Source organism: Halictus rubicundus, chromosome 10 (assembly GCF_050948215.1).
Source record: "Halictus rubicundus isolate RS-2024b chromosome 10, iyHalRubi1_principal, whole genome shotgun sequence".
Classification (NCBI taxonomy): Eukaryota; Metazoa; Arthropoda; class Insecta; order Hymenoptera; family Halictidae; genus Halictus; species Halictus rubicundus.
The window spans coordinates 5,557,424-6,688,001 of NC_135158.1; the positions used below are offsets into that span (position 1 = coordinate 5,557,424).

Below are 1,130,578 nucleotides of genomic sequence, written 5' to 3' on the forward strand. Positions count from 1 at the left end.
ACCGGTGCCCATGTCCCTGGGCACAATGAACACCGGCGGTGTTCCATGAGTGTTTCGCGATCGACAACAAAGCCGCGCAACATTCTCGCGTTAAGATTGATTTGTGAGCGGCCCGGGCCCGGGATCCTATTCAAGTATCAAGCATATTGTGACGGATATCGCCCGGAGAAAATTGCTCAATTCAGAGCGGCGAGCTACTACCGGCCGCGATGCTCCTTGCGCTGCCCGCGAGCGAGCGACAGGGCTGTAGCTACTGTGCGGGAAGCCCCCGTTGCGGGAAAGTGGGATAACAGGCCGGAGAAATTGTTAATTCGTACTTTTCAATCTTTCGCGATATTTGCACCGGGTAGCCACAGAGATTGCCCTCTAAGGGCTTTGGTATGGTCGCGTGGAAGTCGGGAGCTGCGAAGCCACGCCCCTTCGGGACTTTCTGAACAAAAGGATCGAGGTAAATATACCTTTTTTGAAGACATACACCTTTAAACGGTGGTGGCTGCAAGAAACATCCCTGTGGGGCTCTAATATGGCTACATGGAAGTCGGGAGCTGCGAAGCCACGCCCCCTCGGAAGGTTTTAAACAAAAGGACCGAGGTAAATATACCTTTTTTGAAGACATATAGCTTTAAGGGGGCCGGCAGGCATTTGGCCTTGACTGTCACGCTATGTTATCCTGTGCCTTTTTTCTAGACATTTTACGTCTTAAATAAGTAAGTAACCAATTAAAAATGCATACCACCGTGTTTGTACATGTCTTCGCTATGTCTGTATAGAGCCCTTTTTTCGATACGAACACTAAATCTCGCGAAATTAAGAGAATCTCTCAGCGGCAGCCATCTTGTGACGTCATACTTGCTTCAGAATTCGAATTTCTGCCGAATATTGTTAATTACTCCCCGATGAGGTAGAAATTCGAAATTTGGGCTCTATACAGACATAAATTGGACTTTTAGGAAACACAAGTGACCACTTTTAAACTGCTCATTGCAATATTGAAGCGATAGTTTGAAAAGGTTTTGACCCATGCATAAGCATATGGATTTCAAACCCTGCCGGCCCCCTTAAGAGGTGGTGGTTGTACGAAATAGCTACAGAGATCGCCCTACGGGGCTCTAATAAGGTTTTAAACAAAGGGGTAGAGATATTATTTTCTCAGCATATTGATTTAGAGGGGAAGCGAGCTTTCTCGCCGCGGTTTTGATCGCGTGGTTCGGAGACCCAGGTTCTAGGGATAGAGCCATGGTCGAATCCCGGGTAACCCGGTAGCGGGTCCTTATTAAAATCAGGAACCGTCGTGCACGGACGGCGCACAGTGTACATCTCACTTTCCCACACGAGCCGTGGCTCGTGGTTTCGTTGAAACAAGATCCGGAGCGTAAATCACGGGTCGATCGTCTCCCTCTCGAGCGAGATCGCTTTCCCGTATGCTCGAAACACGAGGAGGATTACGATTCCGATCGGGCGAGGAGGACGGAGAAGAAGAGGAAGGAGAAGAGGGTATAGCGATCGGCTCGGCGACGAGGACGCGGATAGCCCGTCGTCGTCGTCGTCGTCGTCGTTTCGTCCTGTTGTACCGGGGAAAAGGAGAGCTTGTCGTTCGACTGACGCGATAAGGAGTCGTGGGGGGACGAGGAGGATATAATGACCAGAACGAAATCGTATTAGGGCACGCAGGGAACGTTCCACTCGGGTTTTTATCGAGCCGGATACACCTCGTTTTCTGTCTGTCGTCCGTACCAACACAACGCCCGAGGCGAGGCTCGTTCACGTCCCGGAAAATTAGGTGGGACCATGAGTTTTTGGTCGGGCCCACCCTGCGCGCCGGGTACACTGATTTACCGACACCTCCGTCGGTCCTTGAGGAAAAGAGACAGAGAGGACCCTCAACCCTCGGGGACAGGTTGTTACACACCAGGGAAAGCGTTTTACGAGCAGAACCCTAACAAAGACCTTCGGATTAGAGGTTTCTCGAATCTGTACGACACCACCGCGCGGTTTTCATCTTGTATGTTTTAGGGCCCAGGCTCGACTTTATGGGGGAAAGTGCTGCGACGTTTTGTTGAAAATGGGGAACAGCTTGCTGGGTGGTACGAGATGATTTATGGAATTCTGTCCGATATTTTGAATATATTATTTCGTTTTTCATGGTTCTTTGATAGTAACCGATGCTTTTGGAAGAATTTATCGAACTGTGCTAGGTCAGCAAGTGGTATAGCAATCGGGGGAGCACACGACTCCGATAGCACAGTGGGAGGAAGATCCAGAAAATCGACGAGGGGATTGGAACTGCAGGAAATCTGAAAGCAACAGCTCCAATCAATGAAAGCTCGTCGCGGCGAGGCGAACATCTCTATAACTGCAAACCGGAAACCGTGTTAGGATGGCAAGTGCTGTAGCAACAGAGCGACGATTCCCGCAGCAGACGAGGGGTGAGGAGGATGATCGACGAAATCGGCGAGGCGATTAGAATTACAGGCTTAATCCCCAAGCGATCTGCGAGAGGCCTGTCGCCGAATACGGTAGGAGGTGAATAAGACGGGTACACACATTCGTCACTCAGCAAGCGTCCGGGGCTGCATAGTGCTCTCTCTATGGTACTCTCTCTCTGGTACGGGCTCCGGCACCGGCGGCCCCCCCCTCCCCGATCCTCTCGATTCCCCCCCGAAGAGCTCGTCGACCCCCTCCCGACACCGCATCGAGCACGGAAGCCCAAATAAGGGGAAATGTACGGCGAATTAAGGCCCCCCTCCGCCACGTTCTGCCGAGAGCTAGAGGCGCCGGCCTCAGCAGCGGTCACGGGGCGCCCCGGCAGAAATTGATCTTCCCGATAGGAGGAAATTAGGGCCGGGAATTGGACGTAATTAATCGCGTCGATATTACAATGGGCATCGTTAACCTGTTAACCGGGATGGGGAGACCAGCCATGGAAACGTCGATCTTGACCCGTGCTCTTCGAACGATTCTCCGCTGATCCTCCTTCCAACCCTTTCGAAAATCATTTTGTTTTCGTAGCAATATTCTTTCTTCGAGATATTAGAGTAGCTGCAATTTCGAACAGTATAAACACACTTTTATATTGCTTTCAATCTGCTAAACGCAATAAGAAAGGAAATCAATTTCTACTTCACTTTATTGCAATTGAGGTAACGAATTTTTATCTTGCATAAAGATCCGCAGTCAAGTTGTTCAGAATTTTGACTCATGATACTTTTATAGTCACACATTTGTTGAGTTGATGCGATGTAGAATGTATATTAGGTTGTCCTACAAGATTCTTCCGCGATGTGCACGTTTATGTTAGACAACGCTTACTTAATCACGATTATTAAAGAAAGAAAGAGATTGGTACATGGCTACTGTTTCTTGGACAATTTTCCATGAAATTACTTTTACGAACCAAAGTAAATTGGTCACTTTTCGCTCTCATTGTCGACAGGGCTAGTGTTACTCTTAATTCCAGTCTCTTTCAAACTTGTCTACAAAAATCCGAGTTTGCATAAACGTTCCTCAATTTAGGTACCATTACAGAGTAATACCGTTCCCGTTTTAGCGTGTGAATATGGTTTGCAGAGGTATGATGCTTGTCACTTTTACGAGGCGATGAAAATTAGCCACTTTTCAGCGAACTTTTCAGTCTCCTTGAAACTCGTCTGCAAAAATCCGAGTTTGCACTAGCGTTCACAGTTCAGGTACCATTACCGGATAACACCATCATGATTACGGCGTGTGAATATGGTTGATAGAGGCAGGATCAGGTTGAGAACCGCATCGAGCGTGGCGAGGCACGCGACAAGGCAGAGCGCGTGTCCCACGCGCGCTCGCTTCGAGGAGCTCTCCTCAAATCAAATCACGTAACTCGCCACGATGTATATCTCTCCTCTCTCGCGGTGAAATCGTCGAATCGTTGAATCACGGAGCGGGAACGGCGGACGGTGTGTCTCGTGTCGAGTGCGATTGGCGAGCCGCAAAAATCCGCCATTAAAATCCGCGACGGAGGAGCTCCTCCCATCGGAGAGCACTCGAGGAGAGACCGGGCGGTTTCGCGAGATCGCCGACGATCCTCGGACGATCACACCCGGGCGTGGGCGCACCTTTTTCCCGCCTCGATCTCGCACCGAAGATTTTTCGATAATCGACGGACGCCGGACGACGCCCTTTGTTCCCTTGCAAAATTTCTATTCCTCTCCAATTTCCTTCACACCGCAAATCGTCCCTTCAAATGGTCCTACGAACGATCTTCCTGCGACTTTTTCCGAAATTTACTAGTTTTGCCTCGTTCGTGAGCTCATTTCAGCGATATACCTAACACTTTCTAGTACTTAGAAATATTTCATAATGTTCTATGCTATTCAGAAATGTTTTACACTATTTACAATATTTTATAACGTTCAGAAGCATTTCATAACATCTCAGTGTATTTAGAAACACTTGACAATATTTTAGAATATTTAGAAACATTTCACAAAATTTTGGAGTGTTCAGAGACCATTTACTTATTCGTTCAAAATTTATTTAAAGCACGCATTACTTTCTTTAAAGCTATACACAAAATTACGATAATTCAATTAGTACATAATAGAAATAATTTCGTCTTGATAAAAATACTTACAAATTCGAATGACTTGGGCAATTCCAAAAGTTCCATTGCAAGAATGGCACCGTTCGAATTAAAAGAGGCCTTTGAATCGCGATTGAGGTGCGACGATCATGGAGGTGGGCCTTAATTCGATGCTTAAACAAGATGGTTCTGCCTCGTGAGGAGCTATAATTGGAACTACCCGATGGCGGATTCTAGTTTTATGGTGTGTAAGAATTTTGTATCCGGGAGAAGGAAGTCGGTGATTTTTCAGACACGTTGAATGGCGGCTTGTAACGGACCAGAAACCCGGAGGAAATATTCTACGACGTGTCTGGGACGTAACGCGAGAGTCCTCTTACCATTTCGACACTCGAATGATATCATCGTCCACAGAAGCAGCGTCGCTCGTTCGTTCGCGACGCGGTAAGTGGCCACGAACGGTACATCGCGAATTGCAAATCACCCGATGTGCCGGGACGATCGAAAGTGACTGAAAAGTATGTCTATCGAAATACAAAACCGGCCATCCAGTACACGAGGCACCATTTAACCTTACCTTTATCCTACAGAAAAACCATTGAAGGAGATCTGCAATTTTTAGAATCGGTATCTCATTAATTTTCCCATCACAGAGTAGAAAACTCTTTGTCATAGGTATAACTCTTTGAGGGATCTGTAATCGAAGTATATTCTCAAATTACACAAAAATAGGACAGCTTTGGGAATTATTACAGAACAAGGAAATGATGTAGGGCCATTTGCAATATATAGCGATTTCTCTATATATGTCGCCAAGACTTGGATGATACACGTCGCGAAATTATCCCCACTACCGCGGGTTATACTCCGCGAGGGGCCGCGAAGCTCGCAGTTCACTGTATTTTAATAGCAATTTCAGTCACGCTGCAATAATCTCGTGAAAGCGTTTACTGTTCAGTGGATAACAAATCTAGACACAATTCGAAGAAAGTGGCCGTTTCGCGACATTGCCATACCGTCGTTTCATTAACCACAGAAACGAATCAATTTGAAAGAAGCTGTATTCTAAAATGGTGGCTAGTGTCCGGTATAGCGACACGAGCGATCCAGGGAAGCACGCCTATTAGAGACAATTATCCTGAATCTGACAAGCAACATTCCGCAAAAAACATAAAAACAAAGTATCCTAGAAACGTTGAAACAACCTTGTCCCGAGTAAAAACAAATTAAGAGCATCATCGAACTGTTCTCCAGTGCCGCGCAACATAATAAATTCCGCGGGACCGAGCGAGTGCATAAAGATCTGAAGATTCCAGGGGATTCGCATCGGCAAATAAGATTTGCGTCGCAGAAGAATCGTAACCAGCACTGAATGGTCAGGCTCGCGATACCAACACCGAGAGGCGACTACACGCCGCGCGAATACCTACACGCATATACCCGATTGCTCATTGGCCGCGGCGAAAAAGAAAACCAATAAAGCGGTGAATTTGCATACGCGGTTAGTAATTATTACGAACAGGGTATCCGGCTCGCGAGCGTCGCACGACAAAACAACGCTTCCTGATCGAGCCGTGCGCGCGCTCGCTCGCGCGGGGCACGGTGGGAAAAATCGGATCGACGGCAGAGGCCGATTGTCTGCCTTGATCCAGGTTGTAAAGTAGCCACGGCGGGGCGACCGTGTAGAGACCTAATAGCGTAGGAACACCGAGAGATAGCGCGTAGGTACCTATACCCGCGACGCATGCAGTCCCCCCGGGTAGAACAAGGAGAAAGGTACGCGGATAAATTGCCTATGCCGTTTACAGCCGTGGAGCCGGGGCTTGAGAACAGCCTAATTACCGCGTTTACGCACCGCGAGTATAGTAACGTGCCCGGCGAGTATCGCTCGATCGGCCGCGGACAAATTGCCCGCGCACGCCTGACGATTTCATTCCCGCGGACGATTCCGCACTCGTTCCGGACCGTTCGCAACATCCACAACATCGAAAACAGAAATTCGGTCCTCCTCTGCTTCGTTCACGTGTGCTGTCACAATCTACAGGAGCTGGCACTCGATCGGGCTATTCTTCTAAACACTTGACGATAGCAAGATTCAAAAATTGGAAAGTGCGTAAATAGGTTTTTTTAGGTACTTAAACAATATCGCGGACTTGTGACAGAACCTTCGAGAAGGTGAAAGAATTTCATTCTTACGTTGACTTCTATAAATTAGAATATAGCTGAGCAGCTGCAATCAAGACATTAGTCTCGAGTTATTATGGTGAACCGATCAGCCATTGTGAACAAATTAGCCTAGAATCAGATCTCGTAGTATTTGCAATATGTAGAGAACGTAGTCTCTGTTGTGTTAGCCAGAGATCTAAAATTAGAATAGCGTCTACCAGGACCTAGACACTATGTAGAAACCGCGGTCATGCTATCTAGAAACCTAGAATTAAATTAGAGTAAAGTTTGTAGGTTATTTAAAGTTCGTCACGTTGCCTGCGGGCCTACGACTGGAATAGAATATTATGTACCAACAGCGTGAGTATCGCTCATATTAATTCTTCGCAATATGTAAGAACCTAGCATTAGTCTAGAATAGAGAATAGTAGAATCTAGGGTGTGTAGAGTCTGTATTATATTATCTGGGAACCTAGTCTTAAATTGGAGTAGGAACTATCAGGTCGCAGACTCTGTGGACTCTCCGTCACGTTATCTGAGAACCTGGAATCAAAGTGGAACAGATTTCATCAAAATCTAGAACTTATCTGAGTACCTAAAATTAAACTGCAGTAGGATCTACCGGGTGTTAAAGAACGGCCTTCATTGCATATTATCTAGGAATCTGGTATGTATCCCGGTAGAAAATTTGAGATCCTGAAATCGAAGTAGATCTCGTCAAATTTTAGAGCCTATCCGAGTACCTAAAATTAAACTACAGTTGGATCTACCAGGCCCTGAACAACGGCCTTCGTCACATATTATCTAGGAATCTAGTATGTATCCCGGTAGAAAATCTGAGATCATGAAATCAAAGTAAATTTCATAAAAATCTAGAGGCTATCCGAGTACCTAAACTTAAACTACAGTAGGATCAACCGGGTCTTCAACAACGGCCTTCATCACATACTATCTAGGAATCTGGTATGTATCCTGGTAGAAAATCTGAGATTCTGAAATCGAAGTAGATCTCGTCAAATTTTAGAGCCTATCCGAGTACCTAAAATTAAACTACAGTTGGATCTACCAGGCTCTGAACAACGGCCTTCGTCACACATTATCTAGGAATCTAGTATATATCCCGGTAGAAAATCTGAGATCATGAAATCAAAGTAGATTTCATAAAAATCTAGAGGCTATCCGAGTACCTAAAATTAAACTGCAGTAGGATCAACCGGGTCTTCAACAACGACCTTCATTACATATTATCTAGGAATCTGGTATGTATCCCGGTAGAAAATTTGAAATCCTGAAATCGAAGTAGATTTCATCAAATTTTAGAGCCTATCCGAGTACCTAACATTAAACTACAGTAGGATCTACCGGGTGTTAAACAACGGCCTTCGTCACATATTATCTAGGAATCTAGTATGTATCCGGGTAGAAAAAAATCTAGCAGAGTATGCAGAGGAAACGTTCACCGCTCGCTAGATAGGATCCAGTCATTTTCCTCGATGATTTATGAAATCCCAGCCCAAAGATACAAAGTGCTCGACGACTGAAGAAGGCGTAGCACTTAGCGCACGCTTCTAACGACGTTTTAACGTTCCATGAATCTTGCGAACGGCGAAGCAATTGCTCGTTTAATAAATACATCGTAATTATGATTCTGTTCGGAGAGAAGTGCAGTATCCACGTGATCTCTCGACCGTTCGAGACAAACCTCGCGAGGGAGAGAGAGAGAGAGAGATAGAGCTTTTCTACGGTGGACAGGAATCGGGCGTTTGCCATAACGCGGACAGCACATTCGATTTTCCTTTCAGCCGGCCGTTTTTACTGGAACGACTTTCGTAACAGTGCGAATATTTATAAGCCGGGTCCGTGCGGTGTCGTTAATCGCTTCCTGATAAGTAAACCGAAACGTTCCGGGGGCCGGGCAGTACGTTAAAACGTAATTTACGGCGTTACGTCGCGACGGTGACGATCGTTCGCCGCTAATTACGCGTCGCCGGCCATATTAATTCACGATCCAACGGTCCGCGTCTCGATTAATGAACCGCTACCGCCTCGCGTGATTGTTGCGTGCGCAAAAGCCCAGATCGAAAATATTTTATCGCCTGCCACGGTCGTCGGCGAGCATGATTTTTTCGCGACATGATACGACCACTAAAATCATACCCTTTTCACTGGGAACGTTTCTAAATATTATAACGGGGAACTTAACACACTCCACGCCTCGTAACATCACCTATGACACCTATCAAATCGAAAATCGAGTTCTCGACGCACTCCGCGTTAAAGATCTCGAAATCGGACGACACCACGACGATCCAGGAATCCACTACGGAATTTCATTCGGGCTCGAAATGATTTCGAAAGGCATCGTCGTAAACGTCGCGGCATCCACGGCACTACCGTTCGACACTCCCAGTTTCTAATCTCGTCTAATCTCCGAAGATCTACCTGCACGCACGCAGGCAGGCAGGCAGGCACGCACGCACGCACGCACGCACGCACGCACGCAGGTACGCTCGAACCAGCTCGCTTACCCGCGTCGTTCATCCTGCCGCGCGTGATTTAAGAGGAAACGCTGAATCGATCGGGCCGAGACGAATCGATCCGCCTCGCGTACCATTAACTGTTTCTTCCGAGCGATCGGGAAGCCGGGATTGGTCATCGATGACTTTTATCGGTGATCAAGCCAACGTTTTTCCGCCGTTTTTGCCGGCGCGACCGCGTGACCGAGAAATCATCCGAGCCCTGCTTTGGGGACGTGTGACGCCTCCAATGATTTCGCACAGAGATTTATGCAAGGGTATATCCTTTTTTTCTATGAACTCTGAATTTTTACACCCGAATGTTCAATTTCACTGGGAAAGTTGTCCTCGGTTTTGACATTAAAAATTAATGCGACCTATCATTATTTTCTAGTGTCGAAACCTTCTTTCGTTCATCATTTTGGGAAGTTGAAAATAAATCTCTATCTATATATGTACATAAATATGTACAGTCCGTACCTTGATGAAATTTTCAGAAATATTTTCCGGCCAATCGAAATTCTTTCAACAATTCTCTCCACGTCATGCGGAGAACTAATTGTTCTAAAAACAATCCGAGTCCAATATCGAGAAAGTTCTGGTCGTTTTAAGAGTGTCCGAATATTAATCCGAGTGACTGTATTCGTTGGGAAAGCTCGTTAATCATTCGGAAAACGCACGGAGCGGAAAAGTAGGGTAACCTTGCCGGAAATCGCGACGTATTTAATTCGAGAAACAAACGTCACGCGAGGATCACCAGGATCGTCAATGGCTGCCAATTACAGGAAAGGCGGTGTCCGTTGAATAACAACGTTGCAGGGCCAGCGTCGTAAAGCGGTCTCCTATCGGCCGCAAAATCCCCGCGAGAGCCAACGCCATAATTTCTTGCCACGGAGCCTGAATTAATCGTGTGGATCGTTTTAAATCAATCGTCGGTGGACGTGCCTTATAATTCGTGGCCAGATGTGGTCGGGCATAGGCGCAGGTAAATAGGATGCAGCTGCGTAACCATAAACGACGAGGTGGAGCACCGTACCTGTCCCTCTCTGGATCATACTGCGAGAGGAAAAACGATCTCTCCTCTTTTTTTTTTCCCCTCGGGTGTCGCGTCTGGTATGCGATTGACACGTTCCGAGCCCGTGGAATTGCTTGTTCCATGTGTCACAACGTTGTTTCAGCAGTCATTACAGTCTACGTATCACCGATTCATTGTTGCTTCAGTAAACTAACTGTGCGGCTAAAATTTGCAACAGCTCCTGTCGATTTTGTTTGGAGGAATTCTGGCCGGTGTTGGAAAATGAGTTTATGAAAATAATGCGGGTACCTTGTTTCGTAAAAAGGAGCTGACGTGTTGGAGAAAATTAATTCCATTTGTAGAACAATCTCAAGTGATTCTTTTAAAAAGAAAGACTCGGATGGTACTTTGTTCTTAGCCATCAGAAAATTTGGACACTTGATGATTTTACTGAGAACAATGATTTAGGAATATTCAGATTGTGGTTTATCAATTTTCTAAAATATATCCTCAAAAGTAGCTGAACGTCAGAATTTTTAGTAATACTCCAATCACTTTTATTTTACATTTCAATGTAGTTCAAGGTTCCTTTTCTTATTGCGCTAAACGAAACATCCTCGAATTAATATGATATCAATAAGTATCAATAGTCAAGTGGATAGGTAAACGACACTTCTGAAATAAAACTGGGTCAAACCAGACCCACAGACCACCGCCCAGCAATTAAATAAACGAGTAAAAGGGTTGAATAAGCTTCCTCATTCCTGTACGCACTGATTGCAGCAGCGAACGCTTGATTATTTCTCGCTGAATTTAATCGCTACGGAGAGAATCGAAACTATGCAATTTTTCACAGACAATGTTTTTATTTCGGATTGGTAGGCGCGTAATTAGGCGCAACAGTTTCCGCAAAGTAAAATGCAACGACCGACACCGATCCGGTATTCGGAACCGTTTGGTTTTCAGGGAAGAGGTTGCGTAAATGATACCGTCGTGGGTGGTATTAGTCTATCATCGACTAAATGACCCGGTGCGAAAGCGCCGGTTACCCTTATTGTCATCCCACCACGAAAATTATACCCCCACGTGCGCGATTCGCCACACTCTCGGCCGTTTTGTCGTTAATTATTATCGATTGCGATACGTCCGGTCATTAAGCGGATCCGGGGCGCAACTGCGAAATAATAGATCGCGCCGCGAATGATCGCGATTTCACGATGAAATTCCCGGCGAGACACGCCTCGAACTATACTGAACTTATTAGTCGTTTGTCTAAAATTTCACGCATCAACCAAGGAAAACACAGGAACATTACAGCACAAATTATGTGCACAGTTTAACAGAATTTTATACAATTTCGCTCTACTTTTCAAGCACTGTGACCATTAAAGACGAGAGGAAGATCAACTATAGTTTCCTTAGATTTGTCTAAACTTAGACAAACTTGTACTTAGACTGCGGATTTTGTGCAGTTATGACGAATACAGGCTGATGAAAATTAAAAGAGATTAAAACAATTTTGGCATGTCTATATATCGTCTCCACCTTATTAAGATTGTTGAAAAAGAAAAGGAACGTCTACGTGGTTAAAGTTTCTTGCAATTGATGCCAACAATTTTTATTTTGCATAAAAACTCATGTACTCTTTCCCGTTGCTAAACGAATCTTTCGAGTGTTCGAAGAATGTTGCTCTTACGTTTGTTACGACTGTAAGAATAAAAATAATCGATCGCAGCCGAGAAGCTTGGGGTTCCCGCGTTAGGGTAAAATAAAACTAGCCGACCGGTAGATGGATCTTTCGGTTCCCCATGGTTCCCGATCGACTACGTAATCGGTCGAGGGTGCCGCGTGGCAAAAATCCCCGTACAACCGCGAGATCGTGTACTTCCGTGGATAGAAATCATCGGCGAACGGATGATTCGCTGATCCCACGATGCCCGATTGCCCGCGCCAGAACAATGGCCGCGGATAATGCGGAATAGAGTACGTTACGAGCGCTCGTACACGCCGATAGCCGATTGTAATAACGTTATGCGTTCCGGGTTTACCACCGAAAAAGTCCGGGGTGCGCGCACGCGAATCCTGGGATTGCTCTATCGGTCATCGCTGGAGATCAGGCTTGGCCTTCGAACACGTTTCTTAACCGCTAATAAGCCTCGTAAAGATCTCCCCGCGAATTCTATACTCTCGAATGTATCGCGGACTCGAGCGATACTCTTCTTTTAACGTGTTATCCATCGGCGATTATTTCCTAATTCCTGAAAGTCCACCGTTCCAGGCTGAGGATTCTTAAATAGCAATTTCAATCGTGACCACACACCTCGAGCGACGAAATCGAATAGTTTTGCTTAGAATTGTCATGTAAAATATTATTAATCTCCCTTCCGGTACATCACAACAGGCTTCCGAATTATTCTGGGAAGCTCATGAAAAGTCAAAAGATTCGTCGAGTTCGATCTACACTTTTATTTTTCCAACCGGAAAGCACCGTAAAAAATTGAAAGTTTCCTTTTCACTTTTGGCGTAACAAAGAAGGCTGAAAGAGAAGAAACAAAGGGGAGAGCGTCGACTAGAGGGGGGGGGGGGGGAGTCGGTGTCTATTCCCCGTGTAATTGGCGGATTAACGAGCAAGCTCCCGGTGTAATGTTTCGCTTGGTTTCGTTCCACTTAATCAGGGAGGCATTCGAGAGGGGAAAACCGAGGCGCCGTCGATTCGAGTATCTTGATCGTCCGCGTTAAGTATCCCATCATCGATTCACGCGTGGCGTATCACCAGCTACCGAGAGAGCATCATTGAATAACCCCGTCGAACGATCCCCGTCGGAAAGCGAACACAGAAGAGACCAACTCGGTGAATGTTTTCGGAAACGTTCGGGGACTTGTTCGGCCTATCTCTCTCTCTCTTTATTCGGTATTCAAAGCTTCCTGTATAGTGTGCAGAGTTGAGAGAATGGTCAGAGGAAGATTTCCCCCTTATCTGCTCGATCGTTGATACTAGTTTGCAGGCAATTTTCAGAAGATAAGCTTACTTGCTGTCTAGTTCATAAATTTTATAGAGGCTGTAGTTTCATCATTTTTGAACGAGCTGTCTGAACGTTAAAGTAATCTTCCAGTACTTCGTCATGTTTCTAATGTTATTAGGTTACATCAGGAATATATGTGTTGTAATGTAATCGTTCTAGTGTGTTGATGCAACTGTCCGAAGTGATCCTGTACTGTATCATAATGTTTCCAACGTTATTAGGTTGCACAGCGAGTATACTTGTCGTTTAGTTGTAAAAGCGTATCAGAGAAGAACGAGAACACAGAGTCATACCGTTCCAACACAATTAAAATTGCCAAGAGGAAAAATGAATTTCCAAATGCTTCGCTTGACGAAGACAATGTTTATTTCACCAAAGGACCCACAGGCTAGCGATGGCACGAATGAAGAGTGTCATTGATAGACAACAGAAGTCCTCCAAGAACACCAGAAGCGAATTAAACGGTATTAGAGCCAGCAGAATCGCCTCGGACCCCAGGACGCAGGGTCCATTTCCGCAACAAGGTCCCAATAACCAATCAGCCCGGCATTCCTGAGGCGATCTCCTCCGGTGTCTGCATAGTAGGCGATCCTCGCCTCGAGAGAGAAAGAGAGAGAGGGAGAGAGAGAATACTGTTGTTGTGTGTCCGACGTTGCCGCGTCGTAGAGTCGCGCTTCACCGAAAAACCAGGTGTCTTCCGTGGCCTGTAACTCGTTCTCCACCCACCCGGGGTCCTCCTCTCCGGGGCGAGAGGTGGGCAACGGTCCCGGCAGGAACCTGTTCCGGACCGTTTGAGAGTCTCTGCCCTGCCTTGTCCCGTCGTCCATCCACCTTCGTCCCCTCTCGTCCTCTCGATGACTCCCTTTCCCTCTGCCACCGCCCCCGCCCCCTTTTCAACTCGGTCTCCCCCGTTGCCCCTCTTCGTCATCCTTTCCTCCCTCGATATTTCTTTCTTCTTCTTTCCTCGTCTCGTCTTCTTTCTTTCTCTCTCTCTCTCTCTCCCTCTCTCTCTCCGGCTTGTGCTCTTTCGTGGATCCAGGTTCTCCGGGCGGCGTAATATCCACGCACATCATCGTCACGCGAGGATAGAGAGAGAAAGAGAACGCTGCACGCGCGCAGGGGGACGACACGTTCTTGCCGAAGAGGATAAGCTCTAAGGAAGGATGTGTGTTGCGGGGGATGAGGGATGCACAGGGGGGAAATACTGTGTCAAATATTTTACGGGCGGCTGGCTTGCGAACTGGAGAAAATCGTGATATCGCGGAACTTTTTCCGAGATTCACGGACTTTCTGTTTCAAATGAATAGATCGCTGGAAGGTGCATGTATCGTACAGATTTTAGCAATTTCTCTGCAGAAAAATCTTAAACGGTAGACTAACGGTATGCGATAAGTGTAATAACAGTTGCGTAAGAAATCATGAGGGAAGGGTTCAACAAACACCCTGCATGCAGGAACGAAGGTTCCTAAGGTTCTCCCGAAATATTCAGCAGGTCCGACTACAGTAGCTTGGCTCTAAAAAAATGAACAGTACAATAAAATATTAACAGTACATATAACGGTACAGTAAAATGGCAATTTTCAATGCTCCTTAGACCAGGCGTCAATGAAAGAAGAAACGGGAAAATAAGCGAGCAAATGGGAAAGAAGGTCGAAAAGGGAACAATCGTAGTGCAGAGGGAGGAGGAGAGGATGATCGTGGATGGGACAAGGAGAGGAGAGGAGAGTCAGGAAGCGAGGTGGCAGTGGAGGGGAGGGCAGGCGCTCTGGCAATCAGGGCGAATGGGGTACGGCACACGCCACACGCCATCATAATGGAATAATGAGGCAAAGACGATAGCAATCGCGGGGCAGAGGCTCCTTTTCCGCGCGACACGTCCGTGTCTTGGCGCGACGCGACGATGCGCCTGGCCTGCTCTCGAGAGCGAGCACGCTCGCTCGCTCGCTCGCTCAGCTCCGTGCTCGTGCCCTCGCTCGCTTTGGAACGTCGTGGACGAATTGAGCGAATCAGAGCCACATCCGATGAGGTCACTTCGGCTCGGCTGCAGGACCGCGTTCTGAAGAACTCTCGTGTGCCTTGTCCTGTTTCTCTTTCTCTCTCCTTTTCTTCTCTCTCGTCTCGCTCTGTCTTCCTCCGACGCTCCGTTAGACCAGTCTTCCGAGGGCTTCCTTCTGCTTTTCGTTCTTTTTTTTTTTCTTCATCTCCACGGACGCCCCAGCAAGATGGCCCACCGAGTACAGTTCGGAGAGTTAGGGGAAACTTGCCGATGTCGTGCCACTTAACCCTCTGGATTATCCACCTTTCCGGAAGACGATCATTAGAATGCTCGGATATTGTGCTGCTAGACGGTTAATAGAAGCGACAGTCTTCATGGAAAAAATGTTCCCTATCAAATAATGTGACAGTGTTCTTATATCCTTTTCATGTTCTCCATGTTCCAACCAAGTTACGTACTTGCGTCGGATCATTTTTATAACCGTATAATTGATAAGGTTCATATGACTTTCCTCCGCTTCGTTCGCCAATTTTTTAAACCATACTTTTTTCCCAGGTACTTCTTGTGGGTACGTGTATTTTCTTCGAGCTAAAGTATTTACTGAAAATTGTATGAACTGCAAGGTCTATAAGTAAAGCAGGAAGTGGTTTACTGATGGACAAGCCTATACCAGCTGCACTACTTATCAATAAGATAGATCACGAAATTGTGGAAATACATTATTAAAAAAGATTGAGTTATAGAAAGAAGGAATGAACGAAGTTAGACCAAAATTGGCGGATTTCCCGTAAATTATTCGCTCGCGGATGGCCAGAGGCGATAGTATCGGGAAATCGTGTCCGTAGGCTGCAAGTTCGTGGGCAAAAGTAAAAAGGTGGCGGAGAGGATCGTCTCGGGCTGCCGGTCCCCGCGATGAAGAGATCCCTAATGACGGTGATAACGACCGGCCGAACGATAACAAGCGCCGCGAGGCCTGCGGGAGGCTGGACCCGATGGAGGTGGAAGAAGCCGCTCCGAAGGAAGAGAGGACGAAGAGAGGAGAGGTAACGACAGAAGAAGTAAAGAAGCCGTGGCACGTGATCCCCGAGACCGGCAGAGTCAACTCGCTCAAGTAGCCGGGCCCTGCCCTTTAACCCAACCGACAATTTCGAATTATGTCTCTCCGAGAGAACGGATATACTCCCGTCAGGGACGACTCCGGACCATGATTCTTCTCGCGCTCGCGAGAACAGACGGTGACTCCGCGAGACATAAATTCTCGAAACGTGAATGAAAGCCACGGGGCCATGCAGACAGAGAGAGAGAGAGAAAGAGAGAGAGAGAGAGAGAGAGAGAGAGAGGGGGAATACTTCGGATGACTGGCAGTCAAATTCCGCGCACCGAGATTCGCTTCGGCTATGAAACTATTTATTAACCCCACTCGGACAGTAAACCTTGCTATAGTCTGTTTTTCGGAAGCTCAGACAGCGAGGTGGTCGGTCAGCCTGCTGGTGCGTCTCTAATATTGTTTTAGAAATTGTTTTAGAAAAATAGCCAAAATGGTACCCTGAAGGTTGTCTACCTTCTCCATACGTTTTAGAAAAATAACCAAAAATGGTACAAAAGACATCCTAAAATGATCATTTGGAGGTAGCCGGTCTCTGTACACCATCTACAATCGAACAAAAAAGGAATTTGCTGGAGTCTATAGTTCATTGAATATCTGCAGCGTCATCTAAGAACCTAAACATAGACTACTATAGATCCTCATAGCACCTAGAACTTATAAACTCTATCTCCTACTATCCAGGAATCTAGAACTTGACTAGAATAGATTCTTCCAGGTCCTTGGGTACATCTCCACGACGCCTATGAAAAATTGATTCCCCTAAGTCAGAAAGCGTACAAAGAGTCTGTGACATCGTGCGGAGGCCTCGAATTAAATTATTATACAATCGATCCTCTTAGAACCTGGAGCCTATAAAGTCCCTGTTGCATTACTTTACGATAAATTACAGAACCTAGACCACATAGAGTCCCCATGAAATAGAGATACTTCTAGGACCTCAACCAGATCCTAGGATCTGAATCCTCTGCAACGACTCCTACGTTCCATACTCAGGGAACAAACCTAGACCCATTAGTATACAGACATTGAACTCCAACAGAGCAGAAGAGTTCGAAACGATTTTCTGCCGGCTCCCTGAACCACTATGGATCATCCGAAGGAACGAGGCCTGCTCCATCGGGAGTAGAGGATCCTTCGCAACATCCTCTACGTTCACTACTCTGCGAGGGCCAAACCTAGACCCCAGCCCAGACCAGAGTAGTATACAGACGTTAAACCCGTTTCAAGAGCGCAGAATTCCAAAGGATCTTCAGCTCCCTGATCCATCGGGGATCATGCGAGGGACTGACGCCTCTGCCAGCAGGGGCAGAGTATACCTGGTGGAGGTTGGCTCGTGCCAACGTAGATTCTCCTCGACGGAGAATCCCTGGAGTCCGGCGATATGCGCAGTTGTTCTTCCCTGAGGAAGACAAATGATCCACTCGGACGCGAGACAGTTAGCGTATCCGCGGGGAGGCTCGAGCGCATCCACGGCTCGAAGAGGAAGACGAAGAAGAGGGAGAGGAGAACGAGGAGAAGGATGAAGAGGACGAAGAGGAAGGCGAAAAGGATGCTGGCCTCCGTCTGTTGTCCATGGGGCTCGCTAGAAACGAGCAAAGCGAGCGAGGCAAGCGAACGCCTTCGGGCAGGCGGACTCGCTCGCTTGATCCCGTGCCATTACGATATTAATGTAATGCCGCTAAAAAGGTGTGTTTGCTCGGTTAGGAGGAGGGAGAGGCGAAGCCGAGCCGAGCCGAAGATCGAGCCCACGTAGGATAGTCTCGCCAGATATGGCGTGTGCCTGCGCCACGCCGCGTCGCCGCGCCGGCCACCATCGCGCCGTCGCCGTCATCGTCATCGTCCTGTTTCTGACCGGCTTCCTCTCCTGCCGATTTAAGGAGAACCGATCCGGACCGGTCCGAGGCCCGACCAACAGAAAAAACCATTTTCGAGCCCCGTCCCCCGTACCCCGTACCCCGGTTAAACCCGTTTTTTCGAAGACAGACCGCGTCGAAAATCGACCGGCTACGAAACGAATGTCTACGATTCTCGAGACTTACGAGCTACCCGTTCGACAAATGAACTAAATCCGCAAATTGAACGGTAGGCGAAACAATATGCCTGAAAAATAGTCCCCACGTTTGTCATTCAACGGCGCCAAATTCAATTGTTAACGCTGCGCCATATCGGCCGTGTCAGATACGATCTTATACAATTCTTTTATCAAATGTGATAATTAATGAAGTAGGATCTACGAGGTGTGAGAAGATTACAAGGGTATTATCTCAAGGCTCACGATAAACTTTGTCTTTCGTGTTTTTGGTTTCGTTGAGTACGTTGCTTCGAACTTTGTGTGACTTTTATGGGCATTGGTGTGACACTAAACGTGGCGGATTATTTCGGCGATTTTATAACCATGTTAAGATTTGACTTGAAAAATAACCTACATGTTAAGATTTGCATTTTTGCCAGGACATTCGACTCCAACCGAAGCTGGACCACCGCTGTTTGCACAAATCGTGTGAAACTGAGAGTTTAGGGCACGTCTTCGCGGAACGGCACAGCACGTCTATGGTTCGCACCGTGAACACCGCCGCCAGTCTTTTGTTCCGCAGAAAATTGTGCAAACGCCCCGGGGTACACCGGTTAATGGGGAACACGTACCGGCCCGGAAAGGGGAAAGGTTCTCCTCCGCGAGTAATCGAAGACCGAGAAATTATAGTGTCGGGTATCGCTCGTTGCTCGCCACTCGTGGAAATCATTATCGTTAAATTTATGATTCTTTAAACGGTCGATCAGGTGAGAATGCCCGTCGCGACGACCCGGTGTCGGTTTCCCCTATCGCGACGGCGGCGGCGCCCGGCGTCGGTTCCCGCGATTTCTGCACGTTTTGCCCCCCATTCTGCTCCCATCAGGCCCCTGGGCCCCTTCTATGGGCCCCGTATTCACTCCGCTTTCTTTCGGTCACGATCGGCCACGAACTATCTTCATTCGTGCGAATCAAATCGGTGGCTGAGAAAACTGAAACCCTTCTCTGACCCTTCTCTGTCCGAAAGAACAATCACGAGACAACAAATTCTAAACTGTCACATAAATAAATTTAATTTTAGGAAGGCTTGTTTCGCATTTATTTCTAACAATTATTCCAAGTCTATTGTAAGAGTATTGTATTGTATATTTTCTCTTTTAATGACTTTAAAAGGACTTAAATCCTTCTAATGATTTTTGAATATTTGATATTTGGTATTTTTCACTACCTTTCGGAGCAAGTCCTTGGAAGGTGGGACAGCTCTCGATTTTATCAGCTTTTGTGACTGGTTCGCCGCGACGTCCAACGTCCCCGGAGCATCCAGGATGTCCACAGAACGTCCAGGGTGAGTTCGCAACCCTTTCTAGCTAGAGGGTATCCGCGTCGGCATGCTCGTTTTGACGTAATTGCGCGAAACTGGACTGACCTGTTCCGCGATGCCTCTATGCCCGCTGGAAGACGTCTCCGCGCCGGCTCGCGCTTATCTTTCGAGCATCGTACGCGATTCTGCGCCGTGTAATGATAAAATTGTCGCGCCGCGGACCTAGCCGAGCGGACGGTTTGAGATCCGGGCACAGGAGACATTGTAGATCGGTGAAAAGGAAAAGCGAACGACGCTGTACCACGTTGACGGTCCACGCATCTTCTCCGGGCGAAATTGCCTCGTAACCGTCCAGCGGATACCGGGTGTCGCGGATTTAGTGGAGACAATTAAGGAATCCGTTGTCAGGTTTATGGGCCTCATCGAGACCAAGACGATGCTCCTGCTGGCTTCGTTCTCTCGGACCGTCCGGGAATCCTGGATCGGGATGAGCATGACAACTTCCTTGCGAGCTACCGATGTCCGATGGCTGCGGGACATTTTCCTTTTGGAGAGCTGTCTTCTTTGCTCTTCTTCAGATGATCGACTTCTTCTTCTTCAAATTATAGGACTCTTCTCCTTCTTCTTCAGGGCGTGCAGTTCTTGTTATTCCTCGCATGCTTCTTCGTCTTTCTTTAGGATGTGAAGTTCTTCTCCTCCTTCCGAGGGTGAGCTTCTTCATTCTTCAAGCTCGAAAACTTCCCGTTATTCTTCAGAGTGTAATTACATGTTTTTTGTCTTCTCAAAGTTCTCCTTCTCCTTCAGAGATTCTTCTACTTTTCTTCTCGGGTCCCTTCTCAATCTCAACTTGTCGTTATGCTTCAAAGTGCAAGGGCTCTCTTCTTTCTTCGTGGTCTAAATTCTTCCAGGATCAAAACGTCTTTCTTTTACTGTATGATCTACACCTTCGTGATGTAAGATGTCTTATTTTCCTCCGGAATCTAAAACGCCTTCATGCCCGGACTCTAGAATCCTCGGCCCTCCACACGAGATGAACTCCATCAAGATTCCATCTTTTTCCTCGAGGTCTAAGCATCTTCAGGGTAGAAAGTTCTCCCAGCAGGATCCGAGTTTCGTCTTCATCGGAATCGGAGTTTACAGTTTTTTGGGGGCAATCCTTGCGCTTCGGGTTCCGTGGTCCCTCTCTTCAGGGTCCGAATGGTAGAACGGGAAGTCGGAAGCCCCCTCCGAGTGGTTTATTGGGGCCGCGTGTAAGAACTTGACTACCAACTGCAGCGACTGTCGCGTTTCGTGCGAGTGCCGCGCTTGTTCTTGTCCGAGCGGCCCGCTTTTTGCGGTTTCTCCTCCCTTCGTCGGGGACTATCGGCTCTCGCCTCTCTTCGAACCGTAACACGCGTGACGCGCTTCTGGCACGCGTCGAAACCCTCCACTTAACGAACCACTCTCGTGCCCCTGATATTATATCCCCGGGAACTCGATCTTTATCCCTGCCCGTAAACATTGGGTCACTCGCGACCGAGACGGTAGCCCTTCGATCGCTATCCTGCTCCTATACTTTACTCCGCCACAAGGGAGATCCCCGACTACAATTAGTCGGTGTTTTATGCAGATCACTGGTCTCAAAAAAGATATTCTCTGACGAGCTTGCCTTCTGTTTTGGGGACCAAGTTTGTCAAATGTTTGAATAATCCTTTCGAAAGTTCACGTTTCTTACAATAGGTCTTTGTTCCAGGATTATCGCAAGACTATAAAGCCAAAATCACACTTGCAGACCAAAGGAGAGATACAGCGATGACCATAGTAGAGGTTTACTCCGCTCGAATCGCTTCAGAGTCGCAAACTGTGATCACCAGAAATGGAATGAGCAACTGTTGTGACCGTTGATTCACCTCGAGCCTTTTTCTCCAAAAAACCAGCTATAGATCCGAGATAGCGCCAAGATACACATAGAACTGAATCACAGAGAGACCTAATTGGGCTTCCAGGATTTTGTTCCCCCTTCTAAAATCGGATATCTGACATGGTCAGCTTCAGAATCGACCGAAATAGCTTCTCTTCAGCTCGATAAAATGAATAAGACTCTGTTTCGAAGAACGAGCTGTGGGAAACGTCCAAATAAAAGACAAACTTATTGATTGGAACTGAGTGATCCGCCAGCTCCGACCTGCTCTTCATAGGTAGATCCCGATACAGCATGGCGGACTTCATGATCGGCCGAGCGTTTTAAGCGACGTCTCAAAGGAGTCCGCCCGAAACGAAGATCCTCCGTAGGTGCAAAGGTGGATCAAGATCAACGGAAACCAGTAGCAAGACGCTCCAGACGCGGGGGCAGCGTGTTTACGGTAAAAGTCATCCAACCCATGAGAGTATCGACCTCAACCTTCCGGCGTTGGGCCGGTCCCGGTGGGCGCTCGAAATTCAAGGTCGCGGCCATACAAACCAGCGACAAAGAGAAACAGAGAGAACGGACGGCCACAAAAATCTCAGGACTTCCGGTGCACCGAGGAGATCCTCCTGGAATGGCACCGAGTGACCCAAGTGTCCCCAAGAAGAACGAGGGGCCAGAAGAAAAGGGGCAAACTTGAAGTTACCGGAGCCGAGCCGTGAATCCGCGTCGAAACACGAAGAGAGGAGCAGACGTAGCCGAAGCGGCAGACGAAGCAGACGAAGCAGACGAAGAAGAAGAAGAAGAAGAAGAAGAGGAAGGAGAATCAAGTCTCGAAAGAGAGGGGGTCCATGAAACGAAAGAGAGACGCGCTCTCTCTGGCGTGGGGTTGCGCCCACGCCGATGACGTCACCCGGCGAACGTTGGCAGTGTTACCGGCGATGAACGCGTTGGTGTTTCGAGCGTGTTGGAGCGAGTAGGACAACCAGCGCCTGAGGAAGAGGGGTCTGGCGGGGTACCCGGCGCGTGGAGGAAGGGAATCATCGTGGAAGGAACGAGCGGGGAGGCATCTGGTCGAAGAAGGAAGAAACGGTGCTCTCGGACAAGAGAGAGAGAGAGAGAGAGAAAGATAGAGATACAAAAGAGAGAAAGAGATGAGAGGAGCACACGCGAGGAGACGCGCGAGCGGAGGAGAAGGAGCCCGAAGAGGACCGCAAGCGGCGTGGTGTCGCGGCAGAGGAGGGGCTGCGTGGCAAAGGCGGGGGAAAGGAATGAATGGAAATCGCGAGAGACACGCGGGAGAGACGGATGAACCGGGCACGGGGGGCACACGGTGAGACAACGGGCTCGGCGGGGTTCTGCGGGGATTCTGCAGGGATCACCTCTGCGAGAGCATTACCGAGGGTCCAGGAGGACCAGCAGAGATCGTACCTTGAGCGGGCGATGTCGACGACACGTGACGGGACCTCGCGAGACTCCATCGCCACCGTAGTCGTCTCTGCTACCACCCGCGGCACCAGGAGTCGCTTCCAAAGCGCGGGAAACGCTTGCGCCGGTTGTCGGTGCGTCTTCAAGCCGGCCTGTGGCCTTCGAGTCTTAGCGTCGTCTCGAAGAACGCTCCAGAGTCGTTCTTCGGTCCTGGAAAGAACTCTAGAGTCTGTTCGTGGCCCTGAAGAGCTCCCCAAAGTCTTATCGCCGGCTCGAAGAACTTCTAGGAGTCAGCTAACCACCACAGAGTCATCGTTCTAGACCCGAAGAGCATCCCGAAATTGTCTCGTGGCCCTGAAGAGTGACCCCGGGGTAGACTGGTGGCCCGAAAGTTGGCTCGTGGCCCAGGAGAGCGCTCCCAGGGGCGCGGAGCGGTGCAGAGCGTCTTGGAGCGGCGGCAACAACGGCCGGAAGATCCTCCGCGTGGAAAAGGGGGAGTGGAACCGGAGCGGAGGCCGTTTCGCCTCGATCCAGACCGGAAAACGCCCGGGGAGGGAGCGAGACGGCGAGAGGACGGGGCCCGACTGTTGGACACGGAGGGAGAAAACCGACTCGCTCTAAGCGGCCGGTACGGCGGCGGAGGAGAGGAAGAAGAGTAGGAGGAGGCGGTTGCGGAGAAGGAGGAGGAGGAGGAGGAGGAGGAGGAGGAGGACGAAGAGCGAGAAAGAGCAGGATCTTCCAGTGATACGATACCGGGCAGCACGCGCGCCGGCACGTCGGCTTTATCGCGCGCCAACTCGAAACCAACTTCTTCGTACGCCTCCGACCGAACCGCGCGATTTCGAACCCCGCTGACCGGCACCGTCGGCTCTGCTCGCGAGCCACGCGACGTCCTCGTCGTTCTTTCAACGTGCCTTCTCACAGTGTCGCGATACCTCGATATTTCGATAATTAATCGTCGTGTACAGCTTACGCGAGTAAGTACATCGTCGCGAGGATACATATTTCGGCGACAGATTTCACCGGGACTTTCTTCTGCTTCTCGGAGACGATAAAAAGAGAGGTAGAGAGAGAGAGAGAGAGAGAGAGATCCGCTGGTGCCGCGGCTTTCTACGACCGGTGTCCTTTGTCGAACTCTCGGACGTCAACGGAAACGTACAAACCGCCTGCTCCGAAGTGGAAACGTGTTCCGCGAGTGTCTTCTATCGGGAACCGGGTTCTCCGTTCACCGGTGTTGAAAACGTTCTCGTCGGTTGGTTCCTCTTCTGGCCCGGCGACGAGAGAAGAAAGAGGACGCGCGACGGTGAGGGACCCGCGTCCTCGGCGACGTCGTGACATGTGCGATAGCCCGTTGACTCTGTACTCTCTGCGTTGGTCCTCGTGCTCGGCGTTGTCGTACCCGACGAGCCGAAGAGGCCAGGCCCGGTCGCCGGTGTTGGCCGCCGGCCTTCAAGAGCAACGCGCCATCCGAAGGAGGAGCACGTGGACCCGTGGCACCGCGACGAGGGCCGGCGCCGCGACAGGTTGAAAAGATGCTGGCACTGGCGATGCGCCGCGAACACACGACCGGCCGCAGCAATTACGAGCCCGCGAACCCGCTCGCGGGTTTCGATCACCTGCAGCACAACACCGGCAACCCGTTCGCGGTACTGCCGACCGGCTCGTCGGAGGGCCGGCTCCGCGAAGCCGGCCCGGAGCCCGACGGCGAGCTACAGGAGTTCGTAGACATCGCCCAGGTGCAACAGCTGCTGCAGCAACAGCAGCAACAGCAGCAGCAACAACAGCAGCAACAGCAGCAGCAGCATCATCACCACCATCAGCACCCGCAACAGGTGGCGGCCGCGGCTGCCGCGTCCTGCATCTGGGGCGCGGTCTACCCGCCGCCGCCACCCACCCTGGGATACCATCACCATCATCACCATCATCACCATCACCCTCCGCCGCCACCTTCAGGTAACACTCTTTCCCAGATAGCGTTGATCTAACTGCGCTCTTTGGCGCCGGTTTCCAGAGCTGTCAAAACTGATTCTTAAAGTCGTACGAACCATCTAACCCAGGTTTAACCCTCTCTTGGAATACTCTGAAGACACCCTCGATCTAACTGTGCTATCTCACCCAGGACGGTTCCCAGAATTGTCCAAGCCAATTGCTACCATCGTAGCTGTGCCATTATCTCTCCTTTTTCCACGCGCGGGAATTCTTTCAAACACCCTCTCAACTCCGAATGAAGAACTGAGAGTAGTGTTAAATTCCTAGGGATTGAAATCTCCTGTGGTGGTTACGAAACTAACTCGGACCTAACCCTCTCTTCAACTACCCCCGATAGGTTCTTTAGCCTCGGACGGTTCTCAGAGTTGTTCAAGCCCCGATTGCTACCATCGCAGCAACGTTGAAACACCTTTTCCTCTTTCTAGAGGAAATCCTCCAAAGATCTCCTCAGCCCCTAAAGAACAACCAAGGACATCGTCGCATTCCTAACCATTAAAGTCCCCACAGTGATCGGCAGACGTATTTTCAACTACCCTCAAGCCACCTTTGAGCTAACGTCGTTCTCGGTGTGACGCTTCGCGGAGCTGACCAAGCCGATCCGTACCACCAGATCGGATCGACAGCGAACAACAGATCCCCCAGTGATTTGTCGACGTTTCTCTCGGAACCGATATTCCCCGCACGCTTATCGCGAGGTGTCTTTGGCCGCAGAGGATGTATGCCGCTGTCCCAACGCGATTTTTCACCGTCGATCGGCTACGCGGGCTCGCGCCGCGGCTACCGGTATTGGCGCCGATCTAAACACTCGCCGATAATCGATCTTTACGAGCGTCGGCACGTCGAAACCTGTATTTCAAGACCGGCTATTAAGTTTCTTGTCACCGGGCGAACCGCCGCGCACCGACGCCGTATCGCCGGCCGTGTCAACCGCGAAACCTCGAATCTCGCCGGGCCCGATAGCTCGCGGAAACGATACGGTTCGAGTTTGCTCCACGGCGAACGGAGACTGTCGACTACTACCTGTTGATCCTCGTGCAACGTTCCACCTAGTCGGACTCCGCTCGAAATTCGACGGGGAGCTCGGATGATCGAGGGTGCCGAGGGATTTGACACTCTGGGAACCGTCAGCGAGGTCCACGAGCACAGCACGAGATTGTTGGTTGGTGGGAAGCTGATGTTCATCGACATCCTGGCTCATTATTGCATCGCCCATTGCAGTTGATCTGTCTTGTTGTTGCAGTGTAGATCTCTGAATGGTAAAGTTTGAATTGACACAGAGATGAGCAAAGTGATGACATCTTTGTTTGATACGATCAATGGCTGACAAGATTTTATACAATTTTTATGAAGATTTCGTACGAGGGATCCGTTGTGATTGCAAATTGATGTTGCTTGCCCACCAACCCTGTAAAATTAAGTTTCTGTCACACACACGCACACAGTGCCTTGTGATCAAACTGTGGATGTTTTTACGATTTCTAACATTCAGACACAAACTACGACTTTTGGACAGAATTATGCAAGACAACGACAAGAACAAAATGCTTACGTGGACATGTGCCCTATTTTCTTGGATAATTAAATTACGTGCCTCTTGATCATTGTCGTTATAAATCTGTTCCGATTCGGACATGATTGTGGATCGATTAAAACAGCGAGAAGAACGTGAAAGTTAGAACGGCCACGGTTTGATCGCAGAGCATGGACAAAGCGATCTCGGGAAAATCATTCACAGGTTCGCAATCGGTGGGAGGATGATCGATTCGGGGCGGATCGATCGTAATTTTCACGCGATCGCTACGTCTGCCGAGAACTCGGTTCATTGTCACTATCAACGACTTTCCTGCTGTCCCCCCTGCCCGGAGCCCAATAATCGCTTGCATGCTCTTCCGTTCGCTTCGCTTATCAACACGAAACGCTCCGCTTCTCGCGCGATTCTCGCCGGTTTTGTACGTATACGGTGCACTCGATCGGAAGGACGCGATCGATCGCGAAAAGAACGACGGCCGACGCGAGAACGTTCAACATCCGGCGAAAGATCGACGCGATCTTGCCGTCGGATCGAGGCGGACGCTGGCGGACGACAGGCGGCTGGCGACAGATAGATAATATTATATTGATCATTGATAATCGATAATGGGTAATAGGTAATCGATAATCAGTACAACGTATTAGGTAAAACGTAACAGATTATGGATTGGAAATAATACATAATAGATGACAGCTGATATGTAATTGGAAATAAAACGTAACAGATTATTGATTGGAAATAATACGTAATAGATGACAGCTGATAATACTCTAGACTGCATAATAGCTGGGCTGAAAATTTTTATACAACATACAAAATTTTCTGCACAGATTGCAAGCATTCATTCTTTCCTTAACAGTTTGAAAAAGTTGGAAATAGTAATGTTTTAAATTGCACTTACTTATTTTTGCCTCAAAATCTGCAGTCTAATAATAATAGCCAGACAATGGATTTTATGCATTTATGACAAAAATGTGTGGACCAAATACAAGACAGTAAAAATATTTACAGAATTAATAAAAACATTATTGTGTTATTTCCAACTCGTTGAACAATTATTATTTCCCACTCAAACAATTTTTATTTGACATAAAAATTAGCAGAATACTATTAGGTAATAGTGCATAAAATAACGAAACGTTTAGCAAATACCTGTCGCCCGTCTCAGCCGTTCAGAAAATCAGACAATTTATCTGATAATTACTACGAAGGAACTTAAACATTCCTGAAACGAAGGAATTGTCGAACAAAGACGAACATGTCATAGAACAACACCGACAGTATTTCTCTTGATCCAACGCAAATATTTCTGCAAACAGCTAATCGAACTCGCGGCTCATGTGTTTTGTAAATTAACGCAACGGTTTGCAGTTGCTCGAGTTTGTTGACTCAACAAGCACACGTCTCTTCCCATCGATTCTCGGAGTGGTTCCAAACTTTTGGCCGGACAAAGTGCACACTGCATCTTATTATTAACATGTTAATGTAAAAATATTTATACAAGTTTCTATATTAAATACTGCACACTGTAAAAGATAATATGCACTGTGGGAAACACTGTGGGTTTCGAAAGAACTTATTTCGATTGCTATTGAAGCGGGCTCCTAGATCACCGTTGACAGACCGGCAAACCCACAGCGATAGCATTAACGATAACGTTAACCGGTGATTAATCGCGTGATTAACCCTTCCGCCACGAGGCGCCATTGTCCACCAGGTGCGAATGTACGTGTTCTAATTCGATAGTGGTCGCGGACCGTGGGCTTTGTCGTTGTTGTTCTGGAAAAACGATCGGCCGGAGCGCGATCCAACGATCGATACCTTCGATGATCGATCGTTAACAACCGGTCGCGCTGTAACCGTGTGCAACGGGGCTGCTTTGTCCGTGTCTTCACCCTGGCTAACAAATTGTCAACAAATTTTCTTTTCCTCTTCTTTGAGGCACTAAGTAAAATTTGGAATCGGTTAAATTCCAGAGTTTCCCTAAAGTTTTGACAATAATTAAAATCTATAAGAAATTGTATTGTTCCTTACATAGAATAAATGGGAATCCGAATCTGTTGGGACTTTGATAGATAAATATAAATATTGAAGCATCAAGAATGAGATAGGAGGAAAAATATTGAAATATTTTGGGGGAATAGATTTTGAGACGGGTGGGTTCCAGAGAGAAATTAGGAGAGACCGGTAGGCAGTTAGGCTCGCAGACTATGGTTCCCTCGCGTCTCGTGGTCTGGTGTGGCGCGAGTACGCGTGCACGCGCCGGGGGTCGATGCGAAAGATAAGAGAAAAGAGGTCAGGCAACGCGGTCTTCGATCTTCCGACGCGCCGTAATGTCATTAAGGATCCCGACCGTGACGATTAATGAAAGAGGCTCGATCGTCAGTGGCGTAAAAAGCCGGCGGAACGAGCCGACGAGTTGTCGAGCCAGAAACTGTGTGAGACAATGCGATAAACCGTGAAGAAACCCTGAAAAACATTCATCTGAAAATCTTTGAAATCCTTCTCACGAAGTCACTCGTACACGCAATATGTGTTAAACAATTTAGCGAAAAGATTTATTCTCACCGCGAACCATATCCCTCGAGACGCGCAGAAGCTCTATGTATAATTTAACAATAAAATTTTTCATTATTTTTCCGTGAAACTTTTACTGAAATATTCGTAATACTTTTCGGAATAGTAGGAACCCAAACATGACATAATTCGGAGTACGTGTACGTGTGCTATTGACGATTTAGTGGAACCTCCGCTATCCGAACTCCATTGTCAAAGTACGCATGTGCTTCGCATTTAAACAGTTCAATTTAAAGCTATCACGTAGAACATGATCCACTGTACACGCGAATAAAGATTTAATCTACCACCGTAAGCTGACAACTGTTCCCTTATCTAAATATTCCACGATCAGTTCGGATAATCGAGGCTCCACTGTTCCGTGGATTAAACGAGTAAACGCGATCCGAATTGTGTCGTGCTTGGTATCATTTTAATCAGAAAAGCGTCAGAAATGTGTCAGTGAAAGTGTCATGAAAAAATAATTAAAAACAAGAAAATTTTAGTTCAATAAACAGTGCTCCTGTACACGAAGTAAACGACGTTTGGTCCCGAAGTTTTCACATATATCGAAGCGTTACTGTAATCAGGTAGGCGGGGAATAGGTTAACGGTAAACTTTGCACGAATCACGAGACGGAGGGAATAACACCTACTGTTTCTCGAAATAGTCGATCGGATAAAAGCCTCTCGGGGTACGGAGTGCTCGTAGTGGAGGATATTAGGGATTCCGACAGTTTTCGGGGGACGGTTCCTGACGTTCAGGTGTAAATTATGTATTCTCGACTGCGCGGACCCCCTCCCCCCTCCCGTAAACACGAACGCTCGACGCCGTTGGCCCGAATTCGTACGGGAAGAAAGATTGGAAGACGGACCGGGATCCCCCTCCGAGTGGAAACCATTAGAAGAGCGGAGGATCGTTGTTGTCGGACCACGCCTAACCTATCCATCCTATATAAATGGAATTATTCGCCCCTACATCAAGAATACGACGAGAACGGGGCTGGGGGAATCTTTATACGGAATTAATCTTGTCCCCGACCTGGCCCCGGCTCACTCGAATTCTGTCCTAAACACCACGAACACGGACTGATGCGAACAGTTACCATAATCGGTCGAGGAATCGTGATCTGGCACTATTTTTAATATCATTCAAGTCCGAATAAGACGATTTCATATTGAAAAAAGATGATGTGCAAGAAAGGGTACAAATGGCACCTTGCTGTTCATTTCAAAACAATTATAGTCTTGAAAATAATCCCCACCATTTGCTACACACAATATTTTACAGCTGAACTGATTTTCGCTGACACGTTGATCGACAATTTTTTCCATTTTCTGCTCGCAGTAAAAAAATGAATAAAATCGATTGACTCGCAATCTCGGTGATCATATATTATCGTGATCGCATCGCTCCGAGTTCCCAGCTAATCCGGAATCAGAAAAATCGGCAATCTTCTCTTCAGGCGAGCATAAAATCGGTAAAAGCTCGCGGTGGGACGTTGATCGACGCAGCGCCGATCGAAAAATCCGATCGTCGCCGGATCGTTAAACCGTGATCTCACGGGGCACTGTGAATGGCCGTTGGAATTCCGTCGTCGAGTATCTCGGCGAGTTCGCAGGTAGCCGATAGGCTAGAGGAATTTTTCTCCCCGGCTGGTTCGCCGGAGGTAGAACGGGGTTGCAGAGAGAGAGAAAGAGAGAGAGAGAGAGAGGGGGGGGCAGGGAGAGCTTTCATAGATCATTGTTTAAAGTGTCGTGGCTTTGTATGGTAACGCGGAGTAAATCGTATGTACACTCCTGACATTTCGTTATTATTGTACGAGCCGTAAGACAGGAAATCGTACATCATGCACGAACCTACGGTGGGCGGGTAAAAGGGAACGAGTCACCTTCTTCTCTCGGGCGTTCGGCTCATTGGCGTTCCCCGCGATGCTAAGTGTTTATACGCCCTCCGTCTTTCCTCTTTCTGCTGTCTGGAAACTGTGGAATCGACCCTCTTTCCGCCCGGATCGAGGTACTCGTTAAGAAAAAACCCTCGTTGATCTTCGCTGACACCTTCCCCGACCTCCTGATCCCCTGCGAAAATCTCAAAAATAAATGTTCCGGTCGATCGTCGAGGAAATCGATTTTTATTTGTGGCGTGGTAATCAATTTCACCGGAAGTCTACGACACTTCGACAAGACCGGAAAGTGATTGCTAAACATAGAACTTTATGCAGTTACACAGCGTATAATAGGATTTTTTGCTCCTCTGAAATATAATAGAATCTTTAACGAAGGGAAAGTAATTTGTTAGGATCGCAATTTTGTAAAATTAGTCTACAAAAATCCACGTTGATAAAATTGGCTTCGTTCAATGTTCCTTTCGATGTTCCTCTTAATATTTATACTATTTTAAATCCTATTTCTGACATATAAATGCATAAAATCCACAGTCCATTTATTATTGAACCCAACAAAAAGAAGATTGAACAAGTAAATTTTCAGACGCTGCATACTCGATTTCACTTTCTCGACCAAACTAGCTTCTGTCCGTAATTAAGCGAAATCTTCAGCGATAAGGACAGATCGTTTGCAAGGTCCAGCTGGATCATTCGATGGAAACGATCCAACCAGACGCTGCCGTGGCGCCTCCCACGGTTGATTTCCCTCGGCTAGCAAATCGCAAGGCGACTCTTGACCAAATGACAACCGTCTAGCACTCTGCATTCCGTTTCGCGAATTGTGTCGCCTAACCGCGTGTCTTGGCTCGTTCCTTTCGCTGGAAGCGTGCTCTCGTAGTCGTCCGGCTCTAAGTAATTAGTTTCTCTTCATCCTCGAATCTGTTTCTTCTCTCGCCGATCCTCCAGAACTTTTTCAAAGGGCTGAAAAACTCTTTCCTTTCGCAAAGAGTGCAACGCCCGCGAGACGCGTTAATCCTGGGAAAAGAGTCTTTCAATTACGCTGGTCCGAGGCAGCGTCCCGTAGCTGCAACGCCATGTTTTCGCGCGGAATCGTAAACCGTGATGGCGTCTGGCCATTTCCAAATTTCCATAGAGATTGGCTCGCGCGCGCGATTGTCCCGACGAATCGCTGCGAGATTGCCCCCGCGAACAAACATGACGGAGGGACGCTTGCATCTCGTCTTGTACCGTTGGAGGGTTATCCACCCGCGGCCGGGTCTAGCTTGACCCAGGCTTTGAGACCGCGGCTCGATTCAAAATGATTTCATAATCTTCCATAGTCGTCGAAGGAAGGTTGCACAGTCGTGTTTCGCTTTGACCACAATTTTCTCGAGCGGCCGATTCACGGGCCGGGTTCGCGCGCGATTTTTGGCGGGCGATCGCTCGGGCCGATCGTTGCCAAATTTCCCGGGACCGTGGGATCTTAGGCGAACGGTTACATAAGCCGTCTGCGCGATTTCCATTCGCGACACCTACGTGCTCCTCGACGCGCCGCGAAAAACCAAGCAGTGAGTCACGAGAGCCGGCGGATTCGATTCCAGACGATATTCTCTTCCGCGCGAAAGATCCGCGAATCACGGACCATTAAACTCGCGGATTAAATATATTTTTAGCACGGGCACTTTCCGGTCCGATTGCGAATCGGTTTCTCGCAGTCTGACTCGAACGATCCATTTTTTTTTTTTTTTCGTACAAAGAAAGGGTTGGTCGTTTTGCCCGGATCTGGTCGGCTCGGCGAGACTGTTCGAAAAATCCATCGACTCGTATTGCAGGAAATATTTGTTGCGTCATACTCGATCATTAACATATTATCGGTTATAATTTTCTTCGTGTGAGATTAACGACGCTGTTACTCACGCCATAATTATTCTATATTTGCGTGTATCTGCTCATTATTCTTATAAACGTCTCATTATTCTCTTATTTCTTTGTCTCGTTCAATTATAGTTTCAGTAACGAGTGCGCAGTAAAAACGTTTTATTATTATTATTAAGCATTAACTCGGGCGGCGATGTTCCTGCATTTTACAGCGTACGAAAGGTCCGAAGGAAAAATATCGAAGCCACTGAACTGATTTCGTTCTTTTGTATTTGCTAGTTCGAGCTGCCCCGACTGCCAACCTGTGGTTAGAGAAACATAAATTCGCGTAATTATAGCCGGCAGTGTTAGAAAACTACTACCGAGTGGTCTTTACAAACAATTCATTGTCCACCGTGCAACCGTAGAAAACAGCCTTTCGTAAAAATTAAAGATCGGAACGTTTCAATCGTCTGATATCGGACGACTTGACAAACGTTTCAATTAAGATCTCCAATATCATCTTTTCATTTCGTGCATCCTGTTCCTTAACAAATATTTCCATTTTTAGCACGTTAATAACAATTGCCCTGAGAACACCCCACGAAATCGAACCAATTTGACCATTCGAATGAAAACTGCAAAGGTAAAGCTCTTACCACTGGACTGTGGGAGTTTAAATAATAATAACAATAATTTATAACAATAAATTCTCGATTTCAGTCAGCAAAAATATTTCTCAAAAAACCTAGCGTTGCTTGCAGTGCTCTGTAAAAATACGAACACACTGGTAGGACTCTTGAAGTCCTGATTTTAGTCGGCAAAAATATTTCTAAATATTCTAGTATTATTTTTAGAGGTTTTCAAAAGTTTTGGCACGCTTGTATCACACTTATGTTCAAGATGAAGGGGTCGGAGGGTGCAAATTAGCTCGAGTTACCCAACGAACAGCATGTTATTTTGAATGGGAAGGATGTTTAGGGATTGTGCGATCATTTCTGCACTGGGGAATCCGTTCGAACTGCCACGCGAACCAGTATCCGCTCAATCGGTTGTTTATCTCATGCACCAGCGTCATCGGCGACGACCACGAGGATTAATCGCGATCCTGATAGGTTATCACGATCCCCGTTGGACCCGTCTACCCACGTTCGAGAATTCTAACGACGTTCCGTAAATTCGCGCTGGTCCAGAATCCGATCGGATCGATACTTAATGAGCACCTTGCTCAGTATCCAACTGTGATTACGCTCCGGAGTCGTAAGTAGTCTACGGCGTGTCAGCTGGAGACAGTTTATAGTCGACATTTCTTTATTATGTGACCATTATTACCGCCATTCGTTGCATGTCTTTCGAATCGTTGCGTTGTGCTGCGATCTCTCAACGCGGACAACGATGAGATAGTGTGACACCCTCGTTATCAACCCGCTTTGCCTAATCTCATTATTATCGTTTCCAGCGAGATTTATTGAGAATGTCGCTAATTTCCAGACTGCGATTTTTTCTGCAAAAATTATTTAGATTGATCGCGGGAAATGTATTTCTCACTTCCAGTCGTGTCCTCCGTTGGTTGTAATCGCTGTAAAACATTGCCAAGGTTGCACAATATTTTCCAAGCACAGAATTATCAGACGCAATAATCGACGATCGACGGTAATATCGGCCAGAACCACCCACGCTTATCGAAACAGGAAAACGAACGGTTAGGGGTTGCAATAAAGAGTTAATATTCGTCCCGTCGTCTCGCGAATCAACAGTGGAACAACGATTCATTTCGAGAGCGATGTTTATATCGGAATCGGGGCGCAAGCCCGAAAGCTCGTTCGATCATTCAGTGGAAAATACTCGACAATTCTCCTCGGTCCACGTGGCATTCGGAGATGAATCGGGTTCTGGTATTTACTACAATAGAATACAGATAGTTGTTCGTACTTGGTGCTCCCACGCAGGTCCACGTAGTCCGTGATAGATAAATAAATAAATTCAGAAAATTGTAGTTCTCATTCGTGAACCGCTAGAAAGTCGATTTGTATTGTTGTTTGGGAAAATCGATGCACAGCATCACGCCGTTCCTCACTGAAAGACTCGGTTTGGAGCACTTGCTAACAGTAAAGTGTTCACAGTTTCGGAAATTTCATTCATGATTACCCAAGAAGAGATGACTCTTCATGACCGATTTGTACCGTTTTCGTCTAAATGCGTTCATGAAGTGACTATTTGCTAAGACGTTCACAAATTCGGGAAATGCGAATGTTTATATTCGAGTTATTGAATCACCAAACGGGGCGCAAGTCCAAAAGCTGATCGGACCATTTTGTGGAAAATGCTCGAAGTTTTCCCGTGGCAGTGGATGAATCATTTTCCGGTATTAACTACAATAGCAACGTCAATGCTCCCCGATGGAACCAGTGAGACTGAGAGAGAGAGAGAGAGAAGTTGTAAACACAGTGAAGCTCGTCATACTTGGCGCTGACCGTCGGCCGGCCCCGTTTGCCAAAATGATTCGACGTCGTCATCGATGATGCCCGATACGCCGTATCGTCGACGACGAGCGTCACTGGACCGCTGAATCAGCCCTCAGGAATAACGATCGGATTGGATTCCGATGGATGCCGCGGATTTTGGAACTCTCCGCGACTAGAAATAATACCCTGACGAACAACGTCGGATTCCGTTGCTATGACGCAACGGAGTCGCATCCTTGGAAATTCCAACGGTTTCGGAATCGTGTTCTTTTACGGCGATGCAACGTTCCCGCTCGGCGGCCATTTTTGGTCCTACGAACGGTAATAATCATAACAACGTGACGGAAATGATACTGGTCGAACTCCCATTAAACTATTCCCAGTATTCAGTTTATTCTGCTTCGAGTCAATGTGTTTTTTTTTTTCAAGTGACACTGGACTTGTATTTTTAATTTCAAATATTTGTTTCGCTGCTTGCCTTAGGTGTTAAAGTTAATATCGAAATTAATATTTGTTAAAAATACTTTTTACTTTTTTTTACTGTGCCTATATTAATTATTAAGAAAAAGATATTTAATGTATTAATTGATTTCAATGGAAAAAATTTAATGTCTCTCTTTGAATATTCATTACGCTTTAAAAATAAGTATAATTAATATAGTAATTGGTAGCCCGACGGTAAAAGGGTCCCTTAACCTAAGTAAAAATAGATAATGTGTACTGTAGGAAGATCACGATTGCGATCGTCGGATTGGCGTAAGTGATGGATCGCGGGTGGGCCGAGATCCTTGGGACAGGGGAGAAAAAAATCATTCAATTACCGCAACGGTACAGCGTGACGTTTTTTTCCCTTCTGTCTTTTCGTCGAATCGCCAGTCGACGAAACAAAGACCGGAAGATGGTCGCGATCGTAAACCCGATTCGTTATCCTTTCGCTTGGCCAGGACATCGGCAGGATTCCCCTTTCCCTCCCCCGCTCTCGGTTAAACTCGAGTTCGACGTCCGATCGCAGTTTTCTTTGCGTCGGATCGTTCGATGATCGTATGACGCCTCGATCCACCCACGAAAATAATAATCTTCGCGGACTACCTTAATACAATGAAACAACCCCTAAAAATTGCTGGTCTGAAGATGATTCAAACCACTCACGAAAATGGTAATTTGTTTGCTGTGGATTTTAATACAAAATACAAATTTTGTGTATTAATTGCACGATATTTGGGAGCTTCGTAGACCCTTATTTCTCTTCATTATAATTTTATAGAGATATTTTTATGATCGTACGCAAAACGTGAAAAACGGCACTACTCTTTGGTGTTTTAATTAATCCGTTGCCCAGCTAAAGAAGAAAATAGATCGTCGGCGTTCTGATACACGTTCAGAGCGTCGCGACGCCCGTCGTCCCCTATTTTCACAGTGAAAACGGAGCCGCTTACGCGTGCGAGCTAACGACCCGTGGGTATTCGAGCAGAGTCGCGTTATTCCCAGTTTCATCGCAGGTAAAACCAATTTCCACGAACGGCAACTCCCGTTTCAACCGTCCTCGTCGTCGTCGTCGCTCCTCTTTAACCGTTCCGTCGCACAGAATGCCGTCGGAGGAGCGTTAATTAAGACGAAACGTTTGATCGGGCCATTCGAGATCTCTGCTGGATCAGATAAAAGTCCTACAACCCAGGAAAACCGACTATTCGACGCTCGGGTTGACGTTCGTTAGAGACTCGTCCTAGTATTTCACCAATTATTCATTTCATACCAAAATAATTTGAAACTCTTTTGACATCTTTTATACGAGTCTGATTTTGAAAAAGTCACTCTATCATTTAATTGGTCATTTCATATAAAACCTCTTTTGAACGACTTTGATTTTCTCGGAAGTCATTCTGTCATTTAATTGTTTCTAACATTTTGTCATATCGCTGGCAATTTTTCGACTAGCATGGTTCACAAAAATATCACAAGGGTTCACAGAAAGATCACAAACTTAATTACCAATCTAATATACAATATGTATGCATACTCGAACTGATAGTAAAATTCTAACAGCAACGCTTCGGATAATTCATAATTAGTAAACGCCGTAAACAACTCTGTATCACATCCCTTTTCCAAGACACAAAGCAGTCCAGTCTACAATCGGACGCACATTTTTCTGCACATTCTGCTCATTTTTTCCGCCAGATTTTTGCCAAGCTCTGAATTTTGTTCGCAACTGGAAAATACACTTCGCGGGCTCCAGATGGCAAGCTTCGAGCTACTTAAAGTATAAAATGAGACTCGAGAAAAATCCAGGGACCACCGAGCAAGCGAATGGGACCAAGATCCTCGCTCGCATGATCGTCCCCTCGCATTTACCTCGAGCCGGCGCGCGAAAATCCTCGCCGGTCCGGCAGCGTGTCGTCGGTCAATGACACGGACGCGGCCCCGACGCTCGCGAATCCGTGAACCTTTCGCGCCGAATGGATCCCCCCGAACCCATGTAAATCGTCGATCGAGGCTGCTCGATCATTTCGAAGCCCCCGGTAGCACTGGCTCCTCGCGGGTGGACGCTCACGGGATCGAGAGCGGCCGACATTTTTATGTAAAACAGACGGGATGGCCGATGATCCTGCGACCGTACTCGCGATTCCGAATGCATCTCGCCTAAACGAACAGAGGAGGAATCACTCGTTCCTCCGGAGCGTTGTTGTTTTCCTTCGTCGTTCGTTCGTCGGAAACGTCAAATTCGATGTTGAAGATGGAGAAAGTTTCAAATCTCGATTGTCTTTTACTATCCCTTGGAAGTCGTGATTTTTAAACATTAATTTTTGGATTATAGAAATTAATCGTAGGATTTTATTTATTTGCGACTACCCACTGCTCGAAATAAAATATAGCAAATATTACAAGACCAGAATAACGATTGAAAAACGAAGGGATTAATCATTTTTAAGAAGCGTACGAGAATGAATAATGTTCGGATACGATCATTTCGCTAAAAGAACCAATGCAATCCTCAAATGACATGCGGAGCGTGATTGTTTGTGGGTCGGAACGCGTTAATTGCCGAGCGTATTGATCGTCGCCGGTGATCCACGCGGAAACGCTTCGGCCCCCTCCTCTCCGTGGATCTCTCGCGTGCAGATTACGCCGAAAGTGATCGATGGGCTGCATCCGAACGCAGTCGGACACGGTCTATTTCTGCGACGCTATCGATTTCGTCCCTTTTTCCCTTTTCCCCGGCGTGGGCACGTCTCGCCTGTGCACTTGGACGTCAACGACGATGTGTGCGACGCGTTTCTCTCTTATCGGTCAATGCTGACGTAGAACCGTAGCTCGCGCCTCTATAAACCATGCATAGACGATAACGTCGGACCTATGTATATCGCTTGCGCGATTATTTTCGCTCGGCGTACACGTTGGTTCTGCGGAGCAACCTTCTCTCCCTTAAAGGCTTTGCCCGCGATCGAATTCCTGACGGAACTTTCCGACGGTCTCAGAAAAGTACGGTAATGCCTCGACGTATGTGACAGAGACGTGCACGATATTTGTGAGCAATTGATCCCTGACCATTTTATTTCAGTCGCTTCAACGTAATTCAATTATATTACCATAGGTAGCTCTGCTAGCCTGAAAGAAGAATACTGCAATTGTTATGTGAAATTGTGGCATTATAAATGTCGATTCTTCCTGCAAAAGAAGAATTGTAAGGAGCATTTCCTCTTTGGAGAATTTTAACACTGGGTTTACGGAGCAGTAACAGTGACTATTTTGCAGTGCTTTATAAAAATAACAATGACGTGCTACCCAAAGGAATAAATTTGCTAAATAATTTCTCGTGTACGCATCCTTAGAATCTCAATAATTTAAAAATATTAGAACCCATCATTTTGACGGGTCATTCAATTCTTCTACAATTTTCTAATTTGATGTCAGAATTTGGAATCAGTCAAATAAGTATTCGTGCAAAAGTTAATGCCTCGCTAGGACCAAAAATTGTTCGGTTCGTTCTTCGCGTGTATCGTCAAGAAACTGTCTGCGAGGCTTCAGAAATATTTTCGGGAAGATAAATCGATCTCTCGACCCCTGCTCCGAATAATTAAGAAGCAGATGAAAGTGTTCGAGCAACGTCGGAGAATTTCGGACGAAAGACAGTTTAAAAAGAAGCGACGTCGTGTAACCGAGCAACGAGGCTTAACTCGACGCGTGTAACGCTCTCGCATGGCGAAGAATCAATAGGAATCGTTTGAAAATAGTTCATTGATTGACGTATGCAGCTGAATGTTACTCGGTGCCGACGAACCACGGGCGAAACGCAACTCGGAGACGCTCGTGTTGTCTTCTGACGTAAAGATAGAGCTTATTAGAGATGCCTCTTCGACATAGGTGCGCTCGTTTCTTTAATTAGAATTTCTTGGAGAACCGAGTACGACGCTCATCAGAGCCATTTCTAATGAATACTTAACGTAAAACAATCAATGAAACAATGATTGATGAAAAAGTTTCGAAGATCCTTCGTTCGGAAAATAGTAGACAACGTCATCTTAGAGGAGGTATCGTACGAAAATGATGGAAGCAATATTTTTCGTGTATGCGAAAATTCCGATACTCCAGTACGTTGTTGAGAGGGGGTCCAACGATGAGTACTGGTTGATTCGATTATGGTGGGGGAGAGAAGAAGAGAATCCAAGATTTCCGTCCTAACGTTTAGACAATTAATCCAATTGACCTGTCGCTTGGACCTAACCCAGACCTGTTGCTACCACACATAGCAACCAGCAGCAACCTTTTCCTGTATCAATACTACTGGAAGAAGACGTACCATTCAGCTTCGAAATGGAAAATATGGTTGATGCTCGTTCCAAAGTTTACTGAAAGATATTAGTATTTCTTTGAAATGACTAGAAGAGTGTATGCACTAGAAACGACTCAGCAGAGGATTGGCTTTACAGGACGATCCTGAAAGCCAAAAATTCAATGTACAATCAGGGACGAGTACTGTAAATAATTCTGCAGAAGATTAAGATGATAGGAACCCGAGAAGATCGCCAGAGAAATCGGCAGAACGCTCGAAAGGGGATTCTCGGCGATGGAAACGCGTGTCTAGCGTCTTCCCCGAGTCCCGATTCGATTTTTCTCGGGCGCGGATCTATTCGTGGCGGAAAGAGGCCGCAATGTCGAGGTGAGCTCGTAAACGACACGTTTCCCTGTTTTATTTCATTGCCATTCGCCGGGGAGAGACGCGGGCCACGCTCTCCGCGTGAACCTGTCTGCGGAACAGGGAACGAGAGAACACGAAGAAGCCGAGGAGGAGATAGAAAGAGAAAGAGGGAGAGAGAGAGAGAAAGACAAGCACTTGGACGATGGAGCGAGAGAGAGGTCGATAGGACACGGGTCAGAAATAGTCCCGGGACGATTGTGTGTGCCGTTGGATCGTCAGTCGAATTCCACCGACGGTACAAGCCTCGTCGATTGATGCTGTGCCTTCGGGAACGCGAGCCCGAGCGGCTATTTAAACGCGGATACGCCGATTTTCGTTTCGCGGTGATATCGTCCGACATCCACGGACGTCCACCATTCGCTGACACATGGGGTGAACCGCGGGGATCGGATCTACGAGCGATCGAGCAGGATTGATCCGCAGGTAACGGTGATCGCCGCGGATTTCATGTCCCGGCGATGCTCGACTCGTGTTTTCGGGTGATTGAAATCCTCGCTGGACGGTTTTCATGATTATGGTTGTAGCTTGATCCGTTCCCAGAATGATGCACTTTTTCACGTATTTTTGTACCTACTTCGTTAATAAATAACGCTTCCCTTATCTAATGTAAACAGCCAATAATCTGACGCGGTCAGTAAAATATTGGAAACATTATTTTCTGATATTAGAAATATTCGGAATGTGGTTAAAATCCTTAATGGATCGATGGGTTGGTTGATTTCTACGATCCATTCAAATTCTGAGACATCTATTTCGGTTTACGTATTTTTAAACCTACTTCGTTAATAAATAACGCTTCCCTTATCTAATGTAAACAGCCAATAATCTGACGCGGTCAGTAAAATATTGGAAACAGTATTTTCTGATATTAGAAATATTCGGAATGTGGTTAAAATCCTTAATGGATCGATGGGTTGGTTGATTTCTACGATCCATTCAAATTCTGAGACATCTGTTTCGGTTTACGTATTTTTGAACCTACTTCTTTAATAAATAACGCTTCCCTTACTGACTGCAATATAAATTTAATTTTTATTTTTATTTTAAGTGGTTAATAGAATATTGGAATGTAGGTGGTATTTTTGTAACGCTGGGTCTTAAGGGTTGTTCCCACCCCTTTAGAATAGATGACGGCAGCTAAAACTTACCATAAACATTTTTACGAAAACAAGACCGAGGTTAAAATTCACTGAACCCGACGATCGACACTTAAATACTTCACGAACCAACTTCTCGTTTAATGAGCCCCTCGGAATAAAGATTCACTCGATTTCTGTTTTTAAACACTGCAATATGTTTGCTCTTCCCTTCTGTTTACGTTGGAACACGTATTTCCGTAAACTCTGAGACTATAAACGAGACTCGATTGATCGATTTAAAGTATGCACGTAATTTATACAGTATAAATAGGTGCAGTGTTATACTAGGATCTTTCATGCAACTATTTTAGAAAACCGTACGAGGGTTCACACTGAACATAGCTTGTTCCATTGAACATAGCCGACAATAGTCTAGAATGATTTGTAAGTATTCAGTAAAATGATATTGGACGAAGTTAAAGCAACATCATCACGAACAAAATTAATGTTTGAAGATAGAAGCAGGATTGTGTCGCAATTGTTCCAACCCCTCAAAAATATTCAGGCTTGTTTTTAACACTAGGTTTACGGAGCACTAAAAGGAGCTGTTTTACATTACTTTATAAAAATAGCACGAACATACCTATCCAAATTTTTAGCCACTTTTCTACATTATTTACCCAAAGGAAATACGTTCGCAATCTCAATAATCGTAAATTAAAATATTGGAACCCGTCATTTCGACGCAGAGTTATATCAATATTTGTTGAACAAAATGTTAGATGAGGAAAGAAGGTGAGAACATCTGATCCGGGGCAAAAGCCTAAGAAACCAGCTCCGAATCTGTTTGCGACAGGTATTTCGCCCATGCACCCCAGTTCGTGTCCACCGGAACGTCACCCTCCGTTCTCCACGCGACCCAACTATTTTCACCGGCTTTATTTTTAACCTCTATTTTACATAAAGTATTTCCAAGCTGCGTGTATGCCGGCCGATCGTATTTTTAGTGGGTTCACACGCCGGTGCACGATCGCGTCTCTTTTTTTCCCGCGCGGCGTCGTTGACGTTATCGTCGACGATTTATAAATACTCGTTGTACATCCGCGTCGCCGTCGGCCCGCGATCTTTTCGCAGAGTCCGATCGTTTATTAATAAACGAAGAGATCGGCTATCGGAGAGCGTGAGAGCAAAATAAAAACCTGGGAAAACTGGGGAGAAAAGCCTGAAGCACGTAGGCGCCTTGTGCACGTGCTCGTTTTTTCCCGAACCCGGGAAACTCTTGACGCGAGTGTGCCGCAGGCCGTCATAATTTTAGAAATGGAACGTAAATACCGGCACGACGCTTGAAACTCGAACGTCAACATTACATCCTCGCCTCCCAGAACCTAAAAATCATCGATCCAGGGTCCCCGGGATCGACAGATCCCGCACAGAGATGCGAAGACGCGGAAGCAATTATCGGCCGATCTTCGTTGGTCTCGAATCTAGACGAAACGCTTTGCGACGTTTTGGTTTTAGCTTTAGGTGACCCATAGGTAATAACATAACCCCCGGATGCCAGGGGTGCGAGGAATCGAGACACAAGGGCGACTTTCTCGAAGCAACCGCTTCTGGAAAGTCAAGGTTTAATGATTGACGCGTGGGCTCCTTTTAATTGCACGTTTCCTAGAAAGAGGATACGCCGTTATTATTTTTGCGGAAAGGTTATCTGCTATCTTTGGAGCTTCGCAAGTATCTTTATCTGGACGTCCAATTTCGAGGGGCAATTTTTAGAGGAGCGCTGCATCCCCTACCGATGGCCTCTCGGAGCTGAGAAAAATGCGTGTTTCTTATTTTTGGCCGTTTCGTGAAGAAAAAAAGTTTTGTTCAACTGTAATTTTGTTCACTTGAACGAATGATCTAAATTAAGGTACGTTTAGAGTCGTTTTCGGTTCAATATTAATTTGTAAAGTGCATCAAAGCTTCGTTTATACTTTTAGTGAGAAATAAATAGGCTGAGCTCCTATTAGGGTTGAACGAGCAAATAGAATGATTTAGAATACTCTTTCTTGGAATTCATGTGTAGTTGCAGTAAGAAAGAAACGGGATGAGACAGTTACCAGGGGCGAATAAACAGAAAAAATCGTGTCCTCGATAGAATAATGTGCTCAAACGACATCCGCTGACTTTGATGCATTCCTGGTAGATTGTAATTCCTGCAGAAATATTTGACACATATTTCCCACTCCTATTAGAGGAACGAACACACGAGTTTTGGGGGAGTGAGGTAAAAATTCAATTTTTATTGAACATTTTCGAAACCACTAAACCCAGGAAGATAATATAAACAGCAAGCTCGCGTGTTTTTGAATCAACCACAGAAATTAAGAAAGTAGGTACTCACTTATTTCATTGCAAAAGTAATTAGAAGTTCTCGTAGTAAATGGGCTGTGGGGGCCCGACAGTAAAATTTCTCGCTCGTCCAGGAAAACGGTCCAGCATCCTAGCAGTTTCCTTGGCAGCTGCTCGACTGTTGGGAGCGCAAGAAAAATGAAACGAGGAGAAAAGACGGTAACGAGCGCGTCTCGCGGTTTGTCTCGTCTCGTACCCTCGACGGGGCCCGCTCATTGTAACGAGATTACGCATTAAACGGCCGAGAAACGAGGAAGTGCCAGGTAAATTACGGCCCTCCGCTCGATAGTAAATTCACCTATACGCCTCCGCGACGCTGGATTTACAGGCTCCTCGAGTATCGTCGTTTTAAGAACGCGACCCGGCCGTCCGGTAACGCTAATATCGCTCGTAAATACAATGTCGAACGGATCCGCTGAAGTCCCCGACAGGATCGCGCCTTTGCACTTTGACAGTTACGTCGGGTCCGTTGGCTTTTCCTCTGCTAGGTCATTCGTCCATTTCTCGCTTCCTTCCCGGCTTCGCCTTTCCCTTCTCTTCCCCCTTTCTTTATACTCGCCCCGTCTTCCTATTCGTTCTTTCTTTCCCTTCGTCCGTGAATATTTATTCGTACAATTAATTACGAGTACAATCAAACGACTGTTTTTGTCACAGTCTCCGCAATATGGTTCTAATAGCAAATGTTAGATAGGCTGAATTAGACGCAACGCCTGACGCTCGATCTCTAAACAATATGTCGCCCAGCCCCCTAAACCGCGTAAAACCTACATAATACGAAGAGGAACCGCAGACTCTTGTTCAGTAAATGTATTTGATTAAGTAAAATATTGTATGCAGTCTTCTTATTCGTTCTTTCTTTCTCTTCGTCCTTGAATATTTATTCGTACAATTAATTACGAGTACAATCAAACGACTGTTTTTGTCACAGTCTCCGCAATATGGTTCAAATAGCAAATGTTAGATAGGCTGAATTAGACGCTACGCCTGACGCTCGATCTCTAAACAATATGGCGCCCAGCATTAAGACACCCCTAAACCGCGTAAAACCTACATAATACGAAGAGGAACCGCAGACTCTTGTTCAGTAAATGTATTTGATTAAGTAAAATATTGTATGCAGTCTTCTTATTCGTTCTTTCTTTCTCTTCGTCCTTGAATATTTATTCGTACAATTAATTACGAGTACAATCAAACGACTGTTTTTGTCACAGTCTCCGCAATATAGTTGAAATAGCAAATGTTAGATAGGCTGAATTAGACGCTACGCCTGACGCTCGATCTCTAAACAATATGGCGCCCAGCATTAAGACACCCCTAAACCGCGTAAAACCTACATAATACGAAGAGGAACCGCAGACTCTTGTTCAGTAAATGTATTTGATTAAGTAAAATATTGTATGCAGTCTTCTTATTCGTTCTTTCTTTCTCTTCGTCCTTGAATACTCATTTGTACAATTAATTACGAGTACAATCAAACGACTGTTTTTGTCACAGTCTCCGCAATATGGTTCAAATAGCAAATGTTAGATAGGCTGAATTAGACGCTACGCCTGACGCTCGATCTCTAAACAATATGGCGCCCAGCATTAAGACACCCCTAAACCGCGTAAAACCTACATAATACGAAGAGGAACCGCAGACTCTTGTTCAGTAAATGTATTTGATTAAGTAAAATATTGTATGCAGTCTTCTTATTCGTTCTTTCTTTCTCTTCGTCCTTGAATACTCATTTGTACAATTAATTACGAGTACAATCAAACGACTGTTTTTGTCACAGTCTCCGCAATATGGTTCAAATAGCAAATGTTAGATAGGCTGAATTAGACGCTACGCCTGACGCTCGATCTCTAAACAATATGGCGCCCAGCATTAAGACACCCCTAAACCGCGTAAAACCTACATAATACGAAGAGGAACCGCAGACTCTTGTTCAGTAAATGTATTTGATTAAGTAAAATATTGTATGCAGTCTTCTTATTTGTTCTTTCTTTCTCTTCGTCCTTGAATACTCATTTGTACAAATAATTACGAGTACAATAAAACGACTGTTTTTGTCACAGTCTCCGCAATATGGTTCAAATAGCAAATGTTAGATAGGCTGAATTAGACGCTACGCCTGACGCTCGATCTCTAAACAATATGGCGCCCAGCATTAAGACACCCCTAAACCGCGTAAAACCTACATAATACGAAGAGGAACCGCAGACTCTTGTTCAGTAAATGTATTTGATTAAGTAAAATATTGTATGCAGTCTTCTTATTTGTTCTTTCTTTCTCTTCGTCCTTGAATACTCATTTGTACAAATAATTACGAGTACAATAAAACGACTGTTTTTGTCACAGTCTCCGCAATATGGTTCTAATAGCAAATGTTAGATAGGCTGAATTAGACGCTACGCCTGACGCTCGATCTCTAAACAATATGGCGCCCAGCATTAAGACACCCCTAAACCGCGTAAAACCTACATAATACGAAGAGGAACCGCAGACTCTTGTTCAGTAAATGTATTTGATTAAGTAAAATATTGTATGCAGTCTTCTTATTTGTTCTTTCTTTCTCTTCGTCCTTGAATACTCATTTGTACAAATAATTACGAGTACAATAAAACGACTGTTTTTGTCACAGTCTCCGCAATATGGTTCAAATAGCAAATGTTAGATAGGCTGAATTAGACGCTACGCCTGACGCTCGATCTCTAAACAATATGGCGCCCAGCATTAAGACACCCCTAAACCGCGTAAAACCTACATAATACGAAGAGGAACCGCAGACTCTTGTTCAGTAAATGTATTTGATTAAGTAAAATATTGTATGCAGTCTTCTTATTTGTTCTTTCTTTCTCTTCGTCCTTGAATACTCATTTGTACAAATAATTACGAGTACAATAAAACGACTGTTTTTGTCACAGTCTCCGCAATATGGTTCTAATAGCAAATGTTAGATAGGCTGAATTAGACGCTACGCCTGACGCTCGATCTCTAAACAATATGGCGCCCACCATTAAGACACCCCTAAACCGCGTAAAACCTACATAATACGAAGAGGAACCGCAGACTCTTGTTCAGTAAATGTATTTGATTAAGTAAAATATTGTATGCAGTCTTCTTATTCGTTCTTTCTTTCTCTTCGTCCTTGAATACTCATTTGTACAAATAATTATGAGTACAATAAAGCGACTGTTTTTGTCACAGTCTCCGCAATATGGTTCTAATAGCAAATGTTAGATAGGCTGAATTAGACGCTACGCCTGACGCTTGATCTCTAAACAATATGTCGCCCAGCCCCCTAAAACGCGTAAAACCCACATGATATGAAAAGGAATCGCAGACTTTTGTTCAGCAAATGTATTTGATTACGTGAAATATTGTATGCAGTCTTCTTATTCGTTCTTTCTTTCTCTTCGTCCGTGAATATTAATTTGTACAATTAAGTACGACTACAATCAAACGACTGTTTTTGTTACAGTCTCCACAATATACTTCAAATAGTAAATGTTAGACTGAAGACAGGCTGAATTATAGACGCAACGCCTGACGCTCGAACTCTAAACAATATGGCGCCCAGCCTCAAGACACCCCTAAACCGCGTAATCCCACATAAAACGAAGAGTAACCGCAGACTCTTCTTCGGCAAATGTATTTGATTAAGTAAAATACTGTATGCAGTCTTCGGTCAATCCGAGATCAAAATGGCGCCCGGCCGTAGAGCCTGAACCAAGATCCGCGTGTGTCCGAGAAGAGCCTCTCTCTTTCTTCGAAATTCCGTGGTAATTCCGCCCGGTTGACGATCGCTCTCTCACGATTCCAAGATCCACGGTGGAATCCCTCGCAGTCGTTGCTCGTTGCCGACTCGCGGCCGCGTTGACCCATTTCCTGTAAATAGACGCGCTCGTTCGCGCGTCTCGTCGCGGGATCCGCGCGGCGGATCGCGAGGAAAGGAAAAGAAGAAGAAGAGGTAGAAGATGACGAAGACGCCGCGCGCCGGTGTTCTCGCCTCCGTTCGACGCGTTCCGGTTGGTTTTTGCTGTGTTCGGGCCTCTGGGTAGCGTTCGCGAGCTCTGCCCACGTAATTCCCTTAATGGGCCGGCCCGATTAAGACGAAAATCTCTCATCTTCTTGGCCCGCTCTCCTCTCTCTCTCTCTCGTTGCGTAGAGCGTTGCGAACGAGACGCTGATGGATAACGGAGGCAGCCGGGCCGCGGGCAACGATTTTACGAGGGCCCTTGAATCGCCTGCGTTCTGTTTGATCGTCTAAAGAGGTCTCTTTCTCTATCCCTCTTCTTCTTCGACTTCTTCTTGTTCGTCTTCTTCTGTTCGGCGATTACGACCTTGCAACCGGCGTTACGTCATCGCGATCATCGAGGAAACCGGTGGACGATGATCGGCTTTTGCCGCGATGCGGTCTCGTCTCTCGACAAAAGCAGCCCCGCTATTCATTATTCTTCCCCCGTGAGACGATTAATCTTACGTTCGATGGATTGTTCTTCGATTTCTTCGTTTTCGATCGGGTCGGACGATCGGACGATCGGTTCTCGTGGCTTTAAATAGTATGCGAGCATTATGTGCGACGCCGAGGCTCGCGAAGAGGAAACGGGCAATCAATACGCGATAACGTCGCTATAAGGAGAGAGGGACGCGTGATTGTCGGGAACCGACCGCCGGGAATCCTCCGGAGCCGACCGGAAACGATCGTTAATCGAGGAGACCTGTCGCGCGAAAACGTGCGAAAGAATAGAGTCGCCGGTTCGTGAGTCATTCGCGAGACCCGACGACAGGAGCGCACTCGAGGGGGTATGTATTCTTATTTTCGAGATTTGATTTGTAAGAATTTCTTCAGGAAAAACTATTGAACTTTTCGCGTTGGGATTTTGCAAACGTATTTATTGGTGTTTGAAGCACACGTGTGATTTTTTTCAAGTAAAAGTAACCAAAATTACATGAGTTATATATTTTTTTGTAGAGTATGTTTTAAGAAACACGAGTCGACGAAATCTCAAGTCATTTAAAACTTGTGCAGTGATAGATGACGATTAACCCCGCTCTGTTAGACTCCAGAATGTTTAGCTAACTCGAGAGAAACATTTCCAAATCTGTCGTAGACCCCAGGCACAGTGCCCAAAGTGCACAACAAGCAAAACAAGCCGCAAGGATCGATGGATCGATCGCGAAACCGATTAATGCGCCCCTGAAACGGCGAGCAACGCTGAAAGGCTGTTCTGGTGTGCGTGAATCACGCACTCGGGGCTGCCACGAAAACATGCTCGTCCCTAATTGCGTCCGGATGTGGGTTACAGGCATGCTACGACTTCTTGTTCACCGTTCTCGCGATTACGCCCGGTGGTGCATTGAGTAATCAATACGAGCGCCTCGAATCACGATAGACCGAAGAAGCGAGAACGAAAGAGAGAAAAAGAGAGAAAGAGAGGAGGAAAGAGAAAGGAAGATGGAGGAGAGGGAGGAACGAGTGGGAACCTCGTTAACGCCAGGATCAAACGTCCTTTCTCTAATTCACCGAGCATCCTTCGAACGGTCGTGACCCTCGGCTCGAAACGGGGAACGACTTCATCGGGGATAATCGATTTTCCCGAGGCGTTGCCCTTGACAAGCCGCGTTTTCCACGATCTACGCGGTTTCTTTGCCTCTGTAACGATACTAAATGATCGATCTCCTGGGAACTCTTCATCTCACGGTCGATTCATAACGCGCGGCAGTTGTCGTGATCGTTCGAAAAGTCCGCTTTCCACGTTTCCCGCGAGAACCGGACATCGTTAACCTGGTGATCGAGGAATCGGTATCCGCTGTTTGCTAACCGTCTTTTTGCTTCTTGATTCAACCGTTTTTATAAGTCTATTTTTGTCGTGTTGCGTTGACATAACGGGAAAACGTTTATATTAGTTAGCACGTCGAGCGTCCAGTGAATATTGTCATTTTCGCAACGAGTACCATTTGCGATACGAGACGAATGTCGGTGAGAAGTAGTGACGGTTCTGAGTGACAATTCTTGTATGTGATGGTTTCTCTATGCGTCAATTTTTCTGTGTGCTAATTCTTCTGTGTGACAATTTTTCTGTGTGACGATTTCTCTATGCATCAATTTTTCTGTTTGACAATTCTTCTGTGTGACGATTTCTCTATTTGACAATTTTTCTGTGTGACAATTTTTCTATGCGTCAATTTTTCTGTGTGACAATTCTTCTGTGTGACGATTTCTCTATTTGACAATTTTTCTGTGTGACAATTTTTCTATGCGTCAATTTTTCTGTGTGACAATTCTTCTGTGTGACAATTTCTCTGTGTGACAATTCTGGTATATGACAATATTTCTGTGTGACAATTCTGGTATATGACAATTTTTCTGTGTGACAATTCTGGTATATGACAATCTTTCTGTGTGACAATTCTTGTACGTGACAATTCCTCTACGCGTCAATTTTTCTGTATGGCAATTCTTCTATGTGACGATCTCTCTATGTGGCAATTCTTCTCTGTGACAATTCATTTACGTGAAAATTTTTCCGTGTGTCAATTCTTCTGTGTGACAATTTTTCTGTCTGACAATTCTGGTATGTGACAATCTTTCTGTATGACAATTCTTCTGTGTGACAATTCCTCTATGCGTCAATTTTTCTGTGTGACAATTCTTCTATGTGACAATTTCTCTATATGACAATACTTCTCTGTGACAATTCGTTTACGTGAAAATTTTTCTGTGTGTCAATTCCCACTGACCACAACTCTGCTTCGTGGTCTGCACAGTCGGCTGCTCGTGGTGTCGATTATTTTATGCCCGGTTTATTCTATTGTGGTTGCGTATGAGTAATTTGCTATCGCTGGGAAGATGAACGAACTGCTACAAGGCAGGAGCGTGTATCTCGATGATTATGGCGACATACGTTAAAAAAAAGGAACGTAAGAAGTACAAGAAGCACGTAAACTCGACGCAAGGGTTAACGTTTAATAGACAAGAAGCCCATTGGATAGGAAATCTGAATACTCGTTACGCAAAAAGGTAAATAACGGAATAAAAAGTGGAGGACTGGAATTTGTTTGTATAAGGTTTCGTCTTCCACGCTCGGCAAACGTGTCTCTTCGTAGCTGCTCACGTTTCTACTTCTCTAAGTCCGAGCACGTTGCGTAACAGCGAAGTTTTCGAAGTCGGTCTTCTTCAGCGCGAGAAGCTTATACAGGGTGTCGCGTAATCACAACGAACAATTAATAATTCTACATAAGAATACTCGACGGGAGTTAAAAATATATTATAAATTTTTCGATTGATTTCCTTCTCGGAAGCAGCTGGTTCGGGGAAGTAGAAAGGGTCAGCAAGTGTCAGACAAGCGATCTATTCAGTGACACAGTTGATTGGTTCAGTATCGAGAGATCTAGTCGTAAGTTTGCATCGGTGAGAAAACAACGAGTTTCCTTTAGGATCAATAATTCTTCTTGTCTAGCAGTCTTCTATTTATTTCCATAATTATATAATTCAAAATTTAATCAGTTTCGTCGAGAATCACTGGAGGGTATACCTATACAAAATCCACCGCGACAGTTTTTGTCCGCTGCGTCGAGCTCAGCTGTTCGAGCACAGCGTCGGCGTCGGAGCCGAGGTAAACGCCCGAATTCGTAAATACCGCGACACCTTGCCGTTGCGTAAGGCTACACAGTTTTCTGTCGATATAAGACAACGATGTTTTTTCCGCGACAACAAAATCTCTATCCCCTCCTCTTCTTTTGAAGTTGTCTGCTCGACACCGCTGCGTGCCAGAACGAGAGGGTATGTCATATTCCAACGAAAGATATCGCTGCACTGCCGACCATTTTATGATCTGCTCATACGCAATACGTCGAAAACTGTATTACGTATTCGTCGCAGGAGCCATCGTTCCCACCCTTCCCAATTCAATATCTGTTACCTAATTTCTTGTTAGCTCCCTAGCTACTCATCTCCTAATTATTCCTATACCTGACACACGGAACAAACTTTATGCTTCTAATCATCACCTGGAACTTGAGTGAAACGTCTCCCAAACCCCTCAAACATGAACTTCGTTTCAACTTGGCTATCTAATCAACAATCCTCCCACAAAATGCTGACACAAAAGATCAATTCCATGGTCCCAAACATCACCAACAAAACGTTTCTCGAAATGTTCAGCGTCCAACCAAAGCCGTGCAGTCTGCCAGCATCCCCGACGTCCATTTTCCCGCGTCGGACACGTTTCGCTCGGACCATTCTCGACGTGTTCTTGCGGGTTCGATCAGCGAGACCTCTGACCAGGTGCCAAAAAATGTTCTACATCGGTTGACTGACTCATCGTGCACGGTGGTGGCCGTGTGCTCTCCTTCCCTCTCTCTCTCTCTCTCTCCCTCCCTCCCTGTCTCTCGCGGGGAAAGATCGAGGCGGACGCACGCGTACCGCTAGTCATCCCGGGTATTTGGGGATGCTGGGTGGCTCAGGTGGTTGCGTGGCGGCTCAAAATAGAGAGGGTCGCCCGCGCAAAATCGCTCGGAGTCGCACCGCGAATAGTCCGCGCCCACCGGCTTCTCGAGAGCCGTCGGTAATTTTAGAAAACGTTTTGTTTTCGTGCCAGAAGCGCAACAGAGAGAGAGAGAGAGAGAGAGAGAGAGAGAGAGAGAGAGAGAGAGAAGTAGCAAAAGAGGAAGAGAAAGAGAGAGACAGAGCGAGAGCAAAGACGAGCAAGCGAACACAGAAGGCGTAGTTGCGTGAGTCGCGAGCCGCACGCACACGCGCCGCGTGCCTAACTCTTCCTCGCGGGATTACGTCGCGCGCGTTCCTCGAGATCGATGCACGCGCGACACCCACGCTCCCGCGGCACAGACAACTTCGCTCTCTGACAACAGAGGAGATTCGGATGCACCTCCGGCCGATCTCCGACGACCAGACTCTCTCTCTCTCTCTCTCTCTCTCTCTCTCTCTATAGTTTGTTGCTGTTGCCAGTGAAGTTCTTGGTCGACGAGACCTGGCCTCGCCGCGCGCCGCAAACTCGCCCGGTATCGTACCGATCGCCCGTGCTTTTCAAAATCTTCAGGACTAACACCTTAGCTACCGTCGATGTACACCACCCGATTAATCTTGTGATCCCCTATGCTTCTCTTTGGAATTGCGATGGGACGGCTGATTTTTCAGAGTCCGATTTTAGAGACAGGAGATGCGAGACACATACTGCTTAAAGAATTATAGTTTGTTGCTGTTGTCGGTGAAGTTCTCGGTCGACGAGACTCAGTCTCCTAGATGCGCTGTTTGTTCGTGCTTTTGTCGAACTTCGCCTTTACCACCATTGTTGTGGACGTTCGTAATTTAGTTACCACTGAAATAGACATACCTCCGCTACCACTGAAGTGTTCTGATTAACCTCGTGACCCCACGTGCATCTCTTTGCGAACTAGATACTCTGTTGGAGTCTGCTTTCAATGGAAAGAGGCGTGAGATACTGCCCGAAGGACTATAGTCTGCTGGCATTGTCAGCGAAGTTCTTGGTCGTCGAGACTTTGCGACTAGTTGGAAGTTCACCCGGTATAGTTCTGTTCGTCGTCTTCGAGGCTGACAACATCGCTACCGACGGAGCGAACGACCTGAATAACCTTGTGACCTATTAAGCTTCTCCGTCGTGTTTGTAAATATGAGTAGCAGAGCTAAGCGTTATGTTAGTGTCTGCTTTTAGAAGATAGGGACGCGACCGACAGTGATAGTTGCTGTAGATGTCGACCCTATTACAATCACTGCTAATTGATAACTACACAGTGGGTTTTCGTGCATTCATGTAAAATACGAATTTGGGAAATGTAATGCAATCTAGAGTTTAATAAAATTGTAATTGACCATTTTGCTGGGATTTTTGTTGAGATTTATGATTTTATGAACAATTCGAGATTAAACTGATTATAGATAGTCTGTCAAAACAAACTCATGGTATCCCAGCGGTCAGGATACCTGTCCAGGCTGACACCATCACTCTAACAGGCGCAAGATATGGATAACCAGGGTGGGGTGAACAACTATTGTGACCATCATGTATCTCGAGAGTCTTTTTTTCAGGAAACAGGTTATAGTGACTCGTGTGACACGATTAATTGGTTCCGCGTTATCGTGAACGGTCTCGTTCCAGGCTCTATTTTAGGACCGAGATCCATGTAAAATTGAACGGTTGGTTCCAAAAACTTCTATCGAAATAGAATTCTCGGAACGGTTTATCAAAAGTTCACGAAAAATACAGTACAAACAACACGTCGCTGAAATTTCAAAAAAAGACTTTCTAAATTTGTCCAATATCGAATGAGCAGCATTCGATGAACAACATTGAATGAACCGAATATTAGTTGCACACGACTTGAAAACAATTAGTATATCGCGGCAGTAACGTCAACGCAGTGAAAGGAATAGATTGACTCGTTATTCACGCGATACGGTGAAAAAGATTGAGCGTAACACACGATCGAGTTTCCGAATTTGGACCGGCTCCCGGATCGAACATGTATCCGTTATTACTGGCATTAATTAACTAGGTATTAAGAGTCAGCTGTAGCCTAGCCGGGTATCTTGAGAGTGAGAAACCTTTGCAGAGTTATTGATATTATTAATTAACTGCGAACATATAGATCCGATCTAGGAGCTGGTGAAAAGTCTACTTTCTCTACTTATAAAACGAATTCGAATATTCGAGAAATTCGATAATTTTTCTAGCGTAGCAATGACATAAGGTAACAAAACATACATGAGAATCATTCTTGAACCATCTTATTTTTCTCATGACCGACAGTGTACATGACTCACTCACTCATCGCATAATCGTGTCGATTAAGCCACAGTTCTCCTGAGTCAGTGCATAATTATTACTGGAATCAACAGATTCGACGAAATGTCAGATTATTTACCACAATTTCTGGTACGATGTGTACTATGATTATTAATACTCATCCGTCCCGCATTTTTCCAACTCAACTCGTTTCCCTTGGAAAAATTGACACAGAGTAAGCACTGATACGATGGACATAAAATACATAATTCAATCAGCAAATGGTCCCTTTGAGATAATAATAAAATAATAAATGATCATCCAAAATAATCCAAATAATATTCCAACGTGCAAAATATACCAAGTCAAATATAATTCAGTCATTTCGATGGCTACGTACTGTGTTAAAGAATTCGCGTTATACCAATTCGTGAAATAGAACAGAGAGGACTCTTTAATCGGGACAAGATTACTATCGCAAATTGCCGCGTATCGTATTAAAAAACCGCGAAAGATCGGAAGTAACGTAGTCCCGCGATTTCCCGAAAGCAGGAAGAATCGCAAGGAAGTAAGGAAGCAGGGAAGGAAGGAACCGCGACCACGATGGATCCTCGAGATCCGCGGCATCGTATTTTCAGCGTCGTTATTTTTTCTTCCCCGCAGCATGAATCGTCGCGTTTATCTCTGTTAGTCGGCGAGGAGAGAAGCCTCGGCATAGTCCATCGCGAGTGAACGCACGTCGCCCGATAAACGCTCTTCCGTCTTATCAAATCGCTTCCGTTTACGCGTCCCCGCGGACGTGCTGGTAAAAGGCTCGGGGGATTAAAGAGAGAAATTACCGAGTGGGGCCCCCCTGCGTTCGACGTGTTGGCCGAAAGGGGGGGGGGGCACCGAGCAGAAATACGAAAAAAGAAAATCTCAGACCCACGTGATACACAGTCGGGGGTAGAGGAGGCGAGGGGGTCTTGGTGGAAAGGGGACGAGGAAAAGGAGGACGAAAGGGGGCTGGCGACAAGAGCCGTGGCAGGGTATGAAGTTGAAACGGCGGAGTGATAGCCAAATCGAGAAACACGGGCGCAGCTCGTTTTACACCGATCGGCTGCCTCCTACGGTGTGTCTTTAGTGCCGCGAATTGACAGCGGTAAATCCGACGACGGCCTTTTTTAGTCACCGCGTTTTGTCCGCGGCTCCGACACCGGCTCGGGATCGCCATTCCGAGCGAGCGGAAAGAATCGACGGTGAGACAAAAGAGAGGATCCCGACAGTTCGCCTTCTCCTTCGTCGCGTTCGAACCCTTCCCGAGCAAGCATGATCGCGTACGTGTTTCAAAAGTGACTCTCCTTATAGTTCATTCGACACGTATTCGCATCTTCCGTTACGGTACATGCACGTTTTATTGAAATTATTACATATTTAAAATACGGCGAGATGATGTTGAGCGACGCCGAGCAGACGAAGGATCGAGCACTCTGAGCCGAGCGTCCGGGAGGAAAGCTCCACCGAAGGATACTCGATGGAAAGAGGGAAAACAGGAGGCGAGAGGCGAGTGTCACCGTATCAGGATACGTAGGACGACAAGGAAAGAGAGAGAGAGAGAGCTAGAGAGAGAAGTGGAGAGAAAAAGTAAAGGAGACTGAGAACGGTCGCGTGGCCGTGCGTGGCCCCAAATAGGGCATCAGGTGGTTGCGCGACGCCCGCGAGAGAAAAAGATCGTTCGCGCGTGCGCAGAGGCGCGTGTGCCGCTCGTAACCGGGCGCGCACGCACGCATGCACAAGCGCGGCATACGTTAGAGCGGCACGCGCGCGTTCATACAGGTGGTACTTGACGCGACGCGAGGCGAGGCGAGGCGAGGCGAGGCAAAGCGAGGCAATGCGACGGTCCGGTGGTCTGCACAGGAAATTGCTCCTTTGCCGAGTATACGCGGCCCGGAACGGAATGGGAACCGAGCGGAGACCGCGAGAACTAATTATTCCCGCCCCGCATGATCGAGACGCTCCCGCACAGCGATCGGAAACTGTCGACTCGACCCCGGAACGAGATCTCACCTGTTGCTTCCGCTTTGAGAGTCGATGCGACCTCAGTTTGGGATAGGACGATCATTAACGAGATAGACGACCTTCCTGGAAGTCACTGTCGACTACTTTACTTTACGACTAGTTTCCAACAAAATTCACACACTTTGCTGCAGACTGTTTACGAAATCAAATATTTCAACAAATCATTGTGGTAATCTCAATCTGGGATGTCCGAAGGAACCATATGAATTTTTCCAGATTTTTTAAATAACAATTACTCACTAAAAACCGCGGCAGACACGGAAGATCCATATTTACAGTTTGAGGTTACTGTGAAAATGTTGCAGGGGTTTGAATTGTTTCTCTGGTATTCGATGCTTTGACTGCCGTAAACTTGGCCTGGATCTTGATGTTTGATATATCTTGTTTAGCACTAATCAGACAAGGGTGGGTTCACCTCTCCGTATGATGTAGAGTGGCCTTGAAGAATCGGTGCTGCTAGATCGTCTCATATTCTCGGGAATTGTCAGTAGATAGACTAGGATTAATCAGACTGTGACATAGTTGAGGGTTAAATGAAACACATTGGCCTGAGAGTCAATGCTGTCTTGTAGGATATTAGCTGGCTGCTTGATCATTAACTATCATTCCTTAAGGAACCACTTAAAATCAGTAGTATTGCCCTCGACGCAGGTTTTGATCAGACAGGGCGCTCCCTATTAATGAGTTGATTCTTAAACGAAGTACATTGAATTGAGACCTACGTAGATGAACAAATGACGCACTGGTATACCATACAAAATGGTAGCTTATAGAAGACTAGCTCTGTCATTCTTTAACCCTTGTGTCAATAACCGGGTTCCCACTTTCAATATTTGTGTTGACAAACAGCAAAATGATTTGTACGTTTTTAGATAATCACAGATTAATTTATTATATGAAGCACAGAAAGTGCAACATGATTAAATATCATGGAAAATTTTGGCAATTGACAAAAGGGTTAAGGAACCGCCTCAAAATAAATAGTATTACCTCTCGACGTATGTAAACGTTGTTCTGATAGGACTCTGACTTTAAACCTGGTCTACAAATGAACATCTACAAAAGCTTCTTAAACAAAGCAGTTAAACAAAATGGTATATCACGTATGATCGTTAAACATAATTCTTGAAAATCTGATGACTATGACTCTATACGCTGCCCTTGTGGAAAAGTATCTTGTCCGGGGTCGTCCTAGAAGGAGAAATAGAAAGTCAGTAGTATCGGCGCGCCACTGGTCCGACCAAAAATCGAATCTTCCATTCCCGCAACAGATTACGCAATAAGCATCGTAACCCGGGCTTGGATACTAACAGAGGCTAACATTAGCAGTGTACTGTATGGAGTAGCATTCCTGGGATCCTCACGAGCGACTAACAGCTTCCATCCCCCGGCGAGTGAGCGGTTTTCGATCGATAAGCGTTGCGCGCGAAGGTACACACAGAGAGTCGGAAAGAGAAAGAAAGAGAGAGAGAGAGAGAGAGAGAGAGAGAGAGAGAGAGGGAGGGAGCCGGTAGCGGCGAGTTCCCGAGCGTTACCACGACGCCTGTCACGTCGAAAGCGACGCGAGGCGTCCATACGCCGGCGCCGAGAGAGCGTCAGCAAGCCGCGAGCTTACGTATCGCGGGGAGGGTGCGGAGAAACCGCCGCATTCAGTGGATTACAGGCCGGAGAACGCGGCGGAAGACGATCCGGAGGGAAAGTTTCCTGTCGCTCGCCGGTACGGAGCGGTAGGGAAACAAAGGAATGCCACCTGACGGACTACGAGGATGGAGAGACTATAAACAATGAGGTCTAATTTAAACGAGAGGCGGCATCGATCGTCCTCTTGCGTCACATTCTGCTCATTCTGAATCCAGCTGTTCCGCGAGGAATCGTATTGAATAAACCACCGGGTGAAACGGCGTTAATGCGCGCGCGATAAGGTTCGACGGAAGTCAGGAAAAGTTTGAAAGTCACGGGAGCCTTTGAAAACGGATGGAGACGGAAGGGAGAGATCGCGATTCAAAACTCGCCTCGCGCCTCGCCGCGAGGGAGAACTCGCTCGCACGCGCGCGCCGGTTCCTACGTCACGCGCGTCTACGTCACTGGAGAACCGAGCGGCGTCGGAGTAGGGGGTCGCACGGCGACTGTTGGTGGGAGCGAGGGAGGGGGGTCAGGGGAAGGCAGGAGCGCGCTGAGGCACGAGCCTGTGGTGGGGGGAACGGTGAGATGCCAGCTAGCAGCGGCTCGCAGCCGCTTTGGAGGGCGGTGGGTTGCGGGGTGGGGGCAGACGGCGCGTGTGTACGTCGACACGGACGCGGCCGGCTATATACGCGTCACGAACACAGCGGCGCGTTGATAGGGGACCGCAGAGCGGGGATTGGCTGGCGGTCGGCTCGCCGCTTCCAAATATGGGACAGTCTCCGCGGTCCATTCATAAAACTACGGGGCGCGCCGCCGCTCGGCTCAGTTCGTGCGCGACCCCCACGCATCGCGCGTCCTCCGACGAGATTCCGGACTCGCGCGATCCGCTTCCTCTCGGCCACGCACACCCAGCCGCGCGCGAAGAGGTGTACACATACCTCTGCCTACGTGCACACACGTCGGCCTCTCCGCGGGTAAACCTGAACGAACCAGAGAGAAAGAGAGAGACAGAGATAAATAACGACTGAGAGAGATACATATATATATAGAGAGAGAGAGAAAGAGGGAGAAGACGAAGGAGAGAAGAGAAAAGGACGGAGGACAACGGAACGACAAATAGGCGCGCGGTCGCGCGCGCGCGCCTTCACCTACGTGACGACACAGGCGCGCGAGATCGTCGACGCGCACAGGACTCGCTCGAAGAAGCGATCGCAGAGAGACCTCGGACACACGCCGGTCGAACCTCTTTTGCGAGGTTCTTGCTCGGAGAACGCGGTGAACATCGCTTCGAAGAGGACTCGCCGCGCGAGTACCGTCACATCCCCCTCGTGCCGGCTAGATCCTCTCACGTTCCTCCCTTGCACGATCGTCATCGTTGAGACGAACCGGATCGAGACGATCGGTCACGACCCTCGGTGAGATTGGATTTTTTTCTGTCGCGCGCACATACTCGACCGGTGGCGGTGGTGGTGGTGGTAGTGGTGGTTTGTGGTTGGTGGTGGTTGTACGGTGTATTTACCCGGCGGAGATCGCCGGAATGCGCTCGCGCGCGACGTCTCACGTCAGAGGGAGATACAGATAGAAAGAGAGAGAGAGAGAGAGAAAGAGAAAGAGAGGGAAAGAAGGAGGACAGAGAGGAGAGCGATCGAGGTACACGGTTTTTGCCGCCCGGCGTCCGCTCCCTCGTGTCTGCCTCGCCGAAGGAGAGACTCGCGGCGCGTGCCGCGCGACGGATAAAAAAGGGGGAGAGCGCGTGCTACGTTCGCTTGACTACTAACCCAGTGACTCGAACTAGAAGGGAAGAAGGGACCTACTGTGAGGAGAGAAGGACTGAGTAATTGATTACGAGACCGTGCGTTCTCTTGTTCACGTGTTTCCCGCGAGTTTTGTGCGATCGTCGTGACGATCGGGACTAACACCGCTTCTGTACCTCCGCCGAGAGAAAGAGAGTGTGAGAAAGTTTTGAACGGGCGTTAGAGGGAGAGAGTGTGAGAGAGAGAGAGAGAGTGAGAGAAAGAGAGAGTAAGAACGATACCGTGTATTAACAGTACCTGAGGGCGACGCCGAAAGGAAGACAACATTTTAACCATAATAATAGCGTTGAACGATACGACCGCAGGCGAGGACACGCAGTGCGGTGCCGAGGAGGTTTCCGCCGGCGGACAGACAGGCGATCAGCTACAGAGGATGACGATGGACGGGATGGAAGTGGTGGGCTCGCAGCCCCACGCGGCCACCAGCCCGTTTTTGCTCTCCTCGCCACCCCTCGGGCATCATCACCACCATCATCATCATCCCACGTTCAACCTGCAAACGGTGCAGCTCAGTTTCGACGCGTGTCTACCGTACAACACGGCGACCTCATCGACGAACTCGATCGTATGCGGCGTCGGGGGTGGTGGCGGCACCTCGACGCCGGCACCGACCACCTGCCCGACCTCCACCGGTTGCAACAAACCGGTGCCGACCCTGTCGTTGGCGACCTGCGTGCCGTTGCACGCGCAACACCATAACAACGTGGACACCGTGGACCATCATGTCCGCCATCATCATCAACAGCACCATCAGAGGCTCGAAGACCACCAGCAGCACCGGCACATCGACGCTTCGTCGCCGTCCAGCGATACCGGCGACGCGAAACATCGTCTGCAGGCCGGCAACGAGGAGAAGGACTGTTCGAAAGACTGCCGGGACGACCTGCAGGAGCCTGTCGAGAAGGATAAGCCAGGTGACCTTAACACGCCGGTTACCACCAGCAGCGATTTACCGTCCTTCTTCGGCCCCTCCGTGCTCGTCGAGCCACCTCCTATTTCAGGTACCTAAAATCTCTGCAGTCCTTTACAAACAACAACAACAACAACAAACAAACAAACAAAAAGACAAAACTCTCTCATCGACGATTAACTTCTTTTCACGATGCCCAACCCCCCGAACCCCCGAACCCCCGAACCCTGTCCACGCGTTCTCGAAGCGCGAACGTCATCCGCGCGCCACGCGCGTGGTATCCGAGGTTCTACGGAATATCATGTGTCTCTTTGTAGAAGTTCGCTGCGTTAACGGGGAACGCCAGTGTTCGCGCGTTTCGGGTTTCCAACGACGGTGCACCGTTGCGCGCGCGGCAAATAAACGATCGGGCAACGCGCGACCGTCGTCGCTGCCGCCTCGAACCGAGGCGACCTTGCACTTGCACCCTGCGTTTCACGAACGCGGCCGTGTTGTCCCGCCCCGACTTTCCCTTTCCGCATATCCGCCAACTCTTGCCGTTGCTGCTACCCTCGTGGCGGCGCGTCGCACCCCTCCGAAAACCCGGATTTCCCGCTGTCGATTTCACCGAGGGCCTCGGGGAAATCGGCAGTGAGCGAGGCATGGCCCTGCCGCAAAGGTAGAGCACGAGGCGCCAGTGTACATACGGTACACAGTCTCGGGCGGCCGCGTTTGCCTGCGTGACGTATGTCGCGTCCGCTCCGCGAAAACGGCTAATATCGAACCCGCCCGGCTCTGTCGCGGATCAATACTCGGCGACCCCGACATTCAGAAACCCTCCTCCTCCTCCTCCTCCTCCTCCTCCTCCTCCTCCCAGCCTCCCTTCCTCCCAGCATCGCCTCCGCACCCGCCTCTAACCCCGCCACCGCCTCCCACCGCCCCTTGCCGTTTCATTCATGCTCCCGGTGTGCCCCCACCCTCTCTGCCTCCAGAGCAACACAACCACCCTCACCGCCAAGCCGGTAGCCGTCGTATCGTCCGCGAGTTTCAAGAGTGTTCTGCTTTATCATCGACGCGTCATCGACTTTGACTCTCGCGTCCTCTTCCCTTCCCCAGGTTTCCATCCGGCTGGATCTGTCCGGCGTCCCTTAAAATGTGTCCAACTCTTCTGATGCAGTTAGCCTCTCCTCGGAGAGACGTCTCGACGAACGAGAGACGCAGATGATGCTTCCTCCGTGATTCATTTTTGCGCGAGACGGTTCGATGTTGGTTTCTGTAGGATTTTAGGAAGCGGAGCGTACCGGTCACAGCCGTGACTCCAACCCCCGACCTCGAGATTCGTAACTGATTAGGTCTGACTTTGCCTAATCTCCGTATGTGTTTGGTCCGGTAGAGAAGGGGTCCCGATCCCGTAGTTCTGTAGCACAGCTGATCGCCACTAGAACGTTTCTCAGTTTCTCCGGTGTCTGAGAGCAGCCCGACTTTGTTCTCGGTAGGCAGCGAGAGACGATTGCGTACTCTGGTAGGAAGGAAGTAACGGAACGACAGGATGCAGACGACAGATAGTAGCCGGCCGGTACGCTCCCGGCTCGCAGATAAAGCCACCCCCGTATCGCACGGTCCTTCCTGTCGATTCTCGCTTAGCTCTTTCTCTTTGAACCGCTGCTCGCGTGCACGCCCCGAAACCTTCTCTCGGGACCATCTGTGTGTGTGCGCGCACGTGTGTGTCCGTGTTTGTCACCTGTTGTCTTGCACACCCTCCAGCACCCTCTAACCCAGCGAGTCGATTGCGAGACTGATCGTGGATTCGATGAATCGTTTTCAGGCAGCCTGGCGGGCGAGGACCTGTCGCTGGAGGAGGCGACCGCGGAGGACGATGAGACGGCGAACTCGGCTGGCAGGGACCACCGGCATCACCATCATCAGGACTCGCAGGACACCGGGACGCCTGGAGCACCGCCCTCCACCAGCCCTCCTCGTCATCATCAAACGCAAGAGGACGCGGACCGGTGCAACGTTCTTCAAGGCGGCGTGATCCTGTACTCTTCCCCGCACTCGACCTCCTCGGTGTCCTCGGCGCCTGCGACCAGCGTCAACATCTGCAACGTGCCCACGCTGACCTACCGAGGCGTTTTCACCACCACCTGCACGCAGTCGTCTACCTTGAACACGCTGCAGAGCCAACAACAACAACCCCAACAGCAGCAACAACCCCAGCAGACCAGCCAGGAGCTCTGGGGTCCGTTGCCCTCGCCGACCCTAACCTTGACGGGTCAGCCGTTCCTCCACCCCACCCTACACTCGGCCCCGTACGGCGGCGAGACCGTCGAACTTCTCCAGGTCGAGTCGAAGCCACCCCCGCCGCCAGGTTACCACGACACGCCGACAACCACCCCGGCCGGCTGGCTGACGGCGCACGAGGAAGCCTACGACCCCAACCTCCTGTCCCACCATCATCCCCATCACCACCACCAGGAGACCCAGCTGAAACAGGAGCCGATCGGCACGAGCGGCTACGGTCCCGCCGTGCAGCAGCAACAGCAGCTCCAACAACCCCAACCCAGTCAACAGCAGCAACAGCAACAACAACAACCACCGTTGTCCGCCGGGAACGCCAGCGTTCAATTAGCGGAGATCAATCCGAGCACCTCGAAGGGCCACGAGATCCTCACGCAGGTGTACCAACAGAGCGCTCTGCCGCTCAGGCTGGTTCCCGTCAAGCCCAGGAAGTACCCTAATCGGCCGAGCAAGACGCCGGTGCACGAACGACCGTACGCGTGTCCCGTCGACCGATGCGATCGCAGGTTCTCCCGCAGCGACGAGCTCACCAGACACATACGCATCCACACCGGGCAGAAACCGTTCCAGTGTCGCATCTGCATGCGCTCGTTCTCCAGGAGCGATCATCTGACCACCCACGTCAGGACCCACACCGGCGAGAAGCCGTTCTGCTGTGATCAATGCGGCCGCAAGTTCGCGAGGAGCGACGAGAAGAAACGCCACGCGAAGGTGCACCTGAAGCAGAGGCTGAAGAGAGAGGCCACCCACGCGTCCGCGAGGAACCACCCTCAGAGCCATGCCTCGCCACCCTGCAACCAGTAGTGGACCGCACGAGAACAACGAGGGTTCCTCGTTATCGTTTTTCTGTTGGGCTGTGCAGCAGTGCCATGGAGCACCTGGCCGAGACCAGTGTGGCTTCGATAGGAAAATATACGGTGCTAAACACCTGGGACTAAGGCGGAACTAAGAAAGCCTCTCTTGACTCGTCCCGCTCTCGGTTCGGTGCTAGACACCTTGGACTAAGCCAGGTCGATCATGTTCGTGCGAAAGCTTCTCTCGACTCGACCAGCTCTGGGTTGAGTCTGCGTCGACAACTTCGACCATGACAGGTCGACGACGTTCCTCAGGGTGACACTCTTGGGGGATACAGTAGGTACTCGATCGTTGCACGAAAACCGAAGGTTTTGCGATTTTTCAACGAGGCGTCGATCACATCTAACTCACCCCGGAATCGAAGTCGTGATCTTCAATGCAAAATTTTCTACCTGACTTGCAAGAAACTAGAGTGAAACAGAAATTTATTTTTATGTTCTTCCAACGCTTTTACTGTTCTAAACTGCATCTCGTTTCTGTCGTGAACGCATAAAATCTGCATAGAACAATATTCGAAAATTACCATCTCCATTAACCCATTACGTACCATGATCCGTATTTAAGATCATGCGCGTGGATTGCACCAAGCAGCGGCACAAAAACAACTAAATACATTCCAAGTGCCTGGCATATCCCCAAACGGAGATATTTTTTCAAATTCATCGTAACTAACCCGCGGATTTGTATGCATTCACGATAGAAATGAACTCTTTCAAAAAATCCGAAAAGAAAAGAAACGTAGCTCTCGTATCTTGCAAGAATCGATGCACAGAGTTTTTAGTGTGTATACAAATTTTTGGCATAAATCGTTTTAACAACCTGGAGCAAAAATGAAAAAATTTCATACTTAATGGGTTCTACATTCCCTACCTTTTTGCGAACAAAATCCAACGATGGAGGCTCGCGTAAATGGAGGAGCATTTGATCGGGAGCGCAACGAACGAGAATCTACTGTACTCTGATCGGTCGCTACGACCTGTCGTCTTCAGCTTGCTAGTCTGTTCACCTGTCTGTCCAACCCGTCTGTCTGTTTGTCTGTCTTGCCTGTCCGTCTCTGATCGACAAGCATTCCCCCCGACCTTGGGAATCGTGCACACCCGAGGCGCAGCTTCTCTCCTCGCCGGGCGACGAGCAAACGACGGAGACCTTTAGACGGAACACACAGACTACCGTCAACGACTGATCCGTCGCCGATCGTCGTCGGCTCGCCAGCGAGGACCGGCTTCTTTTTTCATCCCCTCACCTTTCGCGTCTCCGAAAGAACGATCACGCCCGGCACGGACTCGAGACTCAGTCCCGTTGAACTAGCGCGTAAGATAGCGTCCTGGAGCAGCAAGTTGTACATAAAGAGAGAGAGAGCTTCATTCCGCACGCGTTTTCGTCGCGCGATCCGCTCGATCGTCTCTCGCGCAGCCTCGAGTATCCAGGGAACATGAGAGCCGGGGAACGTGCCGCCGTTATATCCGATCACTCGATAAACGTTTTGCGTCCCTTTCCTGCTGGAAGCTCGCCGGAGCTGGATGTGCTCTTGCGAGGACCGATTGAGACTCTTTCTGTTGAGGCTACTCGCGCGAGCAGAAATAAATGTCTATATAGCTCTTGTACCTTTGCAATTAGTGCAGGCAATTTTTATTTCGCATACAAATCCGTAGTTCGTTAACGAGTCACCGTCGATTAGTCACTAGTAAACGTATAGAGTAGATTACATGAACGAGTATTTGGCTGATTTGCTAAATCGAGTGTCTCCGCAAAATTAAAAGCAGAGAAAATCGATAAAATAGATGGTCAATCGATTTGGCCTGTGAACTGCTCAAATGGATTCACGGTAAATATTTGTTGTGTTTCTATGTGAAAAGCTGTTTAGCACATGGTGAACTGTCTTTTCGAATCGTGTCTGTATCTGAAACAGGAAAGAGTCTTCCATCGCTCGCTGATAAGAGCAGAACGAAAGAAATTCACACGCGATCCGTTCCAGCAAATTCCGTCGTCGTTCCAGCTCGTCGATTCGCCAGCATAATCTGTCCTTTGACATCGCGAGTCAGCGCGCATCAAGCGAAACAAACGCCGACGCAAATAATAAAATTTGATACTTTCATCATCGGGAACAGAAAAATCATGCTAGATGCAATAAATTCGTTTTATAGGCCAACAATCTGCATGTCGGTCTTTGATCGTTAAAGATTTTACGAGACTAAGCTTAAAAGGCAGCATGTTCCATTACTATCGCGATATCTGACTTTAATTATGTTTCATCTTATCCCACTTTAAAGTTTAGTCCCGCGAAATCCTTAACGATCGCGGACCAACATGCAGATTATCGACCCATAAACCGATTTATGATCGGCAACCACCGCCGCGAAAGGCTAAACAGGTGCAGACGGCGCAAAATCGCGGAACAATAGTACTCCGGAGCTTTTTCGTTCTATTTTCTAACTGTATTTTTTCCGCGATGGGGTAACACGGTTGCAATTTATCTCGGATCCTGCAAATTTCTTCCGCGAGGTTCGTGTCCACAGTGCGGTTAAATTCGCATCAATTCGGGACGAAATTTCATTTTCAACAATTGTCGTCTTGCCGTTACAATTTTAGCGCCAACGGATAGCCGAGATCGTTCCGATTAAAACGAGTCCAAACACGATACAGATCAGACTATTTTTGCCTTAATTAATTATTAACTATGACGCAGATTTCTCCGTATTAAATCGGTACGATTGGTCCGATTTACCTCGTGTTTGGGCTCATTTTAATCGGAAAGATCTCAGCTATCCATTGGTGCTGCAATTATCAAGGTCAGACGACAATACTTGAAAATGAAATTGTCTTTATTCCATGTTCACTGTTTCGTGGCATTGCATACTGGTGCCGATTTAACCGTGCAGATTTCAATGTAAACGTAACCGTGCACTACCGTAAAATCGCCGGGGATCGTTGTTGCAGTGTTTCGCGGAGAAATCGGCTGCGGGACGGAAATTCCTAGGTTTTGTCGAGTGAACGCTGTTTTTGAGTCGTTTCCTCGACCACGAGGACGGGATCGGTGTCGATTCTCGAGCTGGCCGAGCGTTTTTCGAGACGGAGAAGGAGCGCGCGAGAGACGACGCGGCTAAGAGAAAGGCGGGAAAAGACGGCGGAGGAACGAGAGAATGAGAGAATAAGAGAGAGAGAGAATGCTCGGTTACGGGCAAGCCGTTGGGGATCGTTATTTACGGGGCGGTCGCGTTTTATGCCCTTGTTTGCGATCGAGGAACGATCGAGATGCAGATGCGAGAATCGCGCGTAGATACGCGCACGAAATATTCCGGTGTCACGAGATACTGGCGACCAGCCACTCGGCCGAACGACGTCGAATCGATACCGCCCGCAGCTTCCGGGAATCAGGGAAGGAATTCGTCGAATTAGATAGAGAGGGAGAGACAGAGAGAGAGAGAGAGAGAGAGAGAGTCTCGATCGCCATGCAAACGACCGCGTAAAAGAAACAGGAAAGAAAGACGCGCGAGACCGAGCGATCCAGGGATCTCTCTCGAGATCCCTCGAAACCACGGTCTACTGTGCTGCTCGGGTAACTGTCGCCTTCGTGTCTTTTCACCTGCGGATCACCTGGAAACAAAGTCTGAAACAAGGGCTCCAAAAGTACGAGTTCCTTGTACAGATTGTGTGTACATACAGTAAACGTATAACAAATTCGTAGATAGGGAAACGTGTTGGAAACAAAGTCTGAAACAGATCAGAGAGGAGTGTAATATACAGGATCATCCAAATTGTGTGCGCAACAAGCGTACAATAAATTGCTAGGAGATCATGCGAGTGTAGAACCTCCATTGTTCGGAAAAATTTTGTTATGGCTCGTTAATGTTTTAGCTATGTTGCCTCGAAGAGGTCTTGTTGATATTTTGTTTTCATATTTTAGCCGTGTTACGAACGAAAAGAGTTGTCTGTTCTATTTTCTTTTTCAGAGAAATAACTGTCTGTTTCGCTTAGAAAACTGTCGGGTGAAATGGACCGCATTTTTTCAGTTGTTGACAAGCGACAGTTACCGGTGCATCGGTAGTGTGATTTCTAGTACACCGAGAGTTCGTCCGTCCTCTCGTCGAGCCGCGAACGATCCGACAAGTCCGCGCATTCTTGCCGATCAGGGAGTCTATATGTGTATGTATATGTATGTATATCCAAAAGTATTTTCTATATATTTTTATAAGCGCTCCGAGAGAATTGATTCGCTGACGGACGATCCTCGATCGATCGTGCGCTTTCAGGAGACTTTACTTCGACGTGGGAAAGCGAGAGAGAAAGATTTAGACGATAGTAGAGGAGAGAGATAGAGAGAAAGTGAGAGAGAGAATTTAATAGATAGGATAGAGAGAATTTTTAAAGTTGGAAGGAAAGAAAGAATTTAATAGATAGAAGAACAGAGAGAATTCCAACCCCCGTACGATCCTCAGAAATGGTTGATAAGCATAATGGTTAATAGGCATAAAAGCGTTTACGAATGAATGGAAACCTCGAGTAAGGGTCCACGTTGCATGTATTATACAAACAACGTGGACCTTTGTCTGAGGTGCATAAGAAATGTGAACGTGTTAATTTTTGCACCCTGAGGATCGTACGAGAGGAGGGAATTTAAGAGATAGCAGTAAGGAGAGAACGAAAGAGAGAAAGGGCGAGACGCACGGCCTGATCTCGTCGCGAGAATCGATCCATATGCATACACGCATGCACGCGCGTCCGCACTCTACATTTTTGCGTCCTTGAACCTCGTGTCTTTCAATCATACAATCGAACAATCGCTTCGTATCGCGCTCTACCTCTTCGAACGCCACGTCCACGTGTCTCGTTCCTAGTTCGAACACCATTTTTTCGTGCTCCGGACACGCTAAAATCTCGGATCCTCTAATTCCCCCCGCGCATTGTCTTTCGTAACCCTCGGTCCATCCTTGCTCTTCGTCATTTCACGATCCTTCGACAACGGTCGAATCAACTTCAACATCCGTCGAGTCTTCTCGGCTGTCGAGAACTCTTCCCCCTTCCCCGGAGAGATAAAGAGTGGGAGAAAATGAAGAAGATGAAGAAGATGACGATGACGGAGATGATGAAGAAGGGTGCTCTCTTTCACCGCCAAGCAAAACCCCACGAGTGAATCTTAATTAGACGATCATCGTTGTTGAACGGGAGTTTTCCTCTGTAAATATGTATATATATATATATTCACACGTGTTATACATATGTACACATAGGTTACGCGTTCTAATCGAACGGGGCAGAGACAGAGAAAAAAATAAGAACGAGGGAGACAGAACCTGTTGAGAAATCGTTCAGCTTCCTCCGTTTGATCTTGCCCGCCCATACTTTTTCCCCTTAGCCAACACTCCCCTGCCCTCCCCCCCCCACCCCATAAACCAACAACAACCCCCTTTTGAACCCAGCAACTACCCCATTTTTCGCCATCGTTTTACGTGTAATATAAAGATATGAGTTTAGCGACGATTAATATTATGTATATGTTGCTCTATTTATTAACAAGAAAAATCTCTATATATATTATATATATATGTATTGACGACAGATCTATATATATATATATTATTGTTAAAGTTAAAGGATTATTTTTATTATAATTATTCTATTATAATTCTATTAATAACGATTATGGTTATCGGCGCGCTCAGACAGCTCTGAACGCGCGTTTCGCGCCATATTGTCCGCTATTGTTCTAGATAGGTCGGAAAAATACTTGTAGAGCAAAGGAGCGTGTAACGAGCACGCACACACATGCATACATACACACACTGACACACGTCTCTTCGAGGTTTAGTTAGAAGAAACACGGAGAGAGAGAGAGAGAGAGGGAGAAAGAGAATTCGAGAAAGAGATATGTATAAGAGAGAAAAAGAGAGAGAAAAAGAGATTACGTGTACATAAAACGTATCCGTGTGAATGTGCTGAGAAGAGTATGAGAGAGAAAGAGAGAGAGAGAAATTATAGTGAGAAAATGATTAAGAGAACAGTACAGAGACGACACTTTTTTTTACGAACGATATTACGCTATAGTTGGATAAATTATGTGTAACTATTATGCCATACACGGTGCTCCGAGTGCTACGGCACACCGGGAAAAAACAATCTCTCGACTACCTGTATATTTTGTGTTGTAATCATCGTTGCCGTTTAATCTGGCCCGGTTCCCCACGACGATTATTAACAAAAATACAAAGTTAACATTGAACGGACTCGCGTTATTAATTCCGTCCCGAAGCCCCCTTTGCAGCATCACGAATGCAAAAAGACAAAAGAGCGGAAACTGTTTTCTTTGGAAATAAGGTAGGTGGGATTGTTTCATTCTTTTTTGTTGAAAAATTCAACGCCATGGAAATGCTTATGTACACGGGTGGGTGGTCGAATCAATACAGCTGCGTGTGTACATTTAGAATGTTTCATTTTGAAACAATCGAGTTTTGGGTGAAAATATGATTACGCCGAATTCTTCCTTTTTTTTTTTTATTGAAACGTCGATGCTTGTAAAATTGCAAATTGATATTTCGCAACGCTGCAGGCAATTTTACCGTGGATAGAGTAATTTGATCGTTCACTTATTTTAGAAAATTGGAAAAAGTCATAAATAAACTATTTAGGCCTCCGGGAATAGGACAATGTAGATTATCTCATATTCTATAAGAAAACAAGACCTTTTATCATTTAAATGCATATTTTCCTGAAACATTGTTAATTCTCCCAACGCATCAGTCTAACACAAACACAATATCATTTTTCTCAATCACTATACACCCAAGTAATTCCATCAACGATTCCGATCAAATATTTCCCCCAGCCATAACAATCTGCTGATACAGTTATCGAATATCATCGAACACACACAAACACAATAAAATAATTGCAAGGTTCACCGAATGGCGCAATAGCTTGGACAAAAGCTAGCCTGAGTTTCTAGCAATTATTGGTATGATCACAGCCAATGGTCCGCCGCGAGGCTCGAAAATAACGCGAAAATTCCATATTATTAAACGCGCGATCATGCTGTTATCAATTAACGTGTTCCCCGGTCCACCGGGTAAGAGACTCGTAATTACATTCTCGCGGTAGGACGAACGAAATCGAAGAAGATCGCGAGAGATCGATGGAGATCGAGGTAGCACGAACGAAACCGTCGCGTCGGTTTTTACGACCGTCATCGATCGCGATTTTTTCCCCCCGGTGCCGATCCACCGTCAGGCGCATTCATCGGCCGCGGACATCTTTATCGATCATCGACAATTACCGAACAGGGGCCCGGCGATCGAGGACGTCGATAGATCGAGAGCCGCGTCCTACGCGACCGAACTATTGTTCGTCCGGTGGTGTTCGTTTAAAAGCCAACCGGGAAGATTAATGAGGACCGGTCCCCGTTGCAGGAGAGTCGCGACGCGACGCGTCGGTCTGAATGCGACGGTGCCGGGGCATTGCGTTCTCCCATACGAGCACACCTTTCCTATATTGCAACCTTTCACCGTAAACACGCGGCTAACTTGGCGCCTAAACGCGTGTCTGCGTGCGCGCTTATCGCTTATCGATTTTTGCCGCGACGCACGGCGGCCAATTTTTCTAAAAAAAGTCCGACGAAACTCAACGCGACTACAAAGAGTCGTATCTTTTACCAAAGATCTCTCTTTAAACTAAACAGTTTTAGCACGTCCACTCTTTAAATTGTGCAAGCCCATTTTTGTCACGAATGCATAAAATTCTCAATTCATTCATACTTGTTTTAAAAAGTAGAAAATTTTGCGACTACAAATAATCGTGTCTCTTACCAAAGATCTCTCTTTAAACTAATCAATTTTAGCACGTCCACTCTTTAAATTGTACGAGCCCATTTTTGTCACGAATGCATAAAATTCCCAATCCATTCATACTTGTTTTAAAAAGTAGAAAATTTTGCGACTACAAAGAATCGAGTCTCTTACCAAAGATCTCTCTTTGAACTAAACAGTTTTAGTACGTCCACTGCTTTAAATTGTACAAGCCCATTTTTGTCACGAATGCATAAAATTCTCAATCCATTCATACTTGTTTTAAAAAGTAGAAAATTTTGCGACTACAAAGAGTCGTGTCTCTTACCAAAGATCTCTCTTTAAACTAATCAATTTTAGCACGTCCACTCTTTAAATTGTACGAGCCCATTTTTGTCACGAATGCATAAAATTCTCAATTCATTCATACTTGTTTTAAAAAGTAGAAAAGTTTGCGACTACAAAGAATCGTGTCTCTTACCAAAGATCTCTCTTTAAACTAAACAGTTTTAGCACGTCCACTCTTTAAATTGTACGAGCCCATTTTTGTCACGAATGCATAAAATTCTCAATTCATTCATACTTGTCTTAAAAAGTAGAAAAGTTTGCGACTACAAATAATCGTGTCTTTTACAAAAAATCTGTCTTTAAACTAAACAGTTTTAGCACGTCCACTCTTTAAATTGTGCAAGCCCATTTTTGTCACTGATGCATAAAATTCTCAATTCATTTATACTTGTTTTAAAAAGTAGAAAAGTTTGCGACTACAAATAATCGTGTCTTTTACAAAAAATCTGTCTTTAAACTAAACAGTTTTAGCACGTCCACTCTTTAAATTGTACGAGCCCATTTTTGTCACGAATGCATAAAATTCTCAATCCATTCATACTTGTTTTAAAAAGTAGAAAATTTTGCGACTACAAAGAATCGAGTCTCTTACCAAAGATCTCTCTTTGAACTAAACAGTTTTAGTACGTCCACTGCTTTAAATTGTACAAGCCCATTTTTGTCACGAATGCATAAAATTCTCAATCCATTCATACTTGTTTTAAAAAGTAGAAAATTTTGCGACTACAAAGAGTCGTGTCTCTTACCAAAGATCTCTCTTTAAACTAATCAATTTTAGCACGTCCACTCTTTAAATTGTACGAGCCCATTTTTGTCACGAATGCATAAAATTCTCAATTCATTCATACTTGTTTTAAAAAGTAGAAAAGTTTGCGACTACAAAGAATCGTGTCTCTTACCAAAGATCTCTCTTTAAACTAAACAGTTTTAGCACGTCCACTCTTTAAATTGTACGAGCCCATTTTTGTCACGAATGCATAAAATTCTCAATTCATTCATACTTGTCTTAAAAAGTAGAAAAGTTTGCGACTACAAATAATCGTGTCTTTTACAAAAAATCTGTCTTTAAACTAAACAGTTTTAGCACGTCCACTCTTTAAATTGTGCAAGCCCATTTTTGTCACTGATGCATAAAATTCTCAATTCATTTATACTTGTTTTAAAAAGTAGAAAAGTTTGCGACTACAAATAATCGTGTCTTTTACAAAAAATCTGTCTTTAAACTAAACAGTTTTAGCACGTCCACTCTTTAAATTGTACGAGCCCATTTTTGTCACGAATGCATAAAATTCTCAATCCATTCATACTTGTTTTAAAAAGTAGAAAATTTTGCGACTACAAAGAATCGTGTCTTTTACAAAAAATCTCTCTTTAAACTAAACAGTTTTAGCACGTCCACTGCTTTAAATTGTACGAGCCCATTTTTGTCACGAATGCATAAAATTCTCAATCCATTCATACTTGTTTTAAAAAAGTAGAAAATTTTGCGACTACAAAGAGTCGTGTCTCTTACAAAAAATCTCTCTTTAAACTAAACAGTTTTAGCACGTCCACTGCTTTAAATTGTACAAGCCCATTTTTGTCACGAATGCATAAAATTCTCAATCCATTCATACTTGTTTTAAAAAGTAGAAAATTTTGCGACTACACAGAATCGTATCTTTTACCAAAGATCTCTCTTTAAACTAAACAGTTTTAGCACGTCCACTGCTTTAAATTGTACGAGCCCATTTTTGTCACGAATGCATAAAATTCTCAATCCATTCATACTTGTTTTAAAAAGTAGAAAATTTTGCGACTACAAAGAATCGTGTCTCTTACCAAAGATCTCTCTTTAAACTAAACAGTTTTAGCACGTCCACTCTTTAAATTGTACGAGCCCATTTTTGTCACGAATGCATAAAATTCCCAATCCATTCATACTTGTTTTAAAAAGTAGAAAATTTTGCGACTACAAAGAATCGAGTCTCTTACCAAAGATATCTCTTTGAACTAAACAGTTTTAGTACGTCCACTGCTTTAAATTGTACAAGCCCATTTTTGTCACGAATGCATAAAATTCTCAATCCATTCATACTTGTTTTAAAAAGTAGAAAATTTTGCGACTACACAGAATCGTATCTTTTACCAAAGATCTCTCTTTAAACTAAACAGTTTTAGCACGTCCACTGCTTTAAATTGTACGAGCCCATTTTTGTCACGAATGCATAAAATTCCCAATCCATTCATACTTGTTTTAAAAAGTAGAAAATTTTGCTGTTTAATTGAATTGAAAATTGAAGATAGGTACCCGGATATTGACATAAGGGCCGAGACCGAAGTGCTCCTTACAAGTGGCCCATAGTCTGCGGCCTCGATCACGACAATGTTCAGTCACCCTTCGTGCCACACACCATTGTCACCCTGGAATCACCCCAGCAGCCATCAGCTCCCATAAAACCAGACCTCCGAGGATAAAAGCCAAGTTGATTAGCATTTAGGATCCTCTATTACCGGATAGCGACCCCATACAGCACACCATCCCCCTCGACGAATAAAAACGAACCACGAAACCCTGATCAAAGCGAGAAGTCTTCGATTCGAGCACCCCCCGAGCCATTATGGTCTCGCGAAGCTCTCAGCTGTACCGGAAGCGTTCTCGCATTAACGCAAAAATTTGGATGCTTCTCCGAGAAACGGAAGACGCGGAAAGTGTTGAACAACCAAAGTGTGTGATATTTATTGTTATTAAGTAAACTCGGAGATTTTCGCGTGTCCGTAACAGCGAGCATAGCGAGCGTGCCGATCGTTTCCATCCTCAACGCCCTAATCTCCGATTGATCCACCGATCTCGATTCCCCCGGTTCAAAAACACTGTTCCGGGTCGGAGGAGGTGGAACTCGTCGTTTTCCCGAGACGGCGTCGTCGAAAGTGAAATTAATCGTGCCACGTAACGAGAAAGTAAAACGGAACTCCTCGGTAACGGTGTTGGGGCTGCCGGGAGGCGAGCGGACCGAACGGACGAGCGTTTCACGAAACTGAGGAGGCGGCAAGAGGCTGCGAGGATCGTTGTTCCGATCGATCGATCGAAGAGAGACCGAAAGAGAGAGCAACGCAGAAGAGATAGAGGACTCTCCAAAAAAGGTGAGATCCGAGTATGATTCAGAACCGTGAGGAAACGTCGTCCGAGGATCTACCGGTGGCGCGAGAGAGATCGGTATCCGTAATCGGCCAATTAACGCGAAACGATAAATCGGCTGCCTTTGGAGTGGGGGGAAAGAGAAAGAGGGGAATACAGGGGGACAATAGGGAATAAAAGGGGGGCAAAGGGGGATAAATGTCATCGATTCCACTGCTAGATGCGTGCTGGTACTTTATATTATTAACGGCAGATGATAAAATCGGTTCCCTACGAAATGGCGGAAAGAAGAGTGACAAAAGGGAGCAATTGGTGGCTATCGCCTCATCGATTCCAGTACATATGTACTCGGCGGTACATATTATTCACAGAAAACGATAAATCGGCTCCCAACGAAGTCGGGGGAAGAAGAAATAGGGGGTGTAGGGATAGAAGGGCCGAAAGGGATAAAAGGGGGGTCACGTCACCGATTCCGCTACTACATGTGTACCGACAATTTAAACTATCAACAGAAAAAGACAAATTCCCTGCGACATATTGGAACGAATAAAGAGTGGTACATAGGGGGGCAAGAGGGGGTAAGAGCGGGGCAATCGGTAGCACCGTCCCCACGCTCTGATATACGCTAATCCGGCACACGGTATAATAGAGATCGGCTTCCGTGATCGGCCAATCAACGGAAAACGATAAATCGGTTCCACGCGAAGTGGGGGGAAGAAAGAAAGAAAGAGGGAGCGATTGGTAGCGACGTTCTGACGCTCTCCGAGCCGGTCCACGTCATCGATTCTAAACCGATTCTTGGACCGATGCCTAAATCGGTTCGCCGCGAAATAGCGGGGCGAAAGAGAGAGGGGCCATTGGCGGCGGTGCCCCAACGCTCCGGTGTACGCTAATCCGGTACGAAATATTTACGTATAACAGAGATCGGCTCCCGTAATCGGCCAATAAACGGAAAACGATAAATCGGTTCCCCGCGAAATGGTGGGAGAACGGAGGGGGATGGGGGTAAAAGGGGGACAATTGGTGGCGGCGTCCCGACGCTCTCGGAGCCGGTCCACGTCATCGATTCCATCGCGGTCGAACGAACAGTTTTGGCCGGCTGACTGGGCTGGCCGGCTCTCGGCTCTCTCGCGTGCGGAGAACGTGCAATGGCCAGCCGCTGCGCATAGGTGTATGCACACCTATATAGGAGAGACAGTGCAAGAAGTGGGCAGGAGTGAGGCTGTGAGAGCACGTCTATAAATAGGACCAAGATCGAGATGAGGCCTCCTCTGCACTTCGTGATACCTTCTCTCCTTCTCCCGTCTCTCCTCGCAGCCTCGCTCCCTCTCTCACTCTCTCACTCTCTCTCTCTCTCTCTCTCTCTCTCTCTCTCTCTCTCTCGCTCCCACCGCAACGTTGCTCTTCTTCCTCGCGGTCTTTTTCTTGCCCTTCGCTCGTCCTCCTCTTGCCACGCTTCACCCCATCGTCCCTCTTCGCTCTCTTTCTTTTTATCATCGCCTCTCCGTTACTCTCGCATAAGTTCTCTCCCCGCGCTCTTTGTTTTCTCTCTTTCCCTCGGCTCTGTCTCTTTCCGCTTCGACAGGCACATATCCGCTTCTCTCTCGTGCTTCGTCGGATCCGTCTCTCTTTCTCTTGTACAGCGATCCTTCTCTTTCTCGATCCTCCGCTCGCCACGCTTCACCCCATCGTCCCTTCTGCATCCTTCTCTCTCCTCTCTTTACACCTTCGTCGCTCTCGTACGCCTTCTCTCTTTCTACCGCAACAGCCCGCTCTCTCCCTCTCCCTCTTCACTCGTTCGATCCGTCTCTCTCTCGACTGTACATTGATCCTTCTCTTTCGACCCTCCTCTTGCCACGCTTCACCCCATCATCCCTTCTGCATTCTTCTCTCTGTTCTCCTTACATCGTTGCTCTTGTACACGTTATCTCTCTTCATTTTCTCTATCTCCGTTCCCACAACAGGCACAGCACTCTTTCTTTCTCTATTGATCTTCATCTCGCCACGCTTAACCCCAGACATCCCTCTTACATCCATCGCTATCTTCTTCTTTTTACATCTCCGTTGCTCTTGGACACCTTCTCGTCTATCTCGGTCCCTCCAAGTCACGCAACTCTTTCTGCTTGTGTCTCCGCTGATCCTCATCTCGCCAAGCTTTACCATATCGTCTCTTCTGCATCGTTCTCCCTCCTTTTCTCTTCGCATCCTCGTTCTTCTCGAACGCGCTCTCTGTCTCTCGTCTCTTCTTCTTCTCTCGCTGTTGTCCTACCTGTCTCCGTTCCTCCAGGAGACTCGGTCTATCCTTTATCTTTCTCCATTCTCCCCGTCTCTCTGCCCTGTTCTTTCTCGTTCTCTCTCGAGGATTCTCTGCCTCTCGTTCGTATCGAGCGTCTGCGTCGCGCGCCGCGACATCGGCCTCTCTCCGTCTCCGTTCTCTCTCCTCTCTCTCTTTCTCTCTCTCTCTCTCTCTCTCTCTCTCTCTCTCTCTCTCTCGCCCGCTCTCCTCTCCCCCCGGTTCCCCGCTCCGGCCCAGCTTTCGGAACAAAACCTCCCACTCTAACGATCGACGACGACGCGCTCCTCGACACGACACATAAGGATCGCGCGCGTATAACGCTGGCGCGCGCCTCCGGCCGAGCAAAAAGAACCCCGTGAAATATCGCTCTCCTCTCTCGGAGAGCAGGCGGGCCCGACCCAGGCCCGACTCGGGCCCGACCCGGCCCCGGGGCCCGATGAAAAATGCGTGTCGGGTCGCGCGACCCACTACTCGCTCGCCACGGAAACGTTCGATAAGTCAGTTAGCCCGACGTGGGTGTCGCTGAAATTTGATTCCCCGCCAAGAACGCGACGCGACTTCCGGCGATGCGCGCGCAACCGACGCTAGGCGGCCGGTCCTTCCGGCTTCCGGGATCGATGGATCACTGTTGGCCGAACCGTGTGGAGCGTTTGCTCCACTAGGATATTCGGCTTGACACTCTTCGACGTCGGAACACGAGAACTTTATGACAATAACAGGATCGAATTTATCGAAAATCTGAAGATTTTAGAGGATTTTGGTGGTAACGTGTGTTTACTCGAATGAACAAGTATACTAAAATATAATTTATTTCCTTTTGCACCACATTTTGCAAGGTGGAAGTTGAGCTTGTTCAAAGCTTCCACGTTGGGGTACTCTGCTTTTCACTTGGAGTTTACTAAATACTAAATACTAAATACTAAATACTAAATACTAAATGGTACTCAAACGGTACCATCGCGATTCCGAATCCTGTGCTCTAACTGCCGAAGGGTTAGGTCTGGGTTACCTCGATTCATTTCAACTTCAGCCTCAAGCGGCACCATCGTAATTCCAAAACCACAGCTTACACTCCTGCAACAGTTCACCACCCTGTGGGAGCAAAATCCCCAGATTCGGGGATTTTGCAGCCAGTCGTAAAATTCCCAGCTCCGGAGGATTCAAAGTTTAGCCACCCCGGTCCGGGTTGTCAAGGCGCGCGGTTCCCAAGAGGGTTTCTAATTGTTTATCAACATGCTGTTCCCGGTATCGGCATCGATCAGCGCGCCACCCCGTATCGGCTCCTCCCAGAGCCGGCTCTGGCCCGGAGCGGGTACGGGACTCGGCGACGACGACGTTTCTCTCTCTCTCTCTCTCTCCCTTTCCCTCTCTCTCTTTCTCTCGCGTCCCTCGCGTCTGAAAACTTTCAGAATGATCCCCGCATGGCGTGCACGCGTGTGTGTCCCACGGACACCTACGTGTACAGTGTCTATGGAGTCTCGAGCCACGAGCGAAGCAGCAACAGGTTTAATCGCGTCGGGGTGTGGCTGGCTGGCTGGCTGGCTTGGTTGCCTGGTTGCTTGGCTTGCTCTGCTTGCTCTGCTTGCTCGCTCTGCTCGCTTGGCTCATTCGGCGGCTGTTCTCCGGTTGATGCTGGTTTTATAAGATCGATGCGACACACCGGGTATCGGTGCGCGGCGCGAATGAAAACGGAATGCTCGTTTTGCAGGCTCGCCGTCGTCGTCGATGCGCCGCTCGTCCGGTGTCCGGACGAGAACCTGAACACACCCGGGCTGGAAATTAGACGGGGGAAAAATCGGACCGACGAAGAAAAAGGCCAGGTACGGAGAAAAAGGAGAACGATGATAGGACGAGCGGTAGCTTTCTCGTTGATCGCGTTTTATCGCCGGGAATCCGAGATTTCCCGCCGAGCCATTCTCCGATTGCCTTCCTGCCTCCCAGCCTCACGGTTTTACGCGACACGCTTTAACCCCTCGCTCCCTTTTTCACCGGGAAAGGGCACGTTCGATTGTACGTTCCGTTGAGAATCCTAATTTCACTTTGTCTTCGTTTGCCAGGCTTTCTTGAAGCGGTGCTGTGTGCTTGAATCGGAGGTCGTCGGCGCCGAGGCGGTTGCTCTACCATCTGAGAAACTACCCTCTTTTGTATTACTATCCCTTTTGCGAGCTGGAAGTTGAACTTATTCGAAGTCTCCACGTTGGGGGTACTCTGCTTTTCACTTGGAGTTTCATTCTAGTAAACTTGAAACGAATCGGCCGCAGCTGCAAACACGTGTTTCGAGAGTTATGACAAACGGTATCATGGTAGTAAGGAAGGTGGTAGCTAGTAATTACTAGTGAATTGTATGCGTTTATGACAAATATGGATAGCTCAAACGCAATACCCTCGAAACGCTACAAAAATGTAAAGGACTGTTGTATTGTTTTCGATCCAATAGTAATTGATTATTTTCCATAACAATCCACAGTCCAAAGATGAAAGTTGAACGTTCGAACGGAATTTTTCATTTCGAGTTTCACTCTAAGTTGGTACCCAGTTATTTTTCTGCAGCCTTATTATAGTTCACGTACCCGTAGGTAGATAATTATACTGTAAAAAGATGAAACCACCACTATATCCCAGCATTACGTTCACTATGCTGAACGCAAGCCTCCAGCAGAGGTTAACCACCCTCAACCATCAACTCCCGCAAAGTGGAAATTCTAGATGACTAGACAAACAGTATCGATCTATCAATATTTGTGCTCTCTTCCAGATCAATTGAACGTTGACGGATGCGCTCTATTTGTTCGAACGCGTTAACTGAATAGCTTCCTCGATCTCCCGCTGTGTGGATTGCATTTTCTGCAGCAAAGTGGGTTCCTCTTCCTCGAGAATCATTTCCTGGCTGCTTCTTAAACCATGAAAGAATTTCCTGTAAGAGTAGCAGTGAGTATCTGCTTTTGTTTGCTTTTTAGTATTACCGTTACTGTTTTTATTATTAGTGCCGTTTATTTCCAAATCTTATTAGGATCAGTCAGAATATTACAAAAATTACTGTTATGATTAGACTGTGGATCGTTATGCGAAATAAAAATTGTCTGTATCGATTGCAAACAATAGAAACTAAATAGAAGGTTATTACTTCCCTTAGCAATTTTAGTGGACGAAAAATAATATATTGACATCTTTAAATTTTGTTAATCTTCCTACAATTTGGAATATCACCTACTCAATCTTTCCTGCAAATGCAAGGTCGTATAGTCACGACAAACTTTGTCCTTTCTATTCTTCTGTATTATTACAGTGTATATTTTATTTTTTTCTTATATTTTATTATTGCGTGGCGTATGGGCACTGGTGTTTCGCTCGACTTATTAATAACACTAACAATCGTTCACTCTATAAATAAAATATAACAGAAAATGAAGGTAAAAGGTGAACCAAATTAGCCCAATAATCCCAATAAATAATTTTCCAAATTGTCCTGCCACCTTTACAAACAAAAGAATCTTCTCTCAAAAAATAAAGTCACCGGAAAAGACAATTATATTACTTTTCCTGGTGTGACGCAAACCGGAAACCCCTGTAGGGGGTGATTCCAAAAACTAACCCCTATAGAGGGTGACTCTAAAAATCGAAAAAAAACGATCGACAATATTCCTCTGATTTCCGAGTTTGATTCGATATTTATTTCGGACATCGATTGCGTATAAAAGAGTCCGAAAGGTTAGGGGATGATAAAGTACGAACAAGTTTCCCTATGGTCGTGGAAAGACTATCTTAGGATCGCGCGAGCCAGAAACGGTTGAAACGCGAGCCCGTCGTCCACCGGTCGAGGATATAAAAAGCACAAGTGGCAACCCCCTATTTGCGCTGCAACGTTCACCCTCGCCGGGGCGTCATCCCCTTTCGCTACCCCCGAGCTCGCGATCGCTCGCGCTCTCCTCTTACCTTTGACTTACGCTTTTTGCTGGTCTTACGTTATCCACGGGAGGATCGATGCAGAGAGCGGCATACATATAACGAGCCGGCGAGGTCTCGAATTTCGCGTCTTCGGTAGCGCTATGACGCAATTCGGTAAGCCGCGCGCGGGGCTGAAGTGTCCCCAACCAGCCACCGCTTGAATGACAGGAATTGGGAGGGACGCGTTGCTTGCTGAGAGACCCGGCGTCATCGCCGAACAACGATCCGCAGACCTTGATAGTGGTCCTCGAAACTAAACCGAAACTACCCCTAACGCACCTGCTACCCTGTCACCTCGGACCGGTAGCCAACCCGTTGCCTTAAAAAAAATTGAAAATTGCTCATACTACCTTCGCATATGTACAATACTTTGGCGAGAGGATTTTATAAATTTTGAATTGCTGAAAAAGTTACAGGCCCGAAAGTGTCAACTCGAGAGGGCTAACTTTAACCCTGGTTAGCGATATCTGCTCCTTTCAATTAATATGGACTTTCCAAAATGATTCGAAAATCGTACGCTGTATTGCAGACATTAATTCTGCTTAAATCAACACTTTTGATTAACATTTTTTACTTTCTTTGTTCCAGTCTTCTTCCTCACCCTGACGAAGTCGCACGTTTGAAAATGAAACAGAATTCTGAGCGATGAAAAGGGTAGAAATTTTCCAGAAAATTTCCACGATTTCAAAGTCGCGTGTGCTCCTGATTCAACAAGAACGTCTCCCGATCGACGCACCGTGAACCGGGCACAGTTGAACAACCGCGATTATTGATTAGAACCTTTGCCAGTTCTTCTAAGCTCGAGCAAGAGAACAATTTCAGTGGAACGAGCAACCCCGTGCTCCGTCCATCTTAGTGGCGGAAGTAGTGGCGACTGAACTTCAATTTTCGAAAGTTCTCAACACGAAAACGCGAGAACTTTGATCTCAGGCGCGTCACAACCCCCTGGGAAATCTATTGCGAACTGAGCTAGTCGGCACGAACCTGACGAAGCCTGTACACCGTCCAGCGGAAGCTGAAAACGTACGTCTCCATATCCGCCCACGGTGTGCCACAAAAATGCATGTAGACGTCTGCGGCTACGAGGCGATGGTAATTAGCGCGTGGCGTCGAGCTTCAAGACTTCTCATACAATGTATTCTCAAATTCTTTTAATGTTCCTAACATTCTGAATCTCGCCAATACATCAGCCGCGCTGACCACCGAACAACAAAGACCTCGGGACTAAGTCGGAAGCTGAAGAGATTCTAGGAGAAGTTCTGCATGGTAGAACATCTTGCACTTCCGCTCCGCCCCAAAGCCGTCCAAACTTCGTCCATCCCCTAAGTCAGGCTTGTTTTGCCGCAGGCTACCGAGGGAAGATCGACAGCGAGAAGGGGTCTTCGAACGATCCTCTTTGTCATCGGATGGAACTACGCAACCCCGGCGTGGAAAACAACCGCGGACGCGCGTCGTTCGAGAGGAATCCTTGGCTCGGGTCGGGTCGGGTCGGGTGCACGGCCATCGGTACCCGACCGGCAAAGTCCTCGCTGGGGGTTAGGGTCACGTCGAGCCCACGTAAAAGCAAGGTAGACCGTGGTAGCTGGCGTATATGCGGTGACCGATGGAGGGGGCGGATGGACCGGAACGTTGGAGGGAGAGGAGGGGTTCATTGAGGAACGGCACGTGCGTCTGGGTAGCAGAGGGGCTGAGGGGAGAGGGTACGGTCACCGCAGGGGGTGGAGGGACAGAGACAGAAGGCGAGAGAGAGAGGGGGGAAAGAGTGAGAGGGAAAACAGCTAGGGAGGAAAGGGTGGGAGAAGAGGGTTGCTCGCGGGGCGAAGGGGACGGACGGGGTTGCCAAGCGACCGTCAGCCGACGGGTTGCCCCTGGCGACTGTTGCGTCACTGCAGCGCCGTATGACGTCACGCGACGCCACTGCCCTTGACCGCTCGAGTCCGGGGAGAGCGTCCCGACGACCCTCTTCGCCGCGCCGGCATCGACTGCAACCCCCTCGCACCCCGTCGCCCCTCGAACCTCTGACGCCGGCGTAATCTCCAGCCAGTAGGGGCACTCGGGTTATCCGTGGAACCGTGCAAACACCTGCACAAACCGTGCACGATACGTACTACGAGACCAACAACGCCGTTCCCGGCACCACCACCGTCACCGAACGCTGTTGGTGGAGGTGCCATTGCCAACCCCCTCGCACCCTCCTGTCCGCACCCCCTCGTCGCCAAGGGGATGCTAAACGCGGGTACCAGAATAGAGCCGGCTCGTTGCAGATTATTTCTGGAATTAAACGCTGATCGGTCCCGCGGTGTATTTTTAACTGGACTAGCGAGCCGTGGCTGACGCGGGAAACGAGGATCTGCTGATAACGGGAGCTGGTACTGTGAGGAATGATAAGGGAGCGGATGGGTATGTTGGAGCCTGCTACGTGACCACATCGACGATTTTTAGATGGTGATCGATCATGCTGGGATCGCCCCGTTTTTTATTCTACCACCAGTTACTGATCATCCGGCATATTCAAATAGATTTATCGAGTGATTTCCCTCTAATTCACCTCTGCAGACTGAATCAATTTTTATTTAAAATTTTTAAAGCTGCCTCTCGACACCTGTGGTAGAAATAGCGTATATACATTCACTGTACATTTACATACGTTTACTTTAATAACTTACTATACATTTACTGCTACGCCAAATGTGGTCAAATTATTAAAATCAACAGCATCGAACGTTACAAAGAAAATTCGCGATGAAGTCATTCAAGCACAAATCATTACAAATTGAATTATAAATGAATTGGATCTCTTTAGTAGGCTTTACTATTGAACTGGGAAGATGAAAAGAAAAATACAGTTTCGCGTCCTGTCCCTTCCCATCCCACGGCGCGATACATGCTAGTTCTTTCCCCACAAATAAGCTGTAATGTTCATTGTAATAAACTGCGTCGAGTTTACAGAAATCGAGCGAACGGCCGGACGATCCGTTTCGCATAATGCGAAATGCATGTACAGCGCCATAAATTCACGCAAACATTCGCAGCCTGGTAATCGGGTCGAAAATGACCGGCTGTCTACGCGAGCCGGCGCTAATTGTCTCGGCCGAAGCCGATAAAACACAAGCACGGCGTAGAGATCCGTCCCGTTTCGCATATTTATTTTTTTTTTTATCTGTTTGTTCGTCGGCACGTCGGTGTGGCATTAGTATTGTTTATCGAGTCCGTCGAGCTAGACTCGATGGAGCAACACCTGCCACGCGAGCATACACCCGGCCGGGAATACAGGTTGTCGTGAAAAATCGGCAATTTATCGTGCTCGGCTCCCGGTGCCCGGTTATTTATGCGCGGTACACGCGAAGTATTTAAACGCGCGGGCCCAGGGAACAATCAAAGTTTCCCGAGAGCAAGGATACCGGGCCCCGGTGCCGTTATGGCCCGTTTCACCGGCCTCCGGGCCGATAAATCGTTTCGGAAAAATCGGCGGCGGGTTAATACCGGGCGCTTTACATTTCATTAAAATATTTTATGCCGCCGTAACGCTCCCGTTCGAACGGGAACGCGGTTCGTGGGCGCCCGCGCGCTCTCGAACGAGAGATCGCGTGCGCGCGACGTTACCGGTCCCGTGTCCCGCGCGTACCCGCCCCGACTACTCGCTCAATCCGAGGCGACGAAAAAGAAATAGTTGCTACCAACTACTTTCTACCGGTCCGCGCATCCCGGCCGCGAAAATGGAACGTTTCTCTGCCTCCGCTCGCAACCGAACGGCGAACGTTTCCTCAAGCGCCTGCGAGGAACGCGCGTTTTTCGTTTCGAGAAATGCGACCGCTGTGCCCTGCTTCCGGTTGCTGACTCGTTTAGGCGAGGTAACGTGTTCCGAACGTTGGTCTATCCTTGTATAGCCGTTCCCGGCGAGATAACAATTTTTCGGTTTCTTTGCTGGCAACACCAGGTTTTTAAGTGGGGATTTAAGTACGTTCTGCTAAATGAAATTTTTGTTCAACTTTCGCAAAAAATGGATGGAAACGAATTGCTACAGTTTTAGCATTCCTCGAGGACCCTGGGAGAAGTACTCGCGAAGAGAATCTCGAATCGGGAGTATCTCTAGCTGCGGAGGCAATAAAACTACCCCATGGGTCATCTCGCCCGGGCTATCTCGGTTAGAATGGCACTAGATGCCATTTCTTTTTCTTTTCTCGTGCAAAAATTCATCATTACTTTCTGATTTTGTTCTGGTAAGGCAATTTCGCGTTCTTCAGTCGCATTTTAAAGAAATATATCTCACATCGTGCACAGAAGAAAATCAAAAGTACAGTCTCAAGAGATCTGAAAAGGGGGGTTGAAGAAAGGACCATTTGCAACCCTCGTACGTTCCTCGGCTAGAATATCACCTGGTTCCTGTGTTAGACACTGCAGAATCCGTATAATATTGAGATTTCATGGATTTAATTCAAGCGTGAGATGACAAATAAACAATAGTAGGTCCAGTCGGAGAGTAAAAGCGGAAAAGTGTAGAAGTTGCGAGGGCATATTTTGTGCGACTATTTTCGCTAGAGGGTTAAAGGCCACGATGAAAAAGTACGATCCTGGATCCGTGAGTACACACCCTTTCTATTTTGCGGACGTTCGCTACGTGTTCGGCTTACTTCTCCACGTCCGTGTGCATTCGAATGCGGCTGTGTACGCGTGTGTGGGCGTATCGGTGTGTGCACCGAACCAACCCAGCTGACGTCCGTTCATTCACTTCGCTCATCCATTCATAAAATGCAGTAGCGCGAGGCGCGTGCGCACGTGACCCAGCTACTTTCTGCGTTCATTCGCAATTTTATGCTTTACCGATAGCCGAAACGGTCGCCTCCTAGGCGAGCCCAGATCGAACGGCGAATTTCACCATTTCTTCTGCGGCCCTCGAAGCTTCGCGAAATCTGCCAAAAATATTGCGAAACTACCGAGCACACTTTCACTGTTATCCGGTGGTGGTGAATACTGAATTATTTAAATGGGTGTAGCGAGCATCTTGCTTTACGCGGTAGCAGCTTTTCACATTCATTTTGAATGCTCCGTACGCTCTGGAGAAATAGTAAAAACAGCATGTGAGGCCATCTGTAGTTCAACCTTCAAGCTGGGAAACGAGCTGCTATGACACCCCTGGCAAAATGTATTAAATTAAATAACAGCGGATCTTTATGCAAATAATAAATTTTTTGAATTTAGTAAATTTGTAATGTCTATATTATTTTATGAATTAATGTATCACCAAGTAGAACGTTTCTTTTATACATTGTCTCGCGAGCACAATTATTTACATATTGGTGGACGTTTCAACTAATTGTACAGGATGTATCGAAAATCATGGTGCGACCGGCCGCGTGGTGATTCGGCAAGCACAAATGTGTCGAAAAGAAAGAGTAACATTCTCTTGTTTTAGGCTTCGTTTTTGAGACAATTGATTTGAAAAATCGGACGAGTTCACGTGCCCTAGTAGTTGCGCGAAGTAGAATCGGTAGGCCATGATCAGACGCGCCAGCCGATTCCTCTTGAATAGCACGCGTGATCGCGAAATCTTCGACTTCGACTTTCTCAAAAACGAAGCGTCAGACACAGAAATGTTATTCTTTTTTATCCACTTATTTTTACATTGAGAAACATCAGCCTGCGGCTTGTACCATAATTTCGGATACATCCTGCATACTTTGACAAATTAATCGAAAAATTTTATCGCTGTAGTTTTCTAACATCACTACAACAGGAAATAATGTTTAAAAAAGCAAAATTAGAAGTGCATTACTTAATTGTTATTAGGAAATAAAATCTGGTTTCACTTCGGATGCAATCGGTTATCATTTCTACACTTCGTGTATGTTATCCTAATTACTATTAAATCGCAATGTGTCTATTGCAAAGTGCATTCTTCCAGCTTTAATTTGAGCCCTCAAAAATTAAAATATCCCAACGAGCAGTATTTAAATATTATTTTTTATTCGAGTGGAAATGATTCTTGCCGCTTTTCCCATAAGACGCCATGTAAATTGCGGCACGTATTATTTGCTTCGTATAAACGTCCGTACAGCGCCATTTCGTGCAGCGGCAAAACGCTCAAACTGTTAGCCAAATGTTACCGACTGTTGGTTGCAAGTCGATAACTAGATGTCGCTCATGGTAAAATCCCGGAAGTATTGACATGCGCCATCTAGCGATAAACGTTAGAACTAATATTTGGCTATTAGTTTCAGCATTTTGCCGCTGCACAAAATGGCGCTGTACGCACCCCTGGGCTGAGCTTCATGATTTTACCACAAGTGGCGCTACTGTCGCCATTTATTACTCTGTCGGTAACGTTTGGCTAACAGTTTGAGCGTTTTGCCGCTGCATGAAATGGCGCTGTACGGACCCCTAAATCGAACTTTTTGACTCCGCCAACAGTGGCGCCACTGTCGCCAAAAATTACCCTCTGTCGGTAACGTTTGGCTAACAGTTTGAGCGTTTTGCCGCTGCATGAAATGGCGCTGTACGGACGTTTATACGAAACAAATAATACGTGCCGCAATTTACACGAAGCCTTATGCAGTTTGCGGCAAAGATTTTCTGTGCCTATATTTAAATAGTGACATTTTATGTTATCACAGCAATATTCATGAAATTAATGGATATAGGTATGCATTATAATATATGCAGTTCAAATATCAATGTTAAATGAATTTCTTGAGAGTAAGGAATGAACAAAATAGCTTAAGGATAATAACGAATTTATTATTGTTGAATGTTTTTATAATTCTGTCCTGGTAGTAATTAACTTCTGTATTGTTCAGTATATTCTATCCAAACCTTCCACTTCTTTCTTCTTATCTACGTCTCCATTTATGGTAATAGAGTTTATTCTCAGCATTGTTCGGTGTTCCCTCATAACTGAAAAATAAGTGTTATGTAAGCTATTTATGAAGTGACACTTTAACTACGTTTATTATTAATAGTGTCTTACAATTAATCCTGCGAAATTGCTTCCGCTTTTTCATCCTAAAACGAGTGATTGTGTGGGATAAAGTTTTCTGTACAACAGTTGCATCAACTGACACCAGCTCCCTGTTTACAATTGGCCTTCCAATAAGGGTAAAATCCGTGCTGCCAACAAGTAACACTTTCTCTAATTTTATTTTCTCTCCCGGCTGAGGAGGCCAGTGACCTCTAATGATTATGACATCGCTTTCTGTTACTTTGTACTGTGTCCCTCCTACATGCACGACTGCGAACAAACGGCCGGTTGTGTTGGTAGATATCTGTTTGTTAATCTCATTTATCACATCTGTAAACAAAAAGGATATTACAAATGTGCTAATGAAACAAATGTAAGCTGTAATTAATATGTGCATATAAATAACAACCAGAAGCTGCTTGTTCCGTTTCTTTGTCATGTTCAATGACTTCTTCTTGATAGCTTGGTTGCTTGTGAAACCAGGGCAGCTTATAAATTGTTTTGTATCCAGCTACTTCGAGATCCCATAATTTCAGAGCTGTAATAAAGAACTTAATGAAGTTTACATTTTACACTGTCATCCAAAAACAGTGGCAGAACTGTATAATTAAACATTCCTCTGTTATTACACTATTGTGGAATGTCAAAAAAAGCACATATGTAGTATTTACAGTACTACGAATCCAAAAGCAAGGTTATATAACCTCGATACTCGCGTGAACAAAAAAAGATAATTGTTTCTTATTTTTACAAGACAGTTCGGCTAACCTGGATAATACTGTTTATAGACTGAAATTGGTTTAATCCTCCTGAGGCAAGTATTCGTGGCAAAATTAAATAGTCTCGTGAAACCAGCCAGAGTCGCCATGATTTACACACATAGATTACTTCAAAAACACGACAATTACGAATGACATTAAAACCTCTTGAAGTCATAAATAGGGTGATAGATAAATTTTATGAAATAGAAGAAAATGATTATTAAACGCAAAAGAAGCTGTTTTTATTACAAAAAATTACATTACAAATAAATTAGACAATTCAGCGGGAAATTTTTAAATGATAACTTCCGACGAGATCGTGCTTAAAAGTAAATGGAATAAAATTATAAAATTGCCATTGGGGTAAGCAAAATATTTATTGACGGTGTACAGGTTTCGTTTTAATGTTACTTAATATTAAGAATAATGTGTCACTGTAACATATAAAATATGATATGGAAACGGAAGACTCATGGTACTGTCGTACACTTTGCTGGTAGTTCCGGTTCAAATCAGTATGTCACAGAGGCGAAACTCCTTTTAGAATCTAAGAAATTAGATTTTCAAACTTGCACGCGCATGTGTAGTAAATGTACAAAGTTGCGAGGGAAGATCCTATCTTTTCATAATTTGATTCGCTGACATTTTTATTTCAACTAATAGCAAAACTATATGTGCCCAAAGGACAATCAGACTCCTCCTTCCCCTGTGTAGTCCCGCTAGTCATCTTTCTAACAACTGTCAGTATTTCCCTTGTGTCATGACGTGGTACTCGGAAGGAATGCGACAGGAATTCGCAGACAAACCGTCTGATTGGTCAGACGTACACACTGAGTCACACGCATTCTTGCTATTCGCTGAGAAGACTACCACTACCACACTTCAAGTGTATCGCAACGCGTGACGATGGACCACATTATAAGATGCGGACAGTACATTCAAGCTAATTCTACTTACGGACGCATGCGCATTGAGAGTTGCATCAGTTTTCGAAACAGGCTGGAGTTTCGTGTCTGTACAAACGTCGTGTGACGAAGAGATGTCGTACGTGTTCACGAACAGTTACTTGTTATGTTTAGTCGTTGTGTTGTGAAAGAATCGATGATCGTTGAGTTGTCGTGAATCCTTCCTGGTGTTCTCAGTATTCCGGCTGCTTTGAATTATGCAGTTTTATAAGGAGAAGCTCCTGTCGCCCGGACAACTGAAACGCCTGAGCGAACACAAATACAGCTGCACCACCAACAGTCTCTTGGATGGGGTCCTCCAACCCTGGTGGAACTGGCTAGTCAGCAAGGTTCCACTTTGGCTTGCGCCCAATTTAATCACGATCCTGGGACTCATCGTCAACATCGTAACCACTTTGATTCTTGTTTATTACAGCCCTGATGCGAGAACCGAGGTACCATTTACATAACCTATTTTCCGCGTTACACTTCGCTTCCTACTTTCGACAGTGCTGCAAACCGCTAAGTTATTTAGCAGTATTAATATATCCACAATGGAATTATTCCGCGAAACTCTCTGTTGTAATTACGCACGTGATAAACAAAATTAACAGGCGAATATATATCGCCTGTATAGAGGCACTAATGTTTAGACACAGACATTGTTTTAATTAGACTCGCGTATTTATAAAGTTGTGTAGGTAGAAGCGTGACATTATGTTGATATTTTAGGCACCTAGGTGGGCATGTTTCCTGTGCGCGCTCGGCCTGTTCATTTACCAAAGTTTGGATGCTATAGATGGTAAACAAGCTAGAAGAACAGGAACTTCGTCACCCTTGGGCGAACTGTTCGACCATGGATGTGATTCCATATCGACTGGTATGTGCACTACATATTAGTTTATCTGATTTCCTATAATGGAACTTGTTCTTAAGAAAAATCATATTATAATTCTGAATACTCAAAATATACTGAATATGTCTGATAATATTTTACATTTGTAGCCATTGTTAAATAGTCTTTGATTTTATCCTGAGCAAAATATGTATGCGTATTAGTCTTAACTGTAGTTAACATTACCTAATAAAAACATGCTACTTTTATTCTTTTAGTGTTTGTTGCTCTATCAGCATGTATAGCAGTACAATTAGGATATTATCCAACATGGATGTTTTTCCAGTGCTTTTGTGCTATGACACTTTTTTATTGTGCTCACTGGCAGACTTACGTTTCCGGTAATAATTTGTTTACATACATCCGAATTTTTAGCAATATATGTATATTACTTTTAACCACGAATGTCTTTAAACAGGGTCACTAAAGTTCGGCAAGATAGATGTCACAGAAGCGCAGTTTACAATTATAACTATTCACCTCATTTCTGCATTCTTTGGACCTAAAGTGTGGATGATGGAGGTTGTATCTTCTCTTTTTAAAAGTGGCTTGTTATTTCTAAATAAATTATGTACAACTATAAAATGTTTTATGGCAACTAATAAGTGCTACGATTGTTATGCAAAGTTGAGCTAGTTTATAGTGGGAAATTGATTAAGCTGTGTACCAATCAGTTGCCATGAAAGATTAGTTTTCTTTTCAGTTCTTAAAGCAAGTTTAAGCTTTGTATGACATTCATGTAACAATGGAACATACAATTTTTTTAAGGCAAAATAGTGACAATTACAGTAAATTTTTCGAAGATTACAAACACAAATTATAGAGCACAATATATTACTCTCATTACTTGAACATCAATAACTGGCTATCATAACATTAAGCTCATTACATTCGTTTTATTTGAACCTTCATAGAATTTTTCATATGTTTCTTTTGTTATAGTAGACATTCGCTTATTCATATTGTTATTTAATTCGATTAGTGAACGAATGGTTTTATTATAGCAAGGAGTACTATAATAGTCGTAAGCAACTAGTAATTTTGCAATGGAATCAGAGAATAAAACTAACACTGTGCAGATCAGTTGGGATACGCGAATCATTTTTATTTGACATTCTCTATCTCAAGACTCATGAGGCTTACCAAAAATATTTAAATACTTTTCCCTGCATGAGTCTAATGAGGTTATTTCTTACAGATACCATACATAGATGGTTTTATGTTTAAGTATTTAATAGGAGTTATGACAGTGATTTGTGCACTGTACAATTTATATTCCATCTTTTCGGTGATTTTCACCGGAGGAGTGGGCAAGAATGGTTCAACTGTGGCTGTAAGTTAGTCAAACTAGTCTTTTGTTTTTTTTTTTGGAAATATGGAAATGGGAGCAGCATGGCATGAGGAGCGACGCTGAAATTACTTTTTTTGCTATGAGACTTATTACCTTAACATGCATTTTATTTCCAAATTTAATACTCATTTACCCCCCTTCATCCATTTCTTTCTTACCTTTCCTACATTTCATCGTTTCTAGAAAAACAAATACATATACTTGCATCCACATTTACAACTGTCAAATGTTGAGGATCATATAACAATAGTAAGACATATTTGTTAAAGGTGATACTGGAATGTGTTCTTACAATATACAATTATATACATAAATTCATAATAACAATATTTGTGTTGTTTCGATATAGTATGCTTTTGAAACAATTTCCACAGAAAAAAATTTAAAACCTTTCAGACAATGAGTTAGCTTAAAAATTAAATTTTTTCAGAAGACCTACACTACTCTTCATAATCATGATCCATTTATTTAATACATAACTATTAACTTTGACTGTAAGCTCAACTATTTTCATAGGAAATGAGGGCAGAGAAACAAATAAACCCCATGCCTTATGACCACTTTAAATAAATTTGTAGTTTCCTCATGCCTCGTAATTTATTTTTATATTATTTTTGTGCGAATAAATGAACCACGCATGGAACTAGCCCCACTGGAGATATACCGAGTAATCATCGAAGAAAAAAAAAACAAGATAGAATGTAATGTACCAAAATATAGGATAATATATAGGATAAAATTTATTGACCTAAGTAATTGATTAATTTTTCTTTAATTTTCATAACAAGCGAGATTTTGTGCATTTGTTTAGATACCAGGGCTCGGTGTAGGCACAGTGAGTAACTACGTAGCAGTGATATTTTATGCTGGCTACATTCATGTATTCCTTGAATTCTGTAAAGTGTTTGAGTCTGGTGGGATTGGAAAAAACGGTTCCACAATTGCAGTAAGTTCCACAAATAAAACGTGACCGATTGCATACACACAGATTTTTTATATATTTTGCCACTAGTATAGCAATGACGTCTTTCTTCTTTCATTCTGCTTGCCTATCTAGTCTCTTGGGTTATATTACTGTTCATGTTCAGAATAGTTTTATGCATTATATATGTATATATACATATATATGTATATACAGGGTGTCCCACTAACTTTGTTACAAGGCGATATCTCTGCTATTTTTTATGCTATGGGAAATGTCAAAAGGACAAATTATTTGGTTTGAAGGAACACATATTTTGGTGGGAATCATTTTTTTCTCGCGATTTCAAGGTCATCGAGATTTTATTATGATAAGTTCTTGTGTACAAATTTCACTGTTGTGGCTATTTCATTATTCACATCAAATCTTAAAAACATCAAGTCACAAAAATCGAATACAAAGCAAAGACATTAGAGGAAAATTGCTTTAGGAAATGAATGATGATAGGAAAGGAAGAATGATTCCCACTGTAATACGTATTTACCTTGAAGCAAATAATTTGTCCTTTTGACATTTCGTGTAGCAAAAAAAAATAGTGGAGATATCGTCTTGCAACAGAGTTAGTGGGTCACCCTGTATATATGTATGTATACTAAACTATTATTATAATGACTATATTACTGTATGGTGTGCCAGGCTATAAAGAAGTGTCGTCACTGATGGTCCACTATCGACCAATGAGAGTACTATTTCTTCTGTGCACATTTATCGCCTACTCTACTTGTGCGCTTGGAACTGTTCCTTCTGAGTATTTGACGTCCAGTACATGTCTTTGGTTTAAGTAAATAATTTTGTTGATACTATCAATATCGGATTACGGGAAGCTACTTTTCATTTTAATGCACAATAAGAATCCTAAGGTGGAACTGATGCCGAACTCTTCTATTAATCCATAGCAAAATGATATAGGGGCTTACTTTCATATTAATAGGATGTATATAAAAGTTACTGTAATATAAAAAAAAACTGTTAACATCACGATAGACCTAATCGAGAGCTTATGTAATTTGGTATACGTTGATGCAGACAAAGTCGAGCAACGTATTTGGAAAGTTTGAAATTGTTTCAAGAGCGAGAAGTTTTTTCACCGACGTTGTGATATTGTTGCATCAGTGTTAGACATTTAATTAATACATCGACTAATGAAAAGGTCTTTCGTGTCCTTGCACAGTTGCCATACACTGGCACAGAGGTCAAGGTGTTTCCATTATGGGCTGCTGTGGGCATCGCTATATTACTTGCACAGAGCAGCATATCCGTCATTCTAGCCGGTGGTGTCGGAAAAAATGGCTCCACCGTAGCAGTAAGTCGGTTTAGAAGTCCATAGGATCATTGTGTAGTGCACTTTGCGTCTTATGTCGATTTAGGCCCACTGTAGTAAATCATTAAATATGAAAAGAAATTACTACAAAGTCAGATTGATGGCACATACTTCGAATTAGAATGACTTTTTTTATAAACGGACCAAACGACTTAAGTTTTTCTGCTGAGCTAAACGGATTAGTTTACTAGATCCATCTCATCTAGCTTGGTAGAATAATTGAAGTAGTTTGGTCCATTTGTAAAATAGTTATTCTGATTTAAAGTGTGTGCCATCAATTATGAGACTGACTGTATTTCTATCAAGACCCCAGTTCTAAAATGCACATTAACATACTCTCTTATTAATATTGCAATGTAGTTACACTGCCCCAAGCATCAAGTACCAAATTTGCAAACCTAAATTGAATATGGACCACCAGTTTATATTGTATGAGGCATATTACATATTGCGTGGGTCTAAATTTTGCAAGAGCATCACACAGAACTGTTTATTGTATCTTTGTGTCCACTTTGGTTAACACCTTCTCCTGTGTATCTGTGAACTTCCATTGGAACATCAAACATGTCGTCCTTCATCTTGAATTCCTGTCCACAGTCTGCACATTTTTATGTACCTTAATACTGTTTGTAGGTTTAAGAAGTTGCATAAGTTACTATAACCGCATGAACGTAATTGACTGTAGATCTGACATAATCTTAGTTGCTACATACCGCTATTAATCTTAATTTACAGTTTTATATATATATATATACATATATTCTTTTCGCTGTGCTTTGAATTTCTGTATTGATATATCGAGCATACTATTTTTCTTATAATGCTTTTTGATATTAAATATAATCCTCTTGCTATTAGCAACTTCTTTCATTTGGAAGTAGAATCTAGTAATCTGATAGTTGCAGTATGCCTTGTTTATAGTTCAGCTTTTTCCAATTTTTTCTTAAAATTTTCGAATTTTATACACCATATATACTGTATAAATACAATATTTAACGTTGTGCTAATTCGTTTGAATACATATAAGTTACAAACAATTACTTTCCATGTTAAACAGTCATTAGATAGAGAGTTCAGCTAATGTTTTTTATCAAGTGTTACAAAGTTACATAAGCATTGAATGTTGAATAATATTGTCTATTTGTGAAAGTGTGTATAGTCATAATAATTAGTTTTCAAGTACACTTCACCCAACCGTTTTCTCTGTACGAAACACGTCCAACCGATTTATTCTTTATAATGTTTACTCGGTTTCAGGGAACATCAGTTTTATCTCCAATTATTCCATTTAGTTTTGTGGTAGTACCAGCTTTTATAATTTATAGAAAAAGTGCTGAGCACGTATATGAAAGTCATCCTGCATTATACATACTTGCATTTGGAATGGTTGCAGCTAAAGTTACCAATCGATTAGTGGTAGGTATAATTGTGACCTCTCTTTCTATCTTTCTTATTTATTTATTTATTTTTTTATTTGTTTTTACCGAGAATCGCACATTTCGACATTTGTCTGATCTCTCTGTTATTCATCATTGCAGGTTGCACATATGACTAAAAATGAAATGCAATATTTAGACAGTTCGCTGATTGGACCAGCCATGCTGTTCTTGAATCAGTATTTCAATTTCTTTATCAAAGAATATTATGTTCTTTGGTTGTGCTTTGTAAGTCTCTTTTATTATATATCTATATTATATTTAGATGTTTCTCATCGCGATCTTTTGAATTACTACTATGTACGTTCACATACTTCCTGTTTATGCACGTTTCTAGATTTGGGTTACTCTGGATTTACTCCGGTATAGTTCTCAAATTTGCCTTGAGATCTGCGATCATATGAAGATCAAACTGTTTAGGATACCATTAGGAGATCATCGAACGAGCCAGGTTTCTAGCGCAGCTGAAAAAAATGGTACTAACAGGTCCCAACGTAACAGATTGCAAAAGAAACATCACTAGGATTTACTTGTGATAATGAATGTGCTGTATAATTCATTTTATGTATAAAAAGAACAGAGAGTCGAGATATATGAGAACCTTAGCGGTTCGATGAGTTCTTTGATATTACGACTGTGTATAAAAAGAAAAAGAACAGAAGGAAGTTTTGAATAGTACAGTTCATTTATTATCACATTAATTTATAATCACGCCGTATTTGAATGAATATAAATAAACAAAGTCTCATCAAGATGTTGGTTAAGTAGTAACTCGCTATTTGCCGTTGATCTGCCGTCATCAACGGGTAAAATATCATGAACCTAATGATCAGGACTATAATTAGATGAAATAAAAGTGTAGAGTACATGGAATGATACATTTGAAAAAGAAAAAAAAAGATAATACATTGATTGTTCACTGAGAATAAGGAAATGAAAAGACATGACATAAATTTTAAGTAGCTTTATATCTCGTTAATAGGAGTTATAACAATTTTATGGTAATTCAATTGAATTGGATGTAAATTGTTTACTTAATCTGCATGTGTTAACAATTCATATGAACGAAAAGGAAATTTGCGGTACAATGAAATTATAATGAAAACTTGATTGAAATTTCCTTCGTTACCTTTGTAACATAAAGAACAAATTTTTTGGAGTAAAAAATTACACGTTTTATTGCAAAATATCGGGAGCCTGACGTTTCTGTAACTATCTTTTTGTTACTATATTACGATTATGATCTCATAAAAGAGTTCATTCGCATTCACGAGGAACGCAATCTTTTTTTTTTAAACCTACAATTCTTAATAACAACTGACATGTATATAGATTTATAATGCAGGTATTCCACTATTTACATAGTCAATTATAGCAGAATCCATTTATAGTGTAAGAAAAAAGCTACCAAAGATAGTCGCTTTGAACTAAAGGGATCCGTGTGTAAAATGTCTATGTTTTTGTTTTCTTTTTTTTTACGAATTTTCTTTAATGTCAGAACTGTATGAAACTGAAGGAATGTTACATGTTAACACAGATCATGTTTTCGGAACAACAATTCTGTTTGTTTGATTCTTTGAAATATTGTAAACGAACTATGTATATTTCATACATATGTATTGAACATGGAAATTGTTCAGAATTTTTTATAATCTTAAGGGAACTTAAGTTATGATCTTGACACTTATTTAAGGTTGTAACATAGAAATCAATTTTTTATGGTGGATATTTACTGTTTATGCGAAATACAAGATTTTATTTAAACATTAATGAATACGGTGATAGTATACGTTATATATTAAGCAATATATTATTGAGATAATGTAGTATATTAATAAAAAAAAAAAAATGAGCAGCCCGAAGATTTTGAGAAACGATATCAATCATGATAGAACAAAAATTATTTCGTATTGTTTTACAATTTACAATCATCAAACTTTCAATACATTGCATTGTAAGAAATATACATTTATATAATTCGTGAAGAAATTTTTTGTGAGTTATGGCAATTTGAATCGCGAATGCTATGATGAAAATCATGTAGCATATTCGTAAAATTGATCGATGACGGAACGGAGAAGAAATAACATTTAGTCGATAGAATAGAATTATAATATATTCTTTCGTGCTAGAGAAATTTTTTATAAAGCCGTTAAGATTATCAGGACGACAATACACCTAAGAGGCTTTCCTGCAGTCTGGCCGGAAAATAAATGTGTATATAATATGCTAATGTACCGTACTTTGGTTTCTGTTCGCAAACTGTAATATACTGTTTCGATAAACGGTTTTTCTATCACGTGCTATCTTTCATTTACACGTTTTCATTAGAAAAGCTTAATTATGACGATAAAAGAAAACTTCGAAACTTCTTCCCCAGTATCCCTTCTTTAGATTTAATCCACTATAATCCTTTCAAGATGGTTTGCAAAGGTGATTCTCTAAAATGAACTGAATCTTGCATTATAATGTGATCATGTAGGCATTTCGAACTGTAATTCGCATGCTGCATTATTCTCTGTCATTTTGCACGTAGCCAAGTCCTTATGGAATTCACGTATCCCCATGTTGTTATAAATTTAATAATCCAACAAAACCATAAAAACAATCAATTAGAAAAATCAATGCGTGATACTTGAATTTCTAATTACATAACAGCATTGCTACTAGTTTTTTGCATGATACATTAAACCATATTAAACGTAGCATGTTCACAGATACTTTACATGTACTTAACTATGTTTTTGCTATTGCGGAAGGAACATACATCTATTAAAATTAAAATCTGCACCTGTATATATATTTTTCTATGTACTGGTTTTAATTACAAATCAAGCTTTGCGAAATGAATAATGACTTTTTAGTATTTATAATTGAAGAGATGAACGGTACTGAGGTTTGAGACAAATAGAAACCAACGTATCTTGACATATATGTGCAATTTGTATGGTAAGCAGACGAATGAAGAGCTGTTCAAACTATTTTCATAATTTTGGTATTATATAATTGTAATTATATCCTCTTTAATGTTTCACTTACAAATCTTTTTCTTATGTCTAAGATGTTACTGATAAGACATGAAACTGTGATTTTCTTGCTTGATCTTGCGCTACTAACTGTTATGCGAGTGTAAGTTAACGAGTTGATATAGAAAGTGCCTACCTTTGCTCTTGTACACAGACACCACCAGATATGTAACTCCGCAAGCAAGGAGATAATGGCATGTAAAGATTCAGTTCGCACGTATCTCTGCCTATAGCTTTGGACCTAATACCTAAGCGAGCGCGTTCAGGACGTTGCACCAAAGAGTCCCCCAATAGTATTGTTCAGATGTGATCCTTCAGAAAACTGCTGAACTCGGTCGTTGATTGATATGAGCCAATAATTGGCTGTAGAATACAAAGGGTTCGGCGTCCATGACATTTTTTCCAACAAGAAGGATCGATTGAGAAGTTTTTTATTTCAATTCTAACATAGAAACAATTTAGCGTAAGAGCGTAAAAGTAGAAAAACAACAAAGGGAGAGTTTCATATTTTTTTGGGTTTGAGTGGCGGCCGATCCCTGATAAAAATTATTGTTGTAATTAGTGGTCTGTTACAAAAATGGGTATATCTGTCTAATATAGTATAACATATTTACCTTACGTATGTGCGAATAACACTTTAATGCCTGATGAGAGTATAACGCAGTGGAAACTTCTGAGAAATGGTAGTTTTATGTGCCTTTGTGTAACTGATTTGGTGTTCGATGTACTCTCACAACAGAGCAAAGGTCTTCTATCACTTTTCTTTTACACACTCAGTACGAAAGCCACTCGAAAGAACTTTTTTTGTATAATTGTTGCGCTGTTAATAAAACTGATATTTATTAACAAGGTATTCGCACATGCCCAACACTTTTGTTCTTATTCGTTGGTATGCATGAATAGTTTTGTTCACAGTTCGCATGACGGTGGAACAAGAGCCTCTGTTAGACGGTGAATATCATCACGGATCTGACACTACCCTCAACCTATGACAGTTGCAAAAGTACTCATCGGAGTAGAGATGATTTATTAAAACATGTAGGGCGGTACAAACATCTCTACCTTAACATTAACACTATCATACATAGAGTAACGCATAGAGGAATAACAAGTGGCAAGTTCTGTTGTAACGTGTTCCTTGATAGGCGTTCAAGATTTTTAATGTACGAAGGGGGTAAGAGATGTGAAGAGATAAACGAACAGACTAATTTGGTTTACGTTATAGATGGTTGGGAGTTTTATATGTATTTATAAACAGTGATAGACAGGAGACTGTCTTAACAGTTCAAAGGTTTTAACATGAGCAGGCTGATAATGTGCTTGTTCGGAGAGTAATGTAATATTAACTGTGAAGTACAATTTTATTACCAGTGACTGAGTATGGAGTAGTTCTTGTACAGCCATAAGTATTCGCGATATAAGACTTTGTTACTGTTAATATAATTTTACAAAAGAAGTAGAAGGAAGTAGCGTAAATCACTGTTCAAATCTTGCACAGAAGTGCCTCTGTACGTGTGCAAGATGACACAATAAACGATCAAGTATTCTTTTCCATTTAATCAGAAATATGTTCCCCGTAGTCGAACAAAACTTTTAGCATAATAAAAGCTAGTATCGATTCTGTCAGTTATTATTAAGGAATTGCTCCCATTTAAATGGGCGGTGTTACGGTACTAAATTGAAATGAATATCCACTCTGAGAAGTGTATGCTTAAAATAACGAAAGTGAAACGAAGGTGATAATTTTGTATTGATACTTATTGCGTAAGACTTGTAACGGTGTGGTGATAATATTTAATTCGAATGCATATATTTATCTACGAACAATTTGTATTCATCTAATTAGTAAGATAACGAATTTTAATCCGAGTCGTTGCTCGAGGAGATCGCATTATTCTTAATTCGCATTCTTTTCTTCGATCGTTCTTATACGCCTAATCGCGATTAGGGGATAGAAACGGATAATAAAAGAAGGAATATGTAAAAAGTTCATACAAAGAATATTATAGATTCTAATAGTTGTAATAGCTCACGATGTAAATTATGTAAAATAAAATTTCGAATGAAATTTGAATCGCTGTTTATATTGTTCTTTTAATTTACACCGTGTTGATTGCATATATGTATGTGTTTCTGTTCGGGCGATCAGAACAATCCGAGGCTTGTTCGGACCGCTTTCACACGTTCGAAAGTGGAACGAATTCGAATAACGATTAAAAAGTTTTGCACCCCTTTGCGGGGGTGAACTAGGTCAGCGGTAATCACTATTTCCCAGGAATTCTCGGTCACACATAATATTTCACTACGCCTCAATGAAAATCCTTGTTTATGACTCTTATATTTTATTTGACTAGACTCGGTGCTTGTATTTTATTTGCAATTAGTTGAATATTTTTAGAAACTGTTCACCATCGTAGTAATTAAAGGATTCCATTAGATCGCGGATTTTATGCATTTATGACGAAAACGAGCAGATGAAATTTAAACGATCAAAAAAAATTGAGAATATTCATATGTAATTTTTAATATATACGAATTATTAACAAGAGAAATGAATTAGCGCCTGTTTCTGGAAATAGGAATTATTAAAAAAAGAAATAAATTTTTATTTGGTTCCTGTTTCTAGGAATGTGTGGAGAAAATTTTTATTTTGCATAAATATCCGCAGTCTAGAACGCTTTCTCATGCAACAGCATTTACAAATTCATGTATTATGTACATAAGTTTGTGCGACGTTTTTTAATGCCTATGTATATATTAGAAACATAATTTACAAAATTGTGATAGCTGTTGTAAAATATATTTTTATGAACTGCTTTATGTGTGTGTGTACAAACTTCTGTATGCATTTGTACATATTGACTGCAAGTCTGTATATTAAATATGAATAATGAGGATTAAAATATAAATTGTATTTTAAGTTCGTTGGGTCTCGAACTTGTAAGTCTCTTCCAGTTTACGGGCTGACAAGTGTGCGCAATAAACGAAGAGAAGTAAGGGTTGTTTGGTGTTGTAATGGCAAGGTACGTGATCAAAGCCGGGAGATTTGTTCCTCCCACCCCCCCTACATAACTTGGGTGGCTCATTTTTGCCGAGTCTGAGGACCTCGAGGATTCGTGACCGAGCCACGTTTTCGCCTCTTACCCTTGTTCGACCTGGGCTACCCTTTGATATACTTGGATGTCCTCGATATCGCACCCCCAGGGCCGTAGCTCCTCCACCTTGCCCTTGATACCCTTGCTACTGAATTCAATGAAATTTTCACTCGATTCACGCCGCCACCTTCTGTGACCCTAAATTATTTACTCACAGAACACTTCCATTATCGTCTCGACCTAAAGAACCAGTTAACAATAGACTGCACACTCTCTTCTGTAAACCTACATTTTTACTGTCAATTTTCCAAAAAGCAAGACATTATTTTTACTAATCTTGTTTGATTTTAAGATTGTTTTTCGATCAGAAATTAACTTGTTCTTAAATCTTGTTTCGCCTTAGGATTGTTTCCGAGTGAAAAATAAAGTAAAAAATTTTGAGTTGTCAAAAATTGGGAGCGGATTTAATAAGGTCTGTTTGTGTTTATACTGGCAATTGGCAGTCTGCCAAGTATGTAGCACACGAGTATGTAGCACACATTGTCCTGTACACATGCGCAGACACGCCGGGTATGTCAACGAGGGTAGAACACTACCAATTGTGAACAGTTCGGTCACGACAGTGGCAAAGCACTTTTCGCCAATGTATGAAGCTCTAGTAATCGTCGAATTATTGCAATTGTTCTATTTAAGGATAGATGTCCTTGCAGCGGCATCCAATCACCATCGAGGCCTTAGTCGTGCAAATATAGGATTGTCAAGGGCTCCTCTGTGGTTCTAAGAGACTGTCAATGTTCCTCAGGATGTAGAGAATCCACGGGGAACAGAAGAATATTTTGAAATGTCCTGCGATACATAAATATACGGAGGAAAGCGTGAGACGTAATATCAGAGGTCTCCGGAGTGTGTTTCAGGTCCTGGAGAATGTAAAGAGCGTTGGAAATTCTTAAAGGATTCTTATGGACGTAGAGGATCCTGAGGAAACTCTAGGAATGTTATGAGATTTTCTAGAATAAATAAGTTTTCCAGAAAATACGCGAGACGGGAAATTAAAGGACCTCGGGGATGTGTTTAGAGTCATGGAAGAATTTAAAGACTAGGAAATGTCCAAAGGATTCTTCTGGGTGTAGAGAATCCTCGAGGAATATAAGTATATATGAAATATCCTAGAGTACATGAACATTTCGAAAAAGGGGAACTTTATAAGCCTAGAGGAGGTTCTCAAGAAAATTCTCAAAGGACTCTGACCATTCAGGATAACTTCCTTAGATCCTTCTTCAAAGGACTCAAAAGGTCCCAAGAATCCTCGATGAATCTTTCAAAATTTTCACAGGACCAAAAAGATTTTTCGAAGGACTCGAGAAGTCCTAAAAGTTTTTGAACAGTCTTCTAAAAGGTTCACAGGGACAGGAAAATGTTTAAAAAATTTTAGAACTCTTCGAGGAAGTAAAAGGTTTTTAAAATTGCTTGAGGATCGTTAGGTTATTTGAACGTCCTAGATCATCGGGACGATCCAAGGATTCCAGGGATATTAAAGCTCCCTGGAGACTTCGAAAACTCTCAAGCACTATCTATGGGCTCTTAGGAGCATAGAATTGCCTAGGCTCTTGAAAGACCTTCGATAGCCACCAAGGGATATCAAGGATCTGAAGGATCTCAAGGCTTCTCTATGGACCTCGGCAGATTTTTGTGGACAAAGATAGAATATCGGGGCAGCAATTTTAGAATTCTCAAGGTGCTTCGGAGAACCATTTAAGGACCTCAATTGCTGTTATTACTCAATATGGCGAATTCAATTCTGTTGAAAATTACTGCGAACAAAGTCACTCCAAATTGTAATTAAAAGTCGAAAAAGATATAGGATTTGTGTGTTGCTTGAGGGAAACGGTAGAATAACGGGCATGGAGGATAACAAAATAATCATACGCAATCATGCACAATCGGGTAAATTGAAGTCCTTAGAAAACCATTGACGTTGAAATCACTCCAAATTGTAATCTTTAATGCAGCAAGCAGCGACCACTTAAAAAAATAACTCAGGGTAACATAATAAAAAATACTATCAAACAGTCTTTTAAACTGAAGATCTCACTCCAAATTGTAGCTGTATATCAAGTAGATGAATAAAAATGAAAAAATATAAAATGTGTAGAATATTCGAGGGAGGCTTGGTGAAACACATCTGATGGCAAAATGAAAATAATGTAAAATAATGATAAAATAATAACACCCGGAAGCCTAGGGTCTGGGTTAGGTGTCTGGGTTATTGCCACCCCGTCGTCCCCGGCCGAGTAGCGTCAGCGGAATCGAATCGATAAAATCGAACATCGTTCTAGGAAGCCCTGAATGAAGGGCTCCCGAATCCATTGTCGGAGTACCTACGTCCCTGCGTTCCACCACCAACGGTCCCGAACATCCAGCTAAGCCTGACAACGTTATTGATCCAGCTGGTAGCAGCGGCACGTCTATGCAAGGAGGCCATCCATTCCCGTGGATGGTCTATGAGCTTCCTTGCCGAGTGTGCCAGTGAAGGTGTGAAGGTGCTAACATCCAATTCGGAGCCAGTAAAATACTCCGTCCCATCGTTCACACCATACAGAACCACCATAATCCTCCTGGCCGGAGTCACCATGCAACGCAGTTCGCACTCGCGTGATCAAAGAATTTCGATCGACCACGATAAAAGCAATAGACACGCTCACGTGCGTTTCTACGCCTCCAACTTTGAACTATGCGATTCCACTATCAATTAGGCTCCGTACATGCGGGCACTGGCACGATAAAACCGGGCTTAGGCTGTTGTACTATCTTACTCGAGGACTGTCTTTTTACTCATTCTATTTCTTCAACTTGCAGACAATATTTGTAATTGGTTTTTGTTAGAAAGAAATTGTTCTGTTCTTGTCAGTTCAATTTTTTGAGATTCATAATTTGTAATTGTAGATTGGCCTGTGGATTTGTATACGTCCCTTGGCATGTCCATGTTGTTTGCAAAATTTTTCATTTTATTCCGAGTTTTATAGGATAAACTATGAAAATGGGAATTTGCATGATCTACTCGTGGTATCCATGGATTGTGGGAGTGGAGTAGACAGCCTTCGTGGAAAATAAATCATCTTGACATAAAATAATTATCAGGGTACCTCGAGTCCCTATTATTTTTTCTTTTTCTTTTTTCAATAGCATCCTGCACACGACAAGCTGTAATTAGTTTTTCGAAAAAGAGGATCAAAATACATGTTCATGGTAGCTGTCTATCCGACTACATTTTTTGCAGATTATGGATTTTTATGCAAAATAAAAACGTTCGACAGAAATTCCACGACGCAAGGATTCAATAAAAATCGATTTCCTTTAAATTCCTGAAATGTTTCTGTCGTTCGTATTTCATCTAGACATTTTTGCCGTAAATGCATAAAGTGAACAGTCTATTCTATTTTACAAAATCATGCATCAAATCAGATCATCTGTTTCATTCTTTTTCGATAAAATTGCTTCTGGTAAAAATAAAATGAAAATATCATTAATTTTCATTCACGTACACGTTTTCTTGCATTTTCACTGCAAAAGTAGAGACTCCAAGAGCCTCTGTCCTTTTGATGCAAGTCTGCGATTAAAGTACGCAACAAAGCAAACTTTGGGTGTGGATGTGTAAAGAGAGGGTGGATCCAGCGATCGACAAGGGTTGTCATAACAATAGAAGAGTAGCACCTAGCCTACCACTATCCAGAGTGGCTTCTTGTCAAATTGCTCCCTGTCGTAGATCGCTTTTCAACATTTTCGGAAAATGTTGGAAGCTATCCTCCCTCCCGAGCGAGTCTCGTGAGGTTTACTGTAATGATTTTTATTAGTGGGTTTCATTTCTTTGTTCGATTCCTTTGGGTCTGTGCAATAATTTTTATTATTGTTTTACTCCTTCGATCAATTACAAGTGTGCAGTAAGAATAAACAAATGAATTCTTTTTAAATTATTATTTCCAAGTTATTATTATTTTTCTAGTACATTTGAATTATATTTTAGTATAAAAGATGAAATATTAAGTCTAAAGCTTTCGAGTCTAGAATTTTGAGTCTCAAATTTTGAGCGTAAAATATTACATTTGCGGCACACGTAAAGTTTTCAAATACCACGACACGTGTATGTAAGGAAACTGTTACAAAGAAAAATTTAAAGTTTTCAAATACCACGAAACGTGTATGTAAGGAAACTGTTACTAAGAAAAATGTTCAAAAATCTCCAATCCAGTTAAAGATTTCCTTCAGCAAATCGTTCCAGCAGCAATAGCAACCTCGAATCACCTCGACTAATATACCTGATTAAACAATTTCTCTCGGATTCGTAATTTCGATAAATAACTCCGAAACACAGACTCATTCGTAACGCTATAAATACATTTCCAGTGGGCGCAGAGTTCATTTCCATAAAACTAAGTATAAACAGGGCGCTTTGCATAAAGACCTACTTACGGCAATGTTTATTATTTCCCTTAATGAAAACAGCAGCAATCTGTTCCCCGGTGGTACGTCATCAGAAGAAGATCGAATAATTACCGAGCGCCGTTAAATACGGTCAACAATTCGATTCCCGAACTATTACCGATACACGTACACAAGCGCACACACGCGTACGCGGAGTTGCGGTGACAAAGACCTCTCGGCGAATTGACGTGCGCGTGCACACGTATCTATGCACCGAATAACTGCATTATACGTGGCTGATAAGCCTCGGCGACAGCCTGCGTACGGTTGTGTGCGTGTTTTCCAGGGTTTCTGTGCATGCATAGTCGAAGTCGCGAGGAACAGTGGCGCAATTAACTTGCCAGCTGCTGGCAGGCTAAAAAAAACGTAATTTCATCTGCCTCCCGCAATGTAACCGATAATCACGAAAACCTGTGTGTGTTCTATTCTTGCGACAGCCTTGCTCCGGGATACAATGAATCGCCGCGCACCGGGGGGATAGAAATCACGTTCGATTCAGTACCTGTGTGTTTTCCGGAGCTCGTCAACGGCACACCTTTAATTGAACGTATTTTGAACTTCGTTGAACTTCGTCTCGGTTCAGGAATAATGATAGAAATACTTAGAAAAGATTTCACGTGTTGGAAGGTCCGTGGATTCTTTTAATTTCGTTTAATATTGATTTTTATTTTTAAAAAAAGGTATATGTTCAACTGCTCGATTTTATTCCGAGGTCTTAAGTTTAACGAACCTTTTAATTTGATTCTGTTTTGCTTGTTTTATTTAATCCTGATCTCGTTAAAAAAGAGTCGGTCGAACTGCTCCTTTTGTCTCGAGGTTTCTATTTGATGGGAAGTTGATTATAAAAGTATTGCAGACGAACGTCATTTATGTTGGTAAAATGTGAGTATTGTTAAAAATAATTATTGAGGATTTCTACGTTATACGAAACGCTGGCCATCGCATCTAAGCAGTTAACGAGGCTTTTAATATTTTATTAGAAACGCGCTCGTCCGATTCAATTTAATTTTATTTTGTGATCTCATTTGAAGCGGGAGGTGATTATAAAGAGCTGAATTGATTATGATGGTAAAATGGTGATAATAATGAGAATAATTAATGATTGAATGTATGGGAGACTGTTGGACTCTTCGATTCGATTCATGTCTCTTGGTTTTATTTAACTTTGAGTTTAAACGTTCCTCTAAACGGTCCTCAGTGTCATGCTCCAAGCAAATTAATCGCCGCTTAAGGCAAACTAATTTACAAGTCCTTTAATTTTCCGTGGTGCGCTGCAGTTCAAGGGAATGCGCGTTCCACAGGCGTTTTCCTTGAACTGAATAGTTAACGCTGCATTTTCAGGACATGTGAGGATGTGTTTGAAAGATAAACTTTTTGATGCGTCCTAAACACTCAGGGATTAAAAAAATATGCGAATTGTTTTATTGTGGAAAAAGAAAGGTAAACGATATAATTCATTGCATATAAATTAGTATTCGTACGGATTAAAAATTCTACGCAGGACTATAAAATACATAAAATTCCATCGGGATTTAAAAGAAAAATTCCTACACACAAATCCCCTATTCTTTTATCCATTTTAATAAACTTTTCTACAATTCATATAAATTTTTTTAGTACATTTTGTTTTTCATGTTTGAAACGGTTCGTCCAATAAAATAAAACCATCAGTCACTACGATCGTTATTGTAAATCCTCGCTCCAGCTTTTTATTTTCAATTGTAATTCCTATAGGTTTCCAATAATACTTCATGGTGCGTTTCAATCCTCGTATCATATTTCACATTTTATTATTTATGTGAAGAGCACTTTCGCTCAATAAAAGAAATAAATCTATTAGCAACTATACTCTGTGCTAGTTCGTCTACAAATTAAAAATACACAAAGTGCAATCAAAGGGACAAACTACAATCCTTACGCACAAAGTCTCCACTCTTTTTCCATTTTCAGTTCCGCTGCAATTCTTAAAAATTTTCAGCAGAAAAATAAAACTCTCAACTCGTTGTTAATTCAATGAAAAATTTAAACTAATTACGAACAATAATTCCTACGCACAAATTCTCCATTCTCTTTTCTCATTTCCAGTTTTCATTTATAAATTCTTCAAATTCCCAGCACCGTGCACCACAACGTAACTTCAACATTAAATTTTCCATTCTATTATTCCCGTGGAAAGCGATTCGCGTCGTAGAATAAACGGAGGAACGAAAAGGTATAAAACCAGTAACGACTGAACTGTTCGACAGAACCAGCAGGCCTAGGTCAATTAAGAAATTAGAAGCTACTACGTACAACATCTGAGCCAAAGTCAACTAAAGTCTTTGTAAAATCATTGTTATCGAAGTTGCTCCACATTTAAGGTATAATATTAAAAATTGAAAAATGCATATTAGTAAAAGTTAAGAGAAGCGTTAGAGTAATGAATATAATCGGATGAAAATAGTTACGAATTAGAAAATCTAAAATCTACATAACATTTGGAGAAATTCTTAAAATAGATCTCGAGAATAATTAATACTAGGTTTACGGAGCACTAAAAGCGACTATTTTGCATTACTTCATAAAAATAACAAGAACGTGCTACCCACATTTTTAGCAATATTTTTAAAATGATATATACCCAAAGAAATAAATTTGCTAAATAATTTCTCATATATGCATCCTTAGAATCTTAATAATATTAAATTAAAAATATTCGAACCCGTCATTTTGACAGACCCCGTAAATCTAGTGTTAAACAAAAATAATGCTACCCGAACGAATCGAAATCCTCAAAGCAGCACTGCTACTAAAATTCTCCAAATATGAACCGTACAGGAAAAAGAATACAAATTAGAAAATGCGTAATCTACGTAACATTTACTCGCGGATAACAACGCAAAAATGGTGGTGCCCAATCTGAACGAGTCGAAATCCTCGAGGCACCCCTGCTACTAAAATTCTCCAAATTGGAAATCGTACAGGAAACAAATTACAAGTTAGAAAATGCATAAATTAGGTAACATTTAAAGCCAATTTTCCTCGAGGATCACAACGCAAAAATGGTGGTGCCCAATCTGAACGAGTCGAAATCCTCGAGGCACCACTGCTACTAAAATTCTCCAAATTGGAAATGGTACAGGAAACAAATTACAAGTTAGAAAATGTATAATTTTGGTAACATTTAAAGCAATTTTTCCTCGCGGATAACAACGCAAAAATGGTGGTGCCCAATCTGAACGAGTCGAAATCCTCGAGGCACCCTTGCTACTAAAATTCTCCAAATTGGAAATCGTACAGGAAACAAATTACAAGTTAGAAAATGGATAAATTGGATAACATTTAAAGCCAATTTTCCTCGAGGATAACAACGCAAAAATGGTGGTGCCCAATCTGAACGAGTCGAAATCCTCGAGGCACCACTGCTACTAAAATTCTCCAAATTGGAAATCGTACAGGAAACAAATTACAAGTTAGAAAATGCATAAATTGGGTAACATTTAAAGCCAATTTTCCTCGAGGATAAGAAAGCAAAAATGGTGGTGCCCAATTTGAAGTCCCCAAAGGATGGGTGATAGAAAAATTGCAAATAAAAAAATATATATATAAAATTATCAGCGACTGACCTGTTCGAAAGAAGCACCGGGCCTAGATCCGGGCTCGCTATCAGTCGAGGGCAACCGATGTCCCTTTTACAACGCAAGTGCCGCCCCTGTCGTCGCACGCCTGCCTAGTAGCTGTTCAGCGAACGATCGCCAGTGTGGTATCGCCAGTTGGTCGGTGCGGACCCGGGCTCGTGGATTTCCCATGACGGCGAAGTGGCGATTCTCCACTGACACGGCCTCCAACCACCTCTAACCGCACGTAAGTCCTATGCCTAGCCATCAAAACGTCTTAATCTGTCGAAAAGGGAACCCTAATCCCCATTTTACCCCACCGAGAGGGAGAACATTACCGCTCGAAGACACCGATGACGTTGTACAGTTTCAATTGCCGACGTACGCGTTTTCCTCGCTCGTTTCCGCGCAGCGTGTGAAATCCCTGGCTCCACGTCGTGCACGAACCTTCCTGGGAACACAAGAATTCATTTTGTCAATAAAATTCGATTATTCGGGCACGATTGGCTGCTAGCATATCGGGCAACGAAAAGATCCTGCGCTCAGGATTGACGTTTTTGGAGCATGACTGGCGAAAAGAATGTTCTTTTTTTTTGTGGTTTGAGCAGTTCGTTCGAGGATTTCAATTCTGAGTTAGATGGTGGTTGATTCTATGCTCACTTTTGCCATTTTTCTATTGAAGTTCTCGAACAGGATTTTCTTGGGTGGTTGGAGAAGTTTCTTTGAAAAGAATCGAAGGCGTTGGTGGATTGAAAGGATTGGAAAAGTGTGGGCAGCGGTTGCGTGTAAGTTTGCAATTTTTAACGGTCCTGACATTTTTCTTCTCAAACAAAATCTTTTTTTTTTAAATAATCCCGAAAAGAATTATTGGATTATTCAAGTAAGCTTGTTAGGTCGTGATCCAAAATTGTCATTGTTGTTAAATCACTTTTCGGAAAATGAGCTGTGAATCACAATGATTCGGAATTATCATTGCTGTGAAATAAATCTTGAAGAAATTTTCATTTGTAAATCGTAAATGTTAGATCTTCATTAAACAGCCACTGATTAGTAATTGTCGCTTACAAACTATAAACAGTTACTCAGAAAATAAAGAGCAAGTGTATATAATATCTATTGCGTACATTGCGTATCTAAAAATGATAACATGGTTGAAGGTAACGTTCACGGTCGTTTGTTTATCAAAAATGAAGTCGTGGGTGGTGTGAAGCTGTTTAAAAGACTGAGGGAGAACACCGTGGGCAGAGAATGTCAATTTTGCAATTCTTTAGGGACACGACATTTCCCTTTTAAGGATTCCCGAGGATAATGCTTTTTTTTAAAGAGGGTTTTTGACGATGGTCGAAGTTGTACGTGGTTTGAGGGCGTCCGAAGGATGAATGGTGGGGTATATACAAAATATATATATATGTATTGTGTCGTGAGCAGAGCTTGCGTTCCGTTTTGCAATTCTTTGAGGTATTAGCGGAGTATGGATTCTTCGGCTAGTGTACAGCTCCAAGGACTTTGGTTTTAGGATGTGGTTTGGGCGGCAGGATTCGGAATACTGACGGTTCCAAGACTGGCCACTCCTTTGGAGTGGGGAATTTCGTTTGACATTGGATCTGATAGGGCATGGTGAACCATGTTTGCCCGTGGATTTTCTTCAGGTGCCTTTACTAGGGTGTCCTTTCTTATTTCCTGCGACTTTTGAGCTGCTTGCAATTTATTTGGGTTGTACCCTCAAAAACTGTTACTTTTTATTCATGATTTTTGTTGATATCGGGATTTTTTGGGTATTGATCAGCCGATTTTCATTTGGGTTGTACTAAATTTTTGCTAGAGTTACCTGGGAATTTTTTCAATTTTTTGCATATAAAATATGAAACTTAGAATGTTAGAAAGAAAATGTGGCCTGAAACAAAAAGATCATATCTTGTGAAAGAATAAAAATCAAATTAAAGTTATAAATCGTACTTAGCTACATAAAAATATTAAAATTAGAATGTCAGAAAGAAATGGAATCTTAAAAATGAAACCTGGTAAAAAATGTAATCAAACTGTGTGAAAGAATATTCCCTACAAATTGTTAGTAAAAAGGGATGTAAGTTGCCTGTACAATTTTTATAATATCGTATTTTCAAGTCTCTTTTAAAGCGGAGATTGCTCCCTCGATTTTATTTATCGATTTACTTTCCACGTAAAATGTAGAAACACAGTTGAATTCTGAAGAGCTGTGTTTCTCAGAAAATAATTTAATTTTCGTAGTGACGTTTGAATGACTAGTTACTATAACAGCTTTTTGAGACGCACGTTGCTTTTTTTCAATGGGATGACGGTCCGTAGAAGGGGAATCGGCTAACTGTTGAGTAGAGTAACGCAATTATCGGCGATCAATGAAATCTCCTTCGCTGGTAGACGAATTGTAGGACGCCGTTGAGTGTTGGGCTCGTTTCATCATTCATTGTACCGGATGAACATTGCAAAAAGTCAGTCTCGGCAAAATAAGATCACCAAAAAATCCTTTCATACTTCCCCGAGAAAATAAACAGCTTGAAACGACCATTCTTTTAACCTAGCGCTACTTATTAATACATCTTTTCTGTATTAATATCACGATCGAGTTAAAAACAGCATAAAGTGCGAACATTAATGTTCTTCCTTTATGGCATTTTTATCGAACCACATAATCATAAGAATGTAAACCTTTATCGCCCACGTACGGATCAAAATGTTCGTGACCGAATGAATATAGAACTGGAGGAATAATAAAAGACGAATAAAGGGCAGGACAGATAGAAAAAACCGATAAAAGGAGGGCACAAAATTGATTAGAAAATAATGACGCAAATTAAATACTGGAACAAGCGTCGCGTGCAAGGGCGAGGTTCAGCTAGTTAGCTCTGGGAAACGTAACCCAGATAGAATTCGGTTAGCATAATTGCATAAGGAACGGCACTAAACGACGACAAAAGCGCCGAGACAATAGAGAAATCAAGAGATATCGCGATCTTAACGGAAACACGATATGCATCAAAGAAATTATACATTAAAACAATATCGTTCATGCTGCGACCTTGTTTCATGCATTTTTACATTATACCACTATTTTTTAGTTTCACTAAAAATAACATTAACTACTCGCTATTTACATTGAAATCATTGTGCTTATATCTTAAGTCAATGGACTATTTTTACATACTTGCTGCGCAGCTAACAAAATATTAATGGCGACAACAATTCACCTAATTACATTTTCATACGCTCCAACAAAATTTCTTCTCTGATTTTTAATGGAATGCAAATTTTTATGATCGTCTTTCCCGTTCTGAAACCAGTTAGCAAAGCGGTGCACTTTTTCGTTATTCTGCCAACACTATTGTGTCAAGGCTGCCGACTAAGGTCTCCGGGAGCAATTTAGGGCAAAGTCGTCATAGAGCACAGCGGTTACACTTGAAATCAGTGTCCTTCGGTATCGTGTTTGTGCGTTTTATCGTTTGTCGGGCCGGAAACGGTGCGTACGAGGCCTGTGTTTCCTCGTGTTGTCTCGCTCACGGGAAAGCAAGCTGGCGTTTTTCGACAACGGGGAAAACGGGATCGCACGAGGGGCTTTATTCGGTTAGGGGAAAATCGGGGGAAAAGGGGGAAAAGGTGTTCGAAGAGCAGAGAGCCAGAGAGAGAGAGAGAGAGAGAGAGAGAGAGAGAGAGAGAGAGATCTCCGCGCAAACGCACACGGGCCTTTCCGGGGCGCGCGTACCTCCCGCGGCCTCATCGATTACGAATTTTCGTTTCGAGGATCCCCTTTCTCGTTCTTCGGCTCCTACGCGAATTGATTATTCGATACCAACATTATTCTCCTGTTTCCTGCTCGAATTTATCTATAGAATGTTTATATTTTGTGTGCGGTTCGAATTAATTCTTTACGGGTGGAATTGGTGACTTGGAGTCTGGAGGGACGAAGCTAATTTTGTTAGATTGCTTTTGGTACATTTTTTGGACGATATTGTACAAGAATTCATACATTTTCAGCTGAAACTTTTCGATCGATCTTCCGATAAAACCTATGACTAAAATACACATCTTTTAGAAGAGCTGAAGCGCTGCTGATTAATTTTGGAATGCGAGGAGTAAAGATAAAACTGTCAACTTTCCTAAAGTCGGTTAATTCGATTAGACAGTTACTTAAATATTTCATTGGTTGCGAGCGCAATTTGTGGATGAAATATATTTAGAATGTATTTTACTGTAGCCTGAACTAAAATTAATACTTAGGGGATGGGGATGAAGCTAAAGATTAAATATCTGAAACGGTATCAATTAATCTCGGAAAGTAGCTAGGATTCACCGTTACATTTTGCAATCTGAAGTCGCTAAACTGGATTAAACAGTTACTAGCGTTAGATAGGAATTATTTACAGTTAATAACTAACGCTTCGGCGTTAGCGTTAGCGTGGAATGGATAGATAAAGTATATTTCGTACAGTTTAGATTGAAATTAATACTTAAGAAAGTGGGATTAAGTTAATTTCTGTGGAGGCGTCATTTAGTCGTGATAATTGAGGGCTTAGTGTCTTATTTTGCAATTTAAAGGCTGTTGATTGGATTAGACGGTTGTTCCTTCAGCTTTTTAGAGTAAAGTTGATATTTTTCGGGTGAAATTGCAAAATTAACTTTTGGAAAATTGAGGGAAATGCATTGTGGTGGTGATTTCAGAACATTGAATTATTTACGTATTGAAATTTAAGTAACAATAAGGACTGCCCAATTATATATTAAACTGGCGTTAGCACAGTATAATGAGAAAAGTTTTAAATCGCAATATAAAGTACTTAACGTAGAAATAATTTGTAGAACTTGGCTAATGTCGTTACCGTGTCTGACTATAACAGTCTGAATCTACTTGCCCGATATCCTCCACTTGAAATATCTTTCCCTTCGAATCTTGAATGGAAAATATTATTCAAATCAACGTGAAAAGTTGCGAATGAAGTGGTAGTCAATTTGAAAGAGCTGCACCATTTTATTTTTGTAGAAAGTAAATTTTAAAAATGGCGTGTACGATGCTGAAGTAGGAACGGAATTTTGTATGCGTTCCGTTCGAAACATGCTGTGCCAGGTCAGACTATGATTTGCAATGAAAGGTTGCACGATGAAGTTGAATCAGCTTAAATTCTGCGCGCTGCTCAACCCTTTTCGCGATTCCAGATAACTCGATATAGGTTACGAGCCCCGCGGAATCAATCAGATCCGTGCTTCAAATCGCTTTACACGCCATTAGACCCACTAGTTCATTAACATTCCCGTGAACCAATCAAACTTCGCAAATTGTTTTCCGAAAAGATGTAATGGTACATGTCCTTGACACAGATTGCGAACGAAATTCATTTATTTATACGTCCACCCCTTCACGTACAAATTAAATTGAAATTCGAAGTGATTCGTGTGAGTTTGATCAAGATTTCCTGTACGAATTTCAAACAGATATGTGTTGCTGTTAATACTAAATAGTATTTCACGTCAATGCGTACAATCGTATAATAAACATTTCCCTTTGCAAGGGGGGGATAATTTTTTAAAGAGAATCGTTTTCATCAAAACGTTCTCGGAATTTTAACTAGATTGGGGTTTTCATAAATATGTTTACGATCAAAAAGAAGAAACAGCAAGCAACAGCTTTTTTTATTTGCAGTAATTACTCACAAACGAAAGGTCTTTTTTGAGTCGGGAATTTCTCGTTAATACAAAAATCCGTGTAGATTGACATTTACGCCCACCAGAAAATAAATATGTATTCGTAGCCGTTCGTTAACTTTTCTCTGGCAAACGAATCGATACCAAAAACGATTCGTGCGCCCACGCGAGCAGAATCACATTAGAAAAACACGCAAACACAATATTGGACAACGGTAACACTGTGTTCTCCCGTCGCCGAAACGAGTCGATAAACGAATCAACGACACGACGGTGTAGCTGGACGCACGATCAGGAGCACGTGACGCGAGGAATGATAACAAATTAATTGAACCGATCTAATTATAGCGAAGTTCGTGTTTCACGTTATCGATTTCCGTGATTCCAGATGTGGAAGACCAAACGGAGAATGCTACAGCCATGATTCGATCAGGAGGCGATCCTGACAGAAGGCCGTTGTCGGCGCGGATGATTCCTACACACTGTACAAAACGGTGACAGAGCTGTAAATCACAGCCATGGATACGCAGAAGAAGTATCTGTGCCCCCGCTTGGTCGATTATCTCGCCATTGTGGGGGCCAGATTGCCGTCAGTCTCTCGCCAGCCTGTGCAGGTACAATTTTCCAGTAATTTCAGAAAATCAAGAAACAATTAAAACATTGCTCCCACCCTGCAACTAAGTCTCTGGGACTCCGAAGAAATTTTCGGTACATAAAGAAATAATTGAAAGTATGAATTCTTCTGAACTTCTTTTGGACACTTAAACGATGCCGAGTAATTTTATAAACTTATCAAATGCAGAGACATATATTTTCTTTTAAGTAAAATCTAATATCTAATGTTATTACAATTACTAAGAAAAGATCCACAATCACACACAAATGTTGTCTATTCTATTCGAAAACGTTCTGCCGTCTTGCAATATCTCTATTCCGGTTTAGGATTTGTCTTTGCAAATAATACTATTGTTCGAGTAAAAAGAAAAATGCAAAAACATTGTGGTCAATTGGCATTTAATATAGAACGTCTGAGCAATTGATAAGCGATAACGAGTTGGACAAATGTTTAGAGATCGATTATGTATTAAAGGCTCCAGAATTGTTGCGAAGATATCCAGTGGAAGATCACAAAGATTTTCCACTGCCTCTGGACATGGTTTACTTCTGTCAACCGGAGGGTTGCACCAGCGTGGGCCCTAAACGCACAGCCTTACGAGAGGCCACTACCTTCACCTTCACCCTGACGGACAAAGATTCCGGTACAGAACTCTATTTCATCGTTAAAAACACTGGCCCAAGAAAGATGTACTTCTTTCGTCAATTTTTCCATCTAATGTCACATAGACTTTCGCACCGTTCGGTCCTCGTACTGTACAGGGTGTGCCAAAAATGTTGGACTTCCTTGAAAGAGGAAGACAACATTTTTGGGACATCCTGCATACGTCGTCTAATCGACAATCCTTAATAAAATGGAGATTAAAATGATTTAAAACAAAATTGTAGGAAAAACACGGTACGGGATCTGCGTGAATTTCTATCGGCCGATAGAAAGGACAGGAGGGGCAGGTGGGGGTGGAGTGTCCGTCAGAAGAGATAAATACAATACTACGTTCAGGAGAGAGAGCTGGAGGAAGAGCATGGAAAAGAGCACGGATTCTGCCTTTTCTAGGTGACATATAACACATCATTCATTGCTACTAACTTTATAATTCGATTGAACAACTTCGATTCAACTCTGTCAATTCATATTTTCAAAAGTATACGTTTTCCTCGCGACAGTATTTTTTCAAACTTTTGTTACGAACGAGGACGTGACGTGATATTATGTCCGATAGGCTGCGATTATGAGACTGTTATCTCTAGCTATTGTTTATAGCGACTATAGGAGCAGTGCGGTAGGTCCTAGCGACTCAGAGAAAGAATGTCCAAGCAGCAGAAGGGACTCTGACACTTCCCATATACCGAGTGCACCGAGATTAGGCATCACTGCGCCGAGTGGAGACAGCGAGAGTGGTGGTAGTCATTCTCCGTCGCCATGTGCATCGCGCAGACGACAGGTACCCACCCCCTCAATCGCAAATTAACTTCGTGTGTCTCGGAGAACCATTATGTTATCAAAGTCTTTCCTCTCGACACCTTAAAAAATATTTTTGGACCCTATTGCAATTTTATTTCATCTTTGTCTCGCTCTTCAATCCGATCTCTCTGTTCATCCCCCTTAAAAAATGATTTTAGACTCTCTTGCATTTTATTTCATGTTTATTAAACTATTTGAGGTACAAGTTTGATCACGCAATTGGTATAAAGTAAATTTATTGTCCATTCTATTAATAAATGCAGCCGGAAGAATTTCCAAAGTATACCTAACCGTGTCGTCAGACAGAAAGTGGTTGAATTCTAGTTCGGAACAACAAAGTACAAAGTTTCTCGCCGAGTTCTTCCTTGAAGAATGCTTTTACAGTTGCATTCCATTTGATTTCCATAAAGGATCGTGAAGTACCAATTTATGGTACGAATTAATAAAGCATAACTGTTCGTTCCAAAATTAGTAAGAAGTGGAAATACCGTCGACTTTATTAATAAATGGGGTGGCCAGAGTTTCCAAAGTGTTCTTTAAGTGTGTCAACGCGAGACACAAAGGAAGGGTCGCATTCGTTTGGAACTATATGTAGCCAAAGAAATGGAGTGAATCGATACGATGTCATTTCAGAGGATACGAAACCACTCCCTGACGTCACTCTGCATCATCTCTCATCACCCTTTCTTCTCGATGTTCCGGGAATGTCTTTTTATTCTGAAAAAGATCATCGACGCCTGCAACGAGAGCTCCTCTCCGCAAAAAGTCGGAGCTTCGCGGCAGACAAACAGGTATTTTAATTAATTTTTAATTATATTACGCGTCTCTTTCAAATATCAGAGGCTGAATCCTTCGCAAAACATCCCTCTGCTTTGTTAACAGCCGTACTCTCTGCGCATTCACTTATTAATTATACGCTTTAATTCGAGACTGACTGCGGGCAATCCTTTTGGAGCAAATTTCACCTACAAAGCTTTATATCAATGTACTGGGTGTGTTTAAAGTGTGCATCTCCGGCAGCAGTTGATCTTTAATTAATTCACTAATCCGCAAGCTGTTCTTCCGAGCTGAATTCGAGGGAGATGATGTTAATCTTTGGGGGATTATTTATAGTCTACAGGGGCGCTGCAATTTTTGCCTAAGGACTGTTTTTAAATTATACACGCCTAACATCTCTAAATCCTCGATTACACAGGATGATTATTCTCTGCAACAAAATTCAATGCAGAAAAGATTGATCGTTGGAGATCCATTATATGATCTGTAATGTTTCACTTTTACACAAAGACCGTCTTTAAATTCTTCGCCTTGAACTAATCAGGTCTCCAATTACTTCGTTGGAATTCCGTTAGCTTAAGAATTCCCTTTCCAATAAAATACGGGAGCGCCTGCGTTAATCTCGATCAAATCAAATTTGATCCGGACGAGTACTCTCTGTTTTACATACAGGGTGTTTCAGAAGTGTGCTCCATTTAATTGTTGGATACTTTTGAAACGTTCTTCTCGAATTGTTAATGGAATAACGTTGTGTATTTGGAAAACAGAGACACAGTATGGAGCGCGCTGACAGGACAAATGCTCGAAGGAACGCCCTCGATCGTTCTCCACGACGTCCGAGAGATCGAGACTTGGATCCTTCGTCTTCTCAGCAGCCCGGTACCCGTGCCAACGAAGACACGGGTCGAGGTCGAGATCGTGTCGCAAAGTATACAGCCGCCACTCTGTTTTGCCCTCCCAGACCATACTAGATTCTCTCTCGTTGATTTCCCTCTGCATCTACCCCTGGAACTTCTCGGCGTTGACATTTGTCTGAAGGTCCTCACGCTGATTCTTCTCGAGCACAAGGTGAGCGTTGCGTAACCCGAGAACTTTGAACGATATGGACAGGGAAAATGTGATATCAGCCGCTGTTAATAGCGCAACCGTTAACGGATTAATTTACCCGTGCGGGACGAAGCGGACCTAACCCAGACCTTTGATTTAACGCGGAGTTACTTTTTAATTTGTTATGAAACCGTGCAGTTGGAAAAGTCTCTCAGAGTCGCGAAACACAAAAAAGGGGGAGAAAGTTTTTTAGAATCATAAATCCTTCGTTGTTTTAAATGATTTTTTGAAAAATTTTGAGATTGTGAGGTTGGGAATGGAAGATTTGTTTTGTTGTGCTGTTGTATGTGTATGCGGACACAATGTTGACTTGTTTGATATACTGCAGTGTCAAACATTCAGAAATACATTGTAAAATTATGAATATTGATGTACTGAAATCTGGTCTAGTATACATCCCCTTAATTCACTGTTCCCCGAATAGAATAGAGTACGAACCGGCGGCCATTTTGGTTCCGCTACAACCTGTACGAAAAACACCGAATTGTTGGTATTTTGTTTCAGATCGTGCTGCAGTCCCGCGACTACAATGCCCTCTCGATGTCCGTAATGGCGTTCGTTACAATGATTTATCCTCTGGAGTACATGTTCCCCGCGATACCGTTGTTACCCACATGCATGAGCTGCGCGGAACAATTGTTGCTTGCACCTACACCATTTGTTATCGGAATACCCGCTACTTTTCTATTGTACAAAACCAACTTTAAAATGCCCGATGACATTTGGCTAGTGGACCTAGACAGCAATAAGATTACTGCGCCGACTGGTCTGGGCGATCAATTGCCACCGTTGCCCGAACCAGAAGGCAGCATACTAAAGAACCACCTGAAGCAGGTAAATAACAATCATGATCGCCACTAACATCGCAGACCTGGGCACATGTATCATTCATTATCAAACAAAATATCGAACAAAACATCAATCCTCTTCGAGATCTCACTTCAAGGGCATCTCTCTTGGTTTGACAAAAGTTCCCATGATACGGTTCAAGCTGTTATGAAATCATATCGTTCTCTTTTTTTATGCAAATCAATGCATCTTTGTATTCTGCTCCAAAGTGTTTTAGCTACCTCGATGGTAATCATTTTAACTAAGGAAAGTTCAACGAATCTTGTGATTATAAAAGATACGTTGCAACGATGAACTATATAGATTGTTCCGACGAGAATGAGCCCAGGTCTGTCGCGAAACATCCCCCCACCAATCACTCGCTAATCACATCGTCTCGAGACGAGGTCTCTAATTAATTCGTTGCTCCTCCGTTCGGTTCCGCAGGCGATGCAACTGATGGACCAAGCCGGCTCTGGTGTAAATATTTCAATTACACGTTATCTTCTGCATGTAGCGTATAGCTGAGATCCTTGTGTTGTAGCTAGCGGCATGGAAGAGTCTGCCTATACAGTAGTTGACATTTAGACGTTCTATTCTGTTTGCGTTTATTTTCATTATAACATTTAGAATCGAGTGCGGTGCTGTCACGCTGTAGAGGTAGTGAATCCCGGAGGTCGTTATTGCACTCGAGCGTAATCGGTTCAGACAGAAGAGATTCAACTTTGGGATTCGAAGATAGTGGGGAACGTAGCCGCTTAGATCTAGTAGACGTAGACTTTTGCTTCAGTATATCCCGACACGGATCTCTGAGAAGGTCTATCGAGCGTTCGATCCTTCGATCATGAAACGATCATATTTCAGGCGATGGCTAGCATGACTCCGCAATCAATGTCGCAGGACACCACGCCGAGGACCTCTCTTCAGGCTCCTAGCAGGAGGGAGAGTATGACTTCTCACCTCTCTACCTTGAGGTAAGCCAAATAACTCTTCGTTAAGCTGATTATGTTGATTCGCTCTTATGATTCGACTGCGGATCCAGATGCAAAATGAAAATTTATTAGACGAAAGTGCATTTTCTCTCTTAACCATTTCAATGAGTTGAGAACAGTGTAACGATGCTAGACTATTAACTTGACAAATAAATAAATTGACTAACAAACACTGTGTTGCCACTGTCGTTTCCCAGCGTTTCGTCGAAGCACAGACCAAGCATCGATCACCACGGCTACTCTCAAGGCAGCCCATTGAGTTCCCCAGGAACAGCGACGTCCGGTGGCCGTCGATCATCGATCTCGCAGCAGTCGGCAGGATCGTCGTCCCCACAGAAGCCCATGTCTCAAAGCGGCATGGGGTCGTTCAACTCGTTCATTTATGGCAACGACGTGGACTCGGTAGACGTGGCAACGAGGGTGGCCATGGTGCGGTTCTTCAACTCTCAGAATTTGTTGGCGAACTTCACCGAGCACACCAGGACCCTGAGGCTCTATCCAAGACCAGTGGTCGCCTTCCAAATCAACTCGTTCCTGAGATCGAGACCCAGAGCCAGTAATTTCTTGAATAAATTTGCAAGGACCCAGGCGGTCGAGTTCTTGGCAGAATGGTCCCTGACGCCCAGCAACGTGGCGTTCCTCAGGGTACAAACAGGAGTGTTCGACCCGATCCAGATAGGCGACAAGCCTAAATGGTACGCCTCGACCTTGGAACCGATTAGTTTCCCTGTCTGGGACTCGGGTAGTTCTTTGGCGAATGCTTTGAAGGCGATGAGGGAGCATGAGAGTCAGCCGACTGACGAGAGCGGATCGGATTCTGAGGGTGCTGAGAGCACCAGCTCCTCGTACTCGTCTTTGAGCGATTTCGTCTCGGAGATGGTGTCCTCGGACTTGTCACCGAGTAAGTAACGTTAGATTGATCGTATATTAAGGGAAGTCCAGGTGTCAATAGAACCTGGATTGCGTTAACTAATTCTGTCCAAATAAGATCTAAGATAAGAACATCGTGTCTACGTCAATATTGGATCAGTTCTAACCTTGCGGGTCACTTTTGCAGGCTACAACTGCTCGCAAGCAGCTCAGCCTCAGCCCATGTCCTTGTCAGTCGACCCGAAGAACGTCTACAATCCTCCAAGCTCGTTACAGTATCCCGGTGTAGAGGAGGAGTCCACGGTCAGACCAGAAAGCCCACCGAGCACCTCTTCCAGTCACAGCGACCTCAGCAGTCCCAGTTTCAACAGAGACTCGGAGTTCGAGATGAACCCGAAAGCTCAAGAAGGTTCGCAGTCGGCCAATGTAAGTCTGAATGCGTTCCTCGATGGCCTACCTCATTGTGTCTTTACTAAATCAATATTTTTTATTAATACACACACGTTTGTGGAGACCGGTAGACACTCGATTATTGATAAGGACATTCAGACATTCAAATCGAGCTGATTCAAACAGAACGGCAGACGTCGTTGACATCAATGTAACCGTCAAACTAAATACCTAAAAAACAACACTTGAACTTTTCGTATTTGAAAATATAAATTCACTGAGATACACAATTTTCGTACAATAGAACAGCTAAACAAAATAGTTATTTGTTGCACAGTTTATGGGGAATCTTGAGCCCTCCATCTTTCTGAATCTGCCCGTGCAGCATCCTCGATAAAGCAAGGACCCTTTCAGACGAAATACAGTCCCAAAAAGTGCACCGTAATCTCAACCATCCGACCCAAAATTTCATCTTCTACTTAATCAACCACCAGCTCCGTCAACGAGTTCCATGACTTCCATTCCAGCCAGTAGATAGCATAAACAGTGTAATACCGATATCTCGTCTGAAAGTACCACGGTGTCGTCGCGAGACCAACACGGAAAGCTCGTTACCTAATTCTGCTATGTTTCCCAGTATCGATTAAAGCGATAAGAGGATTTCGAGCCGATCAACTACGACAAACGACACGGAAATATCATAGACACATACAAAGAGACAGACACACACGCTCTCAATCATCTCTCTCTCTCTCTCTCTCTCTCTCTGGCTACCTGATCATTGACTAGACTACTTGATCATAGGATAAAGAGGAGGGTGGTAGCTTTGAGTCAGACTCTGCATCAACAATAACACCACGCACAATCCTGAGCGCACAAAGTTCGGTAGGACAGTTCGGGGTAGGCATGGCCTCGTTAACTACTCCGACGGCCAGCGACGCTGAACGTCCTGCCGCTCCCCAAAGGACCTCGCGTGTCAGTAGATTTGTCGTTCCTGTGAGTCATCCGCCATGCCAGTCTCTCACTATCTCGGTGTACCACTGTCGGTATTGCCTTCTCTACTTTGTGTCACTTGAAACGTGCATGCTGCGCAGGACTCGGCATAATCACACAATATTTTTTAAACCATTCATTCCCCCCACCCTCGAAATCGTCAAGCCCTTTGTCACTTTGACCCTTCGGATCCTCGTGTCAATATCAAAAATTGTCTACCACGTTCAATGACATTGTGGGAATTTTATTGTACGTGATTTTGTTCGGTTGGAATTGTAATTGTACTGTAATCGATTATCTTATCACCCCCCCCCCCCCCCAAAATCGTGTCGTCTTACAATTCAATCCCCGAAAACATACAATTCAACCTTGTCTCTTACAAATGATGCGAACAATTTTTATTTTGTACAAAAATGTGCTGTCTACTTGTTATTTGGTTTAATATCTATTATTTTTCACAAAGTAATGCATGTTCATTTATTTGTGTACATATATTGTGCCCAGTCCTGCAAAACACCTGAATCCAGCATGAGACCATTCAGCGAATTTTTAACATTGTTCACCACAAGTGCCTTTCTCATTTTCATCTGAGCGTTATTGTACATTGATTGATCACATTCTTGGCCATCGACGTTCGATTATTTGCAACGAGGTTCCGCCTTGCTCCTCATCGATCATTTTCCGTTCTGTGCAGAGGTTCGATCTTTATAGCTTTTTCCTTTGTTTCTTTCGGTTGGTTTGTCGGTCGATTAACTCTCTTTTGGAAATCCCTAATGCATGATCTGTGTCTCTCGCATCGTGAAGCCTCCCGGACACGTCTCACGCTGGCAAACTTGAAGGAGATTTCTGCGCAACGCAACGGCACCTTTACTTAATTATTGAAGTGCACTGTTGTTGCTTCCGGAGGCTCGGAATTTCTGCATGACCATTTCTTTTCTTTTCGAACGATCTGCTATAGTTCCACTATGTTTCATATGTTTGTGAACTGTGATTGTTCCGCGGTTGATTCTGTTGCCCCGCAATACTGATTATTAATTCACGTCGACACGTTGGTCTATGAAAACGCGAGTCGCATAGAACAGTGTTTGGCTTCTTCGTGGGTATTGATGCATTAACGATGAAAAATCATTCATAGGATGATTCACATGCGAGAAGATTCGATTGAATTCGTGCTGCATGGTTAATGAATTAATACAACAATCTCATCACAATTACGCGAACTGCGACAAGAAGATGCGAAAGATTAATGGTCAGTAGTATCGACTGTATATGAAACACAGAAGTATTGTTTTGTTTTCGTCTGAACACACGGACACTCGAGTTCTGTACAAGTTGGTTACAAGTAAAAGTAATTTAGAGACTTGTGTACGACCCCTTGTAACATTAGCGTCCACAACTTGTAAATACTTTCTAGAGTTACGTAGGTAAGGTGTATGAACGACTTTCTTTGAATTTGAACTGTAAGTTTTCACTTGCGTCGGAATTAGTCGCTCACCCGAGAGGAAAGAGGAGGATGAATATGGCGTAGACGTGGGAAAATTCTCGGAAACTTCACCAAAAAATCACTTTAAACACTTTACAATATGTGCTTAAATTTTATATGATTCAATTAAAACTGATAAAGACTCTATTAAGACTTTTATATCATGAAAAATAAAATGTTTGACCTGGTAATAAAGTTAAAATGTTAAAATTTATTAGAGATAGACCTAAGACTCTTCAAGTGCACATACAATGTAAAAATTATTGCAGCTTCCCATTGTCTACGCTGTACAAACGGAGTACAGGCACGTCCAAACATTGTTTTCACTTTTAAGAGCAGTTTTCATACCATATGAGCCAAAGCTATAAAAAAGAATGGATAAGGAATGGCGCCTCTATAAGCACCATTATCTCAATTTGAGACTATTGAGAGGCGTGGCCAAAGTTCCAGAACATCTTTTGAAGGCGTGGTCTAAACTTATGGGCGTGGTCTAAGTCCGCTGGAGGTGTGGCTTGAGGCTTCTAAAGCGGCGCAAGATCTCCGAGGCCGTGGTCTAAACCTTCCCCCACGACCTGGATTCTCTAGAGGTGTGGTCTAATCCTTCTGGTGTGTCTAGGTCCTTTAGAGGCGTGGTCTAAACCTTCTAGCGTGACCTAGGTCCACCAGAGGCGTGACCTGAGCCTTTGCGTGCGACATAGGTCCTCTGGAGGCGTGGTCTGAACCTTCTAACGTGTCCTAGGTCCATTAAAGGCGTGATCAGAGCCTTTGGGGCGTGACATAGGGCGTCCTCTAGAGGCGTAGTCGAATCCTTCTGGGCGTGGTCTGGGGATCAAAGTGTGGCCTGAAGCTCTGCACCTCTTGATAGCCTATGTTATGGTGCCAAAGGGCGTTTCCTGAGCCTGTTAGGTGTGATCTGGGTGGTTTGGGCGTGGTCCGAGCACTCGAGATGGCGTGGCTCGCTGCTCTTAAGGACAGATTGGACGCGCCTGCTCCAGAAACACGTTCCGACTGCCCTGAAACTTGACTCTTCTGTATTCGAAGATTCAACCTTCGGGGGCGGTTCTCCAGCGGCACCCGAGCGTTGGGAACGTTTTAGGGAGGGCCGGGAGCTTTAGCACGACGGGGCCTCTTTTGCCCCGGCAGATGAGCAGCAGTAGCAACGACAACTCCGAGTCGTCGACAGTCTCACGACAGCTTTCCGTGGGATCCGGTAGTCGGAAGCAGTCCACGGAGAGCGTGCAGAGACCGAACAGTTCCAACGTGACCGGTAACGGTGTTCTGCGACAGGGATCCCAAGGATCGCTGTTCGAGCAGATCGCGAGCCAGGCGAAGGACCTGGTCCGAGAGACGACTAGGCAAAGTAGTCAGGACGGTCTTCTCGCTCAGATGGATAAGGTAGATTGTTATTAGACCGTGGTGATATCGTTGAATGATCGTCTAGAGTTAGTCCTGTGTTTCGTTAACCCTCTACCCTCTTGTAGAAATGATTTTTAACAGCGACTCCCATACTGCTCACAGTTCGGAGGACTCGATACTCCATTGCTTTTGATCTCTGCGAATCCAGACAGTCGAATACATACTCGGCTTGGTACCAATCAAATTTCGATCTTCAAATTTGGTTGCACGTGTCAATCATTGGTCTCCTCCCACTGATTTTGTTACTCTGCATTCCATTCTGTTTCCCATATGAAAGTCGAAAGGTGTCGACGACATATGTGCGACTAGTAAAAATTCATTATCTTCGAGTTCTGTTTTGTTCTGGTCTATTGTCTTGCTCATGCGAATTTGGTAATGATCATACTGCTCGCAGTTCTGGGGTCTCGACGATTAGTACGCGCATACGGGGTGGTTGATTAGCAACAAATTTCGCCGAGAAAACTGTGCAATGCTCCTCTAGATATTTGTGTGTGTGTGTTTCTTTGGTTTTTCGTTAAGTGCATTGACAAAAGGAATTTCTTTATATTGTAGCTGAAACACCAGGCGAAGGAGAAGATCAACGAGGCTGGGGAAGACAGTTTGTTCGCGCCGTTAGAGCAGGTATGCGATGTTACGCCAATTTAGAAAGTGCTAAAGAGGTTTTCTTTAATTATTTGTTCATGTTACTGCGAGCGGGTTTTTCTGAATTGAAACTCGTCTGTGCTAAAAGTTTCAGTTTAATGATTTTAATCCGCGATTTTGAAATAGCTCACGCAGCAGACGAAGAAAGCAATGGGAGAGGCCACGAAGTCGGTGCAGGAGGCTTCGAAGACAGCTTTGGAAGCTAGCAAGAACGCAGCAGGTGTTAGCAAAAATACTTTCGACGATTTGACGTACGTTGGCAAGAGTACTTTCGGAGACTTGACGAAGAGCGCGAAGGAAGTTGCCGCGAAGAAGGGTTTGCTCAAGGTATGTGACGATTTAGAACCTGAAGAGCTTTAACGTTTTGTTACATAGAAGTTGAAGAAAGTAATATCTAGATTGCGGGCATTCTTACATTCTTCCGATACTTGTATGTTTTGTAGTGGGTGATTAAATTGTTAGCACCACTCAACGATTTTATATAGAAACCAGATTTTAGTATACCTGAAAATTGGAAGGAGGTTCGAGCAACTTTATCTCGTGAACTGAGGGTTAATCAATTTTTAGGCTTAGGCTTAGATTGTGTAGAAGTTTCTGAAATCGATTAATTGTGGAATTTGAACAGGGTTTAGGGGAATCGCAGCAATCGCCGCCGCCGTCCCCAGGCATGATGCAACGAAGAGATTCGAGCAACACGCAATTGGTCCCAGATAATCGCGGTGGCCGGAGAGAAATCGGACGTGATTTTTTCAGCAATATTAGTAGCGATTTAAATGGCATCGCTGCGCAAACGAGCAGCATGTTTAGTGATCTATTCGGTAATTTTCATATAATATTAGTGGCCGTGCTCCTTTATACAGTGTTCACTGTTGAGGCTTTCGGGTATATGTACTCGTTTAGTTGTGCTCGTCGGAGATGAAATGGTTCCAATTCGATTTTCAGGCAGTAAAAATAGTTCTAACCGAAACGCCGGTCCCCAGTCTCCGTCGCAGAAGGGCGACAAGAAGACGCCTTTACTGGGACCTTTCCCGAAAAGTAAGACTCCCTTTCAACATTTCTTGAGACCGTAGTTCCATCAGTCAGATTATAATGAAAGACTTTGTTTCTTTTCTATAATTCTTTTCTTGTGAGTAAAAAACCCCTTTTTCTCTCTCTTTCTCTGTTTCGTCGAGAGAAAAATAAAAGTTTATAAAATTCTCTGCGAATAGAGAATTGTCACAGGTTATTCTAAGTCTGTAGCGATCGTCGAAAGACTCCGTAAAACAAAAATTGATAGTCGACGAATGAACGCATCCTTAGTATTAATTCCTGATTGGACGTACGAGGTCAGAGACATCATTGTGTATTACTGGGGACAGGTAAAACGGGATTAGCCGAGCGTTCGTCGCTGATCAAGCATTCGACGAACAAGCCTAGCGCCGAGGACATTCAGAGGCAGCAAAACGCGGAGCGGTCTAGTACAAATAGCGACAATCAAGCCTTCCTCACCGATGTATGCTACATTTTCTTGCTAACTGTTCAAACACACTTGGAGCTTTACGTTCCAACTACATCTACCATTTTTATCAGGTGGTGAACCAGGTGTTAACGGGCGAAGGTGTCGGTTGGCTGAAGCTGAACAGGTTGAAGAAGCTGATGGAGGATGAGAGCTACAGAGATCTGGTGGTCAGCAAGTTGAACAAGGGTCTCACTAGGAAGATCAGTCCTGACGATCACATCGACGACGTGGTGAGCCCGTCGTTTATTAAACAAATTACCACCCTTTAAAAGATTTCGCCCGTGGGATTGACTAGGGTGAATCAAGCGAAATTAACGGTACGATTTCGTGTTTGTTTTAACAGTGCGTCTCGAAGTCAGTTTATAAGGGAATGCTAAAGTGCCTTCAAGCAGTGGCTCACGGTCTTGGACACACTTATAATAATTTCGGACTCGGTGGAATGGCTTCGGTCTTCCAGCTAATGGAGATCGCGCACACACATTACTGGAGCAAGGATCTCTCAGAGGGTGGTTTCGACAGTTCCCTAATGTCACAAGTAAGTTCATCCCATAAATCATTCTATTTTCTTTTCTATGTATTACTGCATAGAAGCACGAGACAATAAAACCATTTTTTCATTGCAATTGAACCCATGCATAGAGAAGTTGAACAAAATCGAGCTCAGTAATTCGATTGCGTAGATGGTAAACGATATTCTCAATCTTCCTTTCCAGGCATCTAGTCCATTTGGTAGCAGGGAGAACCTGAAGTCACCGCAATCACCTAGTCAGCCGGAAGCCACCGAGGAACGAAAGAAATCAGGTTTGCAGTCAGCTCATAATTAATGGAATCGATAGATCAGCCATAGGCCAGCTATTATTTAAAAGAATTGAAGAAATACATTTCTACTTGAATTCCAATTCTTGCCATTCAGGCAGACAATTTTTATTCCGCAAAAGATTCATTAATTTATTATGATTTTAGACGCGCCTCAAGTGCACCTGGAAATGCCGCACTGCCACACCTCCCCCGCATCGGAAGGTAGCCAGTCAACGACGGACATGTTCCTGGACATGTTCACGAAGAAGGGAAAGTTCCTGAGCAGGTTGACATCGTTCGAATCCGAGGTAAACCCGTGCTACCTTCGCTAAGCACCCGCTATCACAACCAGTGTCACACGTGTCTCACTTTGTTAATCACGGTGTTGGTTCGATCAGCGTCAGGCTTCGATTACCGAAATGGGAATTAGCGGAGTCCCGAGAAATTTATTTAAAAATATGTACCATCCCACTGCGGGGCAAGGGGAACGATAGAATGTCGCGTTTCGCGCGTAGAGATTCTCGAAAGAAATGTTGCCGCGACATCTCACGCAAAAGAAGTCGAAACAGAGGAACTGTGTGCTACATAGCGGCGTCATGTGTTTTTAGAGTGGGCGGGGAGGTGGAACAGGAAGCAGCGAAGCTTTGTCCACAGACGGAGGTAGCATTATCACTAATCCTGCTTTTCGGCAAGCTCACCAAGCTTCTTTCCGAAGCACTGTCTCTGATAGCGAAGTCGAGCAAGGCAATGTAATTGATCAACTGACTCCGTTCTACTACTTTTTTTCCTTTTTACACTAGAATACCGCCTAGCTGTTAGAACTACTTAGAGTTGACCCCGATCAACACCCACGAGACCTTGCGAGGGAACCTCGTTCACTAGAAACAGTATTTTTCCGCGATAAACTTGCGGGCTTCTGGAGAAACATAAATTTTCTATCCTCTGACTCGTCAGGGTGCAAACAAGCCCCTTAACACTGGAACCACCGAGCCCTAAACGGGACTAATGTATATTCCTTTGTAACAATAACGAGATTGAATTTCTTCAGATTTCTAAAGTATGCTAAACAGTTTCTACAACCTCACGAATTGTTCTAGCGTTAAATTAAAGCATTCTTCTTTCAACCCTAGCACTATGAATCGGTGTGTTTGTGTGAAATTTGAGATGGTGAATAAAATTCGGTATCAGATAGTCCCAGGTCTGCGAAGTTTGCAAGAGAAAATGACGTTTTACAGTTCGCGAGGTTCCCCCGTCGGTTCCAGTAGCTATTAGATCACCTTAGACTAGCGACGATTTTGAGGATACCTGAAGAACTGCTCTTCGAGGTTCAAAGAGTATTAAGATTATAAGAAGAACGATAACAGAGTATGAAGAGGAAGGATCGAGAACGAACATCTGGCTAGACCAGTACATACAAGCATGTTCTGCCACCGATCACCGAACGTTTGCGCACGCGAGATCAAAGCTTACGTAACACTAGCGACCACACTTGATGTCTCTTCCCTTGACGAAGCGAGTGTTAAGCTAATTGGTTCTTGAAGGTCGACGTATTTACACCGAATTCGCAGCTGGCACTGTATGGCATGTAATTAATTCTATAAAATTGATCTTGATGGGTCAGTTGGTATGGCATTCGCTACAAGATAGGGTAAGACACATTAAAATCCAGTCACTCGTTTAGATTTTTAGTCTCCAGCCAACCCGAGGCTCCCTTGAAACCAAATCAGAATAAGCATCGTGATGAAATTAATTAAGTTTGCAAGAAAATTGCTTTGATCATACATATATAGAGGAAATCGATCGGGCTTGTTAGACATTTAGTTTTAATCGCTAGAAGGGGACGAATCAGAATTATGGGTATTCGCCATGGGAAGAGATAGGGAGTTGGGAGATTGTTTTCCTTTTTTATGGGACACTATCGTTTCAGTTCCCGCGACAGGCGAAGCAACGAACTGCAAGCGTTTGGTCGAGCAAATCGTCATTGAGCACTGGTTTCCGGTATCATGGCGGAAGTTTGGTACCGACCACCAATGCACCGAGTCCCGAAGCTGCTAGAACGTACTTGTTCGAAGGTATGCTTGTCCAAGCAATAAATAATTCATTCTAGAAGCTCGGGAAACGTGTCGAAGTTAAAGATTAACACGATCGAAATAAATATTTCTTTATCGTTCCCATAAATAATCAGTTATAATTAGACTGCGGATTTTACTTTTGCGCAACGATCCGCAGTCCAGTTATACTTAATCGCGGATCTAACGAATGTTTCGTAGGACTGCTGGGAAAGGAGAGATCGACACTTTGGGACCAGATGCAATTTTGGGAGGATGCATTCCTGGATGCAGTCTCCCAAGAGAGGGACATGATTGGCATGGATCAAGGTCCAGGTGAAATGATGGAAAGGTAGTTACTATTATTGATTAATGATCGTGTTAAAAATTATTGAAACTCGTCATTCCAATCTGAAATCGATGCTTCAGGTATAAAAGTTTAAGCGAAAGCGAGAAGAAACGACTGGAGCACGACGAAGATAGACTGCTGTGCACTTTGCTGCACAATCTGACTGCAATACTGGTGATGTTGAACGTCGAGAAGAACGAACTCAAACGGAAAGTTAGAAGATTGCTCGGGAAAAGCCACATCGGTCTGATCTACAGTCAGGAGCTCAATCAGCTCCTCGATCAGATACATAATCTGGTAAGCGATCGAGTTCTCTATTTATCAACAGCATTTTTCAAACTGGAGATAAACATCTCCGTTACTTTTTGCTTGGTGAAACATCTATTCAATTTTTCCCAGCTTCAATCATTGGTCCAGTTAAGACATCCCTTGGAGTCCATTTGTAATTTCCTAATAGATATCATACTTTGCGGATGTTATGTTCTTTTCATTTATATTAATTGCGTCTCTATACTTTCGTCCCCTGAAGAGATTGTCAAGTGCTGAACAAGTTGGAATTGTCTTGACTGTATTTCCTATGAGTTTAGACCCAAATATTTTTGCCATTTCTGACATGATTGTGCTGATTGTTTCAGTATGGAAACGACATAGATCTGAAGCCCTTAACATCACGACAGATGCACCGACAGTCGTTCACAGTGCACGCTGGTGTCGATGCAGATGGTGATCTTCGTTTCCTCGAGGTCCGTCACGACGGTCTTGTATTAAGGTCCGTCAACGGTGTGATCGTCGAACGATGGTGGTACGAGCGTCTCGTCAATATGACGTACAGTCCGAAGAACAAAGTATTGTGCCTTTGGCGGCGAAACGGCGGGCAAACGCAGTTGCATAAGTATTACACTAAAAAGGTACTTCGAGCAATTCGCCGAATTCAAACAATATCATCGTACCCCCTAATTCCAATCCTTAAATTCATCCATCAATTTTTCATAATGTATTTTAACATTTTTTTAATGCGTTTACTCTATTTAACTCTGTTCAACTCTTTCGAGCCCTGATTTAAAAACATCAAGATGCACCATAAATTGCTTGATCGATTAAGGATTGACGACTATCGTACATTCTCTAAACACAGAAAAACTCAGTGCCCAACCGTAACAACAAATAATCCAGAATATTTCAGTCTGACAATGATTTAACGCTCGTTGGCGCAACCAATCGCGAATTTCCAGTGTAAGGAGCTCTACTACTGCATAAAAGATGCAATGGAGAAGGCAGCAGCCCGAGGACGAGGTGCGAATTCCGGTGTCGAGCTAGGTGGCGAATTCCCGGTTCAAGATATGCGCACCGGCGAGGGCGGGCTTCTTCAGGTTTGCATGGAGGGCGTGGGTCTCCTCTTCGCGAATAGCAAGGTATGACTCGCACCTAAAAGTCCCCCCCGCCCCACCCTAAAAAACCCCTTTTCTCCGGCCCTCAAAATATTGATCAACGATGCAATCAGAATGAGAACTTGCAGAACCTTAACGATACCGCAGACGTTCCCGTTGCATCTTCTCTTTTCTCGATTCTGTCGAACTTCGTTCAAGCTGCTCGTGTATAACGTTGGGAACGCATCCAGTGAACAACCCCCTTTCTGCCCCCAACCACCCCTGTGTTCGAGTATCAACCCCCAACGTTTACCTCTTGATCGAACTTGCGCTGACAACCCCGCCTCTGTTTTGATCATACGATGTGTATCTACCTTTATTTTTTCGAACGGCGATGCGACCATCTTTAACCGATTCAGGATACAGTATAACCGATGCATTTATTTCAGCGATCGAACACGATTCTGTAGCGGACGTTCGCTCGGTTGGCGATTTTTTGGGGGTTCTTGTTGCCGGGGACCGTTCGCCACGGCCCGATCGTCGTTTAATTGTTTAAACAGTGAAATTCGGGCAGAATATCTGTGATGTATAATCACAACACAGGCCACGAATTTTTAGAATTGTGATTTCACTTTGAAAATTCGACACGGAAAAGTCTGCTTTATCTGCTTGAACATTTAAAACAGGACACGGACCGTTTTTATTGTCCATTTATAAAATGAATTTATATAAAAATCTAGAAGGTACAATTATGATTGAATCTTGAATTTCTAGATCTGCATTTCAATTGATAGTTGTCAGGTCAAGGTGATTTGTCTCTTAACCATCTATTGTATTGAAAACTGGACCATATTGTATCTATATTTCACAAAATCTGCAGTTGATAATTATAACAGTCAGATTTTACTCTTGAACATGCGAATTTTGTTCAAAAAAGTTTGAAGAATCCATATTATATTTTTATTTCAGAATATCTGAAGTCAGTAATTTTAATATTCAGATTTGATTCTCGGGCGATCCAATGGTTTTTAATTAAGAAGCTATGAAAGATCGAGCCGTGGCGAACAATTAATGGAGTACATCCGCCGCTCTGCCCAACTAGCCCCCTTGAACCGCTCATATACTTTCGACTATTGAATATCTACTCTCTCTCTCTCTCTCACTCTCTCTCTCTCTCTCTCTCTCTCTCTCTCTATTATATCTCTCTATACCTATATCTTTCTCTCTGTGTTCTATTTTTCTTTCTCGTTATTGCATTGATGCAAGGACCACTCAATATTATCTCCCATTCGCTAGCCACCACGATCTGCTTAATTTGTCTCTATCTCTCTGTATACGTATCTTTTATTATCAGTCTACTCTTCTTGTGTATTGAGTTTTTGCGAGGTGTTACGATGACGACAGGATGATCGACGAGATCACGCGCGATTTAAGCCAGCCCGCCGTGTCTCGGGACCTCGAGGTTTTCGACGGGGCCCGAATGATTTCAGGCCCGTCCCACAATACACGTTCACACACACGGAGAACCGGGGGAGGAACGATCGGCAGCCATTGAGAAACGACAAACCAAAAACTTACATTTACCTTATTAAAACGCACTGTTTTGTACCCAGCAGACACATATTTTTCGTTGGAACCGCTCCGTTGGGCGGGATCGGGGGGAGGGGCTATGGGCGTGTCTGGCTCCACCCACTGCTCTAGGGAGCCTCTAAAACCGCATGCAAATGAAACTTGTTGAATCTATTAATTTCGAAAGTCTTTAAAAGACTAGCTCGTCGAGTCCTAAATGATCCAAAAATTATTTGCTATTCGATATGTTAAATTAGATGATTTTTAGGACGGTTTTAGGACTTTCCTTAATTTTTACAAAAAGTCCGAAATTTGATAAAGTTAACGCTTCAAAGTTCTAGAGTTGATACTGGCGAAAGATTGAAGAGAAGTATTGAATTAATCACGAATTTGGGAGCGATAGCATTGATGGAACATCTCGAGACGCCTCGGCCCCGACCACTTGGCCCCGGCTCCTCCCACAAGGCCCCAGTTCGCTCGGCAAACCCAGAAACACGTCTCACACTCGAAAACATGATTCATATAGGACGAGAGGCCCCCGACACGCTGGTTTTATATTTCTATCTACCTGACTGGATTTTATACATATATATATCTATATATATACATGAACACATACTCGTCTCTAAGCATTTCGCATAGTTGAACTATGTGGTAATTGTATTCTCGCGTGCTTACACGAGGAACAACCGTTACATACATACATACATGAAGCAGATTATGTATATATGTACCTTTCTAATCCGCATATATACATATATATATATATGTATATCATACGTAATATCATACGTATATGTATATATATCATCGGTCATTTCGTTGGGTAACATTTTGTTGAAGCGTTAATCAGTGTTTTTCTTGCATGGAGCTCGATGTGCAGCTGCAGTCTATTTTATTATCTGTATATTATATTCACTCCACATAAGTACTCGACCATTATTATAATACGACTCATACATAGAGGTGACAAAGGAACTTAGGGAGAACAGACTTGAGTGATAATATTATCTCTTCTATCTATATATGCATATATATATATATATATATATATATATATATATATATATATATATATATATATATATATATATATATATTTAACTCCTATATATATATAACCTTTCTAACTCTCACACTCTCACTCTTTCTCTCTCTACTATATATATATACCCATATATATATATATATATATACTCTATCTATTATAATTTGTATATTGAATGTTGGATGCCATTCTACTTTTATCTCTACGAGTCTGAAACCGACATCTTCTTCTTCTTCCTCCTCTGTTTTTGTTCCCTTCGTTGATTTCTTGTTTGTCGTGGTCATACACGCGAGGAAAGTCTATTCGTTCTCGCGGTTTGATGGAACAACAAAAAGAGACAAAAGTATGTGATTGAACGATAAAAAAATATGAAGAGTGTGCGGTGATCATCGGTGTATAAGTATATATCTGTTCGATAGACTTTTCTCAGCTTGGGGAACTTTTGAGATGGTCCTTGAACAATGAAATCTTTGCTACACCTTTTTAATTGGCCATGACCGATAGGTAATCTAGCTGTGTGATCATCCATCGTACTCGAGACGCCCCCGGCCTACCAATCACTGACTAACTCTATTTTTATTCATTCATTCTCACCCGGATCTCCAATCCAGTTGGCGGAGATTTAATTTTCTGTTTTTCTGTTTTCTGTTTTCTTGTCCTGTCCGTCGGCATTGCCCCCTTGTGGCCGGGCAAACAGGATTTCGAGGTACTAATCAAATTCAATCATTGTTTGTTATATTATGAACTCAGTATATTAATTAATATAATCAATGTTGGCCGTGTTCCGGAAATGCTTCTTTATTTCACCATTACTTTTAGCCGTAATTATATTAAACCACGTGCGTGCGCATGTACCGGGTGGCGCGTTCGGAACGCATAATCGCGAACAAATGAAGGACATTCGTGCGGGTTCGACGACGACTGGAAAAAAGAAAAACAAAAAAGAACGAAAAATCGAACTATAGTGTTCCTTTGTATGGATCGCCCGTGTCGATTAGACCGTAGAAAGACGCGCGCGGACTCCGTTCAAAAACATACTGCTCTCGAAACTGTTCATTTCCCTTCGACTTGATTGTTCGATTCTCCTATCATGCATCACGTCTCGGAATCTTTTTTCTCGAGAAACACACGTTCAACCCGACCGAATCCTGCCGAGATGCGTTTCAAATCGCCCACCCAGTGTACACGTACCATATATATATCTACTATATACTACACTCTTAACAGTGCATTTAAATTGAACTGATCTGCTCTGTCTACCTTACTGTTTTCCTACCATCGATCGGTGTTAGTTGTGACACGTATATATATATAAAACGAAAAGAACGGGGTAAACAAAACAAACGGAAAGGGGAGTGACCGTGGACATTTTATATATATACACGCGCACCTGTATGTTCCCTATATATGACATATATAACACATCGTCGAAGCTGACTCAGGTATTATTATTACCAGCGATCAATATAATACGCGGAACAGTGTCTGCTGCATTCTTTACGTCGAACGGCCCCGAAAGATATATACTGTCCTCTTTAGATCAGAGTATATTTGTTAAGTAGTGTTTAGTGCAACTTGTAGAGCAATGTTTCGGTGCACTCAATGCAACTCTATATACATATCTATATATATACATATTGTATATATATACATATCTATATATATAATACATCCTTCTACCATAGCCACTGTCATCGAGAACACTGTCTATTCGACCCGTACACACCGTACTCGTTCCTTAATCGCGGGTTTCTATCAACGGAGTCTCTAGATCGCTACGATCTATTTATCGATCACCGATGTCTCTCTCCGATGGTACTGGAGGCGGCGAGAAGCAAAATCGATCAACCGAATTATCGTTGAAAGGTCGCAAAGGCGCGTTGTATCTGAAAGGCGCTTCTCGAATCGCGCGTATCGCTAATTGAAACGGAATTAATTGTCAGACCGAATTAAACGCGTATCTATAAAGTTGACCCGCGACGACGCGATTTGTTGCGGGTCGCGTTTGCCGACCTCTTCGCACAATTGATTACTATGTTAAAACGAAAGTTACCGCTCGTTAAATAACAACGACCGATTCGATACATGAAGCATTTCATTGAGAAAACCTCCTGAAAGTAGAAAATACAAACTGTGCTTTAGAACCTCCTCATTATCGCGTTCGAAACACTCAAATTAAATTCTTAATAATAAATAATTGACGAATTTGGAGAAAAGAGTGAAAGCTAACGATTCTCTCAGTTGGGATTAGTCGAAAGTGTGGAATAAAGTATTTTCATAGAGTCTTTGGTTTTCGAGAAAAGAATTTTCGATGTCTCGAGGTGGAGGAACTTGGGAGTAATGGCTGCCGCCCGGTCGCCATTTTCTACGCCCACACACAGATGGCTGATATTCAAATTTAATTTTCTCGGGAGGGGAATATCGTAAGAAAGCAGTGTTTTAGCAGTTTTGTTCGTAGAGTGTTCCTCTTGCAATAGATTTTGGAAACGCCTTTCGTATCCGTCCTCCAGGAACCATAACAAGCTCGGAAGAGACTCGTGGCCACGACGAGATGAAATTGATCGCCGGAAAGACTCTAATCATTTGTTCGACGCGCAAAACCGGGTGACGTAAACCAACAACGGGTATTCACGCAGACTATCGATTGGCAATCGGTATTCCGTGCAAAGAAAATTTCATCGGAGCTTGTATATGTCCGTAAAACTCTTCTCGCCGAGAACGACGATAGAGATGAATGTTTCTGTACAACGAGTCAAGGAGTCGATCGTGGTCCCCTAATTGTTGCCATCGGACGATGCCTTTAAATAAATGAAAATTGATTTCCTAGTCTTTGTTGGTTTACTGAATTTATTAAAAATGAAGAGGAGACGTTTAATAGAAAAGAAATGAAGATTTGTTGTAGATCGATTCGAATCAATAAAATAGGGGATATGATCGACTCAGTGGCTCTCTGTACGTATCCAAAGGGAATTTGAATGCACTGCATGAACGAGTAGATCTCGATATATATGTATAATAGAAGAAAGTCGCCCGCTTTTGCAAACCCATTTACAAGACCGCCCTTCACAGTGCCAGTTATGTAGTAGAGCAATGGTTTCGTGCTATATAGTGATGTCTGACTTTATGAATGGAACTACTATCAGAACGTGGACACCGACTCGAGAGAGGGCCGACAAAACCCTTTTCTACACTTTTCTATAGCAGTGCTTTTCGAAACGCTCGTCGAAACTCCAATCTGAAACTTTCAACCATTTTGAACAACATCTTTTCAAATCTTGAACAAATTACGATTAAATATTCGTTTCGTAAACACGCCATTGACAATATGGCTTCCGCGTCTGACTATTGCTGGCCGTTTCTACTTGAACGTATAAAATCAATTTTCTTATGAAGTGTAGAACACAAGGAGCTATTCTAAATTTTCTATTGACTCTCGCATAAAAATCAATGAACATAAAATATAGAAAAATTGAACTCCTCCGATGTACAAGAGGATGTAACAAGAGACAAGGTAACCGAAGTAAGAGCGTTAGAATGAGATGCAACTTAGATTTCGCTAATTAATTTCACTTATATAGAAGCAAATGGATTAAGGATTGAATCAGTGGTGATAAAATGTAATGTAAATATTTGTTCGCGGAGTAACGAGCATGGCGTTTCGAAAAACGCTGTTCTATAGCATGACACCGCTGCACACGATGTTTCGAGTTTGTGTTTACTTCCGGAGCGATCACGCGGGAGCACAAAAGGCTCGGCTATCATTTGAGAGCCTTTGGATCACTTTTTGCGCATCTAAGATGGCGGACGGGGAGCCGAAGTTTCCAGCCGAAGTTGTTTGTTTAATTGTAATATATATATATACATATATATATTTTTTTTTGTTGAATTCGATTCGTTGGTCCCTGGTCCGTTGACGGGACGAACTAGAGTTGCACATATGTTATTTTATAGCAGATTCGTTGACCGACGCTGAGCAATCGATGACATTTCACATTTCGATGAGTTTAGGCCATCTCCAGAGTTGCCTGCCTGCCGCTAATTAACTTTATTAATTCGCTGCGATTTGTTGACTGGCCGCCGCCTGCGATGTGTTATACTCTCGCTTCCGAACCGTAAATGACAGCCGTCGTTTTATTCTCCAGAACTTTGTAATTCGCTTTTTCGTTAATGACCGGCACGTGTACGTAACACACATGTACATCTATATACATATATGTATTATTATATGTGTATATATGTATATGTATAATATAGTTATTGTGACGATGACACATGCATATGCGTGTTAAACAGTCTCTCTCTGCCCAGTATTTGCAACAGGAGGAGAGAAAAACGTAGAGCGACGCGATTAACCAGCCAGCCCAGACGCATCTGTCTTGCGACCGCTTGTTGCTGCTTTAATCAGTGCTGCGACTCGATGGATGACTTGAGTTTTTGATCGCCGGTGATAACGCACTGCATGCCGGACAACAGCTATATGCATTTTTCTCAAACGCTTAACGCGCCCGTTCACCGCCGTGCATGACTCGTCGGCGGTGCATTCGCGTGCACGTGGACCGGAAATGCGTCGCAGAAATTTAGCTAAAATTAGTTAACGCTTCCCTGAAATGTATTGTAGTCTATTCTAGTCGAGAACGTCGAGTATGACTTCGTTGCTTTGCATGGTACCTTTCCAAGTCTGGCAATTGCGATTTAGTCAATGGATTAAATCGAAAATGTCAAAAGAATTGAATATAATTTTTGTCTTACACAAATTATTAAAAGAATTAAAGGAAACGAATCTCTCACTGAAGATTCGTCGAAAGTGTGGAATACAATATATTAGTAGAGCCTTTCGTTTTCGAGAAAAGCATCTTTGAAGTCTCGAGGTGGACGAATTCGAGAGCAATGGCTGCCGCCCAGCCGCCATTTTCTGCGCGCGCTGAGGCAGCATATATTTGACACAAAGATCTTAACTTTGTACAAATATCCACAGTCTAATGGTTTCATTGCTCCATAAGATGCTAATTGTATTTCAGTCTGTATTGAATTTATAAATACATTTTATGAGAGTGTTAGCCTATTTATCGAGATTTGGAAGATTTGAAATTGATATCAATGAAAATTTTGATTTTTGTGAATCTAGAATTCTTGTTAAATTTGTATTTTATCAGTTCTATTTTAAAGTGTTCTACATTATGTTTTCTGAAATTATAAAACGAAAGATCTTTTCTTAAAGAAGGATCTTTGTTTAAAAGCGATTTCTGATTTCCGTGTACGTGAACATTGCCACCAGCTTCGTATGGTTTTTAACATTTTTCCTTCGGGAAATTGCTTAACAAGTCTCCTGGTGCTTTCTTCGAGCATTTTATCTAATTAACATGATCTTTGAATACCAACAATAAAATGATGTAACTAACATTAATTCAGAATAATGTCTCTTAATTTTCCAATACTTTTAGAACGTACACGATAGCAAAATCGAAACAACAGACGTGACTAATTTCTGTAATTAATATTGCCGGAGATAATGGGCAATTAAGTTCAAGAATTCTTATCCGAAGGACCAAATACATAAACGAAGAAAGGGGGAGTAAAAATTCTCCGATTAAACGGTTAATAACAAACGAATGAACTGCGATAAATATTGCACCAGAAAACCCATTAATCAATTTCCAGTTGGGAAATCAGAATCGGTAAATCATCGAACACTACTGCCACGTGTCCACTTGAAAGTTTCACTGCAACAATAAAAAGAACATGAACTTTCCTCTAAACAGAATCACAAAATTTGGATAAAGACTCTTTTTGTGGACACGTAGCATTACCTGTAGAACCTACAGCGTGCTTCCACAAGAGCAGTACACCAAAGAACACTAACGATAGCTATGTGTGTATAGCTTTTTTCAATGTTAATGATCGTGCCAGAAGGAACTGAGACTGAAAAACTGCCGACTAGAAAAATACCAATGTTCATTGAATAATTAGAACGATAGGTGACAATGAACTTCGGTATAGCTGAAAAAGAAATCTCTCTACATCTCTCTAGATCTCTTTTCTTTTTTTTTCTTTTTTTAATTAAATTGACCGTGACTATTGCAATAGTGTTTAAGGGAGAACAGAGGGATTTCTTCGAAGGATTTTTGCTTTTGAGTCAGGTGCACTGTGACGCGTATTAACCGATACGATAGTAAGTGAGATCTCGGAGGTTCAGAGCTTGATCCCACCGTCGATCGGTATTATAGCAATTTAGAATTTCGAGTCTGTACACGCCTGTTTTTTTCGATGATGTTGTTAACGAGGCATCGCACACACGTGTCTCACACTTTTCTCCGGGGCATAAACGGCCAATCTAGCGAACAATCTCACGAAGTGTGCATGTACGAGTAGATCACCGAGACCGCTTCATTGCCGAGCCACACTAATGCCTAACGATCGTGTTATTTGCAGTTTTTTGTAAGATTCGATCATATCCGCAAGTGCTTTGCTCAGAAGGATGGGATCTTTGTATTGGAAGAATTCAGTGAGTAATCCGACCTCTCTCCTCATTCTCACAAACGTACGCTATTGCTCAAATATATTTTCTTTACGATCCAAATATTGCAACATGCGCACTCTATCGCACAAAATTATTTTCTTTGCAACCGGTACAGGCTATCGATAATCACATAATTTGTGCGTGATAGCGTACATATGTTCGCGTTATCGTTAATTGGGCAGATTGTCAGTGAAAAATATTTTGCTGTGATCCTAAATATAGATTGTGGGTGGTAATAATATTTGTGCGGTAGCGTATGTTTAATTACTGTTAACTGCAACCATGATTTTATTTCTCTGACGAGAAACTTGCTGATCTAATTTTCTTACGTTCCAGATCCTAAAACTAGACAAGTAATTCAACGTAAATATAAGTCTCAAATGGTAGGTACACTTCGATCTGTCAGAGCCTAATGTTTCTTGATCTATCCGTAATATAAATTCTTCTTTTTGTTGTTTCTTTTGAACGTTACTTTTCACCGGATAGTTCATTAAAATTTCTGTTGACTAAACTTTTCTGTTGATTATAATGATCGAATACTGTGTAACAGGCCAACGAATTGTGCCTCTGCATGCACAGGGTATTCTCCATTAACTATGCGCTATCTGAACTCTCGCCTGAGGTTCAGGTCGAAGACCCTCAAGCCGAGACCGACAATGCATGAAGCTTTAATTATGATTTTGTTCTGTTTAACATTCGACCGTAAGTTTTGTTCTTCGTTCATTTATTACTCCTCTCTATCTTCCCACGAACATCGTCACCTACACGCTAATAGAAAAATAAAATCAGAGAAAACAATCCAACAATACCGGTTAAGATAGTTGAAAAATCTCCGATATTCGTTTCATAAAAATACAATTTTCCTCACTCATACTATCAAACCCTAAAGAAAAAATTCTTCTACGTTGCTAATAAGTTTCAACTCTTTCTTTTTTTTTTATTTCGACTTACGTTAATAACATACTATTCGACAATTTACCCTAAGAAATAAGTTTAACCTTCTCAATCCAATCGTTTGATAAGATGTAATTACAGTAGAATTTGAACAATTCTTTTTGAACAAATTATTTCGCACACGACTAATCGCAATCTGTATATTACAGGCAGATCAAATCTGCTACTCGGTACTCTGTGTGTTCTCTTACTTGGCTGCTGGGTTGGAGCAACGGAAGAATCCTAACCAGCAATCGCAACCCCAACTGCAACAGCAAATTCAACAGCTTCAACAGCAACAACAACAACAGCAACAGAAACATCAACAACAACAACAACAACAGCAACATCACCAGCAACACCATCAACCACAGCAACATCATCAACAACAGCAACATCCTCAACAACAGCAACATCCTCAACAACAGCAACATCAACAACAACACCAACAGCATCAATCACAGCAACGCCAGCATCCACAACAGAGACCACAGCAACAACACCCGCAACAACCTCAACAACGTCCCCAGTACTATCAACAACGTCAACAACCCCAACCACAACAGTATCAGCAACGTCAGCAACCCCAAGCTCAGCAGCATCAGCATCAACAGCATCAACATCAACAGCAGCCGAACTCAGGTAGCAACGTCGCTTCGAATCATCCGAAACAGAAAACACCGCACTTCGACTCATACTCAAAACAACACTGACACAAAGGCCGACACTCGCTCCCATTTGTGCATAATTACAATAAGTGTGCCCCCTACGCTTGCCTACCCTGGGTGTAAGTATCATTACTAAACTGTATGTCCCGTGATTCAACTGGAGCTCCGAATTGTCCGTTTAGTTTCACGTGTGATTAGTCTATTCATCGTAAAAACGGATGCTTAGAAATTCGTAACGGTTTTGGTGAACGCTCAGGCGTTTAGTTCATTTTTTGAAAATTAATTCTCGTGTTTGGACATTGCGTGGTCGTTCCCCGAGATCTCGTTCACTCCTCTCACTGATTAACTCCGCCTCTGTTTCTTGGATCCTCCCACAAATAGTCCTTGTCTCCGCCCACATTCTCTATCTCCTCCCAGAAATACTCCACCTACATTTTTTAGATCCTCCTGCAAATGCTGTATTGGTTCGTTTACTGTATGCAGACTCTTCTGTTATAACTTTTTCCATTGATTCTCCCTGGTTCGTGCCACCAATGCTTCTTATCCCCGCCCATAATGTTCAAATTCTCCCATAAATACTCTGACTCAACTCATCTACTTTAAACCCTTCTACAAATATTTTAGATCTCTATCCACATTCGTTACACCCTCCTTCCGTTTTTCTTTCATCTCTCCTGTCAATATCTTGTGACTCCACCCATATTTCTTAGATCCTCCCACTAACGTTTAACTCCGCCCATCAATGTGTTTCTGCTCCTCCCACTAGTGTTACTTACATTGTGCTACAAGCTTCGAATTTTCTAGGGGAATTGGTTAGTTAGTTTCGAATTTTTGAGTCTATGGACAACCAACGTTTGAGCGTTCGTAAAGAACCATAACAACGGACACGAACCGTAGCTTCAGAGTGAAAGCGAGGTCTTCTATCTCGCGGAACTCAGAATCGCTCGTGAAAAACTATGCCCAGTATCATCCTCACGCTATCCTAGAGAGTCAGCTCTAAGTCTCTTCTATGTATGGAAAGGAACTGTTCGACCTCTACGCGAGAAAGCATCGAATGAAAGCGGGCTGAGATTCGTGAAAACGGGACCTGTGGCGAGCATAGAGATCGAAATAGAGGGTGACCCGTGATCTATAGGGCGTCACGGGATTTTCCGACCGAACCGTGAGACGAGAAACAGTCGAATCAGTCATTTAACCTATGAATTTCAAAATGAGAGTCAACAACATTACAAAACTTGAAGAAATGTTAAACAATGAGGATTATTTCCAGGCTTTGGTCAGAACTTCCTTGCCTCCAGCATATTTAACCTTTGTTTTTTCGTGTTTCCTTCCCCAGTAGATTTATTGTCTGGTCTAAAATCTCGGAACACCCTATAGAATCGTAAAACCGATAGGAAATGATACTTCCATGAAAATTGATGAACCAGAAACGTGTGATATAATAGTTTCTCTCAGAGTCCACTGCTCGAAGACTTTCGAACACGATTGTCTCGAGCGCAAAGCCTCCGACGAAGAAACATTGTACCACCGTTTAGGCTAATTGATCGTCAAGGAATCGTCTCAAATCGGTTTCGTGAACGAGTCACGCGCCACTCTAAAGAAATTCGGCAAAATTCGGCGAGATTGGCGGAGAAACCTGCACAGCGAAACGCGAACCAAAAAACGGAACCAGAAAAATTGGCGGAATCGATTCGACACAGTCGCGGTAATTATTTGCAAAGCGGGAGTCGTTACGTGTGCAAAAAAAAACGTGAAAAAAAAGACGCGAAACGATCGCGATCGAAGATCGGAGACGAAGCAAGAATCAATGAAAAACAGACGAGAAGCCGACGAACGGTTCAAGACGATGATAAATAAAAAATACTTGCAGACGCTAGCAGCGGCTATTGTATATTTAGAAAAAGAAACGGATTTCGAGTGGTATATATAGAGATGAAAAAATAAAAAAAGTAAATAAATAACCGAACCGCGTACAGAGAGCTCTAGGCGTTTTAAATATTCTGAAAAGCCGGATTCGTCCGCGCACGTTCTCTAGAGATGTTTACTTCTTTGATAATGTCAGTCGTGTGCACGTGTAGAAACGATGTTGTGACCATTATCCAGTTCTACAGAAAATTATACTTCCCCGAGAACTTGCTTTCTTCGAGAGGATCCCCGTGTTCCCACATCCCATGATCTAAAAACCCCACTGGGATAAAAAATAAAGAGGAAAAACGACGAGAGGAACGTAAGAATGAGGCAGAATGGGAAAAAACGGTTTGATCGAATCTCGGGAAGAAGCGAGAGGCCGTAGGATCGAGTCTATTTCGTCTGGAAGTGTTTTCTATGAGTAGCACGTAAAGCAATTCTGAGATACAATAATAAAGTTAATTATCATAATCGGAGGAACAATTTTGTATAAAATACATCGAAACAGACTGTAACTGTGATCGTCTAATTTGATGGAGATGAAAATGCTATTTAATTTCGTATACGGCCGCATGAAATAGCTGGTGTATATTGAATAGGATCGATGCAATAGATACCTCTCTCTCTCTATCTCTTTCTCTCTCTCTCTCTCTCTCTCTCTCTCTCTCTCTCTCTCTCTATCTATCTATCGCTCTGTCTGTCTGTCGGTTTCATTTTTCGTGGTTACTGTCGCCGGGAATTGATGATCTGAAGTGAACGCGCGGAGAAATTGATCTACGATGATCCAAATCAAAATTTTACATTCCATCGTTTGATTGAATTATTTTCTAGTCAATGAAAAGTCGAAGGTCCTAACGATGCATTCCACCGAGATTGTTGGTTTCGATTGAAAATTCCTTGTTTTTTTTTGTTTTCTTATACTCGATCAGTTTAATCGTTGTATTAATTGAGAGCTGATGTCACGTTTTTATACGTATCGAGAGATAAGAGTAAAGAATCGGTCGTGCCGAGTGACGAGGCCATCGCGAGCCTATATTTTAGTATGGACACTGTAAAAGTCGATGTATATTTGTAATTGTGCGGTATAAGAGCGTCGATTTTCGTTTTTCCCGCCGGGCAGTGGACCGCAGTTTCTCCGACAAGGCGGGAAATTTGAAAACTACACAGAAGGCTTTGGAACCTCCATTACCATCGTTCTCTTGACACTTTCGAATATCATATCTGTCATCTCATCTATCAAAAGTTGGAGACCAATGTTTACTAAACGTACATTATTTAATTTTAATGGTTGCTTGACTGTTTAATTTTTTACTAGTGACTTTATGTTTAAGCAGCGATCGTAGACTATAGTGGTAAAGATGGACTCAAACTTGTGATAGTCGACGCTAATTATTTTGTACACGCTACTGCTCAGAAATGTCGGGACAGTATAAACAATTTTATAAATTCGTTCCCTTTTTATCATTTAAACTCTAGTATTTATTATTGTGCATTGTCGACCAAAAGTTTATAATCTCGCTCTGACTCAAACAAATTAGAAATATTTCAGAAAATTGCACACCACTTTTCTGTCACTTTCTAAGCCTACAGAAAAGTTCACAATTTATTCAGTTTGGAGAAACTGTTTGGTAATCGATTAAATGTTCAGATTGAAGGAAATACGTCACAAAATGATGATTAAAATGAACAAGCGATTTACTCTTTTGGTGAACAGTGCGTTTGTCCGATTTTCCGAACAGCAGCGTACTCGACAAACATTTTCTACAAGTGTTATAGTTCCCCTTCGAAGAGCTCGGGGCTTCTTCTATAATAGTTTTTGTCTGTGATCACGAATTTCCTAGATGTAAAGAATTAGACTTCTAATTACGCTTAAGTTCGACCCTCGCACGTGTACGATAGGAGACGACGAGGCTTCACAATCGAATCGCATGTACTTACGTAGATCCCGAGCGATCCAAAGAAATCTGCAAAGTGTCCTCCTCCTACACTGCAACAACAACAACAACAACAGAAATAATGAAAAATAAATCATCACATATCTCGTCCGTCAGAGAAATCACAGCAATATTCTTTTTCTTAGCCTCTACCGCTCGTTCGAATCGGTTACCAAGATGGCGGACTCGGAAGACCGCTTCCGGAGATCCTGAAGATCATTGTAACACACCTCAAAATAATTCTGAACACTTCTATACGATTCTAGTACAATTTTATAGATTTTCAAAGACGCTATTTAAAAAAAATTCTTCAAATTTTCAGAACGTTCATATAATTAAATCTTCAGACTATTAACACATACAAAAATAAGTTTTAAATAATTATTTAACAGAAATGTCCCCTATAAAATATTGATTAAACTTCCCAAATCTCCTGAAGCGTGATCTTCACGTCCGCGATCAAGCAAACGATTTTGTTAACAAGAAAAATGAGGAAAGAGATTTCGAGTGAAAGATTGGACAAGTTTTTCGTTAGCATTCGGTTGATGGATTATTTTGCGAATTGGTTCCACGAAGACAGAGATATCGTTTGTAATATATTCGGTCCGCGATTCGAATCGAGAGATGGTTAGAAGAACGACTTCTAAGGGGACGTAGGATTAATTAATCGTCGACGTAGGAAACGTTATCGACTTGTTTCTAAACGAAGTAGAAAAGAAAAGAGAAGTGAGTAAACGGCAGCTGTTTTAACGAAAATCAAAGGAAAAGTCGATTCCGTCTCGATTTGGAAGTTCCACCGATATACCTCTGACTTCTGAGACTCTCTCAATGCCTACCGCCCACTAATTAGCAGTTCCTGTTTAGCGCTTGGACAATGTTTTAGCGAATCATTGTCGTTTCGTCGAGACGAACCTGTCTCGGACTACTGTTAGAGTTCCACTGGATTAGGCTCGATACATTCAAGTGTATAGTACTCAGCAATGTAGGCGCCTTATATCCAATAAATACTTGTAGATTTGACTGATGATGTTCACATGTACCCTACTTATCCTACTTATCCAAATTCCTTAAAATAATCTTATTTGTTAATTTTATTTGCTTAAGTAATGATTTACACGATTTTGAACCAAAGGCTTATCTTCTATCCTTTCGTCTGCTGACTAGATTTCTAAAGCCATCAAAAGAATTGAATGTTGTTGTTATATAATTTTCCACTTACTAAAATTCATTAGTCTAGTGTCTTCCAGCAGTCTACTGATTACATTAAAATTGTTTTTGAATGTAACAGGTATATTTGAAACTGTTCCAATGTCTTGGATTAATAAGAAACATTTTGTTTTTGTTAATACGGTGTTGTTTTTCGTTAAGATTACTAATTTCATCCACAACGTGAGATCTGAAATTACACGCGAGCCCGTCAACGACATATTATGCACGGGACAATTGATTTCGCAATCGCGGACGAGGTCCTCATTAAGCTTCGTTGATTGATGAACCGCATCCGTGCTTTGTTTGTAACGGAAGCAAACTGACAGCAACGTGCAACCTTCCACTTTATCGAGATTTTTATTAATAAATACATACAGTTGCAGTTTTTTTTTAAATCATTAAAATTGCAATAAAGTTAAATTATATAAGACAGTAATAAAGCTCAATAATTGTGTGACATTTCAATTTACAAGTGTTGTTTTAGGGTTGATGTTTTTGTTTTTGCAGTTTATTATGTTGTAAGCGAAGAGTTTCTTTTTGCGAACAGTTGTCAATACGTGTAAAAATCTATGACTCCTGCAGACGAAAACAATGTAATTCGTATGCATCAAGGGCTTCTCAATTAGCGTCCTACATCGAGTGGTGCATCGTGCACCGCGGTGCAGTTGCAGTTCCTCGACGAAGCGCATCGAGAGCGTACTATTGAACGTCTTTGAGCGAGAACGTAAGACAAATTTACCTTCAACCATCCTAATTAAATGTTATCGATCACTAGTTTACCATGAAATTATTTTAGCTATCATCATATTCTCACGATCATATTTCAGCCATTCTTAATATTTCATTTCTCCTGAATATAAAAATTCGTAAACAGTCCCCAGACATCCTGGAATACATGAACAAAGTTACAAATGAAAATAGTTCTGCAGTTTGCTTAGAAAAAACATTCCTTTTCCTATCAGATCATCCAGTTTGCAAGTCAAGATCTCGGTAATTATAGAAACAGCAAACGGCAGAACAGAGCCTAGATCGGAATAGATCGCAGACAGGATGTCGGGGATCTCGCAAACAACATTAATTGTCGAGGACGTGTCAGACTGAAGGCTAGGTATGGGTTTACCGCGACGGTGTCGGATTTCCGGTCAGACCAGTCCAATGAATTTTTCGCTGATCCCGAGTTTTTACCTATCAATTTCTAGACTTATAAGCGCGACCTTAATACCGCGATCTCGTCGAACAGTTTCGATTTGGACGTGACACCGTCAGGATGGACCGTTGGACAGGTAAAGTGGCGGTGGTTACTGGCGCCAGCTCCGGGATCGGTGCTGCTATTGTCAAACAGCTCGTGCGGAATGGTGAGCACTTCCGTTTTCCAATAATAAATTAGTATATCACCCCTTCGACGCAAACAAAAAATAATTTCATATTCCAGCTTGTCACGTCGATGTTACTTATGCATATAACTTCAATTTTTTTAAATTTGGAACGTAACCATTGTATATTGAAATTTTTCGAAGGAATGATGGTAGCTGGGCTAGCAAGAAGGGTCGACAAGATGAAGGAGCTTGCAGAAAGCCTCGAAGACGGGCCTGGAAATTTTCATCCCGTCGAATGCGACGTTTCCAAAGAGGAAAGCGTCGTTTCCGCTTTTGCGTGGGTGCAGGAGAATTTAGGGCCCGTGAACGTGTTGGTGAACAACGCAGGGATTACGAAAGAGTCCTCGTTGATAGGTAAACCCTGACCTATCATGTTCATTGGAACAATTTGAAAAATTTCTTTGACAAATTTTTCCTGTTGCAGACGGGAATCTGGAGGACTGGCGCGAAGTTTTCGAGGTAAACGTGCTCGGCTTGTGCGTTTGCACGCGAGAAGCTGTTCGAATGATGCGTCAAGATGGCGAGGAGGGCGTCGTGATCAACGTGAACAGCCTCGCTGCCGAACGAGTCCCTTTTATTCCCGGATTTTCCGTTTATCCAGCCTCGAAGAGGTCCATCGCTGCTCTGGCTCAGACTCTGCGACATGAGCTCACTGGAACCCGAATACGAGTCACGGTACTGTCTCAATTTTCCGTCCTAATATTTTATTACTACCTTCTGGACTTTAGTAACTTAATAGAATGCAGATTTTGCGCATTCAGATTAACTACAATTTGAGACAAGTAGGAAGACTAAGAAAGTTCAAGATTATTATCAAAGCTACGGGACCACAGTGTAGTTTGTTGTTAATATATTGAGAATATTTCTTTCGCAGGGTATAAGTCCAGGACTTGTCGCCACAGAGCTGATGATATCCTACAGCACGTACTCCGAAGAAGCTTTAGCGTCGTTTCCTACGTTAGATCCGGATGATGTAGCTGCGGCAGCGGTTTACATTCTGTCATGTGGTCCAAACGTTGTCGTAAGTACTGGGAGAAATTCTTTATTCATAGACAATCCTTGTTATATCTTGCTAACATGGATGCTACTCTGGTGATTGTTAATTTTGTAAAAGCCTGAACGAATTTACGATGACATTTTCAGGTACAGGACATCGTACTGCGTCCTCTCGGCGAATCCTGGTAGTGAACTAGTGGTTCCACTATTACTACAGCGTTTCTCTCTATCATTTAATACTCTAGCTGTCGTAATTTTCTTTGGTAATTGTTTGTTACAGAGTTAGGTTCGCCACACGCGTTACATCTCCAATGTTTTATTCAGTGTAGCGTACATTTTTGGGAATCGGTGAGAAATTAATACGTGTCTGAGATAGTCACTATAATTTTTAATTTGCTGCCTTCATTATCAAGCTATCTCCAGGTAGAAGAACATTAACTTTTCAATGTGGGAATTTTTTGGCTTTCTTCTAGTTGACATTTTTGCTTTCGTGCATCTACATGCGGTCTCTCGAGACTAGTTTGTTTAATTATACATACAATAAGATTATTGTTGTTATTATAATATTTAAATATTATTGATAATCGTTTTGTAAAATTGTAATCAACTGCAACAGTGAAAGTCCACTGTAGCTGAATTGTTTCAATAAAGGTTTCTGTAATCTACAATAAATTGTGTTCATTGCAGGAGAAAATCCAGAGGCAACGCATAATCTTTTACGACTTCGAAAATAGCATTTCTTAATTTTAGAATAGCTGTCCTAATTTGTGCACACTGTTGTAAATAGGTGAAGGTAAATCAGCGGAGCGAAGTTCGCTTCTTATCGTTGTTTCTGGCTGGTTTCACCTACACGGTAATTAACACTATCTTCCCCGAGATGCTACGTGTGATGTAACCTATCGCATGATTTTGCTCTGACGAAAATAAACCGTATCTCGGTTGTAAAATTCGCGAAACGCAATGGAGATATTCGATTTGGCAGAGAAGAAGAAAGCCTTGGCGCCACCGGAACTACGTTACAAGAATCCTCATCAGGAAGTTATGAAAGTGAGCTGCACTATAATTGTTACATTCAATAGTGCACATCGAAAATAAACTATGCGAGCCTAAAATTTTGTTTATACCATTTATTGTAAGAAAATTGAATAAATATTGCCCTACAAGCTTATGAAACATCACTGCCGATAATGTAGTAGGAAAAATTAAAAGAGTGTTACAGTATGCACCTGTGAAAATTAATAGACTGCATTTTATGCAACTCACCACTGTCACAGATGAATTTTAGCAAAGCGGAATCGAATAAAAAATAATTTTCAGTAGCAGCAACTTTTGCGATTCAAAAACAGATATAAATCGGATAAAACTCTATTGAACTTTATATTTTAATGTTCTTATAACACTTCTAAAATCCATAAACCCATATATGTATATATATATGCAGTCCAGTTATCAATTATCATACAGCCTTAAGTAATATAACAAAAGCTGCATAAGAAGAAGAATATTAATTATTGGGTAGGCTAAAAAATATTAGAATGAGAATACCACTTCAAAAACTTCAAAAAATTAACTATTATGCAGCTGAGAGTACTATGGATGGATCGCAAGCCGCTCACAAAAAGCGAAGAAATACGAGATGCAAGAGGCTTGTACAAGCAAGCTCAGAAGCTCATCCAAACCGAGGATGATCATCCAAACTTGATTAAAATGATTAAAAGAGGACTGTTTTTACAGCCGAGGTTCCACGGTTTTTACGGTCTGGACGGCGAGATATATCGTCGTCAAGGTATTAAAACATTATAAAAGTATTATAAATGATTAATACGCTTATGGTACCGCGACTCTATCAGAAAATATGCATCGTGATTCTTTCGAAACGATGGGAACGTATAATGATGATTGCGTTAGTGAGTCTGACAATAGTTCTTTGGAGCTACAGGTGGTTGTACCGTTTAAGGGAAATTAACGAAAGCAATACAAAGTTTCGAAAACGCGAGGCAAGCGACAAAGTTCGATATGAAGATGGCAGACAAAAAGACGAAGAATATGTACAATGACCAATTGATCGATTGCTATACCGAACGAGGAAACTGGCATTACGATCATAAGAGACTTACGATGGCTTTGGGTGACTATGAACAAGTTTTTCAGTTGAAAACGTCAACAGTGGACACGATCGATGTACAGGTGAATCCTTATGATTTTTATTCGGCAAAAATTCACAACTAATACGTTGCCAACATTATTTGCTTATATCCAATTGTTAGAGTACGATAAAATCAATCTCAGCCAAACGAAGTCCATTTCAACAATAGCAAAACGCTGAGCGCAGGAGAACGAATATAATCTTCAGTATAATTTCGTAAAATAAAATTGATACAATTAATCAACAGGATAAACTGCTAATGGTTCTGCGTACGCTGAAGAAGTATGAATTGTTTCAACGTTACTGGAACAAGTTTGCACACAGGGCTGAGGGCGACCGATTGTCCCACCTTTTAACCCTGTATGCCGATTACAAGATCTATTTCAAGGACATGGGGATGGCTAGACGCATGCTGTTGAAAGCCCTCGAGTTAAACAAGGCCAACGCTCATGCTCAGGAGTCATTGCAAGTTTGTATCACCTGCAGCAAAGAAGAGATTACATTTTTATACAATTGATTCATGTATAGGTTGTGTACAGAGCTGGTCACGCACTCGTAGGATTCACAGTGCTATGGTGCATGCACGGTTGCTATGACAAAGGGTTGATCACCACAGACAAGGCACTAGATACCAATCCGTTGAACCCTGGTTTCACTATGTTAAAAGCAATCGTTCTACGACTATCTGGCCGACTGGACGAGGCAACTGCTTGGTTGCAGAGCGTTAGCCGACATTTTTCGAGGCTGTTAGACCCGTCTGGCGATGTTCAGCAATCGGTTCTGGGGAAGCTTTCGATACGCGACACACGGAACGAGATGATCCAGCAGTGGTATTTGATACAGTAAGGACGATAACTAAAGATTTCTTAATGTGGTTGATGCGAACAATCTTATTTTATTCTTTTTAGCATCAGTATTCCCCCTCTGGACTAGCCGTAGCTCTCAGAGGTAGCACTAGCTTTCAAAACTAGTACTAGCCTTCAGAGGTAGCACTCATATTGAGCACTAACCCTCAGAAATAGTAATTTCAGGAGTAGTCTTCAGGACTAGCTTTCAGAGGTAGCCCTAGCTCTCAAAAGTAGCCATTAGAACTGGAACTAACTCTCAGAAGTAGCACTCAGAGTTGGCCCTTATAGTCAACCCCTACAGTTAGCTTTTGTGAAATGATGACGAAGTCCGTAAGCCCTAAAACATACATTGACCATTACATCTATTCCTACACATAGTCTACGATCAAAATTTGAGCTCGCTACGTTATCGACAGTGATACCGATCGCAATACCGATTATCCCCGCTAGTATACCAACTATATTAACCTAATCCGACTTTAAACTAGGTTAAAGTCTAATTAAATTGAAAAATATTATCGCAACATCGTTATCACGATAAATGAATTGTATTATAATATTTAGGGATATATGAGTCAGAAATGGACTGCGGATTTTTCCTTATAATGAAAGATCTCAACATCGATTGCTAGAAATGGGGCTAAACGGAAAGCGATTCCTTTGTTTAATAATTTTCAGAAATCAACAATAACACGGTACATAATAACAATTTTACTATCCCATATCTTTATCTATTCACATTTGCCAGAAATACTCAAAACCCGCAGTCCATTTGCGAAATAAAAATTTAGTTTATGGCGGGAATACAACCTACACCTTGGACTCCCTTTACACGGTAGAAACCGTGTCCAAAACATATAAAAACGTATTAAAAACCATATGATAATAAATAGAACATATTGAAACCCATGTAACAATTACTGAAACAGATTATAAGAACCGTATAAAAAATTGTCGTGTAAAAGGAGACGCAGGGGTACTTTCCATTCGATTTTTCCACAAACCTGAATGTTGTCTACCGATGAATCCTTCGCAGATACGAGAAGGCGATGCAGTACATGTTGCAAGACAAACTGGAGACTGCAGCACACGTAATTTACAAGAGTAAATTAACGAATTTCGCCCCAGAATCGCACGTGCTCCTCGGCGACTGCTTCCTAAGACGCGGGGAGTTTGATCTGGCGTTGGAGTCATATTTGAAGTATCGGAAGATGGCGCGAGAATTGCAATCGCCCGATTCTACGAAAGATATCGAAGTATTGCAACGGATAATCGATATACTGAACGAGTACGCGGACAATGCGATAAAAGGAGGCCGTTCAAAAGACGCGGTCAATCTAGCCGATCGAGTAATTCAAATGCTGAACGAAGATGAATTAGGGTTGAATAATTTAAGGGTGCAACGGGGAGATGCACTTTTGAACAAGACTCGCGGCATTGTGCAAATGAATCAGTCTTCGAAAAAGGAAGATCCAAAATGTTGCGAAACTGCTGCCGAGGGTCTTGTTTTTCTTCGAGATCCCAACGATACGGGGTTGTATCGATCTTTTTATGGGGATCGACCTATCGAAGAGACGATAGATCGATTCACACCGAAAAAGAAACTCCCGCGATCTTTGAAAATTCTAATGCAATATTCCTAATCGTTTCTATCATACGTATTTTCCAAAAATTGAATTTGAATGCAAGATGTGTTTTTTAAATTGAAATGATTATTGCAGATCAGTTCATGTAATTGAAGACGAATTAATTGTTCTTGTTTCTTTGATATACAATATCTTCTCCCTCTTTTTTTAAATTAATTAACGTTAAAGTGTTAACGATTTCTGCGTGGTGGCTGTAATATCACGCCGAATGTGAAAAACTTTACACGTAAACGTCTGATGCAATATGCGTAAAGTGTTACGCCGTTTAGATAGGTATATCACGTTTTATCGTTAATTATAATGAGCTGTAAATACACCCGCGTATCTTAAATTGTATTTATACATATATTTTTTCATGGAAGCGAGGTAAATGTGGACGTTGAACATCCTTTTCATCTAGATTAAAGATGATGAAGAATTGAATGCAAATTTCAGTAAAACTGTTCCCTAAAGATGTACTCTGCTAATAAATTTGCAATGTCGGAACTTTAATAAAAAAAATTAAAAGAAACCACTTGTACATTTAACAATTGTTACTAAACATTTTCTAGTAAATCATAGATGTTCAGAAACGATTAAAAACCGTCAATAGGTAATGTCTTAAAAAGAAATGAAAATCGAGTAAAAATTTAATTTGAAAAAATCAATGGTGTCGCGTAGTGCACCATCTACTAATGACTATAAAATTCATTATTGTTCTCCAAAATGGAACTACAGATTTTTTATATCTGTACAGATTGGCCAATGAATATCTCCATTCTCTACATTATAGAGTACAATAGCCTACAAGAAAAGTATCAAGGTACTTGCATAGAGTATTGATTAATTCAAAAGCTATTTCAAGTCCAGCATCGTATCCACATAAAATTGATTATCCTAAATTACATTTCGCCAATCTCTTTCCTCATACAAGAAAAAAGTCACCCAACGATTGAAAAATACGATTATCAACGATCAATTTCTTCAGCAAGATGCGTTCACGCGTGTGATTTATACCCTCGTAAATAAAATAGTATCGTTTTGGGGGTATCGTGATGGGGCGGATGTATACGAGCAGGTCGGTGAAATCTTATTCTTGAAGATTGGCCCCTGACCTCGGTAATCTTGGACCACAACTTCACTTTGGTATAAAACGGGCCGGCGGACCACCGAAAAATGCAGATCGACTTCGCATTGTTTGCACCGTTCATTCGCTGTTTTCAAGAGAAAGCAAAACACTTCCAACAACCATGGAACAGAAATTCTGGTCTGAAAAGATAGCCCTGATCACCGGCGCCAGCTCCGGTATCGGCAGAGCCCTGGTAGAGAGCCTGATCAGCAAGGGCATGAAGGTCGTGGGCATTGCCCCCTCCGTCGACAAGATGAAGGTACCATTCAGCTTTCTTGACACCTTGCTCTCTTCGTCGTAGCTTCTCGTTAAACACTCCCTTTCTTTTTCAAAGCTCCTCGCTGACGAGCTGAAGAACAAGCCAGGCAAGTTCTACCCTCTTCAATGCGACCTCACCAACCAGGGCGACATCCAGCGCGTTTTGGAGTGGATTGAGAAGAACCTGGGAGCTCTCGACATCCTGATAAACAACGCCGCTATCAACATGAAGTTCACAATGCAGAACAGCGACATGGAGGACTGGAAGAAGATCCTGGACGTGAACCTCCTGGGACTCACGTGCATGACCAAGGAAGTCCTGAAGATGATGCGCAAGAAGGGTGAGTATTCTAATGGCTAGATCACCTTAGAAGGGACATTGGGGCATCCCAGAATCAGAAAATTGTGGAACATACATTCTTAAAAATGGAAAAGACTACATTATATATTTTTTTATGTCAAAATACTTAAAACTGCAAAAGCTAATTGTGATTAAAAGAAGTAGCCTTTAAAAAGTCTCTACAACACTTATACTTAAAGACAATACAATTAAAAATCGATGCTTCGAAAATGAAAAACCCCCGTAACAAAAATTGACCAGCCAAAAAAATTGCAGAATAGAGCTATCCTCAAAGTTTTATGATCTTCTAAGTTTCTGGATAGAGGATTTTTCCCAGTGAAGCATTACTGAGCATTATGTTTCCAGGAATTGACAATGGTATGATCATGAACATCAACGACGTCTACTCATGGAGGATGCCCATGTTCTCTGAGCTGCCATGGTCCCCAGCCTACATTGCCAGCAAAATCGCGATGACCACGATGACTGAATGCCTCCGCGCTGAATTAGCAAAACTCAAATCCAACGTGAAAGTCATGGTGAGTTTCCCAGCTCGTTGTAATCTCTATATTCCTACCTATAGATCCTGACGAGTAAAGGATATGTCTCTCTTGTCGCAGTGCATCTCCTCCGGCTTAGTGGAGAGCAGCATGACAGCCCAATTCCTGAAGGAGAACCCACAGATGGCCTTGAAACCTAAGGACGTCGCCGACTGCATCCTCTTCGCGATGCAGACCCCAGAAAACGTGCTCATCAGAGACATGGTCATCACACCCGTGCGTGAAATGATGTAGACTCGAAGAACGGACTCCTTTATCTTGCCCGGTTACCGTAAAACGTTATGTCACTCGACACTTTGTATATTTGCAAATAAACAACTTGCACGATACTTGCTTGAAATATTGCAAAATTCAACCTTAATTCTTGTTACAATAATATAACCATCAGAGTGCAGATCTTTATGCATTTACGGTGCACAAAAGTTTGTGAATGGTTAAACAAACATTTTCCGCGTTCCAATTTTTAGAAATATAACTTTTGAACATTGGAATTTGCATAAAGATCTGTAATCTAATAATGATGCTGGTAAAGCGTAGTCACGATTTCATTGACTATTTAGGAGTGAGAAAACCAGAATGGAGTCTTTCAAATAATTAGATTCAAGTTCCGAAAAGATTAATGAACTTGAATCTAACGATTTGCAAAACCCTGTCGCGCAAGACAGTCGTGGTTCCAGTAGAACAAAGACATTTTATTCACATGTACATATTGAAACAGTAATCGAAGCTTTTATAAAATGTATTTAAAAACAGCACCAAACGAAAACTTGAATTAATATCAACGATATAAGGTACAAGAACTAATCTTATGAAACTCTTACTTTATCAATTAGTTATGTATCCAAGACCAGTAGAAGCATATTCTTCTCTTGATTCAATGGATCATCCAAACGGACTTACTGATAACAGAAGATTAATAGCGTTATACTTCTTTGTCTTGATATCATGTTACTCACCTACTGATATGGATGCTCCAGAATTCCTATTATACATTCAAATCCGCATTTTTCGAAAACAAAATTGTTTTTCTAATACATTATATTTTGATAGAAAAAAATATGAATAATATTCAGATTGAAAAGCATGAATCTTCGATAGAACTATTTCTTAATAATTAATGGATCACAGTAATCTATATATTTTCTTCGATTAAACCAAACTGAAACATGTTGGAAATAAAAACTAAAAGAAACAAGAGATCTATAGTGGATTCTATAGAAAGAAAATATGACTATACCCCTCTAGAATCCTGCGTCAAGCACACAAAACGAAAATGAACTAAATACCAATGGTACAATTAAAAAAAATATAGAAGTACTTTAGAATAATACACATTAGTTGAGGAAAGGAGTTCAGGATATCCAAGAACATGTGAATGGCAACAAAGCATATCGTTTATTGTGTCTTCCCGATTAGATATCAACGACCAGGAGCTCTGTAAAATCTCTATCGCCGAGGAACAAAGAAAAAAGAACGTAAATACCAAGATGTAACAATTAATTCTCTATTTGGTGGTGGGTGGAAAAAAAAAAATGGTGGATACTATCTTGGAAAGGTTAATACTACCAGAGAGAAAAAGAGTGGTTTTCGGGGGTGAGGCAGGGGGACAGACATTCAATCTGCCAACAAATTCGAGCATGTTTCTTTCTGGGGGGGGGGGTATGAAACGGTGTTTCAAAGCTGAACGTAAAGGATATGAACGATTAGATCAAACACACTTAAATATTCATTCGAACAAACAGTGTTGTACAACTGTTGTTATTTAAGTTAGTTTCTGATGGTAGACGAATTGTACTGGTGACAAAATCAAATAGAGTGGGACTTTTAGTGGGCGGTATAAAAATACTGTTCGTTTAGAAGAGATGCATGCAGAAAAATATTATATGCTGTGTACGTGTATGTATATATATATATCGAAGGGACGTCAGATATTAAACATGATCAAATACCTTACAGCGAGTGATCACATCCGTTTTTCGATCCGTGAAAAATGATATCCGACTATATCCTGTATGTATTGATCCCGCTAAGTGCAAGTCCAAATCCCGTATCCGACCTAGGCGAGAAATCCGTGAGAACCTATTTGAAGCATGAGCGAGAGGCTCATGCTCGATCAGAGATCGACACACCGTTAATCCAAATCCGTTTACAGATCCTGAGTATGAATCCTGAGAGCGGTATCCGGTCAAAAGATCCAAGCGATCCATTTTATAACACACGATCCGGCGACTATATCCAGAGCCAATATATATATACATATATATTTTTTATACATCCGCACATCCAAAGAATCCATCATGAACTCTAATTAATTCCGTCAGCATCCTAATCCAACCGTTTTTTTTTCCGAATCCTGTCTTTCGTTTTATAGAGATTTTTTGTCCCGGGAGATCCTCTACAACTAGGGGAGAGCCGCTCCTTGTTAATAGATGAAGGATATTCCGTTTATATTTTTTACATACTGTTTTTTTTTTTAGTTTATCCGAACGAATAATCCGAACGTTATCCTCTTGCGCGTTATAGTTTCCCGGACGATGATAGTTCGTTATCGAGACAGGACACACGATCGATCAATAATGCAATCCAAGATCGAGATATATATATATATATAGCCGAGAGAAGAACGGTTTGGAGACGAGGCTGTGACTCCCGAAGTGGAACGAAGGCTGTGAGCCAGGGCTAGTTTACAGAAATCGCGACAGTTTTCCTTATGTGGGGGACACCCCATGGACGCTCTCCGCCGTTTCTCCTTTGGATCCTGAGGAATGCTAAACCGCAGAACTTCCTATTACACAGCGAACCCTCGTTGCACGAGTCAACGAGAAATGAAGAAGACTTGCTGAAGGAGTGGTTCGTCCTCCTCTCGCGTGTTGGAACCAGTCTTTTTATTATTCTCGTGTCTCGCATTCTCGCCGATTTATACAGATGAATGAATGGGTGTGGTTAACCGGGATTCCTTCGGAAGAAGATTAAAGTTATTGTCTCCGGAACGACAAAACCGTACGATTGTGATACTCCCGTTTACGAAAACAGCGGAGGCCGGAGCCGCTCGACGAAAAATAAAATATTTGCGCAAGGTTGACATATACTCCCATTACCAGTTCCGGACGGTCTTGGAAAAAACGTAAGAGAAAAAAGTTACGAAAATCACTGTCCCAAAGAGCTGTTCGTTACCGGGTGTCTCGTGTCACGGTTTCGATCATTCTCTCCCGTGTTTAGTTCGTCAACGTTAAAAACACTGCTCTATTGTAAACCACGATCTGGAGAATATTATATACGGTCGCTTTAGTTTGCCCGGCAATGCGAAAAAGGAAACTACACGGAACGATAGCGTTTCGAATCCTTGTAAATGGATTTGCCAACGTTTTCTGATGAAAATCCAGCTAATTTGAGAATCCTTGAATGAAATGGATCCCTTCTTTCATTATCTGATATTCCTCTCCTGATCCTGAACTTCCTCTTGAAAGTATCCTTACTCTGTCTCATTATTTTCATTCCCATTTTTTTTTATACGTCTTAATCCTTTTTTATAATATATGCTCCATACAAAATCCATCCAAAACGCATTCCATCTCATCCCACCGTCAAGCGAATGTGTATTATATCCATCCAAGAAGCAAGATCGTGTCGATTTCAGTTTTTCATTCATTGTGTTTATAATCCAATCCAATATACAAAAGAAGAAAAAATACATTAGTCCCTTATACAATATGCATTAATGTTATATATAAAATTTTACCATTGCAAATGCAACACCGGTGACTCACGGGCGAACGAGTGAATGCGATAACGGTTGAGCAATTGTTTTTGCAAAGCGGGACAATTTGCGGGTGTTCAACGCGAACATTTTTTTCTTTTAATTGGAGTTGCAAACGCGGACGAAAGTCACGGTATTTATTTGCAATAATAATAATCTACACGAAATCATTGTTTTCCTTCACCATTTCGAATGTATCGTAAGGAATTTCAGAATGCATATTTTTCTGGCGTCAGACGTACCGGATAAAAAATTATTCTGATCTCGAAAAGGAAAACGTCAACCGAGAAATGTGTGTGGTGGAAAAAGTATCATGATCGATACGAAAGTAATCGTTTGACGGTAAAAACACATTTCTCTAGATGGGTCGTGTATAACTTAAAATTTACTATAATATGGATATCTCACAGGATCTATCCATACGATTGTAACAGATATGTTATTTGTATATTCGTAACAATAATAGATTCAGTTATTATGTTTCTCTCTCTCTCTCTCGTTTAGAAGTAGTACATAGTTTCTTCATTAAACCAGAAGAGTGGCCCGATTTGATCGTCGTTAAAGAACTTGAATACACGGAAAAACGTATTTTTAATCTGTTACCGAATCGAGTAAACAAGAAGAATACGTAACAAGAGATACCTGTGAGAATTTTCTTTTTTCGAAAAATAAACTGGTTGTATGATTATCGATTGTTTAGCAAAAAATAAATCTTTCACCTACATTTATCAAACATTATGCCTTATATGTACCATCGTTTGATGGATATCGATGTATTACATTCTCTAGGTATTATATTTTCAGCACATGGAGCATGTTGTATTGTCATCATTTGTATAGTCAAAACGGAAACTAACTTTCGTGATAATTTGAACGACGATGAGCCGTGTAAACAACCTTGATGTATTTGTCTGTACACACGAGTTATCTGGTAAAATTAATGCTTCTCTTAAGAAGATGTACCTTTTTTCAATGGGTTCAACAAATCTTTTCTTAAAGTCGAATCTATTTTCATTGTACTGTATTATATTCTTGTCTGCAGATCATGTATCACATATTAAAAATATGTACTTATTTCGTCATATCATTGTTTCCTTTTTTTTTTACTTGTACAGAATAATTTTGAGCAATCAATAATAAAAGAAAAAACAATATGTTAGTTTCGTAAATTTTCATGTTAAGCATTTTTTTAGTATTAGAAGCCTGAATGAATTTTAGATGTTAAGTATGCATAAAACTGTGCTGTCCTCTCAACACTGCAACTGTGAATAAATAAATGTAAAACGACAATCAAACGCTGTATTCACATCGAGTTAAGTTTTCTCGTACATTTACCAATTGTGATGTTGTGCAGTGCAATGAGAATGATCGCATATTAATCCATTAAATGAGAACATTCGCTCTGAACGTATATATAATATTGGTAATTATACAACAAAAGGTACTTATCTATGTGAATACCGATTAAACGACTGATTATATTAGTCACTGCGTTTTAGGTTCTCATTCGTAATACTTCAAAATTGTTACACATTTCAAATGTACTTGTGGTGTCAAAATAAATTGTAAAATACACAAAGGAATGTATTTTCTTTTTTTAGACGTAAAAGTAACTCTAATCAATGTACCATCAACAATATTATGCAATTAATACGAGCACGATTCCTCTTTATTTCAGCAACGAGAATAATGACATTGTAACGTTATGCTAGTGTCCACTGTTAGAAAAGTCCAATCACGATTTCCGGTTTATTCCAGTAATTAATAACCTTCAGATACGTCTTTGTAAAATAGTCAGTTGATAAATAAAATAATGAAACAAAAAGAAATGACGAAATCATTAAGAAATAGTTTTGGTATATATATATATATGTATATATATAAAACGAACCGTGCTCTAACTATACATTACATACAATGCAATTACTAAATTCAAACAACGTGTAGAGTAATAATTTCATAATTTGTACAAAGTCGATTTGGATTGGAAGGTGTCTTTAAGTGAAATTCAAATCAGTAATAATGAAACATGGTAAAGCAAATATCGATAAGCCTTTTACTTATATTACCATGTGAAACATATACGTACACACTAGTCGTATGAACGAGATCTGGAGCGAGATCTTGATCGCGTGTAATTACGCCGTAATGGTGAATACGTGGGTGAACCACGACGCCGTGGGCTGTAGCTTCGCGAGTGACTTCGTCCTCTCTCTCTGTCTTCACTGCGCCCCCTGTCACCACTGCTATGATCTTCTTTCACTCGAATATAGGCTACTTCACCCTGCAAACAGAAAAGAATCTCGTAGTACAGATACCAACAGTTTCCTATAAATTAATCATTCAATATGTAGCTTACTTCGTGCGACCTAAATCTGGAATCATCCAACTTCTTCACAGCATATTTCATGTCTTCATACCGTAAGAACTCAACAACCCCAGTACCATCTTTATAAACATCCGCGAAACATACATCACCAGCTTCGCGCATGTGATCCTTTAAATCTTGCCAGCTACCAGACGGTGGTAGTCCAGTAACAAGCACTCTATACTGAGATCTTCTTGCAGGAGGTCCACGACCTCTAGAATTACTCATTTCACCACGACCACCCCTTCCAGTGTCACCAGCTCCACGACCACCTCGGAAATTATTACTAGGTCCACCTCCCCTTGGAAATTCAACCCTTAATCTATAACCATCATAATCGTATCCATCTCTTACATGCACTGCCTCTTCGGCATCTCTGTAAACAAGATATCATATGTACTGCATGTTCCATTTTGTACAGGATGCTCCAAATTGTAATGATCAAGCGAAGCCAATAAATTCTGTACGTCTAGATAAGAAAATAAGTATAATGACAGCTTGCATAGACAACTACATGTAAATATTGCTTATCTATCTCCACATATTGTTGCAATAACTACAAATATGTTACTGCTTCATATCCAATATTTTTATAATAACTTCTTAAGAAAACATGAAATCACTTATGATTACATAACATTTTTTTCTTCTTTCAATCTATGGAATATACCGACCAAGTTTGACCATTACAACCTGAGACACCATGTACATTTTCAATAAATATTTATCCAAAATATCAATATCCTTCTGTGGTTAATCTTAATAAACCGCAATTAATTTCAAAGATCAGTAAATACAATTTGAATTCCTGAAGACTACGCAAATGTAAATAATAAGACTATTCTCGCTGAAAAAATAGAAAGATAAGATAGACGGATAATTAAAATATCCGATAATAGTGCATGATATGTACGGAAAATAGGTATATTTTGGAGAATCGTAAATTTGTTGTGCGTACCTTGGATCATCGAATTCGACGAACGCAAACGGCGGTCCTCTACGATTTTTTAAATCAACAAAGATAACTTTACCGAACTTGTAGAAAAGGTCCTGGATGTCTTTGGTTCTTATATCGGGCGGCAAATTGCCCACGTAAATTCTACATTCGTTCCTACCGCCGTGAGACATGTTCACAGCTCTGGTTACCGTTCAACGTTTGCCAGACCCGTATAAAAACACTTTAAAACAATATTTAATCGGCCCGAATAATCTCACACTACCTCTATTGATGAAACAAACAAGATGGAGGTACCGGTCGAAGTGAAGCGTGATCACGAAAGGCACAGAAATCAAGAACGCTAAACGAATGTGAACGAACCTATCAGACATTTTTGTGCGGTCGACGACCAATTATGTTCCGTGCCGTGCATCGCCATTCCTTCCCTCGCCAATCAGCGATTTATGTTTGAAAGCCATCGTTTTTCCTTATTATTCAATTTATGCATTTAATTCTCCTCGACGACACGATGAATTTATTAAAACGCGTATGACCTCAAATAAAAAAGCACAAATTTCATTCTGCACACCATCCCATCTGTTTCATAACATTTATTGTAAACGTAAAAATTTCCGATCGTTACATCCATTTCAAATGAAAATCGCATTACCTGAAATTATACTTTTATGTAAAATAGTCTGACATATTGTAAAAATGATAATTGTCATGTAATTATATCCATTAATTTTGAGCATTGTTATATGTATTTTTTATTGAATATTTATATTGAACCTGTTATTTTATTTTGAGAATTTGCTCGTGTTGGATTGTCTATGTAAAAATATAATTGATAAAATAAAAGAATACACAATGCGTAAATTAATAAGTTGTAGGTGGCACTCCTCGGAGCCTGTCACACCTGTTAAATCTTGTTTACATCACTTATTTTAACCTCGAAATGTACAAATACAATAAGTGGTTATATTATTTATTGCTTCCTTCTTGAAATGGTATTGTTTTATTTTAAATGCAGTAACAATGATGCCGATCATATTACGATCATTCACTGCCTTTCGTCGTTTTGTATTTTCAAGTAATCGGTAGTTATACGAGAGTAGTTTTAAACAATGCACAAACACATTTAACAAAATTTGTAAATAAATAGAAATGGCATTTTCATTTCGCGTTGGCACCAAATGGTGTCATGATTTTCCAAAGCTGGCCAGGGAATCAGGTTTTTATTTTAACATGCACAAGTCCAGGATACGAGTAGACTGGAACCGTATAAGTATGTTTACACTGTTTACATGAGCACAGTATATACCTAATTGTTATATATGTTTGATACGATTATGATTCCAGGCAACATAGACATAGATCGCATCATAAGAGACAGAGATTTCTATGTGATTGATGACAATATAAACAGTGTAATAGATTATTCTTTAGAAAGCGAATACGACATTAAGATTTTGGATCCCAGTTTTGTAAAACTCTTCCGCCTTGCACAATTGGCTGTTGAATATTTATTGTACTGCAAAGAGTACTTAGATCATAGCGTAGTAATATTAAAAGACGAACTAAAGTCAAAGATAGAAGAGAATGTTAAACTAAAGAAAGAAATTGAAACTCTAGAGGAAATGGTAAAGCACCTGAAAGAGAAGGCAAAGGATAGGAGTAAGTTAATAGAAACTAAAATTGGAGATAGTAGTGGTGAAATTTTCAAGGTAATAATGTTATTTTGTACACTGTCATGCTGTAATTTATATATATATAATGAACTCCATTTTTCTTTCTAGTGTCCACACTGCTCGAAAACATTTATATCTTCAATGTTTTTGAGTGGTCACATTTTAAGAAGACATGCGTACATGTCTGATTTATGTATGACTCCCTCTCCTGTACATGAACATTATCGTAGCGAAACAGAAAAACTGCATAACGAAATAAAAAACTTAAAGGAAAGACTAAATGAGACAGAGAGAGTGATACGGAACGAATCTGAAAAGGTTCCTGAGAAACAAAGAGTTAAAGATTCTGATAGAAGACTGTCTGAAAGTGAAGTTGAAAATATTAAACATAATAATAAACCTGAGGAAAATCAAGGGTATAAAGAATACCAAGAGGAAATAAGAAGTTTGAAAACCATGCTCTTTGATGAGATACATGTAAGTATAAGATAAGAAAAAAATGTAATACTATATATCATTTAAATAAAAAAATGTTCCTTAACAGAGCTTAAGACAGAAAGAGAAGATACTTTCTGAGAAGACGTCAGAAACGAATGTATATACACTTATGAATCAGCAGGAAAAAGAATTTCAGAAGTTAAGGAATCAGTTGTTTGAAAGAGTAAGTAAATGCTGCTTTGTAAGGTTCATTCAAGCTAACTGCTTGTATTGCATTTTTACAGTTAACTCCAGATATAGAAAATGTGCAAGCGAAACTACAGGTACAGGAAAATTTTTGGAAGTCAAAGATTGAACAACTAGAAAATCAACATCATAGTGATGTTGAGAGACTCACGATGGAGCTAAAACAAACACAGAGAGCAGCTGAGGACATGAGAACCGAATACGAGTCTAAAGTGAACGATTTGGAGCGTCAAACTGCGAATCAATCGAATATATTAACCGAACAAAATAAACGAATACACTCCTTGTCGAATGAACTAAGCATTTCGCAATTAAATGAGAAAAACAGATATTGTGAAAAGCAATCGGGCGGACATGATCGATCTACGGTACTAAATCAGTACAAAATAAATGTAAAAGAGTCAGAGAAACGAGATTTTAAACAGAACGATCATGTAGATGCGAAAACGGAGCAAATAATTGTAGAGGACTTCGATGATACATCGAGTCCACAATTGCAAAAGAAGCTGTTTCCAGTGAAATCACAAAATAAATTTATAAAAACCGTTCACACGGTAAAATCTGGAAACAAAGATGTTCCGTATGAAGACAAAACAAATATTAAACAAAAGGATAAAAGTATAGTAAAGCACAAAAAATTGAATGATAAGAAGATCGTGGAAAAAGATTTAAAAGGTTCTACTACAAGTGATGGGTCGGAGTCTGAAGACTCTGAATCAGAAAAGAGGATTATTAATGAAGTAAAGCACACAAACCATGAGAAAAATGATCAGTTTATTATAAAAAGCGAGTTGAATGAATCTACAACGAAAAAATTGGAAGATATCTTCGACAGAAATATATATAATAGATTTTTATCTAGCACAAAAAATAGCATACATTCAGAAACTTCAAAGAAAGATGTAAGTTCTGAAACGGATTCAGAGTCGGTTACTTCTGAGTCAAGTTCTCAATCCGTATCGGAAAGTGTTACTGTGGTTAACGATAATACTCCAGTAAATAGTCGTAGATCAAGTCCGCCAACTCATTCGAAAGCTAAAAAGACAATACAACATAATGTATCACGTAAAAGATTGCGAGCAAATTTATTAGATGCGTTTGAACAGAAATTGAAAGATATGGGAATAGATCCGGAATGGCAGGGTATACCGAAGGCTACGTTTAAACAGAAAATGGATATCCTGAAGCATCATCAAAAGATTTCTATGAAAGTAATGGAAACGTTTTTTAATACTAGATTTACGGAGCACTAAAACTGACTATTTTACATTACTTTACAAAAATAAATTAAATATAAATTAAAAACATTAGAACGCGTCCCATAAACCTAGTGTTAAAAAAATAGTAAATCTTAAGCGGAAGAAAACTTATAATCTGTCATATTAACTGTTTCAGAGGATACCAAAATATCATGAGACGAAATCGAAAATAATTCAGAAGGTTCGAAAGGAAATCTCTAAAGATAGAAAAGGAGCAGAACAATCTAAACATTCGAAAAAAGAGATTCCATATAAATTCGAACGCAATGATAAATCAACGCCAATGAAAACATTTAGAGATAGGAAAAATTCGGGTAACTAATACGTTTTGTGAATTAATTTTTTGGGTACTTAAAAGAGTAAATGATTATTTTTTCAGGAGTTTCTGTTTCTATTTTGCAAGCGCCGGATCGAAAATTATATTCTTCTGCAGAAAGTGACGACTCGATTAGAAATGAAAATGAAAATGAACTATTGTCTGTAAGACCTGCAAAGATCTCGAGTTACAAAAATATGGATAGTCCACTAGAAGTATTTTCAAGTTTAACCAAATCGGCAGACAATACACCGCAACCACAAGATTCTTTGAGCAAAATGAAATCTCTCTTTGAGTCTGCACAACATCAAAGCAGAGATAGCAAAACTACGCTAGATGTTAAATCCATTCGGAATGAAGATATTGATAATTCGAATATACAGTTAGAGTCTCAAAATATTTCAATATCTCCAAAACAGAGTAAAAGCGTTTTAAAATCTGCAAATGGATCATCGAACAGTTTAATTAAGAAGAAAGTGAATTTCGATCTGGAAGATGAAGTAGACTCAGAAAGTTCATTTCATAACGATAATAAAGAAGATCAATCACATAAGAGAAGCTGGGACATCTTAAGGTATAAACGATCTACTTTCAACATTTTTTAAAAACACTTAAAATTGGTATATAATTTTTTATTTATATAGTGCTTTTGATGAACAAAATCACTTATCAGAAAAAGAAGGCTTTAAAAACACAAGTAACATAGTACTGAAAACGTCCCAAAGTGATAAAATCGCAGAAATATCAAGAAAACTCGAAGAAAAGGTAACTTACAAAACGTATTTAATCTTTTATAATATTAAACAAAGATATTTATTTTCAGTTAAGTATGGTGAGACAAAGGCCTGTCGGATCAGTCGAAACAATATTTTCTTCGAAATATATACAAGATAAACAAAGTCAAAACAATGATACTCCACAAATGAGTTCTACAAGTATAAGTTCACTTTTAGAAAGTTCGCTTAAAGGATCAACATTTAATTCTAAATTAACTGATTCGGTACCACGACCGGCTCCGCGTAATTCAAAGGATAAAACAGCAGAAGCTTTGTATGTGGAGTCAATATCAGAAATTTCAGATTTGGATGTTGAAATTAGTGACATCTTAAAATTAGAATAGGCGACAGTAAAACGTACTTCAAGAAGAAGAGTTTATAAAGTGAAAAATCACTACGAAATAGTGCCTTAATATTAACAATTACAATATTGTTGATTAATTTTTTTATCTTCTCTAGTCTATGCTACCAAAGAGACAATCATTGTGTCAATGATTATTATATTTATTCTAACAATACACTTTTGTACAGGAAATAAATAAAACAATAGATTAAAATAGTATGTGTTAGTAAATTGTGTCACATCCTACCGTATCGGTCGGAATTAATATAGTGGAACCAATATCATAGACGAGATGTAAGAGTACGCCAGTCACCTTATTATACTGTTTCGTGTCGCACGATATGAAATACCGAGTAATCTGAATTAGAAATGTTAATGAGAATCGAGTATCTTGTATACTCTTCGAATAATCATGCATAAAAATTACTTTGACATGCTTTAAGACATGCTCAAGACATGCTTTAAAAGTTACTCTGTATCTCGAGTACTATTAGTCATTTTTACTAAAAGATTAGGTGGTAAGATAACCAAGAGGGGGTATTCGACAAGCACCATTGGTAAGAGGAATTCTTATAATCGTTAAACAAGCAGAGACAATAAATTTGTCAGTGTACATTTATTCATGGTTCAAAAGTTATTCTGTACCTTGAGTTCTGTCATCTATCTTTACTAAAAAATTGGGAGACAAGATGGTCAAGGGAGTGCGTGTCGACATCATTGGCGAAAGGAATTGTTATAAACATTTATATTATAACAGGAGGTAAGGTTTATACAAACGGCGAGATGATAAGGCGGTAAATCAAGCGAGCCAAGGACGACGGGCAGCGGATTTGATATTTCGGAATTTGGGAAACGATGGCCTCGCGACAAGTATGACAACAGACGTAAACAAAAGGTTTACGTCTGCGTTCGTTCACCCGAGGTCGGCCTCGAGCTGGACCAGCTGAGCTATTGTCAACGCCTGGACACGATCACACCGAGGCAGTTCTTATATGGATGCCATAAACTTTTTGTTTGGTAATCCACATAAGAACTGTGGTGGCCCGAAATGATTTTTGCGTTACCGGAGTTACCTGTACGATAAATTAATGCGTGCGAATATTCATGGCTTAAAAGTTATTTTATATCTCGGTTTCTTTAATTTATTTTTACTAAATAATTAGATGGCCAAGGGAGTGCTTATCGACATCATTGGCGAAAGGAATTGTTATAAACATTAAACAGCCAGAAATAATAACATCAGTGAATTGTGTTCGATAAATTAATACGTGCGAATATTCATGATTCAAAAGTTATTCTATATCTCGGTTTCTATAATTCATTTTTATTAAATAATTAGTTAGCAAGATGGTCAAGGGATTGCTGGTTGATACCATTACCAAAAGAAATTGTTATAAACATTAAACAGTCAGAAATAATAAATTTTACAGTGAATTGCGTACGATAAATTACTGCGTGCGAATATTCGAGAATTAAAAGTTACTCTGTATTTCGAGTTCTATCATTTATTTTTACTAAATAATTAAATGGCAAGATGGTCAAGGGAGTGCTTATCGACATCATTGGCGAAAGAAATTGTTATAAACATTAAACAGCCAGAAATAACAAATTTATCAGTGAAATGTGATCGATAAATTAATACGTGCGAATATTCACGGTTCAAAAGTTACTCTGTATCTCGAGTTCTATTAGGTATTTTTACTAAAAAATTAGATGGCAAGATGGTCAAGGGATTGCTTGTTGATACCATTACCAAAAGAAATGGTTATAAACATTAAACAGCCAGAAATAATAAATTTATCAGTGAAATGTGTTCGATAAATTAATACGTGCGAATATTCACGGTTCAAAAGTTACTCTGTATCTCGAGTTCTATTCGGTATTTTTACTAAAAAATTAGATAGCAAGATGGTCAAGGGATTGCTTGTTGATACCATTACCAAAAGAAATTGTTATAAACGTTAAACAGCCAGAAATAATAAATTTATCAGTGAAATGTATTCGATAAATTAATACGTGAGAATATTCATGGTTCAAAAGTTACTCTGTATCTCGAGTTCTATTAGGTATTTTTACTAAAAAATTAGATGGCAAGATGGTTAAGGGATTGCTTGTTGATACCATTACCAAAAGAAATGGTTATAAACATTAAACAGCCAGAAATAATAAATTTATCAGTGAAATGTGTTCGATAAATTAATACGTGCGAATATTCACGGTTCAAAAGTTACTCTGTATCTCGAGATCTATTAGGTATTTTTACTAAAAAATTAGATGGCAAGATGGTCAAGGGATTGCTTGTTGATACCATTACCAAAAGAAATTGTTATAAACATTAAGCAGCCAGAAATAACAAATTTATCAATAATTACTATCGCGGCGATCGAAGTCTGGCGAAGTTAGTTTGGGGTGGGGGAGTTGCGCACCGCGCACCGCGCACCCCACCACGGCGTCCGCGCTCAGTCAGTCAGTTGTGGTGCGCACTCAGGACGGAACGGGAGGGCTCCGGGACCAGAAGGACGAAGGACCTTGGAGTTGACCAGAGGTTCTCCAGAGCTGCCCTGGCCCACCCTGGCCTACCCTCACCTACCTTCGAGTGGACCAGGGATCCTCCAGAGCTGCAGTGGACATCAATGGTCAACCCTGGTCCACCTTAAGGTTCGCGGTCGGACAGCGGTTCCTGGAAGCCGTCTCCGCTAACCTTGGTCAACTTTCAACAGCTGGTAAGTGACAATACAAATATACATTTTCTATTTTGGTATATGTGTTTATTCAACGAAAGCCGTCAATTACACTGTCCAACACCAAAAAAATTTTGCAATACCTTTTGGGTGATTCTTATACACTTTGTCATCCTAAAACCGAATCTGAAAGTAGAATTGCTCCATCACGCAACGTTTTCGAAAAATTTTGGTTTTTGTAAAAATGCCCGATTTTGATACGAAACGACGTGTTACGCAAAAACTAAACACGCGAGAAAGTTCAAATTTGAGTCAAGAGATAGAGGGGACTCTCCTCTACATATTCATATAGTCAATTATATTTTTATGTACTTCCTAATAGTTGTAAATGGTTGTTAAAGTTTGAAAATGTGCCGACGCGGGTACTTTGTACGCTCTATTTTTGTATTTATGTGAAAAATCCTTTATCTAGCAGGAATTTACTATACAGGAATGCATTCTACAGACATTTCTGGTAAAGAAACCATTCACGAAAAGTATTTGGTTCCCTTAATGTACGAGAAGGATCAGAAAATGTTAATTGACAGCGTGTGTGCGACGCGTTCGCGCCAGACGGCCATTGCAGCCTTTTCGCGACTCGCCAGGGCCGTCGCTATGCGTAGTCGACGTTGGTACCACTCAAGTATGTCTTTGCTTACTATGCTTAATTAAATACATTTTTTTTTTGTCTTTTTGGGTGCCAATCATTACAAAAGATTATAAAAATGCGAGTTATATTCACATTTCATTGTGGAAATGCTTAAATGTGAATATAAGTCGTATTTTTATAATCTTTTGTAATGATTGGCACCCAAAAAGACAAAAAAAAATGTATTTAATTAAGCATAGTAAGCAAAGACATACTTGAGTGGTACCAACGTCGACTACGCATAGCGACGGCCCTGGCGAGTCGCGAAAAGGCTGCAATGGCCGTCTGGCGCGAACGCGTCGCGCACACGCTGTCAATTAACATTTTCTGATCCTTCTCGTACATTAAGGGAACCAAATACTTTTCGTGAATGGTTTCTTTACCAGAAATGTCTGTAGAATGCATTCCTGTATAGTAAATTCCTGCTAGATAAAGGATTTTTCACATAAATACAAAAATAGAGCGTACAAAGTACCCGCGTCGGCACATTTTCAAACTTTAACAACCATTTACAACTATTAGGAAGTACATAAAAATATAATTGACTATATGAATATGTAGAGGAGAGTCCCCTCTATCTCTTGACTCAAATTTGAACTTTCTCGCGTGTTTAGTTTTTGCGTAACACGTCGTTTCGTATCAAAATCATTCATTTTTATAAAAACCAATATTTTTCGAAAACGTTGCGTGATGAAGCAATTCTACTTTCAGATTCGGTTTTAGGTTGACAAAGTGTATAAGAATCACCCAACAGGTATTGCAAAACTCGAAAAAAGTTTAATTTTGTTGGACAGTGTTATTATTTCTGTATTTTTAATCGAATTTGCTTCGGAATTTTTCACAAGTTTCTTTTCTTGAAATTACATTATATTATAAAATTATATATATATATATTATATATATAAAATTAGTACTCTGAAATTTTATTATATTATATTATATTTTTGACATAAAATTGGTATTTTGAAATTATATTATATTATATTATATTTTTGACATAAAATTTGTACTCTGAAATATTATATGTTTAACATAAAATTGGTATTCCTCCGAATGGAGGTCCCTCAGGGGGCTCACTCACGGGCCGGGCCGTGGGTGAGTACGGGTATTAGCGAACCCTGGCGACCCTAGCTTATATGTTGTTGCGTCCCAATTTCGTTTGATTTATTTTCGATTGGAATTGTACATCTTTCCAATTGAAATTTATTTCTGAACTTTCAAAAGTTCTTATTCTAAAATTTATATATCTGATTTAAAATTGGTATTCCTCCAAACGGAGGTCCCTCAGAGGCTCACTCACGGGCCGGGCCGTGGGTGAGTACGGGTATTAGCGAACCCTGGCGACCCTAGCTTATATGTTGTTGCGTCCCAATTTCGTTTGATTTATTTTCGATTGGAATTGTTCATCTTTCCAATTGAAATTTATTTCTGACCTTTCAAAAGTTCTTATTCTAAAATTTATATATCTGATTTAAAATTGGTATTCCTCCAAACGGAGGTCCCTCAGAGGCTCACTCACGGGCCGGGCCGTGGGTGAGTACGGGTATTAGCGAACCCTGGCGACCCTAGCTTATATGTTGTTGCGTCCCAATTTCGTTTGATTTATTTTCGATTGGAATTGTTCATCTTTCCAATTGAAATTTATTTCTGACCTTTCAAAAGTTCTTATTCTAAAATTTATATATCTGATTTAAAATTGGTATTCCTCCAAACGGAGGGCCGTCAGAGGCTCACTCACGGGCCGGGCCGTGGGTGAGTACGGGTATTAGCGAACCCGGGACGACCCTAGCTTTTATGTTGTTGCATCCCAATTTTGTTTGATTTATTTTCGATTGGAATTGTTCATCTTTCCAATTGAAATTTATTTCTGAACTTTCAAAAGTTCTTATTCTAAAATTTATATGTCTGGTTTTAAATTGGTATTCCTCCGAACGGAGGTCCCTCAGGGACTCACTGCTGTGGGTGAGTACGGGTATTGGCGAACCCGGGGCGCCCCGAAGCGCCACCTCAGTAGATGGAAGTTCTGACTTCATCTACTCTTAGTTTCTTGTCGGGTAGGCCGTACTTGTGTACGGGGTTTGTTTGGCTCTCGTGAGCCTGTTAGATTTGCACTCTTGTGCATGTTAGGTAGGCCGTACTCGTGTACGGGGTTAGCTTCGCTCTCGTGAGCTGGTGTTAGGTTTGGCTCTCGTGAGCTGGTAGATTTGCACTCGTGTGCATGTTAGGTAGGCCGTACTCGTGTACGGGGTTAGTTTGGCTCTCGTGAGCTGGTAGATTTGCACTCGTGTGCATGTTAGGCAGGCCGTACTCGTGTACGGGGTTAGTTTGGCTCTCGTGAGCTGGTAGATTTGCACTCGTGTGCATGTTAGGTAGGCCGTACTCGTGTACGGGGTTAGTTTGGCTCTCGTGAGCTGGTAGATTTACACTCTTGTGCATATTAGGTAGGCCGTACTCGTGTACGGGGTCATCATTTCTTCATCGAATACTTCGGTGTTCCTTCATTTTGTGTCTAATTATTATTAGTCTGTTTTAGTTGAATTACAACAGTTCAGCATGTTCATCGTCGAACGAAAAAAAGGAATTGTATGAAGACTCCTCGTTATTAATAAGTTAGTATTAGTTGTCGAGCAATTATTGTGTTCGATTTATTTTGTTAGTTTCGCTTGTTGATTTGGGTCACAGCCTTCTGCTGTGACCAGTTGGTAGCGTCACTCTCGAACCAGAGGCCACTACTCTGGTTCGCTTCTTTCATTTCTCTTTCTCGTAAATCTGAGCCTTCTGCTCCATTTTTATTTTCTCTGGAATTGTTCAGAGACTTGTCAGATTTAGTTTTTTTTTGGCTCACAATAATTGCTCGATTCGATTGCGTGCGTTAGTTATTAAGCTTGTTTATCAGTATTGTATAAATGTCGAGTAATTATTGCCGTAACTTCAGTTTGCTCGGTTCGATTTTTGATTCCGACACAGCCTTATGCTGTGTCGGACCTTGCTTGTATGTACCAGACCGGTTGGTACCGGTGCTCGGCGTAGATCCATTGAGAGGGATGGTTGAGAGACCTGTTCACTCGTGTAAAATCCTCTCTGCTGTAAGGCCACCCGAGTCGCCTCAACGCTAGTCGTTGCCTGGCGACAGGTGGGTGGGGGAAATGGGTATCGTTTGAACGCTTCTCTCGGCCATCGCTCTTCGTGAGGACACGTCGGGTATCGATGCTGGCTGGAGTTGGTTCTGCAAGCATTGTACGCGTCGCGTCACCCTCGATCCAGAGCCTTCTGCTCTGGTTCGGTTTTGTTTCTCTCTTTGAAAGAATCAGAGCCTTCTGCCTGATTCATTTTTAATCTCCCGTGAATCGGAGACTTCTTCTCCGACTCACACATTTTTTATCCGCAATAATTACTCGACATACGTTGCGAAATTTAGTTTGTAAAACTCGAAAGCGCCGTTGTAAGAAAGGGAGTCAGAAGGAAGCGTATTGAATTCCTTCTGGCTTCCTTTCGGGTCTCTCGTGCAGCAACCTCCTCGTGGTGAGACCCGGGCAATCGATAATATTCTCTATTTGTTAGATCTTCTATTATCTTGCAAATAAAGAATAATATCGAGCTAATGGCTGCTCATTTATAATTTGCGATAACATTGTGAAATAAAATTTAAGACGTACTGATAATAAAAACTTGTGTATTTAATTGAATTGTGTGTCTGAATTTATTTTAAACCTGCATGGGGTGGGCCAAGGGTCCTTCCTGCTTTCCTTCGCGCTTTCCTTGTTTACCTTTGGCCCACCTACGCCTTCTTGGCACCTCCTATTAATTATTAATCGAAACACACACTTCTTGTTTCGGAATACTTTTTCATTCAATAAACATCGTACATTTTTTCTGGATTTCTAATTGAAATTTATTTCTGAACTTTTTAAAAGTTCTGTTTCTTAAAATTGCTATGACCCTGACCTTTATGTCGTTGCGTCCCCATTTCGTTTGATTTATTTCCTATTGGAATTGTTCATGTTTCCAATTGAAATTTATTTCTGAACTTTCAAAAGTTCTTATTCTAAAATTTGTATGTCTGGTTTTAAATTGGTATTCCTCCGAACGGAGGTCCCTCAGAGGCTCACTCACGGGCCGGGCCGTGGGTGAGTACGGGTATTAGCGAACCCGGGACGACCCTAGCTTTTATGTTGTTGCATCCCAATTTTGTTTGATTTATTTTCGATTGGAATTGTTCATCTTTCCAATTGAAATTTATTTCTGAACTTTCAAAAGTTCTTATTCTAAAATTTATATGTCTGGTTTTAAATTGGTATTCCTCCGAACGGAGGTCCCTCAGGGACTCACTGCTGTGGGTGAGTACGGGTATTGGCGAACCCGGGGCGCCCCGAAGCGCCACCTCAGTAGATGGAAGTTCTGACTTCATCTACTCTTAGTTTCTTGTCGGGTAGGCCGTACTTGTGTACGGGGTTTGTTTGGCTCTCGTGAGCCTGTTAGATTTGCACTCTTGTGCATGTTAGGTAGGCCGTACTCGTGTACGGGGTTAGCTTCGCTCTCGTGAGCTGGTGTTAGGTTTGGCTCTCGTGAGCTGGTAGATTTGCACTCGTGTGCATGTTAGGTAGGCCGTACTCGTGTACGGGGTTAGTTTGGCTCTTGTGAGCTGGTAGATTTGCACTCTTGTGCATATTAGGTAGGCCGTACTCGTGTACGGGGTCATCATTTCTTCATCGAATACTTCGGTATTCCTTCATTTTGTGTCTAATTATTATTAGTCTGTTTTAGTTGAATTACAACAGTTCAGCATGTTCATCGTCGAACGAAAAAAAGGAATCGTATGAAGACTCCTCGTTATTAATAAGTTAGTATTAGTTGTCGAGCAATTATTGTGTTCGATTTATTTTGTTAGTTTCGCTTGTTGATTTGGGTCACAGCCTTCTGCTGTGACCAGTTGGTAGCGTCACTCTCGAACCAGAGTCTACTACTCTGGTTCGCTTCTTTCATTTTTCTTTCTCGTAAATCTGAGCCTTCTGCTCCATTTTTATTTTCTCTGGAATTGTTCAGAGACTTGTCAGATTTAGTTTTTTTTGGCTCACAATAATTGCTCGATTCGATTGCGTGCGTTAGTTATTAAGCTTGTTTATCAGTATTGTATACATGTCGAGTAATTATTGCCGTAACTTCAGTTTGCTCGGTTCGATTTTTGATTCCGACACAGCCTTATGCTGTGTCGGACCTTGCTTGTATGTACCAGACCGGTTGGTGCCGGTGCTCGGCGTAGATCCATTGAGAGGGATGGTTGAGAGACCTGTTCACTCGTGTAAAATCCTCTCTGCTGTAAGGCCACCCGAGTCGCCTCAACGCTAGTCGTTGCCTGGCGACAGGTGGGTGGGGGAAAAGGGTATCGTTTGAACGCTTCTCTCGGCCATCGCTCTTCGTGATGACACGTCGGGTATCGGTGCTGGCTGGAGTTGGTTCTGCAAGCATTGTACGCGTCGCGTCACCCTCGATCCAGAGCCTTCTGCTCTGGTTCGGTTTTGTTTCTCTCTTCGAAAGAATCAGAGCCTTCTGCCTGATTCGTTTTTCACCCACCGTGGATCGGAGACTTCTTCTCCGACTCACACATTTTTTATCCGCAATAATTACTCGACATACGTTGCGAAATTTAGTTTGTAAAACTCGAAAGCGTCGTTGTAAGAAAGGGAGTCAGAAGGAAGCGTATTGAATTCCTTCTGGCTTCCTTTCGGGTCTCTTGTGCAGCAACCTCCTCGTGGTGAGACCCGGGCAATCGGTAATATTCTCTATTTGTTAGATCTTCTATTATCTTACAAATAGAGAATAATATCGAGCTAATAGCTGCTCATGTATAATTTGCGATAACATTGTGAAATAAAATTTAAGACGTACTAATAATAAAAACTTGTGTATTTAATTGAATTGTGTGTCTGAATTTATTTTAAACTTGCATGGGGTGGGCCAAGGGTCCTTCTGCTTTCCTTCGCGCTTTCCTTGTTTACCCTTGACCCAAATTCGCCTTCTTGGCCGCTCCTTTTAATTATTAATCGGAACACATACTTCTTGTTTCGGAATACTTTTTCATTCAATAAACATCGGACATTTTTTCTGGATTTCTAATTGAAACTTGCTTCTGAACTTTTTAAAAGTTCCGTTTCTTAAAATTGCTATGACCCTAGCCTTTATGTCGTTGCGTCCCAATTTCGATTGATTTATTTTCGATTGGAATTGTTCATCTTTCCAATTGAAATTTATTTCTAAACTTTCAAAAGTTCTTATTCTAACATTTATATATCTGATTTAAAATTGGTATTCCTCCAAACGGAGGTCCCTCAGAGGCTCACTCACGGGCCGGGCCGTGGGTGAGTACGGGTATTTGCGACCCCCGGCGACCCTAGCTTGTTGTTTCTTGCGTCCTAATTTCGCTATATTTATTTTTGATTGGGATTCTTCAACTTTCCAATTGAAATTTATTTCTGAACTTTTAAAAGTTCTTATTCCAAAATTTATATATCTGGTTTTAAATTGGTATTCCTCCGAATGGAGGTCACTCAGGGACTCACTCACGGGCCGGGCCGTGGGTGAGTACGGGTATTTGCGACCCCCGGCGACCCTAGCTTGTTGTTTCTTGCGTCCTAATTTCGCTATATTTATTTTTGATTGGGATTCTTCAACTTTCCAATTGAAATTTATTTCTGAACTTTTAAAAGTTCTTATTCCAAAATTTATATATCTGGTTTTAAATTGGTATTCCTCCGAACGGAGGTCCCTCAGGGACTCACTGCTGTGGGTGAGTACGGGTATTGGCGAACCCGGGGCGCCCCGAAGCGCCACCTCAGTAGATGGAAGTTCTGACTTCATCTACTCTTAGTTTCTTGTCGGGTAGGCCGTACTTGTGTACGGGGTTTGTTTGGCTCTCGTGAGCCTGTTAGATTTGCACTCTTGTGCATGTTAGGTAGGCCGTACTCGTGTACGGGGTTAGCTTCGCTCTCGTGAGCTGGTGTTAGGTTTGGCTCTCGTGAGCTGGTAGATTTGCACTCGTGTGCATGTTAGGTAGGCCGTACTCGTGTACGGGGTTAGTTTGGCTCTCGTGAGCTGGTAGATTTGCACTCTTGTGCATATTAGGTAGGCCGTACTCGTTTACGGGGTTAGCTTGGCTCTCGTGAGCTGGTGTTAGGTTGGCTCTCGTGAGCTGGTTAGATTCGCACTCTCGTGCATGTAGGTAGGCCGTACTCGTGTACGGGGTTAGCTTGGCTCTCGTGAGCTGGTGTTAGGTTGGCTCTCGTGAGCTGGTTAGATTCGCACTCTTGTGCGTGTTAGGTAGGCCGTACTCGTGTACGGGGTTTAGTGTTGTATTTCGTCGTTTCTTCATATCAACGTTTCGTCTTCTTTTCATAATTTCCTTCTATTTTTGTACCTCTACGGAATTATGACTAATTATGATTTGTCTGCTTCAGCTGGAGTACGACAGGTCATCATCTTTGTCATCGACGGATGACAACACATCGACCAAAGACGTCAACAACATCGTGTCTAATTATTGTTAGTTTGTTTCAGCTGAAATCCAACAGCTGAGTATCTTGGTCGTCGAACGAAGAGACTACATCAAACAACGCATCGACGAAGACATCGTAATAATTGTAAGCTAGAATTAGTTTAATGCTTAAGATCGTCGTTGTAAATATGTCGAGTAACTATTGCCCTAACTTCACTTTGTTCGACTCGATTGTTAACTCCGACACAACAGAAGGCTGTGTCGGACCTTGCTTGCAAGTTTTGAACCGGTCCAGTTGCGATATTCGGCGTGGATGCACAGAGAATGATGGTCAGGGAGCAGTACTCGCCAGGTAGAGCCCTTCCTTCGTAAAATGTCTGCCTAAGTCATGTCAACGCTGGCGTGACTCGCGACGGGAGCAGGGGTTTCATTCCCCGTAAGTCTTGCCGTCGCCTTGTTGCGTCAGCGTTGCTCGTGGCGGGTAGTTGGGGAAGGTAGTTCTACCGTACGGTGGAGGCGTCCCTGACCGTCGTTCTCTGTGAGGAAGCGTCGGGTACCGTACTGGTCGGCAGATAGCTTGCAAGCATTGTACGCGTCGCGTCACCCTCGAACCAGAGCCTTCTGCTCTGGTTCTGTTTTGATTCTCTCTTTGGAAGAATCAGAGCCTTCTGCCTGATTCGTTTTTCATCTCCCGTGAATCGGAGACTTCTTCTCCGACTCACACCTTTTTCTCCGCAATAATTACTCGACATACCCTGCGAAATTTAGTTTTTAAAACTCGAAAGCGTCGTTGTAAGAAAGGGAGTCAGAAGGAAGCGTATTGAATTCCTTCTGGCTTCCTTTCGGGTCTCTCGTGCAGCAACCTCCTCGTGGTGAGACCCGGGCAATCGATAATATTCTCTATTTGTTAGATCTTCTATTATCTTGCAAATAGAGAATAATATCGAGCTAATGGCTGCTCATTTGTAATTTGCGATAACATTGTGAAATAAAATTTAAGACGTATTGATAATAAAAACTTGTGTATTTAATTGAATTGTGTGTCTGAATTTATTTTAAACCTGCATGGGGTGGGCCAAGGTTCCTTCCTGCTTTCCTTCGCGCTTTCCTTGTTTACCCTTGGCCCACCTACGCCTTCTTGGCACCTCCTTTTAATTATTCATCGAAACACACACTTCTTGTTTCGGAATACTTTTTCATTCAATAAACATCGTACATTTTTTCTGGATTTCTAATTGAAATTTGCTTCTGAACTTTTTAAAAGTTCCGTTTCTTAAAATTGCTATGACCCTAGCCTTTATGTCGTTGCGTCCCAATTTCGTTTGATTTATTTTCGATTGGAATTGTTCATCTTTCCGATTGAAATTTATTTCTGAACTTTCAAAAGTTCTTATTCTAAAATTTATATATCTGGTTTAAAATCGGTATTCCTCCGAACGGAGGTCCCTCAGGGACTCACTGCTGTGGGTGAGTACGGGTATTGGCGAACCCGGGGCGCCCCGAATCGCCACCTCAGTAGATTGAAGTTCTTACTTCATCTACTCTTAGTTTCTTATCGGTTAGGCCGTACTTGTGTACGGGGTTGATTTGGCTCTCGTGAGCCGTTAGATTTGCACTCTTGTGCATGTTAGGTAGGCCGTACTCGTTTACGGGGTTAGTTTGGCTCTCGTGAGCCTGTTAGATTTGCACTCTTGTGCATATTAGGTAGGCCGTACTCGTGTACGGGGTTAGCTTGGCTCTCGTGAGCCGGTTAGATTTGCACTCTTGTGCATGTTAGGTAGGCCGTACTCGTGTACGGGGTCATCGTTTTGTTTTTATTTCATCGTCTTCTTATACTTCGTTGTTCCTCCATTGTTTTGTGTCTAATCATTACTAATCTGTTTCAGATTGAGTACAACAGTTGCAGAAATTTATCATCGAACGAAGACAACGCATCGTACGAAGACTCGTTTCTTCTTCGATTACTTCTGTGTTCCTCCATTTTGTGTCTAATTATTATTAGTCTGTTTCAGTTAAATCACAACAGTTCAGCATGATCATCGTCGAACGAAGACAACGAATAGTAAGAAGACTTCACAGTATTTATAAGTTCGTATTAGTTCTCGAGCAATTATTGTGTTAGATTCACTTTGTTAGTTTCGCTTGTTGATTTGGGTCACAGCCATCTGCTGTGACCAGTTGGTAGCGTCACCCTCGAACCAGAGGCTACTACTCTGGTTCGCTTCTTTCATTTTTCTTTTTCGTAAATCTGAGCCTTCTGCTCCATTTTTATTTTCTCTGGAATTGTTCAGAGACTTGTCAGATTTAGTTTTTATTTGGCTCACAATAATTGCTCGATTCGATTGCGTGCGTTAGTTATTAAGCTTGTTTATCAGTATTGTATAAATGTCGAGTAATTATTGCCGTAACTTCACTTTGCTCGGTTCGATTTTTGATTCCGACACAGCCTTATGCTGTGTCGGACCTTGCTTGTATGTACCAGACCGGTTGGTACCGGTGCTCGGCGTAGATCCATTGAGAGGGATGTTCGAGAGACCTGTTCACTCGTGTAAAATCCTCCCTGCCGTAAGTCCACCCGAGTCGCCTCAACGCTAGTCGTTGCTTGGCGACAGGTGGGTGGGGGAAACTTAGGGTATCGTTTGAACGCTTCTCTCGTCCATCGCTCTTCGTGAGGACACGTCGGGTATCGATGCTGGCTGGAGTTGGTTCTGCAAGCATTGTACGCGTCGCGTCACCCTCGATCCAGAGCCTTCTGCTCTGGTTCGGTTTTGTTTCTCTCTTTGAAAGAATCAGAGCCTTCTGCCTGATTCGTTTTTAATCTCCCGTGAATCGGAGACTTCTTCTCCGACTCACTCCATTTGCTCCGCAATAATTACTCGACATACTCTGCGAAATTTAGTTTCTAAGACTCGAAACCGTCGTTGTAAGAAAGGGAGTCAGAAGGAAGCGTATTGAATTCCTTCTGGCTTCCTTTCGGGTCTCTTGTGCAGCAACCTCCTCGTGGTGAGACCCGGGCAATCGGTATTATTCTCTATTTGTAAGAACTTCTAGTAATCTTACAAATAGGGAATAATATCGAGCTAATAGCTGCTTATTTATAACTTTGCGATAACATTTTAAAATAAAATTTAAGACGTACTAATAATAAAAACTTGTGTATTTAATTGAATTGTGTCTGAATTTACTTTAGGCTACCTCGGGATGAGCCGAAGGTCCTTCAATGCACTCCTTGTTTACTCTTGGCCCATCTTCACCTTCGAGGCAGCTCTCTTTCAATTATTAATCAAAACACGCTGTTTTTGTTTCTGAATACCTTTCTATTCAATGAAAAAGGGTTAGCTTGTCCCTGTTGAGCAAGTGTTAGGTTAGTGTTAGGTTTGCTGTCCTCGGCGGGTTAGATTTACACCTGTTTTCACCCGTGTGCGTGAACGGTCGTGTATTGGGTTCAGAGTCGTATCTTCATCATTTATCATAGGTATATGGGCTAAAGTTCTCGTCGATCTAGTTACAAGATTTATCGTTCGTCAGCGTAGAGGGCGTAAGAAATCTAGTTGTTGTTAACGCTGTCGGTATTTCAGATCGTGAGACACGAAACCCCATATGGTGATTGGTCTACTCCCATACCTCGTCTGTGGTTCGAGAACGTTTTTCTTATAGATGACGCTATAGGTCTTCATCCGCGGGAATTATGGTTCTCACAAATCACATACAATTCCTATGTGTTGTCAAATAAATACCATTTCACAACTCTGAGTAGTTCACTTCTTCCATATAAAATAAAAGCAGTGTCCAAGATGTAGGCTAACATATACAACTGGAAATAATCGTTTCAATGTAAGCAACTAATTTTGCTTTTGTACTTACGTACAATGAGATGTTTTCGAAAGGACGATACCAGAGTTGTCAGGAAACATTTAACTTTGCTGATGATTTTAAGAAGAGAAAAGGGCGTGTCATCAAATCACGAGTCGCACAATGTTTCACGGACATAATGCAAAGATGTACTATTACCGTGGATAACCCGAAGTTTCTTCTTTTAAGAAATAGGTTGTAATACTTATGTCACAATGGATTTTTGAGACCTGACACCGCGAACTTTTGATTATCGTCCATTGACCGAACCACTGTGCGCAACCGCCGAATCGCGTCGCCTGGTGTCAGGGCGGTGAACTATGGGACGAGCACGCGAGACGCCATATTGAGCGAATGTTGATTGAATGCGGTTTAGGTGTTTACGCGGTTCCAAGTAAAACCCGTGGAAAACCGTATCGATTGCCGTGTGGCCCGGTTCGAGTGCTCGCGAACGATCTACTTGGTGTACCAGTTGCACCACGCGGTGATAGAATGAGCGGCAGCGACGGTGAGGACGGTCAATGCAATAGGACGAGAGAAAGCAACGTAGTAGCGATGGGTGACGTTCTCGCCAAGAAACACGCAGACGATGCACCTCGCGACACCCGCACCGCTGCAGACAACGAGGAAACGCGACAGGAGGTAGACCTGGTCGACGATTACGAGAGCGACGCTGTCAGGTCGCCTGTCGTCGCGGACTTGGTCCCTGACGCGGTACGTTCACCATCACCCAATGTAATTGCACCCCCTCCGAGTGCCATCGATCATAAACCATCGATATTACTTTCGCGGAAGAACGATAGGTTTAGTATACATTAATATTCCACACTCGTGAGTCCTCTTCTTCCATCTATCTTAACCTGTTCGCACCGGGGACGACGAGTTAACTCGTCATCGGGAAATGCACCTCCATCACGCATGACGAATTAACTCGTCGCCGAACCTCGGACATCACGCGTACGTAGTTCCGAGTCAATGTTTCACTCGTTTTTTCATTGTCATTGTGTCAATACAATGTTTTTCACTCTTTTTTTTTACGGTAAAGATCATAAACCACAATGGATAAGACGGATTTGTGAAAGATCCTTATTTTTTCTCTAATTTCAAAGTAGCATTACGTATTGTACCATTGAATAGAATTTGAATTTGTGTGTACAGTAATAATATAGAATAGTACCGTTAGGTTGTAATTTGTTTTCGCTCTTCTATATTTTTTACTTTGTTTGCTCGTCCGTTGGAGAGTCTGTTTTTGTATTTTTTGTAGTTGTAATTATACCAGACACGCGTTGTTACATGTTGTATTTGTTACGATAGTGGTAAATTCACTCCTTTGCTCCCTCGTTAACAAGTTAACGAACAAAGACAATTCAAGCTGATGTAAATGGAAATTCAATTTATGAACACTTTTATAAAACATTTGGATCAATCATTTTACATCAGTTTCGAATAGAACATTCTGTTCTGCTTCTCCAGAGTTGATTATTATCAATTGTTCTGCTTTCAGAATGTAGCAATAGACATGAACACCGTGAATGCTTTCATAAAAGGTGCAAGGGATCCTGGGTATGCGCAAAGGGATACATATAAAGTAAGAAGGTAACTATCCCCATTTTCGAACGATTCAGATTGAATGAAAAAATAGAGAATTTTAACACGATTCATTTTTATTGCAGAGATCTGTGTAGGGAGGAATTGCAGAAGTTCATGAAGTTCCAGAACCTGTGGACAGAATTGCAACAGTATATGCGTGCCTCTTTCAATGTTGCTCTGGAAGCCTCCCACAATCTGGGAAGCTTGCAGTCGCCACAGAATGCACTTTCTATGGACAATATGCATGAGATTGTTTTACAGTAAGTACGAGGAATGATTTTCTGCCCACGATACGAATTCAGTAGATTTAAATGTGATTCATCTTTTTCAGATTGTGCAATTGGGACTCCGAACAGTTATCCATGAGGCTAGTGAGTCAGGCGCGAGAATTTGTTGTAGAAGTAAAAGTTCGATTGATAGCTATTCTACGTGATCATAGTGTAAATAATTTAGCAGAAACTTTTCTTACAGGTAGCTTGAACAGCTTTTATCTTATGATTACAACATTTTTCTTAGCCACTGTATGTAACTGACCTTACACATATGTGTTATATGTGCAGGTCTCTTAGATGATTATGATGCATTGATATCGACAGCATCACAAATTTCTGAATTAGTAAAACCTTTGAAGGGTTATTTGTGCAAGTTCACGTGGGACTGTTTCATTAAAAAGTTATATCAGATCTATGTATACGATGACCCGATGTTACAAAATAATTTGTCTCCTTTTATCGGAGAGGTAAATATATGAAAACATCATAGTAAAGTAATCAAACAATACCGACAGGAATAAATGTTTTCTTCGTTTCTGTAGTTACGGAAACTATTGCCTTTGAAAGACTCAAAGTATCAAGGTCTTGTACATCGGTATTTAGCGTTTGACGATAAAATGACGAAAATTAGGGATCTGTGGCCGGACACTGAACCATGGATGGACAAATACAAGTAAGCAATTTTAGAGATTATTTTCTGTTCGATGCGAGCAGAAGCGGTCGGTAGCTTTAGAGCAGGTGAATGAATGTATGATCAGAGTTTCATAAACAGCACACATTTCAGTGCAGAACAAGCAGTTCGAATGACCAGCCTTAGGCAAATATGGAATACTTGGGAATTGTTTTCGGTGACTAGGAAATTTATGGAGCAACGTATGTCGAACAAGTCGTTCGATAGCGGAAAGTACGTTGTGATATAATACGAAACAAAATTCTTCCAAGTTTTTAGATTAGTGCTACAGTGTTGTATTTTTGTTACAGCGAATTGCCAGAAGCTGATGGTCAATTGCCGACGCTTGAGTCGCAGGAGAAAGTTACCATCACTGAAATGGATAGTAGGCCAATAAGTCCAACTTCGGACTTCAGTCTGGATTCGCTGAATATGCCCTCGTCTGCCGAAATGGTTCAAATTTTGTTAGAAGATTTGAACAAAGACCAACTTTATAAAGTGGCAGAGACGGCAGACGCTGTGGCTACGGCTATTTATGCGAATGGGTAAGAAAATTCAATTAGTATTTGCAGCTGAAGCGTTAAAACATAATATAATCTTATGCTTTCTAATAAACTGTCCACTAATTTTAAACAACTTCTATTACATGTAAATTCGCTTTGCAGGACTCACAGCGAAGGAGGGTGCTTAGAAAGCAACGCGAAAGAGGGGAAATGTTGCGAGTTTCACACGTGTACAGGATCTCCAATGTCGCCTAACGTGAGAAGAATTTACATCCCATTAACATTACTTGATTTCCCAAATTAACTAACCAAATTAACTATTAATCCACAGGTGAATAAATACGACACCGAAAGTATAGGACTACCAATAGAAAATCCATTTTCACAACTCATTAATGGTTTTTTAGGTAAAGTATCGTTGGGGACGCGGTAATTAAATGATTGTCCGTTGAATCGCGTTGGTCATTGCTTCGAATTACATTTTTAGAAGACACAGCGAATTGTTCGGCGACACAGGTGAAGAAAAAAGCGGATCCAATGGAGTCGAAAGAGGCGAAGATCGACGGGATCGAAGTGAAAAGTACACGGGAGGATACGGATCTGAGAACCGAACCGCAGCCTTGTTCGTGCGTGTATCAGCACGTTAGGGAAATAACGGAGCGGAAGAAAGAAGTATTAGAGAATCCTCCGTGTCCGTGTTTATTGAACTCGAAACGGAAATGGGACACCTGCCCCTGCCTAACGAAATGTAATTATGAAAAACACCAACGGAAATTTTGTCGTTACCATGATTATAAACGTTGATAATATCGTTAGCTGTACCTGAAACGGCTGCGGCGAACAACCATCCGAAGCCTGTATCTCCTACGACCGTGAAGACGAACCCAGAGCCAAGTAAACCGGCTGTTAAATCTGGTTCTACGCAATCCGCTCAAACGCAGACCAGACACTCTACCACGCAGACGCCGAACACCGCTCACAATCATCCAACACATCAGGGTAGGTGTAAGTGGTGAATCGTTCCATTCGACTTCAATCAGTTCATTCGATTAAATAACTTGAAGAGGGCACTAAACTAATGAAAACTAATTTTTTCCATTTTACCCCGTATCTATCATCCCGGTCGAGATATAGGGTTCAAAGTTTGCACAACATTACATACCTTATCCGGCTGTACCCTTTCATGTAAATAATGACGTAATTACATAATTTATAGAATTGTAATGTCATACTTGGAAACGTTTTACAAATTGAAACGTCCCTACCGGAGTTCAAAAAATTTTGTTCACGACTCGAATCTCTATGGATTTGTAGATTAAAGTCCCTGTTGTACAATAACCTCGTAAAACTTGATGTATGATTTTTTACAAACAGGTACAACTCATCCTCCACACACGCACGGACCTCTTCCGGACCTGGTTAAAAACGCGGCTCCCCCTCACAGATCTCACACACACAACGCTCATTCGTCGCACGCGTGTCACAAACAGGCCAACGTCGAGCACATCAAAAGAGTGTCGTGTAATGACTGTTAGTACACCGCACGACAATTCTATTTATACCCGATTTCATAATTGTAACTTATTGTATTTTATATTTCGCTTTCAGTGAGTTCCGGGGACGGCGATTGTTCTGATTCCGGAAGCAGTCAGGAGGACTCCTGTTCGACCAGTAGTTCAGCACAAAGAGACTCGAGTAGGCATTGTGACTGTTGCTACTGCGAAGTGTTCGGACACGGAGTTGTAAGTACAAACCATTAAGGGGGCTGCCTCATGTATACGCTGAAAAATTAATCGATTTTTACGAATTTTTCCAAAGCCATGGTATGTCCTACGTTAAAAATTTTTTTGCAATTCATTTACCTACTGTTTGGTCATACAGAACAATTTTTTTATTACTTGTTTCTTGGTTCTATCTAGCCCACAATAAATACATGTTTAAAAATCGTATCTTACTGCTGCCGATGATTCCAAATTTCAGGGTGGACTAAAATGAAAAAATCAAGATGATTTTTGACAATCATTATGGTTATCGTTATCGTCTTCACTAAAAGAAATAATTTATCTGGAAAATTGATTAATAAATTTTAACAATTCGATTTATTGCGAATCATGATTTTATTTTCAATAATTTCTTGTAGCCTTCTGTAGCGCCGGTTAGTAGGAATTACAATGAAATGAGAGAAAGGTTAAGGCAGTTGTTGACCAAGAAGAAGGCCAAAAAATGTAAAGCTACGTGTAGCCCTTCAAAGAGTTCCTCGGAGTCGTCGACGAACACGAATCCGGAAACGAAGACAGTGGCCAACACGGCGCCTAGGTCTAATACTCCAGTCTCCGCTACCCTAACAGTCCAACAGGATCAGAGGGACCAGAGGGACTTGGAGGAGTTGTTGGAGTTTATCGAAGGGAATCAGAATGGGAAAAAGGATAATAATAAGAAAGCGGAGAAGAAGGCCAGGCAGAAGCAGCGGAAGGTTTGTTGATATAAATTCGAAACATTTCTGCAAAAGGTGTGCGTTCTGTGCCATAATTTGAATATAATTTATTTTGTACAACAGGTGGAAGAAAAATTAAAAAGAGATAGGCATGAGGCGGAGAGGCAGAAACTGATAGAATTACAGAAAAAGACGCCGGAAGTGACGATCACAGTCGTAGATCCGCAGAAACCCGTTCCTCAAAGATTATTACCTCAGTGTAATCTGCCCGAAGTATCTATTTTACCCACGTCACCGCCAGTAGTGTTGCCGACTGTAAAGCAATTAAGTAATAAAAAGAAAGACAAGCAAGAAGTTTGTAGCAATAGTAGCAACACTAGTAGCAGTAGCTGTAGCAGCAGTAGTAGTAGTAGTACCATTAGTATAAATAGCAAAACGAAGGCTGCACCTGTGAATATAAACGCGAAGAACAAAAGTATTAATTCGAATAAAACGGAGAAGACGATGGCCGCTGGCCAAACGAATAAGTCGACCGGAAAACCTGACAAAGCCGAGATTGTTAATAAGAATAACAAGGTGTTGACAAGTACCAACGGTACGAACGCGAAAAGTAACACAAGCGGTACGGAGAAATTGCTGGCGGTGGACCTGAACGAGAAAAAATTGACGAAGAAAGAGAGGAAGAAGCAGAAGAAAGAATTGAAGAAACTGGAGGAAGCGAAGGCGAAGGAAATAAAGAAACCGGTTCAGGTTGAGAACCAGCCCCAGATGGTCACCATAAAGAGGGTGATGGAGTCGAACAGCGCGGAACCAACGGTCACGATCACGCTGAAGGGTCAAACGCCGGCCGAGGACAAGGTGTTGTTCACGCTGGTGAATGGACAGACCAAGGAGGTCTCCCTTCCCAAGTTGGAGAACGAGCAGAACCAGAACATCAGCGGGAAGAAGAAGAAAACCAAAGCAAATAACAACAACAACAACAACAACAATACTAACAGTAATAACAACAACTCGTTGCAACAGGGAAATAAGGCTCAACAGACAAACAATTCAAAACAACATTCGCAAAATAAAATGTGTGATAACAAGAACGTCAAACAAGGGAACAGCGACAAGACTAAAGGAAAAGATGAGAAGAAGGTGCAACAGCAGAATATAACCGAGACGAAGAAGTCGAAGAAAGATAAGAAGAATACTGAGAACAAAGAGAATGTTTTACAGCAGAACACGGTAAACAAAAATAAGAATCAGCAGCAAAACGTGTCCAGCAAGAAACAGAATAAAATAAACACTCCGCCGCAAACCCCTGTTTCCCAGAAGTCGTCTCCGAATCTCAACAATGAAAACAATAAGAAGACAAAGGGTCAGGAACAGGACAAAAGCAATCAGTTCAATTCCAACAAGAGCAATAAAAACGCGAGTGCTAACGCGACGTGTAAACAAACGAAAAATGATAATCAGAAGATACAGTGTAAGATACCCTCGCAGCCGACTGTGAAGCAGCGCTCCGAAATTCAACCTGCTGCTACGGAACGAGTTAACTCGCCTTTGAGCAGCCAGTTCAAGGACATCAGTGCGAACTCGAAGATCAACATCGAAAACTTGAAGCTACCGCCTGGCATTACAATAACGAAGGTCGATGCCCCTGCCAAGCCATTACCAATCAGGTCAGCCCCGCTGCCCAAGCCGGTGAACCCTCCCAAGCAAACCACTATAATCGCGGCCCCAATGAGCAGCGTCCAATCCAGTTATTCGAGCCCTCAGGCGGGAGGCAACGTGATTGTGGTGGACACTGGGAAACTGAAGCAAGACCTTCTTCCCAAGTCCACGGAAAAAGGTGAGTACTATATAGGGAGTAGGTCATTATGTCTGTTTTTATTTTTATTTTAGTTTCAACCAGTTTTTCACACACCAAATAATTTAGTAGCAATTTAGGTGGCACACTTAGCTGAATCACCCTGTATAACTTTCCTTTGTGATTCATATAGATGTGCCTAAGGAGATGCAACAAAATTTGAGCACAACCGGGAAGAAGAAGAAAAAAAAGAACAAAAACACAGCTAACTCTGCTAACAGCAACAATCAGACAGCAACGCAGAACAACGACCCCTTTGTGAACGAGGATACCGACGAACCTGCCAGAATACTGCACAACCCTAACACGAACATGGTAACAATAAGGAATCCTGCGTTTGGTCCGATGAAGGTTCCACCGACCCAACAGGCAGCTATCATAAAAGTTTCCGAAAATGGCATGGTGACCATTAGGAGTCCAGCGTTGCAACAAGCGATCAACGCGGGGCTCACGTCCCCTCCGAAGCCTGATTACATAGTTAAAGGTGACCTGTCCACGAGGACCTCGGCCGACGGTCCGAACCTGAAACATACTAACGGTATTATCCCGTCGAGTCTTGCCGAACTGAGAAGTAGACTGACCCCAGACTGCACGACTCTCAGCGATCTGGCTAACATTCAGATCAGCAAGGTGACCAACGGTCAGCCGATACCGGAAAACGGTATCAATCTGAAGGGAACCAGCGTGACCCTGACGAAGGTGAGGACAGAGACGAGCATAAAGGCTGTACAGAGCGCGAAAACGGCGGTCCGGGAAGCGATAAACGCTTCGATAGTGGCGTCGAGTAACGGGAAGAGCAAGAAAAAGAAAAAACGCGGAACCGGCACGAGACAGTGCGGCGATGACTGGAACCTCGTTGGTGAGAAACAACAATAATCAAAGTTTAACATGTAAATTTGCTTCTTTCATTTTTTGTTTTCCTTAACAGACACGCACAGACACACATAAACATTTGCGGGTCATTTCGCGTTAAATCAATGTCAGAGATGTTGTTCAAAATGAGGTACGAGATGGTGCAATGGATATTAGGGTGAGTTTAAGTCATTGTTTCGATGACTTCGAATTCGTCCCTAATATTAATTACGCTGGATCGTTATGTCATTTGGAATCGAATCTCTGTCACGATTTGACGTGGAATGATTCAAACGCACACCAACACACCCGGGCAGCATTCCTCGCCCCCGGCACTAGAGTTAGTTGAATTGACTTGATTGTTGCTGACACACAGAATCCATAAATTTACAACACAGCCAGTATTGAGTCTCCGGACACACGAGCGTGTAGGCTGGATCGTACTGACGACGGTTTTTCTTTCGTTTCGTTTCGTCAGGAGTGGACAGACGAGGTCCGCGTTAGGACGAGACTAGGTCAAAAGATTTATTCAAATACCAGATGATACACAGTCGGGATCTCCTCGAATTGGCCGCCACGAATTTCTCAGGGGATCGGTCTGGAAGAAACTCTGGCCAGTGAGCACTATCTTTTCTTTATTTTCTTTTCGGTGTTCGCGCGTGCCAACGACTTGTTTTGTTGGATGATCCAGGTGACCTCTCTGTCGAATGCAATCCGAATGTCGAATTTTCATGCTGCAGTTGATACTACTATGATTTTATGTTTGGCAGAGTATTTATAAGTTTAAAACTTTGTGATGGATCATTGTGTTCCATTTAGTAGTGCTGGCGTTACCTACTCAATCTTTGGCAATTCATTTATAGTTGCTCCATTAAGAACTACATGAAGACTGGTGTGTATATAGGAAGTGCCTTCAAAAATATATTTTTAATAATTGTTAAACGAACCGTTCAGTGGTTCTGAAAATCATCAACCGTGTAGTTGTAAAAAGTCTCTCTTAATCATTTTTTTCATGGTCAAGTACATGATCCTGATCGATCCCTTTCTGCCAGGGGTGGCAATTCCTCCTAGAAAGCCAACGATGGTCGTAAGCACGCGGAACTCTCGACGGGAGCATGACAGTTAGAGATCTCTGATTCTAGATCTGTTTAGACCTCGATCGACCGACTCGATTCTGCACATCTGCTGTCACATACACAGTCGACTGCGGAAAGAGAAAGGACAGATAAAGAAAAGATACGTCGGTCACTCGAGAAAGAGCGAGAGAGAGTCACGTTTAGCCCAAGTTCGTTGACCATGACAGTCAACTTGTCTGCCACTTGATCATTTGATCGTGATACCAGAACTGACCAAAAAAGTATAGGCGAATGATGAGATCGAATATTTTTTTAATCGACTGGATGACGTGTTTTAATAAAAAGAGATTTTTATTATTTTTCCCAAACGTTTCTAATCTCTTTTTCCCTGTCGGTCACTCAAAATGATAGACAGACCAAATCTCAAGTGTCATCTCTCTCTTTATCTCTTCATTCTCTCCTCTTCTCTATTTCTTTCTCATACACGCATACACTTGATCTTCTACTTTTCTCTTTTTCATAGGACGTTCTTCGCTACCCAAGATTCATTAGGCTTCTTTGGTTCTCTACAGGGTGATCCACCTCAGACAAGCCATTTGAATGACTCTCACAATTTTGGAGACTGAAAGAACAGGATCTTCAACCCTTCATGCCTTGTACATTGATCATTCAGAGACTGTAAAATCTTGACTGTCCACTTTCTTTAAACCGAGGGCCAAAAAATAACTACATAAAGAATCCTCGGATGATAAATCACCAAATTCTGCTTTATTCTTTACATCAACAAATTATGTTTTAACTCGTGGGTTAAACGATGGTAACAAAAGAGATGATTACACTATACTATTCAGGATGATTTGAAGATCAACTCAAGATCACTTCTTCCTGTCTTAAAAATTATGGGAGTCTGGCTTGTGGGTGTAACTCACCCCACATAGCTTCTTTTCAATTTGTACGACCCCATACTCGAGCAGTAGCAGGCTGAACCAAAGAGAGAAATAAGAAAACAATGATACTCCAGGACTATATGCACAGCAAACTTTAATTCTGTCCCCTGTTTCCCCCCAAAACCTCTATCTCCACGAGGAGCCATCAACCTCTAGTATTTAGAGCGTGTCTTTTACAGAGAGCGTATTCACGCCCAAAGATATAGACCTCGAGGACGGGGAGATGGACGACGCTGAACGGGAGCTGGAGGCGTTCAAGAGGTTTTGCCTGCAATCGGTGCCGCCCCCGCGCAAGGAGAAGGTCAACCTGAACATCAAGGACATCGTGCTGAAGAAGAAGTCGTCGTCGTCCGCGGCGGCTGCCGCCGTCATCGCCGCCAATTGATTTCCCAACGATACCGACTCTAGACGCCCTCAACTTCGGTTGGTTGGCTCGACGTAGAATCAATGGGAGCTTTCCGTTGCTAAGGGTGCGACTGAGCTTAAAATCCCCTAAGCAGCATGCTTTTTTCACGGGCAGACAATAATGCATGATTCTGAATGGAATTTTGTCTGACGATTTTATTTTTGAGCGTCAGTAAAGCACCACCCTGAGCGACTCCCTTGACTCCACGTGGCGGCGAATAGGCTAATTCAGGGGGTCCCCTGCGCGAGGACTCCCGTGGCTAACGGGCAATTTCTGATTGCCACAGTGACAAACGCTACCGCCAATGACGTAGACGCGGGAACAGGTGGATCGCGAGATGTTTAATGTCTGTTATTATAGGTAGCCAAAATTTGTATCTAGGTAGAAGCTTCACACGGATGGAGGGTTGCTTAACAATTTGGCAGCTAGAGTCGTTTGAAAGTCTATAGTTGATTGCAGTGGACGCGTTTTAGTTTCCTCAATTCGTAGCCGCAATGTTCGAACTTGCATGGTAGGGCAATACTTTTTATGTTCACTCCTGTTGTAATAGTAGAAGCCTGAAGTACTCAGCTATGGACTTTCAAAGATTGAGCGATGATCAAGAAACCGCTGTCAAAGTGTTAACTATGCGTTGTTTCTTCCATTCGAGCAACACCTTGTTGTGCGAGTGAACTTTCCGAGTAAGGATGTAGAATAATTGATAAGGTTGCCACGACTGCCAAAATTGCTATGCCATTTTCTAAGCGAGACCCCTATTACTATTATCGAATAACATCAGATTTATTGATCCACCTGCAGAGAGTTATTGGCGTAGGTGAATCGTTGTCGCTCGGCGAGGTCCAGGAATCCGTTATGCTAGTAGCCTGAATCCTCGGACTAGAACGCACGCGTTTCCCGCGAGTTTTCCAAGAATGTAAAGCGGGAAGGAACGCGATAAGCGTGATAGTGCTCGGAGTTTCTGGACGATAAGAGAGTTCTGTTGTTCTTGCATCGAGCCAACCGCCGCCCAAACGATAAGTGTAATACTGCCACGGCCGATGCGAGTGAACACGCGACCGACTGGGAATGCGTTTCCGGTTTTCGACGATTTTTCGCGGTGGCCCCTATATGCGAATTACGGTCGTTTGCTAAACGGGAGAAAGATAAACGAGAAAGAATGCGGAAAATCAGTGCAGTACGCAGCCGCTGCGGTACGGCGTTTCGCAAGGTCGTCGACGAGGGGGGACGAATGTCGTTATTTGTCGTCGTGTCGTTGTCGTGTCGGCGCCTAGTCGACTTCATATTTTTAATATAGTAGACGAGCGTGTAACAATTATAGCAATTCTTCCTTTGCGGAGAGATGAATTAAAAACCGAGACACCTTGGGTACAATGTACGAGGGTGGGTGACGCGTTTGTTCATGAGATACAGACGAGCCATAGGTATATATATAGATATATATATTATATTATAAATAAAAACAAAAGCAGAAAAAGTGTATGTATGTATATGTATATCTATAAATATAGTAGGAACGAATTCTCCTGTCGATAGGCTGGTTTTGGTTAATCGGCCTTCGATCCGAACGCGGATCAAGGAAGATCGTAGAATCGTGACGTCGCGTCACGCTGCGACGTTTCCTTGGATTATTCCGCGATGAACTTAATGAAGGATGTATCGGTAACGAGCGAACACACTGTCGGTGATGTATCGACGCCGCTGTGATCGTAGAATCACGATCCTCGATCGATTTCTGTCCGATACACAACACCACTGACACACCTACACGGAGACACTTTCTCTCTTTTTTTTCAATAAAAGCAAATATGCATTTTTACCGAACTTCCTATTGTACTTCCTTCCGTGAACTATCTTCCTCTATATCAATGCTTTTAATTGTTAACTGATACAATTTTTAAAAATTCTGGACCACGACAAAGTCCGGGGTTTCCGAATGAGCGAAAGAAATGCATTATACTGTTTATGTAGATTTAGATCTTTATTTAGAGTTTTAGATCTCTTTCTTTAGAAGGGGTAACTTATTGGTTCACAATTGATATTGCTATTTTTATTGGAAAATTTTTGGAAGAAATCTATTAAGTAATTCTACGCAAAAATTCTGAATTTAAACATTTTTTTTTTATTTTAATTGTGAACTTTAAGTGTGAATATGATTATGCATATTTTTATAGATATTATATAATTGTAATTGTGATTGTATTTTTAGTAGGGAAAGTACAAAATTCGTAAAATTGGTATCATAAAAGGGAACGAGATGGACAAAGAGATTGCATTCGGATTCGTATGATTTGTATGCACCAGGGAGCAACTCGATCTGACATATTCCCGATGACCAGGCGCCAGATCGGCGCTGTGATTTCTCATGCTGGTGTCGTTGCAGTGTGCATCAAGCGATGCATGAATTATTCCAGAGGGACATGCAGCACCTTCTGCTGTTCTATCGAATCGAGGCGAGAGAACGCGATGCGTTTAGCTTCCGGTTTCCCGGAAAATGCTCTTCTTAGTGCAGTTGCATAATTCCTAAAGAGGTTGATATTGAAATTTTATACTGGGGGTCAATCTTCACAGAAAAATTCATGCGCGTGTTCAATATCAATGAAATGTGTTATACAAATTCTTTTAGGACATCGTATAACTTATAGAAACGGTTATTTATAATATATAACAATGACGGGTGTTTCAGTTCACCATAGTCACCGCTAGATGGCCCCACTAGTCCACTATAAAAATTTCGACGCGCCTGAGGGATGTTTAAAAATTTCTCTGCATAGCAAAATGAACTCCAAACATTATTTAATTGCATATAATATTTTTTTTAATGCTATTTACCGTTCATATTTTTAGATAACATCCACAGACGTGAAAGGTATTAAATTAGTTGATATTTTTGCCATGAATGCATAAAGTTCGTAGTCTACCAATTGTTTGTATTACTTATAGACGAACTGAAGATTTTTATGCAAAATTCATTATCGTCATGACCGTCTAAAGTTCGCGGTCTGTTTGTAGAGGATCGATATAAAATAATTTACATAATGTTTACAGTTGCTGTTTAAACGCGGATGTTATTAAAAAGAAATGAAGAAGTCCCTGGGTCGAGACAATGCGTTGTTATTGCGATGCGCAAACCCTCGCAGGCGTGAATTCGAAATGACCCGAGTTACCTGGCAACAGGTGGATTTAAACCGATGCACCCGGCTGCGCATTGCGATGCGCTATTGCGGAAGAACAATTAACGAGTTCATTTAACCTGGATGCGTTGTTCCGCGGCTCTATTAACCGACTCTTCAGGAATCCCCGTTTCCCGAGGTATCCGAACGAAAAGCCGCACGTGTTTCATCCTCCTTTTTTTCTTCCCGGCATTCCTCCGGTTCTTCAGGTGAGTCGCAAGACCGGCGGAATGGTTTTGCGGCCATCGGCAATCCATCCATCGCGGTTTTACCGTAATTGTTGCTATGCCGGTGATACATGAACCGAGAGCCTGAAAAAATCTCTGCGACAAATCGCACGCACCGAAAAATCAATTTATTCCAAGAAATTATAGAGACAAATATGAAAGTTGAATTCCAATTGTCTCAGCGAAGATGTCATGGAATTCCCTAGAAAGATTGAATTTCACGTACCAGCTGTAACTTTGTTGGGAAAATGTATTAACAATGAATCAGGAAGTTGGTAGTTCAGAAAATTAAAAATTGACTAACCACCTGTAACGTTGGCTACAGAAGCTGAATTCTGATCGAATGTATTACCAACCACGGAAGCGCGGAATTCCCTAGAAAATGTTAATTTGAAGCACCAGCCACAAAGGCCGCATTCTAGCGCGATCAAATCTATTAGCAACCACCAACACGACCGTCTATAAAATCTGCTAGAAAATGTTGATTCGAAGCGTCAGCTGTAACTTTGTAGAAAATCGCTTTAATTGACCGGGCACGTTGATAACTACGAAGTAAGTTACAAGATTACAGCGGAATGCGTGCGAAAGAGCATCCCCTAAGGAAAAAGCTCAGCGTCCACGCAAGTTAAGTGCACCGGTTCCCCGTAACACGGCAGAGTAAAATGGTTTCTAAGGGCGATTATTAGCAATTATAGGCGAACTTTGAAAAATTTGTCCGAAGCGGCCTAACGATTCATCGTCCGTCCGTTCGGGCCGGCATTCCTGCAGTTTTTCCCCGAGGATCGTGAGCACGACGAAACGTCGGTTTCGCGAGCATCGGCAATCTGTCTGCTGGTAATTTTGCGAACGATCACAGATGTACGAGCGGCGCCGTATAGCCGGGAAACGATCGGCTAGGGGAAAAAAGGCCAAAGGGAAAATCTCGGGTGGCGAGGCCGCGAGAGCTACTTTGCTGCCCGAGACATAGTTCTTGCAAACGAAATGCTGCGAATGCTCGGAACGCTCCACGTGGAATCACGGCGAATGTTATTACCGGGAACCGCCATATTTTTGCGACGACACGCGGTCTTAGTCAAAACAGATTTCGTGGGAACACGGGCTAGGGAATTCCTCGGAAGAAACCTAGACGCCTCCGTTTTTCGCCTCCGAATTACAGTCGTTCAGTTGTACGATTTATATGCGACAGAGTTTGAATTGTTCAGACAATCTAGGACAATGTTCGTTTTGATTAAAAAAGATTTTGTGGGAATACTCGCTAGCCAGGGAACTCTTCCGAAGGAACCAGACGCCTCCGTTTTCCTTGAACGTCATCGGACCATTCCGTTGGTACTGACGGTGGAGATTGTTGTTGCTTTGCAGGTTCCAACATTTTTATGTATAAGTTTCGCTGCGCAGTTATTTTACTACGCGTAGAGTGTCAGACTGGACCAACACGTTTTCTTTCCTCAACCGGTCCCCCCCAGCCACCCGGGATTTATTCGATCTCGAAGCTCATGCATTTTGATTCCCGGGTTTCCAGCGACTTTTTACTTCCGCGCTGGTTTCACCGGATTCCTGGAAACTTTATCTAGGATAACGAGTGAGAATCGAAGTCGTTGCATCAATCGTCGCGACAGTCGGTCCCGGTTCGTCCACCATTTTACGCGAACCTCTGACTTTTCAATGTTTCACGATACCGCTGCCTCTGTAACCATGTAATAAAACAGTTACCTGCTCCTACGGTTGAAATACGGTTTCCAGAGAAAATCGAAGCAACCGATCTTTCGGCAAGTCGCAAATAATTAAAAAATCGATCTCAGTTTTCCGTTCGGCGCACGCGTCGAGCGGCGACCATAGACGTCCCATTAGCGGCAAAAATATGAGAAAATAGAAGAAAGTGGAAGGGAACAGAAGGCACGAGCGAAGACGAGGGAGGGGGACGACTTAGACAACACGTGTGGCGTCGCGATCCTCTTCAAGGGTTCGCCGGAACAGAAGAAAAACCGTCGTCCCGACAATATCGACTCGCACGGAATTCGAGTGGCCCCTCTGCTCTTCCGATCGAGGGATATCGTTCGCGACGGATAAACGGTTTTCGAATTCCTCCGGTGAAGTGGTTGCCTCTCGTCTAGCAGCTTCCTCGAGTGCCGATGGCGCATACTTCAGGGTGCCGACAGTCGCGCGAACTTTCCTCCTCGTGGATATAAATGAGCCGGCGTTCCGGAACGCTGGAGTGCCGCTCCTCTTTCTTTTTTCTTTTCATCTTTTTCCGGTGTAAATCGAGAGGAAGCTCCCTCGCTTCGAGACAAGAGACGCGCCGGCGTCCGTGATCCAGAAATCTTGTCCTTGAAATCGTTCTTCTTGCGCTCTGACAACGTTCTTGTCCCTTCTTCTTTGCATCTGGACGAGTAAAGTATGAACAGGTTTGGCGAACGAGTTGGAATTCATTCTATTTCTGAAGATGGTTTTTCCCAAACGATGTTCTCATTTTTGTTCAATAAGATAAAATTGTTTCATTAACATCGTATTCCACTCTGCTATTGTCAAGTCGCGCCTTAAATCTGATTTAAAAAAAAAAACGGAAGAAATTATTCATCATCTTACCGAAGAAGATTCTCAAAATTCTCTAAAACCGGAAGTTCCAACTGCTCCATTTTGTCAGGCCCCATAACGGCTATAGTAAAACGTGTCCTGAAGATACCAGCAGCCCCGGTTAGCCTACTCGAGAACAGGTTACGAATGATTGAGCGATGAAACCTCGCGCACTCGATAACCTTACTTATCTATCTCGGGCTGGCTTCCTTTCTGTTTGGAAACGTGATCATTTTCTAGGAATGGAAAAAGCTGAAAGCACATTCGATTTCGTCGGTTACGGTATCTGAGCCGGTCCGGGTTCCGCGTTCCTGGTCGTTAGCGACGTCTCCGAAGGAATCGGTGGGATCGTTAGCCGACTTTTCATCATAGCGTTCTCCAAAGCTCGCGCCGGCTGTTGCGGTCTCTCATTAAGGACGTTTGTCAGTCACCTCTCGTCTCCCCGTCGCCCATCCCCCCGTCATTTTCCGAAGACTATTCTTGCGCCCTCATTATGTTTCCGCCGTTGGTAGCCGGGCTAAAAGGAGCAGAACGCTCCTCTGGCCAGAGCACCGACTTACGGCCGGGAACAACGACCCTTCGCGAGCCGTTTGTTTGTTCTCGGAGACCACCGGTGACGGTGGATAACGAGAACAAAAGAGAAGCTGCCCAGATAGATATTAATTAGTCCTGTGCTCCCAGGCTTAAAAGTCCCCCCCCCCCCCCCTCTCTCTCTGGTAACGCTTAGGCTTTCATGTTTACTTTGTCTTAGATCAGCTGGAAGAAGAGGGGATGCTCCTCCGTTTTCGTGTGATTTTTTAGTAGGAATTTATCTTTGACGAAACGTGTCCCCCGTGGACGGTCCGCAAGTTGATTGTTTAGAGAGCAAAGGTAGAGGGTCCTTTGAGTTAGGCTCTCGATTAAAGGCGCAAAAGGGCTTTCATAGTCGGCGCGCCGTGCCCTCCATCCTCCTTCGATCTCCTTCCCGAGGGCTGAAGAAAGGAAACGGAGTTAATGTCGCGAGGCTGCACGGTAGACGGTTTGTCTGTGCAAGACCTTGTCCCGTCTGCCCTTCAGGTTTGAATTTAGACGGTCATGGATTCCGGGAAAGGGCCTGTTCCTCGTCCGACTCCATGAAATCACCGTTTCTTCTTCTTCTCCCCCAGCCGGGCCTCTGTTCTAGACTTTTTACCGCCGGCCGAAATAGCTGGAACTTATTAATCGAAAATTGCTTGCAGCATACTGCGCATCTGCGGCACTGCGGCGGCTGGCTCTTACAATTGGAAACACCATGTCATCGAAAATAGAACTATTACAGTCTGAGTGTAGCTGTTAAATAAGAAGCATTAGAAATTAGTGCATCGCTGACGATTCCGTTATCAGGAGAATATATTTGAAGTTAATAGGGGTGTGAAATTCGTGTGCACTACTTAACGAGCAATCACTGGGGCAATTGTAATTTTTTTATTGGGAATTTAGAAGGGTTAACAATCCAAGATAGTTGATTTCACAATGGAATCATAAATATTGAAGAATAAATTGTAGATTATGAAAAATCAATTTTTTAAAAGAGGGATGATAGAAAGAAAAATAGCAGGGCAATCGGGGAGGATTCCACCCTCTGCCAGAGAGCTTAAATATAACCTAACAGCATAGAGAAATTTTTGTTCACTGGGCGAGGATGGCGTGTAGGTTCCAAGCTGGCGTGAATCTTAATTAGCAACGCCGTCGTGTGATAATTGAGCCGCGGTTAATTTCCTTTCGCTGCGGAAGACGGAAATAGTTCAGTCACTGGTTTCTGAGGCTTTGAACAAAATCGAGAGGCGGAATTCTAAACAGTCTGACAATATTTTAATTTTTATTTCCCTTCTAAACGCTTAAGTGTACCATTAGAGCTTTAACAACCCTTGTAGAAATTCTATGGCTGCATCAGCATGGAAACGATTCAATAAATTTATGTATGTATTCGAATGCACACTAAAATTCTTTTTCTTCGAACTTTGATGATAATTATTTAATATATCTCATGTGCACGTTTGAAGATTTAATACTAGAATTATCTCAAATCAAACCGATTGGTTCCAGGCTTCTTACTTGATAATTACTTGATAATTAGTATATATAGAAATAGCTGCTTTCACGGCAGAATAATTTCATAAATTCATTCGTTTGAGTGTCTACTAAAATCTGAATAAATGCAGTTTCCTTGCTTTCCATGTGCCGGTTCGATCAAAATCTTAAGTGTCTTAATTGCTGCATTATTCGTACCTGTATAACGGTTAAAAACAAACTTTGACCATTTCGCAGGTCCTAGTCGGAGCCGAATCTGTTCCGTACTTGTGCGAACCCGAAAAATGCTGGCCTGGCTCGACCGATTCCGGCCCAGAAATCGGTTAGGCTCCTTTGAGGAAGCGATTCTAGGTCTGAAAAATCTCGCAATCGCCGTGCATGCTTCCCATCTTCCTTTTCATAGGATCGTTTCGAAATCGCGCACATAAAATTTGCCATAAAAACGCGGAAAACGAGATTCGACAGGAAGCAGTATGTTTTCCTAGGACAATTACCCTCCAAAATGAAAAATCGTATAGCGTCGTCGGGGCTGGCACGATGGAAGACGTTCGTGGCATTAAACGCGATCCGGGGAAGCATAGTTTATGGTGGCGCCGCCGTCATTTGGACAAACTCGGGGGTAACGAGAGCGACAATAAAGAGTTATACGGCCTCATTTGTTATTAATTCTACGGCTGGGTCTGTATCGCAAAAAACGAGCCAGCCGACAGCTTAGCGATTCGCAGCGCCGCGCCGGGAATAATTAGGAGAACGCCGGAGAGTTAGGTCTTCGCCGAACATTAATTACGAGCATTAGGTACCATTTGGTTTATGGAGGAAAGCTTGGGAGGAGGAGACGGGAGAGAGAATTTTTGTTCCTGCAACGAAAAACTCCTAAAAATCATATTAGGTGCATTTGCATACAAACAGGACATCATCCTCAATCTTCGATGTTCCCCTAAATAATGCAATCACTATTTTGCAATATAAAAATATTTGAATACTTCCTGAAGATTGACAAACTCACCCGCAAATTTTGAAATCGATATCTCTATCAATCTTCTACCAAAAAATTCTCAACTATCACATCGGGTGCATTTGCATACAAACAGGACATCATCCTCAATCTTCGATGTTCCCCTAAATAATGCAATCACTATTTTGCAAAGTAAAAATATTTGAATACTTCCTGAAGGTTGACTAACCCACCCGCAAATTTTGAAATCGATATCTCTATCAGTCTTCTACCAAAAAATTCTCAACTATCACATCGGGTGCATTTGCATACAAACAGGACATCATCCTCAATCTTCGATGTTCCCCTAAATAATGCAATCACTATTTTGCAATATAAAAATATTTGAATACTTCCTGAAGATTGACAAACTCACCCGTAAATTTTGAAATCGATATCTCTATCAGTCTTCTACCAAAAAATTCTCAACTATCACATCGGGTGCATTTGCATACAAACAGGACATCATCCTCAATCTTCGATGTTCCCCTAAATAATGCAATCATTATTTTGCAAAGTAAAAAATTTGAATACTTCCTGAAGGTTGACAAACTCACCCGCAAATTTTGAAATCGATATCTCTATCAATCTTCTACCAAAAAATTCTCAAATATCACATCGGATGCATTTGCATACAAACAGGACATCATCCTCAATCTCCGATGTTCCCCTAAATAATGCAATCACTATTTTGCAATATAAAAATATTTGAATACTTCCTGAAGATTGACAAACTCACCCGCAAATTTTGAAATCGATATCACTGTCAGTCTTCTTTCAAAAAATTCCCAAAAATCATCCCCTATTTTTCGGCGTTCCCCTGAATCCTAGCGTGAAGGATCGCACTCGAGGCATCAAAAGGAGCCCCAACACCTGCTATCGACGTTCCCATAATCGCAGCAAGGTCTCGCTGCACCGAATCTCGGATGAAAGTCAGGTAAAAGCGTCGCGTCTCGACTCGAGTCGTTCGACCGTCAATCCCTTTTTATCCTCGAGCTGCATCGCTGCATCGAGGCCGGGTGCAGGCGGGCGCAGATGCATGTCGCTTTACGAGCGGCCGCTTTTTTTGCCGTCTGTGTTTGCGTTTGTCGTGTAAACGACGCGAGTGCCGTGTCCGATGGCACGCGGGTGGCATGAGTCCTCGGGGCGGTGCGAATAATGCGATGTCAACCAGCTATCGTGAATCTGCTCGCCTTGGGATCACCAAAAGCCTTGGGAACACGAGGAAAAATTATGACGTCTGTCAACCGGCGCAGTATTAACTACCCTTAGAAACGGCGCTGCACTTCTATTATTACTTCTCTCTTATTGGCAATGTTAGCAAACATCTTGGCCTTGTCCTTGTTTGTAAGTGATTCTAAATCTTATGGTAAATAACTACAAAATGTAGATTTAGATCTCGTTAAATTTAGATTTAGATCTCCATACCCCCTCACTAGTTAATATAGTACACCGACTCCTATATTAATTCGTCTTCGTAGCTACCGTAATCAGAGCTATTCTTTTCTTAACAATTTTCTGTATGAAGCGAAGATTTTGAATGGAAGATCTTACTTTGAAAAATTTTGAAGAAATATGTTGCTTTTCGCTACAATTTTTCAAATTCAACGAACATCAGAATGCAAAGATTAATTTCCTAGACGAACAGTTAATTCCATTTTAATTCGAAACGCCTATACTGCTGTGCACCCTCCGCCAATTTCCGCATTCTACATCTGCTGCGATGAAGAGAAGAAGCGGGACACGATCATTGCAAGGTCCAAAGTCATCAACCAAGGTCACGAGACTCCTCCCCTCCGTAGAAGCGTCATTTTCAACCAAATGGGAGAAGGAAGCAAGAAGTTGCCATTTTGCGCGTGATTCGTCGCGCGACTCAGGAAACGGCGTTCACCGAAAGCATAAACGGCTGTTAGGCGATCTAAAGGTGAACAGCCCGCCGCAAAGTCCACTCGCGATCCAGTAAAGGAAATTCGAAGTGCAATGGAAAGAAGGGGAAGGACGTGGTCTCGCGTGTCCATAACTATATTCCGGTCTCCTTAAACTATTCTACACTCTGTCCGGCAGCGATCGAGCAGTTAGATCAATCACCGGGACGCCGGGGAAAAAATCCTCAAGATCGAGGAGTCCTCGGAAGATCGTTCTCCGGCATTTTTTGCCGGAGGATCGCACATCGGCAGCGATCGCGAAGCTTCTTCTCCATTCAAGCGCGTTTCTTTCGGTTTCGTCCGGGAGACCGATGACGAGTGACTGATTATTGAATGGTAACGTGTACGATGGAAACTGTAAATGGACGTCGAGCAACCGGGAAACCTTGAATTCCATTTGTACGTATCTTCCCGTGCGCCTTGTTCGATCACGCAGGAAGAGGTTCGCTCACGATTTTTTAATGGATCACGGATCTATCGTTTTTATCGCGCCGGGACGGCTGCGACAGATGCTAATAGGATTCTACGGGAAGATGTCGGCATCCACGATACTGCTATCTGCTTATACGGCGACCGCCAACATCCGCAAACGAGGCGACTAAAAAATTTCATGCTGTTTTTAGGAAATTGCTCTCTCAGTTCGCCTAAAAAGGCCAGGTGTACCACCACAAGAAACCAGTGGACTTTTGTGTGTATTTTTGTATACGGCGTCAGTGCAGTTGTTTGGAAACATCTGTTTGTTATTTTTAAAAATGGATACGGTACGAATTGCGGATTTTAACGGAAAATAAAAATTTTTCTTTCGTGACTTCAGTCAGAATTTTCTACATTCTTCTCGGAAATAACAATTCCAACAGATGTGATTGCACGAGATTGATTCGACATAAGAATTCTAACTGAAACGATTACGATTAAAATATATTTCCTTAAATCCGTTTAACACTTTGACCAAACTAGAAACCTCAAAAATTCCGTAAAATCAAAGCAAGTTATTTAATGAAATAAAAATTGAAAGGAATTAAACGTATGATATTGAGTAGTCCAACAGCTTTCTTGCATTTTGTACAATGAATATATTAACGTAAAAATTCATTTTAAAACCAGGATAAATAACTCCGTCACCCATACATGGGTGACATGGCAGTCGACGTGTTAATGTATTTTCAGTTTTCTACGTGACCTACTTGTTTTTGTCATAAATGCATCGAACCCGCTACAAATGTGTTGCCGTTTTCTCGTCGCAGGGACAGCGAAGCAAACAAAGAGGAAAATGGAAGAGATTCGCGGTCCCTGGTCGATGGTTCGCGTGGTTCGGCGGACTACCGACAAGCTTATGTTGCCATAACGTTTGTTAGGGGTTCGCGGGCGTTTTGTTGGTCGGAGAAAGCGTAACGGCGTGGCCAGACGATGACACACGCGCGCTCGCCACCGAGTTCCATCGCGTCCACCGCATTTAGAGCTCGTTTCGTCTATTTCAGATGCCGAAACGTTACGAGAGGAAAACTCGGACATTCGGCAGCTCTGGTTCGCGGAGCGTTGCCTGGGACCGAGACTATAAATTCCATGGTTCACTGCCCCCTTCCGCCATCTTTGGATTCCATGAACTCCCCTGCGGGGTGACTGATGTATTATCGTCCGGTGGTTATGTGGACTATTATCGTCATACCGTTGCCGCTGTCCCGCGATCGGCTCTCCACTATACCCGACGCGACTATTAACTATCCTACCTCCGTGGCGGAATTGTTCACGGTGCTTTTACAGTCGGGACAACTCCGCGAGGCTCTGCTCGATACCTTCGATCCGTTGAGAAAGAACAGAAGAAATTCAACAATGCTTTTACACTTGTATCTATGTTATAATTTATAAAACTGTGGATCGCTAAAATATTAAATATTTTTTGCTTCCCTCCGATAACGTCCAAATTGGTCAGCCTGGCAGGTGAACAGGTGCAGGTTTCGCGAAACGAAAACTCGCGGGGCCTCGAGGGCGCGATGCGCGAAGCCGGCGATACTAAGCGACACAATCCTATTTTTGCGGGTGCACCAGACAGTTGGACGTCTCCTCGAGGCGGTTCTATTTGCGTATCGTCGCGGGACAAACGATACACCAGCGACGTGCTGGCATTTTCTGTTGTTGTTTGCGAGCGACGAGGCGCGTGTCCCTCTTCCCTGGCGTTTACGCTCAAAGATAGCGGGCCGGGATTGACGCTGACGATGATGACACCGACCGGATTAACGTACCGCCCTCCCGGTGTCCCCTTGGAATCTGTCCAGCGTTAACGAAGCCTCGATTTCATTCGAATTAATCCAGTATCAGGTCGTTGCACATGAAATGTCCGATTTTTAACAGTGCAAGGACAGTAACCTCTTTTTAACACTAGGTTACGTCAAATTGACGAGTTCCAATATTTATAATTTAAAATTATTAAGATTCTAAGGATGCTTACATTAGAAATTATTTAGCAAATTTATTTCCTCGGGTACATATTATTTTAAAAATACCGCTAAAAATGTGGGTAGCACGTTCCTCTTAGTTTTACACAGTAATGCAAAATAGTGCATTTTAATGCTCGGTAAACCTAATTCCGTCGACGAACGGCTCTCTCGATTCTAGGTAGAAATTGAATCTTTTTTAGTTCTTCGTCTACGAGGTTGTCGAAAATACAAGATGTCGAAGTCCATTTACATTTTTTCCTGTGGAAGATCAAATATCAGCGTTTCCGCAAGTGTCCGTTCGCACTTTGTGCAGGAAAAATTGCCCGACGGCTCGATTCCGGCTATAGTTCGAGCTCGATCGAGGAGAAGTTCGAAATAGCAGCGGTGCAGATTGAACTCGACGAGATGCGGATCGTTCGGTGTGCAGCAGCGTGCGGTAGTGTGCACCTTCGGGAACGAAATGCACTCTCGTAAACGGCCGCGATGATTTACGGGACATCGGATTTAGACCGGTGGCAGAGCGTTCGCTCCGCGGCGATTGTAGTTACACGCGTGAAACCGTGGCGTTCTTTAAATAAAACGCCACGAGGCTTTTAGGATCAGCTGCCACGAGTATCGAGACGCGCTCGAATATCGATACTAAGCCTTGGCTCGCTTGTGGCGGCTGCTCGGACACAAAGGAAACGGTCCAGAAGCCGGCAGAATTTCTCATTTAACGCCACGACCATCGAACACACCAATATCACTAAGAAATCATTCGGTTTACAGATTTCCGATGAAAGGACCGTGGATTTAAATTGATTTCAAAACGGAGAAATTAAGTGTCCGAAGAATCGAAAGAGAGGATCAAGTTAGATATATTACTCCAGAGAAAAATAGACTTGCAGCTCCCGGTCATTGTTCAGAGCGGCCATAATTCCGGAGCGAGGAAGAGGAATTGTGACAGCAAATGGCAGATCGTGGAACGCAGATTGCGGTCCCATTAAATCACGTTAATCGTGGATTTCCAGGAGGAGTCGCTGGGCACCAAGCAGCGTCCCACTGGGCGACTAGTCGTTCTGGGACCGATCCGCGGTCCCAGGATGGACAGGAGGGCCTCTCGTCACGTTCGTGGATTATCGTGCGGCAATCGCATTACTCGCATTACCTTGAACGCCGTCGTCTTACTCGGATCCTCTCTGGGTCCGATTGATCGTTAAAAAGAAACCGTATCGTGCCCTGGGAGATCCTCTTCTTCCTAGAAGCCGAGCCCTGTCAAAGGTATCGGCAGGGCTGAGCTGGTTCGCCGGTTAAATCGCCGCTTGACGTCTTTATTGTGTCTTGGATCCAGCAAGATCCAAGCCCGAGCAAACCGGATTCCAGATCGACGTCCGATTGATCTGTTCGCGAGCCGTTTCGGGGTTACGATGTCTAATCCAGGCTAACCTGTCCGACGAATGAGCCGCGTGTCTTGAATTTCCTATCCGCGAAACGTCATCTCACTTCCCCTTGTGCCATTCCTACGAGAACGCTGTGTCACCGTTAAGTTCTTAGAACACAATGGATCTGCGGTACAATTACTGCGTGAATTTGAACATCAGAGGGAAATCATGCGCGGACTCCAATCGGTGTAAAAGAAATCACAGTACATAAAAGATTAACAATATTCTTACGCTGTGTTGTACGAGAACGACATTTTTTTTCGAAACCTAGAAAAGCTACAAGATCAAGTTTCATCGAGCCCGCATGATGTTAAGCCGAGTGGGCGTCGTCACCAATCAATGCACACCGTTTTCCTTCGAAAAAAACAGGTTGCCGTGAGACATCGTCGACGATCAATAAAGAAAATGGATGTTGAACGGCAGATCACGGATTTTCCAGCGCGATACCAGTTTTATTAGTCGCATAATGGGACGTGGAGCGGGATATTCGCTGCTCGTCTCGCATCCTCGGGATCGGATCCGGCTCGTATCGCCGATTTTTTCCACCGTGGTAATTGCGGCAATTAAAGTACGAACAGAGTTCTTGCGACAATTTCGCGATATCGGTTCGAGGTGGTATTTTATTGCGGCTACAAGTCCATCAGCCGAACCCGCGTGTCCTTGGATCCGCGCCGCTGGATCATCATCGAGGATCGTTTTTCCCGTACCCGATCCCCGGTTAGGACGGTCCCGGGCAGGGTCGTCTAACTTGAATCTGAGCAATTCATTTGGCTATTTATGAGCGGCGGCCACGTCAATTAAACTTTTACCGTTCTGGAAATTTGTAATTGTAAATGAAATGGCACCCGTTCACGGCGACGTATCACGTGTCTTGCACGATGCGGCACCTCCCTGTCGCCGGTCGTCGTTTTAACGACGGCATTTGACGCGTCTGCTGGTTACACGGGCTGGATACACACGTATAAAGATAACTATATCTTCGACGCGACAGGAAAAACTCTGAAATGAACGAACGTCCGCTCTGCCGCTAATTATAAAATATGAGAATATTGCGCGTGGGGAAAGCCCCTTTTATTAAAAAATATTTCGTATTAATTTTCGGCAAAAATCCGTGTCGATGCCGCATTAAAAAATTGAACAAAATCAAGATTCTGGCTCGGGAACCTGTTAGCACGTTTACAGTCCATTTCGTTCCTTTTACGACCACTTAGGATCAAGATAGTCGATAAAAATCATAATTAAAATGCACATCCGTACAATGTAAAATAAGTATGATGTATTCCCCGATGGGTGCAGCCACGGAACCGGCACTTTCCCATAAATCATCGCGGGTACGATAGGAAATCCTCCTTCCTACAGCACGTACGCCGCGCCGAGCCGAGCCGCGCCGGGGAGCCGATTCGATCGATCGGTAACGGGTTAATCGATGCACAGCCATTATCGGATCAATATTCTGGTGGAAAGGCTGGCCAGGCTGGTAAGCAATTGAATCACGTAAGTGAAGCGCCGTCGCTAATGCTTAAAGGGATCGGCGACGATCGACGAGGATCGCTGTACGGTCACGTGGGGACAGCACTTCCTGTTAATGTTCCGTCCGCCGCGACGTGTACTAACAACACCCGTACCCGTGTACCGATCCTCGAAGCTCTGTTGCCACTCGGTTATTACAACCCGGGACTCGGACATCGTTATATCTTCCGGCTCTATGAGCACGATCGTGGATCCTGTCCTCATCCGATCGATAGATCATCTGCAACGTCGATCGCTCCCACGAGAAACGAGAATACCATCACGTTCACCTTCCTGCGATTTTCTCACCCTCTCTCGGCTATCGGAACATTTTCACGGGTTGTTGCAACCACTAAAAAATACACTTTTGTCGTCGTTGTGTCAATTTTTTCTACTTCAAATACGCTTGGACAAGTTTTATTTCTTTCAATGTGCTTTCAGTATGTTCATTTCTTCTGTTCGGCAAGAATGGGCAAATTTTGGAATTTCTTTCAGAAAAAGTACTAGACCAATCGAATCCCCAGTTGGCACACGTGTTGCTGCATATTTGAAGAATATGCTGTATTTTTGTTAGGTCAAAATGTTTGTCTGGTTCGAAGTTATAGCAATTTTATGCGGCAGTCTTGGGAAATTGTTCTCGAGGACCGAGGTTGTCGAAATCGCTGTTGCCGCGTGAAATAAAAAATCGGACAAACTTTCGGTGCCCCTTAAGAGGTCCTCAGAGATGCTAAAATATATAAATGAAGTAAACGACCGGATATTTTCATATTTTCATTTTTAAGACAGTAATCGAATGGTAAAAAATATTTTAAATCGTCCAAATTGGGATATCATAAAAATCTTGAAACCATAAAAACATATACCCTATCATTCAAGCGTGGTTTAGCTCGCATAAATATAATCAGCACGGAAAGCATTGAAAAATTAAAAAGCAGTGTCACGGAAGAGGTCCCACAATTTCCGTGAAAAACGACGCTCGTTTTTCCAATTGTAAATTTTAAAAGCGGCAAATGCCGACATTATCTGTTCAGCTCGTGTCCCGTGATGTCGCCAGAGTCGTTTCGAATGGAAAAAGCGGGGCTGCTGAGCGTACACGAGCGCGATCCGCGTTTTTGCCAGGAATTTTCTTCAGGCTGCGCGTAACCCCGAAGATGGCGGATTCTAGCAGAAATCGGCAAAATCCCGCAGAGCGTCGGCAGTAAAAGGAAGAACCGTGTCGCGGATTCAGGTGCCTCGTTAAAGGAGAGCTCGTAGTAGCGTCTCTACGGCCGGACAATTCATATGATAATAACGCGGCACGTTTTTCAAACATTAGCTCCCTCTCGGTGATCTCGGTGCCGCGCGGGAAACTGGTTTTCTAGATGCGACTCGTGTCTCCTCGCGATTTTTGCACGCCCGGCCGCGGTTTTATCTTTACGGTTATGGGAGCACTGTCGAGCACCGTGTTCCCGGACGACTTTTCCGAAATTGTTTCTTTGAACGCAGCCCTCATGGCCGCGCGAGCCAGAGTACGCCCCTTTACGGATCGATACGTCCACGACGGGTTTTCTGTGCGGGCTTTTTGCCGGTTTTTGCAGCGATCTCTAACATTGTTAATGCCCTGAACATCGATTAACAAATTTTTAAACGCCCTGAAAATCGATCAGACAATTTTACGCGCCTTGAAAATCGTTTACAAAATTTTGGCGATGCTTTGTGAAGTCTCGAAGGTTGATTATAAAATCTTACAGGAGTCTAAATTATTATTAAAATAAATATTCAAAGCGTTATTTAACATATCACCCAGCCAACCATCCTAATTATCGCTAATCCCTCTAGTCACCGATAAAATTTTCAATACTACCTTGTCGAATCCTCGACTAGCCTCTCCCTAAACACCGCAACAAGATCGTCCTGTCGAATGATCTACGAGGGTCCCTATCGGACCCATGGATCTCCTCCGCGATGAATAATCATCCTCTAACAGAAACCACAGAGCCCTCTCGGTGCTCGATTTCTTTTAATTGGTCGTTGTTTGTTAACACGTCGAGCAAGTGTTACTTTCTGGCCGATCGACCTTGAGGACGACGACGATCGATCGATCTCGCTTCTGAGTCGGTCGTTTTTGTCAAGATCAAGATCCAGATGGTTCAGCGAACTATCGTACGACACTTGGAACAATCTCCAATTATTTCACGGTTGCATTCAATGACAACACCAGGGGGACGTTAATTCTACATTTAGTTACAGCCAAGCGTAATGAATTATAATTCATGTTGTAGACAGGGAGTTTCAAAAAACGATTAAGGACACTTTACTCGGACAACTAGGTAATATATCAACGTCTTAAATAATTGGAAAAATGAACAATACGTGCTCAATAATTTCTTTGTTGTGTGCATAGCTCGTGTAATTTGACGAAGAACTTAATTTACGTCATTCTATCATAAACAAATACAAAAATATCGTCGGAATACTTGTAAAATAAAATCGCGACGTTTGTTGGACCAGTTCAAGGATAAAACAAATTACCTGAAATGTTTAAAGAGAGATTAATCAGAGGTCCAACTCACATCGTTCTGCCATACTTCCACAGGAACACAGCCGCCATATTGGCCGGCAGGATATCCAGCGCTCTCAGACTCCTGCAACAAAAGGAGAATCGCCGAATAGTAAAACTTTACGAGGCAGTTAAATTTCCACTGGATATTAAAATAATTAAAATTATTATGGTGTAAAGATTAATGTACAAATTATTACCAACAATACGGTCACAGACGTATTACAGTGCCTGCACACGGTACCCTTTCTCTAAGACCCTTTCGTCCATCGGAAAAATCCGTGCGTTACGGCCAATTATCTTTAATTATTTTCGTTTCCAATGAAAACCAAAAGAAGATAAAAAATGAAAAAGACCGGTTAACCGGTGGATCCTAATTGTGTTCGTAGCCATATCCGTCGCCAGAAATCCTCACCTCGTCCGAAAGAAACAATCCGACGGGAAGGACGGGAGGACGCGACCTATTATTACTAATTGCCTGTCCTTACTTTCTAAATATAAGGTTAATTGGCCGGCTGGTCGCGTCCCGAAAAGGAATACGCGGGCAGGATTGCAAAACGAGCAGGCAAAAACCGTGGTACGGTGACAGGGCCGGCATGGCATCGTACGGAAAACGATGATTGGCCGTAATTAGAAGCGACCCGTGTACAGGGCTTTTATCTCGTCCGAGGGGATCTCGAAAGAATCGCGAATTCCAGCCGCAGGATCTCGTTAAAGGCACGATAGCGCGATCCCTCGATCGCGTTTCACGTGATTTTCCGCCGTTCCAGCTTTCTCCGGTTGAATTAATTTCTTCTTCATTTACACGCTCGTTAAAAACGACCGGCTGGTAAATACATAGCTTGTCGTCCACTTCAACACGTTAACTGCCGTGTCACCATCATTTCTCTACCGAGAGGCCACTATTCTCGATGTATGAACGTTTCACCGTAGACTTTAGCCGTTCGCGCACATAATAAGCGCTGCTAATCGGCTACGTGTCTGATAATTGGCTGCTCCCTTTTTTCCTTCTCGGCATTTACCCACGCTTATGCAATTATCTTCTTCTTATTGATTATTTTAGATCACATTGCAACGAGGGAAAGATTGACTTCGACAAGGGAGACACATCCTGACAGAAACTAAGTAAACGGTTTTCAAAGATTTTTGATTCTTGAATTTTTTTTCTTTGCAATATCGATTTTTCCCTGAAATAGAGACTTCGAAACGTATCCCGGAATTTTTGTAGATTCTTTGCCAGTCTAGAGTAGCAAAATATGAATGTATTCAATTCACTGAAATGATTAAAGCCATATTTTTGTTTAGTACCTGCGCGCCGGAATCAACGAGGACAATTTTTCTTTTGCGCGAAGATCCACAGTTTGGTAATGAATATGTGAACGACTCGGGTGCATCAAAGTTCGGAGACGAATGATTGAAGAATAACGGCGAACCAGGAAGACGCCATATTCTTTGCAATCGGCCGGCACAGCGTTCGCCGGTCAGCGATAGTTAGTGCGGTTACGCAGGAGTTATTCGGAGTTGTAATTGCGACGAGATTGCTGGCGGTGGGTGGTAAAGAATTTCATCCGTTCCGTGCGATAAGGAAGCACCGGCGCTGGATTCCAGCTAGAAATTCGCTCGCTGATGTTTCTGGAGCGGCCGTTAATTGCGTAACACGTGGGACGTGGGTTTTATGCTCGTGCGATACGTTTGAAATAATGCTGAAACCCACGTACAAACCCACATCGAAATTATTAATGGTGCCGACAGTAAAACAAATTTTTAATTTTTGATTTCGTACGTGATATGGACTTTATCTTAACTTTTCGATTCCGTGCTACAATCAAATAAATCTTGACCATTTGATTTCGCGCTAGAGAAACAAGTTTAAATGACGGTGCCCGATTTTGCACTTTGACAAATCATTTTAATGGATGCATAAGCGAGAATGATTACCATTATTATTCTTCACGTTTTACAGCATGTTACAGCGAGAGAAGGTTTTTCTTCTTTTTATCCGGTGAAACACCTGCGGAACAAACATCAAAGGAGCCGATAGGAGCAAATGGGTTTAAAATTAGTGGCACAATAGACCCGAGATGTCAGCGTGTAGAATGTCGTTAGGGGAAGGTGGAAATCCGTGTTCTACACCCCGTACGCGTGTACAAAGGGCCACGGAGGAGGCTACTTAGCTTTCTCAACCCTCTAAAGATAGCGCCGCTGGGTTCGCGCGGTCCGTTTTCCATTCTCGTTTTCTCTTTCTTTCGAGATTGCAATTTATAGAAGCACTCGGCACCTGTCACCTTACCCGTGACCAGCGTTTCTGCGACCAGAAATAGCGGCTGGAGAGAAAGGGAGGCAAAGAGAATGCCTCGAACTGGAATAAGAGGAACAGCGAAATCCCGTCAACCTGTGCGAGAGTCTCTTTGCACCCTCCGACGCATTCCCGCGGGATCAAAGAATTTATTTAATCCACCGTTGCGAAGGAACAAAGGTTTATTTCGGTTGGCTGTTCTCCACCGGGGAAAAAACGAAAATAAATCCCCAGAATGAACGGGCGATCACGATAATTCGATATAATATCAATCACTGTCCAGTTCAGAAGCAGAAATAATATCCTCGACAATTAAATCAATATTTCTCGAGTATAAAGAATTCCGACCACCAGGTTTTCAGCAAATAATAATCGAGGCCTGGAATTGCTATAAATAAACCAGCGCGTGCTTCTCTAGCTGTGAATTTAAGCAGCTTCCCCGCACCAATCAATCCGACACGAACAATTATTAAAGCAACAATTAATTCAGCTTTAATTTCGTCCCGGCGATTGCTCATTTAATCGCCGTTTTACACGCACGGAAGAAAAAACAAGGCGAAAATTCCCGGTTACGGGAGCGAGCGTAACACAGCCGTAACCGCCGTTCGAGCAGTACAGCAACGGTAGCAACGACTTAATTAGCCGGCAACCGTGAATACAAGCGTTCGGTAATTATCCCGGCAGAATTGGCAACGGGCAAATGGCAGAGAAAGATCTGGTACAAGCTTAAAATTCTCTCGTAGCGGTACCGCGCGATGCGATCGGATAATTTCTCGTGTTTTAAGGGGCGACGCGGATTCCTGCAGCCCGGTTTTTCCGAATTCCTGCTGTTGCGATGCCGATCGTTCCTTCGGGACGGTGTTCCCTCGTCGAGGGAATTGCTATGCTTTGAATCTCATGCTCGAACACGCTTTGGCACAGAGCACCGTAGTCCGCGGCGTCCTTCTCCCGGCTCGAGCGCTTAATTTGCGCACGGGAATGCATTAAACGGAATTTATTTAAGAGCTGCTGACTTTTAGTACTGGCATCATGCTCGAAATCAATTTCCATGGTATCGGATAGCGGATTTTATGCGTTTGCTTGCAAAGAACACGATACACATCGAAAGCAGTAAGAAATACGATATTATTATCAACGTGTCCAAGCTAACAAAAGAACTCAATTTTTACTCATTCCTGCAAACGGTTAGAAACACCGGGATAATTAAAAACTATCTACGCGTTGCTTCGAGCATGTTCACACTGCTAAGAGAGGAAATCAATGTTTATCCGAAATAAAGAAGAAACGATAAAGTCGTGTAAATAACTTCAGCAACAATGGTGTAAAAATGACAAGACTAATAAAACTGCTTTAATCACAACGTCCAATTACAAGGAGGTACGGTATACATTATACAGGAGGGAGGTATACATTCTCAGATTCCTCAAATGTTTTTGCTGTCTAATCTGTCCGCTATTGCAATAAATTCCCAGCATCCGTTATCTAATGATGACAATAATAAGGCAATAGAAACGTTGGTAATGCAATTATAGGTTGACCGACAACGTTCCTTTTGGTCTTCCGATTTTTCTTTTCTTTTCTTTTTTTTTTTTCTCCAAGATTGTTCCGACTCGTTTTTTTTTGCGACAAACGCATAAAGCCCCGTTAATGATGCTTCATTGCAGCTTTTAAAGGGGTGTAGTTACACTCATTCCGAAACACTAAATCCCGATGCCGGGAGTACTCGGGAACACGCAAGACGAGTTTTCGCGGATTCCATCGGCTATGTTTAGCGTCGCGTGTCGTTCGGAATTGTAATGGACCAATAACTGGACCGGGCAAGCAAGGGGCGCAGCGGAATTGACGTTGAAGCGCATTTCCGGCGATTTTTCAGCCTCCTGCGGGATCCTCTCCGTTCTGAGTACATCGTTCGTCTGTCATTTCGCTCGGCGGACATGCCGGCGAATTCCTGGGAACGTGTTTTCGAACGTCAATAAGAAGATCTAGCTGCGTCTTCGGTGGAAAATCAAAAAATTCTCCGGTGTCAGCTTGCGGAGCACTAAAACCAACTGCTTTACATTACTTTCTAAAAGTAACAAGAATGTGCTGCCCAAATTAGCAATTTTTCTTTTTAATAACATACGCCGAAAGAAATAAATTTGTTAAATAATTCCTCATGGATGCATCCTCAGAATAATTGTAAATTAAAAATATTAGACCCCGTCATTTTGACGGATCCCGTAAACCTAGTGTTAAACAATTCGTGCAACACCTTGATTTGTTACGTTCTAATTGGGGATGATGACCCATGGACGAAGATTGTTTAAACAATTATTTTCTATAGAAGACACGTATTAAAGTTCTGTGCACCAGAAAAAGGATATTATGGACCTCGTCTGTAACTTCAGTATTCGTGACTCTGACGTGGTCAAAATGGCGGCTCGAAGAGGCTTGTATCCAAGTAGAGGAAAAAATCCAAGAGCAATCATTTCGTCGACGAGACAGGTGAGGGATTAATTGTACTTTTCTGTTAGCATAGCGTGTGGTTGGTTGTCGAACGCGTTACCGTGCGAGAAGTCTAATTTTAATTGAAACGGAGGAACGTCAAAGAGATCGCGACGATCGCGATGGAACGGGCTGTAATAGTACAGCTGTTTACGCGGTGAAGGGTCATTCACACTGGATGATCGATGCTGAATGGACCCCGGTTGGCACTGTTGGCCGAATGGAATCACGGTAGGTAAGTATATCGATTATGAATGGGCTTCCAGGCCCATTCAGCTTGAACGTGGCCCAGCCTTGGTCTATCCTCGTTTAGATCTGCCCGGTGTCGCTTTCATTCTGCGATGGCCGACTTAAGCTTCTGTTAGAACCACTCGCTGGATAAAATCAACTTTCCAATAATAAGAAATGCTCTTTCCAACTATGAAATCTTACACTCCGTATGAAAACTAAACAAACTTTTGAAGAATTAAAACTGTTCGATGTTAGTCTACTAATAGTGGCTAAAAATGTATTTTATTGTGTCGGTGTGTTAAAACTGATATCCTTGAAAATTAAATCATAAATTACAAGCTAAATCCTTTAGGCACAATGGGATAATCTTTGTTTCCTTTCGAGGTACATCGACGTTAAGTCTAACGAATAAAAATGTTTTTGCTGTTTCAATGTATTAAAAATTCAATCCTGAACGAAATTGTTCCTTTCTTTGACATTACGAACAATTTCTGTTTTATGTACATTTTCGTACAAATTTCCCGTGGTTACGTCCTAGAAGAGCCTTCATTTATTTTAATTAAACACATTGGTAAAAATGTTTCTTCCCGACACCTCCATCTTCCCATTGCGCCTAGAACAATCCAGCTAATTTAAACGCGCGTATACCGAGAGCTAAGTAGATGAGGTTTCTAAAGTACGGTACCAAAATGGCGTCGCAAAACGGCGTTGCGAACTAGCCAATAAAAATGCGCGTTCACCGCGCGCGATCGCGTCGCATTAACAATCTTTATCGAACAATAAACTCAGAGTCTCGGCATAAATTGTAGGAGGTCGTGACAGCGGTCTAAACGCGAGGCCGTGTTCCTCGAGCAAAAAGTCGGCCACGGGAAGATTAACATCGCGTGTTACGCCACCGAATCTCACGCATTTCCCATCCCCTGCACCCCATCCCCCCGGCGGACACCCTGAGGCCTTAGATCGCGAACTATTTCCAGACGGATTTAATTAATCTTGAACCGAAAACGTCCAGCGGAAAATGTCGGAGGGCCGGTCAACTCGCCACCTGGCAGAAATAGCAAGACGTGGAAATTGCTTCTGACGTTTCGCCATGTATATATGAACGAACAGGGAGGGAAGAAAGAGGAACAAACCGGCCGGAGTTGGCACCTGCCTGCTCTCGAGGACACTTCCAGCATCACAGACACGGGTTAAACGCGGAACGATTCGTTCCTGGGCTCTGCTGCCGCATCCTCTTTCACCGAACACATGCGACCACACTGCAATCATCCTCGAACATCGATAGATCGTTTAGAACCATCGCCATAAACCGCTCGCACGGTGTACATCGAGCTCATTTAGGAACAACTTTCCAAGAAGTAAGTTTTCCTCTCTTCTAAAAAGGAGCTTGGATTGTACATTCGAGATCTGTCTGTCTTTAAACTTATCAATTTCAAAATGGCCCTTTTCGCTCTACTTTGCTATCCAAGTTCGCGAAGGCACGTCTAAAGAAAGTCGACGATGGACATTTTCTATTTTATGTCTGTTCGTTGCGGTGAAGATAAACAATTTTAATTTTGCGTGAAGATCGTTTCTACAGCTGACAAATAGCAAACAAATTCGGCGAAAGCATTTTTGGATCGAACCCTCAACTCGGAATGTTTTTCTAAACATTGCTTGAGCTTCGCTATTAAGATGGACGATCGCCGGCCATCGGGTCACCGGAAGTCCGAAAATTGTTCTTCCGAAAACCGGCGGGGGCCGGCGCTCTAATAATAATTGCCCGCTGGCCTAATCCAGCCGGACCGGAAACCGATTCCGAAATACACTGCGGAAGCACGCTGCGATCTCGGACCGGCTCGTCCATCAGGTCCGGTGCATGAGATTTTCGTGAAATGGCGGCGGTTCGCATAATCGCGGCACGCCGCGCGATCCCCGCGGTGATTTATCGCGGCCACGCGCCGTTACTTCCTGTTGAAAATTCGCTCGGGCACAAGCCTAATTGGCGTTACGGAGCCTCTCAATGAGAAACAGGTTTTCCCGCCCCTCTCCGCCCCCGCACCGTACCCCATCGACTGTGTCCCCCCGCGCTCCCCTAACCGCGGCAATTTTGGCTACGAGCTAGCATGAATGGGCGCCATTAAGACGACAGGGTGAGTTTCTTAAATGGGTCGTACCATCGAGTGGGCTAATGTCTTTCAGGTTGAGTTCCAAAAGTTGGGCAGCGTTCCTGCAGTTTGTTTTTCAATCAGTTAATAGGTCTTGCTACTGTTAAAAATTTGTTGAAAAGTCGTACTTCTTTTGTTTCCGATTTTGTGGAGTAATTTATGGAAATTAAAAGTGCACTCGAATTTGTCGGTGATTCATGAAAGTTTGTGTTGCCTTTATTTGTAACGATTGTTTCGGAAACATTGTGGTAGGAGAATTGGTTAATTATTACCAATATATTCTATAGAGTATTTTTGTTGAGTAATTTACGTTAGCACTTATTTACACCTTTTATTTAGTGCATCGCTTCAGTACTTTTGTTACTTACAAACGAAATTGTTCGTAGTTCCTTGCGCGTTGTTCAGCTGCCGCTCGCATTAACGAGGAAGATAAAGTTTTAATTATTTTATATTTTCCCTTGACCTGCCCACACCGACCATAAAACCCCACATAAAGATAAAGGAGTATAACGAAGGTGAATATTGTATATTCCTTTTATTCAACAGTGAAAGAGAAGGAGTTGTTAACGATTTCATATCCGAAATAAAACTAGCGGTATTATAATTATCACTGGGAATAACGCAGAAGACTGTGTTCAAAAGGAAAACGAAAATGGAGGAAGGAGCAAACAGATAAACGTATATGGTATTTTAAATTAGTGTAAATTGAATGCACAAATATATGAGACTATCCCATTTTAAACTAGAGGAAGTTTAATGCATGGATTTCTCGTATTTTCAATTAATGCAAATTCGTTTAAAAAATATGTCGATTTAGCGTATATTGATGTAGTGAGAGCTGGAAAAGACAATAAACGAATTATTTTGTATGAGCGACAATGAAGTAATGGGCAAGTTTAGACCAAGGGAGATTGTTTACGGGATTGTTTGCGACGATCCAGGTGAATGGTACGCGAGTCCCGCGGGAATTCTTTCGCCGGTGATCAACTAAACAGCAGAAGGCAACCTGAATGAAACGGCCGGGAGCGTTGCGTTTATCCAGCCGTCCAATCCATCAGGGAACTCCAATTACGGGGCAATAAAGGCACGGAAAACGCCAAAGGGAAGGATTGAGTAGCAGCGATACAGGTGGTTATTTTCATTCAATCACAAACGAGTCCTGATAAGATGTCCCGATACGTGGTTGTTACCAGTGATGGGCTCAAGGCGTCACGGCCGAAGTATTCAAGCGAAATATATTACTCGAAATAATCTCGGTACACGCACCATCAGCGTTATTAGCAAATGTATATTGAACGTTCACCGTAATATTAACACGTTAAAATCGACCGTTAATTTCTCCCGTTTGCCACGTTTAAGACGCAAATGACCGTTCACAATTTGCACCACCCACATTTTCTGCAAAATCACACGAGAGAAACTTTACTGCCTTGATCGTATTTTTTTATGTAAGATCACGAGCGAAATTCTGCTAGCATGTTTCTTTTCTGTAAAATCCCAACTGCAATATTATCATTTTCACTCTCCAATTATTTTGTTGTCGCTATTGACCACAGAAAACTTTCTGAAATACCTTAAATAGGTACTTCAATTATCAGAAGATTTATAAATCTACGAGTTTTAATAACTTTTCCGTACCAGAAATGTTAAAACACATTTACAATCGGGTGAGTGTCTCTCGGGTCTCGTGTGACCCCACCGGCGCCGAAAGGTGTGTTTCGACATTCGGTGTTGCTGGCTATCAATAACCAATGTGTATTCAGTTCCATGCGATTCTATCTCGAGCGGGATCATTCATTAAGTGAAACATTGATGTCACGCTTTCGTTACGCGTATCGAGTGTGTGTACACTGTTGTTCAAAAGTATGAGGTCGGTGGCAATTTTTCTGAATCCACGATATAGATTAACATTCTTCAACAACGTTCATTATTCGATTCTCTTACGAATGCGTGTCCACCGGCAGCACTACATCTCATTGTTTAATTATTTCAATCCTTCGAATGATTGAAATACTTCAAATAGTTCCTTAGTTTCTAAGATTTCGTTCAACAACTGCATTCGTGTTAACTGAATATAAAAATATAATATTGCATGGTCAGAAAATTATGAAAAGGAAGGACTAAATTATGATATTCGTAAATTGTTCTTACTGAATAAAGTGAAAAATGTAATGCACAAAATTTATTCAAATTCGACGATATCAGCAACGTATGCCTATAGGAAACCAGAACCAGGAACACAATTGCTTCCAATTCAAAATTCATTGTGAAACACAAATGATAAGCTAAAAAAAAGAAATTGGTACATTTAGCTACACGAAATTTTTGCAACGAAATCGCATACTTTTGACCCGCAGTGTACAACGCATGTTCGGAGTCGCAGAACAGGGTTGCGTCCCTGTAAGATCGAATAGCAACTCCGTGGCGCGAGACGTGTGTAAATGCCATCGACACTCTCTGTTTCGCCTTGGAAAAATCGCGAAAAGTCGAAGTTGCGTGACGAGAGTAATCGTACATTTTATTGCGAGTGTATACGCGGCTTAATGCGGTCATTATCGACGGATCCTTGGCAAGCGACACACGTAATGTCCACGGTCCATTTCGATTTAATGCGACCGGATTGCAAATTTTCTCACAGGTGACGACGACGACGCGACGCGTCACGAGTAAGTTAACTCGAAGAGCGATGGCCCACTTTTTCTTCGAACGTGTCGAAACCCACACGAATTTGATGTGTTTTTGTGGGTTTTGAATCAGTGGTTTACCAAGATTTAAAGGATTATCTTAAGAAAGTTAAAAATTTCTGGGTTGCCAAGGTGAGGTTAAGCCCATAACAATGTGACCCTTACCTGTCAGAAATGTTTGAAAACGCTCAACTTTACACGCGTATGACTTTTGGACGAGTGAACTCCGTGCTCTAAAACTTGTATTTTTGGAATTTTCTCGTCAGAATCTACAGGATTGTATGAAAAAAAGTGGAAAATTCATGGTCCCAGAAAGCGAAGTTTAGTCATACATTTTTACGTTTCAGTTCATCGTGACACTGTAAATTTCCAAGTGGAAACACGGCTTAAAGCGATTCTTATCGGTCCGAGATCGCGTCGTATTTTCTGGGGGCATTTAGCTGCACGTTCTCACGGATTTCGCGAATCGAATAAAATTGCCAATGAAGAGACGATAAATATCTAGTTAAGCTGTTATTAAATTGAATGCGAATTTCCGCGGATCGTTATTAAAGCCGCGGAAAAGTTACAGAACGCAACTGGACGTTTACAGCTTCGAATCTATGCGGAGATTAACGATCCTGATAATGTTCCACCATAAAACCGTCTACGCACATTCACGAATTTCTCCCGGCTGAACGTAAAACGGAAATAAATCGACGAATAATAGCAATCTAGCCGGATGATATTTAATCGTCCGCGGATTTACATAAAACGCGATTGAAGTAATGTTTATGTCTCCAGAAAAGATTCATGGGGTTAATTAAACTTTGAGGAAAAGTTCGTTCCTCGAGGAGGCGTTAACGATCTCGTTCGTTCTCGACTATTGGGTCTGCTCGGAACGTTTATCTTATCGTTACAATGTTTTGTTAATAGCTGTGTAAAATTACGTAGACAGTTTGCACGGTTCGATAATTTTTATTGAAAGTTTCAATTTATCTGCCGGGTAAGTGGATCTTGGGAAATCGTAATATTCTTATTTGCCCGTTTCCTTATTTGATGACTATGGTTATCGCTTATTGGACGGTTGCTGCGTATTACGGGTGGCTATAGTTATCCATAAAAATCTTGCATACTTTAATAAATTTTATTGTCACCACTAGGAACATTTTATTACTCATTTACGATTATTTGGACGAGAACGTTATAACTTATAAGTGTTCTCCTGAGAGCATGATCGTGATGTCCTGCCTTTGGCAAAATAGTGTTTGATAAAAACACGTATAAACAGTTTAAATCGTTTTAATAATTTTGTGTCGCGTTCTACAGTACAATCTCAAAAATGTGTGCATTATTTTATACTTAGTCCCGAATACATAATTTTGAGTAAGAGGACATTTATCATTTTTTGGATAATCGTAGTCAAGTCATGGGTGGAATATCTTTGCTATTAGGATGTTGTGTGTTGGGTTCTCGAAAAGAACTCTATCTTCGTATTTAATCGCGGAAATAAATATATCTTTATTCAATTAAATACAAGCTGTTGCCGGCGGAGTTTATCTTTGGGCAACTAATTCCAGTAGTCGAATGGACGATGTTGTGTTTACAAGTGTCGGTTGAAATTGAAATAGCCTTGTCTCCGACACGAGACGTGCTGTTCGCGAGAACGTTAACAATTTCTTGAAAGACGTTGTAAGTGTCTAGTCAAGCCGTAATATCGATATAGTCTCGGAGAGATCTAAGGACTATCTGCTGCCCCGAGGTCCGCTGTTCTTTTTCGTCACCTCGGTGGTGACGCTATTTTGTGGCCATGGGCCCGTTTTCGGGGGAAGAACCATCCCTATTCGTTAATTTGACTTGAGGGCGGAGGATCTTCTGGAACGGCCCTCACCGGTGGAGGAGGAAGTCCCACCTCAAGTCAAATAAGGAAGAGTTCCCAAATTGCGCGATTTATGGGACCCCGGAGCAGCGCGACGAAGGCCTAAGTGGCCCACGTAAGCCGTGCTAGCCAAGTGGCTAGCAGCTAATTTATTGCCCCCTTGGCCGAGGCCCGGTGACGAAGACCAAGGGCTGGAAAAACGTGCGTTTACTGTCTCTGGTTTTCGTCCGTTTGACGAAAACCAGAGACACGGTTATTAGGGTTGTAGCGAAACCCGAGCGTACCTCGCGTCGTGCGGAAGAGGATTTACGACCCCTTGGCCGCCGCGTGTAGTGGGCCATAAGGCCCGCTGTGTCCGAATCCGGAACCCTCAAGTACCTCGCGGACGGTACACGGTGTGAGGGTCGCACGGATTGACTTATGGCCACTTTTCCAATGCCATCAGCTCGAATCCTCAAGCGCCTCGCATGCGGCAACTCAAGGATTAGCATTCTTCGTGATTAGTCGAAGGACGGACAAAAATCGGAAAAGGGCCTTCAACGACATCTGGAGAACGTGAAATTACGCCGTAAAAATAAAACTACGGTATTCTACGGGGGCCGCGGCATGCATCCTCTCGGAACCGTACATGCTCCCCCCGTTGAACTATACAAGTAGTTCAAAAAATCGCGCAATGTCGTTAATTACGATAAATCGAAAGGAACATTACATAACATAAACGTAAATCAAAAAACTAAATATAAAGAAAAACCGATATACAAAACGATACGTAAAAATACGAAATATTCGAGAAACACGTAAAACGAACGAAACATAAACGCGTATAATATACTAATAATATGTGTCTAAAACTAAAATGCATAAATGATAAACGGAATACAAACGAAATATTAAAAATTCGAAAATTAAGGTTTCACGGGCTCGATCGGTAAAGGCGCGAGGTGTCGAGTGTTGCGTTTGTACGTGCCGTGAGTTGTGCGTACAGTTACCGCGCGTATTATGTCATCCTTGCCTGGATGAACCTCGATGACCCTTCCGATGTTCCATTGGAGTGGTGGCAAGTTGTCGTCCTTTAACACGACAATCGTCCCTTCCTTGATGTCATGTGAACCCTTTGTCCATTTTGCTCGTACGTTTAGGTGGTTGATATATTCCTTGTACCACCGGCTCCAAAAGTCCTGTTTTACCCTTTGAATATGTTGCCAGGTGGAAAGCCGATTGGTAGCTGTCTTGGTAAAATCGACTTCTGGTATGCTCGTCATTACGCCACCAATTAAAAAATGACCGGGAGTCAGGGCGGATAGGTCGTTAGGGTCTGAAGAAAGGGGTGTCAAAGGACGTGAATTTAGGATTGCCTCGATTTCGGTAGTAAAAGTCGCAAATTGTTCATACGTAAACCGTTCGTCGCCGACAACGCGACGTAGGTGGTGTTTGAATGACTTTACCACTGCCTCCCACAATCCCCCGAAATGGGGAGACAGCGGAGGTGTGAAGTGCCACGTAATCTCTTTTTCTAAGATATATTGACGGATTTCTTCATTTTCGCTTAAGGTCCGAAGCAAATCCGTCATCTCATTTTTCGCACCGACAAAATTTGTTCCGTTATCGGAATAAATGTTCCGACAAATGCCGCGTCGCGCAATAAAACGTTTTAATGCGGCTAAAAAGGCTTCCGAGCTCATGTCGCTGACGACTTCCAAATGTACGGCTTTTGTCGCGAAGCAGACAAACACAGTAACGTAAATCTTAATACGGTTACGGTTGCGGTATCGTCGTTCCTTTATATAAAAAGGACCGCAACAATCGACTCCGACATTCGTAAATGGTCGGGATCGCGAAACTCTAGCGGCCGGTAGATTCCCCATGACATAATTAGTCATCGGAGGATTACATCGAAAACATTTTATACATTGGCGGATAATTTTTCGCGTTATGTTTTTCCCATCGATGGGCCAATACAATTGTCGAACGTGGTAAAGAGTAGCTGTCAAACCCGAATGATAACCTTGTACATGAGATTCGCGAATAATGAGATCGGTAATATGATTATTTTTCGGAAGAAGAATCGGATGCATTTGATTAAACGGTAAATTCGAATTTTGTAAACGACCTCCAACACGTAAAATGCCCCTTTCGTCGACAAATGGGGATAACGGTAGCAACTTGCTTTTTGAATTTAATTGCGAACTCGTTTTTAAATCCTGCAATTCTTGAGCAAATGATTGCTGCTGAGTTAGCGAGATAATTTTTTCTTTCGCGCGTTGCAGTTCTTCGACAGAAAGATGTCCGGTGATTCGGGGTCTTGATATGAAACGTAGACAATAAGCGATGACTCTGGTTAATCGGCGGATACACGAATATTTACTTAAAATTTCCAAAGGTTGTACGGTGGTGGAGATTAAACACGTAAGTTTTCGTACTTCCGGTAAAACTTCTGGAATTTCGAAATGCGAAATTGGCCAAAATGTTTCGTCTAATTTCAGCCACGGTGGCCCATAACGCCAGAGACTGTTTGCCATGAAATTTTTAACGTTAGAACCGCGTGAGAGTAAATCGGCAGGATTATCGATCGATCGAATATGTCGCCATGTCTTAATATCTGTCGTTTCTTGAATATTGGTAACCCGGTTCGCGACAAAGGTTTTTAATGTATTCGGAGACCGTTGTAACCAATGAAGAACAATTGTAGAATCCGTCCACAATACGGTAGAGTGGATTTCCCTTCGGATTATTTGTTTAACATTGGTATACAGTTCGGCAAGCAATTTAGCTCCACATAACTCTAATCGCGCTAAACTAATGGTTTTTAGCGGAGCTATGCGGGATTTGGCACAAATCAAATGAACTGCGATATTTCCAGACATGGATATAGTGCGTAGATAGATATTGGCTCCGTATGCGCGCTCACTAGCGTCACAAAAGCCATGCATTTCAATTCGTTTAACTTCGTGTTGCGAAATATGCCGTGTAAAAGTGAAATCTTTTAACAGCCTTAACTGCGCTTGATAATTCGACCACTCGGTTTGGATATCTGCAGGTAAGGATTCGTCCCAATCTAGTCGCAGTTGCCATAAACGTTGCATAAGTATTTTCGCGCTTACTGTTACAGGTCCAAGGAGACCTAATGGGTCAAATATTTTGGCAATAGACGAAAGGATTATGCGTTTAGTATGCGTTTGCCTGTTGTCAATAGATACGGTATATCTAATTGAATCGTCACGTGGATTCCAGATCACGCCGAGGGTCTTGACGGATTCATCGCCGAAATACTTCGGATGAATCTGATCTTCCGATAGTTCTGATAATAAATTTGGGTCATTCGATACCCACTGTCGAATGTTAAGTTCCCCTTTCTTCAACAAATTAATAATATCGTTACGTAATTTACGGGCTTCGCGGAATGTTGCAGCACCGGTCAAAAGATCATCAACGTAAATGTCCCTTTTAATGACCTCGGATGCTGCGGGATAATTGTCCGATTCGTCGTTCGCTAATTGGTGTAAACACCGTATTGCCAAGTATGGGGCTGAAGCTACACCGAAAGTGACTGTATTGAGCTCGTATGTAGAAATTTCGTTTTTGTCGTTCCGCCAAAGAATCCGTTGATACGGACGATCTTCGGGACGCACGAGAAATTGCCGATACATCTTCTCAATATCCCCGGTTAGCACGTATGCATGACTTCGAAATCGCAATAATAAAGAGAAGAGATCGTCCTGAATCGTCGGACCAACTTCGAGTGCATCATTTAACGATATACCGGTATCCGATTTAGCCGACGCATCGAACACAACTCGACATTTCGTCGTCGAGCTGGTGGGTTTGATGACGGCGTGATGCGGTAAGTAGAAACCGAAAGAATTGTCGGGTGAGTCTATCTGTGTCATATGACCTAACGTGATGTACTCATTTATAATCGCGGTATATTCCGTCTTTAGATCGGGATTTCGAGCGAATCTGCGTTCTAAAGACATAAATCGGTTTAATGCTTGTGTTCGGGATTCGCCGATGTCTCGCTTCTTCTCGTTGAACGGAAGCGCGACAACGTATCTCCCGGATTGTTCGCGTGCAACGGTACGGATAAAATGGGATTCCACTTCATTTTCAATTGCCGACAAGTGATATTGTTGTGGTCCCTCTTCGATTTCCCAGAATTGTCTAAGATCGAAATTAACGGTATTGAGGAATGTTCGCGTTTTTCCGATAGAAACAGTAGGTGCGCTCCCCCCGATGACCCATCCGAATTGGGTTTTGTGCAAAATCAAATCTGGTTTTCCCTTCGATTGAATCTGCAGTTGACCGATACTGAAACTAGATAATGTTGGTCCTGTTCCAATCAACATATCTACAGGGGAAGGCTTGTGAAAATGAGGATCCGCAAGAATAATATTCGAAGGAATTCGTAATTTACTGCGATTTATTTGGTGGTCTGGTAAGTGTCCTGCGATACGCGGTATGATAAAAAAATCGAGAGTGCGAGAAAATTTATTTAATCGAGACATAATCTTGACCTTTACAATCCGACTCGTAACCGTTTGAAGTTCATTCAACACATCGATATTCACCATTTGCATGTTAGTAGGTAGATTTAATTTTGCTGCAAATTCTTCGGTTATTAGGTTCGCGTTAGAGCACGTATCTAATAAAGTGCGACATTCGATAGGTTGTTCTTGGTTGTCAAATGCACGTACGATTGCAGTCGTTAACAACCCGTGAGTAGCTCCGTCTGTTATTAAAGTTTGATGATTTTCGAATTTGGTCGGAATATCGATGTGGTTAGTCTGGCGTCATTCTTGATTGTTTAATTGCGGATCCGAACGAGATTTGATTTTTTCCAAAGGTGCGTGCGCGGTTTTATGCAGTCGTGAATTGTGTTTTAATTTGCAAAATTGGCATGTCCCCAACCTGCATTTATCCACCGAATGACCGGGCAACAGACAGTTCAAACATAATTTCGCATTTTTCACGGCTTCGATACGCTTTTCTATATTCATGTCTAGAAAATGAGGACATTGATACGTACGGTGCCCTTCGTTTTTGCAAAAAGAACAGGGCCATACTCGCGCCTGAGTTGCAAAGGCGGTCCGGCGTTGAAATTTCGGTGACGGAGGAGGTGAATTTCGCGATCGCGTTTGTCGAATGTACTGATTTTCACGTTTGTAGCTCGTAGGGCGAGACGACGTATATACGGGCGGTTTATTCATACATGCAATCGATGCATAATCCTGCGATTGGTGGGAAGCATTATGTAAGTGTTTGAATATGTCGTTTACTTTCGGAACTTCTGTGTCTATTAACGTATGCTCCCACGTCTTTCGCGTTTCGTCTCCCATCCGAGAAATGACAATGCTAGTTAAGAGATCATTAGCTATGTCTTCCCATGTTCTGCCTAAAGCTTCTAACGATCGAATATGAAGTTGCATATGCCGAACTAATTCTCGAATCGCGTCAGAAGAGTCATTTTTCATGAACGGGGTTTCCCGTAATAACGTCGCATGTCGCAGAACTAATACGCGTTTATTGTTGTATATTTCTGTTAAGTGGTTCCATACCACGTCGTAATTTTCTTCGCTTATTGTGAACGCTTCTATCGATTCTTTGGCTTCCCCGGTTAACGACAAAGTGAGATACGTTAATTTTTGTATCTTTCTCAGACTTGTGTCTGAATCGATCATCGATAAAAATGCATCGCGGAACGTTACCCATTTCTCTATTCTTCCGTCAAATTTTGGCAAATTGATGTTTGGTAGGTTTACAGAAATTTTATTCGCGGTTATTTTATGTTCGGATAAACTAACATTTTTATCATCATTCGGTTTGATTGACAGCGAATCTTGGAGCTCGAGAGCTGCCGCAAGAACTTCGTCATACGCATTCGTTATTTCCTCACGTTCTGATTCTATGGCATCATAATCCTCGGTTAACATACCCAGTTCGTCTTGGTTGTCGTTAAATTTTAGAAAAAGAGATCGGATTCGATTTATGCGTTCTTGTAATTTAATAAGTTCTCTTTTTGATTCTGTGAATGACTCGACAAATTTACCTAATGAGGTGATTTGAGCTTTAAAATAACTTCGATTCTGTTTAATCGAACGAACTTGTTTTTCAATCGCTTTGTCGGCTTTCTCGATATGTGCCATTTTTACCACGAAATTCGAGACAGGGAAACGAAAGGATAAATGGGAAATTTAATTGGCGCGAAAATTAAACGAGCCTACCTTCGCCGGTGCCGTCGTCCACGGAGTTGTCCCTGGTCACGATAATGCAGGAACGTCTCTGGAGTTTCGGAGGTTGACTGCTGACGTCGTCGTCCACGGAGTTGTCCCTGGTCACGCTAGCGCAGGAACGTCTCTGGAGCTTCGGAGGTTGACTGCTGATGCTGTCGTCCACGGAGTTGTCTCTGGTCACGGTATTGCCAAAGATGTTGAACTTCACAAAGTTCGTATGCGAATATGTTCATTGACCGACACTTTATTCACTCCAATTACGCCACTGGATCCGGTTCGAAGGACCATGTGTTGGGTTCTCGAAAAGAACTCTATCTTCGTATTTAATCGCGGAAATAAATATATCTTTATTCAATTAAATACAAGCTGTTGCCGGCGGAGTTTATCTTTGGGCAACTAATTCCAGTAGTCGAATGGACGATGTTGTGTTTACAAGTGTCGGTTGAAATTGAAATAGCCTTGTCTCCGACACGAGACGTGCTGTTCGCGAGAACGTTAACAATTTCTTGAAAGACGTTGTAAGTGTCTAGTCAAGCCGTAATATCGATATAGTCTCGGAGAGATCTAAGGACTATCTGCTGCCCCGAGGTCCGCTGTTCTTTTTCGTCACCTCGGTGGTGACGCTATTTTGTGGCCATGGGCCCGTTTTCGGGGGAAGAACCATCCCTATTCGTTAATTTGACTTGAGGGCGGAGGATCTTCTGGAACGGCCCTCACCGGTGGAGGAGGAAGTCCCACCTCAAGTCAAATAAGGAAGAGTTCCCAAATTGCGCGATTTATGGGACCCCGGAGCAGCGCGACGAAGGCCTAAGTGGCCCACGTAAGCCGTGCTAGCCAAGTGGCTAGCAGCTAATTTATTGCCCCCTTGGCCGAGGCCCGGTGACGAAGACCAAGGGCTGGAAAAACGTGCGTTTACTGTCTCTGGTTTTCGTCCGTTTGACGAAAACCAGAGACACGGTTATTAGGGTTGTAGCGAAACCCGAGCGTACCTCGCGTCGTGCGGAAGAGGATTTACGACCCCTTGGCCGCCGCGTGTAGTGGGCCATAAGGCCCGCTGTGTCCGAATCCGGAACCCTCAAGTACCTCGCGGACGGTACACGGTGTGAGGGTCGCACGGATTGACTTATGGCCACTTTTCCAATGCCATCAGCTCGAATCCTCAAGCGCCTCGCATGCGGCAACTCAAGGATTAGCATTCTTCGTGATTAGTCGAAGGACGGACAAAAATCGGAAAAGGGCCTTCAACGACATCTGGAGAACGTGAAATTACGCCGTAAAAATAAAACTACGGTATTCTACGGGGGCCGCGGCATGCATCCTCTCGGAACCGTACATGTTGCATACGTCCGACTTTGAGCAGTAAATTTTCACATAACGCACAACTTTAAGTATCAGGATTTTATATCTCAAAGTGATCTATAATAAGTCTGTAGACTGTAAAAGTGTTTCTTGATCGAAAAAACGGTTCATAAAATTTTGCATTCGAAAATAGTGTTTGCGAACGAAGTGGACACGCGGCTTAATGCTGACAGACTGTCGCCAGCTTTCAATTGTCAGTGCTAGCAGAGAATTTCACGGCGCCGAAGATGATTCGTTCGATAGCGGATTCGTCGGGAACAGATCGACGCACCTTCGGAAATAAAGAACCAAGGTCCGCGGCCGCGACAGATAAGATCTGCGAAAAATTCCAGCCGCTCCGGGCCAGGATCCACGGTATGATGTTCCTGCCGCCTTTTTGATGTCAAACGAGCAGCCCGACGATGATCCCGCGAACGACACAGGTTAGGGGTACACGCCGGCTCCCTCCCCCGAACATCGTTGCATAAATCTTATTTTGACTCGCGATTAATAACGTTCCCCTAATTCCACAAAAATTGGCTACATCGCTATTCCCTTTTTCTTTTCGTTAATTCTCTCGTGGTATCAGTTGTCATCTGCCTCAATCTCTGGGATTTCTTCCACGTCAAAATTTCTCACTCTTTCGGCAGAAGAATTTTTGTTAACACCAAACCTACCGATTCTTGTTTCACAATTATTGAAATTGTAACGTTGTCATTTTTATGAAGCAATACATACTAATCGGTTTCACTGCTCGGTAGGTTTAATGTTAAAATTGTCGGTTCGTTCCCTAATAGACCAGCCGGTGGACAAGCCCGGCGTCTCATCGGAAAATGTCAGCGGCACATCAATTCATAATGTAATACTGGAAGAGAAACCGTCGAAAACGAAGAAGCAAGAGGGCAGGAGGTGTTCTGGAAGGAATTTGGTCGATTCAAAGATTAATGATTATGGTACGTCCCCTCTCCCGATGTCGATTTATCTGATTTCAGCACCGGAACTACCAGACCCGTCCAAATGACGTAGATCCTTTATTTTACAATCATCGAGGCTGTAAAGAATTTGTCAAAATTGTGGACTCTCGCTGGATATGAAACGTTCGAGGTCTCCAATTAAAGGCTAACGATTTAGATTTTAATCTCTTGAGCACTGTACGCCATTATAGTGGCGTGTCCGTGGAGACCATCGAACGCCACAGTGGGCAATTTGGACGAAATCGGATTCAAAATCAAGGAACTTTCGATACGAATGAGGTAGAGCGATGAAATCTTTTTTAAATTAAAGCTGAAACTTTGTAGAATATGGGAAAAATAGGGAGATTATTACCATCCAATCATTTCAACGAAAAAATGACTTCATTAGTTTTTGTCACAAAAATCTATTTTTTGCAAAATCCTGAGGTCGTAGACAAATTTTGAGACCAGATTTGAAATCAGCGTGAAAAAATCTATGGGAAATGATGCATAGCATGTTAAGAAAAAATTTTTTCCGCGCGTGGTATTGGAAAAACTAAAATTTTCTCGAATTTGTGCGCGTTTAACGAATTTTCTCGAGGTTGAAAAACGTTCGTACCACAATCTCTCTATTTTTCCCATATTCTACAAAGTTGCAGCTTTCATTTAAAAAAGATTTCATCGCTCTACCTCATTCCTATCGAAAGTTCCTTGATTTTGAATCCGATTTTGTCCAAATTGCCCACTGTGAAAATGCGAAATTGCGAAATCTCGACTGATAGCTCAGATGAAAAACGTGTCGATTTCAAAGGGTTCCTTCGACGCAATTTTAAGATAAACCGGAATATTTTTCAAAGGGAATATCAAGACAGTATGCTTTTATCAATTAGAATCTCGTATCTCCGGCGACATATGCAGAATCTGCCACATGGGCAGCTTTCCCAGAGCCGAAAACAGCAGAGCAACACGAAGAAGACAGAACCAAGGTGTCGGCGGGGCCGACAGTCAGACGTCCACCGCGTCGTACTGCGCGTACCTCGGCCCTTTGATCTCCGCTTGCAAGTGAGCCTTATCAATATTTATCGGGATCTATCGCGATCCCGATTCGATTCGATTCCAACGCAATCGCGAGATCTGGGTTGCGTTTGGATTAAGACTCCTTGTCCGATTGGTCGCTGCCAGGAGAGGATGCTTGACTCCTTTCCAACGATTGATGCTCGTGATGCACGGTTCTTCTGCTACGTGCGTTTCGCTCGAAACGATTAGGGAGGGAGCGAATTGTGTGTATGACCGATTCTTGAAACGGTCCCTCCAAATCGTTCAGCGAAATCGTTCTTTCAATCTGTTGCTCTGATTTTGATACGCGACTTGATCGTGGCTGTACATTTATATCTATGAAATTAAATTTAATATGCTTTCCTGGACAACACATGACGCTTTTAACCATCACTTGAAGTCAGATTCTGTTCTTGATTCTAGTGTTGCGTTATTTCCAGTTCTTTACCATTATTGAGAAATGAATTTTGTGGCTTGAAAATGCAACTTTTATTTTGCCTAAAAATTCGCGGTCTAGTTCGATTAGCGTGGATCGATACCGTTGAATTCGTGAAAATTCCAGCGGCGAGCAATACGAATTCCGACGTGTCAATTAATTGAAGTTAGGTTGACAGAAGTAGGGCCAACGAGCCAAATAGATATAGATTGTGATTGAAATCGACAGGTGTCGAGGAACAGTGGCTCTTGTGCACGCGGTGTGCCTAGAAAGATGGCTGACGGAATCGGGTCACACGAGGTGCGAGCTTTGCGGATACAAATACGTGACCAAGAGGGTACCACGTCACAACATCTTCCGCAGTATCGCAATATGGTTCAACACCGTAATCGTTACTCGCCAAGTAAGAGCCTTATCACTCACTGCCAACTGAAATCGACCACAATTAACCCCCTGCCATCTCTCCTTTCCCCTCGGCCGGCGCGGAAATCATCTGTGATTCGAAATTATTCATTTCTCATTCTGTTCGATAATTATTCATCGTTATGAATACAGTCATTACTCGTTCCATTCTGTAATTATGCAGTCGTTCCTCATTCTACCGATAATTATGCAGTCGTTACTCACTCTACCTCCGCGATAATTATTCGGTAGCGTTGCCCGTTCTATTTCGTCGGTAATTACTCAATCGTTGCTCATTCCATCTGAAATTGATATTTAAATGAATCTCTGCGGTGTACGCTACACATTTTCTGAAATAGACTTTTCCACGAGTGACGCACAAATTACTTTGGCAAAGCTTTTAGTACTCGACAATGGCGCTAAGAGCTCTACTAATTCCGTTTCAATTGAAAATTGCTCACTCGTTTCTTATTCTGTTCGTTCAACTCGAATGAAATATGTAAATAAGGGAATTGTGTAAAAATGTTGGGTTTTGGTTGATGTTACTGTCGCAAGAAGGAGGACATTTTTTTTATGCAATTGTTTTTAGATGCTATTGGACATCCTCTATTTAGTGGTCACTACGCCACTGGCTATATTCTCCTGCTACATTTGCGCGCTGGCCCTAAACATGTTGCTGAAGAATGGCATCTTCGAGGTGCCCTGGATGATCATCACCATGCTTCCAACCTGTCTCCTTACTTTAATAGCATACTGGGGATGGATCATAACTTTGGGCAGGTATACCAATCGTTCAACAACTATCTCCCTTTTGTCAAAACTTTCTTTCGTTCGATTTCAAAGAAACAAGTTTGATTGTAAATCTTTTAACAAGTACGATTGAATCTTACAGCGAACAAGTTTAACAAGTCCCAGCAGTGTCATTCTCTTTTAAACAAACCAAAATGTCTCGTTTGAAAAATATTAGAAATGATTAGAGCACTAAAATACTGAAAACGTTTAAACGAGAATTTATTCTAGAAGCGATAATTACGAAATGATGATCGTAGATTGCACGGGCGTCGATGGCGTCGCTACTGGCGCAACAACTTCGTGATTAGGCTAGTGCCGAACAACATTGCGGCCTCGGAACCGGAAATGAGTTCTCCGGAGTTGATGGAGGAGTCTTCCATCTTCAGGAGCAGCGAAACCGAAGAAACAACGGAGATCGTCGACGCATCAAACGATTCGAACTGACAGATTCTTCTGGGCTCGATACCGTCGCGGTGGATTTAATTGCTCGTAATTGGATTTCATTAAAATGCGGCTTTAATCGAAGAAGATTAACGACCATCGTGGATAATTAATCGCGGCGCAGATCATAAATTCACTCGCCGCTTCCGGATGTCGATCGTTTCACGTAATAAATCGAAATTAGCTCGTAAAACATAGAACGTTGTAACTTCTCCGTTGCTTTTACCGCCCCGAATGATCGATAACGATTACATCGAGTATTGGTCGGCGGACGTTGAATGAAATTCGTTTGGACAGTCATCGAGCACGGTGTTGATTAATATTGATTTAATAAAAGAAAAAAAAAAAAAAGAAAAAAACAAAATCTCCGTGAACCAGTTTCGTCCGATTAATTAATCACTGTTTCACAATTTATATTTACGCGCGATAGTTTGTTACAATTTGTACGATGTTAGTCTGTGATAAATTGTTGCACGTGTTTCTTCGACGCAGCTGTTTCATGACTTCCATTTTTGTGGAAACATAGCGAATCTGTGGAAAGTAGAGACGAGGTTTTTTGATACTCGTTTCATCGACGCGTCGTCAGTTAGGGTTCTGAAAAAAAAAAAGATTCAGGCGAGAAGCGGTTGTAATGAAGATCCGTGTAAGCGCAGAACGGAAGACAGAGCTTCGGATAAAAGAAAAACGAATCAACCGGGTAAACCTGCTCCCAGAAGTTGTTCCCAACGAAAGATCCTGTTAAATTTCACTTTCGATCGATCGAAAGTTATCGCCGATGATGTGACATTGTCTGCTGGTCCACGGAAAAAAATCGAATCTCATCCTGGCGTGAATGGATCAAGATATGTCCATAATATCATTAAGAGACTCAAATTTCTCTAACATTAAAATTAGAAAGTGTTTAAATTCGAAAACACTCAGCTTTTAAATTTTTAAGCACTCAGCTTCTAAACTTCTAGCTGCCAAATTTCTAAATTTCTAAATTTTAGGCTTCCAAATTTTGAGCCCATGCTCTCTGCTTCCAAATTTCTAGCTTCCAAGCTTTCAGTTTCCAAATTTTTGGCCCCTAGCTTTCACCTTCCAAATTTTTTGGCTCTCAAGCTTCCAGCTTCCAACTTTGTAGCTTCCAAATTTTCAAGCACTCAGCTTCTAAACTTCTAGCTGCCAAATTTCTAAATTTTAGGCTTCCAAATTTTTAGCCTACGCTCTCTGCTTCCAAATTTCTAGCTTCCAACTTTGTAGCTCCAAAAACACTCAGCTTCCAAATTTTCAAGCACTCAGCTTCTAAACTTCTAGCTGCCAAATTTCTAAATTTCTAAATTTTAGGCTTCCAAATTTTGAGCCCATGCTCTCTGCTTCCAAATTTCTAGCTTCCAAGCTTTCAGCTTCCAAATTTTTGGCCCCTAGCTTTCAGCTTCCAAATTTTTTGGCTCTCAAGCTTCCAGCTTCCAACTTTGTAGCTCCCAAAAACACTCAGCTTCCAAATTTTCAAGCACTCAGCTTCTAAACTTCTAGCTGCCAAATTTCTAAATTTTAGGCTTCCAAATTTTTAGCCTACGCTCTCTGCTTCCAAATTTCTAGCTTCCAACTTTGTAGCTCCAAAAACACTCAGCTTCCAAATTTTCAAGCACTCAGCTTCTAAACTTCTAGCTGCCAAATTTCTAAATTTCTAAATTTTAGGCTTCTAAATTTTTAGCCTACGCTCTCTGCTTCCAAATTTCTAGCTTCCAAATTTTTGGCACCTAGCTTTCAGCTTCCAAATTTGTTGGCTCCCAAAATTTCAGCTTCCAACTTTGTAGCTCCAAAAATACTCAGCTTCCGAATTTGTAAGTTCCCAAGCTTCCAGCTTCCAACTTTGCAGCTCCAAAAATACTCAACTTCCAAATTTGTAAGTTCCAAGCACTCAGCTTCTAAATGTCGAGCTTCCTGAAAATATTCTCGAAATATTCACGAAATCTAATCTTTGAAATATTCTCAGAATAAATGTCTTGGTTGGGAGTTGAGACAACTTCGCGTGTAAATTCCAACGCCCGTTCAATTCCGACCTGTCTCCACAAACATACGGTCACTTCGTTTCTATTTTTCATTTGACAACCGCACGGTATAAGGCTCGCATACCTCGATCATCGTCGCGGAAGGCTCAAGTGATCCGAACAAAGTAACACGCACGAGACGCGGTGGAACGATCCTCGGATAAGATCATCGTACGATATCTCCGCGTGCAGATCTAAGATCCAGATTGCTGGTCACGGAATACATATTCAAATGCATCCGACGACTGGAGGTGGGTATCGTCGGGGTCTCGTGAATTGGGATCTCGCTCGCACGTGGGCGATGATCGTCGATCAGATCCATAGGAGGACGGGAGCTGATAAGGGTCGCGTGACGATTTGTCGATCTCCGGACGTATCTTAAGTAGTATTCTTTGATCTCGTTTGACGAGGGATTGGATCGATTGTCTCTGCTAATGAGGAAAATCGAAAAATCTGCTTCGGATGAAAACGCATTCTTTTAATGAAACCGGTTTCGCCTTATTTTGTAATCTTTTAGTGTGAGAACATCTCGCGTTTCTCTGTCTTTCTGTGCATCTTGAAAATCATATTAACACTAGGTTTAATATTTTTTTGTACGGATGCATCCGCGAGGAATTATTCAACAAAATTTATTTCTTTGGGTGTATATTTAAAGAATTGCTACAAATTTGGATAGATGCTTTCATTTTCTCAACCATTGGTTGTAGTTCCTCTGTGAATTATGAAACCAGTTTTTCAGGATACATTCTTTGAGAGACCACACTAAATAATGTTTGTAGACCATACACTCCTAACATTATGGATAGCCAGGCCAGCATTATGCAAATCTTCGTTTCCTCGTAAAAATCGAGGCGGAGGTATCATCTAATTTAATTTCATCGGTATTCGTTAATTAGCCATAAATTGAAAGCTCGCGTTTTACGGGTCTCGTTGTAAATTGAAAAATGTCCGGCTGTAAATTGCGCAAGTATTCGCAGTCTAATTACGAGCTCGTGTTTTACTGCGAGCGAAGGAAGCGTGCACGGGGAACATTTTCTTTTTCCAGCGGACAATCACGTTGACGGGGCTTGAGATACTCGCGTATAGTTGCCGGCGAGTTTCCATTAATACTTTAACAGCGCCGGAATAAGTATAAGTATGTAGGGGGGAACGGCTCGTTCATTTGTTTACGTCGACACGACGCTCTGACGGTTTAATTAAACGTCAGACGAGCCGACCGGCTTCTAATTGTCATCTCGATCTCGCTGGCTAGCACGCGATATTATTGATCGTCCGCTCGGACGGACTGATTTAACTGTTCCGGGAACAATTCAACGCGTTAGGCACACCGCAACACGTATATGAAATATCATAATGAGGGTACATTTCATTAAGACGCTGTTTGAAACAATCTAAATTTCGTTACACAGCGCAATCGCGTTAGCATTATCCTCTTACACGGTAGTTTAGAAGTGTAAATACTATGGAGAACTTATAAAAACAAATTAACAGCGAAGCAATAGTAAAGAAATAGCAGTAGTGGCAAGTTATTATTATTCTGTACATAAAATTCATTCTTCATATTTCTCCCGAGTTAGAGTCATGTCTTTGCTGGAAATATGTAGATTTCAGAGAAAGGGATTAAAACTATCAAATCAACGAGCTTCATTGGCAGTAAGACAGCAAAGTGTTGATCTAAGCCCAATCCTCGGGTCCGTGCTGTGACATAGATCGTGTAGGGCTGCTATGTTCTTGTGACCGCGTCGACCACTTAATACTGGAAGGATTAATCTTCAATATTTAATGCACGAATACTTAATTAGATATACATTAATATTAGATCAGTCTAATATTTAATCTTTAATAGGCCAGTCTGATATTCGTTATTTAATACACCAGTCGAATATTTAAGACTTAACAGGCCAATTTAATATTTAACGTTTAATAGACCAGATTAGTGTTCAGTGTTTAATGAACCAGTCTAATGCAATGATCGTATGTTAACACGGAAGGTTTTGAGTATGCATTTAATGTAGGTACGCATACATGTTTTATGGATGTTTACAGGTGGTAGAAATTTGCAAGCCGCGTTAAGCAAAACGTGCCACAATATTTCCGATAAGGCTGCGTCAGGCGCCAGACCCAGCCAACTATAAGCCATTGAAAAAATGGCTAAAAAATTCCGCCAGAGAAGAAGCACGATGCGTTTCAACACTGTTGCGTGGGATAACAGCGGGCCTGTTATCTAATATGCACGGTTTCCTGGCTGCAAATCGTTGCATTATGCAAAATGGACGTTCGACCGTCGGGAATATCTGGACAGGTTCCATTAAGCATAAACAGAAAAGAGCCTAATCCTTGTGTTGCTAATGAACGAGGATAAAAGTACGAGCTCGTTTACGTCACGAATAAATAGTTACGGTAGCCTCTAGGAAATTAAATTTAACGATCATCTGCCTGCGAAAAATACAAGGTATACAACCGGAACAACCGTTAACGAGACGTTATGTGAAAAAGGAAAAATAGTTCGCGCAACTTCGCCCGGCAGCTAATGAAGATTTCTAAATTATTCAGAAGCGAGGAATCTTGAATCTATTGGAAACTTCATTACGCTGATAAACTAGGTTGTTAGATGGTAAATTATTCTAGATATTTGATGCAATATTTCTTTTATTTATTTGTTGGATACTCTTGAAGCTCTTATTGGAGCTTCTTTCTGTATACAATTAAATTGCTGCGATAAATTGGACACATTATAATTAGACTGTGGATTTCAAAGCGCAGCAGCTCGAATGTAAAACTGCGAAGACGAGTTTAAAATTGTTAAGCGAGAAATTTTCATTTAGCTTCTGAAAAATGTACTAGAAAATTTGTACATTGTAGAAAAATATGCAGTCCAATTATAATAGAAGCGAACGACCCGTCGAGCCCGAGATTCTCTCCGCCATAGAATGAATAGCCGCCGATTTAGCACGTCGGCAGAGAATCGCTGTGAAACCGCCCTTCCTCACCAAATCCCGAAGACCAAGGACACGTTCCCTTCAATTTCCTCCGGCGATCAAGCAGACTGATGTCCACCGGCGCGATAGTTGGCCCATTTAACTCGTTCGATGGGCAATCGAGGCGCTCTTAAGCGGGCAATTAAATTCTTCGCGCCGCGCCGCCTCGGCGCAATATTTCACGGCGCGAACGTTACCAGCCTCGCGAACGCGGCGATCATTTTTCCGCCGTTTTACAATGATTTTTCCGCCTGCTATCCCGATCCACCGGACGCTGATTGAGCCGTAATCGGTTTTCCGCGGGGACGAGAAACGCGCCGTTTATCTCCCCGACGCCAATAAATCAGCCGTTTCGCGCCTGTAAAACGACCGCGGGACCATTTCGACGGTAATTACGGGGACAGGAATAATTTTCACCACGATTATTTATAATCTGGTACGCGCTATCATTACACCGACGGTCTCATGCATAGTGAAAATGATCGGGCAACTCTGCGAAATTTTATCGCCGAATTCGTTACGCGCGAATTTTGTCATCCTCCGTGGATGTACCATTTCTCTTTTTTTTTTTTTTTTTGTAATCGTCGCAAGACATTGTACGGCATTTTTAAGGGCAATGTATATGTTTATACATTGAGGCTTGCATGCACTTCGCTGTGGTCGAGGAACGTTGTCTTATTTTACAATTACCGTCGACGGGAAGATCATTTCCGAATTTTTGAGACTTCCATGTCTTCCGGGGACATTTTTTCTTGACGACAGGAAAATTGCAGTAAAATTACTAGATCATCGCGACTCCGACGGCCTCGGTCCCCGGGAATTTAAACTTTTTAATGTTATTCTGAAACATAAAAATGTTCGCTTTAGAGCAAGTCCATGGAGAGGAAATATTGCAGGAGCATGATCGGCAACATCAATGAACCGGCGGATTTGCGAAGCATGTTCGCGAACGTGTATCTGCGGCGAATGTTCGGCGAGTGTGGACAGGACTTTAGTATAGATGGCGGCCCATCGCCGGGGCTGGTTCGAGCAAAGTAACTCACTCGGGGCGGCGATTATTGGCCGCGAGAGGGGCCCCCCTTATCTCGTTCGACAAGACTTCTAACGAGGGTCGAAAAATACGAGGCCGACGCGGGGCGAAAGCCGCGGATTAGAAAGCCGGATTATTTATGCGGAAATTTCACGCGGCCGTGCTCCCGATTCGGCCCTAATCCCCGAAGGATGCGTATCCTACGTCGTAAAATTCGCCCTGGTGCTCGTCCTTCACGCCCACCAGGAGTTCCTCTCGCTAAATTATTATACCGTGTTCGCCCATGACCCCCCTCAATCGTTCTCTTTTTGCAGTATATTTCTCTGCGATGAATTTTAACTTTCTAGTCTTGCTGTTATTCAATCTAACTCTTTCGATTTTGTGAGAATTTTCTTTTTTTCGATTCAACGTGTTGGTTAAGTGGCTTAACGTCATTTTAGAATAATGTTTAGGTCAAATGCAACTCTTTTCGACGCTAAGTCTGTTTTATTTTACTCTCCTTTCAAGGAAAGCTCATTAAAAAATACGAAGATGAGAGGAACGATATACGTCGTTAAATAAATACTCGATCGTTGGTGCAAGAGAATAATAAATTAGCGTAAATCATTCTAGACCCTTTAGGAGAATGACGACGATAGTATAATGCGCGCATCGCGTCCCGGGCATTTTTAAGCGCAAAAGAACCTCGATGGTAAAATAAAAAGTATAACCCGTCGTTCGCTAATGGATGTTTAAAGCCACTAACAGGACAAATTTCTTAACTATCGAGACAGAAATTCGTGGCTATAAATAAAACCAGCAGACACGTTCTCCTCTCTCATTTACATAATTTCCTTGTTTTTTATCCCCGACCTAAAAATGGCCGTCTCGAGCGCCGCGCCGCGAGCGAGAGCTAATCAAACGGGGACCGCCTTCCATTAAACATTTTTCCTTGCTTCCTTCACCCTTTACAACTGATACCGGCTAGGGCTCGTGCAGTTGCCGGCCGTTCTTTTCGCTTTTTTCCTTGGCGTCTAGGATCTAGAGATCGTCACGTGCCGGCAGGACCGTACCCTTCATCCCCGGGATCCTTCTCAATCGACACCGTTCCCCTAGGTTCTCGGATTTTCACTAAACTATCGTTCCAAGGAGAAAAGGGTTATTTTCTTTTTAATTAATTACGTTCTTTTGGGGGTGAACAGATTTTTGCAGTGTCTCCGACCATTCAGAAATTGTGTGTGAAGCACATGTAACACAGCAGTTTGCTCGAATAGTGCTCAGAATTGACCTTAGCGTCAGATTTTTACCGATATACCCTGCTAACCAGAAAATAATTCCAGTTTTCCGTTTTAATTAATTCTGGGACTAACTTCTAGATTTTCTTGGAGCTAATAATTTTCTGCGAGTCTCATACTTTCCGTGGAACATATTATACAGCACCCAGCGACGCCACTTTGCCCTAACACCGCTTAGGATATTTCTAAGCTTCAAGTTTCCACTAAACCACTTTGCTAATCGAAACCAAACCTGTTTTCTTTGTAATTAATCCTGTTCCATTAGAGTTAATAATCTTCCACGAGCCTCAGATCTTCGATAGACTATGTATGAGACAACTTCCGTTTTGCCTAAGAGGGTTTCAAATGGCTCCAGGAGTAATCTTCCAGCACAAATTACATCGCAAAGACGGGAAAAAACCATAGAAGACTATTTTTCTAATTTTGCCTTTGTGGGGGCGTAATGTATCGTTGCTCCCAATTTTTACGGTGCCAGCGCTGTGCCCCGTTGGGCAATTCATGTTCCAGGCACTCTGATCGAGCCTTAGGTTCAAGAATTTTGGGGTTGGAGCTTCTTTTTGTAAGTTGAATTCGATTCAGATCGATGTGTGAACTTTTCATTCGACTCAAGGCTGAAGGGATCGCAGAATCTGAGGTGCCCCATCGTACGTACGGCCCTGGGTACCCCTCGGCCCAGAAGATCCGCATGAACCGGATGCATCCGTGGCGATGGCGCGTAAAAGATTCATTTCTTCCTTGCGTCGCATCCGCGCGGAACGATCGGGACGAGTGTCTGCCACCTTCGGGGCTCTCTCCTTCTATTTTCAACCGAACCCTTCGTTGCCGGGCCGACATCTTGCTCCCAACGTGTCCTGTTTCTCGTCCTTTTTTGCCCCTCGGCTCGACAAATTCGTATGATTTAATGTATTGTTGCAGGTGCGAATGACTAATCCGGAGGCCGTGGTACCAAACGTGCGAGAACTACCATTTTCATGGGACTAAATACGTTCACTTTAATCCTTGAGCAGTTTAGGTTGGAAGACTGAAACAATTTTCCTCCATTCCTATTTCAATTTTTTCAATAGTTGATTATTATGCTTGCTTCCGTATGTGCAATTGTTCGATTATTTTTGACGATTTCATACAATTCCTACCGTTTATCTTTAATCTAGCTCCTAACCTACTTCGTTGGGATTAACGTTGATCTTACCGGAGCTAACATATGTAGTTAAACATTTAAACTGATTAATATAATAAAATTACACTTCGTTTTTGTTAATCGGAATTTTTTTTCTAACAACACAAAGTATACAATTTTGTAGCTTACTAAGAATTCGTGCGTACGTATTTTACGCGATTTCAAATTTCATATATATTTAATTAGATACAATTTAGAAACGTCACCGTGAACGAACGAACTCTAATTTCCCCGACTCGACACGAATTAAAACGATCCGTTTTAAGGCAAGACGAAATGCTATTTTCTTCGAAAATAAACGAAAGGACGGACAGACAAAAAAATGGCGATCATGTGTGTTAAAAATGAGCCAGAAAAAATAATCGAGAAAATAGAACGGCAACGGATCGGGGCGCACTGGGTGCCGTTCCGGGAAGGGTAACGAAAATTAATGACGACCGTGGCCGGGGAATTATCGCCGGCATTAATTACGATATTTACGGGACGGTTCGCCGGTTGTAGCGTTTGTTTATTAATAACCCCGATAAATATCGTAAACCGATTATAAAATCGAGTCGGACCGCCGGAAGCGAAAGGGGGGTCGAAACGGTGACGAGGGGGTTGCAGAAACGGGAGGAATAAGAGAAAGGGGAACGGGAAGAAAGCGAGGTAAGAGATAAAAGAAAACGAGCTGGCCCACAGAAAAGTGATTCGAGGAGCGACCGATTTATCGGCTCGCGTGTTGCTAACTGGCGGTGCTTGTTAAACCGCTTTTACGGCCAGATACCTTTATCAACGACTATAAATTTCGGCGGCGCCCCGGATAGAAAAGGGTCCGCCGCCGTTTGTAATTGGCAATAATTCACACGCGACCGCAGCCGCATCCGCAACCGCAACCGCAGCCGCCGCCGCCTGTCGATTTCGCGATCGCCGATCAAGATCCACGATCGAACTTAGCTGGTTCGCGAGGGGACGAGTTTCTACATGGCTCGTTATTGGGGGGCGGATTGCTTCTCCGACAAATTGAGACGTTCCTGAACGGATACAGACTCATTTCGAAACGAAACGTTCTGTACTCGATTAGTTTAACTCTGAGCCTGTGGGGAATCGTGTAGAAGATGTTGCAACATGATGCAACAGGCACGGGAACTTTTTAATGTGAACATATATAGTGTATACGAGACGTAATCTGTGGAATTGATTTGTTAGCTTTGATTGGGAAAGTAGTATAGGTTGTCCATGCCCCAGACAGGCTTGAATTTTATTTAGCGATTTGTATCATACGTTAGAGTGTTTCGGGCATTTTTATTGCATGCTTTATTGGATATTCATGTACTATTTAACACTAAACTTCGACCGGTTCCAGATTTTTTATTTTACAATTACTGAAATTACAAAGATGCTTTCGTGGGAAACGATTACACGAATGTATCTAGTAGAGCATGTATTGTAGTACGAATCGCAGAAAATTTAAATAAATTCAATCTCGTAATTTTTGTAAGACGACATGTATCAGTTACTTGTATGGCTCGGTAGGTTTAGCGTTAATAAAATTGTATATTTATTTTAATTGTATTTCCATGCACTTTTCCTTTTCATTTAAGGGATGAGAAGATTGAATTTCGTTGTGTAGCGATATATTATTTATTGAATGGGCTCTTAATACGTTTATTGTACGGTTTGAATAATCGGCTTCCCAGCTGCGCCGCCTATCGTGAAACAAGCTGTAGACCAGCAAACAAAACGTGTAACGTAATAAATAATATGTTTTCCATTTAGAAGTACCGCGGATACCGCGATCATATCAGCACACCAATCAATTCAACGATCGATTAATAGGACGCACGAATAAACGAACGGTCTTGTTTAACGAGTAAAGAGAGGAAACGTGTAATTACACATACAATGTTTTCATATCGCTCATGATTTGTTTCTTGGTCGGGAACCGCAACGTGTTTCTTCCGTATACTATCATGTCTTTTGGTTATTATCGGCCCATAAATAACTTCCGCCGTGCACGGATAAAAACTACTGAATAGCAATTAAATACCGATACGTGTACGTACAAACTTTCAATGGTATCATAAATTCCAGGAACATACGTATTTAATTATTTATCTCGCTTGCAAATCACCGTTCCGTTTCATTTTTACGATAGTTCTTCCGTCGACTGGGGAGAGATTCTTTTCTTCTTCTCTTCATGGTCCGACTGCGCGTTGATTATTCATTATCGATTACGAAGTAACCAATGATAATTCACATTTGCATACAGATCTATGCAGAAAGGAGGAATGTGAGAGGCGTTGCCTTTAATGGCATACAGCAGTGGTTCTTAACCGTTTCGGTGATCGGCAGCCCCTTCGAAAATGTGTTTTCATTTCTTTATTTAGAAAATCACGTCCATTCCAAGATAATGCGTTTATCGAAAAATTAATTCTCCGTCGAAAATTCCAGGTTAATCCAGGTTAAGAACCACCGGCCTGAACTATTAACAATTTTTCTATACATGTTTACGTAATTTTTTGTTAACGTCTCTATGGTGTGTTGGATAAAACGTTCAAAATGGAGAATAGCAATAACACCGCGAATCCGTACTCGAATTCTTGTCACCGTGTCTTCAGGTGAGTCGTGACATAATTAACAAATAAAAGACTATTCGAGAATCCTTTTCGCGGCTATTGCCGACCGTGCAACAAGATGTCGGAGACTCGAAGAAGCTAAGGAAGCAACACGAGCACATCTTGCTCCACAAATTCCCACGGGTCGTGAAGTTGAACGATCGTTCTGTAGGAGCTTATTACGAATTTTTCGGGCGTTACTCTATCAAATTATTCCCGTTGGCTACACGGTTCCCGGACACCGTGGAAGACGTTCCATCGACGCCCACGCGTGCAAAAACCGTACGATATAATCATGGTGTTGGCAATCGCGACAATGTTACGAGGGGTCGTGGTATCACGATGTAGGACACGGTCCGTGGAACCGGTGTGCGTACAACTGAAAAATCCGTGGAACTATAGCCGGCGGCGCTATCAGCCGGTCCGTGGATAGTTAATGAATTTATTGCCCCGGGGTTATCTACGTCCTAGCTTGTAACAGTCAATTTGTTTCTTCTCGGGAGGAACGGAGGAACGGAGACTGGCTCCGAGGAATTTTCGCTCGGGTTCCGGGAAACCCGAGCGTGCCCGTGCCCCCTCCCCTCTCTTTCCCTTGCAGTACCCCTCATTGCAAATCCCCCTTCCCATCGCCCCCGCGATCCATGCGAATGACGAAATGACCAGGACCTACCGCAACATATTTCTACGGGACGTCTTGGAACTGTATTGCCCGTTAGTTACCTCACAAAATAAAAGTCGAGAGTTGAAAGATTAAATAATTGCTTCGAATAAAATAACGAAGAGAAAGGCTAAACAGCTACGTCGAATAACTTAACGAGCGAAAGGAATCATTTCTTCAATTACAATGATCAATGAAAAGATGAAGCGAATAAGATAAAAAGAGCAAGTAAAATGAATAAGGAGGAAATAATCGCACCCAGTAAAGGGAACAGGTAATTTCTCGTAATAAAGTAACGAATAAAAGTAAGAAATAGTTTCTCTCGATAAAATAATGAGCGAAAGGAACGAATAGTATCTTCAATCGAAACGGCGAACGAGAAGTGCTTATTCCAGATAATATTTATGAAGCGACAATTTTATTCGATGGATTACTTGGAATGCTTGTATTTTTATTTTTCGATAAAAAAATTGTACAACCGTTCGGAATGGAGTTTGGTATGGATTATTAGTTTGATGATTGACGAGGCGAGTCGGTGGATAGAAAATTCGTTGAAAAAAAAGTGAATCCTCCACATCGTGACAATGTGTCAATGGCACATTGCCGTGACCAGGATTCGAACCTGGGTTACTACGGCCACAACGTAGGGTCCTAACCACTAGACGATCACGGCTATTGAAGGATTCGAGAGCGATCCAGCGATTCGGCGATGATCGATAGCAAACCACGGGCCGACTTGCTCGATCGACCGTGGAAGCCTCTCTCCGTGTAGTCTTTATCGTGTTCGAAGATTTATATCTGCGCGACTAATTTACTCTTGTAGATCTTACCGAGCGATTTCGCTTAAAATTATAACTTCATTATGGCACCATTAAGCTGCGTACCTAATTACACCAAAGACGGCAAATCAAATATCGCAGAATACGGATTTGCTTTATTTTTAAACGATTAATATTATTGTGGTAGAAAAAGTGTTAATATAGTTGTAGAAAAACACATGATCGTAAAAAGTGAAAAGGTAGAAAAATAATTATTGTTATTATGGAATGATGATCTCTGGTGAAAGTTGCAGTGCTTTTAAATATTTCTCTGGTTCCATTAATTATTCCGTGTCGAGTGATTATCTTGAAAATTCAATGTTTATTTCGTTATTAATTTGGTTAGAATTCATTCGGTTTTGGAGAGTGTTTATTTTAAAGTGACCAACGTTCAAGCATAAATTTTCGATTTACAAGGATGATACAACTTGTTACTTAATTTCTCCGATTAAAATGATATAAGCGATACTATTTCGCAAGCGAACGCTCCCAGATACGCGCTTGTATTTACATGGCAGAATCTCTTATCTGGAAGAGATAAAAAAAGAATAGTGCTCATCTGAGCAAATATTTGCTCCCTCGCACATTTTCCACGCGATTCTGTTATCGTCTCGAATCTGAGAAACCTTCGGCTCCTCTTCGCAAATATTGTGTTGATAAACACTCGTCTTCGGGACTGTCAAATGTAATATCCGCGGTTAATTAATAGACGTCCCACCGAAATTAGATGTAACGGAATGTGTCGTGAACATCGGAAACAAGAAATTGAAATCTTACAGTTCAATTTTTATTTCATTCCGTACATTACTTTGATTTTATAAAATTTTTAAGGCTGCTAGGTTGGCACTAAAAACTGTTAAGACGAAAAATTTGATAAAGTATAAATAGATTCGTATAATAGACTTTTTAGACGACGGAAAGTCTGAAAAATTATGGCAGTTAATTTTAATCGTGGTGGGGAAAGACGATTATTTTTTAATTGTGGTAAGAAGGGGCGTAAATTTCATTTTGAATGTCAATGATCCATCGGAAACCTTTCCCTCCGGTTTCGACAGCGGAATCAACTTCCTATCGAAAATCCAATACAGAAACTCAGTCATGTTTCTGCATTAACGCCACGTGGTCGGAGAAGATGAAAAGAGCTGTTACGGAAAATCAAATACCACGGAAACACCCCGGAAACGAATATGAAGCACAAATCCGATTGACTGACACGAGAGGCGGACTCGTCTGTCGTCGTCGGAGGAACGTCGAATTTCAGAACAACATATTTTTAAATATGGCAGCAATCGTGTCGTACCACGAACACATTCCACGGTAAACTCGTGTCACACTGCGACTTCTCATGAACGAGGGTCATCAAACAAATGGTTCAGGTTTTTACTTATAATATATTCTATGGAATACAACGTGAACGCGTTACGAGGACCGTGTCAACCACTTTTTTCGCCGAGGTGGACGCTGCCGTTCGTCTAATTGGCGGCCATATTGGAAATTGTGGGTTTTTACACTTTTTACAGTTAGCTCGACAAGATTCGTGTAAATAAATGCACTTTTCTAAACGAGTGTTCATGAGACTCGTTATGGGTGTTCATTATGCCTTGTAGGAGATACAGAATGAAATTTTTATACTCATGTTCGATTATTTCGATGGTACAACAGTCGAGGCTTTACTGTAGTAATTCCTGCAACTTCCAAAACTGTACAGAAAGGGATTTTCGTGTTTTCAATAAATTTTTTCGATGGTTACACGTACGTTGACGCTTCGAAAACGTCAGGTGCAACAATCGAGGCACTCCAGTACTCGTTCATAGAACCACAGGTTGAAATAACGATGAAAGCGCAGCGTTATGGTTAGCTATCGCGTGTTTCGCGCATCTCGGCCGAACGCGGGTCGTTAACGAACAGGCAGGATGCACTTTCGCGGTTAAATACGAGTCGATTAGGTGAGCGGTGGGATACTCATCGACTGGACGCGACAAGAAGAAGACGACGCCGCGCCGGGGCTTGAGCGAATGTTGCCTGTCACTTCCGTCTGTCCGGCGTTGTAAAATTTCGATTAGCGTCACTTATTTATTGCTCGCCGTGGATCCCGTCGTTTGCACACGGATCCATTCGCCTCGCTCTCGTCGATGATTACCATTAACGTTACTTTTCCCTCTTTTCCCGGCGTAGGCCTGAATGCAAATGACGCCGAGTTAAGCCTATCTGTTCGGTGGTGTTTCGCGAATTACGGAACACCGACACGTATCCAATATTTACGCAAATCCTCGCTGAATAGAACGCCTCCATTTTAACAAAATCCTCTTTGCCAATGTTCGGCGTACGAGGCGATTATTTCGATAGGAGAAAATCGAAAAACGAAAGTCTATGAGGATGACTATAACGATGACTACGACAATGTCTGTGTGGATGTCCACGAAGACGTCTATGAGGATGTTTACGATGATGTCTTCGAAGAATTTCAGACAGGCAACGAACGTCCGTGTGCTATTATTAAATTGGCATAATCGGGGTGAGCAGCAAATGATTTTTGCAAATAAAATTATTTTTACTACTTTATTTAATGTTTACATTGGTCACACAAATTGAGAGTGTATATCCTTAAATAAGGAAACAAACAACTCAATTTGGAATATAATTAATATGATTTTAGTTGTCGCAACGTTTCTAGCGTCGGTAAGACGATGTTGGCAGATCACGGTTGGACCAATGTAGTAATTAACCGACTGTAATAACTAAGCCCAACGTTGGATATTCGTTGGTAAATGGACATAATTTTTTGTTGTAGGCCGTACGTTGGGGATTTGTAGGCAAAACCGCTAACCATACCCCAACTAACTCCCAACCGTTGGCCACCGTTGGCCAACCATAAATGCTAGTACGGTAATTACAATTAGTATCAAAAGAACAAAAACATCATGCGATAATTACTGTTGTCAGAGTTAATAGTATTATTGATTACGACGACGGAACGATCAAGGCAATTAGAAAGGATAATTGCGAAGACACGGTAAATTATTACAATCTATTTAAAATCTGGTCTATCTCCGGGACAGGAAGGCGCAATAAAAATCTTTTTTCCCCTACGAACTAATAAAATCATTTGCATGTTTCTATCCTATAGCAGACTTTAACGAGTGAATCATTTCGGCCCTTAACCCTCAGCGGAGAAGTAACATCTTGTTGGACACGAATGCCCGTAGTTTCAGCGCCATTTAATACTTCCTTTGCATGCAGATTGCGATTTTATACGTCATCAATTCTATCCGGGCTTTTAAAGTAACTCGTATACTATAAGAGGATTCACGTTATCACCTTGACCAGGATATCAAAAACTTGCAAAAATTGTGTGGAATTTTAACGAGTTCCGGCTTAACTTCTGCGAGTGTACAGCGCGGGAAATTTGAATTGGAATGCTAGATTTTCAATCCATATCTGATTTGTCAAAATACTGAGACTCGTGACGAGTTTGTTTATTTTTTCAGAGCTTGTTTAAGTTGAATTTTGTAAAAATAAAACCGTCAAGTGCATTATCATAGTAAGAAGAATCCTAGAGAAATGTCTTGGTGCAATAATCAAAATTTTCTGATGCGAAGATTGCAAATTTTAAACTGACAGGTTTCGGAAGAGAGATCATTTGAAGTTTTTACAGATTCTGCTTCTAGCTTAACGCTTAGCCAAAGATCATTTACGGCCGTCCACGATGGATCATCAACTTCACCTCGCGGGGACGCACAATACTTGAAGACTACCATGAAGACGTTAGCGAGAGCCATCGAGGCTCGGGATATTAATGATGCTGATATGGAAACGAGTCTCACTGATATAGCAATGCACCCGAGTTGATCCTCTAATACTGACATGTTGGAACACCGTGTCGCTCCGAGCGTTCGACACTGACAAATTAATTTACAAGAACTTGAAATATAGACAAGTTGGAACATTGTGGCTCAAAGCGTTCGGACGTTGATACATTGAGCCCGTAACCTTGAGCAGCTTTATAATTTACTGACTAATGGCGGCCCTTCGGTACTAATATATGGGTAATCCGTGTCACCGATGCTGAATTATTATCAATGATCCCGGTGTACTTCGGTTTGTTCGACTTCGAAAGCGTTTTGTCGCGAAGATTTACTGTCTGGGGTAATTAAGAAGTTGCATTTCGTGTTTGAAGTTAAGAAAAACTGTTGAAGCTAATTAATTCCGAGGGATCTTCGTGCTTTCGATATGGCCGGACCTCCCGTATTAATGCGTTTATGTCATTGATGCTGAATTATTAGCAATATTGCAGATTCACTTTGGTTTATTCAATTTTAAAACGTCTTATGGTGAAGATTTACTGTTCAGGGTAATTAAGAAGTTTTATTTTGCGTTCGAAGCTACGGAAAAAACTCGTGAAATGAATTGATTCTGAGAAATCTTTGTGCATTTAAAATGGTGGACCTCCGGTATTCATGCATGACTAATTTACGTCACTGATGTTGAATTATTAGCAATATTGTAGACTTACTTCGATTTATTGAACATCGAAACGATTCGTCATGGGGATTCACCGCCCAGGATAATTAAAAAGCTAATTTCACTCTCGAAATTGAGGGGGGACATTTCAAAGTAATTTATTTCGAAAGATCCTCGTGCATTCAATATGGCGGACGTCTAGCCGCCGCCGTTAGCGTCTTCCTCGACTATCGGAGCATTTATGTTCGTCAAAATCTACTCGCGACAAATTAGAAGCGTAAAAAAGATCGTAAACAATATTTAAACGCTTCTGCAACCAAATTATTTGTAATTATCTCAGTCTCTTTCGAACGAACACACGACTACGAGTACATAATTTACAGTTTACCGTCACTCCCGGAAAAAATACGGCCCGACGAAAGCAGTATTTAAGGATCACCGCAATAAATACTCTTTTCAGTTACAGTATAGTGAGCTCAGGTTGCAGAACAGTAATTACAGGATCCGTTCCACGGTAAAGCATCCTGTAGCTTATCTTGTGAATTATATTCTGGAACCGTATGACAACTCTGTGCGCCGGATCCATTAAATAACAGACTTACGGCCGATTAGTCTGTCGATTTTATGCATCTATAACAAGCGTTCGACAAAGTGTAAACCCTAACAACAATTAATGAGTCGGCCGGTCCGTTTGTAGTCCGTCGAAACCTGTAATTCGATTTTTCCGATTCGAATGAGCCGCGAGAACGCACAAATCAGCATATAAGGGCGAGTATATTCGAATAATCGCGATTTCTGCAACATTCTCGATCGAGTTGCAGGTAAATTGTAAAATGGTTTGATGGTATTGTGAATTATAAGACGGTGCGTTAATTGCCTCCGATGAAATTCAAGAAATTGAGATATTCGAGCGATTAGCGTAATTCCGGGGCCGGGAAATAAATAATCAAGCGGCGCGACAATTATCCCAAAAGAATTTCGAAAGGAATCTCCCGTGAAGCATCGGGGCGGTTCGCGGCTCTGGCTGTTCGATAAATAAAGCCTGCTAAAAATGGCCACGAAGGAAGGGGGACAGTGATACTCGTCCAGAATCCCATAAGACATTACTATAAATGCGCGGATAAATCAAACCGAGGGGAAAACCGCGCTGATCCCGCCGACCAATTAAACTTTCTGCGGTCCTCGGGAGGAAAACGAGTCCGCCAAGAGCACGGCCCCCACCTTTATCAATTAAAACGATCCATGTAACGAGCGCGAAGGTTTAATTACATTCGAATACTCTAATCCATAAATACCCGTAACGATGCACCGCCATATTGGAGAACCAGACAGGATCCGTTCGAATCGTTTCACGAATATTCTGTCCGGATCTAGCTGGATCGAGGAAATCATTTATATGAGGTAATCGAGCCAGCGCACAGTGGGCGAAAAGCCCGAAAAAGCGGCCAAAACCTAAAAAGATGAACTTCCTCCTAGGAGTTTGTAACTCTAGGGTTGGGTACAGTGACGATATGACCACTTAATGCCAGCAAGGAAAAAGGTAAAAAGTTTATGGTACGGTTCAGTAGTCAGTTCAAAGTTAGCCTTCGTTTGATGAGCATTTGTCGCGCGCATTAGTAAGAAATTGAACGCCCCCTTCTAAAGTGCATAACTTTCAAAATAGTGCATCAATTTCAATTCTACAAAATGGATGCTGTTCCTGGAAGTAAGTAGAATGTTTATATGTTTTTGTTTCTCCAAAATTGTTAGTCATCACGTAACACGATGGCAATATTCTTTGGAGAACGTAGAAGGTAAAACTTGATGCGCGCATTGTAGAAACGTAGACATAAGTTAAAAGTTCCACCTAGTACCACCAAAATTCCTTTGCTGACGTGTTGCTAATACATTTATCTTCGAAATTTTACAAAAACCAGCTGCCGAAAGCTGCCCGATTGCTTGAACGAGGGTAAATATTGTTTCTTTTCTATGGATTTTGAAAATGTGATTATACTACTTTCAGTATGCTTTCTTTATAGTCATTGTGAATTGAATAGATATCTGCAGTCTTATTTTCCCAGTATCCTCAGTTGTTGAAAAAGTCCATTTATAAAAGAATTACAAATTGTCACAATTGTAGATGTTTTGCGCTTTTACAGCAGCCGCTACTCGGCTGTTTTCGGATGGATCTCTGTAGGCTCTCTTAAGTAAAAAGACAAATTGCTACCTTAAACTTGAGCGCGTCAGAAACGTGGTTCGCAGGTAGTCGCGCGTCAGAAACGTGGTTCGCAGGTAGTCGCGCGGCAGGAACGTGGTTCGCAGGTAGTCGCGCGGCAGGAACGTGGTTCGCAGGTAGTCGCGCGGGAGGTAATGCGACAATAATATTTTGGGGTACTCCGAGTTATAAAAACTTCCTAAAAACAGTTGAGGCCTGATCCTTCATACCTTTAAATATTTTCGGCGGTAGGTCAAGCATTCAGGAACCGCGCAATATATTTTGCCGGTTTAACATGATTCTAAAAAAAAACTTCCATGCCAAAAGCAACCAACCAATCGCCACCGCAGTGGAAGAAAACAGCCTCAAGTTAATCAAGTTAATTTTCAAGTTATTGCAATCGATTCACTTAATTTCAGGATCTTGCGACCGAGAAGTTCGATTCACGAGAAAGGAAATATTTATGATGATGAAAAAATATCTAAATAGCAACTTCAGCATCATAATAGAAAATCTGGAAAAGCAGCTGTTCGAGAAGTGTGGATATTCCATAAATATTGATGCAGAAATGAAGTCAGCCTTGAAAATATTGTTCAGCAAGATGAAATTAAAATGGCAAAGCACGAATAGAACGCAAGAACATTTTTTCCATAAATTTGAAGACTGGTTGAACGTTTCAATTGCTTTTCGCATACCTGTGGCCACTCCACGAATTATTGAAAAGAATACAGGCGGTCGTCCTTGTAAACCGTTTACGTCAACTAGCGTAAGGACGAAACGAAGAAGGACGGAGAACCTTCGTGAAAATTTCACGCTGGACACATTGGCCTACGCCACACAAATGAGTCTTCGTGCTGCAGGTAATTTAAATGCTGCGAAATTTGTTCAAGATATAACTTCTGCGAGCCCGACCAAAGCTGCAAAGTATCGAAGAGCAATAGAAACACATTGCGAAACAACGTTGTCCGGTGATGCTGCTCTTTCTATTTTGATCGAGAATAAATTATCAAAAAGCCAGTATGTAGGAATAAGAGAATCAAATCAAGAAAATAATTGCTGTTTGTATCCGCCATATGGAACAGTATTTCAAGCGAAACAACAATGTTACCCAACCAAAATGGATATTATCATTACCGAATGTAGAGCGGAAGTAAAATTACAGTCTTTATTAGACCACACTATTAAACGTATTTTGAAATACCAAAATAGTGTTATAAAAAGTTTGAGTGCAGAAGAAGTAAGCCATATGAGTTTAATTTGTAAGTGGGGCTGTGACGGAAGTTCTGGACAAAGTGTCTACAAGCAAAAATTCACCGATGAAAGTAAATTCGATGGTGACATCTTCCTAACGACACTCGCGCCACTGCAGCTGTTAACAAGTAACCAGCCACCTAAAGCAGAAATTGTAGTGTGGAAAAATCCACGACCTTCATCACCACGATTTTGCAGACCAATAAAGATTGAGTTCCTGCACGAAAATACAGATGCAACAGTACGTGAAATGGAATATATTGAGGAGCAAATAAAGGCACTTGTTCCCTTCACTACAGTTGTAGATGGAAAAGAAATTTCTATTTCATACAAATTGGCAATGACGATGGTAGATGGTAAAATTTGTAATGCTGTAACATCCACAACATCTACACAGCGTTGTTATTTATGTGGAGCGACATCGAAAGAATTTAATAAAATTGACATGATGATAAAAAAAGAAGTCAATGAAGAGTATTTGCATTTTGGACTCTCTACGTTACATGCATGGATTCGCTTCTTCGAATGCTGCTTACATGTATCATATAGGCTGGACATAAAAAAATGGCAGATGCGCACCAAGAAAGATAAAGAAATAATGGAAAACCGTAAAGCCATTATACAGAAAGGTTTTCGTTCACAACTGGGGCTAGTCGTGGATTGCCCAAAGCCTGGATACGGAAGTTCCAATGACGGCAATACGGCTCGGCGATTTTTTCATAACCCGGAAGTATCTGCGACCATAACAGGACTTGACGAAAAATTAATAAAGCGATTTCACGTTATTTTGCAAGTCGTCTCAAGTGGTCACAAAATAGATATATCAAAATTTAAAGAATATACAATAGAAACTGCTAGGACATTTGTCGAATTATATCCTTGGTATTATATGCCGACTTCGATGCACAAACTTTTAATTCACGGACCACAAATAATTACGTCCTCTTTGCTGCCAATCGGTCAAATGTCAGAGGAAGCACAAGAGGCCTCACATAAACACGTCAAAAGGATTCGAGAAGATTTCTCGCGGAAATCTTCACGCACCAAGACCATGGAGGATGTATTCTTGAGACTTATGGTGACGTCAGATCCATATATTTCAAGTATAAGGAAACTGCCGAAAAAGAAAATGAAGAGTTTGTCTCCGGAAGCACTAAAAATGTTGCTTTCGCCATTTGTACCTTATAACGAAAGGCAAACGGTTGCACAAGAAGAAAATGGTTCCGAAGAAGGATCTGATATCGAAGACGATTCGGATGAATAAATATTATGTACATAATTTACAATTATACTAATTGTTGATATACAAAGTGCAATTTTGTTTGTCATTTATACATTTTTACCTATCAACCACTCAAAACACATTTAATGCGGACTGTTGTTTAAATTTTAATCGGCCATTTTGTTTTTTGGAATTTCAACTTCATATTCGTAATCAGCGACCCCAAAGACCCCAAATAGATCATTTTCCAAGCAGACCCGCCCATTTTTTAATGTACATGTCCGCCATATTGGATCCGCCATTTTGTTTTTTGGAATTTCAACTTCATATTCGTAATCAGCGACCCCAAAGACCCCAAATAGATCATTTTCCAAGCAGACCCGCCCATTTTTTAATGTACATGTCCGCCATATTGGATCCGCCATTTTGTTTTTTGGAATTTCAACTTCATATTCGTAATCAGCGACCCCAAAGACCCCAAATAGATCATTTTCCAAGCAGACCCGCCCATTTTTTAATGTACATGTCCGCCATATTGGATCCGCCATTTTGTTTTTTGGAATTTCAACTTCATATTCGTAATCAGCGACCCCAAAGACCCCAAATAGATCATTTTCCAAGCAGACCCGCCCATTTTTAATGTACATGTCCGCCATATTGGATCCGCCATTTTGTTTTTTGGAATTTCAATTTCATATTCGTAATCAGCGACCCCGAAAACCCCCGAGTACGAATTTTTGAGTGCATTAAAGTACGTTTAGAGGTTTTGGCCGCTTTTTCGGGCTTTTCGCCCACTGTGCAGCGGATCAGTCGAATCGGTTTTTCTCTGCAAGCACATCGATTTAGATTTTAATGTAGCAACAAATTGGCGGTAATTTGTATCAACCATTTTCAAATATTAATTTCTCTTATTAAATTATTCCCTTAAATTTTCTAGAACGGAATAGATATTTTTCAGTGCACAGTACATTTTCTATAGTATTAAAATCAAATTATTAAACGAATCAAAAACCTTGTGCTTGCACATTCCAATGAATTTAATGATCAGCGTATGATGAAACGGAGGATCTACAGTGATCTGTAGACAGTCGAGGGAATTCACCCCGAGCAAACAAATTAGGCTCTCCTCTCCTCGCTGAACCCTTTTTTTTCCGATTGCGGGCATGGCACGAGCTCGAAGCGCGCTCCGAAAATATCCACGCGCGCAGGAATACGAAACCAGAAGTAACCAGAGGCAAGGGTCTGGCATCCGGCACGAGCAACAAAATATAATAACACCACGTGCGTCTACTTACACCCACGAACAATGAGAGAGCGAGCGCGACCGCGTGTCATTGAGCGCGCGATTTTCTTTTCAAACAAACTGTGCAGCTTACATGAAACAGATACGGGACGGCGAGGAAGTTACGTGCAACCAGAACGATTTATAATCCGGACGAACATCCACCATTTTCACAATTAAACAGAGATTATTCGAAAATGTGCTTTTAAAGTATACAATTTTAACCGACATTTTCAATCTTTTTTTTTTTCTTCTAGAAATGAAGTAGAAAAGGTTTGCCATTAAATGAATTCATGCTGAGCAACCGCTAAGGGATACAATTATTTTTACTACGAAGTAAAGATTATTGAAAGGTGTTCTTTAGAGATGTACAATTTTAATCGACATTTTTACCAGACTTTATAAGAAATTGTAGAACACTGTCTCCAAATGGGAAAATCGCCGGTAAAGCCTTCGTAGATTCGCGATAAGGTAGAGTGACTACATTACCGTCAAAAAATGGTTTTACGTGCCTCAAGTTTTCGTCCTTATATAAGAATATTTTGTCGCTGGTGAAGGGCTCGTTCGAAAGAGGAAGGTTCAATCTAGTGCGCGCTGGTCAGGAGCTGCCGAGATTATGCAGGTATTTGGTAATATAAACGTTAGAAGTAGGCAAAAAATTGACGATGTGCATGCCGTGGAATCCAAGCATTTTTATGCCATCGGATGAGTTTTCTGGGCGAAATCGAGAGCAGCGCGCACTAGAAAATATCTCCAGCTACAAATTCAGCTATATTTTGTCTTGATTCTCTGCGAAATAAAGCGAAAAGCTTGAAGCACGTTTCTGGCGTCAGAATTCATAATAATGCAGAGCAAATAATGTGACAAGTTTAGTCACAGCCTTAAGACGGATCTTAAGTTTGTGTCTGAAGGCTGCGAATGGAAATTATTAATTAAAAAGTCACGTGGCTATCCCGGGCCCTTAAGGAGGTAAAATCCTGTTTCCATGTTTGTCGAACGATTGCGTTCACTAGCGAGGGAACAACAATTTCCCACGACGTCTCGAGGACCGACGCAGTCGATTAACTACGATAATGGGTCATCGTCGGGCTGCCACGTGCTCCTGCACGGTATCACGCGTGCAGGCGTGAGCTTTTTCCGGCCGGGCCGATTATCGTTTACGCTCGGTGCTTATGTTTGTGTGTCAACGGGCCGCACGTGGTCACTGTTTTACTCGTGCCACCGTGTAAACACCGTGTCAGGAGACGGTTGCCTCCCTTGCCGAGCCCCTATCCGACCCGAATCGCACCTCTTTACGATTCGTATCGACGGCGGTGGCCACTTAACACGTTCCCCTGACAAACAGCCGCCATAAAGACTCCATCAAAATCCCTAAAAATCGGCACGACCCCTACGCTCGGATTTTCAATTGCACTTGCCCTTTCAAACCCCTTCCACGAATCTTCATTTTTATATATTTCAGCGATCCGGATGTGTGTACACTTAGGTACCATTATGATCTGCGGACTACTAATGGCACCATTTGTGCTAGGGCGTCCTTTAATCGCCAGGTCTTCAAGTTTTATTGGGTTGGAACCAAAGTTCACTTTTAAATGAAAGTTCAAAGATAAAATTATTTACCACTTTTTAGGTAACTTATCGTGTTACTGAATAAACCTAAATACCTTAACTTTATTTTTGATTTTTAATTAAAAAACTCGTATCAATAACTGGGTACCTACTTTAAATTTCTTTTTCATATTTTCATCGACAAATAGCAAAATCTAGGCTTTCGTGGTCTTGATTACTGCGGATCTTTATGGAAAATAAAAGTATTGTAACTCGTTGACGCGACAGCTGCCATAATTTATATAATATCTATTTGGCAATCAATATTGCTGGTATCAAGAACAGCTTGAAGATTATAGCGCAACATAGTAACATCAGGAGAGCAGCTACATCCCAAAGATATTTATGCAAAATCCGCAAACACGCGAGCGAGCGTCCGGATACTTATGGACGGCGGCGTAACCTGACGCGACGCGACGGCTGCCATAACCGGCGGCGATTAATCCTAACCCCGTAAATCTTAATAACTTCCGGATCGTAAAATCTAATTCGAATGAGCGCGGACAAGGCACGGGAAGCGAATAAGGGCAGAACGAACGGAAAAATAGAGTACAATGACGGCTTAATTGACGCCGTCGCCAACGGGAACGATACACAGGGCTGTCCGCAAATAATAATTAATGAGCGGAGTTGGTTTTAATGAAGACGCCGAGAAGGAGTAAACCCCTCGGTGAAACGCAGTGGATAGTTTCACGACACAGGATACATAAAAACGTGTCCTCCGTTGGAAGCTAGATTGGCTTCTGCTAGATTTATGGCAAAAATACCGGGCAACTTTCGTGGACACTTTTGCGACGGGACGATTAATGAAAGGATATCAGAATTGTGTAATAACAGTTGCTGAGACGCTAGTTCGACGGATTTATTTGACACAGATTCGATGAGCCTTCAAAGTTGTGGCGTACTGTTTCAGAATGGACTGATTTTATTTTTGTAGACAAATGATTTTCAACCACAATTTTCATCAGTGTTAATTCTTTAGAAAAATATTTTATGCAGCCTTTCTGTTTAATTTAGTACACAGTGCTTGTCCACGGTGGAATTCAAATAGAAAATTCCTCGAAAGATCGAACGAAATCAGAATTAATTTAATTAATAAACTCGAAACAGAAAAGATGAAACTATAGAGTGTACAGAAATTATAGTGCTTATTCTTTAAACGATCCTTTTACGAGCTAAGAATCATAAAATTGTATCGCCCTAGTGGAAAATACAAATTTTCTACCGCAGTTACAAGAAACACGGACCAAGTCGAAATTTCATTTTTTCTTGAATCACTTCATGAAACTGGAGATAATAAATCGACAGTTTTGAAATTATTTGAATTCTGCTGCTCCCTTAAATTGCACCCTCTCATTTTTGTCATAAAAATCCGCAGCCTAATCGTCATGAGCGTTCCTTTACTTTTGCGCATCGGCATAATGATCGCAGCATAAATACACGCGATTTATATGAATCTGCTAGGTTACTTCTGACCGGTCACCTATTAGATCCCGGTCGCTCCGAATGACAGACGATCGATTTCTCGCTCGGTGATCCTCGACGATCAGGTTCCAACGGATCCATGATCTATCCCGGCCGAGTATCTCTCGCGATCTTGTTCGAAATGATCACGATCGGTTCCCGCGCCACCGACACCGACAATGTCGGGTTCAACGACACGATAGCGATCACACCCGTTCAGCCTGCACCCGATTATTATCGCGAGCGAGCACGGCTCGACTGTAATTGAATTTTCATCGATAAGCGGTATCAATCTGGTCAGATTAGGATTTTTGTCACCTTGCCAGTTGCACTGAAAAATTTCGTTCGTTCCAACGACTTCCTTGTGCCGGATAGTTTATGGGCTCGTACGATCCTGGGAAATCGTTTCAAGATCGTGTTTCGCGGTCATTTTGCTCTTTGTATTTCGTATCGATAAATGGCAGTTCGGTTACAATGTTACATAATTGTAGATTGAATTTGAGGGACGGGTCAAGATGAATAATTGTGAAACGAGTTTATTTTTTGACTCTCCACTGAGTTTTTTCATTGTCAAAAAAGTAGTCTCGCGTACAATAATCGTACTTTTCACTTTCCACTTGTAAAATATAGAGCAATTAATTGTACGAACTGGGCAGACTAAAAATCAGAGAAACCTCCCTGTCAGATTCTCTCATTGTCAAAAACACAAAGATTGCTGGCCTCGTCTTCTTTTATTCGTAAAATTACATCGAATAAAAATTGGTCTCTATAAAATGAAAGAAAATTCTTATCAGGGTTTAATCTCGTAGAAGTAATTTTTATCAAATGTAGTTTCTCGGAATGAAGATGGAAGGCGACAAACAGTTGCTGGACGTACCATCGGTGTGAACGTAGCTTAATATTTTCTCAAGAATCCTCCTACGGAAAAGTCGTATTCTTTGCGTGTAACGTATTTACACGAGATGAGCTCCGCTATCACCACTTACAACCCGCTCACGCGCGCGTCGAAAAATCCGGAATAATTAATAGACGCACCGTGCAAAAAGCCAAGGAAACCGTGGAGAACGGTTCCCGCGCGACCAGGGTCCATTCGTCAAGCGGAGCTTCATTATCAATTACCCAGAAGCGTCGCCAAAGATGAGCTATGCGCCAAGAGAGTCCGGCGATCCTGCGTGAAAACGAGAAGGGGGAAGAAAAAAGGATTCGAAAAGAGAGAAAAAGAGGAGGAACGTAGGACGACGTTCCCAGAGTACCGAGAAACTGTTTCCCAGTGGCGGCGACGAAAGATTAGTATATCTGGTATGATATACTAGCGGCAGTAACGAGCGAAATCGGTTTCGTGTTCGCGTGTGTCGGACGAGAGAGACGGGCGGGTTCGCGCGAGCGCAAATTGGACGATGGGCCTCCACACTCGAGATAAATAAACGCCATAGGGGGTTAGGAGGCCGCATGCGGGTATCGTGGAAGTTGGTCGTGGCCGGCAATCGAATAAATTTGCAGAAGCCTCGATCCTTGCCTCCTACCACTCCCCTCTCCTCACCTAACTCTTCGTCGTCTTAGCACGAGAAGGGAAGAGGGGCCAATTTCGTTCGAACGCCGGACCCAGCTTCGCAGCTCGGCCACGATCTATGATTAGCCCTCAACCTCTTTCCTACGGATTCCTGTCAAGCCTCGGTGAACAGACTTTAGCAGAATTTATGGACACGTTACGTTTACGACTTTTTCAGATAATTCGAACGAAAACTATCACTTCGGTCTCTTGCAAAATTGACTTGGACCATTTCTATTTTACACGAACATCTGCACTCTAGATATAAGGGCTAAATTTCTGTGATTTTTACGGAAGCAGTTGAGGAAATTATATTGTCGAGCAACCATCTTTTCTTGACGCTATGGCTATAGGTTGCTGTTTGGTGCGGAGCATAGTCGCCACGCGAGGGGAGGGAGCGCGAATCGAGGGGAAAAAGTTACCCTCTCTCTGCCGGTACCACAGAGACGAAACGCGTCACGTGACCGGTCCGTGAAGCATGGGGGAATAGCGCGGTAGGAGGGGAAATTAGAGTGGGGGCATAATCGCCAGATCAAGACTCGTCTCCCCACTCTACGCTTCCCCTTCTCCCGCGCTGTTCGGTCACGTGACTAATCCGGTACTGGCAGAGAGAGGGTAACTTTTCCCCCCTGATCTGGCGACTCTGGATTGGTGTACAAATTCAGGGACAAATTCAGCTCGAAGAGTAGGGGATTGATCCTCAGTCGTAATGCTTCTTCAGGTTGGCGGAAGGGTGAAACGATTGGTTCGTCGAGTTCGAGGATGAAAAGACTAAAGAGAGTTGCAGTCGTTTGAGGACGAATACGCGAAATCCGTGCTTACTTCTTTCTTGAAAGATGGTTTGTGTGGGCTAACCGATACAAACGAGTTTCTTTTTTCTCTCTGTCTTTGAGAAATCTATCGGCTCCCTTTTCGGTGGGCTTCCTTCACGCGGCATTTGTTTGCCTTGAACCCTTCATAGCCGCGTGTGGCCCGTCCCCATATGTGTTTCCGAAAAGCTTCCTCTGATGAAACTCTTTGACACCGGGGAAACATCCCTTGAACTTTTTCCGTGAATATCGAGAACGCGCGAAAATCGACGAGATCGAGATTGCAGGTAAACAATCAATACACTCGAGGCAGAGAACTGTGACTCTTATGCTCTAGCAGTTGAACATTGTAGTTCGTTAGGAAACAATTGCACAAGCGATCAATTAAAATGTCTGGTATGGAACATGCACATTTTAATAATGAACTACAGTGTGACGCGCAACGGTCCCATTATTGCGTTCCTTCCTGTAATGAATAATCCTTAAAGCATTCCATACTGAAATGTCTTTATAGTAAAATTAGCTGTGTAATTACAATTCTATTAAAGAAAGAACTATAGATTGAACGTGAAACACAACAAATTGAACTATATTAAAAGTAAAATAAATACATAGTCAAACGATAAATAAATAAATAAAACATTCGGGTTCCTTGTTCAGCCTGCTCTGACCACCTCTATAAATAGCATAAAAATTATATTGACCCTACCGTCAGATAAACTTCACAGATTCAGTATAAATTGTTTCAAGCGCTTCCGATTCCCTCGGGCGAGATCGTTGGTCGGTTTCATGTAAATTCCGGGGGAGATAGACGCAGAGAAAAGAGAGAGAGAGAGAAGGAGAGAGAAGGAGAGAGAGAGAGATTTCCAATATAAGTGACAATCAGACGGACAATTGTTTCTTCGTTTCAGGAAACACTTGTGGTCGGCCGGTACGGGGTCAAGGGTCGTCAACCTCCAGAAACAACGTACGCGTCGCTGCCCGATAGAGTGATAGTCATTATGTTAAATGGCAATCAGGATAATGCTGTCATCAGCGTTCGTACTCGGCAATATAACTATAATGCGGCGATTGCGGCCACCGCCGCGTAATCTGGCCACCAGCCGCCACGAGTTTTCATTGGCAACTACCGGTAGCCCGCCCCGGGAAACTCGGAAATCATTTTCAGCCGCTAGCATTGCCCCCGAATCTCGAAAAGGTAAACAACTCTTGCCCCCTGCCAAACTATTTCTCGCGAGAGAACCCAGAAGACTTTATCGCTTCTCAGCTGCTCTTCGTCTTCTTCATTTAGTCATTAATTCTTTTCCCTAGAGACAAACTATACTGTGATTTGCTTTGACCAGTGAGTGTACAGAAGTAAAAAAGTCACCAGTTTCCAAACAATTTCATGCTCTGCCATTTTTGCCAAGTTAATTATCTCCATTTGGAGGGAAGATCACTTCCTCGAGGAACAGTTTAATCACGAAATGATTTACGTCGGATTGAAAGATTTTGGAAATGACTGCGAATGACCAGAAAAAACGATAGTATTCGATTGTCCTCTGGGAACAGGAAGATTGATGCATACGATCCCCGGTATCGGGAGAGAAATGACGGAAAAGAGGCGAGCTCGTAAGATCGGCTTACGAGAATGATTCAAGGGGTCACGGGGGACATAAATAGATCGAGTACTTTGTAGAGCGCATTATGAAAACAGATTGTGGGCTATTAGGACTCTAGATACTCGGTTTGATATTGATACGGTAGCGTGGGACGGTAGTGCGACTTTGTCAGCGCGATCTGTGTCACAGACTAATGCGATAGAATCGAGTTGAGAACGGTGAGCTGCATCGTGACGTGAAAGAAGACCAACTACCGTGTGCATCGGTGGTCGATGGCTAACGGTACGCACCGGAGCATCCGACAGAGCCGAAATGCGCGTTTCGAAATGATGCGAGATTACTAGTAAAAATCCGAGAAGCTAGTAAAATGTACCGCGAGAGAAATGGTAACAGGAGGTTTCGCTAAATGCTTGCGGAAATCTGTCCGATATTAAAACATTTCTGAGAAATTTTTATCGTGTTTTCAAGCAAGAGTGTGTGAAGCTAATCTTAGAGAAATTATGAAGGGCAACGACGATCCTGGAAGCTGAATAAGAGATAAATACTTCGAGTTCGATATAATGAATCTCGGGGTAGAATTCTTCGGTCGAATCGTTGTCGAACGCGATCACGGGCGCTGGTAGTTCGCGAGTGCAACGAGACGCGCATAAATCGCGGGTTGGCGCACGTGTGCATCCATCCCGCTCGTAAAAATGTACGGGCAGCACTTCCGGCAACGAGACCGATCGCATCCGGAAGCAGCTGCACGTATTACGTGTATAAGGGAGGCGTAATACGCGTTACGAGCGATCCTTTAACGGCGCGTTGTGGACGCTGCCTTAAATCCCCGGCAGCCCGATCTTCTGCGCTCGCGCACCACGCTCCTATAACGGTACACAGCGGTTGCGATCGATTAATCTTCATAAATATCAGTTTGATGGACGGTAATGGAATTAGTTAATTGACGGCGGGGTACGCGATTAGTTTACTCGCCGGCATAACCGACTATCCGCGGGACCCGTCTTCCAGGAAGCTCCGAGATCGAGACCGAGGTCGAGGATCTACGATCGACGATCCGTACCTTGCTCGGATCGACTACGCGAGCCGATCGAGGGTGTATCGATTGCTGACTCTTGATCACAGGGAATGTAATCGATCGCGCGTCTTCAAGTATACTTCGATGTTTATCGACTTTCTTCTCTTTTGGAGTGCATAGTCCGAGTGTGTTCAGGATTTCTTGCAAAATTTGTAGAACTCGATTGAATGTTTTAGAATTGATGATATTTTTTAACTATTCTTCTGACGCTTTTTTACTCGCACGTTAAAGTGATTATTGCTTTTATTGAAAAACGTCTCGAAAGGTAATAGAGAATTTTAGTCATTTTCTACTGATATATTTATTTGTTCATAGAATTTTCCGAAATATGGCATCACCTTCAATAAAATGAGGTCTTTGATTAGATCGAGAAACATTGTACATGACAATGACAAAGGAAGAAAATATGAATTGAATGTTTATCCGGGTATCAAAATTTTATTAAAAAATTTAACAGGATTTATCTTCATACAAATCTTTTATTAAAAGTGGTGGCCGCAGATTTATCGAAAAATCACGAGGTCCGTAATAACACCGTCAAATAATTGCTGGCAATCCAATTAAATTCTTAATCGCTACATCGAGGTTTCGACATTAATTTCGCCGAACCGACCGCGATAAGAACCGTCTAACCATTAGCCGGACGTGGAAAAATGGTGGATCGTTCATTTCATCGTTTCCGTTTTGGTCTTCCGCGGACATGGTAATCTCGTTTTAACGAAGTGAAACACCCATTAAGGGGAATGAGTGGTTCGTTGTATTTTCTTGGCGTTAGAAAATTAGTCTTCAGAAAAAAAAAGAAGAAGAAGAATACAAGAAATTAAAAGCTCCCGCGAAGATACTTCATCTACAATTTTAATAAGCGCGGCCAATAACGAGCGGCTCGACGAAGTTTCGCCGCCATTTTGAATCGCATTAGCAGTAGAACGAAAGCGTTCGTTAAAACTCGTCCGAACAATTCCGCGCCGATTCCATTCGGTTTGCTCGGTCTCTTCGGCGAACTTCACAGATTGTTAACTTCCACCGCGAAATTCGTCTACCGAATCGAATTCGCTGCACGTCAGCGGCTTCGCCATGCTGCGGTTATCATTGTCGACGCATCTAGGATCGACGCCGCCATAGAAACGGTAACCGTGCGCCATTTCGCGAACGAAAATACTGTTAACCGATCGTCGATTCAACGACGGGATCGACCTGTGAGTCGAATCGAGAATCGTTCGAGGCTCGTCGCGATCGGCGACGATCCTCCGGCGTAGGTGCAGGTGCGGCCGATTTCTAATGGTTCTAATGGTCTCCTTGAAACCGAAGATCTAAAAACAAACGTTTTACTATAGAAAACACCGTCCAGGATTTAGAAATTGTTTAAATCAACTCAAATCGTCCGACCACGAGAAAGGAATCGCGCGTTTGTTCGTACATCCGATAAATCGCGCACTATGAAAAGTGGTTACCCTATCTGTTTACTTCAATCAGAACACCTATTGCACGTTACTGGATCTGACCGGTGGAATTAAACTCGAGAACCAGCCTCGAGATAGCTTATGTTACGTGACCCCTTCGGTAGAGACTCCTCAGGACGTAACTCTCGCATAGTTCGAGCCACAGCAGTGTAATGTTACGTGTCCACTTAAGACTAGACTCCTGAGAGCTGCTAGGATAACGTCGCGTTCTTACTTAACGAGAGGACCTTGCGAAAAAACAATTAAATGGCAGATGCAGGACCATAATTATTGGACGTTGACGCGACACGCATACTCGACATCAGACCACCGAGAATGAAATCCTACACGACCCTGAATACCGTTTCGTGAACTTCAAAATTTTTTAAACATTTTCTCGAAAATCCCGGACACCGTTTCGTGGCTGTAGAATTTGTCCCGAAAATCTCAGACGCTACTAAAAAAATTTGTCTAAGCTGCAGGACACCGTGAAACACAGCTAAAAGCCGCCACTAATTAAACTCGCTGCCGAACTAATTTCCGGGGATGTTCTCTCGCTGGACACGTATCCCGAGACAATAAAGCTGCCCGATGGGGGCATAGAAACGAGATCGAAATCAAGGGGGGCCCACAAAGGCCCAGCAGGCATCCCCCGGGTGGCTCCAGGTGTTTTAGTGGGGACGCAGAGGTATTTAAGTCACGGGTGGATGCTACTTGTAGTAGCCGCGACATTATAGGAAGGTAGATGCCCGTTGCGGATAAGATTCTTTATAACCGAGATAGACAGATACAAACAGTTTCACGGTGAGACGGTAACAAGCCCTCGGCGAGTGATCGATGCGCGCGTCCCGCGATGATTTAACTATCCTCGGCGCCGCGTCGGAGAAATAAATGTTGAATTACAGGGGCACCATGCTGAAGGGGGAGAGACCTAATGGGGGGAGAGAGAGAGAGAGAGGCAGAGCAGGAGAGGAGGGAACGAGTTTATGCGCTCCTAGAAACCGCGTTTTTCCTCGGACCTTTCTCGGGGCGTAATGCGTCTCGTACTCGGCGCACGGTGCATTTATCCTGGCGCTGATGCGCCGCGAGTTTGACGTTAAGTACCCGGATATAAATAGTATTAATAAAGCCGTGCATTAGCGCAGCCACCGCCGAGGTGCACTAGCTTCGACTCTTGGAGCAGACCTTGCTCCCACGGGAGAAAGAGCTTTTGGTTCCCTTTGTTTTCATTCAGTGGAGCTTTTAACCCTTAGCACTCGAGTGGTGACTCCGAAGCACCACTAGAAATTGTTGTGGCATTATTTCAAAGAATTTACAAAAAATATTACAAAATATTTGTTACATTACAAAATTTGTATTTAATAGATTACTAAACATTTAAATATTATATGTGGAAATCGGATCAGTTTCGTCTGAATAAAATGAAAATATTCTAAGACGGAAGAAAAATTTAGTTTTAGAATGAAAATAAGCGCCGAGTGCAAAGGGTTAATCCTTTGTACTATGAATTTTGTTTTCAATTTTGTTCCTGCTATTTCGAGGGTTTCGTTCGAAATGTACTTTGAGAGACAGGTTTTTAATTGGCTCTGGGCTCTTAGTGACTATGTGATTGGTTCCAATTTTAAGGAGGGATTGTTCTAGTATATTCCAGTATTTTGTTGCATATTCTAGCATATTTTTGTATGTTCTGTTATGTTCTGGTCCGTTGTAGTATATTGCAGTGTATCGTCAGAAGAGTTGAAGAAAAATTTGAAAGTTTGAACGTTGGAAACAAGGTCGATGGCGTAATTGCGAAATTTCGTTTGTCACAGGTTCGGTGATGGTAGAACAGGTGGCAGCTGTTGAGGAACAGCCTGTACAGCACGCGTCACTGGGTCCCTGAAACGGGCACCGAAAAAGGACGTGCAAGAGGCGAAAACCGAGAAAAAACGCTAATGAACCAGGGCGTCGATGAATATGTAAAGGGGGGGTAACGTCGGAAATTCAAAACGGTCCCCATTATTCCCTATCTCCGGTGGTGATCGGCGTCATTACCGGTGATCGAGGTACCCCGGCTAAATGCCGGTTCCGATTGCATTTATTGAAATAATCGATCGGCCGTCGTATTATGCTAATCCGTGACTCCAGCCGGGGTCGCACTGTTTGCGCCCGCGTATAAATCGACGCGCCGCCGTGTAATTTCGCCGGTTTCATTGCCACCTCTAGCAGTCGATCTTTCGCGGAATCGATCCGAAACAATCTTCCATCGACATCGATCTGAACGGAAACGTGCGAATTTCGATTTCACTCGCTGCCACCATTTCCGGTATGTCTAGCAAACTTCCATAGAGTAATAAAAATTCTGCGACGCGGAGGACCGACGTCCCTGCTCGCTGCGACCGGGTCTATTCCGACCCAGCTCTTCAATCAATTTGTTTGCTTGAAAGTTTGGTAATTTTCAAATGTTCTTCCTAGGTTCAGTAGGAAGATTAACACGTCTCTGTGAAAAATACGTAAAAGGATAAATAATTAGATAAGTTGCAAATTAAATCGGGGAAAACACAATATTTAATTTTGAGGAACATTTCTGCGAAAGGAGGCACACATGTACACCTGTTTATCTTTATAGGAAGAATGTTACTTAACCAGCATCGAACGTAAGTTTCCAAGTATCATAGTTCTTCAGAATATTCCAGGTGTGCAATATCAACTGGGGCATCTTTTGATAATCGAGACAATTCATTAATTAAAAAATTCGCTTAAGATCAATTGGTCGATATTTTGTAAAAGAGAACAGATCCGATTACTCCATATCGTTACACTCTTAAGACTCTTTTGTCAACATAGAAATTGCTAATAAGCCGAAGTCTAGCAGAATTAATTACAGAGGGAAGAAACGCACGATGGTGTGTTAGCAGAGAAAAAATACTGAAAAATTATTCAGTGAAAATATAAACAAATTACTGTACCTAAAAAAGGGGAATAGATTTGCAGGAATTTGCACAGATTGCGCTTCCTCTGCGATATCGGCCGGCCGTTCGCCGAAAAATAAGAGCGTCCCTTACTGTCCGACAAGGGGACACATTCGAATGATTAAGGCGGGGCTTTGACTATCGTTGACACGCGTGTAAAACCGGTTAGCTGCGCCCACGATGCATTATTTCGCTTTCAACGCCGGTGTTTCGCGATAACGAACCGATCCCTCTCCTCGACTAGTCCCCGCCGCCGAAGAAAATTAAATCAAACAGGAAGAACAGAGGAAAAAAGTAGAGGAGAATCCGCTTAAGGTGTGCAGGTATTGTTTTCCTTCTCTTTTCGTTCTCCTCTCCCTCTCTCTCTCTCTCTCTCTCTCTCTCTCTCTCTCTCTCTCTCTCTCTCTCTTTTTTCTCTTCGGCGGTGGTTCTCTCGTATGCACGAGTTACCCTGGCCAAGAACACTCGTAAACCGTTCAATCGAACGACCGGGACGAGTCGTAAAAGTTCGTGGTCCGGTAGCGTTTCCGGATTAAATATAACACGTTTTTATGGCGAGACGGATCTGCGGAGATTGTCGTTTAGAGTTATGGCGACGCTGATTGGTCACTGATGGCTGAATGGTATTTCTGTCAATTTTTGTTTTTCGGTGCTTCAGCTTTTTAGCTGTGACGAAGGGGATGTGTTCATTTATGTTGAAATTCGTAGAGAGGTGGTTGGGAAAGAAGAATTTCCCATTATTTTTGCACATCGAGAAATTTGTTTCATTCACAAGAATTTTTCTACTCTTTTTGTTCTATTTCTGCACTATTTTTACGCTATTTTTGTATAATTGAGGATTTCTACCACTACTTTTGCATCATTGAAGAATTTTTTTAGCAGTCTGAATATTCTAATATTTTTTAATTATTCCGGAAATTTTCAGCTATTTTTATGCTCTCGAAGAATTTATCCACTACTTTTACATTATCGAGAAACTGTTGAACTATTTTTATACTCCCTTTTTGTGTTATCCGCAAATTTTTATAATATTTTCGCCTCGATCGAGAAATCTTTTTTACGATTTTTTCAGTATCGAGGAATCCTTGAGCTATTTGTATATTCCCGAGGAATTCTCGTACTATTCTTGAATTGTTGAGGAATTCTTGTGCTATTTCTGTATTACTGAAGATTTTATTAGTCTCCAAACAAAATAAATGTCTCTCTAATCCGCGAGGCATCAAATTGTTAACCACTTTTCCGACAGTTTGTTTTCCTATGCAGAATTTATTGATACTAGCACACTATTGTTTTGATTAGACATCACCATTCTACGAGCTTTTACTACCCACAAATTGATAATTTTAAGAGTACCATTCTTGAAATGTCTTTATCGCATTTTAAATGTGTTGTTCTTGACAACATTAAATAATTCATCATATCTCGTAACTGTACATAAACTAAAAGTAATTAGATTTATGTTAGATATAGATCAGATACTTTCGAAAATACGCTGCTCGTTTTAAAGCAAATTTTGAGACGCACACTACTCAACAATTTCTACAAAAATGCCGTGCAAAAATCTGTACAACTTCCGAGAGCGATCGGGGAAACAGGAAAACAGATACCGGACACAGTGCGTTCCGAGAAACAAAATTGCAAGTGCTGATCTTCATTGTGTACATTGTTCTTCCGGTTCGAGGATTCAGGGACTTCCCCGAGCGAGTGACACAGAATCGCACGGGCAAAATAAACGAAAGCGTTCCGCGATCTTCCGGCAAGGCGAGTGCGGGATATGCGAGGGAGGATTAGGGAGAAATGGGACAGAAAGAGAACGGAGAACAGAGAAAAGAAAGGAAAGGGATAAGGAGAGAAGCGAAAAGGAAAGTCGCGCGACGTGGGGGCCAAGATGGGAAAATAAATAGCGTGCATCGCGAGAGGGCGGATGTCGATGGGGGCGAAAGTGGGCGGATATAACCATAGAGCACGTGGCGCGCGCATTGGATCACCATAAAGATCAAGATTTATCGCGATCGAAGTGGTTAAACCGTGCCCCGTTATCCTTTGCCATAAATTCGCTCGGGTATCTCGATATGCGGCTCCGAACATCGGAAATCGACCAGCCGCGACTTTATTGGGTCAGATTCTCTTCCGAAATTAATGGCGGGCGGCGGCCATGCTTTTCCTACTCGAATATCCGAACGACCGAACCTATTTTCTTCGAAAAGCATTATTTTGTTGTTAGAAACAACGTTAGCCTTCCAAAGAGGCAATAGATCGCTTTCGAGGTTGACGCGTCCCATTTAAGATGAAGTATACGGTGTTCCTAAATTATGAAACACACTGTACCGCTAGTACAAACCCCATAAACATTCCGTATTTATCAGATATCCGCGAACCAGTTGCACATTTGCATAGGAACCAGAGATTCCAGCTGACGGCTCTTATTAACAGGCGAAGAGTAGAGTGTTCCTTAAAAAGTACATAACTTTTGGGAATTTATTATAGGAGAACCAGATGAGATACAGCCAAAAAACTTTTTGCAATATACTCGGACATGATTCAGTATTACAGACGAATTTTTGTTACCTCCTGTATTCAGCGGTATTTATTCCAGGCAGCATCGAACGACACGTTGGTTAGAAGTTTCTTGTCTACGAACCGCGATGACGCGAAGTCATATAAAATGAAGAAACAAAGCACCAGCGAGTCACAGCAAGCAAACCAAAATTTGTATACAACAACGAAGCATGCCTGAATACATTGCAAAAAGGTTCGCAACTCTTCGTCGTTTAGTTTGCGCGAAATAAATTCCCAAAGTTGACGAATTGGACTTTGGCGACCGTATCGATCTGGTAGGAGTCCACGAAAAATTTGATTAATTACACCCTTAATTCTTGAATCAAGCTGTAGTAAGGCCATCAGTCTGCTCTCACGCATCTCCTATCCATTAATCAGATCTCCATAGACCAAGATGCTCGTTACCTCGACGTCTGCTTCCAGCGGATCGCGATTAATTGCAGCGACCGGTCAAAAAATCGACGAAAAGGAAAAAAAGAACGAGACGATCCGACGAAACAAAAGAGCGACGGCTTCCTGTCCGTCGGACGGCCGTTTCCCGGGTTTATCTGCAAAGCTAGGGGCCGCACTAATTCAAGAATCATGTTCAGACGTTGCGAGATCGGAAATCCGCGCCGTGGCTCAAAGATAAATCGCGATGAAACTTCTCTTTACTCGTCCCGAGCGACGTCTGGCTCCGTCTCTTTCGATTCGACGGTGCTATCGATTCGCGATTCAATCTGACATTTTGTTTTTCAATGGCAAACTTCTCCCTCTCTCTCTCTCTCTCTTCTCTCTGTGAACGGAAGGAAGCGTTTCACGCGAGTTTTCAGGTTTTCACGCATCCACGAACACATTTATGCGTGTCAATGCGTTGCAAACGAGATCCTCAATGATCCAGACGTTCATTGACGGTCGGTGGAGCGTGACATTGATAGCTATGGCCTGGAGCCATCATTATACGTGGTGTTCCTGTGGCTATCTGTTGGTGGGAATTCAAATATTTGTGCGAAAGTACATCACGTTTTTTTAAAGCAGTAAACTATTAGATTATTTTTTAATAGGTTTGTGCCGTTATTATAGGAGACGTTTCTGCAGACATTTGCTAGCGAGGACCCAAAAATTTGATTTTTCCATTCCTTATGCAAATACACCATTGTTTTAAAAACGAAATGAACTGTTGGATTATTTTTAATGGCCCACGAGCATCGCCATACAGGTGGTCTCGGTAGTCTACTAATAAGAATCCCTATAATTTAATCCTCTAATTCATCGTGCAGGTGCACCCGTTGTTTTTAACACAAATTAACTTCTGAATCTTTTCAGTGAAACTTTCCGGGAAATATGTTAAACGGGCGTCAACGGGGGGTAGATAAACATAAATCTCGGTGATCCATCTTCGAGCTCCGTTTTAAATGAGAATTTAAATGGGGGCGTACGAATAAATAAGTGAAAAATAGTCGAACATTCCATTAGCCCCAAAGTGGCGAGCAAAAAAGTCCGGGATCGTGTAGGAGCACTTAAGAAGATAAACTTCACGGAATAGCCGAACGAGAATCAGATAACAGGTATAGTCATTCCGACGACGCTGCGAATCGGCAGGTCTGCCGAGATACGAGAAACGAATCCTAGAAACCTTCGGCCTTGATTACTTTCTTCCAGATCTAGATCGACGTAAGGTGCCAATAAAATTGAAAATATATTTACAACAATCTGCTAAACAACTGGCCAAATTAATCTAATCAAAATGGCGTCTAGGTAGAATTCACAAAATAAGTGCTAAAATGCATCTTCCTGTAGAGAACAAGTGCACGTCTCTTTGCACGGAGGATTCCGGACAATTCTACAGTCTTTGGGACGATGGGGAAAGTTGAAATCTCGTCAGAAAGTCGGAGGAAAACCGTGGGGGTGTTGCGCCGATGAATTTCCTTGGGAAAAAGTCGATCTCTCGCCTCGCAGCCAGAAACCGAACCAAGGCCCGGCGGCCTCTCTATTACTTATGCAGTCTACGTTAGCCGGCTTGCATTGCTGCACGACTGCTTGCTTACCCTTCGTAACGTGTACTTTATTCTTTCCAGATGCGCTCGCGCCGATAGCTACTGGCGATTCGCTCGTTTAACAGCGTAACGGCGAGCCGGCAGGAGTCAGGGCCGGTGAGTGCCACCGTGGAGGGAGAACAACGAGAAAAAGAAAAGGAGAGAGAGAGGGAGAGAGAGAGAGAGAGAGAGAGAAAGGGAGGAGGGGGAGAGCGAGAGAGGTAAAAACGAGCCTGGACCCTATGGAAGGGTGCTAGAAGGTGGGTACAGTCGCTAGGAAGAATATAGAAAACGAGAACTTCCTTCGTTGCTCACTTTTTTCCTCTCTCTTTCTGCGATCCTTCCTCTTTCTGCGCTCGCTGATGTGTATGTACAGGCTGGCTCAGGCTGCCGGGACTAATTTCAACCGATACATTCTCGCAAATTACACCTTACTACCTGATGCACTGACTTAATGTGCGGGGGGAATGCCGGCAGTCGCTGGAACCGGTGTCATTTCGGTTGGAGCTAGGGTAACATTTATACTAACGTTTATCCCAACATTTATCCTGATGCTATATTAAGCGACAATGCGTATTTCATGCCTTTGTTGTTTTCCTATAAGGGCACGTACAGCACTCGAAGCCATTTTATCTCTAAAACGAAACTTTTCTTCCGACCTAGAATATTTCACTTCTATATATATTTTTTCACGCTATACATACGAAGATGGTGCAATTTCCTCGTACAGTACGGAAAAGTTTAGTAATTTATTAAATACAAACAAATGGAACAGTGTAAAAAATATTTTGAATACAGCAATTTTTAGTGGCGCCTTACAGTCGCCATTCGAGTGCTAAGGGTGAAATTTCAACGATTTCAAGGAACTTTTGTTCTGACAATTTATCTTGTACACCTAATGTCCTGTCTAATGCACAACCCTAAAGGGTCGTCCTACACCAACAGGAATCGTAACAGTTACCGTTAGACTGACGCTTCTGTGTGCAAAGTAAATAATGCATTAATTGCAAGGCGTAGGAGCTGCGCAGACCTTTTACTTCTTTTCCGAAGAATTTCAGCGAGTCGAAGATAACATATATTAAAAAATAATAATTTTTGCCGTGGCTGCATTAAATCTGCAGTCCAGTTGCACACGTCGAATCTCTCTGTCTCGCTCTTCGAAGGTACAAATGCAACCCCTTAACGTCAGAACGTGCCCGCTAATTTCTCCGCCGTGATTTTCAGCCAAGAATCGTCGAACACAGGTTTGCCGCTGTATAAAGTCGCTCGGGAATCCGATCCCCTAATTACTTCTAGCAACGTGTAACGCGATCGTAATTGGAGGCGTAATGGCCTATACTTGTCCGAGGTGAAAAATCGCTGGGGTTTTTCACGTGATCGTGGTCCGCGAACGTTTAACGGGGTGGAAAAGCGGAAAGTGGGGGCCGAGTGTCGGTATCGGGAATCGCAGGATGTCGCAAAAACATGTCCGGATCTTTTGCGAAGGTGCCAGCGAACAGCAACCAGCATCAGCATCAGTATCTCAGCATCGGGAACCGAGATGGTGTACAGTCGCCGGTGAGAATACGGCCGTATCTCTCCCTTCCGTTCTGCACCGACTAATTAACCCTCGGCCGTTCTCTTTAATTATCTTCGCAGCGAGTTTTAACACGTCCGACTGCCGAACGACGAACGGCCATTAAACATTCCGTAAAATCGATGCTATTTATTCGATCGGAGAAAAAACTGAAACTGTTACGATTTATAGCGGGTCTTTCGCCTCTCAACTCGCTTTTGCACCTGGCCGGATCCTAGTTTGGCACACTTAATGCATCGCGCCGCAAAGAATCATTTTTATTGGTCGATAAATAACTTCGGTGTTTCTATATGGTCTAGTCAAGCTTGTAAAGAAATTCTTTTATGCTGTCGATAAATTATTGCGCTTTTTCCGCGTGGGATGGGTAATTGTTGGGTCGGCGTTGTTTATGTAAATAATTTGATTTTTACGTCCTCGATTTTGTCAATAGTTTTTTCTTATTCCATCTTGCGCTGCACCAAAGTTATATTAAGATTGTACCAGTGTGAGATTCACTGTCTGGTAAATATTAATAAATAAAGAAGACACAATTTTAAAACAATTTTGACATTGCTAAACTTTTGTGGACACTGAATTGCAACAATTTCACCATTGTGCCAGGTTCAATTTCCCGGAAATAAAATGAAAGAATCCTGTAAAATAAAAATGTTCTAGGTCGAAAGGGCCGTCATGGTTTTTTCAGTGAACGCATCTTCGTGCGCGGTGGGTTGCGAGATTCTCGCGCAGATCCGCGACTAATTAGTGGAACCACCGCTTCTATGATACATTTTATACTTCCTCTGGTGCGGTATAAATCGCGCCCGGAGGTAACAAGTCGGCGGAGACAAAGGAGCAAAACGAAAATCGCATTCGCAGGGCCTCGTTTCCTCCGCTGCCAGCAGAAGTTAACGTTCGAGCGGCTGCCAATTTTCATAAATATCGATGCGCGGCGGCAGCGAACGCGTAAAATTTATTCAAAAGCCGTGGGTGGATTATTTAGCCGGCGGTTAGGATCGCCTGTCGGCCAACGATAAGACCGTCGAACCCAGAAGCGACAACCGAAGAAGAAGAAGAGGAAGAAGAAGAAGATAGAAGAGAGGGAGAGAGAAAAACGAGATCCCAACAACAGTCAATGGGATGATATTCGAGAATCATCGAAGATAATGACGCCAGTCAACGGGAAACGCGAGGGTTTATCAATAGCAGAACGAATAGTTTTATTGTTAGGATAACGTGACCGCGGCTTCGGATTAGTTTCTTTCCCGTTTCGGCAAGATGGCGGACCGACATGGACGCGGTTATGGCTCGGCTTTTTCCCCCTAGGAACCGGAGGATTCTTGCGAAAGGAAGTCGAAGGAATTATATCACGTCAGCGGAGGATCGTCGATTGGTAATTCTGTATCAGGGTTGCAGAGTTTTTCGTTGCTATAGTCGACGGTTTCGTTTTGTGGCGACCGCAGAGGCTTTCTGATAAACCTACAGTCCCTTAATCAGACCGGCCCGATCATTTCGAGTTTTTTCGAATTCAATTGGTCGCAATCTGGGGAAGTGGTTTGTCTAAGGGAAATTCTGCGATTGAACTGTTCGATCGGAAGAGAAAAAACGTTGTTTGCGAAAGAAACCCTCGGGTCTAGATTGAGTACCAATAAAAATGATTATAATGATATATGATCATGGTCAGGGAAGAATATGCAGAAGAAGTTTCCGGTTTCGGTGTCGACAAACTTGTGAAATTAAACAAACAACGAGGCTAAAAATATCACAAAATGACCGTGGCCTTCGCGAGTAAGTAACTAAACCCACTACCACTTAAAATCCTAAAAATCCCATTTAATAAAACGATCTACCAGAAAAGTAAAAAAGAAAAAACCCCAACTACCGAAATGATCCGAAATAATCGACAAAATAGTCTTCTCCAGCAGCAGAAATAAACGCGAAACCATAATCGGCCGTGTGAGTGCTCGGCTGTTACCCGTTTAGCAATTTGCACGACAGCAATGTAACGAAGCTCGATCGCAAATGAGCCGTGCGATTGCAGTTTAGAGACGGCGGATTATCAAAGGTAGCGATTTCTTTTATTTCTGCCAGTGATTACCGATCCGGTAGAGGGAGTAAGTAAAAAGAGGCAGATCGCGCGTCGGCCAATAATGACACGCCGATGAAAAAATAATTAATCCCGGCGCGGCGGCGGCAGCGGCGTACCGTTGTAGCGAAGAGAGACGATTGACGGTCGATGGCTGACGGCTCGCATAAATCGCTCCACCTTGTCACTATCTTCCGTGGAACGACCGTGAAATGTTGATCGAGGAGACGAGGTAGAGAGATCGGGCAACGTCTCGACGATTACATCCCCCTGTTCCCTCGTTCGAGCGTTCTGAAGTACGCGACTCGAATTGCGCACCGATCTGCATGATACATTTCGTGTTGCGAAATTATCCGCTGCCTTTTCAGTCAACGGCGTGATGGCCAGTCGACTTCACGCTGGATTACCGACAGACGACGCGGGGGAAAAACGAGGATACCCGGCCCTGGCTGGAGTTCGAAGATTGTATTACCGTAGGCTGCGAGAACTATCCTCCTTAGGGGTGTTTTCTGTCATAGTCTTGTTTCCCTGGGAGCCGAGACGCGAGGAGATTGGTCGACGCTACGACGACAGGGTCGTTTAGAATTTGCCATTGCTTATATAATTGAGGGATTCAAAATGTATCAAAGGTATTACATTCTCTAATTCTACTTACAGATACTTCCGTTTGGGAAAAGTGTGTTTGCGAAACTGGTTGATACGTTTGTATAATATGAAGTATGGATTTTATTTAGAATCATGATGACTTTTTTTGACGCATTGTTTCTGTAACATTCTTTGGAGAACGAAAAAAAAGGTTCCGATGAAGTTTGAATGAATTTCATTGAAAATGAACAGCATGAAATCAAATGGAAGTAGATTAAATTATTCAGACTAAAACGAGCATAAAATTCGAAGTCTATTGATTACATACTTCGACTTCTAAGAGAGTAAAGAACAGGATAACTTAGGGAAGGATTTCTTATCAGCGTGTTTCGTCAATGAATGGAGATACTCTGAAAGTTTTGTGCGATATACCCATTAAAAAATATCTTAATGACGTCCGCTAATCAGAATTTGGCCAGGACAGAGGGAATATGCGTTAAAAAAGAAGGGAACAAGGAACAAGTCTGGACATCGGCAGCACGATACAGCCCCGAGTATCCAGCTTTAATATCTACCGGCTCACGCAACACCATAATGGCCCTTTATGACCGCAAGGAGCGTCGTTTCGCGGTGTAAATTACACGTTGCATCGATTTACGAGGCGAACAGCAATTTCCACCATCTTGCCCGCGCGTACGCTGCCACATGTGCCCCGTGTACTCGATGGAATCGACACGCAGTTCTGTCTAAACACTGCGGTCGCAGACTCAAATTTTGTCGACAATAATTCGCAACAATAATCTGCGACGGTAGTACAAAACTAAATAAGCCAATAATTTTAAAATCAGGTAATAATGTAGACCAGTATATGTGACTACGCAATTTTCCATTACAGAAGGTAAAATATATGATGAAAATGTTGCCGGTTTAAAAAGAAATATTAGACAGGAAATATTGTGTCTCCTAAAAAATCGCGTCCCAATTTTCATATGCAAATGAAGGCTCGGATAATGCGATTTCGGTTACTGCCTCCTCCGTCCGGTGCGCATGCGTGTTGTACAGCTCGATTAACACGCGGTGACCTTGTTCCGGTGCCTAACGAAAATTGTCCTGCAGAATTATGCTTCCTACAAGGATGCGCAAGGATGTACAGCTCCCCTCCACCGTTCGCGAGACAGGATTCTAGAGTCTAGAGCAGGAACCGCGCGCAAATTGCGTGGATTAAAGGCACGCGCGGAATTTCCGCATAATCGTCGGCCATGCGAGGGGCAGCGGAGGTTCGTCCCATAGGACGTCCCATAGGAAATGGTTTCCTGTGGGGGCACGAGCTGACGTCTCGTGCGATCCTGTCATTATTAGCGCAGTATCCTGTTGGCTAGAGGAAATTGGATCGTTACAATTTTTTCCACCCTTCCTCAACGAAACTACCAATTTCGGTGCCGTTTTTACGCTGTTTTTCCCCCGGCAACTACTAGTCTCCACGATTTTTCTGCCGACGCTGCCCGAACCAACAATTTCTTTTCAATTCCCCGACATTTCTCGTGGAAACTCGTAATTCGTGTTTCTAACCCAATTTCTGGGAAACCATCAATTTTACTTTCGTGCCTATCTCTCGAAAACACTATGATCCCGAAGCTTGAATTATCTTTTTACGGAATGCTTACTATCAATGATGCCTCTGCAAGATGCTTCTCGCCGCGAGACTTTTCTGCAATCTGATTTCTGCGAGTAACGATTGTTAGTAACTTGATAGCTAGTTGACTTCGGCATTGATTTGATTTGAAAATTGCAACTACTTCTGTTCTTTATGGATTCGTCAAATAATCGACTTAACGATTTTTAAAGCGTTGTGAATTTTTATGTAGATTCCAAATTTTATGATTTCTCTCATAAAAACTAGAATGAGAAACAAGTTCAATTTATCAATCAGAAAATTCCCCGTGGTAAGCATAGTGTCTGAATTATTGAAACCGTTTCGACGGAATTGATTCCCCCCGCGACTATGTAGCAGCTGATTTATTGAAACAATTTTTAATTTGTCGTCAACGGAATAGAAGTGTAATTTACCTAGACGCTAATTGCTTCCACGTCGCAGGATAATTGCGCTGCCAATAGAGAAATATTCCAATTATTGGAAGGTTCGCAAATCATATGAATTATACCGGCGGTTATAACTTAGAAATAAGGTGACCGCGAGTTATACAAGTCTGTAATAGCAACCGCGAGTCGGCTTAATTACGACTGTAATCCGGGATTACACTACTTGCACTCGGGGATCGCGACTGAGACGGCCATGGGACGCAGTTAGTTTTGCAAACCGTGATCGTCTGTTTCTCCCGCTATAACAATAAATCGAAAAACGATTCGATTATTTTTAGGATAGTAATTGGAGATATCCGTGGACTGTTTTATGCGCCTGCGCCGTCTTTACGCGAACATTATGAGCTATCGATGTAACTCTGAAACTAGTACTATACAAAATCACTGTTATCCACTTTAGAACGAACATTTTCCTGTACTCGTGCTCTAAGTTGCTACTGAAAATGATCTCGAAAAATCCGTCATTTTCCTCGACGCAATCGTCGAAGAATTATTTCTTGAAATAGTAAAAATTGATGAAAATTGTAGAATCTTTTGGACGCGAATAGACTGATTACAATTTCGAAGAGCGATTCCGTTAATCATCGCGGAATTAAATGTCTTGCGATTCGGACTGGTAATTCTGTTCTGCAATTAAACAGCCTTAGGTGGGAGTTGCTCGATGGAACTAATTGTTCGAGTTAAAGGTGCTCTCGCATTTCCGAATTTCGACGTTATCGGAGCGGCGAGGGTTCATGGAAATCGTTGGTTTACGGTCACCAAGAGGATAATTGCGCTGCCCGGACAAATTATCGTTCTAAATTTGCAAAACTGGCGGAACTAATTCCTAACCTTAGACAAATTAGCGCGCCAAACTGGCAACGCCGGCGGAACTAACTCAGACAGTTTGGACAAATTGGTTCGGACTCGGACACGTATAATGGATGAGCTAATTGTTACGCGTTAGAGGAATTAGCGTACACCAGCGTTTTCTGATACCTTCGCCGTACCGGTAGCAATTTTCTCGCTAATTCATGGAGATTCATGCAATCGAAAACGATCGGCGGAAGATCGTACGCGATATTAGCTAATTATCGGCGAAATCCGGTGCAAACGATTCTTTAACGTGAATCTAATTGGCCGGACCGACGGTCAATTAATATTCATAGAAGACGGTTTCCGTTTGGAGTTTCGATTTGGATCAATTCCTTAAAAATGAAAAAAAAAAATTAAAAATTGTAGGGAAGGTTAAAATTATGAACGGAAGAAATAATAATAATGATGGCTAATTTTTTAAGACATAAAAATGAAATAATCCATGGGAAATGTGAAATAATTTATTTAGGGCTACTTGATTTGTTTTATTAACTAGCAGAAAATTAAAAGAGATGCTTCCCAAAATAGAATATAGAATTTTGGATATATTAATTGTGTAGAATATTTGAAAAAGATCATTAAATAAGCTCGCTATTAATTTCCGTGTGTTTTCCTGCTGGTTCCTTTGCTGCTGCAAACGACGAATTAAAAGCTACATTTATTGCTACGTTTGCGCTTATTCAATTACTCCACATTATCATATTATCTCGAATGCAACTACCGCCCACGGTACCCGGTTATTAAATCTCAAGGGTTCTACAGAATCGAGACGATTCTCTTTTTCGTGTAAAACGATGGTAGATAGAATCTGTGGTTCTTCGTTTCCCGTTATTGCATACATAGTTGCTGATGATACACCGCGAATCCATCGTAGAATTTCGCTGCCGCACACGAAGCACCGACAACCGATTCTCATTCCGAGCAGGCAGTGCGTGGTGAAGTAATCGTCGTTTATTGCGATCCTCCGAATCGTAAAGGAAACTGCGTGTCCTCGAGGTGCACGACGATTTCACAAACGAGACTTCCAGTTAATTGCAAAGTCCCTCGGGAATTAATGGCCGTGGCTCGACGAATGCACCGAGATCGAAAACCCTTTGATTTCCCAGCAGGAAATCGTTTTGCTCGTTTTTGGAGCTTCCTTCCGATCGTATGATTCGACTGTGGATCTGTTTCAGCATAAGACCAATATGGATACGCTCAATGAAAAATCTTCATACTTTTACGTATGTAAATCTTTAAATCAAATAATTGAGAGGGAAACAGTTTCGTTTAGAAATTGTTGCAAATGAAGAGGATGTTCGCCTAGCATGATAAAAATCGGATGACGTATAAAAGTGAAATAAAAAAGTCATTCTCTCACGACTCACAGACAATCTAAGAAAAATAACAAGTTTTGTAAAAGTGTAAGAAAGCGTACCTTGAAATGCGCCTAATATTTTTCTTGAAAACCAGGCGAAAGCTTGAGAAACAGTTTCGTTCAGCACGGCACGAAGAGAAATGCGCTGTAAAATCCTCCAAGTAAAATCGTTCAAAGTTAAACATTCCTCGACTTACGTAACGCCCCAAACAATCCGAAAAAAAAAAATCGGAAAGAAGAAAGAGACGAAAAACAACCGGCTGGGAAAACGTCGCGATCGCTGAATATAGATCACCGATTACCGGTGAGAGATCAGGATCGCGGTACGCGCCGCGAGTAAAATCGCATTCTTTATCGTCCGGGGAATGATAGGTCTGCGAACGACGGTGTATTACGGTCGAAGTGTTACTAATTACACGGCTGGGATTAGCGTTGTGCATATAGCCGGCGGCTGTAATTAATCCACGTCTGCCGCATCACCGGTGACGTAATTAATAGTGTCCGGCGTGGTTCGCGCGGGATCGGTAATAGCGTCGTGTACCGGCGCAATACCGGCGATTAAATGCAAATCGGTAGCACAGTGGCAGTAGATCATCGACCCTCCCCCCCCCCCCACAACCTCGAATGATTGTAACCGTGAACAGAATGATTGTCTTTTGGTTCGTGCGGTGCCGCGAGAATTTACGCTCGTCGACGAATTACCGGTCTGTCGATTCGGTTGGGCCGATTTCTAGCGACATCGACGATCGATCGGATTGATACATTCCCATCGGGGAAACCCGTGATTACGCGCCGGGCGTAATTTCGATAAATATTCCAGAACGATAAACGCCGAACGTCGGTTGCGAGCCCGAATCGCCGATCGCGATCGTGATCGAGTGGCTTTGGATCGTTGATCGGAATCGAGCCAGCGTTTATTTATTTTGAGGGCTGGGACAATTACACGGCAGCCGAAATGGCGAGATTGTTTTATTTCTTGTTCACAGTCCGTTGCAAAAGTCTGCTTTTGCTCGGACAAAGCGCAAAAGTGATTTTGGATTTTGGTCATTGGTCCAGAATTTTATATATTTCATCGTTTTTTATACCATACTTCTTTTCGTATTTGATCTATACATTTTTATCATAGACTAGTAGCCCTACACGATCTATGTCACGGCACGGACCCGAGGATTAGGCTTATAGGATAAGGCAAATATGAAAACGGGATCATGATTTTCCTAACCTGAGCTAATCGACTCGAGTCAACGCCAATAAAATGATTTTCCCTAAGTACAGACTTTCGCAGCTGACTGTAGGTTCGATCGCTATCACAAACGTCTTGAGTTTCTGTAATTTTTCATGTGCTCATCCTGTGTTAGTTTTATTGTATTAACAACGCACGCCAATTTCCCTGGCTTATAATTTCATGAGAAACAAATAGGGTGGAATAATGAAGATTTAATGTTCTGGAATGATGTATGCTCTTCTTGCAGGAAGATTAACGCCGTGTATGACCACAGCAACATTTAATTTCAGACTATTATCCGGAGGATATACATCCGAATGTAATCAGATGCATTTGTCTACGTCTTTCTGTATCGAAAAATGTAAATTGTGGGCATTTAGGTCCGCAAGCGGACGCATAACTTGGCTTGCTGGAGTATTTACTCGGACGCGCACCTACGTTTATCCACTATAGTAAGTGTCCTCGGGCAACGATGAAGTTCAAGATACGATTCGAGGCTCCGAGTTTTATGAGTTGAATGCTCCAATTTTTACAGAATTTCTATTCTCGTTCACGTGACAGGTATAATCGGCGGCTCGATAAATCAACCTTTCAACATAAATATTGTATTTTCAACACAAAACTAAGATACCTGAATTCTGCTCAATCCCAAATTGCTTTTTATCAGCTTAGGACACAATAAAGCAACTTCTCAACGCAGAAAATGCACAAGCATCTTATTTACTAAATAAATTAAGGTATCTAGTTTCTGCTCAATCTCACTTCTCATCCATCCTACTCAGTCAATTATCATTCGCTAAAAATTCGGTTGGTCAACTTCCCATTCTACTTCAGCTGAATCTTCATTCATCTGAATTCATTCATCTACCCGCCTCTACTCAATCCGAGACCGCTTAGCTGTTCAGTGCGAACATCTTTATCAGATCAGTCCTGCTACTTCAGCAACTTCATCTCAATCCGATCCCTAATTAGAATACCACGCGACTCAATAATCCGAGTTCATTACGCAACCCTCTCGATCGCCACAGCAACAAAAACTCAAACATCTTCACTTCTACTCATTCCGGAATTCCGAGATGTCCAGGATTAGACAAGCTTATCGCTCAAACGTTTTTCTTCCGTAGATAAAACCGAGCTATCCTCGGTTACTTTCATTACTAATTCCGAATCACTTATCTGCCAGAGAACCGATCAAACTCGGAATCACCCACGAGATAAAACCACAGAAACATTGTCGTCTCTGTTGCTTCAGAGTCGCGGCCACGTCCAGTCGTCACGGCGAATCGGCCGAAGCCCGTCCGGTTAATTGAGGCGTTAATTGGTTAGGCCGCGAGGACGGGTAAAGCTGCGTCCTCGATGGAGCAACGGCCAGCAATTTCTTCTCTACCGGTGCTTCGTTTGCAGGGCCATCGCCGGGAAGGCAGGCAATCTTTCGCGTTTTTAACTTCGCGAAAATTGAAAACGTGACCGAAGATAATTCGTCGCGTTGCTCGTCACGAAATCAATGTAAATATTCAAAGATCTAACGAACTTTCAAATTGCTTCTCAACGCTTATTAAGCCTGATAGCCAGTGGCGGGTCGCTGCTGCTCCATACAAAGATTTTTGTATCTTCTTATTGTATCAAATGTTATCGATAATATCAAGTGGAAATAGGAGCTGCTGATAGGCTCTCTAATGACTGAGCTGAACGAAGAAGAAGCTTAATATTAAAACAGTAATTTTCGAAGCAGGATTCGTTAAAATTTGTGACATTTAGAAAATGTTCCCAGAAATTTAATGTGTAAGATTCATTAAGAGACAAAAATAAGAAAAACGCCGAGCCTGTTCAATCACCAAAAATCTCTCTATTCACAGCGATGGCAGCAGGGTTTCAAAATCGGCTGAAACAACCCTCTCCTCTTCCCAAGGATGAAAGCAATGTCAGTTCCCCGTACCCAATCGATCAAATCACGACCCAGCGCACGTCCAGCAGATAGTAGCTTCCATCGAGTGGCTCGTGGCGAAAGTAAATCCCTTAATTAACCGATCGATCGATCGGTTCCCGTACAGCTCGATGACAAACGACGAGGATGCCGAACGCGGTGAAGTACAGCGGGGAGGAGGGGGGTTGAAGGTGAGGGGAGGGATCGAAGGAAGGCAGATAGAGCACGGCGGTGATCAGGATGGAAGGGCAGACACATGTCCAGTCATACGAATATCTGATTCCGGGCGGTGAATTGCAGGAAGCCATCCTACGAACACGTTCGTCGTACACCTCTTCCTGCCACGAGCGGATCTGTCCCCGTTGTCGGCGCGCGTCCTATATTTAGAAAACGGCCATTAAGCGCACGCCCGGCAGCCCAACAACCCATCGCCAGCAAAACCCAGCACACCAGCAAAAGCACCAGCCACTTCCCTAATAAATTCACCATAATTGTACACCGTGGAATCGACGCGCACTGCTCGGCGCCGCGCCGCGCCGTTGTTCACGGGTTTTATGCAAATACCCACCCTTTATGCGCGAAACGAGCTCCGCTGGCCAGCGGGGGGCTTAGGCTACGCGTTACCTAGAGAAATTACTGCCAACCATACTTTCCTAGCCTCTGTCAACCCTAACATTCCCACAAAATACATTTAGATGCAATCTAGGCGCATCAGTGTTCGTCCACTCGTTAAAACAGGACATCTTCTTTAGAGAAGTTAGATGAATTAGTTTTGTAGAGAATGAAATTTTGTGAACAGTTCGATTGATCGAAATTCCGGAAAAATTAAGTATAGAAAATCTGAACGGGGACGAATAATCTTATAAATGAATGGAACACGAGTAGATTGTACGAATATACAGGGTCATCCGTTTTTAAACGGCCAAACGTCAACCAGCTATAGAGGACCCCAAATGAAACAACTTTCACCACTAACACTTTTTTTGATTCGGTCTTGATTTTTAGATAATTGCAAAAACCCGTCATTTTTTGCGTTCACTTAAGATTAAATATATTAGGACTGCAATTATGTATCTTGATGATTTTCCCTTTGTTTGGTTTAAAATAAATAGGGGCATCTTTTTTATTCAGTCAACTTTTTTGTATGACCTTTGGATCTTGGTTTTTTTGACATGGGGCACGCCGTGGAGACTGAATGAAATAACTTCGAATCAAAAAAAGTGTTAGGGGTGAAAGTTGTTCCATTTGGGGTCATCTATAGCTGGTTGACGTTTGGCCCTTTAAAAACGGATGACCCTGTAAAAAAGAATATGAAATAAATACATATATATACACATATATATATAAATGTAGATAGATAAATAAGTGTAATGTTTTCGGCGCATGATGTTGAAGAGGCGAATTTGGCAAACGTCGGGCCCGCAATTAAGATTTCGAAATCCGCAGTCGGGCCCAACCGCTCACGTGCAAGAGAGGAGTCCCCGTGTACGCGAGGAATAATTAATTAGCGGCATTCGTTTCGGCAATCGAAAACAAAGATGGACGTTTGTATCCGTCGACTGGCGAGAACGCATCGCGCATCTCAATCGCCGCCTTCCTGTACCGAGGCGATCACTGAAAACATCCTAACTATATCACATTGTTATCGAAAACCAGACATGGCGGATTTGATACATTTTTGATAAAAATGAGTAAGTGTAATTTGAAAAGGTCCAAACATTATTTACAACTTAATGAAACTATAACGGAGGGAAATAAACTCTTATCTAATTTTTATTCTGCATAAAGATACGCAGTTCTGTCGCTTCAAATAAAATCTGCCTCGCCGTAAGCCATAAGTTATTCGCGTCTCGTCCCCGTAAGCGATAAAGGATCTTCCCAGATCAGTATCGCTTGGAAAAATATCGCAGCTCAACACAATTAACATCGATAACACGCTGGAAAATAATCGTGACCGTTAAAAAAAAGGATTACGGTTCCCATAATGACTGGAATTATAAAATGGATTTTATTATACCGTGCAGACACCGGAGCGAATTAATTCGTGCCGCTCGCGGACAGATGGAGCACGGTGCACGCGGCAAGAATCATTTCGCTTCAGTCGCGCCACGCGTTGAAATCACCGGGCCGATGTCTAGCATCAGTTCCTGAACTTATTACACGCGAACCTAACCTATCGGTCGAGCGATAAATACGTACGCCGTTTTACGATATCGCTCGACCAGGATCATACCTAAACTCGTTACGAGTCCGTGGAACTACGTGTTTATGGCGGAATTTCGTAAAAAATCTCGGAAAATTGATATTCAAATTGATCGCTTGTTTTCTTGCAAGACACTGATCGCGATATATTTCAGTTCTTAACGATTCCTTCGGTGTGTAAATCTCGTTATACACTGAAACGTCTCACTCATTATACGAATGCAGTAAAATAAAGATTATATGGATAGAGAGATATAATAAATATTGCTTCCCGAGACTATTCCTTCAATCATAATTATTCCACAGCTAAGGAGACTGTAAATATACTTTACAATCGGATTTCAGTAAATATACTATACCCATATTATGAATTCATATATTACAATAAGTGAAACTTATTTACGGGATCGTTGGTTCGTGCATAAAGGTACTTTGTACCGAAATCATTAACATATTCATCGATGCAAATGAAGCTATAAAGATCCTTTTTTAGGTGATTATCGTATGCGTAATATAAAAGAAAAAAAAAATTGAACGATCGCGCCCCAGTAATTTCTTGCAACGTGCTGCATTCGGTGTCTGGGTTTTTGCGATGGATGACAATCGTCTGGTATAATTTCCGAGCGGCGAACGGAAAATCTCTTTGTCAGATCGATTCCGTGGGATCGGCGGTGGTCGGCTGGATCTCGTTGGTGTTCGATCCCACGCAGTAAATCAAACACGGAGCGTCAATATAAAACGCATCCTTGGACGCGTGTCCCGGCGGAGGCTAAATATAATTCGTCCTTGGGCATTCTCGCTTGCTGGACGGTTCGCGAAACTCGGGGGAGGATACGGAGGAGAGATCTCTCTCCCTCTTCCTCTCCCTCTCTCTCTCTCTCTCTCTCTCTCTCTGCGGATCTATCGTCGACGGGATCGGCAGGATCGTCACGTCGACGGAACGGTCCAACCCCCGTCGAATTAGAAATCAGGATCGATCGGTTCGTGGAAGGGGTCGGATAGGGCCACACGAAAATCAACATGTCAACGGGTGAGACAGGCGGTCGCGCGGAATTTCAAATCAGCCGGATGCGCGGCCATCTTTCTTTTAATGAGCGATCGCTATGGTCGGTTCTTTTTTTTTTTTTTTAATAAACTTGATCCTGAAAGGAAATTACTTGTGCTTCTGTAATCGTACCGGATATGGTCTAGTGGAAGCAATATTTTAGATACGGACGATTTTGTGCATGTTTTTGGCAATTTATTCGAGAAAATTGATAATTATTAGACTGCAGGTTTCCATGAAAAATAGTAAAAAATAAATTGACCCATTTTTCAATGAACCTTGTTGTAGAACAAGAAGTGTTATTGAGGTAGGATTTGCAGTTTATTCTGGACTTTGTCTATATAAAAATTTGCTGTGTCGAGAGAAGATGAATTGAACAGTTGTTTGAGCCTGGAGGAGTCTCGCAAAAATAACGGAGAACGATGTGAAAGAATGACTTACGTGGGCCGGCATTGCTCGCAATAATTATCGCGGCTCTATTTCCGTGTTTCTCCGCCCTTCTGCCAGTGGCCCTTCGTCAAGGATTTCGCGTGGGTGTGTCAAGATTTATGTCGTATAACGACCTGTCACGATCCTTTAAGGCGCAGCCCCTTCGACACCGAAAACCTTCGAATGAATCTTAAATGTGGCGCGCGTCCTCGAGCCCAGAAAATCGCCGAGAACATATCGATACATTTATTTCGATACCCCTGAATGGTACGCCGATTTATTCTCTGTCCCATAAAAATGATACGACAGTTTCAATTTCGATCCTCATGAATTTTAATCGTTCCCTCTAACGCGACACCCGGTCGACGCTTCTTCGTTTCTTCGATGTTTTGTAGGAAGATTTGAAAATCAAGAATTTCTGAATTGCTTCGGTAGACATCTGTTTCCTCGGTTTGATCGTTTTTCAAGCTGATTTACCGCGCTGGTTGAGGGCATGATGAAGCGTTTACCCGCAGGAATTCTTCCTGGCCGGCCTCCGCCATTTTCCACTCGTTATACTGAGTCGAATGTTCGACGGCCTTGATATATTGATGGTTCGTCGAGGCGAAAGCGAATTTATCTAACCCTGAATCACTGTACACGCGAAATTGCTCCGACGCCATTTTTGGGCGTCTCTGATTGGGATGATGTCCGTACAAAGGAATACCGAGAGAAATTTTAAGTTGGACGTTCCGTCGCACGATGTAACGTTGTCATTAATATTTTATGACTGTACAATCTTCCGTGCGATACGTATGATTCTTAAAAATTTAATACGCCTCGAAATTTGATTAATTTTAAGTCTTATTTCTTCCAAATGCACGAACATTGGAATCGTAGTGATTGTTTCCGTCGTTCTTCTGCATCTCTCGTATAGGAATAAAATTTAGTTTGCTTGAATTCCAATAAAAATTCATTTCCGAACCTAGTGAAAAAATATCGTCCGAAGAGAAGCTGCTGCTCTAAAAATCATATTCTAAAATAGTAATTTTGCCAGAAAATAACAAGAAAAATCTTTTCAATCGTCCACGATGAATTTCAAGATAGGAGGCGTAAAGTTCCATGAGAAGCGGACATTGTGCGAAGGTCGTCGGGCAATCTATCCATCTTATCGTTAATTGAAATCGAAACAGCGCTCGAGACACTTTCGCGACGTATTCCGATTCTTCCCGTAGATAAGTCAATTGATTAGCTTCTCATGTTTATTCATCTAAGCGCGGGTCTCGTTAACCTAGAAATCAATTTTCCGTTCAAGACCACCGCGAGTTATCGCCCCGTTGACATTAACACGCCCGTTGACCACTGTCTTTCGCGTTCGCATGCTGGGACTTTTCAACGATCCAGCATTAAATCACTCCGCGTTGAAACGCCGCTTTCTAATTAACGATCTATCGCGATCGTTCGCGCGCGACGACTAATGTCCGATATTATCCTTCGAATGAAAATTCGAGCCCCCGATCTCTAATTACGATTTATCGTATAAACGAAGTTCGCGTCGTGTAAAACAGCTCGCCGGCTCATTGAGTTACACGGCCAGGCGTCTCGGACCTTACTACACTTCCGGTTGAAAGCCTGCCGGAAGATTCTGACACCTTCATGACTTTCCTCGATGACTGACACAATTTCTGACGGTGACGGTAATACCTGGTCGTATGTTGATAGAAATTCCGGAGAAAATTTAATTGGCGATACGTGCAAGTATGTCGTGCCCGTGTCGTGCTAAATGTGTTGACACTTTCTTAATTGCTAGCGCTTAAAAATTGTTTACTCTAACGAAACCATTGACACTGCCTCGTCGGTCGCATACGATTACTTGCCGGATCTGTATGCAAAATATACATTTTCTGCTGAACCAATTGCAAGACAAGGACATTACTATATTTATATTCTGTTTTAAATTGCACGTAACCAATTTTATGCATTTATAGAAATTCGATATCGCCTATTGAAGCTGTTAAGAGCAGAAATTCATTTTTATGTAACCTCTTCCTCTCGCAATTGACGCAAATTTTTTAAATCGATTGGAAGCTAGTTGAAGACAAGTTGGTCTTTCTACTGTCCCGGGTACGACAGTAATTAATATAATTTCATCTAGTGATCGAGTAGTTAAAATGCAATTCCGATGCTCCGAGTCGCAGACCAAGCTGTCTCAGGGTTAAAATAAAAATGAGCAATGTCCTGGTCAGAACGAAGTAGCATAAAACAGGCTACCGGCGTCTTAATAGATTGTTCGTCGGTCCAGGACGGTAATTTCAGTTCTTTGGAGATTCGAAATGGGATTCGTCGGGCTCGCGTTTTTCCCGCATTCTCGACGGAGGTTTTCTCTGGTCGTTGATCGTCGGAAGCCTCTCCCTCGACCCTTACAAATAAGGTGTAGAACACTCTGATGGAACGTCACACCGGCAACAGGTTGCAATTCCTTCTGATTTACGGGCACGCCGGCGACGCGACGTGTAATCATTGTGTTGGTTATGGCGCGGCCCGGTTGCTGTTGCTGCCCGCTGCACGCTGTCAATGAGGTGCTCACCTTAATTCACCGGTCGACTTTATCGCGTAATCGCCCTCTGTAAACGTAACCGCTATGCGACACAGAACTTCGACAGACCGAATCAATTATTCGAATCGTTCCGTACAGACATTCCACTCGATATTCCATCGGATACGGAGAAGCCTAATGGCTTCTTACCTCCGCTTGCGTTCCCTCGAATGCCGCCAAACAATTCCCCCTTTTTCTGGAACCTCTGACGCCTCGAGGCTAGTTCGGAGTTAAACTTCACCTTGGCAACCCAGAAATTTTTCACTTTTCGTTATATAATTCTGTACATCTTGACAAGGAAATGTCAAAAATCGAAGTTTTACGGCGAGGAATTCCCCTAAAAAAATCCTACTGCAGGCGAACCTCGCGCACACACGCATCCTCTGTCGGATAGAGTCTATCCTACAAACTTGGTAACTGAGGAAGAAACTAAAAACAAGAAATTGGAAGATCCTGGGCCCCTAAAATGCATTTCCTTCCTACCAAAGAATTAGCCGTGTTACGCGTTCACGCTATCGCAACGCGCAAATCATTTCGCATGTGTCCACAGTGCGGCGGCCCTTTAAACAATCAGGTGCGTAAAAGGGGTTCTCGGGTTACCTTGGTGGCGGATCGCACGCGTTCCCGCAATAACTCTTCCCCGATTATGAGATTCAATAGGGAGACGTTCGCGTCCGTTCCGCCGCAATCACTGCTTCCTATCGATTAATTGCCGACCTAACTTATGTATCACGAGGAGACCGTGTAATTCGTTACCGACTGACGGAGTAATTAAATTGCAAATGGCACCGGCGCTCGGGAGATCCTTGCGCTGGACACTCTCTCCTGAGCGACGTTACAGTTTACAGGGGAGAGACAGGTTGTCTCTCTTTCTCTCTCTCTCTCTCTCTCTCTCTCTCTCTCTCGCTCTTTTTCCTTCCCTTCTTCTTTTTTTCCGTTTCGCTTAACATTCAAAAGGAACATCTGCCTTCCGCGCGAATAATGGAAACTTATGAAAGGCTCGTCCTTCGAACGCGGAGAGCTGACGCGAAACCGGAGGGTCGCCGAGTCGGTTTTTGCCATCAGGAAGATCGCAGGAATCCTTTCTCGGGACGACGAAACCCGTGGGCGAGACCCTCTAACCCAGTTCACACGACGCGCATTCTTTGTTCCTGCTCGCGTCCCTGTCCGTGGAAAAGCGCCTAACGTTTTTGCCGCGCCGCGAATCCTAAAACGATCGCTACTGCCGATCCTCCAGCTTACAGATTATTCACTTTTAAAGGAACATACGGTACAATACCGATTCCCGAAAAATTGCCTGTATTCAAAACTGCGACAATTTCGTAAAAAATGATCGCACCACAATAAACTTGGACTCATTTCGAGGCTAGAAGCTTCTAAAACTGTTTTGAAAATTCACACGTCTCTGCAGACTAAATAGTTAGTAAATTGAAATATGTAAAATTCATTTGGTGCGACGGTGGCAACGTAAAAATCGTTGAATTATCTTTTATAAATTGCCTGCATTCAAAACTGCGACAATTTCGTAAAAAACGATCGCACGACAATAAACTTGGACTCATTTCGAAGCTGGAAGCATCCATCTTCATAATCCCTGTTCATTTTGTTGTAAAACTCTTTTGAAAATTCAAACGACTCTGCAGACTAAATAGTTAGTAAATTGAAATATGTAAGGTTCATTTGGTGCGACGGTGGCAACGTAAAGATCGTTGAATTATCTTTTATAAATTGCCTGCATTCAAAACTGCGACAATTTCGTAAAAAACGATCGCACCACAATAAACTTGGACTCATTTCGAAGCTGGAAGCATCCATCTTTATAATCCCTGTTAATTTTGTTGTAAAACTCTTTTGAAAATTCAAACGACTCTGCAGACTAAATAGTTAGTAAATTGAAATATGTAAGGTTCATTTGGTGCGACGGTGGCAACGTAAAGATCGTTGAATTATCTTTGATAAATTACCGGATGGTTAGAGGATACAAAAGGTAAGAGGATAGAATAATTAATGTCTGCAAATGAAAACCCGGAATGTCGTGCACGCCGACGAGTAATTCATTCAGTAATTCGTGCGACGAAGGTTTTCTGTTCGATGCGAGATCCCGTGGCAATCGTCGATGGTTAACTCTAATTAACAATGAACCTGACACTCGAGCGTGAGGTCACCGTGATACCCTCACGGGAGGTAAACGCGCACGACGTAATTGCACGCGGTTAATTGCGAGCGCACGCGAGCTCGGTCGCAGCAGTTCGTTTCGTTTCGTTTCGTTTCGTTTCGTTTCGTTTCGTTCCGTACCGTTCCGTTCGTTTGTTCGTTGGTAGTTGGGTAGGAATACGTCGGCCGTGGTTTCTGTTTCGTCGGGCAGGTGGGCATCTTCGAGCATGACGCGATAATTACCGGTGCTCGCTCACCTGTCCGCGTTCCCCTCGGAACCACCCACCAGGCAAGCATCCAAAATGGGTAGCACTGCTCAATGTCTGCGACACTGGCTGTACATCACTGACGAGGATAACAGCCGGGCGCAATAAGAAAATTGCTTTCGACGGAGATGAAAAGTTTGACGACGACGGGACCGACTCGTCTCGTTCCTTTTCCCGTTGCATTTTTATGCTCGCAAATAGCCCCCGGATCTTCGTGCAGAATAAAAAGTTTCTCCGTCAATTGCGAGCCACGGGGATGAAATGTAAATTTATGCTTCCCTGACATGAAAATAATTTCGAAATCTGCAACACTTGAAATTGAATTAGAATGAATTCAAAGAGAGCAAGATCTGAACAGGATGATCAGTGTAAAAATGGAGAAAATGAAGTGGGAAAATATCAATATAGAATAACCAAAGCAGAAAAAGAAACAGAATAAAATAGTCAGCGTAGAAGTAGGAAGAAGTCGGAGTGAAGCAGAAATCGAGATAAAACTAGGAAAGATCCAGCTTCAGATGGGAAGGATTGATTCAAAGGTGCCGGGAAAGCATAAATATCCTTAATCGGCTAATAAGTAATCATTAAGGCTGAATGGCTGGAAAAGGGTTGCTCATTCGCAGCCCCCATTTGCAATCTCTCCTTCGAAAGACCCTGAACGGAGCGCGATCATTCCCTGAAATGGGAATGAGTTGCAGCCACGAGCTTCCGTTCGCATGTTTTACAAATATTACACGTTTCCTCCCCAACGTGCCAGTCTCCTGATCGGACCGTGCTGATTAAACATTTTGCTTGGGCTCCGCAACGAAAGTGAGCAATGTATACGCACGCGAAACTTAATCGCGAGGATATGTAACTTAAAAACTAATTAAGGAGCACCGGCACAGATAAATCAGTCGCCGGATCACAGTATTTATACTCGGACGCGTGATAATATGCGAAATTCGTAAATTAACACAAGTTTTACAAAGTGCTCGTCCCCCTTTAATGGATTCCACACGGTGTACCGCAGGAAACTGGCCAGCGCGAACGAAAATGCTTGTCTGACTTCGATAGCGCTCATCCATATACATGCGCGAGCATTTGTCGCTATTAAAATATTGTTTTAACTTTTAGATATCACTCTTACCTACTTCAACGTTTTCTCCTTCGCTTTCAACCATTGCAGATAATAATAATCTTTTTGTACATACTAAGTTAGACTGCGAATTTCTACGCATTACGTTAAAAAAAGGGCAGTAAAGACATTAAAAGAATTTTTATTGCTAATCTTTCATTTTTGTTGCTCCTTTTATGATGAAATTCTTTTAATCTATTTACCGTTTCAAATTGCACGTTTTTCGATAAAGGCATTAAATCCGCTAGTTGCAATCGATCGAATTGGAACTTCTCGGTTGCGCTTTCGATGCAGTTTTATGGAGCCAACACGAGAGAAGTGATGTCCGGCCATGATGCATAACATGGCGTTTAGAGCGGCATTGTTCGGCAGGTATTGTTAAATATTTCATAAAAGGGGCCGCGTTGCAGTTAATAAAATATATAATTACGAGACTGCTAGCGAAACAAATGGCGGCGGCGAACGTGTAAAGTTTACAATCTAATTACTAATCGGTAAGTTAACTTTTATAGTGGTGGAAACACGGGTAAGGTGAGGGTGCGTAAGAAATCCGTTTCCCGGCGTTTCCACGCGCGTCCATCGAAACAAATAGGCCGATTACACATACAAACCGGTGCCCGGCGAGAACCATCGTTTAATTGCGGTTTAATTGCGAGAGGGGGGCAAGGTTTTAGGTCGAACAAAGCGAGCCGAGGGACGTGCGCGCGTCACGAACAGGAAAATTACCCGGGAAAATAATCGTAATAACAACAATCACGGCGTACAGCAATCTTCCCCGAGTATTTCTGCCATTTTCTTGTTCGCCCCTGAGAGAGACAACCGTGTCTTCTTCGTTTGGAGAACTCAATCAAGGGATCGAACAACGCCGGTCGCGTTTTAAATCGAGGAAGATGTCGATTAACCGTCCTCGTTTACGCGGATAATGGATCCTACGAGGAACAATCGGTGATTGCTCAATCTCACGCAGAAACGGAATCGTGGAGCGAATATCACGCGACTCGCTTCCGCCATTTTTACGTTTTACTATCGTGCAAGGTACTTGAACGAAATTGTGAACGGAAATGTTATCCACTGTCACGTTCAGAAAGTATGGACTTTTTTCATTCTTCGGGAATAAATACTTTCCCATTTTAAAAAAAGTGTGTACTATTTTATAAGAATTCTATTTTTCTTTTTTTTTTTTTAGAATTAGTCTGACGTGTTGACTGGCGCAGTGGAACTTCTTGGTTAACTAAACAAACAAATGTGGATGTTTGGATTGTTCCTACGCGATTCAAGCGGAAAACCGAGGGTCGTTATGGTCGGAAAGGCGGCGTGAAACGTGAAATTGGACACTGGCCGTGCTTCTGGATCCTTCAGGATCCACAGATCTTGAGAAAAACGAGGTGGGGGTGGACGAAACGTATCCGGGCGATGACAACCGGCTGACGATCACCACGCTGCGACAGCTTTACACTTTCATACGCGTCCCTCCGTAGCGTTTTGACGATCATTTCCGATTTCTATAAATTATTCGACAAGCGTTGTAGCTTCTGTGATGATGATACTGCTGCGGAATAATATTTTTACTGTCTGTATTCCTCTCTTCGAAAACTCGAAATGGGAACTGTGTTCTCTATTCATAATTCTTAGAGTCCGAAATGAATATTACCTTTGCAACAAAACATTATTTTACCGCTTCTGACCTGAATTTTGTTTCTCAAAACTATTTTCCCTTCCTTCCTATTTTTTAAATTACCTATAATGTTAATAATATGAATAGTACGAAAATGTTCTAAACACTTTAGCTACGGTACTAATATTTTAAATTGCCTTATCACACTACTATTTTATCACGTTGATTGTTTTTAGATTTAATGATTTTTCTTTTTAGGGCAACACAGAAATGAGAGATCAGGTTCCCAGCAATGCTAATGGCCCTGTTGCTAACGAGGAAAACAAGGTGACACTCGTCCAATGGAAAACTTCACGGTGCTTCGGTCCCACAGTTTTTTCCCCGACGTTTCGGGCATTTTTTCGGGAACAGAGGACCTTTTCCGGCCCGGTGCAGGACCGACACTCCTCCATCGATGCGATGGACGGTCCTGCTGTGACCTTTATGGGAAAAATCCTCTTCCGGTTCGTTTCCGCGCGGAAGAACTCGATACGCCCACGAAATCCCACGGTAAATCCATAAAAATCTGAATTTAGAACCTTTCGTGCACCGTTCTCAACATCTTAAGATATTTTAACAATTTTTCATTCGGTAATACTTGATCCAAATATCTCTAGAACACTTGGAAACTAAAGCATTTAAAACTTGTATTTTTTACAATATTTTAGAACCGAAACATCAGAAACTTATCGAATGTCTAATTAGTGCGTAATGTTGTAGCTTGTAACTTGCAAATAATGTTACACACTCGGTTTTCGTTATACGGATAGTAGTGAAATATTGTGTGATGTTTTACTAAAAATCTAACAGAGAATTATTCATTATTATTTATAGACGAGCAATTCCGACGCAATTAAGAAGTTTATGGTATATAATAGAAGCCATTAAATAAAAAAATCGCTCCACATTAAATTGATTCATACATACAAGTCGTTTGCGCCATGAAATAACTTTTACAACCACCCAATTTATCAGCAAAATTATCCGTAAGCATCAAACTGCGGCAATAAGAGTATTCACAGTACTTGCATTCCCTAACACACTTTTCCGGTAGATAGTCGGAATCTCCTTAAAATAATTATAATTTCCGAAGAGATATCTTCGCTAATTCATCAAATCGGGCTAAAGAATCTCGCGGCCGATCTTCGAGTTAATTAAATTGGAATTCATTAAATTATTTTAATAAAATTGAATATTTCGCGGTGAAAATGCACGATAAAAGTCTGCAGATATGAATAGATTACAGCAAGTTCAAAAGCAGCGTCGTTTAATTCCTTTTTTTTCGGAATGGAATAAGATGGAGTCTCTGGAAAAGAAAAGAACAGATTTATGGTGTCGTGAAAGGTGTATATTATACCTGTGGTTCCCCCATAGTTGGAAAACGCTTCATCTTCTCAGGAGTATCCTCACGAAGTCCCAAGGACATCCACCAGCTATCCCCTGATCGAGGAGAGTCCGACGAGGTGGCTGAAGGGGAGGCTCCAAACCGGAAGCGATGTGTATCCACGAACATGACTGCTGCATCGCAATAAGACCCAAACTTTGGCTCCCCCTACAGTGATCTGGGCTGCATTCGAAATTTCGTGCAGCTGTTCCTTCCCACGCTACCACCAAAAAAAAAAAAACATCAGTACTCATTTCAAAACAATTTTTATTTTACACATCCATTAGACTGCGGACCTTATGCATTAATGAGTTGTAGATACAAATCAGATTAGTGAAAAGATTAAAAAATTTCAGAGATGCCAATATACTATTGTCAACTTACTGACAGTAGTAAAGAAGGAACTGTTTCTGACAGTTGATGCACAAAATTTTGCATGAAGATCCGCAGCCCAATTATTGTATATTATTTAATTCAATTTCATATAATGGGTACTTGAAATATTAGAACATGTTGATAATTTTACAATCAGAGCGTATTATAGATGCAGTGAAGTATACTGCTGTTGCAGTGAATTATATTAATTATGTATAATTATGTATAACTATATTAACAAAATGTCTTAAAGGACATCTTTCCCAAGCTAAGTTTTCAGGTTTCGCGGTGAAGATTGTGATTTTTCCAGGACTGTGTGGACATGAAAAATATTGTTGTTTCTGTGCCAGCGATTTCGAACAAAATGGACGATCCTAATCCCGTCAGAAACGCGATACGTTCGGTTGTTGACCGACGAACGCCGACAGAAGCCGCAAGCCGCGCGAAGTCACATCTCCGTGCGTGGTTTCCGGTCACTCTCGTTGCTTCCTTCCATCGTTAATGACCTGTCCCCGTGCCAGCGACCGTCCACCGTCAGGTGGATCGCATACGAGCCCCATGGGAAAAGCTATGAACATTTGCGACCGGGCACATGGTCGACTCGGTCCAGACCTTGACGAACAGGAAGCGATTTCACGGTACGACGCCTTGCGATCGAACCAGCTCGCGCATTTCACCCTGAAATCAAATCTTCAATTTCCTCCCTTCGATTGCCTTAAGTACTTCGTTATTTTTTTCTCCCGCACTTGCTGACGAGTATTTTAATTAGGCGAGTCCCCTCGGGATTGCAGTTCAGGGTCCTTCGAAAAGAATATTGGTAGATTCATCTGTGTCCGAGGTCGATGATGCGTGAGATTGGTGAGCGAAAAGATTCCACTTGGTTCGAGGAACTCGGACGCCATTTTGTGGGCGTACTTCGAGAGGAAGATTCGTAATTTTTGTTTCTCGTTATTTCCCTTTATGTGTTGGTACTTTGCAAAAAGAAAGCGGTCATAATTGGACTGGCGAACTTTATGGGAAATAAAAATATTTCTTAATGATTTTAACGTGTCCGAAACAGTGTAATGGTCGTCTTAAATTCTTCTAATATTCTTTACATTCTTCTCCGCGTTTCCCCGTCGAAACGGCGGATTCTTGGAATTCTCGGAGCTCTCCCGAGTTTCTGCGACTCACTATACATACATATTATGACAGCGTTCATCGTCCCCGTCGGGGAAGCGTCGAACCGTGCTTTTTCACGGGCTCGATACCTGGAACCGCTGTTTCGTCTGTTATTGCTCTGGCCAACACTGTGCCCCTCAAAGGGATTAGTATCTCGATTCGAAAGAGTTAATAATAAACGCGGCTACTGCGCCTATGTATGCACAGCGATCACGCTCGATACGCTATCGCGTTTGCGTTGCCTAGGCGGAACTTTTTCAAGCGGTAATGTTAATATTACAGCATTGACTTGCCAATAAGAAACACAAACTGTTCCCCACCGTTTCCTTTCCCCGTTCGTAAAATAATTCTGTGGTCCGCGGCAATATTTCTGCATCTCCTCGCAAATATGAGTTATGGGGTGACCCAATAATAGTCGGGCCGCGATGCAGAAGTTCGCAGGAATTCGTTTTGCAGCGCGTTCTCTGAAACGATCGCAGGATGCAATTAACAGCGGATGCTGGGCCACTTGAAACCGCGGGTGGAAAAAGACCAGTGCTGGAAATACGAGTGCCAAGTAGCCACGTCGCGTCCCCACTCCGTGATCAGTAACGTTTAATAACGTTAACAATGTTTTAATAAGGTTGCCGAAGTCTCACGAATTTCCTCTTCCCTCGAACAACGAAAATTTGCTTTGTATTCTCGGAATTCCAAAAATTAATACCACTGTTTCTTCTGTCCATATAAGAGAAATGCACTAATTCAATAAATTTATTTATTTATTATTGCACATGTAAATTTATTTTGTACCTTAGAATTTCACACCTTAGAAGACTGAAATAAAACAGTTTTCAATATTGAACCATGAAAGACCAGGCGAATTTTTATGCAAAGGATGTACGAGGGTTAATAAAATTGAATGGCGTAATTTGCGAAAAGGAAGACATACATTTTTCGAGCGAATATTGTAGTGGTTGGCTCGCGCGTTTCGTTTGTTTTCGGATTTCTATTTCGTGAGAGACGTTCGGTAGGTTGCTGGAAGTTCAGAAAAATGATTCGAGGAAGAACGATGATCTTCTGGCCGAGAGGAAGGAAAATCTTTCAGTGGGACAGTTGGTGGCTGCTCGGCTGTCATCGAGCTGCGACCATGAATTGTCTCACGCTCCTGGGAACACGGTGCCTCGTTCTTCCCCGCTGCTTCCTACGATTTTTATTTTTTCAACGGACGGGGACGGTTTCAAGAAATTTTATTTACCTCAACGATTTAGAACTGCCTGTACTCTCAGAATTTTTACTCTTGCGGCATGGTATTTTTAAACGATCGAAAATAGAGCACAATGCACTGTAACGATATAGGAACATTTAGTTATCTAAGGAGCAATTTTTATCAACGAAACTAATTCGAAAATTTAGAGCCCCTTTTACTGATCATTCAAAAGTGAATCATAATCGCAATGTTTGTTTGCACGGTATTTTAATTCGTGTAACAGTGTTACAACGTTTATTTGTACAAGGAACAGTTTATTTGGACATCATAAAAGTCGAGGATGAGGCGGAAGGATTTCAAAGTAATTTTCATCAATGGAACTATAATCGACGGCCGACTAATATTAGAAACGAATGTTACAACAATCGCTAACACAGGATGTAGACATTAGATATAATAGTGCTCGCAGCCTAGGAATGCAGCGATCGAATGTTTGTTGAAGAATAAGACGGAAGTTTCCTAGGAGGTGGTCTGTCGTTCTAGAAGTGTTTCACTGTTCGTACTGGCCTCAAAGTCGATACTAATTTTATAGTTATAAACAACGGAGTTCCGCCGCGTGTCCAATTCTTACGATCTCCTCTCGGTGAATTACGCGTTGAATTTACTACAGCAATCCCACGAATTAACCATAAAATAAATCATTTGATGCACTTACAGCAAACGTCCAGTCCAGACAAATTGGAGCAACGTAGATTTTTTCTTCAATTTTAGAAACTTAAAAACATACTAGAAAATTATACTTCGCTATTATCGCCATACAAAATTAATGAGATATTCCACCAGGAAAAATACGAATTTTGATTAATATTGCCATTTTCTGGGATAGAGATCTACAGTCTATCAATCATTATGAAAAGCCTTGAACTGTCAGCCGCCATGTCCTTAACCCTTGAAGCGCAATTTTCAAAACTACAGAATTCCGAAGAAATTCAATTTTATTTTACATTAAGATAGGGAGTCTGATTAAAATTTTCTTTGATACTACTCGCGAGTATGCTCGCCAACCTATGCAGAAATAAATGGCGTCGATCCGGCAAGATTTTTCATGATGTCGAGCGCCGAGTTAGCGTGCGGAACAATTTATTTTTTGTTTTATTAGATTCGACGATCTCGCGGTTCCCGATTGGTCGCTAACAGGCACGAGAACTCGATGATCGAATTTCCGCGCGTCCGTTCAATTAAGTCGAAATTAATTCTCCATTTATCAGCGCCTCGCGCAAACCGTTCGACACCCTCCGAGTAAACAGAGCATTATTTTTCATGGGGGATCGAGGGCGTCCATAGTTAAGAAGGCACCGTGGCAAACTGGTTTCGCGGTTTAATTGCCGTTGTCGATCGACCGCCGCGACACACACGATTTCACTAGCGATAGTCATTTTTCCGAGAGGCATCCTCTCGATGTAGTGTTCATTAAGAATCGGGCCCGATCGGGATCGGTATTAATTTGAAATTAACTCGGCCGCGTCTCTGTTCCCCGCGAGAATTTTTTTCGCTGAAGAGCTTTCCAGCCGTTAGTCATCCCAGACCGATCCACTTATCAACCTGTAATTGGAATAACGCGACGGTACACTTGTTCCCCGCTTATTTAGTGCTAATATACTTTTTAGTCGACGACTGTGGCCGACTGGAAACGCTCGACGGTGATTATTCGCTTAACAAGCGGCTCCATAGAACGAACGAGCTATTTCGATTGGCCTGTTACTCGCGATTACATTGTTCGGAATCCGAGCAGATTATTTTCTTGACAGTTTATCTCTGACATTCATCTTCTATGCAATTCTTGCTAAATCTTTTGCACGTAAAGATTATGTGCAAGGGTTCCCTTCAATCGTGGTAGCACAACATTTTTATACAAAATTCTTGATGCAGGGCATTCTATAAATTCTTGTATCAAATTCGTCATGGGCTAAACTTCACTTCGGGAAACCAGAAATGTTCAAGTTTTCTTTGTGTAATCCAGTAGATTTTGGTGAGAAAATGCCGAAAATCCAAGTTTCAATCCTAGGAGGTCAGTAGTTTTTGACAGGTAAGGCGGCCGCCATATGTACTCCTGTTGAAAGTTAAAAATTTAATCAAATTCATCATGTAAGTAATTCTATAAATTAAATATACATGTAATGTCTAGCAATAATGTAAGATCTTTGTTGTACAATAAATCTTTCTGCCTTTTGTTTGGAATAGTTCATGGACCCGATGAGCAAAGGGGAAGGCTAGTATGCGATTCTATTTTCGCATAGCACTCTGCATACATCACAATCTCCCAACTCCACCATAGAAATTCAAATAAAGGAGTTGGCGATATTCTTGATCCGATTCCAAATTCAAATTCCGAGCAGCGTCTCTAGAGATACATATCCCACTATCCGTTCCCCCTCCCCCTCCCCCCGATTGTTACTGAATCCCGTCCCATAGCAGTTTCACTTTGTGTCACCGAACCGGTGGCCAGCAATGAGCCATGATTTCGCGGCTCATTAAGTCTCAGCCGACAGTATAATCATTGTCATTCTCCATTTACACGCCGGAACCACACGCGCCGATCAATCCCGCGAAAACAGCTGGCCCGAGAGACGTCTCTATACGGCGCCGCTTCAACCATAATTTACGAGATACTTGTCAACAAATGTTAACCTCTTCTCCGTCAAATTTACCGTCACTAAAGACCAACAAATTTTTCCTTTAACCTTCAAATCATAGTATTTATATTTATTGCTCGGATTTCAAGATTTAACTATTACGTAAGATACATTGACTTTATAAAATCCGTATCCAAGTGGGCAAATAAATAAATGTTATGTCACGTCACCCATATGTGGGTGACGGAATTATTTGTGCAGTAACATGGAAGAAAGTCGAAGGACTACTCGGTATCATACATTTAATTTTTTCCAATTTTTATTTCAGTAAATAACTTACTTTGATTTTATGGAATTTTTGGTGTTTCTAGTTTGGCGATCAAAGTGTTAAACTTCACCTTGGCAACCCAGAAATTTTTAACTTTTTTTTTATAGAATCCTGTAGATTTTGAGGAGAAAATGCCAAAAATCCGAGTTTCAATGTTAGGAACTCACTGGATAATTGAAAATGAATAATTTTCTAGCGAATCTAATGCTTCACATGTAAAAATAAAATCGTCTACAACGGGTACGAAAGCTGCCAGGTGTTACGTAAATCGTTACATAAGTTGCATCGTCGTCATCGTGCGTTTTGGAGGTCGAAAGAATTTTTGATTTTGTTTCTCTCCGAGAATTGTCGATAATGTTTCAGTGGTTGTCGAAACAATCGCGGCGCGAAGAGGACGTTCTCGTGAAATTTATTGAAAATGAACGCCGGGAACGCGATTTATCGTTGAGGATCTCGCCGCTCGGGGATTAGGTATGGCCGAATTTAGGCGATGTTACTCACGGCGGAATTCACTCAGCGGGCGGAAAACAATGTTCTAAATTTACACGGGGCGCTCGCGATCCAGCGATCGACTATCGCGTAGCCTTCGATTTTATTGCGACTCCGTTTTCGTTGCGTGGCGCGAACTGCCATTGCCGGGATCGATAATTGAAAGCCAAGCATAAATACAGCTGCACGCACCCGAAAATAAAAGTCTCCGCACCAGTACAAAAAAAAAACATACACGACATCATATTGATTGACATTGAAGTAAACTTTGTTTAAAGGTGCAATGAAAATGTCTAAAAATTTAAGATATCACTCTAAACATCGGCTTGGTAGCTTAGAATTGTAAATTAATCTTCGGACTGTAATAATATTTCGTGATCAAAGCTCTGCATAACATTTGCATCTGAAAATCGGAGATTTCATGTGCAACAACCTAAACGTACAAAATTGCTCTTAAAGAGTCTCGTGGGTGGGCCTTTTCAGTCGCAAGGAGCAAGTCGAAAAAATGGTGTTTCCCCTAACCAGAGGCGCACGCGTCGGAGAGAAAGGAAGATTATCACCAGCACCGGTGTATCCTACTAATTAGTACACGTCCAGCGACTGAACAGCTGATATAAAGCCGGTCTCCGTTCGTCGTTGATCGAGAACACCTTAAATCCGTTTCCCCTGCCGTTCAACAGCAGGAGGAACGAATTAGACAGTGGTATTAATAGGAACGCTACGATGCGACAGTTAGCAGCGGAGGATGCACCCGCTGCATCCTCCGCTGCACATTCCATAAACCCTCGAATTCATGGCGGGTGACGCTCCGATAAATGACGGGACGAGAATGTACAGTGACTTTCGTTCACAGCGATTGTTTCCGAAATAGTAATGGCGTCTGAAGGTCGTTGCACGCCGGTGCATCTTCCGTTGCGCAACGCTCGAACGCATTCTTGCATTCTTGGTGAGTGTCCATGCGAGATTGTTCATTCATAAAATATTTCAAAACGGGAAATAAATACAGAGTTTGTCCGAGGACATTTTAAAAATTGATTCATAACAAACGGACCTGTTAAAAGTGTTATTCTGTTACAATAAAGAATAGTTATTTAATAGAAACATGTAGTTAACGAATGCAATGTACTTACTCGTTGGTAAATAATTTCAATGTGCGCAGTCCAGTTTTTAAGCAATTTTAAAATTAGTTTCGAGGGTCCATAGAAATTGAGCACTTACTAAAATTTCCTTCGTTCCTGTGCGGGATTGAAACAAACGATTTTCTGTCGGTTCCGTGAACTTCATCGAGACAAAATGAAATAAACGATTAAACGTCAAAAATGTCTCATAATTCCGTGGAAATGGCCATTTTGAACGGTCAGGCTCCCGGGTTACGACGCGACGCTCTCGGAATTCACTTTTACGGCCGCGAGGCAGACAAGAAAAGGTTTTCTAATGGTCCTCCGATAGCGACATTAATTTCCAAACGCCACGACACCGTTTCGAGCCATAATTCATCGTAGGCGAGCCATTAACGCGATTCGTGTCCACGGGGAAGTTGAGTGGCGTCAAGTCAACTCTCCCCCCCCCCCCTGGGCCTTTGATTTATTCCACGTTTTTTTCGTCCTGGCCCCCGAGTCAAACTGTGTCTTTGTGATGCTCCATTCTTTCGTTTGTAATTCGATGATTTGCGGCCGAAGAACCGCTTCGGCCGCTGAGAATTTTATTGTTAATGGAAACGTTACTTTGGTACCATTTCTTTGGGCGAGCGAGCGGCGTAACCGTCTTGGAATTTGATCGCCCGTTTTCGTTTGTTTTCGTGGTTGTTTTCTCGTAGATTCGTGGTTTTATTGAGGGGGTAGTTGCGTTGTGACATTGTCTAAGAATTAGTGTCAATTTCTTAAACGACATTCAGGAGAAGATACAAAATTTTATTCAATCGAGGACAATTAATTTTCATTCGATTCTTCTAAGTTGGAAGGTTAGAAAAACAGGCTGTGTTTTAATTTGTACCTTTTCTTAATTGACTTATTTCTATATCCTTTTCGGTTCTTATTTCTTTGTCCTTCATTTTTTAACATATTTCCTTCGCGTGGTTGGTTGCAATTAGCCTGAAAGCGTTATTCGTTCGGTAGATATATCGTTAATGATTGTTTGTGCTGTTTTCAAGAAGGAAATGGTGATTGGAGACCAATGGTTAAGAGAAACGTGCATTCTTTCAACTTAATGACTTACGGGTCACTTTTTGGCGGTTTCACGGAAAGAAAGAGAAAGACTCGGGCCGGAAACGGTAGCAGGCTTAACTCAGTTGAAATCCGAGTCGAAAAAAGTGGCCAAAAGGGCGTCCCTTAGGGTCGAAATGTCACTCGATACGTATCTTCGCGCCGTGAGCATTGTTTGACCACGAGCTTACGACTTCCAGCTGTGTACAGGACGCCGCGTAAAAGAAGGAGGTGCCAAAAATCTCCTCCCTCTTCCTCTGTTCTTCCTGTATCACGGGAGAACCATGGGTAATCTCGTCACCTTCGAAATTCTAGATCCGGAGCGATCAATCAAATTTCCACATAACGTCCAAAAAATATGAAATGGAACAGAACATGACAATCAGCAAAAAATATTTCTGCATTCAGTTACAATGTAAAATGTGTATTATTCTGTTTTCATACCGAAAAGAAGCCGAACTTGAACTCGCACTAAAATGAACCCGGAATGACCTATTTCGAGACCTCTGTTCCCCAAGTAGAACTCGGAAAAAGTGAAACAAAGCGTCGAACGTGTCCCAGATAAATCCCTGGATATCTGTGTCGAGCAGTTAATTCTCCGAGTGTTCGACGATAAAAATAAATCAATGAATCATCGGAAGAATTACGGCGAATATTTAACGGGCTTAATGGACGTACGAATCAATTACGCGACCCAATTGCAGACACAAGTTGATCTACACGCAGCAGAATCCATTAACGTCCCCACTTTGCATCCACACATTCCTACAACATTGACTGGAAATTAACATTGTGCAAACATACATATAGTTTAGTTTCCCATTATTTTCGAACAGGAAACTACAGTGAAGTCACGATCTAAGCCCAATCCTCTGGTCCGTGCTGTGACATAGATCGTGTAGGGCCACTATTTTCTTGTGATCGCGTTAACCGCGCCGAACGTAGAAAAGGATATAATTCGGTATCAATAAAGGACATAGGTCGGTGTATAATTTGTGGCAAAAGAGTTTCGAGGAACCAACGGAAGATAATGGAATTCAAGGCCTCTGAAAGGAAACTCTGAGGTCCTGCTAAGCGTGCTGCGTTAGGATACAGAACAACGCGTTATCCGACGACCATTACGCACCCTAACGATCGGCCAGAAGCATAATATACAGATCACAGTTAATAACGCGAATGGCGCCGTTTCCGCGAAAATCCCTTTCGAATCGCGACGGAGGAAGCTGCCACTTTTATTTGTCGAGAGAGGCTGCGCGAATTATGTTGGAATCCCGATTGCAGGGTTCTCCGATCAGAGAAGGAGACCTTCGGGTGATGGTAACCGTTCAATCTTGTTGGCGTCTATCGGCAGTGATCGCGTCGAAGGCAGCAGGAGCAGTTGTTCGCGATCCGCCTGGCGGATCACGGTTACTGACTCCGTTTAATAACGGTAATGATCCGCAGTATGACTTTTCGACAGAGAAACCAACAGGCTCGCATGCCTCGATCTATCCTCATCAACCCCTATTTTCCTTCGGCTCCCAACGGCGTTTCACCCTGAGGACAACGTTGAAGATAGGATTGATTCACGGAGAACCCCCCTGTAGATAACCGTATGGGAACACCATGGAAAGCCGGACTACCGCGGAATGAAATGGACAGACTGCCGCGGGTCTTTACGATCTACACCGTTCCCCTTCACTTAGGTACTTCGTTCTTCTTCTTGTTCTTCTTCGAGTCGTCCTCTTCGTCCTCGGACTTTTACTTCGTTTTTCCGCCCCGTGCCACTGTCTCTCGCTCCCGGTTATTTATAGGAAGAAACGATGACTGGTTTGATCGCGATGACTCGCGAGCACTCTATGAACGACCATTATTATGGGCCCAGCCGGAATGACGGATTTCTGAGCGCCATTGACACGACGGATTTCCCGCGTCGCCTGGGGGCCTTGCTTAGGCCCTTCCGCGAGTTTTCGAGTGGTTGGATAGTGGGCACTGATTACCGAGTTGGAACCATGTGCAAACATTGTTCCCGTTCTTCCAGTTACGGTGGAATCTCATTTATTTGTACCTCTTCGTTGCATGCAAAGCAAATTATTCCTTCCTTTAGCAGCGCACAGCAACCTCGCAGAAAATATTAAACTGTGCATTTGTGTTTAGCATCGCACAGCAACCTCGCAGAAAATATTCAAATTGTCTATACGTTCTTAAGTAGACCGCGGCAGCCTCGCAGAAAATATTCAAATTGTCCATGTCTTTTTAGCATCGCACAGCAACCTCGCGGAAACAGTCTATTTCATTTCGAGTATGTGACGGCAACCTCGCAGAAAATATTGAAATTGCCATTTTCTTTTTAGCATCGCACGGCAACCTCGCAGAAAATATTAAATTGTGCATTTGTGTTTCTCATCGCACAGCAACCTCGTAGAAAATATTCAAATTGTCTATATGTTCTTAAGTGGACCACGGCAGCCTCGCAGAAAATATTGAAATTGCCATTTTCTTTTTAGCATCGCACGGTAACCTCGCGGAAAATATTAAATTGTGCATTTGTGTTTCTCATCGCACAGCAACCTCGTAGAAAATATTCAAATTGTCTATATGTTCTTAAGTGGACCACGGCAGCCTCGCAGAAAATATTGAAATTGCCATTTTCTTTTTAGCATCGCACGGCAACCTCGCAGAAAATATTAAATTGTGCATTTGTGTTTCTCATCGCACAGCAACCTCGCAGAAAATATTAAATTGTGGATTTGTGTTTCTCATCGCACAGCAACCTCGCAAAAAATATTCAAATTGTCTATATGTTCTTAAGTGGACCACGGCAGCCTCGCAGAAAATATTGAAATTGCCATTTTCTTTTTAGCATCGCACGGCAACCTCGCTGAAACTATTAAATTGTGCATTTGTTTTTAGCATCGCACAGCAACCTCGCAGAAAATATTAAATTGTGCATTTGTGTTTCTCATCGCACAGCAACCTCGCAGAAAATATTCAAATTGTCTATATGTTCTTAAGTGGACTACGGCAGCCTCGCAGAAAATATTGAAATTGCCATTTTCTTTTTAGCATCGCACGGCAACCTCGCTGAAACTATTAAATTGTGCATTTGTTTTTAGCATCGCACAGCAATATCGCAGAAAATATTAAATTGTGCATTTGTGTTTCTCATCGCACAGCAACCTCGCAGAAAATATTCAAATTGTCTATACGTTCTTAAGTGGACCGCGGCAGCCTCGCAGAAAATATTCAAACAGTCTATTTCATTTCGAGTATGTCACGGGAATCTGGCAGAAACTATTGAAATTGCCGATCTCTTTTTAGCATCGCGCGGCAACCTCGCAGAAAATATTCAAATAATCTATTTCGTTACAGCACCGCGCTGCAGTAGCGCAGAAAATATGCAAACAGTCGAACCCACCGCGCCGTAGGAAACCTGTAGCAGCAACCTCGCGCTCCGCAACATCTCCACCCGGTTTTACAGTCAGCGATAAAGCTTATTGTTACTATTACCCGTTTCCTGTTCCTATTCGAGTCTCGAACCGCCGCATCCTTGCCGTTTTCCGATCCTCGGCGTTTCCATTTCCCATTAGTAAATTCCGCCCGGTCTTCCCTAGAACGCTGTAGTGGCGCGAAAAGTCCGCACGTGCGCGCGTACGCAGCGCTGCCAAAGGAGAGCTGCGCGCAGCGTAGAGACAGCGAAAGAAGAGCACGGAACAGAAACAGAAAGAAAGAGAAAAAGCGAGACAAAGAGTGAGAGAAAGAGAGAAGCCGAGCACATATAGCAGAGAGCAGAGAGAAAGAGAGAGGGTGGGGGTCAAGTTTCGCCGGTGCAACGAGTAGACGGCTAGGCTGTGGTGGAAGAGAACGAAAGAGAGAAAGAGAGCGAGAGAGAAGGGAGAGATGGCTACGAGAGAGCAGCTACGGGGGTTGGAGGGAGATCCGTGGACGGAGCGGTTATTTCAAGCGACGACTCTTCTGGCACTTCGCCCCGAGCTTTCCTCGAGCGCATCCTCTCGAGCGCGTAGTTTGTGTCAGTGTCGCCGCGACGACGGCAGCAACAGTCGGACAGTGGTCATCGAGTGCGTCTTCAGGGTGCATCTCCGGAGGGTTGCTCGTCCCGGTGACAGCCGCCGAGATTCGAAACAGTTCTCGAACCTCCCTTAAACGGTTGAACGTCGACCGTCAGGTTACACAGTGTCGCTATCGAGGAACGGATGATCGATCAGTGAGTGTCAGTGAGCCCGCGCGCGGGGGTTGTTTGACAGTGTGCGGCCCGAGAGACACGTGACTGTTCGGTGGATCGTTTCGCGTGAACACCGTCGGTGACTTTTCAGGTGGTTCGCCCCCACATTTCTTTCGATTGTGGTTCACGGACGATGCCCGCGAGACAACACCGGAGGATTTATGCCAACCGGCCGTTCGCCTGAAATAACAGCGGGAATGCGCGGCTGGTGAATCAGCTTCTTCCTTCGAGAGTGAATTTCCTGACAGTCGCCACGCGATCCTACCGGATCCGAGAGCGCACGGCTGATCTTCTCTGCCGGTTCTCTCGTTGTTTTATATCGTTTTTTGTTGCGTGCGTCGCGGCACCGCGCACACCGTCCGCGATCATCGCGGATCTAGCCGGATCCCTCTCGTGCAGAGGTTCCCCCACGTTTTCGGCCAGGATTGAGAAAAGCCAGAGACGCCAGACGCCCGGGGGAGGAACACGCAGATCCTCGACCGACTGGGAGCAGAGCTTTTCTCGGAAAGGAGACCGCGACTGGTGAGTTTGTTGTTTGCGATTTCCCTCGAGCCCACTCGTTCGCGGAACAACTCCGACTTGCGAAACCGGCGAGGTTTGTTGACCGTTGCGTCGGCGGGATGATAGTCTTCCGGTCGGTTGTCGGATGGATCGTAGGCAGTCGGTGGATATAGATTTCCGGGAACGCCGGGGATATTTTGACTGGATGCTGGATTTTGTTAGTTTGGGGATGCGGGGGTGGGGATGTTGTTTGGATCGATGGTAGATCTGTTTGTATGATAGTGACTCTTCTGTTTAAATTTGGAAGACTTTTTCTTTAAACGTTTATTTGTAGCTTGGTTTTTTAGGGTGGTGAATCGAAATTGTAGCAGGTAGGTTCGTTGTTTGGGTGTGTACAGGTTGTTTGAAAATTGTGTGGATTGAAGACTATTTGAATGAATGAAAGATTGCTCCTTTAAAGCATGGTGCATGTTTATAATGTTGGAAATTAGTATAGCTTGGTTTTCAACGGCAGAGGATCAATATTGAAGTAGCCAGCTACGTTGTTTGGACGTAGGTAAGGTGGGAATTGTTCGAATGAGAATTACCTTTGTAAAAATTTGATGGTATTTGGGTCGTGGTCTGTCCAATTTTTGAAGCTGTACTGCTGAAAATTGTAGTGGCAGGATTACTTATTTGTTTGTAGAGGTTGCTAGCACTGTGACGATGTGGGAAGGTAATTGCAATTGAAACGGAGAATGTTGCTTGTTTCTGTCTGGAGCAATCTAGATCAAGGACTTCAGGGTATTCGGGGACCCAGAATAGACCTAATGGGCTAAGAATTCTCAGAGGAACTCCGAGACTTAATTGTTCGACGTTTGTCAACCAGATATTGCTTTCTTTGTTTTTGGAATTTGCTTAGCAATAATGATAGGAGGCTGATATTCTTGGATCATTTGTTATTTATATCTACTATCGCGAGACAAAAATATTTTGGCCCATTTATTATTTCATTCGACACTTATCGTCAAACTTTCGACCGTTTAATCATCAGAATTTATTCATTCCTACGTATCGATGATTCACCGTCTGCAAATGACTTTTCCCTCGACCAAACGATTCGAGATTACAAAACACCGATCCGTATCTCCAGTCAAAATATAGTAATCCAGGGGATACTGTCCGAGCATCTAAAAAACTCGTACACCGTTAACCCTTTGCACTCGAGTGGTGACTCTGAAGCACCACTAGAAATTATTGTGGCATTATTTCAAAGAAATTACGAGAAATTTTACGAAATATTTGTTACATTACAAAATTTGTATTTAATAGATTACTAAACATTCAAATATTATATGTGGAAATCGGATCGGTTTCGTATGAATAAAATAAAAATATTCTAAGACGGAAGAAAAATTTAGTTTTAGAATGAATATAGCGCCGAGTGCAAAGGGTTAATAGAAAAATCGGTAACACCGATTTCTCGCGAGCCAGTCCATTAGAATCGTATTAGGAAGCGATTAATCGAAATAAGATAAGCCCGAAGAATTCGAAGAATTCGAAGAAGTGCGAGTCACGTGTCGAGATCGTGACGAGTATGTTTCGGTACTTTGATCTCCGATGGCGCACCGACCAATTCGAAAATAGACGGTGATTTAAGAACGTCGTTTCGGAATCGATCGAGAACCGATCGAAAGCTGGATCATAGGATTAAAACGAGACCGACTGATGCGCAGAGCAGGAAGAAAAAAAAAAGGATATTTCCGGTGTACATAGTGCGCGCTTCCGGTCGCTGGGACGGTCAATTTCTCACTCGAAACGTCGTGCAAATGAGGGACGAAAATTTGTGCGTCATTCGGCCGGCAGAAAATAGACTGACCGACGTGATTTAATCGTGAATCTCGACGGTGTCGGCCGATCGATTAAGACGCATGTTTCCATCACGAGTGTTGGGGTATCGGGCATATTAAATTGTAACGTGGCGTACATCGGTAGCAACCGGTTGACGCTGTCAACGCTCAATACGAAAACAAATGGACAACCGACCGTCCCGTACAGTAAATCATTCGTTCACGCAATTTTTATCTCAACATTTTTATTTCCTCTTGAATTATTTACTGATGGTTGCACCGAGGATCTGCATTCACCTGTTGCTTCTACAATTTTTCAATGCAACCCATGAATCGTCTTATTCATTTCTAAATATTAACCACTAAGCAACACGTAAAATTGCCATTGACGTACAAATAATAATAATAATAAGAAGAAGAACATGGAAGCCAAACTGAAGACATAGCAAAAAAGTCGGATCATTCTGGGTGGAAACATTTTCTTGAATTTTATAAATGGCGCACGCGTCACGGCCGTGCAAAGAGCACCGACCTAATTAACAATCGGTTATCGACTGTCCTAATTGTATTCAATCTTTAAATACACCGAGTGGAGAGTTTTAAGATAATCGATGCCCGAAAAACAACTGGCAAGACAATGCGTTTCGTGGAATGTCGACTAAATTTGAAATTTCAAGAGTGTTTACACGGAGGCGACTGATTTGCATTAATTAAGCGACGTCGGTAGATTCTCCTTTCGTAACCGGACACTGTATCGACTGTTCTCCGATTCCCGGTTTGTTTCGATTCGGCTCCGAAACAGACGCCGAAGGAGACGTCTGTAAATTCTCTCTCGCGCTCTCTCTGCGTCATATATTCTCCGAAAGAAAGAGAGAGAGAGAGAGAGAGAGAGAGAAAGATTCTCGCAAACGGCCTCATAAAAATGGCCACAGGCCGGCGTTATTGGTTGCATTTTATCGAGCAGGATCGGCCCAGTTTCAAGAAACCAGCAACGGCAGCTGATCCAAAATTACGCCGCATAACGAGGATAGTTTCTCTCTTTCGAGAGAAAGAGAGAGAGACAGAGAGAGAGAGAGAAGCGAAAAAAAAATAATCGAATTCAAGACGACACGACGGTGGGAGGATTAGAACAAACAAATTGTGAACGGCGAGAGCGTGCAAACCACGAGAGAAGACCGCTCTCGGTTTCTCGATCTAGAATCTGGATTAAAGAAGCTTAGCAAGTCGCGTCGACGAGACGCGAGGGAAGAGATTAAATAAAGCCGGAATAAATTATCCTTCCCTCCTTCCTCCCTCTGTCCTCGGCCCTTCCTCTTTCTCTCGTCTCTTTGCCCTCTGTCCAGCCTCCCTCTTTCTCCGCCGAATCGCTTCTGGCCACTGTTGCTCGTCGCTAAACGACGAGAATTGGGGTAATTTCGCCACGGTTTCCGTGCAAACCGACGGCTTGAAAAGTCTCAATCGTTGCCCCGGAATGTCGTCCGATGTACGTCAATAACACCGGCCAGATTTCCAGTCTGACAATCAATTAGCTTCGTCCATTTTGTCGCTAATAGTTTGAATTTTTGCCGCCGGAAAGAGTCCAGTACAAGTGTCCGCAAAGCAGCTTTCACAATCTCAATAATTCTAAAATATAAAATCCGTCAGTTTGCCGAGTCGTTTCTTAACTAATTGCCGTAAAAGCTAACTAAAAATTACAAATAATCATTTTTGGAAAATGGAGGAACCTTGAATTTGGTCGATGTCCCAATGATTCCGCGATTGCATCAGAATAATGGCGGCGTCATGGACGCGCCGCTTCCGGTGTTTACGCGAGCAAAACACGGTGCGGGTACACGGACAGGGTCGGGCCGGGCCGGGCCGGGTCGGGCCGGGCAAATGATAATATACACGCGAGATGAATTACGCGAGCGTTTTTCTCGGCGTATAACCTAGGTCCTCGTGATCGCGTGGATCCCGTAGGTTTCACTACTTCCGGTGGCTGCCTGTGCGTGTTGTCGTCTGTTAGATTAAAGATGCACGGCAGTATCTGGAGGAGAATCCTCCTCGCTAAAACATAAATCACCGGTGTAATGAAGTGGCCGGTTTTTGCGTTGCGTTCTTTCGCACGATGGGATTACGCAGCCTGTAATTTCAGCCGCGTTTCCAACGGTGAAAAACCATTTTCCTTAACGACGTTCCGCCGTTGCGAATTAATCCGATTCCGGACACCGGAAGCCGCAGCAGCCGCAGAGGTACGTCACGAAGATGAATCGGCAACAAACGATTAAGATATTAAAATGAACCGGTATCGCAAAAACCATAAAGTAGGGTTCTCTTTGTTTGTTTCAGTAATTAGGACGAATTAAAACTGAAGATTCCAAGTGATAATTGCAACGCGACCCTAAGTGGGGTATTATTGTTATTGTGAGTGGTTAGGGTTTCCAGAAATATCACTTGAATGGCAATTTAGAGTCTTTGCTGACGCTTTGATGAATTCTCAACCGTTTTTCTCAACGGTTATTACGCAGGGTGTTCCAGAAATGTATGCCCTCGAAAACGGTAATTCCGAAGGTCATTTGGAATAACATTTTCCTTTGCGAAAATGTTCCCCGCGGCTTCGTTACGGAGATATTCACGAAAAACACGAACCAATCAGAGCGCGGATACAATAGATGTCGCGCTGAGCGTGGCGTTGCCATTGGCCGAGCCGGAGTCCGCCTACCGTAGCCGCGCTCTGATTGGTCCGTATTTTTCGTTGATAACTCCTTAACGGAGCCGCGGGAAACATTTTCGTAAAGGAAAAAGTTATTTCAAATAACCATAGGAATCACCCTATTCAAGAAGATACATTTTTGGGACACCCTTAGAATGAAGCTACAGCTTCGTAACCAATCATTACATCCACTCTAAAAGCAAGATCTAATAACTAGAAAATCCGAGTCCACAAAATATCATCTACTGAATCGCTAAGATGCTAACTCGATCTTTAAAGGTATTTTTCGAGATCACAAAATCCTCTAATCGAAGAGAATCGAAGCCGGTCGAAGTTTAAGCTTCCTGTAAATGTATCGATTGTCTTTTCGGGGCATCTTCTTCCCACGGGGAGCGGCACCTTGTCGAAGAAGAGACCTGCTGCACGGTCCTCCGGTGCATCGCGCCCGACGAAAAGTGGTCCTTAACCGCACTTGACTTTCGAGACGAAGGCCAGAAAGTACGGGAGGGTACGGAGGGAGAGGGGGGACGCGACGGGGCCGGTCAAAGGAGGGATAGAAACGTCCATTATTCTATTCCGACGAAGTGAGGCCGGCAATCTGGCCTTATAAAATAAACCACTCTAGCGCTTGCGGCTCGCCGCGATCTGTCAAATAAATCGTGGCTCGTTTCTTACGAGCTTACTTAGCCGTCGACCTCTCCTCCACCCTCCACCTCCTCCCGGTCCTCGTCCTCGTACTCCCCTCGGTCTCTCTGTACGAGAATTTCGTCCCTCTTCAGCCCCGACTGGGCTCCCGTTCATGAAATAACGCCTCGGAGATCCGTCTTCGCGCTCGAGAGCAGGATTAAAACAGCCTGAGGGAAATCTCGAGGCACAATGCTTGCCACTGTGCGTCGCCGCGATCGTTCGCGCCTCGACGCTAGGCGTCGTTCTACGAATCTCTCACGAGAACCCCCGAACACGGCTTGTTTCCGATTTACGGATTTCTTCGGAATTTTTTGGGAGCCCCGGAGCCCTCAGTACTATTAGGACTAGCCGCCATGACGTTTCTTCGATAATATTTGAGAATGAAGAAAAACGAGGAAGAAATATTTCACTATAAGGTTCAGTCTCGCAAAGTCGTCTGAAGAAGAGAATTACTATTGTATTCCTGCAATGGCCAGGAGTAGGCTTTCTAGAATCCGACTTTTCCATCTTGAAGTAAAAGTAAAGAACGTACGAAAATTTCGACATAAATATGGCGTGTACATCGTGTTGAAAGATTGCGGATCGTAATAAACAAATTCCTCGGCCGAAAGAATCCAAGGAAACGGTAAACCTGTGAAGGTAGGAGCGGTAAATCGTGGCGAAGAATTTGAGAAATAAAAACTGGAAAATAACGGGCAGACGACTTCAAAGTCGCATGGCGATGCCAGAGTGTCAATGTGAACGCGGCTTCTTTCTTCCTTCGGGCGAATATTTTGTTCCCGGAACCCCTCGCGCGCGTGCTCCTGTCGTAAACACATAAATAAGCGCGCGTGTCCGTCGGTTATTAATAAATTTCACGGGTCCCGGTGTTTATTTTCGACACCACAAATCTCGCGAGGACGCGGTTCATTAAAAAGCCCTCGACCGGCTAAAAACCTGGCTTAATTGATACCTAACGAGCTGCTACCTTGACGAATGGAGTGGATGATCGAGGTGTTGACCCCTTCTTTTTTACCGGGGCCCGTTGTTAGCGGGTCGACTGGCGTGTGCCGGTGGTCACCGGTGATCGACAGTGTCTGGATCATACTGATTTATCTTCGCGATTAATGTACCTTTCGATACTAGGGACGCTTACCCTCCACTTTTGTTCTTTTATCTTCGCAATTGAAGAAATCACTATTCGGTGTATCTTTTCCTTTCAATGCTATAAATTCATGAATTATCACAATGCTAGTATATATTCCTGTGAAAAGTCCAAGTGTTCATACAGGGTGACCCAAAAGTCACTAGACCATTAAATGAAACAACCCTTCCCAAGGGTGATCAACACTCAACCAATACTAACTCTATATAATACTCTTACGAAACTGGACATACCGTGGACAAACCAACGATCCGTCTATTTTTCATTAAAAATTGTAGAAAATCAAAATATGAAGAAATAGAAAATTGTAAGAGTCTAATATGAATCATGCTGTCGTAAATAGCTGTACTTTCTGTCCAACATAAAATAAATTCAATCACAGCGAAATCCATTATTGAATCGCGCGCTCCAACCTGCGAGATGTTTAAACTCGAGGTAAACACGGAGAAAGCAATTCCCTCGAATGGGTCAAATATTTTCCCAGATGGCCATTGTTTCAACGAGCACCCGCGAATCTACGAAGACAGTCGCGAACGATCGGTTCGCCTATTCGAAGCACGCGTCGTAGACACATTCAAGGCAGAAATCGATCCAACGCCGGGGATATAAGTTCATTAGGTCGTTAACGTTGATTACAACGCGGCCGACGGGACCGGTTCCATTTCCTTCCGGAAGCGAGTCGCGCCGCGCTTAATGGCACCGAGTTAATAACGCGAATGATTAAAACGCTTCTTTTCGTCGGTGCAAAATCAATTAGGACACCGGTTTCCTGGCCATCCCGATCCTGTTTTTCAGGGAATAATTAGCGGAGGTATCACCATGATCAATCTGTCCCCGGTCCGTGATACTGCGCGAAAGATGACCGGGATCACGGCGGTTACAAAGTCATAATAACGCTGCCCCAGGCGCGATCGTTATCATTAAATCCGCCGATAACTCGATGGAAATTAATCGGGGCCAATCGACGTCTTCGTTATCGGACGCTGATTACGTAGTCGTGTCGCTCCCTTTTTCATTGAATGCTCACAAAAACACGGATAACGAAGCGAAAAGCGATTAACGCGCATCTAAACAGATCGTTCTCGCGTTAACCGGGTTCGCCAGGCAAGTCGTCAGGCTCTCAGCGATTAATTCGCGAAACATGCAGCGATTAGTATTTCGATTCTTCCGATACAATTCTTGATACACTTTGGACCTAAGTGGTTACCGTAAATCGAGATAGACCGATAACTTTAATGCTTGTCCGTAAGCCCGTTAAATGATCGGTATATCTCCGTGACTTTTTTTTCGGTTCTGCTTTGCAACGATTAAGCGATTCAGCAGCGTGTTCGTCGCCATTTTGTTTCACCATAATATACTAAATTTTGTCTGTAAAATGTAAATATTTGCTTCCGTCGCCATTTTGCTTGTCCACGGTGTGCCAAATTTTGTGTATGTTGTTCGATGCGTATCTGTTATGATTAATTAAGTGTCAGAAGTTATAGTGGATATACTTGTTTACCTAAAATATAAAATTACGAGGAAAACACAATCTGTCCAATAAAATGCACCCGAAGCAAAATAATTGATTAACATACGAGGATCTTTTCTGTGACATTTCTGAAAGGTTTCCAGCGCGTTCAAAAAAATACTAAAAATTGAGAGGCATTTCTGTGGACCGTCGACAACATCGGTATCGTCGAGAGCAAGAAAAAGGGCATCTTGCAGCATCCACTTTTAATTGATCACGTTCGTTCACCCTCTAGATCGCAGCCGCACCGGCTCCGTTCCGTTCGCATCTCGCGCAGCGATAAATTATCCTAGCCCTCTCTCTTCTCTTTCGGTCCCTCTCTATCTGGCACACGGTCTCTCTCTCTCTCTCTCTTTCTCTCTCTTTCGCTATCCGTGCTGACAATTACCACGAGGTTAAGCGGCATTAGCGTCGCGGCGATTTGCATTCGTGCGCGTCGCTTTTCCACCGGCACCGGCGGACACAAAAAGCGTCGCGACGGATGATTTAGGAACCTACGGCTACACCAAGCCCGCTCTATAATTAATACGACTCTAATTAAACCGCTCTTCGAGCAGCCACTGGCTACTATGACGCGTTCGAACAACAAGCGCGTTCATCGGCCTAGTAAACCTCTCCAGGTCAATATTTCAAGCTCTGCGCTAATATTATGCAGTTCGTGTCGGGGATATTGCTGGGAATGAAATATGACACAGTGCGCGCGATTTCAGGGATGTGGTTTAATTCACCGGCTTGCTAATTCTGAATTTGTTTGCAAAATACGAACCCTTAAATCCTCCAATTTTCCGAATTCTTTGAGAATGTAAATCCAACATGTCGACGACGTTGGGCTCGGGCGTTCAATTGTTGAAGAAAAATAATTTCATTATTTAAACGACAAAAGATCGGTAGGTACATTTCATGCATTCTTCGGAAACCTTGTTCCAAGGGAAATATTTTTAATATTTTAACAAAGCAACACTGAAGATGTGACACTGCGAGGACATGTGGTTATGAATTTTTATCTCGGGCACTATTCATCGGACCGAGATGAAACTTTTTTATATTAATCTAGAAGGTTCAACTTACCGTTGTAATTTTTCTTAGTTGAAAATAATGGTTTAAAATTCGTGGCGAATTTAGGAGGAGAACGAGTGTATCACGCTCCCCGCTTGATTTCTGTAAAAGTACTTACTTCGTTCGATGCTCGACGCAGCCTCCATGAACAATGATCTTTTGTGTGGTATTGTCGGCAGAGAGCAGGTGCGCTCGGTGTCTGCAGCTTCAAGGTGCCTGAAACTGGTACAGTGCGTGCGGTTAGTATACTGTTACAATTTAGTACTCATATCGATGTACTTCCCAACTTGCTGTTCACATAAAACCTTCGTGATTTATGGGGGAAATGAACCTTGCTGTCCTCCTTGAATCTCTATGACCTAAAATGAAACGTCTACGGCAAAGGACCCAATTATACTGATTTTTAAAGCATAATGAATATTTAAAAAAAGAGATATATAGCACATGTATTAACTGATTTCAATGAAAAAAATTTAATAACTCTTTCTTAATATTAATATATCCTACGAATAAAATAAAAACAACTATAAATAAGCTAGATAGTAGAATTACGTGTCGGACACTGCGGTCATAAAAACGTGTAAGATTAATTAGCAGAGAAGCAAAGTTAAGGATATTGTAGTGCAAAGACTGATAGGGACGTTTGATAGCTTAGCGCAAGTAGATCTGGTCAGCCATGCACAGACACGCGAGCTAAGTGGCATTTGTGCTACTAGTAGGAAATGTCCCGACACTTTGTATATGTTCCGTTACATAATAGATATATATCGATAAACATTTAATCAAATCGACGCTCGTATCGATAATGAAGTGTACGTTAACCTCCTACGACTGTCGTTAGGGTAGGTATATCGTATCAAAATCATAAGACTTCGAACATTATTCGAAATCCGCTGTCTCATTATAACCATTACAAATCATCATTAGACTTCGGATTTTATTTATTTGTGACAAAAATGAGTGGATGAAATTCGGAGCATCGGAAATACTCAAAGAATTTGCAAATATCGATGAATAAAAGAGATATACGTATATGCAGTATTTCGAATGCAACTTTTCGTTCTCTGATAAGAAATTCTGGCCGACAAGAGAAGTTCTAATGAGCGCGGCGTATCTCTAAACAGCGAGCATAAACTGAAAATACGACTAACTTTCCTGAAGCCAGACATATTTTTCCACGTGACAGCGCGTGCCGCAACCGCGTAAAGCTGCGCAGCCTAATTACCGGGCCGCGACTTTATCGCGCGGAAACTGTCTACAGTTAATTTATAAAATGAGAAACGCGAAATAAAATGTAGCCCCGGCGTTCGTAGCGAGCAGACGGTGGCGCTCCAGATTTCATCGGAGCCTGATTACGGTGGAGTGGTGGTGGTTACCGTTCGTGCTAATGTCGCTAGAAATTTGGCAACGGTTCAATAAAACCGTCGAAAGCGGATGCAGTCGGGAATTTGCGTCACGGTTGACCTTATCGACGAAGCGAACAGCGGAAACCGAACAGCCGGGAGCCGGGCAGATTTTAATAAAGGATAGCCAATCTTCCCGCGGGATCGGCAACGAATATGGCCGCCTTATCGCGAATCTAGACCGAAATTCATCGAAAATCATCGATGTTCTTATCGGGAACACTAATTGAATCTGCGTGTGATTATACTGACCAATATTAATCATTTGCAGATCGGTTGTTTTGGTGAAATCACATAAGTGTTCTTGCGAGAAATGCTGAAAAGATTCCGGATCTTTGTGCAAATTTTTGTGTTGTCGTTCACTTTCGGAAAACTAACATAAACTTATACACGAATATTTCTGCAATTTCATAGTTCTAAAAATTGTTAAATTTATTACAGGAAGATTAAAATCAAAAATGTTATTACATTTTAATAATGTAAATGATTTCTCAAACATCCGCAGAATTATGTATATCTGTTGTTTTTTAAATGTTTAGCAGATCTTTGACGTATTGCTAAAACAAGGAAAAATTCGGTTTTTGGCCGTGTAAAAAATTCTTTACAGTGGAGTGCGGCCATTTTGCATGTATTTTCTCGTACTTAGTAAAGTTGCAAATAATATAAATGAACAAAAATGCACAATTTAACATTGATGATCACCACAACAATTTCAAACTGGAGATATTATCCGATTCCATGTGAACAGCCATTACCATGATCAGCACGTTGATATAGTCTTCCTGAGACTTTTTCGAATTATTTTCTGTTTAATAGTGTCTTCATGTTTATGTCTCTTCGCAACCGTTCATCAACAGAAATTTCTTTCAGGTATATTATATTACATCATACATATTAGCCCGCACTATCATGTCGACAACACGCGCGAAATGCGAGTTCACCGTGATCTAGATAAGGATCTACATTCTTTGGTCTCCCCGTGCTTTATCCTTCGTTCTCTCGTCGGTAGATTATCATCGGCATTACGTCTCGACGATGAAAATCATCCGTGAACCTTGTCCATTCACTTGGCCGTACAGATCGTTCCAGTGATCGATTATTTACTACCGATTTTAACAAGGGACCACTTGGCAATAACTTGCCATTAGCGTATCTTTGTGCATTTGTTGTGCTTCATCGAGATCTTGGGTCAGTAAAACACAAGATTCACTATACCCTCGAGCGCAGCTTTATTTATGCTTTATGCATTGGTTATGCCTGACCAGTAAAACTTTTTACATCATTAAGCCTTATAAATTTATGCTTGGCAATAATTTTAAAAAATCAGTGAGAGGTTCTAAACTTTCTTTATATTCGTGCATTTATGGATAAAAATTTTACGAAATCAATGAAACACAAAATTCCAATGAATGTTTCATCGAGCTCTAGATTCTTTATATTTGTCTTTAAAAGTGTAAACTTACAAGAGAAAATACATGGTCAAAATTACGAGGAATAATAATAAATTCGTGTTAGTCGAAGCTTTCCATGCTTGTTCTCAATATGGCGTCTTTCGTATGATATCGCTTACATCTTGATATGACAAAATGGCGAACTTGTCATAAAATAATGTTTGCAAACACGTGTTACACTCCCAGCGAAATCCCCGAGGGAATTACCTATGTATCGATGCAATAAATATTACACACGCTCGTACACCTGAAACCGCGTGTTCTGCAAATCCGAACAAAGTGAATTCCACGCGGATCAACCTCTGCGCTCGATCTTTCCACGCTTACGCACACACACAAGCCCTAATCGAAGCAATTCATTAACGATCGTCGGCTACCATCGATTTATCACTTTTGCGCCAGGTTGCTTGTTCGGTTATCAACGCGGAGTTGCAATTCTCCACCTGTCTGACAATTTGCAACATACGCGCTTGGGCGACGGCTGGAAAAATTTATCGGTGTCTCGAAGTGTTTTCCCCGTAAAGTTATTGCGGCTAAACAGACGTCGTTAATTTATTGAAGTGTCCCGAGCCGAGAGGAGAGCGAGCGAGCGAGCTGCATCGCGACGCAATGCATCGTGCGTGCATGAGGCTCTCTCTCGGTGCGATCACGTATGCGCGGTGTGCAGCGCGGACGCATAAGCCTGGACATAACCGAAGACAGATGACTTCTGATTCAACCACTATGTTCGCGGAACGTTTTAATACCCTGACAAACGGGCCTCGCTTTTCCCCGCGACCCCGCCGCCCGACGATTAATAAACTCGTCGCGTGAAAACGTTCGGTTGAACGAACGCGAGACACTTTTTCGCGTGTGTTCTGTTTGCGACATCAGCTCCTCTTTTTTTCTTCGCTGTTCAACCGCCTGCGGCGTTCTTAAACGCTCCGTGAAATCAAGGCAGTTTATTTAACGCTGCGGAACTCGCCATTTTTAGCGGTTCCAAATTATTATTTTTTTTTTCTTTTTTATTTAAGAATTTCAGATCTCAGTCGAGATCTATTTCTGCTGCACTGAGACAATTTACAGTATACGTACATATACACATTCGTACATGCACAGTCCACACTAAATTAAATCAAATTCGCAGCTGACATTTTTTCAAGAACTTGAAGATAAGAAGACAAGCCCCAATATTGGGTCGGGCAACCAACATTTCCAAGCTTAACCCTTTGCACTCGAAGCTATTTTAACTCCAAAGTGAAACATTTCTGCCGACCTAGAATACTTTCCTTCTATATACACTAACGAGCAAAACTGAGTCTACAATATTTGAAGCGACACAACTTTTTAAAAATTAGATCAAATGACTTGAATTTTATTGAGAAGTTAGAAGGATTAGTTTATTGGACGAGGTGTAAACAATTTTTGAAAAACATTCGAATTGGTCGGAATCGCAAAAGAAATAGTAAAAGTTGGTTTTTTCAGCTTTTTTATCCGAGCCTGTATTGAAAATTTAAAGAATGTATTTGATTCGCTCGAATAAATTATTATATATCCATGCTGAAAATTTCACCGATATTGGTTTATTCGTTTACGAGTTATAAACGATTAAAAGTGCGATTTTAAGTCGAAAATCGTGAAGAACGGCCATTTTTCCACTTTGCTGGCGATAAAACAGTATTCCTTCGGGAATGCAGCTCCTAATGGAATGTGCTGGATGTATCGGCACAAAAATATCGCACGACATAGTAAAACCGAAAATGATCACCCACAACAGGGGGAGGGGGGTTCGCACCAAATCTTTGGTTTTCTGTACCGGGGGAAAAAGGTTCGCAAGTTAGGGCAACATTTCTGTTCCTCGTCGCGCTGCTCGCGCTTGCTTCCGCAGCATCTAGGCCCTCTGGCAGCTTGTGTCTCGATCCGCTTTGTCTCGCACGCACGCCTCTGGTGCGCAGGCAGCGCGGCAATTAGCGAATTCAGATTCCGGCTGATAAATTAAACCGCGGCAAGGGTTCGTGCCGGTGCCGGTGCGTGTCCGTGGCTCGCATGAGTGCGCGCGCGTGCACGTGCGCCCGGAAACCACACGGCATCACAGTGCAGCACACCGGCGCGGTGCGCAACCACGGCGAGTTGCGCTCTTCCCCCAAGAAGACACGGAGAACTCGAGCGCGCGCCAATTTCGCCGGATCATTCGCCTCCTGCCGCGCCGGGACTCTCTTTCTGTGCCCGTCATTAGTCACGATGACTCGAGTCCGTCACATCACGGGCCAACCTGGAATCGTCTCTGTCATTTCTATCTAGTTGCCCGCTTTTCAGACACAATGTAACGCGTTCGTTGGTGCGTCCACTGTTTGATGCCGTTCTGTCCTCGCGCACGATTATACTTCTTCTATTCGTTCATTGTTAATTCAGCTTACAGATGGCGCGCATTCGTTCGGAAATAAGAAGTTGTACGTTGTATTAGAGGTTCGTGCAGTTCTTCGTCGATTACATTTCTGATGATACACTGCTTTTGAAATTATTACTGGAAAGAAATTCAAATGCGAATGTTTTGATCGTGAGAATGAGAGAGTGATGATGAGAATGATTTGGGTTCGGAGCAGCGGGGACAAATCTGCGCTCATTTGTCGTCCCGAGAAACACAAGGGGAATTATCCGGGCAATATGTACCCCGAACGGTGGAGGTTCGCCGACGATAATTCTTGTCCAAACAAATCCAACGATCCTTTCAAGATACCAGTGTTCCGAAAACGTGTCTGTTTGTTTCGTCGGGCTGACGAAACGACCCTACGAGGGTTCAGAGTAGTATTCTTCTCGCGGCACGCGCTGAAACGCTGAAAGCCGTGAAGAGGCCCACCTGTCGACGAAATGTAGCGACATTCGTGCGAGCTCTGGGGCTGAGCTAATCGAATTTTTCACGGCTACACGAACATCGCTGTGTTACGCTATCCCACGCTGTCCCGCACCCCAAAATATCGCATAACATTTCTCCGCCCCACCTATTTTATGTCTATTTAAACCAAGATCTGCCAGTGCATGAAAATAATTATTCTTAAAAGTGTAATTTTGCGATTTCACATCAAGAATATACAATTTTAAAGATAAATTGAAAGTAGGTGGTCAGATATATCGACAAAAGACTGAATTCAATAAATCATGCTGGTGTTGTTTTTTTATTCGGAAACGATCTGTCATTTCCCGGTGATTTTTCTTTATTTCAATGTGCTTAAACGACCTGCATAATTTTTCTCCAATTTCAATGTTATCCTTATATCAATATGAAACATTTTGTACATATATTTGAAAGACAAATTGAAAGCAAGACCCTGAGCACTGACACGAGGATGAAACAGTTTCATCATCGAGATTGTCATATTCTAAATAGGATGCTAAGAGTTTACCTTGGTAAATAGCTTCTTTGCAATGAAAATGACGTGAGAACCTACCACGATAAAATACCCGCGTTTATTCTACTATTAATTATACTTACCGCCGAGGGGTTGCGCCTAACCGTTTACGCAGTTCCTGTTCTTTGGCTTTCAATTTGCAATTATAAGTCTTCAGGCTGCTGCTCGCATTTACGTTATACATAATTCTTGGAAAGTCAACACGCTGGACAGTTTGAAACCACTTCGGGACGTTCTCCTGGTCGAGTTTGCAATTCAACACCCCTTAATGCCGTTATGGAATGTCTTAACTCCCCGGCTCCATTAATTAGTCCGCGGGACTGCGTTTAGGTGAACATCTGCAGATTAGCGTTTCAACTCTATTGCGCCTGAACTTTCAATTAAGGAGGACGATATTAATATTTATGCGTTTAAAGAAATTCGCTGAAACATCAGTGACAATTACAGCCGGAGATCATATCAAAAGAAGAATGCTAAAATGTTTTATAGGAGCTTGTCCAAGAGTTTCGATTAATATCTATCAATATTAAAAGTATGGCAGTGCAACCTATATAATGATCAGAGGATAAAACTTATCTCAAATAAAAAATGCGTGCATATATGTAATAGCCTTTCTAAATACATATAACCTACGTGCCTAAGAATCTTTGTTTCTTGATGGAATTTTATATTTGAAATGCACAGTGGAGTATTACACTTATATATATATGTATACTGGAACGTAGGAATTACAACGTGTAAACACCTCGACGGTCGAATAGAGAAGAAAGGATCTTTTTATACGCAGGTCGGCACACGCGTTATAATTAGTCACGTGATAACGCTCGGCTTGTATTGTATAATGAGAGATGGCGCGATTAGACGTGCTCCAACATTTCTTTTTATATTGTTACTAACGTTCTCGTTATACCATACAATATACTTCGTAATACTCTGCACTAAGCATTATGTTGTAATAAATCTCATAAGAGATTTCCTAAATAAAAAAAAACTAAAAAAATATTAAAAAGTAAAATCAAATTTGCACAAGTCGGTAGAGAGAAAGCTGCACGTTAAGTTGGTATGACAATTTGATTCAAAATGATTCAAACAATAATCTGAAAATGGGAGTGTGTATTGAATAAAATTGCGATTACGGCAACCAACCAATTGTTTCGCGTTAGAAGCATGGTGTGAACCAGCGTGACCATAGTCGCCAGATCAAGACCTGTTCCCCCACTCTAATTTCCCCTTCTACCGCGCCATTCCCCCACGCTTCCGCCAGGTCACGTGACTAACCCGGTACTGGCGGAGAGGGGGCAACTATTTCCCCTGAATTCCTGCTACCCCCTCTCATCTGGCGACTACGAGCGCGACTGCTTTGAGAGTAATTCTTTCGTGTCGGAAACACGACTTTACCAACCGAGCGCTACTAAATGGTAGAAAACACGGTCCCGCGAATCAATCATTTCCACCAAAGGCAGCGAATTCTTGCGATCCGAGGGAACACGGGACCCGCGAAGTTTATTATCGCGGGTCTCGTTCTCTGTTTACAATGCGGTTAACACGTGTCGCCGAGAGAAATACGGCTGTTGGCCCGCGAGAGGGATGCTCTCTCGGATCACTTTTCGCCCCGGACAAGAAGAAAAAAACGAAACCGACGATTAAATCAACACGCAGCAGCGCCGGCTAAGTACTTCCTCTCGTTGCTCGGTGGCCGGTCGTATTTTTACAAGCGACCCGTGTACACGAAATCAGTTACACGACCGTGACCCGATCGCCTACCCGACTCACCGACCGGAATACTGGAACCCGTGATCCACACGAGGATCCACACGAAGATCCAGCGATGGGACCGACTCCGATGTCCCCCGAGGAATTTATCTTCCGTTTCGAAGATTGATGCTTCTCTCTCTCTCTCTCTCTCTCTCTCCCTCTCTTTCTCTCTCTCTGTGCCAGGAGAATTATTCAACTGTACAGGCTGTTCCATTTATTAACCTTGTCGAGACTATTTATATAGAAAAGGATTCCTACAGGCTGATTATCCTGGTACATGCTTTTGACTAAAAGGTTGAGAGTGTCGAGTTATTCGAGGTCGTTTCGTTTGTTAGCAACGTCAAGATTATTTATGTGGGAAAACGTGGCTGCTATTAATAAGCAGGATATTTGATGCTGGTTTTAATGTCGAATTGAGAGGAAAGGCGAAGTCGTATCAGTGTACAGGCTGTTTCATTTATTAGCAAAGATTGTTTATGTATGAAAATGTTTTCGTTACTGGTACGCAAGGTTAATGGTAAGATGTTATTTGTGTGAATTTATGAGCTCATTTTAATGTGGCTTTTGAGAAAAACATGAACAGTAAGATATTACTTCTGTGAATTCATAGGCTGTTTCATTCCTCAACAGCATCGTTTGTACCGATTTACGTTCACGTCATTAATACGCAAGGGCATTTATCCGACATCATTTTTAAGAAAAACTGCGAGGCTGTTCAATTAGTCATACGAGTGTACAGGGTTGTCCCATTCGGTAGCAGCATCAAGATTAATTGTGACATAAATGGTTTTTGTTTTTGAAAGTGCTCGTAAGTGATTCGAATGATTGTATAGGCCGTTTACTTTATTCGCATCATGAAGAACGTTTATAGAGTGGACAAACGTGGCCAAAAAATCAAGAAAACGTAACTACCACTACCGCAGTTAAATGAACAAAACCAAACCAAGTATACAGACTGTTCCGTACATCACTGGTGCCAAAAACGTGGGTACAGAAGAAACGTCGCCAAATCGGGAAAAACCATTGTCTTATACTCTCACAAATACAGGAACGGGTCCACGATCGAAATTAGGATAAAAGACAATTGAACATACGTTCCACAAATCACAAATTCCGAAGCCGTTCCTCCGGAAGAAATCTCCCGGCGAATCAATGAAACATTCCCGTTATCTTGCACACTGGCAAGCGACAGGAGCAAGTAGCCAGCACTAATGTGCATACAGGCCGTTTCAATCGCGTTATCAGAAACACTTTATGCTCGCTTCGTATCTTAAGAAACCTGCGGACACGGTTGTACGGGATGTCGAGTCGACATCTCCCGGGACCATGTACTCGGAAGTTTTCCGTTTGTTCGCACGTTCCCTGCCTCGTGCTGGCTAGGTACGCGCTAGCATGCGCGCCGTGCACGGTCTATTGAGCATCGATCGTTCCCATCGCTACCCGTAGATCACGACAGCGCACGGTTCCTCAAACAGATCCCGGATAACAATGTTCGTACGGGTTCGCGTTCGCCCGAGCGTGCGCACGATTCCGGTATCGGTCGCGATTAGTCGAGTCGACGGTGTCGACTTTGCCCGCGTTCCACCAACACCCCGTGCTCCGCGATCGACGATCTCGATCGGATCGACACACACCGCCGGAAACGACTGAGCCGGAGAAAACTGTGCGCAGAACCGATCGACCGTGTACAGGCCCCGGGCCCGATAGATCATCAATATTTATAGTTGGCGACCACGAGGAACGCGTTACCGAGCTATTTGCGGGGACCGATAATGCCAGCTCCTAATAGTCTGATTGCATAATAATGCCGACCGTAGCTGCGGCTCACCGCAAATAAGAGATGCCTCGATGACTACTCGATCACTCCTCCTACCATCGACTTTTTCTGCACCATGCTGTCGCTCGATGTATAGTTAACCGTGAATGAGAACTGCGATTCTTGTTGCATTCTGAATGAACCCGAGTGTCCAACAGCTCTGAGTTTTTATTTTGTGTGCAGATTATATTTTGGTATTTTAGAGTGCTTAGTTTGTGCGACACTTTCAACGAGTTAAGCGTGCAAGGATACCAACTAATATTTATGGAATTTTTTATTAGTGTAGAAAATAGATTTTATACCTGTTTTGTGTAATATAGCATACCTTGGTGTCCGAATATTTTTGTGATTCACTGTACACACTTAAAAAGTCGCCGGATAATCTACGTGCTCGACGATGCGACGCTAGGAACGCATAAAATCCGCAGACTACCTAATTATAATGGACAGGTAATTAGATCACGTGGATTTCTATGCTAATTTTTAGGCATAAATTTATAAACAGAAAAAAAACACTGAAAATGATTTCCGCTGTTACTAGACTTTATTAGGCAGAAAGGTAGGACGCGTAAAGACCGGGTTAAATTCCATTAAAAATTTTTATACCCCCGTCACGACGCACGGGGGCATCCCACTATGGGTCCATAAAACCACAGTAAAATTTATAATTGCATTAGGTGGTATCGACAGCTGGACTTTATGCACCGCTCACACAAGATGGTCGTCCGGCCTTCGGACTTTTCATGTTACCGACGCAACAAACAAATGAAAAATATATTCTACATCTATTTATACAAATTCTCCTCTGAGTGCACATAGATCCGTTTCGTTTCCGTACTCAATATTAACCGTTTGCACTCGAAGCCATTTTAACTCCAAAACGAAATGTTTCTTCCAACCTAGAATATTTCCCTTCTATATATTTTTATTTCATGTTATACATACGAAAATGGTGCAATTTACTCGTACAATACCGAAATGTTTAGTAATTTATCAAATACAAACAAATTTAATAATGTGAAAAATATTTTGAATAATGACAGCAATTTTTAGTGGCGCTTTACGGTCGCCTATCGAGGCGACTTGAATGGCGACTGTAAGGCGCCACTGAAAATTGCTGTATCATTATTCAAAATATTTTTGACATTATTCAATTTGTTTGTATTTAATAAATTACTAAACACTTCAGTATTGTAACATTGCGCCATTTTCGTATGTATAAAATGAAAGAAAAATATTTATATATAGAAGGGAAATATTCTAGGTCAGAAGAAATGTTTCGTTTCGGAGTTAAAATAGCTTCGAGTGCAAAGGGTTAAAAAATTTCAACGTTTCCAGACTGGAAAAGACCGCGAATTTTATACAGTTTACAGAACCATCAGAAGAATACAGGGGCACAGAGATGTCGCTGTTAAATAATTAAAATGATTGAGGCTGGAAGTGCGCTCTTATTCGACTCCAGTTTTTTTCTAGCCTTTACATTTGATTGTCTAGAGGTAGAATCGCAAAAATCATGGTCGTCACACGTGTGCGACGGGTGGTAGCGAGCGTGTGAGGTATGTTTATTCAAAAGACGAAGATACCTGCAGTCTAGTTGGTCGACGGCACTTCGGAACGGTGGAATCGCGGTGACCCTGGACGACGACGGTTCCCCCGGGGGTCAATTCGCGGAACGAACAACGGAATCGTAAGACAATTACCGAGCATCGGACGAGCAGAAGCAGAAGCGAAGCGGAATCGAAGCTGAAGGCTCGAAGGAACCTCGCGGAGAGAGAGACTCGCCAATCACTCGACCTCGTTGCGCTCATTCCGCCAATTACTGCGCGACGATGCGTGGCTGGATCATGCGCGGAAGACAAAAGGATCTGGATCGGTCGTGCCGAAGGGATTCTCGGAAGCAAACGCTGCGACGAACGAACACAAACACCCGGCGAGATCTCTATCTTCGTTCGCGTTCGAAAAAGTTAAGAAATTCGAGCTAATGATTGCCAGATCTGTATGCTAAATGAACGTTCGCCCGATCGATTGTCATAAATCAGAGCCAGAGAAAATAAAGAAATTCGAGCGAATAAATAGACTGTCGATATTTATGCGAAATAAAAATGTTCAAGTCAGAGCCAGAGAATATAAATACATTACGAGATCTCTATCTTCGCGTTCGAGAAAATAAAGAAATTCCGTGTAATTAGTAATAAGTGGCCTGTCGATCTTTATGCAAAATAGAAATTTTTTTTCGTCGGTTGCCGCAAATCAGAACCAGAGAATATAAATACACGAGGTGAGATCTTCATCTTCGAGTTTGAGAAAATTATAGAGTTCAGGGCTAATTACTAAACATTCGACCGTGGATCTTTATGCAAAATAATAATTTGCTTCCTCGAGAGCCATCGATCCATCGAGTCGGCAGGAGATCTCTATCTTCGTTTGCGTTTAAGAACATAACAAACCTCGAGCTTACGAAAAATAAAAATTGTATAGGACAATGGGTTCGAGGAGAGTTATACGGAAGTTTATCCATCAGATAGACTTTGATCCAGATTTACGGTTTGACTCGAGTAATGAACTTTGAATTGCTCGTATCTTCGTTATCGGGCTAAACAATCGACCTTAATCCTTGGACGATCCAGATTCGATAAAAAATGACTCAATGGGTCTTGAGGTACAAGTAAATCTGACACTTGAGACGTCGTTAAACCTGTCAGATTAGCATTATAATATTGCTGCAGATTGATAAGTTATCACCATTGAAAATTCTGCAAGTTGACAGTTATTTTCCAACGTTTTTGAAACCATGGAAATTCCAAAGATCTTAATCCAATTTTGTAGAGTCTTAGCAGCCTCCAAGCTTTCCTGAAGCCCTACACGCTTCAAACACAACGAAATCGCATATTTCATGAATTCTGGTTCCGAGAGGGTGCCAGAATCTCAGAAAACGTGCCGCGCAACATCAGAGATGATCCATCGAGCTGACAACTCGGCGTGGCCATCGAGATCATTAAGCAGATCCCGGTGGAGCGAGACTCCCAAGAGAGGAGCAAGATTCTCAAGGCTCGCAACCGATTTCCACGTGGAAATAGTTTGAGGAGGATCGTCAGAACGTTCGGAGCTGTTAGTCAGCGTCGTTAGCGAGGCAATCCGACAGTGGCCGCCCTCGCTATCAATAACGGATCTCAGGTGAGCCGAATTTTTCGAAGTGGCGGCGACATCGTTAGCGTCGTCCGCGTCCGCGAGCAAGGTCGAAAAAGTCGGTAACGCTGAAGAGGAGGAGGACGTCCGTCGAAACCGGACTAATTAACGGAAAAACGAAGGCGTCTGTGACGCGGCAATATTTCATATCGAAGGTTAATTACGCCTCGCCGTGCCTACAGGACGGTTATTATTTACGGATACGGTTATTACTTCGCGGTGAAGAGTTGTTCTTCCGATCACGGCCGCGGTCGCGAGTGGCTGGCTCCCAACAGACATAGATAGACGCGAGGAAGAAGTGCGAGGGGAGAAGGGACGAGAAACAACGGTTAGAGAGAAGGGTGTTCCTCGAGGGTGCGCAAGGGCGACATAAAAAGATAGGTAACATCGTTACGTTTCCCTGTTGTTCCCCATTAGCATATCCGATTACGGCTCGCAATACGCACTGGAACGAGATAATTAGAAAAGATTGCGAGAGTCCGTTTTGCCCGCGCAAACTCCAGACACCTCGACCGTGGCTTTTGCTTCTCCTCTCTCCCTCTCTCTCTCTCTCTCTCTCTCTCTCTCTCTCTCTCTCTCTCTGCCCTCTCCGCGAGTTTCCTCCGGGGCCCCGTGAATTATGATCGACAGATTTATCTGCCCGACGAAAGGGGGATACGTTATCTTGTCGTCCTGTATCGGTCGATTCATTTTTCTTCGGAGCGGCTGGCTATCGTCGGTCAGACCCCCTTCGACTCGCAGTGATTAGCTCCCCGCTTAATCGAACGCGATTGCGCTTAATTCGGTTTAAAACCTGTCTAATGCGATCGTGCGCCGAGGAACTATTAACCCTTTGTGGACAGGATTTATTGGATGATCGCAAAAGTTTTCTGGCCTCGCGATCGAGATAAATCGTACTTCTCCTGAAGAAATGTTCTCCTTAAACTGTTCGGCGTTCGACTCGCCGTCACAAGTTCCCGAAACAATGTCGATTAAATAAGAAATAGAGAACCCATCGTATTTCGTCCAAAGGACTACTCCTTGAACGTACAGTTAAAATTCCGTGCCGATCGATCCAGTACTTTCTCCAGAGAAAAATCTTCCCTTCCCGTGCAGCTGTGAGGTATCTGCTTTCCACCGTTTAACAAGCCGCCTCGTAATTTATATCGGCGCAACTATTTAAAACTTGACTCGGCTACTTCGCGAATACGATCTGGGTGTGTGCCGCTATTGATTACAGCAACAGAAACCAAAAGAAATGAAAGATCAATCTTTTGAGGTTGCTAAATGGGATTCTCGCCTTAATCGGTCCGATTTCTCGTTCTCTCTGCGGCGCAGGGCCGCTACGGGTAATCTGCCTCGATGATTTTTCATCTCGTGCCGGGGATCCAGAGTTGGAGAGGACTCGCCGCGTCCCCGCGTGTCCCGTGGACGGCGAAAGCCGACTCGGGAACAACATTCCTCGGTTATTAGCGGGATTTAGCGCGCGAGATTCCGAACCACCTCCGAGATGTACGAGCGATTTCGTTTTTCTAAGGGGCCGTGTTCCGCGGGGGGCTCGAATATCGGCGGATCGGCAATTTGTATCGCAGGTTCACGCCTCTGTACGACTACCTGCGCGAGCGTTTGTTAACAGGATTCGCGTTCCGCCGAGGATTCCACCGTGTGTTCCTCGCCCGATAAATTCTCTGCCGACGATGCTCGCCGCTTCGACTGCCTCGTACCGACGCTGATACGAGATTAATCGAGAGCTATGAAAGACGTGCGCACATGTTCCGGCCTTTTTTAGACTCCGCTAAGCAGCTGGAACCGCCGACCAGCCTCGTTTCAGCCGCACTGATACGACCATTAATTTAATTACATATTAACCCTCGTCTGTTCCGGGCTTCTCTTTTTTAAATTCATTTACCCTTTCATATCGTCCTGGATATTCAACGCGGCGTCGCGTCTCGATCGTGTGCGATCGTTTAGAAAACTTTTGGTAACAAGGTTCAGCGTGGATATTAGTTTAAACCCGAGCAAAAGCAATTTCGTCGGAAAGTTCTGAACGAGCGAGAATTTAAATTGCGAGTTTTAGTCTTGAAAAAAAGAAATCACTTTTTTAAATTCATGTACCCTTTCATATCGTCCTGGATATTCAACGCGGCGTCGCGTCTCGAGCTTGTGCGATCGTTTAGAAAAATTTTGGTAACAAGGTTCAGCGTGGATATTAGTTTAAACCCGAGTAAAAGCAATTTCGTCGGAAAGTTCTGAACGAGCGAGAATTTAAATTGCCAGTTTTAGTCTTGAAAAAAAGAAATCTCTTTTTTAAATTCATTTACCCTTTCATATCGTCCTGGATATTCAACGTGGCGTCGCGTCTCCAGTTTGTGCGATCGTTTAGAAAAATTTTGGTAACAAGGTTCAGCGTGGATATTAGTTTAAACCCGAGCAAAAGCATTTTCGTCGGAAAGTTCTGAACGAGCGAGAATTTAAATTGCGAGTTTTAGTCTTGAAAAAAGAAATCTCTTTTTTAAATTCATTTACCCTTTCATATCGTCCTGGACATTCAACGCGGCGTCGCGTCTCGAGCTTGTGCGATCGTTTAGAAAAATTTTGGTAACAAGGTTCAGCGTGGATATTAGTTTAAACCCGAGCAAAAGCAATTTCGTCGGAAAGTTCTGAACGAGCGAGAATTTAAATTGCGAGTTTTAGTCTTGAAAAAAAGAAATCACTTTTTTAAATTCATTTACCCTTTCATATCGTCCTGGATATTCAACGCGGCGTCGCGTCTCGAGCTTGTGCGATCGTTTAGAAAAATTTTGGTAACAAGGTTCAGCGTGGATTTTAGTTTAAACCCGAGTAAAAGCAATTTCGTCGGAAAGTTCTGAACGAGCGAGAATTTAAATTGCCAGTTTTAGTCTTGAAAAAAAGAAATCTCTTTTTTAAATTCATTTACCCTTTCATATCGTCCTGGATATTCAACGCGGCGTTGCGTCTCGAGCTTGTGCGATCGTTTAGAAAAATTTTGGTAACAAGGTTCAGCGTGGATTTTAGTTTAAACCCGAGTAAAAGCATTTTCGTCGGAAAGTTCTGAACGAGCGAGAATTTAAATTGCGAGTTTTAGTCTTAAAATGAGAAAAAGAAAACAACTGTGATAATTCGCACGACGTGGCACGCTTTTGCCAGTCGAGCCACGCATTCCTCGTTAACCACGGATTGTTCTCTGAAACGATGAAACAACCGACGTACCGCATTAATCATCATTAAAGGCGAGGACGGTAGCCGGGCCGCTGCTCCGCGTCGTAGATCCCGCCACCTTAATCTCGATCGGCATCGGATAACATCCCACCGGCTACCGCACACGCTTTTCTTGCTGGTTCCCTTTTTTGCCCTTCGATTTCATCGTCGTCGCTCAGCTTTTTTAATGAAACACTGTCCGCGGCTTAACACGAGATCTTATCTGTCACGCTGCTAGAAATAGAGAAGCCTTGCTGGCCGGTGCCTTCTGGGAGGTATCCGCGCCGATTTATTGTCGATTCCCGCTCGATCGAGCCCCCGACCGGTGACCTAATTGATCGATCCCATGGAACACATTCGTGGGACACGGGAATGTTGCTGTGGTGCTCGTGGTTCGGTGATTTGCTCGACGCGTGGCTACTGAATCACCCTTGGACGTTTCGTGAAATTTCAGCTGCCTCAATCAGCGAGCGGAGTAGTTCGCATAATACGTGAATTGTTAAACATGTTAGTTACAATTTTTAAGTCATAAATTATTGTTGATCCCTGGTTTCTTACAATGGAACAGTTTTATTTAGAACAGTGTCTTTCAACGAGAATCGCAGTCCATTCCAATCAGCAGAGAGAACGTTCTCTCATTTCACTCCATTCCACGTCCTCTCGCACGAACTTCACAAAAATTGACATATTTAAGTCCAATTTCCTCCAGACTCCCCGACTCTCTTACGTACACCAGACGATGTAAGAAAATCCAGAATATGCAAGATGGAAATACATTATTACGTCGTCCTGTAGCAAACGCAAAAACAGCTGCGTTTAACCGAGCAGAGTAATTGCCAAGAATCTGAAATAAAGAGATCAACTAGCGGCAAAAAAGGTCAGCCATCTTGATCCCGAGGGGATATCGAAAAATCAGGCAGCATGTAATGAAGCAATCCACCGGCGATTGCGTTCCGAGTTAAACGCCAGTGTCAGCGAGAAACGTGACGATAATTGTACCTGAATAATTGCGATAAGCGGAGGTCGATCGCGATCGGCGATCGTCTCCGTCTCGGACGCGTTGTTTTGCTTCGTCTCCCTCTCTCTCTCTCTCTCTCTCCCTATCTCTCCCTCTCTCTCTCTCTCTCTCCTCCTGTTTCGCGATGTTTCTTTCTTTCTTTTGGAACGCGGTGTTATCGACGGTACGCGTAACGTTTCTCGTGTACAGCTTCCATTGATAAGATCCGCCGAGAAGATCGCGAGCCGGAGCGCCGCTCGCCTTATCTGTACACGAGCGGCTCTCGGAGAGACTGCAGTAAGGCTCGCCTGATGGAACACCGAACCACTCTCTGCGAGATGAAACCTCTCCGCACCTGACCAACGGTCGCATCATTCTATTCTGAACTATTCGTGGCCCGACAGTCCCTCGCAGTGATATACGGACTTGAAAATTTTAACATGAAAATAGTTCTCCAACGTGAACAAATTTTTTGCAAGAATTCCAGTCGGTCAGAATCGTGCGGAACACTTTAAGGATTGGTTTTTACAACTTTTTCACCTGGACAATTTTTACTGGAATCAGAGAAGCGTAAAAATAAAAAAGCAGAAATTGTGAAAACTCTGAAATGACTGAATTCGCACAGACTGTGCAAAGTTGAATTAGATTCAATCTCTTCGTGAGTTGTGTTGAACAGGAACAACGACAGAATTTGCATCCGTATCGATCGGTTTCAATCGAAATATCGGCATCTGCCGCGGAAACAACTTGATCGAAGAGTCAGTAAAAATTGAATGGAAAGACTCGTTATTACGGCCGTGCGAAGCCGCTCTTTAAAAGCGACGGAGAGCACACAAAATTTCCAAAAGTAAAAAAGTTTAATGGCACGAACCACTTTCATAATCATCGGCGAACATCTCTGCCCGTGCTCTCGTATTAATGCGAGCATTCGCAGACGTTCCGGCCGTGCGGCAATTAGCCACCGAGCGAAGGGTACACGCGTTTCCCCCGTTCACCTGGTTACATTAAAGTTCTTTATTAAGCCCCAATTTCCCTGCTTAACGTTCCGAGTGGTCGAACAGAGAAACCGTCTCAAGGTAAACGGTTCTTATCCGAAATACTTCCGGTGCGCTCGCTAGCGAGAACCGACGGCCACGAAGAAAACGCTTGTTTTCGATCGCTTTGATCGGGGTGCGTAGATCGTGTAAATATTAACATGATCATTTGGGTCAGGGCCGCTCTCTGCGGTCTACAAGCGCTGCGCATTTCCACCTTTTCGAACGTCTACCAAAACTGGGAGTTGAAATTGTTCGTCTCGTTGCCACTCGAATTCCACAAATTGGATAAGCGCAGTAGATTATGGTAGACTTCGCAAATGTAGATTCGTTGCTTCGTAATTTATGGTCTGTGTTTCGCGCGTGTCCGCGTTTCGATTTCGGTCCGAGCCACCGAGAAAAGTGTTCGAACTCGTAACTACACTAATCTGGACGGAACGGGCCAATTCCGCGGCAGACGCCGGATATTTTCGTCGGGGCGACGCAACTCGTGTGTCAAGGCGAAGGCGCGATTAGCTCAATTACGTGCGCGCGCGGCGCATCCGAAAATATAGCGTTCCGATTCCCCGGACCTCCGACCAACTTTTATTTCCCTTGAAACGAAATTCTCAACTCTATGTCGGTATCGAAACAACGTCGAGCAACTTTATGTAGCTCCTCGTCGCCTTCCTCTTCTTTCTCCCAAGATCAGTCAATCGTAATTGAATGAAAACGTTACAGCATTTTGTGTTCGATCTACTAATTTTTATCATCAGCGCATCAAATCCGCAATCTAGTAATGGTTAATGGATCCCAACACAGGAATTGAATGGTAAACTATGTCTTATCGCTGAAGCAATAGGAAAAACATTTAAAGAGTTTACAGATGTATCAATGAAAAAAAGAAATCGACGTCTCTGCGTGGCTGTCTGTGACAGTCGGGTTGCGAAACTGTTCCGGAGGATCTCGGCCGCGTTTTCCGTCGAAACGGAAAGTCGTTCGTCCGCGAGGAACCGTTAAGGCGAGCACGCAGAAGAGCGACCGGGATCGCGATCTATCGTTTCTCGCGATCGAGCCCGCCTCCGGAGCCCCGGTATCTTTAACGAGGACACATGGAACCGGTACGTCCTCGCGTGTCGTCTTTACTCATTCAGAGAGAAACCAGTTTTCATCGCGGTGGTCCCGGCTGACGCGGTCGATCGCGATGCAGATAAATAAGCCCTCGGGACGAGAGGTGACGCGACGCGACGCGACGCGACGCGACGCGACCAGCCGATGCGAGACGCCACAATTCGCATAGTCGCGAGAAGGGAACCGGCGAAACTCCCGTGAACGGAATCCCTTCTTTCCGCGCGAGGAGGAAACGAAAGTGAATTTAACATTTATCGGAGCCCCGGCGACCAGACACGCGAATTTAATCGACCGTTTAACGCGACACTTAATTGAGCTATCTCGAAACGAGAATGACACGAAGACCGATGTCCGCTGATTGCCGCTTAATTAATTGAACGCCTTTTCCGTGATCTCGTTTAAATACCTGTTTTTCGAGACCGGGAACACTATTATGTTCCCACGAACATGGTTTCGCGGCTCGCGGCGGCCCGACACTCGTTCCTTCTTCGTGTTTCATTTCGTGCATAACCTTTCTTTGTCGGTGGACGAACGTTCAAATTCTGCTCTACGGAAATTGTTGGACCACCTTGGAATTCTCCGAGCAGCGTGTAAACGTTGAGTAGCTTGTGTTTTTGGGACAAATTATACACCGATGCTTGGACTGCGGATTTTTATGGGAGATAAAAATTGTATTAATTAAAAGATATAGACGCTGCATGTATCTCTTTTCGTAATAAAATCTCGATCTGAGGCTCAGTCAGTTCGCCTAGAAACTCAATTAACATTTATTTGTATCGAATTGATAACTAGAAAAGTAGTGTGATTATAAATGTCTATGTAACTCTTCGACCTGCACGATCTATGTCACGGACCCGAGGATTGAACTCGGATCAAGACTTTACTGTAATTTGAAAACAGACAGTGGGGTTTGTATGTTAAATAAAAATGTTCGAAATCGATCGTACAGAACAGGGTTTCAGTAAAAATGGACGGTTTCTTTTAATAATTTTGGCAAGTTGAAAATAGCTTGGCAACAATTTTAACTTCTTCCATCATCATCACAGTTCCGTATTTCGCCTATTTATATCTCCGATAAAATGCAGTTTGATAATCACAGGGGACCCGAGTCAATTGGGAATTATCGATCGCCCGTATGCGGAACATTTCCGCGAATTCGGTCGATGGATCGAGATTCGCTTGGTGGATGCTCCGCAGGTTCCCAAATATTTTCTCACGTGCAGCTGTCTGCGGCGGGCCATCGAATTGCCGTTTGTTCATTGTGCCGGCAAACAAGCGCGTATTGTCGCATGATCCCGCGACCGTGAATCGGTCATTGTGCCGGCGCGGCGTTACGTCGAGGACTCGGTGCTCGTGTCCCATGTGGGCTCATTCTGATGTAAAAGCCTGGTTTTATGGTTCATTGTCGCCGGATCAGAGTGGCTGCAGCAAGACGGAACGCGGAGTCAGCCTCCCGGCGCATACTTTGTCGCACGATATCTCGAATCGGTGAAATTTTCTATGAAACCTCTTGAAATGAGTCCTCTTTATTTTGGAAAAAGTCTATTGTCATCAACACGCGTGAATTGTGTGTAATTTTGAAACGATTCAGTGACGGGGACTGGGATTGGAACGCATCTGCGACAAAATGGACCCAAATCACTCTAAATCCGGCCACCTGTTGATTAAAGAGGGCACCTCTGAGAGCTTGACTTGAAAATTTGTAAATAATCCGACAATTTTTATTTTAAATGATGCAACAACTTCATTTCATTAATTCGCTGTCTCCGTTCGCTACGGTCCATTTCCCATCCACTCGGATCTATCTTCGGCAATTCTCGTCTATTTTCGTCGACTTCAATTCCATTTGCGTCATCTATTACGATCTAGATCTATTTTAACCTCCTGCATTACACTGCACGATCTGCTTCCATCCTTCTTGGTTCATTGTCGCCAATGACAGTCCATGTTCATCCGCTTCAGCCTATTTTTTCTGCAATACATTTTCATACGTTCTATCCGCCTAACACTTTCGTCTGACTTCGTCCGGCTCGATCTACTTCGAATCATTTGCATCTGTCTTCGTCTATTCGTATCAATTCTATCCTATTTTCTTCAATTTCTTCCATTTCCTCCTGCCACCGCACACGCCCACGCATCGTTAAATATTATTTGACACACGCCAGCTGCTTTGAACGCGATCATGCTCGTCAAGTAATTAAACTCTGCTCTTCCTCTCTTTTGATCCAAGATTCGTGTCTTACTGCATGTGATCTCGAAGGTGTCTCATTTCGTCGTGTTCTTTTAATTTTATTATTCTGTATATTACTTTTGATCTGTTTATATTTTTCTAGTTGTAAAATACAAATTGAAGTGATATACCGTTGTAAATTAGAATTGTGCTGTTTCGGTGGATTAACAATTTATTTATATTTCGTACGATAGAATGTGTAATATGAAATTAGTTTCAATTTGATCGTCCAAATGGTTCTTCGATTTTCAACGGGACATCACTTAGAAGTGACGTAGATTTTAATGAGTTCCAATAAGTTATAAATTACTATTTCTAACAGGCAGAGGGCATCGTAATTTTTCCGTTTGACGCGAATTATGTTCGTTCGCTGGTAAGTGTTCATTCGCTCACCCTGTGCAGTGGTCGTCCGTTCTGCGAGGATAAATCTTTTCGATCGAGGCTGCAGAGACAAATACTGTTGTCAGCGGCCGACAAGCCGTTTACAAGCGTTGTTGGTAGCCTCTCGCCGCGAGATATAGCCGGTTAGATCATTTGTCGTGGCGATCTTTTTAACGCTGTCAAACGTTGCCATTCTCTCTCCCTCTCTCTCTCTCTCCCTCTCTATCTCTCTCTCTCTCTCTCTCTCTCTCTCCTCATTCCCTTGGCTCCGTTGACCGTGCATTAACCGTGATTTAATGCGGCGCGCGCGATTTCGCGAACGATCCACGACGACGCTCGTAACAGGCTTTTGTTCCGCCGATAATGACGGACAATAAGTAGCTCGCGCCTAAGTGGTCTCGGCCGTAGCATGATTTTTCGTCGATGATGCACACGGTGTCCCTGAAGGAGATGACTGGGAGGAATCGAAAGCGTGCCGAGGATGACCCGTCGAAAACGTGCCTACGATTCCAGAGATTAATAATACCGGCTAAACTGTCTTTTGTTGACTCGCACTCGACGGGCATAATTATCTTCTGCTTTTGTAACGACGGTGAATGCTTATGCAAATGACGGCTTTACGGCTATTTTATGATTTGTGCATGACGGAACTTAGTAAGACATTTTTTCTTAGTAAGACTTCATTTCGTCTAATTTTACTATGCAATCGTACTTGTATATCAGAGCACGTGCACGCGGACAGGAAAAGAGAGAGAGAGAGAGAGAGAACGAGAGAATGAGAATGTCAGAGAAGAATGGTGAAATGAGAAAGTGAAAGGGCGAGAGGGCAGGGATCGAGGCATGTGTGATAGAATGGGAGAGTTAAAAATTGCAAATCGATGACAAGGCGGAATGTATTGGGTTGTCCGGAAGGTTCGTGCCGTTTTTCTGTAGGTGGTATTGGGATAGGTCTGAATATGTCACAATGATTGAAAACAAATGGTACGTGTACATAGTCTAAAAAGGTGATCTTTCAATCATTTTTAGAAAAAAGTCTGATTAGGATACATTAATTTTTGTTAGTTTTATACGCTCTTAAATATCGAAGGAAACAGAGTGAATTATAGGCATTTGATGCTTTTTTCTTCGAAAAGCTGTTGGAGCTTGGATGGGGGATGTCCATTCACCCTATTAACCAGACAATTACACCCTCAGATCTTCATCTCTTCAGGTCAATAGAAAATTCCCATAATGACAAAAACTTTAACTCTTTGGTCGACATAAAAAATCATATTTAAAAGTTTCTCGCCGAAAAACGCAAGTTGCGTGAAAGATGGAGAACAAAATGGCACTTATAATAATTCAATGAATGTACTGCGTTCGAGTTTCCCTTAAAAATCGGCACGATCTTTCCGGACAACCCAATAATACAAAACTGTGGATAATTTCTATGGCAATCTTATCATTTTCATTCAATGAGGACAGAGTGCAGTAAGTTTAGCGTTAATCGATTTCGGAGCGTAAAACAGAGAGACGGAGTCGAGCGCGAGGAAATTCTCCTCGGAGCCCGTGTCCTGGCAATCGAGTGGATCAGCTATCGAAAAGAACGTTCAATCGAGCCGTGAATTCACGGGTCGAGGGTTCGACCGCATCGCCACATCGCCGCGCGATAAACTGTTCGCCGAGAGGAGAACGGTGGGCGTTCTATGCTAATCAACCGGAGCGTTCCGCTCCTCGAAGGACCGCCGCCACCCGGAAAGCAAAAATCCTGCCACAATGGCCGGACACGCTCGTGCTTTCACTAGCTGCGAGCATTATCTATGCTCGAAACGAAACCCCCTGGTTCGTTCCGCTGGGGTCGCCTTGGATAACGTTTCTCTTTCTCCCCTTCTCCTTCTCCACTCTTATTCGCTTTTTTACACTCTCGCTCTTTGACTCGTTCGTTCTTCAATTCGGTCTTACTCTCGCACTTTCAGTCTCCTCCTCGTTTCTCGCTATCTCAGTTTTTCGTTACTTCAGTCTCTTCTCCATTCTCTTACCGTCTCAGTTTTCCATTATTTCAGTAAATGTCCCCTTGTTAAGATCCGTCTTGGTCTTGATCCGACGGGTCTTAAGACTGTAACTGAACTTAGTTAAACCGACGCCAGAAACGTGCTTCAAGTTTTTCGCTTTATTTCCCAGAGAATCAAGACAAAATATAGCTGGAGATATTTTCTAGTGCTCGCTGCTCTCGATTGCATCCAGAAAACTCAACCAATGGCATAAAAATGCTTGGATTCCACGGCATGCGCATAATGAATTTTTGGCCCACTTCTGACGCTTATATTACCAAATATCTGCATAATCTCGGCAGCTACAGACCAGCGCGAAACTAGATTGAACCTTCCTCTTTCGAACGAGCCCTTTGCCAGCGACAAAATATTCTTATATAAGGTCGAAAACTTGAGGCACGTAAAACCATTTTTTGACGGTAAGGTAGTCACCCTACCTTATCGCGAATCTACGAAGACCGAGCCCGTAAGTCCCCTCTGAAAGATCGGTGATATTGCATGATAACGAAGGTGACCTACGTGAATAGTTCTATTAAAAACCAACATATGTTGAAAAAAGAAAACCATTTAAGTTTTTCTATATATAGAAATAAATTCGTGAATGAGTCAAATTGACTCGCTCCGGCAATCCAGCGTTAAGCCATTCGATCGACGGCGAAAAATCGAAATTCCTACGAGTCGACTTAATGCGTCCCGCGGCCATTAAAGCTTTGACGACTCCCTCGGGTCGCGGTAATGGTAATAAAATCCGCTGGCCGCACGGTCGGCTTTCGATTTTTCCACAAAGCGTTTATTATTTCACCGTGCATCCGCGTGTAATTCGTAATTCCGAGAACGACCGGCTCCGAGAGTCTATCAAAGGGTCCCGGGCATCGTCGGAAAATCGTTCACGGTGTCCCGTGGCTCTCCCATCGCTGGAACTCCTCTAATGAATCTTTCTCTCCACTCTCACATTCTCTCCTCGGAATAATGCACAGCAGATGCTGCGCGGCGTGTCGCGTCCTTCGCTCGCCGGACCTTCTATCTCGAATTGCTCGCCTCGAAACTCTCTTGTAACTCGGCCACAACCGATACCGAAATTATCCCGGGGAACGTCGGCCGCCTAATCGATTAGGTAGTTAACGCTCGGTGGGTCCTACGCTCGTTTCGCGCGAGGGCAATTTGAATTAATTTCAAGATTGGATGGCTCGAATGATACTCGGCGCGGTTTTCGAGACGCTTGTCCCCTGTTAATCGCTCGCGTATGCAAACCGCTGCGAGAATCATTGCACCTGACCGAGCCGGGACGTTTACAGCGACCGATAAACGACCACGCAAAAACTAAACGCTCGCCGAACGCTCAGACTGGAAGTCGATGGAACTTGTAAAACGCCGAATGGATTCTGCCCTCTTCCTTAATCGAAGTAATCAGTACACCGTGGATTTCATGGGGTCAATGAATATAATAAAGCGGTTTATTATAACTAGTAGAGATCCACAATTTTCATTTATTTCGAAAACTAATTTTTTAAATGTCTAGGTGTTGAAGTGAATAAAAATCAACGGGCGGCAATGTCAATAATTTCGTGCCGCTTGTAGATGCGTGACGCGTACGAATGTGGCAAGAATTATTGCTTTATGTTCCGGGCATTGAAGTCTCTGAAGTGCCACGTGTCTTCATTGCGGAAATAAAGAGCAGAAACGAATGAAAGTATTCTTTTGTAATTATCGCGAGAACAGACAATTAAACCCTGCCAGACTTGCTGTCATAATAGAGTTACTTTATCCATTTAAAATTGCTGACAAATTCCGCGTATCCCCAGAGATGGCAGGCAAATGTTACTTCGCGAGTCTCGTCGCAGTTCCAGGGAACCCTGCGGCAGTTAATAGCGCCGTTTATCTGATCGATTCTCGCGAAGCATTTCCGAAGAGGAGAGCGCTTCGTCCTGTTATCGCTCGGTGATCTCTCCGGGCCATTGTGAATGCGTTCACGTAATTCAGAAAAAAGTGCGTCGACGCGCGTTTCGTGTCGGGCATATATCGTCGTTGTCGTCGTCGTCGTCGGTAGCTCGTCTTTCCCCTGGTGTTCCCCAACAGCCGAATGCACCCAGCGGAAGTACGTCGTGATTTGCTGCAACGCCGGAAACGGCGCACGTGCGTCGTCGTTTTTGTAATTCATTCGGAGCCGCGTTCCGGGAACCCGTTCGGTGATGCTGTTCGGTTTTCCAACTGAACAATGAACGGCCGAGAAACATCAAGACCGTTAAACTTATCTGCGATGTCCTCTTCAACGGTCCGGCCACGTCCGCTGTCAACCCTTGCGATGTTGTCAACGGTGCGAGCTCTTTTCCTGGACAAATCTCTGCTTCCAGATCTACCGTTGTTGCCGTTTATGGTTCCCCGTCCCGTTTTGATGACTATTTTCAGTTCAGTTTTGTGTGGTTGGCGACGGATCTTGGTCACGGAAAGTTAAAGTTGGTCCTAAGTCTTTTAGTAGTTTAGTCTCACAATTATTGAAATTATAAGGATGCTTGCTTTGGAGATGATCGAGCAGAGTTTCTTTGTGCGAGCACGTATTATTGTTAAAATCACGCAACATGCGTGTCGAATATCCTGAATTTGAATATGTTGAAAGTTGAAACGAGGAGAAATCCATGTGTCGGGATAATGGAAATTGCCATACACGGCTGTCGAGATCGATGGAAAAGAAAGGATTCTTTGCAGACCGATAATTGCGTGGTTCAGACGCGCGGGAATGGTCGTTCATCGATTCACTGCATTGTTCAGCTAGGTCAAGAAGAACGCCAACGCTGTTAAACAGCGCCCAAGAATTGACACTTCGCGACTTTCGCAAGCTGACAATAAAACTGGTCGTTCGACGCGTGTAACCGCGTTACACAAACATTGATACGCCAGGGAACTTGTAGGTGGCGGGCATTGCAAAACAGGCCATCTCGACGAGAGAATACTAAGGAGGGTACACTACTTCGCGCGACTCTCTCCAGTCGCTATAATATTTGCAGATCCTTTTACCCCATACACTTCTCTCCGCTCTCTCCAGACCTTTTCGCTTCTTGTCACCCTTCTCCAATCACTCAATCTCCAATCACAAATCTTCCACCTTCTTTAGTCCGCTCTTTCTAACCTCACTCTTTGCTCTGCTATTCGCAATAAAAATTCTTTCTCGATAGAAATGATGGATAATAAAAAACTTCTAAAATCATTGCAATGGTAAAATAAATCGTGAAGGGTTCAACTCGCATACGTTTACTATCTCTCTAACTGTAACCTCTTCTTCCTCGTCCATCTCCCGAAAGCTTTTTCTCTACGCTCATATTAGGGGGACCCGTAAGTAATCAATTATTTTGAAATCTAAAACAAACTTTGTAGTGAATTCAAGTTTTTATTTCTTAATTTCTTAATCATTATCAAGGACAGTTTGCCATCTTTCCTGCAAATTTTCGATCCTCCTCTTATAGAAATCCCGTGTTCGTGAAGCAAAATATGACTCAAGGTGCCTCCTTGCATCTTCTACAGAAGTGAATGTTTTATTTCTTAAATAATGCTCCAGAGATCTGAAAAGATGATAGAGGGAGCAATATCCGGTGAGTACGGGGGGTGCGGTAAAACTTCCCTTTGCAATTCTTTGATTTTTTTCCTGAGTGAGTTTCGCTGTACGGTGCCGGGCATTGTCAATTTGCAGTATTACACCTTTTCTGTGGACTAAAGATGCCCTCTTTTTCAATAGTTCTGAATACGGCCGCTGTAATTGCTGACAATACAACTGAGCAGTAACTGTGTCTCCAGGTTTCAACAACTCAAAGTGAATTATGCCACGACAGTCCCACCAAATGCACAGTAACACCTTTCTAAGTGATAAGCTAGGTTTAGGGGTTGATATTGCGGTTTGATTTGCAGAAAGCCATCGCTTAGAACGCTTTATGTTATCATAAAGAATCCATTTTTCATCTCCGGTAACGATTCTGCTAAGAAATGGATCTCTACGAAATCTGGATAGCAATCAAGTGCAAATTGATCGGCGAATATTCTTGTTGGTCTCGGATAATTGATGCGGTACCCATATTCCTAGCCTATATGCCTTTCCCATTTCATGTAGGTGGCTTTGTATAGTTGACCATGTGGCCCAAAGGCTTCTCGATAATTCTTGTATACTTAATTTTGGATCAGCTTCCACTACAGATTTTATGGTGTCATTATCAAATTCAACTGATCGTCCACTTCGTCACAATCGCCAGCAGCAAACCTTCTGAACCAACGTTGACACTTATTGACCTTCAATACATCTTCATAAACATCGCAAATTTTCTTTGTTGTTACCGTTGCATTAAATCCCGCATGAAAATGAAAAAGTGAGCAATGACGAATATGATCCTCGGAAGATACGGACGCCGCATACGGATGTTTTATTACAGAGTTGTAAAAAAAAAATTACACTTTTTAGAATATAGGCTGCTTTACCGGAAATTGTAAAAGAATACGTGTTTCCTGTTCAACGATCGGTACAGAACTAAAGGCGAAACAAATTCTTTGCAAATAATTGATTAGTTGTGGGTACCCCTAATACATCTTTCCACATACTTTTCTCTCTCTCTCTTTCTCATCTCCGACACCATCCGCCGCTCGGACAGACAACAACCGCGCTCCAAAATAAAAAGCGCCACCCCCGCTCCCGGCTGCAAGCCTATGCAGATGCACGGTAGCTCGTGGACGCACCGTATTCTCTGTGCAGCGGGGTGCACGTGAACCGAGTCGCGTGCAGCACCCAGTCCAGCCGGCCTCGGCCAATCAGCTCGCGAGACGCGGGGATGCAGGACGCGGTTGCGCGTGCGCGCGTACTGCCGCCGACACGCGGCGGGCCTCCGGCTGTCAGACGAAAACGCGCCGTCGGCGAAGAAACGTCGTCGCTCTCCGGGTTCGGCTTGTGTCGCGAGTCCATCGAGAGTCCAAGTGCCGTTTCGCAGTGTATCATCCGCCCCGCACCACGTGCCCCCCGCTACACCTAATCGTTTCGGTGTGCACACGATTATTCTTCCCTGATACGTTGTCCGCGAGAACTGACCGTCGTGTCCACAGTGAACTTTGAACCGTGGAAAATTCGGATTGTGTGAACTGTTTCGTAGTGAACGGGTTTGAGAATGAGTTCGAGGGATAACGCTAATTGCCGGGACCGGTGAGTAACACTTTTCATTGAAATTAGACGGATTGATAGGAACATCTATGCGCCGAGGTATTATTCTGGACCGTGACGGAAATATTTGTTTTATTGGTTAGGCGGAATGTTTGTTGTGTGCAATCATTTTCTGCATGCTTGGGAAAATGGAGAAAAATTGTTTTTGGTGTCCGTTTTTCGGATCACATTTGTTAGTGCTTTTTGGGTTTTCATCGATGACTTGAAAATATCTATGTGGACGACTCTGTAGATCTATTAGTCTTTTACAATACAAAATTTATATCGTACTGTAATATTGAACACTAGTGTTAAAATGTACTTATTGGATAAAAATGTGTGGGAAAATTTTTGATATATCGAAGTCCTTCTTTTACAATATTTACGCATTTCTGACATAAGCGGTACGGTGCGATTTATAATAAGAGATTAAAGGAATTCGGGAACGTGAATATACTTTTTGCGTAGGAGCTTTGTTTCCTTTATTTTTAATGTTGTTCCTTGTAAAAGATCCAGAGTCTGGCGATAATTAAATTTTGTGATAAATTGGAACATATTTGCAACCGAACGAATTTATTGAACGATCCTCAATCTCGACCAACAAAAATTGCTCCAATTTTCCTCCGAAACCAACGAATAATTCGTGCCGCGAACTCTGGCAAAGAGTCTAGCATCTCGTATATACATCGCGGCAAGAATCATGCGAGCGCTCATCCACCGGGCATTGAAATCTCCGGGGAAACGTGGCGCGGCTAGTTATGCGAGCGCGAGTAGTTAACTCGTCTCCTCTAACAGGTTGGACCAGGGACAAGATAATGCTCGCCCGCAAATTGGATTTCCACGGTTACGTCGCTGCATTTGAATCTCTTCCGCGAATGGGGGTACGGTGCACCATGGTGTGCTTGAATCGGACCGTTCAGGATTACAGTTAGGCTGGTCGGGAAAAGTGTGCGCAACTCGAATTGAGTAAAACGGCACTCCCGCGTTTTTCTCGCGCCTCTCGATCCATAGATCGGTTTCTTATCGGGCGAACCGGATGCAAAAAGCGCGACACTTGATAAAACGCGACCAGGCTGCGAATATAGGAGCCATTTTCTGAGGAGTCGACAGTCCGTTTAAAACCAACAATTTTAAAACAAAGTGTGAACGCTGCACGATTTAACAATCTTTACGAATTTATTACAGAGAATTTTGAGAATTTTTTTCCGTAATTGATTCAACTGATATTTCGACACACAGGACAATTTTTGCTATAGTTTTAATCACTTGCTTCTTGCCCGCGACGAACACGCAGGCGCATTTTTCAAAGTCACATGCTTGAAGAAACTGCAAAAAAATAATCAATCAGAAATCCGAACTGGTTTCCGACCTGAATTCGACTCGGGATTTTTTCGCGTTTTCTGCCCCCCATTCACAAACTTCTTTTCCCGCTCGCTTTGCTTTTCTATCGCGAAACGAGCAATAAACAGGATATTCGGGTTTTATTATTATTAGGCCGATGATTTTATGCGTTTTCGATAGTGGCTGGACTTTACGCGTTTATGACGATAATCGATGGGTGCGTATGAACACTTTACGAGGATCAAACGAATTTAATCTCCATTAATACTAGTAACAGGGGAACGAAATTTGTATCTGTACCGTGTACTTGGCGATCGGTGCGTAAACTTTTTATTTCACGTAAAGACTTGTATTAAAGATCTCAATTAGAAGGCAAGCGTTTACAATACTGCCTTTTACGAATAAAAGCTTTTATTACGTATTCTGTTTCATGTCGAAAAATGTGATATTTGAAATTTATATTTCGTCGAGTCACGACGAAGTATATATAGTATTACGTCTACGGATTTTTATTCAGAACAGATTAAAGCCTACAGGAATTACGTCGACATTCGTTTCTTAATAACTTCAACGCTGACAATGAGTTGAAAGTAAGTATCTTTAAATTCCTTAAATGGTTTCTGTCGTAAATCGCTGCAAACATTTCTGAATATTTTAGAAGAATGAGAATCGAAGGAAAGCTTCGAGCATCGCGTGTAAAATTAATTGTAAAATGGTCGATCTTCCTGATCGTTGAAAACAATCTCGAAGTGAAATACGCTGAGCGGCTTTCCAAGTGGCCATTGCCAGCAATTTTTCGCCAACTTCATTGCGAATTTACATAAACTATGCGGCATTTGCATAAAGTTAACGCCTAATGTTTCCCGTTTGCCGCCGGAGCAAACGAAAGTCGGCGCGATGAAGTCGTAAAGTCGCGCAGTGTTTGTTTAAACGCGCAAAACAATCAACTATGTTGCAACTCATCGAACATGCTTCGTGTTCTTTCAACTGGTTTGGCGACGTTCTACCATCCTCTTTGATCTTTTTGCACCCCTGCATATTACACTTCGCACAACGAGCACGTTCCCTTTTTCCCTTTTTCTTTTCTTCTTCTTCTCGATCCACCGTCACTTCGTTATGCTTCATCACTGCCCACCGCTATTACTTTTATGCTAATTCCCCGGGGCGCGTAGGATTATTATTATCAATTAATGCGCGATTTGTTCGTCCTCGCGTCCGGATGCTCTTGCAACTTCCCCCACAAACCGACATAGTGTAACTACTTCAATTTACACGTTTTTTCAACGAGACTAATTTTCGATCGAAAAAACCAGTCTATCTCTCTCTCTCTCTCGGTCGCTCGCTCGTCCCGGATTAATGAATTTCTCGCGAGAAGCAGCGTCGAGTATGCGAGTAGACAAAAAAGCTCGGCAGCGCTTCTGTGTCCCATATTACGCTCTTGTCGCTAATGAGGCCGAGAAGTATAAATTTTCGTCGGTAACGAAGTGATTCTTATTTTTTTCCCGCGACGGCATAAGGCCGTGCTCTGTTCCCTTCCGTCGGGCTGGCGAGATTCGAAAATGTGAAAAAAATGCTGGCGCTCTCGTCGAGCAGATGTTCTGAAACTGAAGGAAACTTGCCTCTTCGAGTCACCGGGGTGCCCCGTTCCCTGAAGAGGGACCCAACAGGCGCCCGGGAGCCCGTAAAAATTCAGTTTTCGGCCCGCAAAAACCACGAGGAAGAGGAACAGTCCCGAACATGCGGTCACCACGAGAGCAAAAATTCCTGGTACATGTCGCGGCGAATTTATAGCAATTTTTACCGTTGCTGGCGAAATTTATTTATTTAGCACCATTTCCACCGCGGCGTATGCCTATTTTCTTCTTTGCAGTGTCAATGAATTTGTATTTGAAATTTTAAAATGTCTCTTTTGACACCTTTGGTAAAAATACAGTTGTTAATTTTGAATTAGACTGTACTGCGATTATTGAGTCTATATTTCCATTAGTATGTACCAGCGATTTATTTTAATTGTTAGGGATATCAGCTCGTTTTATACTACTATATTATTGAATACTGCATTATACATTATGCATAAGTATGTTGCATAATCTCAGACTGTGCAAGTATCCAGAAAATTGTATGATTATCGGGTAGAGAAGATAGGGGGTTGAAAAGGTGTATTTACCTGGTAAATTCATATTAAAACCTGCTAATTTAATTCTTGACTCTTGCCCTAAAGGGACAATTATTTTAATAAATACTTGCTAGATGGCGGTACTGTCACAGTAAATGAAAGAACTTGTCCTAATAGAGCAATTAGTTTAATTGTGGCTCAAGGAAATGTTGGGTTGAAAAATTACGAGGGTTGAAAATTATATTTCTCATGCAATAGTACAGAGATGCAATTGGAAACAGAAAAAGAAACTGAGAGTGGATATTGACACAAGGGTTGATGAAGTAGATTTTATGGTAGAAAAATTTGAGAAATGCAGTAAGGAAAAAATAAGGGTCGAGAACCCGTAACGTCGTAGTTTCCCTGTAAAATCGTCCTGAAAGCGATTGTTACCACTTGAACTTGAACTCTCGGGGAAAAGTGCATCCTGCGAGGGCCACGCCAACGTTCTTGTGCTAGGCCGATAACGCTATCAGAAGCTACGATAGCTCGAATGCGTACCTGTGCGTAGCCGTGGGGTACCATACCTGCGATAAACTCGACGATAAACCTCGCTTGAGTAAACCGAACGAAGATTTGATAAAAAAGCATTTCGTCCGATTCCCGTTCGGGGTATCGAGCGTAAATAAACGATACTCCGCAAGACGGTTCACACAGCCATAACGCGCACTCCATTAAACGAGAAGTTTCGATTTGTATGCGTGTTCGAGGACAAAGATTGAAATTTTTGAAAAGGCGAATTTTTGTTACGTCGACATCTGAAGGTGAAATGTGCATTGACTGTCGTGCGACGTTGAGCAGAGCTAACGTTATGCAAACGGCGATAGGGGAATCGATAAGGGGAATATCGGACCCTGATACTAATTTTCCCTATAGTTTCGAATGTTGTCATTGAATAAATAATGTTACTTAATCTCGGCAAAGTCAATCTCCGGTTCCTCGATACACTATTGCTTTGCCTTGGATGCGGGCCGCACCTCTGTTAGAACGTTGCGTTGGAAAATCAATTTGCAACAAATGGAGCACAATCAATTAGTGTTAATATGGAATCGAAATATTCTGCATCATCAAAATTCTGCACGGTACGGTCTTAACTCTAATTCCATTCTTTCCATATTTTTACAATCTTCTATATTCTCAATTTTTCTTCTATTCTTTCTACATTTTTACATTCTTCATTCTGATCTCATTCTTTCTAAATTTTTACAAATTCCTATGTTCTGAATGGTCAGATTTACTTCGTTTTCTGGACTTCCAATTCCGCGTAAAAGAGTTCGAGACCACTTAACCCTGACAATATTAATCCTAACAAAGCACTTTTACATTTTGTGTATTTACGCTTGTACACTTTTCGACGATAAACAGCCAGAATTCTATTCCTGTTTAAAAGAATGAAATCCATATGCAGTAAATTCTGTACAATACATTCGTAACGAGCATAACACAATATTAAACGGCAAGGGGTTAAATGAAATGGTCCCTAATCCCAATTGCCAACAATTACAAAGCAGACCGCGTGCGCCATGGCCGAGTCAAAGAATGAAAAGAAGCGTTGCGTCACCGGTTCGGGAAAGAAGAACGTTTCATTGATTTACGACCGTGTTCGTAAAAAGAGGAAACACAGAAGTAACGAAGGGACTGAATGGGCCCTAGAAGAACGGCCTTTGTGGGTTCCCTTAGACTCGAAGAGACGGTCCCCGGCGACTATCTTCCTCCCCTCGTTTAATTCGCCGGTGAATTCATCGCGTTGACGATCGTGGGCTTCGAATGAATATTCCACTATCACGCGCGCGGCGCACTTCCCTGTTCACTTTATTCACTGTATTCACCGTGTTCACCGATCCCTTCGTTCTGTTTCGGAACCGACGCACGTTCCACCGGGCTTTTGTTATTCACGCTGGTGCCATCGGCGGGAGAGCGTGCGTCCCTTTTTAGCCATCCGAACTTAGGCTCTCTCTCTCTCTCTCTCTCTCTCTCTCTTCACGTATCAAGGTAAAGGTGCGCATTAACGGGAGGAGCGCCTTCTCCCTGTCCCTGCGATGCTTAGAAATTTAGATCGTGATCCTTGATACGTTTTAGGGACGGAGGAGATGCATTGTTGCGAGCGAGCGGGGAGGATTGAACTGTTGAAATTTCCAATTAGGGTGAAAGACCCTTTGCTGATGAGGTGAGAGTGCCGTTGTGTAGGTGGGATACTGTTTTATAGGATGAATGACAATTTCTGGTGGACAGTCTGCTCGAGCTATATCAAACATTGCCATTCGTAAAAACTCATGAAAACCAATCCGAGTTTTACTCCGTTTGTTCACTAGACTGTGCACGATGCGCAGAGAAAACGAACACGACACCGTCTTGAACCCTAAAACAAGCAAGAACATAATAGGAAGGGAAGTACACGGAGTCCACAGCGTGAAACTTCACGGTTACCGGTTGGTTTTCCATTTAAAGTGCGAGCAGAGATCCCCGAGGGTGCATGAAGTCCAGTTAGCTTGGTGCATCGACAGTCCCAGCTGTTCCTCGAACGGGCGTCTCGGCGGACGTATGGTTGGACGAACGTTGTCACAGTCTTTCGTCAAATCGTTCTTACATAAGAGGTGGCCGCCGCAAAAGGTCTTAAAACCGATGATCTCGATGCTCCGGTCGTTTCGAGGTCCGCGATGTCGGCGTGTCTCCACGGATGCGCGCACCTCCACGGTTTCACCATGTTCGGCCGGCGCTGTGGTGTGCGTTCGCCATGTTCGGCGGTTCTCGCGATCGGCGTGCGACGATAGAAAATCCCGTGATGCGCATAGCGATACGTTTTGGGAACGTGCTGAGCCTCGCGAGGAGGGAAGGGAAACACGTCCCTGGAATATTTATATATCGCGAACGGAATGTCTCCTCGTTGGAGCCGTCGGCGCGAGCCGGGATCGCCATCGCGCCGCGAAAATACGCGCCGATCGTCGATCGATCCGATCGATCGGTTTTCTCGGGAAGAACGTGCGCCGCGACGCGCCACGCTCGTGCAAAACGGATTGACGAGCCTTTGCTGTGACGGGCGCCGCTTGTCAGCCGATCCTTCGCCATCTTTCTTCAACACTTTCCGCTCTTTGATGGGCCACGGTACGCCTTTTTCCATTTATCTGCGGCCGAAGTCTGGGGAATGTCAATCCTTTGCGGTCGAGGCCATTTTCAGCTGATGCGACTGGCTATTTGAACGAAGAAGGTGACAATTAGTCTAGAATGATTGAGTAGGATCAAAATATTGGGGTTCCTGTGTTCTATCTTGAGCCATGTTTTTTTTTTTTATTTATTTTTCAAATATCGAGAATTGCAACCCCCCGCAGTCGAAGCAGTTTTAAGTTAGTGTAACCAACGATTTGAGCAGGGAAAATTGAAAGTTTTGAGGAGGACGAGGGATAAAATATGTTAAATCTCTAACCTAGAATGTTAAAATAATATACTTGTCGTCAAGACTGATGCGGAAGGCCGATTTCCAGTCTAATGAAATTTTTCCGAAAGGGCATGAACGAAATTGATCTTTCTAGAGCTGAGCGTGTTATGTGCACACGATCCCGTCGATTTAAGTTCGTAGGAATTTATTAGGCAGGTCTATAAATTTATTGAAGCAGAACCGAGACGGTGTATAAGACGCCGAAACACACTGTGGACGTCGAAGCATCGATATCAGGGTCGTTTCGGCAATCGCCTTTAAATTTCGGCCCACGGATAAGGTCGGAGAGTTTCTTTTCTGGCGCGTGCTCCGGCTCGTAGACTAAATACCGGCATTAAATTAGGGAGGCCGAGTCTCGAACAAGGCGCGCCCCGGTGTGTAATATACATAAGCGGCCGAAATGGTGTAATGAATTACGAGCATGAAGGGGATGCAGTCGGCGCACCGCGATTGTTGCACGCGAGGAAGCCGACACCTTCGATCTTCATACACGTTGCTTCAGAAGAGTAGACCCTTAACCTGTTGTAAGCTCGCTGACCCTTCTGCAATCTGCTTTTTGTTCGGCGTTCGCTTCGAGTAAGTTATCTGTACAAAAGTAAGTTAATAATTTTTTGAGAAAATTGTGTTACCTGAGCTAAAAATAAAATGTCAATGTCAAACTGTCCCACAATACTAATAGCAACGAAATTCGAATTTCAAGTTGTTAACTGTGGATTCGTCGATTAAGGAAGCAATAGAGTTGGCAGCAGCTTGGCCAGTTAGCAGCGTGGTGTTAAACGGAGCCAATTAGCCTTCGAACGTCGGCCATCTTTTTTTTCTCTCTCCCGTCACAAAAGGCAGTCACGATCCAGCAATAACGCACCGCGTCGCGACTGGTTTCGCCCGTGACAAACTCGACGAGCCATTGAACAATAATTTAGCGTGAACTTTCGCACAGCGAAAATGTTGTGGTCGACAATGAAACCTGCGCGGTTCCATCCCCGCACGGCATCCTGTTTACAATAGGCCGTTCGCCTATTTGTCGTACACTCGACAACCGGAATGCCATAAGCCTCCAAAGTCCTCTTTCGAAGAGGAAGCCACCAAAAAGTCTTCCTCAAATTTTTTATCCGATACTAAATAAAAAGATTCCGAATGCTGAAATGCAAGAGGCTTGTCGATCTTTAGATTCTGAAATTCTCAAAATAATCAGCAATTACTATACTGCGGACTTTTATCCAAAATAAATATGTAAATCATGCAGCTGATTTTCGAAGTGTAAAAAGCTTGTGGACCAACCAGTCTTTCACTTAGGAACGAACAGTCGTTTATTTTTGAGAACAAAGAGGGCCATTTTGGGCGACGAGAATTTAACGCCGATCGCGTTTTACTTCTCGTGCGCATACGTTTCAAGCTTTTAAGTGGTGCCTCGTAAAAAAAAATGGAAGGAACAGTGGGAAATAGTGGTTCGGTCCATAAAAACGGAGGCAAAGATCGAAAGGTCGGGAACCTTCGCGATACCAGTGCTTTTATAGACGAAATTAACGACGGATTCTGTTTGGACCTCGATACGAGACGCGGACAAGTTTGTTTTGGCCTTGTGATTCACTACTTCGCTCTTAAGCGGTCCATTTCGTATCTTTCCTTCTCTGGGCCTTTCCGTTTCCATAAAAACTTGGCTCTGATCTTCAAAAAGCGAAGTTCGTTTTGTCCTTTGTGATTCACTACTTCGCTCCTAAGCGATCCAGCTCGTATCCCTTCTCCGGACCTTTTCGTTTCCCTGAAAAACAAAGTTAAAGATAGAAATTAAATAACCTATTTCGGATTCCGTATTTCACAATTATTGTGTAACGTAAAGTTCGAGAGACGCTTTTGGGGAGTATTTCTGTATTTTTCTTCGCTCGAGCACGTGCGATTAGTGTAGAATTGCTGCGTTGACAGTGAAAGAAATTATTCTGTGTGAGGAAGGAGTGCATAGAACGGAATTGTTTGATGTGATGGGGGTTGGAGAGAATAATAAAGATGCGCGTTGAAATTGTATCGAGGGAGACGTAGAAACATATTGTGGCGATGGTTGAAGTCGAATGGGAGCAGTTATTTATTTTGTTTTCGGTGAAGTCGGGGAACGGGGACCACCCACGCCACAGACACTGCAACTTTCTGTGTAGTCTCGCGGGGTTGGAACGGATATCCCTGGTAAGCGGCTTAGTTTCAGAATCGACACCCTTCCGGATATTTTCGGATAACACTAACCTGCGTCAACCTGTTTCGAGGATAATTTTCTTGACCGAGACGACCCCCGTGACTCGGCGATATGAAAATCACGATCATTAGTGCCCATGACGCTACTCTCAAATATCCGAAGGACCATCACACTTCTGCAAAGTTGGATTTCTTCAATGAGACATGACGAAGCATTCGAAGAAAATTTAATTAAAATACCCAGTTGATTTTCTTTCTTTCTGAAATAATTGACAAAATGACGAAGCTGCATTATTATTTCATAGAATTGACTTGGACAATTTTTATTTTTATTTGATTCTATTTTGTAAAGATCCGCAGTCTATCAAGGTTGATTTTACTCTTAATTTTCCGTTCATTAATTATGAAGTGAGGTTGAAAATGAGAGCCACAAGGACGATGTTAACAATTTTTTAAATTTAGAATTAGGCCAGTAGATCTCTGTGGTAATATTTTCTTAGAGGATCTTTCATTTTACGAAGATGATATTCGGGAAGAGTTTTTGTAGCGGTCCGATGTTGTTTTCGAAAGCAAGAATTGTTGTCATAGTTGCCATCGGACTAAAATATACAGGACCATTATCCACACTGTACTTGAATGATCGTTTGATTGTGGGGAATTGTTGGACGAAACCAGAACGTCGCGTCAGACACGATTTTTTCCCCTCCCGGAAGGAAACCTCTCAGCAGTCGAGGTGTCAGCTCTGAAAACCTGCTCTGTAAAGGTGTTCCAAGAGCGAGTTGCTCGCGCTGCACACGCAAAAAGCATACAAAGCACCAAGGAAACCGGGAACTGAATGGAATTGTCAGCTTCGCGAGAATACATTTTACCATTCGAATCGTTCCCTTTCTACGGTGACCCCATTTTGCGTACCGGCGATTAACTGTACCGCGAAAATCGCTGTCTAATTTCTCCTGTACCGATTCACCAAAAAATACCACGAACATGATTTTACAATGTGCAGTTGGAAACAGTCGTTTGATATGTGTGCTTAACCCTTTGCACTCGGCGCTACTTTCATTCTAAAACTAAACTTTTCTTCCGTCTTAGAATATCTTCATTTTATTCATACGAAACCGATCCGATTTCCACATATAATATTTATATGTTTAGTAATCTATTAAATACAAATTTTGTAATCTGACAAATATTTTGTAATATTTTTTGTAATTTCCTTGAAATAACGCCACAACAATTTCTAGTGGTGCTTCAGAGTCACCACTCGAGTGCAAAGGGTTAAAACATGGGGTTACGAACAAAGCGTACGTAGTCCGATTAAGGTCCAAGACAAAAATAAAATCAATTCTCGCTTGATGAGAAAAACATAATTGTTGCTGTGAAAAAAATTGGGTGAGAACCAGAACTTTCACAAATTCGTGAGAAATACCAATCTCCGTGGTCTCGAAAATTTTAGGATGCTCGAGTCCTTGAAAAAAGGGCACAGCCGCAGGAGTAAAGGATTTGTTGCGCACGTTGGCGTGAAATAGTGACACAAGGGACGTTCGGCGAGCACGTGCTTCCGGTTCACCGCTCTCACCCCGTTCCACGGTTTATGGTGTAGGATTTATGGGTCGGGGCACGGATCACAGGAGCGCAGCCTTCCAGAAAACCAAGACCGTACCTTGCTTGAACCCCACCCTTTCTCCCATTTCGGTTTCCCCTTTGATCGGACGCCGACGCGGTGGGTGGACGGGATTTTCGAACCGCGCGAGAGCCTAAACGAAACGACTTCGATTAGGCCGAAAACGCGACCAAAACGAACCACACCCCGTCTCCCTGCATACGAATCAGTTCATAAATTTCATCGGATGCAACCGGCCAGGATCGCTTTGTCCTCCAAATCGGTCCCATTCTTTACGACTTTACACCTTTCGCCTCGGTTCCTTCGGCAACACCTCAGTCCTTGGGCACCGATTAATCACTTTAATCCCTATTAAGAGTTTGATCGGGGTCCTGGCGTCGAATTTAGTGGATTTTGAGGGAGAAGTTCGGGGAAGAAAGGAAATTTTTTGAATTAGAGTCCGGGCTTCCCTGTAGTGCTCCATTTGGGACCGGTAACGAGATTATAGAGAGCGGTGGACACGGTTTTTGAATTTTTATTCTACGACATCTTGATTTTATTCTAACCTTTTGTCAAATAAGAGGCGACATAAACATTAACGAATGATTTGTGTGTACGGAATATTAGCTCCCCATAGTATTTCCTTTGGGACCGGTAACGAGACGATAGAGAGCAGAGGATACGGTTTCTGAATTTTTATTGACCTCTATCTGGATTTTCTATTTTCTGTGAGAGAAGGAGGGGCTTGAAAATTAACGAATTGTTTATGTGTGTTAATACAAAAGAGCAGCGGACACGTTTTTATCCTAACCTTTGCGAAAGAAGAGTGTACATAAAAATTGTACTGTTTACAGTACTCCATTTGGGACCAATAACGCGATTATAGGAATAAATACGACATTTTTAGGTTCGTTTACTGTCTGATATCTTGATTTCGCTTTATTGGTTGTAAAGGAGGAAGAAACATAAAGATCAGTCAATAATTATGAATATGGAGTGTCACCACCCTGTCGTGCACTACTGGAGACCGGTAAAGCGAGCATAAAGAGCAGTCGACATGATTTCGAGATGTTATTGTTGTCTGGCGACGCGGTTTTGTTTTATTGGCTGTGAGAGAGAAAGAAACATAAAGATAAGATATACTTTGTGTATATGGAGCATTACCTCTCTATGGGACTGCTTTTGTGGATCGATAAAGTGACTTTAGAGGGCAGTGGGCATTCAAATCCTTTCACTGGCTGGCAACTCGCTTTTCTCTCTAAAGTGCGTTGATAACATCGAAAGATTACAATTGCAATTACACGTTGCAAAATTACAAAAAATTGAAGAAATCGTAGAATGTTTACAAGGAAAATTCGAGTCACCGAGTACATGGCGATCAGATGCAAATGAAAAGAAATTCAATTTGAACGAGGGGACCCGGGGCGAGTCACTCTCGATTATGGCGTCACGGAAATGGAATATTTCGGCTTCCTATTTATGCGTTCACGGTTTATCGAGCGTTAAATTTTCTGACCGTAGACTTGCCTCCAAATAGGATAATGTATTCGATCCTGTCGCGCTACGCTACACACACGCATATACACACATAGTGCTGGTCCTCCCCCCCTCTCCCTTTTTCTCATTTATCTGATAAGATTGAAGACCTATTCACGGTTCGTAACGTTGATCTAAGGTCCCTATGGTTGCCTCGCCCTTTTCACCTGTTCGATTGGGAGAACCGTCGCCCGGTGTCTTTATTAAAATTCGACCTATCGATCGGGGATCTAGGCGGCATACGTTTATCCCGTTGTTTTGGAATACTTAATGGGATGTTAATAGTAAGCTCGCCCGAGATTTAATTCGCCGCCCACACGCGACTCGGAAGATCCACGACGTTTTAAATTCCATTGGCACCGTATCCAATCGATTTGCGTACCAAATCGATATTACGATGACACGAACGATGCTGGACAAACTGTTTGAATATTAAATCCATTCGATTACTTTTTCCAATATTTCTTTCTGTAGAAATTGAAGGAATCGTACGCGGAATTAATAGGTAGGAAATATTTCCCAATAATGATTTACCTCTTCTAATTTCTTTTTTAATGATTCATGTCAGACTGAGGATTTCATGGGTTTATAACAGAAACGAACAGATAAAATACTAAACGTTAAAAATATGCGAAGTATTTAAACATTTATGTCCAAGTTGCTAAAATAAATTAAGGGAATTAGAACTTCTCTTTTCCAACGTACTAAAATTGTTGAAAATAGAAAATAATTTTTATTTCACCCCTTTTGTTTCTTACAATTGGCCCAGAAAATATTTTTAACGAAACTCCTGGTATATTTATCAAATTCAGATTTCAGAAGTGCGGATTTACATTTCATTTTATTTTGATGGAACATTTGAGAAACCGTTTGAAGATCGGTATATTTTCGGATCCTTTGAGGGAAAGAGGTACCAGGCGGTTAAATAGTAGCCACAGAATTTTTCACTGTCGGTGAACAAATGACTACCATTTATTCAATTTGTCCGCAGCCATCGAACCGACGCGACGCCCCGATAAACGAGCAACGTCATTAATTGTCGCGGAGGGGTGGAATAAATTCTCGAAAGTCGCGGACGGCCGCTTTGATGACGCCACCGCGCGTAAATCAGCCGATTTCCTTCGACAAATCTCGCCGAGAGGACCTGCCCATCCACGAAACTTATGCTAAGTATGTAACCCTCGGGTGGTCCGCTTAAGATCCTGTCGCTAACTAAATTTACATTCCTTAAGGGATGATCGGCGACTTTCGTTCTGGCGGCTGTCGATTCTTACGCCATTTTACTTACGAAAAATCGGAAACTCATTTTTACACGATATTGTTCGCCAGAAAAATTGTACTAACAAATGCTACGTTGCTGTAATGTTAGATTTCAAAGAAAGACACCTCAGAGAAAGTATTCTGTGAATGTTTCATGTTTGATAAGGCAGGAAAACAGTGTTACAAGATAGCTGCGATATTAAATTCAAATAAAGATACTGTTTTGTAATTATTCAGTAAATATTAAGCAAAAATGATAATATTTAGTAAAAGTGCACTCGCACACCAGAAAGACAGTGTTAGAAAGACAGCTACAATATTTGTATACTTCAAATAAAGAAGAGATTCTCTATTTATTCTATAAACATTCGACAAATATTAATGTGCTTATACTCGATATACAGTAAATACTCAACACCTTCCATTAAGCTGTGCAAGTCGCAAGATCGGCAGACTTTATTTTTTAAACATTTAATAGTGCGCGTACGAGGGGTTGGGTAAAAACCAGGCACCTGGCGAATACAAAATGAAGGTTCTAAGTAAAAAATTGAACAAAAATCATGCGCAACAAGTGTCCAACAGGTCCCCAACAAGTAGTACTCCGCCCAGAAAGGAACCCTGACAATCTGGCGACCATGTTTCGTGTCCATGGGAAAACCAAAGGCCCCGCGAATCGTGAAACTTGACTCCAAAGTCTCTGTTCCCCGCATTCCCAAACCCCAGGGGTAACAAGAATTTCCTTGGGAGAGGGGAAAAAAAATGGAAAAGAAGGAAACCAGACGCGAAATACGAGCGTCTTCCTTTCCTTCATGGCAGTTTCCTTCCAACAGGTGACCATCTTCGAATTTCCACCCCCTCGTGAATCCGTGCGAGTCTGTCTCACCCCCTGGGGGAGAATATTAATCGTCGCCAGGATTCATGATTTTCTCTTTTTCCCGGCTTTAGGTGTATTTTCTTAAAGCCTCGTCGGTCGTTAGGGTATCTCAAAGTAAACGATCGGCACCCTTCGACGGGAATTTTCGAAAGGGTCTTTCCTGAATGGTGTAGAAAAAATAAATCTTGAGCTGTGGAGATCCGAAACGGCGTCTTTTTGTGGAGATGAATTTTTAATGGTCATATTTCTCTAGCTTTTTTTTTGGATTCTCCAAGGATTCAAAGGATAGCGAGAGAAACGCAGAGCAATTATCACGGCAATTATAACGTTTCCTTTCTCGCAAGATCGCCCGGCAAATTGATTTCTGATATTAAGTTTCGAGTTACCGATAAGCAATAAATCTCGCAAATTACTTCTGCCAGTGCTCTCCGATTCGCCTACAATGTCTACGCATATCTATATACATTGCAGCCGAAGGCTTTCCCTTATCAGCTCGAATTCCGCTAATTACTTTGGACTCGCATAAATCGGGGGCGCGCTACTTTTTCCCATCGCGGGTCCTTGTCCAGTACATTAATTTCTCGTTACTTGTACGCAGTTCATAAATTACATTCTTGTCCGAGCCGTACGGTCAATTAGTCGTTTTATTATGCCCCGAGACACAGACAAGGTTGCCTCGCGTAATTTTCCACGGCAGAAAATAAACTCGGCTCTGCTCGCTCGCTCGCTCGCTCGCGCGTGTTGCTCGTCGAAACAATTTCGCGGCGAATGTGTAACAACTTATTTTACAACGGTCGGCAGAGGAGGCGAACCGCGGGGAATGATGTACGATCGATCGACACGCCCCTGGTCTATAAAAATTTACGACGACGCCCGTTCCCCGTCCCGCTACGTCCCTGTATTATATGCGGTCGCAGCACGTGCGTGAAACGCCGCGTGCATTCAGGGCCGTGTTTCAATTTGGCACGTCCGAGGCCGTTCCCCGATTCGGACGAACGCGTTTTCGGGCCTGGCCGATCGCCAACGCGAGCCTGGAGAGCCGTCGTTTTCGAAAAAGGCGGGCGAAACGAGCCGTCGACGAAAACTCGCCCGAGCTAATCGATCTTTCCACTAAATCGTCAATAGACCGCGGATTTTGCGTCCTGGTGGCGATTTCGAAAAATAAAAAGATTACGCAAATCAAGTTAATAACTTCAGGAGTAATTTGTTCTCCTCGGAAATCACATTTAACCCTTAGCACTCGAATGGCGACTGTAAGGCGCCACTAGAAATTGCTGTATCGTTATTCAAAGGGCCTAGCCGATTAAGATGGTCAAAACTGCCCTTAGAGGTTTTTCAATGATTAATAAACCATTCGAAAGATGACCCAGAAAAACCCCTCTGAGCAAAATTTCAACCCCCTATCTTGCCCGTGAGGGTAGTTACAGGGTAAATTAGATTTCGCGCTTTTCCACGGATTTTCCACACTCTGATGCTTCCTAAAATTCTGAAAAAATACAATCCATTTTTTCTCTTAAAACATTTCTTAGGTCAAACACTTACTTGTTTCAATGTAATAATGTTTAAAATGACTTAATATATACCTGCGGTAAAACCGACAAGTGTAACTTTCCTCCTAATAGCAGAAACGACGAAAAAATTCGGTTTTTCTTGTTTTTACAAAAAGTGCCCACAACAAAAAATCTCAAAAAAATTGACGACATTGCCTGTTATGGTACTTTATCGGGGCACTAAACAGCAAAATAGCATGTTTTCATATTTTTGAGAAATGTACATTTTTCCGATTTTTGTGAGGTTTTTCATTTTTTGCGACCACAGTTTGCAAGAAAAAAATCTGAAAAAATTCTCAAAAATCTGTCTTAGGATCCAAAATATGCCACATTTTTTCAGAATTTTAGGAAACATCAGAGCGCGGAAAATGCGTGGAAAAGCGCGAAATCTAATTTACTCTAAGGGCAGTTTTGACCATCTTAATCGGCTAGGACCTTTGTTTGTATTTAATAAATTACTAAACACTTCGCTATTGTACGAGAAAATCGCACCACTTTCATATAACACGAAGAAAATGTATATAGAAGGGAAATATTCTAGGTTTAAGAAATGTTTCCAGGATTAAAATTAACCAAATTGCCAGTGAGACCTCTTGTACTAATGTTTGCCCACGCAGAACCATGGCGCCACAGCCCCCATTCACCCCGTAGAGTATCCAGTATCCAGTCTAGGGAGTTTTCAATCTTTCGCAATTAGCAGCGTTATCAGAGGCTCCAATTAACGGGACAATGAAGCTAATGCCGTTTCCGTGTCGACGATAGCGACGCCGCGCCATCTTGGTTCCAGAATCGTGGAGACACGGTGGAAACCCGCGTTTTTACTCGCTTTTAAACCATAAAAACCGAGGTTCACACGAGAACCGAACGAGGGTTCGATGGCGGAGGATGGTTGATTTACACGCTTTTCGACGGCGAAAAGCCGTTTCCTCGACGGACGGTCCATCCCCCCGTTGGGGTCCATTTTCACGGTGCCAGTACCCATCGTTTGATATCTGGAAAGATCTACCGGGGCACCCGGTCACGACGAACCGTATTCCTCCGGGGCCCCCGGTACAAATTGAATGAAATCGCTCGAACCTGTTCTACCCTCGACCACCCGTAATTATAGTGACGTAGGTCGGGAATTTGGTGGCGTCGAGGCTGTAATTTGAAGGTCGACACCGGCGAAGAGAGACCGTCCCCGGTGTTTTATTAACCCGCGCGAAGGGAATTAATTACCCGGCCGCGCCGGCGCTCGGGTTATTGATACGCCCCTAACTCTCATCCTTTTACCAAGTAACATTTTCTTGCGGAAAATCGTATTACCCCGGGGATGATGGCCGGCCGAGGTTTATTTGCTCGGTGTCACTGTCGGCCGGCCGGTAATTATGGTTCCGCTGAATTATTCTGCGGCCGAACCTGAACCACTGTGAGAACAAGGTTGCAATTCGTTTTTTGCGCTGTTCGAACGAATTTTTAGAGACGCGAGACGAGGGATCAACCGTTTATCTCGACTGTACTCGAGAGATGCCATTTTCTTGTCCAATCCTCGTCAGTGTACTCGTCAGGAAAAAATTCCATTTGCTATCGAACACCATTTAAGACAGTGTAAAAGAAGCACGAAATAATAACGCTAAAGTGCAAAATTTTGTTTTCTGCACTCTTGAGACAGCCCCGACATGAATTTGCTAGATGAAGAGACCCGGTGCTCGTACATTGCAATCACAAAGCCCGAAGCCTAGAGAAATGATGGAACAATAGGACATAGAATTTTAGTGGCGCCGCGTCGTTCCATTCAACAATTCCGAAACGGTTTATTTCGGCACGATTTACGAAACCGCGTGGAATCGTCGAAACTATTTCATCCTGGGTCTCCTTTCGGGATTCCCTGGCTCCGGCGTCGTTAATTCAGTGTTTATAGCAACGGGAATTAGATTCGGTCGTTCGCGATTTTCATAACCGCGGGTCAACACCGGAACAGTGTAATAATTTTCAATCAGGCGGAATCGAGATAAAGTGGACCGGTTCGCTCTCGGTTATTGATAATGCAGATAAGTTCTGGATCGCCTCCGAACAGGTTACAATTGTTTTTATGCCTCCCTAACGAGCTTAGGCCTTGGTTATACACGGGGAACGGCGTGCGGCAATTGCTCGCTACGACGCACCGATCCGTTCCTCTATAGCTTATTTCATATTTATGTATTCGATTTATTTTTTTACCGCTTTGTAGTCAATTGTTTTACCGCTCGCCGCTCGCCGGTCCCTACATAACCAAGGCCTTCGCTTTGTTGTCATACCGGCTAATTAGCTAAACTGCGAATAACGTCCGCACCAACGAACGACGAACATTTGCCGATCGATAAAAATCGCCCGATCGGAAGGATACCGAAAAGAGCAAAACGGGAGTTGATTGAAAATTAACTGAAATATCAAGGTCTGCAATCGACTTCGGTTCCGATGTGGAGAAGTCCGTGTATTAATTAGTACCGCCGGACTTCGGCGCGGATATATTACAGGTGAAATGGGAGATCACTAATTCGTAGTAAAGATAAAATACTCGATAAATTGGGGTTCGAGGAACTTGCGAATCGAGGATCGATGAAACCGTAGCCAGCCTGGATCTTTATAAATAGAGGCGTTTAAAAGTAACCACGGGGACCGGTTTCTACGGGGTCCCAATAAAGTAACATCAGAATCGCGAGCGTCCCTTTTTTCGCCATCGCGACAGAATATTTTATGGTGTACTATCCGGTGCGCGGTGTGTCCCCATAAAGAATAATAGACCGTGTCTCGGTCGGCCTAAGAGAACACATGGCCGGGGCACTCTTCTCGCTGCGTCTCGAAACCAGACCTGGATTTCGTGCACCAGAACACGTCCGGTGCATCCTTACGGTGCACTCGAGCCCCATAGATCACGTGCATAACGTCACACCCCGTGTTCCGGCCCTTTCCTTGCCCTAGGAGAGTTTCCTATTTCGACAGTGAATGATTAAAACGATTATTTTCGATCGCGTTGCTTCACATCATTTATTTTGTGCAAATGTTAAATATTTTGTAAGATATTGTTCGCGTTGAAAAACGAGAAGAAAAATATTTGAGCTAACTATAGTAAATAAGGGATCGGGTATCTGCGTTAAAATGCAGTATGGGAAGAATCTAAATAATCTGTCTGATTCTCCTTCGAAGAATCTAAATAAACAAATCTTTCCGTTTTTCCGTTTCAGAAAGTCACAAATGCCTCGTCACTAGCTACCCGGTACCTGTCGTCGAAGAAATCAGGATGATGATCGCGAAGTGTCTCATCATCGGGATACTCCTGGTCCTGGTGATCGATCGAACTACTCAGGGACAGCTGGTTCGATTAGGTGAGCAATCCTCGAGCATTTTTACGTGGACGAAAATTCGAGAAAAATTTGCATCTCTTCGGGGACGAATTTTCTGAAATAGAAAAAAGAATTATTCAATTTTTCGTTCGATATTATTGCATCCATAAGATGAGTTTTTCTGTTTTGATTATTTAGAGATGTCTGTGATGAACTGCGACAGAATTGAATTTCTTTTTGACTAATTTTTAATATTAAGGGTACTACGTGTGTAAATGTCCCGGAAAGGGTTGATATAATTAAACAGGGATAAAAACGAAGAACCAGCGAGGAGAAAAATTTAGAGTGCGGGACAAAGTCGAGACTACTAAAAAGGAAGAAGGGGAGAAAGCAGACAGGAAGAAAGTGAAAGAAGAGGGAGGAAATGTCGCGACGAGACACGTGGTTCGAGCCTAGAATCGTAAAAGAAGGCGGTGATATTTTTGTAGGCGATCGAGGGAGGGGGATGATCTCGCGAAAGAGAAAGTTATGAGCGTGGAATGGATGGAACGTGGAAAAGAAATATATGGGCTGGCGAAGAAGACTCGCGAGAGAAAGAAAGGAAACAAATCGTGCGCGCGCGTTTCGATCGTAAGGAGACCTATCGTACGGTTTCTGTTTCCGGCGTATAATGTCCAAAAATACGATTTACATAGAATAAACTAATCATTTCTCGAAGCGATCCGAACATCAACTCTCTGAAGAATTTACAACTTCCCTTTGAAGATGAAAGGGGACTTGAGGACAAAAGTTGCAGGACCTCTTAAATACTTTCTTTAATTTATTTGCTAAGTTGTGCTTTGAAGATGCTTTAAGGACGTTTCACCGAGAAATTCAACGCTTAGAAAATAATTCTCGTATTTTTTAACTTAGACGCCTCTCAACACACATTTTCAATTCTTCTCAAAATTGTTTGCCCAATAAAATAAAGTTCTCCTTCCAAAAAACTTTCAAAGAGGCAGTGAAGTTCTTCAAAGAAGAAGGTCAACAAAAATTACGCACTCAAGATATTTTATACGCGTGTTAATCCGAGAAATGAAGCGCACCGAGGTACAGAAAATTCGAAACGACTCCCACATATTTTCGAGTTTGAGAGTCTGTCCGCACCTGTCGAAAATGTTTTTAAAAATATCACGCTCACCGAAATAAAATTGTCCTCCGAGAAACAACCCCCGAAGGGCCGGTGAACTCGTCGTCGACGATTTCTTTCGGGACGGTCGAAGAAATGTGTAAAGGAAAAAATGGAACGAGTAGAAAATCGGAGGATTTCTTTCGACGAAATCGTTTTCCCTGCTCGTTTCTCTGTCGTCGAGGTTCCCGATCGTTGGAACGCGTGTGAAAGACAACGGGGAACGCGTTCCTCGCGAGCATGTCTCCTCGGCTACGCGACGGAATTTCGAGGTACCCACGCCTCTGATCGGACCCCCATAAAACCTCTCTTTGCCCCCGGGCCCCGTGGATCTTGGCCTTTTTCCAGTCACGTAATTTCTCCGGTCGACGCCGTTACAATTTAATCAGCCGTTGCCATTTTGGACCACGCGGTGAAACTTGCCGATGGACAACCGAACAGAGAAAATGAAAGAAAGAGACGCTTTTCTCCAGAGAGATTTTCCATTCTCGAAACGGTAATTTCCAGTGTAACCACCAACTTTTCGGATCGACCTTTTTGAAAATAGAACGAGAGAAAAGGGTTTCTAGAAACGCGAAAATGTCCGACACGCCTTTAATCGGTAGACACGAGACCCGCCAGGAGAATCGAGTATTTTTAAAAGCGTGCACAAAGGATAGAGGCCAGACAGAAATAAAAGAGTCCTTCCGTGGCGCCCCGATGAGAATTTCGGTGTGCAAGATGAGGGTTGATCTTCTAAACGAGGAATAAAATTATTATTATAAAGAACGTATACTTCCTAAATAAAAATAAAAAGTGCTTCCCAAAAATTGTACTCACACGGAGCTGGGGGTTGGGGGTTAAATTGATCCCTTACTGTTTTCTGCCTAATCTGCTAATTTTCGTGTAGGAAGCGTAGAAAAGCAGACGAACAATTGCGAAGCGTTTGAAACGGTCGTTCGGGGTGCGCGCAGCGTTGATCTTGGAGCAGCTTGAACTTGAATGTTCGAGTCGGGTTCGGGTGGAACGTTTAATGCGAAGGGGACCGGAGACAATGATGACGGTCCACGATCCGCAAGATCATCGCCTCCTGACGAAATCTTGGTGTGTCGGTGATCCCCGACGTGGTCAGTGCGACGGGGGATGGGTGAGAGGGTGGAAATCGCGCTCCGCTGCCATCTCTTTCATTGTCCAATTGGTAATATCAGCCGCTATTACCCTGTTGAATACATTTAATAGACAAAAGATTGGCAGGGGCTCTCATTTCGCCGTGTGATCACCGGCACACGGCCCGAGCACGGCCCGTGGAAACGCGGTCGCCCCGGTTGAGAATATGATCGACGGTTCGCTAATAACGGGCGAGCCCGGCTGTACATATGGCATTCAATGACCGGCCAATTGGACAATTGAGCTCAATCATAATAATATACACACGTGTACACCTATGCTCGATTTATATGTGCACACGTACTTATATTTATATAACGTCGCGCAGCCCTAGCATTTCGGCCGGTTATCAATAAACTCCGTTTGCCGGAAAGTAAATTTCGACCGTCTCGCCATTTCGCATCAGTTACACGACCGCAGACTGCCAGCTTCGTGCGTGTAACAATTTTATTAACACGTTCGCGCCGATGCCCGACTCGTTTAATAACGCGAGAACAGAACGGCAATGGCAAAACACGACTTTATGCAAATTCTGGTATGAGGAACCAGTCGAATTTACCCACTAGAAAATTCGTTATTTCTTTTTAGTTTCGTTGCGTTTTAAAATTAATTTTAATTTTGGACTATTTTAAGACAGACAGCGACACGTACATATGTAGCGTTCAAAAAATTGAAAAAATCTTTCAAAACAGTGATCATCATTGCAAAGAAACAGTTCCATAGAAATTGCTCGGTCTGACCGGAACACCTTAATTTGACTACCTGTTTTCGTCAATTGCCGTGTTGACCCTCACGCCCATCGCATTATGGTGTTTATACCTATGCAAAGGGAAACGTTGGGAAAGTCGTTGCGAGAGAGGCGACCAGGTGCGAACGCGAGGAAGCACCGGGGTTTTCCCCCGGGAAACAATGAAACGACTGGTGCTTCATAGTTCTTGCCGACTCCCTCGGTAATGGTCCTTTGAATATTCTGCAGGTCCTATAGAAAATGTAGACAATAGGCGAAAGGAGCGCGTGTACTGGTCGGTGATTTATTGCCTTTTAGGGCTTGTAAAATGGCGGCGGGTCTCGCAGGTAACCTCGTACAATGGACAGGCTTGTGCGCTTTACCTACATTAACGGGGCGCACGTGTGCAATTGCCGGAAACCCCGAACGGTGCCGGGTTCTGCTTCCAGCTAAATACCAGTTAGAGAAAGCGTTTTAATACTGAGGCCGAATCTGTGCACCAGATGTTCGGTCCGGCCGCCCACTAAAATTCGACTTGGACCGTTTTCTTCCCGGAAAAACCGACGTTCGTCCATTGTCCGCGGGGAACCGTAATAGAAAATGGTAATGGCGGAGGGCTGGTTCACGGCCAGGTTCGATCCATCATGGCTGCGATCGATTAATCCGCGATCCCGATTCAGCCTCACGAGGCTGAACACAAAATCTCGCCCCCTTTATCCACAGAAAATGATCGGAGAGATCCAGGTGTTGCAGATCGAAATCGCAGAACCATTCATTCTGGAAAAATTTCTTTCAATGGGTCACAGAGCCGGCTGCCTCTCTCCTGCAAACAAAATTCGAATGATCAGAATTCGTGGAACTCTCTCCATCGATCAACGTTCCATTATGTCGAGAAAATGTCGAATTTCAAAGTGAGATTCGGTATCTTCGTCGAAGATCGTTTAATACGTCGATTTTCTTGTTAATCGATGGTTCTTCTGATGAATCGTTGACATTTTAATACGTTCTCGTGAGAAATCCTGAGAACACGGCTGGCGGATGCATCGAATCTCTTTAATGATCGGTATCGATAGATCCAATCATTACCGTGGATCTTTATGCAGAATGTATTAATTACTACATACCGGAAGCGAATAAAAATTTGATTCTCCCTTTCATAATCTTTCTGGTAGTTTACCCTCCACTAACTCGTTTTCATTAAAAATGCATAAAATCCGCAGTCTAATGATCACCGATAGATAACTGCTAATTGCTTCGAATGCGCGTTTCAGTGCGCCATCTCCCTAAAAACATCGCCCATAGAAAATCCAAGAGTTTGCACACGTACACGAAGAAGTTAGCCTGATGCGGCCATAATTGCTCGCAGCTATTCATTAAAAGACTCGAATTTAATTAATCTCTGGCCGGCATCTGTTTAGATGCAGATCGATATACTCGAGGGAGAAGGATTCGAATCGCGCGCTCTTCCCACGACATTTTCCCAGGGAAACCGATCTTACCGAAGCTGAAGAGGGAGAGAGGGAGTTCCAGACGTAATCTGGACAGTTTCCCGCGATCTTCATAGTCTCCGGCAGTACGAGAAAGAGGCCAGCACACGCACACTTGATCCGCGCGCTGACGCTTAATTACGATTGTCTGGCATCGGTGGTGCAGCGAGGCGAACCGGGGCTCCCCATACGCTCATTAAGATAGCAGTCGGTCTTAAGCGGTGTCCCTTAATCTCCCCAAAGGGATCATCCTTTTTAAGGTATAATTATGCAGGGACTCCGTCGTGCCGTGTGTGCCCGGTGTTCGTTTTGTACCTGAGAGACTCGAATCTACCGGCGTCAAACCGCTGAACGTTTCTATCTGTCAGACAGCGGAGTCTCTCCCTCGCCGGGTTTTTTCTATCCCCGGCGCGTCCGTGCATTTGTTTTTATATCAAACAACGAAGCGACCCGGAGCCGCGATGGAATCTTAATTAGAACGTCCGAGGCGTCTTCGGGACGAGATGTCTCTATCCCGGGACGGCGGAACTGCTACTTAGGCGTGTGCACGGTCTCGAAGATCTCTGCCTATGGCTGCTAGGGCTAGGCCAGACTTTTTATCCGAGGATTCTAAACACTGGTTTGGATTGATGCGCAGCTACCCCGAAGACTCGAACTTAACCATACCCTGAACCGAGGATCTCCAACGTTTCTAGCCGGAGGATGCAACAGCCTACGCTTCTGACTGATGTAGTCCAACTCAGGCCGAGCTGGACTTCGAGAACGTTTTGTCTACGGGTTTCTAAACGCTAATTAACATTGGACTGCATGTCCCCCGAGGCCTCTGTCGCTGGCTAATGCAGCAGAAACAGAGCCTCGGCTACCTTCGACGTTTCTAGCCAGAGGATGCAACAATCTCTGCTTCGAACTGCTACAGTCAAACTGAAACCGAGCTGGTCTTCGGGAACATTTTGTCTGGGGATTCGAAACACTAATTAACATTGGTCTGCGTGTCCCCCGAGGTCTCTATCGACAGCTAAACTGGTACAGCACTGTCTGAGCTAAGTATCTTCGAGGTTCCTAGCCAGAGGATGCAACAGTCTTCATTTCTGAAGGTCTAGTCTTCAGGAACATTTTGTCTGGGGATGCAAAACACTAATTAACATTGGTCTGCGTGTCCCCCGAGGTGTCTTCAACGCTGGCTAAGACAGTAGAGAACCAGAGCCTCGGCTATCTTCGACTTTTCTAGCCAGAGGACACTGTCTCCGACCGCTACAATCTAACTAACCTAGCCTCCAGGAGCATTTTATCTAGGGGTTCGAAACGCTAATTTAGATTGAACAGCATGTCCCTCAAGGTGTCTATTAAGTATCTACGAAGTTCTCTAGCCAGGGGAGACCGCAGTCTTGGTCTCTGCTACAGACCCTAGTCTTAACAGGCTGAGCTGTTCCGCTAGGACTTTTTATCTGAGGCTTCTAAACACCAATTTAGATTTAACTGCGTGTCCCCTGAGGTCTCAATTACCGGTTGACGCAGCCTAGAGCGTTATAAGACTCGTCTTCGAGGTTTCTAGCCAGAGGCTGCTAAAGACCAAGAAGTCTTTTATTTGATGTTCATAAACGCTGGTTCAAATCGAACAGCGTCGCCTGAGGTGTTTATTGCTGTCTAACACAATATAGTATAGCCCGAGTTAAGGTATCTACGAAGTTTCTAGCCAGACACCGTCGCAGTCTTTGTTTCTGCTTGCTACAGCTCAGGAAAGAGCTATCATTCAAGAAACTTTTACGTAAAGTTTCCAACCACTAATTTAGATCGAACTGCCTGTCCCCCGAGGTCTCCGTTCCAGCCTAGTCCAAGTTAAATGTCTTCGAGGTTTCTAGCTCGGTGGTACTGTAATTCAGGTCGAACTAAACTGCACCTTCTCGGAAGTAGCTTTTTATGATTGCCAAAGCCCAGTCCAGGCTAAGCTATATTTTGCAAAATTTTTATCCACGGTTGCTAAACTGCAGTCCAAATTGAGCTCCTTAAGTTCTTCAGCTTCGAGCGCTCGCGCTTTAAGCCGGAACCTATGTATCGTTCAAAGTATTTATCCGCGGTTGTTAAACCATAGGCTATAAACTGAACTACGCAACCTGTGATGTCTCTGTTGCCGTCAATGCTAAGGCTGTACCAGATATCTTAGACGTCTCCGATTACTATGGCGCAGGTTGAATTGAGATACACATTCTCAAAAGCCTCTGGTTGCTGAAATATTAATCCACGTTGAGCTCCGCGTCCCGAGAGATCTCTATAACTCGTTATTAAAGCCCAGTTCAGCCTACATCGAGTTTTCTATCTTTAGCTGCCGAAGCTTGGACTGAGTTACGTGTTCTCAAATCTCTCTGACTCCAACTGGTACAATTTCTGCCTAATTAAAAGCCATCCTCGTTAGAGACCGAATCTTCCTGTCTTCCGCTGCTTTGAGTCCACCTTAAAACTGAACAAAATTGATTATCCTTCAGAGTATTAATGCTCAGAATATTACACTGAATAATATTATACTCTGTGCAAAATAATATTATATTGTTTGCATCAGTTGCTGGACAGGAAAACCAAATAGGAATTTAGTACTTTTGAAAATACACTCGCCTATCTTTGTCAAATATCCATAAAATCCGCAGTCTATTAATAAGCAAAACGTGACGACCTTTGCAAAGAAATTAGTTCTCACGCGGAAAGTCAGGCACGTCCGAGATATACTTTCTTATCTCTTATCAGACCTCTGTTGTTTACGAGCACCGCCGATGATTCACAGCATCGTCGACCAAATTCTAGAATTATTCAACAAAGAACAATTCACTGGTAATCCGTATTGATCGCGCGAAAGTTGAACGTAATATATCATTCGTCCCGTTGACGCAGACGACCGTTGCGTTAGAAGGATTAGCTGTCGATCGTTCCCAAGATGGATAAACAACGTCGAGGAGAGAACCCGATATTGTTTTTAATAGCAGAGTGATCCGACGGTCGATTAGAATTCGATGCACCTTGTGCATTATTTATCGGAACGATGACAATGCGACGGATTGGCGTGACGGATGACCGATCTAAATAACAAAGTGGACATTAACATTCGGTTCTGAGATTATTCGATTTATAATGATGTTTCCTCGAAGCGATAGACCAATGTCAAATTATTCGACTGAATTTCGATTAGACTAGAATAAACGCTCGTTTTTTAATCTTCGTTCAGAAACGTGAGACAATTCAGAAATGTCGGACACGTTCTCGAATAATTTATTTTAGAATTGACGTAAAATTAATTAGAACAAAGAGAAATTTCGTTCGAACCAGCTAATAAGTAACCTGCTTGAACTAAATTTTCTTCGAACTGGCGAAGAAAATGCATTTCTGATCACCGAAATTATTTTGCGAGAAGCACAATCGCATTCTCGATCCCAGTATCCAGTTTCCGGTTTGCACAATCGACACAAGGCTCGGTGATACCGGAGCTAGTATAGCGATACGCCCAGCACAGCTGTAAATCCTCTCGGATTCGAGGTTGATACATCGCCGGGTTGGGTCTTGGTAGGCAAGAAAATGATTTCGTCAGAGCATCGTGCGACGACTGGCCGGCCCTTGTTCCGGAACGGAAAAAACAGTGAAAGGGTTCGGAGTATCGAGTTCCCGCTTTGTACGATTAATACCAGTCGGTACATCGGTCGAGCCGAACGCGAAAAGCAGCCTCCTCTGGACCAGATCGTCGTCGGATTAAGAATCCACGATACGATCTAACCGCGTGGGATATCGGGGTAACACGAAACCTCGCGGGCCCCATCGAATTCTGTTACCCCTTTGATCTCGCACCCCCTTCGTCTCTGGACCCTCGTTGAGAAATAGGACGTGCCCCGACGAATTAATCTCTGGTCCAGGGTACACGGAACGATCGTGGAAATTGATTTCACGACAAACAGAGAAAGCAAATCATTTCGAAAGAATTTCTAATTTCTTGCAGGATCACTGGAGGATTCTTTGTTTTCTTTTTTTTTTTCTTGGATTTATTTCGACAGGAAATTTGATAGGAAATATTATTCGCGGCGGATTGTTAAAAATAACTGTTTACGTAAAAAAGGGGGCAGCACGGCGAGGATTTCAGGGCGAGTCGAGGAAGCAATTCGTTCCTCGAGGCTGTTGATGTTTGCGCGAGATGAAAGAGTTGCGTGCAGAAGTCCCGAATATTTTTGGAGGGTTGTTTACGCGGTTGGATACTCCGACGAACCGCGGACGATGTCCCTGAACGCTATTTCCACGTAGCCATTCTCTGAACGCGTCTTCCCTTCCTCTAAACTCATCTTTTTCGGAAATACTTCGCGCGCCTCTGAGAAATCGAGGCGCCACGAAACAAATCGTCTTGCACACGACCCCGTCAGAATTGATCTTTCCTTTTTAATTATCTCAGTCGAATGACTCTTACTCTCGGATCACAGATTTTGTCACTTTTTCTGACACCTCTGCTTCGGCTTGAATTTATCTTTCCACTAACATCGTGAAATTCTGCAAAAATAGCTTCAAGCTACCGCGATTGTGCCAATTGATGACTGAAACTAACCCTGACTTCGCATAAACCAGATCTTGGTCGAATTTCATCAAAATCCCTTGCGACCTACCCATAGTCCATTTCGCTAAACATATAATTCGAGCCTAGCTCCAAATATATTTGAAGAAAAATAACTTGATCGCATAGAAAATTGAAAACGAACAAAATGATGACTTAAACTACCCCTAAATTAGCATGGAGTATATCATGTTAAAATTTCATCAAAATCCCTTGCGACCTACCCATAGTCCATTTCGCTAAACATATCATTCGAGCCTAGCTCCAAATATTTTTGAAGAATAATAACTTGATCGCATAGAAAATTGAAAACGAACAAAATGATGACTTAAACTACCCCTAAATTAGCATGGAGTATATCATGTTAAAATTTCATCAAAATCCCTTGCGACCTACCCATAGTCCATTTCGCTAAACATATAATTCGAGCCTAGCTCCAAATATATTTGAAGAATAATAACTTGATCGCATAGAAAATTGAAAGCGTACAAAATGATGACTTAAACTACCCCTAAATTAGCATGGAGTATATCATGTTAAAATTTCATCAAAATCCCTTGCGACCTACCCATAGTCCATTTCGCTAAACATATCATTCGAGCCTAGCTCCAAATATATTTGAAGAATAATAACTTGATCGCATAGAAAATTGAAAGCGAACAAAATGATGACTTAAACTACCCCTAAATTAGCATGGAGTATATCATGTTAAAATTTCATCAAAATCCGTTGTCCCACGACCATGATCTAGACTAATTGGTTTCCAATTCCGTGTCTATTTAAAACGACAATTTCCATCGGTCAAACGGGTCGGACTGCGGTGCCATAATTTCTGTGGAACATCTTGTTTGGACGGTGATTCGCGGTCTGTGACCACCGGACTCGGTTCACGGTGCGTTTGAAGAGATTAACGCCAGTGGTCTCGGGCCGGACCAGATTAAACCGGCCGGCCATTCGTCATGGCGCGCGTCGACGAAAATGGACTCGTCGTTCGACGCGTGGCTGGACGATGCCTGGCCATCGGTTCTCATTACTTCGAGGAAATGTCGTACCTCCTCTCCTGATTAATGAGAGATTTAATGGCGGTAATTCACCGAATTGGACCCAGACTTCCCGTTTCTGGACCTCCTCGGCGATCCGGATCGCAGGACGTTCCCTCGATCCGTGAAAACTTTCTAGCTAGCGTCATCTCGAACTCTAATTTCGGCCATCATTAATACGCCTGACTCGCCCAGTTCAATTTGTCATTACTTCCGAAAATGTTCCTCAAAAGATTCTTGGTACTTCACCCCTTTCTGTTCTTGCTTTCGCTGCGGCTCGAATCAACAAATTATTTATAACGTCGTATTTCAATGGAGCACATCTTACAACGCATACCGTAAGAAATCAAGAGTTTTACAATTTTCTGGAAAGAAGAAGTAGGTGAATTTTCACGCGGAAGAGTGAAATGCTTCGTAATCTCTCTGTAAACTACCATAATTAGTTTTAATAAACGAACTATATTCGGAAATGACGAATACAAAGATTGTGGTTGATCAATGTTGAATTTAGAAGCCAGAATTTTGAGTAACTCGAAATAAACTGTGAAAACCGACAATTACTGGGGTCAATGAATGAATCGAAGGTATACAGTGCGAATAGTTGGTCCAGTGACTAATTACAAAGCATGCACGGCTAGATATCAGCGGAGGGACAGTTGTAGTCGGGATAAACGTGTCGTTCGTACAGAAACATTTAAATTAGGAAAGTCCCGTACGCGTTGAGCTCGAGTTGATTAATTGGCGGGTTTGTTTTCACTTCATTAAAATAGTTGCCAAGGTGCACTGTTCAGACTCCGTGTCTAACGAAATGCTATGCCGTTTCTAAACATAGCCGCGGAGTGCCTGGAAATCGCGGGGATCGCGTAAACTCTATCGATTTTGATTGTTTCTTTTACACTTCGGGCCTGAGGTCTGCGTAGCATTCGCCTCGGCGTAATATTATAGAGTCTGCATCGTTTTTGGCAGCGTATCTCGTACTATAAAAATAATATTACGACGCTAGAGCCGGCGACCGTCGACGCTTGCTGCCCAAAACTGAGACTCTCCGAAAATTTCCTGACGCCGTTGCTACAGAGATTATTCATATAATATACAATTGAAAAATTAAGTTAGGGACAGTGTATTTAATCCTTGTACGGAATAGTTAAAGCTTCCGGGATAATATCCTTCGCGAAATGATGCTTGAAATCAAATTATGTGCCAATTTTATAAATGGTCACAAGAAAGAAATTAGAGATTCCAGGATCAATTTATTTTTTAACTTGAATTGGGTCCGACTAGCGAACAATGTATACATATCGTTAAATCGGTAAAGGTTAGGTGGAAGCCGAACACGTGTGCCATTATTGTCAGGCCACCGGTCTCGAGTCGAAATACTTTTGGCACACTTTTCAGGCAATCCATCTTCCGTGCTTCTACACCTGCATCAATCCTTCGTTGTCCCTTCTAAATTACCATTGGGTCTTTTTTTATTTTCTATTCCACGTTTAAAAATGGTATGGATAGCTCTACTTGGTGTCGTGGCTATTCTTCATATACATAAATCGAACGTTTTTCGAATTCTAAGAAAATCATCATTTTCATGGTAAATGGTACTTTCAGAGCGCGAAGGAGAGCCCGCATTCCCGACACGTTTCGGATAAGTCCGTGAAACTTTTCTCCGAAGCGTTCCCCGTTCGATTTTCGGCGCGCACGATTCTAAATTGGACCGGCTCTCTCGCCGCGGAAAATATTTTGAGAACCGGTCACGACCGCCTCGCGGAAGCCGCTCTCCGCTCGCTATTCGCGCGAAAACTTTGAAATTAATTTACGAGCGGCGCGTGCTATTCCCGACAAGCCCGAACACGCGGGTACACATCGCGCGGGGGCCTTTTTCCGACGATCGTCGAAGATTTATTTGACGGGATTAATGTCCCCGTGCCACGGAGCCCGGTCGCGTGGTGTCCGTTCCTCGGTATTATCGACAGCTTTCTCACCTGAGTGGTCCCGAACCGGGATTTCACGATGCTGAATTGCTGCACAAGCAACTGCACGGTTATCCGAACTAATCAGGAAGAAGGACGCACGACTCCTTGCCGAGTTATAGAGTAAATCGTGTTGCGCGCGGATGTAATTTCGTTCGATTGGTCTCTGTGTGCAAATAAAATTGCAAAACCGGACATAGTGGACCAGATTGCGGTACACCGCGAGTTTCGATAGTGCCAGTCAATAATTGCGGTCCCGGATAGCCTCTGAATAAGGTGAAAACTGGCGTTCATAAATCACGAAGGAACGACTATCTGAACCAGCGTGCAACTCCCGTGGAGGATTAATTGGACTGGTCGACGACGACTGTCCGCTTTTCTAGTCCTCCGTTTCGCGTAAATCATTATCGCGCGTTCGCTGTATCCGCCGGCTGCCAGGCAGAACGACGCGCGGGTTACACTCCAGAAACATTTCGAATAGATACCAACTGTACTTCGCCCGGGGAAAAAAGACCAGCGGAGTGGAGTACTTTTTGCTACGAGTACTTACGAGTACTTTCGAGTTCCGGTTATTAACAACCATTCATGGACAAAGATTTATTGAAATCGCGTGTCAGGTATACCAAAGACAAACTAAGCTACTAAGCTGTTTTGTTACTTCAGAAAGCATAATTTGCTTGCTACTCTAGAGGCTGAGCCTGGCATGGCGTTGTCAATACAGTTTCATCCTCAAGTACAATACGTTATATATTCGTTGGGAAATCAATATATTATATTATCTCGTACCCGCAGGTATTGTTTTCCGGAATAAATGCTTGGAAGAATATTTTCCACAAGAATCGATTTCACGAAGATGACGTGAAAACATGAAAATTGACTATATATCATAGTTCGACTTGCGTCACTTGGCAGGCATCGAGTCTCCTCGTTCGGAGGACTCGAAGAGGCCAAATTCAAATTCGAATTCCGGCCCCGCGTAAACAGGTAGCTGGACCACTCTTTGATCCCGGGTCGACAAAGAGGGAACAGGAGGAAAGTCGACCCACCACGGAGAATAGCAACGGTGAAAAGGCCGAAGACACGAGTAAATAAACGACCGGCAGCTCGGTCGCGTTGTCAAACGAGGGAGACTCGCCATTAGCTAATGGCCGACGTTCCCCCGAACGAATCGAGCGAACATTCTCCTTGCCTGTCGCTCGGCTATTTGCTTTTTCGAACGAAATATGTACTCGTCCCACCGACGCGCCGCCGTTCGTTCCCCACGAAAAATAGAGAAACAAAAATGCTCCCTACAATTTTTCTGTACCCTTCTCCCCTCCTCTACATTTTATTTGATCAACCCCTCGGCATATATATTAGGTGCACAAATTAATTCCTAGCCCTCTCTTCGTGAATTTATTGATTACTTAGAAAGGATTAGAATGCATTCCTAAAACAATCTTCCTCGTTTTTCTTTTTTAATAACTGCGAGAGCCACGAATCAATTTATACACCTAATAATATCGAGTCCCGATGAAGATTTCGAACAGAATCTACAGGCGTATAACAAATATAAATGTTCTTTTTCTACTAGGAAATTATGAACAGCAAGGAAGTCCTGTGTAACTGTAAAATAAATCGTAGTGCAAGGAGTTAGATAAAGGAATTAATTCAGCGATTTCCTATGAAAGTTTTTGTAATTTCAATTATTGTGAAATAGAAAGTCGGGCATTTCACCGCGGTAAGTTTCTTTCGCATAGAGAACTGTATGACGCAGGCTCGTCGAAGCCTCAGTCTCGGTGACTGCTATCAAAGACTGAAGAAGATTTTCTGTCCAACTTGACCCTGAGGATGAGGAGATCGCGAGAGGAAGATCTAAACGAAAATCTCGCTCGGCCGGGGCCATCGAGAGACTGATTTTCGGGGTCCATTCATGAATTCGGCATCGAGGTGTCGCCATTTGGCCCCCGGCCAGAAACGAATCGCGACACTGTCCCTTCCGACGTTCCATCTGGAATCGTCTCGCCCCCTCGCCACCCTCCTGGCCCCCCTGTCGACGTCGATTCGCGTCTTCCTCGTCGACAGAACGCGTCAGACTAAATTTAGAAGCCTGTCGAGGGTGTTCTCTCTGGTCTGGTCTGCTCATGGCTTGCGCACCCGATTGCAGTAGTTGGTACAGCCTGGCCAGGTTCGATCTTTTTCATTCGACTGTAAAAGAAACATCTATCAGGACCGGCATACCAAGCGAAACAGAAATCCGTAGAAATACTAATCGAAGTCACAAAAAAACAGATTACAGGACTTGATTTTGTTTGAAAAATTTTGTTCGTGCTACTTTCATGTTACGAGACGTACTCTGTATATTGGTGCAGTATATATATTTCTAAGAAATTTAATAATAAACCCCGAAACACGAGGTTCGTTGCTCCAGTATTTTCACGGAGCGGATTAAACCGACTGCGACGAGTGCCAGGCTCATTTCCATGCGGTCCCGAGCGCCGTGAACTCTCCGTTTCGTGTAATTAGCACAGAGAGACGTGTGTTTATCATCTAATCGGACGCAAGACTGAATTCCACCTCGCCCACGATTTCCTGGAGTCTCGGTGGTTCCCCGAGAGTTCCTCCTTCACGGCCGCTTTAATTTCCGTCCTCGGTCTCCCCAGAGATCTCCTTCTCCGTGTTGCCCTCTCTTAATCCGGTGTTTAAACATCCTTAGCAGCCGGCACAAATGACCGATTGTCCCGGAGTGCTGTTCCCGACGGAAGTCGATCGAGTTTATTGTCTTTCGCCGCGAGTTCCGTTCCGTTCGCGCTTCTTTTTTCGGGCACGCGGTGCGCGTCACGTGCGCACGACGCTCGCCAGATTCATCGAACGAATCCTATTCGCCGGACGGTTTCGATTCGAAAGCCAAACGCATAACGGACACGCTCGATGTCTTCCGGTAGTCGCTTATCCTCGTAGGCCAACTATAGACACCGGTGATCGGCTAGGGAAACTTGCTGCGATAAAATGGTCGTCGTAGCTGAACTGTCGATCTTCGGCAAATTACCATTGCTCTTAGATCATTTTAGATAGTTTCGCGTGGTAACACTGAAAGGAAAAATGCCGTTACCTTTTATTAACACTGTACTCATCCGGAATCCTGTTAACAGGATTTTCAATAATCGTACTGCGCCAGAGGGAAGCTTAAAAATCTTTTCTCGTACGAAAATATTAGAATGACCTCTCTAGCGAAGAAATCTTTAATAATTTAATTTAATAATTATGAAATATTCGGACGATATACTTTTAAAAGTTATATACGTGTCGTATACGTATACGTTTGTTCGTAGTTGATGAGTGTGCGGTGCAACAGAATGGCGTGCAACGGTAAAAAGCGTCCGACGTTCGAGTACGTTGCTTGCATATTTTCCTCCCGTTAGAATTGTGTATGCGATGCTTAAAAACTTGTTGTGAGATGATATGGTGTTCATTTAAATGACCAGATGGAATTGATTAACTCCAGAGCGATTTCATGACTGGACGCTCCTTTTCAAATGGCCTTTAATAAATGGGTGTATCGAACCTGTAAAAGAGGACGGATATGTATATCAAGTTCTTCACGGCGGTTTCCGATGTGTCTTTAATTCGACGCTTGAACACCGAGTCGCGTGGCAGACGTTTCCTTCGCGTGGATTTCGGGGTGTATCGCAACAACGATTCGCGGAAGAATCGAATTAGAAGAGGCGAACGTTTGCCAAGCGGTGGCTACTTCGGTTTATCTTCGTGACGTGAGAGAGTACGGTCGTTAAGATCCTGGTCTTCCATTTTTACAAAAGCAAAATCATTCGAAACAAGTGGACACGCCGATGGGAACATCCAGAAAATAGCAAAGTGCACTATATCGCTTTGTCAGGGGAATAGTGGATGAAATTAATTTTTGGAAATTGTTTTTCTTTCCAGATCTGGACCACGACGAAGTGTTGACGGTGCCGGTCGGCGAGAAGCTGATCCTGCGATGTTCGCTGAACGGAAAAACGACCTGGTACAAGGATAACAAAGTGATCCAGGCATCGACGTGGAGGGTACGGCTGACCAAGCAGTCCTTGAAGTTCAAGAATATCAAACTCGAAGACGCGAGCTCGTACGCTTGCCTGGCCGAATCGAACGCGACGGCCGTATGGCGAAATGTGACGATACGAATCGAGCAGTTGCAGAACGACGGCTATCAACACGACATCCACACGCTGGACACCGTCCCGGAAGACCATCGAGCCGAGGACGAAACGAACGAGCTGGAAATCGAAGAGAGAAGTTAGTTCGCTTCTTTGATCTGTTAACAATCTAATCTAATCGATCTGATCTGGACTTGAATGCAAACAACTTCAGTAACTTCGAACTCGTAGAACTCGATCGGGGTTCATCGACTTCAATTAGTTCCTTCGTGACTTCAGAATTAAATCCCCCGAGCTAAATAAATTTAAGATTCTCCCATAATTACAAAATTAAAGGACTTATTCACCTCAAACACTAGATCCACGATCTCTAGTTGAACTCCTCGGGTTCTACTATTAACTCTTCATATTCTAGAATTATCCCTTCAAGATCTAGTGTTAACTCTTCAAGTTCGCCGCAATCCAAATTTAAGATTTACCCACAATGCTCTAATCCTCCATCGTTTCCTTCAGATTTGCCAGAGACCCGGTCGCTGCACCTCGACAGCTACACCGTGGACGGCGACAATGAAAACGAAACCGCAGGCGAGCGCAACAATACCGTCCCAGAACGAGCACCGTCGTTCAACAAGAACATAGACATGCCTAACGTGATCGTGAAACCAGCCGGCAACATGCTCCGTCTGAGGTGTCCAAGCTTCGGCAACCCTAGACCCAACATCACCTGGTACAAGAACAACGACATACCGAAGAGAATCTTGGGAACCGTTTTGATCTCCAAGTGGACCTTCAGATTGGAGGACCTGGTCCCCGAAGACAGTGGGAACTATACTTGCCTGGTGTGCAATGTGCTCGGGTGCATCAATCGGACTTCGAAGGTCAACGTTGTCGGTGAGCAGAGTCGTCTTTCGTTAAAACGTGATGTACCGGTGCTGTCCACGAAAATGGAGCCTGTGTAGATCTCTAGATTTCTTCTTCGGGTCTCTAGACTTAACAGCAGCTGTTGCAGAGTCAGAGATCCTTGGGAGTGAAAGATTTTCGGTAAACATTGTAATTGTTGGTACGGTTTAGGGCATTAGTTGCCTTATGCGGAGCTTGGACAGCACCGTGGTACGTCATGATGCTCTAGATCGAGGATTTTTAGCGTGATTTTGACTGATGTCTAGAAGAACTGAAACTGGGTTGCAACGTATGAAACTTCCACGTATTTTAACGTTGATTCGAGTTCATTGAAAGTGTCCGAACATTGCTTTAATAAACAGTCTCATAATTTCTGCGATCACTTTCAATGTGCATACGTTGCGACCTAGCCTAGCCATGATCAGGTTCGCTAACCGTTGAACGCATCTGTAGAGCGTTATCCGCACAAGCCGTATATCAACGAGGATTTCCCAAAGAACGTGACGGCTATAGTGAACAGCACGGTGACCTTCAAGTGCCCGATCGTGTCTGATCTCGAGCCGTTCATACAATGGATGAAAGTGGCCGAGTTCCCGAACGACAAGGAGCAGTTGCTGAAGGGGATTCTGCTGGTACAGGCGGCATTGTAAACCGTTCATTGGTGGAGGTTCTTGCCTGTATCCTCCTCGAGGTCACTGTATCCATACGACCAATTTCAAAAATACACGCTATCGATCATAGGCAAACACGGGAATTCCGGTGGCGCGTCTCTGTTGCACTCCCGTCAAACATACATAGTGACTAACCATGATGATAACATGGTGAAGGAGCTGAACGATCTCTCTCGTGTACTATAATTTTCAGGTGGTGTCCGGTGGACTTCCGGCGACTGTGACTACCATCTATCTTGCATTTTGTGTTTTAATATCATCGTGATAAAACGCTGGAACTACCAAGAGACCACAATTTTTCAAATTCTCTCCATTTCGATGATACACACATTTATCATAAATGAATAAAATCCGCAGTCTGTTAATTATAGCATTGCTTGGCAGTTCTAGCGTTGACAGTTCTTTAGTAATTCTCTAAGGTGCAGGTCTGTCTTTACAATGTTCCCCGAGATCGAATTCATTTCGTCCTCGTTTGAAAGAAAGCTGAAGACTTGAGTTCTCCAATTTAATTAACGCTGAACCTACCGACCATTGACTAGCACGTGATGCCTTATAAAAATGGCACGCTTCAATTTAGTTAGATTTTGTGTTATACTTGAATGGAGAACCATGTAGGCTTAGCGTTAATAAATTCGATCTCGAAGGGATTCGATTTCTCGACTTTCTTTTCTCGCCACGATTCTCGAGCTTCGGTAAAAACGGTGGTTGGGCCTATTTTTTCCTGTAGAGAGCGTGAAACACCGGCCGATACTGACCAGGGCGCCGAGAAACACAACTGTAGAGATCGGCCATAACGTGACGATGACCTGCGAGATCCTCTCCAACGCACACCGTCACCTCGAATGGTATCACGGTTATCACACTTCTTTCGACACTGTCAACAAAACCAATCAAAGTTTCCGGGTGGAGGTCAAGGTGGGCATGTAGAACTATTTGCATGATATTCCGTCGCTTCTCCGAGTTCAATCTGCATCCTCTGTCGTTGATTAAACACGATCTTCCAATTCATTCTGTTTGAGATCTCGGCTCGACGAAATTTATCGAAACAGAATTAGTTGTTGAAGATCTCGTCGTCCTCGAGTGTCCTAGTAGACTGCTAACTGTTTCTCTGCTTAAACCCTAACTTTCTAATGCGATCCAATCGTTCTCGACGGAATACAATAATAATTTCGTTTGGAATTCTGTGACTCTAGTCGAAAGAGTATGCGGAGAACCCTGAAGTGCTGATGTTGTACAACGTGACCGAGAAAGATGAAGGCTGGTACACTTGTATTGCCCAGAACACGTTGGGAGAGACCTTCAGCAGCGCCTATCTTCGGGTTGTCGAACGTGAGTACCAGAAAGATGATTTGTATAGTTAGTAGACGTTAGGTATACCAGAAGAAAGTCGGCTAGAAGAAATATAGATCAATTGAAATAATTCAAGAACACCGATACAATACTTTTAACTTGCTCAAATTATTAAAGAAAGAATGAAATGCGCATCTGGCTCCCATCTCTTGAAAATTTCCATAAAAATCCGCAGTCTAATCATCGTTATAAACGAACATTGATCGCATTTTTCCAGATATCGAAGAGGGCCCGGTGCCGATCCCAGCGAAGCCCCAGATTCTCGTGAACATTCTCGCGGCGGTGCTGTTCATCTTCTTCGCGGTGGGCGTGGTAGTAGTGATCTACATTTTCCATCGTCTGAAACGCGAGAAGATGAAGAAGCTGTTAGCAATCGAGACCGCAAGAGCCGCGGTGGTCACCCAATGGACCAAGAAAGTGATCGTGGAGAAGCAGAACCTGGTGAACGCGCAGAACGTTCAAGAGCCGTTGCTGATGCCTGTGGTGAAGATCGAGAAACAGAAATCGACGGTTGTCTCCGAGGACAGCAACGGAGGAAGCATATCCGAGTACGAGCTTCCTGTGGACAGTGCGTGGGAGTTGCCCAGGGAACACTTGGCTTTAGGCAATACTCTTGGCGAGGGCGCCTTCGGCAAAGTTATCAGGGCGCAGACTAACACTGGCAAGCCTGGAATACCGAGCGTCGTGGCTGTGAAGATGCTGAAAGGTAAGCTTCCGACACATGCTCGTCAAACATCTTCGAACATCTTCCCAAACGTCTCTACGCATCTTCAGGCACTTGTCAAGTATCTTGAACTATGGATAAACGTATTTAGATGCTGCAAAGTGCAGTCGATCCGTGTTTCGATATTCTTTAAACATCTCCAAACAAGACCGAACATGCTGCTTCAGGGTATTCAAACTGAACGAGTAGCTTTAAATAGAGTAAACATGTTCGGGCATTTCTTAGCTACTCGTAGTCGCATACTTCCAAGTGCTTCGTCAAACCGACTCAAACCCAGAATACGACGAATCTGCAAATTTGTTACAGAGGGTCACACGGACGCAGAGATGATGGACCTGGTGTCCGAAATGGAGATGATGAAGATGATCGGGAAGCACGTGAACATAATCAATCTACTAGGCGCATGCACGCAAGGTGGACCACTGTACGTGGTGGTAGAATTCGCCCCTCATGGAAACCTGCGCGATTTTCTCCGGGATCATAGACCCTCTTCAGGCTACGAGCCAACGATAGGTCAGGATTCCAAGGAGAAGAAGACCCTGACGCAAAAGGACCTGGTCTCTTTCTCGTATCAGGCGGCCAGGGGCATGGAATACCTGGCGAGCAAAAGGTGCATTCACAGAGACCTGGCCGCCAGGAACGTCCTCGTCAGCGACGAGTACGTCCTGAAAATCGCTGACTTCGGTCTTGCCAGAGACATCCACTGTCACGATTACTATAGGAAGACCACGGACGGACGGTTACCGGTGAAATGGATGGCGCCGGAGGCTCTTTTCCATCGGGTCTACACCACTCAGTCCGACGTGTAAGTAATTTCCATCGAACGTCAACGAGGTCAGAGTTGGACGTTATTCGAATTGTTCCGAAGAAATATTTCTCTAAATTATTCGAGTAAATAATTACTCGTAACACGTTAGGTGGGGATAAAATGTTGACAGTTACGGTAGAGACCTTTGCGACAGTTACGGGGAGAATACTGTATCCGAATAAAATGCTGCCCAACACCGAACGAGACTGAAGGATCGTTTTATACTGTTTCGCAGATGGTCGTACGGAATTCTGTTGTGGGAGATCATGACGCTGGGTGGCACCCCCTATCCGTCCGTGCCGTCGGTGGAGAAGCTATTCCACTTACTGAGAACCGGTCATCGAATGGAGAAGCCACCATGCTGCTCCATCGAAATGTAAGCACGCTCGACTCCTCCATCATTTTCGAAGTACACACCCTGGAGCATTGGGATTAATCTGTCCATGTTGAATTACAGATACATGCTGATGAGAGACTGCTGGAGCTATCAGCCAAACGAGAGGCCGATGTTCGGGGAACTGGTCGAAGATCTTGATAGGATATTAACGATAACTGCGAATGAGGTAAGCTGTTGCTGCAGAAGCTTTTAACGAATCAGTTGGAACTGAGTATATAGTACAAGTCCTATAAGCCCTATGCCGATAACGATTTTAAGACTTGTCTCCCACTTTACTAACCCGGTAAGGGCAGAGCGAGGGTAACTGTACTCCCCTCGATTTCCCCTGTCTGCGCGCACTGGAGACAAGACTTATTGTTGACACTGCGTTGGCCTACGTCAACTGACCCGCTTCCTTCACAATTTCAGGAATACTTGGACCTGGGACTTCCACAACTGGACACCCCGCCGTCCAGCCAAGAGTCCAGCGAAGCCGAAGACGACGACGGTGAAGAAAAGTTCCCGTACCTGCTCTGAGCTTAGCCCCTCTAAGCGCGCGCGGGCTTCACCGAGAAAAACCCATCCATGAGGATCAACGAACGAAAACGACGAAGAGGACGTTGAAGAAAGGATCGAGGAAACCGCTGGGCCGCGACATCGACCGGTCCCAGCGAACACGCCAAATAATCGAAATCAGTATTGACCTGTTAGCGCGTATTTTCGTAGAGTTTAAGGGACACGGGGGAAGAAATAATTGTCAATTGCGAAGCAACTCCGGCCTTTCGAGGAGACTGATTTTCTTAACGAGAACCACTGTATTTATTATCCCGTACACGTCGTTACACCCTGGGAAGGTTAGGCTTCCGAAGATGCAAGATCGTCGCTCGACGAGACGGTCTCAGTATTGGAACGCAGTCGTTCCCAGATATTTTTCTACGATTCTCAGGTTTCGCTGTTCGTCCGAGCAGGATCGAACGCCACGAAGACTTCGATGCGCTCCCTAAACAGCATCCGAAGCGTCTAGTTAGAAGAGTTTCTTCTTGAACGCCGGCCACCGGTGACCGTCAGCGAAAATCGTAATCGCGGTTCCTTGGGCGGACCGGTGCCCGACGCGAAACGTTCGTCTAGATCAAGTATAAGCACTCTTTGCCCTGAAATCGTCCTAGATTGCCCCAGAGGGCAACGGTTCGGGGCAAACGACGCCAGAGGAAGAAGAGTCTCTCGCGAACGAAGCACGGACAGCGACGGAAGACTATCTCTTGCTCTTCGCAAGGAAAATGCCCCAAAGGGGCGTGGCTTCGTCGCTCCTGTTTCTGATGGAGCCAGCACAGCGCCCCGTAGGGCAATCTGTTCCCATGCCTGCTCTAAACGCAGCTGGACAGATTAACAAATTAACTGAACGCGTGAAACGTCGTCCAATTTATACATGTTATACCGTGCCATTTGATAAGTGCCTTGGAAGGATGGCTGAAGTTTGAAGTTCGACCAGGGCTTCTGTAAAAGAAAAAAAAAAGACGAAAAAGAAAAGAATGACACTAGACCGGAAGGAGGACGATACAGCCGGGTGCGGAAGACTTCGAGTTCTCGGAACAATGCGTATTTCAATACGAGGAGTAAAACGTGTTTGTAAACTAGTCAATCGATGAAACATGGAACGTTTCTCTGTAAGATAGCGAACTTTAGGTGGACAACGACCGCGAGTTTTAAAACGTAGCGGGCCGCGTATGTTTCGTTTTTATAGGTTTTAACCATTGTCTTCTTCTTCTTGTTCTTCTTCTTCTTCTTCTATCTTTCTTTTTGTAGAAAAGTGTTAGACTGTAAGAGGAGAAACGGTGCGGCGTTGGCGTTTCGACGAGTCGACGTGTTGGTGGATATATATATGATTGAATATATATATTGTTCTTTGTTGGATCGGCTCGTCGACGTCCCAACACGCAGACGATGTACAGTTTGTCGAGGAGACGTTGATCATTAACTGTATAATTTTTCTACGAGGACATTTTGCACGCGAATGCAAGGTCGAGGTTCACATCGTCCACGCAGTCACGCATGCGATGGTTGTATAAATGGTGCATGCGAGAATAGGTGCTTAGTAGTAGATAATTTATTTCCTTGTATATTGTTACTTAGGACACTAGAAGGCCTTCTCTCTATTCTCTTTTGTATCGGCGACCCGAATCGGTCCCTGTAAAATATCACGCACGCGACGACCTTGAGAAACGCGGCCGCCGACCAACACCCTTGTACATAGCACCGACTTGTTTATTTAAATGCTACTTTTTTTTTATTACCCAGCACCTAATGGTAGCCAGTAAACCAGCATTTACCAAGGTAGATATGTATGTATAGTTTCTGCGTAAATATTGGATTATTATTGTAATATGAGTTTCATCTCGAATAAAAACGATTCGAACTGTACTGACCTCAGGATTTTTCATACACGCCTCGGAGCTCATTTCCCAACGCTCCTCTTTTTAGTCCCAACGTAATTTTCAGTTTGGCGGGCACCAGATCTGTCCTTAAAAATGAAAACCTGCATTTAAATTTAACCGTTACGGTTTCAACTTGGACCATTGTAATTTGAATTTTTTATTTAAAATTTTATTTTAATACTCTGGAGATAAGCTTGCACTTAAAAATTGAAATTTGAATTCAAATGCAACCGTTAAAATTTAGCATCTGACCGTTACATCTTGAATTTTGAATTCATAGGTAAACTTGCCGTTAAAAATTCTGAATTCAAATTTGATCTACGGAACTTGCATTTGAAAATTAAGATTCAAATGTAACCGTTCAAATTCAAATCTGATCGTTGGAATTTGAAATTTCCCGGGACCCGATCATTAGAATTTTGCCGTTGAAAATTTGAAACTGTTCAATCAAAGTCGAACGTTTGTCTATAATCGAATTTAAAATTCGCAGTTAATTTAATATTTTCCCTTGACTATTATCTAAAAGTGTATTTTTAGTTCAATAACGGAAACTTGTACCGAGAATTATTATCTTATATTCGAAGGCAAAATACCGATAACGCGGGTGCATAATTGAATTACACGGCATTCCAACGATCGGCATCAATCTAACGACTATGAACACGAGCGAAGTAAATTACGCTCGGTATTAAACAAGATATACAACTCGTTTAATGAATATAAACGATCGAATAAAGCTTATTTTGCATGTGATTGATCGAAGGAGGATATCAAACCAGCCCCCACCACCGGGCCGGACCGCGTGTCCAGAGAAAAGTTGACTAACCAACGACCGATGGCGCTGGGATCAGTTCGTTTTGTTGTCATCAGCCACATTTACACTAAGTTGTTTTTCCCAAGTTTTTAGTGGAACCTTTAATTTTATCTATTCTTCCACTCAACTACAATTCGACCACGGAAGATGCGGAGGATGGTGCGGATCGTTCACACAAAATTTCGAAACGAATAGCACGAGTGACAGTCGCCGTTGTAGGCTACCACTCGACATTTCAGGTTAGAATCCGATAACCCACTTTTTCCTGAGCACTATATTTTTTTTCCATCTGTCAGTCGATGCTATCCCGATTTTATTTTCTCCCTGGGAGACTAGAAATCATGCCGGATCACTCGGTAACGCGTAGGGGTTCGCCGAATTCGATGATTACAGAGTTTTCACGCTTTGATGCAACACTGTTTCATCTCAACACTTTTGTCAACTTCGCCTAATAAATTTTCTAAATAGAATCGACACGAACAGTAAAATTTGTGCTAAACTAGTAACCCTTTGGCTTTGGAATAGTTCAATTCAAAACTATCAGCATTTTACTGCGCAGTATTCGCCTGATAACTTTTATGGGTGATAAAAATACAGCTAGAGCGAAACTAAGAATTACATTGTTAAGAACAAGAGAGATTTAAGATATAATTACAGTAGTTCATCAAAATGCCTTTATATAAATTAATAGACCTACGAGAGTATATACAGGTATGCGTTTCATAATCAAAGGGTTAAATGACATAATTTTTAAACAATTTAGTGTTTTGTAATACATATAGTGACGTCTACATTGCTGTAGGTAGCAACAGTTATTAAATGGTGATTATCAGTGCCATGGAGAGGAGAATCAAGTTGAAAACACTGAATAGTCACATAACGTGTAAGATATGCAAGGGTTACTTGATAGATGCCACCACTGTCACAGAATGTTTACATACATTTTGCAAAAGTTGCCTGGTGAAACATTTAGAAGAGAAGCACACGTGTCCAGCATGCCAAATAGTGATACATCAATCACATCCCTTACAGTACATAAGCTTCGACAGAACTATGCAAGATATTGTCTACAAACTAGTTCCTGATCTTCAAGAAAGTCAGTAATCCTACCCTTACCGGACATAATCAGAATGACATGTGTGTGACCGAATGTGTTCTTTTCCAGATGAAATTAAAAGGGAAAGAGAATTCTACAGAGCGAGGGGTTTACCTTGCCCGAAAGACGTACTACCCAATGCTGGAGAAGTAGAGGAAGAGAAGACAGCCACAGATACACATGCAGAAGCAGATTATCATCGTGCAGATGAACAGGTACAATCAAATGAATCATTGGTACTTTCACCAAATTTCTTGCTGTTGTTCCCGCTAATGTATTTGTCTTCCTCAGGTCAATGTGTGTCTGGAATGTGTAAATACAAGTTTAAAGACTCTAAAGCGGAGATTCATCAGGTGTTCTGCCCAAGCAACTATTACGCATTTGAAAAAGTTTATTGCCAAGAAAGTTCTCAATGGAATGGAAAAATATCGGGATGTAAGTAAAATGATTAGTGTCTCGTAATGCACGAGATCCGTTGACCCCAGATTTAATCAATTCATCTATGTATACCCATTACAGATTGATATTTTGTGCAATGACGAACTGTTAGGTAAGGACCACACATTAAAATTTGTTTATGTGACGAGATGGAGGTTCCGGGACCCACCCCTAAGGCTACAATATAGACCACGAATAGACATCTAAGACTAATATTTCTATGTTCGATGAAATCACAAAGAATCTGTACCTACTTTATACGTTTCCTAGTTCTATTCGTGTATCGCCCCATTGTAGTACTTATTTCTGTGCTCTCACACAGCAGGAACTTCAAATTGAATTCACCAAATGTGGAGATGGTTTCTTGCAACAGAAAGATGAAAGGAAAATGGCTTTAGACTTATATCTTTCTACCGTATCACTTTAATGCAGAATACCAATAGTCATTTAGCACAACGTATTTGTAAAAATAGGAATCCCGTCAGTATAAACAATTGATTATATCTTCCTTTTGTTCTCTTCGAATAGCTAGCGGTTCGAATCGTTCGCGTATTGTCACAAGTGAGTTACATTAACTCGACTGTTTATTATTGATTCGGTGCGTTACTTTTTACTCGAGTATAGGTTTCTCTGTCATTGTACTAGTGTGTAAGTAGATCAACCACGGAATGCGACACTCGGCACGAGAACGAGGGACAAGGAAGAAAAATGAAATAGAGAAGGAGAGAGACACACGCAGAGGAGAGAGAGAATACGTCTGTTTACTCGCGGTGTCGCAGAACGTGTTTCAAGAAACATTTTAGTTGCAACGTTACATATCACGGATGTGACGTCACACTGCGCTCTGCATGTTCTTGTATCAATTTTCCGTGACGTTCTCGGACGTCTCTGTTTCTCAAGCGTTTATTCCGTGACACGAAAATGCCGGTTACCGTCTTTCACTGTTTATGGAAGATTAGTTAGTTTTCGTTGTAATCGGCTACGGGACAAAGTCGCCCCGTTTCTATTCGTAAACGTAAGACGTGAATTGTTTTTTGATACATGCCCCGATTGTATATATAGAATATTTTTGACAGAATTCCGAGTAACATTGCGCGTAGACGCAGCTTTGTATTAGACGAAAAGGGGAAAATGGAAAGAAAAAAGAGAAATCGGGCCCAGGCGAGGACGCGGTCTGGGACCCCTTTAACTTTGTATGTTTACGCACTGTACACATTCTAACCGGCCCCGAATTTCTCTCAATACCGGGATACAAAATGAATTTTATCAGATGTGACATATTTTCTCGAGGGATTTGATAAGGACAACGACGTGTTGAGCGGAAAGCGGGGCATTTGTCGCTTTGTAGTGAATGAACTTGTTTCATCGGACAGTGTAAAGCGAGATAACCGTGTGATTGTATATAAACATTGTAGGGAAATTAAGTGAAATCGACTTTACAAAGTAGCAGCATTTCATGAATGCTAGTGCTTGTACGTTGTACACTATGTGTGTATCTTCATAAATTATTAAATAAATATGTTTTGTACAGTATTAGCTAATTTAATCAACGATTATTCACATTTCGGTGATACAACATTTGTAAAGAATGAAATGTATAGCGCATATTAGATATTTCAATTTGAAAGTCTCCGCCTTTTTCAAATCGAATTCAATATGGCGGAAAATATCGAAGTCGATGTCGCGCAACTGCGATTATCGCAATCAAGATGGCCGCGCCATTTAAATCAGGTTTGCCGCCAAAAGTACTAACCGTAAAATGGACATTTGGAGGTTACATTGAATTTAATGTACGAGGAATTTATTATTAGGACGAAATCTATCGATCTATTATTATGTAAGATAATTAGAATTCAGAAAACGATCGATATCGGTTATCTAACATTCGACGATTAGTAGACTGTCGTTGTGGCAAGCGTCGACAGAATACTAATTTCGATCGAATGCTTTAGGACGACCCTATCACGTATCACTAAACCGAAGGGAAGAATACTAATCCACGAACCCGCGTGTCAATACATATAACAATGCCAGCATTCAATTTAACTATGAATGTGAATAAGTGCTTAGCACAATGACTTCCAGATCAATTTGTACCCCACAATTGAAAAATCAAATACAATTCTAATTACTTCGAAGAAAAGGAGCGAAATTGAATGATGATAATGTGGATCATGCGTTAATTAATTAATGTAGAAATAAGCGAAGTCCGAGACACCGGGCACAACTTTTCACGGATGCGCGTGAGCCAGTGCGCATGCGCCGACGTTGAACAGGTTAAACAAGCCGGCGCATGCGTTATGCATACTGAAATAGTTTGTGGTCAATGCGCGATTGCTAGAGACCGTTGCTGCTGTCCGGCAGCACGGCAGATGCGATTTATTCAATTAATATCCGATAAATTCGATTCGTGAGGCCAGTGATATTTCGTATGCGTGTACCACGCGCAGTTTCGCCAATAAATGAGCCTGCAAGACAACCTCTTCTCCGAAGACGTGGGGCACGACGTGACTCTGTTTTCAAGAGACAAGAGACGGAAAAGGTACGTGCCAAACGATCACGTTTCCCGATGCAGCGACGCGCCTTTAAAGGTTAGATCAGTGGCTTTTTGTACTGCGTGTCTTCAACCGTTATTCACAACTTTCGATTTCTGTACTATGTGTTTATATCAGCGAAACCCGTTATGCTTTCGCCTCGAGAACTCATTGAACCGTTCGATCGAGAAGTGCACCGAGTTGCCTGACGTCTGTCATTGACACGAAATATCTAAACGCACGCATCATAGATGATAAGTACCCAGGTGTACGACGCTCTCGTAGAAATTCCCACGGTCTACGTCATAGTGACGTATGCGGATGATGCGGATTAAACCCGTTCGCATCCTTGACACGCGACTCGATTCGAATCGGAAAGCAATTAAAGGCAACCTCGAGGAACGGTCAAGATGCCGTACAACTGTTGCAAACGTACCAACGGTTTATCGACTTCTTTTATAGCCCCTTACCACGTTTATAAATATCTCCGGCAGAAGAAACATGACTAACAATCATAGTCATCTTCACGACCAGCGCCGACTTGTCCGTGTGTCGGTTCCACTACCGTACGTACTTGCTGGATCCAACGTATTATTTTTTCGCGTGTGACCCGCGTATTTTGAACGCCGATGTTGTTCTCGTCGCCGGGCGGTTCTATTTTCGCCTAACTGCATAACATTTTCAGAAGAATATAAAAGAACCGCGAACCCACTGGCAGCTTGCCGAGGGCAAACAAAAGAGAGGGAGAGAGAGAGAGAGAGAAAAAATCGCGCGTCGATCATTTTCGATGCGAGATCACGGTTGCGAGCGACGCGGGACGGTCAGGTTCTTTTCCAAGTCACGGATATTGGCTAAGTAGCTCTCGACGAGCAACGGCACTCGCGTCTGCCGTTCGGCCATTAAGGAAAATTCGCACGGAATGCAAAGTTTAATGGAACGTGTTATCCTCATCAGCGATAATCGAAGTAATGAACTGTGACCGCTCGAGGTTAAGTTCCCGGCGGAAGTTGTATGCGCCGGAAAAGAAAAAACAAAACAAATCGTCAAGGCCATCGCGGAATATATTTTCCAATTAACGTGCGCGTGGAGCGGGAATAATGCAAATGAGGTTAACGCGGGACGCATGTTATGTAAGAAAGCAGATTATTTCGTGAACAGTGTTCGCGCGACATTGCATAATTACTGGAACGAGGCGCGAAGGGAATCCCCCGTGGAGCCTGTTTTGAAAACTGGCCCTGCGCGCGATGACTGCTAATCCGTCGGTCGCGTCGCCTACTTACCGTATGTCGCTCACGTATACTCGTTGATTACGTGAACCGTACGCAACGCTTACAAGATACCACTCTCTGTGTTTCTTCTTTGTAGTTCAAGGCTCGTCGATTTGGTCGTCGCTGGTCGCGTTTCGGAGATCGAGCGTATGATACCGAGGCTCGTATGCAACGATTACCGGGGATATGTCGTTTTGCGGCTGGGCGATTTCTTTTATTTTCCCCGGCTCTCGAGGAGCGGGTGGGACCGATCGCGCTACACGGTCCGTTCCACCTGAACGATCGCGTTATGTTAGTCGTTTAACTATCGCGTAACGTGGAACGCCCGCTACAGGCGAAAACCTGCTCTCGAGCACGTCCTCCTTTATTTACGACGCGCAAAAAGTCCCCGCTTCCTGTTCATCTTGCGCCGCGCAATGAAACTCGCCTTCTAACAGGTGCAACGCGTGGCGCAGGTCACGCACCGTAATGCTCCAGCAGTTCTTGCCGCTCGGAGCCGCTCGGCTTGCGGATGTAGCGGTACGAATCAGTTCGGAACAGGCCAAATGTCCCTTATCCTCAACCCAGGAATCAGCCTTCCTGAAAATATATCGCTTTGCTATTTCTCATTCCTAATGTATAGCGTCATGTCCTCATTCAAAGAATTTAGAAAATTAATACGTTAATAATGACAACGCTTAAGATGCTTAACTACTGGCCTGAAATGGCTGACTACTCCGGAACGATTACACTACCCCGTCGGCCCGACGTTATGGCACACATACATAATGACTTTCTACGTTATGTATACTAAAATATCATTTCCTGGTTATGCCCAACAAGTTTTCCATTTAATTCCGATTACAAGCAATGATAGTCGTAATCAAACACTAACGGTACACGTAACTTGACACCGTTCCTGCCGGATGCAACGGTCGCAGGAAAGGTTGCCTGTTTATCCGGGGATTCTGCTCCAGTGGTCAGCCATCTTAGTATTTATGTACTATTTTCGTTGTATATTCGATCTATCCATTTTGCCGTAAATGCGTAAAATCCGCATTGTCTATAGATCGCAGCACTTATCTCGATCAACAAGCTTTATTCGGGCAAAATTTGTTAAATGTTCAAAAGCAGACATTTCGTATACTGGTCGCAGCCCAAATGATTCTTGCCGTCGACAGCGTCGGTAGTCCGGCTGTGAACGGCACGAATCAATTTGTTAAATGTTCGAAATCAGACATTTCGTATACTGGTCGCAGCCCAAATGATTCTTGCCGCCGACAGCGTTCATAGTCCGGCTGTGAACGGCACGAATCAATTTGTTAAATGTTCAAAATCAGACATTTCGTATACTGGTCGCAGCCCAAATGATTCTTGCCGTCGACAGCGTTGATAGTCCGGCTGTGAACGGCACGAATCAATGCGGCTAATTCGAGCGCGTTGTGTTTTGTGTGTCGAACGTAACGGCAGCCGGTTTGTTATCGAACGGTGATGATTATGTGAAATGCTAACGAGGTTGTGCGACTTTCTGGAATGCGGCCGAAACGCCGGCATTGAGAATGCAAGGATGAATCGAATTCGAGGAAACGAACGAAGGAGAAAGTAAACGCCGCCGCGCCGCGCCGCGCCGCGGCGGAACGTTATGTAAAAGTCAAGCCGGTGTTGTTCATCTGGCGGGATACGGCGAACTGGCCCGGGGCAAGGCGGTTACGTTCACCGTGTCGGCCGTCCTCGGTCCGGTCTCACTTTCAACCACGATCGTAACGCGTTCTTTTCACTTTTACAGGGTACTCGTCTTTCCACCTGTAAACAACTATCGGAGGTTCATCATACACCAGCTGGTGCAGGATCGTTTCGACGACCTGCACACCTTCTCGATCGGCCAGGGCCTGGACAGACGGACCGTCGTGTGCTACAAGAGTGATCTGATAAGGTATCAACGGTGTTCAGTGACATAAACATCCACGAAGACTTTTCTCCTCGAATCATCCGGCTAGGAAGTGACCTCTGGTTCCAAGCTCTTTGATCTTTTGGTAATTTGTTGATAAGATGGCCCACGAGTAAATAATCATCAACCGGAATAAATCAGTCTCGGTGAAATCAATTTTCATGTGCGCAATGTTCCGAGAAGCTAGCATCAACCACAGTTTCGGTTAAAAATGATTAAACGATCAACGATTAATATTTATGGTCGACGACCGACCACTAATTGCTCCAACCACGATCTGTTGTAACTGATTGACTTTAATTATATCTAAAATAATTACATCCCCGCAAGAGGTCTTTCTTGGTAAACAAGTGAGTGTAATTGTTGTACATAATCGATAACGTTACAATTTATTGTTTAAACGTACACTTTTATGCCTCGAATATAAGTTTGAGAACGTTAAGATCGACGATAATTTTGCTATTTGCCAAGAAAAATATAATTGATGTAAGGATCAACGCGAAAATCGCTAATGTCCGCAAAGAATTGCGAAACGAATTTGCCGTGGCGGAATTCTTGCGACGTAGCAGAGGCAAACGAAAGTGAAACTGACCGGCTCAAGGTCGCGTAACATGTTCTCCGGATGTAACCGGAGGACCGGCTAACATTTCGAGGAACGTTGGACTACGAGGAGGAACTGGAGACGTCAAACGTTTAATTCTATGTTTTCATGTTTCAAGGGATCCGAAATTGAATGGTGTGCAGTGCAAATCAAACGTAAAAGTTGCTGACACGCTGCTAGAGATGGGTGCCGATGGCCCGCGTTCGCCATCCGCTTCGCCTGAACGTGTACGAGCACAGAGACCAGGTAAATCAAAGAAACTGATTTCGTACTAATTCCATTTGTAATGAGTAGACTACGGATTTTATGAAACTATTAGAAAAATTAGTGGATTTTAAAATTTCAGAAATTTAAAGACACTGCTGTAGTATTTTCAACTGATTAACCCTTTTCATTCTGGTGTAATTGTGAATAATGGTGTAACAATTTTTAGTGGCGCCTCGAAGTCGCCAATCGACTGCAAAGGGTTAAGATTATTAAGAAAAGAAATAAATGTCTACGTAGATCCTGTATCGTATAACTGATCCGGACAATTTTTGAACATGGAAATCCGCAGTGTAGTAACGAGGCAATTGAAATAGCAAATTAAAAACTAATTTGGTTTATTTTTGCATGGCCTTTTAGTGAAGACAGTGCCAGCAGTTGAGATCTACAGGCCACCAGCTGCCAGGAGAGCAAAGAGTGAACAGACAAGCGCGGATCAAGTTCAAGTGCAATCTAATGATTCATCTTCTAGTTCCAAGTAAGCTACCGCGATGTTTTCTTTAATTTTGACTGTAATTCTTGTACTTTTCAAAGCACATTAATGCCTTACGCTTTATGAAACACTCTACAAAGATCTACTCGCCAAAGAAGGCCAGACCGTGCTGTTTACGTTCCAAGACCCCGTAGGAGCTTGGACACCGAAGGTAGTCCACAGCCTTCAGAATCCACTCGTACGAGTCGTACAGCCAAGGAAACCACCGGGTCGTCCTCCTCCTCTCACAGACAATCAAAGTCGAATTTAAATCTCAAAGACATAGACTCTGATAGTCGGCAAACTGTGGAATGCGCGAAAAAGGGATCAAATACGTGCTCCGATAAAAGCCGGAGCAGTCTAGAAAATGAAATTAGTCCGCGTCTCCAGACAGACACGAAGGATACCGACTCTTCGGTTTCGTCGAGTTCTTCTAGTTTTTCGGGTTCTTCGGGTTCGTCGAGTTCTTCTAGTTTTTCGGGTTCTTCGGGTTCGTCGGTCCTGTCTGACGTAGAATCCTGTATCCAGGAAAAATCGGAGCTGCAGGTGAACAGTGTGAGCGAACACGTGCCAAACAAACCAGACAGTTCCACTGTTCCGGATGCAAAATGCGACGGACCCGATGCATTTCAATCCCCGACTGTTAAAGAAGAAGAGACATCTAGTAGTTCTAGCGAAGATAAAACTAGCTTAGATTCGGTTGAAGCGTGTGTAAATAGCGAAGTTAATGTTAACGGACCGGTAGAGGACTCCGATAAATGCAAGGATAACGTTGTTACAATATCTACGTCGAATAACAATAAAAAGAACGACAAACTTTCCAATAAGGATAAGATAACGAATAAGAAGAATAAGCAAATGGTAGCTCGCAAAATAGTGTCGGATGTTTTGATCATCTCGGATGTAGAACAGAAAGAGCCGTCTCCTATTAAGGAGGTTACTCCTCCACCTGCAACGCCACCGGAGAAGAAAGTGAAAAAGATTGAGAGACCGAAAAGTAAACCAGCTCCACCGCCATCTCCTCCGATTAAAAAGATAAACAGGGACGAATGCGATTGGGACAGTTTGTTCGACGACAACGGCGACTGCTTAGACCCGACGCTCATAGAAGAGGCAAGCATCGATGCGTGTAATTCTTTCTTTAATTTCAATGATAATAATCATCTTAAAGTTACTTGTTCTTCAGCTGACGTCAGCGGTGGGCGACGTTGTGATAGAACAGCCGAAAAGCGATTACAAGTACACCAAGCATATCGAAGTGTCCAGCGACGAATTTGCTCATGTTATCGAGATATACAATTTTCCGTCAGAGTTTAAGACTAGCGACCTAGCAGCTGCTTTTAGTCCTTTCAAGAATGGTGGCTTCGAGTTGAAGTGGGTAGACGACACGCATTGTCTCGGTGTCTTTAGTAGCCCTCTTGTCGGTAATTGAAATGATTCTATATTAACATGCTCTAGGGTAGTTTAACGTATACTCACGTTCTTGAACTTCTAGCCGCCGAGGTGCTAGCGTCGGATCACCCGTTTGTGAAAACGAGGCCGTTGAGCGAAGCCACGGCATTGAGTAAAACGAAAGCGAGAAGAAGCGCAGAATTTTTGCAGCCTTACCGGAGTCGACCGGAAACTTGCGCTGCATTGGCAAGGCGGTTGGTCACGGGTGCTCTAGGCGTGAAACTGGCTACGGCTAGGCAAGAACGCGAACACGAGAAAAATGTTTTGCGCGAGGCTAAAGGTAACTACTATTTATCCTAAAATGAACTGACCCCTGCATACGGTCATGCGTCACTCAACGACGAAGATACATTCTGAGACGCCCGTCGTTAAGCGACGCCGTGACTGTATCAGAGAAAATGGTGATTGAAATAAAAACGAAAAATGTGAATTTCTTTCAGAAAAACGTAGACTAGCGAATAAACAGCGGGAAGACGTCTGGGAAGGTATAATTCCCGAAAAGTAGCATTGTCTACTGGTAATGTAACGTTACATTGAGAATTACTTGCATCATATGTAAATGCTGTGACATTTACATGCATTTGTGCCTTACTCATCTATTTTTCATCTTTGACAAACTCATTTGACGAGTACTGATTTGGCTATTGGTTTCGGGAACATACTTGGGGTAACTTTTGCCAATAGATGAGTGCGGCATGACGAAGGTACCAATTACTGATCATACTCGCTTAGGACTGGTAAATGAGTTTTTCCGGCGTTTGTTTCATTTCTACATATTCTATATATATACGCATATCACAATTTGTCCAGTCTGGTCGAATACGAGCGTGCCTGTTGCACTATTTTCTAATGGAAAAGGTATCGAGTATTTTAAGTGATATATACTTAGACAGGACGGTTTACAGTCCCGTTTATTATTAGAACAACTATAGAAACAGATGTAGAAACGTTTTACGATACGGTTATATTCTTACCTCGACAGTTGCCTCTGTTAGAAATTTATATATACGACAACAAACAATGCTGTGTTGTGCAATGATAATACGAGACAATAAGTTAGAATCGTAGAAGATAATACGATAATATTCTTTATGATACATGCACGCGTTTCGCATGCGCATACATCGATTTTGCTACAGTGATATGTAATCAAAACGTGTCTTCACAGAGTTATGATTTTCACTATGGAACTATTAACGAAATACATGGTGGCATTTTATTATTGTCTGTGCAACGTAAAAAATATTGTAGTTGTGAATTCTATATATATATGCCAATTGTATACATATATATTTCTGTTATATGAATGTTAAAATCTGACGCACAATCATAATATCTACACATATTACAGACTTATTACACAAGAAAAAAAAAGAGAACACAGAACTGCAGATTGTATTTTTATATACAATTGTTACCAACGGAGGAATAAAGATATGTATCGCCAAATCCTAGTCAATGTACGCAAGGAACATGTTACCTATATTGTATGTTATATTGCCGAATTTTGTCGACGAGTTGACAAAAGAATTTAAACAAAGCAAACAAAACGAAAAAAAAAATAAAAAATATTTTATGTACCATACTGTTTCGTATATATTTCTCCTTACACTTGGGATCCAATTACAGTGTTCAATATAATTACTAAAGATTAAAAATTTTAACTGATCGAGGTTACTGTAAAAATGGCAGTATAGTGCGCTGTACATAAAAAGTCAGTTGACTCTTTACACGTATAGGTTACAACAACTTTCTAAAGTACAGCTCAAATGCGGGTATCTGTGATTACCATTTTCCTCCCTTCTTTTTCTTTTTCTGATGCACTTTACGTTGCTGTTGTCGCGGACCGGAAGTCTCCACTGCCGGGCTATGCCGCGGGTTGGGGGAGGGTTTTGCGTTCGTAGGCATTTTGGTGATGTCGCTGTTAAGATATAGTGGATTATTAAAACCATTTACCCATAATTAATATTCCACATATATTTAATACGTACTAAAGATCGCTGGCTCCAGCAGCAGTACCCTGTGTACCCTTCATAGCAACATCCCTATTTCTTCTATCACGTTTCTTCCTGAACCCGCTACGTTCATGTCTGGGCAACCACCGTTCAGGATCAGGCGGTATATTTGCATCATAATTCTTAGGTAGTTTACCCTTGCGCTTACGCTTCTTGCGTTTCTTCTTCGTCAGATCAACAGTGGGTTTGCTAAAAACATTACAAATTTATATAACATTTCAAAAATAACATATTAAGGAGATTGTTTCATGTAAATGATGATAAAACTATATGGCAGAAAATCGAACAATTTTTTAGCGTTTACATAAGACAGCCCTTTAAATATGCAACAATTACCCTGGCGATGGTTCTATCTTCTTCTTGATCACTTTGGTACCTATTACCCAATTACTACTTTCCAAAGTATCCACATCGGTTTTCTCCGCAAGATCATGAAGAGGTGGCAAACGTTTCGACAACAGTTGCGCCTTTTCAGGACAGAATTGCACATAAGCGACCACCAACTGTGCCAACGTTTTGGTGTCCGAAGGCGAGGCATCTACCATTTCTTGTAGTATGTCTGCCGCTACCTTGATGTCACCGCCACGAAGATAGAAGTCGGCGGCCTGCCGCCAGAACTCTCCCAAATTAGCGGTGGTTTCCTAAAAGTCCATGAGATAATTAAAATAAGAACAAAAGAAAAGAAAAGGTGAGAGGAAAACTATAGCTACCTTATTTTTCTTATAGTAATTGACAGCATTCTTGAGAGCAGCCGACGCTTTCTCGCGGTTATTGTTAGCCATGTAGAGAGTAACAAGCGCACTCACTACTCCGGGTAGCGACTTGTCTCTTTCATTCAAATTTTCGAGAATCTCGATCGCTTCCTGTTTCTCATCCTGGCTGAGCAACAGTTGCACACAGACCAGTTTCATCTGTAACTCCTTTTCTCCGACCGCGTACTGAGTCAACAGTTTCGCAGCTTCCTTCGCTTTGCCATCTTTACCGAGCTGAACGGCTTTAATGAACATTGCATCTGCAGCTAATGCAGGATGGTCCTTTGCAAGCTTGTTGCAAAACGATTGACATTGTTCTGCCTGTAAATAGAATGCAACATATTCAGCTTTGCAAAGATATGAATGTACTCGTGTCTTCTCACAAAAAATGTACCATAGTAGAATTTTGTACCTGATCAGTGTAGAAAGCAAGCAAACATTGATTGTACGAAATGTTCCTTCTTTGCCGAGAAGTTAATTTGTGCTCTAGATTGTCATGAGTGGCACTCTTCATTCTCTTTTTGCTGTCAAACACGTTCTGATCCTTGTTGAGGCAGACAAGATTGTTGCTTGCAACTGCTACCAAGGCTATATCGTCTGGTTTTGCTTTCAAAGCTGAAGTATAGAGCGTTTGAGCCTCTTTCTCGCGACCTTGAAGCTGCAGGCAACAGCCAAGCTGAACTCTAATAATTCCTAATTCATCCTCTATTTCTTCTTCAGCTACTCCATCTTCCTCAAGACCTTCCTTGCACATTTTCTCAGCTGCTCTTAGTTTCTTCTCTGCTTCTACTAAAAGCGCTCTATCTCCTTTACTGCCTTGTGCAATTAAATGACATGCTGCATTGTATGTCATTTCGTAAGTGTCTTCTCGTAAGGCAGGAATTTCCAAATCCTGAAAAGCAAACGTGCATATAAAATAATAAGACGTACGTTCCGTAATCGAACACTTACAGAGCCCTCTGTTGCTAAATTCACGATCACAGCTGCAAGATTCGTTTCCCTTTCATCTTCGTACTCGTCGTGAGAATTTTTGATTATATCTCTGTACACGCCGAAACATTCTTCATACTTTTCAAGCCGGTACAGTATTTGTGCTTTCAGCTCTTTGAGCTTTAGAGACAGATTAGAAATATTCTCCACCACCTTTAGTGCTTCGGGCACTTGATTCAATCTGTATAAACAGTAGGCTTTCTCAAAGTCTAAGTTACTGCAAGAAAAAGAAAATACTTGTTAATTTATGAAGTTTAATAAGTATAAGCAATCTTCCATTTATCAAGGACAAGGATAGGAACGGTTGGGCAGATGAGTAACTGAGAGCATCAAGATAAACAATCTTACACGGCCAGTTTAGGATTTTTAAGAATAAATTGCAGAGCGTCATTGAACTTGGAGAGCTGGATGCAGCAAATAACTTTGCAATGGAATGCAGCTTCTTCATCTTGAGAGAGCCCTAGAACTAAATAATTTTCTAATGTGAGTACACAGCATTTTCACAAGAAATGGAGCACAGGTTATGTTTACTATATATTTACGAAAAAACGTTCGATTTATAGACTCGATGAAATTACTCACTTTTATTAGCGGTTTTCAAGGCTCTCTCGTAGTCCCCGTTTTGTCCCAATTTATTTAATTCCGCGTAAAGCGCGGACAGATTGTTCTCCTTAGTGGCCATGTTGCTCACTTTGCGAGCATGTCCAACGTGGAACCAGTAAGTCGGATAAACATGGCATCATTCTGTACTTCTTTCAGATAGATTCAATTCCTATTTCGATGTTTCATTCCGTACTAAATTAATTATGACTTGAATTTAATCATTTGAAATAATGCGATAGATTAGTGCTTTCGTTTAAATGTTTGTATATTTATAGAGGACATGAAATATTATTAATATACAACGAATTAAATATTTCGCAAACGTTAATGTGCAAAAAAATTCACTTAGAACCTTGCAATAGTTAATTATTCGACAAAATTAAAATTTCATTTAAAAAGTAAATCGTGGCGTCATCTAGCGCTATTTTAAATTTATAAGTTGCCTACCAGTTTCAAGATTTTGCCACGGATGGCGCCACTAATTTAAAATACGAATTTAAATGAGGGAAAATAGCTTCTGCCAATATTTGCACCATTCTACTGTTTATTAAAATGTATAAAATTCAGGCTAATGATTTTTATACCATAATCTTAAAATAAAATAAGGGAAACGAAAGATTTGCCAACAACTATTTTATTAACTGTTATCTACAAGCATTGTTTCAATCCCTGTATACAATATTTGTAAATCGCCTTTCGACAAAAATCTTTTCGATTTAGTTAAGTACACTGAAGGATTTGTTGTCTTTGAAGCACTTGTACAGATTGGCTGCCTTCTTACACTCGTTGGGGCCAGCTGAAACAGTTTTAGTAGATTCATTAATGGATATTCATCTGTATAATTGTATGCAATAACATTCTTCAAAAATATTCAACTTACTGATGTCTTTGCACTTGTTGATAACGTCATCGAGCTGCTCCTTCGTAACTCCAGCGGGTGCTTTTTGCCTGGCAGTTCCTTCGTTGAAGGATCCGTCCTGGTTCGTCTATCGCAAAAATATTAGTTGTCAGAATATATCGTAATAGTCACAGTTAAAGAAAATGAAAATGCAGTAATAAAGAAGAATGGAAGGGAATTATGATATAAAGTGCAAGCAAACAACAGTATGGATCACTTACGATTCCAATCTTCTTCAGCATGCAGGAGGTGAAACAGGCCAGTTTTTCGTCGTTGTCATTGAAATTGCCAGCCTTCGCATCGTCTACCACTTCTGCAAGATAAATGTAATAGATTATTGTAGATCATTAAACAAATTTTTAAATCATCCATCATTTATAAAAATAACGAGAATGATTAATGGTTGATAGCAGTAAATCCCGAACTTACTCGCGTCAACGCCGGTTTCCGTAATACAGTCATTCTTGAACTGCGATAGTTTAGCTTTTTGCTCTTCCGTGAGTGCCTGAAAAAAAAATTATGTAAACATACTATAAGCATACTACATTTAACTTATTTCAATATCAATTTAATGTCTAGGTATATGGAACTAAACAACTATTCCCAAGAAATGATTAATATAATCATTGTCAGTGAATTCATTCATTTTTTTTTTCTGCACGGTTTGACTGCCGATTATGTACCACTCGGTTTCTTAGAATCTAGAAAATAATCGTCAAGATAAAGTAGCAATAATTATACAATCGAAACAACCAAAGAGTTCTAATCGCCTCGTTCGCTGTTGGTCTTCGGGGTTATCAATTTATTCAATCCAAAACTCCAAGACATTCATTTTCGCTTTTCATGTAACACTTCGTTATCTTTATTGCTTAAGAACTTTATTACTTATCGTGGTATTTCCATAAATAGAAAATACAATTAGAAGTCCCAAAATGGAGACTAAGGAAACCAATTTTACGGAATATAATGCTATAAAAAATATTATTAATATAAATATTTGTCTATCATTATAAGGTCATTAGCACGTTGACTGTCATGCCGGTCAGCGACAACTGGCGTTTGTTGTGTCAGCGGGGCCACGGTGGTTATCAGTAATTGGCGTCACATAATTTTTGAAATGATTAAAGCAAGATGACCACCATACATTAGAAGAATACAGTAGAAGAAAAACAAATGAATTTTAGACACGCGATATTGGAAGAATTGATAGCTTAGCTTTCTAAAAGATTTATTATCTAAGACGTTGATTTTAATACATTGGTGGTGCCGATTGCGTTAACATTTAAACGTTATACTGCTAAATTATGGGAGTTTCATTGAAGAATTCAAGCCACAACACGCGAAACTGACATAGAGTAGGGGACTATAATTATACTTATTTTTATAGCACAATGAATATTAATAAAAGAGACATATAACATACACGTTAACTGATTCTAATGAAATAAATTTAATATCTCTTTTTTAATGTTTATTATGCATTAACAATAAGTATAATTAATGTAGGTACAGTAATTGGGTTCTTCACCCTAATAGTCGACGCGTTAACACTAGAACTACCGAGCCCTAAACGTGACTTAGACTTATCCCTTTATAATAACAGCAAGATTCAATTTGCTCAGGTTTCATACGATTTTTATAGTGAAAACGTTTTCATAGTTTCGGTAATCATGAAAGGAGAAATCATCCATCAGTCATTCTGACTGGTTCGGTAGTTCTAGTGTTAATATTTGCAGCGATTCAAAGCGAAAAATTAATTTTTCGACGAACGAAAAATCTCACCAAGGCACTGACGAGGCAGAGGGCAAAAACAACGAGTATGCTCTTCATGTCTGTTTTCGGAGGACGTCTGTGCGATGTCTGATCTGATGTTCACTTGGGAACTGTACACAGGTCGGATGTCTCAGGCGTTTTTATAGTTCCAGATAGGACCGACGCGGACATACCGGCCGATGTGTCATGGTTTCTCCTTCCATCGGGCAGCGAACCGACGCCGCGTATGTTTTTTGGTCAAAGATGCCCCGACATTTCGCCCCTGGTTACATATCATAGTATTCGATGGTTATGTAAACACTCGAAAGGATGCGCGATGGTTTACCTTGGACAAAGGACTCGGTATACCGTCTGCTCTTCCATGTCCCGTTAGGAACAAGCAAAAACCAATAATCATTTTTTTCATTTCAATGGAGAACCTGCCAGATGGAGGACTTTTTACTATAAATCACGGCCGGCAGAAATAAAAATGACTGCTCATGGACCACGTGAAACGGATTCAATACGGAACTGTTCGTGGAACGAAATTTTAAAATAGAACACGACGCAAAATGACGCTAAAATTTCAAGCAAATAATATACTCCTAATGCAATGTTGTTCTTGCTAAAGTATTTCAAAGGCTACGACATTCTAATTAAAAATCATTGGCTCCAAACTTTTCCATGAAAATCTAGTACAAAGACAATTCATTTGTGATATTTTTTATTTCAAATGTGACCTTAATACGAGTTTATTCTAACTCTGAAATTTTTTAATAATTTTGTTATAAATCTGCATTACTTTTCTTCGCGTTCGGAACTTACGCACATGTGCCACCTTCTTATCTTCCTCTGTCGTTTATCTTCAGTTTGTTTTTCTCTTTCTCACAAAAGATAAATCCTAGAAAAATGAATTTACGAAGACACGAAGTCGTACTTCTTCGAATTCATGGAAACGTACACTAGAATATCATTTAAATAATTTAAAACGTTCCCTCCTCTTGCTCCACCTTTTCCGCTCTCGTCAATGATCGATTCTCTATTTTACAAGCGTTTATAATGGAAACATTTAATCGCACTCGTAAATTCGAACGACAACGACAGAAGTGGAGCTTTGTTGGCTTCTCGATCGAATTATTCTTCTCTTTGTTCCAGGCGGGCAGCGTCGATAACGCGTTTACCATTTGTGTCATTAAAATTTATCGAATCACTTTAAAAGTCTACGAGATCGAATATAGGTGAAGCGTTGCAGCTGCTAAGTTCAAACTCCTCGAAGATACTCGGATGCAAGAAATTTCAGTTGCAGTTTCAGTTGTTGTTGTTTCAGTTGTTTCAATTTCATCGGATTTACCAACCAATTAATAAAATCACGGTTCTCGAAACATGACGCCATCTTTGGTGTTTGTTCCATCGGCACCGCTTAAAATTCATCGTGAATTGCTGCAACATCGTTCAAACAGACCGGTCATCTCTCGCGGCGAAATAAACGAGGAAAAGGACAAGAGGCTGTATGTGCGTCGGGCAAACAATATGAATAATTGATGGCCGTTGCCGGATCTCTGTTACCATTTTCTTTCCGCGTGCATGTTATCGAATTTCATTTCCAGGTGCGTGTGTCGCGGGTCGCAGTTAAATTCATCTTTCGCGCTCCACCTGCGTTGCATCTGTGCAACGAAGGTCACGGCAAAGTTTGTAAATTGATATGCTCGCGGAAGGATCGACGAAGAATTATAGGAGATTTTCTAGAAATAATTACGCGGTTTAATTAACCGCGATCGAATCGGATTGATTATGTAACTCGAGCCGCGAGGGACTCCCGCGAAAAACAAGGGGAGGTCTTCGATGACTTCGATGACTTCGATGACTTCGATGAGCACTTTTTACATGGTCATCGCTGGACTTCAGATGATCAAACGGTCCGCACGAATTTTTTCACTCTAACCGGTTTCATATTTTTTATTCTATAATAATTGAAATTATAAAGATCTATTCTACATGAATTGTAGCAAACTGGAATGAAATAGAAATTTATTTTCTTTTTATTCGTATGTTTGATAGATTGAAAATGGTGTAGTAGTATTTTTAAATTGTTTTTAAAAAAATCAAACAAGTAGATTGACGATTTTTATGCCAAATAAAGAACGTACTCTGAAATAAAACAACATTTTCAACTTAAAAGTAGTAGAACAGTATTTTTACGGTTTTATATATTATTTAACCGTTTTTATTAGAAGTGAGTAATATCCACAGTCTATAAATACATATGTAACGAGTTGTTTTTCTCATCTGCTCAGTGGCGCATTTTATTAGCGAATTATCACATTGAGGATCGGAGTTTCAATTCAAGGATCATTACCGTTTTTATGGAGTATAATTAAAGATTGCTCGGTGTTGCCATAATTTTCAACGCGATTTGTGTGATTCCTAGAGTTTTATTGTTAGACAATGGCATTGGGAGCATTTACTCGTTGTAGATCAGTCCGAGGAGATACATTAGTTACAAATTGCGTTCTAAACGCGAACGGCATATCAAACAGTTACCTGCCTAGGTGACACACGCTTAAATGAAAATGGTATCGAATAATTTATGAACTTATTTCTTGCGTTTTCATGGAACTTTCCGCTTGACTATAGCGGAGATCTTTTTTTCGCATAGGATCGAACGATTACCATGGCTGGTTACCATTTTTATACGTTGCAGGTATTGAGAGAATGATGTAGGAGGCTAATTGCGTTTAATCGATGGACGTGATCGGTAATAACGCGAAAACATAACGTTTTCATGACTTGTCGATGCAGAAAATTAACAGAAAAATAAACAATTACCGAAGCCGATTGAAAAAGGAAAAAACAACTTTGCTTGCTGGATTGCTATCAGTAATACTTTTTATTTGATGGAGTAGCAAATGAAGATGCAACCAAAAAGAAAAACAAATCACGAGGCAATAGCTGCCAGACGCCATGATTATTCATAATTTGACCATCATTGTCGCACAGGAAATTGCTAATAAACAAGGCAGCCGGGGGTTGCGTATAATTTAATGAAAGCATACAAAGATGATTTATTAGAAACTTCCAAGTTGATATGCGCATACATACAGTCATAATCAAAAGAAAGGGTAAATGTACCTTTTTTTATTAATTTTTTTTTATCTATATGTGTTCGATTTTCTATACAAAATTTCCAATATTTTACAAATATCTCGTTCATTTTTTTATATATTTTAACGCGTTGTTAACAGTGTCATACTATAAAATATAAATTCACTATGCGCATTCCTATTTATTTCTTTAGATATGTTATCTAACAATTAACGCGCATGATCGAATGGTATCGTAGTTTATTGTTATATTTGCAATCCAATGTTGCAGGTCAGGTTCACGCGTTTCGCGTCATTAATTTTTGTATTGGTTTATTACCAAGTATAACAACATAGATACGAATGGAAGCTCTTTCATGGAAGCATCCTTATCGACACCTTTTTCTCGAATAAATCGATAACTTAAATGCAGGTGCAACGGTGCATAATTAATTCTCTTAATCTGTAACATTACATATTTTAGGTATTTTTTGCGACTTGAATAAAAGATAATGCTTCATTTTCTAGATATTGATTTAAAAAATGCAATATGAAATCGATGTATTTCTAATTAGGCATACTGCTGCCACCAGTGTCGACGGTCGGAACCATTCGATGCGTTAGAACGAGCATGCACCTGGCGGTGCACACTACCGACATATAGAAGTGCAGTTAACATTGCGGTACGGAATATTAAATTAAGTAGTTTCGCGTAGCATGAAAGTACAACTGTCAAATTTCCTTGCAAAACATGGGAGATAAAGGTAACAAATTATTCCAAGAACGTGTAACAATCATTCACATCCCTGTGATCATTTCATCTAATTGACAAACTGCACCGTGACACTTGGGCTCGCGTAAATCTACACCGTCGCAGTTCGACGGCTAGAACTCGATAAGTCGTCCGAACGAATGGAGCTACTGTTCAATTAAATCGTTATCGAAACGTTCGGGTCTTTATCAATTCCTCGAGACCGGTTCTTTATGACATACTAGGTTAGGGTACGCTTGTAATTGGGTCATTTGAAAGCGCGCCACTTTGAACGTCTCAGCTGTCGAGAGAACGTTGCTTTCTTCATTGGAGATTTCGATTTTTCTCCGTTTTCCCGCGTTCGTTTTGCATACGTCGAGACCGTTTCGTCCGAGTGCATTCATTAACCTTTCAGACCAGTGTGTAACCACCACTCGATAGCTAATCGATGACTCAACGCTAGACAATATATGTATACTGATAACGCTCGGTAATAATCGCTGACCATCAAAACATAGAGCCACGTTGTGTACTACTACTATGTTTCGTTTTTTGAACCTTGTACAACCGAATTTTTTCAAGTACATCGCGCGAAAATAGTTTGCAAAAAATACAAAACGAAATTGGGAAAATTATGAACTCGCAATAAGAAAATCCTTTAGTTATTAACCGCAATTTTAGTAAGCAGTAATAAATTTTACAATTTTTTTTTTATTCGGATATTCATTTATATGTTTATTCTCCTCTTAACGTTATTCGTTATGTAAACTGTCGCATAACACTTAATCTTTTGCTGATGTACTTATGTAAACAGCGTGGATGTGTTTCTTGTTTCCAATCCGGGATTAGAACATCGGACATTTAGGTCTTCAGTTATCTATATTTATTTTCTTAGATTAGAGTGTCTAGCGTGCTTCCTATAATCGTGTTTACTGATGACTTTGGAAAACACGCAAATGATCCTCAATTTTTTCGAGAAACTATATCGATTGAAGTTAAATACTCAAAAATGTTTGTTTTTCAGTCCTTTTCCCGCCTCAATTGGGCTACATAATTCGCTGTATGATCGCTAGGTGGCGATTCCACATACAAAAACCCGTTTTAAGAAATAGTTTCCGGTTTGAATAAAATTTGAACTATCTGAATGTAACGACCTTCATTCTTCAAACCGTTACTTTTACGATTTTCTTGAATCCCTACTTTATAATTATCCATTTATATCGGGAGATTACCTGATAAATGCTAGACTTCACGTTTGTATAATAACAGACCGTTAAGTAGAACGATATTGTATTACCATATTTAGGTAAGTCATTTATACGTGGTAACCGTCATAGTTGGTATTAAGATTAACTATTTATATTGTATATAAGGCAATGATTAAAATAGTTGGAAATTATTTCGTACGCGAATGGATAAATATTTTTAAATTATCCTATTGCTTACAATTGAACTTCAAGTATTCGTATAAAATTGAACGCATAATATTCGTCGGATTACACAAGAAAATTTTGTAATTATTTTTCTGCCGTGAAATATATGTAGGTAGTGCGAGTACAGTAGCGAAATGCAACTTTAATTAATAAAAATAATAATCGAATTCAATATTCGGTGGTAGGGACAATTCCGTTGCTTTGTTGCGTTAAGGATAGCAACTAACCCAGATCATTTCGCTTAATTTTTAGCTGAAGAAGATTAAGATTAAATTGCGTTAATGCACAATCAGTCAGTCAGCATCGCCAGAAATCGCAAAAAAAGAGAACACTCATGTCAGGTATAACGGTGACGGGTTGGTTTTCCCGCGCCAATTCAAATTAAATTAATTCGCCGTTTTCTAATACGTACGAACTAGGGAAGCACATTTGAACGCAACCGCGCGGACAATTTATTTTCAAATAAATTATGTTGTTGTTATATATATATATATATATATATATATATATATATATATATATATAATCTAATATTACAAAATTAAATTAAACTTCTGTGCCTAATGAAACATTGTTTAGAGCATCACGTGCACTTCAGCGGAGGAAGCAGCGTCGTGAAAGACAACAATATTATGATACAACCGCAACGACATGGACAAATTGATGCTCACCTCGGATTTTTGCAACTTTATCACAAGTAACATTCTGAAATAAAATTTTGTCTCCATTTAAACAGTGAAAAACATGTAGCTCCTGTTCCGTGCAATTAATGCAAACAATTTTTATTTTGCATAAAAATCTACTAATCATAAATTTTTGTGCAGGTATCTTGTGGAATTTCTGATCCCCTGGAATCAATGTATACACAACGAAGGAAAAACCATAGCACCAGCCATAGGCGTTGGATCCAACAATCCTAATTGTCACATTATCGATTTTGGACAAGATAAGGATGGTTTGAAGTAAAAGATTCTTCAATGCATTTCATAAAACGTACACAATAGTTAAAACTGTTAGAAAATCTGTTTGCGTGTGCTTTAACATGTTCACTTTCTAAAATAAGAATTGAAACACTATCTCTTTCTGAGAGTTTTACTGTCGATTAACCTTAGAACTTTTAGGGAGTTCCCCGAGGGGGTAGTTCGAGGCTCGGGAGTCCTAAGGTTAATAATGCAAAACAATATACAGTCAATCTCATAATTGATGGCACACACTTTAAATCAAAATAGCTTTTTTATAAATGGACCAAACGACTTCAGTTTTTCTGCCAAGCTTTCTGAATCCAGTGATCATTCACGCGATAGCGGTTTAACAGTTTCAACTGCGGTGTGTAGAGGCAAAGATCGAGTGATTCAAGGCCGTTTCTCTCTAACAGGATAAAGCTAGAGTTCTTAGCGTACAAGGAGAAGATTCTGAAAGAAGAGGTGCAGATAAGCTGCTGCAAAGCCGGTACACCGTTGAAGATCCAGCTGAGCGCGCGCGTCTTAGGGAAAGATAAGGGCACCCCATTGCTGAGGAACGGCATACGCAGCATCGGTGTGGAGAGTCCGGAGGATGATGAGGTCTCCGAGTAGATCTCGCGTAACGTAGCGTTCTTGTTCGCATATCTAAGAGTCGAGTGTTCTTTTTTCGCAGGTGCTGGGTACAAAAATTAAACAAAGCCTGAGAACGCACAGCCAACAGCTACCTTGAACGGAAACGAGCGCCCAGGTTCACGAAGGACAATCGCGCGTCCAGTTGGCAATGAAGCATTCAACAGGGGACGGTTTGATGGATAGTGTGTTGTGGTCGGTGACCAGGGAATGGCTATAATTAGTCGACATAAGCAATCGCGTTTACTATGTCTTTAACTTTAAAAAGTAGGATACGCCCAAAAGGAGCCTAACGTAATCCATTGTTCCACCCTTAAGACTGCACGGTATAACTTTCCGAAAAAAATGCGCAGTGTTCACCCGATGAGCTTTTCACGAGTCTATCGCACGTCGATCGACGTTTACGAGGCGTCGCGTAGCAACCCTGAGCGCAAAGACGACCCCGCGACTTAAGAAAATTAATGTGTTCTTCTGACCGGCCTTTCCTGAAAGATCACACACCGAGAGACATGTAATTACCCCTAAGTACCGCGTTCGCCTACTATTAACTTCTTCAACGAGACGTATCACGCAATGCCTAAAGTGTTTACTACACCTACGAATATTCACTCTCGATCTATTTGTAATAAGCGAGATTGTATTTTACTATCATTTTACATCGAGCGTAGGCTTTACGAACCTTTCAAACGAACGACGAGACTATGAGCGTCGATGCTGTTTTTCTAAATCCTTGCTAAGCTAAAAACTAATAACGAGAAACGAACGAATTTAACGACGAACGAGGCGTTTTATTAAACGATTATCTTGCATCGAACTCTGCCGCCTTTTAATTTCAATTCTCTCCGATCGAAGTCTTCACCTTCCGACCAGCTGCATCATGGAGACCAGTCATTGCTAACACTGATATAGAAGAAAGCAGTGTTCGAAATAAAGCATCCCCATCTGTTACTGTTCACGGTGATGCTCATAAGGGAAAGACCCCAACCGACTTCAATTTTAGCTAGCACGCCACTCCCTAATAATAAATATCAGTTACAGCTGTTTGGCAGTTTTGAAGATAATCTAATGTATATACGCTATATACCGCATATTTATCGATAAGGACTCGTCATCTTACAGAAGCTTGTTAAGACGAAAGAGGGACAGTCGGGGCCGTTCCCTTGTCAAAGTCCGCTTGATTCTTAGCACCCGCAAAGACACCTAGCAGAGCGGGGATTCGTCGTCAGCACCGGAAGCTGGTCTTCTTCATAGGAATACCGGTCGGTCCGTCGACGAACTCGCAGATATTGAAGCCGAGTCTGGCCAGAGGATGGCAGTTGCTCTTCGGGTTGCCCCACTTGCCCCTAAAGCTCATCCAACCGGGTAGGATGCTGTTCTCTTCCTTGAGCAACAGCTCTATCATCTTCCACGTTGGCCAGGCGGTGCCGAATCCGCTCTCGTCGTACAAACGGGGTAATCTGACGAACTTGTGCTTTCCGGGCGCCGTCCAGAGTCCGTGGGAGCCGCGGGCGCTGAACAGTATCGGATGAGAACCGCCAGCGGTGTATACCCTTTCCGGGAATATAGGCTTCTGGAAGATGCCCTTTCGCGTCTCCTGGCTCTCGTAGACGAACGTGCCGCTCCGCAAATCGTATCTGTAAAACGCGCCGGCGTCGTGGGCGGACACGTACATCGCCGAAGGGTAATTCGCGTCCTGTAACAGTTGAAACAGAAGCTGATGAGAGGCAGCTAGGACGCGACCTGAAATCGTTTACAGAACGGTACCAATAAGAGAAGGAGGAGGAGCAGGATGACCGAAGACACTTTCTAATATGAATTATGAGACCAAGCCGGACGGTGGCTGATTCTTCTCATATATGGGACGCGTAGCGATGCTGGGGTAATTGTTCTGATACTCAGCCATTTCAGGCCAGTAGTTAGGCATCGTAAGCGTTGTTATTATTGGTATATTATTTTCGAAATGTTTTATTTGGAATCGGGATTTGCAGATTTAAACAAGACATCCGTTCATGGAAAACTCGTTATTTTGTTCAGAAATCGGTTGCTGCAGAGAACAAAAAAAGAGTGACAGGGACGGATAGAATCTTTTGGACGCGCGAGTTCGCTGTACCTTGAAATAAAGACTCATGTGTTCCCAATCGCCCACATGGTTGCCGTACTCCTTCAGCATACCCAGACACATTCCGCCTACGGTGGGTATCGGCCAGGTACCAAAAAATCCGAGATCCAGAACGCAGACTGCCTTTCCCTCGCTGAACGGATAGAACATCCAATAGGTCACGTGAAAGCGCAGTTTCCGGGACCAGGTCCTTTTTTTCGTCGTTTTCTCGAAATCCACCATTTTCTGCGAGTACACACACATACACAGTCCGGCGAACGTTAAAGGCAACAGATAGAAGAGACGTCGGCGTTCGAGTTTTCACCTGGCCGTTTCGAAACCCACCTCGCCGCCGGACTTCGGGTCGCTTTTCCACGCTTTCCCCGGAAGATTGTTCTTCAGGATCGTCGCCGGGGACCCGAAATCGTTTTGGATCGCGTTCCTCGACGGTGTCCCAGCCTCGATCCCCTTTCTCCGCGACCTCCTGGCCGATCGTACCGTGTCCGAGTTCATGGTATCCGCCGTAACGTCCGGAACCCCGCAATTGTTGATCAACGCGTAAACCGGTACCGATCCTGAAGGCTTCCGACCGTACAGGAACGAAGATCGGTTGCTCAACAACTCCTCTACGGATCATTTTACACTTTAATATGGCCTACATCGATTTACAAGCACACTGTTCAAAAGATTCGAAAAATTGTTGCGTTTCGATAACCGGTGGGCCGTTCTCATAGACTTTAAGAGTGTTTTTCGCGTTAACTAGACTTCTCAGAATGCAATCGTATATTTGTTTATAACATTATACGCTCTCGAACGTGTTTAACACCAGAATCGTGTTGTAATTATTTGTATCAGCTTGTTTGCAATCGTCCAAATTATTGGGTTATTTAACTATAAAGTGAAGTCTATAATTAGAGTCTATATGTAAAGTCTAACTGTTCAGACGTGTGCTGTATGCAGTGCCTAAAAATACCCTAGAAGTGCCTATCGATTATCAAACCGTGAGATCGTTGTTGGACAGTGTGATGCGAACCAGATGATCGTTGTCATTTACCTACGTCGAGTCTGGTGCGAAGGTGGTCGTCTTCCGGTTCCATGTTGTCGAGGAAATCAGGCACCCCCAGGGGCAAGAACAGTTCTCCAGGTGCCAGCCATACTAGGGGCGCCCAGTCTCGTACCAATTCCTTTACTGTAATTAACCCGGCAACACCCAATCAAAAGATCTCCTCGGAAACCCGAACGAAAACGATTATCTCGGCGTGTGTGTAACCGGATAGTAAGATCCTAATTGGGGGATGTCGGAATTGCTATCTTTAAAGTAACGGCGGCTAAAAGACGGTCGAACATGTGACATAGAATTTCTTCTTATGCCGATGCGTCGCTAGTTGCCGGTTCGAAACTGCAATTTTCACCGTGGTTAAATTTTTGCCGCTCGTTTAGAACATACCGCGAACACGTTAGGCGTGCGGCATGTATTTGATTTCTCCGAGCGCTCATGTTCGTCCCGCGTACGAGCTTTTGAGCGATTATCGGACGAGGATTGCTTGAAATATACTAATTACGTCGACCGGGAATGGTGGACACCAATGGGGAAGTATACGGCGCGAAGTATAGTGAATCGAGCCGATTAAATGGAAGAGAAACGCGTGTCGTATGAACACGGTATCGCGCGCGACGATGACCGTCAACGATACGAACGTCACTAGCCGGCAATAATATAATATGTTTATTAGAAAGCCTCTTCTTCCGCACGGTGTCCTCTCGTATGTGGTACATACGATTTAGGTAGAAAAAACGAAAAGCCTAGGGGGATTCTGCTTTCATTGCGTCGCTGGCGAGCAACAAGGCTGCGTCCTCTCGCCGTGCACCCACGTGCAGATGCAGCTCGGAATGCATCGAATGGTTACATCGTTCTCACGATTTCGTTCGCTTTCGGGCCGATCGTACTCTCGCCGCAACTGCCGGCTCGCAGGATTTAGGGACATTCGACCAAAAAGTCGACTACTTTTCGAAATTGAAAACTAATCAATTTGACTTCCTTTGTAAATGTCTACAGACCTCGAAAATGAAGAAATTAATGAAATTGAATACATTAGTTACTATGATCATTTAAAGTTGAACGTTTTGAAAGTAACATATTTCACCAGGAAAAATTGCTTGAGTTCTTTGCGATGTCCTCATCGTCTCGTCCCATATTTTCTCTTAATTTTGTTTTTGCATGATATAGAGCATCCCATTCCAATAAGAAACCATATATTTTTTTAATAATAACTAATAATAATATATTTAAAAAATAATGCTGAATGATACATGACAGATGAAAACAATTTTATATATTTGTCAAAGGATATCTTTTTTTATCCCAAAATATCCCAGGCTCTAACAAACAGGAATATGTTCGGTACAACTTCTTTTAAATAACCGTACAAGAATCATTTCCTACTTCGTCCTACTTTACAAGTTATAGTTGTTTAAAGCTGACAATGTTACGACGACCGTACGGCGTTGGTCGTTGTGAAGCGCGAGGCAACCCGAGAACTCTTAGCACTGTAAACATCCGAAATGCTTATATTTATATTATGCCTTTTCCCTAATGCCTAACTGCATCAGTCGGCGCGGAACGATACGAGAGAACACAGTGAGACGTTCGAAGCATTTTCTTGAAAACTGTATGCTGTTATCTAGTTTTCTTCGTTGTACTTTGTTCGTAGTTTACGTTTTTATTTGTATAGTTTATGTGTGTTTAGTTAGTGTATTGTAGTGTGTTTGTTAGTGTATTTGTTGCTGTGTATCCGCGTGTTTAATTAAGTTTATTAGTGAAGTTTCTTACATTTGTAATGGAGGCTTTCCGAACAAATCAAGACTTGTTCTATGTGCATTTTAAAGACTTAAGTGATCACCTATTTCTATGTAAAAAGATATGTGAGGTACTGGATATTTCACCAGAATATTTTAACAAACAGTCAGTTAAAACAAACAATGTTTTAAATTAAAAACGAAATGGGTCCAATCACGTTATATTGAATCAAAATTTCTTCATCGTAATAAAAAGTGGTTAGAAAAAGATTTCATACATCCTACTGGAATATTATCAAAAATCCCATCAAGTCCAGAGGCTGAAGAATTATTTAAAAAATAAAGAAAACAAAAGCCGCTCGTACCTACTTCTTCAACAACAAAATGGTAAGATAAATTAGTATACTTCTTATTTTATCAATTAAATAAAATATTAATATTACTTTTGCTCGCAATATATATTTGTGACGTTTGTACATTTTATCAAAAATTCTAATAACATAATTACATTATATATAAAAAACTATAAGATTTGAATTTCGAATTATTATACAATGGTTTTAATAAGGAAAGCAACTGATTCAACAACAACATAAAAATTTATAAAAGTAATTAATTAACAAATTAATCAAAAAATATATTCTAACATGTATTATTAGAAAGAGATTATTTTATAATATTTTTTAGTTCAAACCCCATTTCAATATCTCAAACGGTTCAAAAGTTATACACAAATGTCCCCAAATTCTTTGATCCGGACCACTGTGTGCCATCGTTGCAAATCGAACTTTTCAGTTTCGATTTTAACAACTCATAATTACTTCGTTATAGTTTACATTTGCATACCTTAAAGATAATTTGGGTCACAGAGGATCAACGAAGTAACGCCTAATTGTAGTTAAAAGCAGATTTCGGCCGAACAGGTGTCGCTTTTGGGACACAAACAGCGCCTATAGCTTCGCAATCGAATAATGGGAGGAACCATGAACTGATTGAGCACGCACGAACCTAATTCGAATTCCGACCACCTACAAGCCCGTCTTATATAGGTCGACCATTGGATAACACGTAGCCCCGATGGTTTCTATCGGAGTATCATCCAAGTGACAAGAATGACAGCGCGAGGAGCGCTAGAAAGAAAAAAACAAAAGGGACAGTTCGCTCGGACGTTGCGTTCAGTAAAACGCTTTCACCGTTGCTCGTCCACGTGTAGGCACACTGGCCATTCATTGCCGTCGAAATCATAATTATTATGTATGTACTAGCGACGGCGAGGCCGCCATATTCGGTGTTACGGCACGTTACCCATTATACTTCCGCAATTAAACATCAGACGCCCGTTTTAACGGGAACGGGTTTCTCAAAGCGACGCCGCTTTGTTCCCCAGTTAATTGTTTCGTTGCTCACGCTAGACCGTGGGCGGTAATTACCGGCGACATCTTTCCTCGAGGCGTAAAAGTACCAGTATCAGATCTTTTTGCCGAGATAAAACGCGCGCAACTAATTGCTCGCGTGAATCCACGCATCGCTCTACGAAATTTTAAATCTTTCCATTCTTCTCGGGATCCGAGAACGTTCGACTACCTAATCTCGATGCGGAGAGCAGCGAATTAATTTCTTTTCTGAAACCATTAAAACGGCTTTCAAAAGATCTCGGCAATTGAATTGAACGCAGAGGAGATTATTCGTACTAATTGGCGGAACATTTGTGTTCCCATAATAGAACAGTTACTTTGTTCCAATTATCAACTAAATCCTCACCGAGTTGCACGAGAGATTCGAATCCTCAAATATCAGTCAAATATAAACAATTATCAGCAGATTTTATGCATTTGTGACAAAAGTGAGTAGGCGAAACATCAATTGAACAATGCTGTTACATTTCTTTCAGTAACATTGTTAAGAACAAATTAAACAATTCAAACTTGTTATTTCGTGCTGTACAATCAATTCTTAGAGTAATTGGTTTAATTTGAAATTTCTGAATTTTGTCTTTAGATAATTATCAAGAAAAGGCTAGTATTGCGGTTTTCGAGTGGTTAGAGGAAAAGTTTGCCAGGTGGGCAAGATGAGTCGGCGGCTAATCAACGGCCGAGGAATTCATTTAATTATCGGCGACGCGGTTGTCCGTAAGGCGAACGAAATCGAAGATTAATGGAAACTTGTTTTCGGGCTGGCTGACAATCGTGAAACCGGTCCGAGAAATGGGACGATCGATTTTCAGGCTCGCAGCGATCCACGGGCCTCGGTGTTTTGTCCCTGAAAATAGATCGGCCGATTTCGACGAACCGGAGAGCGTTTGTTGTCTCGTTATGGGGCCCGTGCTAACTTCGCGGCAGTAATTCGCGTGGTTGTCGGGCCGAACCGTTTCACCGTTAATCCGCCGGTTCCTCTCAGCCTCCATCGGTCACCATAGCGATCGCGTCCCGATTCGAGACGCTTCGATGTCAGGCTCGCAAAACCCGTCGCCCAAAGAACCAACGACAAAGAAATTCCAAACCACGCACGATCGGCAAAAATTGCAAATCGCTCATCAAGGAACGCTCCGATTAATCGAACCGTGACCGACTCGAAACGCCAGGATACGATACGATTTATCCAGAAAATTTCGTTGATTTCGCTTTCCAAGCACCATCAACGTGGAGCAAAGATCAACGTGGTAACCACCGCGTTGTATGCGCGCCGTTTAAACGGCCGATGCAAACGATAGTAATTAATAGGTTTTCGACGAGTCGATCTCTTTAACCTGGCCAGCCTCTTTATCGCTTCCATCACGCTCCTTTAAGGCGTGTTTATGCTAAGCGAACACTCTCCGGATCATTTCTGTTGAAAAGCAACGATTTTAACGATTTTGAACCTCGATTAGACGCTATTGGACGCCACACAGTACAGGTCATAGAAATTGCGCCACTTCGAAAATATCCACACTTTTCATTTAACTTGAACACTGAATTCAGCGGAACCATCGAAACCTCCTTTGTAAAACAATGAATTATATAAGCCGTTTAACGCAAAAGTGGTGCAGAGACAAAACAGTTAATTATCGGATAACGAGGGATTAAGTAAAAGTTCTATACTACACAATAACATTGAAGGATGTTACAAAAAAAAAAAAAGTAAAGAAAATTATGCCAGAATGCTGGACTATGATGGAATTATGCTTCATTTATAACGTCAGATTTGAAAGAAACACAATTTCACAGGTACGTGTGCGAAGAGAGAGAGTACAAACTAAACCTGACGATCTCGTAAATGGAGAACGCGAACGACCAAGAAATTCAATTTCTACCGTAATACAGTTGAGATGCTTACAATTCGTTGACAGATGTTGATTAGAATGATCCATAAATTTGACCAGAAGAAGATTATGTCGGACATGCCATATGCAGGAAAAGAATAGATTGTTCGCGTGAGGGATTTGAATGTTTGTAGGGGAATGGGTGTTCGAAATCGGTTCCGATCTCTTACCTCGCTCTTCCTCGACGGTTTCCGTGGAATCGGCGATCATATGAACGATACACAGAATCGTCAGCAAACACTGCATCGTATTCGACGCGTACGAGCATTTTGACGAGCGCGGATCGGCGGGTCCGTGGAACTTGAAAATTTTTAAGGCCCGGTTATCGTTGGCGCGGCATTTCCCGCCACTTTTGCATCCCTGTAACGCCACCGCAGGTTGATCACCGGTAAAACGCCGAGGTATCCTCGCTTCGAGGTTAACGATCGACGTCCTGCTACCAGCCGGAGTGTTTCTCAGTTCTCGGGTAACTGACCGGTTCTCTCATACGTTCCACCGTGCCGCTCACCGGACAAACATTGCCGTCGTTTACAGCTTGCAGCCATCCTCCGCACACGCTGTTACGAGGGAAAATGCCAACGTAACGTGCCAACCCCTTCTATCCGGTACAAATTTCCAGCGCTGCCCGTTTCCCCACGTGCCGGACACTAATTGTCCAGGCTTATCGTCGGGCCACCGGCGGGGAAAATAAAAAATAACATTTGTCCGCGACCGCTGCAAGAAACGGGAACCGCTCTGGAATGTCTTCCTTTCTTCAACAGGTCCCGTGCCATCTGGGCCACGCAGAACTTCCCGTTCGTCGTGAGACAGAAGCTTCTTCCCAATTTCTTATTGTCCAAAAGTTTGTTCAATTTTCTCGAAAAATTATGCTATAAACTATTAATATATAAGTCTATAATTAAGCCAATATGGACTTATGGCATAGAAATATGGGGAACTGCTGCAAAAAGCCACATATCCAAACTTGAAGCACTACAATCCATTATCCTTAGAACCGTTGTAAATGCACCGTGGTACGTGAGAAATGAGCAAATTCGCAAGGACCTCAAGGTCAATTCCGTGGAGGAGGAGATAAACCGACTATGCAACAGATACCAACTCGGACTGGAAAATCATCCAAACGAAGCAGCAAAGAAGCTCTATACAGAAAACCTGCCTAGAAGACTACGCAGGAAGCACCCAACTGATCTTCTACACAATGCTTAAAATTGTGTTCTCTAAAAAGATATTTTCTACTGGGAAAATATCAACGGGCTAAATTCACTTATCTTGTTAAAACGATCTACCGAATGTCCTCTGGGACAAATTGTAGAGTTTGAGGGAGTTAATAAAAAAAAAAAAAAAATATATAATAACGAATGACATGAGATTGGTGGCAATCGATATCAATTTATTCGTTGCGAGATGAACTAAAGGTGCACACTTCATTATCAAGTAACTAATAATCGAAATAGGCAAGACTTGCGAGAAATGACTCGAGATTGGCAAGAAATGCGACTGACGTACATACGTTTTGTAATAGCGACAAGCATCTATTCAGATTTCATACAATTTTGACTGTACTGTAGTATATGGTTCGATGAAGAAGTCCATGAGGGTAACTATTCGCATCTCGATCGCTCAAACTGAAGCACACCAGCTCTTCCACCTTTTATAAATTGATTGGCTGTTCTTCTTAAAGTGTTCGATAATTAAAAAGAATCTGATAACCCTAATCAACGGTTACGTGCCGGAGCAATAAACGCTGTCACCAGGTCTCTCATTATAGAAAGTCGATGCCGATATTATAATGTATAATTAGATCGCGGACGTTCATGTCAAAGATGGCTGAATTAAATGTTTTAAAGTGAAAATATTGAAGATGTGCGAATGACGTGCAGATAAAATAATAAAAGCTCAGTAATTAAAATATTTTAAATTAATCATAGAAAATAATAGAAATATAATTTTTTAACCAGACAAATAAGCTGCCGATAAATACTATCAGTGAAAACTTGCTGTTATAATCTGGCAAGTAAGAATGGAAAAGATAGAGTATGGGTGTCGTTTATCCCCACAACTACGAGAGTTCATGAAATTGCTGAACCGGAAATCGTGAAAACCATTTACGATGAGTGAAAAGGAAAGCGTGCAGCACGTATCATCGCAACAAATATAGCAAAGACTGTATTGTACTCACGATACCGCTCTTCGTGTCCCCTATTTCACGTCGTGCGCTTCCTTGCCGTTATTTCGCCCGTATCGCAGCTCTTTATGTTTGTTTTAACTTAACTAAAGCACGGTTTCGTAAGCGGTCCACGGCATGTAAAATTACTGTTATACCATTAAAGTTACCGCAACTCAGCTTTCTCTTCCGTAATTTTTACACTGTCAAGGACGCTCGTTTCCTGCACGAAAATTACGAAAAATATTCATGGTACACACACCGAAGTGCAAGGATTTATTGTAAAATCGATCAATGTATCGATCAATGAAATACCATCAGTTTAACTTCGTTCACGTATTTTATTATTTTTCTTTTTCATACAAAAGCAGTCTAATTTACATTTTATTTAATTTATTTATTCGTAATGTACGTCGTAAACTACTGCACAAGCTGATAACAATTTATTCGTTTCAAACATCACACTTTCCAATTAATGCTTAAGAAGTAAAGCACTTCTATAAAAATTAGTTATTCTTAGTTCATTCATTCTCCTTTTAAATTTAATGCGATAGTCCTGTGAACTATAAGGGATGCCTTTAAGGTAGAATGTAGAATCTACGTCAAGTATGGTGCTGAACATTTTTGTTAATCTACTTTATGAAAGACGATCGCGATTTAATAATGCTTCCTTACATTTTCTTTTCGATAACAGTTTGGTGAATACAAAACTTTTGCAAATTTCGATTTTAGGAACATACGATTTTGGAGAACTTGATTGTTTAATAAAAAGGTAGTCGATCACATAATATTAATATCACTGTTTTGTTGAACTTACGACATTTTAGTAAGAATTTATGTTTCATCCGAATTTCGTCTGTTGCTACTAGAGTGCGGAAATATTTCCTGTATATATTTTTACATTCTTTGAGTTATTTTGCTCTCGTCAATTTGATGCAATCATTTTTGGCATAAATGTAAAATCCGCAGTCTAGTTATTCCAATCAGCAGACTGTCCCTATATTCTAAATAGTCTATAGAATTGTTGTAAATCAATATCATAGATATGTTAGAACAACAAATACAATACATAAGTAGAATAACAAGTCTTTAAAAACCAAATATTCAATTGAAGAAATATTTTTGTCACAGAGTATTTACATACTAAATGAATTTTAATGTCATAAAATCCCACTGTCAAAATATAGTATAGAACACGAGTTCAAACTGGTTCGTACTTTATACTCTTTTGTTAAACATTACACAGTTCAAAAATAATATTGTTACTAAATCACAGCATCAGGCATAACATATATAACCCTGTAATATGTGTTATACGTATCGTATGCACTGCAAAGACAAGATTTACAGTTTAATAGAAATGTAGCTGTCCTTAATAATTCCATAGCTGTCCAGAAAACAAACTTGCATCACACGTAATCTCTACGTAAAGCGTTATTTCTTTTATTCCACCTTCTGATTAGAATACTCCCTTATCAAATACTTATTAAACGATCAACTTATAACATTAAAAACTAAATATTCCATTGCCATACAAATTCAGTTCCTAATATGTATATCCCTTTACTCCTCTTGGTAGTACAAGAACATTGTACTAATTAGAACGTGTTTTTGTATTGTATTTGGCAGTTCTATCTGAACGTACATCTGCAGTTCGGGCATGATGGCTGTAAAATATTTAAATCAAATCAATTTATATATTTCTAAACACAAGGAAATGTCGTGAACGTAACTTGCTCAGAACATGAACAAGTTTTGATTTAGAAATTACTTCATTTGCCGCAATTATCCATTCCGAGATACATTTCTCATGAAAGATATGATGGCAAGGGTCCAATATAACTCGTGCTGCCATTGTCAATGGTTCTAGACATATTGAGCAAGTTCCCGAAATCGTAGTGTCCCAATTGTTCGCTCTCCTCCCCCGAATACTGAGAACAGAAAAAAAGATACATTTCAGCGAGGTAGTTCGATTGATTCCGCTGTTTCGAATTCAAGATGACATTGGATCCTTTAATATTAACTGCTCGCAGAGGTGTGTCAATTTGCAAGTAAAGTGGAGATCACTGCTTGATGCATCTTGACCATGACATAACCTCACTTTTTTCCTGTATAAAATAAAACCAAATAAACAAGCAAACGGAACGCAAAGCTATCTTACTCTTACATTTGCAAGCACCACAATGTTTACGAAACACACACCTATCTGTGTAAGAAGACTGCCCACTCTCATAATACCTGTTTGACGAATTCGATCTTCTTCCAACATTGTGTGCCGGGGGTTCTTCCTCAGAGCCGCCAAAAAAATAATAAAAAACTGTCGCTATGGTGATACCGATCAGAACAGCAGCTATGCCTGCGGATGGCATTTTCTATCATTGACGCTTAAAATAACTGTAGAACACTTTGTAACAAATTCGTTGAAATCGAACGTCCCATTCAACCACTGGGCACAGGCACAGCTAACTCATTACAAACATTCGTGGTCTCGCAATCTATACGGGCACAATATCTGGGAATTTACAGGAATTCCCGGGACGTTGAAAACAAGAAGAAACGAAGAACATCCGTCAGAACTGTTGATGGCCCCCTTCGTCAAACATCCGAATGCACAAAACAAAACGCTGTATATAGGCACTGTTTATTCACTTTACGGATAGACTACCTCAAAATAACAATGGCGTCTTGGTTATTCGTCGCATCGACCTCTCATTGGTGCATTTTTCTCCGAGCAGGAGCGTACTCGTTCGAAACAAGTGGCACCGTAAGATACTATTAGTGAGACGAATCACTTTTTCATTCATTCGAATTCATTGGTTATGCGTTAAACGGTTCAGCAAAAATCATTCTTCTCCTTCGATAAATCTCCTCGATAACCGAGCAGAATTGAACGCTGGTTTATTCGTAGAACGAATGGGCTCCCTTTGTAAACACATGCTGTGGCACTGCAACTGTGTTCGTTTTAGTTGCTCAGTTTCTTTCGATGCAGTCTTTCCCTTATTCGTGTACATTAATTTTGTCGTTACAGGCTGGCCAACACAAACTTTTCACGCCATGCGCAGCCACTCAAAAACAGGGCGTGCATCATCGCCTGTAGAATGAAATTGTAACTACATCTTTGTTTTATTTAAGGAATTTGTTAATAATGTTCCTGCTACTCCTTGACATTCAAATGTCATTCAACTATCGATGTAGTATTACGAGAAATTCGGAAGGTAATTCAGCTACAAATGTTTGTAAGCCAGTTCTTATATTATCGTTTTCAATCGAATTTATTATTGATTACACCACATTTTATATGTAGTACGCTGGGGATTTAATGACGTTAATATTGCAAACGGACTTTGAATTGTCACGTCAACCGTGTATAAGAAATGTATCTACATATGTATAATAAATATTCGTGGGACACGCGTTCAATGTGATCTATTTTAAGCGGTCGTTATATAAGAATAAGACCAATTTGTTCGTAATACCTAGATTATTTATTTGTCAACAGTTATAAAATAAATACATCATTCAACTATTTACAAATTGACTATATAATGTAGGAAAATCAAAATCCGTCGGAAAGCGTCACGCTGACATTTTCCGAAAGGTATTATTTTGCCGTTCTCGACGTGTTTTACGTGCGAATTTCGAATCTCTGAACTCGTGATTTGTAAAATTTTATGATCGAGTTTTCTAGCGGTGCTAACCTTACGAGCTAGTTCAACGAATAATGAATTAGAGGTCGTTTCAGAAACATTTTCTAACCTCGTTTTCAAAATAAACTAATGAAATGAAAACATTGACGTTACAGGGACGTGCCCGATGAATTGTTATAGATACTTCATATTGTAATGTCGTGGTATACATATATACTTGTATAATGCGACGATCCAGAAATAACAACAACTTTAATCGCTCGATAATTCGCCTTATAATTTATTCGAATGAGTTGTTTTTAGATCCATCAATCCAGAGTCGCCTAAGAATGCGACGGTGACAATGTAACAGGTGCTATAGAGGTGATCGAACGTTGGATCGATTGTAAAGCTGGCGCCTGTTGTTTAATTAACATGTGTCGCAGGGATTGCGCTTCCTCGCGAAGCGTGATTACCTGTGCCTTTAAAATTGCGTTCTCGTGCTCCAGCATCGTTGCTCGCAACGCGATCTACAAAGTAGGAACGACTTCAAGAATGCACGTAAATACAAAGTGCAAGTACACATGCGTTCCCTAGTCTTTGACTCACGTGATCCTCCCGAATTTTCCGAGCGTCCCGCGACTTTTTCGCGGCCTGGTTATTACGTTTGCGTCTCTCGTAATATTTTTCGTCCTTCTGGTCGTCCGGAATCGGTTTCTTTTCGCTCCTGGGCCGCCGTGACGAATTCGTGATCCCGTTTGTGCCCAAAAAGTGGCGAGTTACCATGCCGCCTGCTTTACCAACAGGTGTTTACCCACGTTAACAATTTCATCATTATCTTTATTAACACACTATCGGCGGGAAGGGTATTAATACCTTTTATGCAGAACGTACGCTAAGTGTTAGTAAAGCACTTGCCAATGCGTGTTTTTTTTTGCACAACTCTTTGTAAGCAACCTTTAGGTTGTTAAGCAACGACGTGACATGGTAACGGGTAACAGATAGCGTGTTAATAATAATAAAAATGCGACAGGTCTGACTGAAATTTATACAGGAACAATGTTTCAGAACGAATATACAGGGTGTGATCGATCTGGCGGTACAAGCCGCAAGAAGGTGAGCCTACATAAACAATTAAGTCGAAAAACAAGTACAATGTATTTTCGTTTAAGGTTTTGTTTTCGAGAAAATCGAGTTTGAAAATTCAGCGAATACGCGTACTAGTAGATACATAGGAATCGGCTGGTGCGTCTGTCCATGACCGACCAATTCTACTTCCTGCAGGTATTAGAGTATGCGAACTCAACGGACCTTCAAACTCATTTTTCTTGATAGGGAAACCTTAAATAATATAACATTATACTTTTTTAGTCAACGTGTTATGAAAGATTTACTCATCAATGAAATACTTTCTTTTTTATATATCGTTCAATACTATTTTATAAATGTTGACGAAATTAAAATACAGCGTGAATATTTTTTTTTTTTAGATAAATGCAAAAACAAATTGCTCCGGGTGAGGATCGAACTCACGACCTTAAGATTATGAGACTTACGCGCTGCCATCTGCGCTACCGAAGCCATTGAAAGCGACGTTTTCGAAAATCAATAAGTATGGTAAATTTTTCACTTTATTAAACCGATGGATTTATTGATCAACTTACCAGCGTTAACATTCGAAAACGGTTGCGGTACGTTTATAGATTGCATTAACGGCGGCACGTTCGATAAAAACGGAGGTGGAAGCAAAGAACCCGGAAGAGAAAAGCTCGCAGATAACCTTGGAGATGTTAATGGCGATGGTGTCCGACCAATCGCTGTATCCCTTGCACCAGGGCTCGCTAAAATATCAGGCTCTCCCAAATTATAGTCCCTGGAACTGTACGGCTCGTATCTGCACAAATCTGTCAATTAGACACGATTATTTGCAACTTATAAAACATTGTTATTTATTCTTCAGGGTAGGGAAACTAATCAAGGCTGTTTTGACCAAGCTATACTCTTGCTTTTCTATCTACGGTAATAAATAAACGGGACACGGACCATGAGCATTGTATACTCGTTATTAATGTGCTTGGCTGTGCAAAATTGATAGTAGGATGAGATCAGCGAGATTTCAAGTAGCATGAGTGCATCCGTATTTTCTTCACTTTCCCTTTTCAGAGCGTGTCTGTCATGTTTGCGACGCAGTTCGGTAATGACGGTGGCTATCTAAGAAAAACGGTCAGGAGAAACTCGATGATTACAAAAATGCAAAAATGTTACTATCACGTGAGCTCCGCGTCCAAAAACCCCCTTGTTCCCACGCACTATGTCCGCTACAAGCTCACAAACATTTCGCAAAAAAGTGCTGTAAGACTTTTCTACCTCTATAGATACAAGAAATATTTTGGGTTGTATTTTTTTGGAACACTGAATTTTATGTTACGACACTTAATCGGTTTCATTGTGTTTAAACTTGTGCTATAGCTTCAAAATAGTATATTGTTTTTGTATTGCGTCAGAGATGGATTGGATTCATTTTGAAGATCTCGAGTACCAACCGCCCCTGTGGCCTAATGGATAAGGCATCGGTCTCCTAAACCGGGGATTGTGGGTTCGAGTCCCACCAGGGGTAATTTATTGATTTTTTATTTTTGCAATTCCAAGGATATTTATTATGTTATCATTTTATTCACCGTTAAGCGAAAACGAAGAACTCAATTTATCTAATGAAGAGAAAATTGTGCAAGCCTAAAAATATTTATAGTTTTATAGTAAACAGTCATATCATTTTTTAACTTTTTTAGTAAACAGTCATATTATTTTTTAACTCTGTATATTTGTTTAGTTAGTACGATTTATGGTTTCAATAGTAATGATCAATTATAAGAATGTGCAGTATGTAAAATTAATAGAAATGTTGCTGGGTGGAAAATCAAGAGAGAAAAAAAAGTTGAATTGTCATGGCATGTTGTAGGTAGGTGCAGCAGGGGTAGGTGGTTGATGAAAAAGATTAAAAAAAAAATAAACCTCCACCGTGACAATGTGTCAATTGCACATTGCCGTGACCAGGATTCGAACCTGGGTTACTACGGCCACAACGTAGGGTCCTAACCACTAGACGATCACGGCTACTGGAGGATTCGGTAACCACTTGGAAATCGGCCAACATCGATGTTCGCATCGACCAACTTGTTCACTTGTCCGTGACTTTAGGAATCTGTATCGCGTACTTACAACTTAAACGAAGTATAAAACTTCGTAATAACAAACAAATATAAAATTGAGGCTCTATTGATAAGTAGACTGCGGATTTGATGCATTTATAACAAAAATGAGTAGATGAAATATATAGGTACAAAGCGAATGGACATTTATTTCAAGCACTTGTACTACGAAATACAGAACAATTAGGTATTGAATAATTTTTATTCGGTTGCTTCATGTTCAACGAAGTAGGAGGTAAATAAATCTAAACATTAGATCATTCAAGTAGGTTGGTAATAAATCATACTAAAGTAAAATGTATGCATTGTGAGAAGCAACACAAGTCCAAGAATAATAATGAATAGACTACGGATTTTTATGGACAACAAACTTAAAGAGCTAAACAGAAATTTCTTTCTTCCTGTAATAATTCTGATAAGCCGACACTGATACGTCGTAGCTCTTAAATTATTTTAATCTCTCTCCTGCTTTCAATTGCACCTACTCATTTTTACCATAAATGCATAAAATCCGCAGTCTAATAATGAATATATAATTTCAGGTGAAACAATATAAGATACGGCATCGTTGAATGATTTTGTCAATTACCTGAGGACGGCGCGAACAGGCTGTAACTTCTTAAGAGATGTAACGCGGAGAACGCGCTGGAAACAGTGCTTCCAGTGCAGATCGTTCTTGCGGGTGCGTGGGAGGTCATTCCTTCTGGAGTCCTCTAATATTTCTGGTCACTGATAGATTCACGAAATTCCGAACAATATCCATAAAATACAAAGAGCAACCAATCCCGCAGAGTTGTTCAAATTATGCGGTAGAAATGCTCCTCAAACTGTCCATTTATTGGTAAAAACTTGCAACCATCCTTTCAATTTTAATGTAACAGTATCTTGAGAGGTAGCTGGATGATCTTGAAGAATGTCCGACTCCATTTCATGCTGATCTTGATATCCAGTTATAGAAACGAGTCCAACAAAATCTTCGGTAACATAAGATTGCTAAACCGGTGACTTTTATCGTTACTTTCTTTATCCTTCTTATAATGTCAGAAATTGTAAGCTCGATTTCAACGGTATTTTATGGTGCAGGTATCAAAGAAGTTTCAAAGAAGGGTGTCTTCCGCTACGTTCTTCGAAGTAGAGCAGAACTTATCTACGTCGGTGTTCTCGGAGCCTGTTGACGTTTCGCGTCACGTGCTGCTTTGCCGCATACCTCGCCACCAGAAGAATTTCCAATTCGTCGTCGCAAGGGGTGATACCCGCCCCTCGGTGCATGCGCAACACCGTGCAGAACGGTTGTTCCGCCCCTGGAGCATTAGGGGCGAGCAACCGTGCCGGGCTTCAAGTGGTCAACGAAGGCAAAAGCCAGCCGCCGGACTGACCAATCCCGGGGAAAAGCAATTGTTCACCCCTAAGCGTATCACGACCCTAATCTGCCATCCGTTGCGATAACAGGTCGTCCGGCTTTTCGCGTCTTGCATGACTGAATGACCGAAGATTAGGATTGGTGAAAATCGTTCTAGAACCCTTTGAAACTTTTTTTCGAACGGAGCAAGACGCTAGGACCTATTAGCAAATGAAAAGCTTCTTTGACTAAATAGCGTTCAGCATTGCATGAAAATTATCAAATATAATTGTTAAACTTTGGAGATCTCAGGCTTCTAGGTATAACTACTTACTGAAGTAGATTTCTTTAAATTTGAATAATCAGTGTATTATCTGTAGTGTCTGTCACTCTGAGAAAAGTATTTTTAATATTTTAAAAATTCACGTCCGATGATCCGAAAATGGACTAAAGCTTAATTGTTTTTTAACAGTAAACGGTAATTGACTTTCGTGCAACAATGTTCGCTTATTTGTATTTATGATTTCATACGCAAGGACGTGTTCCACCCCCGCGAAACAGAAAGCTACGTGTGTCTAATGTCTCTGGGACAATCGGCAGCTGACACGTTGCTACCGCCCACAAATGTTTAATGGGTCGGTAATTATTATGAAGTAAATTAGACGACGACGGCCAACACTGAAAGGGGGGTTGCAACATTGATGAGGACGCTCACGTACTTGGAATTGTTTTTAGTCGACCTCATCAATGTTGCAGTCGCGTTTGTTCCGTCCAAGCTTTTAATTAACGACCCAACGATCGATTGCTTTACGATGTCGACGAACCTCCTGCAACACGATGCAACAACAACAACAACGTTCAAATCGATGATACATATTCAGGGAAATTTTCTGTATCTACATACTATACCCCGGCGGACTCGATCATTGATCAAAGTTCCAAGCAAAACGAAACGCAAGGTAGCGAAGCTAATGTTTGTGATTTACACGTAAAGTTTGAAGAAATTACATATCTGCAATTATACACGGAAAGTTTCCAGGTGCGACGGGGATTTACGGTGCCGCATGTCCCGTTTCGTGTCTCAAAAAGGGACGAGCAATTTGGAGTATATCGCCTGTTCAAATTTAAGCCGACGGGGGTGAGCGAGCATCGCGGGTTAAATAACGCCATTTGTTATCGTAATATCTAATTTGGTAGTGAAGGGTGATGCGCCTCTGCCATGTGGCCGAAATCTCACGAGGCCGCAGTACTGCTGTCTTAGGAACAACAGTTAACTGCCGGCAAGTTCGGCAGGTGTGCTGCAACAAGAAACGATACGAATGATTTCTCGACAAATATTTCACTCGAGATCTTCCCACACCACCTACAACGATAAACAATTTAAATAAACAGCACTCGTTCATTTACTACATATTTAAAGCTTTTAAAAATATTTAAACATAGCGTTATTGTATTCTGAGTCTACAGACATTGGTGGAGAAAATCAAATTCTGTTAACACTTTACCAGAAGACTGTTAACACGTTCGCTGCAACGTATCTCGCTTATGAGATATTAATTAAATCATAATTGTTACTGCCACTGAAAAATACACGAATAGCCTTTCAAGAATTAAAGATCACAAATGAATTCTTTACTATTAAAAATAAACAGCGCAGTCATTGAAAAATCTTTTCACATGCTTTCAGTATAAGTAAGCTGTTAAAAAATCCTTAGCCGTGAACCACAGCTAAAAATGATCGATAAAGACGTCGAGACAAACGTTCTTATTTATAGTTTCGGTACACCTTGATATTCCCCGGGAATTCTTACGCGGAGCGTTTATCATTTCGATTTGTGTAATGTAATTCAACGTTTCAGGGCTTATCAGAACCAGCTATTTTCTCGCGGAGTAATTACGCGCCGGCCGGTAGATCGTAGATCGTAAAAGGATTGAGTAAACCGGTGGCGGGATCGCTCGATCGAGCGTCCTTCCTTTAGAGGAAGGGGGCGAGAGCAATCATCTAGATTGTCCCGACATTACGAGCGGCGTTCTCGTCGCTTCGTTGGACGCTCGTTATCATTATGTGGCTAGGATTCGTGATAGCAAACGCCACCCCCCGTGATCGGCCGGCCTCGCCGTTCTCTCGCTTGGTCTGCTCGTGCGAACCCGAACACCTGTCCGCGACCATCAGGTAACGTGACATCACGTCATGTGACCTGCTGCGCCTCGGGAACCCCTTGAGCACCCGCGAGGAGCCGCGACCTCGCGGCTAATCCGCCTAATCGCTGTCCTGGAAACGACGGGGAGCACACCCGAACGATATTGTCGCGGCCCGCCATCGAGTTCTGCGCCCTTCCCTCTTTTTATGCGCTGTTACTCGGAGCTGGGTCAGCCGGGGTAAATGCACCATCATTATTATCATTATTATGTTCATAGCGAACGCCTCTCTTCAACCCCTGAGGGCGGAAAGCATTGTAACAACCTGAAAAATAGACGCATTTTGTATTAACCCCTTGCATTGGCGTACAGAATGAAGGTCATGCAATTCAATTTTATTAGTAAATCAAGGATTTCATGCATTTATGTGTTAGAAAAATTCGTATAGACTGCCCTTTTCCGAGGTTCTGGGGTAAGTGCTGAGCGGTCTAACACAGTCCTCTTACCAGAAGGCACCCTTGCCTTCCCTCACTCCGTGGCCAGATCCTTCATAAGGACTATCTTTGTTCTTTAAGATAGCAGTACGACGTCGGGTCGCCTGCCAACTTTCCAAACATGTGTCAACGAATGCGCCCCATCGAGTACCTGAACAACTTCGAGTTGCCAGACATCATCTGGAGTTTGTCCGTCGACAGGAACTACGGCTTCGAGAGGCTACGCGAACCCCCGACCCTACCATAAATTAACCGAAAGCGCACTAGCGTCGGGCTATCTGCCTTCGATTTCTCCCAAAAACAAACTGTCGCTAACATATGACCCAAACGGATAGGTCAATGGATGGAGAAGAATGAAGAATAAAGTGAACCAAGGTACGAAAGGGAAGAGAGTATAAATAACGATGTAAATAACGATCAGAGTGCTTGTCATCAATTGTTATCAATCAGTGTGAACTGCCAACTAATTTCTCTGTTTCTAGATCCCCATGGCCGTCATCAAGACCCAGCGGAATCTTCGAAAGGGTGGAATTCATCCGAAGATACGCAGTTCTGCCTCAACAAGTATTCCGCTGGTCGTCCCGGCGCGGCGGAACTTCCGTTCTCCGTATGCAAGGCGAATCAACACGAACGAGTGTCACGCACAACACCGTGTCCTACACCGGTGAACGACAGGGTGGCGAGGGGGTCGCGTGTCTGCCCCTTAATTTTATCCTACGTCCCGGTTCACCTCCTTCGCGTAGCTTCCTTTCACCCCTGCAAACGGAGTCACGAATCGCGACGCCCGGTTGTTTCACAACACGAGCAAAGTTATCTCATCAAGTCGTCACGAGGACGCGCCTCGACCCCCTGCCAGCCCCGTTTGCATCCCCGCCTGCGCCCTATGTTGCAAAAGACGCGATTAAACTTTTTCTTGTTTCGCCGCTCGGCTATTTACGGTCTCGCTTCGCCCTCTTAGGGGTACGTTCGGTGTCAGGTGTACCGATTAGCGGTTTTCTTGCTCTGTTACCTCGTTTCCGCTTCTTCCCCTGCTATCCACCAGGAAAATTGTTCTTCCTTTGTCCCATTTTGAACTTTCTTCGAATTGTTCGTTCGGACCTTGGAATTGTTTATCGTATCTCGTTGACAATGCTGCGGGAACGCTGATATTCACCAACTTGAAGCCTCAATGAACAATCCTATCGTCGTGAAAGTATATCCAAATCTTCTCTTTTTGTCTTTCTCTCTTACTTTCCAGAGATGCGAAAGATAATTAACGCACTGATCATAGGACGATCTGATATTTATGAATCTTCTTTACACCGAAGGGTTGAAAAGCTGTAGGAGTTTACAAGAAGATTGGGTTCTCTTGTTCCAGATTTCAGATTTATATCCAGAAATGTATATTCCTATAGAAATCTTTTTGTTGCTCAGGTTTTTCGGTCTACGTGGGAAAATAAAAGGAGCCGCACGAAGTAGAACGCGCTCAGACGATTTCCCGACTTCTTTTTTTTTCCCCCTCGCATTTCGGAGAAGGTTGTTTCGCGTACGATAAGAACGACGAGCCAAAAATTGCCTTGACGAGTGCGGATAAGAACCGTGCCGGCGCGGTAAGCCACAATTTGCCGACAGCCTGGGAACCGGAGGGTTGTGCTTGCCTTCCATGCCGTATACGGGACCAAACAGCCTAAATGATTAAGTTTTAGGTGTTGAAGAATCGCTGTTCCAATTAATCCACTTCGGGATCAACGAATTTGTATTTGGTTCGAGCGTGAAGGCAAAGGTCACGAGGGTTCGTTGGCACAAATCAACCTATTCTTGGTGGCTTAAAATTGTGATTACATATTTCGTGTGGAAGTAAGGACTTCTTTTAAACTGATTACCTTTACAGGTAAAAATCCGCTGAATTGCGTACGCCATCGCTCGAATTTCTCGAGATGCCATTGGAAGCAGCGGTGCAACGCGTTCGGGGAAGATGAAAGAGGAGAGTGCTGTATAGAAAGTTCAAATTCCAGCGAGTACCCTGCGAACAGAAAGAAAGTAATATTGCCGGTCGATGTGGCACACCGTGTAATTTCATTCTAATATCGTTGAAGCGGTATTAAGCATGCCGGTGGTCGGATAATTCCCGGCAATTGGCAGAGCCGCGTTCGAGGCGCACCGTCCATTGGAAAAGAGAGAGAACGTTTCCGTGTGCGGACATCGTCCAGCGGTTGGCTCTGATTAATATTTTACGCAAACAGGTTCCCCCGTCCCACGATCAGAAGCTCCTCCTATATTTTTTTCCTCGCCGCCTCAACACACCGCCCCCTGACCGCACGGTGCCAGCGTTATTTCAATTGCAAATCGATAGAGCCGCGCGGTAAACACAGTCACAGACCGAAAACTTCCCGAGCTCATGTAATAACATGAAGGCGAGATGGTGCCGATAGGCTCTTAACAAATGGGCCGATCTAGCGCGTCGATCCGACACGTTCGTGACCGTGTTCGATAACGACAAACGCGTGATGAATGTGGATCCATGAATCCCGAAGAAGAACAGCGATTTTTCAAAACGTTGCTGACGATATTGTAATCGATTACAGGAATGACGAAGATAAATGTGGCAGAAACAATTGCTCAAAGCACGATAATAAAACGTTCTCGCGAATTATGGAAGAGCTATTATGCGAAATTTATGCGAAAAATTAAATTAAATTTGAGAAATTAATTATTGTTAGGATCCCTATTTGGGGATGGCGGCGCTTGGAATGCATTTAGTTTCTTTTATACCACTCCTTAGTGCAATCCACGATCCCAAATGGAGATCATGGTGCCTAATGGGTTAATCAACGAAATGCAATGACGATGAATAGACTTCGTCGCTACGTACGAACAATTTTATGGTCGAATTCTTGAACAGTGCACGAGTTCACATTGAAATATCATTGCAGATGATAGTCTGCAGATTCACGCGACTCGCAGCAAACTGAGAAATTGGTCGAAGTTCCGTCAATGTCAAATGATCATGGAGAACTCTAGACGCGGAGGATTGTCGGATACAGAGGCGACGAAGATGCTCGACAAAATCCTTGAAGAGGACGAAGAGGCTCGAGACGAAGAAACATCGATGTCTTGTCCATGCGTGGGAGAAGATTGTACTATGAGGGTTTAAAATGCACTATACATACATTCTTCTAAAATATTAATCTTCTGAACAGAATTGGATTTCTATTGGATAATTAATGTTTGCAGAGAGTTTGCGATTGCATGCGAATCGCGGAGAACTCGTCGAGATTCTCGTTGAGGGTGATGGAGGCGATGCGATCGTTGCAGCACGAGGAGGATGCGTTTCTGCCCTCGTGCAGCGTCGAGGATATAGTCGGTTATATCGTCGAAAATTATCGCGACGACGGTGACCTTTACGCTCAGGTGCGGACCGCGCTGAAACAGGTCTGTTCCCAAGGGTTAGTTCTACGTCAGCCAAAGCGGCGAAACAACACAGAACACAGCACGCGTTGCAGGCGAAAATGTGTCTCGCGTGAGACACGATCGCGTTTCAAGGCAACTGCAAAGCGTTTATCTCATTCGAAGACCCCGTGCATCTATCGACCGATTTCCGCCTGCGGTTCACCCTGTTAATTGTAACGCCTTCCCCTGCTGATGCAACCGTGTTACCTCAAACTTATCTTTCTCCTTATCTCGAACTACGGAGATCTGTATAGCAAAATAAAAATTGTCTGCGTACATTGTACAAGACAGGGGCCAAATAGGAATGTCATTCTTTAATAATCTTAACAAGACAGGGAAATAGTACATTCTAAAATATTGTAAAATTCTTTTCTACCAGATTCGTCATGCAACTGTTAGAGGATGAGTACCACCTGATTGGACCGGACGCCATTTCGATGAACAAGGTCACATGTTCGAGGAAACGAGGCGACTGCCTCTTATCCTCAACGCCGAAAGCTGCCCCGAAGCGGCGGAAGAGAGATGAGGACGATTGTATCTGCGAGGAGTCTACCGATGACGAAACAGTATTGGAAAATACGCGTCGGAGATCGCCTCCCAGAAGAGCTCGCCGTAGGCGAACGAGGATTCTCGATGTAGAAACGGGAGAGGATGTTGGCGAAGAGGAAGAAGAAGACGCTGCATTCGATACCGATGACGAGGATGTAAGAAAAACATTTTCCTCTGCGTGACAATAACGAGACAAAGTATCTGGTATCTTCTGTCCTTTCCTTTCCGTAAAATGAGTTCTCGGAGAGGTCGCTTTCATTTGTATCTGTTTAATTGTAGGCGAAATTAGATAACAGACAAGAAAGCACAACCGGAAACGGGAAATACACAGGCAGAACGTATTTGCTCGACAAAAAGAAACGCGCAGGACTGGCACGGTACACTCCGATAAATTTATTTAGGAGAAGAAGCGCGAGGATTCAAGAACGAAGCGCGAGAGGAGAAAATGGCGACGCGACGGCGCATGAAGAGTCAACCAGGAGTGAAACGTCGAAGAAAAGAGACGAACACGATTCTATAATTGAAGGAACGTTGTCGGATGACTTGAACGATGCTCGTCAGGAACCTCGTAGTCGAATCCAAACGACGAAAGATGACGAGCGCGATGAAGAACTCAAACAATGGATAAAACGCTGCCAGGCGGAGTGCGTGCGACAAGGCAGACGACCAAGGAATAATTAAACGATTGATTAACGATTCTGAATGGAACAATTTTTGACATTCATATTTTCGATTATTTATATCAATTAATTTCCACTTTGCGATTTGAACATTTTAGTGTAACTGAAAAATGAGAAAAGGAAATCATTGTGTTCTATTTCGCAATTTATTTCTCGTTCCGTGTAATTTTTTCGATTTTTATGCTTGATTAAATTTAAGTTCGAAGATCGTTCGTCCAGTAACTTTTAGATTAATCGGCGATGTAGTTCCAAAGATGGTGAAAGTCGAAGGATCCTTCCGGTTCGGTCGGTTGGTATTAAATATCCGGAACTCACGGCGAATGAAAGTGCATCCCGTATGTAATTTCTGGCATCGTTATACTCTAAACATGAGAAAAGTCTTGGGTACAATTTAGTTGTTAGATGGGCAATTTCTATGCTAATGAGGTTGTATTGAAAATGAACAGGAAAGAGGATGAATTCGTCTCTGTCTGCTAATAGTAGTATTCTTTTTAAATGTAATCTCTCCTGTATGAACCTAGAATATTTGCCCACTTTTAGTTAATACCTGCGGTTATATATTTACGCGTATGGATACTCCGTTTCCTTTTATTACTTTTGCGAAATTTATAGCAAGCATTGTTGCGTTGCTTTCGAATGCTATTCGAATGAGAAACTTTTCTCAAGTATTTGTACACCAGGTCGGTCACGGTTGATCTCTGATCCTGTCGTTGAAGATTGTACTCGGTATGTTTCAGCCGTGGTCCGAATCTATTTACCATTAATTAAATATTAAAGATTCATCGCAAATTAATCGATCCTTGTTCCTTTAAGAATTAAATTTTACGCGATTTCTTGTTTCCTCGGGTTTCTTCGTTCTTCAACTTCCTGTCGATGACTTCTCTTTTTCAGCGTCATTTAGAATTTGAAAATATAAGAAAAGGGATTTTTATCTGTGATGGAATTCTGATTAATACATCATTTTTTTTAATTTAGACACATTTTCCCAATGTTTCCGTTTGAAGCACAGACGAAGTATAAAGTAGTAGACCAATCGCCCAATGTATTTTTCTGTCAAACGATTATGGAGTTCGAGAACCGCATTACCATTTTTCTGTTGGGCTCAATGTTACCGATAATTCATGAGTTTACGTTTGTTAGTTCGAATCGACTATTAAAAAAAAATCGATTGCAATGTCTCTTTCCTAATGATCCACAGATACGTAAAGCAACGTATATCCTTTTCCTCCATTCTATTATACTATATATGAATATTTAAATTAAGAAAAATGAATATTAATTTTCTTGCATAGTTCACTAGCTGACCGTTCTATTTGAGTGTCTGTGATTTGAGTAGATGACGCGAGAAAACAACAACAGATTTATTTCTTTCCTTTTTTACCAACAAACGATGCTAAAGTTGTTGATAGAGTGACAGAACGTAGTTAGACAGAAAGCTAGGCGTAGCGCTGCTAGAACGATGACAGTATGTAATCATATGTAGTTTACATCATGGTGGCATCGTAATTGTCAACACCGATCAATCAGAGCATAATGTCTAACAAGGTATTGCCACGTTCTATTTGAAAGAAATGATCCTAAGTTTCTATTTATGCACCCATCAATTATGCGCGTTATTCACTTTGCACGCATCATTCAAATTTTCATTAAGAATTTATTCTTCACTTAAACTATCAACCTCGAATCTATTGACTTTTGTTGAAATGTCACGATAATCACACATAAATACAGTTCCATACATATGATTCATCCATCATGATAATGCTAAATCTAATCATGTATAAATATTCGAAATCGATAAAAAAAAAAACATATGAAAACTCTAACGATTTCTGTATTTCAGGGTGCAATTAGAAAGGTTTCAACCGTCAAAGATGCACTCCAATCGAACCGTAAATCTAAATCGAAAACTTCGTTACCTTCTAGAGAGTTGGAGAACTCTGAAAAAACTGACTCAAAGTCAGAGAAGAAGCCTGAAAGGATAGGAAACAGCAGCAAACCTTCTAGATCAATGCAAAATGTACAATCAAGTAAAAGTAGTACGAGGCAAACAGTTAGGTCATCGCAAAATAAATCTGTAAGAGAAAGTTTGTCCTCTGCAGCTATGTTAAATACTAGTTCCCCTAAAATGTCTGTAACATCTAAAATGACATCTGATCCTGCAAAAAGATCGAGTAGCAGTACTACCTTAAAAAACAGTAGATCATCTACTGGAAGAGTACAGAGTAATTACACGGAGAAAAGAGGATTGAGTACGATATACGTGCCACCATCCCTTTCAACAAAACTTAGTTCTAAATCGGTCAATAAAGACACAAGATTTGTACAGAGGGAAGAAGAGAAAGCAAAAAGAAACTCTAGTCATACAGGAGAAAGTAAATCGAGATCTAAGTCCAGACAGCGTAAACTCTCCAGAACATTGAGTCCTAGCGAAATAAAAATGTTGCATTCGGCTACAAGCAGATCAGATTCTACACAAAGGAATCAGAGCAAGAAGAAGCCACCCGATACTTATCAGATGGACAATGAAGATGATTACGAGGATGATTTCGAGGTATGGTATAATAATTGAATTAAATCGTTTTCATTCAACATACTAATCAAATTAATACACTTTTCAGGACTATGAATCCGATTTTCAAGAGTGCACAGATAGCGAGTCGAGCGAAGTTACAGAGGAAACAAGCACTCATAGTAATTCTCCACTGGACCCCATTGAAATGCGTACTGCCAAACAAGTACATACACTCATTTACTTCACTATAGGAGAGTATGAAAGACGAAAGTGGTTGCTTCGAATTATTATTTTGTTCCAGCAAAAAGTTGTTAATAGCGCCGACCAACAAAAAGAGGAGGAGCAAATGCATGATTCTGGTCACTACGAACTTACGGAAGCTCGGCAAAGAGCAGCGAGGATAGAATCCATTTCAAGCGATCAAAAACTATCTTCGCTTCTTGAATTACGGCAACCAGTTAACAAAACTTATAGGTTTGTTCTGAGTAGCATAAAATTTCAAGAGAATTAAATTGGTTGTGTTGTATCATTGTATCATTTCATCATTAAATGACTGCGCACTTATCGGATAATTGTTGGTGTAACATTTATTTGAATAGTAATTTAAAGTATCTTTTTTTATATAGCGAGGACAGATTAGGCGAAACTAAATCGTTACCGTTGTCCGACGAAGGCTTCGAAGATAGCCGTTCCGGTGATTTTACAAAATCGCCACCGCTATCGCAAATTTCATTTATCGATTTTCGTAAAACCAAACAGCCTCAAAAAGCGAAGGTAATGTTTGTAATGCATAACAGCTTAGCTCTAACTACAGTAATTATCGCCTTTAGAAGTCCAAGAAGAATGTGAGCAGAGGCGACGAATTGCTGGAAATGATTAAGTTAGATGTCATGGAGTGGTCTCTGCTAGAGTGTTCGCCTATACCGTACGAAGAATTTATTCGAAACTATGGAAAACTGAATGCTCAGCAAGTATGTAAATTATATAATAATAGTAACTATTTTTCTATTTCATATTTTTATTTGCTGTTTCATAGATATCCACACAAACTGGAGAAGACAATATAGACGTAGAAACGCAAACAGATAAAATCACATTCAAAAATAAATGGACTCAATTCCCAATAACTTGTAGAAGCAATTTGCGAACTAAAAAGGACTTGGATTTGTTTCGTCTGGTTTGTGAAATCATTTGTACATTTCACTGTTAATAGGAAACTAAATAATAGTAAAGTATTGCAATTTGTAGGATCAATACGGTGTTGGCAACGACATTGACGACTTAGATTCTGTAAAGTCTTTATCATCGCCATCTTTCGATACAGTGAGATTAAACGATTTCGTAAACCGAGCTGGAAGAGTGATGTTGTCGCTGTTGGAAGAAAGGAGATCCGGTGGGAATGTGTTCAAAAACGAGGAAGAAATAGCATTTGGCGACGGTGTCGTTAAACTTTCTATAGATTCGGTCACGTTTTTGGCTGGCAGAGCAGTGACAATAATTCATTATTCAGATAATTTGGGCAAGATCTTACTAACCATTCATTCTCCGACCGAAGAGGTACAAATTAATAATATGTTTTAAAAGAGTTTAAACGTAGAGGAAATGGAGGTTAATGTATAATAAATTGTTAAACAGGAAATTGAGACATCCAACAAGCAAGATTATATAACCGACTGTTGCATTGGTTGCGTTTGGAATATTGCTGAGCCATCGATGCCCATTAAACTATTGTACTCGTCTTGCCCCATTACAGCATGTTCTTTCCACTTGACAAATTATAATGTTGTATTTGCTGGACTGCAGGATGGGTATTTCTCATCTTCGATTATTTCAAATCGTACTTTACATTTTAGTCAAACTAATGCAGATTTAAAACAATAGATCGATTAGTCTTTGGGACTTGAAGGAAGACGAGATGTGGCATCCAAAAGTTACAGACAAGGCCAATGAATTGGATTGGACGATACGAATGCCTACTTACACAACGACAGCTAATGCAGAAATAAATACTGATAATTCGCAAATAGTTGCAATACGAATATTATCGAAACTCGAAGAAAAATCTTTCGAAAGACGTAACAATCAATTCGTACCTATCCAGGTTTGTTTGAACTTGTTCCCCGTGTTAGTCGATAACAATGCTTGCAATATTAATATTTTTGTATTACTTGATATAATAGATATGTAGCTTAAATGAAAAAGGTTCTCTTATTATATGGAGCGTTTTACACAGCATGGGATTAAATATCGATGATTTAGGACTGTCTTATTGGGGTAGTATAAGACTCGTTAAAAGTCAAGAACTGCTTTTGCCGTGTGATAATGTCAAAAAGTAAATATTTCATAACAATCTCTATGTACTGGCTTGTATTTATCTTACTAACATCCATTAACTCTTTAGAAGAATCAGTGCAGCTGCTTTTCTTGACATGCATGTGGATCGTGTTGATAGCAACCATTTCTATATTGCCACTAACAGTAGCAACGTTTTGCATGCTACCTGCATTGGTAACAAAGCTAGTCCTTCTATGTACAAAAAGTTCGATACTAGTAAGTTGTCGTGTATACCATTCGCGACTTGCGAATAATAAATTATTAATTAACTTGATTGAATTTTCTAGGTCCCTGCGGCAACATAAACTGTATAGAAACATGCCCATTTGAACAGTCGTTTTTCTTGGTAGGGCTTTTACATGAATATTTATTAGAGGTGTAAGAGAACCTGGAAAATGTCGGGTCGGTCCCAAATAAAATTCTCGACCCAACGTTTTCGTGTTCTCGCACACCTCCAATATTTGTCTTTTTTGAATGCAAATTTTTTTAAATCAATTTTGTCTTCATCACAGGTCGGTTGTGACGATGGTACAATTCGATTACATTGTTTGAACATTGAGAAACCAATTTTGCAATTGAAAGATGAAAATAACATGTACAGTATTACGTCTCTACAGTGGTCGAAAACAAAACCATTTACGATTTTCGTACTTGACAATAATTGGCGGTAATGGAGTTCGAGAAAAACAATTTCTTTCACTACTTACTTTGTTTAGCTGCATAAATTAATTTGTTTAATTAATCATATTTTAGGATACACATATGGGATTTAAGTCACAGTGACATATGCCCAATGCATACAGTAAATATGCGAAAATGTGGATTCATAAATAGTATGCAATTATCATCTTGCAAAACTGAGAAAGACATGAACCATCAGTGTCTGGTATGTTAAATTATTTGTATATTACAATTTTCGTGAGTAGAATGTACAATAATGTATATTTTAGGCTTTTGGAACGGAAGCCGGAAATGTAGAAATACACAAATTAAAACCAGACTTCTGTCACTCAAAGAAAGAAGATTATTTGCAAGAATTAAATACTTTTATGCGATACGTTGCGATTTTATAATTGACCTCGAGATCGTTATCGGATAACGGAGAACATACTGAAATATTTTGTACTTCCAACATATATTTATGTTCTGCAAGTAACTGGAGCATATTTACTTGGTGTTTAATCCAAGACAGTCTTATGATCACCGTATAAAAACTGTAACGTTGCATTGCAAACTAGAAAAAGTCCTAGAAAATGTACTGATCCGTCCAGAAACAATTTTTAATCTATGATATTAATTTAAGGAACAGAAGTCACGATTTATACAAAAGTGTTATTATTTATTGCACAGTATTCACGTTCTTACAAATAAATTCGCTCATAAATTGTATACAAATCAGTTTTATAAATAAGAACCGTTTTAAATAATGTGCAATTAATAAATGATAAGTTTCTGTTATATATTTCACTGAACATAATTTTATCCACAGACTTATTGAATAAAGTTTTTATTGCAAAGATGGAATGGTGGTAGAATATTTATTATTTAAACATGCAATAATTCCTTCAGAAAGTGAATCAAAACATATATAGAAATAATATAGCCGTAAAGGTAACTCGTATTTCTTGATCCGCTGCAAGGAGATTGTTTTACAAGATGATCGATGATATCTTTGTAGCTCCGTGTGTGCATTTGATGAACGTCCATTTGTAGGTTTTGCGTTTCCCCCTGCAAGACAAAATGTTCGCATTTGTTTCGAGTGCCTAATTGTCCGTATCATTCCAACAAAAATTTACGTTGTATTTGTGACACGACTGCAATACATTTAAACGATGTGCGATTACTGTTCTTGGATCGACCAGATCCTAGCAAGGATCACGGTTGAATCTACGTTAGAAAAAAAGAAGCCTCAGATACACGTGGATCCGGTCATAGTGGTTCATGGTGGTGCCGGAAAAATTCCACGGAAAATACGTCATCGAATGCTCATCGAGGTGACAGAAAATGTCTTTACAATCTAAAGAAAGATCTAGCATAACATACTGTAACCGAGACAATAACTGCGAGCATTCGTGTAGGTTAAAAATGCAGCTATCGAGGCATACAAAGATCTTATCAATGGTCGTTCTGCAGTGCACGCAGTCGAGAAAGCAATTTCACATATGGAAAGCAAACCGTACTTCAATTGCGCGAAAGGAGGATCAATGGATATCAACGACGAAATCGTGACGGATGCCGCCATTGTTACTCCAAAAAATGCTGGTTGTGTGGGTGCTGTCAGAGACATAGAACATCCTATTGCACTAGGTTTGTTCATTCTTGTTACAAAGGTGCGTCGAAACGTTCGATAAAATCAACGAACTTTGCAGCGAGAATGGTAATGAAGAAGACGGAGCATATACTGCTAGTTGAAAATGGCGCGCAAAAGTTCGCGCTGGATAACGGAGTGCCTATCCTTTCCCCGGGCAGTTTAAACGTCGAAGATTCGTTAATATCGCTCGAGTCGGGCGAAGAAGCGTTCCAACCGTGTACATATTGCGAAAGTGACTCGGAATCGGTTGAAGGCGAGTGTAAAGAATCTAAGAGAAAACAATGCGACCCGGATTGCGTCGTTACACGACCGGACGAAGAAGAACAACCTTATTACGATTTGTCGATCGGCTCGGACGAACTGTCGGACGAACCAATGACTTTGCAGGCATGTCTCACAGCGTCTATATTGTTAGTTTCGGTACCTAATTAATTAGGCAAAAAACACGAATGTAGATTGCAGCTGTCGGTGCTGTTGCGTACGATCGAAAAAGGCGGTTAGCAAGCGGCACTTCAACGGCGGGAGAACCTGGCAAGCCGATTGGCTTAATAACCGCAACAGGCACGATAATTGGCTGCGGAGTTTTCGCGAACGAACATGGCTGCGTTTCCGTTTCGGGAAACGATACTTGCATCTACTGTTACGCACCGGCACGGAGAATAGTTGAAAGATTGCATCGAGATTCAACGATAAATTATTCTTTGAACACGGAACTGGAGAACCTGCACGCGGAGTCAGGGGAATCCCATTTAGGAGCCATTGCAGTAAACGCGAAAGGCAATCCTTGCGTGGCATTCAAGACTATGCATTTCCCCTGGGCCTTTTGCCGGTACGGGTACGTATATTACGGCGTTTCGCAGGATGACAAGTTCTTCGAAAAAGTGACCGTTCTCGAACGGCCTTTAGACTGCATGTGCAACACCTCCAGCGAAGATGACGATTAGTTTTACAAAGTATTGTACGTATTGTGCATCGATATTCACGAACATTTTACTTCCAAAAAGAATATGCTACATATGATCGTTTGCTTTTCAAAATGACATGCTTGTCTATAGAAGAGTCTTGAATCTTATAATATTAAAGCTCATACGCTCTGTAGGGTCAGTTACACAATAAATTCTCCTATTTTTCAACAACTGTGTATTATTCATAGCGGTATATGCATTGAATTAGTTCAGAGAGAAGAGTCCTCCTTTGTCGTCGTATTTGAATATTTAACATTTGGCGGGAAACTACTTTATCGGCAGTAGAAACTGCGCTATCGACGTTCATTTTAACTTTACACATTGGAGTCACTCAGAGCTTTCAAATTGAAATGCTCGAATATTCAAGTTCAAATTCAAATTGTTTTACTATATCGCGAAATAATTGTAAAAATGAGATTGTTTCATTTCTGTTGGGCAATTGTACTTGGCAGCCTTGAACTCTATGCTTGAAAGAATTTTTATATAGCAGCATGGCATTGCATAAATTGAAAACTTGGAAAGCCGATTACCAATCACCGTTATAGGTCACAGATTTTTACGTACCGAAAATATGATATTGCTATTGTTGTCGTATGTCCCGTACATGGAGAATGTTGGCACTTGACCTTTGAACGTGGTACCGAAGAGATCGTTCATTTCCAAGAGCATCATGTACATGTCCTCGCGCCGTACCTCCGTTAAGTTTTCATGGACTACCACCTGAGATTAATGCGAAAATCGTTACACCTGTCGCGTAACTTTCCGCGCAATGAAATATTTATAGTTAGAACTACCGCATTCAACGGGAACCACGCAAGTGTGCACACGTCCGCTTCATCCGAATCCTTCAAACACAGGGTGCGATAGCTAGTATTGTTCGGATGATCGTCCTGTGGTTCTGATTTTAAGTTACCTATGACGATAATGTAGCACTTCAAACACTTTATCGGCTTTAAGATGTTCAACACTTCTGCGATTTATTAAAAACCGCGTTTACCGATTTTTTTCTGGATGTTCTTGATGTTGATGAAAGCCACATCCCCATTGTCAGACTCTAAACACCGGAAGGCGCTTGCGTCGTCTCCAACATTGCCTGCTATAAATTCAATGCGGTATTTAATCAGTGTTACAGACACTGTTCCTATGTAATTACTATAACGCGTGTTTTGCTTACCTGTTGTATGTAAATTACTAGGAATTGTCTCTTGACTGTCATCCAAACCAGGAACGACGCTTTCTGCGAAAAAGTTCCCAACTGCTTCCAGACCAGAGCACTCCGGTCTACCTCCAGTGATGTTCTTTAAAATAGAGAGGAAGGTGTACCAGCCTGTAATGGAAGGCAATTTAATTTATTAGACTTAATTAAGACCGATAGAAGTGTCTGTTTGCGTAGCCTCCGCCAAGTAGCGTTAAGTGGTTATCCTTACCGACGTCTTTGTAACCCGTGAAACATGCCCTGGCTCCCCTGAGATCCTTGAAGCTCTTGAACCGTGAATCCTGCTTGACGACCGCTGCGATTCGGTCAAACTGGTTGGCCTTCTTGGGTACAGCCTGCACGAGCGTCTCAAGCCCCATCCTGAAACGGTACTCTGTATGATTTAAAATTTTTAAGAATTTTCGTCGGGAATTGATATACTGTTAATAATTTGTTAACAATTTTTCTACGAATGGTAGCGATCCCACGAATGAGATTCGAAGACTTTGAAGACTAGTAGCTGGAAAATCGAAGTCAGAAGACCGTCGCTCTACATGTTAAGGGGTCACCGTTTTCTCATAGAGAGTTGGACGTTCTTCGCTCACTTTCTGACTTCGTACAGCTCCTGTGGCAGAGCGACGAATATGTCCGCCTGGTTATTCTTAATCGCCCTCAAGCAAGCTGCCCTCGAGGACTCCTGCTTGCAAGAAATCGATGGCTCCACGCCGTAAACGAAAGAGGCTTCCCTAAGCCACCGGCATTTCCGGTCCTCTAAGTTCGAGGCAACGCACCATTGCACTCTCCTCGACGGCCTGCATTTCGCGCGGTTGTTCGCGCTCATGAAACCACTAACTGCAATTGAATGCGTCTATTTTAATCAGAGCGTGTTGTCGTTAATCAACGCTATTGTTAAAGTACAGCCAGTTCGTCTTTGATCGTACGTACGATTCGAACGAACACGCTCGACCGAGTTTGCCAGATATCTGAAACCGCTGTGCGCACTTTCGGTATACCCTGGCTGTACTTTCTTGCCACTCTACCAATTCGATACAGAATAGAAGCGTAGCAAAGTAAGCCTGAATTTCTACATGAGCTAATTACATTTTACTAAGAAGTCTTCTGGCGTTTCTAGGCTATCAATGCTCACCGGCGTCGTCTGATAGTTCTCCAGCAAATCCAGAATCCAGGTGGAGTGCTGCTGCGTGGACGAGGTCATCATCTTATCAACCTTCTCAGCTACCTCCCTGGAAGAAAGTGCGCGAAAGTGGTTAGAAACACGTTGATTGCCGAACAATCGTCCCCCAAAAATCCCGTAAAGTCAAAGCAATTGAATCATTGTAATCAAAATTGCAGAGTTAAAACTTATCACAGCACTGAAGTAATCCGGGGATTACTGTCTTGAACTCTTTTAAATCGTACAAATCCCAGTAAAATTAATTTTTTAAGAGACACGAAGAATTGTGTCACCCATATATGACCGACGCGGCAGTCAATCTGTTACCGCTATACGATGAAATTAAACGCTAGATAATATCAGCGCCAGTAAGTAAAGGGACGAAAATCAATTAAACGACTCAGCTTGGCTACAATAACCAACTTTAAATTTCACTGCTAACTGTACTAACGTTCTGGCAACGATGACGGGCCATGGTCTCGTAATCCATGGGCACGGTGTACTCTTCAGGGACCTCGTAGTACCATCGAGACAAAGATAGTTGTAATTATCCTTGTTGATGTGTTCCTCCTGTATCGTCATACAGTCATTGATTCGAAATTTATAAAAGAATTTCATTATACGTCGTCTAGTAAACTAATCCTTCTAGCTTGGCAGAGAAACTCGTTTGGTCCATTTATAAGACAGTTATTCTGGTTTAAAGTGTGTATGGTCAATTATGTGACTGACTGTATAGTCAAATTGTCACTATTATTGATAACACGAAGAAATGTCAGAAGAAATATAACTACGTTTAGCAGAACCAATATTGTCATACTGTATATATGTATAGTCAAGATAAGGACGAGCTATAACATCGTTTCCTCCGCGTGGCTTTCAGTACCAAAAATAAACGGTGATAGATAGAAATTTCCTGTGACACTTCTTCCTGTTACTGATAATTACTAGACTGCGGATTTTATGCATTTGTAACAAAAACAAGTTGGTGCAATTTAAAACAGTAAAAGCATTAAAATAATTTGAGGGCGTGTATTGTTTTCAATTAAGATTGTTAAAGAAGAAAAATAAAAGTTTCTTGCAATTGATGCCAACAATTTTTATTTTCGATAAAGATCCGCAGTCTAGCAATAAGTTTAAGATTTTCGCATGCTCAACTTGCTCAAAGATTGTTCTGTGTGTATACAGTTATCTACCTTGAAATGTTCGATAACGTCGTCTAATCGGACCCATGCGATGTCGCCCGCGTTATCAGTCAGACACAATAAAGCACCTTCGCGACCGTGATACTTATCATCCGAGTAACAGCCGAGAGGATTGTCGCACGCGCCGCAGAGGTTCCGGTACTTCGATTCTGCGATGCAAAAGGATTGTTAGCGAAAAACGAGACGCGTCGCGCGAGAAACACCTACTCAGCTTGTTGTCGAACGTGGCGTCCGGGGACCAAGGGCCGGCGATACAAGCAGCTTCGAAGAAGTTCGAGAGTCCGAACATCCTGTCCTCCAGTAAAGTCTTCTCAGGATTGCATTCTTTGGTAACTATCCACTTGTCGAAGTACTGTAACGACGTACGAATATTCCATACAGTAAAACACATAAAAGTTCTCTAAAATATTCATTTATGTGCCCGGTAAATAAAGTGTTAATAGATTTACACTATACAGGGTGGAGCATTTCAAACAGATCGTCCGAATATCTCGCTTGTTATTGATGACAGAAAGAAATGCATCGGATAAAACTTGTTTGGTTTTGAGGGGCCTGTAATTTGACGACTTCTATTCTTTCCAAGATGGAGGCGTAGCGGAGATATAAAGGGTTGTTCTTTAACACTAAGATTTCGGAGCACTAAAAGTGACTATTTTACATTGCTTTATCAAAATAACAAGTCTGTCCAAATTTTTTTTATAATATATGGATGCATCAGGATAGTGTTCAATGAAATTATATGTTTCTTCATTTATATTCTGGTAGGGCGTTTCAAGAGAAATGACCTGTATTACGATAGTCATTCGAGGTCATTCAAGGGCACTTGTAGATTGATATATTATTCCAAGTAATATTAACCGTTGAGAATGCCTTGGTCCACTCGTCGGTGGTGTCGAGTCCAGGGTGGCAGAAACGTTTGCCCTTAAGGTTCCATATGCTCTTCACATCTTTGTTGACTAGAACGACCATCGTGAAGCGTTCTTTTTCTACCGGGAAATATGGATTTTCCATATGAATGAACATGCACGCATAGCAGAGGGGAACGATCATTCTATGCTGTGCATTTTATAATTACCCGCTCGGAATAGTCTTAGCTCATTGGTGACTAGAATGTTGTATTCCCTGTACCCAGATGCCGCGACAAGATCTTCCGGTTCCAGGACCGTGAAATCGGCTGTGCCCGTGGTCAGTCGCCGCAGACAATTGAATCTGTGCAATTTCAATTCTCCTAATTCGAGCCTTAATAACTGGACTATGGGATAGACTGGTCCTTATTTTTCGACTTTCGATTTTTGTCGTACCCCCCTCCCCCCTCTAAATTGTAACACTTGGTGAGAAAAGGTTGAGACCAAAAAAATCTCAAAACACTTTCGACCCCCTATAGCTAAGGACCACCTTACTGCGGAACTTTGCGAGCTTGTAGCGTAAAAAAATTACAAAACGAACAATTTTACGAATTACGAACCCTCCGTGGGCAATCGAGATCGTTTATGTCCGGAGCGAAATTTCACTCTTGAATTTCTTTCGTTTATATTAATTTTCCGATTACTGGAAGCACTCCTAAAGTAGAATTCCGTTTGCTTTCAGCTTCTTCGAGTTCCTTGCGAAAAGTTATTCGGAGTTAAAACGAAGTTCCGCAGCCTCCTATCGGTCGACAGAGATGGACTCTACTCACCTATCGTTTCCAATAACACACTCCACCGAGTTCTGGGGGGTGTCCAGCTGCGGGCAAAACCGGCGTATATTTTTCGCCGTGTGCACGGTTTCCACGACGCATAGTTTCACTGAAAGTTTCGTTTCGCTGCTTTACATCGCGATTCTATGAAACGCCGAAAAGCTCGAGGGGAAATCGCTCATCTAATGGCTCTAATCGTGTCCGGTGTCGGCTGCGCCGCATCAGCAGCAAGTTCATTGCTCGAAGAAAATGTACTACACGTCCGTGTGTTGAGTTAGGCCTGGGTCTATTCATAGCTACACCCGGCTTAGGCCGGCAGCTTCGTACAAAGTTCATCGCATTGACCAAAGTCGGAAGAATCGAATCGAAGAATAGTCGGATACGTAACGTATATAGCGGAAAATTTCTTAGGCAACCACGGCAATGTTTTCACAGAATTGTTAACAATCTGATACATATTCAGCACCGGTCCGGTCACGACTAGGTTAGACTCGAAAGCATGGAAACGTTGCTAATCGGTTTCACCGAGAAAGATTACTGAAAGCGTCTACTCACACTTTTCTGAGTCGATACACTGACAAAACAGCAGAAGCAGGAAGAGAGAACCGCATAATCGGTCGTTCATTTTCGTCCAGCCGCGCAGCATCCTTTATTCGACGACGAATACCGAGCCCTTATCAAACCCTAGATCTCAACAGAACGCCGAGCACAAGACCTTTCCTATCATTTCAAACGCTCTGACATTTATCGTTACGGAGAAAGAGTCAACAGTAAGTTCGTACTCCCACATTCACAGTTATCGCTCCATCGCTACCGATGAGATAAATGTTTTCCCAGCAAGTCTACGGCCGCTGTTACACGCACGCTCCCTCTTGCACGTTTCTAACAGATTTCCCCGGTCCCCAGAATCGATCAGCACTCAGCACAGAAGATACAACTGGTTTCGCCACGAAGCACAAGTGGGCTGGAAACTCGTTTTATTTTCTGATCAAAATTATTTTAGCGTTATTTCAAGGCTTACATATAGTTGGTTAGAATTTGTGAGTTTTGTCTTCAGGGTGATGTTCCCGCACACCTAATAATCTGAAATGAAGCTTCGAAGAGTTATCGATCTGTACCAAAAACTTTTCTCGGAACATGAAACTTCGAAAATACAATTTCGGCCACGGAAAGCGGGTTTTCAGTCCACTGTGCGAAGACGGGCGAACATATAGGACCCAGAACACTGGCCTGGCCGGTCACTTGCTTTCGCCTATCCTTGAAGATCACGCGTGCGAAGGGGGAATTAAAAGGAGGAGCAAAAACGATGAGCAGAACTATACCGGCCGGCCGGTCAGACTCGGCATGGATTTAATTTCAGTCTACCGCAACGCGGAATATCCCGTCGGCGAACAGTCTGTTAATATTCTCAGCAATGTCAAAGTTCCCCACAGAACGATGTAAATATTCAACGGCGGCGTATGTGTATTTTGCAAATACACTCTCGTCGGCGTGACTATTAATAAACATTTCTTGCTCCGGTGTCGACAAACAGAGAAATCCTAATCGCCGCCGAAGCGAATATTCGCGTTGATCTTCGGAATCTTGTAAAGTGCGCGGCGTGTTCGCAGAAGTTATTCGCGTTGGCATCAACAAACACGCGGACACTTTGCAGAAATTCTCAGCAACGTACAGTGTATGCGTAAGTACAACAGAACCGTTATGCTCTCGCGAAGGAACTGGTCGTATGAAAATCACACGGTATAACGTTAATTCAACGCGTTGTCCGAACATCCACTTTTCTTGCGACATACTCGAGCAAACTGATATTTACTAGCATTTTGCGAGGTCTGCAAGAGTAGTCGCTGCGTGAAATTTGAACTTCTCTGCTCCTGTTCCGTTGATTAAATTCATTGCCCGATTAATTTGACGATCAAATTGACACACGGTCACACTGTTTCAGCGCAGATGTCGTCGACTAATTAGCGTGCCGTGTGGATTACGTTACTGAGAATGCCGGCCTAGTGTCTGTTGCCGTTGCAAATATATTCGTGTTGGTTTGGCGAAGCCCTGGACGGTCGGAACAACTCGCTTCTTTAATTGTTCTTCGACGACGACGACGACGACGAGGCATTATTACCTTCGCAGCAAAATGTTCACGCGCGACCGGCTCGGTTCGGCTCGACTCGCTTCTGCGATCAAAATAGCGAACAAGGGGACAGATGTAGCCGGCGAGGTCGGAGACGGATAACTGGAGTAATGATGAGAAATGTGCCGGCGGATCACACTCCCTCGACTCGATTACGGCTTCCTAGATCACCGGATCCAACTTCCAACCGGTGGCGTTCTCGGGGTTCCCCTCGACGTTCTCTCGATGTTCTCGCTCCCGCACAAGTTCACGGAGACTGAGGACTTGCACAAGTTCATCTGACGCGACCAGTGGCTGCTGATGCAGCCGAAAGACCACTAGGTAACAGGAATTATCTTGGTGGGAGGTGACTGCGTAATAAACGCGTGTGTGGAAGGCCGAGTCTCCAACGGGAACGAATCCTTTCTGGAGAAACCTTTTTAATTGGACCTCCGCTCAGGGAGGTCACTTTCAGGGAGTACACTGACCCTAGCATGCGATCGTCTTTTCGACTTGTTCGTCATCAATACTTTTTCGTCATCAATACTTGTTTAACTAAAATTTTTCAAATTTACAGCTGTTTCTATCGATTACAATGAACAGGAGAAATTCGAGAAAGCCAAGCAGAAATTTCATTGCATCTTTTCTCGTAAATGTTCTTGAGCACGCTATGAGAAGCTCATAATGAAAACGTTTAACAACGTAATAATGTCCCCATAACGAAGCTTTTTTGTTCCTTCGTGTATAACGGGTATGCATGATATAAATAGAACCCAGATTTAGGTCCTTGAATGTCACCATTATGGGGTCGTTTGCATTGTAAATTTGTAGAATAGCAATCCATCGGAGACGAGTTTTGTGAAATAAGTAGAATGCATAAAAAGAGTGTGGATACGGCCGACACGAGTTGGCCTCTAAGGACAGCACGGTACTCTTCATTTTTTCCGCGTAGTTTCCTAATGACTCTACGGTACTCGGTTTCTCATGAAACCGCTCGAATGTGAAATCACGATACCTACTATAATTACGATTATCTTTGTTTGTCTCCCACACGAGATCTTACGAAGATTTCAAATAATCTCGAAAATTTTATTTTTTAGAACCATGAGTGGAAAACTACCACTGAAACTACCAGGGAACTTTTATTTTACAATTGCTGAAATCGCAAAAATATTTTTACTAAAAATTATCTTATAATTCTAAACATCTTCGTACTTGAAATAACAATTGCAGTTGCTTCTAATGCTCGTTACTTCTAGCGTTAAATCGGTTTTTTCCGTCGCCCTTGGTTTCCGTGAACTTGAGTTTTGAAAAAGAGAAAAGAAAAGACGCTCGTCTTGTTGTTTCAATTAAATTTTATAAAAGAAGCGATAGAAAAAAGAGGTGTATCATCTATTTCAGACCAGTTTCCGCGAAACCGTTAATCTAATCTAATTTATTTACGGGAAACCCGTTCAACATGTAAATCATATCAACATGAGAACAAAACCATTTGCAAACCAGTTATACGAGGTAGATATAATACAGTGCTATAGGATGAAGTGCTCAAAAAATACAGCGGAAACGAAAAATGAAGAGAAAATTTAAGCGGCAGCGAAAATATTTCACATATTTCATGCTGTCCTCATAATGTCGGTTATATATGTGAGTAGTAAAGTTGTTTTCCTGCAACGTCCTCGCACTTTTTTGCGATGACGTTTCCGTCGAGTGTGTCTTCTCGCAGATGGAATATCGAGTCATCCGTTAATCGCTATCGAACAGCTATGCTGCCATTGCAACTTTCCCTAACCGACAATTGCAGAAATATATTAATCTTCACGCGTGCCTCGTTTCGAAATGGCTGGAGCAACAAAGTACCATTTTATCTAGAACGTGTTTAGTATTTTAATGTTACTCGTGGTGTGCAGACTGAAAGGGTGCTCGAATTTCTTTCTTTCCAATATTTATTTTTTCCCATTAATGCTTTAAACTGAAATAGGAACTTCAATGCGTATTCCAGAATTTTTTTAGATTGCTTCGAAACCTAGAACGGTAAAACAATGAGTCATGAATATAAACGATCAGAGTGTATAGAATGACTGTGCGATATGAATGCGACATACAGAAACTGCTCGGTGACGATTCGAGGCAATAAATCAAGGTGGCTCCAAGGTGTTATAAATTAAAGTTTTGGGGCTGGTCGGTCAAGCTCGTCGCGAGAAGGTTTGAATAGCCCCTTTTCAATGAGCGACCGTTGCGCCGGTACGCTCGTTAACGGTATTGTTATCATCGCTACTCGGTAACCGAGTACTGCTGTGACGATCAAATTACTTAAAATATTATTGTGCGAGTGTAACTCCAGCGCAAAACCCGGCATATTGTAGCACGTAATCTACAAGACGAAACTACAATGTTTCACAGAGCATAAACGCTTTGTCCATTGATACCAGCCGCATATCATGAAACCCAAGATCCTTTGTGTAGGAGATAATTTTAATCGACATTGATAGGGGTATCTGTATTGTGCAGCCCGTATTCGTGGTTGAAATTGAATAATTTTCATCGGCGACGCGTTTGTCGCGTCGCGTCGCTCAGATTCCGATGTTCCGCCAATAGTATTTTTACGCTGAAAACATTTACGTTGATAATATATATATTTAAGTAATAGATGTATGCACGTGTAAGTCAAATAGTCTCGTCTAAAACGATCTTGACATTCAATTGCTTGCAGGGATGCGAGAGGAATGACCGAGAATCCGGTTCCGATGCAAGGATGAAAGTATCTTGAAAATATTATCAACAGTGCCAGTGCAGCTGTATGCGGGCAACGCAACGGACAGACAAGACTCGCTCCCAAAAACTGGTCCCAACAACACCCAACAATGCGTACGTTCGTGCCAAGCTGTTTCAATTCATTCTGACGTAACAAAGCAAAACTTTTCGCATCGACATTTGACAATGGATCCGCGGAAAACACGCGTTACTTCAATAGTCAAAAAAGCAAGTGTCATAATTTTACGACAATGACAGCTCGTAACCTACACTCGAATCGTAAACGGAACCTCACGTATGCTTGGAAACATATACTTATGTACGCATACTTATGTACGATACATATCTACGTTTTTTTTTTTTTGAGATGCGCATTTATATCTTATCTTGATACATTTCAGTCTTCACAAAACTTGAATGTGATTAGTGTTCGGATTTGTTTATATAAGAAACGAATCTTTCTACTTGTCAGGCTGATTGTACATGTATGATACATATCTGTATACTCTCATTTCAGGAGGCACTAGTATTTCAAATGTACAAATGTATGACCGAATGAAACTCTCTCGCTAAAATATTTTTGTACTACAGAGTAATTTGGAAAAATAAAAAATGAAGCTGAATTATAAACAGTTGCCTGTGAAGGCACACTATTTCTTCTTCATGGCAGGTAAATATAACTATCATTCTAAGGCTATATAATGTTTCGTTATACTAGTAACTTGTTTTTTCATTTGCAGCAATGGGTCCAATATTGCCATTCCTCCCAGTCTACGGAAAACAACTTGGAATATCACCAGTAGTCATGGGCAGCATCACAGCTATTTTACCAATATTATTCTTAATTGCCAAACCAGCTTTTGGATTTCTAGTGGATTACTTTGACTCTTGGAAGAAAACGATCTTTATGACGATACTAGGAGCCACAAGCATCTGTTACATTTGCATGTACTTCCTGCCAGCCCTCCCGAGATCAGTTTTGCCAGATCATATGTTTGAAAATGTATCTTGTGCTTCGTTGAAGCAATGCTCGCCAGAGGTAATTTTTTTTTAAAATTAGATTTCATTTTTAAACGTATATTTATAATTTCATATTTATTCAAGAACATCACACAACCAGGTCTCTGCATGGGAGCAACATACACAATGTGCCATTGGATTTGTTCCAACAATACTTTTTCTGTGCCAGTTCAGTTTGAGGCAATGGAAGGAGAAATAAGCTTTACTGAGAATAACACGTGCCTAGTAGACACGAATAGTACATCACATTGTTCTATAAGTGATCATTGCAATGTTAACTGTGATAACTTCGATGACAAACATTGTCTTTATACTTCCATAACTTTCTGGGGATTTATCCTTTTGATGTCCCTCGGAAATATTGGCTTTAATGTGTGCAATAGCATAAGCGATGCAATTTGTTTTGATGTACTAGGTATTTATCATACAATAATATTTAGTATAGAATTTTACATTCATCGTTTACTGTAATGTACAGAATCGAGACTGTTTGGAGGTCGCTATAATACTTCGTTTAAATGATACTGCTAATTTTATGGTGTTATGTTACATGTAAAGAAACGTTCCATGACCTAGATTACTGTGACCTTGAAACAACCTTGTAACGAACAATGTGTTCTGTTTTTCGTAATTTACTGTATGGTAGTATAATATAAAGCAATCTAATTTTTAGGAGAAGGAGGTCAAATGAGCTATGGTAGGCAACGCGTATGGGGAACCATAGGTTTTGGAATTTCCGCATTACTGGCCGGTTACGCGGTAGATTATTGGTCGGAAGGAAAAATGATAAAAGTTTATACACCCGCGTTTCTATTAATCTTTGTCTTTTCGTTTGTTGATATTCTCTGCTGCAGGAAGGTAAAGGTTAGTATCGAAGGGAATATTTAATTTCACTCTGCAATTTTTTTTATCAAACGTAATTGACTGAATTGATGCCTCTTACAGCTACCGATTATGGCAGGCTCAGAAAATATATTAAAAGATGTTTTTCAACTTCTAAGGATGAAACCTATAATTATTTTTCTCTGCTTTGCGACAATCGCTGGTATTCTCGACAGCTTTATAATTTATTTTTTATTTTGGTAATTATTTACATTTCCGAAATTTCTGATTTAATGCATCATTCGATAATGCGAAATATACCCGGCAGGGTGACAATTATTTTGAAATCAAATATAGCTCTTTTTATTATTCGATTCAAGTTGTAAATATGTTTTCAACAGGTATTTGGAGGACTTAGCTCTAGCAACTGGACACATGAGTGAAATTAAATTTATCGAAGGTTTAATTGTCGCGGCAGAAACTTTGGGCGGTGAAGTAATCTTCTTTTCCCTTTCTGGTGTGGTTTCATATACTTTATACGGGGTGGATCATTCTGTATATTATTCATACTCGTGAAATCTTTGAGAGTAATACATAAGAATTGTTTGGACAGGTAAAATTCTAAAGAAATTGGGATTTGGATATACTTTTACCCTCTGTTTTGTATGTTATTCTTTACGACTGGGTTTAATATCACTGGCATCCACTCCATGGTGGGTAATTCCAATAGAATTATGTATGCAAGGCCCCACTTATGCTCTCTGTTACACGTCGATAGTTGCCTATGCCAGTAAAATTGCACCACCTGGCACATCAGCTACTGTTCAAGGTATTGTAGCTGGCATGGATGATGGTTTCGGTAAGCAATTTTTCTGCTGAATAATTTTTGCATTGTGCAGTACAAAACTATAGAATTGGTTCATTTCAGGATTCGCTATCGGCAGTCTAGCAGGTGGCATTTTATACAAACTGTTAGGAGGTGTTACAACGTTAAGATTACTTTCATCGCTTGCCGCCGTGACTGCATTAATGTACCTCATTTTACATCTGATATATTTAAAACATACAATGCCAGGTACAATTAAAACAATTCTTTCACTGCATGAAATACCGTTTCTATACAGAGCATGTTCAGCAAAACCAATTCAAAATTCGAAACTCAAGCACATTTAAAAGTCACAATATTGAGGGTCGTTGAACTCGTCTTACATAAAAAATATGTTTCGTTGAACACCATGTATACCTTTACTTATTAGTTTTTTTTTTATTTATAGATACAAAAAGTACTGTAGAATGGAAATCGCCACAGGAAGCCAAAGACAGCTGCATTGTCGCAGAAACTTAACCGTACATAAGATGCGAACGAGAACTTATACATATTTCCAAAGGAAATAAAAGTTTTTACGACCTGTGCAGTAATTATCGTGTCATAATTTACTCGCGGATAGTTACTGCACAAACGACAAAATATTACTTATACTTTGATACAAATATATATATACAAAATTTATATATACACTTAATTGTACCAGTGGATATCATATAAGTTGATAATTAAAATAAATAAGACGAAAGCCAAAAGCGCATATATTTATTACGAAGGTAACAACAAGAGAGTATTATATTTCATACTATTGTTATATATTTATAACAATCGAAAATTAGAATTTGGGTATTGTGACGCCGACACTATAAATTTGGAAGTCTGATGGCTTTGTTGCATAATTTTTATAAAAGAAAACTTCCTTGTTCGTCACGTGATCGTCACGCGGTTGTCACGTGATTGGCTCGACGAAAATGACAGATGCGTGGCGTTTGGACACTTTACCGACTGACGTTTTGATCTTAATTTTCAATTACTGTCATGCATTCGATTTGGTACGACTCAGTGAAGTATGCAAACGATTCTACGATATTGTACAAAGCGAAACACTCTGGATCAAGAAAAGCAAACAACCGGTTGCAACGAATCAAACTTCAGAAAAGTTTCGCGAAAGGTCTGTTAGGTTATGGTTTATCTTCTTTTTTCTCCTTTAAGAACTATACTTAAATTTTCATAAAATTCTTATTTCTCTTTCATGATTCATCTTCGTTTCTTTGCATTTGTGTACCTTGCATATCGTGGTGTGCATTAATTTACATGACACTGCCTATAATTATTAATAAATGATCAGAAACCTAGGAAGTTCTAAGAGGTTCTCAATCATTCCCTGCACACGTGTAATCAATAATATAAAAATTTGTTAACACCAACGGTAAACCAACGAGTTACGATTGGTATTATTAAAAGAAGATTTTCAAGCTTCCTTTTGGTAGAGCATAATTATTAAAAAGCCTAATAATAGGTTTCCGATAGATAAAGTGTTGAGCAAACCATATTCTTATGCTGTCATGTAATATAAGGCTCTTAAGGCTTTCGGATATAAGCTATGTCCTGGAGGAATTATTTTCCCAACTTCAAGCTTCGTCAGGGAGTCAAAGGCACACCAATACTTGTGTGTGTAGTTGATGAAGCTATAGCTGCAATACTAACGAAACATAGGGAAAATAATTCTCTTAGGTAGCATTTACTTTGTTATTATAAGTATTATTGATGAATTGTAGGTGTAATCCATTGTTATGTTTGCGTACAAAATGGCACGTTTCAAACAACTGGCAATATGGTAGGTTCGAGAAAAAAGTCCTCCAAGAGCAAAAAACGAAGCTTATGCCATGGATTCAGTTGACCGGTAATGTTCTATGGTGGAGTGGCGGAAATCAGTTCTACGGTTTCAGACGCATGCATCATCGTTTTCCAGAAAATAGTCGTATTTTAGTTAGCAATAATATTAGGAGCGATATATGCAAATTCATTGTTAGGAAGGAATGTATCATCACTGGTCACAGGTACAGATATTGGAAATATCATTAGTACAAAGGAAACCTTATCATTCTAGTCTTTTATAACTTGGAAAATTTTTCAGGGATGGAAGTATACAATTCTGGAGAAAGTCAAGGTCTGATGAATTTGTAGACTTTTATTGTAGTATTCCTAGAGCTCATAGTTGTGATGTGAATGCAGTGGATGAGACCTGTGATGTAATTGTATCTGGCTCTGGAGATGGGATAGTGAAGGTAATTTGAGTGTGCGAAAAGAATTTTCGGGTTTTTTGAGAATCCATCCCGACCCGACATTTTCGAGTGTTCGTACACCTCTAAAAATAATACAAGCCTAGCTAGCGAACTCCAGTTATCAGTGTTGTAATATGATGTCGAACTATAAATTGTTATCTAGATTTGGAGATCTATAGGAGAGAGAATTCAGAACGTACCTCTGGCAACATTGAATATTGGAGATAGAGTTTGGTCGCTATCTGCAGATCCAACAGGTAAAAAGGTTGCTGTGGGTTCAGCTGGAAATAGCGTGAAAACTTCTCTGCATATTTTTGATCTCGAGTGGTGAATATATTATAAAGTATGAATATATTTTCAGATTCAATAGTGTAATAAAAAGATTTTAGTTACAGCGAATCTGATATGTTAAAACATAATTGGAGGAGGGGAGCAGGGGTATTAGACATGGTTTGGGAGAGTCCACAAATTTTGCTCACTTGTGGATACGACACTTACATTCGAAAATGGGATTTGAGGTAATGTCAGCCAATTTTACAGCTCGACAACATTATTAAACTTGAGTTTATTGTTTTCTTTAGAACTGGAACATGCGTATACTCATGGGCAGACCCAACTGACGCAATTGTGTATTGTATATCGTCAGATTATTACAATACAATGATTACTGGAACTCAATTTAACTGCAAATCTGTTCTATGGGATCAAAGACAGAAAAACTATTTACAAGTTTGTATCCGTGTGTACTTCGAATAGCATTTACTGATGCCTTGATCACTGGATAACGATACTTGTATTTTCTTTACAGCTTTACTTCATGAATCTTAGTAGAATGTCAAGCCCTGTTTATTGTTTGGCCTTTGACAGTACTCATTTGTACGGAGCCACGGATCAGCAGTTAGTTGAACTTAAATTCTCAGGTTATTCATACAAAGAAACTAATTACAAAAATATCCTTAGATATCAATAAATAAAGACAAATTAGGTGAGCACAAACGAAATTAGACGATTGATTACGCATTCAAAATCGCATCAAAAATTGTACAAAAGAAAACCAGGATTGGTAAAACTGAGAGTTTTTATAATGTAAAGCGTCGGAGGGTTTAGTTCTTAAGCTAGAAAGCGAGTCACAATGAAACAATTTATAAATACTTTATTGTGTTTAACAAATATTCATTTCCCCACGACTCGTTTCAAAGACGGCTAAAAAATATATATAAAAAAAAAAGGTTCGACTGGATCGAAAGGTGAACATTATTTATTTACTATGTAAATTTGTAACGAATCGAACTGCTAAAGCACGACGTTAAACTTTCTTGTATAAGATATCAAAGTATAAAACTATTTCCTCTAATAGAATTTGTAATATTAAAAAATAAATATATATTTATCGAACGTAATTCATTATTGTTGTTCCTTTATCCGCTAATGTCTCGTAATAAAATTTCAGTATCGTATTCGTTCTAATTCACGATCTTTCACTAGACGTATGTATGTAAAGTATATGGATATACTCAGACACTTTATGTTGCCAGTCCAAACCCAAAGTTAAGTATTTCGTTAAGTAACATTTTGCGATAGAATAATTCAGATTTCATCTGTTGTCCGTTATACTTATCAGAGCATCTTCCGAATCATGTAGTTTAGAATACCGCCGTTTTTGAAATACGTTAAATCGACCTCGGTATCAAATCGTACGATTACTTCAAACTTCTTCCCATCGTTCGTAGTTACCGTAATCTTCTGGCCAGGCTGGCAATTTTCAGGGATAGGGATATCGTATACCTCGAGCCCGGTCAACCCTAAAGACTCTGCAGTTTGTCCAGGTAGGTATTGCAGCGGAATAATACCCATACCTACTAAATTAGACCTGGAAAGTTACAGGTATGATAGTAAAACCTTTTCAATCACCTTCTCGAAAATTCTATGCTCCAAAGATTATTGAAGTTTTATTACTACAAATTCTGGCAAAAATCACGAAGGATATTCTCAAATTTTCTGAAAATTTGCCTCATATTTTTTCATTTATTCAGATTCCTTCAAAATTAATACTAAATTCAACGTAACCTTCATTAACACTCGCACGGTCGTCGGCGGGTCTTTTTAGACCGTAAAATGTTTTATCACTGACCGTGCGAGTATTAATTCTTAACGGGAAAAAAAGTTTATAGTCACTCTTAGAAAACTAGCTAAATACTAGATGAAAAATTACACAAGTAGGAAAATGTGGCAGCATTTAATTTTGACAGCGTCACCCGAACTGTTAAAATGAAAATCTTGCGAACCAAAGATTTTATATTGTCGAGTGCTCTAATTGTTTAATTCTATACGTAATACTGACAAATGTTTGGAGAGTGCTTACCTATGTATTCTCTCGTAAGATTCAGCTATAACTGCTTTAATCCCAAGAAGAAATGGTCCTTTCGCAGCCCAATCCCTAGAAGATCCAGATCCGTACTCTTTCCCGACAAGAATGATTAAAGGCGTTTGATCTTTCGCGTATCTTTCAGCGGCGTCGAAAACGTCCATCTGCAAGTCGGTTAAATATTATATAAATAAATATATAATTCCGATAGAATTCTATCCGCCTGTAATTTATAACACACCTCTTCCTTGGTAGGAATGTAAATTGTACGTGGTCCAGGTTTGCCGATAAATTTATTCACCAGACGGATGTTGGCGAACGTGCCTCGAGCCATTACAGCGTCGTTACCTCTACGCGATCCGTAAGAGTTAAATTCCTTTGGCGTCAACCTAAAAATCAAAAAATAAAATATAATGACTGCCTGTGACAATGTTCAGTAATTACAAATGAAACGTACCCGCGGTTGGCGAGGTATCGCGCTGCCGGAGAGTTACGAGCAATGCTACCAGCTGGGCTGATGTGATCCGTTGTAACAGAATCGCTGAGATTCAGGAGAACACTTGCCCCCTTTAAAGGTTTTATTGCTGGTAATTCCTGAAGAAAATGAATTTTTTAATTTAACCCACAAATAAAACGGAAGTAAGATGTTTAAGTGATCACATTTAGCCGAGACACTTTGTACGCACACTCCTAATAATATTTGGACACTCTTAAAAGGACAATAACTTCTTTTATATTGGACCATACGACTTCCATTTTTTTGGATCAATTAGTTTACTGCATGACGTGAAAAAGAAATTTTGAAAAAATTGCGATTGGTCGAGGTTGCAGAGAAAATACTAAAAGTTGTTTTTTACAACTTATTCTCGCGGGCCTATATTGAAAATTTAAAAAATACGTTTTTCGTCAACAGGCATCGAAAGACGTAACAATCCTGTTAGAGGCCAAAAATCGTACAATTTTCGGTATGATGGGTCCAATATTAAAAAAGTTATCAGAGTGACTGTATACTTTTTCAAAATTCTTGTAAATCACCTTTTGCAAGTTATCGAAATATGGCGGGTTCTTGATATACGTGGATTGCGGATCCCAAGGATACAATTTGCCTTCTGGCGCTACCAAACTGGCCCAGTTGGAGCTGCCCTTCTCTATCTTGCTATAAACTTCTTTAAACATTGCTGGGATCACGTGTTTCTGTTCGACTGCTTGAATATCCGCTCTAGTAGGCCAAATGTCTTGAAGATATACCGGACTGCCATCCGACCGGCGACCTGAAAGTTTTCCATGTCATTCCAAGCCTAATAATGATGACTCACGATTTTGCCGAACGCGATCGTTTACCTAATGGCTCCTTTTCAAAATCTATGTCCACCGTGCCAGCGATGGCATAAGCGATTACTAAGAGCGGCGACGCTAAGTAATTTGCCCTTGTGTTAGGATGAATTCTACCCTCGAAATTACGGTTGCCGGACAGCACACCGCAGCACACGAGCTCGTTCTGATACCATGAACAAAAAAAAAAGGCATTTCAGGTTGAAAGTGACGAACCCAAAAGAATTAGTGTCAAGACAGGATATATTTTCCACGTTCTTACTTTCTCGATGGCTTCGACAATTGAATCGGGGAGAGGGCCACTGTTACCGATACAAGTCATACACCCATAGCCGACAATATCGAATCCCAGCACCGTCAGGTAAGGGATCACCCCGCTCTCTTCCAGGTAATAAGTGACTACCCCTGAGCCAGGGGACAAAGATGTTTTTATATACGGCGGGACACGCAGGCCAGCTTCGACAGCCTTTTTTGCCAAAAGACCTAAAATTTGAAAAACAGTTTCCACCAAACCAAATTGATTTTTGGTCACACCGTTCGCTAGGTTCCCAATGGAAACCCCCGTTTCAAATCGGTACCTCTACCACAAGGGTGAACACAGTTTTAATAAATTATGCTCTATTTCTTCTGTTCTGCTCGATGAAAAATTATGAAAACATGTATGAATTTTTCCGGAATTTTTTACTTCAAAACCGATTTTTAAGAAATTCCAGAAACTTAATTAAAATAAAGCTGAACTTTTTAGAAACGATTGTTTCTACGGTGTTTTACCTGCTCCAAGCATAACGCTGGGGTTGCTAGTATTAGTGCAGCTAGTAATTGCGGCAATAACCACGGAGCCGTGTCTCAATTTGTAGTCCTTGCCCTCGAACTCGAACATACCTACGGATTCCACCTTTTCGGGGCTTAAGCCGTATCCCTTGAATCCTACCTGGAAACGGAAATATATTCCCTTAGTTGACGACTTTACGACGAAATAAATATAGAACGTGTTCTTATTTAAAAACCTCGTGATATACAAAGAAGAATAAACAATATGTTACATGTACTTCCGAAGCTAGAAAGATTCTTTCGCACGTGATTCATCTAAATTCTTTTACGATAAAAGGTGTGTTGACCTGAAAGTGTCAACGACCATTTTACATCTACAACTCATTGTCCAATAAGTGATTCCGCTGAGCAAGCACTATTGTGCATGAAACAAGCAGTTTCAAACTGATTTCAACATACAGTGCACGAGCCACAAAACCATTGGAGGTCTTCGCGACGCATTAACGCTTTAACTCTGTAGGTTTTTATAGTAACGATAAAACTGAGAAATTATTCATTATTACACGACTTATGCATTTGTAGCATATTTAGTTCTTCAAAATAGAATAAAATATGCAATTTTATATTATTTTGAATACATTGAAGTTCTTTGATACAGAAAATAAATTGTGTAATTGTTTTTTTAGAGAAACGCATCAACATCTGCAGGCTACTTGTATTCACATGTCGTGAAACCATGAGATGAAGAATCGGTATACCGCTGGACTTCCAGAAATTGTGTGAAATTTTCTGTAGTCAGCCAGGAGCTCGCTGGGAAGCCATTACTGGCATTATAATTACTTCAGGAAAGCTAAACCGATCAAAGTCGGTACCTGAAATTTCTAAGGTCGGTCCCCTTAGACCGTTGGCATTATTTTGAACAATTAAGACCGTCGACGTCGTCGGCCGTGCTTTTCTTCGCACCGAGGGTTGCCTACGCCATTCCTACAAACATCAAGCACTGTTATTTCCCCATTCTTTCGATTTCAAGGAAACGGCTGCAATTAGAGGACACCACGCCTCGAGAATTTACCTACCGGCAATAATTAGCGATTCTCCAAAAATATGTAAACGTTTCGTAGATGAAGTTTATAATTTACAGTTTGCAAAAGACGATCTCACAAAATTTATAAACGGAAAAATGCTAAAAAATGATATGGTAATGCGATAGCAATACCGATCGTTGCAATACGAAATAGGAGGAACAGCTCTGTCCGTAAAACCAGTTTGCAACAAAATCTGTGGAGGTTTGCAAAACGAACGGTTGTCGTATCAGCAATTTCAAGCGAGGTCAGACGACGTTAGTGGCTTGATCGAAGTCAGTCGCTCGCTTTCTTCGCGAAATTCAGGATCAATCGATCGTCGGTACGTATGTAAAACTATATCATTTCCGTGATCCATGATCAATAACTTCCTTCCCGCCGACGTGACGTCCCGCAAAATATTTCCTCTTTCATTCCAATCGTTTCAATTGAACAAACGGATTCTTAATTTAATTGAACTGAATTTATATTGCGAACATTAACTACAAAGATTTGAAAATTTTCTGTACGAATATTTTATGGACTCTGTGTAAATTGTAAAATAAAGAAAATAATTGATGCATTGTTCGCTACATTTTTACAAACGAAATGAATAAATTTTATTTTTATATACTGGTTTTTCTGAAGGTATTTGCTGTATTTATGTTTGCACAGTTTACTGTGTAACTTTTGCTATCCTTTTATTTCATAAATTCAATCTATTCGTCTACGGAAATTTTAAACGTGATTCCTACATTTTAATATTTCGCAAAAACAATGGTGAACTCTCAGTAATAAAAAACAAATTGGTAGTCTAACTTCATGCCACAGAAACAGAAAATCTTCGTTCGTATGGACGAGTTTTCAGCAAATGTACTTGCTGTGATAGCATAGTAACGCGATTCCAATGTTGAACATCTTTCAATAGAAATCGATCGGTCCCTTGTTTTAAAAATCGTCCCGCTCATTGTTGCTGCACCACGTTCACGCAACCTCTGTTTTCAATTTGATTCAACGCGTCGCTGTTCAATCCTCATATTTTCGCGAATCGCTGTCTGTTATACATTATTTTAATAGATTTTATAGACACGTGGTTCGTGCAGAATTTTAATCATCAATTCTATAAATTTTGTATGCTTTTTTCTTTACTATATTCTTCTTTTCTAAATTTATTGAATAATTCGTCATAGATGCATCTTCACAATCTCAATAATCAAATTAAAAATATCAGAACGCGTCGTTCTGACGCGTCCCGTAAACATAACGTGAACACTATCATTTCAACCTCTTTACAAAGAAATAAGTAAAGAAACCTCGTTTCACTAACAAGCGGTCCCTTTCTGCCTGAAATATAGGAAGTTCTTGGAACGTTCACCAGGTTGGCGAAGACGGGCTCCAATAGTGAGCCGAGGGGTGGGGGTTGCCAGGACATGTATAAATATGGCCTGACGAGCGCGGAAGATCATCAGTGTGCAATTAACAGTGCTGCCGGTGATAATGGTGTTCACGGTGCGAGTTCGACGTAGCAAAGTTCGTTTCGAGTACAGTATCGATCTTTTCTTCTGTTAGTAGTTCGCAATATTTTCTACAAACACATCAGCTTTACAACACAGTTCGGCGAAGAGACATCTCTACGAAGAAGACAAACAAACACATCGATGGAATACTGATGAAGGCTGCTGTCGGATGAAATCTCGCTCGGTGTGGTCGGAATAGTAGCCTCACCGGGTAGGATTCATCCAATATCTGCCTCTGATCATCGGCATCGATACTCAGTCTACTCCTGCGGCCTTCAACAATCGTAATCTTATAATCGCGGGCGAAGTATTCATCTAGTGAAACGCTAGAACGAAGTCGTGACTAGATCGAAATACTCGTCCCTGGCAATAAGACAGATCATCGTGCACCGTGGACGCTTCTCCGACGATCTCTTTAAACGTCCTGTTTATTTTTCTTTGGTGATCTAACTGTATGGTGAATCGAAAGACCATAAAGCTAGATCAGCAAGGCAAAATGAACGCGACATATCCTCATGAACAACGCGCCTGCTTCGTCGAGAAGGTAATCTTTTCTTTCATCATTCTTGCAACGATGGGACGTCACACTTTGAATGCATGCACGCCAACAACCGCTTCAAGATGGGAGAATCCAGAGGAACTTTTGCTGGGATATGTCATTATCGAAGATTCATATCACAGCAGTAGTTACCTGGGATTCTTTTGTCATCGACCCTGACTAACTTGGAAACACCTCGAGACACGCTCAGGACGCTGCACACCGCTATTGGCATGGCTGCAAAGTACAGCATGGGATAAACGTGATCCAGTTTGACGGTAATAACTGATCGTCACTGGGTTATGTTTGTCCCATACGAGTACTAACTTATCTTCAGCTACCCTTGCACCCTCGTATACACTGAACGATTATGTGCTATTGTTAACAATGTAGTATCGAAGGTTTTTACATTAAATATTGCAACGGCTATTATTTCTTACCTTGTTAGTCAAGCAATTCCTGAAGTCTGTCTTCATATCTGTAACGGAGACACGATCGTGAGGCCTCTTTGGACCGCTGACACTGGAAACCACGGTTGCTAGATCCAGGGTGACTACTTCGGAGAAGATCGGGTCTTGGCTTTCATCGTCGAAATTTCTCAACATTCGTACAGTGGACAGGTATTTTTCAATTCTCTTAATGTGCTCTTCGGATCTTCCTATGAAAAGGAAATAGGAAGTTTATAACGATTGTATAATTACACAGACGTGCTTCCTAAACGGATTCACTGGATATTTACCTGTTTGTCTCAGATACGCTAAACTTTGCTGATCAACGGGAAAGAATCCAACTGTAGCACCATATTCAGGGCACATATTTGATATCGTTGCTCGATCTGCAATACTTAATTGAGACACACCAGGACCGAAAAATTCTACAAACTTTCCAACCACTCCAATTTGACGGAGATTCTACAAGTAGAAAGAAATATTATTGTACTGATTTCGGAAAAAGTTACGTTTGTTTAATGCTACTGTCAAAATTCGGATAGTTCATATGTAGAAATCTAATAGTTTGTATGTTCTGTTTTTACCTTTGTAATTGTAAGTACAAGATCGGTTGACGTAGCATATTGATTCAGAACTCCGTCTAACCTGTATCCTACGACTTTCGGTACTAACATAGATATTGCTTGTCCTAACATAACAGCTTCAGCTTCGATACCACCTACACCCCAACCAAGCACACCGAGACCATTAATCATAGTTGTGTGGGAGTCTGTCCCAACTACACTGTCAGGATACAGCAAATTGTCTGTGTTGAATACAACTCTGGCTAAATATTCTAAATTGACTTGATGTACTATTCCACTTCCTGGTGGTACGATCAACATATTTTTGAATGCTTTGGCTCCCCATTTTAAAAACATAAATCGTTCCTTGTTCCTTTCGAATTCAAGCTCCTCGTTTTTTTTCAAAGCATCATTACTAAAAAAAAAAGGAGAACGATATCATTATCAAACCCTGTTATCTTCGTTGTTTACTGTAAAGCACTATCAGTATTTTAAATGTGGGCACTATCATTTCACCCGTAATTTCAGAGACAAGCGTTTGGAACTTAAACCCTATTACATAATAGATTTACATTATGACGAAATAGAAAAACTTTCATATCTTCTCGGATGATTCGATAAGTGTTTCTTTTAACAAAAGTATTATAACGAGTATATAATACCTTCTAATGTAATCAACTTGTATCGAATGATCAATGACAAGATCTGATGGGCAGATTGGGTTTATTTTATCTGGATCAGCGCCTAATCTTTTAACAGCATCTCGCATAGCTGCAAAATCCACCACTGCAGGTACCCCTGTAAAGTCCTGATTACATGTGTTATAGAATTGAATAAATTTAAATAATCTAGCCTATATAATTCATTCAAATTCTATGTATACCTGCAGTATCACCCTGGCTGGTTTGAATGATATTTCTGCTCCATCTTCTAAAGTCTGGTTTGCTTCCCAGTCTAAGATTTTTTCAACATCCTCTGCTTTCACTTGAAAATTGTCACAATTCCTTATTGCACTTTCCAGGAGTACTCTAATGGAGAAAGGTAACCTATCTACACAGATGATCGATTTGTATAAATTGATTAAAATTCTTGGGACATTGAATAATGCATCTGATGATAACTATGTACATACCATATTTCTTTCCAAAGCTGCTGATGTCATAGTAGTTATAATCTTTGGATTCAATTGTAACAGACTTGAGCAAGTGGTTATACGGGTTCTCTCCTAAAAATATAAAAAGTATTAAAAGCCTAATTAGAAACAATACATTCTATATTTTATAGTTAACAACGATCGAGAGAATTAAGATGTACGATGAAATATATGGTAAATAAATAAAAGTGATTCGTTTTTATAAATAGGTACGACAGATGTAAGAAAAACGAAAAGATTTCTGTCAGATTAATAATTTAATTGAAATTGAAGTTACTTAATCGTATAGACGAAATTAATCTACAGAAGAATGAAACACGTATCCTCATAATAATTCTGTATTTCTATATTTAAACTTTAGACATTTGAAATACAAATAAAATTGAAACACGTAAAAAATAAAATCATATAATGCACTTGTCAAATGTAACAGGTGTCATAATTGTATTGTGATTGATGTCACATTGCGTTTTTATATAAAAATGAATGTTTCTACTAGCGTATAACGGACAAATAACAAATAAAATGTTCTTGCGTGTTGTCATGAAAAAAACATTGTAAAAATGTATAATTTAGAAGAATCTTTTATCCGGTGTCTCTTGAATCGAGGACACTGAGAGCATAACATCATGCAAATATTGCAATATAAATGACAAAACTGCAAGCTACATTCCTCTGCGAGAAGAAATTTAATTGAAAAAATATTTTACAATCACGGTAGATTATTTTCACTTGTATTTACTATTTTTTCTTAAAATAATTCGGAAGAAACAAACGCAGATCTTCAGACTTACCAGCCATGATTGTTACTGTACGAGTCACGTCGTCCAGTTTGCTTGCGAGGTGGATATTGTATATATAGGGTGGTACAAACAAGAGTTTGCAAATTTCCTTCGATGTACGGAATTCTAAATAGGTTCCTTATGTTTTTAACTAAAACAATAAAAAACAAAATATAGAGAACGAATTCGTTTTATGTACGATTGTATACAAGGTGTCCCAAACATGTTGTACCTCTTCGAAAAAGGTGATTCCTAAGGTCATTGGAAATAATTGTTTCCTTCGCGTAAATGTTCTCCGTTATTAAGGAAAACTTCGGACCAATGACATTGCCATGTTCACCGGGACCCGTCGCTGCGCCAAAATCCGTCCGTTATAGCCGCCCGCTGATTGGTCTACGTTTTTTGTTAATAACTTTTCAACAAAGCCGCGGAAAATATTTTCGAAACGGAAAAAGTGACTTCAAATGACCTCAAGAATTACCCTTTTCAAGGAAATACGAAATTTTGGGACACCCTATATACGTTTGTAAATCTATTGTGACGCATAGGAACTTGAGTAATATTTAAATAACGTGGGATTAAAGTACATCAATTAACATATTTGTATAATTGATTCTATCAAAGAAATCTTTCTCAAGATCTTTCATTGCTTACCCCGTCGTTGCTGACAATTATGCAATACAAAATATATGAAAAGAACTGTTTTTCAAAGACATTAATCATCCGTATAATCTGTTTTCTCGTTTCGTATTGCAAATAAGTATTATTATAAATAAAACAGATCAAAACGTTTCCTCGTCACATTCCAGCTTTTTTCTACTGTATTTTATCAGTATTTCATTTTGCAAAGTGTTGTGAAATTTTTACGCGATACTTTTGACACCCTATATGTAATGCACTATCGAAACATTCTCGACGGAGTACGATATATCGAATCAGTCGATTAAACCTGTTGCAACAATATTTGGCAGATCTTGGTGTATATTGTTTCTAATACAATTATATAGAAAGTGCGTTTGATAAAACAGCCGGAGTAAAAAGATGGAGAAAAGTTTAGAAAAAACACTCGATGATGTGTAAGTTAAATATAAAAAGGACCTTCTTTAATCGTTCGACAAAGAGTATGCAAGCGAATGTTTACGCACCTGCTCACAATGCAGTTTGTTCGTACACAGTTGCGTTGTTATGAATCTTCGGTTAGAAAATGAAGTTTCTGTTTATTCGTGTAGTAACAATAATGAAAATATTACGTCTATCTTATATTTTAGTATACATTTGTGAAAAAAATTTCTAGTATCGGCTCTTAAAAGAATATATATGGTTTTATTAAGCCTGTATTAATCAATATAAATTAATCCAATTGAATAAACCATGATAGGGGTCAGTGGTAGTATATACTAACTTAACCTCGTGCTATTAATTGAATAACATTATTCATTTTTTTATAGAAATAATATGGAGAGCATTGTTGGTTGCATCTTGGCAGATCATACAGGATTATGTTTGGGAGGTAATTGTTTTAGTGTGTTTTATATTTAAAGTTTCAAATAATAGAATAATAGAAGTACCATAATTGTGTTTAAGTCAAAGGAAATGCATCTACGGAGAGTGCAGGAATAATTGCTGCAATTGCGGATCAAGTTGCAAAGTTGGAGGAAGATTCGCCAACTGCTATCATAGCACTTCAAAATGACAACAGGTAACGTGCAAAATTATATATAGTTTAATATTTTCACGTTGTTATTGAAAACTAAATGAAACGTAAAATTTGAAATTAATCAAGAATTTATTAATGTAACATTGAAACTAAACAAGTCTATACAAGTTGTACTGAATTAGGAATACAAAAGGATATTATAAATAATTTTATAGGAAGTGCCTTATACAACGCCAAGGTCCTGTGGTAGGTGCAATTTATAAGGATATCTCTATGTAAAAAGAATTATTGTTACTCGGAACTAATAATACTGGCTATATTTAAGCTAAATCTCATTGTGTTTAGAATTATCTTCGTTAATTTTATATCTATATATATATACATATAGAAACTCTGAGTAAATAATTTAAATGTGATTTCGTTGAGATAGGGATATTTGCACTTGCTCGATTTGAACCGTATCAGTATAGAAAATATATGACTATTAAATTTTAGAAAATTTATATAATTTCCACATTGCAGCACTCTTGTAAATAAGTTTTGTATGTAAATATTAATAAACCATCATTTTAACATAGTTAAGGTCAATCACTCTTCTTATGTCTGTTTCTTCTTTCGTACCATTTGTTTGTACCAAGCCTGATTAGGTCATGATGCTCGTAAATCCACGATATTAATACTATTATAAACATAATCATTCCAATAATTAGGTGTAGAACCTTTTCACCAGGAAAGAAGTAAGCCTAGAACAAAGAAACATTTCTGTTGTATATACACGCGTATTTTTAAGTACACACATAGAAAAAAACTATTCTTTTACATGAGACACATTGGTGATTAAAGCTGCTACAAGAAGAGAAGCAGAGAACATAGGCTTTGGCACTAATCCATGTAATGGACGGTATACTGTGTCTTTGTATCTTCTATTAATGAAGATAGTAGAATGCAGAATTCTTAAGCTCATGTTTACACAATTTCCAAGAATAAAACCGACAGGTCCTAACCATATAGCGAACAAATACGATGCACCCAAAAACGCAATTGATTCGTAAATCATAATTAAGTTGCTCTTGTTTATAGTAGCACTGTCGGCTGTAGCGTTAGTGTAACACTCTGTTACACCATTTATGCCCAAAAGTAAGATGGCTAAACAATGTGCCCGCATCAAAAGTATAGGCAGATGAGAAGTTAATTTTGCACCACCGTACAACCACAATAGAGTACTCGAATACGATTGACCAAATATTAGTACAACTAGACCAATGGAAGTAACAGCTGAACATAAGTGTATAAGAACATTTACGCTTTCCTGAACTTTTACCTGAAACACATATTTTTTGGTTAATTTTTTGTATTATTTCAATGTAGGTACATTGCATTTGTGTCTTCCATATCTATTACTTACAGGATTTTGATCATTGATTGATTTATCTCGTTTGATCATTTGGGTAAAATAAAAATACCCACTTTCTTCTATTGGACGGAAAATGAATCTTGCTGCTAAAGAGCCTAAATTATTCACAATTTCGTATGTTCCCTGTACAAGTAAGAAAGCAAATTAATGTTAACGCAAGAATTTTTAACTGAATAACAATATTCTTTGCTAAATACTTGTTCTGTAAATGTTAATACTGGCATCACTGTCATAATTAATCTCTCTCCCTCTGTCAGAATTTGTTTTAGAATTCCTTGTCTAAAAAAGCTCCATGTAAGAATAGATAATTTTTTATCTAAACATGATTCCTGAAAGATAGATAAATTATATATCCAGAGCAAAATGAAAACAGGTCTTGGTACATACTTTATTTTCCAACTGTCCAGGTAGGAAATCCATTACTGTTTGAAATGGAAATTCTTTTACAACATATTCATCGCTACTGTCTTTCAATGACATTCGTCGTTTTAGCTTACATTTATTTATCTTTTTGATATAGTAATGGAAATATCCATAGTAACTAGTAGTATAAAAGATTGCTGCGACTAGTTGAGCTACTCCAAATGCAAATAACGCATTGTCTGGATTGTAAAGTATTAATGGAACAAATGTTAAAGTACGAATAGCAATCATAATTGTGTCAAGAATAATCTGAAATATTAAATAGTTATTAAAATATTCTCAACCGATAGTAATATTTTTACAGCAAACTCTTACTTTCAATCTAACAAATAAAAATGCACTAGCAACCAACTGAACAATTAACGATGATAACTCAATAATACAAGACAGAGCAACAGCCCAAACTGCGAACATATAATATGCTGGTAGTTCTTCGGTTGTTGATAAAACGTAGAGCCATATGTAGCCAAATATTGTAGACATCACAAAACATATAGGAACCCTGAAAAAAGAATTGTAGATATCTTCATCAAAGCAAAAATATTTTCCATTTTATGATAAATTAATTTCAAAGACTAACGTCATCCATAATAGATTAACAACTTGTGCCCAATTATGTTCTGCTGTGTTAGTTAAGCATGCTTTCATAAATGGTTCTCGAGATAAGAACAAGATCATTGACTCCAACAACAGGAGCCTTACATTTATAACGCCAAGAACTGCTTGACCAACGTGTCGAACAACGAATGCATTCAAAACAAATGTAACACCTCGACATAGTATCTACAAAAAAGAGACTATTTAACTGCTTTTCGAATGTAGCTCAGATTCCTGAAAACATATTATTTTATGAAAAACAAATCGCCATCGTTTAGATTTGTAAATACACGACATTAATTTTTTTATTAGATCTGAAATGACAATCATCATGAAATAATATGTTATGTTGGCAGAATAAGAGTGATACGATTTGCTATCTTGGCAAAATACCTGAAATATAATATTGAAGGAAGCATTTTCCAAGCTGCTTTTCAAAATGTTTTGAGACATTTTTATAGATGACGGAGTAAAAGTACAAAATCTTTCGAGATTCCCGCCGAAAGGAGCGTCAATGAAATTTCAAGGTTATGTGAACACTTGAATAGTTCCTAAAACATCGAGTCAATCATTTTCTTCGAAATTTCGTTCGTGCTCCGGACTGACCGAAATGTAGTAAATACAAAAGCCAAGAATTTCCTCATACTGCATCTAACAGCCTTCATGACGTAATTGCGTTGCGATTTCCTATATATACATTTCGGGTACCTAGTAATTCTCTATCACGCTTCATCTATTTGGCCTAGTGAGAAAACGCTTTTAAAACAAAAAGCTCGTCCTAACCCAGAGGACGGTGGTCCTTCGAGATACGCAGGAGTAGGTTAGGTCTCGTGAACAGAATGCGAAAGCACGATCGAGAAGCAGACGGAAAGTGGATAGTGAACTAGTAGAGTGATGTCATTGCGTAAGAAATGCACATGTTTCCGGCTTTAGCTCTATAACCTCGTCCATGTGGGTGATGAATATATCAAGTTTTAAATAAATATTTTAATCACTAACAACTTGTCACCGTCAAATAGTTAAGAAACTACAATGTTGTGGTTAATCTTTTGCTCATCAAATTAACATTTCCTTTTATTCGATGATGTGTTCAATATTTCTGAATTTAAAATATACAAACGTCGGTACCTGAAAATGTTAACTCGTTAAGCAAATGTCCCGTTGACCAAAAATGTTGCATAAGGAAGATTCTGTGAAGATCGCGGATGTAAAAAATGTTTTTCTCGCGTCACTTATCGTAAGTGTGTGCAAATTTATTAACGACGAACATTATCTGCCATCACCATCATATACAGAAAATAAAATTTCATCGTTTCTGCACTTCTTTTCCATAACAGTGAAAAGTGTTTATTTTTTACGTTTCGAAATAGTATGTTCCGAATTTGGAGTAATCCTTGTAGAGACAGTGAACTCGTTTCCACAATTGATTAAGTTATAAACGACTTTAAAATAGATCGAGGACAGACGACTATAAGAAGTAGAAATAGGCGCTTAACATAGACAAAGTGAAGAACATCAATTTTTATCACAATTTCACATATGTTTATTTTATTTTATGTAGAGCTAGCAAAATAACTTTTTATCAAATTTTGATGACGTAAAAAATTGGGGTTTACCATAGACAATTTTATTAAGATATCCCACATTCACATTTTCATACCGCTATTCATCGTACTATGCAAATATTATTATGATTATTTTATATGTATATACGACAGTCAGGTGCTGTCGCAGGAGCCGTTTGTGATTTCACATTTTTTCCACTGGATACGCTTAAAACACGATTACAAAGCCAACATGGTTTCGTTCAATCTGGCGGGTTCAGACGACTATATCAAGGGCTGGGCCCTGTGATGATAGGATCCGCTCCATCGGGTAAATTTCAATTAAACCATTCGCAGAAGTTTACAAACTCTCTCTAATTATTTTTCATTTATTTGTCAGTAAAATGATCACGACTATTTGTTATTTCGCAAAAGTCGTTCCCAATATCTTCGATTGTATTCGAATTCTGCATTTTTGCGTATGTAATATTGCAAGTTTGTAGGGTGTAGACTTTTCAACTTAATTAACTGCGTATCCGTAACTGATAATGTCAATTTCTTATTGATAATAATAATACTTGTAGCTGCGGTATTTTTCGTGATTTACGACGGACTGAAAGAAATTTTTCAACCTCACATACCTCAACAGTATCATTCGTTAGTACATATGATTGCCGCGGCATTGGGAGAAACGGTAAAACTTTTTATTCTGAGTTTGTGCATGTTTGAAATTGTATTTTTCCGAAAAGTATCGATCAATTTGTATCATTTAAATACCCAGAGGTTTCGCTAACAGGGCGCGTGTCTGATTCGAGTTCCAGTAGAAGTAGTGAAACAAAGGAAACAAGCGCTTTTAGGTGACGTACACAGGTTACCATTAAGAACTTTATACCGTGGTTACGGAAGTACCGTTCTCCGCGATTTGCCATTTGGCTTAATTCAAATGCCGCTATGGGAATATTTAAAACTTCATTGGAAGAAACACAAAGAACGTGACTGTACGCCCATAGAGGGTGCCATTTGTGGATCGTTGTCAGGTAAATATAAAAATCTCTGAATCTGTGCTGAACAATAGATACAGAGTTGATCAGTATTCAATGCGATTAATGACTAACGATTATAATTCAAATGTTATCGATGAAATTAACGATTAATATTTACAATCAATAATTGACAACTGATTTTGTCGATCAATTAAAACAATCGCAATTGTTGGCAATTAATTCTTTTTAATAATGAAATTTTAAATAAACTAAAGTTAGTCAATAATGAAATATTGATCTAAGTATTAATTTTCAAGTGGGTATATCCGCGGCTATAACAACGCCCCTAGATGTCGCGAAAACTAGAATAATGTTATCAAATACTTCTGCAGAGAAAGAAGAAGTAAAAATCTCTATAATGTTAAGAGAAGTTTATAGAGAATGTGGCGTCAGAGGGTATGCGAACAATAATTTTATTAAACTATCATCAATATTTTTCGTACAAATAATTTTTGACATCACGTTTTTAGACTTTTTGCAGGTTTCCTTCCCAGAGTGGGTGGCTTTACAATTAGTGGATTTGTATTTTTTGGTATTTATGAAAAAATTAGAGAAATTTGTGAGACAACTCTGCTATCGTAATATTGCAAATAAATGCAATAATCAGTTTGGTAGAAACGAATTTTTGTTGAATACAAAATATTGAACAGCTAAGTTCATTGTACATTACAATGGATTTGTATGATGAAGACATTATTGGACGAAAGTTTTATAATAAAGGTAAGGGCTGTGTAATAGAACGTTTATAATTGTTTGGCTGAGTCAATAACAATATGAATTGTTGCAGTTCTCTGACATCAAAGTTTTTATCTCTATAAATTCTTTTGCGCCAAACAAAGATACTAAACAGAGTATGAGGTAAATTTATGAATACCAGATAACTCTAGCATTATTGGCAATAGCTTGTTATCAATTTTGTCTTTACTTTAAATTTAAATGATTAAGACTTATAATACGAAATCACATTCCTATATTATATTGTAATAGTATGAGCTCAATCAAGAGTCATTTAATTCGGATATATAAGAATCATAGTAAAACGAAAACAATATTAAGGAAATGGAAAATATATTTAAAAGTAATATTTGAAGATGTTTGTGTAATGATGTATTAAAACTCATTACATTACACAATTTGCACTTATGTGAACAGTTAAAATGTAAGGATTTTCTTATATCTACCTCAAACAACACCTTAAATGCCTTTTGTTTGAAAGCTCTGTATGTAAGCCAACTGTATCATTCTTTCTTTCTTGTAATACTGGATTAGTAGCTATAAAATCTTGCACAATTTCATCAAACAATTCAGCTATAAAAATTAATTAATTAATACTAAATCGATAAGTAATAATAATGAATTCATATGCACCCAACATATATTCTCACCAATATTCTCTCCTGTCTTGCTGGATGTTATATAAAATTTAGCTTGAATACATGTAGCATAATTTTCTATAGGTGCTATCTCCATTACTTGAACTTCATTAGAGTTAAGTAAGTCCGATTTCGTGCCACAGAGGTATATTTTACAGTCTTCTTCGACCGCTCTGAGTTCTCTTATCCAATATTTTGCTCTTTGAAAGGTAATTGCTGTTGTGAGATCAAAACACACTATGGCAGCATTTGCTTCACGATAATACATTCTAGTCATTGCCTCGTACCTGTAAAAATGGGACTTTTAATAAAACAGTATTTCAACGAGTAGGAGAAGCTATATCACGAAGCTATGAAAACCCTTCACCTTTCACTACCTGCTGTATCCCATATTCCCAAGACAATCGAATTTCCATCACAATCTATCTCTTTAGATGAATATGCAGCTCCTATAGTCTAAGAAAAGTGAAGCTCAGTTAATTTGTTTTAATATTCATCTCTTAGTTGAATCTAAGTGTACATTCCAATGACTTTATTTTAAGATATTTCTTTTGGATTATGAACTAATAGAAATTTACAAAATTTAAAAATAGTAATGTTCTGAAGCTTAAGGTAAATTTTTATGAAACCCTTGCTGTACAAGAAATTAATCAAATTTGGTCATGTGTCAATATGTTCTATAAATGCACTTACATTTCTACATGGAATTCTATCAGTAAATGTTTCATGTATATAACGTCTCACAAGACATGTTTTGCCTACATCTCTGTGACCCAATAAAACAATTTTTAAATCAACGTTCTTCATAGTTTATTGGTATTTCTATTGAAATTGTAACTTCAGTCTGTATCATACGAATGACTAATTGTTGATAATGATTTCAAGTACGAGATATATTCGTAGTAATAATTTGTAGTATTACTTGAAGGGCATTAGTATTTTCACAAACGAAGTATAAATAACTTTATAACTTCATCCGGTAATTATTCAATGATCACAAGTTGCCGAACGTCAACAAACTGAACAACATAGGAATAAGGAGACTACGGTGACTATTTATACTGTTTGTTCATCCTAACCCCCTCTTCCGATCTTCACTTAATGGAGTAAGCCTTGCTTGACTGTAAGGGTTCATCCTGCATAGTATATCTTACAATTGCAATGCAACTATGATTGATAAAGAGCAACGATCTTCGCAGTCGTGTTCAGCTCATCAAGATTTACGAGGATTGCCTGTTTATTATCGAAACACAAAATTGGTGTTTCACTATCAGCTAGTGCGTTTGAATCATCATTCTCTATCACTTCATGACACTCGATGGCAGCGCGTGTTACAGTAACTACTTATCATTCGATATAATAAAAGTTATGAAGCCATTATTGTAAGCAGTGCTGAGAACACTGATATATCAGTGGCTGAGAAGGCCGAGATACGAGACGAGTTTTTCGCGCATGCGTGCTCAGAATGGCCGTTCGCAGTAACGTATCTATACGTACAGTGGCCCACAAAAGTAATCAAATGCTTCCTATTAGAATTTCAAACGAAGAAAATATGCGTTAGATTCAAGACTTGAAAATAATGTTATATCTACTACAAGATCCAATTATCAAGGTTATATACATGTATACAATATTTATTTCGGCCAATAGCGAACTCCTACTATCACATGCATTGTCGTTATTGGTCTAAGAATCGTCTTGGAATTACAACGTATACGCTTTGCCTAGCCATCATTTGGCGCAAATCTGTACAATACTATATAAGTACTTGATAATCAATATTTTATGTGAACAGTATTTACTCTTCTGCAGCGTGCAACTCAGGAAACACAATACAGCTCTGCAACTATAACATGACACCTTCACGAAAGGTCTCCATAATGATGTGTTTCTATTTCCATCGTGCCATTGCACATTCAGCAGTGCATAAAGTCGAAACGCGAAGAAAACATTTTTGCAATAATAAACGATAATAACAATCTAGGTCTTAGTACTTATTTTGAAGATCAAGAAAAATAATTACATTTTATTCGTATATTTTTTTTTAATACCTTATAATGATATTCAATAAATACTTTATCATAAATTATGATATATAGAATTTCGAACGTTTACTGCAAAAAAATGTTCCTAATATTGAAAATAAATATCGCAACAATGATAAAACTAGGAACTAGTTAATATTTCTCATAGTAACAACAAAGTTCCTGTTCCATAGTTATTAAGGTTTACTTGGCTTTTCCTTGTGCAGCAACTGCAGCAATTGCAGCCTTCACTGTTTCTTCATCACCTAAGAACTTCATCGATACAACAGGCTTAAAGTTTTCATCTAATTCATAAACAAATGGAATACCAGTTGGCAGATTTAAACCCATGATCTGATCATTGCTCATTTCTGAAAGAAAAACAGATAGTGTTATAATTCTTTTAAATGTTATAATATGGTGTTGAATGTGTAAAAGCTTACGGTCTAAATGCTTCACAATGCCACGCAAACTATTTCCATGAGCGGCAATGATAATTTTCTTTCCTTCCTTTAGTTGTGGAATAATAGTATTATTCCAATATGGCAATGTTCTTTCAATTGTCAGCTTCAATGACTCAAATTTAGGAAACTCCTCTGTTTTTAGTTCACCAGCATATCTTTGGTCCTTTACTATCGTATCATAGTATTTGTGATCTGGTTCCATTGGAGGTGGAGGTACATCAAAGGATCTCCTCCAGATTTGTACTTGCTCTTCACCATACTTAGCAGCTGTTTCTGCTTTATTCATTCCAGTTAAACCACCATAGTGACGCTCATTTAAACGCCATGTCTTGCAAACAGGAATGTTTTCTTGGCCAGATTCTTTAAGAATCGACTTCAAAGTTTCTTGTGCTCTAGTCAGCACCGATGTATGAGCAATATCAAACTTTAATCCTGCTTCCTTTACAGCTTTACCGGCAGAAACTGCTTCAGTTTTACCTAGTATCAAAAATATATTTAATTTACTAATCAATTTACTGTTGTACGAATTTCGTGAATCCTACATTACCCCCGTAAGTGTTTAAAATTGAGAAAACATTTCGGTTAACAGGTTAAATACTGATCACAAAGTATGAAGGTTAACACGATCGCATGTTTTCAAAAAACAAATGCTTGCGAATACATTTTTACAATAGTTGTAGCATTCAGGAAAGTTTTCGTAACCAAAGCTTATGAATATACTACTCTGTATCGATATCTCATATGTATAGAAATTTTTCGGGTGTAGAGAAAAATGACATTTTGTTAGATCGACCTTTTGCCCTTGAAGACTCCTCTTAGCATTCATCCTCCCGATATCACTTACCCTTGTCAGACAAATTAGCATCGTACCATCCGCAGAACAAGTTCAACTTATTCCATTCGCTCTCGCCATGGCGTACCATTACAATCGTGTATTTCGACATTTTTGTATCACAAGAGCTAGTACTGTTCAAACGAGAAGCGCGGTACACGAATAATGATCTCGGCTCGATGCTTTTGCACGACTGTTTCAGCCACACTGCCCCCACCACCTGTCGCCACATTTGCTATTGCGAGCGCTTTATTTAAAATTTCACACAAACCCATTCCACAGAATACAACAGACGTGAAACTTCGTTGTCTTTTGAGAACCTGTTTTTATTGTACATGCACCTGCAAAAAGCTACGCCATAAATATAGTTTCAGAACTTCGTACTGAAGTGCGCATTAGTACACAAGTTTACACCGACATATAGTTTCAAAACTATATATATATGAATTCTTCCATATATTTCATGTCGTTTTTCAGAATTCATTAATTATTTTAAAAACTACTATTTCTACAAATCGTTCATCTTCTAATTTAAATACTTTTTAAAAGATTGAATATTACAATTTGAAAACGACGGTCTGCAATACTATATTTGACTTGTTATGTACCATACGCGCGTCAGATGATGGCTGTCAAAGTGTATTCGTTCTAACTCCAAGACGATTTTTCGGCCAATAGCGGCCGAAGAATCGTCTGGGAGTTAGAACGAATACGTATGTATCTTGAATGTTAAACCATGTGGACTTCTTGCCGTGAAGAAACAGGGGATTTTTTAGTTTGTTGACAAACGCTAAATATATAAAATGTGTAAGATTCATCAATTAAAACTTATAGATTACAATATTAACATTTATAAATTGTTTAGAAAAGATTCTCTTTTAAGTTTAAACGTGTTAATCGAAGATCAATTTACTTAGCAGAGGTTAATGATATAAATTACATCTTCAGTCAAAGTGATAAAGTTGCTGGACCGTCTAAAGCGTCTAAACTTGGTTTGTACCTTGTTGGAATAACAGGCAAGAGATCAAAATTTATTATGTCTTTATCTCTTTTTTTTTTATTACACACAATAATACTTATGTTTTATTTGGTAGGAGGTGTTGCAACAGCTATAAGCGTAATATGTGTTCCTTTTGTGAGTCCTGCATTTCGTAAAATATGTTTACCTTATGTACCAGCCACTACACAACAGTTGCAGAATGTATTATTAGCTTTAGAAAGACGCTCTGGATCGTTGATTGATCTTGGGAGTGGAGATGGGCGTATAGTAAGTAATTAATTACTACAAAGTAATTCAGAATAATCAGGGATGAATACTACATCATACTGCTGTATTATTAACTGTACAAACACCATGCATTTATAATATAACATTTTTTTCATTTGAATAGGTTTTTGCAGCAGCTGAAGCTGGATTCAAGGCTCATGGTATTGAATTAAATGCATGGTTGGTATGGTATTCAAGATTAAAAGCCTTATTCTCAGGACTATCACCGCAAACAAAATTTATTAGGCAAAATCTATGGACATATAATTTAAAAAATTATGATAACGTTGTTTTGTTTGGAGTTGGTCAAATGGTATTGTATTTCTTATATATTGTGTTTCTATTACTTAAATACAATTGATAAATGTTGTTATTACAGATGCAAGATATAGAACAGAAATTTTTGACGGAGTTACAGGAAGATGTTACTATAGTTGCCTGCAGATTTCCACTTCCTAGTATGTATGCAATAAAAGTAATAGGAGAAGGAGTCGATACTGTTTGGGTTTACAAAGTTCCAAAGAAGAGTTAAAGAAATATCAGTGCTCTTAGGTATAACAGAAAATATTTATTGTTGTTATAAATATTACAATTACAAATAAATTATTCTAGATAAAAAGTAAAAATTATCTTAATTTTGTAGAACACAGTTTACCAGTAGTTTTTAGAATTAAATTAACGAATAAATAATTGTTCGCATATTGCAAACACTTAACAATGAACACACATGTACTATAAAATCATTAATATTTTAAATTAACACAACTATACAATTTGTTTTCTAGTCTCTTTAAAGTATTTCGAATTCTAGCACACTCATACTTGTTTTAAATTAACATAAAATATATATAAAATGCATTTTATATTTTCTAATTATACTGTCAAAAAAAACCACATTTTCACGATTCTGTAACGAAAAACTGTGCAAACAGATTTAAAAAGCCAAGTATTGGTATACTAATGTGCAGAATCATAAAAAATAATGTCAGTCGTTTTTGCTCATTCAATATTGCCAAATACAAGAAACTTGGTAATGTAAATACATAAACAAAACCACTCAAAGCTCCTGTATACCGTACTATCGTACCAATGTATGGAACAAAAATTGCGAATAGAATACATATGCATGCCAACATGATATTAACTAGAAGAACACAGCCCATGTTATAGGTTTTGCATATCAAGGAAAGCAATTGAATGCGTAGCATGTAAGCAAGTAATGGATAAACTGTTAACAACTGGAACAGTAAAACAATTCGTGCACCAACTGTTAAGCCACTCCATTTTTGAAAGTTATTCAACAGATTCTGTAAAAAAACACAGTGAAACATTATTAATGTCAAAGTACGTGATTATATGTTATATATTCTTCTATTTTACTTACATCTTCGATGCATGATTTACTAAGTGGAAAACATATATAAAATACTACACCAACTATAATGTAAGTTAGTGTAACAAGAATATATGCAAACGAAAGATCTCGTCCCTGCAACATATACATATACTTTTAAAAAAGCTCTATGGAATCATAAATGAAGAACATTAATTTTCGAAAGGAATCAAGGCTATTTACATTTTTACTTTGATCACGATTATTTTGCATAATAGTGATTATAATGTTGTGAATAAAGAACGACATTGCTAGCATTCCAGAAAGAGCAGGGAATGAGAACTTCAATGTCCAACTAATTTCCCAGTCTGTTTGTTCCATGTTAACGCCCCACGATATAGATTTCACCAAGACAAATATAATCAAATATAAAATTGATGCGGTTCCTGCGAGATATACAGTTTTCGTAATTTGAAACAAAAAAGCAAAAATTTATAGGATAAGTCATATGTTTGTTGCGACCTAAAAAAGATATTAGTCCGCGAGTCATATACATGCAGTACAAGTTTTCATTGAAAAATAATCAGTCTTTACTTACCGAGAGAATTAAATTTCGTAAAGAAGGTGGGACTATTGAAATTCAAAAATGGAAATATTAACAAACCAAGAAACATAGGAACTGTTTTATATAAATCCCAAAGTGGTCCCAAAGAGCTGTATGCAAACTCATGAATTGTGTTATTTGTATTATTGACCATTTTCTTTGGACACAATACTTCTGATGGATAAGAATCATTACTAACTACAGGTACATCAGCTTCGCTCATGCTATCTATGAAGAGTTACAAGATTCTCAATCTTTAATTGCTTCGTAGATTAAGAAGACAATTTTACTTTATAAGTAAGCACTTACCATATATAAAATTTACAGAATTATAGAGAAAGTTGGACATTAGTACCCAGTATGCAATAGTTGCACCTAGTAACACAGTAATGCTAAAAGATTGAGCGATGTATTCTGCCCATCTATTTAAGTATACTCGGCTTAAATAAATTACTTCTACACCTTTGTGTCCACCTTAAACCACATATAATTATAATTTATATATTATCTTTACCTTCAACATTATTATATTTGCATATTTAAGAAAATTTACCATGATATTTGTGCACGTGAAGAAGACAATAAGCAGTGTACAAACATAATCCACTCATTGTAAGTATGAGAATAATGCCAGGGAAGAAACCAGCCATTTGAATACCCCATGGTATTGTTAATAACGATGAACCTAATATGGTGTTCCATATTGAAAACCTGTGTACATGTGTACATAAAGTTATTTTAGAAAATAATCTAGATTCTTACAGCATAAAATAATGGTTCTTTCCTGAAGTTTTTTTAAAAATAAATTGTAAAGACTAATAGTTACTTGAAACATTATTTTATATTAAATTACTTCGCTGTAATTTGATTGAATAAGGGTACTTTTGGAAAAAATGGGTTTTCTAATGAATTTACTAGCTTTACGGAGCATTGAAAGTAACTATTTTATAAAAATAACGAGAATATGTCTGTCCAAATATTTAGCCATTTTTGCTATAATATATGCTCAAACAAATAAATGCGTTGAACAATTCCTCATGGATACATTTTTATATTCTTAATAATCGTAATAATATTAGAATGCGTCATTTTAACGCGTCCCGTAAACCTAGTGTTAAGTATTGTGGGTTGTTTTTTCCGAAATATAATAACCCATTTGAGATGGTCATAACCATTTTAGGTTTGATTCAAGGTTGCATAGGCGAAATGAGAATGCCAAAAAGAAATGGCGGGCACGATTTAGCTGTTAGCTACGGGCATTGACCTTTCGGGTGGTCGTCTGTTGCCCAGGCAACCGACAGAGCACTAACCCCTTCTAAAGCGAATATACTGTGCAGCAGACACAACCACCCGATGGTTGCCGAAACGTGAGCGACCGGTAACCGCGTTCGCCTCGTTTTAATTCGTTTCCATGTCTTAAAAGCATACATCCGGTAAACTTTTTAATTTATCCGAAACTAAAACTAGAAGCAAAAGAACCCATTCATACATACACTCGAAATTTTCAATTTCATAATCGCAATCTCTTCCAAGACGTGTGTATGCTTTTAAGATGTGGAAACGAATTATCGTACACTCGATCCTAAACAATAACTACAAACTCGATAATTAATAGTACTGGAATGTTAGATAAAAAAAGTATAATATCGAATTTTTACAATTTTTAATAACTGGATAGTCTGATAAAATTGTGAGAAAAAGAATTTAGTTAAGGGTAGGTAAGTACAATCTTTTTTTCTTAAAAGAATTAGTATTATACAATGCTATATATGTATATTTAATACAAGAGATAGCTATTTATATATTTCTATAAATATCCACGGTTCCTTTTTTATCACTTCAAGCAGGTCAAAGTCACAAAAATTTCAGTTATCAGGCAGCACATGAAATTTTTTGTGTATGCTTTCTTTTCCGAGAGAAATGATCTATAATTCGATGCAAGTATGTATTGATATAACACATTCAAAATGCATATAGGAATTTCTGATGCAAGATTTCATTTTTCTCTCGTCATCGACCTACTAAAAATATAATAACTGGTGAGAGATAAGAAAAAATTTATGAATGTGATTAGATTTCAGAACACAGTACTAAGAGTACTGACCCAGAACCCTTTCTTGATGATAACATTGATAGCTGATAATAATTTGTAATTAATAGTACAATATGCGGCAGTGCTAAATTTAATCTTCTGTTTACGATCGTGCTAACGGAAACGACATTAACAAGTGTCTTTGCCTCTTTCTAGAAGCATCTTTGGTATATCCTGGTTTCGTATCTCTGTTATAGAACATTGAAATAGAAATTTTTAATATCACTTACACAGTAACTAGAGAGCTTTGTTTTGGTTTCTCCTCACATGTCCTATGCGTGGTTTCCTGTTCCAATGATTGAGATAAATATTTGCTCGTGAAGTCATTCAGCAGTGATTGCCTACTATTTGCTTCGTATTTTTCATTATTAAATATCTGGTAGAATAAAAATAATAAGATTGGAACATAAAGTAAATTATCATTCTCATACAAATTGAAATTGAATCTAATTAGAGTTAACCAATAGACTATAGTGTTTGTGCATTTAAACTACTGCTTACTAAGTGAAGCTTCTAGTATAGGAAACAAATCTGCTTTTAATGTTCATTTTTATGAACCAAGATTCAAACTATGAATTGTCATAACCATTGGATTTTTATGCAAAATAAAAATCTATAATCTTAACAAGTTGAAAATAATGTGTTGGGCCTATTAAATTCTATTAATTGTTCTACCGTTTTAAATTGCATCAGCTAGTTTTTATTAGAAATGCATAAAATACGAAGTCTACTCATAAACAGTCTATAAATTATATAGATATGTACACATCTATAGCTCGTTCAACCTTGATATGTATAAAAATGATAGATCTAATGGAACATGCAATTTTATATTGTTTGTGGTATTCTCACCAGATCAGTATTATGAATTTCATAACATGTGTCTTGTGTTACATTTAATGGACAAGACTTGGACAGTGATATAACTGAAGTGTGTTCTTGAATAAGGGGTGGTGGTCTCTTAGGTATTACATTGACAGTAGAGTTAACGCTACAAGCTTCCAGGCTACCATACCTACAAAAATCAAATCCAATAAGCAACTATCGTTAGTAATTTTAATAGCAATATTATTTCAGAGGAAATACTAATGTCAATGAATCAAAATATCTAATATCTCTGTCTCTAGTATCTTTAATAAAATATTAATGAGTTAGTATCTCTATTAACTGTATAATAGGGCTCTGACTATCAGACATTCGAGTATTCGAATTACTCATTATAATTTGAAGGACTATGGCAGAATATGAGAACAGGAGTTTTACTATTTGGATATTCAGATCTGGATTGTTATAATGGACTCTGGATTTTTATGCAAAATATAAAGTCTGTGCTTCTTTCTTTCTTTAATGATTTTAGTAATTTGAAAACAATACACCGACATGGCTTCTCTTAATCATTTCACTGTTTTGAATTGTGCCTACCCATTTCTGTCATAAATGCATAAGGTCCGCAGTCTTATAATAAGTAATCCGGATAGTGAGAACTCTACTCTTATAATCATGAGAAAAATTAGTACTTGAAATACGTGTTGGTAGGTGTACATTCGAAGTCACTTGTCTCAGAATCATTAAATATAGTAGATTCCACACTTGTAGGAGACTCTGAAGAGAGTAGCGGTGCACTCTCTGATCCACTGTCATGTTGCATACTAATGTCCCAATCATTCGGTTTATACATAGTACATTTAATTGATTTTGTGCCGAATAAACTATCGAAACATAACAGATCCATTATTGGCAAAAGGAAAACTTTATAATATTGGTGCAACAGTTTATAACTTTTGTGACATCTGTAAAAATAAATATTCAAAAGTTCACTTACCCAATACAATTGTGTCTTAGAGTGTCCAAAGTTCAAATATCTATCAGCTCTAAAGGATAATCTAAAAGAGCAGAATTTCGTCGGTTATTAACGCACGGTACATTTATTGAATTAAAAATCAAATAATTCCGAAGTGGCACTGTTGTTCGAGACCGGCATGCTTTCACAGAAAACCGTTGTTTTAAACAACTAAGTCTCTGTTTTGTAAACCCGCGTACTTATATCGGGCATCCTTGACATAACAAGCTCCCTCCTCCTCATTTTTCTTCGCGACTAATACTGATCATCATAATAAGCAGCGCTTCTCTGCGTGCGCGCACGAATTTTACGCAAAATCTCTTTTCCATATTTTTCGTGTATTGTATTTACCATATGACGACGCACATATATTATTGAACAAGATAGATCTCACTCGAATGACGTAGTGGAATTTATTATTCGGTCCAAGCGCTTATTTCTTTCGCGACTTCTTATCTTGGATCGGCTTTCTAACTTTTTTAAATCGCTCACAGGTCACGGGACTTCGTAAACATCGTTTAGCACAAATGTCACTGCCCATTATTTTGGAGGCTCGTTAAACAACAATAGAGACTGAAACGATAGTCCCGCAATCGGCCACGTTCCAGAGAGAATTTGTACAGTAAACTTATTTACTTAAACGCTCGAGCGATAAGGCGAGTTCGATTCGACATTTTTTGACTCGCACCGCCCACATAATTCACATTGAACGGAAGCTATCGCGAGGACGAAGAACGCGTCGATCGAGGCTTCTATCATTGAAATTTTCTATCGGATGTTTACGGCCAGTTATCACACTTATCGCAGAGTCCACGCTCGCAAGAATATTTGTTTTAAATTTGAAAGACTCGCCCGATTGCCGCGGAACGATATTATTAGTCGTCCGGCAAAGTGCGCGCGCGCGCGTTTCAAGATGGTGACCCGTGCCCTTGTGTGTCATTGGCAGACAAAGTTCAGTCTGGTAGCAGACACCGAGGACGTGTTATGAAATTACCAAATCGAAATAATCATTGCTAATCGGACTGGGATACGAGCGGTTTTCGTTCTTTGTTTCAGTTATCGTTCCCGCAAGCCAGAACAACATTTCTAAACATGTCGAGTGCAGTGACAAGTAGAACTATAGAGACCCGAGTGTACGAAGGCCAGAAGCCGGGTACCTCCGGATTACGAAAAGCCGTGAAGGTTTTCACGCAAGAACACTATACGGAAAATTTTATTCAAGCAATACTCGAGGCACTTGGTAATCAGTTAGTTGGTAGCACGTTAGTTGTAGGCGGTGACGGAAGATATTACGGCAAAGAAGCGGTTGGAAAAATTATCAGGATCGCTGCGGCTAACGGAGTAAGTTTACGCGTATTTTAGCAGTTTAACGTGTGTATCGTTGATAATAACGATAAAAGTTCAAAGAGAATTCGAGGTTGTAAGAATGGTGTTAGGCATGCTTTATACGATATTATTCAGTCATCTTTTCAGTCAACTCTAGCTATTTATAGATAATCTACAATTGTTGCTTTCTCATTGTAAAAGCAATAAGGTAGCATGACAAGTGGCACTGATATCATTTTTATGTAATACTTTAGGTGAAGAAACTAATAGTTGGCCAGAATGGAGTATTCTCCACTCCTGCAGTGTCCACCATAATAAGAAAATACAAAACCCAAGGGGGAATTGTCCTGACCGCATCTCATAATCCTGGTGGTCCTGATGCCGATTTTGGAATTAAATTTAATTGTGAGAACGGTGGTCCAGCTCCAGACAATGTGACGAATAAAATCTATGAAATTACCACACAGCTGAAAAGCTATAAAATTGCTTCTGATATAAATATAGACATAGATAAGATACAGAGTACTACTATTCAGGTTGATGGCAACAGCTTTACAGTTGATGTGTTGGACTCTGTGAATGATTACTTGGAGCTTATGAAAGATATCTTCGATTTCTCCAGCATTAAGAGTCTGCTCCAAGGAAGCAGCAGTCGACCTGCTTTTAAGGTTCTTATCAATGGAATGAATGGAGGTACATTTAAATCAGGATTTGCAAACACCATCGTTTAATTGTCTCATATTTGTATATCGTTACAACAATGTTGGCATTTACAGTCACTGGACCGTATATTAGAAGAATATTTAGCAACGAATTAGGTGTTGACGATTCCAGCATTGTTAATACAATTCCACTCGAAGATTTTGGAGGACTTCATCCTGATCCCAACTTGACTTATGCCAAAGACTTAGTAGATGCTATAAAAAATGGTCCATATGATTTTGGTGCTGCATTTGATGGGGATGGAGATAGAAATATGGTAAATAAAAATTGTAAATGAGTACTATACATATATAATATTTATTTCAGCCTGACGATCTTGAAATAGGACTCAGTTTACATCTTTATACAGGGTGGGGCGGAAATCGTAGTAAAATTGGGCAGGGTGTGATTCTACATATAAAAATAAATCAGAAATAATATGTACAAATTTTATACCTATTTTTGTGACTTTCTTTCTTTAGATTTTAGGTAAAAATGCATTCTTTGTTACACCTTCTGATTCATTAGCTGTGTTGGCTGCTAACTTGAATTCGATACCATACTTCAAGAAAACTGGTATCAAAGGATATGCTAGATCTATGCCAACGGGTGCTGCTGTAGACAGAGTTGCAGCTAAAACTGGTGTTAAATTTTTCGAAGTGCCCACAGGCTGGAAGTATTTTGGTATGATATGTTAATGATCAATCTACCGAATATACTTTCTGTATGCAAAATGGAACACCTAATTTATTTATGAATAATGTTAGGTAATTTAATGGATGCTGGACATCTGTCGCTTTGTGGAGAAGAAAGTTTCGGCACTGGTTCTGACCATATTCGCGAGAAAGATGGAATATGGGCATCTCTTGCATGGCTGAGTGTAATTTCAAGTCTGGGTAAATCTGTAGAAGAAATACTGTTAAGTCATTGGCAAACGTACGGAAGGAACTTTTTTACCAGGTATGTTTCCTTCTAAAAAAGGATTAGTATTAATTGTTAGTATTAATTTCGTTATTTTTATTAGATATGATTACGAAAATTGTGAGTCTGAAGGGGCGAATAAAATGATGCAGTTTATTGAAACCGAAATTCAAAAGCCTGAATTTGTGGGCAAAACGTTCACATCTGCAGGCAAGACATACGTTGTAAAGTTAGCCGATAATTACTCCTACGTAGACCCCGTTGATGGGAGCCAAGCCAACAAACAGGTACGTCACAATGTTAAGAAAAGTCATCTTGTATCGGCGTATGTACTTACACAATTTTATTTGTGCAGGGATTGCGAATACTGTTTGAAGATGGTTCCCGTATAATATACCGTCTATCTGGTACAGGAAGTTCTGGCGCCACTATTCGTGTCTACGTTGATAGTTACGAAGATGATCCAACATCTTTCAAGAAAGATGCTCAAGAAGTTCTTAAAACATTAGTTAATATCGCACTAGAGTTAAGTAAACTGCGCGAATACACCGGACGCGATGCACCAACCGTAATCACGTAATAACAAGTATTCATGGTCGTTAACATTTTATCTAATTCACAATATTATTCAAACAAAATTGAAATCGTTTTCTAATGTTTAATACTCAAAGAGCAGTATGTATTTTATGTTTGAATCTATAATTTCAATCACTGATAGCTAGTTTATTATTTGTATTGTACTTCATAACAACATCGCATACATACGCACAATTCAAAGAAGAGTGTTTATACGAATTAACATTTTCTATCAAAGATGACTAATGATCGTATTGGTGCAAGTGGTCCGAGCGCGAAAAATTCACGACGAATTTTATAGCAGTATAGATAATAGCGTTTAATTATTGAATGTCAAGTAATTGGATGAAACCATACAACAGTTTAAAAATTGGATAGCAGCTTGTTTCGTACTTTTCTATGAAAATGAAAAAGGTCTAATTTTATTACGAAAATTTTAACTCTGATATGGTTACTATAGTCAACATTTAATAGAATGGAATTTCAAAACAGAAATTTGATAGTTTATAATTCTACGATCATGTGTGTTTGAGTGTGGAAGCATTGTCTGCAAAAGGATTGGAGCATGCATAAACATGGAAATGGTTTAACCCTTCGATGTTTGTATAACGTTGTATAAACGTGTGAAGAGATATTTAACCATTTCTAAGTTGTACTTCTTCAAATGTTTCTTTCTTATTCTAAAATTGTATGTTTTACGCAACTAGAACAGGAAAAGTTAAAAGCGTACAATTAAATTGACACCGTCATATAAACATCGAAGTGTTAACAAAAAAATCTGATTTCAATTATAGTTAATTATTTAATCATTCATCTGTCTGGTATATGTGAAAAAAGTTTCAAACTAACGAAAATGGTCGATTCTGAGACGTGATCATATTCCATATAAGTTTCTTACAGTCGTTATAAATGTACATTTATTTTTATCAAAAAGTTAAGAAAAACTGCAGTTTGAGCAGAACATATTCGAAGACGTATACCAGTATTTACTCTCTTAAAATCCTAAGTTATAAATGTAAAACCTGACATACTTTGCATATTTTTAATACAAAGAATGTAGATATATTATGTGCATGAGAGATTAATCTGAAAGATAATATTTCAATCATGCCTTATTATATCTTTCTTATGTAGATAGTAAATTTGTTCAAATGAAAACTATTACTAGTTTTTTATGTTACTACTGTATATTCTTAGTAACCTTCTGTAATGTCGATTTCAATATCGTGTAATGTAATTGCTTAATTTTACGTTATAATTAGCAGTATACTGTAAACAACATCGTATATAATTTTCCATTTCGTGATTTAATTGTAAAATGAGATATGAATTGATAAACTAAAAAGAAGAAAGCGTGTGTGTAGAAAGTGATGGTTCAAATTTCTTCAAATCGTGAAAAATTTTAATATCATGATTTAAAGAAATTTGAAATCTTGGATATATTAATATAGCTTGACAATTTTCATTAACGAGATATTCGGCATATTATACACGTGTAAATACATATTACAAAATCTTATATACATATAATTAAAACAGTTATATACAACCCTAATAACATGACATTTAAATGCAGACCTACAAGATCTTATTTCCGTATATATTCAGCTATACGGATAAACTAAAATCGTTAAATTATTTTATGAAACGTGCCGAATGTCTCACTTAAATTAATTGATAGATTAGGGTACACTTAAAAAATTGTATTTAAAAAAATAAGATTGTGAAAGTAGGTTGATGAAAGTGACTAGAAAGTTAAACAGTGTTATCTGTATGTAGCAAAATTTACAAATGATATAACTGATCAACAAAGATAAAAAGTTCTCATGGAGATAAAAAAAAAAGAAAAGATTTAATTCCAAAGAAACTTTAAGTAATTATGTAATTTCCTTTCGATCGAGATATTACACTATCTGTAGAAGTTCATCCTTCATTGCACTTCCACTTATATTTCATTTTCACATAAAATTGGAAGCGACGGCAGTGTGTGGCTATAGATATTTGAGAAAACGCAACGTACTTTTATGAAACAAAATTCTGAAATTGTACTAATGTATATATTGGTGAAAATTTGTCAGTACATTTGTTTCTATATATTGTAACTACACTACTATTGAAAGATTTTGAGGGAAAATATTGTAAATAGTTGATGGGAGGGAGAATACTTGGGGACCTGAGCCGACACGATTCTCATTCAATTTCTTAATTACACCATAGAAAGGTACCAGAAAAAAGTAAGCAACCTAAATAGTACAAATAAATTTCTGATACTTTTTATGATGTAATATGAATATTGTAATGTGGTAATAGTGTCATAGAGACCAGCAATGACTGCCGATTTGTAAGCGTAAATCTATTAACATATAACATTTGTATCATATTGAATACTAATTATTCATTGTAGGTATATGAATGAATGGCTTTCACAAACACGTGATCATAGAATCTATAATATCCGAATATAAAACTAGAATCTGATGAAGTCGAAAAACGATGAACATAAAGTTACATCACTAACATTAACACTATTTAAAGTAAAGGAGATAATATACATGTCATATAGAATTTATACAAAAAATTGTCAGATACCATATCAGAGTCTTTTCGAGTATAATGCGTTTGATCTAGATTCAAGCAATAATTTTCATAAATTATATTATAACCAACCACGTGCATCGTTTGTTGTTCAAAAACAATACAGTTTATTTCGGCACAATATATTTATATCCTATATTTGATTTTAATAAAATGTCAATGTATTAAAAATCGAACACATTTTAATATCGCAAGTTTATTGTTTTTTAGAATCGGAGATAATGAGATTATGATCCCCAAGAAATTAAACTTCACTTTAACGAAAAAAATATTTTAACGTAAGAAATCCATATAAAAATGAATTTGTAATTCGATTTAGTTTTGAACTATATCAAATTCCGGAAACGATCAAAATGGTGTCTTAACTTCCGTTACCGTTATGCTACCAAATTTTAAATGCGCAAAAATATGGATGAAGAGTCAAGTTTTTGTTCTTCTTGCAAATCCATGTTGCAATATTCATCCAGCATTGGCGAACCATCCATTTCAAATGAAGAACTCTATCAATTAACTGAGAAGGATAATATAGAAAGATCTATCGAAAATTATGAAATTGGTTTGAATATTATTGATACAACGTATGGCAAAATTGATCACGTAAAACCTTACGCACATAAGAAGGTAAAATCAGACGAAGATTTTGTTGAAAAATTAATGTTTTATACAAACAAAAAAATAAAACCCATCGACGTACTAAATAAGTCAAACTTGGCTCCTTACGACACATATAAAAATATCACTCATAAGATTAATACGTATGTCGAGTCTGGGAATAATGATTTTAGTAATAAAATTTATCCTGCGAAAATACCGCACGCTCAAGATGTTAAACAAAAAAACAATTGCGAAACTGTGAAAGAAAGAAATTCAATACGAGACGAAAGAAAGAACGCTGAAATGATTAATAATGGATCTCAAAGTATTGCTCAAAACATTCTAGATTATCGGAAGAATATACTTGGAATCGCTCGATCAGTATTAGAACTGAGGTATGTGTTTAAAAAAATGTATATGAAGCAATTGAATTTTATTCTTATATTCTTTTAGCAATTATATTGACAACATGCGAAAACTGATCCTTCACGAAATAGATAAAAGACAATCTGGAGTGATACCTAATAATAAAAAGAAAGTAGTGAAACTGGATTTATTAGGCAAGGATTTCCCAAAGTTGTAATGAATATATAAATATGAAGATATACATTTTTTATATTTTTCTTAAAAACGGTATAAATATGAAATACACAAATTGTAATTAATTTACATTATATTTGTTTTATTTATGCCATGTCGAAATCGTCTCTCTGTAATAAAATAACATTTCTTGTTAGTAGGTATAGTAAATAAAAATGTAATATGTATTATATTAACATAATACTTACAATATTATTATATTCTAAAACATGCTTTCTGATAGCTGATGTATCTACCCAAGTGACGAAGTCTTCTAAATTCCTATAATATATATAGATTAATGTACATATACCTAACAATTCTAGTTAATTAATTATTACTTCATAAAACTGTATAATTGTTGTCTACCTTGTTACTAAAAACGCAGGGTCTTTTATAACTTCTGTTCCAACTCTAACATGACCTTGTTCTACCAATTGTGTTGCCATTTTAAGGTTTTCGCTCATCTTAGTTCGTGTCATAACAACTGGTAATCGTCTTCTACAAAACGATACCCCATTCACTTTTTGCGTTAACGACAAATCCCATTTTGTTGGTATGAGTCCCATCATATACAATTTTTCCAACAACGCTGCGCTCTGTTCTGTTCGAAAAGGGTGCTCAGCATCAACTTCTTTAATTTTTCTGCCCAATTCACGAATCTCACGTGCCAATTTCTTGTACCTATAATAATTTAAATATTTCAGAGAAATATTTTTTTAAGTAATATATTTACAAAGTTACCAAAATTTCTTCTTACTTTCCATAATCTTCTCTTTTTTGTATTCGATAACGTTTCAGGATTTTTACTTCCTCCAAATTATTATCTGCTTCCCATGATATGAAGTCAACTTTTTTTAACAATTTCTGTTCATGGTATTTTAATTTTCTGACCATTTTCGTTGAAAACTTTTAGTCCGCGTACCACGTGAAGGCAATGTTTTGATTTTGCTTAATGGTAATATAGGTTAGATTGCTGTAAGCATGATCATAAATATGTTAGTGTATCCGTTATGCAGATTTAAGTTCTTTACAATAAACTAAATTAAACTAAATAGAATCATAAAAATGCTGCATAACGTAATTTTATATATTAAACATTAATATTAAATATCAACGTAATTTTGTTTGCAAAATACCAATTATGAAAATTTGTTACATGTTATAGGAATACTGTACTGGAAACCAAAGATAAAAATACAAAACTGCAATTTATAATGGATAAAAAACAAAATGAAGCAGCTCCAGGAGATGGTATACGATCTCTTAGAAGTACAATGCTGTTTCGGGCAGTTAATTATGAATTATATGTTAAACCGGTAAGACTGTCTTTAAAAGTTGGATTTCTAATGATCTAACATTTCTATAATAATTATTGATGATTTTTATTTCAGAATAAACTGATAATGATTTTTGGAGCTGTAACAATGTTAAGTAGTTTGGGATACATTTTGTATATGCGACAAAAATATGATAGAGAGCAGTACTATAATGCGGTGGCAGAGGATGGGTCAGTTGTTTTAAAAAAAAAGAAGTCTAAATGGCTAGACTGATTTAAATTATATCATGTAGATGAATAACAATCACATAATTGTTTATAATATTGTATATATATTACAGTTCAAATTACAATTAGTACTTTAGTAATTTGTTGACTACCGTTTCAATTATGCACACTTTAATGATATGTAAATAAACATATATATATATAACAATTATTTCACACATTATAACAAGTACACTTCTGTACAATTCGATTTATTAGCATCCCCTGTTAAAGTACTTGCTATATATAACATTTATTTGAATGTGACATTACATATGGTTACCTGTCTAATACTCTATTGCAGTATTTAAAATTTCATCTGTAAATGCGCGTTAAAACTAGGGTAATATTCGTTTGGTTACATGGTTATCTTTACAAAAGTATAGATTATTTTATAAAAGATAAATAGTATTCTGCACCACATTTGTTTCATATAAATATATAGAAAAGTAATCCCTGTCACTGCATATTCAAATTATCAACTTTGGCAGTATGTACAAGATCGTTTAGAGTTTCATTAACTAATTTTTACAAACACTTTAGGGTTGTGAATTTGGTCCAGACTTTCGAACGAGTAGTGTTCTAAGTTTATATGTCACAACAATTTTACTAAAAATATATATGTATATATAGATACTCTGTAAACATTATAAATGTATATAGTTTCTCTTCTGTGTCATGTATAAATATTTAAAACATTAGCGTTAGTATACGGATACATCAACTAAAATTTGGAAAAAAGGGAGAAGTTGATTGTACTTTCCCTATGAGCTAGTTGGAAGATTACATATAGAACATTATTTTGATATATCAATCGTTAACTACCGCTTTTGATTGAACATTCTCCAAAACTAATCTACTATTATGGAAGCATCTATAAAATGAAAAAGGAATTTTTTGTATTATATAAGAAACATTAACAGTATGCATACGAAAATGTTTCTACTTTTTAATTAGAACTTTTCTTTTGCTAATTCGTTGAATAATACGTTCATTCTTTGAGTAAATTTGCTAAAATTATGTTTAGTACACTCAAATTTTGAAGTATACTATGTATCATGTATAAATTTACTTTTGTGTATTATGTAAAAGTATAATAATTGATGTTTCACTTGAAATACGATATTGAACAGGAACTAACAGTAACGATGATTTGTAACATTTAGGAATTTCAATAGCTTGAAGATTTATATTTCTGTGTGTGAAAATAATAAATCTTTAAAATTAATCGCTTATTATTAAAATAAGTAAAGTTCTATTTTTGTGTTTTATAATAAATAAATTACTTTCAGTTCTATAAAATGTCATTAATACGATTGTATTTACGTATGCCAATGTAATATCAAAACGGTTGTATTGAATAAGAGATACTTTATAAAACCTAATAGAGTATAATTCGAATTAAATCAGCATTGAATGAACTCTGTTGTAAACTTTCCCTGCGACTTCAATAATAAGCGATTCTATTAACGTATACATTAAAATTTGGCAATTCATAATACTTTATCGTATTTTGTACTTTTATAGATAAGGCAATTTTTAACTGAACGATTTAACTTCTGTAGAATGTTAGGTTCGTGTTGATGTTTGAACTTCCGAGTATAAAGTGTTTGCATAAAGAATATTCGGCTACAAGCAATCTATCAGCACAAATCTAGTAAATCAAAAGCAAAGTGTATCAAACTGTACCAAAATAACAATTCTAGGATATTTCTACAGTTCTAGTGTAACTTGATTATGTATAAAATATTGCCATATTTCAATCATGCTTTCCGCACTAATCTTCAACAACGATTATAATTAATACGATACGACATTCTAAGGATCCATTTTAACATGTACAGCTTTTTTCATTTTGTGGAAATAGTACAACAGTTTCGTAGATAGCGTTTGCGACATAATCCAAGTTGAAGTCATTGAGTCCACACATGTTTATTCTACCGCTTCGCAACATGTAAATATGATAGTGATTTACAAGATGTTCCACTTGTCTCTCTGAAATAATATTAATTCAAGATAATAATACATTATAAAACAAGATGAATAAAAGCGTTTTGCTGAATACCTACCAGTGAGACCAGTATAAGAGAACATCCCTATTTGCTTCTTAATATGTTCCCAAGAACCAGGTGTCCCTAATTGAACCAGTCTTTCATATAAACTTTGCCGCATTTCCTTTATTCTACCAGACATCATAACAATATGACCTCTCCTGAAAGTGTTTCAAGTAGCGTAAGTAAAAGATGTGTTATATTTTCAGAGTACTAATCATTATCATTATTATGTAAATAAAATGCGTACCATTCCTTGAACAGATCAGGATTCCGCAACACTGTTGCAACTATCCTTGCTCCATGATTGGGAGGATTACTGTACATTCCTCGAACTATCAAGGTTAATTGAGATTTAACTTGAGCAGTTACTTGTACATCGGACATAACAACTACTAAATTTCCAACTCTTTCGTTATATAGTCCAAAATTCTTAGCAAAACTTTGTGCACACATGAATTCTATTCCACGTTCAGCAAACATTCTTACAGCATAAGCATCTTTATCTAAATTACCGCTTGCGAAACCCTGGAAAATGATTTTATTTAAATCACAAATTGTTTAGTTTATATTTGAAAATGAAATTTAAAATTAATCACCTGATATGCACTATCGAAAAGTGGATATAACTTTTTCTTCTCTATTATATTTGCTATTCTAGTCCATTGCTCAGGAGTTGGATCACATCCAGTAGGATTATGAGCACATGCATGTAGAATAATTACTGAATTTTCTGGTGCATCATCAAGATCTTTAAGCATTGCTTCTATGTCAACATTGCGGGTATTCGGATTCCAGTATGTATATTCGCAAGCCCTCTTAAATCCTCCATTAATGAACACAAGCTTATGATTCTCTGTGGAAATATTATACTTTACATATTGAATATGTATTACAATAGATCAGAATTTTTAATGCCCACCCCAAGTAGGTCTGCTGTAATAAAATGTGTCGTAATGTAGGATACGACTTAAGAATTCAGCTGCAACGCGAAGCGCTCCGGTTCCAGATAGTGTCTGGATAGCAACAGCACGTCCTTGTGCAACAATAGAAGAATCTGTTCCCAATAGCATAGTTGTTGCTGCTTGACTAAAAGCATCTAATCCCAAAACTGGAAGATATTCATGATTTTGTAGTTCGTCTGCAGCCAATGATTTCTCTACTTTCCTGACAACTGGTAACACCCATGGCTTTCCTTCAGGTGTGCGATAAGCTGAAAGTGATTCAAATTAATTAGAATCTTTTTAAACATTCTATGCATTATAAGAAATTAATTCCAGAAAGATTTTATAGTCATTTTATAATAATCTTCCACATAAAAGATAAGAACCATATCCCCTACATGTATAGTGTATATTATGTAACAGCCACATATTGCTGGAGGTCATTCAATATCATTTCATTTAACAAGAAACTGAACATATAATACGGAAAATACGATTTAGATATTAATTTTTACATTTGCATATGTTTATCTGTATCTTTTGACTAATTAACAAAAAAATATTCGTACGATTTTTTTACGCGATTATTTTATTTTAAATGCATGTAATAAAGTAAATGATGTATGTATCGATACCTCCTATTGACAAATTTACTTTCTTTTCATAAGTATCGTCCAAAAAGGCTTTCTGGAGGGCGAAAACCTCTATCGGAGGTCCAACTTTAACCCCGCTGAATCTCGAGCTCATCTTCGGTAGTTTCAAAAATCAAATGACAAGCAACCGTGCAGCCGACAATTTGAACTAGGAGATGAGCTGATATCACTGTATTTTATGGAACAGGAATACATTTACAGATACCCTGTAATCACTTTACGCCACGTTTAATTTGATTAGCAATTGTTGATACTAATGCCGATAAGATTTTACAATCCACATATTCACACTGCTTTGATACGCGTCATACACACGAATGCATCATACACGCGAATCAACGCGAATGTTAACCAATTTGATGACTTTAGATGAAGTTCGCATGTATTAGTACATGCTACATTTTATGCTCGACATGTATGCTGTCATATACATATGTAGATATTGCAACATCTTTAAAAACAGTTCGAAAATTCTCATTCCTTCATAATTTCACTAAACGTTAACATCGACGAACCAAATTATAATTTCCCTAAAAAAAGCAGCATCGTTATTTTTATACGCTAAAAATATATATTTGCTATATAAAAGCAAAATATGTCAGAATTCCTAATCTGAAATGTATGCAATTTCCTCTCTGGTATGCATATATATGTACAAAAATTATTAATATATTTCCACATAGATGGAAATGATTTTAGACAATAAGAATAAATAACGTTTCATTCGTACGATGATGTTGTTCTCAGGTGCGTTCGGCTCGATTGAAAATTTTCGAATAAATTGAAATTTAAAAAATTTCTGTTTTTCCGACCGTGACGTACAGTTTCATAGCAGAGAGGAAATGAGAGGGCTCACGCTCGGAGTTTTCTTTTTAGCCTGGAACAGAACCTGCATCATCTTTTTAGCCTGGAACAGAACCTGCATCACCTTTTTAGCCTGGACCAAAACCTGCATCATCTTTTTAGCCTGTATTAGAACCTGCATCATCTTTTAGGCTCGATCAGAGCCTACATAGAAGACCCTCTTTTAACATAGAAGTAGCATCCACTCTGGCATTATTAGGAATCCGCTGTTAATGATGCAGGTAAGATAATGCAGGTTCTGGTCCAGTCTAAAAATTAGACTAGGGGGCAGCACTATACCGGGGACACTAAAATCCCGGGCGTGAGCACTCCCATTTCCTCTCTGTTCATAGAATGTTTGATAGAGGGCGTCGTCCGCGCGTAAACAGAACAGGTAAACGCGTCGGGTCCAGTGGACGGATAGAATTCCAGGACACTTTAGTTCAGTGTGCAAGACGGCGCGTTGCTGCGTGTTGTGTATCGTTCGCGTGCTAATCGTTGTTTTCTTTTCTCTGTTGTTTATTTCACCTGTTCATGTTTACACACTTACGGATTATTTCGGAACAAGTTAATTGTAAAGTGAGTACCATCAGCAACATATATTCCGCGAACTTTTCTCTTCTCGGCTAACGGGATGCTGTTACTCTGTTGCAAGGCTGCAGAGAGTTTTCCAACGTTGGTCATCGTCTATTCACTTTCACTCTGTAGTAGCTACTTATTAAATATCAGATTGCAAAAACATCATTAATCAACTATAACGTCGTGTAAATTTCATTAATAAAATAATCTGAATGAAAAGATGAACGATCATTGGCATCGAACGGCATTGCGATCGAAGCGTCCGCAATGAATGATGTACTTACACGATGCATCTCGATGCGACAGGACTGATTAAAACGAGATCAAATCCTTATTTTACAAATTACGTGGCTCGCATTATTTCGAATGCCAGCGTTTTCACGGTTACCATTCTGAAACAGCGCCAAATTCGATCGTTTATATTCATACTTGCGAAGCGAATGATCTCGTTACTTTATTTAGTATTCAAAACAATATGCGCAAGAGATATAACCGCTTGGAGGATGGTTCTACGTTTTGCCCTGTACCGGTTCCTTCAGTAAAATTTCAGATAATCGATCAACAGGTTTTCCACTCTCACCGCTCCTTTCCCAACCATACAAACTGGTTGAACGTCGAATGGTAAAAATAGATCGTATAAAGTGAACCGAATGCGTTTATCTTTCTCGATCCAGTTGCGCTGATGCGTTTTACGACGGTTACAAAGAAAAACGCGTTTTTCTATGCTAATTATTTCCGTTCGGTTCTGTTATCGATCAAGGTCGATCTTCGGCTTATTTGCATTAAAATCGAACCGTGTCGGTGTCGTCTTACAAGTTGTTCAGTTTTCCTTCCCCGCTGCTAATACAATACTTATTGGTACTTTGTTGGTTTCGTCCCCGAGCGAATGCAACCTTTTGGGCTATAAATACGTTGTTACACTTTCATAACGAGCGACGTAACTTTCAATTTGTTAGTGGCGGTGGTTAAATGAGGAAAGGGAAACGAGCTCGTGGTTTCTGTAACTAAGTTGTAGTTATTGTTCCCAATGCTGAAAAAGAAATTATACCATACCAGTGAAAAATTTTTATTAGGCAGCATTTTGGGATTGCCTGAAGAGAGCGTGCACGTCGGTTTCAAAATATAAATATAAACTTCTTATGACTTATAAATATGACTTTACAGAAACTTCGCACTTGTGTTCTGCACCACGAAGAAAAAAATCGAAACGAACATGGATTGCAAGCATAGATAGAGTCCCAAAAAATTGGAACATTTTTGGAGAAGCTTTTTCCTTTGCGAGAACGTCATACGCCAGTGATGTGCAAGGTAGGGGCCCCTCGAACACCTGCTTCTCCCACCAACCTCCCACGCTTACTGGGAGGGGACAATGGGCGTTATGGTGGGGACGGTTTTGTCTCACTTGACAAGGAGAGTACATGTCCTTCGGGTCACCGATTTAGTTCTAATTTTGCGCGTTCGCAGATTTTGTTCCCCGGTTTCTGGAGATATGGGGAAAATTACTGTTTCTCTGCCAGTACCGGGTGACATTGTGGCACATGCAGGACAGAGACGGAACGCGTCACGTGACCGTACCGCGGCGGAAGCGTGGGAAATAGCGTGGTAGAAGGGGAAGTTAGAGTAGGGACACAAGTCTTCTAGCGACCTGTGGTCTAGCGACGCCGCATATGGCGGCTAATAACGAACGGCAAGAATCACTCGAGTACCGTTATACAAGCTCGATCACTGTAACGTATTATTCTTGTCTCTGGTGTAAGGGGGTTCGAATATTTGGCGTTTCACGACGGAACAATGAGTCTGGCCGGATCAACGAAGTACAATACGAGCCACATAAATTGAAATACACATTTACTGTTTCAATTTATAAAGCACGTTCACCCGCATGTTTCCCGCCTCGCGCAATATATCAACTTTAGATTATACGAGCTTTATCTTTTCAATTGGCCTAATGGTCCGAGTTGAAAACTTCAAAAACTGTCTTCATGGAATGTAGATAAACATGATTTTTGCCGTAAATGTATGAAATCCACAGGTTTAGCAAGATATTTGGAAAGTATATTGCGTGCGATCAAAGTTTCATTCGTGAAAACGATACTTCACGTGCAGCAGATTGATATTACAGGTCCATCCGATCGTGAGAATATCGGCGCACGCAAACCGTCGCGAATTTCACGGAACGACAACACGTTCGCGTGCGAAATTTGCACGAATTCCAGCAGAGGCTCGTTGCGAATCGGCCTTGTCGATCCTCGACATCGTTCCTCTTCGTAAATGTCGCACGTCATTCTCGGAAAATCCAGTCACCACGCGTCGTTCTATCTAATTACGTTTAATATCGCGTTTGCATTTCGCGCGGCGACCAGCGACGTCCGTTCGACCGCAAAAAAATTTCGCGAATCCCATTGCAAACGTCGTACACTAGAGTTTCAGCGATCGCATTGATCCATCGGATCGCAATAACGTATTTAATCAGGTCACAAGGATTTGAAAGATCTAAAAAAAAAAAACACGAACGTTTAAAAGATCGCGAGAACAATGAAACTGCGAAAGATCGCGGACACCCTGCAGATTTAAAAGGCTCGGTCTGAAGATTAGGGAACAGAGCAGTGACTTGAAACGTTTCAATGATCCCATTCATCTCATGGAGCACAATAATGATAGTGAATACATTATGGACTTTATACATTTACGACTAGACTGCGAATTTTATGGATTTATAATAAAGCTTAGAATATCAATGTGTTAGTTTCAGCCTATTAATATCAGTAAAGGAAGAAAGAAATTTCTGCAATGGATGCAAACTATTTTTATCTTGCGTAAAGATCCGCAGCCTATTTATGACAAAAATAAGTGCAATTCGAAACAGCAAAGACTCTAAGAACATTAACATATTATTTCCGATTTATCAAAATGATTAAGTGGTCAAAGATAATTCTATTCGTATTGCATAAAGACCCACAGTCTGGTAACGAATACAGGAGTTTAATTACATTTGCAATAAAATGTCATGGCGGTCTCGAAGATTACACTGAAAGATGAGTTTTCTTCGAGATGCATCTGAAACTGTACATTTCCGTGGGATGCAGTAAACGTTAGTCGAACGAATGACGTGTCCGAGAAAAGTCTGCGCATCACAAAGGAGCGGGCAGGCCATGGACACCCGATAAGTAAAAATGAGGAAGTCGCCTCTCGACGCGGCTCATTAGAGGACAGGAAATGCTCTATAAAAATAGTGTCGCGCAACATTCTGTCCGCGCGGTCACGAATTTGTAGCAGAGATATGAATCTAACGGCGCGTTTCAAATGCGCGCGTAATACCAATTACGCGAGCGACGCGCAGTGGGTCAAAATCGGGAAAAGCTGGTCACAATTCGTGTTACCATTAATTACACACTATTAATTAGAAACGGAACGGTTTTACGGGTCTTTGAGATTGTAGAATCTAATTCTGGTATTACCCTGGTATACTCTTATGAGGGCGTTTAAAAAAATCAAAACTTTCCTAGCTGATTTGATTTTTTATTTATAATATTTTCTCGAACCCCACAACTTCTCCAACTTTTCGTATTCTTTTTGCAAAATAGGTTCAATCGCAGCATAAAGTGTCCGTCATCTGTTCAGCAGTCTTCTATATTATACAATAAGTAACTAGAAGTATTTAATTTAAAAAAAAAATACAGTGATACTTCAAGACTATCTGTTTACATCCCGCGAAGGCGTATTTCCATATGTCCAATGGTTATTCTGAAAAAAAAAATCTTAAAAATCACTTGTTCGCACTGTCGTTACACGAGGGACCTTAAGCTCCCAGACGGGCTTTATTGTATAGTTTTTACGCGTTGGTAGACGGCGTTTAAACATGATAACGTTCCCGTTTGCGCGACCGTGTTTGCGTGTTGAGATTGTATCGGGGAACGGTTTCGATAGACACTTGCAATGTCGCGGCCGCGGTTGCGATGCTCGGATAACTTGGCTCTCCCAGCAGCCGGTGCTGCTCGTTATCAGAAAAAAAATCCTTGACCGCAACGAATGCATATTCTGGTGCGATGCACATCTCCGTGCAGCCTTGTTGCAGCTTGTTGCTGCGTTTCATCATCGATCCATCTACTATTTCCGTGCGGTTCGCGTGCAGCCTATCTAGAAACTGACGTCTCTCTCTCTCTCTCTCTCTCTCTCTCTCTCTCTCTCTCTCTCGAACACACACAGAGAGTCAAACGATTCCTCGTTACCCTCGAAGAATGCAAAAGCCTTTCAATTTCTTTTCGCTAGAGGCACGCGCACAGTACGCAGCTTATGCACACCGTTGACCCAGATATTTCCTTTGCAGCGACGAGCATACAACAGTATCAGTCGATTAACTGAGCGAAAAGTAGGTGACACGATTCGGTGCAAACGCGTAGGCACTAAATGTTTCAAGAGGCTTTGCGATCGCACGGAGAAACGAAAGACGCTTTTCGAATCGAGCCGTTCGTCTGCGCGCCAAATGGCCCTTTGCCGATTGCACCGTTTGCCCGTAAGGGCCCCCAGAAGGGCGGGCACGAAGCCACGTCCCTTCGGACAAGGCTGCATGTGTTTGACACACGCATTGTCACAGTTACGTGGCCACAGCTACAGTTGGGCTGCGGCTTACCCCCACTCCGCTACTTGCCCGTAGCTGTGCCCACGGGCATCGGTGGGCGCCCTTGCCCCCTAATAGGCACGTTGAGCATAGTGTTCCTGATTTCTCAACATTTTTCATTTCTCGAGATATGAGAAATAAGACTATATTTCTCGAAAATTCTCGAGAATTTTTAATGAAATGAAAAAATATTGGGAAACTTATAATATTTGGAATATCGTTAATAATATTTATCGAAAGGGCAAAATACTTTAACTCAGTGTTTATTCCTGTTCAATATGTACATAACTTTAAAAACAAGGAAAAAATAGACGCTAAATATAACCGATAAATTTATCTATTTAAAACCAAACTTTTATAAAGTGAAACATTACGCTTTTGTTTTGCAATGACTTCTTAAGAAGCATAATGTGTCTAATGTAGAATCAGACAATCTACTTCTTTTTTTTGTAACAAAATCTGTAACCGTAGAAAAATTTCTTTTATTTTGAGTGGATGTTGGCTTTATCGTTTACAGAACATCCAAAAGTTGCTGAAGATTCGGTGTCCTTTTGGGTGTGCATTACTTCACATCGACATGCATTCGCAACAATTGTTATAAATTTTCACATTGCAAACATGCATACGTAGGCATTGATATGCTGCCTGTAGACATGCTTATACGTACGCGATTGATTAGTAATATGCAATTTGAGTTCACTGAAAATTCATTTCCGAAAATATGTTATAAAATAAATGAGATTCATAAGAATTTTCCTAGATTTAAATTTCTCGAGAAATACCGGAATTTCTCGAGAAATGAGAAATAATCAATTATAAAATTTCTCGAGAAATTCTCGAGGAAGAATTCTCGAGAAGGAACACTAGTTGAGCAGTTCTGGTTTAGATCATGTGTAGATCCAGAACTCAGTGAGAACATGAATTGACTGTTTAACGGCGGGACCTGGGTCCATTTTGACCTAAAGTATCAAGATCGTCATTTAATTCCTGAATATCAAAAACCTCCGATCAAAACTGGTGAAAGTGATGATTATACTGACGAGATAAAAATTGTCCAAGGTACAGCAACTGCATAGACATATTATAATGTTGTCTACCCTATTCAAGAACGTCTTGTCATCAGAAAGCGTCTGGCTCTAACTTTGCTCTAACAAGTATTCTTGCGAATAATATCATCAATAAACGGAAAAGAAGAGCGCGGAGACTCTGTAGCCGATCTAATTAATACGCGAGAAATTGTTCACGTGTTCTCACATTGTCTACAAACTTATGAAGTTAATTAATCCGGATTAGATAATATTCTTTGTAACATAGTACACAACCTTAGCAACGCGGCTGGTTCGAGCCACGGAGTACACGTTGCCTACAATGCTTCTTACAAGAAGACACGGTATGAATGGCAGGAATCACTGTACCGCCACACATAGACAGACGACTAACGAACACAACGAGCTAATTAGAGATTTTTTTTGCAAGAGATTTAACAGTATACGCATCGTACGCAGCGCGCAAACGCTCGATCCGAATCATTCGAGTTAGGGTAGACAATGGTTCTCGGTGGGTTGCGACAGAAGAACAGACTGTGCAGCCGGAACGGTAAGAACCACCGGGCTGCTATGAACACGCTACTGGCGAACACAATAAGTTAATTAGACGCTGGCATCGTAGTATTTGTCTTCCGTAATTCCGTTCCGAGACTAAACTGCCGCGTCGCGTCACCGGCGACGTGTTCCCGCGAATAATTATCCGCGGACTCATCCAGTTCGCGGAAGAAAGTCGATCCAAGGATCTTTCAATTACGAAGGATTCAGGATATTTGACGATTTCAATTTTTCCAGAATATTTGACGATTTCAAGGGAGCTGGGGTGTGCGAAAATTTCGGGTCGGGACGGGCCGATACTTCTCGGGATCACCGAGAATTTTAGGGATCATTCGGGATTATTCTCGGGAATTCAAGGATATTTGAGAATCCCCAAATATTCGAGAATCCTAAAATTGTTAACATCCTTTTCCCAACCCGGTCCTGGTCATCAGAAACATTTTCGGACTCTCGCACAGCCCTAAAGCTCCCCGCTTAGGTTCTCAGTTCGGACTTTCGCGACAAGGGTGGCATACCGGGGGAGGCAAAAAGGAGAAATGCGAACAATCGCGAAATGAATCCAACTGCACGCCGCCCTTCTCTGGTCTTCCATCAACGGTCGCGTCCTCGGGCGTTTTCCTTTCTATACCTTCGCGACCATTCTTTTATCGATGAAAACGGGAATGACCCCCTCGCCTTCGAGATCTTAAACAATGAGCAGAACACAAAAGTTCCCGTCGACCCGTGCACGGGACAGCTCACACGCTTCTTGTCCGAGGAATAATCATACGACGGAGAGAGAGGAAAAAAGAATACATAGAGGAACAATCGGCCGCGGACACGGACAAAGGAACATGTCCGCCGATGGCGGAGACGCGAAAATCATTTCCACCGTCCCATTATGCCGAAACCAGTGGCTAATTAATTATTGTTCGTTGATTCGAGCGACGCGCTTTGTGCTCGACGGAGAAGCTACTGGTCAAAGGATTAATTCACTACCTTCCGTGGCCTTGAATGACCTCCCATTTACCGCTCGTTGAACCCGTCTGACTACCGTTCGCCTCACAACAACCAGCCAGTTGGTTAATTAAGAAAAATAGAACAACGCTCTGACCTTGAGCGTTTCATGGCAGTCTCCCCTCCCGAGCGTTTTCGATTTCCCGTGAAACGCGATCGTTTCGAGTATACGCTCGGTTTCACCGTCGAAATGTGCTCAGACTTAAAAAAAAAATCGTGCATCAATTTTCAGGGTGTCGTTGTAAAGGGGAAGCTTCAATCTTCAAATCTGTGGTGGTTTCAGTCGCGGAAAAAATTTTGCACAGTTTTTCGAGACGTTGAGGTTGCAGCATTTTTTAAAGGGAAAATAGGGTTCTCAGTTTCTCGGCCGCTACATACTGGGAAAGAATCTTAGAGCGAAATAACCGACGGATTGCGAGACTGGAGGCTTCCAGCTTGAAGCTGCGCGCAAATTGATTGCGGCACGATAATTTCTTCACGAAATTATCAGAATTTAATAGTTAATTCGAATACCTCTTCGCTCGACTGTAATGTACTTATAGATTTTGTAATTCCTGTGATCAGTGACAGAACGACGAAAGGTGGACGCACATATTGCCGTAATAAATGCGCAGCCATTCGACCGGCTAAAAGACTCCGTGCATCGTGTAATCCGATATTAGCCGGACTCGTCTTACGTGCATCGCTTGCCACACGATAAAATTGCGGCTATTCGAAAGCGTTCGGTATCGCGAGTCCGTTTCAAATAGAAGTCGAACTTACCCACCGAATAATCACCAGGCTTCCAGCATGATTTTCCTTACATAACCGAAACGGACCGAGGGCCAGAGAAGTGAAAGCCCGCACCCGGCTGACGCAAAACTGGACGGCCCGTGCAGCCGTGTCATTTTTCTGACGGTGTAATCATTTTTCTTTCATTAGATCGGCGAATTGCACGGGCATGGGAAAACACACCGGCGGCGCGGGCCCGATGTACCGTGGAGCACGCCCATGCCCGCTTATGTCACCGTGAATTTCTACATTCACGATAAATAATCCCGGCCCGAAAGAATAACTGTAACTAAACAGGTTTCGCAGTTGCTTCCTGTAGAAATGCGCGCGCCGGTTGTCCTCTCCCTTTCGAAAGTTAACTTCCCCAATATTATCCACTTACCCCCGGCGGTTCTTATCCAGCATAATCAGCCGAACATATCCGGCCGTGAAACGACGTTTCATTTTCAAAACTTTCCCACCGTGAAACGATACACTGGAGGCTCCGCGAGACGAAACAGACATTTAATTTTGGTCGATGAACCGTAACCTTAAAATATTATCGATTCTTATCTTATCGCTGTCTCGCCGCTTGTTAGGGAAAGATAAAGGGGATACACCATAACTCTGCTTATCTTTGTACTATTAACTACTTACGGTTCGCCGTTGACGAGACCGTCTTTCGGGAGATAAACGGGAGGGTAAACCGAAAGTTGTGCGAGCTGTAATATAACACTAGCTTTACGGAGCACTAATAATGACTATTTTACATTTCCTTGTGAATATAACATGAATATATCTATCAAAATCTGTAGCCATTTTTTAAATAATATATACCTAGAGAAATCCAATTTGTTAAATAACTCCTCACGGATCCATGTTTGCAATCTCAATAATCGTGAATTAAAAATATTAGAATCCGTCACTTTGACGGGTCCCGTAAATCTAGTGATAATACCGTTTCAGGAAAACGAGGGCACGGTGTTCCCTCGAAGGTCTCTGAAAAGGAAAATTTTACCCATAAACGTACGCGATCGAATAATGAAAAATCGACAGGAAACCTAACTTTCACACCGATTCGAAGCGGTTGTAGCTTCCCAAGGGTAGTTTCTGCTTATTTCGCGGCCCGCTTTCGGAATTAATATTTCCGCGTGTGTGTGCGCTCGTCGCTGCACCCGAGCGCTGGATCCTTTGTCGCGGGTGCTTTTGTTCGAAACCGACAATGCTGGGCGACAGTCGAATGATGCGCATCCCGAGACAGCCGATAACTTGGACGGCGCGTTTTATCGCGAAACTCTCTCGCCCCACATCCTGTGACTCATGTGACTGCGTGTTCTCGTGTGCTTTGTACACATGCGCGTCCTGCAACCCTGGTTGCAGCTTCTCTACCCCGTGCCCTCCCCGGTTCCCTAAACGAATTAACTCCCTTTTAGGTCGAACTCGATGGGGTCCGACCCCATCTTCTCTCTCTCTCTCTGTCTCTCTCTCTCTCTCTCTCTCTCTCTCTCTCTCTCTCTCTCTCTCTCTCTCTCTCTCTCTCTCTCTCTCTCTCTCTCTCTCTCTCCATCTCTCTCGTGGCCGTCGGTTTGCGCGTGCAGTTCTGTTTTGCGTGCGGTGATCCTTTTTTTTTGCGCGCGCGACTTAACAGGATTACTCGGGTTCACACGTGTCGGCGTTAGGACTCTCCGCAACTGTGATTATTCCGCAAGCTCCGTCGCACGACGCGCCTAAACGCCCATTTTCTTGAGCGTCGGTAAGATTCTATTAATTTCATCAGCAATTTTATCTATTTAGCATCGCAAAGTTTTCTACCCGAATTGCGACAAAATAGAGCGAAAAGGAAATTTATCTTCTTCCTTGATATGTTCGGTAGGTTGAAGATAACATAACAGTATTTTAAAATCCTTCCAATGCCGTTATTGTCTTAAATTACAGCTCATCTTTGTCACGTGTAGCTCGTTTACAGTAGAATGGGAATTTTGTCCTTCTTACAAGCACATAACTTTAACCAATGTTACTAGATACTATATTCATACGTCCTTGAGGATTCTTTTACGATCCAGAAAGGATGAAATCGAGGAAAGCTTTGTTCCCCGACGTGTCGGGTTTATGAATCTGCTTCGTTTTCTCGAATACATTAGCAATTTCAAGCAGACGTATTAATACATGCAAAACAATTCCTGTTTCGACTGGGAATGTTGTCAGCTAATGACTCATACCAGGAATAAACAATTCCCTCTACTTTTTTTAGGTTAAAATCGAATAATTCCGAACAAAATAATAATAATAATTCCGTTATAATCGAATAATTCTTATTATTCCGTTTTTTATTGAACATTCGTCACCCTTTAAACAGAAAAACTTCAAAAAGATGTATTACCAAATTCTATGTAATTGTAACAGAGTTGAATACGGAGACGCGCAAGTCCCTGCATCATCATTGCAGGCGGCCATTTTGGAGAACGACGGTTCCCAGAGGATAACATCTTTGTATATTGTGGATGGATCTTCTCTCGAAGAATAATTTTCCACGTGGAAGCGAATCGCGTGGAACCGTCTTGCAAAAGATGGTTCTTAAGGCGTTTTGCCGTTAAATCGGCAAGAGTGGTTGTTACGCAAGTCTCGGTTTGCTTAACAGACGATCGATCGTAACATCCAGTTGCCGCGACGTTGCACCTAATTATACAGTTTAATTGACGGACAGAATGTAATAATCGCCGGGTGACCAACTTACCGTCGATTATGAAGTCTCCTCCATTCACCGAGTCTCGAGGGTTATACAATCTTTTACTCTATTCTCGGACACGGTGAATAACGGGCTCACGTGTCTGGTCTGTCCACGTTTCTTGCGGGTCTTCAGTCAGACTCGGAGAGCCGTCTTCGATCTTTGAACTCCGGAACTATTGTAATAGAAATTATAAACTGTTCCGAATTATTTTTCAATCGCAGTGTCGTGTAAAGTGTGACTTTCAACGCGGCGGTGTACGTTCGGAGTTGTTAAAACGCGTTTCTTTCGTCGACATCGGACAGACAACTAAATCATACGATCGGCTCACGAATGTCCGTACTCGTTATTCATTATTTTTACGATCGTTGATCGTTAAGCGCGTGCACGGAATACGTTTCCAGAAACGACGCGCATACCATCCTTCCCTGTTCGTTTGCACGCGGAATACGCATTGCTCTTTACATAGAGGCCGGGCCCGGGTTTACATTCATTAACGTGCGTTTAATGACGCCCTGTGACTCGCCGGAGGCGTCCTTTGTCAGCTTTCTCGTGAAAAGTCCGTTTCAGTCATCGTTAACGATCTTTCAAAGCGAACATTGCTCCGAATCGTTTGTCATTGAAATAGTCGAAACGGTGAAAATATTGTGAATTTCAGCTTCGTTGAAAATACCGTTGTTCGTTCGAGAATTCTTCCAGAAAAACGTTTACGAACATTGCACCGAATCGTTTGTTACTAAAACAATTAAAACGGTGAAAGTATTGCGAGTTTCAGCTTCGTTGGAATTGCCATTGTTTGTCCGAGAATTGTTCGAGAAAAAACTTTTACATTGCTGCGAAGGACAAGAGAAATAATCATCTGCGAAGGTGTGAAGTGATCTTAAACGAGAGAGAATTATTTAAATATTAGAATAGTTTACGGTTTAGATTGTTCGGTTATTGAAATTAAAGTGACAGTTAATCAATGTTAAATATTTCGTTGAAGAGACGTTTTCTTTTTCTTCTTTTTTTCCTGATCGACGGAGTTCAAACAAAAGATTTCTACGAATACTTGAAATGTAAACTTTTGCTCATCGCCTTTCCCTTTGTACAGTCATTCATGTGTGTTGTTGCATACCCGACGCATTCTTTTACGCGATTGCAATCGATGCCTCATTGTCTCAGCACGTCCAGCACATTATCAGAACTGTTTCGAACGATGCTCAACGACAGTTTTTTAACCATCAAGAATATATTTTGATATGGGTACGAAGAATTTTATACTATTGGGGAAGGGATTCAATTACTGTAGGGATGCCAATTACAGTGCCTAGATTAATTATACTTATTTTTAAAGCATAACGAATATTAAAAATGATATTCAATTTTTTAAATATGCATTATGCTTTAAAAATAATTAATATACGGTAATTGGGTCCCTTACCCTGTTGTACCTATAGGACAATTGAGCAGCCTATTACAATTATTAGAAGAAAAAGAAACGAATATTGGTTCTAATACATTGCAATTAACGCAATCAATTTTTATTTCAGAATCCACAGTCTACCAATCATTATTATCAAATAATTGATTAAGATTGACTTAAATTAGGTGTTCCACAAATTTCCACGCTCAGAACCTTCAGCACATTTTTCCATACAAATTCAAGTCGGTATAAAATTATCCGAAGAACAGGTTGACTATTGACACTGGGGTTATGACATATGGGAATTATCAAACCTGCGTAGCGATAAAAAATGTATGTGTAAACAGAGACAATCTTTTTAATCGCGGTGATAATAACCATCGAGAAGACACCATCGTTGTTCACGGCTATCATGCGGGTCCAGGCTGTCGGTCAAATTGGTTTACGGCGAGCTCTTGTCGGTCAAATCGGCGTCTGCGAATTCAATATGGCCCATTTGGATAGCGTGCGTGTATTTCAGGTTCCTCTGATCGGTTACATGTGCCCGAACAGGTCGTTCCATTTCTCCTGATAAATAGACGTATCGTAGAGAACGCGTTGAATTAACTCTTCCGGGTGGTTTCTGTGCCCGACGTATTCACGAACGGTCACTAAACTTGAAACGTACGCGTGGCCGACGTACATCAGTGTTTCGAAAGACTAAGCATCGTTTTGGGCGTCTCCGTTGTGTTTAAATTAACATAACTTGGATAATTGGAACTGGGGATCCAATTACTGCGGGGGAACCAATTACTGTGCCTATATTAACCCTTTGCACTCGGTGCTATTTTCATTCTAAAACTAAATTTTTCTTCCGTCTTGGAATATTTTCATTTTATTCATACGAAACTAATCCGATTATCACATATAGTAATTAAATGTTTAGTAATCTATTAAATAGAAATTTTGTAATGTAACAAATATTTTGTAATATTTTTTGTAATTTCTTTGAAATAATGCCACAACAATTTCTAGTGGTGCATCAGAGTCACCACTCGAGTGCAAAGGGTTAATTATACGTATTTTCAAAGCATAAAGTATATCAGAAAAGAGATATCTCTCATTCGCTTTACAATTCAACTTGCTGAATATAATTTTCAATTTTTGCCGGAATTTACAAATTCTCGAGTTGTTCGAAGAAAACTTTCTCATTAGAATATTGATCTCTGCGCATAAGTGTGCATCTACGGAAACCCGTGGGGAGTACTTGCATACTGCAGCAATTATTAACAGTAATAATTAGACTGCGGATTTTATGCATTTGCGACAAAAATGAGTAAACACAATTTAAAGCAGTGGACGTATTAAACAGATTTCAACTTAACAAAATAATTAGAAGAAGAAATAATTTTATATTTCGCTCCTGCGTCTTGCAATCGATGCAAACCTTTTTTTATTTTGCATAAAGATCCGCAGTCTAGTAATGATATTTGCGCGACATCGTTCGTGATCCACACGTGCACAGTCAAGAGTACGATCTCCTATCGCGCACTTGAAATTACGCATTGTTCGAACGCATTTCGATAACTATGTTTACTACGGTATCAAACCGATTGCTCCACTATTAACTCCGCAGCGTGTTCGATTATGTTATGAAGACTTTGTGTCCAGCACCGCGCGGAGAAATATTCGTTTATCGCAAGATAATTCACGACGACAACCCCGTCCCGAGCTGCGCGTCGATATAAAATCTCTCCCGGCCGGCCATGGGATTATCCTAATCGCCGCGATAATACAATCTCCGCGAACTCTCCCGTCGGGACGACGCTTGTGCCACTTCCGGTCGCGCGAGTCATTCGATCCGCGATTTACAAATGCTTGGACATGATTCATAGTATCTCGATTCATTCGGTGGCAAAAACGTGACTCTGGCTCGCGAACACTGACTCAGAGAATCTTGGTGAACAGTTCCTGCATGCGGCATAATCTGCAGACGCCGCCGAATGATTAATCGCGTTTAATGGCCCGATACGCAGCCTTTTATCGAATTAACGCGTCATTTGCGTGGCCAAGCTCTTACGATCGATGATTTACATTTGACGCCGATCGCGCGTTACATGTTATTGCGGGCGTCGCGATCGAGGGAGCTTCCTCCGATCGATTGAGATCGGTCTCGTTACTGGTCCACGTTAATCGAGAGAGAGAGAGAGAGAGAGCGCAGTCGATTCAATTTTACATGTAAGTCTGTTCCGTGTTTAACACTAGGTTTACGGAGCATTAAAAGTGAGTATTTTACATTACTTTATAAAAATAAGAAGAGCGTGTCTAGCCAAGTTTCCAGCCATTTTTTAAATAATATATACCCAAGGAAATAAGTTTGTTGAGTAATTCCGCGTAGATGGATCTTCACAATCTCAATAATCGTAAATTAAAAATATTAGAACCCGTCATTTTGACGGGTCCAGTAAACCTAGTGTTAAAGTGTGCGCCATCGATTATGCGACTGGCGGGGTATGTCTGAACGCAATCGAATCGGAGGGACCAATTTTTCGAATCTTTTGCAGTGGGGCACGTCGATCGCGTTAAGCGCAGGGACAGATCGAGCAAACGACACGCCTACGCCATTGCGTTTCGCAAGATCGGAGCGGAGGTGAGCGGTAATGATCATCTAGAGCCAGACAAGTCTCCTATACGTGCGACACGCGAGCAGAAGCCCTCCTCTAATGGTCCGAGTTGTAGAAAAACCAGACGAGTGGGGCACACGCACGAATTAACACGTACAACGGATAACGGTGCTGCTGAGGCCCGTATCCCAGTAGCAAGGAATGCAGGGACGAAAAAGGGGATCCAGAAAGGGTCATGTACACTACACTCCTGCGACCCGTTCCTGCTACAGGGAACGGTATTGCGAACGCGTAGGTTCACATCCGAGGAAATATCGCCAGAATCCATTTGTCGAATAGCACGCAGCCACTGAAAAGCAGAAAGCAGAGTGTTCCCGGCTCTGCTTCCTTCGCCTGCTTCTATCCTTGTTCCAATTTTCTATTCTTCCTCGTGTTCTGCTACTTTTGCAACTACTGTGCAAAATAAAAAATTTCAAGGCAGACATTTCCTTATTTCTCTAAGGACTCTGACGATCTAGAAATAATACATTGAAGGGACTTGTGGTTCGCGTGCTCCTTTTAAATAATTCGGCACAAGTATTTTACTTTACTCAGAAAGACCTGAATTTAGGTTCGTCTCGGGAACTTCTCTCTTCTGCGTTTTCCGCGATCGTACAGGAAAACTCTGTCCTGTGCGGAAAATTCGGACAATCGCTGTCCAATTCAGGTGTCTTCCTTGGGCCTGATTCCCCCTACCATTCCTTGCGCTCGAGGCGCCCTTTTTCGGGAATTGGAGAAATTGGGAAATGACCTTGGGGGTTTCACGATAATGGCGGGTTTTCCTTCGGGTCCGCGAGGCACATCTGGGCCTCCGGACCTCGGTCGGCGACTCCTCGGAAACTCGGGGGTTTACGATGCCAGCATTTGCTATTGAGGCCCGAAACAAAGGATTCTCAAGGACGAGACATGCGTTGTCTAATTGTACGTGCTGAAAACGGCTTTCTCAAAAATAGCTTCGCTGTCGCTCTCAACTGTTTCATTGTACGTGCCGATGGCCGCTACAACATTAGTACTTAAACAATTTTTCAATCTTCCAGTTCTTCCAAATTCCACCTACTCATTTCTATCATAATATCTACTAACGATTAACTGATGATGTGGGTCGCGCGATTGACGAATCAGGACGAAAACAAACAGTAAAAGACACCGATCCAATTTTCGCGCCGCATCCGGTATACTTTCTGCAGGATACGCAACGGAGTATCACGAGATTTCTTTGAAATCGTGCATCCGGTAATCCTGATCCGTTCCTCTGCGCGATACCTACGCAGCCATGTTGTGGCGGGTCGAATGTAAATAAAGAGCAGAAAAGGAAGACAGTGGTCGCTGACTCGTTTCCAAGGTTGCTCGCGGCCCGGACGAAGGAAATAAAATATAATCGAGCTGTGCTTGAAATTAGCTCCGCATTCGCCACGATCCTAAGCTATTCTCCAGACGGCCCCCCTAAAAAAAGGCTTCGATCCTACGTGACCCGTGAACGAGTTTATATATCCTCGTTCTGTGCGCGTGAGAACAGTTGTCGACGCTAACAGCCCACATTCGTTTCGTTTGCGCCACGATACTTGTCCCTGACTGGCGGCAACGCTCACGGACGGAAATAAGTATCATCCATCGTATGCTACCCGCAAGAAATTAATCGCTATGGTAATCCGCATCGAGAGGACGGCTTTGACCGAATTAAATAACTGGAGATTAAACGTATTCTTTTATGGGGGCAAAGCTGTTCGTCCTGTTTAGTCGCGCTATCGTGAGAATAACTTTAGCAAGTCGTTAATAATTGTCTCAACGGGGGGTTAAACTTCACCTTGGCAATTTGTAACTTTTTAAAAATATTACAAAATTGCCGGTAAGTAGTGTTCGTGAAAAAGACTGAACTTCACTTTCTGGGACCAAAATGTTTCAACTTCTTTTTAATATAATCCTGTACATCTTGACGAGAAAATAACAACAGTCGAAGTTGTAAGGCGAGGAATACACTGGTTCAAAAGTTATGCGTGTTTGAAGTTGAGCGGTTACACTTTGAAGTAAAAAATGTTTGCATTGATTGCAAGACGCAGGAGCCAAGTAAACAATTTTTTCTTCTGTTAATCGTCTTACTAAACTGAAGCTGACCACTGCTTTAAGTGGTCCGTACTCATTTTTATCATAAACGCATAAAATCCGCGGTCTATTCATTAATTTCATTACATCAGCAATTAAAGTTGCAAGGAACTATCGTAGTAGAAGTGATTTGATCGACGGTCATAAAATAAATTGTAGGTCAAGCGGTACAGGCAAAATTGTTCGAATATCACCATTATTAATTCGTCGATAAAGGTTTCGAGAAAGCACCGTGACGAATGCAGAAAGTTTTATGGCAACAGCTGTCTTCGGAACGTTAACGACGTCTCTAATCTTTCTCTGATGATCGATGTGTGCAATCGCGCGATGATTGCGCGTGCAATCGCTTGATGATTCAAGTGTCCCTTATCCAGAATTTCTCGTCAGTTTGTTCAGGTTACATTTGTTTCTCACTTCTCGTCTATCCTTCGTGTCAGGCGGTATCGTTAGTTATATTTACACATGACCTTTTCGCACGGTTTCTTGTCATTTGAATTGGAATCGTTACTCAATGAGCTCCACCTGTTACTCGGAAGGCTGTACACATCAAATAAAATTTAAAGCGCTCGCGCCGTAGTTTATCGTGCGGGGAACATGTGTTTCCTGCGGGTTCAGAGAATTCATTAATATATCATAGTTATCGCGGATTACAGTATCAATGAGCAATCTTCAGAAAACGGCCATGACAGTCTCAGTCAGCATTCTTCAGCTTGAATTGTACGAACATTAAATTAGATTATAAGAATTTTTCCTTTGCGCTTCAATTATCATAACAAGACTGCGCATCTTCGTGCGAAATAAAAATGATTGGCAACAATTACAAGAATTTGTTTACCCTGCTTTTGTAGACCCTCGGCGTCTGCCTGGTATAATCCGACCAGAAACAATCGTAATGGTCCGAAGACATTATATTGACAATGAATTCTTTCGAGTTGGTTTCGTCATAAAATTTTTAGTCACTTTTGTCAGAAAATCCGCAGTAATAACATTGACAGCGTACTGTTGCCCGGAAGTCTCGTTTTCGTCTCGTCTCGTTTCCCGACGCGTCTTCAAAGTCAAGGTGAAATCGCACGTAACGACGCCCAGCGATAACATTAATTTATAGTGCTGGTGGATTATTATCTAGAATTGATTGCAGTAGACGCGCCGCGCGCCGAGACGATTGCAATTAGAAACGATCCGAGTTGCATGAATTTCCATTCTTCCGGCACATCGACGTGGGACAGATTTCAGCCGCGGGTGCTCGACGTTAAGCTTTCTATTCGTTAAATTGAAGAGGACAATCCGGAAGTGGTAATCATCCGCCGGTGGTCACATGCAATTTTTACCGGGCCCCATGGCGCTCGGGACATGCAACCACCCTAAGCGCACCGTTCGTCGACTGTTCGCAGTGCAACGAACAGATCGAAACGAAATTGTGTCTTTCATCAGAGAATCGTTCTCGCGTAACGCAAAACTGTCGAAATTTCATTGATCGGTTCGGATAATCGAGGTTCTATTCTAAATATGCTCCGAATCGTGGCGTGTTTGGGCTCGTTTTAATCAGAAAAATGTCACGGATATGTTCCTGAAAGTTCCAGGATAAATCGTTAGAAATTAAAAAAAAAAAGAAATGTTTCTACACAATATAGACAACACATCGATCCGAATTCGGATATACATCGAGGCATTACCGTAATCGTTATGCAGCTGTTACGAATGCCGGGCAAACGTTCAAATGATTCGTAATCGAGAAGAAAAGCAATTAAGCTACGCTTATTAGCGTCCCGGCGTAGCCAGGTAGCATTTCCTTTCTCTTTTGATGAATATGTAGTCCGCGGGTTGGTAAAATATGGAAAGGATTGTCGCGGCTCACGGGTTCAGAGTCTAAAGTTTCCACGATTTTACGACGAAGAAATGATGAAGTCTGCAACACAAAACGCAGCTGTTCCCATGTAACTGCGTCGGGTGTCGCATTCCGGTGTCTTTATCTCGCACGTTTCTTTCGTTTCTCGAAAAGGATAGTGCTATTTAATCTTCGTGAACGTGCGATAACTAGTATTCACTTTTCAGGCGAAGGAGCATGCCGATCGCTCGGAGTTAACGAGGCTGGGTACGTCCGATCCTGAATAATCCGAAGGGACACCGACAGATCTCGGAGAAATGTGATAAATAGACACGGGACAGACATTTATCGTTGCAACTCTGATAAGGGAAGATATGGCGCTGTCGATGTGGTTGCTGGCTGCTCTCGCGGCTCTGACCGCGACACATGCACTCGAAGGGCCGAATATCTGCACTAGAATAGAAACGTGAGTACCGCACAGGTGCATTCAGCATTCTATTTCCATCCCCTTGACCTTTAGCTTTTATCCGTCTACAGTCCCCATTCAGCTTGTAATCGAACTCCTATTAAGCGATCGCGCGATTAGATTGCAATTGAAGTCGTCTTGCGATCAAGATTAAAGTGCAGATACCGTCGATATCGAACGGGAACATCTCTTACTTTTTCCTGGAAAAAGTACCGATTTTGCTAACGTTTTTTTTTTTTTTTGTTTGTGGGTTCAAGTATACGTGGCCGATTTTAATGGTGAATTTTATGGCAGGTACAAAGTGACGGTGAGGATATCAGAGCAGAAACCTTACACGATACGGGAGAACACTTGGTGCTTCAGCTTTCCGCCAAGATGCTCCAAATACAAAGTCGTGTTCAAGACACTGTATAAAGAACAGGTAAGCGGACTAAAAATTATCCTCTGCCCGAGTCGAAATGAAAGTGTGAAACCCGAGCCTGAAGTCTGCACGTTATTTGATCAGGAATTAACGAAGCAAAGGCCGGTGGAAGAATGTTGCAAAGGCTACACGCAGACCAACACCGGGGATCGTTGCATTCCTGTTTGCTCCAAGGACTGTGTTTACGGCACTTGTATCGCTCCGGACGTTTGCAAGTGCGAGTCTGGCTACGGGGGGCCGTTATGCGATTTCAGTAAGCATCGAATTTTTTCTACGGCATCCACTCGATACAGTTTTGTGCAATACGTAGTTTCTCTGGCCTAGAAATCCGTTCACTCCACGGCTCTGTGTGTTCTCTGTTTATTTGGAGACGTAATGGAAACTTTGAATATTCATCAATTTTTCTCGATTAGCTTCAATTTCTTGGTATATTGCATAAATGCATAATAAGAGCAACTTACCCGGCAGGTAGAACCGGTATTTGCGGTGAAGTAAAAGTCGGGAATAACGTTGCTCAATACTCTAGAAGCTGTCTCGAAAATGTAAATCGTGTACAACGGAAATATTCTAGGTCAGAAGAAATGCGTTTTGGGTTTAAAAAACCTTTGGTGCAATGGGTGAAAAATGTTTAAGGAGTCTTACCTTCACAGAATGTCCACCTGGAAAGTGGGGCAAATCCTGCGAGAGCGACTGCATGTGCAGGAATGGAGCTAATTGTGATCCATTCGATGGCAAATGTTTGTGCACCAGAGGCTGGACCGGCGATTACTGTGACCAAGAGTGTCCACCTGATCGTTATGGGCAGGATTGCAGTGAAGAGTGCCGCTGCAGACACGGTGGAAGCTGTCATCACATTTCTGGGGAGTGTCATTGCGCTCCTGGCTACACCGGGCCTCTGTAAGTGTCTCTTAATCTCTTTTGATCTCAAAGATCAGAAACATAATATTATCATTTTTCTAGCTGCGACGATTTGTGTCCATCTGGAAAGCACGGCGACGAGTGTAAGTCGGAATGCAAATGTCAAAACGGTGGTTCCTGCAATCCAACCACTGGAGATTGCTATTGTACTCCTGGCTGGACCGTAAGTACACGAGTCATGGCAAAGAAAAGACACCTTAACATTTCTGTTGGAATTTAGTTAGCTTCAAAGTGATTCGAAGCACTTTTCATAATATTATAGCTTAAAATGGATACACTGAACTAACAAGACTATGAAATGTCTCTGTTGGTTTGGCTTCCCCAACAGAAATAGATAGATTTCTTATGACCAGATTGCATTCTATTTGTTGAGTTTGTTGACTTACACCGACTACACGAACTTGTTGTCGTAACAGGGCCTAGTCTGTGCAAATAGGTGTCCAGAAGGTTACTGGGGTAAGAATTGCTCAGATGTTTGCGACTGTTACAACAAAGCTGGGTGCCACCATATCACAGGAGTGTGTGAATGCAAACCTGGTTACCATGGCGACAAGGTGAATATTCCTTTGGAGGTGTTTTGATAGCTGTTAACTCTTTTGAACTATTAACCATTTGCACTCGGAACTATTTCAATTCGAAAACCAAACATTTCTTCCGACCTAGAATGTTTCTATTCTATATGATTTTGGAAGGTACAAAACATGGTTGCCGACGGAGGGTTAATTAGAAAATCCATTATGTTTCCACAGTGTTTGAAGGTATGTCCTGAAGGAGCGTTCGGTTTAGATTGCACTAAGAATTGCACCTGCGAAAATGGCGCGGTGTGTTCTCCAATCGACGGTTCCTGCACGTGCAGTCCTGGTTGGAAGGGAGAACAGTGTGACGAACGAGTCTGCAAGGACGGATATTGGGGTCCCAATTGTGCGAAAGTAAATATTACAGTTTCTGGACAAAATTACATTCTATCAGTTTGCTGCATATGAAATGTCTGATTCTTGACAGTAACATTACACAGACATGACTTTTTTACAAGCCTACGAGCTATAATAGTATTTCTTGATCAAATCGTTTTGTAACATTCTAAAATCCGACACTTCACATGCAACGAGAACCTAATACTTTTATATTTTCAAGTCGTGTATTCACCAGATAAAATTCGATCATTTAGGTTTGCGACTGCGAGAACGACAATACAGAACTCTGTCATCCTTGGACTGGAAAATGCATTTGCAAAGCCGGATGGGACGGTGAAACCTGCGGCAGACCTTGTCCATTTTACACTTACGGCAAGGGCTGTCAAAACCGCTGTAACTGCAAGAATAACGCACAGTGCTCACCCATGAATGGAACCTGCATTTGTGCAGCGGGATACAGAGGTGAGGATTGTAGCGAAGTTTGTCCTGTCGACACTTACGGAGAGAATTGTGCACAAAAGTGTATCTGCAAGAACGGCGCCACTTGCTCACCCGAAAACGGACGGTGCAACTGTACAGCAGGTAACGAGCTTTTGTTTCTATCCCAACAACATAATTGATGAAAATTGAACTGATTTTAAATTAAAAAATTAATTGTTTGACCCATGAGTAAGCTGTTATGTATTTTAATATATACAGAGCTGATAAGAGAGGTACTTGACAAAATAAGCATCTTGCGATCGTACCATTTCAATATTGAATGTCTAAATATCATTAACACAGTGTTGCTCTTAAGTTTGGGATCACTTGTCTACTATTGGAGTGTGTGTGAAATGTCTGTATTATTAATCTGTATTATTAAAATGGTTTTTAACATTTGCATTTTAAAATGGGAAATTTCATATGCTATAACCCAATAGAAAGGTTGTTGGCGATCCCAAGCGTTTGAACAATTCAGTATTTTTCGATTATACGATCGTGAATCGCATGACCAACTAATAGTAGTTTCTTGATACATAGTTTGTCATTTGCAAATTCGTAGATGTACACATTGTGTGTCTAGTTATAGGATATATCTGAAGAATACTAAAAGAATTATTTAGTACCCAAGGTAAGTAGCGGAAACTGCGATGTCTCTGCCAGAAGATTCAGATTAGGATATAATGTAGTATTAAAACCAAGGAATTTTTGCCTTTGCATGTACTATTTTACGTTTTACTAGGATGGGTTGGTGTATCTTGTGATCGTCCGTGCGACAACAAATCGTATGGCAAGGACTGCGAGGGTAAATGCAATTGCTTTAACAATGCTGCGTGCAATCCGCAAAATGGTAAGGGGGCTGGCCGCAACGACTTTTCTTACACTATAAAGCTCGAAGTTAATGTTTTCAGACTCTAACCAGAAAGCATTAATTTTCATTGGTCCTTGACAAACGTTCCATAATGCATGAAGTGTTTTTGACATTATTAAACACAATAGATATGAATGCACGTTCTCAAGGATCCCACTTCTCTTCCTCTTTTTCCCCTTTTTTAATCTTGTTGCACCTGCACCGAAGACCTACCACCTTTTTTTTTAAACACACAGGCACATGCACATGTGCAGCTGGTTTCACCGGCGGATTTTGTCAGGATCGTTGTGAAAGAGGATTCTTCGGGCTCGGATGTTCTCAGGTCTGCGATTGTCACGAAGAGAATAGCTTAGACTGTGATCCTGCTACGGGTCGTTGCATCTGCAAGCCAGAGTGGCGAGGTTTGTCACCTCTTTGACTCGTTGATCAATCGCCATACATGAAAGCTACAGCCTTTCCTTTCCCGATTAACAAGTTCCATCCCACTTACCGCGTTGTTCATATCTTCACACTTAGTATATAAATACGGTGACCATATTTTCATGGAGACACCATAGACATAATGCTTTCTCCAATCTTCGCACACAGATTCCCACACTATGGGGTCGTGCGCTGATGTTGAATTTTATTTCAATTCACAAAATGGAAATTTTAGGAAAAAGTAAATCTAAAGGACACAGCAGTGAAATAAAGGACGTATGGTTACCGTGTGTATAGTGCGGCTTCACGACTGCGTTTTCCTGTCTACTCGCACTCTATATCTATTCTGTATTGTACAGTTTATTAAATATCTGTATATAGAAATTGAACAAACGATAGAAGACTGGAAAGCGTTGCTCGATGGCGATTCGATCTTCGGTTAAGTTTCTCATTCTGAAAATATAAAACAGGAATCCGCTGTGAGACCATGTGTCCAGAAGGTCGTTACGGCGAAGACTGTCATTCACTATGTGAATGCATGAATAACAGTTCGTGTGACCCAGAATCAGGCACTTGTATTTGCGCCAGAGGCTGGGAAGGACCTAATTGTTCTGAACCATGCAAGGAAGGCTGGTACGGTGTGCGCTGCAGAGAAAAGTGTCCAGAGAAAATGCAAGGTAAACGTATATATAATTAACTTTAGGGGAAAGTGAAACTCATTAAGCTCTAGCAGTCCTATCCAAGAATAACAATTGCGGTACTACATAGATACGTATACATATGTAGTGGAAACCACTTTACAATTGCAAGCATGAAAACATGGTGTTTTGAGTGTTAGATTGTTTTGTACATGTTTTGCACTGTAGTTAGAAAATATTAATTCGTGATCAGTGTTTAGTTGTGCATGCGCACAAATGATGTGTACACATTTCTTTAACACTCTATAGTAGCAAGAAAGTGTAGTGAATTGTTGTCTTGATTACTAACACAATGGAGAGAAGATAACAAATTGTTTACTAGTAGTGCAAAGCTTAAAAAGGGTGGTAAGTGTTCTAATATTTATTACTTATACCAAAATAGTCTAATTAAAATGTATGCAAACGCATATAAAAGTAGAGCAAGTGGACGTCAAGAATATTTATGAGGAATATTAAAATGAGTTACAAAAGTTTGTGTATTTTAAAAAATGTAATACAGTCTTCATAATGTTTTATTATATGTGATCTGTTTAGGTAACATGACCTGTGACCACGTCACTGGCGAGTACATTTGCCGTCCAGGATATTTAGGCTTGACATGCGAGCATCCCTGCCCACCTACTCATTATGGTCCGAATTGTGCTAATCATTGCCGTTGCAAGAATGGTGGGGAATGCCATCATGTAACAGGTAAATTTTCTCCTAATAAAATCACTTGCCTGCGAGTTCTTTTTATACAAAATATTATTCATCTAGGCGTGTGTCAGTGTCGACCTGGTTGGCATGGAGAATTTTGTCAAACACCCTGTCCGGAGGGAACTTATGGCATAAATTGCACGCAGCACTGTACATGTCAACATGGAGGCAAGTGTAGATCCAACGATGGTCATTGTCGTTGTGCTCCTGGTTACACTGGCACTAAATGCACTGAAAGTAAGTAAAGTCACATTTCTAATGTCATAAAAATCTGCACCCTAAATATAACCAATTTGGTCGTAATATTAAATATTTCATGTTTGCAAACAGTCTGCCCAGAAGGATATTATGGTGATCATTGCATGGAACCCTGTGACTGCAAGAATGACTTCTTCACATGCCATCCTGCCAATGGTTGCACGTGCAAACATGGATATGGAGGTATCGTTAAAAATGTGATAATAATAATTATTTTCCTGACGGCCAAAGCAAAAAGTAATTGCGACACATTACAATGAAGAAAACAGTATTCAATAAATGTTAAATGCTTTTCAGGTCCGAATTGCGACGAAGAATTATTTTCGCGTAACGTTCAACAAAAAGAAGCCGGTTATGGCAGTATAGTCGCAGGATTTCTATTTGCTGCAGTAGTAGTTATCGCTATGGTACTGGCGGGTTGGGTTTATCATAAGCGTAGAGTGAGGGATCTGAAGAATGAAATTGCCCAGGTGCAGTATATCGCTGATCCTCCGTCTCCACCAGGTAAGTTCTCTTTAACTCGTGTAGTTTATAAAATATTAACAGGTATTTTCTAGAGGTGTGCGAGAACCCGATGGTCGGGGCGGAAATAATCCCAAAAATTTTCGAGAACCCTAATATCCTCGGGAATCCCGGTATATTCGAGAACGACATTTTCGAATTCTCGCACACCTCTGGTACTTCCGCTTTCTGACCTACGTAATTGATTCGCTGTAGATTGAGTACACTGATTAATTAATATCTAATAATTCTCATAACGAATAACCACGTTTTCTACAGAGCAAACTCAATTCGACAATCCTGTGTACGCGTACCAGGGTACGTCAAAATTCGACGATGGAACAACCAGCTTGTTGAACAATTTCCAATTCAGAAACAACCTTGGAATAAATAAGAAGATAAACAACGAGAAGGTAATGCTTGGTTTGAACAGCTTGGACGAGGATGACGATTCGAAAGGTAAACATTATGAATGAAGTGTTTTTAACGGAGCAAATGGAATGTATTAAGATGCTTACGGTCATCGATTCTTTCTAGGTTCACTGAATCGGTACGATCTGAAGAATAGGGATGCCGATATGGGAAATCCTAATCTCAATGTATACCACAGTATTGACGAAATGGATGGGAAAAAGGTGGAGCATGTTTACGACGAAATAAAGCAGAATAACGATGAATCGGAGTACGACCAGTTGGAAAATCCAAGACCAGTCAGCGGCTTCAAACGGTTCACCCGAATGCCCAATGGTTTCACTCCCAACGTGTCTGACAACGCCGGACCCAGCAAGTCGAAGGAAAAGGACCCAGAGTTGGGGGAAACTTAAGATCCCCATACTATTGGTGGATCAAGCTAAGTTCTACATATGTCTTTAATTTCTCCAAGTATGTGTCTTCAATGTGATTTAAGGAAGCAGATGTTATGAGAAACATTTATTTCCGGTCCTTGGCACACCTGTGCTCTATAATTATCATGTCAAAACCAGACTTTGTGATCTGTCAGCTGTGAGTTCTAATAGAAACATTTCGAAAATCCAAATCAGTTCTCATATAGAAAACTATAAATGTACTCCAATTGCTCAGTATGTGCATGTACATAGTTAGATGATATAAAGCGAATAGTTAAATGAATATTTTATTTATGAAATTCATATACTCATAGTAATTGTTCATCTGTAACGGTTTAGAGTGCCTTTTTATAACGCTACTTTTAGCGTTGTCTAATGCAATATTATTATGTTAAACAAAATTATGTGTATTAGGTGGATATAATGAGATCGGCCTTTCAGCCAATTATTCGAAAGAAGAGATTGAATGTACATCTATTACCGTAATTACGTGATCGATCTATATTTAAGAGCAAAGATAAAAATATAATCTACCTTAACAAAATGTTCATGAGAATTGTACAAAAAATGATTACCTAAAATAGCAATATTTAACAAGGATTCTTGACAGTTTGGAATGACGCGTGTTATGGGATCGAATGTTATTATTTTATATTTTTTATTCTAATGTCACAATCTAGAAATGGTAGATTCAATAGTCGAATCTCGAATACTCGCCCACAAAAATTGAGAACAATTATTATGAATCATATTAAACCATTTGTCGAACATATACATATTTATCTTCCACTGAATTGGCAAACACATATCGAAGATTCATGAAAAATTTGTATTGTATTTTGTACTGCATACATTTTTATTTTAGACATATCATTCAACATGTATACACGTTCGCTGTAAATGAAGTGATAAGAGTCTTAACATTTTACCAATAATTTGTTATTACATTTACAATTAAGAGGAATTCAGTAGCGATCAAGATATTATTGTAAAGTTCTATCATATTTATTCCTTTTGTAACGTATTAAGCAATATCCGAAGCCTATTTTATAATTTTTAAGAAACATCTATTTTTACGATTTTATATAAACTAGTTTTATTTTTAAATGGATTTGTGAGAACAGATTGTTGTGATTGATACATGCATGTATATGTATGTGCCTTTACAAACTACATACATATACATACATTACATAAATATGTAAATACCATTAAACTAAGATACGATGTAAAATTCATGTTCTTTGTAATACTGTGCCGTAGAATTTTTTGTGAATTACGCATTCGCTGCACAGGACTGTCTGTATCTTGTGGATTCCATGAAACTCAAGATCGGCGACGAGAGCCAAAAAAGTCCACCGAAAAATAATAAAGCTGATGTAATGTTCATGCAGAAATTCACACCTGTAATAAAAAAAAAATTTCGTTCCATTAACTCCGCGATCTGGAATCGGATCGTTTCGTTTCGTTCTTCTTCAAAATAAAGTTTTGTTACAACGACATACTGTGTACGAAGCTAAAGACCAGTACGCATAAACCAACGATAGTCGAGAACCCTTTGTTAACGGAACGCATTGTCTCAATGCCCATAACGTCATACAAAGCTAAATCCTGACAGCTGGACAAGCTGCCGATACTAATACCACCTAAAAGAGCCCAAATCATAACGATCATGGATCCTCTTGCGTATGTTAAACCTGTAAATAAATAAGTTTTATTTCTCTAACTCACTGATTAAAGAAAAAAAAAACAGACCTTTCGGCCCATCGGCCTTTCGGCCCATTACAGGCCTTTCTTGAATGATAAAAATCACGTACCTATCAGAATGACCGCACAAAACCAAGATGCTAATCCGAAATATATTCGTCTGTTGTGATTTGTCAATTGTAAAATTTTGTAACTGGCAATGTTTGGCAGTAAAGTGCCGAAACCAGCCATTGTGAACTGTAGAACGCGCACGGAACGTTCTGCCGGTGTCATCGAAGATATTACAGGCAACCATAGCCAAAAGAAAAGGGTGCACAACTTCATTCCAACCCAGCCAACGACAGCCATCCAAAACCGAAGGTTTTTAAGGAGCTGAAGCTGCTGCTTCCACTTGCTATCCGAGGGCTGAAGTGGACTCACAAACAGGTCTACATCATCGTCTGGCTCCTGATAGGAGTACATATTATTCCCTTCGCTGAACAGTTCATCATTGTGCGCTCTTTCATCAGCGTCGCCATAATTATGGCTTCCAGGCCTGCTGGGACTGTTCAATTCCAGCGTGTTCTCCGGAGCATCTGAAGATGTCCTTATGGGAATTTCGTTGTCCTCTTCAGACAAGAGGAGACTGTGAGTTATGTTTCAAATTTAATTTTTCCTTAGCGATAATTCAATTTTTCGTTACACTGTCCAACAAATTTTAACTTTTCTAGGAACTCCAACATTCAACGGCCTATGAACCATTCAAAACATACATGAAATGTAAAAACTTTCATTTTACATCAGTTTTTCACGGGAATTTTTCACATCAGTTTTTCACTTTTTTTTACTACGGCGCACCTCACCAAAAGATCTGAACAAATTCATGAATAACACCTATGCCTATACACCGATGCTGTAAAAATATGAATGAGGTCGGTATCGAAATCTGCGTTTTTCCGATTTTTTTTTTTTTGAGACTTAGTTTTTGACAACCAAGATTTTCAGCTTAAAAATCCGAATTAATTGCGGTATATGTATCCGGGTATTTCACATCTGCTCAATATTTTTCAGAATTTTCGCAATGACTAAATAGAGAAGCCAGTAACTAATTCTCTCCATTTTACATGTTTTTCCTCGGTGCTCTATCGAATGGTTCATAGGCCGTTTAAGAAGAAGATTTTCATTTAATGCCCTCTAATGATTGGAGCAGAAGACATGTATTGGACAGTGTAGTTATACAAATTACTTAGAAAAAGAACCTGTAAGGAGAAGTTGATTGCGCAGACGGTAAATGAAAAGTTAGTGCCCCAAGAGCTGTAGGTATTAATATCATGGTCATCAGTTGCAAGCCACTTTTTAATCCTGTGTTGTGCAGCAATAAATCTGTGATGCTGGGAATTATTATGAGGCCGATAGACGTCGCAACGTTCTTCAAAGTTAAGGCCAAGAGAAGCTTTTTCCTGAAATTCTTCCTTAAGACATAGTCACTCAATAGAACCACAAAACTGGCGCCTATGCCCATCACTGCACCTGCGCTGGAGCTCGCTAAATATGCTCCAACACCACCTGTTGCGAGATAGCCCGTTGCTAGAATACCGACTGTCAGAAGAGTTACTCCTATTATTCCTACCAAACGTGGGATTGACGCCATGCTGACTATCATCCTCGTCCAAGGATCTAAAAAATTTCATTCACTATTACAGCAAGGTTTAATAACAATTTGCTTGAGGTAGCCAACGTTTGTACCAGCTAAATTCCAAAAAGCAATGAACAGTATTGGCGTGAGCATAATTTTTTCGCTCCACAGGCTTAATTCGATGCTTCTGCTTTCATTTATAAAGTCCAACACTACACCATACATAGGTAATATACTAGGAATGGTCATCTGTGAAAGCAATATTTAAACGACAATGTTTGAATAATTACAAATCCAGTTTGCCAACTTATAGGTCTAATAGGTCTAATTTATTATACAGGGTGTTTAGAAACGTTTAATAAAATATAATTATATAATTGTCTATGCTCACAATTATAGAAGGCATACATATAATTCTCACTGTATCTAACACCGGATATGCAAATCAATTCTTTTGAAGTGTAATGTGAAATTTATAGCTAGTTGTCTAATTATTTTCAAATTGGTTTTGCGTTGACTTAAAGACACATTGTCTCAAAGAATCGATTAATGAGCCAGCAGCTTATCTGCATTGACACTTACATTCATATTTTTAGACATACCTGGACCAGACACACTCCGCAAAGAACCACCCACGAGTAACCACCATCGGGAACGGTTGGCCCCAATTCTGGAAACGATGAGACGACTTCATCGAGATGAAGACGCTTGCCTACTGACATCTTTTGTGTCTTTTGTTACTCTCGCGAAAAAGAAAAAATTAGGGAAACGATTCGAAGATGCACTTATAATAATGCTTGAACGCGCATTACGAACATTATAACAAGCCGAGAACCTTATCTAATCTCTGACAAGATGTCAATGGTCTGATAGGCTGTATGATAAGAAATCGTAAATATTCGAAGAATACTTCTGTGCTGACACGGTTTGCTGTGGGAATTACTGGATTAGTACAATAGGTAAATTTTGTCATGCATTTAGGCGTTTTATCAGACAAAGAGAACATAAATACAAATATATATCCAACATTTATTCGTCACTTGAAACGTTCGGAACAATCAATAACAATATCAAAAGTACATGTGCTTCGTCTTAAGTCATTAACTCTGTTAACAAATGCAGCACACCGGTGTCATAACAAATAATGTCAGGCGTTTGATCGTTACTATTAGTTAAATGCAAAAATTAAGTACTGTATCACGCTATAAATATTATCCTCTTGCTAAGTACATCCTAACGGTATCAGGCAACCCTAGCGTGAACTAGTGTTAACTTTTCTCTATTACATGAAATTAATAAGCACTTTGTTCAATTGATTGTTTGAAGAGTCTACTCTGCTTGTCATAATTTCTTTAATATTTTAGCTGTAGGAAATAATGAGAATAGACCTTGAACAGTCAACTGTTATTTTAACAAGTATAGCTAATTAAATCCATGGCTATACTTCCTCGCGAGCTTCGCCAGTTGCTATCGAGGTGTACCGTACCCTTTTATTGACTGAATCAAGTATTGGCTCGATTTTCTTCTGCAGTTTCGTACGCTGCACGTAAATCAAAGCGCATACTAGTCCTATTAGCACCAACGACAAGAAAAACAATAAAATTGTCGCACCATGCGAGGCCGATGAAAACAACTTCACCTTGCAACTTTTCACTTCGTGAATAGGATGCGCTGTTTTGCCTGCAAGTATTAGTGCACAATTATAAAATAGTCTCATCAATATCTACGAGTATATGGGACAATAGTTTACCTTCGTAACACTTCAAGTTGTCCTTATTGCGAATGAACACTTTCGTTTGGCTCATCCACTTAATGAAGGGATTCAGTTTACACGAACATTCGAGCGGATTGCCGGTCAAGTCCACCGCTATGTTTTTATTGTGTTCAACGATTGCATCCATAGCATGGAGATCTTGCTCGAGGATTTTGGTGAATTTGTTGCGTTGAAGATCCAAAAACCGTAGGCTCGGCAAGCAAGATATATTGAAGTGTAAAGCAGTGAGCGCATTGTCGCCCAGATAGAGATCCAGGATTTTTGGAAGATCACAAAACACATTAGGGTCTCGGAACTCCGAGATCTCGTTTTGTTCCAGGTGCAATTTCATCAGTCGCTTTAAATTACTAAAACGATGGAGTGGGAAATGTTAATCAATCATTGCAAAAGAAGTAAAGGTATTTTTGGAAAAGCTCCTCGGTGTACCTGTTCACAAAAATATCATGCAACGTAGCTGCTAGGTCTCTAGGTCTATCTGGTCTAGCATCCTCAAATGCATCAGTCAAGTGAAGTTCCAGTAGTGAAACAAAATTGGAGAATACTCTGGGATGACTCCTGTCAGGGTCCAAAGACAGCTCGTTGAAGTCGAGAATAAGACGTTCGACGCGTTGAACATGATGGTACGTCTTTCCTCGAATCTCCCTGATTTTGTTATTCGACATGTCAATCACTCGCAACTCGGGAAAACTGTCCAGCGTGCCGAACACATTCCAAGGCAGTTCCTCTAAGTAATTTCCCGTGAAGATGAGGACCTGTAAATGAATTAACACTAAACTTAACTAGATTATAGTGTGAACTGAGAACTTCATTATCAAGTAACTAATAATTGTTATTTATAACGCTGATCGCTTCTATGAATGAAATATCATGTGGTACTTAACGTGTTAAACTCTGTAATCTATAGTAATTTGAGATACTTGGTCATTCAATAACGTTGCACCATATAATGTACTTCAAATTTTGATTTCTCACGTGTAATTTTTGTACCTGCGTTTCATTGGGTAGGTGCGCCAGTGGATCCGTACTACGGAATTTTGAGTCGGTGCAATTGACAACATATTGGTGACGGTTCTCGTAACACGTCCTCCTGCAAATACACTGGTTTTTGAAAGCCTCTCCGCATTCTAATCTGGCTGATTCATCAGTCTCCAACGAGTGCCAATTTGGATCACAGTCATTGGGTGGTTGAGCAGTGGACAAGCATACTAACAGAAATATTATGCAAAGTTTCTTCATCGTATGTCTGAAATAAGAATATAACAATTAACGGTTTTATTTAGTGATAAACTTACGTGAAATATTCGTATTTACTCACATGTTAGCATCTGTTACAGTGGGATGAATCAGATGAAACCCTTTAGTTTGAATTTCTTGTATTCCCTTTGTTATTCATCGAAAAATTAAAGATTCAGGACCAATGCTACTAACAAACGTTAATTCTCTTTCATACCTGTAAAACAGAACAATAAAATCAGTAAATAGATACGTGCTACGAGCAAATAAGCTCGTGACACTATTTTAAATGTTGCCGCGTAAACTGGGTTTGAAATTGTGGCTCTTGATTGGCCGAGTCGATTTAAGCGGTACTCGAAGTTTGTAACTCGTAACCAATCCCGTCAGTGCTGAGAGTGATGGTGTGCAAAGTAAATGTTTGAAAGTTTCCACTAGAAACATGATTTTTAATTCAATGAAAAGAGATGTTTCATATGCAACAAAAAACTTAATAATGAATGATGATGAATCGCGTGTGACGAGTGGCTTACGGACCGTGTTTAATCACGAAAATTTTAAAAATGAAGTGCAAAAAGACGCTACTATTGCTATCAGCAAAGGTTAGTCCTTCCTTGCTATTGTTTATAAATCGTTCGATCGTATCTTTACATTAATTTTGTACTTTCGTGCAGTGCGTGCTTATCGGACTTTATATGAATTAAGAAAGGGTATTAATTTTACATCGTGTTAAAGTATTACAAATTTGCAGGTTCAAAATACGTATGCATATCTCTGCCTCCCGGCTTCGGTAGATCAGTTTGTTATGAACTACCGGCTGTTTTACAAAAGGGAAAAATAGTTATTGTTTTTTCTCCAAAATTATGTTTTATGAAGGTAAAAATTCGAATGCTTGGTCAATCCATTTTTTTACATATTTTATTACTTCCAGAGTCGCGTAGATTTTTTAAGAAATAAACAGATCAATGCACGTTTATTAAGCATCTCTACACGAATGAATGAACGAAAAGTTATCTTGAAAGATTTAACGTCGAATTGCTTGACGATACAACTATTGTATGCCACACCTGATGTGGCTATAATGCCATATTTTCAGGTATATTCATCAATTCATTTTTTCTATAGTTTGTTTGTCAATAACTAATGAGACCATCTTTGAATCCACAGAAGCTTGTAGTCTCATTAAAGGAGCGACGATTATTGTATTACATTGTATTTAATGAGGCACATTGTTTAAGTGAATGGGGATACGAATATATACCCTGTTATAAAAATATTAATTTGTTGGATAAAATCTATGAGAATATTCCTAGAGTTGCAGTAACTACTACTGTTACCCATGAGGTAATTTGAATTATTGTTGACTTACTAACACTCCAACAAATTTATTGCTTACGTTTAAATAACAAAAATTCTTTCGAGCGGTAACGAATAGTATTTAAAGTATTAGAAATTTCATATATTTTGATGAAATTCTTTGGCAGGTAATAGAAGATATTTGTCAATTGTTGACACTAAGAACACCAAGCATATTTAAAGTACCAGTACAGCAAATGAATGTATACTATGATGTATTGTTTGTAGATATTCTTTCCCATCCGTTTGAGCACCTTCAGCGTTTTATTATAGAAGTACTTGGTTTCTTAGATCCGCCCTTTGACAAGGTAAATCAATCTATCTTTTATAGGATTGCAAGCTACATATTTATAGGAATTATCTGTATTCAGACGCATAATGGTTTTGCCATTGTTTACTGTAAAGAGGAAGACACTGCAGAGTCACTGAAAAGCAATCTAATTTCTGCAGGCATATCCACGCTTGTCTGTCACCACAGTAAGCAAGTTATTCTGTAAATTTATAAGATTCTTTAACCCCTTGTGGTCCAACATGTTTTCTCTCCGTTATTTCAAAACTTGCTAAAACATTGTATAGCTCAATTATATTCCCATATACATCTAGCCTATGTAGAACAGCTGAGAGATACTGCAATTGCTGTTACATGAAATTATGGCATTATTAATGAATGTAATGTAAATCACTAAAATAAGTACCTATTGGCGCAAAAGTTAATGTTGGGTCTGTCTTGACATAGGACCAGAAAGGGTTAAACTCTTGTAATACCTATTACATATTTCTGAATTATTGTAGAACTGAATAATAGAAGTAGACGTAACATAGAAAGTCAATGGATATCTGGAAAAGCCAGTGTCATTGTTACAACATATGATTATGGATTCATTCATAGGAAACTGATCAAGTATGGGTTTTTTGATAATGCAGAAAAGACTCTTACGATTGCTGTTCTCTTACAAATGTCTTTATATTTATTAGATGCAAAGTTTATTGGACCGTGCCAGAAAATATTCCCAAATACTACAGAGAATCTGTACAGTCCCTTAAGGCTAACCATCGTACATACTCTAGAATATATTTTAGTTCACAGGAATATTCTTCTACAAAGATGCTTATCGAAAACCATAGAGTAATGAATGGTTTGGAACATATCAAAAAACGATTGAGCGAATACAAAAAACTTGTGGCATATTGTCTATCAGTAAAGTAAGAAATTCAGTGTAAGAAATTGAGTAAGAAATTGTACATCAGGAAAATTGTCTATAAAATCATGTTCAGATGCCGTCATGCAGTCATTAGTGAATATTTCGGGGATGTAGCAGATCCTTGCAAAGTGAACTGCGACGTCTGTGAGAATAGAGATATAGTAAAAGCCAGAGCCGTTAAATTTATCGCGTACTGCGAAAATGTAGTAAGAATCAAATACGACATGTAAGTATACCGATGACCTGAAAAGTTTCGAAAATGTATATTAACTGGAAACATGTGTATTTCTTAGTTGTGATATTAGCGAAGATACGGAGGCGGAACAGTCTCAAAGCGTTAAAGAAAAATCCCCGGAATGCGCGGTGAAGGGAGTGAAAAAATGCAGCGCTGCGCGCGGAGCGATTTCTGTGGACAAAAATAACAGCGGTGCGATTGTACAATGTAGAGATAAGCAATATAGTAGCTCGGCGTGCACGCGATCGTCGACGAAGGACTACGTTCGACCGTGCTCGGCGAGCACGGTGAAACGCGCGAAAGATAATTCAAACGCGACAGGTGCGAGCAAACCGGCGATAACGGACTCTTTGCTAGTCAAATACAATCTGAACAATGAGATATCGTTGGAGCCGTGCGGTTCGAAGAACAACGCGGCGAAAACCTCGGCAAGAGTAAACGGCACTCGGGTTTCCAGCGGGAGAAGAAACGTGTCGCGTACCAAGTCGAGAATCGAAGGCGCAAACAGCAACGCTGGGACACGGACGGTCGAGAAAGAGGATCGAGTTACGAGGAACGATTCCTGCGAACTGATCTTTGTCGGATCGAAGGGACGGTCCGAGGAACGGAACAAACGCTGCACCAGCATAGACACGCATCCTGCGGAATTCAGCTCAAAAAGAAGGAAATTCGAGACCGAAAATAAACCAACCGCTGTCACACGGGACAGGAGGGGGAACAGAACTTCCGATCGGGATGAACGCGTCAAGGATGATGCAAATGAGATCGTGTCGCGCGACCATGCGACGGCGGAATATTTGATGAACAAGTACAAACTGAATAAAGACTCGATAACGCTGAAGCCGTGTAGAAAATGATGTCAGAGTTGTCTAATGCTTTCGGTACAAAACAACGAAGCTCCGAAACGTATTCCCTGTCGTTAACAACTTTTTCCACCGCTGAAACAGATATTACCGGAGTTCATTGGGGGGAAAAAATGCAGAAGTTATTTTTAAGTCGACCTAATAGCACAAATGTTATTAACCAATACTCGTAGTTATGTTAAACGGTGCTCGGACTTATAGGACGATACGTGGTAATTAGTTCCACTTATCGCGCGTGGTCGTAGAAAATTATCTCTTGCGAAACGAATTACAATTTTCAAAATCGTCTTTGATAAGACAAAAGAATACTTCGCAATTGTTACATCTTCTGTGGACAGATCTATATCGCAGCGATACCGCTGGCAAAGTAGGTCGAAGAGTCGTGCTGCTCATAAAACGTCAGACTCGCGCACCCACGCAACAGGTGATATCACGTATGATCCATTGTGTGACAGGAGAGACACTAGCGACCTTAATGTTGAACCTTTTCAATAAAAAAGCCTATTAATGTAAAACATACATTGCAATGTACTATATTTGAGGACATAGAACAATCGAGATAGCTACATATTCTCATTCCTCAATAACTTCAACCTCTTCACTTCGCTCTTCTTTTCAGAAAATTAAAATATTTTAAAAATTTGTCTATTGAATAGGACGGGAGGGAGGAGGCTCAAAGGGGATTCCAGAAATGATGATTCATTTACTCACCGTTTCGAAGCAGGTAGAGCAGGACGCGAGACAGTGATTCATCGGACCGTTCACCGGCTAACTACTTCATCGTCAATGGTGCACCATCTCTGGCTCGGCCAAGGGGAAACTGTCGCGCACACGTTCGACACGGGATTCGTTGCAACACCGAAATTATCGGCGCGCAGGGACGTCTGCGGTGCCCTTCTTGAATTTCACTGACTAGAAGAGGCGGGCGCGCGCGCGCGCGCTCTCGAGCAAGATCACGTACCGCTAACCTGAACCCGATCAGGAGCAACCTGTTGGAAGGAACGCCGCGCGACCGAAACGAGTCACAAGATGCTCGAAATAATCGTAACCGACTGGAACGTAGCGGAAAAGAGGACTTCTCTCCGTTGCGCCGCGGACAGCATTGCCCGGAGGTGCTCCGGACGTACCGGCCGCACCTGTGCTCCCTCCTTCCGAACCCTTCCTACACCTTTTCTTACTTTCTCCTCGTTCCTCTTTTTTCTTCGAAACGCTCCTCGCTTTTCTTCCGTATCTCCCTGATCTGTCCCATTTTTATCTTTTTCTCCTCCACGTTTAGCTGATACTGCGTCCTTTTTTTCTTTTTCAGATCCTCGGCTTCTCCACACGCCGCTCAGTGGCCGATTTTTCAAAAAAACTCGGGACGAAAATCAGTACGACTTGAAAATTATTTATTTATTATACATTTTTCCGCAATTACTTACAGTAACGAGCAAAACTGACTCTACACTATTTGAAGCAACATAACTTTTTAAAAATTAGATCAAATGACTTGAATGTTATTGAGAAAAGTTTGAATTGGTCAGAATCGCAAAAGAAATAGTAAAAGTTGGTTTTCTTAGCTTTTTTATCTGAGCCTGTATTGAAAATTTAAAAAATTTGTTTGATTCGCTCGAACAAATTATATCCATGCTGAAAATTTCACCGATATTGGTTAATTCGTTTAAGTCGAAAATCGTGAAAAATGGCAATTTTTCCACTTTTAAGCGTTTATAACTCGTAAACGAATTAACCAATATCGGTGAAATTGTCAGCATGGATATAATTTATTCGAGCGAATCAAATACATTCTTCAAATTTCCAATACAGGCTCAGATAAAAAAGCTGAAAAAACCAACTTTTACTATTTCTTTTGCGATTCCGACCAATTCAAATTTTTTTCAAAAATTTTTTACACCTCGCCTAATAAACTAATCCTTCTAACTTCTCAATAAAATTCAAGTCATTTCATCTAATTTTTAAAAAGTTATGTTGCTTCAAATGGTGTAGACTCAGTTTTGCTCGTTAGTGTATATAAGTATTAGCTATGTATATATATAGCGATAAGCGATAGTGATTAGCAGTAACAATGCATCTTTTTCAGGGTTTTGGATGTTCGCAATATTCGAAATTTTGGGCACTTGTCGTGGAAGAGAAAGCAGTTTAGAAGAGTTATGGACAAAACTTGTCTTATGGTTTGTAATGATTCGAAACATCATAAGCTTCCTTGAAAAGGAGTCGTTATCTTATTGCCATTACGAATGTATGTATGTTCAGTTTATAACTATCAAATTAGTTCACGGAGAACATTTTTTCGAATTAATTTGGTGAATTTTCGTTGGAAATGTGTGTCCTACAATGAAGCTATACAAAGTTACTTCGATTGTACTGTAACTGCGTTGATAGTTCAAAGATTTTCGATCGTGAGAACTATTAATCGCGGAAGTCGTAATTCGCATAAGACCTTTAACTTCTTTAGTTGCGTCTAAGCTTCTTTTTTAGATAGGTTGTCAAGGACATTGTGCTCTTGCAAGCATACAATTTACCGTCACCCGGTATTTCAGGGATTCTTTTAAGAAAAAATGTATCATACGAATTCTATTGCACGAATTCAATCAATGAATGAGTTTCTAATTCATTCAGAGTTTTCGGTAAAGAAACAAGAGTACACGAAACTATACATATAAAATTGGTTTCCGGCATTGCGCGACATTCAATGATAAAGATCGCATTCGGGTATTGTGACGTTTAAGGATATTATTTTGCTTCAACTCGGTATATTTTTTAACACGTGTTTAAAAAGCGTATAGTAGTAATATATTAGAGAATAGCGAAACGATTATACGTTGTTCAAGTTGTGGAGAATGCTTCGGAGGATATCGTGAATTTAAATGAGCCGTAAGGCTATATAAACTATGGCCGACATGACATGAAATATTAAATAATGTATTTGTATGCGTGAATGCATTCGTATGATCGTGATTGTTATTTTAATTTGGCATCGAGCTCCCGTGGAGTCCTATGTGTCGTAAGATACTTTGGAAACGGAAATATTTTTTATACTGCAACAATAGTACGTATAATTTGTTGGAAGAGAGGTCTAACAATTAGGAGGTATTAATCTAGAAAAATTGGAAGTTTAGTATATACGTTAAAAAGTGTTATGTGAGGAATTAGGGGAAGTCGTTGTTGGAAATATAAGGATAGAGTATGCGAGTGTCGCAGAAAGATATGTCTAAATGGTTCCATTAAATGTATATTGATCTCTTTGAACATCTTCCGTAACATTTACTTTCATAACGTACATAAATTCGAAATAAATCTACATGTAGAAATTATATGTACGGGTGTTATAATGTGTTATGGAGTTTAGTATTCTTTGTGAGTTCGTAAGACGTGGCAATTGTAATTGCCACTTATTTCCGCGTAAATATTCAAAAGTGCGCAGGACAGAGTAAGCTCTTAAATATATAAAAGAATTCGTTTCGGTATAGTTAATCATTGTATAAATACGTTGAAGTCGGACACATACTTGTTTGTTTTGGCAGAAAATATAATGTGGTGTGTTCAAAAAGAATGGATAATGAAATTAGTGAGAATGAAAAGATCTCACTCAAAAATCAGTAAGAAAATATGTATATACATGTGTATATATATATATTGGTATATATAAATATATTAATATCAAAATGAAGAATATTTTACGAGTGATGATCTCATATATTTTGTGGATATATCTTGCTTGTCGATTGTTTAGTACTTATTTATTTTCGCAACATTAATGCACTACATGCTAAACTCGCATTTTCAATCAGTTTCCGAATATATATTTTTTCTCTTTTTCTCGTATCTTCCAGGAAGAATGCAATGCAATACGTACAAAAATGAAAACCAATGAAATTTACAAAAATTAACATAAAATTTTATGATGACAAATTTCAATTGTTAAAAATTATTTAAACAGAGAAAGTACGATTAAGTAGTATATTGCAACCGTGAAAAAGTGAAAAACCAAAAGTCTATTAACCATTTGGTAACATTTCAAACATCGCTTAAAATTTTGATTTTTCATTGATCATTTGTACGTTTTCTTTAATAATAACGTTACGATTTTACGATTTTAAAAATAAGGCATTATTCATTTTCGTTTCGAATATAGTGATGGATAATCCAAAGAATTAGCTTATAAATGAATGATTTTGATGTAGAAACGATGTTATCTAACTAGAACGAAATACTTTAGGAATTACCTGAAACCAGCAAAGTCATTTCGAGATCGGAAACTATGAAACCCGTAATTATAGCGATTAGATCATCACTTTTTACCTTGCTCGTTGGTCGCTTTCATTTCACTCGATAAGCGTTTCTATATCTTTAAATTGCATTATTTCTTTTTTTACATACATAACATCAGATATATACGTGTACGTACGTGTAGATGATTATCTATTTACTTAACCAGAACTTCTCAAACGTTAACGACCACACGAATGAATATTGTTGATCGTCGACTAAATGAAATTATAAATTTTGAAATTGCAAGCAAATTCTTTTTACATCCGTTCAAGAATTCCTGGTTAACAGAAACGACAGTGCGTAGGCACACTGCCGCTGCGTTTACTGAACAGTGTACACTGTTGTTTATTTCGTTCTCGTAGAAAAAGAGGGAAAACGAATAAAAAATATTACAGTCAAGCGATCGATTAACACATTGCTCGCCACCTAGATTTCATTCCATCAGAATTCATTCTTGCGTATAGGCTGAAAGTCTGATGCGTAATATGCTTTATGGTTTGGTAACATTCCCGTGGATCTAGCAATGGATAAGCAACGCGTTAATCGTAAGACACAATTAATCTGATAAATAAGGAATTCAACCTTTATAGACTAGACACTATGATCTTCACTTCGTACATTTTGATTTGTAACCTAAAGAAGAGAATTCAAATATTCTCGCAACTCTTTTCCTCTTTTTTTGTACCATACTCATCACCAAGATACAATATATGCGCAAAGATCAATTTCTCTTTAGCCTATCCTAGATCATTTGACGATGACCATTAAATGAACAATTAATAAACATCTTCTCTATTTACTATAGTTATATATAGGTAATCTATGAAACATTCATTGTCAAATATAATCGATCACTTATATAAGACACAACTATTCCAAAAGCAGCTCTTGTTCGTTAGATCGAAGAACACTTCGATCCCTTTCGGGGCGAAGAGTCTCGATATTAAAATAGCAGCAACTTCAATACAACATTCTTCAATTTTAATTCTTTTTCTTCTTTCTTTTTTTTTGTGCTCAACTATCTTCGCAAACGCACCGATCAATCGCTGCCGAATTATTATGCCCACCGGGACAGTTTCTTAAAAAAATATTGCAACTTCGAATCGTCGCACACCGATAAAATAGATTACATGAATTTTCCAGAGTCTTATAAAATTAGATGCTTCTGTTTAGCTATGTCCTCTCTCTTAAATGTTTGCCACTTTCTTTTACTTTAAAGATAACATGGATAGACTATAACGCTACAAGAGACAAAACCGCTTTAGTAGCGTCCTTACAATAATATAATCTCATTTGGACATCAATATTAATTACCAGATCGATCATGTCGGACCATCTATGATGTACCTTATATATATATATATAATATAATATTTTGTATATATTTATATAGATACGTGTTATGTACGTTGAAACTGGCGCGTTGGCAACAAAATGGTCGTACGTAGTATTATGCATTGTTCATTATATAATATTCATTTTCTTTTTTTTAAAGCTGTACACTTGATAAAAATCACATCAAAGAAATACAGAAAAAATGTCTCCAAAACTTAGTAACTAATGATAGAAATCGTTACAGAGGAAATGCTTTTGTGCCGCTTTCCACGAGAAAAATGAAAATCGTTGGCAGTTTAGAGAGCATACTGAACCAAAGTCAGAGTAACTTCCGGGACAGTAGAAAATATTTCTTGTTTAAATATATACCAGTTGCAACAAGAACAATTCGAATCCTTATCGCTCACACAAAATTCATGCTTTCCTTCATTCTCGCTCTTCCATTCGTTCCTTAACAAATATTAACGTTAATTTGGTCTACTACTTTGGCCTAACGAAAATGTAAAAGGTTTCTACCACTTATTCCCAGCAATGGAAGACTTTTGTCGCCAGGTGGCACAAAACAAAAGCTGTAAGACAAGCGATGTACCCAGAGAAGAATTTCCAGGGGGCTGCCATGGGAATGACGGTGTACAATGGACACCAAATTGGAGCGCTATGGCTCTAGCTGGGCTGACGATATCGAGGAAAAAGAAAAAGCTCGCGTTTCAGCGTGCAAATAAGAAAGGACGCAACAGATAGTGCGCCAAAAACTGGCGGCAAAAGAAAACCACCCCCAACGGAGCCATTAGGATTAAAGTTTGGACGTCCGAGGTCTCTCTCCTACTACTTTCTGTGGGTCTGTCCAAGGGCGGTTTTTTTTTCGACATATAGTCGTTCCAAATGCAACGGCACAGTGTCCACCACGCAAATCGCACAAAAAAATCTCTGTACACTCTTCAACACTATGTTTACGGAGCACTAAAAGCGTCTATTTTACATTATCCATTTTATGTTGTACCCAAATTTTTAGCCATTTTTTTCTTTTTATACCCAATATTGTATATGTATGGATATATATCCAAAGAAATAAATTTGTTGAAAAATTCCTCACGGATGCATCTTTACAACCATTTGGACGCGTCCCGTAAGCCTAGCGTTAAAGAGTTATTCTATTTTAAAGTGCGTATAAGGACTTTCTTGACTGACTGTGCGTGTCAGACCTCGACTAGAAGAAGGTCAAATCGACTGTACCATAGACTGCAATATTCTAATCGCGGAATTCACACATGATGTTGTTTAAAGGCGTTCTCAAACGGAGCTGTGGATCGGATATCGTTGCCCGATGGACTATGTCATAGGGGCTTATCCGTAACCAGAATCTCTTAAGATATGGGCCGGTTGGTCGGAGAAGCTGGTGAGAGAAGCAAGCGATTCGCTAAAGAACTTCGGGTTCGTTGGGAGATCCGGGCTTGAGATGATCTGAGCAGATATAATGTTCACAGTCGCCTGGTGGAAAGAATGCGTTAACCAGCTTGTGTGATAAGCTGAGAACGGTCAGTCTCCGTGACCTCGACTGAAAGATCGAGCCAGGCTCCCTTCCCTGTTTGTAGAGGCGATCGTGGCTATCGATGAACGCGATCTTCTCACTGATAAAAACGCAGATCTGCGGAGCCCTGGGAGCTTCGATCCGACTCTCGGAAACATAGCACGTCTATTTGCCATGAGGTAGGTACTCTGTAAAACATCGAATGCTCGTCCGCATAAATCTTTCTACTACAAATGAAAACAACATTCTACATCGAAAGATGAACCGAACTGGTGCGCGTCCCTTTTCGTTGAACTAAAAACGCACACGTTCGACCGAATCTCGTGAGTGCCAATACAACGAACATTAAAGAATTTCCGTGTGTTCTCCTATTAGAGAGGTTGCAAATAATATAAAATCGAATAGTTTTCAAATAAAAAAGAATTACAAAAGGTATAAATATACGTTGGTAGAAAAGAGAACTGTCATTTTTGTCCCTAGGCGGGATCATAATGGAACGTCTAGAACGCTCGGACAGTACAGGCTAAAGAATACTGAAACTATGACACGATGCTGCTCGGTTAAAGCAAGACATTCGTTGATCAGTCGAACAGACAAATACACCAGAAAACCTATTCGAATTGGCACAGAGATCAAGTTGTTATACCGGTTAGAACATTCTGATACAACGATATGTGGCATAAGGATGATTCGAATGACGGCACATCCGGGACGCGTTTACATTCAAGCTTTGTATCTGTCGGACGAGCCGATCGCGCAGCACAACACCAACGAGAATATCAGTCCGAGGAGCTCCAAAACGCCTATCGCCGCCGCGACGCCTATGACCACGTTTTTCTGGCTGTTCAAAAAGTCCATCAGCTTGTCTATGCAGCCCTGTGGAAAACAGATTCGTTAGATTTAATCGCGGACGTGTGATCGGTGCATTAACAAGTTCAACCGGCCGTGATTCCACCAATGAATCATCACATTGTGTTCCTCGACTAAACAGCGGGTCTACTTTTTACCGGTGCGAGTGAAACTGCAGAACAGTTAAACTTGTCTCAACAGCCGCTGTAATACTATGCATAGAAAAAAAAACTTGATCTTGGAATCTTCCCCACCATTCCACCCACTCAAACGTTATTTATACCGTATAATGCGCCCCTTTTGTGGCAGAACAGTGGGGAATTACATTCGGTCTTCTCTAGAAGTGAATTATGAAATGCGGGGATTACCTCGTTGTGAATCGCGTAAAAATTGACCTTGCTGGCAACCTTAATTTCCCTGGATTCTGCGCACTCCACGCTGTCCTTGAGTATACAGCAAGACTGTGGCACTCTGTACACATTATTTGCATCTCCGGAAACGGTTATACTGACTGGAAGCGAAGGGTCTTTAGTGGCGTATTTACTACCAGCCCAATCTGAAGGGCCGGTAGCCCCGCAACATCCAAGATCGGAATGGAACGAATCCACCGCCTGCGTGTAGGATTCTTCGACGCCGTATTTATTCTGGAAAAATTGTATGGCGTTTATATAGATATCCTAAAAAATTATGTTAATGCAAATAAATCGTATAGGGATTCCCCTATGGTTCTATAGTAAATATTATATTTTTGTATTTATTCATGAAAAACCTTAAGTGGTCCCCCCCCCCCTTACTAGAAAACCCCCTTACTATTTGTTACGTTGCCAATTCGTAAAAGTTTCATTAATTGAGGATTTATAGTTTTAGCTGACCGTTTAATGGTGCTGATCTCGACACTTCTATGACGTCAACCAAATCCATTACTGCGTTTTTTTTTGCAAAGACTAAGACGAACGACGTGGCGTGATCAATTGAATGAGGTAAGCAGCATTTCTAACAAAAGTGTACCAAGCGACGGTACCGCGTGAAAGAGAGTGAAAAAAGCTAAACGAACGGACGTACAAACCGGTGTCTAATTCAGGAAGATGAATGGAGCAATTATAGGCGTCTGACCGGATAGCAGGGTTTAGAAAAGCCGAATAGACTAATTATAGGCACCCAAGATGGGGAAACGAGTCGCGGGATAATTGCAACCTCCCATAACGGTTGTCCCGCGAGTATTTAGCTAGCGATTGACTCGGGCAATTGTCGTATACCTTAACGGTATCTATCAGGGAAGACTTGACCAGTTCCTCGAGGCTGTTGATGTTGGTGCAAAGCCACGCTCCAGCCGCGATCTGCGCGACGATAACCACAAGAAGGCAGCTGAAGAAACCGACCAGCATGCACTGGGACGAGCGGATGGCGCCGCAACAGCCGAGAAAGGCTACGATCAGCATGAGGACCCCGGCGGCGAGCAGAATGTAAAGTCCAGCGCTGAAATTGTGTTGCTCCTGGCTTAGAGACATCAGAAACGTCTGGTCTGTCAGCATCCATACGGCCAATCCCACAGCAACTAGGCCCACGACCTGAAAACATTTAAATTTTTAATAATTTTATACTTAACCCTCGGACAACGGACCATTTTCCTAACTATGTAATGAATAGACTCTTGGTACATAAAGTTTATATAAATAAGAGTCTAATTATCGTATGCATAAAATGGAAGGATCGTATGGAATGGACATATTCTAGGTCGGATGAATATTTCTAGGAAATTTTAAAATCTTTTCCATGTTCTTTTTGTACTAAGGGGGCCGGCAGGCATTTGGCCTTGACTGGCACGCTATGTTATCCTATGCCTTTTTTCTAGACATTTTACGTCTTAAATAAGTAAGTAATCAATTAAAAATGCATACCACCGTGTTTGTACATGTCTTTGCTACGTCTGTATAGAGCTTTTTTTTCGATACGAACACTAAATCTCTCGAAATTAAGAGAATCTTTCAGCGGCAGCCATCTTGTGACGTTATACTTGCTTCAGAATTCGAATTTTCTGCCGAATATTACAAATTACTCCACGATGAGGTAGAAATTCGCAATTTGGGCTCTATACAGACGTAGATTGGACTTTTAGGAAACACAATTGATCACTTGTAAACTGTTCATTGCAATATTGAAGCGGCGGTTTGTCTAGATTTTGACCCTTGTATACGTATATGGATTTCAAACCATGCCGGCCCCCTTAAATGCAACTCAAGGACGTTATCGAGCGAAGTTACGTTTCTTGTCTCTCATATATCCAGAAGCAGCCAGAGAAGCGAGGAGAGGTTTCTGGAAATCTTTCGTGTTACAATGCATTCGGGACGCATACTTGAAGACCGTCGTAAAAAAGGTCACGGGGGAGAAGGACCAGGAAAGTCCACCGGTTTAACATGGAAATGTTCACATCTGGTGGGCAGGCCATTGTAAAGGGCACGTACTGTCCTGCGCCGAGCCGACCGTTTCGCAAGAATAGTTCATTATTTATCCATATAACGCATTGTGAACGGCGCTTAAGCCATAAACCAGAACACGCTCTCGTCCCCCGGCTTTCTCTGTTTCAATAGAGCTAAAAAGGTCAGGTATATTTTCGCGGCAAAGTAGGAAGGGACACGTTGTTCCCGGTGCACACAATGCATCGTTTGCAACGGCAGGGAACGTTCGCGCGAAAATTTAACTGCAACAGAACATTCTACATACATACACCGTGTCGTGTTACGTACCTAAAAGCTACCCACAAGCAGCTCTTAGAAACGTCGTTCGACACGCAATATTTCGTAGAACGTCCTCGGTCGAAACAAAAAGTTCATTCTTAGATATATATATTTCGTTGGAAATGCGAGGCGGGTCAGCTGCGGAATTGTGAGGTTATGTTAACCAAACAACCGCCGCCGCGCATGCGTGGGAGGTATTATGTACTCTGTTCAAAAGATAGCTAGAGCTTTATCTAGCGTGCACACTACGGGGCATTTATCACTGTAACGGACCTAAATGGGTTACATTATCTGCGCGGTCAGCTTTCTTAAAAATGCCCTGTTCCCTCGGGCAAATCCTCAGACATGCCATTACTCAGTTAGCAGTAAAACCGACGTGTTTACACGATAGGGTACAGAGTCCTGAGAGAGGAAGGTTCAGTGGGTTAAACCTGCTGAACGAACGTGACTTCCACTCGGCTTCTACCGGCGATGCCTCTCTTATCTTTTTCCTTTCCCCCCTCACCCTCTCTCCCACTCTCTCTTTCTCGTTTCCTCGGACAGAAGACTTCCTGTATTCGCGCGGCGTCCCGGTGATGTTCGAGCCTCGCATGCTGATGTAAGAACAGATGCAAGAACCACCGGTAGGATCGGCCGAGTCAAACGGATTCTTCACGGATACGATCAGACGTCAAACATAGCGCGGTAAATCAAGTTAGAGGCGGGTCACGAGCTACGCGCTTATTTGCATTGGTCGGAGCTGTCGATCGATTACGCGAGAAACAGCCGACTCGATTTTCAGAAATATTCTGATCTACCGATTCCGAATTTTCTGATCTACCAAATAGAAATTGTTATTATTAGACTGCGGATCTTCGAGCAACATAAAAATTGTCCCTATCCGTTGCAGGAAACAGAAGCCATTTTGGAACTTTTTTTCTTCAACCGTTTGCATCGACTGCGAAGGGTTGATATACTGTTTTCTGAATTTTGTATACAAAGACACGAAGCTGTACATTGCAACTGAGAAATGTTCGGGTGCATGCAGAAAATATTGAACATTTTTTCTGTTCAGTAACATGTCCATGAAAGGCTCTGGAGTGGACCGAAGAAATTTAGAACGCATACGTAATGCATTTAGAAGCAGAAATCGTGTTTGCTCTCCGTCGTAACTTGCAAATCGCGCGATGAATTTCAATATTCTTGCACAAGTTGATTTACATGCCGCGCAAGTCGTATTTACTCATTATATCAACGAGTAAACGTTATTCTCGACAAGTTACTTCGTATCTTTGTTAATATTTTTTCTCTTTCCGTGACCGTGTGGGACGATCATGTTACAATTTCGGAGACTGTAAACTCGGCGACATTTACTTCAATAACGTAATGCCCACGCGCATTAAAGATCAACCGTTTAAACGGCTTTGGCTGACTGTGCTCATAAGGGGGTAACTAGTTGCTAGTTAGCAATATGTAACGTCTGTATGTATACATTTCACAGTGCCTACTCGTGCCATAAACGTGTTCGCGGCACGTTTGATGCTAGTAAACGTTTTTCACATCATATGTTTCGCGCTAAGCGTTGGAAACGATGAATTAGTATATATACGATACTGAAGAGATACTTTCTAATGGTGATTGCTGTTAGAAACAACCAATAGTTTCTAGCACGATTCCTAATCATTGTAAATTATTCCCAGCAGTTTTCACATTCTCATTTCCATTCCCGGGAACTGATGAAATCCAGTCACAGAATAGAAAATAGAAAACAGGCCAACACATGTGTTATGGGTTTTCCGTGAAAGCATTTGGCACCTTTATTCGATGCCAAGTATGCCAAGTTCAACATCGTTAGAACTGTTTTATATTCGGAAATAGTTCCTAGCAGAAGCAAAATAAACGACGAGATCTGTTAAACAAACGACTTCCGACGGAGCGGAAAATCACTTTCGCGTGCTGGCCGCGTCCGCCTCGACGGATTGTTCAATTAGCGCAATTATTATATGATTGAAACACACGTTCGTTCAACTCCGATCGTGTATAACTAAATCTGGGGTAATTGTTCCACCAGTCAGCCAATTAAGGCACTAACACTAGCGAACGAGAGCAGTCTCTCCTCAAGAGACGACGACGAAGAAAGTATTTGAAAACTTATTTCACCCTCCGTGGGCAACCAGGGAATTTCTTTCAATTTCTCTTTCCCATTGGTGCTCGAAACATTCCGACAATGAAAATAAGGACTTCAATAAGTATTCCAGAATTTTTTAGAAAACCTAGAACAATAAAGAAAAGAATTATGTAGAAGTTTCCTGAAACGCGAAGCAAAGAGTAAAATAAAAATGATTTCATTCGATTCGGCCGAGTAAGATGACGTACTATTGAAATAATCATTCCTCGAACAGTTTGCTTGAATAATGCCTTGCAAATCAGACGGCCCGGCGGGACGCTGAAACAGTAGGTGCGAATCGCATTCGTTCGACGTCTTGTTTTCGTATTACTCGTCATTTCGAATAATGGGAAACACGAGAATCGGCGGGTGAGTGAGTCACGGTGATTCGCGTTATTGAATCGCGGACGATCGAACAGCTGGGCCTGCATCAATTATTTGCCGAGAGATTAACAATAGCGGTTGTGTCAGCACCGAGACGGGGCAAACGTCGCGTCTAGTTTGAAAATGTTGAACGGGAATAAGTGCGTTTAAATATAGATTTCCAGTCAGAGAGCGAATATGTTCTTCCTACGAGATCGCGTCCTACACCGCGCGGCCCAGATACTTCTGTCGTCTGGGATGCTTTGAGTGCTGATACACAAGCTGTGCGTTAGCAGGGCCGCGTTCGCAGTGTTCGTCAGCCCTGCACACTTTTCTATACAACCCTCTCGTCACTCGCCATACTGTTCCGCGGCCAGGTTGTGTTTTCTGCTGGCCGGTTGGCCCAGAATTTCCTTTTTACAGGGCCCAAATCTGCCGTAGACGCTGCGCGAAAGTTAGGAAGATGAAAACGGAGCGATCAATTTAAAAAGTACGATACTAGAGAGCTTAGACTTCTCGCATGGTCCTGTGCCAGGCTCGGGCGTTGTTAAAATAATTAGTCAAATGTGTGTAGACTGTGAATTTTATGCATTCATGACTGGAAGAACGACTCGGGGACTTCAATACGTGTTCCAGAATTCTTTTAGATTTTTTTAAAACCTGGAACAGGGAAAAAAATTAGACGTGAACGTAAACGACCAGGTATGCGTCGGTAAAAATAATGCAGACGGGGGGTTAAAAGAGAAATAAATGTCCATGTAACTCCTGTATGTCGCAATTAATGCAGACAGTTTTTATCCTGCTTGAAAATCCGAAGACTAATTATTGTAGGCATAGACGTTTGATTTTTTGAATATTTTATTCCAGGGGTGCAGTCAACCTTCATACGCCGCTCACGTTTTAGATTCTGCAGAATTTGTAAAATTGTAATTGTAAAACTATAATTTGATATACAATGCGGTCCAAAAGTCATTTCTTAATGGGACGACCATATTTAAAATGGTCTAGTGAGTTTTGGGCCAGCTGAGTTATTGGAAATATGAAGAATAAAGTACAGTCGGCGGAATTCAAGCGTAGAACGAAAACGCTGCATTAAACGATAAGCCTGAAAGCGTTGGTATCTAGTTGCAATTAACGGTTAGCCCGCTAAATCGATTACGAGGTGAATCTTGCGAAATTTGGGGCAGATTGTCGATCAGCAAAAGATATCGCACCCACCCAGATGCAATCGATTCAGCTACCCTCTCGAATTACGTTGATTCGCGCCGAGCCGGGAAACCACGATGCTAATTAAAGGAAGTTGGACGGTTCGCAAGAAGTCGATGCTCTGATCATTAGAACGTTTTCTCCCACGTAAAGAGGAACCCTGATTAGATTCCGAGCACACATTTAAAAAAAAAAAAGACGACTGTTATCTGTTACGCGATAGAAATTTCAAAGGCAACGAGCGAAAAAATTCGAGAGAATGCTTGCACTCTCGCGGGTGCAATCGATTCAGTCCAGGTATCGCGTTGTTGCCAGGTAGCAAAACAGTAACGACATGGAAAAGATTCCCACTGTTCGCGCGCATCCACCGGAAGTGACCACCCTCGTCCTATTTCTTTCCCCCACTTTTTTGGGAAACATTTAACATAGGTCCGAGAATTTTGTAACGTAAAAGTATTTAAAGGACTGATCATTTACGGGAAAATGTTCAGGGATATCGGTACAGATCAATTCGTGGTGGGCTTGCGATTTGATCGCGTGTAACGCGTGAGAGGGATTTCCACAATTTAACCGAACCGTGGAAAACAGGGAAGAGAATTAATTCATAACTCGAGTGCGGTAAAGATTTTTCTTGGCGTGAAGAGCTACGTTAATTTATCCAATTATGCCAAGAGTTCAAGCGGCATCCTATTTATCTGCGGAACAAGTTCGCGTTTCGAGATAAACTGGAGGTCAGCGATGCAATGCGGCCGGGCAGAATAAAATAATGAGCGGCCTTAATAATCCTGACAATTTCCAAGCATTCATTTTTCTTTGATCTTATACGCATGAAAATGAACCGTTGACATCTGAAAAATAAACCTTTATAGCGTTCAACATATTGGATCGAATTATTCTTTGCAGCACGTACTAATTTTCGGAGATATATACACGCACGCAAGAATATTGCTCAAGTAGGGTAAGGGACCCAGTTACAATTAAAATCAGTTAATATATATATATTTTTTTTAATATTCATTGTGCTTTAAAAATACATATAATATAAGCACAGTAATCGGGTCCCTCACCCTAGTATATATTGAACCAAGTTGCACGCGCATTATCACGCCAACGATTTGCATATTTATAATGGTCGTAACACGCTCGCCTGTATGCCCTGAGGAACGAAACCACCCCTTTGTTGCGGCGCAAAGTGCAACAATTTTAATCGATCAATGAAAAGTTTATAAATTCAACGTAAAATTGTCTTTCATTGCTTTCTACGCGCATTGCGTGCGGCGTATAAAAATGTTCCACGGTAAAGCCAATATGCTGACAATAAACAGCGGAAGATATTCGAGGAAATGATTCGGTTTCCATCGGATAGGAGAGGGAAAGTGCAGCAACAGATGAGGCGGTTGATTCCGAAGGGGAGAATGCACTCGGTAAATGAACTTACCCAGAATATCAGATTGATGAAGATAAGAGCGTATTTGACGGACCCGTAACATTCCGATAGTACCATTTTCGGTTCGGTGTGTGACACTCAACACTTCGTTAGGGGACTCTCGGCGGTTCCAGGGAAAACACACGGCCTCGCGAACCGACGGGAATACAGTTTACATACGTTTTACACGCTAACGCACAAGGGGAAGTTTTCTTTGGCGTTGCAGTGAGTTGGTCAGTTTCGGACTCGTACACGCACGGAAGACGAACACCGATCCATTCCACGCGACGGTTTACAAGCTACTGTCACGGGACACGGACGATCGGTGTTGGTTTTTATTGCGAGTGCAAGCAAGGTATGAAGAACGGACTGCTGATCTCGTTTTAAACCTTCTTGAAGCTGCAGCTTGTGACGTCATTCGAACATCCCCTATCTTTGTCCCTCTGTCGGCGGATGCGTCTTTTTTCCACCGACAGGCGCGTCCCGCATCTCTTACCTCCTCTCGCAGACAACCCTTCTTCTCTCTCCCGTCGACACGTTTCGTCACAGCCGACTTTAGTACTAGAGTCGGCTGTCTATAGAGATCGTAAGTCTGTGGCTGTGGTAAGATACTGAGTCGGTAAAACAGATCCGAGACACGAAAGTCCTTAAAGTATTATGTCTATTCATATTTCTCGTTTATGGTTAAATTACTCTGTCGGTCATTTACCGAAACAACGTGTACTTAAAATATTATTGAATGAGGATACAAAATATACTATTCAAATATTACAAGGTACATCCATAAAATAAATTATGAATTGTAGCAAAAATGTTGTAAATGCAAATTTGGTTACTACTTCGAAACTATATCTTGAAGTCCGTCCACGTGACATTATTTGAATGGTTATGTTTATGAAAGCGTTGCAATCTCTATTTTGTATTATTACAATTTCTAAAAAGCGTTAAATATGGAAAATACAATTGTTAGTCGAAGATTAAAATGAAATTAGAAATGTTGATTATTCAAACAAAGTAGAATGTCCTTGCACGTTATATCTTACATTTAGTTGATTGAATGTAAACCAAATTGTAAACAAAATTGATTTGATTTGGTTTTTAAAGGTCTTCAAGATTCGAGACACCTTTTTCTTTTAATATGGATAATGAACAATGTGCGAAAAAGCCAAAGTTAGAAAGCACAACGATAAAAGAAGGAGAAGCAGAAATTTTGGTGAGCAACACAAATGTATTTTACAATCCTGTACAAGAGTTTAACAGAGATCTGAGCACAGCGGTGTTAATGATTTACGCCAAAGCCAGAAACGAAGAAGTACCAAAGAAGGGTATTCCGAAAAAAGATGGAATAACTGTTCTGGAAGCTCTGTCTGCAACGGGTTTACGTAGTATTCGATACGCTAAAGAAGTACAAGGTATAAAGCAAATTGTGGCCAACGATATCTCTATAAAGGCTGTAGACAGCATTAGAAGGAACATAGAGCATAATGGAGTAGTAGACCTGATAAAGCCCAGTCACGAGGATGCAACATTGCTGATGTATCAGAGTAGAAGAGACCAGTTTGATGTTATAGATTTGGATCCATATGGTTGTCCAACGATATTCTTGGACGGTGCAGTCCAATGCGTATCCGATGGTGGTATGCTTATGGTTACAGCCACAGACATGGCTGTGTTGGCAGGAAATTCTCCTGAAACTTGTTACCTAAAATACGGAGCCATTTCTTTGAAATCGAAAGCTTGCCATGAAATAGCCCTGCGTATATTGTTGCAAAATATTGCTTCGCACGCAGCTCGCTATGGTAGATACATAGTACCAGTACTTTCAATAAGCGTTGACTTTTACATCAGAGTATTCGTAAAGATATTCTCTAGTCAAATTAAATGCAAAGATAATGCTACAAAAATAGGTATGGTATATCAATGCACGGGGTGTGAAAGTCTGAATACTCAACCATTATGCCATAAAAAGCCATCTGGATCTTATAAGGTATCATCGTCGCCATGCGTGGATCAACTTTGTAAAGTTTGTAATCACAAGCAACATGCCGGAGGGCCTATATGGTTGGGCGCTTTACATGACCAAACGTTCGTCACTGAACTGCTATGTAACTTACATATTATGAAGTTAGGAACCTTGAAGAGGATAGAAGGAGTTCTAAATGTTGTTCACGAAGAATTAGACATTCCGCTATACTATACGTTGGATCGTTTAATGTCTACAGTTCGATGTCATACACCGTCGATGTTAACATTCAGATCTGCGCTGTTGAATGCGGGATACCAGGTATCGTATTCACACGCGAACAAAATATCGATAAAAACGGATGCGCCGCACCAAGTAATTTGGGATATTGTTCGTACATGGGAAAAGGACCACCCTATAAAACGTGAAAAATTGTCACACGACAGTCCCGCATTGCAAATACTAAACACGCCGATTACTACGAATGTTTCATTCGATATACACCCACTGGCTAATCCAGCTTCCAGGCAGAAACATTTGACTCGGTTTCAACATAATCCTACTATTAACTGGGGACCCGGTACTCGTGCCAAAACAATAATTGACTTAGAATCGAAAGTGAAAGATGAGAAAAGGATACGAAACCAAAATAAGAATGCTAAAAAAGAGAAGCTGCAAACCACAGACAATACCGAAGATGTACAAACTGTTTTAAATGCCGAGTCTGCATGAATCGCGCGCAGACTGTAAATCAAGATTCTCCTACTAATAAATCTAAACTGATCTATTTTTATACCTTTAGATCACGAAAATATTTGTAATTAATAGAAATGTATTCGTCTCTTTATAGACATTTATGAACTTCTGATTTATAAGAGATTGTAATCACGCTGTTTGTAATACCTATACGATTGTAAATATGAATATATATTATATATATACATATACATGTACGTATATATGTACTTGAAATTTGAATTGATTTTTTCGAGTTTAGAAGATTTTGGATAAGAAACATTTCTGCGCATATACGTGAAACTGTGAATCGATAATATCGTGAAATAAGATCAGTGATATAAAAAAAAAATGAAATCACTGACGTACCTATTTTTTAACGATAACAGGATAATGCTACAAATGGATAATTTTATCATGTTAACTACTGGTGAACATATCGCTGCCCATTCACAGCGTGATTTGCGTTACCGACGTAATAAACTTGAAATGAACGAAATCCTATGGTTTCGTGTGGGAGGGGGAACATTCGCTCGTGAGGACATATAGGTTCATCTAACGTTAGTATCGTACACATACGTGTTTCAGAGACGTTGAAGCAATCAGCCGTAAACATATAAGTAAATTGTAACGATGACTGCACCGACGGTTACTTTAAGTAACGGTGAAAAAATACCCGTGTTAGGACTCGGTACCTGGCAAGCAGCAGTAAGTACGATAACGTAACAAATTACGAGAAAATGAACGATAACGTAACAAATTACGAGAAAATTAACGATAACGTAACAAATTACGAGAAAATTAACGATAACGTAACAAATTACGCAAAACACACAATACGAGTCACGGTTGATAACAGTGCTTGTACCTACTACACGTTGCGCAATTGATATTTAATTACAATCATTTCAAGGACGAACCCGGTGAAGTCGAGCAAGCAATACGGTTAGCAGTGGATGCTGGATATCGTCATTTCGATTGCGCTTTCATTTATGGCAACGAGGAGGAGATCGGTAAAGCTCTTCGCGAAAAGATTGCGGAGGGCGTAGTAAAACGGGAGGACCTGTTCATCACCACCAAGGTAGTTTTATGTTTAAAGAATGAATCTTGTTGAGGAATGTTCATAAAGTATTATTAATTATTATTATTATGAATTTTGACAACAGTAGCAAAATTGGAAGAGTTTCGAAACATCAAAGTATTATGTCAAACTTATTAAAATTAAAAGAAAGAGAAAGCTTTTTATTTAGGTCCAATTTTTCTTTTTTTGATTGATGAGGTTATCGACAATGGTTGAAAATAATTTTGTTTGCAGTTATGGAATACATTCCACAAAAGGGAAGAAGTGGTGCCAATGTGCAAGACTTCTTTGAAGAACTTTGGCCTCGACTACGTGGACCTTTACTTGATTCACTGGCCCATGTCTTTCGGTGTAAGATTCGAAATATATTTCAGAAAGTCTTTCGAAAATTACGATTACCATTTGGTTATCATTTCAGGAGGAAGAAGAAAAGGTATGGCAAACAGGTATGAAAGGAACTCAAGTGAACGAAAATGATAATTTTTTGGACACGTGGCGCGGTATGGAGGAATGCGTGAAGTTAGGACTGGTGAAGAGCATTGGTCTCAGCAACTTCAACTCTAAGCAGATCGAACGCGTCTTATCGATAGCCGAAATTAAACCGGTCATGAACCAAGTCGAATGCCATCCGAACTTGAACCAGAAAAAGCTGCGAAAATTCTGCGCCGAACGCGGCATAGCAATCACCGCTTACAGTCCCTTCGGTTCGCCTAAACGAACATGGCTGAAACCGGGCGATCCTCAAGTTACGATGGATGCGCCGGAAATAGTTAAACTCGCCAAAAAGTATGGCAAAACACCCGCCCAGATCATTTTGCGATACTTGGTAAATTCAGCTTTGGTATACCACGATAGATTCGAAGCAGTACGAAATTCATCTAATGTGTTCATTAACTTTTTCGCTCAGATCGACATCGGCACGATTCCCATTCCAAAATCTAGTTCAAAGGGACGTATCGAGCAGAACATTGATATTTTCGATTTTAAACTGACACCGGAAGAAGTCGCGCTGCTCGACACTCTTGACTGTGGACTCCGAGTATGCTCTTTTGCAGAGTAAGTGTTACAATTAATTTATTCCATGCTATGTATATGTTCATGATATATTTTTTGCTTAGATTCAACCATCTCAAGGAGTATCCATTCAACATAGAATTCTAAGCAGATGCATCAACTGTACTATTCCTGTGCAACTGGGCTGGAGTAATATCTCTATACTCGTTGTTGTACTTCGTCTAATAAACTATTTTATAGAAAAGAGATTGTCGAAGAAAATCATTAATCATTTTCCTTTAAATTTCGAATATTTATAAGGCGTACGTGTGCAGTTCGTATATATTTGTTCATGCGTTCGCGAATGTTAAGGAATATGATACATCTGGACAGCGTTTAGATATTTTGTAATGCTAGTTTGGCGCCTAATCTTGGACAAACATATTGTACGCATCATTCTATCTGTTATATAATGTCTCCTCTATAATGCCTACTAGAAAACAGAGGAGGGACGCTCATCTATTCGTAATACTCACACAGCGAGCATGGAAGGGATAGGTATATCAGTCAGTACTGCTGTGTGAACGGTAATAGATCTGCTATTTATTATCTTCTGTGATCTTGAAGGTTCTTCCGGCTGTTTCTGCTTCTCTACAATGGCGAAAATACCCAACCTCACGTTCTCCAATGGACTGAAAATGCCAGTTTTTGGCCTGGGCACGTATCAGGTATGAAATATAATATCACATATAAAAAATACCGATATCCTTCGAAAGAATCAATAGGAACGGGTTAGAAATCATTTCTCGTGGAAAGAACTATTCCGGAGTCATAGTCCACGCGCCTTACGAAATTCAATCACGTGATGTCTCGACGCGGTCGATTTAAACCATCTGCGAATTCGAAAAGCAAGATATCAGTTAAACAGAAAGTTTAATGTTCAATGAAATGATTTATTTGTCAGTCCCGTGCCGGGGATGTGGAGAGAGCCGTAATGGAGGCGATAAACTTAGGTTACCGTCACATTGACACGGCGTACTATTATCAAAACGAGGGTGAAATTGGTAAGGCGATTCAAGCAAAAATTCAAGATGGTACTGTGAAACGAGAGGATTTGTTCATCACAACTAAGGTATTGTTATTGTTCGCGTAGAATCTTAAGCAATCTTCTTCAGCAAACTATATCTCCGCGTTTTCTATTTGTACTATGCAATATGTGTTAACTTATATTAATAATACTTATATAATTTATGAATACAGTTCATATACTAAATACATTGCATTGATACAACAAGTTATAAGGTTACTATAGTTGGATCAATTGCGTAGTCGGAAGTAAAATGAAATTTCTATACAACGGTTGCAGCTTTGGAACAACTTTCATAAGCAGGAGAGTGTGGTGCCCACATGTAAAAAGTCTTTGGAGAACCTTGGACTGAGTTACGTCGACCTGTATTTGATTCACTGGCCATTTGCATTCCGTGTAAGCCGCGATAATGAATTTGCTTTCGATTATTTTTACGAGTCGTATGCGAATAATTAATGTTCATCAGGACGGTGACGATTTAATGCCTCAAAATGCGGACGGAACTCTTATAATGTCGGATACCGACTATTTAGAAACATGGAAGGGAATGGAGGAATGCCTGAGCTTAGGACTCGCGAAGAGCATAGGTGTCAGCAATTTTAACATCGAACAACTCGCTCGCCTACTCGATGCAGCCAAAGTAAAGCCCGTGAACAACCAGGTAATTTGTGGGTTGCTCGATCGAAGGAGGCCCGTTTAAGTTTGGTAATAAAGTCGATTCGACGGTGCCCAGGTTGAAGCTAACGTGAACGTAAATCAGAAGCCATTGATCGAGTTCTGTACGAAAAACAACGTCACGATGACCGCGTATTCGCCGTTGGGCCAGCCTGGAAACAGATCCGGAATATCAAACAATTTGGACCATCCGAAGATAGTGGAGCTCTCGCAGAAATACAAGAAAACGACAGCGCAAATCGCTTTACGCTACGTGGTGAGTAATTACAGAGAGTGTTCCCTCATCTTTCCAGCCAGCTAAATTTAGAGATGGCCTTGCTCCAGGCAATCGGTTCACCTGATTACGTGGATCACTTCACCCAACACGAATGATAACCCATCAAGCATCGCGGAATTGTGGAAAGATAAACGGCCGTTCGAATAGTGGTATTATATCTTCACGAATCGAAATTAGGTCAACGACGATTGAATCACGTTTCTTTGTTTTCAAAATCGCGCCCAAAATTGCTGCCGCAGACGGGTAAAGCCGTTCCACGCGTTTTGCACACCAAATTAATCCTTTTGCGGATCAAATTCACCCTTTAACACGATCTGCAAAGTGGTGGATTTGGAATGCAAAACCTGCATCGTACGATTCTTGTCTGGCGTTTTGTGAACGAAATTAACTAACCGTTCCAGATGCAACAAGGTGTAGCGATCATTCCGAAAACGGTAACGCCCAGTCGCCTGAAGGAAAATATGGATATTTTCGATTTCTCCTTGACGGACGAAGAGATGACCGCCATTTCGACTATAGGGAACGGGCAACGCGTGGCGCGTTTTGCCGCGTAAGTGTTCGAAATATCGCTCGTTTGTACGGATATTGTTTAACGTTGTTTCACGTTGTTGTTGCATCCGTTTTCCAGCGCCAAGGATCACAAATATTATCCCTTCGAGAAGTAAACGATCTCCGCCAAGGATCCTCCGCGCCAGCAGGAAACAGCCTGTCAGAACCAGCACAAAATTAATAGTGGAGCATACCCTCTTTGAACTTACATAATCTCACGCTGCAATTCGGCACTCGTTTGACCCTCATCTAGTCAATTATATTTATTGAGTGCCATGGAAAATTTTCAAGCCCCGTTTTGAATGCTGAACTGGGCCGCCATAAATTACATCGATCGCACGTAATGCGACAGAAGTCCGCATCGGTCGCGGAGTGTACTTTTCCTAAACATATAAAATATTTCTCAGTATTGGATCGATAGTACCGTGGTGTCAAGGATGTTTCAAAGTTTTTTGCGAATTAACCATGACCGCGGTTTCATATTATCAAGTCTTCGCACTAGTAAGTCCAGCAAACTAAATAACTGAGACCTCTAATCACCGATTAGCAGAAAAAATAATAGCAGACAAAAATGCCTAGAACTCGGAGAACATCCCTCGTAATAACCCTTCGACTCTGCATACTGACAATTATGTCCACGACTCATTTTGTGACTGTTCTAGGTTTTAGAAAAATCTAAAAATATTCTGGAACTCTACTGAAGTCCCTGTTTTAATGTACAATGGTTAGAACGTGGAATGTATTCAAAGTAAATACCGCGAAGAAAAAAATTCAAGATTGAAATTTTGTTCCGAACAGAAACGACCCAGTTTGTAGACGGATTGTCGTTCTGTTGTTCAGTTCCGAGAACTTGCCGAGATAATCGCGCTCATTAGGAACGCTATTTTGCACGTTCGGTTTCAGTATTGTAGAATTAAGTGAGGACGAAGAACCGATCAATATTCGAATGCGCACTGTAAGCTATCCATGGGAAACTTGCATTCCGCGAACCGATCGCAATATATTCTGCAATTGACTGAAACGCGGTAGCGGAAACACAATTAACGAAGTGGAGCGAAACCGAAGGACGCCAACGGGCACTCTTGTCTGAACACGTGGCTCCTATTAATCTTTGAGAGATAATTAAAACGAAATGTATTTTCACAATGAACCGATCTTTGCTTGAACCGGCAACACCTATACACCGAGACTCGATCCTTTTCGCTTCTCCTACAAAATAGATTTTATATTAGAGATTAATAACCTTTTTTATAGCCAACGCTGGTACCTCAGTTTACTTAAAGATAGTCAAATTATCTGTACACCCATGATTTCTTAAAGTCATAGTGGAGGCCGCAGATCTTTATGCAAAATGATAATTGTCCGTGTCATGGACGAGACAGATACACGAGACAGGACGAGAATTGATAATAACATTTAAACAGAAGATAAGCAAAAAAAGGCGTTAACGAACGTGTAAAGATAATTTAGCAACAGTTAAAGTGGCACTTACACTTAGTCATAAATTTTTTAAATTATCAAGTTACAACAGCTCGAAGTGAGAGACATATTTCCGCCGATTGACATGTGCGCAGAGGCAGTACCAAAACCGAAAAATTCGTGAAATTGAAACACGACTTTGCTTAATTTGCACTCTAATGAGGTCCGCGATAAACCGGTAACCCTGTACAAACATCGGCGGCTAATTTCGAACGTTTCGCTTCGGAACAGCAGACGCAGAGTCGCGTCTTCGCACACGCAGACCGACATTTATTGTCGCATTGAATTCTAGGTCAGTCTGCCTCAAGTTCAATGGATTGGAAAGACGTGGGCGAGGACCCTTTTTTTCGGATGATTCGCTCAATGAGCGAAATTGCCACCTCCCATATCCGCTGCCTGCGCATGGATGGAATTTTTTCGCTGTGCGGGTCTGCCGCCGCTTCCCGCGATGATGGCACTTTCCATCGTCATCGTCCCCTCCATCGTCACAGGAGGTTTATCTCTACGAACGCGAGAATGCATGGCACCGGCGAGGCAGACAATGCAAATCGAAAATGCCGATTAAACACAGTTATTGCCGACGCATATGCAGTCTCGCGGCTCGTAAAGAGAGCAGAAATAAAAATTAACAATTCCTTTCCTTCTTGAGTCACTTTAGTAGGTTGCAATTAGCATATCGACAATTTGATGTCACGAATTTGTGCTGGCTGACCGAGTGAAAACGCGGGCGACAAATTAAGCTGATATCGCGTAGACATTGAGAAAAATCGTTTGTATCCTAAACCGATGGTAGGCGAAGAACGTATACACCCTATTTTCTATAAAATGTCTCGAATTATTTTACATTACTCTCTTTCTTTCTTTTTCTATGTGGTCTGTTGACGGGCTCGAGACAGTCCACAAGCTTCACGAGCTGCTCGAAGCTTCCCACAGGATGTATACATATACTAATGCACGGTGATTCGCAGTCAACCGATAAGTCACAGGCAGAGAGCGAAACTCGAAATTCCCACGTATTCCTCGTGTTTGGTAAACGTCAGGCACGACCTTTCGCAGACGATAGTACAATAAAAGCAGCGGGCCGATCGCGAAACTGCAGGTTATCGGACCGTTCACGGCCACTTATTCGAGATATCTGCGACGAATTGCATCGAAGGGATCGGTTGCACAATGGATCATACTGCTCGGACGTGAGTACTATAAAATTTCTGTTTTTCTTCCGGCATTCTCGCGCTGGCGAACGTAAACACAGTTAACGGTTTCCAGATTCGCTTCGAAGCTAACGTACAATGCGGAATCGCCGGTGTGCGAGAGGATCTTCTCTCCGCGAGACAACTCCTCGCCAATGGTGAACCTTTGCGGGTCCTGGAAGTCCAAGATGTTCACCAAGGTGAAAGAATGCAAGGACGTGATAAAAAACGCGTTCGCGTTTGATAAAACGCCGATGGAGTTCGGACAGGCGGTCTCGAAGAAGTCAATGGCTCCCACGATACCAGACATCATCACTTTCAGCGTGATCGCGAGGAACTCGGAAGAAGAAGAGGTCCTGATCGATTCTTCGTTGAGCACGCAGGAAACTGAGAGATCCAACGCGACGACGGGTCCTCTCGATGACTCGAACCGCGAGGACAGCTCGTTTAATTACTCCCTGCCGATCGAGGACTCCCTGAAGTCATTTTTGGAGAACGAGAGGCGCGTCGCAGAAGAGTTTCCGGAAGGAGGTGCTACCACGTCCGTGGCCAAGAAGAAGATCTCGGCGCAGCCATTTCTTTCTTACACGGAGGGCGCTGCAGAGTTCATCTGGCATGATGATATAGAGGACAGTTTCGCTAGTGGCCCTTTAAATGATTCACAGACGTCGGACATAGTTTTCGAAATACCGCAGAGGAACTCCACGTTCTGCGAGTCCTTAGATGATAGCAAAAATATCGGCTCCTCTAATGTTCAGGATTCTGGCTACGGAAATCAATTCTCTATATAGATACTATAGTTTGTTCATAGTTGTTATTATCTTTTTATTTATCAAATATTTTGTACCATGCAATCTAGGGAATAAAGTTATTTTTGTATTTTTGTAACGATTCGTTCGAGTCCTTTGTCCTTTCAGAGGAATCCCCATATGTTCAAACATACTTTATAATTTTGTTGGACAGATGAATTTTGTTGAAGAAGATGCTGAAACGAATTGCGAACGTGTTAGAAATATAAGCAATTCTTAGTTTGCATAAAAATCCGCCGGTCTATTGCATTATTGAGATCAACTGTGGCGCAATCGATTATAGCGGGAAACGCGTCATGCGACACTACTGTATAAAGGTACATAGCGATCGAATCACCCACGAAATCTCGTAGATCAATAAATCTATGCGTTAGGAAGTAGCAATTAGTGAATCATTGGTTCTCGAAAATGAATCGATGGTTTAGGTCTAGTATTAAATAATCGTTAGACAAGCACGGCGTAGATATGAACGATAGTGAACATATAAGTTCGATACGCTATCTCGGGAACACTTACGAATCAATTTTTCACGGTATGTACTTCTTTCGCTGAAGTTCCCTCGGTTTTTAATTTTTTTTTTTATGGTTTCAAGTCAATCGTTTTAATCGTGAACTACGAGAGTCGTATTTGCACACGATAATGCCGATAGCTTTCTAATCCAAATGTTTGCTTTCGTAGCGATAACACGCAATTGCGTGGCTATGTACGAATGAAAGGTACTACTATGATCGATAAAAGCTCTATGTTTCAAAATTTCTCGAACGTCGGCGTAACTCGTTTAACGACTAACCTTATCAGGCTGTTCAAACGGTACCATTGTCCTCGACATTCAGACTCTAGTATAATAACTAGACTCACGCTTGTTATGGACTCTTTATTTATGCAAAGGGCCTAGCCGATTAAGATGGTCAAAACTGCCCTTAGAGGTTTTTCAATGATTAATGAACCATTCGAAAGCTGACCCAGAAAAACCCCTCTGAGCAAAATTTCAACCCCCTATCTTGCCTGTGAGGGTAGTTACAGGGTAAATTAGATTCCGCACTTTTCCACGCATTTTCCACACTCTGATGCTTCCTAAAATTCTGAAAAAATGTGGCATATTTTGAATCCTAAGACAGATTTTTGAGAATTTTTTCAGATTTTTTATTACATTATTACATTGAAACAAGTAAGTGTTTGACCTAAGAAATGTTTTAAGAGAAAAAATGAATTGTATTTTGTGCGGTGTATACCAGAATGTTCGTAACGTTTACAACATCGCCGTCGTTGGAAAAGTTTTTTTTCCATACATCATCTTTATTTTTTCAATTTCTTATATGGTTTATTCATGTGATTTTAACAATACTTTTTTAATGTTTTAAAAATATTGAGATAACATTTTTAACTAAAATACATACAAAAATAGTTTCGCAGTATCTATTATTTCCTCGATTCTCTAATTGTATATGTTTAAAACATTAAAAAAATATTGTTAAAATCACATGAATAAACTCTAAGGGCAGTTTTGACCATCTTAATCGGCTAGGCCCTTACTAATGCCTACGTATCGCGTGCACATTAAATATGCATTTTAGACCATATTAGTTTCTGACAATAATATATTCAACAACTTTGTCTCTGCAACGCATTAACTACTGAAAGTTACGTAACCGTACGTAATAGCAATTTTACTCGTGAATCGACGAGGGTTTAATGAACAAACAAATGTCACAAACGCAAACTTCAGTAGCGTTATCTAATTTTTCATCTTAAAATTATTATTATTATTATTATTGAAAAGAATATGGTGGCCCTTTTTAGAAATTGCTTGGTCATTGAGAGTTTTCTACTAACAGATTCCCCGTAGGTAAAGCGATGATATTCGAAAAGATCGATGAAGTACGACTGTTCGTTAAAACAAAACAAGATAACAATCAAGAGTCCGAGGTTTAATGAAATATTGATCATTTGCGGGAACGCGTATATATGCTTATCGAAAAAATCCACTTATCTTGTTAGAAGTTTCTAGATGGTGCTTATAATTATTAAAATAAATAAGTAACCCGATACTATACAACGTTGTATCGACGTTGCCCAACTAACTTCGCACAATATTATCTTTTTTTTTTATACGATTAAGTATAGTACTTCTAAGATACGCGAGCTATAACTTCGTTGCTTCGACGCTATGCCTCTAACCTTACAGGATTCTGTGTGCTGACAATTTTAGAAGCGTATCATTTCATCCGAGATCTTGATTTTAAGGATGTACGGGGAATTTCCTGAATCCTTAACGAGGTTAAAATTGCTATCGTGGTCGACTCGTTTCATTTCGTGATAGGAAAGAGCATTGTTATTCCAGGTATCCATTCATCTTCAACGATCAAGGGATTCGGGAGTCCCTTGCCTGTTAACGGACTCCGTAACTTTCCATAGGGCCTGTTCCTTCCCATAGCGAATTTACTTGAGTCTATTAGAACCATAGAAGTATTATGCAAGATCGTGCACACACACACACACATACGTACGATTTATATATTCGCGCAGACGCGAAATAAATCCAGTGATGTACGCTTCTTGGTGGCTTAGGGGGCCCGTTCCTCTGCGAATATTTCCCCACGATTTTCTTGTTTCTTACGATAACTTTCATTGAAACATGCAATATCTGTAACTACAAATTATGAACATTATCTGATTGTGCCCGCAGTAATTTCCTTGGAGACGTTTTCACATTTAACCCGATCGTAACATTCCCGATAACGTAATCTTCATTTAATCAAAAATAGATTATACAAATATTCGAGATATTGTTAGTCCAAATTGGGATCAAGAAATCTAACAATTCACCTTTGTATTTGTTGAAAATGGAATATTCTTTGCCGATTTCGATTATGACGCAGAAAATGGTACAGCGAGAACGAAATATTTCTTTTTGTACAGTAGGTGATAAATTAACATTTTCAGAAGTATATTAAAAGAAGGAGACAAGGTTAATAAATTGCGAATTACTCAAGATAATCTGCTGGTCTATGAATGATTTTGTTGTTACCGTAAATCAACGATGTGTCGGAGATTTTAAAACACTGTTAAATAATTGTTGATGAGCAAGCTGTTAAAAGAACGTCTCGTTTGGTAGAGTTTATATAGAGTATAACGTTTCGTGAATTCAAATTGAGATATTCAGGAAAGTAACGAACATGAAGTTTGCGACGTTTCAAAAGCTTCATTTGTTGTAGGATTGTTACCTTTTTCTGTAATATTGGCATTGATGTGTATTGGCATTGATACAGAAACATAAAACGTGGAATTACGTGCTCGTAATGATCAACGAAGTCTGAGAAAGAACACGTTTTGTTCGTTGAGATACGGGTCTGCGATTCGACGGGCAGGGGAGATGGTTCTATGTACATATATGGGACATTTATAAAAGGGGCTTCTAGACGAGTCTACCGGCATTGTACTCCGAGATCTAGTAGTTGGTGTGTCGAAGATTGCAAATTGCGAAGACCGTGCCAAAATATTCCTGTGTTTCAAGTAACTAAATCTTCAACATTGACAAAATGACACTGAATGTACCAATGATGAAATTCAACAACGGCAACGAGGTGCCGGCTTTCGGTTTGGGCACATGGAAAGTAAGTTATTAATTTTGCTAAACACTGTTTTCTTCATCGCAAATAGAATTGAAAAGAACGTAGATTCGTGTAGATACAATTATAACAGTTGCGTTAATGAACGTGCTTCGTTTATAGTTTCATATTTTTATACCAGCTTAAGATCATCTAATATCTTGACATTCGAGACCGCAATATGGTTTCTAATTTGTTCTCGAATTTGCTACATAGAAGTCATGCATGATCGTATTGAATTGACGAAATCTGAGGTTCTCGCCGAACGTTGCATTTGAAATACACAGTGCACGCTGAAAACCCAAATGTCGTTATCCGTCTCTATATAAGTCATAAACCTATGACTACTAACAGATAGTGACAAGAAGGCTGAGAAAATGTTTTTCTCCGATACAATGTTGCAAGTAGAAACAGACAGCAAATGTATCACAACCTGATTGGGGATATCAGTGTGAGACCAGAAGACCACTACTAATCCAATTACAAAACTTCTTTATCACAGGGTATACCCCATGGTGGTGTGGATACATATATAGTTCCAATGACTCCCAACTTCAAAGCTGGCACTGACTTACAACAGTGTATAAATATTTTCTCTAGCCATTTCTGAGACAAGGTCACCTAAGTGTCACGGTTTCATTATTATCACTTGTTTTGGTATTTTTTGTGTATAGGCGATTTACTAATGTTTCAAACATTCAAATGTATCAACTTAGCATTTGGTAAATTAATGTTTAAGAACACTTTTTATCGTGCTCTTACATAATTGTAAAGGAGGTTCCTCTGATTATTTCAGATTGATAAAAGCGAGAGATATAATAAGAGATACTCAGTATAGAAGTTGATATAAATGATATGATATGTAAAAGAAATTATGTAACGTGTTCCAGTGCGAGATAAATAATCTTATTCACATTTTCAGTCCAAACCTGGCGAGGTCACCCAAGCAGTCAAGGATGCCATTGACTTGGGATATCGTCACATTGACTGTGCCCATGTCTACGGAAATGAGAAGGAAGTCGGTGCTGCAATTAAGGCCAAAGTCGATGAAGGTGTTGTGAAAAGGAAGGACCTTTTTATCACTAGCAAATTATGGAATACATTCCACAAACCAGACCTGGTCGAGCCAGCCATCAAAACAACTCTGGCTAATCTGGGTTTGGAATATTTGGATCTGTACTTGATTCACTGGCCAATGGCTTACAAAGAAGGCGATGATCTTTTCCCAAAGAATGCTGACGACAGTCCAGCCTTGAGCAACGTTGATTATGTAGACACGTGGAAGGCCATGGAAGGTTTGGTAACCAAGGGACTTACGAAGAACATTGGTGTTAGCAACTTCAACTCTGAACAAGTGGAGAGAGTGCTGAAGAACTGTACCATCAAACCAGTTACCAACCAAGTATGTATTAATTCTTAAATATAAGGGGGTATTCTTATTTTCAAGGCCGTTTTTGCGTGAATTTTTAAGAATTTTTTTCAGAAAAACTATTAAATCTTTCGCATTGAGATTTTGCACACATATTTAATGGTATGTGAATTATACGTGATTTTTTTCAAGTAAAAATAATCAAACTTACATGATTTATATATTCTTTTATAGAGTATGTTTTGAAAAACATTCAAAACGTAAAAATTAGCTTTGAAAAAAAAACCTCCTTATACTGTGGTTAAGTGTATGTATATTATTTTCTGGAAGGAGTACAATATGTGGTTGTCTATAGATTGAGTGCCATCCATACTTAACTCAGAAGAAGCTTTCTGCATTCTGCAAGGAGAAAGGCATTCTTATCACAGCCTACAGTCCTCTTGGATCACCAGACAGGCCATGGGCTAAACCAGATGACCCCAAACTGATGGACGACAAAAAGTTGGTCGAACTGGCGAAAAAATACAATAAAACACCTGCCCAAGTTCTGATCAGATATCAGGTAGATATGTAAACACATATCTTGAATGAATTATAGAGGGTTGGATGAAATTATTACAAAAAAATTTTGAAAAGATGAAAAATTGATATAAAAGTAAAAGAATAGTCTGGATAAAAAATGAGTAATTTACGAAAATGTAAAAGGGGTTTGATTATGCATTGAACTATAAAACTTCATTTACGAAAACCTTTTGCAGCTGGACCGTGGACACATTGTAATTCCAAAATCAGTTACAAAGTCACGAATCGCACAAAACAGCGAGGTCTTCGATTTCAAGCTTACCGCTGAAGACATTGCATACATCGATACATTCGATTGCAATGGCAGAATCTGCCCAATGACTGGGTAAGTAACTTTAATTTTATAATTTATGAGCGCCATACTTCGATAATTTCATTCGTATTTTTACCATAAAAATGTTTCTTTTGCAGCACGGAATCAAGCCCGCATTTCCCCTTCCACATTCCTTTCTAAGAAAGGAATTTAGTTAAAATAAGAATTTGTGCAAGCTGGCTTGTTGCAAAATATACAATGTTTCTCTGTATTAATTTTCTACGTGAAGTTCGTATAAAATAAATATCATTTAAATATAAACGGGTGTGTATTCACTTTCATAGTACTAAACCTCTCGAGTGAAAGCTCAACAGTAAGCTCTATTGTGATAAGCACAGACTTATGGTAATTTTTTTCCCAAAAATATTCCTCTTGATCTTGATGACGTTCTCATTAATTGCACTGACACGAAAAGGATCCGTCGCTGTCTTCGCAGCCGCAGGAACAACATTCGCAAAAATCGTCGTCGCTGTTGCTCTCGTTTGGATCTTTATGCAGTTGAGCAGCCGTGGGCTGGTACTCTTCCAACGGGTCTAATAGCGCATCGCTGCAATTGCACTCAGCCTCTGATAACCCTTTGGCACACTTTCCCTTGCAGTTGCACCTACAGTTGTTTGGAGGTCGGAAGCAGTTCTTGTACGACATTGGACAAATTTCGCATGAACCGCCAAGATCGCATGTTGGCATGTAATATTTACACATGTTTTGAATACCTATACAATTAAACGAAAAATAATTAAAATTGATAATCGTATTCAAGGGCACTATTTGTTAGAGTGATTAGCGTATACCATGTTCTGGTAGGTGACAGGATACGTCGAAACAGGGTTTTCGTGGCATCGTAGGACCTTTACACGACTTCATAAAAGGAATATTACAGGGTGTAATAAATTTTCCAGCACAGAGTCTATCCCTTCCCTTTTTGCTTCTACTTTTTTTAACAAATGACGGCGGACAAGCTTCGCGGCCACAATTTTTGCAAGTATTCGCGTGTCCTGGTTTTTTGGCCAGTTTATCTCTAATCGTCTTTTCTTTCGGTCTTTCCTTGGGAGTGTCTGGCTGCGTCGACGCTTCGACCGTGACTGGCTTATCGGGTTCCTACCATGCAATTAAATATTATTTACACGAAATAATTAGTAGAAATGGTGAACCTGCAGAACTGCTACACCTATGCTCCAATTTAGTTTCCAGAGATTTAGATTTAGTTTCTGCAAGTCCACCATAGAAATTATTAATGAATCAACCGAGCATTGTCTTACATTGTTTTCCTCCGTGGGAATTGTAATTGTTGTATCACCTTTTGGAGGGGGTATCTCTTCCGTGGTTTTCTGATTGTTTGACCACCAATTAGGTATCCATGAAGTTTTTTTCTCCACTGTTCCTTGTGATTTATCTTGCTTGCCAACGTTGTGCTCAGAAGTGGAGACTATTGCATCGCTTTGAGTCTGTGTCTGTGCAAAACTGAATAAATGTATTGCTTCACGTTATTCCACGGCCAATCTTACCTTCTCGCTTTCGTTAAAAACTTCTCTATCTTCACGCCCCTGCTTCTTCTTCAAACACTGGCCACCTGGCTTAAACCACAGACATTTTTTAGGCTCGCAGCATGCCATCCTTCCACTGCAGTCCATGTTTTGAAGACAACCAGTCATTTTTCGTTTATCACATGTATTTTGATACTCTCTGCACGTTAGCAACCGGTCCATATGTTCTTTGAACAGTGTCTCCTTCAGTTCCATCTGCTTGATACAGTGTTTCAAGCATAATTCATCTTTAGCTAGTTGACGGATCTTTGACAGACAAATCAGATCCTCTGAATGTATAGAGTGAAGGCTTGGAGTGCCGAAACTATTGACTTCCCTCTCTAAACGGGTCAACTTTTCGTTCATCTCTTTGTTCAGTAGTTCTAGAGACTCGAGCTCCATGTCTGTTTCCTCCAGCTTAACGTCTGCTTGAATAATCTTTTCCTTTGGTCAAAAGAAAAAAAAGATTTTGGTGAATGTGCCATGCGAAATGTTTAATATAGAATTATGTCTGGTAAGGTTTGGACCGGGTGCGAAGATTTACCCGATTTAATCGTTGAATTTCAATCGTTCCGTACATGCAACTCGGCTGTCTCCCCGTTCAGTTCCGTCACCGTTTTCTTCAAGTTCGCGAGAAGCTTTTCGGTCGGGTCCGGATGGGTGGAGAATTTCTTCATGATCTCGCGGACTTTGCAAGTCGGTGCATCGTCGCATTTGTCTTTAGCCATCCACATGTTGTACGCGATCAACGCCGGAATCGACCGTTCCATCGTCGAGATCTTCTCGCGTAAAAGCTTTTGTCTGCCTATCAGGTCGCACCGACGTTCTTCCATCTTCGTGGTAATGTCCACGAAGTACGGAATGCATTCGATCGGTTTTACATCCGATTTCGGGCCTGATAAATAAGTTACATTAAATAGACTGGGAGTACATTTTATTTGCAATATTGTCGAATCATCGTTTCCGGTATAATACGTACATTTACATCCAGACATCTTGCTTGAGTAATGTATAGTTTCTCTAGAAATAATAATAACTATGAACAGGTTGTTGTATTTTGCTTTCTCGTAATTCGGTTTGTAGATATTTTTAATTATGATTTTCCATAGATGTTTCTCAATGGAAATTTTGAAGAGCAGTTTGCTCTTATCAGGTTCGAGTGGGAAAACCTGTCAGTGTCAAAACAGAAATGTTCATCGAAGTGAAATTGGAGACATCGATCTGTTATTTACTGAAATTGACGGCGATAAAAAAGTAGAATAACTATCGGGAACATCGTTTTGCAGTTTCAGAAGGAAACCGACAGAAATCTGAATGTATTAACGCCGCGTCGTACGAAACCAAATACATACTAATCCCATTAGGTAGCAAGGACTTAACGAAAATCGGACTTGAAATCTGGAGCAGACAGAAGTGTACAACAATGTTGCCCATCGTTTTAGCCAAGAGTTAGTATAAAGTAATTCATGTATATCATCGCGATCCGTTATCTCGATGCCAATCAAGACTAATCGTTTTCATTGCGGGCTTGATTGTATCGAAGATAAGATAAAATTGATACACTTATGTAGAAAGACGGAGGATTTGACAAGTCGTGACACGGACGACGACAAATGTTCCTTAACAACCGGTACCAGCGTCTCCCTACAAGACAGCACAGGAAGCACGATCACTAGCTTGGCTAGATCTAGCTATGAACATAATTTCGAGGATCGTGTATTGTACCGACAGGGCGGCGGACGTAGATATAATTACAAGAAAAGGAAAAGATCCAGCGAAAATGGAATATTTAGCGCTCCTCCCGGCGTCAGTCCTCATCACGTGCAATCGTCGATCATTCGTCGCAATACAAGTCCATCATTTTATCCTAATATATATATATATATAACTTTAGGCGATAATAGTAATGGCTTATTGAAATTGATAGGTGTTTCATTCATATTTGATAATATTAATCGTTCTCATGATGTGCAACAGATGGATCGCGATTGATCTTCATTTGGCCGCAGAAACCACCGAAAAGCAGGCTTCTGAGGATCTTGATGCCCCTCATGCGCGGTATCCTGATAGGATGTTTACTCATGGACGCTGTACATTTTTGGCCAGGAGAATTTTTGCCAACATCTTTGCCATCCATAATGTCCGCTCCTTCGCCGCCCGTGAAATGCAATGTAATCGAACCACGTTGGTTCGATAACAGTTAAATTTTTTATTTAAATAGATCACCCGTCGAAAAGAGCGATCACGTAAACATGTTCTGATAAGAAATTAATTGTAAGGTTGAAAATTGAAATAAATCTGATATGTAGGACAATCGAATGCACTCCAAGGCATTAATGAAATTGAGATATAATAAATAAGTTTGACTTGAAAAGCGTTGACTATAGTGATTGCAATTGTATCGGGGAAAAAATGGAAAATGCTCTACGAGGCATGCGCTCACGTTTTAGTAAACACTGAGCAGACGGTGTACATTTACAGACAGTTTATTTACATTTACTACCGGAAAAATGTCAAACCATAACTTATTCCTTAAATATGGATATGTACGACCACCTTTTGGCTTAGGCATTGGTCGCTATGTGTGTCAGCTTCAAAGAGTTACATTAAAATTCTGTAAAAGCACGGGTAGTAGTGTTGGAATTAGGTAAGCCATACTGTTTGTGCTCTTAACCTTTCCATTGTGTATATATTTTACTGTGGTGATTTTACTGTGGTGAAATACTCAGTGATGATCTTATTTATTTATCGTTTGTTCTACTAGTTCCGTGTGTTATATTCTTCGATTCATGTTACTCCGTTTTTCGTATCATAACCTGTAATCTGTATATTTAATTGTATACATTGAATGAAAATTAGTATATTTATAGAGTTCTTCTCTAAAGTAATTTATACATAATCATTTTGGTTCTGCATAGGAAGTTTCTGGAAAATGATTTAATCAATTATGCAAAGGAGAATCCTGGCGTTGTAGTATACGTTAAACCAAGGAGACACAGAAGTCCAGCTATAAAAGCAGAATATTGTAGGTTGAACATTTTTTGAGAGCACTAAAAGAAGTACTTATCTATAAATACTAAAATACTAATACTCGTTACAGTGAATGGGGAGACACATTGGATAAGCGTTTCCAATTATAGTCACGAAGATGTTTACCAATGGATGAATTTACTGAAAACACAATATCATGATGGATCTTCTCTTAGACTACTAAAATTATGGCGGACAGATTTCCCTTCCATTCAAGGACCTTGGACACCTTTTACCTTTAAGGACCCGTCAATACATACGGCAAGATTCCCTAATGTAAATAGTTGATTTCTTTTTGAATAGTTGTATCAAACTGTTTATTTTTATTCAAATAAATGATATATCTCTTAATTTTCAGAATGAGCTCAGCAAACATCGGACACTGACGCCTACAGCTACAGAAGAATTAATTAGATTGTTCAAAGAGCAACAAGAAATGGAGAAACTGCAAGAAGAAGATGAGAAGACTAAGAAAGCACTGGCTGAATAATAATTTCAATTAATTTTAATACTGTGTCATATATAATATTGATTAATGTAAATAAATTCACAGAAGTAGATAAATCGAAGTTCTTAATTAACAGATTCGAACGCTTAAGTATTGTTTGTTTTTCTTTATTTTTTGTTGCATGAATGTTACAAAAGAATCGAATAAATAAATAAATGAAATAGCGAAATGGAAACGTATATACATGTATTGAAACATTCATAGTTTCTACTGAATACAGGATTGTAGTTTCTCCAAAATGAAATTATTGATTCTTTGTAAATTCTCTTATACTATCAATTGGTCTTTATAAATATGTACACATAAGTTGTAAAACATACGAAGTTAATATACATGCTAAAACATTAAATACCATGTATAATCAGGCAGAAAGATTGTAGAATAATTAATCATTAATTTGTGCAATATGTTTCTGTGATGTAAGTATGTCAATGACTAGCGCATCTTATATGCAATATCATTAGTACCTAGCAGAAGCAGTTACAGTTCAAGAACCTGTACATGTGAATTTAGTTAATGTTTAATACAATTGTCATATTATGCTGACAGATACATGGTACCGTTTTTGTTTCACTACATTTCTGTTCATCGCATCCTACGTATTCATTGCTATACAAAAATATATAGTGACATTGCATGTAGCACCATAGTTCATAAATAAACAACTTTACGAACTAATTTCCTAATTCTATTCTTTTAATTAACAATTTCGCTTAATTTAATATTTTGTTTTTGTCATGTATTTGCATTCGTGCAGTCACCTATGAGTATAATATAAAATATTACAGTTTTCGGTATGTTCGATTTAATTTCATACGAAATATAAAAACGTACTTGTCTGATGAAAATTATACGAAGCAAATATACATAACTACCTACTCTTACATCTGAATGTCACGATTACATACATAAAACCCAGCGTTACTGATATTCTATTGCCAAAGGATCAAATATTAACAGTCCTTTATGGGTTAATGAATGAAGTTTGCGAGTTTTACTTGTAAACATTTTCCAAGAAGTTTTGCGATTTCATTGATCTTGATTTTGTTACTGTGAACTATAAAAATAGAAAATATGTTTATAATCGGATTACAAACAACGTGACGCTACAGATTTTTGAGGGATGGGTGCAATAGTATAGCCCTGGCGTATTCTGATTTCGTTCATTTTGAGAAATGTGACTAAATAGTTTATTTTTTAAACTACAATAAAGACAGTAATATCTTTTCCTATTATTCTTACAAAAAACAAAAAAATGCAACTTTTCCTACATAATATCAAATAGATTGAATCCACGTATCAAATTAATGAGATAATGAGGTGATCTAAAAAATGTAAGAACATGAGATGAGATGATTTTGATGCTACACACACACTCATACACGCAAAATATTTCACACTGTGGCATACCATTCCGCAATACACGTTTCATTATGTATAAATAATAACTTTACAATGCAATGTTATAGAATCTCATTATTAAAAAGTAGACAAATATGGTACCTGCAAAATGGCAGCCATTATAATCGAACCACAACGTTAATAAAATTGTATACACCATTAATAAACGGGGTTTACGAATCCTATTCTGACTATGTAATAAAAAAATCTAATTCGTTAAAATGGTAATGCCAAATATTTCAACCGACAAATTAGGACACGTCTACGGAAATTTATTAATTATTCCGTCTATAAAAAATAATTCTATAAAATGCATTGTACCATATTTGTAATAGGAAATAAGTTGAATCATGCACACTAACAATCTTTTCCCCAGCAAACAGATGTCCACAAAAAATACAAAACAGCACATTGGATGAAAAGATCTCGTTTAAACAAAATATCACACATTATATCGATGGTGAAGATGGGACTAGAGATGACTTGACTCATTCAACTTTAATTCGTTTACTAATCTCCTCTTGTTGCTTTTCCCTCCACTCTTTCTTAGGTTTCATTCTCTTGAGTTGACCGTCCCTGTAGAATAATATCGTTCAATCATTTCTGTAACATTTCTCTAAAATTTGTTCCTGTGTCGTAACATACCATTGCAAGTCAACCAATCCTCCTTGCCTCGCTATCACAGACTTTACTCTATTCGCGAAGTCAATAGCACTTTCGCCTTCATTTCTGTACATTGGCGGAAGATACCAGACGTCGCAGACTATGGCCCAACTAGACATAGTCATGTATAAATATTGTATCATTGAATATCTACTACTGTTCCAGAAAGCATCACCAAATCTTGGATCATACTGAAAAGTAAAATGAGATATTGCATCATCTTATGATTAATCGAGCTGCCTCGCATTGCTGAAGCTATACCTTTATCGCAACAGGATAAATTACACCGCCAACTTCGAAACTGCCTTTCTTAAACTGCATGACTGATGTGTTATTAATACAAGTTCCTTCCGGAAAGATAAGAATTGGTGGGTTCGTAGGATCAGATACATGTTTTTTCAACCTGTGGAACACAAGAAATAAAAACTCGAGTGTGAAGGCCATGTTAACACTCTGGCTTCTGACTTTTCAAAAACCTATTAACACTAGGTTTACGAAGCACTAAAAGTGACTATTTTACATTACTTTATAAAAATAACAAGAGTGTATAAAGACAAATGCATTTGTATACGAACTTCAAGATCATACAGTGTTAAGTAACTAGCGGAAAGTAAAATGTTAATTAAGGTTAAAATAATTGCCTGCAAGTTACCTTTTTGCTACAGCTTCCCTATCTTTGACCTCTGATCTTTCAAACCATATATGGGGAGAGGCACGTGCCAGTGCCCTTTGCAGAATCCCCAAGAACCCACCGTGCCTTTGACCTATCTGAATTAACATTCATTAATTAAGTACTATGAATCACTAAATTTTAAGGAGTGTAAATGTTAGTGATTTACGATTATATTGAGTTGTGGGATAAGTTTCAAATTCTTTTCAGTATTTTGACCAGAAACTCCAGAATTGACACAAAATGATGCACATTTGACCGGATTTGAAACGTTTCCAAGAACTCAATACATTTCTAAAACGTTTACACCCAGATGATGTTAAGATGATGCGACGTGAACAGTTTTCCAATTAGACACAAACAAAAATAAAACAAAAATACCAAATTAATTTGAGTATGGTTAGTGCCTTTTTTTTTTATAAAATCCAATGACGAAAGTAATATTACGCATACACATGCGCAGGCAACATACCAACGAGTAACAGTTATCGCACATGAGTACCAAAACATCTATGGGAGACGTGTGATTAGCCACACATATGCCCCGCACAGGTCGATTCTCTGGGTTGTGGTAAGTAATAACTGACGATAGAGCGCTCGACAAGACACCGAAACACATTATGGAGACTTTGTAATTCAGCCATCTTTTGAAGACACCCTCTGGAACGTAGCCCACAACTGCTGTACATACTGTCAGCCACATCACCTGTAAACCATAAGCTTTGCACCTGAGAAACGATGATTCCCTCTGTATTCGTTGCTGAGTAGTTTTACCTGCAAAGCAAAGTTACAGGATACTGTTACCTGTAACATTTACTAATGCATTTCAACTTTGTCGGTAGGCAGAATTTTATTTTATTGCGAGGATAAGGGAGAGAGATTAATATGACCCGAGAATACAAGATCGCGTTGATTAATAAAATTTTTCCCCTTTTTTAGTTGTTTCTTCTTATGATCCAATAATGCAAGGTCCTGTTGGTTAATAAAATTTTTCCCCCGTTGTTTGGTATGTTAAAGCAAACCCAATGTTAACGCAATCGTTCAGTCGGTATTCGCGCGTGCGAAAATCGAAGAGACACAGCAACTCATGTATATACATGTATATATATTTTCCAAGACAATCAACAGACATGAGACAGTACCAATGAGTTAATTCCCAACAAAGAACGATGCCGAATGGTATGACCAATTTTGAAAACAGAAACGATATACTAATATCCTCAAAATGGTATATTACCAAAGCGAATGTCATCTGTGTGGACAAGATGCACACATCGATTGTGGAAGTGTGATTCGACACGCACACTCCTCCAGTTTTCGGTTTGTACTCTGGATTATGGATTGTAATTGTAGCCGACAATGATTGTGATATTAGCCTGAACGCGATCAGGCTACCCGTGCTGTATGCCCATTTCTTAATAAAACCGTTTGGCAGGTAACCGATACAAAATGTCGTAATTACAAGGAACTGTACCTAGGGAGCTTTGTCATTAGTTCACTTACAAATTCGTAACTATCTTTCTGTTTGCATCTAGAACTCACAAACTGAAATACATCTTTGCATATAAACTAAAATATAATTATCGACTTTTTATCACATATCCTGACAACTGTCTTCGACTTGTATATATCTAACGAGTTACGTAGCGAGAGCTCGAGTGAACTTACCCCTATGAAGCAAATAAATATCCTCAAAGGTAGGAGGAAACAATATCGCATAAAAAACCCAAACATCCATATCACAGTTAACTTCCAAGAAATAAATTCATAGTGCCTATTTGTACGTGTTAGTAGGTTCCAGTTCTGAAACAATTGACAATCCATTATTTAAGGAAAGCTGAGTACATAGTTGCCAGTGGTTTATCATACCTAAAGCTATTAAGGTTGTCGTATATGAAATGTCCGAGCCATAACAGTAACTTTAAACAAACATAACATTCCTCTAAATAAAAGGAAAGTTCACAAGGAATGATCCCAAACCTGAAAATTCAAAAAATTATGAAACTTGCATATGTAGGTATGTATTACGCGACTTTTTGTTGCTGCCCAAATTCACTTTAACGGGGTGAAACCGACTCTTGAACTATAAGAAACTATAAGGGGTAGGAAAAAAGTTCCCAGACAAAAGTTGTTTCTTTTAATGAGGACTGTCGTTTGGTAAAATATTTATCGATTGTTTATTAGAAGAAAAATCACGTAACAGATACCCACATATGCACTACATATCCCAAAGTTCCATAATTTTTCCAATTTCCGGGTTTCGGATCATTCTTTGTCAATACAGGAGAGTAGATATCTCATACTGAAACTCTTACTATACGAAATGGTTGCAACTGGCTAAATGCTATGGACAGCCGGTGCACATCAATAGTAACGTTAATAAAAAATTACCTTAAGCTCCTCTGCTTCAAAACGAGACGTCACTTCATCTTCGATAATAGCCTCAACGCCGGCTTTGATGTAGTCTAAACAAATTGCGGGTTCAAATTCCCTCTTCAGCGTTTCAAAGGAGTCTCTGCGGATGAGGCCCTGGAAGATGATTAATTGCAACGTCGATTGCATGAATAATCCGGAACCTCTCGCGAAGAGTGATTACAGGGTAACGGAGGCTCACCTCGTTTTTACCGGCGGCGACGGTTTCTGACTCGGCCGCCTTTGACTCCTCCAGGTGATTCCTGTGATTCTGCATCTCCGGCTCGGGCACCAGGATCAGGTCCTTTGATCTGGCTATCACGCTGTTGCCGAGGACACCGTTTTGCCCTTTATGGCTCGGGCCCATTGAATTATGCTTGTTCTGCTTCTCGATGAGCGGCTCGTGCTCCTCGTCCGCGTCGTCCACGTCCCGATTCCACGTGCCGTTCTTCTTCTTAACATTTTCGATGTTTTGCCTGCCGTACTATAGCAAAAACCGACGCGTAGTTAGGCCTTCATGACTCGGAAGAATTTCTGTTGCTGCTTTCGCAACGGTACTCGAACGTGGAACATAGTAAACGGCGAACAATGGGGCCATTCGATTTGAAATTTACGATCGGGACACTCGTACCGGAAACGAAGCGAATCACAATGAAATGCAACATGCTAATCGAGGAAATTATTATCATCATGGTGTAACCCACGGAATTTTGCGTAATACGAGACGATCTCTTTCCGGCGAAAAATTGCAACAGATTCGTTTTCCGGTTACAACGATTAGAACTTCTTTGTCGTTCTTCATTTCTTAGAAGAAGAAGAAGAAGAAATTTGTTTACGGGAAATCAGTACCATAAATATCTAGCATATTCTGCTCGAAATCTTTATCACCAGTTTGACTCGATGTAAGGAGCTAAACCTTGACTTATGGATACCCAATTGTGCCACCGGAAGTGCTCGCGATTTCCGCCGTTCCAGGAGACGGATATTTCTGCGACGAAATGATATGAGACGTAATTATTCTCGGCGAACTGTTTAGGTGCTTACAAGGTGATTATTCCTATTGATTTTCTATTTTCGTCGCGCGAAGTGCATACCGAAGACCGAGAAAGATACTCGATGTTCCTCAACAGTCTCCCAGCCATTCTGGACTAATAAAATTGGAGCGGCCCGTGTTTAATGGTATATTTTAAGTTTTTTTTCCTTCGACGTCATTGATTTTTCAACGGACGCGCGCAAGGTTTTAAGCGTCGACGTGTGCGTATGTAAAAAGCAGAGAAACGCAAATTATTGAAATTAAATAACTTCTTTCTCAATCGGGCTTCGTGCGAAAAGTAATGAAACAATCATTTTAACAAAACTTAATAGATCATTTTATTTGGGGTAAATAAAACTGTAATTGGTATCCTCGCAGTAATCGAGTCCCTTACCCAATGTCTTAATAAACATTTTTACTCGGCGGAATGCTCGTCTCGCAATCTACATAAAACATTTTATTCGCATCAGTATCGTGAGAGGTTGCCCCCCATTCAAATTAATTCCTCGATCACGAATTAGAAATTAAGGAAACAAGTGGTTGATACGCCAATTCATCGAGACAAGATGTTAATAATTAGATTGTCCGATAGCAACGTGGCCTCAGGTTACGAACCCCATTAAAAATGCATAAACAATACGGTGTTTATCGTTCTCGCGATACGTTATCAACGAGCGATGTATCAAGATGGCTGTTTGGCAAACAAAATGTGTCGAGCAAAAATGTCGAGGGTTTTCGGGGAACGTCTCGAAGAGTTTCGAACCGGAAGATGAGCGAATTGGATTGATCTTTGCTATTTTCAATTATATATTCGTATTATTACCTAACCGTGACAGATAAGTCGAATATAAATAAAAACTGTTGTATAAGAAGCCATTACGATCACAGCAGTCTCTCGTAATGTAGATAATAGTACAATCGGATGATAAATCGGCGAGGTCTGTACTCCAACTTTTTATACACGATAAAGATTATACTACGTGGAACCAGCTGTTTCTTTTTTCTTTTTTTAACAGTGTAAAAACTTGTAAGGAAGTCATTTTGTTCGTGTAACTTGATAAAACATTTTGCATTTTAACTTTGTTAAACAACGTATAGATATGGAACATCTAGACTCGTAGTATGCTAATGAACCAAGACGTAGAAATAACTGAACGGTTTACGATCATGTAAAATATGCAAGTACAAAGCACCAAGGCTGCAATAAATTGTAATTGAATCTTTATCTAATCTTGATCGCGATAGCATCGTGAAACGAAAAGACCAGTTTTACCGGGTTGCTATAAATATAACACGATTAATAATTATCACAATAGTTATACTTTTCGAAATCGGAATTATTGTTTGAGATGTTGACAGTTAACGGTGCTAGATCGCGACGCACGTCGCAACTAAAGTGATATTGCAAACTTCAACCTGCACTTAGCATGTTGAACTTTTTTTACATCATGTCTGGTCACGAAAACGAATTTGTAGCCGAAGATTATGTCATCTACTTAGGAGCAGTGCGACGAAGTGTTATACGTGTAGAGATGTATAACACGATAGGAGCGTCGTACGAGAAAATCGAACGATACCGAATTTTTGTAAGAGCGTTTTTAATAGTTGGAGATAAATAATCTGGACAGCCGTTAAAGTGACATAAGAAACATTTCTGACCGTTTCAAATATCGTGAACGTGAAAAAAAAAGACCATTACGATAAAACAGATGGAAATTCTCCGATTGCTTGTTCATAGCTACTGCAAAATATTTCATTTCTTTAAAAATAGTGGACTGGTCGGTGAAAGTAGAGTACAAGTTGAAGAAAGTAAGGGAAGAGCGGGGAGGATAGAAGAGCAGGGGTAGAATAATTTCTACGTATGCGAACAATGGAAGAATGAGCGCGGTTTAAGTATTGGAAATTTTTAAACATCGTCCATTTCTTGGCCCCGGGGCTGAAAGTAACAATCACTTAAATAGAAAGATGTCTTTTCTGTAGGTCAAATCATGTTGCGGTCGTTTTGCAACAACATGATTTAGCGTTTTCTGAAAAGCAGCTCGGGTCGTACTGTTGACAACGCAAAGGAAAAAATCCCTCTGTATACATCGAGGCAATTATGCCGAAGAACACACAACAGATTTCCAAAAAAAAAAAAAGGAATGGCTTTGCCTTTTGGAGTCCAAAGTGGTGCTAGGTCCTCGAGCGAGGCGTTACCGGACTAACGAAGGTCGTCGAGTGGCCTTGGCGATGAGATCGAAGATAGCCCAGCTCGAGAAGAGAAGCGAGCCGTTCGTGTACGGGGTATCGAAAGCTGCAGATTCAGATAAGGGCCGCCTCGCTCGACACGTGTCTCCTTCGGATCGGCGAATTAACGTCTGCTCGGTCCGCAAACGTTCGATAACAGGCGGCGAAAGTACCGTTGATAAGAGGCCAGAGATCTTGACGAATAGAGGATGATTAACAGAGGATGATGAACAGAGGATGATGTCCACGGACTTTGCACGCGGTCTTTTTCAGCGTGCTTTGATCCGCGAGGCGAGACAGACAGTGTTCTCAGGCATTTCGCTGTGCAATACCGTCAACCTTTGCACCGTTATGCCTGCCAGAAAGATACCGACTACATGACCACGATTTGTGTAATTTCGACAGTGACTTCCCGAATGATCACGACCGAAATGTGTGATCGGAAAAAAATCCGACTATGTAGTTGCTCAACGCCACGCGAGCCAGCAGTGCTGCACTGGAACCGCTTTTGCCGCGACTATTATCCACCGTACCGGCAAGAAGTGTTCGAAAGAAACCGACCGTTCGTACTAATAATCTTTCGCGCACTGCGCGCGCAACATAAGTAAATAGTAAAATGTCAATAGTAGCCTGTTTACCGGCTGATTTTCTGGTCATCGACTTCAAACTTGTGTTTAACAATTACGTGTAGCGGTTTGCCCGGTAACACACGTGCGAGGAGGTAGGCTACTGGGAGATCCATTATATTAGCTGGACACATTTTTATTAACGAACTTGAATGGAAATTAGCAAATTTAATTGAATGAAAATGAAGAAACGTTTTCGAAAAAAGTCAGCTGGTATACGGCTGCTCTTTTTGTCAAGCTTGAACATTGGAGTCTGTAAACAAACATGACGAAGCGTGAAATGACATCGGTGACTAAAGGAAACATCTAATATACAACGAAAAATGCAAGCGTGAGAATAAGAAACGTATAGAATCTAGCATACATTGGTATGCTAATCTGAATTGATGTTAGAACGTGCGAGTGTCTGGCACGTATTACATTCTACTTACAATGTGTCTACGTGTAATTCTGGTTTTCATGCTTAATATGCGCGCGAGTAATTTCTGCATAAATCATATCCACGATTGCAACGAAAATAACTGCGTTTAAAAGATTTCAGAGATCCTCCTTCGAATTTCGAAATTTTTAGAAGAGATAACCGGAAGATCGAACTTGTAAGATTTATTTTTGAAATATTAAACATTTCAGATCGGCCGAGGACTTCGAGATAGGTGATTCTTGGAAACCTGCGAGTCCGAGGATCAATATTTCTTTGTACGTGAATTACGATAGATCCGGAGGCCCCATAGTGTTTGCAATACTCGGCACCTACAAAACGTATGGAGATTAGAAAACTCCTTCCAAATTGCTAGATGCAATTCAAGATCTAATGGTCTTGCGACCACTCGACGCTATGCTAATTCGAAATCCTTTCTCGGGGACTTATCACGGACAAAAGGACAAACGAGCGGCACGTGGCCTCTCGGATGCGCGTTTATTCACCATGGCCTTGTTTGCCATATACAACTGTGCAACCCGATGACGCAACCAGTTCAAAATTACTGGGGAAATGCGAGCACGTCCGTAAGCGAATCGCGTGTTCTGTCTCGCCAATTCGAAACTTTGCGGAGCTGTTTCTCCGGAATCGATGGTTCGCAATTCCAAGAGGATGCAATACACTGCGACTTTTCGCAAAGACGAGAGTTATATTTCGAACAAAGTTTGAAATCGACACGCGAACCCGGCTGAAAGAAGCCTAAATCTAAGTCACTTCCAGAAGTTCTTTCTTGTACAGCGAATAGAGAAGGTTTCTGATCGCGCCATTCATATTCTACCTGTATTAACATGAATCACCGGCGCTCTCAATGATTAAGCACTTACGTCGTTTAAAGACCGACATTCAATTAACCAAAGAATCTACCTCACCAGTGACCACAGTAATTTCAAAATGCGCCCAATAAAGGTAATCATTGATATCTATCTGATTTAGCGCCGGTCACCGGTGACCGTCAGCGTATAAATCGAAATATATCGTTGCAATGTGAACTTAATTGAAACGATAATCAGTGACCTCCAATACTTAAACGAAACAGTGACGCACACCGGTGACCGTCGCATCGGATCGAAATCGATGACCGTCACCAGTGACCACAGTATTCTAAAAAGCGGCCAATACAGGCAATCATTGATATCTACATATATTTAGCGCCGGTCACCGGTGACCGTCAGCGCATAAATCGAAATATATCGTTGCAATGTGAATTTAATTGAAACGATAATCAGTGACCTCCAATACTTAAATCGAAATATATCGGTGCAATATGAATGTATTCGCAACGGTTATCGGTGACCATCGATACATAAACGAATTAGTGACGCACACCGGTGACCGTCACACTGGTATTTGATTAACTACCGTTATCAGTGAAAACACCCTCGTTAAAATAACGGGCAACCGTCATCGTTTAAGCATAGCAGCGTCGCTCACCGATGACCGTCACGGCATTAAATCGAATCGAATCGATTACTGACAATACATGCGATATATCGCGGTGACCGCGAATATTTAAATAGAGCAGTATGATCGTTATAATATTTGATATGTTAATGGCAAGCCTCGCAACTCGACCACGCTTTGTTGCTACACGAGTAACATAATCCGCGCTGTATCGTATTCGGTGAACGACCTTCTTTAATCTAGGAGGATTAGTTGATCAACAGAGATGGAAAATTACAATGTGTGCTCTATCAGGCGTAGAAGACTCAAATTGTCTCATCTCTGTTATCACGATAGGTATAAAAACATGCTGTGTGAAAAGCAAGCATTTAATGGTCGACGATTTTCCCTTTTGTTTCAGTATTATCGGGATTTTCAATGTTTTTGCACGAATGTTGTCTCCCAGTTCTCTCTTTGAATGTTCGTATTGCAAAGAATTTGGACTTCCGCTTTATGCATCATAAACTGTGTGTAGATAGTAATTTTGAGAAAGATCGAACCACCGATTAATCGGAATCGTTACTTTGAAATCCGTGCGGAGTACATTTCCGGTGGCGGACTTTAAACCGTGGTTATCAATCTTCATAAATCATGCGGGATCGAGTATAGCTCCATGAAACAATTAAGCTGATATCGTCGATTGGCACGATTAAAAATTTACTCGGAGTTTCGCGCATGTATTGTCTTCTAATCTAGTCAGGAGTCGTCTATGACTAAACGAGTTCGTGATTAATCGAAAGTGCCTTCCCCGGAACTTTAACCTCAATTGTACACCACGGTTCGAACTTGTAACAATGACATCGTTATTTTGTCTAATTTTTTGTATTATGTATGCGCGGCGACCTTCGGGCCGGTAATTCTAACTGAAAGATAATGAATCGACGAAACCGACTTCAAATGGCACATCAACGAACGTGGTTTTGAAATCGCGACTGCCATTTTCGTTGCGAAAATGCGCGCATCCTGTTTTCCCGTTCTTCGATAGGGTAGCATTAGTATTCGAACGGCGAGTTGGACATTTCGTGAATGTCAAGTTCCCCGCGCGACTCAAACTTCAATCTGTCCAACACATTAGTGATTAGCGTTCAAACAACCTTGCTAAACCAAGTTGCACAACTGGCTGCATTCGATGGGGGCCAGAACTGTTGACCTTTGACACCGAATTTTCTATCGTGATTATGCGGCTAATTTGAGGCTTGCATTATATTGTTCGAAATCAATACACTATATATTGCAACATGCACGGGTAACGCCATCGTACGATCGTCAAAGTGCCCTTAAATTAATTCCAATTTAATATTTCCGTGTGCACTGGTTAGAAGCGTCGACACAACGTTGCGACAGTCGAACACAACGACAAACGTGTATCGGACGTATGTCACTGTAACCACGTGCTACACACGTGGACTCTCGCTCATTTCACAAATTAATTGAAATTTACCTGAATTTACAATTTCACCTTTCACCTGGGGGGTTAACTTCGGTCGATACTCACTGGGACAGTTTTTAATGATCTGAACACCGTACGAATCGAGTCAAGTTCGACTCTAACAGCACGTAAGAAAAATCGATGGCGATAGTCGAATCGCAAGGTGCTCGAGCATAACAAAGTAAGAAGTCTGTCTATTTATCCTGATCGGAGACGTTGCAGTTAATCGTTAAAAAGTACCTGACATTCTTCTTCCTTTAAACAGAAAATGTTCATATCATGGATACAGCCCACGTGGAGCTGACGTTTGCTACAACTGTCAAGAGTCAAGCGAATTTCAAATTCATTGTCGACGAAAATCTACAAAGTTCATGTTTGTTTGCGGATCGTGAAACGACTCGACGAAAGAAAAACACGGAAACGGGTCCACCGACATTCGAGAACGTAAATTGAATTACGACTACTTGTTGATCGTTAATTAGATATTGTGTAGAACGAAGCTGGTCCGAGTTGCGAGCGTGCACTTCATTGATCGACATATCGCAACGCGGCCGACGGAATATTATTAACCGCACGTAAACAGAATCGACGGAATCGTCTAGATACTGAACTCTTCGAGGAAAAGATTTGAAATCAGGCGGAAAAAAGGTGGACCCACGAACGAAAGTTCTGGTTCGGTATCGAACCGCGTGAACGACGTTCGAAATGTTCGTCGGCAAGTCGACTGGAAAACGCGTTGCCTATGAAAAACTATTTTTAAATTAAACACGTGTACCTGCGGGCTAGTTTGATCGCCAGGCGTATATAAAAAAGGATTTTCGTATTCCGGACGATCGCGTCGGCGATGACACATTTCCCAGTTTCGCAGCTGCGTTGCGAACGATCAACCGGCTGAGTGTCATCGATTCAATTCACGATTTTCAAAATCCGTTTTTGCACGGCATAACAATTAAAGAGCCTTGTGTGTGATTGTCGGTTCCACGGCGGTTGTCTTACCTCGAAAAGCGCCAACAGCAGTTTTATATATAGTCTTCGTACACCGAGCGACTTCCCGATAGAAGCCAGAAATATAATGGCAAGTAAAAACATGATAAAAGGAGTTAGAAGTAAGGAAAACGCGACAGACATCACCATCCACAATGACGCCATTTTGCTCACTGCCGAGAACTAGCCGAGAAAGTTAAACGATCCCTCGCTTTGAGCCCGGGACTACCAGCGTGACAGAGAACTGCGAGAAATTGCGGCGACGGTGGCGACATCTTTGCGAATCTTATCGCTAGGGCGCAACTCGCACCGATCGAATTGGCGCCAACGTTTGAACACACACGAAACAAGTTGACCAGCTTTTCAGTTCATAATTTAACATCTTCTTCTCTTAATACAATTTCTTTCTTATTTCAATTTAAAGTTTAAACTACATTTAATTTTCCTCATTTGCATCAGCAAACTTAACTTCTTTCAAATTGTATTACAGGGGCTTTGTTCTAGAACAGGTATTTACTAATGCAAATGAGACAAACTCCGACGAACTCTGTTGTAATACAATTGGAAAGAATTTTAAGAATTAAAAATTTGAGTTAAACGTCTTTCAAATTGCGTTACAAGAAATTTTGTCTCGAAGTCTTTATTGTGTAAATGAGACAAACGTGATTGAAATGATTGTGCGAAGCGTTTGTAAAGTGTAACTCCATTAAAATACTAAATTGAGACACGAATGAAATTCCATTCCTCTTTCTTGTATGCTGCTCACGAGAAAACTGGTGAAATGTAATTCCCGGGTTCCCAATGTCTTAAACATTTATTCGTAAATAAAGTTTATAATATTATTATTATGATAGTAATAATAACAAGTGTTCTGGTGATCGATCGGTCACCCGTCTTCCGTTCTTCGTTCACGTGAACTCCTAACGCGCGATAAACTTGCGGAGACATTTTTATAGACATTTAAGCGATTTGCCTCTTCCATTCACCTTGCGCTCTTTCGAATGGTAGGAAGAGAGAAGTATGTTTGCTGCTTGTCTAGCAACCAGTGTGCGCCGTATTGTTTTCTTTTTTTCCCTTTTAATTTTTGCTTCACTGCGTACGTACAGGGAATCGCTATCATGTTTGATAAAATTTAAATAGTTAACACAGTTCATTCTTACAAAGGCACAAGTTTCTTTCCTGTTTCCGCGGCGCGGCGGGAAAACTTTTGTCGACGCTCCAGCTCTATCCACGAACATACGTTTCTTTCGATCTGCAACAGCGTTCTCCAATCATGCGAATGCATCATTCGTACCTGACGATTTCAGTCGGCAATGAAGGAGAAATTTGAGCTTTTCGAACAATAGCGTTTCAGGACGGCCCAAATGAAAAGCTAGCATTTTTCGCACTTTCATCGAATCGCAATACCTTTTCTTTTTTTATCAGGAAAGTTGGCGAAGCTCACGAGAGTCTTCCGATCATTCGCATATAGTAGAACGTACGCGCTGTACAAGTAATAATCGTTATTGGACCACTCTATACTCTATACTGCTATTTCGAGCAATCCTTCCTACCTATTTTTAACCGTAGATTGGAAAATGCTGTCTGAACGAAGACGCCACAATTACATAAACTAGTATATATCATGAAAATACACGTCTGTTACGTATGCCTTCCGAATAAAACTGGAGGGTTCGTCAAACAATAGAATCACGCGATTGCAACCAAAACGTTCGTGAACGAGACGAGCGACATCTTGCTCGATCAAGAAACGAGCCATAAAGTTGTTCTATCAATTTGTCCAATTGTAATCCATGTTATTCACAAATAAACGACTCGTTATTTCGTTTGGGTTACGAACAACATATTCGCCCGTCTCTGCGAAACAGAAGTTTACGAACCGGAAGCTAAACATTGTAAGACATTCACTCGTACAGTCGTGTCTGCGCGAAGCTTCGCCATGCAGAGATATAAAAAGAAGTTAAAAAAGGAAATCGAATAGGTAGCACGGACAGCGACACGATCTACAAAATATACAAAACACGAAGTTCGGTGGGTTTTATTGTCGGTAGACACTAGGCTACGTGAGAGAAACCGTAGTACTTGTGTCTGGCCCGCAATCGTTTGACAAGAGCAGCTGCGAGAGTTATGGTACTTCCTTCCTTGTCGTCGAGACATGTGTTCCTCCTTTATTAGACCGTTCGACATATTTTTAGGCTCGCGGAAATTACCTAAAGCGGCTCTATAAATTGTCAGAAGTTCCTCAGCAAGTTCAACGAAATGTTATCGAACGCTATACCGCAGATATTGTTAAACTGTTTAAAATAAAGCCAAGAAGAGAATGACGCAAATGACTATCTTTATTAGTCAGTCACGGAAGTCTGGAAACCACTGGCAAACTTGAGAATATATCGCGGCCGTAATGCATTTGTTAAAATTATACATGCGCCGAGAATAACATTTAAAACGTCATACGACTTTTGTCCGTTGAATAAAATTAAAGAGCCGTAAATTCGCACACACCTTCGCAACCTATGATCGCACCGAGCAGTCAGATCACGTTCGTGGTCAACCAAATGTATTCCTTTCTTTCCGAGAGACAAATCTGATTTTCGTTAAAATGCTCGTGCGGCCCCGATTCGGTGCTAATTGATTGTTCGTGTGCAAGACTGTTCGCCTGAACAATCCAAAATTGTGCGCGCATAAGCCTGGGGGCGCGATTTTCGAGTTCGTCTTGGCTACAAGGAAGCTCAGTCACCCCTGTATCCTATTGTAATCGACAACTGGCTGTCAATTGTCGTTTGTTAAGCCGACAGAACGCATTTCGAACGATAAGAAAAACGCTCCAGAGCTGGTTTCGTACCGGGCATGAAGGAATATTTCGATCAGGTGCGCTTGCAGCGGAGTTACAAGAGTTGAGGAAGCTTTAGGCTGTTTGCCACTGGGCCACGGATAGCAATTTACAATAGCCTTACAATCAGTTTGTGCATTGGGCATAATTTCTTTTTTGGCAGATTGCCTGAGAGTCCCATCTCGAGTAACTCAAATCTATAATTTGAATTTATGCACCACGAACAATCCTAGTTCTAAAAGAAATGCTCAAGTGAGTATCACTCTTTCATGAATGAGAATTAAGGAAAAGATCAATTCATTCAGTAGTTTATAGGGTAGAGAACAACATAGGAATTTTACTAAATTTCGCAATAAATTAACCTATAATAAATAAATCTATCAGAATTCAATTGGATGCTCTACTATTTTCTCGTGCCTCGCTACAAGTGTCCCAGTGTGCACGCAGCCTTAGCCTAATTGCGCGGTAGCGCAAAATTTGAACCAGCCCGCCGCGAGTCCTTTCGTTTATGCGACTCCAGAGGAAAGAATCGCCGTGAGAAAGTAATTGAAATTCAAGTGGCGACCTCGACACACCATTTATTGTAGCGTTTAATCTAGACTTATCGGTGGGCTGGTCCATCGAACGTGCGGACGATTACGTTTTAAGGCCGATAAATGTCTTTAACAACACTGGTTCTCGTTGTCGCGGTTACTCAGTTTAGGTCGCCTACAAATCGACGTCTTCTTGCTTGGCTTTGGGAGCGATCTTCTCTGCGCTGTCCGATTCCTTGACGGGACTGTGCACTTCGGCAACTTCTACTGGCGGCGGTATAGCTGGATTGATGGATCGATCCTCTTCGGCGAATGCGAAGCCGATTGTTGCGCCGATCTTCTGGCTTGCTTGTCTGAACGAGTCTGATAGCATCACCTGATGACACGAGATAGTGGTAAAATATGTTCACGACGATCGTGCGAATCGTTAACCCTTGCAGAATTTGTCAGTACCAAGAACTACTAGCGATTATTTTCGCATTTGATTATTTTCCGTTTAACAAATCTTGCTGTTCTACTCCAAAATAAAAATTGTTTGCATTTATTGCAAGACATAGGAACCAAATATTAATTTATCTTTCTATTTCATGGTTTGACTAAGTTGTAGGAACTGTCTTGATACTCTTAAATTCTTGTAGTCTTTTAATTTGTTTCACCCACCAAGGGTTAATTTTAATTAGCATAGTTGAAATACTGATTCGCGTACCTGTACCACGTTGATGCACATGGACGTCAGAGCCAGCCCGAACACCAGGTATATTATCGAACACATCATGTATATGGGATGCTAGATCAACGAACCAATCAATCTGTTAATTTCACCGGGTCATTTCAGCCGTAGAGCAGATTTTTTTTTTGTTTTTTTTTGTTCTCTTAATTTTCGCTAAAAGTGATACACGTGCAACTGTGCTGAGTGAGACATATGCGGAAAGCACACGGTACGAAATAGTGTGTGACGGTGATATAGACATTTTGAGTGGAGTAGGGTGGATCTGATTGTTTGTTTTTTTTTTTTTATTTGTTGATGAACTTTTTGGTACTTCAAAGCTTACCGTCTGAACGCCACCGTGAAAAAAGAAGCAAGAGACACAAGTTAATCGTACGTCGACAGAATGCCCTCAGGGGTTTTTCTGCTTCGATCGAACTCAAAGCAAACGCTAATCGCAAATCAAAGTGGGGGATCGGATGAATGGTACAGCTGGTCGCAGAAAACGTCTGGCCGACTGCTAAATACATACTTAAGTAATGCACTGCGCGAGCAATTCTTTCATTATTTAAAAATTTCGCGAATTCTCAAGTTCTCGATAAAAATTCATAATTCCCAAATGACGAAGCACGAAACTATTCGATACGCTAGAAATGATAAAAGCGAAGCCTTCCAGGATGCAGCAATGGCGGACGCTTTCGCAACAAACTGTACGAAACCCGTTCAAAATAAAGTCCGTTTGATTCGTTCGACTGATTCGATCAAAAATGGCCTAACCCAGCAGGATCTACGGCAGCCAATCGATCGCATATTCAAGACACGTGATTAGGAAAGAAATAAAAATTTTAAGTACAGTTGATTGGAAAGACTGGTCACCTTTGGCACGTAATCGCCGAAGCCGATTGTGCTCATGGAGATGAAGACGAAGTAGAAGCTCTCGAAGAAGCCCCAACCCTCCGACAGGCAGAACAAGGTGGCGCCGACGAAAATGTAGCCTAAGAGGATGAAGATGGCCACCGAAATTGGGAGATTGAACTCGTCATCGATGGCGAAGGTGGACATGGCCGGCGTGCCAGGCGTGTCCGGCGCGTTTGCGTCCAGGTTCAGGACTGTTTGCGACTGTTGTGTTTGTTTTTGCATCTCTTCGATGTCCTCGGGGTTTATTTGCGACGGCCTCTTGAACGTCGCGAAGTCGTAGACGAGCTGGACGCCTTTCATCACTTCCTGTGAAACAGAGATTCAAGTAATATTAACACTTCACCTATCGGAAACCTTTTTAATTGAAGAATCTAACGATCAAAATTCTTCATCAAGGGTGATGACTCACCTGAACAGGTACGGTTCGCCGGACTGTCCGGCAGCTTCCTGTGTAGTATAGTCTCCTGACGAACGCCCACAGGAACTTTATACCCCTGGTGAACAGTTTACCGAAGTCAGCCAGGATGATCAGAAACATCGGTATTCCGAAGATGGCGTACACGATGGTGATGGCTCTTCCGGTGTTCGTGCTGGGCGAAATGTGACCGTATCCTGCAACAAACACCAGAGAATTCTCCGATCTAGTTATTCTAAATACCAGTAAAACCCTCTGTACTTCGTTTCAACAGGTCCGAGCAGCGTTAAACCTGAATGAAACCGAAAATAAGCTTCGGACCGCTAAGTACGCGGAGGCACGCGGTCTAACTTTAGCAGTTCTCGCGATGCAATTTGGCGGTTGTTTGCTCGTGAATCGGTCACGTCCCATCTCCGATGACTGTATGCATCCGCGTGGCTATTGATCGAAAGAAATCAATTAAACCGGCTCGGACACGCGGATGAGTCTCATTTGAACGATTAATCGAACGATATTACACTCCGCTAATTAATCGCCCAGAGCCTTTGATCTATCCTCCATTTTCCATGTCCGCCCGAGGCCGCCGCGAACGATTCCGCAGAGATTAAGTTTGAACATTTTATTTTATGAACGGTTTCTAAAGGCTGCGCACACGTCCACGAAATATTCGATTTGTGAAATTTTATGAAAAATTCGTACCAGCAGTCTTTGCATTTCGCCCATTCACGTCGCATTTATTGTTGGTGACTAGGCCGCAGATTCTTGTACAAAATAAAAATTGTCTGCATTAATTGCAAGACATTTATTTCTCTTCTTAATGATTTTAACGGGTTGGACATAATGAGTTGTAAGTCGAAACAGTTAATTATTGGATAATGGGGGATCGAGTGAATGTTCTAGAAAATACAATAACGCTGTTATGTTTGTGTTACGCAAGCCCCGTTAAAGTTACGCTAAATACCGACTTGCGACTTATTTTGATCATGAATGCGTAAAGCATAAATGCATAAATGCATAAAATCCGCAGTCTATTCATGAGACGCATCATCGTTTATTTATTGTGGTATTATTTTGGTATGTTTGAAGCTCCAGTTCTCGTCGCGAAAATTCTTGTTTCCTGATTTAGCGGCGTAGCTCTGTTATCTCGTGTAGACACAAGGATTCGAAATCAATGGGCCTGTATCGGGAAAAGCAAACAATCGAGGGGAAAAGCGAACGGTGCGCGACGCTTCCTTTTTCCCCTTTGAATAAGTGATAGGCTACGTCGTTTTCGAATGCAATGGCAGCGTACAATGGGGTTCACCGTATATCGGAAGTTCCGATATCCGGTGTTCAGCTGATTTTCCCTCGCGTTCTACAACGCGTGCGCATTCAATTTCGACAGCGGTACCATACACTGGTACCAAGCCTGTGTTCCTCCCTTTGGAAAATCAATAACAGACTCGTAAACGGTTTTTACGGCGAACATATCGCTCGGCCGTATCCGTCCCGGTCCCCTAAAACCTGGATACTCTTTATCTAGCAGAGCAACCCTCGGGTGCGTTCAATTCGATGCTCGAAGACCTTTTAACCTGCGGAAGCGAAATAGTACCGCAACTATCGCGAGCATTGGATTGCAGATCGTTCTCATGAATTGTTTTATAGAATCCAGCACAAGAAGCAAATAAAAATTTACATTCGATACGAATTTAGTGCAGCAGACTCCCCGTATAACGCGATAACAAAATTTTTGAAAATTACTACATGTATCTCCTGTGGTCGTAAGTGTACAGTATTGAGTAAAAAAACATTTTGTACATTCGCTGTATAATGACTGCCGTTGACCAAACTGTAGTTTGACTGTTTTTACAGTTTCCTCGAAAAGTGAAGCAGTTTTTCTCAAGCTCGTTGCCAACAGCTACTGCTATTGTATTTTCTTTGATGAGTCAGTGAAAATATTACTCGATAGGTATTAGATAGATATTTTCGAAAAGCATTTGAGAAACGTGGATGCAGAGATGAGCGAGTGCAAAATCCCGGTTCTACCAGCACTGAATCGTCCAATTCCTCACCGATAGTGGTGATCACTGTCAGACAGTAGACGACAGCGTTCAGGAAGGTCCAGCTCTTCTGTCCGCTGTAACTCTGCACGCCGGCTTCGTGGGCAGCGTGCAGCTGTTCCTCGAACTCCATCAGCTTCTTCCTCGCCATGCTCTTCCAGTCGTCCTCTCTCATGTTGTGGCTGAAGCTCCACAAACTGTCCAGAAAGTCTCTCTTCACCCTCTTCACTCCGCACTTGTAGAAAGCCTCGAACGCGCCCTCGGTGAACCGGAAGACGAAGGCGCCTAGGCCGCAGTAGATGATCACCAGGAGCAATTGGGACAGGCAACGGCTCCTGAGATCTCTCATGATCCGAGCCTCGGTCGGGTTTTGAGCAACGAACGCCTTGAACTCGGACACCACGTCTTTGAGAGCCCTGAGGAAGTCCATGAAGGTCGCCTTCGCTGGTGGCTCTCCTTCCGTTTCCGGTTTTGGTTCTAGTGTCAGTAGAGGCTGAAGCTCCTCGGGTTTGGAGTCGTGCGTGTCCTCCGGTTTCTCTACTTTCTTCCTTTTGCCGAAGAACGGCACCCACGAGAACCAGGACTTCTTTTCTTCAGGTACCACCATCTTCTCCAACGACTCCTCTATCCTCTGCTGTTCGCTCTCGCTCAAAGGTACGCTGAACTTCCTGCGCCTCAGCATCGTCTCCTCAGCGTCTTCGAACACGTCCGGCGTGTCCGGGTCGAGGATGCTCTGTTCTCTCTTCAGGTACTCCCTCTGCGCCTTGGCGAAGTCCTCGATCAAGGAATCGTTGCTCAGAGGTATGATCTGCTTCTTCAAGTCCGTCGCGGACCTCTTCATGACCACCTCTTTCGCCTGCAGAGGGAACGTCTCGCTCTTCTTCATCTTCGGGTCCTCGTCGGTGTCGTCGGTCTGGCTGTACCTCCTGGAACGCCTCTTCTCGGACTTCGATTGATCCTCCGCCTCTTCAGCCTTCTGTTTACTCGACTTCTTTTCCCTGGGTGGTTTCTCGACCGTGTCCTTCATCTCGGACTGCTCGCTGACGACTCTCCTAGCGCTCGGCTTCTTCACTCTGACCTTACCCCCTTCCGGCGACTTGGTCCTTCTCGAGTGCTTCTCGAGCTGGTCATCCATGTCGCTGGAGTCGGTACTGTGCCCGTGTCGATCCGCCCGCTCTCTCGACTTCTTCTTCAGCCTTCTTTCAACCTTCCTGGGCTCGGCAGGCTGCTCCGTGTCGGCGTCAACCTCTTTGGTCTTCGGCAGATCGTCTTGACGGTTCTCTGGCACCGGTGCAGGCTCGCTCGTTCCGGCTTCCTCCTTCGTTACCGACCGAGCCTCTTCGCCGACACTCTCGCGCGCTTGCGGCCTCGCAGGACTCTTCTCCTTCTCCGCGTCCCTCTTCTTCTCGTCCTTCAGCTTCTGCAGCTCCTGCTTCTCCGCCTCATTCTTCTTGTCTTCCTCCCGCTGCTCCTCTTGTTTCACCAGCTTCTCCTTCTCTTCTTGCTCGGCGTCGTCCGCCATTTTCTCCATTCTGGCGCGCCTCGCGTCCCCATCATCGTCCGAGCTCTCCACCAGCTGGTTCCTCGCCGACGGGTCCGGCGTCTTTTCCCGCCTCCTCGCAGCCGCCTTCCGGCGTCTGTGCACCGTGTAGCTGTCCTCCATCGGAGGCCGTGAATACAGCCCCGGCAATCTTACCGACGATCCTCCTCGAACTGATTCACGCGACGTCGACGACCACGGTTGGGGAACGACGACGAGATCCCGTCTGTTCCTGGCCCCGGTGCAGACAAGCACCGAGACAGAAATAAAACAGAGGCTGCTCCCACCACCCGCTCGCGGCACCCGGCTTACTCGCTACCAGCGGGACCGGACGGGCTTTGCCGCAGCGGGTATCGAGCGAATCGGGCGCGCACACAGCGCGCCAACGACGCTCCGGCGTCGCGACGCCGCGCCACGCCGCGCCTGCAGCTACCGCAACACCGTACCCGCCGCGGTAGTCCGTGACCGGCCCCCTATAGTCGCCGTCTACTGTACCGTGCAGCTCCACTTATCCGAATCATCGTCGTCCGAATACCCAATCTACCGAACTCCTTGCCGAGCTCCGATTATGCCAACTAACTGCTCGCTTATCCTACCTACCGCTTACCCGAACTCATAACCGGACTGCGGATCTTACGCATTTATGATAAAAATGAAGAGACGATTCGATACGTCGTCTACGATTTTATTTCTCCCTTTTCATCCTGGAAAGATTAACGAACATGAAATAGATGAAAAAAAAAAATGAAATATATAATTATTTTTTGGTTATGATGGTGGAAAAGTGGTTGTTTGGAGTATTTTCAGTTTTCTTTGAGAGAGAAACGTTTGTTCGAAGTTTACTACGAAAATTCGGCCACTTCGTGCTTAACAAATTCAATAGACGTGGCCAATAATCGATCAGGTTCGCAATCCTTTGCTCGCTCATCTTTTGATCTCTGCAGAGTACAGCAGCGTCCGTTATAATACCTGTCCAGCTTCAATATCCCCAGGCTTATAGCATATATGGGGAACAGAAGTGAAGTGGACAGTTATTGTGAGTGTCCAGCGCGTCTTAGGTCTTTTCTTTCCACGAAAACAGGCCATACCAGTTTTCCGTTCTTGTGGAAGAAAAGAGTCTCGCCTTTTGATGCTAACTATTGTCGGAGCGGAATTGCTATTCGGCGAGTGTCCGTTATTATTAGAAACTTGCTTCTAGCACTCGATAATTTGATGGTCCATAAATCGAGGGATTTATTTTACACCTTCGCGATGATAAGGTTCGGCCATTTTGCGGGACATTTCGCACAGGATCCCTGTGGTTCAAGAGCGGAAAAAAGGTCCAAACTTTTCCGGCAACTCAATGCATAATTCATGTAATATTGCGTAACAGAGAGGTACAGTCAGGCTACTTCAAAAGCTGACCCCAAAAACGAAGTTTAAAATCAATACTAAGACTACAGACAGGGTACACAAGTAATATGGCAACTACACGACGTTCGTGCGATAAATTATGCATCGCAATCAGTACCAGAAATCAAGAGATATCAATTTAACAAGACAAAGCCAACTGACAAGACTTTTAACAAGAGAAGACGATAGTAATTATCGTCCTGATTTTATGCTTTCCCTTTAATAAAATATATTATATAAGTCTTTCTGCAGGTATCTGCATAAAAATACAAGTTCTGTCTCGATGAAAGACCCAGATGTACACCGTCGATACACAAGACACTGAAAATCCATAGCGCAGCAGTCCCGCCACAGGCGCACTGTCAATTAGAAGCACGAACCCCGATAACACCTCGGCGTCCCTTTAATCGACCTGTATTTCAATCGTCGCCTCTTTCATACCCCATGAAAAATTCCATAAATTCATCGCCGGGTGCGTCCACCTGTAATTTTCAATATTTCTCGCTCTGTGTTCACGTCTCCTTCGCTCACGCGCGAATAACATTTATCCCGAAAGAATTTCTCCTCTAACTTTCAGCGCAACTTCAATTTCAATCTTTCAACTCGACGCTGCCACTTTCGACGTGCTCCCATGGGAACGACGAGTTGGCCTCTCCACAATCTCTTTACCCGAAGACAAATTCCGCATCGAATTCAACAAAAATTCGCAAAATATTTCCGTAAGTAAGACTGCGTTCAATAAGTCTTGAAAATCGGAGAGCATAGTCTGCCAATTAATCCTGTTCAGCATTAATTACCAAAGTTCATCGAACAAAAACACGTCTTCCCGAACATACCGTTTCCATAAAAGATTGTTCACCATTAAATCCTGAACTCTGCCGCGCGAATCGCCCAACTTCCGTACTCTAGGTAGCTATAATCAAAACGGACCTAATGATCTGAAGACTGTACATTATTGATCTAATTTCCCGTGGTGTTTACCAGGTGGAAACATCGAACTTTGTTACGGTTTCTTCTCCTACGAGATTCCCTGCGTCTACCCCGCGATGCTAACTTTTACCTCCGTGATTCTGTTGTTTTTTTCTCTCTCTTTTTGTCCGTAACGAGGACGAACGGCGACGTGGAGTATAAACGAAAAGTTTAACGCGGGATAGCTACCGCGCAGCTTTCAATGTTTATCCATTGTGCCCGGGAACAATGAATCAAATTTTTTCCCCGACCGGACAGAAACGAAGTTTCGCTGCTCGCGAAATTTAGAACGCTCGGCGACGAAATGTCGAACTCGTCCGAATTCGTCGACCTGGCAAGTTCCCTTTCTATCCGGCCTCGGATATTCCACGGGGCTTGTATCTTTAATTTCCCGTCGCTGGGGAATTTCGGGATTCGTGGTAGCATGGCAGCAAACCCACTGGGACCGTCGCTAAGCATACAGATATTTTGATTTTTTTAAATTATATTTCTCGCGAGTCGCAATTGAAAATGTGGAATAGAATTCATGGGGTTCCCTGTTTCGTAGAGAAACGACAGTTTCTATTTCCACAGGCTGAGAGGACTGTTCGAACTGTGGATATTGTGTCTGACCATTGCTCGCCGTTTCTACTTACCGAGAGCATGAATTGGACGCCCGCTTTTGAAAGAAACACTTCCGAAAATGAAACCTTACATGACAATTTTCTCTTGCCTCTCCTACGTGCTTGGCAGTGTAGAATTGTCACTTTAATTTTTTACTGATAATTTTGATAAGAATTTGTTAGATTTTCCTACTCGGGTTGTCTTATTGTGTAGAATCGACAATTCAGCTTTTAAGTAACAGCTAGTTTAAGAATCGAGTTGCTTTGACTATTGAACAATTTGTTCAAAAAATTGTTGATTATCTTCGATTGATAAAGGACTGTCAGACAACCGGCGTAAAAATAAACTGTTAAAAAACGTCTTTCATCATCCACGAATAAAGAGTACGTTTTTAGGATTGTAAGACGATCGTGATTTCTAAAAATAGGAAATATGAGAAAAAGAAAAATGACGGCGCCAACTGTTGTCGAAGAATAATAACTGGCACAAGTAGATCCGAAGATAACACGTATCAATGTGTTTTTTGGAGAGCTACCAAGTCTCAGTCAAGCCCGACCAAGTCCTCAAAATAAAGTGGCCAATAATCGCGTCGGCTTCTTTGTACTCGATGAGAAACGTATGGTGACTAATAGTAATCCCCCTTTTTTCGGGACAGTGATTCATCACCTTTCGACGAGAACGAAAAGAAATAACCTCGTAGAAAAAGACAATATTTTTACACTTAGCTCTCTCGCGTTCCAAGAAAAATATCTATGGTTCAATGCTCGCTTGACATTTCATTATTCATCATTAGACATTTATTTCTTTTGTAATAATAACAACACTGCATCTGTTCAGGCTTCGTACAATTTTTATTATAGTAATTCAATAAAAGAGACTCATCAAACATTTTTCTAATTTCGGTAATTGTGCGAGAAAAATTAGGAACCAGTGATTTTTATTAGTTCGGTAGTTCTAATATTGATCAGAAAAAAATGGTAGAGCGTTTTTAAATTCTTCGAATGTTTCGTCTATTCTACGTTTGATTTATTAATTTGTACACTGTTTCAAAGAAGCGGTTAAAAAAGCTTGAAATCATCTATCATAGTCGGAATGTTACAAGCTTACAATGAACTGTGCGGTTTCAGATACGAACGTTTATAAATACGCTCGCCCAGAACTGCGAAGTGGCTGCGGTCTTTATAAATAAACGAGAGAAAAAAGTGTACAAATACCATCGCGCCTGTCCAAAATATTCCGCCACATCGTGCAATAAGTTAGCGTATGGCGGTATATTTCTAACTTTGAAGTCATGCAACGTCGGGTTTCGGTGCGTCTATTGCACCGAGTATAACGAAATTACGGTGCATTTCGTTCTCCAACAATTTTCGTAATAGTAAGGGAGTAAGCTGCGCGATTTCCTTGCAGGAATTGGATAAATGGAAACTAAAACGTTGTCTCGACGAATTTCAAGCGCAAAACGAGAAACAAGGGGACTGTGTCAAAGTTCTGAGATAGAAGTGCGGATGTGACGTAAAAGGATACATCTCGACGTCCTCGCGGAGACAGAAGTCTATGAATTCCGTTCGATAATGCAGCAGAAATGTCTCTATTACGACTGCCAATTGTTTATTGACACGACGACCACTGGCGACATCGAGCCGTTATACCTCGTTTCACACATAGTTGTTTTCGCCAATCGAGCCGTTATACTTCGTTTTACTCATAGCCGTTTCCGCCAAAATGTATTTTGCTGACGGTTCACTTTACCGTGTTACGACCATAAATGTATAAATGCGCGATCGTAATCCTTTCAATTATGAACGTTCAAATTAAATGCAATATTTTCCATCGAGCTTATAGTTCACAATTTCGTTTCCAGCTCGGACGCGTTTAACGTTCACACAGGCCGACTGCTCGCCAGGCCACAAATGATTCAATAACCCGAGAAACGGGAAGTTTATTTTTCTATTCCGTATACTTTCGCGAGAAGCTCATCCGAAAAAGCTGTTCGCAGGAATACTTTATTCGATTTTCTGACGTCCGCTCAACGGCACCCGCCATTTTGACGTTCACAGGGAGAGCGTGCCGATTGTTTATGTTTTATTTGCCCGAGACACGAAAACCAGCAATTGAAATCTACGGACGTGTCGCAAATGCCGACGAACAGGTTGGGAACGAACTCGAACGTGACATCGCGGAATACAGTGGAAAACAATGGGAAACGCGACGCGCGTTGACGGCCCGTTGAGCAATTTAAATCAGTACAAAGCAGAGCCATTCTGCGATTTCTTACGCGACGATATCGCGAATATTTTCCTCTTCTTCGGTGTTCGTCGAGCACGATGGGGCACAGTTAACGATCGACCCACGCAATTCAAACACCCTCGGACGGCCATTTTTATTGAGACCTTTCCGCCAAATGACGCCGGCCATTTTGAATATCGTTTTATCCGACGGTGGAGTAGTCTGCGCTATTGTCTGTGAATATTTATGCAACGCGTTAATGAAAGATAAAAGTACAAATCCGTAGAGCAATTATTGCAACGATAAAAGTTCTACAGTGGATTTCCTTTTGCGTGAACATTTTCCTGGAAAATGTGACTTCTTTTTCAGTCAGAAATATAATTTTTTCCAAGTGTCCCAACGGTTGATGCTTTCGAAAACTACATAAAAATTATTGTCTATCTTAGTAGGATAAATCTGGGATATTCGGTGATTTCCAATTCGTTCAATGTAATTTCCCGCCATTACTTCTCTCGCGTTTCCTAACTATACTCTACATTGCCTGCAGTTTAAATACCGCTGTGACCCAACTGCGCGTAAATAATTGTACGCGTCTACAATGACGCGTTAATGACCGCCCCATTGTGCCATTGTGCCAAACAAATGTGAATTCCGTAGGAAATTAACAAGCAGATAATTTGGGAATAAATCGTACAGTACCCGAAACGCGGGACGCTGGAAAAGCATAAAAATAACCAGAAAGATCAATCGACGAATAGAGAAAATACCTGGAGCAATGTGGGTCGCTATAAATACTTATATGTTGGTGATTTCAACGAGTGTCAGGTGGAGCCGCCAATGCACTAATGGTACCATACGCATTTTATGCACGTGCAACGCACATGACTATGGCAAAATAATCTTCGAAAGAATCCTAAACGGCGAATATTAATTTCTGTCTCCTTCTTCTCTCTGTACAGAATATTCTACACATTTCAATCCACAAGAAAGATTTTTAATGCAGTCACAAAAAATTAGTGATAATTTTTTACTAATTCGTAATTTTACAAGAAATTAAATATTGTACGCTTATAAAATTACTTTTAGACTCACTCGATTGTTAGTCGATGCAAACCAGTGTAACGGCAAGGTTCGCAGCAACAAGAAAACAAAAACGTGTTTACCTTCTCGGAAGTTTAGACCGTGTGTATGTGTATTTTGTAAAGAACAAATATCTGCGGAGTGATTAAATTTGGAGGAGTTTATTTTCGGTGGAATATTGAGTAGACGACAATGTTGCGTAATTTCTAGCAAAGTGAACGGAGGGTCGCCGAAATACGAAGAGCATGGCGCCTAATCTTCCCACGAGCATCACCCACGATTCTTCTTTTTCGTTATGTAATGCGTCCACTCGAAATAGTACGCGTGGGTATATTTTCACGACGGCCGCAGAAGCTCGTTATGCACGAGGATCCATCCTCGTGGACAAGCAACAGACTGTCGAAAACAACATTGTATTCTCCCCTATTTATTTCTCGTTTCCATTCATTCCTTGCTTCTGGTTTCAATAAAAATCCGCAGTCATTATAATCGTTGCTATCTTCTATTTTGGAACGGTTCAGGTTCATTAGAACATTTACATTGTTAAATAAATCTGTTCTATTCGAACTTCCCGCGATAACCGGGTACCCACTATCAATTTCTTTTTACAACTCTTAAAATATGTTTATTGACGAAAAGCAAAATTATTTACGCTCTTGAATGAACACAGATCAATTGAAATTAATTAATTGAAACTACAAAGCGCAACATCACTGAATATCGTACATTGGTTATTGACGCAACGATAGTAGAAACGCTGATAGACATATTACTGGTAATGTTTGTTAACATTAAGCTGTATTTTAAAATGCGCATATCTGAGACAGCTTTTACGTCAAGAGGTTAACACAGAATGATTATCGTAATGTTCATTCGAACTCGTGCTTGATAGATTTTCTTCCTGTTTACCAATATCGACGACCTATCTGTGCAAATCTATCTCGGCCGTTTGCTAACAGCCTCGTTACATCAAAGCGTTCACGACCTCCGTTGTCGGGGCGCAACACACGCGTCAATGGAACAAACATCAGCTGCTAATTACCGAGACACCGACGAACAAAACCGGTTCGTGTAATTATTAATTTCGACCCGCAGCTGCGACCGACGTGTATTTCCTCGTCCGCCGATGATATTAAAAGTTCCGCGAGTTCTTATATTTTTAAACTCTCGCCGCCCGCGAAACGTCGGGGCGTATTTCGAAATTCTCGGCACGTTGAAACTTCCATCGGCCGGGAACACTTGCGGGAGAAACGCCGTTGATCTCATTCGACAAGAAAATGACTTTGGTTCGATTCTCCTCTTTCTTTTTTGCAGCTTATTGCCTTTCCGGCTTTTATCGAACTCGATTCTCCGGCCCCCGCGCCCCCAATCGAAAAAGCCAGCGATTTCGAGTCGCGTCCGTGTAAATAACGTCTGTCCCTGTCTCCTCCGTGTAAATCAATTTAATGGCGGCACGAGGAACAACTGCAGCTCCGGGAACAACTGCAGTTCTGGGAATGCTGCGTTCGCGATGCAAGAGATGCGTCGGAAACGATGCACGGCATTCTGTTTAGGAACGTTGACCTCTGTGATTGCGAGATGCGTTCATATCTGGCTTGTCTGCAGATCCAACCGAGGAATATCAATTAAAATTCTTTTGAAAATGTGCTGACCGATTTTTACAAATATCCCTTTACTTTAATCGTCTCCTTTCTTGTCACGATCGATCTGCATTGGCACTATTAGCTCCTTCGTTTCAAACATTCTAGAACAACATTTCTATATGTCCTATGTAAATTATGTTCTAAATAATATATTTTTAAATAGAAAGAAGTTCTAAATAGAAAGTTGGCCGACACATTTCTAAATCAGTTTAATGTATCGTCTCCAGTTTCAGGATGCCAGGAAACAAATATGGCGACGAATGAACCCGAAGAACCTCTCCCACGGAAAATGGCGGATTATCCCGTGCCGTCACAGATGATAGAAATTTTATTCTGATTCCGCTGCTACGAGGATTGATACAATCACGATCCAAGAATATCCGGCGAAATCCCTCGGGACAAAGGGGAACGAGGCTTTCCGTGGAACGTGGAAGAAATAAAAATTTCGAGGATGATCCTCGAATCTCCGGAATCGAGTTCTAGAAAGAAGCGACGATCAAATAAACGAAACAATATTTTCGCCGGTCCCGGGACGGAATCAATTAGCGGCACGACGGAAGGCAAATAAACGTAATATAACGAAGATGCGGATAAATAAATCAGCGGACCCCGCGGACGGATTTATAACTGCCGTAAACCGAAGTGCGGACCACTCTCGATTTCGTTTCTTCGACTTTTTCTGTTTCGCCTGTTATCCACGGTGGAAACAGTTCTCGTGATTTAACGACGCGCGGGGGGTATCGGTGACGTCAGCCTAGTAAAAATACACGAGGATCCGCGCATCGAAAGTGAAATCACCCTTTCCACGATCGGCGCGAATCAATTTCGCGCGTTGATCGCGGCCTGATTGGAAATGTTGTTTGTTTTCGAAATCGGCAAACTGCGCGATCAATTGATCCGATCGCTCGATCGATTGCACCGATCCGCGTGACCTCTTTCTCCGGTTCAGGTTCAAAAAGATCCGGAAAAGTTCGATTTTGAAAGTCTAATTAATTTTGTGCGCGTTCGCGGAGACTGCGAAGTCGATTCTTCGAGGAAGTTCATTCTTCCTCGAAGAAATTTTTGTTAGTTTCACCCTACGTTTGAAAGGATGAGGCGATGAAGCGTTAGCGTGATTCGGTTATTTTTCAAGCCTGACTCACCTATGGTGGTGTAAATGGTGCCACAGTAGAACACGGCGTTCCAGAAGGTCCACACTTTCTGGCCGCGATCCGTCACCCCCCTTTTGTAGAACTCGTACAAATGTTCCTCGTACTTCATCAACTCGTTTCTTGCCCGACCGTCCCACAAATCCGAATTCGAGGCCAGCCTCTCGTCGTTCCAGAGCTCCCTGATCACTGTTAGTGTCTCGTTCCTGTCATAAAATCACAACAAATCACTTAAAAACGGTCCAACACCAAACCAGAATCATTTATCTTTCTATTTCGCGCCGGGGTTTGCGCCACGCTTGACTCCAACACAATTAATTAAACCTGGCACGTTCCTCGGGGCAAATGGTCAACCGTTTTATCTTTCTTTACGCACTATAATACATTTAACTTTTTCCGTTTGGTGTTGTGGGATGCATTTTGTTAAAAATATACAGCGAAAATCTTTCCCAAGCGAAATGTCTTCCTTTCAACATTTTCTATTTACGGTCTAGGGAAAATCATACTTTCTTCTGAGTGAATAGAAACATTTCGAGTTTATCTTCACATCGTGCAATTTTTCGTGTTCCATTCAACGACGCTAATCCTTGTAAATCTACTTTGAAACGAAATAACAGCAATACCGAGGTCGTGGCCGGGACCAAAATGGCGCCACTGAAGTCGAGAGGATATTAATTTCCGTCAGTTCCATCCCTCCTCGTTCACCCATGTTTTTCTGCTCGTTAATGATCGAAACTACAGAGCCATCGCGACAACGAGTCCCCTTTTATACGTTGATTTATCAATGGTTCACGGACACGCGGAGAATATCATGCATTATCGGAAGGAATGGCGGGGTCTTATGACAAACCTCAATTTCATCCAGACTGACCGACGACATAGATGATCGTAACACTAGTCGCCCCACAGCCTTGAATAGGAAACTACACGCGATTGTTCTTGCAAATATGTATATCGAACGTTAATGTACTACATATATGCATTATTTGTGACGCGAGTTCTATTTACGCGTTGAAAATTTTATTGACAGTGTGGTCAGTGTATCTGTTATGCAATGATTCTTACCATGTCTATTGTCTACTGTATCTGTTCACATCAAATTTCTATTCGAATCAAATAGCATCACTCGCAATGCTTTTAATTACTAAAATGCTGTGCATCGATTATAACAGACAGAATAATAATATATTGGTATTCCTAAAATCCTTTCACTGTCCTATATTTTATGGTCTCATTTATCTCATAAATCCATTAAAATCGCAATCTAATAATTATCAACGGAAATAAAGAGAAATATTAAGCTATAAATATGATTTAATATAATGGATTTAATACACGTATTAAAGTTTGGCGTTTGCGATTTAAATACAAACACGAATGCGTATAGACATTAAATTTTGTTTTATTGTCAGAATAAATACTGTTTAAAATATATTTAAAAAGTAACACCGTGACTGTAGCAGCTCCAGTAATGTGGATTAAGGTTAAGCGTTTGGAATACTCGTGCGAATGTGATTTTCGTTTTCAATTAGCACCAGTCCCTTAGAATCACAGCACGAAAAACAACAAAGCGCGCAGATCTACATGGCTAGGAGAAAGGAAAATGATTTACAGGGAAATTATACTCGCGTCCATTGCCAAGGTGAGCAATTGGACCATGTACTCTTTCTGTTATCAGATGGATCACGCTATGGTTGCCTTTCTGGCGTCAGTACTAGAGAAATGCTAGCCGACCTTCGTCTTGAAGCTGATCGATCTAAATTGTGGCAAAATCGACCGGGCTTTAAAGAAACCACGGCCACAGTGAAACAAGTCGAGGATTGTGTTGACGGTGTCTGTGCTTGCTGGAATTTTCTCCTTACGCGTGTAATTATGAATTCCCCTTACTATAATCAGTAGGCTACGGCTTAATTGCAAAAACCAGAAGTTAAATCATAATGTATTCCCTCTTTTAATAATTCTAATAAGTCGACGAGGACATGAAGAAATTCTTGAAAATTTTTTGTCTTCATAGTTTTTTATTTGACTTGAGAAATAAAAATTGTCTGGATTAATTATAAAATACACAAGCGACGTAGACACTTAGTTTTTTTTTTATGATTTTAGTGAGATGACACAATAATATTTTTAGATTCGATTTGATCTACTCAATTTTACCATAAATGCATAAAATCCGCAGTCTAATAAACGGTCTAATTTAAGACTTTCTTTATAAGCATTCTTGCACCCTAAGGTTTAGTCAACACAACCCATTTCATTTGAAACACGAACAAAAATACTTCACCTGGTTGAACATTTGAATTTCCATTAATAATTTAAATGACGTGCGATAAAGAAGTATGAAAAACATATTTTTAACGTTTTTCAGAGCAAGCAGACCATACAAATATTTTTCATAAAAGTATGCGCGTGTGAAGCGCGAAAATATATTGGAATTGAAAAATGAACATTTCCCTGCACATTTTAATTTGTAATTTTTCGTACCGATGGTTGCGGCGATATCGAAATATGACACAAAAGGAATATTACGACAGTTTTTCGTAATATTTCATGTAGACGTGTTTAAATAATATTTTTCATGCTGTCATCCGAAGAACGGCGGATATTCTGTGTCACTGTGAAACTTTATCGTGACGATTCCAACATGCTTGCGTGTCGACACCGACTGTACCATCAGATTAGGATTCAGACTAGTTACCAGTTGAAACGTATGCATTGAAATGTGTAAACGCGAGTCCCAGAGCTGAGATCTGATTAGGATCGGAAATGTTCGTTTTAATATGACTTCTCCCTATGAATAATTTATTACTAATCTATTTTCAATCAAAAATTCCGAGCAAACAAAAATTAGACAACTAGCACATTGTCTACCGGCGATTGTCATAGTAAAATGAAAAATTTGGAACCGGTCACTTGACCGGTAGTTTTAGGGAAATTAAAATTGTAGAAATAAAATCTTGTCTAAAATAAAAAGTGCTAGTCTATGAAACCCAGTTACCATTTTTAAATTTTTCAATCTCAAAAATTTATTATGACCTGTAACGGTCATAAAGGTACTCGGTCTAATGACAATGGCCTACATAGTTCGCCCCCATTATGTTGAATTTCAATTTAAGACTCGGCGACGTTCTCAAGCGAATCCATAATTACTTAATAAAATCGATGAGACCGGAGCCGCGCGCGATTAATTGCCCGCCGGTGAAAATTGTTATATCGCGATATCACGATGTTCCACGTGCCGCGATGTTCGTTTCAATACACGTTCCCTTGCTCCACATTTTCCCTAGCGTTGATCTGCTTCGAGATGCGACTGATATAGTATTCAACAGGGTCGCGTATATGCCTGCACCTGGAGGCCATTTTCATTGAGACGAAGGTCGGAAACATCGGCGCATGGAAACGAGCTTTATTGTACTATTGCCAGCCGAAAGGATAAACTAATAATCACACCCTGTGCGAAGCGGAATTGCCGATGGACTGTCAGCCGTCGAGAAGTTTGTGTGCTTCGAATCAGAAATAACAAATCGTTGCGACGTGAGGCACGGTGTATCGAGTCAAGGATCCATTTTATATCGTTTGGAGAAAAGTGGCCATTGTTTCAAAAGTGGAGCAAGAGAAAATCCCATTCTAAACTTTCAAGTCACTTAACCCTTTACGGGCGTATTAAGTTTATGGGGATAAGAATAAGATCAGTATGGTTCTTTGCTGTGGTGGCTGAGAGGCTTTCAGTGAGAGCATGCATACGACTAGAACGGTAAAAAAAGCTTTGGCAGCTGAGAGTAGACATACGACCGCAATAATATTTCGAGGACGAAGAATCTGATTCTCTTTGTGCAATTACTAGACCGCGGATCATATTGACCATTTATATTTTGCATCAACATCAGCTAATAACAATATCTTACTTATAGCACATATAGAGTAACATGTACACTCCTCGTATGCAATCTAATATCAATATACATTGATATTGCATCTAGTAATAAAAGAATAAAAGATCTATGAAAAAATGAATAGAAACAAACCCCGTTCAATATTTGTGTCTCGAAGCCGAACAATTTTAACAACGCAAGCACAGACACCAAAATGGCGAACACGCTACCCCGCGTCCATTCAGCACCCAACAAAAAAGCCGAACAAAAGTGTGCAGCTACGTTGGAGAAAATAAAGCGTCCTGATGTACAGATAGCGCTGTAATATTCAACAGCATCTCTACAATTTAAAGAAATCTCTGGGTCGTGCGTTTGCGATGATCGATTGTTTCTCACCTCTCCCTCCTTATGTTGGCGTGTACGATGTCCTCGTTCGTTCCCTCGATCGTCACGAAGATCATCGCGCCCCCGATACTGTACAAAAGCACGACAACAAATAAGAAAATGTGCGTGAACCACCGTTTGCTCCAGGAACTGACCTACGCACAAAAATCGTAAACGCGTCGTTAGCTCTGATCCGATTGGGGAACACGTTTATTATTATTTTTTTATTTTTGTTTAATATTTAGCAGACCTTCTCGTACAGCCAAAATGCGCTTTTCTCCCCGACGCTCAGCCCGGACTTGGTAAAGTCCTTGATACCCTTGAACTGCGAGAAGACGAACTCGCTGGCTCTGTTCGCATAAATCACTTGTGGCTGGCCAGAAACCGGAGTCATGGGTATGGGGGTCTGGCCGTATGGTGTCGGCACATATGTCTGCGAGTAGTATTGTCCTGGCAGCGGAAGCTGGATCTTCGGCCTTGGAGGACCCTTTCGGGCGCCTGGCGAGTTCGACATCTTCTGCTTCTTTCGTGAAACCTTCTTCCTTCCAGAATTTGAAATCAGTCGCTTGCGAGCCGAGTCCCGTCGACAGGCTCACATAATCCTCTTGGCTGAGCAACGATCCCCAAGAGGAAAGCCCCTCGCAGTAATATTTTCTCTCCTTTGAGTTCTCGCCTTACGGAAGCTAATGGCAGAGAGTCCACTTTCGCTGGTTCAATAAATAACAACGTCTACGCTAAAGTCTGTGGTACTTCCATAAATCTATAGGCGCTATTTGTTCAGGGAACCGAGTGATTGATATCGTAGTTTGATTTTACCGTTGGCAATGAAGTGTTCGCGGGAATATCATTCTTTCCTTTCTTAAATCAAGTATTGTTCCATACAAGTTTCTCGCGGAAACTATCACAGCATAAGACGAAATGACGTCAAAATATCAGTTCGGAGAAAGGAAGGTAACTTTCGATCAGTTATGTTTCTTCTGTTTCTTAAAGTAGATGCCAGTGGCTTCCAGGCAAACTTCGCTGGTCGAGTTCGCAGTACTTTAATCCTATCTAACGCGTCGAAGACCTGCTCGTTCGACCGATCCTCTTCTAACACTAGATTTGTGCACCGTTCCACAGCATCACAGTACATCACGGTATCCCCGAAAGCGGTCTCGCCCGAAGAAGCCTCGAGGAGCAGAAAAAGATTCTGTGTTTCCCGATGTCTCGAGGATCCAGGAATACACGCGACCAAGTATAAATAGGTAACAAACGGTCGCCGAGTGTCTCTAAAAAATTCCGCGCGCGGACTTCGTGGACAAGCAACCGGGTCACGGGACAATCAGTCACGGTTCTCGAATTTGCGGGTCAACGCGGGATTCTCGGATGACCGAGGATTAATTTATCACGCCGCCAGCGGATAATCCGAGCCAGTTGTTCAATCGAACTTCGGGAAGTCGAGCATCTATCACGCTGTCGCTTTCGGAACCGCTGTCCTTTCGCGCGGAACACGGAAACCGTTCTTCAGGGTATACATCAAAAGTCAAATTCCGCGATTACACGCGATAGTGGGAACAACGTCGAGCACGTGCGCCAATGGACGATCCTGACCGACCCCCGAGCCTCTTGACTTTCGATTTTGTCTCTGTCTAAAATTATTCGAGTGACATCCCGCGGGTCACCGTCCTCGGATGCATCTTAGCAATAAATAGATCAAGCGTACACGAATGTGTCGCCGGGTTTGGAGGTCGAGTGCTCCCCCGACGCCTACAATCTCTGCGAAAGACCAAAGCGTAATGGGAACAGAGAGGATCGTTTTTTGGAACACGCGATTTATGATTTAAAATTTCGACGAAACGCGCGGTTCCGCAGACACGCCGTCGGCGAGGGGCGGTTTTCAAAGCGGTGACGATCGATCGGCCGATTAAACCGAATTCTCGGGTCCGGCCGCGTAGCCTTCCTGCACCTCGAAGCCAGTTAAATCCGTCGTCGGATAAATAAGCCCCCGACTTTTCAGTTAACGATGTCAGTCGACGCTTCCTCGAGGACTCCTACTCCGGTTCCTCTCCCAACGGTAACTCCTCGAGATCGATGGAAGCTTTTAAAAGCCTCGATTCGTCCTATAAGGCGCAGTCCTTTCGTGTGGCTGACCCCGAATTCTCGTTACTTTCCCTCCGAGTTGACCCTGCACGAGAGCCACGGCTGTCATGCGAACTGCCCCCGAACTTCCGAAATTTCAATCTCGCTTCAACCTCTCCGAGACTCGAAATTAATCCGCCGTCCCTTTGCCGGACCGTTCACCCCCTGTGGAACAGACTTCATGGGCCGAATGTTTATCGCTTCCTTTGACGATGATCCAGCCACCGATGCGATCAAGGAACCACCGAGCTTGTTCGTCATTTGATTCTGACTGGTACCGGGATCACGTCGCTCGTGACCACCTGCGTCTTTCGTTGCATCATCTGGACCAAATGCCTTTAGCTGGGACTACCCTGCTCGAACATAACAAGGAGAACGGTCAGAGGGATGTTAGGGCACTCCTGAGGCATCCGCGACACTGACACAATCGTCATCCGCAGCATTGGCATTAGACTACTCGATCGAAGTTTTCTGTCAGTTTATCTCCTCTTCGAATATTCTTAGGGTTTGTAAAAAATTGTTTAATGGATTTCTTGTTCTTCGGCTGGGTGGTCTGCAATGAAGCACTCGGCGAATACCGCTAACACAATCTGTGCTCACTGATCGCATGCACTGCGTCTTTTTCAACAGTTATCTCTGCTTCTGTCAGTAGAACGAAACTCGAAGGTGGCACCGCAACGTGCCTCTCGGAAACCTTTGGCGGCGGCGTCGCGACGCCAACTGACTGAACTGGCCTGCTGCCGGCGCCGAGGCGTTTTGAAACGGGCGCTACTATTTCCAGGGCCGTACGATACGCTTCCCAATTTTTCCAACCCCAGTTACCCTACAAAATTAAACAATATTGAAACGGTGAGGGGTTGAATACAAATTGCTTAAAACGACACTCTTTGTTTTAGGGAAGATTGACTAACTGCTTCAACGCCTATAAATTACCATAAAAATTCACAGGGCTGTGTACTATTATACATCCTATACATCCTACGTAATTTTTTCTTCGAGTACCGATTCGTTTTTGAGAACATCCTCAGCGCGTTTCTAAAATTAAAGATATCTTTAAAAATAGATAATGTGTCACCCCCTTAAAGTGAATTTAGGCAACAACAAAAATCGTGTAATACATATCTACATATGCACTGCGATTCGTCCGAAGTGGATTCGTTTAAGATATTATTTTGGTTTTATCTTTGTTCCTGAAAGTTACCGTCCAGCGACTGCGGAATCGTTGAAGACATATTAATAACACGAGACGCTTAGGATCATCCTCATTCTTGGAACCCCGATTCAAGGTATATCAGACGACCGCGACTGATGGGACAGTTATTTCTGAAAGTTACGAGAACGACCGAATCGTCTTCCGTCTAGCATATGAAGTTAATCGTCGTCGTTCCGACGAGACCAGTCGAGAGCATAATGACACACAGATTTCACAATAGAGTCCTGCGATCGTTGCTATTAATCGTCTGCAGCATCGTCTCCCACGCTATACCACATTTTCGGCGAAACAACCGCCGGAAGACGATTATGCCAAGAGGAAGATCGTCGGCATAATAATTCATAATTCCGAAAACAGCGTAAGCGGAAATCTGACTCAAACTCCGCCGATATTCATGAGCATTATACCTGCAAATTATAATGAAATCATTAAGTAACAATAAAACTGGGCCCTTCACGATGTCATTGATTGCGATTCGTTAGATTAAGATTCCTTTCCTCAAGATAATCTAAAAAATATAGTCATTATTCTCTCTCAACAATTTATATCTTGAAAGAAAGTACAAAGCTCATTCTTCAAGATAATCTAAAAATTATAATCGTTATTCTTATTTCTAAGGGAAATAATGTTACTCGACTACCTCGTTTGTTGTTGCTTTTACTGATAAGGCATAATTCATTTCAAATTAACGCCGCCGTGTTATCATTATTATTTGCGAAATTATCTATCCAGAGATCAAAATTTATTTTTAAGGAATTTTAGATCGTCAATGTTTGCTTTACTAAATTACTTTTAAACCAGCATTCACTGATATCGTTTCAAAAGTAGAAACGTATAAAAAGCCACGAGAAATGGGTTTGGCCGCGTTTCCATCATTGTTCGCCCGTATGCGACGTCGCGGTTTATTTTTAATGGTTGAAAAAATACACCGCAATGGAAAATGCTGTTTCGCGAAAAACTTGTGAAAAAAGGAAAAGTTCCCGCATCGAGAATAGCTACCAGCTGTGCCGCGACGATTATTGACTCACCGCAGGAAACGTTTTACGGATTATTCTTTGTTCCTCTGGTTTCGTTTCGGCAATGTGTCTGTTCCACTCAAATTTCTTCGATCTTGTTCATCAACGTATTTTATGATGCGGAAATGTATTCGAAAATTGATAATTGTGTACCCTGAGATACTTTTAAAATTTATTATGATATTCATATATTACTTATAATTCTTTCTTTATTTTTAATAATGACAACAACTTATACTTTGTGTCGTCGTAAATAGTAAGTATGTAATCATTGTTTTAAAACTATAAGTACGAAGTATAATTAGCGCGAAGGAACCGGAAATGATCACCGTTTTGTTCCAAAATGACATATATATGATATCTTTCAAACTAATATAAACAGTATCAATTTTTTTAACATCACGCGGTTATCAATAAACATTGAAAAAAATTAAAAGCATTCAAATTAGCGATGAATGTACCTTGAACATTTCATATGCTATATAATTGATCACAATTAAAAAGATGCGAAGTTGCTAACGGCTTTCAACGGTACTTTGAAACCGCTTTTTGGTAAAGTGTCATTGTTTGAGATTACCACGAATTACTGCTAGTCATTGACCAGTTACAAGCCTCGTTACAACTAAACTGTAATTATGCTTACTTAACGATTATCAGTTTGCTAATATTCGAGCTATTGTATTACAGTTAAATTGAAACGTTCGGCTAACCGTTCGAACCTCGCTTGACCCATTCGGTAGCTCCATCTAACGTCGAACCGTCCAATCAGCCGTCAACGAATACAATGAAGCCAGATTTCCACGTCGACTACATTTGTTATCTTAACAAAAAATGACATCACATAATTATTAATGCTACGAGCTCAAAACGATCCTACTCCAAAGAAAACAATTACATTTAGCTCAACAGCACCGTTTACTCTTCATTACTTTAACCGTTCATTTCAAACAATTCCAATAACTGTACGATTGACAATTTCGATAACCATAATTATATCCTGCGTACCTAAACGTAGCTGTACGAGCAAAAAATACAGAATCGGTCTGGAGTTGTCAAAAGAAAAAAGAATTATACGGTTTTTCCATAGAGAAAGGTAAATAATCGTTTGGAAGTTTCGCACGCGGAGGACACGGTAGCCAATGGGAACCGGCGACAGTTGGTCGCGGGCCAATGGGAGCGCGCGGTGTAACGGGCATTGGCGTCACCGGGTGCTGACCTTGGCGGCGCTTGGCTGCATTCACGGAAGGCGCCCGAAAACGCTTCGGAAAAAGGCATCGGGGGCAGCGCGCGTTCGTGTCGCCCATTGTTATCCTCGTCGCGTGTAATGGCTACCGTAGAGTTTGTTGACGGTGTTCGGTCTGCTTGTTCGCGCTACGGCCTAGCCTGAGCCACGGTACGAGGCGACGTGGCCGAACCTGACGTGAATAAAGCGGTGAGGAGTCGTGGCCCGCGAGCTACCGCCAATTTTATGCGACCGAAGGAACCCGCGCTTCGTACACCAGTCGCCGCAGCCGCCACCGCGCTTGGACGACATGATATGCGCGGGTACAACGCTGCTCATTGACAAACGTGCAACGCGAAGCGGATTTCGCGGCATCCACTCGCGGTGAGCGATCGGTAGTGTTGTGACCGGGGTTCATTTTAGCGGGATCGAACCTACCGAGGTGGTGCATCGGAGCTCGAAATCGATCGCCATTGATTTTCCGCCGCGACCACGGCCCAACCGACACGAGGAACCCGTTCTCGGATGTTGTATAGGACGATACGCCGAAACCAGTTGTCGGTGGTATCGGGATCATCAGGATTTCGTGTGACCAGCTGCGCGGCACTCCGCGCCGCAGTCATGGCAACTAGAAGATCACCCGTTTGGCAGTCAGACATGTAACCCGCGGCGCCCGTGTAGACTATCACATGTGAGTATCGTATGTCGTCATGGTTATTGTTTTGAAGCCGTCCTTTCTCGTTTCTCCTCTCTTTCTCTGCCAATTCTAATTTCTGATTTATTATGGTAAAGTCATTCCTTTCTACCTTGGTGTGGCTTTGATCAGGGGGGCAGTCGGAGTGGACACGTCTCTCAAGGTTTATTTCTGCTTAACGAATGCCTACTGATTGTGCAGGGTCAAAGGCAACACATCAATGGCCCTAGAATCAAATGGCAACAACGTGGTGTGGTTGAACACAACCCGTCCTGATCAAATACAACAGGTATGCACCTTGTATACCACAACGATGTAAAGAGGAAATGAAAGGTTTTTTCTGTTCATGCTCCATAATGTATATCGGAAAGCTTTCTAGCGTCTTGTTCTTTTCAAACTAAAACTGTACACAGACTCGTGTGTTTTTAACGGTGTTTATCATTCAACAGAGCCAACCGATCGAGCAGCCAGTCAAGTGTTCCATGTTTACTCAAACCGAGCAAACTAATAGTTTTACTCAGACGGAGCAGAGCAATTCAAGTTACGGAGATCAAAGACAGGTGGTTAATTCTTGATGCATCCATCGAATTAAGCTTTCAGAAAAATAATCTTTACGCAACGTATATTGTCGATGTCTCGTAACATGGTACTTGGGAAGAATGCAAAAGGAATTCGCAAGGAGACTGTCTGATTGGTCAGGTGCACACAATTGAGGCACATGCATTTTCGCTATTCGCTGAGAAGATTGCCACTACTACTTCGGGTGTATCGGATCGCATGATGGTGAACTTTGCTCTCCTTCCCCTGTGCCGTCTCACATTATGAGACACTAACAATACTTGTTTTTATACAATCTTCGTAACAGTATGAAGAATTAACTTTTACAAATTTCCCTTTGCAGCAGCAAGCAGCAATGTTTGACCCACAACAAATGCAGCAGCAGCAGGCTGCTCAGGGTCAACAGTCGCAGCAACAGCAGTCTCAGCAGATGTATGTCACGTCCGACAAGAAAGAAGACAAGTCCCAGCAACAGTCAGCTACTGCTGAGTTCCCCTTCTACTACAATGTCAACATGCTCCAGAAAGTTCAAACGAATGTGGGCACGATTGGCGCCATCACTACCGACGACAAGGGTTGCTATCGTTTTGATGTGCAACCTGTCGGGTACAACACACTGTTGAATCAAATGAGCATCGCTGCTGCTACCAATGCCACCTTCAAGTGCGACATTTGCGGTTTGGTCTTTGGGCACATGAGCTTATTGAATCACCACAAACGGATTCACAACACAACGCCTAGTAATCTTCAACAACAACCACAGCAAGTCGTTGTGCAAACACCAACAACCGTTACTGTCGCGACCACACCTGAGAGACCATATACCTGTGATATATGCGGAGCATGCTTTGCACTACCAGGAGAATTGAAGAGCCATAAAACAAATATGCATCAGAAACCAAAGGTGCAGATTTGTGAGGATTGTGGTAGTGAGGACCCCTGTGAACATCATCCGACTAAAATTAAAAAGAGTACGTTTCAGAAATATTACTATGTCCTGCTTTGAATACATGAAAAAAAAAAAGAGTTCGATGTAAAACATGGTGTGTACATTACTTTTATAGCTATTAAACCTGGTCATCATCCGGTGAAACGAAGGGGTGTTACCAGTGTCACCAAATGTCATAAATGTAATGGCACAGGAATAATTTTTATTGGTAAGTTGAATTCGTTATCACTAAGCTTCTTGCGAAAAGAAGAAAAATGTTTGCTACCGAATACAAAGTACCAATTTGCCTTCGTTCAGTGTAGTAATATCGTTTGGTGTAACAAAAAGTTCTGACGTAATTGAAAGGGAAACGTTTTTCTTCTTGCAACACAATCATCTTTCCTCTACTTGCATCATTTCATTGCTATCATGATCGTACATCGGGTGGTGTATGGTAGGTAAAGACGACGATAAACTAGATTCTGGAATCAGTTCCCTCGCAAAGTGTGGTGCCTGCAAGGCAACAGGCCGCATCATCATAGGAAGTAAGTCGGATAAATTACAGCCAAAAAGAACACGGGATTAACATTACAGAATATGTATCAAGAGGAACCACCGACGGGTGGATATGTGTTATTAAGACATGCATATTTTCTTATAAATTTTATTCAACAAATAATATACATTGTGCGAACCTTGAGTTCGCGCATTCGTTGAATAAAATGTACCAGTTGATCTTTAACATATTTAAGAGTAAAATTTAGTGAGTTCCTATTTAAGAATTGATCTGCATGTTACAATTAAAGAAGATCCAGCAAACAGTTGCCAAACATTGCGATTTCCACAATGTATTTTTGAATTTACTGTAACAATTCTGTTTCCTTTTTGGTAAAACCATTGATATCTAAATTTAAGAATCACTGCATGGAATAAGATCTCCCCTAAGGGACAGTTTTATAAACTTAGTCTATCGATCTTTAGCGATTTTAGTATTCGGAAGTTCTTTTGAATATCATTTTACCACTCAATGCATCTTTTATTTCATTGTATACATGTACTTACTCATTTCCTATTTTCTGCACTAACTCTTAACTACCCGCATGTTCGGATACTCAAGCAACGTCATTCTCTTTTGTGAAAAAAAATGAATAAGACTGTCTAGTCTTTCATTGAAAAACGATATGCCGTGAAAAAGAATCTTTCGAAAACGAACAAAATTGTCAAAAAAAAAGACCATACACAATCCTCTGTCTTGTGTTGCCCGATGCATTCATCAGATCATCTAAGGAGCATACCTTGTTGTAGAACTGGCCCTTCGAGGAAAACTAAGATCCCGGTTGCTTCTTTAATTACAGGTGGGAAACAGAACAGTCAGAATCAGGCGGAGAAACCGTTCCATTGTAATGTGTGCGATGGAACATTCTCCCGATACTCGTCGCTTTGGTCCCATAAGAGACTGCATTCTGGAGACAAACCTTTCAAGTGTGATATTTGCGGCTTGGCATTTGCAAAAGGTGACCACGCACGAAACACTCGTAACACGATTCTGAATCTTAGGCTCTCGCAAAAATAACATGATTAAATAACGTTACGACTCTTTTCTGTCTCCCCGCAGCCGCATATCTGAAGAATCACGGAAGAGTGCATACCGGCGAAAAGCCGTTCAAATGCAGTGTCTGTGGTATGCAGTTCTCGCAAAGTCCTCACTTAAAGAACCACGAAAGAATTCATTCTGGTGAACGTCCTTATCAGTGTGAAGTGTGTGAAAAAACATTTGCCAGACATTCGACCCTTTGGAACCACAGGAGGATCCACACCGGTGAAAAACCTTACAAATGTAGTATATGTGGCTCGGCCTTTAATCAAGCTACACATCTGAAGAACCACGCGAAGGTCCACACCGGTGAAAAGCCCCACAGGTAATGGATTCACTGTAATCGCTTTGGCCGGCATAACACTCTTCGTAGTCTCTAAAAATTAAAAAAAAAAAAGAACTAAAACTTTTAAGAACTCTCATTTTCAACTCTCTTAAATATGATGATCAATCGCACAAGTATACACCTGTTGAATTCCACGAAAGTGAAGGTTTCACACGTCTTTTTGAACTATTTGATGGTCACAAAATATTGAACACATTTGTAAATGTGTTGCATAGGTTTAGAAGGCAAGCATTTCTGGACAGTGTTCAAAACGAGCGAGGCATTTTCCAGTGTATTTTGGAGCGAATACTGATTGGTATCTTTGTTTTTAGATGTGATATATGTGAGATCGGGTTCTCCGATCGTTTCGCATTGAAACGTCACCGTGCAATCCATGAAAAGTACGGGCAGACCGCCCGGAACCAGAACGCGAACAACCCGACAAACGCACAGCAGCCGAACGCGAGCAACCAGCAGCAACAACAGCAGCAGCAGCCGCAGCAACAGCAGCAGGGTCAACAGGTGGTTGTGGTGAACACCACGACTCCGGTGACTGTCAGCCAAGGACAGGGGCAAGCGGTAATGCTCGAAGAAGTCTACAAGTGTCAGGTGACCTTCCCAGACCCTAAATGATTCAGCTAGAGAATACCTTTCAGGAGCTGGTAAAGGGGTTAATTTTTTAACCTTTTTTTAACGAGATGAACGACGTCGACGAATCAACAAAAATCGAAACAGATCCCTAGAGTTAACATTGAGAGACAAACGGACGGATGCGCGTGCGAGAGAATATTGTAGAGATGAGCGTGGTGTCGATAGAGAGCTAGAGAGAGAAAGCGAGCAAGGAGAGATATTATTACGGCGAGAACGAGTTTCCGGAGTATGACTGGCGAGGCACGCTTTTCGTGAAGAGATTCAGGTTCCGACGCAAAGGATTATATATAATCGGTGTGGCATACAGGACACACATACACACAAAAAACACAGTCGATTATATTATATATATATATATATATAAATATAAAGATATACATACATCTGAAATTGAAACGCATCGAGAAAAAAGGGTATATCAGAAAGAGACTTAGCGATATTTTCCGCGAGTGAGTAATTATGCATAAAAACACAGAATGTGACTCGGAAGAGTACGGCTCGTAAGAAGATAGGTATGCGCTCTGCCGACCACGGGAGAAGCAAACAAAACAAAAAAGTGAAAACGAAGAAAGAGAGCGTTGATTTATCGCGAAACGATATTAGAACACACAGGGAATCGTGGACGAGAGATCTTTTTTATATTTTCTCACTCGAGATAGACACGTTTCATTACTTGGACATCGTTCGACATCGGATTGATTGATCGGTATCCACGGTTCATTCTACCGATATGATTAGTTGTTTCTTCCAATTGATTTTCAACCGAACCAGTCGATGTGAGAACGGTGTCTCTCATTTTTGTATTCACACCGCGTTTTGCGGCCGGTCTACCACGACGACAAAACTAAACGAGAAACGTTGCGGTGGACGCACGTAGTCCGAGTGTCCGCGATTCGTTCCGATTTCAAGTTTTGCAGGACAAGTATTCACAGCCGAGAGCCGGGAAGCTTTTGGGCTGATCCGATTGGCTGTTCGGCAAATCCTGAGCGAATCGGAGAACCGTGGACTCGGATCGGTAAACGCTCGAACCTCGGCCCTTTCTAATCCGATCTGCGTGGGGATGAAGACGAATGATAGGAACTAGTATTAATTTTTGTGTTACGCTTCGGTCATCTCTTTTTCCTTTTGCCGATTCGGTGCACGGTAACCGAGGGAAACGTGTTTGCTTCTGCACACGCGTTCCCAACGGTTACGGGAATGGCGGAAGTCGTGGCACGGAACGATGTCGCGATTATGCGCGAGCCCTCTTCCGTCCAGTCATTCGGGATCATTAAAAAAAAAAAAAGAAATTATGAACAAATGAATTTTGCATTTAACTGCAACGAAAAACGATTACGGGATAAACAGAAGAGCGCATCAAAGGAAGAGAAAGAGAGTGAGAGTGGGCACAAGAGGAAGAAGGAAACGAACGAACGAGAAAAGAAGAAGACAATTCGACGGCAGAAGCGACGCCCACGCGCGACGAAGATTTCTATCTCACCGGAGCTGCAATAATTAACAGTGAATATCGACGGGCAGACTAATCTGTTTTATAATTTTAAGGCCGTGAACTATATTGAGTATCAGTTAACTAAAATAGTTGCTAGTTTGTAAACGACAATTAGCTGGCTAGATTATCTATACATATACATACGATTAATTTTTATATCCCCACTTGTTAGGAGCGACGAAGCGCGTCGCTGAAATCTACTTTGAATAAAATATTAATTAAAAGGAGAAAAAAAAAAGAAGAGAAAAATGAAGAGATAGAATGTGGAATCAGAGATCGACTCGGTTTCTAACGATAATTATTACGATTGGTAAAACACAAAACGATGATCGACGGTCCCACACCAACCGACTGGTCGGTGAGATTGTGGAATCGACGATGATCAAGGATGCACTCGCGCCATTCGATCGTTAAGAACCGCTGTTCCTCGGATATCATCGTTGTCGTGTCTAAGCTGATGTTCTTTCTTTCCGCGATCGGGCCGATTTTCATTTATTTAGAGATCATTGATCTTTGCTCTGTTTTGAATTGCGAATGCGAACGAAACGTTGCTCAGAATTCGCTGCGAGTACGTATAACGCTCGAGTGATCTTTTTTGTACCGCCAGGATGAAAAAATCGACAAAGAATGAAATCACTGTTTTACAAACGAATCGTCCTGAAACGAGAGACAGACAATGGTTCGGTGATGTCCCACCCCCCAAAAAAATACACACAATTCTTTTATACAGTGTACAAATCGATTGATCGCGAAATATCACGTAAGAAACGCCATCAAACAGAACGCGTCCGATCACATAGTGATCGAGGCCAACATGTTTATAATCGTGTTCTAATCAATTTCCTCGAGAGGATCTCCGTCTAGAGTCTGGGATCACTTCTTCATTTTTTCGGGGGGGAATTTCTCTGTTTTTATCGATATAACTTGTAAAAATAAAGATATGCTAATTACGTTTAATTTACTTTTAATGTGGTCATAATACCTGCTACAGTATTTTTCGTTTAGACTAGAGATCTATTTGTTTTCGGTGTTCCCCGGGTTTACGTTCGTTCGAAACGTCGGCGACGAAACTTCCGGCGCGACGAACAACTCGCTAAGAAAAAAAAAAGAAAGTCAATTTAACTTTTTCTTTTGCTCTCGACCTTTTTCTAAGACTGACGAGCGACCCTCGATAACCCGAAAATTTCCAATTTTTCGTTCACGTTTTTCAAACACTCGACCACGGATCGGGGAAACTTTTTGTTTCGCTTCTCCCTTTTTTCTTCTATATACCATTATTACTTTTATTGACAGCTGAAAATCCATTGCCATTATAATATAAGACGACGTTAGAATGTACAATTTTGTAGCTAAGATTAATTAAAGTAAGACGCCTCGAGGGTTTATAAAGAATATAATAAATGTTAAAGCGTGCTCTGCTACTCTTCGATATATCTTGAAAACTAACAAAAGTTTGTACTTCGAGAAACCTCTGCGACTGTGTCGAATTTCTAAGCTTTGATAACAGTCTTCCGATGTTTCCAAGATATATCAGAAACTCGAAATGCACACGTTAACATTTACATGATGTTTTTCACTACGACCAGTTGAGCTGAGTTTTCTCCCGGTAAAAAAAGAGTGAAATTCGGAAATACGTAAGAATTTTCGGGATATCCAGGTTCCCTCGTGAGCTACGCTTGTTTCAGCTTGCCAGTGCAATTAATTTACTTGGATTATAACACATGCGACATCGTACGAAACGAACGCTCTGGGAATGTTCGAGTCTTTTCGCGTTGTTTGCATAGTGTTTTAGTTTCCTCTTTTTCTTTTTTGGAATTTAGCCATTTTAGCATGATTTCGTGGTAGTGGAATATATTTAGCGGACACTCGGTAGATCGAGCCTGTTCGACAAACACGATCTTCGTAACTCTTTGTTTCGCTTAACGGCACCTTCGATGTCGTTTGTAAATAATATTGCATTACACATCATCTCCAGGTCGAAGACCAGGGCTCCGATCGCTGCGATTTTTTTTTTTTTTTTTTTAATCGAAACGACTCACTTTCGCTGGATTCAACGATCGAAAGCACGACACATTGTAACGTCCATTTCTAATGTTAGGTCGTCCCATCGCGGCCACTGATACGGTAAAATTGTATTCTTTTTGTGCTGTAATGGAGGAATAAAAATGTGCCGACTTGACACGTTAACGGTCCGATGTTATCAATGGCTCGGAATGTTATTTTATCGCTGGTTGTAAAATTCACAGTTCTTTTTTTTTTTTGTAGCAAAATAGACATTCAGTGTTTTCATTACAAATTTTACAGAACTGAAAGCGACATAAAAATTACAACGAACAAAACGTTATTTAACGTTATTTAATTTCGTTTCGACGTGCATTAAGTGGCATAAGATTTATTATTGTACGAGAAAAATTCTGTAGGACCCAAATAGTTAGTTTCGTCGGACTTATATTTCGGCTGCTGGTCATCACGGATTATTTCGAAAATGTGAACGTTATAAATTATAAGTGAGAAGAGATTTTAATTAAGTAACTTAGTGAATATACATATGGGACGGCTTAATATTGTCGAAATGACAGCGGTTGATACTTCGCGAGTTGCTGTTAGATGTTCGTCCATTTGCGGGGAATTTTCACCGAGAGAAATCAAATAAAATTACAAAATCAAATTTTTTGTGTTCGTCAATCTGCACGTGCACCATTTGCTGAAAATCTTTCGCTGTAGTCGCAACAAAATCGACTGATCACCTATCGATTAATTTTTCACCGTTCATCTTCCTTTTCGTTTCTAAAAAAGAAAAAGAAAAAAATGGTGTCCTTGAAGAACGAACAAATTGATCACGTCTGCAGACAAATTATTATAGAATTTCATAAATTCAAAGTAGACCGCGAGTGCGACCCCCTAATTGTTCCGAGCGGTACTAATTTTGACAAGTAACTACTGTATCACATGTTTTCCGTTGACAAAGAACCTCGAGCCCTTTTCTTCGAATGGCAGAGAAAGAAACACTTTTATATACCGTACCTACGTTAAGAAATCTGCGTCGGCAGGTTGGTGGGGATTGTAAGTACGAAACAATAGGCGAATAAGTAATGTTTAGGAACCGCGTTGTGGGAATTGCTGAAGGAGCCATCTTCGTGAAGCAGCTCGGTGATTTTTTACGATCAGATTGCAAATGCTTAACTCAGATTCACATTTTTATTGAACGATTTTACGAATCACGAGTGAAGCAAATAATTACAGTAGAAAGTCTAGAACTTATCACTTTGTTGCATTTTTCCGACTCGCATTTCGTACGAGTAAACGTTTGCAGTCTGATAATAATAGTTTAAAAATCGTTTTTTTTTCATCTATTAAATATGTAAATTGTCGCACCAGTTTTCTGTAAATGCTTGTCGATCAAAAAAAAAAAACTAGTGGTTTTACCATAAAAGATCAACTCGCGGTCACGTGGCTCCTCGCAATTATATCACGACCTTAGCTAATATTCTAAGCGAGCGAAACAATTCGGAGCTTCCATTTTAATAAAACAAAAGAAAACCACAGCTGGAAGCGTCTTCCTGAGTCTCATGGGAAAACTTCTGTCCTGACCTATCCGATCGCTTGGCATTTTGATTGTGCATGAGCTCGCGCGAGCGCGATCCCACGAAAACAAAAACAACTTACCTTAGGATGCGAATTTGACTAACAGCAAAGTACTTCGTAGGATTTCGAGGGTCGAGGTTTCAGGGTCATCGCTAAACTGCGGATTTTATGCAACTCGTGGAACGCTGGATATTGTCTGAAAACTCGGTGTAGCAACAAATTTAATAAACTTTGATAACCTTTTTATTTTATTCGAAGCCTGATGACTGTGACAACCGTGCTAAGCACGCGAACGAAAGAACGTGTAACAATATAACAACAATTCTGTTCGTTTCCGGTTCCCTGAAATGGCGCGTGAAGATCTCCGTTTGCACGAACATCCGCAGTATAGTCGCCGCACAGCGAAAAATTCGTCGCGGTGAACGCGAAACGGTCTTCGAATCGCGAGAAGGTAACGATTTCTCGATTTTTCACTGGAAATCAGTGTCCTAAAGCGTTCGACCCTTTTCTTAAATTGATTCCGAACGACTGACGGCTTAATCGCGCCCGCCATCTTTTCGGTGATTAATTTTCATCTGGATACACCCGCCGAAATGGTCGCTGTCGGTACAATATTTTAATAAAAACTTCTCGGATCAATTGGACACGCTTTCGTCGACTTCGAACGGGTCCCGTGTCCAGATGAGCATTAATTCCGACGCGCCGAGGCGAAATAATACGTAAACTTTGTATAAGTATTGTATAAGTCGTAAAACGTGTACAGATTTTCGCCCGTGCTCGATCGGGTGAAAGAGAAATAGTAGACAAGAAGAGAGAGAGAGAGAGAGAGAGAGAGAGAGAGAGAGGTCTTTTGTACAAATTTTCCTCGAACGCGTTCCGGTTTGACGCGTTCGCCGCCGCCATTTTGTTTCGGAGCCGTTCCTCGCGGTCTTTCTTAATTGGGGACTGAGAAGTCATTTAAAAAAATACAAAATATATGTGGGGTCAGGACCCCCAGACCAAATACGTATGAGGATTATGAAAAGTCTTAGGAGTCGCTACGGTTCCTTCTTTTTCTTAAAATCGTACATACCCACAAAAATAAGTCTGGTCGATAGAGTATCAAATGTTGTGATAAATTTTTAACATAAGTTGCATTATACGCTGTTAAATTTCGATAGTTCGAATAAAAATTACGAGCGCCGGCGGCGAACGCGTTAAAGAAAAAGGGAGATCGAAGATAGCGTGTTTCTGTTCTTCTTCTTCTTTTGTTTTCGTTCTTGAACAACGATGCTCATCATCTAGCCAAAACGGGGAGAAAGAATTGAGGAGGTTGATATACACACGGTATACGGTACACAGGATACCAGCGTATTTAGAAACATATTCGTAACGAAACTTAAAGGCGTAGAAGAGAGAGGGAAACCATGAATAGACCTTAGAACATAGAGCGTGCAATTTTACCGAAGTTTTTCTTAAATTAAAACGAGAGGATGACTGGAGACGATTTTAATAAACCGATAAATACAGAGGAAAAAGAACAAAGCAGGAAAACAAAATGTGCAGTCCTATCGCGACGATGTAGATTAATTTTTACATGACGATTACACGCAAAATACATACAGACACACACACGCGAGCATACACACGTATACACACGGACACACGTTGTATGGGCAATAATTGCTGGTCATACGAATTTTTGATAATAAAAGAAACACGTTCCTATTAAATTATCTGTTCATTATTGTTAAGTCTTCGAAAAGGCGGTTAGAAAGTCGATGTCTCTGATATAGAAACGGGATAGAAGGAGCGAGCCGAACTTTCTTTTCGAAAAGCGAGATGGGAAGGAGTCTCTTTGAAGAAACAAAAAAATGGCCTCTTTGTACGATAAGCAGATGACCGACAGAGACGGGCAAGATTTCGTTTAATTGCATAAATCTTTGTGTACCTAAATAACGTTGAAACATTTTAGCGCGAGTGATAATAATGTTAATTTGGGTCCGGTTCGATCCAAGTTTGAATGGCGTACAAAGTATCATATCTTGATTCAATGAATAGCAAAACTTTCGCGAATGATCGTTTGTCGTCGGACAAATTTTGCCCGTCTCTTTGCGAAATGGATGAAACTTTAGAGGACTAGAGGAAACACAATTAATAACGATACGACGAAGTCTCGTAACTTTTTTATCGTGGTTACGAAAAAAAAAAACGTAGAAAGATGAAAAGAAACATTGGTGAACGCGAAGAAACTACGTGAGACTGTATATCTGCGATTGTAAGGCAAAACGACACAGTTTAAAAAAAAAATTGAAAATTTGCATACCGATGCTGTTCCCTCTAAAATAAATCTTTTTTAAAAAATATATTCCTTCCTCCGTCTGCAACGTAATCGATGTCTAAACAGACATCCACGTTGTTCTTTTTTTACGAAAAGGGAGGAAACTACAGAAACTTTTTTTCTTCGCATCGACGTTGAAGAAAATTAAAGAGTATGTCGTTCGTGGCGCGTTGCCTTACAACCGCATATTCAATGTAATTTATTTTCAGGGTATCTATCGAGATATTTTTTCATTTTCCATTGTAAAGAAAAAAAAATTTTTGAAAAATCAACGCACTTTCTATAAGCTACTAGTAGGATTGTAAAGTTATATATAAAGGAATAGAGAGAGTAAGAGAGAGAGAGCGAGAGAGAGAGAGAGAGCTACAAAAGAAAAAATTCGAAATTGTATGATGAAAGGTAGGGGGTTGAGAAGAGTAATCAATTTATTTTCGTCCTTCCGCCGGAAGACCCCCGAACGTACCAGAAGAAAAAGTTGCTCCTCGAGCGTTGTAAATGATGTTGTACGAGTTCCCGGTGTTTTCATTGTTGTTGCACAACGAAAACGCCGAGAACAATCTCATCGGAGGATGTAGTTGAAAGAAATACTAGAGAGATTTTACTTTTTATCGTGTAACATGGTGTAGACGAAAGCGAATGTATTCCGCGATGCGCCATCTTTGTAAAAATTAAGTTTCGATCTTCCGTTTACCTTCGACTTCGACTTTCGCGAGTTTTTTATTCGAAACGAGTTATCGGCAAAAGAAATTTAAAAAAAAAAGACGGGGAAACGACATTGAGCGTTTCTGTTCCGAAAAGATGTCGCTATCGGGGAAGGATAATGAAATTCGTTTGTTTGTGAAACGGAGTTAGGGAAAGGGACGATCGTGGCGACGGCCACATTGTGAAGGAACCTTAATGCGTTTACACGGACGCCGTTTTGTATGAAGATTCGCGTAAGTGGGGGCGATTGTCACTTTAGATTAGTCTGCTGTCAATATAACTAGAATTATAATTTTGAATGTAACATGTATCATACTGATTATTACCTAGATAAGGGAACCGTACCGATTAAAAAGTTAGCGCACGATTATATCAGACATTAGGTATAATAATAAATGATGTCCAAGGGACATTTTCATTTTTGAAGACTCGCGTGAGTTTTATTTAACCGCGGGATATTAATTTTGTTTTCATTGTTTTTTCATGAAACATTCCAATAAGAAGTTCATGCTGAACTTAAGTATGTAATTGTTAACGAATTCGGGCTCTGTAAACACTTTTAAAGCATAGAAGACCGGTAGATTGTTTGACGGTGGGACGTTCGAATATTCGCGGGCGGCATCGCGCATGCGCAAGTGAATCCACGGACGTCGTGAACGTAGTCTCCGTTCAGCGGTAAGTGAACGTAGTCACACCCGTGCCATGCAGGAATAAACATGGCGTCGCGAAGAACTGTGAACTGTGTTTAGTTCCTGATTAGGCGAGTGTTTTTCCGTCTTAACGATCTTCGAATTGCCGTCACGATCCGCCGTCGTATCCAAACGTTCCTGAGGATGTTACCCGATTATGGTTGACGTTTCACTAGAAGTTCTACGACAAAGGTAAGTCAATTTCCGAAGACACACTACTCTTCAGATAACATTACTTGTGTTTTGGCAATGCGAAATTTTGACATTCGGCGAAGTAACAACTAAATTTAAATGACTAACCATTATGAAGGATATGATCCCTCGTTATTTTTGCTGACTACTATACTGAAATACCGTATTTCGATGTCAAATTGTAATTGTTTGTGGCAGTGCAACCGTGTTGTCTAACGTGCTTTCTAGCTTTGCGCCGTAATTCTCACGAAATGTTGATTAAACTATTTTTCAAAGACGTATAATAATTAATCACATAATACAATATTGCCGTACGCATCACGTGCGATTGTTGCCATAAATTTGCCAATTGTTTTCTATTTTGTTTATAAAGAGGACATTGGCATGCAATTATTGGTTTCCGTATAGCATTAAACAATCTCTGCTGATGAAGCTGGCAAGATAATGGTAATTGTAATGCGTGCAATGTGAAATTACAATATTTTAAATGCCGCATCGATTTACATACAATTGAAATGTCAGATAATCTTCAATTCATTGAAGCAATAGTTTTTCTAGTATTTTTGTTTTGTGCTTCTAGCATTTGAAAACCATGAAGGTCGTTTTTATCATCTTTTCTTTGAAACCGATAGAGTGTAACGTGATCGCACACTGTTACAGCACGTCTAACACATCTTTGTACAGTCCGCGTCAAAAGAACCAATCACAATAACCGCGTGCTTTATTGACTTTCTCTTCGTGGTGTTGCAGTCTAGTAGCGATAGAAATTTGCTGTTTTACTAAAATTGTCTATTTTTTGCAATGATAGTTGCTAAAAATTTACTCAGCGCGAAATACTCGTAATAAATAATAAATTCCCAAAAGATCACTTCACGATGTCGTCATAACGCAGTAACAATTTCTGCTAAAATAATTGAAAATCGTCACTGCACGAACGGATAAACAACGTTCTTGTTAGGATCCAACGGGCGCACGGGAAAAATGTTTCGGGGGGTTTGGTTATTTGTAAATATGCGACAGCAGATTCGCAGTGTGATAAAATAACCGATTTCCACCAGTGACATAAAACTAAAACCCATGAAGAGTCCTAAGAGACCGCCGGTACTCGCTGTGAACAGAAAATAACACTTTTTTGATAGGCAAATAACATATCGGGCAAGAATTCGCTTTGAGTGGGTGGGACTATGCACTGGGAGTGGGGGGACGATGGGAGGGGCTGGGCAGTGGTGGGGGATTTACGTAACATTTACTGGCTAGAGCAGAGAAAGGGGCGGAGCAAGACCCCGTAAGGCGGAACAATATAACAATAAAAGAAGAAATATTATTAAACTTACAGAGAAATTCAGCGAATCCAAATAGCTCGTTTTTCACGTACTTAGTGAACTGAGATTCGACGAAGAATACATGGACCACCGCCATATTTTTACTATAACAAGAGATCAATGTTAATCACGATTTGGTATAGACAGCGCTACGCGTAGCTTTTGAACTTCTAGCGTGGATATAAAGGGACATTACGAAAAATATTCCTTATCCTTTTTCACATAGTAATCTCCGATGCGAAAGCTGGGGTCGATCTTGCTCTGCGATATCTCCACGTTGTAATTTATCTCGAAGCAGCCCGGGTAACAGTTGCAGCTCTGTCTGCAACATGTATCGTTCCGTGGCGACATTTCTGGGTAGATAAAGGGTATTACTCACATTTCCGAGGCGTTTATGAAAATTATGCCATTATCGTCGTCGTAAAGTTTCACCTCCATCGCACGGCGAGCAGCTGTCGCGCATTGATCATCCTTTTTCTCGCAGATCGGTGTGTTGGAGGACTCTGAACACACATGAAATACTCATTAGTGTAGCCTGTCCTAGAGTAAAAATTAGCTATTCCGATTGCTAGTTCAAAATCTGAGATTTCCTACATCATTTAAAAAATACTGTGATCAAAAGCGGGAATAACCACGCCCCTTCACTTATGACTCCACCTCTTTGACAACATTCCTCGGTTGAATATTAACCCTTAGCACTCGAATGGCGACTGTAAGGCACCACTAAAAATTGCTGTATCATTATTCAAAATATGTTCTGCATTATTAAATTTATTTGTATTCAATAAATTACTAACCACTTCAGTATTGTACGAGTAAATTGCATCATTTTCGTATGTATAACATGAAAACAAATATATAGAAGGGAAATATTCTAGGTCGGAAGAAATGTTTCCTTTTGGAGATAAAATAGCTTCGAGTGCAAAGGGTTAAATAAAATGAAAACTAGTTAGATGTATAAGGGGAGAAACGATGCTCGAACAACGTTTCATTTTCGTCGTAGTCCCGCCTCCCGTTCCTTCCACAATTAGACCACGCCTCTTCGAGCGTCCTTTTAGAGAGTACAGGAGATTTTCATCTACATTTCTCTGTGCAGTCGTGCGATTCTTTCGCTACAAACACATGGATTTTCTGTTGAAAATTACGGGGCATGTAATACTGGACGCAGTGGCACATCTTCTGGGTGAAGTTCGCCTCGCACTCCAAAACGCAGTTCCTCTGCGTGTAGGTTCTATAGTAACGCAGCTTTCGCTCCGAGGTGAAGAAGCACTTCCTCTTCCTCTGGGGAATGGAGATTATCGACTTGCTGGCGGTCGATATCCGGGGCGTCACGATTATTCTAGTCTCCTCGCCTGGGGTTATAGCGAACGCGTATTCGGCTATCTTCGGGGTCTCTACCGGATTGTGAAGCAGCATCTGAAACCCATATCATCCACTAATTTCTGTTCTTTTATTTTGATTATTAAATGATTAAATGATACGGATAAAGCGAGGACATTGACTGAACCACACTGGGGGAAACTAAGGGAAGCTAAGTGGGGGATGGGGAGGGGGTGGATCTCTAACTACTAGACCACAAAGCTCCACCTCCTCCCCCGAGTTTTGATGAAGTTTGGAGGACCGGTAGCAGACCACAAATAATGCTCTAGAACAGGGGTTTTTAATAAAATTAGTTCCCAAACTATAATGCATTAACAACTTGAGCGAAAGCTTCATTGAAACAAAGTTTATTTATTAACGCCCCGTATGGAATGATAATAACTTCTCGATCGAAGTAAGTTGAGAACTGCTGCTCTAGCATTGGCTTGCCAATTTGTACACATGATCTGACTTGGACCTGATTGAATAGTTACACTACGGGTCTTTATACAGATTACCATTTTTATAGGTCACTTTGTAGAGGTACGAACGTAGCTAGACTGTCTTTTGTCGACTAGGAAGCATCTGGTGGTAGAAAAATGGAAGAAAATTGATGTTCATTTTCGTTTACACGTTTTCTTGAATTTTACCAGTTTGCAGTATGGTGGTTGCCAGTGCATTGGCTAGCTTGCAAGCGTGTGAGAAGAACTATACCTTGAAGCCCACGCTGGCGGTGGACGAGCAGTAGTATTCGGCTATGTCGGCGTCCAGGGACAAAGTCAAACCATAGGACTGCCCAGCGCCGTAAGGTCTCAATGGCATAGACTCGTTGAGCATCTTTACGTCGTAGCCGGTTTCGGGGTTCCAGTCGATGCTATTGGACGGGAACGTGTTGTTCAGGTCCGACCAATCCTGTCTGGAATAGCGAAGGTTCTAGAAACTTTCCAACAAAGTTCACTTCCAGTTGGAGCATGCTCACTGTACAAAAGTTGCTTCTACTGAAAGCATGGTACTTCGAAACGAGCTCGCGTTGAGGAATAGCGGATATTAAAGTCTGCCTGCACACTGAATCTTTTAACACACTGTTACAACCCGTTCTACTAAAAGTGAGAAGCTTTAAGTTAGCTGTACTTCAACCTAGATGCGAATCCCCGTTATTACACTTTGCACAACAAACTTTGGAAAATTGTATCGACCGTTCAAGTTTACTCGAGTCGTATTAGTGGTGCACTGGCCACGCCCCCTTCCCCACTCGAGCTCGGCCACGCCCCTTTGTTACATTCAAAGTTAGACGGGAGTAATTTTCAAGGATCGATGCGTCTCCCTATCTTTGGCATCAGCGGATATTGTTTCCAATTTTATAGAATTTTACAACAACAACTCACGGATTGTAAAAGAGATACTTCTTGTGAACGGAGTTGAAATTACAGCACAGTCCCTCGTCGGTCATGGTGGGGTTGAACAACTTCTCACAGTCGTTGATGTTCCCATGCCATTGGCACATATGTAACATTTCCCCGCAGGACTGCGATACCTGTCGGTAATTAATTAAAATGGACTCTCAATGGACCCGTCAACTATGAATCTGTGAAACAGCCAACAACGTTTCAGCAAGTGTTTTCCTCGAATTTCGATTACAAGCGTTATACTAATGCTGCAACGTGTACTTACAACGGGCATGTATAAACGACTAGAATCATTTGAATATCATACTCGTCGGCTTATTCCCGCGGTATAGAATACAACATACTTTCGCATGCGGATCAGGAACAAGTAACGAGTGCGTTCCGTTATCGTGTTAATCTTCCTAGATACAAAGGGATGTTTAATGTGTTACGTACGTTGATCGTAAAATGTAGCATGTTATCCCAGGTAATTGTGCTCTCATCAAGATCGTACGCCGTGAAGTTCGCCTCGGTGCTGCATCTGTCCTCCAACAACAGCTTCTTCCGGTTGTCCTTCCTAGCGTTCAAATATTCACTCGGTCATCGTTTCCTTAAATATTTGATCTGTTACGTAGTTGCAGGTAATCTTAATTATCAATCCTACCCGGCGTTTATGCGCGCAGCCTCGCTCTTTTTCGCGTTGTTCATGTTGCAAACGGTAACCGAGGGGAACGGAAACTCGTCCAAAGGCACTGGTTCCGGGCTCAAGGAAATGATGATCGGCGTGGTCACCCATTTCCGATAGAGAAGCCATATGAAGTACGAGGCGACCAGAACCGCCAGAGTGAACGCTATCATCCAGAACACCCTGAAGCCAGGAAACGAACGAAATTGAAACTGGATACAGTCTATGCAAAATTAGGTCTAAGTCATCGTTTTGCCCAATTTTAATATTTACATCGGAAGCGAGACTTCAAGATTCACCCTCACCTTAATCCAGTTTCACGGAACTGGTTGAAAAAGCAATTTTTATCTCAGTAAGTACCAATCGTACCGGGACTCCATTTCCGTCATTTTACTCTATTAATGTAAAATTCATAAACAAGAAAGAACTGATAAGGAATCGTGCTTTCAGAATTTTCATGCCCGGAGGACGTGGCTAGAAAGTTTTTTAAAAGTTTGGACAAGTTCCTCGAAGTGTTCCTCACAACAAACCTCACCGTAGAAGTCGGTTAATAGTTAATGACAGAGCTGATGCTAATTACCACCGTGCGGTCTTCGCCTAGATACGTGCGCTGTCTATACAGCCGGGTGACCGCTTGGTATAAAAGCGGTATTATGCGTTAAGAAACGTAATTAGCCGGCCTAAAGTCGGTTCGATTGGGTCGTTGAAGCGTTCGCATAAAGCCGAAATTACAATCTTGCTTTTCATCGCTTCCGATGTCTAAACAACACGAAACTAGCAGAATCCACTTTGCATTCTTACACGACATTTCTCAGTTCCAAGTATTCTACCGTCGTTCGTGTTCAATATCGTTAAGTCAAAACGCAAGTAATTACCTTTCAGCGATTGTCAGGTTCGAATCACCGACATAACGCAGTCCGTGAAGGCTAGTGTTGGTGCAGTATTGTTCCAGGGCAGCCTTGATCTCGAGGTTCTTCAAGGACTGCTTGATGCTCTCGCTTTTCCTAACATCAAGGTATCTACAATTATCGACCATGATCTTGCTCTGTACAGATCGTTATCCTCGCACGCAAAGAGAACCACTCCTAACCAGTGTGTTTTAATGATTAATGATATTTTGTGAGCACCCAGAGGAATACATGGACAACAGCTTTTATCTTAAGGGGGGCCTGAATTGCCCATGGGGAGACTCAGGCATCTGAGGTTAGCGAGAAATGAGACTCTCAATCTTGAGAATAGGCGTGGCCACGAGTGGGCGTGGTTTCGTTGCTCTTGATTTCACTGGAGCCGGAACCGTGCTCCACTGGGCGATCTGTGTCCATGTTTCATCTAGAGTATTTTGATCACTGTATTTGATGTTTTGATTTGAATCCTCATACGTCTTTTAATGTAAAAAATTCACTGATTTCCTTCTCTCAAATACAATAATTTCATATTTCTTTTTGTCTATGTTATAAGACGCATTTCTTAAAAATCTGACATTACAAATTAATTCGTTGATTTACACTGCGAAGCAAAGATCTATTATGCAACCATTTCCAAGGATCGTGTGAGGATTTAAAGTGGCTCCATAGTCAAGAAATTGTACGCTTCATTAGCGCAGTGTTCACTATCATCAAAATTAATGGAATTACCTAGGAGTTTTATCATTATCGCGCTCATTGTGTTGCGCGGCAGCAGAGTCTCGCTTCGACGTTCCGTTCTTCTTGTTCCTCGATCTCAGCGTCGGGTCCTTCGATCGGTACGTGATCTTCTAAGAAAAAATATATAACAACGTCAATAAAATTGCTACACTTTCTCTTCAGATATTTCAAGAGTCCGTAATTTCTAGACTGCGGATCTTCATGCAAGATAAAAATTTCTTTCTCGCTTAAACGATTTTAAAAAGTTGCAAGTAGCGTATCGATGCTCCTAAATTCTTTTACCGTTTCGCCCGCTATAAATTGCAGCTACTCATTTTTACAACGAACGCAGAAACTCTGTAGTCTAGTGACGACTTATCAACGTATCGATCGCCATTTCAATCGAAGAAATAGAATTCGTGAATTATTGACCAATGATAGGAGCACCTTGATGAACGGCGGCCGTACTTTGAAATTTTCCCGCGCCGCAAATCCCTCCAGCCTTTGCGGTGGCTTGTAAGGATTTTGCAGGTGCACTGTATTGACGGAGTACGGTGCATTCAGATCCTGGTTCCTCGGATAGTTCAACATCGTCTTATCCGTAGCTTTGTGGGAACTAACCACCGGAGGTATCTCGTTCTCCTGGTCCTTCGCGTAATCCCGATAGTACAGCTTGATTGGCATTGCTCGGTTTCTTGGACTTTCTTCTCTTTAATCGAGCTCGTTTGTTAGTATTTTATTCTATCTTGCTCGTCCTCGTTCTCTGTCCTCGTTGGACCAGCACTGTTGAGATTTTGAGTAATTTCAAACGTGTTCCCCCTCGAACTTTGACTATCCCACTGCACGCGTTCCCCAAAGGCGTCTTCGCCAGGCTGCCTATCCGTTTGCTCAGAAAATATTGTCCCGCAATTAGGGTGACTGGAAAGTGTGTCGGCCCTTGTAAACCACCGGTGACCGATGCCTGTCCACCAACTGGGGGTTAACGGTAGGATGGACATCGTTTTAACATCGACGGATATCCTCGTGCCACAATACTTCCTCTTGTCCTTAGCCTGTGTGCGTGCCTCGACCCGCGATGACACAGATAATTACGGACGGCTGCTTTTTATTGTCCCTCCCCTGAAAGATCTTCCCGTGCGTGTTTGATCGAAGAACCGTTTACTGTTGCGACAGGATCTTCTTGTGAGCTTTGAACGATTTCTATTTACAGAATGAGTTAATTCCTGATTTTTAGCGCTATTTAAACCGCAATCAAAAGTTTATTAAACATACACGGGGACGAAACGGTGGGCCCTAATGGGTCTGGCTCCGCCCACTATTCCAAAAATGTATCGGCTCAGTACAGGAAAATAGCGCGCATATATGCGTCAATGATGCAAATGGTCCATTAAAGATCCTGGTTAAATGTAGAAAAATATTGAAGTAGGCGGAGCCAGGGGCGTGGCCGTACGTAATAATAATAAGTAATCTTGACTGGCAGTATAACGAGACTAAGATCACATTTTTAACAAAATGTTGCATACTTGCGAAGATGGTATAACGAAGTATCGTATGCACACTGCGATTGGAAAACGGGTCAAGGAAATGGGAGGAGGGGCAGGGGCGTGGCTAAACGGGCATAATGGAGAACGTTTTTCCGTGACCTTGACTCATCGATGCGCAAGAGGAAGGGTAGGTGCAAGGTCGGCCGAAGAGCACACACCGTTTAAATTGTCAATTCGATGTGCGGCTTAGCTTTTACGATCCTCCGACACGATAAAAGCGGTTGTAAGTACATCGTTTTACAAATGTGGCAATTAGAACCGCACACCGGCCGGCCGGCGAAAACGCTAACTATTCCGCGTGACCGTACGGCAAAGGCTTTTCGTGACCGCGTCGAATGGCTCCAATCCCCTTAACACGGTCGCGTGTACACGCGAATCACTTGAGTTTTTCAATTTTCACGCACACGTGCTCCCAACAAGAGCGTCGATTCGAAAAAGTAAGAACCAAACCGTTTCCCGGAAAATTTACGTCCAGAGTTTCCATAGAAGTCGATGGAGCTTTAGAAATTAATGACGAAACAACGAATGAGAACAGGTGACTAATTTTCATCCCGTTCGAGCACCTTGAACTTGCAATTACGGCGATCGAATTTTCGATATTGTGCCGGTGAATGGTTGAAAGTGTGTGCTTAATGTTGGTCGCACGATGAAAACGTGGTTATTATTTCTCTTGAAACAAGCAATTTACTGTTATGTACATTTCATCGAGCCTCTTCGTCGACCCCGGCGACCTTGGGTACGGCGTAATAACAGAGATAAACGCGGAAAACGAGTGAAAAATTAAAAAAAAAAATGCTAAATAATGGTTAAATTGAAAGCAATTTGTATGTTTGAACAGACCGCGGACATGAAACGCTGCATTGACAGTGGCGCGCCTACACTAGGTCATCATTGTTGATTTTATGTTAATAGCGCCATATGAGATGACGATGATTGCACACCACGAAGGAAAACAATTTTTTATGCTGTACACAATTCTATATAATTAATGATAGATTCACATGCGTCCGAAGTACGCGGATCTGTTCGTGGAAATGTTCTTAGCACATTGTCTGTCGGCGATTGTGCCATAATTTTTTAAAGTTTGTCGCTCATGGCTGACGACTTTTTAATAGATCCTTCGAACAGCAACAGAAACTATGAACTACTTAAAAATAGTGTACTCTGGTATATACTATAAAATGAATAAATTAAATATTCATTTTTACGTAAATATTAGTAGAGAAATGTCTGGGTCTAGAAAGACCCACCGATGGCCGTGCAAGTGTTACGGGTTTACACCTATCAAACGGAGAAGGAAGATGAAAACGAAAACATTTCTGCTGAACTTCCGAAATATTTTATCAGTAAATTTGTTGTATGAATTTCAGAAAATGTTGCAACGAAATAGAAAGCGGAAGTTGGAGAAGGAGGAGCAGGCGATGGTCGACTGGGAGCAGGAGAATTATTTTCCAGATAAAATAAGAAATAAAATGGAATCTATGTGGGAGGTACATATACATTTTCTGCATCAACAATGACCCTAATTTCTCTGTAACAGCTCGTAATCCGTCCTGTAATCATTAATGTTTTAGATTCCACAGATATTCCATTTCCTTCACTTGTCAAGGGAAGCATTAAACATACCTCATTTATCTATGTACGAGATGGAACGTATGCTACTGATACCAAGGGCTTCAAAACAGTTGGCAAACATCATGACTTCCTTGTTAAGGTAAAAGATGCATTTTACAAACTCGCGGATGCTACGAAAATATACGGAGATACATGAAACATTTGCATCTGAGAAAGCAAAAGAAAATCATATTTAAAATCAAATGAAATTGCAGCTCTCCTATGACTAAATCAAAATTGAGGAAAATACCACCCATGCCGTACGAGTTCTGGACAAACATCTTGGCGTACAAGATGAAAACTTGGTTCAAGGTTTACGAGGGAAGACGTAGGGATGTTGTGAAGGTAAGCTTGATTGGTTGCACTGTTGTGCTCCGCTTTATTAAGAGAAGACAAACTATTCTCAGGAACCGATAGGCGTGCTCTCTAGCATAATGAAATGTCATGCGTTAATTGTATGGCATGAATCTACAGATCAAATGCTATCAACTACTAAGATACCTTCATACGTAGACTACCCATGTACCACACAGTGATAAGAGATATGATCAAAGATTTTTAGGTTCTAGAATCCATTGGTGTTGAACCAGAATTCTGGAATGTTTTCCCAGATGCTCCTCTGCTGAATGGCAAAGATTTTGAGGAGCTGAGTTTCAAACAAAAAGTCTGGCTTCTGAAAACAGTCTGTGATACGGTCATGGTACGGCGGATAGGTTATCCTAGCTTCGAACAGTGTCAAAAATGTTTTAACTCCATGGAATTAAATTTTTTAGCATACTCGGAAAACTGTGCAAGAGGAAGTAGCAAAACAGCCATGGGAGGACCAGTTCGAGACACTTCTGGGCACTGATCGTTATGGAGCAAGATACATTTATTTTCCACAATTCCTTAAAACCGATCTGAGAGTGTACAGGCATTGCTTGGACAATACAATTCTATCTACAGTAAAAGTATTAGTTGTTGCAACTAAATCGTCTGATTTCACTGCTGTCTGTATCATGTTCTTTTTTATTTATTGTATTTTTGTCTTTCAGCCTGTCAAGACAGAAGCGAAAGCGTGTCCGGACAACAATCAAGCGAAACAGCCAGACACAATGCGGAAAAAAGTGAAACAGAAAACACGAAAATTACGGTGGTGCAATGGTTTGCCTCCAAAGTCTAACAAGAAGGTAAATAAATGTGACGAGAAGGATCTGAATGACTGCAAGTGTATTAGTGATAGTGCGAGGGACTCCTTGATAAACGAGGACACGAATCTGAGTAGTACAAGCACCTGTAGCAATAATAACAATAGTAATAGTAACAACAATAACATTAATTTAGACACAATAAACGGGAAAAGGTCAAGAAGTTCGTCGAAGTGTTCGGAAATGAGTATAGAGTCTGACAAAACGCAATGTAAAAATTTCAAATCGACGAGCGGCTATGATACGAGTAGTTCGAGGGGAACCGTTTCGGACAAGAGGTCGTCCCAGAAAATGTTCAAAGGTTTCTCGAGCAGTAGTAAAGATAATTGTAAAATAGAAATTATTAGTAATATGTTGAGCGATCTAAAATCGAAAAAAATCGTAAAGAACAATGCGGGGAACGTCGACGAAACGGTGTCTTCTTCTGTGAGCGAGTTAGGGATGAGCTCGGTGCAGCAATATTTAGAACCCGTTGACCAGTGCATAGACAAACGCGAATCTCTGAGCAATTCATCGAAAACGGACGATGAGAAGTTACACGAAATTATCAGTGCGAAGTGTCTGGATATGGGCAATCAAAATTCTAGTAATTTTCAAGTATCAACCACGTCAAAATCCGACGATGAAAAATTAAGTGAAACCAATATGAATCAGGACAGCACAGAAAGGACTAGTACGAGTCTTTCGATGAAAAATTCTAAGAAGGGAATCATTCAAGAAAACGGCCATCGAAGGGAAGAAAAACCAAATAGATTGGCTAACAAGGATACGAAGACGAAGTTACTAGGAAATACTAGTAAAGTCACAGATTACAATGAAGAAGAATCGGACGACGATAAGGATCTTTCTCTCAGCGAGCTGAGAAGCAGATTGCAGAAAGAAGCGATGGAAGAAGATTTCTCCATGGACGAGGACAGCGAGAACGAGCATAATTTTAAAAACATTAAGAATACGAATGCAGAAGTCTGGAAACAGGAAGTGCAGGATTTCAACGAGATGTTGTCCGAACTTCGCGTTTCTAATTTTCAACTTATAGCCGACAGCGTGAGCACGTTTAGGGACCTCGTATCCACCTTGTCGCAGAAGTGTTGCAAGCACAATGCTGGCACTGCTGGCGATGTATGTATTTAATAATTATTTTTGTAATTATTACGTTGCTACGTATGAAATAATTTTTGACAGTGACGTTAAACAAGCATAACTTTTTCCTAATAAAACTTGTTCCCCAAAGCAAGTACTGTATAAAAGTGTAATGTCCAAGCAGTCTAATAATAAACCTGCAGGCTATTATTCCTTGATCATAAGATTTGCATTCTAAAATGAGACATTTCATACGTAGCAATATAATACATTGATGCAATTATTTTTGTGAATTGCCGAAATTTTCCAGAACGAATCCACGTATCCCTGTGAGATGAAGCTGCTTAAGAGGATGACGGAATTGCTTTCCTCTCTGGAGGAAATGGAATCGGTTTTACAGGACTCAACGAAGAAGGCCAGAGTGAAGCTGCAGAAAGAGTGGACGACCTTCAAACAAGGGTACATTTATAATTGTTCATATAAAGCCGCATGTTGATATCGAAATCATAAAATTCTGTCGACGCTATTGACTCCATCATAACAAATTTAATTTGGGAATAATGATTTTGAATTAGTTGAACATACGGGAAGATCCATTTTGAGAAATTCTAAACATTTATGATTGTGCAAAGGAACTTCTTACATGAGTAGCTTTGTATTGGTGAATCACGTTCCCAGATTAACGCTCATCCTACCTGAAACCTCTTGAAATTGCTACAATCAGTTCCTGATAAATAAAGTGGAGCTGCTCCGCGTGTTTTCAATTACGTTTGTCTCTTTGTCGAGCGTGTATGGCAGACATACTGCTGTGTGTTGTAGCAGTGTGGAGGATCAGGACTCATCTGGGGAGGGTCTCGGCTCTAATTGGTGGGTTCTTGGATCGCAGGGCTGTCCACTGCCAACACCCGGAGACGCATCGTTACAAACGTTACCGCAGCCTACCTTATCCCCATCTGGTTCCAAAAGCGTGCGAGTCGTCAGCAAAAACTGCCAGGAAAATATCATCAACTCGACCGAGTCAATCGAAACAGAACACAAGGAATGTAAAGAGCGCCAAGGCAAAAGCTCTGTTGGCGAAGCGCAAAGATGCGAATACGAGAAAAGTGAAGACCCGGGAAATCAAGCAACCGGCGAAGAAAAAGACGACGCCAGCGAGGAAGAAGGTACGTATCGGTGCACTACGTCTAGAAACAAAAATTTTACTCACACATCTTACCTTCTTCCTTTTCCTGTTGAAACAGAACAACAAAGCCGGAGGGTGTTGCGAGCCCGCGGCGTCTCATCCTACACCGAACAGTTCTATTCTGATGACGAGATCGAGGAGAAAGAGCTGGATGAATGGGCCGACGTTGAGGCAGTTTACGCGGCTCCCAGCGCACAGATTGGTGCATCCGTTGCACACTTTGCTGCAAAAGTCAAACAAGCCGACGACCACAACAACGAGGAGGACTCAGACCAAGATTGGATACTACCGAGCTCTCGCAAAAGGAAAAATAAACGTCCGTGTGAGTATACGAGTGTAGTCAGACCGCTGTGAGCGCTATTAGTAGTACTATTTCTAGCTTTGAAAACTTCTGTGCCGAATGCGTTAAACGATTAGACGTAACTAACACATATGTCATGTTCTTGCAGCTGCCAATCGCAGATTAAAATCGTTCCAACAGAAGTTACAGAGCATCAAGGTCGACGAACTACAAGAGGCGGCAGCGTCTGTGGTAGCCGCTCCTTCGAACGCGGCCAGCGATAAGGACAAAGCTAAAAGTAAAGAAGCTCCTCCGATCTGCCAGTCAAAGAAGCCAGAAGAGTCGTGTCCCCCTGAGGTGACACCTGAGGTTCACCCTGAGGTGACACCTGAGGTTCACCCTGAGGTGACACCTGAGGTTCACCCTGAGGTGAATTGCAAAGATGCGACAGAGAATAATCCTAAAGAAACAGTGCCTTTCGCAGAGTCAACTTGCAAGATCGAGAAAATTGAGAGCGTGCATTCGGAATTGGACATCAAGGACGAGGGCCCAATCTACGACTGCCCGCCGAGTCATCCTGATAACAGTTACCCCACAAACATTACTCCAAATTTCGTGATGGTCAAGACAGAACCCAGCTCTGTGAACTATTACGTGATGCAGTCGAACATGGTTCCGCCGCAAACTCTGATACATCCCGGTGGTTCCTTGGTATCGAACGCGATGCCATCAATTACGCAAGGGTATTACATACAGGGCGGTCAAAATTACATCATTCAACATCCACAACCTAGCTACGTCTCTGCTCAAGCGTTTCAGCCCCAAGGGCCTCAAATGTTAGCGCCCCAGCAGTTTGTGAGCCAGCCTAGTTACGTGCCGTACGTGATGACAGTGGCGCAACCACAGAGAGGATACATGCCACCCGGTCATCAGCACGTAAATCAAGGTGTACCACAGTGCCCCGCGAGCGTAATGCCTTCTAGCCAACCCCCGTCGAACAGAGCTCTCCAAATTAGATATCCGCCGTTGAGACAAGCGCATCCGCACCCTAACGGCGCGGTTATCAGAAGCAGCATGCCAATCAGAGGCAACACCCCGCGAGCGGGTAACCCCAGAGGGAAGATGCTTCAACAGCAACGCGGGATGCCGGTCAAAACTCAAAAAAGAAAGCCGAACGTTGTCGCGGAGAAGCCCGGCCAGAAAACCACGTCCTTGATCGTCCTCAGCGACAGCGACGACGAGATCGAGATGATCATCACCGAGAAGACAGGCCCCGAAACGGAAACGACTAAGACGAAGACGGTGCCTCGCAGGAATCAGATACAGAAGAAGACAACCGTTACCTCAGACATCACTGTCGCCAAGCCAAAGAGTGCCATTCCTCCGCAAATAATGCAACGCATGAGTCAAGGAGGCATCTCGATAACTCCTGTGAAACCCGCGCAGCCCGCAGTTCAGAACACAAACACGCAGTTGGTCGTGGTTGTGAACGAAACCGGGAGTCATTATGCCTTAGCACTGCCCAACGGGAGCAAGCTCATCCTCACCCCTGAACAAGTGGCACAGATAAGAGCCTCGAACGGCGGAAAATTGATTTTGTAAAACGTGATCGGTTCGACCGCCGGGACGAGCCGGGATTCGATTGAATAAACGAACTTTCGTTGAACCGCCAAACCATTGTGCAGATCTGAATGCAGCGGGTATAGATGATACACCGGTGATCTCTTCCTCACTTAGGATACACCTTCGAAGCGCATGTTCCTACTGTTTTTTTTTTTGTGTTTTTTTTTTTTAGCAGTCCAATGCCCATGTGCTCGAATATACGCGTCGATTTGGTTCGTACAGAACATTCGTTACGTCACTGCACTGTCGGATAAGTACGCAGCATCATCGTTTCAAATTTAGATAAATTATTGGAAACTTTAGCAAAAATGCTTTTCAACGAGATCATTTCATTAAATTATGTCTGACAATCGTTTGCTCTAGGAAAGATAAAAAATGTTTAGAGTGACACCCCGAGAACTGTGATGCCTATATCAATTTTAATATATTTTTGTTATATCGAGTCGAAACAATATTGCTATGCTAAGCTGTACGAATGTGTGGTGAAAATTCCGACGGACCATCGGTTTTGTTTAATGTAAGAGCAAATGTAGTACTATTGTGATTTATCAACATTATTTTATGCGGCTGCGGCATCAATTTGTTTTTAAAGTCATCGATTGAGTTTGTATCATACCAACAAGATGAAATTGGATTCACCTTAATTGTAACAATGACCTCATTTGTACTATTTACACAGTGCATCGTAGAAGTTAATTTTTGTGCTTTCCAGTCTCGAATGCGGTCGCGAGACATTAATATTAAATTAGCATGCATTTCGTAGACCACTAATAGTAATGTAAATAAGTTACGCGGGTAGGATAACGCGTAAAATTATGCTTGTGATCTAAGAACGTGAAAATACTACCGAGGTTCAGTGTTAAACTATCCTCAAAATACACTATACATTTTACTACTGGAACATTTTGTAACATGGCTCATTAAAAAATGTGAAATACGTGGAACCGACAATGATGCGCATACAATACCTCTTCACACAGTGGTAAAAAAAATGGTAACTTTTAGAAGTGCGTAACTATACCACTATACGTTCAAATTTAACTTAATTTACGCTTTTTTACTTACACAGTTAAAAACAACGATATAGATGTAAATGTTATTTTCATTATACGTCGAAATTAAATGACTAGTACTTGAAATCACGAAAAGGAATATAAACCGAATGAGAGGAGGATGTAGGATAATTCTTTATACCATATATTCATTCTATCGTAAGCAAATGAACATTAAAGATTCAATTCGTTTAAGTTATTAATGAGCATAGTTCTCTTTCAAGTTTAAATTTATTGTTCCTTTGCAAGTTAAACATAGCACGAGATACTTTTACACGATCAAAACGGTAATTAAATTACAAAAATTTATGTTTACAAGAACGGAATTGTACACATATTTAAAATCGTTTAATATATTGTACAGATTGTATATTTATTCACATATATTACGTTATTTCTTTACAATGTCTTACGCTTATGTTAAAAATATATTACAAAAATACATTAAGAAATCTTTATACACTTCGCAATGAATAGGAACGTTAAATATTTTAGCAATAATGAAGTTTGCTTCTTCTTCTCCTTCAAATATAAATTACGAGCGAAAATGTGTGACCGTAATCAGACTTTTAGAACATTAGCAAAGATACAGGAACTAAAATTATTTACAAAAATATTAACAACACACGAGGCAAAAGTGTCGTGAATCAAGGCGTTTGAAATGCAATGAAAATTTCTTATACCATTTAACCGAAACGTTACAGTGAAAGCTTTCGATAGAATTCAATTGAAAAATTCGTGCAACTTTGTGAAACCAATCTCTGTGGCCAGAAGCATTCTAAATCTGATTGTTGCGTTTCTGTATGTCATTATCGAAAGTTAGAAACCTGGACAGACGTGCTCCATTATAAGGTGCGGCGCTCCAAGGTGGATGCAGCCTCATCTAAAACAAAAATGCAATTTTGAAGTCATCGTGTACCTAGAGGCGAATCGAGAAACATTGAAGAGAATGAGAAATGGAGAAATAAGAATTAAAGTCGTAAACTGCTCAAACATTATATTGAATTACTACCTACCGCAATGAGCATATTTTTGATGCAGTTGTCGGGTTCGCTTCGTGATAAAAGGTTGAGCATAGATTAATACTGTGATATCTATTTTATTTTCGCATTTTTTTCGAGGAATTTCTCTAGCGTTATAAAACGGGGCCGACTGAACAACGAATACATATTTCTCTCGAGACAAACAGTGAAACAATGGTAAAATTATACAAACATCGTAACTTCTCGATTTAGTAATTAACCGACTAACGCCCAAAAGAACAAACGATATCCACCGTTTAACTTATATTGTATAATGCAAAGTTAGTGTGCAAACGGTTATCGGAATGTCGAAAGTCGCATAACTGATCTCCAGTTCTTCGAAAGCAGCTTTTTGAAGCCATTCTTGGAAGGATTAATGATTAATCTACCCGACTCCATTGTGGTTAGTTTTATTAATGTTATTATCAAAAATACAAATCGTCCTTCAAGCTTGGAAACTACGAAGCACCTTAGCACTTTCGATATAAAAAAAGAAATGAAAAATTACACAAACTTTCAAATTGTCACGATAAGAATTTTTTACTACAAAGTGCATCGAGAATTATCAGGTTGAATGAAATGCTTAAACATTGTTACGTAATATGTAGTAATTATAATTTTCTCCTTCGCAGGTATTTGACCGTTCTGTCGAGCGAGTGGCATGGATCATTGTTCTAATTTAACCAAAAAATTAAAAAAAAAAAGAGGAACAAACGGAGTGCATTGTAATTATGGGACTGCATGATGCAAGCTTGAGCATTAGCGGAGGACTTAATGGCGCATTGCAAAATTGCAAACGTAGTTCGGCCGTGCAGCACCGATTCTCATCTATTTCTTGGCGAAGACATCCGTAGTTTTCTCGTCCCCTTCCGCGTTTCTGAATCGCTTCTGTAACGAGAAAAAAAAACCGACACCAATTCGTTACACGTGATGAACACAGCGTTACGATGATCAGATGATGCGTGCATCTCGGGTCAAATTCACTTTCGCTTTGCTTTATCTTTATGGACTGCTTCGTGAGGCTCGCTTGGTCTATGTATATCACCGATACGTTACATGATTCTGTTTAATGGGGTAGACCGCCCTGACGGTAAAAAAAAGAATGAAATATTTTTATCCAACTATCTCAGAGTATATAGAACATTGTGTCAAAACAGTTTTCAAAATTCTGAACATTTCTGTATCGAATATTTTAGCAAACACACTAACACGTTGACCGCCGCAGGGGTCGTGAGCGTTCGACGCCATTGTTGTAAAATTAGTGGCGTTGAATATCAATTTATTTGTTCTGAAATGAACGAAATTGTAATGTAAGGCGCAAACTTCATTGTCGAGCAACTAATAATAATTGTTAATATCTTTCGTTGTTTATGCGAATGGCGAGACATGTGCGAAGAAAAATTCACGCGGTAGTGAACGTGTTAAGTGACAAAATTCGTAGAGAGAGATCAGAAAATGTACAGTATCTGAAATACAAAATAGGCGAATTTTCTAGGTAGCTAATAACTGTTACAATGTCAAGTGAACCTCGCAAAACTGCAGGTGTTTAATCGCGTCAACGAAAACCGCGTGAAGTGAGGCTGAAGCACATAAGCTCCCTTTGGAAATCCGGCTAGGGCAATCTGAACTTCTATTCTTCTTTGGATGCTTCTATCTTCCCTGGGGTGGAATCGCTTTCAACGTGGAATTTCGTTATTCGAGTTACCGGACGTCCGGGATCGTCCCGGACAGTCCTGGATTTGTAATTACGCCCGGGATCGTGTCCAAGATTTTTCAATGAGTGGTTGTAATAATTGGAAGACGAATGAATTACTAATCAACTATTCAACTTCTTTCTGGACGTCGAAATCAATTTGTCATGATGCTCTTATGGTGTAAAAGTTAGGGAGCTCGAAAATTTAGAAAATTCTCTGCGCAAGTAGAGCAAGTCATCCTTAACACAGACTTCGGTTTTCTTCCTAGCATAATACTGTTCCTGGCGTCTAGTTTACTTCTTATAATTTATGAATGGATTATAAAAGGTACAAAAATTGTTTCTTCAACGTTTTCGGAAATTTCCCACCTCCTAAAATCGTTTATGATAAGAACAAGCGGTTTAGGTTTGCATGCGAAGGAAGAATTTCTCTACTTGCACCGAGAGTTTCGAAATTCTCTGGATTTCCGGGCTGCCCAACTTCTGTTGCCAGTGACCTCATCGGTGACTCACCATGATTCTGTACTTTTCTTTGCAAGCATACTCGGTCTCATCCACGTCGTTGTAGCAATCGCTTTTATAGTCGGGAGGTATCGGTTTCCCCTCGAACTGGCATAGTTTGGACAACGGTTTCGCGTTCACTATCATCTTCTCGAAGCCCGTCGGCTTTTGTTGCGGACAGTAGAACACGTCTGGCGTGTTCTTGTCGAAGACAATGCTTTTACGCATCATGTCGCCAGCCTCCGTAGCGACGAATAGCATCTGATGGGAAGAAAAATCAATGTTCGCGCGGTTATTATGCGTTCTCACTGTTTGCATCATTTTTCAGAGAAAGCGCTTCCTCCAATTAAAAACCACAGCGACATAGCCGCTTTCTCTAACCCCGAACGAAAAAAAAAAACAAAATAAAAGAAATCGCACGGTTTCTCAAGGCCTCGGGAGAATCATCATTCTTATAATTAGACTGCGGATCTGTGCGCAAAATAAAAATTGTTTGCATTGATTGCAGAACACGCGAACCGAATAGGAGTTCATTTCTCTCTTTTGTAGTTTCAGTAAGTTGCAAACAATGTGACGGCATCATCAAATTCTGTTCACCTTTCTACTGTTTCAAATTGCGCCCACCAATTTTGATCATTTGCCTGCGGATCTTTATGGAACGTACAAATTTTGTGCATCGACTGCAAGAAGTAGGAACTAATAATTTTAATAAGTTACGATTAATACAATCGGTATTTTTACTGATTTTGTTTCCGTCTGTTTACAACATTCCAACCCTATGCGCTGAAAATGATACGATAGACTCGATAAGTCCAACGTCAATCGACAGTTTCTACGTTTCGCGCGTTACGTCTCAATCGTCCGCGGTGATTCATAGATCATTAATTCAGCTTTTCACTCGTGAAAGGATCTGTATTGGCGCTGGTTCGCCAGTTTTGCGTAAGAAACCGAGTCGCGCAATTTTCAATCGATTTTTTCCCCGGCAGCGTGGCAAAAAGATCGGATAAATTTCTAAAAAAAAAAAAAAATCTGATCTCGATCCGCCGTTTGTCATCGACGTCGATTTCTCCTCCGGCGATAACAATGCGCGCACACGCGTCTTCCGGGTGCGAGAAAAGCAGGAAGTCGATGCCCGATCCGCCTGCGTATTTACTTACGGCGAGCATGGCCACCATACAGCACACGTACGCGGTCCCTGGAAAAAAGAAAAAGAAATCCGATTCAATTACCACGGAGCAGCGCGCGAGGAAATATGAAAATGTTTCGAGCGTCACGGCGCAGTTCTCGCGCAACGAGGCTCGTCGACATGCGCTATCATTAAATAAACGTCCACTGCGAAAACTGGGCCATTTGGAAAGGGAGTCAATGCCGATTAAGCGACAGCCTGTCCCTTTTCCGTCGAGTCATTCTCTACATATCGCTTAATGCCTGTCGCGTCGTCAGAAATCTCCGTTAATAGAAATGAGGAAACTGTTACTCATTATCCTTGTTTTACTATCGAATTACATAATGCTTGCACGTTTGCCCGCCTCTGGAACAGATACAGCCAACGATCACCATTGACAAGTGGCACGAACTTAAAAATACATCATTTCATTGAAAGCTGATTAACAGATCTTCGTGCGAAATAAGAATTGCCCGAGTCTATTTTTGAGAAACTGAAATGCATTCTATCAGGTCGAACATAACGGAACAACGTCGTTCAGTTTTTGTCTAATGTTTTCACAGCTTGACGAAAGAATTTTTTTCAAAAATGTATAAAAATCCGCAGGTCTACTCGTGACATTTCTCGGCGGGATTGATCTTGCGATTAATCAGAAGCGGATTGAAACTATATTTGGCGAGGAAGGTGAAAATGACTGGACATCCGAGGATGGAGGCCAAGAACGGATTAATAATTAACAGTCTGAGAAACGGTCGTAGAATCGATTCCCTTGAACTGGTCTCCGATTTGATCCAACAGTGAGTGGGAGGACAGTGCCAGACAAACGTTATTTTTATCTGTCTAATCTATCGCCGTTCCCCTGCGGCTTCTGCAAGGACGACAAGGCAACTGCGGTTCCGCGTGGCGCGTTTCATCGGGCTGCTCCCGTTTCAGGATACGGATTACGCTGAACCGATACCTGTCTGACATTTCAGTTGACACTGCATGACATTTACATAATAAACCGTAGCCGTTTCATTGATAGCGGTGCTAATATTACGGGCTCGTTCAAAACCACGACAATAAAAGGACTCGCGCGGGGATTATATCTATAATTCCTCTTCGACAGCTGTTCTTTGTGGTGTTCTTCAAAATTACCTAGACGCCATTTAACACTAGATTTACGGAGTACTAAAATTGAGTATTTTACATTACTTTATAAACATAAGAAGAATGTGTCTATCCAAGTTTTTAGCCATTTTTTGAATAACACATACCTAAAGAAATAAATTTGTTGAGTAACTCCACGTAGATGGATCTTCACAATCTCAATAATCGTAAATTAAAAATATTAGGACCCGTCATTTTGACGGGTCCCGTAAACCTAGTGTTAAAAACTAATAACTCTTTTCAGATTGGACCAAACGACTTCAGTTTTTCTTTTTTTTAGATGTTAAAAGGATTAGTTTACTATATAGGATAAGGGACCCGGTTACTGTGGGGATACCAATTGTCTATATTAATTATACATATTCATTATGCTTTAAAAATAAGTATGATTGATATAAGCACAGCAATTGGGTCCCTTGCCCTAATATATCGACAAAATTAACTGAAAATTACCATTAGTCGAAATTGCAAAGGAAAAGAAGTAAAGGTCACGAGTTTTGACCTTTCGACCTGCACTATAATTCGCAAGCATCAAGAAAAGGAGAGGCGTTTGCCCTCCATTCTTCCTTCAAACGATTACTCTATCTTGAAGACGCGGTTAATTGACGAAAACAGATTTGTACACCTCATTAACGTGATTAGTCCCATGCTCGTCGAGACGAAGCAGATTTGACGGCGTATTAAAACACAGAACGGGTAGTACCATCTTGAAAATAAGTTTCTTTCTGTTTTATCAAGATGTTCTTACATTATTTCTAGGTCAATGTTTAACGATGTGTAAAAGCGCGGAGCATTGCGAAAGCGATCCACCGAGTCGCGATTTTTCTTTAAACTTTGGGTTTCCGCGAATCTCGCGTTCCCGATTTTAATTGATACGATACCAATGATTTTATTTCGCAGATGAACGTGCGATGATGCTCGTCGGAAACGTGGCATTTCTCTTTCAACGTTTCCCTGTGACATTTAAGGCGGCGTTTGCGAAAGCATGAGGTAAGAGCTGCCGTGGAATCATATTATCAAATTTTTAGTAAGTTCGAGGTGACGGGATCGCATCAATGAATTTATCAATTGAAAACTATAATCCCACTTTTGTAATTGATAAGATGCCTCGCGTTATCAATCGCTGCTCCAAATAATCGCAGAATCCGAGGCAATATAGCCACGCCAATTTCACATCATTCAAGTAATACCCCAATCATTTCAAGCAGTTTACAGCTCCTCTTGTTAGAGTCCCACAGCGTTAAAAAGAAGATTGTCAACTCCATTCTTCTTTCAGAGTGGCATCAAGCGAGAAGAACCTTCAACTCTAGGACTCCTAAGGGGGGCTCCTCGAACCCACGACCCTAATGGCAAATTAGAACTATTTCGCTTCTGCGAAGACTTTTCGAAAATTTATTTATCGTCCTACATCTGTCTGAGATCGATATTCGAAAGTTCTCGTTACTCTACGCGAAAAACTCCATGCGTAAGAAAAAGGACTGTGCGTCGTAATGACGATCACGCGTAGCGAACCCTTCAAACAACAATCATTAACACCTGATTTTATTACGGAAACTATAACCGTGTCTTTATATTAAGACGTTCAGTAAATATTTCCCTTTGCCGTTCCAGTTTAAGAAAAATCAGACTATATAGTTTCATGTTAATATACCATTTCGGCATTTTACATTGTACATGTAAATAAAAATAAATTCGAAAAGCGTGTGCTGCATTATTTGTAATGTATATTTGAATGTTATAACGAGACTGCGGATATTTATACATTTATAGCAGTAGACAGACGAAAAGAATTCAAGAACAGATTAGAAGAAGAATGAAATTTCTGTTTGCCACCTGTTCATTGCAATCGATGCAAACTTTATTCTGCATAAAGTTCCGCAGACCAATTATAACATTTCCAGGGAAAAGATTTTTCGACGAATAACGATTAGACTTGAACGAATGAAATCGTTTGGACGTTGAGCCCGTGTTAATTAAGCTGTGTACACGTTTAGAAGCGTCGCATGCTATTGTTATGTTAGTGGAAAAGCGCCAGCATAGGACGAAACGTTGAGTCCGCAGCATAGCTAAGTCTCGTCCCGCATACCTAAACGAAGACGCAAAATATTAATGCGTGGGTTTCATCTTCGGTTCACGGCTCTCGGGCCACGATGTACAATATGCCGTTCGATGACGAACGCGAGGTACCATTCGGTTGGCTCGGAACCTTTGGCTGTTCAACTCGGGCGGAAACTCACCCATGCTGGTGAACGCTGGTCGCACGGCCGGGAACACCTGTTGATCCACACGAGACGGCGTCCCTTCGTTGACTGAGATCGCGGCGGATCCCGCACCTCACAGGTTCTGAAAGTGAGTGCCGTTATATTCTACAGGACGGATCAAAACCGCCGGACTAACAGTATCAGCAATCAACAGAGTCAGTCGTCGCTACTGCACATCTCACCGAATTACAGGAATACAGCCCGGCTGACTATAATTTCAAAAACCCCATTTTCTTACTTGAATTCGTTAAAAATTTCAAGCTGAAATGCAGAGTAGTCGTGCACGTACTGCTTAGAAATTCAAAACATCCCTTTTTCTTACTTCAATTAATTGCAGCACACGTTCAGATCATACTCCTAAAGTTTCAAGCAGAAACTCAAAGTAGTTGTGTAGGTACAGCTTGTGAAACAGTAGCGCGTCGCGCACACGTAGTATCTTTCCAAAAATGACTGAGTCGTGTAATGTTAATCTTGATCTCTAAAATAATTAAGAATTCAAACTTGTGTGTTTTTGTTCATCATTATTGTCCTAAAGCTCATGCAATTCTTCATCAATTGCCATTCTTATTCTCTTCAACATTGAAACATCTGTAATTGTTGCAGAGATTTGATTTGATCGCACATGTAATTAGGAATTTTGGACGGTGATGGCAAACGAAGTGGGTGGAGCGTGGGTAGACGACCTCGTCCTTCCCATATTCAGACCGTATAGTGTCATCAACTTGTGGTGGGTTTCATTTCAAGGATCACATTTCTTCCATTATCATTCCATTTTATTTCGCAACCTCTTCTGTACAGATTTCATTTTAAAACGATTACAAAAATAACTTATTCTTCTATGCAAGAAAAATGTCAGGTAGTAAGCACTCAGTCAGCCAAACTTGCTTTGTGCAAATCTTGATCACTGTTAGTAATCGTACTTTGCGAGCAAAAGCTGGTCATTTTGGTGTCAAAAGCTTGCTCGAAGCAAGATAATTTGCCACCACATATTTGTCGACAAAATGAAGAGCAAATTGTTTACTGGGCAGTGGCGGATTCACAATTCTGCCGCCTAAGGGCTACCTCTACACCTAAGCTCTCCTTAAGGAGCCAACTCCCTCCTCGCTCGCTCTATTTTACGCTTTCTCCCCATAGGTTTATCGATAGCAAAAACCTCCCCTAATTTTGTTCAACCTGTTTTTTAGACATCCCTTATAATTTCGTACAACGTCATTCAAATTTCATACAACACCCCCAATCCGCCACGAGTAGTAAGTAGACAACCTGTTGAAATGCAATCTGATTTCGAAATTTTATTAATACAATCAGCTCCAAACACTGACTTATATGTCGTCCGTCTGAAATGATATTAAACGATAAAATATGTACATGAAAGGTTTTCATTATTTGTAGAGATGTACGCGAACTCGAAAATGTCGGGTCGACTCTAATTATTTGCTATCTTACCAACTCATCCAGGTCAACATCCACGTTATCCATAAACATATCTTCATCCTTAAAGATATCCTTATTATTTTTAACCTTTACTTCAACAGACTCTTCAACTTTAGCTTTGTTAATGTCCTGCATGTAATCTGTCGTTTGAAAGTCGTCCCTAAATTAAAAATATTATTGTTACTAGAAGATATCCTATCTCTGAAATTTTAAGGTTTCATACTACGTGAATCATTTTTACTTTTCATCCTTTTTAGGCTCTATGTCCTCCAACTGGAATAATTCTGCGATTTTTTCGAGATGACATTTACTATTCTCTTTTACCGATTGGGCCTCGAGAACTTTTTTTAAATAATCATCTATGGGCGGTAATGGTTTATCCGGATAGAGTGCGCGATGCGATAAGCCATGCCATTTAAGTTGCAATCCAGGATCGGGTACATATCCTGGCAGAAAACACTGACTTCCATCTATTTCCTCGTTATCGCTATATAAAAATACATTTCAAAAATACACTGTCGACTCTTACAGATAACGTTTACGCTTACTCTGTATCAGGTAGCATCAGAGAGTCAAGTAAATTGTCCACAGCTTCATTTTGTTCGTTTGTCAACTGTCTCGCAACAGATTTGACAGATCTCGATTCCATTATTCTTCTGTCTTCTGCGAACGGTAAAGATACTTCAACCAGACACTACAACATTAATGTGAATGCTGATTGAACCGCGCTATGGTCGAGAAAATTATTTGAAAAACAGTTTAAAATACCCATGGTTCATCGGGAACATCGATACACGGAAATAATGCAACCATTTTCGGGGCTCTATTGTTGTTATAAACTTTTCTTACAATGGCGACATAATTCCTCTTATGCATTGCTTCGACCAAACTGAAAAACGGCTTAACTGCGGTCTGAAAAATAAATGACTCGTATGTTATTAACTTCAAGTTTTCAAAAAGAATTTAGATGATGGAAACATACCTCATCCTTACTCGAAGGTAACACAATATTTACAGTATTGTCATACCAACAGTCTAAATCGACGTTATCTTTACTTGTAAAACTGTGAATGACATAGCTCTTTGGTCCAGATTTGTAACTCAGAGATTCTTCTAGACTTTCTGTATTTATAAAAACATTCGTATGTACAATTATGCTGTTTAAAATTTGTCTTACAGTAACAAAGATCTATGACATACTTTCAACGGGAATAAAGACTCCCCCGTATTTATACCCCCCTATAGTTTCATCTTTGTCATAGTGCTTTCTCTGCCTGTCCAAGTATTGAACTCCTGATGTAACTGTCTCGCCTTCTTTAGCAGTTTTCCATGAAGGAAGTGAATTATTTTCAGTTACCTATAATAAATTATACCATTTACTTGAAATACTTGTATAACATAGTGTACAAGAATTCAGTAAACTTCAAATTTGGTCTTACTTTAATATAACTGACAATTGGTATCTCTATGTCAATTAATGTCAAGTTAGCATACCAAGGCATAGATGTTGTTCGGGGTTCCTTATAAAATCTCCACTCTAATATACTATTAGCACACGTTGTGTGATGGCCATTGATCTATTTAATGGTCAATAGTTTGTTAATGTCTCTTCCTAGAGTGAACTGAAAGATAGATGTTATAACAAGTGTTACCTTCTTGTGTAACTTATTCAGGAATATTTCACTATCATTAAGAGAGCCCTCTGGTCTGTCTTCCAATGATTCCTCACCTCTAAAAAATAAAGATACAAAATGAATACTGTGTATTATTTTGATCCATAATAAAATAGACGTGCAATTAAAATATTTTATACATTGTATGCAACTGAATTTCATGGTCATTTAATGTCTTCGCAATTCTACCTATTTGAAATTGTGAGATAATGTCAACGTCTTCGTTAAAATCGGACATGAGAACTATTTTCCTTGTAGACTTATCAATTCTGAAATAAAATACAAATGAAAATTAAGTATAAGACTTGCAATAGACTATAAGTAAATTTTGAAACTTACGCATTATTCTTTATGTAGTTTACTGTAGCAATAAGTGCTTCTATCCAATTAGAGCAATATTTTGTGACCTCCAAAGCCATAATCTTCTCTATCATAGTCCAATTTGGTATTTGAAAATCTAGATATTCTTCCACATGTTCTGTATCCAAGTTATTTTTTGTAATGGACGAACCCATTAATATGACAGCAATTTCATCTTTTGGTCTTAGGAAAATCTATAAATCATTTGCACAAATAGCTACTATAATACTAATAGTTTTTAACTGTGCATACTCATAGTATTTATTTTTTACCTTATAATTAATAATTCTGTTAGCAATATGTTTAAACTTTTCCAACAAATCCGCATTATTTTGTCTCCCAGGGCAGGTCAGTCCTATGTTAATTAACAATACCAATGTTTCCTGTAAATTAGGTATAAAATATGTAAACCTTTTTCTATTACTGTTGAAATGCAAACAATTAATAAACAGTTATCATCAAAATATTAAAATAAGTAAAAATAATAAACAATAACCTTCGCCGATTTCGGTGGCATTTTGCATAAATAGATGCAATTGACATGTACTGACAATTAAAAATAATATGTTCCGAAATCCTAAAAAATTAATGATTGTAATTATATATGAATAAATAAATTAACATACGAAATGAATTTGTTTGATTGAGTAATTTAGAAAAATATTTAATTATTATTTCATTACTTAATTGATACAAATATACGCTTCTAACAACAACTTGTGCGTTTGTCAGTCCTGGTTTGATCCATTTGGTCCTGGTCAGTCCTAACTTTCCATTGGATCTGGAACTCCTGATGCACCCATTAATTCATATAGTGACTTCCAAACAAAGATATGAATTCTAAATATTTATAAAGAATCCGATATTTTGCATTATTGATTGAAATGTTACAATTGAAATGTACAATATGGTTTTGTTCGTTTGTCCGTTAAAATTTTAGTCGAACCCCTACAAAAGTTCCCGCACATTACTTGAAAGTTAAGCTTAACGAACGTGATGCTAAACAAGGGTCGTGAGAATAACAGGCTGTCAGAAAAGGCGCGCATCGTAGATTTGTAACATTTGCAAAAAAATAAGAGCATTTCGTGCGACCTTACGAAGGAAGTACAATTATTCGGTGAACGTAAAAATTCGATCTAGTTCTTTCATCTCAAAACAAAGTGTAGATTAATAGGTTCTTGTATTTACCGTAAAAATTGCAAATCAACTATTTCTCGTTATGCAGTAATTCAAAAGTTAATATCTTGATTTAGGTTATTTCTAATAGATAAGTATTGTTTACTTTTCGTTTTATTATGGCTACTTAATACGTGTTCGTGTAAATCATATTCCACGTTATTTGTTACTCGCAGGTTGCATTAAGAATAACATTTTCAATAATTATTTAATATGGAGACCGTCGGGAAAAGCCGAATAGAACTGACCGATGAAGAAGATGCTCTTCTCAACGAAGCCATCTGTATGAGTTCAAACGAGCTTGCAAAAATGTTGAAGTCGGAAAAAGAAAGCACAATTGCTCAGAATTCTTTAAAGCCACAAACACAAGAAGATAAGTTTACTACAAATATTACTATAAACATTACTAACAATGTTACAAATCATTCGACCAACATAAGATACGAAGATAATGTTAAGAATAAACCAGAAGATTTGCACTATTTACGCAAGAGAGCTAGAGAAAATAGTACATACAATGAAGATACAAAAGTTTTTCGAAGTAGACGTAACAGTGACTCTAGTTCTACTACAAATTCTTCTGATAGTAGTAAAAAGCGTATAGAATACGAAACAGATCCTATCATATTGGCACGTAGACAAAGAGACATAGATTATGGGAAAAACACCATTGGATACGATCAATATATTCGGGCTGTGCCTAAGTAAGGACCTCATAAGAGAGAATATTACTACAAAGATCCAGCAGTATTCATTTTATTAATTATATCTATTTTAGAGAAAAGCGTACAAGGGAACATCCAAGAACACCACCAAGATATATTAAGTATAGTAGAAGAGGATGGGATGGCATGATAAGATTGTGGAGAAAACAGCTTCATCGGTGGGATCCTCCTGAAGATAGCAATGCCAATTGAAATAAAATTCAACCATTAATTTGTTACATAAATATTTAATCTTGTAATATGATTTCGGATTCCATGTAGTGTAAATTTTGGTACATTCTTATACATATTTATATGCATTAAGAAAACATAAAATGTAAATTAAAAAATTTATATTAATAAATAATTAAACTTTATATTATAAGGTATTTAAAAAAAAGCACTTAGAAACTTGAATAAAAAAAACAGTATTATTTCAAAATTCTTTAATTCAATTTTTGCTTTATATATTATAAGTTACATTAAATATATGTTTTGATTGCTTTCAAGTGTAGTTCGTGTATTGAAATTATACAAAATAAATTTCACTATTTGCTCAATTGGGTTTCCAATTGTTTCAATATATTATCTAGTTTTTCATTCGTTTTTTGCTCCATTTCATCGATTCTTTTCATCAGTCTTGTTTCCATGTCGTGGAGCTTATTATCAATGTAAGCATTAATATTCATATTCGATTCTGTATGGTCTTTGTTATATTGTCCCACCTCATTCTCATGACTTTCTGTTACATTTGTGCTTACCGACGAGTTCAAAATATTCTTATAACACGATTGTATGCCAACCGAAGCATTAACTTCATCATTAAAAGATAGTTTAGTTAGGAATTGTTTTATCATTTCAGGATTAAAAATAGATGGAGGCGAAGTATCAGACTTAGTAATGGATTCTGTCATATAGAGCATTATACCATATATCCACATAACCGAACCTTTAGTGTTCGTTTTTGTGAACTAAAACGATATTCCAAATTAAGTAATGTGTTCGCAAAAACCTTTAGAACTTCATTGTAAAGAATTCTTATACCTTTACACTAGCTTCAGAAGTGGGTGGGTGAAATGTTGTTTTCGCAAGGTAAACATAATTATGATCAAAGTCATCCAATAGCTCTCCAAATACTGTTGTTTTATACTCTCCAAATTGCTTGAAAAACTCTAAGACATAGGCCTCTGATACTATGGCAATATGAGATATTTTTTGGTGGTTCGGTAACTTTATTTCCAACATACATGGCTCATTAGAGGATTGAGTTGGTTCTAAAGATATACATGTGTACAGGTTGACTATTTCATCAACATCGACACTGTAAAAATAGTCATATTGATCTTTTAATGCCAACAAATGTTTACATAACATTCATACAAAATATACATTGAAACTTATTTTTTTAAATACAAAAACACCTATTATTGTAAGCACTTTCAAGAAAAATTTTTATTACTTCTCGAGTTCGGGATCAGAAGCTGTCATAGTGAAAACATCATGAAACTGTTTGTTGTTAGCGATTTTCCAATTACAAGAAATCTGCAGAAAATCTTTATTTAATGCTGAAGGGTTGTTAATTGTTTGATTATTTGATAGTTCCATTATATACACTATCTACTATACTTTTGTACGAGTCAGTTCTATCAACCACTATTAAAGTTTCTGTTTTTTATCTTCACTATAGAGAAAATCTCTGTTTTTACATTATTTTAATATAAACATTGAACGTTCCATGGGTACTATCGCGTGTACAGATTATCCTGCTTCTGCCTGTCTCTTTAGTAAATAAGAAAATAAAATATGTTTGTCACATTAACTGTCAAAGATTGATGTGTTTGCAACTAACAGAAACGAGATGTCGTTAGTGATTCGTAAGTTATGGCGGTTGATTTGAATGATTTCTTATCGCTCACACCTTTCCCGCTATTATCCGACCTGTCACCGATCCCTATAAGGGTGTTCCAAAAATGTTATACTTCCTTAAAAGAGGTGATTCCTGAGGTCATTTGAACTAATTTTTTCCTTTGCGAAAATGTTCTCCATGCCTTTATTAAGGAGTTATTAATGAAATACACGAGCCAATCAGAGCACAGCTACAGCAAAGATTGGCGATGGCAATCGCGCTGTGATTAGTCCGTGTTTTTCTTTAATAACTCTTTAACAAAGCCATGGAGAACATTTTCGCAAAGGAAAAAGTTATTTCAAATCATCGTCAAATTACCTTAGGAATCACCCTTTTCGAAAAAGTACAACATTTTGAGTTTTTGGTGGCTGGAACTTCGTCAGGTGATCTGGTAACTTGCGAATTTCTGGCTACCTTGTTTTCCCTAGACACTTGACCGATGATGCATCGATAAGATTTTCTCGAGTAGAGCAATTCGGATTCTTGATCACGATCCATCAGAGCTCAGAGCTGGCATTGCATTCTTGCTGTCACGGGAGGTGTATTGTTCGTATTGTTTCTTGTTACTTTTACAGTGGATTGTTTCCCAATTTGTCGAATGTGTTGTTAATGAGTTTACACGTAGATTCTCGGTTGCACTATCAGCATAATTTTTTTCCTGTGAATTCGGTTACATAGTCAATATTTCTGCATTTTCACAAGAAAAGACATCAAGATGCCGGTGTTTCACACGAAAACTATAGAAAGTATTCTCGAGCCTGTGGCACAACAGGTAATTGAACTCTTCAATCTTACTGTTTAACGATGATTGTTTCAACAAAAATATATCTAATGCTATGACATTTCCGAAAATGTCATTGCTCGTTTCTTTTATCTTAAAAAAAAAAGGAAGGACAGAAAGAGAAAAAATAACACCTCGTAAAAGCGTAGCCGATAAGGAACTTGTTATTCTGCACAAAATTATTTATCTTCGAAGATGTATATTCGTAAAACATAAAGTAAACATTTCTTGTTGGTCATCGCTCGTCTATAAATAATTTGATTGTATACATTTCGAATCTGTCAGATTACGTATTAAAAAGAAACAATTCGATGGAATTTTTGTAAGAAATGTATAAAAAATGTAATTTAATCTTGTTAGTATTCATATCAATTATGAATGGGTCTATTTACCATGACTCAAATTGCCAACTGACTTGTGTTTCTTTATATAGAACTATGACATCATTCTACAAATATAGGGCAGGGATACTAAATTCATCTTTAGGTCTGAAAGCTTGGATGTATGAAACTCAATCCCTTTGCCCACTAAATCACTAAAACAAACACATTAACCACCTGAGACTCCTCAGTATTTCCAAAAAAGGATAGGTTGAAGCTACCTATCATCATGACATCCCACACATTGCACCTTGACAAATATGAATGCATTTAAGCTGATTGGCCTTTTGAACATGTTAATGACTTTATTTCAATGTTAACGCATAATAAGTAGAACAACATTTAATATCCAGATCGAAACATTTTGAAATTTTGTAGGAGATCCTAATCAGTAAACAAGAAATAAATCAATAATTCTTTGCAAATATACTTTTATTTTGTAAATGAATCTGTTTAACACTGATCTTTAAAGCAGAGCCATTAGAAGCCAGCAGAAACCACAATTTATTAAGAACATGTAAATCGAATGAAACATATGAAATTTTATTTTTTTATACAAACATTATTTCATAACACAGGTTTCGAGACTTGTTATTTTACACGAAGAGGCTGAAGATGGAAATGCAATGCCTGATTTGGGTAGACCTGTACAAGCAGTTAGTATGGCGGTGGCAAATCTTGTGAAGGTAAACTTGCGAGGGAAATGTTCTCACAGAAACTGGAAAGATAATGAACATTTTTACTTATAATGATTGTTATGTGTAGGTCGGAAAAGAAACAATAAATTCTTCGGATGATGCTTTACTTAAGCAAGACATGCCTGCTGCACTGCAACGTGTGGAAGGTGCTTCACGTCTTTTGGAAGAAGCATCAGCTATGCTTAAACAAGATCCCTACTCTGGACCAGCTAGGTATTGAAAATAGATTTTTGTTCTTTTTATTCCTTGGTAAATAATTTCTTCAATTCTTTCCTATAGGAAAAAGCTTATAGAAGGATCACGTGGTATTCTTCAAGGTACCAGTTCATTGTTGCTCTGTTTCGATGAAAGCGAAGTACGCAAAATTATTAGAGAATGCAAGAGAGTATTGGACTATCTAGCAGTGACAGAGGTTATTGAAACCATGGAGGATCTTGTTCATTTTCTTAAGAACTTGAGCCCCTGCCTCAGTAAAGTCTCGAAAGAAGTGAGCGCTCGTGAGAAAGAGTTGACTCATCAAGTGCATAGGGAGATTCTTGTTCGATGCTTGGATCAGGTTGGTTTAGAAAGAATTTAGATATCTAATATTTATGATTAGATTGCGGATTTTATGCATTCATGATAAAAATGAGTAGCTGCAGTTTGAAATAGGAAACAGATTGAAAGAATTGAAGAGTATCAATGCTGAGTTAAATCTGAAGTTAAATGAAAATGTATTTTCTCTTTCAGTAATTTTAATGAGTCGAGAAAGATATGTCGACATCCTTCGATTCCTCTCATGTCTTTACAGTTTTGTATATGACCTATTCATTTCTGTTATAAATGCATAAAATCTGCAGTTTAATGATTATTGTAACTATAAACTCTAACTTCTATTTTTGTGATAGGTGAAAACTCTTGCACCAATTCTCATTTGCTCGATGAAAATTTTCATCCATATTATATCTCAAGGAGGTAAGGGAGCAGAGGAAGCAGCTGAAAATCGAAATTACCTATCTGGTAGAATGTCCGACGAATTGAACGAAATTATTAGAGTATTACAATTGACAACGTATGATGAAGAAGAATGGGATGCTGATCAGTTAACAGTAAGCTATGACTTAAACTTAGATAACTCAGTAAATACAATAATTAACTCTTTCATCCATTTTTAGGTCCTTAAAAAGGCGCAGAGTGCTATTGAGTCCAGAATAAGAGCAGCATATGATTGGTTAGATGATGGACTTGCCTTACGCGGTGGAGTAGGAGAAAAAAGTCTCCGTCAAATAGTAGAGCAAGCACAGCGTCTGGCAGACAGATATCTTCCTCCTTCACAAGCAGAACCATTAAATAAATTATCTTCACAAATCGTTACTATGACTAACGCTCTTTGCGAATTGCGGCAGAATGAAAGAGGTTCTAGTTTTTTTTAAATAGAACTATTAACAACCTAATATTCATGCCCACTAACCGCATCTTCTAATTTATACTTACATTTCTATGCGTTTAAAGGAACCACACCACAAGCAGAGGCATTAGCTCGCGGTATCAAGGAGAAGGTGAACGAACTCAGAAGTTCCATTGCGTCCGCTATAGTGGCTGCCGACAAGTCTGGAACCACTCAGACTGCTCACACGGTCGCAGGCCGTTTAGAACAAGCCAACAAATGGCTGTTGAATCCTCAACACGACGACAAAGGACTTGGCCAGAGAGCTATAGCTTTGATCATACACGAAGGAAAGAAGGTACGACATAGTGTACAATCGACAAAATTCTCCGATATCCTCCTATGCCTCCTATCCCTGTCCTATGCCCTAGGTAAAGTATGATTGTCAATACACAGGCTTATCATGTAACTTTAATAATTTGAATGCCGCAAACGGAGTCAGAATCAGCAACACGTAGCAAGCGTAAGTTACGTGTAACATACCGAGTACTTATTCTAAAGTGCACCTTGATTCAATTATATAGTTGGTACCTTTCTATTAAAATGCAGCCTAACTTGTAATGTGTCTCATGTTTACCAGTCGGTTTGCACTTTGAACGATAGGTTGCCGAAGGCTTGCCGGGCATACACAAAGCAGAGATTCTGCAATTGTGCGACGAGGTTGACAATCTTTCTCACCAACTTGGAGATCTTTGTGCTCATGGCCAAGGAAATACACCGCGCGCTCAAGAGATTGCTCGTCAGTTGTCGCATAAATTGTACGAGCTAAAGAATAGAATACAACAGGCCGTTGTATCCAGAGTGGTCGAAGATTTTATTGACATCACGACTCCCCTGAAACAGTTCACGGATGCTGTGTTAGCTCCAGAAGGTACTCCAGGACGCGATCAGAACTTCAATGATAAAACACATGCTCTTCAAACATTTTCTAACAGAGCGGCTAAGACAGCCAGGATGGTGGCTGCTGGTGGTACGTAAAAATACTATTATTATTACAATAAATTTATTGAGTCAATCTTAGTTATCTAGTAAACTGATCCTTATAGCTTAGTCAAATTGACTACCCGTTTGATTAAAATTTAGGTAGCGGAGGCAACAAAAAGTTGGCAGAAGCACTGGCTGCAAGCGCTTCGCAGGTCGAGTCTTTGACTCCTCAGTTGATAAACGCTGGACGAATTCGAATGACGTATCCGAACAGCAAAGCGGCGGATGAACATTTTGAAAATTTAAGACAGCAGTACGCGGAAACGATGCAAAGGGCACGGGCATTATGCGACGAAGCAACAGACAGCGGCGACTTTATTAGAACTTCCGAGGAACAAATGCAGAAGCATTCGTTTCTTTGTGAAGAGGCTATTGCTAAGAGTCATCCGCAAAAGATGGTAGATAATACAGCCGCCATCGCCAGACTGGCCAACCGAGTGATTTTGGTTGCTAAACAAGAAAGTGATAACAGCGAAGATCCGGCGTTCATACAGAGAGTTAACTATGCAACGGATATACTTCAAAGCAGTGAGTATACTGAGCATTGAACAGTATTCCAGTGAGTGAAATGTATAATTTATGTCAATTACTTTTACCTAGGCGTTGCTCCAATGGTGCAAGATGCAAAGCTGGTTGCAATTAATATCAATGATAGTAATGCAGTCTCTCGTTGGAGAGAAAGCAATCGAGCAGTAAGTAGAACATAAATGCATAAAATCCGTAGTCTACTCATAATATGAAATTTTTCACTATTATTGATTTATTGTTTACTGCTTTATAGCTCTTGACTAATGTTGGCCACGTTCGTAAAGCTATTGCGGTTCAACCCGATGTCATACCTCCACCAGAAGTGTCACGATTACATCTTAATGATGGTAAGTATATAAAAAATTTGTTCAATATATTTTTAATTTTTTTATGTTGTACAAAAAGGGATATATTAAATGTACGCTCCTTAGGAAATAGGTATTTAATGACTACAACATAAAAATGGTAAACAAATGCACATTGTATCATCATTATATTACCATTTCACATTTCTTTGTGCTCTAGGTATTTAAGTTCTTATAAAAATAGGCAATAATATTTATGTTCATATTAGAACATGAATATGACAATAGGCTTTTTATACGAAGTGTACATTTTTCGTATAATAAAAGTCGATAATTGCATATTTCTTCCAGACGAACAATTGCCAAGCCGTCAATATAATTACTTCACAGACAAAGGTACTATATATTTGCATGAAGACGATTTATGCATGATTGATGATCATAATATGATATTTTTAGAATCCTGTTTTCATCGGTTTCTAAGATATAGGCAAACAAAAAGTAATAATAGTGTTTTCAATAAAAAAAATATTGTGTTTAATAAAAGATTCATGTCATGTTTTAAACTTAATCTGTATCAGATAACGTTTATCTTAACGTAACAGTATCTTGTCCTGTTTTATTTTTTAATTTTAATGAAAAATTTGAATATTTGCAAATTTTTCTTTAAATACTAGTTGGTGAACCTTTAAGAAATCAACCATCGCCAAGCAATTTATGTGTCATCAGCCCTAATCTGAACACAAATAAACCCCAACATCGCGCTATCAGTCCATTACCAAAGTGGGCACGTGAAGGTATTTACTGTTATTAGAAAAGAATATGGTAAATTTTAAAGAAAATATTTGAACTAAACATCATATATGTTGTTTAGATTACTTTGACAATTATTTAAATCTCATACCAAAAAAATAGTGTGGAAATTCCAGTGACAATACTGTTCTTTGATACATTAGGATCCAAAATTAATTTTTTTTTTTTCATCAGGAGATAACCCTGATCTCCTGTATCAAGAACTGGCTTCTGACAACGAGTTAGAAAAATCAGTTAACGATGGAGGTAAATTAAAATTTAGTAACTTTAGGGTCTGAAAACAGCAAGTGTTCGATGTGCAAAACTTTATTTCCTGGGAAATAAGCATGTTTAAATTATAATCAATTATATTTCATTAAGTTCAGTTACTATTTGTTTAACATATAAAATTAAAAGTATAAAAGTTCGTAGAGTTCCATCTATTACATTTTGTTGAATTAGAAAAATTTCAACTTTAATAAATATCTGTTGCCAAACAAGTTATGGAAGATTACTAGTAAAACTCATTGTTCTTGCCAATTCATATATTCTTTTATGTTTCGTGTAATGTTAAAATGATCAGTCTGCATTTTATTTTATCATACTGTTTGTGTAATAGATATAGGAATATTAAATCTCTGTCTCCCATGTTAATATCTCAAATTATTCACTCATTATTAATATACTACATATAATGTGTGTGATACATATTCACTGCATGCATACTAAAGTACTTGTTGTACTGATATGCCTTTAACAATGTGTTTGCATCTTTAATGCTGCGTGGAATGATAGGCTATTATTACGACTATGATAATGATGATGGTAATTATAAAACTCCTGCATTTTTCTCCATACAAATGGATGTCAAACTTTACTCCATAAAGAATAATATCTATTCAGTGAACATTTTGATACAGGCTCAGAAGTCATTGTACGGTTATTATAAGTAGTTTCTATTTTTTCTTACACAGAAGTTGCACCACCGCGTCCACCATTGCCTGGTGGAGACATAGCACCCCCGAGACCTCCCCCACCAGAAACAGATGATGAGGACGAAATGTTTATGCACGCACCGCAACCTAATCAGCCTATAATGGTACATTAATTTTATTTTGTAATTGGTTTTTGATCAAATTCTCGGCTCATCCCGACCCGACATTTTCGAGTTCTGGGATACCTCTAATTTTTGTGAACTGTAAAGTGAACACTTGAGTAGAACTAAAAAGTTTCTCTCTTAAAATTTTAGATGGCTGCTCATGGCCTACATCAAGAAGTGCGACAATGGTCAAGCAAAGATAACGAGATTATTGCTGCTGCAAAGAAGATGGCCATTTTGATGGGTAGACTATCAGGTTTAGTTAGAGGAGAAGGTGGCAACAAACGAGATTTGATTGCATGCGCAAAAGCTATTGCAGAAGCCTCTCAAGAAGTGACTCGTTTGGCTAAAGAACTAGCTCGAGAATGTACTGATAAACGTATTCGTACAGTACGTATATATTTTTTAATAATATTTTATGATTTTTATATTATTAGAATATATTACTACTTTCATATTTATTTTTTAGAATCTTCTTCAAGTTTGCGAACGTATACCCACTATAGGCACACAGTTGAAAATATTATCAACAGTAAAGGCTACGATGCTGGGTGAACAAGGTATAGTAAATAAAATTCTTTTTAAATTAAGAATTAAGGATTCCTGTTAAAATATATACTTTACGCGGTCAAACTTAATACTTAATAAAAATGAACGGACGTTGGGGAGTATAACTTTTATTTGCACAAAGAAATCGATCTGATGAACAGTTATTAACTAAATTTTTCGTATATAGAGATGCTCCCCACCTGGGAAGAGTTGATGCTTTATGGTAAAAAAGTTGATAAACTATGCTTGATGTCTTTATCGTTCTCTTTAGCATTTATTTTGTTTAATTTTGGAGTATTCCGCGAGTCTTGCACTTGCATTACGATGCATGCACATTTTTGTCTCCCCCACAGAAGACCAAGAAACAATTCAATGAAAAACATCTATTTCATTATCTTGAAAATACTTTTAAAATAATAAAAAGGAGGTAACGGTGATACAAACGAGTAAACATAAATTCAACAAATCAAGTACAATATCTACAAACCTGAAACTGTTTCTAATATTTTGATTATCAAACAAATCATATTTATTGACATTCTATTGAAACCTCTAAATGATTTTCGGTTAATGTGCCTCTGCTCATCGTGGTGTAGACGAATTGATCGGCTGCAGTAAGTTTATCCTGTGATAAGTATAAGTTAGCATAGACCATATATGGTTGACAATAATAGACAATACGTCAATATTAACTTTGTGTATACGTAAAAAGCAATTTATTGTATTCGTAAGAAGTTCGGCATCCATCATACATTTCATATATCGTCGAATTAGTTCACAGCAAACCAGACTGGTATACATTGACATTATTAAAACTAGTGCCCATTTTTCGTCAATCTTAGCATCCATATTTTGGGTTTGTTCCTTTTGCATGATTTACTTAATTAAAACACATACTGTTTTCACCTTTGGACAGTCAAGACCAGTTTTCAAAACATTCCTCAGTACACATATATATATTAGGTTGTTGCATATGAAATGTCCGGTTTTTATCACTAACGTTAAACAACCGCAACGCTTTTCTAACTAAACTTATTTATCTAAGCAAGCACCATTGTAGTCAACGTATATTGTCATAGAATTACACGTTTCTTGATTCTATTACGGTAAAAATTGAATTTGTTGGTCTTTCGCATGCTTCATTTACAGGATTGTCATCTTCATTTTGTAAAACTGATTTAAATTGAAATTTAAATTGAAATTGAAAGTAGGACCTTAAGAATCAGCTTTGTACCTCAAAGTAATATATCAAAGTAATAAATCTGTAGTCTGTAATAGTATTTCTTTATGAAAACGCACTATAACACTTGCATTCTAAATTGGACATTTCATATGCAGCAACCTAATACTTAAAAACTACTAGCTCACATGTATTGCATGCAATACACTATAGTAGTTACCCCTGTAAGTAATAGTTGATTACTCAGTCTACATCCCTTGATACATTCTTGCAACGAGCATACTCATTTATGCAACACCTGTTGTTACTATATCACAGAGATCCTTTACCTTACTTTGATGTATTTCACTGTACAACCATTTCCATTAATATACTCCGTTACATTGTGGAGTTTAATAATAGAGATGTTTACTTGTACATTGTAATCATTATTTTTCATTTTTCTTTTTCGTTGTAAATGTCGAATTCAATACCGAATTTCTTTTTAAAAAATTCAGGTACAGAAGAAGACCAAGAAGCCACAGACATGCTTGTCGGGAATGCCCAAAATCTTATGCAGAGCGTAAAGGAAACCGTTCGTGCAGCAGAATGTGCAAGCATAAAAATAAGAACAGCTTCCGGTATGAAGCTGCGGTGGGTGCGACGTCAGCCTTGGTACCAATACTGAGCAAGGTGTTGAAATAATGAAAGTGAATTAGAACAAATGGGTAAGACTTCCTAATGTTAGATACCTTTTAACGATATAGATTCCACATGGTATATTTCAAGAAAGTGTTCTAACAAGAAGCAACATTCTGATGATCAGAATCCATTGAATTTTTTTAGTCTTCCTAGAGAAAAACTTCTTTCAATCCAAGCGACCTTTTTATTTCTTTTATATCGAGAAATTGTATAAATATTTTCGCGAACTTTTGCTTCTTCGCATATGTTTTCCTCGAGCTCAAAGTTTGTGCTTGAAGAAAAAAGTTTAATATTCGACATTATCGCGTATGAGAAAATTCAGTGCCTTCTGCGCACCAGAATTATAGTTCTTGTAATAGTCTCAAAACATAAAACATAATCGTAACGATAATTTATATTTATACACGTACTGACAAATAATATATTCTCCGCGTAAGAGCTATATAGTTTGTAACGTAACAAATGAGCTAGTGATTAATGGTAGAGAGCTACTTCGCATGAATTGGGAAACATATCTCAATCACTGAAGTATAATCTAAAAGTATTTTCAGACGCCATATTTAAAGAGCCTATCTCTCTCGGTCTAAGTGAAAAATAAAATTCAGTAGAGACGATAGAGCTTATGCCTTATACAAATTACCAATTTGCTATATATTTGTATGCATATTCACAGTAAGTGTACTTCATATACACGCGCGCGCGCCCACATACACACATTAATATTGACCCAATACGAGCACATTAGGGCAAGAAATTTTTATCTATATTTCTGAAAAATACAATCGACTCAAGATAGTGTGTCGTATTTTTACAGAGTGAAAGTCTCGTGTATCTTATTATAATAGGGTGCTATTTACCGCAATATACTTCTATATAGAAGAACATAACATGCAATATTATGATAAGAAAATCTATTTTTATAAGTTTTGTCTAATCGTCCCTTTTAGAGAATTTACATAGTCGACTTTGTATACTCTTTTTCTTTCGAACTGGTGCTATATACGTGCAATATAGGTATGAAATATTGCAAGATAATATAAGAGTGAGCAATGTTAAACCAAATATGTGGAATCAATTTAGTACTACACTACTAAACAACAAAACAGGTAGATTAAACAATAGCGCAAACAGTAATCTCGTAACAAGAAGATGGAATGTTTTTATATTATGTAATACTAATTTTTAGTAATACATCCTGAATTTCTGTAAACCTATTTATAATAAAGATTAATTTTTATTGTAATACAAATATAAAAACTCATTTATAGTATGAGAACATTATATACATTTTTCGTACAAGAATGAATAAACTTAGATAAAAAAAGAATTACTCTCACTTGATTAAATTATTAACATTCTACAGGATCTCTCTTCATCGCATGTAAACTAGGAGGTACAGCACCTGGCATTTTATTTTTTGGTATTTTTCCAGGGCGCAAATAAGGATTGTCGATAGCATCTTGTTGCGTTGTAGTTTCCCCATTCTGTTCAGTATCTTCATTTTGTACTTTCATACCTACAGTGACACAAAATTATATGTTGTATAAATTTAAATACCATTGTAGTTATTTCCAAAAAACAGTCAGACCTTCTTCTGTCTCTTCCAATTCTTGTTCCTTTTTCTTTTTCACCGGGCTTGGTTCAAATTGAAAATCTTGGTCAGTTTCAAACACTTGATCTTGTGGAAGAAGAGCAGACAGGTAACTAGGAAATTGAGGCTTACATGATATCACTAAAAGAACAATGTGTTGAAAGACTAAGATATATACGATTATAAATATCTCATGATTATATGGCATTATTAATTGCTTACATGGAAACATACTGTTGTCTTCTGTTAAAAATAAGCTATGAGTTTCTCCGGTTTTTGCAATAAACCTGGTCAAAGCCCTTTCGATATCACGTTTCTGTGTCGCTGCTTTTTCTCTTATCGCTTCGTATTCTGTGACTGGCTGTTTATGCGTCTGTTCATAAATAAAAAATATAGTAGTAGAAGTCGCTGTAAATTTTATTGATAAACTAAAAATATTAATGGACGCATTAATTATTGTAATATTTAGACGAGTATGTGAACTGGATAGCAGAATTATTTTTACCGGTGTCCTAATATATGCGTGTGGATCAGGAAAGAGTGGTAAATAACCGGGTATATGAGAAGGGTGACCATGTTTCACTCCAGCTTGTAAAATATTTAATTGCTTTGATTGAGTCTGTTGCTGAAGTTGAGGTAATACTGTTCTGCTTGATCTCTTTCCATATGTTTCTAAATTGTCCAATTTGATACCCATATTTATTAACGCTAGTATAACGTCTGCTATCAGTGGTTCTGTTCTGCCAGACAATTCACAATAATTTCTTGCCGATTCTCCCACCTCTACAATAACTGTGAAAAATTGTTTTTAATCAATTTTCTATGATTATGCTGTATCAAAAACAGAGTCGGGCATTATTCCAATGAAATTTTATTCCCTATTCGAACAGTTCCTGAATCGTTATTTGTTATTCGTACATATTACACGCTATTCCTTCATTTGTTACACTGTAGTCTGCCGATTGGCAACACCGGACAGGACCTAAGTGTCATACTCGGCTCGGCTAAATAATAAAAAATGGGTTTATTCGTTATTCGAAATAACTTTTGCCGAACTCTGATCGAAAAGGAGCTTAAAAGTCTTTGTTTTTAAATAATAGCTCCAGAAAATAAATTGCATTACTGAAGATAAACTATTGATTCACGATTAAAATTTCAACTGCTATTGAACAATTTATTAAGAAATGCATGGTTATGTACTATAGACATCCAAAAACTATTAACTAACCGCTGGCAGGTAATGTGTCAAGTAAACGAAATTGAATAGAAAACACTGATAAAAACACATTGAGAGGTTAGAATCGTGAAATTTCATTTGAGTTCTTACAAGACTGTAGCATCTCTGTCAGGGTTTCTAATGCTTCTTTATCGCCAGTATCGTATCCACTTTCTACCAAAATGCTACAAACTACGTGATTCAATATTTTCCTTCGTGTATTTGTCGTTTGAATATCCATGTTTTTCCATGGAGATTCATATTATACACCAGAGGAGAGATGAGAGCTCTCACCATAGAGGAGATATAGGAATAGACCTGACACCCAATGTATTTTGATGTCCGTCGGTTTTAGGGCGTAAGCGTCCTACAGAGGCTAGTGATGAACATTATCGACTAAATTCAACTATCGACTAATTACTATTTAGTTACTACATACTATCGAATATTTAGTCGATAGTTTTTAGTCGACTGAAATTTCGTTTTAGTGGATACGTCTAGATTGTGGGCTATAGTCTATGCCTACGTATATCACATATATAGTTTATATCACATAAATAGCAATAAGATTTTAACATCTAATATGAATTAAAGTATTTCGCATAAATAGCAATAAAATTTTAGCATCTAATATGAATTAAAGTATTGAAATATCTATTATATATTTCATTACTTGCATATTTGCACGTCCTGTCATAATCATGTATTTGTAACCTTTTCGTTTTATCGTGTGACACTGACATTTGAAATTTCAAGATGGCAACGTGTAAAACAGTCGACTGAAAATAGTAATCCAGCCACTACTAAATTCAGTCGATAGTTTAAAAAATCAGTCGACTGAAAATAGTAGTTGGCTACTATCGATTTAGTCGATAGTTTTTAGTCGATGGTGCCCATCACTAACAGAGGCCCCATTACCATTCAGTGTCAACACCCAACATTACCGATAAAACACGATTTCTGAGCATTATTAGCATCTCCTCTCTGATATAGCCAACTGTGGCAGTACATGTATTCCCGAACCTATCAAAATTTGTCCTAAACTCTACAATTGAATGGTCAATAAATAGAGAGAGTCTCTTTTTAAGAACACTCGAAACAATTTTCCCGCTTGATGATAAAAATACCCTGATAAGTCTTACACTTTGTTGGATTTACTGTTATTAATTCATCATATTTAACAATTTTATGAAACAAAAAAGGATCTCATTCTTATTTTACGTAGTTGTCGTACCAGTCGTCTTTGCATTTTGATAGTGATAACCAAAAATACGGAGTTCATTCGTCATTGTTTAAAAGCATTTAATATTGAATTCATAATAATTTAATATTGATTTCATAATAATTTAGTTTTATTTCGTTGTATCTTATTAAGTCTTGTTACGACTTCTGTTGAAGACGTTCTTAAAGAATGTTCGAATGTGTACAGCAGAGGGTTAAGTAAATTTGAATACAGGGAACCTTAAATATACAGTGCACGTAATCGTGTTATAATTCTACGTAATATTTACTTTAATGTTTAATTAAGATTATGGCGTCAGGATTAGAAAGTTACGTGAATCGTATCCTTTTTACAAGTTATGTTAGACCTTACAATTTCATTGTAAAATCTGTATAATTTACAACAGTTCTATATGCATCCTAAACCATTTTTTAGACACAGTGTCTATTATCACTTCTGATGGCAGAAATTTTATTGTAAGTATACAAATATTATACAAAATGATTTTCTTTACATTTTAACGTAAGATTAACATTATTTTTAAATTATTTTTGTATGTACAATACAGTCTCACTGAAGAACAATCATTCGTAATAGAAATGTTCTATAAAAGAATTAATCTCAGTTCCCTAATAATATACAAATTCTTATATTTTCAGGGCACACTGAAAGGATTCGACCAAACTATCAACATAATATTAGACGAATCGCATGAACGAGTATATAGTACTACACAAGGTGTAGAACAAGTTGTATTAGGTTTACACATTATTAGAGGTGACAATGTGTAAGTGATATAAATTAGTTTCATTGTTTCTCTGATCACATACAAGATGAGCATAATATACATAATTGTATCTTGAATATTGCTATTAGTTTTATATGATAAAGATTTCCATGGTTTGTGCAGCTTTTATCCATGTTTATTACGCATTAATACAGCAACTTTCCAATGTCAAATTAATGAATTAAGTATTTATATTTGTTATATATAATACAATATAAACTTTAACATATACAGAGTGAACAATATTAACTCTTTTTTTATTCTGGCAGTCACGAAATTGTATGAATACTGATAGATAAAAAAATATACATTTCACATTTTAAAATAGGTAGATACACTTGTAATTATATTAAACATATTTACATATTTTAGGATGTTCAATTAGAAAGATATTAAATGATCATTGTTACGATAGAAGAAAACTTTAAGATCATACTGTAACATTAGTTCTACAGTATATAAGAAGCTACTTGAAATACTGCAGTTAATTTTTTTTTTAGGGCAATTGTAGGAGAATTGGATGACGAAATGGATGCACGTTTGGATTTGTCTGCTATAAGAGCTGATCCTTTAAGTTCCATTGTACATTAATGGTACATGGTTTTAACTATAATTATTATTATCGGATCAAGACTAATAATGATAATAATCGAATAAGAATCTTGAATAGTGTTAACTATAGTCAAATGAAAGTACAACTTCTTGTATAGGTTATATATTATATAAAAAAAACTTGTCACCTTTTATACCCATATTTAGATGTACTTGTATTTTAAGAAGTGCACTGCAGAAATACAGCATTATTTACAACGTTAAAACGAACGATAATCTTATGAAATTCAATAATTAAACTGTACAAAAAGAAAGTTTTACTATATAATAGTAAACTTTATTTCTTTTTACAAATGTAATTTACTTTATGTTTTCACATTAATAATGATAATAATAATAATAATAATGATGATGATATAGAAAATTATTATAATCGGTAGGTTAACATTGGGCAATTGGGCAATTCAAAAGTTCTTTGAATTTAAATATAATTTGTAACTAACATTATTTTTCAAAGAGGAAGTACTCTTAATTTGCCTTTTTGGCAGATGAACGTGTTTAACATTACTGTGGGACGTACGGACGTACCACGAAACTGATAAATATAATTATTGGGTACGCTTTGATAGCAATGTAAAACCTAGATGATTACAGGCGTCATTACTATCCAAATATTTTCGGTATCATGTCTACGAAAATTCGAAAAAGAAAGATTTTTCTGAACCCATCTATAACCGTTAAATACTTATGCAAGTAAAAAACTATGTCCATGTACAACTGTTTTCAAAGTTCTTACAAATACATAAATTTTTACACAATATTGCGATTTCGTACTGATTAACGTACTGTCATCTCATTGATTTATCGATTTCTATCATGGCTTTAAGCCGTTTAATAATCGAAAATTTTTGTATTCGCCTTATTTTAATGTGATTCAATAAAGTCTGTATACTATTCTAGAAATCCAAGACTATAGTGAGTACATAAATTGTAATATGGTGCATTACTGTTATGTACTATACATGGAAGACATAAAAAAAATATAAATCAATTTGTATAATTAATCGATTTTTAACTTGTCGCCATCTTAAGCATTAAATGTCTTTTTTCAAATGGATGATGATGTTCAATATATACAGATACGTCTCTTCAACGAAACAATTTCCTATAACCAGTAATCTAACAAATTTATCCTGTATACTGTATACAATATTTTTTCCCGTGTAGAATATGATCTATATTTTTCAATAAAATATAGTATCGCGTGATTATGAGCATTATTCACATCGTTCATGCGTACTTAACAAATGCTTGAATATATAGAGTCATTTATAATTTCTTTCTCATTAATTTTTCGATTCCCTTAGATTCATATTCTGCTAATTAAATCGCTTAACGAGCATTTGACACCATGTACAATTGACAAGATCAAGACAATTCATCTGGACCGCCGTGAAGGAACACGTTGCCTTGGCAACGCATGCTGTACAAATTTAAATTAGAATGAGAATTATCACCAGGTACTTCGATTATGTACCTACTCAACATTACTTATTGCTTTAGTTATTAGTCACGATATTGGTCCTGTTACGATTTCGTCGTCTGATTCGGCCACCGCGTCGGTTTTGGTTTGCTCCGTTCCACTCGGGCCCGTCCATGCCAAAATTTGGATTCGGACCATTTGGATTGAAGCCCATCATACCGGAATCCGGAGGTACTGGGCCGGGGCCGGGGCCGGGACCAGGGCCAGGGCCAGGACCGGGACCGGGACCGTAGTTATTAAAGTTACCACCAGAATACGAGGGTGCACCATCGTACGAAGGATTAGCATCCGCTCCAAAACCGGGAGCCGGGCCCAACAGCCCAGCTCCATTGTTACGTTGAACATTAACATTATAACGCGGGTCGTAGTTCATCTGATTTTGAGGACCGGGTCCATTGATGGGCATTCCTGGAGGCATGTTAGACATGCCCGACATACCCATCGGTGGCATATTTTGAGGACCCATGGGTGGTGCATTCATTATGGGTCCCATCGGGCCCATGTTCCCAAGCATCGGATTTGGACCCATGGGCATCATATTCTGTCCCGCTTGCATATTTTGGGGTCCAGACATGGCTGGAGGTACAGACATACCGGCAGGACCCATCCCCATGTTGGGCATTTCCATGGATGGTTGCGGCACGGTTTTCATCATGGAAGCATTAACATTCTGAGAAGATAAATTGGAAGCCTCAAGAGCTTTTCGTCGTGGATCGGATCGAACTTGCGGAGGTGACTTTGGAGTGTCCGGTTTTACCGGGGGCGGAGACATAGGTGAATCAGCTAGTTCAACCTTACCGATTCGAAATATTTTCCTTAAACGTGGATCGTACTTCACTTGGGCATCGTTCTTAGTAAGCTTTAGACCTGTATAATCTGGTCTCGGTATGTCCACGACATACACTTTGTAGACCATTGGAGGATGCGAGGAAATACTAGCATCTATTTCCGTGCAAGGTACATGAGACGGTGCTGGTTTAAACGGTAAACTTAACATTTGTCGTAGGTCGACATCGGACTTGGTAGACGCGTCCGTAAAGCCTGCTCCAACAACTCGTAGATCAGTATCTCCGAAACCGGTCTGAAATCGTTGTCTGAAGTCCATATCTTTCCTTCGAAGGTCCTGATCTGTCTTAGTACGAAGATCCGTGTCCATATTGGTGTCTACTGCGGTGATACCAGAACTGTAGATGCTTGTTTCTAGTCTAAGAGGTTTGCTCTCTTTTTTACACTCTGTTCTACTGGGACTGCTTGGCTTTTGTTCGTCTCTGCGCTGTCTAGGATCTCGAGACATACGAGGATCCCTGGATACAGGTGCGGAACTTGTTCCGGGAGAAGATCGTGGACTCGATGTTTCACGTTCAATTTGAATTACTTGACTTGCAGCAGTAAATGCAGTTTTATTTTGGCCGTTGGACTCATCCGACAATGCTCTGTCCGGCGAGGATTTAATTTTCGCAAGGTATTCCTGACCATTGGCGCTTTGTTGGCTGGATTTTCCACCGGGCGTACCACGCGCTTTAATAGAAGATAATAATTTCGATACTTCGGCGCTGATGTCAATCTTACTCAAGTCGCCAAGCTTGTCTACAATGGCTGCTGGTTGAGGTATGCTAGGCGTCAAACTTGCTGGCTGGATGTCTTCTTTGACAGCGACATTTTGCGTCTTCTCTGACAATTCATTTTCTTCTTTCAATAAGTCCTTGTTAGGAAGTACGATCGTAAGATTTCCACCCTCCTCGTCATCGTCGTCGTCGTCGTCGTCGTCGTCATCCTCATCGTCGGAGTACCAGTCTTCTAGAATTTTATCTGTGTTCTGTGTGGAACAATCGTTCTCCATATTCTTGAAACTATCTTGAGCTGCGCGCTGCTGTTGTTGAATACGCATGAACAATTCCTGCGCCTTTTTCGGTAAATGAGACGGCACTTCCTGTTCTTCCGTATGAGGTGAAGAGGCATTGTTATCGTTATTTTGTTCGCTTACGGTACACGTTTCTGCAACAAATTAATTAATTAATTTCTTCGAAAATCTTAATGTCTACATCTAAATTTCTTTGGTTAAAAATTACCTTCTTGATCTGTACTTTTTTCTTTCTGTTTATCTTCCTCTTCAACGGGCATTTCTATAACGAGATCAGTTTCTTCATCCTGATCGCTCTCTTCGTCAAACTTCGATTTAGTAAGATTTGCGACTTTATCGGCTATACTAACAACAGGTGGAGGCTTCTTTGAAGTTTTCAACAGTTGCCTCAAATCTACGTCTTTCGAATTCTCAAGTATCGAAGAATCTTTCTTCTTTGCCTAAAAAAGAATATGAATGTTTTTAGCTCCACAATAAGTTCCAAAAAAAAAAAGAAAATAATTGTTTGAATTGAAATTTCTTATACCTGCTCCAAAATTTCATCCTCCTCTACATCTTTTGTAAAATCTTCTCTCTCTCGTTTGTTCACATTAATTTTGTTCATGTCAGAATTAGCTTCCGTATAGAAATCCATGCTTGGCATAGATTGTGGAATCATTGGTTTCGGATGTAATTGCTGCTGAGTTGCTAAACCCAATGCAGCATTTGGAAGTTGCAAACCAAATTCGTTGGCTGATTGTAATAACATAATTTGTTCGTATGGAACTCTATCCTCGTCTGAACCCCACCGAGTTTTCTTACCGGATGGTTTCCTTTCTCGAACACTTTTCTGCTGTGATACTTGATCTTCTGTACACAACATTTTAATGTTAATTGCTAATACTACAACAATATTTTCGTGTGAAAAGCAAAAATGTCTTGAAATACCTTTTTCTTCTTTCTCATTATTTTTATCTGTAATACTAGTAGGTGCAGGCACATTTAAATCAAAAAGGCTTGGAATCTTTTGATTCATCACATCTTGACCTTGTGATAGTGTTCTTGCTGTATTATTTATCATCAACATTGCTCCCTCCCTACTTAAACGTGGAAAATCACCAAGGATTTCCTTCGGTGCTGTTTCTAAATGTTTCAGCAATATACCTTTTACCTAAGGGATGAAAACTTTCGTTTAAAACTGCTTTTTTTTATCGAATAATACCTTTCTTATAGTCAGTGTACCTGTTCATTTAATGGTTGATGAGAAAATTTACAATTTTCTCCGTGATTGCATTTCAGCCCAATGTGAAAAAATTTACACGGGAAGTCGTGATGCATGTACAAACATTTATCTCTTTTCGCGCAACAGTCCATAAGATAAAATTTGCACAGTTCCATTTTTCTAGGTGGCAACGCATTGTGTGAGAAAGGGCAGTCGTCTCCTCTGTGACACTTCCCTTGCATATAGTAAACACATATAGCATCTGGATCTTGAGTGTGATCATTATTTTGATTCCTCCGACCGTTTCTATCATTCCTCATTTGTCCTCTAGCTTTATTTTTACCACCCCTCTCATTTTTACCCCCTCGTCGACCTATTACAGCAAACGCATTATTAAAATTGTTTGCATTATTAAAACATAATATTTTAAATGTAAACATATAACTAACATGTTATTTTACCTCCCCCTCCACCACCCCTTGTATTCCCACGCTTGTTATCATTATCCCTATGTCGATTTACATTAGGCCTGTCGTCGTAATCTGAGTTACTATCAAAATTTTCATGATCATTAGCATGTCTCGGAGAGCTGTTCTCTTGTGCATCTTTTCTAACAGGTGAAGCACCTCTAACAAATAACATTTCATCCTCATCATCGTTAACATTTTCATCGTCGCTCACTTTTCGTCTCTGTAAATCATAATATCAAAAGCTATTTATGATGCTGATAAAATCAGTGAAAAGCATGATAAGAATTTTTAAGACCTTTTGATCCTTGTTACGATCTTCGTCCCTTTCATCACGGAGCCTTTTCCTATTCTTATTTCTATTATTTTTACTCTTAGACTTAGAATCTTGATTTCTAGCACCATCTTCTTCTAAAGCTGCCCTAATAGCTTTTTCAACATCCCCAGCCCAATCTTCAGTTGGACTCTTATATTTTAAAAATCTGTCGTGTTTACTGCTTCCTTGAACACTAGGTTTCTTATTTTTACTAAACTTAGAATCAAAGGTTTTGTTTTTTGACGTATCTGCTTTCGACACATTTTTAACAGGATCCTCATCTTTCACCGGTGGTGGTACTGGTTCATCATCTTCATCGGATGGAATTTCCCCATCTTCCAAGTCATTATCATTATTACTACAAATATATGAAACATATGTTATACTCGATCAAAGTCTGAAATTTTATATCTCAAGATTGATGTAGTTCCATTTTTATTTTGTGTGAGATGTATGTTTATGTATTGTCTTATACGGTTGTACTTCAGAACCTATTAGATCATAATACTTAATCTGCAACGATGACTAGATATGCTCAGACCAATTTAAACATTTAATAATGTTTGTTGTTTCTGATAGACTGAAATAATTCAAATATTGCGTGAACAGATAGAATTATCTTCACAGTTCCTCAAACATTTTAAGCAGAACAAATGTGGACTTATAGATTGCTCGCAACGAAGATCAAGATTGGAAAAAATTTATTTTTCAAAGCTTGTCCTAAAAAGGGACTCGTGTTCTCAATGTATTTAATAATTTTATATATTCTTCATGAGTATTTTCTTTTAATAATATTTGATTGCTTCAAAAATTCATGGTAATAAAATGTTTGAGTGGAAACGTTTTCTAAATCATTATCACCTTACAATCATCATCATCATAATTTATCAATGATTCAGGAAAAAACGCTGTTTGATTGAAAATATCTGTTTGATTGATAACGGGAGAGAAAAAGTTAGTTGGAGCTTATAATAGCCGTCAAGGCCATTATCAGCAGCGGTCATTAAATACATATCATGAGACTGTATATGTTAGATAAAGGTACATCGTAAACTTTAGTCGAGCAGAGTATATACTCGAAAAGAACATCCGCTACTAGTTGAGCTGAAAACATTAGCTTGCTTTTGGGGCACGGCTAACGGACACGTAGCATGGGGCGGGTGTATCGATCGATGCAACCTAAATATATATATATGTATATATGTATAGTCGACGTTATACATGTACATACTCGGAAAAATGATCGTTTCTTGCTGCAATACCATTTCTTTTCTTTTTCTGTTTTTTTTTTTTTTTGCAAAAACGACGCTCGCCGAAAATACACAATCATATATTCGTACGATTATATCGATCGTGTAACGCAGAAGCAGGAAATTATAATACAGAGAAGAAAAACCCATTCGAAGCGTACACAACCATTCCCACGTTTTAAAATAAGTATAACGATATACGTAACTAGAAAAGTAATTGGCAAATTACAGGCGTTAAAATAGTTGTTAAATATAGCAAAATGAAACGCGCAGGACCACGGGCCGTGTAGATAAATAATAGATTGATTTACCTTACCCACGAATCACGTTCGTCATTAGCATTATCATCATGACTATCATTAATTCATCATCATCATCACCATCATCGATGCAATAGCATAGACATTGGATCGATATACAACATATATATATCACATTGTTCTGCAGCATATCTGATTGTCATCGTTACAGCATTACCAACGGTGTGTGTAATATTTAAAAAAAAAAAAGAAGAAAAGTACGTTGACGACGTCACACCGCCAGAATTTCTTCGCGTGTAGACCTCATTTTGTCTCCTTCATTCGCGTGCGTACATACATATGTATAGGTATGTACACATGTGTATGCATATATGTATAATATGTATTTATGTATATATGTATGTGCGTGCGTGCGTGGCCGTGTATATGTATGTATATTGTGTGGGCACCACATGTACATATGTAACATGTAGAAATAAAGTGTTTGTACATATGTATATGAATGACATGGCTGGTGTATAGATGTGTCTTGCACGAAGCAGGGAAATTGTATATAGGAATGTATTTCACTCCCCGGAGATCACGTGCATGATTTCTCAACATTTTACAATCTACCAAACAAATATAATCCAAATATGGTTCTTCGTTGCTCGTCACGAGAAGCAGATTCGTGGTATAAAAATTTGAAAAATAACAATGTAGAATTCTATGTATCTTCCGTTAAAAAAGTGCATGGGAATTTCATCGAATTATATATGTACGATGGTCGAAATTTGAACACTTCAACGACCCTCGCAAAACATGTTTCGCAACGGTCTCGCTATGACTCAGTGATAAAACTGATTCGTCTACTTATTGCCATTGTTATATGTTCTTTGTTACGAAAATTACCTTGACCTTACGAACGGTGTCAAGGTGGTTTTCCAAACATACCAGTTTAGATCGTGAATTTGATCAATGATCCGACCGAATCTTTTGAGCAACAAACGAAGAACCATAACGGACCAAATGAAGAAAAAAAAAGAGTTACGTGTATACTCCAAGAACAGTGTAATGGGCTCGTTTTTCGTCGCGGTGCCAATGGTGTGTACCGAACGAAAGCGGGACCAGCACGAAACCTCCGGAGAGGGGGGGGGGGGTCGACGTGTGATGCGAGTAGTACAGTAGTAGTAGTAGTAGTAGTTTTACAGTCATAGAAAAATTTCGACTGTTCTTTGTTGGTGAATAAAAAATGTGGAGGCAAACCTTTGGATTAGAGTCTCAGCCGCGGAAACACTCTCTAATGCCATTGTTTTGTCCCGATCGATCGTGTTTTGTACCATATGATATAGCACTGTGGCCCGACGTTGATCATACGATCGATTGACGCGACCACACTCGATGGCTCTTTGTTTGCGAGATAATCGCGTGCCTGAATTCTAGCATTTGAAAATTTTGTAAAAGTACCCGCGACCGTTTACAGGACACAAATTAGCCTACAGAATCAAATCGTTCTCGCAGTGTATGTGTGTCGCTCCGTTTCTCTTTCTCTCTTGTCCACCGGAAAGCGACGGGGCGCGCGTGCGCGCAACAACCGAGCTCGAATTCTATACCCAAAAATGTTCGTTTTAAACCTCTTTTCTACCTCTTTTTCTCAGCTTTCGGTTATGCCTGTGTCTGTTCTTTTTTTCTCTCGACCTCGAATATTCTTCACGCCTATATATATATACATATGTATATATATATATATTTATATACACAAGGACAGGCTCTGCGCCTTTTTCTCTCTGTTTATCTAAATTGCTTTCTCTTTTCGTCCTCTTTTTATTGCACTTCTTTCAATTCGGTGAAGTATAAGATTGTTTCACTGTGTGTCTCTCCTCTCTTCGCTATGAAATTTTGTTAAATGCTGCAATCTCGCCATTGCAACGTCATTCTGGCTTGACGTGGCATATGGCGGCCTACTGGCGATAAGTCTGTAGGCGTATCGATTTATCTCTTACCCGTGACTGTACTTCGTGCGAAGTGCATGAGAATCGGGTGCTTGAATAGGAAAATGCGCGCGTATATGTTTTATGCGTTCTTTCAGGCAGGTCGTGTAATGCGACGATAAGCGAAAGAAAAAAAAAGGTGGAACAACAATTATTCTCTCCGGAAATATGGCGTGCGAAGTCTCGAAGAATAATGCTGCGAAGCGTTAGCTTCCACTCGGACGATTTTCCCCTTGTGTCGTAGTAATGTTCGATAACGGCGCCTCTCTTTTTCTTGGATTTTACAATAATTTTGATGGGAGAAAGAGAGAGTGAGAGAGAGAGAGAAAGAGAAAGGGAACGACGAATTGATCTGGCTTCGCCGTACGAAAAACAACTGCGACGTTACTCAGACGCGCGTCTGTTACTGATGATTTGGAAATTTATCGTGAAAAGTATTAATGTCCACGGATTCGACTCGCGGTGTTCCTCTCTGTCTTCCCGATGGATGACAGCGTTTACGTCTCTCTCGTGTACTTCCGCGTTCGAGATTTATCTCAGCAAAAGAAGAACATGTGTGTATTATGAACGAGACTAGCCGCAGGCAGGCGAAAAGTACGATGGTCGGACAGAGCGTATTACTGTGTCAGCAGATAGTATAAAAATGTATCAGTTATGAGACGATGAGCGAAAACTTCAAAGATCAAACTAAACATGGCCACATCTGGAACTATTCTGAACGGGCAGCTGCAGGGAACCTCGGAAGAAGGGCAAGCGAACGGCAACGGGTCAGGTGGGAAAGCGATGTTCATCACTTTCCGCCAATCACGGCTCCCGATCAACGGTCACGTGTTCCCTCCTCCATTATTTGCATTCCCCCACTCTAACTTCCTCTTGTTTCCCCACTTTTCTTCCCGTTCCTCTGTTTATGTGGAGCAAATTCCTGAAGCCTCGGTTCCCCGTTGCTTTTCTACGTTCAACTCATTTGAAAGCAAGCTTGTAACCACCCTACTAACTGTTCGAAAAACATTGACCTTAGAATCATCCTTCCACGACAATACCCATTTTATTTCAAGCGTTTTCTCCTTCTCATATTGTATTTTTGTACGTTACGCGTCAATCGATGACGTCGCATCCTCAGAAAATTACAATGTACTCCTTACCACGATTAAATAAAGATATTCACACTGATGAAGTAATCGAAACAGCATTTTGTATGTACAAAAATATTTAATGCATACATGATTCTAAATTTCCATGGCTAAGCATTTATTCCTTGTATCTCAGATCTATGCAGGATCTTAAATTATTTTCACATTTGTTTAATTTATATAATACCTACAAAGACTTACAATTACATATTTGTACAAAATATTAATATAAACATGAACATAGGACTTACATATCGAAATATATATATATATATATTCTATTTTTTTTACATATTTAATTTTAATGTTTCTACGTTCTACGTTTGCTAGCGCAACAACTTTCACGGAGAAATATATATATATATAAGTATCCCATTATGAAAAGAGAAAATGGCAAAAAGTTATTGTTTCATTTGACTTGTTCGTGCGAACGATGATGGAAAACAAAGGAAATTCCGCTTGACCAGCATTGACGTAGTGGTAAATCTGGTATATTTCGTGGATTATGTGCGTGCCTCCAATCTGATAAATCTGAATTGCAATCAGAATTCTCAGGTGGCCCTTTCACTTCTATACCATTAATACACCTCTTGCATTTGAACCTATAACATAGATGTATTTTTACTATCATGTATAGACTGAACTCAATGTTAAAAATATTGATTCTTCTAATTTTTAATTATTAATTACTACTGCTACTATTCATTTTAATCACATTCCACTTACTTTGCATGAGTATCGGATATTGTATTTTCTTCTAGCTTAAATAAATCTCGTAAATCGTTCAACGTGAAATGCCTTGCAACATCTTCCTCTTGATCAACTACTGTTGAGCTCAAAGCTTTTTTGTGCGCCTGCCTTTGGAAAATCTTTTCTTCGATCGTACCAGTCTATAACGTATTTACATTGCGATTAAGTGAAACATTACGTAAAATTACAATTACTTGAGATAATATTATATTACGTACGCAAAGAAAACGATATACGAAGCATGGCTTCTTCTGACCATCTCTCCACACTCTGGCCATAGCTTGATCATCGTTCGCAGGATTCCAATCGGGATCGAACATAACTAAACGGTTCGCACCGATAAGATTCAATCCGCATCCGCCAGCTTTCGAACTGAGCATGAAAATGAAATCATCACTGCCTGGATCATTGAACTTATCTACTACTTTCGCCCTTTTTTTAATAGTCATTGTACCATCGAGTCTAACGTAATTGTAGCAACGTTTGTGACACAATTTCTCGAAAAGATCAAGAGTCTGTGTGTAATTCGATACTAGTACAATTTTATCGTTAGTTGTTGTCTTGATAGATGCTAAAAGACAGTCTAGTACCATCAACTTTCCCGACAGTTCTGGTAAAATTTCTCTGAAAGCGAAATCACTATTATAGATAAAACTGGATAAGACCTGTTGGTATATTATTCACAACTTATTAACGTTATTAAAAGAAGAAATGCATTTTTATATAACTTCTGTTTCTTAAAATTGAATTGGACAATTTTTATTTCGCATGGCATCGTTATGACCTAACGATGATTGTTAACAATACATACTTGGCATTATAATTCGGTGGCATTAAGTTCAAAGCGTTTTCAAATCCGTCCGACCGTTGCAATATTTTTTCGAAAACTAAATCAGGATGATTACACAGCTTTTTCAAAAGTGTGATAGCTGCCAAAGCAGAAAGACTTTTTCCTTTCTTGGAACCATCAGAATCCTCTGTAAGGTAAAAACGAATGTGCACCAGTTGAAATGAAAAAGCCAATGTTCGCATAAAAAGAAGTTCGACAAACCTTCTATTGATTTTTTAATACTGTCGCTGTGTATAAAATTTTTATAAAGATCAGTCTGCAGTTTACCCAATTTTATACAAACTACTAGTTCGTGTTTCAAGGGCAAGTATTTGGAAAGTAAGGCACTGGTACGTCTAATAAGGCACTTGTTAACAAGGGTTACTAATTCTGTTAATCGTTCTTGAGCAAGTGCGCGTTCTGTATCTGTCGCAGCCGCATCTTGGCCACGTAAAATTGGTATCTCAAATTTTTTGCGAAATTCCTAATAAATAACAGTAACGATGTAATAATGTTCTTAAGAAAGTACTTTTTTAATTTTCTATATTAAATTAGTGAATGTACCTGCGCGGTTCCCAACATTCCCTGATTAACAAAGTGTACAAGAGAAAAATACTCTAGAAGATCATTTTGTATTGGCGTTCCGCTAAGCAGTACTCTCCTTTTAGCTTTTAAACCCATAAGCGCTTGATAAGTCTGATTTTCTGAATTTTTTAAACGATGCCCTTCATCACACAACACTAATCCTACCTCGTCCTGATGAAGAACATGCGCATGTAAACGAAAAGTTTCATAGCTAATTATTAAAATGGGATTAGCGCATCTACGCCCGTAAGTTTTCATGAAACCCGTAAGTTTCGTGTCAATGTCTGCCTTATTTCCACCATCAATGGCTAATGGTTGGACTCTGTTTTTTAACCATTTGAAAATTTCGTTATACCAATTTTTTACTAAAGAACTTGGAGCAACAATAATAGCTTTCTCTATAAGTGGTTTAGCTTCAGGACCTATAAAATATTATTTATAAGATCTTTGCTACAAAGCAAATTGAATAAGACTAACTAAAATGACTCACCCTGTTTCAATAGAGTCCACAGAAGAGTTATGCACTGCAAAGTTTTTCCAAGACCCATCTCATCAGCCATAATACATCCATAAGCATCTTCTATTCGTTTTCCAGTTACACATTCATACATAAATTTCACACCTTCGCGTTGATGGGGCCTTAAAATATTACATAATAATGGATCTACCACAACATGTACAAGTTGTTTAGTTCTGCAACATAAAAGTGTAAAATTCATTATATGGTGTAGAATGGAGGTGTGCGAGAACCTGAAAATATCGAGTACTCAATCGTCGGGACAGGTCGGGAAGGCATCAAGTTAAGACAAGTTGGGTTCTTGAATATATTGCGATTCCCGAGAATCGTCCCGACCCAACATTTTCGGATTCTTGCACACCTCCAATATGGAATAATCTTGAAACAGTTAAAAAGGTTTACGTCCTCTGATTTTTTATTTTACACTTACGTATCTAACTTTAATCTGTCATGTTCCGATATCTCTGGTGGTGCATAAACAATAAGAGCATTAGCTTCTTCCGGATCATATAATGGTCTACGTGGACCAGACAAACGTATTCCTAAAGAACGACCTGACAATTGATAACCAGGAATTGGAATTTTGAAAGGTTTACTAAGGAGTTTCTTTACTTTTTCTTCCTATAAACTCAAATGAACTTCTATATAAAATACAACAATCTACAATTAACATGTATCTATACTTTTTATTATATTAAAAGGCTTACATGTTCAGAGATTACTTCTTGAGTGGCTTGTACATCATCCGCTGAAAGCACAATGGCTTTGTATTCCGGTATTTCTACATTTTTGATGTTACGGCAAATTTTTTTCTTTGCCTGATGTACTTGCGGTATAATTGGAGATAAAGATGCATTGTTCGATATATCAGAGAGCAACGGACGTTTGCCTCTTTGGCTAGGTGCCAGAGATCGAATCTGATATACAAAAATAAATAAAAGATTAACATTATTTATCAAAACATTCAAGCATAGAACAATAATAAATAATACATATATCCATAAGACAAGTGTTTTCGTGATTGTATGAAAAATTTATTATGCATATTAAAACATAACTACATTACGATTATTGTTGTGCTTCTATAATGATACTAGAATGAAGTTTTCATAAAAATTTATTAATAATGTACATTTAAAACGAATTTTGCATAACATTACCATTTTGTATTAGTACCCAGAAATCGTATGAAACCAGTTCAAAATTCTTCATTTCGATACATAGAAATGCTAGATTTAATTATTTACATTGTTTTTATTAAACTAATTTCCAATTCTTGTTTTAATCAACTACAAAAAAACAATGAAATTTCGCGGTTAGAAAACGACACACTTTATCATGTTTGGATTGTGGCGCTCCTAGCAACCATAATATGAAGCTAATTTCATTGAATTTGAAGTTACAATTTTTATACAATTTCATCGAAATTTAATTATTTATACATAGTTACTAAATGTAATATATATACAACTATTTTTATTTATTTTAATTAGGCACAGTACGACCTCTCCTAACACAGAAGATATTTCATTTTCTTCAGCTTTAAAATGGTCATATTTCACATCATTTATTTATTTTATATTCTCGCGTTATATAGGGTCTTATCGTATAAATTTCCAATAAATGCTTTTAATTTCAGATACATGTAAAAAAAAAAGACAAATAAATAAACTCATCATTCTGCAAATATATTTCCCAAAAAATCCACAGATTGGTCATCTTCTTCCTCTGTATTAGAATTATTACATTCCGCAATTGGGGTATGAAAAATACAATTAATTGGCTCAGATAATTTACGATTTATATTTGGTTTTATACTGTAATAGTCATCTAGAAATTCCAATACTGCTGACTTAGTTTGTAAATTATTAAAACATATTCTATTTTTTTTTGGAAGTAATTTTTCTAACATGAATACTAAATGATGATGAAAACATAGAAATTGGGTTGGTATCGTTGATGTAATGTCTAGCCAATCTTGCACACAGCTCAAAGGTGTAATCGAGTGTCCAGAAAAGAGGGCTGGATTTGCTAGGATTCCCCGTGCAGACATTACTCCTTCGCAATTACTTTCCATAAAAAGCTTCTCAGCAGTGTCCAAATTTTTCACATCCCCGTTAGCGATGAGAGGCAATTTCACACTGTCTCTTACTAATTTTAAATTATCTAGATCGATTGGTTCGTTCCTCATTTCTGGAGTTCTTGCATGAATAGTGAGAAAAGAAGCGCCTGCTTTCTCAAGAATTCTACAGAATTCAACAGTTTTCTGAATGTCTTTTAGTAATCGTATCTTCACAGATACTGTAAAGGGATTCGGTATCCTATTTCTCACTTGATATATTAAATCTTTCACGAGTTCTGGCTTTCTAAGCAGGTCAGCGCCATAACCAGTTTTCATTGCCCAACGTTGAGGACATCCACAGTTTAGGTCAACACCATTGCTGTACCTACCAATAATAATTAAATAAATAAATAAATACTTTATGAAATACTATGATCTATATAGAAAGATTAATTGCAGAAATTTGATTGTGTTTGAGCAAATAAAAGATAAGTGAAAATATTAAAAGCAGTACACAAAAACTACTAGTTGTATACCACTTACGGCGAAACCATCTCTGCTGCATTAAGAAAATCTTGCACAGTTTTTGCAGCAAATTGCACAACAAGCGGCTTATCTCCATTATTAGTGGTAAATTCATTGTCCCTAGCTTTGTTGGATTGAACAAATGAGTCAGCTAGGATCATAGGTGTAAAACATAAGTCGCAATCGTATTGCCTCACCAGAGTTCTGAATTGTAATCTGATGAACAAAAGTTACATTATTTAACAGTTAGCAAGAATCGTAACTGTATATTAAATGTATCATTACTTACTTGCTATATCTAACCATTGGTGCACACACTTTTATCATTCGAGGCTCCTTCAACATTTCTATTATATCAACGGTCATTTTAATGTTTTTGTATACTTTGTATGAATGAAAAAACTGTGCAAACACTAAAAAAAATAATATGCATATCTCTTTTCATTCGTTTCTTCTATATCTTTTTCAAAAATAAATTGTTTGTAAATATATAAACCTGTAAACAGAAATGTTTAAATCATAATGTTAAGTTTATATAAAATTTTTTATTAAATGTTTTAGTATCATTAAGTGTACATTACAATGCATAAAGTAGGGCAAATTTACAGTTATACAAACACGATGCACGTATATTTTCTAAACAACAGTATATTGTCTCATTGACATCCAATTCTTTCTATTCGAATCAATTTCTACATTCATAATGCATTATAATAATTCTCGTAAGTATTATTTGATCTGATCATTTCTATGTAGTAAACAATTCAAATACTTAATTGTTTAAACATAACCTTGTCGTTATTAATATTTACTTACTTCAATCAACATTCATTAATTGTATATTATATTTTTAATAAATATATTCCATATAGTAGCAACTAATAATTGGTTTTCTTTACTACGATCCTTGAATTTATGTTAATACTAACAAAAATCATGTTTTTCTATAAACATTTGTTGATTTTAAGAACTCACAATTTTAACCTATTTCAATCTGTTACCACTAACTTAAACAAATAAACAAATTTATTTTTATTAACATTATTATAAAATGCTTACAATTAAGAGTTGTACTACTTATTAAAAATCTATTTAGAAAATAATTCTGAATGATATTTTTTATTGTCTTTTAAATTATACAAAATAAAAACAACCTGTTGCATTATACATCAATTTTAATTTTAAAAGGTCCTACGGAAGAGTGTCCTTTGACAAAGAGCAGAAGTTATAAGCATAAGTTAAGCATGTACTGTGGGGATGGTTTAAAATTTATTATAAGTTGTTTCACCATTTTGACCATTTCCATTACAACAACATTAATTTTGCAAATACTTTATGCTGAAGAAACTCCTCAGGTATATAAAAAATTATAGAAAAATAATTCAATTTTGTACATCGCTTATCATGTTATCTTGTATTAGGATAAAGCTATTATCCATGGAGCTGTTGCAACCGATTATGCAAACTGTTCACAAATTGGAACTAAAATATTACGAAAAGGTGGTAATGCAGTAGATGCAGCTATAGCAGCAACTATTTGTATGACAGTTGTTGCTCCGCATAAGACTGGTCTTGGTGGGTAAGTCATGTATAACATTTCATTAATATTTTTATATTCTTACGATTATAATTTTAGGGGTGGCTATGTTATGATATATAATCATAAAGAGCGAACAAAACCGTTTATTATTGACTTTGCCACTAATACTGTTGAAGGTATATATTTAGTTGATTTCTATCTTTCATCTAAGATACAAATATTTCAAACAATTTTACAAAAATACATAATTTGTATAATTTATACATTAGGTGCTTTTGAACAGAGTGGAATACGTGTGCCAGCTGTTTTAAAAGGATTAGAGTATGCACATAGCTTAAAAGGTAAATTACCATGGAGTGAGATTATAAAGCCTTCTGTAACTCTAGCTAAAGAGGGATTTGTTGTATCCAAAGAGTTAGCAAGTGAAATATCAAAACATGTTGGCTATGAAACTTTATATGGACACCTTAGTGCTGGTGATACACTGAAGTTACAAGATCTTAGCGATATGTTGAGTGCTGTAGCACAACATAGCTCTAAAGGTTTGTACATAGTATATGTTTACATAGTTTTAACAAATTGTCTTAATGAAAATGTTTTTATTTTTTCGTAGTATTGTATAATGGAACTTTCTCGCAGAAACTGTTTCATGAAAAAGATGAGCTTCCCGAGCTGCTTCAACAATTGACAAATTATAAACCTATTTTGTATCCGGCAAAAAAATCCAGTTTTCATAAATATGCAATATATTATCCTCCACACATGATGTTGTTGGAATCAATGATCACATCGTTAGAAAATTTAAAAATATCTATGGAGAATGCTTCTACAATAGAAGCACAAATTCGACTAGCTGAAGCATTGATACATTCAACTTTAATTCCATTGCAACTAAGACAAAATGGTTTGTAAAAATTATTATATTATAACTGGTAAACTGTTTACAGCGTAAAGATTAAGATAGGACAATTGCTTCATAAAATAATTATTATAGCCGAAGAGGAAAAATACACTGGAGTTATGGCAATGGACTGGGAAGATCTTTACGTTTGTATCATAACGTTAGTATTAGAAATATATTCTATAAACTGTCGAGTAAACCACTTATTTATTTCGGGTTCTCATACACCTCTACTTATTTAATTTTATTACAGTGGACTTAGTTCCCCATTTGGTTTTGGATACATGTCGAATGCAGGTTTCTTGCTAGATAAGAGTGACACGAATAATAGTTTGTCCATGCTTACTCCAATTATTTTCCATAACAACAAAGCATTATGTGGATTAAGAGGAGTATTTGGAACTGATGATCCATTAATCATAGGACAACTAATATACAATATTATTGTGCGCGAATTAAACGTTTCCGAAGCTATAGAATATCCAAGGTACAAAATCTACATGAAATTATTTTCGATTTTTTTTCTGAGCGGTGCAGGACGTATGCCAATAGACACATGATTACTTGAATGAAACTTTTTATGTTTTTTAAGGTATTATTTCTTATCGGATGGACTTGCTGTAGAAAGTGATCAGAAACATTCTGTAAATATTCTACTACGAAATAAGTTGAACTTAATGGTGCCAGCTTTGCACGTGGATACAGATTTAATATTGAAAAGTGTGAACGCCATCATAAAACGGAAAGATTCGATGTCGAGTCATTCAGACAGTAGAGGAGGAGGTCTTTCATCGAGATATTAAAAATTATGTACTTTTGAAACTTTTTATTGTACAAAAAGTTCGTTCTCAGTCGGGACTTATTTTTTTAATAAATTTTTATACAATAAAGCATAAAATATTGTAAATGCTACTGAGATTATTGTTGGTTTGTATATACATACACAAAATATGTACTTTTCATTTAGCAAGTATGCATCGAATTATTCGACTTATTTCAACATTACTTCATACATATTTTACTATATTTTTAACAGCTGTCTTTCCTCTCTATACTCTCTAGTTAAATCAAGTTGTCTTAATCTAGCATACATTGCACTACCGCCAAGGACAATCATATTACTAAACCACCACATAAGCGTTTTGTTTTCATTGTACCAATAAGTCGCCAATACTGTTTGTGCACAAGCTTTAGCAGTTCCGCTAATGTTGTGTGTTAAAGGAGACGTCACTTTTATTTGAAGTGCAGAAACATAACCATTAGCAAACCCGCAAATGCCACCAACCATCATAACAGACCAAAAAGTTAGTGATCCGAGTTTATTGTAATTATACACTGTAATATGTTCTCCATTAGCTATCATTAATGGAAGGAATATAATGACGCTGTACGCGTTATTATAATAAGAAAGTAACCAAATTTCTTGGTTCAATTTAGGAAGCACTTGTTTCATATGGATGGAGTATACAGAAAGTGTCAATGATCCAAGCACACCAAAGATTGTTCCTAAAGCAGATAGAGAACCTGCGACATGCTCTTGGCCTACACCCAGCCAGAAACCAAGAACAATAAATCCACAACATGCAATACAGTTTGTAGAAGTCTTTTGACCTGCGAAATTACGACAATCCATTATGTTGAACTTAACTGTAATCTTTTGTAGAGATTCTTACCAAGTATGAGGTAGGTGAAAATGACATTAAATACAGTTGTTAATGAACGTCCTATGTAGTAAAATGCAACACCAACATGTTTCAAACATAAATTGTTAGTTGCAATCATCCCAGTGAATAACAGGGACAAAGGTAATACCTACAAACATTGCAACAATGATTATACTGTAATAACTTATCTTCTGTAATCTTGCTAAGCTTTACATAGGATACACATCCATCTTACAAAATTAATGTTTGTGAAACTAAATGTATTTGTGGCTTATAGCCTGTCCAACGAAACAAGGCAGTAAATGTAAACATAGCCACTCAAGTGTACCAAAGTTGAAGTTACCATTCTCAAATAGTTAGCAAAGGACACAGGTGGTGCTTCACTGCCTCGTCATATTGGATAAACTATAGTAGTTTAATTAAAAATATTACCTTTCTAAAAGATTCTCTGCAATATGGATTTCCATTGGGAAACTGAACATATTTTGGAAACCATTTGGATAAACTACTAAGAATTACACAAATAATTAAGCTTATTATACATTGACACCATGTTACAAAAAGTGGTGCATCCAAATTTATAGTATCGCTTGACAAAAGGGCTTTGTTTATAAATACTGTTAGTATGGAGACTACCCTGAAAAAAAGTCAACTGTATAAATAAAATAATTGAAATTAAAAATAAATTTGCTTGAATGCATTAATACTTACCAATACGATGCAACAACTATTGCAATGTATACAAATTTTGACCATAATCCAATTTCTACTTCTGTCATTATTAATAATTTTTATCTAATAAAAAATTGATGAAGTTATGCCACGTACACAAACTAAAATCACGCAACAACAACAAATGCAGCAAAACTTCAGCATTGCTTTCTAGTTATTATTATACATATATACGTACACATACATACGCAAGAAGGTATAAAATTTAGTAAATTAAGAATGTTTTGATTACAAGTGAGTAACTTCTTTAAATCTCAGTTCCTTTACATTGTTATAAAAATTATTAGTGTATCTTTATAATAATTACATTTATCCCAGAGGATCATTTTCTGTTTAGTGTTAGAAAATATTCTATATAGTGTACTATTTATACAGAGAAGTTGTCGAATTTCTATGAATTTCTAAAAGTCACATAATAGACTTGTGAGTGATATAGCCAATAAAAATAACACAAGTAACTAGTGGTCATGAAACGAATTTGATTGGCTGACAACCTACCATGACGGCATAGTACTTGCTGATACAACTAAAAATTAGAATACATAGATAAAAAGCTACTTGAAAAGTCGTTTGTTCTATTTAGTTAGTCATTCGAGCCTGTGAAACTAATTCCTTTAACAAAAACTTTACTTTTTAAAAGAAAGATTCAATATTTCGATTCTTTATTTTTCTAATTCTAATACATTTGACTTGAACATACGTATAAGGTATAAAGTGTTGAAGTTTAAATTAATATATTCTAGTTTACACGTCTTTTTCAAGAATATGTATTACAGTTTTTCCGTAAAGCGGCAAGTACTGAGAACAAATGATATTGTACATACGTATGTATAGATATACATATATATGTATAAATGTTAACACGTGGTATCTAGTACTCGGCTATTCTCGACTCTTGTCGTAGCAATGAATAACTGAAAATTAGAAGTTGCATAAAATAATTTGTACCAATTGAAAGCATGTTTTGAACAGTTTATGTTTACCAATTACTACTGAAATTACGGTATTTTTCGACGTAGATGTGAAATTTTCATGATTTGTCGTGCGACGGGTATGTTAAGTATGTCTTCTATTGGCTTAGTCAATCGAACTTTGTACTTTACGGAACTGTTATCGTATTGTGTGCAGTTTTATTATGAATCCCATCTGTCAAAGCATCATGTGTATACGACGCATTAACTACAGTTTGTTATTTTATTAAGAAAGATCGTGCACAATTTCGCTAGATTAATCGAAAACTACAATCAACATACTCTTTTTCGTAATTGTTGACGTAAGGACATAATTATCGCAATTCATTATATAAGAGGTCATGACCTTTTTAAGTTGCTAATATTTCATTAAAATCATTCCGCATATATCTAGTCGATCATTCCACATTCAGCAGCATTATAATTTTGTTCCTTAGAAATCTTGCATACTAAATCATTATGTAAGTGCATAATCTAAGCTTCTTACAATTTTAAGTTGGTGTTTTCCAGTGTGTTGAAATATTATTAAAAGGAATTACATTGTCTCTAAACTGTGTAATTGTTAATAATACCATTTATTTTATATATATTATATATATATATTTTAGATATATACATTATGTTGCAACCAATTGTTTGTCTGTATTTCATGTCGTATAACTAAATTGTCCAACAATATTTTTAGACACTTGAAGCAATTGCAAGTCTAGAATATGTCGCAATACGAGGATGCCATTATTGAAGATAAAGGAAACAATGACATTAGTGCAATTGACTCGGGAATTCGTCATAGAATTCCATGGAGTGATCGTGTATCATTGAATAGCGAAGTACCAGGCTTACACGAAGTTAAAGAATTATTGGATGATGATGATGCGAGTTGTTTGGCAGAAGAAGAAGATGGAGTTGGTTGTCCATTACCATCAACTCCTGAAGATGATCATCTTTTGGATTGTGAGGTATAAAATTGCAAGTTTAATCTAAATTATTTATTATTTAAATATTCGCTTACTTTATCTTTGAATGTTTACATTTAAATAATATCAGCAATGAAGCTTATTAACATGTTGCAGATGACAGAAGTTCTCAAAGCTGGTGTATTGAGCGATGAAATCGATCTTGGTGCATTGGCACATAATGCTGCTGAACAGGCAGAGGAATTTGTTCGTAAGGTACATACTACATTTATGTGTTTATAAATATCTAATATACTAATGTTGCAAATATTATGTGGCCTTCCCGACTCTTCCCAACCATCAGGTACTCGACATTTTCGGGTTCTCGTACACCTCTAAAAGTTGGGCATTTACCAATGAGATTACCATTTTTTGAAACTAGTTTATGTAATAGAAATACAGTTCTAACTTAAAGAAATGTGCTAATTGACTATTAATTGTAGGTGTGGGAAGCATCATGGAAACAATGTCACTTCAGAAATCTTCCAAGATGGCTACAAGATAATGATTTCTTACATGCTGGTCACAGACCACCTTTACCATCATTTTATGCCTGTTTCAAAAGTATATTTCGTATTCATACCGAAACTGGAAATATTTGGACTCATTTACTTGGTAATATTTGTTTTAATCCTGCAATGGTACTCTGGGATCTCTCGCGACCCCAGCAAAATATTCTGTAGCCTGAGATAAACGGGGTATCATGGCAGGATTCGATTCACAAAGAAAATTTTTATTTACAAATTGATTACACTGATTTGTAACAAATTGATGTATATGTTGTTTAGGATGTGTGGCATTCATTGGCATAGCAATATTTTTCATAACACAACCTCCTATAGAAATACAACTGGAAGAAAAATTGGTATTTGGTACCTTTTTTGCTGGTGCTATAATGTGCTTGGGAATGTCGTTTGCTTTTCACACGGTACACTGCCACAGTGAATGTGTTGGAAAGTTGTTTTCGAAATTAGATTATTGTGGAATAGCCATGTTAATTATGGGTAGTTTTGTACCATGGCTTTACTATGGGTTTTACTGTGATTATCAACCGAAGTTGATTTACTTGTCCGTGGTTGTATTACTTGGTGTAACCAGTATAGTTGTGTCGCTTTGGGAACGATTCGGTGAACCAAGTTATAGACCATTGAGAGCAGGAGTTTTTATGGGATTTGGTCTTAGTGGGGTAAGTCATATTTGCACCACTTGTAATTACAAATTTTCTTTTCATTACTGTTGTGTTATGGGTTACCGTATTATGAAATGATAATTTTTTTTGTAGGTAATACCAGCAGTTCATTATGCTATTGCAGAAGGCTGGTTTAAAGCAATTAGTCAAGCATCTCTCGGTTGGTTAATATTAATGGGATGTCTATATATCTTAGGAGCATTGTTTTATGCATTAAGGGTACCTGAACGATTTTTCCCTGGAAAATTCGATATTTGGGTAAATATGCTTTGTTTAAAAATTAAATTGAGTTATGTGTGATTTTTGAAATTAAATTGAATTGAACAAATGTAATTCTTTTGTTGTTTGATATTTCAATGTTAATGTATTTCGTCTTAAAGTTTCAGAGTCACCAAATTTTCCATGTACTGGTCATTGCAGCTGCTTTTGTTCACTATCATGGAATAACTGAGATGGCTATGTATAGAATGACAATAGGGGACTGTACAAATCCATCGCAGGTGATAGCTTTTTAATTGTGCAATGGACATACTGAACGTGTTGTTGGATTTCATTTAATGTACCTTTACAGAGATTTAAAAAAGTCCTAAATCTTTGTATGTCAGTAGATCTGTACTATTCAAAGAACTGCTGAAAACAATTTCATAAAAAATAATTGTATTTTATTATAATTAAAAAAAAAAATTCGGAAGGAAACTTTAAGTTTTCAATAATGAGCACACTATTTCAAATGCATCAAATTTACCAAAAATTTTCGCAGTACAAATTAATGAGTAACACAACTATTAATACGTGTTCCTTGTTTCATTTAGAGAATTTATTGAAATTATCGTAAGTAATTCATTTAGTGATTTACGAATGGTGTTTAAAGTCTTTCTGATACATTTCTGATACTATAGACATTTTGTAATCGGATGATAACTAATGTTTGTTTCACGCAGTTCTCTTGTTAAAAACAAGTTAAATGGAATTATAAATGTGACACAAAGTACAGAGATATATGGCAACAAACAAAGCTTAATTATATTAAGATTTAGGAAATAATTATAAACTACAAATGATTTTATAGCGTAAGCACTATAAAAGTTGTAATATATCTTGAACACAAACATTGTTAAGCAATGAAAACTATTTATTGTAATGATTATGGGAACTATAAAAAATTTTGATTCTTTTTGTATCACATCTGTGAGAAACAAGAAAATGCGGTAGCACTGGTTTTCCAGTCTGTACATAGTTAAATCTTAAGTAAGGTTAATTTTACACTGCAACTTTCTATTTTGAACAGTGATTGCATATTCTTCATGCTTCAGTATTAGTAAAGCAATCTCTCCGTTTTTGTTAAATACTTCGTTTTGATTCTATCCTATCAATATGTATTTATCAATCGAATTTTCATTGCGATTCTGTTGATTTTTTTAATATAAAAAGAATGTTGAATATTTCTGTTATTGTGTAGGGTCTAGTACTTCTAAAGAGATATTGTTGAAATTTTTACATAAATAATTCTGAGCATTGGTAAATTAATAAAGAAGGAAATTATGCATTTCATATGTAAAAACACAATGATCCTACTTTATGTAATTTCCCAAAATATATTTTTCTAAACAAATATTGTAGTATCATTTTGTGGACTACTCGAATATGCTAGGAACATCATTGTCTAGTGTAATCAACGACAATCGGAATATTTAGAAATGAAATTAGGATTTCTGAGTACCTTCTTACAACAATTTAATAAAGTAATAATCTCTGATATCAAGAGAATTATTACCCAGTTATATAATATAATATAAGCAAAACTTGACTTTATTATTAAAAACGATGAAATGATGTCCAAGTTTATTTCAGTGATGTACAATTTACTTTTTACCTTTAAATTAAAGTCTTGTATCAAACATTAAAATTATGGTATTTTACTGGCTCATTGTATTTATCACTATTGAAAGGCTGTAATCATTTCTATGTTTCCTCTATGCCTAATTTAATTTTAAAAAATAATTCCGGTGGTTGTCTATACATTTTATAGAAAAATCGTTTATACAAAATATTTGTACATCAGTTTATATGTACATCTTATTAAAAAACGTCTCCGTAAGAATCAGTTACCTCAATATGTTTTATTTGAACTGTATAACAAAATTTAAATGATCATCTTTGAGAATTTTAAAATACAAAATAATTCACAAGTATATTATTCAAAGTATGTCTTTATTTTCAAAATTATATAATTTTGTGTTATACATTTTTATTTTACATAGAATCTAAATTCTATACAGCATATCTAAGTACGTAGTTTGTCTGCCGTAAATATAATTATTGTGCATATATAAATTCACCTATTTCAAACAGCATAGTAAGACGGGAAGCGTATGTATATATATATATATAATGACGTTGACAATTGACTAATAGCATGTGGCAAATGCATGATACAGATGTTAAAACAAATTTAATTGAATGATATTAATCATTTTGCCTCCACTAATATCGCGATAGCGACGAAAGATGTTAAAATCGATACAACGAAAAAAATATCTCGATGAGACATCGATAAATAGTCTGTTTCGGTTGAGGAACGGTTCGATAGTTGTTACCTGCATTTCGCGTCGAGTACGTCCATAGAGAAGCGCAATGCGTTATTTAAAGAAATGAAATGTTAATCTGGACGAGAGAACATTGTCTGCATTTCATTTGTGAGAAGTATGAACGTGATTTCTCGAAACGAACTATGATTTACTACACGTAATGTTTATACAATGGAATAGTTCATTTCGTTGATACCTATTCATACATAGATCAAGAGACGAGAACATGTAAATGAATTTATCAAATATTTGGTAGTTTACCGTAAGGAACCGATAGATTCGTTCACTGGGTAAACGAAAATTGAGAAAGGTCTTGGAAAGAAGCGCACAGAAATAAAATCACGATACATTCTCGACAATGTGAAATTCTTATCGTATTTTCCCATTGATAGTGTACCATGGAAATTTATCAAGATGCGAATAGTTATCTGTTCGTTCACGTATCCAATCCAGCAAACGTGTTTTCAATCGCGTTCGATTTCTCTTTTACGATTCTAGATATGTGATAAATTGACACGTATATTATGAATATTCCGAGCATGGAATGAGAAATAGTGTTTCACATGACAATCCATTAATGCATCGTTAATCAGAGCATTTGACGTTATGCTTTTTGCACATTATGTTCACTGATTTTGCTAGATCAAGGTAAACAAATCACAAGTAAATCAGTAAAGAGACACATAGTATAATTTCCAAAAATTCAATTTTTATAGCATATAAGCAACATAAATTAACGACAAACTTTGTTTTATTCTCTCTCTCTCTCTCTGTCTGAAATCATGTTTTTTGTATAACTAAATATAGTTATCTAATTACTAACGATGAACGACATGAATGTAACAAGCATCGCAAGTACTGTAACATCCGTGACGCTACTTGATAGCGTCAGAAATTATACCACCGCTATGGAGAATAATGGTTCCGATGAATCATCTGAACCATACTTGTATTCTACTGAGGAGAATGGCAATAATCAACAACTATGGAATATTTCTAAATCTACAACATCATTGCCTAATAATACTATAGTTTCTTTCGAAACTTCAAGCACCAGTATATATGTGTCCACAACTACAGAAGCTTTCGACGAATTTGGCCCACCGGAAGGAATAGAATACATTTTCGTACCACTGGGTGTAGTGGTCTTTGTTATTGTATTATCAGCTGTGGTATGGGTAGCGATATCACTTTTGTACTTAACTCATAATCTTTCTCTGACTTTCATTTACAGAAACAAAAAGCATAAAATAAAAGTAACGATCAGATTATAATACTTGGATAAACATTTATCCATGTTTCTACATTAGGTATTTTGACAGTTCTGTAGTGTAGTCTGTGTTTGTTGATCAGTTTGTATTACTTTATTCAAGTTATGTTAATCCATAATATTTTTTCTTTGAAGAAAGATTAAGTTCTTTTGTTAGTGAAATTTTGTTTTACACTTTCCTAACATTCAGTACGCTATATACTTCTAATAACATAGCATACTTTTAAAGGTGATAATTATATCAAGAAAGAGAAAATTAGAACGCTTAAGGCACAGACTTATGCCAATGTATAATTTTGATCCTGGTGAAGAAGAAGAAGATGACTGGGAAACTGAATTATTAGAAGAGTGTTACAATAATCATCAAAGACGTGTATGTGTTTTATATATATGTATATATTGCTTCTCGACTAAGTCATTTTCGAATGCTATTAGTAGAAACGATATATTTTACAGCAAGGATACCAGTCTATGGACACAGAGGAAAATGCTGAACTCTTTGGAAATCATTGATGAATACAAAAATAGTCCTTTAAAATCTTTGTACTCTCTATAATTCGACATAGATTAAAAATTAATAGTATTTATTAGATTTATATATTTACTTAATGTTTTAAAAGGTTGTATAAAATGGTTGTATCTATTGGGATCCGAGCGAAAAATTGAAATTCACAAATTTTATATTCAGCAAGACTTTCCAGATCATATTTGAATATTGGAGTATTAACTTTTAACCATAAAGTCATAATGCGATAGCATAATTTACTTCTTATCTTGTGATGTGACAACAACCATAAAATAAATTTATACTTAACGAAACGATTTCATAATAGACAAATATGAAGAGAAAAAGAATGACTGATACTTTCTTTTTATCATTAGTGCTTATTGTATGCTGTTTATAACAGTTTTTTTTTATAAATGTAAAACTTTTACTATATACTAAAACATTATTTATTTATATTTTTTTTCATATCCTTTCCTATGATAATAGAGTAGTGTGATAAAACTTTCAACATCGTATTACGATAGAACAAGATATTTTAGCTGTGTTAAATAATAGAGAGATCTGAAAATAAAAGTAAAATAATTAGATAATGTATATAGAAAGGCAATAAGTACTCCTTCAAGGATTGTTTTCCAATCCGGTTTCATTTGCGATAAAAAAAAACGTTATTTTAGAATGAAATTAAAATAGTGTTTAATTATGAAGGATTATTTATTGTTTATAGAGTAGACAGATTATGTAGTATAAACAAGTAAAACTTTAATCATACTTTTTAAGATACTTAGGATATCTTTTCGAAGCTGTAATCTAATTACAAAAATCGGAGTTATAACTTTCATCTAACTTATAAAGTGTGTAGTGAAAAACAAAATACATGTATACAATACAAGAGTTAAGAGAGTCACTCTACAAGTTTATTTACTTTAATACAAATTTGACATTCACACATATGCTTGCCTCAAGAACATTGTTAATGTTCACATATTCAAGTTTAATTAAAATGGTTTAATTTAATTTTTGCGTCTGATATAGTCGAAATTCTTGACTGTATCTCAATTCTTACAGTATTAAGTCTGTTAAAAACTTCAGTTTTAAAAATTATGATACGCGAATAGAGAAGACAATAAATTTCGTCACGTAACATAAAAAAATATATTCTCTCACTAATTAAAAGTCAGTTCATGAGAAGTTGGAGAAACGTTGAAGTAGTTTTTAAGTTGTAACGTTTAAAATATGATAATTAGATTAATGACAGACAATCACAAATGCTTTTACAAAAGAAAGCTTGATACACATTCTTAACGCAAGTTTTATGTGCATTTTTCTTATTTTCCAAGAATAAAATTGTCATAAATTAACTATTTTTCTTACTATTCCGTTTTGCAGATTATGATGTAAAAAGCAAACATAAAAACTTTAAATTTATCAGCTTCCCAAAAACATTCAAAGAATAAGACTGATACATTGAAATTGTTGTTTTATATTCAGTTTTCTTCTTCTTCCTCCTCCTCCTCTTCTTGCTCATCTTCTTCTTCGCCAGTGCTTTCTGGTTTCTCTTCTTTCTTTTTTGGCCTACCACGACCTCTTCCCGAAGGGACTTTGGGAGATCCTTGCTGGAAGTTTCAAAATATTTTATGATATAGCAAGCTGAATTAATACGAAAAATGATAATGAAAAAGATCAATTAACATGTACCTTTTTTTTGTGAGAGCCTTTTGGTCGTCCTCTAGCCTTTTTAACAGGAGTAGGGGATGCATCATCCTCATTATCAGATTTTGCTGCACGCATTGCATTATTTTTGTCTAACGCAGGTCTCCCTCTCTTCTTCGGCTCCTTAACAGCATTTTTATCTGTTTTCGATGGCCTGCCTCTTTTCTTCTTTTGTTCCTCGACCACAGATGAATTTTCATCTGACATGTTTACTGCCTTTTATCACTGTACAAAAAAGAAACTCTTTTTTTAGAATGCAATATTAACAATGACTATGTAATATCTTCGAAATTATTAATTAAAAAAACCATATAAACTGAACACAAAAATAATATGATTATGGATTTTTAAGACGCAGAAAATTAATATGTACGAATAAAAACACAAAATATATCGTGTGGTTATCGATCTTCCAACTGTCTGGTAAAACCATTCAGGTCCATTTCTCAATAATAATTCGACAACAGCGAGATAAAAAAACACCTACAATTCATTGAAAATTCGTGGAACAGAATTGAAAATATATCTAGTTCAATAGAATTCAAGAGATTACGCGCCCAACGTACGTATTTGTATTTAGTGTTGTTAAATGTAGATAACCGGCTATCTAATTGTCGATCGAACCACAATAATCATGCAAAGATAATTACACCTAGCACTGAATTAATATTTTAACGTAAACAAAAATAACAGAATTACTCCCTACGAAATAATAGAATCCGGTACAAAATTGTTTATAATTTATTCGGATTATTCGCAAAAATAAGAATGTTTTCTGAAATTTCCGCGCCCGCCATTTTCAAAAATATTAACCTACTCCTTATTACCCCAGTATCCGCCGAAATAATCACAAAATAAAGGCGTATAATTATAGAAATTGATAAGTATTTTTGATAATATTTCTATACGAGACAATAATAATACGAGGGAGTGACGATGTTAAAGCCAAATGTGAAAGCATCAGTTAGCTGCTAAGGACGCCATAATCGACAAATCATGGCAACGCCAGAGCTGTGGTTAGCGTCCATCAGCGACCCATTTGGCATCTAGTAAGCAAACGAATAAATATCTCTGTAAGTAATGGTCTGTTTGAGCCGTAATTTTCGCCCAAAAATTGCAAAAAATATCACCTAAAATATATTCCACATTCCATTCGAATCGACGATGAAGTTCAACCAATAAAGAAAGTATTTACAGCGGAGAAAGACATTGGTAAACGCTCACCTCAAATTTCCCGTGTGTATGGAGACAAAGGCCACCGTTGAGCCGGCGTGCGTGTCGTGACGTGAGAAAACCGGCCTCACGCCTCTTCCGATGTATCAAAATATCCTCTATTTATCTCTGGACACGATCAGCTCGATCTCTTTCCTTCTAATGTCCCTTTTAATATTGTCCCGCGCGTTTTGCGTTCGGACCTGCACTCCCTCAGTAATCCGTAAGCAACGACTCGTATACAATACACTGCGCGAATAGTGAAACGCGACTGATCCAAGATCCAACAGAGACGATGCACTGTAGTCCAATTTGCCTACTGCCCCCAGAAACACTCCCACTCCCCATACAACGCGCCAACTGATTCCCGCCAAAATGTCATGATGCTACACAGAAAATTATATATTTGTTAGAAAATTAGTAGCAATTATTGTTAATGTCGTTCATGACCCCTAAGTGTACGAAAAATTTTTTTCGTCAAAAATACAATAAAAAATTTTTTATAATGGATTGATATTCCCAAGCTCGGGGGTTAGTAATTTGGCGAAGAAGCAGCTAAAACAGTGTATGCAAGTATTGCTGGAAGGTTTCATTTTTAGCTCCGGTTCAGTGAGAGAGAATGCCGAGATGATTTTGAGATACTATAGAAAGTGTGAAGCAACAAAAAAAATAAAATTTATGGATATATAAATACGTAGTTTTCAATTTATCAAGATATTTGCTAATTTCTATCTACAGAATTTATTTGAAATTACTTTCCAGGAAACAAGATCCAGCAAATATTTAATTGATTTAAATATTTTGTCCATACGAGACAGTTGTTGCTGCAAATTGATATACTTAAAGGCTGCATGTATAGAACATTAAATTGTATTTATTATCAGTAAAAACCAAATTATATTTATTATTAACAAAATTTCGTTTATACAGTCTTTATATTTTTAATTTTCATTTATTATAAAGTATTATCTAACCATTTATATCCGCCAATTTGGATACATGTTTTTCAGTATGAATCAACGGCTTGAAAATAATTATAATATCGTTTGTAAAAGGAAAGACATTTTCTGGAAATTTATTCGGCGAAGAATTGGTACACAATAATAAAGGATTATATTTTATGATAAAATCCTTTTTTTTGTATTTATTTTAGAAAATTATTATTTAAATTTCATTTTGATTCTTTCCCTCGAAAACAAAATAAAATCGTAGCTATCTGGAGGCTTTAGATGCCACTGTAATGGCGGACATATTGAATTAATTTCGTATTGTTGCTCTGGACCAATAACGTAGTTGCTGGACCAATAACATAAGATCTTTAGTTTTCAGAATAATACATATTGTTTCAACAATATTTGTTACTAAATATTTTTGTCAAAATAATTTGTTTTAATAAAACACAATGAACGGTAAGCAACCCGTGTCTATTTGAAAGGGTCGTGAATAATTAAATCTTTCTTTTTGTGAAAGTACGAATAATCTACTTTTTATGTAATATGTATTACAATTGTAACAATTTGTTTTTCAGCTTATAAAAAATATGTAATATGGTTTTATAAGTATTGTAACTATATTTAATGTCAATACACTATAATGAATAAACATGTTTGAAAATATCTGTGCGAGTTATAAATTATCATTATAATTGCTATTTTATAATAGAAATTTTTGTACTCTTCACATTTAATTATTTTATAATTAAATAAAAAATAGTCCCACATAATGGATGTATTTCTGAAAAATGTTATATATCTTTTAATTTCTATTTACAGTGTGTAGTTTTTTATGTATACATTACATAAAATTTTGTACATGTAATGATCTTGAATGTATATGGTATGTTTGAAATTTATGCTTCTAAAATCTTCATTCATGATTAAAATTACGCATTGCATACATTTCTAAATACTTCAGTTACAACACACACACATTTGTTCATTCCTTAATAACATTTCCATATTAACTATGACATCATGTGGTTTACTTCTTTGCAAAAGAAATTTTCATTGCATGAGAAGGTGTGATTTTGAAACCTTGAAGAGCATCTTTCGCAGCTCCTGACTGAACTTCATTTTCGAACTCAACGAATGCAATATCGTGCCTGTTCGGTACCAGACGTACTTCTTTGAAACCAGGAAACTGGTTGAATAACATGGATAACATCATTTCACTAGTCTCATCTGGTAAGTTTGTGAGGAACAGAATTTGATTTGGCGGTTGCTCTGGTACAGCGGTATTAACTAAACCTGGATGCTGTGGCACACCAGCATGATAACCAATTTGTTGAGAATGTTTAGCCTGTTCTTTGGCTCGCTTCTTTGCACGTTTAGCTTCTTCATCAGCTGCAGGTACAATACGTTTTGGCTTCTTAGGTCGTTCAGCATAAGTGCCTTTCATTTTTGCAATTATATCACTGTCAGTTTTAGCATATTGTATCCTCTAAAATAGAAATAGTTATAATAAATGTAATTGTCATACTGTATAGATAATATTGTTAATTAACTATAAAACTGAATCAATAGTTAGTTAATATTTACCATTGGTTTATCATAAAATGGGAATCCTTGCATTGACCTCAATGCATTTGTGGCACTAGCAATTTCCTTAAAAATAACGAACGCCTGTCCACGCATTTTGAGTGTTTTTAAAGCTACAATATCTAATATTTGTCCGAACTGAGAGAAAATTGCGTACAAGGATTTCTTGAGTTCATCCTTTTTTATTTTCTCATTCAAGTTATTAATGTAGATCGTATTATTCGGTCTAATATCCATCGCCACTGAAAAATGAGAGGTAGTTTAATACAATTGTAAATATTTTACCAAGGTTAAGAATAAAAAATTCTAATATTGATAAATCAGTAGGACGAGTATTATTATGTGAACACAATGTAATATATTATAAATATAACAGATAAGTCAAAAGTATAATACTTAGACGATTATTAACAATACTTTTTGTTTACTGTAACAATTATGCTTAATCGGCGTCACTACTGTTTAGAGGTTAGGGTACATATAAGTACAACAACGAGTTGCCACATGCGTACTCTATGTAGTAGATTGGAAACTTGATGTTAAAAACTTTCCTATTAATTATATGTAAATACAAATTTATTTAATTTTATATATTTAAATGTAAAATGTTTATGTTTTTTTAAGCATATGTAAATAATTGTTGAAGTGTTATTGCAGTTTTATAACTTTCATGTAAATAATGACATATAACAATATATGTACTTGCAACTATGTATGTATGTGCATATTTACAAATTTATGAAAATATGTTTCATTTATAGAAAAGGATGCAATATTCAAGTTTTATAAAATTGAAACACGTTTCTTTTTACATTTTTATATTTATTTTACATAAATATTAAGTTATCATACTAAATTTTATTTTCATTGATGCTTTATTATTTTCAGAAGTATGAGTAGCAAACCATTCAGAAATAGTAAAGGTGTAAATAAACCATATCGTTCCCCATTTAGCACCCCTAGAAACAAAAGTACTGGATATATTGCAGATACTCCAGAATCAAACAGCTCTGAATCGTAAGTAACAATACATTGAGTTATGCATTCATGAAAAGTACTTTTATTTACATGAATTATTTTCTATTTCATAATTGCAAAGTAGGAGAGTTTCTGTGTCTAAAAAATTACTTTTCCAAACACCTCCTACCAAAAAATTACGATTAACCGAAGAAGTAACTGAAGATCAAAGAAACACCGAACAAAGTAAAAAGTTATGTCAGAATGATGTAGAATTATTAAAAAAGCGGATACGAGAGAAGCAAGAATCTATTAATAAGTTAAAAACGACATTATTATATAAAAAAAAGGTAAAACAGACGTTAATTAATACGTTAATATGTTATACATTACACTTGTGTTATTCATTACTTAACTGAATGCTACCTGTTTGAAGAACAATGCTGACGATTTACGAAATAGTATAAAGAAGTGGACAGAAGTTTGCCAAACTGTTCTCAGTGACTATCAAGCTGATTTAAAGAAAAGAAGTGAACAATCAGTGAGCATAATGGATATCTTATCTTCGTTTGGTATAGACCCTAAATTAGTTCATTTTTCTCCTGATGATGATACATTCTATGATGAAGAACCAACATTAAACATTTAATGAAAAAAAATATGAACATATTTAATACTATTACCTAAATTTATTTATGATATATGTACATACTTCCCAATAAATTCACTAAACAGAAAATTATATTACAAAATTCATAGACAATGTCACATTATGAAAGAATAAGATTATTACCATAATATATTTTAGATTTAATAAGGATGTGGCTTGATCGGTTGATTTGGATTAAATAGTGGTGGATCGTTCACATATCTTGGTTCTTTTGTCATAAATCCCATTAAACCTGGAAGGTAAAAAGCATTAAGAATCATGATCAAAATATCCAAACTAATGGCTAAATGATATACTAAAGACATAAACGTGCCAGCTTGTTGTGCCTTCTCAATTTCCTCTTCCACCCTCTTTTGCTTATGATCGCATAATCTGGTTATATGTTTCCCATAAATTCTGCCCGTATGACGGCTTTGAAATTGGGACAACAAACGTACATTCTTATAATCTGGATCTATCTTCAATTTACACAGAATACATAACTTTTTCTCTTTTTTAAATGGATTCTCAGTAATCGATGGCTATAAAGAAATTGCACAGTATTAACATAATTTATTTTAACAGCAACTAAATGATAAATAAAAATGTTTCCTTATTTATTAAAGAACACAACGAAACATTTTTATTTTATTGTAGTTTACAATGAAATATTACCAAGTCTCCATCAGTTGTTATGTCTGTTGTTTTATTAATAGAAATCTGTGCCTCGGTACTTTTATTACGGCACAAAAATATCGAAAATCTGTTTGTAACATGTCTTAAAGTTGGAACATTGATAAATGTTGAAATCATTTTACACTGTTAAAAACGTGCAAATGAAAAACAAGCATGTACATGTGTATACTCAGTGCCACAACTGGCCACAACAGAGTCATAGAAAACAATGTGAACAGACACGTAATTTTAAATACTAACTATATCTACGTAATAGTCACTTACAGAAACATAATTACGAATATTTTTTATTTTTTTACATTATTACTTTTTATTTTCAAAATGCTGTACCTTTTTTATTATATATTGCAACTGATTGTAAACGCGAGAAAAGACCAGAACTTTCAGCTAGTAACTTTCAATTGCCACAGTATCTACATATTTATGTACATAGGTACGTAGAATGTGCAACCAATTTGTTTAGTGGTGTACAATAGTTACAGTAAATGTACGTTTATGCGTTATCCACTTCATAAATACGTAAATATATTAAAAATCACTTGTCGATGCTAGGGAAACGTCGAAATTCTATCCTAATTCATAGCCACCTAGTGGCAGAGAAAATCGGTGCTGCCCGAATACTTTCGACATCCTATCTATAAAGTACTAATCAATGGGTTGTGCCGCTAAACGAATTCCATTATTGAAGTCTCTGCCACTCTTTTCCCACAACGCGGAGGCGAGAGTCGAGTCCCAGAAGGTTTCGTAGCTAATAGTTTAAACTAATATAATTATTGCACAGAAATTCTTACTTTCTGGTGGTGTGCATAGGTGAAGTGACAGAGACAAGATGTGGCCCTCAATACTGGACGTAGCCAAAACGAACTTGTTCGTGACAGCTAAATGTCAGGGACAGAACGATATTTCACAGCCACTGGTTAAGAACCGCAATATTGCGCTGGCATCCGCTAATACTGGCGGTGAGTAGTTTGCAAATAATTTTCACATAAATCATACTATGAAACGTCATTCATGATTAAGTATGAATTAATTGTCTCACCTTAACTGTGCATGTCAAAAGATCATTCTCGTCGACACCTGCTTATTGCAAGCAAATGTAACGATCGTTAGATAAATCAATATCTTTTCAAGCATTGTTTGAGTCACATGAATGTTATTACATAATCTAAAATATCATTTGCACATATTACGTTCGGAATGTTGCAAATATGAAGTTTTAATCAATTAACCAATCCAAGAAATCGCGAACGCTCGTATTAGACAAATATATAAAAATATACGAAAGATTTATCATTTTAATGCAGTCAAATTATGTAACGAATGTATATTTCACCGCATGGCAAGTTGTATAGTTATAAATTCATACATTTCTATTTACGACTTTTTTCGATGTTTTGCGACCCCTAGAGGATATATATTTTTAATAACTGGCGAAATTCGTGTTATAAATGAACAAGGGAAATTGCGAAATTGTCTTTATGTAACTCGGCGAACAATTTTGTGATATTCGGTATCTGTCCGCTTACGAAGGGTTGCATAAGGGCAGCCATTTTGTCGAAAATACGCGTGTGAATGTCGTCCTTGTAGCCTTGGTTGACATTCGATTAAAAATAATAGTGTATTGGTACAGTGGCCGCGACCGAGAAACCAATTAAAAATATCCCGGTGTACTTGGACGGTTTATTATTGGATAATGGCAAGGTGGCACGGTCATTCGTGCTAATTTTGATACTTTGCCAAATTTCAATGCCGCACGTTGCTTAGAAGTAACAGCTGATCAATGGAAGTCCTTTTTATCGATTAATTCGCTGGGATGTCATATTTCGTTTAAATTAGTAAAATTATGTGAATCACATCCGTTCGAATATTATATTCAATGTAATTTTCTAATAATTGCAGTTAATAATTAAGAATACTATAAGAGCTACAATAAATTCTTTTTTTTTTTTAATGTAGATAGCTGTGAATTTGGATCAAACAAATATTTTATGCTATGTGGTTTGGGTGGTATTTTGTCATGCGGTATTACTCACACCATGGTTACACCTTTGGATTTGGTGAAGTGCCGAATTCAAGTGGACCCTGCAAAATACAAGTCAGTCTTCAATGGATTCAGGGTAAGTGATCAGTTATTTCTAATAACAATATTGTGCAGATATTGTGCACAACAAAGAATATTTTTACTGTATGTTTTTGATTAGGTGACATTGGCTGAGGATGGTACTCGTGGTTTGGTAAGAGGATGGGCTCCAACATTCTTCGGCTATTCTACTCAAGGAATGTTTAAATTTGGTCTTTACGAAGTCTTCAAAGTATATTATTCGGCCCTTGCTGGAGAGGAACTGTCTTACGAGTACAGAACAACTTTATACCTAGTTTCTTCAGCATCTGCGGAGTTCTTTGCTGACATTGGTCTTGCTCCGCTTGAAGCTGCTAAAGTAATTATTAATTATTTTGCGCCACTTACACATACGAATAACTTTCTTAACGTTTTTGAAAAGAGAGAACAGTTAGATCGATACTGTCCCTGTTACAATTTCAAAAAATTAACAGATACTACTCTTGTATTATCTATGCATTCCTGTGACTACTCCTACATCCAAAACAAGACAGAATTGTTCTTTTGTTTCTCCACACTGTTCCTACCGATCCTCATCTTTGCCTCATCATGTCCAATATCATACATGTTGTAAGTTTCCTCGAACAACTATTAATTCAGAGATTATCAAGTAAATTGTAGACTGTAAGACTTCTACTATACACTGCATGTCTCTTATTTACACAGGTCAGAATCCAAACCATGCCTGGCTATGCAAGTACTTTGAGAGAAGCATTCCCCAAGATGTACTCCGAAGAAGGTCTTGGTGGCTTCTACAAAGGGCTGGTACCTTTGTGGCTTCGTCAAATTCCATATACAATGATGAAGTTTGCTTGTTTCGAGCGTACGGTTGAGCTTTTGTACAAATATGTAGTACCCAAACCAAGATTAGAGTGCACCAAAGGTGAACAGTTGATTGTCACCTTCGCAGCTGGTTACATTGCTGGTGTATTCTGTGCTGTTGTATCGCATCCTGCCGATTCTGTAAGTGTATTTCTTATGTGACTAGAATTTAACTTTTAAAATAATTAATACACTGATACAATGTTTTTACGAATTTTGTTAATACAGGTCGTGTCGAAGTTAAATCAAGAGAAGGGAGCAACAGCAGGAGATGTTCTGAGAAAACTTGGTTTTGCTGGAGTATGGAAGGGTCTTGGTCCTAGGATTGTCATGATTGGTACATTGACAGCAGCACAATGGTTTATTTACGATGCTGTGAAAGTGTGGCTCCGTATGCCACGCCCACCACCACCAGAGATGCCCGAATCTCTTAAGAAAAAGTATGGTGTTGCTTAATTGTCATATACCGTCGATATTTTTAATCGAATTGAGAAGCAATTACAGTTAGAGAGAAAAACAGACATAGCTAAATTACGTAACTTCCTCACAATGCATTGTCGAACAATGTTTTGCCATACAATTTGAGTATTTATTCTGTAATACAAACAACAGTGCAGGCCCCACTGCCTTGAAACTAGAAGTATTGTGCTGCAGCCGTGAATCGTGTTACTTCACTGTCAGTTGTTTGATTGTAAAGGAAGTAACACACTTAAGAAAAAAAAAATTAAATAGTGACAGTGAGTTACCTGATGTAACCAGAAACTGTTACTGTGTACATAGAGTGATCACTGTAAATAAATAATCTGTGATTGCTCGACAAAATTGCTTCATTTCTTCTCGCATACCTAGACCACAACAAGATAAAACAGTTACTGGTTTATAGTTTAATCTTTAATTTATTGAAGTCTTTGGAGTATATTCCATGCATATAATAATTTTTGTACAATTTTCATACAAGTATGAATATATATAAAAATATAATGTACATATATATCGGCAATATCACAAGTTACAAGGTAGGTAAAAGTAAGTAACAAGTAAGTACAAGTACGAAAGTATAGATTCGGTTCTGGAATTGTATAGATTGAAATATCAATCTCCATTTTTGTACATACAATGATATACAACAAATAACAATTTGTTCTATGTCAATTGTTCGCAAATATGAACATTTCATTCTACATTTTACTATATATTCAAAGTTTGTTGTTTTAATACTATCCCCGTAAGTATCATTAAATTAATAACAGTATCACATAAACAAGAAAAACAAATATATTTATAGAAACATTTGCACCATTGACAAAATAAGTACAGCAACGGGCGTATACTATTTTGAGTAATTTTGTTTTTCTAAATACATTTTAGCGTCTTGTATCGTTGCAAAAATCTTGAATGTAAGTTTGCCGTGCAAATACAAGTCACATTTTTTAATAGTTTCGAAAATAGGGATCGTGCAATTTACCAGATAAAAATGTACATCGATCTGATCGAATGCTTTTATAATCGTGTGCAACATGAATACGCCGCTGGAGTCAATATAACTTAAGGCACCCATATCCATGATTATACAACGTAATTCCTGTTTGTCCTCTAAGTCATGTGTGTCTACGTAAATCCCATTTTCTCTTAATTTCTGTCTATGATCTATGACTTTCTGTGGATTTACTCCAACTATTCTGTACAATTCTGATTTAAAATAGTTGCAGTTCGCAAAGTTTAGAGTACCGCAATACTGAAAAATTTTCAGTCCAGGAATTTCTATCGCCTGAAAATTATACAAAAAATTAATGGAAATTATAATAGCTACACATTGATTATACAAAATTAATTATGAAAAAGACATACTGATTTATATCGACTTATATCTAAATATAAATCTGTGTTTGGTATATGCCCCAGCAAACAAGTGTAAGGCCTGACACTTTGCAATAAAATAATTCCAAGCGACATCATAATCCCAAAAAGTAGGCCAATGTCAATGTTTACTATTACAACCATGAGGAAAGTAACGATCCAGATCGTTGCATCGCATTTATTCAACTTCCAGAATTTTGCCAGCTGACTGGCTTGCTGAAACATTCCTTTCAAAGCCACCTACGAATGAAAATAAATTTATAAAAAAATGATTTATAAAATAGCTGAAAAAAACTATTTGTATACTTACAACAATAATAGATGCTAGAACACATCGTGGCAAAGGTTCAAAGAATGGACCAATCCATAAAAGAATAATCAGTAATATTAAACAAGATACAATGCTGGCTATTTGTGTTCGGCCACCAACTGTTTGTTGAATTAAAGATCTACTTAACGATGCAGATACTGGCATACATGAGAAAAATGATCCAAAAATATTACTTAAGCCCTATAACAATATTTGGAAATTAAACAGATAACAGATAAGATAAAGGGAAAACAAAAGTAATACCTTACCATTGCAAGGAGCTCTTGATTTGAATTAATTTTGTAATTAAGCTTCTGTGCAAATATCAAAGCCATTGATATGGTTATGGTATAAGATACCATTGTTATAGCAATACAATCTATAGCTACAAGGTGTAGTAATTCAAATGTTGGTACCTCGGGGGCTGGAAGTCTGTCACACGTTTAAATTTATATAATAAGAATATTTATATTCATACAAAATTAGTAAATAAAACAATTACGTACCCTAATGGAATATTACCTACATCTTGAATGTTATACTTTTCAAATAAACAAAAATATTTTGAAATTAAAGTTCCACTTACAACTGCAATCAATTCAATCGGTATTGGAAAGCTACATTTTTTATTTGCCCATGGCTTATATAAAAAAATTAAAAGTTATAATTATTTCTATATGTTTACAATAACAAATTATGATAGGATCTAAATATGTAAATGATAATACCTTTAAAAATTCATTGTTACATACAAGAATAATAATCGTTATTAATGACATCATTACAGCACTTAAATTTGTATTCTTTATTTCTTTAAATATGCTTATCAATGTCTGAAATTAATTTTTTTAAATTAATTTATCATTGTTAATATGGTTTGATCGCAATGAATTTGTTTTAATGCTACATATTTACTAAAAGGAGTTTGAAGTATCCTTTGTGTTTTGGAATTTTTATACCTAGCAAATCTTTAAATTGGGATACCAAAACATAAACAGCTGCACCAGTTGTAAAACTATTCACTAGAGGTTCGCTAAGCAACGTGCTTATAATCCCCAAATGAAATATATACATTGTAATCTGAAAAAAGAAATAGAAAAGTAGTTACTAATTTTAAAATTTGATATGGTAAAATGTTTATGAAGCGTTACCTGATATATTCCAACCATCAGTGTAACAGCCGTTGCTACCTGCATGGGTGTAAATGCATATGAAACGTCGCCAGGATGGGTGGCCAACAATTCCGTACCATTCGCACTTATAATATCATGTGGTTTAGAGTAAGTCATCACAGTTTTCCCAGTCATCAAGGAAACCACAGCAAAAGTTCCTGATGGGTGCCAATAATGTTTCATTGTTCTAGCTTGACTAATAAGTTCTTATTAAAAGGAACTATGTGTAACTCTTCTGTAATAGAAGTAGTATTTTACTGAATGCACAAATGCCTAGGTATGGTACACAAAAAAGTAAATACTCATACTGTTTGTAACAAAGTCAAAATTTTTTTATCAAATCAAATTCTATTATCGAAATCATAATAAAAATGTTTTTCCCATACCCATCGACACATGTCTGGATGTGCCAAAGAAGAAGTACACTAGAACAGGGAAAAATGCCATGTATATTCCAACTATGGCTGGAACGTTTGCCAAAAGTGCATAGGCCATGCCCTGAGGTATATGCATAATCGCCACAGTCAAACCAGAAATTATATCAGATGTTATGGAGTCTTTCCACTGATAAGTTCTCAACCAACTTATTGCTGGGATCATAGATATCACACATTTTTTCCAATTTTTAGACTTGAAGGCATTTATTGTATCTTCCACAACTGTAAGCACCGATTCCATAAAATGATTTTTCGTGTAGATTTATATACGTATAAGAATATTATATTTTTATATACCTGACATATGAGGTTTCTCATAATGATAATCCTCGTTTAAAGTTTCCTGCTCGTAGATAGGTCTCTCCAAATGTATTTGCAATAACGCATCATGTTTTTCCATGTTGTCAGCAATTTAAATGAAATGAGGTCGATTAATTTATTAATGCTTATCTGTAACAAATAAACATTTTTAATATATATAGTTCACTATGATGAAATGTATCAAACTAAAATTAAGAATAATACAAAACGAAATACATATAGTTAAACTTATGGTACGCAAATAATTGAAAACACTAGCGGGATATAAAAAATTAAAATCTCTGTATTCTCGAAATAAAAATTTTATTACGTAAGACGCGGAAATACATTTTTTCCAATATATATTGTACAAAATGTGACTGCGAGACTCTTCAAGTTATTATAAAATATGACTTACTCCTCTATTAGATTATTACCACCGCTATTATTAATATTTAAAAAATAACTTGAAATAGTTGTTTATAAAAATAAATTAAAAAATTAACCTTAAAGTAATTCTTAAAATATTGTTTCAATAACTTCGTTTAATGCTAGGCATCTTTGTTACCTCGTTTCTGTCGATGTCGTTTTGTATTATTACTACTCGTTACTAGTAATTTAAAAAAAAAAAGGAATTTTTTAAAGGAACTTATACTTTAGAAGAGATACAAAGTCACGCGTTTTCATTTCATTGTGAAATACTGATACAACAAACTTCATAACGTGAGAGGGGTGTATATATACACACGCACACATTCACGACATATTATCTTATTTACATTTGTCATGTGACATAGATATATGTTGCAACAATGAAACATACTGGCAACAGTTGGTATATCCGGCTACTTGCAATTAAAGAAATCAATATCGCTCAAGAAGTAGAAATAGATGCTCATAGGTAGTATACGTAGTACTCGGTATTTTGTTATTTGATCAGATTTTCGTTTAATAGCTCCTTATAGTAACACAAACACAGAGATGTAAAAAACAATGTATTCAAGCGCCACATATTTTTATACAAATTTACGTAAACAAAAACTTGATTTGTAAACTCATCGTTTTGACAAATATTTTACAAATACTTACCCACAGTACATCATTTTTATTATACAAGAAGTACAATATAACGTGTATATGTATGTTAGAACGTTTCTAGTAATAGGTATATCTACAATTTAAAATCCTAATGCACAATGAAAATTAATTTTGTATTTGTAAATACATATATTATCTAAAAAAAAATATATATATCAAAAAGACGTATATATATATACATACATATATACACATGTACATATGTCTTTTTGATATACATATATGATCTTTTATAAGTATATTTGTAAATTTTTGTAAAGATACATAGGTGAACATCTTACGGAGATTACATTGCTCATATCTTTATTAAATTAAATGCACATCTATTGTCACTATAGAAATAAAATCATATAGAAACATCACTACGTTGCGCGCAGTACTTCTAGTACTTTTTCTCCCACTCTCTCTTTGTTCTTCCACTTTGAGGTGTCTGGTCTTATCATGATTTTTTCAAATAATATATTATCCGTTAGGAAATACGAATCAAGCCGCTTCATCATTACTTTCGCTAAGCATTCGTGTGTGTTGGTAACTACGTTTTGTACCATATCCGCCCGAGTGTTGAGTTTCGTACATTTTCCGATTTTCCAGGTAACGTCGGTAATTATTTTCTCGTTTTCTCCGTTGCTCTTCTGCCTGTTGTCTTAATTTTTCTGGGTTCATGTGCGTGGTCACCATGTGTCTCGTTAACGAACTCATAAATTTATACGTAATGCCGCACACATCGCACGAGAGTATCTCCTCGTTAGCTCCTTGCTGCAGTGAACAATTATAAAAATACTTATTAACGTTAACGTTCGCGTATACGAAAGAATGTATTTAAGAATGAACAACGAGTTTCAGTAATTTCAAAGTGATGCGTACAAATTGCAGAAAATATGAGAAATAGTAAAATCTTTGAAACCTTCTCTCTTACACCGAGACACGAAGAATTTAACGACTGAAGATCTTATTGATCATACGTACTTGTTGATGTACCATCATATGTCTCTGCAAATTGTTCAATCGGCTGAACTCTCGGCCACAAACCTCACAGTCAAATTTCTTATCCGGATCATGATACTTTTTATGGAGACTCAGATCAGTCGCATGCGAGAATGTCTTATGACATACGTCGCATGTATGGGTCCACTGATCGGCAGCCAAATGTGACTGTTCGTGTTTAACCAGACTAGCTTTCTCTATGAAACGGCGACCACAGTAAATGCACGGCAGTGGTCGTGACTGTGAATTATGGAGCGTCAAGTGACGACGCAAAGCGGTCGACGTCGGGAAATTTTTATGACACTCGAGACATAGAAACGGTCGGTCACCCGTATGAGTCTTCCTATGACGGGCCAATGAATTTTGATCCGGATACCTGTATACAAAAATCAGCTAATCGTTCTTTGAAATACTAAAATGAACATCCTGCAGATTACATAATTTATAAGAAAATCACCTCTTAGGGCAAAGATCGCACGGAAAGTTTCTAGTGGTAATATCTTCCTCGCGTGCGTGTTTCAATCTATTGTGCCGAAGTAATTGGAAAGATGTTTTGAAACTTTTGTTACAAATATCGCACTTCAAATTATCTGTTGTAGGAATAATAACTTGTGTCCGTTTTTGACCGTGTTCATCTTCGGATATTATCAAGGATATCGTCACCGTGTTATCCTCATTGTCGAGATCAGCTGCAGAAAGCACGGAACTCTAAAAAAAGAAAGGGAAGAGGTAGTACAGTACTAGAGGTATGCGAGAACCCGAAAATGTCGGGTCGAAACGGGTTCTCGAATAATACCAGGATTCCCGAGAATTTTCAGGATACTAAGAATATTCGCGATCATTTGGGATTACTCTCGGGAATAATATTCGAGACTATTTGAGATCATTCTCGAAAATCCCGAAAATTCTGTAAGAGTACAAATCGAAATAGGAAAATTTCGTATGGATATAAAATTTGATCGAAAAACGATTGATAATACCTGTTTGTTACTATGAGGAGATTTTATTTCAGCCTCTGGAATAGAATAAGGTTCCTCTTCTTCCACTCGTCTGGCATTTTCTTGAGATTTGGCTTGCATTTCTTTATTCTCATGATCATCGTTATTTTCTGCAATAGCATAATGTCCATCTTCAGTTAAATATACTGGCTGCAACACTCCAGCATCATCCTTGAAATATAATTGACCGTCCTCGTCTTCGTGTAAAAATATTTGCTCCTAGGAATGAATTGGATAGTTTAGTTAGTATGTTCCAGTAGTACGAAATGTTTGTACATACTACGAGAGAATATGAATTTCTCATTTCAAAGAGCATTACTTGAGAATCATCTTTTTCTTGAGGTTGACTGGTATCTATGTTATCTGTTTCCCATACTTGTTCATCCTGTTCCACAGGTACAGTGTCATATGTGTACTGTTCATTCTCGTCCACAGCCTGAGCTACGTACAAAGTATTTATATTATCTCCTTCATAATAAATTGTTCCTTGGACTGGGATAGTATTCTCATCAAGTTGCTCCATCTGAAAACAACGATCTTGTCATTACATATACAGTATACAGTCTTAAGAATTTAAACTGTGTGTGCCATCAACTATGTAATTGACTGTAATAGTAACTATGAAAATAATATTGATACTCACTTTAATGAAATGAGGATCAGAAAGTTTGTCAGACTGCAATGGTTGCACAGAATTTTGCTTCTTTGTACCAAGGACAGTATACAATAAATTGTTTTCGACATTCTTTACGATTTCGTGACTTACGCTACTATCAACATTTTCTTCATTATTTACATTTTTATAATCTTGAGCTAGCTTAGACTTTTCTGTCCTATCTATAGATTCTATACTATCTCTAGATTCTGATCTATTCGTTTGTAAAGGAAAATTAATTGTTTGATTATTTACAGATTTTATTTCTTCATGCAATTCTGTGCAATGGCTTGTAGCATCCGAATTTTGTTCATATTCCTCTTCCTCTTCCATATCTTCATCCTGCCAATCTTCGTCTACATCGTACGCTATTACCTGTTTATTATTATTTTTCTGTGACTCTTCCTTTTTCCCGCTTTCCTCTATATTATCACTTTCTTCATACGCATAAACTTCCATTTCTGAAGTTCTGTCGTATTGATCATTTTGCACTTTTTCTATACATTTCTCGCTGTCTTCATCATTTATTTTTGTCGTCTCCACAAAGCAATCATCTTGCAAAGACTCTTCCTCTTCCACTTCCTCTATTATTTCTATAATTTCTTCTATTTCCGCGTCTGCGGAATCCACTGTAGCCTCAGATTCAACTACCATATTTTCCTCCATTATGGCATGTTTTAATACTTTTACTTTTATCATATTTTTATCATTGCTGGTATCTATAGTATCCAATATTTCATGGGACATTTCCATGGTAGTTTCAGAATTAATGACCGAGAAATGGTTCTTGAAAAGATAAAATACATTTCATTTAGTTCTATTGTACGACTTACTTGATTAGTATATAATTTGTTAAAACCCGAATTTGCATTTAGTATTGGGACAAGGGACTATTATGTAAAAGAGAAAGAATAATAACAACACAATATAACTAATAATAGTCACTAATATTTATATTTGCAAAGTATTTACCCTTCAGACTCAAAATAATTTAAACATTCAATCCATATTTTGAAAAAGGTAGAAACTTTTGCAAGGAATGTATCAACAGTCTGGTACTATAGGTGTTACATTCACTACAAAAATATATTTCCTTTCTGCTCGTTCATTTCTGCATGCATGAGAAGTTTGTGCATATGCGTGTAACAATAGCAGAAAAGTAAATAGTTCAGTAATCCTACAAGCAAATAAATCAGGATTAACGAAACATTAAGCAACAGAATGAAAAGTTTATTGCGCCACGATCGTTCTGCAAGTTGCTTAGTTTCCTTTTTAAATTGATTTATACGAGCGTATGAGGGTTCTTCACCGTGCGTGACTCACGCACGTATTCTTTCTAGGCAAAACATTCATTGAATTTGTGTAGTTGCTTCGTAGGAACGATTCGTACTTAAAGAAAGATGTTTGGAAAGGTTCCCAGGGGGTATTCGTATTTTATATGTGACAAGAGTACGCGGTTCACCAGTCGGTACGAAAATGCCTTGCATTTATCAACGGATAGCAAAATGGCTACAAAACGGCAACGATTATCTCCTTGAAAAGGTACATGCTAACGTGCGAAAACTCGAGATGCCTCTGGCCAATGAACGAATAAACATGTGCACGATTTGATTTACTGTACCTGATTTGAATTGTTGAAATGTGTAAGCGACGATGGAAAAAATTGTTTTTACTCGGTCGATACGCGCCAATATAATATCTGTCTCTATACTTCCCCCAGTAAGCAAGTGACGCCACCTTAAGCATTGCACAGCTGCATCTTTATCGTCACTAAATTAGGTTGCGACCACTACATTCGTAAATGGAACGGTTCGACGCCACGACACCATGCATGTATTTTCATTGGTCGAGGAGTCTCCGCACCAATTACCGATCAAACTGTATTAACAATACAAAAGTTTCAACGTTTTGTTATAATAATAAATCATACCAAATATAATAAATCGCGAAAGCATGTCATATTTTGTTACAGATTAATTTGAATATTTATGTTTACGCGTTCAATCTTTTGAACAAGCTTGAAATTTTGAAAACAATATATATATATTATTTTATTGTTTATTTACTCATATAACTTACTTTATGTTCAATAATATGTAAAATGAAAAGATAACTTCTTTAAATAGAATTTCATCACTCCATTTTCTCTTATAGAATAACCTTATGTTCTGAAATGGGACGTAGCATATTTTGTACAAAAGTTATATGGATTACATAGCGAATTATTTATTAAAACGACTATTAATTTATTTTATTGTCTAATATATCTAATCAATTTTTATTTACATTTTTAATCAAAGTCGCAGTAATCATATTTCTGCCTTTTCCAACACTTTATAATACTACACCTTATAAAAATGCGTCTTTCCATAATATTTATGTAATAAATAATAAAATTGAGTCCCTTGTATCAATTGTGTTCTATTCATAGACTTCAGATTTATTAAATAGTCATTGTGAATTAGCGTGGTAGTAACCATATCTTTACTGCGATTTTAATAACAATCACAGATTAGCGGAGCGTCATCAAAACGTTAATTACCGTGTTATGTGTGTGTGAAACGCAAAAAAATAATAGTAATTTCACAGTGCAATTTGTAAGTTTAACAAATCGTATACGTGTTATTGATTATTGTTGCACGAGAGTGTTATACTGTTCGCTAAAACACATTATTGTACAGGTTATTACATTTATTATCGACAAAAATGTGGATTTATATCCTTGCAATTTTCTCTACGTTCGATTTTGCGGCGGCATCAACCGGTTTTGATTTCGGCGATACTTTAGCTTTAATTCTCGGATTAATTATCGGCATTATTGGATTCTTTGCTTGCATGGGTGCCCATGCAAGACGTCGAAATGATCTACAACGGATATGATTGCAAACTATTCCGGAATTTGTCCCGTAGTAAGTATATCATTACTAATTAATTTATTCTGAAATGCATATAGCCATTTAATTGATTTATAACTTTTGTAGATACATAATTTTTGTACACAGTGTTGCAAAATTCTTTGTAAAGATAATATCTCTCTTTTTAAGTAACAATATATAGATTTATTTAAATTTATGAATTATTAAGTGTCTGGGTTTCAAACAACTAATTAATCCATCAAAATTATTTTATGTGCTTTTTTAGTAACTTGTTTTATTTAACTTACAGGATATCTGACGAATATAAAATTAAGGAAGAAAATGCTTCGCTTCAAACTTTTTGAATATTAATCGTACAATATTTTTATAAACTTATTAAAAAAATAACAAGTGTCGATATAATGATAATTTGTATAAACGTAAAGTATATTATTAAGAAATCATACGATATTTTTATGTAACTATAATATCATAGTATAACATACTTGTTAAATGAAGTATAAATAAACACGATAATGGAAGATAATTAATAGAGGAAGAAATATTTGTGATTGCTTCATTTTTTCTATAGTTTAATATGTATATTTAATTGAACTTACACAAAGGGTTTTTGAATCATTTTTTGTATTTTTATATGTTAAAAAATAATTATGTAACATAAAAAGTATCAATGAAGATACAGCAATGATTACACCAATTAAGAAGTTGTATGTTCTTGTCTACATAATATATTCATAAATTTTCACAAATATACAATGCGTTTAATTAACATCATAAGCTATACTTCAATGTAATTATTTCTCCAGTAAGGAATGGAAGAATATTATTCTGAGCACAATCGCTTAAATCATTCCAAGTGTCTTTGCATTAATTGACTAAAATTCTGATGAAGTTCTGCGGTATAATGAAATTTGTATCTGCCTTTATTAATTATTAATTCCTTTCTGTATAAGTAAAGGATTCAAATTAAATTTCAAGTTGATCTGCAATTTGTTGAACATTCATGTATCTTTTTATCTAATCAGTCTTTATAAAACTTGTTATAGAATCCCACGCAACATAGCTTTTACATAATTCTTAAAGCATCTATGAACTTATATACTAGTTAGCACGGGAAAAGCTCTTTGATTATTTTTCTCTAAACAGTGTTCGTATTTTTCAATTTTATTACAAGCAAGATAATTAAATATTAATATACAAGGAATTTAAGAACCCAAGTGAATACTTTTTCTTATAAAAATTACACACATTACTTTTTGGTCTTTAATTATTGAATTTCCATCTTTTCTTTTTTACTGTAGAGAGTGTCATTTCTGAAAAGTATAATCTATCGGTAAATTTAATAATTTTTGTTTTTAAGATTGGATTTTGCATTCTTTACATTCGAGCACAAAAGAGCAAAAGATTTGGTACAATTTAAGAAAAATCAAAGAAAACTCATAGTCTCAAGTGAGAATATTCTGCTAGCCATTTGCGTTTTTTTAAATATCATGTAATGTATTCTTAAGCTTAAAGTAGTATACTTATATAATACATACAATATATATAAATCAACAAATTGTCTGTCTTGATCAATACATATATACATATACATATATACAATTATAAAAAAATGATATATATGTATATATATAGATATAATTATAGATTGCATTAATTATGTGAATTTATGAAATAAATTAAATAATTTTAATAAATTAGCTCATAAAATTCTAATCCATCAATATGCACGAAGATGTGTGTGAATTTTAAAATGTAGCAAAATATCTTTCACTTGTCTCTTTTGTCATATTTTCTGAAAAATATATTGTAATACCTAAGTTTGAATGTAGTTAAGTTCAATTCCATCAAGTTAGATGCCATATTGGTAGAAAAGAATTATGATGAATTCGTATTGAATTGCCCTTGCAGATGCAACAGTGTCTTTTAGTATTCTTTGGTAAAACAATAAAAAAGGTTTTACAAAAAAATTACTCCAATTATTCCAATTGTCGTAATACTGGATGCAGTTGAAACCATATTGTACAAAATATGTATTCGGAAGGAAACAATTCATTGCGATATTATTTAATGAAATATTTACCCTATTGTCTGTTCATTTCATTTATAATCAACGAATAAAGTTGAAATAGACTTAAACAAAAATAAAAAAAAGCAAACAAAAATGTCATTTTTACCAAACTATATCACTGTAAAAAGATTACATTAAACTCAGTTTATTTTAAAAAGTTTTAAAATAGTCAGGTTTTATTTACGATCGAACATAGAAACTGCATTCTTTGTTCAAAAGCGAATCCACCTAACAGTAAATGAACATATGTACATTAAGTATTACAAGTTACGTATTCTCTTTGAGTATTATCTAATAAATTTATTTAAAAGTAACCGTATAAGATTAATTGCAATGTATTTCTGGGAGAAATACGTACAATTATCTATTATAATGTTTCGTTCAACAGCCACATGAATTTATTACTAGGTGGATCATGTTATATATATTTTGCCTTTCAAGATAAAAGAAGCAAAAACGATTCGAAACGCAATAGTAAAATTAATAGTATGTTGAATGCGTGGAAAGTAAGTGGTGCATGAATAGAACTGATAGAAATTTATGAAGCTCGGTATGACCTGTGTATAGTAGTTGTAGAGGAGATCGCCGGAACAGATTCATGTTTAGTTCAGAAAGAATAGTCTTCGATAACCATAATACTGACAATAATAAATTCATGTAAGAAGCAGTAGTAACTCGCAACATTAAAAGCGGCGCGAACTGCACGTATTTTGAACGAAATAAAGATAACATCATAATCATCGATAAACAGTGGTAATATTTGTAGTTATACAAACAAGCTATTCTTAACTATATTGCAAAATGCAATATGCGATAGCATAGATGAAAAGTCAGAATGTTTCTTGGCTGGTGATCCAAGCGTTATATTATCTTCCCTTTTGATATTTCGTTTTTGAAAACGTGTTACGAATTCGATACCTACATCACGTTCCTATTGAGCTTTCTTTTTACTTCCTTTTTTCTCTAATTGGATTCACAATACCTAGGATCGATTATCATTAAATTCTTTTTTTTTCTTTCTTCTTTAGATATGATCTTAATCATTCGAAACGAAAGGGTTGAACAACCAATTTTCTAGAAATGAAAATTCGAAAGGAATGGATTGTGCCACGTGTCTCTCCGAAACTGATTTTCCAAACGAAATGCGCCAATTTAAAAGCGAAACAACACGGTACTTCCGTTAAATTAAGTATGTGACAATAAAAAATGTCGATAATGGAGCCTAAAAAAAAAAAAGAAAATAGTAGTCGATATAATATTAGACAAGATACATGGGACTGCTAACTAGTAACACATGACTTTTTTGTTTTAATAGAAGTAGGTAAAATCGCTAGAAATACATTAAAGCATAACAGTGACTATATTAATCATATTTCTTCTCTGCCTGACTCCTGCACAGTCACATACATGCACACATGAACATACACTCTCTCTTTCTCCGAAGCATCCAGTATACATTAACAGTTATACATATACATCGAGCAGAATGGCGGCGACACGCCATTTCGATCGTTAAGACTAGCTGAGGCCTGTACTAATGTGAACTGTGCCTAACAAAGAATTCGTAGCAGAAAGGGTCTTCTTCTTTAATATAAGCATTTCTCACTAAACAAGGATATTTGCTATGTAAGCACAGTACAGGTAAAGGCCTCTATCCTCAACTTCCAATCTGTCATTCTTTTCTTTTATTTTTTTCTCTCTCTCTCTCTCTCTCTCTCTCTCTCTCTCTCTCTCTCTCTCTCTCTCTCTCTCTCTCTCTCTCTCTCTCTCCGTCTTTTTTGCTCACGTTATGTCCAGATAATTCAATCCATTTAAAATATTCTCCGCGTACGAGCCTTATATTTCACATCTGCTGCGAGGCACACGTATCGAATATCAATATCATGCTCGAGCGTACACGATGAGAATATTCCAACGATTAACGCGCGGATGTTATACTACCATCGGAGTACATCCTAAATACTTTCATTCGAGCCTCCTTCCCTACGTACGCAACATCCAACAAGGACGAGGGTAACAATATACGTATTTAGCAAAACTATATTATAATATAACAATCGTAATAGTAATGTATGATCTCTCATACTAGTTGACATGGGGCAACAAGTTTAAATTAAGAATCTACAGAAACATCCCCAAACTCTATGAACGTCTTAAACGCTCGAACGCATGGGCATCGACGTTACTTCAGCATAAAGTAAACAACATATGTTGTCTAAAAATAAAAAAGACATTCTAAATATGGAGACGTAATTTTGCAATTGGACTTGTAACAATCAGTAGACTGCGGACGTTTATGCAAATGTAGATGTTTATGGACTTCATTTCTTTCTTAAGGCTTCATTGTAATCTGAAGGAAATAAAACTGTACCGTGGTGTAGACGATCGATAATTGTTATAAATGCATGAAATCTACAGTGTACACATAAACATCTCTTCGATCTGAGAAATCCAATTCGCCAAACGAAACACGTTTCAGTTAGCTCCGGCTAGAAGTTTGGGGGTGTCGCTGCATTACAAGAACGAATAAATTGAAAAAATAGAGAATAATATAGCTTGCTTGTAATTACGTTATTGATCGGTGTGAGAAGGAGGGGCTGCTGAATTGTCGGTATTTGCGTGCAACGGTTCCGCCGGCGGCGTGCCGTCATGAGAATTCCCTATGTGCGGAGTTGCCGGTGTAGCTGGCTGGGACTGAGATGCCGGTTGAGGAGCATATACCAGCCTGTAGCCAGCCGGCAGAAAGAAACCGCCGTGCGGCGTACAGCTGAACGTTTGGAAATTTGGTAACGTTTGGTTCTCGTGGTATTGAATGTAACCACCGCTACCCGTCGAGCTCGATATTGGAATAGGCGTGACTAACGATCCAGTGGAGGACATAGCGATATTCGTCCCGTCCGGTATTATAGGCGTGAACTGATACTGGGCCGAATTTATAAGAGAACTATGCGTAGAGTCATACGAGTCGGCGATATCACTTGTGTAACTACTAGACTGCTGTGAGGGCATGTTCTGCATAGTTTCAGAAGGCACTACTGGAATCGGAATAACGTAAGCGTGCGGTATTCCAGCCGTTGCCTGCTGCGGTTGTAGTTGCAAAGGTGTTTGCTTCAATTTTTGCATAGCTAACCGTAACGTCTCGTCGGTATCTGGATAATTACTCGGAGCTTTTTGCAATGGAGTTTGAGGCGTTGTGTTAAACATTAAATAGTCTTCTGTACCTGGAAGTCTAGTTTGTCCTGTATTAAATAAAAAGATCAGTGTCATTACAAGAACTGATGGAAATATGGCAATGGTCAGATGGGATTATAACACTAGATTTACAGGACCCATTAAAATGACTTTATACATAAGAAAACAAAAATTGATGATTTACCCGCTAGGCTAGTTGCGACGGTGTGATAAAGTACAGGGTGGTGCTGATGGTGATGCTGATGAAGCGCACTCGCTTGTTGTTGTTGCTGGATCAATAGTTGCAGCTGGTGTTGCTGAAAACGTTCCAACTCCTCCCTGTGTCTTCTTTGCAGCGTCTCTAACTCCATAGTTTGTCTTTAAAAGGAGAAGAAATAATTTGAAAAAAAAACCGAAGAGTTTTAATACCTAATTGTTAGAAAGCCAATTTACTTTTTTATAAGTAGTTGGTATTCCTCGCTGGGCGTCAACGTCCAAAATCTTTCGTCCTTCTCCGTTTGCTGCAAATAATACAGCAACGATCAGAAATTTGTCGAGGCGATAAATATAAGTGGAATACAACTGGATACTTGCTTCCACTGTAGGTCCACTAACAGCAGACTGGATAGGTTGGATGGGCGGTATAGAACCTTCACGACTATGAATCACTTGAACTGGTGTACCTACAATTCCAGAGAATATTAGCTAGGTTTAATCCAATATTTATTTTTACCTAACGAGGGAACATACTCAAGTGAAACTTTTACGTATGTTTTTAACCCCTTCAATTTGGACCATGGCCGATAAAAAAACATGTGTCGAATACTTTTCTAAGAACTACCTTGCTCACAAAAGTTTCATTAAAATCGGCTCGTGTCACTTGAATACGTTTCCTTGTAAGTTAATTGCCTTACCCTGTGTGTCTTCCGCATGGCAAACCTTTGGATCCTCTGCATATGGTTGCTGGTTTGATCCAGCAGCATTGTTAGGAGGACCTGCGACCTTGGAAACGACGAACCTTGATATTTTTCTAACAGGTTGCGTTGTACTAACCTTCTATCAAAATTGTATAATTATTTTACAAGTACTTTTAGATCGTTCCAAGTTTTTACAGTGTTTTTCGAGAATATTTACCAACGACTTCAAGCTTCGATTACACAGATGTGCCTACATACCTCCGATACAATCTCCTGGAACTCCGTTTGCACCGGGGTGTTTGTGTCAGAACGCGACGCAATCACGCTGGGGGTAACAGTGGCAACTGGCACAGTCGACGTGGGTTGAACGGTGGTCAATAAATTTTGAGTAGACTGCAACGACGGTTGTAATTGAATAGAGCCAACCACAGAAACAGGAGGAGTCATGGGCTGTGGAGAAGCTGTTGAAAGTATCGAGCCTCTATGATGAATTTTTGCCAACTCTTGCTCCAACTCCTGGAGACGAGATCCTGGCCTCTGGGCTCGAACCTTTATGCTTTCCTTGCTGGGGCTCATTGTTTCTGATCCCGCAGTACCTCCTCCCGGCGTTGGACTATCCAAGGAGCAATCTACATGCTAAATACACAATATACACAATATAATGCCGAAGCAGGGACTGATGAGGTTCCAGAAATGACTGTTTCAAACTGTTATATATCGATTCTGATTGAAACAATGATAAAGAACCGATATTATTTCGGTTAGGTCTTGTCTTCTAATCTTACCGTTTGGGACAAAGCAAGTTGGTGGATGGAACTGTCTTGAACTAAAGCTAAAGCCTCGACGTTTGTTGTAACATTTGAATCGGCCAAGGAAGTCGATGATTGTATTGTTGTCTGAGGTGACAATGGACCCTATAAAAAATTGTTCGTACCACTTGTAGTAACAGTAACAATGTTACGGAGCATTTAGATTAAAAAATATTATTATAGCCTGCAGGCTCATTATGTACCATTTTATGGTATGAAGCTGATCTTTAAAGTCTTATCTCCACTTTTTATTCAGATATCAAATTTCATTTTTAAACAAAGTTTATTTTACTGTCAATCAATATGATTGTCGTGTATGCTTTTTATATGAAAGATAAAATAGACACATTGGCGATATGCAATGTTTCAAAAGTTAAAAAATGGAGATGATAGTGTTATAAGAGACGAACGTGTATGACCAGAAAATTCAATTTCTACTATAATACAATCAAGGAGCTTATAATTCATTGACTCATTGTTCAAAATTGTGCATTTCATATGCAACAATTTATACTTACTACGCCATGCGTGGTTGAAATCGGCATGCCAATATTAACCAACTTTTGTTGCAAAGAGTTCATATACGCATCGTATCCTCCTACTATTTGATTGCTATGAGGAGTGGCTGGATAACTGATAGGCGGAGTTCCTACGTTGAGTGCTTCGGATGGCTGACTGGTTAGCTGCACCAGTTTCTGATGAAGATCTGCTATCGTCTGCGGACCTGTTCCAGCCGCAGCATCTGGGACTTTATCCAATGAATTTTGTTGACTCAGTTTTCTGTGCTGCTGTTGCTGTAACGCCTGGTTTTGTGCAAACAATGTCGAATCCACAGATTCAACGATCGTGTGTTCAGGGGTTACATCGTGGCTGGAATTTTCAGCCTCCGATAACAGGTGATATTCAGCACTGATCCGCCTAACGTTTGAAAAAAAGAAAAACTTTAGTATGAATTTAATTCCTCGACAAGGATGCATGTACGTACCCAGTTGTCGTAATCGATTCCTGCGTCTCCATTTCCGATGTTTTACCCGAAACTAATTGTTCCTGAAGCTTCAAGTGAAGCTGAGACTGATCGGATTGACTGAAACCTTCTACATTTTGGATATCTTGTATAATTTGTTGTTGCACAGGGATCGTCTGTTGCAACTGTGGCTGAGTCTGCGGAGGATGCCTTATTTGGCCGGAGTGTTGTTGTATAATCTGATTGGAGGTAGCAATCCATTTTCCTTGCACCACCGTTTGAACTCCTTGAAAACATTGCTGTGTGATCTGCAGCTGAGGATCCATTTGTTGGGCCGGATTCTGTTGCATCGTCTGTTGCAAAGGCATCTGCGTTTGTTGAGATTGCTGCGAGACTTGTTGGAACGTTTGCGAAATTCCTGGTTGCACTATGTTCAGTTGATAATTATGTTGCACCTGAGATGGCATTTGTATCTGACTCGCCTCCGGTTGAATAGGCTGGAAATACTGTTCAGATTGGAGAGTGGGTTTATAGTCGAGTACCGTAGCTGCTGGGATGTTCGCAGCCGGAGTTTGCTCGTGGCTGGTCATACCGTGAGGTGTCGCGGATTTCGATTTCGGATTAGAAAGTATATTCGCTAAATTTTGCGCCAGGTCTGGAAGGGTCGACGACACTTCCTTTGTCTTAACTACCACTTTCGGAGCAACTTCTGTAGTGGCGACTTGTTGGACAGGAACTGAAACAGGCATGGACACGTTCGATGGAACATTCATCATGTTTTGGGGAGTTGCTTGTAGTTGTTGCGTCGGGTCCAGTATAGCTTGCGGTAGAGGTGCAACGTTCTGACCTTCTTGTTGAGAAATCAGTTGAGCATGCTGCATGTGATGCACGGACGAACTAGGCACAACCATGGATTGCTTCTTATCGTCCGTGAGATTGACTATTTCAGACATTTGCGAATCGGTCGACATATTCGACGCGGTCGAAATATTTGATATCCTGCGATTCCTCTCGTCCACCATCGTTGCCGGCTGCAACTGTTGGATCGGCCCAGAAAGTATCACATACTGATGATGCGGTATCTGTTGAGGATGGAATTGCTGCATTGGCCGTTGAGCTTGCATCTGTCCTTGATGCTGAAGTTCCGGTTGAACGTGCATCTGCGTTATATTGTGTTGCTGTTGTAACAGGACGTTGCATTGCATCGATTGATTCGGATATTGTCCTTGCATGTTAACGCTGTTCGGGGGGATTTGTGATTGTGTTTGCAAATCTTTTTGAACTGTAACCATAATGTTCTGGGGTACAGGTTGCATTTGTTGCTGCAACTGTTGGTGCGCCATCGTTGATCCTGGTACGATCACATTATGCGGACTAGATTGTATGGTATTAATGTTTGGCTGTACCTGCGGCATCGATGGCATTGCTTGTCCTTGCACAGTGTTCTGCAGACCGATCGTTTGTTGGCCCAATTGTAATGATTGACCTGAATCTACTTGTTCCGAAACATACTGAGTATTCTGTATAACAGTTTCGACGCTAGGTTTCTCAGGGACAGCGGCTTGCGCTTCTAAAACATTTACTTCTAACTCGTCATGCTTTGCCAGTGCTTCATCGGTTACGCTAATTTGGGACACTAAATTCGATTGTGTTGCCGAAACGTTAGCTTTGTCAACACTTTCTACGTTAGATTCCGCCTCTTCATTAGCGAGAATCTTCTGCTCGACTACGGGACTAACTAAAAATCGAGAGATTTTTCGAATTGGGAGCGGCGCAGTTAGCGTGGCTACCTCTGTAGCTGTAACATCTGCCTGGGTTTCCTTGCTCGATTCCCTTTCTTGAAGATCGGTTGTGTCCTGGGGCACAGATTCCTTCGCGGTCTCGCCCCCTTGGTTTCCGATTGCATCGTGTAGTGAACTCTGAGTATATGTTGTGGTGCACTGATAGAATTTATCCTCTTTGAGCACATTATGCAGTTCTAAGCCTGCTTCCACGTTCGTTACATTAACCACGGTTTCTTGAGTATCGGTTGGATCGCTTGGTAAATTAGTCGGTGTCAGCGTGTCCGTGTTCTGCGTGGAGGTAGATGATCGTCTGGATGCTTCAGCCGACGTGTTCTCAAGACCCACTTGGCTGTCAGGTGTCTGGACGCTTTGCTGCTTCTCGGTTGTGGCGCCAGTTATATGAGAAATAATCTGATCAATCGGCAACAACTTCGTTGGTGTAGAAGTGTTCGATGTTTCGTCTCTCTGGAAGCATACAACGTATAATTGCTTAGGTGAACGTGCCGAAGTCGGTCTCACAAAATGATTGCAACGCACGTGAACAAAACAAGGCTGTGTTACAAACTAACCAATCTATTACAGAGTATACTTAAAATGTACAAATAAATATAAAACGTTCAAAGGAGGACACACATACTGTATCCCTAGCAACCAAGGTCTATGTCGATGCAATACAATATTTAACAGAACCACTTGAAACAAGTGCTACTTTGCTCTTTACATTCTACAAATTACAACATTGGTATTATATATTTGGAGATTCGCATGGGATTCTGCGAAATACATGTCATTTGAATTAATATGTCTAGCGAGGGGATTAGAATTCTCCTGAAACACTATCTAAAATACAAATTAAACATAAAGATCAACATGTGCATAAAAATAAAAGCACGAAACGTCTCGCTTAAATATTCCAAACATTGTATTATGAACTGCCTACGTGATGAGCTTATTAAACACGGGAGAGATGTCGTCATATGATACCGATGTGCCTTAAAAAAGATACACGAACGTCCGAACACAATACGTATATGTATATCGTGAGTTCAAAAAGGATGCACAAACGACCACGACTATAACGACGAAATATAGGGAAAAACAGGAAGAGGTTTCGCCGGGGTCGATGAACTCACCGAACGGTGTCTACGATGGACTTTGTACGACGATCGGTGGCTGCTTTGACGAGTTAGCGAGCCATGTCTCACCTGCTGCGTCCAAAACGATACATACCAATTATATGCATACCCTTATTTCTTTCTTTCTTAATGGAATTATGTGGTATACATGTTGAGTTCATACATTACTCAGCAATTTTAATACATTAATCAGCAATTTAATACATACATTACTCAGCAATTTTATCAGCTTGTGAAACATATAAAAATTTAATTGTTCAAAAATAGTACGTTTGAAGATGTTTGCTAAAAATATCAATTTAATAATGCATTCTGTATATTCTTAAGTTTAGAAAGGATAGTTAGAAATCCTGTTTCTTATACAGTCACTCGTAAAGATATTCGACCACTCTTAAAAAGACAATAACTTTTTTGATATTAGACCATACGACTTGGATCTTTTTTCTTGAGAAATTTTAGAAAGATTACAATTGGTCGGAATTGCAGAGAAAATGCTAAAAGTTGGTCTTTGGAAAATTAAAAAATAAGTTTTATAGATTTGCGTCAATTTCGACGAATTTCAATTTTTTCAAAATTTCTTTGTTCTTACTTCTAAAAAAAAAAAAATCCAAATTGTATATTAAAAAAGTTACCGTCTTTTTAAGAAGGTCTAAATATTATTACGAGTGACTGTAGCTTACCTTGTGCAAGTTCATTGCGTTCAAGAAATAAACTTCGAATAAAGACAATTACATTAATCTTAGATCTATACTTAAATTCCTAAATACGTAATATGGACTTTTGTGTATCGGGTCCTTAATTACTAAGTAATATTTTTTTCTTGAAATTTGGTCGTAGAAATTGATCAGTTCATACTATAAGTTTGATCATAATTCGTAGAATTACAAGAAAGTTGAAAAGAAAACTGTTACCTTAGCTGTATCAAGACTGTGGTCACGATCTCTAGGTCGCCGACTAGTGACTGGGCTACCACCAGCTGACTGGTCCGGAGGACCATGTGCCACCAAAGGTAAAGCTCTTGTAGGGTCCAGACGTAACTGTTTGACGATGTCTTCTATCAACTCGACGAACGTTTCACATTGAGATTGAGGTAACAAATTTTCAGCTACCTGCGTAATCAAATAAAACAATTCGTTTATCATCTCTCTTTAAATATTTACTTAATACGATTATATTGTTTGCTTACCAAATTGTTAGCAATATCAGTGGGTACCATATCGTCCCGATCAAATTTAAATGTCACTGTTTTCTGCTTGCTCGTGTCCAGTTGACACTCAACAGTCACAGATTGACCCTCGCCACTGCTTACTGATAAAACAGTCAACTTAATACCAGGTTTCTTTCGTTTAGTACCGGATCTTTTCACTCTGCTCCTCTCAGAAGAAACATTCTCCGAACTTTCCTGAGTAACTCTATAAGAGTACGAAATTTTAATTAAAAACACTTTGGTCATGTTTAACACTAGGATTACGGAACAATAAAAGTGACTATTTTACGTTACTTTATAAAAATAACAAGAATTTGCCTATCCAAATTGGTAGCCATTTTTTAATAATATATACCCAAAGAAATAAATTTGTTGAATCATCTTTACAATCTCAATAGACCTAGTGTTTATTTATACTATTATATACGATTATATTATATTATACTGTTTAAGGAGCTACATGCAATGTAGTAATAACCCAATGAAGTTGAAATTTGACACAGAGTTCATTATACAATTATCTAGTACTTGTCATAGGATATTTTCTTTAAGTGTTACAATTTTTTTTTTACGAATAAATAAAGATGGTTTTTTTCTTAAAAAATCAGACTTCGCAATTGAAATAGCTGCCATTTATATAAAATGTACAGTGTACATTTTAAGATATATATACACATTTTATAATAAAAGTGATTTTTCAGGAAAGAAAAATTCTTTTAACCCTATTTTTCATGGTACATAGCCCCTTAAACGAGAAAACCTAATCTGAAATGAATTGCTTCATTTACCCTTCGCTCGGTACTGTTGCTTGGCCCGTAGCATTAGTCAAATTAGGTGCATTCACTTGATCTTGAATGGCAGATGGTAAATCAGCTGGTAACGATTGCACAGAGTCCATTGTATCCTGCTTGGGTAACGAAGATCTATCCGTAGAGATTTGATCCGTACTTGGGACAAAATGTTGCTGGTGTTGCGCAGTTGTTGTGGACTGCGCGGGAATACTCATTCCAGATGACATAGATACGGAAGTGGGTACGCTAGATGTTTGCGGATATTGCATCTGAACCAAGACATTTTGCTGGGGCTGCGACTGATGCCCGCCATTTGGAAGAATGGCGGACGCAGATTGAATGTTTGGAATCGTGGCAGTCGCTGCACTTTGTATGAGTGTTGCCGTCGATGAATTTTGAATATTAATACTTGATGGTACGGATACTGGGACCTGGCCCGATGGTTGTTGTTGCTGTATGTAAGGCTGTGAAGTTGGTGGCCCTGTACTTGCAGATATGCTCGTATGAGAATAAATTTGAGTGGTAGGCTGATTTGTTGATAGTATCTCCACGTGACCAGTTGGATTAGGGGTGGTGTATGAATGATACATTGATTGAGATATATTTTGTTGGTACATAGGCTGCGTATTGTACCCAGAAGTTCCCGTAGCACTCTGTTGATAAAACTGTTGATTTTGCACAGACACTTGTTGCACTTGTTGCACATGCTGCACCTGTGGCTGAGAATATTGCACTTGTTGGGTCTGTTGCATCTGCTGATGCACATGCTGTTGCTGGGACAACATTTGTATTTGCGATTGCAGCTGCGGCTGTATTTGCGGTTGCATTTGATGACTCATCTGTTGCGGCACGTTCATCTGATTTAACTGTATATACTGTTGTTGCTGCTGATGGATATGCTGTTGCTGTTGGATTTGCTGTTGCTGCTGAATTTGTTGTTGCTGTTGGATCTGTTGTTGCTGTTGAATCTGTTGCTGCTGTTGAATTTGCTGTTGTTGTATCTGTTGAGTCACTTGAGGAAATTGTGGTTGTGTTTGCACGGTTTGTGGCGTCGAACATTGGGATGAAGTAGGGTTTATGTTTTGCGAGACGTGCGGTGGATACGATTGTTGCTGTTGATACTGCTGTTGCAATTGTTGCTGATACTGTTGTTGTTGATACTGAACTTGTTGCTGGGAAACTTGAGGAACTTGTTGCATCTGCTGCGCCTGCTGAGGCTGAACAACCGAGGTTTGTTGCTGCATCAGTGGCTGTTGTTGCACCAATTGAACAGGCTGTGGTTGTAAGCTGTGTTGTTGGGATGGTTGCGCACTGGGTTGCATTTGTTGTTGTGGCTGCATTTGCTGTTGCGGCTGCATTTGCTGTTGCGGCTGCATCTGCTGTTGCGGCTGCATCTGCTGTTGCGGCTGCATCTGCTGTTGCGGCTGCATTTGCTGTTGCGGCTGCATTTGTTGTTGCGGCTGAATTTGTTGTTGAGGCTGCATTTGTTGTTGTGGTTGCATTTGTTGTTGTGGTTGCATTTGTTGTTGTGGCTGCATTTGTTGTTGTGGCTGCATTTGTTGTTGTGGCTGCATTTGTTGTTGTGGTTGCATTTGTTGTTGCGGCTGCAGAGGTATTTGGTTTTGTTGTAATTGCATTTGTACTGCACCCTGCATCTGAATGCCCATGTTGGATTGGATCTGCTGTTGTTGTTGCAGCTGCATTTGCTGGAGCAGCAACTGTTGTTGCAGTAAATTCTCATTAGCCGTGGTAGTGGTATCCGCTTCTCTATCTAACCGTTCTTTTTCTTCTTTGGCTTTGCGTTCTTCCCTTTCCCGTAACAAAGTAGTGATCTGGGACTTTAACATCTTTGCTACAGCCTTAACGTCTTCTTCGAGGATCAGGCTGGACTTAGCCATCTCCGAGGCTACCTCCTCCGCGTTGTCCGCTTGGATGTCGAAATCGAATTGTATCGCCTCGTTCTCTTTATGCTTATTAGTACGCTTCTTAGGATCCAATACTCGAAGTCGAAATTCAACGCGGGACAGTTCCGCGTCCGCTACCGCCGAGTCTCGTGAAACCATTTCCAATTTTAACCCAACATCGTCCGCGAAAAATTCATGATTTAAAAGGTCCTTAACCAACGGTCGCTCTTCTTTCTTCAGCCGAATACACATTTCAATGATTTCTCGAACCTCTGGATTTTCCACTTTGTCATAGCTCTGTGGCTTTACTCCCTGAAAAATAAAAAATATTATGTAATGTTAACCGGCCACTTACAAGATTCGGTATAAATTTGATATTTTGATATTAATTTTATATTACCGATACTACGCGCTTATATATTTGCGCTGGTCCAGTACATTCAGAGTATGGATATTCGCTAGTAGCCATTTCGAGCATACACATTCCAAATGCATAAACGTCAACAGACTCATCGTAATGCTCCTCATACATTTCCGGTGCCATAAATTCAGGTGTACCAATCACGCTCTTCGCGAAACTTCGATTTTTCAAAGTAGCAAGACCCAAGTCGCCAATTTTGACACTCCCCGTTGTACCAGTAATAAAAATATTGTCGCACTTCAGATCACGGTGAATAATTGGCGGTGATCTCGAATGTAAAAAGCTAAGGCCTTTCAAAATTTGCCGACACCAAGACTTTACTACCTTCGGATTAATTTTTTTAAAACGTCTTAGGTATCTGCAAAAAAATTGATCGAATCAATTAGTACGACACACCTATAAAATCGTTGAACATTATATGTATAATGCAGTGGAAAACTCACGTCTTTAATGTTCCTGAAGTCATAAGTTCAGTGACTAGTACAATGTATTTCCTACGCGTAAGTGTAACTTCCCAATAATCATAAAATCTAACAATATTTGGATGTTGCAATCCTTTCAACATTTCTGCTTCCTCCCTAAATCTCAGTCTTTCTGTCTTGTTTAACTTTTTTTCCTGAATGAGAAGCATATGTAAAAATGTAAATTCCGAAAGCTTTATATACAACAAATAGTTGATTGAATTCGTCTTACCTGTAATTCGCACCAGGCAACAGCCACACCAGTTTGAGTATCCAAACCCCTATATACAGTCTTAAAGCTGCCTCTTCCGATTTCCTCCTCGAATTTCAAAAATCTACCGTCCGGTGATATACCTATAGCTTTCTCCTCATCGTCATCATCTTCTACATTTTGAACTTTCACTTTCATCAATAAATTTCGAACTTCCTCCATAGCCATGGTTTTCTGCGATAATTTCTCGTCCGCTTTAAAATTTTCGTCGAGCAAGGGACCGATAAAACCTTCCACCGTTTCTTCCTGCACGACGTCCTTTTGGGCATCCTTCTCCGTCTTGATCTCGTCCTCGATATTCATTTCCTTAACATTCTCCATATCGGTATCTAAAGGTGGTACTTTCCCTAGTTTACTCAGAGATTCATGAAGTGCTTGTGCAGCAACAATATCGCTGATACTGGTGCCATTGTCATCTTCGTCGTATATCGTCACTTCTCCCTCTTCTTCTTCCCGTTGTGTCTCCATATCCTTTCCCTCGGTATCCACTATCTCTTCCGACACTTTCGACGTCACAAATCTCGAACTTTTCACCACTTCTTCGTTCGGTTGAGCCTCCTTCTTGTCCTCAACAGCATCTTCCTCGGAATCTTTAGCAACACCCTCTTTCTCCGCCATATTGGTAGACTTCGACGAGTCGGTAGACGTTTTCCGTTTCACCTCTTCATTAGTTTTACTATTACCTGTTGAATTCGTGGACGTTTCCATGGACGAGTCTATACTTTTCCCTATATTTACTTTATTCGAAGTCTTACTACTGTGCTGCACGATTAGAATTTCTGTGATATACTTACTTTTAGATTTGGCGGTTCTGCCCTCGCTATTACTGCATCGTGCGCTTATGGAAGATGTGGAGAATACTTTTTGTTTATTTTGTATGATTGTTTCCTCGTCGATGCTATTCGTCGATGTTTTTCTCGCGACGCCCGAAGTTTTCGAGGATTCGGAACATTCTGTGGTTGTTACTTTTGACTCGCTAGTATCTAATGATAATTTTTTGTCTGATGCGTTCTGCGACGACACAGCACCTTCTTCACTGATGCTACATTCCACGCTCGTCTCATCTTCGTCTGATTTTTTCGATTTCACTCGACTAATTGGTGTTGAAGGCGTGGAACTAGATCCTGTGTGATTTCAAAGTAGAATCGTTAATCCAAGCTCGTCGAAGATCGTGAACCATAAAATATACAGAAGACTGTACAGAACCTGGGACATTGAACACATTTTCTGTCGCAGTGATAGCTTCCTCTGCGTCACTGAAACTGCGCTCATTTTCATTGTCTAAAGATGGCGAATTGAGATTCCGAGAGGATGATTTTTCCGAGATGCGAGCAGATAAAAGTCTCTTTTTCGAAGAAGGTGAATTACTCGCAACTCCGTTGGTTGTTATAGACAATGAATCCGTACTATGATCACTCCTCTGTGTTCGTATTTGTTTCTTGCAAATTGTTGTAGAGGAACGACTAATACTCGATGCCTAAATGGGTTACACATTATGTTTTACAAAGATGCTTTCTTATATTTGTTGAAAAAGTTAAAAGTCGCACAACATGGAAAAAAGATAAATGCTTTAAGAATTTAAAGAAAATATAACAAACCTTTCGATCGCTAGAATTATGAGCACTAGTACCAGCTTGCGAAACAATAGACAATTTTCTTTGGCGTTTATGATTATGTGTGAGATTATGGATTCTCTGAGTAGTAACAACAGAACATGGGCCTCCACTTTCCGGAGAGGCTAAGTGGCCCACTGCCAAACTAATCCCACCCTGGGTATTACCACCTCCACTGGCCACCAGCTTTGGACACAAGCTTGACAGGCTACTTCCGCCTGAAGATCGTTGCCTATTGGTCTCATACCTAAAACATTATCGAAGGTACTACGTAATTATAATGCTATTTAAGAGCGAGCTAACTTAAATCAAATTGAAAATTGGTTTAAGATTACTTTGGCATAATATCAATTTTACGTCTTCCATATTCTTTATATGGAATAATGAATCTATTATATTTGCAATACGGCTACACTTCCAAAAGACAAGCTTAAGTATAACAAAAAAAAAGGAATAAACTTATTTCTGATTTTTGCTAGATGATAAGACTAATCAAAAAGCAAATTAAAATAGTGTTTAATTTATCTTGAAAACAATAACACCACCTGAATGAATATGGAAAGAAATTAAGAGAGTGTTATACACATACGCATATGCTTTGCACTGAACCGTTCTCTTATATGAATATGAATAGCGAAAAATATAAATTAAAATACTAATTAGGTTTTTAGTCTCATCGGTACTAAGTGCGTGTGTCAAGATTAAAGTCATGTTACATTACATAATGCCAAAATGTTGCGAATGATACATTTGATTACTTCCAAATCTCACAAGAAGATGAGATATGTATATAATACATTTAAACATCATCTATACAAGTAACGAAAACAAATTATAAAAACACATGAATAACATGAAAATGAAGCAATTTCCAAAAAGTTGTAAGCCGAATGTAATGTAAATGATGTGTTACTCTATTAATGATGTATTATCTTATCATTGATGTTTCAGAGATGATGAGTGCTAACTGAATAATCTTATACTGCAGCATAACAGTCATTTACATCATATATCTACTAACCTTTGAATTTATACAAAATTTCATACTTCAAGATGAGGCTCAGTAATTCTGAAAATACATATTTCAATTCATATTTTCATGTTTTTTTTTAGAATGAAATTTTCATTGTTGTTATATTTTTTGGCTTTATGTACAAATCTCCAACATGAATTTATTTATTCAATCGAATCCTTCCATGAAAACCTACAGCTTCTAAAGATATTGATTGTAATGCTTTAAACTATATGATGTATTAAGTACATCCTATATCTTTAAAATCTAAGTGAAAAGTACAGATGAGATGCATACAAGTTCCTGTGTATGTGTACCTTCATTCGAAACTTAATTGCACTTCATTAAAGTGTGTATACTTTTAACTCCCCTGTTTAGAAAAGTTTTAAAAAGTTTGCGAAACAATTCAACATTCAGAAACAATTTCGAAGTATACGTGAATTAATTGTATAAAATGTATTGTACTTTAAATAAGAAGCAAAAACTTAAGTACAGCAAAGAATTTAAATGACAGAAGGTAAAACATGACAATGTAAGAAGCATGATTTTGATACAGACATCATTATACCTGTCCTGCCTGCTGTGGCCAGATGAGAGGAATCCACGCACTGTATTGCCTATAGCTGCTCTCTTTTTAGCTTCTTTCTCCTTTTCTCTGTACCCACCAGCTCCAGTGCTCACCTGATGATCTTGACGATTGTTCCGCTCTCCCTGAAATTGGAACATTATCGATACAAACAGTCATTTCGAAGGCAACATGGAAAATTGGAAATCAAAAAGTATAATGGAAATCTGACTTTTTTTGAAAATTTACCTTAATGCTTAAAAGTTTTATACTCAAATTAGTACTTGTATTTGTTGGAACTGGACTTAAATCACACCGTACTCTTCTATGGGATTTTTCAACAATCGGTGGATCGTCATCTAATTCTAATTGATTTCCAATTGAAAAAGGACGAGTTTGCGTTAACAAAATATCCTCTGTATTGTGCTTCTGACTGGTGCTCACCGAACTCACTGCCTTGTTTTCATTGCAGCATCTCGGCATTGCACATAACCAACTTATGAAAGAGTTCACTTTATAAAATTTCTTTTCACTTACTAAGTATCTTTCTTCACTCCTTTATCAATTTAATTAGTATAGAAATTTTATGGAAACTTTTTACTATCGTATTACTTCTCATGAAAACAGTTCATAGTGTATTTCTTTCTTTCTTTCTTTTTTTTTTGTTTAATTAAAATTATTTCTCAAACTATGAAATACTGAATGTATTTATAGTGTAAAGAGTTTACGATTCTTATTTTCATCACAGATTTTTTCCTTTTTTGTTTGGTGTATATATTTTGCTACTTTGAATACTCAATAAATATTTAATACCAAAGAAGTTGAACGATTCTGGAATCAGAAAGAAAAACAACCGTATATAACAACAATTACCAAAAGTATTGACTGAAGGGCATTGATTATTATTGCAAAAAATTACACAATGAAATTATATAAACTGATATTCTCAAAAAGTGACAAAATGATACTCAACTAGTTCAATTTCGAATGTGAACATTACATATCTTGGTCTATTAAGTGAATTTATAATTTATTTAATACATGTGTCATTATTCAAATTTACAAATTTATTATCGATATACGAGGCGATAATAAAGATTTATCGATATAGAAAATTTAAACAAATTTTCTTCGTATGTAATAAATAATAAAAAATTTGTTAATCTCAATGGACTAATTGATTCATCCCACTTTGACACATGGAAAATCTACATACATATGAAACTGATCAAAGTAACATATCTTTGTTTTATCATGCGATTTTTCTCATACATCAACCAATTTAATGTCAATCATTTTTCTAATAATCCGCATGATACTTATGTGCCAATATATACGCGGTTGTATATATGCCATATGTTAAATACACGAATAATGTTCAAATTGCATAGCAACTGTATGAGAAGTGCAACGAAATCAACAGATCATTCTCCATAAATAATAAAAGCGAAAAAAAAACAGCAAAATCAGGGGCACAAGAACATTGTGATTGAAATAGAATTCTATCAATAAACCTTGAATTAATCTATTTTACAGAGGGCAGAATTGCGCGCGCGCGCGCCCGCGTGTGAGTGTATGTGTACGTGTGCGTACGCGTGTGCATAGTCTCTTTCTTGTGGACACTATGTAATTCCTGTTTTGCAAACGTTTGTGTATGCTGTATGGATTGTATAAATTTAGCAGCATCAATAGCATAATGTTGATCACGTCGACTGCCAATAAATGTGAGGGCAACCGATCTCAGAATTAGTGCTTCACGTATACATGTATATAGGTATTGGTTGCGCGTATGCATGTATGCGTATTCAACGTTACAGGGACACAAAGTATTTTCTTATTTGTCAACAAGGTGAACACACTCGTATTTCTCCAACTGTAACGTGACGACCGCGGGAATACTGGTTCAAACGAAGAAAATGAACCGGGAGCAGAGGATAGGGGGAGGGGGGAGGAGGAGACCGAGAAAAAAAATTTACTTCGTCAATAACGCAGTATGTTGTCAAGCATCATGGAACAGTCACTTGAAAAATGTTGACAGTATATAGCAAGTAGCAGGTCTTACGTATATACTGTGATATACGTATCTCACGGACACACCGTTGCACTGCATGCTGTACACAGGGAACGACTGCGTATTACGGGGTGAAGAGGAAGTACTACACACACATACACACACATATACCCACTCACCCATACGCATACGCGCGTGCTCGCGCGCGCGCAGGCACATATACACTCACGCACACATACACCGCAAATCAAATAAATGCACACACATATTCGTACGCGCGCATATAGTCGGACACCAAGAAGATAATGTGACATCTATCCCAAAAATATCGCGTCAGTGCATATTTTACGCATTGTCCTGCGGCAAGAGACTTCCAGGCCTCTTTATCGATTCAAATCTGTCCATCCTTCAGGAACGTCACGAGCCTACCCCGGATTTTTGACTGATAAAATGCACGAAGAAGACCGCGAGTACTTGTCATGCGGAGATGCGTGAACAACAATACCTACATAGTATCGCGGTCTCGTGCGAATACGTATGATACCCGCTCGGTTATCGAGAGTTCCATTACCTCCGATATAGACCCGGTCATATTAGCTTTGCGACGCACTGACAAACAGCACTCGTAATTCCTTAGTCAGCCGGTACTCACATTTGTGTTGCAGAAAATCGCCCGACTACACCCAAATAACTACCATTTTTTTTCACTGAGTAAAGCGCGCTCTCTCGTGGTGCTATGCGCCAACAATGATCGAGTCATGGAGTGCATTAGATGGGAAACTATTGTGGCGAACTTTCATGTTCATGTTTGAGAAATTCGATAACCTTGACGAATCACATACAGAAAACGTTGCCGCTTCTGAAAATTGATATTTCCATCTCTTTCTTTAAGTCATTGGATAATAAAGAGAGCTGGGACTGTATACTACAAATCTGAAACGTTGGAAAGCACGGCAGTATTGTATATTAACGCTTAATGAATACATACACTTTCACGAATTGAACGTTACTCAAACATTGTACTCTGTGTACGTAACTGAATGTGATCACACAATTAAGACAAACGTTATGTTTAAATTATATTTAAATACAAAAAGCAAAAATACGAAATTATGTATTAAAATACGCATACATGTACATTAATACAAACATACGTTTTATATATCTAGATAAATTACAACAATTATACAGGATGTCCCAAAAATGTTGTACTTGGAAGGGGCGATTCCTGAGATCATTTGAAATTGACGTTGGCATTGGCTAAACCGCGATCCGTTCGCCGTAGCCGCGTTCTGATTGGTCCGTGTTTTTCGTTAATAACTCCTTAACGAAGCCGTGGAGAACATTTTCGCAAAAGAACAAGTTATTTTAAATGATTTCAGAGAATATAAGGAAGTATACAATATTTTTAGGATACCCTGTATGTACTTTATGCTATCTACATATGATAATCGTACCTACGCACGCATGCGCATTGGAAACTGGCTTTCGAAAAACGCGGGGGTTTCTCTTTTGGCATATTCTGTGGCCAAGAAATACATTCATGCTGCATACACACGAAACGCGATAAGTTATCAAGCAAGGCCGATCGCAGTTCATTGGAAACCACTTCCGATGGTTTTATTTCTTGATAATGTTTATCAGTCAATCCCTTTTCAACTGCAGACTCGAGATTGAAGTTATTCGGAAACGGTTGCTTCTTTTGTTGCAATCTTGAAGACTGTATAGATATAATAACTGATCCCAGAAATGTATATAACTCATGATATCGTTCTCGTTATGTCAAAATTGGAATTATTGACTGGTGTATCACCAACTACCACTTTCCCCCTCACCAATTATATTAGTTATTTTTGAATGAATTATTCATTTATTCGTTCCAACCAGTTCTGATAGAAAACCGTTAATCATGTTGAACCCAAAATACATAGCTATAGCATTTCTGTATCCATGGCCAAATAATTTTTCAAAAACTGATGCAGGACAATACCTAATTATGAGATTTTCTAGTGCCAATTTGAGGGTTCAGATTGCAATAAACAATGTGAGACCAACAGTCTCAAGTTTACTGTATAGTTTTACATGTTTTTCCGATTTAACAATCCTATATCTTCACTACCAGGTGGCGATACTATTCACATTTGGAGCTAAAATAATTTTAGATTCTTGCACCGTTTTTATCTAAATATCCTTTCTGCACTGCCTCCTTGGTATGTGATTGATTTCCAAAGCTCTTTCTTTTTACATTGGAAAAGCGAATTTAATTTTACCTACAAATTCAACAAATGTTACGACGTGTCTACCATTCGGTAGAATCTTGTATTAATTTTGCAAAACGAACTCATAGCGAAAAAATTATTGTGCGCGAGTTTCAGAGATAACAAAGGATTAAATTGAAACGTTCTGCTAAACGAACGCGCAGCGGCGCTTGCGTCGCACGTGGATTTCATAACCATTATACTTTCCGCTCTGTATTCCGAGTAAAATATATTACACTTACCTGATAGTCTGTAGTAGTCTGCGGACATGGTTAACTGTGGATTGTTGCATTATGTAGATACAAACTCAAGAACAATTTGAAGCTGGAATTGCTTTTTAGTGTTCGCGTGAGGGGTATCACAGAAAAATGACTCGTACCGTGTCATCGAATTGTTAGGAATTAATGAAACTGAAAAAGCGAAAGAGTCTGTGCGCGCAGTGCGTGAATATGCCCGCCAAGGTCTCAAAGAAGGTCGTGGGCATGATCGTACGAAGCCGAAAATTCATTATTAAGGATGGGGTTATTACGGTATTGAACAATTCAGTTTAATATCTCTTAGATTTTTAAGTTACACTTTGGTCCTTTTTCTATATACATACATATATGTAATATATATGTATATATATGCGTACATATTTTCTCTGAGTTTCGCGTCGAAAGTAAGTACGAATTTTTCGTTCGGAGCATGACATTTGTGGTGATATAATATTCTGTGTTTATCTTCTGTCAAGTAGTGCATAAAATAGAAAATAACAACAATATTTCGCGTTAGACGCTACTTTGATTGTTTTAACGTGCAGACTCTGGCGAGACTCTGTGTGAGTTTTAGCGTGATTACATTGTAATTACATAGCATTGACACATGGCTGAATCTTTGTTCATTTTCATGTATGTCTGTTAACGACGTTCATTTTCATCTAGACGATCGTTGTAACATGTAATTCATATATTTTTGTAGAGAGTATTTGAGATTCCGAAAGGCCCAATTAAAAATGTCTCTGTTTTAAGTCTACATTTTCTGTAAATCTTGAAAGCCAGCATAGAGAACACCGATTGTAACATATGGCGATGAAATAATAATTCTGTTAATGTTTAAATATAATGTACTTCAGACATTTTCGACTTCTATACACTCCTTGTATTTTATAATCATTCGAGTACAATGCGCAACCAGCTTCTTTGTTTAATTTTTATCTGTACCGTGATACAAGATAGTTTCAAACAAATAGCGAGTAATCTATGGAATACCTTATGTCTCACTTAAGATAACAGTTGACAAACTTATCTTATGAGTGAAGACGTATGATATAATGCTTCCATAGACTACATCATTTTATCTTTTAAATTTCTTTTGGCTTTGTGAATCATTACCACATTTTAACCATTGGCTGTTATCTACGTTGCTGCTTTCGGTAACATAAAGATGAATACTCCTGTAGTCCCATTATAAAAAAAATATATTTAGCTCCTCATATCTATTAATGTTTCTTTTGATTGTGAATTCTTTAAACTTAAAACATACAAAGTAGATTCATAAACGTTACATTTGAATTGTACTTAACAATAATATTTAAAGAATACATATGCCTTGGGGGAGCAATATGGTAAGCTTTATAGTAACTATGTATATCAAATATAAAGATACTTTAGAAAAGTTAACACATTTATTAACTATAAAAATTAAAAAATATTTTTACAATTACTGTATTGTAGAATCATTGGAAAAGATTAATTTGTGGAAAGTTTATCTTATGAAACCGTAGATTCCATACTTATGAAAATAAATTCGTTGTTTATTTCGTTTCATCGAAATATTTATCTTTTTTTCTTTTATTAGGACGGTATTATATTATTTCATTTTTTTCTTGGCATTATTATACGTACAGGTTCTCTAAATGATATTGCTCTTGCGCATATTGATCAACTTCCAACAATGTGCAGTTGACAAGTAGTAGTATTTTTATACAGTATAGTGAATAATGAAAGATGTATTAATTTAAAATATTTCATAGCGGGACAATTTTTCGTGCAATCGTACTTCTCGGAATATACGATGGATAGTATATTGTATTTTTCGGATAGATTTATAGGTTAGATTCAATGTGATGTTACGACGAAAAGACTATAGCGTATATTGCGAAAAGTAGGGGGGTATCACCAGTAGGATTGCAATGCAGTGGTTCGGGATTTCCTCCAAAATTTCGAATAGTTACATCGAAAAAGATTTAAGTGACTTTTACGAGAACGGAACAGGCGTTAGTGATATACAGATATTTCGAAAACACAAGGAAGAAGTGTTGACAATAAGTTATGACATCGAAAAACATTGAAATTGGGAAGGTGTACTTCGCTCGATGTATCAGCATATATCCGTCACCGATCATACCATTCTTTTGACACGCGCTCAATGCAACACTTTGTCGAACGAATTATCCTGAGAATTTGAATGATAGACCATTTTCCGCTGGTTTCATCGATGTTTGTACAAAATCGCGTGACACTCGACTAAATGATATATTTTCTCAAGATACGTTAAACAAATTTTTTATTGGTCGATTTATTGATAACCATTATCGAAAAAAATGGTTGAAACAGAAATGCTGAAATGGCACTATGTAAAGAAAAAGAATTCTTAGAATTGTTCAAAGCTTTAAACACGATGTAGTACTTTCACAGAAACTACAGTATGTGATAAGATCTTTGAAGCGTTGCACTTATTTGTATATATGACAAGAAAAGTATATATATACATATATATATATATATATATATATTTATAATGGTCCGGTCTGGATACTTTATTCGATAAAAATGAGATTCGTTGATTTTATATTTTTAAAAGAAGTATCTAAAAAAAGAAACAATGATGGCAAATGTTTCTTCGAGTGGATCAGGAATTTGAAATATACCTAGAAGTAATTATGAAGAAGGAAGTTTATAGAATTAATCGAAAAAATAAAAGCGAACAATGTCGTCAGAGCTCATTTCATTCACCAAAGTAATTGTTTCTACGATATTTTAATGCACAATATTTTTATCATATATTTTTAAGCTGGTTGTCTTTAACTTTTGTTAACAACACAACTAATGATAATGAGAATCTAGTCTTACAAAGATACAAAAGAAGCTTGTTGCAATTACTGATTCAATTATTTTATACGTATGTATAATTAAGAGTAATATAGTCTATATAAGATATAAGAAAATAGTATAATATAACTTGTTAGATGAAACAATGTATAAAATACAATAAGGACATGTATAGAAGCGAACACAGGAGCTGAATACACAACTAAAAGATTGACTAAAACAAAAAGAAAGAATGCAGAGATATTGGAATAGAGCTTTGAATTGGAATTAATATGTAAATCTATAATTAAAGAAGCACAGTAATAATAATTTTTAATTAATGGCAATTAGATGGAATGACTAAAAACTGATATGGTGCTAAGTAAAGGTTATTCGTTACAGTATTATATGGATCTGAACAACTGATAAAAGAAAAAAATTGATAGAATGATAAGTATGGAAAGATATATATATAGTAGCAATTCTTAGGGGTCATGCCCCCTGGGGCAAAAGGTGGAGCAGAGGGCCTGGGCCCCTCTTGTTCTGAAATTCACAACAGCCAAGAACATGCTATTGCTAAACTCACACCTCCTCTTACATTTGCTCAGCAATGCTACAGGCATCTTAAGGTCAGCTGTCACGATTTGCAAAGTGCTTGTAGATTTGATGAAATCTAAGAAAAGTTATCGTTCCATTTTTTCGTATGATATTTTATGTTTTTACTGTTCCACACTTGCTGGGTACAACACATAGATATATCATGGCTGCTTATGAATTGTGTATTCAAATCCGATCGTCAAAGGAAGCCAGTGTGATGTGATTTATTGTTTTTTTCTTTTCAGAGTTCTGGCATCGGAGAGGCAAGCGTGTACCATGCATTGGTTGTCATATTTTTGGAATTTTTTGCATGGGGTTTATTAACCATGCCTGTTATCTCTCTACTGGATATCACATTTCCAAATCATACGTTCCTGATGAATGGCTTGATAATGGGCATTAAAGGGATCTTGTCATTTCTTTCTGCACCATTGATCGGTGCTCTGTCTGATGTATGGGGACGAAAGTTCTTTCTACTTATCACAGTAGCCTTTACATGTGCGCCGATTCCTCTAATGAGCATTAACACGTGGTGGTTCTTCGCTATGATCTCCATCAGCGGTGTCTTTGCTTGCACATTCTCAGTGGTGTTTGCATACGTTGCTGATGTAACAGAGGAACATCAGAGATCTGCTGCTTACGGTATGGTAGGTATCGCAGTATTAAAGATACAATAAAACTAGAGGTGTGTGAGAAGTCAGGGGTCGATACGAGCCAGGTTCTCAAATAAAATTCTCGACTCATCCCGACCCGACATTTTCGGGTTCTCGCACAGCTCTAAATAAAACAGTCCTTAGTATAGACATTTTGTTTAATAAGTACATTTTGCTAGGTATCCGCGACTTTCGCTGCAAGTATGGTAATAAGTCCAGCATTGGGGGATCATATCATGAAAGAGTATGGGGAAAATCTCGTGGTCGCGTTGGCAACCGCTATCGCAGTGTTGGATGTCTTTTTTATATTAGTGGCTGTACCTGAAAGTTTGCCCGAAAAAGCTCGTCCACCAGCACCTATATCTTGGGAGCAGGCAGATCCTTTTGCCTACCTTGGAAAGGCAAGTGATTCATTACAACATACATATATAAAGGAAATGTACTTGAAATCAATCCAAATTAGCGAAATCGCGTGTAAAAATAGATACACCTTGACAATTAGGAATTCGTGTAATTCTATTTCGAACAAATTTTACGAATTCAGATCGGAAAATATTTGTCTCTGGACAAATTCAGAATATGTGAAAACATTGATTATGGTGTTTCAGGTTGGCAAAGATCACACTATCTTAATGTTGTGTATTACTGTGTTCCTGAGCTATCTTCCTGAAGCAGGACAATATAGTTGTATATTTGTCTATTTGAATAAAGTTATGGGGTTCACTGCTTTGATGGTAGCATTTTTTATTGCTGTAGTAGGAGTCTTAAGCGTTGGAGCTCAAAGTCTCTTAGGTGTTTTAATAAAGACACTTGGCAGTAAACATACTATAATGTTAGGCCTCTTATTTGAAATGTTACAACTCATGTGGTTCGGCTTTGGTTCACAAACATGGTAGAATTCACTTGTTTATTTTATGTGGTGAGAAAAAAATATTTCAAACTTGTTTAACATTCATTCAAATTTCTAGGATGTTGTGGGTTGCCGGAGTACTTGCTTCTGTGTCGAGTATTACGTATCCTGCAATCTCTGCATTCATATCCATGCATTCGGATGCCGATAAGCAGGGTTTGGTACAAGGCATGGTAACTGGAATGCGTGGATTATGTAATGGTCTTGGTCCCGCAATGTTTGGAGTAATCTTCTATCTGTTTCGCGTTGATCTCAACGATAATTCTCCCCTTCCTGCTAAACCATCTCCTTTAGATGAAAATAATAAAACAGGAACTGCCACACAACATCCTGATATTATACCACAGCTAGTAACACAAGTATGTTTCTCTGTAAATTAATTACTTTTCTGTATTCAGTCTTTCATAGAAATAGTTCGGCAACAATGATGTAATTGTTATAACTAAAAGATCGATTACTTTCAGCTTGTACCAGGACCACCATTTGTGTTTGGTGCATTACTTGTGATATGTGCATTACTGGTAGCTGCATTTATACCCGAATCAAATACAATGCCAACAGGACCGTTACATCATCCATCCACCTCCCGGAGGCCCTCCGGTAAATACGCATATCAGAAATGTACGTTAAAGGTTGTTAGTTATGTTAAAAGTCAGATGTATTTTTGGTAGCTCGTGTCCTTCAAATTAGCTCGGCAGAATAATATCGTCACTAAATACAAATTATTGTAATTGAAATTCTACAGGGTGCCCCACTAATTCTCTTTTATGACCTTGATATCTCTGAAGAAATAACCTTCAGGAAAAGATTATTCCCACTGTAATATGTGTCCCCTTGAACCAAATAATTTGTACTTTTGACATTTTGCATAGCATAAATAATAGCGGAGATATCGTCTTGTAACAGAGTTAGTGAGGCACCCAGTGTAACATACACGTACTTAAAATTTCTATGTACTATGCTGTACACGCTGTAAATATGTACATTAAATTATTTTCTTTTCCTTATTTGTGATTTAAGGTTTGTCCTTGGATGTACACTATGAGGCGGACAAATTAGGAAGCGGCAAAGGGAAAATAGGACCGCTGTCACCTCTAGTCGACAATTGCAATTCTGCTGCTCTATAGCTATTGTGAAAATTGAAACAAGACACTGCAAGAAAGAGGGATACGCATCCTTGCCCAGTGACGAAACTCTATGTTTAGAGAAACAATTGTTACTATGAAGTGCACCAACTTTTCAAAGAGCTGTCTATATTGTATTATACTACGTCTTTAAGTCAATAACTTAAGTTTGATCTGTAGGACTATCGATCCACAGAAATGTTTAGGTTCTGAAAAAGTTTTACGAGCAGTGCTTATTTTCTGATACGTAGATCCAGTTGAAAATTGAGTTCAATCTATTTAGATATTTCGTCACATCAGGAAAGAACGTTCTCTTCTCTTCTGTCTTTTTTTTTCATGCTAAGATTATAATACAAATTTGTACCAAATCAAGCACTGGATATCATGATACATTTATCAGTGACTCCTAGTTTGTGTAGCTTGCCGATAGCATATAACGGTGAAACGAATGAAAGTTGTAACCAGTATTTTTACTAGATTTATAACAAATAATTATTGAACTTTTTATGTCGACTCCCCTTATCTTTTATCATTACGTCACTCATTTCTAACCATTTTTTTCTCTCTTTTCTTTTTAAATTTAGAGCAAGAGCACCTGTTACTTTTATCACACATATCACGAGACGCAATCTTTTCTATAATTTTGTGATTCATATATGTCTGAAAAAATAACGAAGTACTATTTATTTGTGAATGTGTATTTTTGTTTCTTTTTTCATGCATTCCTTTGCGTTAAGCATACCTTTTTAAAAATAGGGACAGAGATGAGTGCAATAGATGAGAAAGAGTGAAACCAGACATTGTAAATGACACTACGTAACTGAAGAAATAGGAAATAAGTTTTCAGTTGCATATAATACCTAGTATGAAAGTTAGCCAACGTTTGTAAAATACGTTAACTATTTTTCTTTGCATAAAATATTTATTTTAATAATTAGACGTCAGCAGAATGAATGCAATGGCCTTAACCGGAAAGAAAAAAAAAACACTTTATATAAAAACAAAAATACGTACTTTGCCGTATTCGATGGCAGTGATAGATTCCGATCGAGAAAGTTGCAAACATTATTAATTGAACGCATACGGCGTTTCCTTAATGTTAAAAAAAATGTGCATGTTATAAATTGGAGTCATTGATGTTAAGGAAATACAACAATAGTGTAGTGTATTTGTGCATTTCACTTGTATTTTATGAGAGAATTAGTGTTCGCAGAACTATATGTGCATTGCCATAGTATAAAAGTTTCTGTATTTGAAAGAAGATCTGCCAACATTATTTGAAATCGATTGATGACGACGAAGCTTTGATTTTGTGTTGAAATCTCTGCACACTGCTAAGATTATTTAACAGCCGACTATGAAATTTCTTCGAGACGCTTGGATCAAATGCAGCTTTGTTGCTTGTAAGAATTTTTTAGTTATTGCTGCCATTTGTTGAAAGGTAATGGAGAGGATACTCAAATCCCCATTGAAAACCAAAGAGTGAATAGTTGCAAAAAATCTATTCAACAGAAAACGTTGTAACACTAGGAAGCAGTAGGGAAACCCATGAAATATCGTGCAATGCGTGAGCAAGGAATAAAATTTTGTATGATCACACTCTTCTCCAAGAATCTTTCTATTTTCTAAATTAGAAAAAAATGTATATAAAATTGCGACGCATTATTTCTTTTGTAAACATTCAAAAGAAAGTTCAATCAACCTTTTTCGACAATTTTAAACTATCGGTACATTATTCCATTGCTTGGAATCATGCTGATATTAAGAAAAAAAAGAAGTGCTATGCATATCGAAATTTAATATTGTTTGTACGTCGTTGTTAAGGTATACCATGGAATGAAATTCCATTCTAATTGCACAAATTTGAAACACGCAACAGAACGCATTACTTTAATGTTCATGACGAACAATCTACATTTATGTGAATGCGATTACACAACACATTTCTTGGAGAATACAGACAGAAAATGACTTTATGTGGCTGCCTGAGTTGAAAATGATTTATTAACTTGCTCTTACACACTGGAGTACATTAACACTGTTGTAATATAACATTGCAAAAAGAAGAAACAAAAGAATCACAATATTAGAAATATAAAGTCCAATTTAAGACTTAACACCTCAATAAATTAAGTAATTGTATATGTAAAATGTATGACGAATGCATTAATAAAAATAATTATTTTTAAGATACAAGAACACATGTTTCGCAAATATAAATTTTCACATACTACACGAGAATATTTATTTACATATTTACATTTTTATCTTGTCTAACAACAAAAAATATATATTGCTACTACTTTGATTTCTCTTAAACCGTTTGCGAAATAGTTGTCAATGTCGAGCCACTTTGTTGCCAAGATTCAATTGCCTTATTGACAATTACCTCTGAACTTTCTTCTGTTATCTGAAAAAGAACATTAGTATATTTTTACGTGATACTGTTTCGAATTTTTCATTTCGTCAATGCACACGTGTATCATTATTTTCATACATTACTAATAGTATCCAATATACTATCTATGTTTTTGCATCGTAGTAAAAGCCTCCTTAAAGTCGTTAATGTGACTACAGTAACAAAAATTAAAATTCTGTATGCACCCACAGCTATTTTGTCCCAAATTCTGTAACAAATGAATGAATGAATTTTAAATAATTGTACATTCTGATAATCCTTTGCAAACTTGGACACATTTTATTTGAATTATGCCCAAGCCTGATCCTTTGATAAAATATCTTAAATAGACATACTTTGCTATAGAACCATCAGATATTGTTCCTGCAAAACACGAGCAGAACCAAACATCGTATGGAATGTTATGGAGTGCTTCAATCTCAACAAGATGTTTATGTAGCTCTGGATCTTCCCTTTCTAACAAAGTGCATGTACACTCCTGTAACCTATTGACTTCCTTATGAAACCTTTGCACTTGGTCCAAGAGTCCACACAGTATCCAATACGTGTCTACAAGTTTCTCTTGATCGGAATCAATATCTATAATGTGCCATAATGTTTCAGCCATTCTACTCATAGCTCTGAAATGACTACATTTATTAATGAACAAAATAAAATGATAAAGTATACTTCTACGGTAAAGAAATTTGAAATAGAGACCTATGCAGAGGAATTTCTAACTGAGCGCTCATGTCAAGTTTTGCTCTTCTATTGCGTAACAACCACATTGTTAGAAACATTAAATGTGGTTTTGTGTAATCGTCCAGAATCTTGGTAACTTTCAGCGCTTTTTGTAAATCCTGAAATTCCGCCTTTCTTTGATTCATTATGAACTCATGACTTTCTACATAAACAGGAATTACGTCTAGCAATATTTTCCATAAAAAATTCCTGTATATTGTCGGTACTGTAAATCGTAAGCAAAACTGCTTCAATTTCGCTTTATCGAAGGGACGTTCTTTTAATAATATTTCCAAGGATCTTTTTTCTTCAACGCTACGAAATCCTACCTACGTTTTGCAATATAGAAAATAAAAGATCGTAAGTTGGTTATATTTCATACAGATCAAAATGACGGGTTATTCGAATATGTTTACCTTTTCATAATAGGAAGAACGAAAATTTCGTTCATCAGCCATTTTCTTGTTAATTTGATTTCAGAAATGTTTACGTCTTTTACTCGATATTTTGAAAATTTAGATTCAAACTGAGAAACACTGGTGTAATTACAAGATTGTGATGCGCCCTCGTGTATTTCTTTCACAAACCTTACGATAGTGCTTGTCGATAAAATCAATTACACAGATTTGAATCTACTGGGTGTCTCAGCAAGTTTGAAGGGAACTGAAAGGGGTGATTCCTGAGGTGATTCCTGAGGTGAGCACCATTTTCCTTTGTCAATTTCTGCGGAAACGTTACGTTTTCGAGTTATTAACAAAAATATGGACCAATGAGAGCGCGCCTATAGCGAACGGATTTTCACTGAGCGTGGCGTTGCCATTGGCCGAGCCGGAATCGCGACGCGAATTAACAAAGGAAAATTCTTAAACTTTCTGGGACACCCAGTACATTGTGTTTGCAGGATTAAAATTATATACATTTATTACAGTAAATATAATTTACTTTGTTTATTGTACGTTTTGCAGGAAGTAAAACATGTGGCTTTGATGATACATTATTGTTCTGTAACAACGTGCTCAGGAATTACTTTTGCAACTTTCCGATGTTCTTTGCGTAATGTTTTAGGGCATTGCATTTGTGTCCAACTTATAGGTATCATAGCGACACCTGTAAAATAATTATTAATGGTTCAACAGTACTAATATTTTAAAAAATTTGCAATCTGCTAATGAGTTACCTTCTTCGCTATGTGCTATTACTACTCCTAATTCATTTTCTGCTGTACTCAATTGATAAGTATGTGCTTCCGTCATTGGCATCTATTGATTGTGTAAAGAAATACATAAATCAATAATAGAAGTATATGAATGCAATAAAGAAGGATACAACTCTGGCAAGAATAATATCCCCAGGTCTGAAACACTTGTACATTTGAATATTGTCTTTGTCTATTGCGCGAACATCTTCTTTCCTTAAAATTCCTCTGTAAGGTCTTGTTAATACAATATCACCTATACACTTTATGCTACATTTACAAAACCTTTGATTGACAATAGTAACCATTGCAGTCACTATGTCACCAGGCGCAGGAACAATGCTTTGCTCTGTTATTCCATGAACTTCGATTATGTGAGTCTAAAACACACGATAACATTTCAGTAACAGAATTATGTTGTGTTTCAATAAGAACCGCATTTCATAATATATCTGTTTACATTTTCTTGGGGTACCAATTTAACTACACCCGAAAGTTTTGAATAAATGTAACCCTGTTGCTCGTAAGTTCCTGGTCCAGGTACATTAATTTTATCAGAAACGCATAGTCTTTGACCTGTTGCAAACAAAACAAGACTCATTTTTATTTTTCAGTTTAATTTGTTGTTCATTGGACTCTTGCATACAATTACCAGGCACACAGACAATGAGTTCGCTTTGTTTCTCCATGTTGTTGATTTCCATCTTTAACTTAAACAATTGATAGGAATTTATTTAATGTATTTTCTAATTCATAACATTGCCTGTAAATATTTTTGCAGGTTATCTTAAAATCACTTAAAATTCAAAGAATAACCCAAGAGCATACACCACATAGAAGACGTCCACCAAATGGTTAAACACCATATGGTGATTGGTCTACTCCTATACCTCGTTTGTAATTGTACAATTGCTTACAGTGTCGATAATTCAGGAAACAGAAAACAATTCAGACATTCCTAAACAGAAAATTACATTGCATGAGACGTCTATGTAAATCTCAAGTCTGTGATAGTAGTTGCCAGACGTTACGTACGGATGTGATTGTTTGAATTTACTATTCCACCACAGTGAAATAGTGTTCGTACGCATACGCGAAACGTACGTGTACAGGCAATGATTTCGTAGTACGCATCGTTTGGTGTCGCGTCATTATTTTCAGAAGAATGGAAGGCGAAGTAAAGATTATCGTAAAATGGAGCGGAAAAGAGTACGAGCTTCCGGATATACAACACGACGACACTGTTCTTTCTCTGAAAGAGCGCATACACAAGCATACGGGTGTTCTCCCTGAACGTCAAAAGTTGTTGAACCTCAAATTCAAAGGTTATGTTTTGAACTGTCTTTACGTTTGTCTCCACCGCTATGTTTCTCCCAAGTAACATTAGCATTTCCACGATACCTTATTCTGTCTCCTTATATTTCGAATGCTTGCTGTAAAGTCGAGGATTTGCACGAAACAGTTCGTTGATCAACTTAAAATTTGACCAAGTATCTATAGAATCTTTCTCTCCACCAGGCAAAGCAGCTCAGGATGCGGATATCATAGGGAAATTGGGCCTGAGGCCTGGTTTCAAACTTATGCTAATGGGATCAACCGAAGAGGACATCGCAGAAGTAAGTCATGCTCCGAAAGATATGCCCGATGTAGTTAATGATTTAGATATCGAGGAAGAGGAAGTGGAAATTGAGAGTGCAGAGATCTACCTTTCCAAAATTCAAAAGAGAATCGATCATTATGCCATCACAGAATTAAATCCGCTTAGGGAAGGAAAGAAGCTTCTAGTATTGGACATAGACTATACCCTTTTCGATCATAGATCGACTGCAGAAAGTGGAGTCGAATTGATGCGACCTTATCTCCATGAGTTTCTAATGGAAGCTTACGTAGATTACGATATCGTAATTTGGTCGGCGACTAGTATGAGATGGATCAACGAGAAGATGAAATTACTCGGAGTCTCGAACCATCCTCATTACAAAATAGCATTCCACCTTGACTCTCTAGCCATGATCTCTGTTCACACACCAAAGTATGGTTTAGTTGGAGTGAAGCCTCTTGGCATCATCTGGGGAAAGTATAAACAGTTCTCAGCAAAAAACACTATAATGTTCGACGACATTAGGAGGAACTTCATCATGAATCCTCAGTCAGGATTGAGAATAAAACCTTTCAGGCATGCGCATCTTACCAGAAGCAAAGATAGGGAACTGCTGAAGCTCTCAGAGTATTTAAAGTTAATAGCAAAAGTCGACGACTTTCAAACTCTCAATCACAGGAAGTGGGAGGAATATAAAGCCAAGAAAGCTAAACAAGAGAGAAGGAATGAGACTAACAATGAGTGACGTTATTGAGAATGTTAAGTACTTGTTAAATTTTATGAATCTTCTCACTATTTAGAAAACATTTAGGATCCATCATTAACTGCCATAAAGATAATAACAAAAAGAAACATTAAATTCTGTATAAAGAGAAGAATATAAAAGCAAATGCATATGTAATGCTTAGAAAACATATAGAAATTTTAAGTACTCTTCCCACGAACGATGATCTTAATGATGGATAATGATCTTAATTAATCGTTATTTACAGCGCTTCGAGTTTTCACGCTACACTGCGTAAATTCGCATATTTTCACATGCTTCTTTGTATTTATGACGTACTTATGAGTTACATGGAACATGTACAAAATGTGTAATCAAAGATAATCTAAATAAAGCCTTTGTACCATAAACAAGACCGATTTATTTTTCCCTCAAATCGTCCATGTGTTCTTGCAATTCAATATATGTATGTATGTATCGTGACCCTGAAATAGGTTACGTTTGAGTGATTAAAAATTTCGTTGTCGTTGACCTGTGAAAAAGATTGCGACATTTGCATTGATTTGCATGTCAATTAGTACCAGTTGCAACAGATAAGTTGCTGAATATGCATGCACATCATTTCCTGTCGCCATCTATACTCTGATCGAAGGCGTACAATGCTATGAAAGAATGCTTTGTGTTGATGTCGAAGGCCTGTATACATAAACAGTGAAACAGGCTTATTGTTAGCTGCACGCAAGAGCAAGATGGCGAATTGTCCGACATAGGCGGACTGTCGAGAGAGCTGACGTTACACATGCAGTCTGGAAATCGTTGTTCCGTGGATAAATTAGAAGAATGGAACTGTTTCGCACTGACACGCATTTTATTTTCGTGAAAGAGCGATACAGCCTGTGGTGTGACAAATATACGGGCGAATTCTCCGCGAAATCGGGTGGGTATATACATCTTTGACAGAAGTGCCTATACGTTCGTACGTCAAGCAAAATACACGTTGCAATTCTCGATTTATAGTTCTCACACGTAATTATTAGAATACTCTGTGAAACGCAAGCAAAATAATCGTGCACTAATTCGTCCTACGAATTAAGGTCCATGGCATTACTTGACACAGTAGAAACATCAATTAGACGTTAAAACACGATTAAATTACTATCACTGAATTAACATACGTAAAGAAATATGTTCGAAGGTAGATCGTGTTTCCTTCTGCAGCTATAGTTCATTAATTATGTAAATACGCGAGAGATGTGTTGCAGCTAATTTAATTATGGGTAAAATTTATGGTTTCTTATTATTTATATTTGTAGTCGTTATTGATTGTACGTTTGTTCGCAGATTGGGAATGGGCAGCTCCAAACGACCTAGAATGTCTTGGAATCTTTTATGGAATCGTTGGGAAAATAGAACAACCGTCCGTATTAGAACCTCGTTTGATGCTAATTAAAGAAGTTTCACCAGCTGGAGAATTGTATGGAGGACATATTGTATACAAGATCAAATCTATTACATTTTTACATCTTGGTTCGGAAAACAGTGACATTGGTCTTCTGACATGTAAGAAGCATCAGAATTTGCCAAAGAAAAAAAGTCAAAGTAGTTTGTTCGATGTACCGCAAAAAGCAGCTTTTGCCAAGACATGGGGAACCATCAAGAGTGCGACCAACACCATAAAAAATACTACACAGCAAGCTGCTGCCCTAGCAACATCTCAGGTATTTTTTAAAGTAAAGTATTAGGCGTTTTGTGTGTTGCCGAAAGAATGTCAAAATAATGAAGAATGAACTACTTCTAGGTGAAATCTACAGTGTCTAAACGAAGTATTGTAAAGGACAAAGAAAGATTTGAGAAGAGGATTCTCGAAGAATTACATAAAGTCTTCACGGAAACGGATTCTTTCTATTATTGCCAAACTGGTGACATTACCAACAGCCTACAAAGACTTTGCAATACAGAGTCAAAGCAGGGCGAAGAACTGGATAAACCACTTTGGCAAAGAGTAGATGACAGATTTTTCTGGAATAAACATATGCTGCAGGATATAATCAATCTGAAAGTTAGAATCATTCGAAATTTCATCTACTGTTTTAGTTAAATTCATATTTCTATAAAATACCTTACTTTTCCAGACAGATAAAGCAAATTGCTGGATTTTACCTGTTATTCAGGGATACGTGCAAATAGAAAGATGCAACGTAGAAGTAGGTTTTGATGGACAATCTCAACACGAAACCTTTAATTTAGCCGTTATATCAAGGAGAAGTAGATTTCGTGCAGGAACAAGGTATCTTTTATACTGATGGCTGTTTCATTAATAACTTCGTACATAAATAATATATTTTTTATAATGACACAGGTATAAGCGACGCGGGGTGGATGATGACGGAAAATGTGCAAATTATGTGGAAACAGAGCAATTAGTATGGTATCATGACCATCAAATGTCTTTTGTACAAGTTCGAGGCAGCGTACCTGTATACTGGTCACAACCTGGCTATAAATATAAGCCTCCACCTCATATAGACAAAGGTAATTAATCAATTATAATTGGCTTTTTCGAGGGGCATCATGAAGGGCGTTGAAAAGCCCGTTTTCTGGACAAAATTGCATTATTCGAAAATTATAGGTGATACGAAAAAATATTGCAGACGAAAGTTGTAAGACATAGAAGAGTGTACTTGATGTTTGCATTTGTTTGACATTGCAGTAACCTTGAAATGTTCTGTAGGCATAGTTAATGATTATTTACTGGTTTTAATATCATTACTTTCCTTTGTAATAGATATCTAGGATGACTTATAAAGGTTTTAAATACTAACATGAAAGCTGATTTTTTAATTTTTGTCTATTGTCAACGCGTAAAGTAATTATATATGTGATGTTCTAGGCGAAGCAGAAACACAAGTGGCATTCGAAAAACATTTTACAGAAGAACTTCAGTTGTATGGTCCAATTTGTGTCGTGAACCTTGTAGAACAAACTGGTAAGGAAAGAATCGTTTGGGAAGTTTACAGTAACCACGTGATAAATTACAATCATCCGGACATAACGTATACATCGTTCGATTTTCACGAATACTGGTAAGGAATTGCAAAGGTCTCGAGCTCAGTGTATTTTGAATTGTTGCTAAATATACCTTTGTGCCTAACACAGTCGAGGAATGCATTTTGAAAATGTGTCCATCCTGATCAATTCATTGGCTGCGGTACTGACAGACATGGGGTACTGTTGGCGTGATAAACAGGGCACAATTTGCATGCAGAAGGGAGTGTTTCGGGTGAATTGCATAGACTGCCTAGATAGAACAAATGTGGTGCAAACCGCTCTGGGTAAAGCTATAATGGAAATGCAGTTTTCCAAGCTAGGACTAATACCGCCAGACGGCATGCTACCAACAAACATCAAGCAGACATTTCAATTGCTTTGGGCTAATAATGGCGATATTATTAGTAAACAGTATGCTGGAACAAATGCTTTGAAGGTTCGTACTCTGGTGGTTCCTTCTCTCATTGGTTCTCCACTGATTGTTTGTAGAGATATGCGAGAACCCGAAAATGTTGAATATCCGATGATTGAGTCGGGTCGAAAAGGTATCGGAGTAGAAACGATTCGGGTTTTCGAAAATTTTGGAATTCTCGAATATATCGGGATGTTCGAGAATTTTCAGGATTCCCGAGCACATTCGGGTTTTCGCACACCTCTAATTGTTTGCAAACGAAACTGTACCGGCCGCTGAATGTTTATGATATATAGTTTCTTATTGATTATAGGGAGATTACACAAGAACAGGGGAAAGAAAATTTACTGGGTTAATGAAAGATGGCATGAATTCTGCAAACAGGTACAATCGGACAGCCATTATGATACGCGCCTCGCATTGCATTAGATCGCCACTCTCATTCACATATCCTACACAACACATAATCGTATGGTTAAAAAGGGTCCTTTCAAGAGCTGTAATTATCTCGATACAAATAAATGATTACAAGCTGTTCGCATCATTCGATCATGTTAATACGTTATCATCGCTTAAATACCGTTTTCTTTATACATGCATAGAACCCTGACACTATCCTTTCATTTTCCCATAGATATTTTCGGCAACACTTTATGGATGACATACGTCAGGCGGCGATAGATACCTTGCTAGGGAATCCCATCAACGTTAACGAACTGAATACCGATTGGTCCAAATATTTAGACATCTTTGATAATTGCTGCAATGAGCTAGTCCCCGTGATATCGACAAGCATACTTGCTACATTTCCTGACTTTCTTTATGCCACTGCTATCTATCATTTAGTAAGGTTCGTCCGAAGGCTTTCAAATCGAACTACATAAACTGTTACTCTGAATGCTAAACATTGTCCGTATATAGTGGATAAGACGCAGGATGATGTCAGTGTAAACTTTAACCCAACATGATATTTTTAAGAATTGATTTTTGGTGCACGACGAGAAGCTTTTTTTGCATGTCAGGTGCTTAACTTTCAAGTTTAAACTTTATCAATCCTGAAAATACCCTTTATCTTTGTGAAACTACTTCTAACTACTTTAACTTATCGTGCTCCTTGGCATATGTATGGTTTTAAATGGATATTCTTTTTCAGATATTACTTAAATCGCTTCAGGGATGTCTATAGGCAGGCAACCATTGATATGATGTTAGGGAATTCAGTGAACGAGGAAGTATTTCAAGAACGTACAGAAGAAGAAGACAATGCTGCAACTGCAATCCACGTGAAACTACTAATAGAGGATTGCAAGAAACTACTTGTACCTGATCCGGAAGTTATCCTAGGCAGTTGGAGTCTTATAGATGCAGATCCAGTGTACGTCATGCATTTATATGTTAGGATTAGAGGTGTGCTAGAACCTGAAAATGTAATTTCGGGACGGGTCGAGAATTTGATTCGGGATAGGGACGGGTTATTGAGAATATTCGAGATTCCCGAAAATATAGGATTCTCGAATATATCGGGAATCTCGGGAATATATCCCGATATATTCGAGAACCCGACACGTCTTGACCCGATGCCTTCCCTACCCGTCCCGACCATCAGGTTGCCGCACACCTCTAGTTAGAATAGATTTCCCAGATTATGGCAGACTAATTCGTTATCGCAATTTTCTTTACGAATAGAACTGGAGACCCAACAGAAACGGAAATGGACACTATCCTTATATTAACACGAGACTGTTACTATGTGGCCGACTATGACGACCAGATCGACAAAGTTACAAATTACCAAAGAGTTCCACTGGAGGACATTGTACTGATCGAATGCGGAAAGTCTGAGAGTCTAGTTTCCCTGTTTAAAAATAGGCATTTTTATTGCATTAGAATCAATTACAAAGTAGACAATGAAAGCGGCTACTTTCACATGTTTCGCAGTACAAATTTACAGTTTTTTAATAACATGGCTGTTATAAAAACTGAAGAAGAGAGCACAGGTATAAAAATAAATTTTGCTTTTGATATTTAATGCTTAGCTAAATAATATATTTTTATTTTGTAGAATCTTTAAGGGCAATCTGTGAAACTTTCGCTGTTGCAATAGAAATGGCAGGTTTACAAAATATTCCTATAACTATAGATGTAATAATAGATAGACGAAAGAGTAAGTTAGTCAATGTTAAAGGATCTACAGGTCTCTTAGATCTTTCATCCTTCCCAGAGTTGACTAGAAACGTTTCAGAAACACAGTTGTTAGCTCTTAAAAGTGCAGGTACGTGTTTCTACGATTAATGCACTCATCTACTTGTGTTTGTGTAAATAATATTTTACGATATTTTTTACAGGAACAAAAGCTTTGAACAACATGTCCGAGCAATTCAGTAAATTAAACAAACTGAGTCATAGCTTTAGCGCTAGGAAACCAATCGACATAGCAAAGAGCATAGGCAAGAAATCTGAACCGTCTCCAAAACCCACCTTTACGGTTGGTGGTAGAGATATATCAGGCAAAATGCAACGGAAACGGAGTGGTAGCAGTAGCAGTAGCGATGACGAGAATATTACTATAACATCCGGTCCCCTAGAAAAACCAGAAAACTTCAGCCACGATAAGAATTTGATGGAAGCTTACACTCCATCTATTGGTATCATAATGGGCGTGAAAAATGCCGATGTGGTGGAGTCGGATGAACACAATAAAAATCACAATTTGTTGACAAGACCTAATAATTTGCCTGATGAGAAATCGAATATGGAGAACTTACAAAAACCAGCTTCCGGTACAAGCACTTTGAGCGCTTCTCCTCAGAAGACTGCAGCAACAACGCCCGAAATAACAATCCAAAATGTGACCGACGGTTTGGCTCAAGATAACGAGAGGATGTCTCCGCCCTCGACGTTAAGTCTCACAAAAAATATTAGCCATTCTTCGGAAGAAGTCGACAGCAGGTTGAAAAACATGAATACCAATAATTTACAAACGGATAGGTTGCTGGATAAAAAGAGGTCGACTTCGGAACATGATTTGACGTTGAACATTACATCTTCCCAAAGCGAATCCGCTTTGAAATCTATAAAAGCGAATACTGCTACCGCCGCTAGCCCAGTATCATCCACGGCGAAAGATATTCTATCACCGTTCTCGAAATTTGCTAAAGGCGTACAAACATTAGGCGCAAACTTAGACCCTAGAAAATTGAAAGCGGGACAGGGAGGATTATTAAAAAATCTGTCGGACCATCACGTAGAGCAGCGTCAGAAGTTGCAAGAGAGGTGGGGTTCTTGTCAATCTAAGCTCATTGCTTTGTAAGTTTTTTTAAAGATATATCTTACCTGGAATACTGAATGTCTAGCGATGTGATTGTAATTCACAATTTAGGGATGCAATTGAAAAGTTGTTAAACACAATCGTTTACATTGTATAGTTGGCGTGGAAATACTTCAGCATTGGAATTGATACATGTATTTCTCGTTGCCATCGGTACTTACTAGAGGTAGTATCATAAGGACGTCATATGAAATTTGATGTCACACTGCACATTTTGAACTCCTTCGATTATTTGGTATTACTGCCATCTTGCTAAAAAGTTTTTGCAAAAAAGAATGGTCATCGTTAAACTTTTACTACATCTTCTCGTAACTGTTACCTTTTATGAAGTACAATGTGGTCAATATTTAATCAACAGTAAGTCTCTCGGTGTGTCTTACAAATTACCTATTACTCTATAATGATAAGAGCAATTAGATCCTTGTTCTTAGTATTGAATGACTATTTGCAAAATGCTTTTCGCATATTTATACCGAATTTTCACCTTTGAGGGCGTTTATAACGGTTTAACGAAACGGAGATTCTAGCGTTTGTTGCATTTGGATGTTAGGAACTTAAATTGTGAATTTACCAAAAACAATGTGCTTACACGATGAAATTTAATTCCAGCGTTCTTTGATTCTGGTCTTTGCTGCATAATTAAATTTTCTCAGTATACCAAACTTTATTTATTTATTGTACGGCTGACCTTTTACTCTTTTTTTTTTGTAAGTTTACCGATCCAGATGTATACACGATATTTTGAGTCTCATAAGTATTAATAGATCGAAAATTTATTTCTGCAGCAAGGTAAGCAAAGAAGCTTTGTAGTCAATTATGTACATACGAAGAGTTATTTAAGTATAGTCTAGTGTATAATGTTAATATTGCTAATTAAACGAAAGTATAGTGCGAAGTAAATATCCTTTTTAGAAGTCTGAACAATGTGCAAACTAGCGTCGATAATTATGCTGATATAAACCGACGAAGTATCCAAGAATGAAAAGAGTAGCAATGAATCTTTTAGGAGTATTACTTAATCGTAAAAACGAGACAAGTTTAACGTTTATTTTAAACGTACAAAAGAATACCTTTTTTCAACCAAAAACTTCCAATCTCATTACACATGAACAGTTCCAAAGATCAGTGATAAAATTACAACATTCATACATTTGCATAGTTATAGTATATCATCATGTACATTATTATACTTAATTAATGATAGCGAACATTTGCATATACAGTGTACATCTAAATTATGATCAAGTATATGTTGTTATTTATTACTCTGTTTACGACAATGTACACCAAAACAACATGAATTGTGAATTTAGATAGTTGACTTCTTGTATGTAAATAGTTTAATTTATTCGTAATGTACTGTAAACATTTTATAGCTCTACTAACATGTAGTAGGAGTGTCACGAGTTAGAATTTTTCTAGTGAATGATTTTTTCAACTGCAAATAATAGTCTGTGATATAATCTAGCAGAATGTACACAGCCTAAAAAAATTAAGCAAATTACAAAAAAAGGTGTGTCGGTTCTGTAGACCAGGCCTGTCCAACCCGCGGCTCGTGCACTACATTTGGCCTGTTCTCACACTTCTTCATTCCGCTAAAGGGGGAAGTGACATTTCCCCATTATTTGACACAGTCGTATCGCCAGAAGCATATGGCATTTGTTTCTATCGCGGTATATTATAACACAAGAAGGAACCTGTGGGAGAACGGACAGATTGATGGTGGAGACCATATGGCCCGCGACGAAGAAGAAGTTGAACAGGCCTGCTGTAGATCATTTAGGAATGCTTTAGAACAAGAACATTTGAAGCAGAACAGTTCTAAAATGATTTCGCTCCATTTAGCTGAATTTATTACTGAGATTTTATGACCGATTATCCATTCCGCGTATATCAGCTTATTTCTAACATCTTTAACTACCCATAAAATACTTATTTATTGATACAGTATTATAAATCATTGAAGAGATACAAAGCTATATATTTTGTTGTTCGTTTTTCCTATTGAGGCAATGTATGGTCCAATTAAAAGTTTTGAGTACTCAAAACGTTGTAACGTGTAATATTATGTGTATTTTTACAATAGGACAATTATAAACAATCCTGATAAACAACGCACGAAAATGTTTATAGCCTATAGAGGCTTAACTTGCCTTACATACATATTAGCAGTTACATTTTCGGAAACATATATAAATATGTACATGTGATACCGCAAGTAAAATAGCACTTGTAGAAAAGATATTAAAATAAAATACTGCAAACTGCAATTCATGTATTTCTGTCCTTCCCAAAAAGGATGATACGAAGAAAAAATGTTTTCTTGCCGAAAAGTTTTTCACGTCCTGAAAGTCTATAGAATTAAAACAACTATATTGTAATCTGCGGCAAATTTAAATTTAAATTTTCGATAGTCGTGCACGATTCAAGACTCGCAACGATATTCGATTATCGATAGATCGATTATAGTCACACGTATCGATTGACCACGTGACACGTATGTTTTGTTTTGACGCGCATAACCATTTTCTGTATGGTACTGAATATGGGCAATAAATTAATGATTATCAACATTAATAATAAAATTTACACCCCTTGCGTTTGGGTAATGCTGACGTAATAATTTATTCATAAATTGTTTCTTATTGTTCTGTCAATCGAGTCAAGAAAATGGAATGTTTTTGGTCCGATCCAAGCAAACATCCACAATGTCCACATGGTAATTTTGTATTGAATTTTTATTTCGTTTTTGTATAATAAATATTCATGTTAATACCATTTCTTATGTAGGACCGACTTTATTATTTGGTACATATGAAAATGGTAAGTTGGAGAAATTTTATATATGCGCAGCTTGCCGTGAAAGAAAGTTGTGCAAATTTCGCCTAAACGAAGGAGAACAATTAACAAAACAACAGGCAGCTAAATGGGAAAAAGATAGAAAAGAATTTGTCTCCCGTTATCGACACAGGTCATTGTATCTATCGTTGCATGAGGTAATAGCATTGCCACCAGAGAAAAGAAATTATTGTCATACTTGCGACAGATTATTGCATCGTAGTGACAAAGATGAGAAACACAAAAATCATGACATGAAAAGGGGTATTACCGATCACGAAATGAAATATCCAACAGAATTTTTAAAGCCCTTGGAAAATTCTAAACAGGAAGCTCAATATTTCTTTTCTAAGAAATCTACAGAGGATATAGCAAACATGCTTGTGAAGCTTGGTGCAAAGCAAGTTCTTTGCATTGGTACACCAAAAATTCACGAGTATATTTTAGATAAATATGAACATAAAATGTCCTCCCTTTTATTGGACTTCGATGGAAGATTTGTAAGTTCATTAAATTTCCAAAGATAATATAGGATGTTCGAAGAAGAATAATTGAAATCATTTCATATTTTGCGTTATATTGCAGCACAATTTTTTTGGACCATTAAATTATTGCTGGTACAATCTGTTGAACAACCACTTCTTCAATGAAGGCTCTGCTCAAGTGTTTAAAGATTTTATTACGCAAAGTGAAGGCAAAGACACATACTTGATATGTGATCCTCCATTTGGCAGCAGAGTAGAAGCAATGTCGTGGAGTATAAAAAGGCTCTCTGATCTACATAAAAAATGGAATAATATAGAGAATCAAGACGATTGTTTGAAAATTATTTTTGTATTTCCATATTTTATGGAATCTCTAATGAAACAGAAAAGCAATCCACCTGGTGTGTCAGGAGGTTTGAAAGACTTGAAGCTAACTGATTACAAAGTATGTTATGAGAATCATTCTCAATTTGTGGGGAACCCTAAGAATAAGAAGTTACCTTCACCCATTAGAATTTTCACGAATATACCGCTGCATTTGTTGGAGCTACCTGAGTCGGATGGTTATAAATATTGCAAGAGATGCAAAAGATGGGTTTCCAAAGAAAATAGACACTGTAAAAAGTGCAAGGACTGTACCTCAAAGAACGGTTCCACGTATAAACATTGCAACATCTGTGAAAAATGTGTGAAACCTTATTGGAAACATTGTGAAACTTGCAAAAGGTGTATTGTTGTTCAACATGTATGTGGTCAGAAGCCGCAAATGTATGGAAGATGCTTCAAGTGTAATGAAGTTGGTATGTACTATATTCGTTATGTGTATGAAATGAAGCATACAAATTCACATAGTTAATTCTATTTATTGTAGGTCACACTGAGAAAGAATGTAATGCCGTTGAGGAGACTCTAGACTCAACATCAAATAAAAAACTTAAAAAACGAAAGGCCAGTGAAGATAAAGACATCGAGAGAAAAGCAAAAAGAAAAAAGACCAACGACTTAATCAATCTTCCAAAAAAGGTGGAGAAACGACAATCGACGAGTAAAAAAGTTAAAAAAGAAACACAGAAGTTGAAAAAGAATGGTGTAATTAAAAAGAAAAAGCTGAAGAAATCTAAAATGATTGTAAATGATAAAACTTGTAAAAAGAAGATTATTAATGTAAAAAAATAAATATCTATTACAGAAATATAGGTATAATGATTTATAATAAAGTTATGATTAAGGCTTTCTTAATTCATAATTTATTTAAGGAAGTCGCGTTTAGTTCTTTAGGGGAAGATATGAACATCTTTAATAGTCATCCCAATGCATGAATTGTATTTTTATACTTTTTTGTAAAATCTGGTTTTTCTCACGTGAACTTTTGACGGCCGCTCAAACATGGCGGCCCCCTGGTCGCGTTTACCTTGGAATGTTTTTAAGAAAAATCAATTACAGTGCAAACAAGTTTTAATTTTTCCGTTTGCGAATCGGTTTTCTCAATACAAGTTCTTCTTTACGAAACATCAAGACCGTCCAACTTCCAATGACACCATCAAGCACGTGTTAACCTACACTGCCTTCTTTTCCGGGCTTAGTTATATTTTGTACAAATGGAAAAACGATTTTATGCCAACGGTGCATGCAAAATCAATTAATTTAACAGATATTAATCACAACAGAGATAAATATAATTTTATTGCCGATGTAGTAGAGATTTCAGCTCCTTCCGTCGTTTACATCGAAATCAAGGACAATAAAAGGTAAATATAAATCCTATCTGTACAAAAAGTCGAACAATTATCGTTTCAAATAATTATTAATTATGAAATAGGTTTGATTATTTTACAGGTAAACCAATCAGTGTTAGCAATGGGTCTGGCTTCATTGTTCAATCCGATGGGCTTATCTTAACGAATGCCCATGTTGTTGTTAATAAACCAAACACAATTGTTAAGGTAAGTACCAAGAATATTACATCTACCTTTAGTTCCTTTACATATGTAAAGATAAACATATGTAAACATAGTTCTCATAGAATCTATTTCACAGGTACGCCTTCAAGATGGGAACACCTATACTGGCAATGTGGAGGATGTTGATATGCACAGTGATCTTGCCACTGTGCGAATTAACAAGGTTTTAAATGCATATTATAAACTGTAATGTATTAATGTGCATGGTTACAGATTACCATGATAATTATTTTTTGTACAGACTAATCTACCTGTAATGAGACTTGGTAATTCGTCTAACATCAGACCAGGCGAATTTGTGGTTGCTATCGGATCTCCGCTTGCTTTAAGCAACACTATAACTAGTGGAGTTATCAGTAGTGTAAATAGAGCAAGCGAAGAGCTTGGTCTTTACAATAAGCAGATGGGCTACATCCAAACAGATGCTGCAATTACTGTTAGCATTTTTTCACTGTATACCACTGTCTAATCAAATCCCACAGATTTTACATTATAAATTTTTAGTTTGGCAATTCCGGTGGACCTTTGGTCAATTTAAACGGCGAAGCGATCGGTATAAACGCAATGAGGGTAACAGCTGGAATCTCCTTTGCAATACCTATTGATCATGCCAAGGAATTCTTAAAGAAGGCAGAAATGCGCAGAAAGAATAGAGGTACAGCGTTGCGATAATTGTACGCGCCATATAAACAATTAACGAAGTTTTTAATATATTGTCAGGTGCTCAACATACAGTGGACACATCCAAGAACCGGTACATGGGAGTCACTATGCTCTCCCTGACGCCTAATCTACTTTTTGAACTGCAACAGAGGCTCGAAGGAATTCCCCAGAGTATTAGACACGGTGTACTAATTTGCAAAGTGATCGTTGGGTCGCCGGCACATATGTACGTCTTCGAGATCAGTCTACATTACAACAAACAGACTATAAATGACTGTTTAAAAATTTCAGAGGTGGGCTACAACCAGGCGACATCATAACACACGTGAACGACGAGACCGTGACAAGTGCCCTTAACATTTACAAGGCGATAGAGTCGGCGAAAATTCTGAAACTGACTGTCGTCCGACAAATGCAGGTGTTACATTTAGCCATTGAACCCGAGGATATGTAAAATGATAGCACCTGCGTTTTGTTAATAAAGAACATTAAACCTTGAAGTGCATAGTTCTTTGTTCCTATCATATCCGTACCTATATTATTCGTTTGTAAACTATAAACGACGTATGCGGCTTCTGAATACATATTAACACGTACTAACTTGAATAATTTAAATAGCCGGGATGTAATTAATGAATTATTGGTTCGCAATTGAATAATTAATTATTAATTATTGCTCTTAAAAACTGAAAATCTCAGATTGTGTTGTTAAAAGATTGACTTTTTCTTAAGCTAAGATACAACAGCCGTCCTTTGTACAATAATGGTAATGAAGGCTCTCGATTAGGCTTGTACAAGGTGTCCGAATGCTCACGGTCGGTGGGGTACCCGTGGCAAAAATGATCGCAGCCGAGTACGTCGGGTGTGGTCCACCGGGGCTGGCCGAGCTGCATTATGTTTATGTTGTTTACGACGTAAGGCGACCTCCGCAAATATGTGGCCGGATCTCGGTGAGCGTGGGTGTGGTCCCGGGAATTTTTCCGAAATGATTTTACTGTCCGCGGACGCGTGCATCTTGTTGGAATTCTAACAGGCCGTCCCGCCGGGATGTAATGCCGCCACACATCGTTCCTCCTCGAGATCCATGGAACAAGTCGCGATCCTTTCCGCGCGCACTTAAGAACCCGGCGACGATAACTATCCGCGGGTTTGTGGCCACCGCGAGACTATAAATCGCAATTAACACCAGTCCGGGTGATAATTGCCGATAGCTCTCGTTGCACCGAGCAAATGGACTCTTATCCGGCCAACGCCGGTAAAAATGCTTCGCGTTATTAACGCTCCCGAGACGTTTCCTTCGATCACCTACCAGCGAAAGCGTTTGTTTATTCATTAATCACGGCCATAACTCCGCTATTTAATACGGTAGATCTTTCAACAGCAATTTCAATCGTGAACCAACAACTTACTCCAATAACGTACCCCGATAATTTCGTTTGGTATTAATTATGTAGAAGACGATTTTTAAGCATCCGCTTGGTGCAGCACAATTACTTAAAATTCTATTAACAGGCTTCCGGCAGATAAAGCGTTAAGACAGAAGATAATTGTTGTTGCTAAACCTACTGAGCTCTAAAAGTGACTTCGTGTAAATGTCAAGGTTCAATCTATATTTTGTGCACGTTCTACGATAACAAATTAATTTAATTAAGTACCTTTATTCTCAACAATTGTAAAATAAAATATTCGAGACGGGTCTCTTGACCGACGAACTTATTCGTCTTATAGACAGGAATTTTTATACTGATCCAGTTAGGATCTGGAGTACTCAGCATCGTACATCTTTTCAAGTTTGACTTCGTTGACATTGATTCGGGCAATCCTCTAAATGCAGCATACGTTTTATGAACAGCGTTTCCATTATTTTCTGGAACCCCTGTACATTCCGCGGATCCGCAGACGGTTCGATAAAAACAGAAGCAGTCGAGATGAAAATAACGGTGCTCTTCGATTAATTTTCTAGAGCGGTGTTACCTTGTACACGTTCTTGCCCGTGGTGCTCAATCGAAGACCGGTCAACTTCTTCCTCGGAAGTTTTTTCCCGTCCGAGCCTAATCGGGAGCAACATTCGACCGTTAATTTCCCGATTAACCACGCTATTGTACAGGGCATACCTTCGCCCACGACCCTCGCTTCCTACGAGACCGTTCTGGCTCTTGATTCTCGGTAGCTGAAGAACAAACGGGCATCAAGGTGATCGGGGGCCCGGTATCTAGGAACCGGCGAGATAGTCCAGGATCGCTCGCCTACGCATACTTACTTACTTGTCGACTTTCTGCCGGCCGATGACCAGGAGGAATCGCCTTAAAGGACCAGATCGGTGGAGAGGACGCGTGTCTTTTAATAGATCCACCGGGGGAACTCGCGGGCTCGGCTCCGCAACGATCTAGCACGTCGTCTGATTAAAATCTTCCTTATGAAACCTGTGCACCATTTGTCCCTGACCGCTCGAAACGATCCGTTTCAGCAGATTACATCTTCGCCATGGATTTTGGATTTCATCTTGGTTAGTGGACTTTCAACCCCCCGGTGCATTCTGGAGAGGATCCTCGTGGATAAAGATTGAAAGATCCAACACGACGAGGATCATCGAAATCCGAGGGATTCAACCTTTTGCCTCTTCTTCTGTTAACACTGCGGAGTGTATCATATAACGAACTAACTCGTTCTAGAACCGAAAGAAGAACATATATTTTAAACAAATACACGATCCAGATGTCATCGATACGTTGACATACGTCTCAAAGCGTGAACAAGAAAAACTGTTCGTTATATCATTCGTTCGCTGTGAGGCTATTCGTTATGGAATACCTTCCTGTAATACGAGCACAAAAATTGGAAGATATACAATTTGCAGACAGTGAATTGCCACTTATTCGATCACGTATTGCACAATTAACATGCACTTGGATAGGATCTTATAGTTTCAGTATTAATACCCCTAAATTGTCAACCAGTCGATTAATTAGTCTCTAGTCAATTTTGTCAATGAAAAAGTATGTAAAGTCCGAACCTGCAGAAGGTTGCAAATCGGGTCGAAATTAATGTCTACACAAATATATCTGAGAAATATATATTTTATCGAATATTTCAGGAACTATAGAATCAGTTTAAAGATCAAAACAGTGTAATTTTTCGCAAGCAACTGATCCGGAAAACAGATTTGAAATATCACTGTAACAGTAAATTGACTTGTGTCCTAATAATAGAAACCACGAATAAGCTCGAAACTGTGAAAAAATAATTTTGTCCAGCTAGCTTGAAGAGTAATCGAACCACCGGAGCCCGTTGCAACAGGGTCCGTGACTCTAAGAGGACTTAGGCTACGAAGACTTCAGGTTCTCCAGGTCCCCGTAGCACCAAGAGCACCACGAAGCCCGGCGTCTCCCCATGTCCTGGCCGACAATGACAAATAATTCCCGGTGGATACGCGACGCGATTAAAGCCCGCAACCGGACGCCCCCCGCACGCGACACGCACGGGGACAATCACTTTTGTTTCATCATTTTTCCGGCGATCCTCTCCCCGGCGCGGCTGGTTCTTCGGGTCCGGGTCACCGCGACCTTGACGCTTTCATTGTGGCCAGAAGGGTGGAGAGGATTCCTGGGTGTCTGCGGTTCCGCCGGCGCGGAAAAAACGCACGGGAAAAAGGCTAAAGGCAGGCGAACAATTTCGCACATCGGCTGTGTTTCGCGCCGGCGATCAAGGCCGGTCGAACCGTTGCCGGGAAACGCAATCACGACTCCCATTGTGTGTCGGGCTCGATCAATCGTCCGAAGAAAGGAGCTGCCGGTGTTGTCGCCTTGGCATCGGACGACGAGCCCACGAACCGACCGAACAACCGAACGGCCGTGTTAACGACGCTCACCGTTTTCACCGGCTTAATTATACCCTGCACGCAAACGATCGCTGTGAACAGGAACGGGAGCATGCCGCGGTCCTGAGCAGAAGCCTAATTCTTTGCGGTCCCGTGCGACTGCACTGCAGAGTGCGCTCCAACAGGTTCTGCGTCGACTAGACGTCGCGTTTTCAAAGAGAACGACTGCCTAACAGTCTTTGGGAATTTTTTGACAATGAGGTATTGGGTATCGGGATTCCAAATTTGGCACGCTTATAAAGTAGCATTTGGTGGGTGTACTTGAATTTTTATGACGTGCTATGATCCTTTTCTTCAGAGTTATGTTACACGCTTCTGAACGTTGGGATGCAGTAAAGATCGTTTAAGGATTCTCTAAGACGATCTTTGGGAATTTTTTGAGAAAGAGTAATTGGGTATCGGAATTCCAAATTTGGTACGCTTATAAAGTAGCATTTGGAGGGTGTACTTGAATTTTTAAGACGTGCTATGATCCTTTTCTTCAGAGTTATGTTACACGCTTCTGAACGTTAGGATGCAGTAAAGATCGTTTAAGGAATCTCTAAGACGATCTTTGGGAATTTTTTGACGAAGAGGTATTGGGTATCGGGATTCCAAATTTGGCACGCTTATAAAGTAGCATTTGGAGGGTGTACTTGAATTTTTAAGACGTGCTATGATCCTTTTCTTCAGAGTTATGTTACACGCTTCTGAACGTTAGGATATAGTAAAGATCGTTTAAGGAATCTCTAAGACGATCTTTGGGAATTTTTTGAGAAAGAGTAATTGGGTATCGGGATTCCAAATTTGGCACGCTTATAAAGTAGCATTTGGAGGGTGTACTTGAATTTTTAAGACGTGCTATGATCCTTTTCTTCAGAGTTATGTTACACGCTTCTGAACGTTAGGATGCAGTAAAGATCGTTTAAGGAATCTCTAAGACGATCTTTGGGAATTTTTTGACGAAGAGGTATTGGGTATCGGGATTCCAAATTTGGCACGCTCATAAAGTAGCATTTGGTGGGTGTACTTGAATTTTTATGACGTGCTATGATCCTTTTTTTCAGAGTTATGTTACACGCTTCTGAACGTTGGGATGCAGTAAAGATCGTTTAAGGATTCTCTAAGACGATCTTTGGGAATTTTTTGACGAAGAGGTATTGGGTATCGGGATTCCAAATTTGGCACGCTTATAAAGTAGCATTTGGAGGGTGTACTTGAATTTTGATGACGTGCTATGATCCATTTCTTCAGAGTTATGTTACACGCTTCTGAACGTTAGGATATAGTAAAGATCGTTTAAGGATTCTCTAAGACAATCTTTGGGAATTTTTTGAGAAAGAGTAATTGGGTATCGGGATTCCATATTTGGCACGCTTATAAAGTAGCATTTGGAGGGCGTACTTGAATTTTTATGACGTGTTATGATCCATTTCTTCAGAGTTATGTTACACGCTTCTGAACGTTAGGATGCAGGAAGGATCGTTTAAGGAATCTCTAAGACGATCTTTGGGAATTTTTTGAGAAAGAGTAATTGGGTATCGGAATTCCAAATTTGGTATGCTTATAAAGTAGCATTTGGAGGGTGTACTTGAATTTTGATGACGTGCTATGATCCTTTTCTTCAGAGTTATGTTACACGCTTCTGAACGTTAGGATATAGTAAAGATCGTTTAAGGAATCTCTAAGACGATCTTTGGGAATTTTTTGAGAAAGAGTAATTGGGTATCGGGATTCCAAATTTGGCACGCTTATAAAGTAGCATTTGGAGGGTGTACTTGAATTTTTAAGACGTGCTATGATCCTTTTCTTCAGAGTTATGTTACACGCTTCTGAACGTTAGGATGCAGTAAAGATCGTTTAAGGAATCTCTAAGACGATCTTTGGGAATTTTTTGACGAAGAGGTATTGGGTATCGGGATTCCAAATTTGGCACGCTCATAAAGTAGCATTTGGTGGGTGTACTTGAATTTTTATGACGTGCTATGATCCTTTTTTTCAGAGTTATGTTACACGCTTCTGAACGTTGGGATGCAGTAAAGATCGTTTAAGGATTCTCTAAGACGATCTTTGGGAATTTTTTGACGAAGAGGTATTGGGTATCGGGATTCCAAATTTGGCACGCTTATAAAGTAGCATTTGGAGGGTGTACTTGAATTTTGATGACGTGCTATGATCCATTTCTTCAGAGTTATGTTACACGCTTCTGAACGTTAGGATATAGTAAAGATCGTTTAAGGATTCTCTAAGACAATCTTTGGGAATTTTTTGAGAAAGAGTAATTGGGTATCGGGATTCCATATTTGGCACGCTTATAAAGTAGCATTTGGAGGGCGTACTTGAATTTTTATGACGTGTTATGATCCATTTCTTCAGAGTTATGTTACACGCTTCTGAACGTTAGGATGCAGGAAGGATCGTTTAAGGAATCTCTAAGACGATCTTTGGGAATTTTTTGAGAAAGAGTAATTGGGTATCGGAATTCCAAATTTGGTACGCTTATAAAGTAGCATTTGGAGGGTGTACTTGAATTTTGATGACGTGCTATGATCCTTTTCTTCAGAGTTATGTTACACGCTTCTGAACGTTAGGATATAGTAAAGATCGTTTAAGGATTCTCTAAGACGATCTTTGGGAATTTTTTGAGAAAGAGTAATTGGGTATCGGAATTCCAAATTTGGCACGCTTATAAAGTAGCATTTGGTGGGTGTACTTGAATTTTTATGACGTGCTCTGATCATTTTCTTGAGAGTTACATTAACTGTTTCTGGTCGTTAGACTGCACTAAGGATCGTTTGAGAGGTCTGTAGATTGTAAGATAATCTTTCAGAATTTCAAACTCGTCCCGCCTATTGCATAACATTCAAAGACTGCACTCGAATTTTCTGTGTGAATAACAACACTTTTCGTAAAAATTACAACAATAACAAGAGCGTATGAAAAGATAGTTTACAACTGTCTGTTGTAGTCATCATCATTGTTTCTTAATTTACATAAACGTGGCAATCATCCACGAACCACAATGAATACAAAATACTGTGAAACAGAAACCCGGAGTACGAACTAAGCTAGAACCTCGTGGGAACAAGAAAGAAATGAAGTGGTAGCTAGAACAGCTTAATGCTACCCGTAGCCGAAGAAGGGTACGAAAGCGAAGTACATTTTTAGAGTCTAACAGGACCCTGATGGTCGCTTCTACGTCTCTTTTTTCCATAGGCTGTAAATTTTCCCGGTTTTATGTACTGGCTGGCAGAGTTCTTGCTACCGTCTATAACAGCCGTGTAATGGCAGGTCTCCGTGGAGATTACTCTGTGTAAATTTGTCGGAATTGCCGTGATGTTCGACAGGAGGATCGCGGAGTACGTACCCTTGTCCGCGAGAGAGGCGCTCGAGGCATCTGCTGTGTGGCAGTGTTTCAGAGAGCTGGTCGGCGAGGTAATGAGAAAAACCAAACCCGAGCCCGAGCCCGATCGGACGAAGAAACTGTTGGGAGAGTCTGGCGAGAAACGACGCGACCGAGGAGGGCGTGGAAAAGACGATTCACGTGGATCCGGATCCCGGATCGAGGGATCCCGTCCCCCGAGTATTCGGTGAACGGATCCGCTTGTCCTTCGACGGTTCCTTCGGTTCCTGGTTCGAAGACACCGTCCACACGGCTCGCTCGTCCCCTCCGCCATGTATATAAGTTAAAACCAGATCGGAGGCAAGGTGCACAAACAGAACAGTCCTTCGGCGAGCAAGGAGGTTCTCGGGTCACACGTATCACAAGACACAAGATGCAGGCACTGGTGAGTACCTCCACTCTGTCCCTTTACACGAGACCGGCGACATTTCGGAGACACGCTGGTTCAACTTTCTATTCAATTTCAAAAACTCATTTAACACATTTACCTTTACACATCTCACGGCAGACGTGGCTCTGGACCCCTTAAAATTCTCTTTTACGTACTTTTCACCCTAGTTCTTTGAATAGATAAAAGTGTAAGCTGGCTGTTAGAATTTCAGAATGAAAATTTTGATGGAACGTTTCTAATCCTGGGTCAAAGCGGACCCTGGTATTTCAGGGTTAATATTTGTTTTGCACGATTCGGTACGCAGTGCTCGATTTCAAAACGGAAGCTTGTTGGAGTCTTCAAATATCGATACATTTCAAGTAATCGTCAAGATAAATAGGGTGATCGCAATATAGTTAACACCAGAACTACCGAGCAATAAATGCGACTGACGTGCATTGCTTTGTAACAGTGACAAGACTGTGCCCATTCGGACTTCATACAACTTTTATTGTAGTATGTGCTTGAATGAAGAGGTTCATTAAAAAATTTCCGATGAAAACATTTTTACAATTTCAGTAATTGTAAAAGAAAAAATTAGGAGCCAGTCATTTTGACTGGTCCGGTAGTTCTAGTGTTAAGGATTAATGTATTTTTGAACATTTTTAAATGTTTGCTTGAATTTGCTAGTCGCGACCAAAACGTGAGACGCACTTGTTTTAAGCCAGCATTATTTAATTGTTAAAGGAAAGCGTCCCGTTTCGAGTCATCGCGTTTGAATTTTTTTAGAAGAAGCAGTATTTTCAATTAAAATTGGCAAGCTCGATATTCGTACGCAGCTCGTTAGAATTTCTTCTAATCGTAATTTGATGATCAATCATTCCAATACGATCAGTCATTCGGCACGTTCTGGCTATCAAGAAAAGCTTTCTTTCAAGTGTACTCAGACTGACAAACGCTGAATGTTTCTTGCTCGTAAAGTATCTTCAGATTGAATTTTGCGATGTTCCTTGGTGAAAGTACGATCACCAAGTGCACAATTTATAGACCATAAATGTACACCACCATCAATCCTCGCAGTAACGCCTCGCGCTGATGATGGTGTCAACCGTGCATCGAAGTCACCGGGTGTGGCATGCGTCAATTAGTCTCGCGGTTCTTTTCTACAGAAGAATTCGATTTTTGTCGTACTAAAGCGGTTACGCGAGTCTAATAATTAATCTTAATTTCCCTTGGAAGCGAAATAAAATTCTGTTTTGTTGTCGTTGGTGTACACCCGCTGAAGAACATACAGGCGTACAATCAATTTTCTTCTTGCTCTAAGAAATGATCAACTGCGAAGAAGTTCTGCCACTGCAATTGTAAAATAAATCGTACTGCAAGGGATCAATAATGCATGTGCAGTAAATGCACAAAGAATTTTTTAAGAATACTTTACGCGCACGCTGCCATAGCGGATACACGTACACAGTTTTTTTTTTAGAACGATTTCGTGATCGCGTTGCAGTCCACCGTACCACCTACGAAATTCGGCAGCGAATCAATATGTATCGAGTATGTTAGCCGAGTTCCGTGCGACGGGAAAAACCGGTGCGCGCCATGTCGAAAAAATCACGGCCACGATAATAGGATTCGAATAGAGGTGCCGATTCGATTCGCCGGCTCGTTGAAATTCAAATGAACGTAGCCCGGTCGCGGTTAGGGGAACGGGGCCGAAATCAATGCCGAGAAACAAAATCTGGGAACGGCCTTTTCGTCTTCTGCCGAGGCTGCTCTCGCCTCTCTGTGTTTTCCGCTCGCCACGTCGTCGGCAGCTACTCGTTCGTCTCTTATTGGATCGTAAAGAGGAGCCTGGATCTCCGGGGCTCATGCAAGTATAAAACCTTTACCCCCCGCTCGCCTGGCGAGAAAGAGAATACACGCCGCTATCGACAGCCACGGAGTAAAATTCGAACGATTCCGTCGGCTATGTGGCCTTGTCGAGGGCCATGAAGAACCTCGAGGGGATTCCAAAGTCACGAGCGTGCTTTCCCGTCGTTCCGTCGATGATCGTTCTGGGAACCGAGTGTCCCGCGACGATTCTATTCGATCCAGGGAATCGCTCCCTTCGCGCACGGAAACTCCGATCGAGCCGAAAACACCGATTTCTAACCCTTAAGGGAATATTCCGGTCCTCGAGGCCGCTTTTGCACGAACCTTTAGGTATACTCTATCGAACCTTTTCCGTTCGAATTTTACGCTCATATGCATTGGTATATGAAGTACTCGTGTGATTTTGTTTCAAGTAGAAATAATCAAATTTACACGAGTTAGACATTTTTCTATAGAGTATGTTTCGAAAACTATGGATCGAACGATTCCAGTCTTTCTACCGATCGAACAAAAAGAAAAAAAAACAGTGACGTTGTTTATCAATTAGAATGTAGATACGGTCAGAAGCAGAAGAAATGAAAGATTATTTTTACAAAATCGAGGTATTTTTTTAATCTTCTACGTTCGACACACTACGAAGAATGTAGCATCCCTATCACTATTTTCCCCCACCAGTCGACTGTGTTCTTCCTTTGTATTTCCGCAATCTGTTAACCGAATAGGTTAACAGAACGTTGAACAGAATAGCAATTTTGCGACTTCGCCCACGACAGTGAAGGACCGCCATCGTTCTATTTGCAGATTCCATTGATCGCAGGCTTGGGCCTGGTCTCGGGCGCGCAGTTCAATCTGCTACCGTACGCGTACCTGGCTAGCCCGCTTCCGGTGTACCATCAGTACCAGAACACGAGGACAGGTGAGCACGCTTACAGTTACGCCGGCGGCCCCTCGGCGAAGGAGGAGATCAAAGACGCCGACGGGGTTGTTCGAGGGTCTTACAGCTATGTGGACGCGAACGGTAACCTGCAGTCGGTGTTCTACGTGGCGGACGACTACGGCTTCCGCGTGGCCTCGACGGATTTGCCCACGGACGACAACCTGGCTGTAGAGTCGGTGAACCATATACTCCTCGCTCGGAACGTGAAACCCGAGGAACAACCGAAGCCGGAGGAACCGGCCGCAGCGAAATCTAGCCGCAGGAAGCGAAGCTTGGACATCGGCGAGAACCAGAGCGAGAAGAAGGTAGGGGACGTGGCCAGCGTGAAAACGATCCTGGCGCCGGAGGCTGTTCTGGCCCACGATCTGCCTCTCTCGACGTCCTATCAGAGCCAGGTGCAGATCCACAAAGATGTCAGCGTGGAACCAAATTCACCGGAACCTCTGCGCAAGCTGGACCCGTATGCCGTTTTCCAGACGCTGATCCCGGCGAGCGAGATTCGTCTGACACCCATCCGTCAGAGTCAAGATCAAATCCAGAACAACGCCAACGCGAAGCAGTCGGGTGTCGAGGACGCCGGCAAGGACAAGCTAATCGATGTTCTACGTCTGCCGCAGCTCGTCTCTGTCTCGACCCGATACCAGATCGTGCCCGAGCTGACCTCTATACCCTCCTATCACGGGAACCGCATCGAGCTTCACAAACTGCTCGGCATCGAGGGAGCCAAGCTGAAGGACGCGGTGAAAATAAACCCTGAGCCGCTCGTGTTCGTTCAATCGCCCGCCTTGGTCGCCAAGCAGGCTGTGCCTCTTCTGAACCAGCTGATACCACAGGTGATCGCCGAAGAAGCACTCGTCCCGGCCACAGCTTCCGTCACAACCTCTATCTCCAGTCACGGCATCAGCCAGATCCATCCGTCGGCTAAGGTCGTCCAGCCTCTAGCTGTGCCCAGTCTGTCCCTAGTGGAGAACACCGTCCCGGTGGTCCCAGTCGCCAAGGAAGCTGTCCCAGCTGCCGAACTAGCCTCAGCTACCATCACCAGCCACGGAGTCAGCCAGATCCACGGAGACGGCAAGATCAACTTGAATCTGCCTGTCTACCTTCGTTAAGACCTCGTCGAGCTGCAGCTCGAATCGGAAGACACAATATGGCGTGCTTTTTGGGAAACGAGAACGATACACGAGACGGGTGCAAAGATCAGACCTCTGCGACCTCTCGCCGAACAGGCTGGGAAAGGGAACACCGTTTTCCGAGGGACTTCTCCGTTCAGGAAACGTTGATTCCTTTTCAAGGGGTTACTCTCTTCGGGATTGGTCGCCTGCATTTGCGAACCGGCGACGAGAGTGTCCACGGATGATTGCTCGAGATTCGTCCGCTGATAGCTTGTCCTCCTTTCGACAACGTCATTTCTTTCTTCATCGCCCCCTTCATTTTCAGCATCCGGAATCGCTTGATATTGTCTTAAATTATTTGTTCATGATCCACTTGAAAATAAAATGACTTGTGTGTGTGAAGACTGTGTCGATCCTTTGATCCTTGACCCGGGTACTAGAGGGGGACTTAACTTGTTTCTCGTCCGCCATCGTTTTCTAACGACCCGACATTTTCTTTTACTTCATTGTGTCGGTAATATCGGTACAGACTACAACGAATTTTTAAATAAGAGCCTAACTACATTGGATTTTTAGCGATTTTGTTATATTGTTCATTGCATGGTTGAAAAGTGAATTTTTCGTGCCGCTGTTTTAATCAGTTATCTCGTATATTTGTGATGATCGCAACAAACTATTTATAGTATTCATTCTGTTAGTCTTTTGAAAAGTTTTCAATACCAACGGCAGTGTCAACCATAAACTGGCAGATTATCACGCGAAAGACGGTCTAACATTTTCTTTTACACTCGTTAAACCGAAGATAATTCAACTTGTTTCAGACATAGTATAGTCGTTGAGAAACCTGTTAACACACTGGTAGATAAAGCGTTGAGTACTACAACCATTGAAACTTATACGACTAGCGTAGGACATCGTTAATGCTGCAACCCGTTAGCTGTATGCAGTTGTTTAAACACTGTTCAAAAGTTCGTGATTAACAGCTAAGGATTTCTAAAGAATATTTTAAAGCTCCCTTTCGAAGAAGCGCGGTCGTCCGATTATTAGCATTCCAGTAGAAAAAAAAAATGTTAATAATATTTATGCATTTGTAATTGGATAATTGTTTATGGCAAAACCTGACTCTGTAAAATACGAAACAGTGGCAAAATTAAAAAGTACAACGCGAATAAAAAAAAAATAAACTATTAAAAAGGGTGTACATATTTATCTTTTGTGGCAGCAAGTACGGTCTTTTCAAACGATTTTCAATGCATTCCCTGTGTCCCTACTGCCACATAAAATACATTTGTACAGTCTTTTTAATGTGTTCGGAGCATTACATGGAAGTCTGAAAGGAAGAGTACATTTTAAACTAATTTCGCGTTTCCCATAATCGACTTGGAAAATTCACATTTTGCATGATTACCAATCCACTTATTTGCGTTAATTCTGTCCTAATCGGATGGCGAACATACGGTTAACCAGTGATCGACACAATCCGCGAAACGCGTCGGACCAACCGCTGAATAAAACAAACGCGTTCCAGCGATCCTCTCCGCGCTCCGGCTTAATGAGAATTTTAATCACCGTCCGGGACCACTTCGGCGACGAGCTGTTATCCGGTTAATCGGCTGTCGATGTTGCCAATACAAGATATTATTACGAACCTTCGCCCGTATATTGCCGATTAAAATTGATTCCGCGTTCGCTAATGGCAGAGGGCTAACCAACGACGTTGTTGTTAATCGTTTTTAAACACGACCGCGGCATTAGTGGGTGGTACTGGGAAAACTGTCCGGCCGGGCTTTAGGTTTATGATCGTCCAGTCGGAATTTAACGTATGGTATCTGTCACCGGCTACGGGGAAACCTGTTCTGCGCTCGCCATTGAAATCGAGAAATCTTTACCCGATCCCCTCCTCTCCCCCCCCCCCACCTCCGTAAAAAATCGATGATTAATAGAGATCAGTAAATTAGTTTACTGATTACCTTATAGCGGTAACGCTTTTTCATGTCGTACGATGATAGATAATCTTTGTTAGGCGATGGAACTTGTCGCTCGGCTGTGCTTTGATAATAAAAACATATAACTCTTCTTCTCGGACGCGAAGTAAATCTTAGGCGAACTGTTCGTCGCTCGCATATTTTGCAAACGGACGTATTTGATTGGAGAACCGAATTTTTCGTTGCTTCAGAACCTTCGAAATTAAAGTCGCTGTATTCTGTGTGAAGTCTGTATCAAATTAAATATTCCGGTAATTTAGTTCATCTCTTATTTTTTAGTAATTGATGTTGATTTTATTTTGCACGAAGAACCGCAGGAAAATTGAGTATCGCGAAAAATTTATTGCAGACATTCGAGTTCGCAGCGTCCGACGTCCCCGTCGCTAAAGAATTTGCGAAATCCACAGAAAGAACCAATTAAAAACGAACGCCAATTGTCGAGGATGCCTAAAAAAACCGTCCGAAACACATCCGTCCCAAAAAGGAACCATAAAGAGGCTCGGAAACGATTCCCAGAATTAATTGGACGATCTAATCTGAACCGATTACGCAGACGATGCAGACGCATTTCAGCAACAAGACTCTGCTCTCCAGCGACCGTCCCGGGGAATCCGGGATCTAGGATCCAGGATCCAGGATGTCGCCGATGGAACGCGAGACGCGCGTATACGAAGGTGTACGGTTTTATTGGCCGATTCGATTCCGGTTTCGTCGTCGAAATTAAAATGGCTCGGACGGACGAGAGCGAGAGAGAGAGAGAGAGAGAGAGAGAGAGAGAGAGAGAGAGAGAGAGAGAGAGAGAGAGCCGGTGGAATAATGAAGAAACCACAAGCGATTCAGCCGCGAACGCTCCGTCGTCTCTCCACGGGTCGTTTGTCACGCCCACGCATCGGCACGAGTGCCTCGCGAACTATTGCAGATGGAACCGTGCGAAACGAGTTCCGCGCGAAAAGGGGAGCGGTGCTTTACCCTAACCGATCATCAACCCGTTCGATGTAGCTATATCGAATTCGGAATCCTCCGTCACCTCTATGCTTCTCTTCTGCGAATATCTGTGCCGCTGCAAACTACTGTCCCGGATTCTCACACCGTTTTTCTCAGCATGAAAATTACAGTAACCGGGTTAAACAGGTAGACAAAATCTTAGAACACTTGACCAATAATAACATTGTTAAACCCCTTGAACTACGAGATCGTGACGCCACTGAAGTGTGGGGGTGGTAACGAACGCGTTAACATAACGATCACGACGGTGTCTACGTAAACAGTGAGATGGTTAACCCTTAAATGCACGAGTGGGGTCCGCAAAGGACCCCGGTGCTGGATTTTGTGTTAACATATTTAGCCGCGCCATTTTTCGTTTACAGAAATTTCACAGTTTTACAGAAAGTTTACAGAAATAAATTGTTGCTGTGATCAAAGTTAGCAAGGAATTCGGTAAGTGGGGTTCTCAATGGACCCCGTGTACGCATTCATATTACTGATATTTAGTTTACCTATGCACTTAAGGGTTAAACAAAGCTCGACAGATCACGGAAAATTGATTAAATTGATCGAACACTTTTATCCAAGTAATAATTGAACAGGACGAGGAGGTGTTAGCGAAACGTGCTTCGACGGTATCTTCGCCGTATCCGGCCCATGCGCGGCTAGCATAAACCTGCCTTTACGGGTTCCATCGTAGTTCCGTGCATGAACGTGCCCTTGCCCTAAGCGAGCAGGCGCGAGCCTCGCGTATTAAGAGATCGCGGCGCGATGCTTCTCGCGGTTCTAATCTTACCAGTCATTCGGGCCCCCCGAGTTCCTTGACCCCCGCAGCTCCAGGATTGGCCGCGCACTTGACGGTGGAAGGTGATCCGGATTCTTCGGCGTTTTTTCGAAGCCGTCGTCGTCGCCTTGGGCTGCGCCCCCTCTTTCAGAAAATTGACTTTCAACGAACACCGGCGCGGCGTCGCGTCGCGTCGCGTCGCGCGATCTCCTCCCGGACTTGTTGTTTCGGAACGGGTTCGGGCCTGGCTGCTAGTTAGATGTCCCGGCACGCATCGGCACGCATGACAGCCGATCGATGGGTAATCACTTTCTTGTCGGGCCAACTTGGAATTTTTTTTTCCGCCGCTCCGAAAATGCCCGGTCGCTGCTCCTTTTACGCGAGCAGCTTGTTGATCGATCCAGGTGAGTTGATCTATTGGGAGATTTCGAAACACCGATTTCGAGAGGTGTGCAAGAGTCACGGACGTTCTTTACATGTTCTATTAAGGGCACCGGATAGCCACGTGACTTTTTCAGAGTCAGCAGGTCGGTTACTGCTGTATAATTTCCATTCACAGCCTTCAGCCACTGACTTCAGATCCGTTTTGATCCGACGGGTCTTATGTCTCATGTCTGTGACTAAACTTGTCACACTTTTTTTATCTGTATTATCGATATCATGAATTCTGACGCCGGAAACGTGCTTCAAGTGTTTGGCTTTGTTTCGCAGAGAATCAAGACAATATTGTCTGATATAATATTTTCTGGCGCGCGCTACTCTCGATTTCACCCAGAAAACTCATCCAATGGCGTACAAATGCTTGGATTCCACGGCATGCACATCGTTCATTTTTGGCCTACTTCTATCGCTTATATTACCAAATGTCTGCATAATCTCGTCAGCTCATGACCAGCGCGAGCTAGATTGAACCCACCTCTTTCAAATGAGCCCTTTTGCAGTGAAAAATATTCTCATATAAGGACGAAAAGTTCAGGCAAGTAAAACCATTTTTCGACTATTTTTGTCGGTAACGTGGTCACTCTACCTTATCTTGGCCCTTAACTCTTCTAGTGAATTTTACTGTAGTCTAATATATTCTAGTACATTCTAGAATTTTATGCTATGTTCTAATATATTATGTTACATTTCAGTATGTTATAGTATCGTTGCTAGTATATTGTCCTTCTAGTCATTCAAGTCTATTACACTGTATTCTGATATATTATGCTATATTCTAATATATTACAGTACATTCCGGTACATTATGTATTACATTCTATTATATTGTAGCACAGTGGCACCTATTTGACAAATATCATTGACTTACTATTATAAAATCGTACACAACCGCGAGCAACAAGATCTAGAAGCCAGTTGTGGACGTTCCGATAGAAAATGTCGCTGGTAACAAGAAAAACGCGACGCGCTGAGTCGAAAGGAACATCCAATCAGCAAAATTATCTACGGTTACGACCGGAGACTTCGGTTTTATGGAATTCTTGAGCACCATCAGCAATTCTTGAGCGGCTCCGCAGTGTTAAGAGCCGGACCGAGCGATCCGAAAGCTCATCGCCTCGGGAAACGGACCTTCCGATAGCGGAACGGTTAGGTTCGGGATGATCGGGGCTCGATCAGGGTTCACCAGCGGGTTCAGTGCTAATCCTCAAGGTTCATCGTGCGTCTGCGCCGAGGAACGGCGAGGAGATGTTTGAGGCCCGGCAAAGGCTAATCTGACGTCTTATTGGACACGCGATCCCAGCGTGTGCGGTACTTTAATGCCGTAATATATTCCGGATAATAGCGATCGGTATGGTGTTCAAGGTCAAGGGTTCCGCAGCATTTCCCACGACCGGGGCTCGTGACAAACTGGCCGCCGACCATTCGATTCTCTCTTATTCTCTCTTATTCTCTCTTATTCCCTCGTCCCATGCCCCCCTTTCGCGGTATCTCCGCGGAGATGGAAATTCTTCCTGCTTCGATACGCCGAACGCGAATAAGTGAGACGTGATATTGGCCGGCGAATGCGATAGTCACGTGTAAGATGTCCACGGCACGCAATAATTCGCCGATTTTTCCGAAGAGTCCCGACCGTTTTCTATCGGGTCGACGACCCCGCGACCGGCAACGAGAAAATCACCGTTTACACACGGCGATTCGAGACGAATGGCACAGTTCGGCGATCATTTCGACGCCACGCTGCTATTTCGCTCTGTCTTACCCGTACAGACACGGACAGGTTCTATTCCGTGCCGGTCGGCGATAATCCCGGCGGTTTCAGCGCAATCGCCATCAGATTCGCACGCGAGGACGAGGTCGTCGCGAGAATTCGCAGAATTGACGACAGAATTTGGTTACCCTGTTTCTTCTGTCTAGCGTTTATACACCCTCAGCGTCCGACCTGCCTAGCATACCTGACCTACCTGACCTCTGGTTTTCCCGGGCAAATGGATGCACTCGATTGTAAACGTTTAGACTGCGGATTTTATGCATCTGTGGCAAAAATGATTTGGTGCAATTTCACACGATAAAGAGATCACCAGAATTTAAGAGTATCAAAACATTTCTTGCAATTTAACCCTTTGCACTCGGCGCTGTTTTCAATCTAAAACTAAATTTTTCTTCCATTTTTCTTCAATATTTTCATATTATTCATACGAAACTGATCCGATTTCTACATATAATATTGAAATGTTTAGTAATCTATTAAATACAAATTTTGTAATGTAACAAATATTTTGTAGTATTTTTTGTAATTTCTTTGAAACAATGCCACAACAATTTCTAGTGGTGCTTCAGAGTCACCACTCGAGTGCAAAGGGTTAACAATTCTCTCGAGGAGAGGAATAAATTCCTACTTGGCTCCTATGTCTTGTAATTAGACAATTTTCAACTGTAACTTGATTTCATTAACCCTTATCTTTTCTATTAGACGCACAAGTCGCTTGCAATCCGACCCCGTCCGATCACGTTAAATCAGATCTGGGAGGTAAATATCAAGCTTGAATTTTACGTTACATTTCTATGAGAACGCGATGAAAAAAATTGATTTGAGGGATCAGGATTGATTTGAAGAGGTGGAGGAATCGATCCCGTCGCGACGGTTCTGTATCAGTTCCAGGTGAATTCGCGTGGGAACAGATTCACCGGCCTTATCGGGCAGAAACGTCGGAATTTATGGTGTATTACTCGAAATAACCGTAAATCATCGCGGTTCGCATGCCAAAACCGAGAGGATCCAGGAGAGAGAACTATTTATTCGGCATCGGTGCATCGGTGGATCGGTGCATCGGCCCCGAGTGTCTCACCCGTAAATCAGCCGGGTTTTACGTCGCGGATGCAGCTTCTGTGACGGGTATAGGCGACACCGAGATACCCTGATCGATTTGTATTCAATGGGCCATCCGTGAAATCGAAATCGACTCCGCCGGAAACCGAGGGACGCAAGAAAAATTCCGGCCACCGTAAAAGGAGACCCCCTCGCAACCCCCCTCGCTCGCGAACCGAACGAAAAATAATGCCGAGCACCGTCCTTTCTTCTTCCAATTGTTTATCGGCTGCACCCACCGAAAATGGTACGCGGAAACCTTTCATGCATTATGCACGCCGGCGCGGGCGAAATTTTAATCAAGACCGCGATTTCATTCGGATAATCTCCGGCCGAAGGAAATAATGTTCGAACGCTCTGCCGGTTCGCATTTGTGACAGAAACGCCGTCGGTCGCAAATGAATAATAAAAATAAAAATCTTTTTTCACCCACAGCGAACTTTTCTTCGCCTCTTCGGATTCTCCTCGGAGTCCGAAGCCTTTCGAGCTTCGCGGTTCCTCGTGGAGTATACCTCGCGGTAGTGGGGATAATTCCGCGACATTTATCAGCCAGGTCTCGGCGACATACACGGAGAAACCACTGCACTTTCGGAACAGCTGAGGAATCATAAAATCCCGCAGACTTACTTCCTCGTCGCTGCGTTTCGCATCTCGAAACGATCGAAACTGGAGCGAGTTCAAGAACGGAAATTCGGTGACCGTTGGTCCGGTGATTATGAGGGATCGATAAATGATACGCTAATTGGCCGCGAGTACGGGGTCCGCGAGCCGCGATAAACAGCGCGAATCCACGACTCCGACCCGCTCGAGAACGCGATCGTGAATCACGATTGTTCCACGGAGCCGTGTACTACAAGGAAGAACTAACGTCCGATCGGAGATTACAGGGCTAACTAACGATTCCATTTGCTGATTGGCCAGGGCACCGGCTACCCCGGGGAACTTTTATCGGGCCTGCCTCCCACGAGAGGCCTAACACGTTGCCGATAAAACCGCAAGGTTACCGGGGCCTGCACGCCAATCAATTAAGATCAATCGCCCCGGCCAGGTCGGGTTTTTCTCTTTGACGCCACGTTTTTCGCTATCCCGAACGACCGGGGGCCGGAGGCGTCGCACCTCGTTCCAGTTATCTCGCCTTTGAAGACGATCCTTCTCTTTTTTTTATTTCGGCTCGTTGTCTCTTTCCACCGTCCATTTCTCCACCGCATCGTTCCTCGCTGATCCGGGATGATCGAAAGGTGTCGCGTAGCTTCGATCCTGTGGTTTAGCCTCGGGAGAGTTCCCGACACCCTCTTCACATCGCTCGGTAATATAATAAATTGTTGCATTAAACATTTCTCATCGTTCGGATCGGTTGAAGGTCGTTCGAGAGGTCTTTGTGGACTGACGCGGTCCAATTTGTTTGTAAGGCCAGCTTTGGGAATTTTTTTTGTATGAAAGGTGTCGGAGATTGTAGTTGCAAATTCAGTGTGCTTGTTAACTAACGCTCGGACTATGTACTTGGAATTTTTATGAGCTGCAATAATCATTTTCTTCGGAGTTACGTCAGTGGGTGCAGCAGAGTTTATTGTTTAAGGAGTCTTTAAGGCAATCCGCGAATTTTTTGAAAGAAAGCTATCCAGTATTATAACTACAAACTTTGTGCATTTATTAACTAACGTTCGGAGAATGTACTCAAATTTCTTGCACGCAATATTAATCATTTTCTTCAAAGTTATGGTATAGTTGTAACCGCTTTGGGAACACGTTTCTAAACGATTAAATCATGAGAAAAATAAAAAAAAAAAAGAAAGAAAAACATGGAAAATACGATCTTTATAAATCGTCGAATTAGGACGACGTTTTAAACACTTCCGGTCATTAAAATGTACCGGGAGGGCCGTGAATACTAGAGTCGTTTAAGAGGTAATGAATTAACAGGAGGGTCCATCGTTTTTTACTGTGCTATCTTGAATGAGCGCTTTACGGTAAAGTTCGCTGCAGATAAGCTCCGGAGGATGAATAAAAGATGGCGAACTTCTTGTCTATTATCCGTAGGAGAAAGATTTTTATTAGTAGATTGCGAAAGTTCACGCGAATCTGCACTTTTATGGGAGTACCGAAAGAAACTGGGATTAAATAAGATTCCGCTTCGCGAGCGGCTCGAGTAAATGAAAAACAAAGTTGAGGGGACCCGTTTTATCAGTTTGTACACATTTGGAGATTTCTGTACAGTGCTAATGAATGAAGCTCTGCACTCTATTCATTTAAATTTCGTGTACCGTTGATTTACGAAGCCATTTCTGCTTTTATCTTCCAGATTTACGTAGGCGAAGAACATTTAAATTTTATACGGCTCTTAGAAACATTTGTCTAGAAAAATGTCACTTTGTATTTTAAATAAAACAATTCGTACGTCCTTTATAATTTTAATGTCTAAAGCTAAAGAAATGCACGCTCACTAATTTGTTCACTGTCTGCAGCAGAAATGATTTCTAACTCCACAGCGAATGAATTATTCAGAATGATCAGCTTGCTTCAGAATTATTTTTCCGCGTGGCTCCGCGCCTATCACACTGAAATATTAAATTCGCCGGTCGCGATAAGATTGAAATGGGAACTGGTAGCACAAACGAATCTCGCGTCGATATCCCGTCCGAACGGTGAAATTTCCACGTCGGGGATATAGTACCTCCGGGCTGGGGATCAGAAAATGCTATCATAATTAAATCGAAAAAAGAGGGGAAACCCTGCTGCCGCGTGTGATTAAAAATTGCGGACGAGATCGTTACACCGCGCGAACGAAATGTCGAAGAGCGCAAGACCGGGACGAACCGAACCGAACCGAAAAACGAGAAGAAAAGGAAGGAAAGAATAATGAAACCGGTGAGCTTTCTGTTCGTCGAATGATCGATAACACGGTCGACCAATTACATTAAGGACAAGCGACACATATAATCCCGCACGGCGAACGTAATTCCAGGATCTCCGTTTCTTTTTCCACGAGACGGGTCCGGGGCGTCACGGCTCGTTTATTTATTGTCGGGCTTTTATTTTTGTCCCAGCCAACTCGCTCGTAATTCTCGGCCCGCGAATTTTTTCTTTACGACATTGCCCCGCCGTGCATCGGCTCGGTGAACGCATCGCCGCGGTGCAACGCGCGTCCGCTGCAACTGCGCCCCTATACATCGCGCAAAAAACCTCGGCCATCTTAAAACCTTACGTTTTATAACGTAATTCAATATTTCACCGAGATTATTACTTTCCTAGCATGGTAATACTATTCCAACCCATCCGCGGCTTTCGAAATGCCCTGGAAAACTGAAACAATTGAATCGGTATACATAGTATTCACTTTCAACCCCTTTCCGGTTAAAATCCAAATTTTTCATACTGTACGAAACAGAAGTTGTTGATAAAGTTCAGATTCCTCTTGAAAAGAATTTAAAAGCTTCAATGTATTAATACCAGCTTATCAAGATAATTATAAAGTAATTTCGTGATCGATGTAAACAATTTTTATTTCGCATAAAAATCCGCTGTCTAATGATCAAACAAGGGATTTCGATTTTGTGTGACCTGACACAGCGCCATTTATAAAATATTACAAATTCTTGCGGCACAATGTACGTACAAAATTGTATAAAGAATGCTAAAAATTGGCTTGCATAGTTAACGGGTTGTTTACCCGGTTCTCCACAAGGTTTTAATATCGTTAATGTGGAATGAAGCCTTGAATTTCGCAGAGAACGCAAAGGAACGCGTTTCCGGCAGTATTTCGTCCGCCGCACGGAGGGATTACAATTTATGAAATTAATAATTTCCGGGGATCGTTACGAGGAGGCTTCGGGGAGATTTTTGTGCAACGATGCGTGTGCAGCGTGCGCGCGTGATCAGGGTCCATCGAGAGAGAAATATAATTGCGGCATGTGAACAGAAAGAGAAAACGGGAACGGAGAAAAAATATCGGTAAAAGGCGTGCAGCCCGGGGATCATTTCTGGAGGTAAGTTTTACGAGCGAGAAACACACACACGTACAAATATATACTTAGGCACGCGTGTACACGTATACAGCGGCGTGTAATAAAGACGTCAGGTCGATCGTTGCAAGCTCGTAATTTTCGAAAGCAGCTTAGAATAGCCCGGAAGGACAATTACTTTGAAGCACGGACTAATTGAGATCACAACGGCCACGAAACGATCCTATGCTACTGAAACGAAGCACCGGATGAGATAAAATTGACTTTGGCTCTTTAAGACCTCCGAGCGGCTGGATTTCTGGACGCCATCCTGGATTCCCTGTCTTCTCGAGGTTCTCTCTTCAATCTGAAACTGAAAGTAGAACGGTCCGGGATGGATCAAAACTAATTACCAGATAATTGTCTGGGTACTTCGTTTGACAGATTTGGCTAATTTGCCGGCTTCATTTTTGCACTGAAAAGTGAAAATGTTTAAAAATCTGCCGACGTCCGGCGGCCAGTAATTTTCTTCTGATCTCATAAATCTTTTTGAACATACAACGACACAGTTTCACTTATTACGAATAAAATTACAGCGATGTTACATGTTTCACCATCTAAATTAGTTTGAATATTTCGTCTAACTATTACCGTTTCAACAAACAAATCGCAGTACGTCGCAAACCACCAGTCAAGCATGAATCGAAGGAGATTTATATGTTATGTTCAACTTACACACATTATTGAAGAAAGAAAGAAAGAAAATGGGGTTCCCGGTCTTGTAAAAATGAAACAGACAATTTTTCTGGGAGCCGAACATTTTCATGGGAGCACCTGCACCATAGCAATTCCGAGGCAGGTTCCGTTTCGCCAGAAACCATTCAATTCTGCCGGCGGGGAGCCCGAGCGTTTTCCGGTGCAGGAAAAATCGCGAAACAAGGAATCCCTTTAAGCTCGCGCGGGGCAAGATGGCCTTAAATCTGGCACCGGTAGCTTCCTCGAGGCTCGCCTAACCGGCTGGCATAGCGGTTAGACAATCGCAGCGTATTTCACGCGCGGCGCGGTTCCTTTTCCCATCGGGTGGGTTCCTCGTTTCTATGCCAGGCACGCAGCTGCGTCGTGTCAGGTACGGGGCCCAACGACGGCCATTAATGCGCTGTGTTTAGTGCCAATGTCAAAACCAACGCGAGTCGCCCACGTGCTAGGCCGTTAGGGAAAGAAACAGCTATGAAAAATCCGCCTCATCGGGCGACTTGTTGCGCTAGACCGGCAAGAAACGGCGAAAGAAAGGGAGAGAGAGAGAGAGAGAGAGAGAGAGAGAGAGAGAGAGAGAGAGAGAGAGAGAGAGAGTGAGAGAGAAGAGAAAGATCCTAACTCGCGCCGCTGCCGTGAGTAATACCAATGGAATTGATGAACTCGTTACGCGTCCGCGTTGTCCCGAGACGGGACAACAAGGCGACCATAAATTCTCTGCCAGGGGGGACGACCTACGCGCGGACCACGGCGTCTCTCTTCAGAGAGAGTTCCGCGTTTCCAGTTCCACGCGGTGATAACGATAACGGGCGCGACCCCCGGACATTTTCTAGTCGAGAGGACACTGCCGGTATTCGAACGACTACGCTTGCCTTTTGCCGATAACCGCGTGTCGTAACGTGGACGACGGCGTTACGAGCTGGACAGTGAACCCTTTTAGGGTTCTAGGAAGAGCGGGATGGCTGGACCATGTAGGGCTCCGCGATGAAGACGGTTACCGTTCAGGACAGATCTTCTAATAATAATAATCTTGTGATACGCTGTTTGTAGTCTGTGCATTTTACGCGTTTACGATGAAAACTGGCGGATCAAGCTTGTCAACATTCTTTGAAAAGCAAACAGACGCAACTGCTGTAATGGAGACAATTTTCAGGCAAAATAAAAATCCCCAGTCTAATTACTGAATAATCTATCGACATTTTTCAATTGTTCCGAATCGTTTTAACCCCTTGCACCGCGATATGTTTTATGGTTGCAGTGATTAGAATTACGTGGACGTCGGCGTTACGAGCTGGACAGTGAACCCTTTTAGGGTTCTAGGAAGAGCGGCCTGGCTGGACCATGTAGGGCTCCGGGATGAAGACGGGTACCGTTCAGGAAAGATCTTCTAATAATAATAATCTTGTGATACGCTGTTTGTAGTCTGTGCATTTTACGCGTTTACGATGAAAACTGGCGGATCAAGCTTGTCAACATTCTTTGAAAAGCAAACAGACGCAACTGCTGTAATGGAGACAATTTTCAGGCAAAATAAAAATCCCCAGTCTAATTACTGAATAATCTATCGACATTTTTCAATTGTTCCGAATCGTTTTAACCCCTTGCACCGCGATATGTTTTATGGTGGCAGCGATTAGAAGTTCTTGCCAGTTCATAGTTTCTTCGAAGAATATTCTGAACAGATTCAGAATGTCAGATACCTGTATGTATGTTATTAATTTCCTTTAAGGGGGCCGGCAGGGTTTGAAATCCGTATACGTATGCATGGGTCAAAACCTTTTCAAACTATCGCTTCAATATTGCAATGAGCAGTTTAGAAGTGGTCAATTGTGTTTCCTAAAAGTCCAATTTATGTCTGTATAGAGCCCAAATTGCGAATTTCTACCTCATCGTGGAGTAATTTGTAATATTCGGCAGAAAATTCGAATTCTGAAGCAAGTATGACGTCACAAGATGGCTGCCGCTGAGAGATTCTCTTAATTTCGCGAGATTTAGTGTTCGTATCGAAAAAAGGGCTCTATACAGACATAGCAAAGACATTTACAAACACGGTGGTATGCATTTTTAATTGATTACGTACTTATTTAAGACGTAAAATGTCTAGAAAAAAAGGCATAGCATAACATAGCGTGACAGTCAAGGCCAAATGCCTGCCGGCCCCCTTAACCCTTAGCACTCGAATGGCGACTGTAAGGCGCCACTAAAAATTGCGGTATCATTATTCAAAATATTTTTTACATTATTACATTTGTTTGTATTTAATAAATTACTAAACACTTCGGTATTGTACGAGTAAATTTCACCATTTTCGTACCTACAACATGAAAAAAAAAATATATAGAAGGGAAACATTCTAGGTCGGAAGAAATGTTTCGTTTTGGAGTTAAAATAGCTTCGAGTGCAACGGGTTAACACTTTGAACGCCCAACTGGAAACCCCAAAAGTTCCATAAAATCAAAGTAAGTTATTAAATGAAATAAAAATTGCAAAAAATTAAATGTATGATACCGAGTAATCCTCCAACTTTCTTGCATGTTGCAGATCCTAATCAAGCTTAGTACAATGAACATATCAACGTAAAAATTCATTTTAAAACCGGCACAAATAATTCCGTCACGCAAACATGGGTGACGCGGCGCCGAACGTGTTAAACCGAAATAAAATTCTATTTTGTCGTTGTATTTTTTTCTTTTCTATGAAATTCTGAACGACAATCGCTATAACTATAATTATTGCAAGTATTGCAAGCGGTCAAGTGTTCACTGGTTGGACAGGTCGGCCTGCGCGTTTTACCCGAGTCGATCTAACGTCGAACCGTTCGGGGAATCATGATAAGAGGGAAACGCGCGAGCGAGACGTGTCAATTGTCGAGGGCAGGCGCCGTCAGAGTTCCGAAATGACGTCTGCGAATCGAAGAAGGCAAAAGGGCCGAGAGGAAGAGCGAACGATAACATCCCGGGGTCGGGTGTACTGGCGGAATGCGCCTGAGATCGACGGCTCGTACCGTGGCCAATAAACATTGATTTATCGGCTTGGAAATCGAACTCGGGGTGATTTGTGATCCTCGGCAGTTCTGCCCGTGCACCGAGGGCCTCGCGGTGCGCCATAGGGCCCCGGTACCGAGAGAGGAGGCGCGCTGGTGGGGACGCGTCCGTAACGTGCACGGGCATATCCACCACCGGGGTACTATATAAGAGGATGCCTCGAAGAGCTCACACTCTCATAACCGTTAGCTGAGCCTTACTGGGATTATCCGGCAGACCGGGAAGGAAAAACTCGTGAAAAGTCGCTGGAAGATCGACGAGCCAACAACGTGTCCAGTGCTAGAACCGCCCGGCACAACATGATACTCGTGAGTGACTCGGCTTTTAATCATCCTCTTCTTCTTCTGGCCGTTACTTGATTTTTCACGGGTATCCAATACGCCGATCAAGTTCAACAAGTCCAACTATATTTTAACTTCTTTTAACTAATTTTTGTTTCGAATTCGTGACCCTCTCTCGCTTTTCTCCCAAAATGCACGTGTAAATTTTTAATAGCGGCTTTACGGTCTCTGTTCGAAGAGCGAAATCGAATAGCAACTTGCGAAATGGAACGTCTAACAGCGCGCCTCTGATTGCGCGTCGAGAAGTCCCCAAAGTTCCGGAAAGTCTCGAAAATTCGTAGTTTTGCGCGCGCCTCGTAATTAGCGAATTAATTCCAGCAACAACCATCATTAATCCCTTCGTTAAGGAAGTTCGAGATCGTTCCACGAAGTGAAAATTGAAGCGAGCTGCTGGCGGCGCGCGTCTGACAGGCGGAGCTCGGATATGAATGGTGCGGAAATTCGTAATCCGACAGTAGTTTGCGACAGAGGCGTCGCATCGGACGCGCGCCGCGCCGGAAGACGCGTAAAGAGCGGGCTAAGAGTGTCGCGCGGGCAAATAAGGGAAGTTTAATCGGCCCTCGTCACGGTTGTCATCTAATTTTCAAGTTTTACGAAGCTGCTCGCGGGATGCAATCTGAATTAGTTCTCGCGGGCCAGCTTCTCCTCTCCCCTATATTGCTCTTTCACTCGCGCCCGAGCTTCGAAGTTTTAAAGCGGCGCACAGTGGGCAATTTGGACAAAATCGGATTCAAAATCGAGGAACTTTCGATAGGAATGAGGTAGAGCGATGAAATTTTTTTTAAATGAAATCTAGAACTTTGTAGAATATGGGAAAAATAGGGAGATCATGGTACGAACGCTTTTTAACCTTGAGAAAATTCGTTAAACTTGCACAATTTCAAGAAAATTGTGGTTTTCCCAATACCACGCGCGGAAGAAATTTTTTTTCAACATGCTATACATCATTTCCCATAGATTTTTTCACGCTGATTTCAAATCTGGTCTCAAAATTTGTCTACGACCTCAGGATTTTGCAAAAAATAGATTTTCGTGACAAAAACTAATGAAGTCATTTTTTCGTTGAAATGATTGGACGGTAATAATCTCCCTATTTTTCCCATATTCTACAAAGTTTCAGCTTTAATTTAAAAAAAGTTTCATCGCTCTACCTCATTTCTATCGAAAGTTCTTTGATTTTGAATCCGATTTCGTCCAAATTGCCCACTGTGCGGCGCGGCTGCCTCGTCCTACTGCACTTATATATAACTGCAATATTGCAGTTTGCCTATCGCGGGGGCAGCCGTGGGAGTCAACGAAGACTCTCATTAACGCCCGCGAAATTTCTGGAGAGGTTCGCGGAAAATGTTTTTCACCGATCCCCGGGCGCAATCGCGTTCAGATCTGAACACCTTCGATGACTTCTGAAGCGAAAATAAATTTTGTTTTAGGTGTAGCACAAAATTTGTTAACACGTTGACTGCCACGGTGCTTTTCAGGATTCCGGTGTAAAAATCCAATTTAATTTAATCACCATCGCAGAAGACCGTCCTTCTAAATTTATCATTTTATACGCGAATGTCGTCTCTTAATGCAAATGATATTATTAATCAGTGAACGCAGTCAACGTGTTAACAGGCTTCCGGTAATTGTCCTGGAGATTCTGGTAAAGTTTCTTACTGACTCGAAATGTGGGAAATTCAAGGTGCGAGGATCTTTGTAAAATTGATTAGTTTTTTTTTATGTTGATCTTTTGGATGGTTTACCGGGAAATGCTAAAAGGAAAATGTACAGTAATTACGCGAAGAAAATTGCGGGTTTCTGGAGGTTCCCGAGGTGTTTCCCTTGATCCCGTGGAAGCGGCGATCCGGAATGATCCGCAAAATAATCTCCGGAAGCCCGCAACTTCTCGGTGCTTGGGTAGTTCGTCGAAGTTTCTCGCGAGACGCCTTATTAATGCCGGTAAACGTTTCCGTGAAATGCTCGAACATCATTTAACTTTCCAACAAGCCGGTATCGTTGCTAACTATCGATAATTGAATCAACGAAACCTTGATTTTCCGACCGCGGCGCACAATAGGTCACGGATCATTTTGGCGAATCTTCGTATGTACTGCTTGACAAAATTCTGATCTGATTTGGGCTTTCAATTTAGTTGGCTAGTTTTAGATCATTCAAATAACTTTTTCGTACTCTTCTGAGTATTATAAATAAAAAATTTGCTTTTCGTTTAGAATTAATATATTTTCTACGTTTCAGGGTTAGTTTGGGGGTTGACGTGCAACAAGATAAAGTCAATTAATATTGCTTCTGACCTCTGTGTGCAGTGAGACGAAGAATCTGCTTTTTGTTTAGCTACGTCAAGCGGGAGCAATGTGAATTTATGATAATGTTCCCAAGGTTTAAGGGTTGACTGGTGGTTAGGAAGCATTAATATACAAACCGTGGCGTCCCGAAGTGTCTCAGACGCTGTTTAAGTTTCTCGGAAACCGTATCGCAGCTAACTAGCGTTAACTGAATCAACGAAAGTTCAATTTCGCGGTCGCGGAAGTCGATGGGTCACAGTTTCCACGGCAATAACGAGGATTCCCCGATCTGTCGGAATCTATTCCCGGCAATTTCCGGCGGGAATCGCGTGTCGGGCTTCCTGGCGAATTTTCGAATTCCCCTCCCAGTCCCTCACCCCTCCCCCAGGCCCTCGGGGGCGGTCAAACATTTCCACAATGATGAAGTATCGCGGCAAATCTTCGTTCCCAAGTTAAATATCGAAGGTAGTGGCCGTCGAGCCGGAAGTTCCGACGGTACACAGAACATCCAGAGGACTTTTCGTTTGATTCGACAGAATTCGATTCCCGTGGAAAATAGGTCAGGTGTAAATTGCTCAAATTTCGTTGTCGAACCGCGTTTGCCACGGCTCGGTGCCCCGTTTGAACAGAACAATCTTGCGTGCACTTTAAATCCGATCTTTCCGCATATATTCCTCCATTTTATCGAACCTTTCAACCGAACTTCAACGAACTACTATTTTACGAAACTTCAAACCTGTTTTCAATTGCCAAAATTAATGCTAAACCTTAAACAAGGGTGCTTGTGTCCATTTTGATCCTACAGGTTTTTAGATTTTGTATGTTTCTATTATTGAGATTGTACGAGTGTTTCCTCAGCCACATATTCTGATAAAAGTAGCGCAAAATGAGAAGAAATAAATTTCTGTTGAATGCTCGCTCAGTTTTTATTTTCTGTAAAGATCATCTAGTAATCAATTTATAAATTTGTCATGAATGTTCGAAGTCCTGATGACAAGAAACGCATCTAGGAAAATTGATAACTAATTACCTGATTGGTCATAGACTTCAATAATGTCGTCGAAAATTCTTCGGGTCTCTCGATATTCGCGATTAGAGTAGTAAGGAACGAGATTAGACCGACTCGGTGGATAAAGTATGGAAGAGTTGCATGTTTCGTGGAACACTGATGGAATCCGTGGGAGCAGATGGAATCAAAGATGCGTTTTCCTTCCAGAGAATTCTATTTGGTCTCTTTCTCGGGCAAAGTTTCGCTACACCGATCGCGAATGTTTGGCTGAGCCCTTTGGGAGCCCTAACACCATTACGCCAGTTTCATATACAGGACGGATCCGGAGGATACCATTACTCGTTCACCGGGCCTCATCAGGCTAAATCGGAATCCAGTTTGAATGGAATTACACGGGGTGGTAAGTTTTATGTTGTCTTCGTTCAGTTAAAAAAAAAAAATAACGTTTCATGAAGCCAGACTTTTACGACTGAGCTCCTCGCTGTTCAACGAAGCTCCTTCGTAAAGAGAAAGAACGAAAATTTTCGACTAGAGAAAGTTGAAATTAATTGTTCTTCTGAAACACAATAAGAGTTGGTCGAGTTTTTCAGGTTTCCTCGAAAGCGGTTTTAAATTTCGGTCGATACTGTAGATTGAAATTGTAATTCGATCGTAGATTAATCTCCGCTTCTAGCGGAACAGGCGGAATCAAATTTGCTGGATTCGATGATAAATATGCTCCCGCAGACCCATCGAAAACTGACTGCGAATTCTAACGATGGTAATCAATTTTTACCGCGTTCGATCGAATTGAGAACCTACAATCCATGTATTAATAAATGTGCAGTGTTTTAACTCGACCAAAAATGAAATTAATGACAGTATGTACCGGAATTAATTATAAGCAGGAACAGATCGCAAATAAATATTTTATGTAAATAATAATTCTTTCTGTGACAGTTAGAGGTGATGAGAAATTGTTGTGCATGGCAACGAATTATTACAAGAAATATTAACTATTTTTAACTGTATTATTAATCGTTCAGTCTAAAAACAGCAGCTGCCAATATTATAAAAATGAACTCAAATCAAATTCAAATCGTCTTGTTATCCTATTACTCTGAATATAATATATTAATAAATTTTCACCGAAATATAAATATTTTCCTTTCTATACGTGATATAAAAATGTTGAGTCCACAGTTTCTCTTCGTATGAAAAATAGCTTGGACCTGGTGGGAAGTAACCTTGAAATATTTCCGGACCGTTGAGGGTTGATACGAATCAAATGAATGCGAAGTATTATATTTTCTCGGGATAAGAGGAAGAATGGATTTGTTCTTGGTTGGCTGAGCGTGGTTAAAAATTTGTGCACAGGGTTCAGCAGCGATTTGAATATCAGTTCCCACGTGTGAGAATAATGTACGCCTTCGTTAACAATTGACAGGTTCGTTCGTAAGCAGCATTTCTGCTCGATGACTCGTAAAAGCCTGAATGGCATACATTCCTTTCTTGAACATCGCGCAGCAGACGCCGCGGCCTACGTTCGCGAGTGATTACTTTTGAAACGATGATCGATGTGACGCAACGAACGCCCAGGCAAAGGGTCCGTCTGCTATTCTTCCGAACGTTGCATAGGCTCGTTGCATTACGCGTGCTTTTAACGAGACACGTATACCGTTAAACGTGTACGTAAACGTCCCTTGGGAATCCGTCTAAAAAATTAACCGGACTGCTGACATGATTTCTTAAAAGATTTAGAGCTTCGTTCAGTTTTAGTGTTCCAAAAGCCCTGGTTAAATCAAATCGCGTATTTGAATAATTCAGATGACAAATAAGACTGTGCATCTTTATACATGAAAACTTGTTTCTTTTCAATCCCAAGAATTTGTGACAAAGTAAAAAAGGAAAATAAAATATGAATATTATTAATTCTTGTACATGCTGCTTTCTCATTTTAAATTTTGCATTGGTACAAATGCACGATGAACCACAATCTACTGATAATTGAATTGTAATGCATTAAGAATTTTATGCCAGAGATCACTAAATGGCTTTTAGTACTAAAAGAAGATATTCCCTTTGTTATGTTTCGAGGAAACTTTGAGGAACTAGTGTTCGAAATGCAAATAAAGAAATGTAGACCGGAATAAAGATAATGTGGTTGAGTCTTTCTTTTGATCGAATCAGGCTACTCGTACATCGACGCGAACGGAATACTGCAAACGGTGACTTACACAGCGGACGACCAAAATGGATTTAGAGTGAGCGCCAGCAATTTGCCGCAACCACCGAAGAACGATCTCCAAGAGGTGCAGGACACGCCGGAAGTGGCGGCCGCGAAGAAGAGCCATTTCGAGGAGCTGCAGAAGTCGCGGTTGAGAGAACAACCCAACTACCAATCGAATATCCTGTCTTACAACATTCTACCGCCATACTATAGCTTCTCGCACCTGAGGAAAGACGACGAGAAAAATCTAGCCGTTCGAGAAATAGCGGTGAGCTTTTTGTTACCGCTTCCGACCATAAACCTTCAAGTTGCAACACCATTTTCATTCCAGATTACAAATTTTCTATCTAACTCGTAACACTTTACCATCCACTGGGCATTTATATCGGGCTTGATATCAGCTAGTCGGTCAACGTTATCTGTAATAAACATCGTTAGGTATAGAATACTATGCAAATTTGTATACAATCTTGAATCATCCTCGAACGCGTTGCAACAAGTTTTCTGGCTCTACATCGTCTAGTTCTTCTGCAATAAATTCCCAAAGATGTCCTATTCTAGCGTGATTTGAAATGAAGCCAATTAACATTACCTACAATGATCACCGTTACAGTTAGCATGTAACAAAAATTCGTGCACAATATTCAATCATGCTCGAACGTAATGCACCAAGTCGTTCACCTCTACGTCGTGTAGTTTCCCCGGAATAAATTCCCAAAAAATGTCCAATTCGTGCGGTGCGACAAATAAAATCTCAAACAAAGAAAGTCGGAAAGACCACAAGATTAACCGAATCGTTTCGTGTTCGCAGACCTCGAATAACCCGTTCCTGCTCTCCCGAGCAGAAGCAGAGAAGATCGAGGTCCCAAAGCCAGACCCGGGTCTTTCAAAGCTCTCCCCGTCTTCGGCATCGTCATTAGCGAGCTCGCCAAGTTTGATACAACGGAAGCCGGAAGAACTGCGCGGGAACTCGTTGCAGATAGAAAAGCTGGTGAGCCTGGACGGAATTGAAAAAGCTGCGCCTCTTCCAGCATCGTTCGCGATCCCGGTTTCACCACCGTATCGGCTGTTGCACAGCGCTCTTCATCACACGCAGGACTCGCTCGGCCAATACGACTATACTTACGCTGGGGACTCCAGTGCTAAAACCGAGTCCAGGTCGTTGGACGGGACGACGAGGGGCGCTTACAGTTACATCGATCCCAACGGCGTTCTACAACAGGTGCATTACGTCGCCGATCAAAACGGGTTCAGGGTTTTGGCGACAAATCTGCCGGAAGCCAAGTAAAACGGAAGTTCCTTTTGTGCTTGGAGGATCAACGCTCAGGAATCGGGCACCGTAATTCGAGAGGACAGGTTTCGAGCACTCCAACGTTCCACCTCGGATAGGACAGATCACGTTTTCTTTTCTCTTTCCTAAGGAAGATCTTATCGATTGTCAGACTTCTCCTCTATTATCCGATTAGGTCGCTGGAGCAAGGCCGCGGAAGTTGCCGATTCACGCTTTGACCGCGCTAATCTATCATAAAATGGATTATCGCTGTACCGACGCGGACTACAGATTACCCGGAACACTCTGGTCTCGTTCGTCGTAGACTTAATCGTGTGCTGGACCTCGCAAACGGAGGATCTCGAGCCCTGCGGCCGCGAATTTGCAAAACGAGAAAGCCTTAGGGGATTTTGGGATTCCCCGGTTGCTGTGCTACGTGGCCTCTCATTTTCTTGGCTTGTGAATGCGTTTTTAATGCTCTTTCTACTCCTTGGAGCTACCTTTACTGTCAAGACGTCCAAAAAATTCTACAATTTTTTCATCTTAAGGATTTTTTTCACAGATAATTACTCGGTGAAAAATTCTAATCTTTTTGGAGGTATAGACATGCAACTTTCGGCTGCATGCTAGAATTTTTCCAAATCAAAATGTTACAAAATGGCGGAGTTATTCATTTGTTTCTGAACTATATGTGAAAACTACCCCGGGACGTACATACGAAAATCAGTAAAGATTCTGGATTTTTTTCGGAGACGATTACTGAGTGAAAAATTCCAATTTTCTGGAGGTATAGACATGCAACTTTCGCCTGCACGCTAGAATTGTTTCAGGTCAAGATATCACAAAATGGCGGACTTGTAATTTTCTTATTTAAAATTCGGCGTCCGAGTTTTCGATCAGAAACGGCAGCCGTTTCAAGTGAAAAGAAGTTGCATCGAGTCACAGATCTCAATCAAGATCCAGATGACACGAATCGAGTTTCACCGGAAAGGAAATGATCGGCGAAGGTAGAGCGAAGAGAAAAATTACGGTAGACGAAGGTAGAAACTGACAAGCGGCCGGGGAGAGTCTGTTCCCTATGAAAATTCATCGCGCATCGTCTGGAAGGTCTCTCTTTGAGGTTGATTTATCAGACGTGGGTTAATTTATCCACGGGAGTACGCCCTCGAGGAGGAGAGTAGATCCAGTAGTTGTCGAAGGAAACAAGCTTCGGGTTCCGTGGTATGATTCGAACTCGCGGCTGGTCTTTTTGCGCGAGTCTGGCGCTGCTCTTTTTGCGAGTTTTTCAAACGAGCGCGAGACGATCAAGGGGCCCGGGTCAATCTTCGTCGCACGCGCGGCCGATCGCAAATTCTCTCGAACACCTTTCTCGCCACGGGATGCTCGGTTGGTGGCGGGGTAATCAAACTTTCTGAATGCTTTTCGAGTTCGTTCCGCGAGGCGAGACCCGCCGCAGCCCGCGGCCGCCCGCCCGAGAACAGAGGACGAACTTAATTCGCATTCGCTCTCTCCCTTTTAATCATGTCGCGGTAAGTCGATTCGCAATAAATTATTCCACCTACGAAACGAGTTCTTTATTTCCTCCCTCCCCCACCGCCCGCCCCCTTGTTTCCCACTCGAGACTCGATTACGTTGCCGAGCTCGTTTCACTCGATTGTGCTCGTGCTGGGTACGCGATGCGCCGCTTCGGCGCTGACAATGTTGCTCGCATGAAGTGAAGTATTCAACGTTGTTCGTGGATTATGGATCTTGTGTTCCCGACGGAAATTAACCCCTCGCACTACGACTTATTTTATGGTTACAGAGATTAGAACTGTTTCATCGTTCCGTAAAAGGAAAAGAAAATTTAAAAATTTTATTTTAGTTTAATGGAAATGAATAACATTAATATTTATTGAGTCCTGTTCGAAATCCTCATCATCAGTAGATACAGTGCAAGGGGTGAACAGGTGAAATGAGAAACAGAAGACAGGAGAAGGTAAGAAGTTTGTTATACTCGAATAAATACACTTTTATAAATCATGGCGTCGGTGGCAGCGTTAATGTCATACCGGATCTGAAATACACTAACAAATTAATAGATTAACGACCGAATAACACGGTTATACTAATGCTAATACGACTATGGGATCGGTAATTCGACAGGAATTGGTGAAAGCACCCTTAGCTCTTGAACTTTGTCCCCCAAACGGACAAACGTCACCATGTTTTACAAAAGCAATCATCCTTTGACGACGAATCCGGTAATTTACTCAATAGCCGGGCTCTCGCAGTGTATCATCGACGTGATTCCGCATTGCGAACGGGCCGGCGTTGTTCCCGCGTCGAATCGGCTTTGAGGTTGGATTTGAAAATTTAATGAAATGGGACTCGGGGTTGTTTGCGCGGATACCGTCGATAGAATTAATTAAATGAATAATTTGCTTTGATGGAGAATCGGGGACCGTCGCGCCGTGCCGAACGGTAACGGTTAATTAATTAAAGAGGCCCTCCGTGGCGAGGTGCTTCTGTTTTTGTTCTTTCCCGAATGGAAAAATCGCGGGGACGTTCGTGTATTTAATCCTGATCATTTCGGTGTGGCTTCGCGGGGCGAAATGATCGCGAATGATTAAATTCGCTGATTGAATTGCAGATTATGATTGAGAACGCTCGTTCGTTTCTCGCGTCGACTTGACACTTTCATCAGCGATTCCGAGTGAAAATGTGTCGTCTGCTTTCATCAAGTTGCAGCAAAAATACTGCTAGTATTATAGTTTGGCTTGAAGCACAAACGTTTCTTGGTTTTAAGAATGTCGTTCGTAGTCTTTCCAGTAAAACGACGCCGCCTTTTGAACAAGTCTTTATTTCACAGAAAAGTCCGCAGTCTAACGATGACTGGAACCGGTTGCCAAAATTTACATCACACGGAAGAATAACAAGTCCGAGCTGATTCGATTCGTTGATGTTGCTCGGCGGCTCTCGAAAGTTTCCTGTTCCCGGTGAATGAGGACCATGACCTACGATTACGTTGCCGAGGAGTTCGCCAATGATGCGAACAAAAGGCGAAAGACCTGCTGATTCAGTCCATGGTCGATACCCTGACCCAGAGAACTCGGCCGTTCTTTTTTTTCCCACTCGCCACTGCCAAAACGGCCTTTCACTGCAATCGTTGACCCTTCGATAACTGGCCACGACCACTCTTTCGAAACGTATTTAAATCACCAAGCAAATCATCCTATTGATTAACAAAAAGAAAAAAGAAATTGCGATTCGTAATGGTACTTTTTATTCTACTCGTTATTTCTTATTGCGCTCGAGTTTTTGATTGTGTGCTATCTCTTATTTGGCGATAAAGTTGGTCGCTTCATAAATGTGTAGGAATTTTGATTCTTAGTAGCAGATTTTATTTTATTTATCGTTTTCTGTATAAAATTGTATTGGTCTTGGTATACAATTTTTAATATTTTCTTTTTAAATTTTGTAGTCGATCGAGTCGTCGTTTGGTTCATAAATGTTTAGGACGCTTTGCAGTTTCTTTTTAAGGGCCCGGGATAGTCACGTGACTTTTTCAGTGTCACAGCAGGTCGGTAATTTTAAATGACTTAAGATCAGTCTTGGTCTTGATCCGACGGGTCTTTAGTCTGTGACTAAACTTGTCACATTTTTTTTTATCTGTATTATCGATATCATGAATTCTGACGCCGGAAACGTGCTTCAAGTTTTTGGCTTTGTTTCGCAGAGAATGAAGACAAAATATAGCTCAATTTGTAGCTGGAGATATTTTCTAGCGCGCGCTACTCTCGATTTCATCCAGAAAACTCATCCAATGGCGTAAAAATGCTTGGACTCCACGGCATGCACATCGTTAATTTTTGGCCTACTTCTATCGCTTATATTACCAAATATCTGCATAATCCCGTCAGCTCATGACCAGCGCGCGCTAAGATTGAACCCTCCTCTTTCGAATGAGCCCTTTTGCAGTGAAAAATATTCTCATATAAGGGCAAAAAGTTGATGCACGTAAAACCACTTTTTGCCTATTTTTGTCGGTAAAGTGGTCACTCTACCTTATCGCGAATCTACGAAGACCGGGCCCTTAATGCTTCGAATTTTGTAAACTTTCGGAAAGCCCGCATTCGGAAGATCCACGTTCCCCTCGGTTTCCAAACAATGTATCGACTTACAGTTGCTCAACAAACATACCGACACTGTAGCAGTATTAAATGTCAGCCTTCGTATATCAGCTGATGGTGTAGCCACTGTACATTGCCTGTCTGGAGCGCAGCCAGAAAGCAGAGGACGTTTATTTTCTCGCCGGTAGAAGACCGGCTTGAAATTTCTACGGATACGGACAAAAGCAAAGTGAATGAGGAAGGTTCGCTGGCCAGGAGTATAAATAAACATCTCTGCCGCTTTCGGTAGACCTGTGTTACGTTCACGAGAAGTTCAAAGTGAGATGTCACTGTAAATCCCATCTTCAACGTGTGCCTCGAGCATAACTTGCCATTCGGGGACTCCACTTTTCCTTCAAACAAGTTTCATTCCACCAAAAACAAACGAACAAGCATCAAGTATTAAAAAAAGAAAAAAAAAAGAAAATTAAGGCAATATTTGTAATAATTGTTGCAGGAGAATGTTAAATTTCCTGGCGACTTTCAGTGCCTGTCAAGGTCAAGTTCAAGGTCGCATTGGTAAAACATTGTTTTGTCAGTTAATCGAAAGTTTGTCCAAACGTACCATCTCATTGATTTATAAAAATAAGAATTAAATGGAAATCCGTATTTGCCAATGATGGTTACCATTGTTTCAAAAGTCGATCAGTTCAATTTGTCAATGTAGTAGCGTTATTTCTTCGAAAGAAGAGAATGCAACGTTTTATACATCAAAAATCGGTTTCAGCAAGACGAAGTTGTGTTAGACTGTAAATGAATAATAATAAAAAGTACTGGTAATAATGATGATGATAATACACGATGCATCAAGTGTCCACGCGATGGACGCAGGTCAGCGGGTAGGTAGTTGTCTACCAGATAACGCTGTCAAGATAAAAAGGTCACGTCTCGGAGACTGAGGTTCTCATCGAGACGTTCGACAGTGTGCGATCCGTCGCGGCCATTAAAATGGCGGTGTCGTTCGCGAGCGACGACAGAGCACGCGATCTACGGATCACGAAGAGATCGCAGTACACGGTGCTGGCACTGGGTGAGGAAAGATGCACAGAATCGATCGATCTTCTCAGATCAACACTGCTCGATGGGAGCTGTGTCACCGAAACATCTCCGGGGCTTAGCGTAATGATTCGACTGCGGATTTCATGCAATTGTGACAGAAATGTTTAGATGAAACATAGTGAAAATATGAAACGATTTCAAGAATACATTGTGACGTACCACTGCGAGAAGAAGTTTACGCAGCTTCTGTTTCCTGCAATCGATGATTTCACATTTTGCATAAAGATCCGCAGTCTGATAACGACAATCCTCGAATTTGTCCGACTTAGTATGTAAAATATCGCAGCCAGTATAGTGAACTTTTCGACCGGCACATACATCGCCTGGACCACGATAGCATTGCCAATTTTTGATCGACCCCCCGACACCGTAAGCAATCAGGCCGCATCCTGGATCTGCTCATCTGTGGCCTTGGGCGCCATAATTGGTAGCCTGCCAGCAGGAACAATTGCGGACAGGATTAGTCGGAAGAGAAGCATTCTGATAAGCAGCTTGCTCTTATCGTCGTGTTGGTTCGTTATCGGGTTTGCACGGAGCAAACTATGGTAGGTAGCGTCTCTTTATGACCATCTGTAAATATTAATGGTGCGCGTCCCTTTCTTCCTTAATTAGAGATGGAACTAATCTGCACTGAATTAACAGGCAACAGATTTTTCTCTCGTTGGTGCAACTACACGTGGTCCTTAAAAATTCATAAAATGCAAACTTCAACAGCATTTAGTGCACATTTACAGTTTTAATTCACTCCAAACATTTATGTTTTCGCTATAATTGTGTAATGAGAGAAATAAATATACGAATATTACTGAATAAAGATTTTGGAATAATTATTTTAAAACTCAACTAGTTGGGTGAGGTCTTGGAACAAATTTTATGAATATAATTCGGTAAAAAATACACCAAGCAATAATTTTAAATAATAATCTTGAGAAATTAATTGAAAATATTTATTTTTCAGGATATTTCTAGCCCGATTCACAGCAGGACTATCATGTGGCGCGTCCTCCATTTTGGTACCGCTTTACCTCTCCGAAATACTGACAGATTGCGTCAAAAAGTCCGCTGGCATGATCCTCCAGCTTCAAACTGCCTTTGGAGTTTTATTCGCGTACTCTTTAAGTAAGCATCGATTCAACAAACCTACGAATTTCCTTATTCTAAAACAATTGTTTTCCAGATTTCACCGACAATTGGACGGCGATAGCAGTCCTCTGTGCCGTCGCGCCAGGTTTTCTCGCGATCGCGACTAGATCGATACCGGAATCGCCTATCTGGTTGATCAGACATAGTCGTCAAGCAGCAGCTCAAGAGATCCTAACCCATCTTCGAGCAAACCGTTGCACAGAAGATGGTTCCAAGCGAAACGTATCCATCTCTGAGCTGTGGCTGCATCGAAAGGCCGCCATCGTTGCCCTCGGTAAATCATTTCACCATCAGTCCTTCATCACAACCATAAAAATTACTGTCCGCCAAAAAATACCTTTCGAAAATAATGCACGAATAAACGATCTGTCGGCGATATTCAAATATTCGTATCCGAGGCTCGCGAGACGCAGGTATGTACGTGTAAATTTAAATCCTGTCTCGTCGCATTCGGATTCAAATTCCAATTCGCCACACTGACATTCAAATTTGCGTGTCCTAAATGGAATTTTCAGCCCCAAAATATTTGAATGCACGTTCTACTTTCTACTATTCAGAGCCGACTTTACATTCTAGCCGGCGCGGCACGCAATTTGAATTCAAATTTCCTTTATCGCATTTGCAATTTTACCTTGGTCGACTTGAATTAGCCTGTAACCATAAGAATCCTAATTTTGCTTCGCGATATTCACGCTTTCAGATAAACTGTTTTATACTGAAATTCAGATTCCATATTAGGCAAACTATTTCTACTTTGCGCGGGCTTTGAACGTGAAAATTCGCATTCTATTTTCTATCGGGCGAACTTTTCGTTTTGTTACCGTGAATTTTGAAAATCTGCGATATTATGAAATTTAAATGCCACTGCGGAATATTCTCGTTTGTATTTGTGGTCCAAATTTGAATTCCGGTTTGGAATCATACTTTGCAGTATTTATATTTTTAAATATGTTTCATATAAAAATTCAGAAGTCCACGTGGTTAATTTTTGATTAATTTTATTTGAAGAATTTAAATGTTATTTGTGGAACAGAATTGTGTGTTTATTCTGGTTTGGAATCGCACGGATATGTATATGACGTTCCCCTTTTAGGTATGATGATGTTTCAACAGCTGTCAGGGATGAACACCCTGATATCCTACGCGACGACGATATTCCAGTATATAAGGTTTCCCCTAAGCTCGACAACGTGTTCGATTATCGTCGGATTGACGTACGTGATCGCCACGCTGTCTTCGGGGAGTCTGATCGATCGCACCAACAGGAAACTTCTACTTTTCCTCAGCTTATCCATCATGTCCGTTTGCATGTTCATTCTGTCTGGTTACTTTCGCCTTAAGGTAACCGTCTCGCCCGTTTTGCAATCATAAAACGAACACGTAAAAGCTCCCGGCTTTATCTTGCTCAACTATGAATCATATAAGACGCTAACCCGTTAAGTGTTTTCAACGAAAATATTCAAAACATCAAAAGAATTATTTCAACCGATTTTTTATTGATCATAAAGCGTATCTGCTATTACTAAAAAATCATTAAGCATTTATTAAACGATGATGGAGGCAACAATTACTTTCAGAAAATTGTTGGCAAATATTTTCTTTATTTATTACTAATATTTATTACTTGCAGAATACACTAGTCAATTTTACAAATCCTGTAACGAATTTCGTACACCGTTTATTGTTCAGTTTTAAACATCCTATAAAGAATAGTGTATACTGTTCATTATTGAATATTGAAGATCCTGTAACGAGTGAATTGATTTTGCTTTGCATCTAGATTTTTATGATCACGTATAACAAACAAAATAACGAAATTTTTGTTGTATTTTAGAACACGGAGGACGTTTCTAACTTTACTTGGCTGCCATTTCTATCAGTTCTAACTTATGTCGCCGCCTTCGCTGTTGGTTGCGGGCCAATACCCTGGATACTGATCGAGAAGATTTTTCCCGAGGATATGAAAATGGCGGCTATTTCCGCGAGTGTCACGTGCAATTGGGTATCAACGTTCGTGGCGATGAAAGTTTTCCAAGATATGCTATCTTTCATGGGGATCTCCTCGACGTTCGCTGTTTATGGGATGGTTAGCCTAATTGGTATCGCGTTCGTCGCCATTTTGGTACCGGAAACGGAGGGGAAGAGCGCCGAGGAGATACTGGACGAGTTGGAAAAGGAGAAAGAGCTTTCGGAGTACTGCATTTAAAAACCTGATCAACTAAAAATGAAAGAAGGTCAAAATACACAAAATAAAATTAAACGAATCGAAAGAATATCTAGAATAGTAAATCAAGAGTTATTAAAACAAATATGTTTTAATTTCGAGATACTAGTCAAGAAAAGCAAAATAAAATTGTCTTCCTGCTAAAAGTTACAAGTCGCGTACGAATGAAATTGCTGTTGTAAAATGAACAGAATTTAGAAAAACGAAGTATCTTTTGAAACGTTGATTAAGCAAAGTAGAAAAAAAAAGTTTCCAGGTGAAATTCCGGTAGTTCAGAGGTTTCTTTGAATTATCGATGCGGTGTGTACATTTATTTCTACCTTGTTGTAATTGAGTTGGTATTCTGCAATTTAATTAAACTTGTTCCTTCGAGTCACTGTAATTGAACAGCTAAAAGTGGCTTCCGGATGCAGGTAATTGTTCAACTAAATTTTAAATGAACGATCCACTGTGGAAAGCTTCACAAAACGGTGCAACGAAATAACGTATTATAAAACGCTTTTTTATTTTGAAATTGATCGACTAAAGCAAGATTCAACCGTACATATATTCTATATTATTAATAAAGTTTGTGAAATATATGTAAAATTCAACTGCAATAAAATCGTGAATGTAACAACGAATCTTTCGCCTTTAATCGTGCGTTTTTTGGTATTTCACGTGTTTATTACGCTAATGCGTGTCTGACACCGTCAAGATGGCTGCCATAATGTACCAAAAACATAAAAATAATTCGATTTTACCTGAAATTTTCAGTATAACGATATTTTCCTCATCTTTGACCTCGTGGTTCCAGTTTTTATCAATTTATAATGCTATTACGAACTTCTGGGCGTCAAGATGGCCGCCATAATGTTCCAGAAACTTGAGAAACTTCAAATGTCAAGTGTGCATTTTATAAAATCATCAATCTAACGATGTTTTCCATCACCTTTGACCTTACTTTTCCTCATATTTTCTATGATTAAAGTATCAATACGTACCTGAAGCCGACAAGATGTCCGCCGCAGCGCGAGCATGGGAAAATTCCAGGAGAGAAAGAGCCACGTACCGGATGTCAACGATCATGGACTTTATTCGCATATTTATTTCCATTCGTTCGTTACGTATGCAGACGATATATCACATAATACAATGGGCCGGGCGCTGAATTCGATAGCTCTCGGTTTACTTTGCTTTTCGGACGTTCCTCTGCCCCCTCTCCAGCGAATTGTCGCGCGCGCGTTTCGATCGAGCACCGTCGATCGGTAAATGCCTCGAAAAAAAATGTCTGAACGCGACCGTACAAAAATCCCGACGAGTTTACCTTCTCTCTCTGCTTTAATTACATCGATATAACAACACTTATTCTTAAAAGTTGCTTTCTTTCCGCGTGTCTGCGCGGGGCGCCTCAGAATCTCCAAACAGCGCAGCATAGCGGTTTTGAAGGGCCCTGTAGTCGAGGTGCTGGCACCAATCATTTTTGGCGATTGTTCATTATTTTTCATCGTTATTGATTTTTTCGTCCGAGTACTGTTCGATTGTACAGCGTTTTAATATTTAACCCTCATTCTTCCCCCATTTAATTTATCTTTTAATGTTACACATATGTAATAGTAAGAAATCGGCGTGACAGAAAAATACGTAATCAGCTTTCTCTTTATCGAAAATGAAAAATTAAAGTAGGGCCAGTGAGTTTATATTTAACTCAATAAAATGAGCAGAACGTCCGAGAATTTCTTAAAAATTGTGCCCTAAAGCAAAGCGCATAAAACATCACAGCGCATAAAACAGTCTTGCAAACTGCCCGCGAATAATTGAGGGTTAACAAGTTGCCCGGCAACTGTTGTCGCATTTTCCAAATTACAAAGGTATCGTCTGTCCACGAGGAATAAATACGGATTAGAATAGACTTTAATTGATTCAGAACGGTGCTCGTAATCCTCATCGATCCGGCACCAGCACCTCGTTGGAACACGAGCCCTGAACATCGAAGGCGTCAACGTTATTATCGCGAGTGACCGACGATTAACGGTAAAAAATCTACGGAAGCAATATGGAGGGGTGGGGGAGTAAACAATGGTTTGATGGAGGTCCAGAGGGATCCGTCCCTGCTGATTAAGCAAACGGCTCGAAGGATTTTTTCCGAGGGGATGATGCTCGCGGGCGAAACGGTTCGGTTTTTCTGCGTTTAAACATTAGCTGCGTACATATAGATATCGACACGTACTTATTGGACTTGTGCTCAAGGAAATTGCCGTCCATCCAAAACCGGACTGTCGAACCTGTCAACGAATCCCCTTTCCCCGAGGAACTTCGGGCAACCGAAGCTACAGAAACTTCACCAGAGACACCGGAAGGGTTTTTGAGTATTTCGCGGACGAGTTCGTCCAACCGCACTGCGAAGGTCCTTTTCTTCTCGTTTTCTTAGTTATCGTTCAGAGGAGGATTCACCGACGATGATCCACGAGTCTTCAGAGAGGCTGCACGGAGTCGTTTGCGAACGAAATAAGACACCGAAGAAGCTCGATTGTTCTGATCCACGAGTTTCCCGCGCTGGAACCGCTCCAGCTGGGTCGGAACCGTGGTCCGTTGTGCTCGATTCCGCGGCACTGATCGTTGGCGTCGTTCTGGATCATTCAGAACGATTGTATCCTCACCTTGGAGGTCTTCGGGTTGAAGGTGACGCGGTGAGCGCCACACTTGCCGCGCTACAGTCATCTGGACTCGCTCTGAGAGTGCACCGTCGGCTCGGAACTCGGGTCCAGGTCCGAATCGTCGATCGAAACACCCTGCTGAGGCGTCCGGGTCGAGTAGCTGGGGCTACGGTCGTTCCTGGAACCGGATGAGCAATCTTCTTTTCGTATTTTTGGTTGCAAGTTTCACCCGAAAGCAGCTTTTGTGTCGGAAAATAGAAGCATTCGGGTGTTTTCTATGTTCCGAGCAGTTTGTTCGTCAAAAACTGGTGCTTCGTTCAAACGATGTACTCGTGGAAAATTGATCCCCGTTACCGTAGGCAATACTTCAAAGTGGGATTGGTTGTATCGGCGAGATAATGCGAATTCAGTGCGAAATAACTTTGTTGTTTTTCATTATTTTTGTACGACACCCTCGCCATCATATTCCTGACATTTTTCCGATTAAAATGACACCAAACACGATACCATTCGGATCGTATTTACTTGCTTAATCCACGATTCAGTGGAACCTCCGTTATCCGAACCGATACCTTCCAGTCCTACATTCAGAATTCAATCTAAAGCGATCTACGAGATGACTCGTTGTACAGACCAGTAATGATTTAATCTAACAATGTAGCTAGGTAACTAGTTTATCATCTGAACTTTCACGTTTCACCGACTAGTTCGGATAAGCGAGGTTCCACTGTATCGTGGATTAAACAAGTACATCTGATACAAACTGTGTCGTGTTCGGTATCGTTTCAATCAGAAAAATGTCACGAATACGTCGGTAAAGATTTCACAAAAAAAAAAAATGATGAAAAAGAACAAAGTTTTGTCTGCATGTTTAATTTTTAATTCATGAAAAGATGGAACAATTTCTTTTAGCGTCTGCAAAATTGATTTTCAGCGAGTTTGAATAAAAATAAGGCTCGTAAGAGGCCCAAGTAAATTTTTCTTCAATTCCTACGTTTCTAAAGTGGCGAGCGAAAACATTTGCACTTAATAATTTACTTAATTAAGCCAAGAGTCTCCAAACACATACATACCCGAAGAAATAAAACTGTCTACACAAGACCGGAGTTCAATCTGGCATAGCCATCACTTTAAACCGCTAATTAGTGGACATCCGTGTCGTGTTAGCAGTCAAATAAACGTATACCGAGAGTGTAAATAAAACATTAAACGGTCAATCGAAGATGCATCGATCGCAAGAAACGTCGGTTCGAAAAACTTCTAAAAAGCAACGACGCTCAAAGACAACGAATCAAATAATATCCCACGGTCAACGGGTCACAGGCCAAAGTTCGAAACATAGTAATTGCCCCGGAGTACTGTTCTGTAATTGTCCTCGTTACCTCACGGTAAGTTGACTGCCGTTGCTGCCGCGTCTGGCGCCGTCGCCCTGTCGCTTGCAAAAGCATTTGCAGATGATCCTTTTGAACGCGAACCGGAAGTCCTTGCTGAAGAGAGCGTAGATGCAGGGGTTGATCGCGGAGTTGCAATAGCCTAACCAGAAGAGCACGCTGAACACGGTTGGGTGGATGCAATTCGGACAGAACGCGCGGACAAGGTACATCGTGAAGAACGGCAGCCAGCAGAGGATGAATCCGCCGACTATGATGCCCAGCGTCTTGGCAGCCTTGGTCTCCATGCGAAACCTTCTCACCTGAACCAGCACGGTGCACCTCGTTATGATTTTGTAGAAGCGTATGCAAACGCGAACATCCCGTTACAAAGGTGCATTTTTAACGAGAAATGAATTTACAAATTCCGAAGAAATACAAAAACCTAATAACTCCCAGCATGATTTAATTAACCCTCGGACTCACATCGACATTTCACTGGTACAGTTTCATTCCGATATAAAACGATGGCTCGGGACCGGCTTTCGTCGTATTTCGGATGAAGAAGAAGCGAGTTTCTTATATCGGAATAAATTTGTACTTATTGACGGTCGTCTGACCGTGAACTATATAAAATCACATAGAAACTACCCCTGCAACCCTTTGGGATCGCCTACTGTGATTTTTGTGAAATTTTGATTGTCCGAGGTACGGTGTATTTTCGGAGCGAGCATTATCGATTGTTACCAAGTTACCTGAGCCTTTATGTTCCTCTTGCCCATCCTTATCGTCCTAGACTTCTCTTCAGGGCCCGGAGCGATCTCTCGCAGCGACACTTCATCACCTGTCACTTGGCTCTCGCAACTACTTCTTCTACTGGGCTTCCTGGTGCTGCCTACTCTATTGATCCCGCTCACCTGTCGTACCGAAACAATTTTAACAACCTCTCCCTCTCTCTCTCTCTCTCACTCTCTCTTCGTCTTATCGGAACGTACGGAGCGTCTCGTTCGGATGTCAGGGTTCGGTGAAACGAATACGATGGTTAAACAACTTAAAACACTTTCGAGCAAACGATTCATCGACATGATTGTTTATCCGATTGTATATTTCTAAAACGAGTAGACATGAACGATTCTTTGGGGTATGATCGTTGAGAATTTCAACTGGGATAAATAATTCTCTTGCAGTGCTCTTCGCGGAGGGCATCGAGTTCGTGGTGTACATTCGGAGAACGATGAACGCGTGTTTTATCGAGGAAAATTTAATATCACACACGCGAAAGAACGCGAGTATCGATTCGGAATTAACATTTTGCAGTCGGCTGCCTTCGGGGCTCGACCTTCGACGCGTGCATGTTCGTTGAATCGCGCGTTCGATATTAAACAATGGCTGTTAACCGGTTTCGTTAATCCTCATTTCTGTGGTACGCTGATTTCGTCGTCTCCGAGGGGTTAAAAAATGTAGACCCGTGGTTCCAGCGTTAGAGAGGACAAGAGACGAAGAGGGTGAAGGGTGGGGGAGTGCACGGGGCATCGATGTGAAAATTAGCTATTCCGCGGGTCTCACTATGAGAAAATTACCTTGAGATGCGTGCTGTTCGGCGTGGTCGGGCAAAGCTGGCTCTGCGTCTGCCCGTTGCTGTAATGCACCGACATTTGAGAGCATCTCGAGGGCGTCCTCTCGAGTGTGTTGCACTTTGTATTCAGCGTCTCGGTGCTCGGATGGGAGACCGAGATCTTGATCTTCTCCTTTTTCACCGAGCTCCGACTATTCGACTCCGGGCTCCTCGGGCTCCCGTTGTTGCTACCGTTGTGCACGCTGCCGCGGCCCCGGTGCATCCTCAAGGTCATCCTTTGTTCGTCGAATCTGCGGAAAAGTGCATGTCGCGAGGTGAATCGTTTGCGAATCGTTGCCCGCCACGGGGAAAACGCGTTGTTCGTCATTGCGGGGTGCGCGAATCGATCGAAATCGGGCGTACAACATCGTGTCAGTGACCCCGACGTCATCTCTGTACATCACGGGGTCAGTGTGCCGAACGAGCTCTCGAAGCTGAAGCGGATGGTTATGGAGCGGCGGGAATTTTGTAAATCTAACTAGAAATCGCTGGCTAGCAGGAACGTGGGGAACAGTGGAACAAAACGCGACAGGAAACAAAGAGAGAGAGAGAGAGCCATGGAAACGTTGACGTGGGATAAAAACAGCCCGCCAGAACAACCGCATTAGGGGGAAATGTGAAGCGACGCGTGCCGGATGCCGCTTCCGGTTCAGCTGATCGAAAAGCTCGAATTCGACGAGAATAATGGACGAACGTTGCCGGTGTGGCTCCCCGCCCTTTTTACCTGGAGCCGAGAGTTTTCGAGCCCTTTGTCGTCCGGAAGCCTTGATTAATGGCCTTCGTCGTGGACACAGCCGCGTTGTATATTCTCCAGTAGAAAAACAACATGACCAGCATCGGTATATAGAAGGAGCCCAGGGCACTAAAACGTGACAACAAGGAATCACGAAACTTTTTCATCTTATCCGTTCATATTATGATCTTTATGCAATGTAGAAATTGTTGGCAAGAAACAGGAACCAAGTAGAAATTTCTTGAATCGTTTTAATAATTTCATTTTTGTTAATAAGCTTCAATTTCTATTTCTAACTTGAGTTTAAGGGCCCCAAAATTTTCACCGCTCGGGGCCTCCGCTTGACTTGACCCACTCATTTTTCTTATAATTGCATATAATCCGCAGTCTAATTATAATTGACAACAGTCATAAACTTCTATGGAATACAGTATAAAATGACGATCAATCATGTGACGGAGCATGGATTTTTAAGAATCGACTAGAACCTAGAAGCTTGTTATTTTCATAAGAAAATATAAATCCATCTTTTGAAAATATTGATCTTGATACTTTTGCATGAAACAAATAATCGTTTGTTGCTACTCGATACGAAAATGTATTGTACAATACTGTAAATATTATAAAATACCACACGTTAAATCATTTTTGACGTATTTCTCTCGATTCGAGTGTTTAAGATTCTTAATTATTATTCATTAATTTTGTGCCCTCTGTGCTTTCGTTAAAAAAATGTTAACATCACGACACGTAATAGACAACATGAAGTAGTTGAGTAAATATGCATGATTAATACAGAGGACGTTCCAAAACTTGCAAATTACCGTTCTCTTCGATCATTTTATAAACGACAATTATCAGAACTTTCTCCTCGTTCATTTATACATTACTGTAAAACTTTTTCAGTCTATTCAAAACATATAATGAAACAAGGTTTTACAATACAGTATACGCATCGAAAACGCCCCACAAAGACACTAACTTCGGTCATAGTCGAATTTCTATGAACGCTGATAATTTCCGCGGACAGAAGAAAAGAGTCGGACAGTGTAAATGTCATTCTACGAACAAGAGAGAATAATTCCGCTGTTTTTCTCCGACGAAAGATCCTGAAACGTGGAAACTGCGTTTAATGGACGCGCCTGTTGAAAGCCTCGTTTGATCTTTCGGTTTGTAGTCGGGTTAGTTAACGATTTCAATTTTTCCCGTTGTCGGGGTAGGGATGTTAACAAGAAAAAAAAAAAAGGAAAAAGGAAAGAAACGAAAGAAAATAAAAGGATACGGAAGGAACGAACGTAATTGCGAACGTTGCCTTTGTTACACCGAGATGATATCCGTGAAACAGGTCTTCAAAGGATTGTTAAATTGTCTATAAAATAAAACTTCACCGGGACCGTGAAAACGAGTTACGGTTTGCTTCCCGTGATTCCGCGATTATGCTTGATACCGCGTGCGTCGTTTATGCTATACATTATGTATGTGTCCTTTATCGAATTGAATCGATCGAACTTGAACTTGCAACGGAGCTATCGACATTTGCTCCGTTAGTATTTATTGTTATCGATCAAAATCGTCAAACATTTTTGTCGCGACTTTTTTTCTAATTTGGACAACACGTGCAAAAGATCTGCTGATATGAAAAATGTAAATATAGAATGCATAATAAATACTGCTTAATTTTATGCAGAAATATATGTTTCTAGTCCACGCGAAATTAATAAATATTTGCATAAATATGTGCAAGCTAAGTTAATTTTTGGACCGTGCAGCGAAATTAAATATGTTCATAGCGAAGTATTCAAATAAAAATGCAAATGAAATTTTATACAGAAATAAATACGTCTATTCCATATAAAGATAATAAATATTTGCATGAATACGTAATGAACGTTACGCTTAGTAAACATATAATATCTCACAATTTTATTCAGGAATGAATAAATAAGAATAAAGATAAGTAACAAATAAGAATACGAATGTGAACGCGTAATAAAAATATAAATGCGTACTAAATATAACACACAATAAATGTCTCTAACTTCACACAGAAATAAATGCATCTATTCCACATAAAACGATTAAATAAATCGGTAATAAACGAAAATATGAACATAAATGCGTAGCCAATAAAGTTACAGGTGTAAATGCAGAATGATATTTTTGATCTACGCGAAATTGTCAGGATTAATGTAGGATTGCGCCGGTGTGAATGTAGAAAATTGAACGTCATTTTGTTGGACGCCGCGTCGAACGGTTCCGAATGGAAACGAAACAGATAATGTAACGTCGGAACGATCGTAAATTTATTGGACACTCGATGGAACATTACACGTCTACTCAGTGGTTGATTTAGGTGAAGCGTCGCGCATAAAGCGGCCTGGGATTGGTGCACGCGCCGATCGTGATAACGCGGTAAGAATAGACGCGGCGGTCGGCAGAAATTCAGATCCGACTCTTGACAACGTAATAATTCCTGTGCGAGCCTCTGGACAAGCTGAATTGGTACAGTGGAATTCGATTACGCGGAGCCGATGAAAATTTGATTCGTTACTTGCCATTCCCACCCGCGTCATGTCCTTTGACGGCGAAGGATTTTCGCGTTCCAACGAATCTCTTCTCTCTCCATCTCTTTTTTTTTGTTTCTCTTCATTGTCCACGGAAACCGTTTCATTCTCGCGGACGACTCATTGATTATTTCGCTCCATCTCGATTTAAAGAAACTAGCATCGTCTACTTGTCAATAGTTAAATAATTAGCTTCTGAAAGCATCTCTGAACCATCTCTCTTCTTCATAGAACAAACAACTCTCTATCTCGGCATTGAAACCAACAAAAGCAACGGGAAGTAAAAACCTGGGAACTTTTACAAGAATCTCTGTAAAAGTGAATAACATTCGGAGCAAGATAAACAGGCTGCCCCGATTGTTATGTAAATTCCGATATTTGCCGTTCCGGGAATTGTAAAATTCGTAATAAATCCTGTTTCATTTCCGATGGCGGAATATCGAATTGAACACCGAGCCTGTTTGGAGAACATCCAATTCCGATGTTTGCACAATTCATTATCAGAATTTCCAGAAAACTTCTCCGAGCTTCTGTCTTCGAATCGAGGGATTCCCGGTTGTGTTTTTCGTCGGTGTCTTTTCGATTACCTGTAGACAACGTAGCCGGCGTCGTTGGTCAGCTCGCAGATCCAGGGACACGGTTTCACCGGGACCAGAATGGTGGTGGTGTTGAACGGGCCATTTTGTGCGAACGTCCCGTTGTACGTAGGATGAGACTGTTGGGGGATGAACACGATGGAAAATAGAGAAGACAGCTTTAGTAACGAGACTGGGAATTGTTAGGGATGATTTTTGGGTAATTATTCTAGTTACCCTTTTGTCCTTCCAACCGACCAGGGGCGGGAAGCAGATCACGAAACTCAGGACCCAGACGGTGGCGACTAGGAGTCTGGCCCTCTTCGGTGACATAATCTGCGGTTCAAACATTTTCATGTTAGCGACAAGAATGTTTCAACTCTGGCATTTAATTATTTTCATGTATCTGTTGCAAGATTTAAATTAAAAAATGTATACTTATAAATAAATGGATTTTACCGAACAGTATTTTGTTGTTTTAGGGTGCAACAATAATGAGAGAATTTATTTTAGGATCTTCTATTTTTCCAGCAATTTTTTGAAGCCTCTTCTGTGTCGAAACACTGAAAAATTGTTTATTGCTTCACGAATGGCGTTTCATGTGTCAGGTCGATGCGAAAATAACAGTGGAATTCATTCTCGTTTTATTTTTTGTAAACAGCGTATCTAATATTTTTAAAAAATTGTTAAAGTTCGACGGTCGATATTTTACATTTCGTTGGTGGCTGAAAATTCGAGCAGAATTTTAGCGCACAGGTTTAAAAACGGAAATTTCGTCCTGCCTCGAAACTGGCATAAATTGCAGCTCTGGCCGTATCGCCAAGGTAAAACGAGAATTAAAATGAAATAACTTCCCCGAAGCATCGTCTACATTTTATGACACGGTTAAACGACATTAGTAATGTAATCGTTCAGTGATATAGCGACATAGAAGATTTAATGAATTTTCCTGCAAATATATGAAATGAAACATTTCAATGCATTTAGTGCGACCCGATGCAACAAGATTCCCATTAACATTGTTATTCTCATCGTTATTCATTTGTAATAATGGGATTTGTAATTATACACAGTCGCGTCAAGTTTCCAAAGAGTACATACGTTTGTTCTCTAAATTTCAAGTACATTAAAAGTGCAGAGGCTTCGGACCAAAATTATAACAATTTGATATTTAGGGGTAAGATGAAATTTGTCCAGCTGAAAATATAGTTAAATTAGGAACACAAAAATTATACACCGGACTACATCATTGCCAAGGTGTAAAATTAATAACCTGTAATTAATATGAATTACAAGCTACTAGGGCCCAATAAAAATTTGTTTCTTCTTTCAGCAGTTTTAGTAACTTCTGCACAATATATTGACAGCGTTAAATTCTTTTTATCTTCTGTTTTATATTTCACCCATCCATTTTCGCCATAAATGTATAAAATCCGCAGTCAAATTACACTCATTATACAATTTCGTTCAGTTTAACAAATTCAGAGTAATTATTGGAACATTTCCATGATTTTGTACTTCATTCAAATTTTTATACCATCGTTTACAGGCAACCTTATACGGTTTAAAGCAATAAATAAATAGTAAATAATACATGGCCACCCGAGTCATCAGATTTGTTACATATGTGTGAACCTTGAACGAGGTCCGTACTTTTGCGTGCAACTTCGTGAACTGAAATTCAAATTGATAGCCCATCTATACGTGCATCGATTGGAAAACTGTTTTGAATTAATTACGCGTATCTAACGAACTGGTAAATTAGTGTGAGCGTTAGAGGAAGTGATCGTGTACGGGGCAGGGCCGAGGGAATATCAATCAATTAAGCCGTTGAAGGGAAACATTGGATGTTAAAGGGAGTATTTCGAGGGAATAAAGGAGAAATTGAAGGAGATGAATGGCTTCATCGACCGTTCCGGCTCCGTACACCTGCTTCTCGAAATCGAATAATCGACGAATGGTACTTGCCTGAGGATAACTGACTGGCCTGGTCACCGCTAAGTATCTATCGAGGCTGATGGCGCACAAATTCAATATCGATGCCGTGCACATCCATACGTCCACCGCCAGCCAGACGGAACACCATAGATCACCGAATATCCAGACCTTCACAGAGAACAGATCAATCACCGATACACCTGGAACCTTTCTCGATATTATCCTCGCAATAATCAACCATTACGCGCAGACTCTACAAAATTAACATCGCTGACAATTTCTATTTTCGGGGGTCTTAGAGACTGTAGAATTAATACGATCGACAATTCTCATTTATTTTGTCAAAGTACGGAATTATATTCAATCATTATTTACGCCGGTTTCTTAATCACTTTTCTTATAGGAGGCTCTCGATCCAGTGATATCTGCACTGTTTCTTTTAGAAAAAAATTGTGGTTCGTGAGAATTCACTTTGTCAAATGAAGATTAGAACAGAACTGCAGAATATTAAAGTTTTGCTACTTTGAATCGTCGGAATTGGGGAACGAGCTCTAAATTTTCAAGATTTAGGACGCCGTAACTTCGGAACATCGAAGTTTTCGTGTTTCGATGTGCCGAAACTTTGCAAGCTAAGTATAATAAACTACCGAAACAATGAAACTTCGATGCCGCCTAACGATGGAACTGTAACAATGTTTGTAGTTTCATCGTTTGAATCAGTAATGACCTGAAACAGTCTTCGAGGATTTAAGTTTTTTAATCTTGGAGATCTCAAGGCTGGAAAATTGTAAACTGTGAAATTTCAGGATTACAAAAAATTAGAAAAATAGAAAATTAAAAAATTTTGAAAAATAAATAAAAATGGAAAATTATAAATTGTAAAATTTGACGATTACAAGCGTTCAGGTACGATTGACCCTCCGCGTATGATTTCTCGGGGTTATTGAGATGGTATTTCGAGTTCGACTTAGTCAGCAATTTATCTTGGGCGAGTTTTCTTCCATGGTTTTTCGCCACTCGGTATTGGATATCCTTTTCATGGGAATAAGTTACACGGTTGCCCAGGAATCCCCGTTCCAACGATGTACCCATTGCACAATACAATTCTTTCATCCATCCCCATTCACTATTTCAATCTCCCTCATCCTTTCGAGCATCGAAACCAATACTGTGCCAAGGCAGCCCTTATTCCGTTGCGCAAAGCTGCTTCCAGAAAGTCGCTCGGTTGGCGAGGAAACGTGAATTTATATTTGTAAGCGATGCCGTTTTCGAACTCATGTATTTTTCTCATTCAACGCCGGCTTCCCCACGTTTCAAAAGTAACTTGCGCGACATTATCTCCCGTCGCTTAAAAATGCTAATGAGATCACGATAAATCGAACGGGCTATCAAAACTTGACATTTTCTATAACATAATTCTCTTCTTCGATATCCCTTTGCCCATACGTGATAAATAATTTACGTTCACGGTTGCATGACGGCATCTCTAGATGCTCAGAAATATTAAAAAAATTCCCTTGAATAAATTCGCTATTTGACGTCAGTGCTTCAAGTTGCCTTATCGAGATACGCAATGAATATTCGTGTTCATACACAATAAATAAAAATACATGCAACAAGTCAACTGCATGAGGAAATTTCAGTGAGAATTCCGTAGACGTCCGTCCGAATTTCCGCAAAAACAGTCAAGAGCTTTTTATTAAAGGGTGATAGAGGTGAAGCGATCGTTTAAATGGAAATCGGAAAGAATTTGTTTCTAGAACTGATCGAACTCAATTTTCGTGGATTCTTTCCGAACGGCGACAAAATGGCGTGTTCCGATTGACGCTTCAGCATTTTCATCTCAGTTTCGAGCTTCGGGGCTGCGATTCGCGATCCACCGATGATCCTCGATCGCGGAAATCGATCATCCCTTTTTTTTTTTGACAGAAGGAACACGGGATACAATGGCGTCAATCGAGCCAGGATTGTTATACGATGACGAGTTGGCCAGTTCGAGAGTTTCGAGTGCTCTCGCGACACGTTGCGCCCTTCTGCGCGCCATTCGCAGAAACGCGGCTCCCGAAATTCGGAACTTTGTTTCCCGGCAATTGAATATTCGCCGAATAACTGCGCGTCGATGGGTATACGGTCTCGAGTTCATCGGATCCCAGGAAACCTGAGCTGGATTGCTGCGGTAGAAGGGTAATTACGTACTTCGATCGTCAAACGGGACTCGTCGGCGCGCGACAGATGCCACAAAGGGACTCCGCTCATTACCACGACGATCAGCTCATACACTTAATTGTAAATTTACCAGGTCCCGATTACTGGCTCAGAATGAATTTTTGTTGCGCACGGTCTACGAGCTACGTGCGAATAAATTTTAATTTTTGAAGCTCCTAGAAAAAAACGCGTGGTTGTGTGCGAAACGACACGCAAAGGGATGGTTTTAAATAAGATGCTTTGATCTACAGATTCATAGTGATTTTAGTTGTGAAAAAAATTTTGTAAGCTTCGTATAGAAGTTGGAATGTATAAGGGTTGTATCATTTCGGGAAACATCATATCATCCCTTGCATGATCGAAAAAATATCGACGTGAAAAACGAACTTTAGGTGGTAAAAATATCGGGCTTTCATTCTTCAAAATGAGCTCAGGTAGACTGCTGTATTAATTTCTTACGCCGAGTTGTAACAATTTGAATATCGACAGTTTTCCACTATTCGAGGTTTAGTGTGCACGGATAGCAAATAATAACAAGCATAATGGGGAACCGATGCAAATAGCTATGCAAATACAATAATGGGAATTTTCTATTATGGCGAAGCTGGAATAACATGAAATGGAGAGACTATAGTATAGGCTGTTATAAAAATTGACGCCCCGTTATTCATAATTCACGATTGAACGAAGTTGTCGCTATGACTGTATCGGTTCAAAAGTATTCCGCACCGTCGCGTTATTAAATTTCAAATGAATGCGCAGGGTACATATAAATAAACGCACGACCGGCGTAATATAGAAATGACGAACAAAAGTTTTGTATGAAAAAAGAATGAATCAAAAGAGCAGTATTATTTTATTCATACGAACCTTTGAAAAAGAATCTCCGGAAAATTCGTGGAACACAGTACAATAGTTTGTATCAAAAATTAAGCCGATCATTCAATAATTAAAATATAATCGAACCTCCATTGTAATATCATAATTCAAAACAATATTTTACATTACTGAATCTATTTGTATATAATACACTACTAAACATTCAAATGTGGAACGAATAAATGCACTCATTTTGCCGGCTTTTGTTTATAAAACTTGCGGAATCAGTTAACGTTAAATATATCAATGAAATTACAAAAATGTGTCAAATTTGCAAGGGAAAAATGGGATCGAGAAAAATAACTCTTCGGAGTCACAAGGGTAGCTGAAACTTAATATGAATTATACCCAACACTAGAACAAATTTAGACAAAATCAGATAAATAAATGAAATAACTCTCACAATGTTCCATAAATTTTAAGTCGATTGTTGACGTCCCACTGACCCTTAAATGTTGCAAGAAAAATTTGTTGGCGGAGAAAATAACCTTCCAGAGTCACAAGGGATGGTTAAATATTGATTCGAACGATAAACAACGCCGTCGTAAATTTAGAGACAATAAATAGCGTCGGATTGCCCAGTTTTTCTTGCGTTACTTCCCGAACTCACCCCCAGGAAATCCCGAGGAGAAAGCGTTGGCGGGAAAAATAACTAACAGAGTCACGGGGGTAATTCGAGAGGCCACGGGGGTGGGTTAGGCGCAACAGTTTGCCGGATTCCAACCCTCGTTTCTTCGCAAGCCGGGGTTGCGGCGCTCAGAAAGACGAACGTTCACATTAGAAAGGGATCGGGGGTGCGAAGTAAAGGATGTCGGGACCCGGGACGCCTCTTATCCAGACTTAGCAGCACGAGTTGGGAGGTTCGAAGCGTTTTAAACTGGATTAAACGACTTTTGTCTGATTACGAAAACCCTCGTTCCTTTGGCGCGAGAGTCCGTGCGTCGGCGAGGGGGTTGAAATACGAGTCCTCACCGTTCCAAAACGTTCTAAAGTGGATTAAATGATTTTTATCTGAATGCCGAGACTTTCCTTCGACGGAACGGGGTCCCTCCATTTAAGTACAAGCCCTTCGACTCGAACAATTTTCATTGGCCCCGTGCACCCATTATTTCCTACTTTCAATGCGTCAAGAAAAAGTGACGTTACATTTTGCTTTCAATAATATGAGCTTTAATATTCAATATTTGTTTGTCTTTGTTAATCAATGTAATCCTTCTTATCGGTTTTAAATATTTATAAATACGGTGCTCTTATACAATTTTAATCGATTTCGTCGGATTTGTTGCGAATGATTTTCCAACAACAGGAACGTGTAAATTTAAAATTAACCTCGTCGATTGAAAGATTGTTCACAGTGAAAATAAAATTAATAAAATCACAATGTCTTTAGTCTTCGTCGATGTACACATTGTTTTGTGGTTTACAAATATCCGAGTCTATTTAAGAAAATCTTGAAGGCACAAGGGGTCTGAAGAATACAATAGAACCGAACACAATTGTTGAGCGAGTCTATTTATGAAAATGTGGAATTAGGATGACTTTTATTCGAGTCTAAAATAAATTCTGGCGGATCAGAAGTTATGCTCGACAAGTGGCAGCGTAACGGATAATTGCATAATAAAAATGGTTCCCGAGCAGCCGCGCCCGCTTAAGGAGAAAAATACGTTGTGAAATAATGAGCCGAACAGTCTGCGTTTCAAAGTATTCTACGTGGAGGGCGACACCCGAGGCGATCTTCGCATATTCATCCCCCAGACCCTGCGGGTGTACACTTTTCAACCGAGGCGATGGTAAATTGGAGCCGCGCAAGAGCGCACTGAGAACTTCTGGGAAATCTACGTCGACCCCGAGGAAAATCGGCCGGGAAAACGCGGTTAGAGCCCGCGGACTTGAAAAAGGAAACGTCGCGATGAAAATGACTGGGAAACGGGAAAACCAACGCTGCCTCTTTCGCGTAACATGTTAAGCCAAAAACTAATTTCCTTACTAACTTAATCATCAATTCAACCAATTTCTAGAGTCACACCATTACAAAATTTAACAATGCTCCGTTACTTTGCTGGAACCTTCATTTGTTTCCCCTTTTTTTTTATTTTTACTTTATATTAAAATACGAGAAAACTGGTATGTTCAGAAATGGTATTTAGAAAAGAAATTATTACCTTGTCCCTATGTGATTTGCATTAGTTGAAACAGAAACGTAATCCGATGCTCGGTCGACCTTTAACCGAGGGTAGAAAAAGATAGTGATGAAGCGGTATCCGTACACCTTCAACAGCATTATTTTTTAACGACCAATTCCTCAACAAGGCTTTCCCTCTTTTTCTTATGCAAACGCGGCCGTTGTTGTATTCGAAGAGTCTTCGCGGAAACAAAAGACTCCCCGAGAGGAGTAATTAATTAAACACCATTAGCGCCGGGTTTCGTTACATTTCCCATAAATTTCCGACGTATTTACTCGAGTTTCAAACGACGTTATCGCGCGCTCTGCCCAGAATTAAACACAATGCTGTCCGAATAGTTACGGAACTTTTCAAACCCGAAATTAATTCTGCTTCGAAATGGAAATTGCTCGACGGGAAACCGCGATCATTCGAATAGATTTGAATAAATCTTCTTGAATGCTTCGAGACTTATACAGGAAATTACAGAATTGTTCACGTAACGCATTTGTCACATAATTCAGGAACAATTTCTGTCTCTGGCAGTATGCTATTCAAGCATTCATCGTCCGCGTTCGGATAATGCGACGTAATTGTTTAAAGGATAATCGTTGTTTGTTTTATTGGTAAACAAGATTGATATACTAGAACGGACATTATTTGTGACCCGATCTGACGTACTCACTGATGATACTTTAAATAATTGTCAAACTAATAAAGAGAAATGGTAAAGATATGTACTGGTCGTTAACCACTCTCGGAGAAAATTTTTCCTGCTGTTAATGATTGCGGTAAAATTTTGAAAAAATTGCCTGACGTGTAGTTAGTATGGACCTACTATTCGCATTTTCGTTCATTCAAATATCTCAAACGGTAACCGAAAAATCCGCTCTTAAAGTTAGGGGTAGCTAGCCACGTAAGTGGAAGGTAAAGCTGTATCCCAAAGTTGGTACAACCAGTCCCAAAAGACTATTTTTCCTACCCTCGACAATCGACGTAAAATTTTGAAAAAAATATAGGATGCAGAGCCAGTATAGACCCAATATTCCCAATTTATTTCATACCAATATCGCAACCGGTAACCGAGAACACCGCTCTTAAAGTTAAGGGTAGTTACCCCCCGCAAGAAGTAATAAAAACTCGAGGTTGCTCAAAAGTGTGTTCCAAGTTATACGGCATATTGCTGCGCATAAAAGAACCTTTTCGTAACATCGTACCCTCCTGAACGGAACCGAGGGGTTGTAAAGAAAACTCACCCCCGAGGGCCAGGCCTGAATAATTCCAGAACAATCGAGTGGAGGTTCACGGGCACATAACAGAAAGCTCTTAACACGGGTCCCTCGTTCATTCTCCGTCTTGGGGAAGGATAACAGAGAGGGCAGGCGAAACCAACCCCTCCCTCCGCTCCTAGTGCTTCCCCTATCGGCGTTTAATTTCATCGGCGTTATCCAATAATCTATCCGAGCCGGGGGCGTTGCTATCGACAACAAGCCGGCGAAACAAACCGTGCGACCGTTTATACTGAAGTTCACGGGTTGCTGGATTAATAACAACGCGCGAGGCATTATTGCGCCGGGAGACAGGGGTTGCTGGCCGGGGGTTCTCGCTAATCGAATCGAACAACGGTGGCGAGGGCAAGGGGTCGAGGGGAATAGGAAAACAGGTGGTTGGACCGGCGTGTGCACGCCGACAGCCGATGCTGCACCCGTTGCACCTGCTGCGTGCTCAACCCTTCCGCTTTGCATCCACTTGTTTGCAACACCGGATCTTCATGCATTTATGATGAGATCGAGCAGGAGAACTACAATCCAGCGTGAGAAACATTGCAAGAATTTGGATTATTATCGTCGGTATCGTCCACTTCTCGAGAAAATTCGGGTATTTTAAAAATGTATACTCCTAATTAGATTATTTTATAATGCATATGTTAGAGATGTACGTTATCAAAAATGGTAGCCAAGGTGTCGAGAAGGGTCGGAGGTTGGGGGACACTGTTTCAGAGGGTGCGTTACCCCATTTGCCAAAGATCGAAGCGTCAGCACGCGTTCACGTCTTAACCGAGAACAATGGACCGGGGTACGCGTGTCACGATCGACGATAATGCGTATCTGATTTTCGATAATCGGTGTTCCGCGCAGATGCCTGGTGCAACACCGTTGATCCGGAGACTTTGAAGCTGCGAGCTGCTTCCGGGAGAATGCCGCGATTCAAAAGCTCTTCGCGCAATATACTATTGTCGCTTCTGGTGGTTACAATTTTCCTCCTTGTAATTCCATCTTTAGACAATTGAAGACCTGGCTGCGAATACCGGGCAGGTTCGTTATTCAGTAAAATTATACTTGTGCAAGTTTTGTATGTTTTTGTACATTGCTAATTGTTCGGCACATTTCGAAAATCTGAGCCTGTCTTGAAAATGTAAAAAAATGTGTTTTATAGACTCAAATGAATTACCTGCTAAAAATTTCATCGATATTGGTCAACTAGTTCACTATAGTATTTCTGAGAATTTTGAATACAGGACGAAAAATGTGTAAAAATCAACTTTTACTATTCTTCAATTCCGACCAATTGCAATTTCTTCAACAATTTGTTCACACCTCGTCCAATAAACTGATCCTCCCAACTTCTCGAAGATTCTCAAGAAATTTGTTCCGAGTTTAAAAAATGTATGCAGTTTCAAATAATGTTGATGACCTTTTTCTCTCCGCTGTAAACGACCCTGGTTATCCACGGAGGGTTAAATAATTACCTTTCGAAGAGAACAATTTCTCGAGAAGAATTTCCCAGTAGCAAAGTGTTCAGATCCCCCAATTCTGGCACAAAAATTGCTACCTAAATTCGTTCGAGATATAGTTCATAGAACGTGTCGAAGAGAAAAGAAAGAGCAAGGGTGGGACCTACCTTGAAGACCTCCCACGTGGCGCTGAACGGCAGAACGGCTAGCCCGACCATTAGATCGGCGACAGCGAGGCTGACGATGAACATGTTCGTCACGTTCCTCAGTTTGTTGGTGTGGTAGACGGCGAGGATGACGAGCACGTTGCCGAGGACCACCATCACGTTCACGATCGCCAGGACGATCAGGGTAATCAGGTTCCAGGGGCTAGACCACTCGACGCGCTCGTACAAAGCAGCGCATGCGGTGGCGTTCAGTTCTCGCATTTTAGTTGGCAAGCTCTTCTGCCGCGTCCGTACGATCCTCTCCAAGGGCGGCGAAGGGCTTCCGGTTCAACGACGACTCGAATGGCCGGTCGAATCGCGAAGGACACCGTCGAATCGTCACCGGCCTCGTCTCCATCTCTCGAGTTGCTGCTAGCTGCGATTGGTCAACGAGTCAGGTCAGGCCAGGCTCATGGTTGGCGAACGAGGACCCGTTGCAACCCGATCGAAAGAATCTTCAAGTCTTCGTCCACGGTCTGCTGCACCAGGATCAAAGCGGACCAACCTAATTCGATTCCTAGCGGACGTTTGCCACCCTCCTTTCGTCTCTATTGTTTAAACTTAAAGTACCTCGAAATACTCGGTTTAATTTGATAGTTGTTTTCAGTCTATTCTTCGGAGACTCCCGCGGGTCTCCTCATCCGATTTGCTCGCTTCCCGTTGACTAGTTCGGATTCCCTCCCTCTGCTACTCTTTCCCTCGACAACGCGTTCTTCTTCGTCCTCTGTCGAATCAACTATTTACACGGGCTGCTATTCGACTTTCTTCTCCTCTTCCGCTAACACCGCCTTCACCTTGCTTCTTCGACTAGAGACGATCCGCTTTCTTCTCTCGATCGAACCAGCGAAATCGAAAGCGTCTAAGATTCGCGGATTAGCTCCGTGGAATCCCTCCGTTGCTTCGTTTCTTCCAGCGGATGGACCTCTTCGAGCCGGAGACGGAAGTCCACGTTTATCAGTCTTTCTCGTTACGTCAGTCGGGTAACTCCTGAGCGATGTCTGTCCAGCGGATACGAAGGATCCTGGAGACACTTCCGGTTGCTTCTGAAGCGTTCGCACTCTCCTCTATCGTCGCGTCGAATGTCGTTCACGCGCGGGCCAACTCTCGCAGAACACAATTCCCAACGGAACTTCACTTCCTCGACGATTCCACCACCTGCCCGTTCAGTCTTAATATATCGAAGCTAGAGTAGAAACACCAAAAAGAGTTTAAACAATACCCTGTGTTCGGTTTATCACCCTGCACTCCCGTCACAACCCTGACGACCCTTTTAGGTTCGCACTGTTTTCAGTCCGCATCTCAACTTTCGACTCACTGAACAGGAACCGCCGCTGATCAACACTCTGACACTTGTCCAGCGAGTTCAGCTTCAGGTTCTGAAGTCTCTAACGCGTTCGGGATCGCGTGGATCGCACGAGTGTCCGCGAAAATCCGCCTTTCGCGAATCCGATTCCCCACCCCCGTTTCTGTGCCGAGAATCCGTGCCGAGCGACCCCTTCCTCCTTCCCTAATTTCTCCGCCGGCTCGCGCATACTTCCAAAGCCAATTATTTCGCCGATCCAATCCCCGGTCCTCATTAACCCTTGTCCCCGGGTACGTGCAGCCCCTTCCAATTCAGCTTTTTCTCCACGCCTCGGATGTTTTGACAGGCCGGGATCCAGGAGTGTCGACTTCCGGTTCGAAATACACGACCGACGCTCATTCATTCCACCACCGCGGACATCGATCGAAGTATCGTCGACGAGAACGTGCAGACACGCTGACGATGCTCATTCGATCTTCCCTCTGGCTCCATACCTCATCCCCCAACCCTTTCCAACCCTCTCACTCGCGATCTCGAATTTCTTATCGCTGCAGTTCGATTTTTAAACTTTTCTTCAATCGTCCACGACAACCGGCACACTTGCCGAGATTTTCTGGCGGCGAAACTACCCCTTTGGGGGATGTTTCGATGAGAATTATTGCTGTTGTCACTGTATGATTTTTCCCCTCAATGCATATGTCTCTTTCCCAATGTATAATCCTGTCTTTTGATGATCCCGATTGGACACGGACGTCCTTGAGCCTAAAACCACCCCTTATCTTCCTGGCGAACCTTCGACTTTATTTCTTCCGTCTCTCGAATTTGTTTATAAGCAATTTCTTCTCTTTGGCTGTCTGTTTTCCTTTCTCTGGTAATCTTCCTCAATTGAACACGTCCTGGGCCAACCTTGAGCCTAAACCCACCCCTTGATTGCCTAGTGAGTTTTCAATTTTATTTCTCTCCTCTCTCAAATTCGTTACCCAGCAATCTTTCTTTTCTTTCCGATCTATCTTCCTTTCTTCGACGACCTTCGACAATTGGAAACGTCCTGGACCACCCTTGAGCTTAAAACCATCCCTTAATTCCCTGGTGAACCTTCGACTTTATTTCCTTCGTCCCTCGAATACGTTTCTGAGTGGTCTTCTTGAATGTTTAGTTTTCTTTCTACTATAATCTTCGTCGACTGGGGGTGTTCAGAACCACCCTTTGATTTTGTTGGCGGATAGTCAATTTTATTTCTGTTCTGTGTGAATACGTCTCGGAGTAATCTCTTTTAATGTCTATTTTCCTTTTTTAGAATCACCCCTGAGTCAAAAGCCACCCTTTAACTTCCAGGTCAAGCTTCTGATTTGATTTATAGTCTTTATTGATTAGAAACGTTTAGAACCACCCCTTGTACCACCTTTCCAATGATGTTTCATTAACCTGAATTCTTATAACAGTCTAATTTTCTTCTAAACGTGTCTTTTCACTAGTTCAACAATTTTAGTCGATTGTAGACCTTTTGAACCACCCCTCAGTTTCTTAATAAATCTTCAGCTTTATTCCTCTTGTCGCACCCTTCTACTTTTTCTCTTCAACTTTGGTCGGGTTCCTGCTCCTTGTCAATGCGTGTGTGTCCCCTCTCTTCGGCAATCTATGCTGATCAGAAGCGTTCAGAGCCACCCCCTAAATCCACCCTCTCACTAATCCTCCACTGATTCTTAACCTCCCACTTCTATAACAATCTAACGTTCTTTTTCCGCCGTATTTGCCCCTTCTTTTAACAACTCCACTCTACCACAAACATCCCAAACCACCCCTAATCCTAAAACAACCGCCCAGCCTCCAGTAAGCGTTAAATTTTCCTCCCCCCTCTCTCGAGTCCGGTTCTCTGGCTGCTTCTCTTCCACTTCGAGCGGTTTCCTCGACGCAAACACTCCAAAACTCGAACCACCCCTTCAGTACACGATTTCTTAGTTAACTATGAATTTCTGTCTACGTATGCTCTCCGCACAATTTCCCTGTCCTCTTCTCTCAGATCTTCTGGACAACCCTCTCCGAAATCCTTCAGATTCGAAGTTAAATATGGAGTTTCTTTTCCCGGTGTCGCTGTGATTGCTTCTCGCCTTTTCAACTGTGTCTCTTTTTTTTCGTCGACGTGTGCCAACCCCGCGGACTTTAAACCACCCCCGGAGAGTACAGCCTCTCGACCAGCACCCCTGAATGGAGGGAAGTATGCTCTTTTATTATCTCTTTCGGGCTGTCACGGGACACGTCGTTGATCCCTGAATACTCTTTCCGAGCGACAAACCTACGAAGGGGGTGGGAAATCGATGGCAGAGCTTCGATCCCTCGAACACGGTCCTCTTGACATTTTTTCCCGCTCCGACCACCCCCAGTTTATCCCTTGGCCCTATTCACAACGTTCTTGACAAATTCGGTATTTCAAAATTGTACTTTTGCGAGTTAGAAAGACGAATAGATTCTGAAAGATTTGGCGGATTTTGTTGCACTTTTTTAATTTTGTGTCCCCTTGAACTTTCGGTTTTCTTGCACTTCGTGAATTTTGTATTTTCTCGTGCTCTGTGAATTTTGTGCTTTCCTGCACTTTGTGGGTGTTGTGTTCTCTCGTCGCCGGTTTTATTTTACTATTTATTGCATATTCACTTTCTCTCTTCTCGTTTCAGAACTGATAAAAGTCCGAAATTGCAGTTTCAGGTTTGCTGCGTTCAAAAGAAGAGTTTCCCACGTTCTTTTCTTCAGTAAAGTGTTCAGAGCCTGCGGCAAATGTCAAACGACACGGTTTTTATTCGTCTTAAATTTTCGTCCGTCGCTCGCGTCCCTTGTTATTAATTGCTTTTCAATGTAGAATGAGATTTCAGTGCTTCCGACTCGAAAATCACGAGATTATGCGTCTCCCGGGGCTGCTCCGCTTTTAATTTGGATTAACTCTGTGTCCTCCCGGATCGAAAGCCTTTAAGTACCTCCTCCGTTGCTTTTGCCCGTGAGTTTTCGAAGGATCCGATTGATCCTCTTATGGCCCCGAAGACCCCCTCCTCAATTATTCAGATTTCTACTTAATTTCACTTCGGCCAATTTCACCGGGATCTTTTGGATCGTGCTCCTCGGACACCTCGTCAACCGGTTTCCCTATCGATCTCTTATTCGGCGAACACTGAAAAATCTTATCAAAAGAGACACGCTTTCGATTCTACGCTACTCCTCCGATTGTACACTACTTCGGAAAAATGATACTTGAGCGTCTTTTGATCCTCCGCTTAAATTAGCAAAAAGTCTATGGGGTTCAGACTTTCGATTTCCACTTTCAAATTTCTATAGATTCGACCCGCTTTCAGATCCTCTAATCTCCAAGTTTTAAATCCGTAAAACTCTTGTTCTCCCGTTGTTCGGCTAACAAAAATGGCTCCGTTCCAACGCGAAAAGCTCCGGCGATGATCTACGTTACTTTCCGCGTTGGCAAACTCCCCGTGGCTCAAGCTGCCGCGAAATTCCCCTCCCCTCTTTCTTCCTCTATCTATCTCTCTCTCTCCGTTTCTCTGTTCGCAAAAACAATTCCTGCAGTTTCCCGGAAGCTCCCGCAAAACACGACCGTCGGGTACCGGCGGCGAAAAACGTTCTCGCCGATCTGTTTTCGCAACTTCTCAGCCCCGAAGATCCTCCGCGAGCAGATAACGGTCTCCCGGATGACACGGTTTGCACTTTCTCACTTCTCGAATCTGTGTCGGGAAATGTTCCAGCGAAATTATCGGTTCCGTTGCACTCGTAGCACACGTTCGTCTCCACGACACACATCCGCGCGCGCGCGCGCGACAACGAACACGGACAGAGAACGATGGTTTTGTTTCGCCGGGTTAGGTCGATCGTCGATGGGTCGAATGCATGGAATCACAGCCAGGTGTAGTGGTGGGGGTGTTCAGTTTAGGGGGTGCTCGGTTACGGTTTCAGTCTCCTCCGTCAGTCTGGGTTTCGGCGATCTACGCGATCGATGCGGCTGACTAAATGATCTTGCGACACTTGGCGCGGTGCGTGTACCTCAGCAATCTGAAGCGCGTCTCCTCCTCGATGCGCTTCGCTCGCATTATTTCGTCAGAGGCGGCAACGGGGCGCTGTCAATCGGGGGCGTGGCGAGGGGGTGGTCGGCGGTGTCTGCAATCAAAGGAAAAATCAAAATTTTAGGTATTCCAGCCACTTGAATTTGTCAATTTCACGTGCACGAGAGTCTCAAAACTCTACCCCCATTTTTTAGTGGCTTTGCAATCTGACTTTGTATGTTTCAAAAAATTCAATTAAGCTCCCACAAGAAGTACAATAAATTCTACATCGGACAATTTCAGGAAACAGTGTTCACTGATTCGTCCTTTACGTAAAAACGCTTCTTCAGCTGAAGCACTCGACAGAGAGGGAGAGAGAGGAAGAGAGAGAGAGTACCCGAAGGATTTTTTTCGGGTCCGAAAAGAGGACGTCGGCGAGCATGGTCGCGCCGATAATTCCGCGGAAGCGGAAACGGTTGCGGCGAATTTCCCTCCGGTCGATTTTCGCGCGCACAGTCGGGACAGCGGCGCAATTTCGGCTGGCCAGTGCGAACGGGCGAAATGTTTGAGGACCAGCGCACCGTGTATCGCAGTTGAAAGATGATTTCGCTTGATACAGGGCACAGAAACGGACCGGGACAGAGGAATGGAAGAGAGGAAAAGGATCGGCGAGACGCGAATTCACGCGAATTCATGCGAGACTGTGATCGACGAATCAAGGCTGACCATTCTCGCTCGCCGGGGGTTCGTGTCCTTTCTTCCTCGGATTCGTTCCCTCCCTTTTTCGCAGTCGCTAGCCCTTCTCTCTCGTTTCTCTCGCGTCATCGTCTTTTTTTATTCTCTTTCGACCACCGACGAAAATTGTTTCGACGGACATTTTTACCCTTTGTCTCTTGCGGACTTCCTTTTTTCTCTCCTTTGTCGGACAGGGAACCGAACGACCCGTTATTACGTGATTAACGGAGACCATTCGGTGCCGATTCCCTCGGCTCGATTGAAATTGAGTCGCCGTGACGAGGGTCAAATGCTGCGGTACCTGCGGACATCTTGGAACGAGTCCATCCGAGGATTCGCAAGACGAACGGCGCCGTTTCGTTCGGTATAGTGATACGCTAGTCTTCGGGTAGTTATGCTGTACTCAGTGGGTCGTTCAACGCGTTAAATACGCGACGATTTTGTTTCGGATCCGTTCAGGTGAGACGCGAATACGGAAAACGCAATTTCGCACGGACGAAAAATTCGTCGGGGAAAAATCTCATTTTAGAAAAGAAAATTCCATCTAAACAGGTAAGAGTATTTTTAACCCGTTACTCTACAATTTTGTTCACCTTGCGACAAGAGAAATTTGTCTGCTAATTTAAAAAGCGTGGAATCCGAATTTATCAAAATGTTCGTCGACATTCATTTTTAAGAATGTTTACGAAGATTCGTCTGTAAGAATCTTCGCGAAAGTTCACCGTTAAGAACGTTTATTCGTCTTGAGAACTCTTCGTTAAGATTCGCCTTTGAAAATTAGTCCCTGAAATTGTCAGTTCGCGTAAGTTCGCACGGCGGGTATTAATAATAAGAGGAAGTTCTTTGCTAGTTGGTTGTAATTGCGAGAGCAGTCGAGGAGCGAGTAAGTAAGCGGGCATAAATATTCGCACGGAAGTTGTAATCGTTGTAAGCGAACCGTGAGATGCGACGCTTGCATTCAGGTAAGTAGATTCAGACAGTTTGCGTCAGGCCAGAGCTGATTACTACTCCGAAATTCTTACGGTGCTCCCCTCCGTGGGAGAGCGAGCTTTCATTATCATAACCGCGAGGCGGTGACGCTGTTGTGTAATCTAGTGGAATGATACGATGCCGGTCCGACCAACAAACATAGATTTTTCAATTCTACTTCGATTCCCAATTTTTTTCAAACACAAATTGCAACCGTCCATACTTACTTCTTACTAATTCTTGAAATTCTTACTAAATACCTCTTTGCATTTATTGTTGTACAATTTGATTAAATTATTCTAACAATTATTTATACTTCGTATATTTAGCCTTACACGTTTCTCGGAACGAGAATGTACCCATCGCCCGCAAAATATTACGTTTCACGGTACAAACAGAGCGAAATGAAACATGATAAATGAAACACAATATTCTAATTTGAACTGTAAAGTAAACCCGACGCGAAATAACAGGATCCCGGAATCTTTTATGTAACCATATTCGAGGGACGTGCAGGGGCTGAATCTGAAACAGCTACCATAAAACCCCAATAATTCACGTATTAAAATGACGAAGCTTAATTCGCGTAAAACCGTCGGTCAGCGGAAGATTAAGTTTCATAAATCGGACCCGACGATCGCGGATAAACGTTTTGCTCGAATCTTCCACGGCGAATTAATGTTCGGAAATAATTTGTTGTATTCTGCGGCGGGATCGAAAGCGAGAACGATTGTTAAATTAATCGCAATAAATCCGGGATCGCGACCTATGGAAAGCAGCGTTTGCAGGCCTTATCTCCGAACACGATCGACGAGGATGCGAACAAGGATGAGCCGGAATGGAACCACGGATTTCTACGGATAACGACCTGTCCAGAGGTTTTCCCACTCTTTTACTCCCTTTTTTTTTCGCTGGCTCCCATCGCGGATATCGGAGCCGTTTTGTTTCCGGCCGAGCGGGTTTCAGGTCCCGGCGAATCGATCCGCGATTTTAAAGCTTTAATGCTCAATCCGCGCGAAGGATTATACAACACGATTTTATCTTTTCCGATACGGCGGAGCTTGAATGGCGGACGGAAAAGCGTTCCTGATGAACGGGAAATATATCAGGACGCGTTCATTAAAAGTTGTCCGACCGTTGCCGGGCTTGTACTACTTCCGCTTACAGTGGAATTGTAAGCGCGTAATCAGACACGGAAGAGAGAAAGCTCGTCTTAAAGTTTCCTCGTGCATTTAAGCTCGGCTTCCGGAACAATTTTACCTCGGAATCACTGCAAGGAGATTGATCTTGTTGTTCCATGCATTGTACCAAGAAAATTAATGTTAGAACATTTCTGAAAACTGCTGAACGATACCGGAATTGGTTCGAAATCGTTGTAAAGCGGGCCTGATTACTTTTGGGAAAGTATCGGTTCCGAAATATTGGAATCGAAGGTATAAAAGACACTTTTATTCATTTTTTTACACAACTAGTACATTATAAATAAATTTCTAGAAATTATTATAAAACTGGTCTATTTAGTCTGCACATTGTTTCTAAAAGATTCGAAACAGATTTACTTCCAGTAGGTAATAACCAGACGCGAAATAATCCGGATCCAATGCCAACGGTGTCCAGTGTTTGAAAATTTTTGTGAAATAAAATGTTCTGATCGATGTACGACTCGTACTACTTGCATCGAGTAAAAAGCTAATCTTAACACAAGAATCGAATTGTTTAATAGAATGTACAGGGTGTAAATCTGTTACTACTAATTCTGAAACGCAGACGTTCAACTATGAATACGAATTATGCTCAACCCTCCAGTCGCATTAGTAGAACAGATCACACATGGTCAGCCGTGTACAAACACATTAGCATCGTCCCTGCATCAACACTACAGTCCTAATTGCAATTGTATACATTGACAGGAACTGCTTCCAAAAATACTGTCCGACTGTGATTGCATCACGTCTACTTACATCTAGTAGAACGATCCGCGTATGGTCAGACGAACGTGCACTACGTGAAATTTTTTCAAGAGGAAACAAAAATTTGATACAAATCACAGTCACGCATATCTTCGCACGCTCTGGTTACACGAAAATATCATTTTGTTAAGATTACTTTAATCTTCAAGATAAATTATTTACGGTTTGGGTTACAGAAAATTTCATGCGTTTCCTAATGAAATCCACAGTATTGCAATATTGTAATTCATGCTGCAATGTGCACTCGCATTAATCAATTTATTCGTTAATTTCACATAATGGAGCTGCTAGAATACGATTTCGAAAGAACGCAGAACCGTTTGGATTTCCTGTTGACAATCGGCAAAATTGTCGATGTTTTTAGGCGATAATCGGGAGCACGCTATGAAAAGAGGCACGTGTACGGCGACTTATGCGGCCGGGAGCGTATGCGGCTCATAAACTAACGGCAAGAATGATGCAGGCTCCGACGGTACACGTCGCTGGTAGCGTGCAGTTTACGTTGACGGACGTGCACGCCTACTGGGCTGTGTTTCGCACAAAAGACGAAGCCCCCTCGAATGACGACGCGCATGCATACGGGATGAGAGCGAGTCACGACGTTGCGATATTATAAAATGCGCCAGTGGCGTTTCCATCCCCCTTTAACCCCCTTTCCCGAATCGAAATCGCCGGCCACGAGGGGGGTGGAGGGTGGAGCTGGCTTTTGACGCGGAGAACCCGAGGCTCTCTCTCTCTCTCTCTCTCGCCTCTGAATGCTTCTCTCCTCTCTTTCTTGGCCAAACTGAGCACTCCGATGCTCGAGAACGCATGAATACGGCCCGGCCGGCGGATGCTTGCGAAAATCAAACGCGGCTCGTTGAAATATTAATATTCCTGATTCCTCGGATCGTCTTTAAATCTTCTCTTCGGCTTCTGGCTCTCCGCACCTCGGCCACGATAATCTATGCACACGAAAATACGCGTATCGGGATGAACAAAGGTTTGTGCTTAGCGATATACGCGAAATTTGTTGGCAACAATTTTTTGGGCGCCATGTGCATCCGAATAATTAATTTTTGGAATAGTTTACGTATTAATATAAAAACACTCGTTGTTTTTATTAACACTGTTTTGGTACATTCCCTTAAAATGCACGAAAATGAAACTCATACGTTTATTATATTTCCCAAATTAATGAACAACTCGTATTACATTATGAAGTTATTATAAACTCGTTCGTTGAAATTAATTGGTGGTATACAATATGCCCGTATACGTGGGTGTATGATTCTATTTTCGTTGCACTGTCCATTATTGCTTTGATTTTAATTGTAAGACTGATTTTATTTACACTCTAAAGTCTCCGTAATTTCCAATGATGCTATTTTGTTGTTAGAATTATTGTTGTGTTCGTAAGTGTACGATCGACGCTTTGGTTCCTCGCCAAGACGAACGATCAAACGATCCCGATTGAACAGAAACGTAACCGAAACCAGATCCCTAATTAACTAATTCCTGAACTGTAACTACGCATAAGGGAACCTAACCTGCGGCTGACAGAGTCCATCACCAAATCAATCCGAACACAACCGGGCCTGGCCTACATTGATCTTACATCAGTTTGCCGCAGACTCGATCCAGGACATTATTCTCGGCTATCGACGATATTTGAAACCCCTTACAATCATGGTAGTACGAGAGAGACTATTGTTGATGCAAAACAGAAATTGGGAATAGAAATAGACCATACATTCAATGGATAAAACAAAAGACAACCGCTTATAATATTAGCCAATTTTTCCACTAAGAATACATTTCATAGTGCGAAAATTTCTGAAATAGACTAATTAATTTTTCAGGGATGAAAATCCTGGAAGCTGGTCGGTGAAAATTACGAATTCACGTCATTCAAATTACAATCTGAGAATAACGTATCCTAAAATATTCATCTCTTGACAGATTTAAATCTAAAGAATGAAAGAATGTAAATTAATAAAAATTATCAGAAGCAGCGTCAAAAGAGGGTGGTGTACCACTGGACCGCAGGTAAAATAAAATGACGAAAGTAGCAAACGTAATTTCTCTTAATCACCATTTCCAGGTTGAACAGAACTTTCCGGTAGACCCGCTAATCGAAATAGCATGAGAGGTAGAAAAAACTTTCCTGTGAGGCGCGCGGTACGTTGTATGTAGTATTTCGTAATAAAAAGCTCTCGCCGAGATTCTGGCGAGCGTCTAACAGCTTGGCGGTCGGCATTACGCGCATTTAAAGGCCATTTCGTTACCTTTGTACGAAAAACAAATTTGTGCTCGGTGGGAAGACAGACGAGAAGGGAACAATGTACCATCGGGGGATTTTCGTTGAACGAGAACAATGGAATCCGAAAGACGGCCGCATTCCCTCTGTCGAAATATGTTTACACGTTCAGAGAAATGGCGGTTTCCTGGCTAGCGTGTCTCTCCGTATATGTAGGCGTCCGTATGTGTTTGTGTTCCTGTGTAGAAGACAAAGCCCTTTCCCTTGGCCATGCTCCCGTGAAAGCATTCCGTCTATTAATTTGCCTCTCCTCTCGCGCATACGGCCGCGCAAGTGTGCGTGGAAGAGCTTTGAACGAATTGTTTCTACGCTGCCTAAACCAGTGTCACGAGAAACCTTATTAGCCGACGGGAGTTTCCCCGAAATTAAATGCTGGAGCGTTTCACCGTTGAGGTTTTACCGGTACGCGCGTTAGATCCTAGAACTTTCTGCTCGGCCGGTTCGGAAATTTCAAATGTTAAAATCGGTACACAGTATACGCCAGCGTTCATCAAACATCAGAACAGACCGCCCCCGCTGCGTTCAATTTCGTAATTTCCTTCGTTGTCTGACTTTATACGTGCTAATTTCACTGACGCGAAACGAGAATATCCCTCAAATTATTTTTGAAAATGTGCCTCGGATTTATCGTGTATAGAACTCTTGATCGATCGCGTTTTACTTATTCCTTATATTTTCCTGCTTTAATTCATGGTCCGATTATGGCTGACCTATTCCACTGACGAGAATTGCAGACATGTATTTCTAAGTAATGTTCATTTTCAACACTCGACTGATTGCGTTTTGGCATCTTTTATTTTTCATTTCTTTCCTGTGCGCGTTCATAGCCTGATTATGGCTGACGTATACTACTGACGTGAATCGGTGATATGTATTTTTAATTAATATTCATATTCAACACTCGACTGATTGCTTTCTGGCATCTCCTATTTTTCATTTCTTTCCTGCGTGCGTTCATGATCTGATCTTTTGTATTCAATCTCGAACATTGATTTACGATACGTCCTACCATAGACAATTTATTCCACTGAGTGTGCCCAAAAATCACACTTTATGATGCATACATCATTTATTGTAAGGCCATACATAAATTGTTTCACTGATAACAGTGTCAATGTTACAATGAAATATTTCATCCAGATGTCTGAGCATGTACAGGACATTCCACTGACAGAGAACAGCGTTCAAATAAATTATTTATCGTTTTGCTGTCTGCAGAATTATCTTCATACCAATGTACTTCTATATCGTTTCAAAGGAGTCAATTCTACGTTATTCGACGTCTGACTAGATGCAACCTATTCTACTGATAGAAACCGACTACATATACATGGATAGCATTGAAAGCTCAATAGCTCAGACTTCTAATGGCTTCTCAACAGTGAAACAAATTTTGGATTAACTCACTCAACGACTGATCGGTTACATTCAGACTCATTCGACTGTAAAGAAGACTACACATCAATCAATCATTCACAATCCTCTTGCTCGCAGATAACCTCGCACTAATTACTATGCAATATTGTGAATCGTGCAAGGAGCTACTTGATGTCTGGCCGCATATAGCCAATTCTACTGAGATTTCTACACATAAATACGTGTTTTGCGATTTCCTCGCTGCGGATGTTAATTACTCTTCACTGATTGCTTTTTAATAACCTTCGTATAACTGAAGTTACTGGACGTCTGGCCACATACAACCTATTTTACTGACAGAAACAGTACACCTAAAAATGTGTCATGAAATTTTTCTGCTTACAGTTATTGCCTTTTAATAATGTCAGTCTTGTAAAAAGTTGACTAACGTCTGACCGCACACAACACAATACTACTGCTAGAAAGGCTGAATGTAACTAAACGATTTACAATTTTCTCGCTCGTAGACATTAATATTTGGTTGTTAATTGCTTCTCGATATTATCAATCCTGTTTCCAATTACTCGACGTCTGACCATATACGTCCTATTCTACTGGTCGGAAGGCTACGCATAAGCGAACGATTCGCAGCGTTCCTGTTCAGAAATTTCAACAACCCGCTACCAACAGTTCTCCATCACTGTCAATCCATCGCGCCCCTCGTCGCTGTCTAACCACACACAGCCCAATCCACTTAAAACCCTCGTTAAACAGTTTCAGCTCGCGTCTCCGGCAGACGGGGGATACAAATAATCGCGCGGACGACTTGGTTGTAATTTTCGATTAAAATTCAGCGGTCCTGGCGTCGGACCAATAACAGTGCAGACTGGTGGCGTCAAACGGACGGCGTGGAATCGGCGAAAAATAGCAAGGCGGCCCGACAAATTCGCGTCTGCGACGAAACGGTCCGCGATAACGACGTTGTTTATTTACAACGGGCCGAATCGTCGGGCTCGAGGACCGGTCTCTCGAGCCGCTTGAATTACAATTAACATACCTCGAATTAGCATGTTAATGGGCTTTCGACTTTGCGGTCTGTTCGCGGTTTCCGCGGGTTCGCGACAGTTTTCCCGGAGGCTCTGTCCTTCCCGGCTGGGACAAGTTGTCCGCGGGCCAAAGAAAAGCTCGGGAAACGCGCGGGAAAGGGGGACAGGGCCGGCTGAATGGCTCGGTGGAATCGCGATGTTGACAGGGAGCCCCATTTCGTCCTTTTCTTCTATCCCCTTTGACTCCTCGTTCCGCGATGGCCGACCAAGGAGCCCCGCTGCAATAATAAACACCGCGAAATGAATGTAGCCTCTCTTTGAGAGGCCGGGGACACCCGAGCACACAGCAGCACACTCCCGTGGGACCACACCGGCCAGAGAACGTCGCGGCGCTCGATCGAAGGAAATGACATGCTTTCGGGCAAGTTGCACCACGAGAGCAAGCTTACTTTCCGCGGCGTATTTACGCTCGCGACGCCCTCGGATCTCTCGCGTCCGGCCAGGTCTTACCGTTCTCTTCAACCAGACACCGATGCCAGCTTTCAGCTCGGCGAAACGAACCGTCCACGCTTCTGCTAATCCTTCGCGGTTTGCTTAACCGTGTTTCTTTCTTCCGCATCAGCTCCGGCTATTTACTTCAGCATTGTCGTAGGAAAAATGTTTGTATGTACGTGCGTAGATGGAAAGGATCGGTTAAGTCGACCTTCCTCTCATCTGACACTCCTGCTTGGCTAATTAAAACCGTGTTAGGTAGTTCTTTTTGATGGTGAGGTGTTTTGAGTAGTATAGAAATTGTACAGCTTGTTGGTAACGATAACTCTTACTTTAATTATATCGGCTGTACAAAAGATGTGACTTAAATGAGGACTAGCTGAAGACTGATGGAATACAAACTGAAGACTGAGGACTGGCACGCAGAAAATGGGTATTTAAGAGATGTGAAATTGGTGGTGGAGGTGGTAAATGGTAGAAGGAGAAAATTGGGGGTGAGTGGTTAGAAATTGTCCAGACGCTGTCTTACATGGTTATGTGCCGGAAACTCGCGGAGAAAATGGGACGAGTCCCGTCGTTTGGGTCTTAAGAGTCTTCGACTCTTAGGTTAATTTATTGCCTGTAGCAAGGGTGATCGAAGTGGTTGGGACTCGGTGTCAGGTTCGAGAGACCCTTTCGTGGGTCCTGCATTGCGTTGCGTCTCAACAATGTTAGAAACAATCATACACTGCATTATCCTTCGGACTGCGAGACAATTCCTACAACTATACTAAGGATTCTTATGCGAAGCTAAAATTGTTCGCATTAGTTGCAGAAGATAGCAGCCAAATAACAATTTCTTTCTTGCTTTGTCGATTTTAATGAGTTGAATGTTTTCAATTAAGTGTACTACATGGTGCAACAGTGTATTGAACATCTTTAATGATTTCTATGCGGAATAGGCAGCAGGTGAAAACATTAATTTCTGACAAAGTCGATTTTTACTTCAACTATTCTTTGGAACCGAGAACAATTTTTCATCGGTTAATATCTTCAGCAAAACTGATTTTCACCTTGGCTATTCTTTAGAAGAGAAAATTGTTTCTACAGGACAATTAGTACGTACACTTTAAACTTTGTAACTTGGTAACGTCAAACTTTGTAACTAAACTTTTACGACACTTTGAAAAGGTTGGTCGTCGTATTGAAAATTAATATAATTCATTGGTAAAAGGATTCAGTAACTTGAATTGGTTGAAACATTTCCTACAGCAATTTTTATATGACCATGACACATTTAATACTTTTTAATCAATGTTTCTCTGAAGAATGACGTCCAGATTAACAATAGCATCTGGTACGATTACAATTTATTTTTCAAATCTAGATTGTCTTCGATCATTTTATTTGTCTGCTTTATCAGGACGCCAGTAGTACATGTCAAAGATCAAGACAAGTACGAGAAATAAAATTGTTTATCTAAAATTGACGTACAGGAAAAAGATGACTACCTTCATTCTGACTCCTTTACGTCACAACAATGTCATCTAACACGACAATTATTTTTGTTTAGCCCAAGAGTGCCTCGGCGCATTTTATTTTCCTGTCTTATCAGGACGTCAGTAGTAGACATCAACCTTTAGTCAGCCCCAATTCATCACGCAGATCGCCCGCAATCGTCCTGACAATTAAATCCTTTCCAGACAGCAAAGCTGAGGTCGAATAAACTCACGAGGTAGATTTTTCAGTCTCGACTGGTTAATTTAGACCTCCGAAGTCTGTCCGCCAAGACTAAGCGCAAGAAAAAGGGGAAAACTGTTTCGAAGTTGCCCGGCAAGCTCTAATTAAACGGGAATCCGGTAAGGGCTTATCAATTTCCAAGGGTGGCTTCCAGTTGGCTCGGGGAAAACTTTTTTTCTTCTCCCTTACGTCGACTTAACTTAATATTTGCAGCGTTTATACTATGCTTTCGTTTTAGGTGGTAATTGAAGAATTTAATTAAACGCCGTTTAAGAACAGAAGTTATTTGTACCTGGCCCTTTAAACCGTTCGCGCTCGATGTTGTCTGCTGGTTTCACTGTAAAGCGAACTATTTTCGTGTCGGTAGAATTAATTATGCTTTCACCGGGATTAATTATTAATTCCGATCGGTAGCCGCGCGGCGCATTGTTTCGGAATTGTGTCGATTATTTTTCTGTGCTTGTCAACTGCGAAATTAACGCAGTATTTAAAACAATTATAACGTCGTAATTTCAATGTTTCAATATAATATAAAATATGCGGTCAGAAGTTACTCGTTTTTAAAATTGTAATCAGATATGGTACTAATTTTTAGCAGGAAATGCAAAATTATTATAATCGAATCGTTCCTCTAAATGTTCCTTTGTGTTTTAATATTTAAGGACTCAAATCTTCATGTTTTAACATTGTTATTTTATCATGTAAAATCGTCTGAATCGTCCTGTATGTACTAGATATAAAGTCAGTAATTTTTCAATAAATTTCCAGAATTCAAGTCAATTATTTTTTCTCTATTGCAAAGGTGAGAAAATAATTCGGGGAAAATAGTGTCCCGGAGTGATGAAGTTCGCGAAAACATGGTTGAAAGTTGCGCGAGTCGCGCAGAATCGGGCAGACTAGATCGGAAGTTTCGGGACGCTGTTTAAAGCTGTCGGAGGATTTTTTCCGTTTTTCAGGGGAAAGTTCCGTCGTTATGTCATTAAATATACGCCGACGGCGAATTCTACAGGGTTTCTCGCCGGCGAACGTCGAAAACAATTTCCGCGAACTACAATTAAAGAACGCGAAACGGGAGAGCGGCGAACTTTTCCCCTTAAGCGAAAGAAGAAGGCCGGGCAGAATTTTAAGCAAACAAGTTTTCGCGATCGCATGCGTAGCTCGTCCGACGGGGAGGCACCCGAAACAGAAAGCTGCAGCTTCTAATCTAGCTCCGAGCTCGAACGAAGTTACCGGGCTCTTTCTTTCCTCCTTTCACGGAATTCCGAAAGTTATCACGCGAATCAGTCTTTCCCTCCCCCGCTTCATCGATTCCCCTCCTTCCTCTCGACCTATTTCCTTTTTTCGCGACGCCGGCCGATCATTCCGCCGGCAAAATCGAAATTAGCAATCAGCGCTCCACAACCCCCGAAACAACCATCGACATCCCATAAAATCAAAATAATTTGTACGATCAAAAATAGACGTAACCCCTCAAACTCTTCGTTGTTAACATTAAATTGCGAAAAGCAGTCGCCAGTTTTTCGCAAGCTGCACGTTGTACAGGGATTAATCTTTGTGCGAAGTTTTTAACATCAAAGTGATGTTACCGTCAATATTTTTGAAAATAAAAATAATTTATACAGTGAAAAATGGATTCAATCCTTAAAATTCATCGTAGGTAATATTAAATTGCAAAAGACAGTCTCAAATTTTTGAATCAATATTGTTAGACATTTCGAGATGTATTTTCGTAGGAAGTGAAGAAGAAGGAAGATCTATGGAGTTGCCTGGATCTCGGACGATAAAGAAAAATCGCTGATCCGAGGGAACGATATCGGCATCCACGAGACTGGGTTAAGTGTTATTTTCCACGGTTTGATCGGGATCGTGATTACCGTGATCATCTCGCTCGAAACGGGGGAAAGAATACCGCTAATGACGTGTCACAGCAAACAGTCGATGTTTATCGGATCGATACGCGGGAGACTTTGAACTCGCCCCGTTATTCAGTCTCTGTGTCTCGAAGAACGAAATTATACACTGTGCTTCAGCTGTAATGCGGTTCAAAACACTATCCGCAAGCTTTCAAGAATTTTAAAACTATTTAAAAGCTGCTGCGATACCTCTAAATATTTTTACAATCATCTACAGATTTTAGAATAATTTTTCTACGACTCTAGATGTTTAAAAATATTGCCATCCACACCTAGGGATTTTTAAAAGATTTCTAGTTAGCACTTGGAAACTTTTGGAACACCTACAGGAATCTAGATATTTTTAGAAATTTTGCTTTACTTGTTTAACACTAGGTTTACGGAGCATTAGAAGTGAGTATTTTACATTACTTTATAAAAATAAGAAGAATGTGTCTATCCAAGTTTTCAGCTATTTTTTAAAATAATATATACCTAAGGAAATAAGTTTGTTGAGTAATTCCACGTAGATGGATTTTCACAATCTCAATAATCGTAAATTAAAAATATTAGAATCCGTCATTGTGACGGGTCCCGTAAACCTAGTGTTAACAATAATAACAAATTTTCAAGGATCAAACTCGTCTACGTTTCATTGTTCTATTTTATAACGATTGTGCTGAATTGCGTTAAAGTTTCGAAGAACGAATTTATTCGGTGCAGTATAATGTTTATCTTGTTGAATGAAACACAAATAAAAAGTAAAATAAAAATGACGATTGAGGCTGCTGATTTGTGTCGGTCGTTTCGCATAATGTATTTGCAGTTGCATGTCTCGACTCTGTCATGTCAACAATCTATTACCAGCTGAATGTTTAATCGTTCGCGATAAAACAAATTTCTATGACATCAAAAGTGCAAAGTTCATTGTTGATCGAAGCGTTTTATAAATGATAAATAATTCTTTCTAGCATCGAAACGTTCGAGAAAGTATGATGGAGTCGGCAAATGAATTATTAAACCTGGGAGAGGTGACGTCAAGTTAACTGTCGTCGATTCTCGGTTAAATTATGGCTTCGCGGGTTATACGATTGAGGTTGAGCGATAAAATGGCGGGAAAAAATTAAGATGGAAAATTGTTGGCGAGAGAACGACGTTAACAACCGGGAGCCACGCTCATTGTCTACAATTCTGATGCAATTAATGATAACTTGATGGATCGATTCGAATGATTTTTGTTTGTCGAAGAGGTCTGATGGATGGCAACAATAATCAATTTGATGGAACAATCGAGCGTTAAATTGATAGCGGCTGTCACTTTCGAGGCAGTCAGCGATCAGCATTGACGGAAAACAAATAAAGTTTATGTTCTTAGGATGACAAGATGTTCTAAAATGTTTTCCAGTTTTTCCTGACATTAAGAAAATTGAAATTTCGCTGTCACAACGAGACTTCGTTTATCAGGATTGCACTGAATAATTTAAAATGATAGCAGTCGTGCGAAAACTTTAAAAAATTTTTTAATAACATTCCATCCCATTATTTAATGTGATGATTGTATAAAAAGTGATGCCAGATTATTTCAAAACCGTCCAATCAACGATTAAAAGGTTTCCAAATTTTCCATATGCTACATTGCATCAATTAATGGAAAAATGATGTAAATGAAACGTCCAGCCAATCCCTAAAAGATTCTCAAAAGTTTTTAATGCTTCTCGTTGATTAATCAATGATAAAATCGTATCAAAAGCGATGGAATTGATACCACTTCTCTAACGAAAATACACACGAATGTCCTGTCTTCTCAAACAATAAAAATATACTTCAAAAATGGTATCGTTAACTTTTAAATAAACGTAATGGACGACCAGAAATTCCAAATCAGAAATACAAACCAGAAATTCGAATATTCCTCTCTTTTTTAAACTGTGGTCAGTCAGTATTCGCGCGGCATCAATTGAAAAATCGCCACGCTTTTTCCGCCGTCGATCGTTCAATTTCGAGCAGAGAAATCTCGAACACCATCGAACATTAATTAAAGAGCCAACAAATCGAACACGGAAAAGTGCCATCGGCGAACCAAATTATTCGAGTTCTTCACTCGCCTGCCGAAAACAATGAACGCGCGTTTCGCCCCCTGTGATCGGTGCAACGGAAACACGCCCGAAATTCGGTCGACCTTCGAAACACCAAGAAACAGCCGAAAATCGAATTCATTGCTAAACGGGATCATTCTGCGCACCGAAATAGATCACTCGAGCCCGCCATTCCATCGCCCGAACAACCACTACGGATTTCTCGCTTTCGATTATGCAACTCGAACGCCGACAAATGCAGCTCGTTGACAAACCCAATGCAGCTCATCCAAAAAAAAAAAAACGGAGAATCCAAATTTTTTTTATCGATCACGTGCCACAACTGTTTAATCATCGGACTCCTGCGAGTTCTAGGCCTATGCCGGATTGTCATTTACAGTTTTCTTTCGATACAAGTCGATTGCTCGGGACCGGCTTCCGTCGTATTTCGGATGAAGAAAAAAAAGAGGGGATAGCGATCTCCTTATATCGAAGTAAAAAGCATCAACTTGTATCGGAATAAAATTGTACATATTGACGGTCGCTCGAGTTTATCCCCCACCACTACGGGTCACGAATGGCTCCGGCATAGGGAGGGTTTAAACAATGCATTTATTTCAACGAAATACCCAATAATTCTTTTGTTTGCGTTTGACTTTATTGTAGTGTATCGTAATTGAATTCTAAAAAATGACGTTAGCTGACGAACGACGCAACTTCTTTCGCCCCACGAAGAACAATTACATTTTTTTAACTGATCATGTGCCTCAGCTTTTTAAGAAAATGGACCTTTTTCAACGAAACGCGTAACCATCGTTTCTTTTTTGTTCTATTATTGATGGACTATTGGTAATAAAATTAGGCAAATGAAGAGCAATACAAAATCGTCTTTCAACGAAACACGCAATGATTCCTTGGTGGGTGATAAAATTTGATTGTGCAGCTCTTCTTTCCAAATGGAATATATCAAATTTTGTATTCAATTTAACCCTTTGAAAGAATGTACTTCCTTCAACAATAATTGTTCCTATTGCGTTTCGTCCTATTACCGTCAGCAATCAAATTAGCTAGAGTTTGATCGTGCAACACGAATGTTAACAGGTGGAGCTCGTTAAAAAAAGGATGTTCTTTCATCCAAGAAGAAGAACAATGCTAAATTTTTATGAAAAATTGACTACTTTCAACGCAACACGCAATAATGATTTCTCCTTGCGTGTCGCCCTGTTAATGACAGTCCATTGGTAATAAAATTAGCTAGGCTTGAAAACAGTCGAACGAAAAGATTAATCGTAACTTGGAAAATGGAGTGCCACACTGCCATTACTCCTTCACAATGGGATTCCACGCTCGGATAAACATCGGTACCGAGCAAACCTTCTCGGAAACTCCCGGCGCACAGTGGGCCGGATTGGAGATTCACACGACATTTTGCGAAAAAGTCGACTTTCTAATTTTGGTATTTTTTCAATTGCTATTGATTCCTAAATGTCCACCGACTACGAAAATGAAAAAATTAATTAAATATAATAACAGTTTTAGTTGCAATACACGCATAAAGTTAGACATTCTCGGAATCTCGATTTTCCCTACATAATTTGGTCGTTCGTTCTTAAAGTGTCCTGATAACTGTGTGCAACTTCTTGCCCTGAATTTTTTTCTACATCAAAATACACCCTTTATTGATAAGAAATCAGTTTTCATTAACAATTATGATATATAACATATTTAAAAAAAATGCTGAATAAAATGCAATCAATTGTGAAATTTTTTTATCTTTGACAGTCCCGATCTTTTTACTCCCACTATATCCCACTTTCTAACAAGTAAGGATCTTTTCAGTGAACCTTCTTCTATGTAATGCCACAAAAATCACATCCCCCTCGAAACCACCCCGGGAGAAATTACTGTTTGAACACAACTGCATCGCTCGTACACGTGCGCGTTGAATTCGTTGAATTCGAATAAAGGCTATTAGCATGTAATGCATTTACGTTTTGTTTTACGTTTCGTTTTTTTTTTTTTGATGCTTTTATGTTTTGCATTCAGTTATTTTTAATGTTTTAACTGCATTCTGTTCGACGAGTTCCTTTCGGCAGTGCACAACGATTCCACGACGTTTTTTCTCAATTTAAGCTGAGTCATAGTTTATTTAAGTCTTATTTATTGTATAAGCTATACGTATAATTTAATTTTTACATTTCATTCTACATATATTTGGTAAGTAATTTTTCTCCTATAAACTACTTCTAAGTCATTTTCTATCTCTCACGTGATCAATTTTTACCTATTATGCAGATAGTACTTTAAAATGGAGGCATTTCGCAAATATAAAGATTTGTACTTCCAATTAAAAAACGCTTCGAAAGATTTTAAAGATTATTTGTTTTTGAGTGAAAAAATAGAAGAGACGGTTGAGATTCCGACAGAAGATTTGGAAACGTTACGAAATGCATTAATGAAATTTACTTGGAAACTGAAGCAGAAGTGGATTAAAGCAAGATATACTGAACACAGATTTTTAAAACAAAATGAAAAATGGTTAGAGACAGATTTTATTTATCCCACTAGTATGTTAAACATTTCATCAACAAGAAGTTCAACATCAAAAACATTAAGACGAAACTCAACTGTGGAAATATATAAAGGAAAAAAATTGTTTTTAGATTGTAGTGATAGAGAGCAATTGCGAAGAGCTCGCTCTTTAGTTGACAATTTCTCGTTAGAAGAGTTACTACATGCGACAAAATTGAGTTTCAAGCTGCGCGGAATGCATCACCAAGCGTATTTAATTCGTTGCCTTCAAGGATATAATTATTATGACAAGATTAAAGCCATTTTTGAGAAAAAAGTGTGTCAAAATAGAAAATTAATTACAACAACGGAAGCATTGAACATTTATATACTAGCAGATCTTTCAAAATATCATTACATTAGCATTAGGAATGAGGCAATAAAATACAAAAATAATCCATTTCCTTCTTACTTTAAATTGGCGGCTGAAAAGCAAAATTGCTATCCTCCAAAAAGTGCTATAACAGTTACAGAAACTTATGTTAGAGTGGAATTACAAACTTTATTAAATCATACAGTCTCAAGATTGGTAAAAACATTAAAGGAATTGGAAAAAAATAGCACATTAATTTTGACATGCAAATGGGGTTGCGATGGAACCTCTGGGCAACCCAGATACAAACAAATATCTCACACAGGTCAGGATATAAATGAAGAATCAACTTTAATTTCTAGTCTTGTGCCTTTAAGATTACATAACGAAAGAAATCAAGAAGTTTTATGGGATAATCCACGCCCATCATCCCCGTGGTTTTGTCGTCCCATAAAATTTGAATTTATCAAAGAAACCACGGAAGTTTTAAATTCAGAAATAACCCGTATTAACAATGAAATAGAAAATTTAAAATCAGTTCAAATAGGAAGTATTCAAATAAAATATAACATGTTATTAACAATGGTTGATAACAAAGTATGTAACGCCAACACGGGTACAACGTCTACAATGCGTTGCTATATTTGCAACGCTACACCAGTAGAAATGAACAATTTAACGTTGCTCTCTACCAAACCGTGCAATACGAACAACTATTCTTTTGGCATTTCATCACTCCATGCCTGGATTCGAAGTTTTGAATGCTTGTTGCATATATCATATAATCTGCCATTTCAAAAATGGGCAGCAACCAAGCCACAAATGAAGCAGCTACAAGCAGAAAGAAAAAAAGAAATCCAAGAACTATTCAAAAAGAAATTAGGTCTTTTTGTCGATTATGTAAAACAAGGGTGGGGTAGTTCAAACGACGGAAATACATGTCTTCTTTAAGAATACAATCAACAAAAAAAGAACGGAAAAAATTGGATCCAGAAGCTATGGAATTGCTATCTATTTAACTAAGAGAAATATAGTTACATGACACGTAAGTTACATTACATATATTTCTACTTTTAACACTTTATTCTTTTATGGTTTATGCAATAACTAACTTAATTTTAATTTAATTATTTTTTTTTACAGCATTACATTTTATTTCCACCATTTTGAATTTATTACAGTAAAAATAGATTTTATTTTCTCTTTTTCTCATATTTTCTTTTTATTCTTGTACTTATGTATATTTTATATAGTTTATTGTTAAATATTATTAATTATTATATAGTTTATTATACATATATTATATAATGTTCATTATAATGTAATTTATGTTTGATTTATGATATAATCTATAAAAAAATTGTTTATAACATTAATAAAAAAATGGATTAAACAAACAAAAAATGTATCATTGCAACGGAATTATAGTTCTAAGTATTCATTTCAAATTTCATTGCGATATCTATTACGAGTCAAAAGTTATTCACAAATGTCGTGTGAATTTCCAATCCGGCCCACTGTGCGGCGTCCCGGAACAATGGTGTTCGAACGAAACAAAATTAAACATCGATATTAACCGTCGGACACAGGGAAATTCTTTCTCGTCGTCCTCGGTCCAGATCATGCGATCCGAAGCATCGATCGCGAGCTCGAGTTCCCGGTCGGGATCACCACGAGAGCGAGGATAGAAAACATTCTCTAGCAGGATCCTCTTAATCAAGATAGATCGGCTGAATCTCGGCGTGGTCGTGCCGAAAGAGAAAGAAAGGGTCGCCGGGACATACTCCCGCGAACATCGAACGAGAAAAGAATCGATAGGTAAGTCTCGATCGTCCTTACTCCGTTTCCTCGTTGGTTGCGGCATCCCTTCGTATTCACAGCAGGTCACAGTTTTGATCCAACATGCTTTCCCGGGCGGTAGATCGTCGGCGATAATTAGTAATTAACGGTGCCGGGGTAGATCTGTCGGTTTTCCCGTGGTGGTTCTCGCGAGCTTTCCGCGGGGTGGTTTTGTTAGCGAGGTTCCGGCAATGTGCGAGGGGCTTCGGTTCTGTTTTCCCGCGGCACCTGTTCGCAAGGTGGCCGAGCACGGTGGTAGTCGCGATCGCGAGGGAAGCCCGGAGTCCCTCGGGACTCCCGGGAGGGCCGAAACAGTGAGTCCTGGACGCGTCGCGAGTGAGGAGCGCACTGAGGATCCGGGCGGCCCGTGCGGCTCTGCAGCCGCATGCGCGCTTCATCAACGGAACTCTCGTCCTCTGCTTCTCTCTCTCTCTCTCTCTCTCTCTCTCTCTCTCTCTCTCTCTTTTCCACTCTCTGCAACACAGTCTCTCTCTCCCTCTGGCTCTCCTCTCGGCCTTTCGATGCCTTCTTACGCCGCGCCTATCTTCCCTCGACGTGCATTATCTCTGTTTGCCCCCACCCCCCTCCGAATAATATCATTTCATTAACGCTTCGCGAGACGCTTTTTTAATACTAAACCCACCACCCGCCGGTCAAATGACCGATTCTCAATTTTTTTACCTAATAATCGTTGACATTGTGGGGATGTATTCGTTGGAAATTAGATAAATTTTCTCGCTCATACTGTAGCAACATTTGCACGAAGTTTGAGTAAAGTAAATCTTTGTGGGAGAAGGAATAAATTTCCTTACTCAAGCACATACTATAATAACATTTGTACGAAGTTTGAGTGAAGACAATCTTCGCGGGAATTGATTAAATAACTTTCCTTACTCAAGCACATATTATTTGGCATTGATTGAATAAATTTCCTTACTCAAACTCATCTTATAGTAACATTTGTACCAAGTTTCAGCAGAGACAATCTTCGCGTAAAATACACGTAAAAATACATAAATTTGAAAATCGAGTGTACGTGGTATATCGAATTTAATAAACAAGTTCCTCGAATGCGGCCATAATATTTTTTTTAACCATTTACATTTAATATTTAATTTTGATTTACTCAACTCAAACTGGCTTATCAACAAGGCCTGTTAAAAATCAATTGCACTCTGTACACTCTGTACTGTACAGCTCTCCAATTTTCACTTCATTGTAGAAACGACTTTAATTTTACGGAATCTTTTAGGCTGCTTAATTGCCAATCGAACTGTGTAGTGGGGGATAGATTCGCGTGCAACAGGTTTAAATTGTTGTGTACATTTTGCACGAATCAATACCACAATATTTAAAGAATGTGCTCTCAAGATTTGGTCGATCCAAAAACAAAAATTTTAATCCGAATGTAGAATAATCGACGCCCGTTTTCCACTCCCTCAGACTCCCAGTTAATCAATCGTTGTACGCACGTACACATACAGTCAGTCCCATAAGTATTCGTACGCTCTTAAAAATTTCATAACTTTGTCAATATTGGACTATACTACTTGCATTTTTTTAGAAGTTAGAACAATTGCATCACTACATAAAGTGAAACAAATTTTTTACAAAAATTGCAATTGGTCGAAAGTGCAGAGAAAATACTAAAAGTTGAATTTTGCAACTTTTTTATGTGGACTTACATTGAAAATGTAGAAAGTACGATTTGTAGATCTGTATGAATTATACATGTTCTGAGAATTTCATCAAAATCGGTCGCAATGAGCTGCAGATGTTCCAAAATGATCACATAAGGGCGAAATTCCCTGAAAATTCTGCGACTTTCGCCCTTAAGCTTCCATCGTTAAATGTTTGTAGCTCAGTGCAATGTTGACCGATTTAGATGAAATATTCGGAATATGTATGATTGATACAGATGTACAAAACGTACTTTTAAAATTTTTAATATAAGCTCGCATAAAAAAGTTGCAAAATACAACTTTTAGCACTTTCTCTGTAACTTCGACCAGTTGCAATTGTAATCAAACATTTTTCTCACGTTATGTAGTGATCCAATTGTTCTAACATCTCAAAAAAATTCAAGTAGTATAGTCCAATATTGACAAAGTTATGCGATTTTTAAGATCGTACGAGTACTTATGGGACTGCCTGTATATCCACGCATTACTCAATTTATTTCACGTCAGAACCGGTGTTGCTGAAATTCCTCTACTCCAGTACCGGGGCAGGCCTTTCGTCGCTCGATTTACGATTCTTTCAATTTCCGCGATTCCATTGCGTCAGAGCCGACTTCCTTGCATCGTTATTCATTTCCTCGTCGCCTTTCCCCGCGTCGATTTGTCCGTGCCCATTTCCGCCATTGCCCTCTCGCTGCCTACCCGGTTTGTCACTGTTTATATTTCCCTTTTCTGCATTCGTTTCCCTCTCCCCCGCGTTTTCACTGTCCTAACATTTCCACCCCACCCCCACCATCCCCCCGGACCGTCTTGCGACCCACACACAACCGTTGCATCCCTGTCGCATCTCCGTTGCAACACCCCCGCGATCCGCCACCCTCGCATTCCCCCGCACGTTTACGGACTCTCTGTCTGTCCGACCCGATGCTACCAACGTCTGCCACCCCCGGTTAACATCCCCTAATCATTCCACGAATGGAAACCATCCCCGGCACACCTGTGCGCTATACCGTTGCCCCGAGGTTAACACCGTCCAGATTCTCTTCGTCGTTAGATTGCCCATCCCGACTTTATAGTCTGGTCTTTATGGCATATTCATCGGGGCGTAGAATATTTACTCTTTCGGGAATCGGAGATCACGAGTCGAAGATCTAGAATTCAGAATGAGGCGTTCTGATTATCCTAGCGGATCTCGTTGTCAGTTTATTAATGGACTGCTTATTTTATGCGATTATCATGAAAACGTAGTGTAATATAAAACAGTGGAAACATTAAACGAATTTCAAAATGGCAATATATTACTTTCAGTGTATTAAAATTGCCAAAGAAATAAAGAATCTCCTATGTGACCATTATTTGTTAAAATAAAGGCCGACAGTTTTTATTTTGCATAAAAATCCCGATCATTGGTAAGCATTACCAGTGAGAGAAATAAATGTTCATTTAGCTCCCGTGTCTTGCAATCGACGCACAACATTTTTATTTCGCATAAAAGTCCGCGGTCTATTCATTACAATATTATTACTTTACCGGCGGGTTTATTAAATGTCAATTTATTTTCAGTGAGAATAAAGCTTTTTTAAAAGTTTAATATTCTGATTGATGTGTTCAGTCTTTGATACCTTTCGTCGGGTTGTTTTTGGAAGAGAGAGAATTGCTATTTTATCCACGCCACTTTGTAGATTATGTATTGTTCCATCAAATATTTATTCTTGCGCGAATCCAACCTACGCGCTGCCTTGAATACAGCGTCTTCGTTTGAAGATACCCCGCGGCACTCTGTGGGAGGTGCTGTGTGTGCTGATTATGCTAGTAGTTTGTTTAGCAAAGGGGTTGGTATATTATTTACCGGTATACACACTCAATAGTAATCAATTTTCGTTAAAAATGCACGTAGGAGATTATAAATGGCAGTTTATCAGAATTTCGTACATTCAGCCTAGACCTAGCAGTTTATTCGTTTTTTCGACTGCAGTAACCTTTGACAGAAGAAGTATGAATATTTATACTGTTAACAGTATTAGCTATCGAGTGGCAGAATGCCAGATGGTCAAACAGAAAGCGGAATTGAGTCACTCCTGACCCGGCAAAGACACAGTTTGCATCATAATGGCTAGAATTTTACTTTTCGATCAATGGTACCTTAGGTATATTCAAATAAATTGAATGAGACATTCTGTTTCGCTGTTACACTGTTAAATTCAATGATCACAGAAATTACATGGCACAGAAAATTATATTTCGGAATCAAGATGCTTCTATTGCTTCCATAAAGGAAATAAAATACTGGATATCCTCGATAGAATGAGAAAGAGTTAAACTGTCCTCGGGAATACCCATAAAAAATTGAAGGCCATAAATTCCAAACTTTTCATTACCAGAAAAACTTTCGGAATTCGAGCGTGAAAGCGTGCAATGGTGCTATCTGGTGAAAATCTCGCAAGAATTCATTCTCAGACCGCGTAAAATTGATGTTTATGGCCGAAAGAGGTGTTCTACAGTGTCGTATTAAATTATCGCAGAATCAGGAAAGCTTTCTACTGAGAGGCTGTCCCGAAAAGTTTGCAAAACCGAATCTAAATTCGGAATTTCGACTATTATTTCTGCACTAACAAATGATATAAGTCTATCTCGATCAAATATTAGCCTACGCATAGACCTAGTGTCACCATATTTCACGATACGAAAATTCTTGAACTCCCACTATTTTATGGAGCCGTTGTCGCCAGACGAGGGGAGGTAGCGCGAATCGAGGGGAAAAAGTTTACCCTCTCCCTGCCAGTCCGGATGGGTCACGTGACATGGTGACATACGCACGGCAGAGATGGAACGCGTCACGTGACCGGGCCATGGCGGAAGCGTGGGGGAATAGCGCGGTAGAAGGGGGAATTAGGGTGGGGGAACAAGTCTTGATCCGGCGACCATCGCACCGGCTGCATTCGGAGCGCAATGACTGAGAAATCGGCCCGAAAATCGGTACGCGGTGATCCCCACATTCCACGACCCATTGACCAAAAGACCGGCTAGCACGCGACTAATTAATCGTGCGAACGCGATACCGACGCGATGGCAGGGGCGTCACAAAGTGGCGTCGCCTACGCGTTAATCACTACGTCACGATATGCCGTTTAATTAACATCGGCCATTCGAGATTGCCGGTAATTACTCGGCGGAGTTAAGCCGCCCCCCCCCCCCACTCTCTCTAACCACGTGTCCCAGGGTTTGGATTTCAATTGGGTGCCGGGCAACTTCGCTGGATTGAATATCCGGGAATTCGAATGACCGTGTGTTGTGCCTCGGAGTCCGTCACAATGCTATTGGGCCACCCATGCATACACACACACACAAACATAGTGCTCTCGGAGTTCTCTCGACCAGAAGCCGCAACACTTGGAGAAGTAATATCACGATTGATGATACACTTGACCGGCCGGTGGATATCCGGAACGTTGACCAACGGCTCGATCGCGAGATTAAAAATCGTTTACTACTTCTATACGATCCTCGGAATTATTCTAACCCTTTACACGCTGACTTCCCCTTCTATTGTTCTAGGAAAGTCGGACTGCGGATTTTCATGTGGAATGAAAATTGCTATCAGGGAACACGTTTCTGACTTTAGTCATTTTAATACAATACAAGCTCCATGGTCGTTCGAAACTCTATGGTCTATTTTTAATAACTACTCGAACAGCAATTGTTATTTAAAACCCAACAACTCCCGGTTGCGTAATGTAATAATTTCTTTTGAGATTGTTATGGAAGAGGTGATTTCTATGCTTCCTTTTGGTGCAGTACAATTATTGAAAATCCTTGGTAGATGAACTATCAAAATGATGTCTCCTCTCAGGCACGCAACGATGGAACGCACGCTCGTCCATACTGATGCGCAACACGGCGACACAATGCGAGGGCACGCAACAAGTGGATAAGCTTAATAAAAATTATTCTCTGCGTTGGGAAGCATTAAAATTCAATAACTCGCCGAATACATCTGAATTATTGACACTACACATTTTATAGACGAGTTTCAAAGTTAGAAGTTGCTGTACGATTCTTCGAATTGTGATCATAAAAAGGTTCGATTAGAATAGTCATAATTATAGAATAACATAAATAAATTTCGGCTCGTGTTACCTGCGACTGGGACACAAAATTTTTATTTTGCAGAAAGATACAGTCAGTCCCATAAGTATTCGTACGCTCTATTGTCAATATTGGACTATACTACTTGAATTTTTTTGAAAAGTTAGAACAATTGGATCACTACATAACGCGAGAAAAATGTTTGATTAAAATTGCAACTGGTCGAAGTTACAGAGAAAGTGCTAAAAGTTGTATTTTGCAACTTTTTTATGCGGGCTTATATTAAAAATTTTAAAAGTACGTTTTGTACATCTGTATCAATCATACATATTCCGAATATTTCATCTAAATCGGTCAACATTGCACTGAGCTACAAACATTTAACGATGAAAGCTTAAGGGCGAAAGTCGCAGAATTTTCAGGGAATTTCGCCCTTATGTGATCATTTTGAAACATCTGCAGCTCATTGCGACCGATTTTGATGAAATTCTCAGAACATGTATAATTCATACAGATCTACAAATCGTACTTTCTACATTTTCAATGTAAGTCCACATAAAAAAGTTGCAAAATTCAACTTTTAGTATTTTCTCTGCACTTTCGACCAATAGAAATTTTTGTAAAAAATTTTTTTCACTTTATGCAGTGATCCAACTGTTCTAACTTGTCAAAAAAATTCAAGTAGTATAGTCCAATATTGACAAAGTTATGCGATTTTTAAGGGCGTACGAATACTTACGGGACTGACTGTATGTCCGCTAATTACGCATTAAAGAAATCGCGTTCGGTGGTTGAACTGCGTTTCTTCGCGACCTTCCAGAAAATCGGATTTCCTAAGTGAACGAACCATGTCAAGGGGATGTTCGAAAGACGCCGGTGAACCGCAAGCGCCTAAGCCAAACCTTTCGCGGTATCGCGTTAATATTTGCGATCAACATCCGATGTGGGTCGTTCCGAATAACGCTGATAAACATTGGGCCGAGTTAAACACGGTGAAGGGTCGACGAAGAGATTACACTGAACACGGACGGATCTCGCGAAAACGGTCGCGTGTACGCGCGCAATCGCTTCTGCGCGGACCGGTAATATTGTTTCAAATGATTAGATCTGTCTCTCGCGACTTCAGATTAAGCGCGCGCGCTTTTCTTCGCACGCTCGGATAACCGCTTGTCGCGGAAACGCGAAGCTGTTTCCGCTTTTGCGCGAATTCACCGCGGAAAATTGCGCCGATTTCTGAGCAATTTATTTTCTCCGCGAGAGAATCGATTTTTGTTGCCACAGTCTCGCAGCCTATTTGGAACAGTCTCAGAAATATTCAGTCGCCTTAACAAAGTTTACAAACATGTCGGAATGGAAAATATAAAAGTTGAAAATTTGCAGGGACTAATTTTCTCACTTTTTCTAATTGGGTTACGTATTGCAAATTCAGTGCAGTCTCAAGAAATTTTTACATTTATTATTTACAGGCTGATGGTAGTTAAAATATTTCCTAAACGTTCACAGTACGTACATTACTTACTCGCAAATTACTTAGCGAGCGAGAAACCGAAAATGTCTGCTAGTTACAAATCCATGAATTTTACATCACTTACGACGTTCTTATGTTAACAATTTTCAAGTTGACGTGTACAGAACATTTCCTAAGGCTTAGTGTATTTAACCCATTTGCATCATTAGCGTGTATATACGCTCAATTTATTTTGTCGTGTAACGCTGAAATATGAAGTTCTTTTACTTGTATTTTTGTACTTAAATATAATAAAAAAGAAAGTTTGTTGATAAAGGCCTTCTTTTCATATTTCCTTATGATGCAAATGGGTTAAGCAGCCCTACACGATCTCTGTCACAGCACGGAGCCGAGAATTGAGGTTAGCTCAAGACTTTATCGAATCCTAAATTTTGAATTCCATCGAGGTTAGCTCAAGACTTTACTGTATCCTACATTTTGAATTCCACTTCGACAGCCTTTAAAAATAGTCCCAGCGTGAGAGGTGGGATATGGAAAACGGATTGATCTCGAGTTCCAACGAAGTTTTAAAGTTTCGAAGAAGATGTATCGCAGAGGATTGGACACGTTTAAGGTCAATCGTACAGCACCGTACGCAAAGGGCCAAGAGCACAGTACAATCTGCTCGAGGAACTTCCGGATCCTTTCTACGAAGAGATTATCATAGATCCCGGTTCGCAGATTGCCGGAACTCTCGAATGTGAATTATAAGAGCTTTCAGTTTCTTGCTCGTCGGAAATTCTCGGGAAATCCGAGACGATGGGCCGGGGACCAGCCCAGTATTTTGGATAATCTCGCGGGGCGATCTCTGCATTCGTCACGAGCCCCGTCCCACCATCCGTGTTTCATCATGCTTTGCAGCGATTCAGCATCGCCTGTTAATTACGAGCTCCTTTCGGCGCCGTGTTTTAAGGACCTCGCTGCATTATGGATCCCTCGGACAGAAAATAAGCTGACGAATTCAATTTCCGCGGGACTAATGGAACACGAAATCCTCCTCGTCCTTTGCCTCCGCTTTTAATCTATCCGATGCTGCGGAAAAGTCACTCTGTGGGATTGTTTAACTAATTAGAGATGGAACGTAATATTCCGTGCGTTGATTACCGCGTCGGTCCTTTTTTCACGAGGATGCGATAGAAATATCGCCATGCCAGAACACAATTTCGAATCATTACGAATCCAAATCGAAATTTGCAATCTACCGCTCGCGGTAGAGCACGGCGTAGAAATTGCATCGAAGTTGCAGGAAGTAAAATAAAAAGCAATGTTTGTACGCCTCTAAAAATTCTACGGGACAGTGTTGTTATAGCGACAGAGTTTATACATTCAAATTTCCCGACCGTAAATTTGCAAACATATCGACCGGGGCAATTTCCTCTGTGTGCCCAGTAAAAATGGGATCGCGGAGCGGTCGGGTTGCAAATTCTACGGGCGGTTAACCGGTGGCAATTTTCAAGGGTCGATTCGTCCCTTTAATCGGGCCACTTTCGTGCCTCGAAAACGCGGGATTGCGAACGACAAGCCTTTCGACGACCCTAGAATTGCGGTTGATCTTTCGAGGCTCTCATAATGGAGCGAGAGCCGAGAGCACAATGCCTGCGGAACGAGCCGCACAATGAAGTTGCAAAGCTCGAGCGGGCCGGCCATTAATCGGCTACAATGTTCGTTATTAAGCCGGCCGGTTATTACCCCCACCGGGCGGCAGACGGATCGCAAACATTTGATTCCTCTGTGCCCGGTGTCACTCTCGGACGAGGAAACCACGGGCAGCGTGGTTTTCCTTCGATCGCGAAACCCGATGTGCTCGCTCGGTTACAGTTAATTGGCCGTTCGACCGTTTCCCAGTTAGCCGGCGACATCGATTTCGCATCTCGGTAATTACCACGTGATTCTTGTACAGTTTTGTTGTCAAAACGCGCCGCCGATTCGCTGTCATTCTCAGCTGTTTAAAAATTTCAATCTATTGGAAAACGAATTTTTAACTTTGGCAATCTTTCCCCGATGTTATTGCGGAGGCTGTGCGAATCATTTTTATGTACGGTGATTGTTTAGACTCTTGCGACAATGGTAAATTTTTTAGCCAAAAACTTTTTTAACAGCGCAGACAACAGGAATTATTCGATATTTTAAAAACATATCGTGTGATTCATCAATCTATTTATCTAAGATCTACGTAAATAGCCAACGATTTCAACTGGCTAGCAGAAAATTCGAATGTGAGTGCTGTTAGTTCCGGGTCAGAATGGACCCATGTCCCGCCATTCGGGGGTTAAAATAATTAGAAATACCAAGCTCCGACGTTCCGGTGTTGCAAAGGGGACGAGGATTTAACCAGGGTTCTCGTAAATGATTTCATCCCCTAAACTGCGAGGGGGACGAAACGATCGAATGGGGGGAAAGTTAAAAAGGCGAAATCGGCGGAGAGCGTAACGGAGACCCGGTAACGGGCTTGTCCCTGTAATTTTTCTTCTATACAGGACTTCTGGGAGTTCGAGTTTGCGACGCAGCGCGACGTTGATCAGCTCGTCGAAAGGGGGTCGTTTCTATCCGCGCCGGGACACCGTTTCTCACCCTTCCCTCCAACCCCTGGCTCGTTCGAGCGTGCGAAACATCCCCTAGGAGAGCGGGAAACCGGCCGAAGGGTGTGATTTTCTTGCGCGAGTTTCTTGTCGATCGTCGAACTTCGCCTGACAATATTTCGTTGCCCGAAACCGGCGCGGTGGGGAAACACGGGAAATTCGACAAGTTCACCCCCGGCCGAACGCGACACAATCTGATTAAATTCGATTCCGTCAGAAATAGAATTAATGTTTCACTACAGTGCTCGCTCGATATATGTCCACGACACGGGTATACCCCGCGGTAGTGGGGATAGTTCCAGGACTTTTATCGGCTAGATATTTGTGACAGATATCGAGTTGAGACCGTATCGTGAACTTGGCTCGAGATCGAAATTGTTAGCAATTTATTATCGTTGAGGATATGATAGGAATGGTGTTTCTCCTATCATAAAGCACAGCGTTAGTGAATAAGGAACTTTCTTTAATATCAAAACTTCGAACTGTGAACTTATCATATGTACCAGGTATGTCCTGCCCAAACCGACTCTTTTATCGAACTGAACCTTGGGTGGACGTGCAACTAACGACGTATGACGCACACTCCATTAGGCTTTTTACAAGTTGTTACATTGTAACAGCGAAAGCGACGCCGCGCCTACGTCCGGACATTCCCGGATGCGAGTTTTACTTACAATCTGACTACATTGTTTCCACACTCTCCCTAAAACTCAACATCCAACAAACATTTACCGCTTCCTGAGCTTTTCTCGAATCGCTTTACGGTAGCAGTGAAAGCGACACCCTGACACTCCTGGATTTGAGCTTTGTTTTCAAATTATCTGTTTTATTTCAATAATTATGCACGCTGCAAAAATTACTGGACAAATAAAAGGAGGAAGGAACGCTGTAAAAGGGATAAATAATCCTTTCGGAGCGCTTAAAAATTCTTCAAGCAAATAATTCGCAAGGAATCGCCGAGACAGCTAATCAATTTCCGACTAGAAGCACCCTCGGAAGAAAGAACATCAAACAGAGAAGCTAAAGAAAACAAGCGGCACTGCATGCGCGAATAAATAGGCGAATCAATAAACGTGTCAACAGTTATCGGAAATGGGACAAAGATGGGAAACGTTGTTACGAGGCGCGAATTCGTCGCGGAAATACCCAGAGGTTCGCTGGGGTTTGCCGGGGTGCGAGGGGTGGGGGAGGGGTGCGGGGGTGTGGGTGTCCGTGGGGAGAAGGGGTTGCGCGTAGAATGCATGTGCAGGAGTTTATCAGGATGCTGTTGCCCCGTATATTGCACCGGTGCGCATACAATATGCATGACTTAAGTGCGCCGAACAAGGCCAGCCACTTAACAAAAGCCATTATTAACTACGGAATGTCTGCGGAGAAGTTTCGGACGGCCGAGATTTTCGCGGAGGGCCGCCGCTCTCCGGTTATTCCGCAGTTAGCCTTAACAATAACGTTCGTTTCGTTTTCGGCGAGTGTCGCCGGACTCGTCGCGAAGTTTTGCCGACGGTAACAGCGACACACTCGTCTCGCATGCGAATACAAACGGCCGGTGAGATCCCGCGAACCTGCACGCGACGCGAATTTTACGTATTGCCGCGAGGATTTACATGCGACGCCACCGGCGCTTTAATGGAAACGTTCTCCGCGTTCTCGAGAATCGGTCTCTTCGGATAATGTCCCTATCTATTGCACCGCGTGAGCATTCTTCGCGAGAAACTCGCGTTCACCACTTCACAGAAATCGTTGCCCCGCGAATGTTGGTTCCAGAGTATTTTATACGTGACCTGTGGACCTCGGATGGGCTCTAGCGAATTTTGTTTGTGATACTTTACTCTGTTCATTGTAGAGAAATATTTTTCAATTTTATGTACGCATTGCTTCAGACACAATTTTAGGACGACGTCATAGGAGACATTAATTCTTTAGATTTTATTTATGGCCTACACTAAATTTAGCTTCGTGATTTTACGAGGTTGTAGAAAATAAATTTTATTCAATTTTATATAGGATCTGTAATCCTCGCGTAATAGACTTTATTTTTATCTTCCATTGCATTATTTTTTAGAAATATTTCATATTTTCATAAACACAGATAATTTTGAGACGCCCTAGAAAATGCTTGTATAAAATACTTTATATAAAGTAGGTTTTATTAAATTGTGTACAGGACCTGTCAGATGTCTCGTACAATAGCAGGATTTATTATTATTATATATCGTTTATTTTCAAGTGGTCGCATTAACAGCTAGGTCATTAGCGACCACATCGATTACAATTGAATGTAAGAGAAAAGGTTACGGTTAATATTTACATTGTGGTGGGGTAAAGCGAAAAACAAATTTATAACAGTTTATACGTATCAATAGATTTAAAAAACAGAAGGACGAATAGCAGGTTTTGTTTTCGTCGTATCGCGTCGCGTGATTTTAGAGAAATATTTTTATACGCACGTTTCTCACATTTCCCTGTACATAGTCGCGGAAATATAATTTTATGATGTCGCGGAGAATATTGCAGACTTGGAGCAGCTTTTATTGAATTTCAGCCGTGATACGTGGTCTCCTGTTGTCCTTTTGTAACGAGTTCCGTTTCCGTGCTCCGCGGAAAGAAATTAACAGGAAAGAATGCACTCGACACTACCTGCGCTAACTGGGACACGCTAACGACGTGGGAAATCATGACTAATTTTTCCTTCAAATGAAATTTCACGACAGAGCGCGGACTTTATGGATTCGTGGTAAATGAGAACCTTGTCGCGGTCTTGTAACCGATCGACGAAGACTTTCTTCTTTCCGGGGACCCCTAAATTCCACAATTCATTCTACTAGATTGAATAATTCTAATTCGTAGCTTCGTACAGTTCATAAATAGTCTAATACTTCATAAACACAGGGGTGTATTAAAAAGTAATGGTCATCAATAATGGAATCTACACCCCCGGATCGGTGGACATTCGTCAAAGAAACTTGCCGCAAAGTTGTTTATAACAAAGAGAATTGTTATAGGTATTATATACAGGGTCATCCGTTTTTAAACGGCCAAACGTCAACCAGCTATAGAGGACCCCAAATGGAACAACTTTCACCCCTAACACTTTTTTTGATTCGAAGTTATTTCATTCAGTCTCCACGGTGTGCCCCATGTCAAAAAAACCAAGATCCAAAGGTCATACAAAAAAGTTGACTCAATAAAAAAGATGCCCCTATTTATTTTAAACCAAACAAAGGAAAAATCATCAAGATACATAATTGCAGTCCTAATATATTTAATCTTAAGTGAACGCAAAAAATGACGGGTTTTTGCAATTATCTAAAAATCAAGACCGAATCAAAAAAAAGTGTTAGGGGTGAAAGTTGTTTCATTTGGGGTCCTCTATAGCTGGTTGACGTTTGGCCGTTTAAAAACGGATGACCCTGTATATACCTATGGTATTATATATTATATGTTATTGTAAAGTTATTCTTTAACGTTACTGAACGTTCTTTTACGTTACTGTCAATTGATTAAAGATATTTACAGGAAGAACGACATTTTCAAGTGCCTATCGGTCTTCCCCAAACAAGCACAGAAAAAAATCAAGAGCAGAAAAATTCGTCGGCAAAAGCTCTTTCGCATTTTTCTTTGTCCGCTAATGGTGAGGAAATTCAGCGAGTGGTAAGAACGGTTTTGTACCAAATACTCGAATGCACGGCGAAGAGCCAAATTGCTCGTCCAATGAGAGCCGCAATTAAAAGCAGGCCTCGCGCGTTGCTAATCCATTGGCGGTCGATTTAAACGACTCGCCGGCGAGAGAAGTTTCTTTCCCGTCCCCGGAATCTCGAGTTTGAATCGCAGCCGGTTCTAGTTCGAAACGAGCTGCGGAACAGGAGTTCCGCGGGATTGTTCGGTCCGGAATCGAATTACGCGGAAAGTTTCGAACGGGATTTTCGGTGGGTCGGCCAGCCGGTGACAGGTGAATGCGGAAAAAGGGCCACGCGAAACTGGAACTGAAGGAGGCGGGGTGGGAGGGGGGCATGATATCGGCCAAGAAAGAAGAACAGCTCTTTCAGCCGGCGGACCCATTGTTTCCGGTACAAAGAAGACAGCAGGTTGACGGAGAAGACACTCGTCCTCCATTGTTCCGCCGTTGGGTCGCGAAGACGCGTCGCCTCTCAAAAATTCCGACACAGCGCGAAACCCTCGGCCAATCCGCGAGGAACCGTATGCACATAGGGTTACGTTGTTGCAAACGAAATGGCCGATTTTAAACAAATTTTATTCGGGAAAGCAAGCACCTTCGTAACCAATACACTCTGTGAACGAATTACAATTTAATTTCATTTACAAGATTGCTATATTCATTTGTGAGTTTCACACATTTTGATGCTGTAATGCTGTCAATGAAATAAACTTTATGTACTCAGCGCGAAACCCTCGGCCAATCCGCGAGGAACCGTATGCACATAGCGTTAGGTTGTTGCAAACGAAATGGCCGATTTTAAAGAAATTTTATTCGGGAAAGCAAGCACCTTTGTAACCAATACACTCTGTGAACGAATTACAATTTAATTTCATTTACAAGATTGCTATATTCATTTGTGAGTTTCACACATTTTGGTGCTGTAATGCTGTCAATGAAATAAACTTTATGTACTCAGCGCGAAACCCTCGGCCAATCCGCGAGGAACCGTATGCACATAGCGTTACGTTGTTGCAAACGAAATGGCCGATTTTAAAGAAATTTTATTCGGGAAAGCAAGCACCTTTGTAACCAGTACACTCTGTGAACGAATTACAATTTAAACTCATTTACAAGATTGCTATATTCATTTTCGAGTTTCACACATTTTGGTGCTGTAATGCTGTCAATGAAATAAACTTTATGTACTCAGCGCGAAACCTTTCTAACCAATACACTCTGTGGACGAATTACAATTTAAATTCATTTACAAGATTGCTATATTCATTTCCGAGTTTCACACATTTTGATGCTGTAATGCTGTCAATGAAATAAACTTTACGTATATGTAAAGTGAGACAGAACCTTCAGGTTACGCTGATATTTCCGAAATGATCAAGGCGGTGTTCAAGAATTGCCGAAGTTCTTGTAATACAGTGTTAGGTTTAGGCGAATATTAGTATTTTTCCGGGTATCCGAGGTTCACTTTACGATTCAAGGGTTCAGGTTAATCCTCAAGCGAGAGGGAGAGAAAAGTTTGTTGCTGCCGCGCGCGTGGAGGCCGCAGCCTAAATGTCCCGATCCCGATTACAACACCCGCCGGAACTTCCTCTCCGCCGGGCCGCCATTTGCACGCCACAGCCTTTAGCCTCCCGACCCGCAAAACTTTCTGAAAGGATTTCGGTAGATAAAGCAAACGGCCGGCGACACACCGTCTTCCACGGGGCTCTCCCATTTTTTCCGTTTCGGGGTTAATGCATCCCGCGGGCCAGATCGCCGGAGGCCATTTGCGGATTTTTGATCGGGCCAACGTCCTTAGCCGCGGCGGAAGTCCCTCTGTTGCATCGTCGAGAAAGTTTCGAGCCTTCAGACGTTGCAAACAGGACTCCTGGATATCATTTGACCGGCAGTTTTAGTTCGGAACTTTTCAAAATGTAGATCTGCAGTGTTCATATACTGTGGCCCATATAAGCGGTTCTAATAACTCGAGATTGTTTTGAGAACCATTTATGGATTCTCAATGAAGCCACAAGAAACATCTCTTTTACCTGAGAATTATTTTTCTTTTCCTGCACATCAATTCTTTCGAGGAAAAAGCAAACAATTCGCCGGACAACAAAAAGCATCGCGTTCTTAGAGACACATAGCCGTGCTCTGATTGGTATATTTGATCGTACACATATAATCGATCGCGTCGGGCAAACAGCCGGCAGACACGAATACCGAGCGACAGTTCCTCTGACGCTCGAAACGCGTTATTTAGCCGCGGCTACTCGTTTCAACTCGCTCGCGCCCGTCGTCGTCGAATAATTGCGATCCCCTAATACACACAATTTCACGGTACGATTTCCCGAACAGTTCGGAAAAGAGTATACGACAGAAATTGTATTCGTTTACGGTAATGGCGAACGTTTAAACAAACTTTCGCAACGGTTCGAACACGATCCTCGGATACGTAGCATGAATACAGATGTATCCGTTGCTTGCCACAATCGAAGCGCGACGCACATTATTTCATTGAATTTGCTGTTTTTATCGGAGAATTAAATTTATATTTGACTCTCGTTTCGTGTTAAATCAATTTCCGAAGACCGCGTGGCGAGATGAAAATTTATAGACGTGCAAGCACCGCGGTTTCAAACGATATTTGTAAAGACAACGAGAATTTATTTTCTCTATTGGATAAAGATTGAAATAGTATAAATGCGGTGCGAGTAATGCATTTGCAATTGCATTGGCAACGGTGTTCCGTCCCTAAAACGCAAAAGTGCGAGATTCATCGGGGCCGTCCCCGGCGGCATTAATAATTAGCCTAATGACAAAACCCGGCCTCGCGGGGAGAACGTGGCGTTCGCACAGCAAACAGACGGCAAATTCGGCCGGCCGGTCGCGTTATTTCCGACGAATTACGGCATTTGATCGTAACCTGGAAACGTTTTACACGCCGCCACCGTTTCAGGCCGGCGTTTGCCTACCAATGTCCGGTGATTACAGAGCCGTGGTTTAAGATTAACTAACCGAAATGCGACCCGCGCCCGGGCGGTCGCGTTTCCTTCACTCTGAAACGACCGGCGAAACGATAAGAGATCCCTGAAACGATCCCGATAAGCGTTTTGATACCGCTACACGGGCCGGACAGTGTCACTCGGTCGCCATGAGAATAAATGACATGTAAATGATTCTCCCCGATGAATTTTAAATCACTGTCACAAGATTGTTACGTTTTCATTGGAAGAAGATTCCTCGTTGACCAACTGAACTAATTTTTATTTTTCAACGGCTGAAAATTTTCCTCTTCAGTGTAAAAAGTAAAATGTGAACAAATAATCGAAGGAATAGTTGAAGTAAAATAATTAAGTTTTGTCGACTGTCTTAATTTCTGTATAAATCTGTTCCTGTACCCAGGAGATGATGTTACGAAATCCGAGAATTATGTTGCCAATGTTAATTCGATCGCAGATTGGGTAATGGGATGTAACAGCATGCGAATCATAGTCACAGCGATGTGCACACTCACGGAAGAATGTATAACGAGTGTATAACATAATGGAATAGCATACTAACCGTGGTCAGAACAGTGTACATGACCGGGGAACAGAGTGTAATGGAGTAATAGAATGGAATAACACGCTTAATAGGGGAACTGATTATGGTGAAGTAATACGGTATAATCATATATTAACCGGAATCAAAATAACGTATAAAACCGGGAATGGTATGGGATCATGCTACGTAATGAAACATCGCGCTAACCGGGATAGGAATAACACGCGTAACCGGGGAAACTGCGCGGGCATCGAACAAAACAATTTTCTGTCGTAAAATCGCAGCTGTTCGTTGCTAAATTGAATTCTTCCAGTAGCCAATCGGCGAATCAAACTTGTATCAAATAAATTCATTTCTCCGCTAAATTAATTCATTAGAATTAATCCACTGCAAGTTCATACTCATAAATACTAGAAAAATATTCGTTTGATCCTTCAAAATCATTCTGTCCATCACAAATGATAGGAAATGGAGACAAATAAGAGCGAACATGTTTAAAATAGCAGTTTTTATTTCGTTAAAAATTTGAATACCGTTTCTCCAGGCGTTACGAGTGCCGATTTAGCGCGAACCGTGCCGAATATTATAAAATTGTGCACGACTCGCCCGTAAAATCCGATCGCGGGGAATCAAATTTTGCCTAATTCTCCTCCGTCACGAATGCCCGCGCCGAATTCGCCTAAACATCCGCAGCATTCGAACGCGCATAAACTAGCAGCATCCGAATAACCGGCGCGATAGCGCACAACGAAGCAATACAACGAAATGGCACTCTAGCACGGAGCCAGAATAACATAGGCGGCGCTCGCGAACATACACATCGACGAGGAGACGGTGTACAGTTGTGTGCGAACGGTGCAAACAGCCTTCATCATAAAATCGCGGAGCAGTTCGATGCAGTGGAGTCCTTCGGAATCCAATCTAACGGTAGCCAGATGAAATTTTTACCAAATGAAACACGGATGGCGTCGCGACGCCGCGCGTCGCTTCGAAAAAGAGCCATGTTCAATTTCGAAATTCATTTTTGACCAACGAGCCGTGCTTATTACTTCCGGCCCGGTGTTTCATGACCGGGTTAAATCGCTGCACGCCCGCCATCCGGACAGGACATAATATAATAATAATAATAACAACAATAACCGCCCGCCGTTCCGTCCCGGTAATTTCGTAATTGTTCTGCTAGTCGCAAAGCATTCTCTCGTGAATCGTTGCATTGTCGGAACAGTCTCCTTATTGTCTGATTATGACCAGAATATTTTCTTTAGACTGTGTCTTCGAAGAACGTCTCTCTAATTTCCTAGATATTTTCCTGTGCTAATATTCAAAACATTAGACGCGCTTAGATAGAACGGTAGAGACCATATGTTTAGACACAACGGGAGAGGACACTTATTTAGACACAACAGTAAAGAACACGTACCTAGACACAACCATAAAGAACACATACTTAGGTACAATAGTAGAGAGTACCCATTTAGATACAACAGTGAAGAGCACATATTTAGACACGTATTTAGACACAATAGTGGGGAACACCTATTTAGATACCATAGTAAAGGACACCTATTTAGACACAGCAATAAACAGCACTATTTAGACACGGCAATAAACAGCACAATTTAGACACAAAATGGAGGAGCACATATTTAGACACAGCAATGAACAACACATATTTAGACACAACAATAAAGAACACGTATTTAGACACAATAGTAGGGAACACCTATTTAGATACCATGGTAAAGGACACCTATTTAGACACAGCAATGAACAGCACAATTTAGACACAAAATGGAAGAGCACATATTTAGACACAGCAATAAACAACACATATTTAGAAACAGCAATAAACGGCACAATTTAGACACGAAATGGAACAGCACATATTTAGACACAAAATGGAAGAGTACATATTTAGACACAGCAATGAACAACACATATTTAGACACAGCAATAAACAGCACATATTTATACACAAAATGGAAGAAAACATATTTAGGCACAGCAATAAACAGCACACATTCAGACACAAAATGGAAGAGCACATATTTGGACGTAACAATGAGGAAAACACGTATTTACAGCATTAAAGAACACATATTTAGAAGCAGCAATAAATAATAGACGTAGAAAATGGACAATTTTGCATGAATATTTGACCAAATTGGAAACGAAGACTGAACCTGATCCCTTCCTTTCGGAAAAGCATTGTGCTAACATGTCGAATATGATAGTTTGCGAAGGGATCGTCAACGAGGGAGACGGAGGACGAACGAAGGGAAATGGAGGGCGCGATGATGACGGCGTAGGGTAAAAAGCGTATGGTAACGGTAATTAGCCGGGGCGATCAGGATCGTTGACTTCGTTACCGTTTATCGCGCGATACACCGTTAATAGTTACACGTGGCCGGGATCTTTTGTGCGCGCGGAACCCAGCCGCATTATGCCGGCCGACGGATAACGAGGCGTAATGGCGCTCGTATCCGATTAAACGGAGGCCGGGGTTTACCGGGGAATCCGAGGAATTTGTTGCCGCGTCAACGCTCGACGAAAATCTGTGTTCCGGGGGATAATAGAATAGCCCGGCCCGACCCGAACCGTTGCGAAATATTAGTGATCGCCGATCCAAGCGCGACGCGAAATCGACGTGATCCGTTTGCACATGGATCACGCACGGTTTCCGGGCGGAACGCTACCGTGAATCACGGTGTCCGTCCCCGTAGTCCCCTAATCGTATTTAAACTATGTTAAAATTGAAGGTTCCAGAATTCTACCATATCCGAAACGAAAATGTTATCAAACTTATCCTCAAACTGTTTATCACGATGTTAATAAACATCCGCTCCGTCGTAGTTCTTGTTTGCAACGAAATGTGTTTTCAAAAGTTAGCCTCAACGGCACGCACACACACACAAACATGTTATTCTCGAAGTCAGTTATCTTCGCTAATAATAGCAATCAAACGACTTTGCAAACATCCGCACGAAGTTATGGCTCCTACTCAACGCAATTACATAATCATTACAATCATAACGTCTGGATTTAGTGGACCGTTCTTTGAGTCCATTAGGTTGCGAAGATTACTGGAAGCTACAGGAGAAACCTTTTGAATACGAGCCTTACAATGTTCGCAAATATGTTGCGAAATATTTAACTAATGCCGCATTTCTTTTTTTATAAAAACCCCAATCTATTTAAATGAACTTTTAATCGATAAAAATATTACGACATTGGGCAAACGACAATTCTGCGAACACTCACTTCCTTCTAGTTCGGATAATCGAGATTCTACTATATCATGGATTAAACAAACAAATATGATCCAAATTACGTCGTGTTTGGACTCATTTTAACCACGGAAATGTCAGGAACGTAATGGTCGAAGTTTCACACAAAAATAATTAAAAATAAGCAAGTATAAATTACCATTGTGTATAGCAAGGTATGAACGAATGTACCCAGAATTCTACATAAAAATTTCAGTTAGAAACACAAATTCGTCAAGTTAAATAATTTACCCTGAACATTCAACCGGGCACTATAATTACCAAAAAAAAAAAAACAGCGACACAATTACCGATCGCCGTTATCTTAACACGTTGAATGCCACGTCACCCATATGTGAGTGACGGAATTATTTGTGCAGGTTTTAAAATGAATTTTCACGTTGATATATTCATTGTACTGAACTTGATTAGGATCTGTAACGTGCAAGAAAGCTGGAGGATTACTCAGTATCGCACATTTAATTTTTTGCAATTTTTATTTCATTAAATAATTTACTTCGATTTTATGGAATTTTTGGGGTTTCTTGTTTGGCGTTCAAAGTGTTAACTGATCCCATAACAGGAGCAAAATATACGAAGGCGTGAAGTCAATCTCACGATCAATTTGAATCGATAGAAAATATCAGGATATGGAGAAAACGATAATTCTACGAGGACCGATTCGATACACGTGTCCCGCGTAATGTTCGAGCACGCCGAGTGCAATCCGTGCTCACGGTATTGACTTTAATAAGCCTCATTGACATTCAGCAGCCGCGTCGTTCTCCTCCCTCCCTCTCTCTCTCTCTTTTGGTCCGGCTTCCTCGCTCTCGCGACACCGGCGTCGACAATCACCGGCAAACGGAGAAGGAGAGAGAGAGAGAGAGAGAGAAAGAAAGAGAGAGCGAGACCGGCTTAATTATCGATTGTCGTGACACCGATTTCTCATTCATCCCCGTGTAATGAGGCGAATTATTCATTCGCGACGCCGCCAGGACCTCGGCGCAGGCCAAACCACGCTTTTTTCCAAACGCGTAATCGTTTTAGCGAGTTTCTGTGCTCCGCTCCCACGTGATTGCCACTCCGGGGATATTCATGGCAAAAGACGAATTATTCGCCTACCTGAAAAACTGAGCAACGAATTTTATTCAACGGTAAATAATTTCCTTCTCTCCACCCTGTCGCTCTCCTACTGCACACGCTGCCTTCTGTCATGTTGTTAACGCCTTGACCGCTACGTTTATTGCGATTATTTGGCATGATTTGGACGGAACGTATTTATCTGAATTTTTAGAAATTAATTTACGGTGGATTTGCGTACGAATTTCTTTTTGTTTACTATATTTAGCGGTGACGTGGTCAGCAAACACAACGGAAAAGGCTTTTATATTGTTGCAAAGCGAGAATTTATCCTTTCTAGAAAATGTGTAAAAAATTCCGGGAAAGTAGAATATGCTTTTCTAGTAGTTCTTGAGCCTTTAAATTGCTCGTCAATTCAACACGACGCGTCTCTGACGAATGAAATTTACGAATGGTTAATATTTAAAATTCTACGAATTTGTTGAATATTTAAATTAATAGAACGATCGAAATTGTGTTGGATAAGGATGAATACAAAGTCGGTAAAAATCGCAAGCCTAACCGAACCGAAGCGACAGAAGTCTCTCGCGCCTCGGCGAGCACAATGCTCGCCTAATGCGACGTTTCGAAGTTCGGTTCGCAGTCAGAAGATTACCAAAGAATAATATTTACCATCCAGCGCGTATTATTACGCGGGCGTGTGGGAGTGACGCTGCCGGCTCGAACAGTTTACCAGTCGGGGGAGAAACGGGGGAAACTCGATTCCGATTTCAGGACAGCAATCCGGAAAACTAAACTCGGCATAACAATGATTCCGGAATGAAGCCGCGACGGAGCCGTTATAATTCGATTACCCGAAGTTGAATCCACGCCGAACTAGGAGCAAAGGGTCCTCTCTCTCTCTCTCTCTCTCTCTGTCTCTCTTTCTCTTGCTTTCCGTCTGTCTCTCTTTCTCCATTTGAAAAGGTTCCTTTAGCGCTTTTGATACGCTCACGTCGCGAAGAAAAGCGCTAAGTGGTTAATGAAAGAACTCGAGGAGAACCCCGGCCTTCGCGCGGCAGATAATCGCTCGGAAAATGCGAAACTTCGCCGGAAATTACGTAAAGGTCAGGAGCACACACACACACACATACACACACCTGTCGCGACCTTCTTCCGCCTGTACCAGAACTTTTCTATTTTTCACGCTCGATTTCCGCGCACGATGATTCAACCGAGGAAATAGTAATCTTTACGGCGGAACTGGTACGATCCACACTTCAGCAGTTATCTCTAACACGCTCCTCCCAGACGAACCTTGCTCTCCAAACAGATTTAGAACGATTGAAAATGATGGTTAAACTTTACCTCGGGAAACCAGACACTTTCAATCAATTTTCACGGTAATCCTGTAGATTTTGGCGAGCAAATGCCGAAAATCCAAGTTTCAATCCTAGGGGATCACCAGTTCGAAAGAGTGATGCATGTGTTTCCGCGTTTTCGAAGATAAGGACACCGCCATGTTGGTATGCAGTGGAAGTTCGCAGTTCAATAATTAGTGTCACGAAACTGTTAATACCAATCCATTTCTGACGGACAACATGCGACGCATACAAATTCGAGCAACCGACCGCCGCCGCGCCGTTGCCGTGTATTTGTTTAGTATATCCCGCGCGGTTTAACCTCGCGCAGTTGGTAGCTGGGTTTCAGCGATATTCAAAGGACGCGGGTTGTCGAAATTTTTCCTCGGTTATCCGCGTGCGAGTTCAAGCTTGACGCGGACGCACGCACGTGCAATCACTAGGCGCCTATTACCGTTCGGCCATTGACAAATATTGACATTCGAGCGACGTCCCCGTGTTAGGACCACGTACCGGCTATCTCGAGTCAATTGGGTTAATTGAATTGCAGGCTGCCGTTCGAAACGCGGCCAGAACAATCCGCAAATTGTTGCGCGAGCGAGGATCTCGCTGATCTTCGAGGAATCGCGAGGAACCACCTGCTCTCGGAACTTGTTGCAAACCAGACGAGCCGGTCGCGAAACTGGCGAAAGTTTCCAGGAAAGCATTTACACTGTCGAAACAATTTCTGAAGTATTTTTTCAGTTCGGAGTCAAAATATCGAGGGTGTCCTGCGTTGTTAATAAAAATTTAAGGATCACTGTACTTTTATAGATCCCTCTCTTAGATAATTCTCTATCCACGGAATCAGTAAAATTGTTGGAAACGGACACCATTTTCGCCTTTTCTGCTCGTTTACAAAAATAAGAGCGCAGGTTTGAAAAAGGATAAGCCGAGGTAGGTTGTTGCACGACTTCCTTTGTCGAAGTTATAATAATTTAAACATCAAGATTGTTTTTCCGTGAACAATGTTGCAGTTGAAGGAAGAAGAATGGATTCTTTGTTTCAAGTATTGCGGCAACCATTGACATTTTCTGGAGATTAATTTGTGCGAAAGCACGTTAGAGGGTTGAATTGTTCAAAGAAATTGCTTTGAGAAAATTGCCGCACGGTGTATGCTTTTACATACGAGAAACGGGATGGGAAATATTTCCGATACAGTCCCGGGAAACTTTAATCTCCCAGGAAGATCAGACGAATTCAGTCCGTATCCTTTCGAATAATATTTCATAATCCCTGGAGATGCATTCCTCGAGATCCTCTCCTCCCCGCTGGAAGAGCGCCCCGAGCTCGAAAATGATTCCAACTGTGAATTTCGATGTAAATATTTGTGCCAACTGTACCGATACTTCCGCTTGAGAAATGATTTTTCCGTACGAAACGGACGGATCCGAATTAACAAGTGCCTGTGTGCAATTAATTTTTAATTATACCAACTCATTCAGTATATAGGCGATAATTGTATAGAGATCGGCAGATAGAGAAAAGCAGACATTATAATAATAAAAAGGTACAGACGCAATTTTCAGAAAGAGTGGCGCTAAGAAATCTAACTCGAGTGTCTGATCAATGATAGATGTGTCTACTTAAGCTCAAGGAAACAACAGACGTTGCAATAATACAAATCTAAAAAATGTTTAAATGTTTAAATATGTAACAAATTTTTGCATGTATTAATTCTATATCCAATATCCAAAAACAATGAATTTACGAAATTCGAAAATATAACAAATTTTTATCTATGTCTCTGATTTCCGATTGCTATAACAATTTGGCGACACATTTCTGAAAATTCACAGGGATCATGGTCCCGCTTCCTTAATTTCTTAATCGACTTAAGGCGCGGGAAAATACAGTACGGGTGTTCCGCGATACGCTCGGGCCGTGATCAATTTAATCAACCGTTAATATAATTAATTTCCGCTCGGCGGGTGATTACATTCATTAAATCTAATGGCACAGCGGGAAGAAGAATATGTTGTGGGTCTCTTGACGATTTTGTAAGACGTGGGAAGGAATGAAACGGAAAAAAAAGAAAACGAGGGGAGAAGTTTTAGGATGTTATTTAGTATCTTGTCTGTCTATATTATTCTTCGATTCGAGAGGATAATGCGAGTGGAAGTTCGACAGTTTAATGATTTTTGTTGAAGTGTGTAACTTTCCTTCTTCATCAACCATTTCTTAAATATATTACCAATATTTTCTGTCGTAATACGCCCGCTAATAAGTAAAAAATATTGTTCCATTAGGACGAAACGATTAGGGAAGATCCCAAGAAAAATTTTGTTCGTCCTATGTTTCCTTGAATAATTATTTAATTAAACATTTATTTGGGTTCTCTGAAGTTGCCTTACGCCGCCATTTAAGTTTCGAAATTACTTAAATAAACAATGCGAGATGTTTAACTTCCATTCCTTTCTTTAAAATCGAACTTGATGTACTACATTTAGGTTAATAATAAATTATTACTATATCAAAGGAATTTGATGTAAATTCTATTAATATATCACAGAACTTTAAAACCTAGTATTCTATAAAAATAGTGAAAAATATTTGAGTCTGGCGTTATTAGAATGAGGACTATTGTGTTGCCAGAAATCGAGATAATGCAGAAAAATTGATTAATATGTTTGATGTCACAGTTTTCCAAATTCGTTTGAATTCGACACGGTATACGGAGCATTTTAGATTGCCAGTTGATTTACCGTCATTGTTCAGCGATAACGAACGAATCAACGCATTAGCAACGCGAGTTGTTTTACATAATACGCGGTGCAATTCTATCCGCTGCCAATTACGCCAGGATATAAGTGATACGAGTCAGGCATTGATGAAGCGGCGTCGAATCAACTGCACTTTTAATGCAACCGCAATCGCATTATACGACGAGGAAGCTCATTAAGCGAGGCTTTTCTTCCCAAATAAGGATTTCTGTTCTATGAACAGTTCGTGAACTAGTGTATCAATCACTATACAATTATTCAATCCCATTGCCATCCACATCTATTTTAGCGTTTATCAATTTCTCATGAAACCTAAAATAACATCGTCACGTGTAATTTAACACAGTAATTATTATAATTAAATACAAAACAACACAAATATTTAAAGAATTTAAAAATACAATTGTATCATTTTGCAATTCATACAGACAATTGTTGTTTTACATTAAAATTCATGGTCTAATAAAAATCTCATCCGTTTGAATAAAAATCAAAAATTAATGGACGACAGAAAAGAAACAATATTTGCATAGTAACTTTCATTCGCCAAGAGTTCAAGAGTTCACTCTCGAACTATTTGCAGTTAACTTGCCATTACAATAAAGCTGTGATCAATAGATCCGAAAAGGATTTGAATTAGATCACTGAGAGAATAGCTGAACACCTTACGGTCGATTACTCGCTAGAGAGAGTTCATCAATCGATACCAACAAATTGGTATCGCGAAGGGACTTACCGTGAAAAGCTTTCATTAAAATCGGATCCCTGGGATGACAGGACACGATAATCCTTGGACGATCGGGCGAAATGGTCCACGGTTTTTTTTTCGTCGAGCGGTCAGGAATCTGAAAGAAGGTTAAGAGATCTGATTAAATCGAAAAATTCAATTCCTCCGAGGGGGTTCGCCTCTTTAAGCTCAGGCGACCCCTGCTCTCTCTCTCTCTCTCTCTCTCTCTCTCTCTCTCTCTCTCTCTGCTCGGCCATTTCGATCGTGGACGACTGGACCGAACTTTATCCGTCGTCATTTACTCGCGATAATCTTGGCAAACGTCGAAACGAAGACGGAACTTTATATTTTTTTTCCACAAGAATTTCAGAAAAAGTCAAGTCGCGACAACTTTATTTAAGAATTTAAACTGCTTTACCATTTTATGACACAAAAATGTACTCACCGATGGTTTTGAAACAAGAAATTTTTCCCGTCAAACCGGACATAATAAACAATGTAAGGGATGAAAAATTCCTCGACATCGATAACGAAGGAAAGATCGAAGTACCATTAATTAGACGACGGTGTTAGGAGCCTAATTCAGGTGTTTCCAGAGCGAGGCACGAGTTCGTTCGGTTTTTATCGTACGAAGGGGTTGGAAATCGAGGGTGCTTAGCACATGACGTTTGCAAGGCCAAGTCGTGGGTGGCCATTTTATAACCAATTAGTCTCCCTCTTTAAGAAACTGCCTACGGAAGTAGTACTCCAGTGTCCTTCGGCTTGGTCGAAGTGGCCCGAAGAGACTCGACCGTTTCCCCCACCAACCCCCATTCCACGTTCCTACCCCCACGGACGAAAATAGAAAATCATTGTACGACGATGACTCCGGTTTTCAATAGAGAGTCACGAACCCCCCTCGGGAACAATGGGTTTTTATCGTCGTTATTAATCGGAGATGACGCTGCGAGCGGCTCTCACGATGCTCCGTTCACTTTCTGCTGATCTACGGGCCCCTGGTAATTGTTAAACGCTAAACAATCTTCCCGCGAGCCTACAGGAAAATTTCAGACGATAGCACAGATCTTTAACTGTCATACGCTCATATCCGTCTTTTCAATGTGTTTCCACTTTACGGTTTGATTTAAAGAGAAATAATTTTGATGATTGTTCAGCAATATTTAGTCACATTTAGATACATCTTTGAGTCTCATACGTTCCTTACAAAACAGTTCCATACACGGTTATCTCCTTGATCATTTATTTCACGAATATTTTCATTTTGTTTAATTCACAACAATTCTTACCTTGCTAAATATCTTTGTGTTTATTAAAATATTCTAGATCGGAGGAGAGAGGAAACGACTGAATTCCGGAGTCCTTCGACGGCAAGAAGTTAGTTAATGCAAATTTTTATTTTATCAATAATTTTAAACTTGCATGGTGGTGCACCTCCTCGAGGCCCCATGGTCACATTTATTTTTTGTTTCCGGCTTTTAAAAAATATGGAAAAATTCTAGGACACTCATTCTCCACTGTAACACTGTTTACCAATGGCAAATTAAAAATTGTACGGATTAAATTCGGAAAACAAGGATTCACCACCTGTCCCTTCGAAAGAATTCAAAGGTGAAAATTTTGCCTAGATATAAACAACCGGTTGTGCCCGAGGAGGGTTCAGATCGTCGTCTGAAACGCTTCGTTTCGTCTTTGTTTCTCGATTTACGTCTGTACAGTGGAGTTTCTTGCCATCAAAGTCGCGATCCATTGTTTCACGAGGTGAAAAATCAGGACCAAGAGACAAAGAGAGAGAGAGAGAGAGAGAGAGAGAGAGAGAGAGAGAGAGAGCTAGAAGCTGAAAGTCTCCGAACCCGGGATATTTCTTTGTTCAGCAGGTTCTTTCCGTCGGAACGCTGAAGTCAATCGACGCGGATACGCTTGGCCCCAGTATCGACGACACGTAAAATATTTATTGAACGGGGACGGCAAACAAGGAAACGGAAATTGGAGAGGAAATAGACGGAGCCCTTCGGTGGACGCTCGGCTCACGACACGACGCCACGCGAGGCAACGGGGGGAAGATCAAAAGACACGTTCTGTAAACTCTTCCCTTCTCGATGGCTGCCAACGGCCTCGTAAATTAGAGGAAAGAGGGAAATTTACCTACGCGGAATTTCCAATCGGCTCCCCAGCGTCGATCAAGAATGTTTACGCCCGCGCGCATATCGCTCTAGATCTTTTGCTTTTTTGACCCTCGGATGTCTCTCGAGTCTCTTACGATGTTGACATCGACTACTTCCAAACCCTCTCGCATGCCGGAAAGCTCAATAAAACGGCAAAAAAAAATCATCAACTTCCAGAGTCATCGCAACGGGGAAGCCTCAAACTTCAAATCCACGGTGTGTTCATCCATGAAAAAACACTTCATCCACGTTCCTCTCAAAAAATCTTTTAAAAAACATATGAATTTTCTAGGACAAAATGAATGACGGGCAACAGAAGTGGAGGTTTCGAGGTTCGAAATGAGTCGAAATTTGTGGTTGTACGATCCTTTCTCACGAAGTTGTGACAATTGAAATATCAAAATTATTCGAAAATCGACGCTCGGTGTTCGAGCACTTGTCGGAGCCTAATCGAATGGGACACCACCGTCGCTGGTGAAATCCACGGTGCACGGTGACCGGGTTCACGGCCGCCTAACATTTCGCAGCCATAAGTCACCGGGGACGCGCGGTCGCAGTTTGCTGTAAATCGATTTCATTTTAATTTCTCCCTACCGTTCGCCGGCAGTGTTCGCACAATATACGCGAACTATTGCGTGGGCGGTAACTAATGACTCGGCTGCGAACCAGCCGGTATCCTGTGTTCTTTTCTTCACGTATGGTTTTTTTTTTGTCCCGTTAGACCGTAATTTATTAAACATGCCGTATGATGTGTGGGGTTATGTCACGGGGTCAGAGCGCGTACGCGTGGGCCGCGTTGCTCCGCTATGCTCCGCTATGCTCCCGTGACATTTTCAAATTACGCCAACTCTCGACACCAGGATCTACGACACGTGGTTCATTGATGCAGTAAATCGGCCTCCCGGAAAAATTGCCGAGTTTCCGAACACGCCGCGTGTAATCGGCCACAATTTCCGCACACCTACACGTGGGAACCTAATCTACGGGACTTTGGTAGTTTGTTAACTGGGGGATGGACTAATTTGTGCCTGGAGCTTAGGATGCGGGCCTGGGCGAGCATAGTTCTTAGGATATAGCGGAACTTCACCCTTAAACCGTATAGGGGTGTCATCCGTGTCTGGACGATTTCGTACAATTTGTAGGCTGTTGCACACGGAGGTTAAAAGGAGGCTTACACGACCGCTGGTATTAGGTCACTGACCTTGGCAAACCCAACTTCGCCTCAGAAACGAAGACACTGCTACGGAAACGAAACAGCGAGGGAATAAATCCATTCCGTAATCCTCTTACAAATTTTTCTCCGGTTGCCGCAATTCCCTTATAAAATGGAACTGCTCCGTCTCGTTCTGATTCGTCCCAGACAGCATTTTCTAGAAGTACGGGATTTGATTTATCATTGTGTATTTCGAAAAAAAAGCGATTCCGCAAGTCAGATCGCCGACGACAAAATTGTTACGCGAGTCGCCTTTTGAAAAATCTCGCGGAAAGGACGCTGAATTCTCTGAAAACAATTTGGAACTTTTACAAATTGTGCGATGACCCAACACACCCAACTCTTTATTTACACTGTTCGAATATCGACGATTTCTCGAGACTCGGAAATTCGGCGTTCGAACGCTCAGCGGATCCGCTGTGTTTACACGCGTATTTTTCATTGTGGATCGTGTTATTTCACGATATTCACGATTTCTGCGAAAAAGAAGAGTTTGATGTACTCGGTGTATTATGTGCAGAGTGCAATCTTCACCGTTCGCTTCCACGGTATTATTCAGAATTAGTAGAACCGCATTTTTCTGCGTTCCATAGGACCCTTTCACGGAGAAATCGCATTTCTCCCCGCGGAACCATAGAGCCGTAGGAGTCGAGCTCTTTGCGAGAGAGTGTGTTCTTACTCCGCTGCGACTATGTATTTTTGCGTTCGTTCGGTGCTCGTGTGAGTGATAATACGTGTAACAGGCTGCTTCTGTAAATTCTTCGCGTTATTTCACGTCTCCGCTCTGCCGGAGATCGTCCTAGATGAAGTTCTATTTACTCTTTCAACAGTGCTACCCCTTTCGGGTCATTTTTGGCCCATTCACATTCTCGTTTCTATAACACCATCGCGATTGCGTATGATTTTTCCAGTCTCCGTTCAAGGACGGCTCCGTGTTCCAGGAAAATACAAGAGAGTTATTCTTAACGTGCTTGCTCCCCTTTTCGAAAACGGCACCCGTATAAATTTTGTGCTATTTTTAGTGCAGTGCCGTTAAGGGGATTTCACTCGATTACTATTTAGTAGCAGTTTCAGTAACGGTAATGTAAAAAATATGTGAAATCAAAGTGAACGGTATTACACAAAATTTTATTTTCCATAAAGACAAAGTCCGCCGATGAAGGCTTGGTGGAAAATAGCAGAGGAAATTCCTACCGATCCAACGCCTATTATAAACTAATGCAAAATCTTGGGGGAAACTTGCTGCTGTAAATTGAGCATCTATTACAAGTACGATGACAATGGGAGAAGAAGAGGTACGGAGAATTGCGATACAAAATGGTCTGGCGAATCCGAGCGTCGAGAGGTCGTTCCTTAAGACGCCGGACCGAGGACGGAAATTACAGGACACTTAGGGGAAAGAGAATAGAATGAAGATTTTTCCTCTGAATCACGTTCCCGTTACCGTTCCGTGTACCGGCCGGATTGTTTGCGATCACGTTCCTGCTGCAGCCCGAAGCAGTTGCGGGTGGTTGAATAATCCCGTCACGTGGAAACTCGCCGGCGACGAGCTATTATTATTTTTCTGTTACGTAAGCCCCGCCGGTTCACGGGACTCGTCATTCGGCGAGAACCGTGACAATTTGATCGCGGCGATCGGCCGACTGTGCCGCAAATGAACCGACAAACGCGCGTCCTTGTTGCACGGTTCGGATCCGTCGGGAAGAGTTTCGAGTCGTCAAAGAATTAATTCCAAGAATCAATGTTGGATGTTCGACCGAGGGAATCGAATTTTTGTTTAATTGAAATTCGAGTCGAGACAAGGCGACACTTCGACGAAGGAAATAGTTGAGCGCGGTTCACCAGTCCTGATAAGGGAAACACGTTTATCCATTCCTCCGGTCGATAGTTTCCAGCAGACCGAGTTCCTACAAGACTGTTTCCTACCTCGACGACCTCTCAAATCGATCATATCGGACGTTCCAGATCGCTCGAGCGTGTGTCCGAGACGCAATTGCATAGCACTGTACTCTGTCGGATCACTGATCGCTGCTTCGATCGATTCGCCACTTGCCGAAACCGTTTAACCATTTTTCCAACCCCTTTTCACCCCTTTTCACCCCGGACTCGATCCTGAGAAAGTAGAAAATAAAATACTACAGAACGAGAATTTTTGCAAATTATCTCGAAACTATTTAACGAGGAATTGTTGACTTAACTGTTGTTGGTTCAACCCCCTTCTCCTCGGGGCGATGAAAAATGAAGGGAAGGAAAGATACAAACCAGAGGAGCCTTTCGCAAAATGCATTTATGTACGCCGAGAACGCGGCGATTAGAAACATTTTCATAGTATCTCGTTAGCATCTCCTGAAATATTAATTCCACGCGCGTTGATATGCAAAATGTTCCGGCAAATTAATCACAATGTATCAATGGTTTCGAGGTATTTGTTCGCCGGTCACGAATATTTCCGATCGCGAATTGTAAATTGATCGGGAGACATTTCAAAAAACATTTAGACATTTTAAACCAAGAACTTACACTAATTGCTCGCTTACTGTTTCAATGGTCCTTTTCTCACCCGTTCAAAATATGTTTCTGTAACGCTAAATTTCCAATTTTTGAAAAATTTCGACATTTATACCGTTGCAAACATTTAATCTTCGACTTGGTAAATGATTAAACTAAGAAATTCATTTTCATCCCGTACAATGGACTTGGAAATATTTTATTTCGCATGAAAATCCGCAGTCTATGTATCTATCGAAAATTCGCGTTATCGAATGATTTGCTAATAATTATTATGTTTCGCACTGCAAAAATTCGCAGCTTTGAAAGCGACAAGACACAGGATACAGAAGCTACGGACGGGAGGAGCAAGTGGCCAGCTAACAAGGAAAAGACAAACCAGGTAAATTAACGAACAAAAGCAGCCGGGTGACGTCGCGACGGCGCGTGAAAGGGGAGCCGCGTGGGCGGGACGGGACAGGCTCTCATCAATTATGAATTATGGCACTTGTACGTAGAAGACGATAGGCGCCGGCCGGTAACACCGAAGCCTCGCACCTCGTCGAAATAGCCACGTGATTATTGAAACCGATTCTAAAATTATTCTCCCAAAAATAGAATCCCAAAATCGTCAACTTCTTAAAAAATTATAATGAAAATATGGCACACGAAGCAAGCGATAGTATTCTGTTTCTTATTCTGTTAATCATGTTATCGAACTGCGGATCATTATGCACAGTAAAAATATTCTGAAGAAATACAAATTTCAGCAAACCGACAACACTATCTCGACATCCTTGAATTCTTTAAATTTCTTTAACGTGTCAAATATCACCTGATTTTTGTCATCAATCCCGATCCAATTATTACCGTATGTTACTTCTGTTTTAAAAATGTAAGAATACCATAAATGTGTAAAAATTCGCATAAAACTGAAGGCATAGAAATTCGTATAAAAATCAATGCACAAAAATTCGCCTAAAATAAACACATAAAAATTCGTATAAAGATAAATGCGTAAAAAAGCTACGAAAGTATGAACTCCAATTATAAAACCTACTGCAGGTTCAATTTGAAATGATATTTTAACGACTTCTTCTGCCAAACGAAGCATTATATATTATTAATATTCTTTATTATTTTCCATATTGATAATTTTTTACTATTTATTGCTTAAAATTGATCGAAATATTGTCGGTATTTCTGTGACTCCGTTGAGCAATATTCTTCGCGGAAGTATGAAGGATAGCGAAGATGTGAATGTCCATCTCCGTTCCGCGATCTCGTAAGTCACGGATCGAATTTATCGGGGTAATTCGACACGTCACCGCGGCATTCAGCAATCTCGAGCTCTCGATCACTTACGAATCATTGAACATTGTCCCTGGAAAAACGGCAACCACCCTCTTTACGTCGGTGACACGGCGGAAGAACGAGGCCGAGATATTACGTTCCATTTATCCGTTCGCGATGATTTAGCAACTCCTAAAGGAGCCGCTCCTTTTCTTGCCGACTTTGTCAACTCCTAACCTACTCATTGCCAACAAAATCTTTCTCTATTATGTTCTTTGAAACGTTTTGCAGCATATTTTAAAGTTACAAGACCGACTCTGCTCCGCTTTGATCAATCAAATTAAGCCTTACAAAATATTATTCTTTGACAAAATGTAAAATTGTATGGGAATTGTTTGTAGCATTTGTTCTCGCACATAGGGTAAGGGGCCCAATTACTGTGGGGTTACAGGAAAGAAATGGAATATCTCTTTTTTAATATTCAACATGCTTTAAAAATAAAGATAATTTATATAAGCACAGTAACTGGTACCCCCACAGTAATTGAGTCCCTTAACCTAGTTAAAGGTAGTATAAACAAATTCTTGTAATCGATGCATTGTTTCAAAGAGCATCTCCAAATTGTATTATAAATGCACGAAACTCGACGAGTTTGCTGATCGGAACTGGAGAGATCGTTAACGAGGATGAAACAACGAAGAATTGGAAATTCGATTGAAAATTTGTTGTACCGTGTGAAAAAACCGACGACCGTGCATAAAGCATTCCGAACTCCATCGAGGATGAGGAAAATCGCGCCACAAATTTCCCTGGGAGAATCCCGTGGATCGATCGGATCGCGTTATTCCTAAAAGACAGCCGAGATTTAAAGTTCGACGGGACGACGATAAAGATTGCGATCGAGCGTCGCAATAAATTCCGTTTCGCTCGGTGCGCCTCGGACCTTCGTTTTGCAAAGATTCTCCCTCCCCGGTGATTTAAGCGCCGATGGTTTCATAACCTGGTCACACCGGGATGTATTTACGCGTCTACCCTATTTCGATTGCTTCTCCCAATGGGAGATTATCTTCATGCATCATTTCTTTACCCGTCGAAGAGTTTCATCCGTGCACCTTTCAATCCGACCCTTGAAAACGTTGGATTTATTTCTTTTAATGGTGCTTCAACATCAAAGGTCATTAGCAACACGGTACATTTTCTTACAATATTTTATACATATTTGTATCCTTGATATACTGGGCAAGACCGGCGATATACTCCTTAGAACCTGACAAAATGGGTAAGAATCCACGCAACTTAACATTTTTCCTTTCATTCTCATATTTTTTGCATTCTATTGTTAGATGATTTATGTTAACTGGTACTTTACATATATCGCAGATCGTGTTTTCTTTCTTATCTAACAAAAATGAATGGGTCATTTCTGAGTGCCCAATTCTGATTCTAGAAATTGAAGTTTGAATTTGACGATCTACTGGACTTGGAAATTTTTGCCACTCAAGATCCGCTCCTTCGTTGGATTTATGTACAACTAATCCAAGTCGATTTACAACGGTGCCATCACAATTGCTTCGTTCATCATTTATTTCCCTTCTGAAGAATTTAATCCCTTCACCCCTTCATACAAATCCCAAACACATTGGATTTCTAATTATATTCCGTTTCAAGACGACGCTTTCCATCTCGAAATAAGAAAATTCGTCCGAAATACGACGAAAGCCGGTCCCGAGCCGTCGCCTTATATCGGAGGAAAATTGTAAAAAATTGTGGACTATTCTAAACAAGCTCAGTAGGCTAATAACAGTTTTCTGTTGGATTTTCCACGCCCGTCGACCTTTTCGCGTAGAATTCCACTGAACGACGAAGGATGTGGTCGAAGGTGTGGCTGAACGAGAAAAAAAAAAGCTTTTGAAAGAGGATAGAGCGATGGATGGACGATAGCGAGCGACAAAGAAAGTATGTACAACGGCGTGCACGCATCTCCGGCCGCAGGTCCGGTTCAGCCTGTATTCGATCGACCTCTTAATTGCTGCTTAAATTATCCTCCATTAGGAAAATCAGGAGTATTGCATGCAAGCCGCACGCCTACGCGCCGGCTCCATTATCGGAATCAAATCTACCAGACCACGCTACTCCATTAATAGATGATTCGATGCGGGGGATAGATTGCTGGGCCAGTGGCCGGCTTTTCTTTCAACTACCGGGGTTGATGAAAATTCGATCGACGGCCAGGTCGAACCTAATCTGTACCCTTCATGGTTGGAATCGGTGCTTTCGCCTGGAAAACCGGCTCCGTCGAAATGGAACCACCTGTGTCCCCCAAAAATCGTAGTCGTTCGCGCGCAGAACGAATAAATATGGCATTTCAGATTAAATATGGAAAAACGATAATAAAAATTCTTTTTCGTGGAAAAGCGATTCCGAAAACCAGTAAAACACACGCTTGAGAACTCAGTTGTGAACGTACAGTGCTGGGACAAAAGAATGCTCTAAAGTAATGTTTGGAGAATTTCATCTCGTGAAATATGGTACCAGGGGAACCTAATCTGTACCCTTCATGGTTGGAATCGGTGCTTTCGCCTGGAAAACCGGCTCCGTCGAAATGGAACCACCTGTATCCCCCAAAAATCGTAGTCGTTCGCGCGCAGAACGAATAAATATGGCATTTCAGATTAAATATGGAAAAACGATAATAAAAATTCCTATTCGTGGAAAAGCGATTCCGAAAACCAGTAAAACACACGCTTGAGAACTCAGTTTAAACGTACTAAAAATGGTCCAGTGCTGGGACAAAAGAATGCTCTAAAGTAATGTTTGGAGAATTTCGTCTCGTGAAATATGGTACCAGGGGAACCTAATCTGGGCCCTTCATGGTTGGAATCGGTGCTTTCGCCTGGAAAACCGGCTCCGTCGAAATGGAACCACCTGTATCCCTAAAAAATCGTAGTCGTTCGCGCGCAGAACGAATAACTATGGCATTTCAGGTTAAATATGGAAAAACGATAATAAAAATTCTTTTTCGTGGAAAAGCGATTCCGAAAACCAAAAATGGTCCAGTGCCGGGACAAAAGAATGCTCTAAAGTAATGTTTGGAGAATTTCGTCTCGTGAAATATGGTACCAGGGGAACCTAATCTGGGCCCTTCATGGTTGGAATCGGTGCTTTCGCCTGGAAAACCGGCTCCGTCGAAATGGAACCACCTGTATCCCTAAAAAATCGTAGTCGTTCGCGCGCAGAACGAATAACTATGGCATTTCAGGTTAAATATGGAAAAACGATAATAAAAATTCTTTTTCGTGGAAAAGCGATTCCGAAAACCAAAAATGGTCCAGTGCCGGGACAAAAGAATGCTCTAAAGTAATGTTTGGAGAATTTCGTCTCGTGAAATATGGTACCAGGGGAACCTAATCTGGGCCCTTCATGGTTGGAATCGTTGCTTTCGCCTGGAAAACCGGCTCCGTCGAAATGGAACCACCTGTATCCCTCAAAAATCGTAGTGGTTCGCGCGCAGAACGAATAACTATGGCATTTCAGGTTAAATATGGAAAAACGATAATAAAAATTCTTTTTCGTGGAAAAGCGATTCCGAAAACCAAAAATGGTCCAGTGCCGGGACAAAAGAATGCTCTAAAATAATGTTTGGAGATTTTCGTCTCGTGAAATATGGTACCAGGGGTTTGTCGAGTCGAGGCAACTTTGGATTCCGAGCGGATCGTTAGTCAGAGCATATTAAGGCAACGGCGCCGTTAATTGTTGCTTGGAAAATGAACGGGTACACACTGTTTCGGCCACTTCCAGCCTTAAGGCGAAACAAACACGGGAATTGGAACTATCCGTGCGCCACGTTCCAAAGCGATCCTTCCCCGAACGTGCAACAAACTCCTCGCGATACGACAATGCGGAATCGATTCAAGGAATTGCTCGCGTTGCACGGGCGCCCGGGACGCTCCGCATAGCCGAAACTAAAATAATCGGCCGCGATTTGTCTTTCTAATCGGGTATCGGGACGAACACGCTCCAGAAAACGCATCCCTCCTTGTCACGTTCTCCCGAGAAGGATACGGGGGAAATCATTATGGGGCCGTTCCCCACGTTCCATTTTCCTCGCGCCGTCGGTCCACGAAAAAGAAAGAAAAAAAAAAAGAAAAAAGAACAGAGCAATTTGTCTTTGAGCAGAAAGCACCGGGGCGCAATACCAAGTAGCCTGCTTAACACTTGAACTACGTCGGAAAGACGGACTCGAAATTGTTTAGTTTACGACCTCCGAGACCGTGAATTTATTCAATCAATTTACTTCCTCGCGTGCATATTATTGTCGCGAAAAAATCTGTTCAGTACCGTCTTATCAATTGCCTGATATACACTGAAATGTAATAAAAGCGAATAAACTAAAGATTTATTTCAGTGAATTTTTCATTAATGTCAAAATGTAATTCTTATAAAAAGATCCGGTTCTCTCTGGAATGCAGAGTTGACGACAAGAACGAGTAAATCAAATGCAAAATAGAAACGTTTACAGAATTTGGAAATACAGTTGCATTATTTCCATCCCATTAAATTTCCACATGAGTTTACCTTGGTTAAAAATTCGCAGAAATGAATCTCTAACAGAAAATGTTTGAGCAGCGTCGAACAATTATCCGTAGGCACCGAGCGTGTGTAAAAAGTATCATAATTTCGATAGCAAGTCCAGATAAATACGGAAACAGTCGGCGAAGAAGTTCTGGCGCAGCGACGCCTGTTTTTTTATGAAATAAATAGGTCCGATCTCTCGTGATTTTTATACGAACCGTCGTGTCAGCGAGCGCGTTAAACGGCCGGCAGGCCTGCCAATAACATTCGCCGAAAGTTGAACGGAACATCGAGCGACAGTAACAAAAATCGATGAGGCTTGTGCACGTGTTAGAAGACATCGTTCGACGGCTCGTGTGCAAAGTTTCACCGGCCCGGACGAACTATGCGCACGCGGACAAAGTTCTCACGGTGCCGTGCCGTGCCGTGTCCATTAAGTAAATTCTCGTCTGGAAAAGCGGAATAATAAGGAACGTGTTACGGAAGAGAAAAGAACTCTCGTTCCGCGTCATCCGAGCGAAATGAATTTCTCGGGGAGTTCTCGAGGAGGTTAACAAAGCCTGGAGTGCCTACTTCCTGTTCCATCGAGCAGCTTCGGATTAGATGTGCGAAAAGAACGTCGACTTAAATTCCTGAATATTTTCCACGGAGACCTGGCGACCGTAGACACTAGGGTAAGGGACCCGATTACTGTGGGGGCACCAATTGCCTATACTAATTACCCTTATTTTTAAAACTTAATAAATATTAGAAAAGAGATATCAAATTTTTTCCGTTAAAATCAGTTAATATATACGTTCATTTATCTATTTTTTAAATATTCATTATGCTTGAAAACTAAGTATAATTAATACGGGTACAGTAATTCGGTTCATTACTCTAACATCTTGTATACTCAGACTGACGAAATTGTCCGAGTTAATTGCAGGAAGCCAAAAGTTAATGAAAATGTGTTTCGGCCGACCAAGTTGGTAGATTAGGTATCGCCAGTTTCTCGAGCTGTTCCTCGAAGTGGGCAGGATTGATTGATCAAGCGGAAGTACACATTAGGATAGTTCGTTCCTCGCATAACTAACTACCGGTTGCCATTAGGTGGCGGAGGGGGAGGTGGATCGACGGAGGGCCCACCCAAATCTGTTTATCTTCCCGATAAGGGGATTAGGTTAAACCAAGGTGAACACGGGGTATCATCAACGGCGCAACGGTGCAACGGTGCAGGGAGCTTGTGCAGAGCTCGGAATCACTTCGGATGCCTTGATAAGCTCTGCAAGACCGGATCGTGGCCTCGGGTGAGCTAAGAGGATGGACCGGCAATTAGGGGAACTCGAAAACTAACGCGGACTATTCGCGATCACACGAAACAGGGCTGCGTCTGGACGTCAATTGTGTGCGACTTATCTTTTTCTTGACGATTCTTAGAACAATTTATTCCGTCAATTACAAGTAGACTGTCCATTTTAGAGAATTCAAGGCAGAGATGGGTGGATCGCAAAACAGTAAAAACGTTTAAACAATTTACCCACTCTGTTTTATCTGATCAAAATGCTGAAGGAAAAAAGTTATACATTTTATTTGAAATACCTGTTATATGTAGGTATGGATGAATGAGTGCATTAAAAACATCTTTATGTGCTTACGGCATGAAGTTCAATATTGCGTAACTCTCCGTGTCGTAGCTTTAAAGAAACAACGATAATGTGAGAATACAGAGGTTGCTCGACGTTCCCTGAAAAGACCATATTTTCTGCAGTATTTTTACACGCGGAAAATAAGTGTTGTTTCGATTCTGTTAGGCTTCGGGCACCCTTGAAGGGTGTAGTAAATCGCGGGAAGCGTCACCCCCGATCGCGACAGCATTCAGTGGACGCGATCCAGATCCACGCCATCCGCGATGAATAAGAACGCGTAAGAACGTTTAATTGCATTATTTCCCTTAAAGTGATCAGACCGGGGAGTAACGGAAGCGGCACGTGCTTTGTTCGCCGTTGTTCCCGCGCATCGCGGGCTTAGAGGCATCCGCGTCGTTATGATACACATGACGAGACATTGGAATTTATTTGCATACACTGGGAACAGCTTCCCAGACACGAAATTACCTGCGGATGTGTTTCTACGCCGCGTTGTTACAAATAAGCCCTTGTTCCCCGCCCCCAGAAATGGCACGGTTCACGTCGACCCGACGCCCGTTCAAAGGGACACTGTCTCTCTGTCCGCCATTTTCTCACCCTCTCTCTCTCTCTCTCTCTCTCTCTCTTACTTGCTCACCTTTTCTATTCCCTTCGCGAACCGGTCGCGAAATAAAACAGCAACTACGTAATCCGGCACACGTGCTCGTTCCTTTTTCCTTAATGTTTCCTCCCGGCTTTGTCTCCCGCTAGCTTTAGGCGTTTCTCCATTCTACACCGTCTTTTCTCAGTCTCCTCGTTCCGTTCGAGCATTCTTCTTTTTAAATATGTTCATTTACTTCCGCGTTCCGCTTCCTTGTTTGCTCGGAAGAACCCCGGAAGTCTCTCCGCGGATTACGCGTTGAAAATGCCTCACCAATGGCAACGATCGGACTCGTCGAGGGATCTCGCGATTTTATTTACGGAAGTTTGATATTTCTTGTACTTTAAAGCGAATCAACCGGTTTTTTTTTCAATTTCTCTTTACAGCGCGCCTACTGGGATTCCGCTTGTGTCTGACTTTAAGAACACTGACTGCAATCGTTCAAACCCATTGAAGTTGCATCGGCTGGAGTTAAATTCAGCTTGACTTCGAGAACACCGAAATTAGGATCCTAACACCTCCGTCTATTAGTTATTCGCAGAATGGAACGAATGCATAGACGGATCACTTTGCAGAATGTATTTTGTAAGTAATCGACAAGTTCGTGAAGAAAGGGCCACGAGATCGATTAGCACGTCCAATAAAAAGTACCAACAGCCGGATACATCGACGACAATTCCCCTAGAAAACAAAGCAGCGTAAAGTGAAAGACACCGGTAACGAGCATCCGAAACAGTGACCTCTTCTAATTGCAGCATCAGCTCGTTCCACGAGAACGAACTCTATCGTGTTCGAGCCGACTTCCCGAGCCCGTCTCCAATACCGACTCGCCGATCTGCTGAAAAGAAACGATCGAAAGGTCAGAGAAGAGAGCGGAGCAGCCACAGGAGTCGATGTAAACTCGAGCGAAAACGAAAGTTCCCTCGAGTTTCTGGCATTTTCCTCTGTTCGCCGGGTCGTGGACCGCGAGCAGTCGAAGAAGCCAACGATTTGGCGCGATCGAAGCGAAGTGGGCGAGGAGAGGAGAGCGAGAGAGGCACGTCGAGAGGGAAAAAGGCTGGGCAAATACCTTTTATTCCGGCCGTTTAATGCGTTCGCGCTTCCCGGCTTTCCTTTCGTCGATTTTTCACCGTCTGCGGGCTGGTCGCTTTCCCGAGACGCCCTCGAGTTGCCGCCGGTAGTCGAGGGGAACATTAACGTCCGTGCGAAACGGCGTCAAACACCGCGAGAACCGCGAGCCTAAGCTCCGCCGGCTGAAAAACATTCCGCGCGGACGCCCCCTTTCTGTCTTTCGCGGAAAAAGCCAGGGACCGCAAGGATTATCCCACTTCCTACTTCCGAGAATTTCAAACGGCAATTTGCTGAAAGTCTGTGCGCACAGTGGCGGTCGCTTCGAAAGAACTGCGAGTAATTAAAAAATTATTACCGAGTTGATCACTTCAGACCTGTGACAATATAATAAAGGTAAGGTGGGAGGAGGTTTAGCAGCGTAAAAAGGTCGAAAAGGATCCGCAGGACATACTCCAGAAAACCACCGTCGAGGTTTTTATTTCCGGCCTGCAAGGACAAAGTATCGAGAGAAACGGGAGATGAAGCGTCATCGCTAAATAACGAACGAAACGCCGGGTCCTTTGTCAGGATCAACGGCGAATCCTGACGGTAGGCTTCTCGCGGTTGGCTGCGCGGAAACCGTCTCGGGAATCGCGATTTTAAATCCGCAAAATCGGAGACGAGGTAATCCCGCGTCCCAGCGAACGGAACGCGAAGAAACCAGGAACAGAAGGAAGATGCGATAGACTGCCGAGATCATAATGCAACCGGGGAAACCCTTTTGTCAGGTCCGATAACGACTTTCGATCCGGAAACACCGTGACGACGTGAGTTTTACGCGATGACTGAGGTTCTCGTTGCCTTTCGAAAATGTGGATCGAGTGCTTCGTTTAGGTATGGAACTTGCGAAGAGTCGTTCTAGGGCAACGAGTAATTTGAACAGACCCTGTTTTTGTTACGTCACTGGAAATTACTTTCAATTCTCCTTTATCTCTTTTAGATGAATTTTTTCGAAATGAATTTTCCATATCCCTGCAGTAATCTTTGCCTTTCTTCTGTTTGACGTTTTTAATCAGAATTTTTCCTCGTTTTTATCGTCAAAGTTTCAATTGAAATCTGTGTTCTTTTAGTACAAAGTTACCAGAGAGAACCACACAGTTCAATTTATCTGCTTTACGGATTTTTATACTAGACCACTTTTTTTCCTCTTCTTTTCTATGGAATCTTCCTTCTTCTAGGGAAATATTTCTTCCTGACGAACCAGGTTGTGGATATGTGTCTTCGAAGGGGGACTTTGACAGGCATTTTCACCTAAGAATTCCAGATGTCGTTCACTTTCGAACGAAATTCCATTGGGAATTTTTTCTTCCGACTTTCTTATCCTGATTTTTCTCCCTCCACATTGCTTGAATTTTCCTGGGGGATTTTCTGAAGTCACGTAGAAACACGCCGCCTACCTACCCTTGTGCCTCAAATATTTCTTAAATCACCTTTAATTCACACGAAGATTGGAAATATCTTCACAAATAGGCTCCACAAGAGAGACAAACGAAGGCCACATTTTTAATTTTCCACCAATGAAAAATCCATCAGGATCCAATCGGATTTTTCTTTTTCCCCGAAAAGCAACATTCGCCTGACCTACTGAAACTCTGATTGTCGAAGAAAAATCTAACCACGAGCATAGGACAGACAACAGAGGATTCGAACCCGAGCCGTTCTATTAGTAGTCGGAAGCCTGAGCCTCTCGGCCGTCGAGGCCTCGGTTATCTTTGATACTTCTCGGGTATAATACGTAGGCGTGTCTCCTGCGTGTGGCGATGGTTCTGCTGCGTAAACACGTATAAATCACCGCGAACCGCTTCTGGGAAGTATACCACCGCGCACAAAGAACGCTACTCCGTTTTATTGGCACTCGCTTTGTACTCCCGCGCGTACTCGCCGGTGCGTTACCTTTAATTCCGCGAGTGCGGTCCGTACGTCTTTTTCTTTTCTTTCCTCAAAGCACTTCATCAGAATGGAAATTACATGGGCGAACATTATTCAACATTCTCGGTGATCCTCCGCTGAAACAACCCATATAATTCGCCAATGTTTTTAATAAAACTACAATACTTGCATATACGTATACATTTGTTCAATAGAATTTATTTTAAAACGAAATTGGATACTTTTGTGACTACTATGAATTAACAGTCCACAGTCTCGAACGGCCGAGGTCACCGAAGGTTCCCGATATTAAAATATCGGCAAACAGAGCATGTACCCCGACATTCTTCGGTTCTTAATTTATTCATTAATTCGTCGGCTATAACGGCAGCGATCGAGCGTCCTCTACGGCGAGAGATTGCCGCTGCAAAGCGTTCCCGAATGCAAACTTCATGAATGCCAGAGGAATCCCACTCGAGGAGTCTACGCATACATGGTCGGTGTGCAAAATAAACGTCTAATAATTTCCGTGCAGCAATTTCTATTCGTCCGGTCTTCGTGATACTTTTCGCTCTGTTATCCGAGAAGGCAAGCTGACGGGGAAACACGACGTCAGTGCGATGTCAGTACGATGGAAAGGCGGCTTGAAAACGAGGCTGCGCGCACGTTAGCCAGGTAAAAGGAGAAATCCGGCGGTAGATCGTGGAATGAGGCGAGCCTCGGTGCACCAGGCCCATATAAAGTCATCGCCGCGACCGCGGACAACCAACGAGGATGTCAACACACGGTCGAACGTGGGCGGATGCATGCTGATGGCTCGAGGTGCACGAACCCGCATCTGCGGGAGAAAGGGAAAGGTCTCCCGTGACACCTGAAAACGCGATCCCCGGGAGCCGAAACGTCGAAACACCCGAGCCGACATCGTCGCGTTGCACACTGCAGCGCATTCTGCAGTTTTGTGCAGCGGAAACTCGGCTATCATACGGTCTAATAACGTTTTTGAAACTGGACCGAACAACTAGAATTGTTTCGTACGTTTCGGGAAGGATCGCCAGGGTGTAAACAAACTGCTTCGAAATTGCCATTGCTTGGAATTTCGAAGAAAAGGGGTCACAATTTTCGCAGTGTGTTTCATAATCGACTTGGACAAATTTCATTTCGCATAGAAATCCCCAGTAGAATAACCTAGTAGAACCATAAATAACCTAGTAGATGAAGCTCTCTAAAGTAGATCTCATAGTGACTAGTCAAAAATCAAAGAATCAGCACCGCCCAATCGAAAAACGTCTGGCCAATAAAACGACGTGCAAATGCCGAAGTTTCTCGTCGCGCCCCGCGTGTACCAACCTCCTCCGCTGCGCGAGCCTCCAAAAATCCAATTACTGCAACCAGGAACCGCAATCCACGTCTGGTATCACAACTCGGGGAAATTCAGGAACACCAAAATCGCGGGACGCACGATCGCATACGTCACCCGGCTCGATAAACTCGATTATTATTTTACGTGACTCAGGTTGATCCTACGGCGAGTCGATTTCCTTTCTATTAGCGCAGCAGCGTGTACGAGGCGACGAGAGGAGCTCGCAGCGAGCGGCGTCGATGAAAATTTACGGGAGGGTACATTTTCCAATTTTCGTGAGTACACGACCGGCGAGCACGCGGAGGAGAGAAAGAGAGCGAGAGAGATAGGCGACGGGATGTTCGCGGCCCTGTTACACGGTTTCCATTACTTTATTTTCCCGGGGACGCATGCCGAACGCTCCTCCGCGTTCGCCCCGTTCGAGAAGGAAGGTATTTAAACCTTGCCGAGAGAGAACGGAGTCACTTTGTCCGGCTGGTTAGCGGCGGCGTAATGGTCCGTAATGTATATACCGACTTATCACGTCGAGAGCTTTCTTCCGGTTTCATCTACGTCCTACGATCTCCATTCAGCGAAAGCTACCGGCCGCTGATGCATTTTGCTCGCTTGTTCCTCGGCGGACGCTTCTTACCATCTCTTTCTTCCTCTTCCAGCTGCTCGTTCTCCACGCTCTCTGCTTCTTACTTCTTCTCCACCCTGATTTTCCTGTTCTACGGTCCGCCTCTCTTCCAAGTTGTTCTCCGTCGAACACCTTCCCAGTCAGTTCTTCGGCCCGTTTTTCCCTTTTTCTCTTTCAGTCGCCTAGCGACATGTTCCCGTTCCTCCTGCTTTCTCACCTACACCGCGCGTCTCTCTATCCCCTTTCTCGTCCCTGTTCGACTACGGCCGACTCCGCTCGGCTCTCTTGTCGCAGATTTTTTCGTTACATTTCCTTCCAGCACCACCCCCGACCACCCTGTTTTCCCTTTTCTGCGCGCCGCAGCTTTCTCCCGCGGATGTCTCGCATTTTATTTTTAGCTCGCTTTGTGACGCGTACTGCTGCGACTCCGCACCCATTCTTTCGCTTTGAGTTTGCACCGAACCGCGCGTTTGTGTCCGCGTTTCCTCCCACGGACACTGACGCCGAGACGGTGGTGTCTGTCTTCGGGGCTCTAAATGCTTGGCAATGGCGAGAGATGTTTCGGCGGAGGGTTGATGACTGCGGGAATGATGGTATGGGAGAAGATTGTTTCGGGGAGCAGGGGATCTGAGAGTCTCGGGAGCTAGGAGGCCACGCCCACTTTTGGGTCGCGTGGAGAGAGCGAGGATGATGAGTGTCTGTTTGATGGTGTCTGTCGCGGGGAGGTGATTAGGAGTTTATTTAGGGCATAGATTGCCCTGTGGAGCTGTCATAGTCGTACCTGAGAGCAGAGAGGCCACGCCTACTTATGACATTTTAGAAAGAAATAGTATACTTTCTTTTCTGACAGCGATTTGTTCTGTAGGCCACTGTTCCGAATTCTTCTAACCCGAGAGCAATTTGAGAGCTATGTAGCCACGCCCCCTTGTGGCACTTTGCACAAAGGATACGAGATAGACTAAAATAAATAAAACAAACGAGAGTAGTAGAAGTCTAGCACACATAGGTACAGATTACCCTATGTTGCACTGCCGTAGCTCTGTTAAAGTCAAGAGCAACGAAGCCACGCCCACTCAGGTCACTCAGCACAGAGGGAGAGAGTAAGTTACAATGTCACAAGTTAGGGCTTTTTCCTCTTTTTGATGCAATCTACAGCGCTCCCAGAGCAAGGATTACTTACTGATGCTTGTTAAAAAGGATTGTTCGAATGATTTGGCAGTTTACGAAGAAAGTTGGAAAACAAATATATATTTGAGAGGTCTGACGAGGCAGTATCAACATAAACGTGTTCTGCAATATTTGGAATATCGGGTCCATTGCGCAGCATCAATTCGCTTGATCATTTTGCTCGCTCATTCTTAATTCTGTCAGTGAATTGCCGTGAGTGTACTTTCGCTCTTTCACCCGCCATTTCTTTATCCACGTTTCGCCTCCTCCATTTTCTTTGACAAAAAGCTGGAGCAACGCGAGCTGCATCCTTGTCAGTCAATATTTAGTAATAAACCCAGTTATCGCATAATTCGATTTTTGATCGCAGAATCAGATTGCACAATACTATTGATCGGCGAGGGGTCGTTCATTGAATTGTCCGCAGGAAACGTCAATAATATTGCACAATATGATTGCATAATGTTATTACAGAGTCGAAAAGGTCATCTGCGTTGTGTCTTGCTCATCGTGATGGATTTGGTGTTCCAAGAAATTGAGCACGAACTTTTATTGCCTTCCAGTCGATACGGTTTTTTCCAAGTAAACAGTAATAATGCTGTTATTTCCATTGTTCCCCCTTATTTGTTTATACCTTTTCGAGCTGGAAAATAAAACTGGAAAATAGAAACATCGAACTTCATTCCTATTTCCTTTTTTAACCTCAATGACCGTCAAAATAAAAGGTCGAATGGTATTTACACTGTTTTTTGTTTACCAGTGAAAACGGTCGAATAGTCTGTCGTCTCCATTATTTGTCCAATCAACGAAGCAAACGTACGAAACAAACAAATAACAGATAAAATAATACTAGACGGTACCGCGTAGTAAATCAACAGTTTTGACACAGTACAATGTACGCTAAATCTGCGTATCTCTGCCTTAACCTAATTCATTGCAACCTAAATCCTCCAATCAAACATTAACTGAAACAAACTTCACTCTTTCCTTCTCGTTTTCCTAAATTCCCGATCCGAGCACAACCGAGCGAATTTTCAAAAATTCTGACAAACAAATACTGAGAAAGAACTGTTTACAGAGTACAACAAATAATTCTTTCCACCGACTGTACACCGAAATATCCCCGGGTATCGATTCCGTAGCATCGAGTCATCGAAATCCGGTGGTAACGAGGGAACAGTTAAGACTCGTTCGTCTATTAAATTACCAAGTCCATCGCGCGGTAATTAATTATACTTTCGACGCCAGCAACCGATCGAAATCGATCACGCTCCCCCGCAAAAGTTATTCGACGAAACACCGAGAATTCGCAAGTCGTGAGGAGAGAGAGAGACAGGAGGCAGAGAGGACGCAGGAGAGGGAGGAGGAGGGGGGTGACAAATTACTTTTTTGAACCATTGTAGGCGATCCTGTCGTTCATCATTCGCCGCTGAATCAGCGACGTGATCGCGAATTGCTTTCCTTCCGCTTTTTCCGCGTCTGTACGTTGCCGAGCGAGTAATTAGCCGGCGCGTTTAAACGGCCGCTCTCTCGGCTTTTCCCTCCTTTTCCGACCGCTTTCCCTCGCCCGTCGAGACGCGAGACCAGAAAATTGCGTGATTAGGCGCGCCAATTAGTAAACTACTGTTCCGCCGGCTCCCATCCCCCTGATTGTTTATTGCAATTCCTGGCTTTTCCTGATCTCCGGCTATTCACTTTTCTCTTGCATGCGCAAACACACTGTAGCGAGCTCTTTGATCCGTTTACGGAGATCATGCGGACCACACTGGAGTAGCATAATTGATTTTTCAATTCTGCCCACTCTTTAGAAAGATATCTTTGAAATTGTTGATCGTCGTCCACACCACACAGAATTATCACGTTCAATTTTTGATCGCAGAATCCTCTGCGGAAACAAATGGAATGAGAGAATGAAAAGAATTTTGCATTCTTCGCGAGAAAAAGATGTAACAGAGAGCGAAGGTGCGACCGAGACGAAAGTTTTTTCTTGACTAGTATAACAAGTGGATTGGCAAAGAAGGATGCAGAGATTTTTATAAAATGATTTTTAGAAGAGCCGGAGATTGTTCGGTGAAAGGTTTGGACATCGGATTCGAGAGGAACGATGTAAAGAGATTTGTCGCCGGGTTTTCGAAGGGCTGGAATATTTTCGGTACGTAAAAGAAGAGAGCCAGGAATTAAATCAGCGTCCCGGCGGAAAGTTCCTTTAAGGACATCGGTGAATTTCCAAGTTGAACGTTATGGCCCGTTCGCAATGCGAGACAGGCACTGTCGCGCGCCGAGGAGATCTAATTTGTCACGTCTGTCGTGAAAACCGAAAGGGCGAAGGGCGCTACTTACGTCCGAGAATCTACACAGACGGACGTCTTATCGGTCGTTTCGCGGATGATAAACTGGTTATGTACACGCGACTAACCTGTTAATTGCCAGGGACGTGTTTACTCGTCGTTCGTACCTTCGCTGCGATCCCGGATGAATAGCTCTGTTCGGCGAACAATTAATCTATTGTCGGGAGAACTGTTTGCTCAACTTCGTTTTCAAACATCAACGGGGAGAAACTAGTCCAGCATGTCGTGATAAAATTTGCTAACCAGTCCAACGCATCGTAAAAATATTCCGAGAATGTCCGAGAACAATTTTTACCGAGAAGCTGCTAACATTTAAGAACATTATAGAATTTACATTTAAAAATAACGAGAATAATGAGGTACTTCTACCACTAAAGCGTAATAACTTCAATAATGAAACTAAATTAAACACGCTGCGTACGCGGTGAGGATTAACGTTTCAAGGTAAAATATTAACGTTAATTAAAGTACTGAAGAAATGAATTACCTTGAAATTTAACACACTCCTTCGCCTCTATTATACAAATGAAACTTACAAATACTGGAGCGTAATCCTAAAAAATAAGCGCTACGTTTATTTAGTGCAATCTCTAACGAAATTTCAAAAACTCCAAAGGATATTATCCGCGCCGATAGAAATCGAAGCTAGAGAACAAAATGGCGGTTAACGCAGCAAAGTACATTGCAAAAAGACTTTTACTTTTTTGGTTCCTCAAAAATCTTGGAAAAAGGGGCCTACAATCAGTGCAGGTTTCCCCAGCGACGAAAACCAACATCGTTTCCCTTTCGCAATAACAACGGTCCAGTGGGTTTCCCTTATCGAAACAATCGATTTTACGGGACACAATGGAAGTACACACTGGCCTCCCACAATTCAAGGAGAATAATACCGGCCGATGTTATATATGTAACGAAAAACAATCGGAACTTCAGACGAAAATAGATTAAAAATTAATCCAACGCGCACGCGTCTGGTCCCATGGTTTCGTGTTTACCGATTGCGCCCATTGTCCCTAAATAAATTTCCAATCAATTGTCCTCTTTTGAACTCTGCCCTACTGTCCTCGAATCCGAACGTAAGCTCCGACTGGTTCAGCTCTGTACAACGAAGTTTTCCCCTGGAAAATAAAGAATACTTCCAAGAACATCCTTTCGACGTTTTTAAACAGGCATGTAAATTGTCGACTAACGAGAACAACGCATAACTTTCGAACCAGTGAATTCCTCGCCTTGAAACTTCGATTTTTCTCATTTTCCCGTCACGATGTACAGTACTATAAAGTAAGAATTAAAAAATTTCTGGGTTGCCAGGGTGAAGTTTAACCCACTTTATGAATTTGCACGTATAGAAGTACAAATTGCATATGAAAGTACGAAAGTCTCGTTGATTCGCGTGCTTGTCGAAAAAAATTCGTAAAAAACTGCTGACTCGTTAAAAAAAGAGTGATTAAACAACCGCCAAGGGAAAGCGGAGAACGGGTTCGATTAATCGTCGGCCCAGGAGTATCCTAAATCAATGTTGCGGTGGTTTCACGAATTTCGAAAGCGATATAGGAAAATGGTCGACCAGCTAGAAGTGACATATCAGCCAGGTTGCGGTGGGTCAGGCACGTACGTAACCAATATTCAGGGTGTTCCCGTGGCGAACCAAGGACCTCCCCGGAATTTCGAGCGACCCTCGGCCCTCTCAGCCCTCGACTGATCCGGGCTCAGCGTATCCCCGAAATTCGCTCGAACCCTCTCCGATCCTTAAAACGCACCTGAAACCGCCGATTCCGTTCGTCCCCAGCACCGGCGTCGTCCGACATTTAAACTATTTAAAGCCGTCCTCGAATTACTTAATGGACGGTCGCACGGCAACCGCGTGGAAATTAGCGAACTCGAGTTAAGCAGCTAATTTGTCCACGAGGGTGTGTCTGGCCCGACCCGCTTTCCCCTCCCCCGGATGAATTTCGAAACTCGACGATTTTAATCCGCCATTACCGCGAGCTTCCTTGCTGTCTCGTTATCGATCTCGTTCTCCTCTTTCGTCTTCGAGTTTTCGAAGTTGGAACTTGCGCGACAGAACGCAATAATTGACTGCGAGGGAAGAATCTTCCGGTGACATTTCGGAGGCCGAGAGAGTCGCTCGATGTATCCTCGATTCTCTGCTCCACGGATCGGTAAAAATGTATTACGAATTCTCAGGAATTGTGACTGCAATAATTAAGGGAGAAGAATATTCCAGCGGACTAGGTGACATTTGAGAAGCTGAAAGAATTATTCGATGGCCCTGTTTCTTAGTTAGATTTATATTGGGACCTTCAGTTTTTTTTTTTTTGAAGGCAGTAATCGAGGAAGCAGAATGTTCTAGTAGAAGCAAACGACATTGGACAAGCTGAAAAAGTAATCAAGAATTTATTTCGGGCTTAGGAGCGCTCCAAACTGCAGTAATCGAGGAAGCAGCATTTTCTAGTGGCAGCAAACGACATATCAGAAGCTCAAAGAATAATTTAACGTTTCTTCGGCTCCTCAAATCACGAGGTAGAAGAAAGCATAATTCAGGGTCGTACAACCAAGTTGACATGGTCTGGAGAAGTTGCGTGCCTCCGCGGAACTTCTCAGTGGCGCTAGAATGCTCCCGGGGGATTTAGGATGTCCAGGAAAGGTATTAATGCAGTTAGAAAGAGTTTCAAACGTAGTCAAACATCGAGAAGTCGTTTAAATTCAAATAAATCTACCAGATCACTCGCAAGACATTTTCTCTCATAAAATGTATCACCCACGGTGATCATTCAGAAATAAATTATTACGCTCGCATCTGAATATGTAAAAATGTCTGATAATTTCCTCGACTGCGTGCTTAATACACGTTTCGCCATATTCAGAAAGTCAGCGACGTTACAACAGGTTTATGAATTTCAAGTAACTCGATGTGCAAGGTCTTCCATAAAGCGTGGGCGTGATGTTGAAATAAAGCGCACAATAATGAGGAAAGTTTATGTAAACGTTTGTCGTGTTTCTGTCTTTCGTATTTCTCCAAGTTGAGCTATATTTTCGAGACAGAAAATATTTCTTAGTTCAACTTAAAATAAAATTTATTTATTAAAATAATATAACATGGAACGTAAGCACATTGTTATCTTATTGTCACCGTAGAAAGAAACGATCGAGAGTACGAACATATTTCTGTTCGATTTTTTCCATTCGCAATCGAGACGGGAAATCTTCAGTCTAACGATGACATAGTGGTGAACCATAGTCTATGTCAACGCACAGCACGAATGCACGAAATTCTGTCGCCGATGCACCGACGCAATCGTCACGAAGCGAACGTACCATCAACAGGTTCGCAATTTCGAAATCGTGAACAATTTCACAGGAATCTCTATTTAATCGTAACTCTATCACCGAAACTTGAACCATTGACAATCGATCCAGACTTGCGATCAACAAGTCTAGAATTTTCGAATTGCGAATAATTCGACGGATATATTCTACCCTCGAATCGAATTACATGAAAAAATTCTACAATCGTACGATCAACAGGTTTGTAATCGTCGAAGCTGTGAGCGAGATCCGATGGCAATTTATACTTTAACAGAAATGCAATCTCTGTCGCTGCGGTCTCGTGTTGACCATAACAACGTTCATAATCGTGCGTGCGATCAACAGGTTCGTAATTTCAAAGTTGCAAACGGTGATAATTTGTTGTGTACGTGAAATACAACTACCGTCACTGTGGTTACACACAGATTATCAAAAATATCGTCGTGAATGTTACAAACGATTCGAGAATTTTGTAGTTTGCTAGTAGTAGAATATTTAAAATCGTAATAATAAAAGTACAATCTTAAACAATGTTCCATTAGAATTTAGAAACAATGTAAACCTACTTAATGTAAGCCAAACGTAATAATACTGTACTTGCTATATAAACCATTTGGTTTAAAGTAATAACTAAATAACTTTAGAATCGTCTGCGTGGTTTGTGAGTGTAAAGTGTCAAACGATTCGATGACAGTTATTTTATAAATGCTGTCACGTTGGTTGCACAATAATCGTAAAAAAATTACAGCCGTGTGCGCGATCAACAGTATCGTAATCTCAAAGTTGCAAACGGTGATAATTTGTTGTGTACGTGAAATACAACTACCGTCACTGTGGTTACACAGAGATTATCAAAAATATCGTCGTGAATGTTACAAACGATTCGAGAATTTTGTAGTTTGCTAGTAGTAGAATATTTAAAATCGTAATAATAAAAGTACAATCTTAAACAATGTTCCATTAGAATTTAGAAACAATGTAAACCTACTTAATGTAAGCCAAACGTAATAATACTGTACTTGCTATATAAACCATTTGGTTTAAAGTAATAACTAAATAACTTTAGAATCGTCTGCGTGGTTTGTGAGTGTAAAGTGTCAAACGATTCGATGACAGTTATTTTATAAATGCTGTCACCTTGGTTGCACAATAATCGTAAAAAAATTACAGCCGTGTGCACGATCAACAGGTTCGTAATCTCAAAGTTGTAAACGATAGAAGAATCAGTATTTTATCGATTATAGTTGGGAGCTTAATCGTCGCGGCAGGAAGACCTGGGGTCTTCCGCAGAACCCACAGGCGTCTACCTTATTATCGTTCAATTTATAAATCGCTCGGCCTCCGAAGAAAGATTCGCCGGGTAGAGAGGCTCCTAGCTCTTCACAGACGGCAATTTCGCGAACCGATTAACGCGATTAAATCTCCCGCGGCGATGGGAACACCGTTATCCAGGACCTGCCGATGGCTACCCTGAAAGCCTCCTTCCAACGATCATCGACCGAGATGCCCCTTTTTCTCATGAATGGATATTAAAAGGATGAATTTCCCGGGTATTATCAGCAAACTTTATGCAAATTCGCGGATTCATTAAAGAAAAAAAAAAAAAAAACCCCCAGGAAATCGAAAACGTGATTACGCTACGACGGATCTCATTAAGCTTCCTACTGTATCATTTGAAGGACAATTTTAATTATTTCCAAGAATTTCCATAAACATCTTCGTATAAATTGATTAATTCTTCCAACAAAAATGGGATATTCTCAAAATAAACAAGAAATAAATGAAAAGGGAAGGTAGACAAGATTGAAGAAGGAATTTCGAAGAGTGAATTTCGAAAAGAGCCTTCGTCCGAAGAGACCAAATAACGGAGCATTACCGATGCATAAGCAGGATGTTTCTCTAAGGAACTTCCCACGCCGAAGCAATACGTCTGCAAAGAAACAATTTCCTGTACCGTCGACACCCTCGAGCCAGCAATCGATTTGAATCAGCGTTCGACATCCGGCTCGGCCAACATCCACTGCGACAGGCGCGTTAGACGTCGTGAACGGCTCGGATGTCGGAAAGGTCGGAGGTCCGTCCACGAAAGGTCGTTAGTGCGGTGGGATCGACATTCGAATGATCCCCGGTGCAGTCGCAATCCCGTTTCGCGTCGCATTTCTTGACGTCGTCGCACTGCTTGCACACACTCGTTTGGTTTCGGTCGGCCTGGCATCAGCGTCGCCATCGGTTCCTCAGGGCCTCGTTCTCATTCCTGGCACGATTGCCTCCGTTTCATCAGCTCCGATTTCGTTGCTTACCTAGCGCCGCTGGTTGTTTCACGGTTGCAGCAGGGTTGCACCGGTGCATCTCCCCTGTTCGCCTTGTTCGACCTCGCCTTCGGCCATCTGTCTCGGATTCGTGCGCTCGAAATGTCACGCGTAGGTAGCCCAGGTTCCATTTGTATTCCTCCGTGCTCCCGGGCGAGCTTAAAAGCACGAGACGGAAGCATCCGGGACGCACGTGTCCGCCACGAAACCGTGGCGTGGGTGTTCTTCGATTCGTTATTGCAACGCTCTCGCTCTCTTTCGTCTCCGCGAACGCCACCCTTCGGGGGTGGGGGAGGGGAGGGTGGACGCGGATTTCTGCGGATCCGGCCTTTGTGCCCCGACAGACCGGGACCTTTTCCCGACCCCGCCCCCACGGGAAAAAGTTCGAGACAGCACGCGTCGAATCGGAAGCTTTCCGCTTGAAATACTCGCTTTCACCATCTATCAGATTCTGATGGATTTATGTTCGAGCGTGGCCTTTCCAAAGAGCGGGTCAGTTCTCGCGACGCTTGACCGTGACGGGAACGCCCGTGGGCGGAGCCAAGACGCGAGGGGGAGGAGCTAGGTCGGTTCTTGTAGATAGCTTCCTGTCAATCGTTTTAGAATCGACTGGTTTTAGGAACGGATGTGATTGAAATTCATGGGGAAAATATATTCAGTTGTGCTGGGAGACACTTGTGTGCGGAGCACTCAGATCTGCGAAGGAGGTGCCAGTTGGTTATTACTATAGAAAACCTGTTGTGAATCGTGTTACCTGGTTTTTGAAATATAGGATCTAGAAACAAAAATTGAGAATAAAAGAATTAGTGATGGGAAGCGTACTGTTTTACCATTGTCACTGGAACAGGTGAGTTGAAACTATCCACAAGGAAGCTTACCGACGACGCCACGCCCCTATTCTGAATTATACTAACGGGGGGACCAAGAAACACTTAGAGAAAAGCATAATGACTGTAACCCAGAATAATGGCCGCAATGAATTACCAACGTGGACTTCAATGCCATTATAGTCTCACTTAAGGTGGTGTAAATGCATTTATCAGAACCACGAGCGGTGCTTTGCGGTGGGCGGGGCGAAGGATCATAGACATAATAAGCTAAGCGAAACGATTACATACGAATTATGTATATGGAAAATCCTAGATAATTCAGCAGTGCAAAATATAACAATTTTCGCTCGAATAACGGGGTTAATTAACTTTGTTGAACCTAGTCTTCGTAAAATGAACCACACACATCTACATTTACATAAACATGTGCAATATATACTTATAATAGAACAAATAAGCTTCACATGAAACACCACAGTATAAGCACCAGCGGAATACCAGTCTTTGCAAATTAGAATACATTGGTCCGTCTAGACCACGCCCACCACTTCAAATCACGCCCATAGGCGGGTCTTCAAGCTACAAAACGCGAATGAAACCTCGGACATCGAAATGAAACGGGTTTCAAGTCCCGAAAATCAATTCCGAGCGTAGGAAACATCGCGTTCAACATTTCGCGTGAAACAACCACAAACTTTCTCCAACCGTAACAACCCCGGCGCGAAGACCCACGCTCCGCTAATTGGCATTAAACTACCCAATCGGTGGCGCGCGTTTCGCGACGCCTAGTCGCCTCGAACTTTTCAATTAGAGCGCGGAGAAAGGCGATACAGTTTCCGCGGTGTCCGCAGTCGTCGGCATATTCAAAAGGTTGAAACTACGGACCGGTTCTTATCGGCAATTAACTTTTTCCTCCCGGCGCGGCGCGGCGGGAATTGGGGCGACATCAATTTAACAATTCTACCTCGGTACAGGATAGTGGAGAAGCCGGGACCCGCGAGTGCCGAACGTCAGAACGAGGTAAAACCAGGAGAATTTAGGTGAAAGAGGTTCGCGGCGAGGAAAACGGTGGAAAGGAAGACGCGATAGGAAAAGCACGACGCGTTTCGAATTCGTTACAGAACTCACCCTCTCTCTCTCTCTCTCTCTCTCTCTCTCTCTCTCTCGCTCTCTCTCGCTCTCCCTCCCCTCTCTCTTCGCCCTACCGAATTCAACGGATCGTTATAATGCAGTGGATCACCTACTTTTTATTTCTCTCATTCCACCGCCTTTTCCCTGGCGTTTCACGGTGGTAAAATTTCTTCGGTCTCGGAAACTTGATCGCAAAATAAATGAGAAGTTTCGGCCGCGCGCGAGTTTAATAAGAAATAAGTGCGGACCGAAGAATTGTGATTACCGGCCATTGCCGCCGCCGCGTCGTCGAAAAGAACAAAATGATACCCTTTATTTTCCCTTTTCCACCATCAGAGACGAGAACTCTCCACAGCTGGAAAAATCGATTGAAACACGAGCTTCTCGAACAAACGAAACAACGTTGCTGTTATTTTTTTTTTTTTTTTTTGTTAGGATCATTTCAACATGTCGACCACCGTCGTGTATCACCACAATTCTTCGTCGTGATATCTGTATTAGCATCTTTATGCAAAATAAAAATTGTCCGTGTCGGGATCTAATATCTTTAGTTTAAAATTATTAAAATTCTAAGAATGCATACGTGAGAAATTATTTAGCATATTTATTTCGTTGGGTATATATTACTTTTAAAATATTTCTAAAAATTTGGGTTGCACGTTCTTGTTATTTTTGTAAAGTAATGCAAAATAGTCACTTTTTGTGCTCCGTAAACCTAGTGTTAAACAGTCTAAAATGTAAATATTTAAATTCCCTAAATTGAATGCACATGAATCTTCAAATAATTTTCCTGAAAAAATACGAGTTTGTTGCTCAACCCTGTTGATGGCATTTCAGGATTCCTGGGCCCTGAAAAAGTCGTAAAAGTAAATCATCGCGTTTCGATTTCGTTGAATAAATTTTCGTTGGACTCTTCGGGATAGTTAGCGTGATAATTTTATGTTTGAGTTTCTTTTTGGTACGCGAGCTGAGGTTTTCAGCAGGGAGATTGCGGAGAAGAATGGACAGAAATGTGACGGCTATTGCGAGCAGAAATTTAATATATCGGGGTGGAATGACGTATTTTCGCACCTTTATAAAATTGCGATATTTACGGGAAGGGATTTCGCGGGACGCGCTGCCGCGAACGTTTCTGTTTCATTTACGATAGAACGTGGACTTCTGGAACGATTCTCGCTACCAGGATTGTCTCCCGGCTAACATTTATCACCCCTCCGGGCAGATAAATGAAGATTTCCAACGGCAAATGTTAAAGAGGATCAAATTAATCTCCGTCCGGAATTTTGCTCCTTTCTGGCCCGCTTTTACCGGTTTCCCTGGGTCGAATGGGGCTTGTATCGCTTAGGGTATGGCGGTGGACTTCGATGGCCTTGGACAGGCAATTAATTTCGCCCCACATGCTTTGCGCAATTTAGGAAACACCTAATGGTTACGTTAGTATCGAATTTGTCTGTCCTTCGAGTCGAGTTCGCCTTAAAAAATTCTTTTCGTCGCGAGGTAAAATATGTTTCCCTAATAACAAAAATATTATATCATCTTCTAAACCTATTCCACGAGTTTCGTCCAATCACCGTTTTTAAAGGCGTGTTTCTAATTTACAAATTATTTTTATGCACGAATCAAACCGTGGCTCCTCCAGTAAAAAATTTAATATGTACTTTTTTAAGCCTGGTCCACGAGTTGAATTCAATTCATATTTTTGGAGGCTTGTTTCTAATTCACAAACTTAATTGCTTCGTAGTAGCAGTAGTATATATTAGTATATGCATGAAATTTTTCAATTCTTTTTTGGCGAAATAAATTACACTGCACTGTTGAACCTAAACGATAACAAGCCTAACAAGACGACGGAGTGCCGCCGTCGAGCGTTCTGAAGACGCGGTTCATTTCAAAGTGAAAGAAGCGAATTATTAACGTTGTAAGAACAGTGGTTTTAAAAGTGCAGGCAGAGTAACGTTCTAAATTATGAATTTCCCGGTTACGCTTGTTGCTATCGAGCAAAGAGCTCATTGTTTCGCGGCGAAAAGGCAACAGCGCGGCATCCAGGTTCATTGAAAGGCATACACAGCGTTTCTAATTTGTTTTCACCGCGAAAAATCTCGAAGCTGCTCAAAGTGGCTCCTTTCGTTTATAAAACGCCGGCCAGCCATGAATTACATCATCCCCGGGAAGAGTATTAAATAAATTGAGGAGACTGAAGGAGACTCAAAGGAGGCAGAAAAGTGGGCTGCCTAATAGAAAAAGGCGGGTCGAAAGAGGCTGCCATGAAGAACCTAGTTGGCCTCTCGACTACAAACTTTGAACATCGTTAACTCGATGCGGGAACTCATGGTGATTTCTCGTAATCACGTCTTTCGCGTCGCCTGTCTCCAAATGAAATAATAATGACCACTCCCTCAAAAAATACACCACAATTAGCTCACAGTTTATTTTAAACCCACAAAAGCAAAGAAATAATAGCAATGTTTGATAGTAGTAACAATTTATTCTCACCGGATTGTGCGCAAATTAAAAAATTTCCTACAAGAACAACCCTACCATTAGAAATGGAGTCCCTAATTTTTAATGTAATTCTAGAGTGATACTAAACAGATATTATGGGTGACTACACTGATTATTTGATAAAAATAGCAAAAATGTATTCGTTCAGATCGTGTTCGCTTTTTATTAGAATATTTAAATGTTAAACGTTAATTCGAATACACCACAAAATTTCAACTTTTTTAACCGTCAAACATTGTCCTCAACAATTCCTTATTCGATTGTATGCTAACTTGGCCCCCATCCGAAACATGAAACTACAGGCAATATGTCGACTTGAACTGTAAAGCTAATCATCAGAGAATGATCAAAAGGAAGCATCAGTCGAGTACGAAGAAAACAAAAATGGCAGTAAAATATCGATCGGACGATCCCGGCGACGGTGAAATAAAACGAGGCGATATTCAATTTCACCGGGCTTCATGTTTTATAATTTTCCCCGGGTATCCTCGTGCACTGTGCCGCGCGTAAAGCCCTCCTTTTAACGGCGAAGCACATCAGGATATATCGCGTCTCGTATCCTTTGTCATCGGCGGTGACTGTAAAAGTCCGCGCTGGATGCAGTCTCCGGTTCGAACAAGTTAAATTGTCCGGCGAGAAGTGGAGGGATCGATTTATTGCATGGAGGTTAGCTCGACCGGAAGCGTATTGCATTCGCCGCGTTGCGCTTTAAGGGAAACGCGAGTCCGCTCATCAAGCCGTTCAACCTCCTTAGCCGCCAATTTTCGCCGACTACGGAAACCGTTTCTGGGGGCTGTCCCAGTTTCTTGGATTACACGCCCCTCCCACGGACCAATTAGAGACCCTTTCGATCTTACAACCTTTCGTGAACCGCGATTATCCAGTCGTTTTGCCAGCGATTCTTCGTTTTCCTGCCCTCAGGATCGCGGAAACCGGCGGGTTGCTAGAATTTGCGATTTAACCTCCCAGAAACCTTATCTGCCGAAGCTAACAGGCTTTTCGATCATTCTGCTGCACCAAATGGAAGCGCCATAATCGACTTCCACACAATAATCGCGAACGAAATTATCAGATTACGTTGTTTGCGGGTGAGCTGAAGGATCTAATACAGAATCTTTATGGGCCGTAGACTTCCCCTAAATTATGGAATACTTTTCAGAGTGACTCGAGTAAATTGCGGACAAATATTGTAATTTTTAGGAATTTTTGGGATAGAAAGACTGAAAACAAAAAAATTTCGGATTTTGTGGAATTTTGTGAAACTTTTAGTATTAATTTAGGAATAATCGCCGGTAGGTAATCTGTTAAGGGGGCTCGAGTAAATTGCGGACAGATATTGTAATTTTTGGGATAGGAAGACGAAAAACAAAAAGAAATTTCGGATTTTGTGGAATTTTGTGAAACTTTTAGTATTAATTTAGGAATAATCGCCGGTAGGTAATCTGTTAAGGGGACTCGAGTAAATTGCGGTCAAATATTGTAATTTTTAGGAATTTTTGGGATAGAAAGACTGAAAACAAAAAAATTTCGGATTTTGTGGAATTTTGTGAAACTTTTAGTATTAATTTAGGAATAATCGCCGGTAGGTAATCTGTTAAGGGGACTCGAGTAAATTGCGGTCAAATATTGTAACTTTTAGGAATTTCTGGGATAGAAAGACAAAAACCAAAAAACATTTCGGATTTTGTGGAATTTTCTGAAACTTTTAGTATTAATTTAGGAATAATCGCCGGTAGGTAATCTGTTAAGGGAGACTCGAGTAAATTGCGGACAGATATTGTAATTTTTGGGATAGGAAGACGAAAAACAAAAAGAAATTTCGGATTTTGTAGAATTCTCTGAAACTTTTAGTATTAATTTAGGAATAATCGCCGGCAGGTAATCTGTTAAGGGGACTCAAGTAAATTGCGGTCAAATATTGTAACTTTTAGGAATTTCTGGGATAGAAAGAAAAAACAAAAAGAAATTTCGGATTTTGTGGAATTTTCTGAAACTTTTAGTATTAATTTAGGAATAATCGCCGGCAGGTAATCTGTTAAGGGAATATTCCGAAATTTTCAATATACCTTCGTACATGATTCTAGACATAACAAAATCTTTGTGCGAACATCAAGAATTTTTAGTGTAAATTGTCACACTTCTAAGCAGCCTGCACAGGGAAAAGGAACAGCGCGTTTTTCGTCTTCGAAGCTGATTAAAAGTTTTCCTCGAAAGAGCAAGATTGGCACACGTTAGAACCTATCTCGAGCGATCTATATTACCGTAAATAATTGAACACGATCCGTGTGGTATCAAGCAGAGGAGAAACTCTGGTCGAGCGTTCGTAGAAGCGGTGGCCAGCGTATCGACCAGGAAAATCGATCATCGCGGCTCGTATCTTAAAAATTCACCGGCGAAACCGCCGCGATAACCATCGGGAACAACATGGAGGAGGACTCGGGTCGATTTTGGTCACGAAACTGCGCCGGCACGTGACTCTCGCTGTATATCCTTCTGGAGCCGAACATGATTGATAAGAATACACGGTGTGCACCGCCGCTCGGTTCATCGATAATGCAACTCGCATTGCAATCGCGGCCGTTCCCCCTTGAATAATTTCGATCGATTCGGTAGATTCTTTTACATCGACCGGGTGTTTTCGGTGTTCCGAACCGGTCGCTCGCGGTACAACGCGGTGCAACGCTGCGGCGTTTGTTTCCATAAATGATACACGTTGTTAACGATCCGACGAAATCGGCTACGCCCCCGTAATCTCGGAAAGATTGCATCGCTCTCGCGTGCACAGTTCGTGCAGCTCGATCCCCCGAATAAGGACGGAGAAACGCTGCCGGGTTTTCCGAGGATTTGCACGGAGGTTGGCGCCTTCGCGCGACACCTGATTACTGCGTTTGCATTTCTGCATTTTATGCATTTCATTTCTGTACATTTTCTTTAACACCAGGTTTACGGGACCCGTCACAATGACGGATTCCATCATTTTTAATTTACGATTATCGAGACTGTAATGATTAGACTGCGGATCTTTATGCAAAATAAAAATTTTCTACCTGAATTGCAACAAACTGGAATGGAATAGAAATTTTTTTTCTTAATATGTTTAATGGGTTGAAAATAATGTAACAGTATTTTAAAATTTTTCTAATGCTTTTACTGTTTTAAAATACGCCTGCCCATTTTGAAATGCATAAAACCCGAAGTAAGGATGCATCCATGAGGAATTATGTAACAAACTTATTTCCTTGGGTATACATTATTTAGAAAACGACGCATAATTTGGATGGGCACGTTCTTGTTAGATTTATAAAGTAATGTTAAACGGTCGCTCTTAGTAGTCCGTGAACCTAGTGTTAATATCCATAATTATATATTCTATATGTTCTTTATACTACTTACAAGTTAAAATGAAATAACTCATGTTGTATTCTCTTGATTCCATGTTTCATTTGCATCGTGCATTTCTGTGTACGCTCGGTGTCATTCATTTCATTTTTATACATTTCTTTCCTCTGGTGCACAGTGTCGAGCCAAAAACATTCTTGTTTATGTAACGTCTTGAAATTACTCAAAGCAAAAATAGACGAATTTTAAAAATATCCGGTCAACGTTGAAAACCGCGGGAAGCAATTTGAAAATTGAACCAGTGCGAACCTTTTACTGGCAATTGGGTCCTAAATATTCGATTCCGGGTCACCGAATTATTAGTTAATTGGCAACGGGGCACGGAAATTCCGGCTAATGGAACGCAAACGACGCTTCGGATTAAAACAGGATAGCGACGCGCCGGGTTTAAATATAATTAGTACAAGTGATTAATCGATCATCGATGATCTCGTTCGACCGGTATTTTACGCGAGAGAGAGGGGGGGCGGAGAGCTTGGCGGTGCATTTCGACGGAAATGTGGTTCCTTGTTGGCCACCGCCTACTCGTCGCAATTAATACCGGAATATTAACCGACGTTTCAATGACTGCCAAATATCGCGTGATTAACGGTGCAGGCTTGCGCCGTTGTCGCGAATCACGTAGCCGTTTCTCGCTGATTATGCATTGTTTAAGCGTATCCCGCCGTGGCCCGCGATCGCCGCGAATATTTTCATTAAAATTTCAACGGACCGGCTCGGAACTGTTCGAACCACGGACCTGCAATTCCGACGACGACCGACCAAATCAATTTCCAAGGACGACATCAAACTCCACTATCAAGTTTCAAACAACGTCGTGTTCAAGTTGCCCCCTGGTAACTGGTTCTCGTTGTCGCAAAAGAACGCGCGAAAATTAAAATAAATAAAAATCACAAAGCACAATTAATTCGGCGAAACAACTACAATAGATTGCAAACTTTGAATCGTAAAAATTTGGTTCAAGCTTTACGTTCTCTAACATTTTTAATTTACGATTATTGAGATTCCGAAGATCCGTCTGCGTGGAATTACTCGACAAATTTATTTCTTTAGGTACATATTGTTTAAGAAATGACTGAAAGCTTGGATAGACACATTCTTCCTATTTTTATATAGGAATATTTTACTTGAAAAGGTAAAGTAAAAGTAAAATTTTTAGTGAATACTTTTAGTGCTCCGTGAACCTAGTGCCGATCGTGAAGTGCCAAACGAATTCCCTTCGGAAATACAGGCCCCCGAAAATCCGATAGGAACGACTTCATTGCGTCGTTCGCTCCGCGGGCCACAAATGGCGTCGCACAAAACGAGCCGAAAATAAACGATCTTAACGATTCCCGGACCGCCGAAAAATCGCCAAGCTCGACCTGCATCCGGTTCGTTCGGAAGATCGTCTCGAAAGGAGCGTTCCCGCCTCGAAGGAAAAATAATTTTCCTGTTCGCGACAAAGGAGCTTCCGCGAGCTCTCGGGCCGAAAAGCGGGTTGAAGCGGGCCGGAGCAAGTCGGAGCGGGTCGATGATAGAAAGGTGAGCGCCGCGAAAACTTGGATACACTTATCGGACGGCGATAGTGTTCGGAAGTGCTTCGTTTTCGTTCTTTCTCTCGGCGAGTCACGCTCGCCGACTATCTCGACAAGTTCTGTCTCTGATCGCCGGCGTTACACATAAGCTCCTGTCACGCAATCCTCGAATCCAGGCCCGGCAGCTTCGAAACAGTTGTGGGATCATGTTCAATGCGTACAGGCGACGAGAAACTGATTGCGAGGTCTGCAAACGATTTTCTGCAATATTCTGCAAGGACTTCCGTGGAAAATCGTTCTGGAAATTATTGATTTTTCTTTTCAGAAAGATTTTCCCTTCGAATGATTTTTTAATGAAACATTTTCCAACGTATTCCTCATTGTTTCCCGATGAAAATGATACCAAACACGATACCGACGAACGACATAGTATCGTCGGAAATAGCGAAACCTCTACTATCCGAACGGAAGTTACCTGGCTGCAGTTTTGGACTTAATCTGATTTTGGTACAGTTAATTACGTTGTATACATCGATTGCTTTAGACTGAACCATCGGTTCGGATAATCGAGGTTTCCACTGAACCGCAAGCAATTATGTTCCGACTTATGTCATGTGTGGACTCGTTTGAATCGGAGAAATGTCAGGAACACGTTGGCAGTGGTTTCACAAAGAAATGGTCGTAAACGAAATAAACAGAAATAATAAAAATTGGATTATCGTCCCGCTTCCTGGTTCTTTTACATTTTCTCCTGTCTCCAGTTGGAAAAATTGGTCGAATGGTAACGTCGTGCAGCTGGTGCCCGTCGTTTGAATACAAACGCTAGAAAAAGAAGTTCGCGAAGCAGCTCGATCGTTATCGGCAGCCTTAACATGTTGCAAATTATCGTCCCCCGCGATCTTTGAAGCAAAGCTTTGTAATAAAAAGGCACTTCGGCACACGATCCACGTGTTCCGTCGAGTTCTTAACACGATCACGCCGCGATAAGGATCTCGCTATACGGCGTAAGAGCTCGTAATTTCGACGAAAATCTCCGCCGTCGATGTGCTTTTCTCGGGGCGAAAAAATATCATACAGCGGCTATCGTTCGTCGATTAGGCTGCTGAAACTCTCCCAACTCGAAACAGGATCAACCAGAGCACCGGGGGAGAGCTCATTTTATAAAAGTAGTTCCGAAAACTGGCGTAAACTTTCATTTCTTTTTAAAGACTGTAATATCGAACCGATCGACGCTTGTAATGCATGAGGAACTTCGATGCTTCTCGATTATGGTAATAAAACCTTCTTCCACATCTCGTGGCTCAATATTTCATCTATGAACCACTTATGTTAAATCGTTTCAAAAAAGATGAATCTTGTTCCGTCAGCTCAATAAAGATTTGCTTTCAGCTTAACTTTTAATGATTTTAATGTTAGGCGAACCAGGACACATTCTGTAGACACTGTACAACCAGTATACCGTGTATAGTCCGTCAGAATCGGCGAGATCGGCGAGGAAGAAGATCAATTTGGCGCAGACTGGCTCTCAGCAATTTTTCATTATTGAATTCAGGGAAAGTCGCGTCGGTTCGCCGCGAATCCCATCGACGGGGATTTAATTGGATTCGATCGTGATTTAAGCATCTGCTGGAGACAGGCCCGGCGATGTTCGATCCGACAATGGAATCGTTTTGGGGCCGCGGCAGTCATTTTCAGCAACCCGACCAGGATGAGCATCGCCTGCGTCTTCGTCGCCGACGACGTCTTTCGTCGACGGAATTGCTTGCGCACGGCAAACCTAATCCCCAGCGATGCTCGTTCAATACTCCCCTTCGCGAGCTTTCATGCGACTAGATAGTTGTTAAATTTGCAGTCGCGAAATTCGGCGAAACCGCCGAACCCCGATCCCACCTGGCGAAAACCGTGGGTCTCCATGGACCCGAAAACAGTATCTTCTACACTAATTTGCTGTCCGTGTTAGGGGAATTTACAGTTGGAGAACCTAATTTTTTCGTTCAAACCAACCAAAAGAAAATAATATACAATTTTTATCTACTGTAATTATTTCTCCTGACTTATATTTAAGGAAATGTATTTTCAAGAATATTCTCCTGTTCTTTACAGCTGAATAAAAATTTTCATCGGAAATTGATGTTCTGTAACATTAACAATTACATGGAAAAATTCGGTGTGTCTGAAAGAAGAAAACTGAAATTTTGGCTGTCTGAAATTTTTTAGCATGTGTTCTAGAATTTCAGTATTAATCAAGCATGCTTAACACTTCTATTTTACAAATGTTATAAAGAGAATGTTGTTTTAATATTTTGATCTTTAGTGTCGGAATAAAATTAAGATGGTCGTTCGAGAGAATTACTGTTGTGAGACCACACTGTATCAAGGGGGACTCTAAGCGACCGTTCCCGGACCGTTTCTAGTAATTTTTAATAACGCTCGCTGCAAATACCGCAGGAACGAGTGGAAAATTAATTGCGGAATCAGAGAAACAATTCTGCGGCATCGGTCAGTTCGGCATTCGCATTCTATAAATTATTCAGAGTTGCGGAATATATCGTGGCGAAGTTCTCTCGGAATATCTCGAAAATTATCGACGAAGTGTCCGTCTCTAAATCGGAATCGAGGGTTGCTGGTGACGGCCCGCGGAAACCGCACTGGAGATTATTTCGAATATCGTAAAAATGTCGATATAATTTTTACAGTAAATTAACTACGGACGTTTAACGAGCTTGTCGTTATTTGTTCGGGAATTTACGACCGAACTTTCCTAGATTTATGTGGTCATATATCGGCCGCGTATTTCGCCAGACTTGTTTAAACAAAAATAGTGATCTAAGACAGTATTTTTATGAAAACACATAAATTAACATTGGATAGAAAAGTTTCCCTTCGCGTGTATACGTTGTGATTGGACGGAAAAATTTATATGTGACATACATAAATTATGGTTGGAGAGAAATTGTTCTGTGGCCAGGAAGCTGGAAAATAAACGTCCTCTCTGTCTCTGTTGATGAAATCCTAGATTTCGTTTCGAGAAAAATTTGAAAAATCGATCACGCTAATTTTTCTCAGCGCACCAGGGCCCGAAAAATATTTCTAGCTGTCGGGATTGGTTAATTGGGACTGGACCGAATGATTTGCGGGTGTAGCATTTGTCCGAACGTGAAACTTTCGCCACAAAAGCGTAACGAAGTTCCATTTCGTCCACAGGTATGATCGATTTAATGAAATTCTCAAAAGTCCTAGTTAGCCCGACAAATTATACCTGGGATATTACCCGGATATTTCACGGTTCTATGAATAATTCATCCGTAATTTGTCACACGATTCAATCTAACTTGGACCGAGGTCCTTCTGATTTTATAATAACCACGATTACTCGGCCTTATTAGGTTCCATCGACTTCCGGCCAGCGAGAAAAACGTTCCGCCCGAGTGAATTCGAGCCCGTCCCCGATCTTTCTCAACATTTCAATTAAAAACTTTTGTCCTTCCCCGCTAATAAAAATTGCAACCCCGCCCCCACCCCTCGATCGGCAGCCATTGAAACACCCCGTTCTTCTGGACATTATCGAAGCTGGAATCGTAGGGCTTCATCGGGATAATTAAACCCGTGTAATTTGAATCTTTCGATTAAGACACAAGCTTGTCTCCCACTTTTTGTTAATAATAATCGTAGCGTCCCGATGAAAATTTTTAACCTTTCTTCCTTCTCTTTTAACTTCGTTGGTAATTAAAAACGTCGGCTTTCGCCTTCGTTTGAGCGCCAAAAAAAAAGAACATGTTTTCAGGCGTCCGATACTGACGTTTTAAAAATGGTGGCTGGGACTCCCGGCATTCCCTGAAAACCCGCGAAGTTTAAATCATACTGACGACTACTAGGAGCAATGAAAATTTTAATATCGTTTGGGAAATAAAGCTCCCGTGATTCCCTCGAACCGCGCGAAATTTGAATCTTTAATCCGTCCCACAAGAAACTCCTGTCGCGAATCACTGATTGCATCATTGTGTAGCGTCTGCAGCGGTGCACGCTGCGAGAATCCGTACAATCGACAAATGGAAAACCGAACACGTTTATCCGTGCCATCCCCCCCCCCCCCCCCCGCCGGTAGGATACGAGGAAATAAAGCGCAACAACCGCGAGGAAATGCGTTTTCCTTGAAAAATCCCGTTGATAATTCACGCTAATTAATTTGCATTCTCCTGGCCCTCGCTCTCTCCGCCGATAATCGAGTATTCGAAAAGCCGCGCTTCCGACGAAGTTAATTTCTTGTTGCGCTTTTATTCCGACCCGCTATCTCCGGATATATGGCGGTTAACGATCGTCGATTCGATCTTTACGGGGCTTGCTTTAATTACAGCCGCGGCCCGCTTTATTAATATAAATGAAACGGAACGGATAAAGACCGCTTTCCCGATTATTTACTTATTAATCACTTTCGCCCACGGTTTTCGTTATCCGGCTGTAAGTATCGTAATTTGGACACTGAACCTGATATTCCTGGCTTCTCTCGCTACGAAAATAAATTCTCAAATTTATCCACTTTTTTTAGCGATTATAGGGCACATTAGATTGCGTTCGAACTTCATAATGAGAAAAATAGAAGATTCCGAGGCGAAATCCGAAAATTATTTAAAATAAAATACAGCCTTTAAAATTTCAATCACGGAAAGTCAATTATTTTGGCGGAAATATACCCGAGAAATACGTATATCGTTTAAAACAGAAAACAAAAGAGATTGTGAGATTTATAAAATGAAAAGTAAATTGTTTAGGTAGAAATATACCCTAAAAATACATAACATAAAAACATACAAATGTATAAAACCGGGAATACAAATAATTTGAATTCAAATATAAATAATATAAATACAAGCAGTACAGGTTCTGTAACTCTCAATGTAAATATATTATTTGGACAGCAGAGCTTCAAAAACGTACGAACCAAAACGTGAACTATTCCCGTTCCGCGCATTAAAATGTTTCCCTCGCTCTCCTGCAAAAATCTGAAACGAAAACATCGGCGAAGAAAACGGAGAAACGTTTGGTGCACGTTATTGGGGAGAAGGAACGTATAGGAATGAAATAAAAAAATTTGTCGATAGTGGACTGGCGAAAGCTGTTTCCTCTAAATAAAAAGGCGTGTCTGAAAAATTCACGATATCATCTGGGAACGTCGACGCGCAGAACGGTAAAATAATTCTCCCGAGTGTGGAATAGTTTACGAGTGGCGCAAGGGTCGCCGGGACTTTTACCGTTCTATCAATAACGTTGTAAAAATCGTGACGAATATATTCGAAAAATACTTTCGCCCCCCGGGGAAGGGAAGTGCAGGTTGCACGTGCACACGGCGACGTAAGAAAAATAAATGGGGAAGAACGTTGCCGACATCGCGAGCCAGGAAAGAGCTCAAGAGAAGTGTTCCGTTTTATTAGAGCGATCAACGGAACTGCGAAATTCCCTTTGGCCGGAGGACACATCGAGTTATTCTGCCGGAAAGGACGATCGCCGGCGAAGCTACGATTCTTCGTTAATTCGGCAAAATATCATCGGTGGGAACGTCGTTCGATTGCTCCTCGAGCTCCAACGAAGTCTCGGAGTAAATGTTGCACGATTATCAAAATATTTCCTGCTTCTTCCTTAAAATAATTCCATGATCCTATTCGATCGACGAAAGAATTTTCTTTCGAATAAGAAAAATATTTGATATCGTCCTGTAGGAGCAATTTCAAAATTTCTGACGAGAATTGCGAACAAGGGAATGATTTATTTAAAAATAGATTTCTGTGACATTCCCTAGAAGTAAATTTCGGAAGTTCTTAAATTTCGCTATTTCATGATCCTATTCGATCGACGAAAGAATTTTCTTTCGAATAAGAAAAATATTTGATATCGTCCTGTAGGAGCAATTTCAAAATTTCTGACGAGAATTGCGAACAAGGGAATGATTTATTTAAAAATAGATTTCTGTGACATTCCCTAGAAGTACATTTCGGAAGTTCTTAAATTTCGCAATTCCATGATCCTATTCGATCGACGAAAGAAGTTTCTTTCGAATAAGAAAAATATTCGATATCGTCCTGTAGGAGCAATTTCAAAATTTCTGACGAGATTTGCGAACAAGGGAATGATTGATTTAAAAATAGATTTCTGTGACATTCCCTAGAAGTAAATTTCGGAAGTTTTTAAATTTCGCAATTCCATGATCCTATTCGATCGACGAAAGAATTTTCTGTCAAATAAGAAAAATATTCGATATCGTCCTGTAGAAGCAATTTCAAAATTTCTGACGAGAATTGCGAACAAGGGAATGATTTATTTAAAAATAGATTTCTGTGACATTCCCTAGAAGTACATTTCGGAAGTTCTTAAATTTCGCAATTCCATGATCCTATTCGATCGACGAAAGAAGTTTCTTTCGAATAAGAAAAATATTCGATATCGTCCTGTAGGAGCAATTTCAAAATTTCTGACGAGAATTGCGAACAAGGGAATGATTTATTTAAAAATAGATTTCTGTGACATTCCCTAGAAGTACATTTCGGAAGTTCTTAAATTTCGCAATTCCATGATCCTATTCGATCGACGAAAGAAGTTTCTTTCGAATAAGAAAAATATTCGATATCGTCCTGTAGAAGCAATTTCAAAATTTCTGACGAGAATTGCGAACAAGGGAATGATTTATTTAAAAATAGATTTCTGTGACATTCCCTAGAAGTACATTTCGGAAGTTCTTAAATTTCGCAATTCCATGATCCTATTCGATCGACGAAAGAAGTTTCTTTCGAATAAGAAAAATATTCGATATCGTCCTGTAGGAGCAATTTCAAAATTTCTGACGAGATTTGCGAACAAGGGAATGATTGATTTAGAAATAGATTTCTGTGACATTCCCTAGAAGTAAATTTCGGAAGTTTTTAAATTTCGCAATTCCATGATCCTATTCGATCGACGAAAGAATTTTCTGTCAAATAAGAAAAATATTCGATATCGTCCTGTAGAAGCAATTTCAAAATTTCTGACGAGATTTGCGAACAAGGGAATGATTTATTTAAAAATAGATTTCTGTGACATTCCCTAGAAGTACATTTCGGAAGTTCTTAAATTTCGCAATTCCATGATCCTATTCGATCGACGAAAGAAGTTTCTTTCGAATAAGAAAAATATTCGATATCGTCCTGTAGGAGCAATTTCAAAATTTCTGACGAGAATTGCGAACAAGGGAATGATTTATTTAAAAATAGATTTCTGTGACATTCCCTAGAAGTACATTTCGGAAGTTCTTAAATTTCGCAATTCCATGATCCTATTCGATCGACGAAAGAAGTTTCTTTCGAATAAGAAAAATATTCGATATCGTCCTGTAGAAGCAATTTCAAAATTTCTGACGAGAATTGCGAACAAGGGAATGATTTATTTAAAAATAGATTTCTGTGACATTCCCTAGAAGTACATTTCGGAAGTTCTTAAATTTCGCAATTCCATGATCCTATTCGATCGACGAAAGAAGTTTCTTTCGAATAAGAAAAATATTCGATATCGTCCTGTAGGAGCAATTTCAAAATTTCTGACGAGATTTGCGAACAAGGGAATGATTGATTTAAAAATAGATTTCTGTGACATTCCCTAGAAGTAAATTTCGGAAGTTTTTAAATTTCGCAATTCCATGATCCTATTCGATCGACGAAAGAATTTTCTGTCAAATAAGAAAAATATTCGATATCGTCCTGTAGAAGCAATTTCAAAATTTCTGACGAGAATTGCGAACAAGGGAATGATTTATTTAAAAATAGATTTCTGTGACATTCCCTAGAAGTACATTTCGGAAGTTCTTAAATTTCGCAATTCCATGATCCTATTCGATCGACGAAAGAAGTTTCTTTCGAATAAGAAAAATATTCGATATCGTCCTGTAGGAGCAATTTCAAAATTTCTGACGAGAATTGCGAACAAGGGAATGATTTATTTAAAAATAGATTTCTGTGACATTCCCTAGAAGTACATTTCGGAAGTTCTTAAATTTCGCAATTCCATGATCCTATTCGATCGACGAAAGAAGTTTCTTTCGAATAAGAAAAATATTCGATATCGTCCTGTAGAAGCAATTTCAAAATTTCTGACGAGAATTGCGAACAAGGGAATGATTTATTTAAAAATAGATTTCTGTGACATTCCCTAGAAGTACATTTCGGAAGTTCTTAAATTTCGCAATTCCATGATCCTATTCGATCGACGAAAGAAGTTTCTTTCGAATAAGAAAAATATTCGATATCGTCCTGTAGGAGCAATTTCAAAATTTCTGACGAGATTTGCGAACAAGGGAATGATTGATTTAGAAATAGATTTCTGTGACATTCCCTAGAAGTAAATTTCGGAAGTTTTTAAATTTCGCAATTCCATGATCCTATTCGATCGACGAAAGAATTTTCTGTCAAATAAGAAAAATATTCGATATCGTCCTGTAGAAGCAATTTCAAAATTTCTGACGAGATTTGCGAACAAGGGAATGATTTATTTAAAAATAGATTTCTGTGACATTCCCTAGAAGTACATTTCGGAAGTTCTTAAATTTCGCAATTCCATGATCCTATTCGATCGACGAAAGAAGTTTCTTTCGAATAAGAAAAATATTCGATATCGTCCTGTAGGAGCAATTTCAAAATTTCTGACGAGAATTGCGAACAAGGGAATGATTTATTTAAAAATAGATTTCTGTGACATTCCCTAGAAGTACATTTCGGAAGTTCTTAAATTTCGCAATTCCATGATCCTATTCGATCGACGAAAGAAGTTTCTTTCGAATAAGAAAAATATTCGATATCGTCCTGTAGAAGCAATTTCAAAATTTCTGACGAGAATTGCGAACAAGGGAATGATTTATTTAAAAATAGATTTCTGTGACATTCCCTAGAAGTACATTTCGGAAGTTCTTAAATTTCGCAATTCCATGATCCTATTCGATCGACGAAAGAAGTTTCTTTCGAATAAGAAAAATATTCGATATCGTCCTGTAGGAGCAATTTCAAAATTTCTGACGAGATTTGCGAACAAGGGAATGATTGATTTAAAAATAGATTTCTGTGACATTCCCTAGAAGTAAATTTCGGAAGTTTTTAAATTTCGCAATTCCATGATCCTATTCGATCGACGAAAGAATTTTCTGTCAAATAAGAAAAATATTCGATATCGTCCTGTAGAAGCAATTTCAAAATTTCTGACGAGAATTGCGAACAAGGGAATGATTTATTTAAAAATAGATTTCTGTGACATTCCCTAGAAGTACATTTCGGAAGTTCTTAAATTTCGCAATTCCATGATCCTATTCGATCGACGAAAGAAGTTTCTTTCGAATAAGAAAAATATTCGATATCGTCCTGTAGGAGCAATTTCAAAATTTCTGACGAGAATTGCGAACAAGGGAATGATTTATTTAAAAATAGATTTCTGTGACATTCCCTAGAAGTACATTTCGGAAGTTCTTAAATTTCGCAATTCCATGATCCTATTCGATCGACGAAAGAAGTTTCTTTCGAATAAGAAAAATATTCGATATCGTCCTGTAGAAGCAATTTCAAAATTTCTGACGAGAATTGCGAACAAGGGAATGATTTATTTAAAAATAGATTTCTGTGACATTCCCTAGAAGTACATTTCGGAAGTTCTTAAATTTCGCAATTCCATGATCCTATTCGATCGACGAAAGAAGTTTCTTTCGAATAAGAAAAATATTCGATATCGTCCTGTAGGAGCAATTTCAAAATTTCTGACGAGATTTGCGAACAAGGGAATGATTGATTTAGAAATAGATTTCTGTGACATTCCCTAGAAGTAAATTTCGGAAGTTTTTAAATTTCGCAATTCCATGATCCTATTCGATCGACGAAAGAATTTTCTGTCAAATAAGAAAAATATTCGATATCGTCCTGTAGAAGCAATTTCAAAATTTCTGACGAGATTTGCGAACAAGGGAATGATTTATTTAAGAACAGATTTCTGTGACATTCTCTAGATGTAAATTCTGAAGTTCCTGTCCTGGATGGAAAATATCGGAAAAGCGGTTACCAAAAAAAAAAAAAAACAGTTTACCAGTTTCGATCCCTCGAGGAACCGAAGGATACAGTTTGTCTTCCCCCGACGAAACTTTGTCCGCTCGTTTACACGAGCTGCATGTTATACGAAGATGAACGCGAGGCAAAAGAGAATTTGACACCCCCGCGAGTTCGTGCTTTCTTGTGGCGGTAAACAAAGAAATTGTGTCAAACACGTCGTCCGTTCCAGCGAAGGGAGAGTTTTTCTTCGAGCAGATCTCGCATTCATCGATCTTCGTTCTACCGATCAAACATTTTATTTCAACAATCGACGTGATTGGAAATCTCCCGGCTAATATTTGTCACTTATATCTCCGCGGGGAAGCCTTCGTTTTTCTTTTTCTCTTTTTTTTCCTTTCTCGAAAACGCAAACTCCACTACTCGCAGAAGCGTACTCCGAGGAAGATGAGTCGTATGATAAACACTCGAGAGCTTTATATACAACGATCTCGCGAACTTCTTCCAGTACATTCTACTTCGACAATCGGGAAACTTGGAAACTTCTCGGGCAAATACGTCGAGCGTATTGTTGTTCAAATGTTTTTCCAAGTCGACTGGAAAAACGGAAGCTTTTCGATCTCGTCGGAGACCTTTCTTTTCGAAGGCTTCGAGGGTCAGGTGAAATGATTAATTTTATGTGATCGTTTGTCTAGCAGGAATGTTTTGTTCAAACTTTCTGAAAATGCTTTTCAGTGGATTTATTTACATGAAATGTATTTCACTTCGGCAATCGAGTTCGATCGCTGTTCGATGAAGTTTGGAAACATCGACAGTGCTTTCTGCACTTTTTTAATGAAAAATGTTTTGGAACGTTCATTGCAATAAAAAGGACGACGCTTGAAATTCGAGAATTATCGATTTATTGTAGCTGAAAGATTTCTAAATGGTATTATCTAAAATATATTGACAATTTGCCTAGAAGAGATCTATTAACTACATTTTTACAAAATGTAATATTTTAACTACATTTGACCTTAAAAATGGTCAAGCATATTTTCTGAACTGTTTACCAATATATTTCATCGATTATTTATATGTGAAGTATTGTTTCTCTGCAGAGCTTGGCCGGCAGTTGTGGTCACGATTGAAATTCGCGCGCAACAAGAATCGCGAAGGAAGGTAAACGGGAAGGGAAGGTAAACTAAACTGGAAGGTCGAAGAGATATGCAGAAAATGCGTGACTCACGGAAAAGTTGAACTCATCGAACTTTTAAGGTTGTTCCCGGCTATCGCTTCTGGTATTTGCATTCGAGTCTCGGGGCTGCGACAAAGCCATTTTCGCTCGGTTTAAACGGCGGCCATCTTGAAAGAAGTTGGCCGCTCGGTTAACAAGCTGAAATATGATTTCCGATAGCGGGATCCATTAAAACTTTGGTGGAGATGCTGATTTTTAATTTCGAAATCATGCCGAAGAACCGAATGAATTCGCGAGCTGGAAACTATTTTTGCATAATTTTTACACACATCAAACGTGGAAGAAGAACCGTTCATTCTTTGGAATCAGAAAACGGTAATTATTCGACAGTTTTATCGCGGGGGACTAAAACTGTCCACATAAATATTGTCCTGGTTTGAAATGTTAAATAATTTCTTCCGAGTTTTCATAGAGGTCGGCGAATAATTATCGAAGTAACGGACAGGATTTGTTGAAATTCAATTTTATTATAACTATATTCTCCACCGGAAGAAGTTCCGTAAATTACAGGAAGGTATCCACAAGCATTTCCGAGTTATCGAACTTTTAATCTCGCTTCCAAGCAAATGGTGCGGGCAGAGATAGTGCGCCACTAATTGGCGCGACTGATAAAACCAATTGAGCACAAACCTAATTAATATTTCCACTTCGACGGAGAGGCCGAGGTTTAAGGGCGTTCTCCAAATCAGGTGATCAATTTACGTTCATCAACAACGCCACAATTACTTGGTATATAACGACAATTATATTATATCACATTATGTCTCAATTGTCCTAAGCGGATTAGTAAAGTTGCCTATAGAAGTGCAAGGGGCGAAGTAAAGGGCGTCAAACTGTTTCAGAATGATGTCAGAATATTTAAACAATGAGAAGAAATCGAAGACTACATAGCAAGAACCAAAAAGCTTTCTCGCTGTCCATCGCGCGTCGTTCGTCGACGATCGAGTTACCGGTAAAATGTCCGAGAGAAGTCGCTCGTGGCGACATTTAAACCATTCCCCAGTGATTCGAGGCGCGGTCGATGGTCCAGATCGTCGTGGTCGAGTGGGAAAAACGCGGGATAAAGCTGGAAATAAATTGTCTAGGAAATCGTCGGCCGCCTATAATTTAAAACACCTCAATGGCGCGTGAGCGAGCCCCACGGGCCAGCGCACCTAACCACCGAAGTAGAAGCCCGATCGTATCCACCTATCCACCTTGTCCGTGGCTCTCGTGCGTGTGCCTTTTCTCCTCTTTTCTTTTTTTTTTTTTTTCAATTCGGCCCGAGTATCGATTCACCTGACCAGTCATGTTAAAAGATAAGCTGTCCCGCGTACACTCCTGGACAAAATGATAGCGCATCGTGTGTGCGCTGCCTTTTATTTCTCTGCCAGTGAAACTCTGCCGGTAGCGGGTTAGTCACGTGACATTGTGACTCATTCGCGCCGGAAACGCGTCACGTGACCGGGCCGTGGCGGAAGGGTGGGGGAATAGCGTCGTAGAAGGGGAAGGTAGAGTGGGGAGACTTCTGTCTCTGCTTCTAGAACTGTCGCTCGACAGACCTAATGTCGCGACAGTTACGGAGAGAGTACCGTAGTTGCGCTCTCGGTACTTGCACGCGGTAGGGATAGTTGCCCGGTTAGGTACGCGTAAGAGGGGCGAGGGTCCGACATTAACACTAGGTTTACGGGACCCGTCAAAATGACCGGTTCTAATATTTTTCATTTACGATTATTGAGATTGTGAAGATCCATCTACGTGGAATTACTCAACAAACTTACTTCCTTAGGTATATATTATTTAACGCTATTCCTACCGGGACCGGTCAAATGACCGTTTTAATTGAATCGCCTTTAAACTTCACGACTTTTCCTAAAATATGCGTATAACACATTTTTCAATATTCACTTCTTTTTTTATTGTTTATTTTCTGAGAAAAATTTGTAGTCTGTCTTACCTACCGCGACCGGTCATTTGACCGGTAGAACGATTTATATCGTTTTGTAATAGTATGCTTTCAAAGACTCAATTCCAAAACTATAAAGTCGTTACAAACGAAAGGTAAGGCAGTTGTGGTATGATTTTAGCCGAAAAGTGCCATCCAGGGACTGCTTTACGGCCCTTCAAAGTGTTTACAGTTCTCGCTCGCCTATCGGGCTCGCGGTGTTTATTTGCCTGATTGCTATCCGAAGCGGTCCAGAACCTCGGATTTTCTTACACCGTCTTATCTACTATGACTGTAAAATAAATCAAATCATAGCCGAAAGGGATGCCTAGACGTCTTCTCACGAATTCAAATCGGTAAAGTCTTGCGAGCTGAGCAGAGAGCATCAAAACGTGAAAGTTACAAGGAGCATATTCGGCAGTCTTTTACTATTTTGTATTTTTATTCTATTATTATTCTACTTTCATTTTATATTGTATTACGTGTTATAAGTGTCACTTTCGAAAAAGTGAACAAACCAACAATACTTCGTAGTAAGTTATCTTTTGTTCATTTTCTTATCCATCTTGATTTACATTTTTATATTTTAATTTTTATTTTATCCCTTGAATATTCATTCCCAAAATGTCAAGACGTTCGAAATTTTTGATATTGAAAATGACAATACGGAAAATTATGATCCATTTGAGAACGACTCGAACACCGATGAGGACGAAGAGAATGTTTCGAACGTACGTAGAGGACGAAAGAGAAGGAGATTTTTAGTTAGTTCCGATAGTGAGAATGAGGAAGAGGTAATCGAAACTGCTGTAGACGGAACTGTTTGGCAAGAAGTAAAAGAAAGGTCTAATCCTGGAAGAGCACCTATTCATAATATTTTTAGGGGAACATCAGGCCCAACAGGGTATAGTAAACGAAATATTATGCGGTGAAAACGAATAAAATATACATTATATACTCCTAAATAAAAGAAACTATATTTTTATACTGTCAAATTGGCTATTATCTTCATTCTATATTAAAAAATATCAGTTGTGCTAAAGACTGGTCGTTTGACCGGTCGCGGTACGAATAGGTATACACGAAGTGTCGGTAGGAATAGTGTTAAAAAATGCCTGAAAACTTGGATAGACACATTCTCGTTATTTTTATAACGTAATGTAAAATACTCGCTTTTAATGCTCCGCAAACCTAGTGTTAATAGCGACCTGAAAGAAGTGGGAGTTGATTGGTTACCTCAGACGTTGATTAAATGTTCAGCGACAGTCTGAATAAATTTTTGCCGTATTTATATTAATTCTATGCGGCGCATCACCGTTATTAAAAGAGCAGCGTTTATTAAGAAATATGTAAATATTGGGTCTCTTGGACGTTATTGGTGCACTGATGGAACTCTCCCTTGTACACTGGAAGGTTAATACTTTTCCCCACTTAATATTCGAGCAGCTACCTTCCACCCCCGATTCTTGAAACGAATCTTTATCTCTGTTACACCCACACTGACATCGCTGTCGTTTCCGATGCACTTAAGACCCTAAGCGAACCGAAGGGAGATAACGGCACTCGCAGCTCTCGGAAACGCCTACCTACCTCGATAATAGTCGTGACGCGGTCCCAAATGTGTGGCTATTATCCCTTTCGCACCGACTCGGTTCAGGGCAAAAGTGGACCTTTAGTTTGAATTGCGTTTAATGCATTGCAAATTACGTTTGTTGGATCGTTAGTGGGTCGCAACTGAAGCTCGGCGGTGTTCGATGTTTCTCTCCATTTATTAATCGAGCACAGGCTCGCGTCCAATCATTTATTCTCATTATCGTTCGTGACGGTCTTCCATTTGCGCGGCAATAAATTCTTAGGCGACACATCTAGTAGAAATGAAACGAGATAAAAATTGGAAAAATTCATTCTGAAATCTCGACGGGCAATTCGAATTGTCGGCACGAGCCGAGAATCAGCCAACCGAATTTCTGAAAGATTTCCGGCAACGGACTCCGAGCTGTCGGCAAACGGCTTGCATTTTCGACCCCGTTCCGAGCAACTATCGCCGGAATACTAAAATTCGGTTTTACCATTCCCGGTCCGAGGCGTCGCGCGGCGCCGCATACCGTTCGAGACGCGTTAGCTTTCCGCGAGCGTTTGTGTACGCTCCGACGATATCGCGCCGGGCTCGAACGCGTCGGTGCATCGCCGCGTTCCCGTTCGCGGCGATAATAAATTCGCGGGTACGATATCCGTTAAGCTCCTCGGGTCGAGAAGCGAGTTACCCGAAATTCGAGCGGCAACGTTTCATTTCTCGTTCGGCGATTCGAAGTCGGCAAGACTGGTCGGGGGTCGCCGAGGAATTGGGGATCGGCGGCGACGTCTGAGCCGTGGGACGCCGGGCGTCGCGTCGCCCCGTCGGAGACGAGACAGAGCACGTCCGAGCGATTTTATTTTACATGCGTCCAGGTCCCGAAAAGTTGGCCAATTTAATCCGTAAGCATTTTCGGCGACCCAGTTGAGGAGCCTGCGGAAACCCATCCGACGCGGACAAAATCATAGCTCGCGCGTGCTATCAATTTCTCGGAGACATTTCTAAGAGTGACATTCGAGTGACATTGGCACCCATTGCTCGGTATGAAAATGACACCGGTGTCCCGGGGTCGCCGAAGAATCGAGCGAAATTTCCGCGGCGGCGGAATCCAATCGTTCGTGCCCCTAACTTGCAATCTCGGTCCCTGACCCCCGCCCGTTGTAACAATAATCGGCGCGCGATCGTGGGCGTGGACGCAGGGTACGAAGATACGATTCGGGCAAACAAACCGGGTCCGGGCAAACAAACAATTTCATGCGTGCAAGCTCTTAACAAGCAAATAAGCTTGCGCTAACGAGCCGTCCTGTTTCCCACGGGCAAACAGCCGGACTATCCCGTGCCCGTCGATGGGACTTCTAACGAACAAACATGTCGGCCGCCCGGTCCTCCGGAGTCGGCGAAAGATTTTCGCGAAACGCAGAAACTGCCGGCCGCGCCCGAAAAGACGGTATTTTCGATAGGCGATAAAAAGGTTGAAGGGAAAAGATGACGCCAGGATAGGAGCGGGGACACTCGAGTCGACTATCATCCATTGTTTCCAGCGACAATAGGATACGAAACGGGCAGAAGGAAGCTTCCGTTACGCTTTCAGAGTCCCGATCATTAAATTGGACGGCATTGTATGCCGTAGAAATCGAAAGACAATGAACCTTTGCACCACCCTTACCCTTCCCACGCCCCCTCCCCTCTCCCCCTTCTTCAACTCGTCCGTGTCTGCGTTTGCCTTCTCTCTTTCTTACATCGTGCTTGAACAATGAAACATCCTCGACGTTGCCTATACGTACAGTGCAGACAGAACGGTTCTCGCGATTTTCGAACGTGATCCATTACGCTCGCGAGATGTTTACCCGGGTAATGGATCATTCCCGACTTTGCCGGTCTTCCGTGAAATATCGCGGCTCTTATGCGCGTCTGTTTGCAGGCCTGGAAACCCTGGCAGCCATAAATGCGGGAACCTCGTACGGTGTATACCATGAGCTTTAACTTTCGTTCGCATCCGAAGCTGCGGATAGGCGCTATCAATTTTTGTGGAACGAACGCTTTCGGATCAGGTAACGTTTTTATTCGGAACAAGAGTAACGAATAAAATTTCACTTTGAACTTTTACTTTTCAAAGGTCGGAATTTATTCGAACAAGAACTATACGCGATAGAAAAATCACTGGTTTTCACCACCGTTGCAACGAGGAGACCCGGCAAAAAGGAAAATTCGCCAAAAATCGTGGAAGACTCCGGGGTCTATAGAATGTTTTGGAGAGGGTACGGGGCGGGGGCCATAGTGCAGGATCACGGGCTGAATTCCGGTCCATGGTTTTGAAAAGCCGTCCCCGGGACGCTTTCAAGACATTGAAAGCGCATTGAACGGCAGTCGGCTGCTTATACACGATATCCCACTTCGTGAGCTGTCCCCGTGAGTTACAGAAACGCGCTAAATGGGAAACGCGTTTCCCATGGGCGCTGTCGCTGACAGAATTGCGAAGGCGCAGGCGCAAACACACATACGGAACGGGAATTTTCGCGGAAATCGCGTTTCGGAAGAAGCCGATCACCGGAGAAAGCCTTCACGCCGGCTTGATTGTCGTTTGTTGAACCAAAACCGCCGCTCAATGAGGTAATTGACGCTGAAAGCGAGTGACAGAGTCACCGAAGGGGCGCCCGGTTCTTTGCGCGGCGATGCAACGCTTCGTAATATTCGCGCGCGACGCCAGAAAACACCGAGAAATCGATCCAGAACAGGTCCGAAAAAGAGATTAGACATTTTTATCGATCGGCATAAAATTTTTGGTGTACAAGATTTCCCTCGATTTGGATTTTTCTTATTCCTCAAACTGCTCGCGGTGAATTAATTCGGGCCTGTTTAGGAACAGCTCTTTGACAAAAAGGCTTTTAGCTTATCAGACTAGCTACAGTTATCAGCTCGTACATAAATTGACTGCCGTCACACCGTCCGGATACTTTCCTCCGAAGTGAAAAATTACTGTGTACCATTGAAATACTGATCGAAATAAATTTGTTCAGGCTCTCCGGGAGGATTGATAAGGTTCGAAAAATCATGAGTGCGACAAATATTGGCTTATACTGTTCCCATTTTACCAAGGGGCAGGGCTACCAGAAAATTCTATAGTGACTGATCTGTCAGTCAGACCGATAAGTATGATACCATAAGCCACCGGGTCCGGCTATCGAGAGGGTGAAAATGTATTCAGGCTAACGTCTGCTTAACATTTCTGCGGGAATCGACCGTCCACTGTTAATACAAAATGTCCTGTTTCAAGAATTTTAAGGAAACGATAATAAAATAGAAGCCTCAAATGTTTTTGAAGACGCTGTATAAAATTCACAATCCAGAATGTAATACAAAATGTCCCATTTGAAGAATTTTAATAAAATACAAATCAATATATCAATTTTGTCACAGGCGCATAAAACTCGCGACCCAGTCAGTAAATTCGTCTAATAAAATAATCAACTACAGCAGGGTCAAAATTACTGGAATACCTCGAAGACAAGCCGAACCAACCTTTCAAGGCGATTGGTGGGGCGGGCGCCATTAAAAGGTAAGTAAGCGATTGCAAACATCCGGGACAAACAAATTGAGTCGCATAAGAGGTAAATACACGGTGGACGGGCTGTTTTTGCGAAAGGAAGTCCTCGGGAAGTAGCTAGCTTCGGGGACGCGGCTCTTTGGTGTTCAGCCTGCGTGAAATTCGACGAGAAGAGGACGCGGCCGTAGTAATTTTGTCATTCAATTAAAGCGACTCGGTCGGAAAGGGGGAATGGCCGTTTGAAAAGATTCTGGAAGGGACGTTCCTTGCCTTTATTTTTGACGTGATCTCGTTACCGAACCTCCTTACTCGATCATACCCTGGCTTTCTTCCGCGGCCAGTGAAAGGTCCCTCGCCATCTTCCTCGGCTCTTTTCATCGTTCCGCCCGGGGAAAAAATTCGAATTCGATTACCGGACAAGCTTATCGAGCAGCTTTCACGCGTTTCGCAAAAATAGACGCCCCCTTTCCGCCTCTCGCCGCTACGCTTCGAACGCGACAAGTGTTTAATCCCCCGGGGCACACTTAAAACGCAATCGTCGCTTTTCCGAGCGAAAATTCGCCGGCCATTTTTTCCGCAAATACTTCATCAAACTACCGGGCGCGCCGATCGTGGAACGGTGCTTCGGCCAGAGTACACACATTCGAAATGTCAAACGCTTCAAAAAATCACCGTTCCTGCCTTCCGCCGGCGTAATCGGCGCCGTTTGCAACGCCATTTTTACGGCTTCAGATGCGAATTTAGTCTCGCATATATATCCCACTTTTCTAATTTTACGGATCATTTTTAACCGAATTCGATATTAACCTTTTACAATATTTTTTTTTGTATTTCTGTATTTTTTAAAGACCGATTAAAAATGTGAGCGTAACAACTGTATTTGAATAAAAACTTTTGACCACTGTCGCTTATCACTGTACACTTCCTCGAGAAATAAAGTCCTTAAAAATTAACCCTTTGCACTCGAAGCCATTTTAACTCTAAAACTAAACGTTTCTTCCGAATTTACTCGTACAGTACTGAAATGTTTAGTAATTTATTAAATACGAACAAATTTGATAATGTAAAAAATATTTTGAATAATGATACAGGAATTTTTAGTAGCGCCTTACAGTCGCCATTTGAGTGTTAAGGGTTAACCAAAGAACTTTGTAGAAATAAGAACATTTCAGTACCATAATAAATTCCTCACACTTAAATCCATCTTACAAATTACTAAAACTAAACATTTCTTCCGAATTTACTCGTACAGTACTGAAATGTTCAGTAATTTATTAAATACGAACAAATTTGATAATGTAAAAAATATTTTGAATAATGATACAGGAATTTTTAGTAGCGCCCTACAGTCGCCATTCGAGTGTTAAGGGTTAACCAAAGAACTTTGTAGAAATAAGAACATTTCAGTACCATAATAAATTCCTCACGCTTAAATCCGTCTTAAAAATTGGCAAAAATAAATCAATATTCGATGACACTCAATCTCGCCCTAAAAAAAAAATAACGAAAGTGGCTTTCAATTGTTCGAGCATCTCTCAACTGATCGTCGACCTGGAAACCGACCCCGAATAGCTAATAAATGAGCAATTTTAATTGCCAGCTAATTATTACGGAATTCAGCAGGAACCGGTTCCCCTTCGTCGATCGACGATCGATCGATCCAATCGCCAGCGACATTGTACACGGATAACGGGTCCGAATAAAAATCGAACGACACACTTCCGCGCGTTACCGCTCCCGTGATATTACATTCGTGCTGGGAAAATTGATATTTCGCCGTCGAAAAGTCAGGAACATGAACATTTTTGCGAGATTCTGCCGACACAGGCGCGCACGCACACACGTACACCTTTAATACGGTCCCTAGTCCTTCATTTAAATCCATTTCGTCCGGTAAACAAGTGCTCGCTGATTATTCATCAGCGATACATTAAACTACCGTCAAATGATTCTGTCGATGATCATTATGCACGGCCGTTTCGACTTTTCCCCTCGAAACGAAGCTCATTTTCCACCTTTTTTCCGCTTTGTTTTTTTGAAACGGGAAACAGGGTCGAGCATTGTTGCGTGGATTTCTGGTCAACGAATTTTTTCAAGATTTTCATGGCGATCGGACACTGGGCACACGGTATTTTTATATGTTGCTGTTATTCGTTGCTTCGTGTTTTTAATTTCGCACTAGCTCTTCGTTTCAGGTTGTCTTTAATTCAGATATTCACGCAGTTAATTAGTTCGAATAGAAAGTTGAAGATCAAGATTTTTATTTATCGAATTTCTCTGTTTTGAAATTATTTTCTCTCATCCGTACAAATGGCTCCTTCTTCTGAGACGGACCCGCATGAACGAACAAATTGAGAGATCCGCAGAACACTTCTTTGGAAGACGAATTAGAGACACATCGAGTGACACATTTTCCGAGAACTTTCCCGAATTTTTCCGAACTTCCGGCAGGAATTAAATTAGGGTCGGTACTATTTTCACGGTAATTTGCATAATGGTCCAGCGCCGAGAAAAATATAAATGGCCGAAGCGGCGAGGGTATAGAATTTAAAAATATTAAAATTAAATAGAATTTAGAATAAAAAAACCAAGAACGGTGATATAGAATTATCTTCTTGGATTCGTTCTTGGATTGCAGAGAAACATTCATGCGAACCCAGGGCCAAGGAGGCAAATGGCTCGTGAGGGACGTGGACTGTCAATTTTTGTTCGAAAACGTTCGAAATCCTTCTCGAAACTCACGCGCGTCCTCGTGGTGTCCGCTTTCGAAAATGTTTTGCGACCGTTTCGAGTTTTCCGGTTTATTGGACGAAGCTCGAACGTTCGTCGCGGAATTAATTTCACAGGGGAATACACGCGCAACGGTACCGTGTTGTTTGTGAATTAATTCATTCCCGGTAATCGTCGCTAATGAGTTACACGTGGAACAATATTTGGCTGTTCATGCAGCGGAAAGAATTCGCTGGAAACATTTGCTTCTGCCAATTGTCTTGTTGCCGGTGTAAACAACCGGTGATTTCGGTCGAGTTCACAGTCTCGCGATCAAAGTTCCACCGGTTGTTTCAGAAAGTGCAACGAGGGAGAATTCTTTGCATTATTTAATCGATCATTGTTCAAAACGTTCTTATTATCAAAATTATCAAAATTTTAAGGGACGACAGTACTCTTTCGAACCAGGTAATGGAAAAATCTGTACATGCAGCTTTTTCTTATTAGTTACGGCGAGGAACGCAAATGTCTAAATGAATCGTACAAAATTATCAAAAAAGGATGAACCTTGATAAACTGCTCTTTTTTCACCGAAAACTAGAAACACAGTGAATTCTCGATATATGTCAACGACACGGGTCTTGCCAGCGTCATGTATCGCGGCCCCTCATGGGGTATACTCCGCGGTAGTGGGGAGAATTCCGCGACGTTTATCATCCAGGCGTCGGCGACATATATGGAGAAATCTGGCAGAAAATTAACTGTAGAACTATCGCGTTTCGCATCGGAGCGACGCACAGTGGGCAATTTGGACAAAATCGGATTCAAAATCAAAGAACTTTCGACAGAAATGAGGTAGAGCGATGAAATTTTTTTTAAATTAAAGCTGAACCTTTGTAGAATATGGGAAAAGTAGGGAGATTATTACCATCCAATCATTTCAACGAAAAAATGACTTCATTAGTTTTTGTCACAAAAATCTATTTTTTGCAAAATCCTCAGGTCGTAGACAAATTTCGAGACCAGATTTGAAATCAGCGTGAAAAAATCTATGGGAAATGATGTAGAGCATGTTAAAAAAAATTTTTCCGCGCGTGGTATTGGAAAGACTAAAATTATCTAGAATTTGTGCGCGTTTAACGAATTTTCTCGAGGTTAAAAAACGTTCGTACCACAATCTCTCTATTTTTCCCATATACTACGAAGTTGCAGCTTTCATTTCCAAAAAATTTCATCGCTCTACCTCATTCCCATCGAAAGTTCCTTGATTTTGAATCCGATTTTGTCCAAATTGCCCACTGTGCGACGCCGAGTAACAGGAGGAACGGTCGGACGATCCTAAATCCTAATCAAAGAGAGTTAGCTCGCTCGGAGTATGGTTGCGGCTGGGAACGATCTCTCGATCGGTACGATCTACGGAGAGCGACGTGTCGACGTGTCTGGCTCGCTGAATTCAGCGGGAAAATCGGTCAGCCGAGTTATTCGATCTCGTAAGATAGCGTGTTTATTAATGCCCGAGGAGCGTACGGGATCTGGCAGACGGTCTGGCCTGATGCACGGGTATAATAACAAGCGTTCCTGGGCTGTCACTCTCTCGGCGAGAGAGAGAGAGAGAGAGAGAGAGAGAGAGAGAGAGATGCAGGGATACACGAGCGAGCCCAGCCAGCCAAGGGGAAGCCGTTCTAACGAGCGCATTTCCCGTGCGTCTAGCTCGACGTTCGCTTTATCGTCGCAAAACTAACCTGGCCCCCGTTCGTCACGAGTATCACGGGATCCCGTGTTTCGAATTTTCGGAATAGCAGTCGCATCGTTACGGCCGGCCTCGCTACGCCACCGACGCCGTTTATGCGAAATCTCCGCGAATACTCTTGAACCGAGACAACAATTTTCACCTTTTTCACAGATTTCCTGTTTTTGCCTTTTGGTAATGTACCCTGTCCGTTTCGATTATTTCCTGTTGGCCAGTTTATCTTTTTTAACTGTTCCAGACTCATTTTGCTTATTGACCTGTTGCTTTACCTACAGGCAAAAATAATAAAATTATTCGGTTGTCTTCGATGGATGCGGATTTTTACTGGAGAAGTTTAGGGTTTCTCATGGCTTGCAAGGTTGTTTTTGCAATATGTCGATTTGCAAAGAGAGGTCTGGGAAATTTTGAACTCCTCTTTTTACTTTATTCTTTGCCTGGAAAAGTTTGTATTTTTTACTCTTTTCAGATTGATCTTTCATTGTAATTTGCCAAGAGGAAGGGAAAGATAATTGATTGAAAGTGCTGAAATGTCGAGTAGGGGAAATATAACTACAGAATTGAACAGTTTGTTTCTGGCTAGAGAGGTGAACAGTTTTACTAGAGAATTTAGCAGATCATTTTCGACTGGAGAATTCAGCACCGTGTTTGCCGTGGCGTACGATCAAGAGACAATTAATTTCATAGCCGATCGAAGGATCTGCTACTTTTCGAAGTGAACTCGGGTGGAACGTCTGCGCGGGAGATTTGATAAATTAGAACGCGATCTCCATTCCAGGATTTAGCTTAATCGGATTTCGCACTGATTGCTGCCTAATGCTTGCGCTTTTGGTACACTTAGTTGCCATTTACTTTCGGCCGATACAGCTCTATCGGTGATCATTTATGTCGTCGATTAGAGCGAGCTGAGAATCTTTCCAATTACGACTCACCATAATACCAACAAAACTAATATACAAAATTAATTGAATTTTTGTTGGATCGAAAAGATGATATCTCTTCGACCCTATTTGACGGTTCCTAGTGACTATGATTAATGCAAATGAAAATTAAAGATTCTAATTATACCAATTTCATTTCTAATTTTTATTTCATTTTTAATTAATCCTAAGGATACCGATTTTCTAGTAGCCTATTCGAACCGGATCTAATAAAAAGACAAGTTCCAAAAAATATAAAACAAATAAAAACAGATTGACGCAAAATCTGGCAACACAGATATGTTTAATACAGCGAATTGAACAAGCAATTTCAGATGATATTAATTAGTGACTGAGACTATCGATATTCGGATAATTACACGGTGGTGATTCAATTATTATTTACAACGTTCGTGTGTACCACGGAATACTCTAATTAACGAGGGAACATTCCGAAATTACATGAAATTCACAGAGCCATTATGGTTCCAAACGTTTACAAGGACACAAACTACTGCACAAAATTAAGGAGGAATTCATTTACGTTTTCCAGGAGCCAGGCATGTTTCACGAATTAAATTAAAAAATTCGAGGAATCCTTAAAACATCTTCCTTCAATTTTAAATCCTATTTACGATAATATTTATTCAGATTAAAATGTAAACGTTTGCGCTCTAAACAAACACGGAATATTCTAAACTATAAGAAATTCGTAGAATCATTATTGTTCTAAAGATATTTCACGAATAAAATAATAAAATAATATTCGCTCAAACTAAAATGAACAGGTCTGCAGTTACATGGACCGGCGACCGAAATGCAATGGTTATCTAAATAATATTAATCTGTGTATATTTGGAATATTCTAAATTGCATGCAATTAACGTGCGCATCAATATTTCGGCCGTTTTTACGGCGGAATTGAAATTCGTTCGGCCGGAATTACAGTCGGCCATAGTTACCGTAGACGACCGAGCCGAAATTCAATAATTATTTAGCATCGATTCGGCGGGCGTGTGTCCGCTGCAGGAACAAAGACAGAATATTCTGAATGAAGTGAAATTAACAGAACCGTCATTATTTCGGACGTTTCCCGTGATTCAGCTGACGAACGCCGGAATTTCATAGTGTAGCTTCGATGGCGGGAGGAGTCTCGTTCGAAATAAAATCACGCGAACACGACTCCCGTCCATTGAGGCCGGGGCGTACTTAAAAACTCATTAACCAGGTCAAAGAAAAATTTCAACTCACCGGCGCGAGGCGAGGCGAGCTGCAACACCGGCCGAGTGTCCTCTCCGCCGCGTAATTCTTGTCGACTAGGCGAAAAATCGAAATTACACCGCTAATTAGTCCCGGGACCCCGAGATCCAACCAACTTTTTTACACGCCACTCTCTTTTTCTTTCTCTCTCTTCTGGAGTCATTTATGTAGACGTGGGCCACTCACTCGCGAACCATTTATTCGCGGAAGCCTCTCAAAATGGCGATCCGAAATGCAAATTCCTCGGAACCCTCAAAGTCCAATTTTTAATCCATCTACGCAAATTTTAGGCGTATTGTCCTTCGTCCGTGTCAAACAAAGGCATTAACAATTGTTAGTTTAACTATACTGCGCACCTTCACGCATTTGTGGTGCACGCAAAAGTTTAGACTGCATAGTATTTTGATTTTATTATCGCCACAGAAAAATTCTCACCTATTTGAGCTAATTTAAAATAATGTTTGTGAATGAGAATTTGCATGAAAATCCAGTTTATTAACGAAATCGAATGATTTTTGTTGATTGAATTATAAAAATATGAATTTTTGTGAGTACTACTTTTGTAAGTAATTGAATTTCGGCCGGGATCGGTATTTGCTTTTAAATAGGAGATTGTTACGTTCAAAATGAGCAGATTATAGTATTAATTATTCGAGAATAGGGAGCCACACGCAAGCAGATAATACAAAATTAGTATAATGTAATTATATTTAATGCAGCTAATGTTTAGCAACATTTTCGCAATTACGGGAAATGAGAGTGCGTTGCAGTGCTTCGGTATGTCTTTAGTACGGAACTAATTAAACTTCTATTAATCGTATGTAAATTCCGGATATTTATGCAGTTAAACGTGATTTGATATTTACATAGTTATAAGTAGACTGCGGACATTTATGCAAAATCAACATTTTGATAAATATTTCAATTTTTCTAAAAATAATCCCCCGTGAGCAAGTCTTTAAACTAAAGCTAGAAAAATAAATTTTTCGAAATAAGCTATCAGGAAAAACAATAGAAAGGAAAGCCTTCGAAATCAGGTTGCATAAATGAACTTTTAAGGAGTTTTAAATAGAGCCAATTAATATATGAAATTGATTTCGCGCTCCTAATACTGACTGTATTACTATATCTCCTATTAGACGCTTAGTATGGCCTGTTTCTGAAAAGAAGAAATTTGAAATGAACAATCAGAATAGATGTCCACTGCGCTTCCATAACTCAAGCACTATGTACCTTTAAAATAGAGCGGACATCCATCATGACCATGGATGAATCTCAAATCACAGATCATTCTATCAACAACAAAGCTAAGCTGCTAAATCCTCCAGACTGAATCGACAATGTCGAACAGACCTTATCGAATTTGTATATTAAATCCCCAAAGCTGAATCCTCGGTCTTGGACCATCCGGAATGATCCCTCAAAGGTTAGCCCTCTATCCTAACCTCAAAATCTGCCAACAGCAATCATTCAACAATCTCCCAACGGTAATTATCCACTCCTAGACCTTCGAAATCAATCTAAATCACGATTAAAATCCTACGTATGCTAAGTCCTTACACAGTTGTCCTTACGTTCGAACGGACCGAGCCTCCGGTATACTAACTTCCCGATGCTAGATCTTCAAGACTGGATGTTCAACGTTGAAACAGTTTGCCGACCGTCGGCGGTTGATATTTTAAACAATGTCAACTCGGCGTACAGACGAGGGCAGGTCGAAACGATCGGCCACATTATTGCGCTGAATGGAGGCGAACGGTTCACGTCCATTGAAATTGTTTAAATAGTCCGTGCTCGAAAACGGCCGCCTTATCTCGCGAAGCCAGACAACTTGTACACAAGGAGCGAATGTCAATCACGATAATTCATAACTGGCGCGTACGGGAATTGCACGCTTCCGTGTTGCGGCTCACCTTCGACGGTTCCGCAGACGGTAACGTCGCGGATACGCGATTCCCTCGTTTTCCGCGGCGTGCACGGCCGATCGAATATTCAACAAATTCCATTTACAACCGAACGGATCGCGACGACGCGAGAACCTGTCGGGAGGACGTGCCTCGATTCGCCGAAACGCACCGCGAACTTGCACGCCTGCGAAAAATGGCGCAGCTCTTGTTTTTTACTCCGGACGACCACCACGCTTTTTACTGCGACCGACTTTTCGCGAATCCTCCGCCACTATTTCTGCGATTTCGGACCGTTCGCGTCCGAGGGAAATGTATTATTTATCATCGTTTTGTCGTATTCGATTTTTCTACCGATTCACCATTTTTCTTTTCTTTTCGTAATTAGAAGCTTCGGGAACCAGAAAACGAGAAAGCTTCGAAAGCTTTCTCTATGGCGACCCTGTATTGTGATCAACTCCTGGAACATAATTCAGAAGCATTACCCGTCGAGGAAATCGTATTATTTATCATCATTTTGTCACATTTGACTTTTCCACCGAGTCCCGATTTTTTAATTTAAAGTTAGAGTCTTCTGTAATTATTTCTATGATTCAGTGGTATCTACATTGAGGAAATTACATCATTTGTACTCCTCTTATTGATAAGTCTCTGATATAACTGTTCCGTTTTAGTTTTCTTCTAACAAGTCGCTTATCTGACGAAATAAAATTACTCTCGCGGCGCAGTAGCATTAGCATCGAGGAAGTTGCATTATCGATGTTGACTTTACTAATAATCCATTGATGGAACAATGCTATTCTATTTTTCTTCCAATGAATTACCGAATCGGTCAAAGGAATAGCTTTCTCGGAACGAATGGCTTTTACAAAAGCGTTGATAACATTCGAGTTAGCTGATAAATTCTAGATTTTATAGAGATGTATTTTTAGTTGCGAGAACTTGCGTAACCGACCTGGTGAATTATTTATTTGTACACTTAATATTTATACTGCTCTCAATTTGCGCAGAATAACCTAGTAAAAACTTCACTAAATGATAATAAATATCATTTCCTTCATTTTAGACTAATTATCTAATATCTAATCAATTGAACACCAATTTCACAATTCTTCATAGCAACTAGAATAATGAAAATGCAACTACTAGCGCATACACAACCTAAAGTGCAAAATCAAAATTGTATTCCTATAATCAGCCTAATAGAAGACACATTGACCCACTCTAATCTAAATGCTAAATTCGTAGAACCGAACAACCTAATTTAAGCTGATCCAATCTAATTCCTGTTAAATTCCAAGACAAAAATTTCATTAACCACTCCATTCAATGATCTCTCATTTTAAAAATTGCTCACTCTAATGAAAACCAAGTAGAAACGATACAAGTAGATCGGAATAACGCCCATACAAGTTAATTCCCAGCTGAATCCGAAACCAAAGATTTCATCAACCACTCCGTTTAATTGACCATTTCAGGAATTGACCCATTTCATCAAAACCGAGCAGACACCTATGATAAAAGTATATCAGCATAACGTGCATCCAATCTAATTCTACTGAACTGATCAAAAAATTGTGATTCCAAATATTGCTAGATCTAATTAAAACCAAATATAATAAAAGTCGATCCGAACAACATCTATTCAAGCTAATTCTTATCCAAATTTCAAGACAAAAATAAAAGTTTCATTAATTATTCCAAAAAAAAAAAAAATGCTCAACTGAAGTTGTATGATGAATCAAAGTCAAGTAAAAATCGATTCCAAAATCATCATTTCGTGAACCATAATAGTTTACCTATTCGGTGACGTTCACAATGTATATACTCGGTTCCTCAAGAACCCGGTGATTTGACAGCGGGAACCAGAGCCCCGGGCATCTATGTTACAACGAAACCACCCCCGAGAACCAACCCCTGAAAAGCACCCCCACTCCTCGCATCCGCACGCGTGTCCAATAACATTCAATAATTCCGGTTCGACACACTGGACATATGAAACTGGTGGAACGGTGTCGTGTGAACACGTAGCCGAGGAGCTAATCGCAGCGACGCTCGACAAGCACTCGTCGAAGAACACAGACGGACGTCGCGATCGATGGATCGTCCGGCACCCGATCAACACTGTGCGATCTATCGAGAAGGTTTCTGGCACGCAGGTGCAGCCTGGTTTCCGGTTCTTCTTGTTGCCGGTTGCCGAAAGGTTTCGGGTGTTTTCTCTCACCGGTGCACAGAGAGCTGCGTCGCAGCTGCAACGAACGCGTTCCCGGTTAGCGGAAGTGGGACAAGCGTCGACATATCCGCTCGCAACGACGGCCGGCGTCGGACTGCCATCGGCCGCCACTGTTAAGGGGTTTTATCGGCCGCAGGACTGATCGGCAGACTGCAATCATTCTGCACGCTGCATTCGATAAGGCGGCGGACTGCATAGAATGCAGTTTTGGCAGAGCCGCTTTGTTTCGAGGTGCTCCGGCGCTGTGGGCATCGTCGCTTGCGAGAGTTTTGATGTATGGTGCATAGTGCACGAGCACCGGCTCCACTTCCGTTAGACTTCGTTTGTTCTTCTTTTCGATTAATAAGACGTATACGAACTGCATCTCTTTTCTCGATTTTATTGATTTCAGATGTTCTCGGTTGTATGTCTTTGTTTGCTCTGTCGCGTGCGCAAGGTGCATTCGACGAGGCTCAAAGAATGCACTTTTTTAAAAATTGTATTGCTGTTGGATGTTTTCGATTTTATATCTTTGATTTTGTTTGTTAGAAGAATATTTGCTCTATCACATGTGCAAGGCGCACTCGACGAGTCTCAACGAATGCACTTTTTGAAAAATTGTATTGCAGTCAGATGTTATCGATTTTATATATTTGATATTGTTTGTTAGAAGGACATTTGCTCTATCACGTGTGCAAGGTGCATTCGACGAGTCTCAAAGAATGCACTTTTTGAAAAATTGTATTGCTGTTGGATGTTTTCGATTTTATATCTTTGATATTGTTTGTTAGGAGGACATTTGCTCTATCACGTGTGCGAGGTGCATTCGACGAGTCTCAACGAATGCATTTTTTGAAAAATCGTATTGCTGTTGGATGTTTTCGATTTTATATCTTTGATTTTGTTTGTTAGAAGAATATTTGCTCTATCACATGTGCAAGGCGCACTCGACGAGTCTCAACGAATGCACTTTTTGAAAAATTGTATTGCAGTCAGATGTTATCGATTTTATATATTTGATATTGTTTGTTAGAAGGACATTTGCTCTATCACGTGTGCAAGGTGCATTCGACGAGTCTCAAAGAATGCACTTTTTGAAAAATTGTATTGCTGTTGGATGTTTTCGATTTTATATCTTTGATATTGTTTGTTAGAAGGACATTTGCTCTATCACGTGTGCAAGGTGCATTCGACGAGTCTCAACGAATGCACTTTTTGAAAAATCGTATTGCTGTTGGATTTTTTCGATTTTATATCTTGTATATTGTTGTTGGAGAGACATTTGCTCTATCACGTGTGCAAGGTACATTCGACGAGTCTCAACGAATGCACTTTTTGAAAAATTGTATTGCTGTTGGATGTTTTCGATTTTATATCTTTGATATTGTTTGTTAGAAGAATATTTGCTCTATCACATGTGCAAGGTGTATTCGACGAGTCTCAACGAATGCACTTTTTGAAAAATTGTATTGCCGTTCAATGTTTTCGATTTTATATCTTTGATATTATTGTTAGAGAGACATTTGCTCTATCACGTGTGCAAGGTGTATTCGACGAGTCTCAACGAATGCACTTTTGTTAGAAGGACATTTGCTAAAATGGAAAAGTCCGAGAACCGATTTTTTTTATATAAAGAAAGACTGTAACCCCTTGGTCAGAATCGAAAAACGTTCTCGAGGATTTTGTGTGACGTGTCAGAAGAAAAAGATTAGTGACGTCACGTACAACCAACAAAATGAAGCGTATAACGTGTGCATTGTGGAACAGGTGTATTATATTATTCGGAATTCAATCAGAAACTATTGAAAGGTTTTTATGCATTTTTTGGAGGGTAACTCGATGCAATTTCAAGTTTAACGCCATGTCGGTAAATCTACGGGAGTTCCAGGGTTAACCGAGTCCGTTCTCGATCGCTCGATCGAAATCGGCCGACGAAACTCGATTATTCGGCGCGGCGCGTTCATCGCCATCCCATCGCATTTTTCGACACGAGAGGGGTCAGAGGTTATTATTTTAATGAAAAAAAAACACAACGAGAACACGCAATTGGACGAATGTCGTCTGCAAATATTAAAGGGGAGAATGAAATCGAACCGGTTCATAGATTGCAATTCGTTCGGAAATTTTAACACACAACAAGCGGCTCGATCCGAACGAAAACGAGTTCCCTTTGTCTCCTCTTTTCCGGTGTTTCGGTCATTTTTTTTTTTTCTTTTGTTCAATTCGATCGTGTTTGGTCATACGAAATTGGGCAGGGTGCAACGGTCGACTGTACAATTTGTGATTTCATGTGAAAAAATAACAGAATATAAAAATGTTCAGAGAGACCAGGTCCGAAAACGTTCCTTCGAAAATATTTATAAAAAGAACTAAGTATTAAATATTTCAAATATTAAGGTCTTGTTTTGCACCCAGCACCTAGAAACAAAAAATGGAAGCACGTCATTCCGAAGTCAAAAATTCGATTTTTCGCTGGCACATCGAGCGCAGCAATTTTAATAAAACCGACCTGACATTGGCCAAACGCGAACTTGGAAACTTCTCGGCCGCTTAGGCGAAGCGAGTCGCAGAGTTCAACTCGCAGGTCATCGATCAGGCAAAATCAACTCCCATCGATAATCCATTTCGAAAATTTTTCCGACGGCAAAGACAAGCGGCGCGTGAAAATTTGCAAAAACCGGATGAAAAATGAGGAACGATCGATCACGCGGTGACTGGGACTCGGCCCGTGACAAAAACCGTGGCAGCTTCCACGCTCCTGGATAAGAACCCGTTGCATTTCGGGAATTCCCCCGTTAAAAAATCTTTCCCCTCGAATTAGCCCGGCCCTCGAATCGGCGGCGTGCCACTTTTCCAAAATTTACAGTCTTTTTACAGTCGTTAAGCGGCATCGAATGGTCGAGCTGCGAGCTGTTTCCTTTTTCCTTTCGTTTCTTTCGAAATTCTCGTGGCTCCGCCATCGATCTAAACTTAACTGAGATGTCTGCAGACTGTTTGCAATGCACCGTCGAATTCGTTTCTAATCAACCTGTCCGAGAATTCGCCTAACGCGAGGATGGAGTTCAAGTTGTATCGCCGGGTCGATTATTCATTCGACGCGCTGAAGAAAGCCGGTCCCAGTGAACAATAACGGCAGCCTTTATTAAAAATAGAAATGGCGCATCGCGCGATTTAATAAACACGCCATTAATTTGCGCGAACCAACAGGCGAGCTAGTGTGCGGCGACAAACTAATTGTTTATAAGAATTCACGTCAGACCTAACCCAGAACTTAATTCCAGGCTGAAACTTTCGTTCCAACAGGAACACAATCGCAACAGCTGATTGCAAACCGGGCTCCCTGAAGATGATTAAGAAGTTTCTTCCCACTTGTCGGCTCGGTCTCGGCCACGCCCACGCTCCCCCTCCACGTCCTCTAGCCCCGCCCACGGGTCTCAAACAAGCCGAACACCACTCGAAACAGCCTCGGATTTCATCGAAAGTTTGGATGGAAAATCGGTGAGGCATTTTCGAGACGGGAATTCTCGACGACATAATAACTCAGCTTGGCGAACGATTTATAATAAGGCCTCGCCGGAGCCACGCGGCCAGATGTCCCCATGTCAACGGCCAATTACTTTCAATTACCAGCGACGGTTAATTAAAACTCTTAATTAATTAGCCCCCTAAGCATCGTTGTCGCCGGCGAGGTTCGAGTCTCCTCGAAAGTTCCCTCAGAATTTCGTGCGTTCTAATATATCCGCAACGAGATTCTTCCTCGTAATTGGTCAAAGCCCTTGCCCCCGCCCCCTCGGCGCCCTGCCCCGCCCATCTCGAGCAAGTTGCTTCTCTCTCTCCCTCTCTCTCTCTCTCTTGGTAATGCTGGTCGAGAGGCGATAAAGTTGTTAGTGGCTCGTTAGATGCATGCCATCCTAATAGAACGAATAATCGCCGCGAACAGTTCCAGTTCTCATTACAGACAATTTCGTGCAGGTTGAACGACCCGGCCTCTTATTTAAATCCTTTCCGACCCACTTCTTGTCCCTCCCGCCCCCTTTTAAGTCTCGGATTTGTTCTATCTTTCCTCTTTCTCTCTCTCTCTCTTTCTCTCTCTCTCTCTCTCTCTCTCTCTCTCTCTCTCTCTCTCTCTCTCTCTCTCGTCGCCGTCCACCGATATCGAATATATTTGCGACACGAGCGCTTATCGATTCGAAGGCCCTTCCGGTTTAAATGACGTTAGTTCTAGCTCGATGAACTTCGGAGTTGCGGACCCAATTGACTGTTCAAGGTCATTCGCTCTAACTCCCACTTGGCGGCAGAACGGTTTGACACTGTCGCTGCCATATTTGTTTTCGTCAGTCAGCTAGTTCTACAGGGACTGTCGAATTGTTTCGAGCAAATTGAGAAATAAAAATGTTTCGTGGCAATTTCGAAATGTTCCTAGACGATTTTGAAGCAGGTATGTGACAATGTTCCTCGTCTTAGTGAAAGTGGTTTGAATTTTTGACTTTGCGATGACTCGACGAACTTTTTATTCGATACCGCACGTATTTTATAATTTAGGTGTTATTATGGCTTCGACGATAGCAGTAGCAATTTCATTATTTGTTACGGCCTAGAAATTCTTTTCACGTGAATTGCGTGAAATACATGCATTCATCATTTCAATGATTGTAGAATAAACAATTTGAAAGCGGTCATTTGACCGGCAACGGTAGGTTTTGACGTTAATCATGGTTTTCGAGTATAAATTTTATTCGTAGAATTCGTTTGGTTCCTTTCAAAAACAGGATCGTGGAACTGCGCTTTGCCATGCTGGTCGTGCTCCTTTTGAAAATGATTTCCGATTCGAAATGAACTCGACAAATTGAAAGCGACCGCTTCGAGTGCCACTGCCGGGCTAACGAATCGTTGAATAATTTTCATCAGAGATAGAAATATAAAATAGAGATAAACCAGGCTTTCAATGCCGAACGCTCGATCGTTCGGAACCAATTTACGAGCTGACGTAGGGTTTTTATAGGAGGCGAAGATTCAAAATTGTTCTCGCATTCAGGAATTTTCCGAATGATTAATCCCCGGTCCGGAGGAGCGAAACGTTCGAAACTTTTCGAGCCGGCGAACAACACGGCCGAGAATCACATGCGGTTTCGTTGCTACAGCGGAACAATATTTTCGCAGAATAATAGGCTTCGCGGAATAATATTTTCAATGGAACAAGTTATTTGCGTAGGGGAGCGTCTCGTTTGTTTCTGTAATCGCGCAATCCGGCAAACTTTCGAACACGGCCGCGCGTGCGAGAGCTCGGACGTTCAATCATTAGAACAAATAACGAATGCAACTGCAAACAATCAGGTGGAGCTAATATCTCTGTTATTCCTTGTGGATCCATTTCGAAGGGAAACAATCGCGCCTCTTACAAAATTCACGTTGATCTTTCGCGGCGGTAACGAAGGAACAAGAAACAGCGAAAATTCCACAAACAATACAGCCAGGAACGTATATAAAGAAAGAAAATGCAAATTTACGGTACCGATTATTTAATCTCTGTGCAAAATAAAAAAGTTCGGAAGTAGAAGCCGAATAAAAATTCACCGGTTAACATAAACATGTTGGAGCGTTCAAGAGTGTCTGAATATTAATCACCACGACTACTTGAAACAAGTGCCAGATTTTCATTTCGAACCTCCAAAGAGTTGCTATCCCACGGGAAAAAATATATTGAGGTGGACGAATTGAGTTTCGGCCAGAAAGAGTTTCTTCGGGGACTTCGGTGGAGGGGCGGAGGGAGGGGAGGGAAAAGCTCCAATTGGGGCGGAAAGAAAGTTACAGGAATTGTATATCGGGACACGCGTTGTTGAAGGAGAGGGGACCGCCGTCGCCTGAAAGTGTTTAACGACCCAGATTTTAATTGGTGAAATTATTCGAGTGCACTCACGCCGGGCGACGCGATATCTTGCAGGACACTGGACGGGCCGGAGCGTCCCGGTTTTAATATTCGCCTGGCCGATACCATGTGAAATCTGCCGGCGATATCGGCTGCTGGAATGTTTGCCAGTCGGTGATTAGACCCCGGAAACGCTTCTCTTTCCTTCTTTTTTTTTTTTTATCACGATGCTCGATCCCGGTTTGTATCCCGAACGAGACCCGACAAAGACGCGCCCGATAGCGTGTCATAAAAATCAATACGAATGGGGGATGTTTAAGACTGCAGTACAGAGATTCCTGTTCATGTTGCCTTTCTTACTTGGTGCATTCACCTGCTCCATTATCCGAATTAATCACTAGAAACTCGCTGAAACAATAATTTTGACATTCTCGTTAAAAGTAGTCTTTTAATCCTCGAATGGTGACTGTAAGGCACCGCTAAAAATTGCTGTACCAATACTCAAAATATTTTTCACATTATTACATTTCCTTGTATTTATTAAATTTAGTAAATTGCACCATTTTCGCATGTATAACATGGACAAATATATGTATAGAAGGGAAATATTCTAGGTCGGAAGAAATGTTTCCTTTCGGAGTTAACCCTTTGCACTCGGCGCTATTTTTATTCTAAAACTAAATTTTTCTTCCGTCTTGGAATATTTTAATTTTATTCATACGAAACTGATCCGATTTCCACATATAATATTTAAATGTTTAGTGATCTATTAAATACAAATTTTGTAATGTAACAAATATTTTGTAATATTTGTTGCAATTTCTTTGAAATAATGCCACAATAATTTCTAGTGGTGCTTCAGAGTCACCACTCGAGTGCAAAGCATTGGTTGCCAGGAGCTTTTTAATAAATGAATTTTATGTAAAATTACCCTTCGGATTGGGTCCACTCTGACCCAACGTAGCGAGCGTTCTATCTAAATTATGATTTTCCGATATTCAATTTAAATGATTAGACATTTGTTCTAGATGCAATAAGAGAATGAAAAATCTTGAAAAAGCAGTTTCGGAGAATAATAACTTTCTCCCAGAAAGCGCCGAAAATAATTTTCGCATACCCAGTCCGCAATTATGTCCTTCCATCGCAGCAGGAACGTTTTTAGACTCTGATCTCTTATTTAAACGCAACAGGGCGATCGGGAAACGGGGTGTGCAAGCAAAATGGCAGAATTAGGGAAATTCCGTGTTCCACTTCACGCATCGATTTTCCTTTTATGGCGAGAAGACTGGCACGTGTGTATCTCGCCGGTAATCGCCACGAGTACTAAAAGTTGCACTAGCCGGTCCTGGCACGGATGTTCCTTTTCTCATCTCCTATTTCGAGGATGTCGGGGGGAGGGGGGGAGGGGGGAGGCGGTGGTCCTCACCGGAACGTCCTGTTCTCGTGGATTTCGTGTGTCGTTTCGAATGGAGACGGAACGCTCTGGGGAGATCCGGGATACGTAATTAACGAATAGCGCCATTGGGGGAACGCGCGTGTGCGCCTGTTTGCGGGAATTAGCGGTTGGCAAGCCTGCCGACGCGTGGAATTAGGTTGCGCCGTATTCATAATTTCCCGAAGAACTTCTCGGAAGTTTCGCGATTTCGGGGAATTAGCGATGCCTTTGCGACATCATTTCGGAAAGATAATACGAGGACCGCAGAGAAAGTTCGGTGCTTGCGAATTAGTTTGGGGAGTGTGCGAAACACCGGGAAAATGAGCCTCTAAAAATTGCCATTCATCAATAATGTCTTCTTCGACGAATATAACGGACTCTGCAAATGATCATTCATCGATAATGTCTTCTTCGACGATTTTAGCAGGCTCTGAAAATTGCCATTCATCAATAATGTCTTCTTCGACGAATATAACGGACTCTGCAAATGATCATTCATCGATAATGTCTTCTTCGACGAATATAACGGACTCTGCAAATGGTCATTCATCGATAATGTCTTCTTCGACGATTTTAGCAGGCTCTGAAAATTGCCATTCATCGATCATGTCTTCTTCGACGAATTTAACAGGCTTTGAAAATTGTTATTCATCGATGATGTACTCTTCGATTAATTAAACAGTATATTCTCCAATGAGTTTAACAGACTCTAAAAATCGCCAATCATCAATAATTCGTTCATCAATCAATTTTACAGGATGTTCATTGACGACGAAGATTCCCCAATGAATTGAACAGGCTCTGAAAATTGCCATTCATCAATAATGTACTCTTCGATCAATTTAGCAGGGCGTTCATTGACGATGTTCTTATAAATGAACAAACACAGTCCCCTAATTAAAAGTAAAGCTCAAAAACTTCAGAAAATCGCACTAACGTCGCGAACATAAAATACGAAATAAATCATCACATAGAAAAATCCTGCATATACTTTTCATTATCTGACTCGTATCCATCACCCGATTAGCAACGCCGACCCAGTTTTCTCATTAAAAACTTTCTCGCAGGAAAAGCAGAAAGCGCGACACGTTTATTAAAGTTTGGAATCGGCCCCGACGAAAACCGTGATCGATAGACGCGGCGGGATCGAGTCGTGAAAATCGAAGCGAGCTCCGAATCGAATAACAATCCAAGCCGTCGCGGAGAAATAAACGGCAAGCACGGAGTATTTATTAACGAGCCGTGATGTCTCGCGATTAGTGGAAACGCGACTGAAAATCGTCGTCGCCGCCTCTTGGAAATATTGTCGCAACAATCGCACGGCTGGAGAACGACTCGAGGAAGATATTAAAGGGAAAAGCGGCTCGCCCCGGTAATTATGCCTTGTCTGACCTTGGGAATCGAACAGCTGCTGCCTACTGGTGATTTAGCATTAAATCAATTCGGGCCGGGCCAACATTTTCGGCGGCTCTCGTTTCCTGCGCGTTCTCGATTTCCTGGGACACGCGGAACATTGTTAACTTGGTGACTGTTGCGCGATTTTCTAGTCACCCGTTACTGCGAAGCCAGTTTTGTTTGTTTATTTTGATTTTCATCGTACCATGTGTGCTTGAATAAATTGATTAAAACAGCTCTTACGACTATGCCGTGCGATTGTAAAAATTGTAAATGCATTTTTATTCAGCTTCCGTTCTTCGTGATTGACTGAGAAAATGTTTGTTTTTCATACAAATCTACTGTTCTTGATTGTTTGCATTGCGCGAGAAATATAGGAGAGAATTTTTGCCCGAGGTGTTTCTTTTCCGGCATAATCGAATTTAGGGTTTACACGGATGCAAATGCTGTTGAATGGGATGTGATGTACGTGCTTGCAACTTTATGGTCCTGTTTCCTGTATTCGGTCACGATTTTTATAATGTCGTCTACATCTGAATAATACTTCATTTCACTGCACGAGAGTATTCGCGCCGTTTTATCTCATCTTTTGAGAAGTCTGTTCGAAGAAATTGCTGTTTTCAGGAACGTTTTTAGAAATTTTCTTGGAAAGTGTGGCTCCGTGGGTTTACGCGAAACAATGTGCACAGTTATGCAGCGGGCATTAGCTGACCGTCCAAAGATGAAATGCAGCTGGGACACAAAGCTCCGATGCTATTAAGCCTCCCAATTAAAATAAAGACTGGCCCCGGTAAGCTGGTGCAGCAACAGTAATTAAATACAAGCTCGCACCGTTTGAACTGTTCCACTGTTCGCAGAGAGAGAGAGAGAGAGAGAGAGAGAGAGAGAGAGAGAGAGAGAGAGAGAGAGAGAGAGAGAGAGAGAGAGCAAGGGAAGAAGTAAAATAAACGCGACAGCGAAGTACGCCTTAACGAACGTTCCTCCAAATATTTACCGCAAAGGGAGCACCAGCTTTTTATGGTTTATGAAATCCAGCGGAGAAAACGCTGGCGAAGAAGCTAATTTCGCCGACGGTTTTCCGTTCCGACCTAGCCCGCGACGAGACTCGCGAAGAATTTTTTCACTTCGGACCGTGAAACTTCGCGGGGACGACCAGACGGATTAACGTGCAAATTAAATAACAAGATAAATTGCTCCGACCCCGTATCAACTTCCACAAAAAAGGACCGAGGGGAACTGTTTACTCCGCTTGGTACAGGACACCCCACGGTGGACGGTCCGACCAGTTAATTCGTATGCAAATTCGAACCCTGGAGTAAACATATGATTCTTGATCTTCCCTGTTCGAAGCAAGCGGAACGACCAAAATTTTGCAGAATTTTCTACGTGCCGAATTTCACGCTGGAACTGTCTCAATGAGTCAAAATTTAGACGAGTTTAAATAAATTTGTACAACGAGAAATAGTTGTACAAATGGCCCGTGACTGATCGAGTGTTATGATACAATTTTGTGCGGTTTTCCTTTCAGTGAAATCAATTCGGAAACTTTTGTCTGACAAGTGTGGCTGTAAGTAGAATAGGCGAGTCTTGGCCAGCCACGTTTGCTTCTGTTCATTTCCACAGAATATTCCACGATAATTTTGTAACTTTTAGCACGTTGGAACCTAGAGTTTAATTTCGCATAGTTGTGTACGTGGTTGTTCCGCCAAATTTGGCTGGGCCTGTACAACACCCTCTCCTTTGAAACAGTGTCTCGCCTTTAATAATCACGCAGCCCGCATCAAAGACAGAGAGAGAGAGAGAGAGAGAGAGAGAGAGAGAGAGCTTCCCAATTGTAAAACGCATTTATCACTGAGTTTAATTGAGTTGAAGACAGTAATTCTAGAAACGGAGGATTACAAGATATTCCAAAGGAAATTGCTCGAGTTACAATAAAGTTTAACAGGTACGAATACGACTTTAATAAATATTGGAAATACACTTTCAGAACGTCTTCAATTTCTGTCACAATATTTTTCCTTCAGCTTTCCGCCAGCCTTCGGATTTACTCTGCTGGAACTTTTATGTATTTTATATTATACTATATTTTAAAAATAAGAGATAATTGTAACGGCTAGACTGCAGATTTTATGCATTTAAAAAGCAATTGCTACTGTTTTCAACTGACTAAAATTATTCAGGGAAGAAACAAATATCTGCTCAGCTCCAGATTTCCTTACCCAGATTTCATAGGACTTTTATGGTACTTGAGTGAAGAAGAACAATAAATAATTTCTCGAGAAAGTATTTTTGTAGTCCCACGAATTGCAAAAGAAAAGATCTGAAATCCGTCGTTTTGACGGGCCCGGTGATTCTAGTGTTAAGCTACCCCAAAATTTCCCGACCGTTCATAATTGCAAGACTATGGCTTAACCACTGAGCCAAACCCTCCTTTGTACTTGACCGATGAACCCAACGCCGGAAGCGGCTGCGATCGCGTTTCCAAAAGGACTTGAAGGGCCGTGAAACCGTCGAATCTCGGAATTCATCAGCTCTATTGAACTCTACGTGACCCCGTAGGCTCTTCGACCCTATAGGAATGCTGCGAGGCGCAGGGGAACCTAATTTGGCCCCTATCGGGAACAGAAATTCTCGAAGGTACCCGCTGTTGCACTCCAAAGCTGCATCCGACGCGTTCGGGGGACACGTAGCGAATTGTTGCAAAATATAATAGCTACTCGGTCAATAGATCATCCGACAAGCATAGTGCACCGTGACGGTGGGAGTATACGTGTATTTGTGTATTATGCCCATTGAATTCGATATTAAATTAGCCCTTGTGATTTTAACAAGCTCTAATATTCTGTTTGCATTGTATTCGAAAATTGTTGTGCAAGAATTTCAATGGATGTCGTTCATGCAAAAAAAGAAAAAATTGCATTCACTGCAAGAAACAGAAGCCAAATAGAAATTTCATTTTCATTTCATTGGTTTTAACAAGCTGAAACTAATGACATTAATTGACATTCTTCAATTCCTTTAATGCTTTAAATTGCACCTGATCGTTGTTGTTATAAACCCGTTAAAATAGTTCAAGAAAGAGCATAAAAATCCAGCAGCATAGAAGAACCCATAAAATTGACAGTGTTAAGTGAGAAAACGATTTTCTCCGTCACGTCTTGATCTTTGAAATTAGGATTTCATTTTGACAATTAAGCGGTTTTATCGCAAGAGAAACATTTGCAGAGATCCGGACGTCTTATTTGAGCGCGGCAGATCGATCGGAGGAATCGTAAACAGAGATCGTCGAAGGTCGCCGAAGACGATGCACTTGAAAGGTGCATCGGACGCATCCAAGGGACACGTAGCGGGCGAATTGTTGCAAAATATAATGGCGAGAGCCAGTCAATAGATCATCCGAGCGGCGCGGCGTCGTTGTCGGTGTACACGTGTACACGACTACTTGTATATTATGTCCATTGAATGAGCCGAGTCTTGTTAGCGTACAATGGGCATCGGGAAATAGCATCGTGACCGAGTTCGGGATTACCGAATTAATCGAACGGTCCTCAACAAAGAACGTCTATTTATAGCTGGGAACGAGTTCCGCGGATAAATCCCTCGCCATTGTGGATACGATACCGCGCGTTATCATAATCTCGCTTATCCACCGCCGCCGCCTCTGCTCCCGAGATTTTCGTTATCGAGGCTTTGCCGTGTGGTAATCTATAATGTAGAAACGATCTGTGTGTATAGTGTAGCTGCAATCTACGCGGTATTGCTGCTGGTGTTGCTTGAACATTTGTAATCTACGGTAATCTATACATAAACAACGGCTGTAGCTAATCGGCTCCTCTCTAAGCGATTCTAATCCGAAAACCCGACTATTACATCGACCGGAAATATTCCGTAAACACGAAACAGCGAAATCGACTATGTTTCATCGCAGCGATGTGTAGTATTAAATAAATTAAATTTATGCGGAATAAAAATTGTCTGCGCTAGTTGTAAAACACGGGAGCGGCAATATTTTCTTTTACAATTTTAGTGGGTCTTCATCAATTCTTGATCTACTGATTTTTCTCATAAATCCTTACAATACATACAATATTCTATTACTATCTCAGCTATAAAACAGGATTAATGCGATTGAAAGGTCACCAGAAATGGAGGTTGTCCATGTAAAGCTGGCCACCTAAATATCTTCTTCTGTTGTAATGATATGAACAATATTTTGTATGCAATTTTACTATTGTGAAATTGATTTCTAACAAATGGCATGCAGAATATTTACGATATTATCACAACACAAGGTGATGCTTAAGTGTCCACTTTTAGATAGACGATTGACGTCACTCGAAATTGAATATCTACAAGACTAGTCACATTACCTCTTCAAAAAAATTAACAGGATCCTGATTACTGTAAAGTGAAAAGATTTTGCTACATAGCAGGTAGCTACGTTCGCAAGCGTCCAAAAGCAAGAAAGTATAAAATCAGCGTGGGCATGATAATAGCGTTCAACATTGTTCCAGTGACGTGTTCAAAGGGGGTCGCAACGTTGCGGTTAGGAAAGTTTCGAGCAGGGTTCGTTAACTACGCCGGTTGTACCCCCAGTTGCACGGTTGCAACATTTAATTCGCCGTGTCGCGAATATTATTCGGCTCGCATTGTTCGTCGGTCGGAGTTAATTTAAATTTCGATGGAAAGCCTAACGGTACGTAACACGTTGAAGACACGTCTTTCCACGGGACAAGCGCAGGACCCCGGCTCCCTTTGCCCGGAATAATGGAAACAGACAGCGAAACAATTACGCCAACCATCCCGTAATTAAAATAGAACAGGCGAACGCTCCAGCAGATCGCCCTTGTACTCCGTTGGATAGTTTCTTTCTGTGGGAGCCGCCGCGTGTTTGCGTCAATGGTCACCTTCGAATGCTGTTCCCATCGTTGTCCGCGACGTCAACGAAGTGGGAGAAGCAGCGATTGGCAGTTGAATCACTTCTTTCATTCCGAAAATATAATAATTTGCTGTTGGTTCGATGAACTTCAATTGATTTGCTATTTGTTGGCAACAACGCAACAACGGCAACATTCAGTTCGACATCGAGAATTTCAGGACTTCAAGGATTTTTTCACGATCGATCTGGAAAGTTATTTTGCAGAAAAATCTCAGATAAATAGAAATAGAATGTTATTTTGCAGAAGATAATTTACCGTTTTATACATTTAATTGGACACCAACGGAAGAAACACTCTCGATAATTGCTCCCAAGCGGACACAGAGAACGACGTACTTTCTCTCTCGCGATCATGCGTTTCCTCTCGGAAGTTTAAGATCTAGAAACGTGGAACTCAACATTTTACAACCCCTAACTGCCACGTTCCGCATCTTTCTTTCTCCGCGTGGTAAAATTTTCCCGTTCCCCTTAAAACCAAGCACCCGAGCTTAATTTATTTTGTTGGTTCAACTGAACGGCACCGTTGTAACTTTGTTTACGTCGAACGCGGTCGAGTTGGATTCGCTTTTTAACCGTGGACCGACTGGAGAGATCATGCGTTTCCGTTTTCCGTCCGTCAACACCGGGAGAAGACTTTTGCGTTATTTACCCCAATTACCGGAGCCCAGAAATACGCGGATTCTAATTAACGAAATGTCGGGATTTGCCCACGTAGATCCAGCTATCGTTGTGTGTCTTGAGAAATTGATTCGCGTGCGGTTTTATCTCCTGGAGCAGTTAGCGAATGATTAAACGGTAAATAGTAATTATTAATGGAACTGGTGTATCCGGCGCCATTTTTGCCTGTAGCAGTTTATGGAATTATTCGATGGATAAGGTGTTCTATACTTGAAGTTGTTAGGGTGCGTGATTACATTTTCGATTGAAATTTGTGACCATGTGGGCGTGAGGATTTGCGTAAATTTTAGCAGGAGATCGTTTCACCACCAAAATCTGTGGATTGGACTAGTGGCACCATCGGTATGATGAACCTCACACTGATGGATAAATAATACCACAAACGAGGTGTAGGAACATGTAGACCGATATGGGGTCGACTAGACAGGTTATGGGGTTTCGTATCCTAAAATCTGAAGTACCGACATCAGTATTACCGACCAGACAGTAGGATATTGGCATGGTTTTTATGTATATCAATTTTATTTAAACAATATCCGCTTCATTTAATATTATACAATACATTTTGTTCCACTCCACTATTCACGCTCGCATCGTTCATGCTAATAATCTACACCCTCCGCGTCTGCTTCTTGTTCGTTAAACCTCTAGCACAAAAATACGAGCATAATTTGAGACCCCTCTCCCTCTTTCATCCACGCAAACACACACACACACACACTCTCTCTCGCGCACACAGTCTTTCTCATTGTTTTCTCTGTTTGTTCACATGCGTATCTCTCGTTTGCGTCTCTCAAGCGTCACAACCCCCCTCCAACCCTCGAAAAAATGCAATTTGCCAGTCTTTGAAAAGTATCTCTATATTGAGCCACGTCGAATCCAGCGAATTTTCCCTTTCGAGAGATCGATCAGAAACACAGGACAGGAAAGTGTTCGTTACGTAGTAGAACACAAAATGGAAACATTAAGACGAGGTTTCCATACTCGAAGAGGCTTTTCTCACTATCAATAAAATGCCTAAATATTTTACAAAAAATTGCTATTTTAATCCAAGATTAGAAACCTCGAACCTCTTCGAAACGTTTCGATCTGAAATTGATATTTTCAACGACACGAAACATAAAATTATACCAATACATTAAACCGTAATAAATAGCAATAATAAAGTATTCGACTTGTGAGAAGACGAAAAGCATGAATAACGATCTCGAGAGGAATACATTTCTACGATCTAAGCGAGATTCTCTATCCCTTAACTTTAATCATCGAGCGTCTCAGAATTTCTCTGAAAATCATTTCCGACTTTCTTGCATTATACTACCACGGTGCTGAACCCGATAAATCGCGCGAAATCGAAGCTCGCTAATTATTCGTCGATTTACAGCCTAGTCGAAAATCATGCAGTCCGATTCGATAGCATGTTCTGAACGTCCACAAGCATTAGGGATTATGCGGGTCGCGATAATCGCGGCGATCAACGTCCGAGGGAATGAAGTTCGGTTTAAACGTTGTTTCACGCCGCACGCGAGAAAAGAAACGAGTTTCCTTCCCCCGAAGAAAATCGATCTTCGTCTCAGGCGATACAATTACTCGCTAGCCGTTCGGACAGAACCAGCCCCACGGCGACCCGAATAAGTTTCAATTATGTGCCCGCGTACAAATGATAAGTTACGCGTGTGATAAGAACGATTATTATTACCCGAGCTCGCGTGACTCTCGCGGACAGGCCACCGAAGACTCCGAATGCCAGTAGAAATGGTCGTTCGTTGCCAGACCGTGAGAGTCAGACAAAGTCGAGTGAGCGACGATTAAAGAAGAAAAGAAAATACTAGAAAAATTGGTAAGTGATTTTTTGTCATCATTGGACTGCGGATTTTTCCGATAAAATTGAGTAACGTGACATTTAAACCAACATTAAAAGAATTTCGGAATGGCAAACTATTCGTTACGAAATCGTTAAATTTCAGTGCATGGTCCACTTCCTAAAAGAAAATAATAGTTTCAATGTCTTAGAAAATCCTCGAAGGGTTAACGAATGTTTGAAGTTTCATCGGGACAAAAATGGTTGAAAACCGTTTTGTTTTCGGGTTTTATAACGTTAATAAAGGTTAATCAATAATCGATCTCTGGCACTTGGATTCCTCCTGTTCTCCAGACCGGATAATGGGTACAAACACAACAAGGCAATAACAACATACCCGCGATGCATCGCCATTCGAATTACCATATACATAACATACATATACGTATGTATACTCAGACGTACGCTGCCGCTCAAAATTATTTTATCATTAATTAAACCGTATCGAATGAAAATGTGCACATTCGAATTATGACCTCTGTCGAACTCTTTGTCAATCAGAATGGTGATGATTGAAAATAAGAAAACATGGTAATTAATATTATCATGCTGAAACTCCTGTCTTACTCTATCATTTTCCAAATAAAAATTGAATAATAATGTTGTACGATAAATAGACTGATATGGGCCGGGGATTTTTATGCAAACTCTAATTTTCACGGATTCTTTTGTAAAAAGGAAAAATGAACGATAATATAATTTATTTTGTTCGCTTTCCGTTCGTACACACACTTTCCAATATTTCCAAAATGTGCACGTGCTATTAATGCATGGAAATCCACATACTACTGCTGAATGGTGACAGGAAAATGGTATTAAAAAATGATACGATTACACGGAACAAAATCGAATACTTTCGAGCGGTAGTGTACATGTATACTTGCATATAACGACGAGCACTTTATCCGTTTTACTAGTACACACTGTTAAATATCTACACATACAAATTACAGAGAGGTTCATCAATCGCACGCAAACATTCTCTCCCACCCACCCTCTCCCTCTCTCTCTCTCTCACACGCACACTCTCAATTTTTCCTCTCGTCCTCCCTGTAGTAATTCTGTTTTCATTTTTCTTCTTTTTTTTTGTTTATTCAACGTGTTTTATCAAAGAGTTCCCTTAACGCTTACGCTTGAATAAAAATAAATATTTTCGATTGTGTCCTAGAAAAATTGTTGCAAGCTATGTCGTGTGACGTATACCTACCTACTTACAGATTACATTAAGTATTCTTAAACGTACGTCCAGCCCTCGAATGACCCAAGCGAGTACGAATAAAAACTTTGCATCCTCGAATCTCTTTGTCCGGTCAAATTGTTTTTCCACTTTTGTTTTTTAATTTCCGGGTGTCGCGTCGTCCGTGCGCGCTTTTCGGTCTTAATTGCTAAATTTCGACTCCTCGTGGTGCTCGGCGATGAATGTACTATGCCTTTGCTTTCTGGTCGAAGTGGCATAAGTCCAAATCAGTGATAAAAGCTTCAACCACACCGAAGCTTAAATTGGGAATTTTTCTGTCGCCATTTAACACGCTGGCTGCCATATTTGATTCCATTTTGGTCACAGAATTCTTCGTCAACCTTTAATTGTTTTTATAGAACAGGTGCATCCTTTAAAAAAAAAGGAATACAAACAATAAAATAATAATAATTCAGTCAATTTTCTGGCATTTGGAATTTTTATGCACGAGCTCTGATTCTAAGAAGATTAGAAACTAATTTTTCTCGTGGTACAATAGTAAAACAAGGGATCAGCTAAATTAATTTCGTGAGATTCTTCAGGGTAATAGATCGACAGTGATGTAATAGATCCACTCAGGAAAAGGAACACAATTCACCGGTGCTTCTCACAACAATTGATCGATGTCGAGCATGCTAAAAAGTTCCCAGATTCAACGATCCAAAATTCCTTAAAAAATCGTTTCATGGTGTATCGTTATGTCGAGCGAGATTGAGATTAAACATTTGATACTTTTGCCAATAAAAATCATGAATAGAAATTTCTTCGAGCGGCCAAGGTCCACGGGAACTTTAACAAAAACCTAATTATCGTGTTCAGTTGAGTTAGATAATGGTCCCACTTTTAAACAGTTGTAATATATTTAATTTTAATCAAGTTTGACTTGTTCTACTACACATTGCAGAATAATGTATAGAAATCCTTTTGTCTATCCTTCATCAACTTCGTTCAAACAGAAACAAATTCCAAAAACGGAATAAAATGTTATTCAAATATCTGTTATTAAGATATGTTGTTATGCTCAACTATAAGTATAACAGCCTGATAGTCCGGAAGCCCCTTTGTCAGTGGCAAAGCCTCTTAGCTCCCCCGCAAACCCCAATTTCGCTCGGAAAACATAATACCTCAAAACAAGCGACCCTAATTGCAAGAAAACTGGAATTCCGATCGCAATACCTTTGAGATTGTTAATTTCGATCACGCAATAGGATATTGAACGATTGTAGAACAAAGGAAATCAACTGAATGATGCTCGAAAGTTGTACAATGTCGATGTAACTACAAATTGATCGGATCCTCTCCCGCACTTCAACAAACATGATTCCTCTTTGGTTTCAAGCGGTTGTTGAACGCAAAAGAATTTGAAAAACGTTTTGGAAACACCGTGACAATTTCTAAGGACAATGATAATCGTGTTAATCGTCTACTCTTACCGCTAACGGTCTAAAAACCTGGTCTATTACGTTGACTATGACCGAACGTCGGTTCACTGGTTGAACAGAGAACGTTCTCTGGTCACGATTTCTGTGTGGATCACTATGGTGTACGGTTATGTCGCGGAGATTTCGATTTCGGTACTGTGCCCATCCAAAAAATCCCCTCGTCCGCCCCTGCCGCCAATTTAACTTATTTCTCCTAATGAAAACGGCATCGATTTCTTATTTGCGAACTTAGTTAATTTATTACCCTACCACAATTTGTAATTTTTGAACGAACTTATCGATTGAATTCTCTAACGATCGACACCTCAACATAAAATCTTGAGGTTGTTTTATACTAATCCCTAACTGGTATACTGGGGTATCTCATACCCCATACCTCTCTCATCTCTTTACCAAAAAGAACATTGTGTTACTATAGTAAGTGCTACTGGAAGGGTTAACTGTACATTTTTCTATCATATTGATATTTCACCGTGGACGGCAAGGGATAGATTAAGTTGTAAAAATGAGGGGCGAACGAGGGTTGCAATTTCACGCGAGACAAATATTTTCTGAAATTTTCGAATTCTCCCACAATTTTTACATTCTGTCCCGCGGCGACAATGTGCGCGTCATAAAGATAAGATAGAAATTGCTGAATAAGTGTCACCAGCAACAAAAACTCGTAAACAGCGCTTTATTCTCACGGATGGACGCACCCCCTTGTCTTCTACCTGTTGCAACCAGCGACGTTGCAATGTTCCTCGAGACTGCAATCGATAGGAATGCTCGAAGCGTACCTAGAAAACAATGGTGAACCAGTCAAGAAGAGCATCGGCTGCTTTGGGATCGGACAAAATGAGAGTCCAAGACGAGTGCTTCGAGAATCGCTGTCGACGTCGCGACCTGGTGTGCGTTTTCCGATCGAAGATGTTCATGGGACGGTTCGTAAAAATGTTCTCTGTCTCGAGACACCGCTCGGAATCTGTCAAACGACGATCGAGCAATCGACCTTCGAAGCACCGTTGCGGTTCTACTTCAGCAACGCTCCCCGAGGACACGGAGCGGCGGGAAAGACGGAAGCTTGCCAAAATTTGGCGCCGACGTCACCAAAAACCCTGGCGTTGCATGGAACCGCTACGAACTCGCTGGCACCGGGTCCTGGCAAATAGTTTCGAAGTTTTTCTAGAGTGACTCTGGAGACATCTTTGCGAAAGATCGTCTAGGAAGTTTAATACAATGTACAGACTCTTATCGTGTAGAACAATATAATTGATATAAAAACGAACGAATCAAATCAGGCACTATAGGGCTCGGTGATATCAATGGTTTAATAGCTCGGGTTTCGAAGACAAATCGATCGTAGAAATGATGAGGGGGGGGGTGTATGTGGATCAATCTTGGCAGTATCAAGGAATGCGACTGATGCGGTTCTACCCCTGGCCGGAAATCTTCGATCGGAATTCTGAGCATGATCTTTCAAAAAATTCGTCCGACGTACTGCTCTTTGTTACGGAGTCACATTACAAATTATGTGTATCATTTATGTCTACAGTATCGTTACTCCATGATTACTTACATTCAACATTTCTTGTACAATAGTAAGAAGTTTTGAGCAAAAGGAACTGTTCAATTTCGATTCTTTCAAATTGTCATGGATTTTCTGTACAAGGTCGTTACAAGGTCAATTATATTGTACAAGTTAAAAATCCATTTTTCAATCAATTACTATAACACATTGATAAGAATAAAATGATAAAAGTATGTCGTTAGTTTTTTAAAAGAAAGTCGCTAATGACCTTGTACCATGCAAGAAAATGACCTTGAATAATAAAAGTGTACATACTCTCATCCTTGTGTCAAGTATAAAGTAATGTCTACCGTTATGTCTTTATACACCAAATGGTTCACATAATGGTAGAGGTTGTCGAAAATACTTTTACAATGCTTGGAGATGGTTGGACAGTTCCTAAAATCAATGTTAAAATGTCTCATTTTGTACTTTATAAAAAGACATCGCTCACGTTTATGTTGACCCTCATACACTCAGAAATGGTTGCATAAATGAAGAGATAAAATGTTTTACAGCCTTTAACAAGGGAAACTGAGTGAACGAGTGTTCTGAGGAGCAGAGTACATGAGACTCTCTTAACGGAAGTATTTTTCACGTCAGATATGTAAACAAATATAACGGTAGACGCTTGATTAGCTCGATCGAATACCTTTCGCCAGGGGTGTAGACGACAAGAAGAGATCAGGGACGAAAAAATACGGTTGGCCGTCGTCCTGAGTATGCGAAACGCGTTGTCTTCAGCGAAATACTTTCATCTTTTTCTAAACCGGTCGAAGATAACGCGTTTCGCCGCGCAACGGAAGCTTACAAAAGAGGCTTGAAAAGAGAAAAGGAGAAAAAAAAAGAGAGTATTTCCGAAACGAACGAATGAGAAAAGTCTACTCAGTTGTTGAGCAATACGTCCGATATACCGCTACGTTTAAATAACATAACATTTACTCGTATGTACAACTAAATTGTCGCATCGGCGACAAACGAAAAGCTCCGGGTGAAGCTCCGGTTTCTCGAGTAGAAATTTAAAAAAAAAAAAAAAGAAAAATGAAACAGTTGTATAAAAAATTAAATTATCTTCACGGTAATAAAATGTACACCACGCTGCTCGCGCGGATGCGACCGTGCCCGGGGGTGGGGGAGTGGGGGAGAACAGAAATGAATATGAATAAATAAATTCTCTGAAAGAATTCGAGGATCGAACGGTAACCATCTTGTTTTGGGCTACGCCCTCGCGACCGGTCGCACCCTCGCAATGAAGACTCTAGATACATTAGAGAGTGTGAACGAAACTCGACGAGTATTACATGGTAAAATTAAAATGCATTGCACTCGATCCGTGCTGTACAATGATTAAAAACGTGCCGCGGCGACACGCCCGATGCACGAAAGCCTCGCGACCATGCTGTTCAACATAATCGGATCGCCTCGACGTTGCAAGAAGCTGCTCGTGCCGTAGAAATCAAAAGTCTCGTAAAAATCTTATCTCTAAATCGTAAGAAAAATCCCCGACTATGTTGAGCAGTGTGGCAGAGCGTTCCTCGCATTAAAAACACTGATTGAAGAGCGCTAAATTGACGACGCTCTTCGGTTCGCAGTCTTCGCTGGAGATCTGTTTTGCCGGTGATTCTTTTTTTATTTTGGGAAACGGAGAGACGATCGTCGGAGACTCGATCGCCGGAAGCTGTTCATGAACTCGGAAGAGGAATTGAAACACGAGATTGGCTTGAATTTCGCAATGGAAGCCGCCGATGTCCATAACAAATGAAAAACAAAACCACAGCCACGCAAAAGAAAATATCGATCATTTTTCTCCACTGATCGAAGACATTGCAACACGAGTCTCGGCTTGGTACAGGAACGCGTCGCCGCCATCATGCAGCGAAACGGAAACGTATAATAAAACGATAGTTCGATCTTATTGCAACGTCCACATCCTTCTTCTTCCCTTATGTTTCGTTACATATTAAAATTACGCCGAGCATCGCACGACCGAAAGCTCCGGAACCCCTCCGCGACGAACATCCCGTTACAAAAGAAACCTAACGCGCGGATGGCTCGATTTTTCGATCGTGCTTTCAGCTCATTCTGACAAGAGGCGAACGGAGACGAGGCGGCGGGTATGTTTGAAAGTTTCGTGACTTTTGTCGTTAAAAAAACGCAACGGTTTTTTCGTTGGTAGAATCCTGCCGCTCGATAACACCAATATGAAAAATGATTTGGCACAAGGTTCTAACGTGAACGCGGAGACGGTGGCGCCATCTTAGAAGAATTGCGTCTCCGCTGAAAACCGCGTCGTCTCCGCTCGCCTCCGTTTTTAATTTAGAATTGAATTTTTACATCCTGCTAGAGACGATTATCCCCCCCCCCCCTCTCTCGCTCGAACCAATTTATCTGTACAATTTACTCGCGTCGCATTTTTGAACTCACACACGCAAATCGCGAGCGCTTTTCGGCTCGGAGACGCGCGACGCACGTATTTACAGTTTTACAAAATGAATTGTGCCCTCCCCGTCGAACCTCTCGCATAAATCCATTGAAAACTGTACGATCGACGAACCAAAACTTAAATCAATACCCTCGTACGCTCCTCAACAAGTAGTCTTCCTGAAAAATCGCGCAAAACATTTTTCACATTTTTCACCCACTTTAGTTTTACAATTCAATTCTGCCAACTAAACGTCAGTTCATAATCTCGTTGATTAAATTACAACACAATCACAGAGAAAGAAAGGATTTGGTGGTATTTAAAACGGAAGTGGGTGAATTTTTAATTGAGGGGCGTGTACGAGGGTTGAAAAATAAAGGAAAACAACTCCTTCGGGTTCTCGACGGAAATCGAACGACCGTCCAACTGATTTATATACAAATAATGTACATAGAGGATAGAGCTGATGTCTTGTGGGATTTTGGGCCACAGGTTCGGGTTAAAAATAACGAAGATGTATTTTTCTGTTGATTACATCTTGCGGTTTACCCTATCGACGCGGTTGCCCTGAAATGCACCTCGTTCGATCGATAAACCCGATAATGTGGCGCAAAAATACATTCGACGTCAGGTCTGCCCTATATTTATTGGGTTCGTGCATAAATCCTGTTGCTTGTGTTTGTAACAAAGTTTCATGCAATCATTTGTTATATATGTTCCGCATCATTTTAAAATTCTACTCTTCCTCTACCAAACACGGCTTGAATTGTTTGATTCGGTTAAAAGATCGCTTGAAGTAGAACCGTGCAGTGTCAAGTTGACCGGCAGCGACAGAAACTTTTAAACAAATTAAACAATTCGCGACGCATTTGAAAGAGAATGAACAGAACTTTGAAATTATATAAAATACATGAACAACAAAAGTTGATGTTCAAGTTAATTACAGGATATAAGCATCGACGCAATAATCTGCACAGGACAGAAAGAAATGCAAATGATAAATCTCCCGAAATAGGTTTCGTCGATGTGAGAACCGCAGGACTCGGAGGCTCGCTGTTTTTTCGCATCGGGAGGACTGTATCACTGCGGATCTTCATGCGTATTCCCATTTCCACATGTTACTGTATGAAAATAAGAACAAGGTAAAAATCCCTTACGCCCGGTAGAATGTTCCCTCGTGGTCAACGTAAAACAACTAAGCCTAATAATATTTTTAACATACGCGTTCACTCCTGCATTCGCCACGGATCCAACCACGCGACAAAGCGCATGAAGATCCGCAGTCCGATCGATGAAATAGCCGGTCCCAATCCTTCGAATGGATGCAACACGATACCGGACGATCTCGGCTGGTCGTTGCAGTACGATGCATCGTTACGATTCGATTCCCCGATCGGGGAATTGCACGATATAATTAGCATAAATCACGGACCGGCTGATAGCGCGCGGCGTGAAACTAAACGAAGGTTCGCCGCGCGATTAGAATCACATTTCACTCGAGTAGAGTTCGAAAGGTCAACAATCTTCCTCCTGCCCGTTCGGCGTCTCGAGGCAAGATCACAGAATAAGGCGCATTGTCACCCACGGTTTTGTATATACTATAATCGTATATTTCTATACGACTGTCCGTCATTTCTTCCTTCGTTCTGTCTTATCGCTAAATGCAGGTGGAGTCCGGGTGCTGACTGGCGGACTTCCGAGTCTTCTTCGGCTCCTTCGTGGTCAATTCCTGAGAAGGCCTTCGCGGACTACCCAGTGTAACTAACGCAGACGCTACTGCTAAGCCGGCGCTCTGGCCGGCCGGCGTGTACGGTTCACCGCCAGTAGGCAATCTGACTAGCAACGACAGGACCGCGGCTCTGTTGCCGCAACAGGGCTCCAACGCGATCGGACTAGGGGCATCCTGAAACCATTTGCCAATTTAGAACAAAGCTGTCCACCCTTGAACCCTGCACAGTGGTCTAAACAGACTCCGACTGATCAAAAGTCAAAAAATGAGGTATTATTAAATGCTTCCTTGGCCAGGAATCATACAGTTTTTACTGTTGAGAAATTATTTAAAATTTTGCTTAGCTGGAGCCTGATCTAGACAGAGTCTAGAGAGCCTAGTCTAGACTCTAACATACACAGTCTCGAATGTGTTAATTTTTTAACGTATTTAATAAAGATGCAAACCTTTTTCTTCTTACGGCAATTGGTCAGTTCGGACTCGCTCCGTTCCGAGTCTGAATTGCTGACGTCCCGCCTCTCGATTTCGACTAGCACTTGGCTGAACGGCCTGTTCGCCATCTGCTCCATCTCTACAAAGAGTCTCTGTCTTCTTCTGTACATGTCATACTTTTGTTTAATCTTCCAGAGGACTGCGGCCACCAATAATAGAGCGAGGAAGCACCTGGGTGGTGGCATGTAATCTCTAGTTTACAAGTAAGTACTGCCTGAGGCTTAGGACAACACAAAAGCGTAGACAATTTTGAAGAAGAAAAAAAGAAAAGGAAAGAAGAACAAAACGCTCGATCGAATGTTATTCTCCATCGTCGTTTCTCTCTTGTGCGGAACACAGATCGAATAAAAAAAAAACCGTCCCCGGTTTTTAATACACTCTATAAGATTTAATTTCGTTTCTCGAGGATCAAAGTGGTTTAGGTACTCACGTGCAAAATGTGATGAAGAACTGTTGGAGATTCAGCTTGGAATACTGGGAGAAGGAGATCTGGATCCACACCGGTGGCTGAAAGTCGTACACGTAGACGTAGAACGTGGTCAACGTGTTGTTGTCCTCGCTGCCGAAACTGTAGTCCGCTTTGCTGAAACGATGCTTGTACATGTTGGTCGTGCAATTCGCGCCGAGCAGCAACGGTTTCTCTGCTATGTTCGCCTTTTTAATTGTGACGTTCATCTTGGCGAGAACGGAACACGTGATGGAAAACTCTGCGTCAATGTCCGGCTTCGGTGGTGAGTTCTTGAAGTTGATCGCTCTGTACTGACGATCCTCTTTCTTGCTCAGGTTGAACGTGAACTGGTAATCAATCGCCAAATCGTCTACGCAAAGAAACATATTTATTAAAACAGGAATTCATATATTGATGAAAAATTGTCAACGTTGATCTACTAATTTTTCTCATAAACGTATAGAGTCTGTTGACAAGAGTACACAGGTTGGTAAGAAATTCGGTCACTCACAAAAACACGATCCCTTGTTTGTAGGATCCCCATGGTAGAGACTAGACACGTCGCATCGCTCGCAGTGATCTCCAATGATGCCCTTCGTCGTGCAGAAACACTTTCCCGTCTCGCTGCTGCATTGTGTGCCTTGGTTGTTGCAAAAACAAGCTGCAACGGAAAAGCGTAATTGAACGACCGCTCGCCATCGACAGGTTTGATGACAGACCATCTCTAATGATTAAGGTAATTTACGTTGGCAAGTCGCTCCGTTCAGGGGGTTCCCGTAATAGCCGGGTATGCATTTGTCGCAGTGAGGCCCGTATGTCAAATTCCCGCATGGCTGGATGCACACGCTGCTATTTGGAAGACACTTGCTGTGGCCATTGCATTGGCAAGCTGCAATCATCGTTTACAAAACGTTAGAACATTGCAGAACCATTTCACATTTCCTGCAGGGTTCAACCATGATGTTTTAAAAAAGTTAATTCAGGCCGCGTGCAATAAAATTTCATTTGTGTTTAATCCTGCTGAGCTCGTGGGGTCTCTTTTTTTTTGAGCATAATATCCCAACAGTTTTTAAGAATCTATGATTCATAATCAAAGATTTCTTTATAAATTTCTTAACAGTAGTTACCATTTTTAGTTGTGAGCCAACAAGCTTAACCATTTCTTATGCGACTACAGTTTCGACCAGTGATCTACTGGAGACTGTGACAACTACTACCGAATACTGTAGTCTTCACTTACTAGGACACTTGGTAAAATACCACCGCTCAAACGGGCACGTGTCAGCGCTTTTACTGCTAGGACCTCGTGCTCCGCCTCGCAGGCACAACCCCTTTCCGGTTCCAGAACCATCGTCACACCAGCCACATCCAGGATCCGAGCGACACGCCGAGCAAGACGAGTAAAATGTACACCATTCCTTCCCCGTCTCAGTGGGACGACACTTAGTGTCAGACGTAGTCCATTCTCGGCACTGTCCGTAAGGGAAGCTCGCTGGGTATGCATTCTTGTCCACACATTTCCTCTCGTTCTGACACCAGATGCAATCCGACTCCGTGCAGTTCTTGCAGGAATTGTATTCCACGCATGGACCGCGGCAGGAATCGACGGACAAACGCTGGGCTTGGATAGTCCCGTTCAAAATGGTCACCTGCGACAAGCATCCCCTAACGTAACACTTTTCCTCCTCATACTAATTTTTTACCATCCAGGTCAAACCGTCAGCTATTTACGATTGGGATCCAACAAGAAGATGAACGTTGATCACAAAACAATAGCTTCAAAAACATATAAAAAAATTTTATACGTAAGGAATTCGATCTGGCCATACAATGAGGCTTTCTGTAAATATTTTAGGACCTGTTACTTCAAGATAAACGTTCATCCCTTTATCGAACGACGGTTTCGCGACCATACTGACCTCGCGAGCTTTAGAGTGGGGCTTGCACCGATCCGGTCCGTTCGACCAGGACCAGATGCAGTGGGGGTTGCTGGTGCACGCGTGGCACGTGTGCAGCTGCAGGCACTCGATGCCGGTATGCGCGTCGCACTGCTCCAGATCCTTGATCGCCTTTGTCGGCGGCGAGTTCGCATTGTCCCGGCATATCTCGTGCGAGCAAGTTTTCCCGCACCAGACGCAGTTGTACGAGGTCTGCACGCATGCCACGCAGTCCGAGAGCACCTTGCACAGCTCTGTGTGGGATGTCATGCCACGCGGCGGTGTGTCATCCAGGCATCTCATGTAGACCCCGTCGTGCATGTCGTCGGCCATCAGAAAGTGTCGCGGTATCGAGGTGATCTGCACACACCTGTTCTCACGCTTGTCCCAGACACACTTCACTCCTGTTCTAGAGTTCAGACACTGGATCTGGTTCGTCAGGTGCTCGCAGTTCCCCGGCGTGTATCTGTTGGGGCAAGCATCAATTAAAAATTAAAATTTTGTACAGGGTCTTCCTTGTCTTGAATGGAACAGAAGAATTTAACGACGAGGAAAACGTTGTATACAATGCAAGAATATGGTAAATGTGTTTCCCTCACCTGATCATGTCGGACAGCATCTGTCCATCGAATCCCCCGTAAATGTACATGGACTTCTCGAAGACGGTTGCACTGTGCCCGTACCTAGGCAGATCAGTCATTTCCTTGGGCATGGGGAACTGGTGCCACGAGTCGCAGGTCACGTCGTACACTATGGTGTCCGCGGAGTAACACCTGGTGCCGTCCGAATGATTCGTGTCGTTGTGCATGTTGCCGCCGAAGACGATCATCAAACCGCCGGAGATGAATACGGCCGTGTGAAAGAAACGAGCGGACGGCGCCGAGGTGAGCAACTTCCACTCGCGATAATTCGGATGATAAGAGAACAATCTACTGGTCAACACCTGCGTGCTTTGGGACTCGGACACGTAGCCGCCGTACACGTAAATCAGGTTCGTTAGGGGATCGTAAGCCGAAGTGTGGCCGTAGCCGCCTTTCACGGGGAAACCGATCGTCTCGACTATTTGCCATTCACGGGTGCTCAAACAGTACTCCTGGACCACGTTCAGGTAGCCGTATTGGGGCGAGTAACCGAAGATCACGACCATCTTCTCCTTCTTGCCGTGGCTCTGTACTAGAGTCGCGGTATGTCCAGCTACCTGTGTGAAGGATTGCGTTAAAACACCATAATTCAAGTACCGCAAGTGTTGTTCTACGTTTGCAGGCTGTGTAGATTTACAGAAAGTAAGAAGACGTTGATACTGATCAATGCTAACGGCCAGACTGCGGATCTATATGCAAAATAAAAAGTATTTTCTCTTTCAATCATGTTAAACGCGTGAATATAATATAACAATATTCCAAATTTCTTCTAGTGTCTTTTACGTTTGTTTGAGGTCCGCAGTCCACTAAACGACTAGACATTGATCTGTCCCATGTCGTCCCCCTTTCTGCATCCAGACCTGGATCTTTATTCGAGATTAAAATTGTCTGGGACATTTGCGACACACAGAAGCGTTTTTAATAATTTTCGAAAGTTTTTCGAAGTGATTGAGATCACCTTTAAGGGGCCGCACATGGTCTTGTTGTTGTGGCAGTTATCGTGCACGGTAACGTTCTCCCAAACTTTGGCGGAGACGTCAAACGCCCAAATCTCATTTGTCACCGTGGAATTCTGTACGACCCCGCCGTACATGAATATCTTGTCGCCGAACAGCACGCACGAGTGAGCGTACCGGGGCAACGGAACTTTCTCCTCGATGTGAGGTATCTCCCAAACATTCCCATTGTAATCGTAAACGTATATCATCTTGGCACGGTGGAAGCTCTCGCCTCCGACCACGTACAAGGAATCCTTCCAAACGATGGAGCAGTGACTAGCCGAACCCTCTGGCGAGAAGTCTGTGTACGTCACGGTTTCCCAGAAACCTCTGTCGCTCCTCTGGCTGCAGTCTGCGCCTGAATCATCAAAATTTCTCAAGATTAAGACACGAACAACTCGCTGTTCTCGTGGGACAACGCCCTGGTATACTGATGCACTGGAAACTTGGCTAGACAAATTCTCAGAGCCATGGTGAACCTTCAGCAATAATGAACCCTCAGTAGACTCGACGATGATACCTTGTAATTGAAGTTAAACCGCTGCAGTTTCAATGGCACAATTTTAGATCATAGTTTTTGGAGCCTTGTCAGATATAGAAACTGCAGATTTTTATGGACGATTAAAATTATTCTGTACAATGATTTTGTACACGGAAAATGCTATTGAACGTTGGCAAAGAGCATTTCAAGATTTTCCTGCACGAAGCCAAAGGTCAACAACCTTTCTGTTAAAATTCAGTGTGTCATCAATCTTGTGGAGCAATGTATCATTTTCATCTGGAATCGATCCTCGATCCCCTGACCCACAGCCACAGTCCATCAACTTTAGCCCAATCACCGGTGAACTTCGGTTTCGACTCTGAGAATAACTTTCCAGGCGTGTCGGCGGTTTTCCGTGCGACTGGCTTCGAACCAAGCTTCCGGTAACCAGAGACAGAGACAGAGAGAGAGAGAGAGAGAGAGAGAGAGAGAGAGAGAGAGATCCAAATTCATCCTCACCCTTGTAACCGTGGACGCAGTCGCAGTGATGTGACTCGCGGTTGCACTCGCCCTGCCCGTAACTGTGCGAACAATTGTTCGGGCAGACTTGAACCTCGCAGGCCTCGCCGGTCCACGTGGCGTCACACGTGCAAACACCGTCGATGCACACGCCATGCCCCGAACAGTCCGTGTGCGAATACCTAAACAATTTTGCGAACTGTTAAAAACCGCTGGACACAAGTTCAGACCTTAATTCGTTAACAGGGAAAATTAACACGTTCGTCGTCCTTTCAACTTTCCCTGTGCATTGTGAACCGTTCTTTATCTTTCCGATTTCTGATACCACGGAAGAGGTTAAAGGACGCGCGCGACGCACGTGTCCGATCCGTATCTCGGTCGAGTCACCGCGCAAACACACGCTTATCAGCTGTACGGGAGTACGAGGATAAACATTTGTTTAATCGACGAACAAACATCTTTGTCTGCCGGGGGGAACGAACGACAAGGCACGCATCTCACCGGAACAGAAGGAGGAGCACGGAAACACTGTCCTTCCGTTCGGACGTGTTCATGCTCGCGAGATCAGGATTTACGTGGGGAACCGCACAGTACGTGGATTCTAATGATCCGACGTATGTGCGTGGACACACACCGGCAGAGATTACAAAGATGTCGCAGCGTTTCCATGAACCTCTTTTTTCCGGTGATGTAACGCGGATTCGTATGAATATTGATATATACGGGGCACGCAAAAAACCATGCGAACTCATTTTCAAGGTGGCGTTTGTCCAACTATTACAGAAAGTACGTACAATTATCACAGAAACAATGAAAATGGTGGATCATTTTCGAAATGTTTGTACGGGATTTTGTTTTGAATAAAAGGCAGAGCTCAATGGTAGCTTTGATTTTACGAAAAAACACGGACGAATGTTTAATAATTAAATTCCATCGCGAAAGTAACTTTGTAAACAATTAACCCGTAGCACTCGAATGGTGACTGTAAGGCACCACTAAAAATTTCTGTATCATTATTCAAAATACTTTGTACATTATTAAATTTGTTTGTATCTGACAAGTTGCTAAACATTTCAGCGTTGCACAAGTAAATTGCACCATTCTTGTATGTATAACATGAAAAGAAAATATATAGGAGGGAAATATTCTAGGTCGGAAGAAATGTTTTGTTTTGGAGTTAAAATAGCTTCGAGTGCGAAGGGTTAATCCGTCCAACTCCTAAAGTACCAGTCATATTTCGAGAAAGATCATGTATTATCAATTCCCAGACAACAGTACGAAGAATTGAAAAACTCGTGGTGCGCGTTATCCGGTGTAAATGAGGCGGTATCGATTAAAAGGATGTTGTCAGGTCGGCACGATGCGTCGTTTCCGTCAGAAAGATTTCAAGAAGAATAAAAAAAAAGGAGGAAAGTAAACCAGCTGTTGCAGAAGACTTGTCAAACAAACCATTGTATGCCCGGCGCAAACACCCTCTTGACGAGAAAAACGGAAGCGGAACTAGGGAAAGAAAGAGAGAGAGAGAGGAAAGGACGAGAGGGTGGAAGTGCACACAAATAAATACGCGCACGGTCGGCAAACAAATGATCCTATCTGGTTGATCAAACAGAGAGAGACAAGAACGGATCCGTTGTGTACCTGCTCGGGCAAGCGTTGATCTTGTAAGTAATATTGAAGCCGCTCATGTTGTAGGCGACGTCCGAGTAGAAGTGCAGCAACGCGCTTCCGGAGCGTGCGATCACTTCCGGCACGCGTCGCACGTGGTAGCCATCTTTGTGCATCAGACCGGAGAAGACGGCCAACAGCGGCGCCTCGACGCTGTCACCGTCGTAAATGTACAGGTGATCCCAGCCGCATTCGGTCGCGAACTGTTTCACGTGCATCCGGATCGTGTAGTTCGGGCTGCTCTCGATCAGCCAGGAACACTTCACGTCCGCCGTATAGTTCCCGACCCCGTCGTGGATCTGACCCATCGGCTCCGACAGCCTGCATCAAACAAATCGAACATCGAATTATATCCTCGAAACCGCTCAAACACGTTTACGCTAAACCTACCACGGTCGAAACGACCGATTTTCTATTTCACAGTTTAAGCACATATTACAAGGAAAACATCGCACAAAGTTTAAGTAAAGAGTTTCACTTTCGTATGTTTCGTGCTTGGTAGGTCTAGCGTTAACACGGAATAATACAATCGAAATGAAAATTCTACGAGCAATTTTATAGAAGAATAGGTTGCTCCTGTTGGAGGCATCCTCGGTCCCCGCCCCGCAAATCATCTTTATTCGGCGAACAGGACAGGGCCGAGCGTTCTCGTCTGTTGTTTAACTTTAACGCCACTTAACGCGTTTGGAACGGTTTCCGCGAGAACGAGGCGAAACGCGATTAGACCGCGAATAAAATGCATTTCTGCGGCAGAGCGGAAGTCGCCCGGTGGAACGGTCTGAAGGGGATTCATCGCGCGAAGCAATCTCCGCAGACGCCGCCTCTCGCCTCGGCCGCTAATGAGAACCCAGAGGCACCGGAAGTGCCGAGTCTGTAAAGGAACCGGCGACCTTCGCGAGCTCACGCGGCCCGGAACACGCTCCGAAAGAGAAAGTGCCGGCACCAGGATGAATTTCCATCGTGGATGCGCCGCCTCCGCGTTCTGCGAACAACAGATTACGGAAAGGCGACGAGGAGGACGCCCGTCGCCCGACAATATGGCGGAGAAAAATGCTCGGCGCCATCTTTCATCCTTTCAGCGTGGAAATGGAAAAATCCCGATGAATACACTGACGATTGTATATCTTCCCGTATACAGGGACTCGGAGAACATCCTCGTTCTGATCGAAAAGTGTTCTCACATTCTTGAAAAATTGTTGACGTTTAACAGTAGAACTACCAAGCCCTAAACGTAAGTTAGACTTATCCCTTTATGATAACAGCAAGATTGAATTTGCTCAGGTTTCATACGATTTTTATGGTGACATGTACTCCAAAGAAGAGATATATTAAAATGCAAAGAATCCAAATTTTTCATCAATCCACATATTTCCTTAACTCAGAATTGGCCTTTTTACTTCGCCAAACAATCCCAATTTTTCCTCATCTCCGGACCAATATTTTCACTCACCAAACAATTCAAATTTTTCCTTATCTCAGGACCAACACTTTCCCTCACCAAACAATCCAAATTTTTCCATAGCTCAGTACCTACATTTTCCTTATCTAAATTTTTCCTTATCTCGCAACCAACATTTTCCCTGATTAAAAATGTAAAGCATATCCTAGTTGAACAGTTCCAATTTACTTTTATGGAACACCTAAGAAGTGAAAATTTCAACTTGAAAATTTAATAGGAAATAATTTGCTGGTGAGCGGCAAAATTGAAAATGCAAGATTAAAATGCAAAGAATCCAAATTTTTCATCAATCCACATATTTTCTTAACTCAAAATTGGCCTTTTTACTTCGCCAAACAATCCCAATTTTTCCTCATCTCCGGACCAATATTTTCACTCACCAAACAATTCAAATTTTTCCTTATCTCAGGACGAACACTTTCCCTCACCGAACAATCCAAATTTTTCCATAGCTCGGTACCTACATTTTCCTTATCTAAATTTTTCCTTATCTCGCAACCAACATTTTCCCTGATTAAAAATGTAAAGCATATCCTAGTTGAACAGTTCCAATTTACTTTTATGAAACACCTAAGAACTGAAAATTTCACCTTGAAAATTTAATAGGAAATAATTTGCTGGTGAGCGGCAAAATTGAAGGGGGACCGGTTTTCATTGTTTCACGAATGAAGATATCAGAAAGAAAAATTTGTAACTCCCGACGGGGCAAACAGTTTGACTTCTGAGCAACGATGAACTTTGGCCGTCCGCTAAGGAAATATTTCAACAGCTCGATAATGCAAAATGCTCGGCGCCATCTTTCATCCTTTCAGCGTGGAAATGGGAAAATCCCGATGGTATACACTGATGATTTTATATCTTCCCGTATACAGGGATTCAGAGAACATCCTCATTCTGATCGAAAAGTGTTCTCACATTCTTCAAAAATTGTTGACGTTTAACGCTAGAACTACCAAGCCCTAAACGTGACTTACACTTATCCCTTCATAATAACAGCAAGATTGAATTTGCTCAGGTTTCATACGATTTTTATGGTACCATGTACTCCAAAGAATATATTAAAAAATTTCTCGTGAAAACGTTTTCATAGTTTCAGTAATCGTGAAAGAAGAAATCATCCACCAGTCATTTTGAATGGTTCGGTAGTTCTAGTGCTAAACAGCAATAATTTCATGAGAAAAAGACAATCTTGCAAGTGGAAAACAGAGGACACGTTTGTGCTCGAAAATGCTGCAAATTAAAACGTCTGCGAGAAAACTTTTTCGCGAATGAATCTGGACTTGAAGATTGAGGTTTCCCCGTTACAAGGAGACCTAAAAGCTCGATCCAGTGTGTCTGGTTGCTAAACGAAAGAGTCGAATCCTCTTCGAAGCCGGTTCGAAACCGAGGTGCGTTCGCGTAACACGAAGAGACAAGCGGCGATTTGAGATAGCGGGGAGTATGATATGATAATGATGAGCCTGTAAACTGATAAAATGGTAATGCCGGTGCACCGCCCGTTTCTCGCGATTCTTTGTTAAATCCGAATGGCGACGGGAAGTCGCTGAATGAGCGGTCTCGCTTCGAGACCTTGATGCACGAGGGAAAATTAACATATCTTATCACGGATCGTAAACAATACAGAAAAATAAAGCCAAGAGAGATTCCAATTGTCGAGAAAATTGCTGACAATCCACGGGCCAGGAATTGAAGTCGTTTATCAACGGAGCTTGACGGAGACTTTTTGCGGTAATCAATCCTCGTAATCTCCGCGTAATCGAATAGTGAAGCCATACTCGGAAATATCGCGTGAAACAGTGCTGTTTAGGAAAAAAAAAAATTCAGCAAAAAGATTGTCGCGCGAGAGATCATAATTGCCCGTTGATAAACCTTGATAATTCCCGCGTCAGTATCGCGACGACGCCGGAAACAAGCATTAATCCATCACTGAACAACGAACGTGTAATTTGCCGGGCAATTACCGGAAAATTGTTCGCGACATTATTATAATAGTTCCTATCATTACAGCGGTGGATCTGCTAAAGACTCACTGACAGCGAAAACAGTAGCAGTGATACAATAATAAAATCTCAAATTCCGGTACGACAAAAAGGAACAATAATTTCTTAGAGGGGCAAGCATCGAAGCATTACCGCACTAGGCGTAACAAACTCTGCTACAAATATTTTAAACGTATTACACGTTCGCATCGAACGTTGCACTGAAAAGGCAATCGTCGAACAGGATCAAGTACCGAGGTCATTCCGCGAAATGTTTGCCATCGCGTTGCCGATACTTTCCTGATTAAAATGAGTCCAAACACGGTACAATTCGGAGCACGTCAGCCCGTTTAATTCGCGATTCGGTGGAACCTCGCTTATCCGAACCGTTCTCAGCGTCGGCGCCAACGTAACGCGTATCCGCGACAGAATTTTCCCGTGGTTTCCGCTGCTCGGTGTCCGTTCGCGATCGGACGTATTGACGTCGTCGCGGCGGAGAGGAGAGGAGAGAGAGAAAAAAAATATAGCTCGGGGAAAAATGCGGCGTCGGAGCGGGAGAGAAGCGGATGCTCGATGAAAGACACCTGCGCGGTATTATCGAGCAAACGCATTTACAGGGATGATTGCATCCCGAAAACGGATACGGCATTGTCGGTCGGCCGACGTTCGGGGAATAACAATATGTTCGGCTCCGACAATGACAGTGTCCATGGTGGCGGGCACAGAGACGGGGAGGGGGGGGGGGGGGGAAACGACCACAGAGAAAACTGTGCGAGACACGTACGCGAAAGAGAGCCCCGACAACTTTGCGTAACATAAATTCTGATCGGGGATTTACGACGCCGGCACGTGCTGCAAACAGGCCCGGCGATAGCGTCAACATCTCTGCGTGAAACATTATTACGTAAACAATGTGGAAATGGGTCGATAGGCTGGGAAACACGGAAGCACCGTTTACGCTCCCCCCCCCCCCCCCCCCCGGAATAAAGATTGCGATTTTTCGGGACGTTTTTAGCGGAACGTGTAGGCGTTTCAATCCCGGCGTCCCTCGGGTCTTGTTAACCGAAATTGTTTCTTGACTCGACGATGATTTCCTCTTGAACAAGAAATCGTTGCGTCGAGTTTCGGCTAGTCGAGGCTAGTTGGATGAAAGTAGCCAAAAGTGGAACATGTATTTGGTTTTTCGGAAGTCAATCCTGCGAGTCAGTCCCAATGTTTGTTAACGCTAGGTTTACGGCGCACTAAAAGTGACTATTTTGCATGACTGTGTAAAAATAACAAGAACCTGCTACCCACATTTTTAGCAATATTTGTACAGTAATGTATACCCGAAGAAATAGATTTGCTAAATAATTTCTCATGTATGCGTCGTTGGAATCTTAACAATTTAAAATTAAAAATATTAGAACCCGTCATTTTGACGGGTTCCGTAAATCTAGTGTTACAAACATTCAATAGTGCGCACAATGAAGAAGAGAACGCGCGTTTCAAACGAGAAAACGATTTTCAAGTCTGTACGACTGAATCCTCTGTGTGTATTTCTCAACCATGAAATTACAGAGAAAGAGAGAGAGAGAGAGAGAGATCGCGAAATTGATTGAATTATAAAACATGCGAGCAGAAGTGAATCAAGACGAAATCTCTCGTGCAATTTAATATGGAGGCTTGGCAAAGTCAACGCGCACGTCGTTCTGCCTTCTCGGAAGCAGAGAAAACCGTGACGGCCGAAGATTAATGTGAATTTCAAACGTTCAAGTCCAAAGAAAGAGAATCCGAGCCGCGGGGATAATCGGCAACCACGAAACGCGTCCCCGTGAAAAATCAATACACTTAAGTGATTTCCCGGGGATCGCAACGCCATTGTTCTTCGACGTTTCCCCGGTGAATAATTCATCGGTTACCTCACGCGAATTGCGCGACGATCTCCCGCTGATTTCTTCTTATCTGGAATTTATTTTCCCGGCGGAGTGTTTATTTACGAGCTCGGCGGTCTCGCCCCCCGGTGTGCTCCGAAGGGAAAGGGCTAAATCGACGAAAAAAGGGAAAAGGGCATTCGGTTCGCAGGTCGATCCGCCGCGTTTCCCTTCGCTCCAATTCGGACAGTCGGGAACGCAGATAACGCTGGCAATTGCGGTGCTGGCTGATGTAACGGTTGTCGGTGAATTTCGCAAAGGCGGTTATCTCGACGGGCATCGTTCTCGTTAGCAGAAAATGATATTCTTTCAATAACCAAGCCTCCGGATGAGTCACGGCGGTTCGACGACCGTTCGCTCTTCGCGTAAAACGTTTTAAGACGAACTTACGCTTCTCCACTTCGCATGTCTCAGGTGATTTACACGTGGAAAGTTGTTACAGATTCTCCCCCTCTGCGTTTCATCAAAAATTAGAATGACTAAGTGATCAGAGTAAGATGAAGGGGAGCTTACACTTCTTCGTTTAGGATGTACGTCGCGGACGAATCTCCGAGGATGTGTATGAAAGATGTCTGTCCGATTCATTGCGGATGATTCAAAGTGAAGAAGTGTGAACTCGACTTAATCGGCAGTCTTTGAGTATCGCACTTGACACAGTCAGCTTCGAAGGACCGCCCATTGTGTACGTGCAGAGAAAAAACTGCAAACTTGTTGTTTGGAAACAGCCTTTGTTGCTAAGTTGACTTTGTGACCGCTAAACTAGTCTACTTGGTTGCGCTATAACTTCGCCCCTCCCCCTTTGACAAAAATTGCTCTATGCGACGGAGAACGCTTGTCTAAAAAACAGTTCCAGCGAGCGAAGGACTCGACTTGACTCGGCTTGACTCGACTTGATTCGAGTCGGCTATTAAAAGAAACGCGGTAAATTGGAGCGGAGAATGCGCGCGCGGCCCTCCGTGCAACGACAATAGGGAATTTATAACCGTTCCCTTGAGACCTGGAACAATAAAACGAGCGTTCTCTCTCTCTCTCTCTCGCTCTCTCTCTCTCTCTCTCTCTCTCTCTCTCTTTAAGCGGACACGCCGGCGTCTCTTGGCTCGCCGATGCGTTTATTGGACTATCTCTTAAACACTGACAATTCCAAGGAACTCGATTGAGAGCAAACTGTCTGCCGGAGACAACCATCGGAGGTGTTATTCTGCCCGCGAAACCATACGTTTTATCTGTAACTATCAGCAAACTGTCAGCTCGAGCGGGACGCACGTCCCACCTCTTCAGTTTTATTTTATTCCTTCTCCCCCAGAGTTGTTTTATTTTGTTGTAATATTATTAATAATTCTATCGCAGTGTAATTCATGTGAGAATGTGCAAATAATGTGTACAAGTCCTATGTGTGGGTCACGAGGCTGAAGTACCAAGAGGTTCTATCCATTTATCTATTAATCTATTTATCTATCTGGCTATGCAATTATTACCATATTCATCGGCCTATTTATCTATCTACCTATCTATTTAACCATCTATCAATCTATCCATCCGCCTCCTGTTGTTGTATTGTTCTACTGTCATCGAGACAAATATAGAAGTGAACTGTGATTGAGACTGAAAGCGTACACAGCAATTCATATACCACAATGTACAACAGTAATTATGCAACAATTCGAATTTATTAATAGAGATCGTTATTTCAGGATATTGGTATTACCGTGTTTATTACCGTCTACTGTTGTCCCGAATTGATCATAGTATAGCAGCGTTACTATAAATGAGCTTCGAACAATACGTAACAATTCACAAATCGGAGCACACAGTACTAATTAAAACAACGATTACATTCTAGAAATGTGATTAATTATTTCCGAATAACCCTATTATCCTATTGCTCTATTTCGAACGGGACCAGTATAGAGGTATCACTCTATTTTCGAGCTCGAATGTTTATAAAACAATCCATATTCCGCAGTAAAAAATATTTATTAAACCGCTATTATACTCTAATGATATAATTCACGACTTCAGAACGTTTCTGCTGAATGAAACACACACCGAGGTCTTCCTGTACTCGATCTACACACCCACAGCTCTCATCGGAGCACAAATTATACTCGAGGAAGTAATTAAACGTGCATTTAATTGGCCCATAAAAAATCAGTTCATTCCACGGCCCGCGTTATTCTCTTCCAATTACTTTTATAATAAGCACCGTGGATTAGTGCTACACCGGGTGTCCAAACAGCATCGAGCAACCAACCAAAATTCACCGAGTGGAACAATATGTGAGCCGTTCGGTGCAAAAATGCTGCAAGTCAAAACAGTTACCCATTGGATGATAAGTAAAAGTTCTATGTAATAATAGCAAGCCGCGCAGGAATTATATTAAATGTTGATTTACACCGCTATAGCTACAGTCTAAAATACGAAACAATTTCGCAATATTAATGAGAGCGCCCCGTCCTCCCATTCTACCAGAATACAAAAGCAACATCTGCGTTTCGTAAATCGACACAATTTAGTATTCTCCCCGTGTCGCTCAGAGCACGACAAGCATTTTCTACTCGCTGTCGCAACACCGTATCGTTGACGAACACATTAGCGAATCGATGGTACAATCCATAGTCCGATCATAAAACTATTCAAATTTTCAAGAACAGCGAAATCCGAGACTTTGAAAATGAATTGAAATTCCGAGATTTGTACAAGCTTCTTATCAATTTAAACTTATCCAAAATCATTCTGTAAAATCCATTTTTTATGGTACTTCTTGTAGATGCAAAGAATCCAAATTTTTCATCAATCCACATATTTCCTTAACTCGGAATCGACATTTTCCTTCGCCAAACAATCCAAATTTTTCCTCATCTCCGGACCAATATTTTCACTCACCAAACAATTCAAATTTTTCCTTATCTCGGGACGAACACTTTCCCTCACCAAACAATCCAAATTTTTCCATAGCTCAGTACCTACATTTTCCTTATCTAAATTTTTCCTTATCTCGCAACCAACATTTTCCCTGATTAAAAATGTAAAGCATATCCTAGTTGAACAGTTCCAATTGACTTTTATGGAACACCTGAAAAGTGAAAATTTCAACTTGAAAATTTAATAGGAAATAATTTGCTGGTGAGTGGCAAAATTGAAAATGCAAGATTAAAATGCAAAGAATCCAAAGTTTTCATCAATCCACACATTTCCTTAACTCGGATTCGACATTTTCCTTCGCCAAACAATCCCAATTTTTCCTCATCTCCGGACCAATATTTTCACTCACCAAACAATTCAAATTTTTCCTTATCTCAGGACCAACACTTTCCCTCACCAAACAATTCAAATTTTTCCATAGCTCAGTATCTACATTTTCCTTATCTAAATTTTTCCTTATCTTGCAACCAACATTTTCCCTGATTAAAAACGTAAAGCATATCCTAGTTGAACCGTTCCCATTTACTTTTATGGAACACCTGAAAAGTGAAAATTTCAACTTGAAAATTTAATAGGAAATAATTTGCTGGTGAGTGGCAAAATTGAAAATGCAAGATTAAAATGCAAAGAATCCAAAGTTTTCATCAATCCACACATTTCCTTAACTCGGAATCGACATTTTCCTTCGCCAAACAATCCCAATTTTTCCTCATCTCCGGACCAATATTTTCACTCACCAAACAATTCAAAGTTTTCCTTATCTCAGGACCAACACTTTCCCTCACCAAACAATTCAAATTTTTCCATAGCTCAGTACCTACATTTTCCTTATCTCGCAACCAACATTTTCCCTGATTAAAAACGTAAAGCATATCCTAGTTGAACCGTTCCAATTTACTTTTATGGAACACCTGAGAAGTGAAAATTTCAACTTGAAAATTTAATAGGAAATAATTTGCTGGTTGAATGGCAAAATTGAAGAGGGGCCAGTTTTCACTGTTACACGAAGGAAGATATCAGAAAGAAAAATTTGTAACTCTCGACGGGGCAAACAGTTTGACTTCCGAGCAACGATGAACTTTGGCCGTCCGCTAAGGAAATATTTCAACAGCTCGATAATGAAAAATTCGAAGCGTTCGATGCGAGATACTTGTTCGACAAGTCCGTCGACCTTTCGACAGAGGAAAATTTGGACTGTCGATGAGTCCGCGAGTTAGGGCGGTGCCGTTCCCTCGGAGTGATCGTCAGGACAGAAGAGAGAAAGAGAAGGAAAGGAAGGAAGAGAGAGAGCGTTGGCAAGCGCAATTTGCAGAATCGCCGACGTTGAGGCCGTCCAAGAAGCCGCGCGAAGAATTCATAATGAAAGGCGTGCTCTCTCTCCTTCGGTCGGTCTCGAGAGTCCGGAGTCTGAGGAGGTCTAAAAACAAATTTCAACGTTAATTCGTCGCAGCTTACCAGAGGGAAGGAGAGAGAGAGAGAGAGAGAGAGAGAGAGAGAGAGAGAGAGAGAGAGAGAGAAACGGGCCGCGATGCGGGGATTAAGCGAGGCCCGCAAAAAGGGGAAAGAGCAAACGCGATGGATATTTACGACGGCCCGGGAACCACAAAGGGAAGTGCTCCGGGGAGCAAAAGAGAGATAGGTACGAGCCCGAAGACTTCCTCCAGCCCGGGAAGAAGTTCCGGACACTTTGGACGTCTGGCTAACATTTTTAGTAGACTCCCGGAGAAAGTCGTAACGAGGTGTAGTTCTCCGAGATAACTGCCGCGCCGTGCCCGCTTCGTGGATCCTCCTGTTATTAGTCGTTACAGCGAGCTCTTTTGTTTGCCGCAGGCTTTACGCCCCATCGACAACGCGTTCGTTAAGGGACCATGCATTTTCATGGGTTCTTTATAAAAATCACGGCGGAAGAAACGGTTAGCCGCCACCGAACAACCACAACTCTCCCTCGCCAAACAATCGAAATTTTTCCTTGGCAAGCTCGGACCTTCGTTAACCCTCAGACAACGGGCCATTCTTGTTGGCTGCGGATCTTCGTGGAAAATAAAAATTGTCTGCGTCGATTGTAACACAGTCACTCAGAAGTTTTCTTCTCTCTTGCACGATTCTAAGCTGGAAATCAGCATTCTTAAATCGTTTGAATCCTCCTGCGCTTCTGGTTTTATTTAAAGCTGATTGCATTTCGCGGGATAGGAATATTTAGGTTCGTACGAGAAGATATCGAATAGAAATTATTCTAGAAAAATGTTAAAACTTTCGTAAGTTAATGCCTGATTGAGGCACACTGAAAAGACCAGATTTATATCTGATTTCATTTGTTAGATAAATAATAATCAAATTCAGGTAAAATGAATGTCTCTGTTAGTTATTCATTTTGTCCAGCTTTTTGCAATCCTGTGCAATGCTGGTGCCTCCGGCGAGATTCTGTCCGCAACATTCTCTTCGATATCACGCTACTTGTTTATTCTCGTGTTCGTGTTCGCAAACAAACCGCGACAGGTGGCCCCGGCTCGATTTTAATTGTTCCTACTGCGATGTTTGCGATCGGGGTCGCTCGGTTAGCGGGCTAAATAAAATAAATCGATCTGGGAATCGCGGTATCGGTCGCGCATTCGCGTTCCGCCGCGGCTTTATGTAAAAATAAACTTTCGGTCGCTCGGTTATGATGCACGTACGAAGCACGATTTCATTCTGCCAACGATGCGTACACGTACGCGTGGCGTAAAAACTGAAACTCAAAGTGCACGTACGTGTAAAAATTAATGCAGGTATGGGTGAAAAAGGATATGTGTAGCGACGCTCCGTGGAAGGAGGGCCTAATTTCGTGATCGGCTCATAAAATCCCGACCGGACGATAGACGATTCGAGGTGCGGTAACAAAATTTTTATTGATTTTTTAGCTCGCTTTCGAACGCATCGAACCGGAGCTAATACTTATGACTAGTAAACCGCGAGAGACGCGATAAAAAGTTTTGTCCTACAAACCAGCGAATTCGATTAACTCTCATCCGTCCATCACTCATTTTTCCAACTTAATTTGCCCCTCGGTGTCACACTAACACGACCAGGGTTAACGATCACTATTTCCTGCATGGGCCCTAGCATGCGCTAATCTGCACACATAAAGCCGACTGTGTGGATGTCAGTGGTCCAAATATAGAAAATAATGGTTATAGACTGTTCACGCTGGCTTTACGAAAGTGACTGCTTTGCATTACTTCGGAAATATTACAAGAATGAGTCTGTCGAAATTTTTCGATATTTTCATTATAATATATACCTCAAAAAATGAATTTACGGGCTCGATAATCGTGAATTAGAAATATTAACCCTTAGCACTCGAATGGCGACTGTAAGGCGCCGCTAAAAATTGCTGTATCATTATTCAAAATATCTTTTACATTATTAAATTTGTTTGTATTTAGTAGATTCCTAAAAATGTGTCCAAGGGAAATATTCTAGGTCGGAAGAAATGTTTCGTTTTGTAGTTAAAATAGCTTCGAGTGCAAAGGGTAAAAACCCGTCATTTTTACGGATCCCGTAATCATAATGTTAATACAGTTTCTTCGTTAAAGCGGTTGAAGTACTAAGTGTGAGTGTTTTAGGTTTAGCATGAAAAAGAGGAAGTGCTGTATCAAAGGCAGGATCGAACAACGTCGCGGAACGTTTCCTCTCGCGAGTCCTCTCAGCGCTCCGAAATCTTTGAAAATGCATCTAGGCCGCGTAGTACAAGCGGCATAAAATTCATACAACGTTTTCCAAAGATTCCCCACCTTATGCAACTCGAATTTCCATTTCAAATGCGCCTGGGCACGAGCGCATTCGCGCGTCAGTGCACGACAGAGAAAAGGGGGCGGACGGGGGCGTATCAAAGGTCGCGTGCCGGCCGGTGTAAAATTAAGCAAAAACGAGGCGGCGATCGATCGTAGTCGACCCCGTAGGATCAACAATCGCGTTTTCTCCCTGGACTCGATCGTATCGGTTCAACTTCTACGGTTTTAATCGAACGAGCGTCCCGTCCGCGCGGTCCACGAGATTCCCGGTGTTTTCGTCTCCTTCCGTCCCGCCTCCTCCATTCGCAATCCTCTCCGGACCCTCTGTCGATCGAGTATTATATAAAGTTTGAGTCCCTTCATAATTCAATGATAGGATAGAGGACGGATAAAACCGAGCGCGCGAGCTGCCGGGAAACCGGCACGGTGCCACTGATTGCAACCGTGGAAGAGTAACGTGGACGGGAAGACGTACAAGTTCGCCAATTTTCGCCTGAGGAAATTCAACCCGTAGATTTCCAGAGCAGCTGGCTAAGCTCGACCCGAGCCCGAATTCTATTTGGGACAATGAACGCGATCGCGCACGCTGCTCGGCACGATCCCGCGCCTGTTTGCCGGATCTTTCGATCGCGAGTCCCTCGACTTCCGACCGATCGTTAGCACTGTCCCATCGTTTTCAATTAAGCTTCGAACATTAACACAAACAGCCTCGGATCGTTCTTCGACCTTAAGGGGGCTGGCAGTTATCCTATTGCTATTGTTATCCTGTGCCTTTTTTCTAGACATTTTACGTCTTAACACGTTCGTCGCCGCGTCACCCGTATGTGGGTGACAGAATTACTTGCGCAGGTTTTAAAATGAATTTTTGCGTTGATATATTCATTGTACTAAACTTGATTAGGATCTGTAACATGCAAGAAAGTTGGAGGATTACTCAGTATCATACATTTAATTTTTTGCAATTTTTATTTCGTTAAGTAACTCACTTTGATTTTATGGAATTTTTGGGGTTTCTAGTTGGGCGTTCAAAGTGTTAAATAAGTGAGTAATCAATTGAAAATGCATACCACCGTGTTTGTACATGTCTTTGCTACGTCTGTATAGAGCCTTTTTTCGATACGAACACTAAATCTCTCGAAATTAAGAGAATCTTTCAGCGGCAGCCATCTTGTGACGTCATACTTGCTCCAGAATTCGAATTTTCTGGCGAATATTACAAATTACTCCACGGTGAGGTAGGAATTCGCAATTTGGGCTCTAGACAGACGTAGATTGGACTTTTAGGAAACACAAGTGACCACTTCTAAACTGCTCATTGCAATATTGATACTTGCATACGTATATGGATTTGAAACCATGCCAGCCCCCTTAAGGTCCCCGGGTTCCCCAATTGCAAACTGATTATTAGCACTATCTCTTTTCAGCATATCTTTTTCCTCTCTTGGAAAGCAGAGTTTGATGAATGATTTCCCAACGCGAGTAGCTACTATCGCCACCAGGCAGACGCCGAAGAGAACTGACGAGATCTTCTACACGCTTTATTCCTTATTCAATCTTTAGAAATTCTTAAAAACCAAAATCACAATAGTCGAGATCGTTTACAAGACTTCGTCGGGAAGGTTCTAAGTCAAATTGGGCACGATCTGAAGCAATAAGTTCGAACGTGGAAATTCCAAATTCGAATTGTCCGATTGCAATACGTTCCTCAAGAACGCGGCGGTGAAAATCTGGAAAAATCGGTTACGGCGTTGAAATGAGTCAACTAAAACCCGTGGTCGGTGATTAATACAGAGTCGCAGATGAATCACGTTCGCGTACGAGCCAGGTAACGCGGCGAGGCGGTCTTGGGAAATTGGAAAGCGTTCTAAATGTCACCTCGTCCATAAAGTCGCGCCTACTCTTCCGCCATGAAAGGATGATGGCGGGCGCGCGGGTACGTCCGGGGGATCAGGCTCGTAGGCAACGATCGTCACCCGATATCGAGCATCGGCTCTTCCGTCATCGTTCGATCGGTTTCGAACAGGTTAGCCACCGGGCTACGCGGTCGAAAACCGGCTTCGACCGCGAGAACCGGTACAATTCCGGCTGTCGGACTTTTTACGAATTCCTCCCGCGTCCATCGAGAAAGACCTGCGGGTCCACGTTGGCCAATCCTTAGGTCTCTGCTCTCGACGCTGCACCCGGATCGATACGCGAAATTCCACGGAATCGATCGCCCGGCGTTTCAGCCTCGAATCGCTCGCGCGCTCCACTGTGTCTACGATTCCGGCCGATTACACGAACAACGGGGATTATTTCTCCCTCGGAGATGCTCCGCGTCATTTTTAATCCCCGATCGGCGGCATTATCGTACCTCCTCCGGCCGATATCGGTAATCTCTCAAAGCGCCGCCGGCTTTCGCGGCTTTTCCGCGGGAAATTATGGCGCTTCTTGCCTGTTCGGTCTGTTAGGACTAGTTCTCGATGCGGCTCGTCGCGGTAACAATTTTTAGTATCGATTTCGGACGTACGTTTGATGGTACGTTTGTGAATCATGAATTTTTATCTGGGACTTTTTGCATTTAACACTAGAACTACCGAGCTCTGACTTAGACTTATCCCTTCATGATAACAGCAAGATTGAATTTGCTCAGGTTTCATACGATTTTTAAGAAGAAGAGATATATTAAAACATTTCTCGTGAGAACGTTTTCATAGTTTCAGTAATCGTGAAAGAAGAAATCATCCACCAGTCATTTCGACTGGTTCGGCAGTTCTAGTGTTAAACGGTAGAAACATTGATAGAGCATCTTGCGTAGACCCATGCGAAACATCTATTGAGAATGTTGAAACCTTGTGACTGGTACAAAGAAAGCAACCTTGTTTCTCTGTGTCCAGCTAGAACGTTCAGAGTAGGCGTGGTGTCGTTGCCCCCGGTTGCTCCCACGGCGAAGTCAGTGCCCCACAGGGCAAAGACATCTATCATTGCCAAATTTCTGCGGCGAACTGTATGCACTTCGACTAATCGAATTGGTGGAACGCGAGACGAGCAACGGGGCAACGAAGTATCGAGGAAAACAATAGTCTATCGGAGAATCGTTTCTCACGGCGGCGTTCATAAATTCGGCCGGCGTTGGGAAGGGCGCAAAGCTCTCGCGAATGCTCATTAATCCCGGCTTAAACGGATCCAATTGGCTCGGAAGAGTGATTACACCCATAATCACGGTAATTAATCCTATGATAAGGTGACGCGAGGACGGCCTTAGCGCGTTCACCGGTTATCGATTCGGCCATCCCGAGCGCGCGTCCGTATCGAATTCGCGACCTGCGAACAGTGTCACGATCGTCTCGCTGACGTATCAAATGCTATACCGAGACAATGAATAAACAGTTGCTTCGCGGTTCGTACGACGAAACGCCCTTGACAATCACGATGCCCCGGCGCGAGGCCATTCGTCGCAGCCACCTCGAAATTACACTGACTCGCCAAAGTATTTCTATGCTTATCATACCGTTTGATCGTAAGATTCTGCTCGTCGCCGAGAACGTTCCAATTAGCGGACCTTAACGAGTCTCTCCTGTAAAGGGTACCGATCGCCCTCGTGTTTCGAACGGAGAGAAAATTTGGTGCAGGATCGGCTACGTCAGAGATTAGGTTTTACACATATTTTTGTGACTCGTTAATGGAACTAGTTCAGCCTTACATGATAATGTTCAGATCGCCTTGAGATTGCAAAAAAGTCACTTGCACCGATCAGTTTTTACCATTTTCCCGAGAAGGAAAAATTAACTTGTCACTTGCTAGACTTTGCCTTCTGATAATCGTTCGGCTTCCTTCAATTATGTAACGATTTTGTAGGAACCTATATTATTGCTGATATTCAACCCGTTAACTAACTAAAGCTAGTTCCAAAACTGTTTCGAACTGTTTCTATTTCAATTTGGCACTAAAAATGATTATTTTATTAGGTAGCCTTGATTGATAGCGTATTTAAATCGGTAGCCATTCCTTTTGTAATATATACCCGAAGAAATAAAGTCGAATAATTTCTCATGGATGCATCTTTGCAATCTGTAAATTAAAAATCCGTCATTTCGACGGGTCCCGTGAACCTAGTGTTAATGTACTCTGGAGTGTTAGATGTCGAGTTATGCAGCGCTCTATAGCAGTACAAAATGCAGCAGAACATTTCACCGGGGTGTAATGCAGTCGTGTATCAGGGACACCATGTATAGTCAGCAGCTACAGGAACAGCATACAGGAATTCCATGGTCAACGGACCGCCATAGTTCCAGATACGAGGCGGACCGGAATGGGAATTAATAAGCAGAATTCAAAGGCCGCTTTGATCGTTTATTAGGCCGTTCAATAATAGTGGGGTGGGGGAGGGCCATACAGGTGCGAAACGCGGGCAAACAAAAAGCCCGCGTACGGCTGCCTCATAATTAGCGGCCCTCAAATTGGAACACGCCACGGAGGGCGGGGGCGGACTAACGAATCAACATTGTCGCGTCACCGCTCATTGACCATCGCACCCTGCGGCCGCATAGTGTTTACATTTCGGATGAGCAAACTTATGCGAATCACCGACCGAATCGGACGCGGTTCTAAGCGCCACCGGGTAGAACGATGCTCGCTTCCCGAGACGCTTGAAATTATTAGACTGCGGGTCTAACCCACATTCTTATAGATTATGCGGCTCTATACAAATTTTCATTTTTACAGATCTTTATGCAAACTCCCATTTTCAAAATTGCCATTCTTTTCCATTATGTGGCTCTTTATGCGCGTACTTATTTTTACAAATTATGCGAGATAGACCGTTCTACAGATTCCCATTTTTGTGCAATACAGTTGTTGCTTTTTCGAAGAGCGGTCTCGTAGAGAATGAAGATATTTATAATTTTAGCCGTGAAGCACAGCTTTTCAGACCACTGTGCGTTTCTCTAGTACGCAAACGCGCGTTGCTCGCCTCGTACACGGAGATGCAGAATTTTCGCGATGACGAGCGCACGTCATCGTTTGACATTTTACGACGCGGCTGATAAGAGGCGTCGAGTATACATAGTAAACGAGGTACTCCTAAATGTTACTACTCTACCTTAGCCGCAAAATTCAAAGAACAATCGGCACATACCAACAATTCTTTCTCGCTGTAACCACAATTATGGCGACCTTCTACGCGATAAATTATGTTCATATCCTTTAAAGAGATATTCTAAAGACCGAGGTTACTGCTTCACCACTATAACTCAAAGAACAGTCGATTCTGATTATCAATTCTTTTTCATTGCACTTATAATAATTGTGACCATTTACGTGATAAATTATAATGGCATCGTTTACATAAATATTTTAAGGATCGCTGTTTGCACCCGACGATAACAAGTTACGTTGTGGAAACGTTCAGTAAACTTGTCCCGGCTCCGAAGGATCAAGATAAGATCCGAAAGATTCGCCCATGCGTCTAGTCGATCGCATTCCATTGATAAACGTAGTTTATCGGTGCGCGCACGAAACAGAATGCGATCGTTCCCTGCGACTTCGATTGATCGTGGGATATCTTGGAATCGCAAACTTAACCTGGATTCGTCGCCGGCGAAGACGAAGTCGTTTGAAATTTTCATCGTGTACTCGTGAATAATTGACGCTGGAAATAACCGCGCCTCCGGGGATCCGCATTAACACGAACTTACGGACGCGAACAAAACACTGTGAGACGGGAGGGGTGCGTTCTTGCCACGGAGTGCACACGTGTATACAGGGTGTCGTGTTTCAAGTGCAAAAGAATCCCGAGGGGTCTTTCAACCCTTGGGGCAGAAAAAATTATATTTAAAAAAATATGTCTTCGTTCACCGCTGTTTCTCTCGTTTCCTGCTTAAACAGAGGGAAAAATACTGCATTCAAACACGGATAAAAAGGGGATCAGTGCTGCGAACTATGAACAACTTCGCTACGTACACTGAACTTCGGGCGCTTATAATAGTTCATGCAAAAATTCGAATGTTTCGAAAGCGTGTTGTCGTCACCTTCAAGAATACGTCAATTGTAATCTCTACAGAGCTTTCCAAGGTTGCTGCAACGTCAAGCAAATACAATCGTCATGCACTCCCTTATGTATCCTACAAATTTGGTCTGAAACATTTTTCTGTATCGCCTATAATTACCGGGTAACGGAATTTTCTCGAGAGAACGCCGTGATTCGAAGATCGTTGTGCTTAGGGTCGCTTGAAGAACCACCCTTGACAGTGTCGGGACCCGGTGGTTTTCCAGTCAAGTTTAAAGCCGGCGAATCGATCCGTCGTAAAATCTAATCCCGGCACCGGGAACAGGCCTGGTACACAGTGACGGGCGACGGTGACGAGCGACGACCTAACCGATCACCGTTATAATCGCGAGTGTCCTGATTAACTCTGTCCCAGCTTGAACCGGAGTCCCCAGACAATGACCGGGACCGGGTTCCCCACCCGAAAGGCCGCGAGACGAGCAATTAAATCCGAGGAAGCCGCATGCACGCACGTTCTCGCGCTCTGCCGATTATTTACGGTGTCGGTTGAATAGGGGGAGGACACGTTGACGGCGGCCCGAGCAATATTCGTTGGTGAATCACGAGCCTGGCGAGATGATGCTCGCGAAAATCGTGTACCGTTGCTTAACCCGTACGTTAAAGCGTATCGACGCGCGCGAAATTCCGCTGTTGTGCATTTCCTGGACGCTTACGCGGTAGACGGACGACGGTGATCTCGAAAATTGTGGTATACCTTGGTTAATCTCTATACTAAACTGTGATTCGCAGCGTACCGAAGCGCAACCCTATGCATTTCCTATTGTACGCTTCCTGGACACTTACGCGAGAGTCTGCTCGGTGGGCTGATTGTGATCTCAAGAATCAGTATACCTTGGTTAACCTGTACGCTAAATCGTGATTCGGAGCGTATCGACGCACGCAATGCTGTTCTTTCTCTATTGTGCGTTTCCTGGACACTTATGCGATGCCAAGCACGCGAGGGTCCAGCCGACGATCTCTAAAATCGGTACAGCTTCGCTTAACCTGTACGGTAAACTGTCAATCGCAGCGTATCGACGCGCGCAATTCCGCGTTTTCGCTGTTGTCCGTTTCCTGGACACTTATGCGATCCCTAGCACGCCGAGGGTCCGATCGGTGGGCCAACGTTGATCTCAAAAATCAGTACACCTGTGCTTAACCTGTACGCTGAGCCGTGATTCGCAGCGTATCGACGCGCGCAATTGCGAACTTTTGCGGATTTCGTGGACACTTAAGCGGTCCGTAGCACGCGAGAGTCCAGTCGTTGATACGCTGATCTCCAGCTCTCTGGCTGTAACTTTTGTCGGGCTTAGGACTCGTTGGGCTTACCTGACTTTTCCGCCGCAGAATTGGCACGCAGTGCCCTGCCAACCCTCGTGGCAGACGCAGGTGCCATTGACACAGTCGCCGTTGACGCAGTTCTCCGTGTCGCAGGTCGTATCCGTCGTCAGCGACGATGAGGAGGAGGAGGCGGCAGCGGTTACGTGCACCACCCAGCAGATCAGCACCGCCCACAGTAACGGCCACGGCACCGCAATTACACCGCACTGATCCCGTACCACCTCACGGCACTGGCCCCCTTTCCGACGGTATTTCGATTTATATAGGAACAAAAACATCTGCACGACCTCTGCCATTTTGATGGGCTTCCATGTCAGAGACAATGGCCGACGGCGACCCACCGAACGAGACACATACGGGCACCACTGTCTCGCGCGTCTCGATGCAACTCGCTCTCTCGCCTCGCCAAGCGCCGCTCCGATCGTCGAGAGTGCGCGCCCACCACCGCGCGGATCCCACGGTTCGGAGCAACCACGGACCACTATCAGAGAGGAAATGAGACTGCTTACGCCCGGGATTTTAGTGTCCCCGGTATAGTGCTGCCCCCTAATTTTTAGCCTCGACCAGAACCTGCATCATCTTTTTAGCTTGGACCAGAACCTGCATCATTAGCAGCGGATTCCAAATAATGCCAGAGTGGATGCTACTTCTATGTTAAAAGAGGCTCTTCTATGTAGGCTCTGATCCAGCCTAAAGGATGATGCCGGTTCTAATACAGGCTAGAAAGATGATGCAGGTTCTGGTCCAGGCTAAAAAGATGATGCAACTTCTGTTCCAGGCTAAAAAGATGATACAGAAAAGTGGAGACACTAAAGCCCCGAACGTGAGCACTCTCGTTTCCTCTCTGCCACTATGTTCCACGGCTACTTTCACTCGAAATCTCCGCCGGGTATCGAATAGTTCGAATCCCCCGCCGAGCCACGGCGCTGGGAACGCCGCTCCGATTGGAGCGCGATGACCGCGAAATTCAACTTCGACGCTAACCGTACCGCGAGCAGTTTCATATTTCTTCGTTCTGGTATATGCATATTGGTTCTAAACATTGTGAGAAATCGAAATAAATACTGACTTGTAATGTTTAGGACGCAACGTATACCAGTCGCATTTTGTGCTCGGTACGGTTAGTGTTCGACTTATCACGATCGAATAACCTCCTTATTTTATCTGTTGTTTTAGAAGTATCCAAGATACGAAGATGTTTACGTGAGAAATGAATAGATTTCACGATTCTGCCACATGTCACAACAAAAACTGTAACAAATCCGTATAACTCGACAATTTTATAACACTTGACAGATTCAGGGTTAAAATTCGACTGCAACTGTGCTCCGCCATTTTGTAAGTCTCCTTTGACGGATCCGCAGCTCCATCTATGATTATATACTCAAGCTTGTAGCCAGAGTGAAACAATTTTTGACTAGATGGCGCCGCGATATATTTTCTCACGGCGGTTTATTTGAATTTGATGCTGGAGGAACGTTCTCTTCAGTCTTTTTGATTTAATTATACCCTTTTGGAATCTAATTGAACCCGTTGCTAAACTCATGATAGACTGATAGAATGTTAGAGTGTCCTTAATTTTTACAGATGTTGTCGAAGTACGAGCGTTACAACTTAATTGAAGATGGGTGACTCTTTATTTTACGCGTTTGTAAAGCCAACAATTTTTCAGATTTCGAAAAACTTTTAAGACACATTCATATGTCACTAAAGGCTACAGCATATCCAAATTTGAATACAATCCGACACAGTACTCCGGAAAGTGTCCTACTTCGCACGCAATGGCCCATAGTGAATGCATGAGAGAACACTCCCTTCCTTTGGTGACTAACATTTCGAGTAGTGGGAATGATTATTCACGATTCGGAGTAGTGGGGTTGATAGACTAACGTTGGACATTGCTGTTACGTGTAACGTCAGTAACAACGCCAACTTCGCTCGATTACATTGCGCTGCTCGATTATCTGTAAGCATTCGCTGGTAATTGTGCCAACGGTGACAGCTGTCACGTTTATCACTCCGTGATTTTTCCGGAATTTTTGCACCAGAACACGTGACGTTTCGCTTCACGAGTAACACCGCAAACACAATTATGGAATACTAATTGCGTGACATATGTCGAAGGATCATTGAAGTTTCACAGTAAGTCAACTTCTATACTGTTTCGATTGTAAAAGGCACGAGCAGAGAGGAGATCTCTCTGCCACAAGTTACTTGCGCCACGCAGTACATCAATCCCCCTACCTTGCACACCCAACACTAAATCTGCCACTAACAAATAACCGGCTTTTTAGTTTACAAATATTAAAATTATACGTAATCTTCCGTGGAATATAATTGAGTAAATGTTGTTATTCAAAAACATATTATAATAAAAATCGTAATAAATCCAATCTTCTCATTTTTATAAGGCAACACACGTTAATCATGCTTAGTTCTTGGTAGGTTTAGTGTTAGCACTCCGGAGATAACGTCCGATGATACCTTCTGAACAACACATTTCATGATATCGCACTTTAAAAAAACTTGTTGACTTTTGCATTTTATTTTTATATTTTTTGGAGTACCCAAAAAACGAAAGGGTCTCGTTTTCCATTTAAACTGCAATAAAACCGCAACAAAATATCGCATTTTTGAGGGGTCTTTGACAAGATATTTGGAACATTGAAACAAATATGGAAGAAAATTGTTCAAGTCCTGTAGTTCTAGTTGTTAAAAATGTTACAATTGAAAATCCTACATGATTATCATTAGTTCTTGGTTATCAGATAAGAATTCTTATCTAAATCCCTGCTCCCGTCCTTGGAAAGAAGAAACAAATTCCTGAGACCGAACTTGACACTGTCGCGTTGAAAATGGCAGGAAAGAAAGGAAAGCGGAAGAAGAAGAAGAAGGTCAACGAGTACGAGCTTCGTAGAAATTTAAGGGATCAAGAACGAAGGAGAGAATTAGAAGACATGGCCGAAAGGGTGGAAGAACCGGAAATAGATCTATCGGAATATGAGGAAAAGATCAGACTCGGCGGTATCGAGGGGTGAGTGAAACATGTTCTTTTATTGACAATCTTTTCTTTTGCTTATCGCGGAAAGACTTCCGCGAAATGTGTACCGTTGACACAGCGTCGATATCGCAACTGTATGTTTATCGTCAACTTGAATTTTAGATTACAATTATATATTTGCCAGATTGATCGGTATCGCAAAAATTAATTTTGAACAGCATTTATTAAATAATTAAATTATTAAACAGCATCTGCTATAATTACAATACTAATGAAACTGGGGTTCTACGATTAGAACAGATTCTCATGATTATTTATTAAGAATTAACATTTTCACTTCGACTACCCTCAGCGGCTGTACTCGCTCTACTTTAATAATCATGGACGGTAAAGGGACACCGTTGATAGAAATTGAAGGGCCAGAAACTAACCATTGGGTAATAGTAATAATAATATATATTCTAGTATTTTAAAATAGGGTCGTTCCACACTACACCAAAATTGCAAAATTCAGAGTCCTCTGTTGCATAAACAAATTCGAAACCATCAAAATGACGAGTTAAACACCTCCCACTTTCACTGTAATCAACTATTAACACTAGGTTTACGCAGCACTGGAAGTGTTTATTTTACATTATTTTATCAAAATAACGAGAATATAAGAATAATTCCTCGTGGTCGCATCTTCGCAATCTCAATAATCGGAAATTAAAAGTATTAGAACGCGTCCCGTAAACCTAGCGTTAAAATAGTGATCCATTTGGTGTGAAAAGGCCCGACAATTTCGTCGTTTCTGCGCTAAATCATTCACATTTCTCACTCAGATTGTGGGGATAGAAGAAACAGCGGCTAGGATCAACGCGATGGTTCAAAGAGGAAAGGAAAGCTTGAATATACCTGAATTGGTTCCCTTGGACGCCTTAGTGAGTATCTCGAGAGCTTCCGTGAAACTTCTACAAACGTAATTTAGTCGTAATTGGTCGCCTTTGTCATTAGAAGGGAACTCGATCCATGCACTTCGACCGCACAATGTAACCTGTGTCTTTTTATAAACGACTAGGGGCTCTGTCTCAGCGGATGCGAGGAGGAGTCGAACCTCGTTCTTGTAGAAACGATGCGACAACAATATCCTAATGCAGCGAAAGATTATTTTATTGGTTCAGATACGTTGAGTGGTCTGAGGACTGCCTTGGATAACGGCGGAATCGTTCTGATCGCTGGAACTGGCAGTAATGCAATCATGATCAAAACTGATGGGACGATGGTCAAATGCGGAGGCTGGGGGCACATCATGGGAGATGAAGGCAGCGGTGGGTACCAAAACATTAACGAAATGCTGCCATCCACTAACTATTCTCAGTCATATCGTCGCTTTTTTCGAATTTCTTGTTCCTCTTTCACAGAGATTTATTAAATGCAGTTTCCTCGTAAAATTGTATTTTTAGCTTACTGGATAACCTATCGAGCCTGTAAATACATCTTCGATGATATCGACGGTCTGTTTCCCTCTCCGGAACCGATCACTTATGTATGGCCAGCTCTTCGGAATTTCTTCAAGGCGCCGGATAGGACAGACATGTTACAACATTTGTACAAGGATTTCGAGAAAAGTAAATTTGCAAGCTTCACCGTGGAAATTGCTAAAGGCTGTGAGAAAGAAGACCCCCTTTGTCTACACCTGATGAAAGAAAGTGGGGTGCTACTTGCTAAACATATCGTGGCTCTGGCGCAGAAGGCTGAAAGGGTAATCTAACTTCTTAATCTGATATGTTAGGGTGGAAATGAATGGCTACTTAAATGATTTGCGTACAGTAGAAAATGGATACAGTAATAGTTGACACACCCTAGGTGTCCTTTCAGCTTCAACCATTGTTCGTACATGTCTCTGTACTTACAGTGTAATGTTAAGGTGAATCCTCTTATTCAAGACGTTTTCGAAGTCGAAAGTCTATCAGACACGTTCGCACAGTCACAAATCTGAAAAAAATTAAAATTTGTTAAAAAATAGTTTCAGAATTCATAGAAGCAGCTAAGCAAATTGCATTGTCTACCAACGTGTTTGGATAAACGAAGTTCTATTGCATTTTAAAGAGTCATTCATTTTCTGTCTTATGTTCAGTCTTACGGTCAATGCATTGCAATTAAAAAATCCTATTTTGTAGTCACTAAAGTTAGCCCACGGCGGTCTGAAGGTAATATGCGTTGGTTCCGTCTGGAAATCGTGGGAGTACATGAAGAACGGTTTCCTCAATGAGATTCACGATTCGGATGCGTTAGACGAGCTAAGTTTGTACCGTTTAACAGTCTCAGGGGCCACAGGTGCTTGCTACCTTGCTGCCGAAAAAATCAACTGGGCTTTCCCGAAACCGTACCGGAATAACGCTGAAATATTTTACCATTACAAACGGGAGAATTATGTCAAGCCCGTGGAGAAGATAAAATCGAAGCCGATATTAGTGCCTTGCAATACTGTGAAAAGAGACTAAACCGCCGGAAGTTGAATGAACAAAGTACCAAAACCGATCCCGAGAAGTCTGTCGTCGATGCTGTGATGCACATAATTTTTCTAGATCATGAAAATAATACACATTATACATATTTTTGATATATAAATATATGCCCAGTATGTTGAAGCATTGAGTTCATGTGATTTCATTATAACAATTGACACTCGTATTCGATATTTTCGTGAAATTTATTTCGATTTTTTAATTCATTGATGTATACTTGCTTGATATCAAGACGTGTCGAATCCTTTGGATAAATTACTAAGTGTAACAGAAATGATACTGAAAACCATCTGGGACTGGATTGTCTGTCTCTTCTCGTTCACTCTTAAAACCGTGGGATATGTTTTCATTATGCTAGCCAGTCTGGCGTTTTGTCTCTCCGCCACTCTGCTCATGGTAGTCGTTATCCTCCAATTGCTTGGCTACCAATTCGTGATAACTGAAGACGAATGATGAGAAATAAGTAATTTTTTGTTATCTTAATAGTTTTGAAACTAGATAACGTAGCCCCTAATGTTTCGATTACTGTTGCTATTCTTATTCCAGATCTGTTGTTCAACGCTGACAAAGATTTGAAATAACTTATTCGCAAAAACAGACATAACAATTCTTTGAAAAATATATTTCGACACAATATATCACAATAGTGTACATTTAAAACTTTGTAACGTGAACGTACGTCACTCAGGTCATGCTTGGAGCGTATCTATCTTATTATTATTATAATATAATATTTATTTTCATTTATACCAAGAGCTGAATTCATGTTTAGCTTCTAACTCCTCTGAAATTTGTAATTTGTTCTAAAACAAACAAATACTTCCGGTATGCGTGAAGATGTGTGAAACATGAACATCGAACTTGGTATAAGTATAACAAAGATTTTCTCTAGACGTAACAGTTTTTTTAAGGTACTCTCGACAAAATATACATTCTCGTTAACAACCGTATAAGAGTTATTCGGCTAACGCTATACGTATGCGTTCGTTCTCACTAGATAGAGAGATTTATGCAAAGAGATGCAATACTTTTACATGTCCAATTAGAACTATAATCTCTGTTTATATAAAATCTAGAATATTGAGTCAACGATATTAATTGATCTTTCTTTCATTCGCAAGCGTTCGCTTGTTTAATGACGATCAACCATCTACATTCCAAACTGGAATTAATTAATTAATTAAGCGTATAGACACGTTTTTCTTTTTTAAATGTACGTCCATATACACGTAAAATTTGATAAGAGTAGCTCCATTTTCCATGTTAAGCATCAACATTAATCGTATATAATAGTACACTTTATAATTATATCTATACGTATGTACATAATCTGTGTATACATATATATTTGCAATACGATATTATCTTTTCTTTACACATTTAAATTATTGCTGTACGTTATCTCTAAAAACGTATGGTTACTAAAACAATTGTGATGGTTTCATAGTTGACTGAAGTAGTAATAAAAAGACGATTAGGGGACCTAATAGATTGTTCGTTCGACGGGTCGAGAGAATAAATAAATTGATCAGTGTTTCAAGTCAAATATCTCTATGAGAAGTGGCTCCACTCTGGATGGATTTAAATTAAGATAAACTCCGACGACTTCATTGTTCAGTCTATGAAGGTCAGATATTTTCTGAATCAATTTCAAAAACATGGACTTGGCCTCGCAGCCTGGGTACACGCTCTCCAGGTAACGTCTAAGCAAGTAATAATACGAGTTCTACAAACAGAAAACGCGTTGTTAAAATCGTACAAGACCCCATTGCATTAGATGGAAATGCGTTTCGCTTACTTGTTCCAGTTTAATGACGTCATTGTGTACCACTTTCGGCCTATCAGGCGTGAACAAGGAGATTGCGCTTAAAATTAAAATGATGTTCTCGTCCCGCCATCTCGGATCAAAGCTCCTTATGAACCGAGTATGCTCAGCATAAAGATTCCCTTTCGCTTCTTTCAACACATCGACCTTTATGTTCGACATACTCTCCTGGCTATGCGGTATCCACCACGTGTCCTTCTCAGCATCGTAATTTATGGCAGACCTTAAAATCATCATCTCCGTGCAACCCCCTTTCAAGAGAGCTATTTGATCTTCTTGACACATGTTTTTAAAAGCGTTGATCTTTTTAGCCATTTTAATTAAGCGTCTTATGGCGATGGCAGTTAAATTTATAACGTCTAGTAATGCTGGATCGGACTGACAAAAGTTATTCTGCAAGCAGATTCAAGCGTTACCAGATAAATTCGTAGCCGACGTTGCGTTACCTTAAACACGTTACCTTAAATTTACAATCTTCCTCGATTAAATTCGTTATGTCTTCATCCAGAGGAGCTAACAATGCTTTGTTAGCTACTATTAATTCATTCAACTTTGCTCTTTCAGCGTCGTTCAATTCCCTCCTGGACTCCATACCTCCGAGAGCAGAATATGCTGAAAACTCTAATTTGATTGCCTCACAAAGAATAGATTCAATGGAGTTCGCAACGATTGGTACTCTGAAAAGAAATCAGCAGATGATGATGGTCTTGCCATTTTGATTGTATACCGCTATCTATACCTTTGCACATCTTGCAGCACATCCCTCGTGACATCCATTACGTTTTTATTCCAGTCGTTGCCCCCAGAATCCATATGCTGCTTCATACATTCTTCTTGATTGGAATTTGTAATTAGGTCCGTCAAGATCGGATTCTCCACGTGCTTCTCTTTCACCTTAAACGGTTGCTCGAATACATGACTCGAAACATTGGTAAACTTCGAGTCTTCCTTATACTGAATTTCTACATTGTGCTCGGGTCCTGTTTCGCGTTCAACGATGGGACCGTTTTCTTTGAAGAACTCGGAAATCTGTGGATCCTCTTTTAACTTGTTAACAACCACGGAGTCCGTCATGATTTTCAAGAGTATGTCCTGATTTTGCAGTAGCTTGGCAATGAAATTGGAATTGTTAACAAGCACCGAGACTGGGACTGGTTCGTTGGAGAATTTCGCGACTACGTCGTTTTCTTTCGGACACGTTTCCTTGCTCGATTTCTCGCATATCGTTTGTTCTTCCGGACAAGAATGCAAACTCACGGGTGTGCTTGGGTTTAGGTCGAAATTCTGTTTTTTCGGATGTGTCGTGTGATCGGTATATACAGAGTTTTGTACAGGATTACGTCCGTACTTATTGTAATCAGACGTATTGACAAATTCGGGCAAATAGTTTACGGGTTCGTTGTTATTCGAGCCAAACTCGGAGTTCAAGTCCAACGCAGTTTGCTCGAACTTCCTGGAACTTGTAACAAGTGTCTTGTCCTTTTCCGCTTCATGGGACACTGGTTTCGCTTTTTCGAACCTCTGTTGTTTCTGTGTCGGGGGACTAGTATCTATTTTAAATTTTTCCACATCGATATCATTCTCCTCGTGGTGAGAAGACTGCTCGTAACTATCGTAATTGGAACTAGAACTATGAGAAGAATCTTTCATCATGTCGAGCGTCTTCGACCCGGTTATGATTCCATTTTGTGGTGGACTAGAAGGACTCGGAACGCTGGCAGCCGTTACAGGACTCATGCTTTCTGCTACATTTTGCCTATTCGCATCTAAATCAGCATACTTCCTATCAGACTCCCAGAAGTATGTATCAGACACAGTTGATGCAACTGAATTAATAGACATAGAAGTGTCCTCAAAAGTACAATCCTCGATACAAGTTTTCTTACTCTTGGGCCCCTTCCCGCTCTCCGCTGGGGGTCTTTTTTTTGCACGATTTTGTTCTATCTTTTGTCTTTTTAGCACCTTGTCCTCCTCGGACATTATATACTCCTTCCTCATGCCAATGCTGAAGCATTTGTCTAGACGACATTTTTGGCAGAAGCGCCTTGTCACTGGTGTAATATTACAATTCTCTGTGAAGGGGCACCGGAAATCCTGCAAAAATGTATTAAATGTTTGAATTACAGCGGGTTAACAAACAGGATAGTATTATTTTTATAGTTGGAGTACTGTTATTCTTCCTAGATCTTAACTGCATTCTGATGCTTACAGGTGGATGTTTTGTTGCTCTTTATAAATACGTTTTTGACTACATTGTTTTCATTTATTTTCCGTATTACTTTCTACTAGAAAACTAGTAACTGAGTGTATTGTTGTTGATCATAACAAAACACGGGAAAGTGTACATTACATCGAAGTGCTACGTCTGTTTCATATGGTCAACAACAGTGTAATAAAACGAATAAAATTCACAGAAAATTGTTCAAGATCGTCGCGCGTCGATGGTAAAAATTTAAATTTATCTCCCGCAAGGGTCGTCATTTTGTCCCTAACATCTGGTTCGTGTTGACAAAGAGAAAAATACGGAACGTCAAATGAACGGCACCGTGCTGCGCCAAAAATATAGCACAGGCAGTGGCACTTTGGTTTCGTTATCGATCGGATGATTGAACTGTATCGGCGATCGTCAGGAATCGACAGATGAAACGGATAGGAGGATTTGTGGATCGTTCACCTTATTTTTTAAAGCGTTCCTGCGGAAAAAAGCCTTGCAACTTTCGCATGACACAGCGTTGAAGTTGTAGCCAAGAGCGCGGTCGCCGCACACACCACAAATCTTGTTCGCCTCCCTCGCCGGTTGTTCATCTTCCATTGCTCTCCCAAACGATTTTCCGAGCGATTAACACTTCTTATCTAGCGCATGATTATTCCCGCTTAAAATCACGTTGCACCGTCTACGCTGACTCATGTCAGCACTCTGTTGTTTATCACGGTGTCACGAACCGCGACCGAACAATCCTAATCACGACTGTTTACAGTTTCAATAACATTTTCGGTACAACGCCCCGGATCCACGAGATACTGTCTCAAAAGCCTCAACTGACAAGCTAAATGAACCGCTCAATTGACGTTCAGTCACAAACAGTTAACGGGGCGGTGCGCACAAACCTGTCGTGTGTTTCGTCGTTAACAGACCCCCCACCACGTTACGCCAACAACGCAACATAACCAAAGAAACTAACCATCAATCTAGGGAATTATTCCGAACGTCGTCGATGTTACGCTCGAAACTGCCCACCATTTCAAACATCCTCATTCCATCGAAATCGACTGCTATTTATTAAACACAATTCCTGACAAATTCAGCTACTCCTTCACCACCTCATATTACGAACACTTTAGACATTTAATTTTCGAAAGCTACATATCATTCTTCTCGCACGTATTTAGAATGTTTACCTCTAGAATTTTCGAAAAAGAAAATATTGATTTCGTCGAAATGTACTTTTGAGTCAGGATTATTTTATTGCGCGTTTGTTTATCTAGCTTCCAAATTAAACTTTGAAACCTTTTGAATATATCGTCATTTAATTTTTATTTTATCTCGGTACGCTTATGCAGAAGCATTTCGAGATAGGGGTTCGATCACGAGTGTTCTTATCATGGAATATCAAATGCACGGAACGTCGCGCATCATCGTAATTGTCTTGCAATTGTTGAATAACCAGTTCAAAGTTCAAGCCCACACAGATTCACCGTGTGACGATTAAGAGGAACGAGAACTCTTCGTGATCACGTGTGGAGGTATAACACGTAACTGGCGGCCAGTTCTCGAGTGCTAGAACCTTGATTGTAGAAGTGTTTACCTAAAAGTTGTGTTATCGCTATAATTCGTTGAAAATACAGATAAATACTGCCGAAGAAATTACGTGTCCCCTTGGTATTCATATTCGTATAATTTCCTGCTGTGTTGGTGATTGATAAACGACGGCGTTATCTACAATTTCTACAAGCGTTGATTTGAAATTATGGCGGCTAAATAGGTCTTGATAGAGCGCGTTCGTTTCGAGAGTTGATGGAATTATTTCTTAAACAATCAGGAAAATGAGTTGATCTTCCCTTTAAAAACTATTGAATAATTACACTAGGATTGTCTACGTTTTGAATAAAAAAAGAAAATTGAGGTTGTCGTTTAAATTAACACACATGTTCTACATGTTTCCTAAAATTTATTTCTTCAGTAAAAACATAATAAAACAAAATCGAAGAACTGAAAACATTTCTCGCGTTTCTCTCAACGATTTTGGTTTATAATAGCCGAAACAAAATGTATTTACACGTAATTGTTTTATTTTTCGACGCAGTTTACTTAAAAAAAAAAAAATGTATCAGATAATAAATCATACACCGAGAAGCGCATAATACTACAAATACTGTAAAAACTGTAAAAATCGTATAGTATTTTATTAAAAATATACAAGTCCATTTTGTAAGAGATCCTCTACGTCCATATACTAAACGTTTCCAATCACATATACGGATACGCAAGTGCATCAGAGGTTTGCAGGACATATGAAGTACACAAAATTATACAAAATTAAGTTTCTCTCGCGGTGCGCAAACTTCTCGCAGATACAAAGGCACTTTGTGAGCTGATATGCGTGTAAAAATCCTGTAACAAGTTCAATTAAATCCATTCAAGAATCCCTAGGCACTATTTGCATTGCAGTAGACGATTTTAAGTAGTACACAGCGATTTTGTTCTTGGGCTCTATTCCTTTCGCTTCTGCAAAGGCCTGCAGCGAAATTTCTGTTTTTATTCATTTCGGGGGTGTGTCAGCCAATTTTGTTCTTCCCACTTCTCCTCCACCGCTGTGAAGAACTAGCTCTTCTCTTGAGTAGAACATCACTATTTCTTCCACGCTGGCGAAGCACTGCTCATTCACTTTGGCCGAGCCTAACGCATAACTGTTAACAAAAGTGATGTCTTTAAATACAATTACTGCCCTTTATTTCAAGGGGGAGAGATCGACCCTTGAAAATTCGGCTATTCTTTAGCACAGAGCTTATTGTTAGTCAGACAATTTTTCAGACATTTTTACAACTAATTCAGTTGTGCCAATTTTTAACTTATGTCCATAGCCAAAATTTTCTAGGACATTCAGTAACACTATAACTGTTATATTCTCATAGAGTCAGTCACAATACTGTTATGCCTCGAATACAAATCAATTTATTAATTGATAAGTGTAAGGAGGTCTAAGGAGCGACATTCTAACTACATTTCCGCAGAGGCCCGTGCTTAACAATGACGTATGAATACGGGTTGAGAATGTTAGTTGCTTTTAACAATGATGAATCGTTTTGTACCTGTTGTCCGGCCTTTTTCTGACCGCGACGTTGTAAACCCTATCTTTGTACCAAAGCACCAGAGCCAATGGGTTGTTCATGTTTGTGGTTGATGGTCTCAGCAGGAAGTATCCGTCTTGCGGGTTTCCGTAAGTATTTTCTAAACAATATTAAAAATTAGATTAACAACTACTTCAATAATACATTCAGGTTCTACAATAAATTCCCCTGGAAAGGGTACAGTTAGGCGGTTGTTTAAATAAATTTGTCACTGTGCTTTTACATTGAAATTAATCCTCAGGAACTAGTTAGATGATGCCATTGAGATGCTGAGCCCAAATGGACCTGGGCATCGCCATGCAAGGGTTAATTAAGCCGCTCTATTCTGTTAATTTCTTGCAAACTCGTTTAATAGAGGGCACATACGTTCTGTAATGAGAGCAGTCGCCTGTTCTCTGGTAACATTGTGGAACCAAGGCTTATCGACATAGGAGTGTCTCTCAGGGGGCGGTGGCAGTGGCCGGGTGGCTCTTTCCGATGATAAGGAGGTGTTGCTGTTCGAGTGTGGCAGTGTCGCTGACTTTTTATCTGGAGATCGTTCTGCAATCAGTAGAGCACACATTAAACCATTATCCAAGCTGTAGACACACGTAAAATGTGTGAGAGCAATATTCAAAAAATTGTAGATACCATTCAATGATAACTAGACTGCGGATCTTTATGCAAAATAAAGATTGTCAATTACAATTTTAATAGGTTCCACCTACTAATTTTTCTCGTTAATGCACAAAATCTGCAGTCTGATTATAACTACAGTTAGGTACCTTTCACTTTCTTAGTACTGTTTCAAATATCTTTGCAGAAATTCCCAATTACTTTTCCACCCCCCTGAATTAACAATTTCATTGCCTAACTTTCAACCCCCTGGTCTCAATAAAAATTCAGTAAATGAATCTAGAGTGAATTATGGAAGAATGACGTTCAAGTTGTAAAATTGAGGAACTGACTTGCTAAGTTGAGTCGAGCTTGAGTGAGAGCAGCTTGGGTGAGACACTCCGAAAGGCTAGCCTGTCGGCGTATCGCAGTGTTCAAGGACACATTTCGTTTCGGATCACCAATGATAGTCGCCATTTCCGGATCGCTATTCTTCCAAAGATGTATCACACTTGCGGAAAATAATTTTTACTGATTCACGCGTTCAACAGATGCGCCGTAGTATTGTCTTTGAACGTCTTCCGCAAACTGAACGAAGACATTGGGGGTTGCTAGCTGCGAGTAGAGTTCTCCAAGTATCACGCTTCGCGATACTGTTAGTTTAAAATGAATTAAACACCGGTTGAAAATTCGCTCTGTTATTTCGTTAGCTAGCATTTAATGATTCAACGTTCCCACAAGTATTTAGGGGTTGAAGACTTTCGAGACGACCTCGGTCCGACCGACCATGACCAAATCACTGCACCGACTGGCATTTAACTCGGAGAGCCAGTTGAATGGTAAAGATCAGCCGTCCGTTGGTCTCTCAGCATGGGGTGGTTTTCAAAGTTAGAATTGTACTCTTGCAGGTGTGCATATTTTTGGGCTGTTCGGGACACGTTCCGAATTTCCAATTTTGGAAGGAATGAGCGATGGATGTTTACCTTGAAATCTCGAGATCCGAAGACCCTACAGTATGTTTGAAAAGCGGATGCGACGCGAAGACACGAAGGAGCAACTTCGAACGATTCCGTGAGCAATGTAAATTTTCTTTCATACTTTTGAAAGGTAAAATTAAAAAGAGATTACAGCCGTAGCTGTGGATTCTAGAAAATGATAATAATGATTATTTTTAATCTTCCGTTATGAAAAATGTGAAAGAAAATTCGTGTTATTTTTAGGATTACTTAAACTAATCTTTTCTCACGCGAAGTAGATCAAATATTGCGAACGAGTGTTTGTACAAGGTTCGTATACCTGGTGGCTCAGGCGGATGGGAGTAACAACACGTTGAAAGGCCCCTTTTAATCCTCACTATCATATCGGACACCTCGTCTGCCAAACGGGCACCCAGACCTCCCAAGAGCTGTTTGCTCAGCCTCAGATAGAAGCAGGAACACATTCCATTACACTGTTTCCGCTTCGGTTTTTTTGCGACGATACAATCACGATAAAGTCATCTCCGTTCGTTTCTTTCTCTTTAAAAATTTCTTAATGGTTTCCTGTTTCAGTTTCACTGATGACCTCGGAATACTTGTCTTTATCGTTGGGCATATCGTACAACTTCAGTCACAGAATTCTAGCAATATAAAGCAGTCATTGTTGGCATAATTCAATGCTATTATTAACATTTCATATGCTGCACTGTTTAACACCATAGATGTGCGTTTATGTAACACTTCATGTGGTCAATTTAAATGAAAAAAATGTAGAATCATTTGCAAAAATTGTTTTAACATTTTTTAACAGTGGACAATATTATGTTGTTCACGTTCAGATAAAAATTACATTATTTCTCTTATTTTGTTACTCTTTGTATTATTAATTTCACTTTCGTCACCACATTTGTTTAAAGAAATTGCTAGTTATTGAGATTATTAAACGAAAGAATGTATTTACATTAACTTCAGTTGCTTATGATTGACTAGGCAATTTTTTATTTTGCACAAGGGTCCGCAATCGGTGATTATCTATGAAAATTGAACGCAAGCGGAGCTCGTATTTTCATTCGAAATAAAGGGCACGATAGCTCGTTCCTAACTGGTTGCAATTGCATCGCGCGGCAGGTTGTACAAGCACCATTTGTCGCACAGATGCGTATGAGAAGTTAGCCAACTGACTTTTTATTTCTTCAATATCCACCCTACACCCATGGTTTTTACTAGCCCTTAACAGGCTGCAGCTCCTACCCAACAGCCACCGACTAATTTCCCTTTTTACGGTCATTCTCCCGCTGACGTAACTATTTTATTATATCATGGGAACCACTTGCTTCCTAATTGACTTCTGTCTTGCACGTAGTGTGTGCTATTCATTTAATACACTTATCGTCTAATGATCAACTAAAAACGTCAAGTTAAAAATGGCGATTAACACATCAATCTAACGCGCAGCACGACTTGTGGAATGACCTAATCGATCAAATGAGGAGCTCAGTAGCCAATCTATATAAGACCAATTTCCTGATATCAACCATAAAATTATTTTCTCAAATCTCTGATGAAGAAAGTATCGATTATTGTATTAATTATTTTGAGGATTCTGCCACCAACCTTCTGATTTGTCCAAGCTTGTCCGACTTAATGTTGGAGAAGGACTAGCCGAAGACTGTGGTGGTTTGGCTGGCAATGGCGGGGGCGCGACGGAGTTCGGCTTCCTTTGAGTGGGGCTTAAGTAATAGCCGTCATCGTCCGGCTGAAATGACCACAATATTCCCCATTAATTTCCCATCAGTGTGACTATTACTATAAAGAAGACATTGAAAAGCTTACCGTCTCCGTGATTGACTCATAAATCTCATACGGGTACTCCTCTTCCTCTTCGAAGCTCGTTACACTAGGCGGTTGATAGACGCTTTCCACGGAACTCTGATGCCCGCTCGTCAACGACTGCTTGCTGTCCACCCTTAACATATTTTTCTTTTGATTTTGCTCGATGATTTGCTCGTCGAATGCCTCGTACTCGTCCTCGCTCCCTTCAGTCTGCGCTGGCAAATTTGCCACGAGATCGAGATTCTTCAGTATCGTCGGAGGCTTCGCTTGATCCTTGCTCGACTTGTTTATGATCATTGTTTGACCCTTGGGCTTCTTCGGCTCTGGCGGCGGGGGCACTGCCATCCTCCCTGGAAGATTCACAATCTCATTTAGACATCTCATTTTAACGATCAAGAAATCGATTTCTTTCTTATCGCAATTTTTAAAAGTGCAGAACCTTAAAAACACTATGCTTAAATTCATTGAAATGACAAATTTATGAACGAAGATCTCCAACCCGAAAATTCCGAAAATTGTGAAACATTGAGGCTAGTAGAGTAGACAGCGACAAAAATTGAGTAACGCGTCTGTAGACTGCAGATTTTAATCGATTAAAAATACTGTTGCATTGTTTTCAATGCTACGAAGTTTAATTAATACAGATAATTTTTATTTTTCATAAAAGTCTACGCGACTATGGGTACTTCCGAAATTTAAGGATTGGGGATTCTCTCTCACAACGTCATCGAAGCAATCATTAATCCAGTAAATCTCGTACTAACTTGGCGTCTGACTAGGAACATTCAGTTTCGGTTTTGGTATCGGTTTCGGAGCAGTATACAGAAACGATTTCTGCGGCTGGCTGTGACCCGCATTCTTCGCTTCGGGCTTCTTCGCCTGCAATGGTTCAGGCTTCGGCCCTATCACTGGCCTCATTGTGTTCATCAGCTTTAGCTGCTCCTTCAGCTGTTCAGCCAAAGATTTCTCCGCCTGACTGTGCAATCTAGACACATTTTTCGGGGGTAAGACCAGTGGCTCTTGGAAATTCGCATAAGTATTCTCGTCCTCCGGAATAGGACCACAGTTTGCGTACGTTCCCTCGTCCTCCTCTTCAGGTTTCGAGATTCTACCCGTGCCCCCATCTTTTATCTTCTTCGCAGTGCTTTGTAAATTCTGCTGGTCGGGTTTGCTACCTGGATTCGATTGTCCTTTTTGCGTTACCGTTAAGGCATTGTCCTCGTTACCTTCGTCCTCGAAGTCTGTTCCCCAGGACTCAGTGTCGCTCAAATGATCATCTACCTGCGTCACGAGCTTCTCTTCGACGAACTTCTCCGGCGATCTTCTTATTTCTTCGATGAACGCCCAAAGACTCCTGCAAGAAGGAACATTGTAAAGCGAATGTTGAAAAGGTTTTTATGAAGGGAATTTCTTTTCTTTTCCTTGTGAAACTACCGTTCGCTACCAACATTGGTTTCGACAGCAGTCTTCGTGGCTAAGGATTTCTCGCCCTCAGTAACGTAATCGAATGATTTTGTTTCGAATTATTATGTAAAAGATTTTTCAAGCTTCCTTTTAGTACAGCACAATCGTTGAAAAGTCTATTGATAGGCTTCCGGTAGATAAAGTGTTAAGTTACATAAATTTGTTCAATATTTATTTTACTGTTTCTGGCAGAAGAGATGGAAGATTTGTTCTATTTTAATCATATCAATATCTATGAATGACTCCTTTCGGAAACGTTATCTAGAAAAAAGTTGTGTAGCTACTTTCAGATTCGGTGTAATCATTGGACCAATTCACAAGCCTCCGGTTGGTAGTGTTAAATAGCTAGAAGAATCCACCTACTGTAGAATGCCTAATGGTAGTTCGGCAAGATGATTTACGACCTAAGTCGTTATTAAATCCATTCAGAAGTTATCTGCCGTGCAAACGAGTTCATCATGAATGAACCCGCGGCGTCTGAACGAGTGTATTTACGAGTCCACTTTCACCCAGCATTTCCGGAACGCGGTGTGCGATCATCTTATTTAAAAAAAAGAAAAAAACAGCGGTTTTCACCGGCCAGGTTGGCATTAGAGCGACGGTGTAACAAATGGCAGAATCAGGGGAAAATGTTTTCTGCAACGAGGTTCATTGACCTAAATTGCCGATCCGCGCGCGTGCCCTCGACAGTTTCGAGCAACAGATGCAAATGTAGCTCGTCGAGAGCCGCGTTATTGTCAAGTGGAATTTCCTTAATTAAACGAAGACGATAAGTTTCGTAGCGTCCGTGTGATATTGAATGATCGGGCCCGTCCCACACGATAGAATTACGCTCTCCTGGCGCAACTCGAGGTCTTCGAACAACCGGGGAATCCGTACGAATCGCTTGCCATCGTGTATTTCGATTTTATCGGAGCCGTCGAACGATTTTGGTATGCACGATGCGTATTGTGTTGCTTTCTACGGGCATCCTTCGCTCGCGAAATTTTTCTTCGACGATCGAACCGCCGATTTTGCCTAACGCTCATGAGTAGACTGCGGGATCTTCCTGATTTACAGCATGCGCACGTTTTCAAAATACAAGGAATTATGAAATATCCTTTTTCTGAAGTGACAGTATATGGTAGCATGTTCCAGTTTGTTCTGGCCACGTCTCGGTGCAGTTATTGCTTTACAATCGTCGTTTGGGTATTTTTATGGGCGCCATATTGGAAAAAGGAGCGAGAGGACCCGCGGGCCCGTCGGACAATTATAAAAATCCGGTCGTGAGCCGTGTTTAATCATCGTTCCCAGAAGCATCGAGCGAGCATCGACGCGAACGAGCTCACAATTGTAGGAATCGAGCTGGAATCCGAAGGCGTGTCTCAAAGAGATTCTTCAAGAGCGTGTAGAGGAACCGTTAGACCGTGACGCAGACTTCGTAATCCTATTTGATGGGAACAAGCCCGCGCTATTCACGGGGGAAAATCGGCTACTTGGTTTATATGGCGTTTCTCTTACCATATTAATGGACGTGTGAGGTCACTCTTCCACAGAGCCAGCTTCCCTTCCGTCAAGTGCTGGAATAATTACAATTAATTAAGGGGGGAATAGAGAGCACGCGCCAGCCGGCCCGAAATACGAGCCAGACTGCTATGAATGAAACTTGAGCATAGTCTGTAGCCCGCATACTCGACGAAATCGTTTCAAATAACTCACTTTCTTCGAAACTATTTCATACGGGACTGCTAAAATGATATTTTCAGGCTCTGCAGCCATCATAACGCCCCATTTCTTTGCCACCGAGCAATCTAAACTGCAATTAGTGGACAATGGACTGCGGTTTTTTTGCACTTATGACTACATCGCGAATTTTATGCATTTATGGCAAAAAACGATTAGGAAAAATATGTATAAAACAGCAGAAAGATTGAACGGGTTTGAGACGCAGACAATTTTTATTTTGCATAAGAATCCGAAGTCTATGAAGAAAGTGAGTAATTGAAACAAAAAATAGTGGAACCATTAGAATTTAAGAATACTGTTATATTATCTTTAAACTATTGAAATTAATATGAAAGTAAATGAATTTCTAATTAACAACTGTTTGACGCAATTGAAGCGTACAAACGTACAGTCCAAGGATCAATATTTATTATAACCAGACGGAAAAATTTTATGTTAGGAGTTTTGCTATTTCGTCAAGAAAAGGTTACATTTTTGAACTAACAATGAGCTCGATTATGAGGAATGAAGCGAGGCATCGCGGTACCGCTTTTCTCATTCACTATTCCGACTGTTTCGAAGGTTCGTTGTTAATCTACGATAACAAGATTTTATCAGTCTCAGTTTACAATGTTCCAGGTACCACGTGATGTCAACAGACTCCATGTACATACATCGTGAATGTTACTCAGCGAACCGCGAAAAGAAGAAAGTCACCTAAGTGGCTATGCCTCGGGCAGCGATCAGTGAAATTTTGTTCGAAGAAGAGGTAATCATTCGAAGTAAAGTGCAACGCTTATAGTTCGTGGTATATATTATTTTTTCTTCTGCTGAATTACGCATAATTAAGATGTATAGTTGTAAGAGTCGTGTCATTTTGGTTGCGAACGTGCGATAAAGAAATAGTCATCTTTTATTGAGAAAAAAAAAGGTTTCCAATTCCGGATGTGGTCGGCTAACTTACCAGTAATTCATCGCCGTCAATTTTTCGCTTCGCTATCGGCTTGCAACACTCTTCCAGACCGTTCTGTAAAACGAGGATACTCGAGTCACCAAACAGGATACAAACCAGCGATAACACTTCGGAAAGTCTTGCCGGCGTATCATTGTTAAACATTGATGCTACTCATAATAGACGACTATAAAGTTCCGGTGCATGATTATTTTCATTTTTAGATTTGAAGCTCTAGTTATCAAAACACTCGTTAGTGGATTTTTCGACCTAATAAGATATTCATTCTGCTCCAGCGCTGTCCATACATACAAATATACATGTATATTTGAAACAATTCTCATTGAAACTGGAAAATTTAAACAGCAAACTATATTTTACTGTAAATCATATACAGTATTTCAAAATTCTTCTCTACTCGGTACGATAAGGTACGCGTTCAACTGTGCCCTCTATCGTTATCACACTTAAAAGATCGCAAAAATGTCTAACATATAAAATATAAAAAGCGCGCCATGTCTACGAAACATTTCCGCAATACCGCATTCCCAAAACCATATAGAAGGAGCGGAACGATTCTGTTGCATTCGTTGCATGCTCGAAAGCTAAAAATACACAGCTAAATCTCTATTTGTACACAAGACTGATAAGATTGATGGTACCAGCAATGTCACTACATATTTGACAACCGGTCGGCGATAAACACGGACCCATCACTCTACCTCCCCTAACATCGGTAACCGTCCGTACAATTAAAAACGTGTCCTGATTCGTTAAAATACCTGAATGCAAGATCATGTCTTATCAGTGCGCAGTGCTGCGCGCAAATGACAAATCGGTCAGAGGAAACCGGAATCTAATGCGTATTAGCGGTTGGTAGATGGAGCCCGGATAGATATCTGTCAAATTCCGGAGCATCCGATCGGATGGGACACAGTGCGAGTGTCCAGGATTCCGACGCGGAGTTCATTCAACGTCGTCGACGGGGAGTTTACTCACCTTCTGCAGCAGGCACAGCACGTCATTGTTTGTCCAAGTGGAGATCTCCTCTAGGGCGTCGGTCCGCGACAACTTTTTGAACATTGCACCCGCGAGTACGCGAGAGACCGTAACAAAAAAATCGTCGCACGTGTTCACCGCCCGGTCGCATCTGCATCTGGTTTTTGTGGGCGAGGTGTCTTGACAGCCGCCTCGTATTTTCCTTCCTCTCCCCCCTCGACCGATGACGTACTGTGTGACACGACTCTGCTGCCATTGGTCACTTTCTTATGGTGCACCTGTTTTACCACACGCGACTCAACAGCGACTCTCAACACGATGATTCATTCCGCCCAGGGCCGTCTTCACTGGAATCTGTTTTCTTTTTCTCTCGATAGAACACCTCTGGAACACGCGTTCGTAGCTGTCCCCACCGCTCCTGCATATCTGAATAAGTAGGAGGTGAAATAATAGGCTCCGTAAACAGCACCATAGTCAATATCCTTCGAGAATGATATTCATCGAGGAACAATTTAGCGTGACGCTATAGCTTTCGTTCTGGCATATGCTCGCAGCGAACAGTGTTTATCTAGCTGCAGCATGTTAGATAAGTTTGTCGCGTTTGTATTGTATTTTGCTTGGCACCGCAGGCGATAAAAACTGGAACTGCAATTCTTGCTGTCTGCTTTACCGACTGAGAAATAGGGACACAGTCACCCCTGGGGATATTAAGTTTCTGATAGGGATTGTTTACAGCGCCCTGTTCTCATGGAAAGTTTTTCTATGAAGTAGCATTTGAAGGCAACGAGTGAGTATATAAATGATGCGAGAAAATTGGCAATTACTTGATTCTAGAACTGAAACAAATAAAGAAAGAGTGCGCCTATTGTAGGCAACCAGAAAGGCGCTGTCGGTAACGTGTACGTGGTTGCCATCCGTAGGCGTCCGAGGATCCTGATTCAAAAGAACAATTACAATTGATTTTATTATATGATATATTTAATCTTTCAATTATTGTAAATCGGTGTTCGTATACTTCATAAAGCTTTTTATAGGTATTATACATGTTTCTAGATTATAATTTTTAAATAGTAATTTTCAAACTAATGGCGGGAAAGCCGCAAACGTCCACACTTTAATGTATACCAGAATATATACTATGCAATACAAATAGCAGCATTTATTTTTCAATATGACCTATTGACACCTATCGGAAAATAAGGATAATTCAGTTATAAATTAATGCTAATATGCGATACAGAAATGTTTCTGTGTAGTCTAGAACAGAGAGGAAATTCTAGAATAAATTGGCGAGCTTCTGCGCAGAATCAGTAACTCGCTAAATCGGAGAACCTCCATAACAGCAATGTTAGAAGTCGCGTAGACGCCGCAGTGGTTATCAGGTTATACACGGTGGTTTTGTTTCTTTGTTTATAACGTGTATTCTATTATAAAAGGAAGAAAATAATTTAGTGACAGGATGACTATCACCGAACTTGGTTCTAAGCAAGAATACGAAGATTATGTTAAGTGAGTAACCATATTCAGTTCAATCTTTAGAGCGTAACTTAACCTCATTTTTCTTCTTGACGTACCGACAACGTATTTTAATTTAAAGATTATTAGTGTACTGAAACCGACGATTTAAAAGAATTTTATGCAATATTAATGCTATTATGTAATATTATCGTTTTGTTAAACTCATGATGATGGACATATCTCTTTACCTCTTCATTAGGATGGAAATTCCCCTCGGTTCGAATGTCACGAGTTTTTAGCGATATAGTTTCGCGATAAAATAGCAAGACTTTGGTACCGCGGCTATGACAATTTCTCCAAATGATGCAATGACGGTTCATTGAGTTTCCTGTTTCGACAGTGACCTAAATAATGATAATGCCATTGGAGTGCACAAATATTTATTAAAATTCGTGTTGTTCTAAATCGATCTAAAAAACAAAAATTACTGCCTGAAATAATAGAATTATATATAATTATAAAATTCTATCGGTTGATGCTTGCAAATTAACTAGTATTGTCATTGTTTGTTTTTCGCATTAGGTCACAGGAGCTATCTGTCATTCATTTCCACGCACCATGGGCAGATCAGTGCTCTCAAATAAACGATGTAATAGGTGAAATGAGCAAACTGCCAGAATACAAAGAGGTCAAATTCGCTAAGATCGAAGCTGAGAAAGTACCTGATGTGTCTTTAAAGGCTGGTATTACGGCAGTGCCAACAGTAATTCTAGCCAAAAATGATACCATAGTTGATAGAATTGATGGAGCTAATCCCTCTGCCATTGCGGAGAAAGTAAAGCGTCACTCTGCTAGCAAAGACTCAATTCCAGTGGAAGCATGTAAACCGAAACAGAACCTCGAAGACAGGCTTAAGAAATTAATAAATCAAGCACCTTGTATGTTATTTATGAAAGGAAATCCTGCAAATCCTCGCTGTGGCTTCTCTAGAACAATAATCTCCATCTTGGACTCTTGTAATGCTAATTATCAGTCATTCGATATCCTCCAAGATAACGATGTTAGGGAAGGATTAAAGAAATTCAGTAATTGGCCAACGTATCCACAATTATACATAAATGGAGAGCTGATTGGTGGATTGGACATTATTAAGGAAATGAACGAAGCTGGAGAATTGGATAGCATGCTGCCTAAGAAAAGTTAATGTATAGAAAATGTGAGTTTGATTCTATTCAGAATTATTGATTTTTTATTAACTATTGGTTTCCATTAACCAATACAATGCCAGGCTGTACATTTGAACAATTGTTTTTCTTTCAGACTAACAAGAGCTGATTACTATTTCATTATTTCTATTCTTAAATTATTTTGTATCAGTTACAAAAACATCGATTTGTTGAAATGCGTAATAAATTAAATAAGTCGCACATAAATGGTTTCTATATAAATCCTGCTTTACAGTGAAAGGAGTACACATACTTTTCGCATAATATTTTATTTTTAGAAAAGTATTTCAGTTGTTCAAGTATTATTAAAATTATTAACAATATAATAATGTACATTATTTGTTGGTTCACGTTCACTAGTTGTACTATTCATTAGATAAACTTTTTTCACATATTTGTACACATTTCTTTCTTTAATGAAAATCTCAACATGCATAAATTCATGTATTACCAGGATCAGTTTCATTTCAAGTTCTATCTAAGTCTATCAACAAACAGTTTCCTAATCTAGTTCGTTTTCTTTTTATTCTTCGTACCAATTCGTGCTCCCTTCTTCGCGCTTTTGATAACACCTTCAAATTTGCTTGCGTTCTTCTTCTTTTTCCTAAAAATCATGCGAACGCCGTATAATAATTGAACGAACGAAATACATGAAATCTCAAATAGTGTTATTTACCTCTTGTTCAGTGCCGATCTTGACAAAGGTATGTATGCATATGGTTCTGGTTTTCCCTTCTTCTTAACGTCACCGGCAGCTTTTTGTGCTTTGTATTCCATTCCTGGTATGTGGTTCGCTTTCTCCTTCTTCAATGGTCTGTGAATACCCGACCCTCCAGCTGTGAATAACAAACAATTAATGCTAAACCATGCTAAACATATTTTTTATCACTATGTTACCTTGGTATTTCGACGTAGCTGAACTTTTCAAGCTAACGTTATCGAAGTTGTCACTGAATTTACGTTTTCTACCCATTTCTTGTGCTGTCACCGTAGACTGCGCATCATCGACGTCTTCTAAAATGGTAAATTAGTTAACCACATATTTTTCCATCTAGTACAGTTTTCATATCCTACCATAATCGTCCTCTGAATCACTGTGTAGAAGCAGCGTTTTCTTCTTCCTCTTAATGTTAGATTCGTCATCCCTTTCATTACCCTCTGCGATAATTATACGTCCATCTGGAGCAGTCTTAAATCCACGATCCTTCGTTTTCGATCCTCCAGCATTTGATTTTAGAAATTCAGGCTGTGTTGCTGTAAAAACATTACTTTTTAGCAATGACATTTTATGTTCAGGTATAGTATCGATATTGCAATGAAATCTTACTCGAAATATTTCTAGCAGCAGCAGGATCAATGAGATCAACGATTTCCTCGTTTTCCTGAATCCAAGCCTCTTTTCTCGACGTACGCTTCTTGTTTTTCTTTGGCTCCACATTTTCCGTGCCGTCATACTCGTCCTCACTGTCAGCCAATACTTCCTCTATGCTATATATATAAATAAGATGAGTATAGTAACTTTGAAGAATTAAAAAGGTATCGTTTATGTTACCTCTTCGGTCTCCTCTTTGCATTGAATTCGTCCTCATCCCTGACATCTTTAGATTTCTTCAATTCCCTGTTCTTCTTCTTTGCTTCTTCCAATTTATTTATATTCTTCAATCTCTTGTGCAGTATTACGTTGGAAGAAGGTATCATGCCTAAGATTGATCCCATTCCATATTTTCTTAATAATTTCACTAGAATGTCTCTTACTTTTTGCCGGAAGTGTCTCTGGCAATCATCGTTCACGCTACACAGAGCTTCCATCTGTAATTTTATAAACATACACAGTCGGTCTCCTAATTCATAGCACACTCTTTAAATCAGAATAACATGATTTATAAATGGACCAAACGGAATGAAAATTTAAAAAAATGTGAACTCACCAGTTTAGGTAAAGTCGACGCAATAATAGGGGATGGCATAACCGTAATGTACACTTTAATGTAAGACAATGCAGATTCTGTGATCTCCCTCGTGGGACTTGATGCAAGCTTACACGCGTATTCCAATATTTCCTTAATTGTTTCTACTCCCAATGATCCTATTTCAACAAGTAAAAGCATCCATGGTAGGACATCATTACATTATGAAACTTTAAAGTTCTGCTTTAAGATCACTTACCGTTATAGTGATAAGTGAGGGACGCGAGTCCCAAGAGGGAAACAGTACAGTAATTTTGCGTGCCACCCAAACCAACCATTAACATATTCACATAATTCTTCAAATGTTCCGGGTTGTCTAAAAATTTCTCTGCGATGGAGTTCAACAGTCTATAGGCAGACATTCTGCATTTTGCGTTCAATTCCTTTAAATGTACTACTGCCTCAGGTACCACGGCTTCTAAGAATTTAGTATTGTCCAGTTGTGGGTGGATTTTAACTATGTGAGTTAAACACCTCAGTCGAGCCTAATAAGAATTAACATTTCGATAGATTATATTGATTAAAATTTGTATCTTGTGACGATACTACGATACTCACTCCTTTGCTTGGTTTTGCAACCTCTGTTGCTGTAGATGTCAACAGTTTTTGGATTTCGCGCCTGTGCTGTTGTACAAATGCTTTGCATATTTCTTTCTCACTACCACAGACATCTTCTAAAAATCTGAACAGTCGTACATTTAATCATATGGCTCCTTGTTTGCAACATATATCAGTAAATATGATTAGCAACGTTACCTGTATGCTTTCTTCTGTTCTTTCATTTTGGAACTTATTTTGAGAACCGGTGTGCATATATCGTAGAAAGCCTTTATCCTATCAACATCGGTGTATTCAATTAACACTCTTATTATATCGTGAACACTTTCTTTGAAGAAATCGTCGGTATTAGGTTCGTTCAACCTAGTCAGTGCACGGTCGTACAATTCATTTAGTAATGAGGTGCTTGTAATACTAATGTACACCTATGAGACAGAATAGATTAAATTAATATCATTAGCAAATAATTAAATCTGCGTTGTTTGTGCACTACCTTCAATGTCTCATATGCAGCAAGACGCTGGCCTTCTTCGTCTGTTCCATTCGGTTTAATTGTGTACTGATTTAAAAACAGCGGTACAAAATTCTTCGCGAATTTGGAAAGTTCTGCTTTGTCTTCTTCATTAGAATCTTCCACTGCTTTAGTAATTAATTTTCTTATAGCGGACATTATATAGAACCTTAACTCTTTCTTATTGCTGAACGTCATTCCCAACATCTTAGCAATATTCTAAAATAATATTTCTGCAATTAGAATCGATAATATAGGTATATTATTCTATATATAGTATATACCTTAAAATTGTCTTTCACGTCTGTGGCATTGTGACAGATACTTGGCAGGACAGCCCATATTTGAATAAGCAAAAATTCGTAGGTTTTTCCTCCTATTGGTTCAGCAGCTTTCGTCCTAAAATTGTTGCATTAAGTTAATGCAAAAGTTTGTGCCCGATTTCATATTAAAATACAATAAGGAATCCGGCATGAAGTTTTGCACCGACTTAATAGGATAGATAGACTGTACTATCTAGTAAAAATATTTTAATATACTCACTCGCATATCGTAGTTAATGGTAACAATGTGTCCATAAAGAAGGACAATGTTCCTTCCATTATGCAGTCCTTTAATAGTGGTAGCAGCCAGGTTCTTTTTAAATTAATCTCATTGTTCGGCAACTAAAAAAGAAATTTGTATATGTGATCTGCCTAAAACACTAATTCTATGGCATTTATGAATGTTAAAAATTATATCATTCGACCCCTACTTTCAATGGAATTAAAGTGAGTACGGTTTGCGGACCCAATGATCTTATAGCGGCTCCGATAGCATACTCGGCGTCAGTTTTAGATGAGAAATTGTAGCCATCGCGTAAGTCGGCCAAAGTTTTCAATACATTTATTAATGCAGAAGATCTTGATTTACCAGCCACCTAGAATAAAAGGAAACAGTATTATTTGAATAGTCAATGCACGAGTAAAATACACTCATTACCTGGAAGAGTACGGCTATTAAGTGTAGAATATAATACCACGCTTCCAAGTACTGCAAATTTAGACCTTTGTTCAATACAAGGATTACTTGGTCGATCGGAGTACTATACCTAACGATAAACAATTGTCGATACATTATTAATGCACAGCAATATATTACAATCAGTTAAAAATATAAATTCTCATATTTACTTTCTTACGAGTTCTTCGGTTTCACACATTTTGTCAACACAATCTTGCAACAATATTTTGATAGTGTGTGATGAACCAGATATGACGTCTGTTTTATCTGAGAGCCAAAGTTCTACACATTTCTCCAACATTTTTGGCAAAATAGTGGCACATAAATTTAGCGAATTGCTGGAAATGAAGCGAAAAGATTTACGGTCAAAGAGTTTAAAAATACAAAATTGAAGTTACAATTTATACTGACTTAGCCAGACACAAATGAGCTTCTTGCATGACTGCCAACCATGCAAGGGTTGGCTGTGTATCTGTTGCAGGTGGTTGATAGTCATAGAGAGCAGTAATTAGTTGTGCATTCCTTTGAGCCGGCAGAATAGCTTCTGAGGGCCGGGAAACAAATAATCCGTGGAAGGTTTGAAGACAGCACGACGTTATTAAAACGTTTTTCAATCCCATAATTCTTAACAGTATTTCGCAAATCATCTACAAGCATGTTTTAATTATGGAACGTGTAGAGGGTTGGCCAGGTAAATGGGATCATTTAAATATCTGTTGTATGTATTGCTGTCAAAGTGAAAATATAGGCTTCTATTTTAAAAAATGCACAATTGCGTTCTGGAAATTTGTATACGACAGTAATGAGGCAGATATTCAAATGTTCTTATTTAGTCGAGGTATTCCCGATAAATTATACTGAACGTAAATATGTAACACATACCTTCACATGTGGTTTTGGTAAGTGATGAGTAATATCTTTTAACAATGTGAGTGTATGAAGGACACTAGTAACGCTACCCGGCTCCGAACTGAATTGCAATTGATTGTAACAGTGTTTCGCGATTCGCGGTGAACCAGGGTGGTACAGTGGTGGTTCATCACATTTCATGATTTCACTTCCTGCCATTTGATAAAGTAGGTCCATAAAATATTTAAAATCAAGATATTTTTTAAAACACATGTTGCTTTTATGGTTTGTACAATGTACCTTTTAATATGGCACATAACCCATGTTGAGCTGCTTTCCTTACTTTTGGTTTACTGTGCGTGACAAACGCTAGAATGGCGTCCAACACTTGCATAGTCGATGAATTTGACCACGTAGTCTCCTCTATTGCACGGAGAAGTAGAGACAAACAATGAATGCACTGAAATAGGATTACATTATGAGTATTTTACGATATTTGAAATGGAATTAAATTATGAGTAATTTACGACATTTTGTGATGTTTAAAACTTAAGCAATAGACAGACTTACATGACGCAATATTAGGAATTCTTCTGACGAGGCATGCTTAGACAGAATGTCTAAAAATATTTTACTGGCTGCACCAAACTGTGCATTCAGAACATTCTTGGGTACAGTTTTCAGGCCCATTCCTAGTAGAGAAAGTGTAGCTGCGATCGATGTGTCCGACTCAATTGCCTCCAAGGTGCTCATCTATTAAATATCGATATACAAAATTAATTTTCATATTCCAGAAATGTAATGAAATACTTCATGCATACCAAGGCAGCAAAATATTCTGTGGATGTTTCGCTTCCACCGTTCTGCTTGATCACTTCTGTAACTGCTGAGAGCACAGCTAACATTTCCTTGTGCAAAAGTGACTTCGACTGGAAATGATTTAAAAATCTGCAAAGTAAATAATAAATTCAATTTCTCAATTGTAATGTAGTAATTTATGATTACTAAGATTATAAAGATACATGTATGAAGAATTATTCAACAAATTTATTTCTTTAAACCTAGCATTAAAAATATTTCCCTTATATCTCAGGATCAAGTCGTTCGAAGACAAATTATATCTATTACCGATCACTTGCCTGTTAAAGGATATATTAGAGCAATTACTATAATTACTAGCGAATGTATCATAAGTATTAGCTATAGATTCTGTTTGAGTGTCTGAATGATCTTCATCCAGATCAAGCTTCTCAAACTGAGGACCAATGCTTTGAATGGCATCGTGCTTCTCTAAATCCTCTTTTGTCAGACCAGGCTTGGCTGCAATGAAAAAAAAAACGAGATTCGAGTGAAATATTGCCGAAACAGGGTTAGGGGACGTCGGATAAAATTAAACAAACCTGGCGCATCTTTGAAAAACATCCATGCCGCCTGTTCACGAAATTTTTTCGTTTCAGGATTACTGCTTGAGCTTTGTCCTTTCGGCCAGCGTTTCGCATTTTGTCTGCTGCTCAAACGTGGCCCTAGTTTACCCATTTTTGGTCGTATTAAATTATGCTTTCCTTTGAAGTTTTCCGATTTATTTTTACCGAGTTTAGAACCGATATTAACGTCAATGGTGCAACGAGGTTAACTTCATCTTGCACGTGCATCAACGAAATATTGTCTCGGCTCGGTCGGTAATATTGGTAATAGCGTTTCAATCATTTCCAAAAGGTGGCATCGAAAGGCTGTCGGTATGGGAATATTAGCGGGTCATTCGGAATTATTCAATCAACTTTTCTAAAACTGTCAACGGTATTTTCTGGATTTCTGAATGTAACTATAAGCTTCGATAAATTATATGTTAATTGTAGATCACAAGGAAATATTTAAAAATAGTCAAATCAAAATATTTTCAGAATTTTCAGAAATTTTTAGAAATACTGATTAGAATCTGCAGACATTTTCTAAATTGCTTAATTTTTAATAACGATATATTTAAGCGAATCTAAAAATTTGTCCTTACTCTATGAGGGCAGAAGTTCAAATTTTTATTTTGCATAGAGATTCGCAGTCTGGTAGTAATTAAAATAGAAATTCCGAAATTCTGTCGTGGGAGATGAAATCGGTAATTTGCCGCACCGCTTATGGGAATCGATTTCTCGGCTGCTAATTTGCAATCGACGATAGGATATCGGTTCGCGCAATTAGAATGGTAAATAGCCGAAGGCAGCGGGAGACCTTTGCTGGAGGAGGCGAAGTTTCATTCTCCCTAAACGTGGCAATTTTCCAATTTGCGGCAAACCCGGCAATTGACAAGACTAGCGTTGCAGACAGACCACGTGTCTCATTTTCATGATGCATCTGCGAGCGAGAAATGCATCGTCTCTTTTACCCCGATCTCAGGATACCTAACTGGCACAAATATTTACAAGCTGTTGAGTCATAAGATAAATAAGTTCTTGGTCTCTTGAAAGTGGCGTTTTTATCAGAAAGTTTACTGGTGGCATTTCGTTAATCATAATTATGCGTACTTGAAACGAGCCGTAGCTAAATGCTTATAACTGCAACATGTTTGGAACATGTTTACATTTGCATCCGGATTTATTGACGTCGCAAGCTGAAAGTTATCTTGTGAAAACATGAATTATCACTAGACAACGGATTTTTTTGCACTTATAGCAAGAATGTGGAAACGTAAATGGCTCAAAACTATGAAAAGAATTGATGCGAACAATTTCTACGAACTACGAACGTTGACGAACAAAATGATATTTAAATGTTTTCAAGAACTGCTTCTACTTTCCGCATCTACTAGAAAATATGCTATTTTTTCGAGTCGTGCCATTTTTGTTCGCACGAACATTTCCTTAAGTTGTGCCAATCCAACGTCGATAAAGTACGTCGATAAAGAATACACTTATGACATTATGAATATCGTTATATTTATTCTAATCTTTTTCACGTATTTTTGCATACATAATGGCTACTTGGCGCTACTTGCAGACATTAGCAAAACTGCACCAAAACAGTAAATCCTTATTTACTTTTATCATTCCCTTTTCTTTTTCAATTTTTATATTTAAAAATCGAACGACACTGAACGTTTATTATTTCTGTACCGATGTTCACAAATTGCAATGAATCAATGAATGCATTTCAGCAAATGGCTGCGCAAGGAGGCGTTCGGGGAACTTTCGAGCCTTGCCACGTGTAAAATTGCAACGAAAACAGTCTGTTCGTCCTTTTTTGAGCAACTATTGTCCATCCGATACTCGTGTTTCGAACATTGATCGATTAACGCGGCCGGGGAAGCAGCTTCAAAGAGTCCTCGAACCGTTTAACCCAGTTGCAAGCCATTATGTTGTCGTAAAACTGACCTACGTTCAAGGAACACGTTTTATGAACCGAGAACCGCCTAAAATCACGCAGCCGAGCCGGCGATTATTTAATTGTTAATCTCTCGCGACGCAAGAAGCCATTGTTCAAACGGTTTTCCGATTACATTGACTCGATCAAGAACATGACTTTGACTTGAAAATTGTCTCGCTTCGAGAGAAAGCGACAGGACACAGTGGAATTTAAATGTGCCCGTTGTTCGCCACGAGTTTCTTGATATTAGCGCGGATATTGGAAACGCGATCACGCGAAACCGTGTACCATAATGGCCTGTGTTGCGAAATGGATATCCATTAAAGAGAGCGAGACGGGCCTGTAACAATTAGTGACCGAAAATATGCGACGTTGACGAATAATAATTCAGCCTTTCACAGGAAAAGTAGATTAACCAGCTTTCGAGTTTTCTTACATCTTACTGTCGCAGTACTTGATTGACGCTTAATTTTTTAAACGTAAGTTCCTGCGATTTTTCTACGGATATTCAGTATTATTCATGAGTTGTTCAACACTCTGAAGATTCTCTGCTCGATGCTGTTGCTCCCAATGAAATTTGGATATTAAAAACAACGCACTGACGAATTTCGTGCGGTTCTTTCAAATTTGCCAGAAATTTTGTTATTTGCCAGGGAAGATGCGATTTCCAGTGGGAGATAGTCGAATTAAAAAGATTAGTATTGAAAGGCACAAGAACTGGCACTCTAAGCAGCGGCCGATGTATTAACTTCCAAGATCCGCGCATTCACGGAGTTTCCTCGGCGAACAGCACTGCAAACGAAGACGAACGGAGGGAAATTGAGGGAGAATGGTGCAATTGGTCTTCTTCAGTAACCCGGCACGTCTCGAGCTCGTTCCCGCCTCCATACAGACCGGCAAATTGCATTAGAGGAGCGTTTAGTTAATCCACGGGAACTGCGCGAACGGCACGGTACCCTGGTTTTCGAGCGCATCGATCCGCCGGGGATGAATGCCCGGTGTCATCGGTGACGTAGGTAGACGTCAAGAGTGCCGTATTGATTCCGTGACGTCGTCGAACACCGCGTCCTACGCAATCGACGATGGCCCATCCGGTTCGCCGGAATTCCTCTCGGTCACCCGGTCTCCTGCGAAACTCGATTTTAGGCGAACGAAGTAATCGCGATTCGATTGTATTGCAGAATTTTCAAGTATGCGCGCAACCCGATACCATCAATTTCTTCCGTCCATAGCGAAATTTGCGATGCAAATGACCAAGCTAATGACACGTTACACTCGCGTTGGCGAGACTGACGTATGGCGACGCCATTCTTTGGGCAACGTCCATTAATCCCTTGCGAACGGAATTATCGTAGCGAATTGAACCGCGTTTCCCCGATTAATCGCTCATTAACGCGCGAGCACCTAAATCGGAACGGCATCGCTTCGAATCCAGTCGTGATTAGTTTTCTATTTCTACATGCTCATTCCGCGTAACATTATTCATAAAACATGATAATTTACAGCTGCTCGCTTAACGTTCCAATGTGCCCGAACGCGTCCAGTTCCCTCGATCATATTTTAGCTGACTTTCAATTTAGAACGCCCGTAGAACGTAATTAGACGTATACATAATCCGCGAATGGTTTCCCAGCTTTCACAATTCATGTTAATGCTAGATCGGTACGAAATGATCGTTTTATGATCCTTCCTCGGGATCGTACGGTGCTAGTCCCGCATTCACAACTGGTCGCGCCCATTTACCGGGAACCTAATATTTCCTTATTAGTAGTCATTACCGGTAATATCGTTTCATGTATAAACGTGTAAACTCGAAAGATAAGGCCCTCGATTTCATGCGAAAAAATTACACGAATGTACAACAGAGTCATGCCACGTTATCATTATACCCGGAGGGTCGACCGCGCGAAGGTTGGTACCGCCACGAATTTGCATGTTTAATGAACCATTGCTCGAGGAATATTGCAAAAATGCGACAGCGAAACGGGAGGAAAAAGGTAACGGTAACGCAAGAGACAACAAGAAAGAAATTCCTCGGTTAGCGCGGTTATTGTTTTGCCCCGTTACTGGGACACCCGGCTGCTGTTTGAATCCTGGCGGCCATATTGTGCTTGCCGTAAATGTTCCTTCTAATTTCGTGAAGCCTGAAATGCTTTTAATTGATATTGCTCAGCGAAGCTGGTGAGAGTCGTCAAATTCTGATGAAAGAATAATATTACACTGATATTTTTTGGGAACGCTTAAAGGCGATAAGAAGAAGACGAACTCAAATTTCACGAATTTAACCGCTGAACGTATGATGAAATGTTATTCTGCGAGACTCAGGAAAACATGAGACGCGAAGGCAGTTTATTTTTTACAAATCTGTCAACTAAGTAATTCCGTTCATTTGTTACGCCAGCGCATTCTTCGCACCACCGTTAAAATCTCGCGCGAAACACGAGAACAGTGATTGCAATAAATGGAAGCCTTTAGTCTGCAGCTCCGTCTTCGATATCGATCAATTTCGAAGTTTCTTCGCCTCTGTAACCACGGCTAATTGGTTTGTATTCGTAGAATACGTAGTAGAAAATTTCGATTTTCCATTAAGATCCGATCGTTCGAGCTGTTATTTACATGTAAGGTCTTTTACAGTGAAGTTTCATGGCGAAAGTGACGTCACTCACACGTGGTTAATTCACGTCCAACGGGGGAACATCGCGACACGAGCACAAAAGAGGCACGCACCTGGGCAAGAAGGGACTTTCGAGGGATGAAAACCGAATCCGACGGCCCTTCTGCTTCTTTTCGTAGGGCGATCTCGCACCCCTTTATACCGGGCTCCTCCCTTTTGTCTAACTTTTCGGAGTCCTTGGTCCAGACCCAGCTGCAGGCTCCTTTGTGCCCAGGGCCCAACATTCGAGACAACTTTCGATGGTGCTGTGGGGCACGTGCAGCCTTGAGTTTCCTCCGCTTTGTTGTGGAGGTCGCTCTGCCTTCGACAACCTAGTTTCTTAACAATCAGTAAACCGCAAATAACAGTTTCCCGATTACGAATGAAAAACTTTATGGTCCTAGTTAGAGGCACTCTAGTTTAATGTATACTATTATAGACATTACAGAATTATTAACGCAATATTATTGTCCTCGATGGTAATCTTTACACCAACGATTAAACAATTTAATTATGCAGTGTATGCAATGGTTGTCTTGTGAATGGTGGCCATCTTGAAGTTACGGTCGCCGTGGATAAGAATTGTATTGTTAGTAAAATAGCTTCGTTCTTCATGATAGTATTTTTTTTTTGTTATTATTGAAATTGAAAAATAACAAGTGGATTGATACGATTCATTTAAAGATTATGAGTACTCCTCGGAACTATTGTTTACTCGGTAAACACGCGATTCTCTCGTCTGCGAGACGGTCATTGAAAGTGATTGAGAAACAAGATTATGTAATCTGGAAATAATAAACGATATATATATATATATATATATATATATATATATATATAGATAGATAATACACAAGAGATATAGAAACTACAGTCTACGAGACTACAGAGATCTAGATGTAGATCTCGTAATCGATCCTTCTGCAACGAGTGACACCAGTATACCATAGAAAATTGTTACATGCTGAACAAATTCTTTCTTATCAAAACTTTGCAACAACGAATACAGCATTCGCGTGCACATTCTATGACAAAAATATTTCTGGCAACAAATGTCCTTTTCAATAATGTCTACAATAGACGATTAGATGAAGATAATAAGATTAACCTTCGATGGGTACCGCGTTTAACTCTTTATCATATGATTTACGGTCGTTAAATTCGATAATTATTTAACTCGCCATATGTAACAATGAATATTCTTATGAGTTCAATATAGACAATTTCCTGGAAAGCCGATAGGCACTCATTGTTTTTACCTCAAGGAGTACGATGACCTAACGATCGTGACGACGTGTCCGTGATGTGTCCGCACGTCACGAGGTAAATTTTTCAACAAATTAACTTGTCGAACCGTATAATTCGCGGAACTTGCGCGTTCGGAAATTTCTGCGGCGGGAAAAACTGCAAGGAAGCAGGAGAGTCGAGACGGTTGCGTGACAAATTGATTTTAATTGGATCAGAGATGACGGGTGTTTCTTCGCGTTCCACTGATCGACGAAAAGAACGAGCTCCGCGGAAAAATCCTGGGAAAGCACGTACCGATTCCTAATGACATCATCCGTCGAGGAAGTTCGCGGAGCGTCGTTACTCGAGATTACGTTGATATCGCGTTCCGTCCTCGTCAGTGTCGTCAAAATAACGTTCATTCATGAATCGTCACGATCTTATCGAAAAGTCGGTTCCATTCAGGAAAACATCGGCACGAAAGTCCTTCGATTAAACGGCCAAGAGGCAAATGATCTTCCCGATCTTCCCGGTTCGATTAACGAAGTTTCAGCAATTTTACTGGACGCTAGTCCGGCGATACCGTTCGATTGCGCAACAAGTGAAAATAAGATCGTTCCTCCGCAGCACATCAGCGTAACAAGGTCTCGTGCTCCGATATATGTCACTTTTTATTGTTATTATCATGTGCGGTTTGGTAATCCGGCGAGTGCAACATTCGTGACGTACATTGTAAAATATCCGCGGTTTGTTCAGTTGACCTCCTACGACGCCGGCTAGGTTACTGTTTCGAGCGAATTTATGACCACTAGATTACGGGACTTTCCTACAAAATAAAAGCTGTTTCCATCGATAGCGAGAGACGGATATTCTAATTTCTCTACCGTTTGAAATTGCGCTTAATCATTTCTGTCAGAAATACGTAAAATATGAATTCTGAATACCTTACAAAGTGAGATGGAAATTTTATGCAAATCGATTGTATGGAATTAGTTAGCAAGTTAATTGATAATATTATCGTGCTTTATAACAGTCTAAAATAATGCGAAGTAAATGTTGAAGAACTTCGTGGAGATAGTGCATTTACCAACGTATGAATTACTGTCGGCTGACAAAAAGTGATAGAGCGCGGCGAAGATTGGTCAATAGGTCGTCGAAGTAGAGTACTATGATGGAGGCCACTCTTCTACGACTCACCGGAACAGGAAAGTAGGGGCGGTAGCCACAGTATAAGTTCACGGCCCGCCAGTTCGTCACCCCTAATCTAGTTCATAAATTTATCCATTAATGGTCTACACTCTGAACTGGACTGCGAATGCTATGCGCTTAGCGGTATAGTGTACCCGAAAGACGATGGAACGAGGACTTTTCAATGAAAATTTATTCTCATTGAAAACATTTTCGAGTTTAGAGAACACTCGGGCGCAAGTATCCTAAACAATTCTGTCATCCGAATTTGAAAGAAAAAATGAATTTTGTTATAAAATTTGAAGAAAATGTAGAATTGATCCAGGAGAACAAGTGTCTGTCTAAAAATACACAATCTACTTAGGATTGCACAAGTCTGTCCGAGTTCTAATAAATGCACGAACGTTTAAGGTCCATTCAAAATGGATTGGACTTTTCGAATTTTGACTTGAAAGTTTAACGCGCATTTCGTCGATGACTAGATTGGAATGCATTTGTAAATTCGGATTAAGCAAAACAGAAGTAGTCATTGTCGACCTACTTTGTGCGCAGTTTTACGGCAGCTTGTTGAGAACTGATACAAAGTTATACTTATCGTCGACAAAAGCCGCGAGATGTAGGCATGGGTATAAAGTATGCGAACGCCACGGTAGACAGCCGATAGACCAATCGATACAGATTACTCCGTGCATCGTGCGATACAGTTACAGGTGCGTCTGTGTAATACACAGGGTGTACCATAGTTGAAAATTTAATTAATAATTGTCAACAGCTGGGATTAAATATAATTGATTTCCCTTAACCACAAATCAGAATAAAAGAATATAAGTTCGTTAACATGGTCAATTTAATGTAACATTGTATTAATTATGAGTTTGTTTAATACATCACAGAACGCAGAGTGTGCATCTTGTTTCATTTCTTTACACATGGGTGTGAGAACATAATGATAACAGAAATTAATGAAATACTGGTTACGGAACAATTTTTCAGTCATAAAGTAATAATGTAATTGATACAATCGGTCTATATATCGTTTGTTAATATTTTCACAAAAGATGTGTAAGCTGATTACAATGATTAAAATCAGTCGCCTGATAGACCGATCGATACACGGAACGGTTTTTCATACTTCATATCCGCTCACATGTGCAAACGCAGTCAATTTTCTCTTGAATGCACATCACATGCTTTTATCTACGTTGGAGTTTCCACGATATAAAATACGAACATTGTCGCAGCATGCACATTATCACAGACACTGTACCAACTTGATGTCTCCATTATTAAATCACAGTACAGTCAACCACTCAAATTATGATTTAAACACAAAAGTAAAACCGCCTTCAATTTTTTCGTTTGTTTAATAGTTTCCTTTATTTTATTAAGACGAGAGCTATGCAAATTGAAAAAAACAACAACGAATATTTCCAACATGTTCTCTAACGTGGCTTTAATAGGCATAGAACAAAATGGTCCCTTTTACCATTCTTTAACGCTTTTGTAACGTTAAATTGTATTAAATGACAGTGTTTAACCGGAAACGCAAGAAGCTCCGAACGAAATCAAAAAATCCAGGGTACGTTCGAGGCAGGAGAAACGTGACATAAAACGCATGCTTGACAAAAATCGATTTTCAAGATAAAATTCCGCTAAAAGCACAAGCGACAGAGTGCAGCACACACGACCATACTCCATGTAAATAAAAGAACAAGCCAGAAAGAAAATATGAGCGAAATAAAAAAATCCAAGGTTTGTAAGGAGGAAAATGGCGACTATAAAACGCACAGTTGACAAAAATCGATAAACAAGATAAAATTGCGCTGAAAGCACAAGCGACAGAGTGCAGCACACACGACCATACTCCATGTAAATAAAAGAACAAGCCAGAAAGAAAATATGAGCGAAATTAAAAAATCCAAGGTTTGTAAGGAGGAAAATGGCGACTATAAAACGCATAGTTGACAAAAATCGATTTTCAAGATAAAATTGCGCTGAAAGCACAAGCGACAGAGTGCAGCACACACGACCATACTCCATGAAAATAAAAGAACAAGCCAGAAAGAAAATATGAGCGAAATTAAAAAATCCAAGGTTTGTAAGGAGGAAAATCGCGACTATAAAACGCACAGTTGACAAAAATCGATAAACAAGATAAAATTGCGCTGAAAGCACAAGCGACAGAGTGCAGCACACACGACCATACTCCATGTAAATAAAAGAACAAGCCAGAAAGAAAATATGAGCGAAATAAAAAAATCCAAGGTTTGTAAGGAGGAAAATGGCGACTATAAAACGCACAGTTGACAAAAATCGATAAACAAGATAAAATTGCGCTGAAAGCACAAGCGACAGAGTGCAGCACACACGACCATACTCCATGTAAATAAAAGAACAAGCCAGAAAGAAAATATGAGCGAAATTAAAAAATCCAAGGTTTGTAAGGAGGAAAATCGCGACTATAAAACGCACAGTTGACAAAAATCGATAAACAAGATAAAATTGCGCTGAAAGCACACGAGACGGAGTGCAGTATCAACGATCCGTTAAAATAGAAGGAGAAGCGGTAGAAAAGAAAAAAATATGAGGGAAATTAAAGAATTTAATGCGTTAAGGGGAAGAGGGTCATGAATTGCGTGGTTGACAAAAACCGTTTTTCGCCGCAGCATGCTCGAAAAGCCCACGATCGACAGGACTAACGCAGCAGCCCACCACAAGCTCGTGTACATACACTGTTCTTTCGCTCTGTAGTGAGTGTAAGACACAACGCGGTAAATTGAGGGAGCGAGAGAGAAACGGAAAGCGATAAGAGAGAGAGAGAGAGAGAGAGTGAGAGAGAAAGAGGGAAAGAGCAGACGACATGCGCCAGCCCTCGTTCGTGGCACGTTATAGTGCGCGAAGCCCACGGACTGGACGGCCGTTCGACAACAGTCATTCAGAGCTCGACTGGTGCGCGGTTCGGTTCGTTTCGTTTCGTTCGGTGGCTCTCGTCCTCGTGTGTCCCATTCGTGCTCGATCGCATAACCGATCCGCTTCTTCCCGTACGTGTCGTCCGAGAACCCGAGAACAGCCCGGGTTACCCGAGAGAATTTGAAAAGGAAGCACGGCCACCGATCGACCACGAGGTGCACGGGAAACGATGCTCTGAGGGTGGACCCTGTGACAACGCCGGACCATAATCTATTCCGGTTAGCTCCCCCGTGATCGACTCGTGATTAGTGACACTTTTCCTCTCGGCAAATCCACCCAGCTGGCCACGGAGCACACCGACACCAGGTAAGTGACGCAATCCGGTCCTCGGATCGCGTGCCGCTCCGCCAACGGCCCCCGACAGCTTCTCCGACGAAATCTTGAGTGAAAAGTTTCTGCCAACTGCTGCGAACTGTGACAAAACACTCGCTTAATTAACTATCGTTAACGCGAGGCTTGTCCACTGGAGAAATACCGCGTGAAAACTCATCGTATCGTACGTTGTTTCATACTGTTCGCCTCGGGGACGTATTCGAGTTGAAGCGTTTGGGAGCATTGTGCTCTAATACTTTTTGGAGGGTTTTAGAGTCGAGTTTTGGTGTACGTTGCGTCGTGGTAGGTTTCATTGTTTTACGGAGCTGGTTTTTCAACGAGGATTCGGTCTGTGGGGGAATGGGTTTTTCGATGGGTTTTCAGCGAATGTTTGAGAGAAATCAATATTAGGGTATGATGTAAGAAACTGATTGGATTTCGTGAGTCCCATTGGTTGACTGGACACTACCCCCGGTGGTAAAATGGCGGAGCGGAGTTGGCGAGGGATGGTTTTCGTTCATGCGAAAATTGGTGGATTTTTCGGGGAGAGGGGGGTTTGTTGGGTGAAATTCTCGGATGATTGTGTAGCGGCGAATGAAAACTGGGTTCGAAAAACCCGGTCGGCGACCCACGTGGCCTATTGATTTTTCGTGCCCGCCACGCCACTACGCGCGTGCTGCTGGAAACTGGTCTTCTCTTCTTCGGTTGGCGAATATCGCGATTAAAACGGCCTTTATTCTCACTCGAAGGATATTCAAAAATGCCTGCTCATTTCTTCGCAGTTACTCGCTTCTCCCTCGTTCTCCGACTTATGAAAATCGACTCCGCCATCGACAAATCAATCCCTCGGCGTATGCAACGCCTGGAGAAACTATTAATTTCCTACGGGCTCAGGAATTTTTACAAATATCCTGCATTTGTGTAAATTCTCGAAGCGTACGAAGCAAAAACATACTGTCAATTTATCCAGTAATAATTCGTAACAGGATTATCAACCTCGCGAGGGGTGGCATGTTTGGTTACGTGACACCCAGGAGCCTGATATGCCAGTGCCGAGTTCCCGCTTGAAATCCTTTGTGAAATGTAAACAATAAAATGTCGCCCCGATTTCGACCAGGCTCGTACGTTGTCGAACGATTGTTGTTTGGCTCGACTATTCGTCATTCTAGCGTTACCAAGTATACCGAGTCTCTTAACACAACAGTCTGTCGCTTTCCTGCAAACAGATCGATGCACTGTGCCTAACGTAAACGGTTAGGTACAATTTGTGGCCGGTTGTCAGGGTCACTGGCATCGTTTGCACGGCAAACTTGCATCGACCACCGTTACTTACAACTTGGGATCGCTATTTTGTGAATAAGATATTGTTTACAAACAGGCAAACCCTCGGTCGATAAGAGGCTGCCTACCTGGCCGACCATATACACGCACGCTTCCGTTCAAAAATAATCCGAATCTTTATTTAATATTAAAGACGTACACTGGAGATTTAGAATTGGAAATTTCAACTATGTTAAAATAATTTATCGGATTTTTATGCAAAGTAAAAATTGTTCGCATTAATTGCAGAACGCAGGAAACAAATAGGAGTATGTTCTGTAGTTTGATTAAGTTGTAAAAAAAAAGTGTTAACATTCTCAGATCCTGTAAATCTTCTGTTTCAAATTACGCCCGTTTTTGTTATAAATGCACAAAATCCGCAGACTGATTATAACATAAAAAGCGTCACTGGTGACAAACATTGACATACCGAGCAGCTGTTTCACGTCACTTTTGTTTAAAGCTAGAAGCAGACTAACCACTACTTTTGTTTATCGCCGATCGACAATTTCGAGCAGGAGGAATGTTTCAATGCGGAAGTTCGGACAGTCGTCGTTAGATCATACGCGAGCCGTGTTAACAACAATTCTCCGTCAATCAGTTTGTACAAAGGGATCAATATCACGTGGTTATCATTCACGAGTGCCTCGAGTTGAGGTTTCATTACCGTTAGCACGGCTGAGAAGCGCCGTTGTCGGCGAAGGATCAATAAAAACTGACGTAACGTTCCACGAAAGTTTCAGGAGCCTCCAGACTCGAAATTTCGTTCTCCGTGCACGTGCGTACACGAAGCGACGACCGTTATAGGTTCCCCAAAGGTTTATTTTTAACGAACTTCTACCTCCAGCTTTCAAAGGTTGCGCAATTTTGAGCATTCGTTGCGACTAATCCGAATCCAAAATCATCTACCTTGTATTTTCAGTTTCGGTTCAAACGGCGACGCGTAACCTTTAGGTCAAACACCAAATTATCTACAATTTTCACCGCAATCTTAAAGTCCACGTTAAACAATGTAGGCTGATGTTAATTAATGATGAAAATATTCGAAACATGCGATACGAAATTATTCGTACGGAGGATCGAACATTTTCTGTCTGTCCGCCATGTTGCAATCAGTAACATATATCCATCGTTGGATAGTTTGACGGAAGCATTGAATGATAATAGATGTTTAAAAAATTGTTGGAAGCAACGATTCAATTATTAGTTTAATAAACAGACTGCAGGTTTTTCAGTAAAATAACATTTTCATTTTATCATAATTTATTTTCTTTCGAAACAATTTCACTGACTTGGAGATAATGTAACAGTATTTTTAATTACATTGGATATATGATCTGCCCATTTCCGTCCTAAATGCATAAAATCCGCTAATAAAAACGAGTGTCGTTGAAACGCATGAATGTGTAAAATTAGGTGTACATAAAGATCGGAGCTTCTGCAGGGGTTGTAGCGTTCAGCCGCCATGTTCGAATCGGTAATATAGGTTCGCGGGCCTGGTGGGTAGTTCGATCGGACAATAATAAAAGAAGTAAAGAAAGTATTCAGAAGCGAAGATTGCATCGTGATTATGAGTTGTTATGCGGTCCCGAAGGGCTTTCTGGCAAAAGAAAGAATCGCGCGCGCCTCGATTCGTAGGTTCGCGGAGGGATGAGTTCGGAACCGGTACTCCTGAGAAAAGGGTTCGTTCGGCGCAGACTATGGGCCAGTTCCCAACAGCGCAGTTTTTCGCCCATGTGCGTCGCGAACGATGAAAGGAATGACGCCCGACAGCATTTTCGTGCCTGTGCGCGACGGCGTGCGTGTGTGCGCGTGGTTCGAAGAACAGGCTCGAAGCTGTACGAGTGCCAGACTGTCGTATTAGGTGTGCGAATTAAAGAGGGTTGCCGCCATATTGAATCTTCGGCATCATCGAACCGACTTTCCTCAGAGTGTACTCCAGAGACTACACTTCATCGTCTAACACAATTCCACTGCAAAATTTTACGCATTATCGCTATAAAATTGTACAAACTTTTACGAAACTTTTGCGTGCACGTTGATGGCGTTTTGCTGATTAAAATGATACCAAACACGACGCAGTTTGGATCGTATTTGCTCGTTTAACTGGCGATTTAGCAGAACCTCTATTATCCGAACCGGTATTTAAATTCTCTATTATATCTTGTCACGTTTCACGTGCAAGCATTTCAAGTGATTTTCAGTCCTCTACCCTAACTAACGAAGTAACTATTCCGGTACGGTTAGTTCGGATAATCGAGGTTCCATTATATCGCGATTTTAACAAGTAAACACGATCCGAATAGTGTCGTGTTTGGTATCGTTTCATTCAGAAAAGTGTCACGAATATGTCGGGAAGAGTTTCGCATTAAAAACGACAAAGTTTTATTTATGAATTGTCAAAGATTTATCTGAAAAAAAAAAATGTAAAAATTGTAAAGCTGTTCTAGCGAATGGAAGTATTACGCAGTTGTGCTTGTATTTGTTCGAAAAATTGTGGAACAGTGAGGGTTTTGCACGGAGGAAGCAAGCGATTCTTTCATTGTAGAAACAATTGTCCCGTTGGGTCACACGAGATGGCGGGAAATTCGATACGGCACGGCAAAGAGGAGACGAAATATGGCGCCACGCGATTGTTGACGCTGAGACTCGTGTCTCTGGCGTTGGGCGTGATTTACTCTTTCGGCATGGATGATCGATTATGGATTTTACAGGGTGTCGTTTACTTTACGCTCACTCAACAAGTAGTTCGACATTCTGACACCGTCTGACCACGTCCGTGTACGCGTGCGTCGCAAAACACAGGATCGTCAGCGAAGCGACAACTTCAAACTTTTGAACGAGTTTCCATCAACTTCCCATTGGACACATTTATGGAAGCTGTTTTCGAACGAGTCCGAACAACCTTTCCAACAGTTGGAACGAATCCGACTTCTATTAAGATAACGACGCGTAATTAAACTTTCAACTTCGTTCTAGCACTTGCCGGCGCTGATTGACATCCGAGAACTTTCACGATAAACAAACCTGTTAAGCTCGTCAAATGCGTTGAAACTTTTTTTCCGAAGCCTTTGAAAGTCCCGAGCAAACTACAGCTCCGCCTACCACGGTCGGCAGGATTTTACAACGATGAAAAATATTAGGTGGACGATAGGGTGTTCCTGGTCATCCATTTTCACGTTCTCTCTAACAATTTTTGAAAAATAAAATTGGGTTCCAGTCCTTTGTACTCTCTTCCGTCGACATGTTTAACCCTTTCCACTCGAGTGGTGATTCTGAAGCACCACTAGAAATTGTTGTGGCATTATTTCAAAGAGATTAGAGAAAATATTACAATGTATTTGTTACGTCACAAAATTTGTATTTAACAGATTACTAAACATTTAGATATTATCTGTGGAAATCAGATCAGTTTCGTATCGATAAAACGAAAATATTCCAAGACGGAAGAAAAATTTCGTTTTAGAATGAAAATAGCGTCGAGTGCAAAGGGTTAAAAGTAAAAATTGAAAATGGTACTAAAAGTTGTTGAAATCATTCTATTCTATCTTATGCAGAACAAAATGCTACGAACGCGCAAACACCAACGGTCTACTGTTCCCAGGAATAACTTCCAATTTTCCAGTTTCCATTTCACAATTGTGATTCATGAAAATAGCAGTTCAATTCGTTCCTATACAGAAACAAATTTTACTTCCACGGTCCGGCGATTCGAAGCAGTGAACTCCAATTTTCCAGTTCGCATGGTCAGAAAGTAAATGAGTGCAACGTTGTACGATCCCCGCGACGACGCGACGGTTCTTCGTCAATGGGCACTCTAAAGAATCAATGAGACCAAATTGGATGGACTGCAGTGAACCCACGTGCGAGCTGTTCCACGCGTCGCAGCAAATTTCAAAGCGTGTACGGCGAAACAAAGTGCGATCGGAAGTTCGTGAATCACCGCAGAAAACTCGATCCAAGACGACGATCCACGGTTGTTCTGTTCTCAGGTTGCCCAGGTGGTGCGGTTACGCGTATGCGATTACATCGATCGTGCGCTCGCCCTTCCTCGGGGATCTCGAACGTAAATTGTCTGATAAAAACTCGCAGAAAGAAGAGAGACAGAGAGAGAGAGAGAGAGAGAGACAGAGACAGAAAGAGTTATCTTCGTCGCTTGGGTCGGGCGTTAAAACGAGCGAGCAGTTAATCTCGCTTTGCTCTCGTAATAAAATCACGAGCGAAACGTTTAGCGTGCGATCCTTTTCCCGGCGATTCAGTCCGCCGGTTCTCCTCGGCGATCTAATTCAATAAGTGATCGAGTAAATCCTTCGATTCCGTGAAATGTGCCACGCGCCTCGATACTAGTCCACGGACCGAATAAGCAGCGAGATGCTTTCCACCATTGATCGTTGGAAATGGAGAACGAGGACGCGCGACACGTACGGGACATTCGGTATGTGATACACGGGGATGCGTTTGATTTCTGATTTAGTACCATCATTGCCTTCGTCGTTTCGTTGGATCGAGAATCGATTCGCGCGCGTACCTTCTCGTTCCAGCGAAATTGAACTGAATTCCGTTGTCGGGCCGCGATTGGTGTTTCTACGTTCTCCTGATCGAAGTCTTTATTTTCTAAGCTGTTCGGCGAGAGAAATGTTTAAATGTTTCGTGGATTCGTTGAAATGAGAGGGATCGATTAATACTGGAACTAGCAAGCAATAAATGCAACTGGCACACATTGTCTTATAGTAACAACAGAATTGCATTTGTTCAGATTTTGGAACAGTTTTCTTTAAATATCTAATTCGATAGAGAAGTTTATTAAAACATTTTTGACATATTTGTGATTTCATTGTTTCTAAAAGAAGAAATTAGGAGCAAGTCATTTTGACTGATCCGGTAGTTCTAGTATCAGCACTCGTTCAGACGTTGATCAGACATTTTCTATCACCGAAATTGACTGCGATACGATCGATTTAAATATAAACGTAAACACGATGTTTTTAGCATCGCGTGTCAGTTCTATCGGCACCGTTATCTCGCTTCACGACGTTTATGATATAGTTACGATGAATTCTAAATTCGGGTTTTAAGTGTCCGGTATAATTATTATTGCGAGCAAGATGGAATGCGTAGAGATGAAGAATAACGATAAGAGGATTTTTGAGATAATAGGATCACGACAAATTTAGACTAATGAAGGTTATTAGTTGATAATTTGATTACTAAAAATGAATCGAACGGTTCTTATCATTGGCCCGCGAAGGTCAGACAAATTATACAATAATTTACGATTAGGCTACTTGATGTACCCCATTATATACCGTGGAACAACAACACATGTTCAAATTTCATTTTGATGACGCTTTTGAATGTCGCACTCACGATTATGGGTATCCGTATTTTTTCGCGTGAGATGGTTGGAGAAGCGTTTTCAATATGGCGGATGCTGTGACATCGATACTACATAAACGTCCATTTTATTTATTGGTAAAATGAACAATTATGTCTTAATGTTTTATGCATTTATGACAAAAATATTAAAATCAGTGAGGTTGGAAATATGTTTCTTAGAAAATTTTTATTTCGCATAAAGATGCGCTAATCTATTCTCAGAAACTGAATTTATTTTCTAAAATAAAATGGTTCGCCGCGGAATACCTCAATTTTTTGGAAACGGGATTAAAAGTGCAGCACGTTTAGTTTACTTTTCATAATGACTCACCCAGTATGGTGTCAAAATCTCCGGGGAACACCCGGAGGCTGAAAAAAATGTAACATCTCGGTCGCTATCTCGAAAGCCCGGCGCCCTAACCTGCTTATCAGAGAATTCCTTGAAGTTTCTCGCGTACTCTTAGCTTTCTTCTACTTCTCACTGTCCGTGCAATAAAATTGACGCAGAATCGTTCGGCTTTCAGCGAGTTAATCGACGATAGAGCAAGTCGATCGGCGGTTTCTCTCACGGTTGCACAGTGATTGACGCAACATGCGACGCTGGCTGTCGACTCAGAGAATTAAAGTGAAATATTTACGGTACGCCGGCGACAAACGCGTTAGGCACGCGATTACATCTTTACGTGCAACTTTACTTGCATTCCCACTGTTTTTCATTCATTCTGCCGATCGATGACGTGCCCGCCGTCCCGTTCCATTTGAGGAAGATCTTGCACGCAATATTTTTCCTTTGACTTTTATTAACTGTTCTACGCTGACTGGAATTGCATTTTCAGTCATTTCTCACTCTGGTGAATTGTCTTTATCGTTTTCTCAATCCGGTTGCCTGGAGGATTTGTTTATTTCATTTCTAATTTTGTGAAAAATGTGCTTCCAATTTTGATTAATTATTTTTACTTGGAAAATTTATTGCATTTCTGATTTCGTCATAAATGTGTCCAATTTTTATGAAGTAGAGAATGCAAAGGATTTGTCAATATTGTTGCAGTTTTTGGTTTTCTCAGTAAATGCAAATAATTTTTTCAGCGTGTTAAGTTCGTAATTTTTGTGGAGCATCTTTTGCCGAGGGTAGTCGCGCGATTCTTGGCGGTAAACGTTGTTTTTCGTTGCTGTGCGCAAACGCTTCGGGCAAAGATCCATTAATGGCTTCTTAGGAACTCTACAGGGTGTCTGCTAATTTATAGTTCAGTCAGAAAGGGGATAAATTTGTGCGACGATTAGTCAAAGGTGCAAATCAATATCAATTTTCATGTGAAGCTCCGTTTACAAATAAATCGATGTTCAAAAATTATCTATACGGATTCTCGTGCTTGCAACAAATAGGAACGCTGTCAAATAACATAGCTGAAATTGTATCTCACTTGTTTTTCAATACTTAAAGAGGTTCAAAATTATTTTCTAAAATTTTTCACCGATCTTTCACGCATCTTCTTTGTATATCTGATTTTGGGTTGTGCTATTAATTCAGAGACACCCTGTATACCGCAAAAAGTGCCCGGAGGCAAACATACTTACACCGACAGGAACCGAGCGGGAACTCGGTTAAACACGACAGCATGATTAACCCTTATGTCAACGACCTGGATCACAGGTAGTCCTGCTTCACAACATTTTATTTGCGTTTACTCTCGGATGAAATTTTCATGTAAATTGACACGGATCTACAAAATGTCTGTTTTAAATTTGCAATATAGGCCTACTTAAAAAAGTTGTGAAAACAACTTTTAATTAAATTTCTCCGTAATTCCGACTAATTTCAATTTTTGAAAAATTTCTTTTTTACGCCACGTAGTAAACTAATTGTTCTAACGTCTAAAAAAAAGTCCAAGTTATATGGCCCGATATTAAAATAGTTATCGTCTTTTTGAGAGTGTCCGAATATTAATAAGAGGCGCTGTATATCCTAGCTGAATAAATTATTTGAACCCCCTGATTTACATTTATGACACGAAAGTATACATTGAGGGTCTCAGCATAAGAGCAGGCACAAGCATGAGCACTTAATCGCCAAAAATTTCGGTAGCCGGCGATAAAAACGATAACGGTGCAGTTAACGACACTCGCTCAGTGGGGCGACTTCGCAGGTGCACCAGATGCAGCTTATGCAGGCCGAATCATGCGAAATGACCCCGAAACGCGTGCTCCGTAATGGAACGACCGCTCGGCAGAGCAGGCAATTAGGGAATTCGCGGAATCTGGCAAAATAAACGGCCGGTTAGGCGATCACGGTGACGGCCTATCACGATTAAGAACTGGTTTGTCACCTTCGGACAAGTTCGCCAGGTGATAGAAAGGTGTGTGTCGACGCTCGCGGCACCGATTGGTCGATTACGCTTCGATGTAGCGTGGGGCATAGAGGGGCTGACACGATCAAATGCCAGGATCAACGCGATCGATCCACGAAAGTCAACAAGTTCGACCGTTAGTTACCCGCTGGATCGAAAACTCGTGTTGCGCGTCGATCATCGCGACGAAATGATCGAATCGGATCGCTGATCTAGCAGCACGGGACCACGCGGGATCGAAACCAGCTTGCTGGATAATCGAATGTTGTCTTGAACCCAAGTGACTTTCGAATCATCCCTTGTTTCTGGGCCAGAACGGAAGTGTTTTGCAACATTTCCGATGTGAATGTAAGTCGAAAGTTTGGCCGAGGTTGTTGTTAACATTCGAGTTCTTCGTGCAAAATGAAAGTTGTCCGCGTCGATTGCAAGTAACAGCGTTGTCTGGTGTTTCCACCATTTTGTACTTGGTCGACTCATTGGTCTCGTAAATGCATGAAATCTGCAGTCTGATACGGCTAGTTTGCGCAGTAAGTAGAATCGGCGCGCAGTGGACAGACACGGTAGCGAGACAATGGTGCGTAATAGCGTACGTACACTATAACAGTTTGCAAGAAAAATTGATCTTCATATGGTCGATTAAATTTTCCTCGTTGACTTGAATTCCCCCTTTTTGGAAAATCGTTCCCCGTGCAAAATATCATTTCCAGAAATTCAATGCGAGTTTTCCGTGGGTCAGAAATGACTCCGGCGTAGGCCTAGAACTCGCAGGAGTCCGAGGGTCAATTATACAATTGACCAATTTTTATCATTAAAATCTCCTCATATTGAAAAATAAAAAAATAGCCAATATTTCTATTAAAGCTCGCTACGTTATAAAAACATTTTATGTAAACTATAGAAGAGAAAATAATAATAAAAAAAAAAAAGAAATAAAGAAGGTACACAATATTTTCATCCAACTTCAACCCCATAGTGAAAAAGTCTTGAGAAGCCTTTCCACAAATCTGAAAACTCAATATTAGGTTTCGCAGCTTCTCGCTTGAACGCGAAGTATAAATCGTCAATAAGAGAATCGACTTATTCGGTGCACGTCAGAGTCCACGCGACAACGATCGCCAGCCTCGTGATTTATTTAAATGTTTTCCGCAAGCTCTGCCGTTCGTTTATCTCGCGGAAGATCTCGAAGATGAATCATCCTGCTTCGTTACGGGTAAAAGCTCCGTGCTCCGACGAGCTTCCTCTCGCAATGCTGAATCGTTTCGCGCTGGATGCATTATTCAGAAGAAACGCTGGGGGAATAGAACGAGGAAACTTCTCCTGAGATGGTCTAGAAAAACGGACCAACGACGAGGAAAAATCCCGGCGGGCCGCGGTCCGTGTAACGGCCACGCTTTTATCTAATGAATCGCGCGGGAAGATCCACCGGTTCGCCGAGCCTTGGATTTACTATTTTCGCGGGAACGCTCGTTTTATACCGTTTCGATCAACAGGTGGTGCTTTCCGATGGGATGGTCGACGGAAAATGGAAAATTCACGGCGAAACCGTTCTTCGCCTGAATAATTCATACCGTGGGAAATTCGCTGTGAATTCTGCGGAGGACGCTTCGAATGGAAACAGTTTCAAGTATTTGAGGAAACAGATAGACATTCACAAGATCGATACGTTTAATCTTCTGAGGGCATTGTTGGATAAAGTTTGTCAGAGGTGAATTTATTGTTCTCAAAACTCGATTATCACAGATGAATTTGTTAAAAAAGAAAGACGAAGATTAAGTAAAATCACTCTGGATTTTATTTACTTATAAAAACAATATTGGCGAACGAAATATTAAAACCGGATAGACGTTGGAAGAATTTACGAAACTGTATCAGCTGCAATTAATTGGAATTGTTAAGACGAGAAATTCATTTCTATAAATTCCCATGTAGCTCCAGGTTCTGGCGATCGATGTAGAATATTTTTAGATTGCATATAGGTGTACTCTCTGTTCGTATATATTTAATGACTCTGCAATTTTACGAGAAAAATATTTACATTCAACACCTGTGTGTTTATGTACGATTTTTCATTTTTCGTACATTTCATGTTACATTACATTGCGGGTGGCAAAAAATTGGGATAAAATTGCGGCGATGTGTAGACCAACGCGAATTAACAAACCGTTTAATTGGGCCTGTTTCAGAGAGGATGTCGAAGTCCGGAAGCATCAAAGATGGCGAGAAGGGGCCATACGACACGGTCCCGGTCGCCGATAAAGGCGGCAACGATGAAATCAAATTAGAGGCGAAGATGTCCCTGTTGAACGGCATCACGGTGATCGTCGGTTCCATTATTGGTTCTGGCATATTCGTTAGCCCCACCGGTGTCCTCAAGTACACGGGAAGCGTGAATGCCAGTCTTCTGGTGTGGACAGCTTCCGGCATTTTCTCCACGGTACGTCGACCCTTCTTCTTCTTCTTCTTCTTCTCGGTTGATTGCCTTTTCCTTTTTCCTTTCGCTGCGTCTGTTGACCCGTTAGGCTTCTCCGATAGCCTAACCGTGGGATCCTTGAGACCTAACGTATCATAATTATTGTCAACACCAATTTTGGCCGTAAACAAAAATACAGCGAGCGAATGATTAGAGCCATCCGGTGAACGATGTTAAAGAATATTTTAATCGTGTGGCGAACAATGTTGAAAAATATTTAGACGACCACGTGGCTGGAGGTAAATTGTTGTTGGTTCACAATTGAAAGTCTTGGACCACGTGCTTATGAAAATTATGAAGTAATTGCTGGTGCGTAATTGAATGCAATTGTTATCACTGGACTGTGGATTTTCGTGCAAAATAATGTTAATAGGTTGGAAATAATGTAACACTATCTTTAGAATCTTTCAACGTGTTAAAGTAAAACAAATACGTACAATCCGTAGTCTAATTATTTATCACTTGGATTCTAATTATTGTACGTTAGGTGTCAACGGACGTTCCGTTAAATGTTTTTCCCCTCTGTCAGTTCCGTGAATCAGATAAGGACGAAGTGTGTATGATATCTCGCGGGATCGTTTACGAGATGGGCTGATCTAAGCGTTGCGTGATGATTTATGGTTGTACAACAGGTAGGCGCGTACTGTTACGCGGAGCTCGGGTGCATGATCAGAAAGTCGGGCGCCGATTACGCGTATATCATGGAGACCTTCGGACCTTTCATGGCATTCGTCAGACTGTGGGTCGAGTGCATGATAGTGCGGCCTTGCAGCCAGGCCATCGTGGCCTTGACTTTCAGCGTGTACGTTCTGAAGCCGGTGTTTCCCGACTGCACGCCGCCCGATGATGCAACCAGGATACTCGCCGCTTGCTGCATCTGTGAGTCAATCGTTTTCCTTTTATTCAGCTTTTAATTGATCACTCTTTTTTCGGCCCCTCTATTTACATTTCGTCTCTCCCCGTCCCAACAATTTCTCGAAGACGCCGCAATCTCGCTCGCTGACAATAATTAATGAACACCACCGTACCCGAGTTATTAACCGAACCACTCGGTGCCTCCAATGCGTTTCGTCGTGTTCATTATTTATTTCCATAATTGAATGCGACACGCCCACGTGATTTTATGTGGCAGTAACTCCTGATTCAATTTCTTGAAACACATATATACAGTCTTTTTTAAATAGTATTTTTATTCCACTGTACGGGGGACTACTAAATCAAAATTTTTTATGACCATCATTCTTCGACACCTTTGTCTACTCTCACGAGAAAATGAAAAATTTTGCGACCTTGAATAAACTAAGAATAATAAGAAAATTTACTTTATTCTTAACTTTTACATCCTCGCCTCATTATGAGAATTACTTACTGGAGCCACTCGAGTTATCTTTATTACAATGTAAAGAAATAATTAATAATTGGTGCTAGGAACTATATACAGCTTAGACGTTTCGCTCAGTCCCTTGAGATTGTTTGAAAAATTATTTCTAGTGGTACGGAAGCAGAAATTCTTTCCTCGTTTTCTCACTCGCTGCAAGAAAACTTTGCTAATCCGTTCGTGGCTAATCCGAGGGAAGAGGGGAGATAATTTTAATATTCTCACGGAAATTAAGCCGATTAAATCCTATTTCGGCTGCTCAATCGCCGAGCCTGTACCGTCACCCTTCCCCAACAACCATTTCGATTGTCCCGCGGATTTCCATTCTCTTCCGAGAACTCCGCCGTCTTTTGTAATTGAAAAGACGTTCCGGCGTAATTCACGGCCAGATTGTCGGCTAATCGAATTACTTTCCTTAGGGTTTATCGCTGTTCAGCTTCTTCTTTCATAAGGGGCCCGTATTCATGTCGCCACGGCTCCCTTTGATCGCTTTGCTCTTTGGTCTAGTTAATTCGAGAGTTTATTCGGCTCAAAGTTACAGCACGGTTTATCGAACGTAGTCCAAAATTGTACAATCATTTCTTCCAATTAACAACGAATTTTTTAAATAATTCCTGCCAGGAGGATGGCATACTAAACAGTAAACAATAAACGTACGCTTCTGAAAAAAAAAACAATATTATATAAAAGTATGGTTAAATTGTTTTTGTGCAATTTTTCCATCGATTGATGTTACAGTACAATTTATATGACACTGGATTAACTGAAACGATATAAAAGAGCGGATTGGCTGTTTTGCGCACAAAATGGCGGATCTAATATAGTGTACATAAACCGTTCAAAATGGCGTCGTTTGATCACGACACAGGACTTCGTCCGAGGGAAGCAATAAATAAATCCTCTTCAGACAAATTTGATCAAAATAAATCTTGTCGAATAAATATCGCGGTCCACAAAATGGCGTTTTCCTCTCGAACGTCCAAAGAAGCTCAGAGGGGAGATAAAAGAGTGTCCCTTGGAGCCGTGCGCAAACTGTTTCTTCAAGTGTCTTGTTAACTCTGCCTCGGTGAGCTTTTCCGTTTCCTTCGCGGATTTTCGTCGGAAAAGACGATTATGCTATCGTCTGTCATCCGCGGTCTCCTCGAGGACAGTTTGTCGAATCGAGAGAAGCTTCCGACTGCAGAGTTGAGGAGAACAAAAAGATCCGACAATACCGGTAATGGCTGGTGGGATTGCGTCCTCGCCTACTTTCCTCCGATGCTTTCTCCGCGTAACACCAGGTCTCCGTTGTCAGGAATCGTAGGCGATGCGTCCTTCGGGGAGTTTTTAAACGTTAATGCAGCGTCTCGTTACGCGAACAGTTTGCGATTCTCTCAATAAGCCCCAGCCTTGGAGCTTTCCTGTTTTCTTCGGGATTGCTGTTCTCCGGCCGGATGTCTTACGGGAATTCAGCAAGCAACGCACCAAGGTCCAACGAATCCTCCAGGGAATTGTTCCTCGGCTCCGAGAATAAAGCAATTCGCTGTTCCCCGCTGATTGGATGGACTTCTTCTTCTTCTTCTGCGACCTGAATTCCAGGATCCGAAGCCGAGGATCGATAAGTGCATCGGATGTTTATTACGTGTCTCGTTGTTAGCGGAGGATTAGTCATTTTTCTGTTGCTGACTTTGTGGGAGGGAAATTAATGAGACCTTTGCTCGGAAGCCCCCGCTCGCTTGGGGCATTGTTACATAAATCATATTTGAAGATCGGAGTTAATTTATTTAGATGATAGATTGCGGAAGTTGATGAAAAATTTATATTCGCGAGGAACGAAGATAACGCTGGTCATAATCAATCAGAGTTTTTCTGTGTTCATCTTTTCGTTGTTTCTCACGTTTTTTAAATAAATTTTGACTCCATTTTTTTTTTTGGTAATGTTTATGGATCATTGTGATTCGTTTCGATTTAAAGAGAGTTTATTTATTTACTGCAAGACACGAAGGATTAAGGTTCCCGGAAGGCGTAATTAAAATAGAATTTGATTAGAAACGATATAAAGCCATCGGCTAAACAACTTGTAAATTTATGCGAAAAAAATACTGCAAAGGTATGAAGAATGTTTGCGTACGAAGTTTCGCTTCAGAAAATTGTCTGACGCGCCTCAATGCTTATCAGTAGAAACAGCCAGCCATGTGCAGACAGACTACTGGATTTAATATTCCCACGATCTCGTGTCAGATCAAAGATATACGATACATATATTGTAGAACACGTAAAATTAGGTAGGGTTTAAGTCATCATTTTGCTATCTTTGTATTTGTTTATGAATCTTTTTATATTAAAATTTAAGACAATTTTCAAGCCGCCTGGCTCGAGTCGCCAATTTTTATCTCGGTAACTATTGGTCGGATCGAGTTGATTCTTTTTTTATTTTAAAGAGAGAAGCATGGCCTGTCGCGACAATTTTTTCCATTACGAAAATCAATGTTGCAAATATTGTTAAATTATAAAGAAACACTACGCTGCTCCTCGAAACATCACCTACAAAATACGCTTTCATTCCCATCGTAATTTGTATCTCCTAGAAAATACGATTTCGTGTCGAAAATTTCCGTAACAGACATCGGTCTATTCTTCGCGGAAACCCGTCTCTGTGAACCGAGCGTAAGCAATTTTCGCGATTCGAGCTCGTTTCGCGAAGCGCGTTGCTCGGCGCGCGGTTGCACAATGCCGGGACTTTTATGAACGTTTTCCGCTTACTCGGACCGAAAACGGGATCGTGAAAAACCATGGTAACCTCGATTCGAGCGTGCATACGTTGGAGAGAGCCGTGGACAGGCGTTCGCAACGTGAAACACGTCCGTTCGCCAACGAAACCCGCGAGGCTCGCTTCCGAGGGAACAAACCGCTGATAATTGGCCTTTCCAGAGAACGTGGTTGCGTCACCTGGAACCGTGGAGAACATTTCGCGATATACCGGAGACCTTTTTACAAGCACGTGTTACTGGCGATCTTGTAAAACGATAGGAGGAGCCGCGGTCGCGACATCCAGGCGGAAGAACAGACTCTCGGGAACACGATATTCCTGCGGTGACTCCCTGCAGAGAAAGGATGCTCAAAAAAATACGACTCCGTTGCTTACCCAACAGGATCCTCGATTTTTTCAGTCGATTGAAAACGAGAGAGGCGCCATTTGTTAGCGTTTGCAAAGTTATTGGATTTTTAAGCGGTATTTATGGAAACTGATGTTTTTTGGTTGGAAGATGCAGTTAAGTACGAATTTATTTCTCCTCTTAATTTTTCGAACGGTGTTATTGTTGGGACAGAATTTTTGAACCGTGATGGCTGTACCTAGTGATCATTTGTATTATCGGATATTGCAGACACTATGTTTGTACGCTTAGAGAAAGATCACTTGAGAATTAGGTATTTTTTAAAGGGAGGAATAAATTTTTATTCTGCCTCTTACGATCAATGCGGAACATTTTTATTTTGCATAAAAATCCGCGGGGCTTCCTATAAATTACACGAAGAAACAGTTTCAGGAAGATCCTTAGTCTACTATCAACGTTGCACGTCTCATTGCAATTTTGTTTCAACGATCAGAAATTAAGACACAAGAATGGTAGCACTATGGAGAACACTCGCATCGTACGATCGCGAGGAGGAATTCCTGGAGGATTTAATAACGATCCCGAAGAAGCCCGAGCAAATACTTAAAAGGCGGTCGTTGCGTTCTTGTCGGAACCTATTCACGTCGACGATCGAAGGATCAGAGACGAAGCTTTCATACCGCTGCCAGAACCGGAAGCTTGGTCCGCGATTCGTCGGAAATTAAACGGTCCGTTCTACGGGAACGTGGAATGAGTGGGTGGAAGTCGTTCCGTTTCCTTCACAGGACATTTTCGCGTCGGAATATCCTCTTAGCAGTGTGGTTTCTCGCGTGGTATCACCGATCCGCGGATCGTTATGCAAATATAAATATTTCTAAGCGGATTGCGGTATTTATATTGCGAATATAAAGTCCCATTAACTTACAGGAATTGAGAACACATGAAAGCTTGATTTTTCTATCAGAGCTTTTCTTAGGATCACACTTTTCCTAGGGGAAATTTAAATTTAAATTTCCATGGATTAATTTACGAGAGTCGGAAGCAAATGGAAGCTTAATTTTTCTATTAGAACTTTTCCCAAGATCAAATTTTTCCTGGGATCAAACTTTTTCTGGGATCAAATTTTTCCTAGGGAAAATTTGAATTCAAATTTCCATGGATTAATTTACGAGAGTCGGAAGCAAATGGAAGCTTAATTTTTCTATTAGAACTTTTCCCAAGATCAAATTTTTCCTGGGATCAAACTTTTTCTAGGATCAAATTTTTCCTAGGGAAAATTTGAATTCAAATTTCCATGGATTAATTTACGAGAGTCGGAAGCAAATGGAAGCTTGATTTTTCTATTAGAACTTTTCCTAAGATCAAACTTTTCCCAAGATGAATTTTTTCCTAGGATCAAACTTTTCCTAGGATCAAATTTTTCCTAGGGAAAATTAAAATGAAAATTTCCATGGATTAATTTACGAGAGTGGGAAACAAATAAAAGCTTAATTTGCTATCAAAGGTTGAACGAACCCTAAGCGAAAAATCAGATATAAATTCAGTCCATGGATTAATTTACAGCAATTAGGGACAAATAAATGCTTGAATTTTTTATTAGAGCTTTCCCTGAAGAAGAACATTATACTTTTCCTTCGAATCAACATTTTGCTTTCAATGGTTATTGCAATGTAAATTACCGTGGTTTCTCAGTTACGCGCGCATAGTGGTGCAAAAGGAAATTACAGAGTTCCCAGAACGAGTTTGCAGTGATGCAGATCAATGATTAACTCCAAGGGGAAATCGATCTTTGCAACAACAGGACGTACAATTATGGGGAAAATTGTTACTTTACGTAATTATTATATGTGTATTCGAAAATCATCTACGATCGAGATGAATTTGCTGCGATGGATACTACCATTAATCCATTCGTTCCTAATCGATGTGTTCCTCATCGTAGGCTTCGTTCCAGGATTGAAAATGGCTTTCGGATGCTGTAATTTGTTTAGATTCCCTGAGTAGTGCCTAGCAGAGCAATTTGTTTAAAATATTACTGTGTAGAAGATATTGAATAAGTAAAACAGTGAATTGTTTTTCTTACAAACATGCTTCCTCTACGGAGTTATTTTCCATAGAGAGCATAATCTGCTTCATAAATACAGGTATTGTTATAAATAAGGGCGTAAACGTCAAGGATAGGCTCCTCCAACATGAGGATCGGGATTCTTTTTGCACGCAAGCTAATTTCACGTCCATAAGAAACACGGTGACAGTCGTTCCAGTAGCTTCTTCGTTTTTCACGAGATATGATAATGACCTGAAAATATGAATGCTCGCGTGCAGCCACCATATAGCATCCACCATATAGCATCCACCATAATGTCGAACGGGATTTCTCTCGCCGTTGTTTGCTTTATTTTCGGGCCAATCCGCCTTTCGGTTCTCGGAACCAGATGCAAAGTTGTGTCCCTAATGCGCCTCGGGATGAAATATGAGTCCGGACTGTGGAGAAAGAATGTGTGCCGGGGAGAAAGTGGATGGGGGATGCAGAACTGCATCGACTGGCGCATTCAGAAGTATGGGGGGTGCCCATTCGGAAAAAAAGATACGGCTGCGTTTCTCCGATGCATCGGTGCATAAAAATCGTTTTCTCGAGAACCGTCCGGACTTTCTTACCCTTTTCAAATCTCCTCGATTCTATTTGTTCTAACGATGTTAGCAATTTTTCAGTCCCAAAAGATATACACCTTCGAAACACTACACCTACCACCGCCGGTCAAAATGACCGATTCCAGATTTTCTATTTCACAATTACTGAAATTATTAAACGAAATTAACACTTTGAACGCCAAACTAGAAACCCCCCAAAATTCCATAAAATCAAAGTAAGTTATCTAATGCAATAAAAATTGCAAAAAATTAAATGTACTATACTGAGGAGTAATCCTCCAACTTTCTTGCATGTTACAGATTAAGTTTAGTACAATGAATATATCAACGTACAAATTCATTTTAAAACCTGCACAAATAAGTCCGTCAGCCACATATGGCTGACGTGGCGTTCAACGTGTTAAATAAATATATTTAGTACAGCAAATAATGTTTGCTTTTGATGTTCGGTAGGTTTAGTGTTAAAAGAAGGCTACATTGATTCCGACCTGTTAAATCCTGGGATCATCGGGCACAACGATGCAGCATCCGCGAACACGTGGGCATCCCTATCGTCCGGCGTTAGGGGCACGGGCCCTACCTCTCCTGGACTGTTGGAAAAATCGCGTCAGTCCTAAATTCCGATTTGGGCCCGCGTAGCGGTCGCACAGTCTCGTCCAGGCCGAGACTACGTCGGCCGAGCGAAAAGACGGCGGCGAGCAATCACGTCCAATTGCGATTAAATGCAATCTTTTAATAACGTGTCAACTGGCGGGCACAACAGCATAATTCGCCGAGGGGGGTACAAGGCGGAACGAGACCGAGAACCGGCAATAGTCTAACTAAGAGTACCGGCGACGTCTTCGACGAAGAGCTCGGCCGGCAGACGATCGGCCAAAGAAAGAGGAACGATCGTTACAGGACGGCGGAACGGACGGAAGGGACACGAGGGGACCGGGCGGAAAGAATCTCGCGATATTCCTCGAGATGTTGCATCAGCAGCGGTTTTTTCTACTTTTCTTTCTTGTTGCCAACGAATCTGCCAAGGACACGCAGGGCCCCGACTAAACAATCAGCGCTACCGAGTCCCTACTTCTTTCGCCTAACCGCAATCAATTCACCGAAATTACCACGGGCGCCCAGACTTTTTTCGCGCCATCGGCGCATTCCTCGCGGTGCCTCGCGATTCGTCCGAAATGATTTCCGAACAGTCCGTTCTTTCTCAACTACCTGCTTGCGAAAATGTCTTTTTGCTTTGCAACGTTGTTCGATTGTTCGAAGTTCTAGGCACTTGGTCATTTTTGAAAGTTTGAGGTTCGTGGTTTGTGGTCGCATTCGGTCTACTCTCGATCTTGTCGTAAATCCGTGAAATCCGCAGACCACTGATCATCCTATAAAACAGTAGTACAGTCGTACCTGTTTTCAGAAACTTATATAGTAATATTCGGAAACTTCATAGATAGCTATAACAAATAATTTTTTACTTATTAAAGAAAATCTTTTTATGCGGTGCAGAGGGATAGCGAGAAAGTGCTTTCCAAACAAAATAAATAATTAAATTACACATGGAAACATTAAAAAAAAATGTAATTTCTCATTTCAAACATAGAGACATTTGCAAAATGCACATAATTCAATACCACACGTTGTACTCCAAAACGCGCATCTTCTTGTGATGAGAACATTACAAGGGTGTTAATAACAAGGGTGTTGTAATGCAAACACCGTTGGCATTCATATAGCGCATAAAAAAAATCGCATAGAAAAGGACCGCACAGAGACAGGTTTGACTGTATTAACTTAGTATTAACAGCGATACCATTGACTCGAATAAAAATCACCATTGAGTTGTCATAACACTAGTAGCACTGAATCAATTTATCAATTTATCCGTTCGGAAATGAGCTGAATTATACTGCAAGGTGTGAAAACTTCATTATCAAGTAACTAATGCTAATTGTTGAAACCTCGGATCGTTTATACGAAACATTAACAATTCTAGAATGTGAAAGGAGGAGGTACCTGCTGATGAGTTAGCTATCTCCGGATTGTCGATATCAATGTTCCCGACCTATCAGGTGCACCTGATCTTTGACAATCGGTCTTTGTTGGCCCGGTTAGAGGGAACTACCCTTCTGGCGTGCAAACGCCAAGTCGGATAGGTCGATAATTATACTTCTTTTTGCCCTGTCCAGCGTCACGGTTCACTAAACTGGTGCCAGTCAGTCTCCAGCGTTGTGCTGCCGCTCGTAACCGGTTCCGTGCGATTAAATATCGATAAAGATAATGAGATTCGTCTATCACGGTTCGCGAAGGCAAACGGTCGTTTGATCAGACGCTTAATCAGCTGGGGGGCCTCTGGGCAACGCCGTTGAGCCTATGGTGGTCCCCGTTGACCATACATGTTGACTAGAAATTGCGCTATTTGTTGCACTGGCGGATCGCGAGTGATTACTGAAAGTGAGTCAATCTATTTCGTATCTCGACTTTTATGATATTCCATTAATAATACGTTCCTCCAGCTATAAAATTGTTACCAGTAGTCATTAATAATAATTGGACTTGTTAATGTCTATATCAGAGCTGCTCAACGATGCCTGTTGTGGTAGCGTCGCCAGATGAGGGGAGGGCGCAGAGACGTAACACGTCACGTGACCGGATAGCGCGGTAGAAGGGGAAATTAGAGTGGGGGAACAAGTCGACTCCTTCCCCTACTCCCGGTTCCTACCCGTCAAACTCCTGTGGAGTGTGGGTGTACACGCATGTATTCACACGAGGCAAAACACGGTAAGGGGAATACGAAACAAGCGATAGTGGGGGAACCGGCACACTGGTAGGGGGAGTCCTGAAGCGACAGAGGGGGAGAAGTTGACCTGGCTAGGGGCAAGTGACCTAGCGGAGTGGGGGTAGGCCGTAGCACAGCCGTAGTGGGACAAATACACGCAGTCTTCCCCGCGGGGGCGTGGCTTCGTGTCCAGGGCAAGGAAATCGTTGCCCGTACGGGCAAACGCTGAGTATCTCTGGTCTGCGCAATTAGCCAAATATTGATTTCAAGGGAAACCGAAGTCACAGACATGTTAATTTTAATACAAAGTCTTGCTATGAATTCTTTTCGTAAATCTCGTGAAAATTGTAATTTACGCCACGTAAGTTGGCCTCGACGGAAATTTAACGCGCACAATTTTCTTGTCCGGAGTCTACAGTATTGCACAACTCACACAAGTATTACGTATTTGACTGTGCACGCTCATAATAAAAGATAGCAACAGCCATCTCCTCGAGGCACGACCCGCAATAAATATGTTTTTCAATTAACAATCGTCGCTTTTCCGATACCGGACAATTTCCCCCGCTTTACGACACCCGAGACTTTCAAACTCGCGTTCATTATCGTCTCGCGTTTCATTTCTATAATTAGGATCGTATTTTTCACGTTGGCGACACTCCGCGCAACTTCCTCTTATTTCAAAGCGATCGAATGAAGAAAACACGAGACTTCCCGCTCTTTTGTTAATCGCTCTCGCGTTTTAATTTTCGGCTTCAAGTTTCATATAAATCGCGTTCGAGATGAGAATGAATTGAATAAAAATAGCGAAAATGAAATAGTTTCGCGCTTCGTACGACAAATGTACTTTGCCACGTGCACTCAGCTGTCAGCTGTTTAGGAATGTCGAGACAAAAGGAATGTCCCAGTTGAAGAGCAGTGCTGTCGATGGCTGAGCAGCATTAAGAGAGCGTTACACTTGCAGCCATCAGATACGCAATTTACGTGTCATCAGCAATCGCGGCGTCTCGCGACACAAATGAATCAAATTACAGAACAGTAGTCAGTCCACAGTCGTCGTTGCATTATGTTATCATCGCTCGTTAACATTCGCTAACCTTTTTTTTTTTCATCACGACGAAAGCAATCAGCGCACAGGGAAGTCTAGCTTGCAGATAGTCGGCCAACATACTCGAGGGTTGTGTGTCAGCAGCCATAATTCTTCAATCAATCATCTTTCGTCGTTGCGCGATCTTGTCGGTTCTCACGAGTTTTCTCAAAGGACTCGTTAAACGCGCGATGAATAGATTTCTTGGACATCTATTTATTGCATCTATTCATCTGTTAAATGATAGATAATGAAACCTATTCTTGTTTAAACAGCACGTTAAATGTCTAATGGATTGATTTTGTACCTTCTCCTTTTGGAAGCAGGTCTCACTGGTTTTAAAATTGGATCTACTTCCAAAATTGTCTTTGAACTATCAGAACATTCAAAACATTTTCATTACTCTTGAAATAATTAGAAGATTGTGAATTTGCAGTTTCTTGTTCATTTCTATTGGGTCTCTTGTGTTGAAAATACAATCATTTTTGGAGAAAGGTCCTGATTCTTACAGCTATACAATTTCTCTTTTCTTTACTGGACGGATCGTCCTGAAAATTGAATTATCCTTGAAGCAACAGGATCCTTGTATATTTTTACAGTTATCGATTGGTTTCGAATTTGTTGCTTTCAGCGATCAAACTTATCCTTTGGATGCTTGCAAACACACGAATCACCATTTATGTCAAATTGGACCAATCGTCTTGGAAATTCGATTATCCTTTGAATATAAAATTCCCAGTCCTAAAAAATGACCAGCAATCGTCATTAATTTCACGTTCACATTGCCGCAACGTTCCCAAAAATCAGAATCTCGTCCTTAGAAATAAGAAATCTTCGCCATTGTTCCAGGCATCCTAGCGTTCATCAATTGCTGGGACGTGAAATGGGCGACGCGAGTGCAAGATATCTTCACTTATGCGAAGCTCTTGGCTCTCTTCATCATCATCTTCGCTGGTGTTTATCAGCTGTTCGCCGGTAAGTTCAACGAACTATCTTCAATAACTCCGTGTAAATTTTACGGTACGCAAAAACGTGCATGACATACTTCGCCGTGTTCTTGTGCCCCTCGGGGAACCGTTGCCTAATCTTTTTTCTCTTCCGTTCGATCGACTTTCACGTCGGCGTACATGGTCGCGGTGTCTGCTGTCAATCATCGAGATATACTAGACAATTGCTCCACAGGATTCTGCACTGTCATGTTCCGCGTGCGGGACAAAAAACCACGGAACGAAATGTTCTTGCGTGCTGCGAACAATCAAAATTTTGTAAAGAAATTTCATAGTCTTTCGGGGTTCTTCAATCATTTCCTGGAACGTTCTTCGGAGAGAGAGACAAAGACATTCCTAGGTAGAAGAAACTTAAAAATTTCATAGAGAAATTTCAGAAAACATTGGAAAACGACGATCAACATTTTCACAATTCTCTGACGAATTTTTGTAGCACCTGAAGAAAGAGAAATTCCTGGTCACAGTGAAGTTAAAAATACTCGAAACACTACAGGATTGATTGACATTTTAAAATTGTCGAATTAATTTCTAGAACATTGGAGAAGAGAAATTTGAGAAAAAATTGGAAAACGCTGACTAACATTTTTGGAATACTTTGATGAATTTTTTGGGTGCCAGAAAAAAAAATCCTAGGTACAGTAAAAGTGTCGCAGTTCCAGCATGTCGGTGAGATGCTGAATGACTTTTATCAAACAAAATAATGCTCGCGCAGTCGTTATTATCGGAGTTAGGAACTTCGATTTATCATCGTTGAAGGGTTGCTCGAGATCGATGGCTAGCGATCAACGAATCGGAGAATGCTCGCGATTTGAGAATGATTTAGCAGTCTGGTGCGCAGCAACAAACGCAAGAACGAGGAAGAAGTTAATGTTGCGTCGCCCACGCCACCCTGGCCCGCAACGTAAGACGGTTAGGCGTCTTTTCACGTGCCGGACGAGACAATTTGCCCAATCAAAAAGGTGGATTAAACAGGCGGGGATGATTCGTTGCTAGGAATCACTTGAATTGACCTATTTAACCCTGCCAATGGCTCCTTTGAGAGTAACGTTGCCGTGAGAACTCCTCTGATTCCGATAAATTAGCTCACCGAGGATTCCTGAATGTCGCTACCCCAAGACGAAACAATCCAAAATGATTTCCTCGCAATCGGAGACACGCTACCAACGATTTCGATTTCCTGATTTGCGCATTCGTCGATCATCGACAGAGGACACCACCGGATGTCCCGATACTGTCGGTGCCACTGAAAACCCGCCATTTTGTGTACGACGAGCATTAAATCCAAGAAAATCGAATCGTTTTGACGTAAAATTAAATGAAAAATATTTTGTTTTGCCACGTGATTATTAAAATATTTTAATGTCCTTTCACAAGTTAATTAATTTTTCCTACGCTATTATTGAAATAGTTATCTCTAGTTTGTAAATATATCATTAATTAAATTAGGTCTACTGGAAAAATTGAAGATAATTTACTATGCGACAGGAGAGAAATATTTATGTCGGTTTGATCGATGGTCTGCAATTTGTTTCGCAGGAAACACGCAGTATTTCACGTTCGAGAACACGAACACAGAAGTGACGTCGATAGCACTCAGCTTTTATTCGGGACTGTTCGCTTACAATGGCTGGAACTACTTGAACTTCATCATCGAGGAGCTGAAGGACCCCGTCAAGTATGCAACCGATTCATCTTTTTTTTTAGCCTCGAAAAGCTCGTTCGATTAATCGACGGTGAAACGTTGTTTGCGTTGAGTACGCGCGATCTTTTCGAAGTCGCTTTCGCGGCTCTTTTTTAGTAGCTCGCGAAACTGAACTAAGATAATTCTTAGATTCTTGTTAATTAGGACAGACGCTCATTTAGGGCGACTCTTAAAGGATACACTGATTCTGGAAGAAACCATAAAAGTTAACGCAAGTGGGAACAGCTGCTTCGGCCGAATTGTTTTGATCCCAATTCGACAAGAATCCATTGTGGATTGAAAAAAGAGAATTGCTTGCAGTAAAAGTATTAATGATTTGCTTCAAGATTTAATGCGGTGTAAACGAGGAACTTAGTCGAGGGACTTCTGAGATGGTTGAAGAGTAGTTTCATTATACTTCCGTCATCTAAATCTGTATCTTAAAATGTACAATATCAGACACTATGTAATAATTTATTGAATCCTCATCGTTCGAGTAATAATTTGTGGTATGAATTAATATTTCTGTAGAAATATGGAGACTAGGGTTCGAATGAATTAACTCCAGAAAATTGATTCAAATGTTCCCATATCTCTTAAATTCAATTTACTGTTTAATGTTTCGATTTGAATATGTACAATATTTCGATTCGGAAATTCAAAAATTTAAAACTTTAAAAATGTGAATACTGAAAGATTCTATAGTTCCAAAATTCGAAAATCTAAATACTGGAAAATCCAAAAATTTGAAAGCTTGAGAATAAAAAGTTTGAAGCTGCAAATCATGCCACCGAATGGAAAGAACTATTGAAATCGATGAAGGAGTAAGAACTGGAAACACCAATTGAAAGAGGAATTAACTCGTCTAACCCGGTCTCCGCTGAAATCTCGTGCAATGATTAATAGGGATTGCAACAGCCGGTCTTGTGTATCTATTAATTAAAAGAGGGGGTCGCAATGCCCGACTCTATTGACTCCGACATGGGGGTCAAACGAGGGCTCTTCTTCCATGTCCTAAGCCTCTCAAGGTCAAATATTTTCGACTATCGATCGCCGAGACCCATTAGGATCATTTAAACGATCGATGAACTTGCGCCTTAATCTCTCGTCGTTCAATCATTATCGACGTCGCAACCGTGTTTATACACTTCTGGGTTTCTGATCATCTTAACACATACCAATCATTAAGAGTTTCTAAAAATCTGTCAACTGAATCTTGAACAAGCCTTCTAATCCCTCGTGTTGGAATTTCTCACAGAGTTATTAAATAAAAATGTATATTTACTCGATTGTTTCTATTGTCATTCTAGAAATCTACCGAAAGCCATAGGCATATCCTGCATCCTCGTCACTCTCGTCTACGTGTTCGCCAACGTGGCCTTCTACACGACACTTAGTCCTGTCGAAGTGTTAGGGAGCGAGGCCGTGGCAGTGGTAAGTTAGCAGAAAACCAATCAAAATTTAATTACATCGGTACTTACGCCGCATTTATAACCTCCATAAATTCAAATATCCTGTATTCAAATCGCCAATGGAACGGAACAATGTATAAACAGAAGAATTTGCATGTAATCTCGCTGCTGTAGATCCTTATCCAAGGCTCCTAATGAAATAAACAATTTTATTAGGAACAGTCGCACGGTATTGAATAGTGCATCACCTGTTGCATCACGCGGTCCATAAAGTGCAGGCGTCCCAAACATTTCGAAGTCATCTTCAAACGATGACTGAGCTCTCTATTTCGTTTGTTGTAACAAACAGGAGTTTGAAATTAATTTCCTTTTTTATCATTTTAAATTCTTAAATTCTTGTAATGTTCTTACAACTTTTCTTGTTCTCACCTATTTACTCTTTACAAGCCTAGCTATAAGTATGCTTCTCTAAATATTAAAATAAAATTCGAAAAAATTGTGTCTGATAAAAACAGAAAAATTCTGCGTATTCGCCGTAGTGGCAAATATCAAATCGACAAAATGATTGAAAGATCTTGGTGTCTCAAGAGCGTGACATTGAGACAGATTGCAAACGAAGAAGAAATAAGGTACTAAGAGAATTTTCTTTTCCTATTTAACAAAACTCATTAGTCTGTTCCGTGTGTCGCAGACGTTCGCGAATCGTCTCTTCGGCTGGTTCTCCTGGACAATCCCCGTGTTCGTGGCCCTTTCGACGTTCGGAGCGGTAAATGGAATTCTTCTGACGTCTTCCCGTCTCTTCTACGCAGGAGCTTGCGAGGGTCAGATGCCTGAAATACTGACGATGATCCAAACGTCGAGGGTCACGCCAACACCAGCCGTTCTCTGCATGGTACGCCGGCATTTCAGATATTTGCCATATTTTTATTAGTGCAATTACTGCTATCGACGATTATTAAAACGTTCCACTTCGAAGCAGCGCGTCGGTCGCACTAATTACAGAGACTCGGATATCAACGACTTCGATACACTTGAAGGTAGCAGGGAATGCTCTCTGAGAAGCTTCCGAACATTTCGAAAAGAACAGATGATAGTCGTTGGCATTCTGTGAATAGCTAACTACCATGATTCTTTGGATCATTGATTTGAGGCCACCCTGAAGAACGCGGGAACGTTGGATATAGAAATCACTACAAAATTGTTTTATTCGACTCGAAGAAACGTTGGACAAATTTCGTTCGAAAAGTACAGAATTAGAACTAGGCTGAAAGCCATCGGTTCACGCGATCTTAGGTCTATAATCGAAAGTCATTAACGCCTAGTTAACGCCTGCAATTTCCTGCCCCGATTGCGTCCCCTCGAAGAACTCTGCAGGACTTTGCAACGGGGATTCTCGAGCCTGTAGAAATCGGGAGAAATGAGAGCAACGGAAACTGGTAATTGAAATCCTGCTTTTCTTTCCTCCAGGCTCTCCTGTCCATGCTGTACCTTTGCTCTTCCGACATCTTTGCTCTGATCAACTATGTTGGCTTCGCTACCTGGGTACGTATACAGTCTCTAAATTTCTACATTCACTTTAATTTAACACGCCCCTCGACGACGATTAGAGAGACATTTATTCAGATTATGACTTTTACGAAGTAGCAAATAAACGTATAAGTCGTACTGTTGAAATATTGAACAATTACCTCCTCTGCATTAAATGCAATATTTTGATTTATATTAAATGCTAATTTACAGAAATAGTTACTTTAATCATTTTATTGATCTCTTATTTGTTCACAGCTGAGCATCGGCGTCTCGGTGCTCTGTCTCCCGTGGCTCAGATGGGCACAGCCTAATCTCCATAGGCCAATCAAAGTGAACCTCGCGTTCCCAGTCCTCTACATTCTTGCCACTCTCTTCGTGACGATCGTGCCCATGTACGCCAGCCCAGTAGAAACAGGTAACGATCTACCCTAATCGATCCAATTGTTCTCCGGAACAATCTGATAAACGATATCCATCCTACGAACAACCCAACAAACCTAATCTTTCAACACCTTTTTCCAGGATACGGTTGCCTGATGATCTTAACATCCGTGCCAGTGTACTTCGTGTTCGTCGCATGGAAAAACAAACCGAAATTCTTCCAAAAAGGAGTCGGTAAGTCCAAAATCCAATGAAGACGACTCCAGAAAAACCCATTTAACACTAAACCCAGCACCGTTGGTCAAACGTTCAGTTTCGGAATTCTGAATAATTGTCATTTACAAATCAAAATTACTTGTCAAAATGACAAAATTATTCACATATTGTGAGACTTTCATATGAAATGTATTTTCCTAATGGAAACACGTTTATGAATTCAGTAATATCGTAAGATAAGCAATCTGGTAACGTTTGGCAGTGGTGGATTTAATGTTAAAAATGTTGCAACGTTCCTTTTAATTGATTAAATCGTTTATTGAGTTGTTGAGTTTCCCCGTTACTTTGTTTCGCTTCTTCCTGGCTAGAGTCAATCGATTAGGACGAGGAAGAATAACTCGGGACCAATTGTTTCGTTCTGTTTCTGTTTAACCAATTTATTCCCGCAGGCGCCGCTACCAAAACCTTGCAGAAGCTGATGGTAGTCGTCGGACCAAAGACTAAGGTTCAGAACACACTCTAACATAATTTTACTCTGGTCATGCCACGCATGCTTAGCATTGATTTTCGAATCGCCGACGGGTTCTCGGGGGCTTGTTGCTTTTTCGATCACCGTGCATGCTACCGACATTCGCGAAGCAATTATTTTCTGGAACAATCGATATCGTCGAACTCATTGCACGACACACTACGATCGTCGTCAGCAGGGAAGAGACCGGGCAGGTTGATACAGTGCAATTGTCTGGACAGAGATAATGGAACATCTTATGGTGGCATTTACGTTTGTATATGTAGACGCGGACATAGGAAAGAGGAAGATTGAAAGAATATTTTAGCACGCTTACAGCGGCGTAACTTACGTAGCCGATTCGAGGAAAAATTGCAAATATGAAAAATCCATCTGCCCCGGTCTTTACGTGCCTCATACTTGACTCTTTGAACCACTTATCACACGGCCGGCGAGCGAGTAAACACATTTTATTTTCCTAGACCCGAATTGCCGTCTCAGCCATTACTTTTTACGACTTTTCGATAATCCCGATTTCATCCGTGCTGCAAGCAATAATAACATATTATCGTCTCAGTTTGCTAAAACGTCTTTAACCGTTGATTTTGCATGCTGTACTCACAGGACAAAGCACACTAACTTGTACACACGGTGCACCGGTATTAACCAGCGTATCTAATCTATCGTTGTGGGAGTCATTCTGCAAGGGAGCCTAAACGCGCTGACTATCTCGTCTGTCCACTTTCGTGTGGTCGTCACCTGATGACAGGTGACTGGCAAAGTAGTGACAGTCGTCCGAGTGTGACAGGACAACTTTCATTAAATGTTCCGTGGAACGCAGGAACTTGAAACTCGAAAACGTGCCTGATCACTTTTACACTTACTAAGGATACTAAGGATATCAAAATGTTCTCATGAAAATTGGAGATAATTTTGACTAGAAGATTTTTAACCCTTTGCCTTTCTGCAATGTTTTATTTGTATTTTTTTTTTAACGATTACAAGTAGAACGTACGTCAGAGAAGTTGGGTATTTCTCACGTATAGTGTTGTTTACAAGAATTAGTATTGTAGCACTGGTTTGAGACGATGTTTATACATCTGTAAATCGTATCACGATCTCTGTTGGATTAAATTAATATTGCTTTCGAAGGAAGGAAAGAAGAAGTTTTTATTGATTCTTGTAGTTTTGTATTCAGTGTGACGACTGCACGTAGAAATTAAAAGATTGTACGGTCTTAATTAGGAGTTGATACAACGTTTGTTATTGTTTTATTGCAGTAAGCACCACGAAGTTCCTGCAGAAGATAATGCTGGTCGTCGGCAAGTCGAAACCCGCTCAGGTTTAACCGCAGTCAGAACGTGTCTTCGGCCTCTTCAGACGGACGACTTCCGGTTCGAAGGAAACGAGAAATGGCGGATGGAAATTTTCAGGACGCTCGGAGAACGTTCCTATTGCACGTCTATCAAAATGGATGTAAAAATATTTATTCAACCAGGATTGCGCTCGTCGATTTAATTCTAGGCTGGGCCTAAATTTTATCGTTAAATTTAAATCGTATCTTTCATGAAATTCAAAGAAATCCTTCAGTGGGCTTTCCAAAATACAACAACTCGATCAACATATTTAATCTCCATTTTTACTGAACTAATAAATATAGCTCATTTGCGCTATTAAACTTTATTTAAATCTTCGAATAGTCACATCAAAACTGAATCAACATATTTAATATTAAAATTTATAAATTAAAATCAACTGTGCTGCTGGATTTTATTTAAATTATTAACCAGCATATTAAACCAGCACAAACAATGAAAATTAATAAGTCCATTTGAGGATGAAACACATTCATGTTATTTATATCTACAGCAGACTGAGTTGCAATTTGCTGAATAGGCTGGGCCTACGTTGCACTCTGAATTTTAATGAAAATTTATCGATCGAGCCCTTTGATCGACGAGTCCAAAAACAGTGAACAATCAGTTCACTGTGAAATCAAGCGTACACATAATCATTTATTATCTGTAGTATACGAATATGTTTTCTTATTAGTAAGAAAATTAGGTAACGCGTGTTCAAGATAAAAGTTGAATACGCAAAACGTTTAGATTAAGGCTAGTTTCGTGTAGAATAATTAAAAGTAGACTTTTTGGGCTTTGTCGATCAACTCGAGTTTAAAGTCTCAAATTTTATTTATTAGTCTGATCAAATGCAGACACAATTTCATCCGAATCATACGAATATGCAATTTGGGTATCGTTCTCCGAGCAAAGCGAGGACGTCCTGACAAGAGGCAGCCATATTGTAGCAGGACGTCCCGTAAGAACGCCTCGAAAGTTGCTCAACAATGTGTGCGCGTGTGTGCCACCAGATCTCGTTTTCTCCAGATGTCCTTCTCTGGGTGCGATGTCGAACAAGCTTTCAAGATATCCGCGGTGATGTATGACCAAAATGATTCCACTGGAGGTGCAATATTACCGTCATCGATGACCAGAACTTTCCTTTTCCCGAAGGAAACTCGAATAGAAAAGTTAGAAACAGAGCAAGCTATCATTACAATAAGACACGTAATATTCTCCTCCGCTGGATAAACTATTCCCACCTATCGCAATATGGCGGACATTCCCGACGGTGTTGTTTTCCTTCATCCTGCATTACACACATCATTATTTTTGTTTTATCTCGACCCTCCCTTACTATCCATTACGCCTAGCTCGTAGGTCAGTTTCAATATATATTTTTTTTAATAGTAACCGATAATTTATTATATTTGTTTAACTATCCGCCATCTTGGAACACCGAACAAGCGTCCTGCGATTTATGATCCCCGGGTTTCGATCGATCATTTTCGAAAATCGAGGACCGAAAAACGAAGGACGACAACGCTATCGTTACGCGCTGACATTTATTTGTCGAAGTCGCATAATAATAATAACAATAATATTGTATTTGCATTTACTGCCACTGATGGCGGCGTGCGAGTGTACACTCGTACACGGTGGGTGTTCAGTGGTCTCAAAGATTCGAAGATGTATTAAACATTGCTCGAGATTTTAAAAGATAGTTTCATGAGTTTCGTGTGAATTTTATAATATTAGAGGAAAATGGCGGACTTTTTCTGTGTGTAGACATTGTCCGAGGAAAAAGGAAGCCATTTTGTCGCTTCGGGATCTTTGTTAATAAACTGGGCGTCCTCGTGGATTCTGTATTTTGTTTGTTCAAGGTATTAAATACTAACAACGACGCAGAAAGTAGTAGAAATAGCGCGCGTTGTTAAGAATATTAATTTAACGAGGCAGTCTATTTATTTCGTTTTAGAAATTTATAAAATCGTACATTGTACTTGGGTCCATTTTGAACCAGACGAATGTTCTACCTAAATTTTCTATCAGTCATTTGTTCAGAAAAGAAAAAGAAGAACAGGTTCAAAAATATGCAAATTTTGTTTCGAACATATGTTATTCAACGGATGCATGTAAATTTCTCTCGTCGATTGTAAATTGGGTAAGAAGATGGACTCGAAAGAAACAGGTTCGAGAATATGCAAATAGAAATTCACAAATAAGAATTTGAATCGATGGCTGCCACGGACCATCGAGAACCTGCCTCGCAACTATAAAAACCGAAAAATACGTGCTGAAAATGATCCAATGTTATTTAATACGAACAAACAACGCACGCCCCAGCATGGAAGCCACTGTACCGCGTCCGACGAGCAACTTTTCCATTAACAAAAAAAGATCGCTGGTTCAAATCTCATTCGCTGCGAACGGCGAATCTCGAACGTACAACCACAGAAGTGATTCTGGCTATTCAGGATGCGTTTAGATTTAACGTGCACGTTAACGGATTAATTAAAGAATTCATTAACGCGAGAGGCACTGTCTCTCTCACTCTCTCTCTTGAATGGATCGCAGACAAACTTACGAGCGTGCACATGAATGCGTGCATTTGCTATGTATAATTGTAAGGGAGTATATCTCGCGAGCATACTACTTGCGTCGTTCGAGGATTTAGATTTTTTATACTTTTTTAAGCCTAGATCCGTGGTAGACAGTTTTTGTAGCCGGTTCGTCCGTTCGAATCGTTTCATTTTCGTTCCCCGTTCTCTTATTTATCATTTCGCGTATTTTTGTACAAACTGTATGCGTGGTGTTGTATGTGTTCATTTTTGTTTCTCCGGTGTGACGTTCTCTCTCTCCCCTTTAGTCCGTTGTATAGTTAATCTGTCCTTCGTTTGCCGCGTCTTATACTATACTGTATAGTATAAACAATAACGTCGAAGGATCTTCCTCGAAGTGTCACTTATCCTTGTTTCCTTTACGATTACGAGCTATCTAGGATAATTTTACTGGAGCGTATTATTTAGGGTAATCACGGAAATGCCACAGTTTCTATTTTGTATACGTTTACAAGCGCTTTTGAAACAATACGTATTTTGTTTACTGTAGATTAAAGGAACTATGAGTTTCAGTTTGTACACCTACTCGTCTTCATTGGCGGTGAATACTTTTAATTAATTATAGTTTCTTAATTGTAGTTTCTTTTAGTGGATAGAGTTCCTAACGGTGACTGCATCAGTTCTAAATTACTTGATTTCAGTCTTTCATTTGGAACTTGATATATTTTAAATTTTTCCTGTAGATCATCGACGTCCAACTAAAAATGGAGATCCTTAGAACCTGGCAAGAGAAAGTTCAAGGAATTTATTTGCTTCGGTAGTTAAGATACACGCTTTTGCTTAGCACCGTAGAAGACGGTAACGATCTATACAGTGAGTTCTCGATATATGTCAACAACACGGGTCATGTCAGCGTCGTATATCGTCTAGGACACATACACTAGCCGGCGTCCGAGGTCTCTCGAGGGTATACCCCGCGGTAGTTGGGATAGTCCCGCGACGTTTATCATCCAGGCCTTGGCGACATATATAGAGAAATCACTGTAGACTGTTTATAATGTCACAGAGCTCGTAAGATTGTCCTGTCCGATTTTTATAAGCCATTTAGTTGAATTTCGCAACCGTCATCGCGCTTTCCATCGTTCAAGACTTAAGCTTTCTCTTCATCCACCATAATCTTTAATTCATAGTGATCGCACGTTCATTTTCGCAAGTCGTCGATTTCTGGAAACGACTGCCGACGCCACGGATCTTCTAGAAAAGAAGAATTAGTGTCGTCACGGATGCGTCGCGGGAAAATGTACTATTGTGCGAATGTAAACAATAATGCATTTCGGGCAATGTGAAATCGAACAGAAATTTATTAAACGGTATCTAGACGCAGCTCCGAGCGGAAATCCGTGACGTCCGTGTCATGTTCGATTACCTGAAACAGAGAACGTCGAATTTGAATGAAACTGAAATTTAATGAAATTTAAACGAATTATTGAAGCGCATAGTTCAAAAAATTGCAGGAGCATATCGGTAGTGAAACATTTTTCGGACCAACTATTTTCTACAGGGTGTTCTCGAAACTGGAACATCGCTAAGATCGGAACAGATTAATGATTAGTAGCTTGCCAAGGTCATCCCTTCCCTTTGACAAACATAATTTAGCCTTCTGATAATTTCTCCAATTGTACACAACAATTGAGTAAAATAGAATTTAGCGTATTAGATTTATTACCAACATGATCTAAGAATAACGATGATTTGTAGTAGCGGGGGAGTGACCTTGGCATGTTGGTTCTTAATTGGCATTAAGAAACGTGTTGTTGTGCACATGGCTCTAAAAAACATTAATGGTTTAATGCATTGAGTTAGCCTCCGGCGATTCGTCAGAAGCATTTACATTTAGTTGAACAATATTTAATGATTTTTAAAAAGGAAATGAATTCATTGCTACCGGTTAAGAAAATGGAAATAGAAGTTTAGACACGAATTTGGACTATAATCAATCAATTTTTGATCTCAACAAAAATTTCTCTATCAAAATGCAGACGCATCGCCGGAGCTATCGGTTGTTGCTATCGTTTCCGTCATTCCGCTTAGTAGTTTTTACCAAATACGTTTCGACCATCATGGATTTCCATCAAACATACGTCAGAGTGTCTGTCGGAGTTAAATCGATCCTTCGTAGCTCAGCATTCTATTTACAAAATGTTCATTTTTAATGGAACTTAAGAAATATTTAAGAATGAACATTGTCGACGTAGATTACGTCAGCAATTTTACGGGCTGAAACACGCGGAAGCTCTTTTACAAATTCGATCTCTTTGCCGCACATTTTTATAATTGTCCCAACAAGAATATCGCAATATTCTTCATTCAGTTTTCAACCGATGCAGGTCGATCATTGGATATCGATCACTATATCAATTGATTAGTTTTAAGGTGAATAGAAAGTAAGAGGAAGAGATTGAGAGGGGACAACCGCGCCAGGACTGACAGTAGAATTAGATAATCTTTCAAGTAAGTTAACACTTTGGCTACCGGAAGTCTGTTAATAACATTTTCAATGACTATACCGCGTCTCGAAAATAATTTCCAATCATTTCTCTACAAATGACAATCTCGAAACAAGCAACGATTCAATTGTTACAGTAATTCGGTAACAATTTATTGAAAAAATTCTCAGTCCATTTATTTATCTTTGAAGCGTTGAAAAGCAATCTCCGGTAGGTGAAGCGTTAGTTCAAAGATCACATGGGAATCGACCAGCAGCCGATGGACACTCTGACACGCGTGACAATAAGTATCTACTAATTAATTAGTCGGAGAAACTAAGTAAGCGACGAACACGAGTGAAACCAGATATACCGAATGCATTTTTGTAATCGATCTTTTTTTTTATGTTTCGGATCTGCGAAATATCAGCCTGTACTTGAAGGAGAAGGTTCTCCAAACACGAAAACCATCGAGCTATAGTTTGCTGTCTGTGCCATGACCCGTGGTTGCATCGTTTATGCTCGAACGCGCGAACTTTCGACGTTAGAATCGAAGAAGAGAAGAACGTTGTATTATTTTTATATTGTATATATATGTATATATATATCAATAATATGACAGCGTACAATTTGTTCGACAGTGACACACGCATGATCGCTGACTTCGACGTCGAAGGAAACCCGGAAATTAGGAGCTAAGACTAGATAGACCGGAAATTGAAAGATTGTAAAGCGAGTCTGAATAGCAAAAATCCTGCAACCATCCCGTCATGTGTGCGATTCAGAAAGAAGAAAAAAGAACAAACAAAACGGGCGCTTTCTTTTGGAACGTTTACGTGACGTTCGAGAAAGAAAATGGCGCGCATAAAGCAGTAGCTTAGGATCTAAGTCGGAGGAACAGAAACAGGAGGGTCTAAGGGACAAGCGAACTGTGACAATATATTCTATTGTATAAACGTTGTGTATTACTTCCGGAATCCTCTTTCTTGTCCCGTGAGATGCATTTCAGTAAATCAGCTTGCAATAAGAACGAACGCGGCGTTAACGAATGCTACCCTTCGAAGCCGAACACTGGGAATTATTATAAACAATGAAGTTCAACGGCGAATCGGAATAGACAACTGTAAATATATAACGAAATAAAAGCAATGGATAAATTGTCGTTTCAGAGGCATTTGCGATTCAATAAAATCAATGTTGGAAGCAACAGTGAAATTTTTAAAGTTCAACCATCGAGAAATAAACGATGAGATGTTGGTTATACAGGCGTCTATATTTGTATGTATAAACATATAAGTTATAAATACGTACGGTTTATATATTTATAACTTATACACAAGATATATTTATATATATACATATACATATATGTATATATATATATATACTCGTAATATTTATAACTTTGTCCACAGTAGTTGTACAACATACAGAGATTACAAAAGAAAAGAAGTTTCATTTGGCTTCGTCGGCGCATCAGGAACAAAAGATTTCTGCGTTTCCTTAGTCGAAGGAAGTAGAACGGAAGAGGAAAGGAAACGTCTATACATATATATAAACAAATTTTCCGAGGGCGATCTCGCTTAATACTTTTAGTGCGTCGAGTATTGAAAAGAGAGACGCGGGTCCTTCAAATAATTGGCAGTTTAAAAAAGTTTTGTAAATTCGATATAAAAATAAAAACAAAAACCGTCTACGAAGATAACCCCATTCGAAATGGCGGCACGAACTAAATGTATTTAGGCGACAATTCTCGTTTACAGAAGCTTCGGAGCTTACTTAGCAGTAACGTTGCTCCTTTTGTCGTGTCGTTTGTACAAATATAAATAGAAAAAATATCGAACTTGGTTCTCGAGATTCACAATGTTTTCTCCGTCTCAACCGACGATCTCTCTTTCCACGTTCGATCGGGGAAATCTATCGAATCGTTTAATTCACGCGCAACCTACGAAACTTGAGATTTGAAACTGGCCTCGATCCGAGTAGGATTGCAGATCCCAGGTGCAAATAGCATTTGTAATAAAAAAGAAAGAAAAGAAGAAGAGGCTCGTTGAATCGACGATAATGGCTCGATTCGGTTCGCGGTGTCCGCTTTCGTGGCGAAATCTCGTTCGAACGAGACGGAAGTTGAGTTCGATGAGAATTAAATGTAAACGTTTGTTCGAGGACCGTTCTTGTAAAATGGAATTCCAAAAGTTTTTATTTCAAATACTATTTTCACATCCACGTTCAATCGGCGCCGCGACTCTCTCCGCGACGCGTTAAATGCGTCGACACCTGGCTCCCGAGAGTCTTTCGCGATTAAAAAGAATTGTGGAAGAAGGTATGTAATATAAATACATTGATAATCTCACGCCGGCTCGTTCCAGTCACCGAGGACATATTTTTCTGTGACACCGCACTCTTTCCATCCTTGCACCTATACAAACACGCATTTTCTACGTCCTAACTTGTCGCTTTCTGTTTTCGCGTTGCTAAGTTTACCGTTAATATTGTTACTATCATGAATGTATGTACAAAACAGAACGTTTACGTGCTTACGATTAGCTCGCCGCATAAATGCTTCGAGACCTCGAGGATCTTCGGTGTCCGAAGAGTCCTCTTACAATTGATAGTTCAAATAATTGCACAGGAATAAGTGAAATTGCTTCGTGTGCGAACAATCGTTCCTCGTACCTAAATATACATATAAATCGGTATTTTATTAAACCCCGCCATCCTCTTAATCGTAAGATTCATTTCAAGCTTACTTCATCAAAAAATTGCTCTTAACATTTAAAATGGACAGACTTCGAAGAACAACTTCTTTTTGTTCTCCATCTGGTACCTTAAAAAGTTTCATTAGAATTTGATCATGCTTTACAATCGCAGTATCGTAAGATTCATCTCAAGCTTACTATTTTTCAAAAATTGTATATAATGGTTTAAATGCAGGGCAGTTTTTTTGTCCCAGTAGATTTTTCTTCCCTTCCGGTACCTTAAAATTTCAATTTCCTTCTTTAAAGCTTCGCAATTGCTTAATTGTAAAATTTGTTCAGAGCTTACTATCCTAAAAAAACTGTTCTCGATGTTCGAACTAAGAAATAGTTGACACAAATAAACAGCTACCGATTGCAATGGATTTTCTATTTTCATTATCCCTAGACGTGCAATTATATTCATGCGAACCAAATGAAACGTTTGACTGCTTTCGCGCGAATTAATATCAAGCACTAATCTCAAGTATACATGCTCAGATCGTGACTCCAAAAATTACCGGCCTCCCAGTTACTCCTGTGCAATTGATTCAGCAAGAATGCCCCCACCCCCCAAAGGATGGCCACCCACAAGCACACTACCTCAACATTGCACTTAAAAGAGAAGACAAAAACAGTTACACAGTCGGACGCTTGCATAAAGAGAAAGAAAAGAAAAGAAAAGAAAAGAAGAAAAAGCAAAACAACTGGAATGATTTCTTCTTCCTCTTTTTTCCCCACTGTTATTCGCGTCGTCGCTTCATCCCTGTCCGCTAAAAACAAACACTCGTTCCCGGTATCGCGCGGGACGACGTGAAAAAAGAAAGAGGAAAAAACAAACGGAAAAAGAAAGAGCACAAACGAGAAGAGGGGACACGGTACAGAAACAACGTTAAATCCCTTAAGTATGTAATTTACAATGTAGAAAAGAAAGAACGAGACGGTGAAAGGAGACTGGCGAATGGACGATGACACGTTTTCCTCCACCTCCCGTTCCGAGGTGAAACGAGAAAACGAACGCTACGAAGAATCTACTACGTATCGTGACGATGGCTAAAACGAGATACCAGGACATCTGTCCACCAGAATTCGAGGTACTTATATAGGGTATACAAAACGAGTTCCGTTATCTCTTCTCTGCTTCTCATTTGAGCAAAAGACACGCGCGAGCATCCGTCGTCTTTCCTCGTCGGCCACGGTCGCCAACAGACAGCTCGCTGAATTGTTAATAAATTAATACACGGTTTTGGAGGACATCGGAAATAATCACAGTTGAAAGCACTGACAGGATCCACGCGCGGCCCTCGGGTCATTGTCCTTCATTTTCAAGCGAGTTTTCAGCAATTTGCTGAATACAACTCTAATAACGTAGAAATCATTTTTAGTGGTCGCTCCAGACAGTCACCATTCGAATGCAAAGGGTTGCATTTTAGAAGTCTCTCGTTACAATTTCCAATTTTTCTAAAATATAAAATAGAGATATAAGAAAAGTGTGAAAGTGACTAATAGTCCTGGAGAACACAGCAGGGTTAAATATCCGTTTTTGAAGAGGAAAGGTCCTGTGGAAGATTCACACTAAAAATAGAAAAATTGTATAAGAATTATTGGAAAATTTAGAACAATGACCCGAGTGCTTCACTGCCGTCCTGCGTGAGATTCTTTATGTAGGTCGGAAGTATTCAGGCCAACAATATGGCGGCGTGACGCAACGAAAGATCAAACTACCTCAGTCCCCGCGACACATCTTCTTCCCCCGATAATGATTCATTGTTTAACGCTAGCCTTATGATATACGGAGTAATGCAAAATTACGTCGCTACGTTCGAAACCATCTTGACGACTCGAGAAACCGCGCTATAACCTGATACCTTTGCTTCCGGTTCTTGGAACACGGAGCACTTCCGGTTGCGAGAAAGACACAGAAATGTACAATGAACTAAGTAAAACACGTATCTTGTTTTCACGTTGCATGAAATTCAAAATTTTAGACATACAAAATAAAATTCTATAATTTGCAGAAGAAAATTAAAAAATTACAGTTGATGATTTATTTTGGTGATTACATCGGAAACAATTTCTATGGCAAATCGATAAATAATTTTAAGTAGTATAATTTAATCATTTCTTTCAGTATTACTATCTAAAAAGGAGATTTTAGAGCTTCCTTTAGACGTAGAAATATCATTTAAGAATCTCCTAGAGTGCTGTACAGAGTGTGCATTCAAATACCTCGCAACCGGAAGTGGTCAGCGTTTAGGCGAACGGCCTTCCTGGACCTCTTCAACCGCGAAAAAGCGATTCAAGGATGAATTGTGCGATTTCGATAATTCAAGAACCGCTGAGCGGTTTCGTAGAATTTGGAAATTGGTATAGGTTGCGTTCCAGAGGTCGCGTTTGATGATCATTCAATGAGAACTATACCGCAATTTGTACGAGTGACACGGTGTATCATGAGCGATTGAAAAATTCCGGGATTCGACCGGCGAACGTTCCCATGATCCCAGGGATCCATGGATCCAATAGCGAGGAAGGTTCGCAGGTGGAAACGCGGCGAATGATAGATATGAATACCGCGATTAGTCGATAGGAGGTCGCACCGTAATTCGTGGATTAATTAATAATACGTTTAAATTACTAGATCGTTACCGCTTAGTCGCTTACACGTGTACGCCTTTTTTCTCTTTTTAAATACGCAATGGTACATAAATATTACTATCGAGTCGGCCGGCGAACGAACGCCTACCAACTAACACATACAAACAGTAAAAAACTGTAGAAACGCTCATCACTAATTAAAAAATAAGGCAAACCTATCGAATTGAATTCGTGCGCTGTACAGTGAAAATCATTTGTACAAAAATTCTAATTTCATCTTCGTTCGTTCGTCGGTCGATTCGTAACATAGGTAAGACTTGCCTCGGTATAGTGACATATAATACAATCCCCCCATTTTGTGTGTGTGTGTGTGTGTGTTAAATTTACGAGAACGAGAGGCTAACAACGACTCGGAATCGACTTCCGGTTAGGCCGCGTCCTTCGGTTCCACTTCGTTATCGTACTTCGTTATCAATTCTCGATAGAAATAAAAAGAGTTCCATCTACTACAAGCGTTGCGTTTCTCTTGGCTATTTGTATAAATATATTCTCGAGTATATGTGCCTGTTCTTGTACGCTTCGTCATCTGCGCGATTCATCTTTTCTGCAAAGAGACTACGTGTCGTAGATCACGAGACCCTCGATCGTGATCCACAGTCTCTCACGATTCGAAATCACTCGAAGAGACAATCGAATCGCTTAATCTTCTTGTGCGTATCTCAGGACGGGTTTCGCGTCGTTTAAAATTAGTCGTACTTAATCGAACGGAGAAAATTATGTACAGCAAAACAACAATTCTGTCGGGAAGCGAACGTATCACCAAAATGCAGAATTCCCTAGGCTAAACGTGTCCGCCGACACCCGAGCGGACCTTTGAAAAATTAGGCAGACGATCACTTCGAGAGTCTTCGAGACAATTAAAGGATACGCTGTTGGATAACGAGAACGATTATTTATATAATTCTCTAGTCTCTATACAGGATAATCCGGGCGTCTCTACTTTAGAGGACACCTTGTATATAAAGATATATACCGATTAAATATCTTATGTTTTCTGAAAGGCTGTTTCGATTAGGCGATTCTTTAACTGTTTCGAGCGACTCTGATTTGTCCCAAGCTCAGCTTGGAATGTATTACAAACATTTTCGCAATAATGTTCATTGTTTTCAATGTAATTTCCACGGTGATGTAATCTTTATGAGTGCACTATTCTTTAATACCATCGCGTGCACTGATTGCGCTAAGTACATATGTTGAAATACATGTGGCAAATGTTTAATATGTAGAGAGACGTTGGACCGTCCCGGCCTGAAGCTACCTTGCTGTATTTTAGGTTCAATTAGGCTACGTTTATTCTCCTGTACTTCTCCATCCCGTACATTTTCATTCTTAACATTGTTAATCAATATTTGGTACCTGGTGCCAATTGTAGGAGTTACCTTTACTATATCTTAGGCTTTTTTAGGCGACATTCATTCTCCCAGTGTCTATTGTTCTCCTCAATTGCTTTTCAACTTCATAATATCTTTTTCTTTGTCGCCAGTTATATTTTCCATGGTTTTCATTGTTAATAATGCTTTGGTACCTCTAACAAAAAGTTACTCGAAGCACAAATACATCAGAGAACTTGGAAGGATCTCAGTTGCTTGGAGAATCTTGGACTAGTTAGGAACTTTGTCAGACATTGTTAACTTCAGACGCAACTGTCAGTATATAGTGGACCATTGTATAATGAGCATTGCACATGAGGCAACATGCGAATGCAGTGATCCGTTCGTAGGCCATGATCCAACCCTCCAAAGCTGTCCCACAAGTATTCCTCGCAAATGTACTTAGATACATGAACACACGTTCAACAAACTATGCAAAAAGCAGCATACTAAAAACGATAGGCAATCAGAGATATGTCTCTTGTATCAAAACGAACGGTTGAACAGACCAGTGTAACAACCCCTAAACTGAAGATCAATGTGTCCATATATTCAACGCACTGTGCACACGGGTACGCACATTGTCTACCTTCATTCGTGACAAATTACGTTTTCGATGCCACATGTATAGCTGCAGATTTCAGCTCCGGAACAGCAGAAATGGCACGAGCAGAAAAACTGAACCTTTCCAAAAAGGTTCAAATTAAAAAGAAGAATAGAAATCTCGTGCTATCTCCGATATCATCGTGCGACCTGCAGGACTGACCGATTCCTGTGAACCCACGAATCCCTGTCTGCCTCGAGAAACCTGAGAAAAATGTGTTTAACTGTGTCGATGGTGTGGCGCTCGCATTTCTCCATGGACGAGCGCGAACACGCGGCGTACCCGCGTCGGAAACTGACACCATGGGGCTGTTTTCTTGTTCAAAGCAGCTTGGGGCAGCATCTCAGCGCCCGTCGACGTCGTCCACAGCGACGTCGTCGCAACGACGACGGCGTCGGTTGATTCAGACTACTCGCGTTCATCTTGGATCAGCTGGCTGGCAACTCCGAGTTCTGGCTCTGGGACAGCTCCAGCAAATGGCACTCTGAAAGAGGGATCTGTCTTGTGCGGGCGCTCTGCTTTTTCTGGAAACCAGAAACCAAGCGATCTTAACACCAACCGATTAGGAACACTAGTTCGGGCTTGTGCGCGCTGGTCTCCTGGTCAACACTGACAGACAGTAACTATACCGAGGACAAAATGAAATGTTCACTCTTTGAAAACTAGACTGCGGATCTTGATGCAAAATAAAAATGGTCTACGTCAATTGCAAGAAACCCTAAATGAATATATTTTCTCTTTTGTCTTAAGAAAAAACTTCTCTAATGTCTGCTGAGATTTTATTTAGAAATGTTTGCCAACAAAGAAATGTCTATACTGTTCGCAGGTTGCCCGCCAATGTAGACCAGGCGCGAGCGCATGCACTGAACTAGCTTGAACAGTTCTCCGGAGTAAACTGAGATTCACCTGTCTTCTGAACGGGAAGCAGCCTCTGTTCTCATTGTTAGGCGGTGGATGATTAATCAGTAGGTCGGGAGTTGGTGTGTTGTTAGGGCCTAGCACGTTTAGCTCCTTAAAACACTCAGTCTCTATCATCTGAAACGGAAAAAGAGATTGTATGGTTGGCGAGCCCCCTTTTGACGGAAGACAGTGCATCTTTTTATCAAAGGCCAGTCAATCTTCCGGCGATAAGCTGGAGCGAAAGCCGATCGGAGGGGGAGCGGGGGGAGGAGGAGGCACAGGGTTCGCTTTGAAAGCTCGAACGGGGATTCGATTAAATAAAAGCGGCGATAGAGAGGTCCACTTGCCGGCTCTGACGCAAAAGAACACTTTGGCCGGACCATATTTTCCGGGTGTAAGTGGACCGAGCCGTTTTGGCGCGAGCGATAAACGCCGGCTGACGTGCTCTTTGAAGCCTTTAGATACATATAGACTGGAGAGTAGGGTGGTCCTTCACTACTCAGGTCACGAATCTTTTCTCGGTTTTTTCTTCGGTCGTACCAAAATTGCAACACTTGGTGAGAAAATGATGTGTACCGAATTTGGAATTATTCCTTCAAAGACCAGAAAATCTAGAAAGTCGAGACATGAGGACCATCCTACTCCAGGGGCTAATCGTTAAACGGCTTACCTCGTATTGCCAGGGGATGGACACGCTGCCGGTGTTGAATTTACTGTAGAAGGTGTCGTCGGTCGCGTCCAAATTGACACCTTTCACCGTTGAGAACTGCTCTATGTCCAGCACGTCTTTAGCGTACACCGCGTGCGGCTGCAAGCAAAATCGTACGGCCATTATGGTCTTTGCTGCCAGCAGATCCACAAACCTAACCCAGATTCCGCTCTAGCAGTTAGAATCGAGTCTCTAATGTTTGCGAGCCTAACCACGGTGGCTATTTAGCTACCCTAGATCTCCTAGTTGCGCATCATTGCTGATGCAATATTACGCTATATGTACAGGGTGTCACAGCTAAAGGAGGCATCCTAGCAGGATTCTGAATTTATTCTCGTGTAGGTTCGCCAGTGTTATGAATACCGTCGAAATGCTTCAGAAGCATATTCTTCAAATCCTGAACTATAATAAAATGCCGAAAAATCAATCCTGTTAACTGTTCCGACAATGTTCGCGATAGACTGCCAAAGGCCAGCGAGTATTGCGAAATAGGGACGCATCGTGACGCAAGGGCACAATAGAATCGATTTGAACGACACCTACTCACATCCGGCACAAACGGCGGTTCCCACATACCGGCCTCGACCCTCTTCCAGTTCAAGCACTGGAAGAAACTGTGAAGCTTGACTTCCTTGGCGCCGTGTCTGCCGCACTTGCATCCGAGCCGGTTCTTCGGGCTCTTCTTCAGCAGCTGCTGGCAGAGGCTCTTCGCCTCCTCGGTGAACTTCGGCGAGTACCTTTCCTGATCCTCCTTCACTCTCCGATCGACCTCCTCCCTCTTGACTTTCTCCTTCCTGGCGCGAAACGGGGCCTGGCCTTCAATCATCTCGTACAAAAGACAACCGAAGCTGAACCAATCTGGCGAAAACGTGTACTTCTCATTGTCGATCACTTCCGGCGCCATGTAGCCTACCGTGCCCACGCGACCTCTCACCATGTCTCCCTCGGTGATCTCGACAGCGAGCCCGAGGTCCGAGATCCTGACGTGCCCGTGATCGTCCAGCAGTATGTTCTCCGGCTTGCAGTCCCTGTAGACGATCCCCTGCAGGTGCAGGTGTTCCAGACCGCAAACTACTTCCGCCGCGTAAAACCTCGCGCGGTTTATATCGAACCCGGGCTCCCCGCCCATGTTATAGATGTGGAATTTCAGGTCGCCGCCGTTCATTATCGTCAATACCAGGCACAACGCGTCCTTCGTCTCGTAAGCGTACGCCAGAGAGACGACGAACTTCGAGTTGATCTTCTGCAGGATGTTCTTCTCGATCAGGACCATCGCCTCGCCTTTCCTCTTCTTGATACGCTTCTTTTCCAACTTCTTGCACGCGTACATTTTACCTGTTGCTCGCACCTGGCACGCACACACCTCGCCGAAACCACCCTTGCCCAGCACCCTGTACATGCGGAACGTCTTGTACGTAACCGGCTGAGCCTCCAGCCATTTCCATTGAAGATACCTGGAAAGGATACGGAGACATTATGTCGGTTTCAACTTTCTCACAGTGTTAGAGATCTGAGGCTTGGTGAATAGGGTGGGCCGGAAATCGTAGTACAACAGGGCAGCGGGTGATTCTACGTGCCAAAATAAATCGGGAAAGAGGTATAACTTTTTCTCGTTTGACGACCCCGTTTTTGGAAAATCGGGTTTGAAGATCCGTCAGATTCGCATGCTCCAAGATATGCAGGAAGTAGAGTTGGTTGGTCATGGTCAGACGCGTCAGACGATTCTGTGCTGGTGATTACGAAGGTGATGCAAGTCAAAATTCCAAACAATTATTCTTATTTGTTGATGTAGAGTCACCGCCTGTCTGGTTGCACCACGATTTCCATCCCACCCTGTATTAGGTTGTTGCATATGAAATGTCCGATTTTGATCAGTAACATTAGTGGGTATGGCCATAGTAACGGGCTTAAAAACATCAAGATGTTGAACAATTTTTTTCGGTAAAATTATTTAATAGAAAATCGAATTTAGGCACCGTTTACGACATATCTTGAGGTACTAAAAAAATTATTTTTCGTATTTTTTCCGCTTACGGAACCTAATACGTTTTTTTTTTTTTGGAGGTGCTCCGGGGGGGCTGGCATCTAGCGTCCACATTTTTTGACCTAGAACAAAAAAAGAACTTCTTTCGAATCTAAATTAAAATGCCCAGAGAAGTACGTGGGGGTTTTTGAAAATATCGATTTCTTCAGAAATACTAGGCATTTGGAGTCACAGTTGCAATTTTTGCTAAAAAATCTCGTGAAGTTCACGAAACAAAAAGTTTTCCGTATATCCAAAAACTCCCACGTACTTCCCTGGGCATTTTAATGTAGATTCGAAAGAAATTTTTTTTGTTCTAAGTCAAATAATATCCTCTGCAGTTCTTAGTCAGCAATTACAAGTCCGACAAAATTGAATTGAATAGCCGTTGGCCTTGAACATGAGCGCTTTTATGGGTCACTGTATATTGGGTCGAGTCATTAATAATTTCCGTTACTGAGAACAAATCGTAATGATGCATTCATTATACTAATGACTCATTGTGCTCTGGGTGTCTGATAAACGGCAACAAGTAATCACAAATGATGGCGAATATATAATGGGTTAATACTTGATGTTCGTTTCAGTCATAAATAAAATTGATACAATGAAAAATATTTCTGATTTGACTAGACAAAAATCGATGACGTGTAAATATTTCACAAAATTGGACCACAATCGTATATCTAACATAGTTGCGCATTAATTTTGATTTGCATAAGCTCGTTATAACAACGTATCTCAATTATCTTGAATGTCTCACGAAAACATTATTTTCAAGAGACAAATATAATAAGCAAGAGAATATTCTGAAGGTAATGCTCTTCGAGCTTATGGTCATTGAAGTTTCTTTAAAGGACATTCAAGGTCATGAGAAGATCATGGTGTTTGTAATTCAGCTCTGTAATTGATCTTGACCTTGAAGTTCCGAAATATCTGACCTTGAAAAGTATTTTTCACCACCCACAATATTTACCTCTATGAACCAAACAAGTCTTTTTTTTAAATAATTTATCCTATCATCAAAACAAGTGAGATATTCAAGATGATCGAGTCACGTTGTTTAATCAGCATCGCATGCTTTTTGAATAAAAAAAAATTAGGTAATACATTTCTGCACACTGATGTATACACTTGTTAGTTCTCCAGCGAAACATAGTCTCATTTGCAAAGGGTTAATTTGCCCCCCACTGGCAGAGTCTGTAGCGATAATGGTTGCGTTTCCACAGACGCTGACGAGTAGACCGCACATCTTCATGCAAGTGGGCAAGTATAAAAACATCTACAGCCTCGGATTAGACTACCCAACAAACGTTGCGAACAAAAAAGGACATCAACGCGACGTTTAAAGGAAACACTACAGAAAAACAACAGCGTCGCGTTTGACCAACGAGGAAAGTGCACCGAGTCGTAATACAAGCCCGTAGGAATGTTGACGAGACAAAAATGATTTTTGAATAATGTCGTCGAGCAACGAATGCGCTGCATCGGCAAACGCGCGGCATAGTACGGGAAAATTTTCGAGCTGAAAGCTTTCGAGAGGCATCAGACGCGGTGATAAGGAATGAATGATGTCTTTAATGACCGGGACGGGTATGGGGGAAGGCTATCAGGACTCCGGGGGGATTACCTATAGAAATAGAAGCTAGTTTGGAAAGCTGAAAAAGGCTCTCCCGCCAGGAAGTTCTTCACGGTCTGTGCGATCTCGACAAAGAGCTCCTTCCCACCGGTGCTGAGTCTTTCCTCGCACTGAGCTATCAACGAGTTGTTCAGGATGTCGACGACCTCCGAGCCCTCTCTCTTCAGGTACTGCTCGAACAGGTCCTTCGCCAGCTCGGTGCGATTCTCGTCCATCTCGATCTCGTACTTCTCGATCGCGTCCAGAAAGAGATTGTACCGATGGTAGGCCGGCTTCTTGTCCTGGCAGAATTGCCTGAACAACAGACGGCCGATCGGCTGCTGGTCCACCACATAGCTGTACCTGATGTCTACGGAGAAAAACAGTTGCCCTCGTAAATCGCTAACCACCGCTACAACAACAAATAGAAATCGTTGCACCGATACTACATTCATTTCCGAACGCTAATTTTCTACACGACTCCTGTACAGGTCTGAACAATTTTGATCTATTTCTATGCTAGTTAATTCTCAATTTTCTTAATCATTTACATTGTGTCATGTTGTGTAACATTGACAGACGCTGCAAAATTATTTAATCCTGCAACATGTGGTCGAACGAGAAAGTTTGCTCGACAACTTCGCGCACAAATATTTGTACAATTTCGACGACTCTAAAAGAAATAGAAACAAGCCACGTCGACAAGTGTTAAGCCTAATTTACAAGCCCTCTTTATAAATATTTGAAAATTCTCGCGAAGAGACGAGGTCGCGTGCCGGGGAAAATAACCCCGACCTTTCGATCGAATTGTCGCTAAACGCCGACACGATTCGGCGCCGTTTAGGGGAACAACCAGGTATCGTTGGAATTCGAGGAATTCATTTCAATTGGATCAGCGAGCAGCGAAATTTCAAAGCAGATTCTCAATAATCGTTGGAATCACGGACGTAGTTCCTTCGCGGCTCGACTCGGCTCGGCTCCACGGGAATATTCCACGGCGATTCAATTAATCCGCCATCTCCAAATCCCACGGTTCCCACCGGCACCGCGGTGTTTCGCAACAGAGTAGCTATGGGAATCGCGAAGACATTAACGCGACGAGTAATTACAGGGGTGAATGAATTCCGCGGAGCGGCGTAATTGCGATTTTACTCCGACGACGGCGAACCGATCGGTATCAACCGTAGGTACACGGTGCTCGTTTTTCATCGAACACCCCTTCACACTTTGGGCACCGTGCCTCTCCGGAGATAGGAATTGTTCGGATTTAAAAATGAATTTTTCCGCTATTTTTATGCAAAACATATTTTGCGAGTGTTCGTCGAATGCTCAAAGAAAACAATTTTGGGAAACAACTGTTACCATTTCTTTCGCAATTCAGACTGAACGGAATTTTTCCAAAATCTTCATATCATCCAGCTTGGCGGAAAGACTGAAGTCGTTTGGACCATTTATAGAAACGTTATTCTGATTTAATGACATTTACCATATATCCTAGGCTTGTCAATTTTTATTTCGTAAATTAAATCGCTTCAGTTTAACGGAATTTATTTTATAAACGTTATTCTGAGTTAATAACATTTACCATATATCCTAGGCTTGTAAATTTTTATTTCGCCAATTAAATCGCTTCAGTTTAACGGAATTTTTGGTCTATTTAAGATCTTGCAATTTGCAGTTTTGAAAAGGTCAACTTTGCGAGGAATCACTCATTTATTTACTCGATTTCAACGAGACAGTGAGAGGAGAGAATTTAGCCACGGGTAATTTCATACCCGTCTTATTTTTCACTCCACACTGTGGCACTTGGTAATTTCTTCGCTCCCCTAAAGCCATAAGCGGCTTGGAAAGAAGTAAGTCCAAAGCTGTCTGTCTGTCGCAGGCTTCTGTCATTAACAGAACGGGATGGGGCATAAAATTTGGCTGAAATTTTTTAGAGTGCTGCACTAATATTATGGTTCGCGTACTTTAAAAACGTGTCTTCGAAGCTGTTACTTCAAATGGAAAAGGAAAGGATTAAACCGTAGACGACCTGTGCAGGGGATGTTTAACTCGACTTTGAAGGAATTTGCAACAAAATAGTTCAAGGAGTGTTCAATAAAATCTCTATTTAAAGCGATCAAAAGAATATTTTTCTCAGCGAAATTGTTCGACGAAATTATAGCTGTTTCGAGCGAATAACTTGCTTGCACATCAATTGAAAAAAATCTTTTCGTTCTTCGAAGTGTATAGCTGTCTCGGCGGATCGCATAGCCACGTCAGTACAGTAAAATAATCGCTTGTATATGTGCAGGTCCCTACTAATTTCCATGTAAATGCGGTGGCGGTTTCCGCTGCGAGCGTTGCCGAGGTTCCGATCGTAAATACGGTTGTGGTTCCGATTGTAAATGCGGTTACAATTGGGATTGTGCGCGCGGATCGGTATTTGGTTGCGAGTGCGGTTGGTGTTTCAGTTGTAAACATTGTTGTGGCTTCATTATGAGCCTGACTGAGGTTTCTCGGTCATAAACTGTATCCCCGGTCCCCCTTTTCAACCAAAACGAAACGAAAATATACAGCTACGCCTTCCGAAAAGACAATGAACTCGAGTACTCGGCACAGCATCAATTTTCCAATTTGAAACAATAGATTGCACGTTGTGAATCAAGATGAAAAAAAGTTCAACTCGATCGGACATACAGTTTCCGAGATAAAGATTGATTGGTGCAACGTATATGAAAGTGGGCGAACATCAAAGAAATAAAAAATTTATATCTTTTCAACAAATTCTAGATCGGTAAAATGATGACTTAAGCCACTCCTAATTTTGCATAAACTATATGACACTTCATTTTCCACAAAATATCTAAGCTAAAAAGATGTCTCTATAAAAGTTTCCATCGTATAAAGTTATGTTTGCACAGACGACCGCGTCTGTTGCCCCACCCCTAGTGCTTTGCTCCGCCCCGTAACTCTTTGCCCCGCCTACTAAATCTATTCTTCAATGTATTAGGTCGTGTAAATTTCTCGTCGTCGAGCTGTTACTGCACTCTCACTCGTCTATCTCGATGTCACACAATAAAATTAACCTCTCACAACAACGTTCTAACGTTCGATAAAAAAGAATCATTTGACTAATGAAATAACAAGTAATGTAACATCCAACGTGTCACGAGGCACGACCAAACAATTTTCCTCTAAATTTTAGCCATCCCCGTCGGCGAGACTATGCGGAACCGTCTGGAACTGTTCGGGCTCGGGCGGGCCGAGATTGGCCCGCGCTACGGTCCATTGGCCCCGGCGGTTTAAATGGAGCCCGGCTCGTTGACGGGCCGTGGTGCGTCGATCCGTGAAGCGAATTCGATCGAGGAGGCTCTCGAAAGGCGAGAGATAGTTCCGCCGCCCCCGGCGACGAAACAACGATCGGGCATTACGGTTTAATTAACTGAGACAACAAAGCAGAATAGCTTCTTATCGGGGGCAGGAGACGTCTCGTCCTCGTCCCCGCCCACGCCGTGCTTATCTCCGTGATCGTCTCCGTGAGATTCGCGGCGACGTGATTCAATAATCCGTGGCGAGGTCAACGGTGGGGTCGCGCGTTGATTACCCGTGAAATTCGCTGGACGGGGGCGGAGTCAGCGAGAGAGAGAGAGAGAGAGAGAGAGAGAGAGAGAGAGAGAGAGAGAGAGAGAGAGAGAGAGAGAGACCGAGAGGAAAGATGTACAAGTAAAGAAACGAGTTTCATCCCGAGATACCGTGTCCCAGTTTCGGAAACGAGTCGAGTGACGGCTCGGAAAAATCGCGGACATCGCTCCTTTTTCGCGTTCAACGCCGCGCGATTCGTCGAACGACTTTCGATCCGAGCTCGTGCATTTTTATGGCCGGCAAACGGACCGTTTCCTCCGGACAGCTTTCAGCATACGAAGCTGCAGTTTCTTCGCGGGCTGCTCCCCAGGCTTTCCCGATTGCTGATCGCTTTGTTTGCCATGAATTGTTTTGGTTTCCGCGACCCCCTTCCTGCGAGAAACCGAACTGTTTAGCAGTCTGTCGTGGACGTTAGTAGTTCTCGATGGAGATCTTCGGAATACCGACGTGGAATGGCATGTAGAATGCTCGCTCGATAAGTACGACCCCTTTAAGTGACCATCTTTGGGACGTGGAAAAGTACAGTGGAATTGTCAATGTAGAGGTCCCTTAAGTGACGGAGCCCTGTTGTTCAGTAGGAATCCTCTAGAATGTCGCATGCGATTGGCCGCTCGACAAGTGCGTGCCACGCCCCCAAAGCCCCGAATTTCCGACTTACCAAACGCCTGGCGTAAATTGAAAAATATTAGAATATGAAAAATTGTAACACAGAATATTTCAAATATACAATTCTTACCAGATAAGTGGATTATGTAATATCTGTAGAATGAAGTTGAGCAACAAAAATTTGAGTCAAGAGAAAATTGTCTTAACCTTTCTTAAATTTGTATTTAATTGTCTTACGTTCCCATCTGCAGGAATTTCGCGAGTTTCTGTTTTATTTTATTTTTTTTTTTTTTTTTTTGTAGCATAATAAACCGGCTAATTGGCCGAGTGCAAATATTCGCAGCCTACTTCAACAGTTTCGGAGGATCCCGCTAAGAAAATAAAGGTTTTACGAGGAATCCGGGGAAAGGAGGACGAGCTTCAACCCCTATGGTATTTTTATGGTCGTCGGTCCGGCAGTGAGCGTCTTCGAGGTTTCAAAAGTGCCGCGTTCACGATCAGGACCAACCGCTCGGATTTATCGTGGTTCGAGTCGGATGAACCAACAGTCGTCTCGGCAAATACTACACGACTCGGATCGAATTCACGTTTTCAGTGTTTACACGGCCTCCCAAGGGAATTTGCAGAGAGATTCGCTTGGATTAGGTCTGATCATTTGGCGGCTTCTTTGAGGAACGATAGTGCTTGCTCATTTTGACGATACGTCCGTCAATTTTGCCCATCATATTTCTCCAGAAAGTTGTGAAAACAATATTACGTGTCGTGATCCACATTTCACGGATTAGGCTAATCTGTCGACAGCTAGAACTGTAATACATTGTTCGAACGATAATCTTACTTCACTTTCGAACGATCTCTTGACCTCTGACCTAACACAGAGTAATACAAAGCTTATTCAAACAAAATTGTTGTATTAATTTCTAAAATCGATAGTAAGACAAATAAGATGTAAAAAATTGTACAAAAATTTGTATGGGTCCACGTTGACCCGGTCGTCGACAGGGTAGAAAGATTTAAGATTCTTTGAGTTTACAGAACGATCATAAAGTTTAATTTGATAAGAATTCTGTCGATTTACAGAATGATTACAAAGTAAATAATTTTGAAACGTTTCAAGCAATTAACAGGATGTAGAATTATTATCTTTTGGGGCCAGACATTTTGAACAACCTGTAGATCGACAGAGAATCCATCGAACTGGTTCGACCGCAATATGCTCGATATTTTAATCGGCGTGTCTGCTCGGGATGTAGTCTCCCGCTTTAACCCTCTTATCGGTGTCTACTTATTATCGTTATCACCGGCGGATTAGAATAGGAGGATTAAATAACGTAATGCCGGGATCCTCTCGTTAACGAACACGCTCGCTATTTATCGTAGGAATACACGCCTAGGACACACGCGTGCGAGGATAGTTTGATTATACATGGTGACTGTTACATAGTAACGGCGAATATTAACGAACGCGCGTGTATGCGTTCTTTTCGAAGCTAATTGGATTGCAATATATTCGAAGAACTGGCTCGCGTTAAAGGGCTGTTACTGTGAAATACAACGCGAAGCTCCGCCCGTTGACCCTTCGCCCCGCCTATTGACTCTATTCGATTCCAGTTTGTGCAATTAACCTTATTTATCACGAATGCAACACGACCACTGGTGTCTCCGGTTGATTGAGCCCCGTTTTATAAAAACATGACTGTTTGACCATGTCAATCGCCCCACCCACAATTCTTTGCCCCGCCCCTTAACTTTTTGTCCTGCCTACTGATTCGATTTTGTAAATCAACATGACACTACGAAGAAAATTTTGACGACCAATTTGATGATTGTCTTTTAAGTCGGTGGATGTTTAATTTGATGAATTACGATTTAGCTACGCCCATTTTCCTGCCCATTGCCCCGCCCATTATGCTAAAAGTAATAAATTGGGTAGGGCAATTTGTGGAATTAATACGATACAAAAGCTTCTTCTGCTGATTATGCTTAGTTTTAAGAAAATGTAACTGTTCGACGATATCTGTTGCCCCGCCCCTAATTCATTGCTCCGCCCAGAGTGTTACAAGTAAGTAAAATGAAAGAAATATACAATATCTGATGTCGTTTCCTTGAACCACGATTCAAGTGAGAATTTTCGGAGTGATATAAAAATTACACAATAATTATGGGACTTACCCAATTTATCTTTTAGGCCGATGCACTGGGAGATATGGGGGAACTGAAGTATCTTCCGCCATTTTTTGCTTTTACCCTTGTTGCTGTCACCACCCCCTGGAAACAAATAGAAAGCAATTTAATGATGAACGAAACATCGAGCCCTTGTTTCTCGTAATTAATTTTTCATCGATCGAGCAGTTCCGCCCGTTCCTGTTCGACCGGGAATAATGTCAGTGTCGTTCGATTGTGTTTCGCGCGCGCGAATGGATCTGTTCAAGGATCCACGGCCCACATGATCACGGTTTTGACGTCTGAAACCATTTTCACGCACCCACCCCTCGTGGTGTCACACGCATCCCTCTCAATCCGACGCGTTTTTCTGCTACACGCAATCTATTTCTATGGGGCCGTAACACAACGGTTCCTCTCTCCACCGAACAGAAATTTCCATTTTAAACAAATGCAATCAACCGGAACAATGTCGCCCACAACAGGATAAACAATCGCCGTTGATGAAAAGAATTGATGGAAAAACTATTTCAATCTCAAATCCATACAGCAACTTCTGTTTCATATAAAAGTAAAGTTCATTAGTTTCAACTCCTGCCTGAAAATTTTCTGTAATATTTCATTCACAAAAATGCTGTTCGTTCAATCAGCAGCTTCTATTAGCACAATCTCGCCGATAAACAATTACCTGCAGAGAGAAGACTCGATAATAAATTATTTCAACGTTCAGTAATATCATCTTTATCAAAAATTCTATTCCTTAAGCAAACAGCTTCGTCTTGCACAACATCCTTGATAAACAATCGGCCTTCACGAAGAACTCGATGGGACAACAATCTTCGATTTGCAAGAGAAACTTCTGTTGTGTACAAAAATGAAATTGTTTTAACCACTTCCACCAAAAAAACAATATTTCTCGAATATACAGCTTCATTTTACACAACATCCTCGACAAACAAAATACAGAGAATGCTAGATTGAAAAAACTGTATCAATCTCGAACAGATAATGGAATTTCTCCATTCCGCACAGAAAATATCAATTTTTTCGAACCCTTCTCCCCAATTTTCAGCAATACTCGTCCAAAAAAGTTGCGTTCATTAACTTTTCCAAAACAACTCAACAATTGTATATCGAACGAACAGGGATATCGAGAGAGTGAGAGAGAGAAAAAGTTTAGTGCAAAACACAGTCAATTTTTGGCGAACGGTACACGCGCGAACAGAAACGGTTTCGCAGATAATCAATACCCGGCCGGGTGTAGTTGAAAATAGTTTTCAAGTTCGCCTAACCGCAGGTGAAGTGGCACGGTTCCGTTTTGCGAACCCGTAATTACTAGTTCTCGCAGTTTCGGCGAGCCTGAAGTTTGAAGACCGTGCATCGCCGCTCGGGCTGTTAAGGAAGCCACTCTGACACAATTAAAACTGATAAAAACGCCTGATAGCATGGAATGCTGCACGAGGCGGTATCAAAATTTTCATAGCTCATTAAATCTTCAAACTGTTCTGCTTCTAGTCAAAGTGCAACCATTTTTCTCGAACACGTTGACTGTCTGTAATTACGCTTCCAATTATGAGCACGTAAAGAGTGTGGATGTTTATTCAGAATAAAAATATTTGCATCCATTGCTGGGAGAAGAAACCGTACAGAAAATCCTGTCGTCTAGAGCAAGCCACTAATAACAATTGGCCTGTTTTAACAATTTGTGTTGCCGACGGCATACAAAACACTCGGAGCACTAGGAGGTTGAAAGATTAATGTGCTAAAAACAAAAAAAGTAATGAAATCGCAGCTTCGAACAGGAGATAAAAGGTGTCGGGCTCCATTTTGAGCTGAACAAATCTAAATTCTGCGCGACGTGGATGACCGGAAGATCCGGTAAAATTCTCGTGGCCTGTTCCATCGGAGCCAGCATCGGCGAAAGAATCTCATCTTCAAATTTATTCCGTCGATAGGTGTTGCCACCCTGTTCGCGGCGCGAATTACGGCGCAGCCTGCGTGAAACTCGATTGTATAAGTGGGTTAACGTCGTCTTTCGTTCGTCGCGATTCAAGCGCACATGCTCCAATCGGCTTTCAGCTTCCGAAGGATGCTTCTCTCCCCGTGAACAGCCAGCCGACACGAATCCGGGGCCTGTGCGGGGCTGCGAGGGAAATTTTACAGACGTTAAACAAAGCCTTACTTCCTCCGAGAACTTCTTCCGCCTTCGAGCGCAGAACCCGTAAACTTTATCGCGATTTTTTTACTGTTCCCCCATTCTACGTTTTACAATGTCCCCCGCCCTTTTTTCATTCCGCTGTGAACGAATCGCAGACGATCACTTCGCTCGGATGTCTTCAATGTTTTACAGCAAAGCGTTACTCCTGTTTGGCGTTCGCAAAAGTTATAGTTTTCGACTTTTCAACTTCTTAGAACCGATTTAGAAATTGTTCGTGCTTGTCTAATAATGATCCGCTTGGCATCGGTCATTTTAAAACAGAGCCAAGAATTTCTTAGTCAATTCTCCTGTCCGAACAATATCGAATAAATGAAATTTCATTTGGTGCTACCATTCGGAAGAAGATTTTCGAGCTTCACGGGATAGCAAAATCACGAAAAATCCTGTTAACAAGCTCCCGCTGGACGAGGCGTTAACACGTTCTCTGAATCGCCGAGATGAAATTTCCGAGGCGGGGATTCCTCAATTTTACTTTTTAATTGGCAAGGTCCTCTCGCCCGGGATCTACGCGAAACTAGATTCTGCAAGTGGGTTAACATCCTCTTTCGTTCGCGGCGATTCGAGCGCACATACTCCAATCGGCTTTCATCTTTCGAAGGATGCTCCCTCGTCATCGTGAAGAGGGAGAGAGAGAGAGAGAGAGAGGGATGCGGGGGTGTAGGGGTTGCAGAGGGGCGGTAAAAGGGGGAGACGAAATTTCCTCGAAACGCGTCCGTCATCGATCGCCACCGAGTAAAAAGGACAAGGAGCCGGGAAAGCGGAGGATGTCGCCACGGTTTTCGCGGATCCGTGAGCAACTGATTACATTTCCGCGACCGTGTGCGCCCGCTCGTTCGATCTACTCCCGGAAGCCCGAAGGGTCCCGCTCCCTTTCTCCCGTTTCGCCGAGGGTTCGGCCGTAGGGTTTCGCCAAATTCGCCAGTCGGATAAGACGCGGCATGATTCAGAAGCCACGTCAGAAAATTAGCGAAACTCTTTGCACGTTATTTCGAGGGAAACTGCTTTTTAAAAGTGACCCCTTAATTTTTTTTAAGAATAATTAATAACCGAAAATTCTGGTTTTTTTTACAGTGATATTAACACAACTCTCAGCATTATTCCAAATTTTTTTCGAAACGAAATATTAAAAAATGGCAGAGTTGTTTCGTGTTATGATTTTTTGAACGTAGACGTGATTCTTTCGATTCGCACTGCTGCCAAATAATAATTAAAAAAATGAAAGCTTGTGTTTTGGAGCTGCTATAAAAACTCACAAAGATTTCTCAAGCATGTGCAAACGAACGGACGAGGTTACAGCGGCGAAATGCTGCTCAGTTTCTAAAAAATAAATCACAAACATCTCGATACCTTGAGTATCACGAAAATAACAGTCCCTGTTCGGATTCGGCGCGATTATTATGACAATCCACGCCCGAGTAAATAACCGCGTTCGCGTGAGCATCTCCGCAATCTCGGAAACAGTGAAATAAAAAATCCGGAGGCCATCGTTGCGACGCATCCGGCAGTTCCGTCGTTAAATAAAAACCGTCGTGCCATTATTTCAGCGAAACTGGGTCCATAAATCTGCCGGAGAAGTCATGCGAATGGAGACGCATCGGTGCAACAGCGTAACAGATTGATTCTCTCTTTTTTCTTTCCCCCAGCGATTTTTTAAGGTTCTTATGCGTACAGTGTGTCCTTGGGGTATTGAAATGACGTTCGAGGCAATAAAAGAGTTACGAGCTAAATCGAGAAAATCGATCAATCAAGCGCGTTAGTCGTCAATGTTTGTTTCTTGCTGTTGAGTGAGTGGGATTTGTTGAATAGCGAGCGAGTGAGAGAGATAGACGGGGTGGGGAGGGGTTTTATTTATTAACCCGCAGGCGAAGAGGAAATTGCAGGTAGCTGGAAAATTTGAAATTTCCGAGATTTTCCTCGGCGAAAATAGGGGAAGGCGTGGTTGGTGTGTAGCACACGGAGAAAGTACCTATTCGAGAAAATAATCGCGGCAGGTCTCGCACGGAATGCACGGTTCATTCATCTTTAAAGCATCATAAACGTATTACAGCATCGCAGCCAATGGCGTGAGGCCTTCTAGCCCGAATACGTTTGCAAATTAATGAACGAAGTTAATTCTGGGACCGCTCCGGCTCCTCGATGGCCTTTGTCGGGTACAAAGCCGTGACTCGGCGGCGACGTGGTCGCTGAAAAGATGGTGACGATGATCGATCACCCTCTCAGCAATTATAAAAAAATTACCAGGACTTCCTAAAAAATCCTGTAATATTCAAAATATTATTCGTTCAAAATAATAATTCATTTTTCGTCTTATTATCGTATTCATTTTGACTTGCTCTATCTTGTTCCAGCATATTTAAGATGGCGGCGACGCAACACGGCGGCCATATTGAATATCTGCAGCATAGAATACTTTTCTGGTTCCTTACAAAACTATTTTTAATATTATAATCGTCGAAAACATTGAAATATTTCCATGTTAATAACCTTAAAACACTTGTAGCGTCCGGTCGCACGCACACAAAAGAGTCTTTCTTTCGTGCAAACGGCCAACGCAATTTACGACTCTCGTTCGACGAAGCTATTTTTGAGTGGACATTTTCCAGACCTAGTCGAAGTATGTTTATTAGAGTTTTGTCCCAAAGTCCTCAATAGCAAACTGAGACCGTCATAAATTAAGAGACGAACCGAAGGGCACTTGAAGCGGACCCAACGGTCTATCGACACTTGGGTCAAGCATGAGTGGCCCGGAGGAAAGTCCCATCATCTTCTCCGATCACCTCGCCGTTCCGAAAACAAACACGCCAAGGGCGGAAGGAACGGGGGTGAGACGAAGAAAAAGAACAGCTCTGATTGGAAGGACCCAAAGCGTGGGTTAGCCAATCAGGGTTGCTTAGGATTTTTACCAGGGCAAACGAAGGCGTTAAAATTAGGTTGTACAGGACTTTCGAAGAGTCACTCAGAAGTCGTCGCGAGATACACTTCGCATAAAATTGTACAGTCGCGAACGATATGTGTATATATAAAGATTAAATTGAGTTCGCCAGCTCCGCGAGCATTTTAGAGACATACGACCGGTGAACGGATCACGTCACGGACAGAGGAGGATTTTTGTATTTAAGGACTTAGAGACGACATCGCACGTCTTTATTAGAACAGACGCGGTGCGAACTCCTCTACAAAATCCTTATGACGGTCCATTCCCAGTCGTATGTCGAAACAAGAAAACTTTCGTAGTGCGGGTTCGAGGCAAAGAAACTACCGTCTCAATTGACAGGCTCAAACCCGCCTATATATTAAATAACGACATAGACGAGGAACGCGACCAGAATCATGTCAAAGTTCCGGATAAACCACAAGCTGGTACGCGAGAATCTGTACATACTCGTTCGGGTAGGCGAGTATGTTTCCCCGACCGCTTACAGGTCGGATTCTAACGCTTGTAAATAGTCGAGATAAGTTTTTTGTATATAGTAGTTTTAGGTCTAAACGTAAGTTAGTTTATGTAGGATAAGTAGAATTAGGTAACGTTTGCACTGGTAAGGGGGTGATGTAGCGTCCGGTCGCACGCACACAAAAGAGTCTTTCTTTCGTGCAAACGGCCAACGCAATTTACGACTCTCGTTCGACGAAGCTATTTTTGAGTGGACATTTTCCAGACCTAGTCGAAGTATGTTTATTAGAGTTTTGTCCCAAAGTCCTCAATAGCAAACTGAGACCGTCATAAATTAAGAGACGAACCGAAGGGCACTTGAAGCGGACCCAACGGTCTATCGACACTTGGGTCAAGCATGAGTGGCCCGGAGGAAAGTCCCATCATCTTCTCCGATCACCTCGCCGTTCCGAAAACAAACACGCCAAGGGCGGAAGGAACGGGGGTGAGACGAAGAAAAAGAACAGCTCTGATTGGAAGGACCCAAAGCGTGGGTTAGCCAATCAGGGTTGCTTAGGATTTTTACCAGGGCAAACGAAGGCGTTAAAATTAGGTTGTACAGGACTTTCGAAGAGTCACTCAGAAGTCGTCGCGAGATACACTTCGCATAAAATTGTACAGTCGCGAACGATATGTGTATATATAAAGATTAAATTGAGTTCGCCAGCAAAGTTTAGTTCACGATAAATAGACCCTATCCACACACTGTTTGTCAATAATAGCATGCAATATGATATGTTTTCGTCTTTAACAGTGCCTAAAGGATATTATTAAATATCTTGATATTGCAGTTATAGAAAATATCCTTCAAGCAATAAAACGATGAGTAAGAGAATATTTCTCAGAGCCAACATTAGTTAATATATATTTTCCTATTTAACAGTACCTAAAGAACATTATCAAATATCTTGATATTACAGTTGCAGAAAATATAGAAACATTCGATGCCCAATAACCTTCAGACGTAGCTCTCGAGGAAACAAAAGGACGAATAAGACAGGCATATTTCTCGCGAGCCAATAATAGCGTGCGATACGATAATGTCATCAATAATGTCCCCCGGGGCCATAAAGATAGCGATAATAATAATAAGAGATACAACGACAGCGTCCGGAGCAGTGCACACACACGCACACGTATTTTACCCGGTTTAATATTTCTTGCGCGAGCCGAAGTGCGTCAAGAGGAACGTGATCCTTCAAAATAATCGTCTCGCGACTTTTCGAGCTCTCGCAAATGCAACCAGGTCACGTTTGCACCTAACGGTACGGCAAAGCGTATCATTGATCTCTTATTATTATCACGCGAACATCGCTTTTTAAAGCGGTTGCATGCCGATTGTGTGGCTCGGGGTCGCATACTGCGATCATTCTCGCGGACGTTCGGAACACCCAACATCGTTCGTTTAGGTTAATTCAACTGTCTCAACGCTAGGACCACCGAGCACTAAAATAGACCGACGTAAGTTACCTGATCGAAATCGCACGATTTAATTTACTCAGATTTCTAAGACAAACGCGTTCTCTTCAGTTGTACTTTGCACAAATTGGCGAACAAAAATTTCCATAAAAATTCACAGTGGTTTATTTCTACAAAATGTCAAGCTTGGCCCCCCCCCCAATCATTTCTATTTACTAAAACTAGAATCAATCGCTGGTTGAGCACTGTATAGTGCACCTTCGCCGTTCAAAACATTCGAAGCAGTCAGTACAATGAAATTCGATAACCTATGGAAGAAAGCGCAGATAAAAACAAAAAGATAAATATGCACACGGCGGAGAATCGATTTTCATGAAATGGAAATAAAAAGCACTATCCGTAGAGACAATGCTCTGCTATTTTTAGTTTCGTAGATACGATAACGAGCAAGAGGCGACATGTCACCCTCGAACAAATGGAAAAGAATCGATCACGCCAGAGCGCCTCGATATCCAGCTAATAATCCGTCAGCGAGTTCACCGTGGATCGAGAGAGCGTCCTAATTTGACTTTCCGATCAAAAACGAAATCCAACCAGTTCTTTATCGGCCATTTTTATCGTAAACGCATAAAATCCGCAGTTACCTTATACAGTGAGTTCTCGATATATGTCAACAACACGGGTCTTGCCAGCGTCGTGTATCGTCCAGCAGACAACCCGAACAGTGTTATGTTTACCGAGGTCTCCCGAGCTTCGTGGTCCCTCACGGGGTATACCCCGCGGTAGTGGGGATAATTCCGCGACGTTTATCATCCAGGTCTTGGCGACATATATAGAGAAATCACTGTAATCGTAAAGCTACATGTTATTATTTAAATATCTCAAATTGGCCCTAATGGATCGCAAGGGTTGATCCACAGTATCCCAAAAAAAATTTCCTTCGGAGCTGGTTCGAACAGCATATCCCGATCACGTTCGCGATTACGATGAAAACGGCGCCCGGGGCAATTAACCCGAACGGGTTCGCGGTTCTTACGTAATTTACAGCCGCAGACGCCACTGCCGCCACCGCCGCCGCGTTAACGTTCCTCCCGCTCTTATATATACATATATATATTTATAAAGTTCATGCGATTACAAGCCCATTGACGTCGTCCGCGCATCATGCGAACACCCATTTACCTACTTTCGCAGCTCGCCACCACGCAACAGGCTCGCACGACAATGACGGCGGCCACAATTTAGCGCGCAGGATTCCATGCTAATTAACATTCGCTTTTCTTTTTCCATCCCCTTTCATCCCCACCCGTCGTCCTGTCGATTGCGCTAATAGCGCGCACACACGCCTAGTTTCCAGAACGAAATCGATTTCGTCGCGACGACGTCGTCCGCGAACGCACGTTTTATTTCGTCCTATTGCGACGTTTGTTTATTTGTTGTTCGCCGCTTAGATATTGAAAATAAAATGGCCAGCCGGTAAGTCTATTATTTAACCGGCGACCGGTGCCTCCGTAATTGTTGCATGAATAATTCGTGGATTAAATTGGGGCCGGATTGACATCCAATTAATGCTGGAAGCGCGGAGAGGGTTGAGCGCCTGGCATCATTCATTTACATCTTTTACTTCGGAGGTATTTAAAGCAATAATTGGCGACCAATTAATGCCGCGAAAATTGAATTTTCTTCGGCCGTCTGTGTTTTTCTATTTGGAAGATTGTTGTCTCTGTTTCCGAGTTTTTTTTTCTTTTTTGTACCATTCTGCGCGTTCATTCACCGTCACATTTTGACAGAACATCATAAAATCCAATCGTCAATGTGTTCACCTTTACGTATCTTTAAGTATATAAAAGAATTTAGACACTGGTATTATAGATTTGATTAGCTTAAATTGCAGTACCTATTTTCAAGTTAGTAGAAATAAAATTGCAATTTGATTGGCGCTTCAAACAGAAAGTTTGTATAGTTAAATGTTCAGCTTTTTAGAGTCACCGATAACGAAGTTGGCGCTCAATCGATACTGGGCCTGCTAAAAACATAATAATAACTCCATTACAATTATTTAATCTACGATAATAGAAATCAGGTGCTTTTATAAGGAATTATTAAATAAATGTACTCAAATGTCCGTTTGTAACCTACAGAAGTAAGTAAGAGCAAACGATTATGGTACTCTCGAGGCGATAGAAATCAGTTTTTCTGTGCCGCTCAAAACTAATGCAATCAAGTCCATTCTCCATCATCATGTTTCACCGACAAAAAGCATGATAGATCGCGAATTATAACACTCGTTTCATAGTGCCAATAATTATAACGGTTCGTTCGTTTCAACGGATAAAAAAATGTTCTACAAGGCAAATGATACGTTTAAACAGGACTATTAATTTTGTTTACAGTTCCATAGTACTATTTCCTTACATCGTTATGCGACGTTACGCAGTGACGCAATATTACGTCAGCGGTGGCCAGACCGAGACACTAGCCAAAGAAATCATCGTGAAATTGTTTCCGCTTTCCGCTGATTGAATCGAATGAACCGATTTAATAATTAAATCAGTCAGTCCGGTCCTGAGGCGGACGTGGACCGAAATCATTTTCGAAAATGATTTTCAATGTTCCCGCGGCACACGTGCACTCGTGGCAAGTAGAAACGACAGGCAACGAACAGACACTATAGCCAAGTCCTATCGAATCATAATTTTCCTCGGAAATGGAGCGAGCTTCCGCAAAATTTTATTTTTCCTTTTCAGCTGGCCTCTTCTTCTAGGACGTACACGGTGGGCCAGTAAAATAGAATCACACGAATGCCTTCAATATAAATGACGTAGAAGCATTGAAACCGATTATTCATCTGTGTGAAATGTACTTTCCCAAACTTCAATACTGCATAAAAGAACAATTCTCTGTTTCAATGCAAAATTGCCAGTCCATGCGTGTGGCCCATTTATTTATTACGTGTGATATTAAATGCGGAAAGGGAACGTGGATAACAACAAGTACGAAACTTCTCCGAAGATAACCGGAGGGAAAATTCCCCGTCGGCGCGCCGTAGGCTAATCATGGCAACCCCGTATTTTCACGAATTTATTCGCCGTGGTCGAAATTACGGCGGCCATTGGAGCCTCGGCCGGTCCAGGCCCGACTCGGCCCGACTCTGCACCGCTCTGTTCTGTTCTGCCCGGCCGCCATCAGCCTCTATGCAAATGGCTTAATGGGAACGCGCACCGGCACAGAAGCCCAATTAAACCGCATACTTTACGTTATTACGTTCTTGCTCTTTGTATCGCGTGCAATAAAGCGAGCGAACCGTAGGATTGACACGCGTGCACGCCGGTAATTGCGGGCCTGGCCGTCTACCCTTGGCCCGCACACCCGTAGACCCGTTCAGAAAGCGGTTTTTCTTTGCCTAAAGCGTCGCCCCGTAGTCAACGGACCGCCACGGGGAATACTAATTAGTCTAACTTTTAATAGCCAAACGATCGGGGAAGATCCGGCCGCTCCCGACGACCAGGATGCGCACAGCCCGACGGTTTAGGCGTGCAGTTAGGCTATAGGCTTTGCGCTTACAAATTCAACAACAAATTTTTATCGTAGAAAATGGATGGACAAAACGGAAGTGCAATCTTGCTTATCTATTTTATTGCTATTCTCAACCAGAGAATGGCACTTCCCAGAAATCGTAGAAATTCGTAGAACTCGTAGATAGATGTGCGATTGCCACGATTTGTGGCATTTTCTAAGAATTGTGGTATCGTTGAAATTACGTTGAAATTAGAATCGACTGTCCGTGCCATTCGCGAGAAGTATTGAACAGGAAATTGTGCAATTTCGAATGTCCAACAGACTTCAGAAAATTGACCGACGATTATGCAAAAAAAGCATCAAAGGCATTAACAGGAATACCGAAGCAATTACCAGGAGTGAATCAGTTGTTTTTCTCATCGATTTTCTCTAATCACGACCTCGGTGTGCCAATGTTCACAAGACATTGTTGAAGTAATTGTTAGAACCTGTTTCAAGCATTTTAACGCCTGGGAAATGAAACGACTAGCGCCGTGCCATAAAAAAAAAAACAAAAAGAAAAATAAAAGCCAATAAAAGTGCAATTTTAGCGATTTCACGCGAACCAATCAATTTATCGAACGATCAAAACTGTTTCATGACTTCAGCAATTGTTAAATGAAAAATCGCTTTATCACTCGTTGGAAATAGCATTTAATTAACATGATCAACTGTCTATCATTTACTTCAGAAATACAATGGTAACGATTATCGTGCATAAATAAAATATCCACGCAAACGTGACACTGTCTGTTTCTTTTGTACGCCCATCAATAATGTCCATTAATAATGTACAAGTGTACAGAAAATTTTGCGACATTCTCTACTCTTGTCTTCTTCACTTGTCGATATTAAGTGTCCAACACCATGCTGTACTACTTAATAACTAATAAATAGACGGCGGATCTTTATGCAAAATAAAAATTGTCGACTTGTAGACTTTCCTTCTCATCTTGAACGATCCTAATAAACTAAAGAAAATATATCGACATTCTTAAACTCTTTTCATGTATGCACTGTTTTACATACTGTCATACAACCGAGTCATTGTCATGAATGCATATTATGTGTATTCCTACGTCTCGCAATTGACGAGAGACAATTTTCGTTCCACCAAAAAATCCGCAGTCAACATGCTACGGCTGAAAATCCGAAAGAATAATAATTTTTACAAAACAATGTACACCCTTGGTTGGCCGTAGATCTAGTATCAAAAGGCCTCGGATTAACGCGGGTCCTTCGGCCCGAAAACACGAGCAAAAGCATGGCAAAGACTAAACACTCGGCCCGGCTAATCCGGCAGCGAATGCACTTAATGCACCACCGGCGGTTCCGTTTGAAAAACGCATCGGGGACGCGGCAAGGACATGTGTTCGCCCGGCCGCTCGTAAAACTGGCCCGTATATTCGTGATCCGAGCGTCGTCGGCTAATTGCGAAGAAATAGTCGGACGATAAACGTCGCCGGAGGAAAAGCGAGAGCGTGTCCGGGAGGGAAAGCTTTGCGGCGCCGCTATGAATCGCGGTATTTCAATCCGGCCGGCCAATATATCAATTAGGATACGAGCGGAGGACGGCGATACGACCGGTAGTCTCTTTTTACGCGATGTCTTTGCTCACGAGCGTTTAATCCCGCGCGACACATCGCCCCGAACATGATTATCGCCGCTTGCTACCGCGCGGAATTACGAGCGCACCGACAACAATCATTTCTGCATTGTTACGTTTCCGACGAAACGTTTATCCCTGTGGACACCTTAAGTCTCCCACCCTTCGCCTTCTACCACGCTACTCCCCTACTTTCCAGCGGCGAGCACCCCTACGCTTCGGCCACGGCTCGGTCACGTGACGCGTTTCGGCTCTGTCGTGCAGGTACCACAAGGTCACGTGACTAATCCGGTACTGGCAAAGAGAGGGTAACTGTATTCCCCTCCACTCGAGTCAAAGGATCAGTTTCTACTTCGGACTGGATCACCCTTGGTCCGTGTTTTTCGTTAATAACTCGACCCCTTTTCGTTTCTCACACTTTTATCCGGGACACCCTGTAGAACACGCTTCTCTTTTGTCAATGGAACTGTCGATCCCCATTGACTAGAAGAACGGCTAAATTTAGACGTTTTCCGGGGACCTCGCACCCTCGGCGAAGATTGAAGAGCCCTTGACCCCGAGAACGCGTTGAAAGTGCTCCAGTGCACGGTTACGTATCGGGAAGTGTCACTCTGGGTGCGCGATCGCAGAAAATCTTAGGGTTGCGCTCACATGTTAAATAAAATTATTTTCGAATTGCCATGGTCAAGGGCCTCACCCTCCTCGGGGAGAGGCTAATGGAGGATCGCGAACGCGTGAAATTCGAAAAGGCGCGTGTTTAGGCTAGCGGAAAATGTTGTCGCGAGATTTGTCCAGACAGACAAAGCCTAATTATGGCGCACAATTTCCACGGAATTCCCACAATTCGTGGGAAGGCGTGGGCGGGCCTCGTAAACGGGGGATCCTGGGAGGCTGTCGGAGAACTTGTTGGTCAAAGGGTGTTTCGCAATGTCGCTTCGTTCAACGAATGAACTCGCCGGGCTTTTCGCAGACGGTTCGCGCGCGCCGAGTTGTGTAATTGTTTTTCATTTATTATTTCTACTTTTTACAATCGATTTTTCTCGCAACCGCAGAAGTACGGATTTCAACTCTGTCCGAGTGCTAGGCGGTCTGGCGCAGTTGCAAGCACGTGGCAAACGGGAACGAAAGAAGGAGAGAAAGAAAGACAGCGCGAATGAATGACGACAATGTTGGACAGGAATTACGTAACCGCGATATGGGGCAAGAAAACACCAGAGAACGCCGTTGCCGGCGGAGGAAATGTTATCTTTCAATTCCAGACGATAACGGAACGCGAAGCTTCACAATTGGAAGTCGAACAAATTTGTTGACCAGATAAAAAGAGTTACGACCGAGTTTAAAAACGGATACTTGTTGACTATTATTAGGTCGCCGGGCAGGTTCTGCGGGCCGTTTCGTCCGTGTAAACAGTCTTTTGGCGTGTTACCCAATCTAAATACTACTGTCAATGCTGATTTATAGTCCCGACAGATCGAAGAACTGCTAATTCAACTTGGTTTTTGCGCATCGTGCTTCTTCGATCTTCTTGGCATCGACAGTTCTCACAGTCTACTAGTGTAGACCTCGTTTAGTATTGCTGACCCACCGAACAGGTAGCAAAAACGCGTGTGCACCGACCATACGATTGTGTCCACGTAGGATGGCTTATTTCTCTTCGACCAATCAGGAACGTCTACCTTCCGACCGCCTTCTTCCCAGGTAATGTTCGGATAGTTTGGACGTTTTGATATTGGACTTGGATTTCTTTGTTAGAAGTTAGAACAATTAGTTTACTACGCTAGGCAGGGTCAGTTCCGCCCGGGGCCCTTTTCTAGATGGAACTAGGTGGGACTCACCTTCTCTCGCTTTCAGGTACACGGTGTTCGCCACGATGTTCTCCAACTCCATCAATTCCAGCTTGATCGGGTTTACGCGGCCGAAACGGGAGGGAGAAGCCTGGCGGCGTTTGTGGTCGGCCGATGGGGGTAGCGTCAGCAATCGCCTCGAGCGGAAGTCCGTTCGGCAGGTGTCCTTTTCCGGGGTTGACCACCCTGTCGGGCTCCGGCAGACCAGCTCCCATCTGCGGCCCCAAGACACCACTAGGGCCGATCGGTCCCCCTTCACCGAGGACCAAGGACAACGGGAAGGACGTCGACAGGCGGCTGTCCGATCGAGTCGAGTCGCTTTCGAGGTTCGAGGACGTCCGGTCCAGGAACGTTCGACGTCGTTTCGCCTCTTGCAAAGACACGAACCTCCTCCTCTTGTCTCTTCTTCCCCGGTATGTATGCTCGAATCGACGCAGGGTTTGTCGGCCTTCTCTGCCAACAGCCGATTCTTGTCCTCTTCTGCTAGCGTCGATCGTGGGATTTCACTCTTCGGCCTCGGTCCCTTCTGGCTTCGTGATACAAACGGGATCCAGGGTCACGAAGACACTTCCCGTGATATATTCCTTGGACAGCGTAAACCACGTCGATCTTTGTTCAACACCTTAGGGCTCCGTTACGCGCTGCCCTTCCGTGATGGGCTTCATGGGGTTGCACAGCATTCGGGTCTGTCCTCGGTCTTCTGGATCCTCCACCTGTAATCCGATGATTGTGTTCGGTCATCGAATTTTTATTAACGTTTTCGAAAGGTGAAATACAAAGAACAACCGGTTCGTCGTAAACGCGTGAAATCTGCGGCCTATTGGTTCGCTTTTGTATTTGATCTTCCGTTGAACGAAGGTAGTATGTACATCGATCTTGCTCCGAGACTCGGCAGAAAGAGGGGTGGGGTTCAGATTGTACGGTCACAGGTTGAGGAACTGAATCGTTTATGAGGTGTTTAGCGCTGGGTACTCGAGCTCGGTCCCTCGTGGGTAATTGGCAACAGGCAACTGGTCCCTTCGATTATTTCTGGAGTGATGGATAACGTCTGACGTTAATTAATAGCATCACTGTTTGGACGTTCAACAGTCGGCTTCGGGCAATGATATTATTTTGGGAACTGTAGTACGCGGACTGTTTTATTCTTGTATATTTCAAAGAAGCTGTCTTGATTAGAGAAAGCGACATATATAATCACGGTACCAGCAATTCTGGTAAATATATTAGCGAACAGAGGGTGCGACGGGGTAGCAAGGGGACTCGTGAAATATCTGGGGCTGCGTTTAACATTTTCAAATTACCGGTCGAGTAAAACCGCGTTGAACGAGGTGCAGCGTAGCAAGCAACAGCAACAGCAGGCAGAGCGGAGCAGCTTTCGAGCGTAGAAATCTCTCTTAAATACCAGCGGAAATCGTGCTCGGGACACACACGGCTAACGATCGTCACGGCTGATCCCCCGAACCTTGTCAGCGTGGCATCGTAAAAATGTCACGTGTGCACCGCGGATTCACGTACGAGCGGACAACTCTCGCATCGCACGTACCAGCGAATGCCTTTCACCTCGACGACCGAAGGCAGATGCCTGGGCATTCGCTAGATCCTTCGAGATCGTGATTTCGATCACTGATATTCGAGGATCGGCTCTCCTCTCTCGCCCACGTTCCCTCTCCCTTTCTCTCGACAAAAGAGCCTAATCTACGCTCTCCTCTCTTCAGCCGCGCTGGTTACGCGTCGACGAAGGATAACAGTCGCTCCTCTTCCATTTGCAAATGCCAAAAACGGTTAGCCTGCAGTCAGACCGGAAGGTTCCTCAGGCTTCTTTCTTCGAGCTCGGGGAAGTCGCTTCTGCGCTGCTGGGATGCGGACTCTGCAACAGGAGAAATGCAATCTATGAAGTATCACGCTCGAAATCGCACTATGGACCGTGGAAGTAGCGTCCAAAATTTGTTTAACCATCCCACGATCCTCGGAAGTAGTTACCATAAAATATAGCGTTCGCGATGATAGGATTGTTAATGGAGAAAATTAGTTTTCGAAAGTAGGAAAACATTTTCGTGCTGCATTCCTTGCAAAGTGTATTTCAACGCATCGAGTAACTGTAACTGAAATAATTTTGTAAATTGTGAAACTTCCTTTCGGGAATACACACTTTGGACAATCGACTAATTGCAATGATTTAAAAGTAGTTTCAATACTAAAAAGAAGACTGCAAAATTTTATGCAGATTTGCCCATCGTCGGACAGTTTTGAGAGAACCAAAATTGCAATAGTAATCCTATTTCTTCCGTGTTAGCGGTTTCAATAAATGGAAAATAAAGTTATGTGAAGTTTCGATGTTGTTTTCGCGAATGTTCGCGTGCGCTCTGAAAACGCGCGAAAAATTGTTGTCGACGAAGTTTCTCATTGATTTTCCGAGTGCTACGTAAATAACGACGCAGGCAAAATTAATTTGCCGTTTCCACGTCACGAATGTGTGACGCTGGCAATGCACGTGTTAGGCTCTTTCGTCACGACACCGGTCGACAAACAGTTTCGCTGTACGACAGGTTGTAAAATCGTATCGACCGACTCGAAGAATTCCACTCGGAAAATTGGCGATTTTTACGCGCGTCGCGTTGTTGAAAGTTTTTTCGAGAGCGTGTTAATTCGAGTGGTAGGGCTCTCGATCGAACTCGTGTAACGATACACGAGCGTTGTTATGCAATAACATAACATTTCAACAGCGTCTTGACGTGCCATTACGGTGGCCTTTAGCACGCCGAAAGGTTAACACTTTCACGGCCGCGATTTTTATTGCAAAATTGATCTTTCGCGCGAAATACGGATGCTGGCGTACTTGTTGCGCGGAAGCTAGAAATCAGTTTTATTTCTGAAAATGATCTTTATTGTGGCCGTTAAAATGTCGAGTATTTTAACATGTTGACTGCGTCGCGAATTTTGCACGTTTCATAAACACCATTTGAGCTCTTTACAGGCCAATCCAATAAACCTTTTAAATCTTTTCTATTTTGTTGCTAAAGCATCCGATTAATTAACTTCTGACATTTAAAATTAATTTCCTGAATATTAAAATGCACTAAAATATTTCTCAATCTTAAATACTTATTTTTTTATGAATTTTTCCATACCGTTTGTTGTGCGCAATCAATCGATTTTATAAATGAAAGGTTCATTTATTTCCCTCGTAGGAGAAATCGGTGTTATTAAAAAGACTGCCGATATTATGCAATTATTGCAAAAGTGAGTGGGTGAAATACAAACAGCGAAAATGTCAGATCAATCAATGGACACTGTTATTTTCAATTTATTGGTATTATTGAAGTAAAGAAATGCATATTTATGGAACCAACGTTTCTCGGAATTGATGAAGCCAATCTTTATTCTACATAAAAATCCGCAGACTGGTTATTATTTATCATTACTAGTTACTGAATAGCGAACTTTTCACTTTGCAGTGTAATCTAGTTGATTGCAATAGAAGCAAATTAATATTATAACAGTGGATGTGCCAATAATGAAAACTTAAGACTACGATAATCTTGCAATGGATTACGATTTAGGGTTGGATAAAAAATAGGGGAGTACTCAGACCAATTGCTATACCCTCGGTGGGAAAAATTCAGTAAAATCATTATCCAGAGTGGTCGAGCTGGATAAAGTGCAGCGTTACCTTTTAATCAGTTCGTTTAGCTAGAGTGAAAATTTTCTTGACTCTTTTGGGCTTAAAGAATATTTCTCCAGGGCATATCTTAGCTAAATGAACACCTGCAGGCACGATTTGCATCGTTGAATCGTATTAATATAAAAAAAGTGCAAATGAAGCAGCTGACAATGGAACTCGACGCAACTGCACATTTTTTAAAAATAAATTCCACCCTATTAAACTAGAATGCTTAGACTTATTCGTTCAATTTCATTTAACTTCCAGTCAAGTGACTTTAAATGCTTAAAATAATTCATACTTAAGTTTCGACCTAGTACCGTCCATTTTCGTAAAATAATTGATTAAAGCAAGAATTTAGATAAAAATCAGCGGTCTGACCATAAGTCATTTTCTTGTCATCGGAACAAATAATTCCCTCGCTCCCGTTTCCCCAAAATAATCGATCAAGCCGAGAATTAGGATAAAAATCCGCAGTCTACCGATCACAATGGCCGTCTACCAAATTCGGCCACCGAAATATAACGATGTCTGCTGTGGCTCCAGAATACGTTATTAAAAACGCAGAGTATGGCAGCATTTGAAAAACATTTCGAGTCCTCGAGGGTGCAGGCGAACAGAGTGATTGTGTAGAAGCGTGACGTTACAGCCATTGTCTTTGGTGGGACAGGTAGCAGCAGGATATCGCGACGATTCGCGGCAGTCGAACGTTCGTTTCGCGGACGCGGCGTGTATGAAAAATCACTATGCCCCGCGCGGCTCTCCCGTTTATTTGCAGCGTGCAAGAGACACGCATTTATCGTCGCGCATTCTGCATGCGAGAGTGCACGGTGCAGCCGCTGCACGTGTGCGCGCACTGCGCGGCAGGTGCACTGTGCACGGATAAAGATAACGACACACAACCGACCGCAGTGTAGGCGTGATAACTAGACTGCGGATTCGATGCATTCATTATAAAAATGAGTAGATTAAATTGCAAAATGGGAAACGTATTTAGAGAATCTAAAAAGTATCTTCAAATTATGTCCCAACCCATTAAAATGATAATATCGAGTCGGACTCGTGATAAACAGTTTAAACAATATCTACTAATTGCGAAGGTTATACCGCTCATTTAAGGCGGAATAAAATTCTCTTCTTATGCAACCAATAAGGTAGATATAAATGTAGGGGTATAGATATAAATTTTACGTTTCCTTGTATGAAATGATAGAAAACTTGCGTTGAAAAATTGCGCGAGGAAAATTGTACAGCAAGGGGTTAAAAAGATGAAGAATATATATTCAATAATTTTTCAGATTATGAAATG

The 1,130,578-nt window shown here is 41.1% G+C and overlaps 97 protein-coding genes, 5 long non-coding RNA genes and 4 other non-coding genes across 210 annotated transcripts in view; 56 read left to right on the forward strand and 50 right to left on the reverse strand.

The window, feature by feature from the left end:
• Positions 1 to 23,774: 23,774 nt before the first annotated feature.
• Positions 23,775 to 70,480, forward strand: LOC143357880 (uncharacterized). Of its 2 annotated transcripts, none has more exons than XM_076794532.1 (4): positions 23,775 to 24,974; positions 60,523 to 61,218; positions 62,932 to 64,423; positions 64,468 to 70,480. In XM_076794532.1, the coding sequence occupies exons 1-3, from the start codon at positions 24,554 to 24,556 to the stop codon at positions 64,206 to 64,208; spliced, it is 2,394 nt and encodes a 797-aa protein (XP_076650647.1). In that variant the 5' UTR covers positions 23,775 to 24,553; the 3' UTR covers positions 64,209 to 64,423; positions 64,468 to 70,480. The 2 variants fall into 2 exon arrangements, with proteins under 2 accessions (XP_076650647.1, XP_076650648.1); XM_076794533.1 differs by having other exon boundaries at positions 60,523 to 61,131.
• Positions 70,481 to 88,455: 17,975 nt separating this feature from the next.
• Positions 88,456 to 89,713, reverse strand: Mrpl21 (mitochondrial ribosomal protein L21). The gene is made up of 4 exons (XM_076794540.1): positions 89,465 to 89,713; positions 89,106 to 89,234; positions 88,706 to 89,026; positions 88,456 to 88,632 (listed from the first exon to the last, which is right to left on the reverse strand). The coding sequence occupies exons 1-4, from the start codon at positions 89,562 to 89,564 to the stop codon at positions 88,532 to 88,534; spliced, it is 651 nt and encodes a 216-aa protein (XP_076650655.1). The 5' UTR covers positions 89,565 to 89,713; the 3' UTR covers positions 88,456 to 88,531.
• A 712-nt stretch (positions 89,714 to 90,425) lies between these two features.
• On the forward strand, positions 90,426 to 101,486 carry Bbc (choline/ethanolaminephosphotransferase 1 bbc). Of its 5 annotated transcripts, none has more exons than XM_076794536.1 (10): positions 90,426 to 90,856; positions 91,134 to 91,281; positions 91,515 to 91,637; positions 91,715 to 91,818; positions 93,459 to 93,593; positions 94,801 to 94,932; positions 96,208 to 96,366; positions 96,489 to 96,614; positions 96,724 to 96,862; positions 100,328 to 101,486. In XM_076794536.1, exons 1-10 carry the CDS (start codon positions 90,620 to 90,622, stop codon positions 100,402 to 100,404), a joined length of 1,380 nt encoding a protein of 459 aa, XP_076650651.1. In that variant the 5' UTR covers positions 90,426 to 90,619; the 3' UTR covers positions 100,405 to 101,486. The 5 variants fall into 5 exon arrangements, with proteins under 5 accessions (XP_076650651.1, XP_076650650.1, XP_076650653.1 ...); XM_076794535.1 differs by lacking the exon at positions 93,459 to 93,593 and adding an exon at positions 92,495 to 92,629 and having other exon boundaries at positions 90,428 to 90,856; XM_076794538.1 differs by lacking the exon at positions 94,801 to 94,932 and having other exon boundaries at positions 90,428 to 90,856.
• A 9,190-nt stretch (positions 101,487 to 110,676) lies between these two features.
• Positions 110,677 to 149,484, forward strand: Rab3-gef (Rab3 GDP-GTP exchange factor). Of its 9 annotated transcripts, XM_076794529.1 has the most exons (34): positions 110,678 to 110,829; positions 116,641 to 116,866; positions 117,343 to 117,511; positions 117,756 to 117,921; positions 118,129 to 118,309; positions 118,963 to 119,120; positions 119,874 to 120,174; positions 120,718 to 121,047; positions 121,489 to 121,521; positions 121,906 to 122,015; positions 122,231 to 122,934; positions 123,091 to 123,329; positions 124,098 to 124,289; positions 126,811 to 127,164; positions 127,738 to 127,806; positions 127,954 to 128,154; positions 128,453 to 128,645; positions 128,770 to 128,862; positions 129,186 to 129,319; positions 129,397 to 129,555; positions 129,669 to 129,860; positions 130,039 to 130,126; positions 130,289 to 130,431; positions 130,732 to 130,872; positions 132,051 to 132,195; positions 132,394 to 132,523; positions 132,601 to 132,817; positions 133,156 to 133,428; positions 133,753 to 133,932; positions 137,202 to 137,210; positions 142,934 to 143,006; positions 143,358 to 143,404; positions 143,572 to 143,723; positions 144,125 to 144,258. In XM_076794529.1, the coding sequence occupies exons 2-33, from the start codon at positions 116,771 to 116,773 to the stop codon at positions 143,683 to 143,685; spliced, it is 5,634 nt and encodes a 1,877-aa protein (XP_076650644.1). In that variant the 5' UTR covers positions 110,678 to 110,829; positions 116,641 to 116,770; the 3' UTR covers positions 143,686 to 143,723; positions 144,125 to 144,258. The 9 variants fall into 9 exon arrangements, with proteins under 9 accessions (XP_076650640.1, XP_076650644.1, XP_076650645.1 ...); XM_076794525.1 differs by lacking the exon at positions 143,572 to 143,723 and having other exon boundaries at positions 110,677 to 110,829; positions 118,138 to 118,309; positions 144,125 to 149,484; XM_076794530.1 differs by lacking the exon at positions 137,202 to 137,210.
• A 1,178-nt stretch (positions 149,485 to 150,662) lies between these two features.
• On the forward strand, positions 150,663 to 159,200 carry LOC143358200 (uncharacterized). The gene is made up of 18 exons (XM_076795158.1): positions 150,663 to 150,781; positions 150,873 to 151,028; positions 151,191 to 151,403; positions 151,474 to 151,724; positions 151,924 to 152,070; positions 152,193 to 152,230; positions 152,733 to 152,746; positions 152,833 to 152,838; positions 153,028 to 153,092; positions 153,627 to 153,831; positions 154,003 to 154,232; positions 155,100 to 155,139; positions 155,223 to 155,250; positions 156,076 to 156,573; positions 157,767 to 158,052; positions 158,128 to 158,392; positions 158,758 to 158,930; positions 159,012 to 159,200. The coding sequence occupies exons 2-18, from the start codon at positions 150,941 to 150,943 to the stop codon at positions 159,183 to 159,185; spliced, it is 2,721 nt and encodes a 906-aa protein (XP_076651273.1). The 5' UTR covers positions 150,663 to 150,781; positions 150,873 to 150,940; the 3' UTR covers positions 159,186 to 159,200.
• Positions 153,497 to 155,154, forward strand: LOC143357846 (uncharacterized). Its single transcript, XM_076794480.1, has 3 exons — positions 153,497 to 153,831; positions 153,985 to 154,660; positions 154,720 to 155,154. The coding sequence occupies exons 2-3, from the start codon at positions 154,451 to 154,453 to the stop codon at positions 155,035 to 155,037; spliced, it is 528 nt and encodes a 175-aa protein (XP_076650595.1). The 5' UTR covers positions 153,497 to 153,831; positions 153,985 to 154,450; the 3' UTR covers positions 155,038 to 155,154.
• Positions 159,201 to 164,750: 5,550 nt separating the features above from the next.
• Positions 164,751 to 166,343, reverse strand: Sf2 (splicing factor 2). The gene is made up of 3 exons (XM_076795351.1): positions 166,035 to 166,343; positions 165,068 to 165,452; positions 164,751 to 164,992 (listed from the first exon to the last, which is right to left on the reverse strand). Exons 1-3 carry the CDS (start codon positions 166,202 to 166,204, stop codon positions 164,801 to 164,803), a joined length of 747 nt encoding a protein of 248 aa, XP_076651466.1. The 5' UTR covers positions 166,205 to 166,343; the 3' UTR covers positions 164,751 to 164,800.
• Positions 166,344 to 166,563: 220 nt separating this feature from the next.
• Dzip1 (DAZ interacting zinc finger protein 1) lies at positions 166,564 to 171,440 on the forward strand. The gene is made up of 9 exons (XM_076795350.1): positions 166,564 to 167,301; positions 167,376 to 167,740; positions 167,813 to 168,181; positions 168,249 to 168,365; positions 168,427 to 169,599; positions 169,784 to 169,961; positions 170,027 to 170,537; positions 170,608 to 170,728; positions 170,787 to 171,440. The coding sequence occupies exons 1-9, from the start codon at positions 167,181 to 167,183 to the stop codon at positions 171,081 to 171,083; spliced, it is 3,252 nt and encodes a 1,083-aa protein (XP_076651465.1). The 5' UTR covers positions 166,564 to 167,180; the 3' UTR covers positions 171,084 to 171,440.
• A 14,617-nt stretch (positions 171,441 to 186,057) lies between these two features.
• LOC143358372 (uncharacterized) lies at positions 186,058 to 198,218 on the forward strand. 3 transcript variants are annotated; one of them, XM_076795465.1, is made up of 18 exons: positions 186,058 to 186,506; positions 187,297 to 187,388; positions 187,466 to 187,642; positions 187,714 to 187,853; positions 187,943 to 188,121; positions 188,197 to 188,327; positions 188,439 to 188,558; positions 188,636 to 188,869; positions 188,990 to 189,083; positions 189,159 to 189,234; positions 189,315 to 189,575; positions 189,644 to 189,832; positions 190,202 to 190,357; positions 190,436 to 190,569; positions 190,968 to 191,300; positions 191,385 to 193,098; positions 193,250 to 193,975; positions 196,171 to 198,218. In XM_076795465.1, the coding sequence occupies exons 1-18, from the start codon at positions 186,147 to 186,149 to the stop codon at positions 196,374 to 196,376; spliced, it is 5,322 nt and encodes a 1,773-aa protein (XP_076651580.1). In that variant the 5' UTR covers positions 186,058 to 186,146; the 3' UTR covers positions 196,377 to 198,218. The 3 variants fall into 3 exon arrangements, with proteins under 3 accessions (XP_076651580.1, XP_076651582.1, XP_076651581.1); XM_076795467.1 differs by having other exon boundaries at positions 189,644 to 189,826; XM_076795466.1 differs by lacking the exon at positions 188,439 to 188,558.
• A 36,532-nt stretch (positions 198,219 to 234,750) lies between these two features.
• Positions 234,751 to 238,585, forward strand: LOC143358201 (E3 ubiquitin-protein ligase MARCHF2). Its single transcript, XM_076795159.1, has 6 exons — positions 234,751 to 234,877; positions 235,300 to 235,455; positions 236,313 to 236,517; positions 237,176 to 237,350; positions 237,939 to 238,129; positions 238,399 to 238,585. The coding sequence occupies exons 1-6, from the start codon at positions 234,751 to 234,753 to the stop codon at positions 238,583 to 238,585; spliced, it is 1,041 nt and encodes a 346-aa protein (XP_076651274.1).
• A 12,345-nt stretch (positions 238,586 to 250,930) lies between these two features.
• Trnah-gug (transfer RNA histidin (anticodon GUG)) lies at positions 250,931 to 251,002 on the reverse strand. The gene has a single exon. It is a non-coding gene; the product is annotated as a tRNA-His (tRNA).
• A 64,507-nt stretch (positions 251,003 to 315,509) lies between these two features.
• LOC143358101 (fibroblast growth factor receptor homolog 1) lies at positions 315,510 to 397,014 on the forward strand. Of its 2 annotated transcripts, none has more exons than XM_076795003.1 (11): positions 315,510 to 316,251; positions 373,426 to 373,566; positions 389,551 to 389,901; positions 390,276 to 390,653; positions 392,061 to 392,248; positions 392,527 to 392,662; positions 392,901 to 393,389; positions 393,714 to 394,212; positions 394,451 to 394,591; positions 394,673 to 394,778; positions 395,021 to 397,014. In XM_076795003.1, exons 2-11 carry the CDS (start codon positions 373,482 to 373,484, stop codon positions 395,126 to 395,128), a joined length of 2,481 nt encoding a protein of 826 aa, XP_076651118.1. In that variant the 5' UTR covers positions 315,510 to 316,251; positions 373,426 to 373,481; the 3' UTR covers positions 395,129 to 397,014. The 2 variants fall into 2 exon arrangements, with proteins under 2 accessions (XP_076651118.1, XP_076651117.1); XM_076795002.1 differs by lacking the exon at positions 315,510 to 316,251 and adding an exon at positions 354,142 to 354,295.
• Positions 397,015 to 397,941: 927 nt separating this feature from the next.
• On the forward strand, positions 397,942 to 400,904 carry L(3)73ah (polycomb group ring finger 3-like lethal (3) 73Ah). Its single transcript, XM_076794510.1, has 5 exons — positions 397,942 to 398,076; positions 398,640 to 398,933; positions 399,003 to 399,148; positions 399,225 to 399,368; positions 399,453 to 400,904. Exons 2-5 carry the CDS (start codon positions 398,657 to 398,659, stop codon positions 399,576 to 399,578), a joined length of 693 nt encoding a protein of 230 aa, XP_076650625.1. The 5' UTR covers positions 397,942 to 398,076; positions 398,640 to 398,656; the 3' UTR covers positions 399,579 to 400,904.
• A 787-nt stretch (positions 400,905 to 401,691) lies between these two features.
• On the forward strand, positions 401,692 to 409,472 carry LOC143358103 (uncharacterized). 3 transcript variants are annotated; one of them, XM_076795004.1, is made up of 8 exons: positions 401,692 to 401,913; positions 404,939 to 405,085; positions 405,820 to 405,947; positions 406,326 to 406,443; positions 406,539 to 407,550; positions 407,624 to 407,861; positions 407,933 to 408,169; positions 408,330 to 409,472. In XM_076795004.1, exons 1-8 carry the CDS (start codon positions 401,834 to 401,836, stop codon positions 408,392 to 408,394), a joined length of 2,025 nt encoding a protein of 674 aa, XP_076651119.1. In that variant the 5' UTR covers positions 401,692 to 401,833; the 3' UTR covers positions 408,395 to 409,472. The 3 variants fall into 3 exon arrangements, with proteins under 3 accessions (XP_076651119.1, XP_076651121.1, XP_076651120.1); XM_076795006.1 differs by lacking the exon at positions 401,692 to 401,913 and adding an exon at positions 402,211 to 402,475; XM_076795005.1 differs by lacking the exon at positions 401,692 to 401,913 and having other exon boundaries at positions 405,046 to 405,185.
• Srp72 (signal recognition particle 72) lies at positions 409,262 to 412,746 on the reverse strand. Its single transcript, XM_076795008.1, has 8 exons — positions 412,229 to 412,746; positions 411,995 to 412,112; positions 411,608 to 411,863; positions 411,069 to 411,548; positions 410,615 to 410,977; positions 410,241 to 410,545; positions 409,881 to 410,093; positions 409,262 to 409,810 (listed from the first exon to the last, which is right to left on the reverse strand). Exons 1-8 carry the CDS (start codon positions 412,326 to 412,328, stop codon positions 409,675 to 409,677), a joined length of 1,971 nt encoding a protein of 656 aa, XP_076651123.1. The 5' UTR covers positions 412,329 to 412,746; the 3' UTR covers positions 409,262 to 409,674.
• A 121-nt stretch (positions 412,747 to 412,867) lies between these two features.
• Positions 412,868 to 415,089, reverse strand: LOC143358105 (general odorant-binding protein 56a-like). The gene is made up of 5 exons (XM_076795009.1): positions 414,930 to 415,089; positions 413,577 to 413,652; positions 413,369 to 413,460; positions 413,130 to 413,235; positions 412,868 to 413,045 (listed from the first exon to the last, which is right to left on the reverse strand). Exons 1-5 carry the CDS (start codon positions 414,975 to 414,977, stop codon positions 412,966 to 412,968), a joined length of 402 nt encoding a protein of 133 aa, XP_076651124.1. The 5' UTR covers positions 414,978 to 415,089; the 3' UTR covers positions 412,868 to 412,965.
• A 3,407-nt stretch (positions 415,090 to 418,496) lies between these two features.
• On the forward strand, positions 418,497 to 422,569 carry LOC143357828 (adipose-secreted signaling protein). 2 transcript variants are annotated; one of them, XM_076794457.1, is made up of 5 exons: positions 418,497 to 418,743; positions 420,743 to 420,860; positions 420,988 to 421,125; positions 421,539 to 421,725; positions 421,799 to 422,569. In XM_076794457.1, the coding sequence occupies exons 1-5, from the start codon at positions 418,731 to 418,733 to the stop codon at positions 421,853 to 421,855; spliced, it is 513 nt and encodes a 170-aa protein (XP_076650572.1). In that variant the 5' UTR covers positions 418,497 to 418,730; the 3' UTR covers positions 421,856 to 422,569. The 2 variants fall into 2 exon arrangements, with proteins under 2 accessions (XP_076650572.1, XP_076650573.1); XM_076794458.1 differs by having other exon boundaries at positions 418,589 to 418,662.
• A 343-nt stretch (positions 422,570 to 422,912) lies between these two features.
• Positions 422,913 to 430,418, reverse strand: LOC143357829 (uncharacterized). The gene is made up of 5 exons (XM_076794459.1): positions 430,118 to 430,418; positions 424,908 to 425,042; positions 424,199 to 424,479; positions 423,866 to 424,099; positions 422,913 to 423,448 (listed from the first exon to the last, which is right to left on the reverse strand). The coding sequence occupies exons 1-5, from the start codon at positions 430,191 to 430,193 to the stop codon at positions 422,978 to 422,980; spliced, it is 1,197 nt and encodes a 398-aa protein (XP_076650574.1). The 5' UTR covers positions 430,194 to 430,418; the 3' UTR covers positions 422,913 to 422,977.
• Positions 430,419 to 432,883: 2,465 nt separating this feature from the next.
• On the reverse strand, positions 432,884 to 435,076 carry LOC143357842 (E3 ubiquitin-protein ligase RNF103). 2 transcript variants are annotated; one of them, XM_076794473.1, is made up of 3 exons: positions 434,314 to 435,076; positions 433,883 to 434,042; positions 432,884 to 433,778 (listed from the first exon to the last, which is right to left on the reverse strand). In XM_076794473.1, exons 1-3 carry the CDS (start codon positions 434,478 to 434,480, stop codon positions 433,743 to 433,745), a joined length of 363 nt encoding a protein of 120 aa, XP_076650588.1. In that variant the 5' UTR covers positions 434,481 to 435,076; the 3' UTR covers positions 432,884 to 433,742. The 2 variants fall into 2 exon arrangements, with proteins under 2 accessions (XP_076650588.1, XP_076650589.1); XM_076794474.1 differs by having other exon boundaries at positions 434,350 to 435,068.
• Positions 435,077 to 435,182: 106 nt separating this feature from the next.
• Positions 435,183 to 439,669, reverse strand: LOC143357932 (uncharacterized). Of its 2 annotated transcripts, none has more exons than XM_076794659.1 (4): positions 439,536 to 439,669; positions 437,402 to 437,641; positions 436,347 to 436,528; positions 435,183 to 436,267 (listed from the first exon to the last, which is right to left on the reverse strand). In XM_076794659.1, exons 1-4 carry the CDS (start codon positions 439,642 to 439,644, stop codon positions 436,082 to 436,084), a joined length of 717 nt encoding a protein of 238 aa, XP_076650774.1. In that variant the 5' UTR covers positions 439,645 to 439,669; the 3' UTR covers positions 435,183 to 436,081. The 2 variants fall into 2 exon arrangements, with proteins under 2 accessions (XP_076650774.1, XP_076650772.1); XM_076794657.1 differs by having other exon boundaries at positions 436,347 to 436,531.
• On the forward strand, positions 436,452 to 437,541 carry LOC143357934 (uncharacterized). The gene is made up of 4 exons (XR_013082903.1): positions 436,452 to 436,543; positions 436,806 to 436,853; positions 437,228 to 437,354; positions 437,441 to 437,541. It is a non-coding gene; the product is annotated as an uncharacterized LOC143357934 (long non-coding RNA).
• On the reverse strand, positions 437,246 to 437,318 carry Trnam-cau (transfer RNA methionine (anticodon CAU)). Its single transcript has one exon. It is a non-coding gene; the product is annotated as a tRNA-Met (tRNA).
• Positions 438,282 to 438,354, forward strand: Trnar-ccu (transfer RNA arginine (anticodon CCU)). The gene has a single exon. It is a non-coding gene; the product is annotated as a tRNA-Arg (tRNA).
• Trnah-gug (transfer RNA histidin (anticodon GUG)) lies at positions 438,780 to 438,851 on the reverse strand. The gene has a single exon. It is a non-coding gene; the product is annotated as a tRNA-His (tRNA).
• Positions 439,670 to 440,583: 914 nt separating the features above from the next.
• LOC143357933 (uncharacterized) lies at positions 440,584 to 442,763 on the forward strand. 2 transcript variants are annotated; one of them, XR_013082902.1, is made up of 3 exons: positions 440,584 to 440,938; positions 441,021 to 441,244; positions 441,325 to 442,763. XR_013082902.1 is itself a non-coding variant. In XM_076794660.1 (2 exons), exons 1-2 carry the CDS (start codon positions 440,987 to 440,989, stop codon positions 441,472 to 441,474), a joined length of 408 nt encoding a protein of 135 aa, XP_076650775.1. In that variant the 5' UTR covers positions 440,584 to 440,986; the 3' UTR covers positions 441,475 to 442,763. The 2 variants fall into 2 exon arrangements, 1 of the variants encoding a protein (XP_076650775.1); XM_076794660.1 differs by having other exon boundaries at positions 440,584 to 441,244.
• A 4,454-nt stretch (positions 442,764 to 447,217) lies between these two features.
• Positions 447,218 to 448,338, reverse strand: LOC143358032 (uncharacterized). The gene is made up of 2 exons (XM_076794868.1): positions 448,124 to 448,338; positions 447,218 to 447,938 (listed from the first exon to the last, which is right to left on the reverse strand). The coding sequence occupies exons 1-2, from the start codon at positions 448,335 to 448,337 to the stop codon at positions 447,802 to 447,804; spliced, it is 351 nt and encodes a 116-aa protein (XP_076650983.1). The 5' UTR covers position 448,338; the 3' UTR covers positions 447,218 to 447,801.
• A 705-nt stretch (positions 448,339 to 449,043) lies between these two features.
• Positions 449,044 to 453,942, forward strand: LOC143358027 (cytoplasmic dynein 2 intermediate chain 1). Its single transcript, XM_076794857.1, has 16 exons — positions 449,044 to 449,121; positions 449,420 to 450,130; positions 450,198 to 450,314; positions 450,393 to 450,565; positions 450,718 to 450,865; positions 450,922 to 451,062; positions 451,128 to 451,268; positions 451,340 to 451,648; positions 451,727 to 451,899; positions 451,973 to 452,192; positions 452,272 to 452,423; positions 452,493 to 452,641; positions 452,713 to 452,771; positions 452,938 to 453,092; positions 453,179 to 453,311; positions 453,376 to 453,942. Exons 1-16 carry the CDS (start codon positions 449,110 to 449,112, stop codon positions 453,496 to 453,498), a joined length of 2,916 nt encoding a protein of 971 aa, XP_076650972.1. The 5' UTR covers positions 449,044 to 449,109; the 3' UTR covers positions 453,499 to 453,942.
• Positions 453,943 to 453,944: 2 nt separating this feature from the next.
• Tsf3 (Transferrin 3) lies at positions 453,945 to 461,813 on the reverse strand. 2 transcript variants are annotated; one of them, XM_076794859.1, is made up of 15 exons: positions 461,503 to 461,813; positions 460,948 to 461,056; positions 460,348 to 460,481; positions 460,131 to 460,258; positions 459,480 to 459,624; positions 459,264 to 459,421; positions 458,522 to 458,640; positions 457,998 to 458,140; positions 457,502 to 457,748; positions 457,129 to 457,277; positions 456,876 to 457,028; positions 456,699 to 456,797; positions 456,496 to 456,614; positions 456,266 to 456,421; positions 453,945 to 454,153 (listed from the first exon to the last, which is right to left on the reverse strand). In XM_076794859.1, the coding sequence occupies exons 1-15, from the start codon at positions 461,591 to 461,593 to the stop codon at positions 453,971 to 453,973; spliced, it is 2,133 nt and encodes a 710-aa protein (XP_076650974.1). In that variant the 5' UTR covers positions 461,594 to 461,813; the 3' UTR covers positions 453,945 to 453,970. The 2 variants fall into 2 exon arrangements, with proteins under 2 accessions (XP_076650974.1, XP_076650976.1); XM_076794861.1 differs by lacking the exon at positions 460,948 to 461,056.
• Positions 454,160 to 455,680, forward strand: LOC143358142 (isoaspartyl peptidase/L-asparaginase). The gene is made up of 4 exons (XM_076795059.1): positions 454,160 to 454,419; positions 454,504 to 454,732; positions 454,795 to 455,123; positions 455,192 to 455,680. The coding sequence occupies exons 1-4, from the start codon at positions 454,258 to 454,260 to the stop codon at positions 455,678 to 455,680; spliced, it is 1,209 nt and encodes a 402-aa protein (XP_076651174.1). The 5' UTR covers positions 454,160 to 454,257.
• A 1,254-nt stretch (positions 461,814 to 463,067) lies between the features above and the next one.
• Positions 463,068 to 469,189, forward strand: LOC143358030 (major facilitator superfamily domain-containing protein 6). 4 transcript variants are annotated; one of them, XM_076794862.1, is made up of 11 exons: positions 463,068 to 463,396; positions 465,765 to 466,124; positions 466,323 to 466,475; positions 466,546 to 466,844; positions 466,910 to 467,240; positions 467,499 to 467,689; positions 467,771 to 467,907; positions 468,049 to 468,164; positions 468,261 to 468,506; positions 468,576 to 468,722; positions 468,922 to 469,189. In XM_076794862.1, the coding sequence occupies exons 3-11, from the start codon at positions 466,418 to 466,420 to the stop codon at positions 468,990 to 468,992; spliced, it is 1,596 nt and encodes a 531-aa protein (XP_076650977.1). In that variant the 5' UTR covers positions 463,068 to 463,396; positions 465,765 to 466,124; positions 466,323 to 466,417; the 3' UTR covers positions 468,993 to 469,189. The 4 variants fall into 4 exon arrangements, with proteins under 4 accessions (XP_076650977.1, XP_076650978.1, XP_076650979.1 ...); XM_076794863.1 differs by having other exon boundaries at positions 465,765 to 466,100; XM_076794864.1 differs by having other exon boundaries at positions 465,765 to 465,919.
• A 117-nt stretch (positions 469,190 to 469,306) lies between these two features.
• Positions 469,307 to 471,816, forward strand: LOC143358031 (F-box/WD repeat-containing protein 4). The gene is made up of 7 exons (XM_076794867.1): positions 469,307 to 469,644; positions 470,252 to 470,533; positions 470,611 to 470,761; positions 470,922 to 471,085; positions 471,148 to 471,276; positions 471,340 to 471,487; positions 471,567 to 471,816. The coding sequence occupies exons 1-7, from the start codon at positions 469,445 to 469,447 to the stop codon at positions 471,726 to 471,728; spliced, it is 1,236 nt and encodes a 411-aa protein (XP_076650982.1). The 5' UTR covers positions 469,307 to 469,444; the 3' UTR covers positions 471,729 to 471,816.
• A 101-nt stretch (positions 471,817 to 471,917) lies between these two features.
• Positions 471,918 to 481,363, reverse strand: LOC143358028 (cytoplasmic aconitate hydratase). The gene is made up of 15 exons (XM_076794858.1): positions 481,302 to 481,363; positions 480,487 to 480,579; positions 480,238 to 480,404; positions 480,017 to 480,162; positions 479,376 to 479,769; positions 479,082 to 479,253; positions 478,783 to 479,000; positions 475,227 to 475,386; positions 474,718 to 474,938; positions 474,465 to 474,621; positions 474,159 to 474,394; positions 473,581 to 473,717; positions 473,365 to 473,512; positions 473,121 to 473,287; positions 471,918 to 472,628 (listed from the first exon to the last, which is right to left on the reverse strand). Exons 1-15 carry the CDS (start codon positions 481,306 to 481,308, stop codon positions 472,376 to 472,378), a joined length of 2,676 nt encoding a protein of 891 aa, XP_076650973.1. The 5' UTR covers positions 481,309 to 481,363; the 3' UTR covers positions 471,918 to 472,375.
• A 795-nt stretch (positions 481,364 to 482,158) lies between these two features.
• On the forward strand, positions 482,159 to 483,521 carry Lamtor5 (Late endosomal/lysosomal adaptor, MAPK and MTOR activator 5). Of its 2 annotated transcripts, none has more exons than XM_076794323.1 (4): positions 482,159 to 482,365; positions 482,738 to 482,799; positions 482,874 to 482,988; positions 483,162 to 483,521. In XM_076794323.1, exons 1-4 carry the CDS (start codon positions 482,331 to 482,333, stop codon positions 483,223 to 483,225), a joined length of 276 nt encoding a protein of 91 aa, XP_076650438.1. In that variant the 5' UTR covers positions 482,159 to 482,330; the 3' UTR covers positions 483,226 to 483,521. The 2 variants fall into 2 exon arrangements, with proteins under 2 accessions (XP_076650438.1, XP_076650439.1); XM_076794324.1 differs by lacking the exon at positions 482,159 to 482,365 and adding an exon at positions 482,461 to 482,669.
• A 9-nt stretch (positions 483,522 to 483,530) lies between these two features.
• On the reverse strand, positions 483,531 to 489,275 carry LOC143357736 (man(5)GlcNAc(2)-PP-dolichol translocation protein RFT1). Of its 2 annotated transcripts, XM_076794306.1 has the most exons (9): positions 489,149 to 489,242; positions 485,774 to 485,931; positions 485,364 to 485,566; positions 485,099 to 485,285; positions 484,748 to 485,032; positions 484,558 to 484,689; positions 484,352 to 484,483; positions 483,767 to 484,267; positions 483,531 to 483,689 (listed from the first exon to the last, which is right to left on the reverse strand). In XM_076794306.1, the coding sequence occupies exons 2-9, from the start codon at positions 485,831 to 485,833 to the stop codon at positions 483,531 to 483,533; spliced, it is 1,659 nt and encodes a 552-aa protein (XP_076650421.1). In that variant the 5' UTR covers positions 485,834 to 485,931; positions 489,149 to 489,242. The 2 variants fall into 2 exon arrangements, with proteins under 2 accessions (XP_076650421.1, XP_076650422.1); XM_076794307.1 differs by lacking the exon at positions 485,774 to 485,931 and having other exon boundaries at positions 489,149 to 489,275.
• LOC143357740 (mitochondrial S-adenosylmethionine carrier protein) lies at positions 486,484 to 488,907 on the forward strand. Of its 4 annotated transcripts, none has more exons than XR_013082875.1 (6): positions 486,484 to 486,617; positions 487,099 to 487,255; positions 487,509 to 487,618; positions 487,721 to 487,961; positions 488,225 to 488,687; positions 488,755 to 488,907. XR_013082875.1 is itself a non-coding variant. In XM_076794313.1 (6 exons), exons 1-6 carry the CDS (start codon positions 486,552 to 486,554, stop codon positions 488,547 to 488,549), a joined length of 825 nt encoding a protein of 274 aa, XP_076650428.1. In that variant the 5' UTR covers positions 486,484 to 486,551; the 3' UTR covers positions 488,550 to 488,907. The 4 variants fall into 4 exon arrangements, 3 of the variants coding, with proteins under 3 accessions (XP_076650428.1, XP_076650429.1, XP_076650427.1); XM_076794313.1 differs by having other exon boundaries at positions 488,225 to 488,363; positions 488,438 to 488,907; XM_076794314.1 differs by lacking the exon at positions 488,755 to 488,907 and having other exon boundaries at positions 488,225 to 488,363; positions 488,449 to 488,617.
• Positions 489,052 to 491,170, reverse strand: LOC143357745 (ras-related protein Rab-24). Its single transcript, XM_076794321.1, has 4 exons — positions 490,034 to 491,170; positions 489,708 to 489,796; positions 489,353 to 489,627; positions 489,052 to 489,275 (listed from the first exon to the last, which is right to left on the reverse strand). The coding sequence occupies exons 1-4, from the start codon at positions 490,145 to 490,147 to the stop codon at positions 489,145 to 489,147; spliced, it is 609 nt and encodes a 202-aa protein (XP_076650436.1). The 5' UTR covers positions 490,148 to 491,170; the 3' UTR covers positions 489,052 to 489,144.
• A 176-nt stretch (positions 491,171 to 491,346) lies between these two features.
• Pglym78 (phosphoglyceromutase 78) lies at positions 491,347 to 492,894 on the reverse strand. The gene is made up of 3 exons (XM_076794318.1): positions 492,673 to 492,894; positions 491,808 to 492,305; positions 491,347 to 491,735 (listed from the first exon to the last, which is right to left on the reverse strand). Exons 1-3 carry the CDS (start codon positions 492,890 to 492,892, stop codon positions 491,569 to 491,571), a joined length of 885 nt encoding a protein of 294 aa, XP_076650433.1. The 5' UTR covers positions 492,893 to 492,894; the 3' UTR covers positions 491,347 to 491,568.
• Positions 492,895 to 493,303: 409 nt separating this feature from the next.
• On the forward strand, positions 493,304 to 494,540 carry LOC143357744 (ATP synthase subunit C lysine N-methyltransferase). 2 transcript variants are annotated; one of them, XM_076794320.1, is made up of 5 exons: positions 493,304 to 493,467; positions 493,578 to 493,652; positions 493,755 to 493,927; positions 494,052 to 494,240; positions 494,307 to 494,540. In XM_076794320.1, the coding sequence occupies exons 1-5, from the start codon at positions 493,464 to 493,466 to the stop codon at positions 494,457 to 494,459; spliced, it is 594 nt and encodes a 197-aa protein (XP_076650435.1). In that variant the 5' UTR covers positions 493,304 to 493,463; the 3' UTR covers positions 494,460 to 494,540. The 2 variants fall into 2 exon arrangements, with proteins under 2 accessions (XP_076650435.1, XP_076650434.1); XM_076794319.1 differs by having other exon boundaries at positions 493,305 to 493,467; positions 493,578 to 493,676.
• On the reverse strand, positions 494,476 to 500,575 carry LOC143357733 (sodium-coupled neutral amino acid transporter 9 homolog). Its single transcript, XM_076794304.1, has 10 exons — positions 499,779 to 500,575; positions 499,474 to 499,665; positions 498,809 to 498,971; positions 498,187 to 498,332; positions 496,418 to 496,575; positions 496,174 to 496,338; positions 495,859 to 496,092; positions 495,504 to 495,706; positions 495,312 to 495,416; positions 494,476 to 495,234 (listed from the first exon to the last, which is right to left on the reverse strand). Exons 2-10 carry the CDS (start codon positions 499,632 to 499,634, stop codon positions 494,827 to 494,829), a joined length of 1,743 nt encoding a protein of 580 aa, XP_076650419.1. The 5' UTR covers positions 499,635 to 499,665; positions 499,779 to 500,575; the 3' UTR covers positions 494,476 to 494,826.
• Positions 500,576 to 500,739: 164 nt separating this feature from the next.
• On the forward strand, positions 500,740 to 505,289 carry Pgm1 (phosphoglucose mutase 1). Its single transcript, XM_076794305.1, has 7 exons — positions 500,740 to 501,137; positions 501,377 to 501,815; positions 501,899 to 502,101; positions 502,307 to 502,508; positions 502,592 to 502,784; positions 502,849 to 503,032; positions 503,101 to 505,289. The coding sequence occupies exons 1-7, from the start codon at positions 500,889 to 500,891 to the stop codon at positions 503,323 to 503,325; spliced, it is 1,695 nt and encodes a 564-aa protein (XP_076650420.1). The 5' UTR covers positions 500,740 to 500,888; the 3' UTR covers positions 503,326 to 505,289.
• A 148-nt stretch (positions 505,290 to 505,437) lies between these two features.
• On the forward strand, positions 505,438 to 508,798 carry LOC143357742 (uncharacterized). 2 transcript variants are annotated; one of them, XM_076794315.1, is made up of 3 exons: positions 505,438 to 506,905; positions 508,258 to 508,408; positions 508,484 to 508,798. In XM_076794315.1, the coding sequence occupies exons 1-3, from the start codon at positions 506,313 to 506,315 to the stop codon at positions 508,640 to 508,642; spliced, it is 903 nt and encodes a 300-aa protein (XP_076650430.1). In that variant the 5' UTR covers positions 505,438 to 506,312; the 3' UTR covers positions 508,643 to 508,798. The 2 variants fall into 2 exon arrangements, with proteins under 2 accessions (XP_076650430.1, XP_076650431.1); XM_076794316.1 differs by lacking the exons at positions 508,258 to 508,408; positions 508,484 to 508,798 and adding an exon at positions 506,964 to 507,093.
• On the reverse strand, positions 507,108 to 508,133 carry LOC143357746 (U3 small nucleolar ribonucleoprotein IMP3). The gene is made up of 4 exons (XM_076794322.1): positions 507,850 to 508,133; positions 507,459 to 507,773; positions 507,299 to 507,371; positions 507,108 to 507,220 (listed from the first exon to the last, which is right to left on the reverse strand). Exons 1-4 carry the CDS (start codon positions 507,984 to 507,986, stop codon positions 507,197 to 507,199), a joined length of 549 nt encoding a protein of 182 aa, XP_076650437.1. The 5' UTR covers positions 507,987 to 508,133; the 3' UTR covers positions 507,108 to 507,196.
• Got1 (Glutamate oxaloacetate transaminase 1) lies at positions 508,643 to 512,646 on the reverse strand. The gene is made up of 6 exons (XM_076794310.1): positions 512,266 to 512,646; positions 511,609 to 511,899; positions 511,286 to 511,542; positions 510,937 to 511,214; positions 510,705 to 510,847; positions 508,643 to 510,630 (listed from the first exon to the last, which is right to left on the reverse strand). The coding sequence occupies exons 1-6, from the start codon at positions 512,375 to 512,377 to the stop codon at positions 510,467 to 510,469; spliced, it is 1,245 nt and encodes a 414-aa protein (XP_076650425.1). The 5' UTR covers positions 512,378 to 512,646; the 3' UTR covers positions 508,643 to 510,466.
• Positions 512,647 to 513,548: 902 nt separating this feature from the next.
• Drpr (multiple EGF like domains draper) lies at positions 513,549 to 541,290 on the forward strand. Of its 2 annotated transcripts, XM_076794300.1 has the most exons (18): positions 513,549 to 513,705; positions 532,595 to 532,833; positions 533,128 to 533,254; positions 533,339 to 533,507; positions 533,905 to 534,151; positions 534,215 to 534,335; positions 534,589 to 534,726; positions 534,922 to 535,101; positions 535,341 to 535,668; positions 536,309 to 536,416; positions 536,674 to 536,838; positions 537,328 to 537,534; positions 538,090 to 538,245; positions 538,312 to 538,488; positions 538,582 to 538,692; positions 538,807 to 539,013; positions 539,290 to 539,469; positions 539,548 to 541,290. In XM_076794300.1, the coding sequence occupies exons 2-18, from the start codon at positions 532,742 to 532,744 to the stop codon at positions 539,832 to 539,834; spliced, it is 3,000 nt and encodes a 999-aa protein (XP_076650415.1). In that variant the 5' UTR covers positions 513,549 to 513,705; positions 532,595 to 532,741; the 3' UTR covers positions 539,835 to 541,290. The 2 variants fall into 2 exon arrangements, with proteins under 2 accessions (XP_076650415.1, XP_076650416.1); XM_076794301.1 differs by lacking the exons at positions 536,309 to 536,416; positions 536,674 to 536,838; positions 537,328 to 537,534 and having other exon boundaries at positions 535,341 to 535,548.
• Positions 540,909 to 544,043, reverse strand: LOC143357737 (uncharacterized). The gene is made up of 6 exons (XM_076794309.1): positions 543,780 to 544,043; positions 543,288 to 543,426; positions 542,801 to 543,218; positions 541,673 to 542,187; positions 541,361 to 541,552; positions 540,909 to 541,259 (listed from the first exon to the last, which is right to left on the reverse strand). The coding sequence occupies exons 1-6, from the start codon at positions 543,897 to 543,899 to the stop codon at positions 541,132 to 541,134; spliced, it is 1,512 nt and encodes a 503-aa protein (XP_076650424.1). The 5' UTR covers positions 543,900 to 544,043; the 3' UTR covers positions 540,909 to 541,131.
• Positions 544,044 to 544,186: 143 nt separating this feature from the next.
• On the reverse strand, positions 544,187 to 551,171 carry LOC143357739 (trophoblast glycoprotein-like). Its single transcript, XM_076794311.1, has 6 exons — positions 550,549 to 551,171; positions 546,267 to 546,401; positions 545,939 to 546,194; positions 545,378 to 545,703; positions 544,928 to 545,298; positions 544,187 to 544,857 (listed from the first exon to the last, which is right to left on the reverse strand). Exons 3-6 carry the CDS (start codon positions 546,185 to 546,187, stop codon positions 544,616 to 544,618), a joined length of 1,188 nt encoding a protein of 395 aa, XP_076650426.1. The 5' UTR covers positions 546,188 to 546,194; positions 546,267 to 546,401; positions 550,549 to 551,171; the 3' UTR covers positions 544,187 to 544,615.
• On the forward strand, positions 546,409 to 550,534 carry LOC143357732 (ATP-dependent DNA helicase Q5). Of its 2 annotated transcripts, XM_076794303.1 has the most exons (10): positions 546,409 to 546,783; positions 546,933 to 547,057; positions 547,113 to 547,277; positions 547,349 to 547,525; positions 547,666 to 547,845; positions 547,909 to 548,014; positions 548,330 to 548,438; positions 548,513 to 548,740; positions 548,813 to 548,965; positions 549,033 to 550,534. In XM_076794303.1, the coding sequence occupies exons 1-10, from the start codon at positions 546,624 to 546,626 to the stop codon at positions 549,829 to 549,831; spliced, it is 2,202 nt and encodes a 733-aa protein (XP_076650418.1). In that variant the 5' UTR covers positions 546,409 to 546,623; the 3' UTR covers positions 549,832 to 550,534. The 2 variants fall into 2 exon arrangements, with proteins under 2 accessions (XP_076650418.1, XP_076650417.1); XM_076794302.1 differs by having other exon boundaries at positions 547,666 to 548,014.
• Positions 551,172 to 554,885: 3,714 nt separating the features above from the next.
• Positions 554,886 to 566,166, reverse strand: LOC143358095 (tetraspanin-8). The gene is made up of 4 exons (XM_076794988.1): positions 565,710 to 566,166; positions 559,078 to 559,389; positions 558,190 to 558,465; positions 554,886 to 557,848 (listed from the first exon to the last, which is right to left on the reverse strand). Exons 1-4 carry the CDS (start codon positions 565,773 to 565,775, stop codon positions 557,696 to 557,698), a joined length of 807 nt encoding a protein of 268 aa, XP_076651103.1. The 5' UTR covers positions 565,776 to 566,166; the 3' UTR covers positions 554,886 to 557,695.
• A 215-nt stretch (positions 566,167 to 566,381) lies between these two features.
• LOC143358092 (tRNA (guanine(26)-N(2))-dimethyltransferase) lies at positions 566,382 to 568,659 on the forward strand. The gene is made up of 2 exons (XM_076794985.1): positions 566,382 to 566,472; positions 566,802 to 568,659. Exon 2 carries the CDS (start codon positions 566,836 to 566,838, stop codon positions 568,390 to 568,392), a length of 1,557 nt encoding a protein of 518 aa, XP_076651100.1. The 5' UTR covers positions 566,382 to 566,472; positions 566,802 to 566,835; the 3' UTR covers positions 568,393 to 568,659.
• Positions 568,660 to 568,918: 259 nt separating this feature from the next.
• Positions 568,919 to 570,736, forward strand: LOC143358093 (aldo-keto reductase 1B-like). Its single transcript, XM_076794986.1, has 6 exons — positions 568,919 to 569,103; positions 569,309 to 569,476; positions 569,711 to 569,827; positions 569,895 to 570,302; positions 570,384 to 570,532; positions 570,595 to 570,736. The coding sequence occupies exons 1-6, from the start codon at positions 569,029 to 569,031 to the stop codon at positions 570,635 to 570,637; spliced, it is 960 nt and encodes a 319-aa protein (XP_076651101.1). The 5' UTR covers positions 568,919 to 569,028; the 3' UTR covers positions 570,638 to 570,736.
• Positions 570,737 to 571,017: 281 nt separating this feature from the next.
• Positions 571,018 to 573,480, forward strand: LOC143358094 (aldo-keto reductase 1B-like). Its single transcript, XM_076794987.1, has 7 exons — positions 571,018 to 571,197; positions 571,434 to 571,601; positions 571,836 to 571,952; positions 572,023 to 572,217; positions 572,290 to 572,487; positions 572,910 to 573,058; positions 573,137 to 573,480. Exons 1-7 carry the CDS (start codon positions 571,126 to 571,128, stop codon positions 573,171 to 573,173), a joined length of 936 nt encoding a protein of 311 aa, XP_076651102.1. The 5' UTR covers positions 571,018 to 571,125; the 3' UTR covers positions 573,174 to 573,480.
• A 2,086-nt stretch (positions 573,481 to 575,566) lies between these two features.
• Positions 575,567 to 576,614, forward strand: LOC143358096 (uncharacterized). Its single transcript, XM_076794990.1, has 2 exons — positions 575,567 to 575,726; positions 575,803 to 576,614. The coding sequence occupies exons 1-2, from the start codon at positions 575,707 to 575,709 to the stop codon at positions 576,515 to 576,517; spliced, it is 735 nt and encodes a 244-aa protein (XP_076651105.1). The 5' UTR covers positions 575,567 to 575,706; the 3' UTR covers positions 576,518 to 576,614.
• Positions 576,615 to 579,948: 3,334 nt separating this feature from the next.
• LOC143358183 (aldo-keto reductase 1B-like) lies at positions 579,949 to 582,668 on the forward strand. Its single transcript, XM_076795136.1, has 5 exons — positions 579,949 to 580,149; positions 581,066 to 581,545; positions 581,868 to 582,074; positions 582,271 to 582,419; positions 582,506 to 582,668. Exons 1-5 carry the CDS (start codon positions 580,075 to 580,077, stop codon positions 582,546 to 582,548), a joined length of 954 nt encoding a protein of 317 aa, XP_076651251.1. The 5' UTR covers positions 579,949 to 580,074; the 3' UTR covers positions 582,549 to 582,668.
• A 118-nt stretch (positions 582,669 to 582,786) lies between these two features.
• On the reverse strand, positions 582,787 to 585,378 carry LOC143358182 (uncharacterized). 2 transcript variants are annotated; one of them, XM_076795135.1, is made up of 6 exons: positions 584,910 to 585,378; positions 584,509 to 584,825; positions 583,913 to 584,374; positions 583,667 to 583,858; positions 583,199 to 583,505; positions 582,787 to 583,120 (listed from the first exon to the last, which is right to left on the reverse strand). In XM_076795135.1, the coding sequence occupies exons 1-6, from the start codon at positions 584,923 to 584,925 to the stop codon at positions 582,801 to 582,803; spliced, it is 1,614 nt and encodes a 537-aa protein (XP_076651250.1). In that variant the 5' UTR covers positions 584,926 to 585,378; the 3' UTR covers positions 582,787 to 582,800. The 2 variants fall into 2 exon arrangements, with proteins under 2 accessions (XP_076651250.1, XP_076651249.1); XM_076795134.1 differs by lacking the exon at positions 584,910 to 585,378 and having other exon boundaries at positions 584,475 to 584,636.
• Positions 585,379 to 585,424: 46 nt separating this feature from the next.
• LOC143357622 (uncharacterized) lies at positions 585,425 to 586,224 on the forward strand. The gene is made up of 2 exons (XM_076794141.1): positions 585,425 to 585,782; positions 585,908 to 586,224. Exons 1-2 carry the CDS (start codon positions 585,425 to 585,427, stop codon positions 586,132 to 586,134), a joined length of 585 nt encoding a protein of 194 aa, XP_076650256.1. The 3' UTR covers positions 586,135 to 586,224.
• Positions 586,225 to 586,342: 118 nt separating this feature from the next.
• On the forward strand, positions 586,343 to 587,524 carry Mrpl43 (mitochondrial ribosomal protein L43). Its single transcript, XM_076795138.1, has 4 exons — positions 586,343 to 586,577; positions 586,849 to 586,955; positions 587,031 to 587,236; positions 587,319 to 587,524. The coding sequence occupies exons 1-4, from the start codon at positions 586,441 to 586,443 to the stop codon at positions 587,448 to 587,450; spliced, it is 582 nt and encodes a 193-aa protein (XP_076651253.1). The 5' UTR covers positions 586,343 to 586,440; the 3' UTR covers positions 587,451 to 587,524.
• Positions 587,525 to 588,634: 1,110 nt separating this feature from the next.
• On the reverse strand, positions 588,635 to 601,076 carry Gpat4 (Glycerol-3-phosphate acyltransferase 4). Of its 3 annotated transcripts, XM_076795133.1 has the most exons (10): positions 600,843 to 601,011; positions 592,817 to 593,098; positions 592,594 to 592,731; positions 591,871 to 592,005; positions 591,440 to 591,676; positions 590,675 to 590,908; positions 590,185 to 590,300; positions 589,794 to 589,935; positions 589,515 to 589,723; positions 588,635 to 589,445 (listed from the first exon to the last, which is right to left on the reverse strand). In XM_076795133.1, exons 1-10 carry the CDS (start codon positions 600,993 to 600,995, stop codon positions 589,358 to 589,360), a joined length of 1,734 nt encoding a protein of 577 aa, XP_076651248.1. In that variant the 5' UTR covers positions 600,996 to 601,011; the 3' UTR covers positions 588,635 to 589,357. The 3 variants fall into 3 exon arrangements, with proteins under 3 accessions (XP_076651248.1, XP_076651246.1, XP_076651247.1); XM_076795131.1 differs by lacking the exon at positions 590,675 to 590,908 and having other exon boundaries at positions 600,843 to 601,076; XM_076795132.1 differs by lacking the exon at positions 591,440 to 591,676 and having other exon boundaries at positions 600,843 to 601,072.
• A 1,161-nt stretch (positions 601,077 to 602,237) lies between these two features.
• LOC143358382 (uncharacterized) lies at positions 602,238 to 610,157 on the reverse strand. Of its 3 annotated transcripts, XM_076795484.1 has the most exons (6): positions 609,755 to 610,154; positions 608,284 to 609,703; positions 606,227 to 606,429; positions 605,776 to 606,123; positions 604,900 to 604,980; positions 602,238 to 604,569 (listed from the first exon to the last, which is right to left on the reverse strand). In XM_076795484.1, exons 1-6 carry the CDS (start codon positions 609,932 to 609,934, stop codon positions 604,369 to 604,371), a joined length of 2,433 nt encoding a protein of 810 aa, XP_076651599.1. In that variant the 5' UTR covers positions 609,935 to 610,154; the 3' UTR covers positions 602,238 to 604,368. The 3 variants fall into 3 exon arrangements, with proteins under 3 accessions (XP_076651599.1, XP_076651597.1, XP_076651598.1); XM_076795482.1 differs by having other exon boundaries at positions 608,284 to 610,153; XM_076795483.1 differs by lacking the exons at positions 602,238 to 604,569; positions 604,900 to 604,980 and adding an exon at positions 604,987 to 605,248 and having other exon boundaries at positions 608,284 to 610,157.
• Positions 610,158 to 620,320: 10,163 nt separating this feature from the next.
• On the forward strand, positions 620,321 to 622,630 carry LOC143357623 (uncharacterized). Its single transcript, XM_076794142.1, has 2 exons — positions 620,321 to 620,738; positions 622,202 to 622,630. Exons 1-2 carry the CDS (start codon positions 620,457 to 620,459, stop codon positions 622,628 to 622,630), a joined length of 711 nt encoding a protein of 236 aa, XP_076650257.1. The 5' UTR covers positions 620,321 to 620,456.
• A 6,069-nt stretch (positions 622,631 to 628,699) lies between these two features.
• LOC143358009 (uncharacterized) lies at positions 628,700 to 641,971 on the forward strand. Of its 8 annotated transcripts, XM_076794817.1 has the most exons (10): positions 628,700 to 629,388; positions 629,593 to 629,680; positions 629,841 to 629,951; positions 630,293 to 630,920; positions 631,014 to 631,106; positions 631,336 to 631,422; positions 632,233 to 632,391; positions 632,493 to 632,796; positions 633,129 to 633,375; positions 633,453 to 641,971. In XM_076794817.1, coding segments are annotated over exons 1-10 (1,746 nt in total). In that variant the 5' UTR covers positions 628,700 to 629,386; the 3' UTR covers positions 633,480 to 641,971. The 8 variants fall into 8 exon arrangements, with proteins under 8 accessions (XP_076650932.1, XP_076650930.1, XP_076650929.1 ...); XM_076794815.1 differs by having other exon boundaries at positions 629,490 to 629,680; positions 633,129 to 641,971; XM_076794814.1 differs by having other exon boundaries at positions 629,524 to 629,680; positions 633,129 to 641,971.
• A 143-nt stretch (positions 641,972 to 642,114) lies between these two features.
• On the forward strand, positions 642,115 to 657,513 carry LOC143358006 (uncharacterized). Of its 2 annotated transcripts, none has more exons than XM_076794808.1 (11): positions 642,115 to 642,424; positions 651,712 to 651,831; positions 651,916 to 652,055; positions 652,171 to 652,300; positions 652,518 to 652,655; positions 652,729 to 652,905; positions 652,990 to 654,261; positions 654,533 to 654,681; positions 655,045 to 655,385; positions 655,464 to 655,727; positions 655,855 to 657,513. In XM_076794808.1, the coding sequence occupies exons 2-11, from the start codon at positions 651,715 to 651,717 to the stop codon at positions 657,285 to 657,287; spliced, it is 4,161 nt and encodes a 1,386-aa protein (XP_076650923.1). In that variant the 5' UTR covers positions 642,115 to 642,424; positions 651,712 to 651,714; the 3' UTR covers positions 657,288 to 657,513. The 2 variants fall into 2 exon arrangements, with proteins under 2 accessions (XP_076650923.1, XP_076650922.1); XM_076794807.1 differs by lacking the exon at positions 642,115 to 642,424 and adding an exon at positions 650,904 to 651,508 and having other exon boundaries at positions 655,042 to 655,385.
• Positions 642,431 to 649,943, reverse strand: LOC143358007 (pickpocket protein 28). Of its 4 annotated transcripts, XM_076794809.1 has the most exons (12): positions 649,266 to 649,943; positions 648,810 to 648,928; positions 648,051 to 648,179; positions 647,155 to 647,358; positions 646,947 to 647,067; positions 646,491 to 646,639; positions 645,820 to 646,021; positions 644,892 to 645,162; positions 644,126 to 644,249; positions 643,943 to 644,068; positions 643,759 to 643,850; positions 642,431 to 643,532 (listed from the first exon to the last, which is right to left on the reverse strand). In XM_076794809.1, exons 1-12 carry the CDS (start codon positions 649,479 to 649,481, stop codon positions 643,348 to 643,350), a joined length of 1,938 nt encoding a protein of 645 aa, XP_076650924.1. In that variant the 5' UTR covers positions 649,482 to 649,943; the 3' UTR covers positions 642,431 to 643,347. The 4 variants fall into 4 exon arrangements, 3 of the variants coding, with proteins under 3 accessions (XP_076650924.1, XP_076650925.1, XP_076650926.1); XM_076794810.1 differs by lacking the exons at positions 648,810 to 648,928; positions 649,266 to 649,943 and adding an exon at positions 648,480 to 648,550 and having other exon boundaries at positions 648,051 to 648,444; XR_013082916.1 differs by lacking the exon at positions 642,431 to 643,532 and having other exon boundaries at positions 643,943 to 644,064.
• A 212-nt stretch (positions 657,514 to 657,725) lies between the features above and the next one.
• On the reverse strand, positions 657,726 to 666,273 carry LOC143358010 (uncharacterized). Of its 2 annotated transcripts, none has more exons than XM_076794821.1 (4): positions 666,128 to 666,273; positions 662,734 to 662,771; positions 661,589 to 661,837; positions 657,726 to 659,243 (listed from the first exon to the last, which is right to left on the reverse strand). In XM_076794821.1, exons 1-4 carry the CDS (start codon positions 666,129 to 666,131, stop codon positions 659,139 to 659,141), a joined length of 396 nt encoding a protein of 131 aa, XP_076650936.1. In that variant the 5' UTR covers positions 666,132 to 666,273; the 3' UTR covers positions 657,726 to 659,138. The 2 variants fall into 2 exon arrangements, with proteins under 2 accessions (XP_076650936.1, XP_076650937.1); XM_076794822.1 differs by lacking the exon at positions 657,726 to 659,243 and adding an exon at positions 659,777 to 660,270 and having other exon boundaries at positions 666,128 to 666,262.
• Positions 666,274 to 667,417: 1,144 nt separating this feature from the next.
• On the reverse strand, positions 667,418 to 670,366 carry LOC143357662 (X-ray repair cross-complementing protein 5). The gene is made up of 14 exons (XM_076794184.1): positions 670,302 to 670,366; positions 670,115 to 670,195; positions 669,891 to 670,001; positions 669,598 to 669,812; positions 669,399 to 669,527; positions 669,238 to 669,316; positions 669,025 to 669,162; positions 668,786 to 668,942; positions 668,568 to 668,707; positions 668,354 to 668,497; positions 668,134 to 668,279; positions 667,827 to 668,072; positions 667,598 to 667,745; positions 667,418 to 667,488 (listed from the first exon to the last, which is right to left on the reverse strand). Exons 2-14 carry the CDS (start codon positions 670,133 to 670,135, stop codon positions 667,474 to 667,476), a joined length of 1,689 nt encoding a protein of 562 aa, XP_076650299.1. The 5' UTR covers positions 670,136 to 670,195; positions 670,302 to 670,366; the 3' UTR covers positions 667,418 to 667,473.
• A 92-nt stretch (positions 670,367 to 670,458) lies between these two features.
• Slbp (Stem-loop binding protein) lies at positions 670,459 to 671,881 on the forward strand. Of its 2 annotated transcripts, none has more exons than XM_076794188.1 (3): positions 670,459 to 670,883; positions 670,969 to 671,498; positions 671,573 to 671,881. In XM_076794188.1, exons 2-3 carry the CDS (start codon positions 671,008 to 671,010, stop codon positions 671,709 to 671,711), a joined length of 630 nt encoding a protein of 209 aa, XP_076650303.1. In that variant the 5' UTR covers positions 670,459 to 670,883; positions 670,969 to 671,007; the 3' UTR covers positions 671,712 to 671,881. The 2 variants fall into 2 exon arrangements, with proteins under 2 accessions (XP_076650303.1, XP_076650302.1); XM_076794187.1 differs by having other exon boundaries at positions 670,460 to 670,853; positions 670,971 to 671,498.
• Positions 671,882 to 671,922: 41 nt separating this feature from the next.
• On the reverse strand, positions 671,923 to 673,341 carry LOC143357663 (uncharacterized). Its single transcript, XM_076794186.1, has 3 exons — positions 672,958 to 673,341; positions 672,543 to 672,819; positions 671,923 to 672,469 (listed from the first exon to the last, which is right to left on the reverse strand). Exons 1-3 carry the CDS (start codon positions 673,101 to 673,103, stop codon positions 672,047 to 672,049), a joined length of 846 nt encoding a protein of 281 aa, XP_076650301.1. The 5' UTR covers positions 673,104 to 673,341; the 3' UTR covers positions 671,923 to 672,046.
• Positions 673,342 to 673,836: 495 nt separating this feature from the next.
• On the forward strand, positions 673,837 to 683,441 carry Vinc (vinculin). Of its 3 annotated transcripts, XM_076795422.1 has the most exons (21): positions 673,837 to 674,176; positions 675,144 to 675,251; positions 675,331 to 675,476; positions 675,543 to 675,819; positions 676,151 to 676,351; positions 676,418 to 676,658; positions 676,755 to 676,987; positions 677,132 to 677,152; positions 677,293 to 677,659; positions 677,773 to 678,201; positions 678,274 to 678,365; positions 678,455 to 678,548; positions 678,858 to 678,902; positions 679,184 to 679,303; positions 679,494 to 679,565; positions 680,094 to 680,123; positions 680,273 to 680,397; positions 680,548 to 680,787; positions 680,867 to 680,957; positions 681,134 to 681,169; positions 682,624 to 683,441. In XM_076795422.1, exons 1-21 carry the CDS (start codon positions 674,120 to 674,122, stop codon positions 682,791 to 682,793), a joined length of 3,195 nt encoding a protein of 1,064 aa, XP_076651537.1. In that variant the 5' UTR covers positions 673,837 to 674,119; the 3' UTR covers positions 682,794 to 683,441. The 3 variants fall into 3 exon arrangements, with proteins under 3 accessions (XP_076651537.1, XP_076651538.1, XP_076651539.1); XM_076795423.1 differs by lacking the exon at positions 677,132 to 677,152; XM_076795424.1 differs by lacking the exons at positions 677,132 to 677,152; positions 680,094 to 680,123; positions 681,134 to 681,169.
• Positions 683,442 to 683,941: 500 nt separating this feature from the next.
• Positions 683,942 to 685,925, reverse strand: Taf8 (TBP-associated factor 8). The gene is made up of 5 exons (XM_076795425.1): positions 685,726 to 685,925; positions 684,904 to 685,190; positions 684,621 to 684,771; positions 684,396 to 684,539; positions 683,942 to 684,323 (listed from the first exon to the last, which is right to left on the reverse strand). The coding sequence occupies exons 1-5, from the start codon at positions 685,853 to 685,855 to the stop codon at positions 684,157 to 684,159; spliced, it is 879 nt and encodes a 292-aa protein (XP_076651540.1). The 5' UTR covers positions 685,856 to 685,925; the 3' UTR covers positions 683,942 to 684,156.
• A 751-nt stretch (positions 685,926 to 686,676) lies between these two features.
• On the forward strand, positions 686,677 to 688,445 carry LOC143357718 (U6 snRNA-associated Sm-like protein LSm8). The gene is made up of 4 exons (XM_076794286.1): positions 686,677 to 687,176; positions 687,272 to 687,312; positions 687,496 to 687,623; positions 688,124 to 688,445. Exons 1-4 carry the CDS (start codon positions 687,146 to 687,148, stop codon positions 688,212 to 688,214), a joined length of 291 nt encoding a protein of 96 aa, XP_076650401.1. The 5' UTR covers positions 686,677 to 687,145; the 3' UTR covers positions 688,215 to 688,445.
• A 151-nt stretch (positions 688,446 to 688,596) lies between these two features.
• Positions 688,597 to 698,183, reverse strand: Su(sable) (suppressor of sable). Of its 2 annotated transcripts, none has more exons than XM_076794252.1 (8): positions 696,319 to 698,183; positions 693,546 to 693,921; positions 693,242 to 693,470; positions 692,801 to 693,153; positions 692,507 to 692,729; positions 692,106 to 692,428; positions 691,788 to 692,019; positions 688,597 to 691,713 (listed from the first exon to the last, which is right to left on the reverse strand). In XM_076794252.1, the coding sequence occupies exons 1-8, from the start codon at positions 696,393 to 696,395 to the stop codon at positions 689,735 to 689,737; spliced, it is 3,792 nt and encodes a 1,263-aa protein (XP_076650367.1). In that variant the 5' UTR covers positions 696,396 to 698,183; the 3' UTR covers positions 688,597 to 689,734. The 2 variants fall into 2 exon arrangements, with proteins under 2 accessions (XP_076650367.1, XP_076650366.1); XM_076794251.1 differs by having other exon boundaries at positions 693,230 to 693,470.
• Positions 698,184 to 698,533: 350 nt separating this feature from the next.
• On the reverse strand, positions 698,534 to 703,950 carry Okr (DNA repair and recombination protein RAD54-like okr). 2 transcript variants are annotated; one of them, XM_076794254.1, is made up of 12 exons: positions 703,731 to 703,950; positions 703,460 to 703,657; positions 703,187 to 703,301; positions 701,562 to 701,771; positions 701,285 to 701,475; positions 700,828 to 701,030; positions 700,317 to 700,759; positions 699,975 to 700,236; positions 699,735 to 699,900; positions 699,142 to 699,547; positions 698,900 to 699,063; positions 698,534 to 698,775 (listed from the first exon to the last, which is right to left on the reverse strand). In XM_076794254.1, the coding sequence occupies exons 1-12, from the start codon at positions 703,805 to 703,807 to the stop codon at positions 698,583 to 698,585; spliced, it is 2,628 nt and encodes an 875-aa protein (XP_076650369.1). In that variant the 5' UTR covers positions 703,808 to 703,950; the 3' UTR covers positions 698,534 to 698,582. The 2 variants fall into 2 exon arrangements, with proteins under 2 accessions (XP_076650369.1, XP_076650368.1); XM_076794253.1 differs by lacking the exons at positions 703,187 to 703,301; positions 703,460 to 703,657; positions 703,731 to 703,950 and adding an exon at positions 702,015 to 702,523.
• A 73-nt stretch (positions 703,951 to 704,023) lies between these two features.
• LOC143357709 (glutathione hydrolase 7) lies at positions 704,024 to 706,694 on the forward strand. Its single transcript, XM_076794262.1, has 9 exons — positions 704,024 to 704,163; positions 704,630 to 704,796; positions 704,863 to 705,020; positions 705,078 to 705,157; positions 705,251 to 705,523; positions 705,595 to 705,885; positions 705,976 to 706,042; positions 706,136 to 706,369; positions 706,475 to 706,694. The coding sequence occupies exons 1-9, from the start codon at positions 704,145 to 704,147 to the stop codon at positions 706,683 to 706,685; spliced, it is 1,500 nt and encodes a 499-aa protein (XP_076650377.1). The 5' UTR covers positions 704,024 to 704,144; the 3' UTR covers positions 706,686 to 706,694.
• Positions 706,695 to 706,741: 47 nt separating this feature from the next.
• Positions 706,742 to 708,707, reverse strand: Nac (GDP-fucose transporter nac). Its single transcript, XM_076794270.1, has 5 exons — positions 708,457 to 708,707; positions 708,258 to 708,379; positions 707,979 to 708,183; positions 707,556 to 707,694; positions 706,742 to 707,493 (listed from the first exon to the last, which is right to left on the reverse strand). The coding sequence occupies exons 2-5, from the start codon at positions 708,323 to 708,325 to the stop codon at positions 706,904 to 706,906; spliced, it is 1,002 nt and encodes a 333-aa protein (XP_076650385.1). The 5' UTR covers positions 708,326 to 708,379; positions 708,457 to 708,707; the 3' UTR covers positions 706,742 to 706,903.
• Positions 708,708 to 708,855: 148 nt separating this feature from the next.
• On the forward strand, positions 708,856 to 713,317 carry Adipor (adiponectin receptor). 6 transcript variants are annotated; one of them, XM_076794266.1, is made up of 7 exons: positions 708,856 to 708,985; positions 709,935 to 710,208; positions 710,305 to 710,421; positions 710,649 to 710,820; positions 710,994 to 711,391; positions 711,488 to 711,652; positions 711,775 to 713,317. In XM_076794266.1, the coding sequence occupies exons 2-7, from the start codon at positions 709,963 to 709,965 to the stop codon at positions 711,907 to 711,909; spliced, it is 1,233 nt and encodes a 410-aa protein (XP_076650381.1). In that variant the 5' UTR covers positions 708,856 to 708,985; positions 709,935 to 709,962; the 3' UTR covers positions 711,910 to 713,317. The 6 variants fall into 6 exon arrangements, with proteins under 6 accessions (XP_076650381.1, XP_076650378.1, XP_076650383.1 ...); XM_076794263.1 differs by lacking the exon at positions 708,856 to 708,985 and adding an exon at positions 709,111 to 709,329; XM_076794268.1 differs by lacking the exon at positions 708,856 to 708,985 and adding an exon at positions 709,117 to 709,329 and having other exon boundaries at positions 710,323 to 710,421.
• Positions 713,318 to 713,769: 452 nt separating this feature from the next.
• On the forward strand, positions 713,770 to 716,843 carry LOC143357715 (uncharacterized). 6 transcript variants are annotated; one of them, XM_076794276.1, is made up of 4 exons: positions 713,770 to 714,292; positions 714,375 to 715,160; positions 715,482 to 715,625; positions 715,691 to 716,843. In XM_076794276.1, exons 2-4 carry the CDS (start codon positions 714,807 to 714,809, stop codon positions 715,763 to 715,765), a joined length of 573 nt encoding a protein of 190 aa, XP_076650391.1. In that variant the 5' UTR covers positions 713,770 to 714,292; positions 714,375 to 714,806; the 3' UTR covers positions 715,766 to 716,843. The 6 variants fall into 6 exon arrangements, with proteins under 6 accessions (XP_076650391.1, XP_076650390.1, XP_076650392.1 ...); XM_076794275.1 differs by having other exon boundaries at positions 713,774 to 714,630; positions 714,790 to 715,160; XM_076794277.1 differs by having other exon boundaries at positions 713,774 to 715,154.
• On the reverse strand, positions 716,642 to 718,998 carry D1 (D1 chromosomal protein). 3 transcript variants are annotated; one of them, XM_076794283.1, is made up of 3 exons: positions 718,695 to 718,998; positions 717,456 to 717,695; positions 716,642 to 717,373 (listed from the first exon to the last, which is right to left on the reverse strand). In XM_076794283.1, exons 2-3 carry the CDS (start codon positions 717,675 to 717,677, stop codon positions 717,245 to 717,247), a joined length of 351 nt encoding a protein of 116 aa, XP_076650398.1. In that variant the 5' UTR covers positions 717,678 to 717,695; positions 718,695 to 718,998; the 3' UTR covers positions 716,642 to 717,244. The 3 variants fall into 3 exon arrangements, with proteins under 3 accessions (XP_076650398.1, XP_076650399.1, XP_076650400.1); XM_076794284.1 differs by lacking the exon at positions 718,695 to 718,998 and adding an exon at positions 718,037 to 718,306; XM_076794285.1 differs by lacking the exon at positions 718,695 to 718,998 and adding an exon at positions 717,958 to 717,980.
• Positions 718,999 to 719,526: 528 nt separating this feature from the next.
• On the reverse strand, positions 719,527 to 722,744 carry Snf (U1 small nuclear ribonucleoprotein A snf). 4 transcript variants are annotated; one of them, XM_076794274.1, is made up of 3 exons: positions 722,603 to 722,744; positions 721,220 to 721,461; positions 719,527 to 721,121 (listed from the first exon to the last, which is right to left on the reverse strand). In XM_076794274.1, exons 2-3 carry the CDS (start codon positions 721,454 to 721,456, stop codon positions 720,663 to 720,665), a joined length of 696 nt encoding a protein of 231 aa, XP_076650389.1. In that variant the 5' UTR covers positions 721,457 to 721,461; positions 722,603 to 722,744; the 3' UTR covers positions 719,527 to 720,662. The 4 variants fall into 4 exon arrangements, with proteins under 4 accessions (XP_076650389.1, XP_076650386.1, XP_076650387.1 ...); XM_076794271.1 differs by lacking the exon at positions 722,603 to 722,744 and adding an exon at positions 721,637 to 721,734; XM_076794272.1 differs by lacking the exon at positions 722,603 to 722,744 and adding an exon at positions 721,616 to 721,714.
• LOC143357624 (swi5-dependent recombination DNA repair protein 1 homolog) lies at positions 721,693 to 722,825 on the forward strand. Its single transcript, XM_076794143.1, has 4 exons — positions 721,693 to 721,783; positions 722,108 to 722,236; positions 722,322 to 722,526; positions 722,613 to 722,825. Exons 2-4 carry the CDS (start codon positions 722,112 to 722,114, stop codon positions 722,823 to 722,825), a joined length of 543 nt encoding a protein of 180 aa, XP_076650258.1. The 5' UTR covers positions 721,693 to 721,783; positions 722,108 to 722,111.
• Positions 722,826 to 722,845: 20 nt separating this feature from the next.
• On the reverse strand, positions 722,846 to 724,907 carry Mrps18c (mitochondrial ribosomal protein S18C). Its single transcript, XM_076794282.1, has 4 exons — positions 724,561 to 724,907; positions 723,501 to 723,644; positions 723,160 to 723,367; positions 722,846 to 723,078 (listed from the first exon to the last, which is right to left on the reverse strand). Exons 2-4 carry the CDS (start codon positions 723,636 to 723,638, stop codon positions 722,987 to 722,989), a joined length of 438 nt encoding a protein of 145 aa, XP_076650397.1. The 5' UTR covers positions 723,639 to 723,644; positions 724,561 to 724,907; the 3' UTR covers positions 722,846 to 722,986.
• On the forward strand, positions 724,133 to 727,284 carry Mpcp1 (Mitochondrial phosphate carrier protein 1). The gene is made up of 6 exons (XM_076794269.1): positions 724,133 to 724,260; positions 724,332 to 724,480; positions 725,478 to 725,638; positions 725,723 to 725,959; positions 726,307 to 726,603; positions 726,691 to 727,284. Exons 2-6 carry the CDS (start codon positions 724,351 to 724,353, stop codon positions 726,916 to 726,918), a joined length of 1,053 nt encoding a protein of 350 aa, XP_076650384.1. The 5' UTR covers positions 724,133 to 724,260; positions 724,332 to 724,350; the 3' UTR covers positions 726,919 to 727,284.
• On the reverse strand, positions 726,989 to 731,253 carry LOC143357708 (prestin). Of its 3 annotated transcripts, none has more exons than XM_076794259.1 (11): positions 731,194 to 731,253; positions 730,536 to 730,688; positions 730,188 to 730,460; positions 729,781 to 729,959; positions 729,545 to 729,709; positions 729,358 to 729,462; positions 729,136 to 729,269; positions 728,899 to 729,061; positions 728,630 to 728,830; positions 728,311 to 728,559; positions 726,989 to 728,230 (listed from the first exon to the last, which is right to left on the reverse strand). In XM_076794259.1, the coding sequence occupies exons 2-11, from the start codon at positions 730,636 to 730,638 to the stop codon at positions 727,793 to 727,795; spliced, it is 2,010 nt and encodes a 669-aa protein (XP_076650374.1). In that variant the 5' UTR covers positions 730,639 to 730,688; positions 731,194 to 731,253; the 3' UTR covers positions 726,989 to 727,792. The 3 variants fall into 3 exon arrangements, with proteins under 3 accessions (XP_076650374.1, XP_076650373.1, XP_076650376.1); XM_076794258.1 differs by having other exon boundaries at positions 731,107 to 731,247; XM_076794261.1 differs by lacking the exons at positions 730,536 to 730,688; positions 731,194 to 731,253 and having other exon boundaries at positions 729,781 to 730,036; positions 730,188 to 730,324.
• On the reverse strand, positions 730,848 to 736,125 carry LOC143357707 (uncharacterized). Of its 3 annotated transcripts, none has more exons than XM_076794255.1 (8): positions 735,895 to 736,125; positions 735,302 to 735,450; positions 734,262 to 735,059; positions 733,938 to 734,141; positions 733,601 to 733,837; positions 733,078 to 733,328; positions 732,603 to 732,996; positions 730,848 to 732,392 (listed from the first exon to the last, which is right to left on the reverse strand). In XM_076794255.1, the coding sequence occupies exons 3-8, from the start codon at positions 735,024 to 735,026 to the stop codon at positions 732,120 to 732,122; spliced, it is 2,124 nt and encodes a 707-aa protein (XP_076650370.1). In that variant the 5' UTR covers positions 735,027 to 735,059; positions 735,302 to 735,450; positions 735,895 to 736,125; the 3' UTR covers positions 730,848 to 732,119. The 3 variants fall into 3 exon arrangements, with proteins under 3 accessions (XP_076650370.1, XP_076650371.1, XP_076650372.1); XM_076794256.1 differs by having other exon boundaries at positions 735,246 to 735,450; XM_076794257.1 differs by lacking the exon at positions 735,302 to 735,450.
• A 203-nt stretch (positions 736,126 to 736,328) lies between these two features.
• Positions 736,329 to 740,461, forward strand: LOC143358063 (uncharacterized). The gene is made up of 2 exons (XR_013082920.1): positions 736,329 to 737,182; positions 737,439 to 740,461. It is a non-coding gene; the product is annotated as an uncharacterized LOC143358063 (long non-coding RNA).
• Positions 740,462 to 740,970: 509 nt separating this feature from the next.
• Wnk (Wnk kinase) lies at positions 740,971 to 759,013 on the reverse strand. 10 transcript variants are annotated; one of them, XM_076794924.1, is made up of 22 exons: positions 758,829 to 758,988; positions 756,496 to 757,077; positions 756,250 to 756,392; positions 754,655 to 754,916; positions 754,263 to 754,533; positions 753,851 to 754,180; positions 753,018 to 753,739; positions 752,768 to 752,940; positions 752,304 to 752,682; positions 749,997 to 752,215; positions 749,188 to 749,413; positions 748,913 to 749,110; positions 747,999 to 748,073; positions 745,103 to 747,330; positions 744,636 to 745,035; positions 744,094 to 744,222; positions 743,567 to 743,944; positions 743,306 to 743,447; positions 742,986 to 743,074; positions 742,845 to 742,912; positions 742,597 to 742,769; positions 740,971 to 742,459 (listed from the first exon to the last, which is right to left on the reverse strand). In XM_076794924.1, exons 2-22 carry the CDS (start codon positions 756,727 to 756,729, stop codon positions 741,792 to 741,794), a joined length of 9,507 nt encoding a protein of 3,168 aa, XP_076651039.1. In that variant the 5' UTR covers positions 756,730 to 757,077; positions 758,829 to 758,988; the 3' UTR covers positions 740,971 to 741,791. The 10 variants fall into 10 exon arrangements, with proteins under 10 accessions (XP_076651039.1, XP_076651037.1, XP_076651036.1 ...); XM_076794922.1 differs by having other exon boundaries at positions 753,018 to 753,784; XM_076794921.1 differs by having other exon boundaries at positions 753,018 to 753,793.
• Positions 759,014 to 760,743: 1,730 nt separating this feature from the next.
• On the forward strand, positions 760,744 to 767,570 carry LOC143358337 (hippocampus abundant transcript 1 protein). 7 transcript variants are annotated; one of them, XM_076795399.1, is made up of 8 exons: positions 760,744 to 761,045; positions 763,989 to 764,215; positions 764,429 to 764,830; positions 765,016 to 765,237; positions 765,445 to 765,728; positions 765,805 to 766,105; positions 766,211 to 766,367; positions 766,767 to 767,570. In XM_076795399.1, the coding sequence occupies exons 2-8, from the start codon at positions 764,081 to 764,083 to the stop codon at positions 766,871 to 766,873; spliced, it is 1,608 nt and encodes a 535-aa protein (XP_076651514.1). In that variant the 5' UTR covers positions 760,744 to 761,045; positions 763,989 to 764,080; the 3' UTR covers positions 766,874 to 767,570. The 7 variants fall into 7 exon arrangements, with proteins under 7 accessions (XP_076651514.1, XP_076651515.1, XP_076651512.1 ...); XM_076795397.1 differs by having other exon boundaries at positions 761,039 to 761,176; XM_076795401.1 differs by having other exon boundaries at positions 761,039 to 761,176; positions 766,211 to 766,346.
• Tbc1d7 (TBC1 domain family member 7) lies at positions 767,437 to 770,598 on the reverse strand. 2 transcript variants are annotated; one of them, XM_076795405.1, is made up of 5 exons: positions 770,426 to 770,598; positions 769,989 to 770,338; positions 769,625 to 769,918; positions 769,368 to 769,497; positions 767,437 to 769,280 (listed from the first exon to the last, which is right to left on the reverse strand). In XM_076795405.1, exons 1-5 carry the CDS (start codon positions 770,465 to 770,467, stop codon positions 769,185 to 769,187), a joined length of 912 nt encoding a protein of 303 aa, XP_076651520.1. In that variant the 5' UTR covers positions 770,468 to 770,598; the 3' UTR covers positions 767,437 to 769,184. The 2 variants fall into 2 exon arrangements, with proteins under 2 accessions (XP_076651520.1, XP_076651521.1); XM_076795406.1 differs by having other exon boundaries at positions 769,625 to 769,909; positions 770,426 to 770,596.
• A 337-nt stretch (positions 770,599 to 770,935) lies between these two features.
• Positions 770,936 to 772,051, reverse strand: Csl4 (exosome component 1 Csl4). Of its 2 annotated transcripts, none has more exons than XM_076795549.1 (5): positions 771,857 to 772,051; positions 771,665 to 771,780; positions 771,336 to 771,584; positions 771,187 to 771,268; positions 770,936 to 771,116 (listed from the first exon to the last, which is right to left on the reverse strand). In XM_076795549.1, exons 1-5 carry the CDS (start codon positions 771,906 to 771,908, stop codon positions 771,004 to 771,006), a joined length of 612 nt encoding a protein of 203 aa, XP_076651664.1. In that variant the 5' UTR covers positions 771,909 to 772,051; the 3' UTR covers positions 770,936 to 771,003. The 2 variants fall into 2 exon arrangements, with proteins under 2 accessions (XP_076651664.1, XP_076651663.1); XM_076795548.1 differs by having other exon boundaries at positions 771,851 to 772,051.
• A 176-nt stretch (positions 772,052 to 772,227) lies between these two features.
• On the forward strand, positions 772,228 to 773,941 carry Ublcp1 (Ubiquitin-like domain-containing C-terminal domain phosphatase 1). Its single transcript, XM_076794364.1, has 2 exons — positions 772,228 to 772,529; positions 772,723 to 773,941. Exons 1-2 carry the CDS (start codon positions 772,370 to 772,372, stop codon positions 773,547 to 773,549), a joined length of 987 nt encoding a protein of 328 aa, XP_076650479.1. The 5' UTR covers positions 772,228 to 772,369; the 3' UTR covers positions 773,550 to 773,941.
• Positions 773,942 to 774,101: 160 nt separating this feature from the next.
• On the forward strand, positions 774,102 to 782,586 carry Sp3 (phosphatidylinositide phosphatase spermathreecae). 2 transcript variants are annotated; one of them, XM_076795626.1, is made up of 14 exons: positions 774,102 to 774,465; positions 774,870 to 775,246; positions 775,327 to 775,587; positions 775,661 to 775,815; positions 775,888 to 776,060; positions 776,419 to 776,611; positions 776,685 to 777,012; positions 777,302 to 777,372; positions 777,623 to 777,838; positions 778,142 to 778,363; positions 778,675 to 778,985; positions 779,051 to 779,260; positions 779,334 to 780,294; positions 781,229 to 782,586. In XM_076795626.1, the coding sequence occupies exons 1-14, from the start codon at positions 774,369 to 774,371 to the stop codon at positions 781,296 to 781,298; spliced, it is 3,645 nt and encodes a 1,214-aa protein (XP_076651741.1). In that variant the 5' UTR covers positions 774,102 to 774,368; the 3' UTR covers positions 781,299 to 782,586. The 2 variants fall into 2 exon arrangements, with proteins under 2 accessions (XP_076651741.1, XP_076651742.1); XM_076795627.1 differs by lacking the exon at positions 777,623 to 777,838 and having other exon boundaries at positions 774,104 to 774,465.
• Positions 782,587 to 782,810: 224 nt separating this feature from the next.
• On the forward strand, positions 782,811 to 784,825 carry LOC143358439 (rRNA N(6)-adenosine-methyltransferase ZCCHC4). 2 transcript variants are annotated; one of them, XM_076795601.1, is made up of 4 exons: positions 782,811 to 783,035; positions 783,107 to 783,654; positions 783,740 to 784,439; positions 784,511 to 784,825. In XM_076795601.1, the coding sequence occupies exons 1-4, from the start codon at positions 782,987 to 782,989 to the stop codon at positions 784,813 to 784,815; spliced, it is 1,602 nt and encodes a 533-aa protein (XP_076651716.1). In that variant the 5' UTR covers positions 782,811 to 782,986; the 3' UTR covers positions 784,816 to 784,825. The 2 variants fall into 2 exon arrangements, with proteins under 2 accessions (XP_076651716.1, XP_076651717.1); XM_076795602.1 differs by lacking the exon at positions 782,811 to 783,035 and having other exon boundaries at positions 783,184 to 783,312; positions 783,363 to 783,654.
• Positions 784,826 to 785,005: 180 nt separating this feature from the next.
• Htra2 (HTRA2-related serine protease) lies at positions 785,006 to 786,757 on the forward strand. The gene is made up of 7 exons (XM_076795604.1): positions 785,006 to 785,387; positions 785,459 to 785,582; positions 785,677 to 785,763; positions 785,842 to 786,036; positions 786,105 to 786,255; positions 786,321 to 786,489; positions 786,555 to 786,757. The coding sequence occupies exons 1-7, from the start codon at positions 785,026 to 785,028 to the stop codon at positions 786,715 to 786,717; spliced, it is 1,251 nt and encodes a 416-aa protein (XP_076651719.1). The 5' UTR covers positions 785,006 to 785,025; the 3' UTR covers positions 786,718 to 786,757.
• A 7,090-nt stretch (positions 786,758 to 793,847) lies between these two features.
• LOC143358463 (uncharacterized) lies at positions 793,848 to 797,843 on the forward strand. Its single transcript, XM_076795637.1, has 2 exons — positions 793,848 to 793,907; positions 796,566 to 797,843. The coding sequence occupies exons 1-2, from the start codon at positions 793,896 to 793,898 to the stop codon at positions 797,808 to 797,810; spliced, it is 1,257 nt and encodes a 418-aa protein (XP_076651752.1). The 5' UTR covers positions 793,848 to 793,895; the 3' UTR covers positions 797,811 to 797,843.
• An 18,557-nt stretch (positions 797,844 to 816,400) lies between these two features.
• Cpr16 (cuticular protein 16) lies at positions 816,401 to 819,740 on the forward strand. The gene is made up of 3 exons (XM_076795638.1): positions 816,401 to 816,643; positions 818,413 to 818,720; positions 819,264 to 819,740. Exons 1-3 carry the CDS (start codon positions 816,403 to 816,405, stop codon positions 819,738 to 819,740), a joined length of 1,026 nt encoding a protein of 341 aa, XP_076651753.1. The 5' UTR covers positions 816,401 to 816,402.
• Positions 819,741 to 824,799: 5,059 nt separating this feature from the next.
• LOC143357613 (facilitated trehalose transporter Tret1-like) lies at positions 824,800 to 828,976 on the forward strand. The gene is made up of 6 exons (XM_076794124.1): positions 824,800 to 824,903; positions 825,219 to 825,477; positions 825,891 to 826,051; positions 826,110 to 826,349; positions 827,169 to 827,416; positions 827,910 to 828,976. The coding sequence occupies exons 1-6, from the start codon at positions 824,822 to 824,824 to the stop codon at positions 828,279 to 828,281; spliced, it is 1,362 nt and encodes a 453-aa protein (XP_076650239.1). The 5' UTR covers positions 824,800 to 824,821; the 3' UTR covers positions 828,282 to 828,976.
• Positions 828,977 to 829,356: 380 nt separating this feature from the next.
• Positions 829,357 to 848,203, reverse strand: Oamb (Octopamine receptor in mushroom bodies). The gene is made up of 9 exons (XM_076795605.1): positions 847,878 to 848,203; positions 839,761 to 839,898; positions 838,030 to 838,128; positions 837,805 to 837,932; positions 834,645 to 834,782; positions 833,886 to 834,171; positions 833,061 to 833,222; positions 832,318 to 832,628; positions 829,357 to 831,113 (listed from the first exon to the last, which is right to left on the reverse strand). Exons 1-9 carry the CDS (start codon positions 848,136 to 848,138, stop codon positions 830,996 to 830,998), a joined length of 1,641 nt encoding a protein of 546 aa, XP_076651720.1. The 5' UTR covers positions 848,139 to 848,203; the 3' UTR covers positions 829,357 to 830,995.
• Positions 848,204 to 852,310: 4,107 nt separating this feature from the next.
• On the reverse strand, positions 852,311 to 961,423 carry LOC143358442 (uncharacterized). Its single transcript, XR_013082951.1, has 3 exons — positions 961,167 to 961,423; positions 898,766 to 898,874; positions 852,311 to 853,368 (listed from the first exon to the last, which is right to left on the reverse strand). It is a non-coding gene; the product is annotated as an uncharacterized LOC143358442 (long non-coding RNA).
• A 26,413-nt stretch (positions 961,424 to 987,836) lies between these two features.
• Positions 987,837 to 1,017,439, reverse strand: Dsd (attractin-like protein dsd). 3 transcript variants are annotated; one of them, XM_076794139.1, is made up of 12 exons: positions 1,016,423 to 1,017,439; positions 996,999 to 997,346; positions 995,361 to 995,542; positions 994,321 to 994,718; positions 993,321 to 993,919; positions 992,704 to 993,187; positions 992,025 to 992,433; positions 991,530 to 991,673; positions 991,296 to 991,445; positions 990,767 to 991,154; positions 990,291 to 990,507; positions 987,837 to 990,018 (listed from the first exon to the last, which is right to left on the reverse strand). In XM_076794139.1, the coding sequence occupies exons 1-12, from the start codon at positions 1,016,728 to 1,016,730 to the stop codon at positions 989,773 to 989,775; spliced, it is 3,873 nt and encodes a 1,290-aa protein (XP_076650254.1). In that variant the 5' UTR covers positions 1,016,731 to 1,017,439; the 3' UTR covers positions 987,837 to 989,772. The 3 variants fall into 3 exon arrangements, with proteins under 3 accessions (XP_076650254.1, XP_076650253.1, XP_076650255.1); XM_076794138.1 differs by having other exon boundaries at positions 990,291 to 990,528; XM_076794140.1 differs by lacking the exon at positions 987,837 to 990,018 and having other exon boundaries at positions 990,432 to 990,556.
• An 897-nt stretch (positions 1,017,440 to 1,018,336) lies between these two features.
• On the forward strand, positions 1,018,337 to 1,022,068 carry Nagk (N-acetylglucosamine kinase). 2 transcript variants are annotated; one of them, XM_076795542.1, is made up of 7 exons: positions 1,018,337 to 1,018,576; positions 1,019,297 to 1,019,468; positions 1,019,788 to 1,019,872; positions 1,020,260 to 1,020,358; positions 1,020,496 to 1,020,745; positions 1,020,881 to 1,021,179; positions 1,021,598 to 1,022,068. In XM_076795542.1, exons 2-7 carry the CDS (start codon positions 1,019,392 to 1,019,394, stop codon positions 1,021,919 to 1,021,921), a joined length of 1,134 nt encoding a protein of 377 aa, XP_076651657.1. In that variant the 5' UTR covers positions 1,018,337 to 1,018,576; positions 1,019,297 to 1,019,391; the 3' UTR covers positions 1,021,922 to 1,022,068. The 2 variants fall into 2 exon arrangements, with proteins under 2 accessions (XP_076651657.1, XP_076651656.1); XM_076795541.1 differs by lacking the exon at positions 1,018,337 to 1,018,576 and having other exon boundaries at positions 1,019,290 to 1,019,468.
• A 483-nt stretch (positions 1,022,069 to 1,022,551) lies between these two features.
• Positions 1,022,552 to 1,027,004, reverse strand: Hr96 (Nuclear hormone receptor HR96). Its single transcript, XM_076795540.1, has 5 exons — positions 1,026,445 to 1,027,004; positions 1,024,510 to 1,025,864; positions 1,024,231 to 1,024,447; positions 1,023,744 to 1,024,163; positions 1,022,552 to 1,023,671 (listed from the first exon to the last, which is right to left on the reverse strand). The coding sequence occupies exons 1-5, from the start codon at positions 1,026,580 to 1,026,582 to the stop codon at positions 1,023,474 to 1,023,476; spliced, it is 2,328 nt and encodes a 775-aa protein (XP_076651655.1). The 5' UTR covers positions 1,026,583 to 1,027,004; the 3' UTR covers positions 1,022,552 to 1,023,473.
• Positions 1,027,005 to 1,027,923: 919 nt separating this feature from the next.
• Positions 1,027,924 to 1,037,874, reverse strand: LOC143357727 (uncharacterized). The gene is made up of 9 exons (XM_076794294.1): positions 1,037,643 to 1,037,874; positions 1,036,656 to 1,036,718; positions 1,035,488 to 1,035,546; positions 1,033,288 to 1,033,877; positions 1,032,524 to 1,032,873; positions 1,032,305 to 1,032,446; positions 1,029,486 to 1,029,659; positions 1,029,081 to 1,029,219; positions 1,027,924 to 1,028,678 (listed from the first exon to the last, which is right to left on the reverse strand). The coding sequence occupies exons 1-9, from the start codon at positions 1,037,724 to 1,037,726 to the stop codon at positions 1,028,531 to 1,028,533; spliced, it is 1,749 nt and encodes a 582-aa protein (XP_076650409.1). The 5' UTR covers positions 1,037,727 to 1,037,874; the 3' UTR covers positions 1,027,924 to 1,028,530.
• On the reverse strand, positions 1,030,191 to 1,032,070 carry LOC143357728 (uncharacterized). Of its 2 annotated transcripts, none has more exons than XR_013082873.1 (2): positions 1,031,010 to 1,032,070; positions 1,030,191 to 1,030,366 (listed from the first exon to the last, which is right to left on the reverse strand). It is a non-coding gene; the product is annotated as an uncharacterized LOC143357728 (long non-coding RNA). The 2 variants fall into 2 exon arrangements; XR_013082874.1 differs by lacking the exon at positions 1,030,191 to 1,030,366 and adding an exon at positions 1,030,529 to 1,030,638 and having other exon boundaries at positions 1,031,010 to 1,031,154.
• Positions 1,037,875 to 1,038,913: 1,039 nt separating the features above from the next.
• Positions 1,038,914 to 1,040,533, forward strand: Grx3 (Glutaredoxin 3). The gene is made up of 3 exons (XM_076795642.1): positions 1,038,914 to 1,039,151; positions 1,039,683 to 1,040,316; positions 1,040,421 to 1,040,533. The coding sequence occupies exons 1-2, from the start codon at positions 1,039,102 to 1,039,104 to the stop codon at positions 1,040,302 to 1,040,304; spliced, it is 672 nt and encodes a 223-aa protein (XP_076651757.1). The 5' UTR covers positions 1,038,914 to 1,039,101; the 3' UTR covers positions 1,040,305 to 1,040,316; positions 1,040,421 to 1,040,533.
• Positions 1,040,534 to 1,040,579: 46 nt separating this feature from the next.
• LOC143358468 (RRP12-like protein) lies at positions 1,040,580 to 1,046,983 on the reverse strand. Its single transcript, XM_076795641.1, has 23 exons — positions 1,046,614 to 1,046,983; positions 1,046,353 to 1,046,533; positions 1,046,035 to 1,046,161; positions 1,045,784 to 1,045,966; positions 1,045,514 to 1,045,673; positions 1,045,247 to 1,045,425; positions 1,044,776 to 1,045,011; positions 1,044,535 to 1,044,702; positions 1,044,344 to 1,044,452; positions 1,044,117 to 1,044,281; positions 1,043,906 to 1,044,027; positions 1,043,647 to 1,043,761; positions 1,043,345 to 1,043,581; positions 1,043,050 to 1,043,276; positions 1,042,852 to 1,042,975; positions 1,042,493 to 1,042,778; positions 1,042,255 to 1,042,412; positions 1,041,879 to 1,042,135; positions 1,041,654 to 1,041,814; positions 1,041,401 to 1,041,580; positions 1,041,224 to 1,041,340; positions 1,041,003 to 1,041,162; positions 1,040,580 to 1,040,930 (listed from the first exon to the last, which is right to left on the reverse strand). Exons 1-23 carry the CDS (start codon positions 1,046,747 to 1,046,749, stop codon positions 1,040,834 to 1,040,836), a joined length of 3,885 nt encoding a protein of 1,294 aa, XP_076651756.1. The 5' UTR covers positions 1,046,750 to 1,046,983; the 3' UTR covers positions 1,040,580 to 1,040,833.
• Positions 1,046,984 to 1,056,391: 9,408 nt separating this feature from the next.
• LOC143358209 (large neutral amino acids transporter small subunit 1) lies at positions 1,056,392 to 1,090,617 on the forward strand. 4 transcript variants are annotated; one of them, XM_076795170.1, is made up of 12 exons: positions 1,062,594 to 1,062,672; positions 1,068,142 to 1,068,392; positions 1,069,061 to 1,069,307; positions 1,080,254 to 1,080,379; positions 1,081,948 to 1,082,086; positions 1,083,403 to 1,083,526; positions 1,084,196 to 1,084,396; positions 1,084,972 to 1,085,046; positions 1,085,290 to 1,085,449; positions 1,085,557 to 1,085,649; positions 1,086,081 to 1,086,136; positions 1,087,420 to 1,090,617. In XM_076795170.1, the coding sequence occupies exons 1-12, from the start codon at positions 1,062,609 to 1,062,611 to the stop codon at positions 1,087,420 to 1,087,422; spliced, it is 1,539 nt and encodes a 512-aa protein (XP_076651285.1). In that variant the 5' UTR covers positions 1,062,594 to 1,062,608; the 3' UTR covers positions 1,087,423 to 1,090,617. The 4 variants fall into 4 exon arrangements, with proteins under 4 accessions (XP_076651286.1, XP_076651283.1, XP_076651285.1 ...); XM_076795171.1 differs by lacking the exons at positions 1,062,594 to 1,062,672; positions 1,087,420 to 1,090,617 and adding an exon at positions 1,056,392 to 1,056,911 and having other exon boundaries at positions 1,086,081 to 1,086,154; XM_076795168.1 differs by lacking the exon at positions 1,087,420 to 1,090,617 and having other exon boundaries at positions 1,062,389 to 1,062,672; positions 1,086,081 to 1,086,154.
• Positions 1,090,353 to 1,125,798, reverse strand: Gprk2 (G protein-coupled receptor kinase 2). Of its 3 annotated transcripts, none has more exons than XM_076795165.1 (9): positions 1,125,600 to 1,125,798; positions 1,111,543 to 1,111,638; positions 1,105,153 to 1,105,510; positions 1,102,047 to 1,102,953; positions 1,101,461 to 1,101,598; positions 1,100,797 to 1,100,925; positions 1,099,484 to 1,100,374; positions 1,097,491 to 1,099,432; positions 1,090,353 to 1,097,454 (listed from the first exon to the last, which is right to left on the reverse strand). In XM_076795165.1, exons 1-7 carry the CDS (start codon positions 1,125,649 to 1,125,651, stop codon positions 1,100,309 to 1,100,311), a joined length of 1,746 nt encoding a protein of 581 aa, XP_076651280.1. In that variant the 5' UTR covers positions 1,125,652 to 1,125,798; the 3' UTR covers positions 1,090,353 to 1,097,454; positions 1,097,491 to 1,099,432; positions 1,099,484 to 1,100,308. The 3 variants fall into 3 exon arrangements, with proteins under 3 accessions (XP_076651280.1, XP_076651279.1, XP_076651281.1); XM_076795164.1 differs by having other exon boundaries at positions 1,099,484 to 1,100,414; XM_076795166.1 differs by lacking the exons at positions 1,090,353 to 1,097,454; positions 1,097,491 to 1,099,432; positions 1,099,484 to 1,100,374 and having other exon boundaries at positions 1,102,043 to 1,102,953.
• A 253-nt stretch (positions 1,125,799 to 1,126,051) lies between these two features.
• LOC143358210 (uncharacterized) overlaps positions 1,126,052 to 1,130,578 on the reverse strand; it is an 11,952-nt gene continuing 7,425 nt past the window's right edge. Inside the window, exons 2-3 of the long non-coding RNA XR_013082932.1 lie at positions 1,126,910 to 1,127,475; positions 1,126,052 to 1,126,321 (exon numbers count right to left, since the gene is read on the reverse strand). This is a non-coding gene — a long non-coding RNA (uncharacterized LOC143358210). The remainder of the gene's footprint in view (positions 1,126,322 to 1,126,909; positions 1,127,476 to 1,130,578) is intronic.

Excerpts from the sequence above, each read along its gene's own strand:
- LOC143357880 (XM_076794532.1), top strand. The coding sequence starts at position 24,554 with ATGCTGGCACTGGCGATGCGCCGCGAACACACGACCGGCCGCAGCAAT. Across the intron at positions 24,975-60,522 it reads CCCTCCGCCGCCACCTTCAG|GCGAGGACACGCAGTGCGGT; the intron begins GTAACACTCTTT and ends ATACGACCGCAG. Across the intron at positions 61,219-62,931 it reads CGAGCCACCTCCTATTTCAG|GCAGCCTGGCGGGCGAGGAC; the intron begins GTACCTAAAATC and ends AATCGTTTTCAG.
- Mrpl21 (XM_076794540.1), bottom strand. The coding sequence starts at position 89,564 with ATGGCGACTCTGGCTGGTTTCACGAGACTATTTAATTTTGCCACGAAT. Across the intron at positions 89,235-89,464 it reads CTATAAACAGTATTATCCAG|CTCTGAAATTATGGGATCTC; the intron begins GTTAGCCGAACT and ends TCTTTATTACAG. Across the intron at positions 89,027-89,105 it reads AACGGAACAAGCAGCTTCTG|ATGTGATAAATGAGATTAAC; the intron begins GTTGTTATTTAT and ends TTTTGTTTACAG.
- Bbc (XM_076794536.1), top strand. The coding sequence starts at position 90,620 with ATGCAGTTTTATAAGGAGAAGCTCCTGTCGCCCGGACAACTGAAACGC. Across the intron at positions 91,282-91,514 it reads ATGTGATTCCATATCGACTG|TGTTTGTTGCTCTATCAGCA; the intron begins GTATGTGCACTA and ends TTATTCTTTTAG. Across the intron at positions 91,819-93,458 it reads CTAAAGTGTGGATGATGGAG|ATACCAGGGCTCGGTGTAGG; the intron begins GTTGTATCTTCT and ends GCATTTGTTTAG.
- Rab3-gef (XM_076794522.1), top strand. The coding sequence starts at position 116,771 with ATGGATACGCAGAAGAAGTATCTGTGCCCCCGCTTGGTCGATTATCTC. Across the intron at positions 124,290-126,810 it reads TCAGTAGATTTGTCGTTCCT|ATTCAACCTTCGGGGGCGGT; the intron begins GTGAGTCATCCG and ends CTGTATTCGAAG. Across the intron at positions 143,405-144,124 it reads GTAAATATAAGTCTCAAATG|GCAGATCAAATCTGCTACTC; the intron begins GTAGGTACACTT and ends TGTATATTACAG.
- LOC143358200 (XM_076795158.1), top strand. The coding sequence starts at position 150,941 with ATGGACCGTTGGACAGGTAAAGTGGCGGTGGTTACTGGCGCCAGCTCC. Across the intron at positions 151,029-151,190 it reads CAAACAGCTCGTGCGGAATG|GAATGATGGTAGCTGGGCTA; the intron begins GTGAGCACTTCC and ends AATTTTTCGAAG. Across the intron at positions 153,832-154,002 it reads CGAGATATATCGTCGTCAAG|GGAAATTAACGAAAGCAATA; the intron begins GTATTAAAACAT and ends GTACCGTTTAAG.
- LOC143357846 (XM_076794480.1), top strand. The coding sequence starts at position 154,451 with ATGGTTCTGCGTACGCTGAAGAAGTATGAATTGTTTCAACGTTACTGG. Across the intron at positions 154,661-154,719 it reads ATGCTCAGGAGTCATTGCAA|GTTGTGTACAGAGCTGGTCA; the intron begins GTTTGTATCACC and ends ATTCATGTATAG.
- Sf2 (XM_076795351.1), bottom strand. The coding sequence starts at position 166,204 with ATGTCTCACGGCGGTAGGAACGAATGTAGAATTTACGTGGGCAATTTG. Across the intron at positions 165,453-166,034 it reads GTCGAATTCGATGATCCAAG|AGATGCCGAAGAGGCAGTGC; the intron begins GTACGCACAACA and ends TCTTGTTTACAG. Across the intron at positions 164,993-165,067 it reads CCAGATTTAGGTCGCACGAA|GGTGAAGTAGCCTATATTCG; the intron begins GTAAGCTACATA and ends TTCTGTTTGCAG.
- Dzip1 (XM_076795350.1), top strand. The coding sequence starts at position 167,181 with ATGGCATTTTCATTTCGCGTTGGCACCAAATGGTGTCATGATTTTCCA. Across the intron at positions 168,366-168,426 it reads GGAATCAGTTGTTTGAAAGA|TTAACTCCAGATATAGAAAA; the intron begins GTAAGTAAATGC and ends GCATTTTTACAG. Across the intron at positions 170,538-170,607 it reads AGAAGCTGGGACATCTTAAG|TGCTTTTGATGAACAAAATC; the intron begins GTATAAACGATC and ends TTATTTATATAG.
- LOC143358372 (XM_076795465.1), top strand. The coding sequence starts at position 186,147 with ATGTTGATTGAATGCGGTTTAGGTGTTTACGCGGTTCCAAGTAAAACC. Across the intron at positions 187,643-187,713 it reads ATGCATGAGATTGTTTTACA|ATTGTGCAATTGGGACTCCG; the intron begins GTAAGTACGAGG and ends CATCTTTTTCAG. Across the intron at positions 188,559-188,635 it reads AAGTCGTTCGATAGCGGAAA|CGAATTGCCAGAAGCTGATG; the intron begins GTACGTTGTGAT and ends TTTTTGTTACAG.
- LOC143358201 (XM_076795159.1), top strand. The coding sequence starts at position 234,751 with ATGATTCGTTCGATAGCGGATTCGTCGGGAACAGATCGACGCACCTTC. Across the intron at positions 236,518-237,175 it reads CCTTTGATCTCCGCTTGCAA|GTGTCGAGGAACAGTGGCTC; the intron begins GTGAGCCTTATC and ends TGAAATCGACAG. Across the intron at positions 238,130-238,398 it reads TGGATCATAACTTTGGGCAG|ATTGCACGGGCGTCGATGGC; the intron begins GTATACCAATCG and ends TGATGATCGTAG.
- LOC143358101 (XM_076795003.1), top strand. The coding sequence starts at position 373,482 with ATGATGATCGCGAAGTGTCTCATCATCGGGATACTCCTGGTCCTGGTG. Across the intron at positions 392,249-392,526 it reads GTTTCCGGGTGGAGGTCAAG|TCGAAAGAGTATGCGGAGAA; the intron begins GTGGGCATGTAG and ends CTGTGACTCTAG. Across the intron at positions 394,213-394,450 it reads TACACCACTCAGTCCGACGT|ATGGTCGTACGGAATTCTGT; the intron begins GTAAGTAATTTC and ends ACTGTTTCGCAG.
- LOC143358103 (XM_076795004.1), top strand. The coding sequence starts at position 401,834 with ATGAGCCTGCAAGACAACCTCTTCTCCGAAGACGTGGGGCACGACGTG. Across the intron at positions 406,444-406,538 it reads GATTCATCTTCTAGTTCCAA|ATCTACTCGCCAAAGAAGGC; the intron begins GTAAGCTACCGC and ends CACTCTACAAAG. Across the intron at positions 407,551-407,623 it reads ACCCGACGCTCATAGAAGAG|CTGACGTCAGCGGTGGGCGA; the intron begins GCAAGCATCGAT and ends CTTGTTCTTCAG.
- Srp72 (XM_076795008.1), bottom strand. The coding sequence starts at position 412,328 with ATGGCCACTAAGGAGAACAATCTGTCCGCGCTTTACGCGGAATTAAAT. Across the intron at positions 411,864-411,994 it reads AAAAATCCTAAACTGGCCGT|TAACTTAGACTTTGAGAAAG; the intron begins GTAAGATTGTTT and ends TTTTTCTTGCAG. Across the intron at positions 410,094-410,240 it reads AAGATAGAACCATCGCCAGG|CAAACCCACTGTTGATCTGA; the intron begins GTAATTGTTGCA and ends TAATGTTTTTAG.
- LOC143358105 (XM_076795009.1), bottom strand. The coding sequence starts at position 414,977 with ATGAAGAGCATACTCGTTGTTTTTGCCCTCTGCCTCGTCAGTGCCTTG. Across the intron at positions 413,461-413,576 it reads GGAAACCGGCGTTGACGCGA|AAGTGGTAGACGATGCGAAG; the intron begins GTAAGTTCGGGA and ends TTTATCTTGCAG. Across the intron at positions 413,046-413,129 it reads CAACAAGTGCAAAGACATCA|CTGGCCCCAACGAGTGTAAG; the intron begins GTAAGTTGAATA and ends AAACTGTTTCAG.
- LOC143357828 (XM_076794457.1), top strand. Across the intron at positions 420,861-420,987 it reads TTTTTGCAACTTTATCACAA|GTATCTTGTGGAATTTCTGA; the intron begins GTAACATTCTGA and ends ATTTTTGTGCAG. Across the intron at positions 421,726-421,798 it reads AGAGTCCGGAGGATGATGAG|GTGCTGGGTACAAAAATTAA; the intron begins GTCTCCGAGTAG and ends CTTTTTTCGCAG.
- LOC143357829 (XM_076794459.1), bottom strand. The coding sequence starts at position 430,193 with ATGCAGTGTTTGCTGACGATTCTGTGTATCGTTCATATGATCGCCGAT. Across the intron at positions 424,100-424,198 it reads ACCCGAAGTCCGGCGGCGAG|AAAATGGTGGATTTCGAGAA; the intron begins GTGGGTTTCGAA and ends GTGTACTCGCAG. Across the intron at positions 423,449-423,865 it reads ACATGAGTCTTTATTTCAAG|GACGCGAATTACCCTTCGGC; the intron begins GTACAGCGAACT and ends CAACTGTTACAG.
- LOC143357842 (XM_076794473.1), bottom strand. The coding sequence starts at position 434,480 with ATGCCATCCGCAGGCATAGCTGCTGTTCTGATCGGTATCACCATAGCG. Across the intron at positions 434,043-434,313 it reads CAGTCTTCTTACACAGATAG|TATTCGGGGGAGGAGAGCGA; the intron begins GTGTGTGTTTCG and ends TTCTGTTCTCAG. Across the intron at positions 433,779-433,882 it reads GGATAATTGCGGCAAATGAA|CCATCATGCCCGAACTGCAG; the intron begins GTAATTTCTAAA and ends AATATTTTACAG.
- LOC143357932 (XM_076794657.1), bottom strand. The coding sequence starts at position 439,644 with ATGACCTCCCACGCACCCGCAAGAACGATCTGCACTGGAAGCACTGTT. Across the intron at positions 436,532-437,401 it reads GTTTTCGAATGTTAACGCTG|CAGGCGGCATGGTAACTCGC; the intron begins GTAAGTTGATCA and ends CTGTTGGTAAAG. Across the intron at positions 436,268-436,346 it reads GGAAAATTCGGGAGGATCAC|ATCGCGTTGCGAGCAACGAT; the intron begins GTGAGTCAAAGA and ends CCTACTTTGTAG.
- LOC143357933 (XM_076794660.1), top strand. The coding sequence starts at position 440,987 with ATGAGGACGCTCACGTACTTGGAATTGTTTTTAGTCGACCTCATCAAT. Across the intron at positions 441,245-441,324 it reads CAAGCAAAACGAAACGCAAG|GTGCGACGGGGATTTACGGT; the intron begins GTAGCGAAGCTA and ends GAAAGTTTCCAG.
- LOC143358032 (XM_076794868.1), bottom strand. The coding sequence starts at position 448,337 with ATGGTAAATAGATTCGGACCACGGCTGAAACATACCGAGTACAATCTT. Across the intron at positions 447,939-448,123 it reads GCGTAAATATATAACCGCAG|AGTATAACGATGCCAGAAAT; the intron begins GTATTAACTAAA and ends TCTCATGTTTAG.
- LOC143358027 (XM_076794857.1), top strand. Across the intron at positions 450,866-450,921 it reads AACAGCCTCAAAAAGCGAAG|AAGTCCAAGAAGAATGTGAG; the intron begins GTAATGTTTGTA and ends TATCGCCTTTAG. Across the intron at positions 451,649-451,726 it reads TTCATTCTCCGACCGAAGAG|GAAATTGAGACATCCAACAA; the intron begins GTACAAATTAAT and ends ATTGTTAAACAG.
- LOC143358142 (XM_076795059.1), top strand. The coding sequence starts at position 454,258 with ATGTGCGATTACTGTTCTTGGATCGACCAGATCCTAGCAAGGATCACG. Across the intron at positions 454,733-454,794 it reads AGAACATCCTATTGCACTAG|CGAGAATGGTAATGAAGAAG; the intron begins GTTTGTTCATTC and ends CGAACTTTGCAG. Across the intron at positions 455,124-455,191 it reads ACGAACCAATGACTTTGCAG|ATTGCAGCTGTCGGTGCTGT; the intron begins GCATGTCTCACA and ends ACACGAATGTAG.
- Tsf3 (XM_076794859.1), bottom strand. The coding sequence starts at position 461,593 with ATGCTGCGCGGCTGGACGAAAATGAACGACCGATTATGCGGTTCTCTC. Across the intron at positions 460,259-460,347 it reads GCTAAGACTATTCCGAGCGG|AAAAAGAACGCTTCACGATG; the intron begins GTAATTATAAAA and ends ATTTCCCGGTAG. Across the intron at positions 454,154-456,265 it reads ATAGCAATATCATATTTTCG|GGGGAAACGCAAAACCTACA; the intron begins GTACGTAAAAAT and ends TTTGTCTTGCAG.
- LOC143358030 (XM_076794862.1), top strand. The coding sequence starts at position 466,418 with ATGAAGCTGAATTATAAACAGTTGCCTGTGAAGGCACACTATTTCTTC. Across the intron at positions 467,690-467,770 it reads TCTGCTGCAGGAAGGTAAAG|CTACCGATTATGGCAGGCTC; the intron begins GTTAGTATCGAA and ends TGCCTCTTACAG. Across the intron at positions 468,507-468,575 it reads TGGCATGGATGATGGTTTCG|GATTCGCTATCGGCAGTCTA; the intron begins GTAAGCAATTTT and ends GGTTCATTTCAG.
- LOC143358031 (XM_076794867.1), top strand. The coding sequence starts at position 469,445 with ATGACAGATGCGTGGCGTTTGGACACTTTACCGACTGACGTTTTGATC. Across the intron at positions 471,277-471,339 it reads ATTCGAAAATGGGATTTGAG|AACTGGAACATGCGTATACT; the intron begins GTAATGTCAGCC and ends TGTTTTCTTTAG. Across the intron at positions 471,488-471,566 it reads GACAGAAAAACTATTTACAA|CTTTACTTCATGAATCTTAG; the intron begins GTTTGTATCCGT and ends TTTTCTTTACAG.
- LOC143358028 (XM_076794858.1), bottom strand. Across the intron at positions 473,513-473,580 it reads CGATACCTCGCCAACCGCGG|GTTGACGCCAAAGGAATTTA; the intron begins GTACGTTTCATT and ends TTTGATTTTTAG. Across the intron at positions 473,288-473,364 it reads ACATTCCTACCAAGGAAGAG|ATGGACGTTTTCGACGCCGC; the intron begins GTGTGTTATAAA and ends ACCGACTTGCAG.
- Lamtor5 (XM_076794323.1), top strand. The coding sequence starts at position 482,331 with ATGGAGAAAAGTTTAGAAAAAACACTCGATGATGT. Across the intron at positions 482,800-482,873 it reads TACAGGATTATGTTTGGGAG|TCAAAGGAAATGCATCTACG; the intron begins GTAATTGTTTTA and ends ATTGTGTTTAAG. Across the intron at positions 482,989-483,161 it reads GCACTTCAAAATGACAACAG|GAAGTGCCTTATACAACGCC; the intron begins GTAACGTGCAAA and ends ATAATTTTATAG.
- LOC143357736 (XM_076794306.1), bottom strand. The coding sequence starts at position 485,833 with ATGTCTCAAAACATTTTGAAAAGCAGCTTGGAAAATGCTTCCTTCAAT. Across the intron at positions 485,567-485,773 it reads CCTTCAATATTATATTTCAG|ATACTATGTCGAGGTGTTAC; the intron begins GTATTTTGCCAA and ends TCTTTTTTGTAG. Across the intron at positions 483,690-483,766 it reads TAATCACCAATGTGTCTCAT|GCTTACTTCTTTCCTGGTGA; the intron begins GTAAAAGAATAG and ends TCTTTGTTCTAG.
- LOC143357740 (XM_076794312.1), top strand. The coding sequence starts at position 486,552 with ATGTTGCATAAGGAAGATTCTGTGAAGATCGCGGATGTAAAAAATGTT. Across the intron at positions 486,618-487,098 it reads TTTTTCTCGCGTCACTTATC|TCAGGTGCTGTCGCAGGAGC; the intron begins GTAAGTGTGTGC and ends TATATACGACAG. Across the intron at positions 487,962-488,224 it reads CATTTGTGGATCGTTGTCAG|TGGGTATATCCGCGGCTATA; the intron begins GTAAATATAAAA and ends TTAATTTTCAAG.
- LOC143357745 (XM_076794321.1), bottom strand. The coding sequence starts at position 490,147 with ATGAAGAACGTTGATTTAAAAATTGTTTTATTGGGTCACAGAGATGTA. Across the intron at positions 489,628-489,707 it reads GATACAGCAGGTAGTGAAAG|GTACGAGGCAATGACTAGAA; the intron begins GTGAAGGGTTTT and ends CCATTTTTACAG. Across the intron at positions 489,276-489,352 it reads CAAGACAGGAGAGAATATTG|CTGAATTGTTTGATGAAATT; the intron begins GTGAGAATATAT and ends TAATTTTTATAG.
- Pglym78 (XM_076794318.1), bottom strand. The coding sequence starts at position 492,892 with ATGTGGCGACAGGTGGTGGGGGCAGTGTGGCTGAAACAGTCGTGCAAA. Across the intron at positions 492,306-492,672 it reads TGCTAATTTGTCTGACAAGG|GTAAAACTGAAGCAGTTTCT; the intron begins GTAAGTGATATC and ends TTTTGATACTAG. Across the intron at positions 491,736-491,807 it reads CATTGTGAAGCATTTAGACC|AAATGAGCAATGATCAGATC; the intron begins GTAAGCTTTTAC and ends TTTTTCTTTCAG.
- LOC143357744 (XM_076794319.1), top strand. Across the intron at positions 493,677-493,754 it reads GTACCTTGTTGGAATAACAG|GAGGTGTTGCAACAGCTATA; the intron begins GCAAGAGATCAA and ends TTTATTTGGTAG. Across the intron at positions 494,241-494,306 it reads TGTTTGGAGTTGGTCAAATG|ATGCAAGATATAGAACAGAA; the intron begins GTATTGTATTTC and ends TTGTTATTACAG.
- LOC143357733 (XM_076794304.1), bottom strand. The coding sequence starts at position 499,634 with ATGTATAAACCGAATGATTGGGACATTAGTATGCAACATGACAGTGGA. Across the intron at positions 496,339-496,417 it reads TCACGTGCACAAATATCATG|GTGGACACAAAGGTGTAGAA; the intron begins GTAAATTTTCTT and ends ATGTGGTTTAAG. Across the intron at positions 495,707-495,858 it reads TACGAAATTTAATTCTCTCG|GAACCGCATCAATTTTATAT; the intron begins GTAAGTAAAGAC and ends TATATCTCGCAG.
- Pgm1 (XM_076794305.1), top strand. The coding sequence starts at position 500,889 with ATGTCGAGTGCAGTGACAAGTAGAACTATAGAGACCCGAGTGTACGAA. Across the intron at positions 501,138-501,376 it reads GGATCGCTGCGGCTAACGGA|GTGAAGAAACTAATAGTTGG; the intron begins GTAAGTTTACGC and ends GTAATACTTTAG. Across the intron at positions 503,033-503,100 it reads GGAGCCAAGCCAACAAACAG|GGATTGCGAATACTGTTTGA; the intron begins GTACGTCACAAT and ends TTATTTGTGCAG.
- LOC143357742 (XM_076794315.1), top strand. The coding sequence starts at position 506,313 with ATGCGCAAAAATATGGATGAAGAGTCAAGTTTTTGTTCTTCTTGCAAA. Across the intron at positions 506,906-508,257 it reads CGATCAGTATTAGAACTGAG|GAATACTGTACTGGAAACCA; the intron begins GTATGTGTTTAA and ends TACATGTTATAG. Across the intron at positions 508,409-508,483 it reads ATGAATTATATGTTAAACCG|AATAAACTGATAATGATTTT; the intron begins GTAAGACTGTCT and ends TTTTTATTTCAG.
- LOC143357746 (XM_076794322.1), bottom strand. The coding sequence starts at position 507,986 with ATGGTCAGAAAATTAAAATACCATGAACAGAAATTGTTAAAAAAAGTT. Across the intron at positions 507,372-507,458 it reads CCTGCGTTTTTAGTAACAAG|GAATTTAGAAGACTTCGTCA; the intron begins GTAGACAACAAT and ends TATATATTATAG. Across the intron at positions 507,221-507,298 it reads TTTTAGAATATAATAATATT|AGAGACGATTTCGACATGGC; the intron begins GTAAGTATTATG and ends ATTTTATTACAG.
- Got1 (XM_076794310.1), bottom strand. The coding sequence starts at position 512,377 with ATGAGCTCGAGATTCAGCGGGGTTAAAGTTGGACCTCCGATAGAGGTT. Across the intron at positions 511,215-511,285 it reads TTTTCGATAGTGCATATCAG|GGTTTCGCAAGCGGTAATTT; the intron begins GTGATTAATTTT and ends ATCATTTTCCAG. Across the intron at positions 510,848-510,936 it reads CCTGATCTGTTCAAGGAATG|GAGAGGTCATATTGTTATGA; the intron begins GTACGCATTTTA and ends AAACACTTTCAG.
- Drpr (XM_076794300.1), top strand. The coding sequence starts at position 532,742 with ATGGCGCTGTCGATGTGGTTGCTGGCTGCTCTCGCGGCTCTGACCGCG. Across the intron at positions 533,255-533,338 it reads AGACACTGTATAAAGAACAG|GAATTAACGAAGCAAAGGCC; the intron begins GTAAGCGGACTA and ends TTATTTGATCAG. Across the intron at positions 534,727-534,921 it reads CTGGTTACCATGGCGACAAG|TGTTTGAAGGTATGTCCTGA; the intron begins GTGAATATTCCT and ends ATGTTTCCACAG.
- LOC143357737 (XM_076794309.1), bottom strand. The coding sequence starts at position 543,899 with ATGTCAGTAGGCAAGCGTCTTCATCTCGATGAAGTCGTCTCATCGTTT. Across the intron at positions 543,427-543,779 it reads GCGGAGTGTGTCTGGTCCAG|ATGACCATTCCTAGTATATT; the intron begins GTATGTCTAAAA and ends TTGCTTTCACAG. Across the intron at positions 542,188-542,800 it reads CAATCAACTTCTCCTTACAG|TCTCCTCTTGTCTGAAGAGG; the intron begins GTTCTTTTTCTA and ends CATAACTCACAG.
- LOC143357739 (XM_076794311.1), bottom strand. The coding sequence starts at position 546,187 with ATGAAGAAACTTTGCATAATATTTCTGTTAGTATGCTTGTCCACTGCT. Across the intron at positions 545,704-545,938 it reads ACCTACCCAATGAAACGCAG|GTCCTCATCTTCACGGGAAA; the intron begins GTACAAAAATTA and ends ATTCATTTACAG. Across the intron at positions 545,299-545,377 it reads CATGATATTTTTGTGAACAG|TAATTTAAAGCGACTGATGA; the intron begins GTACACCGAGGA and ends CCATCGTTTTAG.
- LOC143357732 (XM_076794302.1), top strand. The coding sequence starts at position 546,624 with ATGATTTTTAATTCAATGAAAAGAGATGTTTCATATGCAACAAAAAAC. Across the intron at positions 547,278-547,348 it reads CTATAATGCCATATTTTCAG|AAGCTTGTAGTCTCATTAAA; the intron begins GTATATTCATCA and ends TTGAATCCACAG. Across the intron at positions 547,526-547,665 it reads CTACTACTGTTACCCATGAG|GTAATAGAAGATATTTGTCA; the intron begins GTAATTTGAATT and ends ATTCTTTGGCAG.
- LOC143358095 (XM_076794988.1), bottom strand. The coding sequence starts at position 565,775 with ATGGTACTATCGGAATGTTACGGGTCCGTCAAATACGCTCTTATCTTC. Across the intron at positions 559,390-565,709 it reads TCATCAATCTGATATTCTGG|GTCGTGGGCCTAGTTGCTGT; the intron begins GTAAGTTCATTT and ends AAATGTTTTCAG. Across the intron at positions 557,849-558,189 it reads TTTACGCGATTCACAACGAG|GGCTGCATAGACAAGCTGAT; the intron begins GTAATCCCCGCA and ends TGTTTTCCACAG.
- LOC143358092 (XM_076794985.1), top strand. The coding sequence starts at position 566,836 with ATGGATAATGAACAATGTGCGAAAAAGCCAAAGTTAGAAAGCACAACG.
- LOC143358093 (XM_076794986.1), top strand. The coding sequence starts at position 569,029 with ATGACTGCACCGACGGTTACTTTAAGTAACGGTGAAAAAATACCCGTG. Across the intron at positions 569,477-569,710 it reads ACCTGTTCATCACCACCAAG|TTATGGAATACATTCCACAA; the intron begins GTAGTTTTATGT and ends TTTTGTTTGCAG. Across the intron at positions 569,828-569,894 it reads ACTGGCCCATGTCTTTCGGT|GAGGAAGAAGAAAAGGTATG; the intron begins GTAAGATTCGAA and ends TTATCATTTCAG.
- LOC143358094 (XM_076794987.1), top strand. The coding sequence starts at position 571,126 with ATGGCGAAAATACCCAACCTCACGTTCTCCAATGGACTGAAAATGCCA. Across the intron at positions 571,602-571,835 it reads ATTTGTTCATCACAACTAAG|CTTTGGAACAACTTTCATAA; the intron begins GTATTGTTATTG and ends CAACGGTTGCAG. Across the intron at positions 572,488-572,909 it reads AAATCGCTTTACGCTACGTG|ATGCAACAAGGTGTAGCGAT; the intron begins GTGAGTAATTAC and ends TAACCGTTCCAG.
- LOC143358096 (XM_076794990.1), top strand. The coding sequence starts at position 575,707 with ATGGATCATACTGCTCGGAC. Across the intron at positions 575,727-575,802 it reads ATGGATCATACTGCTCGGAC|ATTCGCTTCGAAGCTAACGT; the intron begins GTGAGTACTATA and ends AACGGTTTCCAG.
- LOC143358183 (XM_076795136.1), top strand. The coding sequence starts at position 580,075 with ATGACACTGAATGTACCAATGATGAAATTCAACAACGGCAACGAGGTG. Across the intron at positions 580,150-581,065 it reads TCGGTTTGGGCACATGGAAA|TCCAAACCTGGCGAGGTCAC; the intron begins GTAAGTTATTAA and ends TCACATTTTCAG. Across the intron at positions 582,075-582,270 it reads AAGTTCTGATCAGATATCAG|CTGGACCGTGGACACATTGT; the intron begins GTAGATATGTAA and ends AACCTTTTGCAG.
- LOC143358182 (XM_076795135.1), bottom strand. Across the intron at positions 583,859-583,912 it reads TTTTTAACGAAAGCGAGAAG|ACACAGACTCAAAGCGATGC; the intron begins GTAAGATTGGCC and ends AGTTTTGCACAG. Across the intron at positions 583,506-583,666 it reads TTCCCACGGAGGAAAACAAT|GAACCCGATAAGCCAGTCAC; the intron begins GTAAGACAATGC and ends ATTGCATGGTAG.
- LOC143357622 (XM_076794141.1), top strand. The coding sequence starts at position 585,425 with ATGCCAATCAAGACTAATCGTTTTCATTGCGGGCTTGATTGTATCGAA. Across the intron at positions 585,783-585,907 it reads GATCATTCGTCGCAATACAA|ATGGATCGCGATTGATCTTC; the intron begins GTCCATCATTTT and ends GATGTGCAACAG.
- Mrpl43 (XM_076795138.1), top strand. The coding sequence starts at position 586,441 with ATGTCAAACCATAACTTATTCCTTAAATATGGATATGTACGACCACCT. Across the intron at positions 586,956-587,030 it reads AGCTATAAAAGCAGAATATT|TGAATGGGGAGACACATTGG; the intron begins GTAGGTTGAACA and ends TACTCGTTACAG. Across the intron at positions 587,237-587,318 it reads ATACGGCAAGATTCCCTAAT|AATGAGCTCAGCAAACATCG; the intron begins GTAAATAGTTGA and ends CTTAATTTTCAG.
- Gpat4 (XM_076795133.1), bottom strand. The coding sequence starts at position 600,995 with ATGGCGTCATTGTGGATGGTGATGTCTGTCGCGTTTTCCTTACTTCTA. Across the intron at positions 590,301-590,674 it reads GCGATAACTGTTACTCGTTG|ATAGGTCAAAGGCACGGTGG; the intron begins GTATGTTGCCTG and ends ATGTTAATTCAG. Across the intron at positions 589,446-589,514 it reads GGATTGGTTGACTTGCAATG|GGACGGTCAACTCAAGAGAA; the intron begins GTATGTTACGAC and ends ATTATTCTACAG.
- LOC143358382 (XM_076795482.1), bottom strand. The coding sequence starts at position 609,934 with ATGGAGGACAGCTACACGGTGCACAGACGCCGGAAGGCGGCTGCGAGG. Across the intron at positions 606,124-606,226 it reads GGCGAACCGTACCTGTTCAG|GAAGTGATGAAAGGCGTCCA; the intron begins GTGAGTCATCAC and ends TCTGTTTCACAG. Across the intron at positions 604,981-605,775 it reads TCGGCGATTACGTGCCAAAG|CATCCCATATACATGATGTG; the intron begins GTGACCAGTCTT and ends TCGTTGATCTAG.
- LOC143357623 (XM_076794142.1), top strand. The coding sequence starts at position 620,457 with ATGGCTAGGAGAAAGGAAAATGATTTACAGGGAAATTATACTCGCGTC. Across the intron at positions 620,739-622,201 it reads GGAATTTTCTCCTTACGCGT|GGTCGCGTATATGCCTGCAC; the intron begins GTAATTATGAAT and ends AGTATTCAACAG.
- LOC143358009 (XM_076794812.1), top strand. Across the intron at positions 629,681-629,840 it reads GTCCTGATCAAATACAACAG|AGCCAACCGATCGAGCAGCC; the intron begins GTATGCACCTTG and ends ATCATTCAACAG. Across the intron at positions 629,952-630,292 it reads GTTACGGAGATCAAAGACAG|CAGCAAGCAGCAATGTTTGA; the intron begins GTGGTTAATTCT and ends TTCCCTTTGCAG.
- LOC143358007 (XM_076794809.1), bottom strand. The coding sequence starts at position 649,481 with ATGCCAATCAAGCTGTACTATCGGGATTACGCGAAGGACCAGGAGAAC. Across the intron at positions 645,163-645,819 it reads CCGCCAGCGTGGGCTTCAAG|ATGCTGCTTCACAATCCGGT; the intron begins GTATAGTTCTTC and ends TATGGGTTTCAG. Across the intron at positions 644,069-644,125 it reads TTCATAAACGCCTCGGAAAT|ACAGAGCTGCAACTGTTACC; the intron begins GTGAGTAATACC and ends TACATGTTGCAG.
- LOC143358006 (XM_076794807.1), top strand. The coding sequence starts at position 651,715 with ATGTTGCAACGAAATAGAAAGCGGAAGTTGGAGAAGGAGGAGCAGGCG. Across the intron at positions 652,301-652,517 it reads GACGTAGGGATGTTGTGAAG|GTTCTAGAATCCATTGGTGT; the intron begins GTAAGCTTGATT and ends AAAGATTTTTAG. Across the intron at positions 654,682-655,041 it reads TGGACGACCTTCAAACAAGG|CAGTGTGGAGGATCAGGACT; the intron begins GTACATTTATAA and ends TGTGTGTTGTAG.
- LOC143358010 (XM_076794821.1), bottom strand. Across the intron at positions 661,838-662,733 it reads GTATGGTGGCCATGCTCGCC|ATGCTATTCGTCGCTACGGA; the intron begins GTAAGTAAATAC and ends TCTTCCCATCAG. Across the intron at positions 659,244-661,588 it reads AAGAAAAGTACAGAATCATG|ATGAGGCTGCATCCACCTTG; the intron begins GTGAGTCACCGA and ends TTTTTGTTTTAG.
- LOC143357662 (XM_076794184.1), bottom strand. The coding sequence starts at position 670,135 with ATGCCACCGAAATCGGCGAAG. Across the intron at positions 669,813-669,890 it reads ACAGAATTATTAATTATAAG|ATTTTCCTAAGACCAAAAGA; the intron begins GTAAAAAATAAA and ends AATGATTTATAG. Across the intron at positions 669,528-669,597 it reads AACTACATAAAGAATAATGC|AATTGATAAGTCTACAAGGA; the intron begins GTAAGTTTCAAA and ends ATTTTATTTCAG.
- Slbp (XM_076794188.1), top strand. The coding sequence starts at position 671,008 with ATGGAGACCGTCGGGAAAAGCCGAATAGAACTGACCGATGAAGAAGAT. Across the intron at positions 671,499-671,572 it reads TATATTCGGGCTGTGCCTAA|AGAAAAGCGTACAAGGGAAC; the intron begins GTAAGGACCTCA and ends TATCTATTTTAG.
- LOC143357663 (XM_076794186.1), bottom strand. The coding sequence starts at position 673,103 with ATGGAACTATCAAATAATCAAACAATTAACAACCCTTCAGCATTAAAT. Across the intron at positions 672,820-672,957 it reads TCTGATCCCGAACTCGAGAA|TGTCGATGTTGATGAAATAG; the intron begins GTAATAAAAATT and ends CTATTTTTACAG. Across the intron at positions 672,470-672,542 it reads CTTCTGAAGCTAGTGTAAAG|TTCACAAAAACGAACACTAA; the intron begins GTATAAGAATTC and ends ATATCGTTTTAG.
- Vinc (XM_076795422.1), top strand. The coding sequence starts at position 674,120 with ATGCCGGTGTTTCACACGAAAACTATAGAAAGTATTCTCGAGCCTGTG. Across the intron at positions 676,352-676,417 it reads GGGATGCTGATCAGTTAACA|GTCCTTAAAAAGGCGCAGAG; the intron begins GTAAGCTATGAC and ends ATCCATTTTTAG. Across the intron at positions 676,988-677,131 it reads TCATACACGAAGGAAAGAAG|AATCAGCAACACGTAGCAAG; the intron begins GTACGACATAGT and ends AAACGGAGTCAG.
- Taf8 (XM_076795425.1), bottom strand. The coding sequence starts at position 685,855 with ATGGATATTCAAACGACAAATACACGAAGGAAAATATTGAATCACGTA. Across the intron at positions 684,540-684,620 it reads AGACAACAGTATGTTTCCAT|TGATATCATGTAAGCCTCAA; the intron begins GTAAGCAATTAA and ends TTGTTCTTTTAG. Across the intron at positions 684,324-684,395 it reads ATTGGAAGAGACAGAAGAAG|GTATGAAAGTACAAAATGAA; the intron begins GTCTGACTGTTT and ends GTGTCACTGTAG.
- LOC143357718 (XM_076794286.1), top strand. The coding sequence starts at position 687,146 with ATGGCGTCAGGATTAGAAAGTTACGTGAATC. Across the intron at positions 687,313-687,495 it reads CTGATGGCAGAAATTTTATT|GGCACACTGAAAGGATTCGA; the intron begins GTAAGTATACAA and ends TTATATTTTCAG. Across the intron at positions 687,624-688,123 it reads ATTATTAGAGGTGACAATGT|GGCAATTGTAGGAGAATTGG; the intron begins GTAAGTGATATA and ends TTTTTTTTTTAG.
- Okr (XM_076794254.1), bottom strand. The coding sequence starts at position 703,807 with ATGACCGTTGATATAATAGAAATGTTGAAGGAGCCTCGAATGATAAAA. Across the intron at positions 700,237-700,316 it reads GAATGTTGGGAACCGCGCAG|GAATTTCGCAAAAAATTTGA; the intron begins GTACATTCACTA and ends GTTATTTATTAG. Across the intron at positions 699,064-699,141 it reads TCGTATATCGTTTTCTTTGC|ACTGGTACGATCGAAGAAAA; the intron begins GTACGTAATATA and ends AATACGTTATAG.
- LOC143357709 (XM_076794262.1), top strand. Across the intron at positions 705,021-705,077 it reads CATAAGACTGGTCTTGGTGG|GGGTGGCTATGTTATGATAT; the intron begins GTAAGTCATGTA and ends TTATAATTTTAG. Across the intron at positions 705,158-705,250 it reads TGCCACTAATACTGTTGAAG|GTGCTTTTGAACAGAGTGGA; the intron begins GTATATATTTAG and ends TTTATACATTAG.
- Nac (XM_076794270.1), bottom strand. The coding sequence starts at position 708,325 with ATGACAGAAGTAGAAATTGGATTATGGTCAAAATTTGTATACATTGCA. Across the intron at positions 707,695-707,978 it reads GCAGAGAATCTTTTAGAAAG|GTATTACCTTTGTCCCTGTT; the intron begins GTAATATTTTTA and ends CAATGTTTGTAG. Across the intron at positions 707,494-707,555 it reads TTTCACCTACCTCATACTTG|GTCAAAAGACTTCTACAAAC; the intron begins GTAAGAATCTCT and ends GTAATTTCGCAG.
- Adipor (XM_076794266.1), top strand. The coding sequence starts at position 709,963 with ATGTCGCAATACGAGGATGCCATTATTGAAGATAAAGGAAACAATGAC. Across the intron at positions 710,209-710,304 it reads ATCATCTTTTGGATTGTGAG|CTTATTAACATGTTGCAGAT; the intron begins GTATAAAATTGC and ends TCAGCAATGAAG. Across the intron at positions 711,653-711,774 it reads CTGGAAAATTCGATATTTGG|TTTCAGAGTCACCAAATTTT; the intron begins GTAAATATGCTT and ends TTCGTCTTAAAG.
- LOC143357715 (XM_076794276.1), top strand. The coding sequence starts at position 714,807 with ATGAACGACATGAATGTAACAAGCATCGCAAGTACTGTAACATCCGTG. Across the intron at positions 715,161-715,481 it reads TATTATCAGCTGTGGTATGG|GTGATAATTATATCAAGAAA; the intron begins GTAGCGATATCA and ends ATACTTTTAAAG. Across the intron at positions 715,626-715,690 it reads ACAATAATCATCAAAGACGT|AAACGATATATTTTACAGCA; the intron begins GTATGTGTTTTA and ends TGCTATTAGTAG.
- D1 (XM_076794283.1), bottom strand. The coding sequence starts at position 717,677 with ATGTCAGATGAAAATTCATCTGTGGTCGAGGAACAAAAGAAGAAAAGA. Across the intron at positions 717,374-717,455 it reads AAGGCTCTCACAAAAAAAAG|CAAGGATCTCCCAAAGTCCC; the intron begins GTACATGTTAAT and ends TGAAACTTCCAG.
- Snf (XM_076794271.1), bottom strand. Across the intron at positions 721,122-721,219 it reads CATTTTATGATAAACCAATG|AGGATACAATATGCTAAAAC; the intron begins GTAAATATTAAC and ends TTTCTATTTTAG.
- LOC143357624 (XM_076794143.1), top strand. The coding sequence starts at position 722,112 with ATGAGTAGCAAACCATTCAGAAATAGTAAAGGTGTAAATAAACCATAT. Across the intron at positions 722,237-722,321 it reads GAATCAAACAGCTCTGAATC|GAGAGTTTCTGTGTCTAAAA; the intron begins GTAAGTAACAAT and ends ATTGCAAAGTAG. Across the intron at positions 722,527-722,612 it reads CATTATTATATAAAAAAAAG|AACAATGCTGACGATTTACG; the intron begins GTAAAACAGACG and ends ACCTGTTTGAAG.
- Mrps18c (XM_076794282.1), bottom strand. The coding sequence starts at position 723,638 with ATGATTTCAACATTTATCAATGTTCCAACTTTAAGACATGTTACAAAC. Across the intron at positions 723,368-723,500 it reads TAACAACTGATGGAGACTTG|CCATCGATTACTGAGAATCC; the intron begins GTAATATTTCAT and ends ATTTCTTTATAG. Across the intron at positions 723,079-723,159 it reads TGAGAAGGCACAACAAGCTG|GTTTAATGGGATTTATGACA; the intron begins GCACGTTTATGT and ends TTTACCTTCCAG.
- Mpcp1 (XM_076794269.1), top strand. The coding sequence starts at position 724,351 with ATGTGGCCCTCAATACTGGACGTAGCCAAAACGAACTTGTTCGTGACA. Across the intron at positions 724,481-725,477 it reads GGCATCCGCTAATACTGGCG|ATAGCTGTGAATTTGGATCA; the intron begins GTGAGTAGTTTG and ends TTTTTAATGTAG. Across the intron at positions 726,604-726,690 it reads TATCGCATCCTGCCGATTCT|GTCGTGTCGAAGTTAAATCA; the intron begins GTAAGTGTATTT and ends TTGTTAATACAG.
- LOC143357708 (XM_076794259.1), bottom strand. The coding sequence starts at position 730,638 with ATGGAAAAACATGATGCGTTATTGCAAATACATTTGGAGAGACCTATC. Across the intron at positions 729,463-729,544 it reads GATACTTCAAACTCCTTTTA|ACATTGATAAGCATATTTAA; the intron begins GTAAATATGTAG and ends AATTAATTTCAG. Across the intron at positions 728,560-728,629 it reads TTCTAGCATCTATTATTGTT|GTGGCTTTGAAAGGAATGTT; the intron begins GTAAGTATACAA and ends TTTCATTCGTAG.
- LOC143357707 (XM_076794257.1), bottom strand. The coding sequence starts at position 735,026 with ATGGAAATGTCCCATGAAATATTGGATACTATAGATACCAGCAATGAT. Across the intron at positions 733,329-733,600 it reads CTCCTCATAGTAACAAACAG|AGTTCCGTGCTTTCTGCAGC; the intron begins GTATTATCAATC and ends TTCTTTTTTTAG. Across the intron at positions 732,997-733,077 it reads TGCGATCTTTGCCCTAAGAG|GTATCCGGATCAAAATTCAT; the intron begins GTGATTTTCTTA and ends TTTTGTATACAG.
- Wnk (XM_076794919.1), bottom strand. The coding sequence starts at position 756,729 with ATGCCGAGATGCTGCAATGAAAACAAGGCAGTGAGTTCGGTGAGCACC. Across the intron at positions 749,414-749,996 it reads GCAACAGTACCGAGCGAAGG|AGTTACTCAGGAAAGTTCGG; the intron begins GTAAATGAAGCA and ends GTACTCTTATAG. Across the intron at positions 744,223-744,635 it reads TTTCAACCACGCATGGCGTA|GGTCCATTGTCACCTCAGAC; the intron begins GTAAGTATAAAT and ends AATTTTTTATAG.
- LOC143358337 (XM_076795399.1), top strand. The coding sequence starts at position 764,081 with ATGCCCCCTGGGGCAAAAGGTGGAGCAGAGGGCCTGGGCCCCTCTTGT. Across the intron at positions 764,216-764,428 it reads AATGCTACAGGCATCTTAAG|AGTTCTGGCATCGGAGAGGC; the intron begins GTCAGCTGTCAC and ends TTTTCTTTTCAG. Across the intron at positions 765,238-765,444 it reads CTTTTGCCTACCTTGGAAAG|GTTGGCAAAGATCACACTAT; the intron begins GCAAGTGATTCA and ends ATGGTGTTTCAG.
- Tbc1d7 (XM_076795405.1), bottom strand. The coding sequence starts at position 770,467 with ATGGCTGATGAACGAAATTTTCGTTCTTCCTATTATGAAAAG. Across the intron at positions 770,339-770,425 it reads GTTCTTCCTATTATGAAAAG|GTAGGATTTCGTAGCGTTGA; the intron begins GTAAACATATTC and ends TGCAAAACGTAG. Across the intron at positions 769,281-769,367 it reads TATTGGATACTATTAGTAAT|ATAACAGAAGAAAGTTCAGA; the intron begins GTATGAAAATAA and ends GTTCTTTTTCAG.
- Csl4 (XM_076795548.1), bottom strand. The coding sequence starts at position 771,908 with ATGGAAATCAACAACATGGAGAAACAAAGCGAACTCATTGTCTGTGTG. Across the intron at positions 771,269-771,335 it reads ATATTATTCTTGCCAGAGTT|ATGCCAATGACGGAAGCACA; the intron begins GTATCCTTCTTT and ends CACAATCAATAG. Across the intron at positions 771,117-771,186 it reads AATAGCACATAGCGAAGAAG|GTGTCGCTATGATACCTATA; the intron begins GTAACTCATTAG and ends ATTATTTTACAG.
- Ublcp1 (XM_076794364.1), top strand. The coding sequence starts at position 772,370 with ATGGAAGGCGAAGTAAAGATTATCGTAAAATGGAGCGGAAAAGAGTAC. Across the intron at positions 772,530-772,722 it reads GTTGAACCTCAAATTCAAAG|GCAAAGCAGCTCAGGATGCG; the intron begins GTTATGTTTTGA and ends TCTCTCCACCAG.
- Sp3 (XM_076795626.1), top strand. The coding sequence starts at position 774,369 with ATGGAACTGTTTCGCACTGACACGCATTTTATTTTCGTGAAAGAGCGA. Across the intron at positions 777,839-778,141 it reads GCTATCTATCATTTAGTAAG|ATATTACTTAAATCGCTTCA; the intron begins GTTCGTCCGAAG and ends ATTCTTTTTCAG. Across the intron at positions 778,364-778,674 it reads CTTATAGATGCAGATCCAGT|AACTGGAGACCCAACAGAAA; the intron begins GTACGTCATGCA and ends CTTTACGAATAG.
- LOC143358439 (XM_076795601.1), top strand. The coding sequence starts at position 782,987 with ATGGAATGTTTTTGGTCCGATCCAAGCAAACATCCACAATGTCCACAT. Across the intron at positions 783,655-783,739 it reads TGGACTTCGATGGAAGATTT|CACAATTTTTTTGGACCATT; the intron begins GTAAGTTCATTA and ends GTTATATTGCAG. Across the intron at positions 784,440-784,510 it reads CTTCAAGTGTAATGAAGTTG|GTCACACTGAGAAAGAATGT; the intron begins GTATGTACTATA and ends TATTTATTGTAG.
- Htra2 (XM_076795604.1), top strand. The coding sequence starts at position 785,026 with ATGGCGGCCCCCTGGTCGCGTTTACCTTGGAATGTTTTTAAGAAAAAT. Across the intron at positions 786,037-786,104 it reads AAACAGATGCTGCAATTACT|TTTGGCAATTCCGGTGGACC; the intron begins GTTAGCATTTTT and ends ATAAATTTTTAG. Across the intron at positions 786,256-786,320 it reads AATGCGCAGAAAGAATAGAG|GTGCTCAACATACAGTGGAC; the intron begins GTACAGCGTTGC and ends ATATATTGTCAG.
- Cpr16 (XM_076795638.1), top strand. The coding sequence starts at position 816,403 with ATGGAATCCGTGGGAGCAGATGGAATCAAAGATGCGTTTTCCTTCCAG. Across the intron at positions 816,644-818,412 it reads GAATGGAATTACACGGGGTG|GCTACTCGTACATCGACGCG; the intron begins GTAAGTTTTATG and ends TGATCGAATCAG. Across the intron at positions 818,721-819,263 it reads TAGCCGTTCGAGAAATAGCG|ACCTCGAATAACCCGTTCCT; the intron begins GTGAGCTTTTTG and ends TCGTGTTCGCAG.
- LOC143357613 (XM_076794124.1), top strand. The coding sequence starts at position 824,822 with ATGGCGGTGTCGTTCGCGAGCGACGACAGAGCACGCGATCTACGGATC. Across the intron at positions 826,350-827,168 it reads GGCCGCCATCGTTGCCCTCG|GTATGATGATGTTTCAACAG; the intron begins GTAAATCATTTC and ends TTCCCCTTTTAG. Across the intron at positions 827,417-827,909 it reads CTGGTTACTTTCGCCTTAAG|AACACGGAGGACGTTTCTAA; the intron begins GTAACCGTCTCG and ends GTTGTATTTTAG.
- Oamb (XM_076795605.1), bottom strand. The coding sequence starts at position 848,138 with ATGCGAGAACTGAACGCCACCGCATGCGCTGCTTTGTACGAGCGCGTC. Across the intron at positions 839,899-847,877 it reads CCACGTGGGAGGTCTTCAAG|GTCTGGATATTCGGTGATCT; the intron begins GTAGGTCCCACC and ends TTCTCTGTGAAG. Across the intron at positions 838,129-839,760 it reads GGCCAGTCAGTTATCCTCAG|ATTATGTCACCGAAGAGGGC; the intron begins GCAAGTACCATT and ends TTTGAACCGCAG.
- Dsd (XM_076794138.1), bottom strand. The coding sequence starts at position 1,016,730 with ATGGCAGAGGTCGTGCAGATGTTTTTGTTCCTATATAAATCGAAATAC. Across the intron at positions 991,155-991,295 it reads AAACAAGGGATCGTGTTTTT|ACGATTTGGCGATTGATTAC; the intron begins GTGAGTGACCGA and ends TTCTTTGCGTAG. Across the intron at positions 990,529-990,766 it reads TTCTTCATCACATTTTGCAC|AGATTACATGCCACCACCCA; the intron begins GTGAGTACCTAA and ends CTTGTAAACTAG.
- Nagk (XM_076795541.1), top strand. The coding sequence starts at position 1,019,290 with ATGGCAGGAAAGAAAGGAAAGCGGAAGAAGAAGAAGAAGGTCAACGAG. Across the intron at positions 1,020,359-1,020,495 it reads TGGTTCCCTTGGACGCCTTA|GGGCTCTGTCTCAGCGGATG; the intron begins GTGAGTATCTCG and ends ATAAACGACTAG. Across the intron at positions 1,020,746-1,020,880 it reads CATGGGAGATGAAGGCAGCG|CTTACTGGATAACCTATCGA; the intron begins GTGGGTACCAAA and ends TTGTATTTTTAG.
- Hr96 (XM_076795540.1), bottom strand. The coding sequence starts at position 1,026,582 with ATGGAAGATGAACAACCGGCGAGGGAGGCGAACAAGATTTGTGGTGTG. Across the intron at positions 1,025,865-1,026,444 it reads GGAACGCTTTAAAAAATAAG|GATTTCCGGTGCCCCTTCAC; the intron begins GTGAACGATCCA and ends ACATTTTTGCAG. Across the intron at positions 1,023,672-1,023,743 it reads ACGTCATTAAACTGGAACAA|AACTCGTATTATTACTTGCT; the intron begins GTAAGCGAAACG and ends TTCTGTTTGTAG.
- LOC143357727 (XM_076794294.1), bottom strand. The coding sequence starts at position 1,037,726 with ATGTTCAAAAAGTTGTCGCGGACCGACGCCCTAGAGGAGATCTCCACT. Across the intron at positions 1,032,874-1,033,287 it reads TGTTCCTAGTCAGACGCCAA|GGAGGATGGCAGTGCCCCCG; the intron begins GTTAGTACGAGA and ends TGAATCTTCCAG. Across the intron at positions 1,029,660-1,032,304 it reads AAGCTTGGACAAATCAGAAG|AACGATCTCCAGATAAAAAG; the intron begins GTTGGTGGCAGA and ends TACTGATTGCAG.
- Grx3 (XM_076795642.1), top strand. The coding sequence starts at position 1,039,102 with ATGACTATCACCGAACTTGGTTCTAAGCAAGAATACGAAGATTATGTT. Across the intron at positions 1,039,152-1,039,682 it reads GAATACGAAGATTATGTTAA|GTCACAGGAGCTATCTGTCA; the intron begins GTGAGTAACCAT and ends TTTTCGCATTAG.
- LOC143358468 (XM_076795641.1), bottom strand. The coding sequence starts at position 1,046,749 with ATGGGTAAACTAGGGCCACGTTTGAGCAGCAGACAAAATGCGAAACGC. Across the intron at positions 1,044,453-1,044,534 it reads ACCGAAGAACTCGTAAGAAA|GTATAGTACTCCGATCGACC; the intron begins GTAAATATGAGA and ends GTTTATCGTTAG. Across the intron at positions 1,041,581-1,041,653 it reads TGCTGCTAGAAATATTTCGA|CAACACAGCCTGAATTTCTA; the intron begins GTAAGATTTCAT and ends ATGTTTTTACAG.
- LOC143358209 (XM_076795168.1), top strand. The coding sequence starts at position 1,062,609 with ATGCTTTCCACCATTGATCGTTGGAAATGGAGAACGAGGACGCGCGAC. Across the intron at positions 1,083,527-1,084,195 it reads GGAGCGAGGCCGTGGCAGTG|ACGTTCGCGAATCGTCTCTT; the intron begins GTAAGTTAGCAG and ends CGTGTGTCGCAG. Across the intron at positions 1,085,650-1,086,080 it reads ATTCTTCCAAAAAGGAGTCG|GCGCCGCTACCAAAACCTTG; the intron begins GTAAGTCCAAAA and ends TTATTCCCGCAG.
- Gprk2 (XM_076795164.1), bottom strand. The coding sequence starts at position 1,125,651 with ATGGAGTTGGAGAACATCGTGGCGAACACCGTGTACCTGAAAGCGAGA. Across the intron at positions 1,102,954-1,105,152 it reads ACTAGCTTCTATTTCTATAG|GTATCTTCAATGGAAATGGC; the intron begins GTAATCCCCCCG and ends TATCCTTTCCAG. Across the intron at positions 1,100,926-1,101,460 it reads CCATCCCCTGGCAATACGAG|ATGATAGAGACTGAGTGTTT; the intron begins GTAAGCCGTTTA and ends TTTCCGTTTCAG.